A 1,153,433-nucleotide genomic window follows, 5' to 3' on the forward strand; every position below is an offset into this window, starting at 1 on the left:
GAAAAATACTAATTTGGACAATTTAGATCCTAAAATTCCGGAGCTTACTAAGAAATATTCTTTGGATTGGAAATCGAAATAAACTCGACCAAGTAGCGTGATACAGTAAAATTACTGAATAAGTGGAAGTAAATGAAAACGAGAAGATAACAATACAAAACTAAATTAATTTTATTGTTCCAAATGGTCGAAACTTTCATAAATGAGGGTCCAAAACATAAAAGTTTAGTGGAAATAAAATCTTTCAGAATTGTCCACGTGCCAGCGACTCTCGACCCCGCCCACAGTGCTGGCGGACCTATAGCGAGGGCGGGCCGATGTTCCTCAAGACAAAACACGTCCAAGGGTTTCTTTGGTCCGCCAGTTCTTGGTGTTCAGTGAAGCGCGCGGGACGAAGGGGTGCGCGGGACTGCCTACACTCCAGGTATCGTGTGTTATTCATTCCGATTGATCAGGAGATTAGAAACGCCGATTTGTAAGATAACTGTCCTAACTTTTTTTTGACTGGAGAGTCTAAAGAAAATCACGACTGGGATTCGAATTGGGTGAATTTGTAAGTGCAAATTTTCAGAGTGTCGAGGACAAACACTTCCGATACGAAAATTTTATAACTCAACAACCAATAAATTTATGAAAATGCCAATTGCTGCAAATGACAGAGGAACTCACCAAATTTTTATCGTGATCAATAAATCTCCACATGTGCACCTCGTGTGGCTAATCAAAGAAATAATGCGGAAATGTCAGCAGCAGTAAATGGAATAACAGAGTCGTTAACAGAACTTAACAATTTAACATCTATTGGAAATGATGGGGAATAGAATTACAGTGTTGCCACCATAAAAACTTGGTGAGTTCTTCTGTACTTTGCAGTAATCAGCATTTAGATTAATTTATTAATTACTGGATTGTAAAACTTCTTATGCGTAATGTTCGTCTCGGACACTGTTTATTTTGTGTTTTATGTAACTACAAGAACCGTGGTGTATGCATAATGTTTCAACATAACATTAATGAAATTCGCGATCCCGAGTTCGAATCCCGCCTAGATTATTTTTAATTAATTAATTAATTCATTCATTCATCCATTCATTTATTCATTCATTCATTCAGTCGATCACACACTGATTTATTTATTTATTTATTTATTTATTTATTTATTTATTTATTTATTTATTTATTTATTTACTTGTTTTTATTTATTTCATTCAAACTCATGACATTCAACTAAATTACAAATGATCTTCAAAATTGATGTAAAGATTTAAAAAAATTCTTACAACAGTATGTCAATCCATATTTTATCGCCATGATGATGACGATTATTATTATTATTATTATTACTATTATTATTATTATTATTATTATTATTATTATTATTATTATTATCAACATTATTATCATAAGCTGCATCATTATCACGTGATCTCAAAATTTTGAAGCCGGTCTTTTCCTTCCTTATTTGCATGATAAATGTGAACTAATATTAGGCATTCAAAATTAGCAAAATCTCTTGTTCTTACGGTAATCATAGCCTTACAACAAAACTGGACAAACACAAGCAAAGACGTAAATCCAGTAGCTACCCGGGAATCGATCTCGGGTAGTCATAATTGCTACCGCTTGTGGACAGAAAATATGAATTCATTATTAATTTGTGCTACAATTATTTTATTTGTTACAGTTTTTATTATTTAACTTTAAAAATCCACTGCAATTACAAATATATTTAGGTATCTTTGGAAGTAATAATATTTATTGCCAGCAGCGTAGGTGGTAGGCGTTTTTACCTAGTGATCAGGAACTGAGCTCGACAGGGATTTGGTTTCCTCCAGGGAAGATTACCTTGTTGGGATTTTTCCGAGGTTTGCCCCAAATTGTAAAGCAAATGTCAGGTAATCACATGACGAATTATCGACCTCATTTCATCTAGCCAAGTAGCATCTCGCTAAGACAAATCCCATGGACGTTAAATAACCAAGTAGTTGATACAGTATCGTTAAAGAACAGTAACGTCTAGTTAGCCTAGAGGTTATAGCTCAAAATCATAGTTAATAGAGAATGGTCATTTCTATCGATAGAGACGAAATCCAGGTCAAAATACAACTGAATAACAATATTTTCTTAATATAGGAATATTGCAACCCCCATGGATTATAACAAACTCTTCCAAGTAGGTTATTTATTTATGCGGACTCCCTCTGTGTACAGGAATGGACTCGTTCACATTGTTCAGTTTATCAGATATGACGAAAGCATTTTCATGGTAAATGAAGTCGAATTTTCGTTCCACAAAGCCATTTTATGTTTTCTATTACTGTAATTCGAGTATAGTAGGCTCAAAAATGTGTAGAATGTTGACTACCAAATTGTACACAATTACATTTAATAGAGACATTATAATAATCAGTGAAGTGTGAAGTGTGTTGTGTCAGTGAAGTGTGTTGTGTAAGTGAAGTGTGTTTGTGTCAGTGAAGTTTTATAGTTTATAGTGGCAGTGGCAGTGAACAGTGAAATGTTTTTGAAGTGTTAGTGAAATCAGGATAGAATCAGTGAAATGTGTCGTAGTTCCAGTGCAGCGAGTGAGTTGACAGCGAAATGAGTGTAGTGCTGAAAGATATACTTGTGCAGGTATGAACATATCACACTCGTGGGTCTGAGTTCGAACTTAGGGTTAAGATACAAATTAGATTTACTTTAAATGTTATTTTAAGTGATCGTGCTTCATTTAATTTAGGATGCGCCTTGTTATTGTTGTTGTTATTATTATTATTATTATTATTATTATTATTATTATTGTTATTATTATTATTATTATTATTATTATTATTATTAATTGTATTTTATTAGTTGTGTTTATTATTAATTGTCATTATTGAGTGTAATTAGTTACCATTGGCACCGGGTGTATACCCATTTGCAGTCTGAATAAATACATACATACACATAGATCACATTAGTCCAGCACTAATTATATCTTTATTAAAAATAAATAATTTTGGTTCACAACTGCTGAGGTTTCGTGTCTTAAATGGTACGTGGAAGCCACCGAGAGTTTATTGTGTGTCAGGTACTGAAAAATTCCAGAAATCAACTTAGAGCTCTTCAAAAGTTTCAAGCGCCTTGGAGCAATAGCAATGTTTGCACTTGATAAGTCCCTTAAATAGCGTGAGACATCGCTGACAGTCAGTTACAGCAAAGCGTAATTCATCATCTTACAGAATTTTAGTTGTTAGACAGGCAACAAGAAAATGCGTACAAATAAACAAGAAGCTATCGCTACCATTACGGTTTTGGCAAGCAGCTTGTCTGTCTGTCTCGCGTTCATCAATCATTTCGCAAAACTTCGTTTAACCTCAACTCTGAAGGATGAGATATTCAAATACATTATGTCACTCTTCCTTTCTTCAACGACTGCGTCGTATTGGACAAATTTCGTACGGAACAATACGTACTGTACATCAGTTCTAAACCGCCAACATAGAGTACTTATTCTCATTGTGAAGTGCTTTATCCACATCGAATAGTCTATGCCTACACAATTATTTGGCATCATTCTCGTAAGTCGTTCATTTATTCTTCTTTTACATTAGATCAGAGGATAAAACCCGACTGTTAAAAAGTAAAAGTAGAAGTACAGTTATACTAGGTTATAGCGCCATCAAAGGGACTAAAGAAACTACTGTATGTTGCAGTAACACGAGTAAGTTATCGCAACAAGTAAAATAAATAATAATAATAATATTAATAATAATAATAATAATAATAATAATAATAATAATAATAATAACAGCAACAACAATTATCTCTGACTGAGGTTCTGGCTGATATGTACAGTAGTGGCAAAAAAACCGGACTGACCCTTGTAACTGATTTCAGAGCCTTGTTCACTGTGACAGCACGATAGACTGGTAACTAATTCGAATTCTGCCTGGAAAGGAAACTTTTTTTTTGTTCCTTATTCAAATTTATTCCCAATACTTTTCGATTGCAGTGATATTTTACTACTTAATTAACTTATATCCCCAGAACATGAATTTTACCAGCTAATTTTCTAATGGCTTTCGAAATGAGCTACGTTAGCAATCGAAACCACAACAATTTCAATAGATTACTCGCTATCTTGTGAATGCGGGCGTGGCATGCGCAGTAGCTCATTTCGAGGACTTTGATTATTCCGTCGGTCCGGTTTTTTTTTTTTTTTGCCGCTACTGTACATCTATTATCAGGCAGTACATGTCACTTGACGGTATGTGTCAGAGGAAGAACAATAAAATTGTTTGTATGCATCTGAAGTCTGATTAGTGTAATATGTAGCTAATCGGCGATGTATGCAATGGAGGGGGAAAACAACTGGCCACCCCACCCTATTATCTCCTGGCCTAGTTGGCTCATGAGTGATACTTTGTTGGTTCACTTAGGACCAGACCTGCATTCGGACACTTGACTAAACAAAAAATAATTTAATAAAACGGTAATAAATTTTAGGACCAAAAATCAAGGAGAAAATTGATTTATTACAAGAAAAATAATTAAACAATGTGCTATAATATGACTGACACAGCTCTTTTTTTTTCTTCATATATTTGGTTTTCGAATAACTTTCTGTACCGGAAAATATACAAATATCCTCACCCATTTAATATAAGTTGCTTAACATTTTAATTAAGGGAGAATTCATGATCTAACTGGAGGAATACAAAATGGAATCAGTTTGAATATTTCAGCAGAATCACTGTTATTTGTTAACAGTTTTCTTAGAAATATCGAGTAAGTAATTCTTCTGTTATTGAGAGTATACGAACCAAAAATTGATCTCTAGTTGAGAACTGGAATGGGCAAGAAACTTTGAATGTTTTATCATTCAGGAACTTAATGAATTTATTTTTATAAACTCATTTGAATAACGTTGTTCTTACAACGAGCATTCCAAATTAATGTAACATATTCCAACTTGCTTCTAAGTGATTATAAAGTAAGATAAAAAGAGAAGGTTGCGTAAATAATTTCAAATTTTGAAAGCCAGACCGGAACTTTGGCAGAATGCCTTTTTAAATGTGTTAAATCTATCTTTATTTTGAAAGTAAATCTGTACGAATTACACCTTTGTGATTGAAACGTCACAGTTTTATGTTGCCCTTTTCTGCCTTTTTTTAAATGCCTAATTTACAAAATAAATGCCTTTTTTGCCTTTATTTGATTATTTATCTATTACTTATTAATTTATTATTAAAAATTGCCTACAGATATATTTTAATTTATTTCTATAACCGCTACAATGAAAGTGACTTCACCGAATGTATATTATTGTCTTTCAGTCAGTTCATATTCTCTTTGCAACAATGAGTGCTGCCGGGCAAAAATGTATAAGCTAAACATTTCATATCGCTACGTAACAGTACAAATAAACACAAAAATGCACTTTCCAAGGCTACTGGGAAGAAGATTTCTTTGCTTCCAACAGTAATTGCAACATCGAGTCGAAAATTACAATTTGCATTCGACTTATGTAAAGCTTTTCTTGCTGCCAAATCCCTTTGTGGAAAGTGCAAGGTTGTGGGTCTAGTGCAAGGTTTTTGTAATTGCTTTTTATTGCGTATTTTAGCTATTTATAATGCCTTTTTGCCTGCCTATTTTAGCTATTTATGATGTCCTTTTGCCTGCCTATTTTAATGATTCATAATGCCTAAACTTCCGGTCTCTGGTCATGAAGATGATAATAATAATAATAATAATAATAATAATAATAATAATAATAATAATAATAATAATAATAATAATAATAATAATAATAATAATAACGCTTAATGGGCTATACAGAACATTCAACTGGACTCTCACAATCAGCCCGGAACACGCGCGTCAGACATGCTTGAATGGTAGGCGGAGACTGCGTCTTTATGCGCCATTCTTTAAGGACGATTCTAGAAAGGTGTTAATACCGGTGAAAGTGGGCATCGTAAAAACTGCCTTTATTAAATTAACTGGTACAAAAACTTTCCACTAATTTGATCTGTGTTGCAGGAATGAACACCTCGGCGTCGTCACGAAGTGGCGGCACCGGCCGTCGACTACTGCGGACGCCAAAGTGTGCGCGGTGCCGGAATCACGGCGTCATATCCTGTCTGAAGGGCCACAAGCGTCTGTGTCGCTGGAGGGAGTGCCAGTGCCCCAACTGCCAGCTCGTGGTGGAGCGACAGCGCGTCATGGCAGCCCAGGTGGCTCTTCGGAGGTGCGTCCAGAGACGATGGGGAAGCCAAAGTAGTTGGCAGAACCATGTACCCAGTGCTGCTTTTTGTTTTCTATTTATATGAAATTTATAGAACAAATTCTTGGAAAATTTTCCGAAAATACTATATATATTTTCAATATTCATAGTATCGTACCGAAAAATATTGTTTATCTGCCTGTCCGTCCGTGTAAAACGATTTCTTACATCTAGTGTTCATATTTAGTGCCTACAAGTAAATTTATCCGCTAATAATGTTTAAATGGTTATAATGTTTAATTATTTTTACTAAAATAATGGATCTTTAAAAAATAGCACAAACGGCGATTTACTGAAAAAAATAGATTTAACATTTTTTGACAGAGAACTACGTATTTTTCCTCACTAGGTAAGGAAATAGCTTGGGAAATGTACGACACATAAAAATACAAGCTCCTCTCTTGTTCCCCTTGTATTCTCTTTGGTTTCCTTGTGTTCCCCTTTTTATCCTTGTTCTTCTTGTATTTCCATTCTTCTCCTTATGTTCCTCTTCTTCTCCTTCTATCCATCTCATTCTCCTTGTACTCCCCCTGTTCTCCTTGTATTCTCTTGTTATCTTCTTTTTTCCTTGTTCTCCTTGTATTTCCCTTATTCTCTTTGTATTCCCTTTATTCTCATTGTCTCTCCTTGAGTTCCGCTTGTTGTGATTGTCTTCGTCTTATTCTCCTTGTCTGTGCTTTGTTCTCCTTGCATTCTCCTTGTTCTCCTTGCATTCCCATTGTCCTCCTTCTTTCATTTCCTTTGTTCTCCTTGTAGCTCCTTTGTTCTCCTTGCTTTCCGTTATCCTTATATTCTCCTTATATTTTCATTGTTTCATTTCTCGCAGTACCCACACATAGTTCTACCTCTACGTAAACCATAGTAAAGCTATGCACCTGTAGACAGGTCATCGTACACGCGTAGTTCTACGTAAAGATATACAATATATTAAAGCTATGTACCTGTAGATTTTTCCATGAAATCTTACACATAAAAAAAGTTATTAATGAAACGAAATAGTCTATATGCCCTCAAAAACGTTACTACCGGAGAAGTTAAATTTATTATATACTCAATGTAAAACTTCAGGACACAATAGTTTAAGAGCTTAAAGAAATCTACATAAAGTCGATTGAAAAATTATTCGTAAGGAAGGGAATGACGTGCGTTGGAATAACACAGTTGAAGATTCAAGTGCGGCAATGCATGGGAGCTCTGTATCTCTCTCTCTGTCTCTCTTACTAGTGCCGTATGAAATGGATTATGCACGCATCTAATGAAATGCAGCATTTGATGACATTATTATTGCTTGCAGGCATTTTTGTACGTTCACATTCGTGAATAAGAACATGAATTTTATACTCTATATTAGGTGTCCTGAAAAAAATGTTACAGTATTTAGAGAGCCGGTAGTATGCATCAAAACAAAAAATAAAAGTCCTACAAATATGGGCCCTAAAATTAATATCTTCTGAGAAATGAGCAAATGTTTACCATCACTGTAAGAGCAACATATCTTCCACGCAGGCCTACTGTGAGCTCTTGGGCAAGAAGCAAAACATGCTCCTATTCAAGAGATGCGAAACTATAGGGCAGTGGTCGTCAGCACTCGCTGAAATGTGCAATGTGTACGCGGTGCCGTCCCATGTGTACTGTCGTGCAACAGGCAGAGATAGAGAGAATACCCGCTAGCAGCTACGAGAGCACTATAGTGCACTGCGTTTTCAGCGGGTAAGAGAGGCTAGCCCCACCGTGCTCTGTGCTGACGACCCCTGCTATAGAGGACCGACTCACAAAACCCCGTTAGTCTGCGTAAGCGTAAATCTTAAAGAGTGACACAATATACCATTCACTTCCTCCTTCCTAATTGTCAGCCAATAGTAGCGTGTACTGATAGCAGTGATGCGTCAGATGACTTGTGAATCTGCAGCGACAATGGTTCAGATTAATGGAAGGAAACTCCAGACTCCGTCTCTAGCACAGCGGTTAGGTTTAGTAACCTCCTACAACGGAGTTTTGCCAATTGTAGGCCTATAACTTACAATAATACTACAGCAGTAGTACGATTACGAACTCTAGCGTACTGCCGTCTGCTTAAGCGCCCTCTTGATACAAACACAAACAAAGGTATGCTGTGTAATACGCAGTTACAAACGTTTGCATTCTGTTCACCCATTTGTTTCTTGCCAAAGAGTTCACAGTGGAAGATGTGCTGCTCTTACAGTGATGATAAACACTTTGCTCATTTCTCAGAAGATATTAATTTTACGATCCATGTTTGTAGCACTTTTATTTCTTGTGTGATGCATACTACCTCCTCTCTAAATATTGGGACTTTTTTCAGAACACCTTGTATAGACAGCATATTATAATAATAATAATAATAATAATAATAATAATAATAATAATAATAATAATAATAATAATAATAATAGTACTTACAAGTGGCTTTTAAGAAACCCGGAGGTTCATTGCAGCTCTCACGTAAGTCTGCCATAGGTCTCTATACTGAGCAAGATTAATCCAGTCCCGAGCAACATATCCCATCTTCCTCAAATTCATTTTAATATTATCCTCCCATCTACGTCTCGACCTCCCCAAGGGTCTTTTTCTCTCGTGACTTCCAACTAATCCTCTATATGCATTTCTGTATTCACCCATACGTGCTACATAAAATAATAATAATAATAATAATAATAATAATAATAATAATAATAATAATAATAATAATAATAATAATAACAATAATAATGATAATTCTTTCTTCCTTTCTTTGTCATGTTTAACCTCTTCCTGTTTTTTACTCAATCAATCAATCATTTATTTTATTCCATAGATCTTACATGAGCAATGAAGCTTTAAGATGTGGAACAAGTCAACATTTCACAATATTACAATTACAATTTTTACAAATTTTTACAGTTTTACAATTTAGTAATTTTCTACAATTTTTACAATTTTGTGCAATCTTTTACTTACACCCCAATGCGTTGAAACACAGGGTATATGTTTGTACAAACACTAGAATCTCTCATTTCGGGAGCTGCGGACCGTGTTGTTATTAGAATTGAAGGCTGGCCCACAATAAACCTAGAACGAAAACGACAACGAGAACGATAACGGAAATATTGTTAAAATAAATGTATTTAAATGTGAGCATTTACAATTAACTATTGTGAAGACTCACATTTAAATACATTTATTTTAACAATATTTCCATTCTCGTTGTCGTTTCCGTTCTCAGTTTATTGTGAACCAGCCTTAAGACCCACCGCGGAGGCGTTACAGAACAAGTACAAGACGAGATATAAACCAGTCTCGTGAAATAGAGATAAATCGCCCAAGAGACGCACAGTGCTTCATTGGCAAGCGCACGCACTATTCAATGAGTCAGAGCGGCGCAATATAATTATAATAATAATAATAATAATAATAATAATAATAATAATAATAATAATAATAATAATAATAATAATAACAATAATAATAATAATACGGTACACACTACTTAAGTCTGCACTACATTCCTACTCAGAGAGAATATGTATATGTGTGTATGTATGTATGTGTATGTATGCATGCATGTATTATTATTATTACTATTATTATTATTATTATTATTATTATCATCATCATCATCATTATCATCATCATCATCACGATCTGAGAACTAACACTAAACATTTGGATGTAGCGGATCTGAAAGGTCACAGTCTACAACAACAAAATAAATATAAGTTTCACAGAAAACAGTCTCTATTATAGAAAGCTAACTTCCATTCCCCTGCCTGTAATGAAACTCTGACGCTCTAGCTAGATTTTTAGCCAAAAACGCTACTACATGGTCCATAGCGGAGGACCTGAATCAGCAACTTAGAATGAATATTTTAATGAATCATGTTTGCGATCCAATTTGCTGGGACACCCAGTGTTTTTGTTGGCACAACATTTGGTAGAAACCGACAGCTACAGCGTGGTTTCCATCCACCTCCCATAGACTTGAAGATCTGCCAAAGTAGAGAAAATCGGCTCATGTTTACAACCAAGTTTAAAATACAGTTTTTATAAGGTATACCCACAATGAGAAATCACCATTGTAGCATTATAAAAGCGCAAGTATCGATTATTCTCGGATATGCAATCGAAAGACAACTAGCAAAACGTCACGGAGGCTGGAAATCCAATACTGTCGCAGAAGGTTATATTCTGTTACTATAATAATTAGCGTTGATTGTAAATAATATTCAAATAAATTCAATTTGTCATCTCGTTTTTCAATTCTAAATCAATTTCCAGCTTATATCAAGATTATCATGTTATTCTCTAGATTATATCAAGGTCAATGACATTCGTTCCTCGGAAAAAATCAATACTTTCGCGTCTGCGCACATCTCACAATTTAGGAGGTCAGTTCCGCTCCTCAGTTCGATAACCATAACATGAATACTTATGAATAATTTCAAGTTAGAAATATGGTCGAGCATAAAAAGTCGTATGAAACTTGCCTATAATGGTAATTAAGAACGCTCGTAAGAAAATTATGAAACTCGCTTGCGCTCGTTTCATAAACAAACATACTCGCGTCTTAATTACTACCATTATAGGCTCGTTGCATAATGTACTATTAATGCATACATCCTAGTTTTTAAATGCATACGTGCATGAATACTTTGCCGTTTTAGTGCATATGAATCCGCCCCCTACTAATTACTTGAATTGTTTTTCTTTTCTTTACCTTCATTTTCACTATTTCACTTGCTTCCAGTTGCATTAGGTACCGACGACTTTTCACATACATTTAGTTTGATTCAAATATTTTTTTTCAATAATTCATCGCACAAATGAAAATAAAATTAATTGCTCAACAAAAGAACAAACCGCAAAGTAAACAGCACAGTTTGCTAAGTGAGGTGGACTTGCTTCACTTGTCTTCTGAAAAAGAAAATGACAATCAGTTTCAATGTTCTGGTAAAGTGCTACCATCTATTACCAAATCATTAAATAATATATTCATTTTATTATTCATTTAGAAAGATCTTAAACTGTTGTATTTATTAAGCCTTAAATTAGCTAATGTTTAATTTTTAGACTTGCACCACTTGTATTCCTAGTGTCTCAATTATAAGTCAATATGAAAGGAAGTAAAACTTGTGAAAAGAAAGAATTAATTAATCAATTAATGAATTAACGAACGAACAAAGAAACAAACGAACCTATGAATAATATAAGTTAACCTTGTTTTGTTCAGCTATTCATTCTTTGAGACAGAATCAACTTTATTTATCGGACAAGCAACTGGCGCACTCACGTAAAGTGGCGTTGGAATGACGTCGCGCCTCCGTTTCGCACAATACAGAACACCACATTTACTGCAGAATAGTAGGTCTACTCTATATCCAAGCTCTAGGAGGGATTGAAACCCACTACCGTAGCTGCCACACACTACCAAAGCACTATCTTACTTCTCTCGTACCTCTGACTTCAGTGAGCGGTTTCATCATCAACACGGCATGACCCGATCGGCCATACCGTCCCCATTAGAACTGCTCGGTTCACCTTAGTCTTGATTTTCCAACATGACGGCAGCCATGTGGTCTGTTGGGAATTCGACCTTTCTTCACGTTATCTTCGGTCCGAACTTGCACCCAGTGCCCTTCATCCTTTTCCATTTGAATATCTTTTGATGGAATAAAAATTTAACAGCAAATATTGTGAGCGAAAGATTTAAGAAGTGGCTAACAGTATTTTTAATCCTGTTATTGTGACTCGAATTTCTGTGATACATCTCCTTCCATGTGTAAACTAAGTCTATCTATTCGTATGTAAACAATAGAAATTTGCCAATTTGACCAATTGTTATTCTCTTATGATCGTAGGCAACAATCGAGCGAGGAAGGCCATGACATCAATTCGCGTGTTCAGTCGGCAGAGGCGCTGCTAGCACAGAAGAGACTATACCAAAAACATCTACGAAGTTTACAACAGAGCTCACTGGCACGGGATATTTTACAAGGTACACAAAGTTCATTTCAACGTGAAACGTCTATGTTCGAGGTATGAAAGAGAAAAATTGTAACGTTTTAACATGAAAAGTTTATTCTGTCTCATTCGTGGTGCCATAGAAACAGGACTTCAAAACCCGAGGTTTTCAGCACGCTCTGTCTCGCTCCATTAACTATTCAATGTGCATCAAGGTTTTCCACAAAATGGTCATGGATTGTGTATACAGTGGACAAGAATATCACATGAAATACACTGCAGTGTTGAATAAGTACGTATTGTAAGACGGTGATTAAAAAAATAAGGTAACAAGAGCTTTCAAGGGTGATGATATATTATTCCTCCTCTTGTTCGAATTTTAGGCCAGGGCCGCAGCAGCAGACCACAGCTTTATCACGCAGCCATTAGATGGCGCATATGTTGCTATATCAGCAGCGTCCGTGGATGTAGCAGAGTACCGCAATAACCTAGTCGGCCGCCATTGTTATTCCTTTTCAACACGCGTGATATAGAAATATTAAAAGCAAAACTCAAATATTTTTTATTTGAAAGGCAATAACTTCAAAAGGATCTTCACATATTTGAGAACATTATTGTTGGTCAACATAGAAATGTACAAAAACTTCATTTAATAATTATTGCAGCATAAATATGCATTTAAGTGTTCAATACATTCCGTCATACACATCACAATTATATGTATTACAGCAACATGAACTTAATAAATTATAAGCAATAAATGAAAATAACAATGTTGCAAATAAAAAACAATAAATCTAAACATTTCCAACTGCATTTCTCGTGCAAATACTCCGGCTTCCACATTTAAGGGAACACTATACTGAAATTTCTCCAAGTTCCTTAGTTTTAAGAGTTCACAATAGTGAAACCAATGACTACCATACTTATGAAGCTAGATTCACCAAATTTTGATCAATGGTATATCTGCTTAACAATGACACATTTCATCCGCCTATGATAAGTGGTTTGCATTTTATTAACATTTTGTTAAAATATTGAACCGCTTTATATAAAAAGTCACTTTCACTACAATTTACATTATTCTTAAGTGATATTCACTTATATGGATCCTTACATACATGGAATCAAAGCTTACTATAGGGTTTTGATGTAAAATTAATCAGTACGGTAAATTACTAGAATTTTTTATTATAAAAATTAATAGTCATAAAAACTTCCTAGTAATTTACCCATTCACTGTACAGAAAATTCCAATAGTAACGTTTGTTGCAATGTATATAAAAAAATCATATAAGTGAATATCAATTAAAAATAATGTAAATTGTGGCGCAAGGGACTTCTTACATGAAGAAATACAATATTTTATTCAGATATTAATAAAATGCAAACCACTTATCATACAGGGATGAAATTTTGTACATGTGTTATTATTACCCAGGTACAGTATATTAGTGATAAACATTTTGTGAATTTAGCTTTAAAAATATGGAAGTTAGTAATTTCAGTACAATGCCCTGTTAATAGGGTTTCTACAGTCTTCGTATTTTCCAATCGAGTCAAACAATACAATCTTGTGTCAAGAATTAATTCAGAACTTTCAAAAATATATTATGGCATTCTTGCAAATAGCAATTAGGATTAAATTCAGAAATGCTTGGTTTGAAAGGGAGAAGATGGTAAAAATTTGACATGATCCTAATTGGTACGTAATTTTAATTTGTTTTATGTAGAAATATCATTGCTGCAACAACGTAAATTCTAGATTAGTTTTAGAAAAACATTTTGGGGCCCAAATTTTGAAAAAATAAATATCAAAATACAGTCATTCTTTCATCTCACAATGTATACTCGCTTAGGTAGCGGACCATTCCTTTTTATATTTATAGTCACTTCTTTCCTTTTTTCTTATTTCTTTCACCTTGTGACAGAGAAAACAAACGTGCGCCTTTTCCAGTTATCTGTGAACAGTTCTAAACACAGAAACATCGAATTTTTTCGCACTTAATTACATTCTTTCCCTATAAAACTGTACACTGCATAGCGCGCGCTGAAATAACAATGGCGAATTTGTCGGCATTTGCTGGCGCAAAGGATTGCGGTACTCTGGATATCCACGGACTCTGTATATCAGTTATAAGATGGCTGCGCGCAGGAAACATGATCAAACGTGAAAGTGCGTAGTGTGATTCGGTTTTTGTGTCTAAAGGGCACCTCATCAGCAGAAATTCAACTTGTTGAGGTGTTGAGGTGTATGATGCTCATATCATGACACGAAAACGACTTTTCCGGTAGGAGGTACCGAACCAAACTCCGATCTGGCACCCAGTGATTTCAAACTCTTCGAACCGTTGAAGAAGCACCTGGGTAGTAAGCGATTCAACGCCGATACGGCCGTTCCACAAGCCGCCATGACGTGGCTTCAGAGACTTGATGGAGATTTCTCCATGCCGGCATTGATAGCCTACCTTGGACTACCATTGGGACAAGTTTTTGGACAAACATGGTGACCAGTGCCTTACTACTGTGCATCAGTATATCTGCCTGTGAAATAAAGTTTGTCCATGAAAGCTCTTGTTATCAGTACCTTACTTTTTGGAGCATCCTCGCATTTATTGCTTTAATTCGAGTATAGACGTTTGCAGCAATCATTGGGATTTCCTTAGATCTCCTGTGAACTTTTCTCTATTCATCTACTGTTCATTAAATTAAATTAAATTGATGCGAAAATTCATAGTCCCACTGTTATGTGTTTACGAGTTTGACGATTGATGAGAGGGTAAGGCTTTAGTCCAATAGATTTAGACATGAATTACTAGGCTAAATTAGATTAGATTAGATTAGATTAGATTAGATTAGATTAGATTAGATTAGATTAGATTAGATTAGATTAGATTAGATTGGAGTAAGGGAGACACTTCTATGAACGTCAACATTCAGGCCCTATTACATACTGTATTTATGATTCGACCTACGTGTGTCAGGGAAATATATATTTTGCTCAATTAGATTTTTTTATACAAAGAAATCTCGCTGGTGTCTAAAATAACTGTAATGATCACAATCCTCGGTATTCATAACGTCTGAAGTACAGTTTGATGCTGTACGAAAACCGCGAATAACCACAAAATGATATGCGGTTAATAATAATAATAATAATAATAATAATAATAATAATAATAATAATAACAATGCTTAAGAGAATTATATTTATATAATATTTGTAGTACAGTTATTAATATCAGATAATTCTCCGTCGTGCAACAACATTATCTATACAGCCTGTAAGGGGTATAAGTGCCATTATTTTAACTGATGATTATTCATGTCATAAGGAAGAAAAAATGTCCTCAATTTTTTTTCTAATTGCAATATTTAACTAATTACTTTACAATATTAGACGTTTCGCAACGTTGCTGGATGGGGAGGAGAGGGTTTAAAAATACACACTTAAGGATGCACTGGAAGGAATGGTGAACGGGAGAAGAGTTCGGGGCAGAAGAAGATATCAGATGATAGACGACATTAAGATATTTGGTGATATCATTACAGCACAACTATTCCTTATAGGCCTACCAAGGATTTTCAGCAGACAAAAAAGGCTGTTCCGCTATTTTTTTAACAGTATATTTTCCTAAGCACCTTATTCTTTAACACCTTTAATCATTGGTTCTCTCTCAAAGTGAGAGTTCAGTTTCACAACCATACAGAAATATCGGTAATACTCGTGTAACTGCTTTATAAATTCTAACTTTCAGGTTTTTTAAAGCAAATTAGATGACAAAATATGTTTCTTAGCCGAATAATAGCAGGCTTTTCCCATATAAAATACTACTACTACTACTACTACTACTACTACTACTACTACTACTACTACTATTATTATTACTAATAATAATAATAATAATAATAATAATAATAATAATATCACATAAACAACTGAACTGACATAATAACATTCGTGAATCCCACGCTTTAAAATTGAAATGATAAAAACCGTTAGTACTTATTTTAAATGCCACCTACCAGACATACAAGTAGCAGACATGTATATAGACACGAATGGAGTTATCATAATTAAATACCAGTCATGTTTATTGTATACCATAAAAATAGAAGTGCTGTTGCAATTTATATAGGCTAGGTGTTGATAAAAACTTGTAAAAATAAAATCATGCAGAGAAGATAAGAAAATACTGTACCGGTACCTGGAATTTACGCATGAGAATAAACACAGGTGCCACTTCAAAGCAATGGAAGAATTATCAACAGTCATTTCTGTGAATGGACTGATATAGAGGCACAAAAAATGTTGTATAACCCATTCAACTACCAATAAAAAAGAGCGTCACAGTGATACGAAGATACTTTCCCACTGCAAGTTTTACGCGTTAGGGAACAATACAGTTAAAACATCACAGTTTATAATTTATTTTCCTCAACTATTAGTAAATTATTAACAAAAGTTACATTTCCTATAATAAATTTATTTATTACACATTCAAAACATATTCTACGATGTCCAAAGATAATAGAACCTCTAGTAGTTTACAATAGTTCATGGATCGATATTTAATACTGTTATTGAATTAGTATTCTGTTTCTATGGTAAGAAGTCATATAACACAAGGGTAACTTTTTATATGCAAAACTATTTTTAAAAACTCTATTCTCTGTTATGAATGTAAATAATATTTATGTAACTTGTGTGCAAAGTGGAACTTTTTTGTACGAGCGGAAAGATTTGTTGGTTTATCCAGGGTTGTCTCAATGATAGTAATAGCAGTGGTGGTAGTAGTAGTGATAATAGTAGCAGTAGTATTCTTTCTTATCCCGTGGTCCTTAGACTAAGTCCATGAGGTTGTGTTGTTGCAGCTGGTGTATCACTTTTTTTTTTTTTTTGGTTGTGAAGTATGTGGTCTGGAGTCAGGCCTATACACGTCAGGACATGATTTGGTGAGGCCGGTTCTGTGTTGCATTTTGCACATAATGGAAATATCTTCTGAGATGCTATTATCTTCATACGTTTTGTGTGCCCACTTCTTAATCTTGCTATTACAGTTTATGATTCTCGGCTAAATTGACAGTAATAGTAGTAGTAGTAGTATTAGTTATGATAGTAATAGTAAAGTAGTATTAATAGTAGTAGTAGTAGTAGTAGTAGTAGTAGTTGTGGTAATAGTAGCAGCAGTGGTAGTAGTAGTTATTGTAGTAATAGTAAAGTAGTATTGATAGTAGTAGTAGTAGTAGTAGTAGTTACGGTAGTAATAGTAAAGTAGTATTAATAGTAGTAGTAATAGTGGTTGTAGCAATAGTAGTAGTTATGGTAGTAATAGTAAAGTAGTAGTAGTAGTTGTTGTTGTAGTAATAGTAGTAGTAGTAATAGCAGTAGTAGTAGTAGCAATAGTAGTAGTTATGATAGTAATAGTAAAGTAGTATTAATAGTAGTTGTAGTAATAGTAGTAGCAGTAGTAGTTATGGTAGTAATAATAAAGTAGTATTGATAGTAGTTGTAGCAGTAGTAATGGTAGTAATAGTAAAGTAGTATTAATAGTAGTAGTAGTAGTAGTTGCTGTTGTAGTAGTATTAGTAGTATTAGTTGTTGTAGTAATGGTAGTAGTAGTTGTTGTAGTAAAGTAGTAGTAGTAGCAGTAGTAATAGCAGTAGTAGTAGTAGTAGTTATGGTAGTAATAGTAAAGTAGTAGTAGTAGTAGCAATAGTAGTTATGGTAGTAATAGTAATGTAGTATTAATAGTAGGCCTCCATGGTGGTAGTAGTAGTAGTAGTAGTAGCAATAGTGGTAGTTATGGTAGTAATAGTAAAGTAGTATTAATAGTAGTAGTAGTATAGTAGCAATAGTAGTAGTTATGATAGTAATAGTAAAGTAGTATTAGTATTAATAGTAGTAGTAGCAATAGTATTTATGGTAGTAATAGTAAAGTAGTATTAATAGTAGGCCTCCATGGTGGTAGTAATAGTAGTAGTAGTAGTAGTAGTAGCAATAGTGGTAGTTATTATAGCAATAGTAAAGTAGTATTAATAGTAGTAGTAATAGTAGTAGTAGGCCTAGTAGTAGTAATAGTAGTAGTAGCAATAGTAGTAGTTATGGTAGTAATAGTAAAGTAGTATTAGTATTAATAGTAGTAGTGGTGGCAGTACAACAGTAGGAAAGTAGTAGTAGTAGTAGTAGTAGTAGTAGTACTAGCAGTAGTAGTTGTAGCAGTGATAGTGATAGTGTTAATGTATATAGTAGTAGTCGCCGTAATGGACGGTATTGATTTGTTAATTGAAAATACAGAGATGTGGAAATAACGCGATTTCTACATCTAAAATTAATATCAGCAACAGGTAGACCAACAGTTTCCTTCAGGAAACTCCTAAATGTCTGGATATGCATAACTACGTTTTCCTAGTAATAATTTGTTGACTTCGTGTACCATTATGAACAAAACAACTTAAGGCCCATTCACAATGAAAATTAAACATAAACATAACGTAAGCATAAAACCTTGTGTCCATGTTATGTAATGAAAGCATTCACAATGAATTACATAAGCATAAACTTAATCTTAATCATAAGACGTTAACATGAAAGTTTGCAAACTCCACTTAAGTTTGTGGCATATGTTTATGTGCTTATGTTAATGTTTACGTTATGTTTAATTTTCATTGTGAATGGGCCTTTACGGTCATAATCAGTATGTGGGCATCAAAGACGTTATATAGTGTGGGCATATTAAAAAATGGTTACTTCAAATTGCTTTGCTTTATTAACCATAATTCTTTAAAAGCCAAGGGCTCCATCAATATTAGTGGTGGTAGTAGTAGTAGTAGTAGTAGTAGTAGTAGTAGTAGTAGTAGTAGTAGTAGTAGTAGTAGTAGTAATACAAAATGCCTCATTAGTGCTGCAATATTCAGACATTTCAGACACAGTACAGTACTATACACCACAGTACTATACTATACAGTACTGTACCTCCCCCTCTAAAGTAACCCTAAGAATTAGAAGTTATTTTTGTGTCTGGTTTCGGTGTCAAGGAAGAAGACGTTTATAGAAAATTAATCTAATAGTAGTATGGGTGGGCCAACTGGTCTTCATTTTATGTTCTCTGAGACTCGTGCTTCTTCGTTTTAAAGTGCACAATGTTTGTCTTATGTGTCAGGGGGGGTGGAGAGGCGAACAAGTTTTCGCTGGAATACTTTTGTGAATGACTCTCCGTTACAAGTGACAGCTGCTGCCAGCTGGCGGAAAAAGAGAGGAAGCTGGGTACTCTTAACTGGAGAGAAAATAAACTTTCTTTATGACGCTTAACTGTAGGATAAGAATCGTTTTGAATAAACATTCTGGGATAGAGCGGGGCGAAAAAAAAAAGGATAAGTGGCGAAAGTAAAGGGTTCTTTAACACTTCATTGTATTAAGGGTCAACATTTGGTTCTGATGCACTGTCCGTTCGGGCGGAAATAGAATCGGCCACTTTATAGTCCGTCGTCATCGCCTATGTTTTTAAACTTTAAAATGTATCAAGTTTTATAAAGCTTGAGGGGGTTTCAATGTAAACTTTGTGAAGAAAGGGAGGGGAAAGGAACGATTAAAGACCACCTTGTATAATGCGCCGATCTACGACGTAAATTCATTGTAACTGCTTAAAATACAAGTAAGAAAGTTCATGGAGGTCCTGGACTTGAAAAAAATATTTTAAAAATAAATGGAATGAATTATGTTGCTGTTATTAAAATAAATTTAATTTATAAACAATAAAATTAATTTACCTTCTTTCTTCCTTCCTTGGTCTGATTTTCTTATCCCTCTAATACCGACTACAGTCCAATGCGAAGTGGGGGAGGGGGGAGAAGTATCTTCGGACCGATACTGAAAACAAATTCACATTGTGGGCCTCCGTGGTGGTGTGGCCAGCAGTACTGAGAAAATACGGGGCAGCACATGGCAAGGGACAAATATCCAGTCCCGTGGAATAAATAAAAATGTCTTCCGTTTCCTTCGCGCAGGGACGTCATTTCAGTTTTTGCTTGGGGGGTAAGATTTTTATAGGTTAGATCTTATGGAATATATTTCCTCTGAAATGAACTATTTTTCATACGGTAAAATGAAGTAAAAAAAAAGTAATATATCAAACATACTGAACAGTTTTTAAGTTGACACTTTTTTAAGTTATATTTCTACCTCTGATCGAGGTTCTGGCTGATATACACATCTATTATCAGGCAGTACATCTCACTTGACGATATGTGTCAGAGGAAGAACAATTGTTTGTATACATCTGAAGTCTGATTAGTGGAATATATAGCTAATCGGCGATGTATGCATTGGAGGGGGAAAGGAACTGGACACCCTACTCCATTATCTCTTGGCCTAGTTGCTTCATGAGTGATGCCTTATTGGTGTTACTTATGAACAGGCTTCGAGATTTTGGACCCGATACAATAAGTTTACTGTGCTTGTACTATAGGTTGTTGACTCGCTGCAAGTAGTGAAAGGTAGAGATATGTTGAGGTAACAACGTTGCTATTTAGAGTAGAGTACGGTAGTATGGGGAAACACACACATATGTACATTCTGAAAGTAAATATACATTACACAATGACAATGTCAAGATAATATGAAAAGCATTTATTCTCCTGTCTTTTATGAGCATTTGTGATTAATTATACACAGTGTTAATGGTGAAAATAATCATGTACCAATTTTAATATCTTCATCTATCTTATTGGTCGTATTTAGAAATTGCAGTTACAGTACCGAATTGCAATGTACTACAAGATACATTTTCAGTGTCTCAAACGTAAATCTTTTTCGGTTATCTGCCAAACATAGTTTGTACTGTGAAAAGCTGCGCTCTACGTCTCATGACGTGATAGGAGCGAAACGAAAAAACCTAACATCATTGCAGTCTCTAAGAGACAGTCAATTATTCTCGGGTGACTCTATGTCTACTGATTTGCAATATTTATATTATACAATGTTCCATATCCGTTATTTTTACATAAAATTGATTTCCACTTCTGTTTTACACATTCAGTAACCTGTGTACTTGGTGTCTCATTAATTCTCTGTGTCATTTCCTCAATTAATTTGAGGGTTTCCGGCATTTCTTGCTCTGACTTTTCTAACCATGTAAGTTTCAGACACAGTTTGAAAATAGGTTTGTATGAAAACCAATTATTCGTCAGAACCTTCAAATCTAGAACGTTTTTCTTTGCGTACTTGTTGGCATTCATTCTACAGTACCTCCGCCCACTGTACGCTTTACCGCTATACTCAGTACGCCGTTATGCGGACTTCCCACTGAACTGCTCTATTGGGTCCGAAGTCTCGAAGCCTGCTTATGAGGTTCGAACCTGTCTTCGCACAGTTGACTAAACAACAAATTATATTTTATTTCATACCACAAAAAGCAGGTAACATGGTTAAATTCTTGTATTTTCTTCTATGGTCAAGTTTACCCAACATTACAAAACATTTTCAGTTTTCACACATAGGTCTAGGCCAGGCAAGGGCCTAATGGAGGGGAGGTAAAAATGATCAAATTTACTCCTTCTACAATATTTCGAACGTAGTTGCTTTGTTTATATTAACGGGTAACTACTCTACATGAACGTGGCTTCTCTTCCTATTAGGGATGTATAAAACTAATCCAGCATGTTACTATATTAAACATTTCAAATCAAGTCAAATCATCTAAGCTGTAAAATTACTTAAGTTAAGAGACTTTTCATTAGGTAATAATTCATACAATTCCTTGCTGATTTTACCTGACATATGAAAAGGGGTGTTGTTCTCTATGACTCGCTTATGTGTTTGAAATGCGATAAATTGATAGGACTGCATTTTGAACTAGTAGGCCTAGTGATTATGAATTGGCTTCTCCATTAACAAATTATTCTTGTACATTCTTGGAAATTTTCTCACTATTTCAACCTGCAAAACAAATTTAATTGAAATAACACATTGCTTTATCGCATGTAACAACTATTTTATTAATATAAACCATTTTAACAATCCTGTTTTAAACTTTTAAATACAAGTTTATGTTTGTCAAACTCCTTCTTATGTACAAGTTCAAAGTGCGTTTCATATTATAATATTTCATATAAATCTCAACTGAACAGTTCAGGCATTGACCTTTACCTTTATTCATAGTAACAAAATAATTTTGTTACCATGCTTCTTGGAAATTAAAACGAAACCTACAATTTATTTATTTATTCCATCACATTACACACCCCTGATTAGAACGCTATGGTACAGAGTTCAATCTTTACTATACGTGCACGTACAGGTAGAATATTTGTGGAGGGAGGTGGTGTATACAGTGCTCGCGAGGTAACGTAGTGTCTAGGCCTAGTTTTAACTTATCCTGCTTGTACTAGTTGACATAGCGGAAAAGCATATCCACAAACTCCGGAACTACAATGTGTGACGTCATGCTTCATCCACGAGTATCCTCAATTTCAATTAATACTCGAGCAGTTCAATATGTCAAGTTCAGAAAACACAACGCATAGTGAAGCCACATAAATCTGGCATAAAGCTATTACATTTTATGACTCGTGCAAGAAAGTTGGTATAACCATACCTATATCCAACGCAACGAAAGTTGAACTGCTGTTTATGTCTTATCTTCTACTATTTACCACAGCAACAATAATGGAACAATCAGTTGAAATAGAAGTTTCTGTTCAAATAAACTCTGCGTTCTTTAAACAACAAACCTGTAGGCTACTATTTTTTTTTTATATTCTTAACAAAGAAGACTTTTGGATAACCCTATAATCATAAAAACACTTCTATTCGTTATGTTAAAGCATCATAAAAACGCAACCTACAGGTTGATTTCATGACATCAGATGGCGATGCGAAGGACCAGTTGGGGACGGTTTCTAGCTCAAAACTGGCGTATCTTTCCCAAGCTCGTGGGAAATCTTGCAAGCAATGACCCCACATACGACTTCCTGACCTTTTCTCTCTGCTTCCCGCAAACATCATCGCTCAAAACAGGAGCCCCTGAGCTTGGACATCCTCTTTTGTTTGAAATCTCATGTCATAACCACTCACTTCCTGTTCTCAACACAGTAACAGAACTGTGCTATAAATATTACAGGGTACCGTTGTCAGTGAAACTATGCACATTGTGATATTTTTGATGATGTGATTTCTTGCACTGATCGTGGCTGAACTTGAAGCTACGACGAGTTTTTAACATTTTTATCTATAGTGACACTCACTTGGACAACAACCAAGAGTTATTTCAACTAAACATTGTACTATTCAACTAAGTAAGTTCGAAAGTTAACGATAATTATTCAAGTGGACTTTCTTAACAGATGATATTCAGAAATTCGTCATGATCATACGGCAGCATAAAGGATGTACGCTTGGAAACAGACTTCGCTTAGTGCAGCACCGTTCGAAAATGTGTTTAATGCTTTTATTACTTGCTTTTGACAGTAGGAAATATAAATCCCAGATATTGAAAGATTGATATTTGCTCTATTACTTGGTTTTCAATTAGGTCTACTGCAGTAGAATTCCTCGTATCCGGCAACTGTGGGACAAAGCCAGTGCCGAATAATTATTGGAAAATACGAAATACGTTTATAGGTTATGTAAAGACACACTCTACTGCACAAACATTTTTTTCATGTTTAAATTTAGTCATTTTTATATAGAAACCGGTATTTGAAAATAAATTTTTGAAATACGTAAAATGGTTATTTTTAATACTGAATACGGTAATGTACATTAATCAGTTCGTAATTATTGTAATACAGTAATACATAATAGCGTAAAAAATATTAAAAGTTTTCGTAATCTTACGACAATTTTAAATGGCAGTCATATGAGTCACGCGACGTGAAGAGCAATGTAGCCAACATCGCAAATATGAAGACGATGAAGTAACGCTCGATGATTAGAGCGTAAGAATATTTTGTGCGAGATCGTGCGTATTTGCTTGTTTTCCGCACAGAACCAATACGCGGTAAGTGTGAAATACCACATTCAGTATTCCCAACGTAACACACATAACAATTTCCCGTCCACACCTGTGGAGTAACGGTCAGCACGTCTGGCTGCGAAACCAGGTGGCCCGGGTTCGAATCCCGGTCGGGGCAAGTTACCTGGTTGAGGTTTTTTCCGGGGTTTTCCCTCAACCCAATACGAGCAAATGTTGGGTAACTTTCGGTGCTGGACCCCGGACTCATTTCACCGGCATTATCACCTTCATATCATTCAGACGCTAAATAACCTAAATGTTGATACAGCGTCGTAAAATAACCCAATAAAATAATAAAAAAAACAATTTCCCTTTTCTTACCGCTTAAGCGCGACATTCATTTTACTGCTTTAGGCTTTTAACATATTAGCCTATTTTTAGAGACGTTTAACATAGTAATAATTATAAACTGGAAACTTACCACTGCAATTTCACCTAAATTGCAATGTTAATTATTGTTTTTAAATATTTGCAAAAATTTAGTAAATTCTACTACACTCCACGAAACTTATTGCATTCCTGATACAAGTAACATTAAGGAAGCCGTGAAAAAATCAACGAGATTCCAGATGCCGATGTTATTACTGCAATATGTTATATAAATAATATTGTTAAAATATTAAAATGAAAAATAAATCATTACATAACCTTACCGTTTGTTTTAAGTTCGCACTTATAGACTGGGAAAAAAAAAAGACAGACGTATATCACGGCCTGCTGGAGTATAGTAAACACAGAAAACATTTTATAGCAACAATGTTGAAGAAAGATATTTTGGTGTTCCGAAGTTGGTGTCATTAAACAGAAACTAACATCGAGATTTCATTGCAACTAATTAGAAATTCGTCTTTTAGGTATGTAATAAACGATCTTCGCACAAAATAATGTACGATACACGAGCGGTATGTTTGTTTTCATGTTCTCGGAAATTAAAACAGCTCAACTACGTTTCGCTTTTTCAATCTTTTCCTCGACCATGAAAACGTCAACATACCTCTCTTGTAACGTATATTACTATTGCTTGCGCTTAGCGGTAATAGCCATGATACATCTATCATTCGAATGAAATTTTTGCGCGCTGTAGGAACAGAGAATTTCACACTTTTCTATTTAGACTCATCCAATACCGCTTCGAAACGGGTGAGTTCAAGTGGTAAATTTAAAGATATCACCTCTGCGCATTGTTTGCAAGGTCCAAGTGACAGCTTACCGATGCTACCAGATATATGTCAGGTACATAACGGGTTTTTTGTCTATATTTTCACGCGTGAACAATATAAAGAGTAAACACGATATGCAGCATATGCGATCCATGAAAATCATTCACATCTTCGTCCGACTCTTCTCTTTCGCATAAATGATATTTTTGGCCTAGCCAAAAGTGCCGTTGTTTTGGTATTACCGGTTATTTGAGTGCCGGATACGAGGAATTTTATTGTATTTTTGTTCCCACAGAGTAGTAGTATCCATGAAAAGCAATAGCGTTAATTTTTTTAAATGATAGGCCTATTTTCATATTGTATTCCCTACATATTTTATGTATATGGATTACTGATTTTTGTAAATCGTCTTCTGTAATTTGCAATGTGACCTGGCCATCAGTAAAGAGCATTGAGTTTATTTTGTAGTATTTGTTTATTCTAATTCCTATATGTATTATTGTCTTCCATTTTCTAATTAAACCATCTACATAAAAATTATTAAATAATGAAGGTGACACATTATATCCTTGTTTTAATTCTTGGTTTGTTGTATTTCCTCTGTTATTTTATGCCCCACTTTTATACCAATTATTGTTTTACATTAAAAGCTAAATTAGTACAAACATCTACAAGAAGAACAGAATCAAAGCAACGGAAATGAAATTTTTCAGGAGGACAGCAGGATATACTCTTTTAGACCGAAAAAGGAATGAAGAAATTTTAGAACAATTAGATGTAGAGTCAGTAGAAGAAAAAATCAGCAGATACAAATTCAATTGGCTAGATCATGTAAGAAGAATGGAAAATTCAAGAATCCCAAAAATTATGATGCAATATAAACCTAGAGGACATCGTCGACCAGGAAGACCTTTAAAAAGACTGCTAGATGGGGCCGAAACAGGTCTAGAGAGGCCTAATTCGTGAAGAATGATGATGATGATGATGATGATTGTTTTATAATGTAAAATATCAGAAAGTGCCTATGTTCTCACATTTTTTTAGTTTTACCCTGTAAAAGAGGAAAAAAAGACAAACCTATTCATAATTAAATTTATAAAATTGACAGCGTGCATGCACACATTTTATTTCTTACTAAAATTATTCTTTAAAAAAATCTAACATAACTTTGTTAAGAACAAGCAATAAAAATGTCAGCTTTCTAGCATAAAATTTATGGAATCCTTAACAATGTGAATGCAGAGAAGTGGAGGGGGGGGGGATGCAGCCTTTTTAAAGATGGCGTAATTAATGACACAACGGAAGTAGGGTTCTTAAACTCCGTCAAAGTATGGCCTAAGCATTCTAGTTTAATTTTCTACAACAAACTAAAAATGTGATTTTTGACCCAAACTTATCAAATTCTCACCTATTCCCTCCCTTACGGAACTCAGTGCACGTTCTGCTATTTCAGATCATCTTTTTCTTCATCGGGTTTTACAGTTCATGAAGGGCCTTGGCCTCCCGATTTGAGAACATCAATCTCTACAGATCCGCGAAGGACGTGTAAAGGAATGTTGAGGAAGGAAGTGGAGGCTATCAAGGAGAGATGTTTCCGCATGTCACGAAGATTTCTTAAGAGAGCATCGCAATCGTTATCCATGCAACAAGGGTCTATGGCACCATTATAATCATAAACGATACAGATAGATATTTGTCATGAACATTTATAGTAGTTATGGTGTACCACAACTCATGCATACGGGTTTCACCATAACTTTCTATTACATATACCTACAATTAGCATGCAATCCCGACAGCCTGTTAAACTAAGAACTCTTCTACTCTCGCTATTAACTTGACTCCAAACAGTCAATTTCTTCTTATTGTTCTTAAATGTCCACCATCTGTTCGTTCCACACTTACGTTCCTTCCAGCATTCTAATCTTGCTAACTAAATTTATATATAATTCCGTCTTTCTACATTATATTAAACTCCTTCTGTTCTATAGAATATTAATATGTTAATCATTATTATTTTATCAAAATATCGTTCTTAAATTTTAACTGACTATCCTAATTAAAATCCCTATATTAACATTCCTACTTAAAAACTTTTAACATTTCATACGGTTATACTCATTGGGATCTTTTTTCTATCTACAGTAATGCACGTCATCATAATAATCTTATTAAATCTTGACATGAGTATCTAGTTCACTTTAGTTTGGTCATTCATTTCTTAACCACAATCAACATTGAGAAAAAACTATAGAAAATTGTAAATACTATCACTAAGATCATCTTTCATAAACTTCACTACATCACTTTCTAAGAATTACTTTTTTTACAATAAACGTCAATCGGTAACTATATTTATTAACTAGCCACTTTTTAATTTTCCCACATCTTTTTTCAATTTTATAACTTCCTAACTGATTTCTATATCCATACTCTCTTAAACACACTTTCATCACATTAAACACGACTCACGACATTAAATCATCAAACCATAAACGATATAAAATATCGTCGTTGTTCCTGCAATAACTCCTATGTGCAAAATATAAATTTTTTCAGTAGGAAGAAAAAACATATTTGTTCATTCTATGTCAGTGGTACATAGAAGATTGTGAATTCTTACATTTTCGGGAGAAAGAAATATAATTACTTATAGGAGATTTTATTATTTACTGTATCACTATTTAAGTTATTTAACAGAGCAAAAATCTGAAAATCGATAAATATATCACATAGGAGTTATTGCAGGAACAATGACGATATAGTGCCGAAGTTGCGTTTTCTAATATCTATTTTTATTTTATTGGGTTATTTTACGACGCTGTATCAACATCTAGGTTATTTAGCGTCTGAATGAAATGAAGGTGATAATGCCGGTGAAATGAATCCGGGGTCCAGCACCGAAAGTTACCCAGCATTTACTCATATTGGGTTGAGGGAAAACCCCGGAAAAAACTTCAACCAGGTAACTTGCTCCGACCGGGATTCGAATCTGGGCCACCTGGTTTCGCGGCCAGACGCGCTGACCGTTACTCCACAGGTGTGAACTACAGCATCGTTAAATAACAAAACAAAACAAAAAATACAGGTCAGATTCTCTGGTGTGTAATTTTCTGAGTACAACTGTCTGTGTATTGGATATTAAAAACCACAAAACTTAAGAATGTTTGATGACATTATTAGCATTAAAAATGAAATATTATTATACTGAATGCCATGATGTGAGTATTGTCACTAATTATACAGATTAATGCTTTAATGATAATATGAAAGTGAAACCTTTCGGGGTTATATAAGTAGGCGTAGAGAATATCTGAAGTTAGATCTTCATTTCGATAATTTACTGAGTGACGGCTATATAGTAGGCTATTCTATACAAAACTTACGTAAGATAACAATATTGTTATTAAAAATGAAATATTTTTATAGTTATTAATTAAGTGCTATGGGTCTTTTCCATATACTTAATGGCGGTGTGGTGTAGATATTTAAAGCTGAAAGTTGGCATTTATAAAACAGTTATGCTACTGGTTGTTTTTTATGGTTGTGAAACTTGGACTCTCATTTTGAGAGAGGAACACAGATTAAGGATGTTCGAAAATAAGATGCTTAGGAAAATATTTGGGGCTAAGAGGGATGAAGTTATAGGAAAATGGAGACAGTTACACAACGCAGAACTACACGCATTGCATTCTTCACCTAACATAATTAGGAACAATAAATCCAGACGTTTGAGATGGCAGCGCATGTAACACGTATGGATTAACCTAGAAATAGATATAGAGTGTTAGTTGAAAGACCTGAAGGGAAAAGACCTTGAAGGAGGCAGACGTAGATGGGAGGATAATATTAAAATGGGGTTGAGAGAGGTGGGATATGATGGTAGAGACTGGATTAATCTTGCTCAGGATAGGGACCGATAGTGGGCTTATGTGAGGGCGGCAATGAACCTTTGGGTTCCTTAAAAGCCATATGTAAGTAAGTGATATAGATATTTATATGTGTGATTCTCTTCAGTATTGTCTGGAGGAAGCGCAAAAATTATAATGCCTAAGGAAAGACCAAAAGGTATTACTTACTAATAAAATAAGAGGCCTACAAAATGTTATAGTGTCCCGATCACTTTAGCAAGATCTCTTAGCAGGATAAAATGATTCTACCCTCTACGTTTCAAGGTAGTTCACGAAACATGCAGCAGCTATACCAAGACGCTATGTCTATTGTTTGGAAGCATGGCAAACCTGATATTTTCTTAACTCTCACCTACAATCCGCAATGACCTGAAATAGCTATTGCTTCACGCCTACATGAAAAACCGACTGATCGTCCTGGCATTGTTACTTGCGTTTTCGCATTGAAACTCAAGAACTGAAGATATATAGGTTCAATAAAACGTATTTAGCGTAAAGAAAACCATTCAGAGGGGTGTGTTTCATTATTATGGAAGCAAATAACTTCCAAAATGTCTGGTATTCTTCATTGGAAATAAATTTGAAAAATTTTAATTTGCACTTTTAATGAACTTAGTTTGCAGCATTTGCTGCACAAGTCACTAGTAATTCTTTATACATCCGTTGATTGAGGAATGCACACTGTTCAAGACTGTTTAAAATCATTGTATGTAGTGTTTCCTTGACAGTCCGGGACAAGTACTTAAATACCTGATAATGATAATGAACGGCCGGTACCAACTCCTCGGGGATCTATCTTAGGATAGATACTGGAGGAGCTGATACCGGCGGCCGTTCATTATCCTCAGTATACCTACATGATGCGTCGTGTCAGTGTTGTCACTAACTGCCGCATCAGCGTGCTCCCAACTGTAAGGAAGCATGCAGAGATGTAGGGCCTACTCTGCTATTTTGCGAAGGGCAGAACCGTCGGACTCCTGTAGGTTCTTTATTGCAGCTATCACGATTTGGGCTAACTTTGTTGCCTTCATCTTCGTTGATTTTTTAGTTTTTTTTTTTTTTTTTTTTTTTTAAGCAAAGATTTGTTGTGGACCGAAGCTAGATAGGACCTTAAAATATGCATAGTTAACTGACGAACAAAGAATTCATCTAATACTTACTTACTTACTTACTTACAAATGGCTTTTAAGGAACCCGGAGGTTCATTGCCGCCCTCACATAAGCCCGCCACCCGCCACCCGCCATCGGTCCCTATCCTGTGCAAGACTAATCCAGTCTCTATTATCATATCCTACCTCCCTCAAATCCATTTTAATATTATCTTCCCCCACCTCCCTCAAATCCATTTTAATATTATCTTCCCATCTACGTCTCGGCCTCCCCAAAGGTCTTTTTCCCTCCGGTCTCCCAACTAACACTCTATATGCATTTCTGGATTCGCCCATACGTGCTACATGCCCAACCCATCTCAAACGTCTGGATTTAATGTTCCTAATTATGTCAGGTGAAGAATACAATGCGTGCCGTTCTGCGTTGTGTAACTTTCTCAATCTCCTGTAACTTATCCCTCTTAGCCCCAAATATTTTCCTAAGAACCTTATTCTCAAACACCCTTAATCTCTGTTCCTCTCTCAGAGTGAGAGTCCAAGTTTCACAACCATACAGAACAACCGGTAATATAACTGTTTTATAAATTCTAACTTTTGAATTTTTGACAACAGACCAGATGACAAAAGTACTTGTCCCGGGCTGTCAAGGAAACATTACATACAATGATTTTACATACGTATTTCGTACCGAGGACGATGGAGGGATGAGTGTGCTGAGCAAGGATTGAACAACTGTGGGGGTGGGTCATACGTGACAGGGCTCAGGAATAACTTCATTATTTAAAGAATCTCAATAAATAAAGTGTGTCTCATCTGATTTATTTACAGCATCGTAGTAGCAGAAATAAATCTGTCTGTACGTGTACAAGGCAATTATTCGTAGGAATTTATATTTTATTTTGAAAAATATAGAGTACCTATTACGTAAGGAAAATTAATTGAATCTTTATGGCAAACGAAATTAAGAAAGTACAAGAATTTACACTTGTTTTACCAATAGAATATAACAAGACCAATAATTCTTATTCGATCACAATAAATAGATATTTAATATGGTTTGTACACTGCTTAAGTCGAAATGTACTAAAACAATATTTATTTATTTATTTATTTATTTATTTATTTATTTATTTATTTATTTATTTATTTATTTATTTATTTATTTATTTGTTGTTGAACCTAACAGGCAAAGCCCAATTACAATATTCATGACTAACAAATTAATTTATAAAACATAAACAAGGAAAAGGAAACATACCGTACACTTATTAAAAACTGATACAAAATAGAAATAAGAGAAAGAAAAAAAAGAGAAATTGAAATAAGGTGTGAAAGTAGCTTCAAATTAACTAACAACAATATTCTGTAAAATATGATAACAAATAATTCTATACCAAGAGAAATTCATATTGAAAATATCAATATTCGGATGAGGATGTAATTTATTGTATAACTGTAACATTTGGAAAACTGGAGAATTTTTGTGGGATTCAGTATTTATCCTTGGTATGTAAAACAAATTTGGAAATTTCGTTTTAAACTTAAGTGTATATAACACATTTGTTTAATTAAAACAATTCGTGAAAATTGTTTCCATTCGTTTTGATTTTGGTGGGTGTCATACAGACTTCTAATTTCGGCTGAACGGATTTTAATGAATGACCCGTTATTTTGAATCTTGGCATCCAAGTATTTTCAGAAAAATAGTAACTTTCAGTGAAGCGTTAGTTTTCCTACATAATTTTCCTATTTTGCAAAATCCATTTTTCTTCAGTTTTGGGAACTAATTGCATTTCAGAATAAAACAAAACACACACTACAATAACAATAGGCTATTACACGAAGGCCATGACCTGCAGAATTACTGATATATTCAGAGCTCAAATTCAATTGGTTATTAAAAACTCAAGGCTTACTAAAATAATAAAATTTACAGATCTGATTCTGCGGTGTGTAATTTTCTGAGTACAGCTGTGTATTGGATATTAAAATCTACAAAACTTGAGATGGTTTGATGATATTACTACCATTAGAAATTAAATATTATTGTATTTAATGCCATGATATGACTATTTTTCATTAATTATACATATTAATGCTATATTGATGATATGAAAGTGAAACGTTTTGGGGTTATTTAAGTAGATGTTGAGAATATCTGAAATTAGATCTTAATTTCTATAATTTACTGAGTTGTGGCTATGTAGTATGTATATAAATACATACATACATACATACATACATACATACATACATACATACATACATACATACATACGAGTACATACATACATACATACACACACACAACTAAAAACTTACGTAAGACAATAATATTGTTATTAAAAATAAAATATTTTTATAGTTATTAATCAAGTGGAGTTGGGTCTTTTTCATATATTTAATGGCGGTGTGGTGTAGATATTTATATGCGTCATTCTCTTCAGTAATGGCTCAAGAGAACGCAAAAATTACAATTCCTAAGGAAAGACCAAAAGGTATTACTTGCTGATAAAATAAGAGGCCTAGAAAATTTTGTATTCTCCCGATCATTTCAGCAAGATCTCTTACCAGGATAAAATGATTTCACCCTTTACATTTCAAGCTCGCCATGCGGCAGCTATACCAAGATGCTACGTCTATTGATCGAAAGCATAGCAAACCTGATATTTTTTTAACTTTCCCCTACAATCTACAATCACCTGAAATAGCTATTGCTTTACTCCCACATGAAAAGCCCACCTGATCGTCCTGACATTGTTATTTGCGTTTTCGCGTTGAAACTCAAAACCTGAAGGTGGATAGGTTCAAGAAAAAGTATTTGGCATAAAAAAACCATTCAGAGGGATAATGTTTCATTATTATGGAAGGAAATAACTTTCAAAATGTCTGGTATTCTTCATCGAAAATAAATCTGAAAAAATTTTTTTTGAACGTCTAATGGACTTAGTTTGCAGCATTTGCTCCACAAGCCACTAGTATTTATTATAGGGTAATTCCGGGTTAGATGGCCATAGTTTTTTAAATCACTTAGAACAGGGTAACCGATTGGTAAAGAAATACGAAACAAATCAAATACGTTCCTTCTAGGTTATATTTCTCCACTACAGTGCCTCAGGGGGCATAGAATTCACTGATGTAATAAAAAAATACGTTTGAAATATAATAGGCCACTGGCCATCTCACCCAACATATATGGGTGAGATGGCCATAGGATATAGGGATAGATGGCCACCATTATTTTTAAGTAAATTCATAACAATTTTTTGTAAAACAATTAGGTTATATGCACTGGACACATAAATATTGTGTCTAAGTGCATAATTATGATTGTTTGAAATTTTTCAACAACTTTATTTTTTATTTTTTATTTTTTATTTTTTTTCCTCTTTTAGTGAATTTTCCTTAAAGCAACACAGAAATAAATTGAAACGCTTATGAACACATTATAATAATAATCCGAGACACGACAGCCCATGAAGGACCATGATCGACCAGCCGGCTGCTGGCCTCACGTCCACATGTCGAAGCAGAGGTGGACGATCATCCAACCAAATGGCGGTATCGTGTGATTAGCCCGATGATCCTCTGAGCCGTTACAGCAGGCTTTCTTAACCGGATTTCGCTATCTATCGTAGTTACCCAAGTGCATCACGATGCTGGGTGGGCACCGGTCCCATACACTGGCTCAAATTTCATGAGATAATTTCTTCCCCCATGAGGACTCGAACCAGCGCGAATTCCGTAACGCGAGTCCTGGGCAGGATGTCTTAGGCCACGACCCGGGACCTTATGAACATGTTAATGAAACAAAATCCTGAAAGGTCAAAGTAACAGTATCTTTTCCAGTTGGTTTCCGGGATAGGAAATGTCTCACAAGCAAACAGATAAAAAAGTTATTTTTTTTTCTTCCGCCATATTAATAATGTCAAAAGAAGTGCTTATACAAATTTTGGCCACTCGACCGTAATTACCAGGCCATCCAGAAAGTGATTTTCTCTGGAGCCGTTTACAGAAAAAAACACAATTACATGGAAATATTTATTGAAACAGATACAGCAATTGTTGCGGTAATTGTCAACGTATCTCCCACTGGAATTGAGACATTTTTCATACCATGGGATCAATTTTTGTACCATTGTGTCGTAGAAGTCAGCTTCCTGGGATCGAAACCAGCGTTGGACAGCCGCCTGCACCTCTCTACCGATCCCATGACATGACAAATGTCTCATTCCGGTGTGGAATGTGTTGAAAAATATAGCTCAACAATTGCTGTGTCTGTTCCAATAAATTTTTTGAATTAAATTGTGTTTTCTTTCTGTTAACGACCCCTGGCGAACTTTTTTTACGGCCCTCGTAATTGCGGTCAAGTGGCCAAAATTTGTATAAGCACTTCTTTTGACGTTATTAACATGGTTAAAAAAATATAACTTTTTTATCTGCCCCCATCAGAATGCTTGCTTGTCAGCCAGTCAGAGAATATTGACAAGTTCTTCAGCAAAAATGTAAGCGAGACTATAGACATCGGTCCCTGTAAGGGAAAATCCATGTTCCTGCATATTTAATATGGCGAACAAACCTACATCCATTGTCATTGCTTATGTGTCACTTGGTCCCATTGCACCCTTTGTAGAATTGTCTGTTTTAGCTCTACTTTCCAGGGCTTTTCTTGGAATATGAAATGTAATGAAGGCTTGACGTACAGAAGTGTCATATTTAATGACTTCAAAAGCACGGTGTGTTAGTCATCTTCAGTCCAAAGACGCGATTGCTGCCGGACTTTGCTTTATATTTTATCGGAATCTAGAAATTACGATACTTTTAACATAATAATATTCCTCAATTGTAGGCCATCTATCCCGGAAAAATGCTGGCCATCTCTCCTTTTTTACGAGAGAGATGGCCATACCGCGTAATAAAAACTGGCAACAGTGAAGAGAAGAAATATAGTTAAGATAGAATGTTTAAAGATGCCTTACCTCTTTAATAATGTTTCCAGAAAATTTCCTCACAAAATGCAGTATTTCTCTATTGTTATTTCAGAAGGTGAAAAATTATTGCTTGCTCACAGACTCACGAACGGCTACAAAACGCGGAAATAATAACCTTACGTTTTCGCAGGTGCAACAGTCACTTCGTTTAATTAGCATCTGGCGGCAAACCGATTTACATTCGAAACAGATGATTAGAATAAAAATAAGAGCGGTTGGTCGTCTCACCCGCATGGCTATCTCCCCCGGAATTACCCTATCCTTAATTAATATGTCCGTATAACCACACTCTGGTATATACAGTCAGGAAGCTTGAGTTTATGAGGGTGCTAGGAACAATAGATTGTGGAGGTACTATTTCGCATTGTCTGTAATGAGGCGATAGTAGTGATCCTAGTGGTTAGCAACTATCTATGGATGCATATTTACTATGTATTAAACTTCGTGACTGTATATACTAGACTGTGGTAAAACCCTTCGGTAGCTCAGTGGTACAGCATGGGCTTATTTCGCGAATTCGGAGTTAACCCCGACGTGAAACGGAGTAATATTTGTTTATTCAAACAGAACATTAAGGAAATCAGAGTAGTACTCATGGAATATTATGAATCAATGCCGCAATCTATGACAGAAATGATACAGAATCTGTCGGAAATGGTATCCTTTTAGTATCAAGTCACTCATTGACACATTGCCTTGTTTTCGCTAAAGTAGAAATATGAATGACAGTTAGTTCCTTTGTGCACTGAAGTACTCACGGTTGACAGACAGCGTGGCACCGAATCTGGGAACATCGTTAAGAAAGCCCTCGCACATCTGGGCGGTCATTAATAAGGACCAGGGCGGGTCAGCTGACTTCCCATCTGCTCCTCACATGCACAAGTCTGTCATTCCTACAGATAAACCTATTACCCCAGGCTCGCCCGCGTTTGAAACCCGTTACCAGGCAATTTAACCGCTTTCAGATACTTTGTAAATGATCTACAGCACCTAACAGCTGCGAGAATTTAGTCGCAAATGGACGTGTCAGTGTTACGTGAACTTTAACAAACAGTGAATATTAAATTTCATGCGCTTCCTCATGACATGACAACGTAAAAAAAAATAATAATAAATAAATAATTTTTTCCGACCAGCATAATTAATATTAACAAATATTAGGAACATTCAATTAAATTTCTCAACTTAGAGTTAAAAAATCATTGTTTAAATGGGTATCGAGTTAATAAAAGCGACTAACCATGACAATAGACAGTTCCAGGCACTATACATTCCAGCCATTTTGTTCCAACGACCATGAAACAATTTCGAATTCAGGAACAAAATAAGAAATGTCTGACTACTAATAACTATGATATTTAATAATAATAATAATAATAATAATAATAATAATAATAATAATAATAATAATAATAATAATACTTACAAATGGCTTCTAAGGAACCCGCAGCTTCATTGTCGCCCCCACATAAGCCCTTCATCGGTCCCTATCCTGTGCAAGATTAATCCAGTCTCTATCATCATATCCCATCTCACTCAAGTCCATTTTAATATTATCCTCCCATAATAATAATAATAATAATAATAATAATAATAATAATAATAATAATAATAATAATAATAATAATAATAATAATGGCAATAATAAAACAATATCACTTTTAAAAATAGCAATGAATTACAAGGAGTGTTAACAAATATCTAGAAGCATTATTCTGTGCTTCTCTATCTCTCTTTCTCGCTGTCCTAAGAACCCCGACTTTGTCGACAAAATAATAATAAATTAATATATTGTATATTCTCTTGTTCGGTGATTGCAGTCTATTCATACTTGTGGCGCGGAATATTTATTTATAAATTCATTCATTTAATTTATTCATTCATTCACTTTATTTATTTATTTATTTATTTATTTATTTATTTATTTATTTATTTATTTATTTATTTATTTATTTATTTTGGTAGAGTTATAATGCGTGCAGTTCTGCGTTGTGTAACTTGCTCCATTCTCCTGTAACTTCATCCCTCTTAGCCCCAAATATTTTCCTAAGAACCTTATCCTCAAACACCCTTAATCTCTGTTCCTCTCTCAAAGTGAGAGTCCAAGTAATATAACTGTTTTATAAATTCTAACTTTCAGATTTTTTGACAGCAGACTAGATAACAAGATCCAGACGTTTCAGATGGACAGGGCATGTAGTACGTATAGGCGAATCCGGAAATGCATACAGAATGTTAGTTGGGAGGCCGGAGAGAAAAGGACCTTTGGGAAGGCCGAGACTTAGATAGAAGGATAATATTAAAATGGATTTGAGGGAGGTGGGATATGATGATAGGGACTAGATTAATCTTGTACAGGATAGGGACTGATGGCGGGCTTATGTGAGGGCGACAATAAACCTGCGGGTTCCTTAAAAGCCATTTGTAAGGAAGTAATTAATTAAGCAAGTAAGTTCGACTTAAGGCCATGAGGCTTCTCTTTCACAATACCAGAAGTGAAATATACAATGAAACAATAACGAAGTAGTAATATTAATAGTAATACTTAAATATCATCATTGTCATCGTTTTGCTTAAGAAAATGTAAATTAAAATCACCACCCTTCGTAATTTGTCACCTTAGGTCAGGCCAATTTTAAAACTTCTTTGTATTATAATTAAATTACTCCGAGACAGGCAGATACGAAAACTGAAGATAAGCAAGAATGATGTTGAATGAAATTACACTATTTTATTCATTTTCAATGCCACTAACCACAGCTGCTTTAACCGTCAATAATCTCAAGAGAATCCTCTGGGGATCGAAATCTACTTTCCTCGATTAGAAATTATAAATTAAATGAGATGAACTACATGACTGAACTGAATTAAAATGGCAAAAGGAATAGAATTACTAGGAAAATATCTACAGGATGTCATTAATTTCAGGTAGTTATTCTTTGAGATATTTCAAACCAAAAAGATTAATACAATTTTGCTCGTTTTTACTCCATTTTCGAGATAAAAATTGTTTTATATGAAACATTTCATAGCGTGTTTTGGAAAAGCCACTACATGCTCAGTCAATTTAAGAGAGCAGTGTATTGTGATAATAAATGATTGAAAGAATTTTAGTTTTGTCCTTCAAATGTGCAGAAATTTAATCTTTTGCAGAACGAAAAGTTACATTTGTTCGGACCAAATTTCTGCATATTTAATCTTTTGCAGAACGAAAAGTTACATTTGTTCGGACCAAATTTCTGCATATTCAAAGGGCAAAACTAAAATTCTTTCAATTATCTGTTATCATTAGGGACCGTGCTTTGTCCTACGAGGCTACAAGGTTAAGTATTGCCGAAGTTTGTAAGTAGACGACGAGCATGCATATGCAAGCAAAGTACTTGACTGGCAGCTCATGCGACTTCCATTTGGTCAAGTTGGGCAGAATAAAACATGGACAACTTTAAAAATTACACTAATATTTACCATTTTTAGGCCTACGTTAATTACACATTATTTACAGTGTTGTGTACTGTAATAGAAGGTATTTTATTTAATAATGCTATAGCCTACTTATTTCGTAAATAGTGTATAATATATAAATATGTTCGATCAATGTAACCCTACATACTTTAGAATAGTAGAAATAGTAAAAATTGCGTATACTAATGTACATAATGTAAAGGGGCTGTCAGATATTGACTGCTGTCAAAAGCCGATTGTAAAAAGCTGCTTTTAATCTCTAGAATATGATCTTTCTTCAAATATTATTTTTGTAGAATATGATTTTAATTTTTAATATATTACATTTTCCTTCATTATGTTAATCATTCGTTTGGTCCAAATTATCTTATTTGACACTACACTGTATTTATTTTACTCTTAGACTTACATACTATATATCTAATCACATCTACATTTTGCTATTATTATTATTATTATTATTATTATTATTATCATTATTATTATTCCATTTTTCTATATTGCTGTTACTTATAATTAGAGGGTGGAACCTGGATACTTCAGCAATCAATGTACGCAAGCATTGACTATAGCTTTCACATACTCGGTACTGGGCATACACTGCGGACATAAACATATATAAATACATACCTTGTAAATGCAAGGTTCCGTCTTCTTCGGTTTCGTTGCCGGCATTACAATGAACAACAAAATACATCCGAAGATTTGCGAAAAGAAACGTCCTGCGGCGATCACTCAAACAGTTTTTATATTTTGAGAACGATCGTTCATCATCACAGGATGTCAATGGTGAATGCAAATAATACGACTGGTGTTTCGACATTACACTTGTACACGTTACCAAATACAGTAGGCACAGTGAAAACGTAAACAAAGCGCAGGTAACGTGTGGGAGAGGACGATCCGTACGATAAACACGAGGGATGCACAAGGTTTTAGTAACAACATTTATGGCGGAGAATTAATTGAAATTATATTTTCCAAAAACACACAAAACAAAATAACATAAATTGCATAACTTTATCATATACACATTTTAACAAACAAGCAATTGTAACGTTGAAATAATTCAATATAACAAATCAAATTTTGCTACTTATATGATGTTGCTTTCAAACAGCATTTTTACGGTCATAAATTTCATTCTGTGTATGACTAACATAATATCACCTTCTTCTGTGGCCGAATTAACAAAACTACAGTATATTGGTCTGAAGTGACAACACTATTTCCTAAACATGATAATTTAGGCTATCCCTTCTCAAAGTTCAATTTATTCAGGTACAGTACAGAAGACGGTGCTATTATGTTAGTCATACAGAGAATGAAATTCATGATCGTAAAAATGCTGCTTGAAAACAAAATCATATAGACTAAGTAACAAAATTTGATTTGTTATATTGAATTATTTCAACATTACAATTCCTTATTTGTTAAAATGTGTATATAATGTTATGCAATTTGTGTTCTTTTATTTTGTGTTTTTTGGAAAATATGTCAATTAATGTTAACTAATATAATTAATTGTAACTGAAACCTTGTGCATCCCTCGTGTTTATCGCACGGCTCGACCTCACCCACACGTTACCTGCACTTTGTTTACGTTTTCACTGTGCCTAAATGAAACGCTCTACTGTGCACGTAAACACTGTGACAAACAACCTCGGCACTAATGTCAGAAAACTGTTCACTGTGACTGCGCACAGTACTCTGCTGGCTTAGGTTCGGTTCCTACAGCGCGCAACGGGACGGCTGACAGGTCATTTTGAGTTCTTAACAAAATGTACCTACGAGAGTAACGTCACATGTCTAAGATTCGTTGTGCATCAACCTATTGCCGCCGTAAAGGTATCCCAATCCCGCCGTCTACTTATAATATTTCCTATGTATATTTATTCTGGTTGAGTTGAAGATAAGGCCTTAACTCTGCCAGTAAAATGAAATCAATCAAATAAATTAATAAAGAATTTAAATTGTAGGCAAGGTCATCGAAGTGTCATTCTTTACCACTAGAATGCATTGTGAACAGTCTGCGGGTCTAGTTTTGAATCATGAACAGAACATCATCTGCACACAAACAAGATTCAAATGTTCCCTAATAGTACCTGTGTCACGCGCGAAACATGACGTCACGCCAATACAGTCTATGAACAACTAACTTTATCTCCGTACGCCCTGGCAAGCATACGGTTCCTAGTTATCACATACACTGCTCTCTTAAATTTGACAGAGCATATTCGGTATTCGGCTTTCCCAAAACACGCTATGAAATGTTCCACGTAAAACAATTTTTATCTCGAAAAGGAAGCAAAAACAAGCAAAATTTTATTAAACTGTTTTGTTTGAAATATCGCGAAGAATAACCCATTAAAATTAATGACATTACTTATGGTTTACCTTGTATAACACAACTACTCCGACTATCACAAATCCCAGTGAATCCTACGAGAATCTTTGATGATAAGCGTTAGCTGACTGGTTCATGTCTTGCCTTCCCAGTAATAATCTCAACTTTGGTACGCGCAGTAGACTATGTTGACATCACATCATCATGCCTTCTCCTCTGCGCGTGTTTAGCTCATGTTAAATCTTCCCAGTTATACGTAATGTTTTGTATTCACTATCTTTGCTTATTTGAGGAGCTAGGTATCACAGTTGGACAACTCCGCTTTTGCTTTTTTTTTTTTTACAGGAGAGGCGAAAAACTAGATCCTTGGAAACCAATGTCACCGTTATACGTACATTTTTGTAAAACATTCTCATGGGTCATAGTAATATTTTTTTCAGTCTCAAAATGTGATTAAAATTAATATTCAGGTCGAAATTTAAGTTTAAAAAGTGGAGTTGTCCATCTCTGAAACTAAATCATGGAGTTGTCTGTGTTTGAAACCAAATGAAGCCATATTTAAAGTGGAGTTGTCTGTTTTTGAAACCAAACGAAGCCATATTTAAAGTGAAATGGTCTACTTTTGAATCTAAGTCTATTCCAACTCGGTTTCAAAGCAAATTTACGTAGGCCTAAAATAGTACTTATTCATCTACAAACCGATTATATAAACAATCAGCCATGTTAGATTCGCGATGCGTGATATGAAAAGATGGTACGAATGTAGGCTTCTCATTGGCTACTGAAGGAATTGTCCTAATTTGAAACCAAGCCACAGTGGAGTTGTCTACATTTTTTATTCTAAAGCGCACAATTAAGTGCTATTTTCGCTCTGTTCTGTCCGTTTTTGAACCTAAATAGTTCCAGAATCGCATTCAGCACACAAAATTCTATGAAAAACAATCAATGGTCAATCTAGAGCATCCACCAGCCACTGAACGAATATTGCACACTTTTATCACTGCAAATGTGGTGCTATAAATCAATTTTCAATACTTTTATCACAATCACATTTCAAATCTTATTGTACTATAAGTTATATAGAGAATTATTACTACATTAACACATTTAGCATATCACGAAACATGTAAAATGTAAATATTATGAAAATCGCCATTGCTTCTTCTTCGAATTAGTAGTAGTATTAGTACGATCCATTTCCACTAGATAGAAACCGACAAGATTGGCAGAGCCGACAATACATGAAAACGAAATGATACTAAATGTGAGGAATGTTACTACAGGTGTGTGATAGGTTAGGTTAGGTTTGATTAGGTGTGTATTGACAGGTTAGGTTAGGTTTGAGTAGGTGTGTAGTATTATAAGAAACGTTAGGGTATGTTTGATTAGGTGTGTATATTATTACTATGTTGGAACACTGAAACCTGTTACATTAAAAAAATATGGCGGTATTCTTCGTTCACGCATGATTTTCGTATATAAGTAAGGTACGTAGTTTAGGGTGAGTTGGGTGAGCTCACAGCTCTCTCAGTGATTACATCAACTTCTACTAATCAATACTATAAATCCAATGAATTTTCAAGGTATTTTATATTTATTTATTAGTGGCTGGGACATAAGAAAGATTTATCCAATCAATATCTCGAAATCGCAAAAAATGGAGTTGCCTAACTTTGATACTGTGCTCCTCATTTGTTGTCAGGATACCGACAGAGGCTGGGACGATTTCCGACACCGACTGGAACTCTTCTGCCGTCATTTCTGAGCGATAGAATAAGAAAGAGGCGAGCTTTTGCGGACCGAGAGTTAGAGACGGCGCTTCCCTCGACGCTGCTCTTGCAGCCGCATCCAGACGCACAGGCGGCACTGCTCAGGGACCGCTTGCTGGCCGGCCTGCCCCTAACGCTGTTACCTTTTGTGCCGCCTCCACCAGCCAACCTCTGGCCGCCCCCGCCACTCCAGCCGTCTCCCACGACGACACACGTGCCAGAATCAACAGAAACAACGCCAAAACCGAAGCCTAAGATCTCTTTTTCTGTGGAGTCGATCATTGGAGTGAAGTGAAAGTGATACAGTACGACTGGTATAGCGTGACCCGTTATCAGCGCAGTGTCGATCGACTAAAATCCTCACTAAAGTACAACATGAGCTACTGTACACCAAATGCTGGCAACATCTGTCTCTCTAACGAGGTGGTAAAATCACGACCTGCGCATCAAAATACAATTGTCTGACAAAAATAAGAAAATTATACTATTTTTCATGACTTTGGAATACAAAGAACGTCAATACTTCTATGTGCAGTTTATATTTGAAAAAGTGAGTCATGTTACATAATGACTAGGGTCGTGGCATCGGTATATTTGTATTAGTTTGAGATGAACATACGACGACGGACAGAATGTAATCGGCGTTTCAAGTACAGACAGCGGAAGCGAATTTGACACATACCTAAGCAGCATGTTCCGTGTTTTGTATAAGATTATTGCGTATTATAAAATCAAGGAAATACAATCATTATATACAGGGATTAATACTGGAAAGGTCTAAAATGCTGATGAGGTTGAGAAACCATACTTAAATTGTCACAAATGTGGTAAAACGTAAGCTTGAAAAGATGTTTTTTTTTAATACTTAAGAGTTTTGTATTACAGTTTTAGAATGCCGAAAAGGTGTATGGCGTACAATTTTATTTTCCCTATATTTGTTATATTAATTTATTTATCACAGCTATTCCGCAACTTACTTTTCTTGCATGTTGTTCGCCTGGTTTCGGTTCCTGCTGCAATAAACAACATTCATTTTCAAAGTTTCAAATGAAAATGCCGCCGAGTGTCGGATAGTATAACCTTGTTATATAAAAAAAACTGCGTTCTACATCGGCTGAAACCAAGGGCGCATATGTAAAATATTTCACATCATCCATTAAACGGAGAGAAATTTTGCATAATGTAACTTATTGAAATCACGGTTTTTTTTTTTTTTTTTTTTGTATTACTGTGTTCATTTTGCACACACCTTTTTACTTATATTATCATACGCCATATAGGCCTACCTTTTCGGCATTCCAAAACTGTAATGCAAAACTCTTAAATATTAACAAAAATAAAACATCTTTTCAGACTTATGTTTTACCACATTTGTGACAATTTAAACAACAATTCCAATAATTATTCTCAACCTCAACATTTTAAATCTTTCCGATGTTAACCCTTATAGCCTATAGCGACAATGATTGTATTGTCTTGATTTTATAATACGCAATAATCGTACAGGCCTACAAAACACGGAACGTGCTTGCTTAGGTGTGTCAATTTCGCTTCTGCTGCCTGTACTTGAAACACGTCGACTACATTCTGTCCGGCGTCGTATGTTCACCTTCAAACTAATGCAAATATACCGATGTCACGGCTCTAATAATGACTTATGGATAACTTATGATTGGTGTGTGTACAGAGAAAATTCTCTGTTACAAAAATTTCTCAAATCATTCATTAATATGACATGGTCATAAACTATGATATTGTCATCACTTTTGCTGCCAACGAGGTAATAAAATCAAACATTTAGGCCCGTATGCACAGTCGAGATTGAGACCGGTCTTGAGATTGTCTCGAGACAACGACACAGAATTCGTATATATAGTCGAGTTTTCAAGACGCGCTTGAGATTTTCTCAGGATTTCGTTGAGACTGGGCCAAGACTGCCAATGACCGGTCTTGACCTGTTCTTGGTCTTGAGACAGTCTGGACACTAGCTTGGCATACGGGGCTTAGTACCTCAGTTTGTTGTTGTGTCCATCACCGAGCAGTTGATTCGAAACAGGAATATAAAACACGAATTCAATATGCCAATTCTGTCGTGTTTGGTCAGAACATAACTCCAAAAATGGTATTTTTTTTTTAGCTGAAAGTGCAGCCTAAAAGACAGTTCTCTTTCGTTTGGTATAGCCGCGATATCTCCATCCAATCTTACGTTATTTTCATTCACATTTGTATGCAAACTAGAATTATACAGGAAAAGTGATAATAAAAATGACTGCATCTCAAAACATGTTTTTTGACCAAACACCACACAACTAATGCCATGATGTCCCCATGCAGTTTTGAAGGTACCAGACTAACGAACCAAAATAACCTTATGCTGGACACAGACACAGAATGGTGATTGATAAATCCAGGATTTTCTATCTCTCTTTTAATTTAACGCTTTCACTACTTTCTCCTTCAGTCTAAAAGTTTTGTTATACGAGGTGTTCGGAAAGTCAGTGTGCACTTCCAGTATGAATTTATAATAGATGTTGAAAGTGATGTTTACAAGCATCATTCTGGACCCGTTTTATTTTATTTTCAAACAATTTCACCAGTTCTTATTGTGAAATGCTACCTAAACATACCGTTATTGCAGTTAATAGTTAATCAAATGGGCGTAGGCGATATCGATTACGCTGCACTTTGCTGCATCTCAAGCCTGGTGGTGTCAAGTCCGGGGAGCGTGGGGGCATAATTTTTATACATAATGTTCTCAAAAAATCTTAGTAAAAAGTTGTATAGCTCTGTCAGCTATATGTGCAGTTGTGCTTTCTTGTTGGAATCATACGTACTTGATTTCAAGTTGACCAATTAAATTGTACGGAGTCGGGGCAATAACATTCGCTACTGCTTGTTTCATCAAATAAAGTAGGATCAATATTGCGACATCTGGAAATGCCAGCTGAAACTTCAAGTTTCTGACCTGTAGTGGTGTGGCATGTAAACTGTAAGAATTATCCGACGTGCATAACAGTGTTTTCTGTGAATTGATCTAGCCGAAAATGTGAAACCGGGCTTCATATGTGTAAAGTGTAACATCAAGCACATTAACACTTCTCTGTCGAATTAAATTTTGAAACTATTCGTACCAACTTAAGCGTCTTTCATGGTCAGCAACTTTTAGTTATTTTACTACCATTGCTTTATACAGGAAGAGTTTTAATTATTTTCCAACAGTTTTATACGCTATTGCGAGATTTATATTATCTGTCTTGTGCTAACTTACGTAATTATTTTGATGGGTTCTTAATCACAGAGCCACAAATATCATGTTGCCTGTCCTAGAAAGTTCAGGTGGATGACTCTGTTCGGCAACCTTCACTGAAACTGTCTCACGGAATTTATCAATAAGGGCATGAACTGCATTACGATGTGGAATTGTTTCTGTATTTTGTCAAAAAAAAATTATCCTGCACTAATTCCTTATACCTATCGCCTTTCTGAAACAAACTCGACACGAAAAACACGTTCTTCTCGGGAACAAACCATGGCGTCTACACGATACAAAGCGCCAACTGCAACAATTATTGCTGAAACGTGGGGTTGCCAGCTGATAAAGTTTAATATAATCTATATAATTTTATTCACGAATCAAAGCAGTCTTGACTTCGGAAGTTTCTCTGGTTGTGTCATCCAAGTGCACAGTAACTTCTCGAAAGCTCTATATATTCCATACGTACGTCTGATATTGAAGATTAGATATAATATTATGGGCTTACAATGACCTATGCTGACATTTTTCAGTAAGGCGACAAAATGTGGTGGCTGTATTACAGTGACAAGACCTTTCCTTGGCTTGCTAAATCGTAAAAGAGACACTTTGCACATCGGTCGAACACGTTCTGAGTCCATGTGAAATGCGTGTAATTTTGCAATGAAATTGTACATAAAATGTAATGTATTGATTATTAAATTCTATATAATTTATGTAAAATAGTTACATCACTTTCCTTTTCCTGAACTACATAACACACCTGGGGACATGGAAGCGATGATGATGATGATGATGATGATGATGATGATGATGATGATGATGATGATGATGATGATGATGCAAATGCTTTCACAGTTTAGAAGGCATCACTGTACACCAGCAGTGGCGAAAATGTGACTCGCGAGCACATCGTGGCTCGCAATGATAGATGTGCATTTCTCTTGCTTACTATCTCCCCCAACCCCCACACTCTCACTCAGTGGAGTCAAATTCCGTTCCATTTGTATTTGTCTCTGACCGGCGAGTGGCGTATCGTCGCAATGTCTCTCTCGAAACCGTGTATCTCTACAAAAACGAAAGTTTCAAGTAGGATGGGAGGACGCATTTTTTGCTGCCAATATGGTGAGAATACTAAATGTATGATTTGTTCACCGAGGAAAACGGTTGTATAACATATAACGGCATTATAATACATGTTACTCATGAAACATTAAAAGGTTGTGTTATTGTTATTATTATTATTATTATTATTATTATTATTATTATTATTATTATTATTATTATTATTATTATTATTATCATCATCATCATCTCTGTACGTCGATCCTTTTTCAGCAGATTTAGGAATAATGCGGTTAGCTCACAGATTTACATGTGATGTAAAATGAAAGCTAGATGTAAGGACTTGACAAATGTTGAACTTTTCAAATCTTTGCCAAAAAATAAATATCCGAAGCTTCGTTCTTTCGCTTGCTCTGTTGAAGCCATGTTCGCTACAACTTAAGTTTGTGAAAAATTATTTTCAACAATGAAAATAGTAAAAACCAAATTTAGATTACGACTGATAGACAAATACCTTCGTGATCAACTACGACTGGCAGTAAGTGACATAATTCCTGATTTTGAAACTCTGTCGCAGAGACATTCTGAAGACAGTTAATTTTAGGTTGTGATAATGTGTCCCGTGTTTTCTTGTTCATTTCTTTCTTCGTTACACGTATTAAACATTAGTTTGTAAACTTATACTCTATAAAATTATATTTAAGTGCTTGACGTAAGGAAAATGAAAATCCGTTAATAAATCAGAGTTGCTTCACTTCCCCTTCGGGTGTCCGCCTCCCTCCATAGGTGCTATGCATGTTGCAGGTTACACAGTGGCTCGGCGCACGATCATATTTTCGCCACGGCTGCTGTACACAAACGCCACGCAGAAAACATTTTTTTCGGTGTCACAAATATTTAAAACGTGTACTTCAAAGTCTAATTTTGCAGCATATAGTTACATTACCATCAACAAGAATTATCCTAACAACGGAAACCCACGGTTAGAGATAAAATTACTAAGAGCGAAATACAGGACAACATTTAAAGAGGGAATAAAATATTTTTCTTGCGTCCTGTACAAACAGGGGGGTGAAAACGAAACTGGCAGTAACAAGAGGAAGTCGGAGGTTAGGTTTCGTTCACACGTCGCATCTGGGAAGGATGACATGGGACAGCAGTGGCAGACAGCGTGGTACCAAGTGTTGGTGCTGGTGTATCTTTTGCTTCTAGCGTTTCCACATGGGAACTGTGAAAACACATGTCGGGCTTCGTCACCTTTATATATTAAGATGCGATTGGTAACCACATTGATGGTCAAGCAAACACGCATTTTGACTTCAATTGGTTACTTTTTTTTTTTATTTGGTTACCTCTTTTCCACGTGAGAGAATGAGCTTCCCGTTCGTAAACACGTCACTGTAATCAACACTTTCCTTCCTATTTGCAGACTCAGAACTGTTGGTAAAATAGGCTTACGTGCATAATTCGCACAAATTACTGGTATGGTTAAAAAATGTGGTTCTATATGATTAAAATATTGGTCAGCTTCACTTAGAAAAATTTCGTCATAAAACTTAAAATGTGTTTAAAACATTAAATACTGACTTCTTTAAACAGACAGGAATGTAAAACAAATAGCCCTTACAAACTCAAGTCGAGCAATCTGTTCTTGCCGAAGTGCAAGTAGGCCTATTTTATTTTATCGAAATAATTCTTTGCGCAAAACAAATTTACCGGTATTCCTTTTCCCAGGCTTCTAAGCGACACACAGGTATCGCTCTGTATTTGTTAATAACTCCAATGAAATGATAAATACATATTTGGATGGCTGGCGTAGATAATACTTAAATTTTCTATGGAATGACGTCATTTCGACGGATCAATAAAATATTTGAAGATTCGACGTCGTCTCTAAAGAACAGGAGGCAATTTACGTACTTATGAAAAGGTAAACAGCCCCCTTGGGGGCAATATATATCATATCTGGTTATTTTGCGTCGATGGGATTGGTGATAGCGAGATGGTATTTGTCCAGATGAGGCCGAGGATTCGCCACAGACTACCTGACATTCGCGTTACGGTTGGGGAAAACCTCGGAAAAAGTCCAACCATATAATCAGCCAAAGTGGGGATCGAATAAAAAAAACGCGTAAAAAATCAATATCTCAATGGTAGCAATTGCTATCACTGGCTACCCCCTGTGGGTGCTCTTGTCCCTAAGTAAACAATCAGCAGAAGATCGTAATTCCCGTAGAAAGAAATCCTTACAACTGGCTTTTAAGGAACCCAGAGGTTCATTACTGTCCTCACAAAAGCCCGCCATTGTCTCTATCCTCAGCAAGATTAATCCAGTCCCTAGCATCATATACCACCTCTTTAAAATTAATTTTAATATTATCCTACCATCTATGTCTCGGCCCCCCAAAACGGTCTTTTTCCCCTCAGGTCTGCCAACTAACACTCTATATGCATTTCTGGATTCACCCATATGTGCTAATGCCCTGCCTATCCCAAACGTCTGAATTTAATGTTGCTAATTATGTTAGGAATGCAGTTCTGTGTTGTGTAACTTTACAGTCTTCTGTAACTTCATCCTTCTTAGCCTCAAATATTTTCCTAAGTACCTTATTCTCGAATACCCTTAATGTCTGTCTAACCATAAGAACACAAAATGCTGCGCCAGGTAAAGAAATAACAAATGATTCAAGAACAATATTATGAAATATCTTGGTTAAATAAGATCTCATTCCTACATCTAATTTGTATGTATGAATTTTCATGTATGGCATGCATGTGAAAATCAATTCATATCGATTCATATGTACTGTCCATCCGTGTGGTTATGTCGCATGCTGGTTTCTCTCACCCATTTCTGCTAGTCCCTCTGTAAAGGCTAGTGGCTGGGCCGTTAGGTCTTTCCTGAAAATATTTGGTGTAAAGTATTGGAAGTCTACATAATATTATAGAACTGTTCAAAAATAGAGACGAACAAGACTAACTGCCGCTCTAGCTCGCTGTGTTCGTTGCATTTGTCTTTCGAGTCTCGGCTCGTTATTCCCGCTGTGCTTCGAGTCTCGCTCGTCTTTCTCGAAATAGTATTTGGTCGGCGTGGAAAGATTTCGTAACTTTGAATAACATACATCACTGAAATAAATAACGTAAATGTTTAAATGAGACAAAAATACAAAACAGAACAGTATCTTAGTTATCAAAATGTTCTGGTTCTATTATATATGACCTATGGTTATATAAATAAAAAAACAATTCTCAAATAAATTTGCATTTCTAAGAAACATAAAACCTGACATTAATATCTTTTTACTTGAGATTGCACACTTGATCTTACACATATGAAAAGAAAATTCCTAGCCTTTTAATAAGGGGCCTAGTAATTAAATAAGGACTGGGGAACGGATTATTATACACTGAAAAGTAGAGATGTTTCAAATAGGCTACTTGATTGTTTATACATATATAGCAGTTGCCAAAGTAGAAAAAAGTTCAGTCAGGTATAAACAACTCCTAACTTCGGGGCTTGATCACAATATCGAGTCTCGGAAGACTCGCAACCAGTCTTTACGTCAAGGACGCGACGTAATACATTGTCGTGCGGGTTTTCGGCTTTGCGGGCGCTGTTAGTCTCGTTTTCTCGATCGTTGTTCATCTCTAGTTCAAAATAATTTAAAGAAAAGAGCTGCATTAAGTATTTTTCCCTAGTTTCGATGACACTGCAACATAATCACTTGGATGGACAGTAGACAATTTAGAGAAAGATTCCCTGGCATTTCAGTTCGAAGTAAAAAAACAGACAACTTGTTCTTAAATTAAGGGAAAGGGCTCGCTAAATTCTAGAAGTAAACCACAACGAAAAGTTGTAATGAAACAAAAGCTCGATGAAAATGATATACCATTGGAACGTTCTCGAAAGAAATCTCTATGTTGTTTTTCACAGGAAGTATGTGTTAAAAAAAAATACCTCAGCCCATACAGCTACTAAACTAAGGCTAAAATTTTAGTGATTATAATTCCAGATTTACAGTTGCACCAGCCTATAAGTAATTAAGTATGGACACTTCGCGTCGGTACCTTTGATGTAGCCGGACTGATTTCAATGGCCTTCAAGCCAGCTAGAGCATGAGATTCTGCTTTCTCCCTAGAGTTGGCGCTGACATCACACCAGCTAGCAGTCGACACAGCGGAAATATAACACACATAATTAATACATCTAGGTACACTATGTACTCAAATAAAATAAATTGGATCCATAAAATAATAAACCCGTCATTAACTGTAATGTCTTGACTCTAGAGTTCCTTTATAATTGGAGTTGAAACACTGACCCCAACAACAATTAAAATATGTAATGATTTGATAGCACTGAAAATGGAAAAACAAAACTCTTATGAGAAGTAAAACCATGTACCTATATTATATTATATTATATTATATACAAATATTAAACGAATTCGATACTTAATTTTATAATGTATTATATTATTTTATAATATAATTTATTATATCTGAAATATAAAAAAATTATTATTACAACTAGTTTGCCACTGAGAAATAAGGAAAAGCTGTTAACTTGAATTTATTTGAAGCAAAGCATTACTGGATTATGCAATAAAGTAGGCGACGTTTGGATCCTGTGTCTCAACTCTATACTCAATTATTATCTTAGAGTATGCTCGATTATACTAACCTCTAGCACTTGAAAGTGGAACTAAACGCTGGCGCACAGAGAAACAAAACACAGGAAAATTCGCTGTGTCCATTCTTTATAATCCCTATTCGCTGGTTGCACCGCATGACAACATAAGTCGAGTACATTTCCGTAACTGGGTTTACAACAGAATATTGTTGACGGTATTGTTGATCCACAGTTAATAATTTTCTCTGATGAGATATGGTTTCACAGCACAATAAATGCTGGAGCACAGATAATCCCCAAGTAATACACGAAGTTCCACTGCATGTTGACAAAATTGGTGTATTGTGTGCCACTGTAACTGCAAGAAAAATAACAGGGTCCATAGGGAGGTTACAGACCCAATTTACTGCTGTCTATGCCGTGTGTCATAGGAACTATGTAGGAGGTTCCAAATCAAAACTGCTGCTGTCTAATCTGTGTGCTGTTCATCACGCATGCATGTGCTTTATCGGCCCAGATCCAAGCAAACGTTCTGTAGAATAATAATGGCAAACAAGTAAAGATACAGAAGAATAAGAATAGGAATCCATGAAATGAAGTGGTGAAAGCATATGAGCTTATAAATCCAGTAGCACCACAGCAATTCTTGAGAGAAATAATTTTGTCATCTTCACCTATGAACTAAAAATATTATGTGTTTCATGCAATGCGTCATGTCTGCATAGAAGACGAAAACAATTTTCTCCACATTTCTGCTCCGTATTCTTTACCTTTTCAGTTTGCAAAAAATTCTGATATATACTTTGTTACAGGTCACTTGTAAGTAAGATCACAATCAACACCAATAATGATAAATGAACTTTTATTTACATAAAATACAAGAACGCTTCGCAATATGTCTACACTCAATATTCTTGATGAACTTCAAACAATTCGTTGTTCAAGATGCTGTTCTGCAGTATGCCTTGTGCCATTGCATCCATGGACATCTGGTGTGTATGAAAAAGGCTTCTTGTGATATCTTTGCAATAGAAATATTTTTTTTTTTGTAAAACAAGGCTTGTGATTATAAAAGAAAACTGAAATAAATAATATATTCAAATAGGTGCAAACAAAAGAAGTAAATTGAAAGTTTATTGAACTTCTTAGGACTTCTCACCCCATAAACAAATTTAAATGTTCTAATATATTAATTAACTGACGATTAAGGCACAAATATTATAATTTATAAAAACATTACCACCCTCCCAGCTTAAAAATTGCACTAACCTTTTACTAAAATAGCTCAATTGGCAGAACGTTACTGACATATACACCCTTTTGACATGGAAAGAATGAAAAACCTGCAAGAAACCTGATTCGCGCCAGTAAGCTGATGTAAATATTGAGAAAACAAGTGTTTTACAATTTTGAAAATTAATCACACATTTGTCCAAAAATAAGTAATAATAAAATTACTTTTCAAGTTCTTCTGAATCCTGAATATCCTATATTCAAATTATAAGCTACCTCATCCCAGATAACATTGCTTTTAATCCTTCAGAAATATTATTTATCTATGAGGGCTTTAAATGTATGATAAGTCACTTGTGCCATTAAAATAAATTTGGAAAATTAAGATTTCCATCTAATTTAATATGTTGGGGGAGGGGGATGGAGGAAGGGAAATGTCTTATTTCGCGTAACTACATTACCTAATAGATTAGACTTCCTTTTCTATTCAATAATATGTGTTCTACAGGCCAGAACTAAACCTTGATAGGCCACATATGGCCCGTGGGCAAATTATTTGGAATCAATGATTTAAAGAATACCTATTGACTTGCATTTGTATTAGAGATTATGATCGTTCTCGGAAGTATAGGAGATATCATGCTGGTCAATGGTTCCGAGGTCTGCAGGTTCAAACTCAAATGAGAGTGACGGATTTTCAAGGTGGCTTTTGGGAGGAGAATTAAGCTAAAATAGTTCTAAAGCCTCAATTGTTGAAGATTAGGATGAAGAAAAATAACAGCAATGTTCAATGTATGATAAGTCACAATGCTAATTTCCATTGACACACACAGAAGGAGGCATGACTCAAGGAACAGCATCTAGCACACAATCTCAGAATCCAACACACTACAGCCTTAGTTATAAAAAAAAACCCGTTTCAAATGACATTACAGAGTTCACTCCAGAAGTGGAAAGTACACCATGACACTATGGTAACACATACTGCAACTGAAAAAAACCTAGATCACTTCTTTTTAAAAATTTGGCTAAGTTTTTTTTATTGCTAGACCAAATCATAAGTATTCGTTTTCATACATTATGGAGACTTCACGTAGTATCTTCCTACAAATGCAGCATAACATGGTGCTGCCAATATAATTTGCACAGTGGAGAGGTTTAACGAATTCAGATCTAGCATGGAATAATAAAAAACAAAATCTGTAGACATGTAACTATACGAAATACTGGTGCACTATAAATTACATACATTTCCTTAGCTTAGCTCAATGTTTCTCAAACTGTTTAGTCACGTGAGCTCTCACAACATTAAAAAAATCTTCACAGTCCTCTTTTAGGTGTGCCGACCACCGCTTATTTTACCTGAGCCCTCCCTGTCCAAACCCATGGGCAGTAGTGGACTGCAGCAGGTCTCATTAGCCTCTACGTACAATGAGTCCCCAGCTACGGGGCTATATGTTATCCTGCTGTACAGATTAGCTTAGCTTGGATCAATTTTCAAGAGGGTGATTCGTGTGTGTGTATATAATATATTACATGCAGCACAGCTACAAAATTCGTGTACAAGAATATTAAAGAAATAGAGGTACTTCTAAAATCGATGTAATTTTTGCCATCAAACGAAACTATCCTTCTAGCAGGACGGTAGCCTAATCTGGGGTAAGGTAGGGCTGGATATGAAGGATAGTTAGGTTGGTTTAGAATACGGTCAATCCATCCCTCTATTAACCGTTCTGGAGATTACCAGTCACTAAAAAGAGTGCACTTTTTAAATTGATACACTTTTTTACTTTTGGAACCGTCTCACCATGGTCAGCATAACTGCACTGAATGCATAACTTTCGTTTGTTTGTATGTAAAGTTTAAATAAATACTTTCACTCCTTTTGGATTATCATAAAAATTTCACTTTGCTTTAATATTTATTAGTAATTAGCATACTTAGAATTTATATAAAAATAAAATTAGTTCCATAAAAGTGCAGATAAAAGAAACACTTTTTAAAGCATCTTAAATTGCGACAGTTAAATTTTAAGTCCATTAAAATATGGATTATCTGTTTGTCCACCATGTCCCATCGATTAAAACAAATAATCGAGGTTTTACTGTAATACATTATCAGTTTCATTATGACTATCTTTAGCCTGAATAAAAAGGGGCAACAGCCAAGAAAAACTTGAGTACCCTATCTCCCTTATTTGCTTTTCATACTACTGTTAATGTGGTAATGGTTATCTCTTACTTTCACACTACAGTCAATTGAGGCATTCTCTGGAACGACAATTTAACTACAAAATCTTGATTCGAGATATAGAGCATCAAACAGTTTAAATCTGGAACAACAGCTTTGCGCAGGATATTCAATTGTTTCTAGAGGGTGCTGCATTTGTTGGAGGGAAATAATATTTTGTCAAAAGGGAGATGTGTTGTTATGGATTGAATGCTGGAAAAACGACATAACTTACGTTAAGTTGTTATTCCAGGGAACTCTTCAATTGTGATAAGCCATTTATAGCGCTCAAAATTGTGCTTCTGCTACATTTTCATGGCCTCATTACATCTTCATCTGTAAAATAAACTGCATTAAAATGGTACTGTTAAGATTATATCCTCCGAAAGTGAAATCAACTTCACGTGTTCTGCAGTGCATTCGTCTAGAAAATATGTGTATGAAAACGAATTTATTTTGAAATCTTAATTTGTAACTGATACAACAGAATTTTTTTAAAATTTAAAGTGGAATTTCAACTCCTGGAGTTACTCTGCATCATATATAGGTTTACCTCCATACACATACACACGTCTTCAGTAATAGCACTATTAGTTGTGCCGTAATTGCTACATAATAGAACAAAGCTATACAATAAGCATGAAACAATTCTCAATATTGATGTACTTGTTATTCTACACGTATTAATGAGGAGAATACATTTCACACAAAATAATAACCTGACAAATATAAAAATTATATTACACTCAACAGTTTCAAGAAGCTCAATCGTTCACCCAGTGTTTCAGAAATACAGATCAACCATCCAATCAGCCTATATAATCCCGAACATTCATCAATTTTCACAAGTTGAAATCTGACAGAGCCCAATAGATATTAAGAGTGAGAAAACAACTAGGACTTACATTATAACTCAGCTGATCATATGAGGAGTTCCATAAGAGAAGGGCATGCCTGCCAAGGGTTGAATTTTTTTACTCCACCGAATATTTAGGACACATATCTGCAACATAACCCTGGCAGACGTTGGCAGGCTCTCCCTTACTACATCGAAATTATCATTGTTTGTAAGTTTGGAGAAATTGCGTAGTCTGTGACAGGTTCATAATATTAATATTACTCTGTACGAGAAGGGTGAATATGCCACTCCGCCTGAAGCCACGCGCCATTCATTGTCTCAGTGTTGTTGTAACCACACAGACGAGTACAATCATAGTCAGGAATTACGTGTATTTATGGACATTGTAATAGCTTATTATGAGTAATAGTGACAGTGATAATCAACCAGTCATATCTGGTTATTGTAAGAAACGTCAGAGGCATGTCGAAAAATGGAAAAGCGTACAAGCAAAGATTAAAAGGAACAAAGGTGAATCATACACTAGTACGAAAACATCTCGACATGTGCAAGCTCGCGGTATAGGCCTGCCATGTACTTGTGGGTGCTTCAACTCATTAGGTATGGAGAAAATACAACTTGTATTTCATAATTTATGGGTGTTGGGTGATTATGACCTCCAGAATGCCTATATTTCTAAGCTCGTAACCAGTGTTGATATGAACAGATGTCGCATTAAGAACAGGCCGACCTCTTTCAGCTGGTTTTGCCAGAGGTACTATGTCACGCCAATAAAGCTCACTTCTGATAAAGTAAAGGATCTGAAAACTCTCCTTATCTATGTGCCACAGAACGTTTCTGGATGATGTGATCAGCAAACAAAACATGCAACTAGCAGTGACCGACTCAGAGGATCACCTTCATGAAGATGATATAATGGATTATTAGCACCTCTGTTCCCAGAACAAGTGAGACCACTTTTGATAGCAAGGGTAATAACATGACAGGCATCTACTTATTTTTGTTCATTAATAATTTCAGACACTTTGTAAATGTCACATCAAAGTGCGATTATGTGGTTTTATTTATTATTATTATTATTATTATTATTATTATTATTATTATTATTATTATTATTATTAATGTCTGCCACTATTGAGTTCATTCTACGCCCTTTGCTTTTTTTAATATACTGTTTTCAAATTATTCCCATAATACTGATGAATTCATAATGCCATCTATGTCACTATTAAGTTGGAATATTAAATTGGACATTTAATTGCAATTTTCAATAAAGGTATTCGTTTTTCAGGGTATAAAGTAATTATCATTATTTACATGTGTGTCCTTGGCGGCTTCACCCTTGTCTCATTTACAGGTAAAATACTTTGAACACTGATTATCTCTACAGGTAAAATTGGTGGGTTCGCCCTTCTCTTATGGATCGTCCCATATATTACAAACCACCCACATGTTTTGTCAAACAAAAATGGACTACAATGACAGCTAGTCAGCTGAGGTAGAAAATATTATCTTGTACAAAGAGTCCTGCATTTTAAATCATTTAATTAACCAACTCAGAACTGATCATATGATAACTCTGATACCGAAACTATATTAACGTAATTATGTAAACATTTCAATTCTAATAATATTCTTAAATAAATCATTACTCAGCGAAGATCAACACATTAAAGCAGAAGTAAAACAAAAAACAAGATCCTCAAATAATAATTGCAAGAACCAATGAATCCATATGTCTATTAATACAAACACTAAAGAGTGTTTGAAATGTTTATAGTGATAGTATCCAATGAATAATAAAATGAAGGAAAGGGGAATGAGAAAACCCCATTCATTTTGAAAAATAGGTCAAAAAAGAAAATCTAAAGACCTAATTTGATGGTTAAGACCTAAAAATGCCAAACTAATAATTGGAACCTATAAAATCTTAAATTGTCCATTTATAGGATTCTTTTTTTGTTATTTATTTAAGAAGAGCTACTGATCATCATAATCAAATACACCTATTCCTCACAATTCCAAGTAGACTGCACAACTGGTTCTGTTTGCATTCTTTATGGAGAGAAAATCCCAGGAACCCTGAGCTTGAAGTTCACTTCTCTTACGTCGTGCCATGTGCAAAAGTTTTTCAGATGTCCAAGAGCATTTTAATTGTAGAAAGACTAGAATTTGCCTCTGAAAATCTCTCCAAGTTTTTCGATGTGCAGGGATATTAAAAAAGTATGAAATACTTCACAACAAACTGTTTTCATTGTCATTCAAATATCTGAACGACTGATCTAAATGTTACAACAACCTCAAAGTATAGGTACTCATTCTCTTACGAAAAGTATAAAATATTATACTAACAGAGTGCTTCAAACATAATAATTACATGCCTTTCTTAATATTTCGGGAAAATCTAATTTGAATTTTTGAAGTCCTACAAATTAAGAGCTTAGAAATATGGAAAAAGTTTAGGGGAGGTGAGGAAAAATATATCTGCTAAAAAGGACATACACGTAATAGATGATAATCGTTAGAACAAGTACCAAGTTTCTTTCTGAAATTTTGTGTACTTGAAATGGAAGACAACTCTATGATGATGACATAAGAAAGAGGTGGGATGACAACAAACCAGAAAGAAACTCGTGTAAAGTAAATAATAGACATGTATTGTAAGACACAATGCATCTCTTCAGAGTGTTGAACAAGTTCTATAAATATTTCACATTAGTAGCCTACATTAATTGTTTACTTATTTGATACTCCACGACATTTTAAAAGCCACTTTAATGGACGGTAGAGCTTTAATAAAATACATAATAGCATATCACAATAATAATACACAATATGAGCAATACTTATGTAAATTATTTAAATATTATTTTTGACCGATTGTGTTTTTAACGACTTTACCGATGTTCTTCAAAGGCACGGCTCGCTTCGCTTCTCTGTACATGGTCTTGACAAAAGTAATCTTACACTGAAATGGTTAGTTTCTCAATTCCACCAAGAGGCGCTGTCTGCTAAGGATTGGTGTTCACAGAAGAAATACTCACCATGAAATAAAATAAACGATTAAAGAGTAATAATAACACTTATAAATAATAAATAAGAAAATATTAAGTATTATTATGTTTAGTTCTGTTAATTATGGTAAAAGCGTGAGTTTAAAAGCAGGGAAGCTAACACATAGTAACCTGTTCAGTTTAAGTAACATGATGACAGAGGCGTAATTTTGTAGTTCATTCGCTGGTAGCACCCCTAGGCTAAACTGCAATGTTTTGAAGTAATCACTTGGGTAATTATTTCCCATAACTTGTACTAAGCTTTATAATTTCACTCACTGCACTGATACATTCCATTTGATATTGCAGATTCAAGAATCATGGTTTCAAGATTTTGTGACTCAGTGGATTGTAAGCCACATTCTTCAAAGGAACAAGCTTTTCAGTTAAAGCTGCTGCAATGTTATCTAGAAGCAGCCTAACAAATTTCCCGGTAATGATATTAGCAAGTCGTTTTTGGTAGTTTTCATCACAAATTGGGCGTTGCAAGAAAGGTCATCTACACAGTAACAGCTCAATTTCCAAATACAAATTTTCTAATATATGCTTGTTTGGTATTCTCTTTCGATGATTAAGCAGCTGATCTAGAATAAATTTTGCATGAATACTGCCTTCATCTGCCTCTTTCTTTACATCTTCCACTTCTTTATGTAACGGATCTCTTTCAAATAGTTCGAAATTTTCGGTTGTTCCTGTTATCTCATCTTGCTTCTCTTGTAACACTTGATTATGTCGTGTAATTTTCACATGCAATCTGTATATTTTTGTTTTTAGCTAGTCAATGTTCACAGCATCTGTTTGCATCGCTTTATGGTAATCTTCAACTGGGAAAAAGGAAATGTCATTACCTGATGCTGAGCCACTCGGAACAACTTGATCAAATAGTGAAAAACCAATATTACTAAAGGATTTGCGATTCTTGGCTGGAGGAGATCAGTTTTAGTAATTGTTTGTCGTCTTTTGATATGTCACTTCATACCTAGAATAATGAGGAAATATTGTGGGCACAGCATTTGGTTTTAATCGTCTAAATTTTCCATTATTAGAATAATCTTCTTCCTTGAAATGTAAACTACAAACGACTGAAGATGGGAAGTTGCTGTTTGGAACAAAGTCTTTGTGTGAAATCACTTAAAGCCATTTTTCGGATCTTTCCCTATCACTCGGAAATTCGTGGAATGATATTGTTCCTCCACTCTTTTTTTCTATTCGAAGTACAAAATGGTACACAACAATATGTCATTTTGAATCATATCACAATAAACTCACTTACCAGTAGAAAAAAGCACAATATTACTAAGTACAATCATACAAGAAACCATACACACATTCCTCAGCGATCCTTGGCAGTCAATGCCATCTGGCAGAAATTTCATACCTTCTCGATTACAGTTTTAACATAGGGATCAATATGAATTATCAAGGCCGGTAAAGAAGAAGCGAAGCGTGCATCAAGTTGACCATGCGGTAAGTAAATAATAAATTAATAACACCTATCAATAAATGGGAATAAAAACAAATGAATGACACCTACCGACAAATAACTAAAATTATTAATAATAATAGTTTATTTTTTTATTAATATCGGCCAAAAAATTGTATGCAATACATGTGTGTTAAGTGTTATAGAAACTCGGAAACTTTTTCTAGTTTCTGTAAATCTCACTTACCACACTTGTATAGCAATATACTATTAAGTGCATGATAGTGGTAGATCTGTATTTCCCAAGATATAAGCAAAGGCTGTAAAACATATCTTTTAAACATTCACACTAAGAGTAACCAACAAAACCTTAAAAAAAATACATTACAAAATCAGTACCAAGTTAGTTGTATTGGGAATACAAGTTCTCCTTTCTTTTCTTTTTGCTACTGCTAACAAACACTTGCGAGGCCCCACAGTGATCAGTGATCACTTTGACCATTAAGGCTCTGATATTGCTGTTTATTCACTTACATCACAATGCAATCAGATTTCTCCACTGTGTACACTGTTCACATCATTAGATGGCACATTTTGATCATGAATACCAGGAAAAATGACTCTGCCATTACAACAATCCATTAATTCTAATAAATATTAGCTGCAATAGAAATAATTTCCAACTTCTTTTTTTTTTACTATTTTATTAATTGGTTAAGGACAGTGCAGACAGAAGAAATAAGCTAATTTAAGATCACTAATGGGATGTATGCTACTGGACCATATAGGAAATTACGATTTAAGGCAAGAAATTTCGACTCTTTCTGGTCTTCCAGCAATAGTACCTTGAGTGTGAGACTTTTAAACATTTCCAAAATGTTTCAGAAATTAAATTTCGCCACGTAGTTGAAAAAGCCATCTACATTACAATACAAGAACTCTGAAACAAACTTGTTTTAACATAAAGAATATAAGAAGAAAAATAGAACATACACAAAGAGAGATGCCAAAAATTATCTAATACAAATCCAAAGAACGAGATGCCTAAGAGAGATCTTAGAAAATATGGAATAAATGATGCCAGGTCATAACCGAAGCTATGAAGTAAAGTAAAAGATAAATTAACAATACTTATGTTAAAGAACATAATAAAAGTAGCCTATAGTATAAAAAGAAGCTCTACATTGAAACCTACACGAAGAAAAAGAGAACTTCCAAAAATGTCATGACAAAATACAAATCAGATGAAAGCAGAGTGATAGGTTACAAATTGCTCAGTAGTTAAAAACTATTTCCAACAGAAGAATACAACGATAACAGGTTGTGCACCTCAACAGCAATTGAAATTAAAAATATGAGCTGGAAATAGAAACAACACATCAACTGGAAAAAGCAAAAAAGTGATAAACCAGTACTATCCCAACAAAGTCATATTTGATATTACATAAAAAGTTTTCGCTCTAACAATATGGAATACAGAAATATAGGACTCGCAACTCACAGCACTCTGTCCAAGCATAAACACACTGTATGGCACTTCACCTTTGTCTGTACGAGCTTGATTCATGACACAGAAGAATGCAATGACCGAGAAAAGTGCAACACTGTGGAGTGGTAACAATATTAAAATCTCTAAAATTATTTATTCAGTAAAAACAAAACATTTCGTTCACTACTTCACTCATCTGTTATTTCAGATAGGTTTGCACTAACAGGTAGGGGACAATCATGGGGAAGCTATTGATAAATATCATAATACAAGTGTTTTAACAATGTAGGCCCTGAAACCTAAGATCTAAGACACAGCCGGATATGCTTATCAGGCAGAAGACAAAGTTGTAGTGACTAATTCTGTCACTGTAGAATATACACTTTTACAGAGTAGGTATATAATATATTCTTTTGAATAAAATATCATACTTTTTTATGAAGTCAGACTATAAAAATACATGCCTTCTCTAAAGTCTGTACCTTTTGTCATATATGTGCATTTCTCCCTTTTCTTTAAAATGCGAATGAAAGTGGGATGCCCAATCTTGCAAAGTAAAATGTGGTTGAAAGTTTCAGATAATTACGAATACAATAAAACACTTTAATGTACTCGTAATTCATTAAACTACATTTTCTGAAATGTATTTTTTTTTTTTATAAATTTTCATTTTCCTGTCAATTAAATGCTATGTCTGCATAACTCTACAATGAACTATCTATAATAATAAGCAGGGTTAGTATTTTAGGGGCAATTTTCATAGGAAAAAAAGGAGGGGAAAAGGTGCTAAAATATACCTAGGCCTAATACAAAAAAAGGGGACAAAAAGGTGCTGTTTCGCTAAACTATTTTTTATCCTTTTTTTTTTATCTAATTGAAATCAACTCATTCGAAACTATGTAACATCTCTACAGTATAATATAGGCTACATTCAGTATTCAGTATCATTCAACAGAGAAAATAGTGCAACTTATAACAGTTCCATCAGTTTAGATGAAATCCTGGTTCAATTCCTGAGCCACAATGAAAAATCGGGATTTTGATACTTTCGACATGACGAAATCTTATATTACACTTGTTAAGCAATGAATTTACATTCACTAACAGAAGACTACAGATTTCAGTGACATTAACCCTTAAGTGGTAATATTGATCTCTCAGACCTTGACACTATTTTTTGCGACAGATTATGTCACAATCTTGAATGCCGAGCTATGCTTCATTTGAGTGTTTGTCTTTGATGTGAAAACATGGTTTTGTAATTATTAAATTTACAAATAAGGCTTCGCAGACCGGTATAACTGTTAATATAAGTATGTTTTGCGTACCTCTGAGTTGTTAGTTTACAAAACAAGTTATTGTTGTTTTCTAGTATATTACAAGTTATAATTCACTCTCTTGGAAAACAAAGTTATGTGGCATATCGGTGTTTTCATTTCAATTTGGATGAATATGTCGAAAGAGACCCATATAAATAAATGTGTCACACCGAAATCAGCTTTTGGTCCAGTTAGTCTTACAACAAAAGTATGGTTATTATGTTGAAGTGTATGTGTTGTAGAGGATGCTTGATTTGTTGTGTATGTGAGTCATAGTTATGGGATGCTTGATTATGTTTGTATGACTATTGTGTATTAATTTATGATGTATGTTAGGGAAAGTTGCTTAATTCTGTTATAGAGTACCGCTATAAGAAATGTTTTGTTTATGTGTTGTAACTGTTTTCTGTATGTCTTAATTGATGACTGATGTTTGATTTGCAATCGCAATGTTTAAATTACGGATTGTTTAGGTTTTATTTCCATTGTGTAAGCTAATTTATTTTTCTTTTCAATTTGTTTTTGTGTAAAACTATAGCCCTAGCATACATATGTAAAACAGGGCTACCCCCCATTGGAGATACAATAATAATAATAATAATAATAATAATAATAATAATAATAATAATAATAATAATAATAATAATAGTCTTACAACAAGCAGATGTCAGTGACAATTAAGTTCAGATGATTCTTACGTTCCAGAGAATGATGCTTTATCATGTTTTAATCATGACACATATATAAGAAGTAAATTCAACAATATACAGTCAACTCCGGTTATAGTGAATCCCTGCAGACCAGCATATTTCATTCACTATATCCGAAGTTCACTAAAACTGAAGCGTCTGTTTTTATACTACTGACGTTTCTATACACACAGTATTATGCCTGTTTGGGTCAGACTATGTTCAATATCAATACTAATGTTCGCTGTATCTTCCAATTTAAACACTTTACTTTTCGACATCCTGATGTTCACAGTTCGAAACCTGAATCTGATCAAGCCATGTAGGTAGTAGGCACTGACCGATTTCGCACCTCTTCCCACTAGAGGTATGCTACTGTGTACTCAGCCTCCGAATTTCCCCGGGTTCACTTTTACAAAGATGCGGGAGGGAAGGTTGAGGACCATTATATTGTAATCCTTCTTATATTTACCCTTCAGTCATCACTCTACTCTCTTTTACAAAAGAAAACACTTTTTCTTCCTAGTCTTCTAATAACCTCTTTTAAAGGAGTCAGAACTATAATCCTTCCTTTATCCCTCACTGCGTACACTACTCTCTTTAACATGTTTCAAGTTGTCCAGGAAGCTGAACAAATCCTTTGTCTTTCAATGCACTTAAGGAGTAGAAGATGTGAGATTTTGTTCTGAACATATTCTTGGAAGTTTATAGGAGAAAGGGTTTCCTAAATTACCATTTTGACCATTTTTAAATACATTTTCTTGGGGATGTTCTAGTTTTAGGTTCACTATAATCGAAGTGAGTGTTCACTATAAACAGAAATATTAATGTACTTTTTAATGCATGCAGGTCGGGACCAACAATTTAGGTTCACTATAGCCGAATTTCCATTATAACCGAGTTCACTATATCCAGAGCTGACTGTAATTAAGAATAAAAGCAAATGACAAGGCCTGAGAGACCAATGTTACCTACAACTTATTAAAATTTGTGTTACTACTTGAGGATTAAAAAAGAGTTTATTATAAACACATTGCTGCTTCACAGATCTAGTGAAGGCAACTTATTTAATAAGCCAGAGAGTGGAATTTTCCACTGTTGCAATTGTGCTTTGCCTTCAGTCCTGTATTCACTACCATGATACATATTACAAATTGCAATGAAATGAAATTCAAAAGCAAATTAAATGATAAAATGTGCTGTAGAAAATATTAAAAACAGTAAAAATGAAGAAAAGGGGAGAAAAGGAGATTATGGACAGAGTGAAGCAAAAAAGGGATAAAGGTCCCAAAGAGGGGAAAAAGATCCTGGAAAATTATCTTCACTCTCATCTGGAGGCAACATTTCACACACTGGTTTCTTTCAGAGAGCTCTAAATTATCTTAAAAAAAAAGTGCAACCTAAAAATCCTAACCCTGATAATAAACTTAGTTTTTTTTTTTTTTCATTTCACAATTTGATTAAAAATAAAATGTTGACATAATAAAAATTGTCACAGCAGTTTGGTCACCCCTCACTCATTAAGCCGTGACTCACAAATAATTGAAGCAAATTGAGTATGATATGACATAGTGTTTGAGAAATTGGCACGAGTGATACTGCTGATAAAAAATACAAGTCATATTAAAATATAATATAAGATCGAACTTGTTATACATACATTACGTTTCCAGGTTCAAACAGTCCATAATATGTTCTTCCAAGCTTGTGAGGGACCGGAATTCCATACCACACTGTGGACAGTATACCACTATTTGTTCTGTCAGACCCTGTAGTACAGTAAAACGAAAGCAGTTAATATGAGTTCTTAAGCTTTCACGGTAATAGTGTTCAGAAGCATACTTCTGGATATTCCACTGTGTGCTGGAACTGAATGTCTACAACGTTTCAGAACTACATATCAGACCCATCATCACAGTAACTTAGTACACTCTGTTGGGCCAGTTGTACTTCACTACTTCAAACAACTAAGCCCAAGCGAAAGTATGCTGAAATACACAAAAGTCTACTTCCAAAACCAGTTTAAATTAAAACACTGCACTTCTTTATGTAATTCAAGAAAAAGCATGGATGAAGAATATATTTTTCACAGCAAGAGGACTGCACTAGAATTTATACTTAGAAAAGCCTGTAACATTTGAAATTTCAATTGATGGTACCTACATATTTAAAAATATACAGTCATTCAATAATAGTGTTCTGCTCAAGAGCAGGTCTTTCACTACAAACCCAGCTTTCTTCAATCTTTCCCATTTCATGCCTTCCTCTTTCCCTCCACATATGATCCACATATAATAATGTCGTCTATCATCTGACAAACTCCCTTGCCCCAAACTTTTTTCCCGTCCACCATTCCTTCCAGTGCCCGTTTCTTCTCAGCAAGTGACCCAACCAATTCCTTTTCCTCTTCCTGATCAGTTTCAGCATCATTCTTTCTTCACCCACTCTTTCCAACAAAGCTTATTTTTTATTCTGTCTGTCCATCTCACACGTTCCATTCTTCTCCATATCCACATTTCAAATGCATCTATTCACTTCTCTTCACTTCGTCGTAATGTCCATGTTTCTACCCCATACAATGCCACATTCCACACAAAGTACTTCACTAGTCTCTTCCTTAGTTCTTTTTCCAGAGATCCGCAGAAGATGCTTCTTTTTCTATTAAAAGCTTCCCTGTCCATTGCTATCCTCCTTTTGACTTTCTGGCTCATGTTACTGCTTATAGAACACCCAAATATTTGAAGCTGTCCACTTGCTCTACTGCCTCATTTAGAATTCACAATTACCTTCTTTATTTTTCTTCCGACGACTATGGTCTTCGTCTTGTTTGCTTTTATCTTCATCCCATACTGTTCACAGCTGTCATTTAGCTCCAGTAACATCGCTTTGTATCATCTCCTCTTCTGTTAACAACGCCATATCATCAGCAAATCTTATGCACTTTATTCTTCTTGCTCCTACTGTCACTCCTCCCATGTTTTGAAAACAGTTCTTCACTAAATTCTGCACGTAGATGTTGAACAGGGTAGGTGATAAAGGGCATCCTTTACGTACTCCTTTCCCTATTTCACTTCCTTCTGAGATTTCTTCTCCTATCCTGACTTTGACTCGTCGTTTCTTATAAAGATTACTGAACAGCCTATTCTCTTTCCAATCCACACTAATTTTCTTTAGGATTCCCATCAGTTTATTCCAATCCATTCTGTCAAAAGCCTTTTCTAGGTCAACAATACTACATATGTTTCTTTATTCTTCTTTAGGTAACTTTTGTCGATTGTTTGTTGCAGTCCAATTGCCTCTCTCGTACCTTTTCCCTTCCTAAAACCAAACAGCTCTTTTTCCAACTGTCATTCCATCTTAGAATATAAATGTCAATTCAATACTTGCAGGAGAATCTTCGCCGAGTGTGATACCAGGCTGATAGCCCTGAACTCGTTACATTTCTTGGCATTATTTTTCTTTGGTATTGGAAGCAACACTGTCTCCGCAAAATCTTCAGGCCATTCGCCTTTCTCATATATTTCCATTCACATAAAACAGAGAGGAGTTTCTATTGCAATATTATTTATATCCATGTAAAGTAGAATAAACCAATTATAATCCCTGATGGAAGAAGTTAATGTTACTAAATCTTGCATGCTTTGCATGCGGTAATCTGTGATATGAGCCAACTAAAAGATCAGAAGATTGCCACATAATGTAAGAACATTTTCTCAAATTAGTTAGCGATATATGCATTTTAGAGTTGTAACTTTTCCGATTTTGCTTAAAGATTTCATAATACTGTATTTACACAAAATACAGCACTGGTTCCAGGAAGACTATTTTGGGTGGGTCTCGCTTAAACTTAAAGTAGTCTTGCTACTTCAACTATGTATTCTGTATTATACAAGGGTATGATGATGGTGGTAGTTATGATATCACCGTAGTAATAATAATAATAATAATAATAATAATAATAATAATAATAATAATAATAATAATAATAATAATAATAATAATAATGTGTAAGAATTCATTTGACTATTCACTCACTTCAAGCAAATGTTATACTTTTAATAGAAGAATAAAAGTATATTTCAGATTTTTGGGTGCTAAATCCGTCACTAACTGTACGAAGACAGTGTTAACACATTATAAAACTATTTAAAACACCTCAACAATACGTTAAAAAGTTGTAGATTTTTACCTTTTATGTTTAATTACAATTGGATTCCACTAATACTAATTTAAACAAGAAATGATAAATGAATAACTTATTTCATAAAGTTACACAGAATAATGTAATATTACTGTAGCTAGGTAGATCGTGCAGTATCGAATTTTACCGAGAACAAAGTCAAATTAAAAAACAATTAAGCAAAAGCATGCGAAAAAGTTGGAAAAGCAAAGCATTAAACTGAACAGCGAGGTTTAGTTGCTATTGAAACAACAGAAGCAGGAGCAAAGGTTAGCTATTTACATATTGCACATGTTTCACAATCACGTGGTAGGAAAATATCAGAGACTAGGTCTAACTATCTTCAGTGAAATAACATTCAGCAGGAATGACTTACTTCTTGGCCTAAGCTAACAATTACGACATTATGCTATTCTTCTCATATTCATAACATATTGTAACACATAAACATAACTGTATTATAGAAATTAGTGAACCTGTAAAATAGAAATTATATTCATGCTCCATGCTTGGGAGACTATGATATCAGCCAAGAAGCGTATCCACAATGGAACATTAGAAAGCTAATTCATATAATTTTAATTAGATTTCATCCCCATATGATAATAAATATGTATTGTATGTGTAGATTGTGTAGATAATACTGAGAACATTGATATTGTAAAATGATAGTTTGTATCTGATGATGTTGACAGACTCAACGAAAACGTTCATACATCATATAATTTATTATGTAAAGGTTAACACCTAGTAACATTATATAAAATAGTAAAGTCAACGACTGAAAATAAACCTTCAACAAGAAGCATAAGTTTTATTCTGAGAGCTTTTCACGAACTAAAATATCTTTCACGTATCTACTACACATGAGAAGATCTATAAAATACAGTCTGGAAATTGCAGCTGTTCTGTGAATACTTCAAGTAGGGTTGCCAACCCTCCCTTATTTCCCGTAATCTTTCGTATTTACCCCTAATTTTTAGCAGTCTCCTGGCTCCCATATTATTCTTCTCTTCGAGCATTTTTCTCTCTTATTTTTGTATAGTATAGCCATCGATGTAGCTTGGCCTGCTGATCTGGAGCTGCGCTCGGGCTTGGGTTGGATCCTCCATTTGATCTCATTGATTTGTTTCTTCCGAAGTTTTTCCCAGCCGTGGGACTGATGCCGGATGGTCTATGCAAGTCCTTGGCCTCACTTCATTTCACCCCCTTTGATCTGATTACTTGGTTGAGTTTTTTCCGAGGTTTTCCCCAACCATAAAGCAAATGCCAGGTAATCTTTTAGCGAATCTTCGAGCTTCACCTCATCTCACTATATCTTGACAAAATATTGTAAAAATTGTAGAAAATTGTAAAAAAAATAGTAGAAAATTGTAAAAAAAAATTGTAGAAAATTGCAAAAATGTAAAATTGTAAAAATTGTAAAATACTGTAAAAATTTGTAAAACTTGTAATTGTAATCTTGTGAAATTGTGATTTGTTCAACATTTTAAAGCTTCATTGCTAATGTAAGATCTACGGAATATAATAAATGAAATGAAAAAAATGAAATCTAATGTAAACATTTTTATTCTAAACATTTAATTTTACCATGAATGATGATTGATTATATGATGAATTTTGTTGTCCAAGAAAGGCATTAAAATGTGCAGTCTTTGTAGAAAGTAATGCTTGCCAGAAATGGGTTTTAGTGCTCACCCGCCTAAAATCAAACCATGTTAATGCTCATACAAAGAGGGCGTTTCATCTCATAATTGGACAGATGTTCGAAACAGGAGCACGACATATTTAATCAAATCAGAGCTGAAAACTGCAGTCTACTTCAACTATTATGCGAGATAAATCTTCTCAAAATACTCTTAATTTAAGCCTAGCTGCAGAAGTGTAGAATAAAGTTGTTTTTTTAGTAACTGAACTGAATAATGTGAAATTTTGTTGATTCATTAATCTCCTGCATTTTCTTAAAAAAAATTGGCAACCCTAACTTCAGGTCTGATTCATCTCCCAACAACAGTGACTTCCTGTAGGCTTACAACATAATGGAATAAGAATGGCAGGGTAACCAAAACACTCGGAGAAAACATCACCATGTACAATTTGTTTAACGAAGCAGTAGTCTGGGTTTCTTAAGTAAGGAATTGTCAGATAATTAAATGAACTACAATTGGGCCAATATTGAAGGATTTGTCTGCTTCCTACATAAGAGGCATATTAAGATGTGTACGCACGTAGTGAACAAACAATGAACGAATGCATTTGCTGACTTAATTCAGAACATCTAGACAGCACAGCAAAGACAAACCGATCGTTTAGTTTGCCTTATCTAGACAGCACAGCAAAGACAAACCGATCGTTTAGTTTGCCTTTGGTAGTGGTCTGTCACTTATCGGTACATCAAAGGAAGTTTGCATTTACTGTGGATGGAACATGTCACTTATTCGTAGTTCGTTATAGCAACAGAGAGTAGCAATTACTATAATTTCACCAACTAGTACTAGAATGTTATAACTAGAGTGACTTCTGCCAGTACACAAGAAAGGAGATAAAACTCTCTGCGAGAATTATAGGGGAATAGCTCTGCTAAACGTTGCATATAAAATTATGTCCAAGTTAATTGCGAATGAAATATCTAAGATTGCGGAAAATCTGGTTGGTGAATATCAAGGTGGTTTTAGGAAAGGTAAATCTACCAGCAATCAGATATTTATAATTAGAACCATTCTGGAAAAATGTTAACAATTTAATGTGGACCTTCATTTACTCTTTATCGACTTTAAATAGGCATATGATAGTATTAATAGAAAGGCTCTTATAGAAACACTTGTGCAATTTTATATACTTAGGAAGCTGATTAGGTTAATCCAAATGACTTTAACAAATAATAAAGGAAAAGTGATGATTCAAGGAGAAATTGCTGATGAGTTTGATATCAAACTTGGTGTGAGACAAGGCGATGCGCTTTCCACAACATTATTTAATATTGTGCTGGAAAGAGTAATTAAAAAAATTGACATCAATCCTGGGAGCATGATATATAACGGAATGGTTCAAATTTTGGCATATGCTGATGATGTTGTACTGATTAGTAGATCTGTGCAAGAATTACAGACGAGCTTTACCCAACTAGAACAAGAAAGTATTAAAATGGGTTTGAGAGTGAACACTAATAAACCTAAATATATGATTGCTACAAGACAGGAAGGTAGATGGATACACTGTAATAACATAACAATTGGAAGGAACAATTTTGAAAGAGTACAGAGCTTTAAATATCTCGGGAGTGTGATAACTGATAATAATATGGTATTGACAGAGGTTAAAGATTACAGGCGGGAAAACAGATGCTATTGGGCCTTACTTCCTTTGTTACGATCTAGGGATCTCTCAAGAAATGGGAGAAAGAAAATATATAGAACAATAATCAGGTCGGTGGTTACATACACCTCCGAAACCTAGTCTTTACTAATAAATGAGGAAAGGAAAATTGTAGTATGGGAAAGGAAAATTCTGAGAAGAATCTATGGGCCCAAAATGGAGAATGGAGAATGGAAAATTAGAACTAATCAGGAACTTTACGAGATATATGGTGAACCACATATAATGGGAGTAATTAGAAGCGCAAGGTTGAGATGGGCTGGCCATGTTGAAAGAAGTGAAGAGGGATCCTTACTGAAAAAGGTTTATAGAGGGAAGCCGGATGGTAGAAGATGTGTTGGGAGACCTAGGAAGAAATGGATTGAAGGCGTAGAAGAAGATATAAAGGAGATGGATATAAGGGCATGGAGGAGAAGAACTCAGGACAGAAGAGAATGGGCTTCTATTGCTAGGCAGGCTTTGTTCCTTCAAGGAACGTAACCGCTGTGGAGTAAGTATGTAAGTATAACTAGAGTGACAGAAGAAATTGTCATTAACCTTACTGAATTACATAGGGACCAGGAAATTTCTGAAACAATCCTGCAATTCAACTGTTTCGACACTTCGAATAAATACATCAAACGTGTTGCCAGATTTCGAAGTGTTGGTGCTAGTCTTTCAAGAATAGATATAGGGTCTCGCTAGTCTGTGTCTTTCTTACAAATTTTTGGCTCTATTTTGCATAGTAACACTTCGAAGTCTGTTGCTGAAACTTGACAGAAGTTCTGAAACTGTCCTGATTCAATTTGATGTAAATCATTAAGTAGATCAAGGCCTTTACACCAACTGTGACTTTAATATAGTGGCATTTACCATCATTATCTTTTATTTTTCAAGTTTCTTTTTGTTAGACTGTATATAATAACAACTGCTAAACTTGCTATAATTATATCTTCATCTGCCATTATTGTGGATAATCAGCAAACACGAATGTTCCCTGACCATTTGCTGGTGATTTGTACAATGCTCTGAACAGCGAAAGTTTGCTTCGTTATTTATTCATAATTTGTTCACTACGTGTGTACAGATCTTTAAGCCTCAACTGGTACTGCTTTTTAAATGTACGTTAACGGTATCCATATGGGTCTATATTGACCCATAGATACCAGTTGAGGCTTTTCGCTTTTTTTCTTTTCTTAAGAGTTTCAGTCTGAGAAGAATAAATGAAACATAATATCTGCGAGAAAATCATTCTTTCTTTCTAAGAAGGCGTTTCTAAAATCTTGAATGTCGTATGTCATTGCACTACACAATGATTATACACAGACATGCAATATTGTCCAAGCTATTAGGTTTTCTAGATAAATGTGTTAGACTTTGTTATTAAGAGGTCAGGAAAATTTTCACCGAATCTATACAATGATCTTTGATTAAAAAGACTAAACACACACATACAGACACGTGGGGACTATACCTTCTTATGTCAGTGTCATTCCAGACATGTTTCGACATGGTACTCAAGAAGGTCAACTTGAGCAAAAGCCATGTTACACACTGGACAAAAGTAGCGTTTAGGAGGAGGAACTTCCTCATCATACACCTGCAAGATACACCAGTAACTGCCAAACTCACCCATGAGAAACAAACCGGATTTCACACGTCCTAGCACTTCTAATGTGTACTCAGAATATCAAAAACATATGTATGAAATATATCTAATTTGCGTTACAATAGCATGTCACAAAATTTTGCCTAATTTTTCCTCAATTCCAGAATGAATGTTTTAAAGGAGATTTCTCCTAATATATTCTGATCACCTGTCTTTAAAATCATTCAAATGTGATTTTCGTTCAATCATTTTCAGTTGTGAATTCGAATCGAGGTTAGAAACTGGATGGAGGAAGGAAAATGAAAAGATGGAGAATGTAAAGAAGAGGAAAATGACTAGAAGATACAAGATGAGTAAAGAAAGAAATGGTGGAGAAATAGAATAATTATTTACATTTGTTTTGTTTTGATGGTTGGATCTACCTTCCATGATCCCTGTCTAAGAACGAAAAAGATACATCCAACCAGTGCTCTTTTTTTTTTGGCAGAACATGCCAGAACAGCATTTCGGGACCTTTTTCTTGTATTTTTCATCAAGAAACCGAGAAATGTGTTAATAATTAATTTTTCTTTGAAATCCGCTTAGGCCTTGAAAGTCATAAAGTTGGGCAAAAAGGAGGCTAAAACGACAAAATTCCCGTGCACTGGATAGTAATCATCTTCCAGTTTATTATAATATATTCTACACAGAGTTCCACCACCTTTTTCTCCAGAAGCAAAGCACTGCATTCAACCACCAAAATGTTGTTCTTTACACACAGAGCTAGTTAGACTAATGAAGTAGTCCAAAGAAAGCCACTTCCTCATAGCAAGTTACCATTGTTCTTTCTTTCATTACCATATCTTTTCATATAGTATGTGCATTATGTTTAAATAGCATTAAAGTAATTTTTGATGTATTAAAATACTGACAAAGAAATAAATTATTGTCCAAACATTATATGCGCACTTTTTGTACAGAAAGCAAAAGACAGCACAATTTTATTTAATACTATTCACAATGATCTATTATATACATAGAAAAAAGTTACACGTTAAAAACCATTATTGAAATAGTGTGTTGGTTTATACAATATTAAAAAAATTAATGTGCAAATAATAAATGGTTACTCAAGCGACACATTTGTGAAGATTTTTTTGTTATTTCCATAAGATAAAATATTAATTTTAGAAACATTTGTGGCATAAAAAATTTAATACGATATCTACAAGGCATTAATCGAAGCTGCACTTTATACAAACCCTCCAAGGTCAAAGAAGTGTCTGAAGTAAGCCATTTACTGAGATATGGTTTCATGACATGGGAAAAACTAAATTTATTCAGTCTGAAGGGAATGGACCATTTACTTTATAGACAACATTATACAACAAAAAGACATATGAAAAAGAAACATTTACATCTAATGTCAATATAGATAAGTATTTCCAAGAAATCTCTTGAAACAAATGATTCTCAGCACGAAAAACAAAACGAGGTATTATTTGTTTGATAAAAAATGAAACTGACATCACCATCTTTGCTGCACATTTTGTGAAGTAATAAATATTTGGGGCTAAGAGGGATGAAGTTACAGGAGAATGGAGAGTTACACAATGTAGAACTACACACATTGTATTCTTCACATGACATAATTAGGAATATTAAATCTAGATGTTTGAAATGGGCAGGGCATGTATAACATATGGGCGAATCCAGAAATGCATATAGTGTGTTAGTTGGGAGGTTGGAGGGAAAAAGACCTTTGGGGAGGTCGAGACGTAGATGGGAGGATAATATAAAAATGAATTTGAGGGAGGTGGGATATGATAGTAGAGACTGGATTGATCTTGCTCAAGATAGGGACCGATGGCGGGCTTGGGCTTATGTGAGGGTGGCAATGAACCTCCAGGTTCCTTAAAAGCTATTTGTAAGTAAATTGTCCCCCCCCCCCTTCAACCACAAAGAAGCTACAACCACAGTCTACTATATACAGTCGCGAAGCTCAATATGTAGTAAAAATGCAAACATGGGTAGTTGCCCACCACTAGGATCACTACTATCGCCTCATCATCGCAGATCTCTCTCCTAGTAGACGACAAAGTATGTTACACTTTCGTTGTGTTCTTTTGGAAATATTAACACCTTCCTTCCATTATTGAAATATTAAATGCATAAAGTTAATTTATTATTTTAATGAAGTATATTAAATTCCACCATAAACTCGAAGATACCTGCAAGAAATAGGTTAATATTATTTTTGTTTGTGCAAAACGAACTGAAATTTACTATAATCGCTTCACTCATTCAAGATTATAGTGATAATTAACTATGAAACCAACAAATATTAATTTGCATTTCCCTTTACAACAATAATAATGGAAATATGAATTAATGGAGTAAATTACGTGTACCGGTACTTGTAGTGTAGGCTTATGTAGTTAACAAAGTGGGATGAGGTTAAGCAATAATAATCACACCAGAATTGGAAATAAAACGTGATCAATAAATTCTATTGTAACAGACTTTTTCTACGTCTCTAGTAAAGTAACAAATAAAATTAACAACAAAATTAACAGCTATAATTAAAAACATCCTTTGAAAAAAAAAAGTAGGCCTAAGCAATAATAATCCCACCAGAATTGAAAATAGAACGTGATCAATAAATTTCATTAAAACAAACTTAATTTTTCTACGTCTCTAGTAAAATATAATTATTCCAATTATTGTATTTTAGCTATTAACATTTTCATTACAACCAATAACGAACATTTCACAAGCATCAATGTGAAATACGCAACGAGCTAGCACTCGATGAAAATACGACACAGTCCAAAGTCGACAGTGGACAGTCTATTGTTTCTAGTTGCAAACCGCTTGGAGCGCTTTATCACGAGATTTGCAAAAAATCACCTCAAGCTTCGCGAATGTATATAGTAGACTGTGCTACAACTTTATCAAACAAATCAAACACATGTCATATTTTGAAGGTTAGATCTATCTTTATTTTTATCTCTGCTTTTCATTGAAGAAGGTGAAGATAAAGATAAATGTGTGAGTGACCGATAAAGATGAATATGAAGGTGTAGGTCAAGCTGAGGTGAAGATAAAGGTATAAGTGAAGGCGAAGGTGGAGATAAACATATAGCTGAAGGTCTAGGAAATGATAAACATGCAGGTCAAGGTAAAGGTAAAGAAAGAGGTGTAGACCTATATGAAGGTAAAGGTGAAAGTAAATTTAAAGATATAGATCCAATCTGAGACATGTGTGTTTTCAGATTATTTATGGTAATTGAAAATCTACGTATATCTCTTCCCTTTGATAAACCACGACGACTCCTTCACTTCATAATTAATGGTGAGGGTTACATGAAACTTTAACATCCATGGATGATTGTGGTAATGGGAACTTATGAATTGAATTTACCAACTGAAATAAGTGTTGTTAGTTATGAACAAAACATCTTCCAAAATTTAAAGAGAATGAAATGTTTTATGCAACTTATTTTTCACAAGTCTTCATACAATGTACACAATATTAAAAGTACAGGCCATGATTGTTTGGCCAAACACCTGCATAGAATTGGAATATATCAGTCCCCTAACTGCCCATTGTGCAACTCAAACCAAGAAATGGATTCGGAACACCTCAAAATCTGTGCTTCAGTGGCTGGTCATGATAATATCTTTGAAAAATATTGGAGTGCAAGAGGTCAAATGACTTTATTGTCAAACGCCTGGCCTTAGAAAACAACAACAACATATTAAAAGTAAATCTGTATGAATTATACCTTTGTGATTGAAACGTCACAGTTTTATGTTGCCTTTTCTGCCTTTTTTAATATGAATGCCAGAATGTCTAAGAGAGGGACAAACTTGCAACTCCTTCCATTCTGGTGTGATTGTCATTTGAATTTGATACTTAGCAAATTGCTCATATAGCAACTGGTGACGGATTAAGGAAAGAAGCGAATCACTGAAAAATATTGATCATCATCATCATCCTTGCATGTATTGGGCCTAGTGACCCGTTACGGTCTCTTGCCAACATTTGAACGGTCTGCCCAAGGATCTCTTGCCCACAGAATGGTAATTTAAAATTTGGCATGGAATTCTAGAACGAGGCATTCAGATGACATGTGATCTCCAGTTTTGTCTGTATTTCTGTAGGTATTCCATAATCGGTTCAATTTGCAGTTCTTTCATAATGTCAAAATTTTTAATGTGATCCATTCTCGTGTATCCCGCTGTATGACACATAAATCTCATTTCTGCCGCCGTTAATCTTTGTGAATCAATATTACGAATCGTCCAAGCTTCACTACCAAAACAGAGTATAGGTCTGGCCAATGTTTTATAAATTCTGGTATTATATTTAAATATAAACTAAATATAAACTACCGAAGAGCAATATAAATTATCAGGAAGTTGAAAGTAATAGTTATTTTCCGAACTTAAAACTATTGAGCTAATTAAAATTGTTGCTACGGCATATAAATGTTTCAAAATCAAATTTATAATACTTCATGTAATGACTCTCCTATTCATAGGCAGAGAGAGAAAACCGTTTCCTTGGGGGAGAGGGCAAAGCAAAACCATGGAATCCCAATATAACGAGATTATGGGGTACATCATTTATCTTCTCCCCCCTTGACCTTGGTACAGTATATCAGAATATGATCATTTAATAAAGGTACTGTAAATTAAAGCAAAATTGTAACAAAATATACAGACAATTTTACTTTTTTTTTTCCCCCCTCTTGTAAGAAAGAGGGACCCGAAGGCTTGCACTGCAGCCTGAGGCTTATTGTGCTTATCACTCCTACTCTGTGAATGATTGGGTAGCCGAATGGCTGTGCTCTTGTACAAGTATAGCACACCACACTGTGAACTTAACCTGGGCTATTGTATGGATGATGATATGTGAATTAATGATGGTGAAATGAGTCCGAGGTCCAACATCGAAAATTACCCAGCAATTCTGCTTCAATTGGTTGAGGAAAAACCCCAACCAATTAACTTGTCGAAACCACTCGTTTCATGGCCAGACGTGCTAACCATTACTCCACAGCGGTGGACCAATTTTACATTTACTTTATCTGTTTATTTAAAAGAGCAAGATGTCATATGACATGTGAATTCTAATTATTTTATTTAATCTCGTCTGTAAGTTTAACTGGGATCGCTTTTCTTTTTTCTGCATTGTTGTGCAGTATGTTATTCATATTTCTTCAAGTGGTTGCTTGAACATCTGCAGAGTTCTAATACATCAGTACAGGTGTTACAAAAAAAAAAAAAAACATTATAGTACTTCCATTCCTAAGATGAGGTACAGAAATTTATACATTCAGAAATTTAAAATAAATATAGTCCAGACACATGGTCTGAAGACAGTAATTCGTCAATTTAAGCACAGAAACTTAATCATAAACACAAACAAGAAAAATCTTTTGAATTTAATATTGTCTACCGTTAATAGAAAAAAAAATGTTCGGCCAAGTTTGGGGGGGGGGGGAAGGCAGTGCCCTCCCATGCCCCCTCATAACGCCGCCTATGCTCCAATTAATTACGAAAACAATTCCTTGACATGGTACAAGGGTTAAGAGTGTGACATAAGTACCTTACTGCTCTCGGCAATTGATTAGTAGCAATTACTTGTTATTAAGCCTTCAGCAAAAAGCATATCTATTCTACAGCAATTAATGCCATGTGCATAACAATGACATGATGCTACTACATAATTTTATTGGTACTAAGTGATGTACATTCATTATATTTCACATGAGCAGTGACTCATATTCTAATGTTTAATAGTTTAGTATTCTTAATTAATTCTCACTTGATATATCACGTTTCAAGTTTACAATTTTATATGTTTCATCATTCTTGTACACATTTTAATAATTCAATTTATTTATGCTCTTTCAACTTGTCTAATAATATGTTTTTACGATACTTTGACGACGACTATTTGGTGCACTTTTTATTTTTATGTTCATGCATATTAATTTCTTATGCTACCTGATGATGACGCATAAGGTGAAAGTACTTGTAGCCATACTATTTACATGCTATTCACTTATTGAATAATTCATAATATATAGACAGCCAAATGAAGGCTCTTTGTATTATTTATTTGTTTGTATTGACTTGTCGGTCCAATATGTTTTGTAAAAAGAAAAAAGTTTCTACGGAAATAACCAGGCCTTCATTAAACACAAAGTCTAGAAAGATAGCACTAGTATCATAACTGGTAGTTGTACCTACCCTGAATGGTGGGCCATCATGTTCTTCAGGTGCTGGGGTCTGCGGTGATTGTGGGATTGGAGATGGTCTGGCTGGAGATGTCCTACCAGGAGATGTCCTGTTTGGAGAGGTTCTGATATTCAACTTCTGTCCTTGAGTACGTCCTGGTGTTGCTATTGTGTTCCAACCACCTGCCATACTGTAACATTTCACAATTGCACTGTGAAGTCTACCTTGACTTTTTTTAAGTGACTACGTCTTTATTGGAGGTACAAATGGGGAAAAAGTCACATTTTATGTGTAACAGGAAGCAGCGACATGACATAATATGGCAGTAAGCATATGCTTTGCCAAGTGTTGAGTTAGTTACCAGATGAAATTTCTGAGACCGAACATATCTCAAGCTAAATAATAAGACAAATTAGGACACTAAGAATTAAAAAAAAAAAATTGTACCACATGGTATAAAAAATGTTAATTTTCTTATGTACAGCTTTGTACAATCGTCGTTGTTCCTGCAATAACTCCTATATGCAAAATATACAATTTTTCAGTAGGAAGAAAAAACACATTTATTCATTCTATGGCAGTGGTAAATAGGAGATTGTGAATTCTTACATTTTCGAAAGAAAGAAGTATATAATTACATATAGGAGATTTTATTATTTACTCTATCACTATTTAAGTTATTTAAAAGAGCAAAAATCTGAAAATCGATAAATATGTCACATAGGAGTTATTGCAGGAACAACGACGATATATATTTTAATAGTTAAAATTTTCTATATTATATCATAACTCTGTTGTGGTAGAAAAAGGAAATCAATACTGAATCCATAACGTATTTTTCTGACTTGCCTATCATTTTATCCAAATTCCCATTATTTTGACGATATTTATGAAAATCATTACAGTTGATATTATTTTAAAAGTTATAGTGCAATGAATATGACATTCCTAATGGAGTCAATTGATATATGATTCTACCCTTTGTCCACTGGCTCTTATTAAAGAGAATATTCTTTCTACATATATCCGGATTATGGGCTGGAACTGAACCATTTTAAGAAGTTCTATGCCAATTTCACTATTCACAGAACTGCTGAACTACAATGACAAAATATGATGAAATACTGTGTCCTTTGTTTTTAATGTACAGCTGTCAAAAGAAAAAGTGGCCGCTCTCCTGTATCAAAGTTCCCTTCGGGTATCTTCGCTACAATTCGGAGACAGGCGATGTTACATGTTGTTGGACCACGTTGCCTGATATCTACAGTTATAATTGAAGTATACTGTGTGTTATTCGATAGCATAATGGAAGCATTCAGGCGTCTTATTCATGAGGTCCTGCGTTCGACTACAACCTCGTGCTTTTTATGTCCTTTTTTGTTCTGTTTTTGAGAGAGACAAACTAGACATAATGGCTCCTTTTTCTTTTATGATTATTTTAGTAATTAACATCAGGTTCATTAATATATTATGCCATGACTTTATCATTATCATTATGATATTGTGGCTGCAAATGGAAAGAAAAAAGATTTTATTCTCAATAAAATATCTTTCGTGGCATAAACATAACAAATTTACTGGCGTCGGCCTTAAAATATTCAAACAATTAAGCGTTCAAAAAACAACACAAAAAGCCACAATTCAATATTTAGTCTATCTTCCTCTTATCTCGATCATCTTGCAGTCGAGTGGGCATGGAATTGACTAGTCTTTGCATATAGCGACTGTTCTTAGACACGATATTCCAGGCATTCTGAACATACACACATAAATGTTCTGTCCATTGGCAGGTCTTTAACTGCAAACCCAGCAATCTCCAATCTTTCCTATTTTCTGCCTTCCTCTTAGTCTCCGCATATGATCCACATATCCTAATGTCGTCCATTATTCTTTTCAACCAGAGACCCAACCAATTCCTTTTTCTCTTTCTAATCAGTTTAAGCATCATTTTTTCTTCACTCACTTTTTCAAACACAATTTTATTTCTTATTCTGCCTGTCCACTTTACACGCACCGTTCTTCTCCACATCCACATTTCAAATGCTTCAATTCGTTTCTCTTCATTTCGTCGTAATGTCCATGTTCCTTCCCCATACAATGCCACACTCCACACAAAGCACTTCACTAGTCTCTTCCTTAGTTCTTTTTCCAGAGGTCAGCAGAAGATCCTTCTTCTTCTATTAAAGCTTCCTTTGTTCATGTTTGCAGTTTTCTTAGGAAGGATAGGCCTAAATGCGGTAACATCCCGTTGCTTTCCACACACCACAATCTCTTTCGCATTTTATTAAATTCCAAGGGGCCCAAGCGTGGAGATGAGGAGAGTGGATTTGACTAATTGGGCCCTCCGGACTTCACCGAAAGTCACGGCAAGGGTTAAATATTAATTCTATCAGGATGTTTGACCCGGTCAGAGACCGGGAAATCTCAATTAGCCTTTGCCCCCCGCATCCTGGACTAGCTTCTACGAATCATCAGAAGATCTTAGATTGTGATTGGGCCAATTTTTCCAAAAATGTTTCCACACTTTTGCTCTCGTAGCTCAGCGGACGAACGTCGGAATTTAGATGTCAACGTCTCAGGTTCAATTCCTCGTTACTCCTTTTCATTTTATTGTGGTTCAATTGTATGTAATAATACAAAAAGAAAAACTAATACCAGTATTATGCAACTGGATTTTTCCAAACCTAATATTAAATTTATGTTATTTATATCGCTAAAGAACGATTACAATATAAATAACTTGAATATTATTTATACAGTCTCACTAAAGAACGATAACAGAATATAAATGATAAATATCGGTTTGTTTAATTAATACATTGCGAAAGAACAATAACAATATAAATAACTTGAATATTGTTTTATAATGCTAATGAAGGAAAACAGAATATAAATGATAACTTGAATATTATTTAAATCGCTAAAGAACGATAACAATATAAAAAACGTGAATATTATTCATATCGGAATTTCACAGATTTATTACAGATGTATTTAAGAAATTGTAGAAGAATAGTAATTAGTAACAGTGTCCTATTTATTCTTCTTGGAGCCAAATTTGTAACTTTTAAAAGTGTGGTTACTATGTTGAAGTGTATGTGTTGTAACGGATGCTTGATTTGTTATGTATGTGAGTCAGTTATGTGATGCTTGATGTCGTCGCAATGTCGTAATTATGGTTTGATTGTGTTTGTGTGACTATTGTGTATTAATTTATGATGTATGGTACGGAAAGCTGCATATTTGTGTTATAGAAGTGTTACGTATGTGTGTTGTTAATGTTTTTGTATATTACAAATTGATACCTGATATTTGTTTTGCAATCGCAATGCCTAATTTACGGATTGTTTATGTTTTGTTTACATCGCGTAAGCTAATTTAATTTTCTTTTCCATTTCTCTTTATGCTTATCTTTTTTGTGTATAAAACTATAGCTCTAACATACATATGTAAAATACGGCTAACCCCCATTGGATATACAATAATAATTATTATTCATATCGTTATAATACAATAACAGAATACAAATGATGACCTGAATTTTGTTCATATCTCTAAAGAACGATAACAAAATATAAATAACGTGATATCCATAAAGAATGATAACTGGATATAAATGATAATTTGTATATCATTTACATCGCTAAAGAAAGATTAAAAAATAAAATGAAAACTTGAAGAAGGCCCGAACCCACGACCTTTGAATCATTAAACAAGCACTCTACCACTGGTCCACGAGGCGTAGATATGGAACACTTTCATAGTTCCGGAACTGCTTGTACAAGCACATGCATCGTGTAACATCGCCGCGACCCGAAGTGGACTTTGAAAATATTCGCTGTTCACGAGTGCGGCCACTTTTTTTTTTGACAGCTGTACCTCTACTCTTTTCATTCTTAACATACTTTATCAGATTGCAAAATTCATCAAAAGCCTTCACATTATCAATCTCAACATCCAGAAAGTAAAATCAGTAAACTAACACAAACTTGCATTCCCCGCCACATCATATGGTGAGTGAGAGAGAGAGAGAGAGAGAGAGAATGTGTGCGTGTGTGTCTGTGTGGGGAGGGGGTGTGCGTGGTGTGTGTATAACTCAAGTAAAATCAGTAAACTAACACAAACTTGCATCTCCCCACCACATCACATGGTGATATATATATATATATATGTATATATATCGTATAGCCTATACTTCAAAGTTCGACACTATAGAGCATTGTGTACCTCGATAATTTTTATATTCACTGCATTTCAGAGACATCTTCTCCATCCGTAAAAATTATAATCTTTATTCTTGTATCAAACATAATTACTTTCCAAAGTGTAGGAACGAGCTTTTAAATGCAAAATGGAATTTAAAATCATACTCCAACAATTTAGTACAAGCTTTCCGGACATAGCTGGATGCAGTGGGACCTTTCGGTGGCATTACAAGGAGTATTTTAGTCCTTTATGAATACCTACAGGTGATGCAATTTGTCAATACGTACACTGCTGCTGAAGGAGCACTGGCAACAGTAGTAGCTGGAACCTGCCGCTGAATTTCCTCAAACTGTCTCTGCTGATAGGCCTCCAGCTCATCAAGGAGCTGCTGGTTGCGGCGCTGCAGGTGTCGCAAATCTTCTGCCAGTCTCTCTTTCTCTCCCGCCAGGTTCTCACGAGCCTCTCTCTCAGCATTGAAATCTGACTGATACACTTCAACCTGCAATCAGTCAACATTACCATGAAAAAATTCCCTTCAACATAAAATTATAGCCATTACTGCATTTTGGAAATAACAATCTTATACTTTCGAAGTTAGTACAAAACCCAACATTGGTTGATGAAATGTGTAATACTTAAACAACCATTAAAAATTATATATTTGTTAGTAAAACATTTGTTATAACATATTTAATAGTAGTTGATGAAACCCGCTGTAAGTGTACCTTTTTTTTAGTAGGTTATTTTACGCTTCATCAACATCTTAGGTTCTTTAGCATCTGAATGAGATGAAGGTGATGCTGGTGAAATGAGTCCGGGGTCCAGCACCGAAAGTTACCCAGCATTTGCTCATATTGGGTTGAGGGAAAACCCCCGAAAAAACCTCAACCAGCTAACTTGCCCCGACCGGGAATCAAACCCAGGCCACCTGGTTTCGCGGCCAGACGCGCTAACCATTACTCCACAGGTGTGGACTAAGTGTACTATTTTGAAATGATTTTTTTAACAACATTCACTGACTTAACTGAAATTATATTAGAAAATATGGACAGCATAAAACTACAGGCGAATTATATTGTAACTGAGAACTTCAACCCACATTTTCTGTTCCTACTTCTTTCACATTAAAAGGGCTGGATTAATTAAACGGCATTACTTAATAAGTTTCAGAAGCTTAATCACAACCCCTTTTGGTAGTATTCCCTGCCCCGAATTGGTGATAAAAAAACAGTATTTTTTTAGGCTTAACGAATCACATTAAAGATTACATACCAGATGGTTTCTTGCTGTAATGCAGAAGGCCTACAATAATGGTTTTCAACATATCTCATCCTGTGCTAAGGCCTGGGACACATGAGAGTTGATTTTACAGACATTATAATGTATATTGCAACGCGTGTTATAACTTAACTAGACACTATATGAAACGAGATACATAGCTAATGTCCATTCAATTTAACGTGCATTGTAACGTTCATCACAATTTTGACTTGCATAGTCATGCTATAACATACATTGTGTGCTTGTAACGTATGTTGTAGATTTCCATTTTCATATGGAGCAGAGCACACGACTGTTCTTCCTTACCTGTGCTTTGAGGATGGTAATGGCTTCGTTCTCCAACTCTAACTTCTTCAACTTATCCCTCATCTGTGTCACCTCTTGATTCTTCTGTGTGAGGGCTTCTTCTTTGGTAAGCAGTTGTGCTGTCATACTGTCAATTCTCTCTTTGAAGCCTTTTGCCTGCACCTCCAGGTAAGTATTGTTTTGGAGTTCCAAGCTTTTTTGCTCTTTCTGAAAGGACTGCAGTTCATTCAATAGTCTTTGGTATTCTATGTTAAGTTTATGGAACTTACTCTCGGCTTCCTCCAGATTTCGTCTGTTAACAAGAAAAATATAGATAGTAACTCCATCCTGCTGTGGCTCACAAGACAAATTCTAAACATGTAACTGTAAAGTATGTTTTATCTGTATCCTTCTGACAAAATATAATTCCTCCATTATCATGAAACGATCATTTTAAGACCAAACAATACAACAAATAGACTATTCATCAAATGGGCAAAATTCAACCTCCTATATTTGCGAATAACCCAATGCATAATGCAACAGACACATTTCACACTTCATAATGTGGTGGTATTTACTTTTTCTCCTGGCTGAGGGCTTTCTCATGAACCAGTAAGTTTCGTAGCTGCTGAATCTCAGCCTTCAGTGTCTCCACAGCCTTCACATCAACAGACTGCTTCCCCTTAATCTGATTCATGCTGTCAGCTGCCACCTGGAGCCAGCTGTCCAAACTACTAAACCTGTATAAAAATAAACGGATGTTCGTAAAAAAAATATATACAAAGTTTAACACTTTGAATTTAGCTCTATTTAAATGTCCCAGATAGCTTCTGGTAGCGAGTTTTTTAAAGGTCCAGGAAATAATACTTCCATTCTTAATTTCTATAATGAAACCTGTTAACTGTCAAGCTAGATATCTCCCATTTTGGTTAGCACAAGAAAATAAATTGCAGGGGACAAGACTGTGGTAAATTTCGAGGAATATCACTTTTGTTGACGTCGTACAAAATTTTGTAAAATATTCTTCTGAGAAGATTAACTCTGTACGTAGATGAAATTATTGGAGATCATCAGTGTGGTTTTAGGCGTAATAGATCGACTATTGGCCAGATTTTTTGTATTCGACAGATATTGGAGAAAAAATGGGAGTATAAGGGTACAGTACATCAGTTATTCATAGATTTCAAAAAGGCATATGACTCGGTTAGGAGAGAAGTATTATATGATATTCTTATTGAATTTGGTATTCCCAAGAAACTAGTTCAATTAATTAAAATGTGTCTCTGTGAAATGCACAGCAGAGTTCATATAGGCCAGTTTCTATCTGATGCATTTCCAAGTCGTCACTGTGGGCTAAAGCAAGGAGATGCACTATCACCTTTACTTTTTAACTTCGCTCTAGAATATGCCATTAGGAAAGATCAAGATAACAGACAGGGTTTGGAATTGAACGGGTTACATCAGCTTCTTGTCTATGTGGATGACGTGAATATGTTAGGAGAAAATCCACAAACGATTAGGGAAAACACGAAAATTTTACTTGAAGCAAGTAAGGAGATAGGTTTGGAAGTAAATCCCGAAAAGACAAAGTATATGATTATGTCTCGTGACCAGAATATTGTACGAAATGAAAATATAAAAATTGGAGATTTATTCTTCAAAGAGGTGGAAAAATTCAAATAAATTGGAGCAATAGTAACAAATATAAATGACACTTGGGAGGAAATTAAAATCAGAATAAATATGGGAAATGCATGTTATTATTCGGCTGAGAAGCTTTTGTCATCTAGCCTGCTGTCAAAAAAATCTGAAAGTTAGAATTTATAAAACAGTTATATTACCGGTTGTTCTGTATGGTTGTGAAACTTCGACTCTCACTTTGAGAGAGGAAGAGAGATTAAGGGTGTTTGAGAATAAGGTGCTTAGGAAAATATTTGGGGCTAAGAGGGATGAAGTTACAGGAGAATGGAGAAAGTTACACAATGCAGAGGTGCACGCATTGTATTCTTCACCTGACATAATTAGGAACACTAAATCCAGAAGCTTGAGATGGGCAGGGCATGTAGCACGTATGGGCGAATCCAGAAATGCATATAGTGTTAGTTGGGAGGCCAGAGGGAAAAAGACCTTTGGGGAGGCCGAGACGTAGGTGGGGGGATAATATTAAAATGGATTTAAGGGAGGTGGGATGTGATGGTAGAGAGTGGATTAATCTTGCACAGGATAGGGACCGAGGGCAGGCTTATGTGAGGGCGGCAATGAACCTTCGGGTTCCTTAAAAGCCATTTGTAAGTAAGTAAGTATGTGTTGTAATGAGCCTTTATTACATAATGGTATCCACAGTATAAAATCAATTTTTACAATCAACGTATGGCTAAGAAAATATGTGTCACTGTTCTTTCTGTTAGTTCAGTTCCAACAGCTGACTTTGCACACTTTGAGAATCTTTCTGGTTGGTATTGAAGGAATTCCTGAGAACTAGTGTGGATTTTCCCTATCTATGCATTTTTCTGCATAATTCTGTTGTGATTGTTCTGTGACATTTCTATGCCTAACTAACTAAAATTTCTATAACCAGGCATCAACACTTCACCCAACTTTACAAAGAATAGATCAAACACTTAGACAAAAAATGACCGGCTGCCATACACTAAATCCCCTTCAGAAGACTTTGGTTGATTCCGTAAGAGCTTAGGTTTACACGTGAAGGAATTTCTTATGCATGACTCCATTGTTTTTCCTTTGTTTTGTTTGTTGCTTTTTTTATCTGTTTATAGGTCAAGTGTTATGAATATATAACGAAGATCTATTCAAGAAGTAAATTAGGTGGAAAATAAACATCCTTTCCCTAGTCGTGTGAACCAGGTGTTGCACAAAGTGGACTTAGACAAATTTTATGCTACAGGAGGAGAGAGAATGTACATACAAAAAGAAAAAAACTAGTAATTGTGCAAAAAAATTGTAGTGATGAACATGTCTAAATGTAATTTCACTAACCTCTCAGACTCTCTGTCCAGACAGTTGGTGATTTGTCCCAGAGTTTCCTCACAGCCCTTCAAGTCACTTGCGAGATTAGCATGCTCATTCACTGTGACTGGTGCAGCCCTTCCAGCTGACATTGCTGCCACCTACAAGAAAAAAAGGCCACACATATTCAAGTGCATTCGGAAAATATATATGTTCACCTAATCTGAATTTCAAAATGTAGTCATACGACTCAGAGACAAAAAGAGAGAGAGAAGCGGGAAGACAAAAGACATTTCCAAACTAAAACACCACACAAACTATGAAACAAAGGTGTGCAGAATACACTGACACTCATAAAAATTATTCATAATTTATGATTTCCATGTGAGAGATCAAATTTCAGTTTATATGACACCACTTCTATAACGTCAAATATGTTGTGGAATCAAACAATTCCTCATGAGGCATTCACTTTTCTGTTTCACTTAATAAAATGTACATGAATGCATCCACTTCGTATATAAACAGGGTGACAATACAGCCCATTTTCGCTGGAACAGTCTCATTTCTGTACTCTGTCCCAACTGTCCCATTGGTTTTCCATTTTGTCTCATTTTCTACTATTGTTATATTTTCATTTATCTTTTAATCTACACTCAGGCATCACTTTATTTCATTTTCCTAATCTTGATTCTAATTCTCCTTTGTTATCACTCCAAATCATTATGTTATCTGAATACAACATACGAATGACAATGTGTATATGAATCCTTTTTTTAAAATAATCTTCCTTTTTTTGTTTGTTTCATCCCAGTGAGAATAAAAGGTAAAGCTATTTCAAACAGTAAATTTTAATGAAAATAAACAAAAAAAAGTAAAACAATTATTAATTTTGAGTTTATCTAACCTGCTTACCTTTGCTCTCTCATCTTTTAGCTGGTGTGTAAGGGTGTTGACCAGTGCTCGCTGCTCATCTAGCTGGGACACTAGTCTCTGGATCTCCCGTGCACTCGACTGTGAAATTCCTCCTGCCTGTTGTCGCTCGTTTTCAATCACTGCATATTCATGAAGCTCTTGGCGATGCTGTAGTTACAATAAAACATTCCTCCTTTACTTAAACATGTACTCGTAAGTTATAATTAATGTCTTCTATTGATGACACATAAGTTACAATGTCTTCTACTACAGATAATCTGACCCAAAAATCTGCTACAAGGCTGTGAAAAGGATGAAGATGTGGTGTAGTATAGGATGAGCTTGAAGACAAAATTTTTCACTTTCTCATTACATGTACTATGCGCCCAAGTTAAATCTGTGTCTGGGAAGAATGTGAATCATCATCCCCTCTCTCTCTCTCTCTGGCCTTTGTGACCTATGAGTAAATACTGAGATGATAAAATGGTGTTTCGCGAGTTGTATGAGACAGTGGTGAATACACGTGTATAGGAAGTGCTTAAAATATTGTACCTGTATAAATACTGTGAAAGTGTTAATATTATGCACCATATTTCTTACACACATTATTATATACATGGTGTTTCAAAATGAATATCGGGGTTTTAAGGCTTTGTAGCATTTATTACATTTATTACATTTAACGTACAATTATAAATAATACACCAAATGAAAGAGCAACTCAAACACTTTTGCACACGCATGCACTGTTTCCTCTGTCTGCCGTTAGAAAACGCGTTGAACGAGTGAGAGAGTCTTACACGCACAGCCCCAAGAAATCTGTTCGGAAGGCTAGTCGTGAATTAGCAATTCCAATGATGTCTGTGTGGAGAATTTTAAGGAGACGCATATGGAAGTATGTGATTGGTTTAACGACGTTGTACCCGACCGCTGGATTGGCCAAAAGGGGCCAAATGACAGAGGTTGTTTTGCATGGCCTCCATGTTCACCAGATCTTACGCCATGTGATTTTTACCTTTGGGGATTCATAAAGGATCGTGTGTATGTACCTCCGCTACCAGCTGACCTACCAGACTTAAGACAGAGGATTGAAGCAGTTGTTGCAACAATTACTCCAGACACACTGATCAAGGCTTGGGAAGAACTCGCTTATAGACTTGATGTGTGCCGTGTAACGAATGGTGCTCACATTGACCACTTGTAGCAAAACTGTTTGAGTTGCTCTTTCATTTGGTGTATTATTTATAATTGTACGTTAAATATACTAAATACTACAAAGCCTTAAAACCCCGATATTCATTTTGAAACACCTGGTATATTACCTCACTCATTACATTATCTCTTGTAACATGACCTCACTAACAGACGAAACAGTATGTTGTATACTAACAATTAAAATAATTAGAGCTACTAGCACTTGTCTCTTGCATTCACGGGACGCAAATTTAACTTGGGAGCATAATAATGTTACGAAATAAATGTCGACACACATGCATGCACGTATGTATGCAAGTGTGTAAAAAAAAAAAAAACAGATCAATTCCAAAACAAGTTCAGTTAGTCTTGTAAAGTTTTCAGGAAAAAAAAAAGTAGCAAATTTCACCTGTATTCACTAGGGATACACTGATGTAGTTTTTTGCACTATGAGCTAGAGAAGAACTGTATCTGTTACCTGTTCCATGAGGCGAGTGATTTTGTGCTCCAGCTCCTCTCGTTCATCGTGTGCCTTATGCAGCTGGGTCTTCTGATCTTCCAACTCTGTCTTATGAGTCACTAGGTCCTGCTCCAACCGTTTCCTCTGTGCTGTGACCCGTTCCACATCGACTGTCAGCTGACGTCGTGCTCGCTCAGCTGTCTCCAGCTGCCGATTCAGCTGTTCCACCAGAGCACTCAGTTCCTGCTCCTTCTTGCTGGGAGGTCCTCCAGGCATCTGTTCCCGCCTCGGGACAGGAGTGGCTAGCTTCTGCTGCAGCTCAGCAATCCTACCCTTCAGAGCCACATTTTCCATCTTCAGCTGTGAATCATTAACATTTGTGAAATATCAACTCAGTACTACCTTCATAAGACACATGTATTATTATTTATACACACTGACATGGTGTCGTATGAGGGGGAGGGGGAAGGATTTTGCTTAGTAGATCTTAACATCTTCCTTGTGGTTTTAATAATTTACATATTTGCATAGTTCACATTGTTTTCACATTTTTTTTAACATTCAACATTAAACAAACAATAACATCATCACCAATAATAATATGACAATAATAACAATGTTATTGTTACTGTTCTTGTCATCAATCATTATTATTAGTATTACAGTAAAACATCGATTATCCGAAACAATAGGGTATGGGGGTTGTTTGGATAACTGATTATTTACAAAAAAAAATTGTACCGGTGTCATAAGAGCAATATGAAACAAAGAAACACCGATTTTAAACACGAAACTGTACATACAGTCTTACAAATAACACAGAAAAACTGACTAGCCTAGTCTGACAAGTTCAAAACGGCCATTAAAGTAGACCTACAGTTTAGGAAAAAGTCCAAACTTTTCTTTTTTTGCTTCAGAGCTGAGACTCGTTTTTCTGCCGTTAAATCTCACAAATAGCACTAGTGAAACCTCTACATGGTGCTCATGTGCAAATTCAAATTTGCAGACTGGAACACTTTCGGTTAACTGATGTTTCAGTTGATCGGTATTCAGATAATCGATGCTCTACTATATTGCCAATGGGAGTGTTATTCTTGCTTTTACTCTTATTTATCACCACCACTCTGACCCTAATCCACATCAACACCGCTATTTCTTTTAATTTTATATATATTGAAGTCATGTTTCCTAGGGGTGAAGTAACATATGAAATAGAATATAAGTTTTACCTCTGTCTCTGAAGAACTTGGTGGAGATGATCCCTCATTCTTGGTCTCTTCTATAATTCTTCGAAGCTCAGTATTTTCGGCTCGTAACTAAACACAAACAATAAATATGTTTTTTTTTTTAGGTTTTTGGGGTAACTGGAGTCAGAATTAAGCTTTTGGATATTCCACTGTGTCCTGGAACTTGACATTTCCAAAATTCGAAACCACATACAGCTCATTATGCCATTCGTCTGGATTAGCCTTGCTTTAGGTTATCATTACTACTCTGTTGTTTGGAGTCTCCAGACATAATGAACACAAGAGTAAATGACCTCTCCGGTCTTGCCTATCTGCCCTGATGATGTATGTAATAGATCCAAAACACTGGAAATATCAAGTTTCAGGCCATGGTGGAATATCCAAAAGCCTGATTTTGACAAACAAATATTTGACAAATCGCTGGCTCAATATTACAAGGTTCTATGTCTATATCAGAAATATTACTACATCAGTGGCGGCTCGTGAATTTGTGGATTGGGGGAGCTGCAGTAGATTTTGGTACATACAAATTTCACTTCTTGATATCATTACTAATAAGTATAGAACAAAAATAAATGCACTACATATCGAAAAATCAAAACTTCCTGACTTAGTTGGGAGATGTCTGTGGCATCATTTGCCATAATCGCTAAAAAAAACTAATACCATCGATTTCAGTCTGAATTTCAGATCGGCAGACACTCAACATGCAATCTACCAGTTCATTCTGAATTGTTTTAGAACTACCTTTAAACAGTGGCATGTTCCAAATGATTTTTGAGAAGCTCGTTTAGATTACTCACGAACTGTAGCAACCCACGAACTACACCAGGGTTCTTCGAATCGTTTTTTTATCATGTCCCCTAAGGGGAAGTTCATATTGGCCAAAAAATCAATATTTTTTTAATATTTCACGATTTTTTCTCATTTCTTGATTATGTTTGAGAATGTTTGTTCTGTCCGCTTCACTTAGTTGCGCAGCAATATTAGTTTTGCCTAACATTGCCAATGAAACAACATTTCTCAGGCGAGACAGCGAAGATTCGTGATTTTTAATTTTTAGGAGCAAATGTCCTAAATCTGTCACACCACTCCTAGTCTATGCAGCATCACCACCAAAGAGGAGGCAAGGAAAACAAAATACAGAATTTTTTTTGTTCACATCCACATAACCACAAATGCTTAGCGTAAATTTCATTGTTATATTTCCTTACATTATGCACTATTTCGGCTGGATGAAGCTTGAGTAAGATTTAAGTCGGGTAACGGACGACCATTTAATTTCACTTCATTACATCAATCTTCTCCACAAGGGAAAGTTGAGAAAAATAAAATTAATATTCTGTAATTCACACACACACTCATGCTTGCACATTTGCACTGGTTAAGTTATGGTACTAAGACGTCACACCAAAGCAACTCAGATATACTGATGGTCAACAATGTTCTAAAAGTGGAAAAGAAGTCTCTTTCGTATTTTACGTGCTATATTAAAAGGATTCTACTCGTAAAATCATTCTGAGTTAAGACAAATATTAGGTTCTGCTGGAGGCTGCGTATATACATAATAATAAGGCAAAAGAGAATATTAATTTCGTTATATTAACTCGATAAGATCCTACAACAGTAAGTATGTGAAGAGAAAATAAAAATTTTGTCACTAAGTTTCAAGGGAATAGAGAATCCATTTGATGTAGCATTACAATAGCGGTGTGGGAGTGGAGGAAAGATCTTCCCTTGTGGCCTGGCTCTGCAAGCCAACTGCAGTGAAATATGGGTTTTAAACAGCGACAGTTTCCCTCTGCTTCCCTTCACCCTCTACCCCCTGACCATGCAAGACACACTCTCTATGAGCTGTCCCACCCTGCAGATCCCAGGACGACTTTGAATGCAGTGTCAATTCCAATACAGTCAACGCGCAAAAAGATTATGCATAAGACAATAGTACATATTCCTGGCCAGATGAAATATAAAGTAATTTACCAATTCTACAAATTAAAATAAATATTATTTTTATTATCCTGTCAAAGCAGGAAGTGCTGCAGCTCCGCAGCTCTTATGGCAGCCCTGTACTACATACACCCTTGTAACATTTAGCCAGTGAAATATCATTAGAGGTATCTCAGTTTTAACTTCTAGCAGTCAGTTGCCAAATATTTCTCCCAGCCCCAATATTTTACTATCATACTAGATAAAGATTTAAAATTTCATACATCTAACAACAATGAAAATGCTTGAGAAGCAGGATTAAAATGTCACTTCACACTATTCTCGCAACAGTTACCATAAATATTGCTTAACATAAATATTTTATTTTTAATCTAATGGCAGGTACTAGATCGTTCGTCATTCACCCATATGAAGCCAGCTGTGTAGATCAATTTACCGACAGTCATTGCCCAGAGTGTCCCATAGAAGGCTGGTCTATGCTACACCCACAATGGGAAGAGAATGATGATGGGAGGTTTCTTGAGATATCCCAGGGGAACAAGAGCTCCTGGAGAAAACCTCAGTGTTAACTAAACCATAGGCTTGTCCAACTCGAGTTATAAATCAAGGGCATGCTGGGGATCGAATCTGGGTTCAGAAGATTATTATGTCCAGTGTTCTAGCCACCGTGGTGGCTATGTTATCATCATAATCATCATGCACATGTATCCATTAGGTCTTTGTGACCTGTTCTTTCAACTCTTGAAGGTGTGCCTGATCTCTACATCATTGTCATGGTCGGTCTATGTCCCTCTTTCCTACTGGTTGACACTACCGTAATAATTTTGGCATGTGATTTGAGTCATTCTTTCTACGTGTTGTAGCCATTTTTGCTAGTAAAACTGTATATATGTGTGAGCAAAAAGTATGGACTATTGCTTGTAGCTTTCATATGTTCAATCTCATGAAGAAACTCTATGTATAAAAATTAATTTGAACATTTTCAGAAACTGTTTTCTAAGCCATTTTTGTTAGTAAAACTGTATATAGGTGTCAGTAAAAAGTATGGACTACTGCTTGTAGCTTGCATATGCTCAATTTCACAAAGAAATTCTATATACAAAAGTTACAGAAGGTGTACAATAATTTGAATGTTTTCAGAAACTATCTTTTCTATTTATAAAAGGGTGCCAAGAGTTTTTTTAGTAGGTTATTTTACGACGCTTTATCAACATCTTATGTTATTTAGCATCTGAATGAGATGAAGGTGATAATGCCAGTGAAATGAGTCCGGGATCCACCACTGAAAGTTACCCAGCAAAGAGTTTTTCTAATGGCAGAATGTACTTATTTTTTTTCATTTTTGGGTTCTTCAGGCCTCAAAATGCACGAAACACGAATATATGTTTTATAAGTTAAAAAAAAAACATACTGATGGATTAAACTGTAATATTAATACAAGGCATAGAATTTAAAGAATGACAAACCATTAAAAACAATTTAACAATATTCTAATACTGTCACATGTCGATATCAGTTCACAGAAGGAGTTCAAAATGATCCCCATTCAAATTATTTTCATTGTCATAATTTTTAAGCATCGTATGGCTCTTCTCCTGCCATTACAATGTCATGTGACTACAGTTTAAAATTCGAAACAGGCAGAATCCATTAATTGGTCGAATACTCTACAGTAATTCTTTACTACAAATAACATTTCATATGCATTATTATATGTAAATTCACTCAAAAATACGGAATACAAACAAAAACTGTTCAACAATTTAGGAGAAATAGATGTATACAGATGGGCGGAGAGATGACATGCTCAAAATAACTTCTTGGATTATAAGGAATGCTGAAAACATAATATATTTTTATGAAAATCTCTAAATATTTTTTGTAGCATTAATGATTACATATTCTGCATGATAATGATAGACATGCACAAACATAAACAGTCTGGAAGAAGACAAACAAAAAACGTTTTTCACATTGCTGTTAATTGTTCAAATTGATCTTTACCTTGAAAACCAGCTCCTTGGTCTCTGTAAACTTCGCCTTGTGGTTTGCGTGCACCTTGCGAAGCTCTTCTTGCCACATGACGAGCGTGTTGAACTGTTGTTTCATAGCCAGGTTGTTTTGCTGGAGGGTTTCTAACAGAAAAGCAATTCATATTTATGTTCTTAAAAGCTCCTCTGAAAATCATATGGAATCTTAAATGTAGTAATATAAAAAATTGCGAGCTACTGTAATGAGATTCCTAAGATCAATTAAAGGTTGCACTATGCCTGGGAAAAATGCTTCTCTCTTCCCCTCTACAGAGGTAACCTAATTAACGCATGCCAAATCAAAAAGGCAGAGTCATATGACAAAGAGTTTATAAAAGCATAGTGGAAAGAGCAGACTACCTCAAGGCGAAAGACAAGAAAGCAACCAGACCAGACGAAATTTATGATAAAAATCTCAAGTACACAGCAGATGAACTGACTCCCTTCATGCAGTCGATTTTAATATGTATAATATGTAATTTTTGTGGGTTTATGCTATTTTATCCATGTATTGCAATGTGTTGTTTTTATCGCGACTCTGTTTTCTCACGTAAATTTGTATAAAAAGTTCACAATTTATTTACTATCATGCTTTGCAAGGTATCCCGATTTTGGAACTTGAAAATCTGGTCACTTTAGCAGTAGGCTACCTATACCAAGGCATAGTATGACGAGGATCCATTGTAATAGAAAGAATTCTATAATTTTACCTTTCAGCTCCAAATTCTCTTGCAGGACTTCATGCAGTTTTCTTTGAATTTCTTCTGGACTCAAGTCTGCTGGTATAGATCCTACCATAATACTCGAATTTTGCGACACCTGAAGTAGAAACATGACATTTTGAGTAAGATGAGCACTAAAATATCTGCATAACCAGAGAATATACAAGAATTTTATTTCCAAATGTACAACTTATTTGTTATGAAGTTTTAAAGAAATTTAACTTTATACTGGTACATACTTTCGAGTGATATCTAGGCTATATAGTGTTAAATGTTTTACCAACGTTTTCTGTTTTATTATTTTCAGTAAATTATTTATTTTAAATAGGCGTAGGTATTTTGTGCATAAAGAATCGGTATCTCAAACATAGTTCTAAAGTACTTAGGCCTACGGCTAGCAATGTCTAGATTGCATGGATTTGTTTAATAATTTGTTTAAACAAATCCATTAGAATAGATGAATAGATAGTTTCTGTGTAGCCCTTAAGATTTGTCCTACAAATAAAGTCAGGTACGTAATCTAGATTTATTTTAAGACTCCCAATTATCATGGCACATGAATTGAAATGCTATGTATCACTTTAACAGTAATTCATATAACTTAAGTATTTACTTCAGCGATACCATAGTTGCTGATATGTCTAATATGAACATAAGAGAAACAAACGGGAAAGGATGGGAATACGGAATTTTTGGGTGGAAAGAAACTTGAGACATCAACACGACACTCAGATAAGTATTGTATCATCCACATGGTGCATTGTTTTTGCTAAGGACCGTTACATGGAAGTAATGCTGCAAGCTATTACTCCATGCAATTCCATCAAGGTTATAACGTGACTTCTTTTACAGTCGCTAGATGGCAGCATTGCGTAGTTGATAAAAGATGTCTTGAAAGTGCATTAGGCTGATCATTGTTTCATAATGTGATCCTGAGCAAGCATTATTTTCAAACTATGCCAGTTTGGTGTATACTTCAACAGCTAAAATACACTGATATATGCCTAATCTATATAGGCTATTTTGATAGTAATTAATCTCCAGTAGTCAGTCATAGCGAAGACCAACGCGAAGACCGAAGTTACTGCATACGAAACAACTCACAGCAGCTAAATTTAAAACTACATGAGACATGATATTATGAGAGGACTGTACTGAATTCCAGATAAGAAAAATATTGAGGTAAACATACATTTGATGCAACATATATTACGCCGCTGTGATATGTAACGTGATTTGACATCTAATTGCAGCACGCAAACTCTCTACATGTGTTTGGTAGAGTCTGTTAATATGAAAATTAAGAAATTTGTTTCCATTACTTTATACAGTACATTCAACACCTGTCTTCATGGTAACACATTTTTATAATACCTTGTTGATGATTAATCCGATTTTCCCACACAAGAATGATGTGGAGATAAAAATTTGATAATTGTATGAAAACTGTATTACACAGTCGTCTTAATGATGCTGCATGTGCAGTCCACCATACTACAGCACAGACTCTAATCTCTAAAGTGGTGTTTCTGTCCATTGTTTACGTTCAGTATAATATTAATAATGTTTATATGCTGCGGCATCTACAGGAGAGGTAACTTTTTAGGGTTATGAAAGAGCAAGACAAGTCTCAGCAATACATGCGAAATAGTAGGCCTATAGGTTATGTTAGGTTGTGACGCAGGTTCTATTTGCATGAAATGCAACAGTACAGCCTAAAGGAAGTCCTCCTACTTTGGACATTTAATATTAATTTTGTGACAATAGATTTCTGATAACTCATATCTGCATTCTGAACATATCACGAATCTCAGTTCATGATTTTATCATATTTCACCTCTGTCTAAATTATCATAAACGATCAACATCTCGATAAGGAATTACGAACTAATTTCTAGCATATAAGACAAAACTAGCCAATAGGAGAACATGTATGATTTGGTACGATTGCATGGGAGATGGTAACACTCCACCTCTTTGTTTACCTTAATATCTTTCTTATCTGAAATTCAGTATAGGTACAGTTGTGCCATGATGACACAATGTTAAATTAAAGTCAGAGAAGTTGTGTGTGATAAGTTCTACTAAGCTATTCTGTCATTAATTGCATGCAGTATTAAAGCAGAACCATGCGTACATGTTGAATCATGAATAAAAACAGGATTTCAAAAGTATTAAACAGTAGGCTACTGTTAGAATTTTGCACATGACTGATTAAATTTGACTATATTCAGTGGTGATATTCAAGAAGTTCATCCAAACTGGTGCGAACCGGCCAAATATCACCACTGACTATATTAAATGGTGTTCTTTCAGGGTGGGCCAAAGAGTGGGCAGGAAATTTGCCCGTTGGACAGGTGCCACCCATAACACTGTCACTATCCTTCACTGACTTCTGTGAGAGATAGCCTACATGTAATAAGCACATGCTTTTAGTTTGCAGCTACAAATAATTTCAATATAAAAATCGTTTGATACTCACCTGCTTATTATAATGCACTGTTATAGCTCCCCTCCCTCCACTTGTTGCTAATTACCAACATAACAAGCGAGAGGTCCAGGACGATTTACTAGGGAAACTGTCCATTCTCCTAGTATTGCATCTTGGGCCTCTCGACTGTCATAGCCTAGGCTATTTGTAACAAGTAGGGGGAGGAGAACTACAGCAATGCATTATAATGTAGAGATAAGCCTAAGTATCAAATGATTTTAATGTTGAAAGTACAGTATTTCTGATGCAAAGTAAAAACTCGTGTTTATCATGTATACTTACATCTCAGAGAAGTCAGTGAAGCACAAGAAAATTGTGCCTTCTTTGGTGTAGCTTTTCTGAAGTTAAAAATATCAATTCTTTAACAAAACTGCAAATACCGTAATCAAATAATCCAATACCATGCTTATTATAATGAATTACGAATACCTGTTGCTCGCAATATAAAAATACATAAAATTTAACTGAACTCATAAGTTGTGGGTATTTAAAGAATATCCCATTACATGTTAAAACTGCAAACTACAGATACAGATGTAGCCTAGGCTATATATTATGACAACTGGAATTACTCGTATTAACTGTTATTGTTGTTTAGTCAACTGTCCGAAGACAGGTCTGAACTTCATAAGTGATACCAAGAAGGCAACACTTATGAGGCAACTAGGCCAGGAGATACTGGAGTAGGGTGGCCAGTTGCTTTCCCCTCCATTGCATATATCGCCGACTAGATACCAGTAGGTTTCAGATGCATAGGTTTACAAACAATTGAGGACCTAACATTGTAAATGTGCTAAGTGCCAAAAACAACTGAGATATTGATGACAAAAACACTGCGAAATGCATGTTGAGATAATTACAACACTGTCTTTTGGCGCACTTACAGTTGAACTACGACAAAGACAATAAAACTGAATATGTATCCTCATATGAATATTCCTACCTTAGATTGAATAAAATGAAATTTATTGGCACAGCATATTTAGAATGTTAGATCTTCAATTGTTCTTCCTCTGACACGTCGTCAAGTGAAATGTACTGCCTGATAATAGATGTACGCATCAGCCAGAACCTCAATCAGAGAATTCGTATTAACGCGAGTTATAAATTATGATGAAGCCTACCACAATTACTTAATCTTTAGTGCCCAACATAAAGAACTGGGGAATCCAGAACTATCAATAAAAAAATATTTTATACGTACCTGACTCTCCAAGCGAGGTAAATCTCCGACATAGCTATTATGGGGTGGAACTGGTGGACAAACCATGGATTGTTGCTGTGGCTGAGGTAAAAACTGACTGCTTGGCTGCTGGGGTGGTGATCTCTCAAGAACAACGAATGATCCATCACTTGACATTGATGACTGAGGGCCATGTAGGTCTTCATGCTTGCTTTCGTTCACCTTGACCATTTTCCTCTAAAAATAATACGAATGACAGTATAACAGAGTGAGTGATTATGGCCTACACTTTTAAATAGTCTTGTTCACGACATTGAACTTCACATACCTAGTCTGGCTTCTTTCTTCGCTGAATAAAGTATCCTTATTGATAGTTTAATTATTTTACAGTGACTTACGATTGTTGTAATATTAATTAATATAAACACATATTATTGCACAACATTCCTAACGTGAATTCCCTGCTCACAACTTATGAATCATTTTATCAAATACTGCCATCTATGCTCCGGATCTTTCGCTCTCCCACAAACAAAATATTAGTACTGATCTCCGCGACACCAAGTGATAAAATATGAAAACAATTTAGTCTGCAATGCCGCTACAAGATGGTGCGGTAATCATTAAATGTTGTCGGTTGTATACTATGATACTATTGGTAATATTTATAATTTAACACGTGAAAGACATTTAATACGTTTTCCAAAATTTATAATTTATAAACAACTTGTCAGGAAATTACTCCAATACAGGAAAATTATTTTAACACTTTAAAAAACAATTTTACAGATATGTTTTAGGCTCGGAATGGCTAATACAGCCCATACCTTGCTTAGGAATAAGAAGATAATCTTTCTAAACGATCTAACCAACACACTCATTTCAGTTGTACAGCAAACTATTTCTCAGCCTAATGCGCAAGACATCACTTAATTGACAATTATATTGTAAACAAAGAACACACGTGCTGTTGTAGTTTGTTATTGTGATTTACTGTAACAAGAGTTTTGAAAATATTTTACTTCATCGGAATTTCTGTTAAATAGCATTCTCTATTCATTATAGTGAAACAATTTTCTATTTTGTAGTTTAACAATGCCGAATTGTGTATAGAAATTATATCGGTAATAAAAAACTAACAACAACAAAAGATACAAATGCAATAATCTAATAAATCAACAATTTCCAGGATACTGTCTTTCTGTAATCATTTAATCAATGGATTCATGCATGTATACGTAAAAATACGGTAAATCTTATTCAACATGCTAGAATGTGTAGGATAGTGTCATTTTACTCAAGAAAACACTATTCGAGACCTGAAAGCTGTTAGGATTACCTTTAAAGAAAATTCTGAAGACCACAGCATTGCCATCGCTAAGTCTGTCAGTAATCGTAGAAACAGTTGACAAAAGCCCAAAAACTCCATACACCACACCATTGCAAGCAGAACTAGACACCTATATTGTTGTTGTTGTTTAGTCAACTGTCCGAAGACAGATCTGAATCTCAAGTGATACCAAAAAGCACCACTTATGACGTCAGCGAGGCCAGGAGATAATGGGGTAGGGTGGCTAGTTCCTGTCCCCCTCCATTGCATACATCGCCGATTAGCTACATGTTACACTAATCAGACTTCAGAGACACCTCTATATACAGACAAATTAATTAGATACAGCGAGAGATGAGAACTGTATCATTCGAAAGCGAGCATAGTGGACTCAGCCATCTATCATAGAAGAAACTAAAATTAGACATTACTGGAACTAATTTTAATAATTCAGAGCGATATTTAATGGTCCCGTACTTATGTCTGTCTTGCAGCGTTGCCTTTCTCTTGCTTCGGACATATTTGACTCACAGGCAGTGTTGCCAAGTCAGCGATTTTGTAGCTAAATCTGGTGTTTTCAGGACTACGGTTAGCTACAGAATTTTACCGTCAGCGGCTAGCTATTTATTTGGCTTTTTTTATGATTCCGGCAGAGAGAGACGATATTTTATAAGTTTTTTTTTGTAAAGACGTTATAATTGTTTCTATTATGTACTTGCGGACAACAATATTAGTTAATCATAAGCCAGAGATTAATATGGTATTAACACAATTTTTCATTGTGCGAGTATAAAATATCATGTTTTATGTTAACTCGATTTCGTGCAACCACTCCATTTTCTGCCTCATGCATTGTTGTTGTACAAATAAGGTATGCCACATTCGTTAAACCCTTAGTCTAATCGTGTAGGCATTGTTTTTGTAAATGAATTGATATGTTTAATAATACAGAGTAGAAAATGAACTGAATTATTATTTTTATTTATGATAACTTATATTAGGATTCATTCATTCATAGTGTTCTGCCCATGGGCAGGTCTTTCACTGCATACCCAGCATTCTCCAGTCTTTCCTTCTTTCTGCCTTCCTCTTTGTCTCCTCATAATATGATCCATATATCTTAATGTCGTCTTATATTACATATATTACTTAATTTATCACTCCACATTGTAGTTTATATAACACAGACAAACTTAAAACCAGACTCATTGTTGCCAGGCTCATCTTTAGCTCAGTGTGAAATCAGATTTCAAACGGACTGGTGTGATTGTGAATATGATTGTTTCCGAAGTATCCAGTATGTTATTCTTGATCTAATTAATTCAATTTTGAAGAAATATGCCGCGTAAAACTCCGTACGTACAAAAGTTTAGAGATGTATAAAAAAAAACACAATATGTTGAAAGACTGGGTGAAAGAAGTTGCCGGTGATAGTTGGAAAGCTCGATGTAAATGGTATAAGGTGATATTGAATGCAAAATATTCAGATTTAATTGTCCATACGATTTTGCATAGAACATAGAGTCTATGAAGTGATGCACACTTTCCATAATTTAGTCTTCATTTTTATAAAATTCTCCCGTTCTTAAAACTGTATAGTTTGTATTTCAAATTTGGAAGTGATGTGTTAAGAAAAATCTGGAGTTTTTCAACCACTACAGTTTAGCTGTTTTTTTTAAGCTTGTGCAGCGGTAAATGGAATTCTGAGTTGGCAACACTGCTCACAGGCGACATAAAAGCGATCGGAAAGTGAAGCGTGCACCGCAACAATAAACTGTCTTGAGGATTGGGGTTGTTATCGTTAGTACGCCGCCCAAAAGAGCATGTTACAAAACGTAAGCCTTCAAAGTTGTATGCAAAATAAACATAACCTGATACGAGTACATTCTTGTGGCTGACTTGACTTATAACTAATCAACTAGAGACATTATTATAATTATATTAACAATCATTCAAAATAAACTGTACTTCCTTTTCTTTATATTGTAACGGTAACGTAGTGGCCTATCCTTACCTTTGAGCTAAGGCATGCAACACAAAAAGATTTATCTTAAGAAGCATAGACTCCAATATCTAGGTCCCTATTCATATTGCTCATATAATGCAATAATCAATCAGACATTTAAAAATGATCATGATATTTTTCATAACATGTAAGTTTTAATATTAAACGCATTTCAGAATTAAGACATACCGTAAAAGGAAATAGCAATGTAAACAGTAGTAGTCTATGTAAATTACATTAACAGCTTCTCTTCAGTCATTAAAAATGATAACACTCACCTATAGTTTGAAGGAAAATTCCACCCTCCTGGTCTTTTTGCAGAACTCCTCAGTGACTCTGTCAAAGAAGGCAGGGTTGACTTTCATGTCTAAAAGTAGATCTTTTTCAATTGACAACATTGTCAATGCAGTCAGACGTTCTTGCCCTTGAGAATTTCTCTGGAAGGTTTTTATAAGTTTCAAAGCCGAAAACGAACGTTGTACTGATGATGTAGTTGAAGGAATAGTCCTAAATAATTCACACAATTTATTAAGTTCCTGTAGACAGTTGTGAAGGCCGTTTGAAATTAAACACTGGTGAATATCTCCCAAACCCTTTCCCTTGAAATGCTCAGAATTATAAAAGCCTCTGAGTTCAGCTTTCAATCGCACGAAATAAAAAAATTTGCCGTACACTTTCTCTAACTGGGAAAATTGTTGCTCCAGGAAATTTTGTGAACATTTTGAACAATCCAAGAGCTCCAGAAAATATAATTCTGGCAGTGAAGCAAAACGTGATTGAAGCTGCAGTGTTACCGTGTCATAGATTTCACAATAAAGTCTCTTATTCTTCTTGCACTGTTAACACACTGTCTGGCTTTCGTCTTTTCTTCGGTGGCTCACACCACTGCTGCGTTTCTTGCCAAATATTTTCAAAGCCGTTGTTACGTTTTGAAAGTAAAGTTTCCTTCAAGTTATGAATTTCCTTCGAACAATAGGTAATATCTAAACACTTCGATTGTAAAATATTGTATAGCACATCTGTAAATGAGTACATGTCTTCAAATAAGTTAAGAAAAAAATCAAATTGAAAATCACGTAACTTGGTTAGATATTCCATCTGCTTCCTTTAAAACAGCATTAGTTTCCAGGGGCTTCTAGGATGGCCACAAATAATTCTTTTAGTTGATCACGATATTGAGAAAGAGTTTGTATTAATCGACTAGAATAGTTCCACTTCGTAAGAACAAGTCGAGGGAATTGTTTTTGGAGGAATTCGTCCAACAAATTAGTTCTCTTTGTTGAAGAGCTAAAAAATGAAGCAAAGCCGCTAATTGTAGCAAAAAATATACGGTAAGCACTAATACAGGAAACAGACTGAGACAACACTAAATTCAACTTGTGTGCGTAACAGTGTATAAAAATTGCCTCAGGAATGATTTCCTTAACCCTAGCCTGTACCCTATTTAGTTGACCTGCCATAACCGCAGCTCCGTCATAAGTCTGGGCAATCAGTTTATCTCTACATTCAAATCTATCTAGAACTTCCATAACCAGAGTCGCTAGGTTTTACTGCACTTCGATCAAAACTGGCGTCACTGAACCCTAGAAATCTTTCCACAAGAAAGTCGCCATGTATGTAACACAACACTGTAGATAACTGAGATAAATTGGTAATATCTGAAGTCTCGTCTAGCATAATTGAAACGAATTTTGTTGTCTTAATTTGTAACTTGATTTCCTGAATCATAACTGCGCCAATGCTTTGAATTAAGTCATTTTGAATTGAAGGTGATGTTTCCGTGAAAACTGTTGAGGTTGCAAAATGATGTTTTAATTTACCGTCAAATTCGGCAAGTAAATGTAAGAGTTCAACATAGTTGCCACGATTGTTAAGAGTCCTCGCTCTCATTGTGTCCGCGGAAAGCCAGTTCCTGTTTTCCTACAAAGCACGTCACAGATGTTAATCTTTTCAGAATTTCGCGGTTTTCTTTCACAGTTTCATTATGCCTAATAATGCTCTCTCGTTTTTGTTTATCTAGTTGTAAGTCTATTCTATTTTTCCGGAATGTCCCCAAAGCTATGAGCGCATGGATGTGAGAGTCTGATTTTTCATGTCTTGATATCGCAGTATGTAAATTATTCAGATCTGAATAGCCACATTTCTTACTGTTCCATGGGGAACTGTCGTTTCCAAACAGCAAACAGGGCCAACAGAATAATTTACACAGTACTTCAGAACCGCATAACCAGACAGTTTTATTTACAGATCGGGATTAAAATTTCGCACGCAAGTTTTGTTCTCTGATTTCAAGTTCGTGAGATGGGGAAAGGCTTCTCAAATAAATTTATAATAATGTCTTCTTTATCCATAACCAGGGAACGGATTTATATGGACTAAAAATATATGAAATATGTAAATATATATGTAGTTATTTTTACCAAAATATGGAATTAAATATGGATTTTTACCAAAATATGGAATTAAATATGGACTTAAAATTATAAAAAAATGACTATGTACGTTAAATATTGGTACATTTTAATCAAACTAAACAAAAAATATAATGGACGTACCTTATCTTCCAATGTAGTTTCAACAAAACACAATTTTTATTGTCTGTTACCATAACAATAGGTTACAAAACATTTCTTTCAAGTGCTGAAAAGTGAATCTTCTTCTATTGTCTCTGAGGATAGATTTATACTGACTAAAAGAGCGTTCGACGTCACAAGAAGTAACTGGTACATAATTCAATTTCACAATGTCTGCTGGGGATAAGTCCAAGTTAATCTTCACTGTTGATTCACCACTCATCACAGCGACAACCTTTTGTAGTTCTTCATATCCAGGGTTTTTTGAAAGTACTGTGTCCACCTTAGCTCTTACTGCATCTGCAACTTTACCTCTACTACGATTCAGTTGTTCCACAGTACTATTTATAATTTCAAAACTTTCAGATAGTGAAAGGTGCCTATTTTGGAGACTTTTGAGCGTTTTTATGATGCATGAAAATGTATGCTGAATGTGAGCTAAGTCATTCTTCACACTTATGTCACAGGTAACTGTTTTCGCAGTATCAATTGAGACTGCATCTTCAGAGTCCAATGCAAGGAGAACATTGTTAATAGAGTCTATATGTTCGGCATAATATTCAACTGCTTCTAGCCATGTACCCCATCTAGTTAAAATTGGCTTTGGTGGCAATGGAATTTCAGGGTACATTTCTTTCAACACGTTAACTCTACTGGGAGCTTTGAGAAATACTTTTTTCACTGATGAAATCAACAAATCTACTTTAGGGAAATTGTCTCTGACCACTTCTGCCACACGATGAAATGCATGCGCCACACAAGTAAAATGAGTCAATTTAGGATATACAACAGATAATGCTTGTCCAGCTTTGACCATATAAGGGGCAGCATCGCTAATAAAGAATAACACATTATCGTACATAATACCCTTTGGCCACAGGATACCCATAGCTTCGTTGAACAGTTTAACTATAGTTTTGTTATTGCACTTTTCTAGAACATCACAATGTAAAAGAATTCGTTCAGAATATTGTTCACTTAACAAACCGATAACTACATTACCAACAAGTCTACCTTCTTTGTCGGGAGTCTCATCAATGCAAACCCAAATTGAACTATCTTTAATTTCATCTCTTATCTTCTGTATTGTCTCATCGTAGATGGATGGAGCATACGTCTTCCTAAGTGTTGACTCATCCGGGATTGTATGTTGAGTATATTTTTCAAGGAATTCCCTGAAGACCTTATTCTTTAGTTTGTAGAGAGGAATATCAGCAGAGATGAGAGAACGGCACAGGTCGATGTTAAACTCAGATCTTACATTCGATGTTGTTGGTTGTGTTAAAAACAATTGTCTCTGCTTGGAATTTAGTTGTTTGTTGGCCTGATGTTTACTAGTTGTAATGTGTTGTTGCACCAGGAACTTTTGTGTAGATGATACTGCACACTGACACAAATTACAAAATAATATTTTATTGTCAGTTGATAAACCATCTTCTTTAAATTCTGAAATGTAACTTGTTAGTTTTGATTTTAAATTGACTGAATGACGTACTTTTGGCATATTTACCGTCTTTATAGTATGATTTACAAAACTGAACCTATGTGTACTCTGACTGGCATTTAACTGTTGAGCTGCACAACTGAAGTCTGTTAAAAATTTTAAATTAAATTAATACAGTTTTGTAACTTACTTTCCCATTGTTGATAGGACTGCTAATTTTCAAATAACTCTGATGTTAAAGGGATTACTGAACATGTGTTTAAATCTCTATTGTTGAAATGTATTTTTAAAAGTTGATGGAATTTTGTTTTGTTTTATTGTTAAACCTAATATAATATGGACTGTTTTATATGAAATATGGAAAATATATGGAAATTAACGAAAATATGTACTAAACTCTAAAATATGGAAAAATATGGAAAATAAAAGTAGGATTTTTCAACCCTACACATTGTGAAACATAAAGATAATGCAAAATATAAATTATATTAGCTTTATAAGTAAATATGTATTTACATATAAATCCTTTCCCTGTCCATAACTAATGAACATTAACTCTTCATAAACTATATAAATACAGTAGGCTAAATAAAAATGTAACAACGGAACACTTATTATTTCACAATTAAACTTTCTACACACACAAAACTTTTACTGTACCACTTGGAATTCTCACACCAACTGAGCACTGAGCTGGGGTTGCTTCTGCTGGGAATTTTCTAGTCAGTTTTATTGCTTTCGACAAATGGGTGAGGGTGGAAAAAAATAATTCTATTTCCGTTCATCTAAACCTAAAGCAAATAGTTGTACGTGGTTCACGATTAGCCCAATATGTGGCAGTTATTTTTGACAAACACAGTGACAAGTGCCTCTGTCTTCAGGACCATTACGAAATTACTACCTGCTGTCCCCGAATGCAGTTTTTGAATCGCATGCAGCAAGCCTTTTCCCGCCCACATTTTACCCGGTAGCTTCACAGAAACCAGTGTTCAGATGACGTCACATAAGCCGAGAACACCGTAGCAGCCACCGGCGTGACTCAGTCGGTTAACCTTAAAGGTTGACGCTCACTGGCACGAACCGACCGGAACGGAAATCTACAGCAGTCCGTCTTCCGCGGAAGCTCTGACGCTCACTGCTCGGAATATTCCGGTACAGTCGACAGGTAGTCTGTTTTAAACATGGAGTGGGATAGTAGTTCCGAAGGTTATTTTATTTTACTGAGTCTTTAGCTGATGAGGAAGGAAAAAAGAAAAGAAAAAAGAAAATATGGGTCCATAACTAGAGCCCGGGTTTTATGTAATGTGAAAATGAGAACTATGTAGACTACATAAATATGAAGCTAAAAAAGTATGTAGATAAATATGTAATAAATAAAAAAAAAGTTGGTAATTTAAAATCTAAGCTTTATTAGATGTATTTGTGCACACTAATAAAAAATTACAGGTGCACATGTGATTGAACCTCATTGTTTGGAGGCGCAAATAATAATTGAATATTTTTACATATTTTCTACGGTTATTGATCGTCTCGTCAACGGCAACCCATACGTAGGAATCATCAAGTCCATCTCTAATCGTTTCCATTGTGTCAGTGTAGCAGGAGTTCAAATATTTTTTCCGGAGTGTTGATTCATGAGAAATATTGAAGTTGCAGTATTTGCGTAGGAATGCTTGGAACTTTGGAACTCCAAGTTTATACCATTGTAAATGTTTGCAGCAACCATTGCCATGCACAAATTTTTATTAAATTCACTTGTAGAAGACGAATGTTTCAGCACCACTTGTGTAAGAAGAACTTTTTCTTTTCGACGGAGCACGTTTTTTATTTCTCACATGAAGTTCAATTTTTAAATGCTATTCTAATTGTGACTTCATGGAGCACCCAATGCGTTTGTCACACACTTTGGACTGCACGATTTTACCATTTTAGTGAAGGAATCTTCAATTGAAATCCAGTCTTTTAACTTGGATGCGAATGACAGTAGGCTTGCTATTATATTACCTGATGTCAAAATAAGTTTCTTAAAAAAAAAAAAACAGAAAAAACTATTGTTTTCTTTTAGAGCAACTGATTCATTCTTTCCTTCACTACTACCATTCGCATTGGTATTTGTACCTACTTTACCGTTACTTCTCAAGGGATACAAACTATTAGCATTGCAAAGAGATGTCCATTTTTTGACAGAATACGTTATTATTTTCAATTATCAAATTATATTTATGCACTAGAGACGAAGGGATAAGCTTTATAAACAATTTTAAAAATAACTTAATCATTACGTAGAGAGAAAATTAGTGAAAAAATGTATATATTCTTTCAAAATATGCAATATCCTTCAAAATATTTTAAAATATATAATATATGCCAAAATATTTATTATGCACCAAAATATGTAAAAACATTTAAAACTTCGAAATAATGATCCCTTTCGTTAATCTTCGATGCTACTTACCCATTAGAATTCTACGAAATGTTTATTTGGCCATTATTCAGTCTACCATTCAATATGGTATAATTGTTTGGGGTGGAAGTACAAACATTAATCTTAGTTCGTTAAATTTACTACAAAAACGAATAATTAAAATTTGTTTGAAGAAACGTTTCGATTATCCAACTAAATTAATTTATTCTGAATTTAATGTATTTAATATTGAACAAATTTATAAGCATACGCTGTTAAAATTTTATCATAAAAATCGTAATAAGTTTGTATTACAGACACATAATTATGACACAAGATGAAATATTAATTCAATATTAATAGAACCTAAATGTCTCACATCTGCTGGTCTAAAGCATAGCATTAATTTTGGCCCTCGGTTGTACAATGCTTTAACTAAATTACACCCAGAACTTCTAACATGTAACCCACTAACATATAACAAGAAAATTAGAAACGTGTTAATATCTTCAATTTGATTAAATAAATTTATAGCCTATGTGTATGAATTAATCAACCTATATTATATTTGTATTCTATAATTTTGAAATATATATATATATATATATATATATATATATATATATATATATTGTCCTACTTTTCACGTGCGATATTATTCTTCTCTAGTGTTAATATTATATTATATAATTCCATTGCCGCTATAATTTAAATTTTAGTTCCTATTTTATTTTACTTATTTATTTTTATTATTTTTTCTGTATTTCTCTTATATTAATATTGTATTATATAATTCCTGTAACTGTAATTTTAATTTTATTTCCTATTTTATTTTTTATTCTCTTACAGGCCTATTAATATTATATCTTAACTGCGATCGAACACGAGCGCTGCTCATTCGGTCTCAAATTTTGTTAATACTACTGTATCTCTTTTTTATATTGATGGTATTACTTTATTTCTATTTGTCTTGTTTGTTTGTAATTATATTCTTTATTCTGTATATTTAAATTTAAATTTAAATTTAATACGATTCGCGGACTTTTAGCTTTCCTTATAGCTACATATATAGGAACGGAATATGTAATTACATACAATCCGGGCTCTAGTCATAACAATATAAAAAAGTGTTTTGATTAATTTAACCATCTTTGCCCACATTTGTGTAAAGATCGAGTAATGGTTTTTTTTAGTACTTTCGTATGAGCGAAGAAAAATGTTTAAAATTTCATCTGTTATTAGCATCTCAAATAATGAAGGGAAACATCACATTTCGAAGGCCAATCAGCACAGAAGCGCGATTAGCACTGTTAAAATTAGCTTTTCATCACCCATTTTAAGAATAATCTGTCTGGACAACGCATCAGCACATGTTGAGTGGGAAAGTACTGAGAACAGCCAACACACTTTTCTCCGAAGACCAGCGAAGACATACGAAAGCAGCCGATCGTCATCGGAAATTCCGCTAGGGTCGTGTCGCGAGAACCCTGTCCGTCAGGACCGGCAGCCGGTTGCTTCCGTTCGGACAAGTGAGCGTTTACCGTTTAAAATACATGCATACGTCTCTCGCAGAATATTTCCGGTTCGTTCCGTTCCGGTCGGTTCGTGCCAGTGAGCGTCAACCTAAAGGCGCTTGCCTGCCGGTCTGAAGTTGCGTTCGGGCGCGGGTTCGATCCCCGCTTGGGCTGATTACCTGGTTGGGCTTTTTCCGAGGTTTTCCCCAACCGTAAGGTGAATGCCAGGTAATCTATGGCGAATCCTCGGTCTCATCTCGCCAAATATCATCTCGCTATCACCAATCTCATCGACGCTAAATAACCTAGTAGTTGATACAGCGTCGTTAAATAACCAAATAAAAAAAAACACCGTAGCGCCACACGTCTAAGTCTTGTTGAACTACAAGTATCTCATGTTTTGGGTGGGAATTTAAACTATGTTTATGTGTTGTTTTACAATTTCCCTGTTAAAATATAAAATCAATCATCCCAACTGAAATCTAAGAGCCTTGGATGCCTTGCATTCATGGAGAAAACGCCACTGCCAGAGCCTTCTTTAGTTACAAGCCGGGGCCATACGTCGGCAACACTGTAATTAATTGTCACCCGGAGGCCGACCGTACAGTAATGCTAATGCCGATTTTCAATGTAAATTAATGTTACAATATAAGTGTGTGTCGATGGAATTATGTTTACGGTCGTACCAAAATTTAATTGTTGATGTATTATAAACTAAATGCGTGTTGGTGATAAAAAAAAACAAGACAATAAATGAATTTTTACGGTTATGGATGACAAAGCAATTGAATATTCTATTAAATATTGTATAACCACATTTTTATATTCTTATTCAGTGGCGGCTCGTGCCGGATAAATTAGGTGAAGGTCAATAGAATTCTAGGTAATTTCCTGGAATCGTTATATAGCCGTGACGTCGCGAATGCTTTTGTAACCTATACGATGGCCATATTGAATTAATGTAATATATTCACCATTTTCTTAAGTTTTATGAAAAGCACAGCATATAAAATAAACAAATTTTCAACATTTTCGGAAGCTACGTCCCCTTAATCCCGAAGAATTCACTGTCCCAACAAAACTTCCACACATCACATACCACAACATAATAAAACAACCACAAGTCCACATGACATAAAAAGACAAAATCTAACACATTTTGTACAACACATCAAATTAAAAGAGTACACAAGAAATAGGACCCATAACAAAATTCAAAATCACAATCATAATCGTAAACTGTATTCATGTTTTAAAACAACTTCGGAACATGCAACTTCCAATATAAGCTTACCTATCCAGTAAAATCAAGTAGCTACGATTAAATCAAAGCAGTATTCTGTTGAACAGAAAACTTACATTTGAACGGAAAAGAAAGGGGCACTAGTAATTTCATCTCTTACAAGTTCATTGATGCATTCAGAAATACAATCAATTATTTAATTTTGAATCGTTTTAGATTTCCCAGAAAGAACAGGCCTAATTTTTTCATAGTGATTTCTAATTTTCATAGGGCCAATGAAATGAGAGCCAATAATTCTTTGAAATTCTCCCTGTTCTGTGACGAAATACTCTCATCATGACCGCGAAAAGCCAACTCCTGCTTGCTTAGAAATAATACCGTATCGATTGCGGTGTGCATTACCAGTCTGTTTAAACGTACGTTTTCATTAAATTGACTTACGTATAACCTATAACTTTCCTTTAGTGCATCCGCAATGGTGTTCATGTTCTTCTGAAGTGCCTTTAATTGCAAAATACATTTAATGTGTTCAGCTGAATCCGCATGGCTGTGAAGACAGCGATTGACATTTTTGAAATCTCAAAATCCAGTTGAATTCCAAGCGAGTTTCTTGTTCCCCAGAAGAAGACAAGGCCAACAATATAGCTTCTCGTTATAGTGACTCCCACATAACCAGTTGCAATCGGCATACCAAGAATCTTGAAACTGAATATTGTATGACAGACCACCACTTTTCACTTTTTTCATAGTTATATTAATGTGACGTGTTGTTCTGCGGTATTTAAAAATATCTTGCTTATCTTCTGCACACCAACGAGAGAACGGTGTCTCCAAAAGATTACACACTAAATCGTTTAACGGATTCATGTTTTCATCGCATTAATACACGTAGTAACACCTTCACACTTCGCTGCACTTGTCACAACAAAGAATACGTAAAGCGAAATCGTTGGTCAGCGCGGGTCAAATATACAACGTAGTTTCAAATGTTATGCCAACTTTCTTTATTACAAGGTACTCAAATTATTTCAAAATCCATACAAAAAATAATATTCAAGAGATGCTAACGTTAAAAAATACCAAAATATATACGTTATATACTAAATTTAAACAATATTTAACTTCTTTACAGAATATTTTATGTTTTCTTATTTAGTTGCAAAATATTACAGTTTGCCACCCTTGTCCAATGTTTGGACGAGAGAGAGATTCTGTCTTTCAAGAACAGAAAAAGGAGATGAATGCCTGCTCCACAGACCTTCATAATAGCCTCGCAAAAGGGACCGGTAATTCATAGTAAGCAACTCGTTGTCATGGCAACCGGGTGTGTTTACTGAAGGCGAAAAGGAAAGTCTCATTCGGACCTTCAGCTGGTCTGCTAGCCACGTGGCCTGACTGGTGAGGGGTTCGTGTGAAGTGCTGCAGTGAACGTTAACTGAGTGGATTAAGCCAAACAAGATATTAAAAAATAGAGCAAAATATGGTTTAGTGAAGAATTCATTTTATTTTAATTTATTGATAAAATATATTTTATTAAAGCACGAAAAAAGGGGTGAAGGTGGCCTTCATGTACTTCACTTGAATAACCGCCACTGTTCTTATTTGTGGTTTGTGTGTATCAGAATTCTAGTCAAATTGTTGGGTCTCGCCTGCTATATCAATAAAGTTACGCCGTTGGTTTTCAAAGTCATTGTAAACAGCTGTTTTGTGATCCCATAAATGTTGCAGTTTTGTTAAAGATTCGGAATGCCTGCTATACGTCAGAACTATCTATAATTTGTAGATGCATATAATCACTTTGTTGGTTTGGTCAATGTTACTTATGTCCCGCCCACTATAGAGACATAGGCCAATTTTACACATATTTAGTATAACTTGTTGCTTCTTTGACAGGTTAGGTTTGGTTAGTATAGGTTTTTGTTATAGCCTACCTTGCATATACGATTATAACGCAACATTGGCAGTGATAAAAGTGAAATATTCGTTCAGTAGGCGTTGGATACTCTACATTCACCCACTTGGTATTTACAGGTAAAGTCCACTGAGTTTACGCTAATTGATACATACATGTACTTAATAGATAATGTTGCGTTTTGTTACGTTTTATGTTGAAGGAATGTGTTTTCATTTTTTCATAGATTGTTTTACTTGGCTTAACTGTATTTACATCCTCATACTTTTATTATAATAGGAATGTCAATAGTTTCTTCTGTTTACATTTTATTTTAGGCCTTTTTGCATAATTCACATTCTTAGCTTGTTTTCTGTAGTTATATTTATTTAAAATTATATTTTAAAAAGTTTGTAACAAATAATTTAGGATAACAGTATTGTTATGGTAACTGGCCAGGTTCAAACTAAAACTGGCTTCCTGAACATCTGAAATATTTATAGAAAAGCACGACATAATCACATGAAATTAAAATGCATATGATATCCTACACCTTTCATGTCAGAGGTGAAACAACATTAAGCGACAAAACATTGTCAATTTACTAGCCATATAATGGTTAATTGATTGGAATGGGTATTGCGAAAGTACGTCATTATTTTATTTATTTTTGGTACAAGTAACATTTCTTTAAGTATTTATTTATTTTCCCTTGTACCATCAATAAAAAAACAAGTATTTTTTTTTTAATTATAAGTGGCTGGCGATAAAAACAAGACAGTAACTGAAAATAATATGGCTGCAGTCTTTGACAATTTTTACTATTATTAATAATGACAGAAAGTGATTGGCCATTCTTGTAGACATTAAATATTTTATAAACTGCATTTTTATAGTCTTACTTGTGGTTTGTAGTCCGGCAGAAATGTTGTTCAAGGGAGAGTTGTAGGATCTCGCCTGCTGTGTATCAGTAAAGTCGCTCAGCTGAGTTTCTTTGCAAATACCTATTTTCTGTTCCCACCAGAAGTTCAGTAGTTCTGTTGAAGACTCACAATACCTGCTGTTTGTCACAACCATTTGTAGTTTGTAGATTATATAATTGTGTTGATTTCCAAAGCTTGTTTATTTTTCTTTGTAATTAGTTATAAAAGTGTTTTCTTTTCACTTCATATTTACAAGATTAAAGTTCGCTCAGTTTAGGCTAATTGGCACATATTTAGTAGATAATAATGTGTTATGTTACATATATCAAATATATGTTTCTGCACTTTTTCGTAGACCTTTATACTCATTGGCCTAACTGTATTTGCATCCTTATATCTTGTTATATGTCGATAGTTCCCTTTGTTTGTAATTTTTTATGTTGTTTTTTGCATAGTTTACATTTTTAACTTGTTTCCTGTAGTTATTTAAGATTATATTAGAAAAAGTTAACAACAAATATTTCAGAACATTAACGTTATGCTGACAGTGGCCAGGTTCAAACCAGTGGCGTATACTGGTTAAAGGGTTTGGGCTACCACTGACCCTTTTATTACACAAAATATATTTTAAAATCCCTATAATAAAATTCCTTACATATTTATGTGAATTTCAGACGTCTTGATTGGGACGAAAATACGTTGATGACTTCGTCATTGAAATTACAGTTGGGCCACTTGCAAAGTTTCTGTAGAAATGACTTTTCAATGGATATTAGTGCCAAGCCGGATAAACGTTCTTGTGTATGAGTTGATCTACAGTAGGATTTTATTCTCTTCAACAAAGAAAATGTTCTTTCTACCCATGCTGACGTAGCTGGTATTGTCACAATTAATGTTGCCAATTTAAGGACTTCAGGAATAACTTGGTTCAGCTGGTTTTCATATATGGCAGATAATATTTCATGGATAGGTTTGTTCGAAAAATCAAAGACTTCTGCTGAATATATTACACTTAATTCATTTTTCAAACGTACTTGATCAAAGTGACTGTTATAGGACTGAAATAATTTGTTTAGTGCCTCATTCGGGAAGTTTTCTCTATAAGCAGAAAATTTTTGAGAATCTAGAAGATGTGTGAACTGAAGCTTTCCATAATCAGAAAATCTGTCAGTAATTTCCATGTGCATACGATCTAGTATGCTGTAGTACAGCTGCCTGTATTTCAATTCATCATCTCCTTTTCTTCGCTTTAATGGTGGTTCCATTGTATTGGCTGAAGAATTTTCATTTTCCATATTACTCCATATGGACGGAAACCCACTACGTCTGAACTCGGATATAGTATTTTTTTAACTTTGATACCTCTTGAAAGTAGTATGCTATGTTTTGACTTTTTGCCTGAAGAATATTGTAGAGCACATCTGTATGTGCGAACACTCTAGCATAGACTTCAAGAAGAAATATATTCTGAAACTGTGCGAAAAAAATTCAAATATCCTTGAGCCTGCACAATTACATCATCATCCCAGTTTTCTTCAGAGTCATTACAAATGATATTTTTAAAGAAAGCAGTCCGTTTCTCTCTGTATTCGTTTACTGTATTTACAAGCCAAGATGTAAAATTCCATCTAGTTGGTGCTACTTTTGGGAGTTTCTTGTTCATAAATTTCTTGAGTTTTCTGATCTTTTAGGAGATGATGAGAAAAATGCAGCTAAACCCGACAGTGTTTTGAAAAAATGCGGCATTCTGGAATGGATGAAGTAGTTTGTTGCAAAACTAAATTGAGAACATGGCTGTAACAATGGACAAATAGTACTTGAGGATACTTTTCTTGAAATTTTGTTTTTAAGCCATTAATATTTCCCGCCATAACTGAAGCACCATCGTATGTCTGTGCAATTAACTTATTGCCGACATTGTATTCTGCTGTAACACCTTCCACATGCTGAAACAAAGTAGCAGCAGTTTTGTCCGAACTGACATTTGTGAATCCTATAAACCGTTCTTGAACATTGTCAGTATTGTCGACGTATCGTAAAACAGTGGACAATTGACTCTGATTAGAGCAGTAACTTGTTTCATCAACAACAATGGCCACAAAAGGTTTTATGTTCTTTATCATAACCCCACTTATAGCAAATATTAAGTCATTCTGAATTGCGGGAGAAGTACCACGGAATACTGTTGAACTCTCAAGATGATTGGCCAGTAAATGGTCAAATTCACTTAAGGAACTTAAATATTCAATATAGTTTCCTCTATTGTCTGATTCCACACTCTCATTATGATCCCGAAAAGCCAATTCTTGTTTTCCTAGAAAGCAGACTGCGTTAATAAGACGCAGTAAAATCTCCCGATTTTTTTTTCACAAGAGCATTGTGTTGGTTGATGTGTAGAGCTTTTTGCTTATCTAGCTGTAAATCAATTCTTGTCTTCCCAAAGTTTGCAAAGTTCATGCTACTACAAATATGAGCTTTTGATTTGTCGTATTCTAGAACTGCCGTTCGAAGGGAGTTCATATTAGAAAACCCCTCTTTTGATCACACATTAGTTTCGCGGCTAAATAACAAACATGGCCAGCAAAATAGTTTAGACAGTTTAGAAGTACCACACAACCAATTCCACTTACCATATGATGTTGAAGTGAAATGGCGTGTGTACTCACGCTGTTTTTCTTTTACGTCCATGGACAAATTTAACTCAGGAGTTGGTCTTTCCATTTTCACAATTTCAACTTTCTCGTTGTTATGTACGACGGTTAAAAGGCACTTTTAATAAACCTTCTATTACACAGTCATTTTCAACACAAACCTCTCCAGAAACTTGTTCTGCCATATTTTTCACAATATCACTTAATTAGGAAATTAAAAACTTAATAATTCACAATTAATATAACTCTTAGACACTCGAACATATCACAGATTTAAAATAATGCACTGCAAGAACACAATCACATTCAATTGCTAGTGTACTAAGCGTATTGCGGCTTCGCGCCTGCGAAGAAACCGATCACGAGAGCGGCAATTCGCCCGCCTACAGTGCACGATGGAAACAGAAGGGAGTGGGGGGACGGGCAGTTGTGCGAAGGACAGCGTGAGCGAAACGGTCACAGGCTACCTCACGTAGCAAGCGATTTCTCCAGCGATGCCGCCTTGACAACTTGTTTCTTTTCGAGAGCAGAGAGCGCATGTAAATCTAACAATTACTTTAATTTTAATTACTATGGTAAAACTAATGATACAAATTTATTACATTATGTTATATTATAAACTTTTTCTTTTGTAATTTCCTTGGGCTATCGCCGGTAGCCCCAGTAGTCCGCAAAATACGCCCCTGGTTCAAACCAAACACCATTGAAACAGATGAAACACCATTAAGTCGCAAAACATTGTCAATTTGCTAGCCATAAATTTGTTAACTGAATGGAACTTAAGAATATTGCGTAGGAACTTACGTCTTTATTGCATTATTGATTTTATTATTTTCGGTGCAAGGAATATCTTTTTTATTTATTTATTTACCTTCGTACTATCAATAAAAACATGTTTTTTTGTAATTATTTTAAGTGGCAGCCTTTGTATGTAAGTAGCCTACTTACGCCGTATTCTGAAGTATAGCTAATTGATTGCAATAAAACACTATTTTCGAACCCGTAATAATTTACATCACTACTCTGAATCTTGATCTTATCTTTGTGCATGAAGTAATATTGAAAAAATACGCGTTACGTATAACTAAAGCAATGAGCAAACACAATATCACTCTAAAATCTCCCGCCTCCACTCTGCGTTGCCAAATCTACCCATGTCCCGGCTCTGCCACTGCGGTAACGGTTCTTTCTTGTTCTTCATATAAATTATGGCAGACATGGCAACACCGTATTCACGCATGTGCCTTTTGCCATTATTATTATTATTATTATTATTATTATCATTATTATTATTATATTATTATTATTATTATTATTATTATTATTATTATTATTATCATTGACGCACTTTCCTCGTTAACCATCGAAGATTTCTTTGTTGTTCAAATCAAGATTTCAGGTATAACTCCCTGTAAAGTTGATTCGAATAATTTCGAGGGAAAAATTGTTCCGGAGCCGGGTATCGAACCCGGGACCTTTGGTTTAACGTACCAAACGTTTGTTGTTGTTGTTTGCTTAGCGGTGACGGTCTTTTAGTCTGACCCTTCTATAATATTTTTTTTCCTTTCTTGGTTTGGCCGCTCCAATCATATTTTTGCTTCCACTAATAACAATCGAGGATTTAGTTGTGACAGCTACTGTCTTCGCGCTACGAGTTGGCGCGGGGAGTAGATAGGCGGGACGGGGGAACTTCACGCTACACTCTGACCTGAAAACTTCGTCCACTTACTTGGCTACACGGGAACGGAGTCAGACATAAAAGATTCCGCATCTTTGGTGCTGTCGCTATGACTATCATTATCACATTTTTCAAAATTGCTGGAGTATGATCTGTCCATGATAATCGTCTGTTTATGTTCCAGCCGTGTATATTAATTCGAATCTCTCAACAAAGCCATTAGCCCCACCGCCCCCATCCTGATGAACAACAATGAGTGTTCTGGACACATTTACGGTAGTCAGAACTCCCGTAACATTTTTATCGTGCCAGAACTTGGGAAACGTTAAATTTGTAGGCCTATCTATCCGCATTTCGTCCAGATACAAAATCGGTTTTTCCACTTTCCTAAGCTTTCTTATTTGCTGTAGATATCTTCACGTATTCTAATTTACAGTGTTTTCCTCAATTTTTTTTGCTGCACACTTCTTCCACCTGAAATCCTTTTTCTTCAGTATTCGTCTTAATGTTGTCTTTCATTTCAAATCAATTTTCTCTTGTAAAAGGATAGACGTTTGTTGCAGCTTGATACTATTTTTTTTTACTTGTTATTTAACAACACTGTAATAACTACTAGCTTCTTCAGTGTCGATTGAATTGATGATGGTGAGATGGTATTTGGCGAAATGAAACCAAGGATTCGCCATAGATTACCTGGCATTCGCCTTTCGCTTGGGAAAACCTCGGAAAAAACCCAACCAGGTAGTCAGCGCAAACGGGAATCGAACTCACTCCCGAGCACAACTGCAGATCAGCAGGCAAACGCGCTACCTCCTCAGATACGACAGTGGCCCTCTTTCTTTTTCAAATAAAAATTCCCAATTATATCTTTTTTGTCAATCTCCCGTCAAAGTCATCTACATTTGCGTTTCGGTAGTCTGGACGTTTACATTTTTTTTCTCCCTCAGGTGTCGACAACGCACTTTCTTCTGTGCAGTCTTTCATTTCATTCCTTATACGCTGTATTGTTCTTGTGGCTAGATTAGAGTACTTTTCTACCTTTGCTGTAGGTTTCGTAAGAGGAATGCAAAGGCACTGTTGTTCTTTTTCTTCATCATAGAATTATTTTACACTTCTAATAATATTCCTTTCTTCGCTATAGATTGTCAATCCATGTTTCCTCTTTGTCGACATATTTACAATAAACAAAAAACTGCTATAAACCTAAATAACAGTATACAATAACATAAATTCTATTAACTATATTATTATCAACACTATTAACACGAAAAGCAAAGGATAACTAAAGCAATACAAGATTTGTGGTATACTGAAAACAATTGTCTTGTTGAAACTAATAAAACGCTACAGTAAAAACCCCACTATTATTTTCACAAAGTCGCAAAGATTCATAGACACGTGCAGTAGATGTTTGTGAAACAGGAATATTGCAGTGAACAGCGCGGTGCGCATGCGCGACTGTTTCCCCTCCGCCCCGTCTAAGTACTTCAGCCGCCTTCTCCTGGCGTGACAACAGTACTCGTCATCTCAATTGGAGAAAGTTCAAAGGGAGCGAAAGAAGAGAAAGATGATCGCAACCTCGCTTTCTGCGAATGAGCCTGCACTTGTTACTGTTACCATTTTTTTATATGCTTATGGTTAAGGAGGAAAACACGACACTTATAAAGGAAACAGGAAAGGACAGACCAAAGATTTTCAATTGGATTTGCTTCTGGGCTGTTACCTGGCCAAGGAAGGACGTATCATTATTTTCAGCCAGAAAATGAGTTACTGATCTGGCTTTGTACCAGGGTGCTTTATCCTGCATGAAGACACATTCACCATCAGGGAACCAGTCCCTCATTTGTGGAAAAAATCGGGTGTCTAGGTCTCCTTTGTACTGATCCTTTTGGATAGAGTTCTACAGAATTATTTTGTGGCCAGTAATTCATGATAATTATGAAAATGTAAAAAATGTGGTGCTGAGACTAATAATTTTCACACGTCTGTACATACCGGTTAGTACTTTTTCTTTGTTCTCACTCTCTGAATACTGTATTAGCACAGTCTAGTATATACAGTCACGAAGCTTGAGTTGTGAGGGTGCTAGGAACAATAGACTGTGCCGGTACTATTTCGCATTGTCTGTAATGAGGCGATATTAGCGATCCTAGTGGTTAGCAACTATCTACGGATGCATATTTACTACGTATTGAGTTTCGTGACTGTATATACTAGACTGTGGTATTAGTGTAATCTAATATGGATAGGAATTTTGAAGACAGTGACGAATACATAAACAAATGCAGTGTATTATTATAAAAAATGAAATTTTAGAATTTTAAGAAAACATTTTAGTGTGGTACATGGGGAAGCTTAACAAGTAAGGAAGTGTAAATATTAACCTAAATCAATAAATTTACAAGGTTGTTGTTGTTGTGTTGTTTAGTCAACTATCCGAAGACAGGTCTGAACCTCACAAGTGAGACCAAGAAGAAAGTACTTATGAAGCAACTAGACCAGGAGATAATAGGGTAGGGTGGCCAGTTCCTTTCCCCCTCCATTGTATACATCGCCGACTAGCTACATATTACACTAGTCAGACTTCAGATGTACCTGCATACAAACAATAGCTCTTTCTCTGACACATATCGTTCAAGTGAGATGTACTGCCTGATAATATATGTACTTATCAGCCAAAACCTCAATCAGAGGATGAACTCAATCTAATGATGATTTAATTCTAGCAAAGAAAGCCGTTAAAATCTCTTCAGTGCATTCATGCGTTCTGAAACAAAATGAACTAGAAATACCTACACAAAACAGATTTCAGATTTAAAAAACAGCTACATCTGTGAACATCACAAATACAACTCCCACAATATTAGCATCAACACAAAATCCTTCAAATCAGATTAAAAGAAGGAATCCCCACCAATTATTCTGAAAACCCAAGTTAGTTTCTTTGTATTAAGGAAGCAATTTAACCCAATAAATTGTTAATGAAAAACTGTCTACCCAACATTGTCCTCAAGGCATAAAATTATTTTCTCAACGTGATGATGAATTTTAGTACAATTGAATGAATAGTGAGTAGTATAAAACAGTAACTTTACACATTTCCCCATGGGTAGCCTGCAGTGTACCTATATGCCAATACTTAGAGGTCTACCTCTGGAGACTGATACTGAAGAAATAAAGAAAAAAACTTGCTCTTCCCAATAGACCTGTTGAAGCAGCTGAAAGAAAAAACGGACGAATTTTCGGGTACTGGTAACATAAACTTCCTCATGGCGTATCGTTGATTCTGGAATCCCACAGGGATCTGTTCTATCATCACTACTATTCACTATTTACGTAAATGACATCCCCTCGACTCTACAGTACTGTAAGCATCACCTCTACGCAGACGATTTACAAATCTATATCCATACAACCCCTGACTCACTCAATGACGCAATACAAAATCTTAACGAGGACCTTGAATCTATATCTGCATGGGCCAGAAAGTTTGGTTTGACTCTCAAAGCAAGAAAATCACAAACAATCCTAGTGGGACATCAACGTCTATTATGCAACATTACTCCTGCTCTTCCAGTCAAGTTAAACGACACAATAATCCCTTTTGCTTCCTGTGTTAAAAACCTTGGAGTTTACTTTGATACGCATTTAAACTGGAATAGCCAAGTAACCCATATTACCAAAAAAAGTGCTTTCCATACTACATTCCTTAAACAGCATTCGAAAATTCCTTCCGCTATCACTCAAGAAAATACTAGTGGAAACACTAGTAATGCCCCACTTCGATTATTGTGATTTTCTACTGACTGACCTCAATGTCAACCAGACGCAAAAATTTCAACGTGTTCATAATTCTTGTGTTCGCTTCGTCTCCGATGTCCGTCGCGCTGACCACATTACCCCATCCTTCCAAACTCTAAACTGGCTACAGCTTAACGAACGTAGAAATTTTCATTATCTTGTTCTCCTTTTCCAAGTCCTTCACACCTCTACACCTACCTACCTTGCCTCCCGTTGCAGTTACCTGTCATCATCATTATTGATCAGAACTTAAAATGGCCTCATCACATTACTTATCTTTGTAAGATGCTTTCTAAAACAATTTATAAATTCGTTAATCTTCGATGCTACTTACTTATTAGAGTTCTACGAAATGTTTATTTGGCCATTATTCAGTCTATCATTCAATATGGTATAATTGTTTGGGGTGGAAGTACAAAAATTAATCTTAGTCCGTTAAATTTACTACAAAAAGGAATAATTAAAATTTGTTTGAAGAAACGTTTCGATTATCCAACTAAATTAATTTATTCTGAATTTAATGTATTTAATATTGAACAAATTTATAAGTATACACTGTTAAAATTTTATCATAAAAATCGTAATAAGTTTGTATTAAAGACACACAATTATGACACAAGACGAAATATTAATTCAACATTAGTAGAACCTAAATGTCTCACATCTGCTGGTCTAAAGCATAGCATAAATTTTGGCCCTCGGTTGTACAATGCTTTAACTAAATTACACCCAGAACTTCTAACATGTAACCCACTAACATATAACAAGAAAATTAAAAACGTGTTAATATCTTCAATTTGATTAAATAAATTTATAGCCTATGTGTATGAATTAATCAACCTATATTATATTTGTATTCTATAATTCTGAAATATATATTAGTCCTACTTTTCACGTGCGATATTATTCTTCTCTACTGTTAATATTATATTATATAATTCCATTGCCGCTGTAATTATATTTTAGTTCCTATTTTATTTTACTTATTTATTTATATTATTATTATTTTTTATTTTAATATTATATCTGAACTGCGACCGAGCACGAGCGCTGCTCATTCGGTCTCAAATTTTGTTAATACTACTATATCTTCTTTCTATATTGCTTGTATTATCTTAGTTGTATTTCTCTTTGTTTTGTTTTGTTTTGTAATTATATTTCTTCATTCTGTATATTTTGTAATTATATTTCTTTATTCTGTATATTTGAATTTAAATAAATAAATTAAAAATAAATTAAATTAAATTAAATTAATTAAATTAAATCATATCATAATCTCTTCAGACGCACGCAAAATAGCCGCATACTAGCAATACCAACACATAAGAAATCATCGTATTCATCATCATACACAATCTCGCCCTCAAGCTTGTGGACTGTCGGAATTTAGTAGCGTTCAAAAGCAAGCTTATTAAGCATTTTCTTACTGCGTAGAGTAGGTTTAACTTTTACTTAATCAATAAAAGAAATGCTTCTCTCTTAAATTTTACAATAAACTGTCTAGCTTTTATTAATCAGTTAATCTTTTAGTAGCCTACTTTGATTTTTATTGTATTTGTAAATTTAATATTAATTGTAATTATAATTGTAATTGTATTCTTAATATTGTAGTTGGCCCGGGTGGTGTGGGTCGTGTAAATGTACCTAGAAAGAAAGAAAGAAAGAAAGAAAGAAAGAAAGAAAGAATATTGTAGTTGTAATCCCCTGGTAGAGGGGAAGAGAAGGCCTGATGGCCTTATCTCTACCAGGATAAATAAATAAATAATAATAAAAAGTGAACCTTTACCATTATGTATTGTGACAACCTATGTAATATCTAATGCACCCATTACATTGACTAGTCTCTTTAGTTAAAAAGTGACTACACTCTTGGAGATTAGAGAAGTAAGCAAGAATCTCTACAATGTTAAAGATGTCAAGTCTTTGGTCACAAGACCTAAATGCATTAAGTGTGCTAAGAATATCTTAGGATAGATTGTGTCACTGCACATAACATCATATACAAATGTGCAAATTGCAACAGTAATCATATTAAAAATTATAATACTCCTTGGCAAGAAGATTGTAACAACTAAAAAAAATGCCATTTTGAGACTTCGATATATTCTTGTAGCTAATAGTGTCATCTGCCGTAAAAAATATTGTTTTACTCGATTTCTGTATTTTTTTCCCGCCATAGAACACATTTCCTTCTATGATTTGTATGTTACGTTATAACTGGAATCAAACTTTGAAGCGTGTTTTCTCGAAACTAGGTTTTTTTTAAGAAGTTCTTACAGTCTTCTTGCCAAGTTATGATAAGCAATGCTCAAAATTTGTAAAATGCAGAGTGAGCCTCTTATATCATCACCTTTATTGCAGTAACCCCTCCCTTGCCATGTAGTTGGTTCGTTAACTTTGGTTATCAACTGCCATTATAAATTTTCATTTGTCTAGAACACTGGCAATACCTAACATCTGAATGCATTTTTTGGTTGCGCATGTTATTATACCAGTCCTCAGTAACATCTGAATCTGTGTTTCAATCGTGCGTGTTTTCAGTAAAACTTTTCAACAATGGAAGTACAGTGATTCTCTGCTTCGAAAGAAAGCAAAAGCTGGGAAATTCATGGCGTCCGTGTTCTAAGATTCTAAGGGGATAATCATGATTAACTATCTAGCAAAGAGGAGAACAATAACAGGAGAATATTATTCAATTGTTCTGCAGCAACTGAAAGGGAAAATTCGCGAGCAGAGACCTGGTATGGCCAGAAGAAACTGTTGTTTCATCACGACAATGCACCTGCTCACAATCCGCAATCGCGGTTGCTAAACACACAAACTACGGCTCGAATTGTTACCGCACCCCTCCCCACCCTGCTCACCAGATTTCGCACCCTCAGACTTCTTTCTTTTCCCAAAGCTCAAAACTCACTTGACTGAAGAAATTTTCATCAAATGAAGAGGTTATCACAGCAACAGAAGGTTGTTTTGCAGACCTCGAATCTGTGTACAGGGAGGTATAGCAGCACCAGTGGAGCAAGTGTGTGAATCTCAGATGGGATTATGTTGAGAAATAAAGATTGTTTCAGAATAATCCTAGTTCAATTCCTGTGTCAGGCTATGAACTTTCCAAATAACCCTCGTATTTCTACCGTACGATTTATAATCAAGGCTGCAAAAGATAGCTATGATTATATAAATAATACATTTTATCTATGACTGTTATCTAAACTGGTCTTTATTTCACCGCCCTTAGTAACATAAACAATGGCTTTATTCATAACAGTGAATTAATTTTTTTTAAATCACCCTCTCCATGACAACCAACACATCAGCACCAATAAAACCAATACATTCATTCGTTTATAACTTCTCACAAACAATACATTACTGTGAAAATGCCTACAATTTAAAATTAAATTCAGATACCAGTAACTTAATGAATAACATATCACATCCACCTACTTTAATAATGTCTTAAAAATGTTCCTCAACTCAAGAAATGACCAAGTACATTACACTTGGTTACTTCTTTCTAGTAGTTCACAGTATCAAGTCAAAAATTGACCAAATGCATGTATTGTAGCATTCATTTCAATTTTAATTAGCAGTTGTTGGGGTAATGTGGTAACCTTGTATTGTTTTATTTAATAATCGAGCTACATAGTTTATTGCTATATATAGGACGTATCATTATTTTAACAAAATTAGATGTGAAGTGAATGATTTAATCCCAAGTTGTAGTGATGAGACTGAAAAAATGGAGAACATTAGAAAACTATACAAGTATCTCAATCCAAATGATCAAAAATATTACAACTGTTTAAGAACATCTACTGCAACAGTAGAAGAAGATGAAGATGGAGAAGAAGGGAATCATTGGATGGTACTGAGAAAATGGCACTTCTTTTCTTTCCTTTTCAGTCAAACCTCTTTGAAGTTTGGAATTAACAAATTTTTTCCCTTATGTTAGAGCAGCCTACAGTCTCTCTTATTGTAATGCACTGATTTTTTTTTTTTCATAAAAATGCTGTAGAAAAGTATTCCATGAAACACATAGGGTTCAAAATTACATGGAATATAATGGTATTAAGCAAAAGTGACCCCAATAAAAATTATTTAGAGAAGACCTAATGCTTTGGATATTTTTTGAAGGTACAAAATTTCCTAAGATCTCTTCGTGGATTGAAAATTTAATACACTTCAAGCCAAGAAATGGCCAAGTGCGCTTCTCAAGTCAAGAAATGACCAAGTTCAATAAATTTAATATTTTTTTATGGAATGTGTATGGCTAAAAAAACTAATTAAATAATAGACTAGAGGATGTAATAGAAAACCTCTATGAGTTTTCTCAAATATTTTCAGAGAAGTACAGTTTTTTTTTTTAGTTTTCCGAAAATTTGGTGACATGCACTTAGGCAGTTCTTCACTTGACCGATTCAATTGTCTATGCGTAATAATAGTAACAAGTACCGAATAATATGATACGCAATCCAATTCTTTTCATCCAAAAACAAAAAACTGGCGGATATAATAAGCACCTATGCTAAAAATCACTCAATAATAAATTTTTATTATCAAGACAGGTTACAAAGGCATCCTTACCTCTAGCTAGAGACCACATTTAACCTTACTCTCAGTTTCAGAACTGGAACTTCGGTCAACAGGTCTGGATTGATGCCAGAACATTGATTAACAACGGATTGACAGTGACTAACGTCACTTTTTAATCAGTAATTTTCTTATTGGTAAATTATTTCTGTTTATTTAAAAACGCGAAATTGTTAAACGCTGTATATACATAGAATCTCAGAATAAAAGAAAAAAGTGTCAGTAAATAATTAGTGATTACCGTACCTAAAAATAATATGCGTACTAATAATGATTGTTGTCAAAAATGGATACGAAATTACGAATAAAAAGTACGCAAAAGACGAAAAACAGGAACCTGCAATGGTCTTTCTGTCAGTGGTTTCACAGCAAGCATCTCGCAGCATAGAGGGAGCGTTAGTTTAAAATTGTCCGAGTCTAGGTGTTGCGTGCGAATGTAATATGCACCTCAGTTTTGAAGACGACATTTTGTAAAAATAGAACTACGTTTTGCTTACTGTAATCGCATAAATACGGTATCTCTTCTTTAACGTGATAAACTCATTCCCTTCCGGTACAAAGTTAGCATGAGCTGTCTTTGTTTTTGAAAACAAATGTCTTCAATACCTGTGGTACGTAATATCCCGCCTCCTTATGTGCTTTAACACGGAAATTAATCAGTGTTTTTTGTCCATATGATGGTAGGTGCAGATTACGGACTTTAATTGCACGTACAGGCAGCGGGACTGTTAAATAGCAAGTTGAACAAAGAGTCTTTCCCTATCTCAGTAAAATAGGTTGGCTTGCTGTGTACGAGTACCTACATTGCGAGTTGCGTCAGACGTACGTAGCTACCTGGGATCGACCGTTATCGAACTGCCCATTGCGAAAGTGTTGGAATTCCGCAATATAGAGAGGAGAACACGAACCATTTTCGCACAAAAGAAAATATGTGAGAACTGTAAACAATAAAATATTCGAACTGAACACCCATATACCGGGTTGGGTGGCTACTCAGTCTAAGCTCCACTTACGCGGCGCGTTCCGAAAGCTCGTGAGTTTGAATCTCGCCTACGATATAAATGGATTCATTTTATTCATAATATTCTGCCCAGCAAATTCTGCGGACCTCTGGAGAATGAACTAAGGAAGAGACTAATGAAGTGCTTTGTGTGGAGTGTAGCATTGTATGGTGCAGAAACATGGGCATTCCGACGAAGTGAAGAGAAACAACTAGAAGCATTTTAAATGTGGATATGGAGAAGGATGGAACGTGTGAGATGGACATACAGAATAAGAAACGAAGCTGTGTTGGAAAGATGGGTGAAGAAAGAATGATGCTGAAACTGATCAGAAAAAAAGGAAAAGAAATTGTCTGGGTCACTGGTTGAGAAGAAACTGCCTTTTGAAGGATGCACTGGAAGGAATTACGAACGGGAGAAGAGATCGGGGCAGAAGAAGATACAGTATCAGATGATAGACGACATTAAGATATATGGATCATATGAGGAAACAAAGAGAAAGGCAGAAAATAGGAAATACTGGAGAATGCTGAGTTTGCAGTGAAAAATCTGACCTTGGGCAGAACACTATGAATGAATGAATGTTCTGCTCAAGGGCATGTCTTTCACTGTAAATCCAGCTTTCTCCTATCTTACCTATTTTCTGCCTTTCTCTTAGTCTCCGTATATGATCCATATATCTTAATGTCGTCTATTATCTGATATCTTCTTCTGCTTCGAACTCTTCTCTCATTCACTATTCCTTCCAGTGCATCCTTCAATAGGCAGTTTCTTCTCAGCCAGTGACCCAGCCAACCTGCCATGTTTGCCATTTTTCTTGGGAAAGGTAAATATGGTAGATGCCCATTGCTTTCTGCATATTTATTTATTCATTTATTAATTTTTAATTTATTTATTTATTCATTCATTCTGAGGGGAACGATCATCTCTTCTACCGGGTTATTATTCGCCAGATGGAATGGTACATTGGATGATTGGGATATGCGCAGTGGAAGGCTTACAAATAAGTAGTGTGAATTTTCAGTAACAAATATAATTAACAAATAATGGATAACAATTACATGAATGATAGAATGAAAGTAACATGTAAATATGAAGTTAAGTGAACGGAAGATATTGCAAGTTAATCTCAATAACCAATAAACCAATCACTGAATCGTCGAGACTTTAACTAAGCTGGGCCAATGTACCTACAAGTCATGATACAATCTGATTAACCAATTCCCAATAATAGGTTGCTGACCTATTAAGCGTTTACCCGTTTATTCTCTCAAAAAAAAAAAAAATATATATATATATATATATATATATATATATATATATATAGCCAACAACATATAAACTTTAATATGAATGCCCAGTCAGTATGCTAACTCATAACACATGCCCCATTAAATTACAGTTACCATGAAATGCAACAAGCAAATTCAACGTAAACATTGACTCAGTATTTCACAAAGAATTAACCAAATACAAACTGTCACACGACTGATCAATATACAGATAACTAATTAAATATATGTCTCACATAAACTCTGCACATAATACTGATAATAATCTCTGTACCTTACAATCAAATAATGCCCAAAAGATATATATATATATATATATATATATATATATATATATATATATATATATATATATATATAGGATAGATAATGTAATGATAGTTTCAAATACGAATACTCGTTTGAATAGCAACTGAAACTCAATACACTCGGATTCCTGAATACCAGCGTGTGGAAACTAATGGTAACCAATATGGAGTAGCAAGTACTAGAATAATTACGAGACCCATACTATTCTAGTTCATTACACCGCCTATTACGATGTAAGCAAAGAGATCGTAATCACCGCGATATCACCAAAACTGTCTTGGAATTTCGATTCAACATCACACATCAAAATTATATCTCTTCACGTAACCCCAACCACTTAAACCAAGACGTATAATCAGCGAGTGATTTTGATACACGATCCACCAATATACCGCAAACACATGCAACCAAATATAAAAATAATATCACAAGCCTAATTTAACTACTCCAATAATAAATCTGATACAAACTTATAGCAGCACTGAATCTCAAGATATATTCCAAACAAGGTTTCATGTAATCCGTAGATTTCTAAGTGAAATATAATGATGCACAATTCTCGAACAATCTAACACGACGAACTTCAGTTACAAAGTGTAGTTTTATGATTCGAGCCCTGCTTCCTAACTGTAGTTGTCCGTACGAGCCCTGGCTCCTGAGTAAACTTGTCGGTACGCGCCCTGATTCCTGAGTAAAGTTGTCGGTACGCGCGTTGATTCCTGAGTAAACTCAAATATATCTGAGCGTAGCCAAGTAACCTCGGCTTCTCTCTCTCTTTTGTTTGACGAAACCAACCGGCCAATAGGAAAATTTAGGTGTGAAAATGGAAGGATCAGTAGCGCTATCTATGATATGCTGTCTGAGTGCACTCTGTCGGGCGAAGTGACGTACTAGCTGGATGGCTGACGCATCGAGCTCGGCTCAATTGATTCATTCATTCATTCATTCATTCATTCATTCATTCATTCATTCATTCATTCATTCATTCATTCATTCATTCATTCACTCGCTTATTTATTTATTTATTTATTTATTTATTTATTGTGTCATTAATTAATTTATTCAAAATTAAACTAGGAACAATTTAACAAACTCATTCTTGCCGGTCAAAATGGACATTTATAACTCTCTTCACATTTAGTTTGTGTTAGAGATGTCACTTTTTCAGGGAAGTTTAATAATGAAAACTGTACAAAATTCATTAAATGTAATATAAAGGCGCTAACATAAATCCCATGCAATTGTGTAGTCTTAAAAAGGCTTACTGGTCGAAATGACCGGTGAGGTCCTTCTTCTGTTAAAAAATAATACTTTTTTATGAAAATATGCATAAAAACTAACCACATTATGTCTTTCAGTAAAGAATACTGTCGTAAATTTATTTTTTTTATATATAATTCATAGAAACTCGCTGTAAACTCTGCTTAATGTACAATTAAAACATCTTTATCTGCTAAACTAATTGAACGAATCTATAGACAAATTGAGTTCTAATAGAAAGAATATATGCCTTCAAACTTATATTATCAAATAATTGCATTACTCATGATTACTGACAATGATATGTATAATTTTTAAATTTTTCTTAATGTCTAAAATTATACATTTAGCAGATTTTAAAGCAATTTTTAATTTACTTCATGTGCATATTTCTGGAAGTATTGGTTTGTACACAGTTATTGAATAAAAACAAAGTCTTTGCGATAGTTTATAACAATTTATTGTACACATACATACACAGTAGATTGCCAGATAAGCGTTATGTCCAAAATCTTTTTCAATATAAGGAATACTGAAAACACACAATTCCTTAAAAATTCAACATAGATTTTTTACCATCAGAATATTTTTTTTTCTTTATCCTTTATACCTGTACAGTGTGAAAATAAAAGCATGTGAGCTGACTGAAATTCTTTCCACTTCATTTCTGTGACATTCAGATTATTTATAGCAGTATTCCACTTTATTACTAGTCATTAATATAATATTAAATGTGATTTTCTCTTCTAGCAAAAAAGATAAATAAATTATACTTTCAAATTACTATTGTTTCATCAGTTACATAGGTTTAAATAATGACAAACATAAACGAAAGCAGTTATATTTTCTTATTTGCAATAATCTTGTTTAACAAATTTGCTATAATAAAGAATTCAGGTACAGTGTGCAATAACACAGAATTAAAGCAAAAATCAAAGTGGAATTCATCGATACCATTTTGTGAATGTGTGTTCAAATTCTCGTCCACGTTTAATAGCATAAAACAAGGAATTTCTAGAATTCTGTTACAATGTCTCAGTTATGGAAACATAAACAACTTTTTATTGATAAAATCACAATAACTAACTAACCACTAAATGGTGTAATTCTCAAAAAAAGATACATCATCGGGCCATTTCGTGCTGTATTATGAAAACATGGGTTAGTAAACGCACATAAGATGTGATCATATTCCATATTATATTTCACGTGTTGTGATGTAGGCCTATTGGTGCATTCCAAATTTTACAAGAATAGTAACATTAAATTTCGAATCAACAATAATGCAATATTTCGAAGAACCTAACGAGTGTACACTTGGAAACAGGTTTCCGTTTGTATGGCGTCTTTCGAAAAGTGGCCTGGGCAAGTAATAACCCGCTTAGCAGTGATTCAGCTCTTCACCTTTCTGCAATAAAATGTAGCGAGAATTTATATACCTAGCTTATCTTATAATAAGTGTTGTAACTGAAGAACACTCTTCCTAATGTAGCTTACGTACATTTCACATCTTTTGTAAAAATATTTCTAGCCACACGCTAGGTTTCGTCTCTATCGATAGAATTGTACCACAGTCTAGTATATATAGTCACGAAGCTCAATACGTAGTAAATATGCATCCATAGATAGTTGCTAACCACTCGGATCGCTACTATCGCCTTATTACAGACAATGCGAAATACTACCTGCACAGTCTATTGTTTCTAGTATCCTCATAAACTCAAGCTGAGTGACTGTATATACTAGACTGTGATTGAATCCTAGGTACATAGTCGGTTTCATTAAATTCCTACAATATGAATGAATATTGTCTTATAAGACTTTAGTTTTAACAATTTCTTCATTTTCCACGCTTTTGTCTTGGCTATCTGCCTGTTGAGCTAAATTTCTCAACGATTTTGTGGTAGATTGTTTTAACCTATAATTTACGTCACTTCAGTCACAACCCGATTCATGCGCCTTATTTTTAATTTAAAAGTGAACCGGCTTCTCTCATTTTCTTCAATAAATTTCGGGTTGTTAAATCATATGTTTGTTAAATGCCAGGATATTTGCGTAGGAATATAGCAGTAAGCTTTCTATAGCAATGCTCTAACATTGATGTCCATTCTGCCTTTGAAATGGCCAATGGTCATGTATTTCTGTTACTAATTCAATTTTTTTCCTAACCCATACTGAGCGACGTTTCTTCCATTTCTTCACTATCCTTTTCAGTTTACTGGCAAGAAGGCTTGCTACTACAGAAATTCCTATTTGCACAATTTCCAACGGCGCCATTTTATCCTACTTGGGAAAACAAAATAACTTCAATTTGTCTGAACCGCAACTTGGATTCAGGTTACATTATGTCAAATTACTTGAAAAGTCTGAACGAGACATAATGGTGATAAATAGAGACGAGAATTTCATGCACTATAAAATCCAAAAATATGCATGCATTCATGCGCTATCAAACTATGAAAAATGCACGATCAAGCGAAAAATACATTAAAATATGCAGTTTCGTTTGTGTTCCAAATTTCTTATTTCACTTCACGTTTTTTTTTTTTTTTTTTGCACAGTTAACAACTAACAACATTTCTAAATTGGTGTCTGTGAGGTTCCTGTGCTTGTCAGTCAATGTTTTTGTAGGCAGAAAATGACTTCTCTATATCAAGAAGAAGTTATGGATACAAACTTGAATCAACCTTTTTCTGTTGTTTATTTTTTTTCTTTTCCTTCTTCAATCCTGATTCCTTAAGCTAAAATAAGGGACATAAAATTCGAGAGACTGAGGTGTCCACTCAAAACCATTAAAACATGCATTTAAACTTAATAAAATCTATATTATATGCATGATTAAGCTAAAATTTTGCTTAAATAAGCATTATGCATGTTTTTATCCCCAAAAAGGCCAAAACATGCAAATATGCACGGAAAAAGTACACATACTTGAAACCCGAAAGTAATGAAATGGATAAGTACTAAGTTTGAGCTATGTCCTATGTTCCTATAAAAACATGCATTTGCATGGAATTCTCGTCTCTAGTGACAAATCTGAAGACAGCGCAGCAGCTGGATTACCCAAGAGAAGTTCAGCATTTTCTTTGATCTGTTCCCAGTAGGATATACCTCTTCATGACCCTCTTAAATTTGGACTGCATCGCGCCGATGCGTTGCTTGGCTCATGCTAGCTACTAGGGAAGAGAAATAGAGTTGGGCAAAAAGTGACAAAAATCATTACTTTTACGAGAAAATTTGTCTCTTCAATTATGGTATTAAAATGTACATTTGCTAAAATAAGAAAAAAAGCAATAAAAACACGAAAATAACACGTTAGGAGGAAATGAGGCATGTATGAGCAAAATAAGTACTTACTCCCGAAATATGTAATTTTAACCCTTCAGTAGTCGCGTGGAGGACATCTATCAAACAGTGTGTTTCTTTTCATTGTTGTATTTCCTAGAAATGGTTTACAACTTTACGTACTTTGAAAACCAAGCTGACATAATAACATTCTTTAGTTTCAGTCTTGAAGTTGCTCGTATAATTTGTGCAGCTAAGGTTATATTCTTCTGGGTGACATGTCAACTACGCGATCTTTTACGTAACGGTTTCTGCAAAGTTTCTGTAAGTTTCAGTAAGTATTCATTATCACTTTTGTAAGTTATGTACTATATCTTTAGGATAATTAAATTTGTTCTATTGAACTTGGAAAGATTGTAAACCTACGTTTATCAAGTTCCTTCAGAGATTAGAAGGCGTTCTCAAGTATTACTGGAAATTCAAGAATCTGCAACGCCGCTCCAGAACAGAGGAATGGATCCAGGGGCCGTTGTTACAAATTTGGTAGGTCTCGAGACAAAACGACTAGAAATGGTGTGTGAAATGTTCAGAACGGACATGTGCCGACCACTTGAGGAATCTGTATAAATTACTTGTAAATAACTAGGTATTGTAAAGATATACAGTACCTGGCCACATTATTATAATCACTCACATTTTTACTATACTTTACATATTACTTCCTCATTTGAACTCTGGTTTCCTTTCTTAAGCAGAATTCACATTACATATTTAATTTTTAAACAATATTAAGTAAAATTACAATTATAACAATGTTAATTCAAAAAAAAAAATTGATAAATAACCAATCACACCTCATTTTTACAGAAATTTCAGTATTTCGTACGACATCCTTTGGCTTTAATTACAGCTTCAATTCTCTTTGGCATGCTTACAATACACTTCTGTATTATTTCCTGGATCCTCTCATTGTGATTCCAAACATGTATCGGCCTTTCAATAAGTCGAACTCTGGTAGTAATAATTTTTTTTGCCATCTCTTTTTTTTACGAGGTACCAGACGTTCTCAATGGGATTCAAGTCCTGTGAGTTTCCTGGCCATGGCAAAAGTGGAATGTTTTTGGAAGCCAGAAACGTTTTGACTCTCGTAACAGTGTGGCAAGGTGCACCATCTTGCATAAAAATATATTTCTCCCCATTTGGGACCCATTCGTTCAGCTGAGGGATAAACCTGTTTTCCAATACCTGGATATATTGATCTTGTTTCATTGTTCCCTGAACAATGTAGAGTCGTCCTGAACCTTTGCCTGATATCACAGACCATATCATGACTGATATTGGGTGTTTAACTGTGTTAACCAGGCATCCAGGAGAAAAAATTTTCTCCCTTTCGTCAACGAACAAACATTGCTTTGTCCATCAAACACTGAAAGGTTGATTCATCGGAGAAGCAAACCTGAAAATAGTCAGAGAAACTGATAAAAACCCTAAATTTTGTTTTTAAGTATTAAATACTGAGTTTTTATCAATTTCTTTGACAATTTTCAGGTTTGCTTCTCCGATGAATCAACCTTTCAGTGTTTGATGGACAAAGCAATGTTTGTTCGTCGACGAAAGGGAGGAAATTTTGCTCCTGGATGCCTGGTTAACACAGTTAAACACCCAATATCAGTCATGATATGGTCTGTGATATCAGGCAAAGGTTCAGGACGACTCTACATTGTTCAGGGAACAATGAAACAAGATCAATATATCCAGGTATTGGAAAACAGGCTTATCCCTCAGCTGAACGAATGGGTCCCAAATGGGGAGAAATATATTTTTATGCAAGATGGTGCACCTTGCCACACTGTTACGAGAGTCAAAACGTTTCTGGCTTCCAAAAACATTCCACTTTTGCCATGGCCAGGAAACTCACCGGACTTGAATCCCATTGAGAACGTCTGGTACCTCGTAAAAAAAGAGATGGCAAAAAAAATTACTACCAGAGTTCGACTTATTGAAATGCTGATACATGTTTGGAATCACAATGAGAGGATCCAGGAAATAATACAGAAGTGTATTGTAAGCATGCCAAAAGAGAATTTAAGTTGTAATTAAAGCCAAAGGAGGTCGTACAAAATACTGAAATTTCTGTAAAAATGAAGTGTGGATGGTTATTTGTCAATATTTCTTGAATTAACATTGTTATAATTGTAATTTTACTTAATATTGTTTAAAAATTAAATATGTAATGTGAATTCTGCTTAAGAAAGGAAACCAGAGTTCAAATGAGGAAGTAATATGTAAGGTATAGTAAAAATGTGAGTGATTATAATAATGTGGCCAGGTACTGTATGTGTAGAAAGCATTCAGGAATAAATACTTTTGAAGGATAATCCAAGGAAAATAGGACACATAATTTAAAAAAAAGCCGCCCTAAATAAGGGTTCGGTAGATCGTCGTACTAATCAATTCACAATGAACAATGATTAAAAACAATTATGTGACAATTTGAAAAAAAAAATCTATACAGGTATTATTGTATACAAAGATTTTTACAACAAAGCAAGGATTATAAATGTGTTTCTAGTGTTAATTTTGTAGGTAAATGCAGAAAGTATTTGAAATGTACACATACATAATAATTATCTATTAATTATGTTTTTTCTTTTTCTTTCCAAGTGTCACAAAATTGTTTTGTTTACTTATTATTCTTTATGAATTGATTAGTAGGCCGATCTATCGAACCCTTATTTAGGGCGGCTTTTGTTTCTACAAATTATCTGAACTAAGTCTATTTCAAAACTATTGTTATATTTATGTATAAATAAACTATGTGCAATCCGTAGTAACACATTTATGTAACCATTCATATTGAAAATAATCTTCAAATTCATTCTCTAAAGCAAGAATATAACTTGGGTGACAGCTGTACCCCACGAGACTGAATACGTTACGAAAAAATACACGAGCACTGAAGGGTTTTTTTTTCTTAATTTATTGAGTATGCCCCAACGTGTATAACTCATATGTAGGGGCTATACAAGAACATATATATATATATATATATATATATATATATATATATATATATGTTATACAATGTAATTGAAAAAGTCATGAAACTACAGTCTGTGAAAAACAAACAATAACACAAGAATGTATTAAAGAAAGAAAGCAAAATAAGAACAAATAGTAAGATAACATAAAGTTTTGGGCAGAAAGAAGAAAAAGTTTGAAACCATGAAATAAATAAATCAACTGAGAATTAAAATAAATAATCTTCCCAAAATCGTATTTTTAAATAATTCTTAAAACACCGGCAATTTGGTAAAATTCTATATTCCAAAGGAAGTTTGTTAAAAGTTGTTGTTAAGAAATGGTTAAGTCCTTTCGTTCCATAAGTTACTGAGCTATGCTGAGAAAAAAAATATATTGTCTTTTTGTCTTGTTAAATAAGTATGTATATCTTTATTAAATTGAAATATAATATTACTATGTATTAAATTGTTAATAACTTTGTACATGAAAATAGCAGCACCTAATTTGATAACTGAGTCAACTGGTAGAACGAAAGAAAATTGATATACTGTAGATATTTAACTGGAGTCAAATAATGAAAACCCAATCAATTTCTTAAGGCTCTATTTTGAATAATTTGTAAAGGTCTCAAAGCAGTTTTCTTATTATGTCCCCAAATAAATGACATAAACATTAAATGAGAATGATAAAAGCATAATATACATTCAAGAGACAAGATATAGGCAAAGCAACTTTAAACTAAACTAGACTAAATATGACCTAAAATGAAGAAATACTCGACATCTTATGTTTTAGGCCCACAGAAGTATAGGAGGCAAATAGACAAAATCCTCAGCCTGATTATAATTTACTTATCGTGCACTCTGCAACACTACACTGAATAGTTAGAAACAATGCACAAAACAAAACATAAAACTGCTGGAAATAAATTATATCACATTTCAAAAACGACTACACGATTACGTCTAAGACGCAAACAATTCCTGCAAGCGTGGTGAAGCAATTCTAAAAGAAACGTAGTAACAGCCGTGAGTAAACCAATCGTGAGAACGTAGAACGCGCCTTGCAGGTGGGATAATGTCAATTGAAAGGGATGATCACCCCTCTGTTTGGTCTCATAAAGGTAACGTGCTCTCTCATGATACTGTCTTTCATTAAACTGAATTAATCCTGAAGTAAAATAACGTTGTATGATTGTATTTAATCTCCTGATCATCAAAGAACTCCTGTCAACAGCGAAGCTTATAAACGCTATCTCCATATCTTCCTCTAGAGGCGTTGCGATTAATTCCTCTACAGAATTATATAAGTTAAATAACTCTATCTGCATCTGCGTTCTCGAGAAGAGAACGGCCACATCTCGTTTTTCTTTCATTCTGTAAAGACAGTCATAAAGGTTACAATTGACATTGGTTCTGTTATCGCAACAAAATAATTGTATTTCTTCGTTTCCATACAGAGCGTTAATTAACTTAATTCCAGAGTCGTTCAATTCAGTGAAAATTTGTATCGGTGGGTACATTCCGGGTTTCGTGAGAAATCCTATTAGGGACGACTGGTAAGCTGTATTTATTACCATACAATAACATAACCACAATATGAAAAATGAAGCCGGCACATGCCTCGTGCGTGCCTCTGCTATTCCTATTGCCAGACATGTCTGAAGAGTGTCAAATAGAGTGGTAATAAAACCATAATCATTACCACTACTTACTTCCGAAGCGGTAGCACAAACATGAAGCTTAGAAAAAATCCAAAGAGCAATAGAACCCAGCATGTAAGTGACAGCTACCAATAACCACATCACCGGACTGAAAATCTTAAGAAGCCCCACCCATGGAGGAACCGAGGTGCCAGAGGGAACGAACCAAGTAATTCTTTCTCTAAAGTATGGGTAAGTAAGTGCATATTGTTGAGAAAAGAGGTTACCGGGATGTGTTCTGTCAAGCCTGACTGGAAATTTGACATGGTGTGGACTGTTTCTCTCCTCAACCAAGGATGTGAAGTGTAGATCTTGTGAAAGAGACGTGATTATTTCCGGCACAAGGCCAATGGAATAAATGACACCATTATCTCCAAACTTCACCACGTTATATGGTTTAAGTGTTAGTAACCCAAACACAAGCAGGCAGCCCTTCATATCGCTGTACTCTTTCGAGGGAAATAGGCTTACATTGTACAAGAAACTGCTGTTAGTAGTAATCCAGCGATCCACAATTGTGACCTCATTCAGATTTCCGCTACAAGGATAGTCTTGGTGATCTGGAAGCCACGTATACACGTCGATGTTCGGTTCCAATGATTCTTCCTCAGGGATAAGTACGATTGCTTCTGATATCTTCAGGAATCGAAACGCGAGTGATAAAAGTGTCAATGTCCATGTTTCTCTAGTGTAGGTGTTGTATGGGACAGATTCTGATATTATCACAAGGCGACATTCTGTATTCCACGCGTCTTTATAGAATCTGCTGAATTTATACTGTACCTCGTTGAACTGTTCACGGTCGCTGCCTTTGTGAATAGTCAGAACAGCCGATCCTGGTTTCCAGGTGTTTTTCTCAGCCCTTATATCGCCTGTATATCCGACCATTACAAGTGGCACTTCAGCAGCGCTGTTCAAAACTCTCAATACAGTATCGCCGGTAACGTCTTTTATTTCCTCGTCATCTATTGAAAGTTCTCTGAATTTTTCAGTTTGCATACCTGCGCCCATATCTTTCCTGAAGAATCTCTTGCTTATGTCAAGAACGCAACGAGCGATACTCTCCTCGAAAGCCGTGCCAGTGGTCGGAGGAGAAAGGCAATTACTCCTTAACACATGCAAAACAAGCAAGACCATCGCTGTGACACTCAGCATTATGACACAGACACTTAGCACAGTGAACGAGATTGTACTAGCTTCTGTGCAGCTAACTGAAGAAAATCTATTCGTTTCTCACAATATTTTTGTGTCTGACGTTACTGCGTAAGAGTATCGAGCACCGATAAAGTCTCAAAGGCGACTTCTAGTGAAACAAACATTGTTTTCCTTCGCGTTACTATATTGTATGACGTGCAAGCTAACCTGCACTGATGACTTCCTAGACGTAGCTATAGTTGAAGGTGAGTTTGTTGTTTACCTTTACCATTTGCGTAATGTTCTCGGACTTCGATTTCGGTTTCAGGTGTGTAATTTTATGTTTGCACAGTATTCAGCGAAGAGTTTCGCGCTAAAATAACTATTTGTTTTAGGTAATATAAAAATGTAATCATTGCAAGAAAATTGTATTTCTTTTGAGTTTATAAAAATACAGTAAATAAATTACGAAATAAATACAATTTACAAATAACAATTTCCTTGATAACTTTTGAGTTCGTAAATACGCAGTAAATAAATTACGAAATAAATACACTTTATAAGTAACAGTTTCCTTAATTTCTTTTCAGTTTTATAAATATAGAGTAAATAAATTACAAAATAAATACAATTTATAAATAACAATTTCCTTAATTTCTTTTGAGTTTATAAATATAGAGTAAATAAATTACGAAATAAATACAATTTATAAGTTACAATTTTCTTAATTTCTTTTGAATTTATAAATAGGCCTATAGAGTAAATAAATTACGAAATAAATACAATTTATAACTTACAATTTCCTTAATTTCTTTTTCAGTTTATAAATATACAGTAAATAAATTATGAAATAAATGCAATTTATACGTTACTTACTTACTTATAAATGGCTTTTAAGGAACCCGCAAGTTCATTGCCGCCATCACATAAGCCCGCCATCGGTCCCTATCCTGAGCAAGATTAATCCAGTCTCTATCATCATATCCCACCTCCCTCAAATCCATTTTAATATTATCCTCCCATCTACGTCTCGGCCTCCCCAAAGGTATTTTTCTCTCCGGTCTCCCAACTAACACTCTATATGCATTTCTGGATTCGCCCATGCGTGCTACATGCCCTGCCCATCTCAAACTTCTGGATTTAATGTTTCTAATTATGTCAGGTGTAGAATATAATGCGTGCAGTTCTGCGTTGTGTAACTTTCTCCATTCTCCTGTAACATCATCCCTCTTAGCCCCAAATATTTTCCTAAGAACCTTATTCTCAAACACCCTTAATCTCTGTTCCTCTCTCAAAGTGCGAGTCCAAGTTTCACAACCATACAGAGCAACCGGTAATATAACTGTTTTATAAATTCTAACTTTCAGATTTTTTGACAGCAGACTAGATGACAAAAGCTTCTCAACAGAATAATAACAGGCATTTCCCATATTTATTCTGTGTTTAATTTTTACCCGAGTGTCATTTATATTTGTTACTGTTGCTCCAAGATATTTGAATTTTTCCACCTCCTCGAAGGATAAATCTCCAATTTTTATGTTTCCATTTCGTACAATATTCTGGTCACGAGACATAATCATATACTTTGTCTTTTATAAGTTACAGTTTACTTAATTTCTTTTTGAGTTTATAAATATACAGTAAATAAATTACGAAATAAATACAATTTATAAGTAACATTTTTCTTAATTTCTTTTGAGTTGTAAATTACGAAATAAATACAATTTATAAATGACAGTTTCTTTCAAACATTGAGCCGTTTGGCCACCTGCGTCTTAATGTGGCGATGTATTTATCTCTTGCAGCACCAAGTTCTTTTAACAATCTACGAATATTTTTTTTTTTTTGTGGATTTCCTTTCGAAATTCTGAGTGTATTCTCAATATTCCATACCTTAGATGTCTTTAATGTTTCTTCTCCATTACTGAAACACTGGAACTATCGTTGTGCCGCTGACGACATCTCCATATTCTACTTACACACTGTTTCAGTTTTTATATGAAATAAATAGTTTAAATTTGTTATCTGATGGGCTTTATTACACAGTATACGCCAAAACAAACAGTACTGGAAATGTTTATTGAACTGAAAAATGTATATAAATTTATATATATATATATATAATAATAATAATAATAATAATAATAATAATAATAATAATAAACTGAAGACATGAAGATGGCTCACTTTTCTCTAACGTCCTTCATAAACAACATGTTCAAAATGCTTTCCATTATGTTCCAGACAATACTCATAACGTTCGCGTAGATTTTGAAATATGTTTGGGAATGTAGGTTGTTGCAAGTGGCGAAAAAGACTCTACGATTTTTCCTCGCAATTCCGCAATTGATGAGGTAGCCGGAAAATGGGCCCGTAGGTCTATAGGCCTTTTTTCGGGAGAATTTTCCATTTCGATTCTCCATTTTAAAATATACTTGCTTACGTAGTTTCGTTTCAATATCTTGTGAACAGAGGGCAGGGTGGCTAATTGAATGATCCCATGCGCCCTTGCGTAGTTGTGGAACTCAGCAAATATCAGTGAAGATGAGCCTCAAAGTGAGTGTGAGTCCATCCAGGATGTGCACTAAAGTGTAAACTGCACTCTGAAGATAAACTTTGAAGTGAGTGTGAATCCATTCTAGATTAATAATAAATAACCTGTAATCTGTAATCTGTACCCAACAGATATTCTTGATTTTTACATATGCGGTACAATTTACGACGTAACCATGATGTTACATATGTAAGGAATATAATTTTACTAAAATGGTTATAAACTTGTAAATCTTTGTAATGTGTGCTGTTCAATGCTGATATTTAATTTCTGCTAAAATATAATCATATTGAAAGTATTTTGATCAAATAAACTTGTTCTCTGGAAAAAGGGCTCGTAAAATGCTTCAATAATATATATATATATATATATATATATATATATATATATATATATATATATATATATATATATATGCATTATTTAACAAAAACTTGTAAACAAATATTATTGTAACAGTATGCAAATTGTTATTTTGATAAAAGTGCATTCAAATCACAATTACATAAAAATAAATATTTCAGTCACTGTTTTCTCGAAACATGACTTTTGCTTATGGGCCCCTTTACCGGCTACCGCCTCAATTGTTGTCGGCGAGTTCTGTCGAAAAATTGATTCCTTCAACATACTTCATACATATGCATCGAGTGGTATAAGGTCAGGTGAATGCGGTGAATACGGAAAATCTGTTCCATGGGAAATTATGCGTTCACCAAAATGTTCCCGGAGAAAACTGAGCGAGTTCCTGGCAGTGTGGCAGGTGGCTCCATCTTGCTAAAACCGTTGAGTATGATGTGCTATGTTTCATATACGACAGTATTGCAGATCCCTTCTTTTCGGAGACTGTAACACCGGGTCAGGAGCCGCTCATGATTATCATTATTTGCCACAGTAACAGGCCTTTTCTTTGAGTGAGGATGCTTCCTATACGGCAGCGGCGACTAAAGCGGGTGTCGTGATTACATCGTGTAATCACAGACATCCTAGAAGGATAAAATTATTAGGTTTTATCTCAGTTTTGATTTTCTTAATCTTTAGATGAGGGTAACTATTTATTAGTTATTCATTTAATAATAATATTGTAGAAGACTGATTCAATATTATGTGTCAACGAACTGTTAAACATCAGGAATTGACATGTCTTAAATCATAACCAAAAAGAGAAAGATGAGATAAATAAATGTAAGGAAGTCAGCTACCTAATGGGGTTTGAAATATCTCGTGCTCTAAAGCCTTTTAATAGAACAGGATTTCTCAAAAGAGTAATGATTAAAATAGCTTAAATAACTTGTCCATAAGGAGTTTTTAATTTTGAAAAACCACGAATTTCTCGACCAAGTATCGAGAGAAGAATTTAGAAAATTCCTGATTATATTCAAGAGGAATGTTAAAAAAAGAAGCAAGAAAAATCGTATATTATTCACTTGGTTTGATGACAGCAGTGACATTACTGATACAGCAAAACTTGAGATTTTTATCCGCGGGATTGACCAAGATGTTAGTGCAAGAACCACCACTGATTGTAGTTTTCATGCCAAGTACCTTTCCTCCGTCTCCTTACTTCATAGGCTGTCTGTCGCATGTAATCACTGCAGCTCGAGTTTTGGTCGCCGCTGCTGTACGGCGAAACGTAACAATTTGTAACAAAACCGCGTAAGATGATGAAAGAAAAACTAATCTATCTTATAAAATTAAAATTAACTTAAACAAACCAAGGCAAAATATCACATAAGCAAACTAAAAGTAGACTGAGGAAATCAAACCTAACTCGACCTAAAAATCACGTAATCAAAGTATAAATACCCCGGAAAACCTAACTTAAACTGAATAAAAAAAAATCGGTTGGCCCAAGAATCACGTCAACAAACTAAAAGTAGCCTGAGAGAACCAAATCGAATCAAAAAATAAAAAATCAGTGGACCCAAGAATAATTACATAATTAGGCAAGAAGTACGAGTAGCCAATCTTCGATATCTCTCCACACCACACACGAGACTGATGTCTGATTTGCGTTTATTTATGGGTTAGTTGGGTTAAATGAGAGGAAAGATAAGTGACATGAGGCCGAGGTATGTGATAAGGTTAGTGGGTTAGTTCAAGGGATAGCTAAGCGACATGAGGTCAAGGAATGTGAAAAGGTTTCAATGATTTAAGTAAGTCAACGTTTTCTCTCCCGTGTGTAGTGTGGAGAGATATCGAAGTTTCACCTCAGAATCGAACATAACCTAAACCAAAAAGCGACGATTGTAAGATCGATCATGCGCATGCAAAAATGGTATAAGTAGGTGCTCTGGTCATAAACTTTATCTAAACGGAGCCGGCGTATAAGTAAAAACAACAAAATTGAATATATCTCTCCGAGTGTGTAGACCTACTGCAAAAAGCGTCACGTAAAAACCAATTCGTAATTATTTATTTCAGCCATACCGTTCGTATCCACTATTTTTCTACTTCTTCCTGTGTGATTCTATCCAGCTATACTTTAAACTACCTCTCACTCTGCGGAAGTTAGGGTAGATTATAAATTATTATGTTCGCCCTGAAACCTTTCAACCACACTTTCTCGACTTGATTTTTGATGGTGCATAACATTTGCCGCAATTAAAAACAAAACTGATTCTATTTACTTTCACTGACAGTGTTCACAACGTTCACATAGGCCTACGCCGTTATTTATTATGTCGTTCACCGCTTGAATTACTTCCATAAACAAGAGACAAGTACCAGAGATGTATTTCAAGCCTGGCGGACTCTGGTGGCTCCAGAGTAGCCTACAGCCTACCTACTATTTTTCGAGGCCAGGCAGCAGGCGCCAGGACACTTTTCTGACTTCCATATTAGAGCCTATAGTCAAATTCTGCATTTATAAAAAGTCATATAGTATTCATATTTAAACAATTTCCTAGTGAGATCTACTCCACAGACCTAAAACGTCTATATCTAGATGCGACCCCATGTAGCCCTGTTTCCGTCTGACATTCCGTAAGTATTCCTGCGGAGATGATGATGATGATGATGATGATGATGATGATGATGATGATGATGATGATGATGATGATGATGATGATGATGGCGACAAAGACAACTATTACAGGTATTGCCGAAATCCCAGAGTCAGGGCACTTTTTTTTTTTGTTTAAAAATACACTATTGACAAATGCGGTATCGCTACAGTAAATAATGTATTATGAAATAACTATGTCCCCGAATGTATATTGCTTGTAGTGTTGCGCAAACTTAGTGCAAGAAAGTCGTGTCTAATTGAGTCTGCGGAACTTGATCACAGTTTTCTGGGCTGAATTCGATTCTACAATAGTTTTTCTTGAATAAAATGAACTTTCTATGCGTAACCCATTAGGGAAAAATCACATTTTCGACCAAAACTTTACATATTTGTGGCTCCGTTCTTTGTAATCAAAACTTACCATGCCTCATTTCCTAATTACACTGTCACCTTTCTATTTCAATCGAAGGGTGCTTATCTTCCCCTTATCATTTGTTCTACACTGTCACCTTTCTATTTCAATGTCATTATTTGAGGTTAAGTAAGCTTAGATAAAGGGATAGCTACCTTTCTTTGGAAATTGCCCAAAATGTAACCTCATTTCTTAAGAAATGTGTAGTAAGTACTGTAGCTAATAGAACGGCCTGAGTACGGTTTTAACAAACGAATAATAATAATAATAATAATAATAATAATAATAATAACAATAATAATAATAATAATAATAATAATAATAAAATAACGCTAAACTGGAGAATTACCACGGTCGCTTTGAACCGTGCCGTTACGTTTACCACCAAATTTAACTAAATACACACTGTCACGAACATAAGAATATGACGTTGGTGTATGGCGTAGTTGGCGGGAGAAATTTGTTTTTTTCTCTCTCTCTATCTCTCTCTCTCTCTGCCTCCTTCGTTCTGAACATTACTGAGAGCCTAGATCATATATATGATCTAGGCTGAGAGATAGCACCAGAGGTGTGGGACAAGCTGTGCGCGTTTTCGTTCAGTCTGCGCATGACGTCACCTTCACTGCAGGCCGCAGGCCGTTAGCTTTGGTTGGGTTAGGTTAGCTTAGCTTTGGTTAGGTTAGTTTAGGGATAGGGAAGTGACAGGAGATTTTAACATGAAGTTCATTTACATATTATGTAATATAAATGTTATCATTTGCATGTATTTGACGAAACTTTTGAATTTTAACATAAAATTTGATTTCATTCGTCCATGTAATATATAATATATAATATGACAGTTTTTGATTCGTAATATTGATAAACAATGATAGGCCTATAATGAAAGCGGTGAATAATTTCATGGTCCCTAATTTTTTTTTTTTCGTAAAAGGCTAGGTTTTTTTTTTTCTCTAGGCCAGAAATAAAACAGCAACGCGGTCATAATTACGTACTTTACGCTTTAGTGAACATTAACCGGAAATTTACTTTCCGTCATTTTAATAATATTCCGTGAAACACATCTTTCTTCCTGTTCATTTCCTTATGATAACCTAGTTTAAGATCTTACTACATCTGCATTTTCTTTTAATGCATTCAAAAAACCGCCGTTGTACTACATAAAACCACTGTCTACTATATACATCACGAAGCTTGAGTATTGAGGTTGCTAGAAACAATAGACTGTGACGGTTCTATTTTGCATTGCCTGTAATGAGGCGATATTAGCGATCCTAGTGGTGAGCAACTATCTAATGTTTGCATTTTACTACGTATTGAGCTTCGCGACTGTATATACTAGACTGTGATAAAACCTTGCACTTGACTAATGGAGTGAAGTATTTAAGAATATAGTCGCGAATTTGATTACCACCATTTCAATTGTCTTTTGTTTGATACGACTCGGTACGGCCCAAAGAGGTTATATATTACAAACTCTTTGGTACGGCCCGGTGACTAATGGCCAGCGAGTAGCGTCGACTATCGATATTGGTCTGCCGTGGGTATTATCCAGTTGTTCCATAATAATAATAATAATAATAATAATAATAATAATAATAATAATAATAATAATAATAATAATAATAGTTTGTGGATTTGTCTCACTTGTCTTCGTACTGTGTGTACCTGTCGTATTTCAACCAACCAATCGTTGCAAAGTCTTTGTGTAAGTCTAAGTTATATTACTGGGATTTGAACATGGGCATGCTCTTTCGTACTTATACAATCGTAACATGATATTTGGTTGTTCGCTTCACTTAATAAGAAACATCTTATTCAACCATTACGGTCCGAATTTTAATATTCATGTTCTATAAATTTAATTTGTACTCACTAGCTAGCTAGTTAAATAAATAAAATAAAAATAAATAAAAAAATTCAGGTGAATCTTCGAAATCTCCCCGCACTACACATGGGACAAAAAACTTACTGCACTTAAATCACTGAAACATTTTCACATTCCTCGGCTTCATGTCCCTTATCTAGCCCACCCACTAACCTTATGTCACTTAGCTATGCTCTCATCTATGCAAATCAGACGTCAGTCCCATGTGTGGTGTGGTTGGATATGGAAGATTGGCCATTAATTCACATTAAGAAACCAAAAGTACTCTGAATATAACTGTCAATATTACGAATAATCATGCGAGTATATCATTACAGGCATGTAAAAATAACTACTGTATACGGTACTGTATAAGTTATTAAGTTATGAGCAAGTACATGCTTATGTATGTGTATGTATTTATTTACACTGCAAGTGGGCAAGCACCCGGTGGCAGTGGTATATACAATATTAACAATACACAATAAAATGATAACCAATACACAATAAAATTTACAATACACAATACAATTTTACAACACATATACAATTTTACACACAATACAATTTAACACAATAATAATAAAACATAAAATAAAATACCTAATTTTACAATACAACCTACATAATTATCTATAGGTCCTACATAAGTTTCAATAGTCTTTCACTTTACTCTCATCTCATTCCCTGTAGTGGCACTATGACGCATTTCACTGACACTTTAGCACACATTTCACTGACACTCTGTAACACATTTCACTGACACTATAGAACACATTTCATTGACGCTATAAATTATCACTGATCGGAACTGTTCACTGCACTGTAAAACCATAACTTCACTGACTCACCTCGCTTCACTGATACAACAGTTCAAATAGGTCAAATAATTACATCCTTATGCATACTTATAAACAGAACTACATTTAAACTAAACATTTCTAGTCTAAGGCCCTCTTACACGCTAGTTTTAAATAATTTACAATTCAAACCAAGGAAGTAAACTCGTCAGCCTAGATAAATACATGTCACCTTAAAAAAATTAAATGTTGAATGTCACCTTAATTTTAATTTTCACTTTAGATACAACTTTTTAAATTATTCTTGAATCTCCTTAAGGAAGGACAGCCCTCAAAGACCGCTGCAGGTAGGTCATTCCAATCATTTATAGTTCTATTTAAAAATGAGAATGTACCTACATCCGTTTTCTGTTTCCTACATTTGATTTTAAAATCATGATCGTTCCTACCATAGTACGTTGGCTTTTCTAACCGAGCCGTTATGTCTACACATGCTTTCTGACCTAGATGTGCTCTATACAATGATGTTATTCTAGTTTTCCTACGTCTGTTTTCCAAAGTTTCCCATTTAAGTTCTTTTATCGTATCGTTTCCATCTTCTCTTTTACCTTTAACAAATTTCGCTGCCCTATACTGGATTCTTTCTAAGGAATCTATCTGGTATATTCTATAGGGATCCCAACATGTAGTTCCGTATTCCATTAACGGTCGCACTAACGTTAGATATGCTATTTCCCTCGATTTGGGGCTAGCCTTTCTCAAGATTCTCATAATAAAGTGAAGTGCCCTCCATGCTTTACCCGTAACATTATCAACATGCTCTCCCCAAGAAAGTTTGGAGTTTAAATACACTCCTAGGTATTTACAACATTGTTCTTGCGGAATTACAACACCACTGAATTCGTAATTAAGACTAGTTTCCTCTCGGGTTTTACAAAATGTTATAGATTTACTTTTAGAACCATTTATTTTCATCCTATGCTTTAACGCCCAGTTATAAATGTTATTCAAGTCTGTTTGAATAGCATCTACATCTGAATTATTTCTAATCTTTCTATAGATAATGCAGTCGTCTGCAAATAGCCTCATATTTGATGTAATATTCTGGCATAGGTCATTTACGTATATTATAAAGAGTAATGGACCCAGAACGCTGCCCTGTGGCACCCCTGAACTTATATTTCCAATTTCCGATATTTCATGACCTACTCTAACTCTCTGGGTTCTACCGTTTAAGAATTCTTGGATCCATAGCACCACTCTTTTATCTATTCCTAGCCTACTTAACTTATCTCTTAATATGTCATGTGGCACCAAATCAAATGCTTTCGAAAAATCAATCACAACTGCATCGATTCTTCCGCCTCTATCTACCTCTTCAGCTAGATCCTGAACCAGCGACGTAATTTGACTATCACATGAGAAGCCTTCCCTAAAACCATACTGGCGGTTGTAAAACCAGTCTTTCGCATTTAGAACATGACGAATATAATCCGATATCAAATGCTCCATGACTTTACATACGACAGATGTAAGGCTAATCGGTCTGTAGTTTCCGACATCTAATTTATTTCCACCTTTATGTATGGGTACCACTATAGCTGATTTCCAGTCACATGGAATAGCTGCATTGTTTATGGAAACATGAAATATACGCATTAAGTATGGAATTATGGCCTCGGAACCTAATTTAAGAATCTCTGTAGCAATACTATCTGGTCCTCGAGACTTCCGATTTTTTAATTTCGTTATTCTCTCTCTAACCCCTTTGGAAGTTATTTTGAAAGTCGAATTTGGTTCACATTCATGGTCTGTGATACAACCACTCCTATCAGCGGGATTATTATTATTATTATTATTATTATTATTATTATTATTATTATTATTATTATTGAAAACCGAAATGAAATAGGAATTTAATAAGTCGGCCTTTTCTTTGTCATCAGTTATACTTTCTCCGTTCTGATTTCGTAAAAGCACTACTCCTTCGTTTTTTCCTTTTCTCCTGCGTACATAATTATAAAACTGTCTCCAATTGTTACTTTCATCTTCTTTTAAAATAGTTTTTAGAAAATTTTCGTGAGCTAACCTTTTTTCACACTCAAGTTTCTTAATTAATTCGACATATTTTTCCCAATGCTCATGGCTTCGTTTACGTTTGCTAAATGCGCGCCTTGTCTTTTTCTTTAAGTAGCGAATATAATTAGTGTAATATTCTGGGTCCGGATTTTTCTTAATTATTTTAGAAGGTACACATTTTACTAATGCCTCGAAAATTATACTCTTAAATTTATGCCACACATTTTCCATATTTCCTTCAGTCCTTAGAAAGTCATCATGATTTTGTCGTAGAAACGTTTGTAATTCATGGATATCGGTTTTGTTAAAATTCCAGACAGAGAGTGGACTTGACCTCGGATTTACTGTGTTTTCCCAGAAGATTTCTAATAAGACGCTATTGTGATCACTTATTTTATGAAGACTTTCAGAGTTGACAAAGAGAGACACAGGTCTTAGTAGGTAAACATCTAAGAGGGTATTGTCACGCGTCGGACCATTTACTACCTGCGTGAAATCTTTACGCCAGATCAATTCATTAACAAATCAGACGTTATAACTTACCCACTGCTGACTTCCGCATACTCCACTGAAACGGACCCAGAATCTAATGCGACACTTCACTGACACTTAACACTAGTCCAGAAATAAAATCAAATAAAACGAAAACCACTACCATGCCACTGATCTAATTCAATCATAGTCTGTTTCCCTGTCGCTATCGGTTTGGTTGATTGGTTATAGTTTTATTTTACGACGTCTTTGATTGACCAAATCTTCTGACGTGCATGAATCTATAATGAATTAATATCTTTAAGTATGTAGTTATGTGGTAGTAAGCTTAACAAATAATACCGAAGTACCGCACCCGCGAGAAATAAACTGAAGCAGACCGAGCGATGGTTGGTTGATTAACTGATTTACAGACGTCCAGTTACCAGTAGTCCGAATTTTAACGCCTAAGTTAATTCATATTATGAAACCACCATAAGCTCTAGAAATATATAATATACGACTATCAATATTACGAATAAACATATAAATATAACGTTACTGGCATTCAAGGACGCGGCATAAATATTTGTCTTGTATTGAGTATCGATACTAACTCCTTGTGCTGTACTAGTATCACAGTCTACTATATACAGTCACGAAGCTTGAGTTTTGAGGGTGCTAGAAACAATAGACTGTGAAGGTTCTATTTTGCATTGCCTGTAATGAGGCGATATTAGCGATCCTAGTGGTGAGCAACTATCTAATGTTTGCATATTTACTACGTATTGAGCTTCGCGACTGTATATACTAGACTGTGCTTAGTATATTGTAAAACTCTTCTGTATATATACAGTATAAACTAGAACTAGACTATGACTATAATTAAGACTTTGTAGTACTTTTAAGATTTTTCGACATGTTCCAAATTCTTGCTGTGAAACGATGGAATGTAAATAAATACAATACAGTGTGGGACAATTGTTGAAAGGAAGAAAATATTTTAAGATCTGTACCGCAGTTCATAAAAGGCTACAGTTTTAATTCCTTCTCAGCATAGATATGTGATATTTAAACAGAAACGCGCAGCGAATATCTACAGTCCATGAGGATTTACTTGTCTAGTCCCTTTTAGAAAGAGAAAGAATACTCACTCTCTCTCTCTACCCTCATTTATGGTGACGGCGATATGGTCAACACTCCTTCCAACAACCACGAGTTAGCAGTGGCGGCACTCTCTTCCTCTTCAAATTCTTACTCCTCTCCGCCAGAAAGTTCCTCGTCCGTGTCTGTGTCGTCCAAATTTATTACGAACCGATCACTAATTTCATCTACTAGTCCGTCCTTTTCCCAATAAAATTGTTCAACTTTTTCTATGTGTTCACAGTTCTTTCTCCAATTATCTTCCGTCACTTTTGCAAGAGGGCTCTCAATCAACAATTTCACATCTTTACTTTTGAGCGAAATATTATACTTCGCAACGTCATTTTTAACCTGCCCCCATATTAATTCGTCCGCGTTTAAGTCACAAAGGTATGGTGGCTGTCTCACTACAGTATGGGAATGGATTGTCGCAATTTGGTCGATTTCGTATGTTTTGAAATTCTCTTTTTTAGTTTTTACAAGTTCATACAACTTCGTGGATCGTAAATCAAATTCAACGTTATTGCTACGAAGCCAGGACTGCAGTTCAGATTTCGACGTTGAAGAAATCAGTGCCTTATTGAGTTCTGTTGAATGACAATTGTCCATAACAATGATACTATTGAGAGGAATGTTTGGTAATAATTGATTAATGAACCAGTTCTTAAATACAGTACTGTCCATCTCCTCGTGGTTTCTCTCTCAAACTCCATATGCTTCCAGTGAATAAGTTTTCCTTAATTAACGCGTCATTTATATCCTTCAAACTAGGCAACAAATCAGTCCGATATAAAGAATAAATTACTCGTCTTATAGTGGCGGCAGAAAATGAGTCAATTGCAGTTTTCTGAGGGGTCCTGTTTGGGCGTTTCTTTCCTGGAGTTCGCAGAACGTTTCCACTTTCTAGCGCCTCTCTTTGGTTTTTTGTTTTTTTTTTTTTATTTATTTTTTAATCCTGCTAACACTACGAGACGATATACCTGTCGCTGCAGCAGTTCTTTCGACAACACTCGACACAGCTATTGCTTGCTTTCCGCCTTTCAGTGCCTCATATTCTTCAGTAAAGAATTTGTGTATACGTATTAATAACCATGTTCATACTGTCCGACTTCAAGGCTTTCCCGCGTTTTCCCATATTTCCTACCATGATTATTAAAAACAAGAGCACAACACTCATTACAATGTTTAAGGTAGCAGGTAAACCATGCAATTCCGAAAACATGTTGTTTAAATTGTGAATTATATTATATTATATTGGTACAACAAGACACACACTTACTTCACTATTCACAAAATATTACTGAATAAATAAACTCGAACAACAACAAGTCGCCACTGAGAGATCCACTAATTGGGTTTGCAAAAGTGTGTTCTAGAAGGGCTAAGGGAGAGGGAGGGAAGGGAATTCCAAGAATTCTATAAAAGAAAACCTTTTCCCCGTTACATCTGTTGACGGTCGGTAGACAAGGACCGCAGACAAGGACAGTAGAAATCACGCCAACTTAACCCTCATGCACTGTAGTCAACATATGACCAAAAGCTTTCGGCTCGGAGCATGCATAGTGTAGCATCATTCTTTAACTTAGAAACAAACTCAACTATGATGTCCCTCATTGTACATTTTTCATTAGAATCAGTAGTACTGACATTCTCGCACAAACGCCTGTATGCTACAATTTTTTAAATGTTGTTAACATTATAATGTATATTGATGCGCTCTATGTGTTAAACTCTTATAAATGAAAAGTAACAGAATTATTATAAAACTCTTTGGCGTCAAAAATGTTCGAAAATATATTTGAGAACGCAAGTTCAAAGTTAATAAAATCATGAGTTCAGAATTAATACTCAAAATAAACTGTCATCCAGGATGCAGTGAAGTAGAAACCCTTGGGCATGTTTTGGGTTATTGCCCTAAAGGAGAACTACTGAGGAAAACGCGTTCAGTCCATTTTTATGAAATGATTGAGCTAGCTTTTTTATCCACTGGTACACAGACTGTTTTTTCAAGTGACATGCACAATAACAGAAACTTTTAGACAAGGATTAGCGTTGTTTTGGAAGAAAAGAAGCTTAAAATATAATGATAGAGGTCTAAAAAAATTATATTATGTATAAATAAAAAAATGGTCAAGTGGACTAAGCGAGTTTTAGGATCACACTCTTTAAATAATATTTTATCTCACTGGAGGTTGTATGATTCACTGTACTCCAATCTGTCATTCTGTACTTGCTGAAAACAAGCTAAAATTCTTTCAATCATTTATTATCATAATACATGGCTCTCTTAAATTGACTGAGAATATTGGGAATTAAATCAATACCAGTAGCTTTCCCAAAATATGCAATTAAATGCTTCATATAAAACAATTTTTATGTTGAAAAGGAAGCAAAAACGAGCAAAATTGTATTAAACGTTTCCGTTTGAAATACTTCAAAGAATAACCCCATAAAATTAATGACATTACTTACGGTTCACTCTGTATAAATACAATGGCATGTGGAAAAAGGTCATTATAATATAAAACACTGTATATTCATGAATAATGTATTTTATTTTGATTACAAATCCCAATTTCCAAAAAAAAAAAAAAAAGTTATTATATCTTACAATTTGTACACAAGCATACATGAAGCCACAAGACTAACATTCTTCTTCTTTTTCTTCTTCTTCTCCTTCCTCTTCTTACAACCTTAAAATGAATCTTAAAAAAATATCTTTGGAAGAGAACACTTTATTGGGGGTAAAGAGGGGGACAAAGGTGTAAAAACAAAACAAATAAACATTCCCCTCCCACTCTGAAGAGGATAGGGGACCTCACATTAGTAACGGAGACATAATAGTCGCCTAGTTGTACTTTAAAAAATATCATTAAATTTATTATCTATGTAACACATATACAAGGCCTGTACGTTCATTTGGCTTTGGCAACTATAGAAGATGTAGTTACATGATTCGGTAGTCTGTCGTTTGTTATTACGTCCAATGCCCCAAATCAATAGAGGAACATTCACTGACATGCACATTTTTTTTAAATTGTATCTTCACTGTATTGTTTATACTGACTTTCAGTTTCTGTTCATTCTTTCAGTCGAATCAAATCATCTATACCATTAAATTGTGATTCTGATTGAGCTGAACTGTAGTTGGTTTTACTATTTGTCTCGTGTATCAGTACCAGTACACAATCATATCTGCTACCAAAATTATAAATTAAATAGGAGAATGTGTTGTTGAATATATGGCTAAGATATAGGACTACTTATGTGATGTATATAAAACTGGAGTGCAAAATATGAATCATTTTGCTAGGAAATATAGCGATTTTTTTTAATATAACAAAATCTTCACCTTTATATATCTTGAAATAGGTTAAAAATGACGTGGAAATATATGCATACTTACATGCGACTCTTGATAATTTGCATGTGGTTAATTCGTTTTGCAGGCAATTCGCGATTTTTTTGGGCGGGAGGGGGGCGAAGTAAGATTGCCATTTCCGTTTCTATTCGATTTACTCTCTCTCTCTCTCTCTCTCTCTCTCTCTCTCTCTCTCCCTCCATCTTAAGAAAACTGCGACCTAAACTTAGGAAAAAAATGCACAATTCTTTAAGAAACATAAAAAGATTATATATATATATATATATATATATATATATATATATATATATATATATATATATATATATTTTTTTGTTTTCGTTAAACTAAAATGTCTTATATGATACTTTGTAAAACTTGTGTTTCCTGTTTTGAGATTCTACCTCACTGCAGTACTGTACATACTAGAAAATTTTGTTTCTTCTGGAATTTTAATGATGATTTGTTTAATCGTTTTCAATTATCTATAGGCCCTAATTGTGTTATTTCTTTTTCTTTTCCTTCTCCATTGTTTTATTATTTCCATTATAATTGTTTACTTACCATTTATTTAAAAAAACAACAATAATTTTATGATAAGCTTTGTCTTGTAGGCAGTCTCCACTTTGAGGAAGCTGAATAAAATAAAATTTATTCAAAATAAATAATGTTTCAAAATGTTTGCACTGTTTCACATTTTTCATTAGATTTTGAAGTGAATTTTAGTAATTCAATCTGTTAGAGTAACTTTTACTGGACTTAAAATAGCAATAAAAAATTTGGAGATAATTCGCGATTTTCGATATTTAGCGGAAGTTCGTGCCGTAATTACCACGAAATATTGGGAACCGACTGTATTTAGTATTACTGAGAAGTTCAGCGTATTTTATTTGAAAATATACTACAGACTTTTTATTTCCATAAAATTATAAATTTTCACCCTACATAATAGCCTTGTTTTAAAGCAAGTTTTCTCCACCATAATATACTATAATCTTACAAACTTTCGGGGAATGAAGAAAACCAGAAATTTTAAGTTGTTTTTTAACAAAAGCGAATGGTTTATTAGCACCAGATGCTATTAACTGATTGAGCTGTTTATAAACTAACAATTTCAGCCTCTTGCATTTTCTCTACTACAATATACAAATTCTCTTGCTTTAGTGCCAAGTAGTGTAGCAGGAGGTATTACATACAGAGTGAACCGTAAGTAAGGTCATTAATTTCAGGGGGTTATTCTTTGAGATATTTCAAACAAAAAAGTTTAACACAATTTTGCTCGTTTTTACTTCCTTTCCAAGATAAAAAGCTGTTTTATATGAAACATTTCATAGTTTGTTTTGGGAAAGTCATTGACTTAATTCCCAATATGCTCAGTCAATTTAAGAGGTCAGGTATTATGATAAATGATTGAAAGAATTTTAGTTTTAGTTCTTCAGATGTGCAAAAATTTCATCCGAACAAATGTAACTTTTTGTTCTGAAAAGAAATTTTAAAATGTTATATTTGTTCGGATCAAATTTCTGCACATTTAAAAGACAAAACTAAAATTGTTTCAATCATTTATTATCATAATGCACTGCTCTCTTAAATTGACTGAGCATAGTGGGAATTAATTCCATGGCTTTCCCAAAACACAGTATGAAATGTTTCATATAAAACCATTTTTATTTCGGAAAGAAAACAAAAATGAGCAAAATTGTGTTAAACTTATTTCTTTGAAATATCTCAAGGAATAACTACCTGAAATTATTGACATTACCACTGTATATACCAAATTTTGAATATATTGTATATATTAAGTGTATATTCAAAATTTGGTCAGTTGACTGAGATTGTTTAATAGCTATTTATGTCATTTGAAAATAAATTGGAACTTTTTTTGAATGAGTGATAAGATTCTCAGCACGAGATATACGCGAGTGCTGAAATTACACGAGTGCAAAAAAATCCATGTTACATTCCAGTTTCGTACATAATTTTATTTATCACCATAACAAAGAGACACATTTTATAGAAGAAATGTATTCTATTCTCATAATAAAACATATCCTAAGTTGTCCAAAGAGAAGAGAATCTATAGTAGATTACAGGTCATGGATCGATTTTTAACAATAATAATACCGGTACTGTACCTATATTACTGTATAATAGTGCAAGCCATGAAGTGTGCTGCAAAATTTTCATACGCAAAACTGTTTACGAAACTCCTACTTTTTATTTTGGCAATAAATTAAAATATTATAATTAATCAGGGCACAGGGAGATAACCAAACTACTCTAAAAACGTTAGAAAGATAATAATACTTAGGTTGTTGAAGTAGCATCTAGATAAATTATCTGCTATTAACTGAGGATGCCAGATATCTAAAATGCACTCTGACTATGAGAAGGACTGCATTTATACTTTTGAGGAAACAATGGTTAATAGTAATGTAAGTAATAAAATGGAGCGAAACAAATGTCAGTAATAAGGTTATTCATCTATATTAAAGAACTGACAGTGAATATCAGCCTACCATTTTGGAGCATTGGATATTTATATTAATTATAATAATAAATAGTATAATAACAAAAGGTAATGATTTTTAACAAGGCTGGAGAATTCCAGGTAACAATTCAAGAACTATAATTGAAAAAAGATAAACATTAACATCTTAACTTCAAATACAGTATTCAAAAAGCTTAGAAAGCAAGCTGCAAAGCACAAAGCCAATTTGATTGTTTCGTTTTAGAGAAAGGAAAGAAATATTGCAATAATTTCTTACACTACACTTTTTATTTATCAAAATTGGAGGGAGTTATGCAAGTAAACATGCAGCAATGTAACCAAAATAAAGTCACTTTCAACTGTGCATACATTTCCATTATATATGTCAGTATCATTAACAGCTAGTAGGATTACATTGTAGTGGTTACATAAAGCTTCTTGGCTGGAGTATAAAACACTAGCAATGTGTTCTTTTCATTGTATAGACAGAGGTCGGATCTTCATAGATCCACGATACAAGGTCGTAAAGAGAGAGAAACAGTGGAAATACTGGGGATGCCAGTTCATATCTAACAATTAGGTGCAATATAACATTTCTGAATTGTTACGAGAATCTAACAAAACCAAATTTGAAATAAACATTTTAAATAATATGTTCGTAGTAAATATTCTGTTAGTGTTATAAATTTAAGGGACGAAAAATTTATTTTCAGAGCTGTAAAACCTTATTCATACTTTGTATAAAACAGAGCGTCTAATTCGAAATAACTACTATTATTTTAATATAATTCAAAACCAAATACTGATAAAAAATTGAGCACCTTTAATTTAATATGAAATTTCATCCCTAAGGAATATAAAAAAAACTTGAAAATAAAAATCGCTTAAAAGTGTTTGAAAAACACCAGCATACTGAATGATATCTACTAATTTAATATTTCCACTTCACAAAAAAACCAAAAGATTTATAATATAAAGTGTGAGGTTATGCATTGAAGTACCCTTACTTTTCAGGTTTGTTTTCTTAGAATTGTGCCAATTATATTCTACATACAATAATAACCATACAATCAGCAAATAAGTAATTAAAAATGCAATGTAGTATAAAATGCAAGTTAACATCCTTCACAAGTCTTAATGGCAATTATTGTTATGAAAAACAACCAGCATGAAAGTGTAAAATGATAAAGGCTGATTTATTATGCTTGTTGAAAAGTGTATAAAATTTCCTTCGACATGGTCTTTTATAAAAAAATAATGCACTACAAATAAGATAAACTGAAATTTATTCAGTGAGATAGCATTATTATTATTATAAATTTTAGATAGCCAAGATAATTTGGTATGTACCATATCAGTCTAATCTAGTCGTGCCTAGGACTGAATTATTCTTTGAAAGGGTTGTGAGGACAATACAGACACTTATTGCTTGTAATGACTTTCAGTTAGTAGAGTCTACCTATGCAGAAGACATGTTGAAAATCAAACAACTATTTATTGTCTTAGATGTGTCTGTGTATGTTGATCCTTTTATATTTTTTTTATCACTTTACGTGTTTATAATATGAATGTAAAATGCGGTACACATTTTGCTATATAGTGTAGCATGGTGATCTCAAAACATAACCTCACTCAGCAGATCTATTAACTCCAATCAAAAAGACAGCACCAAGGTAGTTATCACTGGAAGACAATATGTTAGAAACTATTGAAGTAATATTATTTGGAGTAAATGGCACGTGTTATATCAGCAGAGGAAATATTTCCTTTACTGTTCTCTGCAGTAGCAGATCAGAAAGTAACATGTTCAAAGAAAGTTTTGTTCTTCTTTCTTTCTTTTCTTTTCTTTTTTTTTACACATTTTTTTTTTTTTTTCCATTATATTTAGAACTATATACTTCCTGTACACGTGATAATGTTATATAAACTTTTCTGTTCATTCTCTCAAGTATAATACAAATAATGAGGTAGTATAACGAGAATATCAAAATTGTATAATTTTGTAGCAGATTACAAATTTCAAAGAATCTGTATAGCCTAATATTTGTGAATCCTGATATTTGTGAAATGTCTCTGGGACACGTTCAGTAGCTACTTTCTACAAATTCCTGGTGAAACTGGACGAATTTGCGGTAACTTGCAAGGACCAGGAAGGACCTCGCCCAAAGTATCACAAAAAAGACAGAAAAATGAAATTATGAAGCTTATGCAAAGACAATCATCTAACATAAAACCCTCCCTTTCCTTGTGACTAAGCTTTGGACTAAAAACCATTTTATCTAAATTCTGTAATTTATATTATCACAACCCATTAAGAAGTGGTTCTGCTAGCACAGTACCAAAGTCATTAAGGATTTAGTTTTCATAAAGGGAGAACAGATGATGTTGTTGATGATGAAAATGCGTGTATGGTAATTTTAATAAGAGAATAAGTATTGTCTTTTACGCAATATGATATACTGTATAATGATTTTCTTCCAATTTGGTTGCTTATAGTACATTATTTTGTTGAATGATATAGCGTAGTTCTTATGTCCCATTAGTATCTATCTCATATATTTATTTTTGTATCTTTAGCACTTTTATTGCTCCTAGAAAATCGAACGTTTTCATAAATCAGTAACTGCTTTTTATTGTCTGGTTTATTGAAATATGTTCATTAAACTTGCCTTCATTAATCTGACAGTGTGAAAAAGTTCATTTCTGAAAAATGTGGCACTTATACTCGTACAGCATATAGTAGCGACGATTATACTACACAAGTTGAATTTTGATAAGAGCAATGGTGCCCATTTAAATTTGCTTGTTGAAATCATTTAGGGATGAAGTTCTTTATTGTCATAAATGTCTGGCTCAGGACACCAGTTTTGAAATAATTTTATATTGTATTATTATACTCCAGTTGAGGCATGCCAAGGGTAGCACAACACGGGATTAGAACCTTGTTATGCTGTGTGTTGTGTGGAGGTTACACGGCTGTTCTGAATTCCTCTTTTTGCTTCCTAAATTTCTTCTTTATTTCTACGAGGAGAGTAAAAAAGTAACCTTAATAATTATTTTATTAATTGAATGTGTACAATAAGACTACAAACACTTCCTCACTTTTCAACATAGTATAACAGGAACACTTATATTGAACGTAGTGGGGACTATGTTGAAAAGTGATGAAGTGTCTGTAGTCTTATTGTACATATTCAATTAATAAAACAATTATTAAGGTTACTTTTTGACTCTCCCTCGTATATTCACAAAATTAGGTTTTACGTTAGATAAAAAAGGTGTAGACTATTTTTCAAAGTAATATGACTTAAATTCGCCCTTTGTTGGTTTTTTTAACATTTTCATAACAGAAAATGTCCGTCTATGTACGGATGATATCCCGAAACTATTATCATATTATATTATTTCATAATTAGCTTTCAATACAATTTCTGATGGACAATGCATAATATAATTCAATATTACTTACTGAGAAAGCTCTTCTCTCAAATGTATTAACAAATCAATATTTTCATCACCTACCACGTGCTTATAATCGTATGTACAGTAGAAGCCCGATAAAGCACGGTACGAAATACCGCGGTTTCTGATACAACGCAGTGAAGAATATGTTCCCCTGGAGAAAATTATTATTATTAATTTATTTGCAACATTCTGAGTTGTTAGAAATTAGGGTGACCAGACGTCCTCTTTTGTCTGGACATGTCTTCCTTTTTAGACCTTTGTCCGGGGTCGGGTGCATTTAAAAAAAATCAAGAAATGTCCTCCTTTTCATAACTTGTATGCCTGATATTTTGAAATTATATGATTTGACGCCCTTCTCAAGTAGTTTGCCTATAAGTGGCAGGAGCATCGACGGAATATACTCTTTGCCAACGATCGTAACTCTCATTGCTGCTCCTTGTTATGGTTGCTTCTCACAGGTAGTTAGTAAATCGAGAGATCGAAGTGCGAATGTATTTGATATATTTTGATAATAATGATAGTTCCCTTGGCTTTCTTATGTAGCTAACTGTAAAATCATTATTATTAAGTTTTATCATAATTATTTTGTATTAAAATAGATATTAACATACTTTTAAGTATGATATAAGCCTAAATTGGTACTGTAAATATTTTGTAATAAAATAGATATTGACGTAATTTATAGTATAATATAGGCCTAAGCCTAAATCTAAGTACATATTTTCAGTCCTATTTTTTTTCGAACAATGTCCTCCTTTTTGAAGCTTTGTGTTCTCTTTTTTATTGATGTGAATCTGGTCACCCTATTAGAAATTCAGTACTCGTTCATTAATTTGCATAGAAAGATTCTGTATTCTACAATTATTTATCACTAAATCTATCTGTAGTTGAGAGGGAGTCCCATGCCATTCTTAGCATCCTAATGTTGTAACTCCACATTTCTCAATGTTTTGATTCCGAATAGTTTTATGAAGTGCAGGGAATTCCTAGAAGTTTAAAACCAATTAAGTACAAAATAAAGAGTTAACTCTGCTGCAGCCGATTTTGGTAATTCTCTCAAGAGACTCCCTTCACATCGATTTCTTGTTTTGAGGCTCCTGTATCTGGTCACTAGCAACCTTACATACACGTAGTATTGAGTCTTGAGTTCAGTGCACGTGTGATGTCCCAGAAAAGGAAACTTTTTCAGTGAGCCACTAACAGAAAATAATTGATTGCATCAACAATGGAATGTGAAAGGCAAGCTTATCGCGTGGGGACTGCATCCCAGAGGGAACAATTAGAAAATGGACGAACTAAGAACTTAAATTTAGAAGTTTTGTTACTCTACAGGTCACCCTTTGATATACCATGGTTAAGCTATAGTGTGGGGATGTCTCCCAAAAGCCGTGTTATATTGGGATTCTACTGTATTTATATCACAATCAGGGCTAGGATTTATATGTGAATACATATTTGTTTGACCTGTTGCCATTAACATTTTATAATATATTTACAAATAATGATATTTGGAATGATATAAAATATATTTTATTCTCCACACTGAGCCATATTTACAGGTGTAGCGCATGTTTTACACATTTGAGAAAAACTCATTTATTCATTTCAACACAATTTCCATATTTTATGGAAATTCTTGTCACATACCGGTAATATTTAAAGTTTACTTTACTAGAATCAGAATTTGACAAATTTTGGTTTTTCCATGAAATGTAGAAAGAAGACTTTGCTTTACTTTAGCTGCACAGAAAATACCCCAATAATTTTAACGTAAAACTTAACGTGGTAAGCTGAAAGGTAGCCTGCCACTCAATTGAAGATGAGCTAGTTGTAATAAACTTGGATTCTCCTGTTCTCATTAATTTACAATTGTACAGCTAAAGTTTACTGAAGTTATAATCCAGATAAGATAAGGTAAATACAGCAAGTTTTTATTTTAGGGTGCACTGACAAAAGACAGCACCTTTGAAACAGTTCAACGGTATCGAAACTCTGCTGAAGGATGCACTAGAAGGAATGGTGAATAGCAAAAAAGTTCGGGGCAGAAGATAGATATCAGATAATGGACAACATTAATATATATGGATCATATGAGAAGATTAAGAGAAGACAGAAAAAGAGGGAAGATTGGAGAATGCTGGGTTTATAGTGAAGGACCTGTCCATGGCAGAGAACTATGAAGGAATTAATTGGTGTCAGAGTAATTTTAAATCAAGATGTATGTCACATACACTGGCTCGCAAAACTTTTGTCCTATGAAATAATGTGGAAGTGAACTTTGTGAGATATTATGTTGGTAATATGTCTACATACCCACTCCACAAGCCGTCCTGGGAAGGGAGGTATTTGAACTCTGAGTTGCAGGTATATACCTAGTTAATCGGACCAAAGACAACCTTCTAGAGCAATAACGGTATATGTAACCGACAGAAATAAAACGTTGAGTCTATTTTGCATCGAAATGTGTAAAACATGTTTATTTCTCTTGAATATTATATAATATTCCAGGAAACGTTTTCATCTTCCCTGCACATATAAATATCATGTTGGATCATAAACATAGAATAGATCACATCGGGTTTTGACAAGAATATTATGAATATCCATGGGAAAATGTAATATTTTCAGATTAAAAGATTTTCTCAAACACCAGTCGTAGGCCTATTCAGGTATTTCGTCCTATTGGGTCCACAAGGTTCCAGCCAGAATTATGTAACATCAACACAACACAGTGGACATATTTCTATCGCTGTCTAGGATGGATTTCCAGGCTATACTGGAAAATATAGTATGCTACCTAGCATGCGCATGTTGCCACCTGATATAATTATATTTTTTCAACAGGACAATTCCTCCATCTACACATCTTTGTTGTATAGATATGGTTTCAATATCATGTTTGGTGTTGAAAGCACAGACATTTGTTATTTCTATGTGCTTTGCTTATTTTTAGTTCGTTATCCAAATTTTCGTTCCATTACTATATGAGAGTAATATGCAAATCTTTTTTTTATGTGTGCAAAATATAAATTAAACTGCTGTATCCTACGGGTTATAATTGACAATCAAGTTCTAATTATACACATACCCATAAAAATTTGTCTTAATAAAATTATTTTTCCGATTTTTTAGAATATTAATCTATTGATTGTTAGTGCCACCTTCAATCAATGTAATTTTATTAGCGTAGTGTTATTACTATGAAAACAGCCAAAGAAAAATAAGCTATAGGTGCATTATAACGCAAAGAACCCGTGGCGTGAAGAGGAGCTACAAAATGCCGTGTTTATGAAATTTATCTATATCACTAGACCACTAAGTAAACATATTCTCTTTAAGTTTACTAAGTAGCTTGGTTCAACCTTTCTGTTGTGAGGAGGGGTGGTTTGTTAGCTGCGGGGAGACTATAGTCCGACCATCGAATCTGTGCCCCGGTAAGATATGCGAACTGAACCTTAATACCTTTTCAGCCTCGGTAATTCATTTCTCCCCCTGTATTCCTATTTCTCTCTTTTCTATCCCTCTCTCTTTTTCTCCCCCACTACTCACAATTTTGAGCCTTCTTGCGGGACAGTTTATTTGCACTTGCAGTCCAGTGTTGTCAACTCAACATGAATACTGTAGCACAGAGTGGTGAAAGAAATATTATTCAGCAAGTAATAGCATTTTGCGATGAAGAGAAACAAACAGGTCAATATTTGTTTCCTATAAATCAGGCAACGATCACATGTGAGGCTTATTTTATTTCAATTGGTTACGTATTAAAATTACTTACTTAACTAATACTAATATAATACAACTTTTTAATGTAATTTATATAGGCAGATCAGAGCGCCTAATAAAGAAAATCAGGAGAGAGGGAGTCTGTGCAGGAGATGAAAAGCTAGAGTCACCAGGGAAGAACAGACCAAGGGAACCTTTAATTCTTGTAGATGATATGGACAGATGTATTTTAAGAAGAAAGATACAAGAATTTTATACGATGAAGAAAGAAGTTCCGACATTGGAAAAATTATTGAAGGTTGCGAGAGAAGCAATAAATTTCCAAGGAGGGAGAGAAACACTACGGAAAGTGATTTGAGACATAGGACTTAGATTTTAAAAATGTAGAAATACAATATGTATTTTGATTGAAAGAAATGATATTGTAGCATGGAGGGCCAGTTATTTAAGAAAGATTGCGAAATTTCGCAGAGAAGGAAAGTATATTGTGTATTTAGATGAAACATGGATACATCCACATTATATTGTTAAAAAATGCTGGCAAAGCGATGATGTTTCTGATGTAATTTCAATTTAACCAATAAATATCCACTATAATAATATAATTATCTGCAAACAATCGTAAGTCAATCAGCGTCATTAGACCTACTTAAATTAAATTATGAATAAGTAATAATTAACCTTACATTATTATAAGCAATATTCAAGAGACATGGCACTGTTTGGAGGAAGTTTGGCAACATCCCTATTCGGCAAGGTTCGTGGCCTGCTGTTTGACATAGTGGGAGAGAAATGGGTGGAATGGGGTGAGTAGAGACGTTAACTTTTCCAAGAACGACGACAGCGCTGAAGGGGCACAGATCTGATGGTGCGACAATACCTGCCGCCTACGCTATTGTCCTAGAGTGAGTACAAATACCAACTTAAGAACGAGAAAAACTGTACAGTATGTCAGGCAAAAGTTTTGCGAGCCAGTGTACTAAAGGGAATATTCTAGATTTAAAAAGTATGTTAACTTGAAAATGAGCAGTTATTAATATGTAGATTGCATTATATTTCCAAAAATTATATTTTTATCCATGTTCTATTCTGTTGGTGATATTGTAGCAAGTTTAGAACATTATATGAACAGTTTTCTCAATTACTCATATGTCGTCTCTGTTAGATGGGTCTTTAGAAGAGTTAAAACAAATAAAAAAAACCTTATTCATAGTACGTGATTCTCAACACATTAAAATTTGGGACATTTTTTTAACAAAAATGGCAACTCTTCATAATGCAAAAGAAAACGAATCCCACGAAAGAAATAATTTTCATTTGTTTAAAGAGTAAAAAAGAAGTGTAATATAACCTAATACAAGTATACAAATGAATAGTATTGTTTAAGACAATGTTACTTTCCGATCTGTTACTACAGAAGGACAACAAAAATATTGCATTTCACTACGTATTGAAGGTTACAGGGCATCATCATGCAGATTGTCTATCAAATTATTGTAATTTTACATGGGCTGTGCATAATTTCTAGGCTATTAAGAGGGTTCATTGTAAATAAGTGTAATATATAATCGAAATTCAGTACACTGGAATTCATCTAAACTGTTGCAGGGAATTATTTTCCAAAAATACACACGACATTGATTCAAAACTGCAACAGATATTCAAAATACAATTTTTTTTTTTTTTTTACAGATTTACTTAAAACGATTTTTACCACAATTCACCACGATTTTTAAATGTTTATTTTCTCTAAATTTGAATATTTCTGTGAATATCTAAAGTCTAAATATTATAGTATGGTTTTTAGAGGGGTTCAGAATGACACTCACAAAAAGCACCCCACTAATTTATTCATACCTAACCCTGATATTCCAGACACATTGTATTTAGTATGCACAGCCCTATTGCTTGTATCTGTCCGTAGCGATAAAATGAAAATAAAAGAGAGAAAACAAAAGAGAAACAATTCTCCTCCCTTTACAGCTCTTCAGTTCTTCTTGGCCCCTCCAGTTTGTGGTGGGGTAGTTTGAAACCCAACTGAATCCTCCCGTGAATAGTTCGGAGTATGTGTTGAGTTAAGAACAACACGGATCAGGAGATTATGCAGTTCTTGTCCTTGTCTTCCGCACCACTTCCACCCGTTTTCTTAGTCGGGGACCTCGGCCCACCAGAGGCCGCCGCGGCCGCCGACGCCGCCTGCTGCCGCCTCGCACAAGCCAGCGCGTCGTTGGGCACGTAAGAGATCCTGACGCCCCCGTACGCGCGCCTGGGAGGCAGTTCGTAGGCGTAGTCGTCGCTACTCGAGCTGGAGGAGCAGGTGGAGCAGTAGCTGTCGTCGTCCCTGAAGTCTCGGGCCCCGCTGGGCACGTGGCTCTCGGAGGTGGTCTTTCGCGGGCCGCGTAGCCTCGCTCGTCGTTCCTCGTACTCCTCGTCGAAGTCCCGGTGACGCGAGCGGCCGGAGTAACTGCGACTGCGCGGAAAAGTCCTCTGCCGCGGAGGCCCGCACGCCTCGTCCTCTCCCGCTTCCTCCACCACTCCCTCCTCCTCACCCTCGAACCTCACACTCAGCTGTCCCTTGCCCTTCACTTTGCGCACAGGCGACGTTGGCGGCGTTGTGGAGACCTGGGGCGCCGCTGCAAGTTCTGGCATCGAAGACGCGTGCCCGTAAAGGCCCTCGTTGGAGGCTGCCGCGGGTCCTGCCGCCCCCTGCGGTGGCGGTGGAGGCGGCTGCCACGAGTCGAGACTCAGGTTGAGGTCCGCGAGGTGCAGAGGCTCGCGACTTCTGTCTCTCGCCTGTAAAAGTCGCTCCAGTTCGGGGCTGGCCGCCTGGATCTCCGTCGCCATGGCAACGCTACTGCCGTGCTCGGACAGCAGACGCTCGAGATTGCGCTCCAGCAGCACGCGGTCCAGACCTTTGCTCGTCGTGATGTTGAGCTGGGTCGGCCCACCGCCGCCGCTGGGGATGGGGGGAAGTCCCCTCAGTACGTATTCCTCCGTCTGCAACAAGGTGACCTCTCCCTGGACTGTGGGCGGCGGCGGAGGTGGCGGTGAACAGGGTGGAGGCTCCATGGTGGGTGGGGGAGGTGGAGTAGGTGGAAGCGACTTGTTGGATCCCCGCTGCAGGGCGCGGCGCCCCATCTTGGGAGACCGCACTGGGGGTGGACTCCTCAGTACTTGCTGGTGTTGCTGCGACTGCACAGTCGATAACGAAGACTGGTGAGGTAAACTGCAAAACATACAGGCAACAAGTAAATATCATTACTAATACTAGATATCAACACATTCATACAACGGGTATTTTGATTCAAAGCTCGGAAGTTGCTCACGTAAGCGTTTTTTGTCATCAAATGTTTCTCTTTCTTTGCGGTCATTACTGGCAAGTTGTAACGAAACATGACCTTGCCACATTCTTGAGAAGTGAGAATGCCTATTCATTCTATAGTTGTCTATTATTTTATCGGCGGCGGCCGGTCCTTATGTGTTCATATGCTACAGCACGTAATAAAAGTAAGAGAGAAAAATATGTTTTGTTTTAAAAACCTCAAAAATATTTGTTTAATTTCAATAGTTACCGTATGTTTCCATTCTATATTGTTAAAGCATTTGAATCGTCCGCCTTGACACGTTTCATCATTCACCCTCCACTGCCACTGTAGTGCGAGATGTGCTAAGCACAGGAAAGATGTCGACATGGAGAATTGCGCGTGCTTCAGTTACCCTTTTCACTTCCCCGCAAGCACCGAAAACCTCTTCAAACTGGTTCCCTTACGTGCTCACCAAAGAGTAGCCAGAACAGAATAGCGAACTTATGTATTTGGTACTTGAAACTTCATTTATTAAAAATGTATTTAAATATGAAAAATTTATTTTTTCTAGTAGAAATGTGTTTTTTAGCAATCGTTTTCAATTCTTCTAGTTCATAAAATTAGACATAGACTATATCCAGATTGATGGCATTTAAGTGTGCTTAAATGCGACAGGCTCAAGTAGTAGATTTACTGGCCTGTAAAAGAACTTCTGCGGAACAAAATTCCGGCACACCGGCGACGCTGATATAGGCCTAACCCCGGCAGTTGCGAGCGTCGTTAAATAAAACATAACATTTTTCAATACTAAGGTGATAGACAAGTTCGCCAACTTCAATTTTAGTTATTAGGATGAGTACTATTATTATTATTATTATTATTATTATTATTATTATTATTATTACTATTATTATTATTGTAGTAGCACACGCGTTTAAAAATCACGAGCCGCCACTGTATTTTATAATAATGATATTTCTAATAATTTTTTTAAAGATCTATTTCTTAAGTAAGACATAAAGAGTCTGCATACGTAACTTAATTTATACATATTTTATTCGTTTTCGCGTTGGTATAACCGTTGCCTACAGAGATCACGTAGGCAACGGTATAACCAAGTGATGAATAGTTTCGTTTCTTTCATGGTGATTTTAAACACGGTTCGTTTAAACGTGCTAAACGTGTAAGAAATTAAGCTATTTCGTTTTTTTTTAATTGTTTGATATAACATTGCAAGTTAAACAATTAAAATTCCAATACCTAATAACTTATTGTCTCTGTTGTAACATCTTTTACATGTTTCAAGAGAAATTATTACGGTCTATTTTTGGAGAAATTCTTATTTATACTGATTTCCAATATTATACAAGTAAATGCTGATACCAAACAAAAAGGCTATATAAATACTTAAAACAAAAATACATAAATAGTTTAAAAATGGACAAATTTATACATCCATAATAAGCAACAAAACGGTTTAAGCAGCAGCAGCAGCTGTTGTAGTTATAAGATGGAAATACTGTGGATATACACAAATCAAGAAAGAGATGATGAGGTCGGAACAGTTTATAGCTTGAATTCTGCAGTGAAATGGAAGAATAGATGAATATACAATAGGATGGAAATACCAACTAACAGGAAAGAGAGATACATAGAGGAAAAAATTCGAAGGTACAGTCGGAATAAGACTCTAGCTACATAAAATTATTATAAGAGCTTAACTGTCTCCTTTATAAACTCTTAAAAACTTAGTAAAAGATCCTAGAATAACTAAAATAAATTGTCGTAACTACATTTAATACATGAAGCACTGTATTTATAGACTTTAAATTTACTAAAATAAATTTAGCACATAAAAATTCATAATAGTACCAAATATGAAGTATTTTTTCTGATAAATAACAACATGGCTATTATCAGAACCAAAAACATAATTTCTCATTTTCAATGAAAATGCAGTTACCTCTTCTGTGCCTAGTACGGCATACGAATCCACCCCTTATTCCTCTTCGTATCTGTTTAGTATTTCCAATTGCCTATTATCTTTGGACGTCTTGATCTTAATTTTTTTTACAATAACTGATTTCCTTCCATTTGTTTCAAATTTCCTTTTTACTCCTTTTGAAACCTAAGTTCTGAAAAAGAATTACCGGCTCTCTTTTTATATACTTAATTCTTCCTTATTTGTAATTAAACCTTATGTACGATACACGATATCATCAAGTGACGTATCGTTTAGTGAGCAACGTCAAGCTGAGTGACAGCAGTCTGGAAGTGATGCATCGTTGAGTGTGTACACGTCCAGTAGTGGTGACGTGCACAAAAAGTGAAATGGCGTCTGTTAAACCGGTGCCAGCAGCAGCAAATGTCAAATGTAATTTTGAATATAGTAAAACTGAGAGAAAAGAGAAAGCGTAAGAGAGATTGTTCATTGTGCGAATGGATATAGTGAAGAGAAGTGCTGGGAGCCTCAAATATTATTCTGAAATAGTTAATTATGAAATACAGTTGCAGTTAACAGTAATTACTTAAGGATGACAAGTGATCAGCTTTCTTTTCTGCTAGAAAAAGTTAAAGATTATGGTATATGCAAAGAAAGCAGATAACAATGAGTTTATCTCCAGCAAAACCAAAACTGGAAATAACTCTCCGGTTTTCAGCTACCTGATACAATTCCCATCAATGCAATTCTTATATAGGACTCCTTATTTCTTTTTATATTCCTTATCATTTACTTCCCGTTTCCTGTACTTTTCAACAAAACGCAGAGTACATTCACCATTTCATCTATCCATATTCTAGCTCGTTCTAATACAACTCCTGCAAGCAACTAACTAATTTACGCGCCTAATCAGTCATTAAAAAATGGAATCTTGAGAAAAACGATGCATCACTGCTCACTAAAGTTAGAAGGTAATCATCTTGTTCTAATGATCTGTAAGCAATGATATGCTAACGCAGTGCGCACTTGCACAATGATGTACACGGCGCAGTTATAGCACAGTCTAGTATATACAGTCACGAAGCTCAATACATAGTAAATGTGCATCCATAGATAGTGCTAACCACTAGGATCGCTATTATCGCACAATTACAGACAATGCGATATAGTACCGGCCAGTCTATTGTTCCTAGCACCCTCACAATTCAAGCTTCGTATATACTAGACTGTGCTTATAGTCCCGTCGCTCTTATTTACGGCAGCCAATCACGTTGCAAGTAGGCTACATTTAGGCCCAAACGTGTGCGTCTTATCATTCGCTGCTAATGACTTTATGCACTTCCCACGGCTCGATAAATACTTAATATAATCGCCCGTCATATTCGTTCTTTCGTTGGCGTTCGCAGAAAGCATAGGAAGACGTTATTTGCCGCTCAATTATTTGCTCAATTACAGTGCGTTTGATTTATTATCAAAGGAGCTACGACATGATAATGTTTAACGGTGCGGCAAATAGATTCATCGTCTGGTAGCTCGGCAACGAAAGAACAAAAATAGCGAACAATACCATCTACTTAAACTTTATAGAGTCTTCACTTCGTAAGGAGTAAGCAAAAAGGAGGAGTCATGCCGGAAAAAACAGCGACGCGATTATAGTGATTCCTCAGCCACTACGCATCACTAAGTGATACCACAGTCCAGTATATATAGTCACGAAGCTCAATACGTAGAAAATATGCATCCATAGATAGTTGCTAACCACTAGGATCGCTACTATCGCCTCATCACAGACAATGCGAAATAGTACCGGCACAGTCTATTGTTCCTAATACTCTCAATAACTCAAGCTTCGTGACTGTATATACTAGCCTGTGGTGATACCGTGTAAATGAGGCTTTAATCTCAAGGTGAAAGAATGAATAATAAGTAGACATCGGATTTTTAGGCACTAAAAATTGCAGTTTTAGGCGCCTAAAATAAGCTCAAAATTTGTAAAATTAGGCTCTATTTTAATGAAGATAGGCATTTTAGGCACATCAAGGTATCATACTTATTTTTTTCACTGAAATTTTTAGTTATACACTAAAATACGCACAAACATTAAACATTAAAAAAGAATACTATATTATATTTATAAACAGAGCTGCACAAATTTAATATATTGAAACTAATGAAATAATGATTATTGATATCAAGATTACTCATTTTAAGTTATTGAAATTCAGTTCCATGCTCAGACTTTATTATAATTATCTGCACAGTACACCACCAGAATTTTTTCTAATTTCTCCACAGTTAACCTTTGCCTTTTGTCACTGAGAATCATTTTGAAAGCAGAAAAACTTCTTTCAACCGAAACTGATGTGAGAGGCGCAAATTTTAAATTAGGTACAATAGAAACATCAATACTTACTGGAACATTTACACTTTCCCCCGATATCACTCTTGATACTTTTTCCAAGAATGAAAATCCTACATTCTTATTTAATACGTTGTCCCACTTATTTTTAACTTTTTTCCCAGTTTCGCCCAAAGCAGAATGTATGTTCACTTGAGCTTCCTTTACTATTGCTATTTGGCTACAAAGAGATTGTTTTTCACGTTCTAATTGTTCAATGCTTGCAGGTATGACAGAAAAGTTTGATGTTATGTAGGCAATATCGTTTATCACTCGTGAGTCATTCAGATAATCTTTCACTGCTTTCACACACGCTGCACTATCAGTTTCAGGTAATTTATCAATAACTGTGACCACTTCTTTAAAATACTTAGAATAATACACCACTGACTGAATCCAGGTTCCCCATCGTGTAACAACCGGCTGAGGTGGGAGTGGGATATCTGGAAAGTTCTCTCTGAATATTGAAATCCTGGATGGGGCTTTACAAATACATTTTTTGTGTTAGAAATAAACGAATTGACAAGAGGAAATTCATTCCGGATTGTTTCAGAAACCCTGTGAAGGCCATGTGCTAGACAGGTTACATGCGTGAGGTTAGGATAAAATGTTTTAAGAAGTGGAGCTGCAGCAACCATGTATGAGGCAGCATCAGTACAAAACAACAGAACTTTAGAATCGTCTATATTACCTGAGTATAAAGACTGTAGGCCTTTATTTACTAAATAAGCAATGGCTTGGCTATTCACTTTCGAAAGTTCCTTAACACATACGAGGTGTGGAATCGAAGGTCCATCAGGACTAAGTTTTCCTACTACCATATTTGCTATATACCTATTCATAGGATCTGAGGTTTCATCCACAGAGACCCATATGTAAGAATCACCTATATCCTCCCGAATGGAAGCTAAAGTTTCATTGTATATTCTGTCTAAGTAATTTTTTCTTAGGGTCGACTCAGATGGGATATTTTGTTTGCAGTATTTTTGTAAAAACTGTCTTAAAACCGGATTTTCAATTGCATTCCAGGGAATGTTAGCAGCAACAAACGCTCTGGTTAAATCAGCATAGAAATTGCTGCTGAGATTGGATGAAGTAGGCTGTGTTAGTAAAGTTTGTTGCACTTGATTTTTATGCTGAGCTTTAGCCTTATGAGCCGCTCCTTGCACATGCTGCTTTAGGTGGCACTTCTTTTCTTGCGAAATCTAAAAATGTAAAGTAAACTGAATTAAAATAAAATCCTAATTGTTGTATTGCCGTATTTCTATCACAAAGTTAGTGGGTTCGAACAATCAAAATTTTAATGACCTGCAAATACTTTAACTATCGGAATTTAAAAGGTTAAAGTGTAGTGGTCTTAAAAAGAATTATACCTCAGGATAGCTCAGTCAATGTATAAATATTATAGGCCTACTCATTAAAATTAATAGAATTTATATATTTCAACTATTGTTACATACCTGTTTGCTACAAATCTTGCAGAATATTATTTTTCCATCATAAGTGAATTCTGAATATTCTGTTAGCCATTGCCGGATCAATGTAGATTTTGCACTTATATTTTTCGGCATTATCGCGTTAAACTTCACAGGAAAACGTCCTACCGCTCAAAACTTCTCAACACAAATAAGGTGAGGAAAAGAGCAACTGTTAACGGGCATTGAAATGAACCGTTGTTATTGAGATTCAATTGGACAAAAATACAAAGTTCCACTTATTGTTGCATTTCCTGGTAGTGTTAACACTAGGAGGGCCATTCTTTTAAATATTTTGTAACGGTTTACTCTACTAATTCGCAGTTTTACGACTTTTCATAAATATTTCAAAAACACTCTTTCTCCAAAAATTGTGATTTTATGACACTCTGAAGGGCAGTACAGCTAATCGGTTTCAGACCGAAAACAGTCATTTTTATAGTATAGTATATCTCTGAATCGGTAGCAGCACATGTTGTGATTGTTGCCTGCTTCAAAACTAAGGTTGGTTCTTTGTCGGCATTTATGCCTCCAAACATGTTAAATTCGGTGAAATCTATTGCGAGTGTCGTGAGATTCAAAACATTTTGTTTCCTTTATCAATGGTTTCATGGCCGGTGTGAAGCAAACTTTCCACTTTTTAAATGCCTTAAATTTCGCAGTGAATGCATGTACAAATTATAAAAAGAGTAAAATGCGAAACTTTACAGTGAGTTAGGCATTTTTAGGCGAATATTAACAAATTAGGCTCTAATAACCGTTTTAGGGCATTTTAGGGCACTATAAAACTCTTTGAATACCTTTCAATTTCCATGAAACACAAATATTAATAATTATTTTTACTTTTCTCCTAAAGAAACAAAATAGGCATTTGCCCTAGAATCCGATGTCTGATAATAAGTCAATGTGATACATTGTAATGCAGCATCCAGGGCCGTAAGCTGAGCCTGCCGATCGCCTCCTCTAAGTTACGCACCTATGGTTCCTGGAGTACTTGCCGCACTGGAGTTGTCCAGGCGGGGAAGAGGGTGCGGAGGACGAGACAGGGGAGCCCGGCAGACCGAGGGTGCGTCGCGCCCGCCCCGGCGACGTGGGCGGCGTGCTGGAGCCCGCGTCCGAGGGCGGCCTCGCCCGCTGCTGTCGCTGCTGCCGGAGGGCGCTGTGGCTGACCCGCGGACCCGGACCCGAGCTGTCGGACGGCGTCGGCGGCTCGCCCTTGCTGCACGCGATGGAGCAGTAGATGGCACCCCGGCGCGGCAGGAAGGGGCGGCCAAGCAGCGACGAGCGACACGTGTGGCAACAGAAGCACTGCTCAGTGGCGTGCCAGTGCTGTCCCTCGTGGCTCATCTGACCTGTAATACAACAAAGTGTAATGCCATTGATTTTAAAAAATGTGGGTCATGTATCTTATTCCGGTAATTACCATTAACTTTTTATGTAGAATACGTCTATGTTCTCACTGTGTGTAGGGAGTCAAATTCACTAGCAGTGTATTACGAAATTAGACGTGATTAGGAACTCACACTGTAAGATAACTAATAGAAATATCCAAATATGCGTAACTTCCATATTGATGAATACACATTATATATTCAGACGTGTTGCAGGGAACAGAAACAAATAGAAATGAGCTATTCCACCTCAAATCGACCGAAATATTGACCTGGTTGGCGAGTTGGTATAGCGCTGGCCTTCTATGCCCAAGGTTGCGGGTTCGATCCCGGGCCAGGTCGATGGTATTTAAGTGTGCTTAAATGCGACAGGCTCATGTCAGTAGATTTACTAGCATGTAAAAGAACTCCTGCGGGACAAAATTCCGGCACATCCGGCGACGCTGATGTAACCTCTGCAGTTACGAGCGTCGTTAAATAAAACATAACATTTAACATCGACCGAAATATAGAGAAAATTGACCTTACAATTTCTAAACACAATGAAACTTTTTTTGTACGTAGAGAACTGTGATACAATGCTTTATGCAAAGTTTGAGGCATCAGAACTTCATAGTGTTTAAATTAAAAATATTTAAATTTACCGTATTTTCATAAAATTAGCAACTTTAAACTGTTGTAGCTCCGAAACCCTTTCACTCAATGATCAAAATCATGGTTTATTTTGATGCTGAGAAATTAAAGTTTATATTGACATATAAACAGATTTTCTTACTTTTTATGGAAATGGAAAAATTTAGATTTTTCCTCATTAAGACGCCTTTGGCTAGGAAAAATATTTTAAAAATAATTATATAGTTAGATTCCACATTGAAAGTACAAATAAACACATATTTTTTACTGATGGTATGTTGATAAGAAAGTATTGAAAATATCAAATAAAGAAAATAAATAGTACGCGCGTGAACTAACCAGCTGACTGTGAGACGGGAACTTAGCCGAGACAAGTAAGGCCAGGAGACAAACACGTGATGTGTCGTCTAGCAGTCATGGCTGTGCTAGCTTTATCACAGGTTTTCATAAACACAGGAGTAAAATGATGCCCAACGCTCGTTTATCTTCAGCTCTCGGCCAATGCGTGCGGTACTGCGCCGTTCAAGTCTAGGCGTGTGAAAATAATCTATTTAATACCCTCGAAACTTATTGCCGAACCACTAAACAATGCCGAATCCCTCTTAATAATGCAAGGTTTTTTCTCAATATTTTTTTTACATTTTTATAAATGGCCTAAAGGCAAGTAAAATCAGATTATCTGTCTCTCTATGTACAATAAAAATAAGGATTACTTCTTAACACAACCTACCAAATGTCAACTTCAAAATAAGCTCTCGTTCAATGTTCTGCAATAAATGGTTCCAGAGCTCTGAGCGAGGTTTTTTACTGATCGATTTCATATGGAATAGCCCAAATGTATACTTTGGAGGTGTGTTATGCTATACAAGAGGGTATCGCTAATGTTAAAATAAATGTGGCATACAATGTACAAAGTGATACTTCTATCGATGTTGATTTATATTAAATGATACACTTTGTATAATCTGTTATTCTGGTCTACTTCGATATAAGTATTCGCCGCGTTGCAACGGCCAGAATTCTTGGAAAACAAATTTTTGGCACTTTTTTTATCGGATCTGGCCACTTGCTACTTCCGATAAATATACGTGGGTTGTCTGATAGAGTACTTAATTCTGCGTTTAATTAGCTTCAGTCATAACTCATATCCTACAGTGATCAGACTCAATAAATCAATTGTTTAAAACTATTTCAAGTTTATTTCGTCCTTGGTTAGATGTTGCACCAAACGAAGAAGCTAGCGAACAACCTGGTCCCTCTTCTCAGAGAATTCCAGCCAATCATTGGATTCTGTTTTATAAAGGCGTATTGAAATAGCATTTTAAAAATCCTGCTTAGGTGTCGAGCCACTATAGTTAAATTAAGTTATTAGGAACGTGGTAAAGCTAATGCTTAACAAACGATGTGTGTCTGTTATAAAGGGGTGGGAATCATGGGCGTCATAACGTGGAAAGACTTTAAGGGCACTGAATTTTCATTTTTCCTTTCGAAAATCCAGAAACCTTAGCTTTACAAGTATGCATTGTTTTTTCTTTCATTTCGGACATTCAAATGCATGAAAATAAGGTTTTAAAAGTGACACCTTGTCTGTCACACCCATTGTGATATTTTTCAATTTTTTGTCTTTCCCCGTTAGCTTGTGATTTTTCAATTCCGACACACTTTTCTCAGAGATATTTAACGCAGAAGGCTATTTTTTTGTCCATATGCATTGTATGGCGTAGTTAATGGGAGGTTAGGAATTTTTTTTACCAAATTTGACTAGTGACTAAAAAATAAAAAAATACATGTGAAACAACTGGAGGTTTTTTGAAAAAAAAAACAACCCTAGTTCAAAAACATTAATTTTCAGGAAAAAAAAAACTTTCTGGCATGAGTGTTGTTGACACTTCAAGTATGAAATTCACCAAGCCATTTCTTAAGGTGTTGTAGAAACTTGGGAAAACTGGAGTACATTTATAACTTAAACTACCTTATAGAAATATATGTGTAAATATAAGTCACTGTGGACAATGGTTGTTTTAAGAAAAAATACTTGTTGTGGCTGAAGTGTGCCTCTTCTTTAATCTTCTTTATGTTTATTATATCCTGCTTCTTCTCCTTTCGTTGCTTACGTATCTTGCATGGGATTAGTTCTGCACATAAAGAAGACTCAATAACTAATACATCAATTCACGCGTCGAATTATTTTTCTCTGAGGTGGCTTCTGCCGTGAATGTAAGAAGCAGTACTCCGAACCTACTATAGTTTAAAATTGTATGGATAAATGTTTCAAGGTGATCCATTCATTCATAGTATTCTGTCGAAGTGCAGGTCTTTCATTGCAAATCCAGCATTCTCCAGTCTTCCCTATTTTCTGCCTTCCTCTTATTCTCCGCATATGATCCATATATCTTAATGTCGTCTATCATCTGATATCTTCTGCCTCGAACTCTTCTCCCGTTCACCACTCCTTCCAGTGCATCCTTCAGAAGGCAGTTATTTCTCCACCAGTGACCACAAAGTGATATGAATAGGATATTTACCATCGTACTGACTGGACAATGACTGTTTTCATAAAAAAAGTATTTGGACTATGGTTGTTTTATGAAAACTACTGCAAATTTCCACTTCTATAACATAGGACTATGGTGTTTTTTTCCTCCTAAGAACTAATTCAGTAGATGGCTGCTATAATACGCTCAACATCTCAAATTTGCATTATTTTGGACTATGGTTATTTTTTTTAACTCTTAAATTCATTAAATCAGAGCCCACAAGTGAATATTTTAAAAGCATGATATTAAATGAATAACTTATAAAGTCTTTGACTTCCCATGACAAATAAGGTTTAGAAAATATATTTATGTCAATCGATGTATTCTATGATTTTGTATATCATGAGTCAATTAGCAATCAGAGCTATGGTAATTACACAACATTTTTAACTTTGGCACACCTTAATTAAAACATGCTGATGAATAAGTGGTAAAATTTTCATGATCCTAGCTCAAAATCTATTGGAGATAGGTAATTTTAAATTTCTTACACGTTAACGTGAAAAAAGAAAACATGCAGAGCACTTTACAGTAACTACTGCGTGTTCAGTTCAAAGTGTGTCATGACTCGCTGTATGGCGTCATGTAGCTAGCCGATGAGCCTAGAGAATTCAATCTTCCTACACTTCCGCAAAGGGGTATTACCTATGTGCCAGAGAAGTTGCCTGGCAAGTACGGCGTTCATTCTGAAGAGTACTTACCGATACGTACGGTATTGCCGGTAGTGGCAGGAATGTGAACTGTTTGGAAACACGTACTGTGGTGAGTTTTTTTCTTTATGGGAAGAGAGTTAAGACGAATACTTGTGTATTTGTTGACATTAACTTCGATGGTCAACATGGACACGGAGCATTTGATTTCTGTTGTGGAATGTTGCCGTTACCGATGATAAATACCCTGCGTACGATTTGCCCGCGCAAAATACAGTTCGAAAGAGGTTATGATAGCACACAGACCGTACAGACCGCCATCTGTTGCTACGACGTTCAAGTTATACCGTACACGTTCTCAAGTTCAGATTGAACGCCTTAAATAATAGGCAACTTCTCTGACATAAAAGCTGAAACTCGCTTCAAATCGCTGACTCACAACAGTGACGTCATGACACACTTTGAAATGAACACCCAGTATAAGCGTAGTGTTACTGTGACTTACGTCGATCATCATCAAATGGCCACATTATAGCATCAATTATGCACTTTTCATAGAGTTGTTCTGTGAACTATGTTGGTACACCCTGTATATAGTGTTACCTTGGTCTACGCCGATGGGTTCGCCACAGGAGTCGCAGTACTCGGCGAACATGGCGTCGAAGCAGTTCAGGCAGTAGGGACGCCCGTCCCTCATTATGTAGCGCTGCCCGCCCAGCTGTCGGTCGCACTCGAAGCAGGCGAAGTGCTTCATGTGCCAGGCGCGACCCTCCGCTTCGGTGCACTCGTCCGCCAGAATGATCTGCAACAAAACGCCGGAACTTATATTTGCTACACGCATAGTCACTGTGTAACTTCAACACATCCAATATGTATACATACATACATACATACATACATACATATGTTCTGCCCATGGCCAGGTCTTTCACTGTAAACCCAGCATTCTTCAATACTTCCTATTTTCTGCCTTCTTCTTAGTCTCCGCATATGATCTATGTCTGTATGTATAAAATGTGAAGATGGAATAGCTATACTATCTCATTCCTAATGTGTAGAAGAAGAAGAAGAAGAAGAAGTAGTAGTAGGCTATATAAAAATAAACTGCGTATAATTTACGAGGAATTAATATTTATTATTATTATTATTATTATTATTATTATTATTATTATTTATTCTATTATTAGGCTTATTGGTACACGAACGGCTTTCCAACCTAGCGTCAGTGAATCCACATAGTATAGGCACAAAATGGTTTTGGAGCAGGTTTCCTTGCAATAATCATGTTTCCTGCACGGTAACTTCACGATTTCTTACTAAATTACAGATTGTTGTCATAATCGTCCTTGAACAAGAAACAGAAAATCGTATAATATGTGAGATTCAAACGGGAAATATTTCACGAAGCAAGCAACCACAGAAATCTCAAGTCAGATTCGACATTTGAATTCATCTTGAATTCATTTCACACATAATTTGATAGAAGAACGCATAATTAAAAAAAATGTAACCATGAATTATCACAGTAATGAATTAAAAGCTACATCTGGTTGTTAAATCCATCAAGTCATATGGGAGGAAGAGATATAGAACTTCCATTTTTTTTTATTTTGGCAATTAAAAAGGCGGTGGTCGGTCTATACTCGAGCCTTCTTTCATGACAGAAAATAATAATAATAATAATAATAATAATAATAATAATAATACTAAATTAAAATATAATATAATATAATATAATATAATAATACAATATAATATAATATAATATAATAATACTATTATTATGTTATTATTATTATTATTATTATTATTATTATTATTATTATTATTATTATTATTATTATTATAATACAAATCACCGACATTGTCCAACTTGCTCAGGTTCTTAATCAACACTAGGAATTGGCAGAGTGACTTTGAAGTCGGTCACGTGGTTAGTATGGTCTCAGTCTAGTATATACAGTCCCGAAGCTTGAGTTTATGAGGGTACTAGGAGCAATAGACTGTGCAGGTACTATTTCGCATTGTCTGTAATGAGGCGATAGTAGCGATCCTAGTGGTTAGCAACTATCTATGGATGCATATTTGCTACATATTGAGCTTCGTGACTGTATATACTAGACTGTGGTATGGTGCAAGATCACCGATAAAAATAAACAAGAGAATATAAAAGAGAGACTCACCCAGTCCATAAATAAATATAGATAATATAAAAAAAATGGTAAACTTTCAATTCCTGCAGAACATCGAACCTGTGTCCCTTGAATTTATATCCATAGCGGAGGACTTAACAAAACGTAGCCTATATTTTAGAACCATTCTGCAAGTAGACTGATAGTTCTCCCTATATGAAACTCCGACTACAAATAAATGAAATTTTGCTTCCGGAACAGATACAGCATGTGACCTAATTATAACAATTGTTCTGAAGTGACTTAAGCCCTTGTTCCGCTCAACTTCGGACATTTCCTGCAATGTGACCGACATGTCGTTATTGTCACGGCTACTGATACAGCGAGACTGTGAGCGATCTTTTGTTGTCACATGTGAATTGAGACATGCACACTGATACGAATGAATTCAGACTCCAGCAGGCAGTGCCACGGCCATGGACGACATAAAACCCGTCAGACATTGATTATGTACTTGTGGTGTCATCGAATACTTGGGTGTCAGCATCAACTTGAGGAATTCTTCTTCTTACTTGTCCCGTAAAACGTTGTATGGATTACAGAGTTAAGGCTGGTCCACAATAAACCGGGAACGGAAACGACAACGAGAACGAGAAAGGAAATATTGTTAAAATAAATGTTTTTAAATTTGAGCAGTCACAATTAACGAAGCGCTTGCCGGAGCCCGGGAACAGGAAATTTAATTGTGAATGCTCACATTTAAATACATTTATTTTAACAATATTTCCGTTATAATAATATTTAGAACAGGGAATCTTCATCTATGATATTCATTCATTCATAGTGTTCTGCCCAAAGGTAGGTATTTCACTGCAAACCCAGCATGCTCCAGTCTTTCCTATTTTCTGCCCTCCTCTTAATCCCCACATATGATCCATGAAGGCCTGTATTACGAAAAAATGTCGTGCTATATATCCTGACATTCAACAACCTTTTTATTCAGTAATCCATAGCTATTTGGTCAAAAAAGTGAAACATGTACATTTTAATAAAAACAGAAGGCGCATTAATCTCTTTCTGATTGAAAAAAAGATCGATGACATAAACTATAGGATAGAACAGTCTTCCACGAAATTGTTAAGAAAGGTAGTTCTACAGGCAAGTGTAGACCTATTCAAGACATTAGCTTGCAAGGGAATGAAATTATTAAAACTAAAATCTTATGACACTAGTCTTTCATAAGTTGAATGGAATGTGTCATGTGTCTAGGTTTCAATTCTATCGATAGAGATAAAATTCAGCATGTATGTATAAATCTTTTCAAAATATGTGAAATATGTATTAGAAAACATGGCCGACAGTGTTTGTGTTTCCGAAAGCTGACGCGTAGAAACACCGCTAAGCGGGCTGTTACTTGCCCATGTCACTTTTCGAACGGCGCCGTACTAAGCGAAACCTGTTTCCTGACGTATATCATTTACTATAATAAAACAAGACAATATACAGATATCTGCTCGCGGTTAACATCCAAAAAACAATTAAAATATTGCTTTAATTCTTGAGGCATTAAAAATAAAACCTTAAATAATTTTACTAGTCCTCAACTTTTTCTTCATATGTTGTGAATTTTAATGGGACAAACTTTCTCTTACAATTTTAAATTGTATTCTAAAAAAATTAGGTACAAAAATTCATTACAGAACATTAACCCAATGAATTCCTACACTTTTCACTGACACTGTAAGTACAAGAGGCAGTCAATAACTTTCCGGACTGCCCTGAATGTAGGCCAAACATGACATAGAAAACGGAGAAGTTATCTAGAACCAGGGAAACGTCTGGAATGCATACTAAATGCATCGTCTGAAAGGCAGAGAAGAAGACTAGCCACAAGGCGTATATGGAGAGATTCTAGGAAAAATCGCATACGTAGGTCCTCGACATGTTTACACAAATCACGTGTAGAAGCTCAGTTCTTGAAGACAATGTGACGATGTTTGACAGACTGACTCAACAGGCATGGAAGCAATGAACTTCAGTGACACGTACATGTATGTTTAACGGTAGGTACAATAAAGACAAGTGCAGTTCGGAAATATATTGATTGAACCTTGTACATGATTAACAGAAGTGAATATAAATGCATAAAATTAACACGAATAGTAACGATAATTAAATATACAAGTAAATGAATTTCATTTAATCACACTGGTCAACAAAATTAAACATTTTTTTGTTAAAAGGTAACGAATGGGTAATTCTTATAAAATTTTTCGTGCTGATTTCAAATCTGTTTTCAAAATGTTTCTATCTCCCAAGGTGTTTGAGTAATTATATGAAATGTAGTTAAAATTTTTCTAGTGTTAATACATTGTAACATTTTACCTAAAATCATGTTTACTTATTTAAAACGTGCGTGAATTAGATTTTATACTATACTTGGCTTGAGAAACATCTCTTTTGAGTGTCCAGAAATAGTCTGCCAGAATATTTGAACTCCATTTTTCCTGGCAGCAGCACATTTCCTTTTCAGAAAAATCCTAAAGAAAACGCTTACCACATTCGTCGCTCACTAACCGAATGTTTTGGGGAAAGAAAAAATAGATGAGAATCCAAGAAGTTATTTAGAGAAACATATTACACCCCATTCACGTTATAGTTCTGAATCAGCTCGCTGAAAAGTTCTCTGTAATCTTCTAATCTGTGGTTCCTAGAAAGTACGAGTAACAGCCTGAATGATCCTTAGGGTCCCAGCAAATCATTGGAACTGGAAAAGGCATACGACGAGATCCTTTCAGCCAACCAGTTAATAGAATTACTTACTTACTTATTTTTATTTATTTAACCTGGTAGAGATAAGGCCGTCAGGCCTTCTCTGCTCCTCTACCAGGGGATTACAACTATAACATGAACAATAAGATTACAATTAATATTAAATTTACAATTACAATTACAATAAAAATTAAAGTACGACAAGAATACCTGATTAATGAAAGCTAGACATTTTATCATAGAAGTTAAGAACAAAGAATATTTTTGTATTTACTGAATTAAAAATTAAACCTACAATAACAAAATTCTATAGTGATGAAATTACCGGATATTGAAATATTTTGTGATAGATTAAGAGAACTATTTACAAGAAACCATGTCTGAACGAGTCTCAATTACTGACCAAGTGCCTAGTAAGTTTGCGTTTGAATTGAATTTTATTTCGACAGTCCCTGATGCTAGCAGGTAACGAATTCCAGAGTCTTGGCAGGGCTATTGTGAAAGAGGATGAGTATGAGGAGGTGCGATGGGATGGTATTGTTAGTATTGTTTCATGGCGAGAGCGTGTGTTCAGATTGAGGTGGGAAGAAAGGTAAGTGAAGCGAGACGACAGGTACGAAGGAATAGAAGAGTTCAATATTTCGAAGAGAAGAAGAAGTGAATGTAAATTTCTTTTCTTATCTAGTTTAAGCCAACCTATTGCTTCCAGGGATGGGGTAATGTGATCATATTTACGAACATTGCTTACAAAACGTACACGCAAATTATGAGCACGTTGAAGTTTCGTTTTGTTGTCGCTGGAAAGGTCAGTCAGTAAAATGTCAGCATAGTCAAAATAGGGAAATACAAGGGTCTGCACAAGGGACTTTTTTTAAGCAAGAGGGAAGATGACCATTTATCCTTTTTAGCACATGGATAATAGAATATACTTTTCTGCAGGTTTCTGTGCGTGGGGCACAACAGATTTCAGGGGCCCAGTTCCTATCCTCATTTATTTTTCAATCAAAATAACACTTGTAAGCTAGTGTAGTAAAAATTCGCCTGTGTGCTTTCAAAGTCAATTAACCACAAACGTAATAAAAATTATTTATGTGATTTACACAATATTACGAGGTATGTTTTACTTTATAAGATACTTTTACCATACTTAAAATTAGGACAAAGAAAACACAGGTTATGAAACTTGTTTCGTGTAAGTTCCCACTCAACTGATAATAATTAATATTAACTTTTACTAGTCTAATGAGGAATAAAATTCGTTTTTATGAATTCTGACTTCACAGGCAACAATTATCTAGGTTAATTGTTAGAGCAATAAAATGAAATATTTGAAATATTTTCTTTCCAATAGCATGTTAAGGACTGTATACTTATACCAATAAAATAAATCACTTTTTTTTAATTACAAAAAATGGTGGATCATAAAAAATTTCTGACTTCGTTTTTGGAATCAGCAGATGAAATTACATAAGAAACAGTAGAAATTTTACATTTAACAAAATCACTGTTGACCGATGTTATTTATGGATAGTATTGAGAGAAGATTAATCGCACTCCTCGTACGAATCGCACGCAACGGATATTTTAAGTGCAGTGCGTTCACTGTAATGGCTTCATCTCATCGCCTCATCGGATTCCCCTATCAGCTGTTAGAAACATGACGTCGTACGATATTGACATTGCTGAAAACAGAGGAGTTGAGGTTAGGTCTATTAATTATGACTGTTAGGGAATAAGAATTTGTAATTGCTTCATGCGTCTTAATTGAAGAGGAAGAAACGAAAGAAATATTGGTTACATAATGTATATGTAAGAAATGACTTGATTACTGTAATGGGAACGCCTCAAATTATATAATTCTTCGCAGTTTTCTACAAGCGAAATAAGTTTTCAGTCTGCCATTTTGGCGCGACACTGAACATGGCGCAACATAATAGTAACAGTTGAGCAATTAAAATTTATTTATTAAAAAAGGCCATGATCGCACGCATCGGAAAAGTTGCTTATCCGAGAAACGTGGACGGATTTGCCGAAAGGCAATGCGTGCGATACGATGTAGTGAACGCAGTTACATAACAATTACAGCAAAGATTGTCTTTTTCCGATCCGTCCGATGAGTGCAATACGATGTAGTGAATGCTTACCTTTACAGTATACATGTGCAGCTATATGTCTGTGTGAGGAAGAACATTTTTTTTTTATCTACTTGAACGTACTGAATAGGAAATTAAATGGTGCTGGTGTTCAGATTCCGCAAGTCTCACCTCGTCGCAGGCGGAACATCGTGGCTTGAGGGTCTCGGCGTGATGGCGGCCGCAGTACAGCTTGCCCTCCCTGTAGAAATAGATGAGATCCACGAGCAGCTCCTTACACACGCAACACGTAAAGCACGCCGGGTGCCAGCAGGTGTTGGGGCCCGCGCGAGACGCGAACACGCAGATGTCACCACTCGACAGCGCCTCCTCGCACTGCAACACACATCACACGGTCGGTAATGCAACAGCTGCATTTCTTAATGGGAAATAGGTTATTCATTATTAATAGCACTTCCTAAGTTCCAAATTGAAAATTAAGTGACATCATTTCACAGACTGCTTTCACCCCATATTAGTGAAATGTCTGTCTTTTATTGTAATTTAAGATGAATTTGTTTTTTATTCGTATCTAAAGCTCATGCTAGCAAAAGAATCAGGGTAGGAGCACACTTCAGAACAATCGAAGGATTCAGAACCATAGTGGGCCAAGCGCCATTTACTAAAGCCGTAGAAAACAAGGGTTAAAATGAAGTTATTACCATAATTCAATGGAAACATATAGCACGTAATATAAAGTATACACATTAAAACTAAATGATATGTAAATCTTCATTAAACTATGATATTCACTTAACTTTAACCCTTGCTTTCTCCGTTTTTAATAAATGGCGCTTGGCCCACTATGGCTCTGGACCCTTCAATTATTGCTAGTGGAAACCATTTTTCTGAGAGAACCTTTCCGGAAATATGTCTACTAAATTTAGGATGAATATAAGGAATTATTGTACGTGAACGCATGGAAAACAACATTGTAATTTTGCTAATATTTAAATAGCACATTCACGAAAAATTGTAGTCATAAGCAGAGCTGGGATTTTATGTAGCATTATTTTCATGCTGTCAGGAAGTCAAAACCAGGATGACAATGGTAAGAGCAAGGGATAAGGAATGATAATGGTAAGGAATTGTCTGCGGATCTTTGGAAAAATAACTAAGAATGAGACCAGTGAAGTGTTTTGTGTAGAGTGTAACATTGAATAGAGCAGAAACCTTGACATAACGATGAAGTGAAGAGAAACGACTGGAAGCATTTAAAATGTGAATATGGATCAGATTGGAGCATGTGAAATGAGCATACAAAATAAGAAATGAAGCTGTGCTGGAAAGAGTGGGTGAACAATGCCGATCAGGAAAAGAAACAAAAATCGGCTGGTTCACTGGCTAAGAAGAAACTGCCTAACGAAGGCTGCACTGGCGGGAATAGTGAACGGGAGAAAAGTTCGGGGCAGAAGAAGATATCAGATGATGGACAACGTTAAGATATATGGATCGTATGTGGAGACTAAGAGGAAGGCGGAAAATTGGCAAATGCTGGGTTCGCAGTGAAGAACTTGCCCTCGGGCAGAAAACTATGAATGAATAAGCAAAATAATGTATATAAATATGTAGTCAAATAAAAATCGAGAAGTAGGATGTAGCGAAATATAGCTAAATATGTAAATTCATAAAAATATAGGCCTACAGTATATTATATACAGTAGTGGCAAAAAAAAAAACCGGACCGACCCATGTAGCTGATATCAGAGCCTTGTTCACTCCAGAGCACGATAGACTGGTAACTAAGACTTTCGTGGTTCGAATCCTGCCTGGGAAGGAAAATTTTTTTGTTCCTTATTCAAATTTATTCCCAATACTTTTCGATTGCTGGTAAAATTCATGTTCTGGGAGTAATGGGCTAAGTTAACTAAATAGTAAAATATCGCTGCAATCGAAAAGTATTGGGAATAAATTTGAATAAGGAACAAAAAAAAGTTTCCTTCCCAGGCAGGATTAGAGCCACGAAAGTCTTAGTTACCAGTCTATCGTGCTCTGGAGTGAACAAGGCTCTGAAATCAGCTACAAGGGTCGGTCCGGTTTTTTTTTTGCCACTACTGTACACTATTACACTTTTACTACGTCATACTACTTTTGATCAATAAAACGGTACTCACACAAAGATATCCTGCTTATTAAAGCTATGTACTCATTAACAGGTGATCGCACCCATGTATAGTTCTACACAAAAGTATGCAGCATAGATAAATTATGCACCTGTCGATTTCTTTTTCAATTAAAGAACCATATACAGTAGTTTGCACAATCCTAGTACCTACGAATTAAGTCGCAGTTACTGAATATGAACATAAATAAGTACAATAGTTCAGAATAAATCGCTATGCACATACAAACTACATTAAGAAAATCAGTTTTCCTATATTGAGTACACTGCTCCGCCGATTTAGCAGAATGCGTTTGAGTCTAAAGAAAACAGAAAACAGTGCAACGTGGTCTGTTGTGACGAGAATCCAAACTCTCTCATAACGATAAGGCATCATGTCACAAACACGTTCACATCTAAGTATTTCTGACAAAGTAAATATTATTCAACGTTTTGAAAACGGAGCAAATATTAAGGATATTGCTGGAGAGTTTAAAATAATATTTATTTTATAGATAGATATATTCTAGGAAACAAAATTAATTTGTATTAATGTTGTATAAGATTCAATTTTATAATGAATCAACAACTTTTAAATACCCATTCCCGTATGATCGATCTTTTACTCCCCATAATATTCCTCTACTTTCATGCTCTACCTAAACATGATGTTTGCCGATTGCAGGGGACTTGCTCCGTGTGTTATATCTAGAGGGCGGATGTTGATGAAAAGTCATCTTCTTATTTTTCACATTAGGACGATGCGTATTAAAGTATATAAATCCTTTCTATGTTAATATCAACCTAAAAAAATTTCTTATATTGCATTTTTTACATTTTTGAACTAATAGGTCATTTTTATATTTTTTTTCGGCATTTTTTGGTCATTTTTAATACTATGAAGAGTTTTTAGATCATTTTGAATGCATTTTGCTTTCTTCTTTACCAATAGATCTGTTAAATCATTTTCTAAGCAAATAGGTCAGTAGTAATTACCTACTGAATAAGTGAATAACAGTGAAGTTCGAGTTTTATAGTTTGGAACAGACTCTAAAGTCCATCCCTCATTCCACTGAAGGCTTCACTTCACACAACGGAAGCAAAATAAAATGCTTGACAACAGCTTAATTTAAGTGAGGGCTTTGACCGACCACCCCTGATTGAAACATATTGTAAACTCTCATTAAAATAGATAGTTTTTCCTTAAAACCTTCATTTTGTTGCATGTTTTTTTTTCCTTTATCTTATCCAAATTCCATGAAGTTACCTCCTCTCTCCGAGATTTGCAGGACAGTCATTGAAACAAGTTGACTAATTTTTAAGAAGTTGTGGTGCGAGTACGGTGAACAATATTTAAATTTCATTTTCTTTTAATTTTACGTAATTTTTACATTAGTTTAAGGGTATTTTAATGATCATTTTAAGTAGATTTTTTAGTCATCAACATCCGCCCCCTAGTTAGCCTATATCTAAGTCGATAAAGATTGCCTTTCTTCTACAGCCTAATCGATGAAAACATAGAGTTGAAATAACTTTTCCTTTAAACAACACAATACTTTCTATTTATATTTCGTAAAATAAGAAAACAAAAACACAAGACCAGGAACATAGCCTACCCTGATGTCATGCTGGTAAATAATGTCTGAAATTGAACATGTGCCCACTGGATTTGCAATAAAGAATAGTTCCGCTTGAGCTATACGAGTAGTGGAGGACATTCATTGTTACATTCATTAATGGATGTGTATTGCACACAATAATTATCTCCTTTGACAAGCATTACGCCAGACTCTTAAGTTATTCAGCATTTGATTGCCTCTGATCAAAGTGGCACTAGTGTACGAATATTTGCGAGGGCAGAAACATAGGGAAGGGTTACAGGTTAAGTTACACAATAAACACATCTCGACATGACTCATTGGTAGCGTTTAGCAGCAGTTTAACTATTAATCCTAATGAGTAGTACAGGGACATCATTTTATTTTTACTTCAATTTTTATTGTACCTGATTTCCTGAATGTACTTTACTCCCACCCCTTCTATTAGAAACCTCACCCATCTTCCACATAGAACCAAGGCCGCATATGCAGTCAAAGTCGTCTTACGTTCATAGTAAGTAGTACTGAGTGAGTGAGTGAGTGAGTGAGTACAGTACGTTCCAGAAATATTGTCACATTTTCCAGTGAAAAAAGAACATTCATTATTGAATCATTTTCGCACAGGTACTGTGTCCGTTTGATTACGTCGCATTCCGATTATTCCCACTCGTTTGTGTTGTAATGGCTAGTACCTGGCCTGTCTTAGCTCTTTTCTGAAAACATTGGCTGTTAGGAATTGGACATGTACGTAATATTACAGAATTGTTTAAAATAATTTAAATAAAAGGGCCTTGTTAAGTAATTATCACGTGATTTCCCATTTTCTACGACTCTGCAATATAATCACTTGGACGGACAGTAGATAGCATGTCTGAGTAAATTTATCTGTGCAGATCGGGCAGAAGTGAAGACTGAATTTACAATACGTAAGGTACTGTGTTATAGAGTAGGCATAGAATTATTTCAGCGGGAGCAGAATTATGGCTCCCCATGTCGTCTGATTTGAGTGGTTTGCATAATTTCTTTTGGGGTTACTATAAAACAGTTGTTTGCTAAACAGCCTACAAGAATAGCAGAATTTAGTATTAGTATTAGTATTTATTTAGTATTAGTATTTATTTATTTAACCTGGTAGAGATAAGGCCGTCAGGCCTTCTCTGCCCCTCTACCAGGGAAATTTAAGAATTACATTCAAGAAACAATACATTCAATTTCAGAAGATGTGCTTAAAAACGTTTCCGATAATATGCATAAAAGAACTGAAGCCTTTATCGAAATGAACGGGCACCATTTTCAACAATTTGTTAAAATATCCATATTTTAATTATTTTTCAATTTAAATGCACTCTCCATATTGTATGCTAATGTGCTGTAGGCAGTAGACTATATACTGCATAATGAATACGTCCTCCTGGGTAGTTCAGTTAGTTGATGAAAATATTTATTGTTAATACTGTACTTATTTTGATTAAATAAAAACATAACGAAAATAATCAAACTCAAAATCGTAATAGTTCCTAGTTTACGTAAATGGATGCACTGCTTTTCTTCCCTCCTGTACCCAGTAAAGTGATTTGTTTGTGTTTTACAGTAGTGTCACCAAACTCCCATAGTGGAAGGGGGTAATAAACAGTGTTTCCGGTTCTCGACTGTTAATCCAAAGGTTAATATCAGAAATGTTAGTAAAAATAAAATGATGTCCGGGTATATATTTGTATCCATCTTTTACCTGCTTAACACGGAATTCGAGGGTAATTCGCTCGTCTGCAAACCGTAATTGAATTGTGGTAAGCGAATGTCAGGTAATTTATGTAGAATCCTCGGCCTCATCTCGCCAAATATCATCTCGCTATCACCAATCCGATCGACGCTAAATAATAATACAGTAGTTGATACAGCGTCGTTAAATAACCAAGTATAGAATCAAGAGTCCAAACCTGGACTGCTTGTGTTCATTATGTGACTCGCATACCTAAGTTGATTGGTAGTCTTTAAAAGGAGAATAAAATGTTTGCAATAATCCTGCGTTGACAACTTCGAGTAGTTATAAGGTATAACAGTATTGGATTTATATCAGTACCTGCTGTAATCAAATATGGTTTAACAAGCACATTAAATGAAACAGTGGCTGGTATGTCAACACATAAAAGCTGTAGGAGTGACGCCCATATTTCAATCCATACAAGACATTTAATCGCGCCTTGTAAGTAGACCACCTCAAAGGCTTTGATTTCTTTCCAAGAAATTCAGACATAAACAAGAGTTGCTATGACGACAGTTTATAGCTAGACACGTCGTTAAGGAATGTGGTGTCATCTTTTCAAGTTGGCTGCGGCAAGAAAATCGCCGAAGGGTGATAAAAAGAGGATCAACATTTACGGTAACAGAATATTGATTTTTATATCGGTCATATATCCCTACAATTTTATGGAACTACTTTCTTATCAGATAACATAAATTTTATACCGAGACATAAACACAGCTGATAAATCTTGTTCTCACTTTCCTCACGCTTGACTCTGCCCTTGCGCATTTAAAATAGCTATTACCCCATCAGAAGTGGCAGTGATGTATGGAGGCTACGATGAGAGGAAAGGTTCCAAAATTTGGACTGCAAAAACTGATAATTACACGAATATCAAATTAACTACAAACATATGTAAAAGTATGTTTTTAGTAATTAACGTTTTTTTTTTAAACTGAGGAGATTATTTGTGCGTTTCGTAGGTCTACATCTTGCCATTCTGAATATCTTTGTTACAGTTAAAACCCGAAATCAGTTAAAATCAGTTTCAACTAGTAAAAATTAATTTTAAAAACGTATATACATAGAAGGCAGTCTTCGTAAGATCTACAATCAATGACAGGTTAGGTTTGGTTTGTTTAGGCTTTTATAAAAAAAAACCTAAACTTACCAAACCTAACCTGCCATTGATTCTAAACCTCAGAAAACTCGCTTTCTGTCTACCTATATTTGCTTAAACTAGTTTTTACTAGTTGAAACTGGTTTTGACGGATTTCGGGTTTTAACGGTAACATCTTCAATTGAAAGCGTTCCACAGCTGAGTAAATAAATAAATAAATAAATAAATAAATAAATAAATAAATTAGATAGGCATATGGGCAGATAGATGGATGGATGGATGGATGGATGGACGGACGAACAGACAGATAGATGAATAAGGCAACAAATAAATAAATAGATAACTAGATAAATAAATAACTAAATAAATAAGTAAATTAATAAATAGCAACAATCTATTTTTGTCCTTCGCAAATTAATATGGTGGTTGCTGTTTAGTCAACTGTTCGAAGGCAGATCTGGACCCCACAAGTGACACCAACAAGGCATCACTCATGAGTCAACTAGGCCGGGAGATAATGGGGTAGGGTGGCAGTTTCTTTCCCCTTTCATTGCATACATCGCTAACTAGTAACATATTACACTAATTAGACTTTAGAAAAGGTTTATAATTTATTTTCTTTACCTGCTACTTAAAAACATAGCAAATTTATTGTGCCCAAAGAAGAAGATAACCATGTTTAAGTTTCCTGGAGTGCAGAAGACAATTTACAGGGCGGTGAAGAAATTCCAATGATTGTTATACTCGAATTTAATTAATAAAAATACAATATATACTTTATTAACACTACAGTGTATTTTATTTTATATTCATACACACATAAAAGCCATGTAACCCATATTTCCATCAAAAATGCCTGCACAATAAAATTATTGAATTTTAACTTTACTTATACAACATTGTTCATGCTGTACTTGTTTAATATCTCTAAGAATTAATAACTGAAGTAGGTAATAGTATATAATTCATACAAGCAAGAAAATCAACTCCTTTAGGAAACACCATATCGATACAGGTATTATTTCTTGTAGTGATAATCCGTGAATCTTAAATCAGGTCCAATTGAAGTGTAATGATGGACTCGTCCAGACATTTGCGCTTGTCTTATCGCGTGTGAGTGCAAGCGACCGGGAGTGACGTTAGAGTTTACTGCAGTATAACAGACCATGGATTACGATAATACTGGGTGAACAGGATAGAGCAGAACAGAAGCCTCGAGCGGTCTTGAGTCCCCATCTCCGTGCGTATAGCCGGCCGGCCGGCCAGCCGTGAAACCTGTTCTACTCTATACTGTTTACCCAGTAGTTTTCTGTTTCCGTGGTACCACGAATGACGTCTGAGTTAACAAAAAAAATCTTTCACGTCAAAACATTACATTTTTTCTCTCCTTATAAGTCAAATATAGACGTTGCGTCAAAATACAATCTTTGTAATCCCAAAGATTAGATATTTTATTTCATTTATAAATCTTACGGCTTAAGTATGCATGAAATCAATTTATGCCCTTCATTTGAACCTTGCTCTGTGAGAATTCACTCAAGTGTAACGAGACAGGTTTACAGCTAGCGACCGGCAATCCTTTAACAAACAAGAAGAATTTACATCTAATGGCCAAGAATATTTCAAGAAACACCTATTTCCTAACAATACTGCCATTTGGACGGAGAGAGTAAAAATTTAAACCAAGATCAAAATGGAAGGTGTCTTTTTTCCTTTAATAGAAAATACCCTTTTCAATTGTCACTTACTGATGGCATAAAAATATCACGAAGGAATAATCACATCTTAATTGATTAAATTTCACTGACATACTATTTCATGTGCATTTTTTCCGGTTAAACTGGCTCGTAGGTATTGAATAGAAAGAAAATTTGGAAAATTAGTTTGAGATAAATCTATGTACACAGATGACGTACTAAAACCACTTTTCCGGTATCAGAAGTGCTGAGAAAGTGTTTTCCGTAAAAAGAACTAAGAGTAGATTTTTGTATTATTACAATAGCACTCTCTCTCTTCATACTTCATATAGCCTAATAATAAAGTGACCACTACAATTAAACAAAAATGCTCATAAAAATAAGTATAAATGAATAACAAATAAATAGACAAGTTAATAATAAGGTAAACAGACAATTAATTAATAATAACTAAATACATAAATAATAATTGAGAAAATAGGTACAGACTATGTACAACATGATAATGAAATGTCAAACAAGTTAGTAACTATGGGTCTTAATAATAAAAACTTTTATACAGACGTTTAACTGTCTTATACTTTCACAGCGAATAGCTCGTTTATAAGTCGTGTGTAAATTCCTACACACGTCGTGTATAACAATACAATTGTTACACAGCTACGTTATAGTTTCGTCATTATTTTATTACGAAAAGTAACAGAATAACTGAGATTCTCTACTGCACCCGATAGTGTACGCTAGTGTACCGCACTAATTATCGATAATACAACTGGGCCTGATCGATTACCACGATATATTTTAATCAAAGAGTACACCTACAACAATATTATTCTTTATTCTGTGCTCTTTGTTTCGTTTTTCTGTGGTTACGAGGCAACCATCATCATAAGATGACAATCGATACGAACAGCTGTTAAAAGGCGGCCATTTTTTTTCTCTATATACAATATTTAAACAAGGGGTTTCATTTGTAAAACTACTGCGAAGCAATTCCCATGTATAATTACACGCTGTTTACACATCCAGCGCTTATGCATGGTTTATTAGTAACGTTTTCTGTTCCAACTCTGCATAAGTCTCGTATAAAAATTGTACACGGTTTATTAATAAGTCCGTAAATGTATAAATAGACAAATAAGTGAACAAGCAAAGGAATAGGTAAAAAATTAACAATTTTATAAATTAATAAATAAGTAATACATTTTATGAAGAAATAAATATAAATAAATAAGTAAATAAATACGGAAATGCTAAGTTAAGGAAATATATAAATACATAATGGGGCGAATAACACACAGTAAAATATACAAACAGTAAAAATAATGGCAGGGAATCGTAGAACGGCTATAGTTGCGTGGTTGGTGGTTGTGTGTGTGACTTCAAATAACCTTAGGTCACCGTTTGATGAGAATCATCTTAGAATAATCATAAAAGAAAGAACTTCAGCTTTTAATGACTATCATAACCAGTGCAATAAAATAGATACATCATTCTAGTAGTAGTAATATCTTGAATGTAAATACATTTACGATGATATTCAAACTTAATTAATTATTTTTACAATTATGACATATTGCGGGTTGCATTGGCGCACTGCCACTAAGGAGAAACATGTACGTAAAGTATCTATTACAGATATGATAACGGATATTTTTTCCCGAATATGTTCCACTTAAATGTTCAACATTAAAATAAAATTTATAGCAATAAATGAGTAAACAAAGAATCTATTAAACATACGAAGAAATAAATTAACTAAACAAGTAAACAACAAAATAATGGGACAATAAGAACAAATATGTTATGAGATAGCAAAATTAAAACATAGTAAAAGATATAATGTAGACCTATTATAAATAAAAATGCTAATATAGAAGTATACTTACAAATAAATCATATTCAAATGAAGAAGTCATAAATAAGCCTAATTATACAAACAAAGACAATAAAGAAGTAAATGGATAAGAAAAAAAAGATAAAGTTAAACCAAGACATAAAAATAGTACATACCGTACTTCTAAGATAAAAATAAGTAAAAGAATAAATAAATAATTAAACAATGATATACGTAAGGTCTTCGGCCTGTTTTGAAAGCGTAATGGTAGCGCGCGTGCGCAGAAGCTGCTGCTGAGGAATGTGGCCTTGAGTAGTTTATCATAACCTGCTCCGAACACGAACCCAACCCAGTCACATTAATAACGCCACAATATCGTGACGTCACATCCCGAAGGAAGAGAGAAGATTGTGGAAATCAATGCCTCTCTTCAAATATTACGAATTCGATCAAAATTGAGCTAAGCACAGCCTGATTGAAACTAAAAAATTGACAGTTTCTTCGTAAATTTGATTCACCTCTAGTTTTTTCCTTGTGTATTTTTATAATAAATTATTATTGAAAATTCAGGCGTATTTAAGGGATAGCAAGCTCGACTAACGTAAAGAGGCTCCGTTCAAGTGTGGTTTCGGGCTGATTACCTAGTTGGTTTCAACGTGAAATGTCTATATTCGGCCTATAAACTGGAAAAATGTATAACACTTTACGTAAGACGAAGTTACTAAAGTGATTATAGGAGCAGCACCATCGCTTGCGCTATTGCATCTGCCGATAGATGGCAGTTCCCACATCAAATCTGTGTAAAGGAAAATGATTTCATCAACTGATAAAATAACAGTTGGCCGTGCAAGTGCAAGCTAACAAGTCCACTTATACAACAGAGATTGTGCACTCAAAAAAAAAATTGTGACACAGAATTTTTGGAGAACTGGTTCTTATTTGTAAGGATTGTTAATATGAATAAGACTGAAATAAATTTAACGCAATTTATGTATTATTTATTATTAATGATTATTCTTCTTTTATACTTTGTTATATATATATATATATATATATATATATATATATATATATATATAGACGTATTAAACAATAATTGAATTACTGTGTTTCATCTGAATGATCCGTTGCTAGGCAAATAACGTCATATATTGACATACATTTTCGTAACATTTTTCACTTTATACTGAATCATCAACGTTAAACGTTAAAAAAAATGGAAGAACCCATTACAAATCTAGAGTATACACAACGTTATGTTCTCTATGGTTGTGAACTTGAATTCTCACTTTGAGTGAGGAACAGAGGTTAAAAGTGTTCGAGAATAAGGTACTTAGGAAAATATTTGAGGCTAAGAGGAATGAAGTTAGGCCTATAGAAGAATGGAGAAAGTTACACAACGCAGAATTGCACGCATTGTATTCTTCACTGGATATTAGAAACATTAAATCAATAGCTTTGAGATGGGCAGGGCATGTAGCACTTGTGGGTGAATCCAGAAATGCATATAGAGTGTTAGTTGGGAGACCTAAGGGAAAAAGACCTTTGGGGAGGCCGAGACGTAGATGGGAGGATACTATTAAAATGGATTTGAGCGAGGTGGGATATGATGCTAGGGACTGGATTGATCTTGCTCAGGATAGGGACCGATGGCGGGCTTATGTGAGAGCGGCAATGAACCTTTAGATTCCCTAAAAGCCATTTGTAAGTAAGTACGTCTAAGTAAGTAAGTAAGTAAGTAAGTAAAGAATTCCATTTCGTGAATAAGACGACTCTAGACGCAAATATTGGTGAGTCATTGCCTACGCAAAAATTAAACCCAGAGGAAGCACAATGGGCCTTTATCTATAGGTGACCTAAGTCTATGGAGTTTAGTCCATCTTCAATCTGTATCCACCCTAGGAGATGACATGATATGGCCGTAAATGAAAAATGAAGTGGACCGTCGGAGAAAATCTGTTCCACATCGGTTGTGTTCATCAACAAATACCATAATTATCGGGAATATAATTAAGATGCTTTCCGGTGAGAATTGGACAGCATTCCAAGAAAAAGAAATTGAAGTAGGTAGAGAAGAACGAAAATTTCACACTTGTCGGCTCTCTTTTCAAAGAAGGTTTTGAGTTCAGGAATCCACAAACAGTTGATAAAAAGTCTCTGTGAATATGTGATTTGTTCCACACAAAAGTTTTCTCGCCAATTTCTCTCACAGATGCAAGAAAACCACCCAAGTAGTCACGGATTAACAAACAAAATACAGGACTCGCAGTAAACGAATGAACCTGCGTGAACCATGCTTCCTATGGAGTACATAGAGAAGTTACGAACTAGACAATCGCCAGTTAGGCGCAGTAGGTGACGAGGAATTTCACAGTTAAATATTCTGGCTTAGCTGCCTCGTGAGTGATGTTTTATTATCACTTGTGAGTTTCAAATCTGTCTTCGAACAGTTGACTAACAACAACACTAATGCACTGATGATGCGATATGTTGACGTGTTGTATTTTGGTTTCCCATGTTGCACAATATAGACAGGGTCCACGAACAGATTTTGACGAATATAACACGGAGTTGTGTGTATCATCTGGCAATATCATAATGAATTAATGTATGTAAGAATTATTGAATAAATAAATAAATATATTAATTAATTAATGTAGATCGCAGAGCATTGGCTTACATGCTATTCTAATGCCCACGTGCATTAACGTCGGTTAGTGTAATCACAGGTTAAAATTGCCACCTAACCCCTGATTAAGCATTTTTACAGTGCATTGACTCCAATTAGGACTTAAATACGAGGTTAACCACGGTAATTTCTAACCGGCCATATTCGAGCGGTTAAAGGGGATAACCAGTGTTCAGTAGGCAAAGTAAAACAAAATGGCGGCCAGATCCAGAGATGATTATTTCGAAGACGATTATTATTGTACAGTACTTTAATTACTTGGCTAGAGATGATGGTGGGCTTGAAGTTTCTTTAGTGGAAAAAGAGAAATCTTACGAGGAATTAGGTGATAGAAAATTTCAGGAGGGATTTCGTTTATCAAAATCTACAGTATCACAGAAACAGTCGTATTTCTCCTATGGATCGGCTGCTTAGTTATATTACGATTCTATGCACCTGATATTTTCTGTATTTTAACTCGAGTAGCCTATCTCTTTCTCTACGTCACTGGCTGAACGAAGAGAGGTTATGGATGGATCTTACGCGTCTACGTCTATGCTTATGACAATGCTCAGTTCCCTGGTATAAATAGGGTCCTGGATCGTACACACATTCATACTAATCTTCATCATTTTTATGAACATTCCATATTTTTCATATATATATATATATATATATATATATATATATATATATATATATATATATATATACCGGTCAAAAGTTTTCGATCAGCTATGAAAACAACTGGGTGTTCATTTCAAAATGTGTCATGACGTCACTGTTGGTGAGTCAGCGATTTGAAGCGAGTTTCAGCTTTTATGTCAGAGAAGTTGCCTATTAATCAAGGCGTTCAATCTGAACTTAAGTACGTGTACGGTATAACTTGAACGTCGTAGCAACAGATGGCGGTCTGTACGGTCTGTGTGCTACCATAACCTCTTTCGAACTGAGTTTTGCGCGGGCAAGTCGTACCCAGGGTATTTGTTATCATCGATTGCGTACGGCAACATTCCACAATACAAATCAAATGCTCCGTGTCCATGTTGACCGTCAAAGTTAATGTCAACAAATACTGTACGTAAGTAATTGTCTTAACCCTCTCCCCATATCCCGACAGTAAGAAAAAAACTCATCTCAGTACGTGTTTTCAAACAGTTCACATTCCTGCCACTGCAGGCGTTACCGTACGTATCGGTAAGTACTCTTCAGAATGAATGCCGTACTTGGTAGGCAACTTCTCTTGCATATAGGTTATAAGCCTTTACGGAGATGTAGGAAGAATGAATTCTCTAGGCTCATCGGCTAGCCACATGACGACATACAGCGAGCCATGACACACTTTGAACTGAACACGCAGTATACTTTATTTCCATGTACAAACACATCGGAAAAACTAAATACGTAGAACAACAAAATAAATATTCTCTTTCTCTAGCATTATGATATGATGGAATATTCAAAACGAAATCCCTGTTTTAACCACAAATCCATAGTTGTGATAGTTGATCGAAACCTTTTGATCGGTGGTGGTGTGTGTGTGTGTGGTACATATATATATATATATATATATATATATATATATATATATATATAAGTCTATCAATACTTTAAAACTTACATTGAGATATAATCATTTTTGTATTTCATTTTCCATTTTGTACGACTTTAACCTAACATCATTGAAAAACAAAGAAATGCAACTCGCAAACGTAACAGCGCCGAAAGGGAAACAAATGCAACGCAAAAATATAGGACACATTCGTTTCGATGGAGAACGGAGTAAGCGCAATCGTTTTTAGACTTTGACTATTATCTTTGTAGAGGAGGAATGGATGCTTTCCTTCAATCATTTTTTAGAAACAGTGTACCATCATAGACTTTACTCTGGTTAAATGAGGTGTCAGCTAACCATGTTTAAGTAATCGGTGATTATGAATGGTGCATAGAAATTACATTTTAATCACGGTTACTTTTTGACTATAATTATGTGTGTGTGTTCCGCCTTTGCTTATCATACAATTAAAATGGTGAAACTAATAAATCATTTTAATTGTATGATAAGCAAAGGCGGAACACACACACATAATTATAGTCAAATTGTGATAGCTTATCGGTATACCTTCAATATGAAATTCACGGTTACTGTTGTTTAACTGTCGTTTCGTAACGTATAATTACTGTGCTTTTAACCGAGGTTGATGCACTTCGCCGTAAAGGAAGATCATGATAATACGAAATATCCGCCTTTGGATAACATAATTAAATTAAATTAAATTAATACATGATGGAATAACCTACGAAGAGAAGAAAGGAAACACCCATGAGGAGAGACGTGTCATCGCCACTCAACATGTTAATCATTTTCGTACCTGAACTATGCACTTCACGATCCAGCTTCAGAATAAAGCCCCTCGCCCATGGCCATCATATTAGGATCAAAAGGAGTTGGAAACATGATTTGTTAAACTCAAGACAATTACCAGTAATGCTTCTCCCTTTCTGGAAGATAAGGGGAAGGAAAAAAGAGAGAAGCTACTTCTTCACCCCCGACTTCATTACCCCGAGTTCGTTTTCTTGTTCAGTGAACAGACGCTCTGACTGACAACTCCTTAAATCATTCATCTCAATCTTCCTCAAGAGGAGCCAGCTGAAACCACTCAACATCTCAAGGAAGGGATGCAACCTTCCCTCCCCCCACATAACATTAGGGTTGCGAACTCGAAACAAAAGAGGCTGATGCCCTCCCTGTCAGAAAGGGGTGGAACGCAGATCGTGATGGCGGCGACAGCCTCTGTTTCCGATGCTGCAATGAGTTGTTTTCCCTAACGACTCCCCATGACGTACGTGACCCGAACATCTGAATAGGAAACTGTACAACGAATATTCAAATCCTTGCCTGTATTTTGGAAAATGTACACAAAAGAATTTCTCGTATACCGGTGTGGGATTGACTCGTTTCTGGACTCAACTGCACGAAAGACGATATGAATCGTTTATTGTAAAAACACCACAACCGACATTTTTTACAAAATGCGGTTTTTTGTGGATTTTGTTTGCCAGCATGAATGCGCATCTTTTGATATAAAAACCTTATATCTAGCATGACTGTAACATGTAAAAAATTGGACAAGAAATATGCATTTATTGTAAAAAAAAAGCCCAGAACTAACATCACATACGGTGTTTTTCAAATAAACTAGTATGCCAGCATCACTGTCGCACCCAACAGCTGATTTCAGTCACAGACGGATCAATGTTTTGTTCTGTCTATTGCTGATTAAGTGTTGCCCTTACTATTAGTATCTGTTTTGAGTATTTTGTTACAAGATGGTTAGTTCAAGTGATGAAAATGTTACGAATGGGGATATTGAGAACTCGTCTAAGTTCAAGGTAAAACGAATCACTGCAAAGCTTGGTGACGAAAATTTTACAAGCTATCTAGCATGTCTGATTTATCTTATGGCCGTGTTGTACCAAAGGATATAAAGGTAGATTTTAAAATTTCGAAGCTGAATGAATTTTTTCACTGCAATGAACAAAAAGGTAAAGTTCTTTGTAAAGAGTTCATTGCCAGCAATGTACAGGAAGAAGTATTCACCATTCGAATTCCTGAGAAAAGTGTTTGTGCTGAAAATTTACCGTTTGAACTGCCTACAGACCTAGCTTGTAACAGTTCGAGGCTACCAATCAATTTAAAAAAATGGAGGACCTTAAGAAGATTTTGCAATACTTACCGGATGAAGTGAAGTGAAAGGATTCTACACAGAACTGTACACATGGCTTACCACCAACAATCATAGTAATAAGGGATTTTTAGGCACTAAAAATTGCAGTTTTAGGAGCCTAAAATAAGCTCAAAATTTGTAAAATTAGGCTCTATTTTAATGAAAATAGGCATTTTAGGCACATCAAGGTATCATACTTATTTCTTTCACTGAAATTTTTAGTTATACACTAAAATACGCACAAACATTAAACATTAAAAAAGAATACTATATTATATTTATAAACAGAGCTGCACAAATTTAATATATTAAAACTAATGAAATAATGATTATTGATATCAAGATTACTCATTTTAAGTTATTGAAATTCAGTTCCATGCTCAGACTTTATTATAATTATCTGCACAGTACACCACCAGAATTTTTTCTAAATTCTCCACAGTTAACCTTTGCCTTTTGTCACTGAGAATCATTTTGAAAGCAGAAAAACTTCTTTCAACCGAAACTGATGTGAGAGGCGCAAATTTTAAATTAGGTACAATAGAAACATCAATACTTACTGGAACATTTACACTTTCCCCCGATATCACTCTTGATTCTTTTTCCAACAATGAAAATCCTACATTCTTATTTAATACGTTGTCCCATTTATTTTTAACTTTTTTCCCAGTTTCGCCCAAAGCAGAATGTATGTTCACTTGAGCTTCCTTTACTATTGCTATTTGGCTACAAAGAGATTGTTTTTCACGTTCTAATTGTTCAATGCTTGCAGGTATGAAAGAAAAGTTTGATGTTATGTAGGCAATATCGTTTTTCACTCGTGAGTCATTCAGACAATCTTTCACTGCTTTCACACACGCTGCACTATCAGTTTCAGGTAATTTATCAATAACTGTGACCACTTCTTTAAAATACTTAGAATAATACACCACTGACTGAATCCAGGTTCCCCATCGTGTAACAACCGGCTGAGGTGGGAGTGGGATATCTGGAAAGTTCTCTCTGAATATTGAAATCCTGGATGGGGCTTTACAAATACATTTTTTTGTGTTAGAAATAAACGAATTGACAAGAGGAAATTCATTCCGGATTGTTTCAGAAACCCTGTGAAGGCCATGTGCTAGACAGGTTACATGCGTGAGGTTAGGATAAAATGTTTTAAGAAGTGGAGCTGCAGCAACCATGTATGAGGCAGCATCAGTACAAAACAACAGAACTTTAGAATCGTCTATATTACCTGAGTATAAAGACTGTAGGCCTTTATTTACAAAATAAGCAATGGCTTGGCTATTCACTTTCGAAAGTTCCTTAACACATACGAGGTGTGGAATCGAAGGTCCATCAGGACTAAGTTTTCCTACTACCATATTTGCTATATACCTATTCATAGGATCTGAGGTTTCATCCACAGAGACCCATATGTAAGAATCACCTATATCCTCCCGAATGGAAGCTAGAGTTTCATTGTATATTCTGTCTAAGTAATTTTTTCTTAGGGTCGACTGAGATGGGATATTTTGTTTGCAGTATTTTTGTAAAAACTGTCTTAAAACCGGATTTTCAATTGCATTCCAGGGAATGTTAGCAGCAACAAACGCTCTGGTTAAATCAGCATAGAAATTGCTGCTGAGATTGGATGAAGTAGGCTGTGTTAGTAAAGTTTGTTGCAGTTGATTTTTCTGCTGAGCTTTAGCCTTATGAGCCGCTCCTTGCACATGCTGCTTTAGGTGGCACTTCTTTTCTTGCGAAATCTAAAAATGTAAAGTAAACTGAATTAAAATAAAATCCTAATTGTTGTATTGCCGTATTTCTATCACAAAGTTAGTGGGTTCGAACAATCAAAATTTTAATGACCTGCAAATACTTTAACTATCGGAATTTAAAAGGTTAAAGTGTAGTGGTCTTAAAAAGAATTATACCTCAGGATAGCTCAGTCAATGTATAAATATTATAGGCCTACTCATTAAAATTAATAGAATTTATATATTTCAACTATTGTTACATACCTGTTTGCTACAAATCTTGCAGAATATTATTTTTCCATCATAAGTGAATTCTGAATATTCTGTTAGCCATTGCCGGATCAATGTAGATTTTGCACTTATATTTTTCGGCATTATCGCGTTAAACTTCACAGGAAAACGTCCTACCGCTCAAAACTTCTCAACACAAATAAGGTGAGGGAAAGAGCAATTGTTAACGAGCATTCAAATGAACCACTGTTATTGAGATTCAATTGGACAAAAATACAAAGTTCCACTTATTGTTGCATTTCCTGGTAGTGCTAACACTAGGAGGGCCATTCTTTTAAATATTTTGTAACGGTTTACCCTACTAATTCGCAGTTTTACGACTTTTCATAAATATTTCAAAAACACTCTTCCTCCAAAAATTGTGATTTTATGACACTCTGAAGGGCAGTACAGCTAATCGATTTCAGACCGAAAACAGTCATTTTTATAGTATAGTATATCTCTGAATCGGTAGCAGCACATGTTGTGATTGTTGCCTGCTTCAAAACTAAGGTTGGTTATTTGTCGGCATTTATGCCTCCAAACATGTTAAATTCGGTGAAATCTATTGCGAGTGTCGTGAGATTCAAAACATTTTGTTTCCTTTATCAGTGGTTTCATGGCCGGTGTGAAGCAAACTTTCCACCTTTTAAATGCCTTAAATTTCGCAGTGAATGCATGTATAAATTATAAAAAGTAAGAGTAAAATGCGAAACTTTACAGTGAGTTAGGCATTTTTAGGCGAATATTAACAAATTAGGCTCTAATAACCGTTTTAGGGCATTTTAGGGCACTATAAAACTCTTTGAATACCTTTCAATTTCCATGAAACACAAATATTAATAATTATTTTTACTTTTCTCCTAAAGAAACAAAATAGGCATTTGCCCTAGAATCCGATGTCTGGACTAATAACCAAGGAAGCAAAGATTAGAAAAATAATAAGTCCCGAGGAGACAAATCAATGGCTGAGAACCAGGCTGTTCTAAGTCCAACTTTTTATAAAAAAAAAAAAGAAATCTGTGTTTCATTGTGTTCCAGTTCTTCTCTGCACATATGAATCGAACAAAATTATAAATATTCCTCTCTTTCCTCTCCATAAGGTTGCTATGAAGCTATTCCAAATTGTTTCATGAAACTTTGAATGTCAGGAGCTTAAAATAGCTCTTCTGAAAAAAAAAATAGTAAAATGGACTTGGAACAGTTTGGTCCTGGGCCATCGAAATGTCTGTTGGAACAGAAAGAAACTTTAATTTTTTGTGATTTTATACTGTAGTTTTTACATAGATTATAAAGTTTGTTCATTCATACTTTCATTCACTCTGATACTTGGATAAAGGCAATGCTTTGTTTAGTTTCAGTTTATTTGTTGGAAAAACCCCATAACATCCCAGTTACTTTAATTTTTTGGGGGACTTGATATATATTATAAAACACAACTAATGGTGAATAAACCTCATATTTAGCAACTAATATCACTTGTTAAATACATTTTGACAATAAAAATATAAGTAATGAAACTAAACAGTTTTTATTGGTTTCCCAAAAGGTTTGTTTTTGTCACTTGTGAGGTTTTATAAATAAACGATTCATATATAGAAGCTTTAGATTATTCTCGATCTTATTATAATTATCGTCCTTGCTTATGGATAAAGGTATCGCGGGTTCAAACCCAAACAAGAGCGATGCTTTGGTGGGGGGGGGAGGAATTATAAGTGCCGTTTTCATGTAGGCATATTTACCATGTGGTAGATTTGCAAAATATCAAAGATTTCTTTGTTCATGAATTATAATATAAAAAGACAAAATTATTTTACTTTGTTATCAACTTTCGCTAACAGATAATAATTGTAGACAGAGGAGACGTCTGTTGGATAAGAATGGAAACATATCGATTCAGAATCTTACAGGTACATTGTTTTCTATGTGTAGCAAGAAGTATAAATTGAAAATAGGTAAGCATATCAACCAAGATGTCATTTGTTTTGGAAGTTGACAATATTTTGTAGAGGGTTGAAAGTAATTTTCCCACTGGACAGAATATCAACAGTCACCGGGCGTAGCTCAGGCGGTTTGCTTGCTGATCCGGAGCTGGATTAGGGAGTGATTTTGATTTCAGCTTGGCTGATTACCTGGTTGTATGTTTTTCCCAAGGATTTCCACAACCGTAAATGTTAGGTAATATATGACGAATCCTCGGCCTCATCTCACCAAATACCACCTCGCTATCACCATTCTATCGACGGTAAATAACCAGCAACTGATACAGCATCGTTAAATAACCACTTGAAAAAAGAGCATCAAGCTATTCTAATCACTGCAATTTCATTATGTTTTTCTGCAGTGTATAGGGGTCAGAATTATGTATAGTAAAGAGTCTAAATTTTGAGTGACATGCCAAAATTTTCAGTATTTACCTTTTAAAAAGTTTAACATAGGTCTATTTAATAATGTTCAGGATTTAAAAATGAAGTTATTATTCTTGTTTTCCAATATATAAGTTAATATAATATTTAAGAATTTTATTTACAGCTTTTTGGTGTTGGGCACACAGACAGACGTTCTTCCAGCGGGAAAATAACAAAACGAAAATTGATATCAAATAAGCGACATATCTAAGAAGGATCGATGCCTTATTTGTGAGATATTCGACTTTGGAAATCAACCAAACACATTTTGCAAAATATAATTATAGGCTACTGCACAAGTTTTCTCCTAAGTCGGCAGTCATGTATGCATTTGGTTGGCATATCAATGATACTGTACATATATAAACCACGGTGTGAGTCTGAATCCAAGAACGTTTTGTTTGTCAACGTGAAAATCTCTGTTGCCTCAAGTTAAAGTTCGACATCATGGCCATTGATGTTTCGCTTGGAGTTACACAATTACATAACGAAAATATTGTCAACTTCCAAAACAAAGCAAAACCTTCACAGATCTCAACCACACTAGTAACAACGCTTCACAGCTTGGAACCACAGAAGGGAGAAAGCAAAATTTTCACAGCTCGGAACCATAACAATAATAAAGCTTCACAGATTGGAACCACAGCAGCTCGGAAGCACACTAGTAACAAAGCTTCACAGTTTGGAACCACAGCAGCAGCAAAGCAACATCTTCACTGCTGAGAACACAATAGTAACAAAGCTTCACCAGTTTGGAACCACAGTAGGAGCAAAGCAACATCTTCAATGCTCAGAACACAATAGTAACAAAGCTTCATAGTAGGAGCAGAGCAACATCTTCACTGCTCAGAACACAATAGTAACAAAGCTTCACAGTTTGGAACCACAGCAGCAGCAAAGCAACATCTTCACTGCTGAGAACACAATAGTAACAAAGCTTCACCAGTTTGGAACCACAGTAGGAGCAAAGCAACATCTTCAATGCTCAGAACACAATAGTAACAAAGCTTCATAGTAGGAGCAGAGCAACATCTTCACTGCTCAGAACACAATAGTAACAAAGCTTCACAGTTTGGAACCACAGCAGCAGCAAAGCAACATCTTCATTGCTGAGAACACAATAGTAACAAAGCTTCACCAGTTTGGAACCACAGTAGGAGCAAAGCAACATCTTCAATGCTCAGAACACAATAGTAACAAAGCTTCACAGTTTGGAACCACAGTAGGAGCAAAGAAACACCTTCACTGCGCCGAAACATAATAGTAACAAAGCTTCACAGTTTGGAACCACAGTAGGAGCAAAGCATAATCTTCACTGCTCAGAACAAAATAGTAACAAAGCTTCACAGTTTGGAACCACAGTAGGGACAAAACAACATCTTCACTGCTCAGAACCACAATGGTAACAAAGCTTCATAGTTTGGAACCACAGTAGAGTAAAGCAACACCTTCACTGCTCCGAATCACAAATAATAGCAACAAAACTTCTTCACAGCTTGAAATCACAGTAGGAGCAAATTAAAGAAACCTAAAGAAACTCAACCAAACTTGACCCAAAGTGATCTAAACAAACTCAATGTAAACTATTCCAGTCCAAAGCTACACAAATAAAGTGAATAAAACATTAAATACAGCTAATGTTGCCATTCAGATACGTTATACTGGGAAATATATATAAAAATTCATGACCCGTGGTGATATAAGGAGTTCATGAAGTGTTACTAAACAAGATAACGCCGAGCATTCGTACATGGTGAGTTGGTCCATGCAATGTCAATTACAACCTTATATATTTCCCAGTATAGTACTTCTGCGGTATGTTATTGCTATAACATCTGCTGAGAGAATATGTTAGTCATTCGTAAGTCATCTACTCGTACAAATGCTTGAATCTCTATTAATCGTATATGTAACCTTGCGTACATTCAGATCAATAAAACTGGTGACCGTTAAGTGCTCGAGTTAGCAGTGTGAAATTTCACTAGTAAGGTTTCCACTCATCTGGACTCTTATCTCTAGGGATTGCTTGCATAATGGATTAAGATATTCACCTACCCGTAATTGTAATTTTCCTTTATATATTTTTTATTTTATCTTTGTCATCGGAAAGTCTGAACTTTCTAGTTAATATATATATATATATATATATATATATATATATATATCAGTTTTGTCTCTGTGATGTTTGATTAATTAATTAGCTGAGTTTTTATTGACCGGAAACACCCTTTCTCTAAAACGTAAGTGCAGTTTTGCAAGAGTCAATCCGTCACATTCTGTCAATTTTTCGTGTAATAACAATTGCATTTGGCGGTAGAGTTTGACTGTATTATTTTTCATACAGTTATGAAACTGTGTGTTTGTGTTTACAATTTTTCATGCCCTCAGAATGTAGATGATTTTTCTCCATGTTCAGTTTTACAGCATTTTACAACACTAATGTTATAACACGAAATGCACTTAGAATTGAGAAATTTTCATAATTCTTGCACCAAAATGAAGCTAATTAATCTAGCTAAGTACCAAACTACAAATAATGAAAGTGAATTTAAAACTCTAAAGATCTTAAATTTTTATTTTTATGCTTGAAATTTTCAAAAAATAAAATTACATTTTTCCTTAATGGAATATGATAGGGAAAAACTGTTTTCACAGCTTACTATGTGTTCTTTTAGGAGTAAGACATTGAAAGCAATTTTGTTCTGACATAAAATTTGTAGGCCAAGAACTAACACAAATTTCAGTTTTCGCTTTAAAAAATTGTCCCCTGCCCAACCCAAAATATTTGAGGGGTTTATTTTATGTCAAGTAAACAGAAAAGAAAAAGAGTTTTAAAAAATTGGATAAGAATGGCAAATTTTTCTCCCAAGAGTAGATAAGTACTTTAATTGTGGTCTGAATGTAGAGGGACTTCAGTCCTCAGTCTCTGCACACGAAGTAGTAGAACGCAAGAAGTGGTAATGCAAGTAAGCCAAAGAATCTTTCCCAACACTCACTTTGTCCGCGAATTTCACTTGGAATCCCTGGGATCTGAAATAGATCTTCGAGATGAAAATCCCTGAGTAACGGTATGTCGGAAATATGTGTATTAAAAATAATGGAAGATCGTTTACGAATATGTACATCAGTGTCATGATTTTATTTCATTTTTCGCTTAATAAAAAATGTTGATTAATGGGTGTTCGTTTTCTTACTATCACCTGACTTGAGATCCGCTAAAGGTTTTTAGGTTAGCAAATGGCTCTCTCACGCAAAAAAGACTTCACGTCGCTTCATCAGATTCTCTGCTATTAGTACTCCTGTACGTCTTGTGTTTGCCGCTTTATATTTCCTGTCTGAAAGTGCAGCCATTACTGCGAAAGCCATCATCACATTGTAAAGTATAAGCAGCTCTTGCTAATGCTATGATTGATCTCCGGCCTCTTCGACTTACTCAGGCCGCCAGCAGATGACTCTGTCACACGTAAGTAACGCAGTTCGTCATCCATGCCACTAATGCGTCTATCATACAGGATGATCAAGAGAGATGAAAGATATAGACAGTTTCGGAGAAAGTGTGAACAACAATGTGAACAGTATAAAAGTGCCTCATGCAAAAATCATGATCTTGATGGGCTAACATTATTGCCAAGGTAGCTGAAGTTGTTGGCCTGTTTTTTGGTTTTGTTATTCACAACTTTTATTTTCGTTGACAAGATATTCATATTGTATTCGTATGAGTGGGTTATTTTACGACGCTGTATCAACATCTAGGTTATTTAGCGTCTGAATGAGATGAAGGTGATAATGCCGGTGAAATGAGTCCGGGGTCCAGCACCGAAAGTTACCCAGCATTTGGGTTGAGGGAAAACCCCGGAAAAAACCTCAACCAGGTAACTTGCCCCAACCGGGATTCGAACCCGGGCCACCTGGTTTCGCGGCCAGACGCGCTGACCGTTACTCCACAGGTATGGACATATAATTGTATTCGTCACAGACAATATACTGTACTTTGCATACTTCCACTCGATAATGAGTTTTGGAATAATATTCTGGGGAAATTCTACAGATAGTAACAGTATATTCCTACTATAAAAAGTGTAATTAGAATAATAGTAGGTGCCAAATCTAGAAAATCGTGTAGACTCATTTTTAAAAAAACTACAAATAATGCTCATGGCTTACCAGTAAACTTTCTCTTTTGTAACTAAAACTTTGCAACTAATTCACAGTTTATAGTATAAATACTCGTCAAGAAAAGACTTTCATTACTCTATCGGCAAGTCTGTCGTGCTATCAGAAAGGATTGCGTTATATAGCAGTACAAAATTTTAATAGCCCTTCCTATAGATGTAAAAAAAAACAAATCTATAACATAAGATTATTTAGGGCCTAATTAAAGAAGTACCTAATTTCTCACGCCTTCTATTATGTAGATGAATTTATGATGTTCAACAACGCTGCATGGATATTTCTGTCTTGTATAGTATGAATACTAACTCACTGTATTGTACTAGTAAAGTAATCTCGATTATCCGAGTTAATGTAGACCAAGACTGTCTCGGATAAGCAAAAACTCGGATAAAACGAATGGTTACTGAAAAAAAAAACTGTAGTTTGATTAGAAATTAGACAAACTCTTTACTTATGTAGTAGACTAAATAAAATGAACAAATCAGGTTAATATGACCTCTAGGCGTTTAAAAATACAGCATGTATACATTTAAAAAAGCAACTAACATGCAACATTGTACAGTATTTACAGTATTCTTTTTTGTATCGGGCTCGAATAACACGGAATCTCGGTTACTCGAAACTCGAGACTCTACTGTATATTGTAAAACTTTTTGGTATACTGTAAAACACTTGTGTATATATTTCAACTAGACTGTGACTATGAAATAAGACTTGGTAGTACTGTTAAGATTTTTTTGACATTTTCCATATTCTAGCGATATACGAATACCATGGAATGTAAATAAATACAATACAATACAATCTTCCAATTCCTGAAGCCTAGTTTCCTCAGGTAGTTTTATACTCCATTTATCCATCTGAACTTGGCCTGGCACGTCCTCGCTGGCCATTGGGATTAGTGTTTAGTATTTTATTGCTGCATTGTTTGTCACACGTATGTGCTACAAGACTCGCCCTTCTCAGTCTGTTTATTTTATCCATGCTGATTACGTCTGAGTCCCCAAAGTTTTTATAAAGTTCTTATTAAATCTTTTTCTCCATTTCCTTTCTCAAAGAGATGACCACTTATTCTTCGAAGTATCTTTCAAATGTACCTAGACTTTTTCGCCATCTTTGGTAAGGGTCCTGGTCTCTGATGCATATGTTAGGACAGGTCTTACGCATGTTTTCTATAACAGGATTTTTGTTTTTCTGCATAACAAACTTGATTTAAAATAGCCTAGTTTACTAGGTCATAATATACACTATCTACCAAAAAGTAATTGGGCACTGTTTTTGCCCCTTTAGAACCTCGTGGTACCACCTCTTGTTGCTATAACAGCAGCCACCCTGTCAGGCATGCTCTCCACTAATTTGGGTAGGATATCCACTGGAATGTATCGTCATTCCTCTTGCAACATGGCACTCAGTTGAAAAATGGATGTTGGCCCATGTTTCGGCGGCTACTATGCAGTGGTATGCAGACAATAATGCTCACCTGTTGGACTGGCCTGCACAGAGTCCTGATCTCAATCCCATTGAGCACCTTTGGGACGAATTGGACTAACGATTGAGGTCTCGGGAGATGCGGCCAACTTCCATTGTCCAACTGAATGTCATGTTGCAAGAGGAATGGCGACGCATTCCAGTGGATATCCTGTACAAACTAGTGGAGAGCATGCCTGACAGGTTGGGTGCTGTTATAGCAACAAGAGTGGTATCCATGGGGTTCTAAAGGGGCAAAAACGGTGCCCGATTACTTTTTGGTAGATAGTGTATGTGGACATACATATGTCAATTGCCGATTTCTAAAGAGATTTTCCGGTATCAGGAATGATGAAATCTTGAAATAATTTCTTACAGCGATATGTCTTTAATCTTTATTTAATGGTGATGTATCAACTACAGTGCTAGGTCATTTAGTGTTGATGAGAATGGTTATAGCGAGATGGTATTTGACAAGATGAGACAGAGGATTCACTGTGATTACCTGACATTCGTCTTACAATTGGGGAAAATCTCAGAAAAAACCCAACCAGATAGGCCTAATCAGTCCAAGTAGGAATCGAACCAGCACCCAAGCAGAGATTCGAATCAGCAAGCAATCGCGCCTACCGCCTGAGCTACGTCGATGGCCATTTTATTTATTTTGTGTGAAGGAAAATAAGAAGTGAACCGCAACCCAACAATTATGAAAGCCTCAGTTCTCCGTAATTATTAAAACCTTCAATAAGCATTCTGAAGTATTTCTTATAAAATACCATTTGAAATCTATAGAGCGTGCAAGAAATGAAGAATGAACCAAAGGGTTATAAAGTAAATTAGAGAAATGGAAAGGTACAAATCCTTCACATCAAAGAAAAATAAAAAGTTGTGCGACAAAAATTAACTACGCGGGAAGTTAAAACAAACCAAAAGGGATGAAAATCGCAGGATACCGACAAACGTCCCCCGAGCTTTGAGACGTTACGCTATTTTTATAAAGCAATCGCACTTATTAACGAGCGCCATAATTCACGGGCCGATGCTCATTTGTTCGGAGTGCCATCGATCGTGGCGCCCTCTTTCAGCGCCACTTGTCCTCGACAGATTTATTGAAAGGAGGAGGAGGGAAAGAGGGGTTGGATTCTCCCTCCTTCCCATCCCGTTTGGGTGACACACGGCCTTCGAAGTTACGGAGGCATTTCTACATCCCCAGCTGCGGGGAAACCCCTTACTGGTTTTGCTTCATACGTAATTCCCTAGTGTGCTGCCATCTCTCGAGTGAGGGTGAAAAATAAATAGAGTCGCATCTGTTCTCCGGTAGACGCCATAAGTGACAGATATGCCGAAATGTCTATGGGACACAGCAGATCAGATTCTTCCGCCTTTTGGTGCCAAAGAGGCGTCATTTTGTAATTCGTACTCCACCGTGGTTGATGTAAAAGCGAAAATGGTCACAAATCCATCGGATCACAGTTCGATATCTGGTTGAATATGCCTCAATTACGTAGTCAATGAGTCCGATGGTAACGTCAATAACTACACATTTTGCAGAATTATAGTAAGTGCGTAAAACTTCAGAACTATAATGGTTCTTACAAAAAATGAATATATATATATATATATATATATAATAACTCAGATATGTCCTTAAGTGCCTGCGTCAGATCCTAGTGAAAACTGAACAACATTATCATGTTCGTAACCTTCCAAAAATTTAATTTTATTGTAACAAAAATTAAGGCACAATAAATATTTTATCAGTTAAATGTTAGAAAAATCGAGGTCCGAGGCTGAAATCAATTCGTAGCAGCGACGTAGCTGTATGTCACGAAACGACATATTCCCTACGAAGCCTTTAGGGCTTAGCGATAGAGCTCTTTATTCTCGTTGCAAAGACCAGACTTCGAATCTGTGTAAAAAGCACACGCGTAAGGATGATTACATGATTATTACCGAGCTATTCCTAAGTGGGACGGTACGGGAATTTCTCGAAACGGGCATTTATTCGAATCCATTTCGTGCAGACAGCAATGTACACGAAACTTGGACTGATGCTTATTATAATGTAAATTGCGGCTTAAAATTAATAATAAAAATGGTTCGATTTAAATTCACTTTTAATTAAAAAGGATAAAAAAATAGTCACCCCATTTTCTTTAAATAATAAAGGTAATAAACCAATTTCATCTACACTAAAAATTAAAATGCATCATTTTGATTGTTCCAATATAAATTGCAATTGTTCAGTTATTAATGAAGTTAATGAGGTTAAATATTTAGGTATAATTATTGATAATCACTTAAAATGGAATAATCATATTCATTATATTTGTAATGAATTACGTAAAACATTATATTACTTTGTTGCACTAGAAATATTTTGTTAATTAACTGTTTACGTATAATTTATTCAGCATTATTTCAATCTATATTTATGTATGGTATTATGGGTTGGGGTGGAACTTATAAATCCAACCTTTATCCGTTAATTTTACTGGAGGAAAAAGTATTAAACATTTGTTTAAAAAGCAGAAAGATTAGCCTACTCAACTGAATTGTTGTTTAAACATTTCAAAGGTTTCAAAATTAAACACATTTATTATTTTATTAAAATATTTTCACAGAAATCTTAATAACTTTGAAAGGTATATACATAAATATAGAACAAAAAATATGAATTATCTGCGTTTGTCTGAACCTAAATGTAAAACCAATGCAGCTTTTTATAACATGAGTGAAGGTCCTAGATTGCTAAACAAATTTTATTCTAATAAAATTTTAACCACGAATTCTCTCCAAATCAATAAAAACATAAAAAATTGTATTGGATTTATAGTTTGGGTTTAAACATATTAAACACTTTTTAATTTGTATTCACTCTCAATTTTAATCTTATTTTTGTCTGTATTAGAATCCCCTCCTGAGCACGAGTCTTACTCATTCAGAAGTGGGCTAGTTTATCTTACATAGTATTAACTTTTATTCATTTCAAACTTACTAGCAATAAAATAAATCAATAAAAAATTTCATTATGCACGGGAAAAAATTCAACCGTATGTACAATGCTGTCCATAAGAAATCGATTCGAATAAATGCCCGTTTTAAGAAATTCGCGTGGTCGGGAGTTGAAACCCGCAATGACCGGACAAGATAACAAGTACTTGTGAATATTGGTTATAAACGTTTTCAATTGTGATTGTTCTTTATCATTTAGGCTCTTGTTTTTGTAATCTGTGCTATTTTATTGCTCATATTAATTGTTTATTTTGTCTTCTTCTTTCTGCTTATCTACAGTGAGGTTTTGAACTCCAGACCAAGAGCGGTTGCTCAGACGGGGGTAAATTCTTTAATTTATATTTCTCTTCTGTTTTGTTTAAATATTTCACATGTTCATTCTTGTTTTAGGTATATACTAGTTTTTTAATGTATCTCTGTTTCTATTATGTTTAATATGTATTTTTGTGGTTTTTCTTATTGTAGTAATTGTAATAACTGCATATATTTGACACAAAAATTGGACGCTGTTCAGAGACCAAGAGCTCGTTCACACGGTACGGGGATTTCTTGAAACGGGCATTCATTCGAATCGATTTCTTGTGGACAGCATTGTTAATACGGTTGAATTTTTTCCCGTGCATAATGAAATTTAAATTATATACGAGAAAAAATCGAACTGCGTGTACATTGGTGTCGAAATGGATTCGAATAAATGCAAGTTTCGAGAAATTCCCGTACCGTGTGAACGGGCGCTATGTTCCACTTCGGAATAGCCCGGTAATCATCGTGTACGCAGTTCTTACAGTGTGCTTTTTACATAGATTCGAAGTCTGGTCTTTGGAACGAGAAGAAAAAGCTCTATCGCTAAGCCATAAAGGCTTCGTAGGGAATATGTCATTTCGTGACATACAGCTACGTCGCTGCTACGACTTGACTTGACTCGGACCTCGATGCATAATATTTTCCCAGTGAGAATCACGCGTTAAACCAGACGACACAGACAAGTTCACGCTACAGGAGAGCGACCATTTCCCGTGTCAAAGGGTGTACTGTACATATATGAGCAAGTGTTTTGTACTTTGAAACTTCGAAAAAGTACGTAGTGTTTGGAACAAAATGCCAGATGAACATCTTAGCTTCAATTTTGAGAGTCGGAAGTGCCCATCATGCTCACACGCCATATTTACAACAAAGCAGATAATTCAAAAGAGAGCTTAATTTCCCAACGTGCAAACTTTTCATTGATTATGAAAAAGCATTTGAAAGACTGTCAAGAAATAAACTATAAGAAAGCATGCGTAAGAAATGATTTCCAGAAAACACGATAAAAATTGTGCAAAGTCTATATTTTAACTTTAATACTAACTATTGACAAAGGAGGACTAATGAGTGAAAACACATTAAATATTAACCAAGGAGTTAGACAAGACTGCCCTTTATCTACCACTCTTTTTAGCATATTTATTGACAAAGTCATTCGACAATAGCAAGCAATTTTAACCACTAATTTTAAAATTAGTGATAAAGTTTTAAACACTATTTTATTTGTAGACAATCAGGCAATATTTGGTAACTCAGAAAATGATCTATATATAGGTCTAACTGTTCGTAAATTCAATGAAATAGCAAGCAAAGTTAATACGAAAACTTCCGAGACAAAAACAAAAATAATGCCATTTATAAGGAAAGACCATATGAGAGTAAATATAATAACTGAATAAGTAAGTAATTTCAGCTATTTACGATTCAACGTGCCACACTACCAAAAAGTAAATATAGGCTAAATATAAAACTGAATACATTTTATACAATGTGTGACACAATACGGCGAACATTAAAAAATGAAGTACTTACGTTCTGTGACAGGTGTGAAGATATTAGACAAAAAACGAACGAAGATAGCAGAAAAGAATTGAATATATTTAACTTAACAGAGAGGATAGATAACCTAAAGGAGCACACCCTGACAGAAAAGCATGCAAATCATGGGCATAAAAGGCTGTGCATTATGCTACCTTTTGTGTTTACTGCATTCTATAAAAGTGTTTATGACTTTTACCAACATTGAAATGATTACTTCTTTCAATCGTAATTATTTTTACCCATTTTACGTTTTATGAAGGCTAATGTCTCCTCAAGGAACTACTGAGTCGTCTAAAATATAATCTTTCAGAAACTGTAGTAATTAATTGTATTTTTATCAACGGATAAATTACTGTATTTTAATATTTTTCCAAAAATGAAATACATAATGTTTACCTTTAAAAAACTCATCTTTTACTGACATGTTTCTGAAATTTTGCTAGAAAGAGTTCATTGTGATAAGTATTCTTCACTGTATTATAGACTTGAATGACTTTCTCCAGTTGCAAGGAACCGTAGTGTAACCATAACATCATGTTCAACACTTTTAACATTTTTAGGTCAGTATTTTGTTCCAAAGGGCGGCCGGGTAGCTCAGTTGGTAGAGCAGCTGGTTCGATCCCGGATGGTGACAGGATTTTTTCGTTGCCAAACTTTCAGAACGGCCCCGAGGTTCACTCAGCCTCTTATAAAATTGAGTACCGGGTCTTTCCCGGTGATAAAAGGCGGTCAGAGCGTGGTGCCGACCACATCACCTCATTCTAGTGCCGAGGTCATGGAAAGCAAGGGGCTCTGCCTCCATGCCCCCCAAGTGTCTTCATGGCATGTGACGGGGATACCTTTACGTTTTAATTTTGTTCCAAAGTGACAGGGGACACTTTTGATGCCACAAAAAAGTATCTTCATCCATTCTTAAGGTGTAATTCCTATGATGCACCTGACGCACGCGGCTGACGTAGTGCGTCTGACGTTCACGGCTGACGCATTAGGAGGCGATTCCTATGAAACGTCAGACGCGTGCGGTCTTTTGGTAGTGAGCGGACACTTGCACAATAAGTGAAAGTGATTTATTGTTATATTTGAAGACTTGACGTTCTAAATATGTGAAGTTCCAATTTTTCAAATTTCATTTTATTCAATCTAAGGAAGGAACATCCATATGAGAATATGATGTTAAATTGTCTTTGTTGTAGCTCAACTGTAAGTGACTCATTCGTGCGCCAAAAGAAGATGTTGTAGGTATCTCAACATGCATTGCGCAGTGTGTTTTTCATCAATATCTCAGAAAGTTTTTTTTTGTTTTTTTGTTTTTGTTTTTGTTTTTTTTTTTTTTTTTGCACTTAACACGTTTAGAATGTTAGGTCCTCAATTGCTATTGGAAGAAAATGAAGGGGAAGAAATTCTGCTCAAACAAATAAATGAGGAAAATGCTGAAGTATATCCCATATTTAGAATAAGTCGTGAGGAAGGTTTTTTACAATATTAATTAATCGGCACATGTTACAAGATGGCAAGATACTTCGGGAGTTTTTAGGCTAAAGATACTTCGGGAGTTTTTAGGCTAAACATTGCTCAGTTCAACTATGTTCTCGATCTAATCAAAGACGATCTCAAGAAAGATTCTTCAAGTAGATATCTGTACCCTATAACTCATGAATAAAAGTTAGCCATAACACTGAGGTAGTATGTAAAGTATAAATGCTTTATAGTAGTATTGTAGTAATATATTTAATGAATTTTTTCTTGCAACATTGAAATGTAACAATGAAAAAACTGTAAAGTAAGAATACTTTATTCGTATGAACTGTAGTAATTTAATCAATTTTTATATTTTAACGCTGAAAAACAATCACAGTGATTGGAAAGTTGCAGGGTTTCAAATCCCGTGTAGTCATACGAGTCACGGACGATTGAATGATTGCTGATATTCAAAGTTGATCATGTCATCCAACTACTAGTGCTTGTTGATGCTGAAGGTTCCCTTGGCAAAATGAAGGGACTTGTGTAGCGACTTTCCAATCAAAAACCATCTGCAGTGATCTCATTTTCACCTCATGAATCAAATTTGATCTCAGTTTTTTCACGGATATCGCAATACTTCAATCTATGTCATCATCGTGATTCTGATACAAACTGCTCAATGATATTTTTTCTGTCGATACGCCTATCCTCCAGGAAGTCTATAGTTTTTTCGTAGTGTCTTTGGCGTTTACTTGGTGGTCGTAGTGAATTCACCGTTCTGTCCACATTCTGTGTTGAAGTATTATTTGTGATTTGAGAAGTTTATGGTGCACCAGCGTCCTCCGTTGCAGTGTCTTCCATGATTAGTACGTCGTCTTCTTGAGTGCTTGTATCGTCACACTGAATATTGGATATGCTTCTGTGACATTAAAAATAACAATTTAATTGTTAATTAAATTACTACACTTCACAGTTTATCGTGGTTTAGAATTTATTATGAACTAGACCCTAATGAACCACCACCATCTAAAAATCTTATACCACTTGCTGGGGGTGTTGGTTTTGCGAATATTGATGGATTTTATGTGCGAGATTCATTTACGAAATATTTCAGTAGTCACGCAGGGACAGTATACTGGCAAAATAATCGTATTACTAGAACTCACTAAGCTAGTTATTTATACATTGTACAACATGTTTACAACAATACAAACGTGTCACATAATGATAATAAACTATATAAATTTAGGATAGATTATATTTTTCTTACCTGATCTCTCGACAAATTCTCCCATTTGTTTCCAAAGGTAACCATGAGTGAATTTTGAATAAATTCTCTAAAAAAAATAACAATTTTATTTTTTAAGTCCATACGCCAATTTTAAAAGTCCCGTGGTGCTTTAAATTCAGCTGCGACACGCTCAGTTTTGCGTTGTTTTCTCACACTTTCAGTTTTCAGCATTTTCATTCCTATAAAATGCTCCTTACGACGCAGATTTTGCGATAGGCAGTTGAAAGTTCAGTTCGTTATTTTTTTTTTTCAGTTTCTTAAATTTTTTATTTAAAAAATATTATACGATATTTAAAAAATTATAGAAGCTTATCTAATCAATCTACACGGAAACCCAGGACAATTTAAATAAGTATACGTGTGGTGAGGCTTTGCACAAATTATGGGAACGAAAAAAAACTTTCAACCAGTTTTTCATTTTCCAGAACAGTAAATAAATCTACTGCATCACACATTATACAGCAAGGCAAGTAGAGACTCTTTTCTCCTAGACGCGCTGCGGCTGCGTCTGTACTGCTCTCGAAGGGGTACAGCCGCGCGGCTCAACTTGCACTGCGGTCGACGCAAGCAGCTGACGCAGCATAGGAATCATTTCCCTAACATTCCATTGTAGCAGTGTAGTGCGTCAGACGCAATCCATCAGCCGCGTGCGTCAGCCGCATCATAGGAATTGCACCTTTAGGTAATTAATATTACATTTTATATCTTCACACTGTATAGAGGGTTGTTTCCGATCTCTGATAACGAATTTGAATGACGTCATGTGCGTCAGGAATCATACCGACAGCTGAATTGCGGCGAGAAGTGACAGACCAGTAGTGAGTGATTTCATAATCAGAGTGCACGGTGTTTCACAGTAGCAATGCCCAAGAAAATCGAGCCTTTTTGGGAGGGGTACATAACAACCCTTTCCGATGCCAAGTACAGTTACGTAAAAATCATAGGAGCCTGCAAAAAACGTGGTTTCGTTATTTCCAACAAAGACATCTAGTGTGTACCTAATAAGACTGGCAAGCTCAGATGGGATTAATTTCAGAGTGGAAAAAGCAAGCAAATCCAAATCCAAATTCACAAGTCGCCGCACCCCACGAGATGATACAAATTAATTCCATTCGAGCTTTACCAATCTTATTAAGTATACAGAAGATGCTTTTCTTGGAAATAACGAAACCTCGTTTATTGCAGGCTTCTTTTATTTTTTCTTTCTGGGGGTGCTAGACAGTTCTTATATTAAAAAAAATAATATGTATCTTTCTTCTGGCAATAAAGTATTATTATTATTATTATTATTATTATTATTATTATTATTATTATTACTTAACTTAGTTGGCATTGCAAAGGGTCGTAATGCATCCCTTCCAAAAAGGCTCGATTTTCTTGGGAATTACTGCTGTGACTCGCCGTGCACTCTGACTATGAGATCACTCACTACTGTTATGTCACCTAGCGCCACAGTTCAGCTGTCGTGTGACTCCTCACGCACATGATGTCATTTAAATTCGTTATCAGAGATCGGAAACAACCCTGTAGCTCTTTTACAGTCGCGCTCAAACCTCCTGACATTTGGAGGTGTGTCCACTTATCAGTAATAGCCAATAGCGGCAGTGCTGCTTTGCAACGTATGGGCACGCAGGCTTGCCGCATACTCGCCGCTTAGAAAGTCACAAAATCAAATAACAAGTGCGCTCAGAAAACTGGTATGTTGTAGGGACCCTGCATGCATATATGATTAATGTTTAATGTTTCCTGAACACACAGAAACAAAAATCACATTTTTACCCCCAGTGGTTCCAATTTTATGGACTACAACAATAAACCCCCCCGATAAGACGCTGTTCAAGGGACCACGTGTAAACCGCGTATTAACCGGGATCGCGTATTCGGCGGATATACTAATTTTGACTTATATACAGTATCTATTAGCATTTTTCTTTATTGAATTACATGATTCGCACTTCGCTTCTGCCAGAAGAAAACTCCCCCTTGTATTTGAGTAAAAAGCTGCCGGGGAACGACGAAAGAAAAACCTGAAGTGGGGGAGAGTAACGGCGGTATGGAGAGCATTCTCCACCTCTTTCAATAGAACATGGTGGGGCTATTTCAAATTATGCCTATCACCCAATTTATTTTATCAATGCGCCTTTGTGTTATTCGACAATTTTATTAATTCTAATAAAAGTAAAACTATTACAAAAACTGATATAAACTCAGCGAGTATGATTATTTACGTCTAACTCAACTAATTTTTCTATATTTTGTGACTTTTAATTTCATTTGATGCAATCTGATGATGATGATAAATTATTATTATTATTATTATTATTATTATTATTATTATTATTATTATTATTATTACTAAAAAGCCTTCTGCATCTCCCTATCAAACCAATCTCAGGTAAAGGATCGCGCTCCACAGTTTTAAAACTACTGCCGCTGAGAGACAGAGACGGAGAGTGTAGTTGTGACAACGTCGCGCTCGCATGTTATTGGCGCTCGAGAAACATCAGGAGGTTTGAGCGCGACTGTAGTAAGTTTTGATGTATTCCTTCTTTTCACGTTTTACAATCTAAGGCTTAACTCAAAGACGTTTCGTTTGTTTCTATTTTTTTAATAAACATAAGCCTACTGATATAATTGAACTAATTGCAAGGAAGAATTGTGCATACTTTGCAGAACTGTGATTAAAACTTTTATGTAGTGGCTAGTTTAAAATCTTTTATAAATCATCATTGACAAAATATATTTGATAGTATTATAGTATAGTATAGTATAGTATAGTATAGTATAGTATAGTATAGTATAGTATAGTATAGTAAGAAAAAATTGTGATAATTCAAATCTTCCAAAGGTTAAAGACAATGTACGCGAATGATCCAATGCTTGTAAGTTTGAGATGGGTGATGGTATTTAAGAAATGTAACGCTTTCAGAAATTGAAGATATGAGAGTAATGCTACACTTTTAAACTGAACAGAAGACAGTATGTAGGCTATTAATCCATTTCTTACAGTAAACAGAAACATGAGTATATGTTTACGACGACTAGAATGGTTTACCAGCTAGCGAGATCGATGTCCTAAACAGACAGACAAACACGCACGCAAATAGAATTTACATCTCTTTCACACGGTAACGTAATAAATAACACCAAAATCAATTTATGAAAAAAGGAGGGAAAAATACGGTTGAGAGGCCAACTTAAACATGTCTGATACTAGAGCGTTTACATGATACAGACAAAAAAATATATAAAAGGTTGCAGACTGAAATAAATGTCCATTAGCTTGACTGGAAAGGAGACCCATAAAAACAAGAGCTCGCTACCCCCTCAGAGATTTATGACGGAGACAATGCAGTGTGGGGGGGCCTTTAAGTGGCTCTCGCCCCCTGTCGCTATGTCCATTGCTTGTAAGGGGAATGTTTTGCCGCTCCACAATGTTACAGTACGTCCTATACAAAGATCCACATAAATCCTGAGTTTTTGTGCTAACAGCCAGGCTTACCACCTGTACTGAATTTCCCTAGGTATCCACGAATTAGCCTTTCTTCTTTGTGTTCGGAGTATACACTTTATATTTCTGTCATCAGTAGAACTTCAGGGAGTTCTATATTTTGCATTTCTGTCAACAGTAGTTCTTCAGAAGAAGGAAAATTAAGACAAATGAAGACCTATAACATTTTAAATGTGCTAAGTGCCAAAACAACTTTATGAAAAACACACTGCGAAATGCATGTTGAGATACCGTCTTTTGGCGCACGAATGAGTCGCTTAGAGTGGAGCTACGACAAAGACGATTTAGTATGATATTCTCACATGGATAATTTCGAGGGAAAAATTGTTCCGGGGCCGGGCATCGAACCCGGGACCTTTGGTTAAACGTGCCAACGCTCTACCAACTGAGCTACCCGGGAATTCTACCAGACATCGGCCCGGCCCCGGAACAATTTTTCCCTCGAAATTATTCAAATCAACTTTACAGGGAGTTATACCTGAAAGCTTGATTTGCCTTCTCACATGGATGTTTCTTACTTAGATCGAATAAAATGAAATTTGAAAAATTGGCACTCAGCACATTTAGAATATTAGTTCTTCAAATGTTGAACAAGAGCATTCAATGACTGAACAACGAGTCCACTTGTCTTCGCAGAACTTTAACACTTTCCTAAAAAATTACCAATGTTATAATTTCTAAAAAAGGTACCATGGTGGTATAAATTTTTTTAGTGGAGTTTCCGGTTTGAATCAGAATTCTTGTGAGATATGACTCTGTCACATGATGATCATGAAGCGGCAAGGTATTTAACACCGGCTTGCCTGCCGATCCAGAGTTATACTTGGGTGAGGGTTCGATTCCCGCTTGAGCTGATTACCTGGTTAGGTTTTTCCGAGGTTTTCCCCAGTAAGGCAAATGTCAGGTAATCTATGGCAAATCCTCGACCTCATCTCACAAAATACCATCTCGCTATCACTAATCCCATCGATGCTAAATAACCTAGTAGTTGATGCAGCATCGTTAAATAACTAACTAAAACGAACATTATGGTTTAATCTCAAATGTTTAGTTATTAAGTTTCCTACTTGATTTTTAAGGTTAAATAACATTTCTGTACGAGCCTGTGCCAGACATAAGATATAAGTCACGCTGGAGCGTAAGATCGTTAAGCACCAATAACTCATTCTCTGTAAAAATAATAAATAAAGAACTTTCTACCTATGGTACTTCTTAATAGATGTTTTACACACTGTTACATAATGACTGAAAACATGCAACAAATTTCACTTACTTTCCATCTTCAATAGCTTACCACACACTAGGAGAGCTGTATTTATACATATTGAGAGTGAAATGTACATCAAGAGCTTTTTAAATCTGTATTCAGATCTTAGCTAGCTTTCATGGTTTAAGAGTTTTGGTGAAATTTGTTAATAAAGTTTAGTTAAGAAGACTTACGCTGTTCGCTATTACCTCATCTGCAGATAAGCTCTAAGCCTAGTGTATCTCAACGGCCTGTATCTTTAATATTCAAATACAACAGGAAAGCCAACATCTAATCACTGTCCACCCGAACAGAAGCGACTAATATGGCTATTTTGTCTCCGACTAAAATTCTAACTGGCCTATACGAGAGGACGATTTTATACTTGAATAATAATAATAATAATAATAATAATAATAATAATAATAATAATAATAATAATAATAATAATAATAATAATAGACAAACACTGCTATTCATAAAATTTGTTTAAAATTGTCAGATGAGCAACAATTATAACCAGTTTCTTCCTTTCATTTCCATCGCAATAAAACTAAGAATACTTCGGGCTCAATGCGGCAAACTGACGAACTTCCATGACGATACATCTTGCATCATAAGGGGTAACCCTTCCCCCCCCCCCTTGCTCTGTACAGTCCGTGAGAAGCAGATAATTTTTTTCTGTTATGTTTATTTATACACGCTTTAACATCTATGGCCATAACGCGTCAGTAGGATCTTTGGGTATATATCAGTAGGCCGTAAACTATTGTTGTGATTCTGTTTTCATTTTGTGTTATAGATGGTTTGTGTTCATATAACTGATTTAGAATTTTTTTAATGTTTATTATAGGTCTATTGGTAATTAAGGCGGTAATGAATCATTGTATGTACATTTCCAATCTGGAAATTGCCTTTGTGACTGAGGAAAACCATGAAAAACCTCAGTCAGACTGGCCGGCCACGAAGTTTGAACCAAGGATCTCCCGAATGCGAGTCTCAAACTAATTCGCTCGGTGTAAATTCATTAGTACCAATAGAATATGGTTCAAGATGCATATAAAAATTATTTTATTTACTACATAGGCCTACTTATGCAACTATAGAAATACCAATTCTTTTTCAAATAGTGGAATAAATCCTTGTGGCACTCTGTACAATACGTGTAAAGTAGATGCAAGAAAAGTAACAAAATATCTTATGTTATGTATATTAAGACTGGTTGGAACCTTACAAGTGACATCAATAAGTCTCCACTCATGAGACAACTAAACCAGGAGATAATAGGGTAGAAAAATAGCGTATAAGACGCATAATTATAAGAATTATTATGTTTACTGTACTACTAAGAAAATACATAAACAACCATCTTCGCCCAAATAGCGGAATTCATGGGACACCCTCTATGATCTATAATAAACAGTTGTGACAAAAGTAACAAATTTCGTATTGGGCGCACGGAAGAAGTTTTTTGTTTACTGTGTGTCCCCAGTTCCATCAATACGGGGAGTCGTTACGCTAATTCAGACGTAGAGAAGAAACAGCAGAGCATAACGGTGCGTAATCCTGCAGCATGGCTGCCATCAGATTCAAACAACTTCAAAGCGAGGCAGTACACCCCAACGCAAATCCGATTAATTAGTTTGGTTTGGTATCTCATCAGCCAATCAGAGGTCTTCGTACACCGCTAACAATGTCACAACAAAAAATAAACAAACAAAACAACAACAACTCAGCTCACGCTACCCGCTTTATCACTTCTTCTCATAATGCAACTGAATTTAATCAAAATGTTTAAAATAATTATTGTACTTTTTTCCTCTCCCCCTTTCTCTCGCATTCACATACAGTATAATGGGGAATTGTTATTTTATGTCCAAAACTTGGCGCACATTATCAGAGAGTGAATGTATACCTATCTATCCAATATACGGTACTGTATAAATAGGAAATCTGAAGTAGCTTTTCAAGTTTTAAATTTATTTTATGTTTAAATTTAAAACTATTTCAGGCCACCGGCGTAAATCTAGAGTAATGAGGGAAACTTGTGTTCCAAAAACTAGACTATTCTTGGGCATACGGTGGTATTCCACTTTGGCGCATTTTAACAGGGTCTGCATATGACGCTCACTGTAGACCACTATTTATTCTAGAAAAAATTTAACTGTCATAAATTTATATAATAATGTCTAATGAAAATTAAAAAAAAAACTTAATACTTATCACCCTAAAACAGAAGTTCATCACTGTAATACAAGGTACAATTATTGTCTCTCAGAACCTAGAGTTAGATTAAGTATGCACAAAAAATGGTTCAATTCTATTGCAATAACACTGTTTAATAAGTTACCACAAAATGCACATGACTGTTTTGTATAACTGGTTAATCAACCATCCATTCTGTAGTATTAGTGAATTTCTTGACACCACTGTAAGTGTATTCTAAATTTATAAGCGGCATTGCTCTGTATTATTACGATTATTATTAGTATTGGTTATTGTTATTATTTTTACAAGTATTGTATTTCATTTGTATTGTTGTATTCATCTGTTTTTATATCTGCAGTGCTCAGGAAAAGTGACGTAAGTCAGTTTCCACAAACCTTTTTTGATAATTTATTGACAACTTACGGAACATCTGCTCGCTTGGAAAAAAATACATACGTATTTCTCCCATTACAATAATTCATACAGAAAAAAAAATCAAATCGACATAAACCAGTGTAAGTTGTCAATAAATTATCAAAAAAGGTTTGTGGAAACTGACTTATGTCACTTTTCCCAAGCACTGCAGATATTTCAGGTCAAATATTATTGTAATTTAGTATATTTTAAGTCTATTGCAACACACTGTTGCTCATGACATTTATAAACGATTGATCGATTGATTACCTGATTGGATTTTTTCCGAGGTATTCCATGTCCATAAGGGAGGCATGTTCAGCGTGGGCAATTCTAGCCTTTAAACGAGGTGCAACAGTGACGTAGAATCTCGGAACCGCATGCAGACACACGCTTAAAAGATATTCTACATCGCTGTTACACCTCGTTTAAAGGCTAGAAATGCCCGCGCTAAACATGCCTGCCATAAGTCGATGTCAGGTCATCACAAGGCTATTCTTCGATTTCATCTTTCTAAATACCATCTTGCTATCACCAATAATTTTATTCTATCTACGCTGTCAGATTGATGGGGAGTTATTAGATAATAGATTTAAAACAAAGCAAGGTATGAACATGATATATGAAGAGGTGGATTCCAAACTGGCCTAAGTCCAAATGAGAACAATGACAAAACTGATAAAATAAATTTGACGCCCTTAGTTTCTGCATGTGTTTTTTCAAATGGATCTAATTCAAGACTTAGGAGAGTCTGTTAAATAAACTTACACAATTATATGTAGGCTTGAAAACAATAAATTAAAACATGAATAAAGCGAGTTAAAATTCTAAAAAAAGTATATAGGACACTTTGGAATCCATCTCTTCATATGTGTTGTATAATGCAGGAAAACGAATAGCAGGTCACGATTATAGGCAATGATTCGAGGACAGAATTAATGGTGCTTGGCAACAATTATCGCAGTTTGAATCCCGCCGAGGGCAAAATATTTGTTGTCAAAGTGATTGTGTGTTCCACCTTAAAGGAAGTCGATGTTGTGACAAAATGTCATGGAAGAAATGCAGTAATAAAACTTCTATATGTAGCGGACGAAAATCTCGTTAAGAGACATAGACACACAGATACATAGGCAGGCAGGCAGGCAAGTAGATAGACTAGATTAATAGATTAAATTAGATAAATTAGATGGACGGACGGATGGGACGACACAGACAGACGGGCGGGCTAGGCGACAGACAGACGGACGGGTGGGTCGAAAGAAGGCAGATGGCTAGAGACAGACAAGAGAAGAGAGGATGGATGGATGGATGGATGGATGGATGGATAGATGGATAGATGGATAGATAGATAGATAGATAGATAGATAGATAGATAGATAGATAGATAGATAGATAGATAGATAGATAGATAGATAGATAGATAGATAGGCAGGCAGGCAGGCAGGTAGACAGACAGACAGACAGGCAGGCAGGCAGGCAGGCAGACAGACAGACAGACAGATAGATAGATAGATAGATGGTAGGCAAGTAGTTAAATAGATAGGTGGAGAGATAAATAGATATAAGCGATAGATTAGATACATAGATAGATATGCAGAAAGGAAATGTGCTATGCAGTGAAGTATTTTACCCATATGTGTCGTATGCACAAATACGCCACGGAATTACTGTTATGTTAAAAGGAAACTTTATTGTCAAGAGAAACGAGGGCAGAATGCAAAGTGTGGCCCCTAGGGTCGTGAAGTGCTTGCATTTTTAAACGCTCTGCAGTCACATTTTCGTGCGAAGTGCTAGCCCTGATTACAGCAGATGTGACGGTTACAAAGCCACTGAGCTTCATTATTAACAAGATCTGCGGATGAAACCCAAGACAAATGCTGACGCGATCCGTGCCAAAACACTGTTCTTAATATCACGTAACAGCTGGCAACGACGGCGAAAATGGAGAAGACAAACTTTTTTATACAAAAATATGCAATTACGTATAGGCAGTGAATTTAAATTATATAAATATGTCTAAGTTCAGGCTACATATTATTATACTACTCTATAATAGGAAGAATAAGAATAAAGTGCATAAGATTTGCCGATGGTATGGTATAGTTAGCAGAAGAGAAGATAATACTAAGGGATATGCTACTGGAGATAAATAACAGTTATGAGCATTGTGGAATGAAGATAAATACAAACAAGACGAAGACCATGATTATCGGAAGAAAAATAAAGAAGGTAAACGTGCGAATTCGAAATGAGGAAGTGGAACAAGTGGACAGCTTCAAATACAGGGTTGTCCGATCTCTGAATTTGAATGAAGTCATGTGCATCAGGATTCACACGACAGCTGAACTGTGGCGCGAGATGACAGACTAGTAGCGAGTGATCTCATAGTCAGAGTGCACGGCGACTCACAGCAGAATTTCGCAAGAAAATCGAGCCTTTTTGAGAGGGCTACATTACGACCGCTTCCAATGCAAAGTACAGTTAAGTGAAAATAAAAGAAGCCTGCAATACAAGAGGTTTCGTTATTTCCAAGAAAGGAATCTTCAGTGTACTTAATAAGACTGGTAAAGCTCGAATGGAATTAATTTGTATCATCTCGTGGGGTGCGGCGACTTGTGACGGGGGGTGGATTTGCTTCCTTTTCCCACTCTGGAATTAATCCCATCCGAGCTTTGCCAGTTCAAATATGAACAGTTAATTGTAGTGATGAGTATTAACAACGTGATAATTTGAAGTCTATTTGATTGCGATATAAAATTAGTATCAGAAGTAACGCAACTGGTGTCCAGTAGGGAAGGGGTACAACACAAATTCCTCAGACCACTCGCAGAAATCCTACTTAAACAGGCTCTTTGTTTACTATGTAATACGAAGCAGCAGTTTCCAGTTACTTTTCACCCCGATAATAAGGATGATTGTGAAATTACGAGAAAAGTGGAATTGTCTATAGGAATCCCACTTAAACATTATCTTTGTTCATAAATCATTCAATTTAAATTTTTTGGATTTTAATCGTTTGTCCACGGCGTAAAAAGTAGATGATTATTAGACATCGGATTTTTAGGCACTAAAAATTGCAGTTTTAGGCGCCTAAAATAAGCTCAAAATTTGTAAAATTAGGCTCTATTTTAATGAAGATAGGCATTTTAGGCACATCAAGGTATCATACTTATTTTTTTCACTGAAATTTTTAGTTATACACTAAAATACGCACAAACATTAAACATTAAAAAAGAATACTATATTATATTTATAAACAGAGCTGCACAAATTTAATATATTGAAACTAATGAAATAATGATTATTGATATCAAGATTACTCATTTTAAGTTATTGAAATTCAGTTCCATGCTCAGACTTTATTATAATTATCTGCACAGTACACCACCAGAATTTTTTCTAAATTCTCCACAGTTAACCTTTGCCTTTTGTCACTGAGAATCATTTTGAAAGCAGAAAAACTTCTTTCAACCGAAACTGATGTGAGAGGCGCAAATTTTAAATTAGGTACAATAGAAACATCAATACTTACTGGAACATTTACACTTTCCCCCGATATCACTCTTGATACTTTTTCCAACAATGAAAATCCTACATTCTTATTTAATACATTGTCCCACTTATTTTTAACTTTTTTCCCAGTTTCGCCCAAAGCAGAATGTATGTTCACTTGAGCTTCCTTTACTATTGCTATTTGGCTACAAAGAGATTGTTTTTCACGTTCTAATTGTTCAATGCTTGCAGGTATGAAAGAAAAGTTTGATGTTATGTAGGCAATATCGTTTATCACTCGTGAGTCATTCAGACAATCTTTCACTGCTTTCACACACGCTGCACTATCAGTTTCAGGTAATTTATCAATAACTGTGACCACTTCTTTAAAATACTTAGAATAATACACCACTGACTGAATCCAGGTTCCCCATCGTGTAACAACCGGCTGAGGCTTTACAAATACATTTTTTGTGTTAGAAATAAACGAATTGACAAGAGGAAATTCATTCCGGATTGTTTCAGAAACCCTGTGAAGGCCATGTGCTAGACAGGTTACATGCGTGAGGTTAGGATAAAATGTTTTAAGAAGTGGAGCTGCAGCAACCATGTATGAGGCAGCATCAGTACAAAACAACAGAACTTTAGAATCGTCTATATTACCTGAGTATAAAGACTGTAGGCCTTTATTTACTAAATAAGCAATGGCTTGGCTATTCACTTTCGAAAGTTCCTTAACACATACGAGGTGTGGAATCGAAGGTCCATCAGGACTAAGTTTTCCTACTACCATATTTGCTATATACCTATTCATAGGATCTGAGGTTTCATCCACAGAGACCCATATGTAAGAATCACCTATATCCTCCCGAATGGAAGCTAAAGTTTCATTGTATATTCTGTCTAAGTAATTTTTTCTTAGGGTCGACTCAGATGGGATATTTTGTTTGCAGTATTTTTGTAAAAACTGTCTTAAAACCGGATTTTCAATTGCATTCCAGGGAATGTTAGCAGCAACAAACGCTCTGGTTAAATCAGCATAGAAATTGCTGCTGAGATTGGATGAAGTAGGCTGTGTTAGTAAAGTTTGTTGCACTTGATTTTTATGCTGAGCTTTAGCCTTATGAGCCGCTCCTTGCACATGCTGCTTTAGGTGGCACTTCTTTTCTTGCGAAATCTAAAAATGTAAAGTAAACTGGATTAAAATAAAATCCTAATTGTTATATTGCCGTATTTCTATCACAAAGTTAGTGGGTTCGAACAATCAAAATTTTAATGACCTGCAAATACTTTAACTATCGGAATTTAAAAGGTTAAAGTGTAGTGGTCTTAAAAAGAATTATACCTCAGGATAGCTCAGTCAATGTATAAATATTATAGGCCTACTCATTAAAATTAATAGAATTTATATATTTCAACTATTGTTACATACCTGTTTGCTACAAATCTTGCAGAATATTATTTTTCCATCATAAGTGAATTCTGAATATTCTGTTAGCCATTGCCGGATCAATGTAGATTTTGCACTTATATTTTTCGGCATTATCGCGTTAAACTTCACAGGAAAACGTCCTACCGCTCAAAACTTCTCAACACAAATAAGGTGAGGAAAAGAGCAACTGTTAACGGGCATTGAAATGAACCGTTGTTATTGAGATTCAATTGGACAAAAATACAAAGTTCCACTTATTGTTGCATTTCCTGGTAGTGTTAACACTAGGAGGGCCATTCTTTTAAATATTTTGTAACGGTTTACTCTACTAATTCGCAGTTTTACGACTTTTCATAAATATTTCAAAAACACTCTTTCTCCAAAAATTGTGATTTTATGACACTCTGAAGGGCAGTACAGCTAATCGGTTTCAGACCGAAAACAGTCATTTTTATAGTATAGTATATCTCTGAATCGGTAGCAGCACATGTTGTGATTGTTGCCTGCTTCAAAACTAAGGTTGGTTCTTTGTCGGCATTTATGCCTCCAAACATGTTAAATTCGGTGAAATCTATTGCGAGTGTCGTGAGATTCAAAACATTTTGTTTCCTTTATCAATGGTTTCATGGCCGGTGTGAAGCAAACTTTCCACTTTTTAAATGCCTTAAATTTCGCAGTGAATGCATGTACAAATTATAAAAAGTAAGAGTAAAATGCGAAACTTTACAGTGAGTTAGGCATTTTTAGGCGAATATTAACAAATTAGGCTCTAATAACCGTTTTAGGGCATTTTAGGGCACTATAAAACTCTTTGAATACCTTTCAATTTCCATGAAACACAAATATTAATAATTATTTTTACTTTTCTCCTAAAGAAACAAAATAGGCATTTGCCCTAGAATCCGATGTCTGATGATTATAGCCCCTCTACTGAGCTTTGACCTAATAAAAACAACAAAAAATCTCTTACGGAACCTCCAATGTTTGTATATATTTATAACATGTTGTGAAAGCATTGTTTAAACTGTATTAAGTTAGGGTCGTCAGAAATGCAATTTCCTTGTAATGATATTCATAAGAAAACAAGACGTTTAACAATACAACGCACTACAACGATGTTCCGCATAAATTAAGACCAGAGAGCTGATTATTAATTATAACGACAATAAAATTTCACGAATACATTAAAATTTGTTATGACAATCGTCACTTGTTACTGTTTACCCATCCTAAACGACAAGGTATTATTAAGTGTACTTATTAATAAAATAGATTATTAATGTTTACTCTCCATTAAAACTATGAATAAAGCTTAGTTAATTTTTGAAATTCAAATGAGAAGGTAACACTGAACAGCAAAGCTAGTGAAAGGCTAGAGAACAGAAAATCATGGTTATTCTGCGTTCAAAGTGAATTTTTATTTGTGTCCAGACAAAACTGAATAATCATAATGTAAAAGTGTTTCATACGCTGCCTAGCATCTTATAACTGCATGGTTTTATGGATATGTTTTTCATTATTTTCTGAAGCATTAATTTTTCGCTTCAATTTCTTAAATATATTTTTATCTACTTTACATATCTTGTATATTTACATTTTGAATATTATTAATTTTGTTTTATGCACATTTTGAAATTATATAAGATATCTCAATATAATGCAATACTATTGGCGAAAGATACCTAGATAAAAAAAGAAGTGTATGTAGTATTTGTGGAGTTAGAAAGTCTTTTGACAGAATGGATTGGAATAAACTTACGGAAATCCTGAAGAAAACTGGTGTGGGTTGGAAAGAGAGGAGGTTATTCAGTAATCTTCATATGAAACAATGGGTTAAAGACAAGATAGGATAAGAAATGTCAGATGGAAATGAAATAGGGAGAGAAGTAATGACAAAAACGTCCTTTATCACTTACCCTGTTTAGTGTTCAACATATACGTGGAGGATTTAGTGAAGAACATGGGAGGGTGATCGTAGGAGAAAGAAGAATGAAGTGATTATGATTTGCTCATGATATGGTGTTGTTAGCAGAAGACGAAGTTATATTAAGGGATATGCTACTGGAGTTAAATGACAGCTGTAAACAGTATGGGATGAAGATAAATGCAAACAAGACGAAAGTCAAGGTTACTGGAAGAAAAATACGGAAGTTAGACGTGCGAATTCGAAATGAGGCAGTGGAGCAAGTGGACAGCTTCAGATACTTGGACTGTATTATAAGCAGTAACATGAGCTGCTGCCAGGAAAACAAAAGGAGGATAGCAATAGCAAAGGAAGCTTTTAATAGTAAAAGGAGTACCTTCAGTGGACCTTTCGAAAAAGAACTAACAAAGAGTCTAGTGAAGTGCTTCGTGTGGAGTGTGATGTTGTATGTGCAGAAACATGAACGTTACGACGAAGTGAAGAGAAAGGACTAGAAGCATTTGAAATGTGGATATGGAGAAGAATGTGAAATGTGAATATGGAGAAGAATGGAACTTGTGAAATGGACAGACGCAAAGAGAAATGAAGCTGCGATAGAAAGAGTGGGTGAAGAAAGAATAATGCTGAAACTGAACAGGGAGAGAAAAAGTAATTGACTGGGTCACCGGCTGAGAAAAAACTTCCTGCTGAAGGATGCACTAGAAGGAATAGTGAACGGAAGATAAGTTTGGGGCAGAAGGTGATATCAGATAACAGATAACATTAAGATACGTGGTTCGTATGTGGAGAGGAAGGCAGAAAATAAGAAAGATTGGAGAATGCTAGGTTTGCAGTGAAAGATCTGCTCTTGGGCAGAATAACTGTGAATGAATGAATGAAACCAACACGATTCTAACTACGATTATCTCTGAAGTTTTGTGGTTATGCCTCCCAAATGTGGAACTATATATATGAAGGTTTAATGTAAATAATGGTACGAGTTAAATTTATAGAAGTTTGAAAATGAATATTTTTACAGTCAGTTTCTCTTAAGGTGCCTTCGTAGCTCAGTTAACAGAACACTGACTTACTGTGAGTGCTGACCCAGGTTCGAATGCGGGAGATGGTAGACTCATATTTGTTGTGAACAAAGTCGTCTCCTGTGGGTGTATCTCGGGGTTCTCTCGTTCCCTCCATCATTCCACTGCCATTGTCCATTTCAATATTCATTATCATCATTTCAATAATATTCTCCCAAAACGGTGCCGGCGTGATGTAGTATTTTGAATTGCGTACAGATGGCACCAGTCTGAGGAGGCGTAGTATGCTTTCGAATAAATGGAAGTGCACTCTAGTGGGACCTCACAGTAACCTTAAGATATGCAGGCTGAATCGACAGATGACACCACACAGCCGAGTCACGATATCTACACAAGTGTGACTGTTTGGACTTCAAAAATCATTCCCAGTATAGGAGCGGGAAGGCACAATAAGCCCACTACAGGATGTAGTGCTAGTCTCCCGGGTCTTCTTTCATACTAAAAGAAAGAGATGGCAGATACAGATCTTTACCATGGTTTTTGAAGAAGGAAAATGAAACTAGAGATCTCGTGTCCTAGATTTACGGTACTTTAGGTTCAGCCTGATAAAACTGCTCGGCAACATTTCTCGTCACCAAAAATCTTCCTTGTTTTTTCTTTCTCACAAACTCACCTACCCAGGAAGTCCACGCGACATCGTCTCAATTTTTCCGCTTATATTCACACAACTCGAGTCCTCTGACAAAACGCCAGAGACCAACATCGAGTGCACACAAACTCTGTGTGGCTTAGAACTGTGGTTAACCCTAGATCATATATGTAACAGATAACTCCTCGCTTCGTTAAAATCGGCAGCACTTTGAAGAGAACAACCGCCAGGATCGCCACCCGTCCGCCGTAAACGAACACGAGATGGCAGCACAGTCGCTAATGCAATTCAAATGGGTATTATGACGTGACTCCTTATGTAACAACTAGATGGCAGCGTAGTAAACCTGACAAAAGTTGTTAACCTCAAAGCCTATAACCCCGACATATCTGTTACATATATGATCTAGGGGTTAACGTACCTACAGTAACGTATATATTATATATTGAGACGGTGTCGTGTGGAGTTCCTGGGTAGCTCAGTTGGTAGACCGCTGGTACGTTCAACCAAAGGTCCCAGGATCGATACACAACCCCGGAACAATTTTTTCCTCGAAATTATTCAAGTCTGCTTCACAGGAAGATTTACCTGAAAAACTAGACTTGCAAATTAGACACTGTCCAAAAATTTCTTATAAAACTTTCTTATTCAACATTCCATAAAATTGTCTTTTTGAATATTAACCCCTTGTATTAGCCGTAGCGGACTGTTCACCCTATAAAAATAAGAGAAGACGGATGAAAAATGTCGAACGTCTGTCCTCTGCGTCTAATTCTTTTACAGCTATGTTAACAGATTACTGATTTTTTTAAAATTAGGCTACTACCTTACAGAAGTGGGATTGGAACCTTTTTTAGTATTATATGCTATAGAGAAGTGAGAAAAATGAAGGCGAGATCGACCAGCAACAATAAGGCTCTATTCCTAACATCATAAGTATACAAAATCTCTTGCCACTATTGACATAAAAGTAGGAAAAATACTTGGAGATTAAAACGGTTAATATACCAAAAATTTACTTTTATACCATCTTTTCAAAAGTATGCTTTTACACCATCTTTTAAAAAATATGATTTTATACCATCTTTTTTGGTGAAATATGACAATGCTGAAATTCAGTAAAATATGCATTTATATGACTAATAAAAATCGCGCCATCGTGTTTAGAAAAGCTGGAAATTTCTTTAATTTAACTTTAGTTTGTAAAAAGGGACAAGCGCAGAAGTATGACGTCACAGAAATCGGAGCTCTACAGTTAACTCCGTGCTGATCAAAGAAGCATCATGAGACCACATAGAACAATGTCAGGCAAAGAGAGGTGCGATGCAATTTGTTCTTCAAACTTACAGAATTTAAATACATTAAAACAGAACTACAACAGGCCTACCACTATAATTGATTTAAGTTTAGACTCCGAAATATGCTTCCCAACGCCTCTTATGTAGCTTATATCTCAAAGCCATCGACAGAGATCTCATGGAGAGCATCCGCCGTGGAAAACAGAAATTCTATCCTCTTGTCTAACGGTGCGCCAGTACTTAGTCGTAGTCGCTAACATGATTTTTAATCGGACTATACCAGTGAAGTAACGTAACTTCAATCAATCTTTGATCATATTGTTTTACAGGAAACATTAATAAAACAAATTTTAACCGTACATATGTTTTATTACCTCGTTCTGAGTGTGGTGAAAGCTAAGTTTCACATTCCTCCACGCTTGTGGTCAAAATTTCAATTAAATGTAATTTTATAAAGTGATAGTGCGGTTATATTTCTATCTGTTGAATTAATCTATGTCTCTCACCTCAATTGAATATTAATTTTACTGTGGTTTCGCTGTACGTGAGGAAAGTACAGCATCGGGTTTCTAATTTGCTTCTTATTTATATCTCACTCACCTAATTTCATGAAAATACAGGAGGAGGATCGAAAAGTAACGCACGACAATTTTTTGACAACGATTTTATTAGATAAGCAAAACGAAATAATGCACAAGAAAGCTACAGGTTTTACCTATATTTCAATACAGGCACCAAGTCTCTCCACACATTTCTCTCATCGTGACATCAGATTCAGTACACCTCGCTCATAAAGCTCCGCTTTCTGAGCGTATAACCACCTTGCTCACGACTGATTTCACTTCTTCATCCGAACCGAAGCGTTGGCCTCATAGGGATTTCTTCATTGGTCCGAAGAGGTGAAAGACGGTGCAAAGTCTGTAGGGTGGATGATTGTCGCCTCAATACCTCTGACATTGGGTGATGTTGCAGCGGCACTGTGCGGCCGGAACGTACTTCGTCAGTGGCCCTCTTCGAAGAACCTGCACCACCTGGAGGTGTTGCTACGGTCCAGACAATCAGCACCATACACCTCCAATATTTCCCTTGGATTTCACTCGTACTTTTTCGTTTTAACCACCCAAAAAAAAAAAAAAACGGATCACACAAATAGACGATGTTAGCACACACGCCAACTTTACTCGGTAGTTACCGCTGCACTGTCAGCACATAAACATAATAAATGAACCGAATAATTTCATGAATATTTTTTCCACTGAAATTATTTAAGCCAGCTTTACAGAGGTCTATACACGGTACTGTTCGTAAACAGAAAACCACAAAATTAAGTCACACAGAACGTGTGCACTCAATGCTGGGCTCTGACGTTGTCAACCCACTTGAGGTATGTGGCTATAAGGAGAATAATAATTGAGCCGGTGTCTTGTATAGTTCCAGGGTAGCTCAGTCGATAGAGCGTTGGGACGCTCAGCCAAAGGTCCCGGGTTCGATATCCGGCCCTGGAACAATTTTTCCCTTGAAATTATTCAAGTCAGCTTTACAGGGAAAGCCAGATTTATATAAATAATTTGTAGCATTCCTAACAAACTTTCATTGTAATAGCTAATCGTACTTTCCATTTGTTCCGATCATACGTTGCATCTCTCCCATAACTCCTTGTGCACTATAAATCTAAGAGACTCTGTACGGGATAATATTCTGCTTCTCTTTCGTCAGGAACTGTCAGCTAACGTAGAGCCACAAATTTGTAGATGTTACATGTTCTGCTTGCATAATGAGAATACTCCTTAGACTTCGATCCATCCTAATTACTTCCCTGGACAAATGCTTTGGGTCACGCCCTTGTCATATAGTACATGACCAGTGCATTTAGCACCTGATCTATCATAATTTCTAGCTTCGGGGAGTTCCCCTACAGGATGATTCTAATTCAATTACTTAGAAGCCTCCCTTCTGTTGTGGAATGCGTAATGTTATTTTCAACGTAGGATAAGTCCATCGCTTGATCCTCTATTGAACCTTGTGTGCATACGAAGTTACTGGCAGCACATAACAATTCAATCAAATTAAAATACTTGATCATTTATTATAATTACATACATTAGACCTAAGCACAAAATATATAACTTACTAAAGTATTTCATTGCTGCCTTGGTAGCTCAGATGGCACAGCACTACGAACCTGGGTTTGGGACGAAGCCAAGGTAATATTTTTATTGGTTATTTTACGACGCTTTATCAACTGCTAAGGTTACCTACCGTCTGAGTGAGATGAAGGCGATAAGGCCAGCGAAATGAGTCCAGAGTCCATTAAGTGAAACCAGCGGAAAAAAAACCTCACTCAGGTAACTCGTCCCAAGCAGGATTTGAACCCGGGTCCTCCCGTTTCACGGTCAAGAATGTTAACCGTTCCTCCACAGAGAAGAACCCAAGATAATATTCATTACCGTTGCAATAGTATTAAGCAAAAAAAGTGTCGGCGTGATGTAGTATTGTGCTTGACATACAGATGGTATCAGCAGCCTAAAGAGGCAGTAATTGGCCTACGATTTCTGGGAGGGTTGAATGGGACTTCATCGTGAGGTTGACAACCCTCCCGTATTTCCCGGGATCTCCCATATTTAGCCCTAATTTTTAACAGTCTCCCAGCTTCCGTATTTTTCTTCTGTTCGAACATTTTTCTCTCTTACTTTTGCACAATGTAAAAATCTTTTTTTCCAACGCCCATTTACTTTTTCTGTGAATGAAGATGAATTTTATTGATCCAGAGATGCTTTCAAATATGCAGTCCCTATAGAAGGTAATACTTGTCAGAAATTGATTTCAGTGCTTATGAGTTTAAATTCAAACGATGTTAGTTATAAATTTGGAAAAACAGGTGTGTTTTGTTCAAAGAATACCAGACACTAATGCCCATACAGATAGAGTGTTTTCTCTCCTGAAGAGTAGCTAAGTGGACGCATGTTCGAAACAAGAGCGCGACACATTTAATCAAATCAGAACTGCAAATTGCAGTGAAGAAACTGAGGACTATAGGAAGCCTGTCTTTTTTTTTTTTTTTTTGGTACCAATAAATATCTTTTCATCCGGACACTCTATATTATACCGCCGTAATTATCATAATCACTCCACAAAGTAGGATAATTTTCTTTTATATGACTTTCACTTTCCACCTGTGATGCAAAAAAAACCACATCTCGCATAGCTCGAGGTCAATATTTTAAAGTCTGTTTCAAATTCTTCAAACATATGTTATAAAAAATGGGAATATCGTGACAAAAATGATACATTATAACCTAGCACAAACCAAATTGTAGTACAGGTCTGAGCGCTATTAGCTCAATTACGAATTATTATAGATCAGCATTTACGTTGGGATAAACAAATTGATTTTATGTGTACGAGTATAGGAAAGACAACTTATAAATTCATAATACTTCGAAATTTTATCACTAAGGAGGCATTGAGAATAATATTTTTAGCTTTAGTACAATCATTAATACAATATGGTGTAATAAATTGAGGTGGAGTGGCATCATCTGTACTTAATCCATTTATTTTATTACACAGAAAATTAATAAAAATTTGTCTAACCAAAAATATGGATTACCCAACAAATTTAATTTATACAGATTCTGAAGTATTAACTATTGAAGAAATTTATAAATATAGTTTACTAAATTATCTAATCGACATTAATATCGCACTCAAAGACAAAAGTCTTCTTTCCCATTGAGCCTAAATATCATAGGCCTGTAAGTGCAGCTCTTAAACATGGTGCTAGTTTCGGCCCAAGACTTTATAATAAAATTACAAACCATTTTCCAAATTTGAAGTATTTTAAAATTGAACCTTTTAAAAAAGAAATTCATAAAATCATTCAGGATATAATATTAACAAATGTGTGTATTTTTTACCTTTTATTTCTGTCGACTATATTCATGTTTTGATTGAATATCACTGACTTCTGTCTGATCGTCAATTTATATTAAATGTGTTTTCTTCTCTCTTTTTCTCTTTGTTGTTTTTTTGCTCTTGTGTGTTATTTATTGGTTTGAATCAAGTTACTTACTGTATTTAGTAAACTGTCCTTGTAAATTTTATGTTATATCATTGGCTAAGACCACACCGTACACGAGCCTGGCTCTAGAGGTAGTGGCTAGAAACATTTTTGTTTTATAATTTTAATTTGTACTCACTAGCTAGCTAGTTAGTTAAATAAATAAAAATAAATAAATTGAGTCATTACAGATTTCCTCTTAATTCTCCACTCCACCTTTCCCAGCTGAGATGAGTAGATAGGCAGTTAAGCACTGCTCAGTGACGGATTGCTTCATAGCTTTTACGAACTTTCGCTCTCGCTGATCGCCTGAAATCCATCACTGATGCACAGTGCCCACTGTGCGTTTGTTTACAAGGCAGAGTAAGCGGAATGGACATGGGAGGAGGTTTCAGAGTTCCGTTCCACTTCCCCGTTGTGCCCAGGGCTGATGCAGTATTAAATGGTAGTATTAGATTGTAAAAATGCTAGGTGATAGGTGCGGTCAGGATGTAGTGTTTCAACAGATTTTCTTTTTTTAAATGGCGATGTCAAAGTTTCCCGACTATTCCTCAGTTGCAACTTGCACTTCATCAGCGGTTCTAACTGATTTCGTTCCAGGGTTAAATCCCTCTATTATCATGATTTATTTCTTAAATTTGTTTATGTGTCTTTAACTGTTCAATCATTTTTTATTGGAGATAATTAAGAAAAAGCTCTTTTTGAAAGTGCTGGTCGTCATCTAAAATACAAACATGTTACACGCAATCATATTATGACATAATTTATGTCTGGTCACGGATAAATTTGAATAACAATTTTAAATAGTTTACACTAACATCGGAAAGAGTTTCCCATGCAAATGTGAATAAACACAGACTTTGCAACGTATTCTGTTTGCCCTTCCTGTCTTTGGTGTTGGAAAGTTTATTTTAAACTCGCGCTTGTTCGAATGCAACATCAGCCATTGCATTCCGCTCTTAGAATTGCTTACTAGAAAGTGCTGCTACAGAAGATCACTTGAACTCATCTGTTGTATTATTTGAATATTAATAATTTAAATTATTAAATTCATACATAGACCTACTAAACTACGGTAGCGTTCCGAACTCTAACCGTGAACTAATATAGGTGAAATGTAAAAAAGTTTCCTGCTCATACACTGAAGAAATAATAAAATGATTTTATATTGTCATTAAGGCATTCTGGGAGCTCAGTTGGCGAGTAGGCTACTGGCTTAGGACGACAGTGGATCCGAGTTCAAACTCGGAACTAGCGGAGTTATATTTGTGGTGGACAAAGTCAAGGCTGTGAGTTTTCCTCGGGGTTCTCCCTTTTTCCTCGTCACTCCAACATTCTCCACAATTCCCTGTTTCATTATCATTTTTGTCATCCAAAGATTGGCATACGACAATGGTGGTCGATTCTATGACTCATAGATCTGCATAAGAGACTTCGGATCCCCCCAGGATCTCATCCCTGATGAGGACATCACGTCTCATATAGATATATGAAGAAAGTCAGACCACCAGTACAGATATTGTATACGAATTTGAAGTCTGAATGCGTTGTGTGGCCGGCTTAGCAGGGAGCACAGTCGGTACATAACTAATTCCATTTGTGATGGACAAAAAGTGCTTAGGGATGCTTCATAACCCGCCCGATTTGCATGTTTATACCTTTATATTAGTCCACTGTTGTGGAGTAACTGTTAGCATGTCTGACCGTGAACGAGCGGGACCGGGTTAGGGTCCTGGTTGGGACAACTTACCTACTTGAAGTTCTTCCGGGGATTTTCCCTCAACCCATTAAGAGCACAAACTGAGTAACTTTCGGCGCTGGACTCTGGGCTCATTTCGCTGGCATTATCACCTTCATTTCATTCAGACGCTAGATAACCAATGATAAAGCGTTGTAAAACAAACTAATTAAAATTATAGCTTTTTTATTATCATTGTATTTGCATTATTTAATCACTACCCTTATATTATTACGCATCTCAACATCTTAAAATAAAACACATTTTGAAGAGAGAAACAAACGTAAATCAGCCAGTGAAAATATAGGCCTAATTATGAAGATGGGCAGGGCATGTAGCACGTATGGGCGAATCCAGAAATGCATATAGAGTGTTAGTTTGGAGGCCGGAGGGAAAAAGACCTTTGGGGAGGCCGAGACGTAGATGGGAAGATAATATTAAAATAGATTTGAGGGAGGTGGGATATGATGTTAGAGACTGGATTAATCTTGCTCAGGATAGGGACCAATGGCGGGTTTATGTGAGGGCGGCAATGAACCTCCGGGTTCCTTAAAAGCCAGTAAGTAAGTAAGTAAGTAAGTAAGTAAGTAAGTAAGTAAGTAAGTAAGTAAGTAAGTAAGTAAGTAAGTAAGTAAGTAAGTAAGTAAATTATGAAGACAAAACCCCAGATCACATATAACATATATATATATATATATATATATATATATATATATATATATATATATATATATATATATCACTCTTATGGGCTTTGAAGGCAACAACTTTTATCAATTTCACTATGCTGCCATCTAAAGACAGTAGAAGAAGTCATGTTATAACTCCCACTTGAATTGCATGGAGCAACTGTACTTCCATCTAGCGACAGTGACGATCCTGGTGGTTGTTCTCTTCTACATGTTACCATTCTTAACATGTAGATGGCCAATCTGTTATATAGCCTATGTGATCAGCAGGCTTCACATGTTTGTCACAAGAGCTATATTGGATGGAGTAGTTTCTCCTGGTAACTGATGACGTCAGTCAAAGGCACAAGCAGGTTACAAGACCTCTATGAGTTCTGACTTGTGTTATGTAGAAGCGCACGTTGTTACGTATATTTGTATGTCGATGAGTTCATTGTGATTCCGTTCTGTCATAGAGTAGTTGCACCAGGAGATAAATACCGCCATCAATATCTACACTGCAGTTGTTTATTTCGGAATTTAGAAATGGTTATTTTTGTGTAAGGAATGGTAACATATTCTGTAAAGTGTGCAAAGTGGAACTGAAGGTAGAAAGACAACATGGTATTCAAATTCACTGTGGCAGTGAAAAACATACGGGATATTTGCAAGAGATGCAGGCTCCATTATTTACATTCACCGTAGGCCTACTGTACCGCCACTTATGCCGTGAGCGCCAGACATTTCAACTCCCTCCATACAAGGCTACATTTATCGATACATTCAGTCTGACAAAAATGCGAAACTTGGTTAACAGGGTCAAAATGAAGTTTTTTTCAGACTGCGTAGGTTTCCCTGCCAGCATTCTCGCAGGATCGCACCAACATTACCATTTTAAAAGCCCGTCACTAAAAAGTTCCGTTCAATACACATTTTTATTGTAATTATAAGTTTCGTTGATGTGACAAAATTGAAATTGTTTTATTCACACTGCCCAATGTGTGCCCTGTTAATTTATGTAGATTTTTTTTTTCGAAATCCTGACTGTTTTGTATCTCTCCGATAACAATCGAGGCCGTTGCATCAACCAGACACCGCGAACGCCTGAAAGGTAAGCTGACCCGCAGCACACGCCATCGATAAAAAAAATTGCATTCCCTAATTGCATTAGAGCGTGGAACTAGGTGTAAGATCTCGTCTTCTCGTGTCTTGATTGGTTCTTTTTCCTCTATTAACTTGGATTACCTTGCGAGACTCTCAGGGATGTCCATAAAACATGTGAACATGCGGTCTCTTAGAGCTCCTCAAAGTATTATTATTATTATTATTATTATTATTATTATTATTATTATTATTATTATTATTATTATTATTATTATTATTATTATTACCAGCAGTAGTAATAGCAGAACGGTTGCAGTGAGTAAGTAGGCCTACTTCTACAGAAGGCACTCATGGTTTAAATTGCAAACTTCGTGCGACAATGAACCACTACCAATTTCTAAAAGTTTGCTAAATCCGGGTTCAGGATTATCAAGTAGCTTGAATTCAAACTTTGAAAAGTGAGAACAATTATTCAAGTTAACTTCAAGTCAGAATAATATGCGTTCGTCTTCAAGTTTCTAGTAAAGTTGAAATCATCTCAATTTTTTGCTTGACTTGACTTTTGCTTGACTTCAAACAACTAAAGCAGTGTGAACAGTACTTGAACTCAAGCTCAAAGACGTGAATTCGCCACCAAGCTGATTTCAGGCAGAAAATATATTTCATTGTTCCATTAAGTGTTAAATTGGAAGTTTTGAGTTCTACAAAAGTAGTTAAGTAGGTACATGAAGGTTATGATTCTATGGATCAGAAAAGAGCCATTTGTAATCAGCGTATTCCGAATCTCACCGGACCGGTGGACAACAATGACGTCACGCTGCAGCGAAATAGGAACAGAACTGCTGGAAGGTTCGATGGCTATCATGGCGGCTGTACAAGTTGTTGTCTGTGCTACGCTAGCAAGATTTTGCGAAATTTCCGTACTGTCATCTCGTTCAAAGAAAAGAGAGCATGAACAATTTATTTCTTGAACCAGTAGTAATAACTGGTCCGTTGAGGTGTTCGCTCATAAGCCATTAACATATTGTTTTTTACGTTGTGATCATTACAAACAATACAGCAGAACACACCGCCATGACACAACAGTGCACGATGTCATTCTTCTGCTAATTCCCACCCTATACAAGAACCAATCAGATTCACTGATGGCGGCTGATGGATACTGCCACCACCTCTGCAAGCTGATGGAACCGGTGCGACACCGGTGGAGCATCAGTGACGTCATCGTTGAAATTCGGAACACTGTGATGCCATCAGATTGCTCAGCGCTGAGATTCGGTATACGCTCATAGCTCAGACGGTAATTGCGTTTTCCTACTGATCCGAAGATGCGCTCGGGCGTAGGTTTGATTGCTCTTTCTTCCTTGGTTATTTAGCGACATTGTATCAAATACTGGGTTATTTAGCGTCGATGGAATTAGTGATAGCAGGATGGCAATTGTAGAGGTGAGGCCGAGGATTCGTCATAGATTAGCCTACCTAAAATTCGCCAAATTCGCCTCACAGTTAGAGGAAACCTCGGAGAAACCCAACCAGGCAATCAGTCCCAGTTGGGATCGAATCTAAGCCGGAGAGCGACTCCGGATCAGCAGGCAAACAGGCTACCGCCTGAACTACGCCGGTGGCTGATTCGATTCCTTCTAGGACTGATTATCTGGTTGGGTTTTTTCGAGACTCTTTCCAGCTGTAACACGATCTCCGACCTAATCTCGCCGAACACCATTGCGCTATCACCAATTCCATCGACTCTAAGTAGCCTAATAGTTGATACAATATAGTTAAATAATCAACTAAACATAATACAATGTAGTTTATATCGAAATATAAATGCTCAAGATATGGCAATGAGACAACTTACCTACGAGTCAAAACAGAATGGACCAAAAATTTGTTTTATATGTTTAAGACTTGAAGTTATAAATTGTGACATATGTTCTAGGATACGAGTGCTAATGTGATTGTGTTAGAACTGTTTCGACGGTGAATTTAATAATAGGTTATATTTTTTCCTGAAATAGTCAACAAGGGTTATGTCTTCTATAATTAATAGGTTTAAAGGTATTTATATTATGTACAGGGGAAATTAGTTATGAGTAAGAGGCGGATTCATATGCACTAAAAGCGGCAACATATGCATGCTCATATGTACTTAAAAACCAGAATATTTGCACGAAAAATAACAAAATATGCACTGTTAAAATTGCCAGCAAAAATATTTTATCTTAAGGCAAATGACTTATTATTGATTGTTTTTCTGTTATACGTATGAATACTGAGACATAACTTTATTTATTCTGCTGGAGTGGCATATTTCTTCTAAATTGTCAGGCAAAACGTTTTTCTATTGTCCACAAAAAAATCCATAGCGCTACAGCTTCTCAAGCGCTCAGACCGACCAGCCGGCCGCTGGCTTCATGTCTACATGCCGAGCACAGGTCATCCAACCAGAAACAGAAGTGGTTAACACGATGTTCCTCCCAGCCGTTATAGCTGGCTTTCGTAACTCCTCGGGTGCATCACGACGCTGGGTGGGCACAGGTCCCACACACTGGCCGAAATTTCGTGAGAAAATTTATTCACTCATAAGTGCTCGTACCAGTGCGCATTTCGTAACGCGAGTCCTATATATATATATATATATATATATATATATATATATATATATATATATATATATATATTACATTATTATTATTATTATTATTATTATTATTATTATTATTATATTTTAAATATTTTCACTAATCACTGATGCAACTGAAATTCCAGCACTAGAAGTTATTCTACTCTTATCCACGCAATTTTTTTCCTAACTTGATATGACACTATAAACCATCCCTGTAAAATCCTTATTACAATTCCGGAGATCAGTACGAAAACTTCGTTTCAGCTCATAATGGTGGGCCAGGTTTCGTCTTTTGTAACGACGAGTGACAGAAAAATATCCCCCTCATTTGCATTACGTTCCAGAAGTTTCGAACAAATGTCTATCCGGGCTGCTTTTGCTCGTCTGTTAGCATTTTGGGTACCCAGAGGGAACAAATTTTTTTGAAACCAAGCTCCTCAATGATGGCCACGAAAGCCGGTTTTTCGATGCTTACTGTATCACATAGTTCGCGTGTTGTGATACGACGGTCTTTGATGCGTGTGTCGATTCGATCCTTGTTGCATTCTGTTACTGCCGTTGCTGGCTTGTCAACGATGTTCGTTTCTCCGCTTTTGAAGTGCCTAACTGTATCCTACTGATGTCTGCAATACTTTGACGATACACGTTCCTTAGCTGGGTATGGATCGCAATTGGGTCAATTTTCTCCACAGTAAGGAATTCAATCACAGTCCCTTGTTTTATACGCATATCGGAAACATGCACCATTTTGAACACCTACTGTTTCGCTTTCACATGATGCATTGTCACTTCGTATGGTAAAACTAAGGACATCTTGTGGTCACTAAATGAAATTCGCAAAATTATGGATCGTCAGGTTAAAAAAAAAAAGGATCACTTTCGTACTAATCTAGTTACAATGACTAAAATGACGGAGTATCAACAAATTCTGTTCTTAGGGTTACTTAGTTAGCCTACTTATTGGCCTGTAATGAAGAATAAATTTAGCTATGTCTCCTCTATATTTTAAATGCGAAAAATAGCGTAAAAATTATACAATGATTGAAACTATAAAAATACAGTCTGATCCGTTTGGGTATGGATAATATTAATTTATTATTATGAAGCTATTATGATAGTAGGAAAATTTCCTTGCTGGTTATATTATGATTAAAAGAAGGGAGTTTCCATATATGACAATCAACAAAGCACAATCTGAAAGGACATGAAAATCGTAGATGATTAAAATAGGTACTACAAATCAACAGCGGACACAATGTGTTCTTTGGTATGCAAAATTTGAGAATGTTAAAAGAGTTCAAAGGGAATTTCGACGTGAGTATGGTGAGTATGGTGAGCGTAATATACCTAAAAACGATTCCATAATGTTGTGGTATCGAACATTTGTAGAAACAGATTCTGTGTTAAAAAACATGCAGGATGTCGCAGGCAAAATCCAGTACGAGAAGCAGCTATCTCTTGGCTTGGCCCCCAAATTCCCCAGATCTAACCCTTCCTGACTTCTTCGTGTGGAGTTTTGTTAAAGACATTGTCTATTAAGAGAAATTCAGGAACACTGATGATCTGAGTGTAAAAATTACTCAAGCTTTTCAATAAATCACCCCTCTTGTTTTACAACGGACATGGGCTGAATTGCATCACCGTTATGAGTTGTGCAGGGTGCGCAATGAGGGTCATGTTGAGGAATCTCCTATCTTTCAGTGTTGTATGAAAAAAGTTTCAACAAATAAAGTTCAGTAGTAAATGTTTTACGGTGTTGTTTTATTTTATCCACACCCAAACGAATCACTCTGTATAGTATAATATGGATATTTACCACATGAAAACCCTCATTTTTACTACTTTCCAAACTGCTGCATGCATAGAAACTATGAAGTTAAAAGCCTGCATTTTTTTCTTCTTTCCCATATGATGTCATTTGTTCAGTGCTTTTGTTATAATTAATTTATCCACAGCATGAAAATAAAAATAACCATGTTCCTCCTCTATTAGCTCTAATGATGGGTTCGCATGTTTCCGTGTCCGTTTTAATAATTAGTCTGGAGCTAGCGACAACGATCTGTCAATATTTTACAGTTCGAAAACCCATTTCACCCCCAGCCCAGAGTTCGAGTCAGAAGGCTTTCCAGCTCCGTGGACCAACCACAGAGAAAAACAGCCAATTTCAATGCAAATGAAGAGACGTCCGCCCCGCTCCGCGATGTTGTGTTGTTTGTGCGCCCTGGACATTGTTCTTGCTTGCGGCGCCTTGCCTTTGCTGAGAGTGGGATTTATCCGAAGGCTGCTTGGGATATAAAGTTTCCCGGATTTGGGATTTATTTCCGGATATCGGGATCTATATACAATTTGTAAGGCATAGCCACCATAAAAACTTTACGCTCTGTTATTTTGTTTGGAAGTAAAGTAAGCGAGTTTAATTCAAGATTGACACAATTTATACAATCAACTTGAGTCCCATAGATGACCAATTGTAACTCGTACGAGGTAACCCCTGGTGTAAGTAACCCGCAGCGCATATTCTTTAAGGTGGTTGTTTATTGACTTTACTGGCTTTGAGCCAGAGGCCGTTTTAGGGTCTTGTGCGCGCAGGATGCCCTCTCCAGCCATTGTACATAAATAATAATAAAAATATATTTACATACTGTGTATGACACTATTTCTGGCATAAGTGCCAGTAGGTGTGTGAGTACGGTGATTGGCTTTTTATTTATTTTATTTTATTTTTTACTTTATTTTTTTGTTTTAATTATTTTGGTGTAGGCCTAATTTGTTAATTTGCGATGCTTAAGGAATGGTGAACGGGACAAGAGTTCGGGGTAAAAGATATCAGTTGATAGACAGCATTAAGGTATTATATGGGGAGATTAAGAGGAAAACAAGAAAGGGAAATGCTGGGTTTGCAGTTAAAGACCTGCTCTTGGGCAGAACACTGTGCATACAGACATACATACATTTTTTTTTAAGTTTCCCCTTCCGGTGGTAGAAGCGTCTGAATCGTTATGGAGACTTTCATGGTGTGGTGTTATTTTATTCATCTGCCTCTCTGTTGCTGTCGTGTGTCCTCTCAGACAGTATTCAAATTTCCAACAGTGTTTGCGGTTTTGTTTGTGTGTTTTAGTTAGGTGGTGGGAGCTGGTGGTAGTTGTAGAGGAGTTTCTCCAGTGTTGTTCTGTTTGTGTTCGGGGGATTTGCGAAGATGTGTTGTGTATATACGCGATTTACTGCCGAATGTGTGTGTGTTTCCCGTTTATGTTGTTTAGGTGTGTGAAGAGTGGCTTTGTTTTTGTCGTAGTGTAAACTGTGTTATTTCTGGTGCGTCTGTGCAGGTGGAAGATTTGGCGGAGAATTCTTCTTTCGCGTGCTTCAAATTTCAATTGGGTCGTTGGAGGGGAAATGGAGGGATGTATGCATAGGGATCTAACCAATGCTTTGTATAGGTGGAGGAGTGTTACGGTTATACAACCGGGTCGATTGATGCCACTTAGGTAGCTTATTGCTCTGGTGGCTGCGTTATATTTCCTCCAGGTTTCTTTAGCTACTTCGGTCCAGGAGAGTTTGGAGGTGAGGGGTATTCCTAGATATGTGAGATTCCGCTGGAGTGAAAGTTGAGTGTTGGCTATTGTGATTGGGTTGTTCTGGAGGACCCGAGTCCGGAGTTTTGGGCGGAAGACGCATATCTGTGTTTTGTCTGTGTTGACTGTGATCCGCCACGTGTTGGTCCAATTTAGATATTGCCTGAGTGTTGCGTTTAGTAACTTCCTAGCGGAGGGGAGTCGGGGGTGTGTTGCCCAACATGCGACGTCGTCTGCATATTGTGCCAGTCCTACTAGCGGGTTATTAGGGAGGGGAATATCTGCCACATAGATGTTATACAGAGTGGGAGATATGACACTGCCTTGGGGGACTCCAGCTTCTATTCGGAAGGTCCGAGAAAGTTCGTTCCTTCCGAGTCTCACTTGTCCTGTTCGGTTCGATATGAAGCTGGAGAGCCAACGTGTGATTTCGTGTGGCAGGTTTAAGGATGTGAGTTTATATTTTAGGGCGTCTATCCAAACTATGTCAAAGGTTCTCTTGGCGTCTAAGGCAATAAGGATGCTGTAGTGTCTACGTGTATAAGCCTCTTCAATGGGAGTGAGCACTCGTATCAGCTGGTCGTGTAGCTGCGCTCCCGGTAGGGGGTTGTTTTACCTATTTTATATGGAAAGTTACTGACCTTAGCAGAGCATGCTTAACGTGCAATATCTCCTGGTTCTATAGGCGTTTGGACACCCATGATCTTGACCTACATCGGCAGTTTCATTGTTCTCTGTGCTGTAGTAATTAGCCTATTACTGTATTATGTTCGAGTGTGTCAATCTCGGTTAATTAAAATTTTTAGCTAATCGTGATAAAAGTATGACCGTGGTTAAAAAAGAACTTGTGCACCATGACTTTGCATGGTTACAATATCCCAATCACTTGACGCTTGTATATCTCGCCGTTGTTCTTCGCAGCAATTTTGCATAATATTCAGACGGTAGTATTGTATTCTATTGTATTTATTTATTTATGCCGAAATGTAGTAATTATACACCTGGTAGCAGTCCTTTAATGCATGTCATTAAAGTAAACCTATTTATTAAAGTTCAGGTTTTCGATTATTCTCGGATATGCAATCGAAAGATAACTAGCAAAACGTCACGCAGGCTGGATATCCAATACTGTCGCAGAAGGTTATGTTCTGTGACTATAATAATTAGCGTTAATTGTAAATAATATTAAAATAAATTCAATTTGTCATCTCGTTTTTCAATGTCGAATTCAATTTCAAGGTTATATCAAGTTTAACGTTTAGATTATATCAAGGTCGTCGACATTGTTGCCAGGAAAAAATCAATACTTTCGCGTCAGCGCACATCTCACAATTTACGAGATTGCACTGGGCCAATTCGCTCCCCAGTCACATAACCATAACATGAATACTTTCGAATTTCAAATTAGAAATATGGTCGAGCATAAAAAGTGGTATGAAACTTGCCTATAATGGTAATTAAGACGCTCGTATGAAAATTATGAAACTCGCTTGCGCTCGTTTCATAAACATCCTCGCGTCTTAATTACTATCATTATAGGCTCGTTGCATAATGTACTACTACATTTCATGGTATTCATATTAAAATGGATTTGAGGGTGGTGGGATATGATGGTAGAGACTGGATTAATTTTTCTCAGGATAGGGACCGATGGAGGGCTTATGTGAGGGAGGCAATGAACCTCCGGGTTTCTTAAAAGCCGTAAGTAAGTAAGGTATTCCTATATCGTTTCACAGCTAGAATATGGAGCATATAAAAATATATATTAATAGCACTATAAAGTCTTAATTATAGTCACAGTCTAGTTTAAATATATACAGAAGGATTTATAATATAGTCTACTAATACAAAGGTTTAGTAGAGAAATTTGTTTATTAACAACAAAAGGGTTCATAGATCGGCCTACTAATCCATTCACAATGAACAATGTTTATAAACAATTATGCATGTAACAAAATAAAAAGGGAACAATGATTTGAAAAAAAAAACATTATAAGATAAATAATGAGAAAACATAGGAAATCATTTACAATAAAAGTTTCTTGAATAAAAATGATAACTAATTATAGTTAAGAATGATTTCAACACATGAGATCCTATGGAATCAATCGTTTCATCAGAAATTTTAAATTGTTTAAGCTGATTTAAAGTTTCTAGAGGGATCGTGCCACGGTCACTGTCCAATTTGTGATGTGGTATTGTGCTCCGAGATGCTGACAACAAGGCTCATATATGACTTGTTTTTCACGACACACCTCTTGTGGCTGTTACTCATGCATCTCGAAACGGATTGTGGGATCAAGAATGACACCCTTATCCTTCTGCCGATCAATTATGATATCAGTACGTCTAGTAGAGCCATCAGAAGAGACGCAACCAACCTCCTCATAAACCTCATAGGAAGAATTCTGACTGATTGAATACAAGATAGAAATATTCATGAAGCGTTATTGAATGTCATAAATTCAACTACAGAAAAGAAAGCGTGAGAAATTAGGTATTTCTTTAATTTTGCCCTAAATAATCTTATATTTCGAGTTTGAATTTTTATATCCATAGGGAGGCTATTAAAAATTTTTACTGCCATATAACGCAGTGACCAATATCGGATTGACTTTTACACTGGATTCCATTAATGCCGTCTCGTTCTTTAGTTGTAATCACAACGAAACTACGTCTCCTCCTCCCATCCCTACTGTTCACGTGCGGCTTGATTCGCCTGTACTGTGTATTCTTATTTCCAGTGGTGTTCATACCGGAGTAGCAGCTGAGCTGTCATCACAAATTAAAATTCATTGGCCATGTATTCCAACATTTCAAAGCTGCAGCGGCAAGCACTACTCGAAGGAATGGCTACCTCTGTGTTTTGTATATATACTTATTAGCATAACAGTGGGAGGGGGATGAAGTACTGAATGTAAACACAACTTCAAAACGTGACAGCATTAATGGAATAAATTGTACAAGATTTGTTCACATTAGGTCTATTGACATTTCGTCTCGCCATGCTTTTAACCGGAATTCATTAAAGATAGTGCTATCATGGGTTGGACTTGCTACTATATTTGTCATAATGTGTTTTGAATCGCTTATTGTATACACATTTAGAGAACAGTACCTTTTTCTATTTCTAAATACCTCAACATTTTCTCCGTCAGAATATTGAAGAAATGAGTGCAGTTTAAAGCACCAATAAACCAGAGAATCCAGTTATTCTTAAAAAAAAATTCCATGAATTTTCTTTGTTCTTGTTGTGTAAAAGGGAGTTATAAACGAAGGCGATATGCAGGGACTGCATTTTGTTTTGGTAATAACCAGTAGCGAGGTGTACGGGTAGACAGCGTCTACTAGAGATGAACAACGATCGAGAAAGCAAGACTAATAGCGCCCGCAAACCCGCACGACAATGTTTTATACGTCTTGTCGTTGATGTAAAAACTTCTTGTGAGTGTTTCGAGACATCGAGATTGATCACTCCCGAAGTCCCGAACGTCAAGCAACCTTGAATCGCCACAGTTGTTTATACCTGACTGAAGTTTTATCTACTTTGGCAACTATTATATATGTATAAACAATCAAGTAGCCTATTTGAAACATCATCTCTACCTTTCAGTGTATAATAATCCGTTCCCCAGTCTTTATTTAATTACTAGGCCCTTATTAAAAGGCTAGGAATTTCCTTTTCATATGTTTGAGATCAAGCGTGCAATCTTAAGTAAAAAGTTATTAACGTTATGTTTTATGTTTCTTAGAAATGCAAATTTATTTGAGAATTGTTTTTTTTTTATTTATATAACCATAGGTATAATATCATATAACAGAACCAGAACATTTTGATAAATAAGATACTGTTCTGTTTTGTCTTTTTGTTTCAGTTAAATATTTATAATGTTATTTATTTCAATGATGTATGTTATTCAAAGTTTACGAAATCTTTCCACGCCGACCAAATGCTATTTCGAGAATGATGAGCGAGACTCGAAACGCACGAGAAAGACGATACGGGACTCGAAAGACAACTGCAACGAACACAGCGAGCGAGAGCGGCAGTTAGTTTTGTTCATCTCTAGCGTCTACCCTGTAATATGTCTCTAAAATATTTAATACTACGTCACTATAAGCTTAGAAGTAATGTAAAATGTACGCTGCATAATAATAATTTTCTTATTCACTTATTTCACCTCTTTTAGTTAAGTTACTTTGATGAAACTAGATCCCTTGCTATCACAGTGAGTCGGTGAGAAAGAAAAATTTGCGTACGTCTAAGTGAAACGCAATCCTTTCCCAAACCCTATACAAAAAGAAGCAGGTCTGGCATGTAAAAACCGGTGCTTCAATACTGTTAGCACGTGGCTTATGACACTGAAAAGACGTGTCTACTAAGATATTATTGGCTTTTTTTTCCGCTCTTTGCTTTTGTCAGTGACACCAAACCTTCAAAGGAATCCGTTAGTTTTCAGACATTTTTATGTGAAATGGTTGGTTTTACGATGACGTGTGATTTTAACAGTCCTGATTTCGATTCTGTGGCGTATTTATTGAATAACAGTTTTTTATACATTAACACTTGAAGAAAAGATCACGTTAAAAAATAAAATAAGCAAATCCAGTTTAAATTTGTACCAAAAAGATGGAAAATCTATTCGTAAATTTACAAAGAAACCACGAAATTCTTGAAGTCACTGTTGTCCATCCCGGTTACTTCTGCTTCCAGTGAGCGTGCAATAAGTGTTCTGGAAAGGGTGAAAACACACTTAAGGGACTATAATATGACGAACAAAAGACTGTCAAATCTAAATATATTCTCTATAGAAAAGTAACAATTGTGAAACTTTACCAGACTGCCTGAATTCAAAGACAGAAGAGTAATAGACATTTTTGCAGATGCTATTTTCTTCTCAAAGAGTGCAGAATATCTCATACTGTGCTCGCTGGTTCTTCTTCTCATATTGTGAATCGATCAGAAATGTGAATGAATCGCAGCAGGTTCATCACGAAACTTAAATATTTAATTGTAAAATATTATTGAAACGAAATCAAAACTTCCGGGAACAAAAACGGGAACATTGGCTCCCCGAGGACAGCAACTCAAAACCGGGGACTGTCCCCGGAAATCGGGAACGTCTGGTCAGCCTAATTGCAGCAGCAGTAGTAGTAGTAGTAGTAGTAGTAGTAGTAGTAGTAGTAGTAGTAGTAGTAGTAGTAGTAGTAGTAGTAGTAGTAGTAGTAGTAGTAGTAGTATTAGTAGTAGTAATTTTATTTTCCTGGTAGAGTTAGGCCATAAGGCCTTCTCTTCCCTCAACTAGGTTTGAATAATATACATAAAATACATAATTATGTAACAGAATACAAAACCATACAAAAGAAGATACGGTACCTTAGAGATAAATGTAACAGAAAATTACAAGTAGTCAAGATAAGTTACATAATATAAGGAGAATATATACAAATTATAAGACATAAACTGCTAGAGATAAACTCGACGATTAATTCACTTGAGATATAATAACTAGGCCTTAAGGTAACTAAGCCTTAAGACATCTAGGAAAATCACCCAACTCACACGGACTCGCTCTCCATGTGACTAAACAACTGAGCCACCTCTACGTAAGTAGGAGGCCTTGCCCTGAAGGGATTTTAGGGATTATGATGATGATGATGATGATTATTATTATTATTATTATTATTATTATTATTATTATTATTATTATTATTACAGAAGAAGAATACATGTCGGTTACAAGACATAAAAAGTTGAATAGCAAAAACGTACTATATAACATACAGATACAAATTATTAAGTAATATATCAAGATAATAAAAAAGGACGAAAGAAGGGAGAGAGATGAGGAAAATATAATAACTTGGTCATTTAAGATTATTTAGAAACTTCCGCAAGATTCTAGTTTTGTTCAATACAAACAATTTCTAAGTAGAGTGTACTGAAAAAAATTTTAGACTCTGACTACTTCTGATTTCCTGTAAGGAATTCCAGGAACGGGCTGTGCGTATTGTGAAGGAAGCAGAGTAGAGAGATGTTTGATGACGTGGAATTGATAGAACAAGGTTATGCTGTGAACGTGTATCACGGTTGAGGTGGGATGCTAAAAGTGTGAAGCGAGGAACTAGGTAAATAGGTGTGGAATTATTTAGGATCGTAGTAGTAGTAGTAGTAGTAGTAGTAGTGGTGGTGGCGGTTGCGGTAGCAGTAGCAGTAGTAACAGTACGAACAGCGTTAGTGACAACTGTACTATAATACTATAAAATATTCAGTAATTATGTTTTATAGAGATATTACAGGGTAGATGCTATCTACCCATAGGTACGCCTCACTATTGCATATCATATCATATCATATCATATCATATCATATCATATCATATCATATCATATCATATCATATCATATCATATCATATCATATCATATCATATATCATATTATGTACTTGTATATTACATCACATCAAATATATCATAAATCCTTTTCTTCAACCAGATACTAGACACAAGATCAGACTCTCAGACGTGGGGTTAGCACAGCACCGTGTCTCTATTCCGTGACAGCACGATATATTGGATAACATAATCCATGCCTGAAAAAAAAATTTCGAACTCTCAACCGTAGCTTCGACGTAGCATGAAATCTACTCGTCACTGTTGAGTGTAAAATTGTAAAGAATGTTTTATGTTGTTAACTTAAATCACAACTGCAAGAAAACCCTAAGACGTATTTGCTAGTGTAAGAGAGAATGAATTCCTTTCATGCTGTTACCTTGCAACAGAGGGGGGGAGGGCACACACAATGCACTGCTCGGTGCAGTACAAGTCCGCGTCGGCAGATGGCAACACTGACACTTAATTCTACTCCCGAGAGTCCGGGAGGATTTTCTTTATAGCTTTTAAATGAAACGGCTTTAAAGCAATTAAGACCCCGATTCAGCCCACCGGAAGAGATAAAGAAAAAAGGGAAACTTCGCGAAGGAGGGAAATTAAGACTGAAAAAGACTCCCCTTCTCCCACATCCTGACATGTGAGTTGAGGGATGTTTTCGGGTTACCATGACAACGCACAACACGCTTCGATTGTCAGCTGTTAATGGAGCCGGTTAAATGTAAGAAACTTTTTCTCTTCTGTGTAGTATATTTAAACCTTCCTCCCCATTCTCTCCCACCCCTGATTTAATTCCATCCCTCTCCAACTCTGCATTTTCTGCAGTATTCATGATACTATGTCGAGGCCGGAAGCGACAAGAAGATTTTAAAATGACAAAAACTAATTTCCCTCTCATGGGACATAATCGCTAATGGCTGCCTATAAAATATTCATGGCCAGTTTCGTGTTTTACAACTTTCATGCAAGATAACATTCAGCCATTTTTTCCCCACTAATTTGACAGTTTGCCTTCTTCTATAGACCCGAATACATTTTTATGGGTTAACAGAATGAATTAGCATACGATGCTAAAAACCTGTTTAACTAAATAAAAACTCACCTTAGCTCAGAGTTTCATGACACATTTAATCCATTTTACGAGTATTTTGTGATATACTTCAAAAATACACTTAGAGCAATGTTGTCCATGTTAAATGAAATTCAATACCGAAATTAGTTATTATTATTATTATTATTTTCATTATTATTATTATTCTTTAAACTTTCACTCGGTTCTAAACTGGAAATATACCATTAATCCAGAATTAAGCACTTTATCTAATTGGAGTTCGTAAGATTACATTGCTGGCCAAACGTCTCGCTTAAGAAGTGACAAATGCTTGGAAAATGTATGTATGTATGTATGTATGTATGTATGTATGTATGTATGTATGTATGTATGTATGTATGTATGTATGTATGTATGTATGTATGTATGTATGTATGTATGTATGCCTACCCACTGCACTTTACGTGATTCGGGTTCCGAATATTGCTAATAGGTGGCGGGACTGTGACCCATTTTTCTAGTTGTACACCACTTCGGCGGGCCACACTGTACATGATGTGTATATGTGGAGAGTTATGTCGTGTACTAGGGTGAGTGTAAAATTGTTGTTCAATACAATGTAGCAAACTCTAATGCTCCTAGTTAGGCAGGAGAATGTTCAGTGAATCTTCCTGTAACATTTTCTAGAGTACCGGTACTAGACACGAGTGTAACAGTAGCTTGTATGTTGTTCTTATATTTTCAAATTTGCATATGATTATTACACTGCTCTCATTTTACGGGGATACTAGATTACAGCGGAACCCCAAAGTACACTACAGTCCCGACTTGGTACCCTCCGATTACCATCTTTACGGTTCTGTAAAGGAGCAGCTGCGAGGCCAACGCTAAGAGACGCTGGAGGACATTCGGAAAGCAGTGCGTCAGTGTCTTCGGGAAGATGAAACAGACTTCTACAGCAAGGGAATTTTCAAACTTACAGAACGGCGAGAAAAAATGTGTGCAAAGAAATGGAGACTATGTTGAAAAGTGACAGAAAAGTCTGTAGATTAAGATGATGTACCTGGTTTGTCTAAAAAATAAAAGTTAAGATTTATAACAATGAGTTGCTCATGACTTTCAGTATGACCCTCGTACTACTGAGTTAAGCATACATGCTTTGTACTTTTTTACTTCCTCTGACAGTTTTACTATTTACATTACGTTTCGCACTTTTCAGTAATTAATATCAAATGGTAGATAGTAACGTTTTGTGGTCTATAATAATTACTTACTGAATCAGAGTCAAAATTTTTTAATACACATAGCCTACATATAAACAACAAAGCAGCGTAGAATAAAATTTCTAATTTTTCTTCTCTTCTTTCCTAAAATTTTAGCTGAGGTATACGAACCGTTGTTTAAGATCCAGTGATCCGGATGGAATGCTTCACCGCGTCCACCTCAAAGAAGGGGAGGCGCCCCAAGAAGATTCCACTCGAATTAATCTCAAACTTAAAGAACAGGCTTGCGAGAGCTTTATTACAAGGAAGCCTGAAATCTCGGCCCCACAGTGAACAAAAGCGCCGGACGTGCATTTACACGAACTCTGCTGAACTACTTATTTGCACGCGCACGAGAGCATCCTTCATTACTTACTCAACACTCCTATAGTTTTAATCATGCTGGAATATGAGTAAGCTGCTGCTGCCATAGTTACTGTCCTTCTTCTTCGTCTATGCATTGTCTATTTGTGATCCTGATTATACACAAGGCTTCATGCACATTGAAATTGAACATAAGCCGGCTGCCTTGCTTTTCAATGAAGCCATTCAAAATATGACAAACTTAGAATTTAACGCACTCATAACAGGACTGCAGGCCAGAGTTCAATTCGGATGAATCTAGTAAGTGGAATCTGAAAAAGTGAACTTTATCTGAGATAGGCTTATTTTCATTACCCACAGATAAAAAGGGCTTTAATTCTGTATGGATTAAAAACTATGGATGATTATGAAAAATAAGAGAATTCCAGCCATCTTAGTTGAAACAATCCAGAAAATGTATAAGAAAAACATAATAAAAGTTTATGTAGATAATAGCACGTTTTGAAGATTCTAAATACATTTCTCAAGCCGTCAAACAAGGCTGTCCATTATCTCAGACATTATTTAATATGATACTTACGTGAAATCGTTATAATTTGGTTAGAGAAATTAAACGAAAACGTCAAGTAGTTTTAAGACTTGATATTTAACACATTGTTATTTGAAGATAACCAATTCATTTCAAACTTTTCAGACAATTTACAAACAGTAGTTTACATATTTATAAAAACTACAATTTGGAAATTAGTACAAAAATGGGTGCGTGAATATGTAGATCTAGACGAGATCTTTTGTTTGGCTCCAAAATCAGGGCGCTAGCTCGGAGTCGTGAGATATATGCCTATTCCCCGGACATTTTCGCGCACGCCCATAATGACCGTCAATCGCCGCGAGACTCCAACAAATTCATAATAGTATATCCAATCGAACGAGACCATAGTTATTTCAATTAATCACGAAGTTGGTGTCGCAATGGATAACCCTGCAAACATTACATATTTACATCGTTACATCGCTGTTTTCATTCTGGTAGCCCATCCTATATGTATATCGGTGTGATTTTAAAGACGTATTCACGTCTATATATATATATATATATATATATATATATATATATATATATATATATCTTAAATACATTATATACAGGGCTTTCATTTCAAAACTTCTTAGTCTAAATAACTAATTATTTAAATTGAACTCAATTTAAACAAAAAACACGTCAATTTTGATATTGAGGGGTAAGACTGAAACCACGCTTAAATGCATTTTAGATTTCACCCTCCACCCCAGCCGCCCTCAGTTTGAAATTTCAAACGGCACCCCTATATTTTTATACTTAATATGAAAGAGTATTCAATTGCTTTTATACCTCATTTGTTTTCGCATCTTTTGTTTTCTATCGTCGCCTGGCAACCTGGATTTTTGTTATCACTTGATTATAGGGTGAAAACACAGCTTATTTTGTGTAATTTCCTAAATTTAATCAATAAGGATGATTAAGTTCTCTCTTGAAGGGTATACATCATTTTCAAATAATTTAATACACAAACACAACTATTACATGAAATGTTCAATAAATTTTTGTAGCTTTATTCTCTTTAGCTCTAATCAACAATAACAACAATCCAGGTTGCCAGGCGACGATAGAACCCCGAGAAAAATCCCAACTGGGACCTTGTCCGCCACAAGCATCATTATGGATTTTTCAATGAAAAATGCCAGATTTGACCGGGACTCGAACTCGGGCCTCGGGCCGAAGGTCTGACCAGTCCCGGAGGTTCCGGTCAGGTCTGGTATTTTTCATTGAAAAATCAATAGTAACACTTGTGGCGGACAAGGTCTCAATTGGGGTTTTCTGGGGGTTCTCACGTTCTTCCCCACATTAGGCATCTACAATTCTACATCATTCCGTCACCATTTCTCCATTTCGTCATCATTCCATAGCAGTCCCCGATCGCCGGCTGGCGACGCACGGAGGGGGCTGGCCTAGGGACGAGAGAATTTGCTTGCTCGAAACCTGGGTACGCAGCGAACCTTAGTGTAGTCAGCCGGTTTGGGTTTGGAAATGCACCTAGCTTGAGGGTTAGCGCAATAGATCGTAAGAGGTTGCAGCGCTGGGCCATAGTGCCCTCTCCCGTAAATTCCATTCCATTACATGTATATATGCATATAAGTATGGAGTGAACCTTTCGTTTCAAGAATATCTGGAATGTTGAAGTGTCATCAATTTTAGGCATTTATACTGTACCTACATTATACCAGGTGGAGTTGATGGATAGCTGTCAATATCCGTCATTTGCTAAACCTAATGTGCTAATTCGCCCCTGAGCACGAGTTCTACTCTTTCAGGGGTGTCTCTAAACACACATCTTCATCTCAAACAGCAGAAATAACTAAAATGCTCTCTCAATTAATATCACTCAATAAAAGAATTGTATTCCAATGGATACTATCCCATTGTGAAATCCTGGGAAACGAGAATGCGGATGCTATAGCAAAGAAGGGCAGCACTGCTACTTACAGACCTGTTACTAAATCTACGTATTACTCTGTGAAAAGATTTATTAAATCTACATACTTAGACTTCAACAAAGAAAATTTGATAACACAATCTCAAGGGAAAGAATAGAACTGTCTGCACCATAATCCACAGTTATTCCCGATTTACCACGAAAATCGTCTGTAGCTGCATTCAGATTGGCAACAGGCCATGATTGTTTGGTCAAACAACTGCATAGAATTGGAATATATCAGTCCCCTAACTCCCCATTGTGCAACTCAAACGAAGAAATGGATTCGGAACACTTCAAAATCTGTGCTTCAGTGGCTGACCATGATAAATCTTTGAAAAATATTGGAGTGCAATGACTTTATTGTCAAACGCCTGGCATTAGAAAACAATACCAACAACTCTTTCAGGGGTGAGCTAAAATTTTATCTGTTTATATTATATTTTATTTTACAATTATTAGCAACGATAGCGATGGCAATAACATGATTTCCTCTCACATTACTATGGCAAGGCGGCCTCCCTTTCCGCTCACGTGGAAACTAAATGAGCTATTCTTCAGGACTGGAAGAAAATGAATCCCCATTTTCCCATGAAAAAATAGAACTCTGATCCCCTTGATTTACAGCCGGTTACACTGCCACTTATGCTACATCGGACGTCATATTTAATTCCTAGGAACGGAGAAAATGGATAAGCGAGTGATAAGTCAGAAAGCACTCTTCTACAGCAGGATTCCTGTGCTAATTTTTATGTCCAAACGTGTCGTAATGCACCCTTCAAGTTGTGCACGATTCTCTATAATGCGAGCTGGTTAACAGCTAGATCTCAGATCAGCTTTAGGGAATTGTGAACGAGAATGGGGTCCCTGCCTTGCTGAGAGTTGGGATCGAATACGCGACCTCGCCCAATGGAGCCTGTAATAACAGTTCCCTTATCTTCATCCGGGTAACGCCCTCCATGGCAGATACAGCTAATTATGGCAGAGAGTATATTATACAGTACTAGGGGGACGCTGTGAGGGCCGTGGGAATAACTCCTATGCCGTTAAAGAAAATTATCCAGAAAGATCCAGATAGTCTATAGAATCACTAGCGGGTTTCCAAATTATCATTAACTGAGTCTGCTACACCTCTTGCTCTATTTTGGATCATTTCAAGTGCTACTTCATTTTAAAAGTCTACTTTTTGTCACATATAGCCTAATTTTGAAACTGGTAAGTACAGACTGAGTCTGACCATAAAATAGTCCATTCTACAAAAATGGTTGTATAATACGCCATGCTTGATAATAAATAACTAAGCATTGTTTTGTTACTTTATGCAATACCATTAGCAATCGATAGAACTCCACTAAAATTAAACTTAAAATTGCTTATTTCAATGATGAAGAATGATCTCAAGACATGTTTTCGTTTCATTAAAATAATTTTGCTATGAAAGTGAAAATAAATTTCTATAAACCAAATACCTACCAAAAAGACCTTACTCCCAAAAGGTACGTTTGCTCAATATCGGAAAGGATATCTTCCACGATTGATCATTTACTAAATATCAAGAAGTACATTCTCCAAGTTCATCCATTTACTAGATATGAAAGGAAACATTCTTTAAGATCGTCCATTTACTAAATATGAAGAATATCCTACAATATCACCAATTTCTTATTTTTTCTGCATGTTTTGGTCCAATGCCTGTTCTGAGACTACAAAATTGATCAATATATCGGCGATATGGTCTTACTAAATTTCTTGTTTCTTGTGGTTCGTAATTTAATATTTTTTAGATAAAAGACTAGCCTATATGACATCCTCATTAGGTGTTGGCTCTTTTGAATGATACGTTTCAATTTCTTCCTTCGACATACCATATTATATCTAATTTTGTCACTCCTAATTTTGTCTCGTAAGGTTTCACTTAAAGAAAGCAGCAATAGTGTTTTGTGAACAGTTAGTGTAGTTTTATCGTATTGACAAACGCTTCCACGGAGAGAATTTGGTTTTGAAATAATATATTATGACATTAAACTTGAATGTCTTTTCTCATCTGTTGTCCAAATTTTATTTAAAGAAATCTATTAAATCTGTTATATTTTACTTCATTTCTCTAAATATAATTTTGATATCAGCACTGTAAAATAAGATTTTCCAAATATTGTTATAAATAAAATCTGTTATCTGTTCAATTATTTTGTTATTTATCGCCATTTTTACTCTTAAAGAATATTTCACCATTTAAAGTCAATGATTCACTTTTAGTAACTTTATGAACTGTAAATAAGCTACAGTATGTAAATATATTCAATATAATAATAAGATACTCACTAAATAGCAAGAAGTACATCTTCGAAGGCCACCCATTTAGCTACTAAATGCATTAATCAAGACCGTCCATATAATAAATAACATCCTGAAATACCGCCTATTTACTTAAATATAAAAGTATATCAAGACCAACCATACACTAAATACCAGAAAGAACATAATTAGAGACGAACCATTTATTTAAGTAACACACAGACCATTCAGGACTGCACATTTTCTAAATGTTAAGACAAAAATACTCTTCTACACCGCAATTTACTACATATCAAAATGAAAATTTTTGGAGACTTTCCACTTACTAAATATCGAAGAACATTCTTGAATATCACCCATTTACTACATATCAAAAATCACATTCTCCGAGGCCCTCTATGAAAAGAACATTCTTCAAGATATTTTCATTATAAGATTAACGTTCTCCAAATCTGTCCATTCAATAAAAACATTCTCCAAGGCCAACCATTACTAAATTTATTAGAAGATTCTCCTAGAATACAAATTTACTAGCTACTAAAAGAACATAATTCGAGGTCCTTGATTTACCAACCAGTAACATTAGCCAAGAATACCAGTTTACTAAATATCATAAAGGACATACTTAAAAACTGCTCAGTTACTGAATATCAAAAACATTATTCGAAAAGAACAATTTAGCAGTACCTTTGAGCTTTTAATAATACGAGATACTTTGTTAGAAAACAAAAAGTTGGATCTACAATGATAGAGAAGAGTCGCAAGTTTATAATCACGGTTTCCTTATTTATATGAAAGAGATTGTTTTTGGTAGTAGAACAGATGACAGGAAAGGTAATTAAAATAGATCCACTTGGGCTAAATTGCTCAGGACAAATAGAACTTTTGTCTACTAGTAATCTTAATCCATTAAGAGGAAACTAATGCAAGCACTCACAGAAATGGCGTTTTCATTGTTACTCACCGCGTCGCAGGACATCGGCGCCGGCAGTTGGCGCACCGAGCCGCGTCCCAGCGCTTCGCGCTTCCTCTGCGCCGAGAAGAGCCGCAGCTCCTTGCGCTCCTCGTCGGAGAGGCTGTGGCAGTAGCGCACCTCGTTGTCGTGCGGCGGTAGCTGGTGCAGCAGTTGCCGCACCCGGTACCGCTCACCCACCGAGTTCACGTACGGCACCTTGTCCTCCGGTAGCGCCGAGAAGTACACGTGCACCTACGGCACACAAACACCTTGAGTTAACTGTTGCGGCACCTTAACAAGAGCTTTCGTTAAAAATCTCATTCTTTAAAATTAAAAGATAATTTCTTCGATAGAACCAGAGGGGAATGTAGGCCTATATGTTCCAATCAAAGAAAATGATCTCTGCAGCACCAGAAACCTTTAGACTACTGCAAGTCCCTCAAGAACCAGAGGAGAATGAATTTGCTCAAAGACAGTATTATTTCACACCAGAAAACGATCTCAGCAGCACCAGAAACCTCTAGACTACTAGAAGTCCCTTAAGAACCACAGCAGAATGAATTTGCTCAAAGCAATGGCACTATCATTTTACACCACAAAACGATCTCTGCAGCATCAGAAACCTATGGACTACTACAAGTCCCTCAAGAACCAGAGGAGAATGAATTTGCACGCAGTATCCGTAATTCAACAGACACACCACAAACTATTAATGTAAACTACTACTAGTTATAAACAGTTAAAACATCAGTTACTCACCAATATGTTAAGAAAGGAGGTGCTGAAACTGTCAGCCTTCTTGTCCCAAACATTTGTCGCATCTCGTTAAGAAGTGACGCATCACTCGTTGTAGTTCCTACTGAGAAATGGAGACTTTTCTCGGATGCTATTTTTCTTCCAGAGTATATGTATTATTTTTCTACGCCACGTCTTTTAGTATTCCCCAGAGATAAAAGTCAAGGGAATAAGAAAGATAACGCTTTCTTTCCAGCAGGATTCTGCAACAGCACATGTAGCCGATAATTACATAGACGTACTTAATACAGTATTCTAGGATAAGTTACAGTTGTCATTAGAAATGTCGCCCCCTACATCCTTCTTGTGACTTTTATCTCAAGGGAATCCTAAGAGATTAGTGCACAAAAATAATTCAGATATCCCGAAACTGAAAAATTGCATCTGGGAAAACATCTCCTCCATTTCTCAAGGATAATTGCAAGAATGGTGATTCATTTCTTAAACATATGTGGTAACCTATAATATATATATATATATATATATATATATATATATATATATAATGTTTGGAACAATAAAGATAGAGTTTCAGCATCTCTTTCTTAATCTTATATTTTAACTGCTTATATTTAGTAAAGTGTTATATTAACAGACTGTTGTGTGTCGAATTACCAATACTACGCTGTTTAACCAGAGCCTGCAAAAGACTCGGCCGACAGTCGGTTCGCTGCGTTGCGGTTTTTCCTACAAAAGGACAGCATTTTTTTAACATGAAACGTTTAGGTGGACACCTATGTGGGAAAAATGTCCGTTACCGTTTCTGTAATACTTTACGAGCATGTAACTCGAAAAATACAATTCCTCCTTAGCAGCCGTGGACTGATGCAACCAGAAACACATAATTATTGGAAGAATAAATTAAGTTTTAATACCATTGTGTATGTGTTATATTCAAGATATTAATAATGGCTTGAGCAGAGAATATTGCATTTATCATTTTGGACTGGTTACGATACTAAAAATTCGTTTTATGATTATGCTAAGATGCGGTGTGACCTACAATTATTTGAAATAACAGAATCACCAACTACCTAAACGTTCTACACAATTTTATAGGTATTCTACAAACCCCCCCCCCTTCTTTTTGCGAAATCAGAAATGCGTAGGACATGTTCCTGGTGCACAAGATGATAATAAAATAAACCACAGGGACAGTAATATTTACCATTAAACAATTTCTGTGGCATCAAAAGTATACAATACGTACATACGTTTTTGCATCACTAGAATATTTTCAGCAATAAAAGTCATAATTGATTTCATACCATGAAACAGTTTCTGTGATACCCGATGTATATTTGCGTGTTAATATATTTTGCTGATAACCTGGTAACATTAACAATTCAAGAAAACAGCGGACCATCTCGATTCGTGGACACCATTTAGGACATCCTACCTATTCCCTTAAATGTGTGAAATATTGCATAGGTGCTGTTGGGTAACCCCTGTCCATGCGGAAGTTAGTTGAATGCTGGCTGTTTCCCACCCCGTAAAAGGTATAAATTTCACCCTCTGCAGCACACCTTTTGGTATCAGCAGCGGTACCGAGCAGCGCGCAACAAGTGGCTGCCTATCCTGCCCCCGCCGCCTATAAACATTTACAATCCCCATAACCCCGCGTGACCTCTGCTCTCCGCTGCGATATGATGATAATGACGACGATGATAATGATGCGATCTAAACCAAGTGCGAAGAGGCAAATTGTGGAGTAGCGTACAATTTACAGCTCGGTGAAAGCAACTAAAAGGGAAAATCATGCAAGTTCACGAGTCCGACAAGTGGGGTAGGATTCCTATTGTAAGCAATCATACCAAAACGCTGGCGGGGTCATAAAGCATTTATGAATAACGTTAACAAAATAAAAATTTGTTTACATCTTTCGAATATAATTAGAAATTGAACGTATACTATATTTATTAATGTATACCTATACCGCCTATATTCGATCTACACTAAGAGGAAAACTGAAAAGATTTCGTAGAGCGGACATTAGACTTCGATTGCCATGGATATCCCTATGTCATATCCGATAAACCGACAATGTGAACTAGTCCAGTCCTACACAAAAATGGAGTTCGCATATACACATTACCTTTTCGTAAGAATGATTATTAGAGGAGAAAAATTCACTCCGGCTCCGGGAATCGAACCCGTGTCCTTGGTTCTACGTACTAAGTGCTCTAACCACTGCGTCGAAGTTCAATCCACAGAACCGGATCGAATCCCTCTCCTCTAGTGTTTTCCCTTTGTGGCCTGTCTCCAAGTTCGACATATATGTTGACATATTAAGTCAACTGCCATTATACAAAGAGCGTACTCAATTGAGTGACTTGGTGCCCGGGATTCCACAGTAATATGCACTGTTGGGCGAAGAATGTACTTAAAGATTAATTTTTGGTCCTTCAGAATATATCTGTTATGGTAACAATGAATTTATTAGAGGAGAAAAATTCGCTCCGTAGATTCTTCGCCCAACAGTACTTATTGTATAGCGGATACAAATTAAATTTTCTGCAGGGAAACAGAGATTTATCTCCCTCTCGTAGATTCTGTATGTTTTCTGATGTAATATGTTTGTATTGTGTTGTTTAAAATGCCGCACCTTGAGCTGTACTGCTATTTTGATTAGGAAGTTACTCTTAGAAATAGAAATCACAAGAATTAAATTTTGGGCTTGAGATGGCGACCATCCTTGACTGACCACATGATTATGAAATGCTATCATAATGTCGTTTATTTTTAAATTTAAAGAGTGCGCGTTTGCGTTTTCCTTTGAAGCATACCGTACGTTTTCACTTATCTTAATTGACAGAACAACAGAGTCAATATGACGTTAACATATCTTTCAGAATTCAAGACATTCTCGTATAATACCTACTACGCGCCCAAGTTAAATCTGCATCCGGAAAGAATGTGAATCACTGTTCCCTCTTCCTCTGGCCTTTGTGACCTATGAGTAAATACTGAGCTGATAAGGAAATGTTCACTGTTCGTGCCAGCGAGTTGTATGAGATATTGGTGAATACACGTCTATAGGAGGTGCTGAAAGTGTTGTACCCGTATAAATATTGTGAAAGTGTTAATAATATGCACCGTATTTCTTACACACATTATAATTATACATTACCTCATTCATTGCATTATCTCTTGCCTAACATGACCTCACCCACAGACGAAACAGTATGTCATATACTAACAACTAGAGCAATTAGGGCTACTAGCGCTCGTCTCTTGCATTCACGGGACGCAAATTTAACTTGGGGGTGTAATACCTCATTAATTTACACACATATTTTACGTCACTAATTTGTATGTCACAGTTTTAATTTATATTGTGTAATTAGGATATGTTCCCTATCATGCAAAATTTTTCACCACGTTCTTCACTATGCACATTTCACAAAAGTATCACACACAAAAATTTGGTTCCATCGTATCTTCTTGGCTTCTCACTGATAAGTGAAAATAATGCTTTTACAGCAATAGTAGGCCCGATTAAACTGGAAACTGGTAAAAACTTGGCTTTTCGGCGGCACTGGGAAGGATCCATGAAACTAAGCACTTCTGATCCACTGTACGCCCTGTATGCGATGATTGTTCGAAACTGACAGGTGATCCGAGTGGCATTCCTGAATCTGATGCTGACAGGTAGGCTATCCTGACGCAGCTCTACCAAAGACAGGTCCCACAGGAAAAGTACCTGAAAATCCCCAGGGCGCTAAAAGCATCGGAGACCCGCACTACCCCAAGATATCACCCAAGTTTATTTTAACAACTGCAGATGATAGATGAAATAAGAGGGAAAGGGAGTGTGTTGGTGGAATGAAAGAGGGAAACGGGAGTACTCCGAGAAAATCCCTCTAGAATGTCCGCTTTGTTCACCACAATTTCCGTCAAGATCAGACCGGAGATCGAACTCGCGCCGTCTGGATGGAAGACTAGAGCGCTATTACTGAGTCATAAACATGGCAAATGGTCATAATTCTGCGCAGTTTATATTTCAAGCCACAGTCTAGTATATACAGTCACGAAGCTCAATACATAGTAAATATGTATCCATAGATAGGCCTAGTTGCTAATCACTAGGATCGCTACTCTCACCTTATCACAGACAATGCGAAATAGTACCTGCACAGTCTATTGTTCCTAGCACCCTCATAAACTCAAGCTTCGTGACTGTATATACTAGACTGTGTTCTACGCTACGTCCACCCACAGAAAAAGGTACTCTGTGCAGAAGATATTGGTCGCAAAAATTCTGTTAATAACTCTTTTACACATAAAAATTTATATGCTACTAATATTGACACGTGTCCATGTTTTCTTCCTTTCGACTAAGTATTTTTTTTTTAAATAATGGATGGTACTTGACTACTATCGAATAAAAGTCTATTTTAAAATATTTATGGTATATAATTGCATCTTCGTATTCCCTGTTTTTCTACATTCATCGTCGATATTTTAAGAAAATTTATAAGGTGCTGTACATTTTCATAACTGAAAGGAACGCATGCAAAACCTACAATGTAAAAAACTGCTGAGCAAGAATTATCCCTAGCTTAAAATCTTTTTAGTTAAAGAAAATATTATAGCAGAGTGTATAATAACAAAGAAATATCGTCTTTCAGGCAGTCACTTTTTCTTTTTACGCTCTTTCTTTTGCTTTGCTATTGTCGTGGCAACTTAAAATTCCCATCCATATAAAATAAGACTCAATTAGTTTAAAGTGTAGGGCGTTTACATGCTGGGTTCCTAGACAGATGCTGGCAAAATGAGAAGTGTGTGCTATTTATCAAGCTAATAACACACAGGTGATCACACAGTGCACAGTTTCCAGGCAGTCACAATCTTTACTGCCCCTCTGTCCCCTGGAGTGAGGTCAGATATAAATAAAGCTTTCAGTTGTTTCTTTTACTCCGTAATTGCTAACAACATGTAAAATGTTTATGAACTTGAAGTCAATGTATTACTTTGCTTCGCGGCCCACGCGACGGACAATGGACTCTGGTAATTTATTTGAAAGGCAATCATCTAGCGTCTTATTGCCGTCCCTAGCGACGTCGAGATGAAAAATGTCTTTTAAATTCTCCTTAAGCAGAAGTCATAACAAACTATGCTTGATTTTACTTAATACACAGGACTATCTTATCTCAGGATGCAGATAGTTTTGAATTCGAAGGATTCAAATTATTAGGTAGCTCAAATAAAACCCAATCATTGCTAACAGAAAGAAATTAAACCTACTGTTTAATATCCGCCACAGTTGTTAACACGCTTCTCCCACTGTAACACCAGCTTATAGGTAACTAAATATGGACACTTCGCGTCGGTATCTTTGATGTAGCCGGACTGATTTCAATGACCTTCAAGCCAGCTAGAGCGTGAGATTCTGCTTTCTCCCTAGAGTTGGCGCTGACATCACACCAGCTAGCAGTCGACACAACGGAAATATAACACATATAATAATTAATACATCTAGGTACATTATGTACTCAAATAAAATAAATTGGATCCATAAAATAATAAATCCGTCATTAACTGTAATGTCTAAACTCTAGAGTTCCTTTATAATGAGAGTTGTGACGTTGACCCCAACAACAATTATAATATGTAATGATTTGATAGCACTGAAAATGGAAAAACAAAACTCTTATGAGAAGTAAAACCATATACCCATATTATATTATATACAAATATTAAACGAATTTGATACATAATTTTATAATTTATTATATTATTTTATAATATAATTTATTATATCTGAAGTATAAAAATTATTATTACAACTAGTTTGTCACTGAGAAATAAGGAAAAGCTGTTAACTTGAATTTATTTCAAGCAAAGCGTTACTGGATTATGCAATAAGGTAGGCGATGTTTGGATCCTGTGTCTCAACTCTATACTCAATTATTATCTTAGCGTATGCTCGATTACACTAAACTCTAGCGCTTGAAAGTGGACTAAACGCCGATGCACAGATAAACAAAACACAGGAAATTCCGCTCAGTGTCTTTTCTTTATAATCCCTATTCGCTGGTAACATAGGTGACACCGCTTCAAGTAATCCGTTTGACCCGGAAGTAAACGAATGTTTAACAGCATTGCGTCCAAATTTTTCTTCGAATCTCTAAAAATATGGAAATCGCATGGAGATAGGTCTGGGCTGTAAGGGGAATGTTGCAGTGTTTCTCAGTGAAACCTTTACAACTCCTCCCCTTATTAATCAGACTGTGTGAGCTCCAGCATTGCTGTGGGAGAAAAATTCTCTTCTTGCCAAAATATCTGGACGTTTATGTTTTATATTATGTCTAAGATGCCCAAGAGTGTCTGTACAGCGCTAGACATTGATCATTCGTCTACGCTCCAGATACTCCATCATAAAATCAAATCAAATTATGGTTTATTTAACGATGCTCGCAACTGCAGAGGTTATATCAGCGTCCCCGATGTGCCGGAATTTTGTCCAGCAGAAGTTCTTTTACATGCCAGTAAACCTACTGACAAGAGCCTGTCGCATTTAAACAAACTTAATGTCATCGAGTTGGGTCGGGATCGAACCCGCAACCTCGAGCACAGAAGGCCAGCGCTATACCGTCTGCGCTACATACATACATAGATACATACATACATACATACATACATACATACATACATACATACATACATACATACATACATACATACATACACACATACAAAGTTAATACACAAGGTTTTATTTCTCTCCAGGCTAGAAAGAGAAATTTGTTTCTCTCTTTTCCAACCACGTAACCACGATTACGAAAACACGATTCATTAACTTAATTCAAGCGTATATCCACATCCCTCGCGGCCTTTACGCTCACATTTTTCCAAACAGAACAGTTCTGTATTTGTCACAGGTCACAAAACAGCGGTGGCGCTACCATGAAATGGTTATTACTCTCCTATACTTCAAGTCTCAAGAGAAGTAGGGTTACCAAAAACTTCCCCCGGGTCACATTATTTCGTTCAGGTAGAAAAGAATGATTTGGAATAGGAGAAGGAGAAAGCCTCCCTGACTGCCACCCCTTGAAAACTGAGCCATCCCATCGTTTGAATTACAGGGGGAAAAATCGGCGTTCTTTATATTAACGAGCAAACTTTTAAAGTTTCGTTCGGAGGGTAATGAGAGGCGCTCAAAGCCGGGAGTAAGGTCAGATTGCCTTAAGAGGAGGGGAATGTTACGGTACAGAGTAATCGAAATTATATTACCAGAAAATTGACGAGTCTTCTCTGTTCATATTTTCACTTAACATAATAAGTATGTATTAGACATAACTACAGTACTTTATTTGATACCGGTGTTGATTTTAAGTTCGCAATATGTTCAAACTTTGAACATGGTTATAAATCTGGAAGGAATTTAAAGGAAACTCATGACCTATTTCAGAGAGAGAATAGATATGTCTTACAGCTTATTGAATATAAACAAGTTATTCAAAGCTGATGAATAGAACATATCGCACACCCAATAAAGTACTGTCGTAAGTCGAAAATCACATATTAGTTTCGAAAATTATTTCCTACGCTATTCTACTAATTGAAGGTATGAAATTCGAATACTGAAATAGTAAATTATCAACGGTTTGTTATCTATTTATTAAACTATTTTTACGGCAGTATTTTACTAGGAAATACCATATCTTTACAAATCACAATTTTTGAGCTACGACACTATTTTACTGGAAATGCGATATGTCGAAAATATTGCTGTAATTCCCGGAAAAAAAAACCTGGCTTATAAAGGCCTTGTTTAGAAGGAAATCGAAAAGATTAGGCCTATACATAGATATACACTCTAGTGTCGTGCATTTCATGCTCTATGTTCTGTTCAAGTTTGTCGAGCGTGACAAGAACCGAAGTCTGCTTTGAAGAAGCGGATCTGTCTCGCTCGCTCGGTCTTGCCCCTTGTATAATCTGTGTCCTTTAAGTTCGCTGGCCTCTCCTATACTCCTCTCCCAACTCTTCATGCGTTTAGCTGAGTAAGAATTTTAGAACAAATCTTGTGAAGTTTTATTTAGATCTAAGGACAGGTAATTTTTATTACAAAATTATTATTAAACTTCGACAAAAATATACGTACATATAGATATATCACATTAAGTTTTTAAAATACATGACAGTTGTTACTATACCAATTACAGAAAGAAAATAGCTATAATTACATTCTTCAGATAATTTTCAAATAAATCACAGTTTCTCGGTAACAATAATTGTTTGACCATACGGATGATGAAAGTATTACAGACACTATGTTAGATTCAAGTTAGTCGAGTTTGACAAAGTTCGACATTCGTCGATGTTCGCTCTGCAGAAGAAGGCCTGTCGTGTTTGTTCCACTTTGTTATAAACATATAGGCTGTCCTCTACTCCACTCCTTCATGTTTTAGCTTAGACCTTGCGATTTGTTTTTCATATAATATAAGACTAAGTTTGTAATGTTTTGGTTGCGTCTCTCATGTTCGAACGTTGAAGGACACGTCGGTGGCTAATTTGTATACATCTACTATTTCTTTTCTGTAGAGGATAGAGCATCAGCACGTACAGCTGAAAACCCGGGTTCAAATCTCGGTGTCGGAGAGAATTTTTCTCTGTTCCACTCATCCTTCATCATATGATGACGTAGAATTTCTGCACGGAAATATCATATGTACTTCGGTACATCGTAATAATATAATTATAATATATTATTTAATTTGATTAAAAGATAATTCATTCAATTCTCGGGGGCCTTCAGAAAAAGTTTACGGAACCATACCGGCCCGCTGCCGGTGCTGTGTGAAAATCTGATGCAGACGATGATGATAATGAGCTCTGTTCAAAATATATTATGGTGCTGATATAGGGAATAATGAACCGAACTAATAAACATGTAAATTGTCAGAAATAATTATGCTAATGATGGTCACGTTTACCATGCCAATGAACTTGATTTCAATTTCATCATTATAAATTCGAATTTTGGAAATTGTAATTTGATCAATTAATTAATAACTTTATTGTCGTAATAAAAAAGTTGAAATTCTGTCGCTAATAAAATGTGACCATTAACGCATAGACGTATACATAGAAAACCGAATTACTAGGAATAAAGCTTCCCGGGCCCATTCAGTTGAATACATGTAATACAGATACTATATAGAATCAAATCCATTATAGGGTTGAAAATCAGTCATCAAATCGCCGAACTCGCAGTTAAATAAAGAACCTGGTAATATATGAATGGTGGAAACGTTAGTAATATGTATTACGCTAAATGTTTACAAAATGTCTTCAAGGATTAAAAATTCCAATAAAATATAATATGAGTGATGCAGTAATTAAATAATGACAGTGAAAGCAAGAGAAATGAATGGAGAGAGCGAAAGAGAGAGAGAGGGGGGGGAAGAAGAAGAGAGAGAAATAAAGGAATTAATAAAAAAAGAACGAATAATAGAACGAAGAGTATGAAGCAATAATAGTGTGGGTGAAGGATCGTATTAATTAAAGAGAGATGAGTGAAGGAATAAATTAATTAAAGAGGGAATCAGTGAACAAATGAAAGAGGGAGTGTTAATGGAAGAGAAAATGAGTGAAAAATGAATGACGGAGAGATATCAGAAGAGAGAATGAGTTACAAATGGATGACGGAAAGTTGATGGAAGAGAGAATGAGAGAAAAAATAAATGACGAAGGGTTAATGGAAGAGATATGAATGAGGAATGAATGACGGAGAGATAATGGAAGAAGAAATGAGTGAACAAATGAATGACGGAGCGTTTATGGAAGAGAGAATGAGTGAACGAAACCATGAATATGTGACACTATTAAAATGAAACCACAGAAATATGCCCAACCGCTACTATTAAAATATGACCGTGGAAATGTTTCGCGATGCTACTAAAAAAAAACCATAGAAATTTGCGATATTATGAAAAAAAAAAGGGATATATGCGGTGCTATTAAAATAAAACCATGGAAATGTTTTGCGATACTATTCGAATAAAAACATGTAATGTGCGACATAACTATAATAAAACCATGGAAATGTCCGATACTATTAAAATAAAACCATGGGAATGTGCGGCACTATTGAAATAAAACCACTGAAATGTGGGAAACGAATATAATAAAATCATAGCCATGTGTGGCACTATTAAAATGAAACCCTTGAAATGTGGGATACTATTATAATAAAATCATAGCAATGTGCGGTACTATTAAAACAAAACAATGGAAATGTACGATACTATTGTAATAAAACCATGGAAATGTGCGATACTATTAAAATGAAATTATGCAAATGTGCAATAATATTAAAATGAAACTATGGAAATGTGCGATACTATTAAAATGAAACCATGGAAATGTGCAATACCATTAAAATTAAACCATGGAAATGTGCGACACTATGAAATGTGCGATACTATTAAAATGAAACCATGGAAATGTGCAATAGTATTAATATGAAACCATGGAAATGTGCGACACTATTAAAATAAAACCATGGAAATGTGGGATAATATTAAAACGAAACCATGGAAATGTGCGATACTATTAAAATGAAACCATGCAAATTTGCAATACTATTAAAATGAAACCATGGAAATGTGCGTCACTATTAAAATAAATTCCATGGAAATGTGCAATACTATTAAAATTAAACCATGGAAATGTGCAATACTATTGAAATAAAACCATGGAAATGTGCTATATCATTTTAAAAAAACCGTGCAAATGTGCGATACTATTAAATTAAAACCATGGAAATGTGAGATAATATTAAAATGAAACCATGAGATTGTGCAATACTATTAGAATGAAACCATGGAAATATGTGACACTACTAAAATAATACCATGGAAATGTGCAATGCTATTAAAATGAAACCAGGGAAATATGTGACACTATTAAAATAAAACCATGGAAATGTGCAATACTATTAAAATGAAACCAAGGAAATGTGCTACAATATTAAAATAAAACCATGGAAATGTGCGATACTATTAAAATGAAGCCTTGGAAATGTGCAATACTATTAAAACGAAACCATGGAAATGTGCGATATTATTAAAATGAAACCACGGAAATGTGCGAAAATACTAAAATAAAACCATGGAAATGTACAATACTATTAAAATGAAACCATGGACATGTGCAGTACTATTGAAATAAAACCATGGTAAAGTGCGACACTATTTTAAAAAACCATGGAAATGTGCGTCACTATTAAAATGAAAACATGAAAATGTGCAATACTATTAAAATGAAACCATGGAAATGTGCGACACTACTAAAATAAAACCATGGAAATGTGCGATGATATTAAAATGAAACCATGGAAATGTGCAATACCATTAAAATGAAACCAAGGAAATGTGCTACACTATTAAAATAAAACCATGGAAATGTGCGATACTATTAAAATGAAACCATGGAAATGTGCGACGCTATTAAAATAAAACGATTGAAATGTGGGACACTATTATAATAAAATCATAGCAATGTGCAATACTATTAAAATGAAACCATGGAAATGTGCGACACTATTAAAATGAAACTATGGCAATGTGCTACACTATTAAAATAAAACCATGGAAATGTGCGATACTATTAAAATAAAACCATGCAAATGTGCGATAATATTAAAATGAAACTATGGAAATGTGCGATACTATTAAAATGAAACCATGGAAATGTGCAATACTATTAAAAGTAAACCATGGAAATGTGCGACACTATGAAATGTGCGATACTATTAAAATGAAACCATGCAAATTTGCAATACTATTAAAATGAAGCCATGGAAATGTGCGTCACTATTAAAATAAAACCTTGGAAATGTGCAATTCTATTAAAATTAAACCATGGAAATGTGCAATACTATTGAAATAAAACCATGGAAATGTGCGATATCATTTAAAAAAAAACCGTGCAAATGTGCGATACTATTAAATTAAAACCATGGAAATGTGCGATAATATTAAAATGAAACCATGAGATTGTGCAATACTATTAGGATGAAACCATGGAAATATGTGACACTATTAAAATAATACCATGGAAATGTGCAATGCTATTAAAATGAAACCAGGGAAATATGTGACACTATTAAAATAAAACCATGGAAATGTGCAATACTATTAAAATGTAACCAAGGAAATGTGCTACAATATTAAAATAAAACCATGGAAATGTGCGATACTATTAAAATGAAGCCATGGAAATGTGCAATACTATTAAAACGAAACCATGGAAATGTGCGATATTATTAAAATGAAACCACGGAAATGTGCGAAAATACTAAAATAAAACCATGGAAATGTACAATACTATTAAAATGAAACCATGGACATGTGTAGTACTATTGAAATAAAACCATGGTAAAGTGCGACACTATTTTAAAAAACCTTGAAAATGTGCGTCACTATTAAAATGAAAACATGAAAATGTGCAATACTATTAAAATGAAACCATGGAAATGTGCGACATTACTAAAATAAAACCATGGAAATGTGCGATGTTATTAAAATGAAACCATGGAAATGTGCAATACCATTAAAATGAAACCAAGGAAATGTGCTACACTATTAAAATAAAACCATGGAAATATGCGATACTGTTAAAATGAAACCATGGAAATGTGCGACGCTATTAAAATAAAACCATTGAAATGTGGGACACTATTATAATAAAATCATAGCAATGTGCAATACTATTAAAATGAAACCATGGAAATGTGCGATACTATTAAAATGAAACTATGGCAATGTGCTACACTATTAAAATAAAACCATGGAAATGTGCGATACTATTAAAATGAAACCATGCAAATGTGCAATAATATTAAAATGAAACCATGTGCGATACTATTAAAATGAAACCATGGAAATGTGCAATAGTATTAATATGAAACCATGGAAATGTGCGACACTATTAAAATAAAACCATGGATATGTGGGATAATATTAAAACGAATCCATGGAAATGTGCGATACTATTAAAATGAAACCATGCAAATTTGCAATACTATTAAAATGAAACCATTGAAATGTGCGTCACTATTAAAATAAAACCGTGGAAATGTGCAATACTATTAAAATTAAACCATGGAAATGTGCAATACTATTGAAATAAAACCATGGAAATGTGAGATATCATTTAAAAAACCGTGCAAATGTGCGATACTATTAAATTAAAACAATGGAAATGTGCGATAATATTAAAATGAAACCATGAGAATGTGCAATACTATTAGAATGAAAACATGGAAATATGTGACACTACTAAAATAAAACCATGGAAATGTGCAATACTAATAAAATGAAACCAAGGAAATGTGCGATTCTATTAAAATAAAACCATGGAAATATGCAATACTATTAAAATGAAACCATGGATATGTGCAATACTATTAAAATCAAACCACGGTAATGTGCGACAATATTAAAATAAAACCATGGAAATGTACAATACTATTAAAATGAAACCATGGAAATGTGCAATACTGTTGAAATAAAACCATGGTAATGTGCGATACTATTTTAAAAAACCATGGGAATGTGGAATACTCTTAAAATGAAAACATGAAAATGTGCAATACTATTAAAATGAAACCATGGAAATGTGCGACACTACTAAAATAAAATCATGGAAATGTGCGAAAATATTAAAATGAAACCATGGAAATGTGCAATACTATTAAAATTAAATTATATAATTATGTGACACTACTAAAATAAAACCATGGAAATGTGCAATACTATTAAAATGAAACCAATGAAATGTGCTACACTATTAAAATAAAACCATGGAAATGTGCGATACTATTGAAATGAAGCCTTGGAAATGTGCAATACTATTAAAATTAAACCATGGAAATGTGCGACACTATCAAAATAAAACCATGTAAATGTGCGACACTATTAAAATGAAACCATGGAAATGTGAGATACTATTAAAATGAAACCATGGAAATATGCAATACTATTCAAACGAAACCATGGAAATGTGCGATACTATTAAAATGAAACCTTGGAAATGTGCAATACTATTAAAATTAAACCATGGAAATGTCCGACACTATCAAAATAAAACTATGGAAATGTGCGACACTATTAAAATGAAACCATGGAAATGTGTGATACTATTAAAATGAAACCATGGAAATATGCAATACTATTAAAACCAAAGCATGGAAATGTGCGATACTATTAAAATGAAACCATGGAAATTTGCGATACTATTAAAATAAAACCATGGAATTGTGCGACACTATTAAAATATAACCATGGAAATGTGCAATATAATTAAAATCAAACCATGGAAATGTGCCATACTATTAATATGAAACCATGGAAATGTGCGATACTATTAAAATGAAACCATGAAAATGTGCGATATTATTAAAATGAAACCATGGAAATGTGCAATACTATTAAAATGAAACCACGGAAATGTGCGACACTATTAAAATAAAACCATGGAAATGTACAATACTATTAAAATGAAACCATGGAAATATGCAATACTATTAAAATAAAACCATGGTAATGTACGATACTATTTTTAAAAACCATGGAAATGTGCGATACTATTGTTATGAAACCATGAAAATGTGCAATACTATTAAAGTGAAAGCATGGAAATGTGCGATGCTATTAAAATGAAACCATGGAAATGTGCAATACTATTAAAATAAAACAATGCAAATGTTCGATACTATTAAAAAAATCATGGAAACAAGGAAACAAGGAGAGTTGCGATACTATTAAAAGAAAACAATGGAAATAGCGAATGAATGACTCTGGGTAAATGGGAGAAAGATTTAATGAACAAATGAATGATGGAAAGTTAATGGAAGAGAGAGTGCTTGAACAAATGAATAACGCAGAGTGAACTGAAGAGACAATTAGTGAACGAATGGATGACTCAGGGTAAATGGAAGAGAGAATTAGTGAACAAATGAATGTCGGAGGGTTATTGGAAGATAGAATGCTTGAACAAATGAATGACGGAGAGTTAACTGAGGAGACAATGAGTGCACGAATGGACTCAGGGTAAATGGAAGAGAGAATTAGTAAACAAATGAAGTCGGAGAGTTATTGGAAGAGAGAATGCTTGAACAAATGAATGACGGAGAGTTAACTGAAGAGACACTGAGTGGACGAATGAACTCAGGGTAAATGGAAGAGAGAATTAGTAAACAAATGGAAGATGGAGAGTTAATGGAAGAGAGAATGAGCGAACAGATGAACGGCGGACAGTGAATTGAAGAGAGAATGAGTGACCAAATGAATAACGGAGGAGGAATGGAAGTGACAATGAGTGAACGAACAAATAATATGGAGTGAGTCGAAAAGAGAATGAATAATGCAATAAAACGAGAAGAAATAAAAAGTAGGCTAATTCACGTATGAAAGGAAGAAAAAGAAGAAAATTAATAAGGAACAAAGAAACATGAATGAGAGAATCAAATAATGAAACAGGGAATAACAGAATGAATCTGTCAATTTCATTGAAGGAATGAAATTGAAAGACATAAGTCTTTAAAGTTCTTGGGAAGAGATACGGAACCAATGATATGTATGTGATGGGGTATATATAAGTTCCAAGACCACTTGCCATCACCCAAAATAAAAGTCACCAACACACGAGATTATTATTTTTGAATTTTGCTGTAGAGGGTACTATAATACACAAAGAAATAGTTTATCTACCATTAAATAAATAGGCCTAATCATAAGACTCAGCTCATAAGACTCTTGAATTTGATTAAATAAATTTATAGCCTATGTGTATGAATTAATCAACTTATATTATATTTGTATTCTATAATTTTGAAATATATATTAGTCCTACTTTTCACGTGCGATATTATTCTTCTGTAGTGTTAGTATTATATTATATAATTCCATTGCCGCTGTAATTATATTTTAGTTCCTATTTTATTTTACTTATTTATTTATATTATTATTTTTTATTTTAATATTATATCTGAACTGCGACCGAGCACGAGCGCTGCTCATTCCGTCTCAAATTTTGTTAATACTACTGTATCTTCTTTTTATATTGCTTGTATTATTTTATTTGTATTTCTCTTTGTATGTTTTGTAATTATATTTCTTTATTCTGTATATTTGAAATAAATAAAATTGAAATAAAAAAATTGAAATTGTATGTTCCTCGTTCGATTTCCAGCAGGACCGTCTGTCAAAGTCAGGTATCAGCATTCGAACTTCTGACTTCTCGGAATATTTTGATTTACTGAAATCTTGAATAAGGATAGTATTGTTTTCCAAGTTAGGGGAACGTCCCCCAGACACGGACAGCTCCCAGCATCGGACAAACGTAGTTCTTACTACTGTATGCTCGGTAGATGGCAGATGGCATTCACTGATTCACTACATTCGACAGATCTTGATACGCGTTAAACCATTATAGTATTATATGAGTGTTTTACTGCGAAGTGTATGTTTTCCAAGTGTTGTGTCTTATTTTCTATACCCTCTACTATCTCTTGAGGTGAACGTAGCATTTTTTGTATATAGTTCTTGAATTGTATATCGAAAGGGCTACGCACTATATAATTGGTTTTGATTTGCGAGTTATTATAATGAGGAAGCCAGAAGCTTTAATTTAGAGCGCAAGTTACTCAGTATCGGACAGTCTATGTTCATCCAGTACCGGACAAGAGAATATCATTAAGGATACGATTTTATGGCCTCTTTCTTATTTCTAGGCCTTTCTTCTAATATGGAAACGAATAAGAGAGAGAAGTGGGAAGGGAAGGATATGAAATGTGCATTGCAGATAGTGATGAAGAGAGAATGACCATCAGAGGGGCAGCTGCTCATTTCTCTGTTCCTGTCTCTTAGGGGACAGTTAAGGAACTAAAATCAGAGAATTGAATTATTATGCTGCCTAAAATGGGAAGATTTGATGTGACATTTTCTGAAGAACTAGAGTAAGATTATTCAATAGACTTAAATAATCATTTGGGAGCATGTACCGAATCATAACACTGGTCTTTTGTTTGTGACCATTGTTAGTAAATCAATATAATTGTCCCACATACATCAATGTCTTCAAACAATGTGGCAAAGGATTGTTTAATGAGAAGTTGTATTGTGTGTACATTCAACAACATTCTGTTGTTCTTTTTTGTTTATAAATATAAAAAATGTTCACTTAAGGTTGAAAATACCGCCATGCTAATGATTCCTTATTTTTACTTGGTTATAATTAGAGACCGGATTTTAAAGGGAATCCCTTTTTTATTTTAACACGAAAAATGAAATAATTACGATATTCAAAACTATCTTCCACCGACCAAATTATGTGGTTCTGACTTCCCTTTCTTAGCCCATATTCCCTTTTCTTTCCTTAAAAAAAAACATCTCTTCTTTTGACCCTTTTTTGACAGAATATCTCAAACATTTAGATGATTTTCCTATATATTTTTTTTCCGATAGGCCTATAACTTCCTGAGCAAGCGAAAATAAATATCGTTCTTCTAATTCCAGACAAAGAAAATCTAATAAAGCGTGCTGATTTAGAGTTCAGAATAAAAATAAAATTTTCACCTCTGGTTTCAGTTGATGTTGAGCGGTCATTTTCTGTTTATAAAGACATTCTGCATTCAAAGAGGCAGAATCATATTGAAACTTATTGAAATGTTGAATGTGGTCAAATACAACACTTTTCTTATGTTGTGAAGCGATAAATATAAGCTTGTGTGCGCTATGTGTAGGCTATCCATGAATGTGCTGAAGTGTGTTTTCAATTACACTGGGGACCACCCCTCCTCCCGCACTAGCAGGTACAGTACCATTCATCTGCAAAACATTTTCTGAACGGAAGTTATTGTATTGTGAGACCGCAGCTGGATCAGTGAAAGTAAGTGTCAATGTTTTCAGTTTGTAGTGCAACGAACAATTCTGCTGTGTGTGGACTCTTCTGCAGTGACATCATTGAAGCCTCTAGTTGTTCTGTCCCGGTGTAAAATAGCACTCTTTTGAGGGAGTAATATAGTCCTTTTTGAAGTTCTTTTTTAACTATATCAAATACAACACTTTCCCTATGTTGTGAAGAGATAAATGTAAGATTGTGTGTGCCATGTGTATTCATGATTGTGCTTAAGTGTGTTTTGGAGAATAATATAGGCCTAGTCAATTTTTTTTTTTTTTTTTTTTTTTTTGCTTTAACTTTCCCTTTCTTGTCCTTTATGGATGAAAAATTTTCCCTTTAAAATCCGGTCTCTAGTTATAGGCCTAATGCTTCAAATCCGATACTGGTATCCATTTTTTGCTTACTGTAGTATCAAAGATTCTTCAACTTTAATTTCTTATGTAATTTGTCTTAAATTTACATTGATCACACAGTTCATAGAGATTGTGAGAGTAAAAGTAAATTAATCATTTTGTAGTAGCCTACTTTTATTGCAGAGTTACTTAACTCTTCCACAATTCTTCAAAAGGCTCAAGTGTCCGGTACTGCGAGACCTTCCCCAATATCTACATAATTTATGTAACATACATCGTCAGAATGTTGATGAAACACTGCAATTAGAGGACCTTCAAATACTTGTACACAGAAGACAAGATCACGTTTTCGTACGAAGGACAAATGAGAAACAAATTGGAGAACAGGACAGTGAGTTTATATGGTGAAGTCAATTTACATTCGAAAGAAAAATATGCTGACGCAATGAAACCATAAAATTTAAATTCTTCACATGTCGCAAGAGCAGTGAAAGCAAATTTTACAACACTATTATATAAATGCTGCATTCGAGACGAAAACGTTTCGAAAGGAATGTTGATAAATGAGACAGAGTAATAAAATAGTTATTTTAAAAAATGAGCCTGGTTATACGGCGTGTTTAAGATGTGCAGCAAAATAGGTGCTTATAATGAAAGGTAATACTTCTTTCAGTAACTGGATAGTTTCGATAGAGGTATTAGTAACAGTCAAAGAGTAACTTTAAATGAACGGATGCCTGTCTGTTGCCCGTTACTAAAGTGATATTCCGAGCTGGTGTAGGTGGAGGCCTGGAGATGTATCGATCCTGTAATACGAGAGTTTCATCGTGAGTGTATATTACGTCGATAAAGTCCACATACGTAGTCAATTTAACATTTATCGAAGAGAGTACAAGAAAAATAAGAGGAAGAAAAAGAAGGAAAAGGTAAACTGTAGAAATACAGTGTGATGACTGTTATATTAACTTAGAAGTTGGACTTCAGAATCCATGTAGAATTACATGATTTCGTTCCAGTTTTACTGAACTACGTAATTGGAATTTCTTCCCCAACACTCATTTTAAACGACAGACGTTATTTACAGGTCATATTGTATGTAATAATAATAATAATAATAATAATAATAATAATAATAATAATAATAGTAGTAGTAGTAGTAGTAGTAGTAGTAGTAGTAGTAGTAGTAATAATAATAATAATAATAATAATAATAATAATAATAATAATAATATTTGAGATTAGCAAATGAAGCCGATAAACTCAGATATATCTCGCCTGATAGTCGTTTGCGTATCACAAATCGTAAACGATCACTTGGGGAATAAATTTATAGCATCATCTATTTATTTATTCTATTGCTAGTAAGTGTGAAATGAATACAAATTAATACAATGTAAGATAAACTAGCCCACTCCTGAATAAGTAAGGCTCGTGCTCAGGAAGGGATTCCAATACAGACAAAAATAAAATTAAAATTGAGGGTGAATACAGATTAAAAAGTGTTTAATATGTTTAAAAATAACTATAAATCCAATACAATTTTTTAAATTTTTTTTATTAATTTGGAGAGGATTCGTGGTTAAAATTATATTAAAATAAAATTTGTTTGATAATCTGGGACCTTGACTCATGCTTTGATAAAAAGCTGCATTGGTTTTACATTTTGGTTCAGACAAACGCAGAGAATTCATATTTTTAGTTCTATATTTATGTATATACCTTTCAAAGTTATTCAGATTTTTGTGAAAATATTTTAATAAAATAAAATAATAAATTTGTTTAATGTCGAAAACTTTGAAATGTTTAAACAACAATTCAGTTGAGTAATCTTTCTGCTTTTTAAAACAAATTTGTAATACTTTTTTCTGTAGCAAAATTAACGGATGAAGGTTGGATTTATAAGTTCCACTCCAAGCTATAATACCATACATAAATATAGATTGAAATAATGCTAAATAAATTATACGCAAACAGTTAATTGACAAAATATTTCTTAGAACAACAAAGTAATATAATATTTTACGTAATTTATTACTATAATGAATATGATTATTTAATATTCAATGACTATCAATAATTATATCTAAGTATTTAACCTCCTTAACTTCATTAATAACTGAACAATTGCAATTTATATTGGAACAGTCAAAATTATGCATTTTAATTTTTAGTGTAGATGAAATTGGTTTATTACCTTTATTATTTAAAGAAAATGGGATAGCTCTTGTTTTATCTTTATTAATTACAAGTGAATTTAAATCGAATTTTTTTTATTAATTTTAAGCCGTAATTTGCATTATAGTAAGCATCAGTCCAAGTTTTTCCACTAAAAAGTGAAACAGTATCATCCGTATACGAATATAAATCACCATATTCTTTAAGGTCTATCATTAAAAGATCATTAATATATATTAAAAATAAAATCGGTCCAAGGACTGTTCCTTGCGGAATTCGACGCTATTTTATAGCCTGACTCAACAGGCATGGAAGCAATGATCTTAATTGACACGCGCAAGTATGTTTAACGGTACAATAAATACAGGTGCAATTCGGAAATATATTGATTGCACCTTGTATTACAGATAGTGAAATGAGGGGAGGAGAACAGTGTTGGTGGAATTGAAAAGGATACGGGAGTACCCAGAGAAAAACCTCTGCAATGTCTGCTTTGTCTAAATCAAATTTAACCCCATTCTGGCCGGGGATCGAACCTAGCCCATCTGGATGGAAGAACCAGCGCGACGCTTCAGCAACACACATACCTACAAGCTAGGGAACACTTACCAGATGCCTATGAGGAGATAAACACCCTCTCCTTCCTAGAAAATCAAACCCCGAGAAGTATTATTACCCTGTAGACCTACTTATCCATAATGCAGGATCTGTATTTATTTTCATTTCGATCTTATAAAAATTTATAAATACTTTTGCTGAAAATAGCAAAGAAATTATCAAAAAGCCAACGAGAGCTACACAATAAGGTATGTTTAATGACTGAAAGAAAGAAAGAAAGAAAGAAAGAAAGAAAGAAAGAAAGAAAGAAAGAAAGAAAGAAAGAAAGAAAGAAAGAAAGAAAAAATGGATACACGAAGTGTTTGAAAAGCAGAGAAAACTTTATTTATTAAAACTCATTTTTATTTCACGGATGAATTTAAGATTTTTATAGCAAGTGAATTACTACAATTGAAGAGGCATATGCGCAATAACATAAACATTTAGACAGGAACTGGGGTTGTTTTTGGAAGAAAACAATGATAGAGGTCTCAAACATAATCTTATGTAGGTATGTAGAAATCATAAAAATGTCCAAATGGACTGGGCGAGTTTTGGGATCACACTCTTCAATTATTGACCACCCTATCCCATTATATCCTGGATTTGTTGTCTCACAAGTGGTGTCCTACTGGTATCACTTGTGAGGTTCAGACCTATTTTCGGACAGTTGACTAAACAACAACTCTTCAATTAATGGCTTGAAAGTGCTGTAAACAAGAAATGCATTAACGCAATGTACATTGCTGCTGGCCTCAATGATGCAACATAAAACACACTTCCAGTTTCATAGGCAATTCATTATAGTATTACATAATGAAACTGAAGTGCATAAACATCAACGGTTATTTATCTTGCGATGGAATGCATTTACTGGACTGGAAGAATTTTAAATCAGTTGCGGTATGCAATGCACTGACTCAGAAGCTATTTAACAATACTGAATAAGTAGCTTACATGTTGTAATGAGAAAGTTAAAATTAACAAAGATTACGTACAATCTATGTACATTTTCTTTCATTCAAATATTTACATGTTATTTATTTTTATAATTAATTTTCAACACTAATTATTCTTCGGAATGAATCACATTGGTATCTCATTTCACAGAACGTTGGTTTACTCGTATATCGACCACGGACCTGACGGTGGAGTTTTATCTGTTGTAGACAAAGCCAAGATTATGAGCTTTTGGGGGCTCTCCCGTCTTCCTCTCGTTTGTCCATCAACACTCTCCACAATTCCCCTTTCATTATCATCTCCGTTCAGATAAATATGACATCTCCTGTTTTTGTGTGACGTTAGAACCGACGTAGACAGCAGTAGATGTTCCTAGCGGTTTGTTCAAAGACTGGTAGATGGCAGTGGTGGTGAGTTCTAGATGACTTATAGTTCTGTATAAAAGGCACCGAAGCCCCCACAGATTCCTGCTGATAAGATGGCTGGAGAGGAATGAATATTGTTGCGGATGGTGCTATCTTTTCTATTTAGCTTTTATAGTATTGGTGTTAAATTATGTGAACTTGTTTCACTACTAATCTAAGATCATAGAAGTACATGTGATAACACCTCGAAGTATAATGGAAAATATTGTTCATAGCGAGTTAGTTTGCAATACATTGATTGTCAGATATTAGTTTCCTTCGTAAAGAGTGTAACCAAAAATTAATCCTGCAGGAACACAAGTAAAAGAAGAAGAAAACGCGTGAAGAAAACTGATTAAAAAGTGAAGAGAAATGTTTACTGAACTTCTCTTAATACAAATCAGTTAGGCCTATAGAGATAAGAAGATAATATGTTACCACCAAACAAATGGAAGATGTTTGAAAAGAATTACTGCAGTCTGTAATTCCACGAATACAACTTGAAGGGATTTGAATGGTATGAAGTTGTATTGCGAAGTAAAAAAGAAATAAAAAATTTGGAAATAAAAAAACTACCCGAAAATGTTGACAGAGTCTTCTACAAGCTACAAAGTTCTTGGAAGCCGTGAACCTACGACATGGGACCCAAACTGTACTTCCCTTCCAAAGAAAGCATTTCTAAGAATTTATGTGTATTACCGTTAAGAATCCATCACCTTTGGCATAGTTTCAACACGCGAACGTCAGGTCCAAATACAAATAACCACTGGATTAGATGTAGGTAATTAAATTGTTAAGTGAGGTGAAAGCAATAATGTTTTCGTATAGTATGTTTAATTTAACCTGCGGTGACTGAGTTGCCAGACCTTCAGTCTGTCACGCAGACGGACCGCATTCGAGTCCCGGTCAGGCTTGAGATTTTTCACTGTGGCGGACAAGGTCGCAGTTGGGGGTTTTTCTCGGCTTCATTTCCCCATATTAAGCATCATTAAGTCAACAATGTTTCATTTCGTCATCATTCCATGGAATTTCCCGAACGCCGACTGGCGACGAGTGAGATTGCCTGCTCGAAATCTGGGTAAGCAGCGAACCTTAGTGTAGTCAGCTAGTGTGGGTTTGGGAATGCGCCTAGCTTGTGCAAAGATCGCAGTGATGGGTCGTAGTGTCTCCCTCCCTAAATTCCATTCCATTCCATTCCTTACTTATTTACTTACTTATGGCTTTTAAGGAACCCGGAAGTTCATTGCCGCCCTCACATAAGCCCGTCATCGGTCCCTATCCTGTGCAAGATTAATCCAGTCTCTATTATCATATCCCACCTCCCTCAAATCCATTTTAATATTACCCTCCCATCTACGTCTCGGCCTCCCCAAAGGTCTTATTCCCTCCGGTCTCCCAACTAACACTCTATATGCATTTCTGGATTCGGCCATACGTGCTACATGCCCTGCCCATTTCAAACGTCTGGATTTGATGTTCCTAATTATGTCAGGTAAAGAATACAGTGCGTGCAGTTAGTTCTACGTTGTGTAACTTTCTCCATTCTCCTGTAACTCCTTCCCTCTTAACCCCAAACCTTATTCTCAAACATCCTTAATCTCTGTTCCTCTCTCAAAGTGAGAGTCCAAGTTTCACAACCATATAGAACAACCGGTAATATAACTGTTTTATAAATTCTAACTTTCAGATTTTTTGACAACAGACTAGATGACAAAAGCTCCTCAACCGAATAATAACAGGCATTTCCCATATTTATTCTGCGTTTAATTTCCTCCCGAGTATCATTTATATTTGTTACTGTTGCTCCAAGATATTTGAATTTTTCCACCTCTTCGAAGAACAAATCTCCAATTTTTATATTTCCATTTCGTACAATATTCTGATCACGAGACATAATCATATACTTTGTCTTTTCGGGATTTACTTCCAAACCTATCGCTTTACTTGCTTCAAGTAGAATTTCCGCGTTTTCCCTAATCGTTTGTGTATTTTCTCCTAACATATTCACGTCATCCGCATAGACAAGAAGCTGATGTAACCTGTTCAATTCCAAACTCTCTCTGTTATCCTGAACTTTCCTAATGGCATATTCTAGAACGAAGTTAAAAAGCAAAGGTGATAGTGCATCTCCTTGCTTTCATTCCTAACAATGTAAATTTCTAGCTATATGTGTGAAGTCTTAACATTTCTCTTATCTTAACTCCCCAGATACTGTTGACAACCGGTATCGTCAATTTAATACTGTATAACCTTCTGAGTCCTGAGCATTTATTGTTTATAATATAATTCTATACTTAAAAAAGTCACTGACATGAAAAATATTGAAAAATTCTGCAGGTTACAGCTAGGCCACAAATGCAGGTATATTATACTATACTTCGGGTCTGTGCACATACATTTAGTATATCATAATCATGTATGAAGTGTAGTATAGTATACTTTCGGGACTCAGGAGGCTATAGGAAAATATAGATAACTGGTAATACATGAAAGTTAAAAATTATGTTTCGTAACTGTTTTAGCACTAGTATATCGTAAATCTATGCCATGTGACACCCAGGGAACCAATGTTTTATACGCGGTCTGTACGCGGATTGCGGACCGGTTGCTGAACACCAAACTGGTTTTTGTCGCGCTGTATTTCGCACGTGTCGAAATGCTGCGGCGCTATCCTTCATCTTGATCCTTCAATTGCAGCAATTTGAGTGAGAGATATGAGTAGAACACCGCCTCATCGCCTTCTTGATCGCGACTTATCATTAGGAGACTCACCAATTATTGGCGAGAAAGTATTTAAGCCTCATCATTTAGACTGTTTATAGTGCTGTAACTGACGTTGGCAATGACAGGAACAGATTTTAAGTAATATAAGAGTAACACAAAATTACAGATTATCACCCACTCTATTTAATACTACGTTGTTATAAATATGACACTTTTTAAGGAACACTAGAACTGACTTTTTCACCATAATGTAAAAAATACCTATTTTTTAATATATAATTACCTCATATATTTAACGTTTGTCCCGGTTTAGCCACTGCCTACCATTTTTAAAAACCTGACAGTCATTTTAAAATGCTACGCGCAGCTCTTGCCTACTACACCCAATAAAATTGTTTTCTGAAAACTACGTTTGTGGTCAATAAAAAGCGCGCATTCCGTACAGCGAGTCCTAGGCAGGATACTTTAGACCAGTGGCATTCAATCTATGGTACGCGTACCCCTCTCAAGAGGTATGCATCTCACTGACCCACTGACAACGTATGTAAAAATGCTGATATATTTTATTATACTGTATTTGTTGATAATTATTGCAGTTTATATATTTTCATTGTTTTTTGTTATGTCTCATATAATTACAATACAGTTTCGGGGTACGAAGGTAAAAAAAACGTATTTTGGGGTTACGCTAGAAAAAAAAAAGATTGAATACCACTGCCTTAGACCACTGCTCCACATCGCGGGGCTAACGTTATCTACAAATAGGATATATCGGCACAAAGCAAGAGTATCGAGTACATGCTCGAATATGTTGTAATACAGGGTCCGGAAAAAAATCTGACGTTCTTATACTGACAACTGTGGCTAAGACAGTCGCGCAGCAGTGGTAGGATTGGGAAGGGAACGCCATTACTGATGCCATTTCAGAAACAATGGATCCGTGGAATGCATCGCATGGGGCGTTTGCCGTGGAGATATTTTTCACAACAAATGATTCAATAGACATTACGCAGCGTAGGTTCCGACAACATTTCAATGTAAATAGACATTTGCGAGTTCCCAGCCGTTACAATTTTATTGCGAGTAAACAATTTCAGAACGACTTCTTCAGCATCAAAACGTAAGTCAACAGGAAGGACAGGGACCGCCCATACGCCAGAGACGTGGTAGGCAGGACAGTGCTAAACTTCAGAGTCAGGCTCCAGGAGTTCATTGGATAAAATGGACGTCATTTGGAGGGTGTAATTTTCAAAACCTAATTTTGTTCTTTTGCATCAGTAAATGGCAATAATGCCTCTTTACGATAAAAGAATAAAAACGAACTTACTAGAGATGAACAAAACTAACTGCCGCTCTCGCTCGCTGTGTTCGTTGCATTTGTATTTCCAGGCTCGTCTCGTCATTCTCGTGCGCTTCGAGTCTCGCTCATCATTCTCGAAATAGCATTTGGTCGGCGTGGAAAGATTTCGTAACTTTGAATAACATACATCATTGAAATAAATAACATTATAAATGTTTAAATGAGACAAAAAAGACATAACAGAACAGTATCTTAGTTATCAAAATGTTCTGGTTTTATTATATGATATTACCTATGGTTATATAAATAGAAAAAAAAACAATTCTCTAATAAATTTGCATTTCTAAGAAACATAAAACATAACGTTAATATCTTCTTACTTGAGATTGCACACTTGATATAAAACATATAAAAGAAAATTCCTAGTCTTTTCAAAAGCCTAGTAATTAAATAAAGACTGGAGAACGGATTATTGTACACTGAAAGGCAGAGATGATTTTTCAAATAGGCTACTTGATTGTTCACACATATATAACAGTTGCCAAAGTAGATCAAAGTTCAGTCAGGTATAAACAACTGTGGCGATTCAAGGCTGCTTGACGTTCCGGACTTCGGGAGTGATCAATCTCGACGTCTGGAAACACTCACAAGCAGTCTTTACGTCAACGACGCGTTGTTGGTCTTGCTTTCTCGATCGTTGTTCATCTGTACAACTTGCATTAAAATACGACTGTGTTGTCCCATTTCAAAAACCATCAGATCTTTTTGCCGGACCCTGTATTTAATAAAATTCAAAACATACATACAAAAATACATTACATAACATTATTCAGCCATAACATGGGAACTGAGATTCTCTGTTTACTTTTTTAAAGCGTCAAAACAGATTATGAGAATTTTTTTTTTTGTTCCATCAAGGATTTTTTTTAAATTGGCTTCCAGGGCTTGAATTACAAATAAAATCCATTCGAAGGAAAAACAAATCTACGTATACACAAAGACAAAGGACATGCCATTCCATTGTGACTCCGTGAAGCAGTAGGCTCTAGTCTTAGTTTCGACCGTATGGGTTGGTTAGACAATCAGTGCCAATTATATTAAGATATCCTCTTCAGTCCCGAATTTATATTTGTTTTTAAATTGAAAAAAATATATATACATAATCATTCTGGGGTTCCAAAAATCCCAAATCATGTCTTCACAGAAAATCAAATTTTGGGGCAATTTTGACTCTTGATGCCCCAAAATTTTAACTCTAACTTATAAATCTGGTATAGAAATGTTGAAAAAGTGATACTCTTCATTTCTATCGAATTTAATTATTCAAAAATTCAAAAGTATCCAAGATACTGCAATATATATATATATATATATATATATATATATATATATATATATATATAATTATGTATAGTATATGCTACAACAGGACTGAGGAGGACAAGAACCGTCATTCCGCGGACCACAGATTAAGAACCCGTGTCCCAGAGCACGTACCTCTCGCAAAACGATGCTGAACCAACAGGCAGTCCATCACATGGCCATTTTATAGGAAATCACCGATACATCCAATTATTTGCATCGTTTCCTCGTAGAGCTGAGAGAAAAAAAATTGAATATCGAGAGGAAGAATTCGGGCAAATGTCACGTGCAGTCGGTTATTTGGGGCCCCGAAGGGGGGTAGAAATTGCCCAATTTGTCCACACACCGATGCTTCTACGTGACGGTGAAATATTGCCCTGGAGGAAAGGCTAGTCTCTCTCGGACAGAGGTAATTGTAGTCTCGGTCCAGTTTTTCTTGCATTTCAGTGGGGTAACTGAATCTCCCAAGCATCCGACCCTACTCACGTTTGAGTAGAAACCATTTGCAAGCAATTTCAAGTCTTGTTGGTCTATCATATAGGTATAAATATGTAACTTGGGGCAGCACCTGATCATTAAGCCAATGGGGAGAAGAAAATTATATTGAAATAAAGGAGAAAGCTAGGTCTGCCATATTAAAATAATGTATTCTTTTGTATTCTTGTACACACACAAGGTTACATGAAGCCTAAGTTTAGCGATGTAAAGTTTTTTTTCTCAAATTCAGACAGGTATATAAAGTATGGACATAAATAATAAAATATGAAAAAAAAACAACATTTTCATATACCTATAAAAGCCACTGAAGCGAACAAGAATAAAATTCTCATGTTTTCCAGATCCTGTAACTATACAGGTGATATGGCCAGAACAACGCTCTGTTTTGTCTTACTCCAGAGAAAGATCCAATTGTATCAAGTCTAGTGGCGCTGGAGTTGTGCTGAGCGTTATAGCGAGAATGAAAATCCCTCTTTTACCCACATGGTCAGATTGAATTTAAAATTCCAGACAACTTGCGGCACACTCGGTATAACACGCACTCACGTGTGGTGTTCTTATTACCAATAAGAATGCGTTGCCAGATCTCTGATTTCAATACTGAAGACGTAGTGTCGGTTAAAATATCGGGAATAAAATTGTAAACTGAGTTATAATGAAGAGTTGCTTAAATTATAAGAACGACAAAATGATTTGATTTTTTTAAAATGTTTGTCTGAAATTTATTTATTTTTATTTATTTAACTGGCTAGCTAGCTAGCTAGTGAGTACAAATTAAAATTGTGAAACAAAAATGTTTCTAGCCACTACCGTAAGAGCCAGGCTTGTCTACGGTGTGGTCTTAGCCAATAATGTAACATAAAATTTACAAGGACAGTTTACTAAATACAGTATGTAACTTAATTCAAGTCAATAAATAACACACAAGAGCAAAAAAAAAAAAAAAGAGAGAGAGAGAGAGAGAGAAAAGAGAAAAAAAACACATTTAATATAAATTGACAATCAGACAGAAGCCAGTGATATTCAATAAAAACATGAATACAGTCAACAGAAATAAAAGGTAAAAAATACACACATTTGTTAATATTATATATCATGAATAATTTTATACAATTCTTTTTTAAAAGCTTCAATTTTAAAATATTTCAAATTTGGAAAATGGTTTGTAGTTTTATTATAAAGTCTTGGGCCGAAACTAGCACCATGTTTAAGAGCTGCACTTGCATGACATTTAGGCTCAATTAATGGGAAAGTAGACTTTTGTTTTCGAGTACGATATTCACGTCTATTAGATTTATGTTTTATTTGATATCTGTGGTAGTAAGTTAGTAAACTATATTTATAAATTTCTTCAATAGTTAATACTTTAAAATCTGCATAAATTAAATTTGTTGGGTAATGCATATTTTTGGTTAGACAAAAGTTTATTAATTTTCTGTGTAATAAAATTAATAGATTTTAATAAATTGTAAAACACAAATTTTAAATACAAGTAATCAATACTAGCCAGTGGTTTAACATGAATAAAAAAAAAAACTCCAGTGTTCATCACCTAAATGTGGGTTATGTAAGGTTGGGTTATGTAAGGTTTCTAGATGGCCAGATTAAATTTAAAATTCCAAATCACTTGTGGCACACTCGGTATAACACGCACTCGCGTGTGGTGTTCTTATTACCACAAGACAAATATGTTGCCAGAGCTCTACTGTGACCGATTGCGGTATTAAATCAAATCATATCTTTAAAAACCAAACGTCCTATCTGCCGTGACTCTGTTTCATGATGAATGCGTGCACGCACTTTACGCGTGTCTCACAGGAATATTACAAGAACCCCCTCCCTTCTCTACTTCCGCGATCCTGTACCAGCTGCTGCAACCATATCGAGACAGGAAGGCGATTAGTCTGTCAGCCTGAATTTGAGCATCACTCTGTGAGACTCCGAAACTATTTTAAGTTTTGCGCTCGTAACAGTGTCAGGTATCAGGTAACTCAATCACTTTTATTGTAGTAATTATCCGTACTACCAGGTTACTTGTTGAGGACAGATAACACTCATGGCTTGCGAAATAAAACTTTTTTTCTGCTGTTTCAGATTTAAAAGGTATATAAATTAATTGAAACGTGCTGAATCCAAATAAAAAAGTAGTTTTCACGCATCACGTTAGGATTTTTTCACAAATCCGCGAAACTCCTCTAATTTAGGTACAGAACACAGAACAAATTAATAAATTTTATTATTTTAGCACCTATAAATAATTGTAAAGTTACGAACCAAGAAGGAGTTCAGATTAAGCTTATATTTATGTACAAATTTATTTTCATGAATTATTGTTTAGATCTATATAAAATGGCTTTGAAAGTAGGAATGTGATCATTCTATGAATATGTATGAAAATCACTGATTTGATGTAACATATATAAAATTTACACACCTTTAAATGCTATATGGCTCATTTTGCTTTGTTATGAACGAACATAGTTTTGATTTACGTTTGTATTCTTGAGAAGATTTTCGTTTCGACGACCAGCAGTAATCTGCTAACATGGAAACATTCCATCGGCCCTGGTATCTTCCATTTCTTTTATATTCTCATATAACCTCTCATCTGCTCTTTACTTAGGGCCCCTAAAATTTTTGATTATTTATTCCAGATGAGGATATAAGAAATGAAGTTCTAGATTCATGTTACATCCAAGTAGTAGCAGTTTTATAACATCCATGTTTCTTACAATCTCTTCATACTAAGAGTCCTCTTGAGGGTCTGACAAAGATTAACCCTTAATGTCACAAAGTATCCTATAGGATACAACAGGTTAATAGGCTATATGCTATAATCTATATATATATAATTTGAACTGGTAATGGAAATTACGGGAAAACGGCTGAACGGACCTTAAAGGAGAAGCGAAGCGAGCATCAAGTCGGCCGTGTTGCATTTCAGAATCAAAACAAAACACACACTACAATAAACAATAGATTATTACACGAAGGCCATGACCTACAGGATTGCTGACATAGAGTTCAGATGGCTCAGATTCTTTCACATCATAATGCCAATATGTCGATGTTCATTTGTGTAATTTTTCGATAATGTATAAAAAATAATTTACAGGTCTGATTCTCTGGTCTGTAGGTTTCCGAGTACAGCTGTGTATTGCATATTAAGAACTACAAAACTTAAGAATGTTTGATGGCATTATTACCATTAAAATGAAATATTACTATAGTTAATTCAACACATAATGGTATACTGATGATATGAAAGTGAAACCTTTTGGGGCTTTAAGTAGACGCAGAGAAATAATATTTTATATTATATCTTCATTTCTATAATTTACTGATAATTTACTGAGTAACGGCTATATATATGTTACTTAAAACTATAAAACTTACGTAAGGTAACAATATTGTTATTAAAATGAAATACTTTTATAGTTATTAATGAAGTAGTGTGAGTCTTTTTCATGTATTTAATGGCAGTGTGATATAGATATTTATATGTCTGATTCTCTAATTTTCCTTGGTAGTAATTGAGTCATGCTTCCTTTTTTTAGTTGCATCTTTAAACTACATCAAAATTAATTTCATATTTATTTGGTTTAATCGATTAGATTTGTGATCGCTGCCAAGCATATTTTGTTGTAGGGAAATAGCATACCATTTCACTTCTTGCTACCGTGATGAGTAAGTTTATTTCCCGCAACCAGCAACGAATGAAACACTGAAACTGTCAACGATTTACGATGGACAATTTTATTTAGGGCGCATATAAGGTACTACATCTCTGACATATAATTCGCCTCATTTTCCGCATCTCAGCAATAGATTCCTCACAACAGCCTATATTACAGAAAATATACGGGATAACATTCAGTGTTACACAAATTAATCCAGCAGTATTTGGTAGATCAGTATTTTCTGGAGGAAGCGCAAAAATTACAATTCCTAAGAAAAGACCAAAAGGTATTACTTACCGATAAAATAAGAGTCTACAAGATTTTGTAGTCTCTTGATCACCTCAGCAAGATCTTTAGTGGGAAAAAGTGATTCTGCCCTCTACATTTCAGGGTAGTTCACGAAACATGCAGCAGCTATACCAAGATTCTAAGTTTTTTGTTCAATGCATGACAAACCTTATATTTTCTTAACTTTCACCTACAATCCGCAATGACCTGAAGTAGCTACTGCATTACTCCCACATGAAAAACTCCTGACATTGTTACTTGTGATTTCCCATTGAAACTCAAGAACTGAAGACGGATTGGTTCAAGGAAAAGTATTTGGCATAAAAAAACATTCAGAGGGAGTATGTTTCACTATTATGGAAGCAAATAACTTTCTTCATTGAAAATAAATCCGAACAATTTTTATTTGAACTTCTTATGGGCTTAGTTTGCAGTATTTGCTGCACAAGCCACTAGTTTTAATAGAACAATAGAAAAAATGGTAGGAAAATTAAAATTTCACAATACTATTTATTTCGAATAAATTTTATTCAGCTTCCTCCAAGTGAAGGCTGCCTAGAAGACAAAGCTTACCATAAAATTGTTGTTATAATGGAAAAAAAAAGAAAATAATGGAGAAGAAAAATAATAAGAAATAGCACAATTAGAAATAATTGTACAACATATAAAATATGGACATTGTGATAGATGTTTTCTTTACAGTCCGACACGGTTTAATAAACTAGTGTGAGAAATGAAGTTTAGCTAATTTAATGGTTAGGATTATTTTGCTTTTCTCGTATACAACGCACACTCGTGTTCTATGTTCTAAAGATAATAGTTTTGAAAAAAAATCGATTTTTTAAAATTGCAACTTATATTTACGATGACACTATTTCGATCTTTCTTCCTATTCCATATTTTTAGAAGGAAATATAAACGGGGAATGATTTCTTAACAATGCAACAATGCTTGTATACAGGATGAACCGTAAGTAATATTATTAATTTCAAGGGGGTTACTCTCCGAGATATATTTCAAACAAAACAGTTTAATTTTGCTAGTTTATGTTTCCTTTTCGAAATAAAAATTGTTTTATATTAAACATTTCATAGCGGTTTCATTAATCTAAGCACACCCATTCAGGAGTAATTAAATTTTTACTACACACAATATGATTTTTCAGTAAGATCTCTGATAACGAATTTGAATGACATCATGTGCATCAGGAATCACACCGACAGCTGAATTGCGGCGAGAGGCGACAGGCCTGTAGTGAGTGATTTCATAATCAGAGTGCACGGTGTATCACAGTAGCAATGCCCAAGGAAATCGAGCCTTTTTGGGAGAGGTACATAACAACTCTTTCCGATGCCAAGTACAATTACGTGAAAATCATAGGAGCCTGTAAAAAACCTGGTTTCGTTATTTCCAAGAAAGGCATCTTGTATGTACCTAATAAGGCTGGCAAAGCTCGGATGGGATTAATTCCAGAGTGGAAAAAACAAGCAAATCAACCTCCCGTCACAAGTCGTCGCACCCCATGAGATGATAAAAATTAATTACATTAGAGCTTCACCAATCTCATTAAGTACATAGAAGAGGACTTTCTTGGAAATAACGAAACCTCGTTTATTGCAGGCTTCTTTTATTTTCACTTAACTGTACTTGGCATTGGAAAGAGTTATGTACTCCTCCCAAAAAAAGCTCGATTTTCTTGGGAATTTCTGCCGTGAGTCGCCGTGCACTCTGACTATGAGATCACTCACTACTGGTCTGTCACCTCGCGCCACAGTTCAACTGTCGTGTGACTTCTGACGCACATGATGTCATTAAAATTCGTTATCAGAGATCGGAAACAACCCTGTACAATCCACAGTTCGAAAGCTAGAGAGACTGGATTTGCAGCAAAAAAAACTTCATTTTTCACAGGCATTTGGTCCCTGCATAAACATCAGAGGGTTTGACATAGGCTAAGTATAAGGACAGGAGTAAAATATCACTTTTGAAGGGATGTCTTTAAACTTTTGGTAGAAGCTGTACTGTATGATATGAATGTTTAATATCCTTAAAAGGTCATCTTCTGCCGAGTTAGAACATGCGTACTTCTGGTATGATGAATATTGTAACTATCGAAATGTGACAACAGTCACAGATTTTCCATTGACATTAATATATGACATTTCGATCTACCAATAAACTAACAGACGTTTGACTACCAATAATTCAAGCACAGCGCCTGGTTTCTACCTCAGAAGCTATGGGATATAAAATGGACAATGAAAAAACATCTGTAAGTCCAGCGGGATTGGAAATCAAGATCGTAACTTCACATAACGACAAAGATATGCCTTACTGTGAGGTACACTACTAACTGAACAGTGACTAGAAAAGTACGTTCGCTTGTTACACCCCTTGCTCAGAGTTTTTCTTCTGTGCCATCCAGTTTAAGGAAGGAGGGGAGAGAGGGCGGCACCAATTTGCATAATCCACGAATACACATCCGGATGTCAGTATTTCTTTGCAATATGGATGTATTTTAAATAGGATTAGCTGCAATTGCCGAGGATGTTGGTCTGAAATCGTTAGCTCATTGCAAATAGTAAAACATGCCTTCTACTTGTTTATGTCGACGTTTACAACCAGCATTAAATTTATATTGCGAGGTTTTGTTTTCGGTATTCATATCTTGTTATGTTCCTTTACAAGGCAGGGCGCGGCATAAACCTCTGGTTTGCAGCCTGCGGTCCGCAAAGAAGTACAGGCTCGTATCAAGTTATTCGAGATTCACTTGTCTCGACATATTTTAATACATTTTATGACCATGAAACGAAGAACTATTACTACAGCAGCGAGAATTAATGTTATTCTAAAGATTTGTAGTTTCATATAATTTCTTTTGTCGTCTTTTTTTTCGGTTACATAATGAAAATAAGCTTTAAATGATTAATGTCAGTGAATAATATGTCTTCTGAATGACTTAGGCTTGGACTACCTAATTTTGATAAAAAAATGTAAAAGCTGCATTAGAAGCTATAAGTACAGTCTATCTCGTAAATGTGTAAAAAATAAAGAGGAAACGTTTAGTTTATTTGCTGTAACAATACAACTATATAAACGTTTGCAGTCGGCCTCGGTAGCGTAGTTGGTATAGCGCTGGCTTTCTGTACTCGAGATTTTATCAGACGTGGAAACACAGTAACTGATGCAATCATGAGAATCGTATTCCAGTTCCAAGTAGTTTGGCACTCCCGCCCCCAGCTGGTAGGTGATAAGAACTGTGCTAGCGCTCGATTTTCTAGGTCAAAGCCATAGAAGTTTTGGTAGTACAGTGCATATACTCTATACTTCTGATTTGGTTGGTGTTAATAATTGAATGATTCTCCGAGTTTAGCTGATTAATATGCTCAAAGGGATGATAATATAATTAAAATCATATTGTTGAATTAATTCTGATGTTGGGTTCATTTCTTTTTTAATTATGAAGGAATCTTGATACAAAATTATTGTTGGATTTGAATGTAAATATTGTTGAATTAATTCAGAAGTTGGTCATTTCTTTCTTAAATATAAAGGAATCTTGATTTAAAATTATTGTTGGATTAAGGAAACTTGATATAAAATTATTGTTGGACTTGAATGAATCGTCATATTGTTGAATTAATTCTGATGTTGAGTCATTCCTTTCTTAAATATAAAGGAAACTTGATATAAAATTATTGTTGGATTTGAATGTAAATCATACTGTTGAATTAATTCTGACGTTGGGTCATTCCTTTCTTAAATATGAAGGAATGTTGATTTAAAATTATTGTTGGATTTGAATAACATTCTTAAATATAAAGGAATCTTGATTTAAAATTATTGTTGGATTTTGAATAAAAATTATATCGTTGAATTAATTCTGATGTTGGATCATTCCTTTCTTAAATACAAAGGAATCTTTATTTAAAATTATTGTTGGATTTGAATTTCAATTATATTGTTGAATTAATTCTAATGCTGGGTCATATCTTTGAAATGTAAAGTTTCTTGTTTGTTACGTTGAATGTCTAATTTATTTTTCAACCAACCTGGTAAAAATCAAAATTACCTTTCAGGTTTTAAATACAACCAATGACACGTTTCACATTCGCCTTACGATTGGGAAAACCTCGGAAAAACCCAACCAGGTAATCAGCCAAGTGGGAATCAAACCCATGCTCGAGCGCAACTCCGGATCGGCAGGCAAGCGCCTCTGTCATCTGAGCTACGTCGGGATTTTTATTGCTGATTGATCATCTACCTCTAGTTGTGCATTTCGTCGTTGTTCCTGTAATAACTCCTATGTGACATATTTATCGATTTTCAGATTTTTGCTCTATTTGATACAGCAAATAATAAAATCTACTATACGTAATTATATTTCTTTATTTCGAAAATTTAAGAATTCACAGTCTCCTCTGTAGGCCTCCTCTGGCATAGAATGAATAAATGTGTTTTTCTTCCTACTGAACAATTTTATATTTTGCACATAGAAGTTATTGCAGGAACAACAACGATTATTGGGTAGATTGCGGGCTGTTGCTTAAACAATTTCTTCTTGATTGTTGCACACCTTCAGCACTCACCAGTACATTCACTCATCTTCTACGTAATTCTTACGGTACCCCAGAGTATCGCGTCACCTTGCTTGAGAACTACTGACTTCTGGCATTCTATACTAACGGTGACCATAGTGGAAGTCCTGTATTAAATGACATTTATCAGAGTAACGGCTGAAAGTTCATACCATAGGGAATGTGATAAAGAGGGGGACGAAACTTGCGATGAGACCAGAGGGAGAGAGAGAGAATGGGAAGATCACGACCAGAATTAAGAGATACCAGTTAACCAAGAGTCGTAAATCTGAAGCTGTCAGAAAAAGAAGAAGAAACAGAAGTTTGAAGCCGATAAAGGGCTCCGAAGATGAGCCCTGTAACTAAAGGCTACATAGGCCTAGCAGCTAGCAAGCTAGGGACACGCACAGTGAATTGAAGTTTTATAAACCGTGGTTCGATGGCCGATTAACTGTATATTCATTTTACTATTATATTAAACCAGAAGAAGATGAAAATCACAATGTGAATATGACTTTGGCCCAAATGTTGTGCAACACTTACATTTATTATTATTATTATTATTATTATTATTATTATTATTATTATTATTATTATTATTATTATTATTATTATTATTATTATGTAAACGAGGACCTACAATTTAAATATAAATATGTCTGTTGTAAAAGATAATTGGGTGAATATAGCAGCATGGACGATTTATATACACTTGTTTATGGTAGAGTTAAAAAGAGAATTTCAAATTTAGCAAGTAAAGTTTGAATGTTTAAAATAAATGCGATACGTTAAAACTTGCACTAAAACCAGAAGTAAGTGTAAGTTAAACCAACATAAATTGAATAGTTATTAAATTGTATATTTATTGTGTATAATCACTATCTGTGCATATGTCAGTTTAGTTATTGAGTTTACGTACTTTTGTGAACTATTAATTAATTAATAAATAATAATAATAATAATAATAATAATAATAATAATAATAATAATAATGCCCGCGAATATGACATTGCACTAGCGTGCATTAGTGGCTGCTGGCGGGTATGCTGTCTCCCTATCGCTTCTGCACGACGGAGCATATGTCGTTGCACTCCTTGCACTTCACCCATTTCAGCGAGTGCTGACGACCACTGTTTTATATAAAAAGCGAAAACGTTTGTCCCATTAAAGATATGTATAGCAAGGTGTAAAACTTGTATTCACCTACTTTATATGATAAGTATTGACTGAAATAAAGTTAAATTTATAAAGGCATGTACAGTAGCGGCAAAAAAAACCGGACTGACTCTTGTAGCTGATTTCAGAGCCTTCTTCACTCCAGAGCACGATAGACTGGTAACTAAGACTTTCGTGGTTCGAATCCTGCCTGGGAAGGAAACTTTTTTTTGTTCCTTATTCAAATTTATTCCCAATACTCTTCGGCTGCAGCGATATTTTACTACTTAATTAACTTATTATTCCCGGAACATGAATTTTACCAGAAATCGAAAAGTATTGGGAATAAATTTGAATAAGGAACAAAAAAAAAGTTTCCTTCCCAGGCAGGATTCGAAACACGAAAGTCTTAGTTACCAGTTTATCGTGCTCTGGAGTGAACAAGGCTCTGAAATCAGCTACAAGGGTCGGTCCGGTTTTTTTTTGCCACTACTGTAGGCTACACACTACTCATATAAATTCCATACCAACAAATCTGTTTTCTTTTGTACAGTCCGGAAAAAATAAATTGGTCACCTAATTTTACTGTTACAGGTACAACGCATTGCGCATATGCAGTAAACAAGAACTGCCTACGCTACTTGTTGACAGTCTTGCAAAGCTTGTTGCCTACATATAGGACTGCTACCAAGATTCGGTCCATTTTTTATTTCCTTATCTGTGCATCAGCATTATACACAGTTTTTATCGTTAGTGCAAATCGTACATAATATGCCACATTTTTGTACCAGAGCTGTAAAATATTACCATGCCAACTGAAACATCATGACTTCTATTACGATGCTATAACTTGTTCCATAAAGTTAACATTATGAAACGATTTGCCAATGCTCTAATATTTAATACATCATTGCTGTCATAGCAACCACTTCCATCATAGACCATGATATCAAACTGCTCATCATTACAAATCTGATGTTATTTCTTTATAATTGTTTTATAATGATGTAGATTAAAAATAACGTATGAAACACGTTTATAATGTTACATAGTTATTATATTCGTCACATTAAGAAACTCGCTTCGCTCGTTCCCTAAAAATTGACTCATGCCATAAAGTAGGCCTATATCATTATAAGCTTGTTTCATATTATAGTACTAGAAACATGCCGAAGACGACTATTTTGTATCAGGGATAAATAAAACATGTTTCCGTGAAAATTTAGATATTTCTTTAAATACCCGTATACTTTCTCTTGACTTCACACAATAATAAAGTAAAGCAATGATCTCAATTGCAAGGGTATCTTGTAGTGCAACAAACAGTACCTTTGCAGTACCATGTGCTACAGTCAGATATCGTTTTTTGCAAAACAGTGCAATAGATGTGCGAAAACAGAACTCTGGCAGCACGGAATTATGAACAAAGTGATTTATACTCTCAAACCAAGAGAGAAGTATAAAATGAAAGCTACAAAATGTAATACTGTATACGAATAATAAATGTATGGACAAAGCTGATTAAAAATTGAGTACAAAGCAGACGTACATTAATATGTTATGTAGACGAGTAATGAGACAAAGATAGCGATACAAAAAGTGACGAAAATTAAACAAAAAGAGTAATATTGGATTAGACACTGCTCGACGATCAAACAAACAAACAACCAGTAGAGACAATTTTAAATAAATATAAAGAGAAGTAATTAAAATGTTCCATATCGATAGGATGAGAAGCGAGAGTTACCAAAAATTATGAAGATGTAAGTTCAGAAGATAAAATAGACACTGAGACAGCAATGCATTTGATGAAGTTTATATTTATCGGCATGATTATTTATTGAGGTCCATTACACTGTAGTAGTTCACTACGTTTTTTCTTAATTTTTAATTGGTTATTTTACGATGCTTCATCTGAGTGAGATGAAAGTGATGATGCCGGCGAATTGAGTCCAGGGTCCGACGCCGAAAGTTACCCAGCATTTGCTCTTAACGAGTTGAGGGAAAACCCAGGAAAAAAAATTTCAAGCAGATAACTTGTTCCAATCAGGATTTGATTCCGGGCCCGCTCGTTTTACGGTCAGTTATACTAACCGTTACCCCACAGCTGTGGACTTCAGTACGTTAACTGACGATTTTTCACCAAATGAATCAGGGTTGAATTCTAGGTATTTCTTGTTGCATTTGTGGTTTATCAAAGTGGCTGTAAAGTAGGATGGACACACTAGAACAATACGAAATATATAGACACACAGAAACGAAACACACTAGAACAAAACGAAATATATAGACACACAAAAACACAACCAAATGAAATTCTCAACACACAACTCAATTTCAGAAAACACACACTCTTCGACTCCACATTACACTACACAAACATACCCTCACAGGAAACACAAACAAAAGGCGCCAAGACCAGCAACAACAAGTTCTGAAGATGGCCCATAACAGGCTAAAACATATTAACCAGGTACAGTAAAATTTAACAAGAGAAAGACATAAAATACATATTCCGTGAAAAATAAATTCCTAAACGAAATTAGAATCCACAATTATGGTTTCCACGCAGCATCATAAACCTCTCTTAAACTGAGATCCACTAGAACTGTGGCACAATCTTATTGTCAAAATTTTATTTAACCTACTAACGCAATAACCTGATACAAGTAAATACAAAGAAAACTACAGAAGCACTTCGAATTACGAAAATTAATTTCTGAGGTTGGTCTTCCAAAGATGAACAATGGTAAATAGGATTAAAGAGTAGAAAGGGTGTAGGAATTTAAACATCTCTTCTGGTTTTATTTTTCTACTTGATATGAAATTATACCGAGACACATAAGCCACAAAAAGACAATTTTTAATACCAGTTAAGGGAAAAGAGCGTTAAGATCTCCTTCGGCTTCCTTTTTGTTCCATATAATCCCGTCACCTAAACCCCACTGTAATGAAATCTCTGAAACTTACACAGACTTATTTACTCCAACCCCTCATAACTCAGGACTGACCACCCCGGCCATCAAAACTGTTCAACCACCCCCCAACAAACAACATCTGGGATGCTGGTCACAACTCATAACTAGCTAGGAGGATAGGGGGTGGCTATTAGGACCACTTAGGGAGGGTTGCTAATAAAATATATGTGGGGGTGAGGGTGCAATAACCAGTCTGATAGAAATAAAGCGTACATTACTTTCTGGCCACGTCCCTGTTGCTCTCCTTATAGGGCAGGCTGGTAGGGGGGCCGGCTATAAAGAGAGATGCTGGGTATTCCTCCAGTTTTTCATACTTGACACGTTCAGCATTACGCTTTCTGGTGCTCTTCTGTCTAAGTGTGGCCGCCCTGATAAACGGATTTTTATTAAATTTGGTATTACGCTTCATTTTTTCAGCGTCATTATAGCAGTTTTGTGCACCTAAACATTAAAGAAATGAAGTCATAATACAGAATTATCGTATTACATTAACGCGTTCATGCAGGGGCCAACGAAAAGTAAATAAGCTAATTAAATCTAGCCAACCTAACCACTCGCCTTTGTCTATTTTTAGTACAAAGCGGAACATTTTAGCAAACTATTTTTAATGTGTAAGTAAACTTTATACAGTGAATCAAACATGTTTTAAACAACCTAATACCTCATTTATACTTATTTTTTTCTATTTACACAGGTAAAGTAATGTTTACAAAACTACATAGCTACTTTAATTCATCTCCAACACTTGCAATGAACTACTACAGTCGCTTTTGGTAATTTGTCATGACTAGAGTTCGGATTTTTAGGAGCTTAAAAACTAACTTTTAGACACCTAAAATAGGCCCTGAATTTATCAAAGCAGGCGCTAAAAACATAGATTTAGGCATCTAAAAATACAATTTCAAGCAACTAAAAATACTATTTTATATATCCAATATGTAATTTCTATCCACACAAAGTACAGTATAACCAGGACGAATCTATTCGTTCTGGTATAACTATAAAAATGCAATTAATTAGTGAGTATTAACATTACGGTATACAGAGCAAAAATAGTAAAAAAAAATATTTGGGTTAGAAACTATATTTTTGTTAAGTCTTAAATTATGAATATCGGTACTTAATTTTTAATCAATTCATTGGCCTCATTGCTCTAAGGCTGCTAATGTTCTAGCTCTACTCTGAATGAATTACATGCTCTAACCAGTGATATTCTATCACATATGGCTTTATGGTTTGAATCTAATGGTTTTTTGCTTAATCAAGAAAAGACTATAAACATAACTTACCCTAAATCATGTAATAAAAAAGGACAACATACAAAACTATACCAAATTTCTAGGACTTTTTATAGACTCCAGTTTAAATGGGAAAAACATATCGAATATATATGCACAAAATTATCAAGACATATATTTATTAAAGAAATTAGTGACTTGTGTTTCTCAAAATTATTTAAAATGTGCCTACTTTTCGTTCTTTCAGTCGATAATTAGGTATGCCTTAATTTTCTGGGGAAATGGTAGCAAAATTGGGAGCGTCTTGATTTTGCAAAAGAAAGCCATTAGAATGCTATGTCAATCAAACTATCTTGAACATTGTCGACCTCTTTTCAAACAATCACAGATAATAACTGTCATATATATATATATATATATATATATATATATATATATATGTATATATATATATATATATATACACGACCTAGTCCTTTACACTCGACAAAATATAGACAATTACTCAGTAATAGCCAATATACATGATCATGAAATTAGAAATAGTGAACAAATTAATATTCCATACTGTAGATTACATAAAACTGGTACAAATTTTTCTATCATAGGGATGAAATTATATAATAAGCTTCCCAGTCAATATTATAAGTTACCAACCAACAGTTTCAAAGATAGATTTTATAATTAATCCTTTCTACTCTGTAGATGAGTTTCTTCACATAAATTCACACGAAATTGTTGTTTAATAAATAAAGTTATTTAGATTCGTTATAATTATTTTTCTGTTGTTGAGTTTTTCAACACAAATTTGCATGAAATTGTATTTTAATAAATAAGTTTAATTGCAATTTAGTTAGTTTTCTTCAATTTAAAAGTTTCAAATTATTTCATGTTTTCATTGTATTACTTACATTTTATTGTTTCCATTCTTATATGTGTGTTATTCTGTGTTTTTGGCAACCCAGGATGCCTGGGCAGACTATTTCTTGAAATAAATTATATATAGTGTTTTTTTAAATGTATTTATGTTTTTTTCAATGTATTCTGACGAAGCCTAAAACTGCATGTCTAATGGCCAAATAAATTGAATTGAATTGAATACACAAATGCTATATTACAATTAAATTAATTACTTTACCAATGAATTTATAATTAACACATTATTCATAATTGGCATTGCAGTACATAATAACGCTTTTCTCTAATTTTCTATTGTGAAACTTTGCCTTTTCTTAGACAGAACCATTTTATAAGCGAAAAAAAAATTCTTCCCAATGATACCGAAGCAATGGATGCAATATTTGTCATGCTGTTTCTTTAGGGAGAACTAGATCCTCCCGATTCATCACATTCCTGTCTGCTCAAGTGCTCAACAAAACCAGACACTTTCCAGAATTTTTTTCATTCCTGCAACCAAACTATTATAGGATATTTGAACCATACCCACACCATGACAGTCAAAACTTTCTCTTTCACTGCTACACGAATATTTAAAAATATATACGTAACAAATAGAAATAGGCAATTTTAGGCTCTAAAACCTTAAAAATAGGTCTCAATGGGCAAAATAGGCATTTTTAGGCACAATAAAACTACTTTTGAACGTTCATACTTTATATAAAATGTGAAAATATTTAACTAGGTAGTTTTATCATCATTTAATTCGAGAAAAATTCGTTCCGGCACTGGAAATCGAACCCGGGACCTCTCAGCTCTGCGCGTTGAGTGCTCTTTCCAACTGAGCTATGCCGGGACACGATCCACGGTGCCGGCCGAACTCCTCTCGTTGTAATGTTTTACGGCCTTACTACCTGCACTTTAGACAATGTAAGTCATACATGCAGGAGCGCATATTTAAAGACTTTACGGCCATATTCAACCTCAGTTTGTGACAACTGCTAACAGTTAATACATCACATATTCATTATATATGAGGTCTCGCCTACCTCATTGAATATTACACGACTACTATGAAGCAGCCAATGTGTATTATCATCATTTAATTCGAGAAAAATTCGTTCCGGCACCGGGAATCGAACCCGGGACCTCTCAGCTCTGCGCGCTGAGTGCTATTTCCACCTGAGCTAGGATTTGTTAAGTTCTGGAGATTTTACAGGAGAAAATTTACTGCAAATCGTTGAAAAAATAAAAATGGAGAAACATAATTTCTCAGTAAGAAAATAAATTAAAGAAAAACTACTTTTTCAGCTTAAAGTCAGTTATGTGTTCATGCGCTGTTAAAGAATCAACTGTTAACTTCAACAGTTTTCGAGCAAAATTCCTCATGTAACATCGTCCCCTTAATGTGAATATCATTGTAGTCACTTAAATAAAACATCAATCGTCATTGCTAATTAATCAGTTTAAGGGGATACTCCACTAAGAATGATAACTTTTTTCCCCTAATCATTTTTTTTCAACCAAATTTTGAGAGGATGTTTAATATGTAAATACTAACAAAACCCAAATTTTGAACTTCCAAATGTGTTTGGCTTTCTATTTTTTTCTATCCTTTTTATAAATATTTTCAAACCCAAGAATTTTGTACGGGTACAAGATCTCAATTTTTAAATTTGCTTTTTGTTTGATTACATTCACAAGACATGGAGAAACATTTCTATGCATTCATTTTATGAAATATCCATTTATTCACTTTCCATTTTTTTTATTTTGAAAATGTTATTTTTTATAATTCATAAAAATATTAACAAAATAAACTAGAAACATTTCTTACAAAATAAATGCATAGAAACATCCAGAATGCATAGACACTACCTCATAAATACTTGAAGTAAAAATTTCATCCAGATTGATGAATATTTGTCGTAAGAAAGTTCGTGTTGAATCAAGAAAAATAAACTTACGGGCAAATGAATTTGGAAGTAAAATTAATACTTATTTAACACATACCTACTAAAATTCTCTTCATTCATTTAGAAACTTCAGGGAGCCAACTTTAGAACAAAAAATTATTAGATTTATAACCAGACATTTGTAAAAAAAAATCGATGAAAATATAATTTTGACAGTTCTTTAAATGTCACGCTCCCTTACAATTTTAATTAAAAAAAATTAAACATATTTGTAATCAGAATCGAACTAAATCCATTTGGGGTGTGAAAATGTAGTACATTCTAAAGAAATGAAATAGCCAATAAAATTGTTTTGGAAAATTTTCATGATTTTCAGTGGAATCTCCCCTTAAATGCAAATTTCATCACTAGCGCTGTTCTCATCTGATTTTGCTATTTTAATTAATCGGCTATCTAATGCCGGCGACCATCCGAATGTTTGCAGGAGTATAGTAGGCCTATTCGGATTGAAAGAAAATATTCATTTTAAATAATAAGAAAATCTATCAAATTAGCGCTGGCCTTCTATGCCCAAGGTTGCGGGTTCGATCCCGGCCCAGGTCGATGGCATTTAAGTGTGCTTAAATGCGACAGGCTCATGCCAGTAGATTTACTGGCATGTAAAAGAACTCCTGTGGGATAAAATTCCGGCACATCCGGCGACGCTGATATAATCTCTGCAGTTGCGAGCGTCGTTAAATAAAGCATAACATTTCTATCAAATTTCTGCCGTAGTTAAGCTATAATTTTTATAATCCGCTTTGAACTTAAGAACCTACGTAAGCTGGTTACGCATTACAACTTTTTTCGCGCTAAAATTATTGATATAATTGTGTCGAAGTTTTTCTCGGGCATCTTTCTTTTCAGTGTTGATAAAATTGTGATATGCTCAATATAAGCTCTTAAGCGCCAATCCTTTCCCTGTCCTAGAGTTTCAATATTGTTTCAACTACACGAGTTCAGCGTGCAAGATATCAACTTTCCTTACGAATCCATTTCCAACTGTTGCCATTGCGTGTGGAATTCCACAAAAAGTGTGGAATATTGGTTATATGGAATGTTTGGAATGAATTACTCTGTGGAATTTGTATGGAATTTACTTGTTTAAGGCTGCTCTTATTTTCAATTTCAATATCGCTCAAAATCATTAGTGATGACGCAAAATATGTGTTCATTAGTTTTTGTTGAATATAGCTCCTTCCTACATTGAAGGCAGATTTAACTTCGCATCGACAAAAGAAAGAAAAAAGGCAAATAATGAAAGACCCAGGGATATATTTCTTATGTTTCATAAATACTAAAAAACAATTATGGACTTACATTCGTTTAATTTTAAGTACGGCATCATATTTGGAATTTTGTTACTACTTCCCTAGAATTCAGAGTTGCTAGTCTGGAAAGAATACAATTCCATGAATCTGCCTTAGTTTATATTAACACGGACTTTGAGAGAATACTGTGAACATCATTTTCATAATTCTGAGGAAAAATCCCATGGTGGCTTAAGGCTAGTGTGCTGGGCTTATAAAGCCAGGGAGGCCGGATTCAAATCCCGGTCGATTCACCCTGAAGTTATAACTTGTGTTGGAAAAGCCCATGGTCCGGGTACTCCGATCCCCTGTGATATCATCATCATCATCATCATCATCATCATCATCATCATCATCATCATCACCATCATCATCACCATCATCACCATCATCAGGCGTGCAAGTAGACCCACAACCTGTCGTGCACTCTGTTGTCTCCGATGAACTACGATTCTCAGCATTAGCGATATCGTAGGATCGGGGCGAATAACGGCAAGTTAAGAGCCCTACCATTGGACAAAAAATATCTACTATTTAAAAGAAACAGTTCACAGATTCTTACATACAACGAGTTCTGGGAAAAAAAATGTTTCAATATATAGAGAGGAGGTAGTAAGCATCAAAACAAGAAATAAAAGTCCTATAAACATGGGTCCTAAAATTAATATCTTTAGAGTAATGAGCAAATATTTACCATTACTGTAAGAACAGCATATCTTCCACTGTGAGCTCTTTGGCAAGAAACAAATGAGGAAACACAATGTAACCGTTTGTCACTACATATTATTACGTCCCAAAGTTACTCGTAAATTTGCGTCCCGTGAATGCAAGAGACGAGAGCTAGTAGCTCTAATTGCTCTAGTTGTTAGTATACAACCTGCTGTTTCGTCTGAGAGTGAGGTCATGTTACAAGAGATAATGCAATGAGTGAGGTAATGTAATATATAATGTGTGTAAGAAATACGATGCATAACATTAGCACTTTCACAGTATTTACACGGGTACAACACTTTCAGCACCACCTATAGATATTTATTCACCACTATCTCATACAACTCGTTGGCACGAACAGTAAATATCTTTTTTATCAGCTTAGTGTTACTCATACTATGAGTCTCATAGGTCACAAAGCCCAGAGAGAGAGAGGAAATTGTGATTCATATTTTTTTAAATTGGTTTATTTTACGACGCTGTACCAACATCTCTGGTTATTTAGCGTCTGAATGAAGTGAAGGTGATAATGCCGGTGAAATGAGTCCGGGGTCCAGTACCAATAGTTACGCAGCAATTGCTCATATTGAGTTGAGGGAAACCCCCGGAAAAACCTCAACCAGGTAACTGTCCAGACCGGGATTCGAACCCGGGCCAACTGGTTTCGCGGCCAGACGCGCTAGCCGTTACTCCACAGATGTGGACTTCACATTCTTTCCGGACGCAGATTTAACTTGGGTGCGTAGTAGTTTCGTATCTGTTGAATAGAAGCATGTTTTGTTTCTTGCCAAAGAGCTCACAATATAGGAGATATGCTGCTTTTACAGTAATGGTAAACATTTTATTCATTTCTCAAAAAAATATTAAGTTCAGCATCCATGTTACTGTTACAACAAAACAGATTCAGCAGATACGAAAACAACATACCCGACTGGCACAGTAATTACTGCAGTGTAGAATCAGTTTATGTACAATAGTACGATTATGAACTCTAACGTACTATCGTCTGTTTATGCGTCCTCTTGATAAAAACACAAACAAAAGTATGCTGTGTAATACACAGTGACAAACGGCTGCATTCTGTTTCCTCAATTGTTTCTTGCCAAAGAGCCCACAGTATAGGAGATGTGCTGCTATTACAGTGATGGTAAACATTTGCTCATTACTCAGAAGATATTAATGTCAGGACCCATGTTTATAGAACTTTTATTTCTTGTTTTGATGCATACTACCTCCTCTCTAAATATTAGAATTTTTCAGAACACTCTGTATACACATACAAATCTCTTTTCATTGGTAGAAAATAAAATACATCTTGCATAAACTATATTTCCACTGGAAACAACTGAAATGTACCCACGCATGTAATATTTTGCAAGTGGGGTCAATGTATTTATTTGAATGATACAATGCTGTGAGAGCTCTACTGTTCTCCAACCAGGAGATCAACCGTGAAAGGAATGTGCTTATTATTGCGTCATCTATTCGAGCGAAGTAGATATATATAATATTATCGTTGTAACGTCAGTTTAAAAAACATGCGCTCTTCTGCACATGTTATTTCCTGTATGGAGAGATTAAAAGACTAGGAGATTAACAGTGATCTAATTTTGTAACTAGGGTAGTATAAACATGTGTGTATCAATGTTATTTTTTGTGCTGTGACAGCGAGCCAATAGAGATACGAGTATCCACGTGTGTGACCTTATGACATCTTATTACATCAACATTCATTCACAGCATTACTCCCCTTCGTCTCACCCGGTAAAAACTTTCTCGTGGTTGGAGCACAGTACCGAGCAGACGCAGACTTAAGCCTCGTTCACACTTTTTAAGTCACTTGAAGGACGAACTTGAAAAGTGTGAACTATGTTTCAAGTTGACTTGAAATCAATTAACGGCTTGAATTCAAGTTTCAAGTGAAGTTTCTGTTCTACTGGGAATGTAAAAATAATAGGAAACGGTAGTAAGTGAAATAATGACGAAGTATTTGAGTTTCTGAAGTTTTATAAAATTCACGAAGGCCTGCGGATTATAGAAACTACAAAGTTTCGTAATAAAAATGCAAAGGAAGCTGCCAAGGAAGGAAGAGTTCATTGCAGAACTGAACAGCAGAGATTTTAACGTGGACACACGAGATAGCCTATGAAAGGCAATAATAAAAACCATTAAACTGTGGATAGAAAAGAAGTGAGGAAGATAAGAGAGATTAAGAAAAGAAGCGCGTTGCTTGAAGGGATGACATTTATCGCCGAAACTGGCATGGTTCAGTGTGGTTGATAAGATTTTTTTTGGGAACTCTAACAGCTTCAAGATAATCATTTTCAATTATGGTAAATCAGACTTGCTAGTATTTTATTACATTTGCGATAAGAATTATCAAATCTGATTGAAGATTTCACTTATTCTATTTGTCATGGTCAATGGTCGTGCTTTTCTCTTACTAAGCTAATTCTTAACCCACACTGAACAACGCGTCTTTCATTTCTTCAATATATTTATCATTTCCCTGGCACGGAGGTTTGCTACTACATAAATTCCTAATTGCACAACATCCATCGACGCCATTTTATCCTACTTGAAAACAAAATAACTTGAATATATCTGAACTGAGACTTGAATTCAGGTTACTTGAAATCACGTGACTTGAATTCAAGTTACTTGAAAAGTGTGAACGAGGCTTTACAGTACGATTACTTAGTCCTGACAGTCGCCGACAATGTGCGCCTGGGTCAGGCGAGTCCATTTAGTTACGCCAAAGAGTGTTATGGTTAGTCGCTTGCATTCAGAGCGATCGGATGTCACGCGTGCGGTAAGCGGTGTGTTTCCTGTACACTTAAGCTGTACTCCATTTCTTTACTGACCGCTCGCTCTTACCTCTACTCCGGAACTCCCCCACTACTCCTATTACTTCCCCTCTTTCGCGTCGCCGAGCTGTCAGAACTAAATAATCGGTCTGTACATCCCTTTTCTCTGCCGTTAGTAACAGCAGCTGCAGATTCAAATGTCTTGCACCTAATCCACCTCAGCTATTATTCATTTGGCGACAAAGATGCTGAAGGATGCACTGGAAGGAATGGTGAACAGGACAGAAGAAAATATCAGATGATAGACGACATTAAGATATTTGGATCATATGTGGAGAAAAAGAGGAAGTCAGAAAGTAGGAAAGATTGGAGAATACTGGGTTTGCAGTGAAAGACCTATACTTGGGCTGAAAACTATGAATGAATGAAATGTTGTCAATGTCCAAGACGTAAAAATATTTTCTGTATTTAAAAAGATGTAGTATGAAAAGAATAAAATATTCGAATTTATCCACGATGTTTCGAATTAACCACAAACCAGGTAATTATTTCCTCTTTCGTAACACTGGTACAAATATCAATATAAATATAGAGTGTAAAGGGTTTAACCGCATTAATTTGAACTAGTAGCAGATATCAATAAAACTAATAGGTAAGTTCGAATAACCACTTCTCTATCCATAACGGTTACGGAAAATATCGATTTTCTATTGAGAGATTGGAAGTGGATTCGTTGCAACAGCGCAATGCTTGATTCCCCATAAAGTAAAAGCATATCTAGATACTCACGAATAGTAAATTTTGGCATTGTACTTAATTGACTTCACCTTTAGAATTCTATGAACAGATGGTTTAAGACTTACTATTGCTGAAATAATATTTAAGAACGCCGTAAACAGTCCATACTTGCCGAGCAACCCTTAAGTGCAGCGGTGCCAGATTTACCTGAAGGTTCCGTTTTTAATAAATTTTGTACGTTATTACACAAATGAAGCGTTTGTCGAAAGAATGACGAATATGTTTTCGGCTTGTTCTTCGCGTTGATATCTTACCACTCATACGTCTCAATACCCACTAGTTTTACTAGTTTACTGGGTTTCAACTTCAGACACAAATTATTTTTCTTTTTCGGCTAAATCATTATTCAAATACCAAAATTGACTTTTGACTTTTTTGTTAGTAACAATCTAAATATACTGTTCTTAAAATTAATGCAGTTATACCCATTTCATATGTATAAATTTGTACATTTCAACGGCAGGAAACATATACTACTCGTATCTGTAATTGGTTCTGCGCTTCCTAAAAATAATTTTTGGTGGTGGTAGGCCTACCACCAAACACCTTACTATAATAATACTAGTAGCATTAACGTGAGTGCGACCAGACATCTAGCAAAGCGGTGTGGAATTACATCCACAAATACAAATATTAACATAGCTGGAATCGAACTATTGTTTAAAACGTGAGGTACTAATATGGACTAATATACGAAACACTTAAGAAACGTTGAATAGTATTTAATGTAACATTATTATTTTGTATCAAAGCTGGATATTATGAGAAATATTGCATAATTCGTATTACGTTCCGTAATTAATTGTTACATATACATATATATATATATTTTTTTTGCTTTAGTGCAGGGGTCGTCAGCACTGAGCACGCTGGGGCTAGAGTTTCTTACCCGCGGAAAACGCAGTCCACCATGGTACACTCCGCAGCTGTTTGCGGATATGCTCTCTATCTCTCTCTGCTGCACGACGGTGCACACGGGACGGCACCGTACCCTTTGCACATTTCAGCGAGTGCTGGCGACCACTGCTTTAGTGAGACAAAATAAATTCCGACATTAAGAATGAATGTAATAACGCATTATATACCCATTGCTGTCAGCAGCAAAGATAAATTTGATAGTACTGTAATATGAAGCTTGTAATAATTAATAAAGGCATGTGGACAACATTAAACTTAATTTGATAAAACCTTAAAATTTTCAATACATTTTAACTTCTATTCATTTATTAGGAATAAATAATAAACAAAAATTATTGTTATATCAACACAGAGATGAAGGCATTAGGCCTACTAAAGAATGTTGTTGACTCACGTTTTATGATCCCTCGGATATCGAAAGTACAATTCGAAACAGTTTGTAATGCTGGAATTGTAGCAGTTATAAACAACACATATAAACCCTGGCATTTTAGCAATAATTAATATAACTATTTACTAGTCCAGTAACAATCTACATTATAGTAGATTACAGCTTGCTTCGCGGGTTTCAGCACACCCTGCCACCTAGGTAGCAGCACGTGCGCCGTTTGAGCGCAGAACTGTAGCTGTCCGGTATTATTATAGTAAGGTATTTGGTAACACAGTCTAGTATATACAGTCACGAAGATCAATAAGTTGATCAACAGCCTTCTAAATACTTGTTCTACGAATAACAGAGCTGATGCAATTAATTATTCCTTGTATGAAGCTGAAAAGCATTCAGACTATTTTATGTATTTAATACACTTGTTCAACTATGAGTGATAAAAATTTAATCTGAGAAGAAGAATAATTGTGATACGTAAAAGCTTTTAATATTTCTTTCACTTAAAAAGCATACAAATATAATCCATTAATTGGTCATAGTCTTTAAACTTTTCAAGCATTATTCAATCCGTAGATTAAAGTAGGCCTACATCTGAAGGGAAGAAAGCCGATTCTTAACTACTCCCGTATAGGGCTCAGATGAATATCATTTATTGATTATTACACATTTCGAATTGCACTTATATGTAATGCTACGTCAGCCAAGTTTCCAGAACATAATTTATGCAAACGGCGTAAACAATATGCGCAAGAAAGGTCATTGTGCAAACATGATGACTATGTAATCGTGTACTGTTTGGACTGAGTTGTTGCACAACAGCTTTAATGGTGTATGACAGACAATATACCACACAGTGACAAATTATGTCCGTTTAGCCGATCTCTTCTCTCATAATTATTGTGTCTTTTTTTAACAAAAGATATAACCATTTCCAACAGCACACCAAACTTGATAGAAGCCATCATTAAATAATTGTCCTAATCCATTTAGCTCAAGCTTGGCGACTAAATTTTCATTATTAAAATTAACCTTTTCTTCAACCAGTCTGTCACCAGAACCTCTGATTTCTCTTTCGTTTTGAAGATCCTTTTATTTTCGTAATACAAGCAATTATATTAGGTCGTCTCATAAGTAATATATATTTTTTAAGTTAGATGTTTTGTACGATTTTAATGGTTTTCTTTAGTTGGGCAGTGTAATTTACAGGGCACTATTGTTAATTTGTTAATATTTCGTATTGTGAGCATGTGACAGTCGTCAGTTTTTTTAATACAAAGAATATAAAATAGAATGATGGACTTTAACACTACTGGAAACAAGATTATAAAGCTACTACCACGGCTCGAAGAATGTGTGAAGTCGAGGGTGAAGGTGTCTTTAGTGAGCGTGTAGCACAACGATGGTTCCAGCGTTTCACTAATGTAGAGGAAACATTAAAGATTTACAACGTCCTGAAAGACCTACAGTAAGAAATGTTGAAAATACACGTAGAGTTTTGGAAGAAAATTCACAAAAAAATACTCTTGGGCTATCGGAAGAACTTGATGCTTCAAAAGATACAATATATTGCCACATTAAGATACATAGAAAATCATACAAAAGTTGTACACCTGTACCTCATGAACTGACACCTGAAAAGGCTCAACACAGTGTGGATATCTGCCGTCATCTTATCGCTAATCTCATGGATGGTAGATTTATCGCAAGAATTGTCACATATGGTGAAAAGTGGGTATATTATCGCAAATCCTGATACCTCGAAACAGTGACTCGATTCGCGTCAGCCTGCCAAAGCCGTCGTTAAGCAAAATCAAAGTTATGTTACGTGTCTGGTGGAATTTTGAAGGTGTGATTCACTGGGAGTTATGAAGTTTGAGAGAAAGATACCAGGCATTAGTTAATCGAAAAAGAATTCTCCTGCAACAGGACAATGCGACACCTCATACTGCTCGAACAACCATGGAAAAAATCCAGGAATTTGGAGGGATCGAACTGCTACCGCACCCGGCATATCACCCTGATCTTGCGCCTTCAGATTACTATTTGTTTCAATTCCTGCATTAGAAGAAATTTCCATAATTTGGAAGCTCTTGAAATGGATATTACCGAATTCTTCGCATCAAAAACCAGAAACCTGTACCGCCTCGGGGTAACAAACTTCATTGAAAGATGGCTCAAGACCGTAGTAGAATATTATAAAGACCAGAGTGCTGCATTGGAGTTAAATCGCTCGCTTCAACTCGGTCGAGTGTCGCACCCTCGAGTGAGATACGATCGGTCGTGATACGCTCGTAATAAATAGAAGCACAGTACAAGGTCATCTCACCGACATGTCTTATCTTGTATAGAAAGCGACAGATAAGATACACATATGTTTTGTTCACACGGTAAAAACAAGACTTTATTTTTTGCGTTTATGATAAACGTTTAATGGAACGGTCAATGGAACGTACCAAAACAGGAACATCAAGTTATAAATAAAATAGTATGAAAAACTTAGATATACAATTATTGCTAATTATTGTAATTAATAATTATTCAATATTTGATTTACCACATATATAATTATGATAGGTCCATACATAGTGTTCCGCCTATATATTGCGACAATGTAGAAACGTTTTACAAAATATTATTGATATAGCAGTAGATTAATAACAATATTAGTACAGAGATTACGTCACAGAAAATATAATAAAACGAATAATCATGCTGCACAACTGTTACAGACGCAAAGATTGATACACTAATTATTAGAGATTATTATTATTATTATTATTATTATTATTATTATTATTATTAGCCGTACCCGTGCGCTCCACTGCACCTGTTAGAAATAAATATAAAGTAATTAAATAATTAAAATAGGACGTTTGATCCAGGGAACAACTTTTACAACGGCGCAAGATAATCTGCTTCGCTCATTACCCAATTTGTTTGCATTGCATTTATTGCATATACATTTTATGTATTTTAACACGATTCAATTGAGCATAGTTAAAATTTGAATTATAAAATAATGGATTGCTAAGCTAACGTACTATTACTGCATACTAAATCAATACACTCTCGTTGTTCGTTAATTCTCTGAGATTAAAATGAGTGCACATAAATATTATTTTAAGAAATACAGAAAACGAATGTACAAAATAGCCTATCAAATTTTCTGTACATAAGAAGCTGTTTTAATCTTACCTGTCCTCGATTTACTCAGAAGTTACTGTAATAACATTATAACATTATGTCCATTTAGAGAAGCTACACTTTCCAATGGTGAAATAATAATTAATTATACAAATCGGTTAATTTAGCTTCCGATATTACTTCATACAAACACAGAAACATTCTCTGTAGGCTATGTTTAATAGCTTTCGATTGTTGATGTCCAAGGCCCCTGTTTCGATTGTTGATGTCCAAGGCCCTTATAGACGAAGTCATTTGTTCTTAATTCATTGCACCTTAGATGGCGTTATTTTAATTTTAAAACTCATTTATCTCATTAAATATCAGTCCTATCAAAATTTTGTAAAGAATAAAACTTATCGGAAATCATTTTTAAAGAAACTTTTGTTATGTAATATTTTTCACAAAAATCAATAATAAGCGAGATATTTCGATTTATTTAATTCAGGCCCCATTATAACCCCCCTTTTAAATAAAGTATTTTGAATGCCATATAGCCTAAAATCTAAGTTAAAACGAACTTAATTTACATTCCAATTTTCATATAAATCGGTTCAGCCATTATCGCGTGAAAAGGTAACAAACATACAGACAGACATACAAACAAAAATTTCAAAAATGCGGTTTTCGGTTTCAGGGTAGTTAATTATATATGTTAGGACCAATTATTTTTGGAAAATCGAAAATTACCAGAAAAATTTCGGCTACAGATTTATTTATCGTGATTATGTTCTCCGTTTATAATAATTACATTTACATCCAGTAACATCTATCAGATGTGGCAAAAACAAAATCACTCCTGTGTGGGGGGGGGGGAACATTTACCTACAACATTTATATTACATTTTAAAGCAAGTTTTGTAGTTGTACTATGGAGAGGTTAGTTAAACATTGCAAAGTTTTGAAATGATAAACATCTATGATGTTTCTACACAGTTCATCACTGTAACAAGAACGAATTTCTAACGCTCGGCTTATACCGTTCGAGGATTTATCGCTCGTGACGATTTACCAATCATGCATGTGCGCTACCTATCGGATTATGCTATGAAATACTTGGCGCTCGAGCGAAAACGTCTGATGCAGACCTCTGATAAAGACCTTTACTTTGAAGATAAGATTAATTTCTTGCCACAATGCAATCCAAATAAAATTTTGCTCCAAACCAACATTACTTATGAGACTGTATCTGTAGGCTAATATTGTTAAACAAGTAATTTGGTAATATTGTGATACGAGTAATATTGTGATAGTTCTTTTTGAGAATGTATTACAATTTTACTGAGCGAGAGAAGGACCGGTTTTGTGCAGAAACTTGTCCACGAACATTCCCTTAATACAGTGGTGGGCAGATCTTGAGATACTACCCGCCACACAGAGGAAAGTTTGTGTGGTAGGGGAATGTATTTCACTCCTTTCATGTGCAGTGGCGAACTTAACAGAAACATAATGTAAGCTTGTAAGGTATGAGCACACATTATCTCTGCCGCGTGTTAAACATGCTCTCATCAATGTTTTACAATTAAATTAATTTCACACATTTCATTACATGAAGTTGACATAAAAATAAATGATAATTACCTTAATATCCATGCTGACTAAACAGTGTCCGAGCTTTCATCTAAAGCTAGTGAATACTCTATGAATTGGGAAATACTAGATTTTAATTGCTCATCCACCAGCTATGAAATATCTTCTATACTTCTCCCTGTAGTACGACGAGACAAACTAATATTTTCATATTGTTCCTTTTGTTCAGAGACATAACACTCGCCACGCTTGTTAAACATGTTTTAACAAATTCCCCGTCACTAAAATGTTTCAATGATTTTTCGACTTCCCATGCAACTATGCCAATGGCAATAATTTCTTTTTGTTTTTTAGTCATGGCATTCGCCTCCTCTCTATTTTGGTTACTTAATATTTCGGTTTTTAATTTTTCAAGCTGCTCCGTTTGTTTCAGCCCTATAAATTGAAATAGAGAGAAATAGAAAAGAAAATAGAAAAGATAGAGCGAAATTTTGTTTAAAAATTTGTGAAAACAGAAAAATGATCTAGCCAATATTATTATTTTATCTTATTGTGTAGGAATTAAACTTCAAACTATGATTATTTACCTTAAAATTAAGCTGTGATTCTTATGCATTGTTTATAATATCTGTGTATATTGCTTCTGTGGTTCCTACAACGATTTTGTTGCATAATAAGCATATCATGTTTTCTCCATGAGCACAACAGAAGAATTTTTCTTCCCAATCTACTTGGAATGGGCGTTTATGAGTATTCAACATCGCAAAAACAATCCGTCACATCGACTAAGGGTCGCTTACAGAGAGGGTGGAAGTTGGTGGGAGGAACGTGACGTCAGAACTCTCTCCGCTACCGGATGTAATCATGGTTACCAGTTTGCCCGCGTGTGCCTTAATATGTTGACGCAAAAAACCGATCTTCCTCTCGCTCAGTAAAATTGTAATAAGTTCTCAAAAAGAACTATCCAAATATTACTCATATCACAGTATTACCAATCTTTTACCTACGATATTAGAACTGAACATTCATTTGTACAAGTTAATGGGTTTGCAACAACACAAGGGCTACTGCACAAATTGTTTGTTTTGTGGGGCCTTTATGCGCATGTGTGATATCTTGCTTGCAGAGAAGAAATGAAAAGTGTTCTGTAGTGCTGTGGGCAATAGGATGTGGTAATAATATTAATAGATTGAGAAAAGTTATTCACTATTTTGTTATCCTATGAAATTACTTGACTGTCCATACTTTACGACTGATTTACCTCGCATTAGTACAAGCTATATTACAATATGGTATTATAGGATGAGATAGTGCTTATAGTACCTTCCTAATGCCAATAACACTGCTACAGAAAAGAATAATAAAATACGTCTTAATAAATCTCTTGATTATCCTTCAGAATTTAAAGTATTTGATATCCATCAAATTTATAACAATGTCTTATTCAATTTCGTACATAAAAATCGAAATATATTTAATTTATATTCACATAAATTAAAAACAAAAATATCGGACAACATATACATGACAGAACCTAAATGTACCACAGTTGTAGCATAATTAGGTATGCCTTAATTTTTTGGGGAAATGGTAGCAAAATTCAGAGTGTCTTGATTTTGCAAAAGAAAGCCATTAGAATTCTATGTCAATCAAACTATCTTGAACATTGTCGACCTCTTTTCAAACAATCACAGTGATATTAACTGTCATAAATTCATATATATACGACCTAGTCCTTTACACTCAACAAAATATAGAAAATTACTCATTAATAGCCAATATACATGATCATGAAATTAGAAATAGTGAACAAATTAATACTCCATACTGCAGATTACATAAAACTAGTACAAATTTTTCTGTCATGGGAATGAAATTATATAATAAGCTTCCTAGTTAATATTATAAGTTACTAACTAATAGTTTCAAAGCTAGATTTTATAATTGGCTTTTAATTAATCCTTTCCACTCTGTAGATGAGTTTCTTAACATGAATTCATACGAAATTGTTTTTTAATAACTAAAGTTATTTCAATTTAGTTACAAATATTACATTAAGAGTGAAGTGTTGTCATTAATTTTAGAGTTTCAAAATGTTTTGTTTTTTTATTCTAATTAAACTTTACTGTTTTCCATTATATGTGTATTTTCAAATGTATGTTTTTTTTTGTGACGAAGCCTATCACTGTATGTTTAATGGTTTAATAAATTGAATTTAATTGAACTGAATTGAATATAATCACAGTAGCACCTCCGGACCAAGGTTTTATATCAATATAATAGCTAAATTCCCAAACATACAATTTGCTAATGCTCCTTATTTTAAAAAATCAATTAAAAATTATGTTTAGAGAGGAAATTTAAAGTTAAATTATTGTGGTATATGTGTGTTTTCTTCTTCTCTTTTCTTTTTCTTCTGTTATTTCATCAAATGTCTCAACATTATGCAACATTATGTGGAATGTCCCCTGAACACAAGTATGTAACTTAGTCTTTCTGGGGGTGCTACAATGTTTTATATCTTTGTTCTGACAATAAATTATTATTATTATTATTATTATTATTATTATTATTATTATTATTATTAATTTGTTACTGTTAATATACAACAGCCCATTGGCTCGATTTTCTGAATATCTAGGCCGCTCATCCTGGCTGTGCTTTCCTAAGGCGTTAAGAGTGTTAGGACAAAATGTCCGTATAAGCCATGCAAGAAATGGGCCACGAACCTACTAGCCCTCCTAGTGTGTCTTTAGGATTTATAAATTCTGGCGTTCACTGAACTTCGGCTGGCAGTAGACTTGGTCTTGGTGATGCATCTTCTGCCTTCTCTGCCGGTACTTAATAATAATAATAATAATAATAATAATAATAATAATAATAATAATAATAATAATAATAATAATAATAATAATAATCAGAGACCGGAACTTTGGCAGAATGCCCTTCTAATGTGTTAAATCCATCTACAATTTGAAAGTAAATCTGTACGAATTATACCTTTGTGACTGAAATGTCACAGTTTTATGTTGCACTTTTCTGCCTTTTTTAATATAAATGCCTAATTTACAAAATAAAGGTTTTTTTGCCCTTATTTGATTATTTATCTATTATTTATTAATTTATTATTAAAAATTGCCTACAGGTATATTTTAATTTATTTCTATAGCCGCTACAATGAAAGTGACTTCACCGAATGTATATTAGTGTCTTTCAGTCAGTTTATATTCTCTTTGAAACAATGAGTGCTGCCGTACAAAAATGTATAACAGTAACTTTTTAATTATCGCTTGTGTTTATTTGACAAGGCAACAATGAGTGCGGGTCTAACGTTATTTTTCTTTCAGTTTTCATTGTGACATTGTTGTAGCTAGTTAAATATTTCATATTGCAACATATCAGTACAACCAAACACAAAAATGCACTTTCCAAGGCTACTGGGAAGAAGATTTCTTTGCTTCCAACAGTAATTGCAACATCGAGTTGAAAATCTCAATTTGTATTCGACGTATGTAAAGCTTTTCTTGCTGCCGAAATTCCTTTGTGGAAAGTGCAAGGTTGTGGGTCTAGTGCAAGATTTTTGTAATTGCCTTTTATTGCGTATTTGAGCTATTTATAATGCCTTTTTGCCTATCTATTTTAGCTATTTATGATGTCTTTTTGCCTGCCTAGTTTAATGATTCATAATGCCTAAACTTCCGGTATCTGATAATAATAATAATAATAATAATAATAATAATAATAATAATAATAATAATAATAACAATAACAATAATATTCGGGTCCGGTTTAAGTTAGCTAAGAAATGGATCACATTTCGTATGATATTTTAGATAAACAGAATATTATAGGGCAGATTCTCTCTGGGTATTTAATTTTCCCCTGCCATTTTCGAAATTCTCTTAAATCGTTGCACCATAATCTTATAGTACCTGATTAATAACGATTTATCATGTCAGAGAGACTAGCTTCACTCTCAACGAAATGTGAAATTTCTGGGAGTCACTTGTGACGCGTACAGTAGCTGTAGGACACACAGACATATGGATCAATATGATAAGCTGGGGAATAATGGGAATTGCCAACATTCAGTATTCGCATCACGATTTCTCTTGTTGATGACGGCCATGCAATATTCACAACCTGACGGCTATACGATGGCACTATCTATACGTAGAAAACAACATCAAACTGTAACGGATCTGTAAGGAGGGAACATCTGCGGGGGACGCCAGATTTGCTTATATTAAAGCAAAACTCAGGGTTGAACAGAATTCCACGTTCCAGGACGTTTTGGTATTGTTAAGCCTTTCATCCAATGAAGGTGGTGACCATCTCAGTAAACTTACCATGTGTTATATTTGATCGTATTTTCATTAAACCGGCTTTTTTTTTATGAATTAGGCTTTGACTTGTCTTTATGAGGGCTGACTCAGGACGGGTCCATACACTCAGGCAGGCTTTGGCCTGTTGTGCGCCCTATATATGCGATAGTTGTTCAAGTTTGGCAGATGGCCTGGGTAGTGAGGGGTGTGATTTTAAAATTTGTGATTTTGTCGCTGGTTCCGACTGTGATTATAGTTCTAAAAATCACAGCTCCGAGAAATCGCTATATCCGACCGATATGTGATTCACAGCGATGGTGATGATGTACAGTAGTGACAAAAAAACCGGACCGACCTTTGTAGCTGATTTCAGAGTCACAGATTCAAATTTTGCTAGTCACAAAACACATCCATCTTGTATAATTAATTGTAACAATGAAATTTATTGCAATTTGTTCAATTCTTACCGTCTTTTGTTTCCTTCAGTGCCTCAAACTTACAGACGAAAAAACTTTGAGAGTTTTATTTTCATCTGGCATCAATATTACATTTCTACCTCTATTCGGCAAAGATAACTGCGTATTTTTACATTAAATAGCAGTACATACCTCTGGCTTCACTATCCATATTGAAATTACTACACTTTGACACAATACACAGCTCAAGATTCTTTTGTATCAGCTACAAGGGTCGGTCCGGTTTTTTTGCTACTACAGTACGTATTTGCAACAGCTCCAAAGTCCAGAAAAACAGCAAGTCAAGCAGATTAACTTGAATCTACAAATAACAACATAACTGGGATGTAATTATTTTTCGTTTCACTCAAAGGTTAGCGTCTGCAACGCTTTGATTCCCAAGCTACAATGCACTCGCTATATTCTTCCACGAATGAATCGCCCAATTATTCGTGAAAATTCCTGGGCGAATATACGCGCCCACACATCGCGATAACGCGGCGCAGAGCGTGTATGTTTGTCCGCGATAATTAGTATTGTTGATTATAAGATATGGCTCCGGTATATCAATTCACAGAATACCGATAAACATAAACATCTGTTGCCTCGAGATGAGAAACATTCACAATCGCCAAGAATCATCCGAACGCAAAAAGCACACTGTGACAAAATCGCTATTATCTGTCACAGCGATTCTTCCGGAACTGTCACAGTTCAAAGCTGTGACTGCAAAACACTGTCACACCCTACCTACATATACTATGTACTAAGTTATCAAGAGTTTTAGATTTGTTAAAGAAAGTAGCGACATGCGTTTCTCAAAATTATTTAAGATGTGCCTACTTTTCTTTCTTCCAATCGATAATCCGATATGCCCTAGTTTTCTTGGGAAATGGAACCAAAATTGGAAGTGTCTTGATTTTGCAAAAGAAAACCATTCGAATTTTATGTAAATCAAATTATCTGGAACATTATCGGTCACGGACGCATCCTTGCACTTGACTTTACTTTGGTCCATAGTGCGCCTTATACGAGTATACACCATGATTGTCCAAATCCGACAGATGGCCTGAGTGGCATTAGTAAACCCGATCCTGACTGGTGGGACAGTCAGCTCAATCCTGACACACCAGGTCCCATCCTAAGACGAGGACATGATAAACCCCAGAACTCTAAGTTGCAAATTATTCTTTTATGAGCATAGGAAACCCACACTATCGTCGAGATTTCACCCCAGCCTATTTTTAACTATAGCAGATTACATTGTATAATGAGGGGGAGGAGGAGAATGTCGACAAAATTAAAAAGGAAACGGGAGTACCCGTAAAACGTTCTGCAGCGTCTGTTTTTTCCATCAGAAACTGCATCACGACTTCGCTGTGGATCGGAAGACCACCACCCTAAAGCTCAAGTCAGAGACACGGGAGAACACACGAAACTCTGATTAAGGATATTAATTTTTATTACATAGTTACTTTAGACAAAATCGAATACAGGCCAGCTGAATATGTAATGGGAAATGCTACTACTTTTAACACAACGAAGGTGTTGTTGCTGTTAATAGTAATATACTGTATGTTTTATTCTAGTAGATTATTTTACGATGCTTTATCAACATCTTAAATATAGTACAAAGAGGTGCAGGGACAGGTTGAACAGTATACCCACCATTAGCAAGAGGTATTGCACATGCCAGAGCATCAGTTGATCTAGCAATTTTCTCATTACATCTAGCCGGTGTTTCTTCAGTCCTAGGAGCTGTTAACTTCATTTCTACAACAATTAATATAAAACCGATTAACATAAAACCGCAACGAATTCCCTTATTTGTATGATCATCTGAATGAAATGAAGGTGATAATGCCGGTGAAATGAGTCCGGGGTCCAGCACCGAAAGTAAATGTTATGTTTTATTTAACGACGCTCGCAACTGCAGAGGTTATATCAGCGTCGCCGGATGTGCCGGAATTTTGTCCCGCAGGAGTTCTTTTACATGCCAGTAAATCTACTGACATGGGCCTGTCGCATTTAAGCACACTTAAATGCCATCGACCTGGCCCGGGATCGAGCACCGAAAGTTACTCAGCATTCGTTCATATGGGGTTGAGGGAAAACTCCGGAAAAAACCTCAACCAGGTAACGTTGTTATTATTATTATTATTATTATTATTATTATTATTATTATTATTATTATTATTATTATTGGCTTGGTTTTCGGCTTTTAGAGAATCCAGAGGATTATTGCCGCCCTCACATAACCTCGCCATCGGTCCCTACCCTGAGCAAGATTAATCCAGTCCCTACAATCATATCCCACCTCCCTCAAATCCATTTTAATAGTATCCTTCCATCTACGTCTCGGCCTCCCCAAAGATCTTTTTCCATCCGGCGTCCCAATTAACACTATATATGCATTTTTGGATTCGTCCGTACCTGCTACATGCCCTGTCCATCTCGAACGGCTGGATTTAATGTTCCTAATTATGTTAGGTGAAAAAATACGATGCGTGCAGTTCTCCATTTTCCTGTAACTTCATCCCTCTTAGCCCCAAATATTTTCCTAAAAACCTTATTCTCAAACATCCTTAGCTTCTGTTCCTCTCTCGAAGTGAGAGCCCAAGTTTCACAACCATATACAACAACAAATAATATACTGTAACTATTTTATAAATTCTAACTTCCAGTCTTCTTGAGAGCAGACCGGTTGACAAACGCTTCTCAACGGAATAACAACAGGAATTTCCCATATTTATTCTGCGTTTAATTTCCTCCCAAGTGTGATTTATATTTGTTACTGTTGCTCCAAGATATTTGAATTTTTCCACCTCTTCAAAGGATAAATTCCTAGTTTTTATATCACTATTTCGTACTATGTTCTGGTTACGAGACAATCATATACTTTATCTTTTCGAGATTTACTTCCAAATCTTTGTCATTACTTGCTTCAAGAAAAATTTCCGTGTCTTCACTAATAGTTCGTGGATTTTCTCGTAACATATTCAAGTCATCTGCATAAACAAGCAGCAGATGTAACTCGTTCAATTCCAAACCCTCCTCGTTTTCCTGGACTATACTAATGACATAATGTAGAGTAAAGTTGAAAAGTAAAGGTGATAGTACATCTTCTTGCTTCAGCCCGCAGCGAATTGGAAAAGCGTCAGACAGAAACTGGCCTATACGGTCTCTGCCGTATTGTACATTTCACTAAAACACATTTTAATTAATCGAACTAATTTCTGGGAAATATCAAATTCAAAAAGAGTATTGATAAAACTTCTCTCTTAACCGAGCCATATACCTTTTTAAAAAAAAATATTTATTGTTATTGTTATTATTATTATTATTATTATTATTATTATTATTATTATTATTATTATTAATGTTGTTACTACAACTGTCACTGCCACAACTACTACGTATGTGTTCATCATGAGAAGTGAATGGACTGGAAATTGGGCGGTTTGCCAAGCAATCAGCTGTTGGATAGCACGCGCTGTCGTATGTCAATTGTTCAGACCGTCCCGTGAGGGCAAGTTTGGCACAAACTAATTGGCGGAGCGTTTCCGCAATCGACCTTCAATTGTCCATCTAAAATGCATGCATACCTCATTATACGGATCCAGTTTCCAACCTCAGCCAAGCGAGATTTAGACAACATGTGTGAGCTACTGATCAAGATATCCCTACCTTAGTTCAGATTCGAAAACATTTCGATATTTGTTGTAGCGTCACTCACCTGGAACAAAAGAAAACAATGTTAATCAAAGCATTTATTTAATTGTTTATATTAATGTTTAATGGTGCTTCAAAACTAATATTATGGTCATGCGATACTTAAAAAATGACAATAAATTCGCAAACGAGAATAAATTTCGGAAAAAAAATATTATGAAGTATAATAATAATAATAATAATAATAATAATAATAATAATAATAATAATAATAATAATAATAATAATAAGAAGAAGAAGAAGAAGAAGACGAAGAAGAATACATTCCTTACCAGACAGTCCTACCACCGTCACGTAATATCAAACCTGGCGAACCTGTCGGTAGCAGCTGGTACTTGTACTGTACAAATTTCTATTTTATTATTTTTAAGTGTGAAGAAACTAGCGCATTAGATAAGTAATGAAAACAATGCTGTAACTCAGTGCTCCTAGCGGTAACCATTGAAATATTGTACATACCGATTATTTAATCCTGACAGCTCGGCGACGCGAAAGAGGGGAAGTAATAGGAGTTGTGGGGAGAGCTCCGTAGTAGAGATAAGGGCGAGCGGTCAGTAAAGAAATGGAGTACAGCCTAACTGTATTGGAAACATACCGCTCTACCACACGTGTGACATCCGATCGCTCTGGATGCAAGCGACTAACAACCCTAACACCCCTTGGCGTAACTTAATGGACTCGCCTGACCCAGGCGCACATTGTCGGCAACTGTCAGGACTAAATAATCGTACTGTACTACGTAATACAGCAGCGATTGTTTCTTAAATATGCAATATTTAAAATCTTGAAGTAGCCATATTTGCAAATACAGTGACTGTTTCTGATTTGTAGTAAATAATACAGCCTTAAAGGTATGAACAAAGGTGCTTCATAAAAATTCAAGTTGCAAGAGAAAAAACATGCAATTCTGTGCTTTACAAGAAGTCTGTGGGAGAGAAGTCCTACCATACTGAACTATTGCAAGTGGGGTGGAAGTGAGGCATTCGCTTTCAATCAAGAGTTGACATCAGAAGCGCTTTAGATTTATCAGTGTATGTATGTATGTATGTATGTATGTATGTATGTATGTATGTATGTATGTATGTATGTATGTATGTATGTATGTATGTATGTATGTATGTATGTATTAATTTATTTATTCACTCTGCAAATGGGTATATACCCGGTGGCAGTGATAACTAATTACACTCAATAATGACAATTAATAATAAACACAACTAATAAAAAACATTAATAATAATAATAATAATAATAATAATAATAATAATAATAATAATAATGAACATCCTAAATTAAATGAAGCACGATCACTTAAAATAACATTTAAAGTAAATCTAATTTGTATCTTAACCCTAAGTTCGAACTAAGATCCACGAGTATGATATGTTCATACCTGCACAAGTACCTTTCGGCACTACACTTATTTCGCTGTCAACTCACTCACTGCATTGATTCTATCCTGATTTCACTATCACTTCAAAACCATTTCACTGTTCAAATACTTTGCACAGCCACTATGAACTATAGAACTTCACTGACATAAACACACTTCACTTACACAAACTTCACTGACACTACACACTTCATACTTCACTGACACAACATACTTCTTCACTGATACAACACTTCAAATAACAAAATATCAATTACACCCTTTAAACAGTATGTATAATATACTACCGTCTATTAGTAAAGTCCTTAAGCCTATTTTTAAATGCATTTTTGGTTATTTCTAAGGCCTTTAGTAAGTCTGCAGGTAAAGCATTCAGTCCCTGAGAGTACGATTGAGAAAAGGAAAAAGCTTTCCAGTGTCCGTTCTGTCTTCTTTCCCTCAATTTATATGAGTGGTCGTTCCTTGAGAGATATATCCAGAAATGCTGCTGTAGATGAAGTCCGCCGTCTTCCAACAATTTGGCAATGTATTATTGACATGGCAGGAGACTATATTTGAAGTATGTAATGTCAAAAGTGACCTAAATTAATTTAGTGTGAAACGGTAACTATGTTGCCATTACTTTTGAATGCTCTATTATTTTTCTAATGATTATTATTAACAAAGGCTCGTATGACAGTTTCTGATGCATTATGTAGCCTATTATTGAAACATGCACTGAAGACAATAGTAATATGCGTTACAAGAGCGGTATGTTGAAGTTTTCATGTTCGAGGAAAAGTTTGAAAAAGCGAAACGTAGTTGAGTTTTTTTTAATTTCCGAGAATTGAAAGAAAACATACCGCTCGTGTATCGTACATTATTTTGTGCGAAGATCGTTTATTACATACCTGAAAGAGGAATTTCTAATTAGTTGCAATGAAATCTCCATCTTGGTTTCTGTTCAATGACGGTAAATTTGCAAAACAAAAATATCTACCTTCAACATTGTTGCTTTAAAATGTTTTCTGTGTTTACTATACTCCAGCAGGCCGTGATATACGTCTGTCTTCCCCCCCCCCCCCCAGTCTATAAATGCGAACTTAAAACAAACGGTAAGGTTATGTAATGATTTATTTTTCATTTTAATATTTTAACAATATTATTTATATAACATATTGCAGTAATAACATCGGCATCTGGAATCTTGTTGATTTTTTCACGGCTTCCTTAATGTTACTTGCATCACGAATCCAGTAACTTTAGTGGAGTTGTAGAGTTTACTTAATTTTTGCAAATATTTAAAAACAATAATTAACAGTGCAATTTAGGTGAAATTGCACTGATAAGTTCCCAATTTATAATTATTACTATATTGAACGTCTCTAAAAATAATATGTTAAAAGCCTAAAGCAGTAAAATCAATATGTTACTTAAGCGGTAAGAAGAGGGAAATTGTTATGTGTTTGGGTTGGGAATACTGAATGTGGAATTTCACACTTTCCGCGGATTGGTTTTGTGCGGAAACCAAGCAAATACGCACGATCTCGCACAAAATTCTTTAAATCACGCCAGGGAATTTGAAAGAAAGTCAAGGAACTCCTTGTATACTTAACTTAATTAGCTACTAACAAACACCGTGGCACTGGCAGCACGTTTACGATCACCCGGTAGTCATGAGCTCATGAGGGAAAAACTTGAGCATCGCATCGTCCGCGTCCCTTTAAAGTGGAAGCAGCAGCAATGCCATGTTATTAAAACTTGAATCAAGTCGTGTTATTTGACACAGAGCAAAAACTGAAGCAGGGTGTGACCGGCCGCAATGTAAATTATTAAAATACCACAGTGTTATAAACTCCTCCTCATTTCAAAACGGGATACGTCATATTTCCATTTTTATTTCGTCTTTCTTAATGGCGGTAAACAAGCATTCCGAACCCGGCAATACATGCGGAGGCACGCAGCTGCATAGTCAGTTTCGAAACAAGCAAAACACAAAACAATGTACGCCATCTCAGGATAAATGAAGGCGCAGCAACGTTATGTAACTATAAAACCGTAAAACAAATGATGGACAGACAGCGTAATTCTATCTCGGAACAAGTTATGGAACAATGCTATCTCAAATCAAGTCACGAAAATGCAACAAGAACGAAAGAAAACTAACGCATTTCTGAACTAGAAAACGGAAGGTAGAATTTCTGCGGTGGAAAACAACTGACGATAAATAAATGCGAACCTACTTACAAATAAATGAATGTGTCGCCAATATACATGGCAGAATTGAAACTTCTTCAATTGTTAATTTGTATTAATCTTTTTCAATGTTAGTGCAACGACAGACAACAAAATATAGTTGTGTTTGACACTTTTATCCTCAATACCATTGGGAATTTAAAAATTATACAATTGTTTATGATATCTAAAATAAGAGAGATATCAAAACTTTATTCTGTAATCTTTTCAGATATTTTACGAGCACTTTTATTTCATTAAAAGTTTTTATATAGAGAAATACGATATAATTCTAAACAATTGACGTCAGATGTATCAGCCATTCTACTCATTGAGTGTTCGTGATTCTTGGCGGTGGTGTAAAGAATTCACTATATCGTTGACACTTTGTAAATGAACTGCAGAAGAGAGGTTGGAAAATGTCTCTTTCCTTGCCTTGAATTCTCGCACTCGTTCAGTCTACCCTTTTTCATTTCTGGCTTAGTTTCCAGGAATTAATTTCCACACTTTCTTTCACACCATTTCCTCTTTCGTCCAGTCCCTAATTTCCACATTCTATATCTTCTAGTAAAGCTTCTCAACAATGTAATTTCACGAACTGGTTTCGACTGTGTAACGTCACGACACTACAGAGAAGATGCACTGCCCGGCGACAGTCCACTGATTTATGAGCCAATTTGTATAAGTTGTTGGAAAACCGCACATATAAAAGCTTTATATATAGTCCCGTATTAGCAACACGCGAAGCCCTCTTGAAACATCCGTCACGGAATTTTGTTTCACAGCGTTCGGCTCGTATTCTGCCTGAAGAAGTTTCACTTCAACAACCGAAGGGGAGAACTGATATACAGTAGAACCCCGAATATCCGTCACCATATTAACCGATTGGCGGATTATCCGACTGTCTAGTTTTCACTTTTTTTTTTTGTTTGCTTCAGAAATAAATAACTTATGTGAAGTACTGTTTTGTAGGCCTACATCATATTAGTAAGTTCTACATACATTTTTTCTTTCTGGAGAGTGTTATTACAAGCTTTTATCGTCACACAACATTGTCTAATGTTCGATTTGCCGTTCTGTAATATAACTTCTATATAAAATGTCTTCCACGAGTGTTAAAAGAAAACGTGTTATGCTAAGTATCGAAAAAAATGGGAAATAATTGAATGGTTTGAGAAAGGGAAAGTGTGGCTCATCCCGCATCAGAATATGAGATTGGAACTACAACTATGCGATTTAATAAAAAAACAAGGATAAAGTCTAAAAAAGTATGTAAATTACAACATGAGACCTCCTTTATTCCTATCTTTCCTGAGATAGTAATTACAAAGGGTTTCCTTGCCCCTTAAAATCCCGTCGTTGACAACCAGACTTAAAATAGTGAACTTCCCATCCACTACCTAGCGAGTTAAATACAAGACCACCGAGGAAATTACAAAATCTTTCAGGGTACGGATTATCAGATTTTTTCGATTAACCGTTCAGTCCATCCCCTTCATTACCACGGATAATAGTGGTTCTACTGTATCGTCGTTGTTCCTGCAATAACACCTATTTGCAAAATATACAATTATTCAGTAGGAAGAAAAACACATTTATTCATCCTATGGCAGCCATATATAGGAGATCGTGAATTCTTATATTTTCGAAAGAAAGAAATATAATTACATAGGCTATAGGAGATTTTATTATTCGCTGTATCACTATTTAAGTTATTTAATAGAGCAAAAATCTGAAAATCGATAAATATGTCACATAGGAGTTAGCCTATTGCAGGAACGATATATTACACTCATACATAAAAGAAAAGCCAAAAATTGAGAAATACGCATGAACAATTTCTTTTCGAAAGCCACTTCTTTTAGTATGTAGTCTATATTGACGAAATTATTTTAATCAATGGTCGACTTCAGTGAAGATGTAATTTACAAATGGACGGAGTTACGCAATAAGAGACCAACCGACAAAAACATGTTTTCGAGATATTCACCATTGAAAGAAATTCGGTTATTTATTAAATATTTCATGCACGAAGTATTTTAACATGCATACTATTACAAAAAATAGCACAAATAATAATAAAAAGACTAACAGATTTGTAATAACAGACCAGCAGTTGAGTTAATATTGCAAAGCAAAATACATTAATAATTTTATTCATTAAACGAATTTTGCTTATAATTGTATTTATTTATTTATTTATTTATTTATTTATTTATTTATCTAGCTAGCGAGTACAAATTAAATTTATAAAACAAAAATGTTTCTAGCCACTAGGGCCTACTGTAAGAGCCAGGCTCGTGTACGGTGTGGTCTTAGCCAATAATATAACATTTACAAGGACAGTTTAATAAATGCATTAAGTAACTTAATTCAAACCAATAAATAACACACAAGAGCAAAAAAAAAAAAAAAGAAGAAAGAGAAAAAGAGAGAAAAATACACATTTAATATAAATTGACAATCAGACAAAAGCCAGTGATATTCAATAAAAAACATGAATATAGTCAACAGAAATAAAAGGTAAAAAAATACAATTGTTAATATGATATATCATGAATAATTTTATAAATTTCTTTTTTAAAAGCTTCAATTTTAAAATATTTCAAATTTGGAAAATGGCAGCAGAGTGCAGATATCGCAATCTTGTTTTTTTTTTAATTAATTAATCCAGCCAATATGCAAATATTTCACTTTTTCAAATTGTCGATTGGTCTATTGTTGCATATCTCCATCCAAATAGACTACATTTTACAAGTATTATTTTTGCCGATGGCAGGATCCTTACTACTCGATCAGGAAGTAAAATACAAGAAACAATGTTTAAACTTGAGCAGAGGTACTGTCTGTTAGAAGATGGCCTTTCATCGAGGTTACAGGGACTCGATCCCCGGTAGCGCCTGTGAAATTTGTAGTAGACAAAGCGACTCTCAGGTAGGATTTCTCGAGCACTTAGATTTACCTTGGCAATTAAATCCACCACTGCTCCACTATCATTCATCTATCACCGTCTCCATTGATATGCTACAGTCTGATCAGCCAATACAGTTCATCTCCGTTGGTTCATTACTGGAGATTTATACCTGACACGCTTCAAGTGCCGAAAACAGGAATAAAGTTTAAGTCTTTCAGCATAATAAAACAAGAAAGGATTTAAGAGGTGAATTTTTCCTTCAAAAACGAAAGAGATGAAATCTCGTTGAACGCATACAATTACACGTAAAATTGATATTCAAAATACTATAATACGTGAAGTTCGGAAAATCATTGTGCACTTCCACTGTGAAATTATAATAGATATTGAAAGTGATGTCATTAAGCATCAATACATGCTTGGACAAGTTGTACTTCATTTTCGAACACTTTCACCAGTTCTTGTCGTGAAATGCTCCTTCTCACAGCCTACGCAGTGGCTGCAGCTTGCAAGTCCGTGGGCGATCTCGATACGCTGCCTATTTTGCTGCTTCCCATACATAAAAGTCTAATGGTAATATAAGTGGAGAGCGTGGGGGCCACAGATGTTTAGAGAAAATACGTTTTCCAAAAATCTCAGACTTAAGCTGTAGAGATATGTCAGCTGTGCGTGCCGTGGCGCTGTCTTGTTGGAATCATGCGTTCTTGGATTTCTTCTTCTTTAAGTTGACTAACGAAATTGTACAAAATACCAGAACAATTAGTTTGCTATTAATTGTTTCATTCAGATAAATAGGGCCAACCCAAATTCGAAGTTTCTGATCCTGTAGTGGTGTGGCATGTAAACTGTGAGGAATATCCGGGGACCATAATAGCGAGTTCTGTGAACGGATGTGGCCGTAAAGGTGAAACTAGGCCTCGTACGTGTAAAATGTAACATCAAGCACATTAACACTTCTTTGTCCAATTAAATTTTGAAATCATTCGCAGTAGCTTAGTCGCCTTTCGTGGTCAGGAGCTTTCAGTTCTTGTACTAGTATTGATTTAAAAACGGGAAGAGATTAAAAAAATTACATACACCTTCGTGGGTAAAAAAGATATACTTTTCATATTATTATGATGTACCGAAGGACATATGGAGTTTCAGTGCAGTAATTCTTCGTTTCCCTATTGTGAAAAAACGATGGACGGTCTAAATAACCCCTTAATTCGTTTTCTTACGCTGTTACAAAATTAATGTCTGTCTGTCGTGCTAACTAATGTAATGATTTTGACGGTTTCTGCATAACAGTCAGAAATATCCAGTAGCTTGTCCTCGGTAGTTCAGTAGGTGATCTCCAACTCGTTTGGCGTCCTCCACTGAGCCTGTTTCATGGAATTATCGATAAGTACACGAACTTCATTACGATAGGAACTGTTGTTTCTAGAAATTTGTCAGAAAATTTCTGCAGCACTAATTCTTTGCACCTATTGTCTTCCCGAAACATAATTATATTCGACAAGGAAAATACGTTTCTCTCGGGAAATAACCGTGGTGTATATTTGATATAACACGATAGGCCTAACTGCAACAATTATTGTTGAAACTTAAAGTTGTAAAATGATAGAATTGAAAATAATCGATATAATTTTATTCACCAATCAACGTGGCCGTGATTTTGGAATTGCAGCAACTGAAAAACGAATTAAAATAGTTTCCTGGCCAGGCCATAGAAGTGCACAATAGTGAATTCATTCACATACTTGGGATGAGACGTTCCATATTTAGACAGTAGATACGTAGAAATAAACATAGATAATAGATTTCGACAGTTCTGTGAAACAATAAAACGGATCTCGTTAAGTGAAGGGAATAGAGACACACTTTCAAATTTGTGTAAAATAATGTCTATTTCAGTTTTATTGTAGCCTATGACTCCGAGAACTGGAGGATACTGAAGTTAATAACGTAATCAAAAAGAGCATATTCTAAATCACGATATTTTACTACATGGCTGTTCTTGCACATATTATAGAATCTGTATGCAAAAGCGTCACACATTTTAACGTTGAATAACGTTTATCTACGAGTCCGCGCTAGCTAGGAAATGTAAGTTACGTTGATAGGCAACATCGTTAAATACCAGTAACTCTGTGCCTGTTAAAGATAAGACAACACACACATATTATATATGTCTTCCAATAATAGTGTCATACTATTAAAATGAAACAAATGGTATAAACAAAAGAGGTTTATTTATTATTATTATTATTATTATTATTACTATTATTATTATTATTATTATTATTATTATTTTGAAGCAGATTTATGGCCGGTTTGTCCAAGTATTGTTAGAACACTAAACGACTGTTAAACCTTCAACAGTTTGTTAAATACAGTTTTTCCATTTGTTCAACATCAGTTTGGCTTAGCAGATTCTTAACCGATTGTTAACTTTAAATGTAGGATTTCAGGCCGTTAACTCATTTAACAAACAGTTAAACATGGCGGATAACACCACAGCTGTTCAGAAAAAAGTTGTGAAAATAACATGTTATGTTTCTCTTTGAGGAATGTTTACAGTAAGGGCCGGTTTCACCAAGCTTCAGTAAATCAGTCCAAATGAAACATTAACTAATACTGAACATTAAAATATTTACACGAGTACGTTTATATGTGCACTCTCCCCCTAAACTTCAAGCCGAGCAGCTATATGTACCTCGTCGCGCTGATAACGTCATGACTCTTCGATGGAGTAGTCAGGAGCGAGTTCGATTGCCATCTCAGGGACCCGTGTTTGATTCTTGGCGATAACTTTTTTTTTATTAACGTAACTAATTTTTGTACATGTTACCTTTCTTCATTTTTTTTTAATTTTGTGTACTGGAACGAATTATTTCGCAACTCTGGCTCCACTAGGAAAATTTAAAAAACTCTTGGGAGATCAATTTTCTTCCCGAAATAAAACAAAGATAAACAAACAAATTAAAGAAAAATAAAATAAATACACATCTGGATCTAATACTTCATCCACATGCCACCGGCGTCTATCACTGCCTGGCATTTTCGGGGCATTGAGTCCACCAGATCGCGGAAATAGTTCTGGTCCTTAGCGAAATCTTTCCAGGTAGCCAGAACTTGATCCCAGAACTGATCTGGATTTTGAGGTGGGATGTCTCGATATTTGTCAATCCTCCTCTTTTTCATTCTTTTCCGTGAACCGTCTTTGAACGTTTATGGCGGTGTGCGCGGGGTGATTATCCTGCTGGAAAATTAAATTTCCATCGGAAAGAAAACGATTATAAATTCCAAGAATCCAGCTCTTTCGCTTCTGTTTTAAAGCCAGTGTAAACATATCTTATCGCTAGCTATAATATAATTGCAATAAATGAAAGTTAATATACCAATTAAGTTTTGTTATGTTTGAATGCACATTATGTATTAATTTACTAATATTTCTTAGGTACCGGTATGTAGTTATAATAATCACTTTCATGTCTTAAAATAAAACTCAGTTGTATGCTACTTAGTTGACTAGTTTCAGCTTTGTCTCAGCCGTTTTTATGATATTCTAACCTATGATCAGTTTCTTCTAAAATTTTGAGTACCGGTACCACGATCTTCGTGACGCGGATCTTTTGTGAATTTTTGTGTCGTTCAAATTTTCGAAATGATCGGTTTTTAAATGGTTAACATTATCTCCAGTTGACTCTTAATTTTCGAGCAGTTCCAGATATAACAATTCTGCGTCGAAACGTTCCGCATTTTATATTGCAACTAATGAATAATTAAAAATTTAAAGATGGATATTTCTATCACTAAATTTAATGATAGTTTTACTGGTTCGTTAGGCTAAAGATGCTTGGTGAGATATAATAATGATTTAATGAACCAGTAAATAAATTAATGAATCATTAAAACCTTAATGAAGCTTTGTGAAACCGGCCATAAGACTGATAATATATCATTTAAAAGATATTTTGGAATATTAGTATAGGGAAGATAATCTTTATAAGTCAACTGATTATCATACTGACGCTTATTTCGATGCCGAGATATTATCCATTTAATATTGAGGAAATGTGCGATCTTAACGTGGCAAGAAATTGAAGTCAGATTTGAATATCCTACAAACAGAAATAGGCCACTTGTTCCAATTCACCAGCTACTATTAACTCTAGATTCTATGTTACTGGCTCTTCAACTATAGCCGATGTCAACAGTACTTCAAAATACGCAGTGAGTAAATAATAAAATGTTTCAGCAGCAATTGCTTCTTTAGGACGAAATTACATATAATTTATACATGGACCTGAATTAGAGAATTTTATATGATACGAAATTCTCCTCGGGGTTTTGTGTACAGTTGACTACACACATTCGTGTAATTATTGTCACCTGGTGGTCATAATGCTGAGATTTTTCTAAACAGAAATTCATATTTAGCATTATAAAATATAACCATACTTATAATAATTATTATTATTCAATAGTAGTCAATGTAACTTTCATTTATCAACTCTCTGTACTGTATGAATCATGGCTACTGTAACAGGTTACGATTTTACACATGTTTCATGGCTTACTCTACAGTACAGAATTTAAATAATAATATCAGCCAATAAGAAGTTGTCTTATATATGCAAAATCATTACCAACTGCTGATGAGTAGTTAGAATAGTATTAACGACAGTTGAAGTTAAGTGTTGGTTATTTTAAACAAAATAATGTTGGAAAAATGGAAAACATCTTAACAAAACGTTAAAAATAAACCAGCTGTTGATTTAACATTTGTTAAGCCAAATTAAACATTACTTGGAAAAACTGGCCATTAGTGTCACGAATAGGCCTAGAACGCTTGATATTGTTCCTTCTTATTGGTATAAACCCTTGATTTAATATAACCCCATAAGAAGTAATCCAGCGGCGTTGACTCACATAATCTCGGCGACCAGTTAACATCAGCACCACGCGAAATGATGGGGCCACTGAACTTGTCCCTCTAAAGGTTGACTGTTTCGTGAGCAGTATGACACGTGGCGTCATTCTGCTGAAACCGGACGTTGTTTGATTTGCGACAAAATCAGTTTTCTCACATTTTTCGATAAAACGTCGAATTGTTCTCTCGTAGGGACGATTACGCACACAGTACACTTCACGTAATGCACAGAATGCTTGCCGAAAGGATGACCCATTTCGATAATACATTTTAACGATTTCTACGCGTTGTGGCATGGTATAAAGTTCAATGCTTATTTGACAACAACTGTAACCATGTGAAAAATATTACTGCTCTAGTTTCATAAACACGGCAGCTGTTATATGTTAAAAGTAGGACACTATTATTGGAAGATTCTATATATAATATACATAAATGTGAATTATAGAGCAATTTTATTAAATAGTTTTCTATCTGTGAAATAAATTTTATTCCGTAATGAGCATTTTTCACATTGTTACATCATTACTGAAAACGTGCCATCTTCAATCGTCTGCCACGCCCGAGTATAAGAGATGGATCTACACACATTGCGAATGAAATACAGGAGTAAACACGAACTCTTCAAATATGTATTAAGAATTTAGCTTGATTTTATGGCTTAAAAGGTTAGGTACAATTTGTTAATAAAGCTTTTTATATAGAAGAAGTCTTGTATAGTCTACTGTGACATCATCTGCACATAAGACATCAGTTCGGCGCTAAGCAAGAGTGCCGAGAATATAGGCTACTGTAATATTTAATAAAATTCAAATCGTAGGCTACATATCGTCGTTGACTTTATGAAACTTTCTCTGTGACAGTACAGAGGATAATTTTTCAGGAGGAAGAAAAAAATAATTAAATATAAATAGACCTACCACCGATCCTCGATAATGTCATCATATTAACCAACGTTTTCTACCAAATTATCTAATATTCTTCTGTTGATATTTAATTACTTTTTCCTTCCTCCTGAAAAAAATTATTATATGTACTGTTACATACGAGATTTCATAAAATCAACGACTATATACAAATACAATATTACTCGTACAATTTTTTTAGATACCTCACAGAAATAAGAAATAAAATACATTAACATTCGCAATAAGGGATATTTTGAGTGATCTAAATACACTCCTCTAATTAAGGATCATAGAATATATCTTAAGTATAAACAATTCAGTACGTATTCTGCAGTAAATGTAGTCAGGAAATCAGCAAAACAAATGCACAAATAAATCTACAGAACACGACTAAATGAAACAATTCATTTCCTGTCTATAACAATTGGGGGAAAATAAGCAACAAGAAAGTGAAAAATTGATTTTATTACGGGCTGTAAACACGATTTTACAATTTTACACAGAACAAGAATAATGACCAATCCAGTTTCTTTAAAAATAAAGTACAAAGAAGAGAACAACGATGTTGTAAAATAACAGAGCAGAAAAAGAAAACAAATCTGTAATTAAAATAAATTAAAGAAATAATTGAAGAACGAATTCTTATTTAAAAAAAGAGAAGAGAGACTAAGAAATTACAGAATATATAATAAAACAGAACAGGAAAGCAGCAAGAAATGAAGTCAAATCAGGAAAAGAAAGAACAACAAATTTTATTCCCCAAACAGCTGAAGCAAATTGAATAGAAAGAGATTCTACAGGAAGAAAGGTAAGACAACACAACTTTACAACGTACAATAAAAAAGTCAATGAAAGGATGTCCAATACATTAAGAGATGACCAGGTACAGTTCTTTCTAGGAACAAGAGAAGAAGCGGAAACAACAAAATTGGGGAACAGAGATACGAAAAGTGATATTCGAATATCCACGACAGAGAAGAAGTGAAACTAAAGCAACATATAATATAAAAAACAACAGTATAATAATAATAATAATAATAATAATAATAATAATAATAATAATAATAATAATAATAATAATAATAGCTAATAATAATAATAGCTAATAATAATAGCTAATAATAATAATAGCTAATAATAATAATAATAATAATAATAATAATTATTATTATTATTATTATTATTATTATTATTATTATTATTATTATAAGACAAGTGAAGGAATGTAAGAGAAAGTTACAACGAAACAGAAGATTTTATAATGAAAGAGAATAAGAATTGACACATTTATTTTGAGAAGGAACGACAACACAGCCGATGGATAGTTCTTAATATCTGAAACTAGATTGGATTACAGACTCTCAAGATGTCTCCTTACCTCAAAATCTATACTAATAATAAAACTGTAAACGAAATTTTTCTGGTAATTTTCGTCTTTACAAAAATAATTGGTCTTAACATGTATAATGAACTATCCTAAGGTCGCAAATAGCATTTTTTTTATTCTTGTATGACTGTCTGTCTGCATGTTTGTCACCTTTTCACTAGATAATGGCTGAAGAAACTTTTATGAAAATTTATATGCAAAATAATTGAAATCCCACTAAATACACATTTAAAAATAATTCAGGAGCAAACGACTTAAACTTATAATAATCGAATTATTCAATAAGTAATAACAAATCTCTATTTGAAAATAAAGAGATTAAAGTAAATAACACTCATTTGTAAAAGTGCAACGAAGTGCACGGGTATGGCTAGTATCCTAGATCATACATACCCAATTGCTCTGCGTTATGGGCTTTGACGGTAACAACTTTTGTCAGGTTTACTATGCTGCCATCTAGTTGTTACATAAGGAGTCACGTCATAAATCCCATTTGAAGTTCATTAGCGACTGTACTGCCATCTCGTGTTCGTTTACGGCGGACGGGTGGCGATCCTAGCGGTTGTTCTCTTCAAAGTGCAATAAATTTTACATAGAAATGAGAAATCTATGTGTGATCTGGGCTAGTACTAAAATAAATGTAGAATAATCAAAGATGGCAAGACATTGTGGCATTGAAACAAGATTAGAAACATAATTATTTTTCAAAACAAATTCGAAATCTCCGACGTAAATGATGTTAAATCAAAAGTAGCAACACAAATACAATATTTCGCGAAACTAGTGAAGGAAGAATAAGAACAATTTACTTAACAATTAAGATGATGCAAAACAATTCGATTTGTGAAACTGGTGAAGGGAGAGAAGTGCAATTCTAAAACAAATGGAATAAGAACGAAATCTGATTTGAAATGAGGGGGGGGGGGAAGAGAAGGTAGAATGATGTGTGTCATTCAATTCGCATGAAGGGGAGGAAACACAATTCAATTTTCGAAACAGATGATGCGAGACTGACGCCATTCAATTGTCAAGACAAGAGAAGGAACAGAATCTCAATTAAGTTCAAAAGTGTAACGTATTCCATTATCTGAAACATATCTCAGAATCAGTGAACTTCACAGACAATAACGAAAATGTTTGCTTCCTCTTGAGACTTCGATGTAGCGTTTATATGAAACACGTGAATCAGATAGAATTTATTTGTGATTCTCCAGATGAAATACAGTTATAGTTACAACCATGGTCAAGTGGATTCCCTGTGCGAATTCTAGCGGAAACAATTGAATTAACTTGGAGGAAAAAATCACGATTCTCCAACGTGCCCAAATCGAATCTTAGTAATCATATTTCTACGTTTCTGTCAGCAGCAAAATATCTCCATGCTTTATTTCAACGCTTCTTGGACTTTCATCTCAGCCAAATTAAACGACCAATTCTCTGAAAATTCTGCTAAGCACTGCTATTAATAATTGTTCAAGCCACAGTTTATTCATCATAAAATCAGTGACGCTTTCCTAGAAATAAAATCATTGTTAAAATGAGAGCATTAATGCTAATGACGCATAATGACACCCTGGAAGTCAATAAAGAACAAAAATGAACAAAACACGTTGCTATGGCTATTATTCTGTATTTTACAGTCCCTAACGATCTATGCAACGGTTAAGATGGTATTCTTATTATAATTGCAGTTTTCTCTCTCAATGCTTACAGCCCGAATGACTAGTCAGATATGAAGACGTTAAATATGCCAGGAGATATATGGAATCTGATAGCAGTTTTATTTTTAATTATTACATGGAATAAATATAATTGTGAATATAAATTTGGAGTAGCAAGATATAACTGGTTCAGCAGAAAACGTGACTCTTCAGATAGTACCAATTTCCCCTGATAATAGAACCTGTATGAAATTCCAAAACGTTGGAGATGTTACGTTTCAGGACTCGGTGGAATGCCCAAAAGTCTACTTCTTAATACTTGGAACAAAAAATTAATACATCTTCCTTACACACTTTATATCACTTAAGCTTTAGTTATAAAATAAATTTGCTCGACCATATTATAATACGCTCATTATATGTGACGTAACTGTATCTTAATAACATAGCCTACATTAAAGTGCTGCTATTCATTATGTTATTGCAACTATCGATTTCCAACTAAGCATATGCGATATTGATTAATATCGTGCGCGCAACATCCCGCAAGCCTTGAGAGCACCAATCCAAAATGGCAGGCGCGAGTTTTGAAAGTGACAGTGATCGAATCACTAAAATAAACATTAACCCAACTTCAAACATTCTACTGGGAGCCATTCCCCAGATAAATTTCACAGGCTGCACAATCAACAACTTGTATTTAAAGTAAAATAAATTCTGTTTCTGTTAATTTTGATATTCTAATAAGTTGAGTTAATTTCCTGTGTTCTATTGTGTGTTGCTTTGAAGTTAAAAACTCCAAACCAAGCACCGCAAAAAAAAATTCTGCGTACACTCCTGCCATCTGTTGCACTACTCGAGAACACACTGAAAAGACACTCATACTCGTGCCATCTGTTGCAATATTCGAGAACACGCTGAAAATACAGGCATGTTCATCATTTCATTATCACTAAAGTAACAAGGTAAGATATTTGTAAAAACTCAAACCTTAAACATTTAATTATCGTCGAAATAAAAAACAGTCGTATGCATCTTGCCTATAATGGTAATTAAGATGCTCGTATGAAAATTATGACACTCGCTTACGCTCATTTCATAAACATACTGGAGTCTTAATTACTATCATTATAGGCTCGTTGCATAATATACTATTTCAATGTTACATTGAAATTAAGATGGTAAATTAGGCCTACCTCAGTTGACTAGTTTCGACTGTACTGTTAGTCATCTTACAAAAACATCAATAAACAAACAAATACCACCTAACAGGAGTATACAAATTAACATACAATAATTATAACAACTTCTACATTGGACAAACAATAAATATAGCTCATTAAGTTCAAATACGAGGCACATCCAGAAAGTAAGTTTCCCTATTTTTTTTAAAGAACACACACTTTCAGGAAAACATTTATTCGCAACAGGTCCAGCAATGTTTCAGCTATTTTTCAACATAGCCACCATCAGAATTGAGACACTTGTCGTATCGTGGGATCAACTTTTGTATCCCTCTGTCTTAGAACTCTGCCGCCTGTGAATGGAACCAGCGTGTGACAGACGTCTTCAGCTCTTCGTCGTTGCCAAAATGCTCACCGGAGGACAGGAATTTCTTGAGGTGCAAGAAAACGTGAAAATCGCTGGGAACAAGATCAGGACTGTAGGGTGAATGATCAAACAACTCCCAGCCAAATTCCGTCAGTGCGCCGAGCCGTATGTGGACGAGCATTGTCATGGAGGAGCACAACACCTGCAGTAAGCATTCCACGCCTCTTGTTTTGAATGGCACGTCGCAATTTTCGCAGTGTTTTACAGTAACGGTCAGCGTTCACTGTTTCACCTCTTGGAAGGAAGTCAATGAGCAGAATGCCCTTCCTGTCCCAGAACACCGTGCACATCACTTTCCGTACCGATAGCGTCTGTTTGAATTTCGTCCTGACCGGAGATCCACTATGCCGCCAATGCATTGACTGCTGCTTGGTTTCCGGGGTGAAGTGCGAAATCCAAGTCTCATCGCCCGTGACGATCCTGTCGAGGAACTCGTCGCCGTCATTGTGATACCGTTGCAGATATGTCAGTGTTGCTCCTAAACGTTGCATTTTGTGTTCGGGTGTCAGGTTTTTCGGCACCCACCTGGCACACACTTTTTTGAACAGCAGGTGCTTAGTGACAATCTCACGCAACAAGGATCACGATATCTGCGGAAAATGGCTGCTCAGCTCCGTAATCGTGAAGCGATAGTTCTCCATGATGCACTGCCGCAGCAGCTCAACACGATCATCATTGATGAGGGACGGTCGCCCATTGCGCTCTTCATCATGGACACTTTGACGACCTTCGGAAAACTGCCTACACCAGCGACGCACCATCTGCTTACTCATGATGTTCGGCCCATAGGCCTGACAGAGCTGCCGATGAATTTCAATTGGCGCAATGCTTTGTGCATTAAAGAACTTTATCACCGACCGAACCTCGCAGGCGGCGAGAGAAGGAATAAGAGCTTCCATTTCGAACCACTGCTGCCACGCTACTGGCACCAGGCGGGACCTGTCCGGCTGGCATATGATTGATACGTCATAGATCTGTTACGCATGCGCAATTGACACGGCTAATTACGTTTACTTTCAAGGGGAAAAAATCGGGAAACTTACTTTCTGGATGCGCCTCTTATTAGAGAAGTTCCGTTGTGCATTGCCTGATAAACAGTTAGAAAAGAAGCTCATAATCTCCTGCACAACAACGTGCGGCTCCACTATCCTCGTTTTAGATAGGAAAAAATCGAAAAATTAGGATGGGAACTTCACTCACTCTCCTTACAGTCCCGATCAGCACCCGCTGACCACCATATTCCTTGAGTCTTAAATGAACAGATGTAAGACCAAAACTATCAGACCCAACAAGCTATAGATGTGTCGATGTTTTCGCGGTAATAATAATAATAATAATAATAATAATAATAATAATAATAATAATAATAATAATAATAATAATAATAATAATAACTTTATTTAACCTGGCAGAGTTAAGGCCGTAAGGCCTTCTCTTACACTCAACCTGGATTAAAACTTGCTTACATAATTGAACATAAAAGTGGATCGGAATTAAGTAATTACATACTGATACAATTTAGGTACATAATGAGATCAAAAGAGGTAGTACTGGAACGAAGTTCTTTCGTAAGGATATAATTATATATGTATTGTCAGAACGATGGTGAGAAAAAAGATCATCTCTGTGGTGTAGGGGGTGAGCATGCAGAGGGTCAGGGTTCGATTCTCGGTCGGGTTGAATTTCCTGATTGAGGTTTTTCAAGGTTTCCCCTCAACCGTAAGGCAAATGCCAGGAAATTCGGGCCACAACATCCCTGAATATCATCGGCCTCATTCATCACCGAAATCATATTCATAACAAATCAGTAATACATAAGACTTATACAGTCGCCATCTAGTTCGAAATAATAGTCTCAACAATAGTACATATGTTTTCGGATTTCATCCAAAAGATTAACTCGCGATATGACCAAACATGTTAAAGCGAGTATATATAACAGCGAGAGAGGAAGGATGGTGAAAATGTTTCCAATGAAACGGGAATTTCGTACAAAATATAAAATAAGATCTGAAGATTATAGTGTAAAACTTATTCTTCAACCGCAAAATAATAATAATAATAATAATAATAATAATAATAATAATAATAATAATAATAATAATACTTTGCAATAATGGCTGCTCACTTCCAGTATCACGCTGCAAAAATGCGATTATGGCAATACTAGTGAAATAATGGCAAAGGACATGCAAAAATTCTGTAATAATTTGCCGCTATAACGTCCTATTTTTTTTACTACAAATTCAATTTGACTTATCGATGTTTAAACTGACTTGCAGTAATTACATTAGGGTTATTTATATCATCTTTCTTATAATGAACTTCAGACATTGTTCAGATACAATGAGATGATGATACGTCAAATATGGAGAGACAATGAAATGGACTGGAAAACATTTCAACTTGCGAATGCTGAATCCACTGGACAACGTGGTAATTGGACCACCGAGCACGACTCAAGTGTAGAGACGATTTATTCACATTCTCTGAATTACAATTGCTGGCAATCTATTATTTGCTCAATTGAAAGTGCACCAGTCGCCACTAAAAAGCTGGGGAGTCCAGTAAGAGAGCTACTCATATAGTTTATGTTTCTTCATTTTGTAACTAGTTACATAAACAATGAGGACTGGAAACTAATTTTACGCAGGAAAAATAACAATCATTTTAACAGAATTTATGGCAGCAGATACAAGCCAACACGAAGTTAACAAGTTTTGTTTAGTATTCCAACATTCCTATAAATTTTATTCAGCGAGATCAAATGATCTTGTTAACCATAAGCAGTTCTTCCACATCAATTTCTTAAAACCTGTTGAAATAAGTTTCTCAATTTCTGCATTCTATTCAAATTTTGTACCATAATTTCATTTTTAATAAAATCATTCAAATGCAGAGATTATACACTTCGGGATAACACATTCATTACAAGGAACGAAGTGCAAATGTTGGAAAGAAAAGTGGAAATATATGTATGTAAATATTGCTATGGCTTGTATACTAGTATTGTTGATGAGTTATCGATATAGAAATTACATAAATAAATTGAGTTCTACCAAGCAACAGTCGCAGTAAATTTTACCGTTACAATGCTGAATATAACACTTAAAAAGAAGCAAGATGATGAAACATTAAAAGAACAGAAGTTGTAAAGCTCATTTTAATTAGGCCTACACTAATAATTCGGAGGACTTTCCTCATAGCCATATATCCCAGAGGGATAAAATTTAAAAACTAAAGACAAAATTTGAAGATCACTTCTCGTCAATGTCAAGATGCAACTCTGCTATATACAGCAGTTAACTTCCCGTCTAATATTTTATAACTGGTGTAATAAATCCCGCTTTGCAGAGCTTCCACCTAAGACATGAATTTTTCAAACCGTCAAATTAATAAAAAAAAAAAACTTCAGAAAGAACTAATTGACAACATCTGTAGGCATTAGCAACCTGTGAATAAACTAAACCGAGCTTTGGCTGATTAATAATTTCACAAAACAATAATCAGTGATTTATCAACTTCTATCAATTTATTTATAGTGCATTTGTTAATAATTTTAAAATGTTTGGTTTTAAGGATGTCTAACGATTTTACCGCCCTAAAAATTAATCACTTTTAGCTTTGTTTGAACATGTGGATCCCAAACCTAATGTAAAATACTTTCGATCAACGTGCAGTAGTAGTAGTAGTAGTAGTAGTAGTAGTAGTAGTAGTAATCGTGTTGGTGGTTGTGGTGGTGGTGGTAGTAGTATTGAGTGGCTAGGGGCGGGTCAGGGACGACCCTTCAGCACGTCGCGTCGGCTCGACACTGGCCTATTGTGCACCCCGAATGAAAATGAGGTGTACCAGTCCACCGGCCGCATGAAAACCCTCACCTGCTCACCAATGGGCCTCCTACATCCCCCGCCTTAAGTTCATACCGCCAAGGTGACCAAGTAGCACAGGATCCATTCCAACAGCCTTTCTAAGGTGTCGAAGGGCCCTTGAAAGTGCTCTTAAGGAATGAATCCTGGCAGAGATATTGTGAAAGGCTTGGAACCCAGACACGGGTTCGGAGAGGACGTCCCACATGCATTATGACCTGAATATGTCTATGAAATGAAATGATGAAGATGTGATATAAAATCTAAATTACTTTTCTACAGGGAAGAGGAAGGGAAATGGACCATGGCAATGAAAATTCCAACCCGGTATTTGTCTAAGTAATTGTGGAAAACCACGGAAAGGCCACAGGTTAGTCGATCCGGGGGTTTGAACCGCGGACCTCTCGAATGCGAGTCCCGTGTGGAACACATGAGCCACTTCGCCCGGTTATCAACATATAAAAGACGATTTATTCCAGACAAGAGAGATATATCCTAAAACTGTAAATAATTTGTGAAACACCCTATGGTCAGAGAGGCCGCTTCTTTGTGATGACGGGGTTCAAGCTCGCATGACGGCTCGAGGGCACAACTGAGGCGATCTACATTTCGGGATCTCTGAAACGCAAGTGCCGTTCACGACGCAGAAGAGAAGAAACGGGTCCGTTAACGCAAGAGAAAACGAACTCCAAGGTGTAACTGCAATTAACAGTAGGCTACACGTGCAATTGATATCGGCCTATAAACAATTTATAGTAGCAGATACTCGGGCCAGACCGTTATTACAACAAAATTATCTGGCACGATGACCTACTCTGAACGTATCCTTCATTACCACTATCACAAACGTTCGCCAATAATTTTCATCTTCAGAGTATCTTCACTGCTTCTCGACTAGAGAAACTGTCTCGTGACTGAAGCGAGACAAGAATCCAATAGAAATTAAAATCGCACATCGTCGCTGCACTTTCAAAATCCACTATGTGTTTTTAAAAAGATTTTGCGGGACAAAGAAAGAAACATTCCCACTTTCATTTCTCTTGATTTTCAAAGCTACGTTCGGTACAATTTCATCACCTTCTTGTAGTAATTAAAATTATACCGAAAGGAACTTTGAAAATCAAGGGAATTAAAAGTGGAAATGCTTTTTTGTTTGTCCTGCAAAATCTTTTTTAAAACACATAGCGGATTTTGAAGACGCAGCGACGATATAGCATTCATCAAGTTCTACATTCCTTGCAAGGATTATAGCCTACAAGGCAACAGAGATACCACACTAGACAATCGACGAGGAAGTATGGGACGATATAGTTCAGCTAATGTCCGCCGGTATCGTTATCTCTAGAGTTCTGCGTTTGGTCACCTTAAGCGTCCAAGCAACCCGCAACAGTGTAGGTATGTAGGTATGCTTGATATCATCCAACGCTACTTAGTCCAAGTCTGCTGTTCAGTGAACACACAAAAACAAAACAAAGCCAAGCAGTTGGAAATGAGTGCTACAATAGAAGAATTGATAGTGAGAACGTCATTAGAAATCAGAGTGCAGCAGAACAGCGCTAACAACCGGTTTATATTCGACCGGTTGCAGATCAACCGGCGAGGTTGGACATCGTTCGAATATCCGGTCTTGAAGCGGTTGCGCCTGGCTAGACAGAACCACAGATATAGAGGGGATAATACCAAGCAAATTTCATAGGGACCGATGGTGGCGGGCTTATATGAGGGAGGCAATGAACCTACGGGTTCCTTAAAAGCTATTTGTAAGTAACAGGTTAATCAGGAGGCCTATTAGATATTTATTTCACCGCTGCAAGTTGTGCAAGAAAAATCGCACATTTGTACTAATCATGTATTGTGACTGCTGTTTGCTTTAGTAAAAATCATAACACTTCAACGTTAATATATTTTTAAAAAAGAAAGGGATAAGTTAGACCTACTTACAAATGATTAAATTATGGAGTCAGGGAAATGGAAGATAATACAGTACCATAATTCACTGGTAAATAATAATAATAATAATAATAATAATAATAATAATAATAATAATAATAATAATAATAATAATAATAATAATAATAATAATAATGAATGAATATGTGAAAAGGGTAGACTACAGTGTTCATGTAAAATATATTCAGTTTCTTTCATTATTTCCGAAAAGGTACGGTGTATGAATTGAACAACAGAAAGGTAGTACCTTAGTTTATAATATGTAATATCTTTTAATATCAAGACTGACAGCCTTTTATTGTAATATAATTGAGACGTAGAAGTTTGGAAATTACGTCTATTGTCCATAAAATATTGTACGAAGCATTTAATAAGCAATGGTGAGTCCTTTAAACGCCCCAAATGCCAATGTCATTTAAGTGTTCTGCTATGAATATTTAGTATAGAACAGCGCTCCTTGCGTTGGAATTGGCGTTACGAGGGAACCACTTCAAATCCGTATTTCAAGCGCTATGCGCCAGCTTGTATAATCTCGTAAGCAACGGTTCTATCTTTCGTAACCGGTTATGCAGGACTCTATTAGGAATACTAGAAAATTAATTATTTTATCAGAAAGAAGGAAAAATTGTTCACTTGAAACATTTAAAACGTTTACAGTCAATTATTGTAGTTTGTAGAGTCTAGTGAAGCACGCACTCATAATGTGTTTTATTTTAAGTCTGTGCTGAAATTTATGTTTTTTTCATTCGTTAATTCTAAAATTTAATTAGTTCTAAAATGTCTACGTAGATATGTTTTATTTATTTTAAAAATCAGGGTACACAAATTACAGGCGCCAGGTAGCCACGGCGGCTAAAAATAATTGTATGTGACGCCTGAATTGTTTATTGAGTCCAAATTTTTTTAAGACTTCGATTTCTTTTATGTCACTACGACTAACACATAATGTTAACAAAAGTGGTTGCAGGACGAAATTCGAATGTGCTTTTTAAATTAATGCCGTTACATTTGTTACGCATCTCAAGATATTGTCCTACATTGCTTCAGAGCGTCTCTGAGAAAGCGTGTTTGCATTGCATTTAATATCGTTTAATATATTTCAGTAAATGTGTCTTTTTCTTAGCTCAAGTGGTTTCCTCATTGCATATCTAGACGAAATGTGGTGGCTCCTGAAAATAAAGGGGCTGGCTCCTGATTTATTATTATTATTATTATTATTATTATTATTATTATTATTATTATTATTATTATTATTTTGTTTCGTCTATTCTTAGTACAAATTATCTTTTATTGCATATAAACTGTCTTTAAATATACTGTATACTTCTTTATTGTTGTTATCAAATATAAGATCCAAGTGGTATTCCTGTTGTTCACTGACTTACACACCCACACACACAGGTACAAGAAGAATAAACATATTATGTAGACACACTGCATCGGTGCATGAGGAAAGACTGCCTGGTTCACTGAAACATGAACTGTTGATTTGCAACTTGCTTTCCGTACGAAGCTAGTATGATCAATGTACACTTAACTTGTATTCAAAGTAACTAAACGCAGGACTCTAGTTATCGCAGTGTATTGTTTTTACGGTTTGTTCATTTACAGCAGGGCTGGGCACCAAGAGCGAATTCTACTCTCTCACGGGGAGCCATATGACTTCTCTTCAATCCCTTTCTTCCCCGCCGAATATCGCGCAGCGTTGATGTCGTTACGGATGAATATTAAGCGTCCCCGTTTAGAGTTCGGATTCGCTCCCGATGCCCAGCCCTAATTTACAGTATGAATCAAAACAAACTACAGTAGGCCTACTGAAATTATTATACTTATTATAGATTCAGAATCCCGGAATTTTGGTGGCTTGGGTTTTTCAAGTGTTTCCTAGAAAACATCTCTATTGTCTCCTTATGTCTAGAAAGCCCGATTCAGTGGTAGCTGTAGAAGTAAATACTGGTTCACAATAAACCAGAAACGGAAACAACAGCGAGAACGAGAACGGAAATACTGTTAAAATAAATATTTTTAAATGTGAGCATTCACAATTAATTATGGTGAATGCTCACATTTAAATACATTTATTTTAACATTATTTCCGTTCTCGTTCACGTCGTTTCCGTTCCCTGTTTATTATGAACCAGCCTTAATGGCGGAGGGGAAAATCGTGCAAAATATGAAAAAGAGAAAAGGCAGATTTTTATGAAATACGAAAATTTTATCAACACATAAAATATTAAAATTTGTTTGGTGTTAATTTATTTCATTCTACACTTCGTGAACCGTGGAAATTCTTGTTTCATAAAGCTAGCAGAAATGGTTTAGAATAACGATTTAATATTTTGTCTGTCTCCCGTTTATCACCAACTCTATGAGCGATATGTGACAGAGTGTTATTAAACAACCCACTAAAAATCTCTTCAGAGAATCGAACGTGGCACTATTTATTAAACACATTAGATTACGATTAGTGATTATTACAAGAACATCTTTCATGAGAGCAATATGTTTTCAACTAAGTGAGGAAAATAGCCCCATTCGATTGAACCATCACAAGAAAACACAGTATCACAAAGGAGGTCTTTAATAATGAATGTAAAGCAATTTGTTAGGAACATAAACAAGAACATCTGATGGCATCCAGTAGAAATAAACCTATCAAGAAGACGGACAGGTTAGTCGAGAGTTCAAAGCATCAAGCACAATAAATGTCCAGGTATCTCGTATAGCGACAACAAAGGCAATAAAACGCTTAATTCCGCGTTTATATCATGAGGCCAGCACAGAAAACTTCTCGAGGAGGCGAAACAGAAGATGGTGATAAAAGAAAATGAAAACTAGTTGAATTAATATGACAGTATGAAGACGTAAGATGGTCATCGGAACCCTTACTTAGGGCAGTAAGAAAATTAACACTGTGTAATGATACAACTTGTGGGATGCAATTTATGTGTGGGATAAAGTTGCTCGGGAATACCACTTATAGCAAAACTGGCATACGAACATTTAGTTACCTACCCTAGTTGGAACAGAAAAATTTAATTAAAAACCAAATGTAGTTAGAACAGTGTCATTAGTAGGGCGCAATACAAACTCGTTTCACTTCCACACGAACTACTATAGCCCACTTTTATTTTGCATTTTTTTTTTTTTTTTGCATTTATCGGTCTTTAAATGTCTTTTGATCATTTCTTAGTAAATGTTCTACTTTTCGTTGCATTTTTGCCCTTTTCTCTTATGAACGCACATTTTTTACAGTGTACTTGTAGTCTATATTCTAAAACCTGCTGCAGATTGCTTACGCAATTCGATTGCGTCGTACAAGAATTTTCCTTTGCATCGGTCTGGACTCCTGATCACGTGTGTTACGTGCTTCCTCCCATTCAACGCAATAGAACAAAATACTGCAGCCGCAGTGCCCGCAGCCAGCATATTGTATCACACAAGTGAAGACGTAAAACTGCGGAAAGAAAAACAAAGGAGAGACAGTTTTTTGCGACAGTTAGCGACTGAGTTTGGTGAGAATGCATTTTCCACAGATAAGATTATACTATTATTTGGTTAGAATTTTACTATTAAGATCACGGTCATTTTTTCTTAATTTTAATGTCATATTTTCAGAAATTTAAGGTTATTTTATAGGTCATTTTTCTGTGATTTTTAGGTCATCAATTTCCGAGCCCTAGATGACCGCCGCCGACTAGTATTTCTATCACATTATTTTTATTTTTTATTTTAGTAGGTTGTTTTACGACGCTTGATCAACAGCTTAGGTTATTTAGCGTCTGGATGAGATGAAGGTGATAATGCCGGTGAAATGATTCCGGGGTCCAACACCGAAAGTTACCCAGCATTTGCTCATATTGGGTTGAGGGAAAACCCCGGAAAAAACCTCAACCAGGTAACTTGCCCCGACCGGGAATCGAACCCGGGCCACCTGGTTTCACGGCTAGACGCGCTAACCGTTACTCCACAGGTGTGGACATCACATTATTAACTTAACAAAGATTGTGCTAAATATAACATACGAAAACTGAATCAAAACGGATTGGGTTTATTATTTTCAGATGAAACAAACCCATATAAGGCTTATAAAAGGTGGGCCAAAGAATGAGATATTTTAATTTTGTTGTTGGTAGCACATGGATTATATTAGTAGGCTTAGGTTAATTCTCATTTTTAGCCTGATTGTTGCAATTTATTAAACATGGAGCATTGGACTGGTGAACAACGAGGATTTGCTGTAAAATCTCATTATCTAAATGGGCAATGCGCAGAAGCTGCTCGTAGGGACTTTTGGAGCCACTTTCAACTCTGTCGTCATGATCCTGTGTCCCCTTCACATAGTACGATTAAAACCTGGACTCGCAATTTAGAAAAAACAAGCTCAGCACAAAAAGACCTGCAGGTAAAGAAAACTCTGCCAATGGTCATGCACAAACTGGTAATGTAGCTCGTTATGTGATAATGATTCAAAATGTTTAAGTGGTCAATTTGGTTTCAGCAAGACGGGCGTTAGGTACAGCTTACAGCAGTAAAATTTTTGGAAATATTTAACATTTCTTTCTCCATTACTGTATTTTGTACAATAATGAAAATTGGTATGTGTAAAACACTGTCCTTGTGCTATATGAAGAAGATATTTTTATGATTTGAAAAAAAAAAAAACTATATATATATATATATATTTTCAAAATTCATAATGGTGGTAGTTCACTGTGCAGTGATGAAGCGTTTCCGTCATAACTCATAAACTTGTTAACTTTTTCAGGTTCTCTCTCTTTTGTTTTATTCCTGAAACACATGTTTATAATAGCATGCTCTTTTAACTACATTCTTTAATAAATAATATATTATTTTTATTTTGTGTTAGAAGAAAATACTGATATTTGACCATTTTTTAATGAATTTATTTTTTATCAATCTATCAAAGGTAGAGAAGTGATATTGCATCATATTGTAGATATGACATGCATAAATACACACAAAAAAATTTCATCACAGAATGTTGGATAGTTTTAAATCGTAAAAATATTTTTTTCATATAGCAGAAGGACAGTGTTTTACACAAACTAATTTTCATTATTGTACAAGATACAGTAATGGAGGAAAAAATATTGAATATTTCCAAAATTTTACTACTGTAAGCTGTACCTATCCCCTTAATACTATAAAGTGTATTAAATTTGACTACATTGGCATTATCAGTATTGTTATTATGGCATTATGAATTACCACGTACCGTAACAAAGAGTCAAATATGGATTTAGAGTAAACTTACATTACATAGAATTATGATCGTGAAAGGAATGCGATAAGAATCTTTCATACAGCAATAAGGAATGAGGTAATGGGACCAAACGTGTCCCGATAACCGCCAGATGTCTCTGTTTATCACCGCGAGGACTGAAAAGGGCGGATACTATCTCAGCTCACATGTTGTGATCACACATAACCTGTACTTTATACGACATGCATTTGCAGAAGCTTTGTCTTCACTCTGTTGTTAGCAGATTTCTTCCCCAAATTGCTCTATCATACCACAGGGGTGAACAAACCTTTAAAAGCTATAAATTAAATTGGGAAACATAAAGGTCTCATTTGGAGCTTTTTTTTTCTTCCTATAGCCCATTACCTTTTCGTTCCTCCAGCACTTCCTTCATACGAAAGCCTCCTTCATTACCTCGGAATATAAGAGGCTGTCAGTTTAGATAATTTTCTAGTTACAGTTTCCTCAATTACCGGCATCAGTGATTGTTAGGTATTTTCTTGGAAGTCATGCCTCAAAAGACGGCCTCAGAGGACTCACAAAATACATGGAGATTATAATTGAAGATTTGGAGGTATAAGTGGCCTAACTGCCATTAACTAGACCTAATATAGTCCACTTATAACACACATTTTCATCACTCTAGTTGTAAACAGATATCAGTATAAGGTTACGAAAATTGATGTAATGAATTTGAATTTTAACTCTTGACAATTTTTATTATTTCATTATTAGGGAATTCAAAATTCCTACTACAAACAATAATATTTTTCCTTTTTTTTTGAAGATAGCTAATTATTATCGTATTATTATTTCTATTACTAATGCCAATTTGTATGGAATTAATTTAGATACATTTAATGTATAGTATTTACTTTAGTGGTATTGTATGTCATTTTATTCTGATTAATTAATTATGTATTTTGTTAGTATTGCATTTATTTATTTACTCTCGTTATCATTTATATCCATTGTATTTTATATTCATTTAATATTTTGTCTTTTTTGTATTCTTGCCCATTGTATTGTTTTGTATTTTGCTGAACTTTAATTGGCCTTTGGCTGTTGTACAGCAAATGAATGAATGAATGAGTAAATAAGTAACAAAGTAAATAAATAAATAAATAAATAAATAAATAAATAAATAAATAAATAAATAAATAAATAAATAAATAAATAAATAAATAAATAATTATTATTACTATTATTAATATTAAATTATTATTTTTATATTATTATTATTATTATCATCATCATCATCCTATCGTCATTAATCTGGAAGAGATCGTTACATAGTCGTACAATATCGTTCGAGTGGCCACGTACCCGGCATTTTACTGAGACAAGCGCAGCATCGAATTTATCTAGTTATAACTTTTGAGAGAAATAAAATATCTAGCTGAATTGAGAATACTTGTTTTCTTAAGACTTGGGATTTTCGTTTGATGTACGTACCACACTATATGGAAAAAAAAAATGTCCATAGCTGCGTTAACACCTCACGGCCTATATATGTTCAATTGGCTTTGATACTGCAAAATACGTGTTTTTTTATTTTATTTTAAGAAGGGGTAAGTTGCCTGACGAAATGTCTGTATTCACAGAAAGGTAAGGACATTTTAAAAATAAATAGTAACCCCGAATAGGATTATAAATCAATTTAATTTACGAAAGCATGACAGTAGCTATTCAATCATAAGTCAGCTACTGGTCTGATAAATATTTTCTCTATAAATTACCGTGTAGCCTATTGTTCGAAGATAATTCCTATAGCACATCATTTCCCGAACTGTGATTCCCCCTGGGGGTTCGTAAAATTTTGCAAGGGGTTCACCAAAATTTTTCCCTAATGACGGATTTTGAGTTTATTCTTTTTTTTTTAATTGTTATTTTGATATTATTACAAGTTACACCTGGAATATCCAACTGTAGCAACTATGACCCCATGTGGAGAAGGAGTAGCCCCTGAGTCTATTAAGAGTTATAAACTAAGGAGAATACTTTGATTGAGGACATGGAGATGGAAGCCAGGCGACGGAAGGGAGGAACAAAAGGACGGGTACGAAAACACAAGCCACTATGCTATGGTTTTATGCGATTGAATAGTGACAGGAGGTAGAATCCCCAGTCTGTCACAAAGAGCAGACTTTTTTTTTTTTTTTTGAACTTCGAGACAATATTTTATTTTTTATTTTATTTATTTAATAATAACATATACATAAAAACGTTATTAACTTACCTATTTAATTTCGGTGTTGATGTTTTAAATGTAAAATAAATGTATAATTATTTGAATTTATGTAGTACGTTACTCGCACCGTTACACGTCAATAATTCTCCTTGATGAGGGAGTGGAGTTTCTTCTGTCGAAGTTGTTGACGGATGCGACGGCCAGAACGGGATTGATTAGCAATCAGTAGCGGCCGGTGATCAAAATCCTCGGTGAGGCCAGATGCAACTAGTTTAAGAGCCTCCGATAGGAAATGTTTGTTTATGATATTAATTATTATTGTTATTATATTATTAATATCATTATTACTGTATTATTATTATTGTTATTATTATCATTATTATTATTATTATTATTATTATTATTACTATTATTAGTCTATTCTTATTACTATCAATGAAAAATAATAATTTCACTCGCCAAATAAGCCGTTATGCTCTGAGTTTCAGTGATTGTTTCAGTGTGATGAAGCATCCCATATTATGTGTTGAAATTCCCCTTTCTTTCTTTTCTTTTTATTTTTTTCCTTTGACAGCAACAAACAAGGCCAAGAGAAGTTTATTTTGCATCACATTACCACATAACCATTTATGTTGTCCATACCAGGATGCAATAGAAACTCGCGTTTTAAGATTATGTGTCAGAAAAATTATCAGCGATGTCGTAGGTATCTCGGTAGTCTCTCTCTTTATTTAAAACTTTATTTCTTTTAGTATTATTTCTTCTCGAAAAAGGACACTCTAACAATGAATTAACTGCACCAGCATTATTTCTCTCATTTGTTTCTGTTTATATTTTCCCGAAATACATAACAACATTGGCTCAGATTCACTACAGTACTACGAAGTACAATAGTAGAACACCCTCGCTTATGTCATAAACTGAGACATAAGGGGAGAGAATCTCGAGTGGGTTTCTGCCTGCCAAAGAGCTGGAATTTTGTTATTTATGGCCTAGTTAGGAAGACAAGTCACCACTGCTATTCCTACCCCACTCTACCCTTGAGGCCGGCCCATGGATGGGAGGAGTGAAACCTGACCAGGTCAGCCGAATTGTGCTTCAGCTACAACGTTTTAAGCGTAAACTCAAAGCCCGCGAAAGGACATGAAATGCGTTAAGCCAAACCCGGCACGAACGATTCTGGCCTCAGGAACAAATTTTACTGCAAAACAGGTCTATATACATCACAAGCCAGACCTGACACGAGCGATCCCGGCCTCAGGAACAAATTTTACTGCAAAACAGGTCTATATACATCAAAGTTTTCAAATGCTTTTACAGCGATATATGCTTCATTCATATAACTAATACATTATATAAGAACACAAAATTTGATTTCAGTTAAGCCAAGTGACTGAGGCCCGGCCTCACTTGCCTCAGTCAATCAGCAGCCACTGTTAGCAATATCCGTATTGCCGGTTTTTTAAATTCCAACAATTAACGAGACGCAAACAAGACATTTGTTAGCTTTCTGTAATAATCTGTAAATTTAAGAAGGTCAAATGTTCCTCTTAAGAAAAATTATATGATAATGCGTCGTCGAAACGAAACACAGTCGGCCATCTTTTCAACTATTTTTGTGAGGCTCTTAACGATGCTAGCTTTCCAACTGTAGCAGAGAACAGATGTCACTTGCCATTGAGTGCTTTTAATAGGCTTTCATTTAGATGTTGGGATTCACACGACACAGGCTCTCGAACAATTTAAGACGCCACATTACACACATACATACATACATACATACATACATACATACATACATACATACATACATACATACATACATACATACATACATACATCCATACATACATACATAAGTGTTCTGCCCATGGGCAGGTCTTTCACTGCAAACTAAGCATTCACCAATCTTTCCTATTTTCTGTCTTCCTCTTAGTCTTCGCATATGATCCACATATCAATGGGCTAAAAATATCCAGGCCCTAAACGGATTGGAATCAAGGACTGTGATTTCAACGAAACATTAAAACATCAAATTTATAAAAATGTCCATTTCACGTACTTCATAAATGACGGAAGTAAGGAGAACTGGAGTCCGAACTTGGATCATTACTATGCGGCCACTCGTATCAGCGAAATAGGTACTGAATTGTACTAGTACGTCGTAGGTCAATCTTGAAATTCGCAGATCTCATGCAACATCAGACCTTGCAATCTACGAGAGAGATAAAACGGGGAGATGATAATTTAATAGAGGATATTCTTTTTAATAATAATAATAATAATAATAATAATAATAATAATAATAATAATAATAATAATAATAATAATATGTTATATATTCAGTTCTGATGACCTTCTCATTTCTGTATTCGGGTCAGCATTCCCTTACTTACTTACACAATTTACAGCTTAAAACACAGACGAATCATGACCTTAATACCTGCTCTTAACTACGACTTTCATGTCCTTTCACTTTCAGTTATCCCTCCCTTCAATTTAACACAACAATAATAATAATAATAATAATAATAATAATAATAATAATAATAATAATAATAATAATAATAATAATAAAGAGCTTTTAATAGAAAAAGCACCTTCTGCGGACCTCTGGAAAAAGAACTGAGGAGGAGACTAGTGAAGTGCTTTGTATGGAGTGTGGCATTATATGGGGCAGAAACATGAACATTACGACGAAGTGAAGAGAACAGAAGCATTTGAAATGTGGATATGCAGAAGAATGGAACGCGTGAAATGAACAGTCAGAATAAGAAATGAAGCTGTGCTGTAGAGAGTGGGTGAAGAAAGAAAGATGAGCATCTTTAAGCAATGAAACTGATCAGGAAGTGGAAAAGGTTGGGTCACTGGCTGAGAAGAAATTGCCTACTGAAGGATGCTCTGGAAGGAATGGTGAAAGGGAGAAGAGTTCGGGGAAGAAGAAGATATCAGATGATAGACAACATTAAAATATATTAATCATATGAGGAAACAAAGAGGAAAGCAGAAAATAGGAAAGATTGGAGAAAGCTGGGCTTGCAGTGAAAGACCTGCCCTTGAGCAGAACACTAAATTAATAATAATAATAATAATAATAATAATAATAATAATAATAATAATAATAGTAATAATAATAATAATAATAATAATAATAATAATAATAATAATAATAATAATAATAATAATAATGAGACGAAAACATAACGAATACGAAAGTTATGTGATCATCTTTAAATCCCGAAGATCATCGTATCAATGCGCGGAAGTGGAAGTCGTGAGGTAATTGCGGGCGATTAGCACATTATTTATGAAAGTTGGTAGGTCTAATTTAACCACAAGCTGATGACAAATCTACAACAGCGTCTTGCTTCCATTACGGTTCGTTCCTTGGTCCCACAATGAACTACTGCATTATCTAATTCTATTCCTACAAACACTGCAGTGTCAGCGACCATAGACATCAGACAACGCTACTGTAGTATTGGTTGTGGCCTACAATTCCATTGAAGCGTGGCGCAGTTTGGACAATCTCGGGCGTGCATCAGGAGCCGAACAGCTGATCGATATCGTTACGCTGTCGTGAAGATGACGCGCGATGCTCAGCTGTTTAATAACTATTGTTACGTTTTATTGAATCCTTATCGAACCACAGCATCAGCTAAGACAGCCTTCGAGAGTCAGGCACTCTGAACGAGAAGCGAAGCTTTGTTGAGATTGGAAGTGGGAACTACAAATTTGCTATATTCCTTAGGATGGTAAGTGAATTCCTTCACAATAATAATAATAATAATAATAATAATAATAATAATAATAATAATAATAATAATAATAATCAGAGACCGGAAGTTTAGGCATTATGAATCATTAAAATAGGCAGGCAAAAAGGCATCATAAATAGCTAAAATAGGCAGGCAAAATGGCATTAGGCCTATAAATAGCTAAAATACGCAATAAAAGGCAATTACAAAAACCTTGCACTAGACCCACAACCTTGCACTTTCCACAAAGGAATTTCGGCAGCAAGAAAAGTTTTACATAAGTCGAATGCAAATTGAGATTTTCAACTCGATATTGCAATTACTGTTGGAAGCAAAGAAATCTTCTTCCCAGTAGCCTTGGAAAGTGCATTTTTGTGTTTGGTTGTACTGATATGTTGCGATATGAAATATTTAGCTAGCCACAGCTACAACAACGTCGCAATAAAAACTGAAAGAAAAATAACGTTAGACTCGCTCTCACTGTTGCCTTGTCAAATATACACAAGCGATAATTAAAACGCGTACTGTTACATATTTTTGCACGGCAGCACTCGCTGTTGCAAAGAGAATATGAACTGACTGAAAGACAATAATATACATGCGGTGAAGTCACTTTCATTGTAGCGGTTATAGAAATAAATTAAGATATACCTGTAGGCAATTTTTAATAATAAATAAATAAATAATAGATAAATAAGCAAATAAAGGCAACAAAAAGCATTTATTTTTAAATTAGGCATTATATTAAAAAAGGCAGAAAAGGGCAACATAAAACTGTGACGTTTCAATCAGAAAGGTATAATTCGTACAGATTTACTTTCAAAATGAAGATAGATTTAACACATTTTAATAGGGCATTCTGCCAAAGTTCCGGTCTCTGAATTAATAATAATAATAATAATAATAATAATAATAATAATAATAATAAAGGAAAGATGAGTTACAATCAGTTATGGGTAAATTCCTGGGAACTTTGCCATTAGGAATATTTCCGGAAAAATTTCCAGTCACCAGTTATATATACGGTAATGAAGCGATATAGATGAAATCACACTGAACATTGTGTCAACTACACACTTTCCTCATATATAAAACAGAGGGAATTATTTAATTTGGACACAGAGATCTTGTCATTCTTCAATAATTATTAGGCCCTAACTGTTTAGCAACTCAATAAGTACTGTGAGTACAAATTATGAAATGATATCAAATTTTTGTGAACGGTTCATATTGTTGTTGTTGTTGTTTAGTCAACTGTCCGAAGACAGGTTTGAACCTCATAAGTAACACCAATAAGGCATCACTCATGAGGCAACTAGGCCAGGAGATAATGGGGTAGAGTGGCCAGTTCCTTTCCCCCTCCAATGCATACATCGCCGATTAGCTACATATTCAGATGAATACAAACAATTTGTTCTTCCTCTAAAACATATCGTCATGTGAGATGAACTGCCCGATAATATATCTGTGGTGTTCGAATATAGGGGGATGTCATTTTTTTGGGCAGTTGGAATTTTGTTTCCCAGATAAACACACAAGTTAAATTATATAAATGAGTGTGCAAAAATCAGAGGAATACTAGCATTTAATGTGTTTTATGCTCGACCATGCCGAAATGTACTAATTATACACCTGGTAGCAGTCCTTTAATACATGTCATTAAAGTACACCTACTCATTAAAGTACAGGTCTTCAGCCAAAGATAACTCAGCTTACATGTGTTCAGCCAATGACAAGTCAGCTTTGTACCATTATAAAACCGCAAGTATCGATTATTCTCGGATATGCAATCGAAAGAGAATTAGCAAAAAGTCACGGAGGCTGGAAATCCAATATTGTCGCAGAAGGTTATGTTCTGTTACTATAATAATTAGCGTTAATTGTAAATAATATTCAAGTAAATTCAATTTGTCATCTCGTTTTTCAATGTCGAATTCAATAATCAAGATTATAATATTATAATATTATCAAGTTTAACGGGACTACGTCAAGGTCAATGACATTATTGTTCCTCGGAAAAAATCAATACTTTCGCGTCTGCGCACATCTCACAATTCACGACCTAGAACAAGGTCACTTCCGATCTTGTCAGATACAAATAAAATGTATACATCTGAGTACCGGTAATTTCAAGTTAGAAATATGGTCGAGCATAAAAAGTGGTATGAAACTCGCCTATAATGGTAATTAACAGGGAAAGGATTTATATGTAAATACATATTTACTTATAAAGCTAATATAATTTATATTTTGCATTATCTTTATGTTTCACAATGTGTAGGGTTGAAAAATCCTACTTTTATTTTCCATATTTTTCCATATTTTAGAGTTTAGTACATATTTTCGTTAATTTCCATATATTTTCCATATTTCATATAAAACAGTCCATATTATATTAGGTTTAACAATAAAACAAAACAAAATTCCATTAACTTTTAAAAATACATTTCAACAATAGAGATTTAAACACATGTTCAGTAATCCCTTTAACATCAGAGTTATTTGAAAATTAGCAGTCCTATCAACAATGGGAAAGTAAGTTACAAAACTGTATTAATTTAATTTAAAATTTTTAACAGACTTCAGTTGTGCAGCTCAACAGTTAAATGCCAGTCAGAGTACACATAGGTTCAGTTTTGTAAATCATACTATAAAGACGGTAAATATGCCAAAAGTACGTCATTCAGTCAATTTAAAATCAAAACTAACAAGTTACATTTCAGAATTTAAAGAAGATGGTTTATCAACTGACAATAAAATATTATTTTGTAATTTGTGTCAGTGTGCAGTATCATCTACACAAAAGTTCCTGGTGCAACAACACATTACAACTAGTAAACATCAGGCCAACAAACAACTAAATTCCAAGCAGAGACAATTGTTTTTAACACAACCAACAACATCGAATGTAAGATCTGAGTTTAACATCGACCTGTGCCGTTCTCTCATCTCTGCTGATATTCCTCTCTACAAACTAAAGAATAAGGTCTTCAGGGAATTCCTTGAAAAATATACTCAACATACAATCCCGGATGAGTCAACACTTAGGAAGACGTATGCTCCATCCATCTACGATGAGACAATACAGAAGATAAGAGATGAAATTAAAGATAGTTCAATTTGGGTTTCCATTGATGAGACTCCCGACAAAGAAGGTAGACTTGTTGGTAATGTAGTTATCGGTTTGTTAAGTGAACAATATTCTGAACGAATTCTTTTACATTGTGATGTTCTAGAAAAGTGCAATAACAAAACTATAGTTAAACTGTTCAACGAAGCTATGGGTATCCTGTGGCCAAAGGGTATTATGTACGATAATGTGTTATTCTTTATTAGCGATGCTGCCCCTTATATGGTCAAAGCTGGACAAGCATTATCTGTTGTATATCCTAAATTGACTCATTTTACTTGTGTGGCGCATGCATTTCATCGTGTGGCAGAAGTGGTCAGAGACAATTTCCCTAAAGTAGATTTGTTGATTTCATCAGTGAAAAAAGTATTTCTCAAAGCTCCCAGTAGAGTTAACGTGTTGAAAGAAATGTACCCTGAAATTCCATTGCCACCAAAGCCAATTTTAACTAGATGGGGTACATGGCTAGAAGCAGTTGAATATTATGCCGAACATATAGACTCTATTAACAATGTTCTCCTTGCATTGGACTCTGAAGATGCAGTCTCAATTGATACTGCGAAAACAGTTACCTGTGACATAAGTGTGAAGAATGACTTAGCTCACATTCAGCATACATTTTCATGCATCATAAAAACGCTCAAAAGTCTCCAAAATAGGCACCTTTCACTATCTGAAAGTTTTGAAATTATAAATAGTACTGTGGAACAACTGAATCGTGGTAGAGGTAAAGTTGCAGATGCAGTAAGAGCTAAGGTGGACACTGTACTTTCAAAAAACCCTGGATATGAAGAACTACAAAAGGTTGTTGCTGTGATGAGTGGTGAATCAACAGTGAAGATTAACTTGGACTTATCCCCAGCAGACATTGTGAAATTGAATTATGTACCAGTTACTTCTTGTGACGTCGAACGCTCTTTTAGTCAGTATAAATCTATCCTCAGAGACAATAGAAGAAGATTCACTTTTCAGCACTTGAAAGAAATGTTTGTAACCTATTGTTATGGTAACAGACAATAAAAATTGTGTTTTGTTGAAACTACATTGGAAGATAAGGTACGTCCATTATATTTTTTGTTTAGTTTGATTAAAATGTACCAATATTTAACGTACATAGTCATTTTTTTATAATTTTAAGTCCATATTTAATTCCATATTTTGGTAAAAATCCATATTTAATTCCATATTTTGGTAAAAATAACTACATATATATTTACATATTTCATATATTTTTAGTCCATATAAATCCGTTCCCTGGTAATTAAGAAGCTCGTATGAAAATTATGAAACTCGCTTGCGCTCGTTTCATAAATATCCATACTCGATTCTTAATTACTATCATTATAGGCTCGTTGCATAATGTACTATTATTTGTGCAGAAAATTATTTGCAATAAGGATCCGAAGTTTAATTTTCATTTATCTACAAACTCATTTTTATGACATCTCCCTTTACCCAAACACCACAGATATATACATTTCAGCCAGGACCTCAATCAGAGAAAGTTCATAAGAAGCAAATCCGCAAGTAGTCCGGTTGAAGGGGGAGAGAACTACATTTTTTTATCAACATCAGAATATTGATATATTTGCCATGACATGGCCATGACATTCTTTATTTCGATATTAGACCTTACGGAAATCCGTTTACAATTCTCTGGCCAGAATTCTGAACGGAATCCGGTCATGCGGACAGAGGCGATACGGACAAGTGGGCGATGCTCCATTTAAAATAGTTCAAAAAATAACAATCCGAATGCGCGAACGAATTTTTTCCGGTAAATGAGCGCATAGCTTAAGCAGTAACATGAGCTGCTGCCAGGAAGTCAAAAGGAGAATAGCAATGGGAAAGAAAGTTTTTAAAGGAAAAAGGAGTATCTTCTGCGGACCTCTGGAAAAGAACTAAGGAAGAGACTAGTGAAGTGCTTTGTGTGGAGTGTAGCATTGTATGGGTCTCAGAAACATGGACATTAAGACGAAGTGAATAGAAGTGGAATCCCTCTAGCCTCTATATCCCAACTCCACTCTCACCTTCTCGAGGTGGATCCTGTTAAAGAGAGTAACCTATGTCAAGATTGTATCTCTCCGGCGACATAGGTCGGTGAACAAACGAGAGACGGAGGTTCTGGCAGGGCTGTCAAGGAGTAACCTTGGATTAGGTCTGTCAGGATGGAGAGAACTGGCAGCAGGATTCTCCCTAGGGTAGGTGGCGGAAGAACCTCTAAGCAGGACAACGGCAGCACCCAAGACCCGGTTAGTGGGTTTACTGCGAATGGGTAGAAGGAACTCAGTAGCCGAGGTGAAGGCAACCTTCTAGGAGTTGGAGCTCCGAAATAATGGCCCTGGTCCTCCAAGTTGGGGATTGGACATGGGGCTGACCCCTCCACTTCGTAAAACAGCAACGGTTCAGAAACCAAATTATAGAAGACCTTTGAAAATAAACGACATATGGAGAATTAGAACAAATTATAAGGTTATATAAAGATATTGATATAGTTGGCGATATACGAAAGAAAAGACTGCAATGGATAGGGCATGTTATAAGAATGAAGGATGATAGATTGGTAAAGAAGGCCCTAAATGGGAAAATTGGGGGCATAAGAAGAAGAGGTAGGCCTAGATCAAGATGGTTAGATGCTGTTGAAAACGATCTAAGGGAAATGAAGGTTAAAAGATGGAGAAAAACAGCAGAAGATAGAGACGCATGGGCAACTATTATGAAGGAAGCTAAGGTTCTCAGAGGATTGTGAAGCTCAGGAGTAAGTAAGTAAGAATAGAAACATTTGAAATGTAGATATGGAGAAGAATGGAACATGTGAAATAGACAGACAGAATAAGAAATGAAGCTGTGTTGGAAAGAGAGGGTGAAGAACGAATGATGCTGAAAATGATCAGGAAGAGAAAACGTAATTGGTTGGTGAAGAATGAAGGATGAACAATAATACAATAATATAATACAATAATAATGCAATTGGTTGGTCACTGACTGAGAAGAAACTGCCTACTGAAGAATGCACTGGAAGGAATGGTAAACGAGAGAAGAGTTCGGCGCAGAAGAAGATATCATGTGATAGACGACATTAAGATAAATATATAATATGCGGAGACAAAGAGGAAGGCACAAAATAGGAAAGATTGGAGAAAGTTGGGTTTGCAGTGAAAGACCTGCCCTTGGGCAAAACACTATGAAATGAAAGAGATACTCAGTCCTTCTGGGAATTCCTTGTCAAACTAATTTTATTATATACTCTATCATCCTTGAAAATCTGAACATTTTTGCAGGTTTCGTTGTGAGAATTACGAACCAACAAAATACCATCTATTCACATGAATTAGGCTCTTGGTCCATGCCGTCAGGATAGGTTTGGGATAAAAATTAACAGAGCAAAACACAGTGGCAGAAAGTTTAATCTTCACTTTCCTGTCGGCAATAAAGTCCACCGTCGGCTAGATTGTAATCCTCAATACTGTAACATGAAACAGACCATTACTGTTATTATTATTGTCATGCCGATGAACCTGAGAATTCCATCCACTTCAGTTGACCACAGTAATTTCTACGCAGCTTTTGGGCCCGGCCTCGATTGGCCATGGTCTCGGCTTGATCACTGAGATCTGACGCTGCTACCTGTTTGTTTGACAGCGCTGGGGTGGGCGGGGGTTCGCTGCCAGCTACACACGCACAGCTTATGAATGAAAGATTATTAATTTTCTCTGTCCTAAATGATATGTAGATTACAAGAAACCCTCCAAGAAATTCCACTCCTCAGATTAACCAGTAGTGTAGCCTATTACAGAGTGCCTCACAAATTAGGTTTTCTCCGACTACAGAACGATGAGGTTACAACTGAGCATGGGTTGTATACAGGTGATTATTTAACCATTATTTTTAATGCAGAGCTTATTAATAAAGGGCGCGATAGTACGGGCAAATGGAAGCAATAGTTATCGATACAGCATCTCATTACCACGAGCCATAATTCACAGGACACTTTCTGGATTTCACAGCAACTAAATACATTCACATGAATAAATTGCACATGTAAGATTCTTAATTAACAAGTTATGGGAAATAAGGCATATTTACAATGAAAATTAAACATAAACGTAACATAAACACAGGAGTATGATTCTGAACAACAGCTTTTTGAGTATTTTCTGAAGGAAAAAGAACTCAAAACAATTGAAGACATTATTACAAAAACAACCCTTACCAAAATTGCTATTTTTCAGAAGAATAATAAAAAATAAAAGAATAACACATGTCAGCTATTTCCGATAACTGGTGTTTTATCCTTGTGTCTACTGCACTTGACATGGACCGTTTTTTGGGGTCTATAAACATTTAAAACAGTAGCAAATGTGTCCTTAACTGAATTTCATTAAACATGACTAGGGCTGTTTTTGTAATAAAGTCTTCAATTATAACAGTCACAGATGGATGATACTGAATCCCTTGCGTTCAACTGGCTGAAATTCCAAAAAATATGAAGAAAAAATATGATGCAATGTTTAAACTAGGCCATTTTTCACAAAGCGTGGACTAGTTTTGCATGAAAAGAATACCTCGAGCTTGCAAAAGAAGCTATTATATTTTGATAACATTTGCAACACATCGGATTCATGCAAATTAAGTATCACGTCTATGATTGGCATTACAACAAATGCGAGAAATATCGAATCTGAAAATGGTATCATTGTGTATGTATCGAATACATAGTCCAGATTTGAGAGACTACGTTTTGAAAAACAGGTACAGTTATCATATTAATTATTTTTACTTTATTACTCCTGAAAGATTTTTAAAATTTTTATATTCAAAGTTGTTTAGGTTTCTAAATGCAAAATAAATATATGTTAATAGGGCGTTTTTTTTCATTTTGTAAATCATCTCGCGATCCCTTAGCTCTTTATACGATCCCCACTTTAGGAACCACTGTTATAAATACAACCTTTCCCTAGACCAGTCATGTCAACTGATGCCCATAGGCGCAAGTGCGCGCTTTAGAGCTCAGAAGAGCCTGAGCGCTTTACAACGGAAAGGAAAGAGACAGACGAGTGAGGTAGTATATGCCACTTGGTCGAGCTATATGCAGGGATGACCAGTATTGATTCTATGGATAAAGGGAAGAGAACGTATTAAAACTGTATCCATGTTAATTTTTATATTTATCTGAGAAGTTTAAGTACATTATAAAAATGTAATTTTTAATTTTAATGCTCATTTTTCACAAGTTAGCTTTTTTATTCAAAATGAATATTCTCTTAATTTTTTTTATAGAAAAGTGAAATTATCAGATATGTTTATTTAGTAGCCTTACAGATACTGAAACAATGTTTTCGTAAATATAATATATCGTAAATACGTAATTTTTAAGGTAGTGTATTGAAAATATTCCCATGGAAAATGTTTGTAAGGAAATGAATTAACAAAGCAATTACTGTTACATCATAAGAACAAGATATGTGCCCATATGTTGTAAAAACGTCACCTCTATAACTTCAGCAAATTTCGAGGAAATAATTTAATTTTCTAATGATAAGAAGTTGCGCAACTATATCACCTTAAAAGCATAATGCGATAAGAGTTTTGTTATGTAATATTAGTTACCTAGGTAACTTAAAATATGTACCTAGGTAACTTTGCTTTGTACCATAACATTTTTTGATTAGTTTATTGATTACTTTTATAAGACTAAAGATAGAGTACCATCAATACCAATTTCAACTTATCATGTCTTTCTTTGGAATATCACTTTCTTTATGAATGATGTGTTTCATTCACTTAGTATAGTATAATTGTACTACTATGGAATTTATGTGAATATTCCTTCTTAACTATTTATTATGTTATTAATCCAACAGGCTGCTTATTCACATACATAATTCTTTCTCCTTCCATACCTAGTGCTTGATGCCCGCGCACGACGTCAAGGTCATAAAAATGCGCTTGCTTTGATATCACTGTCCTAGATAGAGATTGCTTACAAAAGAAAGAACATGCTTATAATATTTGGATGGAAAAAAAGCAAAAGAGGGAGAAAGAAAAAAATCAATATCCAAATAATAACATTGATATACAACGGGTAGAATATTTGAAACATGTTTTGCAATAGAGAAAAGAGAAGAAAAAGTAAACAAAACTTCAGTGAATGCCATTATTATTAAGAATGGAAATAGAGCTTTTTATGGTCTCGAATGCTAATTTATTACAATTGTCCGAAATTCTTGAGTATTTGAAAAGTAAATTTGGATAAAGTGTACCAAGCCCAAATCATGAGTCCTATATCCGCAATGTCATCATGTCGGCCATTCCTCATCCATATTGAAATTCGACTCCGAAGTCTGCAGTCATAGGCGGAGAGAGAACCGTTCCCTTGGGGGGGGGGCAAAGAAAACCATAGAATCCCCATATAACGGGGTTATAGAGGACATCATTTACCTCTTCTCCCCGTTATAGCTTGACCGTGGTACAGTATATCAGAATATGATCATTTAATAAATGTATTTTCGGGGGCATGTTCCTTACAGTGTTATAGCCACATCCGCGATGTTTCGGACCGAGTTGTATAGGGCTTGAACTGTAGGACTACTACAAATTATAATAGGGCATAACTTAAAACAATCTCCCTCTTTTTCTCTCTCGTACAGAAATACATGCATACATCAATGAAACTACGTAACGATGCTAACAGAAACTTTTTTATATGAAGTTTACCTTCGTCAAGATATATAAAATTTAAACTGTAATTATTTTATCTAATCTCGTCTTTAAGTTTACACATTATACCAGGATTAATTTTCTTTTTTCTGCATTGTTGTGCAGTATGTTATTCATATTTCTCCAAGTGGCGGCCTGAACACCTGCAGACTTCTAACACATGAGTACAGGCTGTTACAAAAGTAACATTACAGTGCTTCCATTCCTCAAATGAGTTATAGAAATTCTTATACATTCAGAAATTTAAAATAAATATAATAGCCCAGACACATGATCTGAAGACATTAATTCGTCAATTTAAGCACAGAAACTTAATCATAAACAAAAGCAAAAAAGGTATTTTGAATTCAATACTTTCTAACGTTAATAGAAAAAAAAAAGAGTTGAGACAAATTTGGGGGGAGGGCAGTGCTCGCCCATAACTCCGCCTATGTCTGCAGTTGATACGAACACTGCTAAAACTACTGCCGCTGCCGCCATCGCAACCACCACCACAACAAAAACTACTACATTTCAGTGATATTGGTCTATTAATATTTTTCTCTCATTAAATGAAAAATTTCCCTCCGAAGTCTAGGCCTAAATGGTAAAATAACACGAAAGAAAACCTCTTTTGTAACTTTTTATGAAAGTAATCATAAAATGATTTGTATTACCCGTCCAAGGCGAAAGAGGACCTGGGAGATGAGCGCGCCACTTGTTCTATTTACGAACGATGCCTCCTGCAGGCGGTACAGTCAGACTGTAGTGGCAACTGAAGCATCAGATACTAACGCAACGTCATGTGATGCGACCACGCAACGTATTTATCTAGATTTCATGACATTATTTTCGCTTGGACATAAAAAGTCTGGTACCATGACATAAATAAATTAAATTAAAAAATTTAATAATTATTAGTGATATACTTAGTTACATATAACTTTAGTTACTTGTTATAAGTAATATATTTCATTAAACACAATAATATAGCGTTCCGTCGATGCATTTATACTGCAACACAAAATGAATATAACATTATCTGTATTGCACAGTAATTACACTTTCAACATAATTCACTGCAATAATATTTAATGTTTTTATATAGACACAATAGTTTCTGTCATACCCAGAACGACGAGAAATTGAAGAACATTTTAATGCAGTAGACAAAAAATAATCCACATGGAATCAGTTGTACGTAGTATATAATAATATGTCACTAAAATCATGATTTTAATTTCATTCTAATCTCTAGAGCGAGTTAATCTGCCTATTCTATATTAAAAATAGAAATACTTACAGAAAACACTTCTATTAAAAACATTTATCTACCTTTATTGCTTTGTACAAGAAGAACCATTTTCTTTCTACTATACAGAACATCTTTACAACACTTTCAGTAACCCGTTAATGCTATTATTTCATATTCTAGAATGTAGCAACAGTGGAAATATAAATCTTACAAGCTCCCTCATTAATAGTGTTGGCACCTGTTAAAGTACAGACGCATATATTTTTTCAGTACATCATATAGTGATGATACTGAGGGCATATGTCGACATAAACCGTTAATACCAACAAAATGTTAGAAAATAAGACATAAGGCAAAATGATCATTTTACTGTATTATGACTTGCATTCCACCCAAACACAAGTCCGTAATACCAAACTAAAACATAAGTTTTTATCTTTAATAGCTTTTCAGAAGCGAGAAATTGTAGACAAGAAATGGCTTGAACCCCATTGATCATGCACCGAAGAATTACGCAAATAAAAAAATAAATAAAAATGTTACTTTAGGTAGGCCTACACGATAATCTTTAGACCTCTTGGGGCTCGATGAAAATGTGATCAGAGACCTAATTCTTTTACTTGTTTAGTAGAAACTGCAAGACATCTTTTGTTTTTGTACACTCTTACGTTTTGAATTTCGAAATTTTTCTTCGATAAGGTCTAGTGTACAGGCCGACTGAGAGCGAACACGAATGCATCCAGAGCCACAGCAGATAAAGGGTTCAGAGCCATAGTGGGCCAAGCGCCATGTATTAAAAACGGAGAAAGCAAGGGTTAAAGTTAAGTGAATACCATAGTTTAATGAAGATTGACATATCAGTTAGTTTTAATGTGTATACTATATATTACTTGCTATATGTTTCCACTGAATTATGGTAATAACTTCATTTTAACCCTTGTTTTCTACGGTTTTAGTAAATGGCGCTTGGCCCACTATGGTTCTGAACCCTTCAAATAGTTTAGTTCGCAGAACCGCCGGGTCCTTACTCGCCTTGGACGGGTAGGCTAATAGGTTACTTCCCGCATGTTACTTAATGAAAAGCATTTTAATAACATTTCACATAGCTGACCAATTGGTAGATAAGAAAACGTCTTGATGAAGATATGAATTTGTCATTTTGTTTTTTATTTATTTCTTGTTTTCGAATGGGTCACTATAATTAAAGATACATCACCAACTCGAAAGAAAGAATTTAACAAGACTGTAGGTATGGTTCCACACCCATTGTAATTTCAAGGCGTACTGAATTACGCATATTCACTTAATGATAGACTTCGTTAAACACCCGGTATTAACGTTCAGAAAAAAATGAAAAGAAACAAAAGAATGTTTTAAAATGAATTCAGAGCCCTCTGGTGTAAACAAAATATTTCGGGACCTGACCCCATAATCATTAGATCTTATAGAGTCACTTGTTTACGAAATCCCTACTTCTTTTTATTGAGAAGATGGCGGATAGCCCACAGAATATTTTTAGTATTTGCCGTCCCGTCTTCCCCTCACGCCCCTAAGACCTGGTTCGCTCGTTAACTTGCTCCAAATTACATACATTTACTTTTTCTTAGTAAAGATGGCGCCTCGGGTCGAAATTTTCTCCTCAGTTCGACATAGGTCCTACTAGCCATGCGTAAAACGTGTGGCAATTCCTTCTTATTTTTAAATTATCCTCATAGCTACCTTCAATGCAGATGCTATCTCGACTCCTCGAAAGCCAAACTGAATACACTACAGCAAGCAGTACTATAATTCAAGTATGTTAGGATTACTTCATACTCCTGCCAAAAATGTACTATTTTTTAATCATTTCACATTTGATACTATTTTATATTTTGTATTATTGAAATAGATCTCTACGTAAAATCAGCCGTAATTCACAAGTTTTTTTCGTGTTTAGTGATGCATGAAACATTGTTACCGTACTAAACGTAGAGCGGCACTTAAGGCTCATTCACAATGAAAATTAAACATAACGTAAGCGTTAAATTAAGAATATAAACGTTACATTAAAATCAAACAGTCATACCATCATTCACGATGGGAACATAAACATAACCGCAAACATGCTTGGTAACCATGGAAACATAACAACGACGCCATTTTCTCATATTCTGTCGTATACTTCAGCGCTCCACGATTGTGTTCTGTTTGCAAATCACGTAAGCATAAGCATGAAAGTTTGGAGTTTGCAAACTTTCATGTTAACGTCTTACGGTAATGTTTATGTCAATGCTTATGTGAATCATTGTGAATGATCCCATTTGGTAGCCTGGGCGCAAACTTCTGTGTTTATGTTACGGTTATGTTTAATTTTCATTGTGAATGGGCCTTTAATTCGGAGCATATGAATGTACTTATACATTATTATGGATGAAGCAGTATTAACTACGTAGATCTTCATACTTTTTCTATTTATGTTTGTCTCAAAAATTCCCAGTGAAATTGACACAAATTATAAATGTCATAGTAAATATGTTAGTAAATAACTAAAAGAGTTGTTTTGTAATATAGCCTAATGATATATTACAACATTTTTTTAAATCGATCAAAGCTCGATTAATCTATCAATTAATCGATTAAATTCAAATAGTTAATCAATTAAATATTTTGATCAATCGACAACAACACTAGATAAAATACGATTGTGCATCTCTCTAAATTTATAAAATCATTGTCTTCATTGTAACATACGACAGTTAACTGAAACCAATTAAGTTGTTAGAGAACAAAATTTTTCTTTCGTCAGCGTACTAAATCATATTCAGTCTTATAGGTAATTGAATGTGCATAGTTTCGAAAATATTTCTCAGGAAATGCAACTTTCTTAACGCTTACAAGTTAAGTAAGGTTAAACAAATTGGTATACACAAATTAATACGAAAGAGACAAGAGTAATGTAAAGACTTTCCATGTAGGGCCTATGTTAAGCAGGAAAATCAGAAAATATTAAAATTAATTCTCTTGAACCCCAACCTAAACGTTATTCATATTCCGTGCCTCGGGGTGCGATTTATATAGACCTACTGTACTCTACTTATGCATATTTCTAGATCCTATGAATAATTTATACATGTTTCTGAAAGTATAAATGCTTTAACATGTAATAATAGTGTTAATTAATTAAAACTCCATATTTAACTACCTTAAGTAGTGGCCCTCTGTTGGGGCGAAAAAAAATTGATATCTTAATTATAACATATCCACTATTTCACATTTCTATAAATATTATTTATATAGTAGATGCATTTTTAAGGAATTAATGCATATTTCAGCTTGTAGCGCATATAAAAGAATATTTTGTTATTTTTTTAGCAATGTGATGCTTAAACCAAGATTAAGAATACGAAAAATCGAAAAAGAAATGGAATACAGAAGAAACTCAGACATTGAAACTCTGACAACATGCAGACAGTGCACTGTTGTCGGCGAATCATTTTGGACAAATCCTTGGGAATCAAGAAAGCACTCAATTTAATTAAGTGCATTGCTGATTGTGTGCAAATTTACAATAGGCCTATTGATATGTTATGTTGAATGGAAGTTTTGATTAAAAGAACAGTTATTCAAAAGGCATAGCCACCTTATTGTCTACTCCGCACGGATAAGATTCTGTCACTAGAATGCTGCAATATGTTTGGAGAAAAAGTTACAGGAAGTATTCATACTGTCATAGGTTTCTTTGCACTCGCTGAACTCGAATTTCGCCACTTGTCATCAGTAATTACAGACACGATAATGCAGTTTTCCGTTTTTTACTTGCCAAAGTAGCAAATCAGAATCTTTCATTTTACTATAGTGACAGGTCTTATAACCTACGACAGTGTGTAGAGTGCATTGTACATTAGAACAACTTAGCTGCAAGAAAATTATTAATTGTGAATTTGTTTTATTTCTGGCGCTTGTCCTTGAGTACAATGCACAGTCTGCGAGCATCTGCTGATAGTGGCTGAGAATGGTACCACCTCCTATACACGTCACGTCAGCAATCTGCCAACCACAGTTGTCAGTCTTACTGCCCAGACTGCGGAAAAAGTAAGATACTCGCACTTACTTTTCCTACGCTAGCGTTCCTGCGGTGTGTCCTTGAGTACAGTGTCCAGTCTGTGAGTTTCTGTTGCCACTGCAGCTGAGAACGGTACCTCCTCCTAAATACACGTCACATCAACAATCTGCCAATCACAAATGTCAGCTTTATCACCCATAGACTGCTACGCAGTTAAGACACTCGCACTTAAGGTTCCCATTACTTATTTCACATGCCAAAAACGGTGGCGCGACTTATATCAACGATGCCTAAAGAAAATGTGCTTGAAGTGTACTGCTTAAGCAGTGGGTTGAAGGACAAGCAATTGATGGTGTCTCAATATTCTTATGTATAACAGAAAAACCATTAATAATAGTATGTTGCTATTTTTCTTTTCAATTTTAAGACGGCATATTTTGTTGCTTTCTGTGCGTGGTTTTTAAGTACATACGTCATGCATATTTTTGTCGTTTTTTTAGTTCATGTGAATCCGCCCTCCAGTGATTATAGTAGCTATAGAAGATTATCTAATACAAAATGCGGTACATGCTTTGAATGACATAATTGAAGCATATAACCTTAGGCATTCATAAGAAAAAGGATGGCACTAAATAGCAAAACGAATAAAAGGTAAAAAATTGTAATAAATAATAAGCTCACTGAACAAGTAAATAGGCCTACTTTCAACAGGCAACAACATTTAATGTAAAAATTAACCAGATTCAATCAAATGTGCGTCACAATTTTATTAAATGAAGAGTCGGTAATAAAATAATAATAATAACAACAACAAACAACAGTCTTTGTGGATAACTAGGTGTATTGATGTTTCGACGCAGAATAATGAGTAAATCTCAATAAAAGCTCAAACAATCATACACAGTTGATTCTATATGACACGACAATGGAATAAAAACTTTAGCATGAAACAGTAACTCGGTGTATCAGTGTATCATCACATGACGTCAAGAAGTGACAGCTCCAAATCATCACCTGTCAGTATACACAGTGCAGTGGTGGGAATTAACTGTCCTGGCGTGAGCAGTGAATCGTATCCTCGTAACAACTGGGAGGGACATCAACTGGGGCGGGTAACGCAGGTATTTACGAGGGAGGATTTGCTCTATGACTCCACGTGTCTAATTAAGCTAAAATCACAGCAATTCTCGGAATTGAGTTCCACTATCGACACCCTGTAGCACAGATTATGAGCCCAAATTCATGGGTTAAATTAAACAAGGGGTTCCAATCTGAAGACATCCTCTTCTACAATCCCCTATATCCAAAACATGTGCGTAGTACTCCGCTTAGTACTTATTAAAACTGAATATTATGAGCGCTAATATATTTTTCTTATCCCTCCAAATGAAATAGGTAAGTACAATGTGCAAACGTATTTCCGCTTTTTCTACCAACATAGGCGGAGAGAGAACCGTTTCCTTGGGGGGGGGGGAGCAAAGCAAAACCATAGAATCCCCATATAACGGGGTTATGGGGGACATCATTTACCTCCTCCCCCCCGTTGTAGCTTGAACGTGGTACCGTCAGTGATAACAGAAACTTTTTATATGAAGCTTGCCTTCCTGAAGATATATTAAATATAAACTCTAAATTATTTTATTTAATCTCGTCTTTAAGTATACACATTATACCGGGATCACTTCTCTTTTTTCTGCATTGTTGTGCAGTATGTTATTCATATTTCTCCAAGTGGCGGCCTGAACACCTGCAGACTTCTAACACATGAGTACAGGCTGTTACAAAAGAAACATTACAGTGCTTCCATTCCTCAAATGAGGTACAGAAATTCTAATACATTCAGAAATTTTAAAAAATATATATTATAGTCCAGACACATGATCTGAAGGCATGAATTCGTCAATTTAAGCACAGAAACTTAATCATAAACAAAAGCAAGAACAATTTTTTGAATTAAATACTTCCTAACATTAATAGAGCCACCGGCGTGGCTCAGTCGCTTAAGGCACTTGCCTGCCGGTCTGAAGTTGCGCTCGGGCGCGGGTTCGATCCCCGCTTGGGTTGATTACCTGGTTGGTTTTTTTCCGAGGTTTTCCCCAACCGTAAGGTGAATACCAAGTAAACTATGGCGAATCCTCGGCCTCATCTTGCCAAATACCATCTCGCTATCACCAATCTCATCGACGCTAAATAACCTAGTAGTTGATACAGCGTCGTTAAATAACCAATTAAAATAAAAAAAAAACATTAATAGAAAAAAAAGTTCAGACAAGTTTCGGAGGACAGTGCCCCCATGCGCTCTTGCCCGAGAATAACTACTTTTAGTTTAGAAAAAGAACAATAATTGAAAGAAGAAAAAAATATTTCTTTTTTTTCTGGAAAACAAACATAATTTTTATATTCCACCCTAAGGAATTTTAATATTTTTTTTTAATAAGGCTTATCCCTTTCCTCTTTTATGAAAAAAAAAAAAGCACATAACTCCGCCTATGTCTACCAAATGTACTAGATACGTAAAAGTTTTTTATTCTCCCCAATTAAATGCAAATGAGATATTCTTTCCTCTTTCATGTTAAATGTATAAAATTATCTTATTTTTTTCCAATCTGGAAGTGACGTACAAAAAAAAAAAAGACACCTATTTTATACGTGTCTACCTTTTCCCCCAACTGAATGTGTTGTGGAAACATATTTTAATTTCCTTTTCTCCTCCTCCTCCTCCTCCTTCTCCTTCTTCTTCTTCTTCTTCTTCTTCTTCTTCTTCTTCTTCTTCTTCTTCTCCCAACTAAATATGGATTGGGGTTTGCTTTTCGAGAGTCGAGCCCGGGACCAATCCTTGCACTTCAGGCTCATTTTAGCCAATTTTGCGTTATACAGGATGTTTCCGGGCTGGTGTTACAAATTTAGGAATGTTGGGGAAGGGCACATGTATCAATTTGAGATAAGGAACCATGGTCCGTAAATGACTGAGTCGAAAGTTATAAGCAGAAATAGTTGTTTGAAATAGAATTGTAATTTAGCACCACGTGCCCTCCTTCCCTTAACCTTTGGAACAATCGTGCTAAGATTGTATGGGCCGGATGTCTCCTACGTGGATACTTCACCCGATACAATCTGTGATCTTGTCTACTGTTCCCATTGGCTTATCCGTATTCGAAAATCATGTCTGCATATTCCGCTCTCGTGTACTCCTCAATTTCACTAGGACTGATCGACTGGACACTGCAACTTGTACACATACACTGCTGTCTACATACGTGCATATCAGGACCTACCATGTCCGTTACACATTACGCTATCTGCATTGCTGTAGTGTAGTTTCCTGTCCCCACCCCTCAGACAGCGCACTGAATGGAATACTGTAAGTAGACAATGTAAACAACGTCAGATGAATACAGTATGTGTAAGGTGTACAGATAAATACACGTAAATAAGGTGTACAGATAAACACACGTAATTAAGGTGTACAGTGGAATAAAATTATTTCATTTCCACACAACTATTTTTGCTTATAACTTCCGACTCAGTCATTTCCGGACCACGGTTCCTTATCTCAAATTGATACATATGCCCTTCCCCATCATCCCTGAAAGTTTGTAACACTAGCCCGGAAACACTCTGTATACAGGCTGACTGAGGAGAAGTTACCGCCACTTACGGAGCTTATTTGCAAAGATATTTTGAGCAAAAAGGCATGTAAACATGGGTCCTATTCTCAATATTTTCACGGTTACAGTAATTGGAATTATTTGTAAAATTCCTTTTTTCCTACTTTGAAGGTTAAAAGAATACTGCAAATAGAGAATTCATGTTACTGTCAACTGAAATCAATGAGTATATTGTACCTTCTAAAGGAAAAAATTGGTGGTTCCGTCTTTTGATAGTCCCCCTCATTGTCTTTTTCTTTCAGCTTTATATTTTTTTAGTTGGTTATTTAATGACACTGTATCACTGTATCAACTACTCGATTATTTGGAGTCGATGGTATTGCTGATAGCGAGATTGTATTTAGCGATATGAGGCCGAGAATTCGCCATAGGTTACTCGATATTCGCCTTACTATTGGCGAGAACTTAAGAAAAACCCAACCAGATAATCAGCCCAAGAAGGAATCGAACCCACGCCCGAGCGCAACTCCGGATCGCCAGTGACAACTTTATATTCCCTTCCATATCTCCTCCATATTCTTTCGCTTTTTTTCTTTCACTCTCTTTTCATTTACGTTTCGTATGCTGAAAAATCCTCAGTCACGAAGCTTTGTTTCCTTAGAAGACAGTCTAGAAACAAAACAAAAGCCGGTGAATTGCCACACGTACATTTCGTATCTTGTTGACAAGTACAAACATCTGGAATATATTGTGTGAATAAAACACAGAAACGCATGCCTTTGTGAACAGCCAGCTTGTCCAAAGGCAGAAAATATTTTGATACGAGTATCTGAATCAACAAAACACTGACGCAACTCTTACTATTAATCTAACAGCGTGCAGACAGACACATGTTTTCTGAACAGACAGTTATTTATTCACGCGGCCAGTTCCACACGCAATGGCTGTAGGGAAAGTTTTCATTTTAAATCCAAATCATGACAAAAACATATAGGTTTCCGCTTTTGGGTCAGAATATTACATGCAATCTGCCATGACTTTATCTGTTTCTCCAAGGTAACCTAGCAATTATCGAAATGAGTTCAGTTAAGTGTGGATATGTTCGTCGCTGAGAAATAATATATACGTAGCTTGGCTAGGTCTCGGACTTTATTCCAGAGTTCTAGACGTTTGTGGTTTTAATTTTCTCCTTCATGTATTAGACAGTGCTGCCTGCTGCACCATAGATTCGTTTCTTTAACAGCTCGCGTGGTCTTTCAATGGACCTTTCTGCTAATAAATTGCCTTTGAGAAGTTTTTGAGTATTTCTGAATTATTTCTTTTCTTTTCATTCCCCTGTAAATTATCTTATCATGCACGTACGTCAATAAATGTTCTACCTTGATTTGTTTATCGTATTTATTATAAGATTTTCATACTCTTCTCTGTAAACCCCTACATTTTCTTTCTTCAAGTCTTCCTTTCATCTACTTTTTCATAATCATCATCTCTGTGAATTAGACTGTCATTGTCCCACTCTGTCTTCTTCAAAAATTTCTTGGCCTCGCCATCTTAAACGTTAAAGTTGTACAGCTATATATTACCTCTTCCATTTAGTCTACAATTATGTCATTATCTTCTTGGCTAATCGAATGCCTTCCATTCTCGAAACGTGATTCATATTTTGAAACCTTATTATTGAAATTAAAAAAAAATCAATTCCGCCACTACTACTACCACTACTGTCACCGCCACACTTTTAATTCGTATAGTGTCTAATACAGCGAGAGAGAAACAGAGGTTAAGGGTGTTCGAGAATAAGGTACTTAGAGAAATATTTGTGGCTAAGAGGGATGAAATTACAGGAGAAGGGAGAAAATTACACAACGCAAAACTGCACGCATTGTATTTTTCACCTAACATAATTAAGAACATCAGATATGGAGGGTAGCTGCGAATATATTGAATAAACAGTCGTGGACAGCCGATAAGGGGTGATTCTCCAGCTTGGGGGTTGGACGAAGGGCTAACAACCCATCACCGTAAAAAAAAAAAACAGCTTGTTACGAAACCATACAATAAGCTTCAGAATGGGACTGATTCTCTGGCACGACCACAGAAGAGGTGGAAAAATTCAAATATCTTGGAGCAACAGTAACAAAATATAAATGACACTCGGGAGGAAATTAAACGCAGGATAAATATGGGAAATGCATGTTATTATTCGGTTGAGAAGCTTTTGTCATCTAGTCTGCTGTCAAAAAATCTGGAAGTTAGAATTTATAAAACAGTTATATTACCGGTTATTCTGTATGGTTGTGAAACTTGGACTCTCAATTTGAGAGAGGAATATAGAATAAGGTTCTTAGGAAAATATTTGGGATTAAAAGGGATGAAGTTACAGGAGAATGGAGAAAGTTACACAACGCAGAACTGCACATATTGTATTCTTCACCTGACATAATTAGGAGACGTCTGAGATGGGCAGGGCATGTAGCACGTATGTGCGAATCCAGAAATGCATATAGAGTGTTAGTTGGGAGGCCGGAGGAAGGATGATATTAAAATGGATTTGAAGGAGGTGGAATATGATGATGAGACTGGATTAATCTTGCACAGGATAGGGACCGATGGCGGGCTTATGTGAGGGCGGCAATGAACCTGTGGGTTCCTTAAAAGCCATTTGTAAGTAAGTAAGTAAAATTTACACGTTTGAGATGGGCAGGGCAAGTATTACGTACGTTTGAATGAATCTAGGAATGCATGTAGAGTGTTAGTTGGAAGACCTGAGGGAAAAGACCTTTGCAGACGCCAAGACGTAGATGGGAGGGTAATATTAAAACAGGTTTGAGGGAGGTCGGGTACGATAGTGGGAACTGAATTAATCTTGCTCAGGATAGGGATCGATGGCGGGCTTATGTGAGGGCGGCAATGAACCTCGGGGTTCCTTAAAAGCCATTTGTAAGTAAGTATAGATCTACAGCCAGCTGTAAATTGTAGAAGTTTTTGGCATGGAATATTTGAACACCTTATATATATTAAACAAGGTGAGGGAGAGTGGGCATCTCTGTCGTATTCCTAAGGTAGTCTCCCTTAAATTACCGTTTTCTACCGTTTTTAAAATAAATTCTTTTTATTAATATTCTTTATAACCAGTTTTTTTTTAATATTTTATCAAAAGCTTCTAAGTAAACTATGAAAGCAACTAGATATAACTTAGATTCTCGTCGTTTTCAAAAGTAAAATGTATTGTAATACTGTAGGAACGTCCATTTCTACGTCCATTTTTGTTAACATGTGACGATAAGCTTTTTCTACTCTTCAGCGGCTTTCCTTTAATGCTCTTTCCTCTCGATAGAGGGGGGTACACTCAGCCAGTTGCGATACTTCTTTTGACAGATGGTCTGCCTGTTGCGGAAGGGAAGAAGATGACAACGAAATGATGTTATGAAGGATTGTAGAGTTGCGAAGGAAGCGGGTCGTGGCTTTTGTAATTGCTACTACGAAATCATTCGGGTGGGGAGACTTGGGAAACTAGGAGAAACCAAAAGCTGGATAGCCAGCCTCTGGGATCGAACCTCGAACTTTCCGAATACAAAGTGAACGCATTACGCGCTACACTACCGGTGATTTAAGTAGCAACAAAGGCATATTACCAAATATTTTTATGTCTCACTATTGACAGTGTTAAAAAAAACTATGTGATAAAGCATTATTATTATTATTATTATTATTATTATTATTATTATTATTATGTGAAGTTGTATCGCTTTCCTTGAAAATGAAATAAAAGTTTAAAGCAGTTTCCACAACGCTAATAAATAAATATTCAAATGAGTCCTCCTCACTCAAATACCACTAATACCCCATATTACAGTACGTTCTCTATGGCACGACTGTGAACAATGTCCATTAGTATCTTCATGACTGTACAACCATTATGTTGGCAGTGAAAATAAAAATATATCCTTGAACACATCAAAATGACAACGACTTTGTCCACGTCCTTTCTTTAGGCATTTTATTCTTGAGAAGTTGTCATTTAGCATCCTAGGCCTACGGAATTTCGTCTTTATTCACGATATATTTGTGACGGGACAAGCAGCTGGCACAACACAGAACATCGCATGAAAAATAGGCAAGTATCCATAACGGGTTTGAAACTATATGCAAAAATATGTGTTCCATCTGAGCAGATGTGAAACCACAGCTAGCTCGATCTGCTTTCTTATTGGAGAAATTATAATATATTGGTAAAGAAACAGAAACAGAAGTGCACCGAGCAAACTTGCTGCAAAGTCGTTTTTGTTCAATAGAAACCCCATTTGAAATTGCTCGGAATTGAACCTGAATCTTCGGCATGAAAAAGTGTGTCATAAGATTTACATTATTCAACCTAATCAATTAAATCTTTCCCCTCAATTTTTAAATTCATATTTTTACCTGGACTGGCGGCAGTCATACTTCTTCCTTCATGACCAAAATGACTAAGTCGTCATTTTCTTTACTTGGGATAATTTGGCTTACCTGAAACAAAAGAGACATAAATATAGGAACGGCGGAGATGTTTCCTGTGATAAATGTGAAAGAAAATATAGCCTACAAAGGATAGGCCATTCGGTATCTCGTAAAACCTACCTGCGCGTAAAGGGAAAGAAGAAGTGAACTGGGAAACTTCCCTCCCTCGCTACACTTCCACTTACACTCGCTTAAGCCTTGCTTTTTCGCATTACGAAGTGCGAGGTGTTTTGGACAAATCCGGACTACACGAGAGATAGTGAGTGGTTTCTATAGCTGCGATGTGCGAGGTCTATGCTCCTCGAAGCTATAGAAACCACTCGCTATCTCTCGTGTAGTCCGGATTTGTCCAAAACACCTCGCATGCGTCGTGTCGGTTCAGAAAAACCAAGGCTTTGCTCCTACTATAAGGTTCTTACTATGAGCTACGGCGCACACAGCGTTTGGTTTCACGAGATAATGAATGCCTATAACAGGACTGTTTAGCAACGGTGACAGGTTATTTTAAACTTAAACACATTCATAACATCAGATTAAGTAGCATCTGAGGCTCAGCAATAGCGGTCCGTGTTCGATTACCGACCTGGTCGTGATGGAACTTGTAGCAGATGAAGCAGAAGTTGCAGTGAGTTTTTTTCTCGGTTTATTCCGGTATCCATCTTTCCACTAACATTTTCCACTTCACCCTCATTTCATCTATCATCTTCAATAGTTAGAAATAGACTGGGATGAAGTCTTGAGGACTGTATGGTTCTCCGGTACCGAAAATAATATAAGGATATAGTGCAGACATTCTGAACTTTCGTTCATATATGTAAGTTTAATGATTTATTAAACGTTTCTTTCAAACTATGAAGACTATTTGAAGAATGATGATATGGCGGTAACGAACGAATTTGAAATGAGAACTATAGAGACATTCGAAGTAATTCGAGAACATTTAGCTTAACAGTATTTTTACAGTATTTTCAAAGACTGACTGACCGATATATAACCGACATATTTCGCCAGTAGCAGTGAATTGTTAGCAAGTCTTGGTGTTTGTAAAGCCACGGTCTGTTGCTACCTCCTCAAATTTGGGTTGTATCTAAACGGAGGCGATTACAACCTATGAACTGACACAAGAACAGTTATAGAAAAACCTTTCGAGAGGACCTAATAAGTTTGTTCCTGCAACAGTTTCCAACGTTTCCAACCGTCATGAGCATGCGCACATCGACTTTACCGTTCGTGTAGCAATAACTTCAAACTTTGACTACCTGCTGATTGAAGTCAGGCGTTTTTACAGCAAATCAAATTATCATCAAACCATTTCTTGACGGTCAGAAAAATTTGCGGATAAGCGCAAACCAATCTCAAACCACTGTGACGCATGCGCATTAAGATAGTTGTGCTTTACTTTTATCCACCGTATTGGCACACACGTAATTTTTGTATTAAAATGTTATGTTTCCATGCTAATCTATATTTGGTAATTCAGATATACTCTGAAATTTAATTATATCTTCAATATACGAGATTAGTAAATTATTTTACAGTACATGAGCATTCGTGCAGGGATGGTTCAAATTAATTTCAGACCGATAGTCGCTGATCATGCGCAACAGTCGAGGTTGGAACAGTATTCAAACAGTTATCAAATCATCACAAACTCGCAACAGAAACAAACCTAATAATTAATAAAACGCAAGCTTGCATTTTCATAAATATTAGCGTGAAATGATATTAAACACAATCCTGTTTGGTAAGCCGTCAAAGCACTACACACTGATTATCTCGAAAATTTAGACCTTTAATGTATAGCCGAAGGAGTGTCTCATACTTGCCGGCCTGCTTGACGCAAGCGGTGGATACGGAATGTCTCTATCGCTTGGTCCGAAGGGTTGCGGGTTCGAGTCCCGCCTCGGGAATGGGTGTTGTGTTTCGTAGAAGTTTAAGACGACAGAAAATAGAAAAAGGAAAACAAAAGAAATAAGTTTAAGAAAACAGGCTCTGGCCGGTGAAATTTAAATAAAAAAATACTTTACGCGACGTAACACGTAATAGCCACCGGCGTAGCTCACTCGGCTGAGGCGGAGTTACACTTGGGTTGAATACCCGGTTGGTTTTTTCCGAGGTTTTCCCCAACTGTAAGGCGAATGTCAGGTAATCTATGGAGAATCCTCGGCCTTATCCCGCCAAATACCATTTCGCTATCACCAATCTCATCGGCGCTAAATAACCTTGTAGTTGATACAGATTCCTTAAATAACCTACCTAAAAAGTACGTAATGAACCACTAAGTGTTGTAGGTACCGATTTCATTCACAATATAATAATAATAATAATAATGATAATAATAATAATAATAATAATAATAATATTATTATTATTATTACTTACTTACTTACTTACTTACTTACTTACTTACTGGCTTTTAAGGAACCCGGAGGTTCATTGCCTCCCTCACATAAGCCCGCCATTGATCCCTATCCTGAGCAAGATTAATCCAGTCCCTACCATCATATCCCACCTCCCTCAAATCCATTTTAATATTATCTTCCCATCTTCGTCTCGGCCTCCCCAAAGGTCTTTTCCCCTCTAGCCTCCCAACTAATAGGCCTACTCTATATGCATTTCTGGATTCGCCCATACGTGCCACATGCCCTGCCCATCTCAAACGTCTGGATTTAATGTTCTAATTATGTCAGGTGAAGGATACAATGCGTGCAGCTCTGCGTTGTGTAACTTTCTCCATTCTCCTGTAACTTCATCCCTCTTAGCCCCAAATATTTTCCTAAGAACCTTATTCTCAAAAACCCTCAATCTCTGTTCCTCTCTCAAAGTGAGAGTCCAAGTTTCACAGCCATACAGAACAACCGGCAATATAACTGTTTTATATTTGCAGTGCTATAGAAAAAAAAAAATCAAGAATATTGGTCAACACCTCTTTCGGCAATAGAGTGAAACAGAAGTTGGCTATTTTTCGTGTTTTGCTACACAGCTGTAAAGGAAGTAAGCATTGTTACATATAAATTGTTCCTTTTATGTTACTTTCATAATGTATTTCATAATTATTTACTACTGCGGAATTAGTCAAAAGCTATTGCGGATTTGTCAGCACTGTTGCGGAATTACCCGAGTTGTTCTTTTTCAACTGTAATTTATGTACAACTAAATATATTTGCATTTTAATAGGTCTCTTATCTCATTTGGTAATGAAAGGTTTCGCCATGTCTGCATACCTTGATAATATTTTTCAATAAACATTTTGATAAAAATATGATAATTTACTTCTTAATATTGCGGAATTTGCAGAGTCTCCCCTATAACTACATTATCATTTTAGTAATTGCTTTTGTCGTTTCTCGTGAAATATTTGAGGAATGCACATCAGGTAAAGTAGAGAATATGAATTACTTCTTTTTATCTAAACTCATGATATTACGGGAAGGGAAATCGAAAAAGTTTTCGTAGACAAAGTCCATTGTACTCTTACAAGCAGCTGAAGTTGTAGTCCGAGTGCCACGGGTAGACGGCCAGGCTCTTTACATTATACTACAAGCTGCCAATTTCACCACTTTTTATATCGCAGTCTGAGGATATCGATGTACAAATTCCTTTCCTAAATAAAGGAGGGGGGACTATGATGGCTTGAGATGAGATTTAATTTACTCCCTGCCGGGGGGCCGCCATTCAAGTAGCTTCAGGGGAACTTCCGTGATCCCGAGCTATAATCTGGGTGTGGTGCCGATATCAATATTAGAAACCTTGCTCATCGGTTTATGACGATCATCGTATTTAATGAGGATTACGATCGTTATAGATCACTGTAATATCAGAATACCCGAAAAACTGATTTATTTATTAATTTAACTTATGCAATTATTTATTTTAACTTATCCGATTAATCACTAATTTTGGAACTAATTTTGTTTATATATTCATTGCTCACTCACTCAACTACGTATCAATTTATAGTTTCCCCAACTGTAGCCAAATCATCCAGGTGGTTATGTCACCTCAGCACAATCACTCAATTAGCTCAGGCCATTTAGATCAGTCAGATAAGACATTTCATATATTATGTCATACCATAAGGTATTATATCGAATCGTCCACACCTGTGGAGTAACGGTCAGTGCGTCTGGCTGCGAAACCAGGTGGCCCGGGTTCGAATCCCGGTCGGGGCAAGTTACCTGGTTGAGGTTTTTTTCCGGGGTTTTCCCTCAACCCAATACGAGCAAATGCTGGGTAACTTTCGGTGCTGGACCCCGGACTCATTTCACCGGCATTATCACCTTCATATCATTCAGACGCTAAATAACCTAGATGTTGATACAGCGTCGTAATATAACCCAATTAAATAAATAAATATATCGAATCATCCCATATCATGTTCATTTCATACCACATCGTATTATACCGTGTGTTATTCTGAGTGTAGAATAAGACATAGGTTTCTTATAACAGTGTTAAACTCCTTTCTATAAAAATAATGACGAAATAGCTTCAGTGGGTCAAGTTTAGAAATTAATACACTTAAACAATTTGTAAAACAAGAGAACATCACTTATGGTTGCCAAGTCAAAACCTGATGTTCTCTTGTTTTACAAATTATCAAAGCCTGCTAATTTCTAAACATAGCCCATTGATTAAGTTATTTCTTCATTGTCTGTAGACATAGGTTTCTTATGAAAGTGTTAAATCCCTCTGTCCTACAGCCTATCCAAAAAAACACACTGTATATCATATCATATCATATCATATCATATCATATCATATCATGTCATATCATATCATATCATATCATACCATATCATATATCATATCATATCATATCATATCATTCATTCTTAGTGTTTTGTCCAAGGGCAGGTTTTTCACTGCAAACCCAGCATTATCCTATATTTTCTATTTTCTGCCCTCCTCTAGTCTCCACATATGATCCACATATCTTAATGTCGTCTAACATCTGACATATTCTTATGCCACGGACTCTTCTCCCGTTCACCATTCCTTCCAGTGCATCCTTCAATAGGCAGGTAGGCAGTTTCTTCTCAACCAGTGACCCAGCCAAATCCTTTTCCTCTTTCTGATCAGTTTCAGCATCATTCTTTCTTCATTCACTCTTTCCAACACAGCTTCGTTTCTTACTCTGTCCATTTCACACGCTCCATCCTTCTCCATTCATATATCATACCATATATTTAATTTCATATATCACAATAGATCATAAAGATCAGAGCAATTTGTGAGCTATAGGGCAAAATTCAGCAAATCAATAAATCAACAGTTTTATCAAATGAAACTAGTCTGAATTTCCAGTAGATATTTTAGATTTTTGGTGGCCAACGTGTAACAAAAAATTTAATCTTATAAATTAATCAACCGCAGTTATGTACATATAAATAAATAGAAAATAAAGACAAAAAGAAAGAAGGAAAGGAAAGGAAAGGAAAGGAAAGGAAAGGAAAGGAGAGAAAGAAAGAAAAGGAAAGAAAGAAAGAAAGAAAGAAAGAAAGAAAGAAAGAAAGAAAGAAAGAAAGAAAGAAAGAAAGAAAGAAAGAAAGAAAGAAAAGTTCGTTGCTGTTTAGAGGTCATTCTCTGACAAACATTAATGTCCAGCATAATTATCTACCGTACGTACGAGTACCTATTCCAGAAAGAAATTGGCATAGATACGAGAGTGATTCATATTTTGTTCTGCATCAATACCAAATCAATTGAATTGGAAACGAATCGTGCTGGAATTAACTGCATTTCCTCCTGTCTTTCTGACACAATGAGTCTTTGCATCCTTGTGGCTGGAGAGGGGAGGCGCTGATGTACTGTTGGTCCACTGCACTCATCGGCCGCCGCCCACTTTGAGTCATGGAAATTGCAATATTCATGCCACCAAATTTAAATTCTCATGTGCTTCTCTGTGCCAATTAGGATTTTAGATATTATGCAAATCACTGACTCTTTTTTTTTAATCGAGGTCACAATTTTTTATTAAAGAGGAGGGGAGCTATGTATTACAAACACTCTGCTATACGGTACTATAATCTGACACACAGCTTCCTAATTAAGCTACCAGGCAGCGTACATGGTGGTCCAGTCTCTAAGGGAATAAAAACAAAATCGGTGCAAGTATTTTGCACACACTTTCAACATATATCAATCATAATCCCCCCCCCCATAGCTATAACGTTAAGTCAAGGTAATCCCTGGCTTCTGTGTTCAAGTTGGATAAGTATATCATCGTGATATGAAGTTATACAGGGTTTTAAAAAGTGTGGAACATTACTCGTAACTTTTATAATATAATATTATTATACAGAGTATTAAAATATTTTAGGAGGTGCTAGTATGCATCAAAACAAGAAAATAATGTCTAATAAACATGGGTCCTACAACACATACGTTCTGAGATCTGAACACTTGTTTATACGAGGTACTCAATAAGACTCCATTCATGGCAATGCATTCCTCTGCCCTTCGGCGTAAGGAATCACGCACTCTTTGAAATTTACCATAACCAAAAGTCTAGGGGATTTAAGTTTGGGGAACGAGCAGGCCAAGGTGTGGGGCCTCCCCGATCAATCCAGCGGTCCATAAATGTTAGCATTAGGTATTCACGCTCATTGCGGAGAAAATGTGCTGGTGTGCCATCGTGCATGAACCACATCTGTAGTTTTTGCTGACATGGCACATAGGCTACTCCAGCAAGGTAGCCAATACGTTAATAAGAAAGTCCTGATAACGAGCCCCAGTTGATCTCTGTGGTAGCACGTATGGCCCTATTAATCTATCGCCAAGAACGCCTGGCCATAAGTTAATTGAGAATCGGTGCTGATGCTTTGTTTCTTCAGCTGCATGGGGATTTTCATCAGCCCACACGTGCTGATTACCAAAATTCACAACACCATCTCTGCTGAACCCCACTCATATCTGCAACCAAACTTTTCTTCTCAGTATTCCTTGCGACATATCAGTATTCCATGCTAGGTGTCAACTAAGGTATGATTATCTGGTAGCCTGCTGTATTGTAGGGCAGAAAAATGCATTGCCATAAACTGATATCACATTGAGCATCTCCTATGAACAAGTGTTCAGATCTCAGAAAGTATGTACCGTAGGATCCATATTTATTAGACATTATTTTCTTGTTTTGATACATACTATCGCCTCCTAAAATACTGGATACTTTTTAACACCCTGTATAGGCTACCATTTAAAAAATCAAGAAATATTATGTCGGTGTCTTGGTGGGGAGGAGGAAGTAACAGGGGATTTTGTAAAGTCTCTGATTGCGTGTAACCAATTTCACCGGCGTAACCTTGAATGATATAGCTTCGTTAAATAACCGATGAAAGGCATTCATCACATCTTAGGTGTAATTTGGAAATGTGGTCGCAGATTTCATACCGACCTAAAGTTCCGCCCTGGCTACTGCTCAAATCACTATCAATATTTTATTCAGTTATTAATTTATTTTAATGTGTTAACCAACAGCAACAAATACCCAATAGATCTACTAAGCAGAATGAGGACTATAATAATAATAATAATAATAATAATAATAATAATAATAATAATAATAATAATAACAATAATAATAATAACAATAATAATAACAACAATATTATAATACAATATATAATAATAATAATAATCATCATCATCATCATCATCCTGTTCCGGTCTGAAATTTGGTCGAATTATTATTTCCATCTCTTAGGTGGCCGTCCTTGTATTCTCTTGCCTATAGCTTTTAGTTTTGTATTCTTTCAGTTATTGGGCGAACTTTCTTTCTTTGTACATTTTCAAAATATGGCCGTTGATTTTCTCTTTTTAATTTAAATTGTACATACCTATTCAATTCTTTTCTTATCTCTTCACTTTTCTTTTTGTCTATTCTTTGGAATTATGCCACCATCCGTAACATTTTCATTTCTGCAAATTCTGTCTTTAATTCTATCAAATTTAAGATTTGTGACTTTCGAGCTTTATTTAGTAAGATGAGTTTAATTGTTCCACACGTGTAATTAAATCGCTGTATTTTATAATAATAATAATAATAATAATAATAATAATAATAATAATAATAATAGTAATAATAATAATAATAATAATAATAATAATAATAATAATAATGGCGAATCCAGAAATGCATATAGAGTGTTAGTTGGGAGGCCGGAGGGAAAAAGACTTTTGGTGAGGCCGAGACGTAGATGGGAAGATAATAATAAAATGAATTTGAGGGAGGTGGGAAATGATGATAGAGAGTGGATTAAACTTGCTCAGGATAGGGACCAATGGCGGGCTTATGTGAGGGCGGCAATGAACCTCCGGGTTACTTAAAAGGCAGTAAGTAAGTAAGTAAATAAGTATTAATAATAATAGTAATAATAATAATAATAATAATAATAAAATTATAATAACATACATGCTAAAAGTATCTTATCATTATGCAAAATCTAAATATAAACTGAAAATGGATTATATTCCTTACTCTACAACTTCGCAATTTTAATGAATCTGAGACCGGGGAAAGATTATTAGAATGTCTGTTGTAGAAAAGATAGTAAATTCTCATGTCCTTCATGGATGGTCCTAGATGGAGCTCTTTGTAACTAATCTAACAGATTCTCTTTTCCCTACATATATTGTTAATGGAGCCGAAATATAGCTCCTAAACGTTGGATATCTGTACATATTGGACGTGGTAAAACTACCCCAAAATCCTGCACAAAAGTGGAGATTCATATTTCTCTCCTCTCCATTGGAAATGGCTGTATGTGTGCCTTGTGTTATAAAGTACGAATATATTAAAATGTCAAAGTGTCCGTTGATTATAATGAAATGATATAACTCGAGAAATGATGGGCAGTCAGACATCTGTGTTAGCAAGCTGTACGCTGAAAATGAGTTTTTATTATGTTGTCACGATAAGACAGTGTGGCAAGGATGTGAACTCCGTACCATAGCCTTGAGGTGACAATTTCACACGCCGTGTAACAGTTGAAGGTCACATGGCTGTAGCACACGTAAAAGATTTGTGATGCAGAGAGTTTCGACCATTCAACAGCAAATCTTTCTTTGTTTCTCAGCAGGAGAAAAAGAAAAATAAATAATGGAAGCATTACAACAATACAAGAAAACAAGCCATTACCTGAATTGTCTGCCATTAGTTTTATTTTTACGACGGCGTTAAAAAACATGTCTGGATGGCGTGTTATGATAATCTGGCGAAGGACTACAAAAGGACATTTGTAAAGGAGCGCGATAAAGAGTAATGGTCGAAGAAGAAGAGGTTAATAACGGTGCGAAGGGGTGAGTATGACAGCACGCCGCGTTTCGAGGAACAGGTCCTAGGTTCCAAAATAATACCCGGATATTTCAACGAAAGGTCTTTGCTTCGAGCTAAGAAGACGTCAATGGCCGACCGTGGTGTACGCATAGATTAAGGTTCAGCTTTGACGATGTGTGAAAGGAATGGTCCTGATTTCGAGTTTCTAAGCGGTGGTGTAAACAAACAAAAAAGCAGGGCCTACAGATACTTATACAGGATGTAAGGGGTATAAGTGCCATTATTTTAACTGATGATTATTCATGCCATAAGGAAGAAAAAATGTCCTTATTAAAGTTTACAATATTAGACGTTTTGCAACGTTGCTGGATAGGGAGGAGTGGGTTTATAAGTACACAGTACAGCTCAAGCGGGTACAGATGCTCTGTTGTAATGCAGGAGCGGTACATGATAATACTGTTGTTTACATAAAACGAGCAGCAAATATAAACTTTCAATCTCATTAATAGAACATTATGGTAAATTTACATTTTATGTAACACTATTGTTCCATTTTCTATTGTATGCCTAAAAAAATAAACACTAATGGTTTTCTACACAAAATCACAGGAGCTATTTTCTAATGCAAAATTTTAATCTCTCCCCTTTCGTAAAGCAGTATCATTTTTAAACAAATTTCTGATTGTGTGATTTTCGGAACGGGTTAAGAGACTCCTAGTTTTTAAAAATCGTTGAGAAACTGCAATAAAAGTTCGCCGATTAGGTAACCTTCTTTGAGGAAACCATTGATGTTACATCCCTCTTGTCTTACTTGAATTACGACGACTTTCTCCATAAATTAATAACATTTGATATTCTTAAATTGTAAATTACATTGTAAGTTGTTTATTGAATATCCTGTACTGAACTGTCATCCGCTCTGCAGTAGAGCTATGGACAGGGAGCTTGAACTCAGCTGACTCGTACTTGCGTCTGTGCAGAGAACTGCCTGCTGAACACGTTGCTACGGCTCTCACGCCAGAATAGTAACAAATTTAAGCATGCATTTTTATTTAATTTCACGAAAACTTAACAGAACACACAAATATTTATTTAAACTAATATTTACTCTTTGCTAGATATACCTACTGATGTAATTGTTTTCGTAATTTTAATAACGATATAAGCAATATAATGCAAATAAAATAAGAAAATATTTTTTTTCTGTTAAAACTAACAATTTTTGACCCTATGTTGTATGGACATTTTTTGATTCTGTAGACCGTCCCCGACGACTGTGAAAAGGACGGCACTTATACCCCTTATACCCTATATATTACTGAAACATGTACTTCAACATTTCGAAACAAATCTTTGCAATGATATAATACCTTGTCTACAATCATTTGATATGAGAAAGTAAAATATTTCACTCTGACGTCACCCTTGTTCGTCAGTGTATCATAAACATTTTGAAAGTAACAAAGTAACGAAACACTACTAAATAAAGATGTAGAAAAAATTACAGCCCGCCTGCATAGAGACAAAGGAATAATGAGGCAGTCACTTGTACCCAAATACGAGATGGACAGCTTCAATTAGCCTGGAGCGCACAAGCGCTGCTCACCTGTTTTACGGCGCGCATTACGCTCAATCATCGCAAAGCGCACTTCTTCTGTTTACGGCAGACATAACAATGAATCACAGCTCCTTTGTTTATGCGCCATAATACGCTATTAAACAGTAAGCCTACACATATGCACAGGGGTGTATTTAGGGGTTGGGAAGGCTATAAACCTACGTAACGGCAGCTTGCGTGACAATCTCCTCGACCTGGGATTTATTATTCGACAATTTCAACTTGAGTGTTGCAAAGATACTCGCGACAGAGACATCTGGAGACAGACAATGCAACTGCTGTTGCCAACGATCGTTTCTTTTTTAAACAGCAACATACAGTAGTTATATAAATATTGTGTTCGCTGTAAAAGTGACATTTTAATAAAATAGCCACTATGATTTGTAACTATTGTAGAAAGCAGAGAATAACTGAGGAATTAGGAAACGAAGATTTTGTGACGTATCGTAAATCATTTTCTATGTATTTGTACTTGTATTAATTCTTGTAGACGTAGTTGAGTGGAAGAGAGGTCTCAAGGCCTTAACTCTGCCAGGTAAAATTAAATTATTACAATAATATTGTATTATTATTATTAGTATTATTATTATTATTATTATTATTATTATTATTATTATTATTATTATTATTATTATTATTATTATTATTATTATTGGAAAGAGTGAGTGAAGAATGATGCTGAAACTGATCCGAAAGAGAAAAAGGAATTGATTGGGTCACTGGCTGAGAAGAAACTGCCTACTGTAGGATGCACTGGAAGGAGAAGAGTTCGGGGCAGAAGAAGATATCAGATGATAGACGACATTAAGATATGTGGCTGAGATACGAAGACTAAGAGGAAGGCAGAAAATAGGAACGATTGGAGAATGCTGGGTTTTCAGTGAAAGACCTGCCCATGGGCAGAATGCTTATGTATGTATATGTATTATTATTGTTATGAAAATCTGGCAAAAACTACTGCTTAAATATATCAAGGTGTATGGCATGAATACAAATTCGTACACGAGCTCTCTGTAGGGATATTCTTTAAAAGAAAATAAGTATACAATGTTAGAAACAATGATTATTACAAAGGAACGTTAATTACACATTTAAAAATAAACATAAAAAGAGCGAATTATGCGTGACCAAAATTATAGACGCCTTATAGTTAAATAAGATATTAAAACTGTCTCTGCACCACACAGAATTCTCTGAAATACGCCTATGCATTGGCATCATTTCTGTCACAAGTGCTTGAAGTCTTACTACCAGATCTTCATTAATCGATACATGTTCTGTTACATATATGTGCTTCCATAAAAAAAAAGCTCCATTGCAGTTGTGTTTGACGACCGAGGAGGCCATATGATCGTTCGTGCTAGTGCTGCTCATCGGAGTGACTACTACCGCGGAGGAATCGGAGATTACGAATAAAGCTCTCCACCGGTGATCTCCTGTACTATCGTAGGTGGAACAGGGGACATACGGAGGGATGCGGTGGTTCGGAGCGAAGCGAAGTTGGAGGAAGTAGAGCTCAAGGACGACCGGCGTGTACGGACTGAGGATAGTTGTGAGTGGAATAAAATGGCACCAAATCGTATACCGTCGCATGGAAATTCTTTAATTTAGTTGAAGATAAGAATAAAGTCGCACGCTGTGAACTTTGAGGGCGAATTTACTCTAAGGGTGGTGGTACTTCGAATTTGTTAGAACATTTGAAGCGATCGCACAATCGCGAACTTGAAGAAAGTAAGTAAGTAAATTTAACTGTTCAAAACACTTTTTAACTCTTTTAAAAAAGCGTGTTTACTTTGATTCATATATAAAAGTTCTAATAAATAATTTCGTGGTTTTGTAACAGAGTAACATTGCGAATGAAAAACTGAAAAGCAGAAGAATTTCAGCAAAAAAGGACCCTCTAAGATTGATCCAGCATATTGTTACGAGATGAAACTCCAAACTTCAGTCACGAGCCGCTTACTTGAAATGAAATATGAGTTGGTGATTGCGTTGCCAGAAAAGCCAAACGCTCCTAGGACGCCAACAGGTCCGTATTTGGAAATCTCTATGGCGTGGACCAGGTTAGATAGATTCGCTGAGTAGGCCAACATTTTAAAATGTACAGTAGGTATGTAAATGTTTAGGCTAACATTAAGAGCCGCGGTTGTGGTACTCGTACTTGCTCTCAAAAATAAATGTTTACCATTCAGATACACATTGACGGTTAATTAGTGATATCATCGTTTTCGTAGTTTTAAAATTACGCAAAACATTTGATACGATTTTTTTAACTGCTTTAGTGCTACTGTTCCAAAGGTCCACGTCTAGAAAAACAAGTCTTGAAATTTCTATAAAGCGTAACTTTCGAGGCAATAAAAATCATACATAACTTATATGGAATATTTAAAAGGCAACTTGAGTTATTGGATTAAAATATTGAGTTTCATTCTGAATCTAAAGAAACGTGTGGTAATAATATACAGTAATTACAATTATCCTTAAGTTAATATCCGCTTATATTTTTTATTACAGAGGAAGAGTGACGAGTTTTAGAAGAGACAGTTCAAATACCGACACCCTTTAACACAATGATCACAATCCTGTCTGGTGAAGAATCTTAATACATTATTTTGGACAGTAAATTTTAACCCATTGATATCACACGTATCTTTGTTCCATTCTGAAACTCCCTTAATATATTTTACGTTAAACTAAACCGATTAGAATAATAATTGACAAAAACTGTTTGTGAATAAACGAGTGTTTCCAGGAAAATTATAAATGTTTACACTAGTTACTGAAAAGCTTTACTTCTAAGTTAGTTTTCAGTTAATTTTAATGTTATTAATTTGATCAATGACATAAAGCTAATACGCCTTTCCGCATATACTACGAATTTCAAAACTAGAAAAAAAAAATCTGTCAGCTAACTTAGTACTTCAAGCAAAACAAGAAAAAAAAGAGCCGAAGAAAGAGAGAGAGAGAGAGAGAGAGAGGTAAATAAAGAATAGAAAATAAACAACAAAAAATTACACACTTGTTTTAAAAGATATGCGGACGTCAGCGGACTCCAATCACTACCTGATCTGATTAAAGGAATGCTCAGCGGAAAATGTATGTCTGCGCCACAGCACATATAGACTACAACCTGCGCGGAATCAATCGGAGGTAATCGGAGGTCTCCGATTGAAAGCGCACAAACAACCGCTCCGGAGAAAAACCTAACCATAAGCAGCACTAGTCCGTGCATATCCAATCTACCTTCTTAAATGTGTCATATGATAACTGGGTAAGTGCTGAATTCGTGACTGTGGCATGTACCGTTCTTGTTATAAATTTAATCTGCAGTTGCGCTCGGACGTGGGATCGATTCCCGCTTGGCCTGATTACCTTCTTGGGTTTTTTTTCCGAGGATTTTACCAACCGTAAGGTAAATGTCAGGTAATGGATGACGACCAAATCTCGTCAAATACCATCTCGTTATCACCAATTTCATCAATGCTAAATAATCTAGTAGTTAATTCAGCGCCATTAAAGAGCACACTAAAATACTTTCACGTCAAGTGTTGACAAATGCTTGAAGCTCTGTCATTAGATCTTTGCAAAGGAAGACATAGAAAGGCGTACTATGTGCTGCCTTAGGAAAAAATCTACTGGGGTTATGTTTGACGACCGAGGAAGCCATATGATTCCGAATGTGTCAAATGGTTATTGTTCTAAAACTATCGTGTGATGTTCAGTTTTCGAGATGTGTCATATTCAATCGTTGGTCTGGTTGATCACTGGCTACGGCTTTCCGCTATTTCATAAAGCCTAATATTAATTACAAATACCTGTGAGACCTTTAGAAATATGACAGTAGGTGTTGAAAAGCCCAAATCCTTTACTAAAATTATAATTATGAAGATGTACAGTATTAACAGGATGAACCATATCAAAACGAAGTTTATTAAGAAAATGAGATAATCCGCATGGAAAATTTCAAAGATTTATAGTAATAAGTCTGTTACATCTTTACAAGATAAACAGTATGCAAGTCATATGAGATTTAATAGTTTTCTAGTAACAGAGACACAACCAAAATATAGACAGTCGAACATTCGAGATCAAACAAAGAGAAACTCGAATTAAACACATGGGAAGTTAAATGAAATGTTTCGTCTGGTATTAAAAAGCAACAATAGGAACTCCACGTACAATTCGACCGATGAAAAGAAATAGGCCTACTGGTATGCCTACATCTATTCACGATCTTTCACACACTCCAGAAGAAGCTCTGGCATTGATAGTGAATCTCAAACTAACTAGACACCGATAAGTGTGTCCGACGAAAGGATAAAAAAGTAGAAATTTTTACATATGCCATGCTTATAACAACATTTTAGAAGTGAAAAACACTTGTATTCAACGTTCCAGTGAGTGAATGTGTATGTAAATTAGTAAGTTTCCTGGTATTAAGTAAAATTAAATAATAAACTTACTAAATTAAATTTATCTGCGATCAATTTCATTACGGTTAGCAAAGATAAAGTGCAGTGAGAACAAGTTTAGTTGAACAATGAAAATATTGCAAATACGAACTCTACAATAAAAGTCAAACTGCCTAAATTCGGGTCCAGTTAAGAATATCCTCTCAATGAACTCCTCATGCAGTTTCAGATACGTGTTGATGACATGTGGCACGAATTTTTTCACGTTCCTTCCATTTTCTTAAGCGCTTCGGTATTAGCAATATGGATTGTGTTGTAGTTTTCTTATTTCTTTTCCTTTATTTCATTGTTTACAGACGTACCACATGCGAATGATTACAGCACAAAAGCCCGTAGTGTTGTTCCGCTGACTTTTTATAACATATTTTCTACTTTTTGTGGGTCCACTAAGTATCGGAAGCGAAAGAAAGGGGCCGTCTGCAAATGCTGTGCTATTAACCGCACAGAGCAATTGTATGCTAATGCAGAAAACTCTTAAGCTCAATTTGTAAACTACAGAGTGCTTAAAAATTCAATGAATCATCCATAGGATGTTTAAAAATATAGTTCATCACATAGGGGAATATGTGGCAGGACAGGGAAAGGGGTAGGACGGGGTATAGCCTCTATCTTCCCAACAAGTAGTGCAATCTACTGAATTTTTTTTAGAACTTCGTCAACTCATGTAACTATATTATCACACAACACTTACTGCCATTCCTTGCATCTGTTGTATGTTATTCGGTTGCTGCATTATATTGTATCATTCATTTGCAACTTTAAAGTGTTCTCTTGTCACACGTAAGTAGAAATTAGATTTATTTAGATAATCTATTTTAATGTCATATTATAGAGTGCTTACCTGGCTTTTAATTTCGAAACTTTCTTAAATTTCGTGCGTTATTTTTCCTGCCAATACCTCATAACTTAGAAATTGTGACTATGGGTCAAAACGGGGTGGGGCATAACAGGGCAGTACGTCCTGCCCACGTCATATTTAATTAAATTTCACCTCCTGTAATGGGTTGTTCGTTCTGTTGTTTGTCAGAAGAAGTTTGGATTAGATGCGTATCATGTCTGAAATGGGCTCACAATTGTCGCGCATGAGTAGACAGTGAAGACGAGGATGCCACGCACATTTGGCGAATCACTTTTTCTCAAGTACTCTTGTAAAATGTTGTAGTATTCACACTTTCAGTATATAATTTTTGTCACTTTTGCCATTCAATTATTAAAAAAAAAATAGATACCCCATTTTGCCCCATACGTGGGGCAGAACGGGGCAAAACATACATTTCGAAAAACTAATTTATTTTAAGGTTATAATGGCCGGATTTCACTCGAAGTGCATATTTTTTTACTTGTTTACAGTGTAATAAAAGCATATATGTCATAAAACCCATACATTTACATTATTTGATACCAAATAAAAACATTCAAACATTAACTACCCCGTCCTGCCCCATGTTCCCCTACAAATCATTTAAATGAAATTAACATATACGTAGTTAAAATTTATATTTTTTCTGGCCTCAGGTATAGAAGCTTGATAGCCTACTCCCGAGTCCTATGAAAATGTTGCGCAAGTAAGTGGAATCGTGCCATAAGTTCAATATTTACTATCCCAAATTGTAAGCATTTAGGTGGGATCGTCCCAAACACCAACGCTGGTCATCTCAGCAAGAGTAAAATGGTTTTATTCATTTTCATTTATAGTCTACAGTTAACTACTATATAGCAAGATAGGAACTGCCATCACCTTATAAAATTTAACTTTAATTTATTTTCTTGGTCTATTCTTTAATATTCTGTTGATTGTGCCTCATATGCCTCTAAATTTATTGAGCTTCATATCTAAATCTTCATTTTATGTTGCATATTACATCATAATCGCGGTACTCATGCGGAATCTTTGTTCTGTTATTTACTTTTCTACAGAGATTTTGACTAATTGAAATATTTGTAGAGTTGCTAGTCTCCCACCGGCCGCCTTCCCAGGTGAGGGATAGGGGCAGTACACCGGATATGGCTAGTGGAGGGAAAATAAAATACTCGAGGCAGATCAAAACTAGTATCTGCTATCTAGCAGGGAGGAGTTTGACTTCATAAGGCTAAAGGATGGAAACTATGAAAAATATTACCTGGTCCTCCAGGCGGAAGGTATTTCTGCGGGCTGGTAAATCACCCTAAATAAAAACAAATTTACTCATAAACTTTATATAATTGAAGACTTCCCCGGAATAAAGATGTAACCAACATAACTGTAATTCATGTTTCAGGACGAAAAAAAAAATAATTTCAGGGGCATATTTTATTGGATCTATATTTACTGTCACAATCATTTGACTAAGCAAGGATACAAGTTTATTCAGCGATTGAACGCAATAATTTATTGCTATAAATAAATTCTTTACAATTACGTACTTTTCCCACCTACATCACATATTTCAGGAATCTGATGTTATATCCCTTTTTCCGGGGAGGTTTTCAACTATAAAAACTGCTGATTGTAGGTAGGCCTAACTAATGATAGCGACTTCTGTGCAAAAAGAAGCAAAAAGTATTGAAATAAAATTATATAAATAAGAGGACGGTAGAACGAAGTTAGTGTACATAACAAACAAATAAGTACTTCTAGACGTATCGGACGGTAGAATCATATTCTGTTATCAACTAGGAAATATATTCATTCATTCATTCATTCATTCATTCATTCATTCATTCATTCATTTTATTCCATAGATCTTACATGAGCAATGAAGCTTTAAGATGTGGAACAAGTCAAAATTTTACAACATTACAATTACAATTTTTACAAATTTTTATAGTTTCACAATTTAGTAATTTTCTACAATTTTTACAATTTTGTGCAATTTTTTACAATATTTTGGCGAGATGTAGTGAGATGAGGTGAGGTCCGAGGATTCGCCAAAATATTACCCGGCATTTGCCTTTTGGTAGGGGAAAACCTCGGAAAAACCTAACCAGGTAATCAAATCAAAGGGGGGTAATCAAATCAAAGGAGTTGGTGCCAAGGACTCGCCACAGACTCCGGCTTGAGTCCCACGGCTGTGGAAATCCTATTAAACAAGTAACCAATCGAAATGAGATACGGCATTAGAAGAAAGGAGATGATGATGATGATGATGATGATGATGATGATGTTGATGATAAATATTCAGAATTCGAAATATTTCAAATTATTTTCTGAAATTTGTATACCCCTCGTTCAACATTCGAATCTTTGTGCACAATCGTGGTGTAAGCCGCTGAGATTTATGATGTGTGGAATTGCCATTTTAACTGCCGACTGATCGGTTTACAGCTTGTGTATTAAAACAGCAGCATCTCACCCCAACCCCGCCTGACGGGGTGGACAGGTCCCCACCAGAGTTCTAGCCCCACGAATTCGTTTCCAGACGGTTGTACCAATTAAAATTCCAGAGGATAATAAAATGTCTCAACCAATTTACATAAATTGCTGTCTAATAGGAGACCGGGAGAGATAAGTAAGAAAATTATATAGCCTGCAGCGGGGCGCACAGAAAACTGACTGGCGATGTGTAGAATAGGCCTACACTCAGAGCAAACAAAACCAGGAGGAAGACGAAAGAATTAACGTAGAAACATGTTACAGGAGAAGGAAATGAGGTATTGTAATTAAGTACCAATAAATAAATTAAGGAATAAATAAATACATACAGACTGTCAGACAAACGGAAATAACGAAAGCAAGAAAATACACCATAAAATAACAAAGGGGGAAAAAGAAGACAATAATAAAGAAAAAATAAGTGAAAGGTGAGAAAATAAACTTAGTGACCACAATCGTAGAAAGGAACAAATTAGTATTAGTAGTAGTAGTAGTAGTAGTAGTAGTAGTAGTAGTAGTAGTAGTAGTAGTAGTAGTAGTAGTAGTAGTAGTAGTAGTAATGCTAGTAGCGGCAGCAGCAGTAGCTGTGGCAGTAGTAGTAGTAGTAGTAGTAGTAGTAGTAGTAGTAGTACAGTAAAACCTCGTTAATTTGGACCCCGATAAGCTCGGACTTTGCTTAATCCGGACAGACAAAAAAAAAAACGATGAGTTTGGAAAATTTGAAGAATCTTGTTTTAAGACTTAGCCTACTTTTATACATTAGAACTATGGAATTACACAGTATTAAACATAAAGGAAATCAATCAAGTTTTCAATGAAGTAATATTACACTATACAAATAAATATTATTATCGATTACACAAACAAAGGTTTAAAGTATAAGTATGTGCTGCATTGTATGTATTGCATTACATTTTACTGTACTGTATAGTTTATTTATACCTGTGCCCTTTAAATACATCAAAATAAAGATGTTTTGTTGCTAATAAACGGAGTTTTAATGCACTTTCTACTGTTAGTTTAGGTTATTTCAGTTAAACCGGACTTTAGTAAAACCGGTCAACTTATCCCCTCAAATTATTCCGGATTAACGAGGTTTTACGCAGCAGCAGTAGTAGCAGCAGCAGCAGCAGTAGTAGTAGTAGATTTTATTTAACGTCGCTTTCAACTGCACACGTCATTCATCGTCGAAATTTAGTGTGGACGAGAAATGACCGAATGTTTTTGTCTACAGCCCTCCATCACGTGCAGGATGCTTTACTTGCCGGATATCTACATCCGACCCACAGCTTTACTTTCCTCCCGGAGGAGGAAATCATGCTACGAATTTGATCGTATCGACCGAGTTTGAAATCTCAGCTTGGATCCAGCGATCAGATTAATCTCTAAGCGTGAGGAGGTCACTGGGGAAGACAGGACGGAAACATTTAAGAAAATGAGAGTCAGGGAAGGGAGGAATACAAAGAACAACACTTATTAACAGGGAAATTATAAAAGCACGGGGAGAAAAATGGAGAGAAAACGGTAAGTAGTAACACGAAGAAATAAAAAGAAGGTAAGGAGGAAAGGACACAAAGAATAATATTTTAAAAAAATAAGAGAAAGGAAGAGAGAAAAGATAGTGTAACGTGAAAAAATGAAGAGAAAGGAAAGAAAAAGTAATACGAAGAAATGAAGAGAAAGACAGGGGAAACGGAAACGAAGAGTAGCCTAATACGAATAGATGAAGAGAAAGGAATGGAGAAAAGAAACAAAGAGTGATAGGAAGAAATGAAGAGAAAGAAGAAGACACAAAGAGTAATATAACGAAATGAAGAGAGAAAAAAAGGGAAAGAAACAAAGAGTAATGCGAAGAAATGAAGAGAAAGAAACGGAGAAAAGAAACAAAGAGTGATAAGAAGAAATGAAGAAAAAGGAGAAAACACAAAGAGTAATATAACGAAATGAAGAGAAAGAAAAAGAGAAAGAAACAAAGAGTAATGCGAAGAAATGAAGAGAAAGAAACGGAGAAAAGAAACAAAGAGTGATAGGAAGAAATGAAGAGAAAGAAGGAGAAAACACAAAGAGTGATATAAAGAAACGAAGAGAAAGAAACAAAGAGTAATGCCAAGAAATGAAGAGAAAGCAACGGAGAAAAGAAACAGAGTGACAGGAAAAAATGAAGAAAAAGGAGAAAACACAAAGAGTAAAAAAGGTAAAGGTAAAAGGTATCCCCGTAACATGCCATGAAGGCACTTGGGGGGCATGGAGGTAGAGCCCCATGCTTTCCATGACCTCGGCACTAAAATGAGGTGGTGTGGTCGGCACCACGCTCTGACCGCCTTTTACCCCCGGGAAAGACCCGGTACTCAATTTTATAGGAGGCTGAGTGAACCTCGGGGCCGTTCTGAAAGTTTGGCAACGAGGAATATAAAGAAATTAAGAGAAAGAAAGATAGAAAGAAACAAAGAGTAATGCGAAGAAATGAAGAGAAAGAAATAAAGAGTAATGCGAAGAAATGAACAGAGGCTAGTACGAAGAAATGTAGAAAAAGGAGGAAAGAAAGCTAAAGGTAGCACGAAGAAATGTAGAAAAAGGGAGGTAAGGAAACAAATGGTAATACGAAGAAATATAGAGAAGGAAATGAAGAAAGGAAACATAATAATAATAATAATAATAAGTAGAAACGTAGAGAAAGGAAGGTAGAAAGGAAACAAAGAGTAATACCTCCGAAATGAATAGAAAGGAGAGAAAGAAACAAAGAGTAATACGAAGAAATAAAGATAAAAGGAAAAAAGAAACAAAGAATATGAAGAAATGAAGAGAAAGGAGGGACGAATGGAAACAAAGATTAATAGAAAGGAAGAAGGAAAGGGAATAAAAATTAATACGAAGAAATGAAGAGAAAAAAGGAAATGAAGCAAAGAAAAATACGTAGGATCGAAGAGAACGAAAGGAGGAAAGGAAACAAAGAAGAAAGAAAAGAACGAAGGAAGGAAATGAAAATGGTAGGAAATAAAAACCAAGGAAAGAACGTAAGATCACATTTCCACTGATAGCAAGTAATGCCGGGCTACGGGCGTCAGGCAGGGACTGACTAATCCACTTGAACTGCTGAGAGGCAGGTAGCGAGCGGTTGCTTTTGTTTTTGTTGCGTCATAACGGAGACAATGGCCGCACAATTAGGGGAATTTGTAAATCGCCGCTCCCAGACATCTTATAATGCCTGGCCAGGCAGTTGCACAGCATTTACACGCCTAGTAGTCGCAAGTTTAACAAATGGAAACGATCGCAATGCAATCTCGATAAATTGGAATTTATAACATCTAGTTCATTACCTGGAACATCTGAAGGTACGCGGAATAACCACTACATGACTCTACATACCTTAACTACGTATATTATAGAGCAGGAATGAAAATAAAAAAAAACACCCACACTGCGTTATTGAGTTCTCTCAGATCATAAAGTTGACGCAGAAGAGAAATTTTCTAATTATTAAATTTCACTTCTATCGGAATAGTATTTGCAAAGTGTCAAAAATATTTACAATAAAGAGTATCAGTATAAGTATTATTATTATTATTATTATTATTATTATTATTATCATTATTATTCATAGTTTTTGTGCCCAAGGACAGGTCTTTCTGTGAACATTCAGCATTCTGCTTTCCTCTTTCTCTCCGCATATGATCCATATATCTTAATGTCGTCTATCATCTGATATCTACAATCCTGCGTTTGGTTACCTAAAGCCTCCAAGTAACCCGCAACAGTGATATTAAAAAGTGTAGTGATTGTGGGTTGGCTTTCCATTAATAAATTACTCTAGTAGATTCTTGAAAACTTCCTCACTTTTTCAACTTGCACAACAAATTGAATTAAAATAAAACATTGCTTTATAGCATGTAACAACTATTTTATTGATATAAATCATTTTTATCAATCCTGTTTAAACTCTTATGTTCGCCAAAATCCTTTTCTGTTCAAAATCGAAGTGCCGTCTGATATATTTTATATAAATCTTAAATGATATGTTTTATATAAATCTTAAATTAACAGCTCAGATATTGAATTTTACCTTTATTCATAATAACCAAATAGTTTCTTGGATATTTAAACAAAAAGAACAATTTATTCGCCATATTCCGCTACTTTACACACCCCTGATTAGAACGCTATGATACCCAATTCAATCTCCGTTTGCTGTACCAGAGCAGTAGAATATTTGTGGAGGGAGAAATGTAGAGGTGGTTTATACGGTGCCCGCGCGGGAACATAGTGTCCATGCATGATCTAGGCCTACTGTAATGGTGGTGAACCAACATTATAAATCCACAAGTGTTGGGACTACTTGATTGTGGTGTCAGCATGGAATAATACTATCTGTTAAAACAATACAGGACAAACAGAGAAAGTAAACACATATTCTCCTGTAAAGTGACATAAATTTTGCACTTTCCAACCGGAACTCCCACGAGGATTGACTGGATTTATCCATTTTATTTTTGCAATGGCGGATATTTGATTTGTGCGTCATTCACCCAGTGTCCCCCTCTAGAAAGAACAAGCTGTACTTTTAGATTCTTTGCTGCATAACGGAAGGAATATCGATGGAGTGACGGTAGGAGAAACCAGAGTACTCCGCTAAAACCTACTACAAACAATTCAACTTGACCATCAGAGACGGAAGCAAGAGTAGTCTTGGTTATTATTTAAATGCGGAAAAGTCTTACATAGACCTAATTAGAGCGATATGTTTATTCCTTTTATATATTTTTTCACACTTTCAGTGTTTAAGAGACATTCAGTCTTGAAAAATCTTGATAATTGATCCAAAAGAGAGGTTCATCTTTCCTTGCCATCCATTATGACTGAAATGAAAAGTACCTTCTAAATGTTTGATGTATCTGCCACCACGTTGAATCCCATGTTTCAAATCATAACTCCGTCGTTGGCAGTCTAAAGAGTCTTTCATAACTAACGAGTCTATCGAAAAATTATTTTAGATAATTTTTTTAAATGATGTTCATCCTCAGGAGAAAGAACCCTTCCCGGTGCCGTACAGTAGATTTGGAAACAAACACCTCCTCCCCTCGCCGCCAGAGCTATTAAACGAAAGAATAGTTAGTATTTTAAACCTTTATTAAAGCACATAAATGTAAAAACGTTTAAATTGTTGACAAATTATGGTATACAATTTTCAAAATGTCTACCGTTCTACTGAATGCACAAACGTAAGCGACGTATCAACTCTTTATGCACTGTGGTGAGCATGTCAGGCATAACCATTTGTATCGTGTGTTCAATTCATTCAATTAATCAGGAATGGTGCGTGGCTTAGTCGAACAGACATGATCCTTAATGAATTCCCAGAAAAAGTCCAGGGGAGTCAAATCAGGTGATCGCGGAGGCTAACGGATTAGGCCTGTGCGACCGATCCACCCTGCTTGGAAACATTTCGTCTACGGAATAAACGCTTAATTTGAGTGACACTGTTTCCAAGTTCAAACCAGGCAGCAATTTTTCTATTCTGCAATATCGCTAAGCGGCTGCGTGGCATTTTATCATTCCAGAATATCACAACAATGTGTATGCCTATAGTCATGGATGTGTACCATTATTCTTGGCGTATAGAAGGTCATAGTCCAGTTCATTTTAAGTTGACATCAAATGCACATTACACATGGATAAGTAGCTTCCTATGGCAGCGGGGGGAGGGGGTGTTTGTTTCCAAATCGGCTTTACGGCACCGGAAAGGGTTCTTTCTCGTGAGATGAACATCATTTAAAAAAATTACCCAAAATAGTTAATTTTTCAATAGACTCGTTACTTATGAAAGACTCTGTATATCGAACTTTCATCTACTCAGACAACACACTAACTTTTATTTGCAGGATTATGAAATTACTGTATTTGACATCAACTTAGTTGTAATCAGCGTTACCTGGATGCAGCCGACTTGATATCAGTTTGTTCATTTGTTCATAACTTGGAGAAGTTAATTTTGGAGTGAAGCGTTCCTGCGTTGTCAAATTTACGAGGGACCAGTCTGCTTCATTATTTAATTGCCGACTACTTTGCAGAGAAAAAAAATAATCATTTCATAAAGAGACTAAAGCTGCCCACGGGATGCCGAGCTATAAACTTCTTGCTCGCTGGGCTGTAATTTCTAATCAGCGATGGAATCGTCATCATTTTAAAGCCCGCTATTAGTGCACCAGAATAAACAGTTCTAAATAGCGACGCTGTTCGGCAACATTCTACAGGAAACCATGATGCTTTTTTGTAGGAAATAAACAGCGATGAGTGTTTATGAGACGACCTAACAGATGGCAGTTCCAGGAGTCATATAATAAAACGCTCATCGGAATTTTCTGGTGAAACTCGACCGCGTTAATGTGTCTGTCTTGTGCCCAGATCGATTCCAGACTTGTCTCTCCTTTTTCTTCTTACTTTTGAAATACATATTTGCGAATATTATTAAGACAATTTTATTTCTTGCGTTATATTTTTCCACAGTGTTAAAAGAGAAACAAAACTAAACTGTAAAACATTTTGATTATAATCACATTCATATAATACTAAAGTCGACCTGGTTGCGAGTTGGTATAGCGCTGGCCTTCTATGCCCAAGGTTGAGGGTTCGATCCCGGGCCAAGTCGATGGCATTTAAGTGTGCTTAAATGCGACAAGCTCGTGTCAGTAGATTTACTGGCATGTAAAAGAACTCCTGCGGGACAAAATTCCGGCACATCCGGCGACGCTGATATAACCTCTGCAGTTGCGAGCGTCGTTAAAAATAAAACATAACAGTTAACATATAATACTAAGAAAACTGGATTTTTAAATCACGGAAAATCAAGTAATATACAACAAAGAGCAGAAATCCACACTACCAAACTTCAAGAACTGTCCAGGAGTTGGTAACATAAAAAATTAAGACACTCAAACAGGCTTCAATCACATGCATGAAATATATCAAACATATAGGCTGAACAGAATACAAAACCAGGTAGACGTAGACATCTAAGGGTGCTATGCATAGACATTTCGCTAGCCCGCGCTACGATCGTGCTAAACTAGCCCCGGCTATCGACTGATTACTTGTACAGGATTCATATCATATATCGCCAACACTGGTTTATGAATACGAAAAACGTTAGTTCGCTGATCATCCACCGGAAGCCCGGGCTAAGAATGTCTATGAATATGGCCCTTGAGATTACATGAAATAAAGTAGACAATTTTTAACTTTGAAAAAGGTAATAAGGGATGCAGAAATTGATATTAAGGGGACGATATTTCATAGATCAGTCCAAATACTAGCATGCTGATGACATTGATATTACAGGTAGATCACCAAAAGCAATCAAGAAAACTTTGAAACTGGAAAAGCTGCACAAAACATTGGCCTAAAAATTAACGAAAATAAAACAAAATTATATGGAAATAACAAATAAATTAAACAACGATGATTTTAAGTATATAAATATAAAATCGAAAAGGTGAAAGAATAGGCACAATAGTTACAAATGAGAAATAAAATTGGACAAAGAAATTAGCCACTGATTAAAGTTAGTTAACAGAGGATTTTTGGACTTAAGAAACAATTTCGCACCCGATGCCTTAGCTTTCAAGCAAAGACCAAAACATAGAAAACTTTTCTAAGACCTGTTGTCTGTCACATATGGTTGTGAAAGCTGGGATGTAACAAAAATACCAGAAAATAAGCTCAAAACGTTTGAAAAAAAAATTAAGAAAAATTGTTGGACCTGTATGTAAAAAAATGGTGACTAGCGTATTACATATAATGATGAATTGTACAGGGTGAAGAGTAATTAAACCGAGAAAGTCCGGGACGTTGTATAGGACACCAAAACAAATACTTTTCTCTGTCATATTGTGCTTTGAGGCACCATTTCACGAGGAAACCAGATCTTAATGTAACACTAACCATTGCCATGCTTTATTGCTTGAGTCTCTTATAAAACATTTACACACCAAAATCATTGTAAAAGATGTTCAAAAACATTTACATACCAAAATCACTGCAAAAGATGTTCAAAAATACCTCCACTGACCTGGACACAAAGGTCACATCGGTAGAACATGGATTGTTTAACGCGGAAAAAGATTTCAGGATTATCGTTTATTCGTATTTCTCCTTCTGCAGCAAATATCCGCACCACCAGACCGGTTGAATAAAGCACTGCACTGGGGCAAGAAGTACAACAAAATGTGAATTTGCAGAGTCGTCATGAACTGAAGAATACATACGCCTTCTGCCGGTTTAATAAAGCCTCTGAGGAAAATATGACATTAGAGAAAACCGTTTGTTTTGGTGTTCCATACAACCTCTCGGAGTTTGTCGGTTTAATTACTTTTCACCCTGTATGAGACTTGTGGTGATACCTGTATAGTTACAATAATTAAAATCTCAAAGATTAGGTGGCTGGGACATCTTCGCAGAGAAAAGGAGATGGATCCATACCAAAAAGTTACTTTAACAAAAATAGATAGAGAAACAAGAATTGAACGGCCTAACATTAGGTAGGTGAATAGCGTTGAACAATATTGAAAGTACTGGAAGTACAAGGATGGGAAAGGAGAGCAGAAGATAGAAAAGGATGGAGGTGCACTCTAGGGGAGGTCAAGGCCTGCAACAGGCTGTCGCACTAACGATGATGATGAGTCCGGATAGCCATAGGATTAACTGACATTCGTCTAACACTTAGGGACACCTCGGAAAAAAACTCAATCAGGTAAACAGCTCAAGTGAGATTAGAATATACGCCAGAGTGCAGCTTCAGACCAGAAAAAAAAATAAGTTACCGCCTGAAATACGCCGGTAGCCAATTTAGTCTCTAGATTTCGAGAGAAGAAGCAGACAGATTTTTAATGACTCCAAAAAATTCACCATCTTGTTTTTCCCCGAGTTTACAAATGAAATAAAGCTCTATTGCTAGAACATAACTAAGGAGGTCAACCAAAGATGATCTCATTAAGTCCTTCAATGACGGTGTTATATTCTGTAAGTATTTTCCTTGGAAGCTCTCCACTAACATGGCGTCATTATAGGTCTCTGCACCCTCTTTAATATTAAAGTTCACTGCTTGAGGCGTAGAACTGACCACTGACCCGGTAATGTTTCCAGAAGTCCCCCACGATGCTGTCAACAGGAACAATACAATTCGTGACCCAGTCTTAATGTAACGTTACCACGCAATAATGGCCTGGATGAGTTTTCAAAATCACACTCGTCATTGGATAAAATGTGGGAGATTTTCTGTCCTCATGCTTTATTACCTGCGATAAGTGTGGGCTCCTTTACCACATTCTTTAAATCATGCTGCTTCATCTTCTCACGGACACCAGCACGACATGGTGGTGGGGTTAATGGACATTTGTCTACGCCTTCGATTATAGACACTGCTTCCACTACACGTATCATTCGCATGTGGAAAAAGTTGCCTACATTCTGAGACGGTAACATCATTTTGAAGCTGAAGAATCGAAAGTCTACAAGATGGGCCAAAAGTCATTAATAGGGGGCGGATGTTGATGAAAAGTCATCTTTTTATTTTTCACATTAGGACGATGCCTATTAATATAGAAATCCTTTCTATGTTAATATCAACGTAAAAAATATAATTTCTTATATTGCATTTTTTTGCAATTTTTGACGTTTTTGAACTAAGAGGTCATTTATATATTTTTTCGGCATTTATTGGTCATTTTTAATACATTGAAGAACTTTTAGATCATTTGGAATCCATTTTGCTTTCTTCTTTACCGATAGGTCTGTTAAATCATTTTCTAAGCAAATAGGTCAGTAGTAATTAGGCCTACCTACTGAATAAGTGAATAACAGTGAAGTTTGAGTTTTGTAGTTTGGAATAGACTCTAAAGTCAATCCCTCATTCCACTGAAGGCTTCACTTCACACAACGAAAGTAATATAAAATGCTTGACAACAGCTTAGTTTAAGTGAGAGCTTTGACCACTACTATTCTTTTGTCGGTACGAGGGCGTCTTTAGAATTTATGTTTGGAAGGGGGGAGCTTTCACCGTGTCCTGGACAGGACGTGGTTAGAATGGGATGTCTATTGTAGTAGACAGTATTTTTAACACAAAGATTGCAAGAATGCAAGCTGCGCCCACAATTTGTTTTGTCATTCACACTCCCTCATCTGTAACATCTGGTAACAAAAGAGAAGCGCGGAAGGATGAGGAGACAGAGAATGAAGACACTGACATGAACCACCCCTGATTGAAACACATTGTAAACCCTCATTAAAAATCTATAGTTTTCCCTTAAAACCTTCATTTTGTTGCATGTTCTTTTTCTTTATCTTAGCTAAATTCCAGGACATTGCCTACTCTCTCCAAGATTTGCAGGGCAGTCATTGAAACAAGGTGACTAATTTTTAAGAATTTGTGGTGAATAATATTTAAATGTCATTTTGTTTTAATTTTATTTCATTTTTCATTAGTTTAAGGGTATTTTAATGATCATTTTAAGTAAGTTTTTAGGTCATCAACATTTGCCCCCTAGTCATTAACTATAGCCAAGGACTTTGAAAAAGCTTCCGTTACCAAGAACAATTCTCCTTTCAATACTTTCCCTGATGATGGAACCGTAATGCAGTGGCGAAACTTAGATGTGTCTACATCGATGACACGGCACAAACACCCAAAAACCTCGCATCACAGTATATTTCTTTCAGTCGGTTATTTAAGAACGCTGTATCAACTAATAGGTTATATAGCGTCGATGAAATTAGTGATAGCGAGACGACATTTATCAAGATGAGGCTGAGGATTAGCCTTACACTTGGGTAAAACCTCGGAATAAACCCAACCAGGTAATCAGTCCAAGCGGAAATCGAACCTACGCCCAAGGAAGCCCAAGCATCAGCAGAGAAATGCGCTACATCCTGGGCTAACTGTAAGCCAGAGACATCACAGTACATGTATATTGTATTGCTGTTGTTCTTCCTCAGGCCTATATCATCTTACTGAGTAGCCTTATGCTTTTAAATAGAGAAAAGGACTAAGTGACAGAGTGGTCCACCGCTGTGGAGTAACAGTTCGCATATCTGACCGTGAAATGAGTAAGCTTGGGTTCAAATCTTGGTTCGGGAAAATTACCTAATTGGGAGTTTTTTTTTTTTCGAGGCTTTCTCTCATACAACTCAAGTAGAATTGCAGGATAACTTCCGGCGTTGGATCTCCGATTCATTTCGCCATCACTTATTCACATATCATTATCATCACTGTCATAGCCCGAGTTAAGTTCACGGTGCAGCGTGCTGTATTCGTACAAGTGTGCGACCATTCGGCGCGACAAATATCATTCACAGAACAGGAATGGTAAGCACAATAAGTTTCAGGATGAGATGTAAACCTTCGAGCTCCTCCTCCGTAAAAAAGTGACAGAGTGAGCTAGACCAGTGAGTGTTTGGTAATGACTTTGTTTGCTGTACTATGTATTGAATATGTTTGAAACTGCAAAAAAAGTTTGTTTCGAGCAGTCTGAAACATTTTGTTTGCCGCAGTGTGGTCCTATCCTTAGTCCAGGAATGTCAAAACGCCTGCACTGCTCTCAAGAACCAGCACAACATTTCCTTAAGAGCGATGATTGTACTTTATCTTGCTAAAAAGTAAACTTTGATGAATGTGTATTGCTTGTAGTATGAGCACGTAATACAGCCGCTTTGACATCCCTGCTAGTCTATCCCTGCAGCTGAAAAAGAAGAAACAAACATGCTCTCTTCTAGTCATGAGATATTACAGTACTTATGATTTCATTTTCGTCTGAATAAACTGCAAGACAGTTTAAAGAATTTCATTTCGAAAGTGGAAACATCTGTAAATGGAACTAATCAGTCCCTATGGTAAAGTGATAGGTGAAAAAAAAAGTTTTATTTAACGACGCTCGCAACTGCTGGGGATCGCCGGTGTGCCGGAATTTTGCCCCGCAGGAGTTCTTGTGCATGCCAGTAAATCTATTGACATGAACTTGTCGCATTTAAGCACACTTAAATTGTAATAGATACTAAACCATTTCAATAGACCAAGTATATGCAAATGTTCATGTGCGGCTTCTTTAATAATGTACGAGTCTCGAAGTAGGTTCGAAACTCGCCTAATCATGAATGTGTGCTCGTTGTCATTACACCTTGAATTATCATACGTGAAGGTCTAGAATCTTAATTATTTCACTCACTGAACCTCAACATATGACCCTATTAAGTTCCATATAAAAAGGTCCAAAATGAGCTTAGGGTAAACCCCGCCAGGATATAGCCTACAGTGGAAACTAGAGATGAACAACGATCGAGAAAACGAGACTAACAGCGCCCGCAAAGCCGAAAACCCGCACGACAATGTTGTATTATGTCGCGTCCTTGACGTAAAGACTGGTTGTGAGTCTTCCGAGAGTCGATATTGATCATCTCCCGAAGTCCCGAAGTCAGCAGTTGTTTATACCTGACTGAACATTTATCTACTTTGGCAACTGTTATTGTATAAACAATCAAGTAGTCTATTTGAAACATCATCTCTACCTTTCAGTGTATAATAATCCGCTCCCCAGTCTTTATTTAATTACTAGGTCCTTATTAAAAGGCTAGGAATTTTCTTTTCATATGTTTAAGATCAAATGTGCAATCTCAAGTAAAAAGATAATGTCATGTTTTAAGTTTCTTAGAAATGCAAATTTACTCGTATTTTAGAATTGTTTTTTTTTTATTATTATTTATATAACCATAGGTCATATCATATAATAGAACCAGAACATTTTGATAACTAAGATACTGTTCTGTTTTGTCTTTTTGTCTCGTTTAAAAATTTATAATGTTATTTATTTCAATTATGTATGTTATTCAAAGTTACGAAATCTTTCCACACCGACCAAATGTTAATTCGAGAATGACGAGCAAGACTCGAAGCGCAGCGGGAATAACGAGTCGAGACTCGAAAGACAAATGCAGCGAATACAGCGAGCGAGAGCGGCAGTTAGTTTTGTTCATCTCTAGTGGAAACCTTAGAAATACACACTAAACAATGTTACAAATGCTCTAAATTAAAACCATTTATGCCTTGATAATGAAATGAGACATTTATAAAGATTCTAAGTTATATAACTTTTCATTTTACCTGTGCTTTAACTCTCTTAGTGAACAACGGAATTTAAGTATGGTTATAGGAAAACGTAACGTTGGACTTGAGTGAATGACTTTTGAGTAATCCTATACTTCATTATATCTGGTACAATGCAACTGAAACTCATATATCGTCCTTTAAGCAAATCGATAATAAAGACACATATTCGGGTATGTTTCATTTCGATAATGAAATCGGACACTTTTTTCATCTCTAGAATTAGTGTGACGTAACGGCCCAACAGCCGCTCCTGATCTGTCAATCACCGATTGAGCGACCAGACAATAATTAATGTCACGACCGCATCAAAGTGCAGCCAGTCGCACTGATATCGATACGCTATTTTTTCAAAGTGTCATTTATCACAGAACTGCCCTCTGGCTGTCAAATCTTGTACTGTACACATAGCCAATACATAGAGAAGCGGTTTTGTGGCTTTAGTTCTCGGTCCAGTAATATTTGTCAAATTTTCCATTAGTCACTTTGTAAAACTGGAAACGGTTATCGAGTAAATATGGACACGCAGACGGAAGGCTAGGAAAGATGCACGCAACTGGGACAATACTCGTAACATGTATCGATTATTATTATTATCATCATCATCATCATCATCATCATCATCATCATCATCATCATCATCATCATCATCATCATCAATTTTGTTCGCTTATTTCTTTCCGTCTCCCTTTCTGTTTTTTCTTGTCATTCACCCATCTATTCTGTCTCTATGTCCATCCATTCATTCATTCGTCGGTCTATCCGTCCAATCATTCACTATTGTTTCTTTTTTCTACTTATCCATACACTCACACACCCATCGATGCCTCCATCAATCTATCTATTCAACCCACCTATATACCCATCCACGCAACCATCGTTTTCCTTTCTTTCTTTCTTTCTTTCTTTCTTTCCAGCGTCCTTCCTTTCCTTGTTTATGTTTTGATCTCTATATTCCCCGCTTCTCTATTCTTTTGGCTATTGACTTGTTACTTTAGTTTTATATTATTTCATTGAGCATGCCAATTATTTTAACTAGCTTGACTGTAATATTTCTTATTTTAGAAATGAAGACATCTTTAATGAAATTAGTTGTATGCGAGTATGTGGAAAAAAGGGTTGGAATAAGTCTATCCTCAAAGAATAAATAAAATGAAAATATTCTTAATCTGATTATTCTTCACAGTTGTATTAGGTATCTACTTTACCGTCTTACAAGCTTATGAATATATAGAAGCACCTTACTATAAAGAGGTCATACAAAAACACTGGTAGGGACACTAAATTAAAATATTATAAGATAATGTCTGTTCCTATGTTATATGGCTGAGAATTTTGGGCTATAACCCCCAAAAAAATAAAAAAATAAAAAAAAAAAGATAGAAGTAGCAGAAATGAAATTTTCAAGAAGTATTTCGGGACATAGTCTTTTTCGACAATATATATATATATTAGGAATGAATTCTGCAGTGCTTGGGAAAAGTGGCATAAGTCAGTTTCCACAAACTTTTTTTTTTAATAATTTATTAACAATTTACGGAACATCTGCTCGCTTGGGAAAAGAGACATAGCCTAATCCCAGTGTGAAGACAGTTTTTTCCTTCTCCTGTAAAATTAACATTTTTGACTTGTGCCACTTTTCCCGAGCACTACAGAATTAAACATTTTTAAATTCGAAGGCAAAATAAAGTTGCTGATTAAATTTCTAACTTCTTTACTGTGTTAATATTTAGGATTTACCTTAGCTGACTAGTTTCGAAGTCTAGTTCTTCATTGTCTAGACAAGACTTCGAAACTAGTCAGCTAAGGTAAATCCTAAATATTAACACAGTAAAGTAGTTAGACATTTAATCAGTAATATAGGCCTACGTATTATACATAGAAAAATTAAAAAAATTAAATTATATAGAGACAACTTGAAGGAAAATGTTGAAAGAATGACTGAATACCGGACATCAAAAATAATATTAGATTATAAACCAGTAGGTATGAGAAGTATAGGGAGGCCAAGAAAGCCATCGACGCAACTCTTTAACTGAAAACTAGGAGACAGGAACGAGCCTTTGGGTGCTATTCATAGACATTTCGCAGCACGCGCTACGAGCGTACTAAGCTAGCCCCGGCTATCGACTAGTTACTTGTACAGAATTCAAATCATATCCTATCGCTAACACTGGTTTATGAATACGAAAAAAGCTGATCATCCACCGGAAACCCGCGCTAAAAATGTCTATGAATACGGCCCTTTGTGACTTAGGCCGTGAATTATTAAGCCTTTGTTTTTCTGAACCGACGCATGCGACGTGCGAGGTGCGAGACCCGCCTTGCATAAATCTGGACTACACGAGAGATAGTGGGTGGTTTCTATAATTGCGAGATGCGAGGTCTGCGCACCTCGCAGCCATAGAAACCACTACCGATCTCTCGTGTAGTCCGGATTTGTGCGGGGCGGGCCTCGCACCTCGTACGTCGCATTCGTCGGCTCAGAAAAATCAAGGCTTTGTTGTTGTTATTTTTATAGATGATGATGATGATGATGACTATGAATATTCCTTTTTGCTTTTACTTCATTTTCATTCTTTCTTCCTTCTCTTTCTTTACTAATATTCGTTTCGCTTTTCTTTCTTTTTATCCTCACTTTCCCTTTCTTCTTCCTTTCCTTCCTATCTTTTATTCTTACTTTTCTTCTTCAGCTATTATTTATTTTCTTCCACCTTTCAATACAGCTGTATATTTTATTTATCTCAAATTACCCATATTCCGGCGCAGTACATCTCTCAGCGAAAGCCAAAAATATTTTTATTTTAGCTATTAAAACGGTCGAAACGTGCTAATGAACAATTATTTTAAAAAACTAGGAAAATAATACCAAAGTCTTAATCTCTTTCTCGCCAACACATCTTTCAGCTTCGCTTCGCTTTGCGAAGGTTGGACCCAGAACAAATTCTTACACTGGCCCATTTTGCGCCCTATATGCGGCAATATCAGATCCGGCAAGTTGGCCTGGATGGCATTCGTGAATCCGATGCTAACAGTTGGATCATCCTGCCTCAGTCTTCATAGTGCCAGTCTTCAGATGAATATCTCATAAGTCCCAAGGCCTGGAACCCCATGCCCTTTTATTTTACTTCACTATTTAACGACGCTTTATCAACTACTGGGCAAGAGTCAATGTAATTTGTGATAGCGAGATAGTGTTTGGCGAAATGAGGCCGAGGATTCGCCACAGATTGTCTGATACTCGCCTTACGGTTGGAAAAAACTGAATCAGGCAATCAGCCCAAGCGGGAATCGAACCCACGCCCGAGCGTAACTCCGGATCGGCGTAGCTAAGATAGTAGTGCGTTTGTTTGCTGAACAGTGAAAATTCGTGTCACGAACACTCAAAATGAAATAATTCAACTTTTAATATTTTTATGTCGTCATAAAATTTTTCGTAAAATGACAATGATGTGAACAACTGAACATTTGTGCGCACGCGCGGAAGCTCTGAGCACTGGTGATTATGTATGCAGGAGCCGCCCATTACGCGCATAATTTCTCTATCCAGTCCACAGGATAATGGGACCCGATTACCTGGCTAAGTAAAGACAAAGAATTTAAACTGTTATTAATTTGAGCCCTATTAGTACTTAGTATTTTATAAGCGATCGTGGGACACTGAACTGGGGGTTCAAGGGTACGCAGAGGACAAAAAGAACATCTCAACTCATCTTAAAATCTTGTGGAATGTCCCCTTAGCACAATTATGTACTCTTTCTGTGGGGGGGGGGGGGCTAGAGTGATTAAAAAAATAAAATAGAAAAACAATATGCATTTTTGTTTTAGCAATAAATGTTATTATTATTATTATTATTATTACTATTATTACTATTATTATTATTATTATTAATTAAAATTGTGATAACTCAAAAAAACTCGTCATATTTAAATCTACATGTAAAATGATCAGAAAATAAAAAATAGTAGATTACTGGCATGTAAAAGAACTCCTGCAGGAGAAAATTCCAGCTCACCGGCAACGCTGATATAACCTCGGCAGTTGCGAGCGTCGTTAAATAAACCATAATTTAATTTTTAAAAATATGATGGCACACTACATTGATTTACATTTCCAATATTTTAACAGTTATTAGCAGTTTCTTAATTAGTACAACAATGCATGATGTCAAGATCTCATTAAGAGCGTGTACATCCTATAAGATTAAAAATAGATCGAGACATGCTGACTGTAAAATATGAAAAAAGAAAAAAATGTTCAAGCTTTGTAATATGGTTTCAGTTTTGAAGTGGGACAAATGGTTCGGAAATTATAAGCACTTAATTATTGCAACAATGAAAACGCGATGCAATTATTTAGCAAATATGTTATAATAATATACCTATTGTAGACCAATTTTATGTGTAACTAATTCAAATTGAAGAGACTTTTCAATACTGAAGAGTATAGTAATCTGAAAATTAACGTTGGGAATAAAATATAATATGAAAGGTTATTATAAACTCTTCATACATTTCACTGTCAAATATATAATTTTAATGGAAGATATAATTTTATTATTTATGTCAAACTCTTAGGAACCCAAGGTTCCACTGTTTATTTTTGGAATCCTCGCCAATCCCACTCTCATCCTAGCATTGCAATCCTCTTAGTAATTTTAATATAGATTAACAAAACGAAAATGATTATTACAATGCGCATAACAAGTGCAACAATAGCAATAACACTAAAGACAATGAAGTTAAAATGTTTTATGCGCGGGAAACTGCAAATTATAAAAGCAAAGAGTCGAGTCTGGCAGGGAGGCAACCTATCCGCACAAAATTAACCTTGAATAGCTGCAGTTCACGTTGAGATATTAATTAGTAACGTCCGTCCATTCGCTGTGTGCGGATGACTCCTTCATGTGCCATTACACCGCCTTCTCTATTACTGCCTTGGTTTTAACCTCGTTACTTGAGATATAGGAGGCTGTGGGGTGGCCGGGACGATTCCCGTTATGGCCTTGGCAATGGTAATGAAAGGGGAGAATAAAACGTAAAGAAACAAAAAGGGTGCGTTCAAATGTCTGAGGGTTCGACGTTCCTTTGTTTTCCCTAACGCTTATGAGATTAGTGCTAGAGAGCTCTAGATACGCCAATAGAGATCTGAATTAATACAAGTATCCAATGGAGAATTTAAATCCTTAACGATGTAGTTATACGAGTATTAAGAGAGCTGTAGTTTACATATAAACACAGATAATTCGAATGGTATGGAGTGTCTTCCTTTTGGGGAAGTTCAATAGTTAAGGCAATGACAATAACAATAACGATAATCTACCTTATTTTAGTTGTATTTTTTCTGTGCTCTTAAGTTGGAGAACAAAATAATGCTATACAAGCTGCATTACGAGTATTACAATGTGCACTATAATATTTCTCGTTAAGAAAGTTGCGATATTACTGATATCAGTAAATAACGGTAAACTCGCGTTCAATACCTGGCCCTACTAATCGATAGTGATCGATAATTTGTTGGTGTAAGTGTGGCTTCTTTAGTTACTACTTCTATTAATAGATGTCTAAGATAATAGTCATTGTTGCCAATCGTACATAAATTTACCCGCATTAAAGAATTCAATATTTGATCCCTCTCTGCTGATAGTAAAACAACACTGGGTTTAGCTGCAAACCGCTGATATTGTCAATTCTGTGGTGTTCAGGCAAAGGGGGATAAGTCATTTTTTTGTGCAGATGGAATTTTGTTCCCCAGATGAACACAAAAGTTAAATTATACAAGTGAGTGTTCAAAAATCAAAAATAATAATAATAGTAAACTGCCCCCCATTGAGGGTAGCCCTTACGGACTCAGTAGTCTATATCCTATAAAAAAAAGTATTATACATAATATGTAAACATAGATATTAAATTTTAAAGAAGGGAAGCAAAGAAAAGGGCGTGAAAAATTACAATTGCTATTAATATGGCACCATGTGATTAATTAGGATTTGGCAGGATTTTTTTAACACAATTATCACAATGTCATCCCTCAGATATGTTGGCAGAGCAAACTGCCGTCGAAATTCTTAGAAAAAAGCTGGTATATTCCCTCGAGCACCTATGAGCAAGCCGAATACCTCAACGTGACTTAAGGCATATTTCAGCTTGAAATAGTTGACTGTAGGCTCATAGATCGACTTCTTCTCAAGGTGGACCTCGGCTGACTGATGACATTCTACTTCAAAACGTATCGTGGGGTCCACAATGATGCCCTGTTTAGTGTCAGCAGTTGAAGTGTTTTATTTCTATAGAAAATTATTTGCAATAACGGTTCCAAGTTTAATTTTCATTTATCTACAAACTCATTTTTACGACTTATTTTCCTTAATCAAAACAATACAGAATTGTGAGAACATTTTATAAATATAATTATAATTAAGCTTAATCTACTTCATCATTTCCCCCCCCCCCGACACTTTTTTAACCGCCCCAATAATGGTGTCACCTATTGAGAACTAGCGGAACTATTTCAAAGTTCGTTAATTTGTTATATCTTTGGTTCTGACTTATGCCGTGGTTAGAAAGTTCCCTTACACGATCATAAAGTCGTGTCAGATATCTTTGAAAGTCAGTCTACATACTTTGATATTTGAATATCGATATTTTTTGTCGATATTTGCAGTGATATCAAAAATCTCTTCCGATATTTTTAATAGAGAAAACTTGAGCAAAAGCACAGTCTGAGAGATGAAAACGACTTTTCCTCGCCTCTACAAGCAAGCTAGTAGGCATTGTGTTGATACGCTACATCAGCCACTTGTGAACGTCCGTTGTCGAAGGTTGGTTCGACCTGATATTAAACGTTTAACGAAAAAAAAAAAAATCTAGCGATACAAACGATGTCAACACTACCATTCATCTGTAGAAATATTACAAATATTCCTTAGAAAATAGTTTATTCTTTCTCTTCTTTTTTTCTTCTCATTTTCCTTCACTTTGAAATTTAATTCTTCTGTCCTGTTATGTTCTGATACTTTTCAACATCAAATCCTGACACAGAAACTATTTTAAAAGTAACAAACAACATTAAAATTTGTTTATGCATTTGTAATTTTTTATCAGAAAAGTACTTCCATTAGGGACCGCCGTTGTGGCTATGTGGATAACGCATGCGCATCTCGACCAAGCGGTCCGATGTTCTATCCCCGGCGTCGGAAATTGAAGAAATTTATCTTCCGTTCAATGGTAGAATGGGTAGATATTAATTGTCCGCCGTTGTCTTGTGATTGTCCCTGTGATGTCTCTGCGCTGACCCTGTACCATGCTAATCCCATGACTAAGGAGGCCCGCACTTATGAGATGTCTAGTGTGTGTAATTCAGTGATGCTCCCTTCCTTATCCGCAATGATATATAAGGCAGAAAAAGGAAGGTTGAACCGACTAAGAAAGAAAGAAAGAAAGAAAGAAAGAACTTTCATGAGGACATGTCCTAATACGAAAAAAGAAATAAAAAAGAGAAACAAAGAAATACATGGGAGAATTAGCAAAGGAGAGATAAGAAGCTGTTTTAAAGTACATTACCAATAAAGGGCTGAGCGTCCTGTTTCCATAGCAACCAGAAGAGTTCATCCACCCTTTCAATTCGAAAGGTCCTTATTAGGCTTTGTTCATGTGCAAAGGATATCATTTCATTACTATTGGTTCTCAGTAGACTATGAAAATGATTATGATGATGATGACGATGATGATGGTGAAGCAGAACCATTTTCAGGTCCGTCTGAAGGATAGTCTAATGTTGAAGATGCACTTTTCATTTGTAGGCCTATGTACAGTATGGCAAAAAAAAAACCGGACCGACCTTGCAGCTGATTTCAGAGCCTTGTTCACTCCAGAGCACGATAGACTGGTAACTAAGACTTTCGTGGTTCGAATTCTGTCTGGGAAGGAAACTTTTTTTTTTTGTTCCTTATTCAAATTTATCCCAATACTTTTCGATTACAGCGATATTTTACTATTTAATTAACTTATTATTCCCAGAACATGAATTTTACCAGCAAGAGTCAGTGCCACTACTGTACATGGTTGAGTACATTAGAATGATGTCTTGCGCATAAACTCCCAATTCAGTTAATATGATGGGGTCAGCATTGACATTGGCGGTGGTCTGCTATATGTCAGAGATCGTTAAGTTCTCGTCAGGTGAAATCCTATTCAATTCAATATTAAATCATTTTCAATTATGACTATTCGACTTTCAATTCTTTCAACAACATATTATTTACTTCTAAACACATTTTTACTTTGATAAAATACATATATTTATTTTATAAAATGCAGTTTAAATATTCAAAACTCTGTAAACAGAAGAAAAATAATTAACATTGGTTTTTACTTTTTGGATGAAAAATATATTATGAAACAAAAAGAGCAGGCCTGTCTAGAATCTAGATGCGTTTTACTTATTCTGAGAATAATCTTCTGTTGTGCATAAAGTGGCCTTAAATAAATATTTAGTCATCATCCCCATCTTCCAAACATGTATTAGGTCATGTGGCCTGTTACGGACTCGATCCATCTCTTTTGCACGACATCATATTGATATTTTCCCTGTGGTCTGTAACAGAGGAAAATTTTTGGGATTATGCTGTTATTCATCCTATTAACATGGTTCATCCATTTTTCACTCTGTGTAACTGTACATTCTAATGTATATTCCGTTTGTTATTAAATTTACGTAAGAGTATATTTTGTACTAGGCTAAGTAGGTCAAATACTATTTGTGTTTATTGCCTATAGGAATAAACAGATGTAAACATACGAAACGGAGCGGAGAGACGACTCAGAGCTCTCCGTTCCAAACGAAGCTTGTGTGATCCATGTACATCTAACTGGTACTCAAAGTAGCCAAACGCAGAACTTTAGCAATTACGCAGCGCGAGGCATTGAGGGATTAAAGCATTCGTGGTGGGGGATGACGCTTCTGCTAGTTCGTGGAATCAACACCGGTCAATTTACATTGGACTGGTAGTACGAGCATATGTATAGTTGCATGAAAACCCAACATAAATTAAAATATAGTATAGACCTAAATTACATTTCATAATCTACAATAAACCATGCTACTACATTGGTTTTTCTAAGCCGATAGAACAAAAATTATTAGCATGTATACTAACATAGTTGTACAGCTGTCAAAAGAAAAAGTGGCCGCTCTCCTCACACAAAGTTCCCTTCGGGTATCTTCGCTACAATTCGGAGCCAGGCGATGTTACATGTTGTTGGACCACGTTGCCTGATATCTACACTTATAACTGAAGTATACTGTATGTTATTCAATAGCATAATGGTAGCGTTCAGGCCTCTTATTCATGAGGTCCTGCGTTCGACTACAACCTAGTGCTTTTTATGTCCTTTTTTGGTCTGGTTTTTGAGAGAGACAAACTAGATATAATGGCTCCTTTCTCTTTTATGATTATTTTAGTAATTAACATCAGGTTCATTAATATATTATGCCATGACTTTATGATTATCATTATGATATTGTGGCTGCAAATAGAAAGAAAAAAGATTTTATTCTCAATAAAATATCTTTCGTGGCATAAACATAACAAATTTACTGGCGTCGGCCTTAAAACATTCAAACAATTAAGCGTTCAAAAAACAAAACAAAAAGCCACAATTCAATATTTAGCCTATCTTCCTCTTATCTCGATCATCTTGCAGTCGAGTGGGCATGGAATTGACTAGTCTTTGCAAATAGCGACTGTTCTTAGACACGATATTCCAGGCATTCTGAACATACACACATAAATGTTCTGTCCATGGGCAGGTCTTTCATTGCAAACACAGCAATCTCCAATCTTTCCTATTTTCTGCCTTCCTCTTAGTCTCCGCATATGATCCACATATCCTAATGTCGTCTATTATTCTTTTCAACCAGAGACCCAACCAATTCCTTTTTCTCTTTCTATTCAGTTTCAGCATCATTCTTTCTTCACTCACTTTTTCAAACACAATTTTATTTCTTATTCTGTCTGTCCACTTCACACGCACCGTTCTTCTCCACATCCACATTTCAAATGCTTCAATTCGTTTCTCTTCATTTCGTCGTAATGTCCATGTTCTTTCCCCATACAATGCCACACTCCACACAAAGCACTTCACTAGTCTCTTCCTTAGTTCTTTTTCCAGAGATCCGCAGAAGATCTTTCTTCTTCTATTAGAAGCTTCCTTTGTTCATGTTTGCAGTTTTCTTGGAAAGGATAGGCCTAAATGCTGTAACATCCCGTTGCTTTCCGCACACCACTATCTCTTTCGCATCTTATTAAATTCCAGGGGGCCCAAGCGTGGAGATGAGGAGAGTGGATTTGACTAATTGGGCCCTCCGGACTTCACCGAAAGTCACGGCAAGGGTTAAATATTAATTCTATCAGGTTGTTTGACCCGGTCAGAGACCGGGAAATCTCAATTAGCCTTTGCTCCCCGCATCCTGGACTAGCTTCTACGAATCATCAGAAAATCTTAGAGTGTGATTGGGCCAATTTTTCCGAAAATGTTTCCACACTTTTGCTCTCGTAGCTCAGCGGACGAACGTCGGAATTTAGATGTCAACGTCTCAGGTTCAATTCCTCGTTACTCCTTTTCATTTTATTGTAGTTCAAGATAGTATAATGTAATAATACAAACAGAAAAACTAATAACAGTATTATGCAACTGGATTTTTCCAAACCTAATATTAAATTTATGTTATTTATATCGCTAAAGAACGATTACAATATAAATAACTTGAATATTATTTATACAGTATCACTAAAGAACGATAACAGAATATAAATGATAAATATCGGTTTGTTTAATTAATATATTGCGAAAGAACAATAACAATATAAATAACTTGAATATTGTTTTATAATGCTAATGAAGGAAAACAATATAAATGATAACTTGAATATTATTTAAATCGCTAAAGAACGATAACAATATAAAAAACGTGAATATTATTCATATCGGAATTTCACAGATTTATTACAGATGTATTTAAGAAATTGTAGAAGAATAGTAATTAGTAACAGTGTCCTATTTATTCTTCTTGGAGCCAAATTTGTAACTTTTAAAAGTGTGGTTACTATGTTGAAGTGTATGTGTTGTAACGGATGCTTGATTTGTTATGTATGTGAGTCAGTTATGGGATGCTTGATGTCGTCGCAATGTCGTAATTATAGTTCGATTGTGTTTGTGTGACTATTGTGTACTAATTTATGATGTATGGTACGGAAAGCTGCATATTTGTGCTATAGAAGTGTTACGTATATGTGTTGTTAATGTTTTTGTATGTTTCAAATTGATACCTGATATTTGTTTTGCAATCGCAATGCCTAATTTACGGATTGCTTATGTTTTGTTTACATCGCGTAAGCTAATTTAATTTTCTTTTCCATTTCTCTTTATGCTTATCTTTTTTGTGTATAAAACTATAGCCCTAACATACATATGTGAAATAGGGCTAACCCCCATTGGAGATACAATAATAATTATTATTCATATCGTTATAAAACGATAACAGAATAGAAATGATGACCTGAATTTTATTCATATCTCTAAAGAACGATAACAAAATATAAATAACGTGATATCCATAAAGAACGATATCTGGATATAAATGATAATTTGAATATCATTTACATCGCTAAAGAACGATTAAAAAATAAAATGAAAACTTGAAGAAGGCCCGAACCCACGACCTTTGAATCATTAAACAAGCACTCTACCGCCGGTCTACGAGGCGCAGATATGGAACACTTTCATAGTTCCGGAACTGCTTGTACAAGCACATGCATCGTGTAACATCGCCGCGACCCGAAGTGGACTTTGAAAATATTCGCTGTTCACGAGTGCGGCCACTTTTTTTTTTTTTGACAGCTGTACATGCTTTCAAAAACAATTTTACACTATATTCTATTCTAGTATTATTGATGTAAAAGTGCTTGTTTCTATCCAGTGTCCGTTACAACAACTTCAATTCAAAGTGTTACTATTTAGCACAAATGGGCAATACAAAATAGTATACACACAAGTGTGCTAACACATCATAAAGTGTCGTCACAGCAGGATTAATGACTTCTGACAGCAGAACTGAGTTCTTATACTTGTTATAATAGGCTGCATGTCAACAGGGAGAGATCACTCTGTTTATAGTCCATAAACTTTGCAGGCTTTCACCTTTCCAGTATCACTATAGCAACCCCATACCTCACAAAGTTCGAATATTGCAATTACTTTAAACATTACATTCCAAATATCTGTCAAGATCGAGAGTTTGCATATAGGTACATAGGAGATTTTAATAATTTTCATGTAACTTTTTCTTTTGATCATGGGCCCATTATTTGGAAGACTGGTAAGTAATTACCGGTACTTCATTATTTTACTGTGATAGAGCAAAATTACTTATGTGTATTTTTTATCTTAGAATTTATTAATTTTTAAAGTCGCTTGAACTTCAAGGTCATTTCACGACAGTCGACTGTCTACATTGTTGTTTATACAATGACGTTCAAAGACATCTGACCCTACTAATCGATAGTGATCGATAATTTGTTGGTGTAAGTGTGGCTTCTCTATGAATAGATAGCGAAGATAATAGTCAGTGTTGCAATCGTACATAAATATACATCATTATAGAATTCAATTTTTCACACCACTCTACTGATTGTAAAACAATAGTGGGTTTAGCTGAAAACCATTCATATGGTCAATTATGAGAATAATTCATGTTTTATATATATAGTCATTTTCCCGAAGACTTTTTAACCTTCCCAATAATAATGTCAACTATTGAGAATTAGCGGAACTGTTTCAAAGTTGGTCAACTTTTTGTATCTTTGGTTCTGACTTATCCCTTGACTGGAAAGTTCGCTTATACGATCATAAAATCGTAGGTCAGATATATCTGAACGCCAGTATATATTGGATTAGAGCCGATTCTGCCATCTATCAGTCAATCCGATGACATCCATGCCATCTAATGGCAGTATAAACATGTCCACCATGTATAATCAGTAGGTACTGCAATCTTGTGAAACATTATTACAAACCTTAAGAGGGAAGGTAAACCATTGGCCTCCAAACATTTAGTGAAATTAAATTTGTTTATATCTCAGCTACCATAAAAGCTAAATGAAGAAAACTTTTCATGCTTAATATAAATACATTACACTTTATAAAACACTATTCAGAATATTAAAGTAGCTAATAATTATCTGCAAAAATAATATCAAAATTGGTTATTTTTTTATAACCGTAAAGCATTTACATAATAAAATATACAATTAATTAAATACTTGCAAGATTCTTTTACAGAAATATTCTAAAGATCTACATCAACAACATAGACTAGGTAGGCTCTTATAGGTCTTTCAAGAAATATTTTTTTCTTAATCAATATTAAATTTTCTAAAATGTTTTATTAAGAAAAATATATTTCCTGAAGGAATAGGTAAAAGATCCTAGACTATATTGTTGATGTAGGGTTTTAGAATATTTGTGTACAAGAATCATGATGTTTAATTAATTGTATATTTTATTATGTAAATGCTTAACGGTTGTAAAAAATTATGCAAATTTTATATTACTTTTACAGGTAATTATTAGCCATTTTAATATTCTCAATAGTGTTTTATAAAATGTAACGTATTTATATTAAGAGCGAAAAGTTTTCATCATTTAGCTTTTATAGTAGATGATATATAAAAAATTAATTTCACACGATTTTTGCAAGGCAATGGTGTACCTCCCCCCTCAAGCAGTATTAACTGGACCCCTTTTAAAAATCTCAATCAGATTGGCCAATTCCGGGATTGGAACCCGGAACCTCCCTCATGCAAGTCCAGTGTTTTGCCACCGAGCTTTCTCCTCGCTCGGTAAGCAAATTTTATTGTTCTTTAATTTTAAGTCCGGTATCTGGGTATAACTTAATTTAGTAGGCCTACTTTTAGCTTCTATCTCAGTGAATTTGTTCCTCCCCCCCTTGTTTTTTACTTGTCAGTCATTCTACTTATGTGGATGATTTTGATATGTCTATCATATGGCCAGAAAATTCCCTTATCTTCCTATATAACAAAATTATATACTGACTCAAATCTTCACATCAGTTGAGTGTGGGACAGTTTAAGGACCAATCCTTATGTGGATGATGGTGATTATGGTGAATATAAATAAATAAATAAATAAATAAATAAATAAATAAATAAATAAATAAATAAATAAATAAATAAATAAATAAATAAGTAAATAAATAAATACAATGCCAGAACTTTACAGCCATTGTAGACGATAAAGAACACTGTATTTCTCTGAAAAGTATGGAACCCTATTTCCTGTAACGCTACTTCTTTATCCATTACGAGTGACATCAGTGACTTTATGTCAAGAATTTTGATCAGAATTCGAACCCGACACGTTTGAAAAAAGGTTATAAATATAAATTAACACTTCAGAAACTACAGCAATATTCCACTATTTAAAAAATGTTTGTGGAAGCTTATTTATTCGAAGTTTTAATTTTTGCAAGCCTCACAGCTAGGAATCTATTGAACTGAAGATAAGAAGACGGAGGAAGATCTAAGTTGGCATTTTGTCAATTCTAATTTTTAAGTCTTTAATAACTCAGCAATTGTCGGCCCGGCCATTGTCCCAGATAGCGGTAACTCCCCCTTCTGCACGTTTCCTTTTTTTTTTTTTTTAGAATGACAGCGCTTAGACTAAGCGATTTACGCCCTTTGCAACGATGCCACATCTCTGTTACGAGTTCCTGGTATACAGAGTGTCACAGAGATTCCTACATCAATTAAAAACAGTGAATTGGTATATCAGCGGAATAGTGATATCCAAAAAATACTAAATTATATGAAGCTGATAAGGCTTTTTATATATTTAGAACAAGAACTGTATGCCGAAACTCCGGATCAGGAGCCAAACGTGCTACCGCCTGAGTCAAACTTGTGGCTGCTATGCTGCTATGAACTAGAATAGATACAAATACAAAAATGTGACCAAAGCAACTACTGTAGGGCCTATGTTGGATTCAAACGTTAAAATAAATAAATAAATAAATAAACAAACACATATATATATAAATAAATAAATACTTTCGGAGTAAAGTTTTAGTTTTACCAAAAAAAGTACAAAAACATAACAATTCTAAGCCGTAATTATCTTGACCACCAGCTTGAAAGCATGAAATTTAAGATAGGCTAACAAACTAAGGTAGTTATTGAAGATTTTATGAATTATTTTATATTATTGAAAGTATGAACAAACAATAGCATGTCCTAATGTATAATTCTTCTATGTCTGCAATATATTTTATACGTCGTTAACAAATCAAAATCCGTCATGTTCAGTTATATACTTAACGACCTGTAAGCCATCTGTATTTCTAAAACGCAAACAAGGAATTGCAGCAACCAGCAGCAGCAGCGGCCCGAGGGGAGCATGAACACGATAAGTTTCTGCTCTATTTGATTTCAGGTGACATTTTTCTAACATCCTCCGCCTTCTTTATCTCTTGGTAGATTTCCAGAATGAGATGCCGCAGAAGTGGTTTTCGAGTCCACTGGTTTAAGAGAACAATCGCCAGAGGTTCTGGGACTCAGATAGCATCTCTTTATATTGTAAATTTAAGGACAAGAATTGGCCGCATGGATCATAAAGACAACTATCAATTTTAACAGTACACTGTACATGCCCAGGGGAGGCTATGCGACTTCATACATTTTCTTTAAATTGTAATCGTCTTTAATGCACTCTAAAGTGGCGTCTCTTAGCTTAATATATACAGAGTTAAGAACAAAACATAGTCTATTTACTTCTGTTAAACGTCAGTTACGATTTTCATATAGATGTCATTGTATATTATATTATAAGTTAGTATGAAATTGTTATACAAAGTGATTCACGACGATTTACCGTCCTTTATGGAGCTTATTTCTGAAGACATTTTGAGCAAAAAATATCACATGAACATAGGTAGTTCCTATTCTCAATATTTTCAGAATTACACTAGTTTAAAGTTGTAAAATGCGTTTTTTTTTTTTTAGTTTGAAGGTAAAAGAATAATACAAACAGAGAATTAACCGTTCAGAAGTATCATTTCTTTAATTGGTAAGTATCATGAAGCTAAAAATGTGCTGTGAACTCCTTAGTTGCTTCGTACAGACATCTTTTTCTATTTTTAACTAGAAAATTACATTATTCTTACGCACTTATCACAACAATTATTACAAATCACGCCACTTCCACCGACTTCAAAAATGTCGCCGTCCGCTTGAATACACTTGGCCGCACGCTTGTGAACGTAACTCGTCGCGCTACGTAACTGCATAGGGCTATCTTTGATTTTCGTAGCGCTCGCACTGGCTGCTGACTGCACGCTGACCAAGATCACGCGTTCACAGCAATGCATTCCAATAACGAAACGTAACTCTGTAAATATTGGGAATAGGATCCATTTTATATGACATTTTTTGCTCAGAATGTCTTCGGAAATAAGCTCCGTAAAGGACGGTAAATCCTCGTGAATCACTCTGTATACCGATTGTAGGTATCCTAGCACGAAATTTTTCTCTTATATATAGGTCTAGACTCTACGTTTTGTTGCGGGTAACTACACGGCTGGCTTATTTTCAAGCCATTTAATGTTCGGCTTTTCATTCAACAAAATTATTTAAGTTTTCCGACCACCTTTTACTCCTAAAAAGTGTCCGGTACTCAATTTTACAGGAGGCTGAGTAGACCCCTAGTGTCGTTCTGGAAAAGTCTTGGCAAAGAAAAAGTCCCGCAGTCACCTGGAACTTCCCAGTCCATAGCAAGTTGCTCTATCAACTAAGCTATCCAGTCGTACTATGATGATGATGATGATGATGATGATGATGATAATAATAATAATAATAATAATAATAATAATAATAATGCTTGTGAATTGAATTATTCTACTTAAATGACATATACAATTTTATATAGCTCAACCAAAATATGTTTTTATATTGACTTAATCTGTTTACTATGCATTGTATATTTTTGTTTAGCATAACTGATGAATTGTATGTGCTGTAAATTGAATAGTATATTGTATAGGTCAACTGATGAATTGTTTAAGCTTATAAATTGAATTAATCTACTTCATATGAATTGTACAATTTTGTATAGCTTAACGAAAATAAGTTTGTAAATTGAACTAATTTGATTGTATATGTTTGTATAGTTTGGCTGATGAATTGTATATGCTTTTAAAATGATTATTAGTCTGTGTAGGTCTACTGATGAATTGTATATAGGCCTACCGTAAATTGAATGGTAGTCTGTATAGCTCAATTGATGAATTGTATATGCTGTAAATTGTATAGTAGTGTGTATAGCTCAACTGATGGATTGTTTATGATTATAAATTGAATTAATCTACTTGATATTAATTGCACAAATTTGTATAGCTTAATGAAAGTATGCTACTTTGTATTGTATATATTTGTATAGTTTTGGCCGATGAATTGTATATGTTTTAAATTGAATAGTACATTATATAGCTCTATTGATAAATTGTTTGTGCTTGTAATTTGAAGTAGTTTGCATGATATGTATTATCAATTTCTGTATATCATAACTGGTTGAATTGTTTATGCCTTAAATTTAATTAACCTGCTTGTTTTGTATTATACATATAGCTCAACTGATGAATGATCGTTTGCGTTTATAAATTTAATAATCTGATTGGCTATGTATTGTATACTTTTAGTAGAGCCATCGATGTAGCTCAGTCGGCAGACTCGCTGGGCTGCTGATGCAGAGCTGCGTTCGGGCTTGGGTTGGATCCCCCTTTGGTCTTTGGTATCTTCCGAGGTTTTCCAGAGCCGTGGGAATGAAGCCGGATGGTGTATGGTATGATTAGATTACCCCCCTTTGATTTGATTACCTGGTTGGGTTTTTCCGAGGTTTTCCCCAAACCAAAAGCCAAATGCCGGTAATATTTTGGCGAATCCTCGGACCTCACCTCATCCCACTACATCTCGCCAAAATATTGTAAAAAAATTGCACAAAATTGTAAAAATTGTAGAAAATTACTAAATTGTAAAACTATAAAAATTTGTAAAAACTGTAATTGTAATATTGTAAAATTTTGACTTGTTCCACATCTTAAAGCTTCATTGCTCATGTAAGATCTATGGAATAAAATGAATGAATGAATGCATGAATAATAATAATAATAATAATAATAATAACAACAACTGTGATATCTGGATTAAATTAACAAGTATAAGAAATTAAATATTAATCAAAATTAGGATTTCAGTTCATATAGGTGTCAGTGCGTTTTTGTGTGTGTGTGTGTGTGTGTGTGTGTGTGTGTGTGTTTTTTATTTAGATTCATGGTTGAAGGTCTCAGTGTAATACAGGGAGGCATTAATAATGAGCTAAAGACTCAATTACCAGCCTCAGCCAACCCAGAGCGAGGAAATAATGAAAACGGGCAATTCAAAAGTAAATTTGCTAACTTGTTTCCAACCTGCTCGCTTGACTTGTTGGTACAACAGGTCTTCTCACTTCCAAACATAAACGAACAAGTGTCAGTTTAACATTCCTGGCAACAATACGTTCAACTCTCATTTGTATGGCAGAGCCCTCTACCGTATTCGGAGCATACTATTTGTCATGGTGACGGGAGGTGGTGTGGGTTTGTAGTTCTCGAGTGGGTGACCACTGCTACTCCAACGAATCAATTACTGCGAGCAAATAAATTATATTCGATACGGTTACCAGTCCACAAGACCAGTGCCACGGGTTAACAGCACATGCGGAGATGAGACTGCCACCATAATTGACTTATAAAAAAAACGCTGGACACTTGAAGAAAAATATAGCCACATTCTGCATAAATCCAAACTGATAAGAGAATTGCAAGAAAAGAATCAAGAAGACAGATAAATGAAGAAATGAATGTAACGTAGTCTACTTGCACCTGTTTAGTCAACTGTTCGAAGACAAGTCTAACCGCACAAGTAATACCAACATGGCACCACTTATGAAGCAACTAGGCAAGGAGATAATGGGGTAGGATGGTCACTTCCTTTCCCCCTCCATTGCATACATCGCCGATTAGCTACATATTACATTAAGCAGACTTCAGATGCATACTTACTTACTGGGTTTTAAGGAACCCGAAGGTTCATTGCCGCCCTCACATAAGCCCGCCATTGGTCCCTATCCTGAGCAAGATTAATCCAATCTCTATCATCATATCCCAACTATCTCAAATCTCAAATCAATTTTAATATTATCTTCCCATCTACGTCTCGGCCTCCCCAAAGGCCTTTTTCCCTCCGGCCTCCCAACTAACACTCTATATGCATTTCTGGATTCGCTCATACGTGCTACATTCCCTGCCCATCTCAAACGTCTGGATTTAATGTTCCTAATTAGCCTATGTCGGGTGAAAAATACAATGCGTGCAGTTCTGTGTTGTATAACTTTCTCCATTCTCCTGTAACTTCATCCCTATTAGCCCCAAATATTTTCCTAAGCACCTTATTCTCAAACTCCCTTAACCTATGTCCTTCTCTCAAAGTGAGAGTCCAAGTTTCACAACCATAAAGAACAACCGGTAATATAACTGTTTTATAAATTCTAACTTTCAGATGTTTTGACAGCAGACTGGAAGATAAAAGCTTTTCAACCGAATAATAACAGGCATTTCCCATATTTATTGTGTTTAATTTCCTCCCGAGTATCATTGATATTTGTTACTGTTACTCAAGATGGCGTAGTGGCCACGTGGTCATTACATATCTAGCTAATGTTAGTGTTCCTGTTATGATGCAGATGTCTCTGAATTTTGTTTTACGTAGTTTTTACATGCAGTTCCCTTATTATTTCCATTAAGTTTCCTTCCGTCAATTACAGCTGTAAGCGTCATGCATTACAGACGCTATGTTCGGCTCAAGTTTGGCGAAGCTCGATTTTCGCCGATGTTCGCTCTGCAGGAGGAGGCCTGTCGTGTTTGTTTCACCTTGTTATATAAATATTCGTTGTCCTCCACTCATGTTTTAACCTCTTAAGGATTTTAGCACAGATCTTGCGACTAGTTTTTCATGTGAAACAAGACGTTGCCTTTCTCATGTTCGAACATTGCAGGACACTAATGACTATATTATTATAATATAAAATATGTCCTTACTCTCTAACGAATTGTACTCTATATTTTAAAATATTTTTCGTTACGACTTTTTTGTCAAGGGGGCGAAAGTTTTATTCCGTTAATTAGGCCTATACTAATTTCTTTTTTCGTAAACACGAAATTCGATATTTAAATTTAAATGATATGGGAACAAAAAATAATTTCATAATACTGAACATTTCGTTATACTGGGTGTTTGCTATAACGATATTTTACTGTATATAACAGGCATAGACAGAAGGACAAAAATATCTCAAATAGGAATGCAGAACTAAGCTTATAAAAGAAGTAAATTTATGTATAATTTGACTATAAATGCCTAACAAATGTGTTCCTACCCATTTTCCCGAATTCGCATTCCCGAATGGACGTTTTCCCGAAGCTACTCTCCGAATCGACTTTCCCGAAGCCACGGTCCCGAATTTCATTTACTATTCAGTTTCCTGAATATATTATGCGAGAAATTCCCGAACATTTGATTACTTTGATGTCACGTACATCAGTGGCACACGAGTTAGTGGCAGAAGGCGTCCTGTACCTCCTCGATATGGTACGACATTGTGGAACCAGTACAATTCCACCGAACAAATAATCTGTCAGAAGGCTTTCACAATAGTCTACAAGTGGTGTTTGGGAGACACCATCCAAGCATCTATACTGCTTTGACTGAGCTCCAAAAGGAAGAGAGCGACACGATTGTGGAATTCATATTGGGTAGATGTGTGAGGGTACAACCGAAGAGAGAGTGGCTACAATTTCAAACACGAATACGAATTATCATGCAGGATTATCACACCTATGCAGCCGATAACAGACATCTTGATTACCTGAGGACACTTGGACGTTATTTCACATTTTAAAGAGAAAGTGTAATTAATTATACAGTACCATAATTATATTAAATACATTTGTGTGGTAATACACACAACTGTATTATGGGAAAATGGGAATCAAAGAAATCTGGAATGTGGATTCGGGAATTTTGTATTCGGGAAAATGGAAGTCAACGAAATCGGGAAAATGTCTGTCGGGAATATGGACTCGGGAATTTTGTATTCGGGAGAAACGTTATTCGGGGAAATGGATGTTCGGGAATGCGGATTCGGAAAAATGTCCGGAAATCTAACATATGTACGAGTCCGAGAGGGAGGGATTTGCGGAAGAAGGTAAATAAGTGTAAACTGAATCAACGTTACAAGGAATCGAACTTGGATGAAAAGGGAAACTGATAGAGGAAGAAATGAAGTAAAGAAGGAAAAAATATACGAAGAAGTAAAGGGAAAAAATTGTCTACCGAATATGGATCATTCATACGTCACGTCTCACATCAGACAGGAGACGACATCTGCGTCTGAATAACAGATGTGAGAAAGGAAGGTATCTAACAAATCCGCGAGCTTAATTCTATATTCTGCGGGCCCGTTTGTACCGCCGCGCGTTAAACCAATACGTCTTGCAGCTTCTTGTGGTCCAGCGAACCAAAAAATGAGATGATTCTCATGAGACACGCATTCGACGAGTGCAACATTGGCCTAAGTGAAGAAAAACAGTCAACATTTCGCGGGGAGGGGCTCCAGTTCGAAATGTTAATGAAATGGCATTGTTTCATGAAATTATGTAGGAACAGAGTCACTTCACTCATTATAGGTAAATGTCTATTTTTATAAAATACAGGAATAACAAAAGAAGAAAAATAAACATAAAGAACGTAAAGCGATATAAGTAAATGGAGCCCCGATAAGACAAGAGGATAGGATAGGAGAGGAGAAGAAAGGAACTGATATAGCCTAGTATAAAAATTATGTTAACAGAGGAAAATTATGGGATATATTAAATAAGAATGGATCTCCTTCTCACTTAACATCAGTGGTAAAAAAATTGTAAAACGATCAAAAATAATAATTAAACAAAGAAGTTTATAAGCAAAAATTAAATTTTAACAAACCAAGAATTGTAACTTTCTCCGATACTTTTTAATAACCTAGATTATATTTGGATGACGTAGTCAAGACATGGAAAGGCATTTCTAATACGTATAAATGTTAATTTTAAAACTTTAAAAGCTGAACTAATTGCAGTTCACATAGCCATCATTTACACAACCCACGTTTTTTGTATTACATACGAGTAATCACACGGAAAATAATAATAATAATAATAATTATTATTATTAATTATTATTATTATTATTATTATTATTATTTATTTAATCTGGCAGAGCTAAGGCTAGTATGCCTTCTCTTCCGCCCAGCCAGACTCTAATTCTAATTGAATACAATTGGTTACATAGTTATTACATTAATATCTAGACCGTAAAACAACATGAAAGTAAATAATGAAAGTAGGATAAGTAATGTTAGTGTGACAATAATAAACATTAGTAAGAAATAGTGATAATAATAATAATAATAATAATAATAATAATAATAATAATGAGATAATTTAAATATTTATTCTGTGATATATAATCTATACTCGCGCAATTCAAAATGGATCACGATTTAATACATTTTGTCAGGAAATTACGAGTAATTACAAGAAACAACTTTGTCAGAAACTCATATACCACAAGTAATACAACGTAGAATTCGAACTTACTATGGGTTTGGCTTACAGACTGAGTTGAGAATCCGTTGTACAAATTAAGTGAGGAGGGGGGGTCCATAAATATAAAAGCGGGGAATCACGAACCACACACCATACTTGTTTTTCTCAGTCAACAATAACTATACCCTTCTGAGTCCTGAGACCTTTGTTGTTTTATTTTTAAAGTGAAATACAATTCTACACAACATGAGAAAAAATGCTGAAAAAATTCTGCAGGATACAGTTACGGTACAAATGCAGGTATATTATACTATACTTCTGCATATACATCTTATATCATAATCATGTATAAAATGTGGTATAGTATACTATACTCTCAAGACTCAGGAGGATACACAAGACGTTGTAACTAAGCACTTGACATTTTTCATTTGCGTTGGAAACCCTTCCCATGACAAAGAACGCTGCGTAATAACCTTCTGCATCAATCACACAGTAGCATTCTATCAGCTGCTGCAATGTGTTATCGGTTTGTTACATGTTCTGTTATATTGTGTTACTATCACATGCATAATTTGTGTGCTTATGTTATAAAGTTATAAGTAATTTGTAGCGCTGTTGTGAAATGTCGCAAAAAGACGTCGTTTGGAGAATGATGACTAGGGCTCGGAAATTGATGACCTAAAAATCACAGAAAAATGACCTATAAAAGACCTTAAATTTATGAAAATATGACATTAAAATTAATAAAAATGACCATGATTTTAATAGTAAAAACCAACAAAATAACAGTATAATTCCATCTGTGGAAAATACATTGTCATCAAACTCAGTCACTAACTGTCGCAAAAAACCTTATCCGCTTTGTTTTACTTTCGGCATTTTTACGTCCTCACTTGTGTGATACAGTATGTTCACTGCGGGCACTGAGGCTGCAGTATTTGCTCGTAACACACTTGATCAGAAGTCAAGCCAATGCAACCGTAAGGAAAATTCCTGTATGACGCAATCGAATTGCGTAAGCAATCTGCAGTATGTTTTCGAATATAGACTACGACTGCAGCGTAAGAAAAAGTCCGTTCATGAGCAGAAAAGGGCAAAAAATGTAACAAAAAGTAGAACATTTCTTAAAAAATGACCAGTAGACAATAACAGACCGAAAAATGCAAAAAAAGAAATGCAAAATAAAAGTAGGCTATATTAGTTAATGTTATAATGAAACGAATTTGTATTGCGTCCTGCATTGTCTGTGATGTCTCAGAAAAAATACGATATTTCATCAACTTCCGAGTCCTGATGATGACTATGCCAGGAATTTGGGAGCATCTTCGGATCTCGATGAGACGAGCTATAGACTGTCTGTACTCCGGCAGGAGATAGGCATTTTGAACAATTCATCGAAGAAATGTAAACACAATGCATCAAATAATTCCACCAAGGTATACTGGAATGTACTACTGTATAATCATACTTGCAGGCCTTAGTCAGAAACCAAGCATTTCTGAACCCATGTTGATATAACTTTTTTTACATACAAGGTGTATCAAAACAGGCAGGAAAGCTCTGGGGAATTGATAGATATCCTGAAAACAAGCAAAAAAGTTCATATAAACATATGGTCAATTTCGTTTAGTTTTTTAGTTACAGTCATTGTTTGTGGTGTACATAATAGCTGTACAAGCCACATGCAATTTCCTTCTGTATTCAAGTTGTTAATTTGTTTTGTATTCAAAGCTACCTGATGACAATTGCCATAACAAAATAAACACAATGTGGTTTATGCGTGATGGGGCCCTGCCTCATTTTGCTCTTGCTGCTAGAGCAAATTTAAATCAGCGATTCCCTAATAAATGAATAGGTTGTAAGGGAGGGACCGACATCCTGGCCTGCTCGTTCTCCCGACCTTAATTCATTGGATTTATACTTAATGAGGTTCTTTAAAGACCATTGGGTATTCCAGACCTATTCATAAAGTGGAAATTCTTCGCTAACGACTTGAAGAAGATGTCAGCAGATACGGCATTCACCTGGAATATGGGACAGAGTAAGGCAGTCGATGATGCGGCGCTCAGAAGGCTGTATTAGAACTCATGATGGCCATTTTGAGCACTTTCTGTAGAAGTTTGAAGTTTCTGTATAAGAAAAAAGTATTGTAAGTTGTAGCCTAAATTAAACTTTATCACTACATATATTATGTACACCACAAAACAATGACTGTAAATAAAAAACTAAACGAAACTGACATATGTGTATATTAATCGTTTTGCTTCTTTCAGGTCCTCTATCAATTCCCCACAGCTTTCCCGCATGTTTTGATACACCCTGTCTGAGAAATCCATACCCGAAGCTTTATCCAATTTTTTCGTTACACTCTGTATAAATGGTTCGAATTTATACAAATAGGACTTTATAGTCATCAAAATATAAAGGAAATATTTAATACTACTGCATGACACATTTTTTACACAAACAAGATTATGTATTTCAAAACACGTGGCAAAATTCCTCAGACTCAAGGGACACGGCAACGAAGTCCATCACATCCATTATGATAATATGCCTCTCCTAAATCGATAATTGATGAAAATGGTTATTTCAATGTTATGGCAAAATTATGTATGGATGTGCATGGTTTAATGATCGAAGCGAGGGGACCATCTCACAATTAACTGTTAACACTTTTAAAAATTTGGATTCCATGACATCGTGTCTAAAATAATCATTTCAACCTTTAAAGAGTCTGTGGCAATCCTGAGAAACCACTTATACAGAATACTATAGCTCTCCCCACCTTTTTCTTTTCGTTAGTGTGTGATTGTAATAAATATATGTATGATTTATATCAGGACATCATTTTATATTTACTAATATTTCTAATATTAACCTGGCTATACCTTTGGATTAACGGTTGAGAACCGGAAACACCGTTTGCTACTCCATTCCACGACTGGAGTTTCATGATACTGCCGTAAAATACAAACAAATCACTTTATTAGATACAGGAGGGAAGAAAAGTAGTTCATCCATTTACGTAAAGAAGGAAATATTGCGATTTTGAGTTTGATAAATTTTCATTAGGTTTTTGTTTAATAAAAAAACAGTATAGTATTAAGAATAAGTGCTTTTACTCAAGAACTGAGCTATTCAAGCGGACGTATTCATTATGCAGTGTATATTATACTGTCTACAGCACATTAGCGTACAATATAGAGAATGAAGTTAAATTGAAAAATAATAATATGGATATTTAAACACATTTTTTTCTAAATAGAGCCGTTCATTTCGATACAGGCTTCAGTTCTTTTGTGCATATTATCGCACTATAGACTATTTTACCTAATTCCAATTACCAGTTTCGTCCTTTGTACTAGTAACTTATGTTGAAATTATTCTGTACCTAGTCTATAAAAGAGTACCTTACGTACTGTAAAATCAATCTTCGCTTCTGCCCGACCCGCACAGATAAAATAACTCAGACATGCTACCTACTGTCCGTCTAAGTAGTTACGCCGCAGGGTCGTAGAAATGGGGGAAATCGCATGACAGTTAATTACTTAACGAGGCTCTTTTATTTAAGTTATTTCAAATAGTTGTATAATATTACGTAGACGTCCAATTCCTAACAGAAATTAATGTTTTCAGAAAAGAGCTAAGACAGTCCAGCCACTGGCCTTTACAGAGGGGCGAGCAGAAGCGGGTGGAGGAAACTGGGATGCAATGTAGGCAAATGAACGACAGTACCTGTGCGAAAATATGATTCAATATTGAAAGCGCTTTCGTCACTGTAAAAGGCGAACACATTACTGGAACGTACTATACTTACTCAGTACTGTTTACTATGATCGTAAGGCGACTTTAACTGCATATGCTGCCTTGGTTGGAGAACGGTTGGAAGTTTACTAGTAGAAGGGGTGGGAGTGAATTATATTCAAAAACTCAGGTACAATAAAAATTGAAGAAAAAATAAAATGATGTCCTTGTAGTCTATTATTTATAAAATTCATATTCTATGTTCACATAAATTAGATTCATCTTCTTACTGTAATCAGTTCTTATTCTTGTATGCATAATATTATTCTCTGTTCTTGGTAACCCAGGATGCCTGGGCAGACGATTGTTTGAAAATAAATTATACATGAATAGGCTGGGCTACCCTGTTTTCCTTTAGTTTCGGAGTAAATGAAAAGAGAGTAAATATGAAGATAGTTGAATATGCTAGCATATCGCAGAAAATATGTTTAAAAGAGAGATGACAAGGAAAGAGAGAGAAGACGAGTCATGCATTCAGTTACATGAATGAGCAACACAAAGTGGAAACCGACGTTTATGTCTCTCAGTGTGAGGTCTAGAAAGGGATACAAACAACGCAAGCATGTGGTCAGGAAATCCACTCGAAAACGAGTTAAAGCACACAATCGTGCAAAAAATATGTTCAATTATTATGTTTATGTAAATTTCTGCCAGATAATCTCGTTGGCTTATTAATGCCTGTAATCCCATCCTTCGTAGTCAAAGTGAAAAAAATAAAAAACAGTTTTGTAAGAAGAGTCAGATTTAAAGAAGTCGGTTATAATTTGTTTTTTTTTTTTTTTTGTTCAAATAGTCTCACGAACGACTCGACATTAATATATTAATGGTCGGGGCAAGTTACCTGGTTGAGGTTTTTTCCGGGGTTTTCCCTCAACCCATTATGAGCAAATGCTTGGTAATTATCGGTGCTGGACTCCGGACTCATTTCACCGGCATTATCACCTTCACTTCATTCAGACGCTAAATAACCTGAGATGTTGATACAGCGTCGTAAAATAACACATTAAAAATATATATTAATATGTACCATTATAAGCATAGAAAAAGGAATTATAGTGGCTGAGAGGTTAGCTGTTTCTGTATTAATTCATCTCACTTGGAATAGTAAAGAAGGTCTACTATAAACACACTGACTTTTGTCCAGCTTGCTAATATCAGAATTATTTTGTCATGCATTTCTTTTCAATGAACAGATAGCTTGTATGCTGTATCAAGGCCTAAGTTGAAGAAAGATGACTATATCTTCGAGTGTCCTCTCCCTAGATCATTTGTTTACTACTGAGAGGTGATGATGATGATGATGATGATGATGATGATGATGATGATGATGATGATGATGATAATAATAATAATAATAATAATAATAATAATAATAATAATAATCTTCGTTCTTTCTTTCTCTCTTAGCCTCCCCTTTTTCCTTTTTCCGACTTACACACCATTGGGGTAGGGGAGGGAGATTCTTCAGATCGGACACTTGATATCTCACAAATGCGGACCTCCCTGGTCAAGGGATCGGCATGAAGCATAATCATTCATTCATTCTATGTTCTGCCCATGGGCAGGTCTTTTACTGTAAACCCAGCGTTCTCCAGTCTTTCCTATTTTCTGACTTCCTCTTTGTCTCCTCATATGATCCATATATCTTAATGTCGTCTATCTGATATCTTCTTCTGCCCCGAACTCTTCTACCGTTCACCATTCCTTCCAGTGCATCCTTCAGTAGGCAGTTTCTTCTCAGCCAGTAACCCAGCCAATTTCAACATCATTCTTTCTTCACCCACTCTTTCCAGCACAGCTTCATTTCTTATTCTGTTCGTCCACTACACACGTTCCATTCTACTCCTTATCCACTTTCACTATTCCCTTCTCTTCACTTCGTCGTAATCCATGTTTCTGCCCCACACAATGCCACACTCCATACAAAGCACTTCATTAGTCTTTTCCTTAGCTATTTTTCCAGAGGTCCGCAGAAGATGCTCCTTTTCCTATTGACGCATAATAATAATAATAATAATAATAATAATAATAATAATAATAATAATAATAATAATAACAAAATATTACTATTATTAAAAATGACACTCGAGAGGAAATTAAACTCAGAATAAATATGGGAAATGCCAGCTATTATTTCGTTGAGAAGCTGAAGTTAGAATAACTTATAATATTAATTAGGCCTACCGGTTGTTTTGTATGGTTGTGAAACTTAGACTCTCGCATTGAGAGAGGAACAGAGGTTAAGGATGATTGAGAATAAGATGTTTAGGAAAATATTTGGGTCTATGAGGTATGAAGTTATAGGAGAATGGAGAAAGTTACACAAAGCAGAACTGCACGTACTGTATTATTCACCTAACATTTAGGAACATTAAATCCAGACGTTTGAGATGGGCAGACTATATACTCTAGCATGTATGGGTGAATCCAGAAATGCATATAGAGTGTTAATTGGGAAGCCAAAGGGAAAAAGACAGTGCTCCAGTAATTTTACCAGTAATGGAATACAACTACAATCACATAAATCAAAACAGCCAAATTATATTAAAAGTAAATAATTCTTTGTCTTTCTGTAAGTTTTTACAAACTTATCCAAGGCTTCAATTCCTTCGAAAGAATTCCAGGACCTGATTTTCTACTGTATTTGGCGCTTCGTATGTGCCAACAGATTAAGAGGAAAGAAAAGGGCATTGGAAAGGAGTTTGTAATTGATTAATTTTAATCTCGATACCTTAGTCCACCGCTATGATTAATGTAGTAAAGTATCCGGCTACTAATCTAAAGGACTCGAATTCGATTCCCTGCGGGAAGTAGAATTGTATTTCTTCCAATGTTATGTTTGTCCTCTGGTTGTATTAATAATGCTCTTGCGCCATGCTGACCACAGGATCAGCAAGTCCCACTGTTTGTGGATGTCTAGTGTTGATTCAAAATATTCAGGATGCAGAACTGAAGAAGCCGAAGAACCGAAATATTAAAAAGATGATGATGATGATGATGATGATGATGATGATGATGATGATGATGATGATGATTTCGACAATTCGTGTCCACAGTGGACGTGAATCTTTCACTGCAACTAAACCTCCCATTACGATTTCATGGCGAAAGATAATTACTCCCAGAACTGAAGTTCATCGTATTCCGAGGCGTTACCTAGCAGCCAGGGCATTGTGCCACTCTTGCTTGCAGAGCAGAAGGGATTTGTGTCGCGATCCCACTGCTTTATGTACACCGAGTCGCGGATGCACTGTTTTAATTCTAAGCAAGCATTCGCGGCACCTGAAGGAAAACTCCTCAACTCGCACGAACGCACTGACGTGAAGATGGAGAAATTATGCCACCAACACTTGGGAAAGATACCGAAGCTAAGTGAAGACTTGGAAGCTTGTGGTACGCGCACCGATAACTGTTCGCCGAGTGCAGTGTGGTGTAGTGCTAACTTTAGATAAATATTTCAGTTTTTATCATTTTTATTAATTGATATTTGGTTCAGAAATTTGGAAAAAAACACACACACACGCACGCACGCACGCACACACACACACTCTCTCTCTCTCTCTCTCTCTCTCTCTCTCTCTCTCTCTCTCTCTTCAGATGAGGAAAAGAAATTCCTTCGATCTGCATCAGATTGTATAAAAATATAAACGAGTTAAAAATTACCAAAAAACAACTAAAATAAGAAAAAGATATCATAAAGTGGGACACACTTCATCATTTATTATTATTAAACTTCCTCAGTTTCTTAACAATATCATGCACTTTATCAACAGCAATCTCACTAGAGGTTTTGATTTATCTAGAGAAAAACAAAACTCAAATGGGATTTAATTGACTATTACACGATTAGAAGAAAGTATATAAAGATTATAAGAAATAAAGTACTCTTCTTCTTCTTCTTCTTCTTCTTCTTCTTCTCCCTTCAAGGTTTAGGTGATATCACCTGTTCCGGTCTCTATCGTCCAGCCACCTCTTGCGAGGTCTACCCAGATCCCTTTTCCCGATCGGGCGATAATTCATTATCTTCTTTGGTAGCCTATTCTCTGCCATTCTGTCAACATGATCTTTCCATTTTGTTTTATTTTCTTCTACCATGTCGTGTACTGAGAAAATATTTAAATCTGATCTTATTGTTTCATTTTTTATTTTATCGGCTTTAGTGCATCTTCTTACGTATCTCATAAATTTCATCTCTGCTGATTGTATACGTGATTCTTCTTTTTTTGTTATTGTCCATGATTCAGAGCCATATATAAGAGTAGGTACAGCCATAACTTTATAAAATTTCATTTGAGTTTCTTTTCTCGCTTTTCTTCCTAAAGTTCTTCCAATTGTTCCACATATCATCTGAAATCTATTAACTTTCTTCTCAATATCTTTCTCATAATTAAAACTAATATCACATCCTAGATAATTGAAGTGGGATACTTGTTCTAAAATGTTTCCATTTACTATTATCTTAAAATAAAGTACTCTAATACAATAAAATATTGACTGACTTACTGAAATTCTATTTCACTAATGTTAGCTTCACCAAAACGTTTGAACGGAGCCGCCATTTTCAGTTGTCTGTTTATGCTGTAAACAAATGACGATCGTAAAGCATGTTTTATCGTACCGTAAAGAATTTGCAGTTCGAAATGTTGGCAAACAAATAAACAAATGCTAGGGTAGTGATAAAAACAAACAAAAGCTAGGGAAGCGATAAAATTGCGCGATAAGCGGCCATGACTGGTTGAAAGACGTCCTTTCCTACCGTTTTATTGGTCAAAAATAGTAGGACGTAGTAAAAGTGTAATAGTCACGTTAATAATGATATTTGCATTGAGGTTAATTTTCTACTATTATCATTCGAAAAAAATGGAAATATTTACTGCGCACTCAAACTAAAACACACGTTCTTATTGTTCGCGTCGCATACAATAAATATTTTTCTGGTCTTAAGATTTTACAAAAATTGGAACATAAAGCTATTCGATTACTGTCATTGTTTCAATTATTATATGGATGTAGAATTGATCCAATATTAAAAAATATACATAAACCATTTATGAAATTTTCATATTACTTATTTGACAAATTTGCAATACTAGCCATATGAAAAGGATTTCCTATGTTTTTTTTTATTTTTGAAAGAACAATATAAGCCTATTATTTTGTTTACAAAAACTTTTCTCATTAGAGGGCTAACACATGAACAAAGTGATACAGACAAATGAAAGATTAATAATAACATGATAAAGTACTAATAAAAAATACAAGTAATATCCCTAACACATAAAAATATCGACAAAAATAACAGGAATTGGGTGTAATTTTCCTTTCCAAAAAATATTTAGGCCTAAAGTTATAATTGCTGCCAAAAAAAAAAAAAAAAAAAAAAGATTTCTTAATATGGAAATAAATCAACTGCAATATCTAAAATATGTGACTTCTGTAGATCTCTTGTCCAAAACTGCACCAAGAATTTGGGTAAGTTATAGTTCTTCGCGCCCCAACTGTTAGTCTACTGTCTTCGCGTTCCAAACCATTAAGCCAACAACGTTTTTACTGCCTCCAACATGTATTTTTTCTTATAGTACTACATAACAATAGGCTCATATGAGGAGCTTATTTTCAAAACAACCCATGTCCATTCCCATAACTTTGTGAGAAATCACGAAAAACGTTTTTAGCTCTGAAATTTCTTACCATCTAGGTAAGAAACATTATAGAACCAAAGAGGTCGGTGCATTTAGAATCAAATGGGAGCATGAGATTCTTTGATTCCAAAGCTGGAACTAATATTTTATCGCAATTTTTGTTGTTTACAAGAGTCAGTTTCATTAAGAATACGTTATGAGGAGTAGCTGCACTTGAGGGAAGCGCTGTTTCCTATTAACATTTTTCTGGCTTCAATACTCTAGATGACGCAGTTAATTCTCAATTAGAAACGGATGCTTTGAATATTAATACACTTTCTAGGAACCAAAGATAGCTTACTGGCCTTCTCCATCGCAAGGGGGTGGGTCTGATGTGTTAAGCCGAACGTGGGACACACATCGAGTGGCCAGACAAACAGATCGGCCACGGTAAATTATCTTTAATTGCATCAATTACCGACTTCCGCCCGTCTGTTAAACCTCTGTACCAATGCACATAACTCATACTCAAGGTGCTGGCTACGGCGGTTGCCATGGGAACCTCCCGCGGTCCGTGAGGGGCCTAACAGCATAGCAATAATTACAGACTTCATACTGCATTCCAATCTTTTAAGACTCAATTGTAGCATATGATGTTATGCTGTCATCCGGAGCACTATGTTTTGAAGGGCCGATATTCCTTACTTGATTGAGTTATTTACTGCTCAGCCGGAAACGTAAATTTTAGTTTAATTTACAAAGTGGTCCACGAATACTCTTATATGTCGAATGTTTCACGAGAATTGTCTTCTTAAACGGGGTTTCCGAAAATGCGGACTATATTGTGTGAATCCAGAATTAAAATGGGGAAGAAAATGATAGTGACAAAATTTCGCCCGAACAATTTTTTTTTGTATAATGTGGCAACAACGTAATTTGCAAATAATGTTACTTCTGTGATGGTAGCTCAAATTATCCGTAAATTTCTTTAAAATTAAATGTTCATTATTGAAACGATCTTTTTTTCTGTATTTTTTTATTATTTTAATTGCCTTTCTTTAATGTACAAATTATTTCTGTATTAGATTAAGTTCTTCTATAATTTCGAAATAAATTGTTTGTCAATTTCTTGTCATTTTATTGCTTGTTAGTTACATTGACAAACACATGTGTAGACATAACATTACAATAGACTACTTCGGCCGGTAGCATATTGGCATTGGACATTCTGTCTCGGACCGTCTGAAACCAAACAATACTATTTCGGCCTGCCTAGGATTGTCTGACAGTTATTGTCAAACAGAATTTCGCCACGACGTACGTAGTTGGTTTCCTCATGCACTGCTACTTTCATTTGTAACATGATAGCAACCGATGACAAAATCGTAAGAATGACCTGTAATTTTATTTATTTGTTTATTTATTTATTTATTTATTTATTTATTTATTTATTTATTTATTTATTTATTTATTTCGTTATACTTATTTATTTCTACATAGGACAGACAGGTAGATCATTTCAAACACATCATAGCCATAACAAAATTACAAAATACCTCCGCATATGCAGAACACATCACAAATGCTAACCACACCTATAGAGACATCATCACAGACATGGAAATACTATACATCCAACCAAAAAGCCAGAAACTAAATACACTAGAACAATATGAAATATACAGACACACAAAAAACACACCCCCAATGAAATTCTTAACACACAACTCAATTTCAGAACACACACTCTTTGACTCCACATTACACTACACAAACACACCCTCACAGGAAACAAAACAATAGGCACCAAGACCAGCAACGACCAGTTCTGAAGAAGACCAATATAGGTCGAAATATGTAAACCAGGTACGATAGAATTTAACACAAGAAAGGCATATAATACATATTCCGAAGTGATACAGTGTTAAAAGTTGTGTAATCAAGATGTATACTTATTTATTCATCTTACGATGTAATCTTCATCTTACGATGTTTGGTGACGTATATACTGTATGTCCGTTGATGTACATATTAATGAATTTAAATACTATTATAGTCACAATCATGCCATGGTATGAAAGAAAAACTCCACAATCTCGAGCGGGATTCGAACCTGCGACTTCCTGTACTCCGGTCAGGCGCTCTACATCGTAAGATGAAGATTACATTTGTAAAGTTTCTTCACACCCATAAGCAGTGCTGACTAGATTAGACGCTATGGACAGTACTCTATAACAGAGTCGCCAGTATGAAAGGATAATTCCAAGACTTTGGCGTCAGACGAACTCGATAGCTCAGTGGTAGAGCGCCTGACCGGAGTACAGGAAGTCGCAGGTTCGAATCCCGCTCGAGGTTGTGGAGTTTTTCTTTCATACCATGGCATGATTGTGACTATAATAGTATTTAAATTCACTTATTTATTTATTTACTCTGGTGGAGATAAGAAGTACAAAGATGTGTAGAAGAAGAAAATCACCATAAACAGATGTTCGATACATCCCAGGAGCCCTCCTGATTCATTCTCTGAATCAAAAAATTAATGTAGGCCTATTTGGTTTTACGAGGGAGAGTCAAAAAGTAACCTTAATAATTGTTTTATTAATTGAATATGTACAATTAACTACAAACATTTAATCACTTTTCTACATAGTCCCCACTACGTTCAATGCAAGTGTTCCTGTTATACTATGTTGAAAAGTGATTAAGTGTTTGTGGTCTTATTGTACATATTCCATTAATAAAACAATTATTAAGGTTACTTTTTGACTCTCCCGCATATAAATGAAGTAATTTCTTTCGCAACTAATCAAACTTCAGATGGATACAAACAATTGTTCTTCCTCCGACACATATCGTCAAGTGAGATGTACTGCCTGATAATAGATTTACATATCAGCCAGAACCTCAATCAGGGGTAAAATATTTATTTATGATACGTATATCAAGAAACAAATCGTACAAAATGTGTCGCGATAAATTTGTATGGAAATATTCTGGAGTTGAACAACTATCTTATTCAACAATCCAGAATTTAGTGAAAAAGTGAGAGAAACCGACTCACTTTTTAATAAAAAAGAAGCATGAATCATGTTATAACTGAAGAAAAACTGGATAACGTAAGCTAAGCGGGCTGATACTTTCCCATGTCTCTTCTGAACGGCGCCGTATTCAGCGGAACCTGTTTTCAGGCGTACACCCGTTAATAAAACGTATTAAATAAATAAGTAGTGTGATCAAAGTGCTGAATATTCGAGAGAACAGCTAATAGCAAGACTGTTTCGGATTATATTCCATGAGGCCATAGATCACTATGAAGATCAAAATCAGGGTTTTACTTGGTTATTTAACAACGCTATATCAAAACCCTCGAAAAAAAAACCAGATCCAAGTGGCAAGTCCGGATCTGCAGGCAAACGTGCTACCGCCTGAGGCACGCCGGTGTCCTGGAAATGAACAGTTCTCAGTACGAAACAACTCAGAAAGCCCATCGCATGATGATGCACAATAAGAAAAATGGTAAGAGAATGGTAGTGAAAACGGAAGTATCTCGAGGACACTATCTTCTATAGTTCTATACCATAGTGTCTTCTTGGACTCCCCGTGATTTCAACTATATGCAGGAAAAATTCTACGCGTTAGCAGAATTTATATGTGAAAGTTCACCGAAGCTACATAAAAACCGAGAATGTAATATCTGTTTTAAACCACACTTCTTTTTCATTCCATCCACACCCCATTTAATTTCCCCATCACATCATTACAGAGTGACGTCATATTGATCTGAGCTACAGCGGATTACACCATCCTACATGTGTAATGTCTCTCGCACGGGCGTCATTTTAGTGATTGATTGCTGATGTTAACGCAGGATTAGATTCAAAGAGCTGTGGCGCCCGTCTACGCATCTTGGAGAGTCGTTCGAGTGTACAAAATTTGTCATCTTATCTTCCTACAGTCTTTACAACACAAGAACACGATGACATCGCTGAGGAGAACAAAAAACCTACAGAATACATTACTGTCTAGCACATTAAGCTTTTGAGGTTCAGAACTATTTTATACGATGTTTACACGGAAAAAAAGTCAGTAAAATTCTACGGTGTGTATTCATCCAAACGCCGGCTGCTGGAGTACGCCACCATTGAAGGCTGGGCTACAATAAACCGGGAACGGAAACGACAACGAGAACGGACAATTGTTAAAATAGACATTTTAAATGTGAGCATTCATAATTAACGAGAAGTTTATACCAGATTCCGGGAACGGGAACGTGAATGTTGGCGAACTTTTAACTTTCGTCGTTCTCGTTTCCGATCACAGCCTACTACATTCATTCTGTTGTCACCAAAAAACTATTTGGTCGTCGTATATTTTGTAGCAAGGAGGCCGTGATATAATTTCTTTTTCATCCTTTGGTTATAATTAACCCAGAAATTCAATAGAATCACTTTCAATATATGCTACGTGTATACGTGATCAGACTGATGTACGTGAATTGAATTCTTAAATATTCCGTGCCATAAATTTTGAAGTTGGTTAACCTGTATTCATGTTGGCTGACTTGTACTCATGAGAAAATTCCATTGGTCAATTATACACAAATAACATCAGAATGCGATTTTACATATCGTTATTGACATACATATCTATATGCAAAGCCGTTTCCGTTCTCGGTTTATTGTGAATAAAAAATCTTCACGTTCATGTCCTCCGCTTCCCGTACTCGTTCTGTTCTCGTTCCCTGTTTATTGTGGACGCTAGTCCGCTTTAGAGTTACGGCGCATCAAGTCACGTAGTCCAGGGAACGAATACGTTGTGACTTTGAAGTACTCGTAAGTCTTTGTATTCGGCACGGTAGGTCGCTATCGCTCGATAACGATGTCCAAAAAAAGTTTTACATTAGAATCATACGTAACTTTTGAGCGAATAAACATTGCGAAACGAAAAGTACACCTATCATCGTTTAGATAAAGCAGTCCTGTAACCGTAAACTGTAAAGGCTGGTCAACAATAAACCGGAAACTGAAACGACAACGAAAACGAGAATGGAACATTTTTAAAATAACTATATTTAAATGTGAGTATTCACAATTAATGAGAAGCTTATTTGAGCTCGGGAACGGGAACGTGAAGGTTGGCGAACTTTTAACTTTGCCGTTCTCGTTTCCTATCACAGTCTACTAGATTCTTTCTGTTGTCATGAAAAAACTAATCGGTCGTATATTTTTTTAGCAAGGAGGCCGTGAAATTTCTTCTTCATCCATAACTAACTAATCCAGAAATTCAGTAAAATCACTTTCAATATATGCTATGCCTATGTGACCAGACTACCATGCGAATTGAATTCCTAAATATTCTATGTCATAAATGTTAAAGTTGGTTAATCTGTGTTCATGTGGGCTGACTTGTACTCATGACCAGAACGCACTGGTCAATTATACACATGGTCAATTATACACAAATAACATTAGAATGTGCAATATCGACTATGTATATCGTTATTGACATACATATCGATAGGCCTATGCATAGTCGTTTCCGTTCTCGGTTTGTTGTGAATCAAAAATCTTCAAGTTCACGCTCTCCGCTTCCCGTTCTCGTTCTGGCTATCGTTCTAGGTTTACTGTGGAGCAGCCTTGCATAAAACGAGTTGGATCCTCAAGACCAGCGAAATGGGTCGGGTAAAACATGCCTCTAAAACTGAGTTTCAGCTGCAATATAACTTTGTGAGACCTGAACAGATTGATCGAATGCGAGGTGATCAACTGAATAAACACGAGAAAAAAAATGATCCGGAATAAAATGAACTCTCAACTTTCAGGCAACAGCAGTGTCTGAGACTATACCTGTTGTCATAAGCATAAGAAAGCTGGTAGTTTCTAAAGTTTTCCACATTTGAGCACTTCTAGTTCATTTATTGAATAGTTTTTGTTGCATATAATTGTAGATTATTGTTTAATGGAGACATCAAGTGCAATATAAACCCTGCCTGGTTTTCTCGTTTTACATTAATGTATCTGGTCCTAGTTCCTATGTAATAATAATAATAATAATAATAATAATAATAATAATAATAGTGCTTTTTTGTGATTATGAGCATGAACTTTTATTAAGTTTCATATTTAATAAGAAGCTTATTTTAAAACATGCTCATCTAACTTACATAAAATTATGTGAAAGTGTATTATAACAAAGTGATTCTAGCACAAAATCTAATATTCCGTAACCATGGAAACAAGTACGCTGCTGCTTTCCTTTTACTACACGAGACCGCTCGGAGCAAAATATCCGTTTCTCACGAACAAAACGGCGTGTGAAGCGCAAAAACCAGTCACGTCTCCCCGATGCACACTTAATTATTTCAAAAATAATTAATGGTCGCAAGGAATGAGGTTGGAAACTCAATTCTGTAAAATAATATCGGCTCCAGGTGTTGAAAGTGCTTCCAGATTGACGGCGTTTACAGTATAGGAGCGCTGCGGGTTTAATAAGACACATTTATGGGCGGGACACTCTCCAGACTCCAATTATGCACCATATACAGAGCAACAAAACCACCGAGATGAGCACAGGGTGTTCAAAAAGCAGAGAGCACCGCCTCGGCAGGTGAACGGCCCACTAAGAGTAAACTAAATTCATACAAGAAGGATCTATGTCACTCCACATTAAACACTACTGCGTCCCAAGTATAGGCTACACTATGAAGATCCTTGGCGAAACGTGGAAGTAGAATGAAATGTTTTCTCAGTTTCCGTGGGAATAAGCAATCATAAGTTCAGTATTCTAGAATAGGAAACTATAGTGCTCAAGAGAAGAATTAGATTGACCCATAAATTTTCTGGAAGTTATTGGCGAATAGAAAATTTCATGCCTTCATCTAAGATCAAACCCAAGCCTTTCCAATTTGTAGTTTATTCGTTTTATACTCTTCTTTTGTTCTTATATCTCTTTTACTTATCTATTTATCAATTCTTACTTTAATTACTGTTATTTTAAAAATTTATTTCATTTTTAATTTCATTTTCCATTCTTCTTTATCCTTTCTCTTCTTTTTCGTTTCCTATACCTTGATTTTGTTACGTTTCTCTCTTTCTTACTTCCTTTTCTCTTCTTTTTCTTATTTATCTTTTTCCATTTTTCCTTCTTCGTTCTTTTCTCTTCGTCCTTTCTTATTAGAAAAAAACTCTACTGGCGCTGGAGTACGAAGGGATGATCTCCTTCCAGAGTCACCAATACCGCGATGTTCTCATATTCGCTCCGTTATGCTGTTCAGATGAGTGAAGTTCCCCACATTGTCAATGGAACATTTGGTGTAGGCTAAAGTTGCCTAAAGCCGTGATACCCCTAATTCAGTGATACGTTTCTTTCACTGAATATCACGGGATTGGGTATCTTGCTTGGAGGTTCACCGATGTCTCAAAAGTAGGTGAAAGATGAACTCTTTCGAGAAAGATGTCTGGTGCTATGATCGAACGGCAAAGCTTTGACTCACATTCAGTTTTAAAAAAGTATCACGGGATTAGGGGTATCACGGTATTAGGCAACTTTACCCTACATAGAGGTAAAATTATCATTACCTTCAAATTAACGTGAAAAAATTTATGTTTCAAAACAATAATTTTTCAGAGATATGACCATAAATTATTCCGTTATCACCCTTCTCTAGGATCTAGGACAGTGTAATTTTCTGTGGTCTGTCAGTAGTGGGTCTCACTCCATACTGGCTATAAGACCAATCAGTCCGATGACTGTGAATTTCTTAATAGACCCTATCCCTTCATAATAACCAGTTTCAAAATTATGGTAACAATTTCATTATTATTATTATTATTATTATTATTATTATTATTATTATTATTAACATTAAGTATTAATGATTCAATAACTTAGTGCAAATAACTAGTTTAAGAAACTCTCAAAGTTTTATATATAATTCATGTAAGTGAATTTACATTTATAGCTACTAGGCCTATATCTCATAAAATTGTTTGTCCTTCCTTTTTGCGTTGTACACTTCCTCACACGTTATTTTCCACTCATTCTGTCACGTTTTCGTTTTACAGAGTCACTATTTTTTTTTTTTTCATTATTATCTTGTTTTCCTCGCTTCCGATAAGCAAGTATGTACTCTGCTTCCGACTTTTTTGCTTACATAATAAAGTAATAGTTGTAAAAGTTATCAATTTCAAACTTGACATGCTTATAAATATATAAATGATTTTTTTTTTTAATTTCGAGTATACAAGTTCCGTTGTACGTGGATTTGTCTAGATTGCACGGCGGAATATTATCTTATCGTCTGACGTCATCTACGGTGCTAACCGTATAATAAATTTAAGAACTTATCAGGAACGGATGTCAGAGTTTACAGGAAAATCTTTCACGTCAAAACGTTACATATTTTCTCTCCTTGTAGGTCGAGTACAGATATTTCAATCAAAAACCCTGTTGCTTGTGCATCGTTTATCAGCATGTGTTTCGTTTTTATTATCTGCATACCACATAGCATATTCAAAATTTGAATAATTCAATAACGGAATTAATTCAATGAATATAGTTTATTGCAAAATAGAATGTTGTCTCAAAAACTGAAACAAATTAAAGGCTGGTCCACAATAAACGGAGAACGGAAACGAGAACGAGAACGAAAATATTGTTAAAATGAATGCATTCAACATTAACTTTCACGTTCCCGTTCCCGGGCTCCGGCAAGATTCTCTTTAATTGTCAAAACTCACATTTAAATACTGTACATTTATTTTAACAATATTTCCGTTCTCGTCCTCGTTGTCATTTCCGTTCCCGGTTTATTGTGGACAAGCCTTTAAAATGTTCTTAAAGGAGCTGATTTGACATTTACAAACTGATTCTGGTAGTTGGCAGTTTCTTGTTTTAATACTCAAAACAAATGGCAACAGGAAGTACCTCATTCTTCATATTTTAGTAGACAACTTACATTTTTAGTACAAATAGGCCTATATTTTGCTTCGCGTGTCTGTCAAATGAGGGAAAACTATCAGAAACTGTTTCTCCCTCTTAACAATCAATTGTTGATGAAACACATTATCTCTAACACATTCCTTACAGCACATGTTCAGAGAGGTTTGTCAGTCTTTATGACATCTACTACTCGTTCATAAGTTCTAACGGAACAGAATTTCCTAAAGATCACAATCTCGGTGGGAAAAGACATTCTACACATCTCCATTTTAAAATCGCTACGAATCCATGTATCGCTTACGCACGCAGGAACTCTTTCGAGTTCTTCAAGGTCTGCGTGTTTCCTCACGGACCTCGGGCAACATGAGGAGGCGAGTAACACTCCGCTTACCGAATCTGTTACCATAACTGCCCTCAATTGCGTCATTTCTTCGCTATCGCCACTTTGCCTACTGAGCTATAAATTTTAGTAAGCATCTCCGATGTGAGATTTTGACATCGTAACTATATCTGATAGAGATTTTTACCTTCCGGGGAAATGATATAGCGGGTGATTCTTATTTTCTTTGCTAAATCAATGTCGTCGGAACACAGTGTGTTTGAAAATATTCGTAATAGACACTATGATTAAACAGCAATGAGTGAACATTTTAATCTATCCGTATTTTTTATATGCACAGCAGATTAAAATTCTACTACGTTTAGCTCTGTTTCTTTGTTAATGATAATGATAAAATCTGATAACAGAGAATTGCGATAATGATGGAAATGAAAACGTCAATATCCCGAAAAATCTTTCTCAACACAAGGCCAAATATTCGCCATAGATTACTTGACATTCACCTTACGGAAAATCGAATAAAATACAACCAGGTAATCAGCCCAAGTGGAACTGCATCCACGCCCGGATCAGCAGGCAAACGTGTGTTGACTGACGTGAGCTACGTCAATGGTTGAAAGTCACTCCTTCGACTTCCCTTCCGTTTCATCGCTGACTAGTAGTAAGGGGTTTTCAATCTCGAGCGTCCTCAACATATCAGCCTGTTACTGATTTTTTGTCCGCCCGTTTTCACTGTGAATTACGCATAAATATTTTGATTTAACTACAGCCCTGAGAGTGTAATTCTATACTATCACAGTGTTTACCTTATGTTACAATAAAAATGTTAGAAATGATGTCCGTCTTCTCGTAGATAAACTTCAATAAAATATTCAAACTTGCCCCAGTTCTTCTTGTGTAGCATTAGAATAACATTACGAATGTCGTGTAATGGGCGCTCATTTGCTGATGAGGTGCTTCCGAACGCCAATGATTATTTAGTGAGTTTACATATCCCGAAAAATATAATCACGCTTTGTCAGTAATATTATACATAAGCAGCAACGTGAACTGCTGCCAGGAAATCAAAAGGAGGATAGAAATGGCAAAGGAAGCTTTTTGGTAAAAAAAAAAGGAGCATCTTCTGCGGACCTCCGGAAAAATAACTAAGGAACAGACTAGTGAAGTGCTTTGTGTGGAGTGTGGCATTGTATGGGACAGAAACATGGACATTACGACGAAGTAAAGAGAAACGACTAAACGCATTTCATATGTGGATATGGAAGAGAATGGAGCGTGTGAAATGGATAGACATAATAGGAAATGAAGCTGTGTTGAAAAGAGTGGGTGAAGAAATAATGATGTTGAAATTGTTTAGGAAGAGAAAAAGGAAATGATTGGGTCACTGGCTGAAAAGAAACTGGAAGGAATGGTGAACGGGAAAAGAGTTCGGGACAGAAGAAGATATCAGATGATTGACGACATTAATGGATCATATGCGGATACAAAGAGGAAGGCAGAAAATAAGAAAAGACTGTAGAATGCAGTGAAAGACCTGCACTTGGACAGAACAGTACGTACGTACGTACGTATGTATGTATGTATGTATGTATGTATGTATGTATGTATGTATGTATGTATGTATGTATGTATGTCAGAATTCATAAATCCGTCATGCAGACTGCAGAAGTAAATTGTAAAACTGTATTTTAGCTAGAGATGAACAAATCTAACTGCCGCTCTCGCTCGCTGTGTTCGTTGCATTTGTCTTTCGAGTCTCGTCTCGTAACTCTTGTGCACTTCGAGTCTCGCTCATCATTCTCGAAATAGCATTTGGTCGATGTGAAAAGATTTCGTAACTTTGAATAACATACATCATTGAAATAAATAACTTTAGAGATGTTTAAATGATACAAAAAGACAAAAGAAAACAGTATAATTGATACAAAAAGACAAAAGAAAACAGTATCACTGTTATCAAAATGTTCTGGTTCTACTACCTATAAGATATTACCTCAAATAAATTTGATTTTCTAAGAAACATAAAACATAGCATTAAATAAAGCGTTCTTTTTTACTTCAGATTGTATACTTGATCTCAAACATATGAAAAAAAAATCCTAGTCTTTTAATAAGGGCCTAGTAATTAAATAAAGATTGGGAAACGGATTACTATACTGAACGGTAGAGATGCTGTTTCATATAGAATACTTAATTGTTTATATATATCCTATATAACAGTTGACAAAACAGATTAAAGTTCAGTCTGGTAAAAACAACTGTGACGATTCAAGGCTGCTTGAGAGAGTTCGAGAGTTGATCACTCCCGAAGTCCCGATGTTTTGAACGTTTGCTTACAAGCAGTCAACGAGAGGCAATACTGTCGTGCGGGTTTTCAGTTTTGCGGGCGTTGTTAGTCTTGCATTCTCGCTCGTTGTTCGTCTCTAATTTTAGCGTTGTTATCGGGTTTATTCAGCCTTTTAACTACTTAAGGCAAGGCATAGGGGAATGTCAAAACGCCTGTATTACGTGCTCATACTACAAGCAATATAAATACAACAAGGTTCACTTGTCAGCAAGTAAGAGTACAATCATCGCTCTTAAGGAAATGTTGTGCGGGTTCTTGAGAGCACGTAGTCCAGGCGCTTTGACATCTCTGTCTTATACGGTCACAATTTATTTCAGTACTGACATAACGTTACCGGTCCATGACGTGACGGTGACGTTCCGTATAAAGTGAATCGACCTTAATATATACAGCACATCAGTATTTTGTAAAAATAAAAAAAATAGGATGAGTACAGTATAATAATACGGTATATGGCAGATATGGATCTCATCATAAATATTGACTGGGGCCATTTAAAACTCCACTACGAAATGTACTCCTCACAACTCCAAGCTTCAGACGACATGGGTGCGATCAAGGGTCAAACTTAAGGTCTCATGAATACTAAGTGAGGAGCTCCACAGCTGCTTGCAAGAGCGCTCAGTTTCTCATAGCGTGACGTAATGAATTTCCATTAGCACTCCGCCGTGTGCAACTGTTTGTGACGGAGAACAGGTTTAAGTGGGTTTGTAACACTCTTGCGCGCAGAACAAGGTATCCAATGCTGAAAAATTGGGCTTTTAAAAATCTACGTCATTCCTTTAGTGTATGCAGCGGGAAGATGAGGTTTTTCATTAGACACGCCTTTATAGGTAAAAGCTCTTCAATTACGAATTGCACTGTTGAGTGGAAATTCTGAAGTCTATTTATTAACTGAATGCGTGGAATTCTTACACTTCAAAAGACGAGAAGTTGAAGACTGGATTCAAAATACGGCTTTCAAACTTTGTTAAATCGATATATAGCATTTCTATTTCTAGCTGCAGTGACTAGATATTGGTGAACACCCTAATATCGGTTTCTAATGTCGAACTGCTCGAAGTTATTGGCTCTGCTAGCATGATTTCCACTTCATTGGTAACAATATAGGCCTATTGATTTATAGACTACACGTCTTATACTCACGTCGGCGGTTTTTGTTATACAGGGTTGTTTCCGATCTCTGATAACGAATTTGAATGACATCGTGTGCGTCAGGAGTCACACGATAGCTGAACTGTGGCGCGAGCTGACAGACCAGTAGTGAGTGATCTCATAGTCAGAGTGCACGGCGACTCACAGCAGCAATTCCCAAGAAAATCGAGCCTTTTTGGGAGGGGTACATAACAACCCTTTCCGATGTACAGTTAAGTGAAAATAAAAGAAGCCTGCAATAAACGAGGTTTCATCATTTCTAAGAAAGGCATCTTCTGTGTAATTAATAAGATTGGTAAAGCCGAATTTGTATTCTGGGTTCGATTCGCGGTACTGGAACGAATTCTTCTCCCATAATGGGTATGGTTTAGCAAGTTTATACAGGGACATCATTTTATTTTTACTTCAATTTTTATTGTACCTGAGTTTTTTAATGTACTTCACTCCCACCACTTCTACTAATGAAGTTCAACCGTCCTCCACACAGATCCAAGACCACAAAGACAGTCATAGTAGCCTTACGGTCATAGTAAACAGTACGTTCCAAAAATATGTTCGCGTTTTCCAGTGACGAAAGAGCTTTCAATATTGCATCATTTTCCATTTGCCTACGGCGCAATCCCGGTTTCCGCCACCTGCTTCTATTCGCCTCTCTCGTAAATGTTAGTGGCTGGGCTGTCTTAGCTCTTTTCTGGGAACATTAATTTCTGTCAGGAATTGGACGTCTACGTAATATTATACCCATATAATTGTTTAAAATAACTTAAATAAAAGGGCCTCTTAAGTAATTAAGTGTCACGTGATTTCCTCCCTTTCTACGACGCTGCGACGTAATCACTTGGACGGACAGTAGATAGCATGTCTGAGTAATTTTATCTTTTCGGATCGGGCAGAAGTGAAGATTGAATTTACAGTACGTAAGGTCTCTTTTATAGAGTAGGTACAGAATTATTTCAACATGAGTTACTGATACGAAGTACGAACCTGGTAATTGGAATTACGTACAATAGTCTATAATGCGATAATATGCACATTAGAACTGAAGCCTGTATCGAAATGAACGGCCACCATTTTCAAAAATGTGTTTAAATATCCATATTATGATTATTTTTCAATTTGACTTCATTCTCTATAGTGTACGCTAATGTGCTGCAGACAGTATAATATACACTGCATAATGAATACGTCCGCATGGAAAGCTCAGTTCGTGAGTAAAAACACTCATTGTTAATACTGTACTGTATTTAGATTAAACAAAAACCTAATGAAAATTATCAAACTCAAAATCGCGATATTTCCTAGTTTACGTAAATGGATGAACTACTTTTCTTCCCTCATATACCTAGTAAAGTGATTTGTTTGTATTTTACGCCAGTATCATCGAACTCCAGTCGTGGAAGGGAGTAGCAAACGGTGTTTCCGGTTCTTAATCGTTGATCCAAAGATATAGCCATGTTAATATTACAAATGTTAGTAAAAATAAAATAATGTCCATGTATAATTCATTTTAAGGTAAAACAGACCTATAAACACATCCACTAATAGTGGTAAAAATGTGGCAACATCACCTCTGCTCCTTAGCGATTTTTCGTAAAATCCCTTTCACAATTTTCTTTAGCTGGTTCTGTGAAGCTTGTCAAACTTTACAAAATAATAATATTGCATTGTGTAACACAGTTTACAAGCATTTGCAATCTCTTACTTTTAATTTGTAAATTGTTAATTTGTAATTAGTTTACAATGTGAAACAGGCCCCATCGTCACAAATATAATATACAAATCAAAGTACTTTTGCACTGAATAATATGAAAGTGTGAGCTGCTATTTATCGATAGATTATAATCACTGTGGTAGAGAAAAATGCGCATAACACTTTTAAATTCATTCTGCGCATGTAGCGTGCTTATGGGTAATGAGACGCGGATCTCGTCGTTCATTTTTTGTGGGCCATAATTATTTCTTCTCACAAATGGCCACGGTGTTCTGCGGTTAGACAAATTAATTGCAGGTTGAATAGAAAACTAATTAATTGCTGTTTTATGCATTATTAAAATGAATTACCTGTATTGTTTGCAAGCGGCTTGTATTAACGTGAGGAACGGTACCTCAACGGTGCGGGCGACGGCACCGCTACTATCATCATTATCATGGGAACCATCACCCGAGCATTTTATGAATGAAACCCGACTCTAATTATTCATACTACAAAGTCGGTCACCCTCAAGTCGCAAGTCTGGGACAAAGAGTTCAGTTCTCTTCCGCAGGAAAAAAAAAATTGAACATTACTTTTCCATTACGCAAAAACTTTGATCTCGTTTACCATCTCGGTTGAGATCTATGTGGGCTAATCCGAGATAACTGACGAAGATTACTGTAAATTAGATACAACAAAATCTAAGAATGTCACGAGAGAAAAATATCTTGATATACTACGAGGGCTATTCATAAAGTAACTTCCGTTTATTTTTCACAAACCTGTGAATGACGTTACAGGATTGGGTTACAATACGTTTGAAAGTATACACTCTAATTTATTTATCCACATAGTTTCCAGTCACATTGAGACAATTGTCGTAGCGTTTGACGAGCTTTGAAATTCCGCAATCGTAGAATTCGGCCGCCTGTGACTGAAGCCAACTTACGACCCTGGTTTTCAAATCTTCGTCATCGTCAAAGCGCTTCGAGCCAAGCCACGTCTTCATGTGCATGAAGAGATGGTAATCGCTAGGCGCAAAATCTGGGCTACAGGGAGGATGATCCAATACTTTCCAGTTGAACTGTTGCAGTTTGGTCGCAGTACGACGCGCTGTATGCGGCCGGGCGTTGTCATGCAGGAAAATCACCCCAGGGTTCAACATGTCACGACGTTTGTTTTGAATGGCCCTTTTCAAGTTTGTTAATGTGTTACAGTAACGCTCAGCGTTAATTGTGGCATTCCTCTCCAAGAACTCCACTAGCAAAATTCCTTTTGTGTCCCAGAAGACAGTTGCCATGAAGTTTCGTCGTGGAAAGTGTTTGGCGACACTTTGTGGATTTTTTTCGGCGAGTGAGTATGGCCCCACTGCATTGATTGAAGCTTTGTTTCTGCATTCACATACCGCACCCAAGTCTCAACTCCTGTCACAATCTGATCGAGAAAAGCATCACATTTTGCGCCTAGCGATTACCATCTCTTCATGCACATGAAGACGTGGCTTGGCTCGAAGAGCTTTGACGATGACGAAGAGTTGAAAACCAGCGTCGTAGGTTGGCTTCAGTCGCAGGCGGCCGAATTCTACTATTGCGGAATTTCAAAGCTCGTCAAACGCTACGACAAGTGTCTCAATGTGACTGGAAACTATGTGGAAAAATAAATTACGGTGTATACTTTCAAACGTATTGTAACCCAATTCTGTAACGTCATTCGCAAGTTTGTAAAAAATAAACGGAAGTCACTTTATGAATAGCCCTCGTATAAACACTACATTGAGGCCGAAGTGAATGCAACGCCTTCAGACAGTTTTAATGCTACGTCAAAGCTACGGTCGTTGATTCAATCACTCAAGCGGTAGGGACACGGCGTGTCTCTATCGCTTGATCCGAAGGGTTGTGAGCTCGAGTCACGCCTCGGGCATGGGTGTTGTGTTGTATTAGTGTAAGTAAAACAAAAGGAAAACAAATGAAAAACGAAAACAGAAAACAAAAAAAATCCCGTCACAGGCAATGTAACTCGTGTGTTATCTTCAATGGAGGACCGGAATATATTTAAGATATCATTGAATTACTACTCTATAGTCACTACATACAGGGTGAATCACGAGGAGTTACCGCTTATTTCCGAATAAATTTTGAGCAAAAAAGTCATATAAACATTGGACCTATTCTCAATATTTTCTGGGTTACACTAATTTGAAGTTATAACGCATCTTGATTACACAACTTTTAACACTGTATCACTTCGGAATATGCATTATAAGACTTTCTTGTGTTAAATTCTATCGTACCTGGTTTACATGTTTACATAGAACAGACAGGCAGATCATTTTAAACACGTTACAAAGAACACATCACAGCCATAAAAAATTACAAAACACCTCCACATATGCAGAACACATCACAAATGCTAACCACACCTACAGAGACATCAAGACAGATATGGAAATACAACACGTCCAACCAAAAAGCCAGAAACTAAACACACCAGAACAATATGAAATATACAGACACACAAAAACACACTCCAATGAAATTCTCAACATACAACTCAATTTCAGAACACACAGTCTTTGACTTTACATTAAACCACACGAACACACCCTCACAGGAAACAAAACAAGACGCGCCAAGATCAACAACGACCAGTTCTGAGGATGACCCATACTAGGTCAAACATGTAAACCAGGTACGATAGAATTTAACACAAGAAAGTGTTATAATACATATTTTTAAGTTATTTGTATGTCTTTCTTCTTTAATTTCAAGGTTAAAATAGTATTGCAAACAGAGAATGAACTATTCAAAAGTATCATTTCTTTAATTGGCTAGTATTCTGAAGCTAAAAATTTGTTGTGAATTCCATACTTCTTTCGTACAGATTTTTTTTTTTTTTTTTTTTTTTCGATTTCGAACTATTAAATTACATTATTCCTAAGCACTTATCACAACAATTATTACAATTCACGTCACTCTTGTAAACTCTTAAAACTGTACATTAGGATGCAAAATTGAAATGTAACGAATCGAGTCGCTACATAGAAGTGGTGTGGTCTGTAACAATTGTTACAACAATTGCGTAATTAATAATGTAATTTTTAGTTAAAATTTCAAAAGAAAATCTGTACAAAGCAAATAAGGAATTAACAATACATTTTTAGCTTCAGAATACTAGCCAATTAAAGAAATATTTCTGAGTAGTTCATTCTCTGTTTGCAATATTCTTTTAACCTTAAAACTGAAGAAAAAAGTATTTTATAAACAACTTCAAATTAGAGTAGCTCTGAAAATATTGAGGAATATGACCCATGTTTATATGATATTAATTGCTCAAAATGTCTTCGGAAATAAGCTCTGTAAGTGGCGGTAATTCCTCGTGAATCACCCTGTATATGCTACATCTAAAAAATTCCAACAATTCTTCTTATAGCCTATTCTTTAAATTTGAAAAAGTGTATAGGGTGTCTTGTGTGAATCACAAAACCAAGTCTAGACTTTTACAAGCAATGGGACTATTCATAGGGTCAGGTGGTGAGCATGGCACTCAAAGTGAACACAAGAAAATAAGTTACATTTCTATCTCGCTGCGAAAAATCGAACCTGGGACTATTTGTTTTACGCTGCAAACGCTTCTACTTGAGCCATAGCAGAGCGAGAAACGCATGATTTACACGGTGCTAGTTTTGACGCTAGTCGCTAGCTTCTTCTGTCGCCACCTTAACGCTTCCCCGAAGCGAATATCTGGATACAAAATTCGCTATATGATAAACGTTTATACGGTGCTGGTAAAAAGTAGGAAGTTGCCAGCGGTGTCACGGCGTCAGAGATGGATGTTATTGGAACCGTTCTTACGCTCTGTAGGCCTAAACGAGTCATTCAAGCACAAATATGCGATTCTCTAAATAACTAAATTGCTTATGCAAATATAGTCTTTCAGGTAAAGCTTCCTGTAAAGAAGATTTGAATAATTTCAAGGGAAAAATTGTTCCGGGGCCGGGTATCGATCCCGGGACCTCTGGTTGAACGTACCAGCGCTCTGCCAACTGAGCTACCCGGGAACTTCACCCGACACCGTCCCAACTACATTGCTTGTCTTTGATTTACAGTTTATTTAGAAATTTATTTCTTTATATTCTCTAAAGTTTAGAGGGTCTAAACGTTAAAAAAGGAGTAATCAAATGAAAATCTGCTTGAAAATGTATTCATTATCTTCTATAATAATCTTTTTGGATTTAAAATATGTAATATTTAACATTCGGTTTCTTGGTAAAAGTGACCAAGTTACATTGAAGGCTTCCAAGCATTATGAAAATTTAAGACATAACTTTTTATTAAAAACTAATAATATAGCACATTTACCTTCAAAATAACTAATTACTAACATGTACAGAAATACAGTTCTCTTTGGATGGGTCATTAAACCTTTAAATGCCTTTTCCCAACAATTTTGCATTTTGGACTTGGTCACTTTTACCAAGAAACCGGCGAAATACATAATTTTCTGGATTTAAAATATGCAAGATTAAAAAATTACACAAATGCACCTAACTATTTAAGCATTATCACAAAAATCGCATAGACATACGAAGTACTATTTAGTTATGTTTACAATAATAGGAAGAACGATAATTTACCATTAAGAGAGCAACATTTTTTCACAACGGTAGATTTCTTTCTTTCTTTTTTCTTTCTTTCTTTCTTTCTTTCTTTCTTTCTTTCTTTCTCTCAGTTTAACCTCTCCCTTTTAGGTATATTTACACGACCCACGCCACCCGGGCCTTACAGGGCCGCGACCTGTCGGGAGAGGTATTAAGCTATGGATCACATACATACTTTTTTGACCACACAAAGACATGGAGGGCCTCCCCGGATGAGGGATCAGCTCAATGCCGATACAACACAAACATTTAAGACATTGCACATCATTCACTCACACATATGAAAGGATTAAGGGAAGGATCGCCGTCCATGGCCGGACTTTCAAGAGGTACAATCCCGGCATTTGCCTGGATATAACTGAGGAAACCATGGAAAACCTCAGTTAGGATTGCCGGCCCCTGGGATCGAACCCCGGACCTCTACCACGCCGCTAGCCGCTCGGTCCAACGGTAGATTTAAAACACAGTATTAGTTTAGAACTGAGATTGTAGAATTCCATAATCACAAAATTCAGCCTGAAATTGCAACATTTTCCGTTATTAAGAAAAAAAATTAAAGGTCTGCTTATAAATTGTTTTTAAATTGCTTCTATGTACATACACTTTCTGTGTTATTTTATTTTATTTGTTTTCATATAATTTTGTTATATCGTCGTTGTTCCTGCAATAACTCCTATGTGACATATTTACCGATTATCAGATTTTTGCTCTATTAAATAACTTAAATAGTGATACAGAAAATAGTAAAATCTGCTATATGTAATTATATTTCTTTGTTTCGAAAATATAAGAATTCAGAATCTCCTATGTACGGATGCCATAGGATGAATAAAAGTGCTTTTTCTTCCTACTGAAAAAGTGTATATTTTGCAAATAGGAGTTATTGCAGGAACAACGACGATATCTTTGATATAGATGGAACTACACCAGCACAGTCTTTATATCTTCTATGTAATTTAGTATAAATATATAGTAATAATAATAATAATAATAAATTTGATATTTAAATATTTTTGTCTTCTGCAAATGTACGTATTTCTAAAGTGAGAATTGTTAAGAAATTGAAGATACAGACATACAAAGGAAAGGGACTTTATAGACTGTCTTGTTTTCTTTTGAGAAAGCACATTAAGGAATGCATAAACATTCAGAAGTGGTTGAAGAGGCAGTTGAGTAGCCTCTTTGAGGTCGTGGCTCTATTAAAATGATTACCGAGAGAAGATCGCGTTGCCATAGCAGCCGGCAACAATGTAGGCAGCAATCGCTTCCCTTTTATTTCTTCTGAATAATCGCTGTCAAGGTTACTTATACAGTAAGGCTGTTGACCACGCTAAATGGCACTCGTCCCCTCTCCCCTCTACTCCAGCACTTCCCACTCTCACACAATCTTTTAAAAATTTAAAATTCCCATCTTTATATTCGGAAGGACTCTGTGAATTCGCGTGTTGTTCTTCAATTGTTATAAAATGAAGCCGTCCATCATTTCCTTTTGCTTTGGAAGTTCAATTCTTGTTTTCTCCCACCAGGAAATGTGAAATAACGTGCTGAAAGAACTCAAAGGCGGTTATTAACGTGGAATAGCCGTGTTTTTATTGCCAGCTTAGGAATTAACGTCAGTTAGGAATTTGTTAAATAAGATAAGTAAGAGCTTCTTTGTACGTGTTTATTAAGGGGGATGAGATGTTTGTGAATCAGCGTGTAAACACTTCACATACGTCACTCTAGTGATGTGAAAATCTCTCTTGCAAACGGGTTCGAGAAAGGATAAGATATTTATGGAGGCTTTACTTTACAGTTTACAGCAATATTTTAAACACACGCATCTACTACTCTGTACTGTAGTTATTCCTCAAATTACAAATGTAGCCTAAAAACTAGCATGTATAATAAATCACGTTTTTCTTGTTACTTTCTCATGTACGTGGCAATCGTCATCCCAAGTTAAAAGTTGATCAAGATCACCTGTTATCCTTATTTATACTATAACGGTCTTACTAATAAACCATGTATAGTTTTTATACGAGACTTATGCAGAGTTGAAACAAAAAACGTTGAGTATAATTTGATTAATTCTGATAAGTGATTATAATAAATATGCCAGTACAGAAAATTATTAAAACCATACGTAACATCCAAGAAACGCAGCGTTTTGCCGACTGTAAAACGCTGTCGAATCAATCTGACTGGTGGACACCCGTTATATCCAGGCGAAAGTAATATAACTGTGCAGATTTTAACGGCTTATTCTTTGAATAAAGTACAAAAAATTCTAATACATCAATCCCAAATGAATACTTTTCTCATAAAAAATAATTTTCCCCTAAATATTAACAATATTTTTCTCGGTAAGTACTATCTGTAATATTTTGATTTTTGCTCTTATCATAAGAGAAACTGATAATAAATTATTTATATCCCTTTGCAGTTTTTCAATAAAATGGATGGTTTTCTTATACACGAAATAAAAATATTAACACTATAATTTCCTGTCTTTAGGAAGTCTGGCAATCGTACTGCAGTGAGCAAGAACCGATTGCTGCTATTTAGACCGAGTTCTTCGTATGTGTATTCGTAGGTGAGCCGCGACGTGCTGTTGACAATTATGTAGATTTTCAGCCTAATTTTCTCATTAACTATACACTAGAAAACGCGTAATAGATTTTTATTTATTTTAATGTATTCTATTGCGCCCTTTAATCTGCAGAGTTGTATCACTTCTACATTGTAAAATAAATATTCCTTTTTCTGAAGGGAGTTAAATTTTAATCAAGTGGGAAACCGTTTTGCTTTATACATACACAGTGAACCGTAAGTAATGTCATTAATTTCAGGGGGTTGTTCTTTGATATATTTCAAGCACAGAAGTTTGATACAGTTTTGCTCGTTTTCGCTTCCTATTCGAGAAAAAAAGATTATATTACACATTTCATAGCGTATTTTGGGAAAGTTACCGATTTAATTACCAACATGCTCAGTCAATTTAACAGAACAGTGTATTATTATAATACATTGTTGAAAGAATTTTAGTTTTCTCCTTTAAATGTGCAGAAATTTGATCTGAACAAATGTAACTGTTCTTTCTGGAAATGAATTTTAAAATGTTATATTTCTTCGGATCAAATTTCTGCACATTTAAAGGACAAAACTAAAATTCTTTCAATCATGTATTATCGTAATACCCTGCTCTATTAAACTGATTAATCATACTGGGAATTAAATTGATGGCTTTCACAAAACACGTTATGAAATGTTTCATATAAAACAATTATCTCGAAAAGGAAGCAAAAACGAGCAAAATTGTATTACAATTTTTGTTTGAAATAATGAAAATAATGGCATTACTTGCGGTTGACCCGTATATAGGATAGTAGAGGTTTGCGGTCTTACTAATAAAAACTCTATATACAGACGTTTAACTGTCTTATACAATGAGTAGCTCCTTTATAAGTCGATCAAAGTGTCCACCCTCTGCTCTTAAACACAACTTAAACAGCAATTCACATACCGATGACTAAGAAGTTATACCTCGTATCTGTTAATTTACAGGTTTAAAACTTATTTTTTCTCAAAATAGACCAACTTTTTATACATGTTTCTGCTTTGCAAGATCTTCTATTCGAGGACAAAATTATAGTTAACAGTTCAATTTATATGTGAAATTGGGAGAGTAGTACCTACCCTGTTCAACATCTACTTGGAGAATTTAGTAAAGAACTGTTTTCAGAACATAGGAGAAGTGATAGTATGAGGAAGAAGAATATTGTTCATAAGATTTGCTGATGATATTGCGTTGTTAGCAGAAGAGGAAATGATACTAAAGGATATGCTACTGGAGCTATATGACAGCTGTGAGCTGTATGGGATGAAGACAAATCTAAATAAGACGAAGAGCATGGTCATAGGAAGTCAAATATAGAAGATAAACTTGCGAATTCTAAATGAGGTAGTAGAGCAAGTGGACAGCATCAAATACGTGGAGTGTACTATAAACAGTAACATGAGCTGCTGCCAGGAAGTGAAAAGGAGGATAGCAATGGCCAAGAAAGCTTTTAATAGAAAAAGTAGCATCTTCTGCGGACCTCTGGGGAAAGAACTTAGGAAGAGACTAGTGAAGTGCTTTGTATGGAGTGTGGCATTGTATGGGGCAGAAATATGGACATTACGACGAAGTGAAGGGAAACGAATAGAGCATTTGAAATGAGAATATGGAGAAGAATTTAACGTGTGAAGTGGACAGACAGATTAAGAAATGAAGCTGTGTTGGGAAGAGTGGGTGAAGAAAGAACGATGCTGAAACTGATCAGGAAGAGGAAAAGGAATTGATTGGGTCGCTGGCTGAGAAGAAACTGCCTACTGAAGGATGTACGGGAAAGGAATGGTGAACGGGAGAAGAGTTCGGGGGTAGAAGAAGATATTATATCATAGAGGACATTAAGATATATGAATAATATGAGGAAACGAAGAGGAAGGCAGAAAATAGGAAAGATTGAAAAAAGCTGGGTTTGCAGTTTGGGCAGAACACTAAATGAATGAATGAATGAATGAATAATGAAGTAATTATTCTATATAATAATGTACTTAAACTAAGTGACCATTTGTGCAGAAACGAGGTATCACTTCTTAGCCATCGATATGATTTTCCTTTCAACAAAAATTGGACGTCACATGAAGATATAAATTCACAGTGGACTTGCGCCCCACAATTTGAGAACCGCAGAGTAGAACTCATCAGTAGACTTAACAGGTGTTGTTATTAACAACCAAACTGTTCGCTGTCAATTCCGTTTAGTTTCTCGTTTGACAGTCGATAGATCGATCCAGAGATAATGGCGGGGGACGACTCTGTTAGCAGGCGCAATAAAAACGTCACAGCGCCATGAAGTGGCCCCGGGGGTGAAGGGGTGGGCCCGCCTCTCCAATGAACACGAAAACGTACGCCTTCACCGCAGCTGTTGCTTGGCAGCATGTCTCTTCTTTCATTTTTGGAGTAAGAATGGGAATTCAGTATTTAACACTAGACACGAGTTACTCCACAAAGACACGAATATCTCTCTTACAATACAATTCAATCATTAGTGCTCATTCGATTAAATTATCATCATTTAGTATTACTTCGTTCCCTACCATGAAAAACTTAATTATCACCACCTGAACCACTCTTCGAGAATTGCGTTCGTTGACCTGCAAGGGACATACACCTAGTTCATATTCACGGGATTTGGCCTGGCTTGGATTTTCTACAGCCGAGGAGGGCCCGCAGGCGCAAAATTATGTTGAAATGATTATTGAAGTCCTTAGGATCGCTTCTTTCAAGCGCATGATTCACTGCATGGTGTCATCGTATCGATTCAGCCACAGAATTCAGTTCTGACTGGAGAACTGATCCTCCGTCTGCCTGTGATGTTATTCTGCAGCCTCCTCAGATCGATGGCATCTGTTCGCAATTCATGTGCCTGATTCTGTTGCATCCTCAACCAGAAGAACATGCCGCAGTCGATTTCACGACTCACCAAGGCGCCATCTATCCAAGGTAGTTACAGTCCCTCGATCACCCGCAGTTCGCTTATTAAGGGGTTAGGTACAGCTTACAGCAGTAACATTTTTGGAAACATTCAACATTTTTTTCCTCCATTACTGTATCTTGTACAACAATGAAAATTGTTATATGTAAAACACTGTCCTCCTGCTACACGAAAAAAAAAAAATATTTTTACGAAGCTTTCCCTCATAGCTCAAAAACTTGTTAACTTTTTCATGTTCTCTCTCTTTTATTTTATTGCTGAAACTACAATCCTTGATAAATAACGTTTTTTATTATTTTGTGTTAGAAGAAAATACTGATATTTGACTTTTTTTAAATTAATTTATTTATCACACAATCTATCAAAGGTAAAGAAGTGATCTTGCATCATATAGTAGAAATGACATGCATAAATACACACAAAAATTTTCATCACAGACTGTTGGATAGTTTTTGAGTGATGTAGGAAACGCTTCATCACTGGACAGTAAACTGAATTTTGAAAAAAAAAAATGTAAATATTATTTTTAGATCGTAAATTTTTTTCATATAGCAGAAGGACTGTGTTTTACACATACTAATTTTCATTATTTTACAAGATACAGTAATGGAGGAAGAAAATGTTGAATATTTCCGAAATTTTGCTGCTGTAAGCTGTAACTAACTCCTTAAAGCCCCTTCGGCTTCGCTGGATATGTACAGCTCCCGCAGATAGATGCCGCCTATAAGGAGATCCTGGAACCACGTCCGCCATGTCCTCCTGATCGACCTGTAAACTATTGAGATGATTAATGGAATGATACTAATGAAGGCGAAATGAGTCCGAGGTACAACACTGAAAGTTACCCAGCAATTCTGTTTCGAGTGGTTGACGAAAACTCTCAGAAAAAACTTCCAACCAGGTTACTTGTCCCAAGTAGGATTTGAACCCGGGCCCGCTCGTTTCACAGTCAAGAAGGCTAACCGTTATTCCATAGTGGTGGACAAACAGAACTTTACCCGGGACGTATCAATTCATTTAGGAAATCATTGGCCCATTGCGCTTCATATAGAATGTACGAGATAATTTCAAACTCGACACATGTCTGATAGCATTCGTGAATCCTATGCAGACAAGCGGGCCATCCTGCCTCAGCCTGACAGAGACAGGTCCCAATCTCAGACGAGTAGTTAAGTTTCAGGATTCAAACTCAAGCCCTTCCTATATCAGCGTCGGAGACGCTTACTAACCCCAAGAATTCATCCCAGCCTATTTTTAATTATTGAAAATGATAGATGAAATGAAGTGGGCCAAGCGCCATTTACTAAAACCGTAGAAAACAAGGGTTAAAATGAAGTTATTACCATAATTCAATGGAAACATATAGCAAGTAATATAAAGTATACACATTCAAACTAAATGATAAATCAATCTTCATTAAACCATGGTATTCACTTAACTTTAACCCTTGCTTTCTCCGTTTTTAATAAATGGCGCTTGGCCCGCTATGGCTCTGAATGGTGGAAAGTGGAAAGTGTTGGTGGAATGAAAGCGGGATAGACATTTCCATCACGACCAGGCAGGGGATCGAACGCGGGCCGTCTAGATGGAATATTGGCACGCTAGCGTTGAACCACAGATGCAGCGTTATGTATACAGGAGTTAAATGTTCAATTTCCTGCCGGAAAGTAAACACGGATCCGCGAATTCACAGTTTATTGCGTTATGATTTCAACTATAGGAAAACATTAAACCAGTACAAATAGTTCAATGTTCCCTAAAGCAGAAATATTTTTAAATCCTATGAGACGTACGATTAAAGCACCATAAAAAGATAAATATAAAGATAACGTAGTTGTGGAGAAACATCATAGAAGATACCCATATTTCAGAAACCATTATTAAAAACATCGAAAAGCTCATAGCTCCCACCCCCTCTTCCGGAGAAGAGTACCGCAACCTGCGGCTTATTTTACTAAGCCAGGCATGCCAGAAATGAGACACTCAATGTGCAGTGTATATGCGCGGGATCGACGGTCTGTGCAGATTGCTTCACGCGTTGCTCTTACCAGTTCTCAGCTGGAGAGGTTTACAAAAATCTATTCTGCGCTTCTAGTGTTGGATTAAATTGACATTTGAACATTATTAACACACTTAGCAGAAGGAAAAAAACACAATTATTCTCAGTGTCTGTATTTGATAATTGAGCCGTTCAGAGCAGAAGTAGTGTAATTCAAAATTGGGTAATGAGGTTTAAAGTAAAAATTCTGTAAAATACACAGCAAAGTAGCAATTAATATGTCCTTCGTGCTATCCACTGACTATTAATAGTTTAAATAAATTGACTATTAGTTGCTACTTTGCGCTGTATTTTACAGAATGTTTACTTCAACCCTCATTACTCATTTTTTACTTACACCACTTCTGCTCTGAACGGCTCAATTGTAACACAAGAAACATTAGGTGCTTACTCAGTTATAATTCACAAATCAGTGGTTTGTAAAGCATCATTTATTAACATGATTTGTATACAGTATTTGAAGAAAATATAAATATTGCAGTAATTTCCAAACAACAAGAAACGAACATAGTATTTCATTTTACGTAGTAGGAACTGATTATTTTAAACTAATACTCTTTCAGTCTTCGTCAAGCATTATTGGGACCATTGGTCTCAATATTATAGGCCTACTCCCAGTTAACATGCAGTAGGGTATTGTGTGGTTTTTACACTGAAATCATTTCCTTGCTGTATGTCGATATAAATTCACATTAATATTAATCAATTGGATAAATTAAGCTTGAATTTAAATTTACATATAGTTTATTTGGAAAACGTTGAGAGCAAGTATCAGCAAGTTGAGAGCGTTACTAAAATGAGTTAAAAGCGTAGTTCACAAGCTGTGAAGCGAGAATATTTTCTTTATGTCAGGTTTAAAGATTAATTAAGTATATTAACATAATATAGTGATGTCAGATGGAAAATTCGCCATTATATATATTTTTCCAGAAAAATTTTCCGCCTTGCAAATAGCTCCTTTCTTCGCTCCCTTACAACCTCCAAAGCCTCACATGTTATTCCTCACTCATGTTCTCATTATCTATCAGCTTATGAAATAGAATTCGTAAGTCGTCTAACCTTTGATGGCTATGTTGGTACTGACTCCGAAACAACGCTATTGTCACGTTTGTTTTGCCGTGATAGTACTGATTCAGAAATAAGCGCTGGAGAATATCATATTTTGAGAACTTTACTAATCTGATCTAAATTCTGACAACACTATTAGGTCTACATGAGATGATGAAAACCTTTCATTTTTAAATAATTATCAGTATCAGCATAGGCATCCTTGGTCCTTGCATTTTGTTTACAAACATTAACTAGCTATAGCGTGTCCTCTAGCCGACAGTAGTGACGACGTATATTCAGTTCCTATCGGCTGTACTGTCCATTCACTGATGATTTAGCCAGGGGTGGGAGCGCTCTTCCCAGCAGATAAGAGCTTTAGCTAGTGGAAAGGGGTAGTGTTTACTTAGTCTGAAGTAAGTCAAGGCCCTATCCTATACAGCTATACAACCTATCCTGATACAGCTACTTTATCCGAACTTCATTACCATCATTTCAGTAACAGCATTCACCCAAAACACGCTGCAGTGTGCTGTAGTATTGTGACGGGCGTATAGAGGCATCAAACTGAGAAGGCGCAGTATGCTTTCGGTGGGGTAAAAAGGCAGTCTACTGTAATTTCATCGGACCCTTAAGCATACTTGGCGAATCGACAGTTGGCACTACATAGTAGTTGAGTCACGAAGAAAGCGGCCGTTCAGACTTCAACAACATGCATCTTAGAGAGGCAATAAGACATAATAAACTGATCTGAAGCCGCGGCACTAGCCTTAGGGCCTCTCTCTCGTATAGAAAAATCTCCTTAATATCTCTCAGAATGCACTTCAAAATTTCTAAATATTTAGGCTGTTGTTATATCTAAATCAGTTTAAAGACACGATATCCCATAAAATATAAAACTAAGGTAGGCCTAGTGGTGGTGGTGGTGGTGGTGGTAGTGGTAGTGGTAGTAGTAGTAGTAGTAGTAGTAGTAGTAGTAGTAGTAGTAGTAGTAGTAGTAGTAGTAGTAAAATAAACTAAAATTTAATAGCAATAATAATAATAACAATAATAATAATAATAATAATAATAATAATAGAGAGGCAATAAGACATAATAAACTGATCTGAAGCCGCGGCGTTAGCCTTCGGGCCTCTCCTTCGTATAGAAAAATCTCCTTAATATCTCTCCGAATGCACTTCAAAATCGAAATATCTAGGCTCTTGTTGCGTCTAAATCAATTTAAAGACACGATATCCCATAAAATATAAAACTAAGGTAGGCCTAGTGGTAGTGGTGGTGGTAGTAGTAGTAGTAGTAGTAGTAGTAGTAGTAGTAGTAGTAGTAGTAAAATAAAATAAAATTTATTAGCACTAATAATAATAATAATAATAATAATAATAATAATAATAATAATAATAATAATAATAATAACACTGGTCAACAAAACTAAACTTATTTTTTGTTAAAAGATAAGGCACGAGTGATTCTTACAGCATTTTTCGTGTAGATTTCACATCTGTTTTCAAAAATTTTCTATCACCCAGGGTTTTTGAGTAATAATTATATTAAATGCACTTCAGACTTTTCTAGTATCATACCGGTATTGATACATCGTAAGATTTGACCTAAAATCTTATTTACCCAAAATAGATTTTAGGCTATATTTCGCTGGAGAAACATTTCTTCTGAATGTCCAGCAGTAATCTGACAGAATATTTGGGCTTCATTTTTCCTGGTAGCGCCTTTCTATTTCAGAAAAATCCTGATGAAAACGCTCCCTATGTTCGTCGCTCACTACCTGAAGGTTTTGAAGAAAGAAAAAATAGATGATAATCAAAGAAGTTATTTTTAGAGATACATAACACCCCATCACGTTATAGTTCTGGATCAGCTGGCTGACAAGTACTCTGTAATCTTCTGATGTGTGTTTCCTAGAAAGTAACAGCCTGTTGAATGATCCTTAGGTTCCCGGCATATCATTGGAACTGGAAAAGACATATGACGGGATCCTTTTAGCCAACCAATTAGGCTAATAGAATTACATGGAGCACAACAGATTTCAGGGGCCCAGTTCCTGTCCTCATCTATTTTGCAATCAAAAGAACACTCGTAAGCTCTTTTAACTAGTGCAGTAAAATTCACCTGTGTGCTTTCGAAGTTAATTAACCACAAACGTAACAAAAATTGTGCGCCGTTTATATTTCGGCACGTCTTTCTTTTCCTTTATATTTCTTTTACATTTTTCTATCTCATACTTTTCTCTGTTAGTTTTAATTATTCTAACTCTTCATAGATGGCTTGTAGTTTTTTCCTTTCTGATCTAGTTCTTCTTACTTCTCGTAGATGGCTTCTTCCCTCTCATCTTTCTGTTTTTTCCGTATGCTCTGGTTCTGTTCCTATAACCTGTGATGAGTTGAAACCGGGGGAGCAGTTATTATTTTATCCAGGGAGCAGTTATTATTTTATAATAGCGCTTGCTGATTGGTTAAGATGGTGGCGTGAGTTTTATTTGGTCTGTGACGCGAGTTTCATTTCGATTGTAGCGTCAGTCTGGTGGATGGACTCATTCTGGTCGGATGTGTGCCGGCAGTTGAGGATACGGGCACGAGTTCCTATGTAGGCCGGGGATCGAACTGGGTTCGATAAGTCTACTAGTAGCTACGTAGTCCACGGTGTTGTGGGAATCTGCGAATGTATCGCAGAGGTTGCAGAGAGTACGTGAGTACACTAGATGGCTTGGAGGTAGGACGTGTGTGTGATAGGCACGAGCTCCTACGTAGGCCGGGGATCGAACTGGGTTCGATAAGTCTACTAGAAGGTGCATAGTCCACGGTGTTGGGGGAACCTGCGAGTGCTTTGCAGAAGATATTCGTGTGGAATTTAACGACGAGTTTTGGGATGTACTTATTATCGTGAACTGCATTCATTTTCCTGACTGGCTAGCGTGCAGTCAACTCTGGTCAAATACTGGTCGGTATTTTTATTTCCGAGGATCGTTTTTCTAGCTGTGATATAACTAAAAGCCTACCACAAATTACAAGCAGTTCAATGAGTTGGTTTTGGCCCACGTTTTTATTAGTTATTGCAGTAGAACGAATTTAAAGAGTATGGAATTCACGATGAAGGCACCCATTGTTGTGTGACGTTTGAGGGGTGGCCAATTTGTATGTAACGGCTATGTGTGTGCTGAGTGATGGTTATGTCAAGGTTGTATGACAAGATGGATGCCAGCGTGGGGAAGTACCTACCTATGTAAGGTAATTAGCTGGATTTGGTTTAAGTTACTCTGTGAAGAAGATATTTTCTGTGCTACGAATTTATTTTGCTTATTCAAATAAATAGTTGTTTTTAACATAGTGAGTGTGTGTTGTCACTTGACTACCTCGACACGTAGATTACCATCCTGATCATAACGATTCATGGCAGGGTTATTTAATTATCTAATTGTCTTGTATTCCAACCAGCAAGACTAGATAGAAAGGCCGAGAGCGCCTCAATTGTATGTGATTTACATAATATTTCGAGGTATATTTCACTTTATAAGAAACTTTTACCATACTTAAAATTAGGACAAAGAAAACACGGGTTATAAAACTTGTTTCATGGTTTGAGTTCCAACTCAACTGAGAATTAATACGAACTCTCGCAGTCTTATGAGGAATAAAATTCATTTTTAAGAATTCTGACTTCATACGTAACACTGATCTAAAGTTATAGGTCAATTGTTAAAGGAATAAAATGAAATATTTGAAATATTTTCTTTCCATCAGCATGTTAAGGACTGTATATAACAATAAAAATAAATCAATTTTTCTAAAGTTAAAAATAATATGGTGGGTGATCGAAAAATTCTGACTTCATTTTTGGAATCAACAGATGATATTACATAAGAAACAGCAAAAATTATACATTTAATAAAAACATTGTTGACCAGTGTAATAATAATAATAATAATAATAATAATAATAATAAAAATAATATGCCACCTTATGTTGAATTTTAATACCAACAACGGTTCATAGCGTCTCAACATGATGGAAGTCACCGATTCATTTCCAAGAACAATAAATAGATCTACGGTTCGAATACTGACAGGAATAAAAACACAACAATGACCACATGATTAATCAAGTGACGTCACGCAACCAAGTGGGAGGAGTTCATTAGCATTTTGATAAGCTCCGGCTGATGCGTAGGGTTCAAGTCCAGATTTATTACTCAGACATGTTAGCTTTCAGTTCAGGCCCACAGGGTGAGCTACAAAATATTACAGATGTAAATGCAACTTAGCAGGCTGTTCATTCTTTCCATACATAAACTGAACATGTCGACCTTTTGATATAGTTATTACTTCGTATCACAGAGTCTGAAGTTCGTATCCGGTTTAATTCAGTTAAGTGTTATACATAGTGGAAGGAAAAGTGTTACATTTCTTCTCAAATGTGAACTCTAGTATGACGAACACATAGAAGGCCTGTAATAGTGTTTTGATCTTTTGCGGACGGTTTTCGAGGGGGGGGGGAAGGCACTGTGTTAAAATTTTTATTATGAACTCCATGGAACTGCTTAAAATACTATTTTTCTTTTGTTCTAGGATAGTGTAATAAAGCTATTTATGACCATACCTCTTTTTAGTAATTCAGTATAGATTTAGATTAATAGCCTAAAAATTACTATTTTCAATATCCAACTATAGTTACGTGGTTGTGGAAAGCCGGCAATGATGGTATATAGAATTACACCTACCCCTCTGAATGTCAGTGAAGTGAAGGAGTAGAATAGATTTGTCCTACTGCTATTTATGCTTTACAGCAGCCGTGGCGAAAATGTGACTTACGAGTACATTGTGGCTCGCAATGCTAGCTATGCTTCCTACCTCCCCCAACCCCCACCCTCTCATTCACTGGAGTCAAACTCCGTTCCATTTGTATTTGTCTCTGACCTGCGAGTGGCGTATCGTCTCTCTCGAAACCATGTACCTCTACAAAAAAGAACGTTTCAAGTAAGATGGGAGGACGCATTTTTTGCTGCCAATATGATGAGAATATTAAATGTATGATTTGTTCACAAGTATTGCGAGGAAAACGGTTGTATAACATAAAACGGCATTATACTACATGTTACTCATGAAACATTAAAAGGTTAAGTGTTGTTATTATTATTATTATTATTATTATTATTAACTCTGTACGTCGATCCTTCGACGAATAATGCGGTTCGACCTCCAATTTAAACTCACAGATTTACAATGTGATGTTAAATGAAAGCTAGATGTAAGGACTTGATAAATGTTGAACTTTTCAAATCTTTGCCAAAAAATAAATATCCGAAGCTTCGTTCTTTCGCTTGCTCTGTTGAAGCCATATTCGCTACAACTTACGTTTGTGAAAAATTATTTTCAACAATGAAAATAGTAAAAACCAAATTTGGATCACGACTGACAGACAGATACCTTCGTGAGCAACTAGAACTGGCAGTAAGTGACATAGCCTAATTCCTGATTTTGAAACTTTGCCGCAGAGACATTCTGAAGAAAGTTAATTTTAGGTTATGATAATGTGTCCCATGTTTTCTTATTCATTTCTTTCTTCGTTACACGTACTAAACATTAGGCTAGTTTGTAGCCTTATACTCTATAAAATTATATTCAAGTGCTTGACGCAAGGAAAATGAAAATCCGTTTTTAAGTCAGACAGTTGCTTCACTTCCACTTCGGGTGTCCGCCTACCTCCACAGGTGCTATGCACGTTGCAGGTTACACAGTGGCTCGGCGCACGATCACATTTTTGCCACGGCTGCTCTACAGGGTTGCTATAATAGCTACTTCACATTCAATTTTGGGGAAAAGCCGAAATTGTCAATAGATTAATGGTCGTATCAAAAATATTATTTGACAAAATTTGTTCCTAATTTTCTGTTCTATAACTCGTGTGAATTAATGTAGAGATGTCGCCATGTAATTTGTCCGTGAGCTGCGCAGATGGTGAAGTGAGGCGGGCGAGCGAGGGAAAGGGAGGGTGGAGCTTACAGCCTGATCAGCCGCATGTGAGCTGAGCGTGTCTGAGCGGCTGTGAGCAGTATCGGGGAGAGGAGTGTAGAAAGGGGAAAACTCCCGTCACGTGATCTGAAAATAGGAGTGACTGACCAGAAATTTGTTTCTGCGTCGCGGGAAAATTACATGTCGACATCTCTAATAACTTTTCTCCTCCCCGTATAGCTTCGTTCACATATTTTTTTTTCATTAACATCTAATACCGCACCCAAACGGATCCACTAGCCATCACCGCCGGTGGGTGAATGCCACAAATTACGGTCTATATTTTGTATAGTTCGAGCGTCCAATTATATATATTACAAAACACGGATAATTACGAAGATAGAAAGTTGAGGATCTAATCAAGAACAGAATATAAGTTGCAATGAATAAGTAGTAGTAGTAGGGTTTAAGAAGGGCGCGTCAGCTACTATGGCTATTTGCGCCCTTGCAATGAATAAGTATATTGAAATTAAGAAAAAGAAAAAGAACATACATACTAAAGAATTTGTTTAATTTTGTTCTTTAATTTATTAAAATAAAAATTACCTAGATCAGGATTTCTTTTTAAAATGAAGTTGTATCCCTATAACGATCAACAACATGACGCTGGAATACGTCGACGAGTATGTACACCTGGGACAAATTGTGTCACTCTCCTGTAGGAGAGAGAAAGAGATACGAAGAAGAATATGTTTGGCTTGGAAAAAATTTTGGAGCTCGAAATTTATCCTGCAAAACCAAAACATCAGCACCAAACTTAAATTTGAAGTTCTGGAAACCTGCGTAATCCCAGTAATGTTGTACGGATGCCAAGTTTGGTCTCTGACAGAGCAACAGAAAAACCTGCTTCGTGTGTGCCAGAGGAAAATGGAAAGGAAAGTCCTACAGCTGAGACTGCAAGACAGGATAAGGAACACCGACATCCGAATAAGAAGCTGTATGCAGAATGCAGTGAGTCTGGCGCTACGTCTCAAATGGAAATGGGGCGGACACGTGAGTAGGATGGACTGCAGCAGGTGGACGTACGCCTCGACCATGTGAGACCCGCGCATTGGGAAAAGAAGCAGAAGACGTCCAAGGAGAAGGTGGTCGGACGTGTTCCGGAGAGAGACTGGAGCGCAGTGGACGAGAACAGCGAGGGACAGGCAGGCATGGAAAAGACTGGAAGAAATTACGAACACTATGCAAACTGTGTATAGTTGTGTATTGTTTATATAGTTATTTTTTGTGTGTGTCAGTTTGGTTAGTTTGATTCCGTGTATAGTTGGTATAGTTCATGTATTTAGTTAGTATAATTTTTGTGTTCAATTGTATCGTTTTTGTGCGTTTAGTTTAGATAGATTGAGTGTTTAGGCTGTACAATTTATGTGTGCAATTGGTATAGGTTTTTGTTTATTTAGATTGTGTGTGAGTTAAGACTATGTATGTGTTCAGATTGTGCAATTTTTTTCTTTTTCTTTTTATCGTGTGTTTAGTGTGGACAGTTGTGTTCATATTATAATTTATGTGTTCAGTTTGCATATTTTTCTGTGGATGTTTAATTTGCATAATTTATGTGTTTAGTCTGTATTGTTTTTCGTGTTTAGTTGGTATAATTTATGTGTTTAGTTTGTAAGTGTATAGTGTAAGCTCTCTTGGACTGGCTCCCCAAGTGTAGTAGACGTTCAGCTCACCCTACACTCTCCTGTAGGAGGCCGTTGCCCTTATGGGATTCCAGGCTTTTAGTATTTTCGTTTTTCGTATAACCTTGGCTGTTTGTGTAACATTTAGGTTCAGCTAAAAAACATGTCAAATTTCTTCTGTTGTTCTTCTTTATATTTTTGACGATTTTTGTGATATTTTAATAATGCATATTTCTATGTTTGTTCAATTTGGACATTGAAATCGGAATGAATCAAATTTGTTTTATAATCAATTGACTTGTTTAAGCGAAGTTTAATTATCGGATTTAGAAGCAATATAAATGAGGAAAGTGTAAATTTTGTTTATCCTCCCATAATGGATGACAGACTGAATCAAACCTAAATAAACTAATCGCAGAATATTTGTAGGGATTTAAGAGCGAAGAATCACAAATTTATAAATTATTTTATGAAGTCTGTTACATAAAGAAGAAAAAGTTTACCCTACTTTAAATGCTGGTTAATAATAATTCTTAACTATTTCACTCGAGCAGATATTGCTTCAGTATACAATTATGAAAAGTCAAATTATGATTAATAGTTACACCCAGATCTTAAAAAATCTAATTATGATAATAATAATAATAATAATAATAATAATAATAATAATAATAATAATAATAATAATAATAATAATAATAATAATAATTTCTTACAAATAGCTTTTAAGGAACCCGGAGCTTCATTGCCGCCCTCACATAAGCCAGCCATCGGTCCCTATCCTGTGCAAGATTAATCCAGTCTCTATCGTCATATCCCACCTCCCTCAAATCCATTTTAATATTATCCTCCCATCTACGTCTCTGCCTTCCCAAAGGCTTTTATCCCTCCGGCCTCCAAACTATTATATCGATGGCTCAGAACGAGACTGTTCTAAGTCCAACTTTTTATAAGAAAGAACTCTGTGTTTCATTGTGTTCCAGTTCTTGTCTGCAAATACGAATCGAACAAAATTGTAAATATTCCTCTCCATAAGGTTGCTATGAAGCTATTCCAAATTGTTTCATGAAGCTTTGAATGTCAGGAACTTAAAATAGCTCTCCCGAAAAAAAAAAAAATGGACTTGGAACAGTCTGGTTCTGGGCCATCGATATGCATTTCTGGATTCGCCCATACGTGCTACATGCCCTGCTCATCTCAAATGTCTGGATTTAATGTTCCTAATTATGTCAGGTGAAGAATACAATGCGTGCAGTTCTGAGTTGTGTAACTTGCTCCATTCTCCTGTAACTTCATCCCTTTCAGCCCCAAATATTTTCTTAAAAACCTTATTCTCAAACACCGTTAATCTCTGTTCCCCTCTCAAAATGAGACTCCAAGTTTCACAGCCATACAGAACGACCGGTAATATAACTGTTTTATAAATTCTAACTTTCAGACTTTTTGACAGCAGACTAGATGACAAAAACTTCTCAACCGAATAATAACACGCATTTCCCATATTTATTCTGCATTTAATTTCCTCCCGCGTGTCATTTATATTTGTTACTGTTGCTCCAAGATATTTGAATTGTTCTACCTCTTCGAAATAATAATAATAATAATAATAATAATAATAATAATAATAATAATAATAATAGGCCTAATAAATTTTCATCGATAGCCGTAGGTTATAGTGTTATATCCTAATTTTATAATGTCATGAAAAGACAAGTATATCGCCGAAACACTTGCTGTCCAGCCTATACGTTGACCCTTGAGAAACTCTATTAATAAGCGCCATTACAAGGCTGTGGCCCTGAACGGAGATAATTCCCTGCGTACTATAATGGAGCCCCGTCCATCGAGCAGGGAAAACAGGGGTAATCACCTGGAATGCGGTCGAGCGAGTCATTGGGGCCCCGAGCTCGGTGAATCGGCACCAAATTGATTACTTTGCAGACAGAAGAAAAAAATATAAATATTGTGAAGTCATGGCGACTCGCTGCGCATGCGCAGTGTCAGGTAATTGATGGGCCCACCTGTCTGTGCGGCCCAATTTATCCTATATCGGTCCCCTAGATCGTGATTATCATCTGTCAACTTCTACTTCATCATCTCTGACCGGTCAATTACGCCGTTTGTCTATTTCCGATCTGAAAAATTAATCCAATCATAATTCATAATCATTATTACCATCATAATTATAATTTTCTTTTCATCATCATAGTCGTCGTTTTCTTCACCGTCGTCGTCGTCGTCGTCGTCGTCGTCATCATCATCATCATCATCATTTTCTACTTTCTTATATACTCCATCGTCAACATTATAGTCTCCATCATGTTCAATGTAACCACCTCTTAATTGCGATTATCGGAGTCAAGTGGTTAATACGATAAGACAATTGAAGAGGTGGATTCCAAACTGGCCTAAGTCAAAATGACAAATTATGAGAAAAATGACAAAAATTGACAAAACAAATTTGATGTACCTGCATATGTTATGTTGTTTCAAACGGATATATTGTATGTCAAGACTTAGGAGAGTCTGTTAAATAAACTTACACAGTTATAGGCCTATATTATGGGATTGAAAAGGGTAAATTAAAACGTGGATAAAGCAAATTAATAACTAAAAAAAAAATGACTTAGGACACTTTCGAATCAACATCTTCAATTGCTTGCAACAATACAAAAAGACAACTTAAGGGACAAAATCCATATCCCACTTATCAGAAAATGTTAAACAGTCTCGAATATTAAGCATAATAAAACTCAACTTGTTTCAACAATATGATGTATCAACCAAAGACAGCGTCTACTGTAGCCTATCACTGGGAAATTCACGTATAACCACTACAATACAGCTATATTATTACTATAATAATAAACTGTATTATTACACGATATTATTATAATAATAACTTATCTTCATTGTTCTAAATACATTTTTAACACCTATATATCGCTGATTAACTTTCAACTCCTTTACTGTATTAATTTATAGGAAATTACCTGCTTGACTAGTTTCGAAGTGTTGTGCTTCATTGTCCAAAGCCTAGTCCAAACAATTTACACAGTAAAGAAGTTGAAAACTTGATCAGCAATAAATTTATATATAAACTGTTTCAAGACAAAGCATTTGGCTGTTTGATATCTGTAAAGTAGTATTTTTTTCCTTCTAATCTGGGTTTAATAAATAGAGGAGAAGGTGGAAATGTGGGCTACCATTTTGTTTCCCTCATAATAATGGAAAATGGCGTGGCATATTGCTTGGAAATCTTTATTGACATAGACTACAGAGTAATTATTCATATACAATTTTTCCAGTCTTAGAAGTCAATAGTTGCAATAGATATTTGCATATAATTACTTTTTTGGAAGAAAGACGAACTGGTTCTCTATAAGTAGTAGGGTCTAAATATGGGCTACCACAAAAATTTGAAAATAATATTAGAACAAACAAAGAAACATAAGTAAGAAACCTGTGTCACATGAAGGCTGTATTCTGTAACAAATAACGGAAATCACGATAATGAAAATACAGGACGTGTTAACGTGCTGGTAATATGGACTACCTATCCCATATTTGACACATAGCGGTAGCCCATATTAGCAGCATCGACTCATGAAGGTTTCTAAGATTACGTATGGCAATTGTTGTCCTAAATAAATATTACTCTTATGCCATGTGATAGAGTTATTCTTAATCAGTGCAACACATCAAGCGTGATTTCTAAACACGAAATATACTTATTTTAATAAAATTGAAATTATATACCTGCAAAAACTTTGAAATCGATGAAAAGCAGAAAGAACACACCACATCCACACCATAAAGGAAACTGGTTTGTCTCTTTGTGCACGCAGACTAATGGACACGAGATGTAGTTTTAGAGGTTTTTCGCTAGGTAACAACACAATATAAGTCATAGTAAAAAACGAGGTAGCCCATATTACCACTCCTAGCCCATATTTCCACCTTCTCCTCTAATACTTACTTACTGGCTTTTAAGGAGCCCGGAGGTTCATTACCGCCCTCACATAAGCCCGCCATTGGTCCCTATCTTGAGCAAGATTAATCCAGTCTCTACCATCATATCCCACCTCCCTCAAATCAATTTTAATATTATCTTCCCATCTACGTCTCGGCCTCCCCAAAGGTATTTTACCGTCCGGCCTCCCAACTAACACTCTATATGTATTTCTGGATTCGCCCATACGTCCTACATGCCCTGCCCATCTCAAACGTCTGGATTTAATTACTTTTGTCATTTCCTTCTCACGGAAAACTACTTCCCTAAAATTTAGTTATTCTCTTAATAATGTTATAATTACTAGGAAAGATTGTATTAGAGTGCTTGGTGTCTTACTTGAATCTAAATTATATTTCTATGATCATGTGCAATATAATTAAACCCATTCACTAAGAATGCTTGATCTAATTGGATATATATCTTATTCTTTTTCTACCCCTATGTGTCTATTAATTTTATACTATAGGCTACGTTGGTTAGATCGAAGCTTGAATATGCATCTATAGCATGGAACTCCATTACTTCCACTAGCTCGGCTAAATTGGAGAATATTCAAAGAAAATGTATTTCCTTGTGTTCTTATAGATTTTTACCTAATTCCGATGATTATAAATATGAGATTAACTGCAAACATTTTAATTGCTGCAGTTTATTTGCCAGACGTCAAGATCTTGATTATTTATTTTTCTGTAAAGTCATTAAGGGTGATATTGATTGTGAATCTTTCGTAATTAAGCAATATCAGTCTTCGTATTTCTGCTAAGGGTTTAAGATTTCATTTTTTTTTTTTACAATAGAAATTCTAAATCTCTCTCTCCGATCAGCAGATGTATAAAATATGGTAATGTGCATGGATTGAACTTGGATCCATTTAATGTGTACCTAGTATATACTTTTTGGAGTTTTATGTCAGTTGTTATTAATTTATGTCTTTTGTTTAGATATGTATCGTATTATTATTGTCGTTATGTTTTTATCACTTGTATTATATTCATTTATAAGATTTCATCCTTCATTTTCAATTATCATATTTTAATTGTCATTATTTTCATAATTATTCTTATGTCCTTTTATTGTAATTTCTATCATTATTAATGTTCTTGTAATGATATTGTCATGTGCTGAACTGTTATTGGCCCTTGGCTGTTGTTCAGCACATTAAATATTAGTAAATAAATAAATTATTGTTATTATTATTACTATTATTTTATACGTTACAGGAAAAGAAAAATAACTATGAAAGTACTCTTAATCAATTTTAGATAGAATTTAATGGAATTCCAACTTGTAAGCCATTGTTACAGTTTTATGGCAATTGTATTAAAACGTTAGTTTATGAAATGTAATAATTTGTTCTCAGAACAAATTATTGCAGTTACCTTTATTTTATGCGTCTATCTGAATCCACTTATATTGCTTGTTGAATTACTATGTTTTGCAGTGATTTATGGTTGCAACATTTCTAACTGTTCTTAGAGTTTTACTGGTACTACGAATAGGTAATAAAACTTCTCGACGTGGGTGTGTCTTATGGAGGCAGAGAGAACTGGACTGAACATTCTTTCTATTTTTATTCTTATATCTCGTGTTTGTTTTCAAATTCTTGGAATCAGAAACGAATTAACTTAATGATAAGTACCAGTTGCGAGTCTGTGTAAATATCTATCTACAATGTAAAAACACTTACGAGAAAAAAACTAGTGCAATTTTAGTCAACATCAAGAGAGCATTTCGTATATTAGAAGACCTCCATTGTTCCTAGAAGTAATCAAATCGTGATGGTGCTTTTATTTCTTTTATTTCGACAGTCGTCTGCGCTTGTTCAATAATTACCATGTTTGCAATTAACGCCGATGTTTGTGAGTTCATATTTAGTTGAGAGCAAAGAGTTTTAAAAATCATAAAATGTTTAACATGGTTTCCTTAGAAAGTGAAGTCAGAAATGTGTTTAGACGGATTCCGTGTCGTAGATTACGACACATAGGAAACCTGTCCCAGAATAAGAGGGCTGCAGGGATTTGATTCTGCACAGATTCGATACGTTCACCATCGCTCCTAATTCTCGTCTAATATTTTGCAAGACACTTTACAGACTGGTGATTCCAAACATGTAGTAGGGTAAAGTAGCCTATTTCCGTGATACTCCTAATCCCGTGATACTTTTTAAAAATTGAATGTCAGTCAAAGTTTTACCGTTCGACCATAGCACCAGACATCTTTCTCGAAACATTGCATCTTTCTCCTACTTTTGTGACATCGGTGACCTTCCTAGCAAGATATCCAACCCCATGACATTCAGTGAAAAAAACGTATCACGGAATTAGAGTATCACAGAATTGGGCAACTTTACCCTACAGTTACATTCGTTTTATTTGGAACTCTTGTACATAAGCAGGAACGAGATTAACTTTGAATTGTGAACATAATACTCTGAAAACGAACTTTTTTTAGTTTTCAACGTCACCCTGGGTGGTGCAGTCTGTATAGCGCTGGCCTTCTGTGCCCAGGTCGATGGCATTTAAGTGTGCATAAATGCGACTAGCTCATGTCAGTAGATCTACTGGCATGTAAAAAAACTCCTGCAGGACGAAATTCCGGCACAACGGCGACGCTGATATAACCTCGGCAGTTGCGAGCGTCGTTAAATAAAACATAATTTAATTTAAGTTTTCAACTACTTACATAGATTAAATATGTAAACTATTTTAAACAGTAATCTTAATATTGGGCCAATGTAGTTTCTAGTAGGTACCGATACAACATTAAATGACATTTTGAATAATTGAATTGTAAATGATTTAAAAGATTCAGGCATTGTAACAACTATTAATTTTTTTAAATAGTTTATACTTTACACCAAATACGACATCTTTGCGGGAAATAATAGCTGAACAAAGGATTGAATACTGTATAGCCTAGTTATCAGTATATAATTTTCCAAAATTAGGATATTTCCTCATTACTAGAGTCCTGCGTTTGGTTATCTAAAGCTTCTAAGCGACCCGCAACATTGTAGATATTCATGTAGTTTTCACATGGACACTATGAGAATGAATCTCTTTTTGCTATAGGCAGAGACCTGTGTTTTACACTTTTTGTTAATAAGATGTGAAATGAGTGCACAAATCTTGTAACATCCCTGACGGAACTTCTTCATTTTCAGCGATAGTAATACATTTTATTCAAACAACTTTTTTTTCTGTAAAATGACACTGATCTTCTAAATTGATTCTAATAATAAAAGTTGACAAAAGTCATTTCATTTTCGATATAGAGTTTGAAAATAGTAAAAATGTAACATCCGTGACAACTGGAATAGCTGTGTTTCCATGCATATTGCTTGCACAATTACCGTAAACTGGGGTAAAGAGGATCACATGTGGTAAAGTGGATCATATGTGTATTGCTTAGATAAGTCAGCGCCACATGGATCACACATGCAAAGAAAACCTTTCTTCTATAAATGCCACTAAAAATAGTTTTCTTTGCATGTGTGATCCATGTGGTGCTGACTTATCTAAGCAATATACATATGATCCACTTTACCACATGTGATCCTCTTTATCCCAGTTTACGGTATTGCTTTTGTAGGACAATGTTCATTTTATACTTGTTTAATACCCATACGAATTAATTTATGATAACTGAAGTAGATAACATACGGTAGTTTATACAAACAAGAGATCTACACATTTAGCAAACATCATATCAATACAGGAATTATTTCCGGTAGTGCGAATTTTACTTCAGTATAGTAGACCATGGATTACGTGAGAAATTGACAGCAGTCTTCTGTTTTCGTGGTGCCAGGAGTGACGTCAGAGTTTTACGTCAAAACGGTACACTTCTCTCCTTGTAGGCAGAGTATAAACGTTTCACGTCAAAAACATAACCTTGAATTGATACAGTGTACATTATTTTAAAATTAACCGTCATAAATAACAAGTGGAATTTACTCTTCGCAGACAGATGTTAATGTACAGTGCCAGAAAAAAAATGGCCCGAGTCTTGATGGGAATATAGCTGTTTGTGGGCAAAAGGTTTATCACGATTGTAGCATAAGTACAGGCGCTCTTGTTTACTGCACATGCGCAATGTTGTATCTGGAACTTAGTAAAATTAAGCGGGCCATTTTTTCTGGAACTGTACATCACCACATTCCAAAGGGTACTTTGTCTAAGAGAGTTTTTTGTATTTGGTACAGGAAAATAATTTCTGAAGCAAGGCGCTAAATTATGGAGATATTCAGCGATGTCCATTTAACTTCTTGTAGCGACCCTTCGTTAGTGAACCCGAGAAATGTCTCCAGTGTTCAGATACTACTATCTTCGACGCGGTTTGCACGTAACTTAACTTTTTAATCACTGCCTCAATCTCATCTTCAACGTTAATATTCACACTCAAATATGCGAAAAGATCTCCTAATAGGCCATTATACACAATCACAATTTTTTTAAACTCACTACATTAAAATGTTGAATCTGAAAGAAATTCATGTTTCATCAACGGACTCTCTTGGATGAGTTACATGGACTTCCTCTCGGAGGTCAGTGGGCCACCAATAAGGAATCATTGCTCTTCACAGGTTCCAATTGCTCCTTTCATCGATACTTACATACCTATTATCACTTCTACAATTACAATTTAATCGTTCAAATGAAATTATGAATAAATGTTAAAAGAAATTTTTTGAAAGATAATTATTCGTAAGAAGCTTGGACTGAGTTTATGCCAATTATGAAGATCGCAAAAACCTTATAGATGTTTGTTCAAATGCCAATAAAAGCTATAGAATTAACAAGAATGTAACCATACGTAATACGATCATTTTTTGTATCCCAGTAATATCTAGTTACAATACATTTTACTACTTGGAATAACGTTCTTATATTTATTGTATCGTTAATAAGACCAATTATTTCCATTTCTGTTGAACAGTTGTACTTATTAATGCACATAAAATGAATTTACGATCAACAACGGCTTCCTATGTAAGTTTTGGTATTGCGACAAGCACGTGCAAAAGGAAAACTATCACCTTCTCACCACAGGATCAATACCACTTACACATGCCTTATTAAAGCAGCGTTGCATCACACGCTAGAGCTTCAAATTTCAAACTTCCTTATTGCACATATGGTGATGTTATATTAATTTTATGAATTTAATATCTTATTACTTTGATTTCAAAGAATTTTATTGTCGAGTCTTTTTTTACAGTTCCTGTGGTATCAGTAATTTTAGAGAATTGTTCGTTTTAAATTATGGATAAAACAATAAGAGGTGTAGCTTGACATTTTTGCATTGATAGTGAAGTAGCAAAAATGTCGATCCTCGAAAAAATGGATCTATCAGCTCTTCTAATGAACGAAAGGAAGAGAGGTGTATGCTCTTCGTTAGGATCGTTACAAATCTAACATAAGTAACCGACTAGAGGATACTTCTTCAACCAACTACTTTAACTCCTTCAGTCCTGAATTTATATTAAAAAAATATTTAAAAAAAACTGGTCACATAATCATTCTGGAGATCTAAAATTCCCAAATCAAGTCTTCATAGAAAATCAAAATTTGGGGACAATTTTGACCTCTGGGGCCCCAAAATTTTAAATTTTATTTTTAATTCAGGTATAAAAATGTTTCAAAAATAATATTCTCCATTTTTATCACATTGAATTTTTCAAAATTTTTAAAAGCATCCAAGACATTCCAAAAAAGGAAAAAAGAAACATTGTACACTATAATGTACACCAGGCCCGAAGAGGTTAATTAACAATTCACAAATATGAACTTGAAGAAAGATATTTATTTACTTCAGTTTCTATTCCCCACCACAACACTGTTTAATAGAAATTTCATTTTTATTTACCGACATTTAAACTTGTGTTCTAGCAGACCCGGTGGTTTTTGAGCTGGTAAGCTAATCATAGTAAAGGCTGGTTCACAATAAACCGGGAACGGAAACGAGAACGAGAACGGAAATAATGTTAAATACATTTATTTTAACAATATTTGCATTCTCGTTCTCGTTTGAGTTCCAGGTATACTGTGAGCGAGCCTTAACTCTTACATCGATTCAGTGACAGTGACTACATGTAGCTATTATTGTATTTAGTTTTCTTCTATAGGCCTATGTCCATAATGAAATAATGTTGCATTATTTTAACAACATCTCACAAGAAGCGAGAAGAGAGTCGAGAGTGGAGAAAGTGGATAGAGAGAGGAGAAAGAAGAGAGAAGGGAGAAAGGGGAAGACAGAGGAGAGAAAAGAGGAGCGAGGGAAGAAAAGAGACGAGAGAGGAGAAAAGAAAAAAGAGAGAGGAGAGAGAAAACAAAGAGTAAAGAGAAAAAGAGAGGGGCGGAAAATAGAAAGAGAGAAAAAGGGAAGGAGAGAAGAAAGGGCGAGGAGATAAAATATGGAGGAGAGAGGAGGAAGTAGCATAGAGGAGGAAAGAAAGAGAGACAGGGAAAGGAGAGAAGAGCAGAAAAGAGAGAAAAGGAGATAGCAGAGTGGAACAGAAGAGAAGAGAAGAGAAGAGAAGAGAAGAGAAGAGAAGAGAAGAGAAGAGAAGAGAAGAGAAGAGAAGAGAAGAGAAGAGGAGAGGAGAGAAGAGAAGAGCAAAACCTCAGATCTATAACAGTAATGGTAGGCTGTTTGGTAGAGTTAGACTTCTCTAAGTAATGAGTGTTCATAATTAGGTCCGCCCTCCAATATATAATATCTAATGCTGAATTACATTAATTTATAAAGTAAATTGCGTATAAAGCTTTTGTTCATGTACAGTTACAAATTGAATACCATTTGAAATTAATTGAATCGGTATTTGCAATTACAATAATTGAAATCTTTAATTAGCTTTCCTTTGTTACGTTTGCACAATACGTTTGCCGCACGTGGTTGCTAGGGAACAAGTTACAATGCCAAATTAATATAAGCAAAACGATTTTCAACTGATAATAACTTGCAGTTTCTTATTCTCAATTAGGAGATGGTGTAAAATCACGTTATTTCACAATGATGCAATTTGTTAACAATACGTGATTTGCAAGATATAGCCTTAGTCCTAACATAGGTAAATCCATGTTAAGTTAATTTTATGTGCACTATGAATTGAACCTAGAAGTCAGTCTTGTTAGCATAATACGTGTTATGCATATAGGATGTGAACCCATGCTGATATACTGAACTAATGTAATGCCTATTGTAAGTACACTATTAATTACCAACTCAACTCTGTAGTCAGTTTTATTGTCCCATTTGCATAGGATATGTTTACTCTTCGTCGTTGCTCGGAAAACGATCGCATTAAAATAATAAAATTTCATGTAATAAAATTGATCTTATGTTTGTTTTAGTTCTCAGTACTATTATTTATGAACAAGCGTTGTGTGTTCAGTACTTTATATGGCCATAACACGATTTGTTAGGGTTATACATCTCCCAGTATTCTTCGAATGCAAACTGTTACCCCACACTTCAGCGCCTGTTTCAGGCATTTCCATTTGTCTGTTATGTAATAGTAATATGCGTTACAAGAGCGGTATGTTGATGTTTTCATGTTCGAGGAAAAGATTGAAAAAGCGAAACGTAGTTGAGCTTTTTTAATTTCCGAGAACATGAAAACAAACATACCGCTCGTGTATCGAACATTATTTTGTGAGAAGATCGTTTATTACATACCTGAAAGGGGAATTTCTAATTAGTTGCAATGAAATCTCCATCTTGGTTTCTGTTCAATGACGGCAACTTTGGAATACCAAAATATCTATCTCAAACATTGTTGCTATAAAATGTTTTCTGTGTTTACTATATTCCCGCAGGCCGTGATATACGTCTGTCTTTTTTTTCCCCCCAGTCTATAAATGCGAACTTAAAACAAACGGTAAGGTTATGTAATGATTTATTTTTCATTTTAATATTTTAACAATATTATTTATATAACATGTTGCAGTAATAACATCGGCATCTGGAATCTTGTTGATTTTTTCACGGTTTCCTTAATGTTACTTGCATTACAAATGCAGTAACTTTTGTGGCGTTGTAGAGTTTACTTAATTTTTGCAAATATATAAAAACAATAATTAACAGTGCAATTTAGGTGAAATTGCAGTGGTAAGTTTCCAATTTATAATTATTACTATGTTAAACGTCTCTAAAAAATAATATGTTAAAATCCTAAAGCAGTAAAATGAATATGGCACTTAAGCGGTAAGAAGAGGGAAATTGTTATGTGTGTTACGTTGGGAATACTGAATGTGGTATTTCACACTTACCGCGTATTGGTTTTGTACGGAAAGCAAGCAAATACGCACGATCTCGCACAAAATACATTTCGCTCTGGAAATTTTGGCGTAGTTTGTCTTTCGTACCGTTTACTGACATTTCTTTTGCCACTGCTTCAGTTTTTCATTAGACCTACCACCCGTCACTACTCAATAAGCAAGTTTGCGTTCTAATCAACGACACAGAAGAAAGGACGTCTGATCAGAGTCATGTGCTTAATACATAGAAGGGAGCCAGGTGGGGCTGAGACCTTACTGGGTAATATAATATATACATACATAAGTGTCCTGCAGGAAGGCAGAAAATAGGAAAGATTGTAGAATGCTGGGTTTACAGTGAAAGAACTGCCCTTTGGCACAAGCTATGGATGAATCGATGAATAAATTAACACAATAGATGTTAATTACTTATAGGCTCTAATAGGGTAACATGTTTCATTTGAATTCGTAAATAAAGAATGAATAGATTTATTTTCAAATACAATGAACTTGCACATACTCTTCTCTACTGCTCAAAAACATGGCTAAACTCTAAGAAAATTCAGAACAACATACAAAGTGCTGAAATGGTTTTTGTAAGAAGAACAAAGCGATATACGATACTTAATAAAATTAGAAATGAAGACAATAGAAAAGAATGTATGGTAAGTTCATAAATTGAATGACAAAATGAAGGAATATCGTAACAACTGATATTAGCATTTGAATAGAAAGGTATAGATAGACTATCTTACTTATTTACTTATGACTTTTAAGGAACCCAGAGATTCAATGCGCCCGCCATCGGTCCCTATCCTGTACAAGATATCAATCATATCCCACCTCCCTCAAATTCATTTCTATATTATCCTCCCATGTACGTCTCGGGCTCTCAAAAGATCTTTTTTCCCTCCAGCCTCCCAACTAACACACTATATGCATTTCTGGATTCGCCAATGCGTGCTACATGTCCTGCCCATCACAAACGTCTGGATTTAATGTTTCTAATTATGTCAGGTGAAGAAAACAATGCGTGCAGTTCTGCGTTGTGTAACTTCCTCCATTCTCCTGTAACTTCATCCCTCTTAGCCCCAAATATTTTCCTAAGAACCTTATTCTCAAACACCCTTATTTCTGTTCCTCTTTCAAAGTGAGAGTCCAAGTTTCACAAGCATACAGAACAACCGGTAATATAACTGTTTTATGAATTCTTTCAGAATTTTTGACAGCAGACTCGATAACAAAAGCTTCTCAACTGAATAATACGAGTAACAGGCATTTTCATATTTATTTTACGTTTAATTTCTTCCCGAGTGTCATTTATATTTGTTACTCTTGCTCCAAGATAGTTGAATTTTTCCACCTCTTCGAAGGATAAATCTCCAATTTTTATATTTCCATTTCGTACTATGTTCTAGTCACGAGACATAAATCATATACTTCGTCTTTTTGGGGTTTACTTCCAAACCTATCTCTTTACTTGCTTCAAATAAAATTTCAATGTTTTCCCTAATCGTTTGTGGATTTTCTCCTAACATATTCACGTCATGCGCATAGACAAGAAGCTGATTTAACCCGTTCACTAAACTCTCTCTGTTATCCTGAACTTTCCTAATGCCATATTCTAGAGCAAAGTTAAAAAGTAAAGGTGATAGTGCATCTCCTTTCTTTAGCCCGCAGTGAATTGGAAACGCATGTGACAGAAACTGGCCTATACAGACTCTGCTGTACGTTTCACTGAGACACATTTTAATTAATCGAATTAGTTTCTTCGGAATACCAACTTCTATAAGAATATTATATATAACTTAGACAGGAGACTACTGAAAATAATATTTCAATATAAAGCAAAAGGAATACAAGACACAGGAAGAGCACAAGAACGATAGAAGGAGGAACTGTGAAGCCGGAACAGTCCATTGTGCCTATACCATGTACTGAAGAGGAAGAAGAAGAAGAACAACAACAAGTACAGAATATTCCGAAATGATTACCCTAATTTCAGACTATTGTTGCTTTCCACTGATGTCACTGATTTCTGATTTTCCTTTGTAAGTGAGATAGAGTACTCTTAAAGGTTTGGTGGCTGTGCGCTTCAGTTCCCAATTCCGCCGCTAGGTGCGCTGTAGCTATTGAATATGTTGAATGCATATTTCTCCTTAAATGGGACTACTTCAATTTTCTTTAAGCATAAGTTCAAAGTAACTTGGTCTTCTGAAAACATTTCAGTGTTTTTGTATTCAAACTGCTTACTTCGATTCCACGGTTTACTACCGAGTTACATTCGTTCACCAAGTCGTCAATAAAGATACTAAACAATGTGATTATTTCATTTGGTTTTCCAGTACAGTATATACACAGCGGGTAGAAGATAATCGCTATGGTATATATATATATATATATATATATATATATATATATATATATAAGAAAGTGAGTGTATCAGTTTTACGATAATCTTCATTCCCCACAATCGCATAACTTATAGCCTAAACGTTGTTTACGTTCTACTAAGTTAAATCATTTATCTTTTCTCACGGGTATCAGATACACATTACCATATAATTATCATACACAAACATGATCCGGTTGCTGTGGATACAGAAAGACGAGTTCTCATTTGTTTCAAAGCTAATTTTGAAGTTAAATTTACCTATCGCTATAATGTTTGATAACAATTTCATGAGAATGATGACGATGTTTTGACACAGGTCTGTATAATTACATCAAAATGTTCTGCGTAGTTAATATTTCATCCTAGAGATGTTCATGTAGTCAAGATTAGCTAAAATTACTCAACACGCAGGATACGATAAAGGGAATGTTAATGTGTAAACACATGACTGTAGGCTAATTTTCGCACAGTCGTTTGTATGTAAGAGACATTTAAAATGACTCTGAAGCAACCGTCTTCCTTTTAATCTAAGCGAAACCTGAAACATCTTAAAAGTAACCAACTAAGTACGTAAAAGTAGCTATCATTGTCCATGAATCTTACAGTCTTTGAAGACATAATGAGAGACACAATGGTCATGTAATTGTTTTGCCAGAAAGCTCCTCACACCGATCAAAGTTTATGCAACATCTAGTCTCTATACTTCCACATTTTGGTTTTTTGCGCCACATATTTTCTCGAAAATGCCTCAAAACGTCGGAGCAAAGCTTCCTGTTCGTTTGACTAAGTTAGGGGTATACATAATTTTATACTACATTATGAATAAAACTTCTTCTTTCTTACGTACTGTAACATATTTTTTATATTTTCTTCTCTTAGGTGATGAATTAAGATTGACCAAAGAAAATTCCCAACGAAACCCAAAATTCGCCCTGTACTCGGAGATTTTTGGTATGTCTAAACACAAGAATACGGTGTCAAGAACACATCAAAAACTCGGAAACACGTGCACTTACAAAAACGCCAGTTGGTCTTCACACTGAGCAAGGTATATGCATACGGATTGTCATGCTGCAACATCCAATCTCTAATCTTCCACATGTTGCGCCTGACATGTTCCCTCAAATTTATTCAAACTCTTTAAAATAGGAGAAAATTTTGCGGAGTCTTATGTTAAGATTATGCAGCGCTTACTGTTTGCGCGCAGATTTCAATATGCAAACTATAGAAGTGACAACAAAATGTCCTAAAACGCACAGTATAGCACCTTTTCCGATACCCAAATTTCAAATTATACTCACCAACACTTGAACTCGAGTCTCCATATGGAAAGCTAACGCTCCAACTGTTCGGTTAACAAAGCACTTAAGCAGCTTAAGGGCAGAGAAAGTGAAAATTTGTGGATATGATGGCATGACCAAAATTTACACAAATACGAACTCACATATTCCGGCTGTAAATGCAGCATTTTAATTTTATACAATTTTACCTGGGGCACAGTAGAGTTTTGGGTGCTTTAGAGCTGCTTGAGGATGTCCATATTTTTCTCAAACTGACATCTGACGTATATATTATCAGTTAATATCACGGTTGAATTATTTCGACAACAGAAGAATTAATTTTTTATACCTATTCCCTTTTGCGAATTGCCTTTTAAATTATTCAGCAGCTTTTTCTAACTCTATAAACTGTTTTTTAATCGTTCTTAATTTTTTATAGACCCAATTCTAAAATCCTGTTCTGCGAGCTGCATTGTTTGGCTAAGTTTAGGGGTATACATAATTTTACACTACATTAAGAATACAATTTCTTCTTTGTTAAGTACTGTAACATATCTTTTATATTTTCTTCTCTTAGGTGATGAATTAAGATTGACCAAAGAAAATTCCTACCGAAACTCAAACTTTTTGGTGTGTCTGAATTATTTTCGTTTAATTTTAAAGTAGTTAAGCCATCTTAAAGTCATAATTATAAATTTAAGAAGTCACCAGCAAAAGGTGCTAACTAACAAAATCTAAATATGGTGCACAGGTTCACTTGTGCTTCCATATCAGCTATAATTTTCATTCGATTTTCTCGTCTTGTGTGCAAAATTCTTCGGAAAGGATTAACCGAAATAACATGCGAATCTGCTCTTCAGATTGAATTATATTTATAGCAAGATCGGAAGTGGAAATTCACCTTGGCACAAATTCAGATTTTGTTAGGTAGCACCTTTTGCTGGTGACCTCTTCAATTACGAAGCTTTTTTCCGGTAGTGTATTCTAGATTAGCCTGAACAGCCACTCTCTTTCACAGTAAGAATCTCTGTAGTTCAAAAATCGTGTAGAAACATAAACTATACATGTTAATTATTAATTTAATTATTATACGACATTAAAACCAGTAATCAAATAGTAACATATTGTTAGCAGGATATGGTGTATGGAAGTTGGAAGTTCGATTCATTAACATATAAAATATATCCTATCGGCTTATTAACTACGTTCAGTAATCTGAAATCACCACTGTAGCATCTTCCAGTAGTTGTCAACTACAAACTTCATGAAATTTGTTTGGAAGATTTGAACTCTATTTTTGTTGCAAGGTAGCATGGAATACAGTCAGCCCAGACGTTATTCCGCCCTGTGACAACACTATCTTTTTTGTAAAGTATCATCTCGCACTACTCGGAATTTGTCCCTGGTCATCTACAATCCGTTCGCAACACTGAGAAGCTGATCGAAGTTGCCCTTACTTCAGTGGTGAAAATATTAATAGAAGGGCTAGCATGCCCAGGTCTTTTTATTTGTTGAGCGAACAGTATATAATTCATTATTTCCGGTGATAGGTGAGAAAATAAGGAGAAAGTTGAATTTTGGTAGAGAGAGAAGCGTTGGATAAATTTTGCTTGGAACACTATCATTCATGGATATTGTTATATTATTTTATCGTAAATCCGAGACAAGGGACCATGGCTTTATTTCTCTCACCGAATTAATTAATGGTTTTCTGTTACGTTCAACTCATGGTTCACAGGTCTACTGGCGACAATAGTAGCCACACTCTTGCACATTTTTCAGTTACACATATACAAGATGATTCACGGGAAAGATCATAACTTTAGGATGACTTTTTAAGCAGTTTTGAGTAAAGAGAAAAGTCCATATGGTTATGGAACTATGGCTGTTATTATCTACCAAAATAGCTATGCCTTTACAGTTTTAAATTCAGTTTAGAGAATGACAGAAAATTTACTTGATGTTCAGAGCTACATCGGTAACTTACCTGACGTCTACACATTATCAGGCTATTTCAAATCGGTCTAAAGATGGCGACTTCATCAATTTGTGAAAGCATTGTATAAAGATGGTGATTGTTTTTAATAATACATATTGTCCGCGCAACTTACCTAGGCACTTGGGTTCCCTAGTGCTCTCTCGCTGCCCCTCTCCTTCCCTCTCCTGCCACGCTACCGCTACAAGCAACCTCGCTACACCCCGCTACCCCGCTCTTATAGCTGCCCAGATAAGTTGCGCGAACAGTACATACATACATACATACATACATACATACATACATACATACATACATACATACATACATACATACATAGTGTTCTGCCTAAGGGCAGGTCTTTCACTGCATTCTCCAATCTTTCCTATTTTCTGCCTTCCTCTTAGTCTCCGCATAAGATCCATATATCTTAATGTCGTCTATCATTTGATATCTTCTTCTGCCCCGAACTCTTCCTTCCAGTGCATCCCTCAGTAGGCAGTTTCTTCTCTGCCAGTGATTTAACCAATTCCTTTTTCTCTTTCTGATCAGTTTCAGCATCATTCTTTCTTGCTCACTCTTTCCAACACAGCTTCCTTTCTTATTCTGTCTGTCCATTTCACACGTAAGTTCTAAATTGTTCTCTCTCTCTCTCTCTCTCTCTCTGAGGCTAAACTTAAAGAAGGAATATTTATGAAACCCAAGGTAAGAAGTTTGATGAAAGATGACTACTACTTTGAAAATTTCATGACCCATGAAGAACGACTGGCTTGGACAGGATTTAAGAATGTGATTGACAATTTCTTGCGGAATAGGAAACAACCAGATTTCAAAAACATTGCAGAAAACATTGCTATGAAAAGTTTAGAATGCAAATATCCATTTCCTTCATAGCCATCATGACTTCCTCCCTGATCGTCTTGGAGATTACAGCGAAGAACACGGAGGAAGGGTTCATCAAGACATGAAAGAAATAGAAAAGCGTTATCAAGGCAGGTAGGATGAAGTGATGATGGCTGACTACTGTTCGTCTATGAAAAGAGGCATATGATCTAGGGTTTCAGTAATATGAATCGTTGAGTAAGAAATCAATGAATACGAGGTTTTAAAAGATAAACCGCCTGTATACACGCCAAGGTGGCTACGAGCTGTAATGTTTCTGATCCTGGTACTAGAAAAGGTGATACGATAGCGCCACGTTCCGGCCTCCTTTCAATCGTTCTTCGAAAAGGCTGAGTTGACGTATGTTTTGGAAATTATAGCGAATAAAATACTTCGCTTCCATAATCCTCGAAAAAGCAGGCTGTATTACTCCCAGTCTTTCTTCCCACTGACGTCAAATTAATTCCTCTGAAGGATTCTAGATGTATGAAAACATGCGATGCTACATTATTGGGTACAGTCTAACCCCGAAGACAATGTAGAAATTCATGAAAACTGAATTTAATTATTTCCTTTTTTCAGAATTATCATACTTTCAACATAAAAAAGCATGTTGGTGCAATAAGGACGCTGTAGGTCGTGAGATATTACTGTGGGCTGAGAACATTTAAACAAAATATTTGTTCTTGTGAATAAATTATAATAATTTAGAGTAAGCTTCAGGGCTCCACATTCCAGTAGGTAAAAGCACACACGCCTTCTCCTTATGTAACGCGAACAGAGTGTGAAGGTTCCAGATTAAACGCATTACCCACGGACGGGCTGATATACTCCCGACGTCAAGAAATTTGCTGGGAGGGGCACACCATTTCATGTTGTGCAGTAATGTTATACACAGCTTTATAATTTATCATCTACCTGTTGCTAGACAACTGAATATTTTAAAAGAAACTTCATAATTAACAAATAGCTGTACGAACACTCTTATAATCCCTCGTTATTATTAGACTTCATCTTCAGTTTATGATCTGTCGGTTGCCTCGAAACTGTGCAGTACAAGGAAAGAAATCCAATTAATATTATTGACATTAAACAATTTATAATCCCTTGCGTCGCCCTGGGTGGCGGTATAGCGCTGGCCTTCTGTGCCCGAGATTGGGGGTTTGATCCCGGCCCCGGTCGATGGCATTTAAGTGTGCTTAAATACGACAGGCTCATGTCACTAAATTTAGTGGCATGTAAAAGAACTCCTGTAGGACAAAATTGCGGCACACCGACGACGCTGATATAACCTCGGAAGTTGCGAGCGTCGTTAAATAAAACATAATAAAAATAATCCCTTGCTACCCGAGACGGTTAGACTATATTGTAAGAAATTCTATCAAAAGTCTGCTTTCCATTCTGTCGAAAATGCTTTTTATCAAATACCGTACCTACTTACTATAAATTAAACTAAAAATCTGATAAAGTTATTTATGAGTTTTCAAGAAATTTATACATGGTAGTCTAATTTTTATTTAAGCAAACTGATTTTACTTTACGCAATTTTCTACAGGGACATCATTTTATTTTTACTAACATTTCTAATATTAATCTGGCTATACTTTTGGATTAACGATTCAGAACCGGAAACACCGTTTGCTACCCCCTTCCACGACTGAAGTTCGATGATACTGGCGTAAAATACAAACAAATCACTCTACTAGGTATAGGAGGGAAGAAAAGTAGTTCATCCATTTATGCAAACTAGGAAATATCGCGATTTTGAGTTTGATAATTTTCATTAGATTTTTGTTTAATAAAAATACAATACTGTATTAACCGGGAAACCGGGATGCGACGTAGGCAAACGGACGACAGTACATGTGCGAAAATATGATTCAATATTGAAAGCTCTTTCGTTACTGGAAAACGCGAACATATTTCTGGAACGTACTATACTCATTAACTCAGTACTGTTTACTATGTCCGTAAGGCGACTTTGACTGCATACGCGATCTTGGTTCTGTGTTGAGGACGATTGGAAGTTTACTAGTAGAGGGGGTGAGAGTGAAGTACATTCAAAAACTCAGGTACAATAAAAATTGAAGTAAAAATATAATTATGTCCTTGTATTTGCAACATCTTTGTCTGTCTGAGTGTGGCAATGAATAATTCCCCTAATACAAACCACTCATTATCCTTTTAGTTTTCCCTAGCTTTTTCTTCGTAATACTTGTCAATTTATTATTTTATTTTAAATTCTATGATTTAACATTCTTTGACGAACGAATTATCACCTTAGCCTTCCTCCTTCTAGGGTTCCCTATTTAATAGGTAAGTACGCGAGAGCAACTTTGCGGAAATAATATTTAGTAACTTGCTATGAAGAAGTGCTGAGTGATAAAAAGGATATACTGTATTAATAGATGAAAATAAACTGGATATCAACAGACGAAAATAAAAATTTCGCTAACAGGTACATCGCACATATTGTAGGGATAATCTCATCTCATTCTGCATGCACAAATGTTACTTTCAATGAAAAGAATGAAAGTACACGTATAATATAAATTATAACATAAAATTGGTCCTAATCTGATTTTGTTTTGGACGAAGCTTGGTTTCATTTACATGGCTATATTAATACGCAAGAAATGTATGTAAAATGAAGGTAAACAGTTCCAGTGCCTCCTTGCATCATATGAGTAGCCACAAACTTTTAGAAATAGAAATAATTAGTATTTTATTAGTCACTCTGTGCCGTCAGTTCAACCGCGAAATTTTGTTGCCGGCCGGCCGGAGCATACGCTCTGCAGCCCGCGAACTTAATGCCGCGCTCACGTTTCATAGATAATCCCCTCACTCAATGTAATAAAGGTGGTGGTTGCTCAATCTTACAAGCAGACCAGGAACCTCCACCGGATAGTATATAACCTGGTTTTATGGCTGATCTACGTATGTAAGAACACTAGAAGGAAATTAAACATGCATCTTGATGTCGAAACGCTACCTGGTCGGGACGGAGACCCGGCGGCACCCACGTGTACTCCTCGAGGGCACAACCCGAGTCGTCGTCGGACTGGGAGTGTCGGTGCGGGTCCGTGGCCTGCCCGTACTGCACGCCCTTGCCCAGCAGTTTGTCGGTAGGGTCCAGCAGTCCGAGGCCACCGCCACCGCCACCCCCACCTCCTGATGAAGGAGGTAGGGACGGGGGAGGACCGGCACCCTGTCCCAGGGGGTTGCCAGTGGCAGCCATTCCGCCGCCACTGTGTTCCTCACGAGGACACTTGCAGTTCCGGCAGACTTTCCTGTAACAAAGAAGACCGTGATGAACTACCACGTGTATTGAAATAGTGAACCTTTAACAAACAATTAAATATAGTACAGGAAAATACGATACAACGTAACGTTTGTTTTACTATATTTATTTTATGTTATCACACAAGTAATATAACTGATCAAAACAAAGACTCAATCAACGTGGGTCGCAAAGGAACCGTTTGAAAGATATTGAAACATGTTTTGTTACTCGCAAAATCCGTCACTGATTAGAAAAGCACTAATGTAAACAAATAACAAAACAAAATAGACACTTTGCTAAGAAAAGCTTTTATTAAACCTAAAGTATTTCTGTTTTACTGATTTTAAAAATCAAGATGTTACAGGTCGATTCAGCGTTATTGGTCCTTGTCCTTGGTTGTTTCGCTAGTGAGCGAGCTCTGTGTTGCGCCATAAGAAAGAAATTTAATCACAAACATGCACTGGGGGGGGGGAGAGGAAAAGGGAAGAGGGAAGAGGATGAATGAATATAATATCTTGCTCGTAGCTGAAGGACACTCATATCATGAAAATATAAGTCATCATAACATTATTCAGTCGACAGACATAGTGGTTAGTGACGGGTCGTGTGGAAGAATGTTGTGTTTTAAGACGCGACATGATAAGAAGGAAGAGTTTGATGTTATGACTGTTTGCCCTGACCTGTGTGACCCAGCAAGCCAGTAGTGATGAGTAACTCGCTCTTAGCCTATTTGAGCTATTCCATCTCAAATCTACCGAAATATAGAGAAAATTGACCTTTACAATTTCTAAATAAAATAAAACTTTTTTGTACGTAGAGAATTGTGATACAGCGCTATGTGCAAAGTTTGAGGCATCAGACCTTCATAGTGTTTAAATTAAAAATATTTAAATTTATCGTATTTTCATAAAATTTGCAACTTTAAACTGTTGTAGCTCCGAAACCCTTTCAGCCAATGATCAAAATCATGGTTTATTTTGATGCTGAGTAATTAAAGTTTATATTGACATATAAACAGATTTTCTTACTTTTTATGGAAATGGAGAAATTTAGATTTTTCCTCATTAAGGCGCCTTTGCCAAGGAAAAAATATTTTAAAAATATATAGTTAGATTCCGCATTGAAAGTACAAATAAACACATGTTTTTTTTACTGATGGCACGTTGATAAGAAAGTATTGAAAATATCAAATAAAGAAAATAAATAGTACGCGCGTGAACTAACCAGCTGACTGTGAGGTGGGAGCTAGCCGAGGTATGCAAGGCCAGGGGACATAAACACGTGATGTGTCGTCTAGCAGTCATGGCTGTGCTAGCTTTATCACAGGTTTTCATAGACACAGGAGTAAAATGACGCCCAACGCTCGCTTATCTTCAGCTCTCGGCCAGTGCGTGTGGTACTGCACCGTTCAAGTTCAGGTGTGTGAAAATAATTTATTTAATACCCTCGAAACTTATTGCCGTGCCACTTTTTTACATTTTTACAAACTGGCAAAAAGCCTAACAGTAAGTAAAATTAGATTATCTGTCTCTCTGTGTAAAATAAAAATAAGGATTACTTCTTAACGTAACCTACCAAATGTCAGCTTCAAAATAAGCTCTCGTTCAATGTTCTGCAGCAAATGGTTCCAGAGTTCTGAGCGCTGAAAGAGGCTCGTTTTTATAAAATACACTAAATTTGTCGCTCAATAATACGAAAAGCGTTTGACTTTCGATAGTATATTTTAAAAAATGCACTCTCCTCAGCACCTTGTATAAATAGGGAAAAAATTAGAGTATAAAAAATATGCGAGGTTTTTTACTGATCGATTTCATATGGAATAGCCCATTTACTTTTTGCAGGACATGTCCTGTGAACAGTTCCATAGTTATTTGTTACAAGATATAACTTGGTCCCTTCAGGCTCTTGTGCACATAGTGGGCTCCACTGATAAGTAGGGTACAGATGTGATAATGATCCAGAAACTAGTGGGAAAACTGACTAGGTGAACCAATGTTTTTATCTTTAATTTTGTTCATACAAATTTTTAAAAAGTCCTCCTTTTTTCAGCAATGTCCTCCTATAGAATTTCTTCTCATGGTAACCCTACACAAACACATCCACTGACAACAAACAATCATTCCCTAACACAGTTTCCTCTATATGTTGAGAGTGTTATTTCCTTTTCTACCCCAATTCTATTTAATCTTTAATCTCGTTGGCCGCATTCCGTCTCAGAGCCACGGGTTGACGCAGAACTAACAAGCGTTGGAACCGGAAGGACGCGCGTTTGCTATCAAGCTCCTGAATATTCATGTTTCCTCCTTCTCCAACAGCCGCATTGTTCAGATCATTTACACATTCCATGGCAACAGGTCCTGGGTTTGTATCTGCCTGCGCGTCATAACCACTTCCTTCCCGTTCCTGCTCGAAACAGTAGAGCCTGGGATTCTCCCCTTCCACCCTGCAATGTCTGACAGGCTCACTATGAATCTGAATTAAATTCCACACCTCTAGCCGCTAAGCTCTGGTTTCGCTTGGCCCATTCTCAGGCGAGTGCCTGATAAGTAGGGTATGGATTTTTAGGTCGTTAAAATGTAACTTTAGATAGGCTTAAAAGTGCAGGAAATAGTCTCTAAAGAACTGAAAATAGGCTTTAACAAAAAATAATGTTTTGTTTAAAAACATGTTCCAAGTTGTCAGGAATTCACTTCTAGAATTTAATAATTTTAAATGCTTATACACCGTTACCACCACTACTACTGAAAGTACAATAACAACAAATATCTAATTAGTTATACATAAACTAAACAATTAAATGTGAAAAATAAGTTTTAGACATAAATTCAGTACACAAACAAGTCAAATATAATCAATTTTTACCAAGTCTTGTCCGTTAATGTCCATAATTAGCTTCACAATAAATTACTAATACTTTCTCTAAATTTTCAACTAAAAACCAATGCCGTCTGTCACTCAACATAAATTTGTATGGTGAAAATGAACGTTCTACATCCACTGAAGTAACAGAAGCGTATTTCAATTTTGACACTAGTTGGACAGGAATGTTACAGTGTAAATCCGTGTTCTACCCTGCTAGAATATCTGAAGCAGTACACAGGTCCTTCAGTCCTGCAGTTGTCTGCAGAACTTGCTACAGTTTATCCCGTACTTTATTTCCAGCAGAATCAGGAACACATTTCGAATTTAAAATACAAATTTGGGTGTTTTGATCTATTAGAGATAAAACATACTTAATAGGTCAAAATAGGCTTTTTAGGTGATATTGAAATACCAATTTATGCATAGTTTTGTATGAAACGTGTAACTGCATGTTTTATGAACTTATCTTTTAAGGATTAAAATAGATTTTTACCTAAAATCCGAAGTCTATTGATAAGCCCCAGCAACAACATCGGAAACCTTACCTCAACCTGTTTTAACTACTACAGACAGACATAATAGATGAAATGAGAGGGAGGTGGAGTTTGTTTGTGGGATGATAGAAGGAAACAGGAGTACCCCGAGAATATTCTTCTGCGAGCCAACTTTATCCACAACAAATTTTATCATGTCCTGGTCGGGGATCGAACCAGAGCTGTCTGGATGAAAGACCTGCGTATTGGTACAGACGTGGCGCTGCCAAACTTTACAAATACTTGTAAATAATATGTACCAACTAGTCTCTATATAAAGAATAAGATGTTCTTCTCCTGATAAAGTTTTGGAATCATTCTTCACTCACTTCTTTCAGTTGTGCACAGTCCAGTGGTGAAGCTAAGGTGTAAATACTGGGTAGGCTGAAAAATTCTGCTTACATTATATTTTTTTATACAACACATGTTTCTCGGTTTCTCTATCAAACATTTTTTGTGACACAGACCCCACCAGAAGACGACCACTCATTTTCACCCCCAAACAGAATACAGGTATAGCAATATAACTTATTTGTCCCAGAGCACCCTGTTAACCAGAGATATTTCTTATACCATGAAAATTGAAATTTTCTATTTTGTCTTCCTCCATCCGCTATTTTAATAAGTAAATGTAATGTCGATCTACCTTTGTAAGTTCATTTTGTTTCATACGCCCAAATTGATTTTTTTTTTTTTTTCAATTTTGCAAATAATGACCTCAATGTTCTCTCAGTACGAGCCATTTTACACAAAATTAGTATGTAATACACACACTTTTGATTAAACTAACACCCAATAATGCAGCACATTCACAGAGCACCAACATGTGCGGCGTAATATATCGCGATGTTGAGGCTAGCCACGCTTCCTACTACCGAGTCGCAGCGAATCGATACCCCTCCTCTCCGGCCTTCCCTCAAGCTTGTGAGTGCTACTGACTATGAGCGAAGCCGTCGGTAAAAGGCTTTTCCACAAGCCCTTCTCACTGAACTGTCCATTCTGAAATAACTGCCAACAGTGAATTTAATATATGCAAGGATCGGAGTGAAACCAAGTGTTACGATACATCGTTATTACCAACTTAGGCTATACTCTTACTAGATATAATACAGTAACTCAATTTTTTGGGTAGGCTAAGCTTCAAAAACATCTTAAGAGCTTCGCCACTGGACTGCAAACAGATGTCAATGTTACATCTATCGCCAACTTTGCATTCGATGATCGGCAGCCGCCATCTTTAAAGGCCACATTGTATAGTTACGCTGAGATTAGGCAATGAAATTCACCTTCATTCAAGCTGAACTTAAATTCTGGTTGAACAAACATTAGTCGAAGATTATTTTGTCTTGATGTAACTTACTTTACTTCACGGGCTTCTCCACTTCTTTAGCGGTTGCCTTTTATTCCCGTCCTCCAAAATTGCCGGTTCTCCAAGTCACCTTCCTGAGGTTGACGATCTCTCATCATATGTGTTATTCCTTTTCTCCAAAGTGTTCTATGACATCCACGTTTTCCCTTCCCAGTTGGTGACCATTCCAAAACCTTCCTTGGTCACCTTTCTTGAGACATACGTGTCATGTGTCCATACCATTGCAATGGCTCTGCCTGTATCCTCTGAATAACATTTTCTTCTGCATTCATTTTTTTCCCCCTAATCACCTCCTTTCTTATTGTCTGAAATCTGGATACCCTCGCACTACGTCTTCAGCCATCCATTTCAACAGCCATGATTTTACTTTTTTGTCTTTCTGTTATCTGTTGATGTAACACAAGATAAAATATTACTAGTGGTATTTCTTAGTAGCCTAGTTGAAATTAGTTTACCAGAAGCTAGCTAATTCTTTATAAAAATAAGAAAGAGTAAATATTTTTCCTCGAAATAAAATTATAAGTTTTTTTTTTTCAATTGTATGTAGAGAAAGATCAGTATTAATGTTTTAAGTGTAAAACTATGCGCACATTACTATAAGAAGTTGTTGTATTTCTTAGGTTACTGCATAGGTTATTCCCAGATTTCACGTTTCTTTATGTTTCGTAACACAATTTCACACGTTTCTTTTTGTTGTCATAACACAACTTCAGACTTTTCCAGTCCTTGGCATTATATCTCTGGAATTACACTCTGCAGCAATTTCAATTTTTTTTTTTCATTTTTCTTTTCTTTAGTGGTAACAGAATCTGCTTCTTTTGTTCTCTAAATGATTTATGTTTGAGAACAATTGTAATAGACAGACATACATGTATCTTAATTTATTTTAATTTTATACACTTTTCTCTTCTTATGTTGCCCGTTTTTTGGTTACGTATGTTACCAAGGATACAAACGAATATCGAACGTTGTAAACTAGATTTTCCCCACATACTTCTTGCTTCTATTACATGCATTTCTCTTAAATCAGCACTAAACAATGTTCACATAATCTAAGATTAATATAATAAAACATTTCCTGATTTTCTACAAAACACGAACTCCAGCCAGATATTATCGTGCAATCCGGTCTTGGAGTAATAAAAAATAAGTTAGAACGATAAACAGGCTGTTAATCCGAAATACAGGAACCTACATTGGTTACACAGATGCTTGTTATGTGCTATACACTAGAAAAGGGATATTCAGTATACAGAGCGTTTGTTTGGTGCAAAAACTGCTATTACGTAACACGTAATTTCTTTCCCGTTCGACAAATGACAGTTAATTAACAGGCCTGAGCCCCTAAAGCTTCCGAGAATGTCTGTTAGTGATCTAGATACGTTTGAAATCTGTGGCTGTAAACACTATATGACACTAATGTTTATCAATCGCGTAATAATGGTTTCAGTTGATATGAAGTGACATGAAATCAAATACAGCATATGGGTATGACTTCTGTTCCGACTGTGAAACTATTGTTTTTTATATTTGTCAAATTCATTTAAAAAAAGAACGGCAAGATATTAAGGGAAAAATTGAATGAGAGCAAAAGAAATTGAATGGTTGGAAGAATTTGGAGACAAAAAGATAATAGATGAGACGAGAGAGGTGGACTGGAGAAGAAAAAGAAACGCAAGAAACGAAATGCAAAGAACAAGATAAAGAACTGCAGAAAGAAAATAAATTAAAATTAATAGAAAATGTGAAAAATGAGGAAATAAAAAACGAATAGAAAATCAAACACGAAAATAACAAAAGAAAGGGAAAGATTGTCTAAAAGCGCATAATTTTAACCTAGATATGCAGAAAAATTTTCTCTGAATCGCAAATGTTATGTGCAGATGCAATAATAATATGATATAACTCCGCAATAAATTGACCGATTATCATGAAACAGGTTCTGGGTATATTATCTTAGTTCATATTAACAATAAATGCGCCAAATGCAAAATAAGTATAGTAATGTATGTACAAAATTATCAAAATAAGTCCCACACGACAATGCATATAATATCTGCCTTGTCAACATTCAGGCTACCGTACCACCATTTATTTTACCTGGGCCCTCCCCGTCCAAATTCACAGGCAGTAGTACACCGCAGCGCGTCTCAGCCTCTACGGACGAGTCCCGGGCCATGACAAGATATTATCCTGGTGTAGAGATCGATTTTCAAGTGACTGATTCGTATATACAGTATATATTTACGACTAAGCACCAAGTACTACATACGAGAAATATTCATGCAGCACAGATACCAAATTAATGTAAAGGAATAATGGAGAAACAGAGGTACAGTACTTAGAAAATTTAAGCAACTTTAGCTATGAAACGAATGTGATCTATACGAGTATATAGGACGGTAGGCTAATATGGCTCAGGGAGTTGGTCTTCAATAGGTCAAATTAATACAATTTTCTTTAAATTTTTGTTATATTAAAAACCGTTCTTTTTGGAACAATTTTGTATACAATTTGTAATTTCTTTACATATTATTCGACAATATTTGTTTGCAATGTATGTGTTTATTCATATCGTGGCGTAATTGTATTCTTAATATTGTAGTTGTAATCCCCTGGTAGAGGGAACGAGAAGGCCTGATGGCCTTATATCTATCAGGTTAAATAAATAAATAAATAAATATATATATATAAATAAATAAATAAATAAATAAATATATATATATATATATAATTAAGAATACCGTAATATGCATTTTACTTTTAGTACTGTTTTCCGAAATCTACATTTTCGAAGTTAATAGTACATTTTATAGAAACACTATTTGAGCTAGTCGTACAAAATTTTCAGACTATTTTACTATTCCATCTTATTTATTGACATATATTAACATTTTTCTGATCTACATTAGATTTCATGAAAAAAGAATTATATCCCAAGAACATAATATTTAATGGAACCGTTTTATTTTTGGCAAGAGTGCCTTCTACTACTGCTAGGTCTATGTGAGTAAAATTTCTTTGATATATGTAATGTAGGAAGAGAGACTATTATACCAACGGATCTGCATGTACTATAATAAAATGAAAACTTAGTTATGTTATTTTCTTCGAAGAAGTGACGCAATGTATCAGAACGTTTAGCACATCTTCAAATATTAGAAAGAGGATCTAATAAAGCAAAATATAATGACGTTATGAGTATTAAAACGTAATCTATGACAAAATAAAATGTGGTGATACTTTCACAACATTGGCGTTGCTTAAATCCAACTCGCCTTAAAAGAAAAACAGGATATAAAATAAAAAGAAATACGACAAGTATTATAAAATAGGAATGAATTAAAGAGGACCAGGAGAAAAGAGAAAAAAAGGATGGAAGAAAGGAAAGGAAAAGAAGAAGTTTTAGACCACAAGACAAGAGAAAAAGAAATGAAAATCAAGTATAATGTCAACAGCCTGGTGAAACTGATGGCAGTGAAGGAAAGGTAGCAATTAGAGATCCCAGATAGGAAAATAATTGCTTCAATTTCAGAAGCCGGTTTACCCATATAAACATTTGTAACTATGCCTAAATGTAGCGCGCAGGTGGTTAAATTGTTTACTTCTCAGATATAGGTATTCTAATCATTCATTCATTTAGTGTTCTACCCAAGGGCAGGTCTTTCATTGCAAAGCCAGCTTTCTCCAATCTTTCCTATTTTCTGCTTTCCTCATATGATCCATATATCTTAATGTCGTCTATCATCTGACATCTTCTTCTACCCCGAACTCTTCTCCCGTTCACCACTCCTTCTAGTACATCCTTCAATTGGTAGTTTCTTCTCAGCCGTGACCCAACAAATTCCTTTTCCTCTTCCTGATCAGCTTCAGCATCATTCTTTCTTCACCCACTGTTTCCCATACAGCTTCATTCTTATTCCGTCTGTCCACTTCATACGTTCCATTCTTCTCCATATCCACATTTCAAATGCTTCTATTCCCTTTTCTTCACTTCGTCGTAATGTCCAGGTTTCTGTCCCATACAATGCCACACTCCATACAAAGCACTTCACTAGTCTCTTCCTTAGTTCTTTCTCTAGAGGTTGGTATCACTTGTGTGATTCAGACCTGTCTTCGGACACTTGACTAAATAACAACAATTAAATACTTGCTTTAAAATTTTGTGGAATGCCCTCTAAGTACGAATATATACTCTTTCTGGGGATACTAGAGCAATATATATATATATATATATATATATATATATATATATATATATATATATATTTTCTAACAATAAAAACTATTAGTATTAATTTTATCACTTATAAAAACTCTACTATAAACCTATTATTTTCTCTTTTTAAAACAATTTTCTGAATTAGAGGTTAAAATTTTCGCATTTTAGGCCTATTTCAAAATATGGAGCTTATAAACAGAATGCTGTAAAGTAGCCTTCAAGTCTGTAAAATACCATGAATACACAACTCACTGCATTCTTTATTTGCGCCATCTTACTATAAATATCTCTCTCTCTGTCTGTCTCTCTAAGCAAAAGCCATTCCGAGCACCCGTCTCCACCCCACGGTCTGCTGTAATGGTGCAACAATATTTCGTTAACGCGTCGAGGGGATGAAGACGAAACGCGTGTAGGTTCTGATCGCTTCTAGGAGAGGAGGCACAACAATGCAGCTTCATTTATCATTACCGCCTGGTCGTGACGTCATTAGTGGATTAGCTCCAAAGATAAATGGCGTGGGACAGACGAGGAAAGTGACAGACTTGTAGGAACAAGAAACAAGGTGAGGAGATTAGATACTCCTAAGACGATGGTAAAATGTTTATTGTATATGATTAGTCTATTAGCATGCAAGCAGAAATACAAGAAAATAAAGCAAGGAAAGAATGAGAATTAAAAAAATTTAACCAAAGACGATAGCTGTGACAGAACACTGTACTTGCATTCGGGAGGTTCAGGGTTTAAATGTTGTGGTCGACCAATATGATTGGTGTTTTCAGTGGTTCCCTTGATCATAAAATAGCTACGTATTTAGGTATCTATTTATTTCAAATATGAATGAGCCACCAGCAGGTAATAGCGCGTTTGCCTACTGATCCGGAGTTGCACTCGGACACGGGTTCGATTCCCGCTTGGGCTGATCACCTGATTATTTTTTTCCCGAGGTATTCCCAAATCTTAAGACGAATGTCAGGTAATCTATAGCGAATCTTCAGCCTTTTCTCGCCAAATACCATCTCGCTATCACCAATTCCAAAGACGCTAAATAACCCACTAGTTGATACAGCTTCGTTAAATAACCAAGTAAAAAAATTAATGCTGTATTGTTACTGATTTCTGTTAAAAACCTGCAGATAATGTCTCCATAGTTACCTACTGCTTGTACAGGGTGAACATATACATGCAGATATGTGTACTAGATGGCATAGAGGTTCGCAGACGTACCGGTAGATGACAGCAATCGAATATATACATCAAAGTCCCTGGATATACCAGAGTAGCGCAATCACCGAGTCGGCCGCCATTGTTATTCCCTTTCAATACGCATGGGATAGGAATATTTAAAGTAAAACTCAGATATTTTTAATTTGAAGGACAGAAACTTCTAAAGGATCTTCTTACATTTTAGAACATTATTGTCAGTCAACATACTAATGTATAAAAACTTCATTTAATAATTATTACAGCATAAATAATGCATTTAAGTGTTCAATACACTCCTTCATAAACATCACAGTTATAGGTATTACAGCAACATGAACTTAATAAATTACAAGTAACAAATGAAAACAACAATGTTGCAAATAAAATAACAATAAATCTAAACATTTCAAACTGCATTCCTCGTGCAAACTCTCCGACTTCCGCATATAAGGGGACACTAGGCCTATACAGAAATCTCTCGAAGTTCTTTAGTTTTAAGAGTTCACAACAGTGAAATCAATAACTACCATACTTACGAAGCTAGATTTACCAAATTTTGATCACTGGTATATCTGCTTAATAGTGACAAGTGTACAAAATTGCATCCGCCTATGATACGTGGTTTGCATTTTATTACTTATTATATTAAAATATTGAACCGCTTTATATAAAAAATCGCTTGCACTACAATTGACATTATTCTTAAGTGATTTTCACTTATATGGCTCCTTACATGCATGGAATCAAAGCTTACTATAAGGTTTTGCTGTAAAATTAACAAGTAAATTACTATAATTTTTTATTATGAAAAATAAAAAAAAAATTTAATAGTCATAAAAATTCCTAGTAATTTACCCATTCGCTGTACAGAAAATTCCAATAGTAATGTTTGTTCCAATGTATATAAAGAATCTTATAAGTGAATATCAATGACGCTAGAGACTTTTTGCATTAAGCAATACAGTATATAATTAAGTTATTAATAAAATGCAAACCACTTATCATAGAGAGAGACGAAATTTTGTACATGTGTTATTATCAACCAGATATACTGTACTAGTGATAAACATTTTGTGAGTTTAGCTTTAAAAATATGGAAGTTAGTAATTTCAGTATAATGTCCCCAAGGATACACTGATGTGAGATTTTGTCATTTTTGGTAAAAAAAAAATCCTTTCTTTGGGTTGTATTCATAGACATTTTTAGCGCGGGCTTCCGGTGGATGATCAAGGTTTTTCGTATTCATAAACCAGTGTTAGCGATAGGATGTGATTTGAATTCTGTACAAGTAATCAGTGGATAGCGCGTGCTGCGAAATGTCTATCAATAGCCCCCTTAGTTTTTATATTTAAAAATTCATTTATGATCTAAAGATGCCTTCTGCCAATTTTTATGACCATACGACCGGTCTATCAGCTGTTTAGGGTCACATTTTTAAAAGGCTGCGGGCTCTGACTGTTAATTTACATTCTCCGCCCACGACCTCCACTCTGAATTCTGCGACCATTTTGGAAATTACGCTATATTTCATACATTTATGTATTATATTAGATTTCCGATTGAGCCAGTGTAGCTTCTCGACTTCTCGAAATATTTCTTCATAGAATCCAACAGGTGTTAGGCCTACTTCAAAGGCTGCAATTTTTGAAAACCTAAATTTATACAATTTAAAATTACAAATTAAAAGTTTATTGATATACCTAGAATAGTTTAGGAAATTGAAATTTCACATCAGTCTAACCTTAATAGAGTTTCTAGTTTCTACGGTCTTTGTATTTTCCAATCGAGCGAAACAATACAATCTTGTCTCAAGAATGAATTCAGAACTTTCACAAATGTATTATGTCATACTTGCAAATAGCAAATAGGATTAAATTCAGAAATGCTTGATTTGAAAGGGAGAAGATGGTAAAAATTTGACACTGATCCTAATTGGTACGTGATTTTCATTTGTTTTATGTAGAAATTTCATTGCTGAAACAACTTAAATTCTAGATTAGTTTTATAAAAATATTTTGGGGCTCAATTTAAAAAAAAAATAAATATCAAAATACAGTCATTCATTAATCTCACAATGTAGACTATGATCGCTTAGGTAGCGGATCGTTCCTTTTTATATTTATAGTCACTTCTTTCCTTTTTCCTTATTTCTTTCACCTTGTCACAGAGAAAACAAATGTGCACTTTTTTCAGTTCTCTGTGAACAGTTCTGAACACAGCAGCACTGCATTTTTTCGCATTTAAATTACATTCTTTCCCTATACAACTGTATAGTGTATAGCGCGCGCTGGACTAACAATGGCGGATTTGTCGGCATTTGCTGGCTCAAACGATTGCGGTACTTTGGATATCCACGGACTCTGATATACATATAAACAGCAAAGTCAACAGCCGTGCATTGATCTCTCAGTTAAAGAGTCTTTAAATAAATCAAATTAAAATAAATACCAGTGTATGTATAAATAAATGAAATATATCAATTAAAATTAATATAAAAACAGTAGAAGAAATATATGAAGTGAAAAGAAAAAAAATTGAGAAAGTAGGGAAAGACACAGAGAAATATAACGTAAGAACAGACGGAATAAATATGGAAAGTTAAGCAATGAAATAATGAGATAGTAAGACAAGTGATAAACTGGCGTATTAAATAAAAGTACATACATAAAATAAATGTGTAAATATAGACCTCAGTAAGTGGGGCTTAATTTAAAATCGAAAAAATATTATTCCACCTTGGCAACAAAATATATAGTTGGACTTCTCCTTGGAGACAATATAGCACAATAAACATCATAGAAACAAGATCAGCGCTAGAATGAGAAAAGTTGACAAACAACAGATTAGTGCATTAAATGAAAATGTCGGTAAAAGGATTTCGAAGAAAGAACTAAACGCACAGTTTATTACAAGTAAATGATACACTAGTGTGACCCATACGCAATAAAACATACGTTGCAAAAGAAACAAAGGAATTGAACGACAAGGAGATAATGAGTCAAAGGCAGAGCGAAAGAAAAAGACACAAAAAAGCAGGCAGGGCAAGTTGAGATGAAACAAAAGGAAAAAATGTAAACCCATATGCCCTGAGCCATCTAGAATTATGATTCTAAACAACAACAAAGCCTCGACTTTTCAATCCAATCCCCAATCTCACGCACTGAAGACCGTGAAATGAGCAGCACATACCATATCCGCAGGCCTATATATCAGGTGCCTCAAGTGTCATAAAAACTCATTATACCGTGTGTTCCAGACATTCTAAAAGATCAACAACTCAGATGTTCATGAAAAGATATTCTAAGTGCCTCAATTATAACAATAATAGAAGTTATACATTTTAAAAAATATTCTTCAAACTCTGAAAATAATTATTCAAGCCTGCTTCACAGGGAGCTTCTACCTGAAAGCCAGATTTGCATAATATATTCGTTACTGTAGGTACGTTAACAGGAAGCCACAATTTAAGTCACACAGAATTGTGTGCTCTCAAAGTTTGGTTTCTGGCGTCTTGTTAGCCCATTTGAGTTGTGTGGATATAAAGGGAAGAATTGTGACAGTATCGTGTATAGTTCCTGTGATAGCTCAGTCGGTAGAGCATTCGTGCACTAAGTGAAGCGTCCCGGGATCGATACCCAGCCCCGGAACAATTTTTCCCTTGAAATTATTCAATCCTGCTTCACAGGGAGCTTCTACCTGAAAGCCAGATTTGCATCTGAAATTAATGCTTCTAAACAACAAGAATTTTCATGAAATCAAATTCAGTAAATATGAATAGTGTTTCCTTATTAAAATAATGTTGATAATGAAATGTAGCAACACAAATATATGCAAAGTTGTTACATGAAATGCACATTTAAATAATAAAGTAAATCCATGGCGCTACAGCCCATGAAGGGCCAAGACCGACAAGGCGGCTGCTGGTCTCACGTCCACATGCCAAAGCAGAGGTGGACGATCATCTAACCAGAATGGAGGTATGCACATTTATATACTCGTACAAATTATGAACATATTTACATTATACATGCATTATAATAGCCAACCATACATGTATGTATGTATGCATGTGTGTATGTATGTATGTATGTATGCGGACACGTGTAAATTACACTCACACATTCAGAAGAACTGGTCACGAGACGAATTCGTTGTGTTCAGCATCCGTTGCAAATTCGGTTGTTTCAAAGTTGTAACATTCCCCCCTAGCGATGCGAAACAAGCGGACACGCTGAATTATAGCAGCAAATGTCAAAATTCCGTTCCCACCACAAAGTATATATTATGTTACACCAACGCAGTGGCGGTTATTCAAGTGAAGTACATGAAGGCCACCTTCACCCCTTTTTTCGTGCTTTAATAAAATATATTTTATCAATAAATTAAAATAAAATGAATCCTTCACTAAACCATATTTTGCTCTATTTTTTAATATCTTGTTCGGCTTAATCCGCTCAGTTAACGTTCACTGCAGCACTTCACATGAACCCCTCACCAGCCAGGCCACGTGGCTAGCAGACCAGCTGAAAGTCCGAATGAGACTTTCCTTTTGGCCTTCAGTAAACACACCCGGTTGCCATGACAACGAGTTGCTTACTATGAATTACCGGTCCCTTTTGCGAGGCTATTATGAGGGTCTGTGGAGCAGGCATTCATCTCCTTTCTCTATTCTTGAAAGACAGAATCTCTCTCTCGTCCAAACATTGGATCAGGGTGGCAAACTGTAATATTTTGCAACTAAATAAGAAAACATAAAATATTCTGTAAAGTTAAATATTGTTTAAATTTAGCATATAAACGTATATATTTTGGTATTTTTTAACGTTAGCATCTCTTGAATATTATGTTTTGTATGGATTTTGAAATAATTTGAGTAATAAAGAAAGTTGGTATAACATTTGAAAGTACGTTGTACATTTGACCCGCGCTGACCAACGATTTCGCTTTACGTATTCTTTGTTGTGACAAGTGCAGCGAAGTGTGGAGGTGTTACTACGTGTATTAATGCGATGAAAACATGAATCCGTTAAACGATTAAGTGTGTACTCTTTTGGAGACACCGTTCTCTCGTTGGTGTGCAGAAAATAAGCAAGATATTTTAAAATACCGCAGAACAACACGTCACATTAATATAACTATGAAAAAAGTGAAAAGTGGTGGTCGGTCATACAATATTCAGTTTCAAGATTCGTGGTATGCCGATTGCAACTGGTTATGTGGGAGTCACTAAAACGAGAAGTTAAATTGTTGGCCTTGTCTTCTTCTGGGGAACAAGAAACCCGCTTGGAATTCAACTGGATTTTGCGATTTCAGAAATGTCAATTCCGGTCTTTACAGCCATGCAGATTCAGCTGAACACATTAAATGTGTTTTGCAATTAAAGGCCCTGCAGAAGAACATGAACACCATTGCGGATGCACTAAAGGAAAGTTATAGGTTATACGTAAGTCAATTTAACGAAAACTTATGTTTAAATAGACTGGTAATGCACACCGCAATCGATACGGTATTGTTTCTAAGCAAGCAGGAGTTGGCTTTTCGCGGTCATGATGAGAGTATTTCGTCACAGAACAGGGGGAATTTCAAAGAATTATTGGCTCTCATTTCATTGGCCCTATGAAAATTAGAAATCACTATGAAAAAATTAGGCCTGTTTTTTCTGGGAAATCTAAAACGATTCCGAATGAAATAATTGATTGTATTTCTGAATGCATCAATGAACTTGCAAGAGATGAAATTACTAGTGCCCCTTTCTTTTCCGTTCAAGTGTAAGGTTTCTGTTCAACAGAATACTGCTTTGATTTAATCGTAGCTACTGATTTTACTGGATAGGTAAGCTTATATCGGAAGTTGCATGTTCCGAAGTTGATTTAAAATACGAATACAGTTTACGATTATGATTGTGATTTTGAATTTTGTTATGGGTCCTATTTCTTATGTACTCTTTTAATTTGATGTGTTGTATAAAATGTGTTAGATTTTGTCTTTTTTTATGTCATGTGGACTTGTGGTTGTTTTATTATGTTGTGGTATGTATTGTGCGGAAGTTTTGCTGGGACAGTGAATTCTTCGGGATTAAGGGGACGTAGCTTCCGAAAATGTTGAAAATTTGTTTATTTTATATGCTGTGCTTTTCATAAAACTTAAGAAAATGGTGAATATATTACATTAATTCAATATGACCATCGTACAGGTTACAAAAGCATTCGCGACGTCATGGCTATATAACGATTCCAGGAAATTACCTAGAATTCTATTGACCTTCACCTAATTTATCCGGCACGAGCCGCCACTGCACCAACGGCTTTAACGTCTCAGGATGATGAGCTTAGCTAACACGAAATATGATAAACAGAAGATTAATAGTCTGACATGAGCTTCCTTACAGTCGAATTCTACATAATAATATAAAGAATATATAGTTAAAAACGATACGTAGCGCATGCGTGAAATAGCTGCTGGAACAGCTATGACAAACCAGTAGTAGTAGTAGTAGTAGTAGTAGTAGTAGTAGTAGTAGTAGTAGTAGTAGTAGTAGTAGTAGTAGTAGTAGTAGTAGTAGTAGTAAGTAAAAGTAAATCCGTGGCGCTAAAGCCCATGAAGGGCCAAGACCGACCTGCCGGCCTCATGCCCACATGCCGAAGCAGAAGTGGACGATCATCCAACCAGAATGGAGGTATCGTGTGGTTAGCACGAGGATCTCCTCAGCCGTTATAGCTGGTTTGCGAAACAGGATTTTCGTTATCTATCGTAGTTTCCCAAGTGCATCGCGATGCTGGGTGGGCACCGGTCCCATACAGTAGTAGTAGTAGTAGTAGTAGTAGTAGCAAAAACAGTAGTAGCAGGAATAGCAGCAGCAATAACTTAGAAAAACAGCAGAGCATCGATTATCCGAAACAATTTGGGACGGGGGGTGTTTGGATAATTAATTTTTCGGATGTTATCATTTACGAAAACAAATTTTGCCGGTGATATAGAAGCAGTATGAAACAAAGAAACACTGATATTAAACACAAAACTGTACATAGAGTATATATTTTGTATCACACGTCTCATAAAATAACACAGGAAACTGACTAGCCTATTTTGACAAGTTCAAAACGGCCATTAAAGTACGCCTACAGTTTAGGAAAAGAATTCCAAACTTTTTTTTTTTTTTTTGCTTCAGAGCTGAGACTTTTTTTTTCTTTTGCCGCTAAATCTCGCAAACAGCGCTAGCGGAACTTCTACATGGCGCGCGCGCAAATTCAAATTTTTCGACTGGAACGCTTTCGGTTAACCGATATTTCGGTTGATCGGTATTCGGATAATCGATGCTCTACTGTAATATAACAAATTGTCATAATTTAACAAATACTGTCTTGGTTTACGTAATATAGCCTACTTGATGATGATGATGATGATGATGATGACGATAACAATGAACAATAATAATTTAAGTCAATAAACGGAGAGTTTCGTGCAGGAATCCTTACAATCTGTCCTGCGTTCTGTCATGTCGTAAGAAGACTCGTCACGTTGACAAGTTTTTTTTTTTTGTTACGTTTTATTTATTTTTTTTTTTCCATGTGTTCACGTAGAAGTTCCTTTTAAGTGACAAAAACGTGTCACGATGTTTGTTTAGTCAGCTGTTGATTCCTAGCATTTTGCATTAAACATGATTTTAAAATATCACTTACATAAACAAAATTTAAAATTGCATTGACATTCATAACTAAATACTTAATCTGACTGGTGGGAAGTCTTGACATATTTCCGTTTGTACAAATCATAAAAGATGACATTATTATTCAGTTCAGATGTGTCGTTATATTTCCGCCACATATCTTATAATATTCTTGACAACACATTATTATTATTATTATTATTATTATTATTATTATTATTATTATTATTATTATTATTATTATTATAGCATCGCTAAATTACTAATCTCCACAGATGCTGGTACACGTTCTGAACAAGCTACATTACATCCTGCGAGATACTGTCAGCCGTCGCACGGTGATGTACAGCGGATCGCAACAGACAGGGTACGGCATGTTTTAACAGTGACAGATCTCTCCAAACATGTTCACGTTACACAAATCCGCGAGATCCCACAGTGCCCACACCGATGTTCGGGATCTATTCCAGTGTGCTCTGAACAGGTACGTTCAATCTGGATTAAAGGCTGGATACATTCTGCACAATGTCTTCAACCCAATTTGAGACAATATCTTTCATATTTCTGACCTATCTGAGCTCTGTGAGCCGTTAGACATACGGTCTTACTAATAAAAACTCTTTATACAGACGTTTAACTGTCTTATACAATGAGTAGCTCATTTATACGTCGTGTGTAAATTCCTTACTAATAATCACTACATACGTCGCGTATAACAGTACAACTGTTACACAGCTACGTCATAGTTTCGTCATTACTTCGTTACGAAAGATAATAGAATACCTGAGGTTCTCTATTGCATCCGGTAGAGCGCTCTAGTGTGGCGTGTTAAGTATCGATAGTACAACTGGCTCTAGTCGATTACCATACTATATTTTGGTCAAAGAGTACAAGCTATAGTAATATTATTCTAATTATTCTGTGCTCTTTGGTTTGTTCTTCTTTGTTTACTAGGCAACCATAATCATAAAATGACAGTCGATACAAACAGCTGTTAGAGGGGCGGACATTTGTTCTCTATATACAACGCTTAAACAAGGGGTTTCGTGTATATAACTACTGCAAAGCAATTCCCATTGTATAGTTACAGGCTGTTTATACGTCCATCGCTTCTGCATAGTTTATTAGTAAAGTTTTCTGTCTCAACTATGCATAAGTCTAGTATAAAAACTATACACGGTTTATTAGTAAGACTGTTACAGTATAGGTCCACAAAGATTGTAGCGTCAAGAAAGAAAAAAAAAATCTCTCCACTCTATATTCATTATAGGATATAAATAAACAACTATGAAACATTTTAAGCACAGAATTATTCGAAAGAACAAAATATTCGCTTCTTATCCTAATAGAGATCAACGAGTTCAAATTAAAATTCTTACGGAAGACAAGATTCTCCCTATAAACTCCCCTTTATCCTGTCATAAATTAAAAATATGTTCAAAATTCACAATTGTCGTTAACACTGATACAGGAGCAACGGGGAATTACTATAGTGAGGATTACGTAAGAGTAATTCCTAAAAGATTAATTTGGCCGTCTCTTCAGTGTTGCCAACTAATACTAGATATCACCAAAACAGGATAAAATCACACAATGCCATATAATAATAATAATAATAATAATAATAATAATAATAATAATAATAATAATAATAATAATAATAATAATAATATAGTATTAACAATAACGATGTCTTGCTTATTTACCACATCTCATCTTTATGTTGGGAAGGTGTTTTCTAAAAGGTTCAATATTTTGTGAAAGAGTATATTTTTTCTTCTGGACCTCTCGCACATTATGTTAGTAGTTAGTAGATTAGTGTATGATCTAATATTAAAATGGATTTTGTATGACAACATAAAATTCAGTGTTTTGATTAAACAGTTTACGAATCACGAGACCTAACCTAAAAATCTATTTTGTTTGATCACGTGAAATGATTAGTATGAATTCCGAAAACGAATGCCACTTTGAAATGTTTGCTTTAGAATATTTACTCCATTATTGTAATAACAGTCTAAACACGAAAGAAATTAATTAAAATGTAAAATGGTATTCTATCGATTACTCAAGTGTATGTATCACACGAAATATGTTATATTTATTTACACTTGGCTTACCTGACTCTAATCTTGAAATTGTAACCACAAGACAAAGCAACACATACAATAACTATTATGTATTAATATTAATACTGCTATTAATTAATTATTAGTATGTTCATATTTCACTAGCTTCCAGTAATGGGCTCAGAAATCTAGAACAATCTGAATTTTCAGAATTTAAACTACTAACAAATTGTGTCACTGCTGCCAACATAACAGTTTTAAAATCACTACTAATTGTATTTCTCAGTACCGAAATTCGGAATGAAGTTGGCAAAAGAAAATTCAACCTGCAAACTAGAAAAATCACCATAATCCACTAGCTTATGTAGTAATAGGGTAAAGATGGTTAGACATCACCCTTAGAGTATTAAGTAAGCTGACCTGGACTATACACCGTACCATCCTCCAAACGAAACAAGTTTCACGGTATGGCAAGCAACGGGAGAAATACCTGGAGTTGACGCTGATGAGCGAGTGTGTATACCACTATAAGAGATAAGATATTAAGTAGACAGTGGATGCGGGATGACTTATCGTTGAATGTAAGTGCACATTTACTATATGTTACTTTTTTTTTTTTCATTCAGACCATTGCCTCAACAGATTTAAAGAGTAAACAGACGACGTCAACATGCTACTGTATCTCCGTACAGTCAGAAGGAAAAGAAAAATAACGTACTGTAGTAGTGTAGCACATACTGTACCTTGCAAGGTTCAGTCCTCGCCATCATTGATGCAATTACCAGCGTTGCAGTAAACGACGATATATTCTCGTAAGTTGTCGCAGCTGAATCGTCTTCGCCTATCGCTTAAACAGTTTTTGTATCGAGAGAATTTCTGAAGAAAACCTCTAAAATGAGGATCACTCAATTTCTTTAGAGGAATATTTGTACTGAGTATCATGTTGCACGTGTCGTTAGACCCGCACAACTAAATGATGATGATGATGATGATGATGTAGATGGTTTCTCAGATTTCATTTCAACGCATTTCCTGTGCGATGTACTGTTGCAATGTTTCTCTATAGCCTGAGTTGTTCTGGTTTTTATTTCAATTTTACATACATTGCACACGATATTGTCCTCGTTAATACATAAAATGTCACTCTCATACTTCTTAATTGCATTTCATATCTCTAAGCGAATTTAACGTTTTGACTTCGACATTATGAATGGATCAGCACTACACTATTCATCTCGTACTAAATATTTGAGCAGGATAACACAACTGCACACATTGCGTTGCAATGTGGACCGGGGTTCCTTCGTTATGTACGCTGCTGTACTCGCCAGGTACACAAAAGACGGAAGACGCGGCACGTGCCATATACTCCGATACGAAACAACTTTACGTTTCCTTAAGTCATCCCGCATCCACTGTCTAGATATAAGTGAATAAAAAATGCGTTTCATATCAAGTAGGGCAATGTTTTCAAAACAGATTGTATCGAATAGGCCTATACGTTGCTGGTAATTTAAAATTATTATGAAAGGGAAAGAAAAAATTATCTAACCACATAAAATTACCTAATTGAAAATAGTAAAATCACTTCGATTGGCAGGGACAGAGAGGCAATTGTTTTCAAAGTTAAAGATTCAACAGCCTGTATTATAAATAAGGTTTATAATAAAATTATTATATTTCCCCCCCCCCCTGTAATTTTCTAGAAACTAACGGTAGGGAGGTCAGATATCCATCCCATCATTCTAACAACATGATAATATAGTTCAATTTTCTTCATCGCTCTCAAATCCCCACCAGATATATGCTAACAACCAATAAAAAAAGGCCCTCCGAGAATCAAAAACTCGCTACCTGGAATTTCTCGAACTTTGTGCAACGGCGGCTATCTTGAAATAGAAAATAAATTACAAAATAAATATTCACTGTTCCATTCCCCTTTGAGCAAATGTAGTGAACAAATTTACGTATTCATTAGCAACAACAATAATAAAAAAATTTTATTGTATGAATTATTCATGTTCCCACTCACTGCCTCTCGGAACGATAATGTGGATATTCAACATAATTTCAATATCCCTCCATTAACCTAAAATATACCGCAGTCTCGAGTTCCCGAACAGGGAGACAACAATGGATAACTTCGTCTAACCTGGGCAATTTTATGAATTCTCAGAGAGATATTGGCTCTGTCGTATTGCTTTGTGGTCTTGCAAAACTTCTCTCACTCTCTCTATGGCAGAGTTCATTGTCATACAGTCGTACTCATTAAACATTCTGAAAGTGAGAGAGGGTGATAAAAAAAGAAATGAGATGAAGAAATTTCCCTCAGACTCTCCGAGAATCCTAAATGTGTTGATTCTGTGCGTGAGAGAGAGAGAGAGAGAGAGAGAGAGAGAGAGGGAAAGTTTTCCATTAAGGTTATATAGAGTGGTAACCTCGATATTCTATTGTCTTCTTCGGCGAATTCAACTCTGGAATTACATTCGAAGACTTCGGACATAATTCACATTTTCTCAGTCCCTTAGTTAAATTCTGGGAAGAGAAATCTTGACATGGTGTAGATATGGGTATGTTTTAACGCCCTGAAGGCTAGAAATACCGTAATAATGTAACATGCATACATACATACATACATTACATACATACATACATACATACATACATACATACATGTACATCAGTGTTCTGCCCATGAGCAGGTCTTTCACTGCAAACCCAGCATTCTTCAATCTTTCCTATTTTCTGCCTTCCTCTTGGTCTCCGCATATGATCCACATATCTTAATGTCGTCTATCATCTGATATCTTGTTTTGCCACAAACTCTTCTCCCGTTCACCATTCCTTCCAGTGCATCCTTCAGTAGGCAGTAACAAACATACTGTCGGTGACTCAGGAGAAGACGAGAGTGGACTGAAGAGGAAGAGATGTGAACAGATAACGTACGACAACACGTCAATATTTGTAATGTAGTAAGCGGAAACATTAGGTCTCCTTCTGTTCAACTTATGTTTTAATTTCCATACGCATTATTACTCATGTTTCCTGTACGAGTAATAACCTGGCTACTGGGATGCTTATCTGAGCGATGTTTATAATAATCAACAGCGATAGTCAAGAAGGTCACATTCTTGCCCCTCGTCTTCTCCTGAGTAACGGACAGTAGTACCTACTTACATTTTTTTTTCCAAAAACAGTAGGCTAATATATTCTACAATGACCATATCAAAATCCCTCTCGGAGACACAAACAATCTTTCAAAATAGCTAGATCAGACATAAACATGTCGTCTTCGACCTTCTACACCATACAACATAGAATTTGCCATGGTTTTGCGTGACATTTACCTTAGAGTTGGAAAAAATTTTCATAAACCTGAGTTCTTAACATGAAGCACAATTTCGCTCTCTACTCCTATATCACGTCGATGACCAAGGTGCGAATTGATGGGGAGGATGCCGGCGATCGTCTGCCCATGGAGAATTTGGTGTCCCATACTGAAATGGTATTAATTTGTCCCTGCCAGGGACAATATCTATTCCCTTCACGTGCCAAATTTATAGTTTCCTTATTTTGTTGTTCCGTGATTTGTTTGTTCGAAGACAGGTCTGAACCTCACAAGTGATACCAAGAAGGCACCAATTATGAGGAAACTAGGCCAGGAGATAATAGGGTAGGGTGACCAGTTCCTTTCCCCTTCCACTGCATACATCGCCGACTGGCTACAGCTCATGCATTATGTCCAGACACTCTCCCACTCTTCCTACAGAGCTGCGCACGAGATCGATTGAGTCTACTTATGAATTATAGGGGAATGGGTTGCCTTTGCCTTGAACTCTGTAGACACACGCCCGACCTTCTCTTCTACTCCTACTCCTCCACAGAAACGATATTCCCCTACTGCGCATCGCGAGTGTCTTAACAAAATGAATGAGCTGTACATCCCTACATCCCTGCATCCCTGCAGTATTATATAACAACGATTTTCGTTTCTTGTTTAATGTAAGTTGAGCACGATTACAATGCTACTCGGCCAAAACTGTTAATTATTACACACAGTATTTTTTTTATCGACAATAAGTTGGAAAACAGCTTGTTTACCAGATATAATTTAAATTTTCTTTTAAAGGAGGTCATAGAACTCTTTCTTTTGACACAATTTTACAGGTTGGGGAAAACTGTGTGGGTAATAACAAAGAACGGATAATGAATACTGCATGTTTTAAATTTTATTGCCCCCCCCCCCTGGAGAAAACACTCAATTCGCGTCCTGCCGATGACAACTATGTCAACTATTAATCTGTGAATTCTGTATGGGCACCATACTAGAGTAGCATTTCGTCATGTTTTTCATCTTCTTGTTCCCCTTGGATTTTCAAAATTTGCTCTCAAACTACTTTTAAACATAGAACATTTTTTTTTCTATCCAACGCTTATTATTTTAACTAAAGCGTTCTCTTCTAGGAGCAACTCGTAGACTTTTAAGATCTGTTTGTGGCTTCCGTCGTTTCCCGTGGCTCACAATGTAAGATGGGTTACTTTTCTTCTTCTTACTGAGAAGGGACCCGAAGGCTTGCACTGCAGTCCGAAGCTTATTGTGCGTACCGCACATTTGTAGGGATGTTTGTTGGAGTCCGTAAGACCGCATTCCTGCAAGCAACACGATTCACTACTTCATGTTATATATCTATCGATTCAGTCACACAACACGCAGTTCGAACTAAGTCAACGCTTAGATCCCTTTATTCCCATGGGAGATCTGCAGCCTCCTTTGAACGATGCCATATGTATCCAAATCAACTACACTACATCCTGCTGCGTCCTATATTGACTTGAAACTATTGGATGAAGCTGAAATTAATGGTGGTGAAATGAGCTCGAGGGTTCATCGCCGAAAACTGTCCGAAGATTGCCTCGAAGTGGTTGAAAAAACTCCTCCCACATAAAAAAAAAAAAAAAAAAAAAACCAGGCAATTTGTCTCAACCAGGATTTGAAGAGGGCCCGCTAGTTTAGAAGTCAGACACGCTGATCACTACTCCTTAGCGGTGGACAGCGGTTAAGGTATTGCAAGATAATTATTAATGGAGAAATTATGCAATGCTGGTAAGGGAAATAGGAGTATTCAGCGAAAAACATGCCCAAATTAGAGTCTTCGTTCATGACTAGGGGGCGGATGTTGATGAAAAGTCATCTTCTTATTTTTCACATTAGGACGATGCGTATTAATATAGAAATCCTTTTTATGTTAATATCAACGTAAAAAAATAATTTTTTATATTGCATTTTTTACATTTTTGACGTTCTGGAACTAATAGGTAATTTTTACATTTTTTTTTTCGACATTTTTTGGTCATTTTTAATGTTCTGAAGAACTTTTAGATCATTTTGAATGCATTTTACTTCCTTCTTTACATATAGGCCTGTTAAATCTTTTTCTAAGTAAACAGATGAGTAGTAGGTCCTACTAGTAATTATCTACTGGATAACAGTGAATAACAGTGAAGTTTGAGTTTTATAGTTTAGAATTTATGTTTGAAAGGGGGGACACTTTCACAGTTTCTTGGACAATAGGACGTTGTGTCCCCAATATGGTTCGGATGGGATGTACTACAGTACAGTATTTTTAACACAAAGATTGCAACAATGCACGCTGCGCCCACAATTTGTTTCGTCATTTATACACCCCCATCTAGAAGGTCTGGTAACAAAAGTGAAGAGCGGAAGGAGGAGGAGACGGAGAATGAAGGCACTGACATGGACCACCCCTGATTGTAACACAATGTAAACCCTCATTAAAATCTATAATTTTCCCTTAAAACTTTCATTTTGTTGCATGCTCGTTTCTTTTTTTCAGTCAAATTCCACAAAGTAGCCTCCTCTCTCCGACATTTGCAGGGCAGTCACTGAAACAAGGTGACTAATTTTTAAGAAGTTGTGGTGCGAGTACGGTGAATAATATTTAAATGTCATTTTCCTTTCATTTAATGTAATTTCTTCATTATTTTAAGGGCATTTTAATGATCATTTTAAGTAGATTTTTAGGCCATCAGCAACCGACCCCTATTCATGACAAAGTCAATTGGACTCTCCAGAATTTGAAACTGGGTCTCCTGTGTGAAAATTCGAAACTCTACTCGTTTTTTTTTAGATCGCTTGGATTTATTTATATTTAAGTGTAGAGAAAGGGGTATACATTCGGTGTGTGTTGTACACTCTATGTTATCTTATGCGGTAACCTTTCGCCTTACTATGTAATAATGCAAGTAAGAGGTCACAATGGTTTGCAGTCATGAAAGGAAACTAATATTTTGTAACCAAACCCAAATTGAATGTAGAATATAATTATTTCTCATTCCATGCTTAATTTTGACTCTACTCAACACGTATCTTGGTCTCCCTAATAGTTTCATCGCCACACAAGAACATTAGTCAAGAATGTAATTAATACTGAATGCAGCTACAGGGAACAGGCCTTCCATAGAACGCTAAAGACGTCTCTTGCAGGTATATTGAATGTATTTACTGTAAGCTCAAGTCAAACTGTGGGAGAAGAAGGCTGAATTATTCCAATAGAGAAGTCTGAGTTCGGTTGCTAAGGAGATGAGCGTTCATTTGTCTTTATGACTGCTACAGCAGCGAGACAGAGAGAGGGGATTGAGAGGGACACGCAAATAAAACAAATTAAATCGAGAAAACAAGCCCCCCACTAATGGACCATACAAACATCTTGGACACACAATTAATCATTACACAGTATTGGCTTGATGTATTATAGAGAAGCCACATCCATAGGGTGGCCATTCAGAAAACCCATCCCTTGACAGCCCACAAAAAGAAGAAGCACATTGCGTACACACAAGCTTAAAAGTTCTTTCGATTGAACATAACGACTTTTTTTAATGAATTGGCTCTTTTCCAGTAATTATAACTAATATTTTCTATGTCGGTCGATATATTTAAATGCTGTCATCTTTCTTCCTATTCTTCCTTTGCTTGAAAAATTTAGTTTCTAGTCCGTTGAGACCCGTAATTGAACGGAGTTACGCAATAAAAGACCAAGCGCCAAAAACCTGTTTCGAGATATTGGCCATTGAAATAAATCTGTTTTCTTTATTTTTTATTTTATTAGGTTATTTTACGACGCTTTTTCAACATCTTAGGTTATTTAGCGTCTGAGTGAGATGAAGGTGATAATGCCGGTGAAATGAGTCCGGGGCCCAGCACCGAAAGTTACCCAGCATTTGCTCATATTCGGTTGAGGGAAAAAACCTCAACTAGGTAACTTGTCCCGACCGGGAATCGAATCCGGGCCACCTGGTTTTGCGGCCAGACTCGCTAACCGCTACTCTACAGGTGTGGATCTGTTTTCTTTATAAAACATTTTGTACAAGAAGTATTATAATATAATAATCCGTGGCGCTACAGCCCGTGAAGGGCCTAGACCGACCAGCCGGCTGCTAGCCTCACGCCCACATGCCGAAGCAGAGGTGGACGATCACCCAACCAGAATGGAGGTATCGTGTGGTTTAGCACGATGATCCTCCCAGCCGTTATAGCGGGCTTTCGCAACCTATCGCAGCTCCCTAAGTGCATCACGATGCTGGGTGGGCACCGGTCCCATTCACTGGCCGAATTTTTATGAGAAAATTTTTTCTCCCATGAGGACTCGAACCAGCGCGCATTCCGTAACGCGAGTCCTAGGCAGGATGCCTTAGACCACGACGCCACGGAGCGGGACAAGAAGTATTATAACATTCATATTATTACAAAAATTAGCACAAATAATACCAGAAAAGGTTAACCGATTTTTGGTAAGAGACCAGCAGTTGAATTAATATTTCAAAGCAAAATAAATAAATGAATTTTATGTAATAAACGAATTTTTGCTTATAAATAGCAGCAAAATTCAAATATCGCATTCTTGATTTTTTACCTGCCGTCAACAGATTTGTGCAAATACCTCTTTTTTTTTTCTTTTCAAATTGTCGGTTGGTCTATTATTGCGTACTCCGTCCAATTGAAGACTTCTCCGGAAAAAGGATATAACATAACATTCTTGAAATATGTGATGTAGGTGGAAAAAGTAATTTCAAAGCATTTATTTATAACAATACAATATTGCATCCATTGGCTGAATAAACTTGTATCCTTGTTTAGTCAAATGGTTGCCATAGTAAATATAGACCGAATGAAATATGCCTCTGAAATTATTTTCCTTTCTCCTGAAACATGAATTACAGAGGTACATCCTTATTCTGGAGAGGTCTGCAATTCTATACTTTCCATCGTTTTTCAACAGACCCACATATTTTTTTCTTATGGTTAGGGAAATATGTTACATTTTAGGATTGCACGATTCACTCTGGGATTCACTGTTCGTTCTGTCTCTCGAAATGGACTACCGTCATTTCCCTTAAATATGGTCCTGGAGCACAACTATGGTCCACGATACAACCATTCAAAGAAGATTGTAGAAGTAACATAGACCGTTCGTAGATAGCTGCAGTGACTTGACTTCAAACTACAGTAAAGCAAAAATATAGATAAACGAGGTACTACGTTATGGAGTACAAAATTTGAATGGTTGTATCGTGGATCATAATTGTGTTCCTGGACCATAGTTATGGGAAATGCCGGTACCTAGTTAGAGCGGAAGTCAGAACTATTTTCAAGCAGTAATAAGATTTATGGATCATTTGCGGAGACTAGGAAGAAGGCAGAAAATAGGCAAGATTGGAGAATTCTGGGTTTGCAATGAAAGACCCGCCCTTGGGCAGAAAACTTTGAATGAATTAATAAGATACGCCTAGGTTATCCCTAATCGTTTAATTTTTAATGTGACTCTGTATCTTTACTTCGGTTACACTCAACACAAATTTCATTTCAGCTGCTTGAATTAACTCCTTGTCAATGCTTGTCATATTCCGTAATTCAGCACCACAAAGACTATTCCTTCCAACATTTTTAGGACTTCAATTTATTATCAAATCTGCTCTTGTGGTGGTAGTATGCTCTAGATCTTCAGTCGATTCAGTTTCGAGTTTCGGTAAGGCCTAAGATTTTTTACTTTCAGGCATTAACATCATTGTACCAGATCTCCATTCCGTTGCCATTCTATAGCTTTTCCCGATCATTAGCTAGCAACGCTGGTCTAGAGACGAGAGGAGTTGCCTGTTTCAGAACTTGGATACTCGGTGAACTTCAGCGCAGTCAGCTGATATAGGTTGGGGATGAACCTTTTGGAGATTGAGCGCAATAGACTTACAAGATCGCAGTACTGGGTCGTAGTGATCTCCTCTCGAACAGTAATAGTGTTATTGCACTTGTTTTTACTACAAAAATAATATAAGATTCGACGCCTATATTTATTAAGCAGGTTAGATTTTAAAAAAATTGAGCAGCTCTGTGTTTTCATACTCATATTTAATACAATTCTCATATCATATTTAAAGATAATTAAAATACTCCCTAATCATTTGATATCATGATCATAAATTCATAACAGCCATTTCCCACTCAATTTCGTAATAATATACTCCGCATTTCATACACAACATAAATCGCCATATTTTAAACAGTTAACCTCAAATATCACACAAAACTTTGGTCACTTGTATGTTTGTATAGTTTGGCTGATGAATTGTAGGGTAAACATTGGTAATTTCGTGGCAGTGGTTATTTCGTGATACTTTTTCTTTGCTCTTTTGTGAACTAACCAATGGTGTTACGAGATCCAAATTTCCGCCAAGGGATTGCATATGTTGTCCAGTTTCCAGAAACATACAGCTAAGCTTTGTGTGACTATTGTAGTTGCTTCAGTGAGCTTTTATGTTTGAAGAGATCAAGTTTGCGTCGACTTCTCAGGCATACAAATTTTGTGGATGTTTGTAGTTACATTACAGGCTTATTACTAAAGGTAAGCATATGATATTTGGTACAAAAATTTATTGTATCTTCATCAAATTTTAGGAAATGTTTTTGGAATTTTAGATACATCTGTAGTCGCCATATAGGCTTAGCTTTACTGATAGAAATCTTAGCTGTTTGAGGCGAAATTTTGTTGAGCATTAAGTGTTACAATTTTGAAAATAGTATAAAGTGTATTACAATAGGAATTTTAGAAATCTGAAGACAAGATGTGATAACAAAAAAGCAAACGGAGACGCAATGGGTTCAGTGTAGCTTCTGTTTGATTTGTTATCGTGCTACGTGTCAATGATAAGTGCTAGATGACTTACTTGCAAGAATTATTGTGACAGAAGATGGAACATGGCTCCACCATTTTGGACCGGAGACAGAGGCAGACAATGGAGTGGCATCATGCAAATTCACCAAAGAAATAGAAATTCAAAAGTACACCTTCGGCAGGAAACGTTATGGCTACTGTGTTTTTCGATTCAGAAGGACTCTTGCTTGTGGACATCATGCCACACGGAACCACCATTAATTCTGACGGGTATGTTGCAACTCTCAAGAAACTTCAAGTTCGACTGAGTCGTGTTCGACGACATCGGGAGAAGGAGGATGTTCTGCTATTGCACGACAACGCACAGCTATATGTCAGTCACAAGACCACTGACCAGATCAGAAAATTCGGATAGACAACACTGAAACACCCGCCTTACAGTTCTGAACTGGCACCGTGCGATTACCATCTCTTTGGTAAACTGAAGGATCCCTTCGCGGAACGAGGTTAGAAGATGACTCCCTTGTGCACGCTGCTAAAGAGTGGCTCAGACGTGTTGGTCCAGACTTTTACCGTGCTGGTCTACAGGCCCTCGTTCCTAGGTTACGTAAGGCAGTTGAAAGGGACAGGGATTATGTGGAAAAGTGACATTTTGTTCCTTAAGGATGCATCTACAATATAAATATAATTTTTAAACAAACGTTATGCACTGCTTTTGGAGTTACCCTAGTAATATACGTAGGCTATAGCTTAAGAGTGGGAGTCCGTAATAAAAGTGTTCACCCTTTCAGGGCAAAGAAGATCCCTTTTCAATTTCAATTTTACTTTGATTTCATTCTTATTATGTGTTGATATGTATTTCTATGTTTTCTTGCTATGAATATTAGACGGAATTACTGTGTTTGAAGTCTTGTAACAATAAATGAGAATTTCATTTGACTTTAATGAATTTTTCCACAATTCTTCTACCTCTCACGAAATTGTCAATGCAATATCACGAAATTACCAAGGTTATCACGAAATAACCAACCTTTCAGCCTAAGTTGTAAAAGTGGTTTTTGGTATATATTCAAGAACGTATCCAATCTTTTATGTCTCCAGATTTGTACAGCAAGTTATCGTCTTTTAAATGAAAAAATCGGAATAAGGATATATTTACACATTTGCATTTTAAATTAATTTTCATGAAATTATCGCGAAATTACCAATATTTACCCAATATGCTTTTAAAATGAATAGTAGTCAGTATAGCTCTACTGATGAATTGTATATGCTGTGAATTGAATAGTAGTCTGTATAGCTCTGCTGATAAATTATATATGCTGTAAATTGTATAGTAGTCTGTATAGCTCAACTGATGAATTGTTTATGATTATAAATTGAATTAATCTACTTGATATGAATTGTACAAATTTGTATAGCTTAACGAAAGTATGCTTGTAAATTGAATTAATCTGCTTACTTTGTATTGTATATGTTTGTATAGTTTGGCTGATGAATTGTATATGCTTTAAATTGAATAGTAATCTCTATATAGCTCTATTGATGAATTGTTTATGCTTGTAATTTGAAGTAATTTGCATGATATGTATTATCAATTTCTGTATATCTCAACTGATTGAATTGTTTGTTTTATCTGAATTAACTTACTTCTTATGTATTATATTTTATAGCTCAGCTGATGAATAATCGTTTGCGTTTGTAAATTTAATAATCTGATTGGCTATGTATTGTATATTTTTAGTAGAGCCATCGATGTAGCTCAGTCGGCAGACTCGCTGGGCTGCTGATCCGGAGCTGCGTTCGGGCTTGGGTTGGATCCCCCGTTTGGTCTCGTTGATTGGTTCCTTCCGAAGTTTTCCCCAGCCGTGGGACTGATGCCGGATGGTCTAAGGCGAGTCCTCGGCCTAACTTCATTTCACCCCCTTTGATCTGATTACCTGGTTGGGTTTTTCCGAGGTTTCCCCCAACCATAAGGCAAATGCCAGCTAATCTTTGGGCGAATCCTCGGGCCTCACTTCATGTCACTACATCTCGCCAAAATATTGTAAAAAATTGAAGAAAATTGTAAAACTGAAAAAATTGTAAAATATTGTAAAAATTGTAAAAATTTGTAAAAATTGTAATTGTAATCTTATAAAATTTTTACTTGTTCCACATCTTAAAGCTTCATTGCTAATGTAAGATCTATGGAATATAATAAATGAAATGAAAATAATAATAATAATAATAATAATAATAATAATAATAATAATAATAATAATAATAATGCTTTGTTTTTTCTGGCAGAAATACGATCGTAACGCATTCTCTTCCACTCAACCAGATGATAAGAAAGAAATACGCTACATGATAATATAATATAAGTACAACAGAAAGTTAAAGACAAGATCGAAACAGAAAAATATGCATATGCCAGAGGAATATCGAACTTAAATATTTATTCACACTAGATGACAAATTAAATTACATGATTACTTTATAAACTAGTTACAATTGTGAATTTTAATATATATCCTGGAACATTGTGCTTTCTAAAATAAGATGTTTCACTTTGGACTTGAAAGCGTTTAAGGTCGGGCAGCCCCTAACATCTGTAGGTAATGAATTCCAAGAACGGATAGTGTCTATTGTAAAAGACGAAGAATGCGCGGAAGTTCTGTGGCGAGGGACTGACAATAGAGTGTCGTGTCGTGACCGGGTATACAGATTATGATTTGTGGATAGATTATGAAATCAGGGGTTGATGTGTGCAAAATCTGATAGAGAAGAGAAAGGCAATGCAAACTGAATCTGTCAGCCAGCCGGAGCCAAGACAATTCATTGAAAGACGGTGAGATTTTACCATAGAGACGGATATTACATATAAACCGAACACAGGCATTATGGACACGCTGTAATGTTTTAGTCAGATCATGGCTGAAATCTCTTAATAGGACGTCGCAGTAGGCGAACTGTGGCATGATGAGTGTATGAACTAAGATTTGGTTTAATTTAAAAGGAAGAACATTTTTTATTCGTCGAAGTGAGTGCAATGAAATTAAAAGTATTTTACATTTAATTACTACAATTGGGAGGTAATGATAACTGCAAGTAAACGAAGTTACTTCTCGGAGAAATGAGACAACTACGTTTCTATCTACTCCTTAATGAACACAACAACTCATTTTCATCAAAGTCCTGGAAGTCTGTGGTTTTCTTTTTAGGCTGGTTATTTAACGACGCTGTATCAACTACGAGGTTATTTAGCGTCGATGAGATTGGTGATAGCGAGATTGTATTTGGCGAGATGAGGCCGAGGATTGGCCGTAGATTACCTGGCATTCACCTTACGGTTGGGGAAAACCTCCGAAAAAATCCAATCAGGTAATCAGCCCAAGCGAGGATCGAACCCGCGCCCGAGCGCAACTTCAGACCGGAAGACAGGCGCCTTAACCGATGACCACCCCGGTGGCTCTGTGGTTTACTTTTGTCGATCTCTTTAAGTAATCATTTTTATATATTCTTTATCATAGTCAGTAATACCTACAGAAAATTATATTTTCGAGGATACCCATCTTAGAAATTCAATTTTCCACACTTCAACTGCAGCAGATTATAGGGAGGTCTTTACTGTACACCTAACAAACAATCAACACTCTCAGATGCACCATAAAAACGTTGAATGCGTGGAAGAAAAAGAAATATCTACCTGCATAAGTATACAGAAGTGCCTGAATTATGTTAACTTCCTTTCTCGTTACTGTATCGCCAATGGCAGTGCTACGCGTTGCAAGTGCCAATAATATGCTATCACACTTCTGAATCCATAATTTTACTTACAAAGGTAGTCAAAGAAAAAATCCCAATATGTAACATACATCTTATAACAACGTACTTCAATGGTGTTAGTATTGTGATTTTGGCTGAAATTTGTGACACAAAACTGAATTTACTACAGCCGCTTCTTTGTGTAGCGGTAAAGATATGATCTGCAAGTGTAAATGGTGAAGCCCTTGAGCGAAAATCTCTAGAAATGATGGAAAAATATAGATGGTAGGTGTTAGAAATTACAAGCGTAGTAAGTAAAATTCCCTTAACTTTACGAGAGAAAAAGGAAATAGACTATATGGCATGTATGGTAACTTGCAATCGCGAAGATACTACACCAGGGATGAGACGATATTTGCTCTCAATCACGGTAGAACAGCTCGACCTTGATTATGAGCGCATAGCGCATCCACTACATAGCGTCCCAACGTTGGCACAGGGATGTACATGCAGCGAATAAAGGCAGTAATTATTATAATAACTTGCGTTGCTAAATTTCTACCTATGTAATAATTACTTAATATATATGTACATATGTAAACAAATCGCAAAGGAGAGGAGAGAACAAAAAGGAAAAGAGAAGAAGTAAATTGTATGTAAACTATTTTCATGTGAAAAGCAGCTGTTTATTCTGTAAATACTTCACTTCATTGTTTAGGAGGAATTAATAGAGTCCACCTGCTTCACGTGTGTGATCTGTAAGTACTTTTGAGCATTTGTTTAAAAAATAATGAGAATAATGATTGAAATAATGTATATATTGATTCTGTGGTTGTGAAAATGTAGTCCATACTGCCCAGTCATGATTATGTGATTACTGTTCTTAGAGTGATTTGTGGATGCACATACCGCAGAAAAATAAATTCATTAAATTATGCTATTGAAGAGCCATCGTAATTTTTGGAGTCAATCATTTAAAAGGACACATATGATTTTTAAAACTTCCACAATTTTCATCCAAAATTTGTGAAATGTAAATTACTTAAAGAGATCTACAATACTATCATCTGTACAAAATTTGGTGTCATTAGGTCTAATAGATTTGAAATTATATTTTTAAAAATATATTTTATATTGACGTCACTAAAAAGGTTGTTTGCGTCAAAATTTTCAAACTTATCAGTTCGCTCATAATCTTGAATATAGTTATGGGAATAAAAAGTATTAGGTTTTAGAGCTCAGTTCAAATAGAGAGACAAATAAATGTTCAAACTTTATGAATTTACTATTAAAATTCAATCTAAATGTAACATGAATATTCCCCGAAGGAACTTAATATTTCATACAAATGCTAATTAAATTTTATTTATCACATTTAATTGACTTCTGTGAGAAGTTTCAGACCTATATAATAATAACTGTTGTTCAAGGAGCTTTTTTTATGCAATAAATTTCTTAAAATTTTACAGTCGTGAAAACAGCATTGAAAGACAAAAAAAAGCCATTTCTCTCAATTCACGCACCGTATGTTTGGCCACACTTCAGTATATGGTTAGATCATTAAAAAAATCTTTATTGTAATCTCGCTTCCGATCTGACATGGTCTGCAACGTTGTATGTGCTGTACACCCTTTCTTACTGCTGTATTAGCAATGTGTCTCAGAGAGAATAGCGCCGCGCCTTTAGAGAGAGCTTAAAAAAAGCTCGCGCTCGCAACTACTACTAAGCACCGCATCACTGTACTACACGATTCTTAACCTAAGAACCGCATTAAATAAATAATAATGAAACAGCGCATAACTGCTCCATGTTACGTATATCAGGATAGAGATATATTTGATGATACTATTAATGCCGACTATACGGCAGCATATCAGCTTCCAAATGCCATCGTCTCCAGACCATTGCACCCTGCACTGTTCAGTTCCTATCCCCTTTTTTCGATATCTTCATTCCAGGATTTTCGTAGTCTTTACCTTTTTCGTGAAACTGGTGGTGCCCAATCATAAATTTTTCTTAGCCAGTTATTGTTTATTTTCAAGCGATGTCCACAACATTTCATTCTTTCTTCTGAGTCGTATCCACGTTTCTTTCAGCTTAAATTCATTATTCTTCTTATTTGTTTGTTTGTAATCCTACATAATTGACAAAAACCGTGTATGTGTGTGTGTGTGTTTTCACAAGAAGATCGTGTTCTTTCAATTTTGTCTTTGATCAGATAAGAATAATAACAATTACAAACAAATGCAGTACATTAGTAAGTAGATGTCAAGTAAGGAATCCAGCGGAATGCGGTTCACAGTTAGCCTATATAACAGAAGAAAGGTGGGAGGACATTTTGAAGTGATGACAAATATCTGGGACATTAACAGCATTTAGACCTATCAGTCGTCATGAGTGGGGATCTATAGATCCGCTTGATTTACAGATCCACGCCCTCGTGGAATGCGACAGTGTCCCAAACTATATTTTGACACTGCCCATCTGTATGATGCACGTACAGTACTTTCAAAAGGTTAGTAACATGTGCCTTAGTTATGTGTTTGTTGGTTGATTTTCAGTGCCGAGAATTTGACAGCTAAAGAACTATCTCTTATCGTCTACTCTTGGCTTAACTGATACGATAATGATGATGAAAATGAAGTACTGGTAATGACGACGATGGTGTTGATGACAATGGGAATGATTATGATGGTGATTATGATTATTATGATGATGATTATTATAAGTGATTGTGATGATTATGAAGATAGTGATAATTATAACAATGGAGACTGTGATGATGATGATGATGATGATGATGATTATAATGGTGATTGTGATGATGGTAATAATTATAATAATGGTGATTGTGATGATTATGAATACAATAATTATGATGGTTGTGATGATGGTGATTATGATAATGGTGATGATTATGATGGTTATGTTGATGGTGACCGTGTTAGTGATGGTGACGATGGTGATTATGATCGTGATTATGATGATGACGATTGTGAGGATTAGGATGGTGATAGTGATGATTACGATGATGATTAATGTTAGTTATGATGTGATGATTATGGTGATTGTGATTGTGACTATGATTATGGTGACTGTGGTGACCATGCTGGTGAGTTTGATGATTATGGTAATGATTATGATGATTATGACGGTGATGATTACGATCATGGTAATGATTGTGATTATGATGTTGCTGACGGTGATGATTATGATGATGGTGAGGACGATGGTAATGATTATGATTATGATGATTATAACGATGGTGGTGACGATTGTGATGGTTCTGACAATAACGAAGATGATGATTATGAGGATGATGGTGATAATGGCGAAGAAGAATAAGAAATAGCAAAAAATATTTTTCAAGAATTTTACCCCGAACTTTTATTGTACTTAAAAAGCTTTGAGCTAGAAAGATCTCGAGGCAAGCTACTATATAATCAGCGCAGAAGACATCACTGTACGGTATATTAAAGTTTATTGGAATACCATGTAGTAAGGCTACAGAGACAGGCTCCACAGGTTGCGATCCTTCTTTGAGCTGGATTCCTGATTCGTGGTGGGAGATTGTTTAACTAGAATTCTGAGATAAAATTCAATTAACCTGCAGCTTCCCAGCTTTGTGGTGGAGTGCGGTTCAAAAGCTCGTTTCCTGTAAACAGACTTCCAATATTTACGCAAGGTCGCGTTGTCGTATTTGCAAGCCACTGTGCCAGACTTTGTTTGAGTATACAAGGCCTCTCTGGGGAGTTACTTCAGGGGACGTTTAAAAGGACGTGTCTGAAAACGGAAACGGTATTTCAATCATGTCAAATCTACCTAAGTACATTAATACAATATGTAAATAATTAATTTAATAATCTGACGTAACACATCGCTATTTATTGCGAAATTTCTTTCGTGCTGTTTTCATTGTTTAGGTTATATTGCATACCAATCCTATCAAAATGATAATAAAATCAAATGGAGACTGAACATAAAAAAATGCCAATATAGTGTAGCTGAAAATTAGTTTAAAAAGAATGTATGTCCCTGGCTCAATTCACTGAGAAAAATGTTAAGTTTCGTTGTAATTTAATTTTAATTAGGCCCTAGCTTCTCCCATAGATATGCACAGTCGCACAAGGAAGCTCTGTTTTCTACGATTTCTTTCTTTGGCACTTACAGCCTTTTTTATGTCCAGTCTTCAAATATGACAAACTGCTGACGATATGTGGAACAGTCCCGAATAAAAATTATGAAAATTATGCAGCTGAAACTTTGTAAAACCTGTGGAAAATAAGAGGAATGAAGCAAAAGAAGAGCCGTTCATTTCTAGTCTGGGCCGAGAGGACGGGCTGAATCGTAGTCGGATGATATATGCATATATGCAGTGTACAGTGTGTAAGCTCTTAAATGTCAAGATATAGCGAGCAGTGTGCAGTGAGACATTTCTCTTAGAGAACAGACTTTTAGATCCTTTTAAATGTAATTTCAGTATACATACATTAAATTACTGCATATCGTCAGATAATTGAAAATTCAGGCGAAAAGTTCACGCTAGAACAAAGGATTTCAATATATGATACATGTGAAAATCGACTCACGTGAAGTGTGCAGGCAATTTGGAGCAGATTCCTTGGTCGTCTACGCCACGTGCTGCGGGAACTACGCGGGAAGTTACAGGTCGAAATTATCGCTGTGTAGATACCTATGCCGGGCGCCATTCGCCACGCATGTATGAACTTTATCGGCCCAGACCCGAGCCGAACGCTGTGTGTGTGTGTGTGTGTGTGTGTGTGTGTGTATATATATATATATATATATATATATATATATATATATATATATATATATATGCAAGACAAGTGACAGAATTATATTCTGAGAAGAGAAGACTACAACTTTTAAAGCAATTATACCGGTGGTAGCAGACAAGATATCTTTTCGTCAAAATGAATCAGGCGTCATTTACTGAGAACCAATGCCCAGTATTTGTAATATTAAAATATTACAAATACTGGGCATTGGTTTAGTACAGTTCTTATCCATATATAAAGATAATCAAGAGGCAATGAAATTATAACGCGATGATTATGGATAAATGTTGAAATGACTGCTATATGAGAAATAAAAGAATACATTTTAAAGAAACAAGCCATAAGATTAAGAAATTAAGGTGCAAGAAACCTGACAAATATGAACAGTCCGGAATAGAATCTTAGATTTCTTCAGTCAGATGTCATTAGCTAAGTGAGCTAGGACTCTGACTAAAGAAAATGAAGAAGAAGAAAACAGGCCCTAATTTTTACGTTATAATGACTATGTATGAAGATATATTCATACTTTAGTTGGTCCAGTTATTTCGAGTTGGAATTAGTGATGTAAGAAGGAACATTTTTCGCAAAAAAAAAAAAAATCTTCAGCATTTTTCGGAAAATGTTCCCCTATATTTGTCCGAAAAATTTTCCCCAGGCCAAATCGTTGTTATCTTTATTCCCTTGCATACAACCTCAACAGCTGCACATACATTACTCATTCAGTGTTGTGATCAGACACCAGCTTATCAGACGTAAGTAGTAACCCGTCTAACCTTTGATGGCTGTGTCAATACTACCTCAAAAATATTGACAATGTCACGTTTGCTTTACTATAACATCCATACCGATTAAGAAACAAGTGTCGATGAATATCGTATTCAGAGGACTCACTGATCTAGCATAATTTAAATTTTGACAACAATATTAGCTCCACATGGAACATTATTTGTTGAAAATTAATTTGGTGGTGTGTTGTTCGTCATTCTCCGACTTCGTTATGTCTGCACACTCCTCCTTTCATACAACACATTCACAGTTCAAATCTACAGTATAATAGCAAGTGGTCAATGTTTGTTTCGTGTAGTTAATTTCCAGATGAAATTTATTTTAAAATCCTGATTCCTTTTTAATTTAAGGGTGTATAGTTTTCATATTACTGTGTAATACAAAAACGTGACAGTGGATTAATCGAATCCCTGTATGCTGGTCGTGAGTGCATTGTTAGCATGATCGGGATTGTAAGGATGTTTGGGATTCATCTTATTCAGGGCCTGATTTAGGCAGGAGCCTGTGGTGCCTCTGCTCAGGGCCTCATGATTTTGGGGGCCTCAAAATCCAGGAACTATTCTTTTTAAATGAATTATGCAAAATGAAATAGACAACAACTCTGCCAACTGAAAATCAGAATTGAGGAAATAAGTAATTACGTAATGAATTATTATGTTAGAAAACGCATAAAAATCACTTTATTGTTTTAAGCTTAGAGTCATAAGTTGATTGCAGAGTTGAATGTGTTCAACTTGTAAAAGTTAGTTATCATGTACAGTTTATTCAAATTGTAACAGTAGGTCTATTTAAATAATTAATAATTAATTCAACAGTCAAAGTCTACAACATTGTCAGTTCTCATTGTATTGAGTATTAAACCAGGTGCCTAGTGCTTCCATTCCTAGCAGCTTATATAATTTCTGTTGGTACAGGACCATTATCGATGTGTAGTGGTAGTGCTAAAGTGTTTTTGTAGAAATGTCCATAATTAAAAATGGAATTCCCAAGCCAATTTGAGTTAGGAGCCAATAAAAGAAAACGGAAAGCTATTGAAATTCAACAACAGGAAAAAAAACGCTGTTATGTTCGTTCATATGTTACTGGCAGTAACTTCTTTACCCACAGACACCTCCAGTTTCAAAAAGTTAAAAATATTTTAACCCAGACTAATAAAGATTTTGGCATACAGAGGCAACAATCCACCACAGCTACAAGATTGTGGCGAGCCAAGGTGTTTTTTTTTTTTTTTTTGTATAAGCCTAAGCCAGAATTTAGGAAAAATGAACACTGCGTTCAAACTTCTGAATTACTACTCTAAAGGGACAGTACCGGTACTACAACTAACGCAATCAGCTCTGATCCTGTCTTGTTGTCACACATAATCACTGATACCTTATGGGATCACTTTATTTTTAATTCTTCTCCTCAAAATAGAGAATTAATAAAAACCTCTGTGAAATAAATACATAGTGAAAGGAGATAGGTGACAGAATTTAAATAAAATAAGATAGGAAGTGACTTACAAAGAAAATTAAGCTCCGGGCCTCTGAAATTGCAAATCAGGTCCTGATTTTATTTTGATATCTCTTTTAATTTCTGTCCTTTTATTTCCCGAAATTAAATTTAAAAATATGGAGCCTTTTCGTTAATTACTTCATAATTATTGCCTCGTCATTCCATGAGAAGACAACAATGCAATTAATAGTCGAAGCGATTCACATAGCAATATGCTGCAAATGAGTCGTTTGAAATAAAATTGTAACGAATAATAATAAAATATACCTGTTCAGTAATTGTCCGAAGACAGGTTTGAACCTCACAAGTGACACCAACATGGCACCACCTATGAGGCAACTAGGCCAAAAGAAAATATACCTACACTACTACAACTACTACTACTTACTGGCTTTTAAGGAACCCGGAGGTTCATTGCCGCCCTCACATAAGCCCGTCATTTGTCCCTATCCTGAGCAAGATTAATCCATTCCCTATCATCATATCCCACCTCCCTCAAATCTATTTTAATATTATCTTCCCATCTACGTCTCGGCCTCCCTAAAGGTCTTTTTCCCTCCGGCCTCCCAACTAACACTCTATATGCATTTCTGGATTCGCCCATACGTAATATTAATTCATTATGTCACATTTGTTTTCCTTTTATGTTTCATAATGGCTACCTTCACTCGAATCTACTTCGTTTTAAATACAGTACATCATTATTTCAGTCATCCAAGACCTACTATATTAATGACGTCACTGTATTTAGAGAAATTGTGACCAGATTTCTGTAATGTCAAGGACAAAGCTCACGTTAAAATGTGTTGTAGTGGCTATTTGAACACTAATTAGTTCATCTACCGGTCAGGATAAAATGTCAGTGATAATTATATAAATAAAATTAGGCTATAAAACTCAACAAAATCAATCACCTAAAAAACTATTTAATAAAAGGGAACTTTTTCCGATTTATAATTGACCGGAAATTTTTCATCACTAGTGGAATGTGTACCATACATATTTCTGTTATCTGAATACCCTCAATTCGTTGACAAGGAGGAAGTGAAGTTTGATCAAGCCCCACATCACTGTGATGTCATATTTACTCCGACTCTTGATAAATTCATCGCAAAAGGAGGATGAGTCAAGGAGGATTAAAACAAACTCCTCTTTTATAATCAGACAAGAGACAGAAATGAGCATCCAAATAAGGTGGGGGACGTACTTTATTTCAAAGAGACCCACAGACACGCACTCAAATAAATCAGGCGATTCTCCATGCCCGTTCGGCATCTCAAAAAAAAAAAAAAAAAAAAAAAAAAAAAAAAACTTCAAAAGACTTCAAAGATGTTAGTAAGAAAGACATATACACATATAGACAATCGGATGAATAGATGAAAGAGCTCTCGTCTTTTTTTATCTCTCTGTAGAGAGGGAAGAAATCCCGGCAGAGGGCAGTCACGCGGAATCAGGCAGCAGACATTCATGTGAAGTCGAGGCAATGGACCATGAACACAAGAGAGAAGTCCCACATTATAACATCTGAGAAGACCGTGTGGTCTGCCATCCATAAGTCGAGACAGGAAACGTACGTGTATTCTCTCAAATCTGTATGGATTATTGACATTCTGCCTCCCTGAAAACAATGGACTGTCGCTATTGCTGGAAGATCCTGCAGCAAACCGTAACGCATACCTCTACATCTACATATAAATTCCAACCTTTCCCAAGAGAAATATCCCGGTCGTCATTCAGTTAACCCACAGCTTCTCATCAAGTAGATAAAGGTTCGAGTTCCAACAAGTTCTATGGAATCTCTGATGAACAAAAACAGTTAAGAGACACACTGTCTTTTTTGGATAGTTAGGTCTTGTATTTAATTCTTACGCATATGTCAGTTGTGGTATACGCTCATTTCCATGTATTATGGATCCCTGTCACCACGGCATGGCGCATCCTCAGGTTGCGGATAGAGGAGACGGCCTCCAGATATGGTTGGTAGCTGCGAATATATTGAATAAGCAGTCACGAACAGCCGATAAGGGGTGGTCCTCCAGCTTGGGGGTTGGGCGAAGGGCTAATAACCCATCATCGTAAAAAAGAGCCTGTTACGAAACCACAACATAAGCCATAGGTGAATCAAGAAATGCGTATAGAGTGTTAGATCGGAGACCTGAGGGAAAAAAAGATCTTTGGGAAGGCCGAAACGTAGATGGGAGAATAATATTAAAATGGGCTTGAGGGGGGGGGGGACGGGATATGATGGTAGGGATTGGATTAATCTTGCTCAGGATAGGGACCGATGGCGAGCTTATGTGACGGCGGCAATGAACTTCCGGGTTCTCTAAAAAGCCCTTTGTAAGCAAGTAAGGTATAAGCGCATTTAACATTTACGGCCAAGCTAATATTGTCAGTCTAGATCAGTGGTCGTCAGCACTCGCTGAAATGGGTGCCCCGTCATGCAGCAGGAAGAGGTAGAGAGCATACCCGCTAACAGCTACGAATGCACCATAGTGCAGTGTGTTCTCCGCGGGTAAGAGACGCAAGCCCCAGGGTGTTCTGTGCTGATGACCGCTGGCCTAGGTAATGGATCTTAGTCTACTGTTCATGTGATGCAGGGTAAAGATTAGTAACATTGTGATATGAGTAATATTGTGATAGTTCTGTTTGAGAAGTTATTACAATTTTACTGAGCGAGAGGAGGATCGATTTTTTTTTTTTTTTTTTTGCGTCAACGTATTAAGGAAATGTTCGTGGACAAGTTTCTGCACAAAACCGGTCCTTCTCTCGCTCAATAAAATTGTAATAAACTCTCAAAAAGAACTATCACAATATTACTAACCTTTACCCTACATTAAGAAGAATTAAATGGTACACTGGAGTATCTGACCTCGAAATGTCTGATCGAATAAGCGAACTATCTAACCACGGGGTAAGTCAGAACCAAAGATATAAGAAATTGACAAACTTTGAAATAGTTCTGCTAGTTCTCAATAGGTGACACTTTTATTGAGACTAGTAAGAAAGTGTTGAGGAAAATTATTATGCTGTAGATTAAGTATATTATAATTTTCATAACTGACAGTTGAAGGATGCACTAGAAAGAATGGTGAACGGGAGAAGAGTTCGGGGCAGAAGAATATATCAGATGATAGACGACATTAAGATATATGGATCATATGCGGAGACAAAGAGGAAGGCGGAAAATAGGAAAGAGTGGAGAATGCTGGGTTTGCAGTGAAAGACTTGCCCTCGGGCAGAACACGTACGTACGTATGTATATATGTATGTAACTTATGTATGTATGTATGCATGCATGTATCGTTCTTGATGGAATTTCCTGTAATAAGGAGACGAAATTTCGGATGACTGACTGATTTCTCTATTTTCCTTGATTTGTCTAAGGAAATGCTGCGATACACACAACATCTAATACAAAAACAAAAATGAGAATTGATTCGCTAACCTAATAACCAGGGAACGGATTTATATGGACTAAAAATATATGAAATATGTAAATATATATGTAGTTATTTTTACCAAAATATGGAATTAAATATGGATTTTTACCAAAATATGGAATTAAATATGGACTTAAAATTATAAAAAAATGACTATGTACGTTAAATATTGGTACATTTTAATCAAACTAAACAAAAAATATAATGGACGTACCTTATCTTCCAATGTAGTTTCAACAAAACACAATTTTTATTGTCTGTTACCATAACAATAGGTTACAAACATTTCTTTCAAGTGCTGAAAAGTGAATCTTCTTCTATTGTCTCTGAGGATAGATTTATACTGACTAAAAGAGCGTTCGACGTCACAAGAAGTAACTGGTACATAATTCAATTTCACAATGTCTGCTGGGGATAAGTCCAAGTTAATCTTCACTGTTGATTCACCACTCATCACAGCAACAACCTTTTGTAGTTCTTCATATCCAGGGTTTTTTGAAAGTACAGTGTCCACCTTAGCTCTTACTGCATCTGCAACTTTACCTCTACCACGATTCAGTTGTTCCACAGTACTATTTATAATTTCAAAACTTTCAGATAGTGAAAGGTGCCTATTTTGGAGACTTTTGAGCGTTTTTATGATGCATGAAAATGTATGCTGAATGTGAGCTAAGTCATTCTTCACACTTATGTCACAGGTAACTGTTTTCGCAGTATCAATTGAGACTGCATCTTCAGAGTCCAATGCAAGGAGAACATTGTTAATAGAGTCTATATGTTCGGCATAATATTCAACTGCTTCTAGCCATGTACCCCATCTAGTTAAAATTGGCTTTGGTGGCAATGGAATTTCAGGGTACATTTCTTTCAACACGTTAACTCTACTGGGAGCTTTGAGAAATACTTTTTTCACTGATGAAATCAACAAATCTACTTTAGGGAAATTGTCTCTGACCACTTCTGCCACACGATGAAATGCATGCGCCACACAAGTAAAATGAGTCAATTTAGGATATACAACAGATAATGCTTGTCCAGCTTTGACCATATAAGGGGCAGCATCGCTAATAAAGAATAACACATTATCGTACATAATACCCTTTGGCCACAGGATACCCATAGCTTCGTTGAACAGTTTAACTATAGTTTTGTTATTGCACTTTTCTAGAACATCACAATGTAAAAGAATTCGTTCAGAATATTGTTCACTTAACAAACCGATAACTACATTACCAACAAGTCTACCTTCTTTGTCGGGAGTCTCATCAATGGAAACCCAAATTGAACTATCTTTAATTTCATCTCTTATCTTCTGTATTGTCTCATCGTAGATGGATGGAGCATACGTCTTCCTAAGTGTTGACTCATCCGGGATTGTATGTTGAGTATATTTTTCAAGGAATTCCCTGAAGACCTTATTCTTTAGTTTGTAGAGAGGAATATCAGCAGAGATGAGAGAACGGCACAGGTCGATGTTAAACTCAGATCTTACATTCGATGTTGTTGGTTGTGTTAAAAACAATTGTCTCTGCTTGGAATTTAGTTGTTTGTTGGCCTGATGTTTACTAGTTGTAATGTGTTGTTGCACCAGGAACTTTTGTGTAGATGATACTGCACACTGACACAAATTACAAAATAATATTTTATTGTCAGTTGATAAACCATCTTCTTTAAATTCTGAAATGTAACTTGTTAGTTTTGATTTTAAATTGACTGAATGACGTACTTTTGGCATATTTACCGTCTTTATAGTATGATTTACAAAACTGAACCTATGTGTACTCTGACTGGCATTTAACTGTTGAGCTGCACAACTGAAGTCTGTTAAAAATTTTAAATTAAATTAATACAGTTTTGTAACTTACTTTCCCATTGTTGATAGGACTGCTAATTTTCAAATAACTCTGATGTTAAAGGGATTACTGAACATGTGTTTAAATCTCTATTGTTGAAATGTATTTTTAAAAGTTAATGGAATTTTGTTTTGTTTTATTGTTAAACCTAATATAATATGGACTGTTTTATATGAAATATGGAAAATATATGGAAATTAACGAAAATATGTACTAAACTCTAAAATATGGAAAAATATGGAAAATAAAAGTAGGATTTTTCAACCCTACACATTGTGAAACATAAAGATAATGCAAAATATAAATTATATTAGCTTTATAAGTAAATATGTATTTACATATAAATCCTTTCCCTGCTAATAACTTATTAAGCATACGATAAAAGAGTAATGGAACGGAGAAAAATTCTCTCCGGTATCGGGATTTGAACCCGGGTTTTCAGCTCTACGTGTTGATGCTTTATCCACTAAGCCACACCGGATACCCACCCCGGAGTCGGACAGAATCGTCTCAGATTAAGTTCCAACTCTTGGGTTCCCTCTAGTGGCCGCCCTCTGCACTACGTCATAGATGTCTATGAACGTAGGACTGAAGTCCACACATGTGCTGAGGTGCACTCGTTATGAGTGACTAGTTGGCCGGGATCCGACGGAATAAGCGCCGTCTTAAATCACGAAGTGATTTACGCATATCATATATATTATTTTAATGTACCGAAGTGCATATTATATTTCCATGCAGATATTCTGCGTCATCTTACGATGAAAGAGTAATGGAACGGAGAAAAATTCTCTCCGGCGCCGGGATTTGAACCCGGGTTTTCAGCTCTACGTGGCTTAGTGGATAAAGCATCAGCACGTAGAGCTGAAAACCCGGGTTCAAATCCCGGCGCCGGAGAGAATTTTTCTCCGTTCCATTACTCTTTCATCGTATGATGACGCAGAATATCTGCATGGAAATATCATATGTACTTCGGTACATTAAAATAATATATTATTAAGCATAGATTACGCAGTTTCATTTCATCAATGGGCCATGAATGAACAAATGAAGTTTTTAAACTAACGAATGCATTGCGGGTAGCATCGATGCAAATCCCATAAGGGGCAATGCTGTTAATTTGTGTTAAAGTTTTCTCGATTGGTAGGAGAGAGACGTTCCACGTTAAATATTATGGCTGTAAACTGTCAAATGATGTCAGAAAAGCTGTAATAAAGCGTCAACATAACAACCAAACAGCGGAGCACATGTGGGGTAATCTTCTCTTGTTTCTCACGTTATGGTAATTCATTACAGTTTGTGCTGGAGGGGAGGTTGGAGAGAACCTGTAGCATTACACGAGTGTATAGAATAATAAACACGACTGTACACGTGCCCAGATAAAACCCTCAGTGTGCCGTACCTGGCAATTCAATATCGATTTTATCAGTCAGCATTGCTCAGCACTTCATTTCCTGACTCCAGTCACTGCACACGCTTTCTCATATCCGTTAAAACACGTCATCAAAAATTGAAGTTACAATGTGATTTCCCTCCCCTCTCCTTTAGAGATGTGACATGTGTACCGTAGAGTAGGAACATTTTTACATTGAAATCTATGAAAGAATTACAGTCATAATACTGAATAGGCCTACCAACTTAATTTTAAAATATAATTGGCAAAGTCACACTTATTATTATAGAGTAACATGCCGGTAATTAATTTTTACATTTAAATTCACTTAAAACAAAAAAAAAAAAAAAAAAAGGACCAGAAGATGAAAGGTTTACCATGATTTACTTCTACCGAAAGATTTTATTGAATCCTGGACTATTTCGTGAGACAGTATTAAAATAGGTATAGAATTTCAAATGAGACATTCACGCCAAATTAGTCATAAAATCATAATAATCATACATGGCATTAATGTACGATTTTAATCATCATCGACACGGAACGGGTAGATTCTTTGATACATTCCGCCACAAGCATTAACTAACACTAGGAATTCACGAACAGCGTAACTTCCTGCCGCCCGTTTCACAGTGTTAAATTACAAATTACAAAAGTTGTGTGCTACATACCCTAAAGCTTTTTTTTTTTACTTGTTAGGAGGGAGGGAACATACCACGCACTACGACCTGAGGTCTATTGTACAACGCCCGATATGGAATGAGTTGCGTGCCCACCGATCCTCTATGAGCACCGACCTAACCACTTGAACCCCGCAACGACCGGTCCCTACAGCCAACAGAGTCCATGTACCACTCCTGCTTCCGCAACCACCCCCCCCCCAAGGCTACCTTAACGGTCCGAGGCGGAAGTCCTCCCCCGAGAAGGTCTGCCCCGGGTTCCGCTGCAGAAGACATCCATCATCGCATGAATACAATTCACGGAGGCCGGTCGAGAGAGCCAGCAGCTTCGGAGGGCCGCCTGTAGAGCGATCTGAAAACCAGAAGAAGTAACGGAATGATGAATGAAAGGATGATAGGAGAGGAAAGGAAGTGGCGAAGATGTGTGGGGTTCCAAACGCCTGGTAAAGTTACCTGATATTCATTCATAGGAATGAGGGAAAACCACCGGAAAAACCTCACCCAAGCAACTCGTGCCGACCGGGGATCGAACCCGGGCCCGCTGGGTTCGGAGTTAGACTCGCTAACCCATCAGCCACAACTTTAAAGCTTTACAAAATCAGCTAAAGAAATTTACAAACTCGATAATGAATTATGCAATGTCCCCAATGAAAGTTTACGAAAACTTGCTAAGGAGCACAGCTAAAATTGCCGTGTTTTCACAATTAATGGATATGTTTATATTTTATCCTAAAAGAGATTACTTACTTATTTACTTACAAAAGACTTTTAAGGAACCGGAGCTTCATTGCTGCCCTCACATAAGGCCGCCATCGGTCCCTATCCTTTGCAAGTTTAATCCAGTATCTATCATCATATCCCACCTCCCTCAAATTCATTTTAATACTATCCTCCCATCTACGTCTCGGCCTCCCCAAAGGTCTTATTCCCTCTGGTCTCCCAACTAACACTCTATTTGCATTTCTAGTTTCGTCCATACGTGCTACATACCCTGCTCATCTCAAACGTCTGCATTCAATGTTCCTAATTATGACAGGTGGAGAATACAATGCGTTCAGTTCCTAAAACAGATTAGCCAATATAAATTCGCTAAACCAATTTCAGCAAATTAAATGTAAAATATCGCCAAGAAACATTTTAAAGTCTCCAGATGTCTATAGCCGAGAGACATTTTAAAGCTTTCAGATTTCGCTAGGCGACCATGTAGTTTCGTCATGTGACTGATCGATTATACCAATGCATCGATTTGTTTGTGATCTGAATGACCATAGGAACCATAAAAATTTAACAGATTCAGAATCATTTAGCACGGTTTCATTTCAAGTTACTAAAGAGAATAAAATTGTACTTCCCACAGAGATAAGGGAGAAAAAGGACATCTGAACGCTGATTGCCTAGAAAATCCATAAATGTCTGATATTACATGGAAATGACACTCAGTAACCATCCAATGAAAATCAATACGAATTTGTTGAATTTATTGTTTTGAGGTTAGGCTCCACTTCTCTCTTTTCAATGCTGCACATAATGTCCTATAGCAAACGTTAATTGGGATTTCCCGGTCTCTGATCGGGTCAAGAACCCTGATAGAACTAATATTTATACCTTGCGGTGAATTTCGGTGAAGTCTGGATGCCCTAATTAGTGAAATCCACTCTCCTTACCTCCACGCTGGGTTTTCCTGGAATCTTTTAAGATGAGAAAGAGAGAGTGATGCGCGGAAAAACTGCAAACATGGTCAAAAGAAGGATAGCAATGGTCAAGGAAGCTTCTAATAGTAAGAGAGTATCTTCTGTGGACTCCTGGAAAAAGAACTAAGGAAGAGACTAATGAAGTGCTTTGTAAGGAGTGTGGCATTGCATGGGGCAGAAGCAAGGACATTGCGACGACGTGAAGATAAGCAAATAGAAGCATTTGAAATGTGGATTTGGAGAAGAATGGAACATGTAAAGTGGACGGACTGAACAAGAAAGGAAACTGTTGGTAAGAGTGGGTGAAGAAAGAATTATGCTGCAACTGATCAGGAAGAGGAAAAGAAATTGTTTAGGTCACCGACTCAGAATAAACTGCCTTCTGAAGAGTGTACTGGAAGGAATGGTGAACGGGAGAAGAGTTCGGGGCAGAAGAAGATATCAAATAATAGACGACATTAATATTTATGGATCATATGAGGAGACAAAGAAAGGCAGAAAATAGGAAAGATTCGAGAAAACTGGGTTTGCATTGAAAGACCAGCCTCTGGGCAGAACATTATGAATAAATGAATGAATGTTCTATATTTTGTAGTTATATATCCGTAAATGTGGTTGGCCAAGGCGGTCCAGAAATTAGAACAACGTATTTTAAATGCAAAAAAAACATAAGTAAGACATGAAAGCAATAACAAATAAGAATAAAAAGAATAAAAAGCAGATATATCAAAGCAATCTGAAATTAATTAATACAATATGTAGGCTACATGATACTGTGCTATTTGTCCAGAATCTTGAAGTGTCTGTTTCAGAACTTCATTTCTGTCGAGACTAGGAATATTTTAATGATTTCATCAAGTCGATGATAAAGTCGAAAATAGAACACCGAGTTTCAAAAATACTCCGTAAAGTGCTCAATTACAAATGTGGAAGTAACCAGTTGATATCAGTGTGTTGCTAAATATTTATTGACAGGAAAATAAGATTCCTCGTCTTTGATTACATTCAATATCTCCATCTGAATCATTAGAAATTCTGCTAACAGCATTAAGATCACTTCAGTTTAACTCTAAATGGTCCCAATTATTCACGAAATTATTTCTATAAATCAGTATTAATTTTCTTTTTGCATAATTCGTTGCACTTTTAAGGGGTTAGGAACAGCTTAAAGGAGTAAAATTTTGGAAATATTCAACATTTTTCCCTCTATTATTGTATCTTGTACAACAATTAAAATCGGTATGTGTAAAACACTGTCCTTCTGCTGTACGATAAAAATATTTTTACGATTGAAAAAAAAAAATTATATATTTTTTTTTCAAAATTCAAAATTCACCGTGCAGTGATGAAGCGTTTTCCTCATAACTTAAAAAGTATCCAACATTCTGTGATGAATTCTTTTTGTTTGTATTTATGCATGTCATATCTGCAATATGATGCAAAATCACTTCTCTACCTTTGATAGATTGTCTGATAAAAAATAAATTCATTTTTAAAATTGGTCAAATATCAGTATTTTCTTCTAACACAAAATAAAAAAGATATTATTTATTAAGGAATGTAGTTGAAAGAGCATGCTATTGTAAACATGAGTTTCAGCAATAAAATAAAAGAGAGAGAACATGAAAAAGTTAACAAGTTTATGAGTCATCAGGGAAACGCTTCATCACTGCACAGTGAACTGTCACCGTTTTGAATTTTGAAAAAATATATATAAATATTTTTTTAATCCTAAAAATATTTTTTTTCATACAGCAGAAGGACAGTGTTTCACACATACCAATTTTCATTATTGTACAAGATACAGTAATGGAGGGAAAAAAATGTTGAATATTTCCAAAAAATTTACTGCTGTAAGCTATACCTAACTCAAACTTAGAAGTAAAATATACAGTTCTTAAAATTGCATCTTCATTGTTAAACAAAACATTTGTAATATTTGCAAAATTTCAATTGTAATCATTTAACTTTCTTTGTACAGTTCAAGTTTACAAACTTATATTGTGAAACAAGCCTCTGGTCGTGAAGTTAGCATAGAGTAACGGCCTTCTCAAAAACAAAAGAAAATGACACATGCTCAGTTCTTGTGTAAGAGAAGAAAATCTCAACACTTCTTACGGGAAACGAAACCGAATTCAATCGATTTGCAGCTGGAAATGCTACCAGTTGAGCTATGCTAAGAAAAATGAGTTTCACACTTGTTTTACCCACCATGAAGCTCGCAAACCGCCTTACTTGACACGATCCATTTCTTGAATGAGGCCTACGGCACATGCAATGAAAGCATGTTAAGAAACGTAGGGGAATTTCGCGTCTGTTCCATGGTGAACCGCAGAGCACTCTTCCGTCTACAGTGAGAGCTAACTCTCGTTCCTCATTTGTTTTTTTGTAAACTGGTAATGGAAGGAATCGATGGGAATAGAAGATCACTTCAGAAAGTGATACAAACTAGCTACAGACAGCCGCCGGCAGCGAATCCACAATTCAAAGCGACACGTTTGCTGTGCAGTAACATTCGTCCGTCGTCTCATAGTAATGTAAGACCCACTCTTAAAATAAATATGTGTTACTCCGTGAACGCATTGGATTAAATCTATTCCAACCGGTTATGATGTTGCAACATATTGATTTTTCAAATGTTTTTTTTTCGCATTTATGCGTCTCTGTTCTCAATATAAAATATCGGTACACAAAAAAAAGAACTTATGACGAAGATTAAAAAAACATCTTATCTATCGATGGCTAAGAAGTGATTCTTCGTAACAAAAAAAATGCTTAAAATTACTTTTTCTCGTAGCAAACAAACTTAATACTTATGTTCCTGCTTTGCAAAATCTTCTATTCGAGGAAAAATGTAAGTCAAGGGGTACTTATACGAGTTTTAAAACTTCTACAATTTTCATCCAAAATTTGTGAAATTTAAACTACATAAACAGGCCTACAAAACTATGATCTGTACAAAATTTGGTGTCATAAGAGCTAATATTTTTAAAATTATATTTTATATTGACGTTACTAAAAGGGCTCCTTGCATAAATTCCCCCCCCCCTCGTCGTCGCTCTTATTGCGACATCATCAGATACATTTATTGTCTTACTTTTTTAATATGTTAACTTCATTTTAAATTTTACCTAACAATCAAATATCAATGCCAGTAAAGTTAAAATTAAAACTTAAAAATTAAGAGTTAAAAGATAAAAATACAAATATTTGAAATATATTACAAGACTTCACCTACTTATTTCCAATATTTTGAAATATTAATTTGCAAATAAGTAGGTGAAGACTTTCTTCTGTATTCTCTTCACTCTCTAGAAGACAGAGTACTAAACTCAGAGAAAAAAAATGACGATCAAATCTGAATGTTTTATGAACAAAATTGTAAAACTATTTTTCGACATCTTACTTCTCAACATAGACAGAGCACTTTTATATGTTTTAACTTTTGAATAATCTTATACATATACATTTTACAGAATTTCTCTCTCACTCTGTCTCTCTCTCTTTCTCACTCTTCACTCTCATTCTATTTCCCTCTCCATTTTTCTTTTATCCTCTTCTTCTTCCTCTTATATATATATATATATATATATATATATATATATATATATATATTATCCAAATTGCCTCTTACTGTGTCTGCTGTCCGACTATATTGCCACAGTTTACGTAGACACCCTATGATCGTGATGCATTAGGTTTTCCTAACATGACAATTCTGAGTAATCTTGTCTCCCGGCATACCGTAAACATGTTCTCTCCGGCCTTTTCTTCTTTATTGCACTTGACTACATTTTCAATTTCTCGTACAATTTATCTCTTATATAATTCTTCGTTTTTCTAGTATGCTGCATAAGGCATTTAAGACAGGTCATCTGAATAGCACGGCCATTTGTAGTGATAGAAGACAAATCTTCAGACAAAATTTGTTTGGCGTCAAGGGGGACATATTGTGGTGTAGGTATTTGTTTGATAAGTGCAAGTGTAGGGGAGATACGGAAACCAATTTCATTATTTTAAATGGATTGGTATGATTTATTATTTACCATTTAATAGTGCGCTTGAAGACACATACAAAAACTGTGTTTTAATGGCCATTGAAGATAGTCTTTTTATTTTAGTAGGTTATTTTACGACGCTTTATCAACATCTTAGGTTATTTAGCGTCTGAATGAGATGAAGGTGATAATGCCGGTGAAATGAGTCCGGGGTCCAGCACCGAAAGTTACCCAGTATTGAGGGAAAATCCTGGAAAAAACCTCAGTCAGGTAACTTGCCCCAACCGGGAATCGAACCCGGGCCACCTGGTTTCGCGGCCAGACGCGCTAGCCGTTACTCCACAGGTGTGGACTTGAAGACAGTTGAAGGTTAATTATGAACAATATGTTGGTTAAAGAAAAAGTCAATCATTTCTGTAATTTACTTACATCATATATTCAGAAGTACATCATGTGTTCAAAGCATGACCTTGAGCATTGATACATGATGCAAAGCAATTCTGAGCGGAAAACATTGCACTTGAATTTCATCAGAGATTATCGCCGAGCATGTTCGTGTTATACGGTCTTTCATGTTTTCGGGGCTCATCGACATTTCTTGGTACACTGCTTGTTTTAATTTTCCCCACAAATAGACGTCCACTGGTGTTAACGTCTGGTGAACGTCCAGGCCATTGTGTCTTCATGCACACATATACGTAAAGAAAACAGTACAACGAGTTCAATGTTTGTTTACATTCAATTTGTACGGTTCAAACTATATAATGGGGCAACCCAGTAGTTCATCGGTTCATTGAAGTAAACAATTTTTTTTTATCTTTGACCTTCAACTATAGGCTAATCAATGGCCATCAAGACACAGTTATATTTGTCTTCAATGGCACTATTAAAGAATAAATAATAAATTATATCAATCCATTTAAAATAATGAACTTGGCTTCCATATCTTCTCTGCACCTGCACCTATGAAATTAATATCTATACCACAATATGCCCCCTTCATGCGAAACAACTTCTATCTGAAGATTCGTCTTCTATTACAACAAATGGCCGTGCTATTTATTCAGGTGGCCTGTTTTAAATGCCGCACTTTGTATATAATGCATGTTCTGTAATGGTTAGCATTATTTTATTTTCAGCTGTTTTTCTACAGTTTTCTGTTCTTCCGTTTCAGCCCTCTTTTCTGCCACATATGCCATTACAGGGCGTATGCATGTTTTACGAGTATACACCCGATCTTTACTTCTTGTACTCTCTTATGTAACCTGATATTTTATTACTTGTGCTTTTACCTTTTTATTTGCATTTCTTATTCTATGGTGCTGAATGTCTGGAGGATATCTTTCAGGTTACAGTATTTAAGATAAATATTTTACACTTCCAGTTGAAATAAAAATAAATGGCGTTTTTATTTTAGTGTTTCACATGCGTTGTAATATAATTTTTATGTTTCAAGAAATTATTAATATTATTATCATTACCGATATTATTATTCAAATTTATCGCGGCATACCGAAAATTAACAGAGAATATCGAATGAACCCAATCAAAATGCAGACATTGTCGCACCCCCGTTCACAAAGGAAGCCGCAAATCAAAGATTCTTGTTCAAGAGATTATAGACCGTGGCTGCTTTATTGCTTCTCCATACACACCTTGCCCCTACCGGTTCCATGCCTTCCACGGAAAAGCGACATAAACTCTATAATTAAGCCAACTTTATTGCAAGCTAATTATTGTGAGAAACTGTAAACGCACACTACACGAGGGCGGGATGTTCGACACAAGACGCTGAGGACCATAAGAAGCAAGATGGCAAACGAATGGATTAACATAACAAGTCTCATATATCTACTTTCCACCTCTTGACTAAGCGCTAATCATGTAATAATATATGCTAAATATTTTTAATGTAGGCTGGGTCTACTTCACTGTGACTCAAGTGGTAGAGCTAACGTCCGCGATCCAGCAGACTCAAGTTCTATTCCCGAAGTTGAGAAAGTGGGTGTTTATCCTCATTGCTTAGAAACTGAGTAAGTTTGCCTAGTATATGTTTGTCCTGTTTTGTCTTAAACGAAGGTCTTGCTCATGGGTGGGCAACTCGTGCCATCAAATTGCCAACACAACCTCAGTGCAGATAGAACGGATTCTGTACTAGCTTTAGTGCCTGTATACGGTTCAGGGTTGCCGGTTGCAGGGTACCGTAGCGACGCGTAGTACCAACTTATGAAAATTGTCGTATTTCAGCATAAAATTGTCGTACATTTCTCAGCTTCCTAATATATATAGTTCTAGTCCACCACTGTGGAGTAATGGTTAGTATGTCTGAGTGTGAAACGAGCGGACCGAGATTCAAATCGTGGTTGAGGTTGTTTTCGGGATTTTCCCTCAACCCATTAAGAGCAAATGCTGAGTAACTTTCGGCGCTGGAGTCATTTCGCTGACATTATCACCTTCATGTCATTGACGCCAGATAATCATCGCAGTTGATAAATAATCATAAAATAATCTATATATTATATATGTCTACCAGTCAATTTCAGTTCCAAATTTTAAGAATTTACTACAAATTATTGTTCACATTCACAATGATAGTCAGGATTGAAACAAATCACCACCTAGTTCTTCATCATCAACACTGTTATCGCCGTAAAGCGTGCACGATAACGCTTGGTTAGAAACAACTTTGTTATATTTAAAGTCAGCATAAATTTGATCTTTGGCCGGCGCGGCGGCAGGTATTTTAATATCAATCAATGCGTCGGCTGAAAATTATATCAAATTAATTCATTTAAAGTCGACTCAAACCCGACACCTATATAATGTCGGTGCGTTTAGACTTATTAATGCTACTACGATACGATTTCATTGATAAAAGACTTCCTTTGTCGAACAAACAAAGAAGTTAATAAAATTAAATGTGTATTACTTTGATATAACCGCGCCGTATAAGCGAAACCTAGACCTCCAGATGGCGAATTATGACTTGCGTGGCAAGCATAGTTACCAGATCGAGTTTCAAACCATTTTCTCCCCTTAAAAACATGTTTCTTTCACATTAGCCAAGGACATACTGAATGAAGAAAACATGTCTAAAAGAGACTATTTAACCATCAATTTTATTTCAATTATAAACCAACATAAGTTCCAAAATATTTTTTTCACTTCAGTGAAATAGTCGTACAAAATTGCGCACGACATAGAGATCGGTCGTACCTCGTGCAATTAGTCAAAATAATAATAATAATAATAATAATAATAATAATAATAATAATAATAATAATAATAATAATAATTTATTTAACCTGGCAGAGTCGTATGCGTAAGACTATAGTCGTACATATGGCAACCCTGATGCGGTTCTTGCAAGACCCAAGTTCGCTCGCGTCTGCAGTAAGTGGCGGCTCGTTTTAAGTGAAAAACAGTATAATCCCCAGATCATTTCCCAGATGAGTCGAAAGAGAAAGAGAAAGAGAAAGAAGGGAGGTAAAGTTTATATTATGTTCTATTACACTTCCTTACGCATGACATTTTATGTTACAAATAAACACGGTGAAGGTTTTAGTAAAGAAATACTGTCTAGATCTGCTTTAGAACAGCTAAAGGTAAAAATGGGCACGACATATGATTTATGGAAAAATTTGAAATGTGGCAGTACCACGTAGAACAAAGACAACTTCACTTTCTTTGACTATAAACTACCTTGAAGAGTGATAAGAAAATCTTCTTATCAAATATAAGATCCTACTTCAAGACCTACAGCAGAATTCACTGGGAAGTTTGGAGAAACAGTGACAATTGACAAGGAATCGAGATTTTTCTGAAATCCTTAGAGCCGATAGAAGATCCTGAAAGTTCATAGCTTAAATAATTCAAGCTATGAACTTTCAATTATTGATAAATCTACAAAAACAGCACGCCACTCAGATTCCAGCGAAATCAGGAATCGAATTATTCGTAATGCTTCCTAAATCAGAATTTCCAAATATACTATTTGTTTCCACATATATGTGCCTGAGGCAAAGTTTGAAATTACTGTTCAGATCTCAGAACGTATGAGTTGCAGGACCCATGTTTATTAGATGCATATTATCATCTCCTAAAATACTGGATACTTTTTTAACATTCTGTATATTGAATAATATGTGAGACAAGTTACATCCTTGTCGCAACCTTCACGTAATTAAAATACCATCTGAAAGACTTTTTCGCATTTTCTCTTTCGATATACAGTAGCACCATTATACAAATTCCTTACCACAGTACAGTATAATGGTTTCATTAATTGTTATATCATCCCATACTTCCCATGATTTATTTAACGGTAAAATGTCATACGCTTTTTCTAAATCAAAAATTAAGTAGCCTAATACTTATTGCTATATATCTACTCTCTGCGGCATTCTTAAATGGTTATGCGTTTAATTTTATACAAAAACTCAAAATTCTCAATAACAGGTCTACATAATTGGTTGTACCAAAAGCAATTATTTTAGCATGTAGGCTTTCACGGCCGGTGTCTAATTGATATAGAACTTCCGGGCTAAGATGCCGTGGTCTACTGGTATAGATATCTTCAGACATTTCGTCTACTACTGCGGCAGACATCTTCAGTGGTGAGGGTACTTCCCAGACGTTTCATCTACTACTGCGGCAGACATCTTCAGTGGTGAGGGTACTTCCCAGACGTTTCGTCTACTACTGCGGCACCATCTTCACCACTGAAGCTGTCTGCCGCAGTAGTAGACGAAACGTCTGGAAATATCTATATCAGTAGACCACGGCATCTTAGCCCCGAAGTTACATATCAATTAAACAATTATTTGATCAAATTTTCTCATCTGATCCATAACCCGTTTGAATTTATGTAATACGTTTCATTCCACTTTGTATTTACCATATCTCAAGTCAGTATATGCTATTGAAACGATATTTCATCACCTAACGAATTTATTTTATTATTTACAAAACTTTCACGCCACTGGTCCTGCTGTTACCTTGGCATTATGACATCAGTGAAAAATTGCAAGATTTTTTTCCTAAGTCATTACGTACAGCATTATGACGATTTGAATCGCTGAATTTTATCATTTATCTAGTGACTCACTCATCCCTCGTACCTCAGAAATCCGCAAGAAACACGCCCTGACCTTACTGACTTATTAATGACAGCATTAGAGGTGCCGACCTCTCGAGAGGGCGTTAGAGTGGGATTACAAGTTGATTGAATGTTACATTGTCACCTCGTCCAGATAAGATAAAGGCAGCCTGCATTAAGCAGTCTATCCTGCCCTTGTAAATGGCTTCCATTTCAGCTGATATCACATTCCTCATCGGCTTACAGGACCGATGATGCTAACACCGTTGTTAGGCGACCGGTTCCATGGCCCGCCTGTCTGCTCCCAGAGAACCGCTTCGAGCATTACGTCGAATAGAAGATCGGGAGTTCCAACCAACGCCTGTTCATTACCTATGTTCACTACAATAATAATAATAATAATAATAATAATAATAATAATAATAATAATAATAATAATAATAATAATAATAATATTATTATTATTATTATTATTATTATTATTATTATTATTATTATTATTATTATTATTATTATTATTATTATTATTATTGGTAAATATGGCTTGATACTCTCAGTACTCAAAATATTAATCACTGTTAAGGAAAAGAACTAACCTGATTCAAATTGAATCATTCATTTCTAGAATAGGAGCTTACTCCGAAATTATAACAATAAGATCTTCACAAAAATGGCCTTATTCTACGAGTAGGGCGCCGGAACGAAATTTTGTCCTCTAATATCAATTGTTCCATAACAGATATATTCTGTGAGACCAAAAATTAATCTTAACGTAGATTCTTCGGCCAACAGTGCATTTACTGTGGAATCATGGCCACCAAGTCACTCAATTGAGTGCGCTCCTTGTATAATGGCAGTTGACTTCATATAAATGTCAACATACATGTCGAACTTGGAGTCAGGCCACAAAGGGAAAAACAATGGAGGCGAGGGATTCGATCCGGTCCTGTGGATTGAACTTCGGCGTAGCTCAATGGTTAGAGCGCTTGGTACGTAGCACCAAGGATCCGGGTTCGAGCCCTGGCGCCGGAGCGAATTTTTCTCGTCTAATATCAATTGCTTGTTGAGATTAATAATCAAGACTAGATTTTTACACTATGTATGGTGGGTCGCTAACACCACAGCATGGCGCGTCCTCAGGTTGCGGATAGAGGAGACGGCCTCTAGATACGGAGGGTAGCTGCGAATATATTGAATAAGCAGTCACGGACAGTCGATAAGGAGTGGTCCTCCAGCTCGGGGGTTGGGCAAAGGGCTAACAACCCATTACTGTAAAACAGCTTGTTGCAAAATCACAACATAAGCCTCGGAATATTTATTTATTAATTTATTTAGTAGTTGCTATAGCCTGGCCTTCTCTACTCGAGGTTGCGGGTTCGATCCCAGCTGAGGTCGATGGCATTTAAGTGTGTTTAAATGCGACAGACTCATGTCAGTAGATTTACTGGCGGGACAAAATTCCGCCACACCGGAGAAGCTGTTATAACCTCTGCAGTTGCGAGCGTCGTTAAATAAACCTTAATTTAATTAAATTTATTTATTTATTTATTTTCTCTTCCAGATCACCAGAAATACAAATACAATAATAGAAATTAAAGGAAAAATCACACTATAAACAAAGTAAAGCAACACAAAAATACAGAATACAGAGTGTTAGTTGGGAGGACGGAGGGAAAAGGACCTTTGTGGAGGCCGAGATGTAGATGGGAGAATAATATTGAAACAGATTTGAGGGAGATGGAATATGATGGTAGAGACTGGATTAATCTTGCTCTGGATAGGGACTTATGGCGGGCTTATGTGAGGGCGGCAATGAACCTCCGGGTTCCTTAAAAGCCATAAATAAGTAAAAGCCATTTACATACGGAATAATTCTCTCGTCTCGTATTAACTGTCATGCATTTTTAAAATATGTGATGTACCTATATGTACTTATACTTATATTTTTCCTCTTAAAATACTGATAACAAGAAATGCAAGATAGGGACAAATATATATACATTTCCACCTTCATGTATGAAAGCAAACCCGGAAACGCCAGATTTTTAACCAGATACAACTACTTAAGCCACAGCGGAAGATCTGGTTTATATTAACTAGGAAATATGCAGAAAGTAAGCCAACCGTATTTCTCGATCGAGAGATTCAGTGGCCGCTCCATCTTAACCCCCGGATGTGCCTTCATCCTCAAGGGGCCTATTAGGCTGTCTGCAAGACAGAGGCACGGGCAACCACCTGCCAGTGATGTATGTGAGGTCACAGCTATTTGTGGCGCCATTACTTTCTCAAACCCTACGCGCTAAATACCGCGAGGTTTAGAGAAGCTATAAACATTACGAAAAGGATGCGTTCCAACGTATCTACAGGATTCTGTTAAACAGAAAATAAACTAATAAAATTATAGATAGAAAATTTATCCAACTAATATCCTATCCGAATAGAGAGAAGAATAACATGCAAACATGCCACTTTAAAACACAGTTCCTCAGTCTTCTTGGAGGTCTATTTCTATGCAAACGACACTACAATAGATATTCCGTAAAAATAATTAATACAGTACAAAGATAATAAATTGCGAGAAGTGAGAGGGGATTTATAAAATCCATTGGATTGCGTAACAGTCTTTATTCTTGGTGTGTAACAACTGTAAGTTTGCAGGTTTTAGGCCTTGTTCGTATCACAGCTGTGACACATATTACAAACGTAGCCGAACATATTGTTAATAATACAATGTTTATTAAAATAATTAAAAGGTTCATTATAACGTCTTTCTTTAATACATTTTAGGCTTACCACATAGTTTGCACAATTAAAGTTGTTGTAATAGCTATAATTAATAAAACATCATCTTATATAGAACCCCCACACATTAGAAGAATTGAAAGCAAGTATCAGGCGTGAAATTGACTCTATTTCGGAAGATGAATTAATACATGTAAATTCTCATTTACTAAAAAGATGCCAGAATTGTGAGGATGAAGGAGGACAAAATTTTCAATATCTCATGTTATATGGTACGTGGTTATTTTTCTTTGTAATTTTACTCAATTGTACATGGTCATTTTCATTGTATATTTGTAATGAACAGACGCTAAATAACCTAAGATGTTGATAAAGCGTCGTAAAATAATCTACTTAAAAACATTTTGTACCGAATTGGCTGCTATCGCCGGCCGCCGTGCAGTGGGGGTTTCGCTTTCGATTTGCCGGGAAATGGGCTATCATCGCTTGTTATATCGCCGACCGCCGCGCCGTGCAACGGGCGACTCGACAGCGAAAGGCACTGTACATTCGTTTGTCGTACACCCTCTCACACGTACTTTTCCAGTTCTTTTCTTTTTTTTTTACACGTTTTGGTTTTATAGGTTCACTATTTTTATTTGCATCTATTATCTTGTATTTTCGCTTGAGATAAACATATACAGTGAGTAACAAAAATATTCGGACATCCGTCAACTAACAATTCAATGATATATATATGATATATATATATATATATATATATATATATATCACACACACATACATATATATATATATATATGTAAAAATAAGTTTTTCTAATTTTTTCCCTAAAAATATCCCATTTCATGTAAACATTTTCAACACAACAATTCCAATTAACTTCATTTTCTTCTAATTATTAAAACATAAAGGAAAACATTTGATTTCTAATACTAACAAAAATATTCGGACACTTTTTGAAAACAAAGAATAATATTCCAGCTCGTTATTATTAGTACCTTTTAGGACCACTCTTCTGTTTAATAATCTCTTTCAGTCGGGGTGGCATGCTATGTACTATTTTTTTGTTATGTCTATAGGAATTTTCACCCATTCTTCTTGAAGTCTTGCTTTCAGCTCTTCTTTAGAAGAAATAGGTCTTTATCGAACCCTCCTGTCAAGTCCTTCCCATAAATATTCAATAGGGTTCAAATCCGGTGATTGTGGAGGAAGATGAAGCACTTTAGGGCATTTGTAGAGCAGATATTCTTGTACAATATAGGAGTTATGCTTGGGATCGTTGTCCTGGTAAAACATAAACTCCTTTTCAATCCCAAGCTTTTCTGCACTTTTCACTAAATTGTGTTGCAGGAGGTGTAGATAGCCTTCTTTCTTCATAATATCCTCGATGAACACCAATTCACCAACCCCAGAAACTGACATGCACCCCCATATCATATTTCCTCCACCGTGTTTAACCAGTAGGTCTCAAATTCTTGGTTTTCATTTCCTCCTTAGGCTTTCTCCAGACCATTTGTCTACCATCACTGCCAAAAACATTGAATTTGCTATCATAAAAAAGAGCCTTTTCCCACCAATCTTCGCCTTTATTTTCACATTCCTTAGCAAACTGAAGTCGTTTACGTCTGTTCCTTTCACAAACATAAGGCTTTTTTCGTGCTGTTCTTCCGTTGTAGCCCCGTTTATGTATTGCCCTCGTAATTGTTTGGGCATGCACTTTTTTACCCGTAGCCGATTCAATTTTCAGAAGCTAACTTCGTGGCACTTATACGAGGGTTCTTTTTAATCTGTCTGATAATAAGAGATTCTTCTCTGACTGTGAGGACTTTTCGGCGACCTGTTTGCTTTCTCAGCTCTATTCTGTTCTCGTTTTTATATCTGAGAATTATGTCAGACACTGTACTTCTTTTCATCTGAAGTAAATCTGCAATGTTTCGAAAGGTTTTCGCTTTTGAGTAATTCCACGTCAAATCGCACAAAATTATACAAATTTTGACCTTCATATTTCTGATTGCGTTTATATTTTTTTTACCAACTTTATGGGTCTCATAAACCAACAAGTGTATTTTTATTTCCTCCTAAGTCCACATGTTTTTAAAATATTGCATGTTAAAATTCGTTAAAAATGTCGCACAATGCAACATTTAAAGCGTCATATTTCTGACGATATTTATGTTAAATTTAAAAAAAAAAAACATGCATTCAAAAGCTTAAAGTACTGTCTTTTATTAAACATTTACTAACTAATTTTAATATAATTATTTCAAATATTTTTTTATAATTCAATTTTTAAAACATATACATCAATGTGAAATAGCCCTATTAAAAATCTAAAAAAAATGCCTACTAGGTGCACTGAAGTATTCTTAATAATTCCAGAAAAAATCAGAATGGGATCTCCAATAGTTTAATGGAAATTTAATTACTTATGACAGAATGTGTAGCGGTCGGCGCAGCAGCAGTGGACGGGAAGCGTTAAAGCGCGCTAAGAGGTTTATCGGCGCTGGATAATTGACTGAACGTTGCAACATTACACCCAGTACGGATCAAGTTACTCGAGGAAACACTGCTAATTTACTTATTATGATATCTTCAAATAACTGTACATTATGCTTTTCAAATGTTTCTTTTCATTCACATTTTAAATTTTCATTCGCCTACCTTCTTTCCTGAAAGAAAATTGTTTATTAAATCTTCAGTTTTTGACAACGGAATGAAAGAATATAATTTTAATGTACCAGTTATTGGTTTTAGATTATGGTATCTGGCCTGCAAATTTTCAGTGTGGTTTTTGTGCTTATTGAATGGACAAAATATAAATGACACTTTAGAAATGTTTTTTGTGACTAATCAAACAGTTTTTTTTTGTGTTGTTATAGGATCTTGTATAGGCTAACTCTGGTGGCAAGTCTTTTAACAGTATCTCCAATGCCAACACATGGACCTTTACCATGCGACATTGCAAAGAAGTGTCATTCAGCACTAATTCCATAATCGTCTTCATGTAAGCAATTATTTTTAATTTTTTTTTTGTATTGTGAAAAGTAGATGATTTTTTTTATATCGTTGAATTCTTGCTTTAAGAAATTGATTGCTTCGGATTGAAAAAAGTGAAAGGGATCGGTGTCATGTTTCATGGTTTCTGAGATGACATTACTTTTGTAACGAATTTCTGTATCTCCTTTGAAATATACTACGAAAGGATTTATTTATTTATTTATTTAAATATACAGAATAAAGAATATAATTACAAATAAGAGAAATAGAAATAAAATAATACAATCAATATAAAAAAGGAGATGCAGTAGTATTAACAAAATTTGAGACCGAATGAGCAGCGCTCGTGTTCGGTCATAGTTCAGAGATAATATTAATAGGCCTATAAGAGAATATAAAATAAAATAAAGTAGGAAGTAAAATTAAAATTGTACTGTATTGTGGCTTGGCATATGTTCCAATGCACACCTTGTATTGAATCTTGTGTTACAAATGAATAATTTTCAGAAAAGTCTGCAATAACTATGTAATTTTCAGGTTGTACTTTCTTTGCATTCCGTCAAAAATAAAATATGGCTGACTTTTGAATGGATGATGATGCATCTCCTACATGAAAAACTTAACATGCTAGGGAGCCTTTTACTTTTGAAACTTTTCATGGGGGTATCGTTTTGTTGTATCTTTCTTTTCTTGATAGGGAATTCTATTGACATCAAACTCTTGTTTAATTCCTCAATATTACTGATTTCTAGCACTGTATCCATAGAACTGCTAGAAGAAATACTGGGATAATCACTTTCCCTGTCTGCACTTTCATTTGATTCATGTTTATTAATATCACAAGAACTACCGGCTTCACATATAATTTCACCTGACCTATGCGGAAATTGATTGATTTTTACGGAACAAATCACATATATGCACACTCAAAGACTCCTTTAAATTGAGCTTTATCAATAAGTCGCGACTTACGCGTCTTAGTGTACTTTTCTTTTTAAAAGCGTGATTAGGAAGGTAAATGGATTTAAATATTTGTTATATATTACGCGATCTTTACCATCACTCATGTTGTATAGAAGTCACGTCACTGCGCGAAATTCAAACCCAAACTGATTATTTTTCTCTCATGCCATCTGTTTACTGCCATAAAGTTTACTGCCTTACCCAGTCTTGCTATCATCAAACATTTGGCTATATTACAGTATAAACTGTGAAGGGCTTCCCCCTGAGCTGACAATAATAAAATAATTTTAGATAAGATATTTACTGTTCCTTAAGGTATTAATCATTTGATGATTAGTATGGTGACATCAGATGCAACGGGAAATTTCCACGGCCCGCCTTCTAGCCTATGGCTGCAAGCAGTTCATTAGCTGGGCATCGCGAGTGCGTGTATGCCTCCGGAAAATAAATTGTTACAAATGTATGGGTGCCGATCCCATATTTATAAATGCAGTAGTTTACAGATAATACATCAGCGAACAAGTCTATATTTTTTTAGATTTTTAACTTGGCTATTTAATATAGTAATTTTACTTTGAAAAAGGAATGATTAAAAAAAATAGGCCAAATTTTAAATTTATTTGTGATAGGCCTAAAGTAATAAAAAGTGTTGTATTTCGTCTTTCAAATGCGCCAAACCGCAAATCTCAATTATATGTAGACACAAAGTTCCAAGGGAGTTTATGTAAGAGTGCGCGCATAATTTGCGTAACTTTAAATATTCATAACTACACAAATAATTAATAATTGTGAAAATAAAAAAAATACGGGTCTCCTTATTTGATGTCTGGAATTCATGAAAAAAAATTCGACCATTTCCGAGAAGGTCGTGTTTTATTGCTGTGCGATTTCACGTGGAATGACTCTATTTTAATATGTAGGCTATATGTGGTGTCGATCTTTGTAAGCACATTTTGTTTCATACGTTCAACTTGAAAACGGTTTCTCTTTTAATTCTGCTAATAATCACCTCATTGGTCTCTCAGTATGAGCCACTTTACACAAAATTAATATGTAACGCATACACGCATGCACTTTTGATTAAACTAAACTCAACAACGCAGCGCCTTCAGAGAACAGCAATATAGCTCGACGTAATATTGTAACGGAAGGCTAGCCTCTTCCCATATGGAGATGTAGTGAATCGATACCTCCTCCCCGGTTCCACCTCAACCATGCGAGTCAAGGTCGTAGCCATGCCTTCAGAGGCTTTTGTTTTAGCCTCGCTGCTCGCATGCATTCTCCATACTGGAATGAATGTCAACAGTGAACTTTAATATATGGAAGAATCGGAGTGCAACAAAGTATTACCACAGTCTAGTATATACAGTCACGAAGCTCAATACGTAGTAAATATGCATCCATAGATGGTTGCTAACCACTAGGATCGCTACTATCACCTCATTACAGACAATGCGAAATAGTACCTGCACATTCTATTTTCCTAGTACCCTCATAAACTCAACCTTCGTGACTGTATATAAAGGCCAGTTACTTTATGGTGACAGCTCTGGCCTGGCGACGCAGTGGTTTGGACGAGTTCACTGTTTGTTCGAAGGGGTGTTCATTTTAGTCTTCCTGTGGCTGCGCTAGCGGTCACATCTCGGGAGCGTTAGTATGGGCGTACAGTCGCGCTAAGGAGGTACTACACCACCACTGTCTTGTATATTGCAATTTAGTGTGTTTGTTACGTACATTTCATTTAGTTACTTAAATAGTTGTAGTACTTCTGTTTTGTATTGTTTAGTATGTAGTATTTATTGTCTAGATTCACTGCTATGTTCTGTTTGTGAAAATGCTGCCTGTTAGAAGCAAACTGAAAGGTCGGGTATTGCATTCGCAGTCGCGAGAAATCGTGAGCAATGTGTAGCGCTTTATGAATTTAGCGTCGGAAGAAAAAACGTAACAAATGTTGGAAAACTTGTAGCAGAGTTTACCGCTGTCTGAGAGCTGTGTTAGCCAAATAATAAGGGAGAGTAAAGACATTGATAATCGGCGCCAAAATCAACTGTGGACAACTTTAATGAAGCTGTCATAAGACGAAACAAAGCACGAGTTTTATATTTCACTGAAATAGCGGCCCACACTTAAAAACATATATATATTATTATTATTATTATTATTATTATTATTATTATTATTATTATTGAAATTGAAAGACTATCGTCTTTCAGGGAGGTATCTCGACTTTAAGGAAAGTTATTTCCAAATTAGGATTTCATTGAAAAAAAAAAACACAAAATAATCGCCAAATTGTGATGGAGCATCTCAGCATTAGGGCCAAAAGTTTGCAGTATTTGAGAAAAAGAAGTACAGAGAAGAAGGCCGCTCCATCATTCACATGGATGATGATGATGATGATGATGATGATGATGATGATGATGATGATGATGATGATGATGATGGGAAAGGTAACAGTGAAGCACTGATGAACATTACCGGTATTTCCGCATGAGTATATTTCATTGTTAATTAGGCTAGTGATTAACTGTTAAATATAGCCTAATGATTCGATTGCTGCTCATTGTATTTCCACATTAGTGTTTATTAGTGACTATTGTTCCGAACTGCTTCTCATTGTATCTCCACATTAGTTTACTTCTTTAGTGTTTATTATTGTTCCGAACTCCTGCTCATTGTATTTCCATTAGTTTACTACTTTAGTGTTTATTAGTGACTATTGTTCCGAACTGCTGTTCATTGTATTTCCACATTAGTTTACTTCTTTAGTGTTTATTATTGTTCCGAATTCCTGTTCATTGTATTTCCATTAGTTTACTACTTTAGTGTTTATTAGTGACTATTGTTCCGAACTGCTGTTCATTGTATTTCCACAATAGTTCACTTCTTTAGTGTTTATTATTGTTCCGAACTCCTGTTCATTGTATTTCCATTAGTTTACTACTTTAGTGTTTATTAGTGACTATTGTTTCGAACTGCTGCTCATTGTATTTCCACATTAGTTTACTTCTTTAGTGTTTATTATTGTTCCGAACTCCTGCTCATTGTATTTCCATTAGTTTACTACTTTAGTGTTTATTAGTGACTATTGTTCCGAACTGCTGTTCATTGTATTTCCACATTAGTTTACTTCTTTAGTGTTTATTATTGTTCCGAATTCCTGTTCATTGTATTTCCATTAGTTTACTACTTTAGTGTTTATTAGTGACTATTGTTTCGAACTGCTGCTCATTGTATTTCCATTAGTTTACTACTTTAGAGTTTATTAGTGACTATTGTTTCGAACTGTTGTTCATTGCATTTCCACATTAGTTTACTTCTTTAATGTTTATTATTGTTCCGAACTCCTGCTCATTGTATTTCCATTAGTTTACTACTTTAGTGTTTATTAGTGACTATTGTTTCGAACTGCTGCTCATTGTATGTCCACATTAGTTTACTTCTTTAGTGTTTATTATTGTTCCGAACTCCTGCTCATTGTATTTCCATTAGTTTACTACTTTAGTGTTTATTAGTGACTATTGTTTCGAACTGTTGTTCATTGTATTTCCACATTAGTTTACTTCTTTAGTGTTTATTATTGTTCCGAACTCCTGCTCATTGTATTTCCATTAGTTTACTACTTTAGTGTTTATTAGTGACTATTGTTTCGAACTGTTGTTCATTGCATTTCCACATTAGTTTACTTCTTTAGTGTTTATTATTGTTCCGAACTCCTGCTCATTGTATTTCCATTAGTTTACTACTTTAGTGTTTATTAGTGACTATTGTTCCGAACTGCTGCTCATTGTATTTCCATGTTAGTTTACTTCTTTCGTGTTTATTAGTGACTATTGTTCCGGAGTATGAAGTGAACACAGTGACAGGAGCTCAAAATTATGCAGACGCCGCATCGTGCGAGAGAGCAACGTGAGACTTCATTTCTAATATGACTGTATTTCCCTCCCTCCATTCATAAGACGCTCCCTCCGTCTCGGATAGGTCTCCCTCCCACAGTCGAATCTTCTCCTCTCTCGCGTCGACGAGCTGTCACCATAAAGTAACTGGGCTGTACTAGACTGTGGTATTACGATATATCGTTATTATGAACTTATAGGCCTACTGTTACTAGGAATAATAACTCAAATTTTTTGGGTAGGCTAAGCCTCAAAAGCCTCTTAAGAGTTTCGCCACTGATTAAAACGTGTTTCTAACATTTTACTACCTGAAGTGACTGCCCGATAAAGCGGAACGTCTCTAGGGAAACAGTTCGATTCGCTTGTGTTTTGGAAGCAATTTCAGATTGTATAAGCCTGCTATGTAATGACGTATAATGGAATTCCACAGCTAGAACAGTTTCCAGAGTGATTTTAGAGAGCTGGCAACGCACGTGAGGATTTTTTTTAGTGACGATAACATTATTAGCTAAATTGAATAATTTGCATACCAATTCGCTTTCTTTGGCCCTCGTCCCGAGTACCGTACAGATGATGGATAATAACGGTTCGAGCTTGCGCAGAAATTGTGCGATTCCCCATATTTCCGCGTACATGTGCTGCCCTCTGGTTTTTATGATCCACCAGGTCAGGTAAAACAAAAAATTGAGTGGTTCTACTCATCTCTCGTACACCTTTTTCTTATTTTATAATTATCGGGATTTCTTTTCTCCTTTCCAATATTATTACGTGCAATAAATTGCCGTTATCTTCATTCCAATCACAGTTTTCGTGATATATGCAGTCTAACTCAGACGCTCTTTCTTTTTACCATTTTAGTATATAACTCTTTATTTCTTTCTTAGCACTCTTCTTTATTTACTTCTTTACTTATTTGTTTAACTCTTGTTTTCTCTATTATGGCTGCTACTGGCTGGAGATTGGACGGTCAGCCACCTGCGCGACGTAGCTCAGTCGGCAGAGGCGCTTGCCTTCTGATCCGGAGCTGCGCTCGGGGGTGAGTTCCCGCTTCGATTGGTAACATGATTGGGTTTTTTCAGAGGTTTTCAACAACTGTAAGGCGAACATCTGAGAACCTGTGGCGAATCTTCGGCCTCATCTCGCCAAATACCATCTCGATATCACCAATTCCATCGACGCTAAATAACCTAGTAGTTGATACAGCGTGATTCCTCTAGAACCCACCTGCATTGCTATCTATCAATATTTGAGCAAACCGCGAGGAACTTTTATTACAGCGAGAGACGACTTCAGCGCCACGCCAGCACAGGAGATATCCTATTTTTCGAAACAGAGCTGATAATAATAGGTGAACTGTGAAGAGTTGACGGAACGACAAGGGAAAAACGGGAAAATCTCAAGAAAAACCGTCACAACCTTAGATTTGTCCACCACAAATACAACTTTGCCAACACCGATATAAGAATTAGGATCCGTTGTCGTCGTATCGTAACTTTCTTCGCTAACGAGTCACCAACTAAGCTACTAAGCTCTGTCGGTAGCTATTCTTTCTTGTTTGATTTCGTTATGACTTATTTGTTTCATTATTCCTTTATTATCAACTTCAGACCTTATTTCTCGTTCATGTTCTCTATCTTATTTCTTTATTTAGTGCCACTTGTTTCCTTTTCTTTGTCTTCTTAATTATTTTCCTTCCTTCTTTATACTTTTTACCTTACCTTTTCAAATCCATGTTCATTTTTATTTATTTTCAGTATTATTTTTCTTTAACTTGTGTTTCGTTCATTTTGTTATCGTTTTGTTTCTTTATATGTTTACTTTTTATATTCGTTTTCTTTCTTCCCTCATTTCCTTTACTATCATTCCACCCGTTTTCTTTTCTCCTCTCATTCTTTCTTTCTTCATCCATTCCCTTTTCGTTTCCTTATTTTTTTATTTACTGCCTTCTTCTCATCATTTCACTTATTTCATTATTTCTTTATTAATCCTTCAGATCATATTTCCGTTTTGTGTTCTTTAGCTTGCTTGTTTCTTTCGTCACATTTTGTATATTTCTTTCCTTTTTTAATTTCTTTCCTCTCCTTATTTTTATTGCTTAGATTATTTTTTTCTTTAGGTTTATAATCTTGTTTATTCTTATTTATTTTCAGTGTCATTCCTCTCCTGAGAGGAAATTAAATGCAGAATAAATATGGGAAATGCTTGTTATTATTCGGTTGAGAAGCTTTTGTCATTCGGCTGCTCTAAAAAAACCCTGAAAATTAGAATTTATATTAGCGGTCATTATATTCTGTTCGGTTATGAAACTTGGACTCTCACTTTGAAAGAGAAACAGAGGTTAAGGGTGTTTGGGAATAAGGTACTTAGGAAAATATTTGGGTCTAAGAAGGATGAAGTTGCAGGAGAATGGAGAAAGTTACACAACGCAGAACTGCACGCACTCTATCCTTCAGCTAACATAATTATGAACATTAAAACCAGACGTTTGAGATGGGTACAACATGTAGCACGTATGGGCGAATCCAGAAATGCATATAGAGAGTTAATTGGGAGGCCGAAAGGAAAAAGATCTATGGGAAGGCCGAGGCGTAGATGGGAGGATAATATTAAAATGGATTTGAGAGAGGTGGAATATGATTGTAGAGACTGGATTAATCTTGCTCAGGACAGAGACCGATGGCAGGCTTATGTGAGGGCGGCAATGTACCTTTGAGTTCCTTAAAGGTAATTTGTAAGCAAATATTTTCAGTGTTATTTTTCCTTCATGTTTTGTTCATTTGCTTGTTTTTTTTTTTTTTTTGTTATATCTTTACTTCCCTCTTTATATCTCTTACGTTTCCTTTCTTCCCCCCCCCCTTTAATTTATTATCGTTCTACAAGTTTTCTTTTCCTCTGTCATTCTTTTTTTCTTGATCTCTTCTATTTTCTTCTTTCTATCTTTCTCATCCTTTCTCTTTTCGTTCCCCTATTTCTTCATTTATTGCCTTCTCATCATTTCACTTGTTTAATTTCTTTCTTTCTTTCTTTCTTTCTTTCTTTCTTTCATGTTTGTTTGTTTGTTTCTTTGCCTCCGTCTTTATCAGACTATCTTTATCCTTCCCCCGTCTCTCTCTTTAATCACCCCCCCTCTCTCTCTCATACTAACTTCAGGCTGCATTTCTGAACGGTAATACTAGTTTCACGCTCCTGCCGCCTTGTCTGTCACAGTCCTTCCTGAAGAGTAGCTCACCATCCTCATAATGACCCTCGCGTGGGTGTAATAATGTGCTGCGTTGTTACGTAATAAGCCAATATGGCCGCGGTTGGACCCGGTGATTAAGTCGATTCTCCCCATTCCCCGCAGGTAGTGGTCCGGAAAATGACCAAGTTTGTTACACAGCGTGATGGCGCGTCATAAAAAAGCACGCTACAGCGCCATCTTGTGTTAAGGCACGATAGAAGACAATTCTAGCGAACAGAATTCCGACTGTCAACATCCTTCATAAAATAAGATGTGCGGTCTGTGATTATAACTGCCTTCCTTTCCCCTTTGTCATTTTCCATACAAGAATCTTCCTTAGTGCAAGACGGATGCAACTTCGAGCTCAACGCTGAGACAATTAACTTCAGGCTTCCAGCCACGCAACGTGGGAAAACTTTTGAAGGGTTTGTACACGTTGTTTCCTTGTGCGTCTTGAATAAACCTCTCTCCTCAGTTTCCCAAACACAATGTTGTTTAGGACAAGCAGCACTTGAAATCCTGTACCTCCCCAAAAAAAGTTTTTGTGCAAATTTTATAAATAATCCGGTGCTTATCAAGATGACTGTCGTCATAATGTGCAGGGTTCTCCAAATACTCTCATCGTAAACTCAGCGGCATTTTCTGTTACGGTATACGCTTCGCATAGTTACCGCGAAATCGACCGCCGTTCCTGCGCTAGTCACTTTAACCGAGAAAATGTTTACAAACAACTTAAAAATCATACACGTGCATCTTAATTGTGTCACAAGAGATATTCAAAGTGTCTTCCTTCTGCTTCAGTACATTTTTCACATCTCCGAAGATCGTTCTGAAATATTCGACTAATATCTTCTTGATCAATGTTCTAAATGATTTATCGGATATATTTTTCCACTTTTTACATAACCTAAAAGTAAAAAAAGTCGCTGCAATATGCTATACACCATTCTCAATGAGAAAAAAATAAAACAGCTTGCACTACACTACGAGCGAATGAGAAATTCCTCCAGTATTCTCAAACAATTAGAAAAAAAAAAACATAATAGCTTGGATTACATTACACGAATGAGTTTTCCCTTTAGTAGCTCACAACAGACTGAGATGAACTGTATACATGTAACACTCGACAAATGATTTTTAACTACGGCGCGTACTCCAGGCACACAGTGGGAGGCAACATTTCTGTACAGCTTGATTCAGGGATTTTGGCCCTTGCAAAAAGTAAATAAACTAAGAGCGAGTTACTCATCACTACTGGCGTACTGGGTCACACAGGTCAGGGCAAACAGTCACAACACTCAATACTTCCTTCTTATTATGTCACGGTACACTCCGTCTTAAAACACAATATTCTTCCACACGCCCCGTCACTAACCATTATGTCTGTTGACAAAACAATGTCATGATAACATATTTTCTTGACCTGAGTGTCCCTCACCTACGAGCAAGATATTATATTCATTCATCCTCTTCCCTCTTCCCCTTTAATACACGTTTGTGATTAAATTTGTTTCTTATAACGCAACACACAGCTCGCTCACTAGCCAAGCAACCAAGGATAAGGGCCAATAACGCTGAATCGAGCTGTACGTCCCGCAGAGTCACATGCGGAGGACTCTATCCATTATAATTTAATGTAAAGTAATCTGTGTAAATGAACGTTATTGGTTCCTTATCCGGTCAGAATGAGGTAGGCTATGCATATTAAAGCTAAAAATTAGTTAACTGATTATATCCGTATATATTAACATAGCTAAAGCTTGCGAAGTCACTACAGCTTACTGCATTTCTAAATGTTGCATAAGTTATGTACAGTCTTTGAACTCGAGCACGTGGGTATTTCTTTCTGCCAATTCTGTACTGTTATCACAGAAGATTTCTCCATCCCTATGTTTACATGAAGAACAAGGTTGGCTGGGACATAGAATAGTCGGCTTACGAAATAGGCCCTGGCAGTAACACGGCAACTTTGCCACACACGACTGTCAGTTTACTCGGGCAGCTCCTGTTACCACGCAACCTTGAGTCGCACTTGTGTGTAATGAAACTCGAGATGTACAATCTCTGCTGTACATCGTCTCGGACATCACGCGGCTTGCGACCCAGGGGTTGCCTACTGATAAGAGCGTTGTGGCAGCGGACGCACATATATCCTCGGCATACATGGCCGATAGCCGGAACCCTGCTGTTTTATTACGCTTGCGCGGCTGCTTCGACTAATGGACACGTTCCCCATAAAAATACTTCTAATTCCTGCACCCTATTTCACAAGGTGCATATGTTACGCACAAAAGTTCAACAAGACTTCTTGCTCTGCGCAAACGTGTAGCCCCTGTACTGTCCCATGTGGGGACGTCTGGCCTAGGCTCTAATAAGTTTAAAAGAACATGGGTTAACTTCTTTCTCAAGAAAACAGTAATCAATTAGTTAACGTTCTTTTCAATGGTTCTGTGTTCGAGGTTGCGGGTTCGATCCCGGTCCCGGTGGACGGCATTTAAGTGTACTTAAATGCGACAGACTCATGCCACTACAGTGAAACCTCTCATTTACGGACATCGAAGGGACGTAACAATCTGTCCGCATCTGGGAGGTGTCCTTTATTGGGAGGGAGGCTCCCCAATCTAACAGTAAATTTATAATATGCATTATGTATCCCTTGACGCTTTAAATAAAATGTACTGTATTACTGTAGTTTAATTCTAAATACAGTATACTACAGTAAATTCTTTGCAACTTTGAACTACAGTAGATAAGACCGAAAAAGGAAAATACAGTATTGTGCCATGCAATTTTACAGTTATGCAGTACTGCAATTTATAGTTTTCAACTTAACCTTTACGTTCAGCTGCCATGTCTCTCGAAACCGAACAACTGATTGAAGTGAAGGGAATAATCCTACTAACCCAATCATGTGTCGAATACAATTTCACGATCGTAGAAACCTCGGACCTATCAGACAGGTTAAATTTTATGACTTTGTTTATCTACCCGCTTCCAGCTAACAAGGGATAGCCGGCTGGGCTAGTGGTAGCCTACGAGACCCTTATTGTATTCTTTCATGTTAAGGAATTTATATACAGTTCTCAGAACTAAATTTTCTATTTTTGTAATACATTAGGTTTTGAAAACCAAGTTATGTCCGCAGTCAGGAGGTAAAGCAAGCTTTAGGACTGTGGAACAGCTGTCCTTATCCGTGTCTGAGAGTGTCCGTAAACGAGAGTTAAATTTATCATTATTTCTATATTATTTCAGTTGGGACATAAAAATCTGTCCGTATTTGAGGAGTATCCTATCTTGGGGAGTGTCCGTAAAGAGAGGTTTCATTGTATTTACTTTGGTATATAACTACTGAAACATTTTATTCCTATGTTAAGTGTTATTGCTGTTACTGAACACACAATAAGTGTATATTAATAAGACATTTTTTTTTTTCATTTTGTAAATCATCTTGCGTCTCCCCTCAGCTCTTTACACGATCCCACTGGTTGGGGAACCACTAGTCTAAGGATAAGTCACCATGGAAACATCATCAGTAAATGGTCATCTATTCAAACGTCCGTAAACAGCAGTACAGGAATTATAATGCAACAAAAAGTCGTCTTCTTACGGATTTGCAAGTCTGGATTGTATGAGAAAGGTGGATGACTCATTCCATGTGTCTGCACTCTTTTTTTTTTTTTTCCTCGTCTCTCCTTCTCATCACATTATTCTTGAGACGAGCGACGAATGACGAGGTTGCCAACTCTGAGTTGGCACTGAAACAGTTCTGCCACAACAGAGGAAATCTCCCGCAATAAGAATTAGTTTCGGTTAATTTCTTGGAGAATCGAAAGCGGATGGGACGTAATACCTGTTATCAAGGCGTTGCGCATGCTCCTTACTCCGGTTCGTTATAAGCACGCCAACTTCCTGCCGTCTCTGGATAATGCGCCAGAAACCACGAGATGGCGATAAAAAAATCAGACAAGACACTGAGGTATGAAACACTGTCATTCGAGTGCATCCAAACCAGATGGAAAGCAGGGAAATACAGAACCCAAAAAAGGAGTACATCTCTTATCGCTTTAAAGTGAACTATATACCAACGAAAGGACTGAGAAATTGTGAATTCCGTACTTTTTGTTTCTGTCAGAATTTGTCTTATTTATAGTAGTTTTTTTGAGCATTTCGTCTTGTTTCTTCACCTACAGTATAATTATCTCATTCTTCTTTCGTTGCTTATTCAAACTCTATATTCAAGTCTCTTTTTCTTTTGTTTTTATTTTATCTTCTCGTTATTCTTATGCCTTTTCCCCTTCTACTTTTCTTTCTTCCTAATCCGGTCTTTAGTGTTATTATTACTAATGTTTTCTTTTCATCTTCTTATGCTTGGAGTGTTTTACACTTTTTATTTTCCTCCGACTCGTTTTATTCTCCACACCATTGTCTTTTTCCGTTATTGCCAATCTTCTCTCTTTCCCTACATGTTTTATTTTATCCCATCATTTACTCCATCTTCATCTTTCTTATACTCTATACTGTAACGTTCTTTTCCATTACTTTTCTTTTTCCTTCGCACATCCTATGCACGAACAACTATGTGTCAATCATCTTAATTTAACATGAAACATGTAATGACAAAGTTTCATTAAGATATGCCGTTCCGATACAAATATGCATTTGCATATATTTCTCATCACTACTTATAAATCAACAGTGCAGAGTACAATGTTGCATGGGGTTGAAATGTGGATTTTGAATGGAAAAACTATCAGGATACACAGCTAGTTGCTACAAGAATGCATTTTTATAGGCGATCAGCCAAGAAATACAGAAGAGATGAAGAACACAGTTATAAGAGAAATCATAGATATAAAAGAAAATATCCTTGGAGAAGTTGAACAAAAAGGATTGAAGTGATTTGGACATGTAAGAAGAATGTCCGGTAGCAGATTGCAAGGGCAATTATGGTGAGGAGGGGTAAAAGGCAGATTGTCCAAAGTATATACAGTGGAATCTCTTAAGTTCGACAGAAATCAAGTTCGACATTCCTATAGTTCGACTGCTTACGTAGGAGAATTAGACACGTCCCTATATGGGCACTAAGAAATGGGTTCGCCATTTGAATCGGAATTTGTTCTGCGTTTTGTAGTGATACTTTTGTTAAAGGAAAACAAAATATTTTATTGATTAGAACATCCATATTTAATCACTGATTTTAAATTAATGACCTCTTCTTTTTCTATTTGATAATTGTGACGTTTGTGAGACGGAACTGTGGAAACCTACTGTGGTACTAGAAGCGTATACACAAGCCTCGGGGCGGGTAGGAAATGCAAGAACAGTACTGTATTCGTTGATGGATAACCAATAAGAATTTGTATTCATTTCACCTGCCACACCCACTACCCTTATTGGACTGAACTTTCAATTCTGTTTTGTCGAACTTAGGAGAGTCCACTGTAGATGGATGAATGCAATGTAATATGCAGAAACGTAAAACCCGGAAAGATGCTGCAGACATAGAATTATGGAGGAACAAAATAATTATACATTTAGTAGAATTTTTTATTATCAAATTAGACTGTATTTCATAAGATTTTTAAACATTCTATTTTTATTTTTTTTTCGGACGAGAAAAACCTCTGCATTGAAGAAATTCCCGACCCAATAAATACAATAAATAATAAATGAAAACTATGAGCTATAAACTATACTCGTAGTAACAAGGTAATATGGACTACAATGCAATGTTATCTTAGATGGGCGGGGAGCGAACAAAAATACCTGGAGACGCGTGAACACAAGAAAGACATACTCAGACATAGATGACGGACTCGCTGCGAACATTCCCACTGTATATGACACCAACAAAGGAAACTGAATTGTGCATCATTAAATAAGAGAAGAGACGTGGAAACATAAGAGTATCATCTTGCGCGCCGTAAGGCACTCCGCTTAGCAAACAGACGTGACTGACATGCCTACGCAGTGGCGGCTTCAACAGTGGCCTTGGGGTGAGGATGTAGCCTACTGTTCTTCAAACGGAAATGAAGACAAAAATTAAATTTATTAATAATAATTATGACGACAATAATGATAATAATAATAATAATAATAATAATAATAATAATAATAATAATAATAATAATAATTATTATTATTATTATTATTATTATTATTATTATTATTATTATTAATCAAATTGACTTTCTGAGAAAAACGTTTTATATGTCCATCGTATTTATGCTGCAATTCGAATAAATTGGATATATTCAATTTTCTCTCTTACTTTTTCGTAATGAGTGCACCTCTGTACATAGTGCGTTGGACATTGTGCCACTGTCACATATTCTGTGACACAGTACATGAGGGTAGGTCACCAAAGGGAAAACTGAGAGGTAGAACTTAAACTGACGGGATTCGATCCGGCATCAGAACTGGAATCCGGTGTGATTTAGTGGATAAAGCGCCAGCACGTAAAGATGAAAACCTGGATTCGAGTTCCGGTGCCGGAGAGAATTTTTCTCGGTTCTATCCATCCTCCAGTATATGGTAATGCAGAATTCCTGCACGAAAATATCATATGTACTGTACTTCGGTACATCGCAATAACCCAAATATTTTCCTAAGCACCTTATTCTCTAACACCCTTAACCTCTGTTCCTCTCTCAAAAAACAACAAACATAATACAATGCAATATATCCATAATGTTCAAATAATGTATGCAAGAAAATCTTACAGGACTTTCAAAACATTTAAATTCTACATTCGTGGTCAGAGACACACTAAAGTGTCTTTGCTATCATAAGATATCTGCGAAGGAAAATCACCGGAATTTTAATCAGGAAAGCAAACCAAGTACAAAATACCTTTGTTAATTTACACTGCCACATCCACGATCCATATTAAAACAGAAGTCAAGCTTTCAAACACAGTAATTTTCAAAATAAACATTTCAATATGGTTACACGGAATTCCTTCTTATACCCGAGTCCATTGAAATTCTATTTTAGAATCAATAAAGAACAAAGTAAACACGAAGTCCATAAGGTTACTTCCGCATAATGGAAATGTTATGTCAGGTATGCACGCCACTGAAGTGGTTTTGGCATGCACGCCACTGGAGTGGTGTCGGATGGCAAGATTCTTCCATATTTATGAGAGGCTTCAAGAGCCACTGGACGCACTCTAATTCATTGTCTGCATGACTCGGCAGATCTCAACAACTCCAGAAGAGCAGAAGGCTGGCGTTGTATGCCATATCGTCATCCTCGTTCGATTCCCATTGCCAGCAATTGAACATTTACTTATCTTTGTTATGTCACTGCATCTCTGTCTGTGCGTTATATTTTTCATAATCAAATTTTCTATCAATTGAAATTCCTTTTCCATTTAGAGATGATTCGGAACTGGTGAGATTATGTTCACAATGGAGACATTAACATATTATGATAAATAAGTTTGAACAAGATATTGCTTCTTCGCATTCTGGACTGCTGTATAGGCTGTTCAATCCTTACTCCCTAATATATATTGCACAACCATATGCCCTCCTCACACACAGAGTGTCGACAGTGCGAATGGTTTCATCAGATTAGCTTTAGTTCGTTTAGGTTAGCTTTAATTTTCTTAGGTGCGAGTTTCTGTAAGTTAGTTTTGGTTTTCTTACGTTAGTTTATATTTCTGTAAGTTAGTTTCTGTCTTAAAGAAAGTGAAACTAACATAAGAAAACCCAAAATAACCTAGGAAAATATGCAAACCAAAACGAACCAACGAAACAAATTATTTTTAGTTAGTTATTTAACGATGCTGCGTCAGTGACTAGCTTAATGGTAATAGATGGTATTTGCTGAGATCTGGCGGAGGATTAGCCATGGGATTACCAGAAATTCGTCTTACATTGGGGAAAACCTCAAGGAAAACAGTCAAGGAATCAGCCTAAGCGAAATCGAATCCAAGCCCAAGCGAAACTCCGGATCAGCAGATACAACTAAAATAGTACTCATTGTGTAAGCAAACCAAAACTGAACTAAGCAAACGAAAACTAAACTAAGCAAACCAAAATTAAACTAATAAACCAAAATTAAACTAAGCAAACCAAAGCTAAACTAAGTAAACAGCAGCTGAACTAGTTAAAGCAAACGTAAACTAAGCAAACCAAAACTGAACTAGGCAGACAACAGCTAAACTAGTTAAACCAAAACTAAACTAAGTAGGTCAAAACTAACCTGAATTGATTGAAACTAACATAAATACATTTAAACTAACATAAGCAAACAAAAAGTAATGTAAAAGATTCTAAAACAGTGTAAACTAACGTAAGCAAACCAAAATTAACTTCAGAAAACTAAAACTGACCTAAGGAAATTAGAAATATCCTTTAAAGAAACAATTAGCATTATTGTTGGTACTTCTGAGAAAGGATGAATTTCATATGAGTACATCTTCATTTGACCACAAAGGTTTCGCAATGCGCTCTAGTGAGTAAGGATTTGATTATCGTAACATTCCACTCAAGACATAGATATTTGGCGAAATTGGACAGGGATGGACATAAATCCCTTGCTGACATTATTCTTTATGCTCATAAAAGAGACTGCCTACGAGTATAATTATTAACAGCAAGAAAGATTGTAAGTCTAAGAAATATTCGAATCAAGCACATTATAAACACTAATGGTAAATAGCCTAGTGTGACTAATAAACGTTCGCAAAACATCGTTGCAACAACTATAAATGCATTCCTATTCATTATTTCGCTAAAAATGTATTAAATACTGTAGATGAAATATCCTTTTATTAAGAAGCACATTCCAAGAGTAGCCTAAGTTTTTACAGTACTGATAATTTTAAAAGTATCTGCTTATTGTAAAATGGGTAGTAGTGAGCTATCGAAGCTTATTGACTCATAACGTCATCCACTCCACTTAGTTGATCGAAGACCATGACCATTAACTGGAGCAATTGAAGCTAATAACAATAACAGGTATTAATAAGTTTACATACTCCACCATCCTCAGCTAAAGTTTGAAATATTTTCTGCTCCCAAGAGTGAATATCGCCTACTGGCGTGATTTAAAGTTAACGAGCGACACTTGTGCTACGACAATGCGCTCGGGTGTGGTTCTAATCCCGTTTGCGCTCATTATCTGTTTGGGTTATTTCCCCAATTTAAATAGTATGTCAGGTTTCCCATCAAAATACCTCGGTCATCATTACATCAACATAGGCAATCTCAGTGTTGATACAGCGTCATTAAATAAATTAATGAACAGTAATTATTCAGTACAGTAATACAAATGTTTGATTTGTAATCTATAATTATTAATATTAGTCTATGTTTTATGTAGTTCATAATGTTTCTGTCCACTCTTCCACTAATCAAGAATTTAATATCTAATGGCCCATTCACAATGAAAATAGACGTAGGCCTAAACATACCATAAACACAGACGTTTACGGTCAGGTTATTTAATGGGACCATTCACAATAATTAAAGTTAGCACTGACGTAGAAATAACCGCAAAACATTAACATAGAAGCTTGAACTCCAAGCTTTTGTGTTTGCGTTTATATGAAGTGTAAGAAATCAACTAATGAGAACGCACTGCTTCTACGGTTGAACGATGGCAGCTGTTCGCTTATTCTCATTTGTGATTGGTTATTTCGTATGTTTCAGTTTTTCACTGTGAATGCGCCATGCTACTTTTGCGCGTTTTAAGTTTATGCTAGTATGTTTATGTCTAAATTTCATTATAGATGGGTTTTTAGAAACCAATATTTTCTATATTATGTGTGCTATTAAGTATTTAAATATTACTTTATTTTAAAGTCTGCATTTAAAAACAGTTTGGTCATTTAGAATATGACGTATGCGACAAAGTTATTTTACGCGAATGGGTTTTAATCTAGTAACAGAGAGACTTTTTCAACATGAGCCGCTTCTCCTCGAGAGTCAAATGGATAAAATGGTGTAGACTTAATAATTAATACATACCATTGTTAAATACCATTGTCATACAGATATTTGGCAAGACGTATGTATGTATGTATGTATGTATGTATGTATGTATGTATGTATGTATGTATGTATGTATGTATGTATGCAAGCATGTATGTATTTTTGTACGAGTATGTATGTGTATAAATGTATGTATCTACCCACTTGCGTGATTCGGGTTCCGCATATTGCGGATAGATGGCAGGACTGTGACCAATTTTCAAGTTGCATACCACTTTGGCGGGCCACGCTATGCATGATGTGTATCAGTGGAGAGTTATGTCGTGTACTAGGGTGAGTGTTTGTATGAGTGTTCGTGTAAGTGTAATGTGGGGAATGGGTGAGGATAAGGATGAAGATGAGAAATGGAGAAGGTGAAACTCGGTGCAGACACGTAGCCTACTCCTGTCGAATAGCACCAAGGAGGCAGCCACCTTAATGTCTCCATTCGACGGACGAATCACTATCAACAGTGACATATGCCTTCTCTTCATATGCACTGAGAAGAGATTTGGGATTTAACCGAGGCATATTGGTGCACAATCTAGTGATTTTAAGTTGTACACCGCCTTAAATAAATAAATTAGTAATTAATCCTCAATTATTTATTTAAATGCAAAGGTACTTCACTTAAAAGTCACTGGCTTGGAGTCATTAACAGTACAATACAAAAATTGAAATAATTTATTTTACTTCAATCATATTCATAATATCTATAAATAGGAGCCAATTCCTTAAAAATGTAAATATTACAAAAACGAGCCCAGCACATAAATGTTTCACATAATTACAGGGTTCCTACCATTCACTAATAGTACCGACATGCAGCCGCTTGAAACTTGCCTCTAATTCCTTCACATCCGATCTCCATAGCAATCCATGCTATAACTTAGGAGTATAATTGAGGCGTTTCCTGGAAAACAACCTAAAGTATGTCGCTTTTCCGTTTCCAGCATATATTGAATCTTTAATAACACATCTTCCTCCAGACAAAATATTATTTCCCTCCTTGCAGAAACATTTGAACATTGTTCTGCACAATACTGTTACACCAGAACTAAAATATTTGATGTCCTGTACCTCAAATTCAAGATTTTGTAGTTAAGTTCTTGTTCCAGAGAACGCCTAAACTTGCTGGCAGATGTCATGTCTTCAACAGCCTAAAAATTACAATGTCTTGTTGGGAGTAATTCTGTTAAATTCCAAGTCCGCTGACAAAAGTCCGAATAAGCCGTTTAAATAGAGAACCTGGAAAAGGTAGCATGGATATTACACTTGAAATTCGGTGGTGTTTTCTTTGCTGAGAGGTTTCTACAGACGGAATAACAGGTGTGTTCCACCTGACAGCTGTGGACTAATGGAAAACACTTGTTCGTCCCTTGCCATAAACTTGGAAAATGATTAAACATTCTGAAGTCAACTAAGCATGTCTTACACGTGTGTTATGAGGAACTGCCGCGCTCAACGAGCGGAAAAATAGACGAGATGATGTTACACTTCGTAGTGGGCTCTGCTTTACAATGAATTAGACATCCGGTGTTCAACCCTTCAAGACGAAATGCCGCTGACAAGCCTTTCCTAGGAAACTTCCCTGATAATGACACTAAATCTTATATCAAGGTCGCGGGGTCTAGTATTTCCTAAAAAGAAATCTGAAACGTTACATTACAGCTACAGAAAATCGTCACATTCTAATCGGTGTACGCCTGGAAACAGATTTCGCTTAGTTCAGCGCCGTTCGAAATATGACATGGGCAAGTAACAACCCGCTTAACGGTAATTCAGCGCGTCAGCTTTCGGCTATAAAATCTCGCGAACAGACTTACAGTAATTCACTGGCTTGCCTTTGTAATAAGCGCTGGAACTGTTGACTATCTTCTCTAATACACATTTAATATATTTTGAAAAAATTCTTGCCACTACTGTACAATAGGAATAGCCTACATTAATTATGATATAAAAAATTCTAATTTTAATTGTCAGAATTATTGAAACAAGTCTTAGAATCCGTTTAAGTCTAAAGAAAGCAGTGAACTCTACAGCGTGGTCTGTTGTGACGAAAATCCAAGCCCACACATACCGTTGAGGCATCGTATCACAAAACCTTCAAGCCTAAGTATTTTGACAAGGCAATTACTGTATTTATTCAACGCCTAGAATACGGTACAAGCATTAAGGATGTTATTGGAGAGTTTAAGGTAATATTTATTTATGTATGTATTTATTTATTTACCTATTTATTAATTCATTCACTCACTCATTTATGTATTTGTTTATTTACTTATTCATTATATATATATATATATATATATATATATATATATATATATATTCTACGAAATAAAATTAATTTATATTAACGTTGTATCAGATTCACTTTTTATAATGAATTAACTCTTAAATACCCATTCCCGTGTGATCGATGTTTTCCTGTCCATAATATTCCTCGATTTTCATGCTCTACCGCTTGCCAATTGCTGGGGACTTGCTCGTGTGTTATATCTAACTAGGTGAACATTGACTTTTTCCTATATCGTCGTAGCAGTGTAAACAGACAGCCGAAATAATTGATCCTACAATCAGATTTAAAATCTCAGCCACTCAACCATCTGAAGTGAACGAAGAGAAAAAGAAAATCTACGAGCCCACGATTAGTACCTATCGGAGAAATACATAGAAAAAATCATAGTTACCGGTCTCTTCTTCGGAGCGAGAGGCACCATTCCGAAAGCCTTTGTAAAGTGGAGGGAAAAATACAAGCTGACGAGAGATCTTCAAGATGCCATCGTCACCACCATAATAAAATTTTCTGTAGCGATATTTCGTCAGCATCTTTATGGTGTACATTCAATTTAAATTATATTTGGTTCTATTTTTTTTCTTACGTCTTAATTTTGTCTGAAACCTGTTTATATAATTTTTCATTTTAAATTTTATTGTGAGCTTTCTGTGTAGCATTGCAAACCCAAAATATTGGGTCAGACCAATAAATTAAAATACTGATGACGACGATAACAATACGACGGTTATTGAGCATTCACTGAACATTCCAGAACGAAATATATATTATTCTGTAAGTATTGATGATCGCCTTCTCTGACGTCACTTATTACAAGTTATATTGTTACTGAGATTAGGCCTACTTGACTTTCGCCGCATTGTCATAATGGATTTTGACGTTAAATGGATCGGCATTAAACATGAAGAGCAGAAGATGTGTATTCTATAATAATTGCTAGCGATTGTCTTCTGGAACTTATACCTCGTTACCAGCCTTGTTATTACAGCAGTAACTGTACTCAAACTGAATTGAACTTGTGTCTTATAGGTGAAAATAAACAAACAAACAGGAGGCGTAATTGTGGGTACAGTTATGACTTGTGTGCGTACCTCGTTGTTACGACAATACAATGGCCGGCAAGCTCGAAGAGAAATGTCGCCTGTCAACACACAGCGACGGAACCGGAGTTCAACACCCGGCAGCCACACCTGCCATTACAAACATTACGTCATTTTGGTTCCTCTGCTTTTCTTCAGTTGGAGATATTTACTCTATTTAACAACCAATTAGAAACTATCATATAGGTTATGGTGTACACAGCGACTGAAACACGGCTTCAACACTGCTCACAGCTACCGGCGTAGCTCAGTCGTCTGAGGCGCTTGTTTGCCGATCTGAAGCTGCCCTGGGGCGCGGGTTCGATTCCCGTTTGAGCTGATTACCTGGTTGGGTTTTCCCGAAATTTTCTCCAACCGTAAGATTAATGTCAGGTAAACTATTGCGAATCCTCGGCCTCGTCTCGCTAAAATACTACCTCATTATCACCAATCCCATCGACGCTTAATGATATAGTAGTTGATACAGCGTCATTAAATAACCAACTAAAAAAAAACTGCCCACATGCCGATTTAAAGTCAAATTCCTTTTAGTACAGAGCGATCGTCTTACCTGTGGTTACGCCCACTATGATTTCCTAAAGGCGCAAAGACAAATGTTAGGAAGAATCCAGAAAAAAAATTGGCAATGAAACCAGGATGAATAATGTTTGTAAGATTAACTAACCCTTAAATTCGCAAAACTTCATTTCTCACACTAGTTTATTAAACCTTGTCGGACTGTAAAAAAAAAAAAAAAAAAAAAAAAAAAAAAAAAAAAATCGCATTTTATATATTTTATATGTTGTACAATATTATAGTATTGTGAAATTTTAATTTCCCTATCAATTTTTTTCTATTGATCTATTAAAATTATAGCATATAGCTTATTACCTCCTGTATCCTATAGGATACTTTGTCAATTTAGGGGTTAAGACAACGTTGTGCAGTGTTGAAAGGTTGAATTAACATCTTTGTCATTCAGCTTGTGCCATTTACATTTCCTATATTTTCAAGAATACATCAATTTGTGTCATTCAGTCACAAATTTGGAGTCCCAACAACAATATTAAGGAAATATCTATTATAGCTTTGAAGGGTTCTCTGTAGATTTTACGGCGACATTTGTATTTCAATTCAAATTTTCTCAGTCTATTTTTTTTTAATCTGTATTTTTATAAATTTTCATTATGTGATATATATTATCTACTGCAAATTTTAGTTTCTTCTAAACAATTTCTTGTAAGACATTTTTAATGTCATTTTAAATGTTACTGTTTAACATTCTTTGCCATTGGCAACCTCACCAAGTTGAGGAAGATTGAATTATTATTATTATTATTATTATTATTATTATTATTATTATTATTATTATTATTATTATTATTATTATTATTACTCGCGTTAATTCACTCCATCGCATTGTTTACGTACGCGGAGTTTTCCAATGAAATTAATAGAAAATTGCATATACTCGTATATTTCATAAAATAATTATTTATGTATGATTTTTTTAACGAAAAAGAGCGTACCATCATGTTAAAACTTGAATAGCCTTAAACTTTTGGTATTTTATCTGTGAGTTTTCGAACCATTTAGTCATGAAAGAGAAGGACTTTGAAAGACAGAGAAGAAAAAACTGCGCATGCGTAGAACAACACTCCGCCCATGCTACTGCATTTTCAGAAAACATAAGTTGCTCAGTAAGGAATACATGTGTTTATTTTGTGTTTCATGTATGGATTTTATAAATAATGGAACATTGTAAATTTAAATTTATATATTCTCTCCATACGTAGATGAAATTATTGGGGATCATCAATGTGGTTTTAGGCGTAATAGATCGACTATTGATCAGATTTTTTTGTATTCGACAGATAATGGAGAAAAAATGGGAGTATAAGGGTACAGTACATCAGTTATTCATAGATTTCAAAAAGGCATATGACTCGGTTAAGAGGGAAGTATTATATGATATTCTTATTGAATTTGGTATTCCCAAGAAACTAGTTCGATTAATTAAAATGTGTCTCAGTGAAACATACAGCAGAGTCCGTATAGGTCAGTTTCTATCTGATGCTTTTCCAATTCACTGCGGGCTAAAGCAGGGAGATGCACTATCACCTTTACTTTTTAACTTCGCTTTAGAATATGCCATTAGGAAAGTTCAGGATAACAGGCAGGCTTTGGAATTGAACGGGTTACATCAGCTTCTTGTCTATGCGGATGACGTGAATATGTTAGGAGAAAATCCACAAACGATTAGGGAAAACACGGGAATTTTACTGGAAGCAAGTAAAGCGATCGGTTTGGAAGTAAATCCCGAAAAGATAAAGTATATGATTATGTCTCGTGACCAGAATATTGTACGAAATGGAAATATAAAAATTGGAGATTTATCCTTCGAAGGGTGGAAAAATTCAAATATCTTGGAGCAACAGTAACAAATATAAATGACACTCGGGAGGAAATTAAACGCAGAATAAATATGGGAAATGCGTGTTATTATTCGGTTGAGAAGCTTTTATCATCTAGTCTGCTGTCAAAAAATCTGAAAGTTAGAATTTATAAAACAGTTATATTACCGGTTGTTCTGTATGGTTGTGAAACTTGGAATCTCACTCTGAGAGAGGAACATAGGTTAAGGGTGTTTGAGATTAAGATGCTTACGAAAATATTTGTGGCTAAGCGGGATGAAGTTACAGGAGAATGGAGAAAGTTACACAATGCAGAACTGCACGCATTGTATTCTTCACCTGACATAATTAGGAACATTAAATCCAGACGTTTGAGATGGGCAGGGCATGTAGCACGTATGGGCGAATCCAGAAATGCATATAGAGTGTTAGTTGGGAGACTGGAGGGAAAAAGACCTTTGGGGAGGCCGAGACGTAGATGGGAGGATAATATTAAAATGGATTTGAGGGAGGTGGGATATGATGATAGAGACTGGATTAATCTTGCACAGGATAGGGACCGATGGCGGGCTTATGTGAGGGCGGCAATGAACCTTCGGGTTCCTTAAAAGCCATTTGTAAGTAGTATAAATGACAATTAAAATGACAATTAAAATTTATTACATGTGCCGTCTATGCTTATCCTTATTTAACAAATATATTGGTTATACAATATTTTGTTACATAATATATTTATGGAGCCATCATCAGAAACAAGTAAGCCCATATGTATGGTGTGAGTACACTATATGTTGCCGTACAAGTAAACTCAATTAATATTAAAAATTAAAATGACATGTTTCTATGTAAAATTAATAATTGTATGGCAGAAATTACAATATAAATACAAAGCGGCTCTATGGTCGTAATAAAGTATTACAATTGCTGATGATAAAATTAACTAAAATACTTTAAAATTGTTAAGATCAGAATTAATAGTCGTCCAGTTTGATGGTTATGTAGCTTTCCATATTTGGTAGGAGCTGGGGCAACAGTTTTCAATCTAAGACACAGTCATTTACGTTTTCTCTTATTAATTTTGTATAAATTTGCCCTCTTAATAATTAATAGTTCAAACTTTTAACTAATAAACAACTGTTCCGTGCGCTTACGTACATATAAAATCTCTACACGAGATGTTCTGTAATAGATTCATGTGAATTATTAAGATCTTGGCATTAATAGCATTGAGATATGTATATACTTTGTTCTGGTAACGAGCATCATTGAAATTTTTGAGTATAGATATTACATTTGATACTTTCTTCCCTACAGCTGTTGCCCCAGCTCCTACCAAATATGGAAAGCTACATAACCATCAAACTGGACGACTATTAATTCTGATCTTAACAATTTTAAAGTATTTTAGTTGATTTTATCATCAGCAATTGTAATACTTTATTACGACCATAGAGCCGCTTTGTATTTATATTGTAATTTCTGCCATACAATTATTGATTTTACATAGAAACATGTCATTTTAATTTTTAATATTAATTGAGTTTACTTGTATGGCAACATATAGTGTACTCACACCATACATATGGGCTTACTTGTTTCTGATGATGGCTCCATAGAGCCGAAAACGTTTAAATAGATATATTATGTAACAAAATATTGTATAACCAATATATTTGTTAAATAAGGATAGGCTAAGCATAGACGGCACATGTAATAAATTTTAATTGTCATTTATAGTAATTAGCTTATCGGCCCCATCATGCCTCTTACATTTGTAAGTAGGCCTAAGTAAGTATATTCTTATTGTGTAGTTGGCATGAGACAAACTGTATTATATACTTCTTAATTTAAATTCAGGAATCCGCCCCTGAGCACGAGTTCTACTCGTTCAGGAGTGAGCTAAAGTTTTATCTGTTTATATTGTACTTTATATTATAATTATTAGAAAAATAAATACATGAATAAATAAATAAATAAATAAATAAATAAATAAATAAATAAATAAATAAATAAAATAGAAAGCGTATATTTCCAGCTTCTTTTACGTTTATTTAATTCGTGTATATAATAATAATAATAATAATAATAATAATAATAATAATAATAATGTGCAATTGTGTGTTACGTTACACCACTATAAGAATGCCTCCTTTAACTGTTATTTTTGTAGTGAGTTGCAGCGAAACAACCTGACGTCAGCTGAGCGCACGGCTAAAGTGTCAGAAGTCTACTAGAATCTTGAATTGCTACAAATTGAGTATCTAGCTTTGGGACTATCTTTAAAATACCATACCAATTGTATAACGGAAATATCAGAACTTGCCCGTAACCGGTTAAATGGGGATGGAGGTAACCAGCAATTTTGTACCGTGAGTAATGTCGTATTCTGTCCCCTGCAGTGATTGGCGGACAAGATCGCAGTTGGGGCTTTTCTCGGACTTCTCCCATTTCCCAATATTACACATCTACATCATTCCGTCACCATTTCTCCATTTCGTCATCATTCCATAGCATTCCTCGAACGCTGGCTGGCAACGCACGGAGTTGACTGGCCTAGGGACGTGTGGGGTTGCCTGTTAAAAACCTGAATATACGCAGCGAATCTTAATGTAATTAGTCGATGTGAGTTTGGGAATTCGCCTAGCTTAAGGGCTAGCGCAATAGATCATGAAAGGTCGCAGTGCTGGATCATAGTGCCCCCTCCAGAAAATCCCATTCCATTCCAATGTCGTATTCTTGTCCAGTTGATTTTTGTAGCTTGACAGGGTGAAGAAATATATTAAGTGTGTGAATGTGTTAAAGTTTAACAATATATAAATTGCGATAATCGAATCATCCTGAAATCTTCAAATTAAATGTCATAATGCATGCAGAAAAACATGGCAAAAGAGCAACCGTGCGTGAATTCACAACTCCAGAATTCATTTTTTAATATCCTCGATTAAATCACGCATCCTTAATTTAAGATTCAAAATTACGTTAAAAACTTGCGTGAATTAGGCAAATAAATACAACAGACATTTTCACAGACAAGAGTCTCTCACTTGATAGCAGGCAGCGAGCGGATAATATTTTAGTGAATTATTCGCTGTAATTCAAAAACCGTTTTAATTACATAAATCCGACTAAACTTCTGAAAGGTATTGACTCTTTACGTATCTAATAAGCAATAAATCCCGATCCATCTCCCTTAGTCTGGGATAGGTAGACATCTAAACGGTTTGTTACGTATAAATTTTAGAAATCAGCTTAAACCTCTATATTTTCTGAACAATTTACATACAACTTTTACTACCCTAGTGCTTACCGTTACGAAGTACTGAATTGCAATTACGCACAGCGTGTCGCTCCTGAGTGACAGTCACAAAAGTATCAAGTATAGGCTCATAAGCAGATGAGAAACTTGGCCTATAAAAAGCTTGGTGCCTTTTCCAAGATTCTAGTGTTCACTTTTGTCGACTAAGGGCGGAATTCATAGTCGTCACTTATAAATGAGTGAACCCTTAAGTGGTTACTTATACTCATTTCTAATTCATAGTTGTCCCTCATTCACATAATGAGTGATTACTTAAGTGAGCTGATCTGTACCCTTAAGTGACCACTCATTTTCAAAATGGATACCGAGAATAATTTTGGGGATTTTGTGGAGTTTGTTGAACGAAATGAGGAAGATATACGTGTCCCAAAAAGGTATATTAGAGACATGGAGAATTCTCTGGAAATGTATAGTGAACTGGAATTTAAGAAGCAATATCGTTTTCAGATCAATTCAAAGTTGTTGCTCTAGCCAAATTCATCATTATTTATTTATTTACTTACTTACCGGTACTTATTCATTTATTTATTTATTTATGAGTATTTATTTATTTATTTATTTATTTATTTATTTATTTATTTATTTATTTATGTCTATAACAGGACAAAGCCCCGATTACAATAGACAGTACAGATATTTGTTAAAAAAGCATATAACATGAAAAAAGAGATGAAACAGATACAAGTGTAATTACAAATTAAATATAAAAAAAAAACAAATAGATACTACCTAAATAAAAGACACAGATCTAGATATAAATGAAAAATACCAAATAAAATAAATTAAAAAGAGTTAAGTATAGGTATCATAGCCAAAAATGTAAAATGCAGCTATAATTGGCAAATTACAGAGTAAATATAACACTATGTTAATAAATTCAATACACAGTATTATATAGTAGGCCTAATAGGCTTAATTTATTTATTTAAGAAATTCACTACTACAGAACATGTGTTCCAATTAGTAGGATATCTGATTATAGCTATAACTAACATGCAACTAGAATTTAACATATCATGAACCTATTGCTGTATATAACTTATTCAGTACAATAATATTGATAACTCCTTGTTATAGCAACTCCACATGTAGAGCTGCTTTCGATTAGTTCAATGAGAGTCAGCTTTTGTTATGACGTCATGTCCGGCAGCTATAAGTGAGCACTCATTACGTGAAAATAAGTGTTGTCTATGAATTCGGAACTGACTTAAGGGTTCCCTTATTATAAGCAAACACTTATTACTTAAGGGTTCACTCATTTTATAAGTGACGACTATGAATTCCACCCTAAGTCTTGCCATTGGTGTTGAGCCTATGAATTTGGAATAATCGCCGTTTTAACCCTAAAGCCTGGTTCACAATAAACCGTGAACGGAAACGACAACGAGAACGGAAATATTTGTTAAAATTAATGTATTTAAATGTGAGCATTCACAATTAACGAGAAGCTTACCGGAGCCTGGGAATGGGAACGTGAAAATTGACTGTGAATGCTCACATTTAAATAGATTTATTTTAACAATATTTTCGTTCTCGTTCTCGTTTTCGTTATCGGTTTATTGTGAACCAGCCTTAACTCGAGAAGAACGGAACTCATGTTGTTGGTTCCAGTTCCGATGAATGTGACAGAGCCAGACAACCAGCAAAACACTCTGTCTTGCGACTGATACAACTGAGTTTCCTTTACTAATGCCTAGCAATGTATCTTCCCTGTTCCATCTACTGTGTTTCTTCAAGTATACTACGCCCTGTTTTCAACTTTCTTCTCTTCAAAATGATCAAGGTCCCTCCCAAGTACCTTCAGTAGGACAGCGTCCCCTTGAGCGAGACAGGTGGCCAACACAGAGTTTCCACAGCTATTCCGTGACCATCGAGTCTCCTTGCAAGGCCGCGAGAGTGCGCGAACCTTTTAGAATATCCTCCCTCCAAGTTTACTTCTTGTCATTATCACTGCCACTGTTAATACCACGGTCGTAATTTCGAGTCTCGCCTAAAGATGGATGTTTTCCTATTGTAAACGTTGTATTAGATCCTGTTTTACTTTTGGAAGAGCAATGGTCTGCTGACCAAATCACAGAAGTCACATTGTATTAGAGTGAGGGCAACAAGAAATTCAGATATGAACTTAGTACATGATGATGTTCTTGATAATGAGCGTGAACTGATAGTAGGATTAAAGCAGCAGAAAATTAACTTTCAAACATTGTTCCACGTGGAAAAAAGCGCTAGTGAATGTTATCGTGGTCTTCGGAAAACCTGTGACGATAGTGCATTATGGTATCGGACAGTAGCATGGTGGGTCAGTGAGTTCCATGTTGAGCGCGAATCGACAGATAATCCTTGTACAGGTCGCCAGTCCATTTGGAATGAAATGACAGAGCTTAGAGGAGCCTCATGCCGATGGACTGACTGTACGATAATGAAATTTGCCTAGAAAGTTGGAATCAATCAGCAAACAGTATGGCACATCATCAAAAATCATTTCGGTATGATCAAAATCACATAATTTCTCAGGGTGAAAAAATAGCGCAGGTATGAGATGGTTGGCATTCATCTGGAACGATACAATGAAGCGACTGGTTTATGCTCAAGCTCTAGTGGCCCAGGTTCGATCCCCAGCCAGGACGTGATTGAATTTGTGGTGGAAACAGCAGACAGTGCATAAGGTTTTTCTTGTGGTACTCTATCATTCAAACAACACTCTCGAATTCCCCTAATTTCATCTATCATCTGCAATAGTAAAAATACGCTGGGATGAAGTCTTGGGGGGTAGTACGTGTTTCCGATTATTTATAACCCTCGTAATATGACTAGGAATGTGAGTAATCTCTCAAGTACAGTGCGTTCGACTCGGATCTGGGCCGATAAAGCGTATGTAAGTATGTATGCTTGGCGATAGGCATGCGGTGTTCACAGCGGCAATTTCGATCTGTAACTTCCCGCGTAGTTGCCGCGGCGCGAATAGACAGCAGAAATTCGATCTGTAACGCCACGAAATCTCTCTCTAAAAATTGCCTACACACATCTTGACATGAAGTGGCTCTCACATACTCTAGACCAGCATAAATACAAATTCTTTGTTCTGACGTGAACTTTTCGGTTGGTATTTTAGTGATCTACCAATACAACTTAAAGCACACGCACTGAAATTATATTTGAAAGAACACTAAATGTAACGACAAGTCCTGATCTTGATCGGTACTTACACTGCTTGGCTTACGTAGGGAGCGTAGCAATGACTTCCTTACAACTGATGTTAACCTAATTTTCTGTATCGGGACCGAAAATCCGCTGTCTGCTTATCACACGGCACACTGTACGGCACGCGCATTATGTGGCCTATAGGTGGCGTGACATCAGTCGATTGCGATTCGGCCCGCTCTCTCGGCCCAGACCCAAACCAAAATATGCTCTCTATATCCAGCAGTGTACAGTAGTTCAAGAACTTCATATCAGATTAATCGTTTATATTTTCTAGTCGTAGCCACATATATTCACGAGAAATGTCATAACATTATAAAGTTTTACAATTGTCCCTCTTGTTTCATCTTTAGAGTCCTTTTAGTTGTTTCGTATATACATTGGAACTTGCAAATTTTCTGGTTTAAATCTCCATCATCCGTGTTAAGACAAGACCTGACAGCTCAAATAGTATATTTTTTGCAATGTTCACTAAATATATTATGGATGGACGATAGCATTCCTCTTAAATAAAAGAAATTCTCCTTTTAAATCATTGTTAAAGGAGTTTAGCGACAACCATTTTGAGAGTCCTAGACGGAAGATACAACAAAAACAAGCTAAGATTTGATGGGGAAGACATTGAAGACAGCTTTAGTACCATGAAAGCAACATTCAATAATTCATTTGTAAAAATAAATAAATAAAAACAATGAACGAGGGATAAAAATGTAAAACTTCTGGAAATGTAAATATATATTCATTTGTGGGACAAAAACTTTCACGAGGTTACTTACCGATTTGGTACCTACAGCCAAAGTTTGCGACCACGTTGCACAAAGCTGATGACCCTTGAGTCTTGGTTAAGAATGTCATCTCCGCGCCCCCCACACTCGAGTGTGGGAACAGCCGTGACACATGACAGCTGTCCGTCGCCATGGCAACACTGCTCGGTCACGGACCGCATGGAGAATACTAACAATGCAGATATGTAAAGCAGACGGAGATGTAGTGCATCAGATAAAGAGGAGCCGAGAGACAACTTAATCCACTGCGCAAAAATACGGGCGACACGCGCGCCTCCTGGCGATAAACTGAGTGAGTTCATTAGGCTAACTTCACTTGTTGCGTGGCGCCTCGGAAGACTGTGACCAGCCTGCCCGATAACGAGGAGCGATCTGGATAACGGTGACAATAAAAAAGGTGAATTTCCCTGCTCACGTCATGAAGATGTATTGAGGGTAAGATAAGAGTTCCGATGGTTTCTCAACCTCGGCATAAAATAGTTACGTTCTGACCACTTAAGCCCAGGAAAGAATTCTGGTACTGATTTCAAAAGAAGCTCGAACCTGTATAGGGATCCTAAGAAAATCCTTTTCCTTTGCCTGAAATAGATACCGCCAGCAGGATAGACAAACATACATATATACAGAGGCAAAGTAAAAGATGATATACTCGTATGGACTAACATGGGACAGACGGAGATGAGGACACGGATTAGCAGATAAATAGGAAGATATGAGAACAGAATGATGAAAGATCCGACAGGTAGAGAACAGACCACAGAACCGACAGATAGACAAACAGAATGAACAGATCAGACAGACGAACAGACCGGCAGGAAGATTCGACAAATATACGAAGAGACCAGAAGATCCCGCAGATAAGTGAATGGACCAATAGATCATACAGATCCGGGAACAAACCAATAGAACCTACAGATACGCGAACAGACCAAAAGATCCCACAGATAAACGAACAGACCATTAGATCTCATAGAAACACGAACAAACCAATAGATCCCACAGATACTCGAACAGACCAAAAGACCCCATAGATATGCGAACAGACTAACAAATCCCACAGATACGCGAAGAGACCAAAAGATTCCACAGTCGACAGAACAATAGATCAAAGAGATGAACAGACCGATAGATCTCACAGACAGACGAACAGATCAATATATCCTACAGACAGGCTAACAGATCAATATATCCTACAGACAGACGAAAAGTGAGGGATATATAAACAGATCAACAGATATGCAAATAGTTCGACAGATAGGCGAAAAGACAACAGATATGAAAGTAGAGCGACAGATAGACAAAAAAGATGATGGATACACACATACATCGATAGACGAAATTATGGCATATACAAATAGATCGACAGATAGACGAAAAGGTGATAGATATTATAAATACATCAGTAGTTAGAGGAAAAGATGACGGATATGCAAATAAAAAAAAAAGATAGACGAAAAGATGACACACATGAAAATTGAAAAACAAAGAGATGAAACGACAACGGATGTGCAAATAGGCCTAGATACGCAGATAGACGAAAAGCTGATAGTTATACAAATTGAACGGAAGATAGATGAAATAACAACGGATATGCACATAGATCAGCAAAAGACGAAAAGACTATGAACAGTCAATGGAGAGTCAAGACAAAGAGATAGTTTCATCAACTTTGCGTTTTTGGTAGTTTTAGTACGATACGAAATCGTGCTAATAATGAAACAGACATAAGTAAATCACTGTTATGTTTATTCTATGTGTAGGCCTAAACTGAATTACAATTAAACCATAAATAAATGTTTGTTCATGGTATTAATACAGCCTAAAGTATGCTGTAGCCTATATGGTTGTTACGATTTGAAATGGTACCAATACTTTAATAGTTTAATACGAGAAAATTGTCAAGTTAATATTCTGTACAATTACTCGTATTATTGTATGTGTAGTAGTTCAGAAGAAATAGATCGTCATTCTAAGACAGTGGACGGCATGCCCAAGACCATTAAATGTAAGAGACGGCGAAAACGTATGTATCAAGAAAAATTCAAAATCGATTTTTTGCAGCATCACTGTACTTTTTATAATGGAGAAACAAAATTCAGTTAAGTAAATATTCGCTGATTTTATTTTTGTACACAGTCAACAAGTACTAAATTTTATAGTCTGTATGCTTTTGTGGAATAGATATTAACATATTAATATCAGAACTTTAATAAGGAAATTATGTGAATTTATATTACGTGTGATTATTACAAGTTGAAAAATAAATTTAAAAATACAAACTCACTGACTGTGGAAAAAAACAAGGAAGATGCAATCAAACCGGAACAAATCATTTGGTTTAAATTCTAAATCCTAAAGTACGGACTTACGACTGCAGATGAACTGCAGAGTCAGAGCGTACAGTAGCTTTAACGTTGCTTGAAAGTCACTGCCGTAGGTTAAAAGTTCGCCTCTTGCATGAATGTATATCAGTTTTCAATGTGATATTCAGAGATTGATAGGTAGAGACTGGATGCTCCTTCAATGCAGCCACTGTTCTAGTGTCGAGTCAAAAAAACACATATGGACTGAAGGAAGGAAGGAAGGAAGGAAGGAAGGTTGTTGTGTGTATTTGGTATTTACATGTGTTTGCTAGACTACGAAATATTGGTCTTGATGATACGGACTTAAACCCATTTTTGAGCTTCGTTGGCGTGGTAATTTGCACTTACATTAACTGAAAGTAATACTTACAAACAGTCTTAATATTTTACAAAAACGAATCAACTCAAGACGAGAAGAGTACGAAAAGAATAAGAATTTCAATAGTTCGTTCAATGATCTTGAGTCAGTCTCATATACCAAATACCTCAGAGCTTCAGTAGTGTGTTAGATGATCATGAGTTACTCGTCACCTAATAAGTTCCCAAGAGTTTAAACAATATATTAGATGTTCTTGTGTGACTCGTCTACTAAAGTATCTAATAGCTGTAGTAGTTTGCTAGATGACCTTGAGTCACTCGTCTTCTACTACGTACCTAAAAGCTTCATTAGTGCTTCAGATGTTCTTGAATCAGACGTCATCTACTAAGATCCTGAGAGCTTCAATAGTGTGTAAGATGTTCTTAAGTCACTCGTCACCTACTAAGTTCCCAAGAGCTTCAATAGCATTAGATGTTTTTGAGCCACTCGTCATCTTATAAGTTCCTACGAGTTTCAGTTGTGTTTTAGATACTCTTGAGTCACTCATCATTTACTTAGTTCCTAAAAGTTTTAGTAGTGAGATGCTCGAGTCACTCACAAACTACTAAGTTTCTAAAAACTTCAAAAGTGTGATTGAGTCACTCGTCATCTACTAAGTTACTAAGAGCTTCAGTAGTGTGTTAGATGTACCCGAGTCATTTGCCATTTATTACGTTCGTAAGAGTTTCAATAACGTAGCTTCAATAATGTACAGACGTGGACAAATTATTAGACTAAATTAATTATATGTGCAACAAAACTGTATTTTTCGGCAGAAATAATGAACAAAAATATATTTTGCACAGAAATAATGAACAAAAATGTATTTTGCACAGAAATAATGAACAGAAAATTGAGGCTGCAGGTTACTAATATTTTGTGAACATTCCTTTATTCTTTATTAACACGTTTTTCTTGTCAGGGATACTGGAAACCTTTGACACTTTCTTTTAATATCAGCATAATTTAGTCAGATATCACACAGTGCTTAAATGAGTCCATGTTTTGTTGTAAACCTCTTTTTGTTCACTTTATTCTTCAGTACAGATCACAGATTTTAATTTAGTTCATGTCCGGTCTTCTTGCAGGCCATGGGAGAACAGACTATTGCATATCTTCTGCAGTATATACTTAAAACACCAGTAGTACTAACACAGCCAAACAAAATATAGTCTACTTAACCATTGGAAAAATATACAAGATGTAAATAATCATATTTACAACAATAGAGACTCTGTGAATTATACTGATATTTGATATGACGAATTATATTACGTTTCCAAGAAAAACGTCTTAGTCTAATAATTTGCCCACGTCTGTATTAGATGCACTTGAGTTACTCGTAAACTACTAAGTTCCTATTAGTTTTAACAGTGTGTTAGATGCTATTGAGTCACTCTTCTAAGTTTCTAAGAGCTTCAATAGTGTTTTAAATGTTTTGAGTCACTTGTCACCTCTAAGTTCCTGTTCCTTATGAAGAGAACACAAAGACAAAGGAGGCTTCTCCTTTAAGAGGCCAAAACGTGTATGTCGTCTGTAATTGGATCGCAGAAGCCGGGCTAAATGATACGTGACGCGGGACTCCGAGTTAACAGAGACAAAGTGTGGCATTTATATGCAGGTATAGAGTCTACTCATCCAACTCAACGACTCTTTCGAGTCATGAGTGACGTAATGGACCGACGCTGGAATTCAAATTCCCTTAACATATCGATGTTGTTTCAGGCAGATGGATCTGACCGTGATGAGCCAAGTTTGATTACCGGTAAAATTTATCCGTGTCCTTAAATCTCCTGAGCAACTTCGTGAGATAATACTCTAACTTTGTCAAATTTCACACACGAATAACTGTTTGTACAGCTAGAAATAATGCTTGGAAAAGTAATTGCAATATATTTCGATTAAAGCTCATATCGTAACATGAATAAAATTGTAACTGGACTGAAGACATTTGGCCAATATTGCTTATGTCAAACTGAAGAAAGGGAGGGAGAGAAATAAACAAGAAAATAAAAAAGAGGTGCGAAGGAAGGAACGAAGAGAGAATAAAATATAAATGAAAAAGGAGAAAGTAAGGAAGAAACAAAGAAAAAGGAAAGAAAGTGAAAACAGAAAATGTAAAAAATAATTTGAAAAGAAAAACTTAAATTTTTTAAAAGAAAGAATAACATTGAAAGAAAGTATTGATTCCATCATTGAAAGCACTGGTTTAGCTATTGAAATTAAATACCTTTGGAAGATAACTGTGGTGTAAATCTTGTTAGTAGTCGCATTTGCAAGAAATAAATGTTTCGTACTTTTCAGGCTATCATTAACACATTCTGTAATGCAGAAGGTTGTGTTACTATTAAGTACTGTCCGACCTAGTGGCTATATCGCAAGGTCGGCGAAACGGGAAAAGTCACGTGACAGTTACTTCATTTACGGGACCTTTTTCTTTAAATTATTTTAAAAAGTTGTATAATACTACGTAGACTTCCAATTCCGAACAGCAAATATTTTCAGGGAAGAGCCTAACACCCCAGCCACTAGCCTTTACAGAGGGGCCAGCAGAAACGGATGGAGGAAATCGAGACGCGACATAACCACTCAGTTGGACAGTAGGTATTATACTGTATGCAACTTCGTACCGGTATGAAGTTACTTCAGTAAAACAGCTAATGCATCACAGTCAGCAGGCAGGCATGGTAAATATACAGTGTGTAATTAAATTAAATTGGCATTTGTCTATTGAAATCCATGAAGTCAAAGTCCATCACAGTTAATTTATTATCGCCTGCAACGAAGATTTTAGTGAAGTTAGAAACTACCATAAATGCTCTGTAAACTATATATTCTTTATTGTGAGTTACGGTGACATGAACATTATACTAACTTATCTCTGGTCTGGTTACCCCTCTATGACTAAGACAATACTCAGGAGAATTTCTAAGAACCTCTTGCTGCTTGTAAATAATTTCTATGGCTTTAAATATATTCTGTGTCATGAATTTTAGGTTTGTATCGTATTAATTGGAGGTTCAGGGACATTCTGGAAGCACGTCCGGGAATCATATGATGTGTCTGTAAAGATTTATGTTCATAATAAAATTCTGAAATGGTGCAGTACAGACTCTAGTATGTTATTGCTCTTAAGAAAAAGAGAACGATTGTATGAAAGTTTTCGTAACATCCTGTAGCTACTACAGTTGTCAAGCAAATTGCCATGTGTTAATTACAACGTGGCGACATCTCTTAATGGGGCAAGTGCAGCACGCAAGAAATTAATTTTCTCCTGATTTATTTTATTTTCCTCCTGTTACATGTAGCCTACCTACAGCTATAACGGATTCACCGCCACAAGGAGAAATCCAAACACTGCAATCTAGAGCGAAAGAAATTTACGTAGCTTTTTTATTTATTACCATCAGTACACATGAAACAAATGCAATGTAGGTAATTCCATTTCAGGAAATTCTGTATTTGGCGTAATTTTACATTTCTTCCGAAATCTTGAAGATACTTACAGCTTGAAGAAGAAGAAGAAGAAGAAGAAGAAGAAGAAGAAGAAGAAGAAGAATCGCCGTTAATTAATTAATTAATTAATTTAATTTAATTTTAGTTCGTTCATTCATTCATTGAATACGCATTGTTTTAGAAGTTTTCGTAAATATCGTTGCTTTAAGCAACTTCGAAGTATGAATTGATTTACTGATTGATTGATTGATTGATTGATTGATTGATTGATTGATTGAGTTGGTTGGTAAGTAAACACAGCACATTTATTTATCGGTATGATTATTAATTTAATGGTCATTTCGTTCATTGACTTATTTTTCCTAGGCACCGTTCATTCTTTTCATATCATTATAAATTTATTTTGCCTTATTTTTTAAGTCTTTCCGTTTTCTCATCTTTACTTTTCATTTTTTTAAACGGTTATTTAAGTACTTCACAGAACTTCCCCCTTTTCGCCGATCCTGCGACATAACCACTCGGACGGACAGTACTTAATAACACAATCTTCTGCATTACAGAATTGTGTTAGGCTAAAGATAGCCTGAAAAGTACGTAGAATTTATATGTTACAAATATAAAACAGCTAAATCAGTGCAGATGATTTGGTTTTGAAGTTTCCGAAGTGGATATTGGTGGGAAACTTAGACCTATTATCTATTAAGTTCTTGTGACATTCTAGTTGTATATACAGACTGTAAATTTGTTGAGTTTGAGGTTATTGTACCTATCAGAAATACATATTTGCTAATTCTTTGTTCGTTCAATCGCCGTTAATTAATTAATTAATTAATTAAATAAATTTAATTTCAGTTCATTTACCCATTCATTCATTAAGCATTGATTTTGAATTTTTCGTAAATATCGTTGCTTTAAGCAACTTCGAAGTATGAATTGACTGATTGATTTATTTATTGATTTGATTGATTTAGTTGGTTGTCGAATATGAACAGACAATCCACATGCACAGACTAAATGCCATTCTTAGTACATTCCATAACCGCATAGCTCATCTTCATTGCTCAAATTGGTTCGCAGTTACATTAATTTCAACTACGTTGATTACTTTATAATTATATAATTTAATAGTGTTCTCCCCAAGGGCAGGTCTTTCACTGCAATTTCAGTATTCTCCCATATTTCCTATTGTTTACCTTCCTCTTTTCCCCCATATATGATTATCCTAATGTTTATCATCTCATATCTTTTTCTGCCCCGAACTCTTCTCCCGTTCACCAATCCTTCCAGTACACCCTTCAGCAGGCAGTTTCTTCTCAGCCAGTGACCCAACCAATTCATTTTCCTCTTCCTGATCAGTTTCAGAATCATTCTTTCTTCACCCACTCTTTCCAACACAGCTCCATTTCTTATTCTGTCTGTCCACTTCACACGTTCCATTCTTCTCCATATCCACATTTCAAATGCTTCTCTTCATTTCGTCGTAATATACATGTTTCTGGCACTTTACTAGTCTCTTCCTCACTTCCTATTCCAGAGGTCCGCAGAAGACGCTATTTTTTCTATTGAAAGCTTCCTTGGTTACTTTATAATAATCCTATCTAATATATTCGTCATTATTTGACATTCTAACAAAAGTTATATATTTTATATTAAAGTTTTACATTTTGTTCATAGGTAATTCTCTGTTCCATGTTAAATAGTTGTCATTATTGAGCTCTCTAATTCATTACTTTTTCGATAGTGACAAACTACTACTACCACTACCACCACCACCACCACCACCACCACCACCACCACTACTATACTACTACTATACTACTATACTACTACTACTACTGCTACTACTATACTACTACTACTACTACTACTATACTACTACTACTACTACTACTACTACTACTACTATACTACTACTACTATACTACTACTACTATACTACTACTACTACTACTATACTACTACTACTACTACTACTACTACTACTACTATACTACTACTACTACTACTACTACTACTACTACTACTACTACTACTACTACTACTACTACTACTATTATTATTATTATTATTATAACTATTTCTTACCAATGTTTATTATTGTCACACTAACATTACTTATCCAACTTTCATTATTTACTTTCATGTTGTCTTATGGTCTAGGTATCAATGTAATAATTATGTAAGCAATTCTATTCAATTAGAATTAGAGTCTGGCTGGGCGGAAGAGAAGGCCTGCTGGCCTTAGCTCTGCCAGATTAAATAAATAAATTATTATTATTATTATTATTATTATTATTATTATTATTATTATTATTATTATATTATTTGGAAAGACAGACACACCCAAGTGACGGAACTTCTAAGTTATATAGTTATCATGGCCTAATACCACCGCTTAAGACAAAATAATACAAACGCAAGTTAAACACAAAACCAGTCCCTGTTAAAGAGAAATAAGTTCCCACTTTGCTGTCGGGGATCGAACCGCAGATATTGTCATCGCAATGGAGTTGTAAATTCTAATATTTGAATCAGGTTAATAAATAACTCACCTGAACATGAAATTCATTAACCTATATTGGACATGCGCCTCTATATCCATCTGTATAATTTGTTTAAAATTCTCTATAATTTATTAATTCTATTTCCAGACAGTTGAGTAATGGCTTAAGGATAATGAAGTAACTATGAAGTGAGCAGCTGATTTTTCAATCAGAATTCATAGAATATCGGGGAATCGGTACGTTTGGATGAAAGCTACAAGCCGACTGATTTGCGGTTGACCATTTCTTGGACAATATCAGTGGTTATATGGCACCACATTGAAATATAATGACACAGAACACAGCGTAGTATTTTTATGACAAAATATATGTCTGAAAGAAAAAGAACAGTGTTAAACAAACCCTAAATCTACAGTTCTCGGAAAGAAGATGGGACCTTCACGTAGTTCAAAATATACTTATTACAAGTAATGTTGTTAACAATAGAATTATAGTAGCAATTATCATTTGTGTGTGGTCATACGTATCTGCGCTTTTACAAGGTAAATGATAATAAATGACTGTCAATTAACGTTGTCTATGATGTTCAAAACATGGAACAAATGACAGTCTAGAAACTCCTAATGTGGTTTTAATGCGCAGGAATCAACTGAAAAACAAACCCTCAGCATTCAAGTGCGTGTCGAACAGTTGGCAAAAAAAAAAAAAAAAAAAAAAAAAAAAAAAGTTCTAAACGATTCCTGGTATTTCGCTGCAAGGGAAAATATTTGTTTTAACAGCACACTGGGGAAATTACACCGCTTCGCGGGATTTCTGCGTTACGGCAACCAAAAACCAAAACTACATTTTACGACGTGAATACGAGTGTAGTGCGCATTGCCTTTGTCTGTTACGTAATTTAAGACCGAAAATTCTGTTCGAACCACTTCTTTTCTCAATTCTTTATGATTACATTATATTATTATTATTATTATTATTATTATTATTATTATTATTATTATTATATTAGATATCTCTTTCCGTTAACTGGCTCATTTTTAATACTTTAATTTGTAGTAGTAATATAACAAAACAGCCGACAGCCACAATTCCTTGTCTTGTATTGCTTTGAAGGATAAACTTGCACTATCCTAATCACACAATAAAGGAGTCCAGTCACTTGTAAATATATAGTATGACTCGAAATCTTCACAAGATAAAATGTGTCAAAGACCTAAAACCGTAAGTAGATTATAGCAGTAATAAAAGACGCACTTCCTATGGAAGGCAGAAGACAGTCCTCATTTTCATAATATATCAGACGTGTAGCAGCAGGTTTATTCCAAGTACGTACAGCTCATGCATTTTGTCAAGACACTCGCGATGTGCAGTACGGGAACAACGTTTCTGTGGAGGGGGTAGGAGTAGAAAGGAAGGTCGGACGTGTGTCTACCGAGTTCAAGGCAAAGAGTAACCCATTCCCCTATAATTCGTAAGTAGACTCATCCGATCTCGTGCGCAGCTCTGTAGGAAAAGTGGGAGAGTGTCTTGACAAAATGCATGAACTGTACAGTACGATTATTTAGTCCTGACAGTCGCCGGCGATCTGCGTCTGGGTCAGGTGAGTCCATTTAGTTACGCCAAGGGGTGTTTGAGTTATTCACTCACTTGCCTTCGGAGCGATAGGATGTCATGCGTGCGGTAGAGCTGTATGTTTCCAATATAATTAAAGGTACGGTCACACGTCGCTACTTTTGCTGCGAAACTTTTGTACTGCAGCTGCAAAAGTTGCGTGTCGTGTTCACACGTAAGCCAAAAGTAGCGCGCTGCACGCTACTTTTTGTGCTGCGCAACCCGAGTGCTGCAAAAGTTGCAACTGGAGGTTGCGAGTCTGTTCACACACAAGGCGCTACTTTTGCAGCCACAGTCATGCTGCAGGTTTTCAGCTCCGTGTTGACTTCTCAATATACATTTTGTGGTTATGTTCGCATTATTATGAAACTCATGCGATAGCTTAATTATCTATTATTTGCTTTCCTGCCCTAACTAGTATTCAGAAATTGGCATTAGTTTTACTATAAAGCTTTTAAAAACGCCTATATACTTAAATGATAACCAACAGCATATACACGTAATCGTCCACACCTGTGGAGTAACGGTCAGCCCGTCTGGCTGCGAAACTAGGTGGCCCGGGTTCGATTCCCGGTTGGGGCAAGTTATCTGGTTGAGGTTTTTTCCGGGGTTTTTCCTCAACCCAATACGAGCAAATGCTGGGTAACTTTAGGTGCTGGACCCCGGACTCATTTCACCGGCATTATCACCTTCATATCATTCAGACGCTAAATGACCTAGATGTTGATACAGCGTCGTAAAATAACCCAATAAAAAAATACACGTAATCAATGTTGGCAACCCTCCTGTTTGAAACTACGCCAAGGAAAATTAAAATAAAATAAATTATTTCGTCAGCAAATATATCAGACTGTGTTGTATATTTAGTAGGCCTAACTGTTACAAATAATTTATTTTCATCACATCTAACATTAAAATATATCCAAACAATAAAAGTATCATTGGCACACTTGGGTGGCAACACTGGTCGCAACCGCAGCAAAAGTAAAAAAAAAAAACCGATATCAAAAATACTGCGGCTGCAACCCTGAGAACCCTGTTCACACATCGCAACTTCTAAGCTGCGCGCAGCATGGAAAAGTAGCGGGCAACAGGTTCGGCAGCTGCTACTTTTCGGGTTGCACCGTTGTTCACACGTCGCAGTACGAAAGTTGCGCAGTTTTTTTGTACTTCAGCGCTGCAAAAGTAGCGACGTGTGACCGTGCCTTAAGCTGTACTGCATTCCTTTACCGACCGCTCGCCCTTCTCTACTCCGGAAATCTCCCCACTACTCCTATTACTTCCCGTCTTTCGCGTCGCTGAGCTGTCAGGACTAAATAATCGGTCTGTACGTACCTCTCTGTCTCTCTTTAAGTCTCTGCTCATATCTTATGCAACCCTAAACTCCTTATAAACCTCGCTTCAGTTAGAGTTCTGCGATTTTTCCTTTTCCTTTCGAAAATGGTACTTCATAGGTTAGCTCTTCTTTCGCCTCTTTTCTTTCAAAACTCTGTAGATTCCTTCAGTGAAACAGTGATCACGGAGTTTTGACAAGTGGCTACCTGCTTCGAGCTCTTATGCAGAGCATTCGTCATCAATTTCAAGAAGGTAAATGCCGTCGTCCTTTTACTATTATAGATCGAAAGCTACTACAAAGGAAATATAGTGTGTTCATTTCCCCAGATCGAGCATGAGAAAGTTTTGTGTTGCGGAGTAAGCACAGAAGCTGAAGGGACGTCAAATTAAGAGCATTAGTATACAGCTGACTTCCATTCAGTATAGTTCACTTTAGTTGTAGCAGTGCAGTACCCATTACAACACGAAATCTTCATTTAAGATACGTATATTACAAAGAAATCGTACAAAAACTGCAGTGTTCTATTTCTACGGAAAAATACTGACGTTAAACAACAATCTGATTCAACAATCCAGAATCTGTGGGAGAAAAATATGAGAGGAACTGGCTTGTTTTTACATGAGAAAAGATTAAACACAAATCGCGTTCTAACTGAAGAAAACTCGTTAACATAGACAATAGGCTAGAACAGCCTCTTATTTGTTATAAGTTTAAATAGATCTCGGATTTTTAGGTTCGAATAGAATAGGTTGCAACAATTTTATCTAAAATCCCTAAATGTAAGCAAAACGAAAAACTCTCAAGCGATGATCTTGCCTAAAATTAGGTGCATTAAAGAACGTACGTTTCAACCTAAGCTAAACGAGCCTAAAATCCGAGATCTGGTTATATGGTAAGACAATAAATTACATCTGTAGTTTAATGTATAAGTTGCGAGATATTATTGCCGAAAGCTGACATGTTGAATCACTGCTAAGAGGGCTGTAACTTGCTCATGTCACTTTTCGAACCTGTTTTCAGGTGTACACACGTTAGTTTCTTTAACGTAGTGTCATTTGCAAAATTTGTATAACAAATGGACGACTTAGAACGTCAAAATTAAAGTACTATTTAGTGCATATTCTGCATGTATTAATGCAGTGTCTCTGCCATAGTAATCAGCCACTGTACACTCACCTTGCTTTACAGCACTGTTTTGAATGATGTAACAGACATGACGGAGTAACAGATCTGACAGGTAACAGACATGACAAAGCAAAGAAGCATGTGCTAACCTAATTTTTTTTTTTTGCTTAAAAATCTTCAAAATACCAACTTAACTACTGCACACGTGCACTATTATGTCCTCTTGATCTTGAATTTATATGTTGTTATTTGTGGAAAACACAACATAAAGAGATCTGACAGAGTAAAAATGCACGCTTAGACTAAAACATAAAGCAAGAGTATGACACACAATCTCGCCAAATAAAAATGGGTGAACATAGCAGTACAATCGAAATGACTCTTTGTGCATCATCTTGGCTTGTGCTGGCATCTGTGGGATTTCTTTTTCAACTGTGTATCCATAGGAACAGAATGGTGTAACAGACCTGACTGACTTACTGGACTAGAGTAATTATGCAATAATATTTAAGAAAATATAAACTCAGACATAAATGAATAAGTTTTCATAATATCAAATGTTTCTTTGATTTTTTCTCAATTACATTATTAAACAAACCTTTATCTGGACATAATCATGCTCCATTTTTAAAACTTAACTAGTATGGACACAGCATTTTAGCTGTTACTATGTGAATTTTATTTTATTCTCGTGAAATATTTCACATGAAGGAAATAATTCTTGTGACGTTTACTACATTAGTATTGAAACTACTCACTGTTAGGAATTTATAACTCTATCGTTATAAATGCAATAATGGGAAGGGTAAGAATTGATGGACGTCATTTGTTATACAAATTCTGCAAATGACTCACCAAATCTACTTGCATGGACAGGTGCTTGCATATCTTTTAGATAAACTTATCTATCCTTCCCTCGAATCCGTTTGATAATAATAATAATAATAATAATAATAATCAGCATAATGCCAAGAAATGAAACTATAAAGGGACATCAATGGTAACATGATAAAAAATTATCAACGGCGAAACGCGTCACATTTACTTTTTTGCTGTAATTAATGTAATAAGTTAAATTTTAATTACAAAACATAAAGGTATGTTTTTTACTATTATATTTACATTCCTTCATATAAAGTAACTAACAATATTGGTTAAAATTTAATTATAGCCGTTTCTGAAATTTTTTCTTTTGTGGGATAAGACCTTTTACCTGAACACCATCGATATCATAAACCTACGAAAAAGTATACGTCATTCTCATGATACTCGATTCTTGTCTCCCGAAAGTTTCATTTTCCTCAGATAATGTTATTCACGAATATCCCAGTGCTTTTACTTGTGGTAGTCTACTTTCCTCTATCTGACCTTTCTGTTAAAATGTGGGCCTACACTGTACTCCAGCGGTGAACAAAACTCGAGCTGCAGTGATCACATGCCACAGATAGCCTATAAAGTAAGGAGACGGAGGAAAGGTACTTGGCATGATATCTACAACCAGTCGTGGTTCCTGTACTAACATCTTGACCAATCCCGCGGATAAAAATCTCAGGCTTTGCTCTATCAGTAATGTCACTGCTGTCATCAAGAGCCAGTGAATATACGATTTTTCTTGCTTCGTTTTTAACCTTCCTCTTGAAAATAATCAGGAATTTTCTTTCTAAATTCTTCTCTCGATACTTGGTCGAGAAATTCGTAATTTTTCAAAATTAAAAACTTCTTATGGACAAGTTATTTAAGTTATTTTAATCATTACTCTTTTGAGAAATTCTTTTCTACTAAAAGACTTTTGAGCACGAGATATTTCAAACCCCACCAGGTAGCTGACTTCCTTACATTTATTTATCTCATCTTTCTCTTCCTAGCTATGATTTAAGACATGTCAGTTCCTGATGTTTAACAGTTCGTTGGCACATAATATTGAATCAGTTTTTCTACAATATTATTATTAAATGAATAACTAATAAATAGTTACCCTCATCTAAAGATTAAGAAGATTAAAACTGAGATAAAAACCTAATAATTTTATCCTTCTAGGGAGAAGATCTAAAAATATCAATATTCATGCACGTACAGAAGAATTACAGAACATATACTTAGTGGTCAGTAATAATAATAATAATAATAATAATAATAATAATAATAATAATAATAATAATAATAGGGCCTACATTATTCAGCGTGGCAATTAATGATTTTATATACTCCCAATTGAACCGTTGAGCAAAGTAAACATATGACATTTTGTCCGACAGAACAACAAAAAAGTTCTCCTTCTCATTCTTAAGAAATCACCTCTTACTGCTTGTAGAGACAGAGTTTGTAGAGCGACATGATACCGCCACTGCTTGCCTTCAGTACGTGAATAAAACACACAGCAATGTATAGGAAACTCCTCGTACTCCTTTGAATGTCTGTGATTACACGATGCAATCACGACTCCCGCTTGGTCACCGCTACTGTACTGTGAGGCGCAGTCAACGTCTTCTTCCTCAAGTTAACCTTAGTTTGAACTCTTGATTACCCTATGAGATTTGTGGTGAAAAGAGACTTCGGAGTTCCTCAAAGCATTTTGTTTTCCTATGATATTATAATATCAACATTACTTCAAATCACCATTCTTTTAGTATCATCCTGTTGTTTAAAAATATCATTAAAACTTGCATTAGCCTACAGTATTACATAAATTAATGGTTATTTAAAGTGGAAATAACAATGGGTAATAATAAGGTAACAGATTGTTATAACAGACAGACATACCTACATTCTAAAACATGTTAGAGATTTGTATAATACTGCTATAATAAAGGAACAAGTTCTGTCATACAAACAAGTATTACCGGATACAACGGGAGTTATCAGAAGATCGTAGCAGACAATTTTCTTTTGTTACATACAGAAATTTTATGTCCACGCCATCTTTGAAAACATGAATATTACAATAATTCTCTTTAATAACAGTCTAGAGGGGATTACAGATGTTCTCACGAGGTTGGGAGAGCGGGAAATACAAGATGTAATTAGTCCACTATGCACTGAAAGACGGAACAAATCCTAAAAGCAGTTTGTCCATGCAAATGACACTGTAGGGTATTTAAACTTTACATTTAAAAGCAATCTATCTAGCCGCCAGATAGCGTCAATATTACAGCTACACCCAAAGGGATTTACAACCTTGTCCTCTGTTCCATTAACATATCGCGCTACCGTCTTACTTGTTGTTGGGACAGTCCCGGCATATGAATTAGTGGACGCCACGCTCTGCTGAGTACAAACCATACACGGAGGGCTGTGATCTGAGAGGGCACAGAAGTGGTGCTTATCCGACACTGAGGTTCGTTAAAACCACTGTAAATATTCAGCTCCATCATCAAGACATCCCACTGTAAATTACTTCTCAGACGCAGTTAAATGGTAAATGTATATTTTATTTATTTATTTAATCTGGCAGGATTAAGGCCATAAGGCCTTCTCTGCCATCCTACCAGATAGCACACATAAATACAAAAAATACAAACACTGATAAAAATAATACAAAATAAATTAAAGCCCTATAGAGAAACAACTGGGTCAAAGAACACTACAAAGTACTTATTAAGCTAATACAAGAAAAAAAAGATAGTTAAAATAACAGTAATAGCGATGATGACGATGATAATAATAATAATAATCATAATAATAAATAGATTACATATTAAGGGTAAAACTAACAATAGAATAGTTACAATATTTATTACATGTTATGAGTTAAGCCGAAGTTGAGCAACCTGTCAGGTTTTTAACAAACAATTCCATGAACTAGAATGTATACAATGTGCCTTAAAAATCCCACATCATTGAAAAGGCAAGAGGTAGTATCTCCAAATCCTATACAACGAGTATTGGATTCGTTTAAACTGGGTGCTATTCATAAACATTTCGCTAGCCCGCGCTACGAGCGTGGTAAACTAGCTCCGGCTATAGACTGGTTACTTGTACAGGATTGATATCATATCATATCGCTAACACTGGTTTATGAATACGAAAAACGTTAGTTCGCTGATCATCCACCGGGAGCCCGCGCTAAGAATATCTATGAATACGGCCCTTAAAGATGGCGATAGGTAAAAATAATCTGAACAGTTAAGGTTTTAAATATTTTATATTGCAAATTAGACCGTTTAGCCATGAATTTAAATTTAATAACAGCGAAAATCGTTCAAATAAATCTTGCAACGCAACGCACTGTCGCACGTCACCGACTGAGTACAGCAGAGGAGGAGGGGAAGATAAGGAGTGCAGGCCGCGCCTGTTAGAGTTGTTGCAATAGCCGTGATGTTGCCAAATGCTTCATAAAATCATAACGATTTCCTCTAAAACGGTGAATGTTAGAGAAAAAACTTATTTAGATTTTTTCAAATCTCTTGTCATGATATATTACCAGTTCCACTAAGGTGCAGAGCTTACAATCCACTCTGTATTTAACTACGGTTGGCGTATCAGATATGTACGCAATTCCCCACAATTCCTTATGTTCCAGAGAAAGGGGACAGAAATAGTGCATCCAGCTCCTATAGTTAAAATCACTGTACCAACACAATATTTTAATTGCAAGGCTCAAAGAAATTTGTTGTGTATTATCGTATTGCAAACGTACGAAATATGAGAGTACATTTTTTGCTTAAAAAAATTGTTGCATGTTAGTTTATTGCAAACTTATGAAGAAATGCAATTTTTTTAGCACAAAAATTAATTCACATATTTCTTCATAAGTTTGCAATAAAATAATAGGCCTCTGCAACAATTTCTTTGAGCACTGTACAAATAAGAAGAGCATCACACACACACACACACACACACAAACACACACACACACGATCAGACGCATGAAAGGTGTAGTAACTACATTCAACCCACGGCTTTAGCTCTAATATTAAACGTATTTAAATAGAAATGAGGAGAAAAATCCATGTACTGAAAGAGCCATTCGATTTAGAATAAGCCGAATTTCAGGAGAGACGAATTTGGACTTTTAATCGTGTTTAATTACAAGTATAGAATATTAGCAGTATATAGAATATTAAAAGGTAAGCTTAAGTAGTGATATTTGAAGCCATTAACCATGCTGGAATCATTAAAACCATTTTTGGGTGTTATTTTACATTAGTAATTTTGTTGTTATTTTAATTGCAAAATGAAAGAGTGCTGAAAAGTTTCAAGTACAGGTGAACAAATTTGTAAGAACGCAAACAACAGGGTAAAAAATTGTATAAGTTGCTGAGTAAAATGGAATAACTTATTTTGTATACAATATAGTATCCCAAATCCTTTCCAAAGTAAACTGATGCCATTCTATGTTCCAACTAATAACATAATATACATTTTAAGTAAATGAGGTCAAATTTGAAGCCCATCAGTCGCTAAGAGATATTGCACCGATTTCTTCTGCCCCCTTGTTAATAATCCTCCATCATTATCGATGTTTACAACCATATGACAATGCCCTGAACACTTTTGAATAAACCAGTTAGTGCAAGTTAATGAACACATAGTGTGACCATCATTTTAGTCGATCATTTAACGAACGTTATCAACTGTTAGGTCAGCGTTGATTGAACTAGTGAAAGAGGGATGGTATTTGGCGAGATGATGTCGAGAATTCACCATGCAATTATCTAGTCGATTCGGGGAAAATTTAAACGCGTCTACTCCTTGAGCTACGTCTGTGATGCGGCCATCATCTCTGGCTACTTATTTGTGCTCAGTCTGTACTGAGAGAAATGTTCAAATTTCATTACTCTTTCCATATACGCCGAGAAGTAGAGAAATCATTAAGTCAAAATAATAAATTAACATCAATGTTAACAAATTACGAGGACAGGTGTCCCGCAGTTCTGAAATCAAATTTCGCACATAACAAATCGATATCACAAACCAGTTCTCTCCTAAGCAATTCATTGCAGCATCTCTAATGAGGTATCCAGTTGCTATGAGACCATCTGATTAATGCGGGCACAGTCAACTGTTTTCCTTAAAAGCGCATGCATGTAGCACCTTGGTAACGTCGCCTCATGTTTAATGTAACAGATATTTCGCGGAAATACGATTGTTTATGCATTGTTTGCGCACTGACTGAAAGCGCTGTCCGTTCGTCTGGCCAGCTTCCAGCCAGGACGATATATCACGCTGAGCCAGATCTGATTCGGACAAATCGAGCAGCTCGGGATTTCTGGAGAGCCAGTACGCACGAGATGAGATTTACGTACAGGTCGTCATGGCAACGGCAATCCAAGACGCGGAAACGAGAAAAAATACGCTACCTATGGTCAATTTTCTGTGTTTTACAGTTTTTAAACAACAACGATATCGATAAGAATTAAAATTGTATTATTTTCGATAACACTATTGCGAATACTTAAACCTGTTATTTCAGAACCCTTCATGCCTGTATTTAGATAATGAAATACAATTTTGAGGCTTGGGTATATGTACAGAGTGATTCAAAACCTCTGCGACAAACTCTGAGAGGTGATAGATCTAACAATAAGGAACCCCTTTTGTTAAACAACCTATGTCTTTTGACGCGTCGTTTCGATGTTATCGTTGAAAATATGTTTGCGCGGACGTACGTCAATGTATGCGAATGTGTGCATCCTTGTTTGTTTGTTGAGATTTTTGTAAGAAACGAGAAGGGTTGTTGTTGTTGTTTGTTTACCTTCAATGTTCAATACCGTTTCCTTTCAGTTCAGTGTAATCATCAATTGAGAATGGATATCTACGCGGACTTCCAACAATGCGCCGGGGACGAAGAGACCCATCGTCTCGAAGGCACTGATAAAGTCGAACAAACATTGTGTGGTGAGGGTGATTTCTGTTTTGAAACTGTTGTTGGTGCATGTGAAGAACTCTTCTTCCGTTTCCGCGAGTTACCACATTACCATGTCGGCTAACTCGGAAAAAGTGTGGAGATCCATTCTCATTGATGATTAGACTGAACTGAAAGGAAAAGGTATTGAACATTAAACGTAAACAACAACAACCATCTTCTCGTCTCTTACAAACATCTCAACAAACAAATAGGGGTGCACACATTCGCATACATTGACGTACGCCCGAGCGAAAACATTTTCAACGGTAACTTCGAAACGACGCGTCAAAAGACATAAGTTGTTTAACAAAAAGGGTTCCTTATTGTTAGATCTATCACCCTCGGAGTTTGTCACAGAGGTTTTGAGTCACCCTATATTTTACGCAGAAATCCCACAAGTTTAGTTATTTAAAAACGTACAACTTTCTTCTTTTTCATCCTCTCATGAGGCGTATTAGAGGAATGGCCTGTTGCGGTCTCTTGCCAGCGTTTAAGAAGTCTTCTAAGTAAGAGACATTCTGCTCTCAAGACAATAATTCAGAAGTTGACGGGATATACGGGATCGATCCATTGTAAGTACATGTTGCTTCCAATTTTGCCTATAGGGCAGGGGTTCTCAACCTTTTGAAGATTGTGAGCACCGCCCACATGTAATAGTAAGTGAGCAAGCACCATGAAATGGAATGGGTTTAATAGGTCTGTATCAGGCCTGCACAAGTTCTGCACTCTCCGAGTCGGTTCACAGCTCAAGAGCGGAATGCAGATATTGGATGCGCTCTGTATAAGGGTGGACTGGAAGAAGGGGTGATCGCGTACAAAATTTACACAGAAGTACTAGTACGAGTGTTCATGAAATGAATTCCCGTTCAGTGTTTACAAAACTATCTTGGAGTATTATTAATTAATAAAGAAATATTTATTTCACAGAAATAATAGAAACTCTATAGCTACTTAAATATACAATATCATTTTGTTATATTTTTATTTATCAGTACATCAATACGGGGTTTTATGCTGTTGGCAGCTGAAAGGAACAGTACTGATGGTAAGGATGTTACAGATGTTCGATGCCTGGCTTTATTAAAGTTGATTATAGGAAACAGTAAAGTTGCTCACAATTATAAATGTTGAGCCAATCATTTTCACAGCTAGCTTGTGTAGTAGTGGATATTATTGCTGAGGTTTAGTCTTGTAAAAGTCAACCAAACTAGGAGTATTATTCAAACAGTCTTTAACCCTTAGGCCATATTGAAGATCAATACGTTCAAGCTGTAAATCGTATGACACTGCTTCAACGGTGTTGAAGGAACCCAATTAAGACATCTTGGAATCTAGAATTAAATTCCTTTGCCTATTATGTTCAATAACAAATAAAACCAAACAAACAAATAAATAAATATAACAGAAAAATGGGACAATTTTATCCTTATAGAGCTCCAACAAAATGATTTACGTTCAAATAACTGAATATATATCATACATTAATTATTTGGGAGTTCAAATCACAAAACTGAAACATGAAGTAAAGAAACAAACTACTGTAATAAGACAGCGTAAGTATCGGGATGGATGAAGGATCTCATAGGCATTAACAAACATTATGACGCTAGAAAGCACAGTACAAAACAGCAGTTCGACCAGATTCGACATATATGCAGTAAAGGTCAGAACAGATACAGGAAAAACTAAAGAAACGGTAAGTACGTCTTGTGAAATTAAAATTTTAAGGATAATATATCCAAGTAAAATCAATGACAGAAGACAGAAATCAGAGTAAATATTAACATTCAAAATATTAGTGATAAAAAAAGAATTTAGTAAAGTTCACCAAAATTAATTAAAGGCAGAAGGATTAGTGGAAAGAACATATTAATAGAATGGAGAAACATGTAGGCCTACTAAATAGTGAGAACAGCTAAAGAAGATGGACCCTCAGAGGAGAAAATAGAGAGACGAAAGCCACCTCAACGATGGGTGGATAGTGAATGTGTATCATCAGATGAAGAATAAGCATTTTTCTTAAAAACTCTACATACAAAGTGGGTCAAAAGTCGCTTTCCCTAATATTCGTTGTTAGGTTTCATACTTGTACATATATACAAATATCACAACTTGAATAAACGAATAGCTGGTTTAATAAGTGGTGGGTTGACAACCATATTTGTGCGTCTACTGTTTTTCCGATGTTATTGTTGTTTTGTTTTATTGTGTTGGATTGCGCCTTTAAGTGTAAGGAAGTGTTTGGGGAAAGCGACTTTTAACACAGCCTGTATATATATTATTTATTTATTTACTTGCTTATTTATTATCTGTATATGTATTATTTATTTATTTACCCAATAAGGGAAAACCTACTTCATACGAAAGTTTATTTATAACAAGTTTATGCAATTGCTCTTACAAAGAAATAATATTAAATGCGAAACAATGCTTTAGCAACGATACATTATGATACTCCTTTAAAATAATAGCTGTTTTTTTTTCTTTTCTTCCCCTCCCCTTTCTTTTCTTTTCTTGGGTGGTTTAAAACAATTAGCAAAGTTAAAATTTGTTTGCTTTCTTAAGGAAGACAGATATGCGTTTTTATCTGGAAAAAAAAAATTGACGAACTAAAAGAATGCAGATTTTATAACTCATATGTAAAAGGCAGTAGATTTTCAAATCCCTGTTTAGAGCTGGTCGGAATCCCTGTACAAACTTTGGTCTCTCAGGTATTGAGTTACGGAACTTGCAGAAGTTAACTGCCGTCAGGATTACGAGAAAGGAAGAGGATAAGGAGAGGAGGGAAACACAAGTGGCAACATTTGCGACAGAAAAAAAGAGTCACTTGTCGCTAGACACAGTTCTGAAGAAGTTACGGCATGAGGGTGAAAGTTCCATCCGATATTAATAGTTGGAGGTGAAAAACTTCTCCTTCAGAGAACAGCGCAATCATGAAGTGTTCGCAGATCAAAGTCCCCACAAAACTCGTTTCCACTTCGCGCCATTACACCAAGCCCTCTTTTTTACCTGCAGTTCAGGGACTTTCTGTTCTACAAGTCTACATAATTACACAAGCGTACCGAGGTGCGCAATCCACTACAGGCAAAGTCAGAGGTGGGAACATATTTCTAGCATTGAAGGAGGGGGGTTAGAATTCGTTTTTGTATTCAAATATCTTGGAACATCAGTAACAAATATAAATGGCACTCGAGACGAAATTAAACGCAGAATAAATATGAGAAATGCCTATTATTATTACGTTGAGAAGCTTTTGCCATCTAGTCTGCTTTAAAAAGAACTGAAAGTTAGAATTTATAAAACAGTTATATTACCGGTTGTTCTGTATGGTTGTGAAACTTGAAGAGGAAAAGAGATTAAGGGTGTTGGAGAACAAGGTGCTTAGGAAAATATTTGGGGCTAAGAAGGGTGAAGTTACAGGAGAATGGAGGAAGTTACCAACGCAGAACTGCGCGCATTGTATTCTTCACCTAACATAATTAGGAACATTAAATCCAAACCTTTTAGATGGACTAGGCATGTATCTCGTATGGGTGAATTCAGAAATGGATATAGAGTGTTAATGTGGAAACCTGAGGAAAAAAAGACCTTTGGGTACGCCAAGAATCGATGGGAGGATAATATTAAAATTAATTTGAGAGAGTTGGGATATGGTGGTAGGGACTGGATTAATCTTGCTCAGGATAGGGACCGATGGCAGACTTATGTGAGGGCGGCAATGAACCTCCAAGTTCTCAAAAAAAAAAAAAATTGTAAGTAAGTAAGTAACCATAATGTCACCAGAGGAACAAGGAGGTATAATTCAATATTGTAATCAAGCCCCGGATTGTTAGGTTCGAACTTAACGTTACACTCGAAATATCACTTTCCCCCTTTTTATGCACCAGCGAATAACATACATAAATGTTATAGGACCCAGAAAGAACAAATTCGTACGATAGGACTTAAAATTATCTAACTCGTTGTAATTAACATATACAACTGTATTCTATTTTAAAATAATTGTAGAACTCGCTGAAAGAAAGAAAAAAATAGGAAACTTGTGGACGGACCGAGCCAAAGGGATCAATAATTTTAGCCGAATTATCAATATTATCCTAAAAATGAAACCAGAAATGTCTCTGAAACGACGAAAATTATTTCGCCAGAGTCGAAACATTTGAAATCTACACCGAAGCTAAGTGAGCATGTGATTGTCAGTAAATGAAAGTTAATATTTTCGACACAGTTAGTAGTGTCGCTGATACACCTATAAGTCACCCTCCAGGAGGTCACGTCCTGACCCCAAGTCTCCAACCGCATTTCTAACCCCCTCCCTCTGGTTCCTCACCCATTTCACATGCCGACCTGAAAACAAGGATCCCAGGCGCCCGCCCACGCGCCAGTCGCCGCTCTTTTGTTTCTTGTAAACATGGCAACACCTTGTCGTTAGTCAAGTCTGCGATAAAGTCGGCGGTGGAAGAATGTTAATACTGTATTATAAATATTAGCTTTCATACTTTCACTATGTCTGTATTGTGAAGAATTTAGACTTTCCAACACTTGTTACATTCGATGTTTCCGAATTCCTTACAGAAACCATGATCTGAGTTTTGTCACCCAAAACATGGTAGGTCTGTAATGTTCACAAGCCTTCCCATGTCGCAATCCTTTTCCATTTCTACTACGCTTTCTTTCGCTCTTTTCGTCTTGTAGAAGTTGTCACTACTACTACCCCAATGACGGAGATGCTTAAGCTTATCGGATGATTTTCAAGTCGTGCGAAGATGAATGTTCCCAAACCGTCCGAAACACACAAAACAAATTTTATTTTGTGGTATATATTTTATACAGTGTATTTGTGACCAAGTTAATGAACAAAGCTGCCATGTTTATGTTGAGTGTTGTAAAGAGACTTCTGTGTTGTGAAACGGGTGAAGTAGTGTAAAATGATGTAAAGTCGTCAGTGTTTCGAAATGAAAGTGATGTACTTTATTTACTCCAAATTCGAGGTTTTTAGTGGGTTATTTTACGATGCTGTATCAACATCTCAGGTTATTTAGCGTCTGAATTGAATGGAGGTGATAATGCCGGTGAAATGAGTCCATGGTCCAGCACCGATAGTTACCCAGCATTTGCTCATATTGGGTTGAAGGGAACAAACCTCAACCAGAGAACTTGCACCGACCGGGATTTGAACCTTTCGCGGTGAGACACGCTAAAGGCTGGTTCACAATAAACCGGGATCGAGAACCAGAACGAGAACGGAAAGCGGAGGACGTGAACATGAAGATTTTTTATTCACAATAAAGCGAGAACGGAAACTGCTTTGCATATCGATATTTATGTCAATTACTACATGTAAAGTCAATATTACGCATTCTGATTTTATTTGTATATAAATGGCCAATGGCGTTCTCCCATGAGTACAAGTCAGCCAACATGAACACAGGTTAACCAACTTCAACATTTATGGCACGGAATATTTACGAATTAAATTCACGCACATCAGTGTGGTCACAAATACACGTAGCATATATTGAAAGTGATTCTATTGAATTTCTGGGTTAATTATAAGCAATGGATGGAGAAGAAATTATGTCACGGCCTCCTTGCTACAAAATATACGACAACCAAATAGCTTTTTGAATGACAACAGAATGTAGTAATCTGGTGATCGGAAACGAAAACGGCTAAGTTAAAAGTTCGCCAACCTTCACGTTCCCATTCCCGGGCTCCGGTAAGTTTCTCGTTTCCGTTACCGGTTTATTGTGGACCAGCCTTAACCGTTACTCCACAAGTGTGGACAAATTCGATGTTCCCGACTAAAAATGTGTAGGCCTACTTCTGGCGCAGAGTTGTCCGAGTGATGCAATATTAGTTGTAGGCCTATGAGTGTTATTTTTTACGGGTTTCAATACCCGTTTAACAAATGTGTGTTGTTCGTCACATTCACAAGAAATTTAGTATATTTCTGGATGTTGAAACTCAGCAAGTTATCTCCCAAGGATTTCAGAAAATATCTTCCAAGGATTTCATAAAACTGGCTATTTTCTTCTGAGATAACCGCAGTAGTCTCGGGCTAGAGAGTCATGACGCGATTCTCTTGTTTCCATTTAAGCAAAATATCTCTTCATTACTGCTAAAGAGTTGTCTCATTTTGCTCGACACAGCAAAGAGTTAATATTAGTTTAAATAAATATTTGTGTGTTCTATTAAATAATAGTGTATGCTTAAATTTGTTAATATTCTGACGTGAGAGATGTGGCAACATGTTGAGCAGACAGTACTCAGCTCAGACGTAGGCCTACTTATCTGTCAGGTGAGTTCAAGCTCCCTGTCCATAGGTATACCGCAGAGCGGATGACAGTACCAGGTATTCGATAAATAACTTACAATGTCATTCACAGTTTAGGAATCCATGTTATTAATTTATGGAGCAATTCAAGTGAGGTAAGAAGGATGTACCGTCAATGTTTTCCGCAAAGGTTACCTAATCGGCGAACTTTTGTAGCAGTTTCTCAACGATTATTAGAAACTAGAAGTCTCTTACCCCGTTTCGAAAATAACATAACCAGAAATTTATTTAAAATTGGTACTGCTTTATGGAAGTGGGAGGGGTTAAAATGTTGCATTAGAAAAAGAAAAGTTCGTGTGATTTTGTGCAGTAAATCATTGTTTATTTTCTAGACGTACAATAAAAATGGAGCAATATTGTTAAATAAAATGGAAATTTAGTATAATGTTCTATTAATGAGATTGAAAGTTTGTATTTGCTGCTTGTTTTATGTAAACAACAGTATTGTCATTGTCAGGCCCTGCATTAGAACAGCGCATCTGTTTTGTATCGGTATGTCTGTACCCGTTTGAGCTGTACTGTGTATTTGTAACTTCCCTCCTCCCCATCCAATGTCTAACATTGTAAACTTTAATAATTAGTTAAATATTGCTATTATAAAAAAATTGTGGGGACATTTTTTCTTCCTTATGATATGAATAATCATCAGTTAAAATAATGGCACTTATACCCCTTATAAAATTAGAAAATAAAAGTACACAGATCAACTCATCTGGCACGTTGATTCTAAAATAGATAAACACAATATAAACGTAATTATAGCAATTCAACATAATTTGGAAATAAGCCTGAAAGACCAGGCCAGGACTGCTTTGTCTTTCATTTTCAAACACTTCTCCATATCAGTTCACAGAAGCAACGTAATATGTCGTTACACAAATTCCCACAAGTACCTCCGAATTAAGACTGTGCTCAAATAAGGCAGATCGTCTAACACGCCGCAGTTGATAGGACGCTGTCAAATAAAGAAACAAGTGACAGCAGCTTGTGTTACGAGTTGACACGGGTCCGACTTGTTTAACTACTGGCGACATCTCCGCGCTGTTCGTTTCCCACTTGTTTGCTTCTCCCACGCGTTCCGCCGAAATGTGGTCGAGTCAAGAGTATCCTAGGAGACACTCGACGCCTCGTATCTTTCAACTTCCCTCGTAATCAAAGCACAATCTATGTGAGACTATATATATATATATATATATATATATATATATATATATATATATATATATATATATATATAGTGCCTTCACCACTTGTGAATGTAAAGTGCTATGTCTATGGTTCAGAGCTGGTGCGCTGTTTTTTTTTTCTGGCGACTCTGGTTCGATTTGTGGTCTGCTCACGAGAGATTTATGGTGACAATGACGTTATAGAGGAGCTTCCTCGGGTTATTTCCGTTTCCCTATTTTTTCACCAACTCTCTCCATCTCCCTCTATTATTTGCAATAGTTAGAAATGGGGTGGGGTGAAGTCTTTGGGGAAGAATGGATCTCCGATACAGATATAAACGACACAATAATCCCTTTTGCTTCCTGTGTTAAAAACCTTGGAGTTTACTTTGATACGCATTTAAACTGGAATAACCAAGTAACCCATATTACCCAAAAATGTGCTTTCCATACCACATTCCTTAAACAGCATTCGAAAATTCCTTCCGCTATCAATCAAGAAAATATTAGTGGAAACACTAGCAATGCCCCACTTCGATTATTGACCTCAATGTCAACCAGTAGCAAAAATTACAACGTGTTCATAATTCTTGTGTTGGCTTCGTCTGCGATGTCCGTCGCGCTGACCACATTACCCATCCTTCCAAACTCTAAACTGACTACGGCTTAACGAACGTAGAAATTTTCATTCTCTTGTTCTCCTTTTCCAAGTCCTTCACACTTCTACACCAACCTACCTTGCCTCCCGTTTCAGTAACTTGTCATCATATCATAATCACTTCACACGCAAGCAAAATAGCCGCATACTAGCCATACCAACACATAAGATATCATCGTATTCATCATCATACACAATCTCGCTCTCGCGCTTGTGGAATACCCTACCCAGTGACATCAAAGACTGTCGGAATTTAGTAGCGTTCAAAAGCAAACTTATTAAGCATTTTCTTATTGCGTAGAGTAGGTTTAATTTTTACTTAATCAATAAAAGAAATGCTTCTCTCTTCTTAAATTTACAATAAACTGTCTAGCTTTTATTAATCTGTTAATCTTTTAGTACTTTGATTTTTATTGTATTTGTAAATTTAATATTAATTATTGTAATTAAAATTGTAATAATTGTATTCTTAATATTGTAGTTGTAATCCCCTGGTAGAGGGGAAGAGAAGGCCTGATGGCCTTATCTCTACCAGGTTAAATAAATAAATAAAAATAAAAATATAGGATTTAAAAGCCTTCGAACTCCTGGTCCTGGGTCTTATAACGTGCTCCTCTCGAGATGGGCCCAGACTTTGTCAGGGCTGAAATAGAATGGCAACGGATTCGTAAAGAGCACCCACCTCATCCGTCGGACTTGAAATTAATTATCGTATATAATGAATATGGCGCACGATCTGTCAACGAGCAGCCTACGTGCATGTATGCGTATCGGTTCCGGCTTTGGAAAAACCAATCCAAGATACCTCATTATTATTATTATTATTATTATTATTATTATTATTATTATTATTATTATTATTATTATTTTATCGTCCTCCGGCTTGGGGACTAGGCGAAGGGCCAACAACCGATCTCCGTAAAAATACCTTGTTACGAAACACCAACATAAGCCTTGGAATGGGATACCTTATGGCAACAGTAACAAATACAGGGACAACATTTTATTTTTAATAACGTTTCTAATATTAACCTGGCTATACCTTTGGATTAACGGTTGAGAACCGGAAACACCGTTTCCTACCCCCTTCCACGGCTGGAGTTCCATGATACTGGCGTAAAGTACAAACAAATCACTTTGCTAGGTATAGGAGGGAAGAAAAGTAGTTCATCCATTTACGTAAACTAGGAAATATCGCGATTTTGAGTTTGATAATTTTCATTAGGTTTTAGTTTAATCAAAATACAGTACTGTATTGACAGTAAGTGTTTTTACTCACGAACTGAGCTAGCCATTTGAACGTATTCATTATGCAGTGTACATTATAGTGTCTACAGCACATTAGCGTACAATATAGAGAATGAAGTTAAATTGAAAAATAATCATAATATGGATATTTAAACACAATTTTGAAAATGGTGGCCATTCATTTCGATACAGGCTTCAGTTCTTTTTTGCATATTATCGCACTATAGCCTATTTTACCTGATTCCAATTGCCAGTTTCGTCCTTCGTACTAGTAATTCATGTTGAAATAATTACCTCCTCTATAAAAGAGACCTTACGTACTGTAAATTCAATCTTCACTTTTTCCCGATCCGAAAAGATAAAATTTCTCAGACATATTATCTACTGTCCGTCCAAGTGGTTTTGTCGCAGGTCGTAGAAAGGGGGGGGGTAAATAACGTGACAGTTAATTACTTAACGAGACCCTTTTATTTAAGTTATTTTGAACAGTTGTGTAATATTACGTAGACGTCCAATTCCTAACAGAAATTAAGGTTTTCAGAAAAGAGCTAAGACAGCCCAGCCATTAGCCTTTATAGAGGGGCGAGCAGAAGCGGGTGGAGGAAACCGGGATGAGACGTAGGCAAACGGACGACAGTACCCATGCGAAAATATGATTGAATATTGAAAGCTCTTTCGTCGCTGGAAAACGCGAACCTATTTCTGGAACGTACTATATTCACTAACTCAGTACTGTTCATTATGACCGGGTGACTTTGACTGCATACACGGCCTTGGTTCTGTGTGGAGAATAGTTAGAAGTTTACTAGTAGAGGGGGTGGCAGTGAAGTACATTAAAAAACTCAGGTACAATAAAAATTGAAGTAAAAATTAAATGATGTCCCTGTATAAATGATACACGAGATAAAATTAAACGCAGAATAAATTTGGGAAATTCCCGCTATTATTCCCTTGAGAAGCTTTTGTCATCCAGTCTGCTTTCAAAAACTGAAAGTAGGAATTCTATCAAAACACAGAGAATAGAAAGTGAAGTTTAACATCTATTTGTAGCCTACATCTTTCGTCGTTCAGGGAACGCAACTGCAGGTTTTGCGTGTCTCCGTTAAGATTGCAATTAAATGTCATTCCTTTGTTTGACAAAAACGAAACGGATGTGTTGTGGCTTGTGGCTAGCGACCAAAGATAAAAAAGGACAAGAGTGGAATATGTTTTATTTCTAAGGTCCTAACTTTACAAGAAAAGAATGGTTATACTGTGCCGTTTCCTTTTCTTTGCAAAGTGATTAAACTTTATGTAGTTCACCTCAATTCCGAAATGTGGGCTCAAGCGGCCGGAGGCCTGATGTGTAAAGAATTAAACGAGATCGCAACGCTTCAGCTGTGACAGGGTGTGTTCGAACACTCTTCACTTTCGAAATGAACAGGTTCCAGACAGAGAATTATGCTACCGGTACCAGTTACACGGCCAGTAAAACTTACTTAATCAATATTCCATCATTAACATACATTGCGAATTTTTTTACCAGAGAGAATGGCTTTGGAGTCCTTAAATATAGTTAAATCACAGTCTATAGAATATACAGTCACGAAGTTTGAGTTGTTGAGGTTGCTAGGAACAATAGACTGGCCGGTAGAGGTGGGGAAAAAATAACGTAACAGTTATTTTGGAACCGTTCCTTGTTTGGAACTGTTCCAAAAAGTAACAGCACCTTGGAACACTATGTTCCAAAATAACAGTGTTGCTCTGACCTAGAACGAAATACTTGCGGTTACAAATACTCGTTTCACTTTGGAACTACATTATGACAACGCCTGTTCCACAGAACGGAACATGTTTGGTACTATTGAAAGCAGTGACGCCAACTTTTGAAAAACAGTAGGTGGGCTCAAACATTTGACGAGCCTTAAGTTAAATAAATCTCACGATAAATTATTAGGTGGGCTCGGATTCCACGAGCCCATATAAGTTGGCGCCACTGTTTGAAAGCAGAATTAGGAATCCTTTCGTCGTATTGAAATAAATGTTGGAAACTAAAGTAAAAGATAAATAGTAAAGATACGAAGATAGCCTTTAAAAAATGTACACACTATCTTGGAACTGATGTTAATTAAGTATAGGATTCTATCAAATAACATAATGCCTGTATTATAGGAACTACATTGTGAATTTTATCAAGGGAGATGAAAATATATAGGTTATGTTTTATTTCCAAATATTTTACAGTTTTACTTTCATTGCCAATTCTTGAAATTAAACTAAAATCTGTTGAAACATGACTGTATTATTGAAGTTCTTTTGTTTAAAAAAAAGTACAACGGTAAATTTTCATATTTCATTACAATGAGATTATTATTCTTCATGACGATACATTATTAATATGAATTTTAGCACGGCCAAAATTATTATAGCTTTTATTTACGCATTTCTGGAGAAATTGAACACTACTGTGACCTTCAGCTGAGCAGAAGAGGAAGAATAGGTTAGGTTTTATTTACCACTGGGATCCATTTCGATTTCGTGACCAATTTACAAATAATTTAAAATTACATTACATTTCCTGCTTCGAACAAACCTGATCTACGAATTTAATTTAATATTAGAAAAGATTTCATTTCCAGGAATTCACATCTCGACTCATTATGCCATCATACTGCATCACAAGTATGTGACCATTTAGCGTCCGTACATGTTCTTAAATACCACTGTTACATTACGTACTAGTAGTACGTGGCTCTTCCACTGTTACACTAAATACTCCTGTTACAAAAAATACTTGCTGTTACAAAAAATAACTTGCTGTTACAAAAAATACTCGATGTTATGGAACTACATTATGAGTCATGACTATAAAATAACGTAACGGCCTGTTCCAAACCATCACTGTTACATTGCATACTAGTAGTACTGTACCTGTTATACAAAATACTTGCTGTTACATGTTACAATATACTCGATGTTATGGAACACGGCCGACTTGATGATACCTTCGCTTTCAAAGGTGAAGCGAAGCTAGCATCAAGTCGGCCGTGTATGGAACTACATTATGACAACCGTTGCTGCAGTGTTATCAATTTACCGACTTTGTCACTAGATCTGGCTACTTTTAACAATTTTCAGGGACAAAATAAATACCAACTTTTTATCCTGAACTGGCGTCTTATATTAATACGTGTATAACGTAACTGGTTTCGTGGTGTCAATACTGTCAGTATGACTTCTGGACTTTCTCATGGCCCTCGACTTATACTATTGCCTTCTTTACCCAAATGTTTGCATAAACTACTTTGACTAAAGGGTTTTAACAAAAATAAATTGTGTCACACGCTTCACAGAATGAAAGAACTGAATTTAGGGACTTGACTCTGGAGGAGTTTCGTTCATTCCTGGTGTGTTTTATTTTGGTACAGTTTCCACATTAAATATATATATATATATATATATATATATATATATATATATATATATATATATCGGCGTAGGCTATAAAATATATGCTGGTACTGTTATTTTGGAACTGTTATTTGGAACCTACTATTTTCATGGAACTGGAACAGTTGGAACTGTTACGAGAAAATAACAACTTTTCCCATCTCTACTGGCCGGTACTATTTCGCATTGCCTGTAATGTGGCGATAGTAGCGATCCTAGTGGTTAGCAACTATCTATGGATGTATATTTATTACATATTGAGCTTCGTGACTGTATATACTAGACTGTGGTTTAATAATGAACTTACCCCTACCTCTAATTGAGGTTCAGGTTGATATGTACATCTATTATCAGGCATACATACATCTGAAGTCTGATTAGTGTAGTATGTAGCTAATCGACGATTTATGCAATGGAGGGGGAAAGAAAATGGCCACCCTACCTCATTATCTCCTGGGGTATTTGCCTCATAAGTGATGTCTTGTTGCAAGGTTCCGAGCCAGGCCTCCATAATAAATAAAAAAAAAAACACTGAAAAGTTGTACACACTTGTCTTCAATAAAAATATCATCTTCATAATTTTTGGTCGTTGTACACTAACGACTATAGAAGAGTTAAAAGTTTACGCTTAAACCAAGTTCGTCATTTTGGATAGGCTACAACTGAAGGGGGCACACACACCTTTAAGTACTTTTAAGTACTGAAAAATTGGTGAATTCGGTTTTTTTTTCCTCAGCAATGAATAAATCTATAACCTTGAAATCTTGTATGCTGAATATACATTACCTTTGAAACTGTATTGCATTTTTTTTAGATTTAGTGAAACTATTGTCGTTATAAGTTATTAGAATTACAAAATAGCGCCCGTGACTTTTCTTTATTCAAACTGTTTCCCTCATAACTCAAAGAGTTTTTAAAATATTGCAGTCAGAATTTGCGTGGAATTGTATTTTATACATATGAGTAGCTTAATATCAAAGACGGACATCTGTCGTCTGTATAGTTTTGATCTAGAGGCAATTTTTAAATTCACAGTGTTCTTTGTACTATTTAACACAATTTATTTTATAAATATAGTGTTAGCGTTTGCATATGGTTTCACTATAACTGGAAATAGCATGAAAAATTGTATAAAAAACCACAGCTATCTAAATTTCGATTGAGGGCAGATGTCCGTCTTTGATATTAAGCTACACATATGAACAAACCACCTGGCCTATAACTATTGATTTAACACTTTTAGTTTATTTTAAAAATATATATTTTTGACGTAATAAAATTTTGAAAAACTTGACTTTAAAATAGAAATTGAAATAAATACTTCTAGTGAATATATTTAAAATATTCTAGGTCATGTTGCTTATATGGCATTCAGGAATAAATAGAGAAAAGAATCATTCAGAAATACTGATATTTGTGGAAATTTTCATGTAAACTGCATTTCAATGCACAAAATACAGTTTCCATTTTGTATTGCTAATTACCCGTAACTGTAATAGTTATATTAAATCTGAAAATAGTATACAATTGCAGAAAGGACGTATACTGAGCATACAAAATTTCGAGGTTAGGCCTAGAGATTTATTCATTGCTGAGAAAAAAAAAATATTGAATTTCGCCAGTTTTTTTAGTTCTTCAAATTACTTAAACCTGTATGTTCAGGCTTAACGGAATAAAATATTGTTAATATGATTCTCAGATCTGTAATATGTGTAAATTCCACCTTGTGTCAATCCTTCGTTAAGGTAGTCCCACTCTATGACCACTTAAAATTAAGTAGAAAAAAAAACTTCTTGAAGACCAATACCGCTGTGGGTATGAAAAAACTCGAAGAAGAAAATAAGACAAACATTTGCAGATGTCATGCATGAGGTTATAGGCCGCTCTTGCTCTGGACAGGCATGACAAACCAATTAATTACGTTGTATCAGGTCGGGTTAAGTGGCTGAACCCTCGAATATGAGAGCCACTCCATTAGAAATGTGCGCCGCAATAAACTGCCCAACGACTAATTAGTGCGTGTCGAACAAGAGACCAGCAGCGGCGGGACAGAATATCAATTCCCGACTGGAAAACCAGCGCTGACTGCTGTTTGTGTGCACTGCTTCGTCAGATTCTCCGAATTCTGAACCATTTCAATGGAACTATCATGCCGACCAGTCTGGAATAGGAAAATGTTTGGTATTATTTTTCTATTTTCGGTCTTGTAGCTCAGTTAATAGTGCGCTCGATTAAGGCCACCGCGGATCTCAGCGATGACAGAGTTGTGTTTGTGGTGGACAAAGCTAAAGTTATGAGAATTTTTCTCGAGATTCTCTCGTTTTATCCTGATAATTCCACCAACCCTTTCCACAATTTCCTTTTCATTATCATATTCATCTAAAAGAATAGGGCATCACTTGTGTGTATGTGACGCCGAATCGATCATCAGCTATGAATGATATTTCTCGCATTTTCAGTAAAGATTGTAGATAGCAGTGGTGGTTGGTTCTGGATAAGAGGCAGCGGAGTCCGCCAGGTTCTTCCTTGCCTGACGTCATCATGACGACTTATGTTGATCTGTGAGGTATGGTAGGCCCATATAGACTACAGTTGTGGTGTGACAGCATTTTGTCGTCACAGCTTCGAACTGTGACAACTCCGGAAAAATCGCTATGACATAACAGCGATTTTATCACAGTGTGCTTTTTGCGTTCGGATGATTTCTGGCGATTGAGATGTTTCTCATCACGAGGCGACAGAAGTTTATGTTTATCGCTCTTCTGCGAATTGATATCGGCTGTCGTGTCTTATTATCAACAATACTAATTAGCGTGGCGAATATTAATAAACATACTCTGAGCAGCGTTATCGCGATTTATGGTTGCGTATATTCGCTCAAAAATGTTTACGAATGATTGGGTGAATCTGTAAAAACTTTACACTAATCACCCTATTTTGAAGTTTTAGCCTTGCATTACACGTAGACCTACTCTGCAATTGAAATGGTGGAATTCCCTGTTAGACCAGAACAGTGCTCTGTCTTCAACTAAGATATGAGTATCAAGGTTTGGAAAGTAGACAGCTGAAAAATGTCCATGAAGGAAGGAGGATCTAATCCATAATCGTATTTTCCAAGTAGCATTAAATTGAACGCATACTACTATTGTAAAGACTCGGAAAATAAATTAGCAAAATATATGTTTGTCTATATATGCTCAGAATAAGATTTACAGCATAACTTCAATTTTTTTATTTATTAGTTTATGTTAAATTTTTCTGCCTACTTCTTTCGGATATGCATATGTCCTTCAGATTAAATCCAACATTATTGGCCAATTTTTTTCATAGAATTCTAGTAAGCCATAGATGGTTGTGAGTGAAAAAAAACACTCAACACACAAATGGGGATGGCAAAAATAAATATTTTAAAAAATCCACGCATAAAGGAAATTCTGCCAGTTTTCGGATTATGTTAAATTTCCTTTGCAACAAAAAGTTCCCAAAATTTGCAGGGAGTTAAATTTCATAAGTATTATACAACTCAATTCATAACTTAAAAAAATAATCATGCTTCATTGGATGTAGAAATGTAATAAAGGATAAAATAGTTATATAATGCTATTGCTAAGGCCGTCACTCCACGTTTCTTAGTTCAGAATGCAGAAAATCTAGTTACATTTAATTTCATGTAAAATGCTGTCTGTAAATTGACTTTTAATGCAAGCCCTTATTATTTTTGAGCAAAAACGCAGGAAAACCAAGACTGAGGCAAAAGAAAAAGAGAATTAAGTTAGTTTTAGTAGCATTGTGAAGAATGAGTGCTTCCCGCCACGAAAATGAAATAGCGTGCTCCTAATCTAAAGCTACGTTCATTAAACATGCTCTAAACTATTTTTAAGGTGGGAGAAAAACAAGAATATGAAAATAGTGTACCAATTCTGACCAAAATTTTCCTTACTATAAATATGTAGGCTAACTGTAGTCTAGGACTATAAGTTTAACTATGTATCTAAATTTAGCCACTATTGAAAATAGTAAATCACTTAAATTATGATATCATTTAACAGTCTATTCAATACCGATTGCTTGTGAATATATTTAACAATCCGGACAAAATTTGACTACTTTTAAAACTTAAATTTGGCTACTTGTCAAAATATTTAACAATCGACTCAAATTTATCTACTTCTCGAACTATTTTACAACCCACTCAAAATATAGCTACTTCTCAAACTATTTAGTGTTTAAAATACAGTCAAATTTGGTTATTTCTTCAACAATTTCGCAATTCACAAGAAAACTGACTTCTTTTTCAACTATTTAATTACCTACTCAAACTGGCTATTTTAACTATTTAACAATCCACGCAAGTTCTATTTCTTCAACTACTTAACAATGCACTCAAATTTGTCCACTTCTCCAAACATTTATCAATTCAATCTACTACTTAAAAATTCACTCAAAATTGACTACTTGCCAATGTATTTAACAGTCCACTCAAATTTTGCTACTTGTTAATAATAATTTGGCTACTTGTCAAAATATTTAACAATCAACTCAGATTTATCTACTTCTCGAACTATTTTACAATCCACTCAAAATGTGGCTACTTCTCAAACTATTTAGTATTTAACAATGCGGTGAAATTTGGTTATTTCTCCAACTATTTCGCAATCCACTAGAGAACTGACTTCTTTTTCAACTATTTAACTACCAACTCAAACTGGCTACTTTAACTATTTAACAATCTACTCAAGTTCTACTTCTGCAACTACTTAACAATGCACTAAAATTTGTCCACTTCTCCAAACATTTATCAATTCACTCACGTTCGGCAACTTGTCAATCTACTACTTAAAAAAATCACTCAAAATTGGCTACTTACCAATTATTTAACAGTCCACTCAAATTTAGTTACGTGTTAACAATATATTGACAATCCACATTCGAGTTTGGTTACTTGTCAATATATTTAACAATCCACTCAATTTTCGTTACTTTGCAATATATTTAACAATCCATTCAAATTTAGCTACTTGAACAATCCACTCAAATTTTGCTATTTCTTAAACTATTTAAAAATGCACTGAAATTTGATTATTTGTCAATAGTTCACTTAAGTTTGGCTACTTCCACATAAATCAGGCTTTTTGTTAATAATTATTAATGATTAATGATTGTAAACATCCATTCAAATTTAGCAAATTTCCAATATATTTAACAATCTACTAAAATACAAAAATCTGGCTACTTGTTAATAACATTCCAATAAAATTTGGCCACTTATCTTTAATAATACACCCAAATTTGACTACTTGTTAAAACATTTTAATAATACACTCAAATTTCACTAGCCTACTTGCCATTCAAATTTGAATCTTTCTCAGAATATTTAACAATCACTCAAATTTGGCTATTTGCCACAATATTTAACATTTCTTCTCAAATTTGACTACTTCTTAAATTATTTAGCAATCCATTCAAATACGACTTCTGTTAAAAAAAACGATCTAAATTTAGCTCCTACTCAAAACATCAAATTAATAATCCACCTTAATTTACCTGTTGCTAAAAAAATGTGTATCCTCCTTTGTGCATGTAATGCGAAATGGCAAGCTGTAAAATTAACTCAAATATATGCGCATTAATGCCGAACAAAGATTAGTCGGCCATGTTTTATTCATGCGCCATGTGTAACGAACCATGATTTACAATTGGAATTCGCGGACCTCTTTTTTATGACTTTGATTAACAATTTATTGGCTGATTGAAAATGTTTCTACTTAACAATATTAAAGCGGGTCCAGCCGGCCATGACGACATGTCATTTGTTTATGCTACAAAAAAACAAAACACGTGAGTTTCTTGCGAGCACTCGACTGTGAAACAGTTTTTGAATATGCTCTCCAGATGTCGGGGTAATCACAATATTTAATATATTTCACTTTAATGACGCTAATTCATAATAGTACCTACTTTTGAGAAATTTGTTATTTGCTTCAAAAGAAATTACTAGCGACAGAGATAATGCAAGAATGAATCAAGTGAATTCATATACAGTATGTCATCAATGAACCATAAAGAAGTCTTTGGATATCGAAGAAGTAACTGTATTAATAATTACATCATCTCTATCATAAGCTGTGCTGTGGTTGAATAATAGCATAAGCCTATACAGTTAAAGAAACTACGTGCACGGGTTCGATTTTCGAAAAGGAAGCACAAACGTATCTCCTCTCCAGTGGACTGGATAAAAGTCTAATTAATGGCTTCTATTATTTGTACTCTCTTATTTTAAGTTATGACATTATATCATACTGATCACATGACCGAAAATTAAACTATTTGTAAAAAATGGAATTTATTCAATGTCCAAATCTTTGAAGTTGATAATGTTTGTTGTTGTTTAGTCAACTGTCCGGAGACAGGTCTGGACCCCACAAGTGACAAAGGGTGACCAATTTCTTTCGTCTCCATTGTACATATCACTGACTAGGTACAGTTTCCCTGGAAAAGGATGAGACGATTGAATATTCCTAAGTCTCAGATGTAAGACACTGCGCATGATCGGAGACCAGAGCACTGATACACAAGATAACGAATATTGAGTTACTTAAATTCAGGCTATTTGGTTTGTTACTAGCATCGTTCCGAAATTCACTTCAAAAACTGCAAAAAATTAGATAATATTACGTAAATAAAAGATAAATATATACATAAATCGTGTAGTTAAATCGACAATGGACCTTCATGACTAGATCGACACACCGCACAGAAAGGACCGCTTTCATGTCGTTTCAATAGCTCAGACAGTAAGACTTCTGCGTGTTGTGTAGAAGAGTGCGAGTTCGATCCTTAGTCTATACCACGATTTTTTTTGGTCTAAATAACGTTGAAATAGCTAAGTAACGTTGAAATAGAGTTTTACTAAGTCCTGAGATTAAGTGTTAATGATCGCAAACAATACAAAATTACAAGTTACAATATTATAAACGTTAATCTAATTAATGCATTTATACACACATATACAATGTAAATGCATATATATTAAAAACTAACAATTAACATGAAATTAAAAAATATATGTAATAATGGACAAACTTTTACAAAGGTTTAGAGTCCTTAGGTTAAGTCATTTGTTAAGTAATTATTACAATATTTTATTAACAGCTGTAGCAATGTGGTGTCATAACTTGGGGTTTGTTTACTTAATGTAATTAGATTTAATTTGATTAGTTTCGCAACAATTGGACTTCCTGTTATATCCTGTTATTTAGATATTTAATTTAGGGTTGATTTATTAACTCTTACTATGCAAGATGCCTGTTATTTCAATAATTCTATATCACGTTAAATAGTCATTGTCTACACTAAAGTATTATCGTCATCCCTCATTTCTCATCGTAATGGCGAACCGACGTGACATGAGACAACGAGTTATAGCTCTAGTTGAGGCTGGATATGGGGCTAGATATGCTGGCCGTTTGGTCGGTGTTCCTGGAAGTACAGCCGCGAGGTGGGTTCATCGTTACCAAAATTTAGGGGAGGTCGAAAATCGTCCCATTCCTGGGCGTTCGCGGATATCTTCATTGGAAGAGGATGCTCTCTTATTCGAGACAGTTCGACAGGACCCCTTTCTGACTGCTAACGAAATAAGAGCAGAATCTAACTTTCCCGGCTCTTCACAGACTGTGATCAGCAGGTTGAGGAACCGCGGTGTTAGGAGCCGGAGGACTGCGCAAATGGAAATATTGGGGGAAGCACAAGCTGTCGATCATCTTGCCTTCGCTACCAATCGAGTGGATTTCGATTGGAGAAATGTAATTTTCTCCGACGAAACAACCATCTCGAGTGATTACGAAGGTCCTGTCCGTGTCTATCGTGAGGATGGTCTTCGACATGATCAGTGCTATGTGCACCGACGTGAAAGATCGGGGCGCTTTAGCATATCGTGTTAGGGGTGGATGTCTTACGATGGACCTGGCGTTATAGAACGCATCGATGGCCGGTTTAATGTGGGAACTTACGAGCACATTCTGGAAAATATATTCCTTCCCTCCGCCCGAGAACGTTTTCCCGAAGGAACATTGCTGTTCCAGCAAGATAACCATCCCGTGCACTATGCTGCAAACATTCAATGATGGTTTCAAAGGAGACCCGAGATCGAAATCATTAATTGGCCTCCGAAGTCACCTGATTTGAATGTCATCGAAAATTTATGGGCGGAATTGAAAAAGAGAGGGATAGCCACCTATGCCCACCGACGCCCTCGAAATCGAGACGAATTGTGGGATCAAGTTGTTGACACCTGGGAAGATCTCGCCGGGGATCAGAACTTATTCCACAATCTCGTAACATCCATGCCGGATCGACTTAGAGCTGTAATAGAAGCTGATGGCATGTGGACAAGATTTTAAGTTAACATGTCTCTTTTTGTCTCTTATGATTTTTGTTTGAGGAAGAATACTTTTAACTTCCAAGTAAGATTTATTTATTTTTTGACGAGGTTCAGCCCACTTGTAAGACCCAGAAATTGGGCATAAATTATTCCATATTTTTCGACAAATTAGACAGTCGAGGAACTCTGAACAAATTAATTACACCTCAATAAAAAAAAAGTTTTACCCGGGATCGAACACGAGATGTTTCGGTCATACAGTGAAACCGACACGCTACTATATGAGCTACCAAGACAAGACAGTGACAGCAGCAGTCCAGAATGTAGATCCCTTAGCAGGCATTTGCCATTCGGTACAGTGAAGCAATGATATTTTGTGACTCGAGCTATGTTGTGAAATCCTGGCCTTAAATGGCAGTCTTCTTCGTTATCCTTATTCTGGTCCTTGTCCTTGTTGTGGTCCTTGTAACAATTCTTGTACTATTTGTCATGTTATGTATCGTTACGTCGATATCGAGTGAACCGCGCTGTAGAACTTTAACTTCCGACGACCAAGAATCGTCTCATTCTTTTTCAGGGTAACTGTACATATTACATTAATCAGACTTCAAATGTATACAAACAATTGTTCTTCCTCTGACACATATCGTCAAATGAGATGTACTGCCTGATAATAGATGTACATATCAGCCAGAACCACAATCAGAGATATGATAATGATTACTAGGGTACGGATCTTTAGATCGTTAAAATGTAATTTTAGGTGCATAAAATAGGCTTAAAAGTGTAGAAAATGGTCTCTAAAGAATTAAAAATAAGCACTAACAAAAAATAATGTTTTCTTTTAAAAACATGTTCCAAATCATCAGGAATTCACTTCTAGAATTTAATAATTTTAAATGCTTATACACCGTTACCACCACTACTACTAAAAATACAAGAACAGCAAATATCTAACTTAGTTATACATAAACTAAACAATTAAATGTGAAAAATAAGTTTTAGACATAAATTCAGTACACAAACAAGTAAAATATAATCAATTTTTACGAAGCCTTGTCCGTTAATGTCCATAATTAGCTTCACAATAAATTACTAATACTTTTTCTAAATTTTCAACTAAAAAGCAATGCCGTCTGTCACTCAACACAAATTTGTATGCTGAAAATGAACGCTCCACATCCACTGAAGTAACAGGAGCATAGTTAAATTTTGATACTAGTTGGACAGGAATATTACATTGTAAATCCGTGTTCTTCCCTGCTAGGATATCTGAAGCAGTACGCAGGTCCTTCAGTCCTATATTTATCTGCAGAACTTGCTCCAGTTTATTCCGTACTTTATTTCCAACAAGACCAGGAACACTTTTGGAATTTGAAATACAAATTTTCGAAATAAAAATGGATGTCTTGACCTATTAGAGACAAAACATACATAATAGGTCAAGATAGGCTTTGTAGTCAAAATAGGCATCCTTAGGTGCTATTAAAATATAAATTTTAGGCATAGTTTTATAGGAAACGAGTAGGCCTACTTGAAAGTTTTTATGAACTTATATTTTAAGGATTATAATAGGTGTTTACCTAAAATTCGAAATCTAATGATTACATTACATTATTTTTCTTTCGTCTCCTTTCATTAATCATTAGACTATTTTATTTCATTTTTCTTGATGCCAATCAATTCTTGCAGTCCACGTATATTTCTACTTCTTTTCTGTTCATTGTGTTCATTTTTTTAAATAGGAGGTGGCACGTAACATCCCGAACTCCGAAATCGACGTCGTATTGTTGACCGAAGTCGTGAAGTAAAGAAGAATAAGAAGCTGGATTCACGGCGTATGTGTCCGGGGTTGTTAAACAGCTAACATTCCATTTTGTAATAAATTTTCTTTACTTCAAGATGACTTTTCACCTGATTTATGGGACGTTATAAATCTGTGATGTTAGAACCCTGTGTTGTTTGGGTGAAACTAGTTACTCTCCCCACCCTCCTCTCTGACCATAATTCTGGAAGTCTCCCCCATTACGACTGAGTTGTCTCTATTCAGAATATTTGTCACGACTAGCACCTGCCATCTAACAAACTGTCACCGGCTCGAATTCACTGTGAAAGTGACATATGTACTCTGGAGTGGCAAGCAGGAACAAGGGATATGAATAAAACCTGCATAATTATGGTTGTTCAAATACATTGCTTATTTATAGACGGCTACTTAATTCAACTGACGGGGATAGGTATGAAGAATTAGAATTCTATTCCTACCAAAGACAGACAAGACAACTTTCTCTTTGCACTACCAAACAAATTTGCTTAGGATTCACAGCTAATACTCTATAGCAGGCCTGCACAAGGTTTGCGCTCTCCGAGCCGGCTCACAGATCATGAGCGGAATGCAGATATTAGCTGCGCTCAGTATAGGGTGGACGGAAGAAGGGGTGATCTCGTAAAAAAAATATACACAAAAGGAAGTACTAGTACGAGTGTTTATGAAATGAATTCCCGTTCAGTGTTTGCAAAACTATCTTGGACTATTATTAATTAATACAGAAATATTTATTTTACAGAAATAACAGACATTTTATACCTACTTAAATGTACAATATCATTTTGTTATTTTTTTTTATTTATCAGTACATGAAAACGAGGTTTTATGCTGTTGGCAGCTGAAAGGAACAGTAGCCTACTGATCGTAATGAAACATCAGTTACAGATGTTCGATGTCTGCCTTTATTAAAGTTGATTATAGAAAACAGTTGCTCACAAATATAAATGTGGAGCCAAACATAGCAATCATTTTCACAGCCAGCCTGTGTAGTCGTGGATATTATTGCTAATGTTTAGTCTTTTAAAACTCAACCAGGCTAGTAGTATTATTCAAACGATCTTTAGCCCTTAGGCCATATTGAAGATCAATAAATCCGACCTGTAAATCGTTAAATGTTATGTTTTATTTAACGACGCTCGCAACTGCCGAGGTTATATGAGCACATTTAAATGCAATCGACCTGGCCCGGAATCGAACCCGCAACCTTGGGCATAGAAGGCCAGCGCTATACCAACTGCGCCAACCAGGCCCATCTGTAACTTATATGACATTGTTTCAACTGGAGTTGAAGAATTTATTATGATAACTTTAAACTTCTTTCCAATTAAGACAAGATTTTAGTAGGTTATTTTACGACGCTTTATCAACAGCTTATGTTATTTAGCATTTGAATGAGAAGAAGGTGATAATGCCGGTGAAATGAGTCCGGGGTCCAACACCGAAAGTTACTCAGCGTTTGCTCATACTGAGTTCAGGGAAAACTCCGGAAAAACCTCAACCAGGTAACTTGACCCGACCGGGAATCGAACCCAGGCCACCTGGTTTCGCGGCTAGACGCGCTAACCTATACTCGACAGGTGTGGACCTTAAGACAAGATATTGGAACCTAGAATTAAATTCATTTTGAATTTCAATTAATATTTGCACATAATCGTGTAACATGGCTTCAAAACGAGCAGTTTCTATCGTTCGAAAGTAAGCCATATTACCTTCCCGAAACTGACTTATGAGAAGTGTAAGTTTACGACTGAAATCCCGTAATTTATTCAACATACCAACACTGAGCTGGCCTTTTCCCTGAAGAGAGATATTTAAATTGTTGAAGATTAATATCTTTAGTATCTTTATGTCTGGACTCGTAATGACGCATTATGTTACGTTTCTTTCTACCTTTCAAAATGTTGTGGCAGATGAAGCACTGAGTATTTACTCCAGCAGCTATGAAAAAATAAGCATTTTCCCATGCAACATTGAAAGAATTTGCCTGATCACTACTTTTCCGTCTTTAGATTCCTCCATACCGTACAGTAGCAGTAGAACAACGTGAAAGAGATACTGAGAATACGCATTGCACTCCACTAGATAGCTGAGTGGTAGTTTCCCTCTCCTCTACCTATAGCAAGTCTTGTCATTCTGACGTATCTTCCTCTCCGATTCGGCGAGCGGAAAACACAGCTCTCCCGCTCCGAAAGAGCGCGCGCGCTCGTTGAGCGCTGTTTGTGCAGATATGCTCTATAGTCTACTACATGTTCTTGACTGCTAAATTTTTAGGAGCTCCAGTGTTAGTTATAATTAGGTAAAATGCATTACGTTTGGGAATAAAATATTATTAGGATCATAAAATGAAATATTATTTAATAACTTGTCAATAATACATTAACTTGAGTAGATATAACTGTGACTGGCGACTATTTTATCGACTTTTTTCTTTGAATAGGCCTATATGCTATTTCAACACTTCCTGTATTGAATTGTTGATGGACTTCAATAACACAGACGAATAAACAAGACTGAATGAAACTCACCGCATAGAATCAGAATAGTGCTGAGTGCCCAATTTATAAAACGATTTTTTGTGCCATATTTATTATGTTATTTATTTTATTAAGCTACGCCATTCGTAAGTATGCTTTCATTACGAAACTCGTTCATGTTATAATAATACACATATTCCATAATCAGTAAACATACATTAATATTTTGTAATTCAATGTTTAATTTTATCGTGATTTATAAAGTTGGTAAGTATACTGCATAAACATTATTTAGTATTTACTATTTTAACACAACATTCTGAAAATACATAAATACAAAGTATTTGTGTAATGCTAAATATCTGATTTATATTAGGTATACATTACACTTTATTGCATTTGTGAAATGACTTAACTTGCAAAATATTATAATGATAATATTGAGTAAAGAACGTAGGCCCTATTTGTAATTACTACAAATCATGTTATTACTTTATTTATTTTCTAAGTTTTCCTGCAGTGAAAAAGTATCAATGGAGTTATTTGGAACAGGACCATACACCAAGCAGGTTCTGAGGAGTGTAGGAGTCGGGGTAGAGAAGTAGGGGTTCGCCAGACCCGCCGATTTTTTCTGCCCCTAGTATAGCAAGTAATTTTCTTTAGTAGGTTATTTGACGACGCTTTATCAATATCTTAGGTTACTTAGCGTCTGAATGAGATGAACGTGATGATACCGATGAAATGAGTCCGAGGTCCAGCACCGATAGTTACCCAGCATTTGCTCATATTGGGTTGACGGAAAACTCCGGAAAAAAAACTCAATCTGTAGCCACCGGCGTAGCTCTGTCGACTAAGGCGCTTGCCTACCGGTCCGGAGTTGCGCTCGGGCGCGGGTTCGATTCCCGTTTGGGCGGATCACCTGGTTCGGTTTTTCCGAGGTTTTCCCCAACGGTAAGGCAAATGTCAGGTAATCTATGGCGAATCTTCGGTCTCATCTCGCCAAATATCATCTCACTAATACCAATCCCATCGACGCTGAATAATCTCGTAGTTGATACAGTGTCGTTAAATAACCAAGTAAAAAAATCTCAACCAGGTAACTTGCCCCGACCGGGAATCGAACCCGGGCCACCTGGTTTCGCGGCCAGATGCGCTAACCGTTACTGCACAGGTGTAGACTCTAGCAAGTGAACACGGGATAATTTCATGAGAGAGTGACTCAGCAACTAATCTCTTTCTAGTGTCAAAGTTGAAAAGACATGCGAACTTTACCTCTCTGAACACAACACATTTTCAAGGAAGAACAAAACCAGCTAATCTGATGAGTGATGACTCAAAATTCTGAAGTTCCGAAAATAAATCTCCGAAACCAGGTGCTCAGACATCGGTTTGTCATGATTTTTTTTAGTATGTCTAATCAAATCCATCCATCTACAAGGTGGATCAAAGAAACGGGAGATTTGAATTTTGTTGTTGGTAGTACATGGATTATTTTAATAGAATTAGATTCATTGTAATTGTTTAGCCTGATTGTTACAATTTATTAAACATGGAGCACTGGACTGGTGCTGTAAAATCTTACTATTTAAATGGTCAATGCTCAGAAGCTGCTCGTAGGGAGTTTAGCCGCCACTTTCAATTCCGTTGTCATGATCCTGTGCCCTCTTCACATGCGATTAAAACCTGGGTTCGCAATTGAGAAGAAACAGACTCAGCACTAAAGCAGAAATCTCGAAGTGAAGAAAAATCTGCCAATAGTCGTGCGTAAACTGTTAATGCAGCTCGTTATGTGATAATGATTCAAAATGTGTTAAGTGGTCAATTGAGAAGAAGAAATTTTCGTATCAACTGATCAATTTGGTTTCAGCAAGACGGTGCAACAGCACATAGGCCTATGCAACCATCTCTATGACAGAAATAAGATCCCAAAAACAAACATTTGTGCCCTTCTACCAATCGAGATATTCATTAGATGTTTTCTGCTGGAATTGTATTATGATTGGGTCCTTTTTCTACTGACCAAATGCGCCTTCTAAAAAAGTACGTACTACAATAAAATGAGGGAAAAATTATTTTTGAGAAAATTGCTAGTTGGGAAATTTTTTGTGTAGATGCTTCAGTTTTCGAATATGGACAACATACAATCCACTGCACTGACTAAATCCCATTCTTAATGTATTGCATAGCCGCATAGATCATCTTGATTGCTCAATATCTTTCACACATTAATTTCAACTAAGTTACTTAATAATAACGCTATACAAATCATGATATCACATACAGAACCACACTTAACAACCCTCAGAAGATGAAACCAAGCTGACTATATTTGGATTCGATCGACAGTACTAAATCGCAGATTAACTAGTCGGTGTTCGGGTAAAAGAGGTTAAGTCATTTTTTGTGAAAATGGAGTTCTGTTCCCCAGGTGAATACACCGTTAAATTCTACACATGGCTGTGCAAAAAAAAAAAAAAAAAAAAAAAAACAAAAACAAAATAATACTAACATTTATTTTATTTTCTACATTCCTCTTATATTTATATATTATATTATATAATTTCACTGTAGCTGTAATTTTAATTTATTTTGTATATTCTCTTATAGGCCTATTAATAATATATTTGAACTGCTACCGAACACGAGCGCTGCTCATTCGGTCCTCAAATTTTGTTAATATTATTGTACCTTCTTTTTTATACTGACTGTATTATTTTATTTCTATTTCTGTTTGTTGTAATTATATTCTGTATATTTAAATTTAAATAATAAATAAAATAAATAAATAAAATTTGACGTGTTTTATTTGTGTAGGAAATCATTTGCAACAAGCGATCAAAGTTTAATATTCATTTATTTCAAAACTCATTTTATGACATCTCCCTTTACTCAAACACCTCCGAACTATTGTCATGACAACAATGTGGTAAAACCAGTTGTAGGCGATTTTCCCATTATGTTATCGGTAGATATGTTTTATGATTACAAGACAAATATCAATTGAATGAACCAGTCTGGAGATGGGACACTGTTGCGCTGCGCGTTTCATTGTATGTTAATGTCGGATAATTGTTGTTTGTCACTCTCCAGGCACAATCACGTTCCCACGTCACGTTCGTACGTTGAAGTGATTGTGATTTACAAGTGCGGCCGGTGTTAATACGTCAGTCAATTTGTAGAATGCTTATATGAAGACTTGTCGGGGTTACGCGGTGGCATCATTCAGTTTTTCACGCCCCTGGTTTGTCCGGATTGTTCGTTATGTACATACATTCGGTGCTAGAGGCGAAACAAGACGTTTGGAATAGGTGTAACCTAGCAACTACTGCTGCGACAGAAACACGCGGTTCAACTGACAGTCAACTGTCACTAGTGTCTACACAACAAATTAGCAAACCATTACTAGAAGCCTAGAAAACTGACGGACAACTAAGCACTGTATGGACCGGAATTCGATTCATGACAGGCTTCTTAGGATTTGTAAGGTCCGATAGACAAAGTTTTCTAAAGTATTACTCGACCAAGGCGAGTGGAGCCGCGGGCGTAATGTGAACTATCGCGATGCGGTATTACGAACGCAGGAGCAGTAGCGCCACGGCTCCGAGCTGCAGAACTCCACTGGCCTTGGTCGAGTAATACTTAATTTTCTATATGATTTTCTCTTTCACTAGTGTTTTATTATCGACATATCTCATCATGTCTGAGTATGTTCTGCAGTGTAACAGCAAACTAAAGATTAACAATAACATTTTCAGCCGTAAATGTAAATGTTCAAGCTTTCAGTTCGCCTCAACAGTGAATATGAGGTAACCTCGATCAAATGGCATTGCCCCAAATGCACTGTGCCCGGGTTAGAGGTATCAAGAAATAATTGTTCACCATTTATTAACGGAAGAATATTTCATTATTATATGTCTGGTACAGGATGCAGAAACTCTACAAGATTTTATTTTTATAACAATGCTAGTAATCTATACAACTAAGCAAGAAAATTGAATAAAAGAGGAAAGATACAATTTATAATTGCGATTTATGTCACTAATTGCTAAAAATCAACATTTACTTCGTATTGTATATTTATTTACTTGTTATTGAACATAACAGGCAAAGCCCAATTACAATGTTCAAGACTGACAAACTAATTTATAAAACATAAACAAGGAAAAGGAAAAATACACTTATTAAAAACTGAAACAAAATAGAAAAAAAGAGAAAGAAAAAAAAAGAAATTGAAATAAGGTGTGAAAGTAGCTTCAAATTAATTAACAATAATATTCTGTAAAATATAACAAATAATTCTGTATCTAGAGAAATTCATATTGAAAATATCAACATTCGGATGAGGATGTAATTTATTGTATGACTGTAACATTTGTAAAACTGGGGAATTTTTTATGAGATTCAGTATTTGCCCTTGGTATGTAAAATAAATTTGGAAATTTTGTATTAAGCTTAGGTGCATATAATGTTATATAATAAAATAAATCAACACAGTCCAACTTATTGTTAATAATTTTATAAAGAAAGGTTAAAGATTGACAATTTCGCCTAATCTGCAAATTAGTAAAATGAAGCATTGTAGCATAACTCTCATTAGTAGGATAATTATTATAAAGTCTGTAATATAACCATATTAGAAATTTATTTTGAATTTTTTCTAGTAACAATATATTTGTTAGTAACTGGGTTCCAGATAACAGCAGCATACTCTAATATAGATCGAACAATGGAATTATACAAAATTATTATAGTTCTGACTTTAAATTTACAAGAATCTCTTATAATAAAACCTAAACTTTTATAGGACAAATTTATAATATTATTAATATGACTATGAAATGTAAAATTACTCTAAATAATATAGCTAAGTCTTTATGTTCATTTTCTGCTAGTAAAACTTTTGCCTCTATTTTATATGTAAATTTAATCGTATTTTTCAATGTAGAAAAGGTCATATGTATACACTTATTAATATTAAATAACTATTATTAATACTCCAAACATGTAAGTTTGTAATATCTTTTTGAAGTAGCTTACAATCTGATACAGTTCTGATTTCTTTATACAATTTAATATCATCCGCAAATAATAAAATTTTAGAATGTTGTACATAATTCACAATATCATTAACAAACAATAAAAACAATAATGAAACAAGACTGGAACCTTGGGGCACACCAGAATTTACTGTAAAAGGCTTAGAAGTATGGCCATGAAAGTTCACAACTATATGTTTATATAGTTTGGCTGATGAATTGTTTATGCTTGTAATTTGAAGTAATTTGCAGGATATGTATTATCAATTTCTGTATATCTCAACTGATTGAATTGTTTATGTCTTTAAATTGAATTAACTTACTTCCTATTTAGCCTATTCTATTTTATAGCTCAGCTGATGAATAATCGTTTGGATTTGTAAATTTAATAACCTGATTAGCTATGTACTGTATGTAGCTCAGTCGGCAGACTCGCTGGCCTGCTGATCTGCAGCAGCGCTCGGGCTTGGATTGGTGTGATTGATTGGTTTCTTCCGAGGATTTCCCCAACCGGGGGACTGATGCCGAGTCCTTGGCCTCACTTCACTTCACTTCACTTCACTTCACTTCACTTCACTTCACTTCACCCCTGTTTGGTCTGATTACCTGGTTGGGTTTTTTCCGAGGTTTTCCCCAACCATAAGGCAAATGCCAGGTAATCTGTTGGCGAATTCTCGGTCTCACCTCATCTCACTACATCTCGCCAAAATTGTAAAAAATTTAAATTGAAATTGTAAAATAATTGTAATTGTAATCTTGTAAAATCTTGACTTGTTCCACATCTTAAAGATTCATTGCTAATGTAAGATCTACGGAATACAATAAATGAAATGGAAAAAAAAAAACTAATTGAACGTAAAATATGGACATCATAGTGAAAAATGAAGTGCGTTCTTAGGTTTACTGAATTTAAATCTCTTACCAGAGTTTGACGCCGATTTCGTCTAGTATTCTAGCTGAAGCTTGTATGCACGTAGTTTGAATCGTTTATGAAGAACGTCACGAACAGTTGATTTGGGAATCTGTAACTGATGACTAGCCTGCCTAATAATAAATAATAATAATAATAATAATAATAATAATAATAATAATAATAATAATATGTTTTATTTTCGCTGGCAGAGTTAAGGCCACAAGGCCTTCTCTTCCACTCAACCAGCCTTAATCAATACAATACATATTTAAATTACGAATATTTACACTACACTTAAAAGGTTCTCCAGCAATATTCTTCAGTTAAGTTTTAACGACTAGTAGACTACATATTTATTTAAATTTAGATAAACCTATAAGGTAAAGTAGTAACTTAATTTATGAGCTAATTTAATTCAATCAATTATAATTAATTTGAGATTTGAGATAGCTAGTAAAATGATGAAAATTAATTTAATACAAGCTTACTAGAACTATGTTACAGGGAGAAAAAAATATATATATAAATCTAAAATATATTTCTATAATGATAATATTAATTTAATTGCCATTAGAGGTTTTGTAAATCTATTTAGAGAAATTAATGATACTAATAAGAATGGACAGATGTTAATTTCATTATATGTAATAAATATTAATCAGCAATTAATTTGTTAAGTAATGAGCTTCCTTGGGCTCCTGTTGAATGCAGTTCGTATGCGATCGACCGTTTCTTTTATTATTTTTTTTCTTGGGATGTTTGCCTCTTTGTAGAATCAAGGATCCTGCCTCTTAAGAGTTCTATCCCACTGCAAATTTTGATTTCGACGTAGGTGGATCCACTAATTCTAATCGAAATCGGCGTCGAGCTCTGGTAACAGATTTAAATTCAGCAAGCCAAAGCACGCACTTCACTTTTTGTTGTGGTGTCCACATTTTACGTTCAATTAGAATGATTAATGTTGACTATTAGTAATTCGTGACATAAATCGCAATGATAAATCGTATCTATTCTGTTTTCTTCAATTTTCTTGCTTTGTTGTATAGATTGTTGTTATAAAAATAAAATCTTGTAGAGTTTCTGCATCCTGTGCTAAACATATAGACTAATAATAAATATCATTCTGTTAATAAATGGTGGAACAATTATTTCTTGATACCTTTAGCCCGGATAGGGTTAAGAAAACGTTTAAAATTAACGAACTGTACAGGTGATTCAGAAAGGAGGAGATGAAGATTCGGGGAAACTGGAACATGAGACTGACATGCAATGATGGTGACTTAGTTTAGGTGGAGATCAGGATCATCTCATTCTTAGGTCGTGCGTGTCAGGTTTGCGTGTTGTGTCTAGCCTAGAAAAAACTCAAGACATGAACTCCAAAATAGTAGCAATTATAGTAGTAATTATAAGGAGACAAAGAGGAAGGCAGAAAATAGAAAAGACTGGAGAATGCTGGGTTTGCAGTGAAAGACCTGCCCTTGAGCAGAACATTATGAATGAATGAATAGGATAATAGTAGTAATATAGTAACGTTAGCAACAATGGTGACGGAAGTAGTGAAGGAAAATAGTGATAAACACAAGTAGCAGTAATGCTGGCACGACACTCTTGCCAAATCTCGGCACTACAGTGTGATAAGGAGATCGCTGGCTCTCGCAGATAATGTTCTTGCCATCTCACGGCACTACAGTCTGACAAGTCATCTTTCACGTTTGCTAGTGAAGTGTTTATTTAAGGAAAAAGAGAGAATCTTGCCTGAATTTCGGGAACTAGACGTCTTAATTGCCATACAATAATCTTGTAGCGAGCGAGCGGGCAAGAGTTCACATCTGTAGCATGTTGCGTGTTGTGTTCCTCCTCCACGCGTCCTTTCTTTCGCGCCCTGACTACTCATTGGACCAATCAGTTATGAAGCCAATTGGTCAGAAGGCTTGGGGAAGGGAAGGGAGCAGGTTAAGTATTCTCCTGAGAGACGTCGAACAGAATATAGTGATTATACCAGCAATGATGGTGGGGTGATGGTAAAAGTAGTAGTAGTAGTAGTAGTAGTAGTGATGATGATAGTGACGGTAGTAGTACATAATATTAATAGTAGCAGTAGAAATATAGTCATGCTAGTAGCAGTAGTGATGATAACAGTAATAATAGATAGCGGTGGTGGTGACTGCAGTAGTGATGATGGAAGTAATGACGATAGTAGTAGTATAACTAATAGAGATGAACAACGATCGAGAAAGGAAGACTAACAGCGCTCGCAAAGCCGAAAACCCGCACGACAATGTTGTACTGTGCTCCAACCACGAGAAAGTCTCTGCCGGATGAGACGAAAGGGAGTAATGCTGTGAATGAATGTTGATGTCATAAGATGTCATAAGGTCACACAAGTGGGTACTCATATCTCTATTTGCTCGCTGTCATAGTACAAACAATAACATTAATACACACATGTTTATACTACCCTAGTTACAAAATTAGATCACTGTTAATTTCCTGGTCTTTTAATCTCTCCATACAGGAAATAACAAATGCAGGAAAGCGCATGGTTTTTAAACAGACGTTATAACGATAATATTATATATCTACTTCGCTCCAATACATGTCGCAATAGTAAGCGCATTCCTTTCAAGGTTGATCTCCTGGTTGGAGAACAGTATACGTCGCGTCGTTGACTGCTTGTGTTTCGAGACGCCGAGATTGATCACTCCCGAAGTCCGAACGTCAAGCAGCCTTGAATCGCCACAGTTGTTTATACCTGACTGAACTTTTATCTACTTTGGCAACTGTTATAAATGTATAAACAATCAAGTAGCCTATTTGAAACATCATCTCTACCTTTCAGTGTATAATAATCCGTTCCCCAGTCTTTATTTAATCACTAGGCCCTTATTAAAAGGCTAGGAATTTTCTTTTCATATGTTTGAGATCAAGTGTACAATCTCAAGTAAAAAGATATTAACGTTATGTTTTATGTTTCTTAGAAATGCAAATTTATTTGAGAATTGTTTTTTTTTTTCTATTTATATAACCATAGATAATATCATATCGTCGTTGTTCCTGCAATAACTCCTATGTGACATATCTATCGATTTTCAGATTGTTGCTCTATTAAATAAATTAAATAGTGATACAGCAAATAATAAAATCTCCTATATGTAATTATATTTCTTTGTGTCGAAAATGTAAGAATTCACAGTCTCCTATGTACAGCTGCCATAGGATGAATAAATGTGTTTTTTCTTCCTACTGAAAAATTTTACATTTTGGACATAGGAGTTATTGCAACAACAACGACGATATAACAGAACCAGAACATTTTCCATCTTGAGTCTTGCGTACACTACTTTTAACACTTTATTACAGAATATTGATAAATGGGCAACTTACTAGTGTTATATATTTAAGCACGTGGGCTTACAGCTGTTCCGGTATACACACCATCGTCAGAGCCTACTGGATCATATCGCTCCACATTACAACACACGAACACACCCTTACAACAGGCAGCTATATCAAGATGACGCTATGATCCAGTAGGCTCTGACGTTGGTGTATATACCTAAACAGCTGTAAGCCCACGTGCTTAAATATACAACATTAGTAAGTTGCTCATTTATCAATATTCAGAACATTTTGTTAACTAAGATACTGTTCTGTTTTGTCTTTTTGTCTCATTATTTAATTCAATGATGTACGTTATTCAAAGTTACGAAATCTTTCCACGCCGACCAAATGCTATTTGGAGAATGATGAGCGAGACTCGAAAGACAAATGCAACGAACACAGCCAGCGAGAGCGGCAGTTAGTTTTGTTCTTTCTAATAACTAGTGCTGACAATAGTAGTAATGATAGTAATAGTTGCGGCACTAAAAGCAATTATAGGAATAGTGGTTGTAATAATAAGAGAAAATATGTTAATGTAACAATAATTTTATTGGTGGGAGCAGTAACCAGACACAATTTCAGTTTGCAAGTGGCTGTAATGGCGGTGTTTAGTAGTGGCTTACCAATGATAATTAAATTACACAATAATATGATTTAGTAAATCGACAGCATTAACAAACATACCGCAGTTAAATTGACCTGAGTGCCTCTTGGAAAATACAAACCTATTTGTTAATAATTGCCTTTAAGACTTCATCGAGTTCAGCACGCGTAACCTGCACTCGAGAATGGAGGCAACTATGCATTGTTTGGTGAGCAACAACATCGCCGTTTCTCTGCTACACACTGCACAATTAATGAGAATCATTCCTCTGGGGAAATTACCACTGAAGAACGGACATATACACACACGTACCCGTTATTTGGCAGACTTGAGTATTCGCTGGCATGAACTGTATTCGCTAGTTGCCATGGCAACATCAATAGTAATAGAAATTATAGGGTGAACTGCGTAACAGGAAATGATCGTCACTTGTTGTAGATTCTTCACAGAGATAAAATGAATCCCCCTGCCAGAGAGCGAAAATTCCTTCCTGATCTCTAGCGCCAAAAGTGGAATGTTTCAAGTGTGTCGATGGGCGCCCAACTACCTGTTAAGGGTAATGACTAATATTACTTTGGCGACGATTTTTCTGGGGGAGCCTGTAGATAGCTTCAATTTAAACTGTAATGCTCGGATCATTGGAAGTAACATTTACTGCGGCGGCGGGCGTAATACGACCTGATTAAATATAGACGTGCAGATAAATCGATACTTAACCGTTACAGGAAACAGTGTTGCTAGAAGGACCAGGTAAGAGAAAATGCAAGTAATCTCATTTATTTCACTTGCATTTTCAAGAGAAATTATGTATTTTTAATTTAATAACGATTAAATAATTACATTAATGCTTTTTAAATGAAGAAACGTAGATACAGCTTTATAAATAATATTTTTTAATCAATGACTTGTAAAGTATCCAATATGAAATAAAATAAATAAAGAAATAGAAAACACTTTATTTACTCTTGAATGTACCTATAAGTGTGTGTTATCTATATTTTACAGATACTGAGTTATTGACATCTAACGACGTTATGCGCCAGCATAACTTACAGTAAGATTATTTAGTCTTGACAGTTGCCGGAGATGTGCGCCTGAGTCAGGCGAGTCCATTTAGTTACTCCAAGGGATGTTTGGGTTAGTCACTCACTTGCCTTCGCAGCAATCGGATGTCACGTATGCGGTAGAGCGGTAAGTTTCTAGTACAGTTAAGCTGTACTGCATTCCTTTACCGACCGCTTGCCCTTATCTCTACTCCGGAGCTCTCCCCACTACTCCTATTACTTCCCCTCTTTCGCGTCGCTGAGCTGCCAGGACTAAATAACGGGTCTGTTCATCTTCTATCTAACACAAACTTGTAGATAAATATTATTTTTAATTGGTTATTTTATGATGCCAGTGTCAAGGAACCCACAAGGAATGACTAGTGAACAACATCATTTGATCATTTCTCCTTTGAGATAGGTAATGAATTTGTGTATTTGGGATTCTGTACTAACTAGTAGTAATGATTTAAGGCAGCTGTCATCAGCATACTGCACTCTCGGGCTAGCGTCCTTTACCCGCAAGTCTCTTACAGCACCAGCGTGCACCCGTGGCTGCTGGCGGGTATGCTGTCTCCCTATCCCTTCTGCACGACGGAGCATATTTTGTTGCACTCCTTGCACTCTACCCATTTCAGTAAGTGCTGACGACCACTGATTTAAGGAATTAAGTTGGGAACAGAATAAACTCTGCAAATAGAGCCTACTATGCACTTCTTCTACTACTGAAGAGTCAAAATGTATTTAGAACTAAAATTAACATATAATAAAACATTTATAAGACCACTTCTTTTATATGGTGCAGAAACTTGGACATTAAATATTGAAACATGGAACAGGCTAGCAGAAGATTTTGAGGAAGATAATGGAAGCGGTACATGACAGTGTCAACTGGCGAAGAAGCTATAATGAGTTGATGGATTGTATGGTGACTTGAATATTATATCATCCATTAGATTAAGCAAACGTAGATGAATCGGACACAAGTACAGTTGGGGTTTTCCTATTTTCCACACGTTAGACATAGGCATCATTACGCCCGACCTCCATTCTACTATTATCAGTCCACAACATTCCTCGATCAACGGCTGGCGATGCGCGGAGTGAACTGTTCTAGAGACGAGAGAGGTTCCTGCTTTGAAACGTGGATACTCAGCGTAGTCAGTTGATGTGGGATTGGAAGGCGTCTAACTAGGGGATTAGCATAATAGGTCAGCTATCGTCGCAGGGCTGAGCCATGTTACTTTTCCCAATAATAAAACAGAACAAAATAACCTACTCTAGTAAAATAAAATTACATTTTGCAAATCTGACTTTCAGGTATAGATAGCTCCTTGTGAAGCTGACATACGTGTATATAAAATATAAACTGAAAAATTGAGACGGTGTCTAGTACAGTTCCTGGGTAGCTCAGTCGATAGAGCCGTTGGAGCGCTCAGCCAAAGTTCCCGGTTTCGATACCCAGTCTTGGAATAACGTTTCCCTTGAAATTATTCAAGTCAGCTTCACAGGAAGCTATACCTGAAAGTCAGATTTGCATAATATACGCCACTGTTCATTAACAGAAAACCACAATTCAAGTTACACAGAGTTTGTGTGCACTCAATGTTGAGTCTTTGACGTCTTGTCAGCCCCCCCCCCCCCGTTGAGGTATTATGTGGATATAAAGGTAACAATTGAGCCGGTGTCCGGTACAGTTCCTGGATAGCTCAGTCGGTAGAGCGTTGGCGCGCTCAGTTAAAGGTCCCGGGTTCGATACACGGCCCCGGAACAACTTTTTTCCTTAAAATTATTCAAAATTACATTTAAATCTCAGCACATAACAATAGAATAATTTCAGTTAATAATAACATTTTTCTTTAACTTCCTGCTTGGAATTTATAAGCCTCTGTAAAATACCCCCATCTTGGCTAATAATAACATTTTTCTTTAACTTCCTGCTTGGAATTTACAAGTCTCTGTAAAATAGCCCCATCTTGGCTAGCGAATATTACAGATCTGAGCATTACGGAAGGAATTTAAAGGTAAAATAATCCGAGATGAGGTCATACAGTGGGTCATGAGAGATCAGGGACATACAATAGGGACTGCGGTAAGGATTTCAGTTACACTGTTACATTCCGGTGATACAAGAGGCCCGTTTTATGGCATGCGAAGTCATTACAATGGGCCGGAAGAAGGACCACGCACGAAGTACCTGATAATAAATAGCAACTCATGCTTAATTACTCAGTTCAGTAATTAATTTAAAAAGCGTGTTAGTTTAAATTAACCTACTTAACAGAGCGGGTAAAAGCCCGCTGAATTCTCTACCGCGTTGTTGGTTTCAGAGTACTACTCCTCCACACAGGGTACTTTAACCACAAGCTTCGCTCTGTACTGAACCCCAGTTCAAGAGCTGCTGTTCTTCCCTATGGCTCAAGTGTAGACTTTTCGGCTACATACCTAGCGAACATCAATCCATTCTTGGAAATAATATGGATATCTATTGCATCAGATATGTCCCCTGTCTTGGCTTTGTCACATACTGCTTCACGCGGTATTCTTCGAGGAACAAAGTTCCGCTGGCAGTGGACATCTGGACGATCGAAATGCATGAATGAATGAATAAATGAATTAATTAATGTACTACCGTACACACATGTATGTATGCTTATGTATAATAATAATAATAATAATAATAATAATAATAATAATAATAATGGTTTATTTAACCTGGCAGAGTTAAGTCCATACGGCCTTCTCTAAGACTCAACCAGGAGTATGTACGTGTGTGTGTGTGTATGTATGTATGTATGTATGTATGTATGCATGTATGTATATAGCCTATGTATGTATGTATATAGCCTATGTATGTATGTATGTATGTATGTACGTATGTATGTACGTATGTATGTGTGTATGTATGTGGCTTCTCGTTTTAAAAATGTATCCGCATATGGTCAGGTGGCTTCTCGTTTTAAAAATGTATCCGCATATGATCAGCTAAGTACCAGGTCTCATCATAACAATTTACTCATTATACCCTACCACAAGACATCTTTATATTCTTCATCCCTTCCGAGTGATGTAAGGAGTTGTTGGACAATAACTTCATTTAGGTCAAAATTACATAAATTCTTACTTAACAGATTAATTACTGATTAATATTATTTTGTTACTTATAATGAAACTAACATCTGTCCATTCTTATTATTACCATTAATTTATCCAAATAGAATACAAAACCTCTAATAGAAAAATTTCATTACATTAATATTCTCATTATATAAATATGTTTTAGATTTATATTTTTTCTCCCTATAACATAGTTCTAGTAAACTTAAATTAATTCTCATCATTTTACTAGCTAGCTCAACTTAATTATAATTGATTGAAAAATTAGGTCATAAAATAAGTTACTACTTTATCTTATAGGTTTATCTAAATTTAAACAAACATGTACTCGTTAAAACTTAACTGAAGAATATTACTGGAGAATGTTTTAAGTGTAGTGTAAATGTTCGTAATTTAAATATGTACTGTATTGAGTGGAAAAGGCCTTATGACCTTAACTCTGCCAGTGAAAATAAAACATATTCTATTCTATGTATGAAAAAATGAAATAATGAAAACGCTAATAAAAGTTACAAATTTCAACTGATTCTCCAAATTCCTTAACAAAATGTTAAATCAACGTTTCTACACATATTTCTAACAGAAGCATGCGTGCTAACATACATACATACATAGATAACTATAGTATATACATACATACATACATACATACATACATACATATACATACATACATACATACATACGAGGCTCAGAAAAAGGGGAAGCTTTTAATCATCGCCGCGGCGAAACTGAACGTGGAAGTGTCTTTGACTGCGGAACCTGGTTTGAAACCCGTCCTTGTGCGGCCCTGCAACGAGGAAGAGTCGAAGCGCAAGTCATTGACACAGGGCGATTTAAATTCTGCAACAGAGCAGGCGCTGATTGCAGGCTTCGTACTTGTTTATTACGCGGCCCGGCCGCTATCTTAATTGAATGGACGGGGCCGTCAGGTCTGCGGGGTCGCCCGACCCGATCACCCGAATTGTTCCGCTGCGGCGTGCCGTAATAACTGTATTAAGGAAGTGTGTTGCAATGAAGCTCAAGCTGTGGGTTCGCATCCCGCTACGTCGCGGATATTTGACCGCTGTCAACGTCATGGAGTTTCTGTGTCGTGCTTTTTAGTAGCTTATTTGAAGACGCTGAATCAAATGAGCGTCCTCTACCATCGATGGAACTGGTGGTAGCATGTAATACAGTTTGTCGAGGCATCTGTGACATTAACTTTACAATTTTTCATGGTAACGCACAATCCGTTGAAAAACTATATTGTGTCAATGTATCTATGACACTTAACACCATGTATTAACCACACTGACTACCATAGAAAACAATGAAACTCTTAATATATTTTGTGAAGTCGGCTGTAACATTTTTTTTTTCGGGCAGAGAAACATCATCTGTTCCCATAGTAATAATGTACACCCTTTGACACGGAAATGGTCGCTGTTCAGAGATTAAGTCCCACCTTGGAATAGCTCGGGAATCATTCGTGTGCGCTGTGTTTACACGCGTGCGATCTAGATAGAGAGATTCGAAGTCCTGTCTTTGTAATGAGAAGAAAGATCTCTATCCTAAGCCATAAAGGCCTCATAGGGAATATGTCGTTTTGTGACATATAGATACGTCACTGCTACGACTTTACTTCACCCTCGGACCTCGATGCTTAATATTTCCCCGAGTGAATCTCACGTTAACCTGAACGACATTAGACAAATTCACACTACAGAAGAGCGACCATTTTCCGTGTCAATGGATGTACTTTGTTTAGCATCGGAAACCTAAGCCTGTATGGAAAATACTAGTGCACTTCCTACAGTCGCGCTCAAACCTCCTGACGTTTGCAGGTGTCCGCTTATCGGCGATAGCCAATAGCGGCAGTGCTTCGTTGCAACATACGGGCACGCAGACTCGCCGTACGCTGGTCGCTTAGAAACTCTCAAAATCAAATAACAAGTGCGCTCGGAAAATTGGTATGTTGTAGGGACCCATCTATATATGATGAATTTTTAATGTTTTCTGAACACACAGAAACAAAAATCACATTCCTATCCTCAGTGGCTCCAATTTTATGGGTTAATACAGTAAAACACCGATAAGACGCTATTCAAGGGACCACGTGTAAAGCGCGTATTAAGCGGGACCGCGTGTTAGGCGAGTATACTAATTTTGACTTATATACAGTATCTATTAGCATGTTTCTTTATTGACATACATGATTCGCACTTCGCATCTGCCAGAAGAAAACTATCTCGTATATTTGAGTGAAAAGCTGCCGGGGAAAGAAGAAAAGCGGGAGAGAGAGAAACGGCGGAGTCGAGAGCATTCTCCACCTCTTTTAATATAACATGATGGGGCTATTTCAAATTAAGCCTATCATTCAATTTATTTTATCAAACTGCGTCTTTGTGTTATTCAACAGCTTTATGAACCCTAATAAAAGTAAAACTATTTCATGATATAAACTCAGCGAGTATGATTATTTATTTTTTCTTTATTTTGTGACTTTTAATTTCATTCGATGCAATCTAATAATAATATTTATTATTATTATTATTATTATTATTATTATTATTATTATTATTATTATTATTATTATTATTATTATTAAGAAGAAGAAGAAGCCTTCTGCACCTCCCTATCAAACCAATTTCAGGTAAAGGGTCGCGCTCCACAGTTTTAAAACTATTGCTGCTGAGAGACAGAGACGGAGAGTGTAGTTGTAACAACGTACGCTCGCATGTTACTGGGGCTCGTGAAACTTCAAGATCTTTGAGCGCGACTGTAGGGAACACATGATCGTATATTACGAAGTTTACTGATGCTGTTTATGTTTCTTTCATTCATCCATATTTTAGGTCGATTCCTTCCTTATTACATTTATGTATGCTATTTTCACTCTTCAAGCAGTTTTATAATCGCAATATTCCACAGAATATATTGAAGAGAACATATTTTAAGATGCAATCCATATATTTAAACACGTCTTCTTTAATTACACACCCACAAATATGAATGAAGTGTACAACTTTGCAAAACGATGGAATAACAGTATAAAACATTCTTAACTTCTTCTGAACGGAATAACTGTGATTATGATTATGATGGTGATAACACTACAGGAACTTTGTGCGAAATTACCTGTTTTTCCATCTAATCGACTCTATGCCCTGGGCAGTCATCTTTGTTCCATTACATGTAAGACTTTGCTTATGATGATCTCCTTTCTATTGAGGTTTTATAATCACTTCGCCTATCGTTGTTAAATCCTGCTTTAGGGTCTCAGATGACGCATTCAAGGAATTTTATTTAAAAATACATGTTTTCTCTTCTTTGTCCTGTACGGTTCTCACGACATTCAGGCTGCGTTATAGCTGCCAATCTTAGTCGTTACGTGTACTGCGGTCAGAATGTCCTATACCTTAAGTAAGAGTTAAATATCTTGCACGTTAGAGTGTATAAGAAATAGAAAAAAAATTCTGCGCTGTATCAGGGATACACCAGCACATAGAATTCCAGAGTGATTCAGGAGGATTTATTTCCGAAAACATTCTGAACAAAAATGTCATATAAACATTTGTCCAAATCTCAATATTTTCAGAATTACACTAATTTTAAGTTTTTATAAAATACCATTATTCTTTAGTTTTCAGGGTAAAAGAATGTTACAGATAAAGAATGAATTATTCCATTTGGAGCCGACAGGTTTTCAACTTTCAAGTACTATCCAGAGTGGAAATATGTTCTATCTATAATTTTTCACGTCAAGAAAGAAGGGCTGTTGCAATAAAATTATTAGAATTACCTTCTGATTCCAACTTAAAAAAAACGTGTTTCATTTAAAGTCTCTGTTGTAATTTTGGTTGCATGTAACACCCATACATCCAGCCCGATGTTTCCCAAATTTCAATACAACACTTAATGTAATTTGCATCAGCATGCTTGTGTGACTCTTAAGTATTATAATGTGATCTTCTTGAAGAACAAACATGGAAGTAAATTTAACGTTGATAAAGACTTGCGACGTATCTACAATACTGAGCCACACTTCGCAAAGCAACATCAACAGACCCACCGATAACTTGGTAATAAATCTATAAAAAAACTGGTTTCATTTTTTACAGCAAAGACACGACATAAAGTAAAATAACTTTGTGTTTACAGATGTTGCATTATTTCTCTGCCGATGACTTTCAAGTGGCTTATCTTGGCATCTTGGTCGTGGGTGTCAGAGTTCTAAAAGCAAAACAAAAAATATATGGTTGCCTTAATTTCAATGCACTGATCACTGCTTGCCTGAGTGTAAAATTAAAGTTTAGAGTAGTTTAGACATACTTTTTTCTCACAGGTTAATACAACCTTTTGCTATTTCTCTTTCCCTTCGCCAAAAACTGTAGCGTTACACAGAGGCAGAGATATAATGAGAGATCTGTAAGTATTTTGGTGATTATATTCAAAAGCTAAAACTGAAATTTAATATATCTGTCACTTTATTAAGGATTCACTACATTATGCAAATGTTTAATGGATACAACATGATTGCCAACCTAAATTACACAAAATATTTTTGGGGTCCGCCAAATATCCAAAAGTCTGTTTCTGAGACTCAACTTATTTCTTGACCGGTAATTTATGATGATTATGATGATGGTGGTGGTAGTGGTGGTGGTAGAGGAGGTGATTGATGATCTAAAATTATCCGCTAGACGTTTTCGTTAAGCGTACAATGCACATGTTAACAATGTCGTTAAATATAATATTTTACTATTGGTCACTTCATGGCAGTAGTTACACAATAGCTTTCCCTTCTTGTAAAATCATAAACGTCCCGCAATGCAATTGACTTTCGTATCCGATGGATTTCTCTCAGGAGAATTCACTTAAGTACGCGAGATTCCTCAACATTCCTCCCACTTCCCTCCCCTCTCAGTGGCCTACCATCCGTCACAATTATGCCCTGTGGGCAAAATTTAAAATGAATGCCTCTTTGTGCAATTTATGGGGCTACGAGGTCGAATAATAGGGGAGTTGTAAAACAAATGCCCGATGCTTTTACAAGAGGGTAAAGGGTTCATTTGTGGTCGTAAAAAAGGACACTCTTGTAAAAATACCTGCCCAGTTATCCACTTGCAGATTTACACTCCGTCTCGGAATTCCAGTGAAGAAGGCATCATTTATCTTCATTGTGGTTAATGTGAACTACATCTTAACTGGTTTCAACGTCGTAACACACATGTATATTTTGAACATTATATTGGTGTTTACTTGATAAACATCTTTTCGCTCTCTTACAGTCATTCCCTCTTTATTTGTGGACATTAAATAAATTAATTAATTTACTAACCAATCAATTAGTGGTATATTTAGCAGATTTCTCTTCCATCAACTCATCCGTTCATTCATTTATTCATTTCACTCACCCGTCCCGTCATAATTTCACCCATTCAGTCATTCATTAAACTATCCAGTAATCCATTCAACTATTGACTAATCCATTCAAATTTTACAGACAACCATTCATCACCCATCTATCGTGTCATCCACTTATCCAACAGTAGTCATCCACTCATCTATCCAGTAATCATCAGCTCATTCATCCAGTAGTCATCTACTCATCCAACCAGTAGTGATGCACTCATCAATCCTGTAGTCATCCACTCATCCATCCAGTAGTCATCCACTTATCCATCCAGTAGCCATCCACTCAACCAACCAGTAGCCATCCACTCAACCATCCAGTAGCCATCCACTCAACCAACCAGTACCCATCCACTCATCCAACCAGTACCCATCCATTCATCCAACCATTAGCCATCCACTCGTCCAACCAGTAGCCATCCACTCATCCATCCAGTAGTAATGCACTCATCAATCCAGTAGTCATCCACTCATCCATCCAGTAGTCATTCACTCATCTATCCAGTAATCATCAGCTAATTCATCCAGTAGTCATCTACTCATCCAACCAGTAGTGATGCACTCATCAATCCAGTAGTCATCCACTCATCCATCCAGTAGTCATCCACTTATCCATCCAGTAGTCATCTACTCATCCAACCAGTAGCCATCCACTCAACCAACCAGTACCCATCCACTCATCCAAACATTAGCCATCCACTCATCCAACCAGTAGCCATCCACTCATCCATCCAGCCATCCACTCTAGGTTTCCCAGACATATTGGAAAAAAATACGGGACACTTATCAGTTATCACTGAGTAAGTTCAGTATGCGCATCCATCCAATATACCAATCTTTCAAAATGTGTGTGTAGTAAAGTTTACTACACAAACACTTTACTAAGGGTAAGTAAACAAATAGTAAACAAAATTCTTATGGAGCATATTTGCATTAAGTTTAAGCTTCTTTATGTAAATTGGCTTCAAATTGCTTTTACTAAATTATTACAGAAATAGATACAAAATACTCTACTCACGTGACAATATTCTTATAAATCAATCCGCCTTGGCCTTGCAATATTTCTCTGAATGAATTTCACTTAAAAATTGTTTATTTTGAAGAATCATGTCATGAGAAGTAACACAATCCTCACTGAAAAATCATTTTACAACAAGCATTGATTTTACTGTTTTACACACAAATTATTTTTCTCATCAGTCCATAGAGCGTTCATACGAGAAAATAATCCTTCGACACACGCATTTGTTTCAGGGATACACATAATGAACTCCACTACCCTCTTCAAATTTGAGAGTTCTCCTTCAGCACTTTTAAAAAGATCCACCCAGACTTCATCTAAACGTTTGGTGTTGCAGTCACTCGTCTTGAGAAATTAATAACTCATAATAATATTGTTTCATAATAGTTCATCTACAGTCACCCGTAATAATAAAGTGCGATGTTTGTAATTTGTAATGTAGAATAAACATTATAATTATTCCGTTTTTTCTCAATTTAGAACTCTAAAGTTGTCCCGAAGATTTTTCTCGGGACGCATTAGCGAAAAACGGGACAATCCCGTATTTTACGGAAACGTCTGGGAACCCTAATCCTCTCATCCATCCAATCATTCACTTACTCTCCCAGTCATTTATCTACTCACTCACTCACTCACTCACTCACTCACTCACTCACCTATCCAGTCACCCACTCATCCATCCATCTTTTCATCCATTAAATCATTTTGTTGATATTAAGCAATTATTTCAGTCACAGTCATTCATAAAACAAAGCAAGCAATTATAATACTTAATTTCACGTTGTTTTAAACTTCAAATACAGTGAAATTACACTTTCTCGATGGCAAAGTGAAAAGCTGCTTCACAGCCATTTTCACCGCCACAATTTTTCATACAGCAGAGATCTGTTAAAAAACATTTCAATTAACTTGGCTACAACCACAGTGTATGATTCGCTTTCAAATATTAAGTAAACATTAAAAGACGAAAACAGTTTCATATTTGCTGTGAAGCAGCTAATAGTTCTTCTGTATCTACACCAAATAAGAATGCTTTAAATTAGGTCTGAACTCGCTTTTTCAATTGCCCGCAACCCACGTTCGGATTTGACAGAGGAACAAACAAGACAACAAATGGGGATTCGAGAGTCGCTTGTAAAAACCATCAGATAGCAGCACTACAACTTCCTTGCAAAGTAAATCTTGTCAAACTACGCGTATTGGTTTATACACAGGTGACAGGTTGGTCGTGAATTCCGTTGACCTTATCCCCTTGACATATCGATCAAGAGGCAGTCTCTTGGGGCTGACAAAGGAATTCGTGCCTGTGAAGCTGGCGTGTCATTCAAGAAATAGCTGCATTAACTTGTTTCGGTCAGTTCATTAATTTTGTATTATAGTTCCTCAGCGAACAGAATTCAACACAAAAATGTAACGAGGGAGACGGATAGCTAAAGCATTGGATTTTTCCGCTGGAGACGCATGTTCAAATTCCGAAGGAATCAAATAGAATTTTTGGTGGACAAAGACGGCGTTTGGACAGATTTTAGCGGGGAACTCCCGTTACTCTTACCAACATTACACAATTTCTCCATGTATTTTGTTTGCAATAGCAGTATATTCCATATTCAGTTTTGACAATTCTTTCTACGTTCACGACATTAAAGGTGTGTTTGCCGAACCTAACGGAAGACAGACAATTTCATTGGATTAATAACATTTGTAGTACTTTCGAATGTATGAGTTTAGCACTTAGAATTTGAATTTTTAAAACTATGTCCTTTTTAAAATACGCATTATTTTGTCACGTAAACGAGTGAATGTTAACAATTCTGAGATTTCGTCGAGGAATTTACTGAAATTGTGGCCAATTGGCCAGAAATTCATTTACACAATCATCAACATCATAACGATACTGTTCTCCAACTAGAATTCCTGTACAGAAGTAAGTTTCAAGAATACATTTGTAATGATTAAAGATAAGAATTTACCCACAGAGACTACAAGGTTAGGTATGCAACCATAGTTCCTTATCAACGTGCCGTTATCATGTGTTTGATCTTCCCTGCCATTTTCCTGCGCCCATACCACGTTCTGACTGCTTACAGCGCCATATTTTCGCCTGGTGGCAAGACTTGGAACTAATTTTAGACATAATTTGCGAGCGCATTGTTTAATTAGCATATCTACGAGGTTTCACAATCCTTCGATCATTATAATCTGTGCTGTGCCATGCTGAAATCCGTCAGTTTAATTATAGCCACATGGTATTAATTTATCTTTATGACTTTTGCATCAAAATTAATATATTTTCATAATGCCGCTGTACATTTATTATTTTAGTAAGCTAGTAACACTTTTTAGCATAGAAAACATCTAATGTTTTCTCCTTTCTCACAAAGAAAGTGTTGTTCTTAGCATTCCTTATGGAAATAATAATTCCTTTCACTTTCTTCCTTTGAAAGAGATATTCTTATTAAGCCGCCAATACGTGAGTAAGTACATCGAAGATTGTCAATAAACCCTGCCGGTACAGGTGAGCTAGAGGGCAGATGTTGAGAAGTCGCGTTCTATTACTCAGGTAGACCTACTAGAGATGAACAACGATCGAGAAAGCAAGACTAACAGCGCCCGCAAAGCCGAAAACCCGTACGACAATGTTATATACGTCGCGTCGTTGACGTAAAGACTGCTTGTGAGTGTTTCGAGACGTCGAGATTGATCACTCCCGAAGTCCCGAACGTCAAGCAGCCTTGAATCGCCACAGTTGTTTATACCCGAATGAACTTTTGTCTACTTTGGCAACTGTTATATATGTATAAACAATCAAGTAGCCTATTTGAAACATCATCTCTACCTTTCAGTGTATAATAATCAGTTCCCCAATCTTTATTTAATTACTAGGCCCTTATTAAAAGGCATGGAATTTTCTTGTCATATGTTTGAGATCAAATGTGCAATCTCAAGTAAAAAGATATTAAGGTTATGTTTTATGTTTCTTAGAAATGCTAATTTATTTGAGAATTGTTTTTTTTTCTATTTATATAACCATAGGTAATATCATATAATAGAACCAAAACATTTTGATAACTAAGATACTGTCCTGTTTTGTCTTTTTGTCTCATTTAAACATTTATAATGTTATTTATTTCAATGATGTATGTTATTCAAGGTTACGAAATCTTTCCACGCCGACCAAATGCTATATCGAGAATGATGAGCGAGACTCGAAGCACACGAGACGAGACGAGACGAGACTCGAAAGACAAATGGAACGAACATAGCGAGCGAGAGCGGCAGTTAGCTTTGGTCATTTCTACCAGGTACATTTGCTGACTGCTGTCTATTACGTATATTCGTACGAAACCTTCCCTTCACATATAGACATTATTCCCCACTGTAACTCAAGCGATAGCGTTCCCAATTGAATATGGAGGACTCGAATTCGATACCTGATAGGAGATGGAGAAGTACTTCCCTTTCTATGAAGTGAATGCATGTGTTTCTTCTCGTGTGTTTTCTGACCACACAGTCTCACGCAACAGTCAAGCTTTGGTTAAGAATCTGAACAAGCACGGGCAGCAAAAATGAACCTGAATGGTTTGACTTGTAAAAGCTAAATAATAGCAATTTTGAGACAACGAACAGCAAATGAGATGAGCAACGCTATATCGAGGTTCGATGTAATTAAAACACAAGCTAGTCCAAACCGCCTTACGTCACAAAGGAAATTAATAATTTGATAAAATAAAGTTGTCCAAGCAAAGCAAGCACAACAAACACAGAACAAGTCAGATAGCATCCAGCTACAGAAAGTTGCTGGAGAGCCATGAAATATGATAGGAAAAGTCTCTGACTATCAGATCGTGCTCGTCCTAATTAGAAAGCTATTGAAGTCGGCTGTACGAGGCCGGCCGTACATCAAAACACTGCGCTACCGGGAGATCTTCTCCCCCTCCTCTTATTATCATATGCTAATAGGCCCACAAGAATAACTGCTTTCGGCCGTCGCAACCAACACTGATTACAAACAAGCTCTAAATTGTTGAGAAAATATTATTCAAAAGCTGCCACTTAATTCTGAAAGCTCGATAAATAATCCCATTTTCACATTTCCATATATGACAATCGCTTTATGAACTCGTTCTACCTCAACAATAACTTCGAATCGATTCGACAAGTGAATTTACGAACGCTCATACAATTCCGACAGTTTTTTAGACAAGTCAGGACGCATGCCTGTTTAAGTGGAACTGGGTCATGACCATTAGAGATTGAAGTGATTTGTGTAGCAAGTGTTGCTATTACCTACCTCTACTTCTATAAAAATAATTACTCTCGGCCATGACAATATTCGTTTTCATTCCCTCTTGAGATGAAAGTATCCAAACCTCACGCCCATGCTGGGAAACTGATTAACCAACCGATTCTTTCTTTCACACGTGTCGCTCCTGCTGTTCGGTTACAACCGACCTATCCTAGGCCATTACACGCCCAATTCAAAATATTCTTGCTCCCTAGATATAAACTTCCTTTCTATTTTAAAATTCTAATCTTAGTCTCAGATACGCATGGTGTATTTATTATGTAGAGACGGGCAAGCCACAAATTTGGAACCGCGCGGTAAACATCGTCTTTAGTTAGGGCTCTTATGAGAAAAGTGAGTGGTTTCTTTAGGTGTTGTTATGAAATCAAGTGAATGTGTATACTGTGTAACAGGAATTTTTAAAGACTATCGTGAAGAAGATGAAGAACAAAATTTAATATGAAATATCTGAATTACACAATGTAATGTAAAATATGTATTTATACAGGGTGTTTCATAAGAACATGTATAGTACTGTTGAAGACCCTAATCTTGGAACCTGACAGGAATGCGACGCGATCCTACATTTCGCGATAGTGACCCTTATTAGTAATGCTAGCCTGCTACCAGCTGTCTAAAAATTGTGTTACCTACCTCATAGCGGAAGCTGTTGAGCAAGTCCCATGTCAGCGTCACATTCACTACCCCTACTGCCATCACCGTCATCAGTATTATTAATATCATCAGTTATCACTATCACTACCACTGCCGTAAGCCCCCCTAAATTAAGGTATAATAATTATCCTTGTAATGTTGGGGACCGATAGGATTTTCAAGTTGGCTATCCGTTCACCAGTCAGTACTATAGCATGTATAAACAGCGTACCTGCTGAATAATAATGCCCAAGGTTGAAGCTTTTCAGACGCATATTTTTGCAGCGGAATTTGATGAGTATTTTGAAGTGAATAACGAGAATATTATATGTAAATTATGTAATAGAAATATACGAGGTTACAAGCGATATTATATGCACAGATATTGTAGCACAAGAAAATCATGGCGAAAACTCAAACCCACGAATAATTCTACAGTATGATAGTTCTTCTGCACATAACGAAAGGTGCGTAAAATATATATCTTTGTAATGCTATGTAGCGTACATTATTTACTTTTAGAGTTATCCAGATTTGTTTATATGCACCTTGTTATTCGTGTAATTCAAGTCAATGTCAATGTCCTCGTACTAGCTCAAATCCCTGGCCTATGTACCATGCTGCAGTCAACTTGTACAATCTGTCCCCAATATTACAAGCCTAATAATAATTTCATTAATCACATATGATAGGAGTTCATCTTTTTCCCAGTATTGGTTTTCTATATTTTCAACGTGTCTACAGAATCCTTATCAGTGTTCATTTGTCACAAGAGAAAGTGCAGTTTTTGTCACTTGCATTAATTTATGTAAATTTAAATCGTCCATGACATTATTGTCCCTGACAATACGTTTCACTTTAGTTCAAGCCAATTCAATTGGAATCAACTCGCACCGGCAATCTAAGAACTTTGTGGTTATGTTGTTCCAAAATGTTGTCAATTCTGTCATTTTTTTGCTTTGGCTTCAGAGGTAGAATAAGGTAAACAATTAAATTATGAATCCTAAACAGTGGTAGTGAAAGTAGAGTTAAAGCCCGATATTTATTCTGTGCCCTGATGAAACTTATCCCAGATTGAATAAAAATATTTGAAAGTATTCATTATAAACACTTCTGGTTTACGTAGTCGCAAAGGGAATCACTAACAACTTTTATCCATATTTCCGCTCAAGCGCATATGCTAGATGTGACCTTAGCCGGGCTCAATAAACTATTTCGACATCGCACGAAAAGGTTGCATACTTGTTGTGGTCAGTTGAGTTCAAGTCTATTCAGTGTCATTTTAGAACGCAATATGGACAAGAACCTCCAACACGGAAAGTATCGAGTTCTAGGCAACAAATAGGACTGATTTTCAATTGTGGATAATTTATCTTTCATCAGGTACCCTATATTTAATCCTACATCTTACGAATATCACATAATTTGTTCGGCCGAGGTTAAATTTTCGTCATTCAGGAACCGAAAATCTGGCAACGGTGCGAAGTAATATGCCAATGTCAAAGAAATTCCATATGAGTCCGCAAAGAGGAATAGGAAGGTCGGAGGTAGGCCTACAATTAAAATTCAGAATTTCTAGAATCCAGATCTAGAATGTTAAATGTTATGTTTTATTTAACGACACTCGCAACTGCAGAGGTTATATCAGCGTCGCCGGATGTGCCGGAATTTTGTCCCGCAGGAGTTCTTTTACATGCCAGTAAATCTACTGACATGAGCACACTTAAATGCCATTGGCCCGGGACCGAACCCGCAACCTTGGGCATAGAAGGCCAGCGCTATACCAACTCACCAACCAGGTCGACTCCCAGATCTAGAAAAAAAAAAAACAAAAACAAAAAAAAAAACATCATCATCATCATCATCATCATCATCTTCATCACGAATCAATCTTATTATAGACTGTCCGGTCTTCATGGTGAATAATTGTTCTATTGGTCTTTCAAGTGGTGAGCTGATCTGCCTCTTCTTCTCCTGGCTTATTGTAGCAGAATTTCTTTGGAGATCTGTATAATATATATTATATATTTGGAAGTCCTGGGCGAGCAGGGATTACAAACCTTACAAATCGCGAATCAACGCTTATCGATGCCAAATAAATCTGACACAGAGTATAAGATTCAACAAGCGAGGCAGGCTGAGGTGAAACTGTTGTTGTTTAGTCAACAGTCCAAAGACAGGTCTGAACCTCACAAGTGATACAATAATGCATAAAACTTATGAGGCAACTAGACCAGGAGTTAATGGAGTAGGGTGGTCATTCCCTTTCCCCCTCCATTGCATACAACCCGATTGGCTACATATTACACTAATCAGACTTGAGATGTATACAAAGAATTGTTCTTCCTCTGACACATACCGTCAAGTGAGATGTACTGCCTGATAATAGATTTGCATACCGTATCAGCCAGAACCTCAATCTGAGGCAGTGAAACTGTTAAGCAAGATAGCAAACTTGGCCACTCCAACTCCATGGAGCAAATAAATTGAGACACTGATTGTGAATAATGTTGTGATAAAAATTTGTGTTCAGTATAGGGACTTCAGATTTGGCAACATCGTAAAGCAACATATATCACTGTAATAATTGCGCTATCAGTGTCACTGATTGAGTTGATTGAAGATAAAACTCTAACTTAAATTCCTGCCTCGACTATAAATCACAAACCCATCAACACCACGAAGCAACAGGTGTCACTGCCAAAGAAATTTGACACGGACTATGTGTGTCGCGGAGTGATATCTTCATGCCGCACAATTATCGCGCGCCCAGCGGTGGTCTCTGTCTCTTGGTGATGAGAACCATTGTTCATTTCCCAGCGGGTCGTCGGATCTTCTCCGGGACGCGTACATTGTATCCGTGACTGAACGGTTCAATTCATTTTATTCATCTTCCATAAAGATCCACCGCTGTGGTACAGTGGTACCGCATGTGAATAAGAAACCTATGGTTCCCCGACTTCATTCCCGGGGAAAAAGAATGAGGAGATACTAGTGTTTAAGGAAGAGTGAACCAACTCATTTGTGTAATATAGGCCTACGATTTTTCATTAAGTTTGTCTTAATGGTTTCTCACCAAACGGCACATGGTTTTGTTCCGGAGAGATTCTTGGAGACTTCTGAAGTATTATTATTAGACTTCGGGTTTTAGGTAAAAACCTATTTTAATCCTTAAAAGATATGTTCATAAAAGCTTGCAAGTACACGTTTCATTTATAAAACTATTCCTAAAATTGGTATTTTAATAGCACCTAAAATTCCCATTTTGACGAAAAAGCTTATTTTGACCTATTAAGTATGTTTTATCTCTAATAGATCAAAACACGCATTATTACCAAAATTTGTATTTTAAATTCCAAATGTGTTCCTGGTTCTGTTGGAAATAAAGTACGGGATAAACTGGAGCAAGTTCTGCAGAGAACTGTAGGACTAAAGGACCTGCGTACTGCTTCAGACATCCTAGCAGGGAAGAACACGGATTTACAATGTAATATTCCTGTCCAACTAGTGTCAAAATTTAACTATGCTCCTGCTAGCTAATTCAGTGAACGTGGAGCGTTCATTTTCAGAATATAAATTTGTATTGAGTGACAGTCGGCATTGATTTTTAGTTGAAAACTTAGAAAAAGTATTAGTAATTTATTGTGAAGCTAATTATGGACATCAACGGACAAGGCTTCGTAAAAATTGATTATATTTTACTTGTCTGTGTACTGAATTTATGTCTAAAACTTATTTTTCACATTTAATTGTTTAGTTTATGTATAACTAGGTAGATATTTGTTGTTCTTGTACTTTTAGTAGTAGTGGTGGTAACGGTGTATAAGCATTTAAAATTATTAAATTCTAGAAGTGAATTCCTGATGATTTGGAACATATTTTTAAAGAAAACATTATTTCTTGTTAGAGCCTATTTTCAATTCTTTAGCGACTATTTCCTACACTTTTTAAGCCTATTTCAGGCACCTAGAATTACATTTTAACGACCTCAAAATCCGTACCGTAATTATTATTATTATTATTATTATTATTATTATTATTATTATTATTATTATTCAAGCACTTGACATAGCTACTGTCTTTCGCTGTCTTTCTTCCCAATACATTGTACTAGATTTTATGCCACACTCTAGTATCACCTATTAACCTCTAAATAGACTTTGCAGTTGAAAGCGAAAGTTACGTATAATAAATTGAAGGGACTTTTGGCAAAACAACCATAGTCCAAAAACATAAATTTTCAGGAGAAACAAAAAATCTATCTGGCATGGGTGTTGTTGACAATTCAGATATGAAATTCATCATGCCATTTCTTAAGGTGTTGTAGAAACCTGGAAAAATTGAAGTACATTTATAACTTACATTGCGTCATAGAAATACATATGTAAATGCAGGTAACAGTGGACAATGGTTGTTTTAAGCAAATATACTCAGTTGTGGCTGAAGTGTGCCTCTCTTTTAATCTTCTTTTCCTTCATTATATCCTGTTTCTTCTCCTTTCGTTGCTTACTTTTCTTCCATGAGGTTACTTCTGCACCTAAAGATGACTCCGTAACTAATACAACCAGTGCTTTTACGGCATACCGGCACTTTCTTTTTGGTATTTTTCATTATGGAACCGAGAAATATGCTAATACAGTGAAATTATATTTTAACATGAATTCCGCTTAGGTCTTGAAAGTCTTAAAGTTGGACGAAAAGGAGGTTAAAACGACAAAATTCCCGTACGCTGGACATTAATCATCTCCCTGTCCGTTATATTATATTCTACACAGAGTTCCATCACCTTTTCTCCAGAAGAAAAGCTATCATCGTCCTCGACAATGGCTCTTTTCACAAAAAGAGTCTTTAGACTATGGTTGTTTTATGAAAGCCACTGAAAATTTCCACACCTACTTATAACATAGGACTATGATGTTTTTTTTTTAACTAACAACTAATTCAGTAGATCGCCGCTACAATACGCTCACCACATGTTTAATATCTCAAATTTGCATTTTTTGGACTATGGTTCTTTTTTTCAAAAAACCCTTCAATTGTTTTCCTTACTTTATTGACAATCAAGATTTTTTGTAAAAATAATAACGTAAAATACGTATCTTCAAGAACTTAAATTTAAGGTACAGATCACCGCTCAAGCTCACAATTGCTAGTTGTGTAAGAAGGTGGCTGGTTCCAAGGTCGTTCTAAAAGTTCTGTTAAATAAAATAATTCTACATTCCGCCCGGCATTGAGTACTTAACTATGTCAGGATGAAGAGGGTTCTTTCGAGCAAGTTTGTAGACCGATTAATCACAAAAGATATGAAATATTACTATTAAATTATAAAATATTAACATGAGAGTGAGACAAATTCATTACATCGCCTACTGTTTGTAATTTACATGTTGACACGTTCTTTATAAAATGATAGACGCAACTACAAGTTTAATGATGCAACATAATTTTGAGCAAATTAATTTGATAATTTACTTTCATGACATGAAGTCATTATTTTGGATAAGGAATCAATTATTGGAAAGACTACGAAATTACGACAGTTATATAGACTTCGAAAAATACATTAGAGTAGATATCATGAAATGAATATAGGTTTCCTGCAGAATCAGGAAGAGATGACATGAAAAACGAAGACATAATGCATTATATAAATATCTGAAACTGGGAAGAAAATATTTAAGAATGCATATATCGACGGTGGATCCCGTACGAACGTATATTACCGAAAATAATACTATAACATTCACTTGGGACAAAATATAGGCAAAAGGTAGATGAAGAAAACGATGGTTCAAACAATAATCTCGGACCTAAGCTTGGAGGAAGAAGAAATATAATTCTTAAGATAAACATACATTATATTCCAGTATTTGAAACAAAATTCTAACATACGGAACAAATTAGTTCATAGGCTAGGGATAGAGAGAATACCGTCACACAGGATCCCAAACAAAATAATTGCAAGCCAACAAGCAGACGATTCAGAGACGTCCAAGATGCGTTGGAAGAACCATCCTATGCTTCAAATTCATGGAGACGAAACTGGCCAACCAGTCTAATATATGGAGATATTGATAATTATATTCCTATTTTCCTTAGCAACTAAACTAACATTATTTTTGCAACATTCTATTCAACTCATGGTGTATGAGCTTACGACTGTGACAAGCACACAAAGACTAGCTCGAATCCCATCGACTATAATTGAGTTATTATTTTGTGAGAGTGTACGGAAGATAAGGTCTACTGGCCTCAGCTGTCAGATTAAAAAATATCATCATCGTCATCAAGGTTTGGGCCATTTGGCCCGTTCCTTCTCAGAGAAATTGATCTTCACATCTATTTTAAGGTCTACCTATACTCCGCATAGTTCGAAAGTAATTTTGGGAACTTGTCCTCATGCATACGTTCAATATGTTCTTTCCAGTCTTCTTTACATTATAATAATTTATCATCGAAGTTAAAAATCTTAAGTTCATCACGTATGTCTTCAGATCTTTTATGATCTAAGAGAGTAAACCCCGCAAACCTATCTCAAAAATCTCATCTCTGCAGCTTTTATCTTCCTTCTGTCTGATTTATTCAAAATCCAGTTTTCGCTGCCGTATGTGAGCATAGGGACTGACATAACTTTATAAAATTTAAGTTGTGTGTCCTTGGAACTTATTCACTTTATAAGTTATATCGTTTTTCTGGCAGTATGATACATTGCACCCTAGGTAATTGAAGGAGATATTTTGTTCGATTATTTTGCTTCTATGACTATTTTAGCTCTTAAGTGGTATTTACCTATGAAGGCCATAGTTTTGGTTTTGGCTAATATCTTTAAATTATATTCTTTTATTTTATTTATAAGTTTATTTGTTGTTAATTTCGAACCGTCTTCCGAATCATTAAAAATAACCAGATCATCAGCAAACAAAATAGTATTTAAAATGCGATTATTAATAATACAATTCTTAAAAGGTATACTTTACCATTTACGAATGACTGCGTCAATATAAATGTTAAAAAGTGTTGGGGATAAAGGGCAACCTTGTTTCACTCCCTAACTTACATATATATTTTTTTTCCAGTTTCCATACTTATGGATGTGCAATTATTATTATTATTATTATTATTATTATTATTATTATTATTATTATTATTATTACTATAAGATATCATAAGATGCAGGAGTAATATTTCTTTCAAATCTGCCGTCGATCATGAAATCCGTGGGCGCACCACAGTACGATCTTATCCATTTCATTTTATAACAGTGAATGAAGAAATGGCGGCCTAGAAAAAACAGGACTATTCCAGGAAAATGTGGCACACATTGTTCTGGTGCACCATAAATTCTATTTGGAGTCGCTGGGATTGAAACTTGGATTTCCGACGTGAAAGACAGACATTTTAGCTTTGTTTGTATTATTTGAAGCAGTAGTTTCATATCGTGATGACTACAAGTCAAGAGAGTCTCTCCAATCAAGAAGTCTTCGGCTGGAAAATTATTCGATATTCAAACTATGATAAGACAATAATAAAGAAAAAGTACTGCACATCTAATTGATCAGCGATTTTGAAGTACGAAGTATCCCGTGAAATTTAGATATGAAAATAATAAAGTAATGACTGAAATATTTTAAAATTTTGTTATGATAATGATTATTATCATTGTTATTATTATTATTATTATTATTATTATTATTATTATTATTATTGAAAACAAAAAGGCAGAAAATAGGAAAGATTGGAGAAAGCTGGTTTGCAGTGAAAGACCTGCCCTTGAGCAGAACACTAAATGAATGAATGAATTATTATTATTGTCATCATCAACATCATCATTATTATTATTATTACTATTATTATTATTATTATTATTATTATTATTATTATTATTATTATTATTATTATTATTATTATTATTATAGCCTATTACATGAGCAGTAGCAAAAGTATTGAGGAAAAACTTTTCTGGACTTCCAAGCTAAAATAAAAGACCGTCATGTGTCCATCTTGTCTGCACCACTTTATCAATAGCTGATATATGGAAAAGTTAGGCCTAACAGCGCTGAAAGCTCTTCTTACTGTATTTTACAGGACTTCTTTATGAACGTCATTTCCTTAGTTCGAAATATCTTTAGATAAGTAGAGTACGGGATATTTCCAATGCACTTGAGTGACTCAATGTTAATTATGCAGGTCCCTATGGTTAAATCGCTTCCTGATCTATCCATTTGCATAGTAGATACAAGCCATGACTGCCAGAGACTTGTTAATCAAATAATTTAACTGATAAATAACTAATTAAAACAGCTCATTAAAAGCGGGTCGAGAAAGAGTGAAAAATGCCAAACATTAAAGAAACAAGTATCAGATGAAAGAAGAGTAATTTGCACAACACATTATCGATCTAATTTCAATAAAACCTTACAGAATGGGTAATCACGGGCAAGCAATTCAAATGGAAGCCATTAGCACATGCAGAGACAGATGTACAGTAGTCAATCGGTAACCAAGTGAACACATCGAGTACGTTAAGTCCTTCCTGACATGACAAACAGTTTTACATTCAACAGGAACAAACTATATTTTTAATTAGTTGTTATACTGCAAAACCTTTTACCTACAATGCAAAGCGCACAGGAAATTAAGGCGGTCGGCTCTTCTTTTTGGTACCAAAATTTATAGCCTGAGATGCTAACTAAATGAAACTCTCGTGGCTGAAGAAAAATATTCCCTAACAAACTAATTAAACAATATCTGATATGAGCAAACAACAGCCGTAAAAATCACAAATTAATATCAATAACAGAGTCGAATATTTTCACAGAAAAATTCCTTAAGAAAAAAAAATGAAAAGTTAATTAAGTAAGGACGAAAGCTTCTTCAATCTCTGCTCATTTGTTTTTATGACGAAATAAACTACAAGTGTGACGGAATTAACGTCCGTCCTTTGATGGAATCTCTGATATAGATTTTTTTCTTGTAATTATCTTGAAATTTTTTGCTTGTCTTCGACCAGCAGGTTGTTTCGGGTCGTAAAAGAATACATCCGCAGGTGAACGATTTCTCTGTCGTTCGCTGCAGACGTGCAGAAAACAATTTTAAACCTCCGTAGACAATTACTACAAGATTATAGTACCACATGATGTCATTTCGGAAAAGAAGACCGCTCAACTCTACAGTTCACAATAAAAACAACAAAAAATAAAAACTATCCGTCCTCTTCTACCTTATTTTAGGAGGAGTACGAAGAAAAATAAATCTGATAATGTCCTCCAAACTCTTGGACAAAGTTTTATTTATATTCTGTATTAGTATATTTGCCTTGAAAATATGCTTATAAAATATAGTTTTTATTTTCACTTAAAACAACACAAAATTATATTAAATCCATACTTACACCAAAATAGTAATAGAGTGAATCGGGGGGAGATGACTATCGGGGGAAGATGCTTATTTCCCTGTAGTTTCATATTCTTCCAAGAGAGAATGCCACACGCATGTATTCATGATCACTGAGACAGTTGAATGTTTGTAGAGTGGAAGCTACTCATTTTGCCACGTGTTCTTCTTGTGAGAAGAAGAAAAGCAAGGAAACAGCTCATTTTTCTGCTATAAAATAATTGCAAAGGTATGTTAAAATTTTAATACATCTTTGAATTCGTAATAACTGTCAAACCTTTGTAATGGATACTGTAGTAAAGGTTCTAAAGTTTGTATTGTTTACAACCAACGACCTTGTTCCGCCATTTTAGATTGCGTCACAGCACTAGAAATCTTACCCTGATACTTGGGGAAGATGATCACTTTTTTTTCGGTGTAAAATGGCACTTCGTTGCAAGAGTTTTATTTTTTGTTTTATTGCAGAGAATGTGTAAATATCGCGTAAGATCCTCTGATAGAAGTCATTGGATTGAGGACAGTCTTCAACTTGCGATGGAACATGTTATAACAGAGGGTATGAACTGTTTTAGAGCATCGCAAGCATACGAGATTTCTTACCGTACCCTTAAACGCCTCCTAAAAAGGATGACAAAAATGTACTGGATTGAATTCATTGTGTGCAAGAAGTGCTTTCACGAGTCTTGCACACGACAATAAAATATGTCCAATGACTTTGTACATAAGTAGTGATAAACGAGTGAGAAAGAGTCCACGAGCTTTAGATTAAGTCAATTTTGTTATTTACATGTATCAAACCAAGTTCAGGTAAAATAAGTGTATCAGTAAATGTTTTAATTGCATTTTCCATCTTACCCGACTATCAGGGAAAGATGCCTACAGTGCAGGTAAGAAGAAAACTGTATCTATAAAGAAGGTAATTAATGTTTTCTGTTTTGTACCGAAAATATAGTTTCAAAATACCTTCCAGACTTTGATATTTCAATAAGAAATTGAAAACTATATGAACAGTATCTTAAATTTTCAATCAAAGAAAAAAATCAGGCATCTTCCCCCGATCCACTCTATGATATAATAAGTTTAGTAACTCTGCTCTGATGGATAATTTCCCGATTATTTATTATTTCATAAAAGTAATTTCAAAACAGTACTGTATAATTCAAAATATCGGTATAAGTGGCCCAAAATTTTATTTCTAGTTAAATTTGCTTTATATCCACTATATTGAAACTGCGGGAAGCAGATTATTACGAACACTTACACAACAGAAATATCCCGACATGTGACTTACTGGCAGAATTAGAGGATCTATTGATCCTAATGATTGTATACTCCGATCTAGTCCACAATTTTTCCTTTCGCCGATTACTGTTTTTTATAAATGATCCAAAACAAGAAATCCACCCTCATTACAAGAAGACCCAATCTCTCTCGCATTTTTTGTATCGTACGAGACCCGATTCTACAAACAGGATCTGCTCATTCTTAGATTCTGCAATATTATTAGTAGGCAAGCACTTGTTGTACAGGGACATCTTTTTATTTTTACTTCAAATTTTATTGTGCCTGAGTTTTTTAATGTACTTCCCTCCCACTCCTTCTACTAGTAAACCTTGCTCGTCCTCAACACAGAATCAAGACCGCGTATGCAGTCAAAGTCGCCTTACAGTCACAGTATGCAGTACTGAGTTAGTGAGTATAGTACGTTCCAGAAATATGGTCGCATTTTCCAGTGAAGAAAGAGCATTATTATTGAATCACATTTTCGCACAGGTACTGTATGTCTGTTTGGTTACGTCGTATCCCGGTTTTTTTCACCCGTTTCTGCTCGCCCCTCTGTAAAGGTCAGTAGCTGGGCTGTCTTAGCTCTTTTCTGAAAACATCTGTTGTTAGGAATTGGACGTCTACGTAATATTATACAACTGTTTAAAATAATTTAAATAAAAGGGCCTCATTACGTAACTGTCACGTGATTCCCCCCCCCCCTTTTTACGTCCCTGTGACATAACTACCTGAATGGACAGTAGATAGCAGTCTGAGTAAATTTAACTGTGCGAATCGGACAGAAGTGAAGATTGAATTTACAGTACGTAAGTAAGGTACAGATGCCTCAAACTAGGAAGCTGCCTGGAGAGGAGAAGTAGTAGAGCTAACGGAGGGGGCCCACCTAGGCTCCGATACCCAGGTATAGTCATATTATCTGAAAAGTTGACCTCTTGACAATGTATTCAAGATGTACCCTCCCTATGCAGCCTTCTCAACTGTTATTAGAACTGAGCTGTACCGTTCTAGTCCACAGTGCACAGCAGTAGGCGGACAGTGGTAGGGGAGAAGTGCTCTATGCGCCTGCGCGAACGAGACAGCTTGCTAGTTTGAGGCATCTGTACTCTGTTATAGAGTAGGTACAGAATTATTTCAAGAGGCACAGGATTATGCCCCCCCATGTCGACTGATTTGAGTGCTTTGCATTATTTCTTTTGGGGTTACTGTAAAACAGTTGTTTGTTGAACATCCTACAGCAATAGAAGAATTAAAGAATTACATTAAAAAAAACAATAAGTTACATTCTATTTCAGAAGATATGCTTAAAAACGTTTTCGATAATATGTAGGTACACAAAAGAACTGAAGTCTGTGCCATCATTACCAACCATTTGTTTAAATATCCAGATTTTGATTATTTTTCAATTTAAATGCACTCTCGATAATGTATGCTAATGTGCTGTAGATAGTGTATTATACATTGCATAATGAATGCGTCCGCCTGGATAGTTCAGTTGGTGAGTAAAAACACTTATTGTTAATACTGTACAGTATTTTGATTAAATAAAAATCTAAAGAAAATTATCAAACTCAAAATCGTAACAGTTCCTAGTTTACGTAAATGGATGCACTACTTTTCTTTCCTCCTATACCTAGTAAAGTGATTTGTTTGTATTTTATACTAGGCCTAGTACCATCAAACTCCGGTCGTGGAAGGGAGTAACAACAATGTTTCCGGTTCTCAACCGTTAATCCAAAGGTATAGTCAGGTTAATATTAGAAATGTTAGTAAAAATAAAATGATGACCCGGTACTTGGCACTACGGGGTTGAGTTCTGACATACTGTTACTTTTAGACACTATTGCTTGTGGTTGTTTTTGTAATACCACATGTTTACGAGCTTAAATTAGGTCTATAATATTTAATGAGGGCGGCCGGGTAGCTCAGTTGGTAGAGCAGCTGGCTACGGACTGGAAGGTCCGGGGTTCGATCCCAGGTGGTGACAGGATTTTTTCTCGTTGCCAAACTTTCAGAACGGCCCCGAGGTTCACTCAGCCTCCTATAAAATTGAGTACCGGGTCTTTCCCGGGGGTAAAAGGCGGTCAGAGCGTGGTGCCGTCCACACCACCTCATTCTAGTGCCGAGGTCACGGAAAGCATGGGGCTCTACCTCCATGCCCCCCAAGTGCCTTCATGGCATGTTACGGGGATACCTTTACCTTTACCTTTACCTTTACCTTTACCTTTAATATTTAATGCACAACTGAATATCTCTTTAAATATAACAGTACTACACATAAAAATACACGCAAAGTAGACTTTTACCACCACAAAAAAAAAAAAAAAAAAACAAACAAACAAACAAATTGACGCTCATTCGCAGAGCCAATCTGCGTCACATTCTCTTTGCTATGGCGTATAAGTGATACCTGCCGTATTCTATAGACCAAAGGTCTTCAAACAGCACATCGTGTTTAGTGCATAAAATGCTACGCGCTAACACAGCGACCTGTTCGAAGAGAAAGGAGAAGGGAGAGGCTCTCATGTCAGCAGTTGTCAGCAAAAGAGGACTGCGACAATGGTCTGCTAATGTGTTTAAATAACAACTTCAAAAGATATACTTTTAGACACAGAAAAATCCTCATTAACTTCTCGGTTGAAGATACCTAACTGAACTCTGTCATTTCTGCCCGTGCTTTCGTCGAATGCTAGGGAATAAGCTTCAAATTGGTTATTTTTATTTTCTATTTCAGTTTCCATAACTTTTGCAACATTGACTAACCGCCTCTGAAATGTGTCTGGAGAGAATTTTATTTGTTTACGATTGTCCATTTTATCTGAACAGAGTAATTTCAGTAAGATTTCACACATCCTCCTTCTGTAAAAGGCTTCATTGATTTTTCCAATCTTCCAGCCGAGAACATAGCTATCCAGCAGCTTATTTTCGTTTAAGAAAGTGGACACTTTAATCACTTTTGTTTGTATTTTTGTGTTTCAAATTTCTCAAAATATTTGTACACATTTTCCCTAAAAAAATACTATAATGTCAACACGTACTATATGCAGGACACGATGGAAGGACATTACAATTTAGAAAAGAATTTAGAAAATGTTTAACTAACTTGTACAGGGGCATCATTTTACTTTTACTTCAATTTTTGTTGTACCTGAGTTTTTTAATGTACTTCACTCCCACCCCCTCTACTAGTAAACTTCCAACCGTCCATCACACAGAACCAAGGTCGTGTATGCAGTCAAAGTCGCCTTACGGTCATAGCGCGTAAACAGTACTCAGTCAGTGAGTATAGTACGTTCCATAAATATGTTCGCATTTTCCAGTGTCGAAAGAGCTTTCAATATTAAATCATATTTTCGCACAGGTAATGTCGTCCGTTTGCCTACGTCGCATCTCGGTTCCCCCCACCGCTTCTACTCTCCCGTCTGTAAAGGTTAGTGACTGGGTTGTTTCAGCTCTTTTCTGAAAACGTTAATTTCCGTTAGGAATTGGAGTTTACGTAATATTATACGACTGTTTAAAATAACATATAAAAGGGTCTCGTTAAGTAATTAACTGCGACAAAACCACTTGGACGGACAGTAGATAAAATGTCGGAGTAATTTTATCTTTTCGGATCGGGCAGAAGTGAAGATTGAATTTACAGTACGTAAGGTACTCTATAAAAGAGTAGGTACAGAATTAATTCAATACGAATTACTAGTACGGAGGACGAAACTGGTAATTGGAATAGCTACAATATTCTATAGTGAGATAATATGCACAAAAGAACTGGAGACTGCATCGAAATGAACAGACACACATTTTCAAAACTGTATTTAAATATCCATATTATGATTATTTTTCAGTTTAACTTAATTCTCTATATTGTACGCTAATGTGCTGTAGACAGTATAATATACACTGCATAATGAATACGTCCGAATGTATAGCTGAGTTCGTGAGTAAAAACACTTATTGTTAATACAGTATTGTATTTTGATTAAACAAAAACCTAATGAAAATTATCAAACTCAAATTCACGATATTTCATAGTTTACGTAAATGGATGAACTACTTTTCTTTCCTCCTACACCTAGTAAAGTGATTTGTTTGTATTTTACGCCAGTATCATCGAACTCCAGTCGTGGAAGGGGGTAGCAAACGGTGTTTCTGGTTCTCAACCGTTAATCCAAAGGTATAGCCAGGTTAATGTTAGAAATGTTAGTAAAATAAAATGATGTCCCTGTATTTGTATGATAGTTTTTGTGACAGGTATTGTCGCCTCATATTGTAAAGAAAGCCTTAATAATCTTAGAACAAATTAAATCGTAACATTCTTCTCATTAACACAAAATAAATATTTATCTTCCCATTCATCCTTATAGCTAAGTTTTCTGAGATTATTTTCATATTTGAAGACTTTGTGAAACGTTGAGACACTCCGAATAACACACTGACAAAGCCAGTCCACTGATGCTCTCACTTTGCGTAAAAGCACTGAACACAGTACAGATAGAATTGGGTGAGGTAGAATGCACTAACATATGGCCATAGTCTACTTATATACAGTCACGAAGTTTGAGTTTTGAGGGTGCTAGAAACAATAGACTGTGACGGTACTATTTTGCATTGCCTGTAATGAGGCGATATTAGCGATCCTAGTGGTGAGCGACTATCTAATGTTTGCATATTTACTACGTATTGAGCTTCGCGACTGTATATACTAGACTGTGATATGACGAATTGGATTCAGTTTCATAACTTCAGAGGCCCTACTCGCAAGTAGGACTTTGGTGACTACTTAGAGGTTAGAAACAGACTTGATATCGATTGTAACGCCATAATGACAGTAACATTCACACCAATCAACCAATCAGGAGGTTAGCCCGTATAATGCATCTGCTCTACAACACTGATCGTGTATTAAATAGCATTACGCTGCTTAAAAATCACAGAGACGAACTAGAACTGGACTAAACAAGCGCTGAGGTAGTTCCCTTCGTACTCCGCTTATAAATTAAATGATTTTCACTTCCGAAAACATCGGAACTACCTCAGTGCTAGTTGCACCCTGCATGTAATACGTATAACGAGAAGGTATGTGTAATGAGCAACCTTTTGCGTATCTACTTAAGAACGCCTTCTATTGCCGCGTACTGTAAAGTAAGTCAATAGGCACGCTACTTCTATTGCTACTACCTATCATCACGCTTTGCATAAATATGCAGCACAGGCGTGAATAATCAAAATTAATGAAATTCGTAGCTCCCACATTATCGTCATTCCTTGTCCAAAGTTGTCCCAACTAGTGACAGGTTGAAACGCCAAACATCGTCACACAATAGGACTACAAGCTGACCAGCCATAAAGCCGGTCCGCCGCATGTTGGCACGTCAACTGTTTACAAACAAGTGCGAAGCGCGACCCGTTAAACTGGTGGAATCAAGTCTTCACACCACATGGCCAACGCTGATGGGATTCCTGCAGCGGGACAATTCTCACTGTACGGCAAACAGGCCTTAATGGAACCTGTAGGGCACGGTACCTACTGACCGCAGAGTATTACCAAACAAGTAAGAAAATCACGCTCCACATTTACCAGTTGTGTTAACATTATACCTAATAAGTTTATCCTGAGGTAGAATACTGCTTTAGAACCGTGAGATTCTGTGTTTCAGACCACTTTTCTAATTGGATACATCGTCTTCAAGGAAATTGTAAAAAGTCCATCGTTCTTTGCATGTATTTCATTTTTCCTTGCTTATGAGTAGGCCTATATCTCGGATTTTAGGTTAAATGCCTATCTTTTTCTGGAGGGATACACTAAAACTAGTTAAATATCTTCATATAAAATATATAAAATATGAACGTTTGGAAGCGGTTTTATGGTGCCTAAAATGCCTATTTTGCCGACTGAGACCCATTTTTAAGGTTTTAGAGCCTAAAATTGCCTATTTATATTTCTTACGTTTGTATTTTTTTTTTTCGTGTAGCAGTGAAAGAGAAAGTTTTGAATGTCATAGAGTGGGTATGGTTCAAATATCCTGTAATAATTTGGTTGTAGGAATGAAGAAATCACTAGAGTAGACAGTAGGAATGTGATGAATCGGGAGGGTGTAGTTCTCCCTAAAGAAACAGCATGACAAATATTGCTAGATTTAAATATGCATCCATTGCTTCGGTATCATTGAGAAGAATTTTTTTCGCTTATAAAATGTTTCTGTCTAAGAAAAAGCAAAGTTTCACAATACAAAATGAGAGAAAAACGTTGTTATGTATTGCAATGCCAATTATGAAAAATGTTTTAATTGTAAATTCATTGGTAAATTATTAATTTAACTGTAATATGAGGACTTATGTATTAGCAGCCTTAGAGCAATGAGACCGATGAATTCATTAAAAATTACGTACCGGTATTACTAATTTAAGACTTAACAAAAATAAAGTTTCTAACCGCAATATTTTTTTAGTGTTTTTGTCACTATATACCGTAATGCTTAATACTCACTAATTAAATTTTGTACTACTTATAAATCCTGCAAAATTGCAAGATGTAAGTTTAATTTATTTATTTATTTAAATTCAAATATACAGAATAAAGAAATATAATTACAAAATATACAGAATAAAGAAATATAATTACAAAACAAAACAAAGAGAAATACAACTAAGATAATACAAGCAATATAGAAAGAAGATACAGTAGTATTAACAAAATTTGAGACCGAATGAGCAGCGCTCGTGCTCGGTCGCAGTTCAGATATAATATTAAAATAAAAAATAATAATAATATAAATAAATAAGTAAAATAAAATAGGAACTAAAATATAATTACAGCGGCAATGGAATTATATAATATAATATTAACACTAGAGAAGAATAATATCGCACGTGAAAAGTAGGACTAATATATATTTCAAAATTATAGAATACAAATATAATATAGGTTGATTAATTCATACACATAGGCTATAAATTCATTTCTATAGTTGTAGTTTGTGTGGATAGAAAGTACATTTTAGCTGCATAAAATAGTATTTTTAGTTGCTTGAAATTATATTTTAGGTGCCTAAATCTATGATTCTAGTGCCTATTTTGATAAATTCAGGGTCTACTTTACGTGTCTAATGCCTGCTGGATCGCACTGTACCAGTCATTGTAAGCCAGAGCTCTGCTAAAGGCTGGTTCACAATAAGCCGGGAACGGAAACGACAACGAGAACGAAAATGGAAATAATGTTAAAATAAATGTATTCAAATGTGAGCATTCACAATTAACTATTGTGAACTGTCACATTTGAATACATTTGTTTTAACATTATTTCCGTTCTCGTTCTCTTTGTCGTTTCCGTTCCTGGTTTATTGTGAACCAGCCTTAACTCATCTTCCAAGGTACTCAACATTAGTTAGAAACCCTACAAATAATTTGAACAAAAACTTATTCCTATGCGGTATTTATGAAGGTCTGAATGAGGGAAACACAGCAGTGTTTTCTTATTTCGTTAAAGAGAAAACTAGTTTGAACTTAATTACAAGAGAAACTGAAACATGTGGGCGAGAGAAATTGCTCGCGAGATCAATTACCCAACGAAGTGTTTCCCAGAATTACCAACTTTCTCAAGTTTTTAGTTGTAAATACGTCTCTGATATTTTGTGTCATACAAGCACCAGCTGTATCTAACAATGCAGGACGTTCATTTAACGAATTCCATCTTAAATTAAAATATCGGTCAAACCGCATTAGTTACGCCAGGATAGTCGTCTAGTCACCCGATGTTCCTGCACAGAATTTTATAACGTTATTTCGCAGGATATCTATTATAACAGATTATTCTCTGTTTCATTAAAACTGGTAGACATTAAAAGTGTCCATCACAACAGAAACAATTTATTATAAAATGATAATCACTTTTTATTACATATTATATAATAACACATATTCAGAAAATATTTGTCAAAATTCACCATCACATTATTGAAAATGCTTTTCTTTTGTAGAATCAGAAAATTCCTAGTAATGAATTTGTCTATAAGTTTAAGCTCTTACTTCAGGGATATAGGCTACAATTAAAAACTGTAACTCCGCCTTCCAGACGCCTCAACCACAGAAGTGAGTTATACCTAAGCCACTACGAGAAGAGAAGACCAGAAATGTCGAAAGACAACGTGGTAGCAAAGAAAAAAATTAAAAAATGCAACCCTCAAAAATGGCTAGGCGCTTAAAATTTACTCTCACAAGCAAACATTCTCATGGGGGCAGATAAAGTTTTTTTTTTTCCCTCTTCAACCATGTAGTTGTTTAGTCAACTGTCCGAAGACAGGCTCCAACCACATTAGTAACACCAATAAGGCATCACTCATGAGGCAACTAGGCCAGAAGATAATGGGGTAGCGTGGCCACTTCGTTTCCCCCTCCATTGCATACATCGCCGATTAGCTACATTTTACACTAATCAGATTTCAGATGCATACAGAAATATTGTTCTACCTCTGACACAATATATCGTCAAGTGAGATGTACTGCCTGATGATAGATGTACAGTTAGAAAAAAGTTTTGTCAACAGTAATCTCACTAGAGGTTTTGATTTATCTAGAGTTTTGATTTATCTAGAGAAAATCAAAACTCGTGTGGGATTTAATTGACTATTACACGATTAGTAGAAAGAATATAAAATTAGAAGTAATGAAGTACTCCAATACAATAAAATATTAATTGACTTACGAAAATACAAATGTCTTCAAATGTGTTATTGTACCATCTCAACATTACAAATATTACGCTAGATGGCAGTAGTATGTTATTAGATGTTTCTTGTTATCAGTTGTGCCAACTATGAATCTTCATTGAACTCTGTGGACGGTTACTAGTCAAGAAGGCTTTGTTGTTTCAGTTTCATTTTTATTAAAACAGTTGCATTCCACTTCAATTATCCGGATCCCAGTAATCAACGTCACTTGACAGATGATTTTCAATAAATCTTAGTATTAAACAATCTCTAATACGTGACTATCCATAATATCATATAGCAGAAGCTATAACATAACCTAAATAATATAAACAAGTGTTAGAAAAGTTTTAATTAGGGATGAAATAAACAAGAAAAGTTTTAATTAAGGATGATGAAATAAAAAATAAACATGAATAATTTTGAAAGGAACAATTATTTGAAAGTACAATTTTTAAATTTGAATGTTTTAGTGGTTGGTGGTTCAGTCGATGTTATATTGGACGTGTGCGCGAATGAAGTGGAACTCGTTGATGTAAATGGTTTATTCCTCAACTTAGTCAGGATTTCCGAATGGTGCTCTTAATTTATTTGTAAATAGGGTTTCAGGGAAGATGTATAGCTATGACCAGTGATCTTTATTAATTCTTGTTCTTGAATGCCAATGCGAGTCATATTTGAAACTGCTGTGCATCGACTGGAGTGGTTTGTAATTTTCTGTTTTTTGACGTCCAGACCAGGGCAGTTTGAAATGTTGGCAAACAATGAAATAATAAACATACTATATATATATATATATATATATATATATATATTGTATGTTTATTATCTAACCCATGAACACTGTTTAATTGACCTTACATGTGTGATTTAAAGAAACAAATGCTAGGGTAGTGATAAAAACAAACAAATGCTAGGGAAGCGATAAAATTAAACAAATGCTAGGGATGCGACAAAATTGTGCGATAAGCGGCCATGATTGGTTGAAAGACGTCCTTTCGTACCGTTTTATTGGTCAAAAGTGTAATAGTCAGCCAGAATCTCAGTCACAGGTATTCCTAGAGATACGTCTCAAATTTCCTCTTCCTTTGCCACAACCAACAATTATTTCACAATTCACAATAATTTCCAACTGCTGCATTATATCATTTTCTCACAGAACCAACTCCGAAAATAAAAGCAGTAACGCGCAATAATTAGGAACATTAAATCCAGACGTTTGAGATGGGCAGGACATGTAGCACGCAGAAATGCATATAGAGTGTTAGTTGTGAGACCGGAGGGAAAAAGACCTTTACGGAAGCCGAGACGTAGATGGGAGAATAATATTAAAATGGATTTGAGGGAGGTGGGATATGATGATAGAGACTGGATTAATCTTGCACAGGATAGGGACCGATGGCGGGCTTATGTGAGGGCGGCAATTAACCTTCGGGTTCCTTAAAAGCCATTTGTAAGTAAGTAAGTAACGCGCAATAAAGCAAGTAATCATAGTGAATTTCTACCATTTACGTTCAATAGTAATACATGGCCATGGTTATTGCTATAGTAGTATGACAGCAACCATACTCACTCCTCGAGGCTCAGCTGATCTTCGTGCCTCTGAAGCGTCAGCATAGTCGTCGTGGTGGTTGTCAGTGTTGACGTCGTGACCGTATCTTGAGTCACAGCCGCCGCGGAAGTTGTACGCCGGCCGTAGAGTTGTCTGTAGTACTTTTCCTGGTCGCCGTAAATCCAACAGACCTTCCACCAATGTCGACACATGAGCACATTGCTGTTGTTGGTACTCACTACTGTCGCTTTGGAGGCCATTTTGGTACATGTCCTGTACAGGCGTCGAAATCACTCGCGTCAAATATGGCGGCATCAGCGGCACACGATTTTCACATACATTCCTTGTTACGTATGTATAAAAATCGACAAATACTAATGACTTAAGTTCTTGTATTAACGTTTCCTTTATTTGTTGACAAATGAATGCAGCAGAATGCAAACCATGTCTCCACGTATAAAAAAAACGAACACGTTTTTACAAGAAGATTTACAAAGAGGACGTTAAAGAGATTTAACGTTTCCGCTTTCTTTTTTGACAGCTAATTACGAGTTACCGTGGAAACAAACAAATTAAGGCGCTTTCCTTTGGAGTTTATAGAATAAGAATACTGAGATTGGTACTTGTTAAAACTGAATTGAATCAGTAAATGTCGATAAAATTAACGTTTCCGCTTTTTGTAGACAGTGGGAGAGCAAACTACATAGCAAATACCCGTTACTATGGACACAAAAAAGAAATAAAATGCGTTTTCGACAAAACTTTAGGGTTAAATTGACATTAACGATTGTAAATGTCAATACAAAATTTAACGTTTACACCTCTTGTATTGACAGTTGAAGACAACCGTATGCAAATATGAGTTATCATCGAAACAAGTGAACAAATGGAAATAACTTTCTTTTCTAAGAATAGTAAAGCCGTATTTTGTAATGTTAACACTGCACACAACTTCTTCTTGTATATTATTAAAGCTTGAAGAGTGAGGAATTTCTGTCGAAGGTTTTGAGTCGAATTCTTGAACAGGCACTTAATATACACAAAAAAAAAAAATTCAATGCAGGATCTTAACACGACATAAATCGCTTGTGGAAAAGAGTGAGAAAATTAGAATCTGGATCGGTAAAGTGAGATGTATCATCTGGGTTGGGTCCACACTCGATTCTTGACTCACAAATCACGCTCACGTATTTAAAAAAAAGTGATCACGATGAATAAAGCGAAGCACTTTCACACAAACTTTATCGGCACTTGTTTCACTCGCCGTGGTCTCCATGGTGATAAATCATGCTGGGACACGAGAACACGTGAGCTCGCGGTCTCCACGGCAACGCACAGCCACCATCCACTCAGCGAGAGCCCACGCCTCGAACTGACTTCACTTGTCTTCGGGAGTGACGAGCCTTCCTTCCACTTTACTTCTTCTTCTTCTTGTCCGACCAACCGACCGACCACCTCGGGCCGGCCATTACTCTAATACTCGCATCGAAAACATCCGCCATAATCAAAATATGGCTATATGTATGGCAGGACCTCTCTTCGACTAAAGAGTACTTATGTCTATAACACTGGTATTTATTTAAAGTAACTTCAAAATTCGTTATTATCACGTTCATTACCATCATAGCTATCATTATTACTGCATATATATTTTCATTTTTCGAAAAGGCGGGAATTCAATCTGTCAACTTTCTTCTATTCTTAGATTACGAAAAAGCTTTCAATAAAGTTCTTCTGAGCAAATTATGGCAAATAATGTAAGATAAATGATACTCCATGGATTTGATACAAGTGATTCGGGTTTACGTTAAAGCAGATTGTAACTGACAATGGCGTGAGACAAAAAAAACAAACCAAGATGTTAAACAGAAATACCCCTTGCCGTTAGCCTTATTTAACATATATATTAACGAAGCTACTAACTAGTGGAAAAATGGTTTAAATGGAGGAATTTTATTAAATAAACATCGAATGGAAACTATCTTATTTGCAGACGTCCGTGATTTTTTAAGAAACGGATTCAAGGAGTAGCCAGCAACATCAAAGAACTAATGGAGACATTTAATTTGAAAATCAAATTTAGTCAGATTTACTTATAAGAGGAATATTGTAAATTATCCAGTAACATTGTGGGGTTCAGTAGTACCAATGGCTCAATCAGTCAGATATCTTGGTTTAATGTTACATAACAAACTTACTTGAATAACCACATATTAGCTACTGTTAAAATAATTAGATACAGAATCTACCTGCTGAAACATATTGTTCAAGACAGGTCTCCATTGCCTATACACCACAAGAGACTTGTCTATATTTTAATTGTATGCCCTGTGTGTCAATATGAATACTCAGTTTGGGGATCTGCTTCTGCAATTCAAATAAGAAGAATACAAGTAATGTAAAATCGCTATTTGAGGCTGATGTCTGGTGCACCTTGGTATATTAGCAACAAGAACTTGCACGACAACCTCTATATTTCTAAGGTGATGGAGGTCCTAAGACAGAGCTACATCAGACTGTATCACACTTTCCTAAACCACATAAATCCGCTACTTCGAGTAATTGTCACTAATCAACCACAAGATCCAGCCCACAGAAGACAAAAATAAAACGGCATAGTCATATGATGCTATAGAGTTCTTTTGGGATTGCCAGTGGGCAATACCTATAAACAAGTGTCAAGTTATTTCTTCTTTTTTTCTTTTTTGTTCCTGTTATTCACAACTATAATATACTTATTTATGTCCAATAAAGTTTACTTAATAAAAAAATTAATTTAAAGATTTAATCCATGGTATCCAATGAAAAACAGTCACAAACGATGTCAGACAGTTATAAATAATGAAATAATTGAACAAGTATCTAGGTTTAATTACCTAAGTTTTAATTTACTATACTGTGCTGAGGAAGATTTAAATATAAAACTGAACACAATTAGAGAAATGAATGGGTTAATGAGAACATTAAAAAAACACTAAAAACAACGGAAATGAAATTTTACAAAGTTATGGAAGTGCCAAAGGCAATGTATGGAAGTGATAATTGGACTTCGAATAGAACTGATAAACAGAAAACACAATCCAATGAAATAGGATTCTCGAGATAGGTAGCTGGATTTACCCTCTTTGATCAAAACAGAAGCATAGACATCCGCAAGGAACTAAATATATAGTACAGTTTAAATACAAAAAATTGCGGAACAAAAAATTAACTGGTATCAACATCCTATTAAGAATGAACGAAGAACGCCTCCTAAAATATTATTAAACTATAGATCCTACGGCACAGAATTGTACGCAGGTGGAATACAAGATGGCAAGACAATACTTTCACATGAGAAGGAAACAGGCCATTGGGCCTAATACTTCAGGAGGAAAAAGAAGATCCTTAAAAAAATATACAGATGTTATATTACTACATTTACATGATAAAAAGTATTGTTAATTACAATTAGTGAGAGCTTTGCCATTAGTGCCACGGAATTTCATTACAAATTTTTCTATCTACTTGCACAATTTTCAATTTATAAATTACTCAGTATTCCTCAAGCAACACCTATTACTGGTGAAACTATGTACAACTCTCTCTGTGGTTCACGTATCTTTAATTTTATTCCTCATACAAGTGCAGCTGTTAAACATGGTGCTAGTTTCGGCCCAAGACTTTATAATGAAATTACAAACCATTTTCCAAATTTGAAATATTTAAAAATTGAAGCTTTTAAAAAATAAATTGATAAAATTATTCATGATATATAATATTAACAAATGTGTGTATTTTTTACCCTTTATTTCTGTCGACTATATTCATATTTTTATTGAATGTCATTGGCTTCTGTCTGATTGTCAATTTATATTAAATGTGTTTTTCTCTCTTTTTTTTTTCTCTTTTGTATTATTTATTGGTTTGAATTAAGTTACTTACTGCATTTAGTAAACTGTCCTTGTAAATTTTATTTTATGTTTTGACTAAGACCACACCGTACACGAGCCTGGCTCTTACGGTAGTGGCTAGAAACATTTTTATTTTATAATTTTAATTTGTACTCACTAGCTACCTAGCTAGTCAAATTAAATAAAAAAGTCTTTTTAATGATAAATTTAATATAAATAATTCTTCTGGGATGTTGATTTCTAAAGAACAGGGACATAAACCAATCAACCAAAAAACCAAGTAAGGAATCAATTGATCAACAACTATTATTATTATTATTATTATTATTATTATTATTATTATTATTATTATTATTATTATTATTATTATTATTATTATTATTATTGTCTAAGCCTTCACATAGTCCTGCATTAGAAAAATGACAGTAAATAAGAATTTTATTTCTAGTGTCAGTATTGGAATACAGTAGTAATGATTGAACCAAGATTTTCCACATCTGGTCCTCCTAGCGTGGTAGCAATATGTTTTATATTGTATTCGGGTAGTGGCCGCTACGACCTTCAGCTAGGCGAATTTCCAGCCCACATTGGCTGACTACAATAAAGCCTCGTTCACACTTTTCAAGTAACTTGAATTCAAGTCACTTGATTCGACGAACTTGAAAACTGTCAACTATGTTTCAAGTTGACTTTAAATCAATTAATGGCTTGAATTCAAATTTCAAGTGAAGTTGGATCCCTTTCTACTTTTTACTTGACTTGAAAAGACACTTGAAACAATTTGAAGAGTGTGAACGTCACTTGATAACTTGAATTCAAGGAGAAAAAGCGCGAGAATTTAAATTAACAACTGTTTTAAGAGCGTTAAATTAACAGCCGATTGTTTTTTCTGTTCCACTGGGAACGTAAAAATAATAGAAAACAGTAATAAGTGAAGTAATAACCAAATATTTGAGTTTCTGAAGTTGTATAAAATTCAAGAAGGCCTGCAGATTATAGAAACTACAAAGTTTCGTAACAGAAATGCAAAGGAAGCTGCCAAGGAAGGAAGAGTTCATTGAAGAACTGAACAGCAGAGATTTTAACGTGGACACAGATGAGATAGCCTATGAAAGATAATAAAAAACATTAAACTGTGGATAGAGAAAAAGTGAGAAAGATAAGAGGGATTAAGAAGAAAAGAGCGTTGCTTAAAGGGATGACATTTATCGCCGAAACTGGTATGGTTCAATGTGGTTGATAGATTTATTTTGAGAACTGTAACAGCTTCAAGATAATCATTTTCAGTTACTCTATGGTAAATCAGACTTGCTTATATTTTATTACATTTGCGATAAGAATGATTAAATCTGTTTGAAGATTTCACATTCTATTTGTAATGGTCAATGGTCGTGTATTTCTCTCATTCATCTAATTCCTAACCTATACTGAACAACGCGTCTTCCATTTCTTCAATATATTTATCATTATCATGGTTGAGTGTTAGAGAAGGCCGTATGGCCTTAACTCTGCCAGGTTAAATAAATCATTATTATTATTATTATTATTATTATTATTATTATTATTATTATATTTCCCTGGCACGGAGGCTTGCTACTACAAAAATTCCTAATCGCACAACATCCATCGACGCCATTTTATCCTACTTGAAAATAAAATGACTTTAATATGTCTGAACTGCGACTTGAATTCAGGTTACTTGAAATCACGTGACTTGAATTCGGTTACTTGAAAAGTGTGAACGAGGTTTAAGGTTCACGGCGTATTGGAATAGGCAACCCCTCGCATCCTTAGACCAGCCCCCTCGTGCGTCGCCAGCAGGCTTTCGAAGAATGCTATGAAATTATCTGAAGGATTGATAATGATGACAAATATTGTTACATATTTCTCCAGAAATACGTTTCTCCAGAAATAAAATATTATTTCCGCTTAATAAATGAAAATCCACTTACCAAAGAACAGAAACAATTCACTGGTTTAACTGGGCAGATAAATGAACGTCGCTATTCACCTTCTGCTGGCCTGTAGGTTACTGGAGACTTGTGGCCACACAGGTGTCGACACCGGAAGCCAGAACGGTTGCATATCGATTTAAACTTACAGGTAAGTGGGGTTGGTGGTCTGTTAGTCCATTCATGAATTCACGGGAATCCAAAACGGGGAGATATATGTCTGCCTGCTCACTCACCGTAAATAATAAAGTGGCATATTTCGGTTTGACATGTGTACCGACTATAAGAATTTGTAACACTACTGGTGTCGTTTTCGGTGGTCTAGTGGCTACCATTCTTTACAATAGATACGAAGATGAATCTAGATAAAGAGGAGAAATGTTTAGAACTCCTTTGCAAAGGTAGGGAGAGGGTTGCTTCATGTCACATGTGCTTCGACAACTAATAACTTATGGGGAAATGATAATAGCATAAAATAATATGGCTGGCTATGCACCTTTATGGAGTAGCGATAAAACTTAACCATTGTTTCAAAATACCACCAAGACAAATAATGTATATATCAAATTCATTCATTCATAGTTTTCTGCTCAAGGACAGATCTTTCACTGCAAACCCAGCATTCTCCTAATCTTACCTATTTTCTGCATTCCTCTTTGTCTCCGCATATGATCCATATATCTTAATATCGTCTATCATCTGATTTCTTCTGCCCGAATTTTTCTCCCTTTCACTATTCCCTCCAGTGCATCCTTAAGTAGACAGTTTCTTCTCAGTCAGTGACTCAACCAATTCCTTTATCTCTTCCTGATCAGTTTCACAACCATTCTTGGTTCACCCACTCTTTCCAACACATGTTCGTTTCTTATTGTCTGTCCATTTTACACTCTCCAACTTTTCCTCCATAATCACATTTCAAATGTTTATATCCGCTTCTCTTCACTTCGTCGTAATGTCCATGTATCTATCCCATATAATGCCACACTCCACATAAAGCATTTCACTAGTCTCTTCCTTAGTTTTTTCAGAGGTCCGCCGAACATGCTCCTTTTTATATTAAAAGCAGATATAAGAATAAAATGCATAAGATTTGCTGATGACAGCGTTGTTAGCAGAAGAGGAGATGATACTAAGATATAAGCTACTGGAGCTAAATAACAGCTGTGAGCAGTATGGGTTGAAGATAAATGCAAACAAGATGAAGACCATGGTTATAGGAAGAAAATTAAAGAAGGTAAACTTACGAATTCTAAATGAGGCAGTACAGCAAGTGGACAGTTCAAATACTTGGAATGTAGTATAAGCAGTAACATGAGCTGCTGACAAGAAGTCAAAAGGAATTGGCTGAGAAGAAACTGCCTACTGAAGGCACTGGAAGGAATGGTGAACGGGAGAAGAGTTCGGGGCAGAAGAAGATATCAGATGATAGACGACACTAAGATATATGGATCATACGAAGAGGCAAAGAAGAAGGTAGAAAATAGGAAAGATTGGAGAAAGCTGGGTTTGCAGTGAAAGACCTGCCCTTGGGCAGAGCACTAAATAAATGAATTATCCCTTACAATTATATTTCAACATTATTTTAGGGATTAATTTGTTTTTAATGCAATTATAAAAAAAAATCTGACGTTTTACTCCAAGTGGAAGTTTTGAAAATAACTGAAGAAACAACGAGAATATTTCTTATTGACTTTACAAACTAATTGAATAAATACACCGGAAGAACAGTATTAAAATTTTATATTTGACACAGATTTAAAATTGGTCCATACTTGTGAAGTAACAGTTAGCGCGTCTGGCCGCGAAACCAGGTGGCCCGGGTTTGAATCCCGGTTGGGGCAAGTTACCTGGTTGAGGTTTTTTCCGGGGTTTTCCCCTCAACCCAATATGAGTAAATGCTGGGTAACTATCGGCGCTGGACCCCGGACTTATTTCACCGGCGTGATCACCTTCATTTCATTCAGACGCTAAATAATCTAAGATGTTGATACAGCGTCGTAAGATAACCTGCTACACACACTACTAATCGAGAAGGTTATCATTTTATTAAGTGCTAAAAAAACGTTTCTGTTTACCATTCAATGAGAACAAGATTGATTTGAGTATAAAACATGCTACAGGAAAGACAATGCAGGTAAAAAAGCGACTCATGTGAACCTTTTTGACTTTATTATAGTTTTCAATTGAAACAGCACTCTCAGTATATTCTCACACATAAAACTCTTCATTTTCATTTATCTACTACTTACAACAAAAGAAAGAACAGCAAAGAATGTGCAATCTTGTCTATTAGTTCAGAAACAATAAATTGTTGTCTATGTACAAAAACTTAGAAATGTACGAAAATCTCTTTCAGCATAAGGACATTTTACAATCATTACACCATAGGCCTAAAGTTAATATCTTCTTATAATCAATATGCGAAAATGTCGCAAAAGAACCTCATACATGATAGAGTTTCTATTTGTGTGCAAGGATTTTTGTAATGAATATATGAAAATATGTCACGAATTCTAAGAACAAATGTAAGAAAATCGCTACATATTGTGTAAGGAAACTTAACAATCAACACATGAAAACGTTGCTAAACAAATTCGTGCAATCAATACAGGATGAAGTTGTTAGCAATGTATCTGGAATTCCAACAAATAATTACAAGACAACTGAACATATTATACTCAGGACATAAACATGCTAACAGTGCTAATTGAAATCGAATATCCATGCAAGGTATACAGAGAATACTAACACCCATGTATACAATTTCTTTTTTTTTATCTTTTATCATAATTTATTATAAACAAAATTTTACAAAGTGAAATATATAAATAACAGAAAGCCTAACATTACTAGTATTTAAGATAATTCTTAAAATAGATGATATTCACATTGACATGTATACTATAATAAAATACAAATAAATTGAATAATTAAAGGAAGAAAATTTCAACTAAATAAGAGGACTCTGGGAAGGATGCAAGAATACTTGCAGCATTACCGCGCTTAATGGCGATACCAATGCGTTGACGTAGATATTGACTGCTTCGAGGGTCCCCAGAAAGCTGCACTAAAATTCTGCCTATGGTGGAGATGAGAGCTTTGGCTTCAGTACACCATGATCCAAACGTTTCAACCGCAAAAGGGACAAAAATATAATTATCTGCAAGATGTTTGTATTTATGGTATTTACTGACAGCGGCACTTTCTGCTGCAGATCCTGGTGTGTTAGAGGTTGAAGACAGATGAGAAGGTGCCAGTGTATCCACACATGTGGAATCCCAAATTAAGGATTTGCCTACACGCCACGGGACTAGAGTCAGACCATTGGGTCTCTTGCCGTCTGAACGGCTGATCCCGGAAGGTTCTAAGATGAACGGAACTCCTGAAGATGTTAATGCTCTTTTAATGATGTCATTGAGCGATGAATTACGAGAGAGACGCCCCTGACTCATGACACAACTTAAGGCATGGTGGCCATAAGAATCTACAACATTGCCACAGATACATTTATGAATGTGACAGATTTTGCAACCGAGGCATAAAGCCATGGAAACTTTAAAGGATCTGAGATCCATAAGGGTACTGGTGTTAGGGGAAGGAATTGCATGAAGCCAAGACCCTGAAACATTTTGTTGGAGAGCCAAAAAACGAACACGATCTGTATCTGAAGAAAAAGATGACTAAAGGGACTCCTTAACAAGAGAGATTAGTATTTCATCCCAATTCTTTTGAACCGCTGGAAAAGACGGAGGATCAGAGTTACTGGAAACCTCACCCCATCGAACTAAGGCCTCCTGCACAAAAGGGATCTGAACCGAATCACTGTAAGAGGGAAAAATAGATTTGATTCGGTCTAAAACCCCGTGCGCAGAAGCTAAAAATGCCGGCGTACAAATATCACTCAATTTTCTAATACCTAACCCACAAAATTTAATAGGTAGAGAAGCTTGAATCCAACTGCAATCACTAAGAGAAATATTAAGTAAAATTTCTAAGTAATGACGTATCATATTGTCAGCTTGACAGAGGAAAGATGGAAACAACCATATAGGAGTAGTCCGCAAAAAGTAGTTAAATTTTGGAATCAATAAACAGTTCTTAAGGAGAAAGTAAGATATGTGGGGATTAAGGGGGACTAATCTGTCAAGCAAAGTTTTCAAACGAAGCAATTTCTGCTCTGCAATATCTTGAACTGCATCTAAGAAAATAGGGGTACGGTACCTAGAATGGTTAAATCAGATTTAGAAATTATTTTAATACGAGGAGCTATAAGCTGAAAAGCAGATACAACTTTCTCGAGGTTATGAGAGCAGAAATAAAGTTCGCATTTGTCTGGGTTGAGTCGTAAGCCAATTTGAGAACCAAGGGAAATTATTTTCTGAAGGTCGCTAAGAACAAATAAAGGATCACCAGCTAAGGTTCCGTCATCAAGATAAAAAGATTTAAAATCACTATTAAGAGATGTAATAATTGGTTGTAATACAAGACAGAAAAGCAGGGGACCAAAAGGGTCCCCTTGTTGACAGCCTAATTGGGATAAGATAGTGTCAGATCCGTAAAACAATTTCGTAGGGTATGTATAGGCTTGCCAAAGAAAGGCAAAATGGTGGGGAAGATTTTGTTTAATGGCATCCAGCATAACGTCGCGTTAAATACAATTAAAGGCATTTTAAAAATCTAATTTTAAGAGGATCTTATTAGAGGAAGAATTATTTTTCAAGAAAGAGCGAACTGAATGGATAACAGATTCACAGCCCTGAGGCGAACCAAATCCTAATTGATATGGTCGGAAATAATGACAGATATCATCTCTAATAAGAAGGCAAGATATTTTAGCTACAAGGCGTCGAAAAGTATTGCCTATTGCAATAGGGCGCACACCATCCTCTTTTGCAATAGCCAATAGCGACGCTCCATGAAGGTAAGGGCAAATTTCAGGATTAACTCTCCCAGCTAACATAGAAATAGATGTAAGCAGCAGAGATCGCCAGCAGAGATAGACACAAGATCTTGTAGATGTTGTGGGCGGATGCCATCGATCCCGGAAGTTGAACCCTTCGGAAAACTTTGTAATCCCACGATAACATTATCTTCTGAAATCTTCAACAAATGATCAGTAAGGATAGGAGGATCAGGAAATGTATTCGCTCTTGAGGGAACCGGATGTTTATCTAATAAGGCTTGATAGTTTGAAATGTTAAAATCCGCTACACCATCATCAGAGGACAGAATTCTAACTGCACCACGTATGTCACTGTCTGCTACCTTCTGTTCGATGTGGCGGACATGAAAGGGCTTAAAAGATTTTGAAGATATCAGCAATTTGAAAATTATTAATATTTTCTTTTATCTTCGAAACGAGTGATTTTTTCCCAGACTTCTCAGTGACACGAAGCGCGATGTAGGCATATAATAGGAGATTGTATCAACTTTCAACAGAATTTTGAGATAAACATTGGGAAATGAAATGAGACAAACGGCTTGCAGCTAATGCACGAACCCCTTTAGGAATTCTCCCCAAAGCATGTATATGTTGTTTACTATGAATAAGACGTGTTTGAAAATCGTCTAGTGATGAGTTCGGAAAGGGAATGTTATTAGGAGCAAATGGAATATTAGGATGGGCCGAGACCAAAGAACACGCAAGCCACGGGAACCTTTGAAAAGTTTAGCGGAGCCAGAACGGCATAAGTGACAAGTAACAAAGTCAGAAGAATCACTGGAAATATCGACACAACTAGTAGTAACCGGTGTATTAAGATTAAAATCATTATCCGTAGCAGTACTTGTATCATGATTGTCAAAAGCCGGAGTATCGGAGAGATACCCGGTAAGAGAGGTGTTGATATCGCAATATGAAAATCGTTCACTGTACCAATCAACTGATCTTGAGGAATGATGAAGATTTTCAGGTGGAGTTGACATGTAAATCGGCGCTGATGTGGAGACATCAATGTCGGACATAATCAAAATATAGCAAGAATCGAAAAATTGACAATGTAAATAGACATGGAGATAGTAAATACACAAAACGAAAGATAAACTTGCATTTAAAGCAACTCTGCGTAGAATATCCGCTAAATTGATAGCCAGAAAAATCACTTATGAAAGTGTTTACTTTCCATAGTAACAATGTCTTCGCGAAATATGTAGATTCTCGGAAGAAGTTTTAAGACATAAATACAGAGGATGTTGACGCACCAACACTCACACGAATAAATGCAACTAATAAAGGTCTTGATGATGTCAGAGAGGAGTATTAAAAATAATATATTGCTCAAACAGCTCAAGTCCGAGGCAAAAATGCAAAGGAGACTAACTAATTCCATGACCAACTATTAATAACATTAATAAACGACAACGTTGCAATCCATATGTGAGAGCTTCTTACAATAATTAATGAAAATATCGTTATTCATGTAATTATAAGGAGGTATAAGAAATAAAAAATGAAAATATTATTTTCCGAATATAAATTATACGCAGAGAGTTCGCCAGAACATGATACGTATATTAAGAAGAAATTACAAAAAGTGTCGCTGTATACAGTATTTTTACAGTAAAACCTGGCATTCAACAACTATCTGATTCAACAGTACAAAGAAAAAACAGAGAAATCGCCTCATTTTTTAATAAAAAAAGAAAGACGTATAAATCGCGCATTAACTGAAAAAAAGCTCGATGACATGGCTATAGGCCGAATGAACAGCCTCCCATGATATCGTTAAGACAGGTGTATCCAAGATATCAGCTTGGAAAGTGACGAAATTGTTAAAGCTAAAGCCCTATGAGACAAAAATAATTTATAAATTTAATGAAACGGACCACGTGCATAGGTTTATATTCTATTGATAGATACGAAATCCAGCATGTATTAAATCATATTGTGCCTAGAAATATTTTCGAAATATGTGAAATGTGCATTAGACAGGAGGTCGACAATTCCAGCACTTTGGTATTATAAGATAAGTTGATTAACTATATCTACTGTTATTTAGTCAACTGTCCGAAGACAGGTCTGAACTCCACAAGTGGTACCAAGAAGGCACCACTTATGAGGCAATTAAGCCAGGGGATAATGAGGTAGGATGGCCAGTTCCTTTCCCTTTCCATTGCATACATCGCCCACTAGCTATAGGCTTATATTACACTAGCCAGACTTTAGATGCATACAATTGGTTCTTTCTCTGACACATATCGTCAAGTGAGGTGTACTGCCTTATAATAGATGTGCATATCGGCCAGAAACTCAATCAGAGGACAGTAATATACTTAATAATCCAATGGACCCGATTCTATCTCCGGTGTACCCCCGACTTATAACTTGTATTGGGCAACACCGCGGTCCAGGTAATGCAGGGATTTTCTCTGGGAGCCCCGGTTCCTCTGCGACATCCCAACAAATCTCCATCATCTCATCTCATCGCGGTTGTAGCGTAGACAAGCCTCCTACGGCGCACCCTGGGCAACGATTCTGCCAGTAAATTGGTCTACAAAACTGGCTTCATATGGGTGAATGAAGAACAGTCAAGCACCCGCCATTAGTTTATATGTATCTATAATATAATGTATAGGTCGCGAGATATTATTTCCGAAACCTGAAATGCTGAATTATCGCTAAGCGGGCTGTTACTTGCCCACGTCACTTTTGGAACGGCGCCGTACTAAGCGAAACCTGTTTCCAGGCGTACACGCGTTATATATCATCATTCCACGTATTAGTGCTTGAAGAACTGTTATGATCAGAACGAAACACTGGTATTCTCAAGCCATCAATTCCACGGACGATCCAAAGATCTTTTGCCACGTAATTGATATTGCATAATGGCTTTAGGGATTCATGTTCTAGGCATCCTATTAAGAAGGTCCTGCCAATTTTTCTGGTAATCCTATTATATATTAACTATTATATACATAATATTTACACATACACACAATCAGTACCGTAAATCCATACACAGAAATGTTTCTGTCCACGTGGAAAGTCATTTAAAAATCGACGCTTTAAATTATTACTTTCATGTGTAAGATCTGTAGACTTATAACAATCGTTACATGAAGATATTGTAATCGATATGCAAAAATTTCACGCCGAAAAGTCGTTATGAATATGCAAGAACTTCTGGAGACACTGATTGTGTTCTTTATTGCGAGACTTTCTAGTTACACATGAAAATGTTGATATTGATATGAAAGGCATTTTACAAAAAATAAAGTAGGTGATTAAATGTGAAAAGTTTTCTAACAATATACAAAGAAGCTTCTATTGTTAAAGAAAACTTTCTAATAACAGACATAAATGTTTCTGTCAATATAAAAAGATTTATAATGATACGGAAATGTTTCCATCAATACACAAAAGACTTCTAGCGATGTAGGAATAGGTCTATTAAACGCATCTTCTAACTAGAAACTAAAAAATTGCTACGAACATTGGCATCTAGCAATAGAGGTATGCTACATTGTTGCTGTCAATATACAAAGTCTTCTAATGATACGGAAACATATATATCAATATAAACGGCTTTCTAGCTATGCAGGAAGAGTTGCTATTAATTATGCACGTTTCTAACAGATATTAAAAATTACCCTGAGTATAACGTGACTCGGCAATACAGTAATGATTATGACAATTGCATACCGAGGTTCTCGTCGACTTAAATTGCGTGCTGTGTATTTCGTTCTTTGTCTTTTTGATCTCATGGGAGTTCACTGACAGGTTTACGTAAATTATTTATGTGAAAGAAAGCTACAGGTGCCATAAAATCAAAAGCATTTAAACAAGATGACTCTTCTTGGAAGTCCATCCATCAACTACAATAAACTGCTGATTATAGTAAATCGTCGTTTATCAGCCTATTGAACATTCTTCTTCCTGGAATCATTTCATCTGATTTAATTTGAAGTTGCTGTCATAAACAGATTCGATCAGGAGATCTGTTGTTAACAATTTGGAAGCATAGGTCTTGTACGTCAAGTGACTGTATATTGTTTTGCATTGGTACTTTAGTTTTAACGGCGTTCCAGGTTCAGCGGTTGCAACAATGGTATGATTTCATAATCGGTATATGGTGAGGAGGACCAAATATTCTAACCGTTCTGCCACTCACGATTGCTATTTAGCTGGTAAAGAAGAAATACATTTGCGCGGCTGATGTGATTTTCCTATTCCTGACTAGACGAGATTGCAGAGTATGCAATGAGACAGAAACTCTCCCACATGTGCTTGGTTTTTGCCGTAAAGAAGAACTTCTACGGAATAACAGACACCACAGAGTGAGGAGTTGCATTGCCAATTGCTTCAGAGACACTAAAAAAATATGAAGTATATAAAAAAAGTGACCTGCACTTCTACCACTGGATCTTCTCAAAGAGTAGACATTGTGAGCATCGAAAGAGGAAAAAATAAGGGTTACATTTTAGATCCCACTATACTTTTCGAAAGTCTCCAGATCAAATTCTACAGGTTGATAAAGAAAGGAATCAACACATGAACCATGTTGTGATTATATGAAGCAAAAGTAGAGTATCTCTTTTTTTGGTGCTAGGGTGCAATCACAAGATTTACAGTGAAAGTGTTTTAAAAGATTTGGACTCAAACTTAGTATGCTGACATTGGTCGTCAGATTATAATATGTGATTCGTTGCTTATTTTGCATATCGTCGTTCTTCCTGCAATAACTCCTATGTGACATATTTATCGATTTTCAGATTTTTGCTCTATTAAATAACTTAAATAGTGATGCAGCATATAATAAAATCTCCTATATGTAATTATATTTCTCTGTTTCGAAAATGTAAGAATTCACAATCTCCTATGTACGGCTACCATAGGATGAATAAATGTGTTTTTTCTTCCTACTGAAAACTTTTATATTTTACACTGCAGGAACAACGACGATAATCATTTATATGACCCGATTTAAATGAAAAATAAAACATATGAGGATAGCTGCCATATTCATATACGAAAACATGTTAAAAACTAGTTATTGCTTACTTAATCTTTTATTTACGAATGTTAATTATTCTTAGCGCATTTTGAGTTTTATCTTTATAATGGACTAAACAGTAGACTATTTCATTGTGGTAACCCTTTAAGGGCAGCTATCCTCATATTCGGTTTTGTCTCTCCAGACCTATTGTTTACGCATTAAGATATCAGATGAATTTTATTATAAATAATGCATGAATACCAAATTTGTGGTTCTGCATACCTCAAGCATCTCCAAACTGCAAACATATGGATGAATTTCACCGTCGTCACACAGACAAATCGAAACCTGGCATTGCGTCAGAAGTTTGACTACTAACATTTCGGTGTAAGTGTAAATGCGCGAGAATGGCTTGATGAGAACCTTCCCGGACGATTGATTGGTCGTAGAGAACCTGTAGAGTGGCCCTCCATGTTTCCAGACATCACAACACATTTCTATTTCTATGAGAGCTCCTTAAATCCGTTGCGTGTAATAAACAAAAAAATTCGTTTTGCATGCCGCGCTGTCACACCAGAAATGCTACACAAGTTTGTATACTCGTATCCATGTGTGCAAGGTTGTAGTAATGCTAACCCTTTGGAACGGGACAGAATTTTACATTACAATAAATAGGCTACAGTACATTCCATCTATAAGCCCGGAGTCGTTTATTGAAGTTATGGAATAATGGTCAGAACAACATACTCGTATACAATAAAAGCATTTTTCCATTCATGACGATCCATCTCGAATTATGTGTGACATGAGTTTTTTGAAACTGTGTTTCCAATGTGAAGAGTAGCGTCGTCTAACATATTTGCTTCCTTCAACTGTGTTAAGTGTTTACTACCCACATTTTTATTAAGATATTTACCTGAACGGATGACAGGCGTACCCATGCACTTCAAGAGGATAATGTACTGTGACGTCACTCACTGCACTTGGCATAATGCGACTTACCTGAAATAAAAGAAAACAACCATAAGAACAGAAAGCCATTTCGTGCTTTGTAACAGAGGAGAAAAATATGCACCTACAAACACCCTTTAGCAATGTAGTATGTGGTAAAAAAAAAGATTAACAGCGCTGTAAGAGCTATGTAAAGAAGATGATACGATGACATGGCGATAACGGATGATAAGCGAAATGAGGTGAGTATGAGAAATCGAAGTACATGGAGAAATCGTCCCATAATTGCATTGTTCAACAAAAATCTGAAAAGGGTCTGTCGAGGTTTGAATCTGAATATGTCTTGTATTATAAGCGTAAAAATTCTATAATTTTGCTCATGAAGAAACACTACTACAATTTTACACAAAACAAATTTTAGTATTTTACAAATCATTAGATTAGTAATCTGTTAAACTGATTATATATCGCTAATCTTAAAAGTTAGTTTATTTAATAACATAAAAATGTATTTAGTATATAGATCACTGCGGCTCAATGGAGATAGAAGGTAGGGCTCTGTGTTTTCTTACTGCTATCATTAAGTGGATAAAAATACCCTCCGACACTTTACTGCCGTTAGTGAATGAATTAATATTAATGAGAGCATTTAGAACTAAGATGATCTAAAAGTTGAGCTCAATTGTCTCGCCCTTATACATTTCAAAACGCTGGGTGAACAGATTTAGAGAAACCTCAACGCGGTGGATAAGGAGCGTACCTTTGACGTTTTCCAACAGGATTCTGCGATAGCACAACAATGCCGACCATTCTATGGACGAACTTCTTACAGTATTCGAGGACAGAATAAATTATTATCTCACTTCCTTGATCATCGGATATAACCCTTTATGATTTTTATCTCAGAGGAACTATAAGAGACAAAGAGTAAAATAATATTCCATATCCCACGGGAGAACTGAAAAACAGCATCCAAGGAAACATCGTCTCATTTATTAACTAGAACTACAGCGAGTGATGCATCCCTTCTTAAACAGATACAAAAAATATTTGGAACAAGAAGAGCAACTTTTCCTAATTAAAGCGAGTAAATAATGTGTTAACTGTTTATATTTAGTAATATTTTACATTAGTAGCTTGTGGTGTGTCGAATTAGCGATACTGCGCTGCGCTGCATAACACTGATATCAAGTTCTCTGCGTAACAGGAGTCTTAAAGCGGTCCGGCTGAGAGGCGGTCTGTCGCGTTGCGGTTTCTTTATGCAATCTCTTTATCTAGTATTATACAGAGTGTAACAAAAGTTTCTGGTACAGTTTGTTAAAATTATTTTCTTGTTTAGTTCCCATTTTCCCAGGAATTATGACCAAATTTTATGATGCAGGAGTTGGTACTAGTTGATTGTGGTGTGATCCAATTCTTTACTAATAATTTGGCGGGAAATGTCACATTGTTGAAGACAGGTGTTCAATATATTAACAGTGTGAGTTAATTTGTAGTAAAATTTAGGCAGTGTAAATTACGAGGTCATAAATTTTTCCTGTGATTTGTGATTTTAATTCTGGTGAGTATTGTTTTATATTCTTTAATCAATAAATTATCGTGTAGTATGATTGAAATTAAGTGCCATCTCCTTTCAATATTAATTATTCGTAACACAAAAATGTAACAAAAGTTTCTGGTACGTACCAGGAATTATTGTTACATCTTTATTTTTCTATACTTTCCGGATAATAAACCAGTTAAATGTAATTTTAATGCGTAATTTTAATAAACGATACTGACACTTGTTTTTAATCACTCAGGTCACCATGGCACCAACAAAACGTGAGCATGCTCGGTCTCAGGTTCAAGCCTTGGTCAAGACTGGAAAATCAGTACGTGATATTGCCAGGTTGTTGAAAATGTCACCAACAACAGTTTTAAAATGGTAGAATCAAACGGATGGTTCTGTTTCTGATGCTAAACGATCAGGCCGACCAAGCAAAGTGTCACCTCAAACAAAAAGAAAATAAGGGAGAGGGTGAAGGACAAGGTTGGTGTAGGAACTCGGGCTATGGCTAAAAGGCTGAATTTTTCGGAGTGTTACCGCTCTATAAACAAAAACATTTCACACATGACAATCAGTAGGCATTGTCGTAGTCAGGACTGGGGTCGGAGGTCTTATGCACCAAGAATCAAGCCAATGCTGAGTGAAAAGAGCATATCCGATCGAATTAAATTTTGTGAAAGGTTGCTGAAAGAAGGATACAGCAGCACCTGCTGCCAGAATTCTAAGGGCTCATATTCTGTTCACGGATGAGTCACTTCTGGAACTTCACTCTATTCCGAATCGTCAAAATGCCAGAATTCGAACAGCGGATCCATCCTCTATAAAGCCTACGCAGGTAGGCGTTAAGATCATGGTGGCCGGAGGAATCTCACGTTATGGAAAGACACAACTTGTTATAGTGAATAAGAAGAAAACTGTGAATGGCGAATATTACTGTACACACATTCTCCCAGCATATTCTAAAGTTCTAAGGGATACCACTAAATTTCCAAAACAACATATTGCGTTCCTCATGCAAGATGGAGCCAGAGCCCACTCAGCTAAGAGTACACTGGACACAATAAAGAATTCTGGCATCAAAGTCTGGACAGACTGGCCTGGAAATTCTCCAGATTTAAATCCCATAGAGCACTTGTGGAGCAGATTACAAGAAAGTGTGTTTCGAACACCCAGACCAAGAAATCGCAATGAGTTGATTGCCCGAGTGTTGGAAGAGTGGGAGTCCATTACTCAGGAAGACATTTTCAGACTCACAGATAGTTTTGGTAGACGTGTGTTGCAGTGTCTTGAAAAAAAGGATGTAATACCGATTACTGAAGAAGAGTAATGAAAGGACTGTTCACTAAGCTATAAAATGGCGTTATTTTGTGATATTTACCACAAAAAATTAAGAAATTAAGTAAAATTTTCACTGTACCAGAAACTTTTGTTACACTCTGTAGTACACCGAGCGGAAGATATGAAAAGGAGAAAAACACTGTGTGCAAGGTAACACACGAATACGACCTTACTGTACTATTTCAAACAGGAGAAAATGTAATCACTTTTGTAGAAAAGAGACTGGATGTTTAAAATAATATTATTGAGCAAGTTAATAATTTAAGTTCCACTATGATCGTCATTCTGACCATCATCATCATCATCATCATCATCATCATCATCATCATCATCATCATCATCATCATCATCATCATCATCATCATCATCATGTCAATTCTTCATAAGCAGGGAACGGATTTATATGGACTAAAAATATATGAAATATGTAAATATATATGTAGTTATTTTTACCAAAATATGGAATTAAATATGGATTTTTACCAAAATATGGAATTAAATATGGACTTAAAATTATAAAAAAATGACTATGTACGTTAAATATTGGTACATTTTAATCAAACTAAACAAAAAATATAATGGACGTACCTTATCTTCCAATGTAGTTTCAACAAAACACAATTTTTATTGTCTGTTACCATAACAATAGGTTACAAACATTTCTTTCAAGTGCTGAAAAGTGAATCTTCTTCTATTGTCTCTGAGGATAGATTTATACTGACTAAAAGAGCGTTCGACGTCACAAGAAGTAACTGGTACATAATTCAATTTCACAATGTCTGCTGGGGATAAGTCCAAGTTAATCTTCACTGTTGATTCACCACTCATCACAGCAACAACCTTTTGTAGTTCTTCATATCCAGGGTTTTTTGAAAGTACAGTGTCCACCTTAGCTCTTACTGCATCTGCAACTTTACCTCTACCACGATTCAGTTGTTCCACAGTACTATTTATAATTTCAAAACTTTCAGATAGTGAAAGGTGCCTATTTTGGAGACTTTTGAGCGTTTTTATGATGCATGAAAATGTATGCTGAATGTGAGCTAAGTCATTCTTCACACTTATGTCACAGGTAACTGTTTTCGCAGTATCAATTGAGACTGCATCTTCAGAGTCCAATGCAAGGAGAACATTGTTAATAGAGTCTATATGTTCGGCATAATATTCAACTGCTTCTAGCCATGTACCCCATCTAGTTAAAATTGGCTTTGGTGGCAATGGAATTTCAGGGTACATTTCTTTCAACACGTTAACTCTACTGGGAGCTTTGAGAAATACTTTTTTCACTGATGAAATCAACAAATCTACTTTAGGGAAATTGTCTCTGACCACTTCTGCCACACGATGAAATGCATGCGCCACACAAGTAAAATGAGTCAATTTAGGATATACAACAGATAATGCTTGTCCAGCTTTGACCATATAAGGGGCAGCATCGCTAATAAAGAATAACACATTATCGTACATAATACCCTTTGGCCACAGGATACCCATAGCTTCGTTGAACAGTTTAACTATAGTTTTGTTATTGCACTTTTCTAGAACATCACAATGTAAAAGAATTCGTTCAGAATATTGTTCACTTAACAAACCGATAACTACATTACCAACAAGTCTACCTTCTTTGTCGGGAGTCTCATCAATGGAAACCCAAATTGAACTATCTTTAATTTCATCTCTTATCTTCTGTATTGTCTCATCGTAGATGGATGGAGCATACGTCTTCCTAAGTGTTGACTCATCCGGGATTGTATGTTGAGTATATTTTTCAAGGAATTCCCTGAAGACCTTATTCTTTAGTTTGTAGAGAGGAATATCAGCAGAGATGAGAGAACGGCACAGGTCGATGTTAAACTCAGATCTTACATTCGATGTTGTTGGTTGTGTTAAAAACAATTGTCTCTGCTTGGAATTTAGTTGTTTGTTGGCCTGATGTTTACTAGTTGTAATGTGTTGTTGCACCAGGAACTTTTGTGTAGATGATACTGCACACTGACACAAATTACAAAATAATATTTTATTGTCAGTTGATAAACCATCTTCTTTAAATTCTGAAATGTAACTTGTTAGTTTTGATTTTAAATTGACTGAATGACGTACTTTTGGCATATTTACCGTCTTTATAGTATGATTTACAAAACTGAACCTATGTGTACTCTGACTGGCATTTAACTGTTGAGCTGCACAACTGAAGTCTGTTAAAAATTTTAAATTAAATTAATACAGTTTTGTAACTTACTTTCCCATTGTTGATAGGACTGCTAATTTTCAAATAACTCTGATGTTAAAGGGATTACTGAACATGTGTTTAAATCTCTATTGTTGAAATGTATTTTTAAAAGTTAATGGAATTTTGTTTTGTTTTATTGTTAAACCTAATATAATATGGACTGTTTTATATGAAATATGGAAAATATATGGAAATTAACGAAAATATGTACTAAACTCTAAAATATGGAAAAATATGGAAAATAAAAGTAGGATTTTTCAACCCTACACATTGTGAAACATAAAGATAATGCAAAATATAAATTATATTAGCTTTATAAGTAAATATGTATTTACATATAAATCCTTTCCCTGTTCATAAGGTATTCCAACATATATTCTATAGTAGGGCATCGTAATTTACTCATATTGTATTAAATTTTTGTTCTTGTAGATATTTCCGTTCTTATAATATTCTGACAATTTCTGGGATGAAATTTACGATCTCATCTTGCCTTTCCTCAGAGAAAATGCCACAACTCATAAAACAGATTGAATTATATGTGTGGAACTGTAAGTAGGTCTACTGCAAAAAATTATGAAAAATAAAACTGATGCTAAGAGTCTTGTAAAACAATGACGAGCTCGTCTCTTTAGTAGCAAAACCTGCGTAATGACGTCAGAAATAAGAGAGTAATTCAAGCATCTGAGATGCGACTTCTTAGACACAAAAGCTGATATAAGGCAGAACAACATTAATGCCCAATCTCGGTTAGTATAATTACCCGTAAAAAATTTGCCACTCAATCCATGGTCAAGCATTTTTACGGTGCGTCGATCTCGGTTAAACAAGAGGTTAACCACAGTAAATTCAAACCGATCATATTCAAGCTCTTAATGGAAAATAACCCAGTGATTAAAAAGTAGACCTACAATAAAGTGCAATGACAGTCAGATTCTCACACGAATTTTATTTGGATTACATGGATCGAAATACTGGTGAGCTTAAAAATGAGTTAGTATAATTACCGATTGCCACTTAATTCATGGTTAAGCATTTTTACGGTGCATCGGTATTAGTGAAATTAAGAGACAGAAAATTTAAGGAGAGATTTCGTTTATCGAAACCTACAGTATCATTTTGCTCCAACAGACAAGAGGTCACTTAGAATGCCACACAAAACCAATGGCAGCTTCTCCTGCGAACCAGATGCTTGCAACATTACGTTGCACATATGCATAAGGCAACTGCAGCACGAATAATTTTATTTACGATGTGACAACATCGTTTGGCTCCAGGTAGATCATAGGCTGAACGAAGAGAGGTTATTGCAGTCGTAATTGGGTCCATAGTTTATACACACATTTGCTTTAATATTCTAGTGGTCCTTACCTCATCCTTTTCCTTTATAGTAGGCCTAATGCCTTGGGTTATTTCTATTACATGTTTATTTATAATAATCGAGGCTATAAATGCAAGGTGGAAGTGTAATAAACCTGCTAACACATTGAAACTAAATAAACTAATAAATAAACTATCTCCAAAGGCAACTGTAAAGGCTAGCCACACATACGGAAGAATAAACCCACCAGATTCAAAACAGTGTAAGATCAAAACATGTTCATTATATTAGTCCACACTTGTGGAGTAACGGTCAGCGCGTCTGGCCGCGAAACCAGGTGGCCCGGGTTCGAATCCCGGTCGGGGAGTTACCTGGTTGAGGTTTTTTCCGGGGTTTTCCCTCAACCCAATAGGAGCAAATGCTGGGTAACTTTCGGTGCTGGACCCCGGACTCATTTCACCGGCATTATCACCTTCATATCATTCAGACGCTAAATAACCTAGATGTTGCTACAGCGTCGTAAAATAATCCAATAAAGTAAATAAATGTTCATTATTTCTGCCAAACCCTGTATAATGTTCCTTTGTTTAGGTAGAGGTATATCCATTCCTTAAGATTTCCTTTATCAAATTTTTAAAGGTTTATATTATAAATATATTTTAAACACTGTGGGCTATAGACAGGAATCTTGTTTTAGTCCTTTAGTGACAATGAACTCGAGTATCAGCATATTTCCAATTCTGGTCCTGGTTCTGGTGTTTTCATAAAATCACATGATCGCTTTCTTCTAGGTTTAATACTAACGTTCGTTTTTCTTCTAGAAACTTCCCACACATCATTATTTTAACCTAACAGCACCGAAACATAAAGGAATGCAACCCGAAGACATAAAAACGCTGAAATATAAACAAATGCAATAAATAGTACCGGATACGTTCGTTTCGATGTATAGCGAAGTAAGGGCAGTCGTTTTTAAACTTTTAATAATTTATTATCTCTGAAGCGGTGTGAATTCTATCCTTATACCAATAATTTATAGAAACAGTGTGACATCACAGACTTTAACTTGATTAAATGAGTGCATGTAATTGGTGATTACTGATTATTAATGGAATACCGAAATTTACATTTTTTTTAAACAAGGTTAATCGGAAGTCCTGGTTACTACGTTTTTAGACGAGGTTGAAGCACTTCGACATAAAAGTTTAACTGTAAGAAACAACACAAGAATAATAAGTCTACTTAAATGTATTGAAGGCAATTGTTCCAGCTGACTAGTCCACTCCGATAACATGAACGAAAATCGAACTCTAGTGGTATACAGGGTGAATGGTAACCTCTGCACCAAAATTAAACTGGTAACAGAACAAGGGTGAGATTTGAAAAATCTAAATAAGTTTTTTCTCCTAAATTCACTGTTTTAGATGAAATCGTTATGTTTCTATGAAGCATTTGGCAACATTACGGCTTCTGCAATAACTCTACCAAGCGAGGCCTGGACTCCTTACCTTCCCCTTCCCCTCTGCTGTACTCAGTCGGTGACCAGCGACAGAGCGCTGCGTTGCAACATTTATTTTAACGATTTTCGCAATTATTCAATTTAAATTCATGGCTAAACGACTCGATTCGCAAAAAAAGATTCAAAACATTAACTGATCAGGCTATTTTTACATATCTACTTGTATAACAATTAGCCATTTCTCTTGGGTCATTACAGCAATAGAGCGCTGCAAACATTGGGCAAAGACTATTTTTTTCTTGCTTAACGGTGCTTCATCGAAGAGAAAGTGTAATAAAACTTTTGTTACATTTAACATATAGAAACACTTATTAAATGTTGGTGTATCGGTCCCCTTCCACTCTGTATAATGAATTTCCGACCAGTGGGTCAAGGCAGCTATGGAAATTCCATAATTAGAAAGCGAACTGATTTGATACGCGACGCTCGAAGAAACTGAAACTTAACTTTGTTCACCAGGCATCGAACCAACATTATACCGTTGGTTTGTTTGTTTTTGTTTTTATTCTTATTCTTTTTAAACCTTATGTGTAATTACATTTAACAGTTTAATCAGAGTTGTGATTATTATTATTATTATTATTATTATTATTATTATTATTATTATTATTATTATTATTATTAGCCTATCATTTCATTTAATTTTTTTCTTTTATCCAGTTTTCATTCTTGGTCACACCCGACCTCAAGCATCTTGCTTTTTCGGGTGTGACCCAGTTACATTGTATTTATACAGCTATTTTACTATGAGATTGGTAATCAATTTCGAAATTTGAGAATATTCATATACGAGTATTACAATAATATTGTAAAATATTTGTTATTGTATTTAATTTTTGCTTGCAATCTTTGTATTCCTCTCCACATTAAGGTTTTCTACCGGCTGCGCTACTCGACTTCTTTTATCTCCAAGAATTTTTTAATTCTCCATCCTCTAGAGCGGCTTGTAAAATCAGTACGTAACAGGTGGTAAAAATTCCACGGGCTTCTACATATTCGAGTGTGCGTGCGTCGGCATGTGATGGAAGACGCGGTGGGCGAGATTAAAGCAAAGGAACGCGGCGAAAGCCTCACACTCAAAAAACCCATTCACACAAGTTAAATACGAGTTGTGTTCTGCTTGGCGCTCTAATCGATTTCACAGTGTTTATCTCTGAAGGCCGCCACCGAACAGATGTCATCATCACTGTCATCTGCTCTTCAGGCCTGCCGGACTCTCATCGTAACAGCGGCTTAAGTGCATTCTACAGGATTTGTCCGGCACACATCACAGATATAGTAATTCTCTTCCTCGCATAGCCCATTTATTTAAATTACATCCTATTTTCCACTTGCAGACACAATATATTTTAAACCTCCACCATATGATTTTACAATCACCATAATAAAATTATATTCAAATGTTAATTTCTTTGTGGAATTACGTCCCGCGCCGTAGCGTCGTGGCCCAGATCACATATATAACAGATTGATCATCCCTATGTTAAAATCGGTAGCACTTTGAAGAGAACAAACCGCCAGGATCGCCACCTGTCCGCCGTAAACGAACACGAGATGGCAGTACAGTCGCTAATGCAATTCAAATGGGAGTTATGACGTGATTACTTATGTAACAACTAGATGGCAGCATAATAAACCCGACAAAAGTTGTTACCGTCAATGCCTATAAGGCCGAGCAATCTGAGTACGAATATATATGATCTAGGGTCGTGGTCATGCCTGGACTCGCGTTACGGAATGTGTGCAGGTTGAAGACCTAGTGGGGAAGGAAATTTCTTATGAAATTTTGGCCAGTATATGGGGCTGATGTCCTTTTAGCATCGTGATGGACTTGGGTAGCTGCAATAAACAGCTAAATCCGATTACAGAAACCACCTATACCAGCCGGGAATACCGTCGTGCTAACCACACGATACCTACTTTCTGGTAGGATAATCGTTCATCTCTGCTGAGGCATGTAAACTTGAGCCCAGCAACCGGCTGGTCGACCTTTGCTTCCATGGACTGTCGCGCCACGGATTTATTATTATTTTTTTGTGTGGAATTGCATACGTAGCAGTGATATGATATGACCTTACTGTTTTCAGAACATGGGAGGAGTGATAGTAGAAGAACGAAGAATGAAGTGCATACGATTTGGTCATGATATGGCGATGTTAGCAGAAGAGGAGACGATACTAATGGATATGCTACTGGAGCTAAATGGCAGCTCTGAAGAGTATGGGATGAAGATGAATGCAAACAAGACGGAGAAGAATAATGTAGGTAAACGTGCGAATTCGAAAGGAAGCAGTAGAACAAGTGAACAGTTACAAATATTTGGGGTGTGCTAAGCGTATAAGCAGTAACATGAGCTGCTGCCAGGAAGTTAAAAGGAGAATAGCAATGGCAAAGGAAGAAGAACTAAGGAAGAAACTAGTGAAATGCTTTGTGTAGAGTATAGCATTTTACGGGGCAGAAACATGGACATTAGGCGAAGTGAAGAGAAGCGAATAGAAGAATTTGAAATGTGGATATGGAGAAGAATGGAGCGTGTAAAATGAACAGACAGGATAAGAAATGAAGCTGTGTTGGAAAGAGTGGGTGAAGAAAGAATGATGGTGAAACTGATTAGGAAGAAAAAAAAGGAATTGGTAGTGTCACTGGCTGAGAAGAACCTAAGAAACTGTCTGCTGAAGGATGCACTGGAAGGAATGGTGAACGGGAGAAGAGTTCGGTGCAGACGAAGATATCAGATGATAGACGACATTAAGATATATGGATCATATGCAGAGACAAAGAGGAAGGCAGAAAATAGAAAAGAAAGGAGAATACTTGGTCTGTAGTAAAAGACCTTTCCCTTGGGCAGAAAACTATGAATGACTACATGAATGGATGAATGTAAATTTATTCGGTTAATACTTGCTCAGCGTTTTAAGTAGGGGTTGATATGAGATACTAGTATGACGTGTGAGAGACACCAGAGATCGAAGTTCAGAGTGACACAAAACCCGTGTTATACTATTCATCCATCCATCCATCCATCATCCATCCATCCATCCATCCATCCATCCATCCACTTACCCATATGATCGTCTATCTATTGATCAATTCACCCACCTATTTCTTCATCGAAACATCAGTACATCCATTCGCTCGTCCACCTATCCGTTCAGGTATCCAATCCATCCACCTCAACGTTCGGTCGTCCAATCATCTGCCTAATAATCAATCCAACCATCCATCCATCCGTCCAGCCAGCATCCATCCATCAACCCTTGAATTCAAACACCATTGATCCATCCATCCATCCAGCCATCCATCCACCCACCTAATATTCCATCCATTTATCCAATCACCCATGCAACCAACAACTTACCTAAGCGATCGATCGATCAATTTATCTATTCTTCAATTCAACCAATAACTTGACCATCGAGTCGACCCGGTTGGCAAGTTTGTATAGCGCTGGCCTTCTATGCCCAAGGTTGCGGGTTCGATCCCGGGCCAGGTGGATGGCATTTAAGTGTGCTTAAATGCGACAGGCTCATGTCAGTAGATTTACTGGCATGTAAAAGAACTCCTGCGGGACAAAATTCCGGCACATCCGGCGACGCTTATATAACCTCTGCAGTTGCTAGCGTCGTTAAATAAAACATAACATTTAAACTTGGCCATCGATCGATCGATCCATCCAATCAATAATTTACCCATCGATCAATCCATTCAATCGTCCTTTCATCCAATCCAATTATATATTCACTAAATTATTCGTCCAGCCAATCATCCATCTATTCATCCATCCGTCCGTCCACCCGTCCTTCGAAACACCCCGAGAACCAATAATTTATTCATCGATTAATCGATCTAATTACAGCTTACAAGCATACAAACATTACCCAGTCGCATACTCACACAATCGTCCATCCATTAACCCTTCTATCCAAACTAATCAAGTCGATCGATCGATCGATCGGTCGGTCCATTCATAAATCCATCCAGCTATTTATCAACCAACTAACCGATCAATCACTTATCCAGTCATCTTTCGACACAATCATTACTTCTATCCTTTTATGAAATCACCTATTCATCCAGTAGGCCTAACCCCCATTCTATCATCTTACCACGCAATCATTTACCCGTACAATCACTCATCCATACATGCGTTCGTTAGGCAAATCATTAGTCTTCTACCCATTCATATCTTCATGCACCAATCAGGCAAGCCGTCACTGCACTGGCGTCAACTTTCATATTATCCACCATTCATCCACAGAAATCGTCTGTTATTGATGTCGGGAACGAAACCTCAATCTCCTAAATGCCAAGTCAACACACCTTAATGCTGCTATCCACTGAGTGTGTGAATTTTCTTTTTCATAACTAAAATTCATCTACATTACAAATAGGTACATTCTTGTAAATAAGTACGAAGAATTTGGATGCTGGAGTTTAAATTTATGCGATTCCGCATTGATGAACAGCTGACAACCAAAGATACCGTGGAAATACCTGAAGTAAACACGCATATCAATTCAGTGCGCATGCGTGACGCAAACGTTGCTGGAATAAATTTTGTAATCTATAAATCCGTACACAGTAGCGGATCAGTTAAGGAATTTCAACAGGAGCACTCGAGGGAATAAATAAAACACTTGCATGTATACAAGAGTGGTGAGAGAGAGAGAGGGAGGGAGGGAGGGAGAGAGGGAGGGAGAGAGGGAGGGACGAGGACAGAGACATAAACTGATCTCCTACGTAGGTCATTACTTTAACGAGGTATTATAACAAAATTATTTCAATATTGACAGCTGTATGACGGAGTTACTGAAGGAGAAAGATTTATGCAGTTGTCATGGCAACCATTCAATTCTCCTAATAAGAACCGTAAATAGTAAAGATGACAGTTGCCAGTTATAATGTAAACAACCTCTTCCTTCATATTTAATGAGAATAAATCCACATCGTACACAGCCAATTCCCATTTAACTTTAACTTATATTCGTAGCTACAGAAAATTCAACCGCTGCTCTCTAAAGTCAATAAGGCCTGTATTACAGTATCACATTTCTATGTAACAGAAGTTGGATAAAAATATAATTAAAATCTTTTACAGTGTAATATAGCATTTTTGATCACATCTAGCTATAACATAGTTCTGTGATAAAAGTTATGGTCATCATCATACCTTTGATAAAATCTGTGACAGAGAAGAAAGAAAATGGCGGACATTAAGTACGCATGGTCTATGAAAACCACAAAACTTTTAATGTCACATTATTAGTTACATGAAATGTTTCATAATCCATTATTAAATACTAGCCTATAGCATTTCACATCTTCACACTGAAGTTCTCTCAGTAGAGATTCCTTATAATTACTGAATAAAAGTACTTTCCCAAGGGTAGCTTCCATTTGAAAATATTAATCATAAATACTGATAACACAAATGTTTATTTTTCTTTTTATTTGTTTCGTATGCTGTGTCTTTTGGCAACCCTTACTGAAGGACAGATACCCTTGTGGTTTTTATTTATTATTATTATTATTTCTTCCTACCCCAATCTCTAACCCAAATCGTCGACTTAGAGTGTAAACCTGCTAACTAACAAAAAGGAAATTTTACAGGAGAAACAAAAGCTGAGTATAAATTAAGTCTCAAGCTTGACCACCTGTACTTTGGACTTGGTTAATTTATACTCACTTGGAAATCCTAAAGTAGACGGACAAAATGTATGGCTATTGGAAACATTTATTCCTTTCGTTACGGAGGAGGAACTCGAAGAATTGCATTGTTGCATCTAGTGGGCTTATTGTGCTTTACCGCCCACATCGTAGGAATGGTGTTTCAAGTTCGAACAATCGCGCTCTTATAGGTACCGTGACTTAGCTGTGCGGTTGCCATTTGTCGATCCAGATTGCATGCCTTTGCGGTTCCCAAGGAGTCTCGCTGCAGATCCCTGCACCCCCTATCTCCAACTACAAGCGAACTACAATTTTCACAGACTGAGTCCTCTGTACGCCAGTCACAATACATCAATCCGGCACCGTTTTGAAAAATACCACTGTAATGCCGAAAATGGACAGTGCTGGCGGAATGATAGAGGGAAACGAGAGAACCAAGAAAAACCCTCCTGAATTTTGGCTTTGTCTACCATAAATGCGGCTCTGCCATCACCGTGATTCAAACTGGGCCCATAGTACGTTGTCAGTATTGTTCCAACTGAGCTATCAAGGCGTCAGGAACGAAGAGAGTTTCCAATTCAAGAGAAAACGCTTTTCTTGGAATTAGTTATGAAATCAGAAGACGCTTTTTATACGCCTATTAGTTCATATATTTATCCAAGATTACTTTGCGCTTAAAATATAAGGTGAACCGTAAATAATGTTATTAATTTAAAGGAGTTATTCTTTGAGATATTTCAAACACAAAATATTCATAAAAATGTTGTTCCTTTTTGCTATCTTTTCGAGGTAAAAATTGTTATATATTAAACATATCATTGCGTGTTTTGAGAAAACCATTGATTTAATTCCCAATATGCTCAGTCAATTCAGGAGATAGTGTATTATGACAATAAAGGATTGAAAGAAATAACGTTTTGTCCTGCAGAAATATGAACCGTACAAATGTAACTTTTCGTTCTACAAAGGAATTTTAGAATGTTACATTTGTTCGGATTACATTTCTGCACATTTAAAAAACAAAACTAAAATTCTTTATACATCTTGATTACACAACTTTTAACACTATATCACTTTGGAATATGTATTATACTACTCAACATACCTATGAACCAACATGATTACAAAGAAGAGCTAAACACAATCAAATACATAGCACAAGAAAACGGACACAACCCCAACATAATAGACAACATAATACGAAAGATACAACATAATCACAAAAAACATAAGAATACAACACAAACACAAGAACACAAAAAATACAACACACTAACATACGAAAACAAAAACATACACAAGATTGCAACCTCATTCAAGAAATTAAATTACAACGTCGCATACAGAACAAATAATACTCTACAAAAACATCTCAACACACAAACAACACAAACAAACAAATACAACTACACAGGCGTAGGCTATACAAACTCAAATGCAACACCTGCAACAACTTCTACATAGGACAAACATGCAGATCATTTCAAACACGTTACAAAGAATACATCACAGCCATAACAAAATTACAAAACACTTCCAAATATGCAATACACATCACAAATGCTAACCACATCTACAGAGACATCAACACAGACATGGAAATTCTACACATCCAACCAAAAAGCCAGAAAATAAATACATTGCAACAATACAAAATATACAGACACACAAAAACACATCCAAATGAAATTCTCAACACACAACTCAATTTCAGAACACACATACTCTTTGACTCCACATTACACTACACAAACACACTCCCACAGGAAACAAAACAAAAGGCGCCAAGACCACCAACAACCAGTTCTGAAGAAGGCCAATAGCAGGCCGAAACATGTTAACCAGTTACGGTAAAATTTAACACGAGAAAGACATATAATACATATTCTAAAATTCTTTCTATCATTTATTATCATAATACACTGCTCTCTTAAATTGACTGAGCATAATGAGAATTAAATTAATGGCTTTCCCAAAACACGTTATGAAATCTTTAATGTATCTCGAAAACCAAGCAAACACGAACAAAATTGCATTAAACTTTGTTTGACATATCTCATAGACTAACCTCCAAAAATTAAAGATATTACTTACGATTCACCCTGTATAAGTTGATAAAGTTAATCAAATCAGTAATTTCTTCTTCTTCTTCTTCTTCTTCTTCGCTATTTTCCCTCTCACCCGTTCTTAGCTTCCACAAATCTCGGTTGTCCAAGTTATCTAACGTAAGGTTCCTTTCGTCCATTACTTCATTAATATACATTTCCCACTCCAAGACCGGTGTAGGTCCTCCCCTTTCCTTTGCTGGATGCTAGTTCACAATTTTCTTAGGCCACCTATATTCTGATAGGAGTTTAGATGTCCATACTAATATAGTGTTCTGTTTTCTAGAGTTTTTGTAATGAAGCATGTAACCTTCATTCTAATCCAAATGTGATAATTCCGGTTAATCAATCAAGAAACAAAATCTGGAGCTGGATATTTACGAATGTAAATTAAATTTGTTGCGAACAAAGGCAGTGTTCTGACAGATTTCTTCGGAGTACACCAGTTTACCTTGCCATCACTCCATCACGTCTCCGTGATCCACATCGATACAGAGTTTACAACATCACCTTCCTTTGCTCGAGACGAATTACTTGCAGTTCTTACTATGAACTTTCCACGGAGCAAATAACAATAAAATCACTGAGACTTGGCGCCGTCAGAGATAACACAATGAGATGAGATATGCAGTACAGCATCGAGGGGGAGCAGGCCACCGGACAATGTGCGGAGAGGACGAGAACCTCTCTGTCTGGAATCATAAGCCTCCCCCTTCACCCGTCATAAAACTCAGCCTACATGCGCGAGGCACTGAACACACATACTCCTGCCTCACTGACAGGTCTCTATCGCGTCTGTTTATCTCTCCACAAGTCGCCCACACACGAACAGTGCACAGTCACTACACAATGCAGTCATGATTGATTTTCAGTATTCTGAAACAATGCTATAAATCTAGCAACGAAAACTGTGTCAACTTCCTTGTCTTACAGTTTAGCATCATCGTCCTCCTCCTCCTCCTCCTCCTCCTCCTCCTCGCACTCAAAGAATTTAGTATTTTGGTTCACTCCATCCTCATTCTTGGGAATATTGTGAACTGTATTTTATTTCATTCAGTGTTCTGCCCGAGGGCAGATCTTTCACTGCAAACCCAACTTTCTTCAATCTTTCCTATTTTCTGACTTCCTCTTTGGTTCCTCATATGATCCATATATTTTAAATGTCGCCTATCATCTGATATTTCTTCTGCCCCGAACCAAAAAGAATATCGTTACTCCCAGGTCATGTGACAAGCATGATGGAATGAGATCGTTTATTTAATGATAGAAGAAACCTAAGAAATAAAGGGTAGTCACGATGTAAGGAAGACAGAAATTAATTTGTGTCAAAAATCGATCAGAGTATCCCCCTAAGACTAACTTGAGAACCAAGGGAGGATTGATTAATTTACAATTATCTACAGACAATAATATTACAAAAACACAATTTTTTAAAATGCTAATGTCGTTCTATAGATATAAGAAACACAATTTTTTTAAATGCAAATGTATTTCTTTACATACCACTTGTATGAATGATTTGATGTCATGCAAGAATTTGTGTGTGTGATGTGCAATTTTAACGATGCAAGCATTCAACACGGTGTACACTTACTTACAAATCGCTTTAAAGAAAACGGAGGTTCACTGCCACCCTCACATAAGCCCACCATCGGTCTCTACAAGAATACAATGCGAGTTCTGCGTTGTGTAACTTTCTCCATTCTTCTGTAACTTCATCCCTCCTAGCCCCAAATATTTTACACAGTGTACACTTACTTACTTACAAATGGCTTTTAAGGAACCCGCAGGTTCATTGCCGCCCTCACATAAGCCCGCCATCGGTCCCTATCCTGCGAAAGATTAATCCAGTCTCTATCATCATATCCCACCTCCCTCAAATCCATTTTAATATTATCCCCCCATCTACGTCTCGGCCTCCCCAAAGGTAGACAGACAGAAAGGCAGACAGACAGACAGAGAAAGATTAATCCAGTCTCTATCATCATATCCCACCTCCCTCAAATCCATTTTAATATTATTCCCCCATCTACGTCTCGGCCTCCCCAAAGGTAGACAGACAGACAGACAGATAGATAGATAGATAGATAGATAGATAGATAGATAGATAGATAGATAGATAGATAGATAGATAGATAGATAGATAGATAGATAGATAGATAGATAGATAGATAGATAGATAGATAGATAGATAGATAGATAGATAGATAGATAGATAGATAGATAGATAGATAGATAGATAGATAGATAGATAGATAGATAGATAGATAGATAGATAGATAGATAGATAGATAGATAGATAGATAGATAGATAGATAGATAGATAGATAGATAGATAGATAGATAGATAGATAGATAGATAGATAGATAGATAGATAGATAGATAGATAGATAGATAGATAGATAGATAGATAGATAGATAGATAGATAGATAGATAGATAGATAGATAGATAGATAGATAGATAGATAGATAGATAGATAGATAGATAGATAGATAGATAGATAGATAGATAGATAGATAGATAGATAGATAGATAGATAGATAGATAGATAGATAGATAGATAGATAGATAGATAGATAGATAGATAGATAGATAGATAGATAGATAGATAGATAGATAGATAGATAGATAGATAGATAGATAGATAGATAGATAGATAGATAGATAAAGTAATTAAAAAAATAAATAAAAAGTAAATACATAAAATGCACATAAAAATTGTTTGCAAAACTAGTAAGGTTTTATTTCAAATCAGCTTACTTTCTCCTTATCAGATTGGAAATGTGGCACAATATTAATTACAAAACACGAAATTCTCCAGTAGTTACACACAAGCCAAATGTTGCAATAAAAATTGTCATTCCCGAAAGAAAAATGCAACGTTCTAACAGCAAGACATTTTAATGCAATTACAGTTAATATGTATATAAACGGTAAAGCTGGTCGTGTAAGGTCACCTCTGCTGCAATATCGTCACGAAAATGCATTAAAGCTTTTGCAACATTCTCTGACGTCACCATCATAAAGTCAGTAGAATTTTTATTTTGTCGCATTTGTAAGATGTCATTCTGAACATATCAAACAGCGCACGAACAAGAAATTCTACTGTAGGACTTAAGCGAGGCTTCATAAAACACCTGCAGATACACCATCACGCAATCCTAACGTCACTAGGCTCGTCCTTTCATAAGTAGATTAAGCTTTCGCTATGTGTAAAGAAGAAATGTCGATCCGTGCAATACCCACTACTGCTGCAATCTTCTTTAAAAGATTCAAGAGATAATGTTTGATACGGTGTGAGATATTTAACAATTTCCGAACTCTTAACGTAAGAGTTAAGCGTTGTTAGACGTTGATAGGTATGCTCTTCTCTGCATGCCATCCTAAAAAGGGCTTTTGAAGTGACTCCGTTTTTGTAGGGTTGGCACATTGCTGGACACCCACTTAAGGCAAGACAAAACATTATATTTCGTTGGTAACGTGTAAATTTAGACCATTTTAGAACTTTTTTTTTTTCGGAAAAAGTATTATCTTTTTTTCTCTCGTGTTAAATTTTACATTACCTCGTTAACATGTCTCAGCCTGTTATCGGCCATCTTCAGACTTGGTTGTTACTGGTCTTGGCGCTTTTTGTTTGTGCTTCTTGTGGGGGTGTGTTTGTGTAGTGTAATGTGGAGTCAAAGAGTGTGAGTGTGTGTGTGTGTGTTCTGAAATTGAGTTGTATGTTGAGAATTTCGTTGTGTTCTTGTGTTTATATATTTCGTATTCTTCCAGTGTGTTTACTTTCTGGCTTTTTGGTTAAATGTGTAGAATTTCCATGTCTGTGTTAATGTCTCTGTAGTTGTGGTTAGCATTTGTGATGCGTTCTGCACATGTGGAAGTGTTTTGTAGTTTTGTTATGGCTGTGATGTGTTCTTTGTAACGTGTTTGAAATGATCTGCCTGTCTGTCCTATGTAGAAGTTGTTGCAGGTGTTGCATTTGAGTTTGTATACGCCTGTATGTTTCTATTTGTTTGTTTGTGTTGTTTGTGTGTTGAGATGTTTTTGTAGAGTATTATTTGTTCTGTATGCGATGTTGTAATTTAATTTCTTGAATGAGGTTGCAACCTAGTATATGTTTTTGTTTTCGTATATTAGTGTGATGTATTTTTTGTGTTCTTGTGTTTGTGTTGTATTCTTAAGCTTTTTGTGATTATGTTTTGTCTTTCTTATTATGTTGTCTATTATGTTGGGGTTGTATCCGTTTTCTTGTGCTATGTATTTGATTGTGTTTAGCTCTTCTTTGTAGTCATGTTGGTTCACTGGTATGTTGAGTAATCTGTGTACCATTGTTCGGAATGCAGCTTTTTTTTTCGCATGTCTTCACGCCATGTCGTCTTTGATCAAATCACCTTAAATCGCTACATACAGAGAATTCGCAGTTTAGCAGAATTTAGGTTATGAGAGCTGTATTCCGATACATCTCTAGCTTCTGAGCCGGAACACGGTACAAAACTTGCAATAATTTCTGCCCTCATGCACACAACAACGATAGCGTTCATTTTCCTCGAACTGATATTGCAGTTAAATCACAAATAACTGTAAATAACATATAGTGTTCTTACTTTCGTGAGCGGTTGAAAAGATGCACAACTCATTTTCATATTGGAACTCGATTCAAGAGACAAATAAATCAGACGCTTTTAGTCGCTGGATACAGAGAACTGAAATTCTTTTGAGCAGCATTGTGGATATTATTCTGTAGCTTCACAGACGGATTACATCACAAAACTTGCAATAAATTATTCATTCACACATACAGTGCGTATACTAACTGGCTCCGCATTGAAGAAAGCGGCAGTATTGAACTCTGCAGGAATGTAAAGTTGGTACTGTGTAGCGCCTGGTTTGAACGTAGGAATATTATATCTCCTCTCTCGCTCCCTCCCACCCTCCACCATTCAATGTGGCCAAGGTCATTGACTCTACCTGCACGATACTTCCTCGAATCCCCGCGTTCTGTTTGCCATTTCTCCTGCGGAGCCAGATAGTATACGCACTGTACAATAACTATAACGTCCATTTTCTTGTAACCGGTAATGCTGTGAAGTCACAAATAATGACAATGCATTTAAGACAGCACTTCGTATGTTTATTTTCGGAAGAGGCTGATTGGAAGAAGCATCACTCATTGTGATCGAACTCGTTTTAAGTAACAAATAAGTACTCAATAGATAAACACACTTTTCTACTGCTTTGTATTGGTCTCTATTCCAGTGTATTAACACAGCCTGAGCTATTATTTTCTCTGTACATTCACCACGCATTAAGATATAATCTTTTTTTTCTGGAGAACATGTAGTATTTCATAGAAAAACTTTCTATTAGTAGCCTATGAGCTTTGTTTATACAAAAAGTGAGGCATGTTTAGCGAATTGTTTTTGAAATGTATCAAAATTTTTTGAAGAAAGTAAAATACAAATTTAAGCAACGTGTATTTTGGATTTTGTTTATTTATACAATTAAAGTTATCTTAAAAATCACATTCTTCAGATGAACAACTTCACTTGCAATGGACTGCTGAAGTCACTTTGGGGAAACTTGTCATGACACAAATACACAACTCCTGACCAATATGTTTAATTTCACACCGAATCCTATTTTTTAGCTCTTTAATATGTAACCTATGGGAGAATACCCTCTGCTTTAAATACTTTGGAGACTTTGTAGAGGTTCTTCCCCGGAGCATCATCTTCCGATCCACTGCCTTCGCGTTCAGCCGATTTAATAGTTTGAGAGATTTATGAAATATTTGAAACAGTGGGTGTTCTTCCATAGATTACATTATATTCAAGACCTGAACAACAAGATTCGGCATAAAATTAAACGCATTGGTCAGCAGGATTTGTGTGTTCGTGTCATGACTAGTTCCCCAGAAACGAACTGAGTCACCTGAAGGATAAAAATAATCTCTGCTGTATAAATGAATAAAACCTAAAAGCATCAATCAGCTATTAAGTTGTTTAAATATATATTTTATTCACTCCAAAAACACGTTATCACACTTTAAAAAACAGTGCGCTGAAAATGTCCATGTAGTGGAATTCCTAATCACCAGGGACATTTCTAGAAATGAACATGCCCTAAGAGCAGCATCCTACTTAAATAGGAATTATCAATAGCTTCGTTGCTATGTTGGCCTACATCACTGGTGAAAGTGTGGTTACTGTTCTGAGTTGCGATCATAAAATAATTTCATTACACTGAACCCATTGTAACACCGAAGAGTATTATGTTTCGTCAACGAAAACTAATGTGGCGAATCAGGTTTTCTACGTTGAGGCCAAAGACGTTGACTGCTTCTTTCTGAACGAAGCATAGTGCAGGAAGCTACAGCTGAAGTTAATGGTGTGAATTTACATAGGAAGAGTGGCAAACATCTCATTCAGGGTCTCTACCGCTTTCTCATGATCCGCTCCTCTTTCAATATGACGGGAAGTATAGGAACGGTCGAACATCCATTTTCGAGGCGAGGTTAACCTTCAGTTAGTAGCTCAAGTTGGCAGAGCGCTGGTTTACAACAACAGCGTATTTGAGTTCAAATCTTGACTACTGCAGAGTTGCATTTGTTGTGGACAAAGCCAAGATTGTAAGTGTTTTTCTTGGGTTCTCCTGTTTTCCCCCCATCTTTCCACTGAACTCTACACAATTTCTCTTTCATCTTCCATTATATCCGACTCGAAAAACTGGATACCACCTGTGTTTGTGTGCCGCCGAATCAGTCGTCCGACGTGTTGGGTGTTCCTCATAGCTTGCCCAAACACTGGTAGATGACAGTGGTGGTGGATTGTAGACGGCTAATAAGAGGCACTGGAGATTATTTCTTTCCTGACTGAGACATAATGATTCGCGTAGATGTGTGAGATATAGCAGACAACCATCAGATGTAAAGGTATACGAATTGAATTCAGATCCGCTGGACGCCCTAGAAGAAGGTGAGTAATGAATTTTGAATAAATTAAATTAAATTAAATTAAAGTTATGTTTTATTTAACGACGCTCGCAACTGTCGAGGTTATATCAGCGTCGCCGGTGTGCCAGAATTTTGTTCCGCAGGAGTTCTTTTACATGCCAGTAAATCTAATGCCAGCCACCGGCGTGGCTCAGTCGGTTAAGGCGCTTGCCTGCCGATCTGAAGTTGCGCTCTGGCGCGGGTTCGATTCCCGCTTGGGCTGATTACCTGGCTGGGTTTTTTTTCTGAGGTTTTCCCCAACCATAAGGTGAATGCAAGGTAACCTATGGCGAACCCTCGGACTCATCTCGCCAAATACCATCTCGCTATCACCAATCTCATCGACGTTAAATAACCTAGTAGTTGATACAGCGTCGTTAAATAACCAACTTAAAAATCTAATGCCATCGGCCGGGTTCGAAACCGCAACCTCGTGCACAGAAGGCCAGCACTCTACAGACTGCGCCACCCAGGCCGATAATTTTGAATAGAATCGGAACATGATACTGCTGATGATTATCTTTTAATTTGTCATCTCCTTGTAATGGTACACTCGTATTAGACGATGCTAACTTTGCACAATAAAATGAGTTATTAAATTTTTGTTGTGTACAAAAGAGCACGGCTAAAAGAATGTATCGACGTGTTCAATAAGGAATATAGGCCTAAATACATTCATTATACACTGACTCACTCTCACAATCATTTATCGTCAATTACTTTATCTAATTAAATTTCCGTTCATATTTCAAATTAATTCCTCAATTCTCTTATTTTTCTTTCTGCCCTTTTATGGGGGTTGCATTTCAATAAAATTAATAATTTCCCTCCTATCGAACAGATTTTTATGAAATTTTATACAGAAATTACAGGTAGATTATATTTTTTGTCTAAAAAGTCTATATATTTCTATAAGAGGAATTGCGCCTTTATAGTGGACCACTGAGACAAAATTAATAACTTCTCTCCTATATAATATATTTTATGAAACTTTGTACAACAATTAGGCCTACAGGTAGCATACAGATGTAATCTGAGTTTGCACACAAAATACATGCTACCTGTAACTTCTTCATAAAATCTGTTATTTAGGAGAGGAGATAGTTTTGTGTATATGTACCCCATATAAAAGAGTAGTTCTTCTTATGGAACCGTAAATATAGTTTGTACACAAAAAATATATGCTACCTGTAACTTTCGTACAATATTTTATAAAAATATGTTACATAGGAGAAAAGATATTAATTTTGTTTAAAACGACACCCTATAAAGAGGTAGTTTCTCTTATACAAACGTAATCAGAGTTTGTAGACGAAAAGTATGTGCTACCTATAAGGTCTGTACAAAGTTTCATAACAATCTGTTGGAATACAGAGAAGTTATTAATTTTGTTCAGCGAGATTTGCGTTTTTGCACACTGTGCAGCGCCGGGAAACTAGCTCCAGATCTCTGGGTTCGAAAGCGCGTGCGCTATCCATAGAGCCACAGCGGTGGACTCATTAATTTATTAATTCATCAATATTTTGATCACGGATTAATTAATTCACTAATTCGTTAAATCATTAAGTAATGTAATAGTGTGTTCGGTCATTAATTAATTCACGATTCATCAGTCTCTTAATAATTATATTCTGCAAACTAATTTATTAATTTATACAGCAAATTTAGAACTTGGCACTCCATACCTATGTTTAAGTGCAGTACACGATTCGCTACTTTCCTACGGTGCAGACATCTAAGACAGTCGCTTCTCATTACCTATTGTTCTGCACTTTTAAAATTTACTCGTAAGTGCAGGGTGTGTGAACTTCAGAGACAAAAACACGCAATTTAGGGCAACAAAAGTTTTCGCCATTCAACTCCTCACAAAGATCCAGGGAGATTCCTGAGAAATTAGTTTTTATTCTTGTAAGGTCGTACTCTGCCCTCAGAAAGGACGCTATTATTGTCTAAATAAAAGAGCACTGCCAACAATCGGATGACGGGGGACATCAACCTTCCCGTTGTCAATCAAGATGTCGTCAGAATTGCCTGGTTGTGCTTCTTCGTATATATGTGCTGGATGTTTTCAACCTCGCCGTTACTTCCCAAACACTTTGTTCGTATTAAAGGGTGCTTCACAGGTAACCTGCTCGCCACATCCAGTCAATCTAGGGGTGTCCACATTGTTCAAGGGCAAGACCTGAACCAGAATTTCTTAAGCAACAACGAGCTGAAGTAAAGGATACGAGATGCAGCTCAAATTAATCTACGTACAGAGGCCAAGTTTACGATATTTTAAGGAAAAAATTACAAAACTACTGAACAGTTCTTACAAAAATATATAAAAAAATGTTGCGCTGTACGTTGCTTGCACAGTCGGTAACGCAGTATGCAAATAAGGTGATTGATACATATCAGCCTTAATAATGTAATCAATTTTTAATAAGCGCTGTTGTGGGACTAGTAAAGGGGTACTCTGTGGGCTTTAGTAACTCAGTTGGCAGAGCACTGGCTTACGATAAATTCGGACCCCAATTCGAATCCCGCTAGTGGCGGAATCATGTTTGTGGTTAAGAAAGTCCAGGTTCCTCAGGGATTTTATCGGGGTTCTCCCGTTTAACTCCATTGCACAGTCACTTTAAATTTCAATGTGCATGAAGATGGAGAATACAAGGAGAACAAGCGGAATACGAGGAGAACAAGGGGAACACAAGGAGAATAAGAACAACAAGGGGAATACAAGGATAACAAGAGAAGTACGAGTAGAAAATGAAAATACAAGAAGAATGGGAATATAAAAGAACAAGGGGAACACACGGAGAAAAGGGAGAGAATAACGAGAGCAAGGGTAAGACAAGACAAGGATAGCACCAGGGAAGACAAGATGAGGAGGGCAACGGGTAGATAAGACAAGGAGAGCAAGGGAAAGACAAGACAAGGAGAGTAACGGGAAGACAAGACGATAAGTGCAAAGGGAAGACAAGACAAGGAGAGCAACGGGAAGACAAGACAAGGAGAGCAACGGGAAGACAAGACAAGGAGAGCAACGGGAAGACAAGACAAGGAGAGTAACGGGAAGACAAGACGATAAGTGCAAAGGGAAGACAAGACAAGGAGAGTAACGGGAAGACAAGACGATAAGTGCAAAGGGAAGACAAGACAAGGTGAGCAACGGGAAGACAAGACAAGGAGAAACGGGAAGACAAGACAAGGAGAGTAACGGGAAGATAAGACAAGGAGAGTAACGGGAAGACAAGACGATAAGTGCAAAGGGAAGACAAGACAAGGAGAGCAACGGGAAGACAAGACAAGGAGAGCAATGGGAAGACAAGACAAGGAGAGCAACGGGAAGACAAGACAAGGAGAGTAACGGGAAGACAAGACGATACGTGCAAAGGGAAGACAAGACAAGGAGAGTAACGGGAAGACAAGACGATAAGTGCAAAGGGAAGACAAGACAAGGAGAGCAACGGGAAGACAAGACAAGGAGAGCAACGGGAAGACAAGACAAGGAGAGTAACGGGAAGACAAGACGATAAGTGCAAAAGGAAGACAAGACAAGGAGAGCAACGGGAAGACAAGACAAGGAGAGCAACGGGAAGACAAGACAAGGAGAGCAACGGGAAGACAAGATAAGGAGAGCAACGGGAAGACAAGACGATAAGTGCAAAGGGAAGACAAGACAAGGAGAGTAACGGGAAGACAAGACAATAAGTGCAAAGGGAAGACAAGACAAGGAGAGCAACGGGAAGACAAGACAAGGAGAGCAAGGGAAAGACAAGACAAGGAGAGCAACGGGAAGACAAGACAAGGAGAGCAACGGGAAGACAAGACAAGGAGAGTAACGGGAAGACAAGACAATAAGTGCAAAGGGAAGACAAGACAAGGAGAGCAACGGGAAGACAAGACAAGGAGAGCAACGGGAAGACAAGACAAGGAGAGCAACGGGAATACAAGACAAGGAGAGTAACGGGAAGACAAGACAAGGAGAGCAACGGGAAGACAAGACAAGGAGAGCAAAGGGAAGACAAGACAAGGAGAGTAACGGGAAGACAAGACCAGGAGAGTAACGGGAAGACAAGACAATAAGTGCAAAGGGAAGACAAGACAAGGAGAGCAACGGGAAGACAAGACAAGGAGAGCAAGGGAAAGACAAGACAAGGAGAGCAAGGGGAAGACAAGACAAGGAGAGCAACGGGAAGACAAGACAATAAGTGCAAAGGGAAGAGAAGACAAGGAGAGCAACGGGAAGACAATACAAAGAGATAAAGGAGAAGACAAGATAAAGAGAGTAAGAGGAAGACAAGGAGAAGATAAGAAGAACAATAAGAAGACAAGGTGAATAAGGTAAGACAAATATACGGGGGAATGCAAAAACAAAGAAAACAAGGAAAATACATGGAATGAAAGGAAAATACATAAAAAACAAAGCGAATAACAAGAAATTATTGGAAAGACAAGGAGAGCAAGGGAATAAGCTACATGGATAAAAAGGGGGGTTGCATTTTTATGAGATAGTTAAAATCTCAGGTTACTCCCATACCTACTAGTGAGAAGAAAGACGTAGTTCTACGTATACATATCAATTTTATATTTGTTCTTAAGTGACTTCAGTGATGGCTTGACGACATGCTGACCACGACCAGTGAGTTGCTCTACTAAAGAGTCACCGTCCATTTTGATAGATGACTGCAGAGTTTCAGACGTCTGAGATTTGAAGACTCTCCATAGCAATTACATCATACTATATATTTATGTCTAAATATAGAAAGAATAAAGTAAATCTGTAACAGAAAGCTTGTCAGAAGAAAAGCTCCATAGAAGGAAATGTACACCCCTGCAGAGAGCGTGTGCAATTATGCTTTACAACTCATCTTCCGGTCGTGCCGAAGAAGCGGGAACCCTGCTACCGGCCACAACACCACTGTCAGCGGTACCAACACAACGCATCTACCTGAATGTTTCTTCTGTTTTGAACTAAAGGGAGGGAGAACTCACGCACCTGATGACTGAAGGTCAGCATTCTTGTCTGTCCACCCTCAACCCCTCCTCAACTCGTAACAGCTTACGAGTTGTTCCACGTCGTAGAAATCTTGTTAATCAGTGTTTAGGTCAAAAAGACAATTTCCCAACTTGTAGGCCTGCATCATAGATGCGCCATTGGCTAAGAGGCTAGGGAGAAATAGCATTTTTCCATGCCTTGCTGTTGAGGAAAACCTACAAGGTAATCAACCTGAGAGGGAATCGAATCGACGCTCAAGCGCAGCTCTGGATCAGCCTACCGCCTCAGCTACGCCGGTGTAGTTCAGAATTCTGCGCGGTAAAAAGAGTGTACGTCAGAAATTGGTTTTGAGAGTTATGACCTAAAAGTGAATACAAAAGATGTACTTCTTCAGTGGTATAAAGGACATATGTACAGGGACATCATTTTATTTTTACTAACATTTCTAATATTAACCTGGGTATACCTTTGGATCAACGATTCAGAACCGGAAACGCCGTTTGCTACCCCCTTCCACGACTGGAGTTCGATGATACTGGCGTAATATACAAACAAATCACTTTATTAGGTATAGGAGGGAAGAAAAGTGGTTCATCCATTTACGTAAACTAGGAAATATAGCGATTTTGAGTTTGATAATTTTCATTAGGTTTTTGTTTAATCAAAATACAGTACAGTATTAAAAATTACTCACGAATTGAGCTTTCCATGCGGACTTATTCATTATGCAATGAATATTATACTGTCTGCAACACATTAGCGTACAATATAGAGAATTAAGTTAAATTGAAAAATAATCATAAAATGGATATTTAAACACATTTTTTAAAATGGTGGCCGTTCATTTCGATACAGGCTTCAGTGCTAATGTGCATATTATCGCACTATAGATATTGTACGTAATTCCAATTACCAGGTTCGTACTTCGTATCAGTAACTTATGTTGAAATAATTCTGTACCTACCCTATAAAAGAGACCTTACGTACTGTAAATTCAATCTTCACTTCTGCCCGATCCGAAAAGATAAAATTACTCAGACATGCTATCTACTTTCTGTCCAACTGATTACGTCGCAGCGTCGTAGAAAGGGAGAAAATCACGTCACAGTTAATTACTTTACGAGGCCTTTTTATTTAAGTTATTTTAAACAATTGTATGGATATAATATTACGTAGACATCCAATTCCTAACAGAAATCAATGTTCTCAGAAAATAGCTAAGACATCCCAGCCACTAGCATTTACAGAGAGGCGAATAGAAGCAGGTGGGCCAAACCGGGATGCGATGTAGGCAAATGGAAAATGATGCAATATTGAAAGCTCTTTCGTCACTGGAAAACGCGAACATATTTTTGGAACGTACTGTTTACTATGACCGTAAGGCTACTATGACTGTATATGCGGTCTTGGATCTGTGTGGAGGACGGTTGAAGTTCATTAGTAGAAGGGGTGGGAGAGAAGTACATTCAAAAACTCAGGTACAATAAAAATTGAAGTAAAAATAAAATGATGTCCCTGTATATACTCTTCCATAATGATACGGAGCTTCAGATTTCCAGTCCATCATAATGATATTGGTCCTAATTTCAAATGTAAAGGCGAGAATATTCAAAATACTTTATCAGATAAAAACCAGAAATATATCGCGATATCCTTAATATATTCATGTTCGTTTATTTATTTTATCGCTCAATAAACTTTTTAATGAAAACATTAAAAATATAATATCAGTGTTGTATTTAAGATCCCTCAGTAAATGTGCTGTACATAACACCTACAGTGAGCACCATATTTGAAAGTGTCATCTATAGGTATATGAGTCGTAACTCTTGTTTGTATAGAATATTTAAGGAGACTTCATCTTATAATAACGCACACAATGCTTTATGAACACCTAAAAAGGAATCGGTGAATTGATCTTAAGGATTCACCTAGATACCGCGTTATTCAAGGCGCCTGATTTATGACAAGGGTTATAGCGTACTTCCTCAATTAGTAATAAAGTATAAGAGCAGAGACGACCTAGACTCGTCTTACCAATCGGGGCGGCAACTGACCTCTTCCCATTCTAGCGAGTTCGTGTTCTATAAGGGCATTGAAGTCTCCACGCTGTATTGTACTGTCACATGATATCGTGATGTTTCATCGCTCTTCGCTGATAATGTTGCTTAAAAAAGAGGTTCAGGGATGTGTTTTAAGTACATACGAGCTTACACAATCGTGCTACGTAAAACTAGCATGACATGTTCGGCTGTTAAAATGTCACAATGGAGAAGAATCTGTCTTCAGTTACATTAGACATGAGTGCGCGTCATTCTTGATTTAAGAACGTGTTGTTTATTTTCTTTTATTTGCTTGAGAATATTGCACTCTTGTTCTGTCTGTCTGACATCAGTTTTTCAGTGACATACGTTTACTTTCATATTTTAGTAAGTATAGAGGAAGTACTGTGATACTGTAGAAATGAATTTAGAAATTATCATGCAAAAGCGTGTTTTCAGTATTCCATACAATCAAAATTTATTTTCGATATGCAGTGTATATTTTCCTGACTTTCTGTTGTATTAAGGCTTATCCTCTCATCAACTTATCGGATGTTTTCCTAAAAAGTGACAGGAATAATAAATGGAGTGTTCAAGCAGTTATGAGTCCAGAGATATAACTTACCAGTTTAAGAGTATACAATACATTAAACCAACTAAAAATATTGATTCTTATATCAACTCCAGCTTTCTCTAATGATATCCAAAGCTTCATTCTCATCACAGTATCATAGGCTTTTTCCAAATCCACAAAGATGATATAAAGATCTTGAACTTTTGCAACTACTTTTTTAACAACTTATTCCTTGGATGGAGTACAACAAAAAAATTCCAATTCCATACAGGCAACTGATGACAAGTGCAAAAGCTGAAGAAAATAAAAGTATGACCGAATAGATCAATAAACGGATTACGCTTGGCAGTTACAAATGTTAAGTTTTGAAATAAGCTTTTTTGTGCAGGCAAAGATAGACTTATGTAAGATCTTGATTATAGCTGTAATAACTTACTGCATATCATCTTTGATCGTATTAGCTATAGGTTAACGTGCTCTCCATGGCTTCCAACGAAAAATATGGGAGATTCATGGTATAATAAGAATAATATGAAATGCAGTGAACTAGAATAAATCTCCAAGGATGAAGACGTCGTGAGATTTCCAAAGTAACTGGAGGTGACATGATTAGACACATCAGAAAAATCGATGACCGAGAAAGATATTATTACAAGAAATACGATCTTGCGCAGTAATGATAATAATATAAATAATCACTGATGAACTTTTAAGTTAATTAAATAGATAATGACTTCACTGTGTTAAAATTTTAAATCACGGTGTTATTTTGCCTGATGGACTAGATTCGATGTTATTTGCATCATCTTCTGAATCCTAGTCTAGGCTTTATTGATTAGGAACCAGAAGATATGCAAATAAAATCGAAATTAATCAATCAAGTAAAACAACACCATGATTTAAAATGTTAACACAGTGAAGTCGTTATTTATTTAATTAAATAACTTAAAAGTTCATCAGTTACTATAGCAGTGAGGGAAGTGGGGGAAAAAACAGAGGGGGTATGCTATCCCAAGATTTTCCACTGGCATACCTCGATTTAAAATAAAGCATACCTCCTCCCTTACAACATACATGATGTATACAATAAATTGTTTCGTGCAGTCAGTAACGCGAATCTTTTAAGCCTACGCAACACATTAAAGTCATACATCTTGATTACACAACTTTTAACACTGTATCACTTCGGACTATGTATGATAAGACTTTCTTGTGTTAAATTCTAACACCTGCAACAATTTCTACATAGGGCAGACAGGCAGATCATTTCAAACACGTTGCAAAGAACACATCACAGCCATAACAAAATTACAAAACACCTCCACATATGCAGAACACTTCACAAATGCTAACCACACCCACAGAGACATCAACACAGACATGGAAATACTGCACATCCAACCAAAAAACCAGAAACTGAACACACTAGAACAATATGAAATACACAGACACACGAAAACACACCCAAACGAAATTCTCAACACACAACTCAATTTCAAAACATACACACTCTTTGACTCTACACTATACCACACGAACGCATCTCAAAGGAAACAGAACAAGAGGCGCCAAAACCAACAACGACCAGTTCTGAGGATGACCCATAAATAGGTCGAAACATGTAAACAAGGTACGTTAGAATTTAACACAAGAAAGACTTATCATACATATTCCGACATTAAAGTTCTTAATAAAATAATTTCAAGTTACTTCAGTTATTTATTGAATTACTTTGCAATGTCCATTGAGAGTTATTATTTAAAATAATGTTGAAGCTTCAAAGTCCCTTAATTCATTATTAATAAGAAGTGCAACAACAAAAATGACACAGTCACTGAACTGGCAACAATGGCTACCATAAGACTTCTATACTTGAACTACTACACTTTTAAGCATTCCAGGGGTTGACTTATCAAATAAACGTGTCTAAATACACGTTGAATGTAGTTCCAGAAGGCTGTGGTTTAGATTTACGAAGCAAACAGATAGTACCCTTTGCTGTGAAGAAATGTATAAACAAATTTTTATGGATCACATTTTTATTAGTGACGGTATGTCATTTTTCACTAACGGTATGTTTTCTGATCATAGAAACCAGTGGCGGTATTCCATATCAGCACATACCGCCCTACTTCCCTCATTGACTGTAAGTGTTAAAATAATGTACTCAAGAATGAAGAATATAATTAATAATGGTAAAAAATAACAAAATCTTACAATGTACAGCTTGAAAAGGATAGCAATTATTAATGAAACTGTATTGAATACTTTGTATCAGCCAGGTAATTTGGAGGAAATGAATGACACACAGTCCGTTGCTCGCCAACTTGCTCACGATGTACATTGTGAGTTCAGAAGGAAAACGAAGTGGAAGAAGATTGAGGACTGAACATTTACATCGTTAAAAGGCCAATAGAACCTCCATACACGATTTGCGAAGACATATTAAGTTGTGCTACAATGAAAAAGGAAAACAACTTCTTCTGTCAACTTGCCGAACCTGATATATCGTAATTCAGTGTAAATTCGAGGAAAGGAGACAGAAGAGGAGGATGACTGACGTGTCCCGGAGGCACCCGAGCTCCTAACATTTCAATTTAAATTCCTTGCACTTGTTTATAACTGTCTCTTCCTGCAGAAAAACCGCCCAGGTTACACATTTTTCTACGTCTTCATTTTCAGAGACTTTTCTTGCTTTTAAGTGTTGGCAGGAATCTGTCGCTTGCCTAGAGGGAGAACCTAGAGGACAGTTTACTGGCGTTTAACGTTCCAGAATCTCTATTACTATAAAAAATGGTGTTGCAACATTGTGGTAGTAAAATGCTAAAGGGAAAATGAAGTAAAAACAAGAGATAATGAATATAAATGATTATGGTACTTTGATGATAGTCTCGCTGACTGTAAGAGGTGGGGGGTCGTTAATCACACGTACAGTTGGTAAAACAACAACAAAGGACATTAATGTATTTAAAATTGAAACGCTGAAAAACGTCGATGATAACTGCACGTAAGAGCCTATTTCTTGCTGGCTTTAAAGTTTGCGTCACTCTTTGTTGGAAGCACTTGCTCTCCCTCTTCTTCGCATTCAACGCCCAGAGTGCCAATTTAAGGAGGTGCGGACGTCAGGGAGACAAATAAAAAAAACTGGTCCAATTAAAGAAAATATTAATGCAATTCATAATGGCAGATCAGTGTGAAAGGGGTCACCGAGTAAACCGAAGGGAATCGAACACCACAATTGTGTCTTGTAGCGAGACTTCATCAATCGTAATTAATTATATATACAATTTATTTGCAAGTTTCTAAACTTATTTATTTATTGCAAATGATACTTCAACTACATAATTGAATGCTAATTATCGTTTTCACCTATTTGGCATCATCAGATTAACAATTGTGGTGAGCAATATCTAATTGTACATCAATACAACAACGGCAGGGGGGATCATCGTGCTAACCACACGATACCTCCATTCTGGTTGGATGATCGTCCACCTCTGCCTCGCCATGTGGGCGTGAGGCCAGCAGCCGATTGGTCGGTCTAGACCCTTCACGTGCTGTAGCCCCACGGATTATTATTATTATTATTATTATTATTATTATTATTATTATTATTATTATTACATCAATATAACATGCTAAAGATATATAATTAAAATAGATAAAATACAGACTAAAATACATCATTAGTTTCATTCATGTAAAGAAAACAATTTATGTAAAGACACATGACTTCAATTAGGTAGTATATATGTTTACATGGTTAACAAGTTTAAAAAGTCAAGATGAAAATTAAAATCATGAATGAATCTACAGTATGTTACAGATATACATTATACTATATATGAATCGCTGTTTGTTAAAAGGGTGGAAGTTACATTTTTTTCACAATTCATTTTTTATTGATATGTGTTCTCTTACTTGTTTGAGAATAAGGTTCTTAGGAAAATATTTGGGGCTAAGAGGGATGAAGTTACAGGAGAATGGAGAAAGTTACACAACGCAGAGCTGCACGCATTGTATTCTTCACCTGACATAATTAGGAACATTAAATCCAGACGTTTGAGATGGGCAGGGCATGTAGCACGTATGGGGGCATCCAGAAATGCATATAGAGTGTTAGTTGGGAGGCCGGAGGGAAAAGGACCTTTGGGGAGGCCGAGACGTAGATGGAAAGATAATATTAAAATGGATTTGAGGGAGGTGGAATATGATGTAGAGACTGGATTAATCTTGCTCAGGATAGGGACCAATGGCGGGCTTATGTGAGGGCGGCAATGAACCTCCGGGTTCCTTAAAAGCCAGTAAGTAAGTAAGTAGGTAAGTAAGTAAATATGTGTTCTCTTACAATAGACGCATCGATTTATGTTAAAAGGGCTTTAAGAAACCCAGTACAAATGATTAAAATGTAACATAACATTTTATAATTAATGTTAAAAGGACGTATGTCCTGGACTTCTGGCCTTTTAACAAAAATGCCTGATTATATACGAATGTTGCTAACCTGGTAAAACATATATTTTCATATACTGTATATCATCTATTTCTCAATAAATATGGCATTGTATAAAATTTCAAGAACACACATTTTGTTGAAAATTCATTTGCTAAAAGGGCGGAAGTCACAAGGTAAACTAAGAACCTATTAATTATCTTAATTAATGAAACAGTTTATAAATAATTTAATAAAGGGACCTGATGTTAAAACTATTTTTAAGACTAAACATAAAGTTACAATTTCGATAGAGATGCCGGAAAACAGTTTTTTGTTTCTCCTGTAAAATTTGTATTTTTGGACTTTCGCCCTTATAACAAATAGCGATTCATATGTTTATCGACATAGTCAGTTTAATTTATAGAGATGTCATTTCAGTATATGCTAAGATCTTATAAATGGGTATGTATATATATAACGTCCTATTTTGAGTTATTAATACAATAAGCATCGATCTTGTACAATAAAGTCATATAATAGATTGTATTAATGAGATATAAATGCACGTCAGAATGTTGTCAAATTGTGGCGTATTTACTGAGAAATTTGAATTATGTTGATTTTTGTAAATCGTAGACATACGTTGATGTGTGTTACGACGTGTCTGAAGACAGTGCTCACAGGATTTTATCCATGTCAGATGTAAATTGTGAATTATGCAAATCTAGTCTTTCAGGTGAAGCTCCCTGTAAAGCAGATTTGAATAATTTCAAGGGAAAAATTGTTCCGGGGCCGGGTATCGATCCCGGGACCTCTGGTTGAACGTACCAGGTACGTTATAAATGGGTATGTATATATATAACGTTCTATTTTGAGTTATTAATACAATAAGCATCGATCTTGTACAATAAAGTCATATAATAGATTGTATTAATGAGATATAAATGCACGTCAGAATGTTGTCAAATGTTGTCAAATTGTCAAGGTACGTTCAACCAGAGGTCCCGGGATCGATACCCGGCCCCGGAACAATTTTTCCCTTGAAATTATGTAAATTGTGAATGTTTGTAGGGATAAAATATATTGTGGTGCTTTTAAGTAAATGCAAAACGTGTTCTTCGAAGTATGTAGGTCGATTGTATGCTGTGTTTATAAATTTATAAACGGACAAATAAATTATATATACAATTAATGACAGAACTTATCTGATGTGTTCAATATGAATTATAAGATCAACTTCATAAAAAGGTTTAAGTTGAATTTATAGTTTCTGTTCTACTTACATATCACTCAATTATTCTCTTCATATCACTCAACTATTGTCATTTCATGTAGTCATTTAATCAGCACTCATTCATAAATTCATATAAATAGCACAAACTCATGAATTAATGAAATCATTTATTCACTGATTCAAGTAGCACTGATCACTAATTCAAATAGTACTAATTATCATTCATTCATGGTAACATTGACCATTAATTAAAGTAGTAATGATTCAATCACATAAGTGATACTGAATCATTCATTCATAGAGCACAGACTCATTTATTCAAGTAATAATAATTAATTCATTCATTCATTAATATATTCTAGTAGCACTAATCATTTCGTTGAAATAAAATTCATTCATTCACTCATTCATTCATTCATTCATTCATTCATTCAAGTAGCACTGATTAATTCACTAAAATAACACTGGATCATTCATTAGTATTACGTAGCACTGATTCATTCATTCAAATAACATTCATCCAAGTAACAGTCGATTATTTCACTAAAATAAGATTCATTAATTGAAGTACCACTCATTCATTTAAATAACATTCATTCTTTAAGTAGCACCGATTAATTCCTGAAAATAACACTCATTCATTCATTCATTTCCCATCTCGAGTCATTATATTTAGGAATATTCTACGATCTCATTCTTGCGTATTTTATTCCATCTATCCCATTTCGCCCCACTCAAAACTCAACTCAACTCAACTCAACTCAACTCAACTCAACTCAACTCAACCCTCCTGTTCTAGCCCATTTAATTTATTACATTCTTCGAGTAACAACATATTTTCCTTCACTTGAAGTAGCTAATATTTCATCTTGTCTCATCTCTTGTACACTTTTCTTCTCTCTCTTCTCCATTTAATCTCTTTCCATCATATTTGTTTTATCTTGCCTCAAATTTGGTTCTTATTAGAATGAATGAATGAATTTTAAAAGTATGTATTATTTTATTCCTAGTAAAAGAAGATCTAATGGCATTGCTATTATTATTATTATTAGTATTAGTATTATTATTATTATTATTATTAGTATTATTATTATTAGTATTATTATTATTAGTATTATTATTATTATTATTATTATTATTATTATTATTATTATTATTATTATTAAGTTTAGGCTAACCTATGCAAGTGACACACATTCTGTCCGTATTGAAAGAAGATGAATCTGTTTTCCTACTGTTTTCCTTCCTACGCGATATTGGTAATCGAAAAAGCAACCACTTTTGACGTAATTAAAAACAATAATAAGAATACAAATCTAGCTTTCAGGTATAGCTCAGTGTGAAGCTGATTTCAATAATTTCAAGGGAAAAATTTTCTACGACCAGGCAAGATTAGCTTATTGGTATGTTCTCAATATGAACCAACATTAGACAATGACGAAAAGTGGACTATGTGTTGACAGCATAGCGTAAGACAGCCGCTCGAGGCAACACAAGACAAATACAAGACTAGGGTTATACAAGTACGTATAGGAATAATAAACATGTTTCGAAGTGTCGCTGAAAATCCGTATGAAATACAAGAAAACTTCGATAAAGACATCAAGATTAGACAGGATAGCATTTAATGACAGACGAATGCTTATACGTAACTGGATCCTTGTGACACCAGAAGACAAGGTTGGTACCGGATGCACGTAAACAGGCTGCAGTGAGACAAGTTGACACAACTGAAACGGCACATTTTTGGGTCAACATAGCTGCCGGGCTCCTGATGCATGAAAGGTTACGGAAGTCCGCTAAAACTTGACGTGGTGTCTATAGGTCATAAAATGGATAAATAAAGTATAGTTAGCAGGTATAGCCTATTAGAGGGATGTGGAATACAAGAAGTTCGCAAGTTTCGTCCTAAAATGGTCCCGAGTCCGTCAAGATTGTGCTTAATACTACACAAAACTAATTACTCTGTAAAGTAATAACAAACATATAACGAATTTCATAATAACTATAGTCATGTTATCTTCACATTAAAATATACTGCTCTGATACCACGCAACAAAACTTCGAGTCGGTTACGGGTATTTAAAGACGCTTTAACAACTACTAGCTTATTTAGAGTCGCTGGAATTAGTGATAGCGAGGTGTTATTTGGAGAGCTGAGGCGAAGGATTTATCACTGGATTTCCTGACATTCGCTTTACAGTTAGGGAAACATCGGAAAACCCCCAACTAGGTAATCAGCCCAAGCGGGAATCTAACCCACGCCCGAGCGCAGCTACAAATTAGTAGGCTAACTCGTTAGTCTGAGCTACGTCGATGGCTAACAACGGACTAATTTTATTATACGGTTAAACTACAACCAAAATACTCATACGAATTAATAATAAATTCCTCATAATCATTTTTACTATTCGCACGATTCACAAAATGGCACCTTATTGTAATGCTTTTTTGTTACTCTATGATAAGCCTTCTCTACAGATAAGTTTATTCTAAGATGAAAGGGAATCATCATACGTCAACGTAAATTTATAATCTGTAGGCTATAGAATCTACCCCGCCTAAGTCCGTATTGGAGGTCCGATATGTATGTACTGAGTATGTATATATATATATATATATATATATATATATATATATATATATATATATATATATTGGACTTAATGGCACCACCATTCCCTATACTACGCATTCCTCTCTATTCTCCCAATTCGTATACCATACCTCTAGTGGTGATCTGTCGTTCCTCATTTGTCGCCATTTCCCCTTCAAACAAACAGGAACCTGTTGGGGCTTCGGTGTCTCTTATGTATAACTATGAGTCGTCCAAACTTTAGGTCTATCACCACTGCCATCTACCAATCTTTGAACAAACCTCGCGAAACATCTATTGCGGCAGACGGTGGGTCAGACTAAATTTTTTTTTCAACTAAACAAGTTTTTTCTTTAATATTCACATTTTTCTATTAAACATTTGGCAACATCACGGCTGCTGCAATAACTATATGCTGATTTTGTTAAGAAGTAAGTTTGTAGAAAAATAATAATAATTTTGTTTACAACAGAATGGGGTTTCCTTAACGTCAGAAAATATTTGGAAGTTCTCCGACTTTAAGAAGTTTTTAGAAAAATAATACGAGTAATACAATTTTGTTCATAGATGAATGGGGGCTTATTCAAGTATAAACTAATATCAACGCAGAACTTTCATGGCACTCGCATAGTTTTCTACGGCCTTTATCTACTGCAGCGTCTTTATCTACCACGGAACGAGTCTCTTCAAATTTCTTACAAGCTTGCTGGGTATATACCGCAATTCATTTACATTCTGTATCTTCTCAAAGCACTGAAATAATCTCTATTACATTGACGGTGCAGAAATACAGTATACCTAGGACAGCTAGTCTCCTTTCACCAGAAGACAGAGAAGGAAATAAAACGAAGAATTTCTCTCGCGCGGAAGGCATTCTGGACTCTCAAGTTCATCATACTGGAGAAAACACTCAGCAAGAAACTCAGAATAGAAATACTGGAGACCTGCGTAACTCCTGTACTGTTATATGGGTGTCAGACATGGTCTCTCACTGCCAAACTTCGTAACAGTCTCCAAATATGCCAAAGAAAGATGCTGAGAAGGATACTAGGCTTATCACTGAGGGACAGAGTTCCAAACGAAGTGCTACAAAAGATGTCAGCAATTAAAGATCCAGCACTGCAAGCTACCAACACCAAAGGGAAGTGGGGAGGCCATGTTGCACGACTTAGAGGCGGAAGATGGACGCAGAAAGTCACACTATGGGACTTCCGCATTGGCAAGAGATCACGCGGAAGACCAAGAAGAAGATGGGCCGACCTCTTCAGTGAACGTGTAGGAAGCCATTGGTCAAGCAGAGCAAGACATAGGGAAGACTGGGAAAATCTAAGAAGACAAGTGAACAGCGACTAAAACCAGTGCGACAGAAACAAGCGAACAATATCAAACAGTGCAGAATGTGAACTAAGTGAACAATTCCAAGCTCACCGCGTGAGACAAATAGAGCTCTCCCTCTATAGGAGGAGGCCTTTGCCCTTAACGGGACATTTTTAGGCTAATCATTTCATTTCATTTCATTTCACATTCATTGTAACACTGAATAAAACCAATTCACATCTCTAGAGGCAGAACCGTTATTTTCTGGAAAGAATTATTAAAAAAATACATACGTACATATTAATTACTAAGAATAGCTTGAATAAGTTGAATTGCTATCATTTGTTTCAGCAACAAAAGTGAAACAACTGAAACTGAAATTTCTGTGAAAATAAACTCCATTCTTTTGTGAACAAATCTGTATTAATTTCTTTTTAAATAACTTATGAGACCTTCAAATCCTTCGTGACTTCTGAATACTCTTGTATGTTATATATGACCAAGTAAAATAAAGAAAGTGCTATCGTATAGTAGAGTACACAACTGATGTAAAAGCAACAGTTGCAACTTTCATCCTGTTGAGATAACTTTGTATGTACTTGTACACACGTTCTGGTGGAGTAATGGAACGTAGCTTTGTATGAGACCATTGAAAAGAAGCACAAGAAGACATGTATGAATAGAATCATTTGCTTCCTCATCGATCCAAGCAGTTAAAACGCAGTACTAACTCTCTATAATAAAAAGATAATGCTAGCATTCCATTTACAGTCTAAATACTGTAGGTTCACTCAATATGAAGTAACCAGCCACCACTTTCTAAAAGGCAATGAACTCTTCCATTGGTTTTTATGTATTGTTAGAAAGCGATTTTCACATACTTTATTATCACTTAACAATTTTAGTTTTTTATTTACAAAATGACTGCTCCAGTAATATATTTCAAGTTATTTTATCTGTTTCCAGTTTTTGTGGATGCTGTAAATTGCGTCATTACAACGGGGAATTGGAATTCCTGCACAGCAAACTGCAACTAACACACACGACTGCAAGATGTATGACGTGTTCTCTTGCCTGTTATTGCTTTTACGCAGTGCATAAACGACAGAAGACTTTATGTGTAACTCCAGCAGTTCTTCATCTGAAAGCTTGAAACAGTTAAGAATTTACTAGAACCGGAATAAGATCAAATTTATGATGCATTTATACACAACTTTGTAACAGAATTGAAAGGGTGAGATCAAAAACCATTCAAGTCCACTTTTGACTGAAATTGAGGAATTTGTTCAACCGACTTCTTCGTTTCCTTTGTAGATCTAACCTACTAAGCTAGAGAACAATTCAAGTATTTGATATTAAGGTACCGGGTGTCATGTATTGTGTTTGAAAATCATTCAAGTCCTTAGCGTTGAGTTTACGCCCGTTCAAATTCTAATCCCCCCGCCCGATTATAAATTCTTGCACCCATCTAAGGACACTTGCCATTCATTAAGAGGGAAAGTTATTCGACTGTCACGCAACACAGAAGTATTGAATAGAAGGTAAATTTTGTAATATATTATCTATCCAAGCCAAGAACCATACTAATGTATCACTACGCAGTGGTAAACAGAGAAGATAAAGTACATATTGATGTATAAGTACATTAGGTTTCTTTTAATCTGGTATAATTACATTTGAATTGACATAATATGTGTAAAAACGTTGGTTATAATGAAATATTTACGGGACAATATTTTATAACGTATATTTCCTTTGGTTTTCAATCAGTGGTAGATCAGTCACAAACAGAAAATGTTAAAAAAATTATTCTAAAAAATAATTCATAATTAAAACCATTTAAATAAATGTATAATATTAAACTCTCATATACAGGTTATGTTTTTCATGAGCATAGGAATGTTTTTTACTTTATTTTGGAAAGGAACTAGATTTAGTAATCTTAAAAAAAGTTGAAAGTATTATCTAAAATTTATACTATATTCTTACGTGACGACATATTGTTTGGGTCGGTTTGGATCTAGCACGGGTCTTGGCTAGGACAGACAATAGCTTCGACGACACGTTGTGTGTTATGCAAAGACATATTCCAAATATACAATAACACGTATTCTTTCTTGGCTTTATTCAGGCGAACTGAGAATAAAACCTATCAAAGCTTGCGACATTAAGAACTATCTGCAATGCATTCCTCCAAACCATTTGTCTAGATCCTTTTAATCGTCTGGCAGCAGACGAAGAAAATTACAAAGAGAAGGAGAGCGATATTGAAGGTTTCGATTCTGAATAGTGAAATAAGTTCTGAAATCAAACTGAACAAATAATAATATCAGCAATAATAATATTATTGTGATTATTATTACCAGGCTTAGGACCCGGGACCCTTTAGCAACCAATGTAAGCACAACTTGACTATAGAGTTCCTTGAACATAGTAGACAGACATACTGTGAATGTAAACAACGACGTCAATGTGCTGCGTTATATTCTACTGTTAATAGTGCAATCTAGTGACGATGGAAAATGAAGTAGGATACATACCTCACAAGTTTTCATGTCCCTCGGCGACGTTGAAGGCGTTAGGGTTACAATGAATAACCATTTACATATTTGCAACTAGTTCGAAAAACTGTTCACTATGAATTGAAAATGCACTGTGATAGTCTAAGTTCGTTTCGTAGGGAGATACGGAAGAATACTGATCACGAACCGGATTGTAACTAACGCACAGGTAAACAAAACTCAACGCGCCACCTCATTTCATCTGTACTCCGTTGCTCTGTAACTACACTTCATTCTTAAGTTGTCTCCGATTCCAAGCCTGATTATTGCTATTATCCTTATTTTTCCATTCATTTTTTTTTATATTTTACACGGAAGAGAAGAAAAACAAATGAATATTAAACTTCATTTTAACTTCGCTAATAAAAATTATCATTCGTACACAAAAATGGGGATTAATAAATGCAGCGATATAAAGCAGTAATAGTTAATTTAACATGATCCAATTCTAACTGTGGTATTTCATTTCCAAAATGAATCCAAATCTCGGTAACGTCATTATTATTCATTATAATATTTCAAACAACTCATAGCGTCAAATTGATTTGTGAATGTTTTCGACTATTTTGACTATTAATTGCATTGTTGTTTCTAGGGTAGGCCTCTTTAAATGAGGAAGTAATTATGGAATAATTAACGAGGAGACTCAGCCTAGTTCAATTTAAATGCGGACAATATATAGCCAGAAACCAAAATAAATATCGAAATTTTATTTCAAGTGCCAAACATCTTTACAATCCCAACTATGCTCACAATGACAAATACGAACAACATAAACGTTTCATGCAACTAAAGGGATCCGGTGAATTCCCTGTCACTTTTTTATTTTGAATACAGATCCACTAATTTTTACTAAAATTATTAAATTCCGTATCCATAATTCCCGGATAAATTAACCGTACTGAATATAAACTATATCCGATCAATAGTTTAGGAGAAATCTATACTGTAACAGAAACGATGAGTACTACAAGAATTTCTTCGGAGGCAAAGGCGACAAACACGTAGGATTGACACATGTTTACACTGCTCCGTCGATATAGGAGAAAGTCAATGTTACCTACTTAGATATAACACCCGGAGCAAGTCCCCTGAAATCGGCTCGCATCATGTTTAGGTATAGCATGAAAGTGAAAGAATATTATGGACAGTAAAAAATTTATGATATCGGAATGGGTATTTAAGATTTGTTAATTCATTACGAAATGAATCTGATACAACATTAATGCAAATTAATTTCATTTCCTACTATACAGAGTGTTTCAAAAATACGGGGCATAATTTCAGGTATGTATTTCCCACATGTAGACAATCAAAATAGTTCATTACAAAATGTGTCCGGAAATGCTTTATTTCCGAGTTATGGCCTTCACAACATTGAAATTCACCGGAACGTTTTTCTTTCCGGAGGTCGTTGACGTCAAAGGAGACATTAAGAGGGCACTCTGACAGTTCATTCCGAGGCGAAGGTTACATTCAGTGTTGTGTAGGCGTTAGACTGTGCGACATGTATTCAAATCAAGAGCTGGCAGAGATACACTTCATGTACGGTAAGGCGGACGGCAATGCTGCGCTGGCTCGTCGTTTGTACCAGGAGAGGTACCCACAGCGACAATGTCCAGATCGGAAGACATTTGTACGTCTCCATTACTGTCTGTGCGAGTATGGAAAATTTAATTCTCCTGGTTTGGGAAAGGGACGACCAAGATCTACAACTCCAGAAGTACAGGAGGAGATTCTGGAGGCTGTGAACATGACTCCTTCTATCAGCACACGAAGGGTAGCGTTGCAAGTCAATGTTCCTCATACGACTGTCTGGAGACTGTTGAAAGAGTATCAATTGTATCCTTATCATTTGCAACGTGTACAGGCCCTGTCACCAGCAGATTATCCTTCACGAGTTAGGTTCTGTCAGTGGTTCTTGCAGCAGTGTGGTGTAAATCCGAACTTTCCTGCCTTAGTATTATTTACAGATGAAGCACAGTTAACACGAGATGGCATAACAAATTTCCACAATCAGCATGTATGGGCGTATGAAAACACACGTGCAACTGTTCCATCTCATCACCAGGTGCGGTTCTCCCTCAACATGTGGGCCGGTATCATTGGTGATCGATTAGTTGGACCCCATGTACTTGTAAACAGACTTACGGGGCAGGAGTACACAAACTTCCTGGAAAACACCATATCTCATGTTTTAGAAGACACTCCACTGATCAACCGTCAACATATTCACTTCTTGCATGATGGCGCTCCTGCACACTTCAGTCGTACGGCTCGCCGGTACTTGGATCGAAGGTTTCCTGATCGATGGATAGGTAGAGGTGGCTCAATTGCTTGGCCTCCACGCTCACCTGATCTGAACTCTCTCGATTTCTACTTGTGGGGCCATTTAAAAATCATTGGTTTATTCGACTCCGGTGCCTGATTTGGAATTCCTTCGGAATCGAATTGTGGCATATTCTGAGGACATACGCAATACTCCTGGAGTTTGGGATCGTGTTTGCAGGTCAATGAGACGTCGATGTGAGGTCTGTATTCAAGCAGGAGGTGGACATTTTGAACATCTTCTGTAATGACAACGTCCTGCGGAAAGAAAAACGTTCCGGTGAATTTCAGTGTTGTGAAGGCCATAACTCGGAAATGAAGCATTTCCGGACACATGTTGTAATGAACTATTTTGATTGTCTACATGTGGGAAATACATATCTGATATTATGCCCCGTATTTTTTAAACATTCTGTATACAGTATCTAGAAGATACAATAATAAATACATAACTCAACAAGTAAAGAAATAAATAATACGTAAGTAAGCAAGTAAATTAGTAAGTAAACGAGTGCGTAGATAATAAGTAAATAAATAAATTAAATATTATCTTAAACTCTCCAGCAATATCCTTAATATCTGCGCTGTTTTCAAGGCGTTGAATAATATTTACTTAGAAATACTCAGACGTGAACGTGTTTGTGACATGATACTTTACCAGTATGAGAAGGCTTGGATTCTCGTCACAAATTTTAGACTCTAACGCATTCTACTAAATCGGCGAAACAGTATACTTCTATAGTAGCGACTGCATGCAAGGGTGGGAGCCTTAAACCTCCCGAAACCCTGTGGACCTCCATGACCTGCAACAGGAATAACTTCACAATGCTGCTAAAGAATAATGACTGATTTTGGTTGGCACAACCACGTAGGATGGGTGTCTGAAACTTCCAAGTGTCATAACGCAATATAAAAAGCACAAAGGCACCTTTCTGATGGCAAGACAGCCTCTGTCGAGAGCATGGAAGTGTGCCAAACGCACGTGATGCAAGGCTGCATAAGAACTTCAAAGGCAACTTTTGGTGTAATGGAATATGGAAGCTTGCCAGTCTCACATACCATAAGGCCGCTCGGAATGTTTACCGTGTGTGCTTTGGGATGCTCGTCACGGAGAGGCTGCCTCTCTTCCAGATTTCCTCTCACGCACCTGGCCTTGAAGGTTCACAACAGCCATGCTCGTACTTCCCAATCATTGTACCACCATCACACATTTCCATTCTCAATTCTCTGCTACTACACAGTAGCATCACTGTCATTGTCTTTGAACAGTGTCTGTGGTTTAAATTGAAGTTGCCTTTGCCACTACCCATATTTGCCACGATTCAACCGGCAAACATTTGTAAGATCAATGCCTAACAACACACGGCTTTCTATTATTGAAGGGAGCAACCGAGGCCATTTATCACTGTAAGTGTATTATTGTTTAGAATACACTAGACTCTTATTAATCCGGCCCTCTGTAATCCGAAATCTCAATTATCCGGCCTCCTTCTAGTGTATTTCCCATCACTTCCACTGTAATAGTTTTCTGGGAAATTTGCACCTGTGCCATGCGTTACTCTATATTTCTTATACACGTAGGGCTATATACAGCGAGCGCCAGCATTTTCGACGTGTGACCTTGAATACAAGCCCCATCAGTGAGCATTTGTTACCAGTGCAACTGAGAACGGTACCACCCAATACACATCAAGTCAGCAATCCGTCAATCGCAACTGGCAGTCTTATTGCCCACTCACTACAAGAAAGACAAGATAATCGCACTTTGCGTTTCTAGGGTGTATCCTTGTGTCTCTGTCAGGGTATCTGTAGCCAATTCAGCTGAGAGTGGTACCACTTCCTAAACACAAATCATATCACCAATCTACCAATCGCAGTTGTCAGCTTTCTCGCCCAGACAGCAGCAAAGAGAAGATACTCGCACTCAACGTTCCCATTACTTATTTCACACGCCAAAAACGGTGGCTTTGGTTATGTATGTATAGAGTCTACACGCGCCAATCACGCCGAAATTCTGAAATTTTTGCTTCACTACGGATCTCAGAACGGGTGCCCATACTCGGTTCGGAGAAAGTTGTACTCTACGTCAAAAAATTACAAAAATACAATTTTTTAATATCTCTTAGGTCATCTGCCTGTCCGTTCGTTTGTGTACAACCTTTGTCCTAAACTACTGGACAAATTCTATACACATCTCGGGAAATGACACAGAAGGTCTACATAAAAGTACAACGGTTCTTCTTCAAATAAAAATATAGATTATCTGAAGTCTCTATACCAACATTGCTTAAAAGTAAACATTTTACTTTAAATCGGTTTTCTACGATTTCTTTCATTTGAAAGTAGACTATGTTAATTATAACTATAAGTTATAAACCGATTTATTTCTGTAATAATAGCTCATTTACTCTTACATCCCACATAGGCTAACGCCGAATAACGTCTATCAACGAGCCTACGTCAGACACAAAATTTAAGACACACTGGCACGTAACTTCGTTAAATACCAATAATGCAGGTTAATCGATGTGATTTTGTGACAGGATTTGCATAATGTTACTGAGGAAGATGCTTGTTATTGTGTGCTATAGCCAATATCTCTGGCATATGAGACAAAAATGGTACGTAACTCCGAAGTGGAAAAGGGATGACTGTTTACAAAAGTGATAACTAGAATAAACTTCACTTATAAAATTGATTTCCAAGGTTCATCGTCAATGCCACACTTCATAGAGATCTTCAGTTCCCTGAAATTACCACGATTCTTACCACACACTACAATAAGCTTTTATAGTCGCGTCGCTCTTATTTCTGGCAGCCAATCACGTTACAGGTCGGCTACATTTAAACGTGTGAGTTGTCATTCACTGCTGATGACGTTATGCACTACCTAAGACTCGATAAATAATTAAAATAATCGCCCGCCATTTTGGTTCTTTCGTTGTCGTTAAAAGAAAGTACACGAGGACGCTATTTGCTGCACCGTTAAACATTATCATGTTGTAGCTCCTATCAGAGTCGATTTATTATCAAAGGAGCTACGACATGATAATGTTTAACGGTGCGGCAAATAAATTCCTCGTTTGGTAGCTCGGCAACGAAAGAACAAAAATGGCGAACGATTATACCTACCTAGACTTTATAGAATCTTCACTTTCTAAGGCGTAAGCGAAGAGGAGTCACGCCGGAAATAACAGCGACCCGACTATAGGTCTTTTATTAATTTTTATAATCCTCTTCTAAATCAAATTTCTGCATAAATGTTCTCTCTCAGGACATGAACGAAGATTAAAACCGACACACATGCCTACTGATCATAGAAATCTGTCTTAAATAATCACGAACACCTCCACTGGGAGACATCAACATGTTTCACGTCTATATTTTATCCGTATTTTGTTCAACTAAAATGTAACTTGTTGCAATAAAGTCTTCAATTGCTGAATAATGCATATAACGAGAAATTATAAGCAATTTAATACCTAAAAACAGTATGGCGGCAGGTAGAAACTTATGCAATTGAATCACTAGCCATGAATAACTGTTTCACACGCTGATATCACATTTCTTGCCTTGTTTGGCACGACAAAACACCGTGGCAAGTGGATCTGATGCTCCCGGCAGACATTACCCTCTCATTTAAGAGTCTGGCGGCATTTTGGCTCCACCCGACCCCCGCAGGGATATGAACATGACGTATGGAACTAACAGCATTGCAGCTATGGTAACCACGAGATACAGTATCGTAATACGAGATATACCTAACATTTTGCTGACACAACTAAGCCTGCTGTACTATGTAGTTCAACAAAAAAATTACATAAACTGTTTGTTGTTATTATTATTATTATTATTATTATTATTATTATTATTATTATTATTATTATTATTAGGCCTATTATTATACTTAGTCTACTTACAAATGGCTTTTAAGGAACCCGAAGGTTCATTGCCGCCCTCACATAAGCCCGCCATCGATCCCTATCATCATATCCAATCTCCCTCAAATTCATTTTAATATTATCCTCCCATCTACGTCTCGGCCTCCCCACAGGTCTTTTCCCTCCGGTGTCCCAACTAACACAGATGCATTTCTGGATTCGCCCATACGTGCTACATGCCCTGCCCATCTCTAACGTGTGGATTTAATGTTCCCAATTAGCTATGTCAGGTGAAGAATACAATGTGTGAAGTTCTGAGCTGTGTAACTTTATCTATTCTCCTGTAACTTCATCCCCCTTAGCCTCAAATATTTTCCTAAGAACCTTATTCTCAAACAGCCTTAATCTCTGTTCCGCTCTCAAAGTAAGAGTCCAAGTTTCACAACCACACAGAACAAACGGTAATATAACTGTTTTAATTATTATCATTATTATTATTATTATTATTATTATTATTATTATTATTATTATCATTATTATTCTTAGTATATGAGTATGTGGTACTAATCTTCGTAGTGGACTTTGACTAATCTGATTATATGACCAAAACGCCAATTAATTGTGAATATTTACCACTACCACAAGAAGTAAGTGAAAAGATGGACGGAAACCGTAACAGGCCACTAGGCCTAATACCTACAAGGACGATGATGATGATGACCACAAGAAGCTGCATCATTAGGCCTACGACTTTTATGACTACTTCATCCCAAGTAAGTTTTACAATTAAAACTATCCAAAACGCTTCTATTTCTTTTGTCGTTTGTAAATATTCATTCTTTTGAAAGGTCTATTAGTTGATTACAGATTCGAAATAGCCTTCCTTCATTCTTTCATACTTTCTTTTCATTTTTTAGTTTCTTCACAATCCCCAAATTTTGGTAAATGGTGGGTAAAAGAACTCAATTCAAAATAATTTATCATCATCATCATCATCATCATCATCATCATCATCATCATCATCATCATCATCGTATGGTGTCGCTCAGCTGCAGTGTTGCAGCTGCGCGGCTCTCTGCTTGCAGTCCGCCAAGTGATTACAGTCACCATGCAGAAACTGTACACAATGAATCGAACTCGCAGCCCACATCGAGAACTGACAGGAACAAGCAGATATCCAAGGAACTGGTCACGATAGAGAAAATGAAATCTGCGAGCCTACTGGAATGTGCAAGGGCAGGCAGGAAAAAGTGAAACGTCGGATAGGTAGACATGTAAAATGGAAAGAAAAAGTAAGGGTGAAAGAAGGATAGGAGTATAATGTAAGGAAATTGAAAGACAGGGAAGTAAAGGGACAACAATAAAAAGAAAGAAAGAAATATAAGAAAAATAAAAATAAAAATGCAAGAAGGAAAATGACAGAAAAATTAATGACAAAGAGCTACAAATAAATACAAAAAGAAAAAAAAAATACACGAAATGAAGGAAAAAGAAAGAAAAAATGAATGAATGAATGAATGAATGAATGAATGAATGAATGAATGAATGAATGAATGAATTTGAAATTAACGAAATAAGAAAAAAGTAGAAAATGAAACGAAAAAGGATGAAAAGAATTTAAGAAAGAACGTAAGAGAGGAAGATGAGAAGAAATGCATACATTCAGAACAAAAGAAAGAAGTAATGAAAGAAAATATCGTCGTTGTTCCTGCAATAACTTCTATGTGCAAAATATAATATTTTTCAGTAGGAAGAGAAAACACATTCATTCATGCTATGGCAGCCGTACATAGGAGACTGTGAATTCTTACTTTTTTCGAAACGAAGAAATATAATTACATATAGGAGATTTTATTATTTGTTGTATCACTATTTAAGTTATTTAACAGATCAAAAATCTGAAAATCGATCAATATGTCACATAGGAGTTATTGCAGGAACAACGACAATATATTCGTACAACACAATTTAATGAAAATGAGAAAAGAACAAAGGACAAAGAAGAAAGAGCGAATGAATGCATGAGTGAAGGAATAAAATAGATTAAAAAATGACGGGTTTTGAGGAAATCCCTATGATTATGCGTAACGTCTATGTAGGAATTAGGGTAATGGTATTAGGATAAAAAATAGAATTTTCTGCAAAATTTAAGTTTGTCGAACGGAATGACAGATGCAATGAATAACAATCAAACATTCAATAATAATAATAATAATAATAATAATAATAATAATAATAATAATAATAATAATAATAATAATAATAATGCATTAAAACACAACGCACTATTAGAAGGAGAAGCGAAGAACTGTTTCTGAACAGACAATACAATTACAATTTACTACATCGGTATTACTGTCCCGTAAATTCTGGTGTTCTTATATAGCAATCTGTATGTGAATAATGCCAACCTTGTACAGGTAAGTTATTAACTTTCTACAGTATGTTAATCACGAATTGTACACTCGTCTGCTTGACGTCCATGTCAAAGCACAACTGAGTAAACATTCTTTTTAATTTCTTTTTTACAATCCCCCATGGATTACAATAAACTCTTTCAAATAGGCTACGTATTTATTCGGACTACCCTTGTATATAGGTATGGACTTGAGTTAATCGGGACATGACTTAAGTATTTCCATGGCAACGGAAACCGATTTCCGTTCCACAAATCTCTTCCATTTTTTATTAGTATTAGTCGAATATAAATGTTGCACTTCAAAAGAAACAAGAAAAAATAAAAGAGAATTACAATTAAAGAAGAGAAAAGAGCTACAGATAAATACAAAAATAAAAAAGAATGGGAAGAAAAACATGAAAAATAGTAGAAGAAAGAACGAAACAGAGAAAGATAAAATGCTTGGATGAAGATCGAAACAAAGAAGTAATGAAATAGAAGGTGTAATAAACATTGCTGAAAAGGAGGAAGAAGGAAAGAAGAAGGGGAGAATAAATGAATGGATAAAATAGATAAAAGGTGGAATGCAATAAATGTGGACTGAAAGAATATAAAAATTAATGTTAAATGTAAGAATTAAAAGGGAAAGGGAATAAATAAATATACGCCTATGAATGTATTAATAATAATACTAAATAAATAAAATAAACAATAAAGCAGGAAAGGAAAAATAAAGAGGAAACATGTAAGAGAGAGAGAGAGAGAGAGAGAGAAGGAAATGAAGAGTAGCTAAAAGAAAAAGAAAAAAAAAAGCAGAAACATAAGGAACAGTCTTACAACATTCCATCTTTGTTTTGTTTTTGCCTCGTTCCGTACTCTAGATGGAAGGGTCCCAGGCGTCTGCTCTCAATTGTAACATATGATTATATCCTAAAGCAGAGATACGCTTACCGCTGCTTCTTTGTTTCCATGCCGACACGTCATCGTGGATATGAAATGTCTTACCTGCAACAGAGAGAAATTCATGCCACTTCAGTAATTATATTGTACGAATGGAATAAGTTGTGTTTTGTGAAGAAAGATATAGCAATTACATCAATTATTACAATACCATTTCATCATATATACCGTTTCTTATTATTTATACTGGAAGTGTAATAGAGGTATCCAAATTAGGCGTCATGGAGGCGTATGGAGTTAGAGCTCTGCGCTTCCATGATCTATATACTAGAATGAACTAGTGTAAAAGCACCAAGCTCCGACCGCCTTATATTGCAGACATGGACCCGGTACTCAATTTAATTAGGGGTTAAAGAGACTCTGGGGCCATTCCAGAAATTTAGCAACGATAATAACCTTTTCACTAACCAGGACTGAGCCCAGGAAATTCCAGTCCTTAGACAGCTCCACTATCAACTGAGCTAACCGACCGCCTATACTGAAAATATAATAATAATAATAATAATAATAATAATAATAATAATAATAATAATAATAATAATAATAATAATAATAATAATAATAACCAGGCCTCAGTCCAGGGTACCGAAACGCAATAAGTTACGAACGCACAGACGATTGTGTTGTATAGATCGAGAGTGAATGGGACATGAAGAGTGCAGATACTCCTTGTCTCAACATGTAAACATTCAGTCACAGTAGGACACAAAATAAATGTTCACGTTTACAAATTTGATATATACAATGCACTTCTAGTACAGAAAATAATTTCCTAACATTACATGTTTCAATTTACATTATACTGTACATGTTTTAACATGAAATAATAATTTTCTAAGTATGAGAAGAAAAGGAAAAAATAATTATACAGTACATAAAATACATTTCTTCACAATTCATTGCACCGAATTACAATACACATTCGTAATGTATCAAAAGAAAAGCATCTCCTACTTTCACTCAAAATAAGTTTTTTCAAGAAAAGTTTTGAAATATATTTTTCGACCTTGTTGAAAAGGATGTTGGTATGTACTAGAGTTACCATTCGTCCGGCAAAAGGAGGACATGTCCTCTTTTTTAATCATTTTATCCTGTCCGGCAGCCATTTAAAAAATGAAACTGTCCGGCATTTAGCACTTCAACTAGAATTAATATGTCTATGGAATAATGTGCGATATTATACATAGGATAGCGAAACAAATGTTGAAAACCTATGAAAGAATTTAACTGCTTTCAATAGTTGAAGCTGGAGCACATAAAAATATAACATATGATGACCTATTGACATGCATTGAAGTCTTACACTTAAAAAATGTCACTATTCATGATTCTAAGCTATTTTATCAATTTTATTCTTCAATGTACAAAGACATGCCAATCAAGTTAATTTGGACAAAGATTTAAGTTTAGATAAACAATGGTGCAAATTCTTCAATTCCAATAGTTCTGCGAGCACTGAAACTTTCTCAGAACTCTTAAAAATATGTCAATTCTATTTCTCTATCCCAAGTCACAATGGAAGTGCTGAGAGAGTATTTTCCCTAATATCTGCTCAATGGACAAAAGAACGAAATCGCATGCTAACGGAGACAGTCAGTAGTATCATCATCGTGAAATATAATTTCAACGACATGTCCTATGAACAGTTCCATAGTTATTTGGTACAAGATAGAAATTTGTCTCTTCAGACTTTTGTGCACAAAGTGGGCTCTACCGATAAGTAGGGTACAGATGTAATACTGATCCAGCAACTAGTGAGAAAACTAAGGTGAGCCATTGTTTTGATCTATAATTTTGTTCGTACCAATTTTTAAAAAATCCTCCTTTTTTCACAATGTCCTCTTATTTTAGATTCAATGTTCTCCTATAGAATTTCTTCTCATGGTAATCCTAGTATGTACAAACATTAGGCAATACACAAATCTCGATGGAATTCCTTTTTGATTTTCTGTCTGATTTTGATATACTCGCTCTCTCCTCACTCGCGCTGAAACGGTATCAGGTCGAAATACGAGCACTATACAATACGTCTCCTCGTTTCGGGAATTAAACTACAGTTGTCTTCGTTTCACTGTTTAATTTTTATTTTGTTTACAAGTGCAAAGTATGATCTATCTTCAGTCATTTTTATTTACAACTGCTTTTGGCTCTCTTTGGTTTTCTCTTCCCAAGTAGCAATAATTTTAAATATGTTTCTACAAAATGCAATCTGTAGTATGTTCATTCATTGATTCACTCCATTCATTGTTCATCGCTGTGGAGTACGGTTAGCACGTCTGACTGTGAAGCGACTAGCGAGCTCGGATTCAAATCCTAATTCGGGGCAAGTTACTTGGTTTAATTTTTTTCCGAGGTTTTTTCTCAATCAAACGCCTTTCGAAGTTGGACCTCGGACTCATTTCGCCATCATAATTACACTTCCTCTCTTTCATCACATTTCCGTTTCTTTCCTAGGTTTCGGGCTTACTCCGATGTAGAGTCGGCCGGGGTTGTCGCCGGACTTGGACCCCGTGGATATGTGGTCATCGTTGTTGGTTGTAGCGCTACGCACCGTGGGCTCTCCACTGGACTCATGGTACCCCTTGGAATCGGGGTTGTGGGATCGCAGTGAGGCCTACGCAGAATGGTAAAAAGGAATCATGTAGGCTGTAGAGGAATTCGGAGGTGACGTGCAGGGGGATCTGCGCGCCGGGGCCTTAAGGCATGCACACCATTCCATGCCATGTAGTACATTGGGCTCAATCGAGCGGCCTGCGTGAGAGGACAGTCTCAGTCCGTACTCTCCCCTAAAGGGGAAATAACAGATAAGATTTATTTATTCATTCATTCATTCATTCATTCATTCATTCATTCATTCATTCATTCATTCATTCATTCATTCATTCATTCATTCATTCATTCATTCGTTGTGTGTGGAAGATGTACCATTTTTCTGGTTCATTCGAAAATTAGCCTGTCTTGCCTGCATTTTCAAAATAGTCCCTCTTCTAAAATTCATTTCTGCTGTTTTCCGTATTTAGACCAATATTTTCTCAGCATATGAAGTGCAGGGACATAATTTAATTTTTACTAACATTTCTAAGTAAGTAAGTAACATTTCTAAGATTAACCTGGGTATACCTTTGGATTAACGGTTGGGAACCGGAAACATTATTTGTTACGCCCTTCCACGATCGGAGTTTGATGGTTACTAGCATAAAATACAAATCACTTTAATAGAAGGAGGGAAGAAAAATAGTTCATCCATTTACGTAAACTAGGAAATATGATTTTGAGCATTCATTATGCAGTGTATATTATACTGTCTACAGCACATTGGCATAAATATAGAGAGTACATTTAAATAGAAAAATAATCGTAATCTACTGTAGATATTTTAAAAAAATTGTTGAAAATGATGGCAGTTCATTTCGATACAGGCTTCAGTTCTTTTTTCATATCACCGCACTATATTGTAGCTACCTAATTCCAATTTCTATTTTCGTCCTTCATACCTAAAAACAGTAAATCATGTTGAAATAATTCTGCATCTACTCTATTACGTACTGTAAAATTCAATCTTCAATTCTGCCCATTCCGCACGATAAATTTACTCAGACCTGCTATCTACTGTCCGTCTAAGTGGTTATGTCGCATGATTGTAGAAAGGGGGGGGGGGGGAATCATACGACAGTTAATTACTTAACGAGGGCCTTTTATTTAAGTTATTTTAAATAGTTATATAACATTACGTAGACGTTCAATTCCTAACAGCAAATATTTTCAAGAAAGAGCTAAGACAGCCAAGTCATTAGCCTTTATAGAGGGGCCAGCAGAAATGGGTAAGGAAAACCGGGATGCGACGTAACCAAACGGACTCACAGTACCTGGGCGAAAATATGATTCAATAATGAATGAATGCTCTTTCTTCACTGGAAAACGCGACCATATTTCTGGAACGTACTATAATCCCTCACTCAGTACTGTTTACTATAACCGTAAGACGACTTTGACTACATATGCGGCCTTGGCTCTGTGTGGAAGACGGGTTGAAGTTCATTAGTAGAAGGGGTGGGAGTAAGTACATTAAAAAACTCAGGTACAATAAAAATTGAAGTAAAAATAAAATGATGTCCCTGTATAAAGAGAAAGTAGCCTATTATGATATTGAAAGAAGACGTCAGGTAATCCCTCGGCCTCATCTCACCAAATAGCCCACCGTCTCACTATTATCAATAAAATTCCATCGATGATAGATAATCTAGTAGTTGATAAAGCACCGTTAAATGAAGGAATATAAAAATGTCTCTCTTTAAATTCTTCAGTCATACAACTATTTGGATGGAACCTGAGCTAATTCCGAAAGTCTCGAGAAATCGAACAATGTTCAAGTAAGCGTATATCTTTTGTAACAGGTTTTATTTGGGCTATCCAAATATGCGTCATATAACCTTACAGAACAGTGGCCGCCTACATTCATTCAACAATCTATCATTTCGGAAAGAAGTTTTGTTTTAAATTATGCAAAGCGCGGAGGTGTATCAGCGAAGAAGAATGAAGACGGAGGTGAGATGTGTGTGGGGCAGGTAAACGCCTTTTATAATAAATCATAGTACCTGAAAATAATGCAATAAATCTCTCAACCGAACTTCTAACTTTGCTAGAAGGTGTAACAAAATAACGTGACAGATCAAAATGAAACACGTCACTAGAATTAGGCCAAATTCAAACTAGCAATGACTTCAACCTCTTCTTTTTCTTGTCTTATATCGGGCGTTGGTCCAAGCACATATGAACATCTCCTAGACGAGACGGGCACAAGCTGGTAGTTCTACTGGGTGAACAATCCTTCGCGCGCCCGCGTTTTCACGGCTTACGGCTAGTCGGCAGAATCAGTTGCTATGCCTTCCGCCTCCACCGTGCTGAAGGCCGCGGTCAGGCGTCAGTGTGAGTCATGCTCTTGCAAGATAAACACATTCTTTAGGCGACGTAATACAATGTGTTAATTAAGCTAATATGGTTCAGTTCAGTTATTCTATTCCTCAAAGAGTATTCATGTATGATTCATACTTGCGTATAGAATCGGATCGTTCTGCAGGGAGATTATTTCAAGAGAAATTCCTTGGTGTTTTTTAAAGTGTTTATTAGTGTTTATTTTTTAAGTGTTTATTAATAGGCTAATAATTTAAGCGACAAACTGTAGGTATATTTACTGCGGACTTCCTGACACTCGTTCACCGCGGTTATAGGCTTGACTCGTCCAAGATCCGCAAGCAGTGAAGGCGGGCGCGCGATGGATGAACACAACGTAACTCAGACGACACAGTAGATTACAGTAACAATGCGGAAACAATCCATGTTCTAATTCAGCATTTCAACCAACCACCAGTATTTCTTAAATGTGATGTTCTAGCGTTAATCTGGATTTGTGATAATATTTCGCTATTATCCAGTAGACCGTTGAGTATTTTATATAATAAACGTTGCTCAGCAAGTAATCTACAACATCTAAGAGACATTAAATTAAATTCAGCAAGTAGATTGTTGTACGAAATTTTGTTATGGAGGACCGAATAATGATATTTTCTAAAATACAGATATCTTGAGAATCGTTTTAGAATTTTTTCAATTTGATTACTATATGACTTGCAAGTGGGTGACCAAATTACTGAGGCATATTCCAATTTAGCGCGAACATGACAGTTAAAAAGGAGTGCCAAAGTCGAAGTGTTTTGTAAAGTTTTTGAATTTCTAATAATAAAACCCAGATTTTTAGAAGCATTTTTGTTATATTAAATATGTGTTTATGCTCGACCATGCCGAAATGTAGTAATTATACACCTGGTAGTAGCCCTTTAATGCACGTAATTAAAGTACACCTATTCATTATAATTCAGTTGTTCAGCCAATGAGAAATCACCATTGTACCATTATAAAAACGCAAGTATCGATTATTCTCGGATATGCAATCGAAAGACAATAAGCGAAACGTCACGGAGGCTGGAAATCCAATACTGTCGCAGAAGGTTATGTTCTGTTACTATAATAATTAGCGTTAATTGTAAATAATATTCAAATAAATTCAATTTGTCATCTCGTTTTTCAATTCTAAACTAATTTCCAGGTTATATCAATATTAATGTTCATGTTATTCTCTAGATTATATCAAGGTCAATGACATTCGTCCCTCGGAAAAAAAAATCAATACTTTCGCGTCTGCGCACATCTCACAATTTAGAAGGTCAGTTCCACTCCCCAGTCAGATAAGAATAACATGAATACTTATGAATAATTTCAAGTTAGAAACATGGTCGAGCATAAAAAGTCGTAAGAAACTTGCCTATAATGGTAATTAAGACGCTCGTTTGAAAATTATGAAACTCGCTTGCGCTCGTTTCATAAACAAACATACTCGCGTCTTAATTACTCGTTGCATAATGTAGGCCTACTATTATAAAATTATTATAACCCGGTGCATTTTAGTATCTAGTTGTCCGATCAGGTTTACTTTACTTTTGTTAATGTGTTGTTATACAGAAAATCAACAGATATAAATTGTGAAATTGTGTAAATTAGGAACTTTTAATAATGATCTATTGATCCAATTGAAATTTTGCATAATATTCAGGACCTTCACCATTCTGACATTGAAATCTGTTGTCCAGTGCTACTAGTTCGAAACTTCATATTAAATTTAAAGCACATTAGCAGATGTTCGAACTGAAGATCATGGCTTCCATCAGCGCCAAAACGTCTCTAAAAAGTGATGTAGTAATAATTCTCCGATCCTTTATAAAAAGCAGTGCACACACGTCCACACTGACAAACAGTACAGAGAAATTCAATATCGCGGGCGCACCTGGTGGGTGAGTGAGCTGTAACAAGTCTCAGACTGGCCCGTCCACATGCCTCACTTCGAGCTGACCACAGGGATCCCGTCATTCCATTTCGGAGGTCAGCGGTCACGCTTAGACCTGTCTGTCAGCGAGCAGTTCACACCCGTTCCCACCATCGTACCGCATTTGTTTAATTAACCCGAGCATTCCGACCCGATTCCATGATATTTGTTTCCTTCACGACTGACGAGCTTCTTTTGTTTCTCTGCTAATACAAGGCCATAAGGAAGAGATTTAAACCGCGTTCCGGGCTGCGAGAATTCTGTGGGAAAGTAAACGTCCAAGCTTTTAAGGAATTTATTGTCTCCAACTTATCTGTTAGTATGTCCCAGCATAACGGCTGATGTGTTTGGGTATTGCTTTTACTATGGAAACTAAAGGAATTTATTGTTTTTGGTTTATCTATTCGTCTGTCCCACGGTAACACTTAAAAAGTTTATAATGTTAACCTATGCTTTGGAATTGTTTGTATGTTACCATGACAGCGTAAGGAATTTATTCTTTCAGTTTATTCGTTGCTCTATTCAACAATAGCATATAAAATTTTAAATTTAAGAAATTGTTTTTATGTTGCTATAGTAAAATAAGTAATGCTTAGCTATTTCCAAGATTTATAGTTTGGGTTTAAACATAATAAACACTTTTTAATTAGTATTCACTCTCAATTTTAATTTTATTTTTGTCAGTATTGGAATCCCCTCCTGAGCACGAGTCTTACTCATTCAGGAGTGGACTAGTCTGTCTTACATTGTATTAACTTATATTCATTTCAAACTTACTAGCAATAAAATAATAAATAAATAAATAAATAAATAAATAAATAAATAAATAAATAAATAAATAAATAAATAAATAAATAAAACTTAAACACACAGATATTACGTTTCATTTCTTTTTAATTGCTATGACGGCTGATTAAGTCTGTTACACATTATGCAGACTTAATTATTGATAATTTTCGTCGTTATTTCATCATAAAACTTAATTTTCCTGTCTCAATCGAAAGAGAGTAGGTTCAAGAACATTTTCCACGTCTTCTTCCAGAAAAATATCATAGAAATGAAAATAGTTAACGAGTTTCACAAAAAAAAAATGTAGTCCCAGCGTCATGTCTGGAACAATGGAATGACCCATTGCTAAACTAAAAAAAAAAAAAAAAAATGGTTTATTTAACGACGCTTGCAACTGAAGAGATTATATCAGCTTCGCCGGTGTGCTGGAATTCCGTCCCGCAGGAGTTCTTTTACATTCCAGTAAATCTACTGACATGAGGCTGTCGCATTTAAACACACTTAAATGCCATCGACCTCGACCGGGATCGAACCCATAACCTCGAGCATAGAAGTCCAGTGCTATACCAACTACGCTACCGAGGGCGGCCCCATTGCTAAATTTCTTATAGTAAAATTAATGGGAAAGATTGTGGAGAAGTTATTAAATTCAATGTTTAATAATTACAATGATTTTAATAAACACTGTAATCGGTTTCATAAAAAATAAATGATAAATTATGGTTTATTTAACGACGCTCGCAACTGCGAAGTTATATCAGCGTCGCCGGTGTGCCGGAATTTTGTCCCGCAGGAGTTCTTTTACATGCCAGTAAATCTACTGACATGAGCCTGTCGCATTTAAGCACACACACCCGCAACCTCGAGCATAGAAGGCCAGCGCTATACCGACTATGCTACCCAGGACGACTAATCGGTTTTATCAGGAACAATAAAATTTAACGTAATACATATTAATTATGCAATAGATTTTTATAACTAATTTTCGTCTATTTTCAAATATCTTTGACCGACTGTGTGAGATTTTTATGCAAAAGTTTATTTTGTATTGTGCTATATGATAAAATAGACTCTCTGAATCTTCACTGTTATTAATTGACTAATTCGGATACTCGAAGAGAAATAAATGGCGCAAAATGAGCAAAGAATTATTAGAAACTGTAACATATTATATTATAGGTATGAAATAACAGCTTTCCTGAAAGATTGAAAACGCAAGAGTAGGCACCTACATCAATACCGCCAATTCATGGTAAAATTCATGTTCTGGGAATAATAAGTTAATTAATTAGTAAAATATCCCTGCAACCGAAAAGTATTGGGAATAAGTTTGAATAAGGAACAAAAAAAAAAGTTTCCTTCCCAGGCAGTATTCGAACCACGAAAGTCTTAGTTATCAGTCTATCGTGCTCTGGAGTGAACAAAGCTCTGAAATCAGCTACAAGGGTCGGTCCGGTTTTTTTTGTCACTACTGTACAATGGATTAAAAGGAATAAAATATAAATAAGGTAAAGGTAAAGCTATCCCCTTTACTTGCCATAGAAGCACATGGGGGCATAGAGTTGGAGCTGCATTCTGTCATAACTTCGGTGGTGTGATCGCCATCACATTCCGACCGCCTTTTACCCTCGGGAAAGACTCGAGATTCAATCTGATAGAAGGCTGAGTGGACCCTGGGGCTGTTCCAAAAGTTTTGGAAATGAGAAAAATTCCGCCACCACACGGGACCTTCCACTCCGTAAGCCAGATACTCTACAAACTGAGATACCGGCCGTCCATAAATATAGTTTGAATATAAATTACAACAAACCAGAACACTAAACAGTTGTTACTACTGATGAACTGCATATTAAAGACACTAAAATGATGAAAGTGGAGTATTTATGTTACTTACGTTGGTATCAATAATGCAACTTGATGGATTACCAAACAAGGATGCAGAGAAATAATCTGTAATGGGAGGAAGGTCATTGGTATAATAAAGTGAGTAATTTGGAGTGGAAGTGTAATTTATAAAAAGATGATATATATGAAACGTTTCTTAGCTGCTCTAGTATTATAATCATATTATTGTCTGCAATCATCTTCATTCTTCCAACAGCATAAATACAGAGTGAACCAAAAGTAATGTCATTAATTTTAGATATTTCAAACAAAAAAGTGTAATACAATTTTGCTCGATTTTGTTTCCTTTTCGAGATAAAAATTATTTTATATGTAACATTTCATGGCGTGTTTTGGGAAAGCCATTGATTTAATTCCCAATATGCTCAGTCAATTTAAGAGAGTAGTGTATTGTGATAATAAATAATTGAAAGAATTTTAGTTTTTCCTTTAAATTTGCAGAAATTTGAACCGAACAAATGTAACATTGTAAAATTCCTTTGCTATTTCTGTTGCTCTCCTTCCAATTGGTCAAGATGCAAGAAACAAGAATATAAAATCATGCAAAGAACATCACTCCAGAAAATTTACAGAACTGCTACAAATGAGGATATTTTCAGAAGGCTTCTGCTAACCTCCGACCCTCTTATTTGTTGTATTAGACATTTTCCAAGGAAAATTATGGGATAACTGTAGACTGGTATAGTTGATCTTGTGAAGGTACCGGAATCCACCAATATTGTAACAGAACTTACACCTTTAGAGGAGAGGAGAGGAGGAGGAGGAGGAGAATGGAGAAGAAGAATAAGAAGAAGCATGTGAGGAAAATGATCTACCCGATTAGCTAGGTATGTTTTTAGCTATCCAAAAGCAATATTTGTTTGTTAATCGATTGCAATACGTAGTATGAAAATTATTTATACTACTGGGTGTTCTGTTCAAAGTGTATCATGGCTCGCTTTATGCCGTCATGTGGCTAGTCGATGAGCCTAGAGAATTCAATCTTCCTACACTTCCGCAGAGGTATATTACTTATGTGCCAGAGAAGTTGCCTAACAAGTACGGCGTTCATTCAGAAGAGTACTTACCGATACGTACGGTAACGCCGGTAGTGGCAGGAATGTGAACTGTTTCGAAACAATGACTGAGGTGAGTTTTTTCTTACTGTCGGGATATGGGGAGAGGGTTAAGACGATTACTTACGTATTTGTTGACATTAACTTGGACGGTCAACATGGACACGGAGCATTTGATTTATGTTGTGGAATGTTGCCGTACGCAACCGATAAGAAATACTCTGCGTACGACTTGGCCGCGCAAAACACAGTTCTAAAGAGGTTATGGTAGCACACAGACCGTACAGACTGCCATCTGTTGCTACGACGTTCAAGTTATACCGTACACTTTCTTAAGTTCAGATTGAACGCCTTGATTGATAGGCAACTTCTCTGACACAAAAGCTGAAACTCGCTTCAAATCGCTGACTCATCAACAGTGACGTCATGACACTTTGAAATGAACACCCAGTATTTTATTGGTAATGATATGAAGTTAATAAAATAGTATAATTTAAAGATTTTTATGAGAATTATATAGGCTACTGTGGTACACTAGTATAGCATGGATTATAATGGTTATAAAACATGGAATACTATTAATTTCTTTCTAAAAAATCGTTTCAAAGTGATTTTTGTAAATAATTTTGCCTATCTGATTGTTTCAGATTTTTCCGTACAATAAAGAAATAATTGTTTACATTATTTTGCACAATTAAAAAAAAATAGTCCATAATTTATTTCATATTTTATGTACATATCTGACCAATTTTTGCATATAAATCCTAGCCCTGCTGTTAAGGAATGGTTTATCCTTTTGCAGTTTTTAAATATAATGGACGGTTTTCTTGCAAATTAAATGAAAAAATTAACACGTATCATTATTTCCTGACATTTGAAGGTCTGGCAACCCTGCTGCAGTAACTAAAGATGGAATGCTGCTATTCAGACGTGAGTTCGTGTGTATTCGTACGTGAGCCGGTGATGGGCCGTTTCAAACAACACAGATTTTCAGCCTAATTTCCTGTTTAAGCGACAATGGGCACTCTTGTCTTACTGCTTGCTATATATATAGGCCTAGAGTTGTTCAAAAGTCACGAAAGATTTGACAGTCCTCTAACTTGGTTAACAAGTAAGTTCTTCAAAAAAGAAAGGGGATTATTTAGGTATAAAAATATAAAAAGCTATATATTCGCCATTTTCTCTATCATTAGTTGTCTTTCATCTAGGAAATGAACAGCATTCAGAAGAAAATCTTGCGGAATACCTTCATTTTTTTTTACAAGCTTCCACATTGACGACGAATTGCAGGAGCCATATTCCAATCTATCTAGAGTTCTGAATTTTCTCAGTACCCTACAGCAATCTCAATTAAATTCCTAACACCGAATAATGCCAATTCGTTATTTTAGAGGCAAAACCATTAATTTATGGCAAAAAAAAGAAAAAAAAAAGCATTCATTTATTCAAGAATAACTTTAATTACCGAACGAGCTAGCTCAGACAGTAATGTTTGAGACTCGCATAGGGAAGTCTCGGGTTCAAACCCCTTGACCAACCAATATGACTGGAGTTAACAACTTATTCATGATATCCCTTACTGTTATTCACAAAGGGAAATACCGGATAGGAAGTTTACATCACCGCCTCAATCACCAATATCATGAACATTAACCAAAATCTAAAATCAGTTAAATGAACACAAGCCATCTACAACATACGACAACAGAAACAGGAACTCAACAATACCAAAAACGGCCTACTGATATATACAAAGATCCTACACACGCGATGTGATCACAGATGTTAAAGGGTGTATAACTGAAGTTAACAAAACTGAATTGAATATCTGTTTATTTCATACGCCATAGCAACAAGGGTGAAGCCACCGGCGTGGCTCAGTCGGTTAAGGCGCTTGCTTGTCGGTCTGAAGTTGCGTTCGGGCGCGGGTTCGATCCCCGCTTGGGCTGATGACCTAGTTGGGTTTTTTCCGAGGTTTTCCCCAACTGTAAGGTCAATGCCAGGTAATCTATGGCGGATCCTCGGCCAAATACCATCTCGCTATCACCAATCTCATCGCCGCTAAATAACCTAGTAGTTGATATAGCGTAGTTAAATAACCAACTAAAAAAAACAAGAGTGAAGCAATTCAATCCAAAGTTTCTATGAAAATAATATCTTTCCCGAGTTTTGGATAACCCTATACATTTAAAATTTTTATTGATTTTTCCTCCAATTCTTACATGCCTTTTTTGTGTTTACTTATAGACTTTGTATTGCTCTTAGTAGATTGCTTTGAGATGCCTTTTACAACAGAATTTATATATTTTTTTTCTTAGTTGGTTATTTAACGACTCTGTATCAACTACTAGGTTATTTAGCGCCGATGAGATTGGTGATAGCGAGATGGTATTTGGCGAGATGAAGCCGAGGATTCGCCATAGATTACCTGGCATTCACCTTACGGTTGTGGTAAACCTCGGAAAAAACCCAACCAAGTAATCAGCCCAAGCGGGGATGGAACCCGCGCCCGAGCGCAACTCCAGACCGGCAGGCAAGCGCCTTAACTGACTGAGCTACGCCGGTGGCTAATTTATATTAATAATAATAATAATAATATTATTATTATTATTATTATTATTATTATTATTATTATTATTATTATTAAGCTTCAATAGTTTTCGAGGTTTATTTCTATAAACAAGTAATTATAGTCTATTATAGAGAGTAATTTATTCTCCGATGTAACGAAATAAAGTCAGCACTCAGTCGAGGCAAGCACAGTTCACTGCCTCCCACAGTTCTCAAGAAGAAAAGAAAGAAAATAGAGTAAACACAGCTTCACTCAAAGGTGGGACGCCATCTTAATTATACAGCCAGTAAATTTGCATTTCAATTGGAGGAGGACAATAATTAGGAACCATTCTGAAGTGGAGTAATTCTAGCTCTTCTTTTATTTTTCCCATCATTCCCTCTATTCTTCCTCCTCTGCAAACCTGTTTCCGTCTGAGCGACACACCGTAGCGGTCATGTCAGTGTCTGGTTGACAAGTTAGAGCAACGCAAAGTTGTCCACAAGCAGAATATCGGGATTTTATTTATTTTATTTTATTTCATTTTAAGATTTGTGCTGTGCTTTACCTTTAAGCGGTAGCGTCTCTAGCTCGACATCAGTGGATTCTTGTTCGATTTCAGTCAGGTAAATAGAGCTGTATAAAATGTAAACAAAACCATATTCTCTGCTGTTAATGAAAAATAATAAACTGAATCACTCTGAACGAGAAATTTATATGTAAAGATTAATTTCTGGTCCTACAGAATTTATCTGTTATGGTAAGAATGGTTATTAACGATCCGGTAAAGAGGATTGAACTTCGGCGTAGCTCAATGGTTAGAGCGCTTGGTACGTAGAACGAAGGACCATGGTTCAATCCCCGGCGCTGGAGCGAATTTTTCTTCTCTAATAACCAATAAATATATATCCTTACTATAATATTTGTTGAGAACGTGCATTCTTTAGAACTCTCAGGTACCATCGTCAAATTTTGAGTTTCTCAGCAGTTTAAAATAATGATTGTGAGATTGGACTTTTTTTTTTCCTTCCCTTGTAGTACAGTTTCTACTAAAAGTTTAAGGAGACCTCTGGCTTTAAGTTTGAGAGGCTTATTTTCAAAAGGAACCTTGTCCATTCCTATAACTTAGTGGGAAATCACGAAAAACGTTTTTAGGTCTAAAATTTCTTACCAGGTAAGCAAGAGACATTATGAAGTCAAAAAGTTTGGGTGAATCAAAATTTGTTAATATTACTGTATCTCTTTTTTATATTGATTGTATTATTTTATTTCTATTTTTATAGTTGTAATTATATTCTGTATTCTGTATATTTAAATTTAAATAATTTAGAATCAAATGGGAGTATGAGACACTGATTCCAAAGCTGGGACTAATACAGTATTTTGTCGCAATTTTGTTGTGGACAAGAGTCAGTTTGATTCAACAGTTACTTTTAATGCAAGATTTTAGTGGTTTAGAGGGCGTTCTGAAGCCAAATCATGGCAGTTCTACTTATTTGAAGAATGCATGGACACAGGAAACTCATTTTCGTTATCAAGTGGACAAACGACGTTTTGAAAATCAGTTGACCTTTATACAAGGGGAAAATGCCTGTGAAAAATGAAGTTTTTATTTTAAACTCAATCTTTCTGTTCAAACTGTGGATTATATAACAATTTTTCTGTTACGAAAAGTTATTGAAAAATTACTTTTTTTGCAGGAAAAAATTAATTACTCCAGAATGAATGTACTAAGATCAATGAATCTTGGAACAGAGTTAGACATAGCCTATTTGAAATGTTTCTTGTGCAATTATCACTTTATATTTTTAACATTTGTGACAGCATTGTAATCCAGACTTTTTATTTTATTTAGAAAAAATTGCTAGTTTCTAAAATTCTCTTGAGTTTGCAATTTGCGGATATTTTTATCGGGGACAGCCACTGTCATTTACAGCATATAACATTGGAAGTTGGTAAAAACTTGTCAATCAGCTTATTCCCTTCACTTTTAGTAAACCATTGTGCAGATTGTTACAAGTGTGGAAAGTATACATTTATTCCTTGAAGAAAAAAAAAAAGTGAAAATGGGTCGAAATTCAGTAAGCATGGACATGAAGTGACATTGCTGTAATGTGGAAGAATGACTTGAGATAATATCTAACTGTATTCCAAAATTCATTGACATAAGTACATCCATTCTGCAGTAATTATTCTTTTCCTACAAAAATGTAATATTTTTCAAAAGGTTTTCATAACAAAAAAATTGTTACATAATTCACAGTTTGAAAGACAGATAGATTAGGTTTGCAGTAAAAACTTCCTTTTTCACAAGAATTTGGTCTATGTATAAACATCAGGGGTTTTGACATCACTCACTCACTTACTCATTGTTCTGCCCAAGGGCAGGTCTTTCACTGCAAATCCAGCTTTCTCCAATCTTTCCTATTTTCTGTCTTCTTCTTTGTCTCCTCATATTATCCATATATCTTAATGTCGTCTATCATCTGATATCTTCTTCTGCCACGAACCCTTCTCCCGTTCACCATTCCTTCCAATACATCTTCTCAGCCAGTAACTCAACCAATTCCTCTTCCTCTTCCTCTTCCTGATCAGTTTCAACATCATTCTTTCTTCACCCACTCTTTCCAACAAAACTTCATTTCTTATTGTGTCTGTCCACTTCACACGTTCCATTCTTCTCCATATTCACATCTGAAATGCTTCGATTAGTTTCTCTCACTTCGTCGTAATGTCCATGTTTCTGCTCCGTAAAATGACACACTCCATACAAAGCACTTCACTAGTCTCTTCCTTAGTTCTTTTTCCAGAGGTCTGCAGAAGATGCATCTTTCTCTATTAAAAGCTTCCTTGGTCATTGTTATCCTCCTTTTGACTTCCTGGCAGCAGCTCATGTTACTGCTAATTAATATAAGGAAAAGGTGAAATATTTCTTTCGAAGAGGTGCCCTTAAACTTTTGGTGGAAGCTGTACACTTTGTGGCTTATCTATTTTTTTTTTTGTGTGTGACATTAAAGATGTGGTGTAACGGTTCGTCATTTTCTTCTTTAATTAAATTCCTAACTATAAATATGAGTTTCCTAAAACTACAGTTCCTTACACTCGCACATGTAGCCATATTCCGTTTGTATTTTTCGAGAAGAAAACTCAAATATAATCAGTACTTCTACTCTATTTAAAATTACAAGATTTGTTTTACAACGAAAGCATCAATGGACTGCATATCTGGGGAATATATGGTGAACCATAAGTAATGTCATTAATTACACGGGTTTATTCTTTGAGATATTTCAAACAAATAAGTTTAATACAATTTTTCTTGTTTTTGCTTCCTCTCCGACATAAAAATTGTTTTATGCTCGACCATGCCGAAATGCAGTAATTATACACCTGGTAGTAGCCCTTTAATGCACCTATTCATTATAATTCAGTTGTTCAGCCAGTGAGAAATCACCATTGTACCATTATAAAACCGCAAGTATCGATTATTCTCGGATATGCAATCCAAAGACAATTAGCGAAAAGTCACGGAGGCTGGAAATCCAATACTGTCGCAGAAGGTTATGTTCTGTTACTATTATAAATAGCGTTAATTGTAAATAATATTCAAGTAAATTCAATTTGTCATCTCGTTTTTTCAATTCTAAATCAATTTCCAGGTTATATCAAGACTAATCTTCATGTTATTCTCTAGATTGTATCAAGATCAATGACATTCGTGCCTCGGAAAAAATCAATACTTTCGCGTCTACGCACATTTAACGATTCAGGTCAGTTCCGCTCCTCACTTACATAACCATAACATGAATACTTATGAATAATTTCAAGTTAGAAATATGGTCGAGCATAAAAAGTCGTATGAAACTTGCCCATAATGGTAATTAAGATGCTCATATAAAAATTATGAAACTCGCTTGCGCTCGTTTCATAAACAAACTTGCTCGCGTCTTAATTACTATCATTATAGGCTCGTTGCATAATGTACTATTATGTGAAACATTTCATTGCCTGTTTTGGGAAAGCCATTGATTGAATTTTCAATAAACTCAGTTAATTTAAGGAAACATTGTATTATGATAATAAATTATTGAAATAATTTCACTTTTGTCCTTTAAATGTGCAGAAATTTGATAAAAATAAATCGAAAAAAAAGAGAGCAAAACAAAAATAATGAACAGAAAACTTTAGAATAGCATTATGCTAACAAGCAAACATTCTGATGGGGACAGATAAAAAAGTTAAATTGTTTTCTTTCACCATGCTAATAATGTCAAGAGAAGTGCTTACACAATTTTTTGCCACTCGACCGCAATTACGAGGCCCGTAAAAAAATAAGTTCGCCAAAGATCGTTAACAGAAAGGAAACACAATATCATTGGAAAAATTTATTGGAACAGACACGGCAATTGTTGAGTTATTTTTCAACATATTCCCCACCGGAATTGAGACATTTGTCATATCATGGGATCGACAGAAAAGTGCAGACGGCTGTCAAACGTTGGTTCCGATCCCTGCAGACTTCTACGAATTTGTATAAGCACTTCTTTTAACATTGTTAACATAGTGAAAGAAAAAAAAAAAACTTTTTTTTTTATCTGCTCCCATCAGAATGTTTGCTTGTAAGAGGAGAAAATAAAACGCTAAGATACACCTAAACAAAAGAGAATAAGAGCACACGAGCTAATTTATGCAGAATACAGTGAAGGAATGAGTAGGAAGTTGTTTGTGTACTAATGTGTCAACAGAAATGGATGTTTGTTTATGTGAAATGCAAAAATAACGAGACAGGAGGTCAAGCTGACCCCCGACCCTCAGAGACGGATAATTTATGTGCTACACTATTGTAATACCAACATAATAAAACAGGTTTCACTTCTCCTGCCACACCCACAATTATTATCTCATGTTTCAGAGTTCCCTCTCACTAGAATATTATCAACTTCGTTTAATTAGGCCTGTAAGATGGACTATCACGAATTTGGATTCATTTTAAGGAAACAAATACATCAATGTTTTTTTACTTGGTTATTTAACGACGCTGTATCAACTACGTAGTTATTAGCGTCGATGGAACTTTGATAGCGAGGTGATATTTGGCGAGATGAGGCCAAAGATTCGAAATAGATTACCTGACATTTGTCTTAAAGCTGGGGAAAATTTCGAAAAAAAGAAACCCAACCAGGTAATTAGCCCAAGAGGGAATCGAACCCGCGCACGAACGCAACTCCGGTTCGACAGGCAAATGTTCGAAGAAAATTTTCAGTAACATTCAAATAATGGAACAAAATATCGATGCTCATGTACTGGAATTGGAAAAAAATATACCACAATATACCGATATTTACTGATATGTAATGCCGCAACTTCTCTAAATGCAAATGATATACATACAATAAGTACCTATGGGAAAGAGGTAACATCCATGTCCCTTTCGGTACTCTAACCCAGGTATGCTAGATTCTAGTGGAAACAGCAAATATGATTTTTTTAATAACTTTTCAATCTCAGAATACCAAAACTTTAGACGCCAAATTCTAAACGCAATAAGTTGGCATGATTTGACAGCTAAGCCAAAGATGATGATTATGATGATGACGACGACTAATATCATCAAATCATTTCGTATATCGGTGGTAAATAACTAAAGAAAAAAGTGATATAACATTTTTTCTGTAACTGTCAAGGTTTTCCCTAGACATTTTGTTCAGTAGGCCGATACGTACTGTTGTATAATTTTGACAGTTTATATCGTTTACACACCATCCACCCATATATATATATATATATATATATATATATTTTCCAAGTAGTGGAATTCCCTGGTCACGTGATTAAGAGGAGGAAAGCTAATCAGATGAACAATGCATGTAGGGACGTTGCGATATCCCCAAGTATCGATATTTCATTCGATACTTATACAGAATCAGGTATCGATAAGCCGACATCATCGAATCAAAATACAGATTTTTTTTAATATCGAATGATCTAATAATTCACTTTATTACAATATTACAGAAATTAGCCTACATGCTAATATTTTAACAATACATATCGATATTAAAATTCACGAATATGGCACAATTTGATTACATTTTCCGCAGACATTTTAAGCACTTCGAAACCAATTTTTATTATCTGATAGGCCTACTCTGTTAAGAAAATTAAACTTACTAAGGTATTTTGGAGAGAGGTAATTTCACAATGAAGATCTCACAACAAAAAATACACAAGATATGCTCATGATGTTGCGATGTTAACAGAACAGGAGATGATACTAAGGGTACTGGAGCTAAGTGATAGCTGTGAGCAGTATGTGATGTTGAAAAATACAAACAAGACGAAGACTATGTTTAATGGTTGAGCTGTTTGAACTTTTTCCATTGATGATTTTCAAAACTGTAGCACAACGTGGATCTCTCTTCGTTGTCAGGTGAAAACCTACTGTGGGATCTTACAAACAGCTTAGCCTGTCTGACAGATCAGTCATCTTCTTCTATACGTGTCCACTGTCTTCCCGACATCATCTTGCATATGTCTCGTTCAGCGATACCTGCGTCTGCCCCGACCACAGATAGCTATACTTCGTTCCATAATGTCTGACAGGCAGAGGAGAAGAGAATTATAATTGCTATTCAACCAATGGCGGATGTCTCATTCCAGGCTTGTCTTGAAGTTGGGCGTCAAGCGTTCTAAACCCACCCAACTTCAAAATGAGCATGGACTGAGACCTCTGCCATTGGTTATTATATTTCTCCTGTCAGACATTATGGGACGAAGTATAGATAACTATATGCTCTGACTCTTCTTTCCAATCTTCGGATCACACATTGTTGTTAATGTTTATCTATGTCTTACGAGTCTTTCCCATTTTCAGTTACTAAGTGATTCTCTTTCTTTGTTCTTTGTTGGCAATCCTGTTGCTCAATAAGACATATGGTACCTATACTTCGTTCCATAATATCTGACAGGAGAAGTAAACATTACCGGCAGAGGAGGAGAGAAGTATAGGCTAATTATTATTCAACCAAAGGCGGAGGTCTTATTCCACGCTTATCTTGAAGTTGGGCGTCTGAAGAGTTCTATCCCCCCCCCCACCCAACTTCAAGATGAGCATGAAATGAGACCTCTTCCATTGGTTGAATAACAATTATACTTCTCTCCTCTTCAGCCGGCAAAGTTTACTTCTCCTGTCAGACATTATGGAACGAAGTACAGATACCTTCCTTTGCATTTTACTTGGACATCATAGGCCTACAATGATATAATTAGCCTACAGATATATTACGTGTACTAGATGCTGATAATCGAGCTACTTCGCAATTATTGTGAAAGCTGCTGATGTGCTGTTTTAGCAGAATTGATGATGGAAACGTAATACTTCTTTATATACTACTTGAAGGAAATTATCAAAAGCAATATCCACACATTTTTTGGAGTTAAATAAATGAAAAGTGATGAGGTCGGGTCCAGCTCGACCCTTCCCTTGTTTACTCTTGTTATGGATCACTCTCTTCTGAACCCTTTCAGCAACCCTCTTGCATGCACGTTTTCAATTAAACAATCTCTTCAGCCTGGCGCTCGGCGCCGCTTCTTTGTTTCGCCGCCATATTGAAAGGGAATCTATTTGATTTATGGTCTCCGAACTCCCCTCAAGGTTAATCATGGCGAATGATGGATGATTAGTACAGCCGAAGCGCACAGTAGCCGGCAACTGTTTCCTCGTTGCAGCTTCTTGTTCAACAGTAACAGCGGAACCAGGTTCGAGTCCGGTGAATGTCCTCATCAGCTGTATCTCATAGTACAGCGGTTAACAGTCTACGACAGAACGGAGATAGTCGCGGAGAAGTTCGTATTTCTGCCCCAAAATAGTGAATTTTTGGTAATCCAGCCAAACGAAAAGATATTATTTTACAGTAAGTCTTCAAAGCTACTTCGAGATTTACTCTGTGTAACAAATTAATCACTTATACTATCACAGCTATTACCTGCGAATAAATTCTTCTTCCTTTACGTAGCCCATAGGCCTAAGCCTGTATTTTCCAACTGAAGGAATTCTATTCGTTTTTCTTTTGTCTTCCCACATCTCTTGTACCAATTGGAGATTTGTCACGTGCTGTTCGTTCGATTCTATTGCAGTCCATTCGACTCCCACGTGCATCCCATTCTCGCCTTCGTTCTTAGAACCAATCGTTCAATGCTTTGATTTTACAAATGTGTTCTGATATCTTGACTATGGACTGTCTGATCTCGTTTAACCCAAAATTTCACCTAGGAGTCTTCATTTCGGAAGTTTATAGGCCTAATATTTCTTTAGTTCTGGTATGTCACTTAGGGTTCCAGAGCGCAGTGGAGAAGCTATGGTGTAAATAGATAAGTAAATATGCCCTCATATAGGAATTGGTGTGTCTATTCTACCGTTACATTTACAAATAAATAATGTTAGAATAAACGAACAACAGAGTGAAGATTGATTTCATTACACGTTCGCTTACAAAGGACGTTTCCAAATAATGAAAACAGTCAAATCCAGAAAGAAACATAGAAATTGGGAGGAAATACAGGGTGGGGCATGGGAACCAAGTGTTTTTTAAATGGCTTGTACACGGTCATTATGAAAGGGAGAGACGTGCGGCATGTGAAAGTCCATTCCGTGGCTCATAGCATTTCACCTGCGCATCATGGACCAGTGGACGCATGTTTGCGTATGATTACTTTGTTAGAAATGGCGAGTCGGGACCTCGATACGGCGTGAGTTTTGCTACAGATTCAATATTAATCGCAATGATTCTGTTCCCGTGCGTGACACAATCTTATGTTGGGTTAAAAAATCTTTAAAAAAAAAGCGCAATACTGAAGAATAAATCGCCCGGCCCCCGATACAGAGTGCGTACTCCAGAACATTTTCGGTCAGATAAGCGATACTACGCAGCCCAGGACGCTCTGCTCGAAGACATTCAGCTGCTCTTGGAATCAGCAGTCGTATGGTAAGACGGATTTTGCATGACGATTTACATTTACACCCATACAAGATAGGTGGTTTCAGTAAGATGAGGCCACGGCGCATATCTTCAGAGCGTCAAAGGCAGTTCTTTGCCTCCTGTTTTTCAATCGTTTCATTTCGATATTTGGTGATGTTCCATGGCTCCCTCGGTCCCCTAACCTGTCCACATGATTTTTTTCTGTGCGTACCTAAAGGCACGTGTTTACGAGGATAAGCCCCGAATATTAGATGAATTAAAGGACACAGTACGTCAACACATCACCCAAATCAACAGAGATCCCCTGGAAAGAACAGAGGTGAATTTTCGTCAGCGCCTTAAACAATGCGTCAACACAGACGGACATTAACATGCCAGATGTAATTTTCCGCTCATCATTGAAATGGTATGTTCTCACAAACGTTATTCTACCAATAAAATGTGTTGAAAACAAAAACTAACTGTTTTATGATTGTTTTAAAAACACCTGGTTCCTATGCCCCACCCTGTATATTCAATAGTGCTTTTTCCACTATGCAAACCACAGAATCTGCGAAAACAGTCATTTAACTGTTGGACAGTCATTTGACAAAGTACTCAAAACATAAACTTTTGTGTCAGAATGCCCATGGCTGTGTTAATGGTCAAACCTTGTTTAACCGTTACGAGTAGTCAAAGTATAAAATTGCATATTAGAAATTGTTTTAACAGTTACATAATTGAAGATACTGCTTTATTTTGAAGAGTCTGTAGTATCACAGTGGATACTGCAAGTGAAAACACCTTGACACAAGTCGTGGAGTAAAGGAAAACCTATATTTCTTCTACCTCATTACGTCAAGCTGATGCATTTTCATTTTAAATAATGAGAATCCCTCTCGTTTGACGGGTCTTCCTACATGTCTTTTCCTACAAAATAATTTATCCCGCTCCTCCCGCACTCTCTGTGTCGCCCACATGGTCGTTCCATTGCCAGTATCCAATCATTTATTGGTTGCATCTAATATTGATATATTTTGTGGTTATTTATGATCCTGTCTTGAATATTTTGGCTAGAGTTTTTTTCAGCTCTGTCGTTTCCATTAAGTGTTTAGTTTTTGAAATAATTTCTAATCTGTGCGGCGTAAGTTGTTATTGGTCTTACATTATATTTTGCGACATTCAATTTGAAAAATTAATATGAAGTTTGTATTTAGTAAATATATTTTAATATTATAAAATTTATATTTTAAATGCATTTAAAGATTAGTATGGAATTTGCATTACCTAAATGCACTTAAGTGAAATATTAACATGACTTGTATTTGTTGTTTAAAGATTAACAGGAAATTTTCTTCTCAGTGTGGATGGACATTTGTAATTATTTTCTTAACAATTGAGAAGATATAACCAATACTTCCGCATTGTTGTCAGCAACATGCGGCACTGTTTTCAAAAGACACAGATAAACACATCACGGCGCCAGAGGTCATCGAAATACCAAATATATTACGCTTTTTTTCCTTCTCTGAGGTATCTGAGAACTCTGGCTGTTAGACGTCTCATATCGTACAGGGCTATGAAAGTTTTACGATCCTTGCTAGATAAGTAAGGAAGAAACAACTTTCGTTTTGTTTTTTAATAATAAAAGACGTACGAAACACAGATTATCTTTTGTTTTCAGGCTTCGTAACTTTGCCGACCGATGTTCCTGCTAGTTTGGAAGAGTTTCGCACGAGATGATAAAAATTAATGCAAATTTCTTTTTCTTGTGCATTTAATTTAGCGCTAGTACGAAGTTTGTGTTCTTAGAACTTTAATGATTAAACAGGTCAAGTGAAAAACTTGAAAGAGTTTACAGCTTAAAATTAAGGAAACAATATAAGACATAAATAAGCAGAACGTAGCTGTGTACAGCACAGACAATTTTTTGTCACAAAGCACCGTCAATTGTCCATCTGTCGCCATCGTTGTGAGTCACATATCGGGCAGAGATGGCGGTTTCTCTTAGCTGTGATTTTGGAACACTAGTCACAGTTGGAACCAGTAACAAACCCATCACAGTGACAATATCACAGTCTTCAAATTACATCCCACCACAATCAACTAATGGTTTCCATGGAAACAAACAACGAAGTTCGATATATTTTTTAAAATATAACTTAGAATGTGTAATATATTTTATTACTTGAAAATGAATCATTTTATAACTAAAGAGTGTTAGGTCTATACAGAATTATTATTTTTACTTGGTTATTTAACGACCCTACATCAACTACTAGGTTATTTAGCGTCGATGGGTTTGGTGATAGCGAGATGAGGCCCAGGATTCGCCATATTATATCTGACATTTGCTTTACGGTTGGGGAAAACCTCGGAAAAAACCCAACCAGGTAATCAGCCCAAGCGGTAATCGAACCCGCGCCCGAGTGCAGCTCCGAATCGGCAGGCAAACGCCTTAGCCGACTGAGCTGCGCCGGTGGCTCAACTGAATTATTGCCATGGAACGAAACGAAGCATGGGAAATTTGTCTTGAGATTTTGGTTGAACTTCCTACAAACTACATATTCTCTAAATATATTGCACTTTGCCACAAGTGCAAACATTTCATGAATTGAGATAACACTGCTGCCTAATAGAGAAAAATCGTCTCTGTTTCTATATGGACACAAGCTGTAGATTAAAATTTGGAAGCAGGACGTAATTGTGTCAGTATGGTACTACTGCATATGAAATGGACCTATTACGCATTAAACTTCAAATATTTCATTATCACAGTTCCTTCACTTGTGGCTGTCTTCTTTCCAAGGTGACATATTTGAAAAATTTATATTAATTCAAACTAAATTATCCTATTAAAGTAGGTCATGGGAGGTCAGTATGAAATAAATTAATGAATACCAAAAATTGTATATTTATAGCAGTTTGCCATTTCTTGAGAAAATATGTTTAAATAACTAAGTCTTAACATTGATAGCATTAATTAAAACGGGTTAATTTCTAGAAAATCTTCTTTTAGTGGTGTTCATGAAAACAACTGAAGGACCAAATTATCTCTTATTATCCACATTTGATTCATTTCGATAAAGTAACAATGCTCATGCTGTGATAAAAATCAAAGTTTTTTTAACAGTTAACTTAATACATATTTAGTCATAGAAGTGATAAGAAGTTAAAATTCGAGATAAAGAGGTGAATTTATATTGTAACTGTTATTACTAGAACTACTTTACTGAATCACAAACTGAACCTCGACTCAATTTACACTATTCAAGGTGCACATTGTCAGAAGGAAATGAAATTGGGAGGAGTACGCCAAGGATGTCCTTTATCACCTACCCTGTTCAACATCTACTTGGAGGATTTAGTAAAGAACTGTTTTCAGAACATGGGACGAGTGATAGTAGGAGGAAGAAGAATAAAGTGCATAAGACTTGCTGATGGTATGGCGTTGTTAGCAGAAGAGGAAATTATATTAAAGGATATGCTACTGGAGCTAAATGACAGCTGTGAATAGTATGGGATGAAGATAAATGCAAGTAAGACGAAGAGCATGATCATAGGAAGAAAAATACAGAAAATAAACTTGCGAATTCTAAATGAGGCAGTAGAGTAAGTGGACAGCTTCAAATACTTTGGATGTACTATAAGCTGTAACATGAGCTGCTGCCAGAAAGTCAAAAGGAGGATAGCAATTTCCAAGGACGCTTTTAATAGAAAAAGGAGCATCTTCTGCGGATATCTGGAAAAAGAACTAAGGCAGAGATTAGTGAAGTGCTTTGTATGGAGTGCGCCATTGTATGGGACAGAAACATGGACATTACGACGAAGTGAAGAGAAGCAAATAGAAGCGTTTGAAATGTGGATATGGAGAAGAATGGAACGTGTGAAGTGGACAGACAGACTAAGAAATGAAGCTGTGTTAGAAAGAGGGAGTGAAGTAGAAATGATGCTGAAACTGATCAGGAAGAGGAAAAGAAATTGGTTGGGTCATTGGGTGAGAAGAAACTGCCTACTGAAGGATGCACTGGAAGGAATGGTGAACGGGAGAAGAATTCGGGGTAGAAGAATATATCAGATGATAGACGACATTAAGATATATGGATCATATGTGGAAACGAAGAGGAAGACAGAAAATAGGAAAGACTGGAGAAAGCTGGGTTTGCAGTGACATGCCCTTGGGCAGAACACTAAATGAATGAAAGTACACATCAGTGATGTACCATAGCTACTTCTTTCAACATTTTCAGAAGGTTATATTATAGAAAAAAAGATCCTCTTGTGAATGAGAACAAACTGTAAACATACGCTCATTCGTACAGCAAGAAGTAGCTTATATAACAAATAGAGAGTTGGGAGTGAAGTTGAACTGAATCTTCTATAGGCTAACTCTAACGTAGCATTTATGGATCAATTTTTAAAGGTTCAGATAGTAATAATTGCGAATATTCCCATTTTGGATGCTTTATGACTTTTCAGTTGGAACGTTTCGATGATTGTGTGTGTTCCCATGTTATATGTGGTCACCTTCACAGGTCTACTACGAAGGGTCTGTTTCTTAAAATGACTACGTCGACTAGTGACAAGGAAAGTATGTGACAAGGGCCAATTTATCAGATTGTTACGTTTCCTAAACACGAGACAAGTAACTTGCGACAAGGGACAAGTGACAAGTGACAAGAAAACTAGGAGTGAATTTTACTAGTTTAACCAGTGTTCTTTTGCTTAAAAAATGTACATGTCGCATTTCATTGTAACTTTTAGCTTATTCTGACAAAGCTAAGACGTATAGTAAAAATTAAAGCAAGCAGTGAAGAAGAAATAGTATCCAAGACATGTGGTGAAGTGATTCAAAACGGGAAATTGTAATACAAAACCCTAAAAGAGGAAAAAAAAATGCATCTACAAAAAGAGAGAGATTTATTCTGGTAAGGAAAATGCCTATGAATTTAATTATACATTCACCCCAACGAAAATGGAAAAGCTATTAGCTGTAATTAGGGGTCAATGTAGACGAAACACTGGCTATCCAGCGAACAGAGTGATTTTCTTTAATTTTTTTCCATCTATTATTTTTGTCTGAAGATACACTAAAAATCTCCCTTCCTTCCCTGATTTTGTGAAGCAATGCTATATTCTGATGTCATCTTACTCGTCAAATTTACAAACAAATTTAAGAAACAAAGTTTACTGAATTTGACACTTTTCTCTGATTTTCTTGCCATTATAAGTTTGTCACTGTAAAAGTAGTCGTTTTAAGGAACAGGTCCCTGTTGGTTTTCCATTCCTGATTATTTTTTTTTATCAATCTATCATTTCGCAATCTGTTTCCTTCTTCTAGACAGTTTTACTACATCTGTATTCCACATTCTTCTCTGATATCGTTTTTCCTTATATTTTAATTATTTATCTGCCATAATTTCTAGTATTTCCATTTCTGCTGTTCTTAGTATTCTGTTTGTGTCAGAAGTGAAGTTGGTCTAGAATACATTATGATAAGTCTTAAACAACATTTTATAAATTGTTATATTATTATTCAGTTGCATACATTTGTGGTTCAGTGTATGGACTCTCTAACTCTTGTACAGCTTGTTCTGAGAAAATGAACGTTAAAGAAAATTGTAAGCATTGTACAGACCCAGAAAGAAAATTACTGAGCATGCGCAGTATAAGTGGAACTTGGAAAATTCAGGTGGCCCAAATTTTGTTTCTGTGTCTGTACATAGTGATAATGCAGTATGTTATCTCTCTTCCATCTCTGATATGAAGAGGTAGGCTAAGATTAATAAAAGGTTGAGATCCGTATTCATAACATTATTTAACTTTATGAGTGTTACAAGGATTCTTTCACTGAATCACAGATTAGTTTTTAAATATTATATAGGCTATGTCGTCATGGCTTTATTTGTTTCTTGTCGTACTTCTCTTTTAAATTACCAAAGCTCTATTCCTAGATACTTAAACATCTCTCTATTTTCTTAGTCACCCTTGATTGAAGAAGCACGGGCTGGGGATTGCCTTCGCAGGTAGGCCGCTTGGGTGGGCCTATTGTTCTACCCGGAATGGAATGATGTGGATAGCTAAGGTAAGGACCCCCAGTGCTACAGAGTCTCCTGCTGGCCGCCTCCGAACTCCCTTATAGCCCGCATGATCACTTTACCTTTCCTTTACCTTTACCACGAGCCCATGGTACATAGCACTACCACCAGCAGCTAATGACCACATACAATTAGGTCCAAGTTCGGTGGTAGACTCGCAGCCGATTGTATATACCGAAACAAGCCCGAAATATTGGAAAGAAACAAAGATGATAATGATGATGATGATGATGATGATGATGAAAGCGGGGAAGCGTAAGTACAATGCAAAATGAGTCCAACGCAGAAAGTTACCCAACAATTCTACTTCAAATTGGTTGAGGGAAAACCTCTGGAAAAAGCTCAAGCTGGTAACTTATCCAATCAGGATTTGAATCCGGGTCCGATCGTTTCACGGTCAGACATACTGTTACTACTCAACGGTGGACACATCCATTATAGTATGTAATTTTGTCATCTACTACTGCTTAAAACGTACTGGATCTCTTTCTGTTATCAGGCATTTTCTTTCTTTAGTTCATATTTCTATATTATAGTTTTAGCTGTGGTTTTAAATTCATCAAGTTTCTTTGAAGATAATGAATGAATGCTAGACACAAACCCTTTTGTAAAATGGCAGAGGCACTGTCTTTATGTGTAATAGCAAACACACAGTCACTAAACACACAACTGTGTGAAGATAGACGGGCAACTCCTATGGATTGATGGTTTACAGGGGTCGGGCGAGACAACTCATAAATTCAGGCCACTCATATATACTGATAACAATCCTCATCTAGATGTAATAGCAGAAATTATGTCTTATATGCAGTAGTATACGCAGCTGTTACAGTAATAGTGGACATACAATCAAATACGCATTTCTCATATACATGGATGGATCTGAATTCAAAATCTGTAAACCTCCACTTACAGAAGTAACATCGCTAAGAATTTAATAAAGGACGAGGGGGAACCCGTTATATTTTCACCCAGGAGAAACACCGGAGGGAGCTCCTGAGGCTACACTGCAGGTTTAAGTACTTCCCTGGCCAACTGACCAATTCAATGCGCTTGAAATTTCCAGGTGGGCAAAGCCTCCTTCAGTACACAGTTATTTCCGACCTCTACACACATCGCAATATAAAACTAATAACTAATAATAGATGTGAAATGCGTACGAACACATCGTATATATATAAAAGCGGCCTACCAAGGAAATGAGGTGTCCTTGATATGATTCCACATAGAGAGATTATTCTTTCTTAGAGCACATTAGATGAAGCGCTAATGTAGTTACATATTGACAACTGATATTCACTAGCATGCATTCTATTATAATTCTAGCTTGACTGTAGAATAATTTGCCTGAATCTTAAAAACATACTAAGGCCGGATTTCACGAAGCTTATTTAACTTTAATTTTTACTTGAAGTCTTTCTAATTGACACTTAAATGGACAATGCATTTCACCAAAACAAATTGCGTTTTAACCTCTCATTAAACTACATTTAAGTTAATTGGTCAATGTTTGGTCATTTAAATATTCAATCCTGCATTAATGACAATTTTCATCATGGCGAAGACAATGATGGACTTCATATTTGAAAATGAAGATTTCTCACCAAGACTGACGTGGATAATTTCTGAAAGAGAAGATTATTTTTTTAGTCGGTTATTTTACGACGCTTTATCAACAGCTTAGGTTATTTAGCGTCTGAATGAGATGAAGGTGATAATGCCGGTGAAATGAGTCCGGGGTCCAGCACCGAAAGTTACCCAGCATTTGCTCATATTGGGTTGAGGGAAAACCCCGGAAAAAACCTTAACCAGGTAACTTGTCCCGACCGGGAATCGAACCCGGTCCACCTGGTTTCGCGCCTAGACGCGCTAGCCGTTATTCAACAGATGTGGAGAAGATTATTTTAATACAATGGACGAGAAATATTTGCAAATGCGGTTTAGGCTAAGCAAGACGCATTGTATATTTTCAGTAATACAGAAGGTGATTTAGAATTTCCAACTGATAGTCAAGTACTTCATAATATTATTTAAATGATACATTTATTGAAGAAACGTTTAATCAATCTTCGGTTGCCTAAAATACGGCAATTCAAGTAATATGAATAACATATTTATCATGTAGGCCTAATATTACGTTTGAACGCATTAGAATAGCGCAAATCGATGAAGTATTTCCATTTTGCTTGTTGCATGATATTTCCTTGCATCTACTTTCATATTATCCTGATTTTGTCTTCAGTATTGCTGAAGACATTGGGATGAGGTTTTTTCGCATTGAAATTTCTTTCCACTTATTTCCAACCTTTTTTCTTTTCTTCTAAAGTCCATCCATCCGTCTTTTTGTTTTCGATCATTTTAATATTTTGAGGTTAGCTCCGTTTTTAACGAAATTTTCTTGTCGTAATATAACAAATGAACTCAATGTATAGGTCACTGCTTACGTTAACAAGGCACATGGCCTTTGAAATTACGATTTTACTATAATTCCGAAGGCCGTGATAACTGAATTGGGAATTAAATTAATGGACTTTATTTTAAATGCGTCTTAGTTTGGTGAAATTCAAATAAATTAAATACGATTTAACTTCCGTATTTAAGTTAAATTCAATTAGTTAGGGGAGAGTTGGGTAGTATCGGACATCGGGTAATATCGGATAGTGAGTTTCATTCATCTATCATCAGATGATAGTACCTGAATAACATGGTTACGTTTCTGTGATGTCGCATACAGAAACATAACCATGTCTTTCAGGTATTACCATCTGATGGTAGATGAAAGAAACGTACTGTCCGATATTACCCGATGTCCGATACTACCCAACTCTCCCCTAATATTGTGGATTAGTATCATGTTGGTGAAATCGACCCTAAGACGTTAGTTTATAATGAATACTTTTCTTATTTGAGAACCAACTTAATGAATGAATTTATCAAATAATAACAAAAATAGCAGTTCAAGAAACGAGGATACTTTTGTTCTGCAACTCAGGAGATGGACTGAAGATGTTCTGCACTACCACAATCTATTATGCGTAATGGCTCCCCTGGAAGCTAGTGAAGAGATGAGAACTGGGCCCCATGTTTGCGCCACTTGCAATAGTGCCATGATGTTCTTGCGCCATTTGCTGTAGCGCCGCAACGTGTTTGCGCCACTAACTCATATATAAATTCAAGAACATTTTTCTTGAGGTCGGTAACCGCGTTACGATATTAGGGCACAATTTTCCATCCCACTTTCTCAAACTGGGGACCGGCACACGAATGAAAGCGCGGTGTGGTTAAAAATTCTGCTTATATTTTAATGTCTTAAAACACGTCATAAAACAAGTGAAATTAATTTTTTTAACTAAAGGGGGTCAATATAAGGGGATTGTTATTTAGAAAACGTAGATACTTCACAAAAGCAATACAAAAATTCTGCTTTCTACTGTTCTCCAACAAGGAGATCAGCCGTGAAAGGAATGTGCTTACTATTGCGCCATCTATTGGAGCGAAGTATATAGATAATATTATCATTATAACGTCAGTTTAAAAACCATGCGCTCTCCTGCATCCTATATGGAGGGAATAAAAGACCAGGAGATTAACAGTGATCTAATTTTGTAACTAGGGTAGTATAAATATATGTGTAACAATGTTATTGTTTGTGCTGTGACAGCGAGCCAATAGAGATACGAGTACCCACGTGTGTGACCTTATGACATCTTATGATATCAACATTCATTCACAGCATTACTCCGCTCGGTTTCATCCCGCAAAGACTTTCTCGTGGTTGAAGCACAGTATGTATAACGAAGCGGAAGTGGGGTGATCATGTAGCAAGGCAGCAACAAGGCATATGGGCGGGGGAAACCACCATGTGGGACCTCTACATAGGAAGGAGAACACAAGGCAGGCCAAGAATAAGATAGGCAGATACATTCAAGCAGCAGCTGGGAGGGAACTGGTCAACCATCGCCCGCAACAGGAACGAGTGGAGACAGATAGTGAACAAACTCATACAGAACTAAAATTTGACAAATTTTAGTGTACCTCACATAGTGAATGTAAATGTGAATATTGTTCATGTGAAATAGCTCATCATATGAATCACACCAACCGAGCTTCCCCTCCTTTAGGAGGCCCTAGCCCTTCATGTGACACAGTGGCTTCATTCATTCATTCATGTATTTTTGTAGGCCTATGAAATGTTCAATCTTCAGTTGTTTGTTTTCTATTTTTCTTCTTTTATAGGCCTGCACGTGCATTCCATTAATTTTCAAATAAGCTTCTGTTTGAATGTTTTAAAAGCTGAAATTATCTTAAAAATGTCAGAGTGTGAGCTGTAATATAAGCCGTTGAATTTTCTATGAAACGCCTCACAGACATTGGGTTGTACGAGTGATTTCAAACGATTGTTAGTCCCATATTGTGGGAGGAAATATGGCCTCGTCAGATATGTACAGCTCATGCATTTTGTCAAGATACTCGCGATACGCAGTAGGGGAACAACGTCTCTGTGGAGGGGGTAGGAGTATAAGGGAAGGTCGGGCGTGTGTCTACCGAATTCAAGGAAAAGGCTAACCCATTCCCCTATAATTCGTAAGTAGACTCATCCGATCTCGTGCGCAGCTCTGTAGGAAGAGTGGGGGAGTGTCTGGACATAATGCATGAGCTATAGTAATCGCTAAACTGTTCCATTTTTGGACATTTTGGCTTAATCTCAGTCATATCAAAAACAAAATAATCACCTACTTCTTGAGGAGGTAAATAAGATAAACCAAGAGAATGTGTAAGCCACTTACCAGCGTGAGACGAATTATTTTTTAACGCTCTTGCTAGGCCAATACTCTACCAACTTCACAAAATAAAACAACATAATATTTAGACAAAATGTCATTGGCGTAAATTCAGTCCCCTAACATATAACTATAACCGTATTCCTCAATTACATACAAATAACAAATGAGATGCAAGCGCACTGCATCCGATGAGAGAAATCTAATAATTAATTTACAGCCCAGGTAGTCTGAGTACAGTGAATTAACAAATGACTGCTGTTTCAATTAAAAATATCCCCCGACACACCTTTAAAAACAATCATGTGCATCTGACTTCCTGGCAATGCAGTACTAAAAGTCCTACAAGTGATTTATTTTCCGAATACTGTCACAGTACTCAGAAGTGCGTGAGTAGACTCCCGTTACGACTATTACGTCAGGCGCGCAGTCTTTTGTTTCCCTTGACATTTTACAACATTGTTTTAAATGGACAGACCCGATAGGACACTACATAACGTTTTATGGCATTCAAACAGGAATGAAATGTCAAATGAGCCGCTCTTCTTTGATGTTGTGTCGAAAGAAAAGCGACCTGCAAAAACATAAAACTTATCATACATTGGGTCTTCATACCTTTACACCGCAGTTCTCATTCTTAACATATGTGTTTTTACATATAAATAGAAGCACGAATAAGATAATGTAATAAAAAATATGTCATACATATACTTTGCAATGGTGGGGGGAAAGAAACTGGCTACCTTAGCCCATTATCTCCTGGCTTAGAAGCCTCGTGAGTGATGAGTAGGGGCGGATGTTGATGACCTAAAAATCTATTATAAATGATCATTAAAATGCCCTTAAACTAATGGAAAAATGACATAGAATTAAAAGAAAATGACATTTAAATATTATTCATCGTACTCGCATCACAATTTCTTAAAAATTAGTCACCTTGTTTCAATGACTGCCCTGCAAATCTCGGACAAAGGAGGCAACTTCCTGGAATTTGGCTAAGATAAAGGAAAAGGACATGCAACAAAATGAAGGTTTTAAGGGAAAACTATAGATTTTAATGAGAATTTACAATGTGTTTCAATCAGGGATAGTCCATGTCAGTGCCTTCATTCTCCGTCTCCTCCTGCTTCCGCGCTTCACTTTTGTTACCAAGTCTTCCAGATGAGGGAGTATGAATGACAAAACAAATTGTGGGCGCAGCGTGCATTCTTGCAATCGTTGTGTTAAAAATACTGTCTTCTACAGTAGACATCCCTTCCGAACCATGTTGAGGACACAACGTCCTGTCCATGATATGGTGAAAATTCCCCCCCCCCTTTCCAAACATAAATTCTAAAGACATCCTCGTACCGACAGAAGAACAGTAGCGGTCAAAGTCCTCACTTAAACATAGCTGCTGTCAAGCATTTTATATTACTTCCGTTGTGTGAAACGAAGCCTTCAGTGGAATGAGAGATGGACTTTAGAGTCTGTTCCAAACTATAAAACTCAAACTTCACTGTTATTTACTTATTCAGTAAGTAATTACTACTGATCTATTTGGTTAGAAAATGATTTAACAGACCTATCGGTAAAAAAAATCAAAACGCATTCCAAATGATCTACAAGTTCTTCAAAGTATTAAAAATGATAAAAAAATGCCGTAAAAATATAAAAATGACCTATTAGTTCAAAAAAGTAAAAAACTGCAAAAATGCTATATAAGAAATTACATTTTTACGTTGATATTAACACAGAAAAGATTTATATATTAATAGGCATCGTCCTAATGTGAAAACTAAGATAACTTTTCATCAACATCCGCCCCCTAGTGATGACTTATTGGTGTCACTTATGAGGTTCAAACCTGTCTTCGAACAATTGACTAAGTAACAATATCCTTTTATTTCACAATCATTACAATCGCACACATTACCGCCACTATCAACATCATCCCAAATTTAATAATAATAATAATAATAATAATAATAATAATAATAATAATAGCAATAACTGTTGTTGTAAGCAACTACTGCACTTGTACTGTCTGTTTCAATTGGGGCTTTGACCTGTTATATAAATAAATAAATAGATAAATAAATAAATAATAATTTTGTTATTATTATTATTATTATTATTATTATTATTACTATTATTAATATTACACAGAGTGAATCTCAATTCTCGCAAAGACCTAAGGTCTATTTTGCGTGATCCATCTTAAAAAAAGCGAGAAGAATAGGCTATGTAATACAACTTATATCGTGTAGAATCTTGGTTTTGAGAAGAAACAAGCGTCTTCACATGGTACAATAGGCCAGACTTTTTTTTTTGGTGGAGAAGAGACCATAAAAAAGACTGGGATTGTTTATTTACATACAGTTGAACACCTCTTTTAAAACAGTGGATTTGTTTTACATAAATTGACGTAAAAATCTCATTATTAGTCACTTCTTTCCTGACGTCTTACCTCTACCTAAGAAAGAATGAATGCTCGGGCGTGTGTTCGATTCCACTTGGGCTGATTACCTGGTCGAGTTTCTTTCGAGGTTCCCCGCCCCCAAATGTAAGGCAAATGTCCGGTAATCCCATGGATAATCCTCGGCCTCATCACTCAAATTATTTCGCTATTACCAATTCCATCGACGCTAAATGATCTAGTACTTGATACAACGTCGTTAAACAACAGACTAAAAAATAACAATAATAAAATAAGGAAAAGCAGACCACATTTGACAAAGGCCTACATTCTACATTTCTGAAACAAGAGTCCGCTGGATTTAAGTTGTGCTACATCTTCGTATCGTTATTTAAACGACGAATTACGCTAGGAAAAGCTTACGCGAGAATTTAGGTTCATCTGTATAGGCTTCATAAAAGTCATCAAAATCAGTGTCAAAATTATCGTTACCATCTTTAGCATCAAAATTACCACCCCATTACCATTATCCTTTTCGTTGTTGTTGACGGCATCATATTTATAGTTGTTAGCATTATACATTTTAACTTTCAGATTTTTTGACAGACGACTAGTTGACAAAAGGTTCAGAAGCTTTTGTCATCTAGTCTTCTGTCAAAAAATCTGAAAGTTAGAATGTATAAAACAGTTATATTACCGGTTGTTCTGTATGGTTGTGAAACTTGGACTCTCACTTTGAGAGAGGAACATAGGTTAAGGGTGTTTGAGAATAAGGTTCTTAGGAAAATATTTGGGATTAAGAGGGATGAAGTTACAGGAGAATGGAGAAAGTTACACAACGCAGAACTGCACGCATTGTATTCTTCACCTGACATAATTAGGAACATAAAATCCAGACGTTTGAGATGGGCAGGACATGTAGCACGTATGGGCGAATCCAGAAATGCATATAGAGTGTTAGTTGGGAGGTCGGAGGGAAAAAGACTTTTTGGGGAGGCCGAGACGTAGATGGGAAGATAATATTAAAATGGATTTGAGGGAGGTGGGATATGATGGTAGAGACTGGATTAATCTTGCTCAGGATAGGGACCAATGGCGGGCTTATGTGAGGGCGGCAATGAACCTCCGGATTCCTTAAAAGCCAGTAAATAAGTAAGTAAGCATTAACATCATTATCATATCGTCAATGTCACTTCTATCTTACCATAATCATAACTGCGAATACGATCGTCGTCTTCGCGAATCATAATCATCATCGTCATTATTAGCACTACCAGGTTCGAGGCACAGGAACAACAGCCCGCTGAAGTCCACGCAGAAAAATGCAGAATTTATGAGCCCACATTTCCATTCTATTTGGAGAAATATCACCTCACCTCCATTGAAGTAGTTGGTCTAATGGTTGGCGCTAGGGGCACAATACCTCGCTTCTTTGTCAGTTTCTGCAAGAAGTTCCAGCTGAACAACGACTTTATTCGTGATGTTTCCCTTACTGCTATCAGAGGATCACTTGCCATTTTAAAATACCACCTGTAGCCTACTTTGTTTCCTAAAAAAGAAGAACTTTTGTTTGAACGTCTAATCCGTCTGTTTATTACGTTTAGGCCTGTTATATGTATGCTATTATCATTCCTGTACTCAATTTCCCCGTTTTGTTCGTTCTCCACATTTCTCTTTTGTGGTCTGTTTTTGTTTTCACTCTGTGTGTTATGCTTTGTCCAATGAGGCAGTCCCGTTATTGGGAAAGCTGAAAGAGTGTCTTTCTTTATATATATATATATATATATATATATATATATATATATATATATAGATATATATATATATGTATATATATCATTTCCTTCTTCTCTTCATCTTTTAAGTCATGCTACCTCTCCACCAGCTCTTTCATTTTCTCCTCTTGCTCACTCAAATGTATCTGAAATAATTCGGCTCGTTCCGTTCGCAATGTCGTGTAAATTATAAACAGAAACTACTGTACTGTACTCCATTGACGTGTATTGTTGCAGAAAAAACGTCAATTCATATACAATAACATAAGGATATGGACCTTCACTAAGCCCATGTCGGAATGAAAAGGATAGGGCTATCGTTTCTTCAGCCAAAAATCGAACAAATATGCATTTTATGTTCTCACTTGGATACACTTCTACTAACTGCTTTTGGGAGCCACGATATTCTATTTGTAAAATTTATGGGACGTTTTAGGAAACTTGAGGGACAAAGAAAGATGGAATGGCAACGTCGCACTGCCCCCATATAATGATTTAGGTGAAGAAATGCAGATGGCTCTAGGGTTAGGACAATAATTGCACTCTCTCAGGCAGATGGTTTCTTTTTTTTCCAACTACAATTTCTGGAAAGGAAAATTATAACTTAGAGAACGCACAACGAACGAACGGACGGAGGGCTCGGGGCGTCTCCACGTTGCTATGGTGGCATTACGTAACAAAGAGAGAAAAACACGATCGTATTCCTGACTCCGCGTTGTGTAGGAATCCGGGATATTTTATTCGTCCCTGCCGGGCGGGTTTGCATCCGATTAGAGAGAGCAGGCGTCAATCATACAACTGTCTGCCAACCTCTGAATATTTTATTCCTCCCTGAGAAACTAAAACACAGACAAGATCTGGGCATGAAATTATTAGTGTTTTGTCGCTTAAGTTCTACATAAACAGATTCTGAAAAATAAAAGCTGTTTCGTAAAGATATTTCTGAGATAAAAATCCCCACTAACTAGATTTTAATGAAAATTATGATTAAGATGATGTTGATGGTGGTGGTGGTGCTGCTGCTGATGATGTTGATGATAAAGAATGTCGAGCACCGTGGCCACATGCTTTAAGAAGTCGTGCTTTGACTAGCAATATGGAATGCACGACGCTTAAGTCTTCATGGAAAAATACATTTTCTCACAAATATCCAATCAATCAATCATGTTTATTTGTCAGAATTACAATAGCGTAATTATAAACAATGGTCAATAAAAACAAAAGATTAAAATTCCATGTTCATATGGCTGTCAAAAAATTCATTAATATGATAAAAAAGAATTATCTAAAAGCCATTGTTTTAAACAACTTTAAATCTAAATAAGTTAACTGAGTGGGCATTCTTAGGCAATCTATTAAACATATCTAAAGAAATAACATTGAAACATTTCTTGGTCTTTGTCAACCTGACCGTAGTGTTACAATATAACGATTATTTCTAGTACAGTATTTGTGAAACTGGGATTGAGAAGCATGACTATTTAAATTAATCTTGGTATAGACTAAAGAGTCATAAATATAATGATTAATTACAGTAAGAATATTAGCATTACGAAATAAAGGTCGGCTACTATATGGGATCGGTGTCCACCCAATATTGTGATCAGAAAATGGGGCGTTACAGTGATTATCAGAGTGGGTCTAGAATGAGGTCAGAAAGACTTAGTAGAATAATAATGATGGTAAAGAACATGATGTAGGCTACTAATAATTCTCGTCTACATTAATGGATTAATATAATATGGACTTACAGAGACTTACGGGAATCAGTGCGAACTTATTCAATTTTATTATTAACAGTAATATACCCATTTTTGGTTAATGATAATAATAATAATAATAATAATAATAATAATTATTATTATTATTATTATTATTATTATTATTATTATTATTATTGTTATCTAAATACGGCAGTTCACAGGATATATTTTCTACACTTACTTACTTCCAAATAAGTCGCAGACAATTCTAATCGGGCAATAACGACTTTTACGTGTTTTAAAATCCGCTATTATAAATTCTGTAAAAGTAACAATCTATAATCTTACTCAGCCCCTCTGTTAAATATCTAGGTGTATACATGGATGAGGGCCCAAAGTGGAATGTCCAAGTCACATACACATTCAAGACCGTCTTCTCCATTCTACATTCATTAAATCGCCTGGAAAATGTTCTATTGTTTCAATTAATTCTCATACAAACATTGGTGATGCCATATTTTCATTATTCCGACATTTTACTAACAAATTTAAATTCTAATTTAGCCCAAAGATTGCAGCGCGTTCATAAAGCCTGCATACGTTTCATTTGCAACATCCGCAAATACGACCACATTACACCTTCCCTTGAAAGGCTCCAATGGGTTAGATTACAGGAACGAAGATATATCCATTCACTAATTTTCCTATGTCGCATCATCGATACTTCGCCTATCTCTCAGTGCGTTTTAATTTCTTGTCCTCATATCAAAACCTGGGTACTCGTTCTAAAAATGACCCTTTATTATCTATGCCTTGCCATAAAACAGCTCACTATTCTTCCTCTTTCACAACATCAGCAATTCGTTTCTGGAACTTTCTACTCAGCTCCCTCAGGAACTGTCGAACGATATTGCAATTTAAAAGTAAATTATTCAAAAACGTGACCAGTACTAAGCCATATAACTCCTAGCTTCAGACTTAATTTTCCCGTTCCTTTATCCTATCATGATTGTTGTATGTAATTTTATCATTGAAATTATAAATCTTCATTGTAAGTCTACAAATTGTTGTTATATATTTTACTAATTTTTATGAAAATGTTTTCTTCCTTCCCCATTCATGTTTAATTCTCCTCTGTGTGTATGTGTGTACATATAATTTTCCTCAGTGTTGTATAGTTATAATTCTTATAATCTGTAATATTGGTTCATTTACCATTTGCATATTCATTGAGTATAACTTCTAGCCTTATATTATTTAGTATGTTCGCATTATTTTACTCAACTTGTGCTTGTATGACTGTGCCATTTTTGAGTGTTCTTTAATATTAAGCCTAGTTTGTAATAATTAACTTGTATTACTGCAAATTGTATCAGCTTCTTTTGATTCCGGCTAAGTGGAAGTATACTCCGTGAATTCTTTGAAGTAAACTGGAGCATGACGTCACTCGGGAGAGGGCGGAGTATGCACCCTTACTCTCTCCAAGCTAGCGAGCGAGCGAACGACAGTTCACATAATGTGTTGTGTTCCCTCTCTCACGCATCCTTTCCTTTCGCGTCCTGACTACTCATTGGACCAACCAGCTATGACGCCAGTAACGCACAAGGCTTGTTTTGTGACTGGCAGTCTACAGATTCCACGGACAGAGTATAGTCTACTTGTAATAAGCAACCGCATTAGTTCAAGTGGTAGCGAGTTGAAACTTGTAATCCAAGACTATAATTGGACGTTTAGGCCTATTCCAGCATCGTTTGTGTTGATTACAGAATTAGAGTTTTTCTGAGGTTTTCTTCAAACGCATGGCGAATGTCAAATAATTTCATGGCGAATCCCCGGGTTTATCTCGCCAAATACGAATACCATCTCGCTTTCACCAACACCACCGACGCTAGATAACCTCGCATTTGATACAGTGTAGTTAAATAACTATCTGTGAGAAAATGCCGGATAACAATGCCGTTGATGACGCTTCCGCGTTGTTTCAAAAGCCATACTAAATATTAATAACCGGAATTAAACGTACTTTTATTAATTTTTTTAGAAGTTCAATCTCCTCTTAATACTCGTACTGTCTTCAGAGTTTTTCCGAGCCTTTTGCGTGGAAAATTGAGTTATCTCTGTTTATTTAACAAGGATCATGCATGAGATAAACGTGATCAGTAATTCAGTAACGCTGTAATTACGTCAGTGTTTGTTTACAATCTCGTGTACCAGGAACCTACGACTGTAAGGGATTCTTTTCGCACCTAAGTATAGGTTGGTTTTTGGTTGCGAGGCTAAATATGGCGCCTTGCGACTTAAGTACCGCTTGCTTATTAATTATTACTTCTATGATTACAAGCTTTTCCTTGCAGTGTTGGTAGTCCTGGAATGTAACACCAGTCGGTGACTACGAGTCACGCATGTTGCATTCATTAGTGCAATAAGGGCGTAAAGGATGCTGACAACATTTCCAGCAAGTGGATTATAAATTAATAATTCGACAAGCATTATTTTACAATTCGTTCCAAGTATCTCAGACGGGAAGTATCAATGATGTTTCTTCCACGAAATTATTTTCAAACATGGCGAATGGGAGGAAATTCTATGTTCATTGTTTTCACTACCCAGAATACTGAATACATTATATAATTTATACTCAAAATGGAATTTAACTGATACGTAATCAATGTAATGCAGATGCAAGCACAACCAATCATAAACAATTTTTGATATCTGATTATCAACAGTAATCTCACTAGAGGTTTTGATTTATCTAGAGCAAATCAACACTCTGCTGGTATTTAATTGACTATTATAAGATTAGAAGAAGGTATATAAAGATTTGAAGAAATAAAGTACTTTAATACAATAAAATATTGACTTACTAAAATTCTGTTTTACTAATGTTAGCTTCAACAAAACGTTAGAACGGAGCAGCCATTTTCAGTTGATTGTCTATGCTGTAAACAAATGACGATTGCAAAGCATGTTTTATAGTACCGTAAAGAATTTGCAGTTTGAAATCTTGGCAAACAAAAACAAATAGTAGGGAGGTGATAAAAACAGAGGAAAGTATGAAAGCGGGAAAAGTTCATAGAAATATCAGTGTAATTTAGAGCGGATTTAGAACTATGGATATTTTAATCTGCAAAAATAACTATGATTTCATAGCTCGAAATCACGTTCAGAGACTGATAGCCAGAAGATTACACTTATATGTCTAGTTATTGTAGACAGAGGAAGTCTATGCTAACAGCGAATTTTAAATGTCCCGCCCTCGCGCATGAATCGCGTATCGGTAGCGTCACAAATATATTGGCATTAATAATTTGTCCTTGAGTTGGACATCAGTGTGCGAGCATAGCTACTCTTATATTAATTCCAATAATACGACCTTAAGTTCATGACACAGAACATGATATTATGATAGCGCGGGGTTTATAGTGATGCGTTCATTTAACCAAATAAATGGCCATGTAAATGTGTGGTGCGTAAAACTACTATCTTAAATAATATCTCCTATACTATTACGGATATCGACGAGCTCTTTTCGCTAGATTTAAGGGCACATAAGAAGGCACAAATCTGGCGTGTAAAAAATGAATATTAATCACAAAAGAGTGTTTTATAATTATAATGAAAAAAATATTCATAAGTCAACAAACATTAGTAGGTAAGTGACATTAGAATAATAATGACGTGTACCGCATTTTTCAAATGGAAATAGTTAATTAAATAGCCTATTCTTCCGATAAAATGGGAGTGCCATGCAAGGAAAACAGTAACAGAAAGTAGTGATTTTATTTTCTTTACTGCAGTAACAATAGAAAGTGATGCTGATATTCTTGTGTTATTCTGTTTACTGCGCGTTTTACTATGGCATTCGAAAAGTAGACTAATGGCAACATAGTTACTGTTTCTCACTAAATTTATTTAGGTTGCTTTTGGCATTACATACTTAAAATATAGACCCCTGCCATGTCAACAGTACGTTGACAAATCCTGGGAAGACGGCGGACTCCATTTGCAGCATCATTTCTGGATTTCTTTTTCACTGATCAATCTAAAGCTGTTCAGATGCCAACTCTTTGAAAGCGAATGTCTTGCAATAGCTCGGTATGGTAGGTCTTCTCTCCCACAAGCTTCTTGTAATGTCGTAAAGCACTGGGTTGTATTTTTTCTTCTCGCAACTTCTATTTTTATGCAGCATCTTTGTTCATGTACATACTGAATGTTTTAAGGGCGGTATTACTTAATACAAATCAGAAACAGTCCCTGTATTCACATAATATGGATACTTAAAGACTTTTAATATTCCACTTTTATGCAACAATCGGTCTTCTATTACATACTAAAAGATTGTGATACCCACTGCCAGGAGAGTTGATTTACATTATTGTTGCCATTACTTAGTGAATGCCCTAATATTTTTATTCGATTAAGGTACGATGGATATTTAGAAAAGATGGTATTTACCAATGCTAGAAAAACTGATATGATTTCCATTATGATGAATGTAGAAAAAATACAGTATAGTGGTATCTTGAGAAGCAAAAAACAAAAAGAAATAATTATATAAACATATATGTGTGAATATAAAATGAAGTTCGCATTAGAAACAACCAGCAAGTCTCTCTTATTGACATAGGTACTAATACCGATAACATATCAATATTATATCGATATAATACCGATATACCAATAATAATTCCTCTAGGTGACCGATATACAAGTGAATGAGAGGTGGAATTCTGAAAACGGTAGTACCACAGTCTAATATGTACAGTCACGAAGCTTAATACGTAGTAAATATGCATTCATAGATAGTTGCTGACCACTAGGATCGCTACTATCGCCTCATTACAGATAATGCGAAATAGTACCGGCACAGTCTATTATTCCTAGTACCCTCAAAACTCAAGCTTCGTGACTGTATATACTAGACTGTGGTAGTACTTTGTATAAACTTCGTACATAAATGTAAATTAAATCCATGGCGCTACAGCCCATGAAGGGCCAAGACCGACCAGCCGGCTTCTGGCTTCACGTCCACATCCCGAAGCAGAGGTGGACGATCATCCAACCAGAATGGAGGTATCGTGTGGTTAGCACGATGATCCCCAGCCGTTATAGCTGGTTTGTGAACCCGGATTTTCGCTACCTATTGTAGGTCCCCAAGTGCTTCACGATGTTGGGTGGGCACCGGCCCCATACACTGGCCGAAATTTCATGAGAAAATTTCTTCCCCCATGAGGACTCGAACTAGCGCGCATTCCGTAACACGAGTCCCAGGCAGAATGTCTTAGACCACGACGCCACGGAGCGGGAAACTTCATACATAAACAGCCTTTATTCCTTGGTCTTGCCGGGATTTGAATCTGCGTTCTACTACAATCTCAGAGATCTCTTGTATTGGCGGCGTTATCCGAGTATCAAAATATGCGCACAACATGATTTTACATGTGTTACATCATTGTCGATGGAAGCAAAACTAAGTTAATTTTTTTATCTTTTATTTGAGTTCATGTGTTATACATGCGTTGATATCTCTACGCATCTCTGTTTCTTCATTTTTTCTCCGGTCAGCGAGTGCACTTTACGTTGTGACTCCCACTCCACCCATGCTTCATACCTCACTCGCGGGGTGTAGGACGAGTCCTGGGTGGGGACAATCCCAGCAATTAGTCTCGATTATTTTCTGGAACCGGAACCGAGGCGACCAGGTGCCTTACAATGAAGCTCATTACAGTCTGCGTGCGGAGAAGATAAATAACAACAGCTGAACAAGAAACCACCGCACAGGTAGGCCACAAACTTACGTCTTTGTCGGAAAGCATACCAATTCATTCCAGGTCTCCGAATCGTAATATCATTTGCATATCAACTGACTAAGTTATGGACAGATTTAACGCGAATTCAAAAGGATACGTAAGAAGTTTACTTCTCTAGGAAGGACTATAACTTTGCTTTTATATCTGTCTTTGCGTTCTTCTATACAATTTTAGAACCAATTTCTTGCTCTTCTCGTTTTCTTCAAAGAATATGCGATAAAAACTGTTGCGTCACCCATCGCTTTCTAAGTTTTCCCAGGCCTCCTATTCCTTGTCGGATGTAATATGAAACTATATTTAGTAAGTGATCTTTATCTGTTAATTCAATATGCTTTCATATTAATTGCAAAATCTCTTATTTTTGTCCGGTTTCTACACAATGTTTCAAAATAAAGGTAACACTTTCATATTATTATTCTTATGTAAATATTAATAAGATATTAACGCGGTACACGTCATTTGATAGTCAAACTCTTAATGTTTCAAGTTATAAGTTTCAGAAAACTTACACTATCTACCAAAAAGTAATTGGACACTGTTTTTGCCCCTTTAGAACCTCTTGGTACCACCTCTTGTTGCTATAACAGCAGCCACCCTGTCAGGCATGCTCTCCACTAGTTTGTGTAGGATATCCACTGGAATGCGTCGCCATTCCTCTTGCAACATGGCACTCAGTTGGACAATGGAAGTTGGTCCCATGTTTCGGCGGCTACTATGCAGTGGTATCCAAACAATAATATTGGACTGGCCTGGATAGAGTCCTGATTTCAATCCCATTGAGCACCTTTGGGACGAATTGGACCGGCGATTGAGGCCTCGGGAGATGAGGCCAACATTCATTGTCCAACTGAGTGCCATATTGCAAGAGGAATGGCGACGCATTCCAGTGGATATCCTACACAAACTAGTGGAGAGCATGCCTGACAGGGTGGCTGCTGTTATAGCAACAAGAGGTGGTACCACTAGGTACTAAAGGGGCAAAAACAGTGTCCAATTACTTTTTGATAAATAGTGTATTTCATATTTCTGTTGCCATGGAAATTATTTGTAAAAAAATGGCAAATCCACAATATGAATCGTTTTACGTTCCGCAACTTGGGGGAAAAAATCAGTAACATTATTACAAATGTTTGTTTCTCAGAAATTTTCGAATTGACCATCTACGACATCGTTGAATTGGACGTCCTACCGCCACTGATCTGAATTATCGTCTTTGGCCTTCTAAGTCACCAGACTCGACACCACGTAACTCCTTTCTTCGGTGGTATAAGACCTTGAAGAATTAAGCCATCGGACCACTGCGCTCTGATTACATCTGTAAACAGATATACGTTGGAGAGATTGTCGCAAGAATTTTTCATGTTGATGTAGCCTATACCGTGTAACAAAGAGTTCTCACATTGAGTTTTTATAACGTGCCAATCAAATCTTTGGGAATATCTTAACTAAATTATATGCACCAAGTTATTGTATCACACATGAAATTGTCACCACAATGTTGAAACGTGGTGTAGCTGTATTAGTTTCCTTTATTTTTCTGGTTCTACTTAATTTTTTGATACCTCTTACAAACCAATGCGCTGTGGGAGAGAATATATTTTGAGCCAACAAAATATATCATCTTCAATTTCAAGAATTGTGCCTTTCTATTAAAAAATAACGGAGTTTCCTGATTTAATTAGCTATCTCTGCTATAAATTTCATCAATGGGCAATTGAGATGGCGTCCTTAAAGAACAAACAAAAGAAGATGGCAGATGATTCATAGAATCCCTATAATTGAGTGGAACGTTTAAGCGATTGATTGTTATGCTATTTCAAACAATCGTAGGCCATCGCTTGATGAGAATCAGCTTAGCATAATCATAAAATAAAGAACTTGAGTTTTTTTAATGAACATTATAACCAGTTGAAGGAAATAAATGCAGCATTCGCTGTTCAAGTAACTAAGTTAGTAATATTTTGAATGTAACATATACGGTGACAAACTTTATTTATTTTTATGTAAATATTATTAATTTTTTTGGTCTTACAGATTCTATGTTATAGTTATTACTGGTTAATGATGGATAAAAATTCGCTCCGGCGCCGGGGATCGAATCCAGAACTTCCAGTTCTATGCCAGTGCTGCTCATCGGAGTGGCTACTACCGCGGAGGAATCGAAGATCACCGGTGATCTCCTGTACTACCATAGGTGGACCAGGGGACATACAGAGGGATGCGGGGGTTCGGAGCGAAGCGACAGTTAGCTCAAGGACGACCGGCGCGTATGGACTGAGGGTAGTTGTGAGGGGAATAAAATGGCACCAAATCGGATATCCGTCGCATGGAAATTCTTTAATTTAGTTGAAGGTAATAATAAAGTCGCACACTGTAAACTCTTTGGGCGAATTTACTCTAAGGGTGGTGGAACTTCGAAATTGTTAGACCATTTGAAGCGATCGCACAATCGCGAACTTGATGAAAACAATTACGCAAAATATTTGATACCATTTCTTTTTCAATTGTTTTAGTGCTATTGTTCCCAAACGATCACAGTCTATGAAAAAGTCTTCAAATTTCTCTAAAACGTAACTTTCGAGGAAATAAAAAACATATGAAATATTTACAAGACGACTTGAGTTATATTTTACTGTTTATACAACTTGAGTTATATTTTAATGTTTGGATTAAAATATTGAGTTTCTGAATGAAACTAAAGAAACAGCTGGTAATAATATAATTACAATTATCCTTAAGTTAATATCCACTTATATTTTTATTACAGATCAAGAGTGGCGCGTTTTAGAAGAGGCAGTTCAAAAACTGACACCCTTTAACACAATAATCACAATCCTGTCCGGTGAAGAATCAATAAATTATGTTGGACAGTAAACTTTATCCCATTGATAGCCCACGTTTCTTTTGTTTCATTCTGAAGCTCCCTTAATATATTTTACGTTAACTAAACCGATTAGAATAATAATTGACAAACCCTGTTTGCGATTAAACGAGAGTTTCTAGGCTAATTAAAGTATAAAACCATTAGCTACTGAAAAGCTTTACTTCTTGGTTAGTTTTGCAGTTAGATTGAATGTTATTAATTTGATCAATGACATAAAACTAATACGGCTTTCCACATATACCGTACTATGAATTTAAAAACTAGAAAAAAAAATCTGTCAGCTAACGTAGCACTTTAAGCAACATAAAAAAAGAGCCGAAGAAAGAGAGAGAGAGATTAACATAAAAGAAAGATTAAACAGCAACAAATTAGAACTTATTTTAAAAGATACGCGGACGTCAGCGGACTCGAATCACTACCTGATCCGATTAAAGGAATGCTCAGCGGAAAGTGTATGTCTGTGCCACAGCACATATACAACCCGCGCGACATCAATCGGAGGTAACCGGAGGTCTCCGATTGAAAGCGCGCAAACAACCGCTCCGGAGAAAACCTAATCATAAGCAGCACTATTCAACGCAATGGGTGCTCTACCCTGAGCTACGCCGAGGCTCAATCCACAGCACCGGGTCGAATCTTTTTACTTTGTTTTCTTCCCTTTGTGGCCTTACTCCATGTTCGACATATATTATGTCATCATAAAGGAGGTATGAATGATTTACACGGCTCCACAGTTTGTTTGCACAGTTAGCCGAATCATTTATGTAAAGATTATTAATATTTTGGTCCTCTAGAATTCTCTGTTATGGTTATTATTTGCTAATGACGGAGAAAAATTTGCTCTGGCGTAGCTCAGTGGTATAGCACCCAATGCGTAGAACTAGGGGTCCTGAGTTTGATCTCCGGCGCCGGAACGAATTTTTCTTTGCTATTAATTCATTTATTTTTACAATTATGATATATTCCGTGTCACTAAGATACAAGATTCCGTAGAGTATTACAGAAATAATGCAACATACATTTTTCCCAAATATGTGCAGAGTTTTTATAAAGATAAGACATTATACCCGTACATAATTGTTGTTTAACGAGGAAATGTAAAATATAGACACTTCACTGCAATACATCCTCTGACGGAATTCTCTGGAAAATGAACTTGGGTCTCTGGTCCAAAAATTCGATAGTCAATTCGGTTTTTTATTTTAATTTCTTAAGTGGCTGGTCTGATATTAAACCCGTAGTACTATGTTCAATGATGATTAGGAAAACTAGATACACCAAGAGAATCCGCCCCAAAACAATCTCTGTTCACAGCAATTTTCGTTTGGTGACGCCGGAATTTGAACTAGGTTCTCCGGTTTGGAAAATCAAAATTCTTACCACTGAGGGTATCGGAGAGTCTGCTGAAGCTGTTAGAGTATCAAATCCTCTCTCTAGTATCCTAACTGACTGTGTTTCAATTAACCAAACAAAGTTCAAAGAGCTCACGTTCAAACCAGTTAGAGGAAGACACAATCGCATTCACAAACATGATTTAAACACAAAGTTCAAAGGACGCGTGAGTTGTGGTACGCCCTGTAGCCGGGTCACGTACTCACTCCGATGCTGTTTTGTTACGATCACGTGTAACTGGAGCACCGAGATGAATCTATTCAATTACTGTGAACCGTTATGCTTCAGTATCCAAGAACTGAACTCTGGCTATCCTTGTTAAAATTAACTGCGAGATTATTATCACTGGATTATAACAAGAACTGGATTTTGTATAGACATAATCAAGTTTTTTTTCTCTTACAATGCCCGGACTCTGTGTAGTTTTTAAGATGTTACTAACGTATAGCTTTGATAAGGATGTTGCAGATAATGACAAAATATGTGTATCAATTATTTTGCAAAAGAACGGTTTATAATATCAGAAAGCCAGTAACGGAAAATAACAATTAACGAAGCCTTATACAATCCACCAGCTGATTCTACGCTTGGATTCCAGAGGTAAAAGCTTTTTATCATAAGACGGTACAAAATAAATAATCAGGAAGTGTTTCTGTGGCAATCTATCTATGGAAACGCAAGAAAGTATTTCTCAAGTCCTTGGAAAATCTATTAATAAAAAGCGTAGACAATTTACAAAACAAAGTCATCTGATGATATATCGATCGTAATAATAATAATAATAATAATAATAATAATAATAATAATAATAATAATAATAATAATAATAATAATAATTTTCTAAAACTATTCCATAAAAGACAATGGCAATCCTCCCAATGGTGATAACTCTTTTGCACTTATTCCACATCTGAGCTACATAAGTTAGTTTTCTTGATTATTTACATTTTGGACATTCAACTATAACACTAATGTTACTTACACCACTGTTCATAATTCTTTTTATTAGAAGGTCACATTTTTCTCACATTATTGTTGTGGGACCCTCTGGTTTAAAATGTTTAATACAATGTATCTCCAAAAGAAAAAAAAAAGGGCCCATCTGGATTTTCTTACCAGAAAAAATAAATAGCCGGCCCGAATTTTCTAAGTCACAGATTCAACGCATACTCAGTGCTCCAAAGCAGTGGTAGACTTGAGATCGCTTGGATGTCTTGGAAACAAGATATAATTGACCCCTTTTGAATCGGTTTCACATTCCAGAAAGAGCATTCGTGAAACAAAAGAAATTAACATGTCTTACATTATACGTTTTTCATTCTACAGGGTTGTTTCCGATCTCTGATAGCGAATTTGAACGGCATCATGTGCGCCGGAAGTCAAACGACAGCTGAACTGTGGCGCGAGGCGAGGTGAGTGATCTCATAGAGTGCATGGCGATTCACAGCAGAAATTCACAAGAAAATCGAGTCTTTTTGGGAGGGGCACATAACAATCCTTTCCGATGCCAAGTACAGTTAAGTAAAAATAAAAGAAGCCTACAATAAACGAGGTTTCGTTATTTTCAAGAAAGGCATCTTCTGTGTACTTAATAAGATTGGTAAAGCTGGAATGGAATTAATTTGTCTCATCTCGTGGGATGCGGCGACTTGTGACGGGGGGTGGATTTGCTTGCTTTTTCCACTCTGGAATTAATCCCATCCGAGCTTTGCAAGTCTTATTCGGTACTTACGCCTTTCTTGGAAATAACGAAATCATGTTTTTTGCAAGCTCGTATGATTTCACGTAACTGTACTTGGCATCGGAAAGAGTTGTTATGTACCCCTCTCAAAAAGGCTCGATTTTCTTGGGCATTGCTACTGTGATACACCGTGCACTCTGATTACGAAATCACTCACTACTGGTCTGTCACCTCTCGCCACAATTCAGCTGTCGGTGTGTTTCCTGACGCATATGACGTCATTCAAATTCGTTATCAGAGATCGGAAAACAACCCTGTAGTCCTGATCACATATAACAGATTAGCCATCCCCATGTTAAAAACGGTAACATGTGGAAGAGAACAACTACCAGGATCGCCAACTGTCGATTGGTAACGACCACTAGATGGAAATACAGTTGGTCAATGCAATTTAAATGAGAGTTATAACGCGACTTCTTCTGGAGTCGCTAGATGGCAATAAAGTGAAATTGTTGTTCCCTTCAAAGCTCATAAAGCTGATCAGTCTGGTATTATGTGATCAAGAATTCTAATTGCTCGAATTCTGTTGCCGATTTTACTGGTTATGTCAGGCTGTTAGTTTCATGTATCAATTTGAATAATGAATTAGGCTTAAGGATGAATTTAAATAAAATGCAGTGAAAGTCTAAATGCTTAGTCGTCCGGTTTAGTCTGGCGTAACAAGCTCTTCTGGTCTTTACTTATCTTCCCTGATGATGTAACCTGTAAGTAGTTCTGAAACGTTGGAAAAGTCAAGTTTCAGGACACGGTAGAATACCCAGAAACCTAATTCTGGTCACTGTCGCAGTGAAAGTCTAAAAACTCACATATCGTGTTAACACTTCTAAATATGTGTTCTCCTTGCAAGAGAATGCATTCTCTCATTAGTTTCTGATTTCTATGTTGAAATTTGAAGAATTTGGCTTTAAATTGCACATCCATCCCCCATATTAGCCAGATTTAACTTCCTCATATTATCATCTATTTCCGAGGCTCAAAAAGAAACATTCAAAGGAAATACTTTTTTGAATGAAGAGTGATTTGCAGATCCAGACAATTTTTTAAAAGGAATAGAATAATTGCTTCGTTACCTTTTTACTACGTACATTGCGTCAAAAGCCATGTATTGTGGGCCCCTATCACCACGGCATGGCACGTTTTCAGGTTGCGGATAGAGGAGACGGCCTCCAGATATGGAGGGTAGCTGCGAATATATTGAATAAGCAGTCGTGGACAGCCAATAAGGGGTGGTCCTCCAGCTTGGGGGTTGGGCGAAGGGCTAACAACCCATCACCGATGGCGGGCTTATGTGAGGGCGAAAATGAACCTGCGGGTTCCTTAAAAGCCATTTGTAAGTAAGTAGGTGCACTGCGTTAAAAGACGATTATATTGAATAAATAACAATTAGTTCTGAAAGAGTTACTGTATTACAAGTTTAAATTTTATTAATATAACAGTTACCGGTATTTACGATATGAGTATCGTAGCATTTTATATTACAATACGAGATTGGAAAGTTGTCAAACGAGGCCGCAGGCCAAGCTTCAAAACCAGTCGAGTATTTTTATTTATTTTTTATTTTAGTAGGTTATTTTACGACGCTTTATCAACATCTAAGGTTATTTAGCGTCTGAATGAGATGAAGCTGATAATGCCGGTGAAATGAGTCCGGGGTCCAACACCGAAAGTTACCCAGCATACCAGTCGAGTATTGTAATATGAATTTACGATAAGTATATCGTACAACATTTTATTTACTTTGATGAAAAATAATTTTTAATGAAAGTAATTGTATTATTTTTTATTAGTTTTGAACACGTCTTTTATGAAGAGGCGATTTTACTATCACTAGTTTCTTCCTGCGAGAAGATAATCCTCTATATTTGTTTTATTAGTTTTGAACACGAGAGGTTTCTTTTTACAACAGAAAAACAGCAGTACTAGAAGAAATAAACAAATATTGTTAAATGAGTTCAAGCGAGGATTCTGATATTTAAAATGCTGCAAATTCTGCAATTCAATATTTATTACTATCGAAATCTCGCTAAATTGTGAACATATTGTTGTTAATGTTTATACAGTAATAAATAAAATCAATTCCATTTAATTTAATTTAGTGTGTGGTTCACATTATGCAACCAGTTGGGTAATAGTATCATTACATAACTAGTTGGGTAACAGCAGTATCATTACCTAACTAGTTGCGTAATAGAACTATCATTATGTACAGTAACTAGTTGTGTAATGAATGTGTTTACAACAATTTTATTCGTGCTGTAAAGTCACTTTACATAAAGTGGATAAACATCATTACAACAATTCATATCACAAAAAGTAAGAAAAAAATAATTATATTGTCATCACTGTAACTCTTTATGTTAAGCTAAGAACGTAACAACACTGCCTTTTATTAAGTTAACTTAAGTTAAAGTAAATTAAATTAAATTAAGAGAGAAGTTAAATATTAGCACAACTGCATATTCTGCTAATTCATATAATAATTAACAAAGATTATGGACGTAGAGAATTAGAAACTTGACCTTCACTTGAAGCATAATTAATAATACATAAGTAATTGAAAGAAATTCTACACATTACATGTCACATTTAAGCAATGAAATATGAACGTGCTCTGGTGTAGTACTATAATATTAACATTAAGTGAAGGTAATGCAAATGGGATGTAATTACTACTTACAACTTTTAACTTTAAAGACCAGAGGGGTAAAAGTAAATATTATGAGGAAGGAGGGAAGGTTAATAAAAATTTTGGGCCTAATCTGCCTTAGGTTATGATAGTAAAAACACGAAGTACTGGAAGCAATGCAACCTTCTGACTCCTTTTAGAAACCAGGCTGATACGCGAACGTACTAAGATGGATACGTGCCTGCGGGGGAAGGATGAACTTAACAAGGTTACCTGCAAAAAATACCGTGCCGACTTAATCAATGAGGTGACCAGTAATGATGATATGGTGATCCCCGCAGGATTCAATTAGACCTGAGTGAATTCGGCGCCCAATAAAACGAAGGCAATACATTAACAAATCACAATCGCACTCTCTGCTGTTTGCGGGGAAGTTACTAGATCATAAATATTCACTTCCAAGCTAGCCCAGCTCCGGGAAATAAAATCAAATTCCGGTGTTCAGAAGGGATAGAAGCGCCATTATTTCTTTTATCTCTTCCTAGTATTTACCACAGGCGAAATTTTACCTCCAGTTTCGAGTTTCGACCTGTGGCTCAAGTGATAGCGTTATAAATTCAGCAGACCCTACTTCAGTTCCCGAGGGAAGAGTGAATTTATACCTCGCAAGTACATGAACTGGGTATATGCCCCTTGCCTTGTGTTTATTCCGTGCTATGGAAACCGCTGAACTTGTTCCATGCTAACTACGTGTCTATGGAATCCCTCCTCGAGGGATTAAAGTATAAATTAATATAAAATTATTGAAGAATGGTGACGGAACAGGTAAAATTATAACAAATTTGGAGGTCTCAATTTTGTAATTATTATTTTTTCTAACAATGACGATGATTATGATGATAAACTGCTGTCGTAGCTATTTTCATCTTATGGCTTTGTATTTAATAGTAACCAGCGATGAATTTCCATTATATTCTGTACAATTGAAGGGTTCAGAACCATAGTGGGCCAAGCGCCATTTACTAAAACCGTAGAAAACAAGGGTTAAATAATGAAGTTATTACCATAATGCAATGGAAACATATAGCAAGTAATATAAAGTATACACATTAAAACTAAATGATATGTCAATCTTCATTAAGCTATAGTATTCACTTAACTTTAACCCTTGCCTTCTTCGGTTTTAATAAATGGCGCTTGGACCACTATGGCTCTGAACTCTTCAATTATGCTTTAGTTGCATCATTATCACTATCTACACTACAGAGCTACGCCCTTTGAATTGTTCTGGTTACAAGTATAACTTATTGTATGTCATCTTAAACGGTGTCTCACGTTTCCTTACTTTTAAAGGTCTAGTATTGGTTCATAATTGAAGAGAGTGATCCCAAAACGCTTTAAGTCCATTTTTATGAAAGGACCGGTCTACGGACTAAGCGTGTTTTCAAGTGACATGCATAATAACACAAACTTTTAGACAAGGATTAGCGATGATGTGAGAAAAACAATATTAAAATACAATTATATAGGTCTCAAATATAATTGTATTATCGCGAAGTAAAATGTTTGTACTTCACAAATTAGAACAGGAAATTCATGTGGCTGATAGAAGACGACAACGGAAATGAAATAACAGACAAACAAGGAATATTAAACAGATGGACGAAATATGTAGAAGAGTTATATGAGACAAGGGATCGTCCAGATGACTTAGCTATAGAAGATGAAGAAGTCTTTTCAAAAGACGAAAAAGGATTTTCAATTTTAAGCGAGAAGATGAACTAGCGTTTAAGGAAATGAAGTATGGGAAAGCAACAGGAGTTGATGGAATCCCCATTGAATTAGTGAAATGCTTGGGTGAAGACAAGAAGAAAATTCTATCATTATGCAACGAAATATATGAGAAAGGCGAATGGCCTGGAGATTTTACGGAGACAATGTTGATTCCAATATCGAAGAAAAATAATGCCAAGAAATGTAAGGAGTTCAGTCTAATATCGAACTCAGCGAAGATTCTCTTGCGAATACTGAATCGACGTTTATATTCTAAGATGGAAGAATAGTTGGAGAAGAGCAGTTTGGCTTCAGGAAGAGGAAAGGTACGTAAGATGCAATTGAACTGCTACGGACCACCGGCGAAAGATGCCTAGAGAAGAATGAAGAAGGGTATGTAGTATTTGTGAACCTAGAAAAGGTTTTTGACAGAGTGGATTGGAATAAACTGATAGGGATCCCAAAGAAAATTGGTGTGGATTGAAAAGAGAGAAGATTGTTCAGTAATCTTTATATGAAACAACGAGTCAAAGTCAGGATAAGGGAAGAAATATGAGAAGTGTAATTGAGAGAGGAGTACGTCAAGGATGTCCTTTATCATCCACCCTGTTCAACATATACTTGGAGGATTTCGTAAAGATCTGTTTTTAGAACATCGGAGGAGTGATAGTAGGAGGAAGAGAAAGAACTGCCCTTGGGCAGAATACTGAATGAATGAATGAATGAATGAATGAATGAATGAATGAATGAATGAATGAATGAATGAATGAATGAATGAATGAATGAATATAAACCATAAAAAATGGCCAAATGGACTGAGTGAGTTTTGAGATCACTCTCTTCAATTTTTTTTTTCCTCTCAAAGCGAGGACGAAACGGGACAGAGGTTTCAACAGCAATTGTTGTTATCCATAGTGCTGATAATTCTTATGATGTTGATGACAGTGAAACAATATTGACGACGATAACGATGACAATGAAGGAATGATGACAATGACGATGACAAGGGAGTTGATGACACCAATGGTGTTAATGATGATGACTCCAATATCATTGATGATAATAATACCGGAATTTTTATAATATTGACGATTATGTTGGTGTTATAGGGGATATTGATGACGATGACTATTTCTTTCAAGTACTAATGCACCATGGAGTGTAAGAATCCATATATAATATACTTAGTTACAAACTTGTTAATTTGTTTATTGGTTGGTTTGTTGGTTGTTGAAAGGGTTTAGTTTGTTGCTTTGTGTGGTTTTTGGTTTGTTCGGTTTCTTTATTGGTTCTCATTTTGTTGGTTTGTCTATTTGTCTACCTGCCTGGTTGTCTCTTTCTTTTTATGGCAGTTCGTCTCTTTGTGTTATGCCTGTCTGTAGGTTTGTCTGTTTGTCTGATATTCGTGCAATGAAGTGTTAAAAGAAATCGACATTTACAGAGGAAATCCTTACAACCGCATTTCTCACAAAAAAAAAAAAAAATCACACTACTTGCTGGAAATTCAACATTTGCATTTTAATAAGAAATCTGAACCTAATTATCTGAGCTACGATTGTTCTAGAAAGTATCTTAATAATGCATTACATATGTACACTCACATAGGTACTTATACGCTACGAATCAACTGGGACATCTCAAATTCAAGCGAGAACAGAGCAATTCTGCTTTTGCTTCTCTCACAAAAACGAAACATTTTTTCTCTGAAGATTTAACCTCATCTTCTTTCCAGTACAGATTCATTATAAATGTTCTTTCAAACTGAGGTAAAAAGTACGGGAGATACACATGTTATCGCGGAGTTGAAAAAACTGGACTTGATTGCAGGTCTGTTTTGATTGATATTAGCTTTCATAACTCTAATATGTTAGCGCTCTGCAAAACACGGAGAGAAATGAGTTCCTATCTTATGAAAACATTACGGTCCAAAGTTCATCGACTTTTAAGTCTCTAGGCCATGATCCGAGTAGAGAATTCAACGAAGCTAAACATATATGTGATTTATAAACCGAGTTTGTGGTGTGCGTTAGCACCTATGGCATGATCTGTTAACATCGATGAAGAAATAAATAAATTGTGAATTTTTTTTTTTTCACAGTTATTGTGGATTTCTAATCAGTGTTAAGACTTAACATGAACGAAGCCGCCTTGTAGATCAGCTAACAGAGCACAGCCTTACGATGACTGACAGGTGATGGCGGAATCGTATTTGTGGTGGACAACGCCAAGTTTCCTAAGAATCTTTCGCAGGGCTCTCCTGTATCCCTGTACTATTCCACCTCCACTAGGTTTTCAAATATCATCACTCGGCTTGTAATGTTGGGGACCGTTTACAAATGTTGACTGCAGCATGGTACATAGGCTGGGGACGTGAGCTAGTACGAGGAGATTGACTTGGTTCTGCCATCGATTAAGAGAATAACAAAGTGAACATATACCAATCTGGACATCTCTAAAAGTAAATATAAGCTACATAGCATTACAAAGATATATTTTAACGTACTTTCCATTATGTGCACAAGAATTATCTTAGAATTGAGTTTGACTTTCCTCCTTTCCTTCAGCATCAATACAATTACAATGCACAACAACATATAGGCCTATCTTCAGTGACTCAAAGGTGACCTTCTCCGCTTATCATGAAAACAATTTTTGTACCGAGAAAAACATCACACCACATCGCATGTTTACGCATGATACAATAGTGACTGGCGAACGGAGTATTCAGCAGGTACACTGTTTACGCGTGATAGCTAGAGTACTAAAAATAGTAAACTTGAGACCACCGTAACGCACCCTATTGGCCCCCAACACTACAAGTTTAATCATCACAATAGCATTTATCAAAACGGTGTCGGCATGCTGTTGTACTGTCACTGGCGTATAGATGGCATCAGTGTGATGAGACGCAGAATGCTTTCGGGAAGTTGGAAGGGAACTATAATGGGACTTTACTGGAACTTTAAGCCTACATGACTGAATCAACAGGTGGTAGGCCTACCATATAGCTGAGTCACGGTATCTACAAAGAAAGTCGCAGTTTCCATTCACTTCTATTTTCGGCTGGCACTGGAGCAAGAGCATTGATGTGTTTCTTATATCTCTAGCTGACTACGGGGACTTGGCTTTGGCTGTGCTCCTTTCCTCCTTCGGTTGGACGACTGGATGGCGAAGTTGTGAGATGCAGCGGTAGTCGCTGTCTATGCTGTTGCGAGTGACTGCGCGGCTGACGTAATTACTCAGCTCGGTTTACGGTTTTTTCGGCTATACTCCATGCAAAATGGACCTAAGTCCCGTAAATGGGACGTTATGAACGAAGTGAGACAAGTGGCCTTTAGGCTAGGAGCTCACATAAATGTTGATGAGTCCCAAAATGATAGACGAACGTGAGCAGAACGAATTCAGCAAGAGTTACAGGTCTTCAAAATAAATACAATTAAAATTGTGGAATAAAAATAAGAAACAAAACTAAAATGTTTGAATACAAACAGAATTATTTTCTTCTTTTATACGTCTTACAACTACTATAATAATATGGAGGAAAGAACATAACTATATTTTTGATCAAAAATATCGTCAGTTACCAGTAAGAATACCGAAATTATTATTTACGCAATAAATGCGCCGTGACTGGCGAAGAAGATTTTCATTACTAAATGAAATTCTGTTTTTGAATGCCAAAGCATATCCTCCCGGAAAAAGGCAGAACGTTGATCGGTGCGTCATATGATGCTGTCTCCTATAGATGGCAACCCTGCGGCGGGTACTTGCACGAACTGGGGCGCTTCGGATTGCACGAGAGGCTCCTTCGGCCAAGCGGAGCAAAAACTGGCAGCAGCGGTTAGAAAGATGCCAGAATAATATTTTTTACGGGCGACAGAAGGACCCTGCTAAATTTGACGATTTCACGCAGGTCGGCAATCTACTGTCTCAAGGATAGAAGAAACTCGCAATCATTGCCACGCGACGAAGTTTATCTCACAATCAGATTTATTCGATTAAGTTTAAAGCTAAAAGATTTGCACTGATTACAAAAAAGAGGAAATTGATTCATTTAAACAATGAAATTCAAATAATAATAATAATAATAATAATAATAATAATAATAATAATAATAATAATATTATTATTATTATTATTCCTTCGAACAAACAAACCAATCAACAAAGAAACAAACCAAACGACCAACACACAAACAGGCAGGCATACAAATAGACGAAACGACAATCCGACAGATAGACAAACCGACAGATACCATAAACAGACAAACCACAAACAGAAAAACCGACAAACAGACATAAAGACAAAGAGACAAAGAGACAATCCGACACATAGACAGATAGACAAATCGACAAAACAACAAACTCAGAAACCAATAAACAAACCGAACAAGCCAAAACCAAACAAATCAATCAAAGCAACAAACTAAACCCTTCCAACAACCAACAAACTAAAAAAAAATTAACAAGTAAGTTTATAACTAAGCATATTATCGAGCCACCGGCGTAGCTCACTCGGCTGAGGCGCTCGGGCGCGGGTTCGATTCCCGCTTGCGCTGATTATCTGGTTGGGCTTTTTCCGAGGTTTTCCCCAACAGTAAGGCGAATGTCAGGTAATCTATGGCGAATCTTCGGCCTCATCTCGTCAAATACAATCTCGTTATCATCAATCACCAATCCCATCGACGCTTAATAATGTAGCAATTGATATAGCGTCGTTAAATAACCACTTTATTTGTTTCACAGAATTGAAAGCGATATCAAGCATGTCTAATGTGCTTCGTTACAATATTTATTCCGCAGCATTCCTATCGTGTGAACTATACAGTATAAAAATATTATGTGACGAAGATATGTGTGCAAATAATTGTTACTATTTTATTATTATTTATTTAGCTAGTACAAATTAAAATCATAAAACAGAAATGTTTCTAGCCGTTACCGTAAGAGCCAAGCTTGTGTACGTAAAATTTACAAAGACAGTTTACTAAATTTAATACAGTAATTAACTTAATGCAAACCGATAAATAACACATAAGTGCAAAAAGAAAAAGTGAAAGAGAGGGAGAAAAACACATTTAATATAAATTGACAATCAGACAGGAGCCAGTGATATTCAATAAAAATATGAATATAGTCGACAGAAATAAAAAGGTAAAAAATACATACATTTGTTAATATTATATATTAGGAATAATTTTATAAATTTCTTTTTTAAAAGGTTCAATTTCAAAATATTTCAAATTTGGAAAATTATTTGTAATTTTATTATAAAGTCTTGGGCCGAAACTAGCACCATGTTTAAGAGCTGCACTTATATGACATTTAGGCGCAATTAATGGGAAAGTAGACTTTTCTCTTCGAGTACGATATTCATGTCGATTAGATTTTTGTTTTATTTGATTTCTAAGGCAGTAAGTTAGTAAACTATATTTATAAATTTCTTGAATAGTTATTACTTTAAAATCTGTATAAATTAAATTTGTTGGGTAATCCATATTTTTGGTTAGACAAATTTTTATTAATCTTCTGTGTAATAAAATTAAGTACAGATGATGCTACTCCACCCCAATTTATTATACCATATTGTATTAATGAGTGTACTAAAGCTAAAAGTATTATTCTCAATGCCTCCTTAGTGATAAAATTTCGAAGTATTATGAATTTATAAGTTGTCTTTCTTATACATGTACACAAGAAATCAATTTGTTTATCCAAACGTAAATGCTGATCTATAATAATTCCTAAATAATTGACTTGTATGGAAGGTGTTAGATGTGGGCAATTACAACAATTATTTAATTGATTACATGAAATATTATGTATTACTAAGTGATAATTATTTATTAATGAACATAATGTTTCTACATTACAGGTTAATAACCCGACATTATTTAAATATAAAGTAGATGAGAAGTACCTATGATGCAGACAAAATGGAGTACTTAGCTTCATCATTGAGTGCACACTACGATGATGAGTTCGAATTCTGCCTAATGTACGAATGTCCGTTGTCAGCGTGATGTTTCTGGTATAATTACCTTCAAAATAAATTTTGGTCTCAATTTCTTTTCCTTCGGTTTCTCTGTTACCTTTACTTCCTCTCTCTCCCCCCGCCTCTCTCTCTCTCTCTGTCATTAAATTACCATACGTCATACGGTATAAATAAAAAACGTTGCAGTTTTTCTATATCGAATTATGTATGGAAGCTATGAAACTGACTCCTCTCTTCAATTTATGCCAGTGTTCAGTATTTTAGGGAGGAAGAACGGTTCGCAATATCGTCTAAGAGACTACACGTGTTTGGTCTTAAAATTCTCAAACTGGAGGATAAACTGAAACACAAACAGCAAGAGCCGAACTGCTTTCAACTGTTGGCATCACTGCAGGCAGTGGAATTTGAGTTATTGAAGCCCAGAGGCAAGGGAAATATCTGAAAGCGAAACCGTATCACAAAGTCAAGCAGACATGACACAGGAAGTTCGTGTGGCTCAGAGCCTTCCGGTGCTTTCGCTCAGGTCCGTCTCCAAAGCTTTATTGTTCGACGGCGAACGAATTGGGGGGAAACTCAATAGCGAGTACGTCAAGACAAAATTGTGAAAGAAAGAATTCAAAATATTCCGAAAGAAGGGAAAGATAAGTTCAGAATATATAAATAATGCAGATAAATTCCAATACAAAGGAGAAAAGGGGGAAATTTTTCAAGAAAAACAAAACAGGAAAGGGATATCGAATGCAAACTCAGACAATCAAACAACAGCAGAAAAAAATCAAAGGCAGAATACAAAAATAAAAGATTAAGAGAATAAGATGATGAAGCTGTCATAGGTACGTCACCTTAGTGCCGTAAATTTTATAACAATGACTCGTAAGTAGTGAGGGAAGTGGAAAAAAACCAGAGGCGGTATGCTACCCCAAGATTTTCCTCTGGCATACCTCGATTTAAAAAAAGGCATACCCCCTCCCTTACAACATAGGCATAAATGATGTATACAATAGATTGAAGGGTTCAGAATCATTTACTAAAACCGTAGAAAACAAGGGTTAAAATGAAGTTATTACCATAATTCAATGGAAACATATAGCAAGTAATATAAAGTATATACAATAAAACTAAATGATATGTCAATCTTCATTAAACTATGGTATTCACTTAACTTTAACCCTTGCTTTTTCCGTTTTCAATAAATGGTGCTTGACCCATGGCTCTGAACCCTTCAATTGTTTCGTGTAGTCAGTAACGCGAGTCTTTGAAGCTTACGCAACACATTAAATTTCTTAATAAAATAATTTCAAGTTACTTCGGTTATGTACTAGATCATTTTACAATGTCCATTGAGCCTTATCATTTAAAATGATGTTAAATCTTCAAAGTGACTTACTCATTTATTAAAACAACAAAAAAATCACATAGTCACTAAATTGGCAATAATGACCACCATTAGGTATAGACCACAGCTTTCTATACTTGAAATACTACCGTTGTAAGCATTCCAGGGGTTGAGCTTATCAAATAAGCGTGTCTAAATACACACTGAATATAGTTCCAAAAGGCTGTGGTTTAGATTTACGAAGCAACCAGATAGTACTCTTTGCTGTGAAAAAAATAAACAAATTTTTACAATCACATTTTTTCAGTGACGGCACAGTCTAGTATGTACAGTCACGAAGCTCAATACGTAGTAAATATGCTTAAATACATAGTTGCTAACCACTAGGATCGCTAATATCGTCTCATTACATACAATGCGAAATAGTACCGGCACAGTCTATTGTTCCTAGCATCTTCACAACTCAAGTTTCGTGACTGTATATGCTAGACTGATGACGGTATGTCATTTTTCACAAACGGTATGTTTTCTGGCCATACAAACCAGTGGCGGTATTCCATACCGTCGCATACCGTCTCACTTCCCTCACTGCTCATAAGTAAGAAGAAATATTACGAGTATAACACTAACAGAACATAATACACATTGTACCCTTCTATTTGTGTGTGCGAAACTTAGAATATAAGGGGAAAAAAATATAATATAAAATGAAAAATCAGGCCTAAGGAACGAAAGTTTCATCGTTACAAAATCCGTCTAAAGAAATAGGAAGATATTACGAGAAAAATAATAGCGAAAGCTACGCAGACCAGAAAAATCAGCGACATATTTCATCTTTATTATGTTCACATAGGTTTGGCAATAATTGAGTTCCTCGTCATATCTTCCTGATTGTAATTTATTTATTTAACGAGAGTGATTCAAAAAGTAAGATTATACACGTCCACAAGTGTAGAGTAACGGTCTGACCGCGAAACAGATGATTCGGTTTCGAATACCGGTCAGGGCAAGTTACTTGGTTGAGGCTTTTTTCCCATATGAGCAAATGCTGGGTAACTATCAGTGCTGGACCCCGGACTCATTTCATCGGCATTATCACCTTAATTTCATTCAGACGCTAAATAACCTGAGTTGTTCATACAGCGTCGTAAAATAACCGACTGAGGAAAAAAACTCTCACGGATGACATATCCGCCACTTGTTCGAATTTTCCGCTAGGGCCGGAGCAGCAGATAATAGCTTTATCACGCAGCTACTAGATGGCTCATATGTTACGTCAGATCCTCTGAATATTAGGCCTATAGTTGTTAGATCGCTGAGCGCACGGAAACATTGTCAAACATGCAAGTGCGTAGTGTGATCCGGTTTTTGCATCTCAAAGGCAGCCCACTAGCAGAAATTCATCGTCAACTTGTTGAGTGTACAGTATGAAACGGCGGCGCTTCCGGTCGGAGGTACTGGACCATCCTCCCTACAGCTTTGACTTGAAAACTAGTGTAGTGACTTTACAAAGAGACTTTAAAGAATAAACTAAATATTAGTGTAAATGATATTAGTATTACGGTTGATTGAAATATAAATATAGTTAGAAAGACCGTCACAAGTGATACTTGCAAATGAGCTATCCTGCATTGGGAGAGGTTATACCCCTTCATGGGATATCATCATCATCATCATCATCATCATCATCATCATCATCATCATCATCACCATTATTAATAATAATATCGTCCGCGATATACGCCAATAGTTAAGGACTAGCTATGATGCCGCGTAGAAGCCACGATTATAGGTCTGAAACCGCCTACGGTCTAGGCATATAATATATTACACTATAAAATTTATCACAAAAGTTTGATAAAATATATATGATAAAACCTTCTACAGTGTAATATAGCATTTTTGATCACATCTAGTTGTGAGAGTTCTGTGATAAAATTTATGGTCATCATACCTTTGATAAAATCTGCGACTAAAAAGAAAGAAAATGGCTGACATTAAGTACTTATGGTCTGTGAGAACCATAAACATTTTAATTTCACATTATGAGTCACATGAAATGTTCCATCATCGATTCTTAAATATTAAGTATAGGATTTCACATCTTCACACTGAAGTTCTCTCAGTACAGTCTCATGATGATTCCTTTGTATCTTTTCTCTCTACCGAATCTCTAACCCAAATACATTTTTTCTTTGATTTCTACTTATAGTACTAATGCAGTAACCATTACTGCACATACAATTGCAATAAAAGCATAGAACTGTTGTGGATCCATTATTAGAACTGTGATGAAAGATATGATAAAAGCTTTGACATAGTAATATATTTAAAATCTTACATTTGATCATATATATATTATATTTGATCAAAAGTTTTATATTCTGTGACACAAATTTGATAGTGTAATACAGGTCTAAAACAATGATGTCCGTACATATTCTATGTTACATTATTTGTTGTCTTCGGTGTAGCTAGGCATCGTGCTGAAACAATGTAAAGCATTCCAACCGTTTAATAGCTAGTTGAAGCAGCCGACAACATAACCTTAAAGTTAAACCGTAAATATAAAACCGACGATAAGCCTACATATTATTATTATTATTATTATTATTATTATTATTATTATTATTATTATTAATTTAGAAATCTCATCATTCGTGAGCTGCTACAAGGGACAAAGACTACTTAACCACATAAATGTTTACAAGTTCATTAAACCATTGATTTTGTTTTGACAATGAAACTCCTACAAGTACATAGCTGCAAATACATTTTAAGATTAGTGGAAATATACCTAGTTTTAGAGAGAGAGGTAAGTGTTACAAAAAAGTAAAAAAGTCTAATGAACTTAGTATCATTTCGAATATATAGATGATGCTTCAGGAGAGCAATTGATTCTTTCAAAGCAGCTAAGGTTACAATCGGAATTAGATGTAATTATATTATTATTTCACTACTAATTAATTAGTGTACGACCAACTAACAAATTTGCTGAAGGTATATATATTTGCTCCTTATCGATGTGATGTTTATTAAATATCTTTAGTATCAATATCAGCAATGGTAGTGGTAGTGATAGTGGTAGTCATAGCAGTAGTAACAATGATTATAACTTGCAAATTCGCATGTAACTATTAGAAGTTAATGTAGTCAACAGAAGTGCTATGGATCGTACAGTTCCGAGCTCGATACTCATTGGGACTTTGGGAATATTCCCTCTCGCCAACAGTAATAGGTACTTTATTCGGGCGTAAAGACAATCAGAGCGTGAAACTATCTCTTCATGCTATCCGCCAGGAAATCAGCAAATGAAGCGTTACTGTCTAATCTACAGAACCTGTATTATTAGCGTTACTATCATTATCATTATCATTATTATTATTATTACTATTAATAATATTACTAATATTATTAGTAATACTATGTTAAATCTTACATAAAACTTTTCCAGTTCTAGTACCGATACAAATTTAAATAGTTCAACTGCCACAATAAAGAAGTCACTATTGCACAATAAAATATTTTACATTTTAGTTCATCAAGACTTGGAAAAATTCTTGCTATATTCATGGAAAGTCTATAGGCTCTAACGTTACTTTCGTATTTCTGGTGTGATGTAATTTTGAGCTGGGTGTTTTTCGATGACTGTTTGAAAGTTATTTTGAACAAATCTTGTGTCATATCCTATCAAACAATCCCACGATAAAGACATTTTGATTGCAGATTCTTTTCTTTCCTAGTTCAAGGTTTCAATAATTTGTGATTCCTCGTTTTTTTATTTATTAGTACTATTTTTACTAGTTATTTTACAATAATCATGCGGGAGACGTTGAGACAGATAATGATTTTTGTAAGAAACACATAGGAAGTAAGAATTTAAAACTCCGACATTTCAAGAAATATTGGTTTCCTAACGGAAGGCATCCAATTTCAATTACGTCGGAGAGTATTTATTACACAAATTTCCGTTTTGCACCATCTTAAAGCTAATCACAATTTTTATCCATATTCCGTCAAGTTCAGTAAAGAATTTCGACATAGCAGGAGAAGGTTGCATGTGTGTTTTGGCTAGCCGACTTGAAGTCTATTACACGCTATAGTAACGCAAAATGGACGTAAGCCTCCATCACGGAAAAGCATTCCGTTGACTTTCGTTCTTGTCGAAAAGCCCTTACATTATAAACGGGATCAAAATATTCAACAACCACGTTCATGGAATTAGATCTTTGTGAAATGGTAGCTACAGTTAGCTACATTTGTTTGTTTTTTTTTTTGGTAGGTTATTTTACGACGCTTTATCAATATCTTCGGTTATTTAGCGTCTGAATGAGATGAAGGTGATAATGCCGGTGAAATGAATCCGGGGTACAGCACCGAAAGTTACCCAGCATTTGCTCATAATGGATTGAGGGAAAACCCCCGGAAAAACCTCAACCAGGTAACTTGCCCCGGCCGGGAATCGAACCCGGACCACCTGGTTTCGCGGCTACATTTTTGTAATATTAAGTCTTGTAACTACGCTTTGGTCAATTCATACGGATCTAACGTTGCCGTTTAGGCAAAATACCAAATTGGTGGAGCAAGCGATAGACTATGATCTTAGAAGCATCAAGACTTTCTGACAGATCACTGTACTGACAAGTGACTGCTCTTCCAGTTTAGTGGATATAGAATGGGTGTCCAAATGCCTATAGAACTAGGAGATACTGCACGTCAAGCATGCTCTGCTAAGGTCAATAACTTTTCATATAAAATAGGAAAAACGACCTTAAAGAATATGCGCTGCGGGTTGCTTACACCAGAGGTTACCTCGTACGAGTTATAATAGGACATTATGGGATATAGCATCTTTTTTTATAGAATAGGTGGTCTTTCTGGGGTAGATTATCTTTCAAGGCTTAGATCTCCATAACTGAATTGCTTAAATCAGTTGGATACCATCCGTCCTACTACCGACCACTCGTCTAACTTCCACTTCACACTATTTCTTCAGCTGACGATTATATACCCATGCTTTTTTCCCCCCTAAAAGAAATGCAGGAACATTCGAATTACGATCGTGTCGTTAAAATCAGAAACTGAAGATAATAGTCACTATAGAGGATGATTCACGAGGATTTATCATCACTTACGGAGCTTATTTCTGAAGACATTCTGAGCAAGAAATGTCATATAAACATGGTCCTACTCTCAATATTTTTAGAGTTACACTAATTTGAATTTGTTATTAAAATACCTTTTTTCTTTAGTTTTAAGGGTAAAAAATATTACAAATAGAGAATGAACTATTCAGAAGTATCATTTCTTTAATTGACTAATGTTCTGAAGCTAAAAATGTGTTGTTAATTGATTTGTACAGATTTAATTTTTGAATTTTTAACTAAAAATGACATCATTCTTACGCACTTATCACAAAAATTGTTACAAATCATACGACTTCAGTAACTTGGTTCTTTACAATTCAATTAACTTAATGCATCCTAATGTAGAATCTTAAAGAATTTACAAGAGTGGCGTGATTTGTAATAATTGTTGTGATAAATGCATAAGAACATGTAATTTTGTAGTTAAAAATCGAAAAAAAAAAAATTCTGTACGAAGCAACTATGGAATTCACAACACATTTTCAGCTTCAGAATACTAGCTAATTAAAGAAATGATACTTTACTCGTATCTGTAATATCTTTTACCCTTAAAACTCAAGAATAATGGTATTTTACATACAATTGCGAATTCGTGTAGCTCTGAAAATATTGAGATTAGGACAAATGTTTATATGACATCTTTGGCTCAGAATGTCTTCGAAAATAAGTTCCGTAAGGGACGGTAAATCCTCGTGAATCACCCTCTATAATCAAATCGTCCTTTGTCTAGCCACTCAAAGACAAATGAGTAGAACATATAATACAAAAATACTTTTTTGGCACACCTACATGGAAACAGCTGTTTTCGTAACACATTATTGGATAGAAATTTATTCTTTGCTGTACGCGTACCGCAAAAATATTAGTATAATTCACTGTTCTGTATGAATCAGGGGCGTATTTTGCGGGCTACCGGGGCTACCGGCGGTAGCCCAAGGAAATTACAAAAGAAAAAGTTTATAATATAACATAATGTAATAATTTTGTATTATTAGTTTTACCATAGTAATTAAAATTAAAGTAATTGTTAGATATATTTTGTGTAATAATAGGGTCAGCGGTAGCCCAAACCCCTTAACCAGTATACGCCACTGGTATGAATACCACTAAGTTGTCATAGTAATATAAACAGCTATCATGAAACATTACCTATGAAAACTATCACGTCTCAATATCAACACATTGCCAATTATGAACACAGAAATTGTAGGTAATGCCTCCTACTCTACTAAAAATGTTAACAGATAATCTTATTTAACTTTACTTACAGAAACAGAAATAATATACATTTTCATAGTCGCAGCTTAACACACCACATTATAAGCAGATATACATTTTGATTGAAAAACACAAACATTACGTATTCCATCATTAATTCCACGCTGTTACATCTGGTACATTCTTAAAAAAAAGTCAAATTCCTTCATGTATCGTTTTTTTTAGATTTTCTAGGTATTAACTTACACAACCCCTCCTCAGAATCTCTCTCTTAATATCAGAACAAAAAACATTTTTTGATAAGGCCATTCCGAGTTTTTGCACTGTTCAGAATATACAAGCCCTCACTATAGCTACACAACATTCATGACGTTGTAACTAGACCTGCTATGAAGACAATGTATTGTCCCGTCGCTGATATTTCCGGCAGCCAATCACGTTGCAGGTAGGCTACATTTAAACGTGTGCGTCTTGCCATTCGCTGCTGATGACGTTATGCACTTTCTAAGGCTCGATAAATACTTAATATAATCGCTCGCCATTTTAATTCTTTCGTTGGCGTTCGCAGAAAGCACACGTGGACGTTATTTGCCGCTCAATTACAGTGCGTATGATTTATTATCATAAGAGTTACGACATGATAATATTTAACGGTGCGACAAATAGATTCCTCGTCTGGTAGCTTGGCAACGAAAGAACAAAAATGGCAAACGATACTACCTATCTAGACTTTATAGAGCCTTCACTTTCTAAGGCGTAAACAAAGGGGAGGAGTCACGCCGGAAATAACAGCGACGCGACTGTAGTATTAATAAGCCGTGACTCCTAGCCTACAAAAATCTCAGTAGTCTGTGATTTATTTAAAAGGTTAATTAATTCATATAAAATTTCCATGTAGTTGTGCCAAAAATTATTGTACGTAACTAGTACGAACGTATCTTTCGCGCACTCGTTTCGAACGTCTCACTCGTACACAGAAGTATCATTTTCTGTCGTAGTTACGTAAATAACTGTTGAGACGACCTAGTATTAGGGTAAACTAGGGTCTGTTGGACAGTCGGGCATGTTGGACACTCTGTACTTTAACGTGTTACCTCGCTACTTGTGGGCACCACATTCTGCTAGAAGTCAATGACGGAAGTAGCCCCACTCGTGGCTACTTCCGTCATTGACTCCTAGCAGAATGTGGTGTCCACAAGTGGCGAGGTAACACGTTAAAGTACAGAGTGTCCAACAGACCCCAGTTTACCCTATACTAAAAATAACATTTAGGTATTTTAATGCAAAAGTTATTTTATTTAATAAATACAATTTATCTGCATAGGAAACGAAAAAGAACACTTTTTGTTTGAGTTCACACGTGTTATAACAGTAACTGTGAACAACAGGTAATGTTAGTAGCTTATATGTCTTCGTTAACTGACGCAAAAATGAATGCATGGACACAAAACAATGCGGTTTTGTTATTAATCCCAACTAATGAGGACGTGGACAAAGGCACAGAAGAGACGAAGAAATGGGAGCAATTAATTTAAATTATAGCGTTTTTATGCGGGAGGCAGGTTCATGCTAAATCTATATAACAAAGGTCTCTATTAAAAAGTTGCGATAGTAACGGGAACTGTGGTTGGTAGCCATGGAAACGAGACGGGATATTTCGAATACCATACACTTGCTCGTGTCAATTGTTTTTACTCTTGTTTCTTGCTTCATGTGTGATTCTGACTGGTTGAGTGAACTCAGGGCTTCTATTAGTTAGGCTTTTATATTGTCACGTTTCAAAAACTGAGGAAAATATTAGGGAATGCTAAAGCAGGTCATGTATCACCCATTAAACATGTTCCGTATTGAACCACTAAACTTCCTACTTCACACGTTTGAGTTTTCATTTAGTTTTCACTAGTCCGTTTGTTGCTTCTTTCTACCTCCACTAATTACTTATTTATTTCTATTTCTTTTATCTTTCATATTTGTGTTTATCTCCTTCACTTCACTTCTCTTTTTTCTTCATTATTTCTCTTTTCCTGTTCTTATTACGGCACTCTTCGAATGTTTATTTTTCCGCTTTTCTTGTATTTGTGTAATTCTATTGTTACGTTTTTATTAGTTATTTTAATTCTTTCTCTCTTACATTTTCTGTCTTCTTTTATTTCCTCCTCACCACGTTCCATTTCTTTAATTTCTTCCATTTAATCTTAGTAAGGAGTGGGATATGATGCTAGAGACTGAATTAATGATGTTCAGGATAGGAACCAATGACGGGCTTATATGAGGGCGGCAATGAACCTCCGTGTTCCTTAAAGGCCATTTGTAAATACGTAGGTTAACTAAGTAAGTAGTAGGCCTAGTAGTAGTAGTAGTAGTAATTTTATTCCATTGTGTATTAAAATGTATTAGAAACGTCAATAAAATAAATGACATACTAATTAAATTTAAAAAATACTATTAAAATCGACACTACAAAGAGGTTTTGCCAGCACACAGGATCATATTCATAAACGAGACAAAATGCGACAAAAGCGACTGTGGCTTAATCCTGGTTTACAGTGACTTTTTAATGAAATTCTAAAAATGATGCTCAATGATCTTTCTTGTAAAATAAATATCTTACTAGCATAAGAATGATTTCCGCATAGGATTACGTAATTAATGTGGCTATGTATATAAGCATAATAAATTAATACAAAGGATTTATGATATTTTATTTCTAAGGTCTCTCAGCATAAATTTGCCTTTAGCCTACTTATTTTATTAGTAATGTAGCCAATATGTAGGCCTATTTGAAACTTCAAATTATGTTCAAGTATATTCCCATACACTTATCTATCTATCCGTGCACATTTAATCCTTTACAATCTATTTAGCTCTAATTTATCTTTTCTCTTCCTCTTTATTAATTATTTGTTTTCTCCTTGCTTTGAGATCGAAGGGCAACAAAGAATGACAAATTAACAACAGAGAGAAATACAAGGCCTTAACGCAACGTTAAAGCGATTATAATAATGATTATAAAATAACAATCTGTTGCACATAAGCTAGTAGATAAAAATGAAAGCTATTCTTACAACGGGATTTTATTATTTTACTATTTTCGATCGCAGTTATTTTAATGAACGCATTAAAAATATTTCTGTAGTATCTATACTAATAATAAATCTGTAGCCGAAATTTTTCTGGTAATTTTCGATTTTCCAAAAATAATTGGTCCTAACATATATAATTAACCATCCCGAAACCGAAAATCGTTTTTTTGAAATTTTTGTTTGTATGTCTGTCTGTATGTTTGTTACCTTTTCACGCGATAATGGATGAACGGATTTCGATGAAAATTGGAATATAAATTATGTTCGTTGTAACTTAGATTTTAGGCTACATGGCATTCAAAATACATTATTTAAAAGGGGGGTTATAAGGGGGCCTGAATTAAATAAATCGAAATATCTCGCTTATTATTAATGTTTGTGAAAAAGTTACATAACAAAAGTTTTTTTAAAAATAATTTGCGATAAGTTTTATTCCTTGAAAAATTTTGATAGGACTGATATTTAATGAGATAAATGAGTTTTAAAATTAAAATAACTGCCATCTAAGGCCGTATAATGAAATAAAAACAAATTACTTCGTCTATAAGGGGCCTTGGACAGAAACAATCGAAAGCTATGAAAGATAGCCTACAGAGAATGTTTCTGTGTTTGTATGAAGTAATATCGGAAGCTAAATTAACCGATTTGTATAATTAATTATTATTTCACCATTGGAAAGTGTAGCTTCTCCAGATGCACATAATGCTATAATGTTATTACAGTAACTTCTGATATAATATAATATAATATAATATAATATAATATAATATAATATAATATAATATAATATAATATAATATAATATAATATAATGTAATATAATATAATATAATATTATATTATATTATATAATTTAAGTTATTTGAAGGGTTCAAAACCATAGTGGGCCAAACGGCATTTACTGAATACGTAGAAAAGAAGGGTTAAAATTAAGTTATTACCATAATTCAATGGAAACCTATAACAAGTAAAATAAAGTATATACATTAAATCTAAATGATGTCAATGTTCATTAAACTATGGTTGCATGTAATAAAAATTAGAAACATGTTAAAGGAATTGTCATTGCACATGAGTAGTCTCTGGACCAAAATGATCGCATTTTAATTATTTGGATGCAATTTAAATTAAGTAACATATTAAACGATTTATCCTTCTATCAAACACGAATGTTCCCTGGATCAAATGTCCTATTTTAATTATGTAATTACTTTATATTTATTTCTAACGGGTGCAGCGGAGCGCACGGGTACGGCTAGTTACTAAATAATACATAATTCCTCCATATTCGTACTGTACTGTACTTATTAGACGTTAAAGTTTCCATGGTAAATGTTGCTGGTGACAAATGAAAGTCGTGAGGCGGTATTTACAGAATGGCAGCAAAAAGTTGGATAGCAACGCCTGCTTTCTTCTTACCCGCCACACTTAATTAAGCAAGAAGGGAGAACTGATCACTTCCTTGTGGTCAAGCTGTTGACTTGGAAGTGATATATAGGTATGTAACCAAGAAGAGAAACGCACAAAAAACTTCTTCTGTCGATTTGAAGCACACTGCCTGCGTGCAGGGGTGACTAGACTGCTTCGTCCTTGCGTAAAGTATTAATGCTTACAATCTCAATTGCTGTAACAAAACAAAATAATGAACAGGTCTTTTACATCACTTGGACTATTATTTATACTTACTTACAAATGGCTTTTAAGGAACTCGCAGGTTCATTGCCGCCCTCACATAAGTTCGCCATCGGTCCCTATCCTGTGCATGATTAATCCAGTCTCTATCATCATATTCTACCTGCCTCATATTCATTTTAATATTATCCTCTCATCTACGACTCGGCCTCTCCAAAGGTTTTTTCCCTCCGGTCTCCCAACTAACACTATGCACTTATTCTTACGTTCATTTAAGCCTCATTATTCACAGTTGATTAAATCACATATTCAATTGGAACATGTGAATCCCTAAGTAGTTATTTGTTTATCCATCCATTTGTCCATTTATTTCCTCAGTGATATTTTACACTTTCGTCCGCTATACGTTTACTTCTCTATTCAATGTTACAAGTTAATTAAATTAATTTTATTCACATTGATTATATAATGTGTACTTTAAATTACTAATAAAAACTTTTAAACACATTCATTACGCAAATAGTTAGGTAATGACAATTCAATCACGCAACTAGTTAGGTAATGATACTGCTATTACTTAACTGGTTGCGTAATGTGAACCACATATTAAATTAAGGGGTAAAGTATTGCTTACAGCTGTAATTTTTTTGAAATATTCAACATTTTTTTTTCCTCCATTACTGTATCATGTACAATAATTAAAAATCGTATATGTAAAACGCTGTCCTTCAGCTATATGAAAAAATATTTTTACGATTTAAAAAAAGAATATTTATTTGTTGTTTTCAAAATTCAAAATGGTGGCAGTTCGCTGTGCAGTGATGAAGTGTTTCCCTCATAACTAAAAAACTATCCAACATTCTGTAATGAAATTTTGTGTGTGTGTATTTATGCATGTCATGTCTACAATATGATGTAAATTCACTTCTCTACCTTTGATAGATTGTGTGATAAAAAATAAATTCATTTAAAAAAATGGTCAAATATCAGTGTTTTCTTCTAAAAGATAAAATAAAAAAAAAATATATTAAGGAATGTAGTTGAAAGAGCATGATATTGTAAACATGAGTTTCAGCAATAAAATAAGAGAGAGAAAACATGAAAAAGTTGACAGGTTTATGAGTTATGAGGGAAACTACAGAGTGAACTGCCACCACTTTGAATTTTGAACAAATATATATATATATATATATATATATATATATATATATATATATATATACATATTTAAATCGTAAAAATATTTTTTTCATATAGGACAAGAACAGTGTTTTATACATACCAATTTTCATTATTGTACAAGATACTGTAATGAAGGGAAAAAATATTGAATATTTAAAAAAAAATTACTGCTCTAAGCTGTACCTAACTCCTTAAATGAAATGGAATTGATTTTAATTTATTCTAAATATATTTATATCTTATCGCAGGATTTCGATGATATGAAACATTCAATTGCGGACTTTGCAGCATTTTCTACATCTGCATCCTCGTTTGAATTGATTTTAACAACATTCGTTTATTTCTCCTAATAGGCCTACTGCAGTTCTTCTGTTATAAACAAAAACCTATCATGTTCGAAACAAATAAAACAAACATAAACGCAGGAAGACTCTAATAACAATACAATCGCCTCTCCACAAAAAAACATGTTAAAAAACTAGTAAAAATAATACAATTTCCGACTTGTATTAAAAAATTAATATTTTATCAAAGTGGATAAAACGTTGTACGATATACTTATCGCAATTTCACATTGCAATACTAAACTGGTTATCAAATTCGGCCTGAGGCCTCGTTTGACAACTTTCCAATCGCGTGATATGAAACGTTACGATAATCATATCGTAAATATCTATTATCCGTTGCTTATTTTTCAATTATTCTTTCCTTCGTCATGCATTTGTTTATCTGTTTTCCATTTACCCAGTAATTCAGTCATATATTAATGTACTCGATAACTCATTTATCGAAACATAGGCTATGTTTTTAATTTTCATCAATTTACTCATTAAACTGTTTTCGTTTATTACTTACTTAGTCCCTTACTTATTCATTTATATATTCGTACATTTCAACATTCTTCCATTTTGTAATACATTATTTTATTTTATAATAGCTTAACAACTTATTTATACATGCAAACATTTTCTACATAAAATTATTTATCTGAGTATTAACTTATCCATACATCAACCCATTCATCAATCTCGACATTCAACTATTCATAAATTCTATAATGCAGGCTAGTATTATTCATTCATGTATTAAACTGTTCATTTTTTCAAGTTTCATTTCGTCCCTCTCATGCCAAAACCATGAATGTGCATTTTCTTAGCTTTGGGAAAAAGTGTTTATAGTTTCAAATGCCCATATAAATTCAGGAAAACTTCATTTTAACCAATTTTCTATGTAAGACACCATGGATTAATGTAATTTAATTAGATATAAATAATAAAATGCAATAACTGAATTTCTCTCAATTTTAGAGCACATTCATTGTTTTCGCATGCAGCTCACACACATTAAAATCACTTTCAGGTTGACATGAAACTTTATTACTTTTTAATACCTTCGGAAAATACAAAATTATTTGACTTACAAATCACAAAAATCTATTTCAATCCTGAGAAAGTGTGTACAACCACAACAGGAAACCAAGCGTAGGATCTCCACTAGGCTTTGGACAATGAAGCACAAGACTTCGAAACTAGTCAAGCAAAGTAAATCCTAAATCAGGGATGCAGAACTGGCGAGAGAGGGGTGGAAAGCATGGGGAAAGCGTTGGTACTCCATGCACAGTCCGCCGGCGTTGAATGACGTATCTGTGGCCCGTACGCAATCACAAGACAGACACTGAATGCAAATCCCCTCCCCTACGAAGTTAACAACGCGGGGTTTAAAGGAAGGGGTGAGTGACGTATCCGATGAGTGACGCAATGCCACAATTGTCGCTCTGTTCTCCAAGCTGTTCTAAATATTAACACAGTAAAGAAGTTTGCAATTTAATCGGTGGTATTAATTTTATTTATTCATTCTCTAATTTTACTCCTTTACTTGCTTATAGTTGCTTTATTAGTTTACTTTACAGCAGAACGTTGTGATGATGACAGCTCAATGCTAGTCTCTACAAAACAATATTTGGGGCATGCAAGTAAATAACTGTTTATTGATTTGCTACATCAAGCAATGTCTCATTTCTCACTTAGAGATCGCAGTAAGAGATATTGCACAGCAATAATATCTTGTACACAGACATAACAAAAACTCCTACCTCACTGGCATCGTGAAACTCTGGAAGGAGGAGGAAGAATTGAGGTTAGGAATGCTCCACACGTTTTGTGCTGCACAATACTTGAAGGGGTCATCTTTGTGAACCTCGCGGTACATAAATTGTTGTTTCTCGCAGGTGGCGACCTCTCCAAGCATGACGGAAATTGCAGAAACTACCGCTTGTTTATTATTCACGGCAGACAGACGGACATGCAGAGAGTTACAGCTTCTATACGGATTATTTCAAGTTAATAACCCATAGAAATTAGCCGAAGTTGTGATATGTGGATTCCAAGTGCTTTTTTAATCAGTGCTATCAAACGACATTGGAATGCCTTCACTGCTAATGAGGCCATTAAGAGTAGGAATTACTTGTGTCAAATGCTTATGAAATGCTACAGCAATTTGTTGCGGATATTACGACAGATAAAATTAGATATCAGGTTACTATATCCTGAGCCAATTACACCTATAAAAATGTCTTGCAATTTCTTCGAAAGGAAGCTGTGAAATTTCTGTGACTTAAGATGTTGGTCATTTACTTCAGTTCACAAAGCAGTTACGTGCTTTGCCTCTGCTGAGCTCCAATTGGTGTCTTTTCCGGCTACAAATCTAGAGCAACCGGGTTCAATTTTCGGTACACGGATGAATTTTTTCTTACGTACACATGTTTATTAAAAATATTTCAATAAAACACTTAAATAATAATAAATTAATAAATAAACAAAATACAATTTTAACAAACTTGCATTACATTAAATAAACAATATATAAAAAAAATGGGTCAACAACAAAAATAAAACTAATATTAAATCTAAAAAAGAAAAAAACAGTAAAAAGAGAAAATCTCTACTCAAAGATGCGTGTTTCTTGTGCTGTATTTATACAGTATTGTCTTAAAACTGTAATTTTGTGTCACGCTAATCATGAAGTCGCAGAGCCATGATATTAATTGCGAATGCCATGGTGAGGGCAGTGTTGCCAACTGAAGAAGTCACCAAATAGTATTTCAAAAGTCACTAGCTTCGTCATTATCAATATAGAAAGTTTTATTTTTAACGCTAGAGGGTGCTCAAAAATCGCTAACTCTCTATTTAATCAATGGAAAAGTTAAAAGGAATTGTCGTCGAAAAATAGTTTAAAGTCGCCGTCGCTAAATTAGCAACAGTAGTTGGAGGTTACATTACGCATAAGTTTAAGATTTTACCCTTTTAAATAGTCACAGCGCATACCATCATTTTCAACATTACGGTCTCATAGTCATATAGCGCACGAGGTTATTTTAAACGTTGTGGTCGCATATTCACTGCGCATCACCAGATAGTATGACAATTGCATACTCGTACTCTTAGGTCCATCGATCCAGTAAGTGCAAGTAGCCTATCATAAGACACTTACGTGAGAACATTCTATTTTCGGTAGGATTATTATTTGTAAATATATATATATATATATATATATATATATATATATATATATATGTTTATAAGTATGTGTATGTATATATGTGTGTTTGTGTGTATATATACATACAGTATATGTATTAGGCTATATAGGTCTTAAATTTTATTACTACCAATTTACTACAATAAGCGTACATTAGATTTGCGCATGTACCGTACATTCATACTGGATTTATGTTAAGTTTTTATTTCATGTAATGATAAACTGCACTGTGTTGAAGAACGTTATATCGTATTGCATTGTTTTCAATTGCTCGTTATGATGCGCTGTACTATTTTTGTATTGTATAACACTGCGTTGATTTTGTATTGCATAAAAAGATGCAAATGAAAGTTATGTAAACATATGTAATAATAATAATATTGATAATGAAAAAAAAAATATTTAGAGAGAGAGAGAAGAAAAAGTTGCGTACCGTATGCCACCAGCAGTGGGCATTCGTCAGTGGTCCGTACAAAGAACGCTATGTTGTCAATATTGAGTTAGATCGTAAGTTTTTGGTATGAGAAGGTTTTAAATTCCGATATACAAGATTAACTGGAAAAGCAAAAAAGTGGAGATGTATTATAAGAGATAACTGCAGTGCACGTACAGTATATAACAGTGTTGTTTCTACACCTCATATATTATTAAACTGACACGCGTACGCGCACATAGTCTTGTTTCTTTAATTTGTCTCGTCTTACAACATATTGACATTAGTTTTAAATGTATTAAATGGACTCTAATTCCGACCAAGGGTGAGAAAGGAAAGGTTCAAAGTATACTACTACTACCACCACCACCACCACCACCACCACCACCACCACCACTACTACCACTACTCTACCATCATCCCACCACCACTATCAGAAAATAGCCTTCGTCTCGATATGGGCCGAATCGCAGTCGACAGATGTCACGCAACTCAAGACAACGTAAGCGCGTATTAGTTTCGTAGTTTCCTTCATCGTGCAGTGTGCAGTGTCATAAGTCTTTTTTTCAAATGTAATTTCAGTGTGTGTGCATTAAATTAGATTGTTAGACGGTTGAAATGCCAGCCGAAAAATTCACGCTAGAACAAAGAAATTTTATGTATGACATACACGTGAAAATCGACTCATGCCGAGACTTGCGTAGATAATTTAAATGGCATTTCAGTTCGAAGTAGAGAAACAAATAACTTCTTCTTAGACTAAAGGAAACGTGATCTTTAAATGTTAGAATTTCTAAGCCAAAACGAAAAGTTCTAACGGAACACAAACTCAATTAAATTGATACGTCACTGGAAAGTTCTCCAAATAAATCTCTACATGTGTTTTGCAGAAAGAAGACGTTTCAAAAACATCAGCCCATACGGTTAATAATTTTATATACTGGCTACAATCCACGAATTTGAACTTCTACAATACAGGACGAATAAAAGACAAGACACAAAAACTAATCCATATGAGAAGGAGGTAACTCTTCAATTCCTTGCACGAAAATACTTTACGCTAGACTTGTAGCCCTTATCACTTAGACGAAGAGGGGCAATATGAATGTTATGTAATTTTCGGAATCCTCCGCTTTTGCTCAAGTGGAAATGGATTCTATTCCCAGAAGTTGGGAGTGGAGGTAAGTTTTATTTCACAGAACTGACACTAGAGATCGTTTTGTGTTTTTCCTCTGTTCTCTTCAGCAATGAACTTGTGCGATACTGACCACATTATCAGAGAGTCTTCCTATCTACGAATGTCTATTATTGTGGAATGATTATGCAATGTATGAAACTACCCAATTCTTCTTCAAGATGATGATTAGAGCCCGGATGTTTGGCAAAATGCCTTATTTTTTTTTACTGGGTCGAAGTAAATCATTATTTGCATAGATATAAATGTAATTTGGAGTAAATCAAAGTGATAAGGCCAATTTTTATTTTTAAGATGTTTCTTACTAACAAATGCCTTTTTTTGTTATTTTAAAGCAATATTTCTCGTTTATTTGCAGTTTTCTAATTAAATGTAATGTAATGTGTATGAAATTTAAATATTTGAAACATTGACTAACTTGACAATAGTAAATAAAAGTAATTTATTTCGGTGCTTAATCTGTTAATAATCGTGCTTTAATACTATTGGTGTAATATGAATAATGATCGACAATTCACAGTTACAAACATAATATTGTCATGTCTTCAAGATACCAACAATCAGCTTTATAATTTTAAATATTAAGCTCGTTCTCATAGAAGTTGTACGTACCATTTCCAATTATTTGCTCTCATATTTTCAAATCTTACTGTTACAATTTTGTACTACACGTGTTTTTTATTGAGGGAGAAAGAAATGTGAGTGAGGAACAGTTTGTTTGATGTCAGAAGGTATAAGATCGGTTAGCTAGAATGCCTAAATTCAGTAAACCATTGAAAGATAAACTCCATGCTCACGTTAGTGAATTTGGTGTCCATGTGTTTTCAACCGATGGAACAGTTTTATTATGTAAGGTTTGTGAAAAGACAGTTAATCACGAAACAAAATATTTTATAAGTCAACATGCTTCCAAGTTAAATTGTCCACTTCAAAATGACCAGAAGAAAAATGGCCACGAACAAAAATATCCAAGGGAAAAAGTCCAGTAAAAAATGTCTACAACAAAATGTCCAGTATAAAAAATGTCCAATACCAAAATGTCCACATACAAAAACGTCCACAACAAAATGTCCAGTATAAAAAAGTCCGCATTCAATTTGAAACATGAATATGCTGACTCTTCAAGTGCATCAATGAACAAACAATGCAGTGGAAGCATTTCATAGTAAATTTCAAAAGGTGGTCGCTGCTCATCATGCGAGTATTTGGAGGCTAATTCAAAACATCAAAGATGAACAACATAAGAATGAAACTCTCATACACGAAATTCGTCTATGTCATCGAAATATTAGGCCTCCAGTTAATAAAATATACCAAAGAAACCAACAACGGATAGAGGCAATCGCCTGGAGATATCATGAATACAGAGACAGGAATGGTATAAAACATTACCTTCGTGCAATATCTTATCACTTAAAAATACATGGACAGCCAGAAGAGGAAGGTCAAGATCAAGAAATGGAATAAAAAATTCATTGTAAATTAGAGGTTGCTATGTGTTTATACGTATATAAAAATTATGATCTCACATAGGAAATTTTACATAAAAAATTCATTGTAAATTGGAGATTTATGTGTGTGTTTATACATTAAAAATTATGATCTCATGTATAGGACATTAAAATAAGTGGACATTTAATTCTATGGACATTTATGTAAGTGGACATTGTATTTTTAGACATTTATGTAAGTGGACATTTTGCTAGTGGACATTTCTGTTTGCGGACGTATTGAAATTGATATTTTAACCTCCAACCGTGAACATGTGTCACCTACGAAGTAAATATGTGAGTTATGTTGTAAATTTTAAATTTATTGCTAAAATATATCATGCCTTTTTTTAAATTTATAATGCCTTTATCAAAGATTATTGTGCCTTTTTTACGTTTTTATTGTTTTTTTGCCTGCCAATTTCAACTGTTATAAATGCCTAAACATCCGAGCTCTGATAGATTATGATGATGATGATGATGATGATGATGATGATGATGATGATGATGATGATGATAATTTTTGCAAATCAGTTACTAAAACCAAAGATAACCAGCACCTCAAACAAGACAGTAACAAACATACTTTAATAATGTAATGTGCAATTCATATTAAATTTATTACTCACTGGTATTATAAAAATCTGTAGAATGAGTTCAAGGTGAAGCGAGTTCAATAACCGTAACCGAAAACAGTAATTGATTCCTCGGAAACATTTTGGTGTGCCTATAAAAAGGTTAATTTGAAATCACCTGCGAGTCTTAAATCCGATATTTCAGTCATGCGCGTGAAAATTGGTAAATTACGACCATAATTAAATGCTCTAAAGAAGAACATATAGATGGAATGGCAGGGGTCATTAAAACTCGGTTATAAAGCTTTATATTGTTGTAAACGAATGTTACAGTGCGAGCAGACTTTATTTTATTGTTAATAAAACTTGCAGCATCATCCCACACCCCAGGGGGGAGGGGTGGGATAATGAGGCCTGAGCGATCTTGGTACGGATCTGACGAATTTATCTCCATGACCGAGAGGAGTGTACTTCCAAACTAGAAAATGAAGCAAGTTTTACTTTCTAAGCCGTCAACTGTCATTCATTACGAAGGCAATTAAAATCAAATTATCTTCCTCGGCCTTCAGTTCAATACCCATTCAACCAGTACTACAGAAACAGGCCAGATGAAAGTGATTAAGGCTTTTCACGAAAGCTTTCAGCATAAAATATCTAATATTATAATTGATATATTTACTGAAATAATGGAAACAGTATATTGAAATACAAGTGTGGTAAGTGCATTATAACAGAATCGAGGAAAAAAGTTTTTTTTTTTTTTTCATTTTCAGAAATTCTGTTACGTACTTCACGCATGTGTATTACAAATTATTTCTTGGACGATCATTTAAATAAAATTGTTTTTAATTCTGAATATTGCATAAATTTGTTTGATAAGTAAAAATCTGTAGTGTTCGCGAAAAAGCGGCATAAGAGAAGGAAGAACTGTTTTCACACTGGTTTACTTATTTTATTGGGTTATTTTATGACGCTGTATCAACATCTCAGGTTATTTAGCGTCTGAATGAAATGAAAGTGATAATGCCGGTGAAATGAGTCCGGGGTCCATCACCGAAAGTTACTCAGCATTTGCTCGTATTGGGTTGAGGAAAACCCCCGGAAAAAAACCCAACCAGGTAACTTGCCCCAACCGAGTTTCGAACCCGGGCCACCTTGTTTCGCGGCCAGACGTGCTGACCGTTACTCCACAGGTGTGGACCACTGGTTTCTGTCGATTTGATTTTCTTCTGTATGAATTATTCCAATGGGAGAAATACTTATGTTTCTTTTCCGAAGCGAGCAGATGTTCCGTAACTTGTCAATAAACTAATAATTTTTTTTTTTGTGAAAATTGACTAATGCCACTTTTCCCAACCATTGCGGAAATGTCTCCTATAAAAGAGTTTGAATATCGTTTCCAAGGCAGTATGTAGGTTATTTTGTTTCAGTGTAAAGAGTCATTGTTGTTTCTGGTAATGAAATTTGTATTAATATGATCAAGGAGAGATGGCTGTGCACAACTTCTAACCACTAAATTGTGTACCAATATGTCTGGGTTAAATCCAGTGGCGTATACTGGTTTAAGGGTCTGGGCTACCACTGACCCTATTATTACACAAAGTATATTTTAGAAACCCTATAATAAAATTCCTTACCTATTTATTTGTGAATTCCAGACGTCTTGATTGGGACGAAAATACTTTGATGACTTCGTCATTGAAATTACAGTTGGGCCGCTTGCGAAGTTTCTGTAGAAATGACTTTTCAATTGACATCAGTGCCAAGCCGGATAAACGTTCTTGTGTATGAGTTTATCTACAGTAGGATTTTATTCTCTTCAAAGCAGAAAATGTTCTTTCTACTGATGCTGACGTAGCTGGTATTGTCACAATTAATTTTGCCAATTTAAGGACTTCAGGAATAACTTGGTTCAGCTGGTTTTCATATATGGCAGATAATATTTCATGGATAGGTTTGTTCGAAAAATCAAAGACTTCTGCTGAATATATTACACTTAATTCATTTTTCAAACGTACTTGATCAAAGTGACTGTTATAGGACTGAAATAATTTGTTTAGTGCCTCATTCGGGAAGTTTTCTCTATAAGCAGAAAATTTTTGAGAATCTAGAAGATGTGTGAACTGAAGCTTTCCGTAATCAGAAAATCTGTCAGTAATTTCCATGTGCATACGATCTAGTATGCTGTAGTACAGCTGTCTGTATTTCAATTCATCATCTCCTTTTCTTCGCTTTAATGGTGGTTCCATTGTATTGTCTGAAGAATTTTCATTTTCCATATTACTCCATATGGACGGAAACCCACTACGTCTGAACTCGGATATAGTATTTTTTAACTTTGATACCTCTTGCAAGCAGTATGCTATGTCTAGACTTTATGTCTGAAGAATATTGTAGAGCACATCTGTATGTGCGAACACACTAGCATAGACTTCAAGAAGAAATATATTCTGAAACTGTGTGAAAAAATACAAATATCCTTGAGCCTGCACAATTACATCATCATCCCAGTTTTCTTCAGAGTCATTACAAATGATATTTTCAAAGAAAGCAGTCAGTTGTTCTCTGTATTACTTTACTGTATTTACAAGCCGACATGTAAAATTCCATCTAGTTGGTGCTACTTTAGGGAGTTTCTTTTTCATAAATTCCTTGAGTTTTTCTGATCTTTTAGGAGATGATGAGAAAAATGCAGCTAAACCCGACAGTGTTTTGAAAAAAATGCGGCATTCTGGAATGGATAAAGTAGTTTGTTGCAAAACTAAATTGAGAACATGGCTGTAACAATGGACAAATAGTGCTTGAGGATACTTTTCTTGAACTTTTGTTTTTAAGCCATTAATATTTCCCGCCATAACTGAAGCACCATCGTATGTCTGTGCAATTAACTTATTGCCGACATTGTATTCTGCTATAACACCTTCCACATGCTGAAACAAAGCAGCAGCAGTTTTGCCCGAACTGACATTTGTGAATCCTATAAACCGTTCTTGAACATTGGCAGTACTGTCGACGTATCTTAAAACAGTGGACAATTAACTCTGATTAGAGCAGTCACTTGTTTCATCAACAACAATGGGTACAAAAGGTGCTTCTTCTATTTCAGATTTTATGTTCTTTATCATAACCCCACTTATAGCAAATATTAAGTCATTCTGAATTGCGGGAGAAGTACCACGGAATACTGTTGAACTCTCAAGATGATTGGCCAGTAAATGGTCAAATTCACTTAAGGAACTTAAATATTCAATATAATTTCCTCTATTGTCTGATTCCACACTCTCATTATGACCCCGAAAAGCCAATTCTTGTTTTCCTAGAAAGCAGACTGCGTTAATAAGACGCAGTAAAATCTCCCGATTTTTTTTTCACAAGAGCATTGTGTTGGTTGATGTGCAGAACTTTTTGCTTATCTAGCTGTAAATCAATTCTTGTCTTCCCAAAGTTTGCAAAGTTCATACTACTATAAATATGAGCTTTTGATTTGTCGTGTTTTTAGGACTGCCGTTCGAAGGGAGTTCATATTAGAAAACCCCTCTTTTGACCACACATTAGTTTCGCGGCTAAATAACAAACATGGCCAGCAAAATAGTTTAGACAGTTTAGAACTACCACACAACCAATTCCACTTACCATATGATGTTGAAGTGAAATGGCGTGTGCACTCACGCTGTTTTTCTTTTACGTCCATGAACAAATTTAACTCAGGAGTTGGTCTTTCCATTTTCACAATTTCAACTTTCTCATTGTATGTACGACGGTTAAAAGGCACTTTTAATAAACCTTCTATTACACAGTCATTTTCAACACAAACCTCTCCAGAAACTTGTTCTGCCATATTTTTCACAATATCACTTAATTGGGAAATTAAAAACTTAATAATTCACAATTAATATAACTCTTAGACACTCGAACAAATCACAAATTTAAAATACTGCACTGCAAGAACACAATCACATTAATGAGCTAGCGTACTAAGCATATTGTTGCTTCGCGCCTTCCAAGAAACCGATCACGAGAGCGGCAACTCACCCACCTACAGTGCACGATGGAAACAGGAGGGAGCGGGGGGACGGGGAGTTGTGCGGAGTGAGCGGAACGGTCACAGGCTACCCTTCGTAGCAGCGGTTTCTCCAGTGATGCCGCCTTGACAACTTGTTTCTTTCGAGAGCAGAGAGCGCATATAAATCTAACAATTACTTTAATTTTAATTACTGTGGTAAAACTAATACGGTAATACAAAATTATTACATTATGTTATATTATAAACTTTTTCTTTTGTAATTTCCTTGGGCTACCGCCGGTAGCCCCGATAGTCCGCAAAATACGCCCCTGGTTAAATCCCAAATCTCTTCGCAGTTCATATGAAGGGAAGGCATATGTGACTGTTGATAGTGATTCGTCCGTCGGATGGGGACGTTAAGACTGGCGGCCCCCTTATGCTATTCGACAGGAGTAGGCTACGTGCCGGCACCAGGTTTCCTCTTCTCCCTTCCTCATTTATTCCCTACACTACACTTACACGAACACTTAACATACACTTACCCTAGTACACGACATAACTCTTCACAGATACACATCATGCATAAAGTAGCCCGCCGAAGTGGTGTGCAATTTGAAAATGAGTCACAGTCCTGCCATCTTTCCGAATGAAGGAAGAGAAGAGAAGAGAAGAGAAGAGAAGAGAAGAGAAGAGAAGAGAAGAGAAGAGAAGAGAAGAGAAGAGAAGAGAAGAGAAGAGAAGAGAAGAGAAGAGGAGAGGAGAGGAGAGAAGAGGAGAGGAAGTAAAATATAATGAAGGAGAGAAAGAAAAGTAGAAAGGAAAAACGAAAACATGAAGAGAAAGAAGAAAAGAAAGAACAGATTGAAGGGAGAATGAAGAAAAGGAAAAATGATACAAATAAGGAAGAACATAAAAAGGGAGAGAAAGAGAAAGTGGAATAAAAAGGGAACGGAAGTAGAGAAAAAAGAAAAGAAGAAATAAAAAAATGATAGGAAGAAAGAGAGAAGTAAGAAGGGGACGGAAGAAAGAATAACGTCTGGAAGTAAAAAAAGAATACTCAAAATAAGAAAAAGAATAGTACGTGGACGAAAGCAAAAAAAGGAAAAGTGGACTTAATTAATTCTGCACTATAATGTTACTAAATAAATAATTTCACCGTGATAATGGAAGTGCTGTCGAGGTACTTCTGTCTTGTGAAGGAAATTAAATTACTTCATTTTTATCGGCTTTGTATATCAAACTTATTTGCCCACGCAAATAGCCTAATCCTTCTAATATAAATTAAAGCTTCGCTACAGAACAACTATTAATTAATGATTACTGCTTTTAAAGTAATCTTCTTTACTAATTGCTGCATTTATTTGCACAGTGTCATATTTATCCAGAAGCAAAAAGTAGGTCGGAAGTATCTAGCAGACAGCAGCTCCAAGAAATCGCCAGTCAAGTGTTTGCATTCAATTGAACTTGTTTATACAGCGTTTATATGGACTCCAACAGTTTAGTTTCCCACGTAGTAACTTTAATACCAGACCCGGACGAGACGAACTTCCACCGCACTCCCTGGTAACCGACAGTCAACTGTCCTTCATAACAATTTAAGAGCTCCTGCCTTATATGGGACACAAAGAGGCTTCACCGTCTGAAATCCATCTGCCACTATGCAGAATATAAACTCAGTTAACACCAACACAAATTCACTTAGTATACTTTTCTTTGTCAAGAAAAAAATTGAAATTCTGCACTACATTGAAATATTGCTGAAAGCCGGGATTCGAACACCAACTTTTTGTAATAAATCACGTAAAATAATTCATTATTTTGTTTTGTTGAGAAATTACTTGTCAATAAGTTTATTGCGCACAATATACTCAGCTTTATTTCAATCGATAATTATGTATCGAATTATAGGATGGGGTAGCTTATTTGAAACCAGTTTTAATGCACTTTATTTATTACAGAAGAGAATAATTAAAATACGTCTTCATAAACCTATTGATTTTCTATCTCAAAAAATTGTTTTTAGACTTTAATGTTCTTAAAATAAGACAACATTTATTATACTGTGTTAATGAAATTCATACATAAAAATCGAAATAATTTTGAATTGTATTTTCATAGTTATGAAACAAAAGTTAAGAATTCTTTAACATTGTTTGAACCAAAATGCAACACTGCTACAGTATTTAATCATAGTAGTAATTTAGGCCCAAGAATATATAACAAATTCATATTTAAGTATCTATTTTCAATTCTAATAGTTCTAATATTAAATTTAAAAAGTTATGTATGGATTTTACAAATAATGAAAAATTGTAAATTTAAATTTATATATTCTTACTGTGTAGTAGATAAAAGACAAATTGTATTATATACTTCTTAATTTCAATTCAGTAATCCGCCCCTGAGCACGAGTTCTAGCCTTTCAGAGGTGAGCTCTAAAGTTTTACCTGTTTATATTATATTTTGTGTTACAATTATTAGCAAAATAAATAAATACAAATACATAGAATACAAACCTCGCGCTTTCATAGAAATCCTAAGCATACCTTCTTTTTCATAAAGAACTACACGAAGAATTCTGGTTGCAGTGTTCTTTAAGATCCAAGACATGTCATTACATAACATTTTAATCCAGTTAGTATCTGGAAATGGTAGATTTTAGCAACTCAAAATAAAAAAATTAGCACTTTGGGAATCACCTTTACCACATTTAATGTCAGAATGTAGCATTTTGAAGCGCTTCTATGTGGAATTTTTTAATGTAAAGTTTGGTGGTAGAAATTTAATGTCATCAATATGTAAACAGGTGTATTTTCTAGCGTTTCCAGTTAAAATTTTTTAACGTAAAAATAAGTGAATTTGTGAATATTAACTTGCTAGGAAGAAAGTACCTACTGAAGGATGTACTGGAAGGAATGGTGAACGCGAAAAAAAGTTCGGCAGAAGAAAATATCAGATGATAGACGACATTAAGATATATGGATCGTATGTGGAAACTGAGAGGAAGGTGTAATATAGACAAGATTTGAGAATGCTAGGTTTGCAGCGAAATACTTGTCCTTAGTAAGAAACTATAAATGAATGAAGAAACGTGCAAAAATACATGGTGTAATTTTACCCCGACTAAATCCATTTCATTACATACATAGAAGGCAGTGGTTTTCATTACAACTCTTAGAACAGTTGTAATATTTCAACATACTTATCTAGGTTAGCAATCCTGAATTCAGTAAAATCAATCTCGGCGGTCGTTTGCTGTAACGACAAAAAAAACACACTATCGTGCAAAAAAAATATATTACTGTGTAAAAATACGAATATTATCATATGAAACTGATGCTGTTATTCTAGAAAATTCAGGAAATAAATTACAAACCGTAATAGATATATTAAACCACAATACGGAACAATGTAATCTAGAAACATTAACTGCTAGAAATTTGAATATCATATTGCAAGAGAAATAGTAGCTATTACGAACAAAAACGGTAGCCAATAATCATGCAGTAAACAGAAGTAGCAATTTATTTACATCAACGTTTACATCAATGTTCGTAACTATCAAAAGAATACTGAAATATACATAAAAATGCATATTAAAGTTTAAATTATCAAACAATTTAAGTGTTTTAGGGTAAAATACAAAATTAAACTATATGAGAAAGGTAGAAAGAACATTTCGATAAGACAGACGCCTCAAGGATACATTATGAACCTGAACGAACGATAAACGTGGGACGTAAAAGAAAGAGATGATCTGAAGCTTGAACCCGCCGGAAGATCTAATCCGCGAAAATAATCTGATTTGTTATTTATCGATATGATGGTATGAAAGATAACTATGAGCACACCTTTCCAAAACTGATGATAACCATAAGGCGATTAAATTAGTGAAAACTTTTGCCACATAAAAAACAGAATTAGACGAGACATTAAAGTAAAAAAACAGTATCCTCAAGCATATCTTGAATTTAATATATCTAAGTTACTACGATGTCTGGTTTCTGTATAGCTAATTTGAATGAACAGAATTTAATGGATCATTCTTCTTATGAACACAAACCCAGTAAGGCCCAAAATATCATACCTTGGAAAGCTCTGCACGGAGAAACTTGTAAAGCTGTGAGAAGAATGAAATTGTGAGTTACCTGAAATGTGAAAAAAAATAAGATTAAAATACGTACAAATAAAATAGCCATTCGAAAAAAAAAAATATATATATATATAATCTCAATATTCAAAACTGATTTCTGAATTTGCTTAAATCGACAAGAGCTTTCTGGACTATCTCAATGCAGGTTTTCACAGCACTTGAATGATCTTGGACTAACTTTATTGATATTGATAATTATTTATACTAAATTAATTACACAAAGGATAAAAAAATCAGGAAAACTCGTATGAGCAAAGCTCGTGTTCGGGTCTAGTTCCATTATAATACAGAAATACAAAAATTAATGCACACAAATAATATTATGTATACAAAAAAAAAAAAAAAATAAAACAACATGAAAAAAAATTTATACATAATATCAATTTAAGTATCAAGTAGATGTTAATTTCTTTATTGAAAATATAAACAGAAAGTGTTGAACATTCAAGTTGCATTTTAATTATGGAATTATATAATCTTGGACCTAGTCTAACACTATTTTAGACCTGCCGTTGTGAAAAAAAAATTGCTCTCAAGGATAAATTAGCAGTTGCGCCTAGTACTGTAAATATAAGAAAATGGTGTATAATTTTTATGATTTTTGTGATAATACTTCAATAATGTGTATTTGTATAATTGTTCAATTTTAAAGACTTTAAATTCGGAAAATATTAATCAAATGGTTTTTAAGCATATCTTAATTATTCCGTTTGTAAAGAAATTAAAGGATCTAAAGAAATTTTTTAAGTTTCACCTCACGCAATAATTCCATATTGGATGGTAGACTGTAAAATAGCTAAATAAACTGTACGCAAGATACTGATTGCTAAAATACGGGAAAAAATAACAAATATATAAATATAGTTTGACTTAATACTGAAAGAACACAGGCAAAGAAACTCCTGTCACGTGGTATTGGTATGACAGCAGTGCCTCCACCTAAGATAATCCAGCAAATTGCATTTAAATGTGCAAGCATTTATGTAATATGCGAGATTCGAATGTGTATTCATGAATTTCATGTAGCATTATTGTTCAACCTCAAACGTTAAATCTATAATTTTATTTGAATGCGCATGCGTGAAATGTAGTGGTGACACTAAGTTACATCACTACAAAGTTTCCGCTGCTTTCAACTTTTGGTGAAACGAAACTTGTAATTTAGAAGCGTTTCGAGGTTAAACACGTTCTGATCTGTGGATTAATTTATAAAATGAAATAGGGAAGGGAAGAAATTGTCTTAATTTATATATAGGGTAATTCACGAAGATTTACCGCCAATTAGGAGCTTATTTCCGATTACATTCGGAGAAAATATGTCGTATAAACATGTGTCCTAATCTCAATATTTTCAGAGTTACACCAATTTGAAGTTGTTAGTAAAATACCTTTTTTCTTTAGTTTTAAGAGTAAAATAAAATTAAAAATAGAGAATGAACTATTCAGAAATATAATTTCTTTAATTGGCTAGTGTTCTCGAGTTAAAAATGTGTTCTTAAATGCTTTGTACACGTTTTCTTTTCAAATTTTAAACTAAAAATTACATCATTCTTATGCACTTATCGCAATAATTGTTACAAAACCTAAAACTTGATTCTTTACAGTTTAATTCTGCGTCCTTATGTACAGTCTTAAAGAATTTACAAGAGCGGCGTGATTTGTAACAATTGTTGTGATAAGTGCGTAAGAAAAATGTATTTTTATAGTTAAATACAAAAAAAATCTGTACGAAGCAACTATGGAACTCACAACACATTTTAGCTTCAGAATACTGGCTAAATAAAAAATTATACCCCTGAATAGTTTATTCTTTATTTGTAATATTATTTTACTCTTAAAACTAAAGAATAATGGTATTTTGCAAACAACTTCAAATTAGTGTAACTCTGACACTTTTTGCTCAAAATATCTTTGGAAATATGCTTCGTAACTGGCGGTAACTCCTCGTGAATCACCCTGTATAGTGCAAATGTGTGTGTGGGATTACAATGAACCAAATTTTAAAAATAAGCGAGAAATTGAGCTGTTCCAAAGTCATTCTTAAATAATTATAATAACTTTTGGGATCTTCTACTACTATCTCTTTCAATAACGTTGCAGAACATCCTAAATATGATCTTGCCTTTTTTCATGCCCTAGTTCAGATTTCTTTTTTTCTTCTTTCCTCATTTTTAAGGTCACTAGTGACATTTCTGCGACTACTCTAGCATTTAAATGAATAACACTGAAGAAAAGTACAAAAGTTGTCATGAAACTGCAATATACGTAAGTATCTCCATGTAAACAAATTCCTAGAAGATTACTTTCATGAAATCAGTTGCGAAACCTAGTGTCATCGTGTAAACTAGCCTTTAGGTAATAAAATCCAGCTCAATTAATGGCCATTACAAAATATAAATGTATCATATTTCAATCACACATTTTAAGATATTCCATTTTTCTTCATCTGCTTTATAACTTTAACAGAAGATTTTTTATTTTATTTATTTTTTTTATTTTGCTAATAATAAACAGATAAAACTTCAGCACACCCCTGAAAGAGTAGAACTCGTGCTCAGGGACGGATTCCTGAATTTAAATTAAGTATAATAATACAATTTGTTTTATGTCTACTACACAATAAGAATATATAAATTTAAATTTACAATTTTTCATTATTTATAATATCCATACATAACTTTTAAAATTTAATACAAGAACTATTAGAATTGACAAGATTAGGATATTTAAATATAAATTTGTTATAAATTCTTTGGCCTAAATTACTATTATGATTAAATACTGTAGCAGTATTGCATTTTGGTTCAAACAATCTTAAAGAATTCATACTTTTTGTTTCATAATTATGAGAATACAATTCAAAATTATTTTGATTTCTATGTATGAATTTTATTAGTATAATGTAATAATTTTGTCTTATTTTAAGAACATTAAAGTCTAAAAACAATTGTTTAGATCGAAAATCAATAGGTTTATGGCGACATATTTTAATTATTTTCTTCTGTAATAAATAATGTGATTAAAATTGGTTTAAATAAGCTATCCCATCCTATAATTCCATACATAATTGCCGATTGTAATAAAGTTAAATATATTGTGCGTAATAAACTTATTCACAAGTAATTCCTCAGTAAAACAAAATAATATATTATTTTAAGTAATTTATTACAAAGGTAATTAATGTGTTGCTTCAATTTTAAATGACTGTCGAAAATTATGCCTTAATACTTAACTTCAGAAGACTCCTTAATAATCGGACATTTACACTGTATAAGGCAACAATCAGAGTTATGTAATTTAATACTTAATATAGATGTAGGAGGTTTGTTACATTTTTCAGATAATGGTAATGGAATAATTATGCTTTTATTTTCGTTGATAGAAATGAACAAAGTATTACTTAGAAATCAACTTGTCCAACTAATTATTTCCTGACACTGCAGTTAAATTACTTTAGACCTCGTGGTCTGACTCCAATTCAATTTTCACCATGTTTTATCTATAAACTCGATTTAGATATTCGTATTGGTTCCTTACGAAGTTTCAAATTCATCTGAACTTTTCTGTTGTCCTGATATAGGAAATCAAATTATGGGACTCCCGTGATTTGAAGTAGCCACGACGTTCGATGCCCACCTAAGACAACAATATAAAATTACGAAGGCAAATTCCAATTGGCCTTGATTTCTACCAATGGTGAAGTTGTGCTTTAGTAAATTCTGATATATTATGGCGTAATATTGTGCTAAGTGCAAGTGTCTCAATTGCAAGGATGGAAATGATGAAATATAGAAGCTCTAGAGCATGAAAGTGCAATAAAACCTGCTTGAAACCGCCTCATCTATTTGAATAGCTGAAAAACCTGATACTTGGATACGATAGTCATATAAAGCGATGATTTACACATTCCGTAGCTCTATCTGTTATTAAAATCACTTCTCTTTATCCCAGGCGGTTTGAATGGAAAAACGGTGCAAGTGACGTGAAATCTACCAGTACAATTTTCTTCTTCACTTGAAATGGTAATGTAAAGTAAATCCATGGCGCTACAGCCCTTTGCAGGGCCATGACCGACCAGCCGGCTGCTGGCCTCACGTCCACATGCCGAAGCAGAGGTGGACGATCATCCAACCAAAATGGAGGTATCGTGTGGTTAGCACGATGATCCCCAACCGTTATAGCTGGTTTGTGAAACCTACCTATCGTAGCTCCCCAAGTGCAATACGATGCTGGATGGGCACCGGTCCCATACACTGGCCGAAATTTCATGAGAAAACTTGAAATGGTGGAAAGTACTACTTACAAATAATAATACTCTATATAGATTTTCAGGCGCAGCTTTAATATATGAAAACACTCAAATCCTACATATAAAGGGCATATACAGAGTGGAAAGGAGCCGATGTACTAAAATTTAAGAGGTACTTATACATGTTAAAAAAATGTTTTATTTAACGACGCTTGCAACTGCCGAGGTTATATCACCGTCGCCGATGTGTCGGAATTTTGTCCCGTAGAGTTCTTTTACATATCAGTAAATCTAAGTCGACCTGGGCCGGGATCGAACTCGCAACATCGGGCACAGAAGACCAGCACTCTAGCGACTGCGCTACACAGGCCGACTTCTAAATGTTAAATGTAACAAACCTTTAATTACTGTTTTTCTTTGATGAAGCATAATTAAGCAGGAAAAAAAAGTGTTTGCCCAATGCTTGCAGCGCTCTATTGCGGTATTGGCCCGAGAGAAATGACTGATTGGTATAAAAGCAGATACGTAAGAATAATCTGAACAGTTAATGTCTTGAATATATATATTTTTTGCATGTCAAACCGTTAGTCATGAATTTAAATTTAATAATTGCGAAAATCGTTCAAATAAATCATGCAACAGCGCACTGTCGCGCATCACCCACTGAGTACAATAGAGGGGGAAGGGAAGGTAAGGAGTGCAGGTCGCCCTTGGTAGAGTTATTGCAGTAGCCATGCTGCTGCCAAATGCTTCGTAGAAACTTCACGATTTCCTCTAAAACGGTGAATGTTGGAGAAAAAACTTATTTCGATTTTTCAAATCTCTCCTTATGATCTATTACCAGTTTCATTTTGGTGCAGAGGTTACCATCCACCCTAATTAACATAAGAAGTCCACACCTGTGGAGTAATGGTTAGCGCGTCTGGCCGCGAAACCAGGTGGCCCGGTTTCGATTCCCGGTCGGGGCAAGTTACCTGGTTGAGGTTTTTTTCCGGAGATTTCTCTGAACCCAATATGAGCAAATGCTGGGTAACTTTCGGTACTGGACCCCGGACTCATTTCACCGGCATTATCACCTTCATCTCATTCAGACGCTAAAGAACCTAAGATGTTGATAAAGCGTCGTAAAATAACCTACTAAAATAAAAAATAACATAAAAAGCATGGTTCAACCACATAATTAGCAGTAACATCTGCCCACGACATGCTATGTGGTGGATTACGTTTCAACTCGATGCTGAAATGTCCTTCGCCCAAAAAAATAATATTGCGACCACGGTTGCTACGGTAAATCGCACACTCAACACTAAAGAGGAGATGTCGGCGACGAACGAGTGGAAAATGCTGCAGTGATAAAGCACATGCTTCGGTATGTCTGTTCATAACGACGAACTGAAAGACGCTATGACAGCTGCCTTTGCAGACATAACACCACAGCAGTTACGTAAAATGTCAGAAAGAACCTCTGCATAGACAATGATGGAAGTTACACAGAACCATTAGACACATGTCTATGGGCACGGTGACTTATGGCCCGCCCTGTAGATAGTTTTTCACAATACATCGAGGCAATGCTACGGCCAAAAGATATACAGTTACTACGTGTTTCTTCGAGAGGATGATTACTGAGTGAATGACGGAAAGTTAAGTATCCACCATTCAACACACAAAAAGGCACGTAAAATGTCATATCATTAAAGACTGAAATCAATGACAGTTTCTCGCTTATCATTCTTCGGCAAGAATAACGAATCCCGACATAGGCTACATACCTACGTCACATCAGGTGCAAAAGCGACATAGTGAGGCAAGCAGAGGTTATGAAATTCTGAATCACCACATCCGGAAGTTAAAAGAGATTATAATGTGTATTAAGATTATGGTAATGACTAGGCAGTGGATGCGAGAGGACTTATCGTTGAATGTAGGTGCACATTTACTATATGTTACAATTTTTTTCATTCAGACCACTGGCTCAACAGGTTTTAAACGTAAACAGACGACGTCAACATGCTACCGTATCTCCGTACAGTCAAAAGGAAAAGAAAAATGAGGTACTGTAGCACATACCTTGCAAGGTTCAGTCCTCGTCATCATTGATGCAATTACCAGCGTTGCAGTAAACGACGATATATTCTCGTAAGTTGTCGAAGCTGAATCGTCTTCGCCTATCTCTTAAACAATTTTTTTAGAGAATTTCTGAAGAAAACCTCTAAAATGGGGATCACTTAATTTCTTTAGAGGAATATTTGGACTGAGCATCATGTTGCACATGTCTTTGCAAAACGTTTCGTTCAGACCCGCACAACTAAATGATGATGATGATGATGATGATGATGATGATGATGATGATGATGATGATGATGATTCCTCAGATTTCATTTCAATGCATTTCCTGTGCGATGTACTGTTGCAATCTTTCTCTATACCTGAGTTGTTCTGGTTTTTATTTCAATGTTACGTACATTACACAAGATATTGTCTTCGTTAATACATAAAATGTCACTCCCATACTTCTTAATTGCACTTCGTATCTCTGAGCGAATTGAACGTTTCGCCTTCGACATTATGAATGGATCAGCACAACACTGTTCAAGAAGTACTAAATACTTGAGCAGGATAATACAATCGCACACATTGCGTTGGAATATTACTATGAACGGACCGGGGTTCCTTCGTTCCCTACGCTGCTGTACTGGCCAGATACACAAAAGACGGACGACGCGGCACGTGCCATATATTCTGATACGAAACAACTTCACTTTTCCTTGAGTCATCCCGCATACACTGTCTAATAATGACGATTATATTCGAGATTTAATTGTTTCAGGAATTTACAGACACCCTATACCTTAAGGTTACGTTTTGAAAAGGCAGCAGAAATGTGATTTCTCAAAAGAAGAAAGACGACTAGCTGTGAATTCAAATGCCGACAAAGAAATCTTTCACATTCAGCGTCTCGACTGACAGCTGACATGTCTGACTCAAGACGACGGAAGGGAAAGACTCGATATTAATTTCCATACAGATATTCAATTTTCCTTCACAGGGAAATACTGTAGAAATGCAAAATTTTCCTTCAACTAAAATTCCATTAGATCAATCTTCCTTTTTATTATTATTATTATCATAAAATAAATGGCGGAATGCTAAGCAGTCAGTTGGCCGCTTCAGTGTTACCACTGTTCATCTTCTTTAATGATATCAACTCTCTTCCTTCGACCCACCCTCAACCCTTAATTCAAATCGCACTCTCTACCTCGAGATGCGAAAACCTTTTACGGAAGCACACATAGCATATAATGGGGAAGAAAAACGGAAATGAAACTCTCAAGGGGTTCGGGGGGTGGGGTTTAAAGAGGCTTTGTGTAGGTACAACCCTGTCTGACTTAATTAAGCGTTGATTAAGTGTATATCCAAGAATTTAAACATTCAACAGGCCTGGAATTAATGACTGCCGGGAAAAGAAAGACGAGCGATGATGGAGTGAACCGGACCGAGCAGAAAACATGGTGGTTTTCTGATAAAAACGGCCTATGTCGCGTACTTGGGTAACGAAATGAATAAATTTGCAGGGTTAATGGAGATTCTGTAAAATTTCATTTTCATTTCGTAAGTATTAATTGTCAGTCATTATCCATCTCTTTTTCAATCGGTGACTTAGAGACGTTGGATCAACTACGTATTTATCAAATGTATATGGAACTGGTATCAGAAAAAATTCATAGAATCGCTGTACAATTTCTCGAAATTTGCCTAATTACAGGTTTAAAACTTTCTTTCTTTCTTTCTTTCTTTCTTTCTTTCTTTCTTTCTTTCTTTCTTTACCTTAGTTAACCTCTCCCTTTTAGGTTCATTTATACGACCCACGTCACACGGCCTCACAGGGCCGCGACCCGTCGGGAGAGGAATTAATATATTGGATCACATACATACATACATACATACATACATACATACATACATACATACATACTTCATACATACTTTTGACCTACCCGGATGAGGGATCAGCTCAATGCGAGGGCCGCCTCCGATACAACACAAACATTTAAGACATTACATAGCATTCACTCACACAATGAAAGGATTAATAATAATAATAATAATAATAATAATAATAATAATAATAATAATAATAATAATAATAATAATGTTTTATTTTCGCTGGCAGAGTTAAGGCCATAAGGCCTTCTCTTCCACTCAACCAGCCTTAATCAATACAATACATAAATTTAAATTACAAATATTTTCACTACACTTAAAAGGTTCTCCAGCAATAATCTTCACTACACATTTATTTAAATTTAGATAAATCTATAAGGTAAAGTAGTAACTTAATTTATGAGCTAATTTAATTCAATGAATTATAATTAATTTAATATTTGAGATAGCTAGTAAAATGATGAAAATTAATTTAATATAAGCTTACTAGGACTATGTTACAGGGAGAATATATATATTTCTATTTCTATAATGAGAATATTAATGTAATTGTCATTAGAGGTTTTGTAAATCTATTTAGAGAAATTAAAGATAATAATAATAAGAATGGACAGATGTTAGTTTCATTATAAGTAACAAATATTAATCAGCAATTCATCTGTTAAGTAAGAATTTATGTATTAAGGGTTCAGCGCCGAAAGTTACCCAGGATTTGCTCTTAATGGGTTGAGGAAAACCCCGGAAAAACCTCAATAAGGTAACTTGTTCCAACCAGGATTTGAACCAGGGCTCGCTCGTTTCACGGTCAGGCATATGCTAACCGTTACTCAACAGCGGAGGACCGAAAATGTAATTAAAAGGTACGTTATCGCGTGTTCTTGCAGGAGAATTTGGTGCTGTAAGGATCTATGTGAGCTCCAAACCTCTTGGCCACGTATCTCACTCCGTTTTTTTTACCAATCCGTTTAAGGGCTTCCAGGACGATACGTCCACAGCAGTACGTCCATCAGACAATTTGACCACTATCTCATGTCCACAGGTATTTTGCCCAAGGAAATTAGTCGAGCAAACATATCGTATATCAAAAAATTTGTCCATTAATATTTCGGTCAATAATTATTGTGTCCATATTTTTTTCCCCAATTTTTCTTTGTCCACTAGTTTCTTTGCCAACTAAATATTTTGTCCTAGAATATTTTGTTCATTTTTTGGTAACAAGTACATCCAATATGCAATTTAAAAAAGAAGGGTTGCTATGGAAATGTATATAATTATTTTGTAGCATAATAATGCTCATTTATATGGAAATATGTAGTTCATTGGTTCAGTATTAAATTTTGAAGTAAGTGAAAACATTTAAAATGGCTTATATGATAAAAACCGTAAGAGGGAGGAACATGCTAGTCCACAACAATTATACTTACCACTTTTATTCCCATTATTATTATTATTATTATTATTATTATTATTATTATTATATTATTATTATTATTATTATTATTATTATTATTATTATTATTATTATTATTATTATTATAAAAAGGTAAAAAAAAGGTAAAGGTATCCCTGTAACATGCCGTGAAGGCACTTGGGGGGCATGGAGGTAAAGCCCCATGCTTTCCATGACCTCGGCACTAGAATGAGGTGGTGTGGTCGGCACCACGCTCTGACCGCCTTTTACCCCCGGGAAAGACCCGGTACTCAATTTTATAGGAGGCTGAGTGAACCTCGGGGCCGCTCTGAAAGTTTGGCAGTTATTATTATGATTATGATTATGATTATGATTATTATTATTATTATTATTATTATTATTATTATTATTATTATTATTATTTCGAGTCTCGCCTCGTCATTCTCGTGCGCTCCGTGTCTCGCTCATCATTCTCGAAATAGCATTTGGTCGGCATGGAAAGATTTCGTAACTTTGAATGACATACATCATTGAAATAAATAACATTATAAATGTTTAAATGAGATAGAATGACAAAACAGAACAGTATCTTAGTTATCAAAATGTTCTGGTTATATTATATGATATACCTACGGTTATATACAGAGGGCGGATCAGAGTGACCAGGTTCCGTGGCTACATGTTACTGATGCAGAGAGCAGAATGTCTCGGCACGTGTTCCCTAGGTACAGACATGGGTAAAAAATTATACAGTATGTAGTAGGAACATCACGTTGCACAAACAGGTCGCGTATGCTACTACTAGTGAAAGCAAATGAGAAGTTATTATTTGGAAATACGAGGTATCCGATGAAGTACGCATAATAGTGGGCCTACAGTTCAACAGAGCAGTTAGGAACGAGCATGTGCTATTGGTGTGTTATTTATAAACTGTCAGAATGCCTAAGGAAAAATGTGTACAAAGTGAAAAAAGTGAATGCTTGTACACCAGTTCGGAGGTATTATCTTCAGCAGTGAAGGAGAAATTATTACGTGTAATATATGTAAAGTGACGTTAAGAGCTACGAAAAAAATGACAATTAGAAAGGTACTGCAACAGCAGAAATCACAGGGAATATATACAAGAGGGGTCCACACCTGTGGAGTAACGGTCAGCGCGTCTGGCCGCGAAACCAGATGGCCCGGGTCGATTCCCGGTCGAGGCAAGTTACCTGGTTGAGGTTATTTCCGGGGTCTTCCCTCAACCCAATCGAGCAAATGCTGGGTAACTTTCGGTGCTGGACCCCGGATTCATTTCACCGGCATTATCACCTTCATCTCATTCAGACGCTAAATAACCGAAGATGTTGATAAAGCGTCGCAAAATAAGCTACTAAAAATATAAAAGAGGATCCGTCAACATCGGATACAAAGGTAATTGTAGGAACACTTATATCTAACTCTACTGGAAAGAAATATTTACTAACGTGCTGTATTCTCTAATGCCATGGGTATTTTGTGTCCTACTGGTATCAGGTATAATAATGTACTTCTTTTAGTCACAGATGCTGCGCCCTATATGATAAAGGCGGCCATGGACATAAAAATAATATATCCTAAGTTGGTTCACCTTACTTGCTTAGCACATTGACTCCATAGGGTGGTGGAAGTAATTCGCTCTTCTTATAGTGACGTCGATATTTTTGTAGGTAATGTTAAGAAATTTTTTCTGAAAGAACCTTCCCGAATGCAGAAATTCAAGGAAATCGCTCCCAAGGTTCCCCTTCCACCAAACCCAATAGTAACAAGATGGGGTAGTTGGCTGGAGGCTGCCTTCTATTATGCCACGTATTATGTTCAATTTGTGAAAGTGATCAATAGTTCAGAGTCTACAAAGGCACATTTAATTGAAATAGCAAAATCCCTAATTTCAGATGGTCTTGCGACCAGTTTAGATTTCATACAGAATAACTTTTGTCATTTACCGAAAGCCATAACGTTGTTACAAATATCTGATTTACACATGCCAAAGGCTATAAACATATAGAAGAAATATCTGTAAAACTTAAGGAAACCAAAGCTGGAAGTTACGAAGAAAGTGAACGAGAAACTTCAGAATGTGTTAGCAAAAAATAATGGTTTTTCAATCATGTGTGGCGTGCGAGATGTGTTGCTGCAAAAAACAAATAGAGTCCTCGAGATCAAACAGTGAAAGAAATATATCAGATATTGATATTGATCTTCCCGATATAATATATTATTCGTATGCACCTATTACGTCTTGCGATGTCGAAAGGAATTTCTCACGATATAATTTTTGTTCAAGTGAGAGACGCAGAACGTCCACTTTCAACAATCTCCACATGTACATTATTGTCCACTGAGTGTAATTAGTTACCACTGCCACCGGGTATATACCCATTGCAGTGTGAATAAATAAATACATACATACATACAATGCACAGATTACGTAGTATTCACTTTACACTTACGTACAATGTAGTGTTTTATAACGGAGTACAAATTCACAGCCGTCATATACAGCACAGTGTACGCATTCTTTTGACACAACTGTACGGACATTGCAGGTATACGCCCGCTGTGTACTTCTGGAGTCATCGTCTATGCTTCAACTAAACAGACTATAGTAAATGGTTAGTAAACTTGTAAGAACAGTCACTCTGATCCGTCCTCTGGTTATATATAAAAAAACAATTCTCAAATAATTTGCATTTCTAAGAAACATAAAACATAACATTAATATCTTTTTACTTCAGATTGCACACTTGATATTAAACATATGAAAAGGAAAATCCTAGCCTTTTAATAAGGGCCTAGTAATTAAATAAAGACTGCGGAACGGATTATTATACACTGAAAGATAGAGATGATGTTTCAAATAGGGTACTTGATTGTTTATACATATATAACAGTTGCCAAAGTAGATAAAAGTTCAGTCAGGCATAAAGAACTGTGGCGATTCAAGGGTGCTTGACTTCGGGAGTGATCAATTCCGAGTCTCGGAACACTCACAACCAGTCTTTACGTCAAGGACGCGACGTAATACAACAGTGTCATGCGGGTTTTCGGCTTTACGGGCGCTGTTAGTCTCGCTTTCTCGATCGTTCATCTCTAGTACAAACAATCAAAAGGAAACTACATATCGTTGAATATGAAGGGAACATTAATCGAAGAACTAAAAGCAGCAATGCTCGATATAGTAAAATCGTTTAATTAATACGTAAAAGGCAGGATATATATATATATATATATATATATATATATATATATAGATTTGCATGCAGCACCAATACTTGTAATGTCAATCATTTTCATCGTAAAAATTAGGACCTATTTCTATTTACATTTATTTTTTACATCATCAATAGGCCTATATTGCTTTATACCACCACTATCCACAGTAAACAGATTTTAAGCTATAAGATGACTTTTAATTAAAATAATTACTAACCTTTCTGTCGTCATTGATCAACTCGAGATATGACAATATTGTCAACATGGAATAAATACTGGCACTTCAATTAAAAATACTAACACATCATTTGTAGACGTAAGTTAAAATGCCTAGATTACTTCCAGAGAATATCGGAGATAATCAATAAAAAAAATATTCTGCAAAGAATGAATGAGGCAGGCTGTCTTCAAAAGGAGAAAGTTGTGAATAAAAAATCGTCATTATTTCGCAACAGATTCTTCTTTGGGATTTATTTCTTTACTTCTTAGAAAGAGGCTACTCTGGAGATCAAGACTAACGATTCTGAGGACTAAGTTTCTTAGCAAATGATGCGGAGCTCGTTACCATAACGACAGGCGAGTTTGAACCGCTCAATAGCGAGAACTTGGAACAAAGTTTCAAAGCCATTCATCTGGAAAGAGATCTCTCTCCGACGACACACATAAACACGTGCGCTCCGTATTGCCATGTGGGTGGTCTTATAATCGCACGTCACCACGGAACGAGAAACTGTCCACACGAGCAGATGTCACCGAGAAACATTGGTAATCGATTCAATTAATTGTTCTGCACTGGTTTAAAATGAAGACTATTACGAGGCGATTAATTGGTGATATAAATATATGTGGAATAATAATAATAATAATAATAATAATAATAATAATAATAACAATAATAACAATAATAATAATAATAATAATAATAATAATAATAAGCAATATGAAGTGCTCGAAGAAAACTTTCAGTCAGTTTGCTCACTCATCTCTGTTTGATGACGATGTTTATTACGATTCATGATAAATCACAAATTATTTATAATGGAGACCTGAGATGTTTGGCGACAATGGTGATGATAACACTGAACAACAAATTTATACTTTTTGTCTTGCTCCGAAATAAAAATAAGTGAATACTACTGATATCTGTGCCCTAAATCTGAATTTAAAATCTAGATTGCCCCATCACGTAGACTACCATTTTCCGAGGAAAGTGAATTGCAATTTTTATGAAAAAACTTTTTTATATTTTTCACTGCTACTGATAAAATTACAAAAGACTAGGGGTTCGAAATGCCTCATTAATACTTGAAAAATGTGTACTGGATACAAAAATGATGTTACATAGTTTAAAACACAAAAAAATACAACAATAAAAATATTTAATGTGTATAATGACAAAAATCTCGGAATTTGAACTCAACATTTAAAAGGATTTTCTGAATTACTTCCGTTTATAACTAGACACGGGACTGTTTTTTACAAGGTACAAACAATAGTCTGCAAGCATACTGGATGATCTTCCTTTATATCGCCTTTTCATTTTTTGATTAAATCTTTCCCCATGCTCGTCGTTTACCGCTTCAAGGTTAGGAGGAAATAAATCCAAATGGGAATGTATTTTGAGAGACATATTACGCTCCATTTTCTCATATGCACTTAACACGGTTTCCACAAGTTTCATGTAGTTGTCTGGCCTATAATTTCCTATAATTATAATTATCGACGACAATGAAATACAAAATTGTAGGTGTTGGTAGATGATGAATGTTGATTAAACTACTGTAATGATGATGACTTAACGAAGTAACTGACAATGTTATTTGGTGATGACTTGATTAATTTAGATTATAGTGAATGACAATCACTAGTATATTGTTTATGTCAACGGGTAATAAAATGTAATTTATAAAAATTAATGATTATTATAGTGGATGACCGATGACTGAAGAACCGATCATTCACGATGAGTGACAGTTTACGATTCACTGTAGGTGGTAATTTATAATTCACGAAGAGTAATGGTTCATGATTCAGACCAGATGGATATATGTACTTCAAGATGGACGATGGTTAATAAATCACAGTCGATGGATGTTCATAATTCGCGACGGGAGGTAGTTCATGATTGTCGATAGTCGGTAGTTCACGATTCGCGACGGGAGGTAGTTCATGATTGTCGATAGTCGGTAGTTCACGATTCACGACGGACGGCAGTTTACGGTTCACGATAGTCGGTAGTTCACCATTCGCGATGGGTGTGGCGAATGTCATGTCATCTATGGTGAATCTTCGGCCTCACCTCGCCAAATACCATTTCGTTATCACTAATTCCAGAGATGCTAAATATCGCAGTATTTGATAAAGCGTTGTTAAACAAGAGACTAAAACATCTATATGAATTTGTAGCGGCGAAAGATGAAGAATAATGTGATTATTAATTTTACGATGGGTGGCGACTATTCATTTGTGGTAGCTGCTGATCACTGATTTGTGATGGCTACTAGTCCTAATTATCAGTGAATGGTGTTGGCAGTGGCGTATACTGGTTAAAGGGTTTGGGCTACCACTGACCCTATTATTACACAAAATATATCTAACAATTACTTTAATTTTAATTACTATGGTAAAACTAATAATACAAAATTATTACATTATATTATATTATAAACTTTTTCTTTTGTAATTTCCTTGGGCTACCGCCGGTAGCCCCGGTAGTCCGCAAAATACGCCCCTGGGTGTTGGCTGGCCACCAATGATTTGTAATGACTAGGGGCGAGAATTTCATGCACTATAAAATTCCAAAATATGCATGCATTCAAGAACTATCAGACTATGTAACATACACGAACAAGCGAAAAATACATTAAAATATGCACTTTCATTTGTGTTCCAAATTTCTTATTTCACTTCACGTTTTTTTTTTTTTGCACAATTAACAACTAACAACATTTCTAAATTGGTTTCTGTGAGGTTCCTGCGCTTGTCAGTCAATATAGTTTTTATTTCTACATCACAAGAAGTTACGTTTGCAAATTCGAATGAACCCTTTTCTGTTATTTAGTTTTTTTTTTTATTTTCCTTTTTCAATCCTGATTCTTGAAGCTAAAATATGGGGCAGAAAATTTGAGAAACTGAGATGTATACTCAAAACCATTAAAGCATGCATTTTAACTGAATGTATGTGTATTATATGCATGATTAAGCTAAATATTGCTTAAATATGCATAATGCATGTTTTTACTCCCCAAAAAGGCCAAAAAATGCAAATATCAACAGAAAAAGTACACATATGTGGAACCGGAAAGTAATGAAATGGTTAAGTACTAAGTATCAGCTATGGCCTATGTTCCTATAAAAGCATGCATTTGCATGGAATTTTCGTCTCTAGTAATGACTGATATAATTTATGATGATTTGTGATAGCTGGTCATCGATTTATGTCTGGCCATCGACGAAACTGTCGTGTCTGCCCATCGACGAAACTGTCGTGTCTGCCCATCGACGAAACTGTCGTGTCTGCCCATCGACGAAACTGTCGTGTCTGCCCATCGACGAAACTGTCGTGTCTGCCCATCGACGAAACTGTCGTGTCTGCCCATCGACGAAACTGTCGTGCCTGCCCATCGACGAAACTGTCGTGCCTGCCCATCGACGAAACTGTCGTGCCTGCCCATCGACGAAACTGTCGTGCCTGCCCATCGACGAAACTGTCGTGCCTGCCCATCGACGAAACTGTCGTGCCTGCCCATCGACGAAACTGTCGTGCCTGCCCATCGACGAAACTGTCGTGCCTGCCCATCGACAAAACTGTCGTGGCTGCCCATCGACGAAACTGTCGTGCCTGCCCATCGACGAAACTGTCGTGCCTGCCCATCGACGAAACTGTCGTGCCTGCCCATCGACGAAACTGTCGTGCCTCCCCATCGACGAAACTGTCGTGCCTGCACATCGACGAAACTGTCGTGTCTGCCCATAGACGAAACTGTCGTGCCTGCACATCCACAAAACTGTCGTGCCTCCCCATCGACGAAACTGTCGTGTCTGCCCATCGACGAAACTGTTGTGTCTGCCCATCGACGAAACTGCTGCCTGCCCATCGACGAAATTGTCATGACAAGTCATTGGCGAAATTGTTATGGCAGGTTAACGACGAAACTGTCATGACAGGTGATGGACGAAATTGTCATGACTGGTCATGGACGAAATTGTGATGATTGGTCATGAATGAAATTGTCATGGCAGGTCATAGATGAAATTGACATGGAAGGTCTTCGACGAAATTGCAGTGGATGATTTATGATGACCGGTCATAGACGAAATTGTGATGGCCGATCATCAACGAAATTGTGACGTCTGATCATCGACGAAATTGGGATGACTGGTCATCAATGCTTTGTAAAGACTAATGGTAGACGATTTTTGATGACTAGTTCGACAAAATTGCGATGGTTGGTTTGAATGATCATCGAAAAATTCTCGACAGCAATGATGACAGCCAATTCAAGTGAAAATAGTTTGCTTTCCTCTGTATAATATTCTTCTTGGTTATACAGCCCCCCGTTTTACAATAGGGAAACAAAAATTTGTTTATTCTCTCCAGAAATTTGTAACATTATGTCGCAAACACAGGTCTGTGGCCAGGTGCGCGTACGCAAGGGAAACAAAGCGGCTCCATTAGTGGCATTGTTGTGCCTGCCACCTGCTCTCACGGCGTGACCGTTACCTTAGGGTAACGCGGGTCAACATGAGACAGCAAAATTATTCACGCAAACAAACAGTGGGCTTAATTTACATTCCGAGTCGAACCTGCCCTCAGCACATGTACAGTCTTCCAATATTGACAGTAATTAACTTACACAAGACAGTATTATTCACGTGTCTTACATATGTCACCATGTAATTCTAATTCATTATTTGACTTCCATTTTCAAATACAGAGACTATTCAACTATGACGTTATGGCGTTAAAGAAGCAGTGAGGATTGAGAATAGAGATGGAAAACTGAAGCACCAAGTAATGTTGACAGTTATTTATACAGGTCTCATAAATAGATCTACAAAATTTTCTGGAATGTTCTTCAATTTAAAGTAACAAAGAAAGCAAAGGACTTCATTATCTAACTCACATAATTTTTGAGATATCAAATAAACATGCTTTGTGATTTGACAGTGGTCGGTGTACATACGTAACCTATTTTTAGTAGATTATTTAACGACGCTGTATCAATTACTAAGTTATGTAGTATCGATGGGATTGGTGATAGCGAGATGGTATTTCGCGAGATTAGGTTGGGGATTCTCCATAGACTCCCTGACATTTTTTGTTGTTGTTTATTGTTAGTAAAATAACATGAACAAAAATACAGTCTTAATTCTTCTCTGAAGGAGTAAAAACTCGTGCTCAGGGAGTTATCTAAACACATACTTAACACAAACAAAGATAATTATTTGACACAAAGTGGGCCAAGAAAAAAAATTATAGGAATAAATTAACTTTAAAAATACAATTTCAATTTTAACAATATAAATCATACAAATACATACACATATTAAATCAACATATATTCTTTCAAAAATTGAATTCCTAACGCTATTTTTGAAATTTATGATACTAAAATTTTCCAAATTTCGGTATTTTTCAAATATTTTTATTATATAACCTTAGACCAAAGTAGGTACCATGGCTAAGAGCTGTGCTTGTGAAACACTTTGGTTCCTCTAGTCGTATAAAATCGGACGTTTTAGTTCCATATTTTCCTTACAGTTGGGAAAAACCTAGGAAAAAATCCAACCACGTAATCAGTCCAAGCGGGAATCGAACCCAGCCCGTATGCAAGTCCGCGGATCAGCAGGCAAACGCCTCAGCCGACTGCTCTACGCCAGTGACCTACATACGCATTGTAAATTTGTTTATACTTGGCCTCGAACTACCAACTTACTACAGAATCAGAGTACTATACATCTCTCCTTACACTGCCTAATCACTCTGAGTTAGGTTGAGTTTGCATAATTTTACACATTAAAAAGTGGAAATCATCTGAACGAAAAGAACAAAACGTCAGGAATATCTTTCTCATAGATACCACATATCCTTTGCTTTCTTTCGATCTTTCAGAGTTTATCTAACTTTAATTATTGGGAATTGCTTTAAGAAATTCATAGATTGTTAACTTGGAAAATATTTAAAATACAACTGTGGGGTTTCCACTGGCACATTTCTGTACTCTGTGGCTACTACCACAATTAATTTTCCGGTATAAATTTTTAGAGTCCTTGTTAACAAGAGATGATAATACTATAGTGCCTGATATATAAATATAACAAATGCAGACAAACCGTACTCTTTTCACAACTTCGTTTTTTCAGCTCTAATTCTTATATAAATTCCAGAACTTTCCTCTACCAGTGTCAACAAATTTCTTCTTCAAGATACAGTCCTTCTAAAAACGAATACCTTGATTATTGCAGAGTTTAAGTCTGCATATAATGATGTTAATGATGACATAACAGTGATATGAGATGGGAAATTTTTTGCGAAACAATTTCTGAAATGAAAAATTTCCTTTATATTTTACAAGGAAATTTATCGCCTGACCAATTGAATTGTTTGTTTCTACGCTCCCTTGTTCAAAGTCTTATTACTTGTCTGAAATTTCTTTACAGCTGTCCATTGAGCGCGCTGTCGTCTGTTGACATCTGTATGTAGATGCTGCAGGGACAGTGCGGAGTAAGAGGAAGGGCATGTACATTCCACATCAAAGCGTTATTAGCACGACTGATGTATCAGCACATACTATATCACATGCTGTCCTACAGCTGGTACCAATATAATAATACCAATACAATAATAACGTCGGCTTAGAGTGTAAACCTGCTAACTGTCAAAATGACGTTTGTGTGACGTTAGGTATACAGACTGTTCTCTCCTCTCCTCTCCTCCTACCTTACAATGACTCGAGAGTTGAAGGGAAGAGATGAGTTACGTGTTCCGAGTTATGACGCGTGCTTCAATTGTAGCAGAGTTCTGCATCCCTGCTCTAAGCCGACGATAAAATTATTATATTGATACCAGCGCCCCTTTTAATGTCAATTATTATAAAAGGATGAATATTTCTATTTTATAATGTTTGTGTGTGGCTGTGTTTCTTTGATTGACCAAGAGTTATATTGGTGTGCAAGAATATGGAATTTATTTGAATTAGTGGCGTGTCATTTTATGAAAAAAAAAAAAGAAATAAATTCTGACGTAGAATGAAAAGCATAGACCGAGAATGAAAATAAAATGTTTAACATACCCTTTTCAGATCAAGACTAGCGGATCTCCTTGTTTCTTTACAATGTACGAAATCCATCTGATAACTGATATTAAAAAAAAGAATATCCACTCATATGAGAAAGAAAAAGATCTCAATGAAAATATTATGAAATTTAACAGAGCAATGGGAACCGTTAACAGGACATTTAAACCAACCTTGGTACAGAAAAACAAGCGCTCTATAATTCACAAAACATTAGCCAAACCTATATATTATGTTATGGTAGTGAGGCTTCATAGTATGGATATACAGAGATTAACAGGAGTAGAAATGAAATGTGTGAGACGTACATTAGAATACACAAGTATGGACCACATGAGAAATTGTAACATTATGAAGGCACTACAGATTGAACCAATTGTAGATTAGCTACCAAATTACAGGCAAAACTGGAAGTCCAATGTAAACATAATGGCTCGATGTAGAATTGAAGACCTCTCCGGAATAAAGATGTAACCAACAAAATTGTAAATTATGTTTCAGAAGAAAGGAAAATAATTTCAAGAGCATATTTTATTAGGGCCACATTTACTATCACAACCATTTGGCTAAACAAGGATACAAGTTTATTCAGCCATTGAAGGCAATAATTTATTGGATTCCATGTCACTTAGTAGGTCTATACAAAAATTGGCATATGGACATTTGACATACTAAATTTTAGCATACTTTATTTTAACCTTACTCATGTTTAGCCTACCTAAATTTGTTGTACGGCATTTAACATATTAATTTTAGCCTACTGTAGTTTTTATAAGAAAACTGCATTATTCTATTATTAATTGATATATTATTAATTTTAAGACAAACTTCCATATGGTACCGGGACTCGAACCCAGGACTCCTGATTGGTACTCATATATCCATTGGTATTGCGGAACAATTTCCATAGAATATTAATAATAATTCACTTTCAGTGTTGCAATGACGCCATAGTTACCTTAATTTGGTATATTTTCCAGTATATTAGTTGTTTTCTAATAATCTTCACTAAAATGGCGTGAGAATTGATACGTACTTCAGATTCCAGTTGTCTTATGCAGGAAATTTGTATTATAAACAAAGAATCAACAATACATAATAACGGACGCACACAGGATGCAGAGAGGAGGATAAAGGATCCACAGAGAAAACATTACACCAGAGTAAATAGGCAGCTAAAGAATATTTCACTGAATTACCAATAATACAAGCAAAATAACAGAATTCTAGATTATTTAACTTGTGGTCATAACTTTTATCAATGGGCAATATACTGCTACAGTGCCTGTATTTCGCACCATAGGCTATTAAATCATTTTATGTCTGTTTGTTAAGGTATACCAAATTTATTAAGGGAATGAACAAGTGAAATATTCAAATTATGCATTTGTGATGCTAATGGACTGAAATTTTTACCACAGAGTGTTGATGTGTATTTAAAACATCCCTATAAATTTCCTCAATGTATCTTAATTAGTTTTGAAGAAATTAATTATTTACCAATTAATACTAATTAATATTTAAAAAATGCTGCACGATGAACGCTTAACATTATGAATTTAAAAAAAATATAGAACAGTTCCTCTAACAATAATAAAACATCTATCACATGATTTTTAGTTAGCACTTCTTAGTTTCTGAGAAAAAAATTCAAAACTGGGTGAGTGCCAATTTAAAGAAAAAAATTAATTTACATCGAAGGGAGGTCGAGTTGACTCAGTGTTACCTACCTTAGGGCTTGTATACATTTAATTCAACACTGTGTTGCAATTATAACACTTCACTATCACTTTAAATGCAAAGCCTGATGGTTCAGTAAGCTCAGCTTTTGCACTATCCATTCCACATTCACCACATTTTACTCCTTTATACAGTTCACTCCACAAACTTACATGCACTAATGTGTAGTCTTCAGTACACTGGGGGGCACTTATATTTGAATTCTCCTGCAAGTTGCCATATTTTATCAACTTTATCTCACTAGCACTTTGTTTATTATTTGGTTCTTTTGACACTTGATCTTCATTATCACCAACTAGGCCTAACACATTTTCTTGTTGCACACATTCCACAATAGTTTTGGCATTCTTCCACCTTATATTTGCTAAAATTTTAGCCCTATTAGCATATTTTGATCGTTTCTTGCCCTTATTATGAATGTCACTTAGTCTATTCATGTTTAGAAAACTAAAACTATGCCTAAAATGCTAAATGTTGAGTTATACACGTGGTCTTGAATGTTATTGTGACGATTCCTAACCTAATGCACTTATACTAACTTATTCACACTAATATATACAACTAATTGAATACAAAATTAGTGTAAAACTTTAATAACATCCTAAATAACACGAAATCAGCAAAACAAGTATGAATATTCACGTACAAACGCACAAACTCGGGAAGAAACGATCCACAAACAATATTTTGCCGTTCACAGTTTCAAAACAAAGTATTTGCAGGGCTGACAGGCAAGCTGATAGTGTATTCAGGAGTGACAACAAACTTAATTTCACTAGATACACACCAGAAAAAAAACTAGCCCGCTTTATTCAAATTACAAAGCTCAACATAAACTTTAGAGCTGACAGCTCGTTTAAAGGGCAACGAAACACGTGCAAGCAGACATTTAAACGTCATGTGACACGGTTTAAAGGGCTCCCAAATAAAAAATGAGGCCATATTATGAAAGTAGAAGGTTTAAATAAAATTATGAACATAAAAACAAAAATTTGTATTTTTTTCCATTTTTCCACATTTTTCACCTGTTCGTTCCCTTAAATGCATTCTATTTCTGTTTGTTAAGGTATGGCAAATTTATTGTATACAAACTTTTTGTGAATGAAAACGTAGTATGCCAAATAAACGTATTCGAAATACATGTCTTAACAATTTTCAGTATGTCAGATGTCCGTATCCCAATTATTTTCGTACGTCAAGTGACTTGAAATGATTTAATGTTATAAATAAATGCTTTTTCCACTTACACATATTTCACGAACCTGATGTTACATCATTTTTCCGGGGAGATTTTAGATTCCACGTTAAATATTCGATTATTGTCCTGTGGGTAGGCAAGAGATTCTTGGACAGACCGTTAAAACTTCGGTAAAGAGACCGTAACGGGTCACTAGGCCCAATACATGGAAGGGTAATGGTGGTGATGATGATGATGACAATGACTATTATTATTATTATTATTATTATTATTATTATTATTATTATTATTATTATTATTATTATTTCTATCCGTTCAAGTAAGCGATCATATTATGATGATCTTACAATTTATAATGGAATAAATTGAATACCCTCACCGTATATGGTATATTGTTTCTCTTTGTATTTATACTCTTATTCCAGGGGGTGGTAGGCCTATTCAATGGCTGAGATAGTTGAAAAGATTGTCTGTCTCTCATAGGTGATGATTATGAAATGATAATGGAAACTCGAGAACAATCAAACATTGTGCAATCACCACATAAAGGTTTCAAAATCGTTTCTCCGTCTTTAATATCACATGCTTATTGATTGAAAATAATAATGATAATAGGCCTAATAATAATAATAGTAATAATAATAGTAATAATAGTAATAATAATAATAATAATAATAATAATAATAATAATAATAAAGGAAAAAAATATTTTAATTTTTGTGCAATATTAGCGATCCACAAACCGGGCACTACATCGGACGTCAGCGAATCTTCCCTCTGGGTATCCGTTCTCCCATGCCACGCCCCCTTCAGTGTAGGTCTCACGTGGGAGCATGTTAACCCAGGTAACCCTATGTGGTAGCGACTTCCAGGAAGACGTTCTCACTTTAACACATGATAGGAATGCGAACCTGTCACGCTACTGCGCCGCCTCTACGACCCTCATACGCCTTCTCCAAGTCGTAAGAGGTCACTATTATTTAATTATCTGCGATACTTCATGCTGGTATTTACTGATGTTCATTTTCAGATATGAAGTTATTGCCGCCGAAGGCCTTCTCTATATCGAATCTTGATTAACGGGGGAACTGCAGTCTGAACTGACTTTCTGACCCCGGGACCTCCTACTTCCGTGGCTCATCCGTCTAGACGGCCTCAAGAGTCTCGCCACACTCCCGCTCCAACCGCTCAACAAACACGTCACATCCGGCCAAGGAGGCAAGAAGTAATTATTACTCAAATATGTTTAATTAACTTCAAAGTTCTCACCGGTGAACTTACTGCAAGTTATTAAAAAGTTTGTTCGCCACAAAAGTAGAACTTTTCGCTCGGAAACGATCTATCAATTCAAAAATGACGAAGAAAAACCTCGCAATATTACGTTTTCTGAAGATGTTATCAGGAGTTTAATTCCCGAAGGATTCTTGGAACTTTTCTTTTTTAAAAGCAGCTGAGAGACAGTTTCTCTGTTACAATTTGGAAAATTTCGTCCCTATTTTCCATAATTTCAAGATCGTGTTTCTACCTAGTCCCAGACGAGATTCCGTCAATTTGATTTATATGCTGCTCCTCACATTTCCTACACGGCTCTTGTTTCCAGAGGCCCATATAGTCTTCTGAAGCTCATGCACTATAGATAAAAATAGATCTACTTTCATCTCTCGTACAAGAAGGAGTCCATAAAGCCTGCCAATGTTACAACAGAGGATTTATACAATCATACAAGCAAATAATCTTGAATAACATGCGTTTCAAAGGCGGCGTTGAATAGAGAAATAAAAGGTTAATTTGATTTTGTGAGGCGATCAGATTCAAAAAAATAAATCGAGAAAACAACTAATTTAAATACTATCTTAATTTTTCTGCAATATATATTACGTTTTATACTCTCTTTTTACTCAAAAGAGAGACTGATTTTTTTCGCTGAGATTTCAATTAACTACCTAATTTTAATAACCACATAATTTTACTCTATAATCACACTTCAAACGCTGGACCATTGATATTAATGTTAATACATGAGCTGCTGCCAAGAAGTTAAAATGAGAATATCAATGGCAAAGGAAGCTTCTACGGATCTCTGGAGAAAGAACTAAGAAAAAGACTAGTGAAGTGCTTTGTGTGGAATGTAGCATTGTATGAGGCAAAAACATGGACATTACAACGAAGTGAAGTGAAGCAACTAATTGTTGTTTAATCAACTGTCCGAAGACAGGTTTGAACCTCATGAGTGACACCAATAAGGCATCACTCATGAGGCAACAAGGCCAGGAGATAATGGGGTAGGGTGGCCAGTTCCTTTCCTCCTCCATTGCATACAATCGCCGATTAGCTACATATTCCACTAATCAGACTTCAGATGCATACAAACAATTGTTCTTCCTCTGACTATATCGAAGCGACTAGAAGCATTTTAAATGTGGATATGGAGAAGGATGGAGCGTGTGAAGTGGACAAACGGAATAAGAAACGAAGCTGTGTTGGAAAGAATGAGTGATGCTGAAACTGATCAGAAAGAGGAAAAGGAATTGACTGGGTCACTGGTTGAGAAGAAACTGCCTTCTGAATGATGCATTGGAAGGAATGGTGAACGGGAGAAGAGTTCGGGGCAGAAGAAGATATCGGTGATAAACGACATTGAGATATATGGATCATATGAGGAGACAAAGAGGAAGGCAGAAAATAGGAAAGACTGGAGAATACTGGTTTTGCAGTGAAAGACCTGCTCTTGGATAGAACACTATGAATTCATTCATTCGATAACATCAAGTCAGTCGAATACATACACGCGAGCCAATAACATATCACAGTTCTCATCACTATTATATCTCAAAAATCGAGCATATGCAGTCAAGTAACACCGTCATCCAATCTTCTTACAATAAAATCGATATTTGATCATGTTGGAAAGTTGGATTTTACATTTAGTAATATGATAGATTGGCTTCGCGTGTATAGACATTAATACCCATTATTTGTGGTATATGTAAAACAATTGTGTTCACACCGATACAACATTAAGGATTTTAACTTATTTTTATAGACAATTTTAGAAGACAATGGTTGTTATACATTAACACAGTAAAGTTTAACATGATTGAAAGTATCATATCCAGTCTTCATTACATTTGTGCACACATTTTTCACAACATATGCAACATATTACATTTGATATTATGTGCCGTCTGATGATGCCCCAAGAGGGCGAAAACGTTCGTATTTGTAATAAATTCATAACAAATGTTATATAAATATATTAAAAACAGTTATATTATATAAATTGCTTTTTTTGTATATTTTTATTTTTAAGCCATTAAGATTGATAATTATAGAAACTTGATATACGTATACATATTACTATTTTTGTGTAGTACTTAGATAAACAGCATAAAAATATATAACTTCATTATAATTATGTAGACTAATATAATTAAAATTAATTATATATAATTATAATTAATGTTTTACCATTAGTTCAGTGCCTTTAAAGAGCTTTAAGAGCCTTGGTTCAAGCGCTTATATTTAGCGTATTTTCTCGAATAACCCGCGTGATTTTCTTTCTGGAATATAGGCCTATAAGTAAAAAATACGAGTGCGCGGCTTATTTCAAATCAAGTTGGCAACATTGTCCATTTTTCCACCAGCGCAACTCTGAAGGTGGTAACACATACCATCACCTTCCCACGCATATATTTAAATTCTTAACATTGTTAAATGGTGTTCTAGTGTAAAACTGATAAGTGTATAGTTTGTGCGTATTATATTTTTAATTTTGAAAATGAGTGCAACTGATGGTATCAGACTGCAATTATTTACTTACAGCGAAAAGTTTAAAATTATCAAAGGATACGGAGAAACATTGAAATCGCGACGTGTGCTATTCATTTTGCAGGATATCGTGTAAATGACAGATTAAACAAGACAACTGACATAATATGTACAGTAGTGGCAAAAAAAAAATCGGACCGACTCTTGTAGCTGATACAAAAGAATCCTGTGCTGTGTATTGTATCAAACTGTGGTAATTTCAATATGGATAGTGAAGCCAGAGGTATGTACTGCTATCTAATGTAAAAATACGCAGTTATCTTTGCCGAATAGAGGTAGAAATATAATACTGATGCCAGATGAAAACAAAACTCTCAAAGTTGTTTCGTCTGTAAATTTGAGGCACTGAAGGAAACAAAAGACGGTAAGAATCGAACAAATGCAATAAATTTCATTGTTACAATTAATTATACAAGATGGATGTATTTTGCGACTAGCAAAATTTGAATCTGTGACTCTGAAATCAGCTACAAGAGTCGGTCCGGTTTTTTTGCCACTACTGTACAATGCGACAGTGCGTGCACATAGGATTGGTTTGAAATGCATCTTGTTCCAGGATAAAACTTATTTATTTATTGCTAACTGAACTGCATTTTTGTTTAATTGCTTTTAATTTGTCATGAATACATTAATATTGTTGAAAGGTTTTATTTTTGTAATATGTGTTAGTCTTATTATGAGGTGCGCGGCTTATTAGAGGGCGCGGGGTATTCGAGAAAATATGGTAGCCTACTTTTTTAACGCGACTCAAAACGAGTTCATGATTAATGTGACACCAATAAGGTTTGCTTTGTGCAAGCATACTAGGAAGGTCCCTTTATCTTTCAGAGTGATTCTTCGAAAGGAAATAGACTTCGAGTAAACCCAAAACTCCGTTTCTTGCCCGTAACATGGGGAATGGTCGTCTCATGGCTCGCACGCAGACCATCAACTGTTTCCAAGGACTCATTACTGGCTGGCGGTAAAACACTCGACGTTAGAGCGGGACACGGCCGGCGCCCTGTCATTTGGGCCGCCGAGCCAGACATTATTTGGAGGAAAGAAACGCTATCCCCGTGGGTGGCTCGGTGTGGACACAAAACCGCGGCCATGTGCCTCACTTCCGAGGAGTTAATAGTCACCGTAATATCTTGTGGCATGTGGTTTATTCAAGCACGCAGCCTTGTGGATAACAATGGGTAGTGATTGCCCATTGTAGATTGCTGGTAGGGTTACCAACTGCGACCAGATTATTTCTTACTGTCTCATTATGGTAAGTATAATGACAAAGTGATGCAAAAGAAAAAGAAATAACAATTTCGAGAGTTTCATGGAAATACACGTTTTTAACATCACTGCTACCAGAAAAGTGTGTTCCCCACATTGTATGCTTATCTGTGTACAGCGATTTCTCTTAGTTGTGGAATTTTGTTCTTATTCAATATCTACTGAATCAATTTAACCGGGAATGACGCACATGAAATGTAGTAAGTTTTAGTAAAATCTTTGTAAATCTATTTGAGAAAAACCACAATGACAAGCCATTACGAGAAACATTAAACACTTTGGTTAATTGCTTCTTGTAGTACAGTAGTGGCAAAAACAACCGGACCGGCTCTTGTAGCTGATACAAAAGAATCCTGTGCTGTGTTTGTGTCAAACTGTGGTAATTTCAATGTGGATAGTGAAGCCAGAGGTATGTACTGCCATTTAACGTAAAAGTACGCAGTTATCTTTGCAGAATAGAGGTATAAATATAATATTGATGCCAGATGAAAATAAAACTCAAAGTTTTTTCTTCTGTAAGTTTGAGGCACTGAAGGAAACAAAAGACGGTAAGAATCGAACAAATGCAATAAATTTCATTGTTACAATTAATTATACAAGATGGATGTGTTTTGTGACTAGCAAAATTTGAATCTGTGACTCTGAAATCAGCTACGGGTTTTTTTGCCACTAATGTACATAATATAACAAACTTAAAATTAAATGGAGAAGGTAGTGTCAAGCAAAAATGTTTTCCCCCCCAAGAGGAATTATTCTTCTTTCTTCTTTCATGCATTAGGCCTAATGGTCTGTTACGGCATCATTCCACCGTTTTAGCGGATTAAAAAAAATACATATTATTAAGAGAAATTTTATCCTTAAAGCAAAACACATTAAAACGCAGGAAATGAACTCAATTTATTAGAATATTAAAATTAAAATAAACAGAATTTATTTTATTTTAATACATGTTGTTGATTGTGCAGTTTATGAAATTTATTTGGGGAATGGCTCCCAGTGAAATGTTTGAAGTTGGGTTAATGTTTATTTGTGAGATTCGATCACTGTCACTTTCAAAACTCGCGCCTGCCATTTTGCATTGGTGCTCTCAAGGCTTGCGGTATACTGCGCGTACGATAGTTACAATAACATAATGAATAGCAGTACTTTAATATATATAATGTCATTTTTTATTTTATTGGGTTATTTTACGACGCTGTATCAACATCTAGGTTATTTAGCGTCTGAATGAAATGAAGGTGATAATGCCGGTGAAATGAGTCCGGGGTCCAGCACCGAAAGTTACCCAGCATTTGCTCGTATTGGGTTGAGGGAAAACCCCGGAAAAAACCTCAACCAGGTAACTTGCTCCGACCAGGATTCGAACCCAGGCCATCTGGTTTCGCGGCCAGACGCGCTGACCGTTACTCCACAGGCATATGTCATTAAAATACAGTTACGTCACATGTAATGAGAGTATATATACTTATCAGTTTCTTAAATTCTGGATACAAAACGTTACACAAAATTCATAAAACAAAAATTATATGCGTACATTCTATAGGAACAAATTAATGTAAGAGCAAATTGGATTCCGCATAGGAAGATGTTATGTAGATGGGTCATTCACACTAAAAACACTAATAGAAAAAGAGAGAATTTGATATGGAGAAATCTGGGAATTATGGACTATAAAAGGCATTAGAGTTAAAAAGATAACAAAAAATATTAGGAATTTTGAAAGATGATGGTTTCCAAACCGTTAATCGGTACAATTTACAAATTATATTGTGAAAATTACGTTTCAGTACGTATAGGAAATAATCGCCGGGTGTATCAATTGCAGTGCTAATAATACATTAATATACACATACATAAAGTGGAAGTCGATAAATCATGGTGTTCGCGCAAGAGGAATTAATTATATATATATATATATATGTGTGTGTGTGTGTGTGTGTGTGTGTGTGTGTGTGTGTGTGTGTCTAATGCCTACCCACTTCACTTAACGTGATTTGGGTTCCACATATTGCGGATAGATGGCAGGACTGTGACCTATTTTCAAGTTGCATACCACTTCGGCAGGTCACGTTATGCATGATGTGTACCTGTGAAGAGTTATGTCGCGTGTACCAGGCGAGTATAAGTGTAAGTGTTTGTGTAATTGTATTGTAAGAAATGGGTGTGATGATGAAGGTGAGGAAGGGAGAAGGGGAAACCCAGTGCCGCCACCTAGCCTACATCTGTCGAATAGCACCAAGGGGGCCGCCAGCCTTAATGTCCCATCTGACGGACGAATCACTATCAACAGTGACGTATGCCTTCTCTTCATATGCAGTGCGGAGAGATTTGAGATTTAACCCAGGCATTTTGATTCACAATCTAGTGATTAGAAGTTGTACATCGTCATCTCTCCTAGTTCCGAGATAGATATTTTACATGAAAATTTCTGACTTCGCTGGGAATCGAACTCGGGCTGGCTAGTCTGGAGGCAGACGCGCTACCACATAGCTACCTCGGCGGATCTTTAATTATGTATAGGCCCTAATTATAGACACTCCTAACTGTCGTTGCGAATTCAGTGTAAGTTTCTACCCAGCCCTGTCAGATGAAGATGCTCCAGGCATTGAGCCAAGGTGTGGTAGAGGTCCTGGGTAGCTCAGTCGGTAGAGCGTTGGCGCGCCCAGCCAAAGGCTCCGGATTCGATGCCGGGCTTCGGAACAACTTTCCCCTTGAAATTATTCAAGTCAACTTTACAGGGAGGTATACCTGAAAGCCAGATTTGTATAATGTACGATTTTATTTTGGGAATAAAATAAAATAAAGTCATTTTTAATAATCAATCCTCATTCTTTCATTTATATATAACATGTTTATAGAAATACGCCACACGTTAAAGAATCCAATGACGGATTTGAGGCAGACTTACGTGAAAATTTGTTAGCTTCATCCTAGTGACCGTCGAAGAGTACCGTCAACATAAAAATCTATCTTAAAAAGAAATTGAAATTTGTTGCAACTTCGTAGTCTAGGAAACAAGACTAAACCAAAAAATGATAACTGACAGATGAATGAACTGTGTACAAAAGCCATAGCTGCACGATTTTCTTATATTGACTATCGTAACAGTGCCCATTCGTGCACTTCTTGCGACGTGACGTGACGTGCCGTGTAGGAGTAGGAGTGGAAGAAATTCATTTTGTGGTGTCATGGTAGTTTAACACGAGTGCCCATGGTTATTGCTTCTTCTTGTGATGAATTGTCAACAGTGGGACAAGCTTTTTATAAACCTTTCCTCCTTCGACATACTGGCTGCAGTTTACGTCATCATGTTGTTGCCGATCATAAGCGACTTCGTGCATAACGAGGCAATTCTCCACACCTGCTTATCCCACGAGTATATTAACGTTTGAAGGGGATTAACGGATTAACAGCAATCATTGTACGGTACTTAAAGAAAATTTCTTCTCTAAGATACTTAAAACGGTACTGCAAAATTAGTGAGATTTCTGTACTGTCTACCATAATAACAGAGTACGCCGTTTCTGGAATACATATTGCCACTTTATTATAGCCAATAGTTTTTTTATTTTCTCTATATAGTATGACGTACCGTCCATTGCGTATGTAATAGCTGTGACTTTTAAATCTGCACCACGGTCCTGGCTTCAAATCATCAGGTTAAGCATGTTTATTAAATGTTAATTATCTTGTGTTGTCTTACACGGAACGTCAAGATCTAGAAAGTAGAGTCGGGCAAACAGCCTCTTACTCCCGCTCGTCTCGTAGGCGAGACTGGCTGGCCGATAACGCCAGTTCCGAGAATCGTAATCTCGAGATTGGCACTCTCGGGAACGAGGAATACCGGGTCCCGGCCTGTTATCGCACGGCCGACTTATCGTTACGAAATGCGTACACTGACTGCCGGCTTAATTGCCGCTCATCACTGAAATTCGTGACTCTTTCTGAAATATTAATGTTCATAAAGTAATTTAAGAAGGCACAGCAGTGTGGTATGCAATAATACAGCACATTATGATTGTCGACATTCTTACAGAAGTCACACTATTTTAATGAACTACTTATTGCCTTTCTGGAGAAGCAAAATAATGCAGCACTTTCAGTCGTTACCTAATCCTAAGCTAGTCTAAAACAATAACACGTTATGGTTGGAGCTATGATATACTTTCTCGCTATCAGCATTTCGTTGACATTGCATATTTAATCATTCGATAGTGTTTTGTATACGCTATAGTAATGGATAACACACGACTGTATTATTATATTGCGCGTTCACATCTGGATGTTTCGTTGTTATGCAACGGCATCTTCATCAGCATGGGTAATTATTGTGCTGTGTAAGGACGAAATAAAATAATTAATACTTATTTATATTATAAAGGACCAAAGACTCTGACAAAAGATATTTTTGTTTCCCAACTGATAAAATGCTGCATGTGAAATGGAAACACTTTTGCAAGAGGAAGGACAGAATTACGAAATAGAGTAGATCCTTTCACAAATTGATCATAATTACTTACAAATGCATTTTAAGGAACCCGGAGGTTCATTGCCGCTCTCACATAAGCCCCCCATCGGTCTCTAACCTGAGCAAGATTAATTCAGTCTCTACCATCATATCCATTTTTATATTATCTTCCCATCTACGTCTCTGCCTCTCCAAACGTCCTTTCCCTCCGGCCATCCAACTAACACTCTATATCCATTTCTGGATTCGCCCATACATGCTAGATGTTCTGCCCATTTCAAACCTCTGAATTTAATATTCCTAATTATGTCAGGTGTAGTACAATGCTTGCAGTTCTACGTTGTGCAACTTCCTCCATTCTCCATCCCTCTTAGCCCCAAATATCTTCCTAAGAATCTTATTCTCGAACACCCTTAACCTCTGTTCCTCAAAGTGAGAGTCCAAATTTCACCACCATACAGAACAACCGGTAATGTAACTGTTTTATAAATTCTAACTTTCAAGTTTTTTGAGAGCAGGCTGGGTGACAAAAGCTTCTCAACCGAATAATAACAGGCATTTCCCCCCATATTTATTCTGCGTTTCCTCCTGAGTGTAATTTATATTTGCTTTATCATAACAACAGAGAATAAATGAGGGTTATTATTATTATTATTATTATTATTAAATTAGTTACTTTACGACGCTTTATCAACTGCTATAGCTATCTAGCGTCTGAATGAGATGATAATGCCAGCGAAATGAGTCCAGGGTCCAGTGCCGAAAGTTACCCAGAATTTGCTCTCAATGGGTTGAGGCGAGGAACCTCAGCCAGGTAAAGGCTGGTTCACAATAAACCGGGAACGGAAACGACAACGAGAAATAATCTATACTAATAATAAATCTGTAAGCGAAATATTTCTGGTAATTTTCGCTTTTCCAAAAATAATTGGTCCTAACATATATAATTAATTAATTATCCTGAAACCGAAAATCGCTTTTTTGAAATTTTTGTTTGTATGTCTGTCTGTCTGGATGTTTGTTACCTTTTCACGCGATAATGGCTGAACGGATTTCGATGAAAATTGGAACATAAATTGAGTTCGTTGTAACTTAGATTTTAGGCTATATGGCATTCAAAATACTTTATTTAAAAGGGGGGGTTATAAGGGGGCCTGAAGTAAATAAACCGAAATATCTCGCTTATTATTGATTTTTGTGAAAAATGTTACATAACAAAAATTTCTTTAAAAATGATTTCCGATAAGTTTTATTCCAGGCAAAATTTTGATAGGACTGATATTTAAGTCTGTCTGTCTGTCTGTCTGTCTGGATGTTAGTTACCTTTTCAGGCGATAATGGCTGAACGGATTTCAGTGAAAATTTGAATATAAATTAAGTTCGTTGTAACTTAGATTTTAGGCTATGTAGCATTCAAAATACTTTATTTAAAAGGGCGGTTGTAAGGGGGCCTGAATTAAATAAACCAAAATATCTCGCTTATTATTGATTTTTGTGAAAAATGTTACATAACAGAAGGTTCTTCAAAAATGATTTTCGATAAGTTTTATTCCAGGCAAAATTTTGATAGTTCTGATATTTAAGGATATAAAAGAGTTTTAAAATAACAATACATTTCCACCGCCGCCTCAGATTGTAGCGTCGTTGTTCCGTAACTGCTATGTGCAAACTATTAAATTTTTTAGTAGGAAGAAAAACAAATTTGTTCGTTCTATGGCAGTAGTGCATAGAAGATCGTGAATTTTTACATTTTTACACAATCAGCTCTATTAATTTGGAGTGATTTATTAAAGGATGCATTCAAGACTAATTTAGAAAAATGTTAAACGAGTTATATTTGCACCAAATGAGTGGTCTCTGGATCAAAATGATAGCATTTTAATTATTTAAATACAATTTAAATTAAGTAACATATTAAACGATTTATTCTTCTATCAAACACGAATGTTCCCTGGACCCAATGTTCTATTTTAATTATGTAATTACTTTATATTTATTTCTAATAAGTGCAGCGGAGCGCACGGGTACAGCTAGTGTTAAAATAAATGTATTTAAATGTGAACATTCACAATTAACGAGAAGATTAACGGGAACGTGAAAGTTAATTGTGAATGCTCACATTCAAATGTATTTATTTTAACAATATTTCCGTTATCGTTGTCGTTTCCGTTCTTGGTTTATTGTGAACCAGTCTTAACTTGTCCCAACCAAGATTCGAACCGGAAGCCGATCGTTTCACAGTCAGGTGTGCTAACCGTTTACTCTACAGCGATTATTATTATTATTATTATTATTATTATTATTATTATTATTATTATTATTATTATTATTATTATTATTATCATTATATCATTATTATTAGTAGTATTACCGTTATCATCATTATCGTAATCATTAGGATGATTAAGATTATGATTATCAGGATTATTATGATGGTTATTATTTATTACTGTCTTGTAAGTTATCATTAGATACAAGTATTAGAAATCTGATTAATTCTTAATTTGTTATTCTCGTTCCTATAACATAGGATAATTATTGTAAATCATATAGGCCTATATAATTTTATATTGTAACATGGCTAGAATACGATAATGATTGTTCTGTAACAATAATTTATAACGTGCACACCAATAGAAAGTGTAGTTTTCTATAGTATAGGCTGGTTCAGAATAAACCGGGAACGGAAACGAGAACGGAAATAATGTTAAAATAAATGTACAGTATTAAATGTGAGCATTCAGAATAGTTAATTGTGAATGCTTACCTTTAAATACATTTATTTTAAAAATATTTCCGTTCTAGTTCTCGTTGCCGTTTCCGTTCTCGGTTTATTGTGAACCAGCTTTTAATATTTTCATGTTTCATATCATTGTGTTACAAACAATTTTTTTATTTAGTTGCTATAAAAGATAGCCTAATTACTATAAAGTGTAAACCATCTTGGACTATATAGCCTCATTTTCAACTATCTTTATTAAAATATCAATTAATACTATCCGTCCAATAACGAGTTTTCATGCGTTGAAAGGTTCCGTACAAATTTTACGGAACAAACGTTTGAGTCATGAGTCCTGCGCTAACAGGTTAACTCGCAGTTATTCGAGAACCAGTAAAAATTTTGAGTGGCCATCACTTTTAAAAGTAATTTCCATCCTTTCTCAACATTTCTCTCGCTTTGACCCCCCATCTAACGTGAAAAACAAAAAAGTTTTCAAAGGTGAAAGGTGAAGTTGCAAATGTCTATTCTGAACACATCAATCTCCATCGAAGTTAATATTTTTTTTCTCACTTTCCAAAAAATATTTTCAGTTCGACTTTTTTCCTATGTTTTCCTTAGACATTGAGCTATCAATCCAAAAAATTACAGCGCGATTGATTAAGTATTATAGGAGCTACGACATGATATATATTTAAAGAACCGGGAAATGCATAAGCCAATGCTTCCTATAGGAGCACGGCCCGAGCGATATTGCTTGCTTATCAGTACAACAGTCCCGCATAGACGTCCGAGACTGTCGGGAGTGATCTAGTATCGGTAATCTCGGGAGCAAGAGAATCTCGTGTTCTCTATCAATGAGTCATTTGGCTACGTTAGGTACTCGCGCACTGGGCGAGACTGCGGTGATTACGCAACCGAGAACGGGCGATAATATGAGGCAGTCTGCCCGACTCTACTAGAAAGGGAACGTCTAAATCAAATCAGTGCAAAATCTGTTTTTATATTAAAATGTCACCATTAGCGAGATAATATAAAAATTGTAGCTCTTACTGTAACTCAATAGTTAACATCAGGAAATATTAGGCGTAATACCGTATTTACTCGTTTATTAGACCTTCTCGCATATAAGACTTACTTTAAGGGTTATAGACTATATACAGCGTGAACCGTAAGTAATGTCATAAATTTCTGGGGGTTACTCTTTGAGACAATTCAAACAACAAAGTTTAAAATAATTTTACTCGTTTTTGCTTCCTTTTCGAAATACAAGTTACTTTATACAAAACATTTTATAGTGAATTTTGGGAAAGACATTGATTTAATTCTCAATATGCTCAGTCAATTTAAGGGAGCAGTGTATTAAGATTATGAATGATTGAATGAATTTTAGTTTTCTCCTTTAAATATGCAGAAATTAAATCCGAGCAAATGTAACTTTTCGTTCTGAAAAGGAGTTTTTAAATGTTAAGATATAGTCCGATATAGTCATCCTGCAAACGTAACGTTCGCCAACATTTGTCGTTGGTATTTCTGCAATATCGGATGTATTGTTTCTCCATCACTTCCATAAGTATTTATTTCAGTTGTGTTCCCTCCCCCCCTTTTGCAATTTCTTACATTACTTAATTTTCAAAATATATTAATTCAGCACAGCAAAAAATTTCCACGTATTATTCTTCAGAATACAACACCTCACATGTTTCGAACGTTACGTCATTTTATCTTCACATGAAACTGTACATTTACTTCTATTAACGTAACGTTCACATTTGTCGCTGGTCCCTCTACAATACCGGACACATATTTCTCTCCATTATTTTCGTAAGTATTAATTTACTTCATTTGTGTCCCCCCCCCCCTATTACGATTTTTTACATTACTTGATTTTCAAAATTTATTAATTCTCATAATTAATTTTCCTAACACAGTAAAATTCCTACATATTATTTTCAGAATACGAGACCTCACATGTTTCGAACGTTACGTCCTCTTTATTTACATATGAAGCTGTATATCTACTCCCGTCCAACATTTTGTATCAGCACATCGACTTGACATCCTGTAAATGCAGTCTTCATATTGCTTCTGTTATACATATTTTAACCATATAGATTTGGTCTTATTGTCACCTTTTATACAGTTTTAATTTACAGTACATATTTGATCGAATAATCATTTTTAACAATTTTACACAGCTTGCACTTCCTCTTCACTAACACTCGGACGACCCGGCCGAGCCATGTTTTTCACGCGGTCATGCCCCTCGTTGAAGGCTCGAACCCATCTCGCCACAGTCCTGTATGGTAACGCCATCTCTCCACATGCCTCAACAAGACCGTCATGACATTGTCGTGCTGTCCGACTACGGGCAGATTGAATTTTCAGCCAAGATCACTGTTCCTGCTTTGTAGACATGGCGAAACAACTGCTTAGAGCTGTTACTAACAGGAGACTAACTTGAGTCGGACGGAAAAGTCCTTTTGGGGGGGGGAGGGCAGACATGGACTAACATGTGGTAGAAGTGACAACAATGAATTCCATCTCGTTTCGCTTTTACAGCAGTGTTACCACTATTAAAGTTACACCCCACGTATATTCAGTATATAGCCTATAGATTTTATCACTATTCTTATTTATTCATATGCATCGTTACAATCGATCACATTGTTCAATTATACTTCACATTTAACACCTATGTCACACAGTTTACATCATAACATAAGTTGTTTGTAGTGTCTATGAGAGATCTGATGATGGTTCTTAGAACCGAAAACGTTCATCCAATATGTAAATAATTGTATATTTGTGTTTATCACTATGTAATTTGATAAGTTTGACGGATTTAACAATAAAACTTTGATAATAGACGTAACAAGATTGAAGATTTCAGCAGAAAGTGTAGAAAAATATAAAAAAATTAAGTGTAGCTGAAACTAACATTTACTTTAAAAGTTTATTATTCTCATTTTTTAAACACACTATAGTTGAGATGGGAAGAGGGGATAAACGATATGTGCTGTTAGAATCATCCTGTTTCATAGAGAAGATATTTGATCACGTATTTGGTTAAGTCAGGTAATCTAAACCCGAAAACACGGAAGTTTCTCCGTAATTCTGCTCTGAAGCTACATTTCTGAGAAATTAACAACGGTTGTCTGTGCTGTTGCCTAGGAAACCACAAAGTGTTAGTGAAAAAGCGATCTAACTTCAAGAATAATGTACAGTATTGTTTTCAAGATACACCCAACTATATGGCTTACTTATTTATAGCCAGACAATACATTAGTTATTTTAATTAGTCATCATTCGTAATGCATTCCAGGGGAATACGTGATTATGTTCTAGTATTTAAAGTAAGTTACAAATGTTGTTTTAATTAATGGTGGGTAATTAGCTACAACAAAGGAAGCATTGTTTTGGAATCGTCATCGGTGGTAGGATGGTATTTTTTACGTTAAGAAAATTCCTAATTTTTCTAAAATATTATTATTATTATTATTATTATTATTATTATTATTATTATTATTACTACTACAATATATAATATATTATAGCCTATTATATTATACTCTGTTTATATCGCAAGGTACTGTGAAATATTATGTAAGGAATAGTTCCCAAAGTGTGGATCGCGACCTCCTAGGGGGTCGTCTAAAGAGCTGAGGGGGATCGCACAGTGATTTACAAAATAAAACAAAAAACGCTTTATTAAAATAAATTTATGTTGTATTGAGAAACATAAACAACGTTGAACATAAAAATAAAAATATGTTTAAGTAATTATATAGTAAGAAATAATTATTGCGACAAGAGCTTCTTTTGCAAGCTCGAAATATTCTTGCATTCTTTTCATCCAAACTGGTCTACGTCTTATGGAATTACAGCCAGATGAACACAATTGTCTAAAACCGGATTCAGTATTCATCTGTGACTATCGAAATTGTTTTGCATTTCTTTCAGAAAATGCTGAAGAAATTGTTGTTTAAAATTTTGCAAATTTAATTGCATAACCACAAAAACAAACAGTATTTTTTGTCGTATCATCCGATACGTAGTTTCAATGAAGTTTTAATACAATGAAATGAATTAAATTTCTTTTTTGTCGAGTGATGTCGACCAGAAATCAAGCGTCCTTATAAATCAGTCGATTTTATCCCTATCTGTCATTATGTAAACGTCGTGGCCTTTCAAATTACTATTCCAAGTGTTTTAACTGTTCAAAAATTATAACAGCAAGGAAGCCCATGGAAGTATCGGTACATTGGAAGTTGATTGTATCCACAGGTTGAGTAAAATTATCGTTGTTTTCGATTTTAGAAGAATTTGTATTTTTCGAATAAGATGAAGTAGGGCCTACTTGTATGGTAGAGAAAGGGGGGGGGGCCACAAAAATGTCTCACCTAAAAATGAGTAGAGCCTTAAAAAGTTAGGGGAACCACTGATGTAAGGCAAAGGTTACGCATAAAAATCAATGAAAACAATGAACACTGTACTGTGACTATAAGCACAATGTCCGCCATATTTTCCCAAAGTATTCATTAGAATAACTGTGTTTCACAATACGCATGCCCTCAAGGCCTATTTCCCAAACTGCTTCTTCACCAAGTCCTTATTTTCCACCACCACTTTGCTAGTATAATTTTCCCAATAATATTTTTCAAGCTTCATAAAATAAAGTCACGGTTGTACGTAAAGTTGTATTGAAATGTATTTGATAATTTTGCTGAATAACTTAGTAATCGAACCAGTAATGAATGTAATGAATTTACTAACATATATCCAAAACTTCACTCACACTAAACAAATAATATAAATAACGTACTGTTTTACACTATTAAAAGTTACACATTTTTCTTTGGAACAACGAGTTTATGGAAGGCCATATTTTTTTTAGGAATGATAAAGTAAAAAATAAATACTGTATTCCAAAAAAAATGAGTGGAAAAACTGTATTCAGAAAAGTGAATAGGGAAAATCTTGGAAGAATGGCAGCGAGAAACTTTCACCAATCCGCCGTGCGCTTCTCAACCAAGAGATTCGTGGTTCGATTCCCGGGATTCTTGCTGACCACACGATAGGGGATACTCGCCTTTTGAGAGAGTCTAATATTGGCAATAAGAAAGTCAAAAACATCTATAAGATGTTAGCGCCTCAGGAAGATGGACGTACACAGAAATTAAATCTATCCTTAACCGTAGTGCATTTATCAGCTTATTGCTAGTAAAATAATTTGTAGAAAACTATAAACAGGAATCATCTCTAAATGAGTAAAAACTCGTGCACAGGGAGCTATCCAAACACAATTAACACATACTTAACAATCATTAACATAATTATAAGGAACAAACTGAGTTAGAAACTTAAGGATAAATTAACTAGGAAAATACAATTCTAATTTTAACAATTTAATTCATACAAGTACAATAAATAATAATAATAATAATAATAATAATAATAATAATAAATTTATTTATTCTCGTGATGATAAGACCATCAGGCCTTTTCTTCCACGCAACCAGAAATACAGTATGTATACATACAGCCAAGAAACAAATTAATAACGTTCATTCAAACAGAACGAGAACATTTACAAGGACAGTAACACAAAACAAAAAAGATAATGCAAAAACATTAACAAATTTAAAATTGCATACTATTAAATAAAGCTTAAGATCTATATTAATATTATTAATCTAAATAACTAATATATATATATATATATATACACATTACACAATTATACATTTTCTTTAAAAATTTAATTTCTAACCAGAGTGCTGCAGAACAGCGCTTAGAACCGGTTTATATTCGACCGGTCGCAGATCAACCGGTGAGGTTGGACATTCCTTCGAATATCCGGCCTTGAAGCTGTTGAGCCTGGCTAGACAGAACCACAGATATAGGTAGAGGGGAGAATACCAAGCACATTTCATCATACAGGAACTCTGATGACATTTTTAACTACACAAATGGAGTAACAATTGAAGGTAATTTACTTTTCGTAATTAAAAGAAAAGTGTTAGCTTAAATAGGATTATAATTGATTGGACACTTTGGTACATTTATTTTCATAACTGATATATAAATCAACTAATGGACACCGGTAACAACAAAGGAAATAAGCGTAATGCATAGATGAAATCTGACATGTAAACAAATACAAGAATAAAATAAATTGCAATTACAAAATAGAATAGCAAATAAGTACACATTTACTATTGTAACGTTCATACTTTAAACTCAAAATACATAGGCTACCTCTGAAAGAGTAGTTGTTAATATAGCCTATGTCTTTTAATTATTCTAAGTGGAAGTATTATTATTTCAGTAATGAATCATTTTAAGGAGATAAAAAGTTATTAACAAAAATAAAAACATTCTCGAGTTCTAATGATTGTAGCTTCATGATGCGTGCTGTTGCAATACCTGGGTTGCTGGAAGAATGAATGAATGAAAAGAGAGGAGAAAATATCAATTGAAAGGTACACGATGATAATCGCGTCCTTGCAACGATTCTTGGAACTCCTGGATGGCTCAATATTATCTATCGTTCGTGATCCAGAGTCGTCCACTCGGCGTTCAGGAGCAATATGTCTCTTCTATATTTCGTAACCGGTTATGCAAGACTCTAATCCTAACGCTATATTTTAATTTGTTGACACTAACATTTTAAAAACTTAGGTACTTTTCAGTTATTAAGAGCTCTGCTTGTGAAACATTTTATTTCCTATAGTCGTATGGGATTACCAGACAATCGTCTTAAATTTGGAAAACCTCGAAAAAAATCCAGTCATTCAAACTGGACTCGAACCCATGTCCGCGCTTAGTCTTGCACTACGATTCTAGATCTGTAACCCCTAGACCACGCCGGTGGCACTTACAGATAATGTCTTCTTGGACTATTAAACTAAGCATATGTGTACGAATGCAGTGAGGTTGTCTGCCTCGCAGGTATTTAAACTGCTGTATATTTCCATGATGGATGTCGTATGAAACAATGCACACGTTTTGCTTGTTAACGTCCGCTGGGATTGAAGCGTCGCCCCGCTGCATAAACCAGACACAAATCACATGAGTCACGCAGACATCGCATCGGTACAGGCAGCGAGGCGTATCTCTGCAGCCGTGCAGTACGGTTGCTAACCTCTACTGTACGCCCATGCACCACTTCTGTGTTTTGATATAAAGATGCCCGAGGTCTGGACACGATTATTAAATTATATAAATTACCGCAGCGTTCACTTCTCTGCGGCAACGCAAATAACTTGTGACTACAGAAATGAATATGAGTAGGACTGTAGGTAAAGGAAGTCCGTCGTGTTTGTTCGTTGTTGTTTTTAGAGAAACACTACCAAGATTAATTAATTCGGCCTAACCCTCGTGCTACCAAAGTTTTTTACAACTTACTACTACCAAGCGGGGCTAATACAATTATCCCAATCAAAATCCTGTACCAATCTTTGTTAAGCATTTGGAATCATTATAAATGCATATATTATTGACTATGGACTTCAGAAAATGTAAAAATGTAAATTACGTTTGCTCTTTTTAAAAATACAGAGTGATTCAAAGTCTCGTTTAATTTTGTTGAAAATGTAAAGCAATATTTCGGCGGTTCGCGCAATACCGGGCAGAACTCTAAGCATAACCCGCTGCCGTCATTCAGACTGTAGTGAGCTTGAAACACTTGGACACGTGCTTGGACAATGCCCTAAAGGCGAGCTGCTGATCAATGCTAGACATCATCGTGTACGACATGCTTTGGCGACATCGTTAAAAACTTTAAATTGAGAGATTCATGAGGAGTTACATTGTGTATCATCAGATGGTTCTTTCAGACGGGCAGACATTATTGCTCTTAACGGACGCTTAAAACGGGCTCTTGTTCTTGACCCTACCATCCGTCTCGAAAGGAACCTAAATCAGGCCACCGAAGTTGATATTGAGAAGAAGTCTATATATGAACCTTGTCTGCCGTATCTTTCTCAAAAGTACAACGTCCCTCTTAAACAATGGTCTGTCATTGGTTTGCTGTTTGGCAGTAGAGGTTCTATTACAAAATTTACATGGAATTATCTTAAGGAACTTCACATTCCTTTTGATTATGTAATGTCTCTTCTTATAAATATTATCAAGGATTCTCTTAAAATATTACATCATCATCATCTCTATTTCAATTAAGCCAAAGTGGGTAACAAGATCATCCCACATGAATAATGCCGATTAGGTATTTCTTAAAGCAGGTTAATTATTTCTGTTATTCTTATTTTATTAGTAGTAATATAACAGACAAATTCGAGGAATTTCAAAAATAAATATGGAGAAAAATTAAAACAATATTGAAAAGTCATCAGTGAGGTAATCTTATTACACCCTTTGGTAGGAGGAGGATTAATGTGAAACAAGATTAGTTTTGTAAATTACCTTCAAAAGTATTTTACGGTCTTTCTTGTCTAGAAAACGAAGTTAATTTTTTTAAGTTTTGTGTCATATAATTAAACGTCTGCAGGAATTCCTCCACATTCTTCTGGTCACCTTGCATAATGTGCTTACGTTTAATCTGATTAAGAAATATTGCGCTGGAGACACACAGCTGTGTTTTTAAGCTTAGATAAAGACAATGTAATATGGGAGAGTTCCCAACGACGACAATGATACGGTAAAATCTGAGTTCGACATTCACGGTTGCACCAAAATGTGTCCAACTTATAGAGGTTTCCAAGATTTAGAGGTAAAAGTAAAGGTAATCGTTCTGGAAGTTTGGCAAGGAGAAAATCCCGTCAGTCCAAGATATACATGGGTCATTCAATTTAATGGCAACATATGAAATAACAACAAAGAAAACATGGAGGCATGTCCTCTGCAATGCTATAGGAAAAAATTAAGGATATTGGTCGACACATTTGTTAGCAATACAGTGAAACATCGAAAGTTGGCTGTTTTTCGTGTTTTGCTACATAGCTGTGAAGAAAGTGAGCATTGTTACATATAAATTGTTCCTTTTATGTTACTTTCATAATGTATTTCATAATTATTTACTACTGCGGAATTATCGAAGTCCTATTGCGGATTTATCCGCACTGTTGCGGAATTACCCGAGTTGTTCTTTTTGAACTGTAATGTATGTACAACTAAATATATTTGCATTTTAATAGGTCTCTTTATCTCATTTGGTAATGAAAGATTTCGTCCATGTCTACATACCTTGATAATATTTTTTCAATAAACATTTTGATAAAAATATGATAGATTTACTGCTTAATATTGCGAAGTAGCCGAGTTTCCTGTATGTGGTTTGCGGTCCATTATCAAGAATGAAGGCGAGAAAGAAGGTATGGAATATATTTGTTTTGTAAGACTAAATTTCTAAATATTATATTAAAGGCATTAAAGTCTAACTTTGTAATTCACAAAATTGCGATGTTGGGAAGCTGTCTTTTCGTCAGGATCAAGCAGCGAGACTTTAAATTAATTGTCTGACGTATTAAGTTCTTCTTCACTTAAATATCACAAATATTATGCCAGAACTGTTATTTCGGCCGGAATAAATTATGTATAAAGTTTAAGAGAGACTGAGACTCGCTTTAACGAGACTTTGTCGTGCTGTTGAAGGTGTCTAAAAACAAACAAAGATTCGAAAAAAGCTTGCGTTTATTTTCAGGATTTAACTAATAAATCAGAAGACAAATCAGGAAGTTTTAGAAATTTTTGATAATGAATACAAATGAAGGGTTTTTGAAAAAAAAGAACCATAGTATAAAAACATAAATTGTCAAGAGAAATAAAAAACTATCTGGCATGGATATTGTTTACACTTCAAGTATGAAATTTATCATGCCATTTCTTAAGGTGTTGTAAAAACTTGGGAAAACTGAAGTACATTTATAACTTATATTGTCTCATAGAAATACATATAGCATATAAATGCAGGTAACTGTGAGCAATGATTGTTTTAAGAAAAAATATTCTGTTGTGGCTAAAGTGTGCCTCTTCTTTAATCTTCTTTTTCTTTATTATATCCTGTTTCTTCTCATTTCGTTGCTTATATTTCTTCCATGGGGTTACTTCTGCACCTAAATATGACTTACTTATAAATGGCTTTTAAGGAACTCAAAGGTTCATTGACGCCCTCACCTAAGCCCGCCATCGGTCCCTATCTCTACCATCATATCCCACCTCCATCAAATCCATTTTAATATTATCCTCCAATCTATGTCTCGGTCTCCCCCAAAGGTCACTTTCCCTTCGGTCTCTCAACTAAAACTCTATATACATTTCTGGATTCACCCATACGAGCTACATGTCCTGCCCATCTCAAACGTCTGGATTTAATATTTCTAATTATGTTGGGTGAAGAATACAATGCGTGCAGTTCTGCGTTCTGCGTTGTGTAACTTTCTCCATTCTCCTGTAACTTCATCCCTCTTAGCCCCAATATTTTCCTAAGCACCTTATTCTCGAACTCCCTTAACTTCCGTTCCTCTCTCAAGTGAGAATCCAAGTTTCAAAACCATACAGAACAACCGATAATATAACTGTTTTATAAATTCTAACTTCCAGCTATTTTGAGAGTAGACTGGATGAAAAAGTTTCTCAACCCAGTAATAACAGGCATTTCCCATATTTATCCTGCGTTTAATTTCCTCCTGAGTGTCATTTATATTTGTTACTGTTGCTTCAAAATATTTGAACTTTTCCATCTTTTCAAACGATAAATTTCCAATTTTTAGATTTGCATTTCATACTAAGTTCTGCTCAACCAAAAGATGACACCATAAATATTTTTCTCTGAGGTGGCTCTTGCCGCGTACGTAAGAAGCAGTGCTGCCAATCTCCTACGGTTTAAAATTGTATGGATAAATGTTTCAAGATGATATGAATGGGATATTTGTAAATGCTACCACCGTCATGGCTGGACAATGTTTCCACAAAAAAAAAAGTTTTTGGTCTACGGTGGTTTTATGAAAAAACTGAAAATTTCCACTTCCATAACACATACCTATGGTGTTTTTTTACCATAACAACTAATTCAGTAGATGGCCGCTACAATACGCTCACCATATGCTTAATATCTCAAATTTGCATTTTTTTTACCCTTCAAATAGTCTTACCAAACTCAATTTAATTTATAAATCTAGAGATAGAAGAAAACAAAGGAAGGACTGAATAAAGTTAAAAAAATCTAATTGCCTAAATATGTAGTAATTCTACCTTGTATTCGACTATCTACTTAAAAAAATAATGTGTTGAAGACGAGAGCAATGTTATTTGTTCTAGTTTTAACAGCAATAGAAAGAATAAAATCCGATCCTTTTACGAAAATTAATGTTACTTAAGGGTATATGTATGTGAAGGACAACAAATATTATCAGAAAATGCAGGCCCTAAATTTCTGAAATTTTATAAGAAAATGAACTCACAATTGGATAAAAATTACAAGGTACCATAACAAGACTTATTAGAACGTAAATAACTGATAAAAGTATAAAAAAGGTTACCAATATTTTTCAAACCAGTTTCATCAAAGCCTAGAAAAAAAAAAACACACAAAAAAAATCTGAAGTTACATCATTTGGTAACCATAACACTGTTATAGTCTCTCTGACATCTTTAATATTTTTCCTGCATGTAATAAATACTTATTTCTGGAAAGTAAAAGACTACTCTCAGACACGTAAAGCTGTTCATTTTAATACAATTAATTTTTTATTTGTCCTATATAAAATATATTAAAATTTACATGATGTTTTCTGGCCTAATTTTTCTATTTTCAAAGAAGTGGCTATTATTGTGGTCTACCTTTTGCATAAATGCATGTTAAATCAGTGTACAAAATTTCAGAATGCTATCTCTAATGGTTGTGGAGTTATGAAATAGTGTGTAAAATTTTCAAATTTTGGAAAATTTAATTTAAAGTAAAAAGTGAATTCTAAAAACTATTATTAATGAATTTTTTATGCTTTTATCAGATATTTAAGTTCTAATAATTCTTGTTGTGCTACCTTGAAATTTTTGTCCAATTGTGAGTTCATTTCCTTATAAAATTTTAGAAATTTAAAGCATACATTTTCTGACAATATTATTGTGGTCGTTCACGTACATATGCCCTTAAAAACGTTAACCATAATATATAGTCTTAATAATTTAGATATATTTAACTCGAACCAAGTCTACGAATATTTTCAAATCTGAAGTCACCATTGATCACGCCATAGAAGATGAGCATATTATTCGACCTTACGGTCATATAGTTACCATCCATTCTTAGAAACCTTCTATATACAGAACACCACCTCAGCAGTATGGTATATAAAAGCGAAAATAATAAAATATAATATATGTCATAAGTTATGTTTCCTCACGCTTATAATGACCATATTGCTTCACGTCTGTATTTTATCGCCACAGAATGTCTCCAGCAACACCTGAGCGAATTCAGAATCTACGAAGTCAGTCCCGACATTTCACATGAATCCCTTCTCTGTTACAAAAGCAAAAGAAACGGGAATTCAGGATACGGTGTGCACATTTCCACGGCCATCCATTCAGTTCCTGAACAGGCGCGATGAAGGTCTATAAATCAGTTTTAATGTTTTCAAGCACTTTATGGGGAGTAAAATTAATGACAAAAGAAGACAGGGAGGCGTGCTCCTCTACTCAGTTTTATAAGCCAAGTCGCGTGGGATCTGATATATAAAAGCCTCAGTTAAAAAGTAGAAATGCAAAAATTGTGCAATATGCACTTCACTTATGTTTTACAACTCCCATGTGCCAGCTTCTTTCGTCATTGTTTAAACTATGATCCATTTTTTAAGATCAATATCCAGATTTAAACTTGTCTGACTCTTCTTTTTCCTGTCCATAGTCATATTGTACAATGGTTCTGAATGTTTAGGTATTAAGACCCGTTTCGATTTTCAAGATTTCAAATTAATTTCAACAGCCTCATATCGGCTTTTATAACTTCTTCATTGACATTAATAGACATCTTCTCCATTGTTTTTAATGTATCTTCGGCCCCTTGGTTTCTATGGATTTATATCTCTCCAAGAATTTCTGTGCTTTTAATTTGTTCCGACATCTTCACTTACATGAATATAAAAATGTTATAAATATTCTATTGACATATGGGATTCCTAAACATTTAATTAAAACAACCCTAAGCTTATAAACACCACAATTCAAATTAAAACAAACAAGATAAAATACAGAGGAAATAATTGACGTGTCAAAACAAGGCTGTCTTTTTCAGTCCTTTCACCTATACTGTTTAATTTCTTTATTAATGGCGTCATTAAGTAGTGACTGAAGGTTTCAGATTAAACATCTTATTCCAGGATATACACTTTAAATACTACACTTACACTGTTTGCAGATGACCAGGCTATATTTCCAGATTCAGAAAATTTCCAAACACAATATACAGGGTGTACCAAAAGGTCAGGTCAATCCTTAAGGAGGTGATTCAGGACCAGGGAAGGCCAGACAATGGAACCACCCCTTCCAATCCATCTACCTGAAAAATGGTGATCTAACCATTGGCGTACTGGAAGTCTGAAATGTGCTGGAGCACCGTCTAGTTGATACCATAGTTGCCTGATCAGCCCGGTCCCCAGACCAAACACCATTGGACTTCTTTCTCTGGGGCTGCATGAAGGAGAAAGTGTACCAAACGGAGATAGCAAGCAGGGAAGAGCTCGTTGCAAAGATTAACACGGCTGCAATTGAGATACACCAGCACGGATTGGATAATGTGCAGCGAGAGGTCAGACGGCGTGCTGAAGCGTGTGTTCGTGCAAAAGGGGGACATTTTGAGCATCTTCTCTAGACAAATGACAATTAGCCTACCTTCTCTAAAGCAGACAGGTCCATTAGGTGTGGAATCAAATGGGGATAGATACGGTACGTGATATTCGTGTAACTCGGAAACGGAGATGAATATTGAAAAACTGTATTAGGATTTTTTGTTGCAAATAAGGTCCTGAATCACCTCCTTAAGAATTGACCTGACCTTTTGATACACACTCTATAATTTTATTCCACATAAAAAAAAATCTTAAAATTTCTACCAATAAATCAAATTTAATGGGGTGTATGGATTCTCAAATATAGAACAAAGAATCGAAATAGACGGAAAAACAAACAGATATCTAGTTTTAACTGTTTAGGATGCATAGTATCACACGAAAATTAATTATGAACAAAATAAGTAAGTTTAGACAATTAACAAGAAATTTTAAACAGATATTATCTAAAAATGTACGTCCTGAAACAATTTATAAATTTTATGAAATTGTGGTTATTCCAATATTAATATATGGGTCTCGAGTGCGGCACTTACTATAAAATATAAAAAAAATGCAACAAATAGAGACGGGTGAAATGAGATTACTCCATCCTTTAGCAGGGCACATCATGTTGGATTGCAAAAAAGAATGAAGACATAAGAAACGAACTATAAGTCAATAATATAATAGATAAAATAATGCAATGTAGAGATAATTGATTTACACATACACTTACGAAGGAACCATTTAGAGTACCATTACAAATATATAATAATTGAATACCTCCCCGGAAAAAGGATGTAATATCGAATTAATGAAATATATGACTTGTAGAAAATATAATATTGAAGCATTCATTTATAACAATAAATGATTGCATACAATAGCTGAATAAGCTTGTACCTTTGATTAGTCAAATGGATCTTCTAGAAAAAACAGGCCTAACGAAATATGCCCCTTCAATTATTTTCCTTTCTTCTCAAACGTGTAGGCCTATTATACGTAAAATAAAAAGTTAGCAGAGCTATAAAACTCAGGAGAGAACAATTTTGAAATCAAACAAAACTTTGTGAAAGACGAATAGGTCATGAAGTCTAATCAGTGCAGTAATACGATAAAGACATCTTCATGTTTAATTTTAGCCGTTTGCGTGAAACATTCCAGCAGTATAACAAATTTTATTTATCTTTTGAAGAGGTGGAAAAATTCAAATACCTGGGAGTAACAGTAACAAATATAAATGATACTCGGAAGGAAATTAAACACAAAATAAATATGGGAAATGCCTGTTATTATTCGGTTGAGAAACTTTTATCATCCAGTCTGCTGTCAAAAAATCTGAAAGTTAGAATTTATAAAACAGTTATATTACCGGTTGTTCTTTATGGTTGTGAAACTTGGACTATTACTTTGAGAGAGGGACCTAGGTTAAGGGTGTTTGAGAATAAGGTGCTTAGAAAAATATTTGGGGCTAAGAGGGATGAAGTTACAGGGGAATGGAGAAAGTTACACAACACAGAACTGCATGTATTGTGTTCTTCACCTGACATAATTAGGAATATTAAATCCAGACGTTTGAAATGAGCAGGGCATGTAGCAGGTATGGGCGAATCCAGAAATGCATATAGAGTGTTAGTTGGGAGGCCGGAGGGAAAAAGACCTTTGGGGAGGCCGAGACTTAGATGGGAAGATAATATTAAAATGGATTTGAGGGAGGTGGCATATGATGATAGAGACTGGATTAATCTTGCTCAGGATAGGGACCAATGCCGGGCTTATTTGAGGGCGACAATGAACCTCCGGGTTCCTTAAAAGTCAGTAAGTAAGTAAGTAAGTAAGTAAGTAAGTAAGTAAGTAAGTAAGTAAGTAAGTAAGTAAGTAAGTAAGTAAGTAAGTGCTTCTTTACTTTTGCCTCTCTTTCGTAGAAGGAAAGTTTCAGAGGCAAGAAGTGATTATCATTATCATTAGTATCATTATCATTAGTATTATTATTATTATTATTATTATTATTATTATTATTATTATTTCAGATATACTATGATATAATTAGTTTACATTCTTCAAAACTTCCCTTATCTTTATCATTAACTAGCACAACTGCTAGTTATCCAAAAATAAAATTCAGTTTATACCAATATTTTTTTTAATTTTGACTTCCCAGAAAATAACAGTTTAATACTATCATGCAATGTACTCTAACAGCATATTTTTCCAGTTTCAGTGACCAATAGTTTAGGTTCCTGGAGTTTTTTCTTTCGCGAATTATGGAAAATCATTTAATATGGACAAGGTGAGTTATGCATCTAATAGGCTTAGTCTCAAGTCGAAATTTAATTTAATTTTTGTCTATCTAGAGTAAAAACAATGCAATGTAAGTAAATACAATAATATTCGTTATGACCTTTATTTTATTAATTACTTGAATATTATTATATTCCAGAGATAGTCTTCTTAAACATCGCGTGAGGTTTTCATTTTCTTTGGATAAATTGAAAACCTCTTATGATATTACCTTTTAATAATAATATTGACAACAATAACGCCTTTGAAGCTTTTCGAATCCGCGAATCTCGACTTCACAAGTCTGACATTTTACCATAAATCACGTGTATATTATACTCAACAGCTGGGCAGCAGACATCTGTGATTAAGTAACTTCTTGTAGCATTTTGTTAGAAATACACTAGAGGAAAGGAAATGCCAACTTTTACAAAGTATAATGAAGTGACTTTTATGTCCAAGTGTTGAAGACGGACATGCAGGCATTTTCATGTCAGTAGCCCCTATTTAGTTTATTTGCAACCCCGCTCGATATAACTCCAGCAGTTACCTCGTAAAAGACTTCGCGTGACCATTCCCGAGAGAGCTTCTCACTATGAATTATGGGTAATCCAGGGACAGCAATGGGCCTGACCGCTGTCAATTACCTGTCATACACAGTTATGGCGTGTACTCAGAGGTTAACGTGCACATCTTGGCTTCCTAGGCATCTGATGTCTTACTATGAACAATTTATCGTGTAATTTCTCTACAGACCACCACTGTCGTACTAAATAAGTGTGAGGCACAACGCCGATTTAAATGCCTACATTATTGTTGAGACTATTTAATAGAATTAGCAACTCGGATCTAAATATTTTTCTCAATTTGAGGGATGAGTGTAAGTTGGAAAGGAATGTATTAATTCAACAAATTCACGGTTAATACATCATGGCATGTTCTCCCCTACAAGAGAAGCTATCTTTTCTTATTTATTTGGGTTCGTCCTAAGATTCTGGTTTTTGTCATCATTCCTTTTACGTCTACTTTCCATTCCTGTTTTATATGTTGTATTCTTACTTAAGATCGCAGGAAACAAAGAATAAAGGGAAGCGGAAAGGCAGGAAGAAAGTGGAAATAAAGGAGAAAGGTAAGGAAAAAGGAAAGAAAAATAAAGAAGGAAGAAGGAGGAAATAAAAACGAAAGGGATATGAAAATGCAAGGAAGAAAAGGAACAAGAAAAGAAGAAAAAAATAAAGAATAACAAGTAAAAAGGCAAGAAAGAAAAGAGGAGTAAACAGGATATAAAAGAAGAAAATAGAAAAGAATAAGAAAGAAAGAAATCTGAAAATAAAAATTGAAAAAATAAAGTAGGAAATGAAATAAATTAATAAGAAAAGAAACGAAAGAAAGAAGGAAAATATTCATTCATAGTTTTGTGCCCCAAGGGCAGGTCTTTTACTGCAAACCCAGCATTCTGCAATCTTTCCTATATTCTGGCTTCCTCTTAGTGTCGGCATAAGATCCAGTAATTCTTCTCGAGATATCTTTCGCCGATTGTTCGTAGTAATCCAATTGCATATTCTTTGTTTGTTATTTCATTTCTGATTTCGTCTTCTATGTATTTCTTGTTATCATTTGTGAAGTCCAAACATCTTACTTCGCGGTACATTAAATCACATCTTACTTTTCTCTCTAGATCATCTATTTCTTTACATTTCTCTTTTATCCAGTCTTTCTTCGCCTTACGTTCGGAATATCTTAACGTGGAAAGACTCATCATTCCATGTTTGCAGTTTTTCTTGGGAAAGATAAATGTGATAGCTTCCCGTTGCTTTCCGCACAACACCCTCTCTTTCGCAATTTAAAAGAACACAAAGGGTCCCAGTGTCGAGGTGAGGAGAGTGGATTTGACTAATTAGACCCTGCGAATTTAACCGAAATCCACCGCAAGGGTTAAATATCAATTCTGTCAGGGTTGTTGATCCGATCAGAGATCGGGAAATTCCAATTAATCTTTGCCCCCCGAAGAAAAATATAAAGGAAAAAATAAAAAAAAAAGGCAGAACGAAATTAAGTTAATAATAAAGCAAAAAAGAAGAAATTGCAGGAAATGAACGAAAAAGAGAAAGAAAAGAAAAGCTGGAGAAGTAAACAACGGAAGAGGAAATGTATGTAAAAGGAAAGAAATGAAAGAGGGAAAGAAAGGACAGAAATTAAATAAATAGTAAGAAAATAAAGTAAAAGTAAAAATAAATAAGAAAGAAAATGGAGAAAGAAGAAACGAAAAAGAAAAGGAAAAGGAAAGAAAGGAAAAAGAAAAAGACTACATAAAAAATCGAGAAGTAAATGGTATGGAAATAGAGGAGAAAACAAAGGGGGGAAAATGTAAATAAATATGAAAATGAAAGAAAGAAAGAAAGAAAGAAAGAAAGAAAGAAAGAAAGAAAGAAAGAAAAAGGAAGTTGGAAATGAAAAAACATGGAAAGAAATGAATAAAAATGGAAAGAAGAGAGAAAAGAAGGGATAAAAAAGAAAAGAAAATAAAAAAAAGAAATTGACAAAAGACAGATATGAAAGAAATAAAATAGAAACGAAAAGAAGAGAATAGAAAGAAGAACATGGAAGTAAGAAGAAAATAAATAAGAATGGAAAATGAAGGAATAACATGAAAAAAGAAAGGAGAGAAAGAAGAGAGAAAGAATGGAAAGTAGAAGAGAGGAGACAAAGAAGAAAGGGAAAGTAGAAGAAAGAAAAAAGGCAAAGTAGAAGAAAGAAAAAAGGCAAGGTAGAAGAAAGAAAAAAGGCAAAGTAGAAGAAAGAAAAAAGGCAAAGTAGAAAAAGAAAAAAGGGAAAGTAGAAGAAAGAAAAAAGGGAAGTAGAAGAAAAAGGGAAAGTAGAAGAAAGAAAGAAAGAAAGAAGGGAAAGTAGAAGAAGAAATGAAGGGAAAGTAGAAGAAAGAAAAAAGGAAAAGTAGAAGAAAGAAAAAAGGAAAGTAGAAGAAAGAAAAAAGGAAAGTAGAAGAACGAAAGAAGGGATGTAGAAGAAAGAAAAAAGGGAAAGTAGAAGAAAGAAAAAAGGGAAAGTAGAAGAAAGAAAAAAGGGAAAGTAAAAGAAAGAAAGAAAGAAAGTAGAAGAAAGAAAAAAGGGAAAGTAGAAGAAAGGAAGAAGGGAAAGTAGAAGAAAGAAAAAAGGGAAAGTAGAAGAAAGAAAAAAGGGAAGTAGAAGAAAAAGGGAAAGTAGAAGAAAGAAAGAAAGAAGGGAAAGTAGAAGAAGAAATGAAGGGAAAGTAGAAGAAAGAAAAAAGGAAAAGTAGAAGAAAGAAAAAAGGAAAAGTAGAAGAAAGAAAAAAGGAAAGTAGAAGAAAGAAAAAAAGGAAAGTAGAAGAAAGAAAGAAGGGAAAGTAGAAGAAAGAAAGAATGAAAAGTAGAAGAAAGAAAAAAGGAAAAGTAGAAGAAAGAAAAAAGGAAAGTAGAAGAAAGAAAAAAGGAAAGTAGAAGAACGAAAGAAGGGATGTAGATGAAAGAAAAAAGGGAAAGTAGAAGAAAGAAAAAAGGGAAAGTAGAAGAAAAAAAAAGGGAAAGTAGAAGAAAGAAAGAAAGAAAGAAAGTAGAAGAAAGAAAAAGGGAAAGTAGAAGAAAGGAAGAAGGGAAAGTAGAAGAAAGAAAAAAGGGAAAGTAAAAGAAATAAAAAAGGGAAAGTAGAAGAAAGAAAAAGGGAAAGTAGAAGAAAGAAGAAAGGGAATGTAGAAGAAAGAAGGGAAAGTAGAAGAAAGAAGAAGGGAAGTAGAAGAAAGAAGAAAGGAAAGTAGAAGAAAAAACAAGGGAAAGTAGAAGAAAGAAAGAAGGGAAAATAGAAGAAAGAAAGAAGGGAAAATAGAAGAAAGAAAGAAGGGAAAATAGAAGAAAGAAAGAAGGGAAAGTAGAAGAAAGAGGAGAAAGTAGAAAAAAGGAAGGCGAGAAAGAAAGAAGAGAGGAAAGTAGAAGTAAGAAATGAGAGAAAGAAGAAAAGAAAGTAGGAGTAAGAAAGGAGAGGAAGAAGGAAGAAGGAAAAGTAGAAGGATGAAAAGAGAGAAAGAAGAAAGAAAGAAGGGAGGAAAGTAGAAGTAAGAAATGAGAGAAAGAAGAAAGGAAAGTAGGAGTAAGAAAAGAGAGGAAGAAGGAAGAAGGAAAGTAGAAGGATGAAAAGAGAGAAAGAAGAAAGAAAGAAGAGAAAGCGAAAGGAAGAAAGGAGACAGAAGAAAGATGAGAAAGTAGAATGAAGAAAGGAGAGTCAGAAGGAAGAAAAGCATAAAGAAGAAAGGAGAGAAAGAAGGAAGAGAAATGAGAAAGAAACAAATGAAATAGGGATGGAATAGAAAGGAAAGAAGAGAAAGAAAAGAAAGAAATAGCAGTAGAAAGAAAACAGGAACAGGAAAAATAAAGGAAGGAAATGTACAAGCAAGGAAGGAAAGACGAAAGGCTAAGAAAAAGAAAAGGAAGGAAGCGTACATGAGAAACGAATGGTTTCTTAAAGCAAATTATTTTGCTTTCCTTTAGTTCGCCTCTAATATATAATCATCGTTCTGTATTTCGCAAACCTTATCCAAAATCCTCTATTCCAGAGACATCTGCAGATTTACAAATTTAGCATTATATCTTAAAACAGCTTTGTTTAATTCTCTTTAGACATCTCTGCCACACACAATGCTCCTAGTAACACTGTAAAGTCAGACTTACTCAGATACGCAAGACAAAAGAAGAGCAAACTGCGAGGAGCTGTTACTGTAACGACAGACATAAAGCAGCAATAATCCCAGTTAATTTCGTGCACTAGTTAATATTTCTTGTTTAAAGCATTCCCCACTCGAACACAGTAACTCATGGCAGCTGGGGGCATTACCTGCCTGTCGACATAAGAATTTTACTTTACTACGCTCCCCAGGAATTCCTTTTTAACAACAGTAGGAAGGAATGCGAGAAAAAGCTCTCGAATTTGTTTGGAAAGGAGGGGAAGAAAATTCAAGGCCCCGGTCGGTCAAGTTCTATATGGACCGTGTGAATGTTTTGTGCCCTTTAAGGAATCCTAAAAGGTCCTGAGAAAGTAATTACAAACTTGCGTTTAACTCAGTGGAAGATAAAAATATCTGTACCCAGACTTGAATAGTTAAACCCACGAAGTTACGGTTAAAATTATGAAAAGATGGTACGAGCTACAAAACAGAATAGGAAATAAAGATTTAGTACAATGAAACTCGCAGAGTAAGCAGAGGATCTGTGAAATATTTTGTTTCTTTCTTTGTTACCAGCGAATTGCTGGTCAGATATGATGTTCTTATTACGATTTCTATGACTATGTTGTCGTAGTAGTTGACAAGCATGGATATTCATTCCTTTAACTCCTAACGCGGTGATAATGAAATTAAGATGGGAATATTGGTTAAATGATGAAAGAGAAAATGAAAAGTATCCAAAAATTACGTGTCCAGTGTCATCTTATGTCGAACTCAAATTCCACTGACTCGCTGCGATTTCACCCCTGTCTTCTTCATGGAAAGTGGAAGCACTAGCATTCATGTTTCCGGATAATATATAGTTTAGTTTCACAAGTTTCGGAAGACGATAATAAGAGTCAGAAATTCAGAAAACTGTCTTAAAAATCTATTAGCCTCTCAAATACCGAACGAACGAATCCGCGATGAGTTCAAAAGTTTTCAGTTCCTATTGAGTTTAATGCATTCTTCTATTTTAGTATGCTAAAAATTCCATTTATGCAATCCTAGTATTAAAACACGATCGTTATGACGCCACAAATCGTGCACAATTGGCCTGATTCTGGCACTGGTGCCAGAAAAGATTACCTAGCAACTAGTATTTAATGATGTCATCACCGCGGGCAGAGAACAATTGTATATAACGTACCTGTAAAAAAAAAAAAGCTTCAAAACAAGAAAATAGCATTATCTTAGAAACGGTTACTTAGCAACCATACAATATATTACGTCACATCCAGTACTCATGTCTCTACTACATCATAAAATTACATTTTCTAAATTTAACTTATAATAGTTTTTTACACTCGTAGTCGTGCCATAATTATCACGATTATACACTAATAATTACATAAATTACCATTTTAATTCGTTTTAACGTTCCCACTTCGAATAATATAAACGGATAAACAGAGAGATAGACATATCTTGGTCTACAGTAGATCAAATTAATCTACTACAAGAATATAGAAATTGCTTTGACGTTCTACGAATATTATAAGAAAGTCCTAAGCATCGCCTTTCAAAGCCGGTTCAATTTAAGCTACAAGAAGGTATAACTTGCGATAAACAGAGTGTTGAACAGATAACTTATTATCAATTATTAACCATTAACATTTGCCTAAGTCCGACAGAGGTCGGATCTCGGCCACTTAGTCACTCGTAATGAGCGCACATCTGTACAGTACATAGTGCGTTGGACATTGTACCACTGTCACAATCTGTGACACAGTACATGAGGGTAGACCACCAAAGGGAAAACTGAGACGTAGAACTTAAACTGAGGGGATTCGATCCGGCATCGGAACTGGAATCCGGTGTGGCTTAGTGGATAAAGCGTCAGCACTTAGAGCTTAAAACCTGGGTTCGAATCCCGGTGTCGGAGAGAATTTTTCTCTGTTCTATCCATCCTTGCTACACAGATGTTATTAGTTAGATTTTAGAATTTAGAGTTTAGAGATGATCTGAACCTGCACTTTTCGACACAATCATGCAAATTATTCTCCTAACAATATTCCTACTATAAATTATTTATTCGTGAAAAATGCTTAGAAGAGTAAAGTGACAAATTCCAGGAGAATATCACGGGGACCGGCGGTTGAGAAATATGCATTAACGTGTTCCTGCCAATTTATTTATTTATTTATTTATTTATTTATTATTTTGCTAATAATTGTAACATAAAATATAAAATATACAGAGAAACTTTAGCTCGTCCCTGAAAGAGTAGAACTCGTGCTCAGGGGCGGATTCCTGAATTGAAATTAATAATTATACAATATAATCATAATTAATAATGATACAATACAATTTGCAATTACAGTATATAAATTTAAATTGACAATTTTTCAATTTTTATAAAATCCACACACAACTTTTTAAATTTAATACTAGAACTATTATAATTGACAAGATTAGGATATTTAAATATAAATTTGTTATATATTCATGGGCCCAAATTACTACTATGATTAAATACTGTAACAGTGTTGCATTTTGGTTCAAACAATCTTAAAGAATTCATACCTTTTGTCTCATAACTATGAGAATACAATTCAAAATTATTTCGATTTTTATGTATGAATTTTACTAATACAATATAATAAATTTGTCTTACGTTAAGTACATTAAAGTATAGAAACAAATTTTGAGATGGAAAATCAATAGGTTTATGAAGACATATTTTAATTATTTCCTTCTGTAATAAATAAAGTGGATTAAAATTGGATTTAAATGAGCTACCTCATCCTATAACTTCATACATAATTACCGATTGAAATAAAGTAAAATAAAGTGTACGTAATAAACTTATTGACAAGTAATTCCTCAATAAAACAAAATAATATACTATTTTATTATTACAAAGGTAATTAATATGTTGGTTCCATTTTAAATGATTATCGAAAATTATGCCAAAATACTTAACTTCAGAGGACTCTTTAATAATCGGACATTTACACTGTATAAGACAATAATCAGAATTATGTAATTTAATACTTAATATAGATGTAGGAGGTTTGTTACAATTTTCAGATAATGAGAATGGAATAATTATGGTTTTATTTTCGTTGATAGAAAGATAATTTATGTCAAACCATTTTTTTTTATTAATTTAAGTCCATTATTTGAATTATTATATGCATCATACCAGGTTTTTCCACCAAAAAGTAAAACTGTGTCATCTGCATAAGAATAGTGAACACTATTGTATTGTTGTAAGTCAATTTTTAATAAGTCATTAATATATATCAAAAATAGAATAAGGCCTAGAATTGTGTCTTGAGGAACACCTATATTAATAATTAAAGGATCACTTGAATAATTTTCAATTTTCGTTATTTGAATTCTGTCGTTAAGATACGATTTTATTAAGTTTAAAGCATTACCTTTGATTCCTAATAAGTCTAATTTCTCAATTAAGATATCATGTTTCACTGTATCAAATGTTTTTCTTATGTCCAGGAAAAAACCAATACATTTGTTACCTTGATCAAATTCTCTAACAATTTTTTTAGTGTCTCAACAGCTGCGGCATTTATTCAATATGGAGCGGTAGAGGTGGCACAAACATTTTATTCTTCACATGACCTCATAAAAAGAAATCGCAAGCAGCGAGACTGAGGCAACAAGGAAGTCATATCATCCACTGTCCATCTGCATCTCCAGTTCTCACCATACAACAATTTGGTAGTGTGGCATTCAGGAATTCGCCAATACTTGTATGAAAAAGAGGAGACATGACATCAAAATGTAAACAAATCACAATCACACAAACGCCTTCGAAATTATTACAGTCACCAACAACTTTCAGTTCTAAAAGAAAGAATACTGTGTCGGAGTCTGGCGGTAAAATGGGTAATATGGGTATACAGAGTGAACCGTAAGTAATATCAATAATTTAGGGGTTATTCTTTGAGATATTTCAAACAAAACAGTTTCATACAATTTTGCTTGTTTTTGCTTCCTCTTCGAGAAAAAAAGAAGTATGTGAAACATTTCATTGCGTGTTTTGGGAAAGCCATTGATTCAATTCCCAATATACTCAGTCAATTTAAGATAAGAGAGCAGTGTATAATGGTAATAAATTATTGAAAAAAATTTACTTTTGTCCTTCAAATGTGTAGAAATTTCATCCAAACGTAACATTTTAAAATTTCTTTGCAGAACAGAAAGTTGTCAACTGACTTCTGTGTCACACGGTATTAAAGTAGTGTCACTATTTTATTCTGCAGCTGTTTTTTATTCCCCCTTTCTTTTTGTATCCATGACAACTTCATGTGTAAGACTATATTTCCTTCCTGGTTCAGTAAAGTGATTTAGAGAGATATGCAAGGTGTTGCAGGATGAATCTAAACACCGTTGCTGTAGTGTATTTAAACATGTCCATGTCATGTTGCACGCAACTCGGATTGACGTAATGACCTCCAAAATGTGTCATTTTGCTCGAAGAGAAGGTGCCTCTATAGGGCAAAGGCATAGATTAGACCTCAGGGTATAACACTAACAATATTTAAACAGTTCCTGGTTTTAAACATAGCAATTATATGCTGAAATCTTATTGCGCGTTTTCTTGTGTTAAGCCGTCGCATTCCTTCATTTTGGGAACACTTTTTCTTTACTGAACATTTCACTCACGCATAAAACTTGGAATGCTGTTCCCATTTGTTTGCATGTCAGCCATAGACTATTTAAATTATGTAATTTATACAAGTATCACTGGATTCCATATTTTGAATAATGATGGACTGCACCGTTAGCGGAAAAACAATATCGTAGGCTTCTATAGGAGTAACCGGGTTCAAATATCGACACGACCAAACGTAATAATTTCTTTGCACCGGTTTAGATTCCCTACAGGAAATTCTATTTTTCTCACATCTTTAAACTAATTCATCATCAATCTTTTATCCTATTACACTTTTACTTCGTCATACTACTTTTGACCAATAAAACGGTACGAAAGGACGTCTTTCAATCAATCATGGCTGCTTATCGAACAATTTTATCACTTCCCTAGCATTTGTTTATTTTTATCACTTCCCTAGCATTTGTTTATTTTTCTCTCTTCTCTAGCATTTGTTTCTTTGTTTGCCAACATTTCAAACTGCAAATTCTTTACGGTAGGCCTACTATAAAACATGCTTTGCGATCATCATTTGTTTACAGCATAGACAATCAATTGAAAATGGCGGCTCCGTTCAAACGTTTTGGTGAAGCTAACATACTATACTAATAATAAATCTGTAGCCAAAATGTTTCTGGTAATTTTCGATTTTCCAAAAATAATGGGTGTTAAAATGTATAATTAACCATCCTGAAACTGAAAATCGCTTTTTTGAAATTTTTGTTTGTATGTCTGTCTGTCTGTCTGTCTGGATGTTTGTTACCTTTTCACGCGATAATGGCTGAACGGATTTCGATGAAAATTGGAATATAAATTAAGTTCGTTGTAACTTAGATTTTAGGCTATATGGCATTCAAAATACGTTATTTAAAAGGGGGGTTATAAGGAGGCCTGAATTAAATAAATCGAAATATCTCGCTTAATATTAATTTTTGTGAAAAAAGTTACATAACAGACGTTTCTTTAAACATCATTTCCGATAAGTTTCATTCTTTGAAAAATTTTGATAGGATTGATATTTAATGAGATAATGAGTTTTAAAATTAAAATAACTGCCATCTAAGGCGGTGTAATCAAATAAAAAACAAATGACAGTCTATAAGGGGCCTTGGACAACAACAATCGAAAGCTATGAAGCATAGCCTACAGAGAGTGTTTCTGTGTTTGTATGAAGTAATATCGGAAGCTAAATTAACCGATTTGTATAATTAATTATTATTTCACAATTGGAAAGTTAGTTTCTCTAGATGGACATAATGCTATAATGTTATTACAGTAACTTCGGAGTGAATCGAGGACTGGTAAGATTAAAATAGCTTCTTATGCACAGTAAACTTGATAGGCTATTCTGTACATTTTTATTCTATGCAAAATTTTGATAGGACTGATATTTAAGGATATACAAGACGTTTAAAATAACAATACAATACATTTTCACCGCCGCCTCGGATTATAGCGTTGTTGTTCCTGCAGTAACTCCTATGTGCAAAATATAAAATTTTTGAGTAGAAAGAAAAAAACATATTTACACATTCCATGGCAATGGTACATAGGAGATCGTGAATTCTTACATTTTCGAAAGAAAGAAATATAATTACATATCACGTATCACTATTTAAGTTATTTGAAGGGTTCAGAACCATAGTGGGCCAAGCGCCATTTACTGAAGACGTAGAAAACAAGGGTTAAAATTAAGTTATTAGTCCATAATTCAATGGAAACATATAGCAAGTAATATATACACATTAAAACTAAATGATATGTCAATCTTCATTAAACTATGGTTCCATGTAATAACAATAAAAGAAACATGTTAAAGGAATTGTCATTGCACCAAATGAGTGGTCTCTGGATTAAAATGATCGCATTTAATTTTTTAAATACAATTTAAATTAAGTAACATATTAAATGATTTATTCTTCTATCAAACACGAATGTTCCCTGGATCAAATGTCCTATTTTAATTAGGGTAAATTAGGGTCTGTTGGACAATCGGGCATGTTGGACACTTTGTACTTTAACGTGTTACCTCGCCACTTGTGGGCACCACATTCTGCTAGAAGTCAATGACGGAAGTAGCCACGAGTGGGGCAACTTCCGTCATTGACTTCTAGCAGAATGTGGTGCCCACAATTGGCGAGGTAACACGTTAAAGTACAAAGTGTCCAACATGCCCGACTGTCCAACATGCCCGACTGTCCAACAGACCCTAATTTACCCTATGTAATTACTTTATATTTATTTCTAACGGGTGCAGCGGAGCGCACGGGTACGTCTAGTTAGTGAAATAGAATTTTAGTAACTAGTTTACTTCTTCTAATCTTTATATACTTTCTTCTAATCGTGTAATAGTCAATTAAATCTCATTCGAGTTTTAATTTTCTCTAGATAATTCAAAACCTCTAGTGAGATTACTGCAGATAAATCAAAACCTCTAGTGAGATTATTACAGATAAATCATAGAATCGGTCGTGAAAGATTTCTTCTGGTCGGAATTTGTTCATACTTGATACAAACGTATCTACGAGTAATCTAAATCAGGAATGATACACATGAAGTATAGGGTGATCCGTTTGGGATAGTAAAAACATTATAATATGAGAACTGTTACTATTACTTTATTTTTCAGTAATCTGTAAATACATTAACTATAAAGATAGGAGTTTTGTCCACATTGGAACTCAACGTGCCATCATTGTGTACACAACACAGTATTGTGAGATATATTTTCCCATTCGTGATGCAACATCTCAGTGATAATTTTTCCAAACGCTGAGACAATCTTTAGTTTGAGTCATCAGTAACTCTAGATCGCTGTGCAGAGACATCATACTTCAGAAAACCCCAAACAAAGAAATCGAGTGACGTCAGGTCTGGAAAATTTAGACACCATGTAAATGGCCACCACGACCTCACAAGTTGATGTCTACGAACTTATTTTCCTCAACGAGGCGATGCACCATTCTGCAGAAACACCATGTCCATATTGTATTCCTGTTGCAGCTATGGTATGAAAAACGAATGTGATTCGTTTCTGGATATTCACGACTGAAAGACGAATGTTACGCGATCACCTATAAATCCGAGAGATTATCGTGACAATGAGGGAAAATATAAGTAGTTGGATAATTCAACGACAACGTTATATTGGAACTAAAATAATGTTTGTATTATTTAAGATATAATTTTATAGGGATTTTATTTTATGTTTTCCCGAATGGCTCAGGCTTCATAATATAACTGTCAAAAATTAATGGATCATTGTTAAGAAATGCATGATGGGTTTAATATGTGTGTATAAGCCACCGTTTCTGGCATGTGAAACAAGTAGTGGAAACTTTGAGAGCGAGTATCTTATCTCTGTCGCATTGTGTGAGAAAGAAGGCTGACAACTATGATTCACAGACTGCTGACCTGACTTCTATTTAGGAGGTGCGACCCTCTCTCAGCCGAAGTGGCAACAGATGCCACTGACTGGGCAAAGTACTCAAGGACACGCCCCAGAAGCGCGAAGTGCGAGTATCTTGATTTTGGCGCAGTCAGCGGACAATAAGACTGACAACAAACATTGTGGTTGACAGATTGCTGACGTGACGTGTATTTGGGTGGTATCGTTCTCAGCTACACTGGCAACAAGTGCTCACTGACTGGCTTTCTACTTAAGGGCACATGCCAGAAACGCTGGCGTTGGCTGTACCAACGTCAGTGTGTTTGTGTGTGTGTGTGTGTGTGAGCGCGCGCAATCGGACACCTCTGGATCAAGATAACGGAGATCGACTATAGAGTAGGCTATAGGCTAATGTAAGAATACAACTGAGGACCTGACATTCTAAATGTGCTAAGTGCCAAAAAAACAACTTTCTGAGATATTGATGAAAAACACACTGCGCTATGCATATTGAGATACCTATAACAGTCTTTTGGCGCACGAATGAGTCACTTACATTGAACTATGACAAAGACAATTCAGTATGATATTCTCATAGGAATGTTCCTCCCTTAGATTGAATAAAATAAAATTAAAAAAAATATCACTTAGTACATTTAGAATGTGGTAGCCAGCTGGTAGAGCAGCTGGCTACGGACTGGAAGGTCCAGGGTTCGATCCCAGGTGGTCACAGGATTTTTTCTCGTTGCCAAACTTTCAGAACTGCCCCGAGGTTCACTCAGCCTCCTATAAAATTGAGTACCGGGTCTTTCCCGGGGGTAAAAGGCGGTCAGAGCATGGTGCCGACCACACCACCTCATTCTAGTGCCGAGGTCATGGAAAGCATGGGGCTCTACCTCCATGACACCCAAGTGCCTTCATGGCATGTTACGGGGATACCTTTACCTTTTACTTTTAGAATGTTAGATCTTCAATTATATAAAAGACAGGAACGCATGCCTCAACTTCACTGTTTTTATATTATGTCATTTGTTGGCTGTGAATCTGTGCAATACTAATATGCATAGTTGACAATGTCAGATGGACATTGTATTAAAACCGAAAACCACACTTCACAAAATATAAACGTAAAATTGCATGAAGATATAAAAGAACAGTAATTCATTTATTCATCTCATTTACCGGTAATTATTTTTTATTTCAGTTTCATATTCATGTAGGGGAGACTGGGCTAATTCCGCAATATTAAGAAGTAAATCTATCATATTTTATCAAAATGTTTACTGAAAAATATTATTAAGGTATGTAGACATGGACGAAATCTTTCATTACCAAATGAGATAAAGAGACCTATTCAAATTCAAATATATATTTAGTTGTACATTACAGTTGAAAAAGAACAACTCTGGTAATTCTGCAACAGTGCGGATAGATCCGCAATAGGACTTGGCTAATTCCGCAGTAGCAAATAATTATGAAATACATTATCAAAGTAACATAAAAGGAACAATTTATATGTAACAATGCTCACTTTCTTCACAGTTGTCTAGCAAAATACGAAAAACAGCCAACTTTCGATATTTCACTGTATTGTCGACAGAGGTGTCGACCAATATCCTTGATTTTTTCTATAGCACTGCAGAGGACATGTCTCCTGTTGACAGCCTCTCAAAACTTACGTTTACGCTATTGTAAAGCCGCAGTAAAAATCATATATGCACTACTGCGGAATTAGCCGAGTTTCTCCTATGAGAACTCGCCGTTCTCATTGAATAATGAAGACTACGTAGTCAACATATAGATACCTAGGCTATTACTGGAAAAATATTCGTTCCGGCACAGGGAATCAAACCTCTCAGCTTTGCGCGCTAAGCGCTTTTTCCGTCTTCAGTTTACATTTCACAGCTAAAAACTATTCAGAGTTAACTAGAACTCAGACGATCGTAAAAATCGTAGCACAAAGCACGTGAGTGTGAGAGTTTTATCTGATAAACCTGTGAACGTTTTTATTGTATCCATGTGTTCGAGTCCCATGTACGCTTCGCTGTAAATAGCATTAACTGCGTTACGCAATTTACATAGATACTGGAATACGCATGACCTGGGCCCATTATCAGCTACGGATTAACGGACCCACTCGATAGAGCTCCGCCCTTCATTTCAGTAAACAAGTGTGTCGATTGTAGTAGTAATGCTATTTTCGACAGTCGGGGAATAAGGATCTAGCACACCATAAATGAAAGCATAGATAAAACCCTAGATCATACATACCCAGATAGCTCGGCTTTATAGGGTATGCTGCCATCTAGTTGTTACATAAGTAGTCACGTCATAACTCCCATTTGAATTGCATTAGCGACTGTACTGCCATCTCGTTTTCGTTTACGGCGGACGGGTGGCGATCCTGGCGTTGTTCTCTTCAAAGTGCTACCGATTTTAACATAGGGATGAGCAATCTATATGTAATCTGGGATATAACTTATTATCATTGAAACAGCAAGAGGAAAAGTTCAGAACTAGGTCCACACATGAGTACGTTTTACTCAAAATTAAGTTACTGAAAAGAAACTTACATACCTACTTCTGAAAATATAGTGTCTGTGATTAACAAAGTTTGAGATAAACTTCTCAAGCATTTGGAGCATCTGAAACAGCTTTCGAAAAGTATCACATGACTTCCAAAGAGTTCTTGAATTGTTATACATCTTAGAATTATTATTATTATTATTATTATTAGAACACATACTGTCCACATAATACACTGAACAACAAGAATTTTGCTCCGACTTAAAACGTGTCCCTTATGGTTAGGTGTGCGCTGAATCCGAAAATGCATCTCTTTTCTTCGTATCACGTAAGCTTTTTAAGATGTACTATGATTTCACTTTTCAATAAGCTCTCCCAGGAAACATCTGGCGCGGGTTGGGGATTATAAACCAAAACTAAAGTTCATGCATTTTATGAGTTTATGACTTATTTCCGGTTTCTTATGGTTGTTGGCATATTCTTTGTACTTGTAATAAATAAACAGATATTGGTCCCTTCCTCTATTCAGTAAATTTCATAAGAGTTCAAAGTGAGGTCTAAACAATGAACAAACAAGGGTGTGGTTTTCAGTATTTAAAAGAAAATTTCACCATTCTGAGTGAAGACAAATTAAAAGAGAGCATTTTCATCGGTCCACAAATTCACAAAATTATGGTGATTCTTTGTTTGAGGAAAAACTTTCCGTTACAGAAAAAATGTCAAAGATGTTTACTCAAATTCCCTTGGATATTCTAGGGCAGACAACTACATAGAACTTGTTGTAGAATCCATGTCAAGTGCATATGAGAAAATGGGATGTAATATGTCTCTCAAAATAAACTTTTTACATTCTAATTTTGGGTTTCTTTCCTCCTAACCTTGAAGAGATAAGCGATGAGCATGGGAAAAGATTTCATCAAGAAATATCTGAAATAAAAGGCGATATAAAGGAAGATCATCATTCAGCATGCTTTTAGACTATTGTTGGTTCCTTGTAAAAGACAGTCCCGAGTCTAGTTATAAACAGAAGCTACCCAGAAAATTCTTTAAAATGTAAGTCCATATTCCGAGATTTTTCTCATAAGCATGAAATATTTTTATTGTTGTGTTTTTTGTGTTTTAAACTATCTAGCATCATTTTTGTATCCAGTACACATTCTCCAAGTATTATGAGGCATTTTGAATCTCTAGTGTATTGTAATTTTACCAGTAGCAGTTAAAAAAAGTTTTTTTTTTATAAAATGTTCAATTAATTTTCCCCAGAAAATAGTACGTGATGGAGCAATTTGGATTTTAAATCCAGATTTAGGGCACACATATTAGTAATATTCACCTATTTTTATTCGGAGCAAGACAAAAAGTAAGAATTTATTGTTCAGTGATATTAATATCATTAATATGTTAATACAATTTTTGGTTTTATGAAGTAACGTAGACTATAATATCTGAAACATCCAGAGGACGTGTCCGAATCGGAAACTTTCATATTCAATGCAGGTAATGCATCAGTGAAAGAAGGGAAGAAAGAAAGAAACAAATAGAGAAAGGAGAGAAAGAAAGAAAAAGAGAGATAAAGAAAGAAGGTAAGGAAAGAATAAAGAAAACAAAAAGGCTACATTAAAAGATATATCATTAGATAAAAAAAAATCCCAACTTATGTGTGGCACATTAGGAGAATACGAATGAAATAAGGAGAGACACATATTGAGTTTTATGAAGTAATTGTAGTGCCAATACTAACTTATGCAAACGAAACCTGGACCTTAAAAAGAGTAGACGAAAGACACGGCGAAATGATATTTCTGACGAGAACAGCTAGGCACGCTGCGAGATGATTAAAGAAATGAAGATAATAGAAATGAACTGCAAATATTTAATATGAAAGAAAAGGATACATAAAAAATAAGAAGAAATGGCAGGAACAGCTGTTAAGAGCGAAGGCTTTTTCTGCAAATAATGAAGTACACTCCTAGAGGTCAAAGTGATGTGCAACACTCAAGAAAAAATGGGAAGATGAATTGTAAATTTCTCCTATATAAATGGAACAGATCAAATCGGCCTACCATGATGATGATAATCATGATCATGATAAAGGACAGGCCTACTCTACTTCTGTGTCATATGTATGAGTGCGTTTGAACAGTTAGTGGTCTGAGACACAGATGGCACTCAGAACGTGTCAACAATGCTGCCATTTTTAACAGCCATTTTACATTAGTTCAATCATGAAAAAATCATAATTTTGTGTTGCCTACATTTTGTGTAGTTTAATTTTGAAATTAGTGCACCGCACAGATTGGCAAAAATTGAAAATATTCAACTATGTGCTGTCATTAAATATTTCGTAAAATAAGGAATGAGTTTCACAGAAATTAACCCTTAAATTATTGGCAAAACTTCATTTCTCACACTAGTTTATTAAACCGTGTCGGACTGTAAAGAAAACAACTATCGCAATGTCCATATTTTATATTATATCGTACAATATTATAGTATTGTGAAATTTTAATTTTCCTACCATTTCTTTTCTACTGTACTATTAAAATTATAGCATATAGCCTTTTAACCTGTTGTATCCTATAGGATACTTTGTGAATTTAAGGGTTAAAGCAAACATGGATGCTACTTACACTGGGGGAGTATGCTCCAGCGTTTTCGACCGTGAAAAATTGGTGACACTATTTAAACATGGCCGAGACAGTGTGGAAGACAACCCCAGTAGTGGACGTCCAGTAACAGCAACAAGTGAAAAAATCGTAGAAAAAATTCACGATATGGTGCTGAATGACCGTCAACAGAAAGTGCGGCAAATTAGCGAGGTTATGCGTATCTCGATTGAACGGATGCGTCACATCTTCGTCAACGTTTGGGCATGTCCAAGGTCTCCGCAAGTTGGATTCCACCTTTGTTAACACCGGAACAAAAGCACGTACGATGTCGCATTTCGAGGGCTTGTCCGGCTCGATTCGAGAAAAATACGCCCGATATTTTGAGACGGTTTGTGACCACTGACGAAATCTGGATCCACTACTAATACCAGAGACAAAATAGAGGTCAAAAGAATGATTCTCTGCCTCCAAAGAAAGCAGAAATTGTTTAGTCGCGAGGGAACGTCATGGCGTCCGTGTTCTGTTCTGGGATTCTAGAGGAATAATCATGATTGACTATCTAGCAAAGGGGAGAACAATAACCGGAGAATATTATTCAAATCTCCTGCAAGCAACTGAAAGGAAAAATTCGCGAGAAGAGGCCGGATTGGCCAAAAAGAAAGTATTATTTCTTCAAGACAACTCACCTGCTCACACGTCTACAATCGCGGTTGCTAAACTACAGAACTACGGTTCGTGTTGCCGCACAACTCTCCTACTCACCAGATCTCGCATCCTCAGACGCCTTTCTTTTCTCTAAGCTCAATCTCACTTGGCTGGGAAGAAGTTTTCATCAAATGAAGAGGTTATCGCAGCAGCAGAAGGTTTTTTTGCAGACCTCGAGGGATCTGTGTACAAAGATGGTATAACAGCATTGCAGCACCGGTGGACGAAGTATGTGAATCTCAGGGGAGATTATGTTGAGAAATAACGATAGTTCAAAAATAATCCTAGTTTAATTTTTATGCCAGAATATGAACTTTTCCAACAAACCTCGTACGTACTATGTTTGTACATGCATTATAGACCTACTAGAGGCATTATACAATGACCATCTGTCCCAAGACCCTGTAGTATCACAATCTCACAGCTTCTATGAAATTGACTACGGAATGCGACACAAATTTGTTTTTCCGTGACATTGACAGAAGGCGGGTTTACAACCTGGCTATCGTATGTTTGAATCGCTAATTGGACTGATTGGGGATATTAGTGGATTTTTTAAATAAAAATGCATATCGGGATGATGTCAGATGCGGACCAGGCAAATTGCATCAATAATTCATGCATTCCCCTCTCTTTGAAGTGCCCTTAACCAGACCGACGCGCAGGAATGTTCAGTTGCCTGGGAGACAAACCTCCATGATCACACAACATTTTCATTCGTTTCTACTTGACGCTAAGTATATGCTCCATTCATTGTGCATTTACGTGATTATTAAAAATATATTTATTACACCAGACAATAGTAATTCTGTTAAATGTACAACTTATGCTGATGCTTATATGCTTTTATCCGTTGATTCCAGAAATGAGGTCAGAATTTTTTTTGTAACCCACAATTTTATTATCGTTTCATTTCTAATATATTGGCATATACTTACTTCTTCCTTACTGGCTTTTAAGGAACCCGGAGGTTCATTGCCGCCCTCACATAAACCCACCATTGGTCCCTATCCTGAGCAAGATTAATCCAGTCTCTACCATCATAACCCACCTCCCTCAAATCCATTTTAATATTATCCTCCCATCTACGTCTCGGCCTCCCCAAAGGTCTTTTCCCCTCTGGCCTCCCAAATAACACTCTGTATGTATTTCTGGGTTCGCCCATACGTGCTACATGCCCTGCCCATCTCAAACGTCTGGATTTAATGTTCCTAATTTTGTCAGGTGAAGGATGCAATGCGTGCAGCTCTGCGTTGTGTAACTTTCTCCATTCCCCTGTAACTTCATCCCTCTTAGCCCCAAATATTTTCCTAAGAACCTTATTCTCAAAAACCCTCAATCTCTGTTCCTCTCTCAAAGTGAGAGTCCAAGTTTCACAGCCATACAGAACAACCGATAATATAACTGTTTTATAATATATTGGCATATACTGTTCTTACACTAACGATAATATTTTAATTTATTTCTGTTTCTTTAATTGTTGACTTTTAACTCTATACCACTATTTCCTGTGAATCAAAATCCACAAAGGACTTCATTCCCCACATTTTAACCCATTTATGCCCAAGACTTTTTTTTTGTTGAATATTTTCATAATTTTCGCACCGCCACATGAAACTGAAATGGAAGTTAATTATTGTGCTGCAGGCTCCTTTGATTCTTCTAGTATACACAGCAATGAAATAAATAGTAAATGCAGATTGTTGCGAAAACGCAACACTAGGCAGATATGGATTAATATGTGTATTTATGCCATAATTATGTATATATTTTATGTAACTGTTTGTACAGGGCTATAATATGTATGATTTAATATAGCCCTAATATACCTTCGGGTAAAATAGGGTTCTATAAACTTGAAAATTCAATAAGTAAATACTATGATGATTTATTTCTCAATTGAATTTCAACCATGAAACTTTATGAAACAACCTCCATTACGCGTGCTTTAAACAGTGATATTTCAATTATCTGTATAATACTGCTATATTGTTACAAACGTCGCTCATTAAACAGTTTCCACAAGAGTTAGAAAGGATTAAATGTAATGAATAAGAAATGAAGCATGCTGGAAAAAGTGGGTGAAGAAAGAATAACGCTAAAACTGACCAGGAAGAAGAAAAGAAATTGACTGGGTCTCTGACTAAGAAGAAACTGCACACTGAAGGATTCACTGGAAGGAATGGTAAACGGGAAAAAAAGATCTGGACAGAAGAAGATATCACATGATAGACAACATTACTATAACCTATTTGGGTCGTATGCGAATTCTAATAGGAAGGCAGAAAATAGGAAATACTGTAGAATGCTGGGTTTGCAGTGAAAGACCTGAACTTGGGTTGTTATTCTCACAGAAATCTATTATAAGAATTTGTTGTTATAATTTATTCAAATTCTGTTACATTAACAAAAACCTCACGCTTCATAAACTACTTGTGGATACATAGAGTGTCTCAGAAATAGACCGACAGAATTTTCTGGAATCTTCCTTAATTCAAAACAACACAGAAGCAAAATATTTCAATTTTCTGAATGTACACTTCTTTGAATATCAAATAAACGTGATTTGTGATTGAACAGTCTGTTAGTGTACATACGTATTGGATATTTTGTTTACTTACTATCGACATCGAACTATCAACTTCTTTTCTACGGAATCAGAGACCAGCTCTCTGTACATTGTCTAATCACTTTGAGTTAGATTCAGATTGTATATTTTTATCTATAAAAAAGTGAAAATCATTTGAGCGAAAATAAATAAAACATCGGCAATATCTTTCCTACACATAACACATACTCCTTACCTTCTTTCAGCATTTCAGAGATTGTCTAACTTTAGTTAATGGGACTGGGCTTTAACAAATTCAAAGAATGATAACCTAAAAATATTAAAAATAGGACTGTGGGGTTTTCACTGGCATATTTCTATATTCTGTAGCTACTAGCACAATTAATTTGTCGGTCTATTTTTTAGACACCCTGTATAGTAAGCACTCTTTGCCGACAGTGGGAACGATTTACAACGTTCTGTTTACAAGTTTTTTTTCATACAAGAATATTACATAGAAATTTCAACATTCAAACAATAGGTTATGGTATTTAGGGAAAGGAACTCAATCTTATCACGAAACAACGCACTTCTTCCTTCGACTGTTTACTATAAATTTTACATGAATATCTAGGATCGAAGAAATGTCTTCTAGCATCCAACATCATCAGATTCTTGAGTATATACTTGCGTACTTTGAACAGTTATATATCAAGGGAAAATTGACGGAATTGGGGGCCAAACATCATTGAGTGAGGCTTTCCTCAGAAGAAAGAAGGGTGTTGTAATGATGTATCATTCAAGGACCTCGACATTCTTTCTTTGGGAGTTCTTGAGCGTAACTGGAGAGCGACATCACAATTCCCTTGTTACGTAGAAGAGACACAACCGGTCCTCAAGTGTAGGCTTCGAAAAGCAGATCCCCAAATCTTCTTGAAACTTTGTAACGTACATTATCAAGTGAGATCTGACAACAGAATTCCTTATTGGACGAGTTTGACATAAAACTTCTTACAGTACATTTCGGTACGCAAAGAAGGATCACCTCGGCGTTCGCAATGCCAGACTTTCGCGTTACCTAAACTTGTTTACAGTGTTCCGTGGCTAATTCCGTAAGGGCAGAATTATTAAAATATATATATATATATATATATATATATATATATATTACCTCCGTAGCCCCATACTGCATTACAATTATATAAGGAATAACGAAAGACTATGATTGATGTTATACGCAGAATATAGTGTTATTATTATTAGATCTATTATTATTAATAGGCTATAGGGTAAACATTGGTAATTTCGTGGCAGTGGTTATTTCGTGATACTTTTTCTTTGCCATTTTGTGAACTAACCAATGGTGTTACGAAATCCAAATTTCCGCCAAGGGATTGCATATGTTGTCCAGTTTCCAGAAACATACAGCTAAGCTTTGTGTGACTATTGTAGTTGTTTCAGTGAGCTTTTATGTTTGGGTCGACTTCTCAGGCATACAAATTTTGTGGATGTTTGTAATTACATTACAGGCTTATTACTAAAGGTAAGCATATGATATTTGGTACAAAGATTTATTGTATCTTCAAGAAATTTTAGGAAATGTTTTTGGAATTTTAGATACATCTGTAGTCGCCATATAGGCTTAGCTTTACTGATAGAAATCTTAGCTGTTTGAGGCGAAATTTTGTTGAGCATTAAGTGTTACAATTTTTAAAATAGTATAAAGTGTATTACAATAGGAATTTTAGAAATCTGAAGACAAGATGTGATAACAAAAAAGCAAACGGAGACGCAATGGGTTCAGTGTAGCTTCTGTTTGATTTGTTATCGTGCTACGTGTCAATGATAAGTGCTAGATGACTTACTTGCAAGAATTATTGTGACAGAAGATGGAACATGGCTCCACCATTTTGGACCGGAGATAGAGGCAGACAATGGAGTGGCATCATGAAAATTCACCAAAGAAATAGAAATTCAAAAGTACACCTTCGGCAGGAAACGTTATGGCTACTGTATTTTTCGATTCAGAAGGACTCTTGTTTGTGGACATCATGCCACACGGAACCACCATTAATTCTGACAGATATGTTCAACTCTCAAGAAACTTCAAGTTCGACTGAGTAGTGTTCGACGACATCGGGAGAAGCAGGATGTTCTGCTATTGCACGACAACGCACAGCCATATGTCAGTCACAAGACCACAGACCAGATCAGAAAATTCGGATAGACAACACTGAAACATCCACCTTACAGTCCTGAACTGGCACTGTGCGATTACCATCTCTTTGGTAAACTGAAGGAGCCCTTCACGGAACGAGGTTAGAAGATGACTCCCTTGTGCACGCTGCTAAAGAGTGGATCAGACGTGTTGGTCCAGACTTTTACCGTGCTAGTCTACAGGCCCTCGTTCCTAGGTTACGTAAGGCAGTTGAAAGGGGCAAGGATTATGTGGAAAAGTGACATTTTGTTCCTTAAGGATGCATCTACATTCTGTGAAAATAGCAAAGCTGTAGGATAAAAATATAATTTTTAAACAAATGTTATGCATTACTTTTGGAGTTACCCTAGTAATATAGGCTATAGTAAAGTCCGTAATAAAAGTGTTCACCCTTTCAGTGCAAAGAAGATCCCTTTTCAATTTCAATTTTTACTTTGATTTCATTCTTATTATGTGTTGATATGTATTTCTATGTTTTCTTGCTATGAATATTAGACGGAATTACTGTGTTTGAAGTCTTGTAACAATAAATGAGAATTTCATTTGACTTTAATGAATTTTTCCACAATTCTTCTACCTCTCACGAAAGTATCAATGCAATATCACGAAATTACCAAGGTTATCACGAAATAACCAACCTTTCAGCTTAAGTTGTAAAAGTGGTTTTTGGCACATATTCAAGAACGTATCCAATCTTTTATGTCTCCAGATTTGTACAGCAAGTTATCGTCTTTTAGATGAAAAAATCGGAATAAGGATATATTTACACATTTGCATTGTAAATTAGTTTTCATGAAATTATCACGAAATTACCAATATTTACCCTACATACAGTAGTTACTGATGCAATAATAATAGTACTGACTAATGAATTTTGTAAAATGTTATTGAAGCAAGGAAGAACAAGAGATGGGATTGTAAAATAGTACACTGCAAAATTGTTGTTTTGTAAAATTAATTTAGAATACAAATTTTCTCTGCTATGGATGGGTGTTAGTCCGTACTCTATATGTGGCCCTAGGTATTGCTTTAGAAGTGGGAACACTGTCATGCTACGCCTATGTGAAAAACATCCATCAAAATTGTACCTAGTGAACAAGGATGAAATTCTTTGAAAGGCTAGAAATATATAGGAAATACTCCACCGCTGTGGAGTAACGGTTAGCATGCCTGACAGTGAAAAGGCGGAACCGGGTTCAAATCCTGGATGAGACAAGTTACCTGGTTGAAGTTTTTCCAGCAGTTTTCCCTGAGCCCTTCAAAAGTAAAAAAGTAAATGCTGGGTAAGTTTCGGCGATGGACCCAGGACTCATTTCGCTGCCATTGTCACCTTCATCTTAGTCAGACGCCAGATAATCGTAGCACTTGACAAAGCGTCGTAAAATAACCAATTAAAACATATATACAGTATATCACCACGGCATGGCGCGTCCTCAGGTTGAGGATAGAGGAGACGGCGTCCACATATGGAGGGTAGCTGCGAATATATTGAATAAGAAGTCGTGGACAGCCGATAAGGGGTGGTCATCCAGCTTGGGGGTTGGACGAAGGGCTAACAACCCATCACCGTAAAAAAAACAGCTTGTTACGAATTCATACAATAAGCCTCGGAGTAGGATATGATTGTAGAGACTGGATTAATCTTGCACAGGAGAGGGACCGATGGCGGGCTTATGTGAGGGAGGCAATGAACCTCCGGGTTCATTAAAAGCCATTTGTAAATACACACACACACACACACACACACACACACTGTAGATTATAAACCTTGAAAGGAGTGCGAATAAGTTTGTGCTGTGAACAATGGGTAAGGCGCAAATTTCATAGTGTACAGAAAGTAATCAGGGGTTCGAATGCCGCCTGTGAAGTTTGTTTTTGTGTGTTTGAAAAGTAACGCATAATTGCAATTAAAATTGAAGAGAGGATTTTGAACGAAAACAGACACGGCAAACCTTGTATTTAGAAACAAATATTTGTATACAACTAAAATAATTTTTTATCATTATAATAAATTTCTAAATTATAGACATCAGCTCAAAGAATTGTGAGTGACCACAAGGGTCCTGAATACAATAAACATGTACAATATAATGTATGTGATACATTAAAGAAAAAAGAAAGTTAATACTTCATTTCTTTTAAACAGGAGCACTGTGGTTACGGTTCCTATGGTAAAAATTCAATAGTTGATTCATTTTGTTTGTGCTTGTGTTATAAAAGCAGTTTTATTTATATCAACATGAAACAAGAGGTTCTTGACATAAAATGAGAGAATTGAGATACATTCTACTTACAGTTGACTGAGAAATAGGTAGTCGATTTAGATGAGCTTTTTTAAGATGTATGCATAGCTCTTGTTCTCTCACCAAATGCTATCATTATCAGGATCTCAATTCTCTCAGTTCCTGTTAAGAATATCTTATTTTATGTTGATGTCATCAATAAAACTGTTTTCCTAACACAAGAACTAATAAAATGCATCAACAATTAAATTTTTACCATAGAGTTTGGCGTGTCTGAGCTTTTTGTTCAAAATTCCCTCAACCAATTTTAATTGCAATTATGCGATATTTAAAAAACCTCCTGTATATAATAGATAGATATAGGTATACTATACGACCATCGTTTCGAAAGTAATGCCTCCTATTTTTTGTGTTGACCTGTAACGTCTGAGTCGGATGTTAATGGCGTTATAGTAAAGGTTGAACCTTCACGCTAATATCCTGTTAGTTTGGATGTCGTGGGACAAATATTGACTGCAGGGTAATCTACCAAAATGGCATCTGATATAGAGGTGCATAAGAAAGACAGATGTGTTATTGAATTCCTCACTGGCGAACAAATTGCACCCACTGACATCCATCGACGTTTGCTGAAGGCGTATGCAGATCATACAGTAAGGCCGCGAGTAGTGAATTTCAACAGTGGCGCAAATGACAGTCTTCTGGGATAGGTGGGGTGCAATCCTTTTGGATTCCCTGAAGCCTGGAGAAACTGTCAATTCTGGCTAAGCTGAAAGTCTGAATTTCCAGAGTCATGCCAGAGAAGAAAACCTTTCGCTTGCAACGCCACAAGGCCAGACCTCACACCAGTTTCGCGACCACTGAGCGTGTTGCAAAATTCAGCTGAACTGTACTATCACATCCACCGTATAGTCCGAACTTAGAGCCTTCAGACTTTCATCTTTTTGAGCCTATGGACTACGTGGGCAGCAACACTTTCCAGACAAGGTTGCTGTCATCGCAGCTGTAACGAAGTGATTGGCCTTTGCTGGTTCAGATTTTTACGAGAGCGGCATGCAGGTTCTTGTTCATCGCTGGCAAAAATGCATAACGAATGGTGGTAACTATGTGAAAAAATAACTGTATGTAGCTGCAACCTTGCTCTATTTAACTGTGTCATTATCAGGCTTCGAGACTTCGGACCCGATAGAGCAGTTCAGTGGAAAATCTGCATAACGGCGTACTGAGTATAGTGGTAAAGCGTACAGTGGGTGGGAGTACTGTAGAATGAATGCCAACAAATACGCAAAGGAAAACGATCTGGATTTGAATATTCTAATGAATAATTTGGTTTTCATACAAACCTATTTTCAAACTGTGTCTGAAACTATTACACGGTTAGAAAAGTCAGAGCAAGAGATGTCGGAAGTCCTCAAATTAGTTGACGAAATGACACAGAGAATTAATGAGACATCAAGTACACCGGTTACAGAACGTGTAAAACAGAAATGGAAATCAATTTTATGTAAAAATAACGGATATGGAGCATTGTGTAATATAAACAGCAAATTAGTGGACATAGAGTCACCCGAGAATGTAGGACTGTCTCTTAGAGACTGCAATGATGTTAGGTTTTTTCGTTTTGCTCCTATGAAGTCATGCGACGTAGAGCGCATCTTTTCACAGTACAAACTGTGTTTGGTAGACAACTGAAAAAGATTTACGTTTGAGACACTGAAAATGTATCTTGTAGTACACTGCAATTCGGTACTGTAACTGCACTTCATAAAGACGACCAATAGGATAAATGAAGAAATTAAAATTGCTACATGTTTATTTTCACCATTAACACTGTGTATAATTAAACACAAATGCTTATAAAAGACAGGAGAATAAATGCTTTTCACATTCTTTTGACATTGTCATTGTGTAATGTATATTTACTTTCAGAATGTCCATTATGTGTGCGTTTCCCCATACTACCGTACTCTATTCTAAATAGCAATGTTGTTACCTCAACACATCTCTACCTTTCATTACCTGCAGCGAGTCAACAACCTATAGTACAAGCACAGTAAACTTATTGTACCGGGTCCAAAGTCTCGAAGCCTGGTTATTATGATCTGTGTACCTGGTATAGCTTCCATGGAAATAAATAGGAGGCATTACTTTCGGAACGATCCTCGTACAACTGTAACAGACTACGCTGTCTTCCGATTCACAATGTATCCATAGGTCTTCCTCGAGACTTTTTGTATGCATTTTGTTCCCTTTAACTTCTCGTCAACTTATTCTTGATCTCCCTTGTGTCCTAGTCCCAGTGGTATTAAGTGAAATACCCGTTCGGAATTATACTCAGCGCACTCTCAGGATCGTGTCATCCCATTTGACATACGAGTACAGGCAATTGTTCTAGTGGAACTTACAAGAAGTGTTGGTATAGTGTTAAGTTACAAGAATCCAAAAACTGCGTTTCTTCTAAAACACAGTCAAAATGAGTAAATGCCTTGTAGACGATTATGATTGCAGTGGTAATAATTGTAATGATAAGAATAACGAGGCTATAGCATGTTCTGGAGTAATCTGGTAGTCTGACAGTGTATGAAGCTCAGATGACGGTGGCGGAAGTGAAAGCTATAGGTCGATTGTAAAGAGAAGAGGGAAGTCGAAGGAAATGGAAGGTAATTTCGCATCGTAAAGAAACAAAAGACTTCTTCACAGCGCCATGTCGGAGAGCAATATAGGGTTTCCTGTGTTGGAATGAAGCCAATTCCAAGTCTAGGATTTATGAACTCCGCTGTGGAAATACAGAAAATGGCTGCATTTGATAAAGTCAATTGCGAGAATAGAAACTTTTCATTTCAGCTGCTTCCGCAATCCAATGCTCGTTTTGTTGTGGAGAACCTGAAACAAATCTTTATAGTCACGTGTCACGCCAAGCCATGGATTTCAGGGTAAAGTCGTACAAAGCTTTCATCTCTACTTGGTGATTCACTTACTATTTCAGGTTTTACATTACAAACAATCGGATGTGGCAAAAATGTGCGAAAATATTACGTCACGTCTATTATAGTTGTTTATTAAATAAGGTCTACCTTCCTTCCATCTTCGTTTTATAGAAGGTGAATAGTCACAAGTTGAAAACATAGTTAAACAAAATAAAACATTTAGTAGCTTCTTTAATATTTCAATTAAGAAAATACTTCCGCGTTTCTTAGTAATGCGGTATGTCGGTTGCTATGGGGACACGGTCATGCACAAATCGCATTACAAAAAAGTTCGCAAGAAACAGATGCCACACGATTCCTCTACCCGAAATGAGGACTGAAGTTTGGAGTTACACTTTTCACACAGCGACCAATCAGCAGAAACCACCAAGTCACGTGTGCCTCATTATGACAAATAGCCCGCAGCTCTCTCACAATTGATGACTATATTTTCATGGAATCTAGCAACATTAACACAATTCCAAATAAATAAAAGACTATGCGTCAGAGACAGAGGACGAAAAAAAAAACATTTTTTTTCTTTTCATTGAGAATAAAACTGGGCTAGTTCCAGCTGTAGTATACCGTGTGTTCAGAGCTTAGCGTAGACGTCACTGCCATTCTATCATCAGGAATTTTGGAATATAGAATAAATATTATATTTAGTTCTTGTACTTTTTCTTCCGACATTAGGGCTTAAGCCAGGAGGTTTGTACTGAATTGAGGTGTAACTGATCTAACAATCTCTTTTTCGGTATTCCGATATTTCTTGTACCAATTGGCATGTATTTTAGTAATTTCTTCAATATTCTTTCATTAGTAATAACTTTATAAGTTATACTCGTGAATACTGGAACCATCTCTTCCAGCATTCTTGTATCTTGCTTATATTGATGATATTCAGTTCTTGCATGACAGTTCCTTTTATGATGGAATAAAGTATAGGCAGAGATATTTCCCAAGATGCTTATTTCTGCTGTCTCTATTTTCCTCTATTGAGCTCTTATCTGTACTTAACATCCATATCCGTACAATAAAACTATACTGCTATTGATGTGTAGTGCTTTAATCGGATGTCTCGTTATGTGTTCAGAATTTTACATATTGTTCCGAAGATAGCTTCTCTGCTAAATTATTATATTAATTAATTATTGTTTATTCCACTGTCCGAAGACAGATTTGAACCTCATAAGTGACATCAACAAGGCATCACTCAAAAGATAAGTAAGCTAGGAGATAATGGGGTAGGGTGACCAGTTCCTTTCCCCCCGCACCATTGCACACATTGCTGTCTAGTAACATATTGCACTAATCAGACTTCAAATGTATACAAACAATTGCTCTTCCTGTGACAGTCTGACACATATTGTCAAGTTAATGCTCTAAATGTTCGCCACAGTGCCCACAGCTTTACTTCCCTCCAGGAAGAAGTCGAGTTAAGGACTTTCACCCCTGGGCAAGGAATTCGTGACTCCGTAGCACGGCCATTAAGATTACCTGACCTATTAACTTTGGACTTCCTTCTGTAAGTACATTAAAAGTGTGATGTAAGCCGAGGCCGAGTGGTTAACCTCTCTGCTTTCCATCGTGGCGACCGGGTTTGATCCCCTTCTGGGTCATGAACGAATTTATGGTGGGAAAAACTGAGGCGCGGGGTTTTCTCGGTGTTCTCCTGTTTTCCCTCACAATTATCACCATTCCACCAATATTCCATTATTATTATTATCATTATTATCATTATTATTATTATTATTATTATTATTATTATTATTATTATTATTATTATTATAAGTATGGTGTACGAGACTCCTGCACAAACTGAGGAGAATAATAAAATTGTCTCTTGTATTATCGCATATCTCATCGTACGGGCGGGTGCGTAAAATACTCAAAAACCTAGAGCAGCGGTCGTCAGCACAGAGCACCCTGGGGCTAGTGTCTCTTACCCGCGGAGAACACAGTGCACCATGGTGCGTAGCTGCTAGCGGATATGCTCTCAACCTCTTCCTGCTGCACGACGGAGCACACGGGACGGCTCCACTTATCCTTTGTACATTTCCGCGAGTGCCGGTGACCACTGACCTAGAGCTTTTACATCAGTCCATGATGTGACGCTCCACACTTCTTCGCCTGGTTTGTGGTCGACGTTTTGAACAATAACTGCAAATGTTTGTCAAAATAATATAGTCACCATAATGAAGTCATCTTGCCTTAAGAAATTTTCGTAACATCTGTATTCTTTTTAATCGCGTAATAAAACAACTATACCGCCTATAACTTCCCTATCTCAAATCATTTTGATACTTACTTCTTCAAATATTCCAAAACTTTTACTGGTAGAGATCGGAATAACCTTGAAATAAGTTACTCATATAGGCTACATCAATTCCTATATTGCGACGCTTTCGTCTTTGGAGATTATGCAGTTCTCTTTTTGTTTGAAGACACCAAATCGCATAGAGCTATTCAGGGTTCGAATACTGTTTGTTTTCGTCATGTGAGGAAAGATACAATTAAAGCTCTTCAATAGACATGGATTTCTTACACAATTTTTCGTTTATGTAAACGTGTTCCGTACGAAAACCACGACGTTTGCTGTTTCTATTTACATTAGTCATCACGCAATAAAACGAAGGTCTCAAGATATTGAGGTTATAATTAAAGTTTTGAGTAAAGTGATGTGCTCTTTCTCGTCTTTGAACATCAGTACAGCAACATTGTTTAATTATGTGAATCATAATTGCTTGCAACTTAATACCAATATGTATTCCAATGTGTTTACTTCTATTTGTATTGTGTGCATTTCATTGAACTATCGGCTTCTGATTTTATTATGTGATTTGCATTTGATTCTAACAACATTAATATGTATTCCACTATGTTTACTTTTATTTTATTAGGTAAATGTTCATTTAACTGCCTCTTTTCATATTCATTATATAAATCGTATCCGCATGCAATTAAAATCCGATTCAGTTGTATGTTCAACTATGTAAGCAAGTTTCAATCCTGGTTGAGTGTAAGAGAAAGTCCTACGGTCTTAACTCTGCCAGGTTAAATAAAGTTATTATTATTATTATTATTATTATTATTATTATTATTATTATTATTATTATTATTATTATTATTATTATTGCAAATAAAACGCCATTTTAGTGACTGGAACAGCGAAGGGGAACAGCCTCTCTCAGAGAGCTTAGTTTCTCCCGCTACCTTATTTGCTGTTGTATGTACGTACGCATGAATACTGCTCTGTTTACAAAACGAGTTCCCCGTCCCTGGACTAGATAATCTTACATCAGGCTTCTATGTACTGTAAGTTCAGACACTGAGGTAAAGTCCCTTATAGCTATATTTTCTTTGAGGTTCTGTTTGGATAACAAGATATCATTCTTCAAGGGTGTTCATACCTTTAACAACTTTACTCTTCTTGAGTTACGCGGGATAATATATCACAACCACATATCATTCTTGATGGTCTAGTAATCCGGTCATGGTCGTTGGATATTTGGGACGAAAAAAATGCAAAGCGGTACATTAAAAACTTTAGAACATTTATACTGATTAATAAAGCAAGTGAAATGCTCGACGGCTTTTGTGTCGTCAGCGTACAGTTCCTAATTTCAGGTGGAAAATTTTTTGCCAACTAATAAGCGATGGTATACTCTAGTTACCAGAGGTAGTAAAGTTGTGAGGAAGAAACCAATGGTGGTTTATTCAAGAGAAGTTTATATGAAATTTGTAATTGTTGGTGAAATGGGCTATAGAACATAAGATGTTTCGAAGCTTGGATATCAAAATTCCTCTATGATACTTCGGAAACGTAGATGTCGTGTATTAATCAGAATGACAGACTATGTTTACACGCGCATGCGCCTATATGTTTGTATTTTACGTATTTAAAAATAATATTTTGACACGCGTTGAAGGAAATAAGTCAGTAAGGTATTTGTATAATGATTATCATAGTTGGAATTGAAGGATTCATAGCCATAGTGGGCCAAGCGCCATATATTAAAAACGGAGAAAACAAGGGTTAAAATTAAGTGGTTATCGTAATTTAATGAAACATATAGCAAGTAATATAAAGTGTGCACTTTAAAGCTAAATTATATGTTAACCTTCATTAAACTATGGTATTCACATAACTTTAACCCTTGCCTTCTTCGTTTTTAATAAATGGCGCTTGGCCCACTATGGCTCCGAACCCTTCAATTTATTCTAAATAAAAGTTAGAACCGAATTATTCTGAATAGCTTTATCTCTACAGTATTAAGCAACTTAGTCCTTGTCACCACCTACCAAATTTTGTGGAACTAAAACGTTAAAGTAGTAGATTGCTTTATCTATTCAGATATCTGCTTCACATTTTAAGTATGGCAGAAATTATTCGCTGGTTACCTGCGTTGACTGGGATAATGCTTCCTTTTCTGCAAGATGAGAGTGTTTTCGTGTCATTCTTCAGCTGATAAAGGATATCTTACCTGAAAAAAAAAAGAAAGCAAGTAGTTAAAAGTCGTGAAATTTATCCCAGATAGTCTTAATAAAACGGAATAAAATAAAATAATATTACTTCATATTTTAATCCTTGTTAATGAAGATTTTGAACATTATGGAAGCTTTAAACATGAAAGAAAACAATCAGTAACGATATAGACACAACAGATCTATGAAAGTCTCAATGGAGCAAGGCAACATTAGCATTTACCGTAAAATAAGGTAAGGTAAGGGAAGATGGAATTAGGTAATAAAGTGTGAAATAAATTGAGGTAACGTAAAATTCGGTAAAATAAGGAGTGATGAGGTAATGTCATATGAAGGAATTCTTTATTGAATGACGTTTAAGAACATAACATATATTACAAACGTAACACTGAAGCAATTCTACACAGTGATTTATATGAATTAACACCTTTCTTTCTTTCTTCTCTCTCTCTCTCTCTCTCTCTCTCTCTCTCTCTCTCTCTCTCTCTTTCTTTCAAAACGAATTATGCTAGCCACAATTTGTTATACCTCAAATGTAGAGTATCTTTGGGAGATTACTAACCTCTATGGCAAATGTTGAAAATTATTTATTTATTCGGCTGGAAATTCACTTAATGACCAGTTTTTAACGTCAAATTAAGCAGGAGTTTTAATTCCCTGTCACGAGATGCGCAGATGTTTATTCTTTATTCCTTATTGTTGGCAGCTATTTTCGACATTTTGTTTTAGTCACTGAAAATGTAGTGCACATTAAATTAATGGGTATTCCTTGTGAAGTAATACTACATTACGAATTCAATTACAGCTACTCAAATGACATACCAGGGAGAATTTGAAGTTTGTAATCCCTCCGCCCCAAAGAAACACAATACTAGGACTGATAAACAAATTGGAAAGAACTGGATCTCTGGTGAGTGAAAAAGGCAAACATCGTTCATCTAAGCTCCCCACGGTTGTTGTGGATGTTCGGGCACGACTGGAGCGGTGATCCTGTAAGTCAGTATGACGTTTGTCGCAGGAGACCGGGTACATTTTTAACATTTTCTATTTATTCATTTCATTTAATGTTCTGCCCAAGGTCAGGTCTTTCACTGCAAACCCAGCTTTCTCCAGTCTTTCCTATTTTCTGCCTTCCTCTTTCTCCCCTCATATGATCCATATATCTTAATGTCGTCTATCATCTGATATCTTCTTCTGCCTCGAACTCTTCTCCCGTTCACCATTCCTTCCAGAACATTCTTCAGTAGGTAGTTTCTTCTCAGCCAGTGACCTAACCAATTCCTTTTCCTCTTCCTGATCAGTTTCAGCATCATTCTTTCTTCACCCACTCTTTCCAACACAGCTTCATTTCTTATTCTGTCTGTCCATTTCACACGTTCCATTCTTCTCCATATCCACATTTCAAATGCCTCTATTCGCTTCTTTTCACTTCGTCGTAATGTCCATGTTTCTGCCCCATACAATGCCATACTCCATACGAAGCACTTCACTAATCTCTTCTTTAGTTCTTTTTTCCAGAGGTCCGCAGAAGATGCTCCTTTTTCTATTAAAAGCTTCCTTGGTCATTGCTATCCTCCTTTTCACTTCCTGGCAGTAGCTCATGTTTGTGCTTATAGTACACACGAAATATGTGAAGCTGTCCACTTGCTCTACTGCCTCATTTAGAATTCTCAAGTTTATCTTCTGTATTTTTCTTCCTATGACAATGCTCTTCGTCTTATTTAGATCATCCTAGACTGCTCACACCTTTCACTGTCATTTAGCTCCAGTAGCATATCTTTAGTATCATTTCCTATCCTGCTAACAGCGTCATATCATCAGCAAATCTTTTGTACTTTATTCTTCTTCCTCCTACTGTTACTCCTCCCATGTTCTGAAAACAGTTCTTTATTAAATCCTCCAAGTAGATGTTGAATATGTAGGTGATAAAGACATCCTTGACGTATTTCTCTCCCAATTTCACTTCGTTCTGACATTTCTTTTCCTATCCTGACTTTGATTCGTTATTTCATATAAAGATTACTGAACAGTCTTCTCTCTTTCCAATCCACACCAATTTTCTTTAGAATCCCCATCAGTTATTCCAATCCATTCCGTCAAAAGCCTTTTCTAAGTCTACGCTATAGAGGTTAGTAATATCCCAAAGATTCTCTATATTTGAGGTGTAACAAATTGTGGCTAGCATCATCATTCGTTTTGAAATAAATCACTGTGTAGTACAAAGTGACATAGGACACAAAAGTTTTGAGGAAACCTGTCCTACAATCTCATTTACCACACTATTCTTACTTTAACTTCCGATCACTTACGTCTTACAAGGCAAGGTTTCAGTTGACTTACTGATTTGTCTAAATTTTCATTACTCAAAGATTTAAGATAATACTCAATAATATTTCGTAAGAACATAAAAAATCATTTCTAAAATGTAACAGAAACCCAATTCCACAAAACAGATCAACAAAATTCGAATACGGGAGTCTCTAAACAATAGGAAAGGAGAAAGTGGGAGATCACGTGATCGGAGAAAAGCCGCGGGCGACACGGAATCACATTTTTATTCCAATCACGATGAGACACAGGCTGACCCTAATTATCGAGGATCGCATCGAACCGCTGCCCTCCAGCCACCACTCCACATATTTATGGGAGTCGAGAGGGGTCCGGATCTGTCTGAACAAAAAGCGGACCCGCCCCGGGAACATCAGCCGAACCACGGGACGCTAACCGAGCTACAGTGAGGACTCACCACATTCCTTCTTCAACAACTCAGCCGACAGCGACTCAAGCTGTTCTAGTCATTAGGCAGATATGAAGTTATTTTGCTAGGTTTTAAACTACAAACACCACTCAGAGTACGCGAGATGATGACGGGGTGATAAATGAGCATTCGAGAAACGAGAAAACAAGGGCGAACCAAAATACTCAGAGAAAACGTCTCCTATAAACGACTTGTTTGCTCCATGTCGCAAGAGGCATGCATTTCGTGTAGTTATATACACCGTGTCCACACTAACCGTCTTACTAATAAACCGTGTATAGTTTTTATACAAGACTTATGCACAGTTGAGACAGAAAACTTTACTAATAAACAGTGTATAAGCGATGAATGTATAAACAGCCTGTAACTATACAATGGGAATTGCTTTGCAGTAGTTATATACACGAAGCCCCTTGTTTAAGCGTTGTATATAGGGAAAAAATGGCCGCCCCTCAAACAGCTGTTCGTATCGACTGCCATTTTATGATGATTGTTGCCTTGTAACCACAGAAGAACAAACCAAATAACACAGACTAATTAGAATAATATTGCTGTAGCTTGTACTCTTTGACCAAAATATAGTGTGGTAATCGATTAGAGCCAGTTGTACTATCGATACTTAACACGGCACACTAGAGCGCTCTACCGGATGCAATAGAGAACCTCAAATATTCTATTACCTTTTGTAACGAAGTAATGACAAAACTATGACGTAGCTGTGTAACAGTTTCACTGTTATACACGACGTATGTAGTGATTATTAGTAAGGAATTTACACACGACGTATAAACGAGCTACTCATTATAGGCATATAAGTATAAGACAGTTAAACGTCTGTATATAGAGTTTTTATTAGTAAGACCGTAAGAGTATACAGAAACAATAGCTTGTAATTTCACAACCATATATTATAATTCCTTAAGATAAAGCTCAATCAATAGAAAAAACTCTCCAAGATTTTGTTTCATACCTTTTCCCTGGTCATTGTTGTGTGCAATGTTTTGTTTCAAGCTTATTGTTGCATGACCAGTGTTGTGTGAAATGTTTCGGTTCAAGCTTATTGTAGCATAAATGAACATACTTATGCATTTATCAGTCTAGTTCCTTTTCAATAGCGATGTGGACAGTACAGCAAAAAGTTCAATGCGTGCTCTGGTTTGCAGAATTGAGTTCAGTTACGCGTGTTAGCGGCGCATACAGAGGAAATGGAATGTGGATCCTCATACACGCAAATCCATTCACGAGTGAGATAGAACTCTACGAGATAATGAAAGCTTGGTTTCTAGGACAAAGACAGGGAAATATTCTAAAAAGCATGTGGCCGAAATGACTGTGGATCAGGTGCGTGAATCATTTGCTACACCACAATTCCATCGAAATGTTAAAACGTTTTTGAATGCAACCTCCCCAAGAAATTGGATTGGCAGGGGTAGGCCAACTTCCTAGCCACCTAGATCCCCGGATTTAACTCCTTTGGATATTTTCCGTGGAGATTTATTAAAAATTTTGAGTACAGCAGAAAAGTTCGTAATTTTATTGATTTGAGACAGCGTATCATTCAAGCAGTTGAGCTTATAACACCTGATATGATGGTGAACACCTGGCGAGAAGTTGATTATCGTTTTGGTACCTGTCGAGCTATAAATGGTGCTCATGTTGAAGTGTACTAGTGGAAATAAAAACTTTTTCAGTTACTCTATAAAATACAGAAGAACTTTATTTTATAAACTTTAGTCAATTTACGATGTGGACATAGTGTAGGCTACTTTGAATTACAGGTAAATCGACGTTCATAGGTTAATACCCGGTCAAGGCGATCAATCGCTGGCAACGGATTAATTTTAATTGGCCATTTAACGGTGCTGTAACAACTTTATGATAATAAGATTATATTTTAAGAATGAGGAATGCAAAAATTAAATTTAGGGGAGAGCTGGGTAGTATCGGACATCGGGTAATATCGGACAGTGCGTTTCTTTCATCTATACCACCTTATGGTAGTACCTGAATGACATGGTTACGTTTCTGTATGCAACATCACAGAAACGTAACCATGTCAATCAGGTATTATCATCGTGTAGTAGATGAAAGAAACTCACTGTCCGATATTACCCGATGTCCGATACTATCCTACTCTCCCCTATCTACTACGCAGACGATGCACTATTTATGGTAGAAATAGAGGATTATTTACAAATACTTTTGTACAATGCGGAGAAAAAAAATATATAATGAAGGTAATACGTGTAATGACAGCCCAAGAAATACCAAGGAGCTGACATACCTCAGAAGAGGTGAACGATCATGGCTTTCTTCAGTAGCCAAGAGACGTCGGTGAGCGTATACGTAGGATGGATGAAGGATCTTGTCTACCAAACGAAGTCACAAACACGTGAGGAACTACTTGCGCGCATGCCGCTTCGGAAATCAAAGTATGCAGTTACTAATACGTAGAGTGCCGTTCACAAGCGTGCAACCAAGTGTATCGAAGCGGACGGCTACATTTTTTAAAAGTGTTGTAGGCTAAACTCTCCAAGACTGTAAATTAGGAAGCAAAATTAAACTGCAAATAATCAAGTCTGTGGAAGTGGTGTGATTTGTAATAATTGTGATAAGTGCGTAAGAATAATATAATTTTCTAGTTAAAAATAGAAAAAGATGTGTGTACGAAGCAATTAAGGATTTCACAGCACATTTTTAGCTTCACAATACTTGCCAATTAAAGAAATTATACTTTTAAATGTTCATTCCCTATTTTTATTATTTTTTTTACCTCCAAACTAAAGAAAAAACGTATTTTACAAATAACTTTAAATTAGTTTAACTCTGAAAATATTGAGAACAGAAACCATGTTTATATAAAATTTTCTGCTCAAAATGTCTTCAGAAATAACTTTCGTAAGTGGCGGTAAATCCTCGTGAATCAATCTGTAGATTAATTATGACATTATCTATAAACAGGCAGAAAAAAACAACAAATTAACCTAACAAATGTAAAACAGCGCGGAATCGTGCATAAGAATTCCGTTTACATGTTGATAACCTAAGCTCTTACAGAATCAACCGAAGTCTTCCAAAGGGAATGTAGTGTATGGAAGCCGGTCATTTTTTGTGTAAGATTGTAGATCCACCGCCTATGGTGCACTGTGTGATCTACGCTCCTCCATACTGCCGACATATCTGACCCATCGCCGTTGAGTGGGTGCGAATAACGGATGTAACTCAGCATGTAAAAGAAGTACTTACTAGACCTCTCACGGAGATTAAACCTCACGTTAGTCCTACTGACGTTAAAACGATAATTAAGAACTTACCTAATAGTAAAGCAGCGGTCTTGATTCAATTTATACTCATCCCTCACCGTGCGATCACCCCACATTACTAAAATATTTAATTTATGTCTAAGCTCTTACTATTTCCCTGTGGCTTGGAAAACAGCTCACATCATATCTATTCCTAAGGCTAGTAAAGACACAACAAATCCCATAGCTACAGGCGAATAATGTCTCAAAACTTCCACATTCGAATAGCGACACGGTATTTCAGATGCATATACCTGTATTCAATTTTCAAAAGCTTCACTTCATCGAAAGCAAAACTTCTGTGGTTTACGTAAATCATCTGATCATACATCCACTACTGCTGTAAGATATGGGGTAAAGTTCATCCCCGTCACCTCAAGAGCTCTGAAAGAATTCAAAGAGCTGTTTTGCGAAGAATCACTGATGCACACTAAATTCAGAGTCTGAAATCTGTAGACTTTGCCGGCGCATTTGATTGGAGATGGAGAGAAGCAAATGGCCGGAGCCTCGCAGTGCGGGAGTGTGTTTCGGGCAGCATCGGCGTGTGGCCGCTAAGAGGTAAGATGCGCGTGGAATAATGTGACATCAGCAATCGTTCCCTCCAAGTAACGTCTTTCCTGCCAGATCGGTCATTATCAGAGCCACCTCACCACTTGCACAGAGAACATGGTTCGTCTCCTAGGTCTACTGATATCAGACCTCACCAACAATGTCAAACTCCACAATTAACTTCACATACCCTTCATGGTTGTTCATATTCATAATCTGTAGACTACTATTTTGTTTAAATATTAACTAACTTGTATTTCAATTTATGTAATTATATTTATTGTAAAGGAAAGGGTCCAAGGAGACCTGATATCCATAATAAAACAGCTTAAAACTCAGAAAAAAGAAATAACATAAGGACCTTTCCAGTGCACGATATATTACAAGCCAAGGTCTCGCCAAGGAAGAAGTTTTTAATTGTGCCATAAAAAGAAAACAAAAATATTTGGATGTTTAAACGACCTTATTTGACACAATAAATATCTAAATTATAAAACTAAACCTGTATGTACGACCAATATTAAACCCGAAGTGACGTAACAAGAACTAAACAAATAGTGGAAACTTCCGAAATTAACACACTTAGAATAATTGTAGAGAAAAACAGATTAGACTAGTCCATGGTCAAGATATCGCAAACATTTGTAGAATAAAGCCAATAAACGATTGTGTCCAAGAGCGAAGACGAGAATAGGATGAATTTGTGAGTTGAATGGACTATAACAGAATCGTACTAACAACATGTGACAAACCTCTTAATTGTATAAGAGGTGTGGGTCGACCAAAGAAGAGATCTCCTTTTGTTTGAAAATACAGGCTTAAAGATTAGCTACAGTAAATAAAGAAAGAAGAAGAAATTATATTGGCGAGAGGAGTCCGAGGGCTAGCCATGAATTATCTGACTTTCCTCTTACTATTGAGGAAAACGTAGGGGGAAGGGACGCTGTATCAGTAAGGCACTGGGATATAGAGAATATACGTCACTCAGTTTCGGGAATGTAACTAAAGGTATGTTGGTTTGGATATTTTATTTTTGTAAAATGTTTCACTATGTTCACTCGAAGTATATCGTACACTTCTATTATAACTTCAGTACTGCAGAACTCGCGATTACAAATCAAATGAGTTATCGCAAAGATGTGTAGCTGATCTCGATGCCGAGATATTACTGAGAAAAGCCGAGAGACACGGTTCATTTTATAGGCAACATGGACGCCCTCAGACCCCCAGCGATGGAAAGTGGCGTCATTGAGCGCGGTTACAGAAGTTATATTGGTTCATAAGTATATTACTAATAATATTAGCATTCGAATGTGTTTTATAGTGTTGTAAGCATTTGAAGTTCTACCATTCTTTGTTTCATCACGAACTTCGGAACGGGTGCCCATATTCTAAGTCAAAATCCAACCAGAGAAGTTCCAAACGAGTCTTGTGACACCAGCTTTCCTTAATATCAGTATTGGTCCATGATCATTACACAGAGGAAGCTTTACATAATCATCTCTGAATATTCTCTGGAGTTCGTTAAATTAATCTTACCAATTATTAACAGCAGATAGACATCAGGGGCCGTATTCATAGACATTCTTAGCGCGGGTTTTCAGTGGATGATCAGCGAACTAACGTTTTTCGTATTCATAAATCAGTGTTAGCGATATGATAAGATATGAATTCTGTTTAGCACGCTCGTAGCGCGGGCTAGCGAAATGTCTATGAATAGCACCCCAGAATTCTAACAGATCACAATAAAACTTTACGCTCAGATCTCCATTACTGCTTTCTTATTAAATGAACGTTGTTTACAGCAATACGGCAAGGTATCTCTCCCACGGCGATAATTCATTCCCTCTCTCATCCGGACAGCGAAGTTTCAAACTTTTTCTTACGTAAACTTTTCCATTCTCCAGCTACTTCAATTATACCTTCTAGGTGCAGAAACTTCCTTTCAGTCCTCGGGATCTCACACCCTTAAATCTGCGATTCTCCCTTTTGAACAAGGGACTCAAAATTAAATACCAACAAGAGAGAGCATGGAAGTGTCCTAAGTAAATTTTAAACCATTAGACTTTATATATTACAGTGCAAACTGTTTGTTTTATATTTCTGCAAACTTCAAGTATCATTTCTGTTATGTTTGTTAAGTGTCTCCTCTTCCAGTCCCTTCACACAATGGGGTGCATACGTTTAACACCGTGTACACTGTGTGCCAATTTCAAGCAAAAATGACTTTAGGGGACACACATTGAGGAAGATCTTTATAACAACATCGAAACATTTCAAATGGGAATTCTGAATGTGTGTTTAAATTTTTGGGTAGTTTTGTGTTCAGATATTTACGTCTTAATACTCATGGAAACTGTGCTCATACCTGCAATTTTACTTACTATGAAAATTCCGGATTTTAATTTCAAATAAATCACAATATTTCCATTTTTTCACTCCGCATAACATTTTTAAATAGATAGCTATTACAACTAAGTGATAGACACTTCTGAAAGAAATGGAGAAAGACAGGCAGAAAGGAATATAATGATAGAGAGAGGGAGAGAGAAAGAGATTGAAAGAACAGAAAACAGGCAGAACAAACGAACTGAAAAAAACAAGGAATATTTAAAAGAGGTAAAGTTGGAAAAGGAAAGAAAAAAAAGAGTATAAAATCAGGACAGAAGAATAAGATAGGAACTGGCGAGAAGAGGGGAATACGAATGAAAAGAGGGGGAAACGAATGAGAAAAAGGAAGAAAAAGAAAAAGAAAAAATAAGTGAAAGATGAATAACCTAAGGAAAGAAACGGTGAAATAACAAATGCGTGATAGAAATGCGATGGAAGGAATTAAGAAAGAAGATAAATAATAGGTATGAAAGAAGAAAAGGAAATATGAAAGGAGGCAATGAAATATAAAATGAGAGAAATATGGGAGAGAAAGAATAAAAAAAAGAAATATGAAAAGAGAGAGTGAAGTAACAAAACAGAAAGGGTTGAAAGTGGAAAGAGAAAAAAATAGCCGGGGACAAAGAAGTAAGAATGAAGGAAGAATAAATGGAAACAAGCGACTTAGAAAATAAGGAAAAAAGTGGTAAGAACGAATAAAAAGGTAAATAAAATATAAAAAAATTAAGGAACTGGAAAATGTAGTATTACTCGACCAAGGGGAGTGGAGCCGCGGGCGTAATGTGAACTATCGCGATGCGGTATTACGAACGCAGGAACAGTACCGCCACGGCTCTGGGCTGCAGGACTCCGCTTACCTTGGTCGAGTAATATAATCATTATTACTAACAATTAGTCTGAAATATTGGCGAGTTCTTGCAAAGACTCTGGACCGTTTGGTCATTGCCGTTTTATAAGAATAGCAGACGGCGATGGTTTGGTGGACATTATGTGAACTCTTTGGTTTTAGGTTGGTACTCTGTTTACCGCCGGAGCCGAAGTACTCAGCAATGTATTTCTAAAGGATAATTTGGAAGAGAAATCAAGCTAGGTGAACCATGTCGTAAAAGAACGGCTCATAGGGTAAACTGGGGTCTGTTGGACAGTCGGGCATGTTGGACACTCTGTACTTTAACGTATTACCTCGCCACTTGTGGGCACCACATTTTGCTAGAAGTCAATGACGGAAGTAGCCACGAGTGGGGCTACTTCCGTCATTGACTTCTAGCAGAATGTGGTGCCCACAAGTGGCGAGGTAACACGTTAAAGTACAGAGTGTCCAACATGCCCGACAATCCAACAAACCCTAGTTTACCCTAAAGGAATATTATTCCTATGTGAGAAGGCTCCACCGACATTTCCAACCTGCTTTTGATCCACACTACACGTACCTGGATATCAACGTTACCGTACGATGGTTGGACGACACGACTCGGAGGGAGTGCCGCTGCCTTTCTAAAGGCTTGTAGAATATCGGATGAAAAAGGAAAATTTTGTAGCCAACTTAAAGCTTGCTATTTCCATAGACATCGTTTCCTGGGATGTTAAAATGCAGATATGTACCGCGGTTACAGCACCGATTATAATCATTTTGATTATAACTAGGATGATAGCAGGAAAAGTTGAAGTATTCACAAAAAAATCTGCCAAAAAACCGTCTTTGTACAAAAATTCCATCCTAAGGAATTTAACTCTGTAGGCTATAGACCTAGAAAACAGATCGAAGATGCGCCGATTTATGGGAAGATGAATATGAGGAAAAAGAAGAAGACGAAGATGATGATCAAGGTGGAAAAGTACAAAAGGATGCAGACAATACTGATTACAAAGCATAGAGTCAATATGATTAAAACTCCAATAGTGAAAGAGATACCGAGTAGTTGAGAATATATAGCAATAACGAAGAATATAGGTATAGCAATGGTGAAGAATATGAAAATGTTCAAGAACATGACAATAGCAAAGTTAATGTCAATGGTGGAGATATAAGTTACGCATATCGTTAAGAATATGTCAATGGCAAAGAATGTAGCAATGACAAAGAATATAGCAATGCCAAAGAATATAGCAATGACGAAGAATATAGATATAGCAATGGTGAAGAATATGAAAATGGTCAAGAAAGTGACAATGGAGCAGGTGTGACAATAGCAAAGTTAATGTCAATGGTGGAGAAAAACGGATATCGTTAAGAATATGTCAATGACAAAGAATATAGCAATGACAAAGAATATAACAAAGACAAAAATATAGCAATGCCAAAGAATATAGCACTGGCGAAAAATATAGCAATGGCAAAGAATACAGCAATGGCGAAGAATACAACAATGACGAAGAATGCAGCATTGGCGAAGAATACAGCAAAGACGAAGAATACAGCAATGGCGAAGAATACACCAATGGCGAAGAATAAAGCAATGGCGAAGAATACAACAATGACGAAGAATACAACAATGGCGAAGAATACAACAATGGCGAAGAATAAAGCAATGGCGAAGAATAAAGCAATGGCGAAGAATACAGCAATGGCGAAGAATACAGCAATGGCGAAGAATACAGCAATGGCGAAGAATACAACAATGGCGAAGAATACAACAATGACGAAGAATACGGCATTGGCGAAGAATACAGCAAAGACGAAGAATACAGCAATGGCGAAGAATAAAGCAATGGCGAAGAATACAACAATGGCGAAGAATAAAGCAATGGCGAAGAATAAAGCAATGGCGAAGAATACAACAATGGCGAAGAATAAAGCAATGGCGAAGAATAAAGCAATGGCGAAGAATACAACAATGACGAAGAATACAACAATGGCGAAGAATACAGCATTGGCGAAGAATACAGCAATGGCGAAGAATACAGCAATGACGAATAATAGAGCATTTGCGAAAAATACAACAATGACGAAGAATACAACAATGGCGAAGAATAAAGCAATGGCGAAGAATAAAGCAATGGCGAAGAATAAAGCAATGGGGAAGAATACAGCAATGGCGAAGAATATAATAATGGCGAAGAATATAGTAATGAAAAAGAACATAGGCCTAGAAATAGTGAATCATACAGTAAGTTAGTGACGAAGAATATAGCAATTGTGAATCTGATACCATTGGCAAAAATAACGGTAATTTCGAAGGTAATAGCAATGGCGGAGAAATACGCCAATAGGAAAAAAATTCCAATAGTGAACAACCTGACCAGGGTCAAGAAGTTATCAATGATGAAAAGATAAAGAAGAGGATTACAAAGACAGAGATTCATCGTCAATTCATCAATATTCACGTAAATGATGAAAGAGATGAAGATGTTGATCACAACAATAACGAAGGCTTCATACTCGTACAATATTGATAACATAAACTGTTATTTGGACGCTAATATAGTCAGTTCAATTCCATCACTATCTAGGACATTTTCATATCATTCCTCGTCTGTATCTAAACATTCCAAATGGTTGAGCCAGGCTTCCCTAGCTGGGAGCAAGGAATAGAATTTTAAATTTCTCACTTAATCAAGATCAAATCTGACACTGAACAGAAGTGGCGGAGAGTGGAAAATAGCAGCTCTCAGCGTTCTGTTGCCAAATTGCCTCCGAAACATCTATCTGGCGGCATAATCAGGCGCTCTCAATTATACGCCGCCCTGACGTTAATAGGCACCTGCGAACGTTCGAGTGCTCTACGTAGCGCTAATGTAACGCACACGGCCTCGACCCCGAGAGTGCAGCTTATCACTGTATCTGCCTGCAGGCTGCACCCTTCCATAGGTTGCTTATGTGTCGTAATAGTAGTTCTACTTTTTCTATTAGAAAAACCTTCCCGTTAAGCTGTCCTTCATGGTATTGTCGTTAGTGTGCTGGCATCGTGATTTAAATCTCGATGGAACAATAGTTTTCAGGAGGAAAAATTGTAACCAAGGAAGTCATACGCGGAAGTAATGTCATTAGAACCACGACATGGATTTTAATCGACTAATTCACGACGCTGTATCAACGATGAGATTAACTAGCGTCAGAGAAGACTTGCTGTCCTTGTATACAGTACATAAATGAAGGAAATTTACCGTAATTTCTCTTGATGTTCACTTTTAACACTTGTTATTAAATATGAAACTTCATAAAAACTTAAAACTTTAAGTGTTAAAACTGTTAAAAAAAAAGAGGTAATATATCTTGTACAACGGACATCACCGTTTGACATTGGTTTCTGTGAACCAGCAGACGCTAACGAAGGTCCAGAAGCCAGTGTAGAAACGGAAGTGTCCGTTGTACAAGGTATATTATTAAAGAATTAACGCTTTTAAAGTTTTAATTTTTATGAAGTTTTGTATCAACATTTTAAGTCTAGGCTCAAAATTAATACGTTCTCAACTCATGATAAGAGATGATAGAAAAACATCGATTGTGACGAGCACAGATGTTAAAAAGTTAAGAGTCATCGTAATCATCATTATTATCTCCTGAGGATTAATATCTTTTCTTCTTCCAAAGTGAGTGTGAAGTTCACACAACTTCATCTGAAGGTGTGAGTACTGGATAGGATCAATCGAAAGTTCAAATTTGGGATGAAGTTAATAGAAATCGATAAATCTTCATTGGGATTCCTCATAAATATCACAGCTTGAAATTAAAGGATTCAGAGCCATAGTGGGCCAAGCGCCATTTATTAAAAACGGAGAAAGCAAGGGTTTAAGTTAAGTGAATAGAATAGTTTAATGAAGATTGACATATCATTTAGTTTTAATGTGTATATTTTATATTACTTGCTATATTATGTTTCCATTGAATTATGGTAATAACTTCATTTTAAACCTAATTTTATATGGTTTTCGTAAATGGCGCTTGGCCCACTATGGTTCTGAATCCTTCAATTCATAAAATCTATTTCGTCTTCCTTTTCTTTTCGTATAACGAAAAATAGTGCAGGCATTTCTCTATATTCAGCCAACTGATTTCGAAATGTAGAAGAACATTAGAATACTCCGCATGTATTCTATCTGGGCGTAAAGTAAGTACTAACTTATATGCCTCTGAGCTTTCACATTCGTCCCGAAAAATGTTCACTGTGCTTACAGTTCAGTCTTCACGATATGGCTCATTTGAAGAATTTTTCCACAAAGGGCTTCCTGTTCCTAATGTACAGGTTTAATACAATAGAGCAATTTACAGTTCTCTTTTAACTCTTAAGGGTGCTATTCATAGACTTTCGCAGCACGCGCTGCGAGCGTACTAAGCTAGCCCCGGCTATCCACTGGTTACTTGTACAGAATTCAAATCATATCCTATCACTAACACTGGTTTATGAATACGAAAAACGCTGATCATCCACCGGAAACCCGCGCTAAAAATGTCTATGAATACGGCCTTAAGTGCCCGGCTAATTGCATGTTATGACTAGAGTCCTGCATTTGGTTATCTAAAGCTTCCAACCAACCCGCAATAGTGTAGGTATGTATGGAGTATAGCTCGGCGGCATCCAGCGCTACTTAGTTCAGGTCTGCTGTGCAGGGAACATACGAAAACAAAACAAAGCTAGACGGTTGGAAATGAATGCTACAATAGAAGAATTTGGTAGCGAGCGCGTCATTAGGAAAGAAGAAAGTGTGTTTTATCAGAAAAAAGGAAACATTTTTCATTTGAAACATTTAAAATGTTTAGTTATTGATTGTAATATGTAGAGACTCGTAAAGCACGCACTCAATTTTTTATATTTATTTAGAGTTTTTTTTTTCAAGTTTGTGCTGACATTTATATTTCATTTGTTAATTCCGAGCTTTAATTAGCCCTAATATATGTAGATGCGTTTTACTTATTTAAAAAATCAGGGGTAGACCAATTCCGGGCGCCAGGTAACCATGGCGACTAAAAAATGTTGTGTGGCTTCTGAATTGTTTATTGTGTTCAAAATTTTATAAGACTTCGATTTATTTAATGCCACTACGACTAATACATAATGTCAACAAAAGCGGTTGTAGGAAAAAATTCTAATGTGTTTTTAAATTAATATCGTTACATTTGTTGCGCATCTCAAGATATTGTCCTACATAGCTTCAGAGTGTCTCTGAGAGCGCGTAATTGCATTATATGGATATTTAATATTGTTTAATATATTCCAGTAAATTTATCTTTATCTTAGCTCGGATGGTTTTTTCATTTCATGTGTGGAAAAAATGTGATGGTTCCTATTTTTTATTGGGTTATTTTACGACGCTGTATAAACATCTAGGTTATTTAGCGTCTGAATGAAATGAAGGTGATAATGCCGGTGAAATGAGTCAGGGGTCCAGCACCGAAAGTTACCCAGCATGATGGTTCCTGAAAATAAAGGGACTGACTCCTGAATTTGTTTTTTTTTGTTTTGTTATCCCTAGTAAAAATATCTTTTATTACATATAAGCTGCTTTTAAACAAATGCTTTGTTATTGTTGTTATTAAATTCAAGTGGAATTGTGTACATTAGTACTACTCGTATTCTTGCTGTTCACCGACTTATTTAACAGATACACGAATAAACAGATGTAAACACAGTACCGGAGCATGTGGGAAACTGAACTGCAGCGTGAACTCGCTACTTACTGCTCTCCATAGCAAACTAAGACAGTGTGATCGTTGTACACCTAACTTGTATTCAAACTAACTAAACGCAGGACTTCACTTATGACGGACCATTGTTTTAGCAGCATCGGTAACAATTTCTGAACATTTGTTTCAAACTCTGCATTCAGAAATATCTGTGTTCGTTTCCTCGAATACATGGACGTTTCTGGCACCTGTATTTAAAGATTGTAAATTAAGAAAGTTTTGCTTAATTATCAAGTAATTATTAAACTGAATTATTCTTTTAAGTATCATAAGCTTATATAAACAATTTTGTACTCTCCTCTTCAGTTAAAGCCACCGGCGTAGCCCAGTTGGCTAAGACGCTTGCCTGCCGATCCGGAGTTGCGCTCGGGCGCGGGTTCGATTCCCGCTTGGGCCGATTACCTGGTTGGGCTATTTCCGAGGTTTTCCCAAACCGTAAGGCAAATATCAGGTAATCTATGGCGAATCCTCGGCCTCATCTCGCCAAATATCATTTCACTATAACCAATTCCATCGACGCTAAATAACTTCGTAGTTGATAAAGCGTCGTTAAATAACCAAGCAAACGAACAAACAAATCTTCAGTTAAATATTAGTATTCACAAAGCTTTTTTTTTTTTTACAGAATGTCCCTTTCGCTCACTCTTCTGCTTACGGTCTGTGAGAAAGAGAAACATATTCGAAAATTTTACATCTTACTATAAACAGTACCAGTTGTCATTTTGATCGTATAATACTTAATTAATTATTTATGTCTAAAACACTTTCTACGAGTAACTATAAATACCTACACTTTGTTTCGTAATGTTTGACAGAAGACGTAAATATTGCCAGCGGAGGAGGAGAGAAGTATAATTGCTATTAAACCAATGGCAGATGTCTCATTCCACGCTTGTCTTGAAACTGGGCGGGGGTAGAACGTTTCAGACCGCCCAATTTCAAGTGAAGTGTGAAATGAGACCTCTGTCATTGGTTAAATAGCAATTATACTTCTCCCCTTCTCTGCCAGAAATGTTTACATCTCCTGTCAGACATTATGAAAAGAAGTATAGGTACACCTCATAAGCTCTTCAACTTTCCACTATTTGATAGTTGTTTAAGAAAGATATGCTTCTGTTTAGTGACATTAAATTTGAGACCCTTTATTATAACAACCCTTTTAAAGTAAATTAAAATTATCCACATTACATACCATGGAGACCCATAAAATAGGAGGCTAAAACTCCTACTTTTCTAGACAATCAGGATTTGTAGCAGTAGAGTTATTAATTCTACATTCTGGCCGCATTTTATGCGCAAGGAAATGTCCCTTGTATTCATTTCTGTTAGAGCCCGAATGAATTCCAAGGATATAAGTGCGGCTGGAGAGATTGGCTCAACGTTGAAAATTAATTATATATCGGGACTCGAAATCGCGACTTTCCGGCTTGCAGCGCATCGCCTCAACAGCATGCTATCGCGCGCACCAGTAATTCTTTTAGTTCCTCTAAATTTACCCTATTTTGTTTTATCAAGAATGGAGTAATCTTTTATTACTTTAGCTAAACTTAGCTATATTACCTATTTAAAACTTCTACAATGTACGAGCTGATAAGACATTGTGGTTTGGCGCCCTGTTCAATAAAGAAATAACTTTCTTCCTCCGTTTTCTTTCTTCGGAATGTGCTCGTTTCTTCAGAAATTTTATGATTCTTTCTATTCATTTCGAGACAAGTTTGTCTCAATTGTCGAAAGTAACATCTAGAAACTCCATAGAAAGTAAATGTATCATAGCAGAGTAACAAGTTTATTAGCAACCCAGCAACCTAGTAGAAGTGGGCTTCACAGAACAGAGTCATCTAGAGTACAGAGTCAGTGGGTGAGTGAAAACAAACAGCCATAGAGTTGTTAGTTTAATTGTGACTTGATGCGCATTTGTTCCAGTTCGCACCTCTTACAAATGCTGCGGCCCGGATCGTGGGAATCCCCACACCTGCCTCAGCTCCCGCGGGGATTCTTTTTATTGCAGTAAGCGATACCACGGCAGTAGCTTACATTTTCGCAGTGCAACAATGGCACATATCAAGCATAATTTGGAGAATTTATAGTTATTTCATTCCTCCCACTCGATGTACCGAGTTCATGAGAAGAGACGCCTATATGTACTTTCGAAGATAGGTGTTTATACTTATAATGTAATTCTTAAACTGTACGTAAAGCGTAGGCCTATTTATAATCTGCGAGATAATACGGCGACAGTGGAGCAATGATGTAACGAGCATGTCAGCAGAAATTTAAATGTTTGAAGTCAACATATTCGACGCCCATTTTGTAATACCACTGAAGGATTGAATACCAAGCAGAAAACAATACACATAAATTAATGAACCATGGATTGGGACTTCATGATAATTACAGTATTATCACAGTGGTCATGTGTGCTGATGATAAATTATTTAATAAGAGGGCAGAGATGATGGTTATGATTGAGATAATGAGGATTAATAACGCGGCATTAATCAAAATGGTGATGAGTGATGACGATTACGATGGCTGTGAGGAAACGTTTGAAGTTGACGGTGATGATAACATTAAACTTGGTGGTGACGATAACATTAAAGTTGGCGGTGATGAAAACTTTAAAGTTAGTGGTGCCGATAACATTAAAGTTGGCGGTGATGAAAACATTAAAGTTGGTGGTGATGAAAACATTAAAGTTGGTGGTGATGAAAACGTTAAAATTGGCGGTGATAAAAACATTAAAGTTGGCGGTGATGAAAACATTAAAGTTGGTGGTGATGAAAAGATTAAAGTTGGCGATGATGAAAACATTAAAGTTGATGGTGACGATGACATTAAAGTTAGCGGTGATGATAACATTAAAGTTGGCGATGATGAAAACAATAAAGTTGATGATGACGATAACATTAAAGTTGGCGGTGATGAAAACATTAAAGTTGATGGTGACGATAACATTAAAGTTGGCGGTGATGGTAACATTAAAGTTGATGGTGACGATAACATTAAAGTTCGCGGTGATGATAACATTAAAGTTGATGGTGACGATAACGTTAAAGTTGATGGTTGCGATAACATTAAAGTTAGCGGTGATGATAACATTAAAGTTGATGGTGACGATAACATTAAAGTGATGAAAACAATTAAAGTTGATGGTGACGATAACATTAAAGTTGGCGGTGATTAAAACATTAAAGTTGATGGTGACGATAACATTAAAGTTGGCAGTGATGAAAACATTAAAGTTGATGGTGACGATGACATTAAAGTTGGCGGTGATGATAACATTAAAGTTGATGGTGACGATAACATTAAAGTTGGCGGTGATGGTAACATTAAAGTTGATGGTGACGATAACATTAAAGTTCGCGGTGATGATAACATTAAAGTTGATGGTGACGATAACGTTAAAGTTGATGGTTGCGATAACATTAAAGTTAGCGGTGATGATAACATTAAAGTTGATGGTGACGATAACATTAAAGTGATGAAAACAATTAAAGTTGATGGTGACGATAACATTAAAGTTGGCGGTGATTAAAACATTAAAGTTGATGGTGACGATAACATTAAAGTTGGCAGTGATGAAAACATTAAAGTTGATGGTGACGATGACATTAAAGTTGGCGGTGATGATAACATTAAAGTTGATGGTGACGATAACATTAAAGTTGATGGTGACGATAACATTACAGTTGGCGGTGATGAAAACATTAAAGTTGATGGTGACGATAACATTAAAGTTGGCGGTGATTAAAACATTAAAGTTGATGGTGACGATAACATTAAAGTTGGCAGTGATGAAAACATTAAAGTTGATGGTGACGATGACATTAAAGTTGGCGGTGATGATAACATTAAAGTTGATGGTGACGATAACATTAAAGTTGGCGGTGATGGTAACATTAAAGTTGATGGTGACGATAACATTAAAGTTCGCAGTGATGAAAACATTAAAGTTGATGGTGACGATGACATTAAAGTTGGCGGTGATGATAACATTAAAGTTGATGGTGACGATAACATTAAAGTTGATGGTGACGATAACATTACAGTTGGCGGTGATGAAAACATTAAAGTTGATGGTGACGATAACATTAAAGTTGGCGGTGATGAAAATATTAAAGTTGGCAGTGAAAATAATTAAAGTTGGCGGTGGTGATGACGATTGAAATTAGCAGTGATAACGATTAAAGTTGGCGGTGATACTAAGCATTAAAATTGGTGGTAACGGTTGAAATTTAATATTGGCACTTATGATTGCTATTAGAATAATTGTCGGTGATGATAATGATTAAATATGACGGTGATGATAGGGGTTGATATTGTCAGTAATGATGATTAAAGTAGACGGTGATAACGATTAAAGGTAGCAGTACTACTAGTAATGATTAAAATTGACAGTAATGGTCATTATAACAATGCCGATTGTTATAATATTATGCGATCATAGTATTGCTGCAGATTATTTGAAAATAGGGCCATTCCATGTTAAATCAACACAAAAAAGTGGACTTTTCAACTCGACCGCCTTAGATTTTCATTAAATTTGGTGGGATGGTAAAGAACCATAAGTTAATTAATTATGTAAAATTTTAGCCCTCAATAATGCACGATATCCTTATAGCAATTCTGTCAATACGAGAAAAAAAGTAAAAATGTCACATACTATGTCAACAAAAATAATTAATAATTTCTCTTCTAATTGAGGTAGAATCTTAAACTCGGGCTTATTTTAAAGCTAAGGGATCATACGTTTCAATAAAAATAGGTTTGCATCAAAGTAATTAATTCTTTGTTGAATGGTCACGTGAAACACATTTTAACATTGAATATCTATAAATGCGGGACAAATTATTTCTCGAAAAATGTATGTTATAGAGGTAAGAGTATTCTCCCCTTGGTGTAAGTTTCATTTTGGAAACGTTTCAGGGATATCAATATAAAAATATATCAATGTATTGGTTTGTAGCACTTAAACCCATCTTACACCAACACTACATGCGCGCGAATTCGTACTTGTCTGATTATCTGCATTGTCGATCTGTCAGGCTGTCATGAGTGGCAGTTTATACAATCTTCAATTTATTCAAAACGTGCGATCTGTTTCAAGTGCAGTGTCGTTAGTTTTTGTAGTATGTGGTAGTTTTGTGCGATGTAATGGAGTCGCGTTTTAAGTTATAGGCCTATGTTTGCTGCAATCCCTTCGAGAAATCAGGGCATTGTAATTAGAGGAAAAATTTAAGAAGTGTTATATCGTGGATGCTTAATGTATTTCCTGATTTAAAACAGGAACAAAAGGTGTGCGCTATGTGTCGCAGAGAAATAAAAATATAATATGATGCTATTACGCAGAATCCTCAGAATGTCTCTAGTAATGAAGAATCGTCGATTCTACAGCAAATGTAAGTTCATTAAATACAAGTCTTTTTGACCAAGGTGTGTTCCTTATTAAACAAAAAAGGCTACAACAAGAGAAATATAAGAGACAGAAATTTGAAAATATTGTAAAAGATAAAGTCTTCGATATTAAAGACGCCGAGGAACCAGGACCTTTCTGATTCTGAAATTTTGTCTCAGTTGCAGGAAAATTTTCAAAATGCAGGTAAAAGTGAGAAAATCACCATTTTGACACTACTATCTAAAAGCTAGAGCGTAAATAATATAAAAGAGAGTTTCTTTCAGCTTTCGAATACATAATTCGGAAAGCAAAAGTCCTAGCAAAGGGAAAGGGAATTTTGTGTTCACCAAATCCGAAACCTGGAAAACCCTTGCTCGCGGCTATTGCCGGTAAAGTTAAATAATTCTGTTGTTCTGACGAGATAAGCAGAATGATGCCTGGTAAGAAATATTTGTTGTGATTAAAGAATCAGGGAGTAAATCACATGAGCAGAAATGAATTATATGCAGTGTTTAAAAATTCTAACCCTGAAATGAAGGTAATATTCTCCAAATGTTCAGCTCTTAGACCAAGAAATTGTACTTAGCTGGAGTTAGTGGAACTATACTGTCTGTGTTTGTGTCCTTATCAGAATGTAAAACTTATGCCGGAAGCAATTTATTAAAGTTTCAGGTCTACGTGGATTTCTAGAACATTTTTCTTTATACCTTCCAACTTATCAACATTTCTTGGCTACTATGGTGTGCAATCCTCCTCATATAAATTGCTTGTTCAGGAAATGTACAGAATGTCCTGAACCATTCAAAATAAGAGAGGGTTTAGAGAAATGTTTCGAATAAAACTTCAGTGAATCAGTGACCTACAAGCAGTGGACGACGACTGACCGATCAACGCTTGAGACCATAATGAAACCCACAGACAAATTTTTCGACTGTCTCTTGGAGTAACTTGGTGATTTACTGACTCACTCATTTATATCAGCTGAACAAAGTAAGTTTCTACATGATATGAAATCATTTCTACAGCCATGCCAGCTTGTTGTGTTATGAGACTTCGCTAAAAACTATTATTTCGTAATCCAAGATGAAATTCAGTCATATCACAGGACTAATGTGCAGACAACCATTCATACTTTCGTAATATATTATAACGAATCGTCATCCGATACAGTCTCCATTAAAAATCTGGTAATAATTTCACACTACCCGAAATATGACACTACAGCTGTACATCTGTTTCAAAAATATGTAGTGGAGTCATTAAAACAAACATCTGGAATTCACCACAAAAATTATGTATTTCTCCGATGGATTCTCTGCTCAGTATAAAAATAGGAAAAAATTTCCTGAACCTCGCATTACATGAAGAAGATTTTGGATTTCCAACAGAATTGCATTATTTTTGCATATCGCATGGCAAAAGAGCATGCTACGTTGTAGGTGGGACACTTAAAAGGTTTGCGGCTTGTGTTAGTTTGCAGAGACCATCCGATAAACAAATAACTACACCTAGGGAATTGTACGACTGGACAACGGATCATCTCCCAAACATTAATACCGTTTATGTAACTGAAAAAAGCTATACTGAAGAGGAAAAAATGCTTGCTCTTCGATTTGCAAAATCCACCGCAGTGCCTGGGACACAAGTTTCATACAGTCCTGCTGTTTAGGATGGGTATTATACTTGCTAAGCAGTTTTAAAATGCAGCTGAAACAACGCAGCATCCTGTCTGGAAAGATGATCAGGCTATTTCATCTCAGCAATGAAAGGTAAGCATTTCTTACAGAACTTCAGGTTTAACAAAATCCATGTGACAATAATTTATTTGAGGTAATAATTAAAAAAATTCGAATTATGTAGCCTACTACATGTTAAATTACATAGCGACATTCAAGAATATGATCAAATGTAATTAAATACAACTAATGTGTGGGACATAATTATCGCGACTTATATGGTTAGCTTACGTTTGCAGTGACATATTAATTTTTATCTTTGTAACCTATGATGATTCCAAGTTGGAACTTATCAGTTCATTATATCACTAATTGAAGCGTACTATATATTTTTTCTCTTAAAATAGAACCCCCGCATTTTTAAATATGAATATATGAAAATTGTTTCACCATGTTTTTTTTAGTGTAATTGAATACATGCAGAAAACAATATAAGCAATAAAAACTATCATATATTAAGAATGTATCACCCAATTTTTGTAAATTTATCTGGAGACGTTAAGATATATAATTTTAATTGAAGCGGCATGCTTACAAAAATGATTTTTCTTCATGTTTGAAACGCCACTGACAGAAAACGAAAAACACAGGACATATGAAACTCGGCAGTTTTAGTTAGTGCGGCAGGTAAAACAAACCCTCAAATTTTGAAAGAAATCTGAGTCGGTCGGGTTGAGTGCCTTGTTGATTTGATATGGAATGAAACAATAGATACATTGCTGCTGCTACTGATGATGATTACAGTGACGAAAACAATTAAATTTTAAGGGAATAATACTATTTAAAAGAAATATGGCCATTACCCATTCAGTGTTTTTAAAGAACAAACTCACTTACATTGAAGTAGTTTTTCCCCTGTCTGCCACACAATTAAAAAATAGACTTTCGGGTATCCCAAAATGCTCTGGACCTTATCATATCCAAAGTTTCGGAACTACTTACACGTTTCGTCATCAGCAGCCTATTCACTTTGATGACAGAACCTGTGTATGTTACTTCGAATCGTTGAAAATGTTAAGTTCCTGTTGGAATATACAAACGTCTACTTCTGAACTCATCACTGTAAAAGTCTAAAAATTCATATAATCTCTCACACAGGTTTACATATGACAGCAAATAACTTTCATAAACTAATACAGTCGACTGGTTGGTGAGTTAGTATAGCGCTGGCCTTCTATGCCCAAGGTTGCGAGTTCGATCCCGGGCCAGGTCGATGGCATTTAAGTGTGCTTAAATGCGACAGGCTCATGTCAGTAAATTTACTGGCATTTAAAAGAACTCCTGCGGGACAAAATTCCGGCACATCCGGCGACGCTGATATAACCTCTGTAGTTGCGAGCGTCGTTAAATAAAACAATCTTAATCTTAAACTAATACAGGAAAAAGTAGATAAAGAAAAGAGAGTAATTTACAGAGACTGTCTCCCTACCTAAGCACAAAATATAACATTCCGCTACATAATTGGAAAATATACGGTTTATTATTTCGATCCAGAGGTGTTAAAAAATTTGTACATAGAAAATTAAACTAGGTTTCACGATAAATTTCATGAAAGAAATAATGATTGATGTAACAAAAGATTTCTTAGGGATTCTTAACCAGTAATTAATTACACTTTTAAAATTAATTAACACTTTAAATATTCCTATTTCGGAATATGTATGGTAAGACTTTCTTGTATTAAATTCTAACGTACCTTCTTTACATGTTTCGACCTATTTATGGATCATCCTCAGAACTGGTAGTTGTTGGTCTTGGCGCCTCTTGTTTTGTTTCCTGTAAGGGTGTGTACGTGTGGTATAATGTAGAGTCAAAGAGTGTGTGTGTTCTGAAAATGAGTTGTGTGTTGAGAATTTCGTTGGGGTGTGTTTTCGTGTGTCTGTATATTTCATATTGTTCTAGTGTGTTTAGTTTCTGGCTTTTTGGTTGGATGTGTAGTATTTCCATGTCTGTGTTGATGTCTCTGTGGGTGTGGTGAAATTCTCAACACACAACTCAATTTCAGAACACGCACACTCTTTCACTCTACATTATAGGCTACCACACGAACTCACCCTCACAGGAAACAAAACAAGAGGCGCCAAGACCAACAACGACCAGTTCTGAGGATGACCCATAAATAGATCGAAACATGTAAACAAGGTACGTTAGAATTTAACACAAGAAAGTCTTATAATACATATTCCGAAGTGATACAGTCTTAAAGTTGTGTAATCAAGATGTATATTCCTATTTACTAAATATTTGATATTATTTCATTTTTATACCTCTTTTTTTAAATATAAAATTTTTATATATCTCATTTATTATTATAATTTAAATTCATTGTTTAAACTATAAAATTATTGCGTAATTGATTTCTATTTTGGACTCACTTGGTCAACTGCAGTTCAACAGCAGGCGAAAAATATTACATTTTATTAGTAGTAGGGGACATGATTTTTAGTTAAGGTAGGCTAACAGTGTATCGAAAAGTACTCATGGAATGACACCACCTCTTAACACGGTGTCTAGAATATAAATATCAACGTGTACAATACAAAAATGCGCTTTTCTTTTATCCCACCTGAACTCATTGATTTTATGCGATGTTCATACAATGCATTCTTGGATGTGGAAAAAACACGCTGTGACAGACCGTGTGTTGTTTTATGAACTTGCAGTAATACGTCTGAAAAGAACTAGAAGGGATGTCGATTAGAAGGCGCAATGTACTATTCAATTATTTATTAATAACGTATTAAGATCGCAGTAAAAATGTTGCTCCTTACGCGCTGTTCCAGGCAGAACTCAAGGCAATAACTACTGTAGGCGATGCCACAGTGAGGTCGAAACTCTGGCTCATGTATTGAGTTCATGCTCGTTTGGTGAAACTCTTCGTAACAGATCACATCGTAAAATCACAAGATCAGGTCTGTAATTGTGACTTACCTTAAGTCCAATGTTTACACTACCTACGAAGAAGTTCATGGAATAGCGGACACTGGAAGTCTTGGACATATCGACATTATAGCATTTAAGCCTGGAGAGACAAAAGGTTATATCCTGGACGCAACCATCAGATTCGAGACCCAACGAAACCAACCCGAGGAGGTTCATCAAGAGCAAAGAGCTATTTATGAACCGACTATCCCTTATTACAAAACATCATATAAACTCTGGGATATAGAAGTCATCAGTGTAATGGTGGGTGAAAGAGATAAGATAACAAAACAATTCGTGTCATTCTGTCGTAAATTTGGAGTCCCAGAACAACCATAAAGGAAAGTTCTTTGCTACGTTTGAAGAGTTCTCTGCAGATTTTACGGCGACACTTTGTACTTCAATTCAAACTAAAATTGATTTATTTTTCATTTTATTTAAAAAATCTTTTATCTTCTTACTTCACTGCAAAATTTTATGATCTTAATTGTAAGTCATTTAATAGTTATAATATAAATTAAAATTTTCGTAAACCATTTTCTTGTGAAGCATTTGAATGCCACACCTTAAATGCTACTGTTTAACATTGTCTTTGGCAGTTCGCCTAGCTTAGAAATATTATTATTATTATTATTATTATTATTATTATTATTATTATTATTATTATTATTATTATTATTATTATTATAGTAATAATAATAAATAATTAGTGATATCCATTTTCAATCAGTTTGTAAATTGACGCTTAAATCATGAAACCGAGTGAGGAATAAAACGGGGAGAGAGAGATAAAGAACGAAAGGGATGACAAAAGAGAGGGAGGATAATATTTCTATTGCATCATTTAGGCAAGAGATCTGCCTAAAGAGAGCAAGGGTTTTGTAACCGCACAGTCTATTATATACAGTCGCGAAGCTCAATACATAGTAAATATGCAAACACTAGGTAGTTGCTCACCACTAGGATCGCTAATATCGCCTCATTACAGGCAATGCAAAATAGTACCGTCACAGTCTATTGTTTCTAGCACCCTCAAAACTCAAGCTTCGTGACTGTATATAGTAGACTGTGCTACAGCTGTACTGCGTATTTATGTAAGCACTGCTGTCTCAAGAGAGTCTAGCAGATACAGACCTACCGTGACTTACAACAATTACAACGGCACCAGAGCATTCTAGTGTTGAAAGTTCAAGACAATCCGTATACATAGGCGTCATGCCGTACATTGGTGATTGACGAGTTGCATAAGTACGGAGTATTAATAGTACACAAAACGTGAACAATTAAAACAAATTTAGAGTACCTTATATACGATTACGAAACGTAATACGCATCGTATGGTCTTTTCCTACCAATTGTTACCTTCTGTGAAAATGTTTTGGTAATTGGAGGCGGCAATGTGACAGAGTTCCCTTGTTAGAAACAGAGGTTCATCATCATTATTATTATTATTATTATTATTATTATTATTATTATTATTATTATATTTTGTTGACTAAGTATCGAATGGTGGACCTTCATACAGCTGGACTTAAATCGCTTTCCCTTGCACCTCGTTCAAGCTGCGGAACTAAAAGTTGTGACTAATTTGCTTCAGAACGACGCAATGGAAACGGAATGATTGCCCAGTTGTCCGGCAGGGTGCAGCACAGCATTTGTTACGGTGTGCGAGCATTAGGATTCTCTGCCTGATGACGCCAGGCTGCAAACATCTCGATTGTTACGAAATCATCGCCTCGTGAAGCCCATGATAAATTCCCAGCATCATTAACACGCCGACAATGTCACTATTCCAATCAACGTACGTAGTTAAATGACTTACAAGAATACCAATGCATCGTTCCTGAAGTTCAGGTGGGCCGTCCTACCAATGAAAATATGAATCATAATATTTTTCTGCATTACATACATATAAATATAGGCATACACACATATATAGACATACACATGTACATAATACATACACACATACAAATACACATACACATGCATGCATACATACAGTTCTCACCAAGCTTAAACGACTTCACTCACTTCTGCTGACTCGTGCCTTACCCAGAACATAACAAAATCATATGGTGCATGCCTGTTAGTTATGCAGCGTTGTCACATTATGACTCTGATGTTTTTTTTTCTACAGAGAATTTAGTAGTTATCTCTTGTGGCAAGATAAGCTGACTTCTCTACTCGGGCTGAGGCCGTCTATGTTTGGCAACGCTGTTATAAAGCAATTCTATTATCGGACGCGGCGAACTGCATAACAAAAACATCGAGAGCATGTTGATGTGCCTTCTTTGACTCCTTTTCTTTGAGCTGGGGTAGTCTAAGTTTGGCGAGTACAATACAAGCACATACATACATACATACATACATACATAGGTCTAAATTAAATTGAATTATATTACACATGACACGAAATAACTTACATGATATACCATTAAATGTCATCCATTACAACACATTATATACATTACTACAAAAGATATATAACATAATGTAACGTAACATAGAGTACATATAACATACAAAACAAAACATACATTACATGACAAACGTTTCATTTTATATTACAGTACAAATGTTCCATATATTATATAACAAACATTACATAAAATACATTACATTATATAACTAAGGTTACATTACATTACGTTACATAACAAACGTTGCATTACACTCGTAACAAGCATTACATTACAATATAACATTGAAATATACAACATTGCATTACACATAACATTACAATGCACACATAACATTGTATTACACACACACAACATTACAATGAACTTATAACATTGCATCACAAACGTAACTTTGCCTTACACACATAACATTGCATTACACACACAACATTACATTGAACACATAACATTGCATTACACACAACATTACAATGCACAGATAACATTGTATTACACACACACACACAACATTACAATGAACTCATAACATTGCATCACAAACGTAACTTTGCCTTACACACAAAACATTGCATTACACACACAACATTATATTGAACACATAACATTGCATTATACACAACATTACAATGCACAGATAACATTGTATTACACACACCACACACACACACACACACACACACACACACACACACACACACACACACAAAACATTACAATGAACTCATAACATTGTATCACAAACGTAACTTTGCCTTACACACATAACATTGCATTACACACACAACATTATATTGAACACATAACATTGCATTACACACATAACATTGCATTACACACACAACATTATATTGAACACATAACATTGCATTACACACATAACATTGCATTACACACAACATTATATTGAACACATAACATTGCATTACACACATAACATTGCATTACACACAACATTATATTGAAAACATAACATTGCATTACACACATAACATTGCATTACACACACAACATTATATTGAACACATAACATTGCATTACACACATAACATTGCATTACACACACAACATTATATTGAACACATAACATTGCATTACACACATAACATTGCATTATTATTATTATTGTTATCCAAATATTGAAACCCTATTTTACCTTTGGTATATTAGGGTTGTAGTTTGTTACATGTGAAATACAATATGTAGTGATAATACACAATTTTAAAGAATTAATAGTAGGTGTGAATCATAGTTACAATATAAATACACTAATTAAGAGACAGTAAACAATACTAATACGTTATGCAATAATTACTTTCAGTTAAAACAAAATGAAATAAAATTAGAAATTATAATCGAAGGTGTAGAGAAATTGCAAGATTATTACATTAATTTGTGATTTTATACATAATTTTAAGCAATATTAATGAGATAATGCACAGAATTGGCGTAGTTACAAATAAAATACCTATTATATAGTTGGTTTGCGATAGTAAAGAAAAAATAAAAACAAAATTACTTATGGTTACAAACTATATACCTGTCATCAAATACTCAACAATAGTAAAATCTATAATACAAACATAGTTATTGTTGTCATTACTATTATTATGTCCCAAAGATAGACACCTTGTTTTACATAGTGCATTAGGATTTTATAACATCATTAATTTATATACAATTAACAGCTACAGTCTTGCGTGGATGTGGTGTATAAACTCTGTGAATTGTTTGTAACAACATTTTTTTCTAAGAAAATGATAAAGGGGTGTGGAGTAATTTAAATTGCAATCCGAGATATGATATCTTAAAAAGTGTCTTTTCCTTTCGAACACTGGACAGTGAAAAATCAAATGTTCAACAGTCTGATTCTCTTTGCATATGCACAGAGATTCTTCTGCACTTTTGATCCTAAATCTTTCGAAGTAGGAACCGAATTTTCCATGGCCGGTCATAAATTGGGTGTAAAAGAAGTCGGTTGAGAACTGACTGCAACATAGTCTGTCTTGTACATTGGGAAAGAATAATTTCTTGGTCACAGAGCCTTTAACACTAGAGTTCCAGTATGTATTCCACTTGAGTGTAGTTGTGTGCTTGATCTTCTGCTTGATGTACGAAATAGGACAGGTGGAGTATTTATATTCTGAGTTGGTTGAGGCCGCTTGCTTCGCTAATGTATCCGCTCTTTCGTTTCCTTCAGTACCTGTGTGGCCGCGCACCCACATTAAGCAAATACGACCTTCAAATTTAAGTATTAGGGATCTAATTTCGACGGCTATAGAATGCAAGTTGTATTTATCGTCAATAGTTTGTAAGGCAGATTGAGAGTCGCTGTGAATACATGAGTCAATCCCGTTGGTAATGCTCCATTTCACTGCTTGCAAGATGGCAAAGAGTTCTGCTTGGAACACGGAGCACATGGGCGCCAGGCGGAACGTGGCAGAGTGGACTTCAGTAGTGTTGTAGTAGGTAACAAAAGCACAGCCCACCAAGGTGACGTCGTTCTCCTTTTGCAACCGAGAGCCGTCAGTATAGATGTTGTATTCATGTCGATCTGTACATGTATTTGATGCACGGTGAAAATCTTTCGGATGACCAGTTAATTGAAAATGTGATCTTTTTTCCACCTCAAGATATGATTCTTGTTCTATAAATATCCCATTTCTTTTCACGTTAGAGATTTCAGCTTTAGCCATGGCTGTTAAAAACAATGGTGGTATACCCGCGATCACTAGGGCCGCGTCTGTCGATGTGGTTCTGTAAGCCTTCGTGATTCGTAGAATGAATCCACGCTGGATTTGTATCAATTTATTTTGAACCCACTTTTTGTGAAGTATATTTTGAAATGCCGAGACACAGTATAATATCAATGGTTCGAAAGCGCCATGATATATTGTTCGCAATATATCAGGACTAAGACCCCAGGTTGGTCTGGTGGCCCTATGCAAAGCAGATTGAAACTGGTGTGATTTAGTGACTAGTGAATCAATATGTGCCTTAAAAGACATACGTTTGTCGAGAGTGACGCCTAAATACAAGAGTGTCTCTACTATGTCGATATCCTTCATGTCCATCTGTATGTGTGGTAGGTCGTAATTTCTTTTCTTTGTAATCAGCAAGGCTTTTGTCTTAAGAGGGTTGAACTGTAGTTTGTTGTCTTTTCCCCACTTGGATATGGAAGTCAGCGTTTCATTGGCTTTGTTTTCAATACAGTTTATATTGTCAGCTGTTATTAGGACGAGAGCGTCATCAGCATATGCTATTAATTGACAATCATTTGGCAGATCCATCTGTAGCAGGTCGTCATATAAGATATTCCAAAGCCCTGGACTACAGCAGGAACCCTGGGGACATCCTTTATTAACGTCTTTCATTAGAGTAGTAGTTCCTATCGTGAGTTGTACTTTGCGATTGCTAAAGTAATTTTTGACTAGGTTATATAGGTTTCTAGGACAACCTTTTTTCTTCAGTTGAGACATAATTTTAGGCCACCAAGCGTTGTCAAATGCCCCCGAAATGTCCAGTGATATGAGTAATCCGAACTGCCGACGTCTTAGAGTTTGATTTGCCCAGTTCACAACATGAAGCACTGCATCTTCTGTGGATTTTTGCGGTGTGAACCCATATTGATTCCCTTTTAACATATTTGTATTATACAAGTTATACATAATTCTATCTATAATAAGTTTCTCCAAGAGTTTTCCCATAACAGGTAGCAGACAGATAGGCCGATAGGCGTTTGCTGTTCGGTTATGACAGTGCGGTTTTGGTATTATTTTAACATTTGCGATTTTCCAGCAGTCAGGAAAGACTTGCAATGACATACATTTATTGAAAATACTCACAAAGAGATCGGCACAGCTCGTATGTACATTTTTAATTATATTGGCAGAGATTGCATCAATCCCTGGTGCTTTTTTATCATTCAATTTTTTTATTGCCCTCTCTACCTCTTCTGCTGTGAATTGTGGTTCATCTTCCGTGTCAGGTGACAGCTCGGATTCAAGTCTGGTACGCTTGTGCACATCCGTGTCTATAGAATCATCAGGAAAGAATTTATTGATTAGGACACTAGCTGTTTCGTATGTATTAGAGGTAAACCCGTTGTCGGTTTGGATAGTATTGAGAGATCTGTTGAAGTTCTCTGGTTTTCGACACATTTTATAAATTATCCCCCATGGGTTTTGTGGACTTTGCGATGAGCAGAACTCCTTCCATGCCTTAGTTTTAGCCTGCAAAATTTTGTTTTTGTAATCAGTTTTAATGTTGTTGTAAAATTGCTCGTATTTAATTCGAAGCGTTTCACATTTACATCGTTTGTATCGTCTGTGGCTGGCTAACACTCGTTTTCTCATTATGTTTAACTCTGCGGTCCACCAGTAGTTTTTGATCGCGGTTTGAGATTTCTTTGGCAGATGAGCTTCACATAGTTCTGTTATGTTTCTAGTCAGTTGTTCTATAGCTGAGTTAAGTGATTCCGGCGTGTTGCTATTATTAATGTTTATGGATGTTCGACGCAGTTTGAGTCGTGCTGCCCTTTGGAATCGCGACCATTTGACGTTGTTGGTTTTGTAAATGCGTGCACTTCCTGCATTAGTATATAACTTTGGTTGTAGTTTTATGTCGATTATGATTAATTCATGATCAGACATTGTGTGAAAGTCACTAACTTTCCATTCTACGATGAACGGTGTTAGAGAATGACTACATACACTCACGTCGATGAAACTCGTGGAGTTGTTGCGTCTGAAGGTAGGTTTGTTGCCAGTGTTCAGGATAGCTAAATTGTGTGAGCAACAGAAATCAAAGAATTGCTTTCCTTTATAATCGCTAACAGGACTATTCCAAGCATGATGTTTGGCGTTGATGTCCCCTACAATTAACAGATGTTTTCCCTTAAGATCTGAGCAAATAGCCTCCAACTCATTCAGTATCTGCGTGAAGTCACAGTCCGGGTCGCAATAGATATTACAGACATATATATCTTGACCGAAAAGATCAACACATACCACTACTCTGTCAGGGGTGCAGTACTGAATAAGATTAATAACATTATTGTGTCTTGTTATTGTTGCTGCCCTTATGTTATTGCCCTGATTATTTACAGTTTCATTATTATTATGTTCGAATATGAAGGTATTAGAGCCAAATCCAGAAGCACGGTTTCGTTTGGTATTGGGTTCTTGAACACAAAGTAATTTAATTTTGTTGTCTATTGTACTGGATGAAAAATCTGCGTTATGAACCAGTTCTTGAGTAGGCGTAAGTGATTTACACACACAACATTATATTGAACACACAACATTGCATTACACACATAACATTGCATTACACACAACATTACAATGCACAGATAACATTGTATTACACACACACACACACACAACATTACAATGAACTCATAACATTGCATCACAAACGTAACTTTGCCTTACACACAAAACATTGCATTACACACACAACATTATATTGAACACATAACATTGCATTACACATAACATTGCATTATACACAACATTACAATGCACAGATAACATTGTATTACACACACCACACACACACACACACACACACACACACACACACACAAAACATTACAATGAACTCATAACATTGTATCACAAACGTAACTTTGCCTTACACACATAACATTGCATTACACACACAACATTATATTGAACACATAACATTGCATTACACACATAACATTGCATTACACACACAACATTATATTGAACACATAACATTGCATTACACACATAACATTGCATTACACACACAACATTATATTGAACACATAACATTGCATTACACACATAACATTGCATTACACACACAACATTATATTGAACACATAACATTGCATTACACACATAACATTGCATTACACACACAACATTATATTGAACACATAACATTGCATTACACACATAACATTGCATTACACACAACATTACAATGCACAGATAGCATTGTATTACACACACAACATTATATTGAACACATAACATTGCATTACACACAACATTACAATGCACAGATAGCATTGTATTACACACACAACATTATATTGAACACATAACATTGCATTACACACAACATTACAATGCACAGATAACATTGTATTACACACACACCACTCACACACACAACATTACAATGAACTCATAACATTACATCACAAACGTAACTTTGCCTTACACACATAACATTGCATTACACACACAACATTATATTGAACACATAACATTGCATTACACACAACATTACAATGCACAGATAACATTACATTACACACAGAACATTGCATTACACAGAGAACATTGCATTAGGGCCTACACACAACATTACAATGTCACGTAACATTGCATTACACACAACATTACAATGCACTTATAGCTTTGTCTTACACACATAACATTGCGTTACACACGTAACATTACATTACATACAAAATATAACATATATTATATGCATATATTATACACTCGTACAGCTGGAAGTCGTTCAAGTAGTTATTTACGTCATCGGCTTGGTAAATAAGGCAATAAAATTATCTTTTTTATTGTAGCATACGTACAAAATCTCAGAGAATTCAGTTGGAATAGTCAGACGATATAGTGCAATGACGTTACCACTTTTCTTCTAATGACATGATAACACGACGTAGCATTTGTTATGTATGTTCTTAAGTATGTCACGTGATATTAATGACCTACTGTTAAGCTTCTTGATAGCAAGAATAGAAGCAGACGAAAAACGATAAAGCATTGTCAACTAAACGCTTGAACATATTTTCTCAGCGTTAAAGCTTAAGATTTAAATCCCTGTTAAGTCTCTTTTCTGTAGACTTGTTTCCTTTAGACTCACTGATAAACGTAAGCAGGAATCCCAGGATCTGAAACAATTCGAGGAATCCCCTTGCGGACGAGGAAGGTAAGTAGTTCACGTAGTTGATAATCGGGACAACAGATGGGGTTATGGTCGTTCTATATTTGTGTCTAAGTGGAATCCAGCAGTTCGTTATTTTAACCAACACGTGGAATGGAATGTCTTGTCTCAGTGGGTGTTCTGTCTGTCCGTCGTCCGTCTTGATGTATTGCTCATCTACCTGAGAAATGGATCCAACTCCGCCTTTTGTCTGGAATCCTCCAAAGATTACAGCTTCCGCGCTTTTAGTCACGTCGTGTTTCATGTCTTCAGGTGGACTCTAATACACCATGACAGATAACGCTTCTTTTATCAACATTTTTAGCATTATTCCATTTGATACTGTAGAGAATGCATGCAGGTAAAATTTCTAAATGCGTCCACTTTTCTTTCTTCTATTCTCCATTTCCCCAATAACGTAAAATCCATCGTCTCGTCGCCATCGTGCACTTTCAAGGTTTGATTTATTTGACTTACTCTGAAGTCAAAATGTCCTCAGTGGTCAAACCAACTTAGGCTAAAATAATATAGAAACTATAATTCGCGACAATATTTACATAACACGAAATGAAATAATAAATTCATTAATAAATTTATATAATCAACCAACAAACTTCATTACAATATTACAATTTAAAGAAATTTAATCTTTATTTATTGTTTTGAAGTATATTAGTTCATAATGTAGGATTGGTTTCGAATATATATGCTCTTTTTTGTATTATTATCTTGCAATCTTGTACTGCTTTGTATCTCGCATAGTCTTCTAATTTAGATATAAAGTTAATATCTACAGGAGTTATTTTACTTAGGCCTATATCTTCTTCGTTCAATATCAGAATTCAGAGGCTGTACTATATCTTAATGTTGTCTATTATCTGATACCTTCTTCTGCCCTGAATTCTCATCCCATTCACTATTCCAGGGAGAAAGCATCGTTTAGCGGGCAGTTTCTTCTTAGCCAGTGACCCAACCAATTCCTTTTTCTCTTCCTGATTATTTTCAGCATCATTCTTTCTTCACCCACTCTTTCCAACACAGCTTAATTTCTTATTCTGTCTGTCCATTTCACACGATTCATTCTTCTCCATATCCACTTTTCAAATGCTCCTATTCGCTTCTCTTCACTTCGACGTTATGTCTATGTTTCTGCCCCATACAATGCGACACTCCATACAAAGCAATTCACTAGTCTCTTCCTTAGTTATTTTTCCAGAGGTCCGTAGAAGATGCTCCTTTTCCTATTAAAACCTTCCTTTGCCATTACTATCCTCCTTTTTATTTCCTAGCAGCAGCTCATGTTACTACTTATAGTACACTCCAAGTATTTGAAGCTGTCCACTTGCTCTACTGTTTCGTTAGAATTCGCAACTTTATCTTCTTTATTTTTCTTCCTATGACCATGCTCTTCGTCTTATTTGCATTTATCTTCATCCCATACTGCTCACAGCTGTCATTTAGCTCCAGTAGCATATCCCTTAGTATAGTCTCCTCTTCTGCTAACAACGCCATATCAGCAGCAAATCTTACCCACTTTATTCTTCTTCCTCCTGTCATGTTCTGAAAACAGCTCTTCAGTAAATCCTCCAAGATGATGTTGAACAGGGTGATGGAATGATAATTGCGAAGGAAAACGGGAGCCCCCGAGTAAAATCCCTCGTGTCCGCTTTGTCCATCACGAATTTCTTCGTGACCCAGACAAGGATAGAACCCGAGTCCTCACGGTGGAAGGCAAAGAGGTTAACCACTCACACACGGTCGAGGTCTATTGTTAAGTAATGCAGATGATGAAATGAGGGAAATGTGTACAGTGTTGGTAGGATAATAGACAGAAACGGGAGTACCCCGACAAATACCTTCTGTAACGTCATCTTTGTCCACAATAAATTTTATGACATCCTGATAGGGGGTCGAATCCGATCCGCCTGGATGGAAGACCAGCGCGCTAACGTTGATCTACAGACGCGGATTAAAATTAGATTATATATAAATGACATATGCTTTAGTGTTCAGATAGTATCGCTTCGAGAAAAGAAGATATTATGAAAAATGAAACACCCACAGCCGAATAAAAACAAAAATATAATAGGTATTTAATTCCAGAACAAATATTACTATAATATTTTACGTACTGTACTCTGAAAATAAATATAAGTAAAGGTGATGGCTGAAGACATAGAAATTAATTCGATAATTAGACACACACAACTTAAAATACTGTTCTACTACGGCAAAGATCGAAATAGTGGTTAAATAAATAAGTAATAAATAACTTACTTTAATTAAAAATTAATTCGACTATTTCGTTTATATGACGTCATTCCATTTTCGGGCAATGAAATGTAATGACATTTTGAATTCATACCAATTACAATCATAAATAGCGATAATTTCTGCAGCTCGATTTATCACTATCAATTTATCGCATGGTCTTTCTTTTTTTTTTTTAGTCAGTGTCTCCAACTGTTTCCACGTAAATCGATGAGCATGAATATATTGTACTAAATAAAGTTCGAAATCCTACTTCCACATCTAGGCTACATCTTCATCCTCTAATTCCATGTCCATTCTATCTAAAGAAAATGACACTTCTTAACAATTATTCATTTACCGTAATAATTAATGTATTAGTCAGGCTATTTGTAATTACGCTATAAAATGTTTAAATTAAATTATGATTTCAGCAGGTAATGAAAATGTATTTGTTATAATAACAAGAGAAAAGCGCAGTACATGTAATTAACATTTTTAAACCTGTATTTCGCTTTTCTCAATCGGCATTACTGAATAACATTCAATTTCTTTATTGCAGTAATCGTCATTCATCTATTTCAACTTCACAATGTCTGAATAGGTTAAGTATTCATAATTATACAATTATTAACATTTTGTGAGCGAATTTTAAGGATATATTATTCACATTTTTATTTTATTCACGAAATAGTCCTAATAAATATCACTCGAGGTGTGAAATTCTTTAGATAATTCGACCTACACAAATTAAAATGCTATTTATTATACAGTATTGAAATAGTGGTTCACATGCAATCTGGCATTCAGACGATCAGTGTCCCCGATTTGAAGGGGACATGAACCAACGGTCGACACAAAAGGAAGCAGGTGTTAGACCGTTATTTCAACAAAGCGATGTCACGCAATATAAAACATAGAGAATCAGTACTGCAAACATAACAAATTAAATCATAAACGCAGCCAAATGTGAAATGCCATCACTCTGAACGTTTTTATTAAAACGAAAATTCCAAAACAACTGGCGCAAACATAAAAAAATATACCGGAATTAAAACATAAAATTGTGGACCGCAGCAAAATGCACGCGTTTACATTTCAATGGTGGAGGCGGGGTAAATAGTTTCAGTGTTTCACCCTATTTAATCGATTAAATAAACTTGCAAGAAACAAATTCAAATTTATTGATGGTGCACAACATGTCAGAGAGAGGGTGGTCTACCCCTTCTACCAATAAATTCATCCAGTTGAGGGTGTAAACTGCATACAATGGAATGGAACTATTTCAGACTTGATATATGAGCACCATGTAGAATCGCGTTGTACTTCCTGTTCATCTGTGTGCACGCCTGTCAGTCTACATTCGATAGATGTTATTGACAAACGGAAACTTCGTCACACACAGTCGGACAGCACTAAAATAGTCTTAAAGGAATTGTTCTAGAGTATAGATATCCAAATTGTAACTCGTACGAGGTAACCCCTGGCGTAAGCAACCCGCAGCGCATATTCTTTAAGGTCGTTTTTCCTATTTTATATGGAAAGTTATTGACCTTAGCAGAGCATGCTTGAAGTGCAATATCTCCTGGTTCTATAGGCGTTTGGACGCCCATGTTCTAGAGTGAGTTGATATTAATGCGGCATTTTAACATATTTTCACCAGTGGGAATGAAGTAAAGGTTGACGCTCACTGGCACGAACCGACCGGAACGGAAATCTACAGCAGTCCGTCTTCCGCGGAAGCTCTGACGCTCACTGCTCGGAATATTCCGGTACAGTCGACAGGTAGTCTGTTTTAAACATGGAGTGGGATAGTAGTTCCGAAGATTATTTTATTTTACTGAGTCTTTAGCTGATGAGGAAGGAAAAAAGAAAAGAAAAAAGAAAATATGGGTCCATAACTAGAGCCCGGATTTTATGTAATGTGAAAATGAGAACTATGTAGACTACATAAATATGAAGCTAAAAAAGTATGTAGATAAATATGTAATAAATAAAAAAAGTTGGTAATTTAAAATCTAAGCTTTATTAGATGTATTTGTGCACACTAATAAAAAATTACAGATGCACATGTGATTGAACCTCATTGTTTGGAGGCGCAATTAATAATTGAATATTTTTACATATTTTCTACGGTTATTGATCGTCTCGTCAACGGCAACCTATACGTAGGAATCATCAAGTCCATCTCTAATCGTTTCCATTGTGTCAGTGTAGCAGGAGTTCAAATATTTTTTCCGGAGTGTTGATTCATGCGAAATATTGAAGTTGCAGTATTTGCGTAGGAATGCTTGGAACTTTGGAACTCCAAGTTTATACCACTGTATATGTTTGCAGCAACCATTGCCATGCACAAATTTTTATTAAATTCACTTGTAGAAGACGAATGTTTCAGCACCACTTGTGTAAGAAGAACTTTTTCTTTTCGACGGAGCACGTTTTTTATTTCTCACATGAAGTCCAATTTTTAAATGCTATTCTAATTGTGACTTCATGGAGCACCCAATGCGTTTGTCACACACTTAGGACTGCGCGATTTTACCATTTTAGTAAAGGAATCGTCAATTGAAATCCAGTCTTTTAACTTGGATGCGAATGGCAGTAGGCTTGCTATTATATTACCTGATGTCAAAATAAGTTTCTTAAAAAAAACAGAAAAAACTATTGTTTTCTTTTAGAGCAACTGATTCATTCTTTCCTTCACTACTACCATTCGCATTGGTATTTGTACCTACTTTACCGTTACTTCTCAAGGGATACAAACTATTAGCATTGCAAAGAGATGTCCATTTTTTGACAGAATACGTTATTATTTTCAATTATCAAATTATATTTATGCACTAGAGACGAAGGGATAAGCTTTATAAACAATTTTAAAAATAACTTAATCATTACGTAGAGAGAAAATTAGTGAAAAAATGTATATATTCTTTCAAAATATGCAATATCCTTCAAAATATTTTAAAATATATAATATATGCCAAAATATTTATTATGCACCAAAATATGTAAAAACATTTAAAACTTCGAAATAATGATCCCTTTCGTTAATCTTCGATGCTACTTACCCATTAGAATTCTACGAAATGTTTATTTGGCCATTATTCAGTCTACCATTCAATATGGTATAATTGTTTGGGGTGGAAGTACAAACATTAATCTTAGTTCGTTAAATTTACTACAAAAACGAATAATTAAAATTTGTTTGAAGAAACGTTTCGATTATCCAACTAAATTAATTTATTCTGAATTTAATGTATTTAATATTGAACAAATTTATAAGCATACGCTGTTAAAATTTTATCATAAAAATCGTAATAAGTTTGTATTACAGACACATAATTATGACACAAGACGAAATATTAATTCAACATTAATAGAACCTAAATGTCTCACATCTGCTGGTCTAAAGCATAGCATTAATTTTGGCCCTCGGTTGTACAATGCTTTAACTAAATTACACCCAGAACTTCTAACATGTAACCCACTAACATATAACAAGAAAATTAGAAACGTGTTAATATCTTCAATTTGATTAAATAAATTTATAGCCTATGTGTATGAATTAATCAACCTATATTATATTTGTATTCTATAATTTTGAAATATATATATATATATATATATATATATATATATATATACACACACATATTGTCCTACTTTTCACGTGCGATATTATTCTTCTCTAGTGTTAATATTATATTATATAATTCCATTGCCGCTATAATTTAAATTTTAGTTCCTATTTTATTTTACTTATTTATTTTTATTATTTTTTCTGTATTTCTCTTATATTAATATTGTATTATATAATTTCTGTAACTGTAATTTTAATTTTATTTCCTATTTTATTTTATATTCTCTTACAGGCCTATTAATATTATATCTTAACTGCGATCGAACACGAGCGCTGCTCATTCGGTCTCAAATTTTGTTAATACTACTGTATCTCCTTTTTATATTGATGGTATTATTTTATTTCTATTTGTCTTGTTTGTTTGTAATTATATTCTTTATTCTGTATATTTAAATTTAAATTTAATACGATTCGCGGACTTTTAGCTTTCCTTATAGCTACATATGTAGGAACGGAATATGTAATTACATACAATCCGGGCTCTAGTCATAACAATATAAAAAAGTGTTTTGATTAATTTAACCATCTTTGCCCACATTTGTGTAAAGTTCGAGTAATGGTTTTTTTAGTACTTTCGTATGAGCGAAGAAAAATGTTTAAAATTTCATCTGTTATTAGCATCTCAAATAACGAAGGGAAACATCACATTTCGAAGGCCAATCAGCACAGAAGCGCGATTAGCACTGTTAAAATTAACTTTTCATCACCCATTTTAAGAATAATCTGTCTGGACAACGCACCAGCACATGTTGAGTGGGAAAGTACTGAGAACAGCCAACACACTTTTCTCCGAAGACCAGCGAAGACATACGAATGCAGCCGATTGTCATCGGAAATTCCGCTAGGGTCGTGTCGCGAGAACCCTGTCCGTCAGGACCGGCAGCCGGTTGCTTCCGTTCGGACAAGTGAGCGTTTACCGTTTAAAATACATGCATACGTCTCTCGCAGAATATTTCCGGTTCGTTCCGTTCCGGTCGGTTCGTGCCAGTGAGCGTCAACCTTAACACTTTACTACATAATGTCCAAGTAGTGCCTTCGTTTGTGAAACAGCAGTTGTAGGGCTCCCTCCAAGAAGGGGGTGGCTCCACTTTTTGGACAAATTAATGTTTTTCTTATTTCATACGTTAAAAAATATACCCATCTTTTTGTGCAAGAACGATGTGATTCCGGGTTTTTGGTATTAAGTTAGAGTGGAATTAGAACTGAGCTCCCAATCGTTTCGTTGCAAAAAGAAGGCAGCTTCTGGAGCTATAAGCAGTGGTAACCATAAATAATGTCATTAATTTCAGTTTTTTTTTTAGATATTTCGAACAAAAGAAAGTTAAATATAATTTTGTTTGTTTTTGCTTCCATTTCGAGATAAAAATTGTTGTAGGCTATATGAAATATTTTATGGCGTGTTTTGGGAAAGTCATTGATTTAATTCCCAATATGCTCAATCAATTCAAGAGAGCGAAGTATTATGACAGTAAATGATTGAAAGAATTTTAGTTTTGTCCTTTAAATGTGCAGAAATTTGATCGGAAGGAATGTAATTTTTCTTTTTGAAAAGGAATTTTAAAATGTTACATTTGTTCCGATGAAATACCTGCGCGTTTAAATGACAAAACTAAAATTCTTTCAATCCTTTCATAATAAGTGCGTCTTATATCGACTGAGGATAATGGGAATTAAAGCAGTGGCTTTCTCAAAACTCGCGATGAAATGTTTTACATATCCTAAAACATTTTTTTTTTCAAAAAGGAAGAAAAAACGAGCAAACTTGTATTGAATTCTTTTATTTGAAATATCTCGAAGAATATCCCCTTGAAATTAATGACATTACTTACAGTTCAACCTGTATAGCCTATTTATTTTATCTCTTATGTTTTGTTTTGTAGTTTATGACATTCGCATAGTAAATGTGTGTGCAGTGCAAAATGTGGCTAATTAAATACAATTTTACTGCAAAAAGGGAGTAGCTCCATTATTTTTTTACATTTTACCCCCTTAAATTACCGATTTTAATAAATGAGTGAGTGATAACATGAAGTTCCTAGGTACCTGGAACATACTCTGATAAAGAAAAGAAGTTCAATTAAAATTTTTAATTTTTATAATATTTTTTGTTGTTTTCCACAACTTTGTAAAAATGGAGCTACCTCGTTTTTGCAGGGAGCCCTTTAATTGAAGGGGCCATGATCATAAAGTGGAACGAACATTGGGAAAACATTACTTCAGGATCGCTTGGAAGAAGAATATTTCTCTCTATAGTGCTGGATCGTCTAAAAATAACAACTTTTGACACATAATTATATTATTTGTAGCTTATATTCGGTCATGGTAATTTGGGTCTATTTTATAAGATTTCACAGTAACAACGGATGTGGTTATTTCTGCAAATGTGAAGAAACACCTCAGGCTGTTCACACCATATTCTGTTTATTTGTCCTGTTTCTGATGCTGATAAAAATTATACTTGTTGGAATTGTACATGAACTAGTGTTTCTTCCTTTGCTACAGATTGGTTCATTTGTAAGTAACAGCGCCTGCAGAGGACGTCGATGCAATAAATTATCGGCATTTCAGAACACTTTGTAGGGATTGTCAGCTGTTCGGTACCCTTTACCTTAGTTGAAAAGAGATTAAATTTTCTCCAAAAGTATAGTAGACAGACAATTATTGTTTTTACTCTGACATATTGTCAAGTAAGATGTACTACCTGAAATACATGTACTTATCAGCCAGAACCTCAGTCAGATAATTTTACAACTGTGGAGTGAGAATCTCTGAAAATTTGCCCTATATTTTCGTTTGGTATGTTTCCAGAAACTATTTGTCAAACCCTGGTAAACTTTTTATACGTATTGTTCATTGTTGCTTAGTCAACTGTCCGAAGACAGGTCTGAACTTCACAAGTGACACCAACAAGACACCAGTTATGAAGTAACTAGACCAGGAGATAATGGGTTGGGTGGACAGTTTCTTTCCTACTGCATTGCATACATCGCTGACTAGCTACATATTACACTAATCAGACTTCAGTTTTATATAAACAATAATTGTTTAAAATTGGAGGTTGAAGTGTTTTGAAGAAGTTTTAATTATTATTTTAATACGTACAGTAATGGCAAAAAAACCGGACCGATCCTTGTAGCTGATACAAAAGAATCCTGTGCTGTGTATTGTGTCAAACTGTAGTCCTTTCAATATGGATAGTGAAAGCAGAAGTATGTACTGCTATTTGTTGTAAAAATACGCAGTTATCTTTGCCGAATAAAGGTAGAAATGTAATATTGATGCCAGATGAAAATAAAACTCTCAAAGTTTTTTCGTCTAAGTTTAAGGCACTGAAGGAAACAAAAGACGGTAAGAATCTAACAAATGCAATAAATTTCATTGTTACAATTAATTATACAAGATGGGTGTGTTTTGTGACTAGCAAAATTTGAATCAGTGACTCTAGAATCAGTTACAAGGGTCGGTCCGGTTTTTTTGCCACTACTGTACATTAATCAACTTCATAATTTTCATTATATAAATTTATAAATATAGATAAGCTATTAGCCACAGGCGTAGCTCAGGCAGTAACGCGTTTGCCTGCTGATCCTGATTTGCGCTCAGGCGTAGGTTCGATTCCCGCTTGAACTACCTAATTACTTGATTGGCTTTTTCCGAGGTTTTCCCTAATCAAAAGGCGAATGTCAGGTAATCTATGGCGAATCCTCGGCCTCATCTCGCCAAATACCTTCTCGCAATCACCAATTCCATCGACGCTAAATAACCCAATAGATGATATAGCGTCGTTAAATAGCCAAGTACAAAAAGTATATTAGGTTGTTTAAATGCCTATTATCCTTTACTCCATTAAGTTTTATCACACTTAAAAATAGTTCAAAATGTACGTCAGGAATCTCATTTCTGTTGCATGTATTTTTTTTGTTTTTTTGTTTCACTATTAAGCTACTGATAATTATATCGCGATAACGGAAATTCGGTGCAATCTGAATAACGGGGTACGTGGAAGCATAGCTGCTGTCTTCGCCACAAATCTCAAAGGATCTGCTAGGGATCGTTTTCCATTGCGGTGAGGAGCTATCAGCTGACGGCGCTGTGGCCGGGCCAATTCGACCGTATTACAAATCCCGTAGCGTAGCATAATGTTCTGAAATGGAACCCAGACTCTCTACACAGAGGCATCCGATAGGATGCTGGCTAGAAGGAAGTTGCCTTGCCTCCTCGCAGGTATGCAGGAGCAATAAAACAAAAGAAGCTCGCAGCCGCGCCGCCGTGAAGTGAGGAATTTATTGGGCCCAGTTCAAATGCGCCAGAGACCCGCAACCCGAGCATGACAAACGGTGCGCAAGCATCATGAATATTGTATCAGCCACTCTAGCACCTGTTTGCAGCGATAATGTTGCAGGCAAGTAGAGATAGTACACCCGTAGCTGACTGTGAGACTTGGTTGGTTCAAATACAGGAAACTCACAATCAAACTTAGAGTTAATGCGCATATAACTGAGGGATCTTTAATTAAAATAAAGTATAATCCAATCACAACCAATCTCGCACTTATTTGACTTTTTAATTGGTTTATTTTACGACGCTTTATCAACTGCTACAGTTATCTAGCGTATGACTGAAATGAAGTGATAATGCCAGCGAAATGAGTCCAAAGTCCACAGTCAAAAGTTACCTAGCATTTATTAATCTTTGTCTTACTCTTTACAATGTGCAATACCGTTGTCGTCGTGAAGACAATCTACAACAATATATTTGTCTAAATTCTCCTTTGCAAAGATGTTCTTTTACATAAGATGGGTTGGAGTAATTTGAGTATAAAAAATAGCCTGTTTTTAGTTTATAGATCCATTGCCTGTTACCATGATATAATTTTTCCAGTTGTTCTTTTATAGGTTAGCTCTGTGACATTCTAGAATGATTCTATTGCATTTTCAAGTATTTTGGACTTTTTATAATAATAATAATAATAATAATAATAATAATAATAATAATAATAATAACTCTAAGTTAAACTATACTCAATATACCCCATGTATTAATGAGGGAAACCCGAAAAAACCTCAACCAGGTAACTTGTCTCAACCAGGATTTGAGCCCGGGCTTGCTCATTTCACGGTCAGATATGTTAATCGGTACTCCACAGCGGTGGACATGTTTGACGTAGATTATTTTAGAAAAGCAGAAGTAATCGTAGTGTGAACATAGCTAAGATGTAATTGAGTCGAATACGGTACAGAAAACTGTTATCGCAATCAACCTCGTACACTGACGTTCAAAGATACTTGACACCCACTAATCGATAGTGATCGATAATTTGTTCGTGTAAGTGTAGCTCCTTTGGTTATTACTTTCATAAATAGATGGCGAAGATGACAGTCAGTGTTGCCAATAGTGCATAAATATACCCATATTATAGAATTAAAAATTAAATCCCCCTCCCATGATTGTAAAAACACTAGGTTCAGCGGAAAATCGCTGATACCGCCAATTATTAGGATAATTTATGCTTAATCTACATCCTAATTTTCTCCAGCACTTTTTTATTCGTCTCAAAGTGTCACCTATTGAGAACTAGCGCAACTATTTCAAAAGTTTGTCAATTTGTTATATAGGCCCCTATGGATTTTATAAAAATTGAAAAATTGTAAATTTAAATTTATATATTCTTCTTGCGTAGTAGACATAAGACAAATTGTATTATATAATTCTTAATTTCAATTCAGGAATACTCCCCTGAGCACGAGTTCTACTCTTTCAGGGGCGAGCTAAAGTTTTTCTGTATATATTATACTTACAATTATTAGCAAAATAAATAAATAAATAAACAAAAATAAATAAATAAAATAAATAAATAAAAATAAATAAAAAATAAAATAATAAATAAATGAATAACTGAATGAATAAATAAATAAATAAACAAACAAACAAATAAACAAATAAATAAATAAAAAAATTTGGTTCTGACTTATCCCGTGGTTAGAAAGTTCACTTACACGATCAGAAAATTGTAGGTTAGTTATCTTTGAACGCCAGTGTACTTGTTTGCAAAATAGATCTCTAGTAATGTTGAAGATGAGTAGGAATAGAACAGGTATAAAACTTGAGAAGTTGTAGGTTCGAAAAGAGAAGTCACAAAACGCAGTGGATGAGCGCGATAATGTTTCAGTCAAGTAAGGATTTATAAAACAGTTTTATATTACCACCAAAGTTATCGCATTTATAGGGAAATATCCTAGAGGATCAAAGATAGTAGTGAATGGTACCATTATAGAACAGATTTCCCATTTTCAATATACGATACTATATTGGCCAAGATTTTGACAGTGATATTGATAATAAAATTTCAAAATTTAATTCAATATGTGGAACAATACGAAACACTCTAAGAAGGAAAACAACGAAAGAAACGCAGATGAAATTCTATAAGGTTATGGCTCTTCCTACTGTATTATACGGATCCGAAAATTGGGTACCAATAAAAAAGAGTGTAGGTAGAATTCAAGGTAATGAAATGAAATTTCTTAGATACGTGAAAGGATGTACACTACAAGACAGAATTAGAAATGAAGATATAAGAAATGAACTACAGATTACATCACTAAATGGCAAAATAGGATAATACAGAAGCAAATGGTTAAGTCATATAGAAAGAATGCCTGAAGGAAGAATCCCCAAACAAATACTTTCATATAATCCACAGGGAAGAAGCAATATTGGTAGATCAGAAATGCATTTAGAGTGTTAGTAGGGAGACCGGAGGAAAAAAGACCTTTGGAGAGGCCGAGACATAGATAGGAGGATAATATAAAAATGGATTTAAGGAAGGTAGAATATGATGCTAGGGACAGGATTAATCTTGCTTAGGACAGGGGCCGGTGGCGGGCTTATTTGAGGGCGGCATGAACCTCCGGGTTCCTTAAAAGCCATTTATAAATAAGTAAGGAGGTCCTGTGTCGTGCCAACCCCCGTTCGGGATTTTATCATGTGTGTGCCTATTTTGTGAAGATGAAATTGTCTGAGGTAGCAAAATGCCACCCTTGAAATATATAAAGTGTCTAAAAAACGTGGGAAACACATGAATCTTAATGACAATTGCTTCTAGAGTACCGATTTTTCAAGAAATTGTATCTAAAGCTAGGCGTCAGTTATAATGCCGACGTTCTTTGTTGGGTGATCTCAAATATTTACATACCTACGTAGTTTTTATTACTGTGTACAATATAATAATCTGTACAAGACATAATATTTATTCGTAGTTGAAAGTACCACAGACTACTTACAAAAGGATCGAAACAACAGCCTCTGAAGTTGGAAAGACTTTCACTCGTAAATTCACCCCTCGTCGCAGCCTGCCTTATTGATTCCTGCTCTCTGAACCACCACTTTAGGAGGAAAAAGGCCGTTTCCCCTTAAAGATTGGCCATTTCTACCCCATCATAATATCTCTAACGGCATTCCTAAAATGATGCATAGAGAACCTTAAAATTACTTTACTCACAATTCCAAGGCGTTGGGGAGAAAAAAAGACTATCTACTCAAAGTTATGGCAGGCAGGAGAAGGTAACCAAATGGGGAAAAAAGAGAGAGAAGGATCAATTTTCAACCCTTCTACAAAAATCCGTCCCCTACCTCTATCTCAAAATAAAAATGGTACTGCAGTAACTCATTATTAACGTTCAACTCCCCATACCAACACCCTTGCACAACTCGATTTTTCCAATAACTATTGATTTATTAAGTAAGGGTAGTTTAATATTATGCAAGGCATAAACCAGAGCGAAGTCAAGTGAAATTTCGTATCAGAGTAGAATCTACACGCGCCTTGGAGAGACGGCCATACGTCGAACAAATCAAGCGAGAGACTGCAGTTTCAGAACCTTAAAAATAAGTCTCCATCCTTCTGGGACTATAAATATGGACGCACCTGCTACTATGGGACACAGCTGCGATACCCACTGTCATAGCAACCACGACCCTACCAATCAGATACTTGTTTCGAAACACAAGGGTCAAAATAACATTTTTATTGTTCTGTATATGTATGTTTGTAAGATTGAAACGTGAAGTTAAAGGGAATAAGCCAACTGAATACGAAATCCGATCAATCTGTTCTACCGGAGTTAAAACAAATCTTGCAGATGACAGCTGCTGATTGCAGAAACCAAGTCACCATGTAGGGTAAAGGTTGGTAAAATTATGATATTAATAATATTATGAAAGTTCTTTTTGAGAATTGTTTTACAGTTTTACTGTGGAAGATCGGTTTTTTGCGTCAACGTAGTAAGGGAATGCTCCTGGACAAGTTTCTGCACAAAACCGGTCCTTCTCTCGCTCAGTAAAATTGTAAAAAATTCTTAAAAAGTAGTATCATAATATTATTAGTATCACAATATTACCAACCTTTACCCTAACTGCTTATAGCTCTTTTCCAACTATATAGAGTATTAAGAAAAAAAAAAAGGATCTAATATTTTAAAGATAAAAGATATGGGTACTAAAATTAATATCTCTGAGGAAACAAGGACTGTGAAATTGGTATTGTAAAAACAGACTATAACTTATATATATATATATATATATATATATATATATATATATATATATATATATATATACACACACACACACACACACACACACACACATATATATAAAGCTCTTTAATCATTTCTTTTCTGATATGTCATATCTGTTGGTTTACCCTTTTGTTTACAACACTGCAAAAAGAAGTGATCAAAGAATTCACATTAGAATATATGCTGTTACAATACCAATTTCACAGTCCTTATTTCTTCAAAAGTATTAATTTTAAGCTCTATGTTTATTGCACTTTTTTCTTGTTTTTATGAATACTACCTCCTCTCAAAATATTATACCCCTTTTCTTTAACACCTTATATATCATCTTGTCGTTCTCTAGTATAAAATTGCGAATATGTTCTCCATAACATTCGAAATTTGAGAGTTCGCAACCAGTTGAGGTCAATGAAATGTAAACTAGAAATTCTTAATAGTAACTACTACAAGTTACGACGAAGGTATAACAAGAGGGATAGAGGTGTTTATTGGAAGGGATATAGAATATCCCGAAGCCCTTCATCCCAGACAGAATTTTTGTGCATAGCTGCGTACCGACTTTACTGCACAGCTAAGCTAGTCCCACCATCCGCTACAATACATATTCCTCTCCAGCTTTCAAAACCGTATACTATACCCCTGGTGATAGTCTGCCGTACCTCACAGGTCTACAGAATTTTCATAATTCAATACACAAACTGTGAGAGATAGTTGGGACGGTCAAGGCAAACAGGATTTTTTTCAGGAAGCATGGAGTCGGCTATAATATGATAGGCGCAGTCTAAAGGACAAAATCCTGACGCCAATAGTGAAAAGCTATGCTGACAGTTTAGATCCAGATTTCACTTTAATGGATTTGAAACCAGATCCTCGGTCATCGGAAGGCAATGATTTGTGAACCGATCTATCAATTCGGCAGGCAGAAATGTTAATGATAAAGACTACTATTAACAATTTATGGAAATAAATACTATTATTATTATTATTATTATTATTATTATTATTATTATTATTATTATTGTGCCCTCCTAAGCAAAAACGCAGTAACTGCAGACAAAATGAATACTGAGTTATGAATATCAAAATTCTCAGCTCGATGAGCTCTAATCAGTCCACTTATTGAAAATACATTATTTTCTTTACAAAAAAGGAAATCACAACTGTGACATGCAGCACATACAAATATTTCCTTTCCATCCTTAGCATAAACGCAGTACCTTCCCGATGCTAAGCAGGAATGCAGCAATTTCATTGAAGAAAATGCACTGTTGCTAAGCAGGATATATATATATATATATATATATATATATATATGCTTACTGCATTTTTTTGCTAAGCATTATATCCTAAAGATTAACTCCTATAAAATGCTTATGAATTAGTTCCTGCCTTTCTCATGAGAATCTCTGTGATATATATTTACTATAATTCTTAACAAGAAAGCAATATCTGCTTTTTCACCTATGAAAATATGAAATATACAGAGTGGATGGTAACCTCTGCACCAAAATAGAACTGGTATAACAGATCATAAGGGGAAATTTAAAAAATCTAAATAAGTTTGCTCTAAAATTCGCAGTTTTAGAGGAAATCGTTATGTTTCCATGAAGCATTTGGCAACATCACGGCTGCTGCAATAACTCTTAGCAAGCGCTGCCTGCATTCCTTACCTTCTCCTCCCCCTCTACTGTAGGCTACTAAAATATAGGTACCACGCGACGTGCGCTGCGTTGCAAAATTTATTTCAACAATTTTCGCTATTATTCAATTTAAATTCATAGCTAAACGGTTTAATTTTCAGAAGGAGATTCATGATATTAACCGATCAGATTATTCTCACCTATCTGCTTTTATAACAATCAGCTATTTCTCTCGAGCCATTACCACTAAAGAGCACTGCAAATATTTGACAAAGACCATTTTTTTTCCTCCTTAACGGTGTTTCATCGAAGGAAATGTGTAATAAAATTTTTGTTATAATCAACATGTAGAATCACCTCGAAAGTTTGGTGCAGAGGTTACAATCCACCCTGTATAGAAATTTTTAAATATCAAATATTTTTCATAGCCTTCCAAATGTAATACCGTTAGATCAAAGACAAGCAAGAGGCCTATAGTTTATTCTTGGCAGAGCTTCAGACTTTGAACTTGTTTATCTCCATTCCAACATTTCTGTAGATTCTGCGTTCCTGCTTAGAACAGAATTATATGTATTATAATAATAACTGTGCAACTTAAAAACAAAATATAAAACATAACAAATTCCCAGTACAGCTTTGTCTTTTATTTTCGCTCACTGTCCTATATTATAAAACCCAGGATTATTATAGAGATCCACTTCACTGAGTGCAAAATAACTTTTCATTATATTATGATTTGCTATCAATCCTTCAACCTGGCATGACGTCAATACACTCACATAAAAATGACAGTCGCTATGATAACATCAGAACCATTGTAATGAACACTGAACATACAGAGCAACCTTCACCGCCATGTTGGATTAAAACAAGTCGAAATACCGCACCCTCGCATCCCTGTCAATAATTTGATGGCAGGGTGCGATAAGAGCCCGCCATGAAACAAACGAGGTTCATCACACGCTGTCGATATGAAATATTTTACCTTGTGATTTGTTTGTTTCTGCCTAATTCCTGCGGATTAATGGTTACTGGGGGTGACTGCAAATAAATGGTACTGAAATGATCTGTGAGAGACCGTTAGTGTTCCGCCCCTACCCTCAAAATACAGTTTAAACAATCAAACATTTGCTTTCGGACACACGTCCAACTCCCCTATCTACTAGTTTGTTTATTGTATGTAAACCCGAGTGACTGATGAAGCGTCATGCTGTATTGATCATCCAAAGCGTCCGAAGGGCAATCCGTTGCTACAAGAAAAGGCATAGTCAGACGCCCAGATAATTCCAATGACAATGGAAGAAGATTAGAAGATTATTCAAAAGATACATGTGATTGTGATGTTGTGATACATGTGATTGTGAAGATACATATGATTGTGATTATATCGTACTTATGCTGTCCTTCAAGTTAATCTTCTGATTTGCAGTTGTCTGGACTCTAGAGATGTCACATTTACACAAATCAATCGTCATAGCTGTGAATCACATATTGGGCAGAGATGGCGACTTTTCGGAGTTGTGGTTTTGGAAGTGTAGTCACAATCGGAACCAATGCCGAACCTGTCACAGCGACAAAATCACAAGTCCTCAAATCACACCCCACTACTATCCGTAACGCGAATACATGCATGTTTCCGTAGGCAACGAGGCTATGGTGCGGGAGATTTTGTCCGTACAATTTTAAATTATTTTTCTATGTTACACAAAGAATATCGGACAGTAATATCACAGTCTAGTATATGCAGTCACGAAGCTCAATACGTAGGGAATATGAGTCCACAGATAGATGCTGACCACTAGGATTGCTACTATCGCCTCATCACAGACAATACGAAATAGTACTGGCACAGTCTATTGTTCCTAGTACCCTCATAACTCAAGCTTCGTGACTGTATATACTAGACTGTGGTAATATTATGTAGTGATAACTAGTGTCCTGCAATGTTCGAGCATGAGACAGGCAACCAAGACATTAAGAACTTCATCTTATTTCATATGAAAAACTAATCACAAGATATGTGTTAAAATTATTATTAAGGATTAAAACATGAGTGGAGGGCAGCGAATATTTTTATAACAAGGTGGAACAAACACGACAGACCTCCTTCTGCAAAGCGAACATCGGCGAATCTCGAACTTCTCCATACTCGACAAGCTTGAACCGAACATAGCGCCTGTAATGCACGAAGCTAGTGGAAACATCGAAATTTAGAGTTGTTTTAAGCTAAATGTTAAGTTCATTGCAGCTACGTATTACAAAGCATGCGATTTTGCGGCGAACTGCAAGGTTTGCATTGACATAATATATCCTTTTCCTTATTTAAGAATATGTTCGACATATACTGTTTTCGCTGTAAGAAAAATCCTAATGTAAACATAAGCACATTGCTGTCATAACCGTGATTGGCTCCCAGTCGAAACACTCACATGACGCAGGAAAATATAGTTCGTATTTGGAAATCACAATCTTGTATTATTTGAAAATAAAACATTGAATTCTAGTTGTTAAATACGATTAAACATTTAACTTTACTCATATGTAAAACGCTATGTAAAACAAAAGCTACTTTTATATTTTGTTATGCACTATGAACGCGGATGAATACCAACAGTAATACCGAAGTAGTCTGTTCTTGTAACAAGCTGGCGTCACTTGAGCTCGTAGTTGTTCACGTAAGCACGTGGTACTGAAGTATGGCTTCTGTATCCTCAACTGTTCATTGTGAAGACATAAGACTTAAAAATAATTTAATTATAGTAATCATCAAATAAATGTTTCCTAAGCAAACGAATGCACAGTAGTGAGGTTAGACCTACTTGACGAGTAACGGGAAATGTTTAACATGAAACAGAATGCACAACAGTAGGCGGGAACACATACTGAGAATCTATGGCGCTAAACAGTGGCCAATGAAGCCTCACTTCAGTCACGTGCTATTGTTTACATTAGGATTTTTCTTACAGCGAAAATATTATACATAAAATCTGCAAAAATAAGGAGACCGTAACCCTAGCAACACGAAAAATGTTGCGGTGTTTCTCACATATAAGTGAGAAATTATACAGCATCTTTGATAACACAGTTCGCGTTCCTGATGCGGCAAATTAAATTCTTGAGCAGCGTCTAGACGGACATATTACATACTTTTGGTGTCTCGTAAAACTAAATAATCCAGACGACTCGGAAACCAAACGAAGACGCGCGTCTAGACAACTATTAAGTAAACACATTTCACTTTTCGTTGCAGGAGCCTCAACGCTCTTGAGACATTTCGCGCGGTCCAACGATGATTACGTTCAACGGATCATAAAGATATTGCAACATCATATTTTATTTTTGGTACTTGGTTCTTGTAAACAAACACCTTCTAAAACTACAGATAAAAAATATGACACTTTCCATTGTTGTTGTTGTTTAGTCAACTGTTCTAAGACAGGTTTGAACCTCATAAGTAACACCAATAAGTCATCACGCATGAGGCAACTAGGCCAGGAGATAATGGGTTAGGGTGGCCAGTACGTTTCCTCCTTCAATGCATACATCGCCGATTAGCCACCTATTCCAATAATAATCAGACTTCAGATGCATACAAACAATTGTTCTTCCTCTGACACAATAATATCATCAAGTGAGATCTACTGCCTGATAATAGATGTAGCCTACAGTGGAAATTCTTAAGTTCGACAGAAAACAAGTTCGACATCCTATAGTTCGACTGCTTACGTAGGAGAATTAGACACGCCCTTATACGGACACTAAGAAATGGGTTTGCCATTTGAATGGGAATTGGTTCTGTGTCTTTTAGTGACAATTTTGTTAAAGGAAAAGAGAATATTTTATTGAATAGGACGTCCATATTTAATCACTGCTTTTAAATTAATGAACACTTCTTTTTCTGTTTGAGACAGAGATTCTCCGCCTTCAACAGATTTTAGGATATTTAATTTCTCCTTTAACGTATAATATTTATTCCTTCCACTACAGCAAGCAGACTGCATTGTGCCGTTTGTGAGACGGAATTGTTGAAACCCACTGTGATACTAGAAACGCATACACAAGTATATTCGTTGATGTATAACCAATAAGAATTTGTATTCATTTCACCTGCCACACCCACTACCCTTGTTGGACTGAACTTTCAATTCTGTTCAGTCGAACTTAGGAGAGTCCACTGCACATATCAGCCAGAACTTCAATCAGAGGATAATACTTTTTATTAATCCATAAAATTACCGTTTTCTTTATGTTGTATCTGATCACTTAGACTAGACACTGACGCCAAGTACTGTATAAGAAATTCTAGTTACTTGCTCCATGTAACATTAAGGGAACATCCTGGTAACTTTCAATTTTTTTTTTTAATTTTATAGATGGCAACCACTTTTTCGGAGTGCTTTCACATTGACATTGTATTGCAATATTGAATATTTGAAATTAATTGATTTCCTAGTTTTGAATAATAGACTAAAATTTAATGGTTATTTTTGAGCACCCTGATTTTTTTTTATCAAATTTAATTCCAAGTTCATCAAATTGTAATATGTGGTGTAGAATACTTAGATAAATAACTTCCGGCATTGTGTTTCTTATATGCCCTTTAGATTTGTAATTATTGTCCTCAAAATTTATAATCCATTTTTTCCTTAATTCTTTTCAAAGCACAAACTAATATATAAAATCGATGCTTGAAACTGATCTAGGACATGATGTCTATGATGTCTATGTGCCTGCAAAATGTCATATAGACTAGACAATATCTACTATAAAATGGTCAGAAATATTTAAAAAAAACCGCTAAATTCGTTCTATTGCCCACACATAAAAACATTTTTTTTAACCAACTTAAAAGCGAAATGGAAAAAAAAACTTCTTTGGCGGGATGAAAATACACATAGTGATTGTGTTTTAAGTGAAAGAGAAATCCCCAAAATTTTCACGTTTTTCAACGGCAATTTAAATGTGCTGTTTCCATCTTATTTTACACAGATATTATAAAAACATTCTTTTAAAACCAACTTAAAAGCAAAATTAAACAAATTCCTTCGGTGGGACGAAAGTACACATACGAATGGTGCTTTTAAGGGGAAAGGAAATGATAAAATTTTCACATTTTTCTCCAATGTGTCCGACTATCTAACATTAATCATATCTTCTCTTGAAGTTAATCTGATGGGAAAATAAATTTTTGGAATGCTTACAAATAATGACACCCGTGAGAAGTATCAATAAGAATTCAGTTTAACCACTTCTATGTCGTATCATTATTGTCAATTGAATTTATTTTGTGTCAGAAATAATATTAGGAAGTACATCTTTTGTTTTATTTATGTAAATCCAGGTTAAATTCGGTCTAGCTCAATTGGAATTTGCAGTGTGCAAGGACTGTATTGGGGAAAACTTGACTGAGATCATCTCGTTTCCTCTGGCATCATTCCACCATTTCTTGACAATAAAATTGTCAGTATCATTAACGATACGTACTTCAATGTTATCTTCACACTAGAATCAACTTCATGAGACTCTTCTACAAAAGTTCTACAGAGAGAGACAAGAGTAAAACATTTCTGTAGTCTAGGTGACGCTAATGTTCGAATCTTCAGGCATAGCAAAATGAGATCACACAATATTAAGCTCAGAGAGAGTTTTCTATCTTTTGTTAGACATTTCCTCTTTTGAAGTTTGGTCTTTCATTTTTCAAGAAATTTTAATTCACACAGAAATGGTGGAACCGATTTGACGTGAGGTTAACACGACTAATAAGAAATCATGCGTGATGAATAACGAATTCTAGAATATTAAATGAATACTCATAGTGCGCCAAGTTCTGCTTTTAAGAAATTAAGTCTGGATATTTACTTTTATTCATGTTGTTAGCTTCCTCATTAAGATGTAAATATTCTTGGCACCGCTGTCTCCTCACGCGGAAGCTACTTCAATCGGACACATCTGCAGGCCAGAAAATTCATTAACAAAACTACACGACGTGTATAGGCCACCCACCTCACAAGGACGTATTGATGGTTGCCAACACTGGGTGCGGGCAGCGTGACTCGGGTGCAGTATATCTGGCTTCGGCAGATACATTCGATGCCAGGTACCTAATGAGTGTCCCTACTGAATACATGTTAAATTCTATACACTTGAATAGCCACACGAAATTCAAAACGGATGTAGTATTAACCATGTTTCCTATACACTCAATATATTCACTGTCTCTTCTACATATTTAGAATCATGCATACTTCTACTCCGAATTATCTCTTATCGCGCTTTCAATTTCTTACAACTCTTCGATACCGGCATTAAGCACTTCTTTCCATCCTCAACACAGAACGTCTTTAATACTCATCCTCATACACTGTAGAAATACCTCGCCTCTGGAACTCGTTACCTAATGACGTCAGGGACTGCCGGACTTCATCACAATTCAAAATTAAATTGTCTTATTCAATGCTTTTAGGTATTGCTAGAAGTGTTGATTTGTGTTTTTTCACTCTAGATTAAAATTGCAAGATTCTTGTTTATGTTAGTTAGGATATAATTAATTACGATATTTAACCACTCATCTAAAGTTTGTGTGGCTGCAACCTGTGTATATTTTTGTGTGGCATTACTTTGTTTATAGTGTGATTTTTCTTTTTATTTCTATTATTGTATATATTTGTGTGGCTTTACTTTGTTTATAGTGTGATTTTCTTTTTATTTCTATCATTGTATTTGTATTTCTGGTGGTGTGGAAGAGAAGGCCTGATGGCCTTAACTACACCAGAATAAATAAATAAATAAATAAATAAATAAATAAATAAATAAATAAATAAATAAATAAATAAATAAATATTTCATTATAGTAATATTTCGTTCTAGCTCATATAAGCTTGTTAATGTGCATGAAAACGATTTTTATATTTAAGTATGACTTTACTATTTTTGTCATTGTTTCATTATGTATTTCACTTCTGGTAGTGCGGAAGAGGTGGTCTCATGGCCTTAACTCTAACAGAATAACTAAATAAATATTTTTTCTTTCTAGAAAGGCAAGGACATACAGTAAAAATGAAAAAGGAAGTGATATACAATAAGAGACAGATAAAACCAAAAAAAAAAAAAATGTAGAGGAATGATTGCCAAACACTTTTAATGCTCGACCTACTTTTCAGTGAGACTTCTGTTTATGACCCTCCAATACGGTACTGGTATTCAACCCGATTACAAAAATACAAGAACTCATGGAAAATTTAGTTGTATATAACACAAACATTGCATTTGTTTTTGCGGACATGCAATTAGATTTATACGATTTTAAAAACAGCATTTGGAGTACTTTCCAGAAGAAATTGAAAAAAATTACGATAATCACATATGGATACTGAATCCGTTTTTAGACAGTTGAGTTCAACTGGCTGAAATTAAAAAAAAGGGAAAAATGGAACAACATATTCAAATATGAATCTACCTATTGCCGGAATGTTTAAACAAGACTTTTTCTTCGCAGAGCGTAGACCAGTTTGGTTCAAAAGAATGCAAGAATACCTCGGGCTTTGAAAAGAATCTCTTAAATTTGTTTATAACATTTTCAACCTTAAATTATTCAAAATAAAATTCTCGTCTGTGATTTACATAAAAACAAGATAAGAAATCTCATTGAACTTGAAAATGTGTCACTGTATATATATATCAAATATAGTTTTCAGATTTGAGAAGCTACGTTCTGAAAACAGGCTCATTTATTGCATTATTTATCTTTTACTTCATAACTACTCAAATATTTTTTTTTTATTTTTGTATTAAATGTTATGTTTGCTTCTAAATACAAAATAAATACATGTCATTTCGCGATCACCCTGAGCTATTTACACAACCCCCCCAGCGATCCACACATTGAAAACCACTGGTGTAGAGAAACTGTCAAAGAATCGAGAAAAAGTTGACGAGGAATTCATCAACTCTTTTGGATTTTGTGAAATTTCTTTATTCTAGCTGTGTAATGAAATTTACAGGTTTGTTTGTACTTCAGCCTGTCGCATACATTAGAATGTAACCAAACGTATTGTTAATAGAACTTTTATTGCATCAACTAAAGGTCCATTAGAAACTTGTCTTTCTTTGACATATACCACACTTACAGTTTGCATATAGTTGATGTATATGCATTAGTTTTATAGCTACAATAACTTGTAAAATTGTTTGTCGTTTCTTTCTGATTTTTCATTACACGTTCTTCTCCACTCTTTTGGCATGTTTTCGTTTTATCGGTTCACCATTTTCACCTTCATTATTATTTGGCCTATTTCGTTTGTGTTCAGCACGCATGTAATCGAAGTGCAACTTTTTCACTTCCATAATGAAGCAAACTTCACTCTTGTAAATAATCAATTTCAATCTTCATATATATGTATAGGCTATAATGATTTCTTCCATTTTGAAATGTTGAGTAGGCTACCTAACCTACCTTGTGTAAGCATACATCCAGTATCCACTTGCTCGCACGAATGCTACCTTATCAGAGTAAAGACGTCATCAATTCTTTTTAGGTCTATATTACACTATAAAATTTGTGTGTTACAGAAATTTGATATATTATATACGATAAAATCTTTTACATTGTAATATAGCACCTTTAACCGCATCTAGTTGTGACATAGTTCTGTGATAAAAGTTATGGCCATCAACAGACCTTTGGTAAAATCTGTGACTGAGAAGAAATAAAATGGCGGACATTAAGTACACATGGTCTGTGAAAAACACAACACTTTTAATATCACATTATGAGTAACATGAAATGTTTCATCATCCATTATTAAATAATTAGTATCTATATAGGATTTCACATCTTTATACTGTAGTTTGATGGATTTATTTTGTATCTTTTCTCTCCACCCCAATCTCTAACCCAAATCGTCGGCTTAAAGCAGGCTTGCAGAACTGGACGCCAATTGTGGCGTTGCGTCACTCATTGGAATACGTCACTCATCCCTTCCTTCCACCCCATCGTCATTGACTAGGTAGGGGAGGGGATTTGTATTCCGTGTCTGTGTTATGTGATTGCGTACGGGCCACAGATACGTATTTTCAACGCCGGTGGACTGTGGACGGGAAACCAACGCTTTCCCCATGCTTTTCACCCCTCTCTCGCCAGTGCTGTGTCCCTGGCTTAGAGTGTAAACCTGCTAACTAACAAAAAGGAAATTTTACAGGAGAAAAAGAAAGTGAGTATAAATTAACTCTGAAACTTCACCACCTGTACTTTGGATTTGGTCCTGAAGTTTCAGAGTTAATTTATACTCACTTTTTTGTTTCCATTGTAAAATTTCCTTTGTTTCTTTGATTTCTTCTTTAGTATTAATGCAATAACCATTACTGCATATTTTACCAGTTACAACAAGCATAGAACTGTTGTGGATCCATTATTAGAACTGTGATGAAAGATATGATCAAAGTTTTGACATAGTGTAATATAGTCACAATCTTATATTTTGATCATATAATATATTTGATCAAAAATGTTATCATTATCTGTGACACAGAAATTTGATAGTGTAATATAGGCCTTATACACATTTCATTTGTAAACTGCCATCTATTGGCTGATAAAATAACGAAAGAGATGGTGATGCTCCTATAACAGACGTGAGCAACTTCGACTTACATGTAACTTTTTCCAGTGTGTAGCTGAAATAAATAAGTAAATATATATATATATATATATATATATATATATATATATATTTGACGTCAAAATTATTAGATGGCATAATATAATAAATGATAAAAAGAAAGGGAATAAGACGAAAGAGTAAAGTAGAAAAATATTAAGAGTTAATAGAAAACTTATAATGACAGAAGATGTAAAGAAATGCCAACGATTGCGTGAAACGCGTGAAGTTATAATATCCATTAGGCTATGCACTTCCCTTAACACCGTACTGTAGTGTATTTTATATTTATATATATAATGAATATAGTGTATAATATTCCTATGACTATTGCGCAGAAAACATCGAAGCACGAGAAGTAGAGTCGTGAATCGCAATAGAGACCAAGTCGGTCCAGAGCTCTGCAGAGTAAGAGTTGAGGTTCAGGCTCCCAACTTTACAGACTATCTCCACTACTAATAGCAGTAGGAATGTCAGTCCTACTGGGTGTTCAGTTCAAAATGTGTTTTGGCTCGCTGTATGCCGTCATGTGGCTAGCTGATGAGCCTAGAGAATTCAGTCTTCCTACACTTCCGCAGCTCAGGTGTATAATCTAAGAGGCAGAGAAGTTGGCTAGCAAGTACGGCGTTCATTCTGAAGAGTACGTGCCGATACGTACGGTAACGCCGGTACTGGCAGGAATGTGAACTGTTTGGAAATACGTACTGTCGGGATATGGGGAGAGGGTTAAGACGATTACTTACGTATTTGTTGACATTAACTTCGACGGTCAACATGGACACGGAGCATTTGATTTGTGTTGTGGAATGTTACCGTACGCAACCGATGATAACAAATACCCTGCGTACGACTTGCCCGCGCAAAACACAGTTCGAAAGAGGTTATGGTAGCACACAGACCGTACAGACCGCCATCTGTTGCTACGACGTTCAAGTTATACCGTGCACGTTCTCAAGTTCAGATTGAAGAACGCCTTAAATAATAGGCAACTTCTCTAACATATAAGCTGAAACTCGCTTCAAATCGGTGACCCAACAACAGTGACGTCATGACACACTTTGAAATGAACACCCAGTATATACTCACCGCCTTTACGCCCAATGAAGTGTCCTAGATACTCATTGCTGTTAGAAATTGAGTAAACCACAGAGCCCTAGTGCAGCTGGAAGGGTTAGATCAATGGAGAAAATCTATAACCCCGCCGGGAATCGAAACTTGCGGCTTTGCACCTTTACGCCAAAACCATGACGCTACCGCGAGCCCTCAATTAGAGATGAGATTGTGTTTAAAACTAGTATAACGTAATGAAAGAAGTAACTGCAGAGAAGAATGGACTCGATAAAAGACAAAAACAATAATAATAATAATAATAATAATAATAATAATAATAATAATAATAATAATAATAATAATAATAATTACAAATAATAATATTATTATTGTTATTATTATACTTTATTATTTGTATAATAATCACTCTAGCACCCCCAGAAAAAGTTACATAGCGTCAAGGTTGGTAAATTGTGATACTAAAAATATTATGATAGTTCTTTTTGAGAATCTTTTACAATTTTACTGAGCGAGAGAAAGATCGGTCTTTTTTTGCATCAGCGTATTAAAGGAATGTTCGTGGACAATTTTCTGCACAAAACCGTTCCTTCTCTCGCTGAGTAAAATTGTAAAAAAAAAAAAAAAAATAAAAAAATAAAAAAAACACTATCATAATATTATTAGTATCACAATATTACCAACCTTTACCCTACTCGTGCTCAGGGGACATTGCACATAATTTTACTAAATAACAGAATAAAAAGTTTAAAAAAGGAAAAAAAAGGACATATCCCAATGACTGGAACTTCAAATTTTCTTTCTAAACAGTAATTTTTAATTGTATTCTTTTTTAAATAAAGAGCATTAGCAAATTGTATGTTTGGTAATTTAGCTATTACACTGTTATAAAGCTTTAGGCCGAAGTAGCTACTGTGATAATATGCTACACTTGTGGTAAGTTTAGGTTCAGTAGTATATTTAGGTTCTTTCAAGCATATGTTGTCCGATCTTTTGGTTTTATATTTATATGAATACAAATTAAATATATTTCGGTTTTTATGTACGAAATTCGATAAGACATTATTATAAATTTGAAAGATATCAAATACTTTAAATTCTGAATACAACAGTTCTGAAGGATAATCAAGAGGTTTATTAAGACATTTTCTTATTCTTTTCTGTAGCAGTGTTATTGACATGAGGGAGATACTATAAGCACAAACCCATCCCATAATACCGTATTGTAATATAGCTTGAACTAATTCGATGTAAATCAGTCGTAAAGTATGTATAGTCAAGCAATTTCATAGGATAAGAAAAGAGTGAATAATCTTTTTTAATGTATTGCACAGAAAAAGAACACATTTATCTCAATGTTACTCTTGTTCGATTATTATTCCGAGATACTTAAATTGAAGAGATTCATTTAGAATAGGACAGTTACAATTATACATTGAAAACAGAAACAGGTTACAGTATTTAGAAATAGTAATAAACAAGAAGAGGTAAGAAAAAGAAGTCAACGGAAAATGTGGCAGAAAAAAAAGAAAGAAAAGAAAAGAAAATAGACACAGAAATTCTTATTTTAAGACATTCACAAGATGGATCACACAATAATCGTAATAGAGCGTTGATTTAGTAATAATAATAGTAACAGCGTAATAGTAAATTAATAAAATAATAATAATAATAATAATAATAATAATAATAATAATAATAATAATAATACTTCCTTACAAATGGCTTTTAAGGAACCCGAAGGTTCATTGCCGCCCTCACATAAGCCCGCCATTGGTCCCTATCCTGTGCAAGATTAATCCAGTCTCTATCATCATATCCCACCTCCCTCAAATCCATTTTAATATTATCCTCCCATCTACGTCTCGGCCTCCCCAAAGGTCTTTTTCCCTCCGGTCTCCCAACTAACACTCTATATGCATTTCTGGATTCGCCCATACGTGAATAAATAATAATAATAATAATAATAATAATAATAATAATAATAATAATAATAATAGGAATAATACTAGTAATAATAATAATAATAATAACAATAACAATAATAAGTAGGTACCAGAAGAATACCAGCCACGAAACTACATTCTTCACGTATCTCTGGAATTGGTGGATCGAACCATATTACACATTTCTTAAAATTCAGTCAACTGAGCCGAGGATGAAGTAAATTTTAACACGACACTGTCGCCTTCCTCATGAGACACATACCGCAGTACAGCAGTGTTACACTTGTCTCATTTTTTATTTCTTTTTAGAGAATTCAGCTCGTCTTTCGTATTTTATTGTTTTCTCGCAGCGCGTTGCAGCTTGTTTTTGTTTTTCCCGTTGTTTTAGAGCTTAGAAGTAAATTTAGTTCAGGAACTTGACTGCAGAAGAGCTGCTGCCACGTTTCTTCCTCCAGAGAATTAATCAACTTGCTCGTCCTGGATGTCAGAATGTTCTTCTTCCTCTTTTCCCCGCTCGCTCCAGTTAATCGCTTACAGGATGTTGTTGTCGTTGGCGTCCCGTGTTATTGAAAAACCATTTAAACTTTACAACTCTTCTCACATTTAAAAGCAAGTTGAAACATGGCGTAATTGCGACTCGTATTCAAGCAAATTCGTGCAGTTTCTCAGCTAAAACGTTGGAACATCTACCCTTTCGTATAAAAAATATGGTTTATTTAACGACGCTCGCAACTGCCGAGATTATATGAGCGTCGCCGGTATGCCGGAATTTTGTCCCGCTGGAGTTCTTTTAGATGCCAGTAAATCTACTGACATGAGCCTGTAGCATTTAAGTGCTACACCGACTACGCTACCTAGGCCGACCCCTTCGTATATATTATATTGTTACATTTCAAATTGTTTTTTAATTTCGTCATTATCACTAACATAATCGTCAATTTCACCCTCTTCATTACCTTAATCTTTATTATATTCTCATGTTCATTAACTTTTTCTGTTTATTGATAATAATAATAATAATAACAATAATAATTTCTTTTTTTATTTCCTGATTTCCTTAGTCCTACTTTCTCTTAAGTCTCCGTGATCTTTACGTAAGAAAATATTCTGAGTCATTTTGTCATACATTTCGTTGTACTTATTTATAGGGCGACAGAAGACTACAAAATAACGAATAGGAATAACTTGACTGACATACAGGGTGCTAAAAAAAGTTTCTAATATTTTGGGAGTAGCTAGCATGCATGAAAACAAGAAAAAAAGTCTAATAAACATGGGTCCTACAACACATACTTTCTGAGATCTGTACACTTGTTCATAGGAGGTGCTCAATGTGACGTCCATTCATGACAGTGCATTCCTCTGCCCTTCGGCGTAAGGAATCACGCACTCTTTGAAATTGACCTGGTTGTTCTTGATAACCAAAAGTCTAGGGGACTTAGATTTGGGGACCGATCACGCCAAGATGTGGGGCCTCCCCAATCAATCCAGCAGTCCTGAAATGTTAGCGTCAGATGTTCACGCTCATTGCGGAAAAAATGTGCTAGTGTGCCATCATGCATTTGTAGTCTTTGCTGACATGGCACATACTCCAGCAGGGTAGGCAATACGTTAATAAGAAAGTCCTGTTAACGAGCCCCAGTTAATCTCTGTGGTAGCACGTATGGTTCTTAATCTACCGTCAAGAACGTCTGCCCATAAGTTGATTGAGAATCGGTGCTGATGTCTTGTTCCTTCAACTCCATGGAAATTTTCATCAGCCCACACATGCTTATTACGGAAATTCACAACACCATCTCTGCTGACCCCGCTCATATTCACAACCAGACTTTTGTTTTCAGTATTCCTTGCGACGTATCATTATTCCATGCCAGGGATGTCAACTACAGTATGATTATCTGGTAGTCTGCTGTATTGTAGGGCTCAGAAATGCATTGTCATAAATGCACGTCACATTTAGCACCTTCTATGAACAAGAGTTCAGATCTCAGAAAGTGTATGTTGTAGGACCCATGTTTATTAGACTATTTTCTTGTTTTCATGCATACTATCACCTTCTAAAACATTGGATACTTTTTTAACACCCTGTATAATGCACTATTTTGATCTTTCGTTGAAGTAACTATGAAAACCAGGAACAATTTCAAACAGCTTAGCATATTTCGTGATTCAAAGTAAGGACCTCATTAATTCCTAGCACACACGCTATAGCGTGGATAGATCGATAAAAACTTATTCTTTTTCTAGTATCACTGTTGCAGTCCTAAGTTACTAGCTTGGATTTTATCGAGACCCTACTCATTTATCTTAGGTGAACACTCAGTGGCACTCCCAAACGTGAAATTAACACGACGACAAAGTATTGTATTGTATTGTATTTATTATCATTCCATGGTATTCACACATTGCTTCACAGCTAGAATATGGAACAAGTCTTAATTTATAGTCACAGTCCAGATGAAATATATACAGACGAGGTTTACAATATAGTCTACTATTACAACACAAAGTTTTAGTATCAATTTCATGAAGCGTTATTGAATGTCATGAATTAACCTACAGAACAGAAGGTACATCTTTAATTTGGTTCTAAATAATCTTATATTTTGAGTTTCATTTTTTATATCGATAGGGAGGCTATTAAGAATTTTTACTGCCATATAACGCACTCCTTTTTGATAGCATGATAGACTTGCCGATGGAGTATGAAAATCATTTTTTGACGTGTATTTATGCTATGAACTGTTGAATTGGTTACAAAGTTTTCACTATTACATATGAGGAAGATTATTAATGAAAAAATATATTGACAAGCCGTGGGTATTATTTGTAGTTTTTTTTAAATAGTCCTACACGATTCCCTAGATTTGGCACCTACTCTTATTCTAATTACTCTTTTTTGTAATAGGAGTCACATCCATTTACAAGAACATGGAACACCATACTAAAAATTGGCTTCAGCGAGATCTAATCCCACGATGTTGGATTAAATTCTTCCGCTTTAACAATTGCATACACCGCGACAGTAAATGACATCATATGAAACATGTTTTTCTATTTGCGTGTAATCAACTGAAGACCCAAAATCATTAACCAGCGTTAGCAGGAAATTTCTTGTTTAAATAACCAGCTGGCAGCCATGAGTACAATTAACCGAAATCAACTGGGGAGACAGGCACAAGTTTAGGGTGGTATAAAGAACCGAGGAAGGTGGAGCAGGAGGAACTCGACAGAGTCAACAAAACAAGAGACTATCGCGGCTAAATCTGGCGAAGCTATCTACCATTAAGGAGCTGGCAGCACTCAGCAAGGTGTACAAACATTAGCATCATAATATCCCTCCCCCTACATGCACAATAAAGTGTAAATGCTGCTAAGAGTTCGGGGCCCCTGATTAATGAAGTTGGGTCGTAAAGGCAGAGGGGTAATTAATTCCCGGACAGTTTAGCGCCCTGTGTTTGTTCAGGACGGGGCAAACCAACCCCTTATTGTGCAATCACACTTCTCACACAGAGCAACTTTTTACGAGAGAGAGCGACACAAGTTCAAGTAAGCATCCTCTGACGGAGTAAAGACAGACTGAGTGTGCGTGTATTACTGGTGAAACGGCTAAAGCGCCGCTGTTGCACGTGTCAAGAGTTCTTTGGTATAGGCCAGATCGTCTTACTTCATAACCTTAGGGTGAAATTTAACCATTCTTCCTCTATCACTATATGCTGGTGGATTATAGCGATTTTCTAGTTGTCAGGTTGAATTTTCTTTCCAAACTTTTTTCGAATTTCGGTACAGATACATACTACAACTGGCAGTTACTTTCTAACTGTTATGTTCACAGCATTGTTTGCCTCTAAAAAAGCTGCCAAAATTAATGAAACGAAAGTTACTACCTAGTGTTATTTGAAATTTAAATGTAATTAATAATACTTACTTGCAAATGGCTTTCAAGGAACCCGAAGGTTCATTGCCGCCCTCACATAAGCCCGCCATCGGTCCCTAACCTGTGCAAGATTAATCCACTCTATATCATCATATCCCATCTGCCTCAAATCCATTTTAATATTATCCTCCCATCTACGTCTCGGCCTCCCCAAAGGCCTTTTTCCCTCCGGCCTCCCAACTAACACTCTATATGCATTTCTGGATTCGCCCATACGTGCTACATGCCCTGCCCATCTCAAACGTCTGGATTTAATTTCCTAATTATGTCAGGTGAAGAATACAATGCGTGCAGTTCTGCGCTGTGTAACTTTCTCCATTCTCCTGTAACTTCATCCCTCTTAGCCCAAATATTTTCCTAAGAACCTTATTCTCAAACACTATTAATCTCTGTTCCTCTCTCAAAGTAAGAGTCCAAGTTTCACAACCATACGTAACAATCGGTAATAATATATGTAACTGTTTTATAAATTCTGACTTTCAGATTTTTTGACAGCAGACTAGATGACAAAAGCTTCTCAACCGAATAATAACACGCATTTCCCATATTTATTCTGCGTTTAATTTCTTCCCGAGTGTCATTTATATTTGTTACTGTTGCTCCAAGATATTTGAATTTTTCCACCTCTTCGAAGGATAAATCTCCAATTTTTATATTTCCATTTCGCACAATATTCTCGTCACGAGACATAATCATATATTTCGTCTTTTCGGGATTTACTTCTAAACCTATCGCTTTACTACCTTCAAGTAAAATTTCCGTGTTTTCCCTAATCGTTTGTGGATTTTCTCCTAACATATTCACGTCATCCGCATATACAAGAAGCTGATGTAAACCGTTCAATTCCAAACCCTGTCTGTTATCCTGAACTTTCCTAATGACATACTGTATTCTAGAGCGACGTTAAAAAGTAAAGGTGATAGTACATCTCCTTGCTTTATGCGTATAATTAATAATTATAATGTTAATTGAAGAAAATAGAGAAATATTTAATAAATACATAACACACATTTTAAAGTGTTATTCGGTTTCTTCGTAACTCGGAATTCGTACTTGATCATTTCGTGTGGTCAAATAAAATAAATTTTTAAGTTAGGCCTCATGAATCATCAAGTGTTTAGTAAAACCAATGAATTTCACATTGGCAGACAAAATAAATTTTAATATTAGATTAATCTATCAATAAATCGTAACAAATACATAATATTTATTATTATTCTTTCAGTAGATAGCTCTGTGATTTTATCTGATTCAATGATATCTGGTAATAGTTGACAAAATTGAAAACACGGCCATATTAGCCTTTTAGGAACTAAGTTTACGTGAATCCCAATACAGAGAAGGCAGTGTTCTTACAGATTTTCTGCGGATACTAAATTTCTCCTAGCGATAAATCCACATATTATGTACGGTACCGATATTAGTCTACTCATTCAAGGGATGACCCTAGGGATCAAACGATAGCAATTATTGTCACGAAAAGCTGACGTTTTACAAGGTATGACACACATGGAACTTGATTGAAAACGAAACGGTAATTATATGTGTATCTTAGTAGATGACACGTCATTCAATAAATGTAGAGAAAATAACTACTACAGAGTCTAAATAAATCCAATATGTTTGGGAAAATTATCATCAACAGTAATGACTCATTATCGTACACTATACATCCCATTAAATGGGGGCCTATCTGGTCATGGAATAGGCATGACGCAGGGCCACCGGTGAGATATCGCAGAACAGTAACAAGACAACGGAAAAAAACAGGTCCGGTGAACGAAAAATATATGTTTTCCATTGCTCACATTGGGAATCGAACTTCGAACCTATAGATTGGGATGCTGCATAGCCACAAGAGCGGACGTACAACATACTCGTATTTTTTATATACAAACATAGGCCTATACATAAGGGAAACATGCTGCAAAATTTATATATTCAAATTAAGGAAGGAAATATGTTTTGAAATAAAAATAGCTAACAAAATCGTGCATTTTAGAGAAATTTAAATTAACTAATGCATAATATCAAAGCGTTTTAAATTATTGCAATTTGAATAAAAATCGAGTACAGAAGATTGCCAAGACAGCAAACAAATACACACTTCACTCTTCTGAAGTGTTAGTTTTTTTATTATTTTATTGGGTTATTTTGCGACGCTGTATCAACATCTAGGTTATTTAGCGTCTGCTGAAGTGTTAGCCAATGTACCTAGTGTAGAAAGTATATTGTTAAACAAATTGTTACTATAAAAAAAATCTAATTTTCCGCCGTGTCTAAAGGATATGTCTCAATGTTTCTCTTTAGCGGTCCTCAAGATATTTCCATTAATGGTGTTCCACATTTGACAAACTGTTTCAGAATCAAGTAATTGGCGAGTCCTTATCTAATATCTTTCTTGGTGGTGGAGACCCTGTCAGACACCACAATAACAATTTTCAAGTACCCTTATAGCCTCCTTAAATGCAGTTCATTGGTCATTTTAAAAGAGTAGAATTAACGAAATAATAAATAATTTAAAATGATATAATATAAAAAACAAAATGATTAAAGAACAAAATTACATAAAAATAAATAAAATAACCTATAATAAATACAAGAATTAACAGGACTGCCAGATAAAATGATAGCAGAAAGAATATCTGAAGTTGTATTTGATCGTTTAGAAGAATTTAACTGTAGCAAGAAATTAATTGTGCAAACGTACGACGGAGCATCGGTAAATATCGGGCAGTACAATGGCTTAGGAGCCATCTTCGCAACTAAAAAGAGGAGGAGAATCGAACTTCACTACAAATAAATTGCCAGTTCCAGAACCGTGAGTCGAAGACTAACATAGGCCTACTTGTATTGATTTTGCATGCTCTATTATTATTATTATTATTATTATTATTATTACTAATATATTATTATTAATATTAGTTTCTGTCTTGGTCAGCAGTCGTCAATCTCATATCCTACATACAATAATTATCACGAGTCGCCACTGAATAACATCTCTTTTAAACTACAAAAGAAATATCAAGATTTTCATATGAAGAAAACAATGCAAAAGTACTTGCAGAAAATCTACTCCAAAAGCACTGTGTCCATAAAAAAGCCCTCGGGATCTACCCAGAAAAGAATCACGAAGTCCTCATCCGCCTCAAATTGTCAAGCCTGTATGGCGAAGGAACTTAGATCAATTTTCCTCGCAGCTCTTAGTTACTCAGCGAGAGGCAATAGAGTCTCAAAACAGAGCTCAGAAAAGACATAAAATCTGACGCACGCCATCTTCCTCATTCCTCCAGAATTGCTCCAAGTCTCCCCTCCCGTCGTCATTCTTCTCGTTTCTTCCATCTCATTGTTGCAAAGATGCTTAAATGTTTATGTCCAATGAGCTTGTTCAAACACGCGTGTTAAGTTATTATTATTATCACCACCACCAACTCGTTGCACCAGCCGACGGCGTTTTGAATGTAATCTCAGCCTCTCATTTCACTCAACAGTCTTCCATCAACTGCGGAAGATATTTCTGCTCTAAGAACGGAGACCGTTAAGAACAGGATAATGCCAGGCTAAATTAGCAATAATCTTTGATTAAATAAACCCAACTTACCACCTGCGTCTGCTATAATATGCGCTGTCCTATAAGAGCTTCAAGATTACTGTCACTGCTACTGCAGCTAGTGTTTCAAATGTTATTGCTGCTGGCATATCTAATACAGCTTGTTTTTGCTACTTCTGACGCTTCTAAAACTACTTTTATTATTAAGTGTTCGCGTAGGCTTCCGCGGCTGGTGTAAATGGTGTGTGGATAAGCTTCAGGGCTTCTACCGCGTTGTCTTGGTATTATTGGCTGACGTTTCGACCGCTGTGTTGTGGCCATCTTCAGAGTTCACTACTTGTATTATTGTTGATACTGTTAGAAATATTTCTAACTCCTCTTATTTAGGGATGGAAGAAATAATTTAAATACCGATATATTGATATTGCAATATATCGCAAACCAAATTTCGATAATCGATATATATTGCAGAAAATATATCGATATATCGAAACGATTATCGATATATCGCTATTCCGTAAGAAAATTAATAGATACCAATGCAATTACATTTCCAGGCGTACAATTATTATATTAAACTTGGTTAAATTTTAATATTACTTATTAACATTGAAATTAACAACATATATACGGAGATTAAGAGGAAGGCAGAAAATAGTAAAGATTGGAGAATGCCGAGTTTGCAGTGAAAGACTGTCATTGCCGTATACTAATGTTATACCGGTATTAAATCATTGATTCTCTTTCCATTTCAGAACATAGAAATACAAATTTTGATAGCCGTTTTGAGGTCAGACGGTTCCTTTTCAGAGTGGCAATTGCTCCTGCCTTGGAGAACATTAACACTAAAACAGTAGTAGATAAATCTCCTGTCTCAGTTTCACGTTAGCACTGTTTGCACACGTTGAATTTTGAATTTGGTACTGCATATTAATCAGTTTGAATTCGAATTCCAGTCAATCAGAGCAAGGTATTGATTGGATTGGATTGGATTGGATATTTCAAGGTTGCACAATTACGCAACTGTCTACCTTCATTAGCGCCATCTCTCAGGGAATTATCGAGTTGTATAGTGTGTATTTTGTTGATACTCTTAATGATAATAATAATTCCGAAAAAAAAAGACATTTCTTAGAAAACCGATATACATACTAGGTTCAAAAAGTTCCCGGAATTTGCTAGCATCATAGAAACAACGTACCTTAAACACTATTCTACAGCATTCCCTTCAAAATAGTTGCCTTCCGCAACAACACACTTTTGCCAACGCGTGTAGAGTTCCTGGAAGCAGGCCTGGAAGCCATTTTGTGAAACCCGTCTTAGTGCTCTCGTCGCGTTTGCGATAACCTCTTCAGCATTGAATCTCCGTCCTTTCAGATGACTTTTCAGACGGGGAAACAGAAAGTAATCAGGTGGTGAGAGATCAGGAGAGTATGGTGGGTGATCCAAAGCAGTTATGTTGTGCCTGGCAAGAAAATTCTTTACAATAATTGCGCGATGAGCAGGTGCATTGTCATGCATAAGGAACCAGTTGTTTTCTACCCACTTTTCTGGACGTTTCCTTCTCACTGCGTCCCAGAGGCGACGGAGGGTTTCTACGTACAATTCTTTCGTTACAGTACGACCTTCTGGAATGAACTCATGGTGCATGAGACCCTGAGAGTCGAAGAAAACTTCCAACATAACTTTGCTTTAAGTGTGCTTAAATGCGACAGGCTCATGTCAGTAGATTTACTGGCATGTGAAAGAACTCCTGCGGGACAAAATTCCGGCACATCCGGCGATGCTGATATAACCTCTGCAGTTGCGAGCGTCGTTAAATAAAACATAACATTTAAAATAACTTTGCCTTTGGAAGTGTCCCTAGGAAATTTTTGCTTCCGAGGAGATTGTTTTCGATTTCCACTCAGATGACTGTCGTTTAGGGACTGGGTCGTACAAGTAGCACCAGTTTCATTTTGTTTAAGAAATCACCATCTTCGTCAGCCATACTGATCACGTCCCCAGCAAAACACAGAACTTGATGTTTGTACTTTGCTCTGTGGACATAATTACAAAATGCGACGAACAAACAAAACACTATGATAAACAATTGCCTACAACTCAAAACCAATAATTGCCATTATCAGCAAACTTTAAGGAAATGACATCATGAATGTTACCAACAAAACAAATGTATAATATCCCTTGTTATATATTAATACGAAAAATGGTAGTAAAATTCCGGGAACTTTTTGAACCTAGTAGTATTATACGATATATTGAATCAAAATTTCGATATCGATATATTGAAACGAAAATATCGGTATTTCGTAAAAACCGATATATCGTTCCCACCTCTACTATTATTAACTGCTTTCATCACCATGGTTGCCAACCGTCCGGAATTTTTCCAGATTGTCAGGAAATCAGTGCTCTATGCAGGAAAAAAATTACATTGTTTTCAGGATGCATAATGTCCGGAATTTTGTTCATTGGAATATTATATTCTAAAATTTCATATTGACATTTCATTATTAGAGATCCGACGTAGTTTGCAATGGCCACAAAGACATTTTATAATTATACGAAATACTTTTTGATGAATAGAAGCAAAGTGTTTCTAAGTATTATGAGCTCTTTGGATAAAACACAGAAGCGAGTTCGTGGTGCTCATTGGTGACATGGCTTGGTAGTAAATCAGCATCTCTTCAAGAAGGAAGCACTGAATGTGTATTAGAGGACCATCGACTATTTGCAAAAATGGTTTGATTACTATTCTTCACTTCTTAAGAAAATCACTTCTCTAAGTAATTCTTAATGATACTCTCACATGAACGATCTATCAACTCCTCAAGAACGCTGGGACACTGTTTTGAAGACACGTAGTGTGCCAAACTGAAAGCAAATTTCTGAACATATACATACTTTTCCAATTAGTAATGCTCATGTGGAGCGAGTTAAAAAAAATGAAGAATCTCTGAACTGACGAGAGGAACCGGATGAGGTCAGAACTTGTAAAATCAGAACTCTTAGTAAAGACGAACTTTAATATGTCATGTAGAGAATTTTTTTATTATATTTCAACAAACAAAGCATTGCATAGCATTCCCCGATCGTCATAGTGCCCCTCTCCCGTAGATTCCATTCCATTCCAAGCTAAAGTAACCGTTTGCTACTCTGTTGTGGTGTATTTGTATGCATTAGGCGCAAGTTCATTGGCGATGGCATTCACATTCAGTCTTTGTCTTACCTTGTGACATTTATTTATTTATTTATTTATTTATTTATTTGTTTATTTATTTATTCTGGTGTACTTAAGGCCATCAGATCTTCTCTTCCACACCACCAGGAATACAAATAGGCCTAATAATGTCGTTATTTAGGTGATGTATTTTCACCTATTTGGATCTGCCTGATAAAACTATTTTGTTTATTTTTATGATGATATTACAATAATTTAATTCTTTAGAAAAGTTATAACTTATCAATACAGTAATTTAGATACGATATATTGTTCCATGGTATTATTTATTTTATTATGTTTGTGTTATTATTAATGCGTTGTATTCTGTGTTATCTTACATCCTTGTGACTGTATATATCTGTTTATAAATAAATTTATGGAAAAAAAAAATTATGCCTTCCAGGAAATCCAGCTGCATGTGAAGTTTGATTGTAACATTTTGTATGTAAATATTAGTTTGCCTAAAATCAAGACAACGTTTTCATTCACGATATTACACACATTGAGTAACTTACGTAATTCTTTAAGATCTTATCTGATCAGATCCCATAACTTCTCCACCCACCATATTATCCTGTGCTGTGCCTCTCCTCCGAGGACCGGTGATCTCGGTCCCATACTGAACCCTTTTCCTACAATGACTTAATTGGATGAATACCAATTTAAGTGACAAATAGTAAATGAATAAAAATAAGTATTTGCTTAAACTTATTAATTTAGCCGTTTACTTGTACGAAAATGGGGATATGAATAAAATCAATAACTGTAAAAGAAGTCGAAATGTAAACAAATAATTAGATTACTATCAATCTTAAAAACATGGGACGGGTGTAGGTTTGGAACTGTCTGTAACGTAAGTAACATCCTTTGGACGTAATTTGGAAAGGATGCTGTACATGTGGATAAAATGTCTTTTGGGACAAAAAAGCGGACGAAATGTAGAGCACAAAAATTGAACGAAACGTGTTGGAACGAATCAGAGACGATATTAAGATGGTAATGGAAATACAACGGAATGACAATTTTGGGATAAATGAGGATAATTAGTTCCAAACGATCGTTACAGAACCTGGCCGGGCTCCAACCCCGACCTCACTGTACAGTGCAGCAGGGAGGCAGCCGGCCTTGCCACTTGTTGTGCTGGCTGCCAGCTCATTTATCCGTGTCGCAGCTTTTTAAGCGATCACTGTGATTATTAATCGCATTACGAGGTGATCACCGTTTGTTCTGTCAATAGCGACTGATTTATGCGTCGCGTGCAGCGAGTCCGGTGCGCGCCACATAAATCAGCAGCCAGTGCGCTAATTATCTGCCAGTTATAACTGGGTTGGTAAAGCAGCTCGCTGACTGCTCGACCGCTGAAGATTGATAATTAGTAATTCTTTATCTAAAGTCCCTTCCAAACTCCAGATGCTACTATCAGCGAATACTAGAAAAAGTGTTAATAAAAGACGCCAAACGAAGTTACAAACATTATCAAAGAAGTCGACATTAAAACAAAAAATAATGTTTCCAAGGCTCTAACGAACTTTGTGGAATAAAGGATTTTTTATGAAAGATTTTCATCTGCAATTAGTTTTCGATTTTTTTAAGGGGACACTTATGTAAGTTTTAAATCTTTTACAATTTTCATCCAAAATTTATGAATTTTAAACTACATAAACATGCCTACAATACTATCATCTGTACAGAATTTGCTGCCATTACGGCTAATAGTTTTGAAATGATATTTCTTAAATGTAAGGGCTCCTTGCGTCACAATTTTCACAATTTTTAGTTTATATTGGCTCAAAAGCTTCAAAATAGTCATGGGAACAAAATTAATTAGCTTTTTGAGCTCGGTTTAATAGAGAGTTTCAATAAATTTTAAGTGGATTTTCTTAATTTTTCACCATTATTTCATCATAGTGTCCCCTTAACAAGTAATTGCTGCAAAAGTTTAAAATAAATAGAAAATATAGACTAAATCGAGATATGCACAAAATGAAATTTTAAAATGTGTGTGTATATGTAATGCCTACCCACTTCACTTGCGTGAATCGGGTTCCGCATACTGAGGATAGATGGCAGAACTGTGACCCATTTTCCACAGTCTGTGGATACCCAGAGTAGCGCAATCGGCCGCCATTGTTATTCCATTTCAACATGCTTAGGATACGAACATTTAAAGTAAAGCTCAATTTAGGCCAGTGTTCATGGCCCTTAAAATTAAAAATACTCGATTCTGATATAGGCTACATAAGTTACATTCACTCCCTATACAACTACTGGGTGTTCATTTCAAAGTGTGTCATGACGTCACTGTTGTTGAGTCACCGATTTGAAGCGAATTTCACCTTATATGTCAGAGAAGTTGCCTATTATTCAAGGCGTTCAATCTGAACTTGAGAACGTGTACGGTATAACTTGAACGTCGTAGCAACAGATGGCGGTCTGTACTGTCTGTGTGCGACCATAACCTCGTAACCTCTTTCGAACTGTGTTTTGCGCGGGCAAGTCGTACGGAGGGTATTTGTTATCATCTGTTGGGTACGGCAACATTCCACAACACAAATCAAATGCTCCGTGTCCATGTTGACCGTCGAAATTAATGTCAATAAATACGTAAGTAATCGTCTTAACCCTCTCCCCATATTCCGATAGTACGTGTTTCCAAACAGTTGACATTCCTGCCACTACTGGCGTTACCGTACGTATCGGTACGTACTCTTCAGAATGAACGCCGTACTTGCTAGGCAACTTCTCTCGCTCATAGGTGATACGCCTCTGCGGACGTGTAGGAAGATTGGATTCTCTAGGCTCATCGGCTAGTCACATGACGGCATACAGTGAGCCATGACACAATTTGAACTGAACAGCCAGTATATACGTACGTCAAATAGCGGGCGCTGGAATAACAATGGCTTATTTATCGGCATTTCCGGCGAAAAATATTGCGGTACTCTGGATATCCATTTTCAAGTTGCACAGCACTTTGGCGGGCCAAGTTATGCATGATGTGTATCTATGAAGAGTTATGTCGTGTACTAGGGTGAGTGTTCGTGTAAGTGTAGTGTAGAGAATGGGTGAGGACGATGGTGGTGAGGATGGGAGAAGGGGAAACACGGTGCCAGCACGTAGCCTACTCCTGTCGAATAACACCAAGGGAGTCGCCAGGCTTAACATCCCCATCCGACGGACGAATCACTATCAACAGTGACGTGTGCCTTCTCTTCATATGCACTGCAAACAGATTTGGGATTTAACCCACGCATATTGGTGCACAATTTAGTGATTAGAAGTTGTGCACCGCCATCTCTCCTAGTCCCGAAGTATAAATTTTACATGAAAATTTCTGACGTGAAAATTTCTCACCCCGCCAGCAATCGAACCCGGGCCGGCTAGTCTGGAGGTAGACGCGCTACCACAGAGATAACTCGCCACAATTTCAAAATTTCAAATGGAAAAACCGACATAGTAACTAGGGCTGGCGATTTCCGACCCAAAACCGGTGTTTTTAGGTTAGTAGGCTAGACATAATATCCGGTATGTTGTTCTGATAACATGCACAAGCAGAGTCGGATTAAGTTGTTATGGTCTGGAATAAGATGAGATTCTTATTGGCTCATGATTATGACAGAATTTTGTGGATTTCTATCAATTTCGTGAATATTCACGGACATATTGACTTAATTTTGAACTTTCATTAAGGAATTTTCATTTTTCATGCATAAAATTAAGTTTTTAACACATTTCGCGTACTATATCCATAATACCAAAAATCACACCCCTGCTTATTAACCACGCTACGTCCTTCTATCTCTACTACCTTAGCTACTCCTTTAACGTCTCACGATATTAACGATCGTAATTCGTAATTGTCTAATCTCAAGTACGTTCTATTTTAAAGCAAACAAATATAGGTGGATAAAGGACTTTCGGTGTCATATTAAGGCTATGGATCGGTGAAAATAACGATAAACCATTAAAAAATGGAAATTTTATTTTTAACGCTAAAAATTAAATTATGTTTCAGATTTATAAATCTGTGCTTATTTTGTCCTTATGACAATTTAAAACGCCTTAGGATGAATTCAAAGGAACTAGTACGTGCGTGGAGCTGCAGCTATTTAAACTGACACTCAGCTGTCATTCTGACAGACTTTATTCTTCAATCTAACTAATTTTATTTTCACTCAGTTAATATTTTGCGCTGTTGTGTAGGAGAAAAATGTGTGTGTTAGATCTGTATAGAAAGGAAGGATATCGATAGTATATATGATATAGCCTACATGCTGTAGCTACTTTGATACTCGTTTTCTCGAAAGTCCACAAAGACATGTGAAGTAAATTGACAAGTGTGTTTTCTTTTGCTATTGAAAGTATTCAAATCACCATGTGTTGAGGATGTGATAAGTTTTAAAAAATTGAAAAATTAACAACTAAAAGGGTACTTTTTTTTTCTCAAAAATGTAATTGCAAATATGAAAAACATATGTTATATTTTACATACATCTATCAGGAATAAATTAAATATAAATTTAAAGGAACATTATGTAAACATTGAAAATTGGGACAATTATAATTCAGTATTAAAAAAAATAATTATAAGTAAACTACTGGAATATCAAAGCATGTTCACATTAGAATATTATGTGGTAGAAGTTTCAGATTAATTGGTATAAAAATGTAGAAGTTATAAATTTCACAGTTATATAAACTATCGTTTAACGTTGTTCCTTAACACACTGTGTAAAAATGACAGAAGAGCAATAAATATTTTAATAATGGCGTTCAGAATATATTAAATGGAACCTGTTCTCTAGATATTTTACACATCAATATCGCACACATATAACCAGAATCTAAAGTCTGTCTTTAGAAAAAGATATATAATTTAATTATGGCTCTGCTAACAGGATAAGACTAATAACGCTAATTTACACGATAAGCCTTGAAAATGTACAGGCAGTCCATTTTATTAATATATTCTGAATTATGAAATTCAAAACATTTAAATAAATATCACATACTTTTTTTACAATTTGAATGCAACTTGTTTGAATGACCGTGAAAAAATGAAGTAGGCCTACTCAAAGGACAGTTTTATCCACCGAAATTCACACATAATCTGACCCGAATTAAGCGTCGGTTCACTTCCGTTATGAGTTGTTACCTTATTCAATTAATATTAAAGATTTTATCAATTTGTTCTACAGAATAATATCTGTAATATTGACAATTAAAATTTGAAGAGAGAAATTCTCTCCGGCGCCGGGGATCTCACAGCTAGCAGTGCATATTTCTGTACAGATTACTGTGCACTTAATTGCGGAATCCCGGCCGAACATTCACTCAGCTGAGTGCGCCCCTTGTATAATGGCAGTTAGCTTGGACATAAAACGTCAACGTATATGCCTAACTTGGAGTCAGGCCACAAAAGGGAAACATCGAAGGAGGAGAGTTCGGTCCGGTGCTGTGGATTGAATTCGGCGTAGTTCAGTGGTCAGAGCGCTTGGTACGTAGAACCAAGGACCGGGGCTCGATCCCCGGCGCCGGAGCGAATTTTTCTCCTCAAATATTAATTATTCAATTAAGCTTATAGTTCCGCTGACTCGTTAACCCTACCCCATTTTGTGTGTAGATTTCTGAATATAACAAAAAAAAATAATAGGCCTCACTACTTGACACGACTTGATTCCTGCTCGCCTGAGTGACAGTGAAAATTGAAGTATTCCAGGAATATCTGCTCTTTAGCCGTCTCTTCCATCAGACATCGCGTAGGATCTGATCGGAATCGAACACCGCTTCACTTTGATCCGAACTTGTTAACTCATTTATTTACGTCTTTGCTAATTGGATAAGAATAGAGTACACGATTTCTATCTCAATATATTTTATGCATAGGTTCCGAATGTGACGTATAAAATACTATAATGGCTCTGAAATACTTGTAACGGTTCGATTCACGCTTGCAATAAAGTTTCACTACAAGAACGAAGTATGACTTGATAATCAGTCACGTGACATTTATCAAATTTGAAAAGCAACATAAATTATGTAAGGTACGGTAAATTTATTGTCCTTATAAGCGCTATGCAGGCGTAGACCTAAGCCTACGGAGACAGGATGGCAACAGTCATACTTTTTAACCTCTTCTCGAGAAGAAGGTGTGTGGTCCTTTCCACTTCATCCCACAAAAAGACTCAGTATTCAAATTTGGAGGTAGCATAGTACCCGTAGTAATAATAGTATTACTAGTACTGATAGTAATAATAACAGTAGTCATAGTAGTTGATAATGTTTGTATTATTATAATAATTGTAGTACTTACAGTAGTAATGGCAGTAGTGATTATCTGGTATTGATAATAGTAATGGTAGAAAATAACAGTAGTAACAGCTGTCATAGTAATATCACAAAGTTACAGCAGAAGTGACAGTAGCTGCAGCAGGTTAGTAATATGAGGATTATTAAAAAGGTCATTATCAATGTAATCATCTCATTATCATTATTGCTATATTATTATTATTATTATTACTATTATTATTATTATTATTATTATTATTATTATTATTATTATTATTATTATTATTATTATTATTATTAAATGTCAGTGCAGTCGGTTTAGAACTGAGCATGAGAGCCGTGTGTTCTTGTAACTGATGTTATTCCCATCTTGGTAAACAGATGCGCCCGCTGGACCCTTCAAACTCCAACATGACGGTGATCTTATCGGACAAGTGGTCAGCGTGGAGGGGCACGCTAGCAGGGCTTCTGAATGACTCCCTACTCATAATTACAAGCAAAAGCTTTGCTGTCTCCCGAAGTACATGCTGACTAAAAACTGATAACTCTGTTTTTCTTTTCCTTTTTGTTATTAGCTATTGATCTAATGATCTCAAAAGATATTTCTCCATTTCTGAAAATATCTTTCTGTACCTTTAGAATATTTTCATTGAAATTTAGAATTTCACTGTAGACTTATTCTCATATTCGTTTGAGTTTTCAACAGTTTTCATTCTTCTTATTTTCAATTCAACCCCTGTGTTGTATCCAACCACTAAGAGGTTCATTTGATTCTGAGTGAAACCAACGATCGTGGGTCTAAGCCCTACGTAGGCATACCTGTAGACGTGCATGTGTTACCAGGGGTAATGCGTTGTGTTGTCTTGAGTGGATACCAAATAGCGTGCTAATCGCACACTGCTAATTTCACATCATGTGTCAGTCTAATGTAAGGTTAAAGGAAGGGAAAATATGGGATTAGAATATATCAAAGGCAGTAAAGAAACACTGGAGGAATACACACAGAACACATTGAGAAACATCTAGATACTAAGATGGACAACTTTAAAATATCTCAGGAATAATTACGAATAACATACTAGAATGGAAATGAGAAAAAAAGCAATGCTAAATACTGTAGGATAACAACTATACCTGTGTTAAAATGTGAAGGGTAGGTCACACATTACAGAATGAACATCATTAAACCTGTGGCAAACAAAAAACCGAATTTAACAGTTCCATAAAGTCTATTTTTTCACTCCTTTCTAGCCACTGTCCGCTTAGAACAGCCAATAGAAACTGAATTCGTCAATCGTCTCTTCGGTGCCACAAGGCAAGTGAAGACGGCGTTGTCACTTAGATCATTGGCTCAATTGTCACGGTAATAAAAATATTTCTTTTCTTCCGCGCTTAACAGTAATGTGCGCCTACTGTCTGTCTCTGTGGGAGGTGAGGGGAATGCGCTTGCTGTAATGCCGTGCTCTGGCTCTGTACTTTCCACGTGCTTCGATAGAGATGTCAGAAATTATTTTTCTAGCTGCGGCAGTTGTAATAGCAGATAGATACTATAACAATGGACAAACCCAAATTCTGAGCATTAAAGACAAGAGTTATTATATTTTGTTAAATAAATTTTGGTGTGGTGTACAAGAATTTATTTTAGAAAATACTTTAATTTTATTAAATGTAATAAAGATAATGCGATGAAAGAGTAATGGAACGGAGAAAAACTCTCTCCGGCGCCGGGATTTCAACCCGGGTTTTCAGCTCTACGTGCTGGTGCTTTATCCACTAAGCCACACCGGATACCACCCCCGCGTCGGACAGAATTGTCTCTGATTGAGTTCCAACTCTTGGGTTCCCTCTAGTGGCCGCCCTCTGCACTACGTCATAGATATCTATGAACATAGGACCGAAGTCCACACATGTGCTGAGGTGCACTCGTTATGAGTGACTAGATGGCCGGGATCCGACGGAATAAGCGCCGTCTTAAATCACGAAGTGATTTACGCATATCATATATATTATTTTTAATGTACCGAAGTACATATGATATTTCCATGCAGATATTCCGTGTCATCATGCGATGAAAGAGTAATGGAACGGAGAAAAACTCTCTCCCGGCGCCGGAGAGAGTTTTCCTCCGTTCCATTACTCTTTCATCGCATGATGACGCAGAATATCTGCATGGAAAATCATATGTACTTCGGTACATTAAAAATAATACATATGTAATAAAGATAATTTAAATTAGACTAAGAAAAGAAATAACTTCCATTTCAAGTCTTTTAATAATTCCAAATAATAAATATAATTTCATTTACCAAAATTTAATATTCAAGCAATAAACCCTAACCATTAATAAACAAACATATCCTACTCGATTAGATAATGCAGTAAGTATAAATGTATTTTTAGTTTAGTGGAGAAAGTTTAGGAATACTGTAACCGACCGAGGTGGTAACGCACTAAAATCGCATCCGGAAGTACTGGGTTCGATCTCCTGTGCCGACAAATATGGTCGAGGTTATTTCCGTGGTTTTCCTCCACAGGATATAACTAATTTTCAGTTAAATAAAGGCGAATGACGGATTGGACTCTAATTAACACGAAAGTACTGCAGACTGAAAGCGACTATAAATAGAGATAAAAATAATAGGTTCTATTGTAAATGAAATAATATCTTCACTATATTCCAAAAATGAAAATTTCACGCTTTTCAAAATCAAGAGAAAAGATTTATTTAAAAAAATGACAGGCATTGTAACAACAGTGAACAGAAAAGATACTGAAAGGCAAAATAAAATGGATTCAACACCAAAGGACGTCGAAACATGGGAAAGATTAAACTGAAGGTTGGTGAAGAAGAAAAAGAAAGAGTTGCAACTTTATTTTCAATGGAAATGTTTGTCTTGTACCGTACAATTACACATACTTCGAAAAAATCTCTTTATATTTTATTCACAGTTTCCATCTCCAAATATCATTGTAACCTACGTTATCAGAATAGCGAGTTATTAGCAATATCAACTCATATGAACCGCCTATATTTATTTTCACCTAGAAGTTGTGCCGACCCGCCTTACATAAAGACAAGAAGTTGCGTCAATACTCTCAGGAGTAACAATGTACAGCGATAAATCAAGGAGTAATTAACACTCTCGTCCATTAATCAGACTGTGTCAAATCGATAATTGTTGGGGCTAATACAGCATTGTAACGAGATGGCGCAGTAAAAACGTACTGGTGGAAGCAGAGGAGAGGCTGCTTCTTGTAGGAGCATTGGACAGTATGGATGGCTAGGTGATGATGTAGGTGGACTCCACAAATTTAACGAGTTTTATCAATTAGGAAGTGCTGCTGAATCTGAAAACTTATGCAATACAGGTATGAATGATCAGTGATTCAACATACATATTAATTCTTGTGGCGGAAATTTTATTTTGTCTATAATATTTACAAATCAGAATTCTCTTTGAGATTATGTATAACGTATAATGACAACAATGAAAAGTCATGAGTCGTGACCTACATTGATTGACTCAATTTAATGCTAAAACAAAAGAAAGGCGTATTTTATTACAAAATATAGGAGTACCACTGCCTTCTTCATCATCATGAGTTGCAAAATATGTAATAAAGGTATGAAAAAACAACATACAGTTTGAACAAGGCAATACGTTGTGTTTCATGCAACCAGTTATTTCACATTAGTTGTGTCGTTTTGAAGGATGAGGATATTGAACGATATGAATCTGAAGAAAATTCATGGGAATGTAAATTCTGTAAAGAGCAAAATAACAGTAAAACAACGGACACTGATAAAAATGTTATTGAGTGTGGGAAACCTAAAGTTAGTGTAAAGGATGTTTATAAGTTACTTGTTTCTTTGTCTGAGGAAGTGAAAGCGCTAGAGAGACTAGGTAAAGACAGGGAAATTGAATTAGCAAAGTCTTTGGATCTTGCACATGAAAAACTTGATGCAAATATTGAATTACTACAAAAGCATGCCGATATTATTGATGCATGTATGCAGGAAGTGGAACAATTAAAAATTGCAAATAATAATTTACGTGAAGAAAATACTGAATTGAGAATGGAAATCATTGATCTTGAGCAGTACTCAAGAGTGAACAAGGTTGAAATACACGGAGTGCCTGTGAAACCTGCAGAAAATCCTACTACTGTTGTGCAAGATATAGGAAGAGTTCTTGGTCTTGAAATTAAAGATGAATTTATTGATGCTTGTCACCGTCTGAAGTCCAGGTCTGATACTCTACTCCCTGCTATTGTAGTTAAATTCACTCATCGGCGGTTTAAAGAAGATATTCTGAAGCAACGAAGAGTGAAGCGTAACCTCAACACCCTTGATTTAGGCTACAACTTCAATAATCCAGTCTACATCAATGAATATCTCTGCAGTGACAGGAGGAAACTCTTAGCCAAGGCTCGTGAAGCAAGAAGACTTAAAAACGCCAAGTATGTATGGACAAGGAACGGAAATATATTTCTCCGTCTTCATGATCAATCTCCTGTTTTCCAAATTAGAAATGAAATCGATAATACTAAATTTATTGAATCTCATTGAGTGCAGTAACTAATTTTAATATTTATTATCAGAATGTTAGAGGTCTTAAGACAAAAAGTAATGATTTTTTTAGTAATGTGCTTTGTAATAATTTTACTGTAATAGCATTAACTGAAACTTCGTTAAATAATTCATTTTATAATTCTGAAGTAATTGATGACAGGTATATTGTTTTTAGGAATGACAGATCTCCTAATACTTCAAAGAAAAAAATGGAGGGGGAGTACTATTAGCTATAAAATCCTCATTCGAAGTTGAACGCATTTTCGAAACAGAAAATACTTTGGAATGTATTTGGGTTAAATTATTTTATAATCATACGAAATATTTAATTTGTGTAGTATATTCCCCACCCAATTCAACAACTGAAATGTATAATAACTTTTTTGAACTCTCTTATAAAAATTATAAAATTTTTTCAGACAGTAAAATTTTGATTTTGGGAGACTTTAATATACCTGAAATTATTAATGATACGTATGATCTGTCGAGAGGATCGCTTAAAGCAAGAGAGTTAATGAGATTTATGAATTTATTCAATTTAAAATCGCGTAATAAAATATCTAATATAAACAATAGAACTCTTGATCTCATAATAAGCAATATAGAATATTTAGAGGTTGAAGAAGAAATTCCGTCTTTAGTACAGATAGATATTAACCACCCTGCATTGTCTGTAACATTTAAATTAGTTAAATTAGTAACTCTGTCAGTCAGTCAATCTGGACAATATAATTTTCATAAAGCTGACTTTGAGAAATTATATCGACTTATACAACAATGTGACTGGACAAGTATTTATCTTTGTGAGGATGTTGATCTTGCTGTTCATATATTCTATACTAAAATGTATTTTATTATAGATCAGTGTGTTCCCAGAACTAAACCATACAAAAATAAGTATCCTATATGGTTTAATAATAATGTTATAAAAAACTTAAAACTTAAAGAAAAGTTTAGAAAGAAAAAACATATTTCAGAATATTATTTACTGATGTATCAATTTTATCGGAGTCTCACGAAAACTGAAATGAAAAAAGCTTATGATCAATATGTCAATAAAATAGACAGTACAATTTCATTTGATTGTAATAGTTTCTGGAATTTTGTTAAAAATAAAAGAAAAAACACAAATTATTTGCGTTGCATGGAATATAATGGGGAAAAAATTGTCATTTTTGAATGACATATGTTAAGGTTTTGTCAACTATTTTCAATCTGTTTATTCTTCTACTGAACCCACTTATAATGTGGACCCTGTGTGTGATGTATCAACTGATATAGTCAATGATTGTAATCTCTTAAACATAATGTATTTTACACATGAAGATGTAAAATGTGCTATAAGACAATTACGTCCCAAAAAATCTGCAGGACCAGACTGTATACCACCTTATGTATTTAAAGCTTGTGCAGATAATTTAGTATCACCACTAACTAGTATATTCAATCTCATTATAAAAAACAACTGTTTCCCTAAAGAATGGAAATGTACAAAAATTACTCCAATATTCAAGTCTGGTAAAATTAACGAAATTCAAAATTATAGACCTATTGCAGTTTTATCGACACCAGCTAAAATATTTGAATCATTAATATATAAACAAATGTATATTTACGTAGCAAAATCAATTTCACATGATCAACATGGGTTTATGATTGGAAGATCAACTGTTACAAATTTACTACATTTCACTCAATTTGTTTCCACCCAACTAGATAATAAATTACAAGTTGATGTTATTTATACAGATTTTCAGAAAGCATTTGATAAGGTTGACCATGCTATTCTTTTATTACAATTGAAACAATATGGATTTTCTTTCTCATTGCTATCGTTAATTAAATCATACTTGAAAGGAAGAGTACAAGTTGTGAACTTTCATAGACATATTTCTAAGCCTTTTACGGTAAATTCTGGTGTGCCTCAAGGTTCCAATCTTGGTCCATTATTGTTTTTATTGTTTGTTAATGATATTGTGAATTGTGTACAACATTCTAAAATTTTATTATTTGCGGATGATATTAAATTGTATAAAGAAATCAAAACTATATCAGATTGTAGGCTACTTCAAACAGATACCACAAACTTACATATTTGGAGTATTAATAATAAATTGTTATTTAATATAAATAAGTGTATACTTATCACCTTCTCTAGATTGAAAAATACAATTAAATTTTCATATAAAATAGAGGCAAAAGTTTTACCAGCAGAAAATGAACATAAAGATTTAGGTATATTATTTAGCAGTAATTTTACATTTTATAGTCATATTAGTAATATTATAAATTTGTCCCATAAAAGTTTAGGTTTTGTTATGAGAAATTCTTGTAAATTCAAAGTCAAAACTATAATAATTTTGTATAATTCCATTGTTCGATCTAAATTAGAGTATGCTGCTGTTATCTGGAACCCAGTTACTAACAAATATATTCTGTTACCAGAAAAAATTCAAAATAAATTTCTAAAATGGTTATATTACAGACTTTATAATGATTATCCTACCTATGAGAGTTATGCTACAATGCTTCAACATTTCAATTTTACTAGTTTGCAAATTCGACGAAATTGTCAATCTTTAAACTTTCTTTATAAAATTATTAACAATAAGTTGGACTGTGTTGGTTTATTTTATTATATAACATTATATGCACCTAAGCTTGAAACGAAATTTTGAAATTTGTTTTACATACCAAGGACACATACTGAATCCCACAAAAATTCCCCAGTTTTCCAAATGTTACAGTTATACAATAAATTACATCATCATACGAATGTTGATATTTTCAATATGAATTTCTCTAGATACAGAATTATTTGTTATCATATTTTACAGAATATTGTTGTTAGTTAATTTGAAGCTACTTTCACACCTTATTTCAATTTCTCTTTTTTCTTTCCCTTTTTTCTATTATGTTTCAGTTTTTAATAAGTGTATGTTTCCTTTTCCTTGTTTATGTTTTATCAATTAATTTGTTAGTCGTGAACATTGTAATTGGGCTTTGCCTGTTATGTTCATCAACAAATGAATAAATAAAAACAATATAAAATAAAACGATACCCGACATGGTGAATAGGAGATCGTTTATCTTCCAGGAGGATTACGATCTGTTTAAGAAAATATTTAGGCTGGTATGAATGCAGAGTTCAATGTAGCGATTATGTAAGCGAATGAAAAATGACTTTTAATCGACTAGAAATTATTCGATTATATTCATACCCGAAAGTAATCGGATAAAACATCTAATCGGTTACTCTAATATAAAGTCCAGGGAGACGAAAGGTAAGGTTTTGTAGATAATCGGCATTGGTAGCAGTAGAGATATCAGTCCTACGTGTTTGCAGCCTTTGCCCCCAAAGAAATACCCCTGTTAGAGGCTGAGTAAACCCAGGATCATAATGCGGCCGGAAGGATTGGATCAATTGAGAAAACCCATGAGCCCATCGAGAATTGAAGGGTTTAGAACCATAGTGGGCCAAACGCCATTTATTAAAAATGGAGAAAGCAAGGGTTAAAGTTAAGTGAATACCATAGTTTAATGAAGATTGACAATTTAGTTTTAATGTGTATACTTTAGCCTATATTACTTGCTATATGTTTACATTGAATTATGGTAATGACTTCATTTTAACCCTTCTTTTCTACGATTTTAGTAAATGGCGCTTGGCTCACTATGATTCTTAATCCTTCAGTTGAACCCTTAACCTTTCGGTTTACAGCATCTTAACAGCGACGCTACCACACGTCCCACTGAAGAGACTATACAGTTACTATTTCCGCCTTATTTGTTTCTTCGCTTAAAAAGCTTTTTAACAATCTAAATTATGTTAGGAATAACGTGTAGTAATAAGACAATTAAGTGAAATCACGAAAGTACGTACTAACAATGATCTCGTGCAGAATGCAAAACAGAAAATAAATTATATGTTTGCACATCTCTTGAAAACTACTGAACAGCGATCACGCCTCCACCTTGTCGTTGTATGAATTCTAACAAGTACACTCAGTACTGCCGACTCAGTTCTTAATAGTCCGCTACAAAAAGTTAAAAAGTCGCTGAATTATACTTATTATCAACAGTAATCTCACTAGAGGTTTTAATTTATGTAGAGAAAATCAAAACTCGAGTGGGATTTAATTGACTAGGCTATTACACGATTAGAAGAAAGTATATAAAGATTAGAAGTAACGAAGTACTCCAATACAACAAAATATTAATTGACTTACGAAAATACAATTGTCTTCAAATGTATTATTGTACTATCTCAACATTACATTAGATGGCAGTAGTGTGTTATGATTAGCTGTTTTCTTATTATCAGTTGTGCCAACTACGGAAACTTCATTGAACTCTGTGGGCGGTTACTAGTCAAGAAAGCTTTGTTCATTCCGTTTAATTTTTAATAAAACAGTTGCATTCCACTTCAATTTTCCGGATCCCAGTAATCAACGTCACTTGACAGACGACTTTCAATAAATCCTAGTATTAAACAATCTCTGATACGTGACTATTCGAAATATCATATAGCAGAAGCTATAACATAACCTAAATAATATAAACAAGTGTTAGAAAAGTTTTAATTGGGGATGATGAAATAAACAAGAAAAGTTTTAATTAAGGATGATGAAATAAAAATAAGCATGAATAATTTCAAAAGGAACAATTATTGAAAGTAGCTACAATTTTCAAATTTTAATGTTTTAATGGTTAGTGGTTCAGTTGTTGTTATACCGAACGTGTGCGTAAAAGTGGAACTCGTTGATGTACATGTTGTATTCCTCAACGTATTCAGGATTTCCGAATGTTGCTCTTCATTTATTTGTAAATAGAATTTCAGGGAAGATGCATAGCTATGACTAGTGATCTTTATTAATTCTTGTTCTTGAATGCCAATGCGAGTCATATTTTAAACTGTTGTGCATCGACTGGAGTGGTTTTTGTAATTTTCTGTCCCTTGACGTCCAGACCAGTGCAGTTTGAAATGTTGGCAAACAAAGAAACAAATGATAGGGAAGCGATAGGCCTAAAATTAAACAAATGATAGGGACGCGATAAAATTGTGCGATAAGCAGCCATTATTTGTTGAAAGACGTCCTTTCGTACCGTTTTATTGGTCAAAAGTAGTATGACGTAGTAAAAGTATAATAGTCAATATAAATACTTGTGAATTGTTCGGTTTGCAACTTATGTGGTCTTTTCTGAATCCTTGTACCTTGGGCCACCCTTCATGCCTTGGTACAATTTTCCGATCACGATGATTTTGCTCCGAATTTCTTGGACGCGTTAGAAATTTCCACTACTATCACAAATAGGTCTCATAATTTAAGTCCCAGACAAACGTTATTTCTATCCTCTGTTAGCGTTGTCTTTAATCTATAGAACGAGGTATTGCTCGCTTCCGTATCTCAAGCCACACTGATTCAATACAGTGGCGTCAAGTCGAGGTCGCTAAAGACGACCATTTTCTCCTCACCCCTCCCGCCCTTCGCGCCCCTGTTTCCATTTTGTTAAGAAGCGACAGCTGTACTCTAGCCAGCTACAAATAAATAATTATCGTAGCTTTTATGTTTCCTGTGTATTAACATTTCAAATTTTTCACTCTTTGGGACATCTGAAATTCCGTTCACCCACACCCTGGGATGGATGTAGTTATGTACCAGAATCTACAGAACTGTTTACTACAGTTTGCCCTATATGGTTTCGAAGCATGGAATATTGGTAAGAAAAATGGAAATATATTGTTTAGTTACTGAAATGGATTTCTTAAGAAGGCGCTTAGGATGATCCAGGCTGAAGAGAATAAAGAATCATACAATACGGGAAGGGATGAAGATGGACAGAGATATCTTTGAAGCCCACCAGAAACAACTTATTTGATTTATATGTATCAACAGAATGAAGAGAGACTCACGAATCAGGAGTTACATCTATTAGGATGGATACCATCCCAATGAAGAAAGCGAGGTCATTTAAGGCGAAACAATGTAGACAAGATCATAAAAACGAGGGACTTAAGCATCGAGGACTGTTAAGACAGGGAAGGATAGTTACCATGGTGAGTCGCAAAAATCTAACAATAATAATAATAATAATAATAATAATAATAATAATGATAATAATTATGATAATAATAGTAATAATAATGATAATAATAATAATAATGATAATAATAATAATAATAATAATAATAATAATAATAATAATAATTAGGCAAGATGCCTTTTTAAAACTGAGTGTATGTATGAAAGACCTATTAGAGAAACAAGTTTCCAAACATTTGGGGACGATAAGCCCAATTCTTATTTTGGCTTTTTTTTTGCCTATTTTAAGCTTAAATGCCTTTTTTAGACGTTTTACGTCGTTATTGTACATTTTCTATATTTTTAATGCATTTAAAACAAACCGCACATAAATTATAGTAAAAAAAAAAAACAAAAAAGAACGGTTGTACAAATTAAAAATATATATTCACTTCATACAAATATTGCTGAGAATCTTATTCTCCCGCAATACATGCGTTTCCAAGAAGTCGTAAACTGTTCTCCCCTACCGATTCCATCTTTTATGTCACTTAACAAATATGTTTGAACAGTATAACCCTCAGTGCTCAGTGCTCAGGTCATTTCGGGGATGAGGCAAGTATTAAAAGCAAGTCTCCAGGTTCCGTTACTGTTGTCGCTTGCACGCACAAGTCACGCATACTTTGAAGTCTCTAATCCCTTCTCACACCCCTCTTTTCGAGACAATACACAGTCGATTTTCCCGATATCTGAAAGAAAGTAGAGACAGTCCTTCTGAAATAAGTTGTTTTAAGTTTTCTCAGTCACTTCAGTAGAATTAGAAAGATCTTTTCCCACCATGGAAAACAGTCTGTCTGACAGGCGGCTCACTATGACAGTTGACAACTTAAAAAAGCATCTTGTTGTGACATGTAACCAAGGAAAGTGAGTACCGTATGAATAATAAATGCCTATTTCACTGCCTATTTTTAATATTTTCAGTGTCTATATGCCTGCCTATTTTAACCAAAATAAATGCCTAAACATCCGGGCTCTAATAATAATAATAATAATAATAATAATAATAATAATAATAATAATAATAATAATAATAACACAGTAGTAGTAGTAAAAACGAGGATATTGTATTTACGAAGTAGGTAACTCTTTACTGCAAAATTAAAGAAAATATTTATACACCCCTGAACAAAGTTACCGAAATCAACACCTCCACTACTGCTATTAATTACACATTCATTTTTATAGTCAGCTAGAGAATGAAACAATCGGCGTTACTATAGCAACGTCACGGCAGCAGAAAATCTCGATATCTTAAAAGCAAATCTGCTGAATAGGACCCCATTTCTTGCGGAGGCGAATGAAGACGTTTAGGTCGATTTTCTTTTCTTTTTTTTTTATCTCCAACGGTCTTTTACATCGTAGATTGAAGAAGTGATGATAGGGAGATGACCAGGGGATCCACAAAAGAGAATGCAAGTAGTAAGAACTATATGAACCGAGTAGTAAAAAGAGATAGGGACGGCGCATTAAAGGCAAAGTCGAATAGACTAAACTGACGAGGACATATAAAACGGAACGCCGGCAGAGACATCTAGCGCAGACAGGGATAGTCTTATCAGATCGTAGTACAGATTGAAGCTCTTAGGGTCTATGAAAGGATGGATTTCATCAAGTAAATACAGGCAAAACCTCCCTCGTTCAACTTTATCTCGTACTCGTAAAATTCTCTCAAAAAGATTACTTGCTGAAGATATGAAAAGTGTTTTTATATCAAACTGTGTAGGTGACATCTGGAGTCTGTATGCATCACATGACAGCTTCAGAAAAGAGGAAATTACCACAAATATGTAAGTTATAGCTACATTAAAGACAGGAATCCCTCAATGTTTATTCATAATGTAGTATTTTCCTCTTTACAGACAATTGAATGGTTCAGAGCCATAGTGGGCCAAGCGCCATTTATTAAAAACGAAGAAAGCAATTATTAAGTTAAGTGAATACCATAGTTTAATGAAGATTGACATATCATTTAGTTTTAATATTTTTACTTTATATTACTTGCTATATGTTTCTATTAATTATGGTAATAACTTCATTTTAACTCTTGTTTTCTATGGTTTTAGTAAATGGCGCTTGGCCCACTATGGTTCTGAACCCTTGAATTTTAACGATGCAATTTTTTTTTATCGATTCATTAACGTTTTACATAACACAAAATAGGAGTTTGCAAAAATTGTATTTCAAATTCCTACTCATAAACGCAGACATGTGTTCGACTCCCAATGACTATGCCATTATCTTACTTGCTAATTAACCGCGTGTACCTATAATAAATTGGTAACAAACAGTTATTCATTTGGTTGAAAATTACATTCTTACAGAGAATTCTTTAAAGAGCTGGTTTATCTTGATTTATTTCAATAATTTGTTTGAAAGGACCAACAATGAACATTCACAAACAATAATCCTGTAGTCAACATGGAGTGAAGTCACAGATCTTCATAGTCTATATTTCACAGGACAAATAAAAGAAAACGGACACAAACGCAGTGTCTATGGGACGAATCTCCACACTCCTACAGGAATCGCATCTACTGGATTAGATTTAGGAACGCTACAACTTAATAGCGCGTGTTGTCGTATAATAATGATTAGTAAAATTGTAATTAAGGGGTACTCTGCAATAATGTATGTGTAAGAAGTGAGTGTTTGGCTGTAAGTAAAAGTAACATCGTTTTCATTAAGAAAAAAAGGTATTTGTATATCTGGGTTTTTGAATTGGTATTATTGATAGTTTATATGTGTAAGTTTCATGTATTATTCGTCAAGTTCTTGATATTGAATTTGTAATTTTGATACATTAACAGTAAAGTACTTCGACTTACCTTGTTATTGCAGTCATATGATACAACTTGCCTTGTTATTTCATGTCCATGACAACATTGCAGATTTATTCCAAGGTTGCCAAATGTAGTACCCTATAGATTAAAGTGTAATACATGAACATAAAATAATTTAAAAATTAAACTTTACTTTCACAGTACAAGTAAAGAAAATAGAACTTGTATTTTATTGTATATCTCAATACTTTCAGATAGTGGGAGAAAAATACGACATCTCAAAATCAAAATATATCCAGAACATTGGCATCACCTTATGAATATTATTGCAGCATTGCTTCTAAAACGTTTTCTTCATATTGATTTGATCCCTTTACGAAGGAATATTTTATATCATCAGTCAATATTCCAGCTCGGATTCATCACATTCAGAATCTAGTGCTTCTGACATATATATATTCGAAAAACTTCTGATAGTACTGTCTGCTCCCTTCAGAGACGTCTGAACGTCTGCACCGACACTAGAGCTCTCTACTGTCTACGTAATGAAACTGCGACATAGTCATATCACAGTCTAGTATATACAGTCGCGAAGCTCAATACGTAGTAAATATGCATACATTAGATAGTTGCTCACCACTAGGATCGCTAATATCGCCTCATTACAGGCAATGCAAAATAGTACCGTCACAGTCTATTGTTTCTAGCACCCTCAAAACTCAAGTTTTGTGACTGTATATAGTAGACTGTGGTCATATTATAAGCTGTGTATAAACAGCAAGACATTTCAAACTCGCCATCTATGTGATGGAACAGCAAAACAAGTGCATTTGCTTTATATTTCTAATGGTGGCGACTATAATGAGATATGTGTACAGAGAACCCCTCAATTGTAATTAAATGATTTGTATGGCAGTTTTTGGACGGACACTCTATATAAATCTTTTTATCCCACTATTAGCTGTAGCCCGTTACCTGCAACGTGATCATAGCCAATAGCCAATAGCAATGACCAGGTCAATCCGCACACCTGTGTTGCCTCTATAAACATATATTGGTATAATAATGCCTTAAGCACTTGCCTGGAGGATAAACACACTCGTGGATGATAACTGTTAGAAGAGTAGGCACCCTTTTCTACATGTGAGATGTCCCACTTTCCTAAGCTAGACAGACATTAGATTTTAGGTAGAAACCAATTATGTTCCTGAAGAGATGGACTAATATTAAGTTGTATTAACACGTTTCATGGATTATCGTAAGTTGTTCTTGTTTAGTCAACTTCCCGAATACACGTCTGAACCTAACAAGTGATACCAAAAAGGCACCACTTATGAGCCAACTAGGCCAGAAGAAAAAGAGGTAGGATGGCCAGTTCCTTTACCCATCCATTGCATACATCGCCGATTAGCTACATATTACATTAATCAGACTTTAGATGCATACAAACAATTGTTCTTCTTCTGACACATATCTTCAAGTGAGATGTACTGCCTGATAATAGATCTACATTAGAGATGAACAAAACTAACTGCCGCTCTCGTTCGCTGTGTTCGTTGCATTTGTCTTTCGAGTCTCATCTCGTCATTCTCGTGAGCTTCGAGTCTCGCTCATCATTCTCGAAATAGCATTTGGTCGGTGTGGAAAGATTTCGTAACTTTGAATAACATATATAATTAAAATAAATAACATTATAAATGTTTAAATGAGACAAAAAGACAAAACAGAACAGTATCTTAATTATGTTATATGATATTACCTATGATTTTATAAATAGAAATAAAAACAATTCTCAAATAATTTGCATTTCTATGAAACATATAACATAATGTTAATATTTTTTTTTTTTTACTTGAGATTGTACACTTGATCTCAAACATACGAAAAGAAAATTCCTAGCCATTTAATAAGCGCCTAGTAATTAAATAAAGATTGTGAACGGATTATTATACACTGAAAGGTAGAGATGATGTTTCAAATAGGCTATTTGATTGTTTATACATATATAGGCCCTAACAGTTGCCAAAGTAGATAAAAGTTCAGTCTGGTATAAATAACTGTGGCGACTCAAGGATGCTTGACGTTCGGGACTTCGGGAGTGATCAACTCTCGATATCTTGGAACACTCACAAGCAGTCTTTACGTCAACGACGCGATATATACAACATTGTAGTGCGGGCGCTGTTAGTCTTGCTTTTTCGATCGTTGTTCAACTCTAATGTACATATCAGACAGAATCTCAATCACAGGATTTATTGTAAGTAATAGTGTTAATTTTATGTAGCCTAAAATACCTAATTTGACGTCAGAACCTATTTTAGCCTATTTTAATTAAAATATTAACAATACAAATTTTTGTGTTTTCTTTATTTATACCGATTAATATTTCCTCTTTGAAAGATTAGGCAACTTGCACCCCTTGCGCTAAGGAACTTATTTTAAGGATGACTTCATTCACATCGAAGTTTCTTACGTCAGGACATATTTTACATTCTTAGTTGTTGTGATTGTCCCTTTGGAAACTGCAGGGAAACTAATTTACAAGCAATTTCACCTTTCAGCTCATGATAGGGAACAACATCCGAACTAGTCGCAGAAAAAGTAGACGAACAACTAGAGAATATTCTCCAGACGAATCCTGAACTTGCCGATCTCAATGCAGTAGCAAATGTTTTGTCGGGGAATTGTCATAAAATGAGAAAATGTGATTTTGCAGTATAAACCATTCCAAAATTGAAGTATATGCTTCGCGACATCAGTAGACATGAAGCGTTCGTTTTCCGTCTACAAGCATGTGCTAACATAAAATGTTTAATTACAAGGTGGCTTTTGAAGTTTTGGAAAAGTTCCTAGTTATATATTGCAAATGCAATTATGAAAAGTACATGTGGTTAAGACGAATGAATCTTAATGTAAATTTAAGGAATAACATAATTCTTATGTTTTTCATCATCACTGCGCGGTTCCACTCCTATAGGCTATAGACAGCAAGGAAAATAGGCCTACATTATTGTTTAAGAGAATTTTTAAAGGAAAAGATTTTTTATAAGAAGCTTAATACACAACTAATAATAGTAAGTATATGAGACATATCTTAATTTTGAGTAAGATGTGATAAAAGGTAATTCTATACTTCGTTCCATATTGTCTGACAGGCGGCGTAAACTTTGCTGGCAAAGGAGGAGAGAAATATACTGTGTGAGACTTACTTCACTGGTCCTGGCCGAAGAAGAATATCACAGGGGTGGGAGTGGGGATGTAGTGTAACTGATAAGAGGTGTTGGCAGGTTAAAGGTCTGACCATTCAACTACCGCAGGTTTAATACAGGTATAGTGCTATGAATTGAGTCCCAGCGTAGCCCAGTGGTAGAGCGCTCAGTACGTAAAACTGAGGGTCCTGGGTTCGGTCCCCAGTGCCGAAGCTAACTTCTTTCTGTTATTAATACATTTCCAAGTCGTTTTGCTGCCGTTTTGAAGAGGATTCCTCTAATTTTTTTTGGATAGTATTGTAATTATGGACGAAATATGAATACACCATTAAGATAGAGAGATAGAAGAATAACCAAACGAATGGTAACATTATGGTCCTTTTCGCCCAAATAAATTTAGCGTCCAAAAATCAATAGAAAAATTCCTGGCATCAATTTTTTGGAACAAAGATGGAATAATTTTAACAGACTACTTAGAATAAGTTAAAATTGTGACGCGGGCGTATTACTATTAAATAATCTTGGGTAATAATTTTGGAGAAACGTTGTCGTAAACTTTCAAACGTTTGCTGTTCTCGCAAGACAATACACCCACTTAAAAGTCCCTAATTGTGTTGAAGAAAATTGATGAAGTAAGCTCTGAAATGATTGAATATTAATGGAGAAAAATTCGCTTCTGCACCGGAGATCGAACCCGGGAACCCAGTTCTACGCACTGGGTGCTCTAACCACTGAGCTACGCCTAGGCTCAATCCACGGCACCAGATTGAATCTTTCTCCTTTGATATTTTTCCTTAGTGACCTTACTCCATGTTCGACAATACTGACACATATACAGTCTGATCCGTTTGGGTATGGATAATATTCTTGCTGGTTATACCATGATTAAAAGATGGGAGTTTCCATATACGATAATCAACAATACATAATCTGAAAGGCCAAATGAAATCGTACATGATTAAAATGGCTACTAAAAATCAACGGCGGGCAGAATGTGTTCTTTGGTATGCTAAATTTGGGAGTGTTTAAAGAGTTCAAAGGGAATTTCGACATGAGTATGGTGTGCGTAATGTACCTAAATACGATTCCATAATGTTGTGGTATCGAATATTTGTAGAAACAGATTCTGTGTTAGAAAAAACCATGCAGGAAGTAGCAGGCGAAACCCAGTACGAGAAGCACCTATCTTTTGGCTTGGCCCCCAAACTCCATAGATCTAACCCCTCCTGACTTCTTCGTGTGGGGGTTTTGTTAAAGATATTGTCTATTCACAGAAACCCAGAAACATTGATGATCTGAGAGTAAAAATTACTCAAGCTTTTCAACAAATCATCCCCTTATGTTACAACGGACATGGACTGAATTGCATCACCGTTATGAGTTGTGCAAGGTGCGCAATGGGGATCATGTTGAGCTCTGAGAAATCTCCCACCTTTCAGTGTTGTATGCACAAAGTTTCAACAAATGAAGTTCAGTAGTAAATGTTTTACGGTGTTTTTATTTTATCCATATCCAAACGGATCACCCTGTATATTAAGTCATCACACAAGAAGCCCTGGAGCGAATTTTTCTCCATTAATAACCAATGGTAACTATAACAGATAATTCTGTAGGACCAAAAATTAATCTTTACACAGTTTGAAATTATTATTCATTACCCATATTTCGCAGGCTTAGTCCTCTCATACCATTACCGTTCCCTGAACTATACAAGAAATGAAAACTTTGAAATGAAAGAAGACTGCATCGAATGAACCACTAAGTAATTATTGTTGAAGAGTTGCTTGTTGACCAAGACAAACTATATTTGAAAACACAGTACAGTACGCATTTCACGAGAAGATCCGAGCAAGGAATCAGATTTTTTCCCCTACCCTTATAACCTATCCCCCACACGGAACCGGCCGGCCATTGACTGAGCCTTGTTTGTCCCAGCCGACCAATGACACCACTCCCATCCACCTGCGCCTTCAAGAACGCTGAAGTTACTGGCTTACCTTCTCCTCTTAACCCGCAAGGACAATACTCCTCTCGCAGGGATCCTCTTGTGAAATTTGGACAGTATGGTAGAATTGTTTCATGAATGCTGTGCTAAATGTATAGAGTTAAAGGCAATAATGTTAAATATAGATCTGTTTTTCAATGTTGGATTAAGAATTGTCAACGTTTCATAGCTATAAATTAATAATCGAAGACTACATGGACCTCTGTACACTACCTCCTTTAATAAATTAAACACTTTAAAAGATACAGAATTTAGTAAATTTCACAGCAGAATCAGGAAAGGATGGACAGATCTGTGCTGTCGAAACAAAATCCCCAGGCCGGAAAATGTAACAAGAACATTACAGCTTCGAATCTAGATTAAGTTTCTTCTGACGTCAAAACGCCACAGAAATGTAGAGGATACAGTAATAATACAGGCGCTGTATTGAAACTGAATTTCTAGCAATTCGAAGGTCGTAGAGCAATTGGCATACTGCACGCCAATTTATGCCAGAGTATTAACTGATTGAAGTCCAATCAATACAACCCCTGAATACCGTAAATTGCGGCATCCGCTACCTGCATAGCACGCAGGCTACACGATCCATCCCTTCACTGTTTATTTATAATGGAGACTAATCTCTTCGAGCCGGACAAATCAGGCTTACCAACCGGGGAAAATTATTTTGGATTTGAGGTCGTAGCCTGGAGTCAATGTGTTTATTTCTAGGACGTAAATCAAAGTGAAAATTAAATGTATTTTTACATTACATGAAAAAGAAGCTTTGTTATTGAAGTCGTCCATTGTAATTATTACGCGAACTCTCGTTCTATTTCCAACGCCGATGGAGCTACACTTGTGATGGATAAGATGGGACGAGCTTCTTTTCCCCCCTAAAATTCTCCTGTTTCCCTCAACATTACATATTTGAGTCTACAAATTCCCTCCATTCCATCTTACCATTCTCTAAATTCATATTCATCTCATAAAAATGCAGTTTTAGGAAAAAGTGTGCGGGTTCCAGTGATTCCAAATGAAAATAATCTCCCAGGTGACTGCTTCTGTGTGAAATACGACTGTGCACCATTTCCAGAAAGAAGACCTCAATGGTAATACATACTAGAATTTCTTGTATGTTACAATATTGATAAACGAGGGAAGCCTTGCAGCAACACTCACATCCAAGCGATGGTTATGCTAGTCAAGGCCGTCTAAATAGTGTTAGGGAAATGTCTGTGATATCTGATGATCGTTAGGGGCATTTTTAACATGTCTGCGCTATCTCCTAGTTCGAAAAATAACCTTTAGGGGTTTACTATTCATCTCATCTTTTTTTCCTGGGGTTGATATACATGGTGGAGCTGCTAGAACAGTCTACATGCAGGGATTTGTCCAGTTCTTTCGGGCACACATATCAAATAACCACTCTGTAGTTTAAGCGCTAGTATGCTGGTTTCCTTTCAGGTGATTCGGGTTTCGGTCCCCCGGCCAGGTCGTGATGGAATTTGTGATGAACGAAGCAAACGGTGGGAGCGCGCGATAGAGTCCCGGTTAAGGCGTAACGCTGAAAGCAGGAAGGTCGCGGGTTCGATTCCCGATGGAATCATGAATTTTCTCCATTGATCTGATCTTTTCGGCTGCACTACGGACCTGGGATAAATTCAGCCTCTAACAGAAATGAGTACCAGGGGCATCTACGTAGGGATAAAGGCGGCGGGCACTTAGGACTGACATCCCTACTGTCATTAATGGCGGTTTTCTGTACAGGTGGAAGACTTAACTTCTCGCCACGCTCTGGGCCTCCTTGGACTATAATGACTAAATAACAGTACTTCTCTCCACTTATGTAAGTAGGCTATAAAGAAAATTATTTGGACTAGTACTGTGGTGAGAATGGAAGATGATCGTATTCTAAAGAATATACAGTATTAGAAAGTCTGGGAAGAAGACTGGCAGGAAGACTACGGAATAGATGGGAGGATAGCACTAAACCTCCTAGGTCCTGGATATAGTATACTATACTTCATGCATGCATTTAGTTTCAAACTTGCCACTAGGTGGAATCGTTATTGATCACTTCCTTTCTGTGCTTGTCAAGCTCCTGACATATCTTGGGACTTGAAGGAAGCACAAGAAGATCGATTCAGTCATTGAAATGCGTATTGAAACTATCTGTAAAAGAAAATGGCGACCAGCAACTCAACGCCAAGATACCGTAGGACATGCTTTCGAAGTAAGTACACAATAAAGGTTATATTTTAAGGGTAAAAAGGGATATAAGATGTATGTGCAGAGATCCAACAGTATAATATACCTGCATTTGTGCCCTAACTGTAACCTACAGCATTTTTCAGCATTTTTCCTCATTTCAGTGACTTTTTTTAAGTGAATACTTATATTGAACTTTAAAAATAAAACAAAAAAGTCTCAGGATTCAGAAGGTTAAGAAAACAGAAGTTTATCTCATCCATGAAAAGAATTGGAAAAGAGCAGGATTTGACAGAACGTATTGGAGGAAATAAGTAAGAAACCAACCAAGAAAATGAGAAAAAAAAGTAGGAAAAAAGGAAGAAGAAGAGTAATGAAAAATAAACGAAGAGAGAAGAGAAGTAAAAGAAAGAAAGTGCAGAGGAGAGAAATAAAGAAGCAAAGGAGGAAAAAAGATGTTAAATTTTGTTGCAATGATGCTATTACACTCTCGATTAAAACTTACTCGCAAGATGGTGCTGACCGAGATGCCGTTTTCGTTTGAGATGTTACAGCGGTCGATTCTCTGAGGAAATAAATGATGTTTCCTTCCTAGTAATGGACTTGATACACAGTGAATCCATCTAGCAACGCAGTCCAATTTTAATGTGGCTTTACCCACCCATGGAGCGAAAGAAACAAAAGACAAATGGTGTTTTGTAGACTTGCAGTGGTCGCGTGCAGGCTGTACTAGGATGCAGGAGAGTGTCTCACAGGGTGCCTAAAATTATATTAAAAATACCACCAAAATATAGCTTAATTTCTAATATATAGTCTATATATGTAAAAGGGATGTAGTTACATATATACCTACAGTATATTAATAGTGGCACATGTTTAAACATACTGAATGCTATTATTATTATTATTATTATTATTATTATTATTATTATTATTATTATTAACGAAGCCAGGCGAATTTCACAAAGTAGACAAAATTTCCCTTACTGTCTGCCCAACAAATAAAACTGCAAGCTTCTACCTCCCTTTCACCTTTCTCCCACTCAAATAACTGAATCTTCGGTCAACTTTTTTCACTCCTGCAGTAAAGCTTATATAAGTCACGCAGTAAGATCTATAACTGTTCGCCTAACAAATAATGATACCCGACTGACTTTCTGAGAGGGCGGAGCGAGTGTTCCAAACAGACTGTAAAAAACGGTAGAGAGGTGAGAAATTCGAATAGTGAGAGGTGGTATTTTTAAAACAGATAGTGGTATTACAAATTTCAATTAACAGGTGGACGGATTGGACTACTACTTGGGACCTTTTTTATCGACGGACGCATAAAAACAAAAATCTACAACCGATCATATTTCTTGGTACCTTTACGCACATAACTGTTGTAATTTTAGCAATACACACTATTTAAAGTGTGTAATTAATATTTTGTTATTGAAGTGTTGTATCAGTGAAGAAGTGTGATGTGTCAATGAAGTGTGTTGTGTCAGTGAAGTGTGTTTCTGTCAGTGAAGTTTTATAGTTTATAGTGGTAGTGCAAAGTATTTGAACAGTGAAATGTTTTGGAAGTGTTAGTGAAATCAGGATAGGATCAGTGAAATGTGTCGTAGTTCCAGTGCAATGAGTCTGTTGTCAGCAATAGGCCTATGAGTGTGGTGCTGAAAGGTACTTGTGCAGGTGTGAACGTATCCTGATCGTGGATTTTAGTTCGAACTTAGGGAAAAAATACGAACTAGATTTACTTTAAGTGTTATTTTAAGTGATCGTTCTTCATTTAATTTAGGACGCTCCCTATTATTATTATTATTATTATTATTATTATTATTATTATTATTATTATATTATCATATTATTATCATTATTAGTTATTATTGTTAATTTTTATTGTTAGTATTATTATTAATCTAGTACTAATCGTGTTTATTATTGTCATTATTGAGTGTAAATAGTTACCACTGCCATCGGGTATATACCCATTTGCAGTGTGAATAAATACATACAATAGCGTTTGCTTGCATTAGTGTACCAGCCAACAAGTGTACCGTCTGGCAGTATAGAAAGGTTTTGCTCATTCTGCAAAGCCTGTTCCTTTTGGATAGATTGAGGTTTTTTTTTTAGTTTTTCTTTCGTTAACTTAAAGCTGCAGTATTACTATTCACTGTGTGGTATTTCACCGTTACAGAGACCAAAAAAAAAAAAAAATGAATACAGTCGTTGCTACTCACCCTATAGGCCACATTCGCCTCTCACACACAAAAGTGATTTCTTTTTGTCACGTCTTAAAGAGGAGAGAATAAATGACGCTCGTTTTGTGGCCGCAATTGTTCTGCTCGTCCCCGATAATAGAAACTTGTTACTAGCTCATTCAGATCTACTTCTTTTTTCTCAATGGCCATATCGGCTTCCTCAAGCCTTCATCTAGTGCTCTCAATCATAACAGGATATTTCTCCTCTAAAAACCCACGTGTTGGTTTTGTTCCAAGTTCAACAGACCAAAGAATTCAGAATTCAAACAGTTACAGTCAAGACAATCAGACAAATGCATAGCATTATATTGCCTTTCTATTGTTCTCATTATTGTGTGTTGTTGCTCGTGATTTCTTGCTCGTCTGTGCTGTTAATGACACCTCGTTGTATGGTGTTGGTGTTCTCGAGTACTTGCTGGTCTATAATGTTGCTATTTTTGTCACTCTATAGGCTTGCTGCTGTTTTCCTATACATTATTATATTTTGCTTCCAAGTTTCTGTCTCTTATATTTTACAGTTCCGTAATGATACTTTCTCGTCTTAATTATTTCAATATTACTGTTGCTTTTGTTAGTGTTCGTATTGCCCTACATCATATAGGGTAAACATTGGTAATTTCGTGGCAGTGGTTATTTCATGATACTTTTTCTTTGCCATTTTGTGAACTAACCAATGGTGTTACGAGATCCAAATTTCCGCCAAGGGATTGCATATGTTGTCCAGTTTCCAGAAACATACAGCTAAGCTTTGTGTGACTATTGTAGTTGTTTCAGTGAGCTTTTATGTTTGGACAGAGCAAGTTTGCGTCGACTTCTCAGACATACAAATTTTGTGGATGTTTGTAATTACATTACACGCTTATTACTAAAGGTAAGCATATGATATTTTGTACAAAGATTTATTGTATCTTCAAGAAATTTTAGGAAATGTTTTTGGAATTTTAGATACCTCTGTAGTCGCCATATAGGCTTAGCTTTACTGACAGAAATCTTAGCTGTTTGAGGCGAAATTTTGTTGAGCATTAAGTGTTACATTTTATACTATTTTAAAAATTGTATTACAATAAAAATTTTAGAAATCTGAAGACAATATGTGATAACAAAAAAGAAAACGGAGACGCAATGGGTTCAGTGTAGCTTCTGTTTGAATTGTTATCATACTAAGTGTCAATGATAAGTGCTAGATGACTTACTTGCAAGAATTATTGTGACAGAAGATGGAACATGGCTCCACCATTTTGGACCGGAGATAGAGGCAGACAATGGAGTGGCATCATGAAAATTCACCAAAGAAATAGAAATTCAAATGTACACCTTCGGCAGGAAACGTTATGGCTACTGTATTTTTCGATTCAGAAGGACTCTTGTTTGTGGACATCATGCCACACGGAACCACAATTAATTCTGACGGGTATGTTGCAACTCTCAAGAAACTTCAAGCTCGACTGAGTCGTGTTCGACGACATCGGGAGAAGCAGGATGTTCTGCTATTGCACGACAACGCACAGCCATATGTCAGTCACAAGACCACAGACCAGATCAGAAAATTCGGATAGATAACACTGAAACATCCGCCTTACAGTCCTAAACTGGCACTGTGCGATTACCATCTCTTTGGTAAACTGAAGGAGCCCTTCACGGAACGAGGTTAGAAGATGACTCCTTTGTGCACGCTGCTAAAGAGTGGCTCAGACGTGTTGGTCCAGACTTTTACCGTGCTGGTCTACAGGCCCTCGTTCCTAGGTTACGTAAGACAGTTGAAAGGGACAGGGATTATGTGGAAAAGTGACATTTTGTTCCTTAAGGATGCATCTACATCTGTGAAAATAGCAAAGCTTTAGGATAAAAATATAATTTTTAAACAAATGTTATGCATTACTTTTGGAGTTACCCTAGTAATATAGGTTATAGTAAAGTCCGTAATAAAAGTGTTCACCTTTTCAGGGCAAAGAAGATCCCTTTTCAATTTTAATTTTTACTTTGATTTCATTCTTATTATGTGTTGATATGTATTTCTATGTTTTCTTACTATGAATATTAGACGGAATTACTATGTTTGAAGTCTTGTAACAATAAATGAGAATTTCATTTGACTTTAATGAATTTTTCCACAATTCTTCTACCTCTCACGAAATTATCAATGGAATATCACGAAATTACCAAGGTTATCACGAAATAACCAACCTTTCAGCTTAAGTTGTAAAAGTGGTTTTTGGCACATATTCAAGAACGTATCCAATCTTTTATGTCTCCAGATTTGTACAGCAAGTTATCGTCTTTTAGATGAAAAAATCGGAATAAGGATATATTTACACATTTGCATTTTAAATTAGTTTTCATGAAATTATCACGAAATTACCAATGTTTACCCTATACCCAGATCACTCGGCCTTATAGGCTTTGACGGTAATAACTTCTGTCAGGTTTACTATGCTTCCATCTAGTCGTTGCATAAGGAGTCACGTCATAACTCCCATTTGAATTGCATTAGCGACTGTACTGCCATCTCGTGTTCATATACGGCGGACGGGTGACGATCATGGCGGTTGTTCTCTTCAAAGTGCTACCGATTTTAACATAGAGATGAGCAATCTGTTATATATGTGACCTGGGGAATTGCTTATGATTTAATGTTACCGTTTCATTAGCGTAGTACTGTTTCATATTGTTGCCGTCATGTTTCTGATCAGTGTCGTTTCTATCCTCATAGCATATTCTGTGTTGTTCTCTTCTATATTATAGGTAAGTGACCGCTGTTCTCATATTATTCTCACTTGTATTTCATTTTTCTTCTTCTTCTTCTTTTTCTTGTCATGCTTTTCGTATTTATTCCATAATTATGTTAGTATTCCTTGTTATTTATGGTATTCTCACAATGTTCCTTATTATACTCCTATTTTGAAAGTGTTTCTTGTTAATATCTACTGTTTTCAGAGTGTTGCTTGTTATATTCCTGTCTTAAATTGTTTCGTATTAGGAGCCTATATTTGTTGCTTTGAAAGTGTTTGTTATATCTGTTGTTTTGAAAGTATTTCTAGTTATATCTCCAGTTTTTTAAGTGTTCTTTATTACATTTATTGTTTTAATAAAGTGTTAGCAGTTATATCTCTAGTTTTTAAATGCCTCTCTTGTTATATCTCCAGTTTTCAAAGTGTTTGTTATATATATATTGTTTTCAAAGCGTTCCGTGCTATTATCTGCTGTTTGAAAGCGTTCTTTGGTATATATGCGGTTTTGAAAGTGTTCCCGGTTATATTTCCTGTTTTCAAAATGTTCTTTGTTGTAGGCCTATCTGTTGTTTTAATAAAATATTACTGTTTATATCTCCAGTTTTAAATGCCTTTCTTGTTATACCGTATCTGCTGATTTGAAAGTGTTTCTTGTTATATCTCTTGTTCTGAAAGTGTTCTGTGTTATATCTGCTGTCTGAAATTGTTTCTGTTGTATCTGCGGTTTTGAAAGAGTTCCTTGTTATAAGGTATGTGCTGTTTTGAGAGTTTCATATTATGTATGTTGTATTGAAAGTGAGTGTTCCGTATTATATAAACTGTTTTAAAAGCATTCCTATTCCGTCCGCTGTTTTGAAAGCTATTCTCGTGATATCCGCTGTTCTGAAAGTGTTCCTTGTTATAGTGTATCTCCTATAGGCCTATTGAGAGTGTTCCGCATTATATTAGCTATTTTCGAAGTGTTCCTTGTTGTATCTGTTGTTTTGAAAGTATTTCGTGTTATGTCTGCTATTTTAATAGTGATCCTTATTACACCTGAATTTTGAAATTGTTCTATGTTGCATCTATTGTTTCGAAAGTGTTCCTTCTTATACTTGCTGTTTTGAAAGGTCCTTATTATATCTGCTGTCTTCAACGTCTTCTTCGCAATTGTTCTATTTTCTAAGCGTTCCGTGTTATATCTTCTGTTTTGAAAGTGTTTCGTGTTACACCATCTTTTGTTTTGAAAGTATTCCGTATCTTGTTTTCAAAATTTCCCATGTTATATCTTCTATTTTGAAAATGTCCCATCTTACGACTTGAAAGTAGTACGTGCATTTTCATATTTTATACTTATATATGATTTATAATATTCTTTTGATTTCTTTTCATGTTGATCTTTTAACGTTAATTCTGGTTTCATGTTAGTGTTCCATATTATTTCTGTTCTTGGGATCTCTCAGTGTTTTTTCTATCATACTGGTCTGTATGGGTCTTGTTTTGCTACTGTTATATGCTGCCACAGTCATGTCACTGTTCCGTGCTGTCATTCTTGACTTCATTATAATTTTAACTTGTTGCTATTTTGTCCTTGTTCCGTATGGTTATTTTAACTTGTTTTACCATTTTTTTTATAAATTGTTACGTATCATGTTATTTGTCTTGTTACTGTTCCGTGCTATTATTTTTGTCTCATTATTGTTCACTGTTCTTTCATATTGCAATCTGTTCTCTTGTTACAGCTATGTTCTTGTTGTTATTCCATAAATTTTTGTATTTTTATTACTTTACGTTGTTTTTGTCTAGGCACTATTTCCTTTTCTTTCTTTTTTTTTTTTTGTAGTTATTGTTCAGTGATATTATTTAGTGTTGTTTCTCTTAATTGGTTACTATTCTGTGTTATTCCTTCATTCTGTTGATAATCTAGTGCATAGATGTCCAATTGTAACTCGCACGAAGTACCCCCGGGCGTAAGCAAACCGCAGCGCATATTCTTTAAGGTCGTTTTTCCTATTTTACATGGAAAGTTATTGACCTTAGCAGAGCAATATCTCCTGGTTCTATAGGCGTTTGGATACCCATGAGCTAGTGTATGTTGTGCAGTTTTGTAGTGCTAACGTTCTGTATTTTTGTGTTGTTTGATACTCATATTACGTGTTATTTTGTTTTTGAATACCTTGTTAGTGTTCTTTCTAAAATATAGATCCATTTAATTCTCGTCTTTTACTTTGCAATTAAAATGATATAAAAAATTATTACAAATTTTGACTTATATATTTTGACTAAACACTGGTTTTCAACTCTATGTCGTCTAAGAAATGTAATTTTGTACAGTTTCTTTATATACACAATGTATTTTTTGTATTCAGATTAATAGGCCTAAGTAAATTCTCTCATGAAGCATACATGCATCAATATCCTAACTTTATCCAGAACCAAAAGGCATTACTCTCTTAATGCTACACTGGCCAATGCTTCAAGGGCGGATGTCCCTCGGAAGTAATTGCGAGCAGGTCTCAGTGGCCTTATAATTGCACTGTCAGGGCGGGAAGAGGATTGGGGTAAATGAAGCTGTGACTAGCCAGGGGAAAGGTAAACACAGAGCCAATCAGTGACCCGTTTGCAGTGACCAGTGGTAGTAGGGTCCTTCAAGCAGCTTCCTCGTAGCACACCGATTCACAAACTGTGTTCTGCAAACTCCCGTCAAGTATGAGACAGAGCTTTTTATTTACCTTCCAATTAAAGCATGAACTATTTATAAGGTATACTAACGTACAAATATCAGTTTACGTAGGCTAATATAATAGTCGTTGAAGCATCATTTGTAAATGCAAAAAGTTTGTTATATAGAATGGACATCCATAAATTATAAAACCTTCTACATTTGCTGTAAAGCAGAATAACTTTCGTCACTGAATAATGAAATTCGAAGAAAGCAATAGGAGGCAAATATTTATGGGGAAAGCCGATTTCAGAAAATCTTCCGACTCCTTTCAACAAAAGTTGCATTTTAAAGGCTTCTCAATTTATACCCATGTAATATATCTATGTAGTATATTTTGTAGAAGAATAATTTTGTCCAGTGCCAAGTTTGCTTGAGTATCCTTTTGAATCACGTATACTCTAAGAATAAAGTGATGAAACTGATAGATGCATTAAATTATACGTTTTGTTGTGAAACATATCAGAGAACATACAGTGTATCACATGTGAAGAGTTCGCGGGAAAACCGGTGAATGTCACAGCTTTGTTAAGGTTGATGTCATTATCTAATTCAATGGATCACTGCGAAATTTAATGTTGTTCTTATGCAAAATGGTAAAAAGGAGAATTATGACCTTTCTTTTATTTTCTATAGAAACAGCACTACATCTTGCAGTTATTGACTCAATTAGATCATTATGTAATCCTTAACAGAAATGTGATATTCATCGTTTTTCCCGCGAACTCTTCATATGATTATAATGATAAAGATAATGATAACAATCATCCTGGTCACGAAAACTCACAGAGGGCGAATATCGAAGAGGCGGCTGCTGGACTCAATCCATATGCCTCAGCAGAGGTGAACGATCATTCAACCAGCACGGGGGATATCGTGTGACTAACATGACGACTTCCCAGACGTTATAGGCCTAGTTGGTTCGCGGAATGAAATTTCGCTACCTACAGTAGCTCTCCAAAATCATCGCGATGTGGGTGGGTATCGGTACCATACGCTGACAAATTTAATGAGAAAATTTTTCCCATATATAGACACGAATATTATATGTTTTTTTTAAAATAGAGTTTTCGTGCACGAAACACGGTTTGAAATCTTGACGAGTCGAAATAACATTTGTGGAGTAGCAGCATAACATTTTGGAACCAATTTCAGAAGATTATTCTCGCTTCCTCTTTTAAAGACCAACATTTCCCCATCGTCGTCGTCGTCGTCGTCGTCGTCGTCGTCGTCGTCGTCGTCATCATCATCATCATCATCATCATAAAAATAAGCATTAAGAATTTAGACTTGTTTCATCAAGAATCAAACAGTGTGTGTTTTTTTATCTGAGTCCATGTTGAAATATCAATTTTGGCAATCTATCATTACCTAGTCATTTAGGTGTTGTACCTACAGTATACCCTTCAGTAACAGTTTATGTTTTATACATATTTTTAAATTTCGTTTGCAATACGATTCTTTGGTTGTCCAAATAGGGGGAATTCGGCAAATTCCGTAGTACGGGTAATTCCGCAGTAGTGCATATATGATTTTACTGCGGCTTTACAATAGCGCGAACGTAAGTTTTGAGAGGCTGTCAACAGGAGACATGTCCTCTGCAGTGCTATAGAAAAAAATCAAGGATATTGGTCGACACCTCTGTCGGCAGTACAGTGAAACGTCGAAAGTTGGCTGTTTTTCGTATTTTGCTACACAGCTGTGAAGTAAGTGAGCATTGTTACATACAAATTGTTCCTTTTATGTTACTTTCATAATGTATTTCATAATTACTTACTACTGCGGAATTAGCTAAGTCCTATTGCGGGTTTATCCGCACTGTTGCGAAATTACCCGAGTTGTTCTTTTTCAACTGTAATGTATGTAGAACAAAATATATTTGCATTTTAATAGGTCTCTTTACCTCATTTGGTAATGAAAAGTTTCGCCCATGTCTATATACCTTGATAATATTTTTCAATAAACATTTTGATAAAAATATGAAGATTTATTTCTTAACATTGCGGAATTAGCCGAGTCTCCTCTATATGAATCTTAATAGTAAAGATAAAGCATGAAGGTGAACACCATGAATTGAACTCGGGACTTTCCAGTCCGTAAACAATTTCTCTAGCAACTGAGCTACCCGGCCGCCGTGAATCTTAATAATGGCAGTACGAAACTCGTATGAGTGGATTCTACTCTTTGAGTATTCGTTCTATTCAGCATATTTTAAATTTATCTGCGTTGTGAATTATTTCTTTGTCGCCGTGTTTTCTTTACGAGTATTACCTACAGTTTATATATAAATATTTTAAAACTATATATTTCCACATTAATTTAATTTTCGTTTACATATGTTAAATTTGTAATGTAGCAAATAAGAAAAACGTATTATTTCTTTCAGCGCAATATTTTTTAAATGTATCTTAACTCGATATTTTTCGTTTGAATGTATGAATAATTAAACATGTATTTACAGTACAAGATAATGTAACATATATTTTAGCTTGAAGAAACGAGTAAATTTAAGAGAATCAAAAACTAGACTTTTCTGTAGAGAAGATTTTTTCAAGATTAAAAACTGGGGAAACACTGATAGTAACACACTGTGTCCCCCGAATGCAGGCAACTTCTCTGACACGCGTTCAAGACGGGAAGGTCGATAATGTTTGACAGGCGCTGAGAGAACAGAGAGATTTTCTTGTCTGTTCCTTTTACATTTGGAAGTTCGCCAAAAATCCCCTCGTCTACCACACATCACTTCTGGATATAATATTAAAGGTTCACAGTTCGTTTTGAAGACAGTTCTTTATTTGATACCGCTTTTCAAACGCTACAAAAAGATGAAGTGACACAGGGACGCTTTATTAATCATTATTGTTATTATATTTATTTATTTACTTATTTAATAGATTTACTTCTACTGGCAGAGTTAAAGCCATGAGACCTCTTTCTATCGACCAGTATTTAATAATAATAATAATAATAATAATAATAATAATAATAATAATAATAATAATAATAATAATAATAATTCCACAATTTTGGACATCTGGCCGACCACTAGGATCCAGAATACGAAACAGAGGTTATACTTAAAAATAAAATACAATAGGCCTATGATTTGCGGAGAGAATACAGAACAATGATAAATTTAAAAATAAAACACAATTTGGCTTCGGAGAAACACAAGATGAAAGTACAATGAAGAGTAATAAAATGAAGTAAAAAAAGAAATCTACGTAATGTTATACAAGTGATTGTGTAAAATGGATAATGAATCTCTCAATACCATTAGACAAATTATGTTAATGTCCTCATTAGAATATTTAAGAGAAATAATAATAATAATAATGATTAATGTAATATGTAGGTAGGTGGCGATATATACAATGGAGAGGGACAGGAACTTGTCATTCTACCCCATTATCTCCTGGCCTAGTTGCCTTATGAGTGGTGTTTTGTTGGTATCATTTGTGAGGTTCAGACCTATTTTCGGACAGTTGACTAAACAATAACAATATTAATATTATTATTATTATTATTATTATTATTATTATTATTATTATTATACCTCGGAAAGATAATAATTATTATACAGACATTTTAACTTGTATCTTGACTGCCGAGTTCAAAATGCGGTTACAATTTAGTTTTGTCTTAAAAAAATATGTTTTACAGTTAATAGTTTCGATAGTTTACAACTAAAATGCTAAATGTACTAAATATATATTACCAGAAATATCGTCTTCTTGTTCCATATTCTTCATCACTTTAATTTTTCTCTCCTGTGAAATTCGATGATATGGTGGATTCATTTTAGCAGATTTAATTAAAGTTAGGCAACCCTTCCTATACGATGTAGAAGTAATATAAGTCTGCATATTTCTACATCTTATTCCTCGAATAGAATACAATAAAACTTTCAATACTGGACACTTTTCTCAGAAAAGAAATAATTTTCCCCTAAATGTTAATACTGTTATACTCGATAGGTGTCATTCGCACATTTTTTTTTTTGCCATTAGAGCAACTGATATAAGCAATGATTCGTTTCCTCGCAGTTTTAAAATTAAAATAATTTTAAAATAAAATGAAAAGATTAATGCGTACCATTATTTCCCGCTATTAAAAATACTGGCAACCTAACTGTAATGACCAAGGAATGGAACGCTGCTATTCAGACCGAGTACGTGTGTTTTTTCGTAGGTGAGTCGGCGTTGCGCTGTTGCCAAACTACGAAGACTTACTTAGTGTGTAATTTATAATTAATCATGCACTTAATTACAAAACGCATAATATGTTTTATTTATTTTAATGTATTCTATTGCCTCCTTCAATCTGCACAGTTATATCACTTCTGCGCTGTATAAATGATAAATTTACTATATATTCTATATTATTTACCTTACCTCTCATGAGTTTTTGGCTGATATATACATCTATTAGGATCAGGCAATATATCTTACTTGATATGTGTCAGAGAAAGAACAATTGTTTATATACATCTGAAATCTGATTACTGTAATATGTAGCTAATCGGCGATATATGCAATGAAGGGGTGAAAGGAACTAGCTACCCTACTCCATTATCTCCTGGACTTCGTCCGTCCCTGGAATCTGTAGAGTAGAATGGCGAAACAAGATCTCTGCGCAAGTGGTATGTGGGAGGGCTAGGGCCAATGATCGTTCTGGGGGGAGGTGTTGGTTGAACAACGATAGCACTCGCTTGCAGGGATTGGATAATTTCTATCTGAAATCTACTCTATCTTCTACCACGAGCATCTTACCCCTTAGCGGCCTCGAGCTGATGCTGCCCACAACACACTCTGGCACAGATACAGCGTATTCCGAATCTTACTGGTCCGGTGGCATCAATGACGTCACGTTGCAGCGAAATAAGGAACAAAACTGCTGGAAGGATCGATGCTGTCATGGCGACTGTACAAGTTGTTGTCTGTGCTACGCTAGCAAAATTTTGCGAAATTTTCGTACTCCCATCTCGTTCAAAGAAAATATAGCATAAACAATTTATTTCTTGAACCGGTAGTAATAACTGGTCCGTAGACATGTTCGCTCATAAGCCATTAACATATTGTTTTTACGTTGTGCTCATTACAAACAATACAGCAGAACTAAAGCAGAACACAGCGCCATGACACAACAGTGCACGATGTCATTCGTCTGCTAATTCCCGCCCTATACAAGAACCAATCAGATTCACTGATGGCGGCTGATGGAGACTGCCACCACCTCTGCAAGTGTTGATGGCACCGGTGCGACACCGGTGGAGCATCAATGACGTCATCGGTGGAATTCGGAACACCGTGATGCCATCGGATTGCTCACCGGTGAGATTCGGAATACGCTCATAGACTCCGCCCCCATATGTGTGAAGTTACTCCACAGATGTCTGGGACGGACCATAGTTGCCTCGTAAGTGGTGCCTTGTTGGTATCACTTGTGAGGTTCACACCTGTCTTCGAACAATTGACTAAACAACAACAATGGTTTACTTTTACATTCTAATAAGCTTATAATTATATCCTGAAACTTCCCTCATATGTTTCTCAAAATTTAACGTTTAAAAAAGTATTTAATTTATTCAAATGAAATTTGTTACAGAATTATACTACTAATAGCAATGGAGATGAAAATACAGGAATAAATTCTGTCCAGATTTCCTTTGCATATTATAAACAAGAAAGAAATTTCCGAAAAATAGATTGCATTTATTTTGGTGAAAATCAGTCGTCTGATTACCACTAGGCGTCATTCAACTTCAAAAGGCAACTCCTGGTCAAAGGATTAAATGTAGCCTACTCTGCCATTAAATTAATTAACGTGACTACGTCAACAGCGGGCAGTCGACAAAGCAGTGTTTTCAATACAGCACTGACGAAATTAGTATAACGAGGTCTGGGAATTATTTTCATAGCCATTATATTATGAACTATTCACAGTCGGTGATACTCATAGCGCAGTAAGAAACTGACAGTATTCCATTACAATTTAGGTGTAATTGCCACACGTTATTCTCAAAAGCGTTATCTGTCTCTCTTTACAACTTCTGTTAACATATAACCAAATGACTGATGAAAAGATGAAAGTACACGAGGGTCACTGGTTATCAAGAGAAATGAAGGCAAGAGAGGGAAGAGGAAGCTTGGATTATTATGGCATTGAAGATAAATGTAAATAAGACGAAGAGCATGATCATAGGAAGAAAAATATAGAAGATAAACTTGAGAATTCTAAACGAGGCAGTAGAGCAAGTGGACAGCTTCAGATACTTGAAGTGTACTATAAGCAGTAACATGAGCTGCTGCCAGGAAGTCAAAAGGAGGATAGCAATTACCAAGGAAGCTTTTAATAGAAAAAGGATCATCTTTTGCGCTCCTCTGGAAAAAGAACTAAAGAAGAGACTAGTGAAGTAAGGAGTGTAGCATTGTATGGGACAGAAACATGGACATTACGACGAAGTGAAGAGAAGCGAACAGAAGAATTTGAAATTTGGATATGGAGAAGAATGGAACGTATAAAGTGGACAGACAGAATAAGAAATGAAGCTGTGATAGAAAGAGTGAGTGAAGAAAGAATGATGCTGAAACTGATCAGGAAGAGGTAGAGGAGTTGGTTGGGCCTCTGGGTGTGAAGAAACTGCCTACAGAAGGATGTACTGGAAGGAATGGTGAACGGGAGAGGAGTTCGGGGCAGAAAAAGATATCAGATGATAGACGATATTGAGATATATGGATCACATGAGGAGACACAAAGGAAGGCAGAAAATAGGAAAGATTGGAGAAAGATGGGTTTGCAGTGTAAGACCTGCCCTTGGGCAGAACACTGAATGAATGAATGAATGAATGAATGAATGAATGAATGAATGAATGAATGAATGAATGAATGAATGAATGAATATAAAAATTACGTGACAGATCGAAATGGGCAGGCGATACTTCAAACTTATGGATGACGTGACTATGGTGTTTCAAATACATTTACCTCCTTCAATGTAACACAGGGTCACGAATTAAAAATATATAACAATTTCCAAGAGAGTCATTTTTTCATTACATAAATGCTCCTAATTTCTGGCAGTAGTCAAGCCGATGATCAAAATTTGAAAGAAGGAATTTCAATGCGTCAACTACAAGATAATTTTCAATGGTATCAATAATCCACGTACCCGAACACATATATATTCTGAATGTAATAAATAATAACATATTTCTTAATTTTTATACTAATTTCGTAAATGTTTCTAATGAGATGGCAGATAATTAATCAGAAAGGAATAGTGAATATACTAGCTAGGTAATGGCAAATCGACATGACAATATCATGTCAAAACATGCCGTTTTACAAATTCTGAACGAAAGTAAACAACTATAATTACGTAGTTATGATGATGACAAATGACACGACACGATACGATATTCTATGATATGATATGATATGATATGTTATGATATAATATATGATATATGATACTATATATGATATAATATGCATTTCACCTTCACTCTTTCCACAAATTCCTAATTTCCCTTTATTATAATAACCTCTCGCTTATTAGTTATCTGTAAATGTTTGACTTTTCATGGGTTTAAGGAGGAGGTTTATTTCAAAAATTATTTTCTTATACTGGGTAAATTTTTCCCATGTGTAGTATTTATAGGCCTATGTTATGTCTTTTTCACCAGTAATTTTTACATATTTGTATATTCCTCAACTAAGCTGACCAAAGCCTTGTCGTCGGATTTCAAATTATTTCTTTTGCTTTATTAAATATGACGTTCATTTTCACAGTTGCATTTATGCTAAAAGGCTAGCATATAATGCCACATGTGTTTTTGATATGGTGAGACATTTTAGTATGACTGAAGCATCAAAATACTTCAATATCGTACTTTCTGTTTTTACGAAAATTCATGGTCACCTTAAATAATTTAGAATTGTTTGTTATCTTAACGAAATGCTAAAAAAAATACGATTGTTAGGATGATGTTCGTCAAGCAAAATGTCATGAAACCGTCAATTAACCATTGGAGGCAGAAATTCTACCAAAAGACTGAAAATTCCAGTTCAAATGAGTCCCAGAGAATCTGTTGCGAAAATATTTTTTGAGATACTTGAGACGCTAGAAAACTGCCAATTGTTACATATATATTGATATTAGTGAAACAATATATCACGACAAAATTCAGTGAAACCGGTCAATTAACCATTGGAGGCAAAAATTCTAGCAAAAACGGAAGATTCCAGTTCAAATGACTCCCAGGGAATCTGTTGCGAAACAATTTCTTGAGATACTAGAGACGCTAGAAAACTGGCAATTGTTACATAAGTATAGCTTTATGTTAGTGAAGCAATATATCACGATAAAATTCAGTAACACCGGTCGATTAACTATTGGAGGCAAAAATTCTAGCAAGAAACTGAAGATTCCAGATCAAATGAGTCCTAGGGAACTTGTTGCGAAGCATGATTTCTTAAGATACGCGAGATGCTAGAAAGCTGACATAATTTGTTACATAAAGTTTGATGTTAGTCGAGCAGAATATCACTCCCAACTTCATTGAAACCGGTCGATTTAGCACTGAAGGCTACAATTCTACCACAAGACTGACGATACGAGTTTTAAAGGAGTCCAGGCAGTTTATTGCGAAGCCTGTTTTTTGAGTTTACCACTTTTCTCTGCTACTACAACGTCATTTCTCTGCATGACTTTCCCAATGAATCCTTGCAGTGAGCATTTTAAGGAGGCAAGCAACTAAAAGGGACTAAAGCTCGCTCTAGTCCCTGAGTCATTGATATGGAACCGTCGAAACAAAATTGTGAAAGTGCATCGAACATAATACACTTTTGCACTAACTAAGATTTTGTACGATTTCTATATAACGTTAACATTTTATCGGTAGAACATATCAATAGCAACACGAATGTCACTGACAAAAAAACAATGCCTGCACATGAACTCTTCCATTCGAAAACATACCAAATCGTGCCAGCTGTTGTGATAAGTACATATTGAGACATTCGCTACATCTAGCGGAATGCAGTAGTACTAAGATGGCTTCGACTTACTCAGATCGCCGCGGAGATTAGGCAACCAGCTGAAACATTCCTGGCTGACGCTTACCTGCAACAAAAGAAACAGAAGCAATTGAAGTTACTCGGACGTAATACAAGTACAAAGTTCAACTAAATATAAGAATGCGTTTAAACTTGTTGGTTGATTTTTTATTAATGAGTTCAAATGATTATAGACGCAATGAAATTATGGTAGTATTTATATACAAATTCATGTATTTAGCAATCTATAGAATATTCGAGATATCTTTATATATCAATATAAGATGAAACAAATGAGGAAATTAAACACTGACAAGCAAACATTCTCATGGGGACAGATAAGAAAGTTATATTTTTTTCTTCCACCATGTTAACAATGTCGAAACAAATGCTTATAGAAATTTTGGCCACTCGAACGCAATTACGACAGCTGTAAAAAAATAAGTTTCTCTGGGGCTGTTTAAGAAGGAAAACAAAATTTCATGGAAAGATTTATTGTATCAGAAACAGCAATTGTTGAGATATTTTTAACATATTCCCCACCAAAACTGAGACATTGGCATATTGTGGAATCAACTTTTGTATCCCTGTGTCGTAGAAGTCTCTGCCGCCTGGGATCGGAACCAGCGTGTGACAGCCGCCTGCACGTCTCTGTCGATCCCATGGTATGACAAATGTCTCAATTCCAGTGGGAAATATATTGAAAAATGGCTCAACAGTTGTTATATCTCTTCCAATAAAATTTTTTCAATGAAATTGTATTTTCTTTCTTTCAGGGAAACTTATTTTTTACGGCCCACCTAATTGCGTTCGAGTGGCCAAAATTTTCACAAGCACTTGTTTTGACATTATTAACATGGTAGAAGAAAAAAAATAACTTTTTTTATCTGCCCCATCAGAATGTTTGCTTTTACCATATTAATAGTGTGTGTGTGTGTGTGTATAGGCCTAAGTTACAGCAGTGTAAACCCAAAGGTAAGAAAAGACTTCGAAAGACCTCCTAAACACTGAAATAATCAAACGTAGTTGTTACAGACAGAAAACGATTCAGAAATGATCTTGTTTCGCGGAGAAGAATATCCTCTGTAGACCTTTGAGACTCTAAGCGTTCTCTGATGTTTAAATAAGAAAAATATAAATCATATGTTAGCATCGTGAAAATCTGTGGAAGATGTGTAACTGAATGAAAAGTATTCAGTATCTAAGGAGTGTAAGAAAGGTTGACGCACGCACAAAGAGACTAATCTCTCATCCCGACGGTGAACTGAACTCCATGTCCAAACTCTGAATATAAAATATAAAGTTTCGCAGTGAATTAGTCATTCCGTATGAATTACGATAGAATAAAACATTTATGGTCTGAAAGGAAGGCTAATAACTTTCGCATTGGTAAGAAAGAGACAGACTAAACCCTCGACCTAGATTCGAACAGAATATGTCTGCAACAAAGCCGACAGATCCAAGAGCATGAGGAGTGCCGGCAGTTTTGTATTGCAAAGATATAATTAGATTAATTAATCTGGTTGCTACTTTACTCAAGTGAAACTGGAGTACGTTTATTATTACAACATCGGCCTTCTCAAAGCTTCTGAAACGTCGCGGCCCAAAATCCTAGAGAATGTTGGAGTAGTGACAATCACATAACAATCAGAAACAAATGCCGAAAGGGAAAGTATTCAAACAAATGTAGACTATTAGAAGACGTCAATATAAAATAACAGAAGAGGAAGTAAAAGAAGGCAATGATAATGATAATGAGTAGGCTACTACAGATCTATTACTACATCATATTTTCTTATTTATTTTACTGATTATTTTCGACGCTTTATCAACTGCTTACGTTACCCAACGTCTGAGTGTGACAAGGTGATAATGTCAGCGAAATGAGTCCAGGGTCCAGCGCCGAAAGTTACCCTCAACCAGGTAACTTGTCCCAACCAGGATTTGTGTGTGGTTAGCATTTGTGATGTGTTCTGCATATGTGGAAATGTTTTGTAATTTTGTTATGGCTGTGATGTGTTCTTTGTAGTGTGCTTTAAATGATCTGCCTGTCTGTCCTAACCACACCTACAGAGACATCAACACAGACACGGAAATTCTACACATCCAACCAAAAGGCCAGAAACTAAACACACACAAAAACACATCCAAATGAAATTCTCAACACACAACTCAATTTCAGAACACACACATTCTTTGACTTCACATTACACTACACAAACACACCCCCACAGGAAAAACAAACAATAGGCGCCAAGACCAGCAACAACCAGTTCTTAAGATGGCCGATAGCAGGATGAAACATGTTAACGAGGTAATGTAAAATTTAACACGTGAAAGACATATAATACGTTTTCAGAAGTGATATAGTGTTAAAAGTTGTGTAATAAAGATGAATCATAAATAATCATAACCATCTCTAGCATTTAAATCTATCGATTGAGTTCATTTTTGTTTATGGGATTCATAGGATTTTAAGATTGATGCATCTGATAGATTTTAGCTGCGACGATTGTGATTGGAAGCCCCATGTAGCGTTTAGCATATGAGTAAGATGTGTAACGGCGCACCAGTCCACCCCTGAATGTTGGATAACGTTTCGAAATGCCTTATTGGATAAAGGAAGGTGAACGATAAACCATTCTGAATGTTGGATAACGTTTTGAAATGCCTTATTGGATAAGGAAGGTGAACGATAAACCATTTACCTTAACCAATGAACAATAACAATTTATTATAAATGAAATAAGAACAATAAGAAAATATGTTTCCTCAAACAATATAACAAAAGCTACATAATAATAAGAGAATAACTTGTATTATACAATCTACTAAAAATACTTGATAGGTAATGACTACGGGACGGATGTTGACCTAAAAATCTACTTAAATGATCATTAAAATGCCCTTAAATTAATGGAAAAATGACATGAAATTAAAAAAAATGACATTTAAATATTATTCACCGTACTCGCACCACAACTTGTTAAAAATTAGTCACCTTGTTTCAATGACTACCCTGCAAATCTCGGAGAGAGGAGGGAATTTCCTGGAATTTGGATATGATAAAGGAAACGAACATGCAACAGAATGAAGGTTTTAAGGGAAAACTATAGATTTTAATGCGGGTTTACAATGTGTTTCAATCAGGGGTGGTCGATGTCAGTGCCTTCATTCTCCGTCTCCTCCTCCTTCCACGCTTCACTTTTGTTACCAGATCTTCTAGATGAGGGAGTGTGAATGACAAAACAAATTGTGGGCGCAGCGTGCATTCTTGCAATCTTTGTGTTAAAAATACTGTCTACTACAGTAGACATCCCTTCCTTGAGGAGGACATGGTGAAAGTTTCCCCCCTTCCAAACAAATTATAAAGACACTCTCGTACCGACAAGAGAAGAAGTGAAGTCTTCAGTGGAATGAGGGATAGACTTTAGAATCTGTTCCAAACTATAAAACTCAAATAGTAGTAGATAATTACTACTAATATTATATATAACTGTTTCCTTTATATTTCATATAGTGAGAAAGTAAAGGGTAGTGAAAAAGTAAAAAGAAAATAAATATGACGTAAAATAAACTAGACAACTGAATGAAAGAATCGAAGTGAAGGAATAGAGGTGCGGCAGTTCTATAGTTTATGAAGAAAGAATGACGTGGAATTGAATTCCAAAATTATAAAAGGAGCGAGGCAAAATAAAATGAAAATTGAAATCCTAAACAAAGGCGAAACAAGAAGCACTGTTCCAGACAGCCACTGAACAGAGGGCAATCAAGTGGACCAGGTACAGCTCAAGAGCATTTCAATAGGCGGCCGATCAACTGCAGATGGCAGCACAACAAGCATGCCTCAGAGAATGCAATTACCTTCCCGGCAAACAAAACAGTGATACAAAGCGTCCGGTCATGCATTTTTGATAGCGAAACGCCATAAAACTTTCAAATTCCCATCTCTGATATTTTTACAATTACGCAGGAGAGTGCTATATCGCAGCCAATGGGAATCCGACGGATGCCCCCAAGAGATTACTTTTAAATTTTGTACCTGTCACTGATAATCACAATGCAGCATAGACTGTAGTGTCCGCAAAGCTTGCTGCAGTGGAGATCGAAGGCTGGCATGTTACAAGGCGTAAATTATGAAAAACTGCGAATTTCTGAATCAAAAGGCGGAACAATTATTTGTGTTTTATTATTTCGTTATGCTTTAAGCTATGCAAGTATTACGTGTATGTTTATCCATGGAGAGAGAGAGAGAGAGAGAGGGAGACAGAGAGAGAGAGAGGGAGACAGAGAGAGAGAGAGAGAAGAGGAAAATAAATATTATACATTTACAATTTTGAGAAAAGCATTTGACCTGGTTTACAAAATACAATAAATTTATTAAATTCTTTTGTGTTTCACCATGTTGCCTTAATTAATTTTTACTGGCGTCAAATTGTTCTCAGTATCTCTTTTTCGGTTTTCCCTGATATTTTTCATTTTAACCCTTAGAAGCCGGAAGACTTATACCATTATTGCACGCAAATGTCTAACTCATAACCAGGCTTCGTATACCTGCATAATCGGGTAAATTCGTGTTGGATTCGATAGCCGAGCGGTTTAAGGCGCACAAGATATGTCCACCCAGCATATCCTACCTAAAGTCGCAGGTCAGCGTCCCGGCCACTGCAGTCAATTGAGCCTGTGATAAAGAATGGGGAGGGCCCATGTTAAACAATCGGTGTAAATGCAGGCATGGAAGCTGACGGGTTTTCAGTTGACTGCAGTTGAAATGATTTTGCTCCTTTTTAAGGAAAAAAAAAATCTCAAAATGATTTACTGTTTTAATCAAGAGCAATGTCCTCAATGTTATATAAAATTAAAGAATATCAATGTATTTTATATATAACATATTATATCACGCCATGAACATAATACTAGCTGGCCACTACAATGGACGCACGGCTCCTAAGGGTTAATTGGCACATTAAGACAGCCAACAACTGCCATATTTTTCCACGTGTTTTCTGAATTTTTTCTGTATGTATCGATGCTTTCATTCAATTTATTATTCTATTTCTTTTCAAAATTGCAGCATTTATTTTTACAACACGTTTTATGTACATAGGCCTACGTAGCTATTGATCTAAGAAATTAAATTCTTGTGGTTTATATTCTAGAAGTGGTTTTTATAGTTTGCATAACAGTGCAATATATACCATGTTTTATTACTGTCGTGTCGGATGAGGGTGGCTGAATATTACCACTCTATCCCTGCAATGCTCAAGATTATGCTTGTCACCAGACTGGGACGTCCAGTTGGCGGAACCCGTAAGCACAGAAATATTTTCCCGTTGCCAGTCAAGGACGCTCAATTGACTAACATTCATTTGATGAAGAATGGGTGGAACGGAGAAAAATTCTCTCCGGCACCAGGATTCGAACGTGGGTTTTCAGCTCTACGTGCTGACGCTCTATACACTGGATTCCAGTTCCGATGCCGGATTAAATCCTCTCAGTTTAGTTCCACCTCTTAGTTTCCTTTTAGTGGCCAACCCTCATGCAATGTGTCACAGATGTGTGACAGTGGCACAATACCCAACACACTAACGTGCAGAGGTGCACTCATTGCGAGTGACTAAGTGGCTGGGATCCCACGGAATGAGCGCCGTCTTAAATCACTAAGTGATTATTTACGCATATCATATTATTGCGATGTACCGAAGTGCATATGATATTTCCGTGCAGGAATTCTGCTTTACTATAATATATCATATTACGATGAAGGAACAGTGAAGCGCAGAAAAATTTTCTCCGGCAACGAGATTCGAACGGCAAGATTCCGTCTTGAATATTGAAGTGTAAAGCTACTGAGATTTTTATTTCAAATAGAGACATATTGCTCACTAAAATTATTTTACTTCATGTTTCAGGATGTTGACTCCTAGATATTGAATAGAAACGAAATTCGTCTAATACTATAAAAGAAATCACTGTTCACAGACGACAAAGAAACAATGGGTAGTAAGAATAAAGCTTAAGTACTTTGTCAAAGTTTATACTTATGAGTATGAGCACTTCCTGTGAATATATACTCGTAACTACTAGAACATACTCGTTTTCATAAGAATAAAAACATTCTACCTACTCCGAATATACGTAAGCTATACTCATTTCATCAGCCTCCATCATTTAAAAGTTAGTATATACAATGGACTCTTCTAAGTTCGACAGAACAGAATTGAAAGTTCTGTCCAATAAGGATATGGGTGTGGCAGGTGAAATGAATACAAATTCTTATTGGTTATCCATCAACGAATACAGTACTGTATTTGCATTTCCTGCCCGCTCCGAGACTTGTGTAGGTGCTTCTAGTACCACAGTGGGTTTCGACAGTTCCGTCTCACAAACGGCACAATTCTCAAATAGAAAAAGAAGAGTTCATTAATTTAAAATCAGTGATCAATATGGATGTCCTAATCAATAAAATATTCTGTTTTTCTATAACAAAAGTTTCGCTACAAGACACAGGACCAATTCCCATTCAAATGGCAGACCCATTTCTTAGTGCCCGTATAGGGGCGTGTCAAATTCTCTTACGTAAGCAGTAGAACTATAGGATGTCGAACTTCATTTCTGTCGAACTTAAGAGCTTCCACTGTATTCATGTTCCCCATCCTTTTTGACCACATCGCACGTGATGCTCAATTTTTTATAGACTTTCATATGCTATAGGGTTTGTGTTTTGATTATAGACAGACAGACAGACAGACAGACAGACAGACAGACAGATAGATAGATATAATAAATAAACACGAAAAAGATAGTTAATCAGAAAAGTGACCTTAATAAAACAGGAAACAAGAGAATAATACTGGGAAACCGTCATTATGGGATGTTGGGTAGAGATTACAATCCATATTATTTAGAATTCCTGGTATGTTAATAGTATTTTTTTATTATGGAGGAGTTTATATATATATATATATATATATATATATATATATATATATATAATTTTAAAGTTACAAGTACCGGTAATTGTATTTTGCAAATCATATTTTACAAAATAAACCATAATTGTTAATTATAATTAACAATACAATGTAACCTTATAAATTGATAGCAATTCATATTTTTACAGGCCATGTTTTTTTTTAAGAACAAATATGTGTTTAATCAATTTACACTTACTTTTGTGAAGCGTTAAAGGCTTCTAAAGTTTTTTGAATCCTCATAATCACGTCTTTTTTTCTATATTTTTCCATGAATCATTACATCGTTCATAAATTCTGTCGTTTTTTTATATTTACCTTTGAACTTAACAAAAATCAAGAAATACTCAGAAATGAGCCTGCCACAAACCATACTCAGAATAACATGAAAACAAACTTACAAAAATGAGAATATACTAGCTTTTATTATTACCAGAAATGAGTATATATTCTGTACAAGATGAACACTTGACTATATTCTATTATGCTTCCAAGTTATGAGTATGTAATAAAAATGAGTAGGTACTCAAATGTTTTTATTCTTACTGACAAGAGTGTTTACTAAAAAAAAAGGCCAATATATACTGTATACACATTTTTATTCTTATCACCCAATATACTTTATCAATATTAGAGATACTAGAAGCATTTATTTTTTAGAAAATCTGAAACTACTTTTTGTAGCATTAATATATTTAATTTAATGACAAAGTAAACACAACGCGAAACTATAACCTTATAATTGGGTGCCGTCCGTGCCGAGTAGCTATGAAACAAGTGTCTTTGTGCTATTCTGCGAGTGGGTAAAAGAAAACAAACCACCATTCCTGTCACGTTACTGTCCCATAAAACGCCATCATCAATGCGTGACCTCTTTAGAACATATAGCATCTTGCGACAAGTTTCTATACGCGTTGCCATAGCACCTGATATAAATATTGCATTAGCAGTTCGGTAGTCTCAAAGGATTAATGTATCAGAGTATTTCATAATGGTGTGCGGTTCGGATGCCGTTTTTTTTATAAACACAAACAAAGGTTGCCGCTTTATATATTTGGGACGATAACAAAACCAAACTGGCTCTTGCATATAAATAGCAATATTAATGTAAATTCTGCATAAGAAGCTTATAATATTGCTACGTAAAACCCGGAAAATCATGTGCTTGCCTGTAACCTGTACAGATGTAGTTAACACATCGGAGGCGATACAGAAAGTTGGTCTGCTTTTACAATCACGTTTTAGGATTCCAATGCCAAATGACAGCTGCCGATATTCATTTGAAATTTTCTCTTAGGATTCTTTGCGGTGTACGAAGATGGTAACGTGTGTAGCTTTGTGATGTGTGGATTAGAAATCTACCTTGTCCTGCATCCATCTGGTATAGGTCTAATGAATCTAAAATGGGTGAAAGGCAAACACAAATACGGATAACAAAAACACTAGATAAATAAGAGTAGACAAGTAGATACGTTGAAATGTATAGGGAAAAATTGCGTACAACAAAACAACACATCACAGGATTGCATTGCACAGAGTTGCACATAATTGCATAAAAACAACTGCTAATGACAGGACTGTATGTGACTATTGTTTAGAATAGATTTTCACATTCCAGGACTCCACAGAATAGATCTGTACATAACACAATCATAGAATAGAACTGCACATGACAGGATTCAGAACTGCACAGAAGTGCACATAAGATTTTTTTAGAATAGAACTGCTCATGAAGAATTTCATAGAATACAACTGCACATGACAGGATTGCAAACAATATAACTGTAGATGATAGGATTTCTCAGAGTATAATTGCACATGACAGGATTTAATAAATTTAACTCCAGAGAACAGGACTGCATAGAATTGAAATGCACATGGCAGAATTGCACACAATAGAACTGTAGATGACAAGATTGCACAGAATATAACTGCATATGACAGGATTTAATAAATATAACTTCACAGAACAGGACTGTATGGAATTGAAATGCACATGGCAGGATTGCACACAATAGAACTGTAGATGACAGGATTGCACACAATAGAACCGTGGATGACAGGATTGCACAGAATATAACTACTCATGAAAGGATTTAATAAATATAACTTTACAGAACAGGACTGTATAGAATTCAAATGCACATGGCAGGATTGCACACAATAGAACTGTAGATGACAGAATTGTACAGAATAGAACTTCACATGACAGGATTGCACAGAGTAGAACTGCACATGACGGGATTGCATAGAAAAGAATTTAACAACAGGATTGCATAGAATAAGACTGCACATAAAAGGATTTCGTAGAATAGAACTGCACATGACAACATTGCATATAACAGAATTGTATATGACAGGGCTGCAAATAATAGAATTGCACATGGCAGTATTGCAGAGAATAAAACAATGTATGACAAGGTTTCACAGAATAGAGCTGCATGTGGCAGGATTTCATAGAGTAAAATTGAATACGAGAGGAGTGCATAGAATAGAACTGTGTGTATGGTAGGATTTCATAGAATGTAAACACGATAGTATTGCATGGAATAATGCACATGACAGGCTTGCATGCAATATAAATTAATGCAAATGGCAGAACAGCATAGAATAAAAATGCACATTGCAGGATAGCACAGAACAGAATAGCACATAGAAGAGAATAGCGTGTGAGATGACTGCATAGAACAGAATTGCATATTATAGAATTGCACAATAGAATTGCATATAACAGAATTGCACAGAATACAACTGCATATGGCAGGATTGTACAGAATAAACCTGCAGTAGTCTAGTAGGATGTTCATCTAATAGAGAGAGAGTATAGCATAGTACAGTATAGAATATTATAGAATTAATATAGCTCAGAGTTAGAATTAATAGTTATTGGCACTGTATAAGATAGACGTACTGAATAGGTAAATTAATGAAGTCCATTCCAAACGGAACTGTTTAAGTGTACAAGTTGAGAGTACAAGGTGATAAGTGAGAATATTATTCTATGATATAGTAAAAGTATAATAATAATAATAATAATAATAATAATAATAATAATAATAATAATTACAATCATCATAACCAATAGTCATCTTTATCCTTCAAACTTTAGTATCAATTTAATGATCAATCTTATATTTTTTTGGATCATCGAAATGCAGGTTACGGTTATTAATATTACCTACATTACTGGTAGGCCCTACGCCTTTTTACATATTAATTATGATTCTATGAAACAGATTTTTTGTTTCCTCTTAGGATTGTATACCAGTAAATAGGCTTACATGTACTAGCAGTAACATTCCATGAGCTTTAATATTATGCAACTACGGTAAATAGCATTTAACTTGGTACACGAATAATTGTAATGTCGCACAGAGTGAGTGAACTACTTACATCACATTTATCCACTTTTGAACATTTTACTAGCGCAACTTGTTCTTCTTCATCAAATCCTTTATAGTCCGCCTGGTGTTTCAACTCGTAATGCCGTTTTATATTGTACCTTCTTATATAAAGAAATCTTGTTTGCATAATATGATTTGCTAGAAGCCTACATAAGAACAGATTCTCCCATCCTATATCAAAAAATCTACGCAAAGTAGGGGATTCATCGCAGATCATATGTACATGGATTTAGATGTAGCCATTTCTTGGACAGGACGTTCTTACATCTTCGCTTATCAAATGTGCTAGCAGGTCGGGCCACGAGATGCCCTGGGCCCGAGCTTGTGGCAAACCTGTGGCAGTTGCCACAGTGGCATAGCTTGACATGATTACAATAAACCAATATGCTGCTGTACTTCATCAGTAGTAAATACTTCAATAATTACAGTAGAATTTGTAAAAAAAAAAAAAAATCGAATCAGAACCTATGAGATGATGAGAAAGCGATAAAGAAGCTGTGATGGAGAAGAAATGGCCATTCTATCATTACAAATCTCAGAAAATCTTCTCATAATAATTGAAATAGGGATTCTTTAATAAGAAGTCATCTAATGACTGTGAAAGAAATTAAGAAACTTAAGTTTAATGCTCTCAACTATACTTTCTTAATATAAAGGTTACGTGAACAAGTCAGATCCTCTTGCATAAATTATTCCGCGCTTTCTAGATGCAGTTCTTAAGAGTTTTCTTAGGGCTGACACATAGACCTCGCCTTCCTAGTGACATAAAATGCATGATAATGTAATCGAGGATTGAGGAATTCACGTGTGGCGTATTGATACACATTGTTCCCCCACTTTATGCTACCCTGTAAAACTACCCCCGCGGGTAATGCATAATATGCAAATGTCACGAGCGTTTAATTAGATGATCGTGATAAGGGCGGTTAGTTGGAGGATGGGGAGGGTGACAGCTACAAGATGGTAAGAGGGAAAAGGGGTGGATAGTTAAGGGTGGTGGGGGTACTGAAACGATTCGCACACTAGATCAGGGGACCAAGTTTAAACCCCTAGCAAATTTACCCCCAAGCTCCGAATAATTTTACGAAAGGGGGTTGCTTAACACGAAAATACAACAGGGTAGGGTTTATTCTTTATCTTTTTCCCCAGGAAACTGTAAAATTAAAATTGCGTTCGTTTTCTCCCTCTCTCTGTTCTTTCGTGTATGGCGGATGGTGGACTGTTGTGCACACATATTTTGTCAGTGCGGGGGGGTATAATTTAAACTTGTTAGGGAATGCCATACGTCTGCGCTGGTATGATAAAACATGGGAGACGTGTTGCTACCTGCTGCTGCTACGTCACTCTTATCATGCCAGAAAAAAAACTGAAAATGTATTATGCGAAATGTAAGGTCAAAATGTACTAGGAAAATGCATTTCGCTGGTATGAATAAAGGGTATTCTCATATCGGCATCATGCACTAACAAATTCTCGTCTATAGTGAAAGTGTCAGAGCATATTATATCAAGTATTATTAATGCATCTTAAGATAATGCTGTGTCCTTCATTTAGGATTATTTACATGCCAATATGCACATGACAAAAGCAGTAATTTAACTTTATTTTCACCTACACAACCTATTTACAGAATACAGGAAGATGGAATGGTGGGTTCTAGAATGGGGAGGATTGGGGATGAAAATATTCGAAACAACACTAACCGAACCAAACCATATTAAGTCCACTGATGTAATTTTTTCAGGAGAGAAGAAAAACTGTTTATGTGCCAATAAAGGGAGACAAATTAAAATACGTACTAAAATTATGAATTACTGGAAGAAATAAATTTATCAGAATCAATTATATTTGAAATCACTTTTACATCAGACTGTCCTGAAAATTAGAAAATAACATGGACATAATACGGTTTGACGTGAACATAAAGAAAAAAAATCTTCCGCAATATTTGTAAAAATTCAACCAATGTAATTGTGTAAGTAATAGATAATACTCCTTGATTTGTTCCTATGTAATATTGAATCACAAAATTAATGTTTATTAATGCTAACGATATTGATCAGATTTCTTTTTTTGTTGAAAAAACCCTTTCCTTGCTTGACCCTGCGTATATCATGTGCGGGAATTGCACAGCAGTGGAACCGACCTTCTCTATGTTGACATGGTGGTTCAAACAGTGTTAAATCAAGATTATTATCAGATTGAAACAAGAATACCCCATTGTACATTACATGATTGTATTGTAGAAAACAGTTTTTTTAATGAAAATAAGTCTCCTAAACACTTATTAGGCCTAATTAAAATATAGTATAAATATTATACCGAAGTTCACTTTCTTCCTGTCGTACTGTTTTCTTCTTCACCCTTTAACTGCTTCCTCTGCTATTCTCATCTATAGGGACTTCTCCCTCCATTTTCACGAATATCACATGTACAACTGACTGAAGCGACACTGAAGTGATATAAAGTTCGACAATTAGTCAATACTGTAAATTGGCGCTAGTTTTTCTCAGTGCAGGAAACTTGAAATGCAACCTTACAATGAAAAATATGAATAGGTTTTGGACAGAATATGGTTTGACGCGAACAAAGATGTGGACATAATACTATTTGCCACGAATACCAAGTTTCATGCATTCTTTTGAAGGGGATTTAATACAGTTAGACCCAAACAGACTTCACAGCATGATATAGCGTATTCAGAACTATACAAAATCACATAAAACTCAATTTCGTCCGTGGGTGGACTTAATACTTACGGTTTGGGACGGACCTCCTCTTATTTCCGTTTCAAAACCGCTTCGTCCACAGAAAATCTTAAGACAATGAGCGTAATCGAATTTTTCTTCCCTTTCGTAACAAGATGTCTTGTCTGCTGACTGACCTATGACTACGCGTAAGATAATAGGTAAATTCAAAAGAAGAAGAAGAGAAAAGTTATAATATTCTTTGTCCAATGGCAGCCGTTATTCTCTCCGATTCTACGTGGGGACTCATAGATGTCACTAGTGTCGAGAAGTACAGTTCACTTAGTTCGTCAAGGACTATCCAGAGTGCACCACAGGCGGTTGATCTACATTACACTCGTAATGAGTGACAGAGATGGTGAAATTATTGGGATGTCACAAAGATACAATTATTGTTCTGAGGAACTCTGCTGTTTTCAAACTTAAGGTTTAGAAGAACCTTCGAGACCCATTTCCCTTCGTAAACTAAGTGAGATAATTTAAACGAAGCAGAACTAGATTATAAGGCCTTGTTACGACGAAGTTTAGTGGGAAAGATGGAAAAACTAACTTCCCAACAGGCTATAGTTATGAGACGAGGCAGAGTGCCGGTCCTTAGGTTTGTATCGCCCTTTATAAAGAAGAAGAAGAAAATGACTGAGGAAAATCTACTTCAAATATGATATTTTGTCAGACAAAATCTTAAATATTTCAAATATGATTTGTCAGACAAAATCTTAAATAACCTATCGAACATCGAACTGCATCCTGTGTACTGAGAAGACGTGAGCCAACTTTCCACCCAAATCCAGCTGCGTTTGGGATACGCAAGCTTCCGGCTTCCACAATGAGTGTTTTATTACAAGTGGGCATGTAATTAATCAATGGGTTATTTAATTCGTTAGCAAGTCCGGCATTCACACAAGAGAATAATGGACCCGAATACTTCATAAAACAATGTGGCAACGCCGCCGGTCCATTGAATGTCATTCCGTGCTATGCGGACTGCATTCCTGTTCTCGCATGGTAATTTATGACAAGAGTACAAGAGGTGAATAAATTCAGTTTACAAAACGCGAGAGAAAAAATTAAAGTTTTACAATAACAATTCAGGCACGTTTATATTAATACCGATCATAACAGCTTTTCATCGAATATCTAGTGTACATAAATATTTTTATTTACAGTTATGTTTATTTCGTAGATGATCAAATCCAGCACCACTACTTTCATCGTCTTCTTCACTTTCTAATTCGTTTTCAACTTCAATTATTAATGCTAACAGTATTATACTTAAATCCTATAATAAATTCGAGATAGTATTATTTAATAGTAATTTATTGGTAGAGATAAGGCCGTCAGGTCTTCTCTGTCCTTCTACCGGGGGTTTAAAACTAAAAAATGTGAGGAATAAAATTACAATTAATATTAAATTTACAACTACAATAAAAATCTAAGTACGAAAATATTACCTGACTAATGAAAGCTAGATAATTTATCATAGAAGTTAAGAACAAAGAATACTTTTTTTTTCTAATTCTTGAATTACAAATTAAACTAGAATAACAAAATTGTATAATGATGAAATTACTGGATATTGAAATATTTTGTGATAGATTGCGAAAACTATTTACAAAAACCATGACTGAACGAGTCTCAATTACTGACCAAGTGCCTAGTAAAGTTTGTGTTTGAATTCAATGTTATTTCGACAGTCCCTGTTGCTAGCAGGTAGCGAATTCCATAGTCTTGGCAAGACTATTGTAAAAGAGGATGAGTATGAGGAGATGCGATGGGATGGTATTTTTAGTATTGTTTCATGGTGAGAACGTGTGTTCAGATTATGATGGGAAGAAAGGAAAGTGAAGCGAGACGGCAGATACGAAGGAATAGAAGAGTTCAAGATTTCGAAGAGAAGGGGAAGTGAATGTAAATTTCTTTTCTTATCTAGTTTTAAGCCAACCTATTACTTCCAGGGATCGGGTAATATGATCATATTTACGAACATGGCTTACAAAACGTACACACAAATTATGAACACGTTGATTTTTTTTTTTTTTTTTTTTTTTTTCGCTGGAAAGGTCAGTCAGTAAAATGTCAGCATAGTCAAAATAGAGATATACAAGCGTCTACACAAGGGACTTTTTAAGCAAGAGGGAAGATGAAGAAGATTTATCTTTTTTAGCACATGGATAGTAGAATGCATTTTTTTGTGCTGGTGTCTGTGATTTGCATGGCCCAGTTGAGATTATTATCCATTTGAATGCAAAGATTTTTTAAATAAGAACTGAAAGGGATATGCATTATACTTACTTTAACGGGGGAAATGTCGAGGTGTTTTACAGCGGCGGTTTGCCGTTTGTGTCCTAATATAATTGCTTGTGTCTTTCCAGGATTGATTTTAAGATGGAGTGTCTTTTCCATGTCACAATCGAGTCAATGTCTTCGTTCAGTTTATCTATAGCGTCGTTTACTCGGTCCAATTGGGAATAGATGTAGCATTGAAGGTCGTCAGCATACAAGTGATAGTCACAATGCCTTACAAGAGATGTAATATCATCAACAAATATTGTGAACAACAATGGTCCGAGTACCGACCTCTGTGGTATACCTGATGTTATGTTAAGCCAAGAGGAACTTCGGTTCCCTGATACAACATATTGTTGTGTTCTTACCACACAGTGTTTTTAACCATAAAATGTCAAAAAAAAATGTAATACACCAACCAACTACTAGTTGTACCATTTGATTGACAGTTTCAAGTCTGGAAAAAGTGGGAGGTAAAATTTTGTCGTGACGGAATTTAGCCGGAACTGAGTTTACCTATACACCATTTATGGCAGGGATTCAGTTCACCACATTTTTTTTTAAGGTAGGAACTGACTTTACCACCACGGGCATATTATCTCCTACAACTTTTGATAATCTTTACTGATTTATTCTTGATGCTCGTACATTGTTGTTTCATTTTTGCCTCCTTGTTATACAATCATTTGTTGGCTGAATTTCGCACATTTTCCGAACACGTTCCTTTTTTATCCTCTCATATCCGGTTTTTCTTATTAATTTTGTAATCAATATCTTGTGTGTCGAATATTTGTTCACTTTTGATGAATCAGTCCTTGTTTCTGATGCATAGGTGAGGACAGGTCGTACTACTGACTTATAAATCCTTTAGTCTCTGTTCTTAGTTATTTAATCTTCCAGATTACGTCGTTTCTTGATCCAGCAATAAAAGAATTATTATTTATATACCTATTAATTGTATCATGTTTTATATTTATAAAACAATATAAGCAAATATCACTCGCGCTGTTCTTTATTGGACAACGAACAGTACTCGTAGTATTACCTATTTGATAATATCTCTAATAACAATGGAAAACAAATTATGGGTGGTTTCTGCAGACGATTCTGCTAGAAACTACCTGAATGCACGTTATTACCTTAATTCCGTAACACAGTTCGTTTCGGAACTCATGGAGTAAACATGTAGTTTGAAAGAGGAGACGGAGAAAAATGTTCGTTATTTATTGGCCTAACGCTTGAAGCGTTGGCCTTTCTCATCTGAGGCACGGGTTCAAATCCGGACGAGTTTAAGTGGAATTTGTTGTGAACAAAAACGAGAGATGATGGATGAGTGGAACATAGAAAAATTCTCTCCGGCACCGGGATTTGAACCCGGGTTTTCAGCTCTACGTGCTGACGCTCTAACCACGGATTTAAGACGGCGTTTATTCCGCCGGATCCCGGCCACTTAGTCACTCATAACGAGTGCACTTCTGCACATATGTGGACATTGTGCCACTGTCATACATCTATGACGCAGTGTATGAGGGTAAGCCACTAGAGGGAACCCAAGAGTTGGAACTTGAACTGAGAGGATTCAATCCGACATCGGGATGGGAATCCGGTGTGACTTAGTAGATAGAACGTCAGTACGTAGAGCTGAAAACCCGGGTTCAAATCCCGGTGCCAGAGAATTTTTCTCTATTCCATTCATCATTTATGATGACGCAGAATTTCTGCAATGAAATATCATATGTACTTCGGTACATCGTAATAACAAACACGAGAGAGCCACCAACGTTGCTCAGTCGGCAGACTCGCTGGCCTGCTGATCCGGAGCTGCGTTCGGGCTTGAGTTGGATCCTCGTTTGGTCTGATTTTCTGGTTGTTTTTTTCAAAAGGTTTTCCCCAGCAGTGGGGTGGATGCCGTATGATCTATGACGACTCCTCGAACTTACCTCACTTCATCTCGCCAAAAAATTGTTATCTTGTAAAATTCTAACTTGTTCCACATTTTAAAGCTTCAATGCTAATGTAACATCTATAGAATACAATAAATGAAATGAAATGATACTGTAGCAGGTTTCTCGGAATGTTCTCATTTCTAGAACTGTCGTTTCAGAATTTCCCTCATTCACTATCATTCCTACAATGAAATAAATGAAAAGATGCTATTCTGACACATGTGATGAGAGTGGCCGACGCAATAAATAACCCACCTATAACGTACTCAGGATTTTGTTCAAGGGATGTCACACTCTGTGTTTGTGTTCGGAGACATAGCGTCAAATTTAATCTAAATCGGTTGAACCTTTCTCAAGTTATTTCATGCATACTGATGAAGAAGCGAGACGGAATTTTGTGTGAGGGGGGAAAAAATTGCTGAACAAGGACGGGAAGACACGTAAAACCATATTTTTTTATCGTAAACATAGTCACTTGAAAATGACTGCCTGTAACTCTGTATTCCTTTCAGAAACTCTTCTAAAATAGGATAGTAACTCCTGCCATATGATTTTAATGTAGAAAATTATCTTCTTGTGGCGCATTTCATGTCCTTCAGACAGAATTTTAATGTGTGGAATGATATAGGCACGAGCTGTGCGGGATGCATAAATACTCATCAAGATAGGGGACAGAATGCCACCGTATTGCCACTATTTCTGATTTTACGTGTGTTTTTCGTGTCGTGAGGTTTTAGTGGTTCCTGGTGTCGCTTGGAGGGTGCGGATTATGGGCACAAGGATTGCAGCGAGGGTGGAAAACTTGTAACAGAGGGGTGGCAACGAGTTGTATGCCAGATATCTTAAACGTTTTACTGCCGCTGGGTAGGTTTTCATCATTTGCAAGTGAAATTGAGAGATGGCATCACGAGGCACGAGATGGAGGTAGGTTATAAACTTTATATTTAATAGAGAATAAGAAGAAGGCACTAGCAACCTTGTTTCCGTCATATCTTCTCCTTATAGACTTCGAGTAAATTCTGGAAAAAAATTCAGCAATATATTCTCCAAACATTATACATCAAGTTATACCGTTAAACAACTTCCATCTACAGGGCGTTCATTATTTTGTGCAGACGCGTGTACACTGGAGTCAGTGCATCATCAATGTACGTCACAGCCTTTGATTTAAAAATTCACGATAAAAATTATTACTAACCATAAAAATGATATCTGTAAGAATATGTTTCCATTACTTGTGGTGGACACATGGAAATTCACGCAACATATTTTTCTCTCCTCAACTTTGTAAAACCTCTTTACTGGTAAACTGAAAATTTCTTCTTACGATAGGTCAGAGAGTTACGGAGAAAATTCGCTAACATATGTCTAATACCATATACGAAGTTTAATCTTCCTCATCTAAAAGCGCTCACTTTCTCGAGCAAGTACTTACAAAATGAACCGAGTTCGAACGCTATGCACTCATTTAAGTTACTTTACTCAAAAGCAGTAGGTCTATATTATAAACATTAAGTTGAAAATGAGATCTATACGAATGGACTGATTTTACTTTTTATGGACAGACGAAGAATTCCTAGAGGTAACCATATTACTTTTTCTCACCATGGTTGTCGTGGTAGTTTTCATTGTTACCAAAAAATTTTCACTTCGTTAAAGACACTGCATACATTTTCAGAGAAATTGTCATATTTTCTTAAAAATCCTTCCTATACAATTAAATAATTTCCAACTAGAGAAAGATAGTTATTTCGAACTTATCATTCATTCAGTAAATATTTGTGCATCGGCTTTCTAGGCTAGAAACACCCAATTAAACATTAATAGATAAATGGTTGATAGCCTACTGAAGGAAACATTTAAAGTTAAAGTCATCTAGGAAAGTCAAAATTATGGCGTATAAGATATTAAGTTGAAACCAGTTTCTATTAAATGCTTTCTGGGACCTAGCCTTGTTAAAGTCCGAAGAAAGAAATCTGAGCATAGCCCATGTGAAACAAGAATTTTGAGATATAGTTTTGGTCTAGTGCAAGGAACTGGGTTCTATATTTTGTTCCATAATGTCTGACAGGAGAAGTAAACATTGTCGGTAGAGGAGGAGAGTACTATAATTGCTGTTAAGCCAATGGTAGAGGTCTCATACCACGCTTGACTTGAACTTGGGCGGTCTGAAGCGTTCTACACACGCCCAACTTCAAGACAAGCGTGGGATTAGATGTCTCCCATTGGTTGAATTGCAATATACTTCTCTCCCTCTCCGCCGGCAACGTTTACTTCTGTCAGACATTATGGAACGAAGTATAGAGAAAAAGATACAACTTTCAACTGCACAAATTATTTAATGAACAAGATATTATTGGAGTCATAAAAATTGAAGAGTAATAATGGAATGACATATATTACGTACCAATGACAATAAAATGTTTAAGAAGGCATTAAATATAACGTCGGAAGTGGCTAGAGAAATTGAAAACCCAAAGTTGAGGTGGGAAGATTGTATGAAACGAAACATAAGAACTGGAAGAGTCTGACATTGAATACAGAAAAATTACGAAAACTTTTGAAGAAGGCAGAGTGCACATAGTGTTGTCATGCCAATGATAATGATTATGATGCGTTGATATTAAAACTCTGAATAAAATATTAAAATAATAATAATAATAATAATAATAATAATAATAATAATAATAATAATAATAGTATTATAATAATAATAGCATAATAATAATAATAGCATAATAATAGTATCATAATATAATAATTTTTATTTTTTTATTTATTTATTTTATTTTATTTATAATATTAATGTGCGAAACAACAGCACAAGGCCAATTACAGTTTAGCACAAGATACAAACAAAACAACAAATGATGATGAGAATGAATGATAGAAATGGCAGTAAGATGAAATAAAATCAATATAATAGTCTACATTAATCAATTGACCAAATGCAACAAAATAAATAGCACAAATAATAATTATTAAAATTAGTTCAGTGAAATAATTAAAAATAATGGCAATTGAATAGAGTGAATTACAAATGTATTAATAAAATCAAATAAATGAAGACTGGAATAATATAAGTAATATTGTAAAGATATGAATTGGCAAGAATAGTATAATACATATCTTGACAATGGTATAAATTAATAAAAATGACATAAAAACTCAAAAGATATACTACACACTAAATGGATCCAAGTTCAATCCATGCAAATTAGCATATTTAATACATCTGCAGACCGGAGACAGAGATTTAGAATTCCTATTATAAAACATTTTATGAAATCTTAAACCCTTAGCACGAATATGAAGACTGATATTGCTTATGAAAGATTCACAATCAATATCACCCTTAATGACTTTACAAAAAAATAAATAATCAAGATCCTGACGTCTGGTAAACAAACTACCGCAATTAAAATATTTGCAATTTGTCTCATAGTTATAATCGGAATTTGGTAAAAATCTATAAGAACACAAGGAAATAAATTTTCTTTGAATATTCTCCAATTTAGCCGAGTCAGTGGAAGTAATGGAGTTCCATACAACAGATGCATATTCAAGCTTGGATCTAACCAATGTATAGTATAAAATTAATAAACACATAGGAGTAGAAAAAGAATAAGTTATAGATCTAATTAGACCAAGCATTCTTAATGAATGGGTATAAATATATTGCTCATGATCATGAAATTATAATTTTGAATCAAGTAAGACACCAAGATCTCTAATACAATCTTTCTTAGTAATTACGACATTACTAAGAGAATAATTAAATTTTTGGGAAGTAGTTTTCCGTGAGAAGGAAATAGCAAAATTTTTGGATTGATTAATTTTCATTCCATTTTCAACAGACCATTGTAAAAGTGAATTAATGTCATTTTGAAGAATATGACAATCAGCCGAACTATTAATTTTACGAAAGATTTTGAGATCATCCGCAAATAAAAGGCAGCTAGAACTTATTCTTTTACTTATATCATTTATACTCGTATATAATAAAAATAGGAGAGGTCCCAATGTAGACCCTTGAGGAACTCCGCATACACTGTTAAATGGAGCAGAGAGAGAATTACCTAGTCGAACACAAGACTGTCTATCTGTTAAATAATTTTCAAACCAATTAACATAGTTAGTGGAGAGACCAAAATTACTTCATTTATTTAATAAAATTTTGTGAGGAACAACATCAAATGCTTTGCTAAAATCAAAATAAATTGAGTCAATTTGACCTTGAGTTTCGACAACAGGCATAATGAGATTGAGATAGGAAACTAAATTAGTAGTAGTAGATTTCCCTCTAGTAGCTCCATGTTGGGCCGAATTGATCTTATTTTTGACATAAAATGAAATGTGTTTGTGAATAATTTTTAAAAAAATTTTAGAAAAATTGGTTAGGATAGAAATGGGTCTATAATTAGTAACACTGTTTTTATTACCATTTTTAAAAACTGGAATAATGGATGCTTCCTTCCAAAGTGATGGGTAAATTCCTGTTTTTAAACTAAGATTGAATAAAAAAGTTAAAATGGGTATGAAAATATTAGAGCAACCCTTGATTATAAAATTAGGAATGCTATCTGTACCTTTAGATTTATTAGGCTTTAGCTTTTTAATGGCTTTAGTTACATCATCGGATGTAATTTTAGGCAGGAGCAAACAGTCAGTAATATTAGAATCATAAGTAATGAAATTAGAGTTACAATTTTGTTGAACAGATTTAAATTGACTAGCAAATGCATTTGTAATTTCTTTTTCATCTGTGATGTGAACGTCATTTATTATTAATTCTGTGGGATTGCTATTAGTTTTTCGAAACGTTTCTACATATTTCCAAAATTTATTTGGTTCATGCTTTAGGTTATCATCAATTGGTTGTAACCATTTGAATTTATCGGATTTAATCATGGCTTTGACTTTTCTAAAATTAGAAAAAATTTGATAATGATGATCAGTTTTATATTTTTTGTCATTTTTATGAGCTTTATTTTCTTTTCTTAATAAGCTGACGTAATTCGTTTGAAAACCATTTAGGATAGTGCGATTTTTTAACAAAGGTGACAGGGACACAAAGAGATATAGCATTGCTTATAATTTGAGACAAGGAATTTGCAGCAGTGTTTACATCAGTAGTCTGATATATGCTAGTCCAATCATAATTGTATAGAATAGAATAAAGATTAAGATAATCACCTTGAGAATAATTTAAGTATGAACTGATATGACAGTGTTACGGTAACGATAAATTTACTTCAATATAAATAAAGATAGATGGATGATAAATACCCTCTAAAACTAGAGAGTGATCGGCAAGTTTAACTGTACTGTTATTGACATTAGTAAAAACAAATCAATAAGATTTTTACTTGTAACGGTAGAGTTAATTTAATTTAATCCAAGAAGGCAGGACGAGGAATATAAATCCTTAGCCTTAATTTTAGAGTAATAATGAGTGTCATTAAGATTAGAACCAGTTGACCAGTCCATACCCGGAGTATTGAAATCACCAAGGATTACTATTCTAAAATTATGAGTGTCAAGATTTTTTTCAAGAAAATTAAGATTAGATTTTAAGTGATTGTGATCTGTATCAGGAGAGAAATAATGGTTACCAATTAACAGATTAAAACCATGAGCCATTCTAATTTCAACCCAAACGCATTCACTAATAATTTCTAAGTCAAAACGCCTTCTAGCAAAAGGTAACTGGTTGCTAATCGCTGTTAGGACACCACCACATCTTTTTTGTTAATAATAATAATAATAATAATAATAATAATAATAATAATAATAATAATAATAATAATAATAGTATAATAATAATAATAGTAAAATAATAATAATAATAGTAAAATAATAATAGTAAAATAGTAATAGTAAAATAATAATAATAATAATAATAATAATAATAATAATAATAATAATAATAATAATAATAATAAAATAATAATAATAGTAAAATAATAATAATAATAGTAAAATAATAACAATAATAATAATAGCATAATAATAATAATAGCATAATAATAATAATAATAATAATAATAATAATACTCCCTCTGTTGCAAATATGATATCGAAAGGTGTCATTAATTCTGTTCCTAAACATGGTATAAATTTGTTAAAGTTCTCAGTAATATAATGTAACTTTAATACATCTTCTAGATACTTATTTGTTTGATAAATTACCATAAGAAAAACATAAAAATAAGGTATATTTCATTCTGTGTGATGTGAAATTAATAAAAGAAAAACAAACATTGTTTTGAGAGAGACAAATTAACATAAAACTGCAATAAATTACAACCTGTTTTATACGACTGTTGTGCCTTAGATGTTCTACTCAACATTGACTGGGTTGGTGTTACATTTTCTGCAACAGGAACACCACAGCAGGTGCCCATTTGATTTCTGTTCATAATGAACTACAGTATTTAAATATTATAGTTTGATGCACTGCAGAAGAATAGAATCATCCACAACTGCACTGTCTGATAGTCCCTTCACTACTGAACAGAATACCACACCGCGAAACATTTCGTGCACTCATGCACAATAATCAAACTTGTTTTGTTTGTTACTATACCTATACCATACTTTGGAACGGCGAGAGTAATAATAATAAGCCAATATATTTAAGTTAAGAATGTTACTATGCAAAGAAATTCTAAGAATTCACGAAGTAAAAATGAATTAAAAATATTCAGTGTGGAGAAGAAAGGGATTAAGTCCAGCTATTTCATTGAGTGCAGAAATTAAAAACCTTGCAACACAAGTCAACTGGTCGACAGCATTTAGCAACATCCACACAGACATAGAGGGAACAGTGTAACGAGTGTGTAGTCGAGCGGGTGAAGAGTTTGTCCTTCATTGAAACATGACGCGCGGGGTGCATACGTAATAAGGGGAGAAAGGCCTTTCCATGTTAACAAGTTGGCAAGTAAACGAATAAACACGTTTTATCAGCGGCAAGTAAACAGATCAGGGGAATCAGCAGTAGTATGACAGAAATTCTGAAGGGAGTGCGTAGCAAGGAAAAGGTAACAAAATAAAAGAACATCTCCTTCCGCAATTTAAAGAGATTCCCTTAGAGAGGCGATATGTAAAACAGTATAAAAGCTAAACAAAACAAGAAGTAGGTGGAAAGGCAGGCCCTTACATCTCCTATTTGGAGGGGCACAACGTACTCCTCTTCATATGGCATGTTACGAGATTAAAAGAGATTATGCTATGTAAACAAATTATACGAACGTAACATTACTTAAAACACATTGCCTTCTGAGGAACAAATATCACTCTGACGCACATAACGCATGAAGAACTTCAACCTGAAGTCCCTTTAGATGAACGATATGATATTTTGAGTTCGAAACAGCTACTGTCATATGCCTACCTACCATCCATCCATCCATCCATCCATCCATCCATCAATATCTGTATGTCTTTATGTCTAGGCGTATAGGCTATCTCTATATATATATATATATATATATATATATATATATATATATATATATATATATATTGTAGGTTATTTTACGACGTTTTATCAACATCTCAGGTTATTTAGCGTCTGAATGAGATGAAGGTGATAATGCAGGTGAAATGAGTCCGGGGTCCAGCACCGAAAGTTACCCAGCATTTGCTCATATTGAGTTAAGGAAAAACCCCGGAAAAACCTCAACCAGGTAACTTGCCCTGACCAAGAATCGAACCCGGGCCACCTGGTTTCACTAACCGTTACTCCACAGGTGTGGACTGCATATATTACACACAAACTAATATGCGGGTAATTTTTTTATATTTAAGGATAGCGTTGCATTGCTAATCAAAAATAAACTTCGTGATATTATTTTCATTTGTAAACCGTAATTAGAATTGTACACCCAAAATATTTAAAGAAATATAACTAATTAAATTGTTCTTAAAGAACAGTTTTGCTCTTACTTGTTTTCTATTATAGGTCAATATCCGAGTTGATTCTGCAGATATCCTTAAGTTAAGAAAGTTCATGATACTGTCTAATATGTAACAGGGTTTTTAAGCCACAGTCGCATTTGTCGTATTTTGTTATTCGACTTCTAAAAATGCAACAAATTTTGAATGTAAATGTGTAAAAATGCGACAATCACATTGGACTTCAGAAACGAAGATGATAATAGAGAAAATAAAATCAGAGACGTATTTAAACTAACCTGAATTTAAATTAAATGATAATGGCATGGGCAATGTTGAAAAAGTTATTGAGCAAAAGCTGTACAGGAATTGATTTCAAAGAGTTGGTGCAATTCATGTAAGCTAAGTGAACAATTTCTTCTAAATTGATTTACATAATTCCATCGCATACTGTAAATTGTGAGCGAGGATATAGTTGACACACGGCACTCATCCAGACAATATTCCTATTCCACACTCCGGCAGCGTGTCACAATCTATCGTCTGGATCGCAGCTATGATGCGACTCCGTAGCTATTACAGTTATTTGCCAGAGGAGAAACGTAAACATTCTACTACACGTATCTCCATAGGAAAAAAAGAATGTTAGATCAGGTGAATATGGAGGTCGTCTCATCAAGTTTTGGTTTTCGGCAGTGCAGCGGCCAATCCAACATTGAGGGAGATGCTGTATGAGGTATTCACGCACATGATGCTGGAAATGAGTTAGTACACCATTTTGCTGAAAAATGAACTCGTCTTCCTCTTCCTGTAGTCACAACAGAACGAGGAGCTGAAAAATTCAGGATGCAAAAAGCTCTTTGAAGTTTCAATGGTGCCATTTTCTGACAATGATCTCTTTTAATAATAACCTGTGCATACGATAGTATTGTTCTTAATAAACAAGAAGGTATTAGCTATCTATTGGGCCTAACTGCATTCCTACAGTTACGCATTTTTCGAAATAAACCATATTAGAACCGGAGCAATCATTTTTGAACTCTTTGTAATATCGAGCTTTATCTTATTTTCAAGTTCTTTAGTTCAATTACTGGATAAAGAAAGGGTCAGATAAATGTAGGATTGCTTTTAAAACTAAATCTGAAGCGGAAATAAGTTGTTAGACTATTCTTGTAGCGGATGACATTGCAATATTTTCATGACGAGAATAATAATGTTCATAAAGATGGTAATGAAAGTAATGAAATATTGTGTTGAGAACGAAGATGATCAGAAGAAATACGCTAGTGTATGAAATAATAAATTAAATTGATTAATTGTAAAAAGCAGGTATTCTGCGAGAGCGAAACCGTCGTACAGTTACTTTCTACTCACTACAATTTTCCTCGCATACCATCGTAAAGCAACGGAGCATTTTCACCCCTCAATATAGAGAACCTGCGTTACGTGTTATCTAAACGTCGCCTCAGCCCATTTACTTGATCCGACACCACGTAACCACAGCGATTGATACACCGTTGCTAAATGTACGGAATGAAATCAACGCTCATTAGTCTGTGTGGAGGGAGATCTAGTAGGATCCGGACTCATTCTCGCTTCGTATCACAGCAACAACCGGATTACTGAAACCGAAAACGTCCCAAGATAAGAGGATTACAAGAATGATTGGAAAGATGTGGCAACTAAGCTTTGTGGGCTCATAGTCATAAAGTATTTTGAATAGTTAGGCCTATTGTTCTTTACTAAAATGTAATGCAATTATAGACGTGGTTACTGGAAAGATGTGGCAACTAAGTTTTGTGGAGGCATAGTCATATTTTGAATGGTTATTATTTTTTAATAAAATGTAATAAAATTATACATGTAGTTAATGGAAAGATGTGGTAACTGAGTTATTTTTCGTGGACGCATAGTCATGCAGTATTTTGAATGATTAAGCCTATTGCTTTTTCACTAAAATGTAATAAACTTATGAACGTGGTTACTAGAAATATGTGGCAACAAAGTTTTGTGGGCTCATAGTCATACAGTATTTTGAATGGTTAGTAGACCTATTGATTTTTACTAAAATGTAATGAAATTATGAGCGCGGTTACTGGAAAGATGTGGCAACTAAGTTTGGTGGGCACATAGTCACATTTTGAATGGTTATTGTTTTTCACTAAAATGGAATACAATTATGAACATGGGTACTTTTTTAATGAAAATATAATAAAATTATAGATAAACAGAAATCATAGACTGAAATGAATATAAAACAAAATGACGATATGGAATTATCAAAAGGAAGAGGGTAAATAATAATAGCTAAAGGGACAAGAAAACGCATTACTGATTGAACACACAAACAAATGAATAAATAAAGCAACAATAAAACAAAGGAATAAACAAATGAACGAAGGAATGAAGAAATAAACGAACACACGAAGGAATGGAAGAATAAACGAATAAACGAAGGAATGGAAGAATAAACGAACAAATGAAGGAATGCAGGAAGAAATGAAGAAATAAACAAAAGAAATGAAGAAATAAACGAAGGAATGAAGGAACGACCGAAGGAATGAAGAAACAAACGAAGGAATTAAGGAATAAACGAATGAATGAAGGAACAAACGAAGGAATGAAGGAACAAACGAAGGAATGAAGGAACAAACGAAGGAATGAAGGAACAAACGAAGGAATGAAGGAATAAACGAAGAAATCAAGAAATAAATGAAGGAATAAAGGTATAAACGAAGGACTGAAGGAATAAACGGAGAAATGAAGGAATAAACGAAGCAATGAAGAAATAACCGAAGGAATGAAGGAATAAAGGAAGGAATGAAGGAATAAACGAAGGAATGAAGGAATAAACGAAGGAATGAAGGAATAAACGAAGGAATGAAGAAATAAACGAAGGAATGGAGGAATAAAGGAACGAAAGAAGGAATAAAGGAAGGAATGAAAGAATAAACGAAGGAATGAAGTAATAAACGATTGAATTAAGGAATAAAGGAATGAATAAACGAAGAAATGAAGGAGTGAAGAAATGAAGGAGTGAAGGAAGGAATTAAATAATAAACGAAGGCATGAAGTAATAAACGAAGGAATGAAGGAATAAACGAAGGAGTGAAGGAATAAAGGAAAGAATGAAATAATAAACGAAGGAATGAAGGAATAAACGAAGAAATGAAGGAATAAACGAAGAAATGAAGGAATAAACGAAGGAATGAAGGAATAAACGAAGGAATGAAGGAATAAATGAAAGAGCGAAGGAGTAAACGAAAGAGTGAAGGAGTAAACAAAAGAGTGAAGGAGTAAACAAAAGAGTGAAGGAGTAAACAAAAGAGTGAAGGAGTAAACAAAAGAGTGAAGGAATAAACGAAAGAGTGAAGGAAAAAAGGAAGGAATGAAATAATAAACGAAGAAATGAAAGAATAAACTAAGGTATGAAGGAATAAACGAAGGAATGAAATAATAAACGTAGGAGTGAAGGAATAAACGAAGGAGTGAAAGAATAAACGGAGTGAAAGAATAAACGATAGGAGTGAAGGAATAAACGAAGGAATGAAATAATAAACGAAGGAGTGAAGGAATAAACAAGGAATGAAATAATAAACGAAGGAGTGAAGGAATAAACAAAGGAATGAAGGAATAAACGAAGGAATGAAGGAATAAACGAAAGAGTGAAGGAATAAACGAAAGAGTGAAGGAATAAACGAAAGAGTGAAGGAGTAAACGAAAGAGTGAAGGAGTAAACGAAAGAGTGAAGGAGTAAACGAAAGAGTGAAGGAGTAAACGAAAGAGTGAAGGAGTAAACGAAAGAGTGAAGGAGTAAACGAAAGAGTGAAGGAGTAAACGAAAGAGTGAAGGAGTAAACGAAAGAGTGAAGGAATAAACGAAAGAGTGAAGGAGTAAACGAAAGAGTGAAGGAATAAACGAAAGAGTGAAGGAATAAACGAAAGGGTGAAGGAAAAAAGGAAGGAATGAAATAATAAACGAAGAAATGAAAGAATAAACGAAGGTCTGAAGGAATAAACGAAGGAATGAAATAATAAACGTAGGAGTGAAGGAATAAACGAAGGAGTGAAAGAATAAACGAAGGAGTGAAAGAATAAACGAAGGAGTGAAAGAATAATCGAAGGAGTGAAAGAATAATCGAAGGAGTGAAAGAATAAACGAAGGAGTGAAGGAATAAACGAAGGAATGAAATAATAAACGAAGGAGTGAAGGAATAAACAAGGAATGAAATAATAAACGAAGAAGTGAAGGAATAAACGAAGGAATGAAATAATAAACGGAGTGAAGGAATAAACGAAGAAGTGGAGGAATAAACGGAGTGAAGGAATAAACGAAGGAATGAAGGAAGGAATGAATAGACGAAGGTATATAGGAAAAACGGCCGAATAAATATATAAACAAATGTAGGAATGAAGGAATAAACGAAAGAACGATGCACTGAAGGATTAAATTAGTGAACGAAAAAGTAAAGGAAGCAAACGAAAAAATCAACGAAGAAATAAAGTAATAGAAGACAGCAGAAATGAATGGAGAAACTAACAAACGAACGAATAAATAACAAATAAATAAAGGAATAAATGAGCAAACGATTGAATTGTGAAATGAAAAATCTAATGATAAAGAAATGAAAGAACGCGCAAAGGAAGGAATGAGTGAAGGCACGAAGCTGAAGCCCCGGCACAAGACAAGCTGCAGCGCGATGCGACGCGACAAGTACGCCCCATGTATTATAATTAATTCGGTAGCCAATCAAGAGCTTTACATCACATAAAACTACTCGTTAAGCGGCGGTGGCATTCCATCGCGTCTGTCTGCATCCAAGCGTCTCAGAAGCCATACTCCTCGAGACTAGCTTTCTCGGAAGTGACGTAACAGGATGAGACTGCTAATTGGGCGCGAAGTTAAATAATCGAGCCATGTGTTGGCAATACATCAAGTTGTTGTAATTACGGTACCCGTTTTATACACACACGCTCCACACGTGCGACACAACCGCCCAGTGGGGCCCGACCCCGCCACAGATATAAGTATTCATTCATTGCTACAATAGTGTTCTAATATTCACTCATTTAGTGAGAGGTTTTGAGCTCTCAGGTGAGGAAGACTTCCGCCCTCTTCGATTAAGCCCCAATGTATCCAGACTGGGCCGAATTATAAACGGGAAAGGCAGAGACGAAATGAAAGTTGGACACGTTCAGACGAGAAATAAGAAATATGAAATTATTTCGCCACATGTTAAGAAAGGACAAGGAAAGGTGGTCCCGTAAATAGTTAGTTTCACAGAAAATAAGCAACACCGGAAATCTCGAAAGATAGGAAAGTTCCAGGTTAAGAGGAAACTGTGATAAAATAATGTTGAAAAATTAATAAAATTATTTTTTTGTTGTTTTCATGATCGTAATTATATTTGAGACTGTTTAAAATGATCTAACCATATAATCGAATGTGGCCAAACACTCGGTGCGTGAGTAATTTGAGAGAAATGGTTTTAATGCTGTTTTTTTGACTTGAAATTTTAAAACAGTTTATTAAATAAAAATAGCTTCTTGCAGAAGTTATTGTCAGATCGGTCTGAAACTTCTCACAGAAATCAATTAAATGCTGATGAATAAAATTTGTATGAAATATTAATATTAAGTTCCTTCGAGGTATATTCATATTGTAGTTAAGATTGAAATATGCTGGAGTAGTAAATTCATGAAATTAAAATGACTTATTGTGAGACTCAATTTAGACTGAGCTCAAAAAGCTAATTATTTTTTATTGCAATGACTACTATGACTTAGGAGCAAATATGAACTAAACATTTTGAAAACTTCGTCGCAAGGAGCCTTTTTAGTGACGTCAATATAAAATATATTTAAAAATATGTAATTTCAAAATTATAGCCCTGAATTTTGTACAGGTGGTGGTAGTATTGTAGGCCTGCTTATATAGTTTAAATTACACAAATTTTGGATGAAAATTGTATGCATTTTAAAAATCATATATGTGTCCCCTTAGAATAAGAGATAGAATTTATTTGCTTTCAGGAGTGACAAGACTGCTTTCCGATCTTATGAGTCCAATACACTACATTTAATAAAATCTATTGAGCGCTTCAATTCCACTTTTTATCCTCAGTTATTATCTCTGATTGAGGTTCTGGCTAATATGAATGTATATCTATTATCAGGCAGCACATCTCACTTTACGGTATGTATCAGATGATGAAGAATTGTTTGTATGCATCTGAAGTCTGATTAGTGCAATATGTAGCTAGTGGGCGATGTATGACTGGAGGGAGCAAGGAACTGGCCACCTACCCCATTACCTCCTGGCCTAGTTGCCTCATGAGTGATGCTTATTGGTGTTACTTATGAGGTTCAAACCTCGGGTAAGGCAATGCTCCCTGTAAAGCAGATTTGAATAATTTCAAGGGAAAAATTGTTCCGGGACCGGGTATCGATCCCGGGACCTCTGGTTGAACGTACCAGCGCTCTGCCAACTCAGCTCAGTTGGCAGAGCGCTGGTACGTTCAACCAGAGGTCCCGGGATCGATACCCGGCCCCGGAACTATTTTTTCCCTTGAAATTATTCAAATCTGCTTTACAGGGAGCATTACTTGAAAGACTAGATTTGCATAATATATACGTCACTGTGTACGTTAACAGAAAACCACAATTCCAAGTCACACAGAGTTTGTGTGCACTGATGTGGGTCTCTGGCGTTTCGTCAGCCCACGCGAGTTGTGTGGATATAAAGGGAAAAGTTGAGACGGTTTCGGGTGGAGTTCCCGGGTAGCTCAGTTGGCAGAGCACTGGTAAGTTCAACCAGAGGTCCCGGGATCGATACCCGGCCCTGGAACAATTTTTCCCTTGAAATTATTGAAATTATTGTATCTTTGGATTGTCGACTAAATAACAACATCCTAAGTTATTCCCATTTACTGATAATAATTCAACAAATGGGCCTACTATAATTTTGGTCTGAAACCGACTATTAACTTGTATATTCATGAAACTCAATACTCTTCACAACTTACCAGTTCTCGAATGGATCGTTGCGCACTATAGGAAATGGATTTATGTTGCATCATAAAGATAATGAAGGGGAAGCGACCGTGTTCCGCAAAACTCTGCCTCAGTCACCGTGTCTGCACTCCAAAAATTCTAAGCAGCAGCAATCATTTAAACAACAGCAGTAGCCATAGAAATAGAAATAGTAGAAGAAACAGTATCAGCAACAGATAAAACTGTCAGTAATAAGGGAAATAGCAGAAAAAATTAGCAGCAGTGGCAGTAGTGAAAACAACAGTAGAAGCAGTGACAGTAGTAGAAGAAACAATAACAATCGCTGTCGGCGCTGCCACGGAGAGAAGGAAACTCTTGCACATGTCCTGAGGTCCTACAGATATGGGAAACTTCTGAGAAATAAGCAGTATCACCAAATAAGATCTTATATTGCAGAAAAAACCCTCAAGGTATATGAAGAAGTTCACGGACTGGCCACAAACGGTAGTTCACGTCGAATAGACAGGATTGCTTTCAAATAGAACAGCAAACAAGGACTTATTCTGGATCCATAAGTCCGATTCGAACATTACAGAGATCAACCAAAAGAGTGAATCAAGAAAAGAAAACATATATGAGTCTACAATTCCCTATTATACATCTAAATACCACAATCTGTGCAGATCGTGATTACATTGAGAGTAAATCGTGACTGTGTTATATTGTGAGTAAATCATTGTAATAGTGAAGTGGCCTTTTATGAAGTGCTGTGTAGCAGAATTAAGATATTACGCTAAAAAATATGGATTTCTTTCCATCGAACTTGGGTGACGTCAGCGGCGAGCAAGAAGAAAGGTTTCATCAGGACATATTAGAAATCGAAAGGCGTTACAATGGAAAATTAGCAACCAACGCGCTTGCTGATGACTGATTACTGCTGGCAACTTAACACAGATGTTTCGGAGACATCGTATCGGCATAAGTCATCCAGGAAGAAGTTTTGAAAATGTGAGAAATTTTTCTATATCTTAGCTTACTTTGTTACAAAAAATACAATTGTATAATTATTAAAAAAATATATTTGGTTGTTTTGGATAATGTATGATTCGGTTAAGAGGGATGGAGTGAATCTAATAAGATCATTGGAAAAACGTATCTGAAAATGATGTATGAATACACAACGATATTCAAAATGTTGCAAACAATTGAACACATCCTAACAAAAAACTGTTAGTTGATAGAGAAAAACGGACTACAGATTTGAAATCAGCGGATGGCAAGTAACTAAAATCGCATATTTTCATTTCTGTGAGCGACAAAATTTGACATTTGAAGGGTTCAGAGCTATAGTGTCCCAAGCGCCATTTATTAAAAACGGAGAAAGCAAGGGTTAAAGTTAAGTGAATACCATAGTTTAATGAAGAGTGACATATCATTTAGTTTTAATGTGTATACTTTATATTACTTGCTATATGCTTCCATTGAATTATGGTAATAACTTCATTTTAACCCTTGTTTTCTACGCTTTTAGTAAATGGCGCTTGGCCCACTATGGTTCTGAACCCTTCATTTGTTGTACAGCATTATTGTCAAATCTTTCAATTTCTTATTCTGAGTAGACTCTGTAGTTTTGAGAGACCGTTAATAAAAAAAACTATCAATGTACCCAACGCTGGCTCAGAAACTATATTTTACACTTTAACTGCTTCCATTTCTCATTTCTATATTTTATGATATAATTTATAATGTAAATGTTATTAATTTTAAATTTAATCCCACGTGCAGTCCCTGCTTGTATATTTAAGGTATGCTATACAATTGATTTTTGGTATTAAATTATTACCAATATACATTTCAGTAAGCAGAAACCAATTTAAAATGATCGAGCAGCAGACACCATTTGTTGCTAGCTCCACATATCAGAGCAGTGCTATTAACATCTACAAAAGTAGCTCTTGCGTAAGCTAAGGGCAAGAACCTGAAACGAAAAAGAGACCGAGGAATGATATAAATACTAGTGAATTGTGAAAGTGGAACATTAAGAGTTGTGAAAGAACAGTATGGCTGCAGAGAAGAAATGAATCTCAGATATTAAAGAAAAGGGAATTAGGTTAAGAAAATAAGACAGGAAATAAACTACGTTGAAGTTTAAAATAAACGAAGTTTAAGATAAGCATTTCTATTCCTTTAAACTTTTAAGACAAAAAAATAACGACATGAAGCTATATTGCTAAGAAACAGCAGTAGATTCAACAGCTCTTTCTGATTATTCTTTTCCTTCGCGTCTTGCCGCACTACAATCTTCAATCGTTGACACATTATTTAAACAATCTATTGGTCGTTCTTTGGAAGTGCATTTCGTTTTATGAATCTTGGTGTAGGCTGTAATGTTGCGAAGAAAGAGTGAAATAATAATAATAATAATAATAATAATAATAATAATAATAATAATAATAATAATAATAATAATAATAATAAAATATAATATAATAATAATAATAATAATAATAATAAAATAATAATAATAATAAAATAATAATAATAATAATAAAATAATAATAATAATAATAATAATAATAATAATAATAATAATAATAAAATAATAATAAAACAGTAATAATAAAATAATAATAATAAAAATAATAAAATAATAATAATAAAAATAATAATAAAATAATAATAATAAAAATAATAATGATGATGATAATAATAATAATAGAGAAATCAAAAATTTTACAAGAACATTGTTCAAACACTGTCTTCATCAGCCATACAGTTTACTTATGCTAATTCTTAACAATTAACCCTCGTAATATATCATCTTCACAACCGCATAAAACCTGCCTGGAGTATTTCCTGACCCCAGACCATTTTTTTTATTAAATAACTCTTTTGTGGTGAGTAATATATACGAGCACATTAATATTAATATTGTATTACTTTTAACAAAGCAAACCTATTCATTTTCATTGAAAATTTGTCTTCAGTGGAAATTACTGAAGACAAATTTCGTTCACTAGTAACGTCTAGGCTACACCCATTGACACGGAAATTGGTCGCTATTGAGAGACTAAGCCCGACCTCGGAATAGCTCGGGAATCATCGTGTGCGATGTGTATTACACGCGTGTTTTACATAGAGAGATTGGAAGCCCGGTCTTTGTAACGAGAAGAAGTACCTCTATCACTAAGCCATAAAGGCTTCGTAGGAAATATGTCGTTTCGCGACATACTGATACCTCGGTGCTGCGACTTTATTTCATCCTCAGAACTGGATGCTTAATATTTCCGTGCTAATCACGCATCAACCCGAACGATACAGACAAATTGAAGGGTTCGAACCATAGTGGGCCAAGCGCCATTTACTAAAAGCGTAGAAAACAAGGGTTAAAATGAAGTTATTACCATAATTCAATGGAAACATATAGCAAGTAATATGAAGTATACACATTAAAACTAAATGATATGTCAATCTTCATTAAACTATGGTATTCACTTAACTTTAACCCTTGCTTTCTCCGTTTTTAATAAATGGCGCTTGGTCCACTATGGCTTTGTACCCTTCAATTCACACTATAGAAGAGCGACCATTTTCCGTGTCAAAGGGTGTACATTTCAACTTGTGTCCTTTTACATCACTCTCATTTATTTTCAATAACTTTTTTCAAAGAAAACCAATTTATTTTCATAAAAATGATGTACCATTAGTAAGAAATAGAATGAAAAGACAAAATTCGTCTTTCACTTCTACTACTTCTACTATATGTTATATAATCAATATTCTGCACCACTTCTGTCAATACCATCACAATATTTTCGTCACTGTCTGCAACACTATATAAAGATTGTTACGCACTATATTCGATCTGAATAGTAGCATTCCGTCCCTTAGTCACCAAAGTAGGGTTGCCATATTTCCTAGTGGCAGAAAATAACCATAGGCCTAAGTATTAATCTTTTTATTGAATTTACAAGAAAACCGTCCATTTTATTTTAAAACTGCAAAGAGACAAATCATTACTTACCATTTTCTCTAATGATAAAGGTAAAAATCGGAATCGTACGGCCTACTTATTGAGTATAGAGCACCTGTTATGAACAAGTGTAGGGCCCATGTTTATTAGGCATTGTATTTTTTTGATGCATACTAGCACCTCCTGAAATAATGGATACTTTTTAACACCCTGAATACTTTAGAATTATTTTACCTTTTCTCAACCCTTTGCAATTTGGCACGATCGTATTATTTCGTGCTCCGCCCTGGATGTCTGTAACTCCCAAAATTTGAACAATCATAAATTTCGATTCTTGTCATTGTACTGTTGATAATATTATTATTATTATTATTATTATTATTATTATTATTATTATTATTATTATTATTATTATTATTATTATTATTATATTGCTTCTACGCGTATCGTGGTACATACTGCAGGGCGAGGTTTCTTATACGGTAACGATTTATAGCTGGTTCAATCAGGAGGGGAGAGTCGCAAGAAATGTTGCGTGGGACATAAACCACGCCACACATCCCTCTTTACTTAATAACAGTTAATTTCTACCCCATCCCTGCTTTATCTACTCCGCAGTGTTATCTTGCATCCCATATACCAGATCTTCCAGCCTCATATCTGAAACTTTGGTTTCCTATTACGGAGCATCGACGGTTGCTCCATTCCAGGTGATTATTTCAACTGAAAGCCTGAGTACAATATAATTCAAACCACGTAAGGATATTTTTACAGGACAACTATTTCAAACGATACCAAAAACAAATTTTCTCGTCTCTAAACTATTTTTAATCTACAATTTCAACGTTTTATGTTATATTCGATATAAGTGGTTATTTTAAGGGGTTACATACACCTTCGAGAGTAAAAAATACATATACATATATAATTTTAATATCATATTTTCAGAAATTTAATATTTTATAGATAATTTTTCTGTACTTTTAGGTCAACTTCCAAGCCCTACTTAAGTATAATATCCACTTCACAGATCAGGCTATTATTATTGTTAACTTATGTTCATTTATTGTATGTTTTTCACTGGGAACATCAATGATATATTAGTTTTAATTTGCTTAAGGTAGGCGTTCACTACCTCGTATCGACCTCCTCGGACGAATCGTACGCAACGGATATTTTAAGTGGAATGCGTTCACTGTAACGGCTCTACCTCATCGTCTCATCGGATTCCCTATCAGCTGTTTGGTTTAAAACATATGACGTACGATATTGACATTGAAAACAGAGGAATTTTGAAGTTAGGTCTATTAATTGTAAGTGATAGGGAAAAAGAAATTGTAATTGTTTCATGCTTATTAATTCAGTAGGAAGAAACGAAAGAGATATTGGTTACATAATATTGTCGTTTTTATCATCATCATCATCATCTTCTTCTTCTTCTTCTTCTTCATCATGGGATAGGCCTCATGGCCTGTTCCATTTCAATATTTCATCGCTTTCTTGGTCTGCCAGGGTCCCATCTTCCTCGTGGTTTACAATTCCATACAAACGTCGGAAACCTTCCATAATCCATTCACTGTAAACGGTCGATCCATCTTTTCTTATAATCATAGACTTGCTGAATTATAGATTTAATTTCTAATTCCTCCCTTGTGCTTTCATTTCTTATATGCTCTAGTCTTGTAGAGCCGTTGACTGATCTTAGAAATTTCATTTCTGATGACTGAATATTATTAATTTCTTTCTGTCTTAGGACCCAATTCTCACTACCATATATAAGTGATGGAACTGCTATAGTCTTATAGAATTTTAATTGTTTTATGAAACCTTAACAATACAGAAAATAATTTCTCAGGAGTAAAAAAAAATTAATTAAAAATGAATATGAGCGTACAAAGGAATATGAAATAATTCAGTAGAAAACGTTGGTGAATATGATGAACATAAATAACATCATCGAGGATCAGTGTAGGCCTATTGTTAATTAATTTTTTATTCCTTCTGAAAATTTTTTTCTGTACTGTCACATAGAAGGTTTGATAAAAACAACGACGATATGTAAGAAACGAGTTGATTATTATAATGGGGATGCCTCAGCTTAATATAAATCTTCGTAGTTTTCTAAAGCGAAATAAGTTTTCAGTCTTCCAGTTTGGCACGACACTGAACTTGGCATAACGTAATATTAACAGTTGAGCCATTACAATTGATTTTTTAAAGAAGGCCATGATCACACGCACCGGAAAAGTTTCACCTCCGAGAATTGTGGCCGGATTTACCGATAGCCGATGCGTACGATATGATGTAGTGAACGCAACAATTACAGCAAAGATTGTTTTTTTTTTTTTTTCCGATCCGTGCGATTCGTCCGATGAGTGCGATATGATGCAGTGAACGCTTACCTTTAGAGTTTCCTTAATTTTACTGATGTGATATAATATTAGTACGACGTCTGATCTTCTGTTCCGATGTGGTTACAAAACTCGAACGCAATCTTTCCTACCGGGAATACACGCCCCATCTTTCTTTCCTAAATTAATTAATGAACCAATCACATAATTATAAATTATATTTTAGTGCATTCTTCACATTTACAATAATAAAGAGATAAAGTTCAAATATAGGCTAGGTCTACTCAGGAACTCAATCACTTAACGAGATAGCTGATGCTACTTCTGATCAATGAAGAACGAATTTTGAGAAGTATTATGCAACGACAGACGCAAGTTTTTAGTTGTCTCTATTCTAGTGAATGAAAAACATTCGGAAGAAAACCTTTCAGAATATATTCCAATTGTTTTACAAACTTCCACAATGATAACAAATTGCAGATTCTATACCTCAATCCGTGTAGAGCTCTGAAACTTCTCAGTGAGTTGTAAGAATCTCTATTAAATTAATAGTAACACTGAATAAGGCCACTTCGTAATTGTAAAGACAAAAGAATTAGTTTCTTGTAGAAATTTACAATAAAACACGCACTAATTCAGCCAAAAAGAGCTTGAGTTACTATTTATTTTTCTTTATTTACCATAGGAACAATAATACAACAATTGAAACGGAAGTTTATGTGAAAATACTAATTTATGTAACTAGTGTACGATCTTGGGTAATTGTGGCACGAGTGAATGTTTAGCGCGAGAGTGTAAGCGAGGGCGCCAATTTTCACGAGTGTGTTTAATTAAGATTATATACATGTTACATGCAACGTCTTATACTATTCTAGTATTAAAATATGTAAAAAAAAATGGGTATAAATTTATATTATGACGCAGTAGAGACATGAATAGGCCTACAGGAAATAACGTAATATATTGCATGGTTGCTAAGTAACCGTTTCTAAGACAATGTTATTTTATTGTTTTGAAGCTTTTCCTTACAGGTACGTTGTATAAAATTCTTTTGTGAAGGCGGTGATGATGGAATACTAGTTGCTAGGTAACTTTTTCTGGCACTAGTGCCAGAATTAGGCCAATTGTGCACGATTTATAGAGTCATAACAATCGTGTTTTAATGCTAGGACTGCATAAAATATTTTTTTCTGATGTTGAAGAAATCACATTCAACTCGTGAAAAACAGCCATTAAAAAAAGAGAAATTCATTAATACACGCAAAGAAAAATACTGAAATACTGAACGTAAGACGACAAATATTGTAAGCAGTCGAAATGGAAAATAAGTAATTGCGAACCTTTTAGATACCGATGAAGATGATTATTATTATTATTATTATTATTATTATTATTATTATTATTATTATTATTATTATTATTATTATTATTTTTGTACAATATTCTTTTGAGAAGATTAACTCCATATGTAGATGAAATTATTGGGGATCATCAGTGTGGTTTTAGGTGTAATAGATCAACTATTGACCAGATATTTTGTATTCGACAGATAACGGAGAAAAAATGGGAGTATTAGGGTACAGTGCATCAGTTATTCATAGATTTCAAAAAGGCATATGACTCGGTTAAGAGAGAAGTTTTATACGATATTCTTATTGAATTTGGTATTCCCAAGAAACTAGTTCGATTAATTAAAATGTGTCTCAGGTGAAACGTACAGCAAAGTTCGTATAGGTCAGTTTCTGTCAGATGAGTTTCCAATTCACTGTTGGCTAAAGCAAGGAGATGCACTATCACCTTTACTTTTTAACTTTGCTCTAGAATATGCCATTAGGAAAGTCCAGGATAACAGAGAGGGTTTGGAATTGAACGGGTAACATCAGCTTCTTGTCTATGCGGATGACGTGAATATGTTAGGAGAAAATCCACAAACGATTAGGGAAAACACGGGACTTTTACTGGAAGCAAGTATGAGATAGGTTTGGAAGTAAATCCCGAAAAGACAAAGTATATGATTATGTCTCGTGACAGAATATTGTACGAAATGGAAATATAAAAATTGGAAATTTATCTTTTGAAGGGGTGGAGAAGTTCAAACATCTTGGAGCAACAGTAACAAATATAAATAATACTCGGGAGGAAATTAAACACAGAATATATATGGGAAATGCCTCTTATTATTCGGTTGAGAAGCTTTTATCATCCAGTCTGCTGTCAAAAAATCTGAAGGTTAGAATTTATAAAACAGTTATATTACCGGTTGTTCTTTATGGTTGTGAAACTTGTACTCTCACTTTGAGAGAGGAACATAGGTTAAGGGTGTTTGAGAATAAGGTGCTTAGGAAAATATTTGGGGCTAAGAGATGAAGTTACAGGAGAATGGAGAAAGTTACACAACACAGAACTGCACGCATTGTATTCTTCACCTGACATAATTAGGAACAATAAATCCAGGCGTTTGAGATGGGCAGGGCATGTAGCACGTATAAGCGAATCCAGAAATGCATATAGAGTGTTAGCTGGTAGGCCGGAGGGAAAAAGACCTTTGGGGACTTAGATGGGAAGATAATATTAAAATGGATTTGAGGGAGGTGGGATATGATGATAGACAATGGATTAATCTTGCTCAGGATAGGGACCAATGGCGGGCTTATGTGAGGGCGGCAATGAACCTCCGGGTTTCTTAAAAGCCAGTAAGTAAGTATTATTATTATTAATTTTATTATTATTATTATTATTATTAATTTTATTATTATTATTATTATTATTTATTCTATATAATGTAATCAATTCATATGGGACGACAGAAAATTAAATCCAGACATTTGAGACGGGCAGGGCATGTAGGACGTATGGGTGAATCCAAAAATACATACAGTGTGTTAGTCGGGTGAGCTGAGGGGAAAAAGACCTTTGGGGAGGCCGAGATGTAGATGGAAGGATAATATTAAAATGAATTTGAGGGAGGTGAGATATGATACTAGAGACTGGATTAATCTTGCTCAGGATAGGGACCGATGGGAGGCTTATGTGAGGGCGGCAATGAACCCCCGGATTCACTAAAAGCTATTTGTAAGTAAGTATAAATAGTAACTTCCATCAGCTCCATCATTCATTACTGAACCTTGTCGGACTGCATGATCTGATCGTCTAAAAATAAATCGAAACTATAATAGCAATATCTTCATTGTTCAACTTTAAACGAAAACCTGTACATAAAATCGCCTTGCTCTATAAGCAACAACTCAATCACGAGGTGTGGCGCATATAGTCTACTTGAAGTCCGACAGGCGCACGGGGAGGATTTTCAATAAGGATCTACAGTAGATGCAGTGTACCAATCTCTCCAATGGATTCCTCCATAAGGTTTTACAACCAAAGCCTTGCACTTTATGCCTCCCATAAGTTTTGTATGACTTTTTTATCCGCCCGTCTCTACCTGCAGCATCTTGATACCGCTGTATAATAATCGAATGTCTGTCCAAATACAGTCCAGTAACAGGGTGTATAAAAATAGCTTCCCCTATGCTGAGAGCAACTGACAATATTTTTAAGTAAAAAATTAATGGAAAAAAGTGTTCCGCCTGGCTGTGGTAAATTCAATAGTGAATATATTAAGTTTGACGCTGCGTAAAGACTATAGTACTGGGTTCAAATCCTTTCCGATAGTGGACACTGATTCATTCTCAATGTGATATCCCGCATAGTATGAGGCCGAGACCAAGTGTTGCGCTAACCTCACGTCAGAAGAATGTGTTTACCTGGTGCTAGATGGAGCAAAGAGTAAAGAGAAAAATTTATAAAGGAATTAGAGGAATCCAAAGGATTGTTTCAAATATTTATACTGGAATTAAGGTACTAAAATAGAATATATGTGCTTTCTAAAACACTCTAGTATACCCTATTCTATATTTATGTATATACATAGGTGTGAACTGAAAAGAGAGAAGGCTTCACAGATGATTTTATGGCTAGTAAACCCGAAGAATACAGAAAAGATTCCTTTTGCAATTACTTATTCAAGAACTATATTTCTTCAGAAGCAAATTTCGCCCCATAGAATGTGAGCATACGTACACAGTACAGAGGTGAAAGAAATTAAAAATATAGTAGAATCTTTTCATTTAAAATTCAGTTCCATTTATCATAGCCATTCCAAAATATTTATCTTCAATGACATTTTTTAGTTGGTTATTTAACGACGCTGTATTAACTACTAGGTTATTTAGCGTCGATGAGATTGGTGATAGCGAGATGATATTTGGCTATATGAGGCTGGGGATTCGCCATAGATTACGGTTAGGAAAAACCTCGGAAAAACCTCAACCAGATAATCAGCCCAAGCGGGGATCGGACCCGCGCCCGAGCGCAACTTCAGACCGGCAGGCAAGCGCCTCAACCGACTAAGCCACGCCGGTGGCTGACATCCTATTAGAATTGAAAACCTTAACATATGCAAACATCAGAATAACTGCTCAACATGTGCCAGTGAGAAGAATTCGTAAAGTGTTTGACAAGTACAAGCGTATTACGATTTTAAAAGAACGGTACGTTGAACACAGAATAACACGAGCAGACAGTATGAAAATCATCTTGAGAAAAAAGATGCTCTAAACTAACCAATTAGCGATAAATTACATATCAATATGGACAAAAGTATTCTCGAGAGACTTTAATCAAAACTGACAAAATGCGTTCACCAATTAATTTTTAATCACATCTACGTAATTTCGTAGTCAGTTCTAAGTCTGATAAAATGGGAAGGGAAAAATATATGTAATTAGGCAATTATGAAACCTTGGCGCACCTGATACTATCTCGAGTCGAGAATCGTGGCGCATCTAACACCATCTGGGCCTGAAGTCGTGGCGCATCTAGCACTATGTCGGAGGTCCGTTGAGATGACCGTGACGCATCGCGGTGTCTCCGGTAATACTGGCATTCCAATTGTCTGTGTGGGTTAGTGCTGCTCATCGAAGTGACTACTACCGCGAAGGAATCGGAGATTACGAATAAAGCTCTCCACCGGTGATCTCCGGTACTATCGTAGGTAGAAAAGGTAACATACAGAGGGATGCGGTGGTTCGGAGCGAAGCGAAGTTGGAGGACGTAGAGCTCAAGGACGACCAGCGCGTACGGACTGAGGGTAGTTGTGAGTGGAATAGAATGGCACCAAATCGTATATCCGTCGCTTGGAAATTCTTTAATTTAGTTGGAGATAATAATAAAGTCGCACGCTGTTAACTTTGTCGGCGAATTTACTCTAAGGGTGGTGGTACTTCGAATTTGTTAGACCTTTTGAAGCGATCGCACAATCGCGAACTTGAAGAAACTAAGTAAGTAAATTTAACTGTTCAGAACACTTTTCAACTCTTTTAAAAAGCGTGTTTACTTTCATTTATATAAAAGTTCTAATAAATAATTTCGCGGTTTTGTGTGCAGGCAGAGTAATATTGCGAATGAAAAACTGAAAAGCAGAAGAATTTCAGCAAAAAAGGACCCTGTCAGATTGATCCAGCATATTGCTACGAGATGAAACTCTAAACTTCAGTGATGAGCGGCTTACTTGAAATGAAATATGACTTGGTGATTGTGTTGCCAGAAAAGCCAAACGCTCCTAGGACGCTAACGGGTCCGTATTTGGAAATCTCTATGGCGTGGACCAGGTTAGATAGATTCTCTGAGTAGGTCTAAATTTTAAAATGTAGGTATGTAAGTGTTTAGGCTAACATTAAGAGCCACGGTTGTGGTACTCGTACTTGCTGTCAAAAATGAATTATTACCATTCAGATACACATTGGCGGTTAATTAGTGATATCATCGTTTTCGTAGTTTTAAAATTATGCAAAACATTTGATACGATTTTTTTAACTGCTTTCGTGCTATTGTTCCAAAGGCCCACAGTCTAAAAAAAAGTCTTGAAATTTCTATAAAAAGTAACTTTCGAGGCAATAAAATCATACATAACTTATATGGAATATTTAAAAGGCAACTTGAGTTATTAGATTAAAATATTGAGTTTCATTCTGAAACTAAAGAAACGTGTGGTAATAATATAATTACAATTATCCTTAAGTTGATATCCGCTTATATTTTTTATTACAGAGGAAGAGTGACGCGTTTTAGAAGAGACAGTTCAAATACTGACACCCTTTAACACAATGATCACAATCCTGTCTGGTGAAGAATCTTAATAAATTATTTAGGACAGTAACCTTTAACCCATTGATACCTCACGTTTCTTTTGTTCCATTCTGAAACTCCCTTAATATATTTTACGTTAAACTAAACCGATTAGAATAATAATTGATAAAAACTGTTTGTGAATAAACGAGTGTTTCCAGGAAAATTATAAATGTTTACATTAGCTACTGAAAAACTTTACTTCTGCATTAGTTTTCAATTAATTTTAATGTTATTAATTTGATCAATGACATAAAACTAATACGCCTTTCCACATATACTATGAATTTCAAAACTAGAAAAAAAATCTGTCAGCTAACGTAGCACTTCAAGCAAAATAAGAAAAAAAAGAAGAGCAGAAAAGAGAGAGAGAGAGGTAAATAAAAAAGAGAAAATAAACAACAAAATATTACACACTTATTTTGAAAGATACGCGGACGTCAGCGGACTCCAATCACTGCCTCATCCGATTAAAGGAATGCTCAGCGGAGAATGTATGTCTGCGCCACAGGACATATACAACCTGCGCGGCATCAATCGGAGGTAACCGGAGGTCTCCGATTGAAAGCGCACAAACAACCGCTCCGGAGAAAAACCTAATCATAAGCAGCACTGGTATGGGTGGAAATCGTAACTTTTCGCCTCTAATGGGGAAGAAGGCACGACATTATGTTGACCCTAGAGAGTAGTGCAAAAGATTAGGACACACAAAAATGAAAGAACTTCCTGAATAATTCTGTATTACATGCAAAAAAAAATTTCATTCGTTGACTTCAATTGCCTGAAGACGAACTCTGAATCATCTTACCACGTTTATTGAATTTTTGCTGATAATGTATTTCAATACAGTAACAGAAATTAGATGCTAAAAGCAAGTTATCTTTTTATAATCCCGGATAATTCTTCTTTTCTTCTTGGTACTTCACGCGAATGTTTTGAGTCTTGAGCTTCAATAAAACACTTCTTCCCCCTCCAAGCTTAAATCTTCCATCTCGTTGCTTGTAGACAACCAATTTCACCCTCACATCAACGCTCTTGAGTTTCCTAGACGGGACGGTTAAATGTCCTCCAGTCTTTCATGGAGATGACTAAAATTCAGTCAATTATTTGTATCTATAGCAGTCCTAATTTAATTACTCTTCAGAAAACAAGTGACTGCGAGGGCAAGTTCACAGAGCCTAGCAAAATACTTCGCTACCCTCCATACCACGTTTTAATTTTATTAACTAAAAATTTCATCTCCCACCACATCCACCATCCCTTCCTCATCATCCCTTACATACAAACTAATGGCTGCGGAACTCTTTGTTTTCCAATTGGTCAGTTAATCCCTTGAAGTTATTAACCCTCGCAGCAGAGGGGGATGAAACTACCCCTCTTGCCTCACAAATTTTCTCTCATATCAGTCAGTGAGGATGTTAACATGATTTATTAGAAGCTAAACTGAGCCCCTCGGTACTCACCTACAACATAACAGGGGTGGAGAATCATCCCCTAAATAACGAGGTTTAGAAAGGGAGCAGCAGGAATGTTCGGGGAATCCGCCACACCCTGCAACTACCCTTACACACACCCACCCATTTTTTCAGACTCATCACAAAATATAAGAGGGTGATCTTTTTGTGTTTTGTCCACCCCACATACCTTTACTTTATTTTCAGGGTAAGGGCAGTATGCTCCCTGGTGTATTGCAGCTATAGTTGTATCTGCAATTTTTCAAAACTGATTTTTGGAATTAAATTCCCCGTCACTTCCAACTGCAACAATATTCTACTTGTCTGGGTGAATTATTGACCTTCTGATGAAAAAATTTACAGGGAGAAGTCTAATGTTAAGAAAGTCGTTTCGTGTCATAGGAGTGAAATGGAAATTTATCACAAAAATGTAGGAAGAGTAAACCTTTCTAGAAATTCATTCCATTTTTATTGTGATTTAGAAGTAAATCGTAATACTGACGGACTTATAGTCACGGATTCAGTATCAATGAAAATACACAATTAATAATCTACGACGTTTCCAATAAATTGCAGGAATATCTAGGGCAGGTGAAAGTCTGACACATACGCATTCAGTGCTATATGATATGATATAAATTACATCATATAGAATGACACGATATCATATGATACATGATTTGACTTTATATGCCATGATGTGATACGAAACATGATTCGATGTGACAAGACATGGCATGATACATGATTTAACATGGCATGGTACGGTACAAGAATTGACATGACATGACGCGATACACGATTTTAGATGGCATGACACGATACATGATTTGAGATGGAATGCCATGCAAGTCTAGCACATACGCATTCAATGCTATATTATATTATAAATTACATCATATAACATGACACGATATCATAGATACATGATTTGACTTTATATGTCATAACGTGATACGAAACATGATTCGATGTGACAAGACATGTCAAGATACATGATTTGACATGGCATCGTACGGTACAAGAATTGATATGGCATGACGCGATACATGATTTGAGGTGGAATGCCATGATACATGATTTGCCATGACATGATATATGATACAGGATTTGATATAATGATACAATGATACAGAATTTGATATCACATGATACAATAATACAGGATTTGATATGATATGATACATTGATACAGGATTTGATATGAAATGATACAATGATAAGAGATTTAATGAGACATGATACATGATTTGATATGACATGACAAGGTTTGATATGACATGACATGACACATGATTTGATATGACATGACATGATTTGACATGACATGATTAGAGCCTAGATTTTATGTAATATGAAAATGAGAAATATGTACATAAATAATATGTATCTAAAAATGACAAAATATGTAGATATAGGCGGTGACTCAGGAGAAGACGAGCGTGGAGTGAGGAAAAAGAGTGGTTAGGCCCTAATAGATAATTTTACGTAAGTATTTCTGCTTACTAATAGTACAAGTATTCCACTATTTTCGTAACAACTCTATTAACTACCCTTTTTCCTCACTCCGCGCTCGTCCTCTCCTGAGTCACCGACAGTAAGTATGTAATACTCGTAAATAAAAAATATGTAACTTAAAATCTAAGCTTTATTAGATTTACTTTTGCACAATAATAAGAAAACAGAACTGAAAAAAATTACAGGAGCACACGTGATTCTAACTTATTTAATTATAGTTTGGAGGAGAAATTAATAATTAAATAGTTTTTCATATTTTCTGCGGTCATCGATTGCCTTCTGTGAGTGTGAGTGTGAGTGTGTGTCTTACCAGTACATGCGATTACGGTACATGATGTAAGATGAAGAGTTATGACATGATATATAAATATTACATGATACGAAATGACAGAATGACATTAAATAGTATGACATTTTTATTTTATATAATATATACAGAGTATTTGAGTAGTTATGTTGCGAACTTCTAAGCCTGGATTCTTAAGAAAAACTTTAGTATAGAAACCCGCTCCGTAAACCCATCTTTACGTCTTACATGCCGTAAAGCCAGGAGAACCCTCTTTCAAGTATGCATAGTAAGATGTTCGTTGTACAAGGGAACTATCAACAGATCAGTAACTGCTCTAAAAAGTTCCGAGTTAAAAAGTTACTGGTGACAGAGTGACGTGATATGTCTTCGGAATACGGAAAGGGCTGGATGTCGCTGCTTCCTCACGCGTTCGGCCCATCTCTGTACTGTTTCCATATGCTAATTCAAAGAAATACATTTGCAAGTTTATACTGTTTCATTCTGATTGAAGACAGACGGTACAAATATCCTAGAAATGCACACAATTTAGACATCAATGAAATCTTGCGCATTTTGGTAAATATATTACTATTACCGATCTGAAGATGTTTTCCCGTGCAACTGACATCCCAATTCACATGCTGCCTTTCATTTTAATGACAACTTATGTTTAGTACTCGAGATGGTTTCAGATCTGATTTCTTACTCTAAAATAGTTTCTTTAATCACTTTTATTGGCTTAGAAGACAACTGGAAAACCTCCCCCATATATGGTATAATCATAAAGTATCACATATGATTATGAAGTATGATAGAAATGTATTACAGATTATGGTTATATGTTTTGATACAAACATTATTATACTATGGTAAATTATGCGACACATATTAGTTTGATGTGTATTATGTTATACATATTATACAGGGTGATTCGTTTGGGTATGAATAAAATAAAAACGCCTTAAAACATTTACTACTGAACTTTATTTGTTGAAACTTTGTACATACACCACTGAAAGATGGGAGATTCCTCAGAGCTCAACATGACCCCAATTTCGGATCCTGCAGAATTCATAACGGTGATGCAATTCAGCCCATGTCCGTTGTAACATAAGAGGGGTGATTTGTTGAAAAGCTTGAGTAATTTTTACTCTCAGATCATCAATGTTTCTGGGTTTCTGTGAATAGACAATGTCTTCAACAAAACCCTACAAGAAGAAGTCAGGAGGGGTTAGATCTGGGGAGTTTGGGGACCAAGCCAAGAGATAGCTGCTTCTCCTACTGGATTTCGCCTGCGACCTCCTGAATGTTTTTTTAACACAGAACCTGTTTCTACAAATGATCGATACTACAACATTATGGAATCGTATTTAGGTCGAAATTCCCTTTGAACTCTTTTAACACTCTCAAATTTAGCATACCAAAGAACACATTGTGCCCGCTGTTGATTTGTAGTAGCCATTTTAATCATCTACGATTTTCATTTGTCCTTTCAGATTATGCATTGTTGATTGTCATATATGGAAACCCTCATCCTTTAATCATAATATAACCAGCAAGAAATTTTTCCTGCTATCATAATAGCTTTACAATAATAAATTAATATTATCCATACCCAAACGGATCAGACTATATTTGATACTTTTCACGGTATAGTGTAGAATTTATGGCATAAGACATCATATACGCGATTGTATGACACTGTAAGTAATATAAGAAATGTGATTATGTTAAGATATATGAAACGAGCGAGATACATTTCTAGGATAAAGTTTGCAGTAATAATTATATTTGGTTGATGTATATAAGTTCTTAAAGTTTTTGTTCGTCATCACAGAACTGGGTAGTTAGGAGATTGTTTATCGTTTGTCATTTATTATTTGGAGTGTTGTGCTTGTAAATAAGCCTTGAATTTTGTGGATCTGAAAAAAGTTTATGCTATAAAGAAGATTGAGTGTCCAGCATAATCATCTGTTCGAGTTTCATAGAGCAGTAAAGGCAGCGGAGGCGGCTAGAAACATATGTGCATTCAACAGTATTAAAACAGTGAAAATGTATACTTTTTATAGGTATGCAAGTGACGTGTACAATTAAATACCACCTTACTCTACCGATTTAAAAAAATAATTTTTAGTGCTACATTATTAGTACCACGAATAAAATAAAAATTATTTTAAGACTGGCATCAATACGACAAATTCTCCTAACCTGTTCGTACAATAAGGAAGTAGTGAGCAGTTAACACACATTCTATTAGTGAAATTATTTTTTAGATAACAAGTAGATCTAACCCTATTAATGATGAATCCAATTGTCAATTGTAAATATCATCTTAATTCAATATAAATCAGTATTTAAGACCCTCAGACTGTCACACAGGCGGCCCGGGTTCGAGTCCCAGTCAGGTCTTGAATTTTTCAGAACTTTTCACTGAAAAACTCATAGTGACACTTGTGGCGGACAAGGTCACACTTGTGGTTATTCTCGGGGTATTCCCGTTTCCCCACATTAATTATCTACATCATTCCGTCAACAGATCTCCGTTTCGTCATCATTCCATAGCATTCTCGAACGCCGCGACGCACGGAGGGGGCTGGCCTAGAGACGAGTGAGGTTCCCTGAGTACGCAGCGAGCATTAGTGTAGTCAGCCGGTTAGGGTTTGGGAATGCGTCTAGTTTGGGGGTTAGATCCATAGATCTTGAAAGGTCTCAGTGCTGGGTCGTAGTATCCCCCCCTCACGAATTTCAATTCTATTCCATTCCATTCCATTCAGTATTTCCCTTTGATATTGTTAAAGGGTCTTCAATTTCCGCAATCGCCACTTACAAATCAGCGCGAGGTTTACAAGATGCATTGTCTACTCCTTGTGACAAAAAAAAGAGTTGGAATAAGTCTACCCTCAAAAAACAAATACAATGAAAATATTCTCAATCTCCCAAAAGTACAATAAAGCATAATTGTTAGAATAATTACAACGAATAAAAAAAAGTTCCTATAATAATTATAGCAAAAAATACACTAGGTATCATCTTTGAACTTATTATAGTAGAGCATCGATTATCCGTAACAATTGGGGACAGGGGTGTTAGGATAACTGATTTTTCGGATAACCGATCATTTACGAAAACAAATTGTACCGGTGTCATAGGAGTAGCATGAAACAAACAAACACTGATATTAAACACAAAACTGTACATAACTTACAATACGTATTTTGTATCACAGGTCTTACAAATAACACAGAGAACTGACTAGCCTAGTTTGAAAAGTTCAAGATGATCATTAAAGTAGATCTACAATTTAGGAAAACAAGTCCCCCCCCCTTTTTTTAGAGCTGAGACACGTTTCCCCCCCCCCCGCAAAATCTCGCAAACAGCGCTAGCGAAACTTCTACATGGCGCGCGCGCAAATTTCATTGGAATGTTTTCGGTTAACCGGTGTTTCGGTTGATCGGTATTCGGCGATGTTCTACTGTGGTATATAAACCCGGGTTGACTTATTATACTTGTCTTGTCCTTGGATCTACATTTAGAGATTTCGAACCAGACCAAGAGACAGTTTTTGAGAACTGGTAAAATCCGTAGTTTAGTTTCCTTCAGAAGAGAAATAAAAGTAGGGAGCTTACACATTTTCGAAACGTTAAGAAATTCTGTTCTTGAGTGAGAGGGCTTCACGCAAAAATTTCCGACCAGCACTTCCTTGCACCACCAAATTCTCTGCTTTGCAGTTAAATATCTCTGTTGACAAATTTCTCAATTTAAACTACAGATGTCTTTGCAGCTATATCTCTTGAGATCACAGAGGCTTTTGAGAAATAAAGAACAACACGAAGTATTTCGGACTAGAAACACGGTTGGACCGCAAAATAAAAAATAAACAAATGTTCACATATTAATGATTTTCCGTCGCATGGTTATATGTTACAATTGCCTACGAATGTAAATCCATCAGGAAGTTATACCGTGAAAATATGTTTCTTTGTTATGTATAATAACACTGTCGAAAAGGAAAAAAAATGCATGAAGGTGGGAAACGAGTGTATTTCTCAACAGTTCACGCAATAACGGAAAAAGAGTTGCGTGACGTTATAACCCTAATGAAGCAAATTGTACTACAGGCCAATATTCATTAAGAGACACGGAAATTACAAACGTAAGTCGATATTAGTTATATGTTATAATATAAAAATTTGTAGGTCTACAGGCACACCCGAAAGAAAACTGTTAAATCAGTAAATCAAACAATAAGGGCACCAAGTCGACTTTTATTCGGAATTCGTAGGTTGTATCTTCATTTGTTTTCCATTTGTACATGAACTCGAGCAGGGAAGCTTCAAATTAATTTATATCAGAAATCATTAATTACAATGTAACATGAAGCTGCAAATCTTCATACCGTTAAACGAACCACTACCAGTGTTGCCAACTGAAGTGTACAGAAAGTCACCAAACAGTAGTGAAAAAATAGCTAGATTCATTATTATGAACACAGAAAAAATTAATTTTATCGCTACAGGGTGTTGAAAAATTAGATAAATTCCTACTTAAACAATAGGAAAGTTAAAAGAAATTACCGTCGAAAACCCTTTAAAAGTCGAAAGATTTGTCGCTAGATTGGCAACAGTGACCACTAATTCATAATCTATTTCAAGATTGGAATGTCCAACCCAATTCATCTTTACTTTTATGAGAATTTTCGACCAACACAAGTAGCGGGATTCTTTGGTTACGTGGCAGCCTCAAGAGAGAGTAATTCATATCGGATCTAATGTTTGGGAAATGAAGGGCGTATTCTGCAGTTCATTTGGTGCTGATTTCACTCTTAATACCCAGAGTTTTACTAGGGAGTTAACAAAAAGAAGTTGTAAATTATGACTTATGAGGTTATTTCACCATTAAACAAACACTGAAAAGAACAGCAGGCTTTCAAATTAGCATAACTATATTCTGTTCTTTATTTACAACTATGTTCTCCGTGTTCCTCATTTGCATGTTCTTACAGATACAGACAAAAACGAAATTTGTGACATATTGAAAAATGTTAAGCAATTCATTATTAATTAACTGTTCCAAATATCCTTCAACAGAATACATTTATCGGTTTTTAACAACAATGTTTGATAACTGAAGTAATCGCGAGAGTACAATAATAGCATTCAAAATAGCAAAACATAATTTTTAATATAGTGCACTTCGAGGCAACGATAAGTACTAAATCATAAATTGACATTCCACCTGTTGCGAACTTTTATAATTACATGCATTAATGTTGGAAATATAAAACTTGAAACAGGTTTTTGCCTTCATCGCTCAATTCTAAACTAAATATTCAATCACGCAGATATAATTGCAGGATGAATCGTAAATAAATGTAATTAATTTGACGGGATTATTCTTTGAGATATTTCAAACAAAGAAGTTCAATACAATTTTGTTAGTTCTTTTTTTATAGTTGGTTATTTAACGACGCTGTATCTACTACTAGGTTAATTAGCGTCGATGAGATTGGTGATAGCGACATGGTATTTGGCGAAATGAGGCCGAGGATTCGCCATAGATTACCTGATATTCACCTTACGGCTGGGGAAAATCTAGGAAAAAACCCAACCAGGTAATCAGCCCAAGCGGGGATCGAACCCGCGCTCGAGCGCAACTTCAGACCGGCAGGCAAGCGCCTTAACCGACTGAGCAACACCGGTGATTTTTTTGCTCGTTTTTACTTCCATTTCGAGATAAAAATCGTTTGTGAGAGTGGCAAGAATAGAGAAACAGTAGAATAAGAATGTTAGGTATAACATTTATACTCGAGGAAATCTTTGTCGTAAGTACACTGTTCACATATATGTCAAAGAATCCCCTAGGTTCAAAACCCGAACCTATACGGTGGTCCTTATACTTATGTCAAAACCCCTGATGTTTATACAGAAACCAAATTCCTGTGAAAAATGAAGTTTTTTAATGAAAAATCAATCTCTCTACCTTTAAAACTATGGATTATATAACAACTTTTCTGTTATGAAAACAAATTTAAAAATTACAAATTTCGTAGGAAAAAAATGAATTACTCCAGAATGAGTGTATTTATATAAATGAATTTAGGGATATTATCTCAAGTCATTTTTGAATATCCTATTAATCTGCTACTTCACGTCCACACTCACTGAATTTCGACGCCATTTTCAGTTTTTTTAAGTAAGAAATCTAAGCTTTCCATACTTGTAGCAAACTCCACAGCTGCTTAATAAAAATGGAGGGAATAAGCTGATTGAGCAACATTCCCAACTCCCAATGTTGATTTAATTCATAATACGCTCACTCAGTTTAAGAGAGCAGAGTATTATGATAATAGAGGATTGAAAGAATTTTAATTTTGTCCTTTAAATGTGCAGAAGTTTGATCTGAACAAATGTAACTTCATAAAATTCCTTTACAGAACGGAAAGTTACATTTGTTTGGATCAAATGTCTGCAAAGAAAACAGAAAATTATTTCAATTACTTTTTATCATACTACACTGCTCTCTGCAATAGACAGAGCATATCGGATTAAATCAATGGCTCGCCTAAAACACGCTACGAAATGTTTCATATAAAACAATTTTTATATCGAAAAGGAAGCAAAAGCAAGCAAAATTGTATTAAACATTTTGGTTTGAAATATCTCAAAGAATAGGCTTAACCCTCACAAATTAATGACATTATTTACGATTCAGCCTGTATATTTACATATTACATATGGGTTTGTCTGTGGTTATATCTGATTGTATGGATAGTGACTAAATTTCTGAATATAATATCCAATTACCAAACATTAAGCAGACAGACACTATGCAATATATAAGAAAAGTAATAAATACGCAAAGAAATACAATACCTTAAAGATAAATAATAAGATACGTATAACCAGTGACAACATTTTGTAAAATTACATACTGTAGTTTCGGATTCTGATTTAATACTTTCAAAATAACGATAGATGTGAAAGTCCCCCCATTTTGTTAAGAAAAAAATGTATAGAAAAATAATACAGTTTTGTCTATAAAAGAATGAAGCTTATTCAAAAGCCAGGAAATATTTGAACATTCTTTGTTAAGAAGTAAGTTTATAGAAAAATAATAATCCGCTTTTGTTCATAAAAAAATGAAGTTTGTTTATACACAAACCAAATTCAAAACAGAATCACTGCAGTATTCATATCGCTTTCCATGGACTTTGGTCTATTACAAAATTTTTTTTATTTCTCATGGAATGTATCTCTTGAAATTTCTACAAGCGTCAACAATGACAAACTACAGGGCCTATACCTCAATCGATTTAAAGTTCTGAATCTTCTCAGTGTGCTAGAGCAATTTCTAATACATTCCTAGCAACACTCGATAAGGGCAATTTGAATTTAGAGTGTTAAAAGCATCATTTTCCAGCAAAAAACATTAACTCACTTAAAAATAGTTTGAATTGCTGTTTATACGTCTCATTTGCCATAGTAACAATAGTGAAACTAATGAAAGAAATTTCTGTAAAAATAAAGCCAATTACGTTATGAACAAAACTATATAAACTTACGTCTTAACAAAGACGAATTCAAATCCTTTGTAACTTTTGAATAACCCTATACATACATAGGTAGTAGAGATGAACAAAACTAACTGCCACTCTCGCTCGCTGTGTTCGCTGCATTTGTCTTTCGAGTCTCGGCTCGTCATTCTCGCTGCGCTTCGAGTCTCGCTCGTCATTCTCGAAATAGCATTTGGTCGGCGTGGAAAGATTTAGTAACTTTGAATAACATACATCATTGAAATAAATAACAATTGTTTAAATGAGACAAAAAGACAAAACAGAACAGTATCTTATCTTAGTTATCAAAATATTCTGTTTCTATTATATGATATTACCTATGGTTTTATAAAGAAAAAAAAAAACAATTCTCAAATAAATCTGCATTTCTAAGAAACATAAAACATGACAATATCTTGAGATTGCACACTTGATCTTGAACATATGAAAAGAAAATTCCTAGGCTTTTAATAAGGACCTAGCAATTAAATAAAGACTGGGGAACGAATTATTATACAATGAAAGGTAGAGATGTTTCAAATAGGCTACTTGATTGTTTATACATATATAACAGTTGCCAAAGTAGATAAAGGTTCATTCAGGTATAAACAACTGCTGACTTCGGGAGATGATCAATATCGAGTCTCGGAAGACTCACAACCAGTGTTTACGTCAAGGACGCGACGTAATACATTGTCGTGCGGGTTTTCAGCTTTGCGGGCGCTGATAGTCTCGTTTTCTCGATCGTTGTTCATCTCTAGTTGGAATGTATCAATTTTCTCCAGATTTCAAGTCTGGTTATTTAAATCCTGACCTGCACAAAAAACGCAAAATCTTAAACAGAAAATCTCAAACTCGTAAATCTAAAGCGTACTAGGCCTACATGAACGAAAATCACAGTTAACTAGTCACTTTCTATGTGACGATAACGCAGATCCCATTTGTTGCAGATCGAGAGACGAAGTGGACAGCGTCGCGTCGCCATGACAACCAGAAGTCGAGGCCGCCACTGCTCAAAGTGATAACATCGCATCAGTGTCGCGGGGGCGGCAGCGGGGAAAACGGAACCCAAATCCGCTCGAGGTTATCAGAGATAAGCTCGCCAACTTGCACAGGAAATTGGCGTCAGATTCAATCCAGATGTCTGACGGAAGTGATCTGTCTGTCTACGTCGCCTGTCTTTCTGTCCGCTTATCTGTCCTGGCTTTCTGTCTGCTTGCATGTCTTTTCGCCTTTCTTGGTGATTGGCAGTTCCTTATTTACGAGTAACATTCTTTCAAAAGGCTACAACAATGACAGTGGCAAGAATAGAGAAACAGTAGAATAAGAATGTTGGGCGTAACTTTTATACTCGAGGAAATCTTTGTCTGTAAGTACACTGTTCACATAAATGTCACAGAATCCCTTGGGTTCAAATACCGAACCTATATGGTGGTCCTAATATTTGTGTCAAAACCCCTGGTGTTTATATAGAAACCAAATTTCTATAAAAATGAAGTTTTTACTGCAAAATCAATCTCTCTATCTTTAAAACTGTGCATTATATACCAACTTTTTTGTTATGAAAACTTATTGAAAAATTACAATTTTTGTAGGGAAAAAAATTAATTACTCCAGAATGAGTGTACTTAGATAAATGAATTTAGGGATATTATCTCCAAATATAAATGACACTCGGGAGGAAATTAAACGTATAATAAATATGGAAAATGCCTACTATTATTGGGTTTACAAGCTTTTATCATCTAGTCTGCTGTCAAAAAATCTTAAAGTTAAAATTTATAAAACAGTTATATTACCGGTTGTTCTGTATGGCTGTGAAACTTGGACTCTCACTTTGAGAGAGGAACAGAGATTAAGGGTGTTTCAGAATAAGGTTCTTAGGAAAATATTTGGGGCTGAGAGGGATGAAGTTACAGGAGAATGAAGAAAGTTACACAACGCAGAACTGCACGCATTGTATTCTTCACCTGACATAATTAGGAACATTAAATCCAGACGTTTGAGATGGACAGGGCATGCAGCACGTATGGGCAAATACAGAAATGCATATAGAGTGTTAGTTGGGAGACCGGAGGGAAAAAGACCTTTGGGGAGGCCGAGACGTAGATGGGAGGATAATATTAAAATGTATTTGAGGGAGGTGGGATATGATGGTAGGGACTGATTAATCTTGCACAGGATAGGCACCGATGGCGGGCATATGTGAGAGAGGCAATGAACCTTCGGGTTCCTTAAAAGCCACTTGTAAGTAAGTAGGTAAGTAAGTAAGTAAGTAAGTAAGTAAGTAAGTAGGTAAGTAAGTAGGTAAGTAAGTAAGTATTATCTCGTCATTTTTCCACATCCTAATAATCTGCTACTTCATGTCCACACTCCCTGAATTTCGACCCCATTCTTTTTTTTTTTAAGTACAAAATCTAAGCTTTCTGTACTTGTAGCAAATTCCACAGTTGCTTACTAAAATGGAGAGAATAAGCTGATTGACCAACATCACCAACTCCCAATGTTACGATGTAAGTGGCAGTGGCGGTCCAGGGTCAATTTGTCATGAATTTCAAACTCGTGAGAATTTTAGAAAATGACAGCTGAACTTCAATGCGTGAACGAAGTGTCACAATTTTTTAAAACAAAAAGTAATAATTCCACAGGAAGTTTTAGAGGTACACTACCGGTCAAAAGTTTTCGATCACCTATCACAACTATGGATATGTGGTTAAAACAGGGATTTCATTTTAAATGATCTATCATATCATAATGCTAGAGAGAGGAAATATTTATTTTGTTGGTCTATTTAGTTTTTCCGATGTATTTGTACATGCACAGGATAGGGACCGATGGCGGGCTATTGTCAGGGCGGCAATGAACCTGCGGGTTACTTAACAGCCATTTGTACATTGAAATAAAGTATATAGTTGTTTTCATAGCTTATCGAAAACTTTTGAGCGGTAGTGTACGTCTAACTCTATCACAAAATCCATTGATTTAAGTAAATTCATTGTGGAGTAATTATTTTTTCCTACGAAAGTTTTTTAATATATTTTCATAAGAGAAAAACTGTTGTATAATCCATAGTTTGGAAGAAATTTAAATTATGGTTTATTTAACGACGTTCGCAACTGCAGAGGTTATATCAGCGTCGCCGGTGTTCCGGAATTTTGTCAATTATGAGCAAGGGTTTTGGTGAATCAGAACAAATGCCGAGTTATATGAATTATATAAAGACATTAACATTGTTGTTGACATAAAACGCAGAAGGTTAGAGTGGCTGGGACACGTAGCCAGGATGGAGAACAATCGCACACCCATTGCACTCATTGCCGGTAGGAAGAAGGAAAGTCGGACGACCTAAATTGAGATGGCTGGATGATGTTCAGGCTGACCTAACAAAAGTTGGAATTAGAAGATGGAGAACACGAGCATTAGACAGGAGTGACTGGTCGGATGTTCTGAGGGAAGCTAAGTCTAAACTACAAGGGCCGTATTGTCGATGATAATGATGATGATGATGATGATTTCTTTTACATGCCACTAAATCTAGTGACATGAGATGCCATCGACCTGGGTCGGGATGGAACTCGCAACCTCGGGCACTGAAGGCCAATGGTATACCAACTCTGCCACTCAGGACGACAGTTTGGAAGAGAGAGAGATTGGGATTGCAGTATAAAACTTCATTTGTCACAGGCATTTGATATCTGTATAAACATTAGGTGTTTCACATAAGTTTAAGGACAGAAGTGAAATATAATAACTTTGTAGAGATGTCCTTAAACTTTTGGTAGAAACTGTTAGGTGTATTTTTGGACGATGTTTTTTATTCTGCATATTAGACAAAATTGAGTTGATATATTCATAACGAACAGCATATGAACAACTTACGCAGCTTCACCTGACAATATTTGTTCAGATATTCATACGTACATTACAGGATTGCGCGCATTCATCCTTTAATGTACCGAATAGAGTATTTAGAAGGTTTAGTAAGCCCTGTAGGCCAGATTATGAACACGACGAGGCTTAAATGTACTAAAGCAATGCCTTTGAGTACAAGCGCTGTGCTGCGTGGTAATTATCAATACTAGAATAGGTTTTATTCTACAGAATTTGAATTCCCAACAAAGACAATTCAAGCAGTTAGTTCCTCGAAGTACTACTAGAGTGCGCCAATAACCGAAGTATTACAATAACGAAATCTGGTACACACATTAATAACAGAGCATTAACTGCCGTTACAGAATTCCAGAACCCACCCCTTTCTAGCGCTCTAAGATAAGGGCAGGAAGGGGAGGACAGCAATTAGCGTAGAGTAATTAGTGGAAATCAATTAAAACAGCAGCGAAACGTTGCCGTGTATCGGTATCACAACAATAAAGCGGTTGCAGCATAGCGACATAACTTATATACGTTGTGTTAATCCAATATCGCGGCTAAGGCAGTGTTTTGTTTTTTAACGTAATTATTGGGTCGCCGCCACCAGAGGGCTTGGGAACAAAACCTCTGGATCGTTAGTAGTTCATACAGTGGCCGTTAATTCAATTGTTTATGCGGAGTTTCCAGTGGGCAGTGTAATGGGTGTGTGGAGTCAATTCAAGCGCTTTAGTTGCCTCTCTACACCTCTCCTTTAGTTTTAAGTTGTAGGCTACTGCTTAAAGATTCTTTTCATAATAACCAATGCGGTATTCAACTTAAAAGGCCTATATTATATAGTCAATAATATTAATCCATCTAAATGCCCTTAAATACACTTCCATATTTTACGATATCCTACAATTATTATATCCTTTTTACCCTTTTACACAATTTTTTTCTGTTGAATTTATATTTCTTTCGTCACATGCTTGGTGACTTAACTTTTCCTTCAATTTCCTAGTTCCTTGATTTCTTGCATCACTTTCTACTTGAATTTCTTTTCCTCACTACCCTTTCTTCTTCCTCTATTTTACCTTTGTTTTCCTTGAATTTTCTACCATTTCCTTTTTTTCTTAATCTTTATTTTCCCTGTCTTTGTTAATAATTTCAGTTTTAATTTGTATTCCTTTTTTCACTTCGGCGTTTTCCTTTAATGTTTGTTTCTGCTTTCTTCAACAATTTTTTTTTTTTAATTTCTGATTCTCTGGTTTAATTTCCCACTTCCCATTTTTCCTTTAATTGTTCTTTCTGCTTCCTTCGTCAACAATTTTAGCGCCTAATTATTTTATTTCTTTCTCAATTCCCCTATTTTATTTTAATTTGTCTCTTTTCTTTCTTCGTCAACAATTTTACCATCTAATTCTTTTATTTCTTCATCACTTCCGTGTTTTATTTTAATTTTCTCTCTACTTTCTTCGTCAACAGTATTATCTCGTAATTCTTTCATTCCTATTTCAAATGTCTTTTCCATTAATTTTTATGCCTTTTTCCCTCCTAAATTTTACCTTTTGTTTCTATTTTCCCTTTTATATCTTACCTCTCATCTTAATTTTTTCCACTTTAATTTCTACATCAGCGATTCTCAACTTTTTTTAATGGCGTACCACTATTTTTAACTTACGAAATTTGCTGTACGACTAACCAAACTTATTAAGGGAAAATTTCATGTGTCGTTTCCAGAGTCTGTTTAATTAAAAAAAATACTCTTTTAATTTATTAAATAAAGTGTTGCATGAAATATACAGAAAGCAGACATAAATTTTTTAATTTTAATGATAAGTGATATTTTTATTCCAAACTTTAAGTACCACTCAGCAGTGGCTCGCGTACCACCAGTGACACGCGTACTGTAGGTTGAGAACTGCTGCTTTATATGATTTTAAATTTTATAACTCCACTTTTTTCAGTTTTCCTTTCCGATTTTAAATTAAATTTCGTCTACTTGACAATCGCCTAGCTCAGTTGTTAAAGCAATTTGCTACAAACTGGAAGGTCCCGGATTCGATTCTGATTGGTGACGGGATTTTTATCGTTGCCAAAACATCCAGATCGGCCCTTTGGTTCACTCAGTCTCCTATCAAATTGAGAACTGGGTCTTTTCTGGGGTGAATGGCGATCGCAGTGTAAAACCGACCGGCATTCTAGTGCTGCATGAAACTCTGTCTCCATCCCCCGATGCATCTTCACTGTTGGTAAAGGGAATGCATTGCATTTTCGAACTTCCATCATTCTCTTCTTCCTTACAATTGTCTTTTACTAATTTACTTTATTTATTTTTCATTTTTCTAAACTTGATTATTTTCGTACGATGAAACAAATTTTAGTTTTATATATCTATGTATTTATACTGGCAGAGTTACGGCCATGAGGCCACAGGTCAAGAATATACAATATAAGATATTCAAGTAGTGAAATTAAATGAAAAGTGAAAAGTTAAACAATCTAACATATTACAAAATAATAAACTTGTAACAATACAGAATGAAAAATAACAGCACAATACAAGTAAGTAAAATACAGATCTATAAATTTAAATACAATATAAATAACTCAATGAATACAAGAAGTTAAGAGAAAACACGCAAGAAACACAACAAATGTAATGTAATAAATAATAAAAAGAAATATAAATAACAAACCACAATAGAAAAAACTATCTTGACAAATTAATTTGGCGATGAAGGGAGTGTACCTACTTATGGTGAAAAAACAGATGTATTAATTATAAAAATGTGATAAGAAAAGGGCTTATAATTGAAATGAATCTAAATTGAAGTTCAATTTTAATTTATTTCTAAAACTTGATCATGTCGGACAGTCTCCGACATGCTGTGGTAGAGAGTTTCAGAGATGAGCTGCAGAAACAGTGAAAGATGAAGAGCAGAAAGATCTTCTATGTTTAACAGTGAAGAGAGTGATATGAGGAAAAATTTTGAAATCGAGAAGATAAATAGTTAGGGTTAGAATTCTGAAGAATATTGAAGATTAAGGTGAGATAATTAATGATTCTTCGTTCCTTGAGACGGACCCAGGACAGCATAATCAGTGAAGGTAATATGATCTGATTTACGGATGTTGCAAATTAAACGATCGCAAGCATTATGAACACACAGTAGTTTTTCTGTCAGTCTCATGTTAAGGTCAATGGAGAAAATATCACAGTAATCAAAATGACTAAATGAGGCATCAAGAGGGACTGTACTAGTGCCAACGGAAGAAAATTTCGGACTCTTGTTAGTGTGTGAATTTCCATAAAAATAATTTTACATGTCCGTGTGATTTGCGTATTCCAACTTAAATTTCTATACATAATAAATTCCTAGATTTTTTTATTTACCATTGTATAGGATAATATTTTCATTTATTTTAATAAGGAATATGTTATTTTTTGTTGTTAGGCGTTCCATCTTTGCCGCAGTTGCCTCTAATTCTCTTTTTTTTCTCTATAAAGTGTAACGTCAGTTACGATACTGTTAGGCCTACAAATAACCGGACTATCGCGGGAAGTGAAATTACATACGAAATAATGTTATTAAGGATTGTAGGATTGGGTAGGAAGCGGGTCATGGCCTTTTCAATTGGTATTATGCCTACAATCGTTTGGAGAGACTTGGTAAACACGAGAAAATCAAGACAGGATAGTCGGCCCCTACTATTGAAGTCCGGACCTCCCGAATTCTATTGTAAAACATAATAATGGACTAACTAAATACTGATATTCTTATACTTTTACAACAAAATAAATGTGAAAATGGGGGATTATTTTTGAAAACCACTTATTGAATTTCAAACTATTAAGAGTTTCACTAATATCTTGAGGTTACTTCCCATGTAATATACTGTATATTAAAAGAAGTAACAGTTTTCTATTTATTGTTACAAACAAATGATTAAACTATTATAAGACGCTGATAAACTAGTGCAGTTGATATAGCAACCACAAAACAATGTTTCACTTGTTCAGACATGCCCTCAACTACAGTATGTTGGTCTCACGCAGAGCGTAAATCAGCTGCGAAAAGCACCGTCATTTGTTGCCGCGTCGTCAAGGCTGTGACAGCTGAATAACATTTTTAGGGTTCATTCATAACATCAGCGACCTGCATCTAAGTCGTGACACGCTAGCTTGGTCGACTCCTATTTCTCGAACGCGTCCACCCTTCTCATGCTTTAAGAATCGGATTCCACACTGCGGTCCCGTTCCCCGTGATCGATAGGCAACTCATCGACACGACGCGTGCTGTGGGGTTGCAGATACTCTGCAAAGAGGAGGCTGTGAGGAAACGAATGAGGGGTTCGTTTATTATTAAACGACAGAAGAAATGTGATCAGTTTAAACCGCCTGTGTGAAGTACTACTCACTCTCTTTAAGGCCTTGAAAGTGTTCAAAAGGAAACCCCACAAAAAATTCAGTTTATCTATAGTTTAAAATAGGAATGTTTAACTCTAAATAACGTTTCCTGTGAAGTCATTAAAATGCGTAGTTTCTTCCCTGTCCATTTTAAAAGGTACAGTCTCATAAGGTAAAATATATGAGCATACATGTATGCACGTGTACCGGGACTTCACTTTAATATGTCATTTAACACGGCTATCTATCGCCTGTGGAATTAGTGGTATTTAAGGGAGTCCGAGGATTCTTTGACATTCGCATTACAGTTCAGAAAAACCTCTGACGTAATCTGCCTAAACGACATTCGAATCATGCATATCCTCGGATCACTACTTTTGATAGCTACAAATTACATAATTTATTGTTCTGAAAGTAAGTAATTATTATTATTATTATTATTATTATTATTATTATCATTATTATTATTATTACCTATTATTATTATTATTATTATTACCTATTATTATTATCATCATCATCATCATTCTTACAGATTATAACATATTCAGACATTGGAAAATATTAAAAAACAGGCTCTCAAGTGCTGTAATAATTCACCATTAAAATGGGACACACTCACGGACAGGAGAACGCGAATTCGATTATGCGCAATGTTCAAAACATACAGAGATGAGCCTGCATGGAGAGAAATAAAAAATAGGTTGCAGCCGCCAAATTACTCTTCAAAGAACGACCACTCATATAAATTGAGGGAAAGGAGACAGAGGACGGACACAGGAAAGTTTTCTTTTCTCAATCGTACTATCAGGGACTGGAATGCTTTACCTGCAGACTTACTAAAGGCTTTACCAATAACCAAAAATGTATTTAAAAATATATGCTTAAGGACTTTACTAATAGATGGTAGTATATTATACACACGAATTAAAGGGTGTAATTGATATTTTGTTATTTGAAGTGTTGTATCAGTGAAGAACTGTGTTGTGTCAGTGAAGTGTGACGTGTGTTGTGTCAGTGAAGTGTGCTGTGTAAGTGAAATGTGTTTCTGTCAGTGAAGTTTTATAGTTTATAGTGGCAGTGCAAAGTATTTGAACAGCGAAATGTTTTTGAAGTGTTATTGAAATCAGAATAGATCAGTGAAATGTGTCGTAGTTCCAGTGCAGTGAGTGAGTTGACAGCGAAATGAGTGTAGTGCTGAAAGGTGTTTGTGCAAGTATGAACATATACTCGTGGGTTTTAGTTCGAACTTAGGGTTAAGATACAAATTAGATTTACTTCAAATGTTATTTTAAGTGATCGTGGTTCATTTAATTTAGGATGCTCCCTATTATTAGTATTGAATGTAATTAGCTACCACTGCCACCGGGTATATACCCATTTGCAGTGTGAAAAAAAATACATAAATCATCATCATCATCATCATCAATTCATTATCATTATTTTTGCTGAGGAGTGTTGCTATAGATGGAGCATCATATTCTCAACTTCCTGTCTATTCTATTATTCTATTGTTCGGGTGAATGATAAACAGTCTAGTACCCGCCATTAGTAAAAAGAAAATACTTTGATTTATTGTATATTGCTACGACTAATACGTAATGTTAACAAAATCGGTCACTGAAATAATTTCTTCGCTCATATGAAGCCAGTTATGTATACCAATTTATGGCGTCCGAAAACTTTGGAGTTTTATATGTCCCTGGATATAGTGCAGAGGCCAAATGGTTAATGGTCTAATACACAACATTCAATTGTTCATTGCACTCACATTTATTTTAATTTCAAATCACTATAAAAGGATGAAATTGCGATTAAAACAAAGCAGAATAAAAGCAAATTTCAACAATAAGCTTAAAACGCAGTCACTGCCTTTAAATCAAAAGAAAATTACTATGCCCTACCTATTATTCTTAAAATGATTATAGCATAGCAGTACAAATTTAGAGTTCCTGCAGTTTTGAAATGTTGAAATAAGAATCTCATAGCTCGAGAAGGAAACATTTCGAGTTGTTGCCGTCTTTAAATGGTTTTTCATTATACAAATGATCAGTTCCAGAAGGATTTAGTCCTTTTATTCTGCGTACAGCTATACGCAATGTTACGAGTTGTTGCTGCATTGAACCAGGAAGATTGTCTACCATTCTCATTGTACGTTTAACTCGCAAATCAATGTTTTGAGTTGTTGCCGTTTTGAATTTGCCCATCGATTTGTCGTAATAGCACAGAACTGTAATGAATGGAGGTCAACTGTGTGTACTGATGCTTCAACCTTTACGTCCCTTCAGCATCGGTTATCTGTCCATACTACGCAACATAATACCTTCCCACGCTTAATCCAGGGTAAATTTGCACACTATTTCCCCGGCAGTCGCGTTCGATATACTATAGTACAAGGCTGGCGGCATTTACCTAAACGGAACCTGTTTCTTGGTGAACGCTATGTTTTTTAGTTGGTTATTTAACGACGCTGTATCAACTACTCGGTTATTTAGCGTCGATAAATTTGGTGATAGCAAGATGGTATTTGGCGAGATGAGATCGAAGATTCTCCATAGATTACCTGACATTCGCCTTATGGTTGGGGAAAACCTCGGAAAAAACTCAACCAGGTAATCAGCCAAAACGAGAATTGAACCCACGCCCGAGCGAAACTCCGGGTCGATAGGCAAGCGCTTCAGTCGATTGAGCTACACCGGTGGCTTCGCTATGTATCAGTAAGCAATTTTAGACAAACTTAAATTTTCTACTATCAGCAAATACAGTGTCCCTTATTGCGATTAAAATTTTCTCAATTATTGAAATCATCTGGGAGACAATATTTAATCCATTTCCTTTGCAGCTGATTTTGCTGCATTAGGCTACATTTATTTTGCTCTGGCGTCCAGTTTTCGCATTCATAAAGCAATGTTGGCAGAGCATTAAAAGAATGTTTTTATTATATGAGTAACAATTTCACAAAGACAAACACCGACTTCAGCAGGCACAACTAAGTGAAAGAAAGTGTCTCTTTATGATAGTAAAATGTAATTACACGTGTAAACATTCGTTGAAACGACAAGAAAGGAAGACGGCGAGCGTGTAGACCTAGTTTCCTTCTACGAATCTTAAGTTTTGTAAAAATAATAAATAAAAAAAGGTTTATTAATGTAATTAATTAACTATTCAAGAATGTTAAGAATCCACCGCTAGCATGCCTTACCGTGAAACGAGCGGGATCAAATTCTGGTTGCGACAAGTTTACCTGGTTGAGGTTTTTTCTGGGTTTTTCTCTCAACCCATTAAGAGCAAATGTTGAGTAACTTTTGGCGCTGGTACTGGACTCATTTCGCCGGCATGATCACTTTCATATCATTCAGACGCTAGACAACCATAGCAGATGATAAAGCATCGCAAAATAACCCATTGAAAACCCGTTAGTTCCATTTCGCATACTAAGATGTAACTTAGCCTTAACATATCATTCATATCTTAAAAGCATAATTAAACAAAATAAAAATAGCATATTCATAGAAGAGACTGGAGTTAAACATGGCTTAATGCGTTTCTATTTCGAAATAATTAAAAACGTAATGTTATTACATTGAAACAATGAAAACCAAATGGAGTACAGTTCTATACAGTAATGAGACTTGGCCATTTAATATTTAATTTTCATTCCTAACGGCACAACGTACAGTTTTGTTTGCCAGCAAATAAAACAAAAGAATATAATCATGAATGTTTAAGCAGGACCATTCTATTTTGCGTACACAACTCTACCGCAAATGATATTCAAGCACTGCTTTCGTTATCAACTAATTTAAATCGCATTTCTACATGAAACTGTTTCAGAGAAATACAAGCAACAAAAATCATCACGACACATTATCTGAAATGTGTAAAAATATTATATATATATATATATATATATCTTTAGTTTCGTTCTTATTGTAATGCGACAAAATATAATATAGAGCGATTTGATCGTTAGAGTCCCCGAACTTTTCTCAGTAGTGATTACAAATTTTTAGTTTGGAATGAAAATTTAAATTCACATTCTTTGAAGCTCCCTTCCATAATACTAAAAATGATCTCTTCATGACCCAACACTTTAAGACCATGAAGCAATCATTAAACCAGTGGCATACGATATGCTTGCAGTTTTGCTTCTTGGGCAACTGTTTTTCACGTAGAATATGGAAGTTGCGTCTGTCTGCAATCTCTCCTTAATTATTTTGGTGGCGATATGTGAAATGATCCCTTCATGTTCTTTATCGTGCGTTAGGCCTTCTATAGCCTATATGTGTGTTGACTTCCGGTTGTCCGTAATTTTATTAGTAATTTCCAGATAAACTATTTTGAAGGTACACTTCGTTCACCAAAAATTTTTGGAAAGTATCCCTGGAGTGATTTAAATGAGTCAGTTTTGCCAATATTTACGAAGAAGGAACAAACGCTATTCAGTTCAAATGCTGAATTTCCCCATATGTGCTACATGCCTCGCCTATCTCAAACGTCTGGATTTAATGTTCCTAATTATGTCAGGCGAAGAATATAATGAGTGCAGTTCTGCGTTGTGTAACTTTCTCAATTCTCCTGTAACTTCATTCCTCTTAGCCCCAAATATTTTCCTAAGAACCTTATTCTCAAACACTCTTAACCTCTGTTCCTCTCTCAAAGTGAGAGGCCAAGTTTCACAACCATACAGAACAACCGGCAATATAAATTATATCAGCTTTTTTGAGAGCAGACTGAATAATAACAGGCATTTCCATAATTTATTCTGCGTTTAATTTCCTCCCGAGTGTCGTTTATATTTGCTATTGTTGCTCCAAGATATTTGAATTTTCCACCTCTTCGAAGTGTAAATTTCCAATTATATTTCCATTTCGTACAATATTCTGGTCACGAGACAATCATATACTTTGTCTTTTCGGGATTTACTTACAAACCTCTTTCTTTACTTGCTTTAAGTAAAATTCCCCTGCTTTCCCAAATCTTTTGTGGATTTTCTCCTAACATATTCACGTCATCCGCATAGACAAGAAGCTGAAGTAATCCGTTCAATTCCAAACCCTCTCTGTTATCCTGAACTTTCCTAATAAGATACTCTAGAGCAAAGGTAAAAAGTAAAGGTGATAGTGCATTTCCTTGCTTTAGCCCGCAGTGAATTGGAAAAGCATCTGACAGAAACTGAGCTATAAGGAGGGTTTAATACTAATAATTAGACTTTGTGGAATTGTCACGAGATTCGCAAGGTTTAATGTGCACGCGGTATAGACTGTATGAGAAGGGGGCGTGTCTCTGATGTAAATACTGAGCAGTATACTGCGGTTACAATAAAACCTGTATCCTGCATTCAAGAAATATAATGAATGATCATTGAAGTAGGAAATTTCTAAACATGTAAATATACAATTATTTTATAGTGAGATATATTAACTCTTAAAATTTAATGTAAGATACATCATCCTTGAATATGTGCATTGCAGTGAAGAGTTACGTACATTTTGAGCGACTGCAAAGTAACCTCCTCCGATGGTCACTTAAACAGTTTGTATATTGGGAATATGTACGTTCAACATCACACGATGTAATACGTGCATTTCTTAAGAACGGGAAGTCACTACTTTTTAGTACACTAACTTCAGACGTCTTGTCGTGATCTGATAGTACATAATTTATAATACGAAGTTGTGAATAGGCAGAATTTTTAGCAATAATGTTTCTCAACTTACATTTCACTTTTTCTGAAATTAGTGAATTGTTATTTTGGATAACGGTTTGTGATACTTTATCCACTATATTAAGGGCTTCTGAGAGTTGTAGTTTAGACGATTCTAACAGGATGATGCTTTTGGATACGATTTTAAAATTAGAATCAATGACAGAATATCTTTCAATAGCTGTTCAGAAAGCAATGATTTTACAGCTGCAACAGCGGAACTATCTGTGCTATCCAATGCATGAAGTACCTCCATTATTTTTCCGTAATGTTCTGCATAATAATTAACAAAATTCAACCACGTTCCCCAACGGGTCAAGACTGGCTGCGGGCGTAAGGTTATTCCAGGAGTAATTGCTTGGAACAGCAACACTCTCATTGTAGTATGATTGAATTCTTGTCTGCATTGAATAAATGTTAAACTTTGACTATTCCAACCACAGTAATGCAAAAACAAGTGCTTACATAGGTATACATTAGCTGTAGCTGCTCTATCTATTTGGACCGGTCACAACTCTTAACATGAACTGCTTATACTACGAGACCGGGCGGTCGCTCGCCTCCTCTATACTACCGTACATCGGCAACCTGATTGCATGCTGCGTGTGGCAATTCAACGAAGTCTACTAATAATAGACTTAACTCTCATTATGGATGTTAGATGATTGTGAAACGAGATCCAACGAGAGCGTCTACTGTACTTTTACTGCAGTTTTTCTGTCATGCTCCTGGCCACAAGCGAATGTATACCAAGCCCTGCTATACAAGAACCTTTCTACGCCCCTTACAGTCGTGAGAAGGGAGGCGAACTGCGTACCTATGAGCAAGGATTGCTAGACCGAGCAAAACCATATCAGTTCATTTTTTAATTCACTATCATATATAACCAACCATGTCAATGAGTTCTCGCTTTAAACAACTATAGTACCAAGAGAAAAAATTGATGCCGTAACATCTCTAGACACAACAAATTGCACTTGATCTTACCGGAAATAGAACTCATGTCTTCTACTTAAAAAGCAGACATCACTATTTTAATACATGGAAACAGAAGTGGTAAGTTGCTACAGAAACATGAAAACAAAAGAGCAACAAACTTGACGCTGGCAGTGGAATATGAATTGCGAAGCTAGTCTTCATGTAATTTTCCCCTCCCGCAGTCGATCCATCTCATTTCCTCACGACACGAAACGTCTGAATGGCGGGAAGCGTCAGGCAGGATGTTACAGGGCGCTGGAATTCCGAATTGCTGATGTGAAATTGCTTGTGCGGTTTGAATATTAGCTCACAACTTCCCTCTGTCGTGACTTTGAGAAATGGAAACTTTTTGTGACCGGCATCGAGCCGAGGACATTTATTAGCCAAGAGTTGTCATTGCGTGACTCTCTTCGTATCAAGATGTCATGAAATTAAAACGTGTCCCACTTTATTTTCCCTCGCGTGTTGCGTAAGACCACGCCTCTTTTTTTTTCGCTTAAGGTTCAGGAAATAAATCAATTATGTTGGCATCCACGTTCAGATTTCATGATACTTACCCCATCTGCCCCAATTTGTTGCTAAATAATAAGGAAAATGCTGTCATTTTTCTATAAGCACGAGAAGTAAAAGGTTTTTTAATGGACAAATTTTCTTTTATTCTTTCAATTTGCATGACAACTGCTGTATTTTGATTGTCAAGATAACTCGTTAATAACGTGAGGACGAACACAGTTCCTACAATGAAAGTTTCTTGTTCATATCCAGGTAATTACTCTCTTTTGCGTAATAATTATTTTCACTTAGATCAGTGATTTGCAACTCACTAACTTACGTCGATGCAATGCGTTACTTTTATTGTAGGATTCGCACAGATTATGATCAGAGCACGTGAGTGAGGGTAGTGCTGTATAGAGTGTAGAGTGCTTGTGCTAATCTGGCGGAACATGAAGCACCTCTAAACACCTAAGTCCAAATAGGCTTCTTACATGCACTCGTGACAGAATGAGATTCTTTCTGATTCTCCTGTTCAGCTAAACCAGCTTCACCAATAGCAATACAATTCATTCCTCTCCGATCATCAAACCCGTATACCGTTTCTCACAGTCGTCATATCCCCGCCAGGCAAGCAAAAACCTGAAGAAGGAGGTATTCCGGTACTACTTATGCAAGTCTGGCATTTACTTATACTTGGACAAACCGTGAGGTAAAGACATCATGGCGTATGATCGATATGATGTCACACAAACACAAGTGGGATCTTATTTTTCGAGAGGGAGATGATTATGAAAGGAGAATTGTGGAGATTGTTATTGAGGGAAGACCTAGAGAACACCGAAGAAAACCTTGACAATCTTGGCTTTGTCCACCACAAATACAACTCCACTATCGCATCGCTGACTTTTGAAATCGGGTTCGCGGTCGTCGTATGCAAGCGGATCTGCCAGTTGATCTATCAAAGAGGCTATGAGTGAAGGTAATGTTGTACCTTTAGGAAAAGTTTTCCAAGAAATATCAAATTAATGTAAATACAACTACTATATACAATAAGAATACATACAGTTATGTTAATCTTCAAGTTTTAATAAAAATGCAGTATAGTATTCTTATTTGTAGACATGTAGGACAAAGTTGCCTAATTTCGTGATATATCTAATCCCGTGATACTTTTCTTAAATTGAATGTCAGTCAAAGTTTTCCCGTTCGACCATAGCGCCAGACATATTTCTCGAAACAGTGCATCTTTCGCCTACTTTTGAGACATCGGTGAACTTCCTAGCAAGATTCCCAATCCCATAACATTCAGTGAAAAAAAGTATGACGGAATTACGCAACTTCACCCTGCAGAACTATTTTAATCCCTTGTTCTCATCATCATTCACCAAAAACGAATTTAGGCGCCTTGAGTTGACCTGTTTCGCTCTCAGATAGACAGGGTCTGAGAGTCGTTTTAGTGGACGGCCAGATTAGCGTCTTCCTTGTGGATGATAATGTAATACAGCATTAGGTATCCTACTTGGTAGCATTCGTGATACATGTTGTAGCCATCTTTCCCTATAATTGAAAAGTGTTTCTTCTAACGGCTGCATGTAGAGTTCCTCTAAAATGTTCTCATTTCTCTGATGGTCGAGCAGAGTATAACCAACTGTTCGGCGCATATATTTAATTTCAGCAGTTCTTAATATACTGATGTTTTTCGTTTTCAGAACCAAAATTTCACTCTGTCCAGTATGAGTAATAAGGTATGGTTTTCTTTATAGAAATATGGAATATGATTCATATGATTCATTCAAATGTTAATATAAACCTAAATAGATGTATTAGAATGCTTAATTAATGTAAGCTGCATTTAAAATCGCTTCTTCAAATTTAAAAAGAAAATTGAGAAAGCAAATACACACCACACAACTTGTCATTATATATAGGCTACAGTATACCGCATGTTTCAGAGGAAAAATATTATTTTGTGCGAGATCGTACGTATTTGCTTGCTTTCCGCACAAAACCAATACGCGGTAAGTGTGAAATACCACATTCCGTATTCCCAACGTAACACACACAACAATTTCCCTATTCTTATCGCTTAAGAGTCACATTCATTTTACTGCTTTAGGCTTTTAACATATTATTTTTAAAGACGTTCAATATAGTAATAATTATAAATTGGAAACTTACCACTGCAATTTCACCTAAATTGCACTGTTAATTATTGTTTTTAAATATTTGCAAAAATTAAGTAAACTCTACAACACCACAAAAGTTACTGCATTTGTAATGCAAGTAACATTAAGGAAGCCGTGAAAAAATCTACAAGATTCCAGACTCATCATAGACTGGGGGAAAAAAAGACAGACGTATATCACGGCCTGCTGCAGTATAGTAAACACAGAAAACATTTTATAGGAACAATGTTGAAGATAGATAATTTGTTTTCCAAAGTTGCCGTCATTGAACAGAAACCAAGATGGAGATTTCATTGCAACTAATTATAAATTCCTCTTTCAGGTATGTAATAAGCGATCTCCGCACAAAATAATGTACGATACACGAGCGGTATGTTTGTTTCCATGTTCTCGGAAATTAAAAAAGTTCAACTACGTTTCGATTTTTCAATCTTTTCCTTGAACATGAAAACGTCAACATACCGCTCTTGTAACGCATATTACTATTGTTTATTGCAGATATATACCTTTTCAAAGTTCTGGTACACTCGTTGGAACTCCACTAATATTTCATACTAGCCTTGTTACTTCATCCTCGAGAGCATCCATATTACGAGAATTATTATTTTCGTACATTTTTATTTTCAGCATACTTCATAGATAAACGTCACAAACAGACAAATCTGGAGACCGAATAGGCCACAGTCCACTATTTATTACCAGACTTCAGTCCTGGGCACAGAAACGCATGAAGTTCGGAACGCATAGACGATAGTGTTGGTCGGGTGGAGTGGGAGATAGAGCGTGCCGTTACTTCGTGTCTCAACATGTAAACAGTCCGTCACAGTACAGCACGAAATATATTTCCCATTCCTTAAGCATCCCAAATTAACAAATTAGGCCTACACCAAAATAATTAAAACAAAAAAAAAGTAAAAAATAAAATAAAATAAATAAAAAGCCAATCACTGCACTCACACACCTACTGGCACTTAAGCCAGAAATAGTGTCATACACAGTATGTAAATATATATTTATTGTTATTTACGTACAATGGCTGGAGAGGGCATCCTGCGCGTATAAGACCCTAAAACGGCCTCTGGCTCAAAGCCAGTAAAGTCAATAAACATCAACATCATCCCTGTACAGATGCAGTATATACAATACATTCCTAGTGTAGACAATAAATGTCTCCATTAAAGTATTAACGTGAATATATTGTAACTTTCAATCAGGTGTCCCTACGCCGAAGCCTGTTACACGTACCGCAGCCAAGCAGCAATAGGCCTACACACAACGGTAATGCACATTACGGACCCACCTGTGCTGTTGCAGTCGGGTGACTGCACACGGGTCATGACGTCATTTATACTCCGTGTACTCTAAACCTCATACTGGTTACTCTGTGTCCCTAGGCCGAAGCCTGCTTATTACCATTTCATCAAAAATTTCAAATAAGACTTCTACTAAACGACCCTATGTGTGCGCTCAATACAGTTGAGCCAGGTGACAGACTGACATTGTTAAAGTGCCAGCAGAATTCTGTCGCCAGCATAAAGCAAAACCTGACAAGGAAAACACATACATTGTGTCTGGGCAAACCTAAGTTATCGGCATTCTTACCGAGCTGTAAGATTGTTGTGTGGAAAACTGTGCGTTGGTTTTCCCGAGCTCATTGGCATTATTTTCATCAGTGTTTGTATTTATTTTTTGTATTTAGGGCCTATATGTGCTATCTGGTAGGATGGAAGAGAAGGTCTTATGGCCTTAATCCTGTCAGATTAAATAAATAAATAAAATAATAAATAAAAAATAAAACGTAATAGAGAGCATTCTGAGCATTTGATCTGAAGCTCAGGTAAGATTCTCTCCATTTGTTAAACAAATAATTCATTAGTTACGCAAAAGATCACTTATCGTTATCAGATTATAGTACTGTGAGACAAGAACGTTATCCGTGAGAGCTGGCGATCTACTTGCTAGACTGCACTGCAGAGATACAGTGGGACTGCCGGTACCTTAGGTTTGACTCACTCCGTTTCTCTTACTAGGCACCCTGTGTTCCAACCTATAGACACCTAATAATTCTTCAGTAACAGCACGAGTTACAAACGTTTATAAAACTTCTATACGCAACAACAGTTTATGAATCGGGAATGAAAATAAGATAATGCATTCAGAAGCAAGAGTCTTCCCTAATTTATATTTTATAAGCTATGAGTAGCACAGAATTCTTAATGTTTTAATACCCATTAATAATCATAGACTTTACTTTCACCCTTCTGAAATTCAGAGTAAAGTGGAAGTAATAAATTATTTTTAAAATATACTGTTTACGATACGAAACTCATTCCATGAAAACAATATAAAATACACATTTCCAGGGTTATATTTATTTGTTAAAAATAATTTACGAAGCTAACACGCAACTTTTCACTTAATAGAACAACATTCCTCTCTATTTACAAACGGAGACATCGTCTCTATCATAAATCTTTCGCACAACTGATTATGCGGTTCATTAAACATGCAATTAAGGTTATGAAATATTGAAGACGTGTAAAAACGCCGCAACACGGCAGAGAAGTCCCCCCGATGCGAACAATCGCCGCCCGCTGAGCGATATCTCAGCACGCATGCGTCAGCCGACTGCAGATAGATTGCTCGGAGTCATGCAGCCCGGGTTTGAGTCCAGGACAAGATGCCACAACTCCTTCTTGCATTGTGATGAATGAGAATTATTTCATTGTTATTTTGGAGTTATGCTTGTAGCCAAGTCACACGAGTTTCCTTCTGTCATGCAGGAAACATAATTCTGCCCGAGGAATAAAACATATACGAGCAGAATAACAGAAGTTCCTCTCACGAAACTATCTCATGTACTGCTACAGGATGTTTTAAAAATCTATGTCCTACTTTAATATCTTAAATATTACAAATTAAAAATAGAAGTCATACAATTTCAAACTTGGTGTAAGGCATTTAATATACTGATTTAAAATCTGCATAGGGCAAAGGTTGGTAATCTTGTGATACTAATAATATTATGATAGTTCTTTTTGAGAATTGTTTACAATTTCACTGAGCGAGAGGAAGATCGGTTTTTTTTCGTCAACGTATTAAGGGATGTCTTGATAATCCATGTTGAATCTTTCGTACACTGCTTTTAACACTTGAATATAAATAATTGATTAAGTGGCGATCTTACTCGTGTTAATTATGTAAGCATGTGTGGCTTACATAATTAACACGAGAAAGATAGCCATTTAATCAAGTATTAAGGGAATGTTCGTGGACAAGTTTCTGCACAAAACCGGTCCTTCTCTCGCTCAGTGAAATTGTAAAAAATTCTTAAAAAGTACTATCATAATATTATTAGTATCACAAGATTACCAACCTTTACTCTATATCAGAAAAATCAATTTAGATTATTTACCGACATCTAAGTTTTCGCCAGAAAAGCGGCGATTTAATTTCCTTGAGTTCTTGTCTCATGATTATTCTACAAGAAGTAAACTTACGCCTTTCTTAATATACATGATCAGGAGATCCCCTACTCATCACATAAGATAATTTATTTTCCTACATTATTATTAAAATATTATAAATTTATTATTGTTATTATTTTATTAATTCAGTGTTGGTAATATTATTTTTCATATATTTTACACGTCATTGCTGGTTCATTTAACAGACTCCTTACGCGAAGGCATTCAGATTCTCACTAAAGAATATCCAGAATGTCAGCAATATTACTGTTTTCTTTCGCATTTCTCACATATGAAGACTAATTTTGACACTTTTAAATGATTTTTAAATTATAATTTTATTATTGACTATTTTATTCACCAATAGTGTGTAAGAGTTGGAAGTAAATCCCGAAAGACTAAGTATATGATTATGTCTCGTGATCAGAATAGTGTACGAAATGGAACTATAAAAGTTGGAGATTTATACTTCGAAGAGGTAGAAAAATTCAAATATCTTGGAGTAACAGTAACAAATATAAATGACATTCGGGAGGAAATTAAACGCAGAATACATATGGGAAATGCGTGTTATTATTTGGTTGAGAAACTTTTGTCATCTAGTCTGTTGTCAAAAAATCTGAAAGTTAGAATTTATAAAACAGTTATATTACCGGTTGTTCTGTATGGCTGTGAAACTTGGACTCTCACTTTGAGAGAGGAACAGAGATTGAGGTTTTTTGAGAATAAGGTTCTTAGGAAAATATTTGCGGCTAAAAGGGATGAAGTTACAGGAGAATGGAGAAAGTTACACAACGCAGAGCTGCACGAATTGTATCCTTCACCTGACATAATTAGGAACATTAAATCCAGACGTTTGAGATGGGCAGGGCATGTAGCATGTATGGGCGAATCCAGAAATGCATATAGAGTGTTAATTGGGAGGCCTGAGGGGAAAAGACCTTTGGGGAGGCCGAGACGTAGATGAGAAGATAATATTAAAATCGATTTGAGGGAGGTGGGATATGATGATAGAGACTGGATTAATCTTGCTCAGGATAGGGAACAATGGCGGGCTTATGTGAGGGCGGCAATGAACCTCCGGGTTCCTTAAATTCTAGTAAGTAGTAATAGTGTGTAAGAATCCATTGAATTTCAACAAATCACAGCCGTATAGGACAACGCAAAATTATCGTATAAATTTTATCACATACAAATTATCATACTTAATCGGTAGTGTTCTTTTTTTCTTCTTTTTTTCTTGTAGAATCAATAGTACCGGTAACTAACAACCACATTACAGCCATAAAACGCATCAAATTGCAATGATTTACAAAACAAACACGACTGACTGATCGGGATAATATACAGAAAAAAATAACAACAAATGCGAATTGTAAGTTTAAATGACTCAGGCCTACTATTTTTTTAATTGGGTTTGAATAATTTGTTGTCCTACAGTTGATTTCCAATAGCTTCTATACATTACGTCCAAAATATTTTATCATGTTGCATATTACAGATGAAATATTGATTTTCCTATCTGTATGCCAAGTAGGTCAGTTGTAGACGTCGTCTCAAGGTCATCTGCAGTTTTTGAGCCGAAATCGCGGGGTTTTAGGGGTTATGAAATGTTTTACACCTAAATACTTTTAATGTTAGAATTTTAATAGTTTAATATCTTTCGGCAGTACCCTTTCAACCCTTTAATGACGATAAAATAATGATATAGGTTATTAAGTGCTAGGAACATTAACAAACCTGAAGCATGGAAGTTCGGCGGTGTTGAAGTAGGTAGCATAGAAAACAAAATGCTTGTAAAGAAAGATCGTAGATTTATTACTGTACTTAATTTATTGTTTAAGCGACATTTTTTCTTATTTACACGCCTAGCTTATTAATGTTACTATATAAGCCTATAATTATATTCGTAAAATAGTCTAAGCAAATACCATTCGTGTTGTTCATTCACTTTGGATAAATTTACCCGCACAGTGAATGTAAATCCTTTGTACTTCGAAATATTTATATTTATGTCTTTGATATTCGGTAACTTCAACGTCTTCCATCTTAGAGTCAGCAGTGGAAGGAACAGGAATATCTGCAAATGAATTACCTTTTATTTGTTCACTAAAATGATATTTTGTTCCTTTCAAATTAATGTCTAGCACTAATTGTTTAAATCGGTACATCACCGGCTGTACGGTTCTCAAAAGTCGGAAGATGGCTGTAATGGGTAAATTTTTAATGAGTGTACCCTTTAAAACAGTATCACTTAGCAGAGCGTCGTTTGAAAAGTGGGATGGACAAGTACCAGCCCGCCTAGCGGTGGTTCAGCGCGTCAGCTTTCGGAAATAATATATCACAACTTACACATTACATTATAGATGTAATTTATTGACTTGTCGATTACTGGAAATAGAATACGACACTTCTTGTACGATTTCTCCGTAATATGTGCATTATAAACAAAGATTCGTTGTTCTAATATGTACTCCATTATCACGAACCAAACTGAAATGCACAGAATGGAAGTCAGCTATAGACTATAGCCTACACAGCTGCGTTGATATATAAGTCTAATAGGAAAAGGCCGACTGCATTTATTTGAACGAAACATATATCTTGGCAAACGCTTTATGAATGTAGTGATTAATAAATTTGTATGCTTCCATTTGCCAGTTAAGAATATTTTCCCCTCTTTGCATTATTATTAATATTACTCATATTTACATTTATGTGAACAATGTAGCCTAATTATACCTAATTTTAAACTGAATCTGTATAATAATAATAATAATAATAATAATAATAATAATAATAATAATAATAATTATAATAATAATAATAATAATAATTATAATAATAATAATAATAATAATAATAATAATAAAAATAATAATAATAATAAATAATGGAAAAGAGGTTACATACAGGACGATTCTTTTTTTCGTAGATTATCTCTTTAGTTGATTATGTAACGACGCTGTATCAAACACTAGATTATTTAACCTCGATGAAATTGATGATGGCGAGATGAGACCGAGGATTCGCCATGGATTACGTGTCATTTGCCATACAGTTAGAGGAAAACCACAGGAAAAAAGCAACCAAATAACAGCCTAAGCTGGAATCGAAACCACCCTCGAACGCGGCAAATGCATTACCGCCTGAGCTACGCCGGTGGCTACTGTGGTCTTCAAGATCTATCCAATAATTGTATCAAACCTCTGTAAGAGTGTGAGCAATAATAACTTTTGTTTAAAGAAATGACGATAATAGTGGAGACATGGATTTGATTCCAGATTAGTTCTACTTCAAATACTAAGTAATAATAATTCATATTTTTCTATTTTTTCTCTCTCTGATCTCCACTAAAGTTTTCTGCGAATGGTGCCGAGGCATCGATTAGGAATGCCACCTTTAATGTTCAATTTCAAAATGTTATATCCAGCTTTTAATGTGCTGTTGTGATTTTTCCGTAATGTCTCTCTCTGAATACAATTTATATGCATTATTTAATAAAATTAGTTTATAATGGACTGTATTTAGGCACGGTACGGATTTCGTGATTAATGTACTTTTAAATAACATTTCTGGTATAACATTACATTTTTAATTTTACCTGGCAGTACTGATTCTGTGCTGAAGCTCAGCATTAATTAATTACATAACTGCTTCACTAATTCATTTTTATAGTTATTACTTTCATCATTTTTAGCCGATTTATCCTTTTTAAGTTATATTATTTAGTACACTTCAGACAAATGTCAACGTCAGTACCATAAACATGTACAGTAGTGGCAAAAAAACCGGACCAACCCTTACAGCTCATGCAAAAGAATCCTGTACTGTGTATTGTGTCAAACTGTGGTAATTTCAATATGGATAGTGAAGCCAGAGGTATGTACTACTATTTAATGTAAAAATACGCAGTTATCTTTGCCGAATAGAGGTAGAAATGTAATATTGATGCCAGATGAAAACAAAACTCTGAAAGTTTTTTCGTCTGTAAGTTTGAGGCACTGAAGGAAACAAAAGATGGTAAGAATCGAACAAATGCAATAATTATAATTAATTATACAAGATTGATGTGTTTTGTGACTAGCAAAATTTGAATCTGTGACTCTGAAATCAGCTACAAGGGTCGGTCCGGTTTTTTTTGCCACTACTGTACATCAGATTTGCAAAAGCACTATTCGTTGTATTGAACATCCGAAAATGCGATGGCAGAATTTATTTACATTAAAAATATCCAGCAGACTCCGGTTTAACAGTTTTAATGATTGTAAAATAATAATAATAATAATAATAATAATAATAATAATAATAATAATAATAATAATAATAATAATAATAATAATCTAATAGTATTATGGCTATCATAGACCTCGAATTTTTAGGCTCGAATAGGATAGGTTGTAAAAGTGTTATGCAAAAATCCCTAAATGTATGCAAAACGAGAAAGTCTCGAGCGACGATATTGCTTAAAACTAAGTGCATTAAAGAACGTATGTTTCAGCCTACACTGAACGAGCCTAAAAATCCAAGGACTAATTATGACATAATAAAATTGTATCCTCATTCCTGAGACAGAAGATAGACATGAAATAACAGCAAGCACTTAGCAATCAAGGCAGAAACGAATACGACGTTATTTTACGAGGAAATTATCTGGTAAGTGAACGAATAACATTTTCAAGGCAGGTAGCTGCAGTGCTGCCAACCTATTAATCAGACTGTAATGTCTGGAGCGAGGATCGGATTAAGGAAAGTGGCTTCAGGCTAGAGGGTTGCCTATGCAGCAGGGAGATTCACATACTTTTCCTTTCCGCCCTGATGGTAGGAGCAGCGAGAGTGGGGTGCCCTGAGATGGTTCAACGCCCACGTCATGAGATTAATGTCACGTGTGAGAATGATATTAGCATGACGTCTCCATCAACTATCACGTACGGAAACCTAGGAAGATCCAAATGATATGTGGTTGTAAGGAAGGTGATTCTTTAAGGAATAATTTTAATTTAACGTTTCGACATCGTAATACTGGACTAATGATAGCCTAGAATGTGTAAGAAGTAAACTAATGCATTAGAAAGAACAAAGCTTCCTCGTAGTCTCTATGTTCATCTTGCGTGACTTTCCTGGAGCGGAATCCGAGCTGCTTTGTTCAGTCATGACTGAACCAGATGATGATGATGATAATAATAATAATAATAATAATAATAATAATAATAATAATAATAATAATTTCAGCTTTCCTCACAGTACAATGGATCACCGTCATACCGACAGAAGGAAAATTTTGCCGAGTGAAATACTTCGATGGATAGGTGGCAGGTCTATCACAGGGAAATGATATAATGATAGATGAGAAGTGATGGTGAAGAGTTAATTAAGGATTAGGAAAGAGTCGGGTCGTGGTACTGTACTAGGTTATTTCTGCTTCCGGCTGGAGGAACTTGGGAAATACGAATTCAAGTCACAATAGCTGGCTCCTGGGATCGAGCCCCGGACCTCTCGAATACCAGGCGGGAATGATAACCATTACCCCACCTCCTCAAAACAGCAATAACAATTGAATAATTTCAAGGAAAAATTATTCCGGGATCGGGATCGATACACGACACCGTCACAATTTTTCCTTTATATCTACACAGCTCAAATGGGCTGACAAGACGCCAGAACTAAACTTTGAGTGCACACAAATTCTGTGTGACTTAAATTGTGGCTTCCTGTTAACGTACCTCCAGTAACGAAATATATTATGCAAATCTGGCTTTCAGATAGTAGCTCCCTGCAAAGCAGGTTTCAATAATTTCAAGAAAAAATTGTTCCGGAGCCGGGTATCGATCCCGGGAACCTTCGCTTAGCTCAAAAATGCTCTCCCGACTGAGCTATCCCAAGAACTATACACGACACCGTCACAATTTTTGGCGTCTTGTCAGCCCATTTGAGTTGTGTGGATACAAAGGAAAAATTGTGACGGTGTCATGTACAGTTCCTGGGGTAGCTCAGTCGGAAGAGCATTCGTGCGCTAAGTGAAGGGTCCCGGAATCGATACTCGATCCCGGAACAATTTTTCCTTGAAATTATTCAAACCTGCTTTACAGGGAGCTACTACCTGAAAGCCAGATTTGCATAGCAATAACTATTATTATTATTATTATTATTATTATTATTATTATTATTATTATTATTATTATTATTATTATTATTAACGCAGTGCTGTAAAATTAAAGCAACCAAGTACTCTGAAGTAACTATATCAGAACCGCTCTGTCCAAGGTTCCCGCGATCATATATGCAGAGATGGGATCATCATTCGAATGGTTTCATTACATCGAAATAAAATCTATATTTGAGTTGGACAGCCCTAAGCTAAATTTGTCGGCATATAAAAATTACACCCTGTTAGCTATTATAGAATTTCTGCAGTTAAGACTTTTGCACAATCACAGAGAAAAACAAACGGAAATGATCTCTTCCACAATTACTTCCAGTCGGCAGAACAAGTAGCCTATTCAGTATAACGAAATCTGAACACAGCTCAAAATAAATCGGAAAAACGGGAAAATGACAAACATCAATGTATGCTTCCCTAAGGCAATGCTTTCACAATGAAAACCAGCGCCTCTTGGATTTCGTGTAACTATAATACATGGAAAGAGAATAGGTGCGATGAAAAATAGATTTATAGAGCTCGGACATGCGGCGCTGCAGTGTTACCAATCGTTCCTCAATCAGGAGGATCCATTACCCGCGACAAGCTCCCCGATTTGTCACGGCTATGTCATACATCTTGCTTCCAGAGACATCTGCTGGACGTGGGGGTCATCCAGCGGACAAGTGAATACATAGCCAGATATTGGAAGCCAGATGAGAGTTGAGTGATGGACGCAAGCGGAAGTGAAACAATCCACACAACTCCATATCCAGTTTTTTCCCCCTTTCTACGAAATGATTTTTCTCCATTACTGTAGAACTAATCTCATTATCGAACAGACATCTCAACAATGGTCTGATTTAGATTAATTTACTTTTCGACCATCAATATAAACTATACTGCAATTAAAGCTTGTAGAACAATATTGTCTTTGTCCAAGTCATTCATTCAAAGTTTTCTTTCACTGAAAACTCAACATTCTCCATACTGAAGTTAAATTTTCAGCATAATTTCCAGCGAATTTACAAAAAAGTGGCAATATCTTGCCAAGATCACGATGCAATTCTCGACAATGTCGAGAGCGTTCAGAGGTAATGTACAGTAGTGGCAACAAAAAAAACCGGACCGACGGAATAATCAAATTCCCCGAAATGATCCACTGCGCATGCCACGCCCGCATTCACAAGATAGCGAGTAATATATTGAAATTTTTGTAGTTTCGACTGTTGACGTAGACCTTTCGAAAGCCATTAGAAAATAAGCTGGTAAAATTCATGTTCTGGGAATAATAAGTTAATTAAGTAGTGAAATATCGCTGCAATCGAAAAGTACCGGGAATAAATTTGAACAAGGAACAAAAAAAGTTTCCTTCCCAGGCAGGATTCGAACCACGAAAGTCTTAGTTACCAGTCTATCGTACTGTCACTGTGAACACGGCTCTGAAATCAGCTACAAGGGTCGGTCCGGTTTTTTTTTTTTTGCCACTACTGTACAAAGTAGAAATAAAATAAATAGAATGTTTAAACGAGGCTTTAAGACAAAAATAAAAACAAGTTTTAACCAAACAACATAAAGAACAAAATGAAGCAACTTTAATGAAATGTCTGCGAAAAAAAAAACACAGAACGTTCGGAAATATATAATATATACTCGTAAAAATGAAGTCAAGTGAGAAAATTTTATATCCCTTTGATTGTCATCATGAGCACCATGAGTCTATAGTCCGTTCCGTTTTCATAGGTTTGAAGTTATTCCCCTTGCATTTCTCTGGTCTTCCGGTTCTTCTCATCCCTACCGTTTAACATTGAAACCGCTTTAAAATCTAGGTCGAGGATTCGCCATAGATTACACGACATTCGCCTTGTAGTTGGGGAAAACCTCGGAGAAACTCAACTAGGTGATCGATCCAAGCGGGCATCGAACCCATGCCCAAGCGAAACTCCGGATCAACAGGCAAACATGCTACCGCCCGGGTTATGCCGTTTGCTAAAAGAGGACCTTAGGACAAACGACCAGACATTAATGAATTAAATACTATTACACAAACATCGTAAGATGGCGACCAGACATTATCAAAACAATTAAATAAATCTCATCGAGATGGTTTAAATTAGGAAGCAACATACACATCGCTCTATCGAGAGAAAATGAAGACACTATCCAAGCAGAGAGCGCACGCAGAGTGGCTTCATTCTTAACACTTGTCAGTCATCTGGCAATTGATTTTCTGTGAATAGTTTACTCACTCGCTTTCCGTGCCTGTTTAAACACGGGGTCATTCCTGTACACGCACAGCGTTGCATGCGATATGTGACACGGGGAGCTAATGAAAATTTAACGCCTCGAGTACGTGGGAAAACATTAAAAAATGCCGATACCATCTGCAAGGGGCGCGCAGCAGTCCACAGAAACTCCCAAGTCTCAGTCGATCGCGCCCGACTCTTCTGTGAGATGCCAGTATCCCTTGCACACATGCCGGCTTTTATTTAATTTTACCGAAAATGGAACAGAACTCATATATATCGTGCCTGTGTATGGGTCTCGTGCTTTTGCTGTCGAAGGACATCTCTATATCGCGTATCTGTCTGTGTAGATATCTAAGAATGTACCGAAGAAAAATTGTAGAGTGGTAAGCAGACAAGAATGTAAGTATTTTTATTTCTTGATCTTATTACTATAATTAGGCAAAAATTTATTACTGCTTATTTCGTCTCCATTAGACATAAGCCATTTTCCTCGATACACTTCACATATTATGAACTATTAAGGCTGGTTCACAATAAACCTGGAACGGAAACGAGAACGAGAACGGAAATAATATGAAAATATGTGGTTTTGAATGTGAGCATTCACAATAGTTAATAGTTTTTATTAAAGATAATACTCTCACTTCAACAGTTGGCGACTCCTTTTAGTTATGCTATTTTAAATTACTGTAATTAATTTCAAAAACTACAAGTACAGTTTTATAACAACAATAATAATAATAATAATAATAATAATAATAATAATAATAATAATCATAGTAGTAGTAATAATAATAATATTAATCATAATAATAATCATAATCATAATAACAGTATTAATAATAATAATAGTAACAATCATAATGATCATAATAATTATAATGATCATAATCATAATAACAACAATCATAATGATCATAATCATAAGAACAATCATAATGATCATAATCATAATACCAACAATCATAATGATCATATCATAATAATAACAATCATAATGATCATAATAATAATAATAATAATAATAATAATAATAATAATAATAATAACTCTTGTTGATGTTACTGTTATTATTATTATCATCATTATCATTATCATTATCATTATCATTATCATTATCATTATTATTATTATTATTATTATTATTATTATTATTATTATTATTATTATTATTGACTATCGACGAAGCTTAGGAGTTAGTGTGCAGGACTCATGCTTGAGAAGTGTATTTGATATAGATTCAAGTCCGATCTTCACTGATTTTCTAGTTCGGTTTTGTCCGAGAAATTCTCCACTGTAAGACGAATGTTAGAAAATAATATGGAGAAACGAGAGTACTCCAAGAAAAACGCCAACTGCGACCTTGTGTGTCACAGGTGTCACAATGGGTTTTTTCCAATAAATAAATCCCAGGCTTGACCGGAAATTGAAACCGCGATCAGCCTAGACAAACTGAAGGTTTGATCACTCAGCCACCGTTGGAATTAATCAGTCTGGATTTTCTTTGTACACCCTTAATATTTAAAATTTAGAAACTTGTAAAATTTGCTTGTTTAATTCCATTATAATGGTTGTGCTCCCCCATGTCTTTTCTTCTTTCAAGTTAAAATGGTTGGCTACTACAATGAGTTAAAAAAATCTTGTAATTTTTTTATTTCGGCTACTTATTATCACGTAGTCCCCATTATAAAATAATTTAACAATTTGTTAATAATAAAATGTTTAATCTTCACTATCGAAATTTTTATAGTTTGTCTAAATACAAATGTTAAAAATGTGTCGAAATAATAATAATATTAATAATAATATTATTAATAATAATATATCGTTACGGATTAGTATTATTCCGTTTCGTCTTATCAGTTCTAATCTATCTATTAGGATATTATGGTAGGATATTATGTTTATAAGCTTGTAGTGGAAAATATTATTATTATTATTATTATTATTATTATTATTATTATTATTATTATTATTATTATTATTATTATTAGGCTACTGCTGCTGCCTTTCTATTTCTTTTTTGTCTCGGCAAAACTACCTGCACAGGAAGTGCAAGATAGTCTGGTCGACTCCAGTAAGGCATAATCATTTTGTTCTTTGCAGTTATAACTATTCCCCGATCAGCCCTGTCTAGCATGTCGTAATTTCTCAGAGTAGCTTCGTTATTCATACGTCATCATCTGACGGGTTTAAGAATACTTGTCTCCTTGCTATTTTAATTTCCTGCATGGTTTTAGGTCTGCGCAGCACTGTTAAATTTTTAAAGCCGGTAATTCACAGTTTCAGGTATGTAAATCAAAGAGTGAAGCGGGTTTATGGACGCAGTGTGATTTATGCCGGAAGATGGCTCCTCTGCGCCTCGGGTTTGAATTTAGAAGCTTTGAGAATGCAGAAGGAACGCAGCGCTAAGTGCCGGCATAAAAGGACGTTCTTTTGTTTAATGCAACAATAGTATAACAGACATTGATGTTTCGAAGCCAATAAAAGATGGCAATTAAAGGGAGCCAAGTGTTAATTTCTTTTATATCATGCAAGGACACTTTGGATTAACTATTTCATGTTAAATTAAGGCTTCATTATGATTTTGATTCTGTGGTGGTTTCTGATCTGGTTGCAAGTATGCGCAACCAATACCTTTACCATCACATTTATTATATTCATTTATCTGAATAAATGATTAAATTGTTACTTCTCCCAACAGCATTCAAATTAATTAGTTCTCAACAACAATTATTTTAACAGTGATATAACTTTCATTTCTATTCAGTCCAGTGATTTGTGGTATTGCTCTACAACTCAGCTAACGGTAGAATTTTCACTCGTTTATCGTGCGCGCGCACTTAAGAGTAGCAACTTCACAAACAGAGCCGTCAAGGTTTGTATTGAGAATGATGGTGGCAATTAGTGTCCTGCAATGTTCGTACATGAGAGAGACAACCAAGACATTACAAAATTCGTCTTATTACATATCAAAAACTAATCGCAACATCTGTGCTAAAATCCATAAGGGTGGGTGCTATTCATAGACATTTCGCAGCACGCGCTACGACCGTACTAAGCTAGCCCCGGCTATTCACTGGTTACTAGTACAGAATTGAAATCATATCCACCGCTGATCATCCACCGGAAGCCCGCGCTAAAAATGTCTATGAATACGGCCCTAAGAGGTTAAAACATGAAAGGGTGAGAGTGGATGCGTGTTCGTGGAGTACAGTCAACTCCAGACATTCTGAAGCTATTCTAGCAAACACATGCTTGAGCCGTGATGTTCATTTTCGTCGTGATTTTTGCAGTGAATAATAACGTGCATTCGTAAGTTACAAAACTTGAACATATGCGGATGTCACTTGAAATGATTTTATACTGCAAGAAATTCTTTCATTGCATGATGTAGTACAAGATATTCCTATTGTCTGATATTTTTTGTGTTTCATTAGGATATTGCATATGTCGCTCATCACGGAAAACCCTCTAATTTTCTATGTACTTTTCTAGAAATTGCCTTAATGTAGATTATTAAATTTATTAATTGGGATGTTGGCACTGATCATGGTAGGCTACACAAATCCATGCTAAACGTCGAGTTAATATTTTCATAATTTTCAGATTTTTGATGATACTGGTTCTTTTGGATTACGTTCAACACACTTTCTGTGCCTTTTGGTATTTCAGTGTCTTTCAGTGCATTGTTTTTGTCGCTTTTACTTTTATTTTACACAATTTATATGTAATGTTGTCTATACTGACAGTGAAAATATTAGTTCAAATATCCTCAACTATGCTCTGCAATATTACAGGCTTGGGCATCTTACCCAAGACATTTTACCTCTGCAATGAACCTTCAATCAGCCACGAAGATGTAGTTATTTAAATAATACGACTAGTAAGAGCAGTGATCGATAAGACTACTCACTATGACTGCGTCCCGGCTTTGACTTTCTACAGGAAGAGGGCAGAGAATGTGTAACTATTTTGTTTGCGATGTATCTGTACTCGGGCAACTTCATACCAGTTTATAGGCATTACTCAACCGAGGCGAGTGGAGCCGTGGGCGTAATGTGAACTATAGCAACGATGCTATACGAACGCAGCAACAGTACAAGTGGCGCTGCGGACTGCAGGACTCCACTGGCCTCGGTCGAGCAATAGCTGGAATAAGGAGCTTAAAATAATTGTTTATTCTGATTTGTGTTACATTTTCAGTAGTTGATAAGCAATCAGGCAACAACGCGTGACTAGTGAAATGCAGTGAATAACATGACATTTCACTAGAATAAAATTATAGTTACGCGTTGTTGCCTGATTGCTTATCAACTACTGAAAATGTAATAGAAATCAGGATAAACAGTTTCGTCGTGGTTCTCTATACTCATTTAATTTCCTTTATAAATACTGTTTGTTCTTTTCAAAAGCCATAAAACGTAGTAATTCAATATTCTGATACAAACATGTTTTCTTACTTGAGGCAGGTCTTCCAACTCGCCATGTTATATTTTCAAAATCCAATGGCAATTGTGGTGCAATTCGTAGTTGGTCGCAGTTAACCGTAAAACATAGATTTAACCCCTACAGAAATAAATAAGTAACGAAATATGAGGAAGGTTGGTTCCTTCTTACAATTAAATTACGAATAAAACATAATTATCTAGCTATATCTTAGGGTCAGATGCTATTAGGTTGCACGGCGATTGCCACTAGTGTGGTGCATTACAGACGCTATGTTCGGTTCAAGTTTCTCGAGTATGGGGAAGTTCGATATTCGCCAATGTTCGCTCTGCAAAAGGAGGCCTGTCGTCTTTGTTTCACCTCGTTATGAAAATAGTAGCTGTTAATTTAATGGTTAATGTACTGAACTGGTGGAAATGGGTAATTCTGGAGAGTCCTCCGTATTCTCCGGATATGAGTCTCTGCAAGTACGATATTTTCCCTAACATGAAAGAACCACAGAGGGATACGCTTTAGAAATAGATTACAACAGCTGTAGTAAAGCAGGTAATTAGAAGCGTAGAGCAAAGACACGCATCCGTCGCCTTCCAGAGGTGTGGCGACGGTTACGTGACTCTGAAGGAATTGTATGTCAATTGTGAATACACGTTTTTGTTCTTATTTAAAGTTTCGCCACTAATTTTTGAATGGCCCATGTATTTTACCTAACTGTATTAGGACCAATCTTATTTATAATACATATTAATAATTTGTGGAAAATTTATCTAAAGAAATATGGTGGTAATATATTTTCTTTTGCAGATGATACTGTACTAACATTTAATGGGGAAAATTGGGATAACACTTATTTAAATGCTAGCAATGGAATTAACGTAGTGAAAAATTGGCTTGCCTCTTATCTCCTGTCCTTAAATACTAATAAAACTACATATATATTCCATTTTCTTTAACAACGAAAAGTTTACCTCCACGTATGAATAATTATCACTCAGTAATACATAATATTTCAAGTAATGAATTAACAAATAATTATTGTAATTGCCCACATCACCTCACCTTTCACACAAGTCAAATATTTAGGAATTATTATAGATCAGCATTTACGCTGATTTTATGTGTACAAGTACAAGAAAGACAATTTATAAATTCATAATACTTCGAAATTTTATCACTAAGGAGGCACTGAGAATAATATTTTGAGCTTTAGTACAATCATCAAACATTAATACAATATGGTATAATAAATTGGGTTGGAGTAGCATCATTTGTACTTAAATCATTAATTTTATTACACAGAAGATTAATAAAAATTTGTCTAACCAAAAATAAGGATTATCCAACAAATTTAATTTATACAGATTTTAAAGTATTAACTATGGAAGACATTTATAAATATAGTTTACTAACTTACTACCGTAGAAATCAAATAAAACATAAATCTAATCGACATGAATATCGTACTCGAAGACAAAAGTCTACTTTCTCATTAATTGAGCCTAAATGTCATACAAGTGCAGCTCTTAAACATGGTGCTAGTTTCGGCCCAAGACTTTATAATAAAATTACAAATAATTTTCGAAATTTGAAATAGATTAAAATTGAAGCTTTTAAAAAAGAAATTTATAAAATTATTAATGATATATAATACTATCA

The 1,153,433-nt window shown here is 35.5% G+C and overlaps 3 protein-coding genes across 4 annotated transcripts; 1 reads left to right on the plus strand and 2 right to left on the minus strand.

Annotated features, from left to right (window-relative positions):
• Positions 1–272: 272 nt before the first annotated feature.
• On the plus strand, positions 273–46,969 carry dmrt11E (doublesex-Mab related 11E). Its single transcript, XM_069826124.1, has 4 exons — positions 273–424; positions 6,025–6,232; positions 12,124–12,260; positions 42,923–46,969. The coding sequence occupies exons 2-4, from the start codon at positions 6,027–6,029 to the stop codon at positions 43,282–43,284; spliced, it is 705 nt and encodes a 234-aa protein (XP_069682225.1). The 5' UTR covers positions 273–424; positions 6,025–6,026; the 3' UTR covers positions 43,285–46,969.
• Positions 46,970–65,689: 18,720 nt separating this feature from the next.
• On the minus strand, positions 65,690–101,062 carry LOC138699927 (optineurin-like). 2 transcript variants are annotated; one of them, XM_069826126.1, is made up of 14 exons: positions 100,871–101,010; positions 100,564–100,779; positions 96,857–96,965; positions 96,121–96,251; positions 92,149–92,235; positions 90,938–91,279; positions 89,266–89,433; positions 88,381–88,511; positions 85,962–86,123; positions 85,402–85,693; positions 84,102–84,313; positions 79,621–79,798; positions 73,243–73,368; positions 65,866–66,003 (listed from the first exon to the last, which is right to left on the minus strand). In XM_069826126.1, exons 2-13 carry the CDS (start codon positions 100,771–100,773, stop codon positions 73,258–73,260), a joined length of 2,133 nt encoding a protein of 710 aa, XP_069682227.1. In that variant the 5' UTR covers positions 100,774–100,779; positions 100,871–101,010; the 3' UTR covers positions 65,866–66,003; positions 73,243–73,257. The 2 variants fall into 2 exon arrangements, with proteins under 2 accessions (XP_069682228.1, XP_069682227.1); XM_069826127.1 differs by lacking the exon at positions 73,243–73,368 and having other exon boundaries at positions 65,690–66,003; positions 100,871–101,062.
• A 65,910-nt stretch (positions 101,063–166,972) lies between these two features.
• Positions 166,973–701,921, minus strand: LOC138699929 (protein espinas-like). Its single transcript, XM_069826128.1, has 7 exons — positions 700,590–701,921; positions 512,776–513,073; positions 268,263–268,505; positions 188,469–188,672; positions 181,904–182,102; positions 177,066–177,441; positions 166,973–170,195 (listed from the first exon to the last, which is right to left on the minus strand). The coding sequence occupies exons 1-7, from the start codon at positions 700,826–700,828 to the stop codon at positions 169,061–169,063; spliced, it is 2,694 nt and encodes an 897-aa protein (XP_069682229.1). The 5' UTR covers positions 700,829–701,921; the 3' UTR covers positions 166,973–169,060.
• Between the last annotated feature and the right edge of the window lie 451,512 nt (positions 701,922–1,153,433).

This window comes from Periplaneta americana, chromosome 5 (genome assembly GCF_040183065.1).
Source record: "Periplaneta americana isolate PAMFEO1 chromosome 5, P.americana_PAMFEO1_priV1, whole genome shotgun sequence".
Lineage (NCBI taxonomy): Eukaryota > Metazoa > Arthropoda > Insecta > Blattodea > Blattidae > Periplaneta > Periplaneta americana.

Bases quoted from the DNA above. Each gene is read 5' to 3' on its own strand.
- LOC138699927 (XM_069826126.1), bottom strand. From the start codon at position 100,773: ATGGTCAAGGTGAACGAAAGCAAGCATGAAGACCTACATGGCCCTCAG. The intron at 89,434-90,937 runs GTAACAGATACA...TTGTAACTACAG, and splicing joins TCACTCGCCTCATGGAACAG to CATCGCCAAGAGCTTCATGA. The intron at 73,369-79,620 runs GTAGGTACAACT...TGTATCTTGCAG, and splicing joins ATGATGGCCCACCATTCAGG to GTGTATGATGAGGAAGTTCC.
- dmrt11E (XM_069826124.1), top strand. From the start codon at position 6,027: ATGAACACCTCGGCGTCGTCACGAAGTGGCGGCACCGGCCGTCGACTA. The intron at 6,233-12,123 runs GTGCGTCCAGAG...TTATGATCGTAG, and splicing joins GCCCAGGTGGCTCTTCGGAG to GCAACAATCGAGCGAGGAAG. The intron at 12,261-42,922 runs GTACACAAAGTT...ATTTGTTGTCAG, and splicing joins GGCACGGGATATTTTACAAG to GATACCGACAGAGGCTGGGA.
- LOC138699929 (XM_069826128.1), bottom strand. From the start codon at position 700,828: ATGGCCTCCAAAGCGACAGTAGTGAGTACCAACAACAGCAATGTGCTC. The intron at 513,074-700,589 runs GTGAGTATGGTT...TCTTTGTTACAG, and splicing joins GATCAGCTGAGCCTCGAGGA to GAAAGTCTGCCGGAACTGCA. The intron at 170,196-177,065 runs GTGCGTAACTTA...TATGTTTTGCAG, and splicing joins AAGTACTCCAGGAACCATAG to TTTACCTCACCAGTCTTCGT.